General features: G+C 37.9%; 2 protein-coding genes, 2 long non-coding RNA genes, 1 other non-coding gene and 5 pseudogenes across 12 annotated transcripts; 5 read left to right on the top strand and 5 right to left on the bottom strand.

The window, feature by feature from the left end:
* The first annotated feature begins 33021 nt into the window (after window positions 1-33021).
* On the top strand, window positions 33022-93596 carry RAB38 (RAB38, member RAS oncogene family). The gene is made up of 3 exons (XM_055283192.2): window positions 33022-33326; window positions 58524-58804; window positions 92727-93596. The coding sequence occupies exons 1-3, from the start codon at window positions 33125-33127 to the stop codon at window positions 92877-92879; spliced, it is 636 nt and encodes a 211-aa protein (XP_055139167.1). The 5' UTR covers window positions 33022-33124; the 3' UTR covers window positions 92880-93596.
* Window positions 93597-222564: 128968 nt separating this feature from the next.
* On the bottom strand, window positions 222565-725783 carry LOC134736905 (uncharacterized). Of its 4 annotated transcripts, none has more exons than XR_010121382.1 (7): window positions 725278-725783; window positions 713944-713979; window positions 380961-381038; window positions 335063-335185; window positions 301275-301312; window positions 228473-228530; window positions 222565-222760 (listed from the first exon to the last, which is right to left on the bottom strand). It is a non-coding gene; the product is annotated as an uncharacterized lncRNA (long non-coding RNA). The 4 variants fall into 4 exon arrangements; XR_010121380.1 differs by lacking the exon at window positions 301275-301312 and adding an exon at window positions 349928-350031 and having other exon boundaries at window positions 222567-222760; XR_010121381.1 differs by lacking the exon at window positions 713944-713979 and having other exon boundaries at window positions 725278-725719.
* LOC129485301 (zinc finger CCHC domain-containing protein 9-like) lies at window positions 231705-232521 on the bottom strand (annotated as a pseudogene).
* On the top strand, window positions 556290-556404 carry LOC129485520 (uncharacterized; annotated as a pseudogene).
* On the bottom strand, window positions 591050-591152 carry LOC129485512 (U6 spliceosomal RNA). The gene has a single exon (XR_008658664.1). It is a non-coding gene; the product is annotated as a U6 spliceosomal RNA (small nuclear RNA).
* Window positions 725784-761287: 35504 nt separating the features above from the next.
* LOC134736907 (uncharacterized) lies at window positions 761288-764060 on the bottom strand. Its single transcript, XR_010121384.1, has 3 exons — window positions 763996-764060; window positions 762827-763001; window positions 761288-761535 (listed from the first exon to the last, which is right to left on the bottom strand). It is a non-coding gene; the product is annotated as an uncharacterized lncRNA (long non-coding RNA).
* A 107266-nt stretch (window positions 764061-871326) lies between these two features.
* On the top strand, window positions 871327-872096 carry LOC129485300 (proteasome subunit alpha type-2-like; annotated as a pseudogene).
* A 5724-nt stretch (window positions 872097-877820) lies between these two features.
* TMEM135 (transmembrane protein 135) lies at window positions 877821-1153209 on the bottom strand. 5 transcript variants are annotated; one of them, XM_055283181.2, is made up of 15 exons: window positions 1152853-1153209; window positions 1128324-1128451; window positions 1124544-1124636; window positions 1104783-1104816; window positions 1037093-1037158; window positions 957764-957810; window positions 906011-906052; window positions 898884-899030; window positions 895313-895382; window positions 891634-891801; window positions 887814-887877; window positions 886762-886838; window positions 883078-883176; window positions 881935-882002; window positions 877821-880147 (listed from the first exon to the last, which is right to left on the bottom strand). In XM_055283181.2, the coding sequence occupies exons 1-15, from the start codon at window positions 1152991-1152993 to the stop codon at window positions 880015-880017; spliced, it is 1377 nt and encodes a 458-aa protein (XP_055139156.1). In that variant the 5' UTR covers window positions 1152994-1153209; the 3' UTR covers window positions 877821-880014. The 5 variants fall into 5 exon arrangements, with proteins under 5 accessions (XP_055139156.1, XP_055139157.1, XP_055139158.1 ...); XM_055283182.2 differs by lacking the exon at window positions 1037093-1037158 and having other exon boundaries at window positions 1152853-1153203; XM_055283183.2 differs by lacking the exon at window positions 1124544-1124636 and having other exon boundaries at window positions 1152853-1153199.
* Window positions 941626-942263, top strand: LOC129484713 (mitochondrial import receptor subunit TOM22 homolog; annotated as a pseudogene).
* On the top strand, window positions 1099835-1103997 carry LOC129484102 (E3 ubiquitin-protein ligase XIAP-like; annotated as a pseudogene).
* Window positions 1153210-1153433: the final 224 nt, after the last annotated feature.

The raw sequence follows: 1153433 nt of genomic DNA, 5'->3' as shown, positions 1-1153433 counted from the left end.
AGTCTGGGCAAATGCCCTTCGAGGAAAAATAACATAAGATTATCAGCTCCCTTTCCAAAGGCACTCCTTTCTCTAAAATTTTAATCTAGTCTTTGTTGTTTTCACAGTCTCTTGATGTCTTTAAAATTAGGATTGGTATAATTTATTTAACTTTTTCAAGGCTTGTTTTTTAAAAGTGGAAATCCTGCTTTATTGATTTTTAAAAGTTAAACTGATTAAAAGTTAAAATTGATTTTTAATTGTTAAACTACATTTATTAAATTAAATTTCCCCTAGTTTCATAAATCATTTACTGAGTTTGGGAATTTCTTGTATTTAGAGATATAATCACGAAAAGCATTTTATCTAAAGACATTATTCTCATTGTGAAATTAAAGTGATACCTTAGAGTAAAGAGTAGAATAGTGGCTACTGGAGGCTGGGAAAAGTAAGAGGGAGAGGTGGTCAAAGATTGGTTAATGAATACAAAATTTACAGTTAGATAAGACGAATAAGTTCTAGCATTCTTTAGCATTGTAGCTTGACTATAATTAACAACAATTAATTATATATTTTCAAATAGCTAGCAGAGCAGATGTTGAATGTTCCCAACATGCACAAAAAAGAAAAATGCTTGAGGTAATGAATATTCCCTGTACCCTGATTTGATCCTTACATATTGTACCTATGCATTAAAATATCACGCTGTACCCCAAAATATGTACAATTATGAGTCAAAAATAATAATAAAAGCAAAAAAAATGGTTTCTTTAAAATTAGGTCTGTTCATCTGTAAACATGAATTATTGCAGAGTTGTGAAAAATAATATACACGAAAGGGCTTTGGACAGTAAAAAATAGTATACAAATGTGAAGTTTTTTAAAAAATTACAATATGGAGTTGCCTGAACGGTCTGAAAAGTGGGATGACTTCCCCTTATACTAATTACTTTTGTAAGATATATAGAAATATGGTGTTTAAAGTACGGTCATGAACACCTTTCCCCTGAACAAAGTCTTCTTAGACATATATTCATTCAGTTCCTAAAATAGAGAAAACAATGTCATTTATTAAACATACATTTTTTAATCAATCATCTTCAGGTAAATTATCTGACTGAATTTTCACAGTTTCAAAGATATCTTATACGTTATAAAACTAAGAAAATTTAGGCTGTAATGGGTTGGTAATTTTACATTACAGTCACACAAGTAGAAGGTCGAAGGGCCAGCCTTTAAATCTCTAAAAGTAAGTACAAACCTAGGCTCTTTGAACCATACCAAAGATTCTTTTTGAAATCATGGTCTTACTGGAAAGAAAAAGGAGATTATAACTCAAAGTTTCTCTGTAGTCTCTCCTGTTCCACTTGCAGCATAAAATGCATTTTAAAAGTTGGATAGCGTCTCCTTTAGTAATTACATGGCCAACGAATCTCATTTGCCTTCAGGTTGAAGGAAATCATTCTGGAAGTTTCCTTCTGGAGTATTACTTTCTGTCAACTACAAACTATATATTGAACTCACAATTGTACTGGTATGTTAGAGATCCACAGGGGAAGAAGGGTCTTAGCAAAAGTCAGTTTCCAGAAGGTGTAGAGACTGTTCAAAGACAATATTACGAAAGTAGAGGACTAGACACAGGTTATTGAGGACAAAGTGGAAAGGTTTCAAAAGTTGAGGCCTAGGTGAGAAATGGGATCAGATGAGAGAATACAGTTGAGAGTCCAGGAGAGAGCAAATGACCTGGAGGTCCTGAGCTTTGAGAGGTGACTAATAGGAACAGGAATGAAGGCACAGTGGAATTCATTCTGAAAAGCTTCAAGGCAGATGGTGCTAGGGTGGCTATGAATGTTGAACGGAGGGAGGAGTGGATAGTAGATGAGGACTGAAACTAACTAAAAACAGAATGAGTCCCCTGTGGGAAAGCAACCAGTGTTTGATGATACAACAAATCACAGAAGGAGGGGAGGGCAGTCCCAATGAGAGAGCAAGAAATTCCTGTTGTCTCATCTAAGAAATCTGAATTCAATACCCCAATTCTTCCGCCAAAACACTTGACTATTGTTTATAAGCCCTTAAATTTAGCATAAGGTTGCCATTTTCAGCTTCATTGTTTCAGCTATTAGATCTAAAGGAATATCACTGTCACCTGATTAATAAAATATAGTACTTCCCAGGTATTACATTTTAGTATGGCTCTCTTTTTCTTTACTAGAGGTCTATCAAAACATATTCATCTCAGTTTCAATGTAGACAATTTAAAACCTTGCTGAGTAATTTCAAGGACATGGTAAAAGATAAAATTATCTGAGAGCTTAACGGTATTCACTACTCGCATGCTTTAAGCATGTGAGCCTATTTAACCACCACAATTTTATTGCAGGATATAAGGCAAACTATGATCAAACTACCAATCAAGGTACCCAGATGAAGTGTAAAAACTTAATGTTAACTTCATAGTTCATATAAGAACACTTTGTGATATAATTTTTCCTTCTTTGGTTTTAGGAAGAAGATGATTCTAGTTAAATAAGTTACATTCAACTTATTTACATTCAAATACAAATTTGGTACATTCAAATACAAATTTGGTCCCAGTAAACATATTTTACTTTTCTAGGTAGCTTGTTCTGTTACAAAATTTACAACCTGTACAGTTAGATTTTCTTTTTAATCTGGCTCTTATTTTCCTAAAGCATGTGCCATCCCTTCTGCCTAGAATAATCTCCCTACCTATTCTGTTAGAAAACTTTTTTCAGCATTTAAAACTGAATCCAATCATTTCTTTTGTAACGGCTTCCTTGACCCTCCTATCTCCACTGCTATGTCTCTGAAGTTAATCATTTCATCCTCTGAACAATTTATAGATATATTTTAAAAATTACATATATAAATATATTTTTATCGTATTATTTTACAATTCATATACATGTCTGTCTCTTAGTGATTATTCATGGGAATACATTATATTATTTTCATTAGTATATCCACAGAATAGTAACTGTTCTAAGTACATGCTCAATAAATTTTGTTACATTGAACTATGTTTGGGCTTATGGACTAATTTGTCACTTCCTTAATTTTGGCAAATTTTGCAATGGTGTTTACCGAACTTAATACATATGGTTAAATACAGTGCAAGATAGTCACTAATCAGATATGAAAACTTCCTTAGGGCCATTAGAGTCTAGGGCAGAGAAAAAAAAAAAGCATTGCCACCTCTGAAGTTTCCATTACTGGAGGTTTTTTATTGACTGAGAAATTTTTAGTTGGTATATTTCCATCCTCCCTACCCCATTCTTCTTTCTCTTGGATCCTACATCTTCTGGTACTTTTCCCTTCAAAAGTTGGGCATTTCAAAAATGTAAAGGAACCCCTCTTGCCACACAAGAGGCAAGATTCTATGTAAGATTCTATGTAAGATTGTTTCTCAAAATTTAGTAAAATATAGACCTTTCTTAAAATGAAAAAAATTTCATCTATTACTAGTGTTGGCTTAACTGATATTTGTTATGTTACTAAGATATGTATAAGAATAAGAAAGAGTAGGTATAAACTCATGTATTATTTTAGAACTAAACAAACCGAAACATGTTTCTAAATTAAATACATAAATCTAGGACTTAATTAAAATTAATGTATTAATTAAATGTTATATAAATGTCACTGTTTGACATTTAAATGTCAATATTGAATTCAATAGTACAAACATGCATTTTCTTGTCTTATGTTTTACTTTTTGTGGACTTAATTTTGTTCTCTTGTACTGCCTAGGCTATTCTGTGTATATTTTCCATTATTACTATCATTTTAATTTCTTTTTTAACAGAAACATTTTTGTAACTATGAAAACATTATTTTAATGGACCAATTAAATTAGTGATGCATAATCAACTATAATAACGGAAAATGTAAAGGGCCATTTAACAAATATTTCTTCATTTTATATTTACTACTCTACATTTTGCCAGTGAGCTTGTACAAGTTGGTAGAAACAAACAAATGGTTTGCCCACCATATTTGCTTGCAATCTGAACTGACTGTTTTGGCACAAGTCCGTTTGAGTTCAGCATGCCTCTGTTAACATGGTGCTCTGATAACTTTTAACCATCACATAGCACCAAACTGATCATAAATCCAAAAGCAAACCAGAGCACAGAAATCTGTTGGAAAATTAATTTTTAATTTGGTTCTGCAGATGACTCATTTACTCCTGTCTTTTGTCTCCTAGATTTAATGGGACTTTACTGCTGCGTCTTGGAAGTGTCTAGGAAACCTCATTGGATAGTGTCTCCATCAAGACATCTTCCCACTGTTGGTCATTGCTATATATAACACACTGTATGATCAAGAAGTCACTTTATTTCTTGACTTGAGAAAAGCACAGGTAGCATAGTAGCATTCGCCACCTAAGTACTTTCCTCTCGAAACATAAAGATTACTGGAACCCTTTCTTACTATGACAGCTTTTTCTGTGTTGGCCAAAAGAATTCCCTGTCTCTATTTGGTCCTCCAAAACATTTTTGTTTCACACAGTCATCCAATTCTTGTCTCTCTTTATGTTGTATTCCTAATTTGTTACACACACGCAATTAATTATAATTAAAGGTAGGGAGTTATAAACACTGTGAGAGTTTTATAACATAAAGTTGTAGAAGACTTCAGATAAGTGAGAAATTCCTTTCATCCAGGGTATCTGAAAGGGCAACTTGAAATACAGTAAATGAACAATATCCATATCCACAATCATATGTTGTTGTTGTAGTAATTTTCTGTTTCCACTCATCCCTAGCTAGCACTCAGTTTCCTTCTCTTTTCCAACAAATGTCTATCTGCTTAACCACCAGGATTGGAGCCTAAACAAAGATATATGGCAGCTGGCAGCTCCGTGCAAATTACAGAAAGTTTCCCATTCTTTCCAAGTGAATGTAGCTCAGCAGCAGACTGCATAGTTTGGTAAGCAGGGCACATGCTGATTTTAAGCCCTCATTTTTTCCCCCATGGTTGAGTGCTCCATTTCAAAGCATGACCTACACAATTGCCTATGATGGCATTGACCATGATTCACTCAGACAATGTCACGTAAACCAATTTAGATTAATAACATACAAAAAGAACATTAATGGGGGCTTTGGAAAATTAAAAAAAATTATCTTTGTCCTATGGAATCTACAAAAAAGGCATTTTGTCTTACTGGACATGAATAAGAAAGCAGATACTTTTAGTTCCTGCAGGTTGATATCATAGGGCCATAAAGTCTTGGGATTAGCTTTAATAGGAAGCTATATTAGTTAGGCTATAACAAACAAAAATGACTCAAAAACAATATGGTTTATTTCTAATTTAAATAAATTCCAAGTTTTTTATTGCTTTTTTTATTTTCAGGGATACAAGAGCCTTACATTTTTAAAAACAGCTTTATGGAATTATAACTGATGTGCAAGAAACTGCATATATTTGAAATAGACAAATTAGAAAACTTTTGATGTATATATTTACATGTGAACATTCTAGCTCATTCTAGATTATTCTTTTTTTCCAGCCCCAGATAGTCTTCTCACACACATTTGCTGATCAGTACTTTGCTGAACACTTAAGGTGTACCCTCTGCATATCTCCTTAGTTCTCTTTCTGTGCAGCACTTTCTTTTCTATTATGCTGTTTTGCGAACTCCATCTGCCTGGGTCCCTCCCAGACTTATATCTGATGACTCATTTTAGAAAATATGCTGGAATCTGCTTGGGTTCCTGCTCCCTGAGCTGTGTCTTGCAAATTCTCTCAAGGCAGTAAACTGGAAAAGTTGTAGGACCCACTTGTTTGTTGTTTTTTAAGGATTACTAACTATCCTTCAATATCTGACTTATATGTCCAATACATAAACATCTATTGCTTCAAATATTTTGTAAAATTTATTCATTGTTTCAGAAAGGAAGATATATCTACGCCCTTTCTCCCATTCTAGTTAGAAGCAGAAGTGCCCAGTCTCCTTATATCTTGTGGCTCCTCCATTCTCAACATACAGCTTGCATGATCTCTATGCTTCTTTCTGTCAAGCCATGGAAAGAGAAAGATCCACATGATCCACATGAAGAATCACATGTGAGTACTTTCTGTGAGTCAAGTCTAAAAGTGGTTGCTAACTTCTGCCACATTTTGCTGGCCAGATCTTAATCACATGGCTGCACCTGACTGAAAGGTCAATGGGAAATAATACTCAAACTGTAATTACAGGAAAAAATAGAAAATGCTTTTTGGTAAATGGCTAGCCAGTCTCTAACACATTGTGCCTTTATAGGCATCAACATATATTTTACCTCTCCTCCCACAAAGTACAAGATACTCATTTCATCTCATGGGAGACAACCTGTAGTCACATACAGTTATTTATGATCTTCCAGTACTATCTTATTCTCTTCATCAAGCCTGATTATTATCTCTAATAATCCCACAGCATTTGAAGCAAAAATTACTTATTTTCTCCTCTACATCCACTCAATAAATAGTATTGGAGCAGGGATGGGATAATTTAAAAGAAAAAGTAAAGAGTAGGATTTCTACTACAGTCAATAGTGCACAACAATGTTGAAAATCCTGCCAGGCAGGAACTGTGAAGTCCCACTCTCCGGATAAATGGAGAAAATTCCTTGATTAGACTTTTATTTTGCTTTCTGAAGAGAACTTTTTCACTCTGTTTTCTTCAGGCTGACTTCTCTGAGTATTTCCTGTTAATTTCTCTAGCACCTTTCATGGTGACATCTTATATTTATAACAGCCTATTTTAAGCTAATAACAACTTAATCATTGTATATACCAAATATGTATAGCTTTTTGTGTATCAATTATACTTCAATAAAGTAAGCTTATTTTAAAAAAACAAATTAGTATGTTTATAGGCAGATGAAACTATCTGGAAGCAAATAAGTTTACTATATTTTGAGGAAACTGAATTGCTAAAGAAGCCATGAACCAATACAAAAAAAAAAAAAATGCCTTGACCAGTCAAGGCTTAAAAATCTGGAAGACTACAAGATAAGAAAAGAGGAGCAACAGAACTACAAAAACAGACAGAAAACAATGAACAGAATGGCACTGGTAAGTCCTTATCTATCAATAATTACTTTAAATGGAAATGGATTAAACTCCCCAATCAAAAGACATAGAATGGCTTAATGGATAAAACCAGATCCAACTATATGCTCTCTACAAGAGATTCACCTTAGATTTAAGGACACACAGACTGACAGTGAAGGGATGGAAAAAGATATTCATTTTTTCCCCTCTTAAAGGGCAAAAAATAGATTTAAAGTGAAAAACAGCCATAAAAGACAGAGAGGGCTATTATATAATAAAAAAGGGTGAATTAAGAAGATATAACAATTATAAATACATATGGACCCAATATCATAGCACTTAAATATATAAAGCAAATATTTATTTATAGATCTGAAGGGAAAAATAGACAGCAATACAATAATAGGAGATTTCACTCCATTTTCAATAATAGATAGAACATCCTGACAGAAAACCAGTAAGAAAACAGGAAACTTGAACAACACTATAGACCAAATGGTCATGACAGATGTATACAGAACATTCCACCAAACATCAGCAGATTATACATTGTTCTCAAGGGTACATGGAGCATTCTCCAGAATAAAGTTTATTTCTAGATATAACTCTAAAGCCTGATTCATTTTTATTTTTGATTTATCATCCCTATATCTGCCATTCACAATAATGATAGTTAACTGGAAACCATTTGAAATAGTTTGTAGCAATAATACATACTATTAGGCCATTGTTGCTCAAAGCCTGTTTATAATCTTATCTTTTACTGTTTGAAGTCTAGAATTAATCATCTTTCCCCTTCCCTTTAGGTCCTAAATTCCAGAATCTATATATTGTCTTTCAATTCTGACTGAAAACTGACTTTTAAATAGGTTAATCTCTTTCTTCCAATGATTTGTCAGCAAAGCAACAAATAGTAGCAACACATACTCACATTGTATATCTTTTCAACCACTTTTCCTAATGTTACAGGCTCATAGTCTACCTTCCACATTACTGAAGCATTTGCTTTATTAAATATTTTTTCTATTGTATAACATAGATCACTATTTTTTTCAGCCTGTTCTATTATTAATCCAACTACAACTAAACCAGCCCTATAAAGTTTAGATTGTTCTTGAGGCATCATTCAACTTCTGGTATCAATATTTTAATGTAAGTCAGTAAACTAATGTAATGGCTCAAACAGCATAACAATTTATTTCCCTTTTACATAAAGTTTAAATAGGTATTCATCATTGGCAGTGGCTTTCCTGCAACTGGCTTGAACCTGGGCTTGCCACATACAGTTTCTAAGATTGTGATGCCTTTCTTCATCAGTTTGTGGAAGGAGATAGCATGAAGAAACACACATAGGCTAGACGTGTAAGTAGACAAAATTTTGCCCACTGTCTCCTGGCCAGACTTTAGAGACATGCACAAATTTACCTATAAGGAAGGCTAGGAAATACATACAATCCAGTGGTGTCATCAGGAGAAAGAGCTAAAAATTTTAGTGTATAGCTAACCATTTTATACACAGAAGCCAATACTATGGAAGATAGAATAGGAAGACAGAAAAAAACTGGATCTTTCTTGACTTCTTTGAGCTACTGGATCATGTTTCACCATATTGCTAGACTGAATGTTTGCTAACATTCTTTTTATTGTTGAAGGTGATTTTAGTTGGAATTCTGCTACTTGCTATGCCAAATATTATGATTAATGCAATTGCCAAATAAATTTCCCATTAATATCAACTAACAAACCAAACACCACCTGCTGCCTCCCTATTATCTATTTGTATGATGCACAGTGTGAATGTTTGATGCTTCAGTTGCCAATGAGTACCTGATAAAATATCAGGTCTGCATCCTGAGAGATTCAGCTTTGTCCAAGAGATGAGGCTTCAAAATACATGAGACAAATGTTTGGGGAAGTCTAACTCCAAGTCTGAAAGAGACCTTGGAATTCATGTTTATTTGAGAGTAAATCTTGTGGTAGGAATGTGGTCTGTGATAATCCACTAAGGCCTCAGTATGTACTGCCACACTTTGAACTTTCCTAGAGCAGAAGAATTTCCACAAATTAGTCCCTGATTTAAACTTGACTCTTGTTTTGTTTGTTCTTTGCATGTTAGAGATCATCTGAGCCTAAATCACACTTCTTGATGATAACCAATCTGAACTCAGACCTTCAACTAAATTCAAAACATTCTAAGCATTAACCATTGATCTAAATTCAAACCAGTCCTGGGTCAAAATAGAGCAAAATATAGTTCTCACCTGATGTCTTCCTTATTTTATTTCCTTTATAAGAACAGAAGGAAGCATATTTTACCATTTCTTTCCTCTGTTTTGGGGAATAATTCATTCATTCATTCCTTTAGTTAACAAATGTTTATTAGATGTCTACCATGTAGCAGACAATCTGAAATGAACTAGAAAAAAGCTAGATTAAGTTTCTTAAAAAAATCACAGGGAAAAGCTCATCGAACCTTTAGGCAATGATTGCAGAATGATGTAGAATGATTGTATGATATTATGGAAAAAGCACAGGCTTTGAAGTCAGATACTACTGAGTTTAAACCTCAGTTCAATTTCTTACAGGTGATGTTAATTATGAAATTAAGCAATCCTTTTCTGAGCTTCAATTTCATTTGTAAAGTGGAGCTAATACTTATAGTTCAGGATCAGTCTAATAGTTAAATTCTAGTAAAAATGCTTGACACAAAGTAGGAGTACAATGAATATTCCTTCCTTTCTTCCTTCTGTCTCACCTTCCCCCTCCTTTCTTTTGCCTTCTCTTCTTCCTTTCCTCTTTTCTGTTTTTCTTCTTTCTTTTCCAGCGTCCTAATTTTCTTTTTTCAGGTAAACACGCTAATTGACTAAATTCCCATCCTCCAAAATTGCATTAAAATCTCAACAGTACTCCTTAGCACAAATGCCCTAAATTATATGCCTTTTAAATACACTATTAATTGGACAATTTAATCACTTTGAATAATATAATCAGGAATATAAATAAAAATATATTTTATGAGATATGTACTTTCTTCTCTTCCTAAACTACTACACGGATAGTATCTTCTGATTCTAAAAGTAGCACATCAATGAACAACTTTGAGTATGTCCATTGCCACTTCCCAGACATATCTTACAGGTATAACTCATGAAGAATATTTAGACATTCAAACTAATAAGCACAAAGGGTTGAACACTAAAAAGATGGTAGGAGAAAATATTTTAAACAAGATGCAGAAGAACATGAGAATTCAGTAAAGTCAATAAACTTGTTTATTTATCTAATTGACCATTCTTGATTTGAAATACTACTAGTTTGATTTGTTTCATTTTAGTAACTATAGCAGATAAAATGGAAATAAATGGGTTTTTCTTGACTCAATTTGCTTTTATTCATCTTGAAATGCAGTATTCATTTTAGTGCTTTAAAAATTTAGTCTAGCCAGCAGAACCCTCCCCACAAACACCCTACTCCCACTGCCATCACCAACAGTGTGAGGGTATGCAGGAACATTGCTACCCTGCTCCTGACAGTGCCCTGTATGTGTACCCTGCTGCATTGCCATGGCTATTGGCACACAAGATCAAGCATAGATCATGCTGCCACCACCCTGATGAAGTGTTTTGGCCAGCACCATACATCAGAGTGTTATGGCCAGCAGACCAAAAATACCTCAGTCTCTGTAGTGCAGCAGTTTCCTAACATCAAGGGGCCAGAGAACAAAACTAGCATCCCAGTGCTACCACCCAGAGTTAGAGCACATAGCTCAGGAATGCTGAGCTGAGCCTTGGCTCCCTAAAATCTTCCAGAAATGAAGCTAGTCAACTGAACCAATCTTATACTGCAATTCAATCTCCAAGGTCATCTAAGAAGACAAAAGCAAACAACCTCATCCAAAGGTCAGCAACTTCAATAACTGAAGGAACATTAGCCCACACAGATGAGAAGGAACCAGTACAAGAACTTTGGCAACTCAAAAAGCCATCATGTCTTTTTGCCTCCAAATGACTGTACTAGTCCCCAGCAATGTTTCTTAAACAGGCTGAAATGTCTGAAATGACAGACATGGAATTCAGAATATGGGTAGGAACAAAGATCCTTGAGATTCAGGGGGAAGTCAAAACCTAAACCAAGGAATCTAAGGAATGTAATAAAATGTTATAGAAGCTGGATCATGAAATGGCCATTTTAACAAAGAATCAAATTGATCCAACAGATTTGAAAAACTGACTTCAAGAATTTCATAATTCAAGTATTAACAGCAGAATAGACCAAGCTGAGGAAAGACTCTCAGATCTCAAAGACCAGTTCTCCAAATTAACTTATACTGACAAAAACAAAGAAAAAAGAATAAAAAATAATGAACAAAACCTCTGAGAGATATGGGATTATGTAAAGGGGACACATCTATGACTCATTGATGTCCCTGGAAGAGAAAGAGAGAGAGCAAGCAACAAAAAAAACATATTTGAAGATATCAACCATAAAAATTTCCCCAATCCTCACTAGAGAGGCCATCATTCAAATTCAGGAAATGCAGAGAACACCCCTACAAGGTACTATACCAGATGAACATCCCCAAGACAAATAGTGGTCAGATTCTCCAAAATCAAAATACAAAAAAAAAAATATTAAAGGCAGCTAGTGAGAAGAGGTAGGTCACCTACAAAGGGAATCCCATCAGGCTAACAATGGACCCCTCAGCAAACACAGTCTAGAAGAGATTGGAAGCCTATACTCAGAATTTTTAAGGAAAAAATTTTCGAACAAAAAATATAAAGCAGAAATAAGACCCTTTACAGATAAGCAAATCTAAGAAAATTTGTTGTCACGTGACCTGCCTTACAAGAGATCCTTAAGGGCCTGCTAAACATGGAAAGGAAAGACCATTACTAGTCACCACAAAAGTATACTTAAGTACATAGATCTTTGATGCTATAAAAGAACTACACAATCAAGTCTGCATCATAATCAACTAACAACACAACAGCAGGATCAAATCTATACATATCAATACTAACTTTGAATGTAAATGGGCTAAATGCCCCAATTGTAAGGCACATAGTGGAAAGCTGGATAAATATGTAAAACCCAACTGTTTGCTGTCTTCAAGAGACCCATCTCACATGCAATGATACCCATAGCCTCAAATTAATGGGATGGAGGAAAAATCTACCAAGCAAATGGAAAGCAGAAAAAAGCAGGTGTTGCTCTTCCATTTCAGACAAAACAGAACACAAACCAACAATAATTTAAAAAGACAAAGAAAGGCATTACATAATGGTATAGGGTTCAATTCAACAGAAAACCTAATTTTTCTAAATGCATGCACCCAATACAAGAACACCCAGATTCATAAAACAAGTTCTTAGATACCTATGAAGAGACATAACCACAAAATAATAGTGGTAGACTTCAACAGCCCACTGACAGTATTAGACAGTTCATTGAGGCAGAAAACAAAGATATTCAGGACCTGACCTCAATATTTGTCTAAATGGACCTAACAAACCTCTCCACCCAAAAGCAATAGAATATATATTCTTCTCATCAGCACATGGCACATACTGTAATATTGATCACACAATCAGCCATAAAGCAATTCTCAGCAAATGCAAAAAATACCTCAAAATCATACTAATCACACTCTCAGACAATAAAAATAGTGCAATAAAAATAGAAATCAATACTAAGAAGATGGCTCAAAATCATACAATTACATGGAAATTAAACAACCTGCTCTTGAATGACTTTTGGGTAAACAATAATATTAAGGCAGATACCAAGAAATTCTTTGAAACTTATGAGGACAAAGATAAAACATACCAGGATCTCTGGGACACAGCCAAAGCAGCATTAAGGAGAAAGTTTATATCACAACCACCAACATCAAAAAGTTAAAAAGATCTCAAATTGACAACCTAACATCAGAGGAACTAAAAAAAAAACAAGCAAACCAACCCCAAAGCTAGTGGAAGACAAAAAATAACCAAAATCGGAGCTGAACTGAATGACATGGAGATGTGGAAAAACCACTCAAGATCTCTGAATCCAGGAGTTTATTCTTTGAAAGAATAAATAAGATTGATAGATCATCAGTTAGACAAATAAAAGAGAAGATTGAATGACATGGAGATGTGGAAAAACCACTCAAGATCTCTGAATCCAGGAGTTTATTCTTTGAAAGAATAAATAAGATTGATAGATCATCAGTTAGACAAATAAAAGAGAAGATTGAAATAAACACAATTAGATATGATAAAGGAGGCATTACCACTGACCCCCCAGAAATACAAAACAAAACACCCAGAGACTACAAGGAACACTTCAACACACACAAACTAGAAAACTTAGAAGAAATTGATAAATTCCTGAATACATACAAACTCCTAAATTGAACCAGAAGAAACTGAATCCCTGAATAGATCAATAACAGTTCCAAAATTGAATCAGTAATAAAAAGTCTACCTACCGGAAAAACCAAGGACCAGTTGAAACCACAGACAATTCTTCCAGATATGTAAATAAGAGCTTGTATCATTCTGCTGAAACTATTCTAAAAAAAAATGAGGATCAAGGACTTCTCCCCACCTCATTCTATGAGGCCAGCATCATTATGATACCAAAACCTGACTGAGACATTGCAGAAAGAAAACTGCAGGCTGCAGGCTGCAGGCTGATATCCTTGATGAACACAGATGCAAAAATCCTCAACAAAATACTAGCAAACCAAATCCAGCAGCACATCAAAAAGGTAATCCATCATGATCAAGCAGGCTCTACCCCTGGTTTGCAAATTTGATAAACACGTGTAAATGAATAAATGTGATTCATTACAGAAACAGAACTAAAAATCAATCCACATGATTATCTCAATAGATACAGAAAAGGCTTTCAATAAAACTCAACATCCATTCATGTTAAAAACCCTCAACATCTAGGCATTGAAGGTACATCTATGACAAATCCACAGCCAATATCATACTGAATGGAAAAAAGCTGGAAGCATTCTTCTTGAGAAAGAACCCACTCTCACTACTGCTATTCAATATGATATGGGAAGTTGAATAGCCAGCTTGATCAGACAAGAGATAGAAATAAAAGGCTTCCAAGTAGGAAAAGAGGAAGTCAAACCATCTCTGTTTGCAGATGATATGATTCCTCATACAGAAAACCCCATAGTATCTGCCCAAAAGCTCCTAGATCTGGTAAACAACTTCAGCAAAATTTCAGGATACAAAATCAATTGCATTTCTATATACCAACAATATCTAAGCTGAGAACCAAGTCAAGAACACAATTCCATTCTCAATAGCCACAGAAGAATAACATACCTAGGAATACAGCTAACCAGGGAGGCCAAAGATCTCTGCGAGAATTACAAAACACTGCCGAAAGAAATCAGAGATGACACAAACAAATGGAAGAACATTCCATGCTCATAGATAGGAAGAATCAATATGGTTAAAATGACCATACTACCCAAAGCAATGTACAGATTAAATGCTATTCTTATTAAACTAACTATTGACATTCTTCACAGAATTAGAAAAAAAACTATTTTAAAATTTGTACAAAGCCTAAAAAGAGTCTGAATAGCTAAAGTCATCCTAAGCAAAAAGAACAAAGCTGGAGGCATCACTTTAGCTGACTTCAAACTATACTACAAGGCTTCAGTAACCAAAAAAGCATGACACTGGCACAAACACAGACACATAGATCTGACAGAATAGAGAGCCCAGAAATAAAGCCACACACCTACATCATCTAATCGTCTACAAAGTTGACCAAAATGAGCAATGGGGGAAATGAATCTCTATTCAATAAATGATGTTGGAATAACTGGCTAGCCATATGCAGAAGATTAAAACAGGACCTCTTCCTTACAATATTTAAAAAAATCAACTCAAGATGAATTAAAGATATAAATATAAAGCCTAAAAGTATAAAAACCCTGGAAGATAACCTAGAAAATAGTATTCTGGACATAGGTCTTGGCAAAGATTTCATGCTGAAGATGCCAAAAGCAATTGTAACAAAAACAAAAATTGACAAATGGGACCTAATTAAACTAAAGAGCTTCTGCACAGAAAAATAAATTATCAACAGAGTAAACAGACAACCTACAGAAGGGAAGGAAAAATTGACAAATTATGCATCTCACAAAGGTCTAATTACCAGAATCTATAAGGAACAAAAACAAATTAACAAGCAAAACACAAACAATCTCATTAAAACGTTGGTAAAGGACATGAACAGACACATTTCAAAAGACAACATACACATGGCCAACAGGCATATGAGAAGATGCTCCACATCACTAATCATTAGAGAAAGGAAAATCAAAACCACAGTGAGCTACAAAGTCACACCTGTCAGAATAGCTATTAATCAAAAAAAAAAAATAACAGATGCTTTTGAGGTTGTGGAGAAAAGGACACACATACACTGCTGGTGGGAATGTAAATTAGTTTAGCCATTGTGGAAAGCAGTTTGGCAATTTTTCAAATAACTTAAAATAGAACTCTCATTTGACCCAGCAATCCCATTATTTGGTACATACACAAAGGATTATAAATTGTCCTACCATAAACACACATGCAGGTGTATGCTCCTAACAGCACTATTGATAAAAACAAAGACATAGAGGCCGGGCGCGATGGCTCATGCTTGTAATCTCAGCACTTTGGGAGGCTGAGGCAGGCGGATCACGAGGTCAGGAAATCGAGACCACGGTGAAATCCCGTCTCTACTAAAAGTACAAAAAAATTAGCCGGGCGTGGTGGCAGGCGCCTGTTGTCCCAGCTACTCAGAGAGGCTGAGGCAGGAGAATGGTGTGAACCCAGGAGGTGGAGCTTGCAGCAAGGCAAGATCGCACCACTGCACTCCAGCCTGGGTGAGAGAGTGAGACTCCATCTCAAAAAAAAAAAAAAAAAACCAAAGACATAGAATAAATCTAAATGCTCACTAACAGAAGAGTGGATAAAGAAGATGTGCTACATATACACCATGGAATACTATGCAGCTATAGAAAAGAATAAAATCATGTCTTTTACAGCAACAGGAATGTAGCTAGAGGCCATGATCCCAAGTGATTTAATGCAGGAACAGAAAACCAAATAGCATGTGTTCTCACTTTTAAGTGGGGTGATAAACATTGAGTACACAGCAACACAAATAAGGAAACAATAGACACCGAGGCTTTCCTGAGGGTGGAGGGTTGGGAGGAGGATGAAGATCAGAAAAGTACCTATCGGGTACTATGCTTATTATCTGGGTGACAAAATAATCTGCACATCAACTTTCATGACACGCAATTTACCTACATAACAAACCTGCACGTGTACTCCTAAACCTAGAATTAAGTTAGAAATAAAAATAAATAAATAAATAAATAAATAAATAAATAAATAAATAAATAAATGTCAATGGAACACACACAGAGAATTAAAATAAAAATTGAGTCTATAATTATATATTATCATATGTATTAAGTTGGTGCAACAGTAATTGCAGTTTTTTGCCATTACTTTCAATGGCAAAAACCGCAACTACTGTTGCACCAACCTAATAGTATCTTATAAAGAATTTGGCCAGGCACAGTGGCTCATGCCTGTAATCCCAGCACTTTGGGAGGTTGAGGCTGGAGGATTGCTTGAGCTCAGGATTTGGAGGGCAACATAGTGAGACCCTGTACCTACAAAAAGTTAAAAAATTAGCCGGGTTTCGGAATCCCTGTAGTTCCAAGCATGAGATTTTGTTCTTATTTTTTAACACATTACATATGAAATGCATGAGTGGCTGAGGTGGGAGGATTGCTTGATCCCGGATGGTCAAGGCTGCAATGAGCAGTGATTGCATCACTGCACTCCAGACTGGATGACAGAATGAGATCCTGTCTCAAAAAAAAAAAAAAAAAAAAATTGTGGAAGTAGAATTTTTTTTTTTTTTTTGGCGGAGTCTCACTCTGTCTTCCAGGCTGGAGTGCAGTGGCGCAATCTCGGCTCACTGCAAGCTCCGCCTCGCGGGTTCATGCCATTCTCCTGCCTCAGCCTCCTGAGTAGCTGGGACTACAGGTGCCTGCCACCATGCCCAGCTAATTTTTTGTATTTTTAGTAGAGACGGGGTTTCACTGTGTTAGCCAGGATGGTCTTGATCTCCTGACTTCGTGATCCGCCCGCCTCGGCCTCCCAAAGTGCTGGGATTACAGGCATGAGCCACCGCACCCAGCCCCTTGTGGGGGTAGAATTTTTTGTTGTTTCTGAATATCACCTCAAATTAAATCTTAATTTAAAAAACCTAAGTTTTTATTAAGTTGTGTGAATTGCTTTGACACACTCCAGATGAAAAGTGCTAAGTACAATTAGCTGTAGATAATTTGCATATGCTAAAAATTATGTTCAAAGACCACAATGATTTTTTTCCAAAATTTGCACTTTGGAGAAACTCCCAAGATATATAAAACATAATGTATATAGCTTAAGAAGATTATTTTTATTACTTTCTATTTCATTTTGGAAAAAAGTGGATGTTTTTATTATCATTTGAGAAAGGAAATTATATTTTCTTAAAATGCTGTTTCCTGTGATATATCACTTCATATGTAATGTGTTAAAAATAAGAACAAACTCTCATTAAGATTCTAGTGCTGTTATATTTAAAAAGCTCTATTTGGGATCAAAAACGATAATTTGCTGAGCTTTATCTTAAACATACTTTTAAGGGACAATGGACCATGACTGAATGAACTGCATTTCATAATGTTTGAAGCCAAAGAAATCTTTGTTATATAAACAAGTAGAACTAAGAAATATACCTACATATGTAATATTGTTTTAACTATAATTACATATCTACATATACATTACAAGAGAAATAAATAATAGAATAAAATGCAAAAAATATTGGCTGTGATTGTGCTGGATGATGAAACTATGAGATCTATTTTTTTCTACTTTTTATATTTGCCAAACTTCTTGAAAATGCATCTGCATGAATGTATACTAAAAAAGATAAAAAATATCCCCTCTTTTGTCTGAGTGGTAAATGAAAACTCAGAATTTTATATATGCATTGGCAAAAGCACTTATGATTTACTAATAAGTCTAAAATTAAATTATTTTCTTTTTTGTGACTATATCTTGCTTCTTCATAAAGTGGACAGTAACATACTTACAGATTGGTGAAGAGAAGTTCAGAAAATTGTTGCTGTTCAGCAATAATTGTTCATATTTGTTAAGCACTTACTCCAGTAGTCTATATACAATAACTCAGTACTCAGAACAACCCTATAAGGTAGTACTACTTTTATGTCCATTTTATAGGGGCAGAAGCTGAGGCACAGAGAGGTTATGAATCATGCTCATGGTCACACGACTAACAAATGGCAAAGCAAGAATGAATCCAGGCACTTTGACTTCAGGGCCAACAGGCTTATTATGCCTGCACTTACCAAATGTCTACTATGTGCTTTGCACTTTTGATTATGCACCATTGCTTAATGGAAAGGATGATGACCTCAGATCTAGATGGTTCTGGGTTTAAATTCCAATTCAAATAAGTTCAAGAGATCTATGGTACGATATGGTAACTATGATGAATAACAATGTATTATATTCTTGATAATTGCTAAAAGAGTAGGTTTTTAAGTGTTCTTACCATAGAAAATGATAAGCATGTGAAGTAATGCATATATTAATTAGCTCAATTTAGCCATTCCACGGTGTAGACATATTTCAAAACAACGTGTTGTACATAATAAATATAATCTTTGTGAATTAAAAATAATACATGCATCATAAAAAACAAATTTCAACTTAAGTATTTACATGTCATATGTCTTTAGAAACGAAACCAACCTCTCAGCCTGTTTCTTCATAAATAAATGCAATAATGGTACTATTTGATAATAAAAAAGAATAGATTTGAATTACATATTAGGTACGTACACAAAAAAACTCTGAGGCACATTAAGTAACTTCCCCAAAGATCATACCAGTAGTCAGTAGTAGAGCCACAGTTCAAACTCAGGTCTGCTTGATGCAAGGCAGCATGTGCTACAGAGTTTCAGAGAGGCCGGGGAACTACTTCTAGTTGACAATGTTCACTGATACTTTCATACAGAAGATTGAATTATTTTAATCTTTTAGTTTTATAGCATGGGTAATAGAGTTCTTTTAGTTTTACAGTGTAAATCTTATGTTTAGTCTTAGAATATTAGCTTCTAGTGTTACTGAAGAGTTTTTAAAATCTTATAGCATGGGAAAAGAGGCATAGTGAGAAATTGTGACTTAACTTTTCTATAGTGATCTCTTCAATGTCCTAACAATTGCTCAGTTACTTATCTGATGTAATTTTCACCACTACGGAGGGTGGATAATATTCATCAAATTTTACTGCTAAAGAGATTGCAGCTCAGAGAGAACTGATGACTGCTCAAGATCACGCTTCAAATAAGTTGTAGAACTAGTACTAGACCCAATAATTTGTATTTTTTAGTAAGATTTGAAAAGCCATGAATGCAAAGTTAAGAGCTCGCCTCCCAGCATACAGTGTCCCAGGGATCTGCTACAGGTGTTTCCTACTTTCTGCAAATATGACCATCATTTTCCTTGCTGAGACCCATAATTATAGCCTTTTTAGTCATGCTTATCAGCCCAGTGTTCCAAATCTTGTTTTTTTCTAGTTCTGCTAACTTTTCTGTTTAATAAATGCCAGGCAGCACTAACTAATTAACAAACAGCAGACAATGCATGTTGACACATAACTCTTACTCTTCCAAGCCCATATTTACTTCCAGTGACTTGTGAACTCACTGTGAACCCAAGTGGCAATAAAGCTACCACTGTGATTAGGTTTAGAATAAATGTAATCTGCTTAGCCTTAGTTGAAACTGTGAAAATCTCTTTCATCTTCAATTATTATTTATTTGGCCCATTTCTCTGGGGGGCAAGGGGCTGTCTAATCTCTCAGGCTGAGCCTCAGGAGTCTGTAGCAGCAGGAAAGAATGCCAGATCTGCATACCAAGAACTGGGAGTCTGGGCCATAAATCTAAGAGGCCATGACCCTAATAGGGGTAGAGATAAGGAAATTTCAGGAACATGCTTGTTTGACAGTTATTCTCCAAAGGAGCTGCTTTCGAAATGGATCAAGAAAAGTTCCTAGCATTGTACAATTTTTCTAAGTGGAGGAGAATAAATAAACTGTACTACCTTTAGAAACAATACATAATATAGAGTAAACTGAGACACTGCAGAGTGACTGAGGAGTGTCCAGCTAATTGAACTATTGCATTCCCAAGGGTTCTAACGTCAGCAAGGCAAATATGTGCCTTGGAGACTCGCAGGCATTATTCCAGAACTGCCAAGAGTGTTGAAAAATGTGTTTAAGAAGACCATATGCCCAGATTAGATTACCTTGGAGGAACTCAACTTTAATCAGTAAATAGTAAAGTTTTGGCCAAAGTATCCTTGCCTCAAATGGAGAAATCATTTGGGCATGGAGACTGATGCTTATAATCTCAGCTATTTGGGAAGCCAAGGCAGAAGGATCAGTTGAGGCCAGGAGTTCAAGACCAGCCTGGGCAATACAGAAAGACCCTGTCGCTACAAAAAAGAAAAAAAAATTGCCGGGCAAGTTGGCACACAGCTATAGTCCCACCTATTCAGGAGGCTGAGGTGGGAGGACCACTTGAACCCAGGAGTTCCAGGCTATAGTGAGCTATGATTATACCACTGCATTTCAGCCTGGCTGACAGAGTGAAACACTGTTTCAAAAAAATAAAAGGTGAAATCAGCAGCAAACACTTGTTCCATGGGTCTTGGAGTTTGCGATGCCTACAACCCTGATATTCCTGAGACTAATAGTACCAAGCAAGTTGGAAGAATTGGTGCCTCTTTTTGGATTTATCATGGGATTATCAACCTCAAGCAACCCAATAGCCATGTCTAGGGGTCCTCAGGTTTTTCTTATGTCTCTATTCCCTCTAACATAGACCAATTTGTGCAACAATATACCTTGCTTGGGAAATATGATTGATTCCAGCAGTCTTTATAAGAATCTCTTTTCCAAGGTGAACTGGTGGAATGAAGAGGCACCAGTCATCTGTATGGTTTTGCAAAGATCTGGGAAACAAACTCTGATCAATATAAAAACATCGCCAAACACCTTTAATTGGTAGACATGAGTCTAATAGATCAGAACTAAGAGTTTATTTTTCTTTCACAAGAAAAAAAAAAATCAAACAACAGCAACAACTAAACCTCCCATCTTTTGTCTTTGCCTGCATTTTCTGTCTTTGTTTTGAGTTCTTCTTAAAGTTCTAAATATAGGGTGGTCATTAGGTGACTTGGGGGAAAATGGTAGAAACCAGCCAGTTTTCCCTTCCTCCAAGGTTGCCCCTAGTTGAGCTCAGCTCACTGAAAGGATCTTCCAATATTAATACAATTTAAGAATTCCTGCTCCCCATAGGTCATCTATTATTTATTTCACTAAACACCTAGGTTATTGTTGAGGTTAAGATATATCAGAGCTTGCAAATCTACAGGCAACATAAAATTTCAGTGCTATTTAAATAGTTCTTATATGGTGGGTGAAGGTGGGGGTGCTGTATTAGTGTTTTTACACTGCTGATACAGACAAATCCTAGACTGGGCAATTTATAAAAGACAGAGGTTTATTGAACTCACAGTTCCAAGTTCCACATGGCTGGGGAGGCCTCACAATCATGATGGAAAGTGAAAGGCACGTCACACATGGTGGCAGACAAGAGAAGGCCTCTGGGCCTGTGATAGAGGGGGCTGCCACGAAGACCTCTAACATGCCCTGGAGACATTTTCCCCACTGTCTTGGGGATTAATATTTATCTCCTCATTACTTATGCAAATTTCTGCAGCCAGCTTCTATTGATAACCAGTTTCTATTGATAAATATTTAGGTTGCTACTAAAAATAATGCTGCATTAAACATCTTGTGCATTTCTCCTCAGAAAATGGGTTTTTCTTTTCTGTCACATTGTCAGGCTGCAAATTTTCCAAACTTTTATGCTCTGCATCTCTTATAAAACCTAATGCCTTTAACAGCATCTAAGTCACCTCTTCAATGCTTTGCTGCTTAGAAATTTCTTTTGCCAGATACCCTAAATCATCTCTCTCAAGTTCAAAGTTCCACAAATCTCTAGGGAAGGGGCAAGATGCTGCCAGTCTCTTTGCTACTCCATCTGAGACCACCTGAGCCTGAACCTTATTGTCCATATTGCTATCAGGCTTTTGGTAAAAGCCATTCAACTGTCTCTAGGAAGCTCTAAACTTTCCCACATTTTCCTGTCTTCTTCTGAGCCCTCCAAACTGTTCCAACCTTTGCCCCTTACTCAGTTCCAAAGTCACTTCCACATTTTCTGGTATCTTTTCAGCAGCACCCCACTCTACTTGTACCAATTTACTGTGTTAGTCTGTTTTCACACTGCTGATAAAGACATACCTGAGACTGGGCCATTTACAAAAGAAAGAGGTTTATTGGACTCACAGTTGCATACGGCTGGGGAGGCCTCACAATGATGTTGGAAGGTGAAAGGCACATCTCACGTGGCAGCAGACAAGACAAGAGAGCTTGTGTAAGGGAACTCTCCTTTTAATACCATCAGATCTCATGAGACTAATTCACTATCACAAGAATAGTACAAGAAAGATCTACCCCCATTATTCAATTACCTCTGACTAGCTCCCTACAACAACATGTGGGAATTTAAGATGAGATTTGTGTCGGGACACAGCTAAACCACATCAGGGCCCTGGGGGTATACATTTTCCAATAGTTTTTTTAGGAAGCTTCTATGACATTATTATCAAAAATTGACAAAGAAAGTTTAATTGATTAAGCTGTAATTTATGTTTTGGGAACCTAGCACTTTTTAAAAAGTAGATAAATAGATCTAAGTATCTCTTCAAAATCAAGTTGCTAATTAAAAGTTTTCAATGAAAGACCATAAACCAAGTTGAGCAAGTCTTCCAGAAAGTAGAATACAGAGACAAAAAGAATGAAACATTGTTTAAAAAGTCTTAGTGGTGTCCTAGAGTTAGACTTTAAAATTTTTGAGAGATTGAGAACAAATAAAAAGAGAGATAAAATTATCAAAGAAATAATGCAAGAATGCTTCTGATAAATGAAAGGCATCTGTGTCCAGATGAAAGAGACCACTTGGTGACTTAAACCAAGATGTGTTAACTGTAAAATTTCAAAATATCAAGAATAAATAAAAATAAATAGTAAATCCTTAAAGATTTTCAAGATAATTGCATATTAATTTCATTGATTTTAAAACCAATCCATATATATCCTAGATAATTTAGAAAAGTATAAAGAAGAAAAATGTTTGTTCTAGTTATATGTATAATCATGTACATATATTTATAAAATCCGGATAATTTATATATGTATGCACATATACATGTAATTTTATATTTAGCTTTTTTCCAAATAATACAATAGCTTGAATATTCATTCCATTAATATTCTTCATAAACATGATGTTTAATGGCTATAAAATATTAAATTTTATGGATATGACATTGTCTATTTAACCAGTTTCTATTGATAAATATTTAGGTTGCTACTAAAAATAAGGCTGCATTAAATATCTTGTGCATAAGTCTTGGAAAGACTGCCTGATTATTTATTTGGGACAGATTCTTAGAAGAGGAACAACTGTTTAAAGGGTACTTACTAGTTGTTGGATAATTATGCCTATCTTTAAGACCCTTCATGCATATGACCTGGTTGTTTTTGAGAAGGTGCTATCAATTTAGAGAAGATACTCAAAGGAGGTTAAAAGGGTGTGTGAAGTACAGGGATCAGGCTGACTCTGAAATTAGTGGCAGAGTCAGTAAGGAAATGCAGCCCGATAACTTCCACACTAGCAGTCTTTGTGCACTCATCTTCCCGTTGCTTTTTATGGATGCCAGTAGCAATGTTCAAGCCTCTTACAAAAAAATAAAACAAAATGCCAGGTAGCTTACTGCATTTCAGGCTCAAAATTGTTGCCAATAACATAAGACATGGTCTTGCATGATTCATATTTTTCATTGTCATTAAAAGACTTACTGAGTGCCTGTACAAGTCAAGACATTAAATACAGCCTGGCATAAACAAGTGTGGACCATTTCTTGAGCATGCCAGTATCATGGAGCAGGCTGCACCTTGTGCTGGTAGGTAGGGTATATGCTTATTTCATGGGCAGAGTCAAAGAGGAGGGCAACAAAATCTACAAAAAGAATGCTGGGGAGAGGTAGAATGGTGAAATGGCATACATATAAACTGCTATTATACAGGCATGCTAAGCAGAGACATGCCTTCTTTCAGACTCAAGGAGATTTATCATTTAAGATTTGGTTTGGCTGCATAAACAGAAAACTGAACTCATCAAAAGGTTAAACAAAACAATGTATTCCTCTCACACGTAAGTTCAGTGGTTGGGATAAGAGGAGTGAGTGTCCTATTGCAGTAGTAACTTTATTTTATTTTACTTTTTAGAGGCAGGGTCTTGCTATGTTGCCCAGTCTGGACTTGAACTCTTGGGCTAAAGTGAACCTCCCACTTCAGCCTCCTAGTAGTTGGGACTACAGGCAGATGCCAACATGCCCAGCTTGTAGTAATTTAATTTTGAAGATTGATCTGGGGGTGGTAAGGGATAGGACAAAGCAGGGGAAACTGAATCAGGAAGATGTCCTTAGGGAACAACTACTTGATGAGATATTAAGAGGGACTGAAATGACAGCATGAATGAAAGAGACGCTGGAGAGAAGAATTTGCAAGTTGGTGTCAAAATGGAAAAGTAGGGCACAAGCAGTAAAGAAGTGAAGATGATATCAAGGTTTGGATATTGGTGACCCTGGTGGGAATTTCAGTCCAAATTGGGGAGAGACAGTCAATTCCCTTTCAGGCACATGGAGCTTGTCCTTATGAGCTAAGCCAGGGCTACTGTGGCAGAGACACTCCAGGATAGCCTGAGTACCTTGTCTAACTGGTTTTGGAGTGTCAGCCTGATCATGCCACCCATGAAATAGTGCGTTGGTTCCCTTAGGAGGGCACACCTCTCAGCGCTGATAAGATTAGTGTGATCAGAATGAGAAAGGTTGGCTAGAAAAATACTGAAACCTAAAACACTGATACCCAGCACTTGGTGACCAGACGGGAAACTTCATTGTCTCTACACATTGAATGCTGAAACCTGGAACAGGAGCCACTGGAAATCCTCATCAAAGACCTATTCAGTACACATTTGACTTTAACTTTGTCTTCTTCTTTTGATATCAATAACATTTCCATAAAAATGAAATAAATATAGAAAAGCAGGAAAATATATTAAAAAGAAGCAATAATCTCACTATCCAGAGATAAACTCTAATATGTGGGTACATAATTTTCTGTACCTTTTTTCCATCAACAATGTGTGCGTGTTTGTGTAAAATGGAAATTATGTATTTTATGCTAAATTGGGGACTCTAACTTTTTGTGATTTGTTGACCTCCCATTTAAAAATGTTATGAAACAAATTGTGAACATTTTTCCAGCTGCAATATTTTCTTTAACATTGTTTATAAAGGCTGTATAATGTGCCAGCACATATATATATACCATTACAATATTTAACCTCATGTGTATTTAGGGAGTTGTGATTTTTTGTTTTTATAAGCAACACTGCAATCGGAATTCTTAAAGCTAAATCATCACATACATCTTTAATGATTTCCTTACCATAAATTCCTGAAAATTGAATTAACAAAGGGCACATGCATTTTAAGGTTTTTGATACATATAACCACATTTCCCTTTAACAACTTTTTCTTATGTTAGTCCCATCACAGGATCATATGATAGTATCCATTTTTTGCATTCTCATCAAAATTGGATATTTTTAGTACTAAAATGTATTTGTCAATTTAAAAAGTAAAAAAATGATATTACATTATTGCTTAATTTTCATACTTTTATTACTATCCTAGTGAAAAATACACTTTTCAGATTATTGGCTTTTTGTTTGTCTTGTGTGGTCAATTGCTTATTTATATCTTTATCTAATTTAGTGTTTAAAAAATTATTAGAACGATTTAATATAAGGTATATTTCCTTTTGCCTGTCTTAAATGTTGCAAAATTGTTCTCATTCTGCAAGTATCATTTGTCTTGCTTCTGGTAATTGTTAATGTCTACACATTTAGTTTTTTTTTCCTTTTATTATTTCTGCCTTTCACATAATATTTAAAGGTCCTTTCTCCACAATAATAATGCATAGATATTCATCTTTTTGTTATAATAGTAATTTTGTGAAGTAGTGGAAATGCCGTCAGGAATTTGTCTGAGATGGGTAACAATGAGAGAGGAATCAAGAGTTTTTGAGCTTGGTAGACTTTGGTGAGGGTGGAACCACTGACCAAAAACCAGGAATACAGGAAAGGGAACAAGTCTGTTAGGGTAGATAATGAGTTCAGTTTTGCATATGTTGCATTTAAACTGTCTGCCAGAAAGCCTGGTAGAAATGCCCAACAGGCAGTTGGAACAAGGGTGTGGAATGCAGGAGTAAGGTTATGTTTTAAATACAGATATAGAAATCATCAGCAGACATTTGATAGTTTAACAACATGTTATTTTCAGTGCATATCCTGGGCCAAGCACTATGCTAAGCACTTCACAGAATTTTATTTGGTCTTCTCAAAAAAAAAAAATAGGTTAAAATTATTATCCTCATTTTATACATGAAGGGAAAAGCTTGCAAAAGTTAAACTACTTTACGAAGTTCTTATGACTGGGTAGTGGTAGAACTTGAATGTGAAATCAGGTAAGCTCACCTGATTCCAGAGTTCCTAACCCCATTTGCTCTACTGTCACAGGAGTGGATGAGCTCAAGCAGGGAAAGTCAGAGTCCCGAGAATGAAGAATAGCAAACTTTAGTGGATGGGCAGAAAAGAAGGGAAGTTGTGAAGGAGTCTGAGAAGAAGGTCAGAGTGGAAGGCAAAAGGCCATGTGTATACATGCTGATGCTTTAACCAGAATGGAAGCATTTTGATGATAGGGACTTATATCTTACACACTCTTTGAGATAAACGTGAGATCTTTCTTCTGACCCTGATCCTCTGAAAAGCCTGTTACAATGCTTTGTATATAAATATTTCTTCGTTTATGCTGTAGTGGTCTGTCAGTAATTTTCTTGCATTAACCTTCTGAGCTAGACCTTACCAGTCCCTCTGTCATCACCCATTATGGAATAGGGGTTCACTCACTGGAGAGCCTCAGTACTATCCTATCACCTTCTCTGAGAGCAACAGGAGTAGACTCCTTTTATATGCTCTCTATGTGCACTGGGTCAGACCTCTCCCCACAAATGCAAAGCATGCCAGTTTTACTCGTGTTGACTTTCTGCCTGAGTTGGTGAGAGATTATGGGATATATCCTTTTATCTTTGAATCATAGATTTTTCTTTTCTTCCTTTATTGGCTGTTTCCCTGCATAGTTAGGACTTTATCAAACGGAAATAGAATCAATCTCTTTTCTTTATAGCCTGAATATTTAGTAGCATAGCAGAAACAAAGCTACAGTAGAAGCCTGGACCTGGAATTTGTCACATGCTAAAGGAGTGTGGTATAGTAGAAAAAGCACAGATTTAGGAATTAGTGGTTATGATTCTCATGCTGTCACTCCATATCTGTGACTTTGGAAAAATTATTTAAATTATTTCAGCCCTATTTCCCTCATTATAAAGTGAAGATACTTGCTACAGAGTGGTCGTGAAGATCAAATAAACTTACCAAGATAAAGGGCTTAGCTCATTGTAGGTTCCCAGGATAAGGAAGTTGAAATTCTAGCACATACAGAATCATTTTTCTCCATGTTCTCAGATGCTTGCCTTTCGGCCATTCCATAGCTTATTTCCATTCATCCATGTTAGATGTGTTAGTAGAAGAATAAGCCCCAATTCAGCCATGCCTGTCTGGCACAGCTAAGGCACATAATTGTAGTTGGTGATAAATACACTGCTGAAAATGGTTTAGGTCATACTCTGGTTTTCTTGATTCATACTACTGGTGGGTTAAAAAATGCACTTGCAATCAGTTTCTCATGATAACCCATAAATATCCTATTGTAGTCTGTCTTTCTGGAAAAAAATCTAGCCAGAAATTTCTCATAGACCGAAGAGTATTTATTTCAAGCACATCCCATACAGAATCCATCTTGGCCTCACTCCAAATAACCCAAAACTTGCTTCCTACTTCTGGACATCTGCTGCAATCCTGAATCAATACTAGATGATTCCAATTGCAAGTTAGCACAGATTTCAGACAAGCCTAGTGGGTAAAGAGAGAACTTTTTGAAGATAAGAAAGAAAGAAACTGCAACTTTAACTTGGCAGACCTATTTATTAAAATTGTGGTTTAGGAGAATTTTCCAAAGCCCCTATAGCTGTAGATCCCATTTGAGAGCCCCAACTTCTCCCTCTTCTTTAGGAATGAATATTCTTTAGGAAAGTCCTGGCTTGTTCCTGTTGTTTGGTGTAATTATTCATAGTGCCCCCTTTCACTCTCAAGAGTCATAGTTTGAATGATAAAATATATGGTCATTTCTTCCAGGCCTTTTGCAGAGTAAAATTCATCTGTTTTAAGGTATATTTCTTGTATTAATCTAAGAAAAATTAGATTACCTTTTCTATAACAGAGCCCTTGGGACCCCATCTTGCAGTCATTTACATGTTTCTTCAGAGCAATAATTAAAACCTCACATAAGCTAATGAATAACTCCCCATGGCTCTCTTAATGGCAAAAGCAAATAATGTAACTTCACAGGGGCTCACCAAATACATCAGCTCTAGGAGGAAAACATGAGGGTTTGTCCCTTCAAGTTTACATTTGCAAAGCAATTTGCAATCATTATAGTTTTTCCATTTCATAAGACTAGGTACCCACACTGGACACAAAGGGAATGGAGACTAAGAAAAACCTAATGCTGTGCCTTCTGGGATATCATTCTTGGCTTGAATTCTGAGCACCTTGTGGTCTCACACACCTTTTACAAACTTGAGTCATCAGCCTTCCCGACCTTGGTCAAAAGATGTGCTGTGGTTTAGCAATTTGAGGGTAGTAAGCTTGTCAAAACATCACCAGAGATGTTTTCAGAATTACTGTGGAGAACAGGTTTCCATGGTGCAGTGTGGCTGCTTGGAGGGGGACAAATGGCACAGGTGTTCTCTCCAGGGAGAGGAAGCACTGGCTCTTTTGTGTCAGAAAAAGCTGAGATACTCCTGATAATCCTAAGCCATCTTGACAGGTATATGTTCAGGTTGGGGAAGATAGGTTCTGAAGGAGCATCATAATTGCAGGGGACAGGGTTGAATGAAAGAGGAGGCAAGAATGGTCTAGCTTCTTGATAATATCCTTTCCATCTATTCACTGTCTGGCTTGATCCAGTTTATAGTTTGTCCCTGGCTACCTGGCTTCCTGTCTGCAGCCTAGTTCTGAGAGTAGAAAATAAGTTCAAAGCAAGGAAGGGGAGTACATGAAGGTTTGTCCTCTAAAAAAAATGTTCTTGTATTGCCTTTGTCTTGTGGGAAAATGTACAGCAGCAGAAGAAAGAATAGCACCATGAAACCAGAGGAGAACTATGGCATCATGTTTGCTTTGAGATGGCCTTTCTTCCAAACCTAAAAGAGGAGAGAAAACATCACCTCTTTGGCAGTGGTGCTCTTGTGGGGTGACTAGAATCAGCTAGGGTGTCACTCCTACCAGACGATGTCTAGAAGACCCAGAATTCTGATATTTTAGAGTCCAAAGGACTTTCCAGAGATCTTGCAACCTAACTACTTCATTTCACCCAGGGGACTTTTAGGTTCAGAGACCTAGGCGCCTTTTACAAAAATTTTACTGAACTGCTAGCCTGGGGTTGCTTACCCAACTACTCTAATCTAAAAGTCTTAAAAATATAAACCGAGAGTAATTTCTTCCCACTGTGAAGAATGATCATGAGACCTAAATGAGTACGGCTGGAAACAAACTGCACATAACTTCCTGCCTGGCCAAGGAGCTTGCTCACCATGATTGGCTGCTGTCCCTGAGAGAGGAATCTCCTACCCCCAGAGAGGCAATAAAACTGAAGCTTCAGGATCCCTTCCAAGGCCCTAGACCTAATTATATATTTTTGATTTTGCATTCTTTTGCTCAAAAAGCTACTTCCTCCAATTTTATCAGCTTCAGGACCAGAAATCCTGAACTTTGCCCTGCCTGTCCTACCTCATAAATCCAAATGTCTGATGTTCCGATGTGCTTTTGCTCAAAAGAGGAGAACAGATAAGGGTGAGGATGACTCTGCCGGGACCAGGCTTGGGAAAACAGTCCAGGGCTGGTGAGAACGTTGGGTTGGGTATAATTTTGAAGGCTGGCCCACAAGATGTCTCAAACTCCTACCTCGTTTCTACCCAAGGAGCTTGTTGGCCAGACAAAGCCTATCTCTCAGATTTACAGACCCAGGATTTTAGAGCTGGCAAAGGTCTCATTTAGTCATCCTCCCTAATTTTGCAGGCATTTAGAATGGCTTAAGCATCTTGGGCTCCTGAATTCCCCTCCCTGGGAAATGAGGTGACATTATTGGCTAATTCTTTAAGCAGGTAGAGTATTTGTCTCACTTGTTAGATGTAATCTTCTTGGTGTGTCCCTGCGTGGGTGGAAACCAGTAAATGAGGCCTACCCAGCTAAGCACTTCAATAAAACACAAACGACTGCAATTCTACACACTGTCACTTAGTGTCCATTCTGAGCAAAGCTTCTGAGTTACTCTCTGAGGAAAGATGAAACTGCACAGGACGGTGCCTGTGGACAGTATTTAAAGCTTGTCCCTCATTTCATATTAATAGCTATCATTTATTTACCACTTACTATGGACCCAGCATTTTATCAACAACTTCATTTCTATTTATTTATTTATTTATTTATTTAGAGATAGAGTCTTGCTCAGGTCACCCAGGCTGGAGAGCAATGGTGTGATCTTGGCTCACTGCAACCTCTGCATCCCAGGTTCAAGATATTCTCCTGTCTCAGCCTCTCAAGTAGCTGGGATTGTAAGCGCCTGCCACCACGCCCGGCTAATTTTTGTATTTTTAGTAGAGACGGGTTTCACTATGTTGGCCAGGCTGGTCTTGAACTCCTGACCTCAAGTGATTCACCCACCTCGGCCTCCCAAAGTGCTTGGATTACAGTCGTGAGCCACTGTGCCCGGCCATAGGTATTATCATTCTCCTTCTGTTGATGTAGAAACCAAGGCTCAGAGGTTATGTGACTTGTCCTGGTTACACATCTTCAGCATCCCTCTGCTTGTTTGGGGCATGTGGAGGCTAAAGTTTAGGGTGTGTCAGGCCAGAGGAGGAAGGCAGAAAGACAATGGCCTTGCCAAACCTCCTTTCTCCCTTTCACACAGGCCTGTGTTTAAGTCCTACTTCTAACACATACTAGTTATGTGTGCCCTTGAGAAAGCTGCTGTTAATCTTGGTCTCCTTATTTATAAATTGAAGAAAATAACCCACTTCATAAAGCAATTGAGAAGATGAAATGATAGAATGTGAGCAGAGCTCCTTCACAGCACATTCAGGTACAAAATAGCTCATTTTGGTATGAACTGCTCACCCCCTAGCCCTGAATGCCCAATTTCTCATTTTCTTTATGTCTTTACTAAATTGTCTCCTTCTTACTGAAACCTTCCCTGGCCACCCTATCTAAAGGGCAAACCCCATATAATCTCTTCACATCCCCTTTCTGCCTTATTTTATTACCAATTAATATATGACAAATTGTACTTATTTTGTCTTGTCCTGTCTCCACCCACAAGAAGGTAAATTTTTCTGAGGCCAGTAGGCATTGTCTGCATTAGGAGGATGATACAGAAATCCTAACACAGACAATGCCTACCGGCCTCAAAAAAATTTACCTTCTTGTAGGTGGAGACAGACAAGACGAAATAAGTACAATTTGTCATATATTAGTTGGTAATAAAATGTATATTGGTCAAATGAATGAAAACAAACAAAAACAACAACAACAAAAAGTTGGGAACCTAAAGACCTATGTTTGTATTTGTTTTTTTTTTCCTTACTATTTGACTCTGGGTCCGTTACTTAAAATGTCTAGTCCTTAGCTTCCTCATTTGTAAAATAGGAAGAAAACTGGTATCTATTATTAAGACAGCTGGGATGATTAAATGACATAATTTATAAACTCTCTGGCATATAGCAAGTGCTCAATAAATGTTTGCCATTATTATTATTTGTAATAACCTGACCGATTGTTAAAACTGTCTTTCTGTGCAGCTCAGAGTTTTTAGGATATGAGAAGAGGCTAAAAGTCACGAGTTCCCTTGGCATTTTCGGCCCAATTGTCCTCCATGTTAACTGATTACCAGTTGAATGGGCGTGAAAGTGCTCAGTGTTCACACCTCCAAGCTGCTGAGAGGTCAGCATTGCCATTCATTGAGAAATAACAGGCTGTGGGAGCTCAAATGACTTACTTATGGTCCCTCAACTTAAAAACCAGGGCACGCAGGAACCAAGCCCAGCCAGTCTTGGGCTTCCTGATACTGTACTTTCTCTCTACAGTGTGGGGTGGTTCGGAGCCCTGTGACTTCAGACCTGTGTTCAGCGGGGCCTTTCACCGGCCATCTCCCGCAGAGTACTTTTTCCCAATCAGTTTTTTCGCAAGCAAAACGTGGAAAATAAGATCCACACCTCATAAATTTGTGGCCAGGGTCACAGGCGAAAACAGCTCTTCGGAAACTCTAAAGCGCCGGATAAATAAGCGCTGCAACAGGCAACCACACGTGAACCCCTTTCAGCTGCCAGTCCCGGGACTAGCTCCTGTCTCCTCCCCTCTCCAAGACCGCGGAGTAGGAAGGAGGATTAACCCCTAGGGGAGGAGTTCCGCCCCCCAGCCCCCGCCCCGCCGCCCACGCCTCTCTCTGCACCTACACTTGCGCTCTCCAAGTCTCTCTCGTGCGCAGATCCCAGGCTGCGCTTCCCTGGTCAGGCACGGCACGGCGGGCCGGCCGCCAGGATGCAGGCCCCGCACAGGGAGCACCTGTACAAGTTGCTGGTGATTGGCGACCTGGGCGTGGGGAAGACCAGCATCATCAAGCGCTACGTGCACCAGAACTTCTCCTCGCACTACCGAGCCACAATCGGCGTGGACTTCGCGCTGAAGGTGCTCCACTGGGACCCGGAGACTGTGGTGCGCCTGCAGCTCTGGGATATCGCAGGTGAGCGTCGGGGGAGGGGGCCAGGGGGCTAGAGCGCCTCGCGGCCAGTTTCCAGTCTCGAGGCAGAGGCTTGCGGCCAAGCGTGAGATTAAAATCACTAGGTCGCGAGGCAGTTTTTCCTGGTGGGCTGGAAACTTAGTTTCAAAGAAAAGAGAAACGTTTGAAACTTCAAGTGCATTCCCTGGCGCTTTTGGCCTATTGCTTTAGCTCCTTCCCGCACAGTCCCCTGGGATCTCTCTGCCCAGAGCAGGCCTCCCCAGGGAACCAGAGGAAGACTGTCTGCAATTGCATTCTGTTCTCCACTCCAGCTCGTTTTCTGGGCGCGGGCAGTTCTGCCAATGACGCAGCCCAGTGTCACGCACGTCCTTCCGTGCAGGGGCCGACCGAGGGGAAGCCCCTAGGCTGGTTCACAGCGGAAACCGGGATAGTTCCAGGCTGGCTGGAGTTTGCCCATTCCTGTCTTCAGTCGCTCACCTTATTTCAAATTTTGTCACCTTTCTCTCTGCTCTTAAAGGAGTTTGAGGGTTTTGTTTTGTTTTGTTTTTGCTTTTTGCTTTCAGGAAGCCAAGTACTTTTGTGTGTATATGTCAGGTGCAAAGTATTCTTTCTCTCTCTTTTTCTATATTTCTATCTCTCTGGCTGTCTTCTATGAAAAGGAGGTTGTGTATATATTTTAAGGCCATTTTTATGTAAGGGTCTATGATAGCCTTATGATTTCTTGATTTGGCCCTAAAGTTTTCATTGAGAAATCTGGAAAATGAGGGGTTGTTTGTTTTTGCTTTTTACAATATTTAAAATCAGATTTTGACTCTACAGGTTTGTACCAGAAGTTAGGCCAGAAGTTAGAAGTGAGGGTGCAAAGTATCTACTCCAAGTATGAATCCTTGGACAAGGCTGTTTGCAACCCGGGCATGACCAACTCCTCATTACAGATTTTAGCCCTGCCACTGACTTAACTTGCTCAGTGGCTTTGGACAAGTCTCTTCAGCTCAGTTGCATCACTGTTAAGTGGAAAGGAGTTGGGCAAGGGTCAAGGATCTTCCTGCTCAGAAGTTTTAAGGTCTTCTGGGATTCTCCATGGGAACAACTTCAAACAGTCTTATTTCATGGTCTGTGACACCAGGAACCTTTCGTTATAAATGCTGGACCCGAACTAGCCACTTCTGTTTCAGAAAATGGATTCATTTTAGCTGATGCATTTGATTGGAAACTCTTTATCATGGCTTGAAGCCAGAACAAATGTGGAAAATTTTTGAAAGGGCATTTGTGATCTGGGGAGTTTCGTGCCTCTTTAATCATGAAATGCCAGATCTTATTCTTTTAGCATGTGAACAGATGAACAGATTCATGCATTTGGAGTCATCTTCAGCTGCTCTAGTAGCAAGGGAGTTATCAGAGAACAGAAAATGTTATCAGCCACTGTTGGATGGAGCTTTTCATCTAAAAAATTCTATGTACTTTCTTGTTGCGTGTCATAATGTCTGAAAACCCTTCTGGCTGCACGAAGGTCCTCAGGATTCAGATTTAGAAATGGCTTACTGTTTAAACGGGGTTGTAGCTGTAATTTGGACTTTTATGTACAATCCAGGTAACAGCATGACAGCAGACAAGTTCTATGTCTGTAGATTTCAGTCTCCTCACATAAACAGACGAGATGGAAGGGTATTGTGATTAATAGCCCAAATTCCAGAGTTGAACTGCCTCCATCTGGATCCTTACTTTACTCTGCATGTAGTAGGTAATCTGAGGTAAGTTCTCTAACCTCCTTGTTTTAGTTTCCTTACTTGTAAACAGGGAGAATGCTTTCTCCCAATAGATGACAGGAGAGCAACCAACAGTGCTAGCTGAAGGTGATCATGCCTGTTCTCTAGGAGATCTGCAAGGATTATTATCACACTAGCTACCATTTTTTAAGGCTGTATAAATGCTAGGCAAGAAGGATATGATATATAAGTGCTTATTAATTCCTAATAAATTGTGATCCCAATATTATATATATATTCTGTCCCCAGGTTATCACCATTTTCGGCTTTGCTCCTGACATACTGTCAGGAGCAATTTAACTCCCAAGCTCGAAAGCACTTCGTTAGCCATGTTTGTAGACTGAAGTTGCAGTGGAGGCGATAGTCACAGAAGTCTGTATAAAGAAATCTGAAGTCTTGGGAAGTTCATTCTACGGTTACTGCGGTGGTGTTATGTTCAACATCTCAGTAGAGGAGCTTGTTTTTCCCAGAGCTCTAATGCTCAGTGGTAACCCGTCTTTAGCAGCCTTAAGCCCAAAGGCCCTGTTAGCTGAATTAGAGATTGGACAGCAGGCACAGTGAATTGGGTGAAAGCTAGGCCACTGTGGGAAATGGTTGGAACATGCATGTGCTCCACGTTTCGTGGTTTAAGCTGCATAGGGAGCCATGTGGGTTATGAGTTCATGTGAAATCCAGCCTCAACTGCCCACCCAGACTCCAGTCAGCCAGATGTACCTTATAGTACTTTCAAATCACAGCCTGTCTGTCCACAGATAAGAATGCCTCTCCGTCCTTAGTGTTCAGCTCTGGTGTGTCCCCGGAGAGAACAGGTAGTGGAGGTTAGTGGGCCTAGCTTTGAGAAGGCTGTGGGTGTTCAATGGGATAGAGAAGATCTGCACTGTTCTGATAGGATATCATATACATTTGTTATTAAGGGAATCTTGGCTCAGCTAGACTCTTCATATTCATTTGGTTCAATGCCAAATAGGGCCCTTTTTAATCCACTAAATTCCCGTGATGTATCTCTTGTAGCCATGTAGATTGGCCAGTCTGATCTTGAAAGACTCCAGAAAGTATCTCTGGGGTATTGTGAAGTAGGCCTTGAAACAAGGCGATAAATCCCACCAAACCTCATAGGGGAAGCACTTGGCCTAGATTCCAGTGATTCCATGCTAGAGGGTCAGCTGGGTCAGCTGTGTGTTCAGAGGCTCTTGATAGAGTCAGAGAAATGAAGTAACTTTGCCTGAGGCCACCCAGCTAGTAGAGGAAGAGCCAGATTTGACCCGGTTCCGTTTGACTCAGAGTCAAGCCGTGCTCTTTGCACTTGCTGGCCTGTGTGTGCCTGGCACGCAGCTGACCCACAAGGATTATGCTTTCTTCCTTTTTAAAGGTGTTGTTTCATTAGTAGGTGGGTTAAACTTACCTTCTCCTTTCTAACTGGATTTTTGATATTATTAAGTACCACTGTGCATTCAGTGAAAAGGAATGAATTACAATCTATTTCTGAAAATTTTATCTTGATTAGGATGTGAATTTATAGAGTTTTTAAAAAATAGGTCAATTAGGGAAAATGAAAACAAAAAGTTCACACTTGAGACTCCACTTTTTTATTACTCTCCAAATCCAGAGACTATAATTGCTCATTCACCCTTTCAAAAAGAACTATACTATTTTGTCTAGAACTCTTGATGTGCTTTGGGACTCTGATGCAGGCATTGGGATATTTATAAGGATAGTAGCTAATATTTCTTAAGCCCTTATTCTTATGAATGTCCAGGCATATTTAATCTATAATTTCCCAGTATAATAGCTAGTTAGGCCACTAGAATTTAAAATTGACCATTGAATGTGTTTTCAAAAGATTTGCTCTACTGTCCTTAATTTAAAAACAGAGCACTTCAGACATAGTTTAAATATATTCTAAATTATACTCTGAAAATATAATTAGGCAAACTGTGAAACCTTGCTGAACCTCAGTTGCCTCATCTATAAAATGATGATTATTTAATTTTCTGTGATACTTATTTTATCTTTTGTAGTCTCTGTAAGCAAAAGGTTATATTATCCCTGTCCTCAGGGTATAGGTAGCACATGGTCATTTATTCCAGCTTCTTTACTTACTAGCTTTGTGACTTGTGCAAATTCCTTAGCCTCTGTGCCTTGGTTTTCCGTCTGTAAAATGGGAATAATAACAATACCTGCATCTTAGAATTTTTGTAAGAATTAAAAGAGTTAATTTATGCAAAGCTGTGCCTTTATAAATAAAGGCACATAATAAATGCTGAATGATTGTTAGCTATTATTCCTGTTGTCATAATTGTTATTATTACAGACTGTTTTCACATACATTTTCCCACTTGATCTCCCCAGCATTGCTGAGGGTGTAGACAAGCAGATGGTCCTAAACCCAATTTTATTTAAAAAGATAAAAAATGAGAGAGGTAAGAGAGTTGCCTGAGATCATAAGTGGCAGAGGAGAATAGGAACAGTCGGTCTGTTTAGCTTCAGCTTACTTGTATGAGTGAGACAACCAAGTCTGTTGGTAATCAAAAAACCCAACTCCAGTTTTATATTGCTATAGTACAAAATAAATTAAGTTGGCAGACAATTTAGAGAGTGTTTCGAGTGTTTCTTTGCCATGTGAAAGTTTGACTGCAGAGCTCTGCTAAATAACAAATGCTTCTAAATACTTAAAATAAGACCTACCCTATAAGAAAAATATTTCCACTCAAGGCACATCTACACCAGCTTCCCCCACCTAAGCCATGTGACATGACAGCAGAAGAATACATTAACTGTCCCATAGAAAAAGTAACAGGATGAGGGCAGCCTGGGCCCAGTGTCAGGAGTCCTTGGGCTAACTGACTCTTCACATCAGCAACTCTGACACTTATTTGGGTCACAGTGGTATGTTTTAGAGTTTGTAAAGTTCTTTCAGGTTGTGAAATTCAACCAAATATAGAGTTCGAACTTAACTGTCTCTTTAGTACCAATTTCTAAAAGACTATTTCTTCAAGCATTTGTATAAGATGGGTCTTAAATGTCAAAGTAGTAGGTCTAGGAATGTAGAAAGAGCTAAATTTGGCGATGAGTGTGTCAAATAACCCCCCCCAAAATGCATATTGAGTCTGAGCCATGCTCCACTGGGCAGTTTATTGCCTTGTTTCTAGCCTAGCTAATTACAGATTTTCTAAATGCTACGTAAAATAACATGCTATGTGCTTATGGGTAAATAAGGTGTACAGTGAGCAAAAATGGTGAACTTTCAAAGTAGGAATGAGGGATATATGGAGAAAACGCCTCAAGGCAGGACATGTCATGTCATCTGGGTTTTAGAGGACTGATTCTGATCGAAAAGCAAGTAGCAGCTTGACTAGGAAAGCTAAGGCATTTGAGAGTGGGAGGGGATTGGAAAAAGTAGCTCTTTATTTGTGATTCGTTTATTCAGCAAATATATGTACATATATATAAAGTGCCTGGTATGTGAAAGTACTTAGGTGAGGGAAAAACAAAGAAGGATAATAATTGAATAAGATTTAATTCTTCATCCCAGCTTCATCAGCATGACGACACAAAAACAAATCACTGTAACAATAAGTAAAGAGCATTGATAGACGTAACTTCAGAACACTCCCGTGGTGCAGAGATGTTGTCCACACCTTGTCCTCCTACTCTCTGAGACTAAATCTGAAGAAGTTGGCAAAACCTCAGGGCTAGTGTGATGTTTCTTGTGCCCTTACCTAGTACCAGTCATTCCCTGTGAGTGTGTCAGGGCTGCACAACTTGAGACAGAATTTCATCGGCTGGCCCTTTAATTCGATCTCCTTTGCTTGAGGATCTCATGCATTCCCAGGGCTTTAACTCTATGCAGATGACTTTAAAACTATGCCCATATCCTTAACTACATATGAACTCAGGCTTACAATTCCATCTTCCTGCTGGACATCTCCTCTACAATATCTCACCTATACTGCCTGTGAACATGCACATAACAAAGTTTGTGTGAAAATAGGATTGTTTTTTCTATTAATAAAGTAATATGTGCCCAGTGTAGCAAAGCTAGAAAACAGAAAAGAAAAACAAGAAAGAAATACAAACAATGTATGCATATTTGCCCCCACTTAATGATAAGTAGTAAATGATGCCATTTGTAAGTCCAAACTAGACATTTGTCCACATTCACTGGACTTTCTAGTTTGTGTTAACCAAAATACCTTACCCCCAGTTACTTAGACTTGAAACCTCTGCCATCTTTTCTCTTTTGACCCTCATATGTCACCAGTCTCCAAGTCAGATAGTACATATGCCTCTCTTTTCCCACTGCCATAGACCAGAGACAGCACTTTTTTACATACCTGTTCTGGATCATAGCCTCTTAGCTAGCTCTAATCTCTGCCTCCTCCAGTTCTCAGGTGTATCAAGGCCAAGTTTGTCTTCCCAGAACATCTCTCGATTGGCTATAGATTACACATGCTGTGATGAGAACAATGGAGGGGATGAGAATAAGGTATTAGGGGGGCTGATAATTAGAAAATTAGAAATAAGATAGATCCAAGTCATAGAGAAATTGAGGAATGGGTTTGTGAAGTCCTTGAGTTTAAGAAGTGACTGGAGTCCTTGAGGCCTGGTGAAGTCAAAAGGAAACCCAGGATGTCTCTCCTATTGTAGTCTTCCTGTGAGGAACAAAGAAACTGTCATTAAGGGCTCAAGTGCTACTTAATTTTTTTTGTTTTATTTTACTGCATTTTATATAAAATGCAGTTTTAAAACTTGAAGATTTGAGAAGTATAAGATCTTGCCTGAGAAAATTTATTAATTCACTTGATAAGTAGAGAAATTTAGGGGTGATTGAAATAAGTTGATCTTTGCTCTTACGGACTTTTAGAGTCTGGTGTGGCATAAAGATATTTATTTCAAAATAATTATTTAGTCATTGAAAAGTGATCTGAGGGAAAGTATCAGGTGCTAAAAGAAAGTCAACCAGGGAACTTACCCTGGCCATAACATGGAGATGAAAAGACATCATGCGGGCTTCAGTAATCTGACCTAGCTGAAGATTACAATGTGTGAGGAAGGAGGTGTTAAGAGGGATGCAGCAGACAAATTAGGAAAGGTCGTATATGCCAAATTAAATGTTAAGAATAGTGAAAGTGAAAATTCCTTACATTTATCAATTTATCAAAGCAATATTTGCAATTTAAATAACACAGTAATTCTAACAAATAGGTCCTCTTACTTCCAGTTTCATAGATGAGGAAGCTGGGCCAAGCGTAAGTAGAACATGACACCTGCTACATAATTGTTGCTTAGTAAAAGCGGTTTGGTGTTAAGCAGTCACTGAGGTTCATACTAAAGTCATCACTCATCTGGTAAATTCTTGAGAATAGATGTTTTGAGTTACACTTAGAATCCTTTCTCTCCCTCTTCTGATGATTCACTTTGGAGATTCCTTGAAAGCTTTCAAACCACTGAGAAGCTTTATTTATGTTACTTTCTTGGATTCTGGGATGCATATTCCTAGAAGAATACAGTGGACCTATTGCTCCTGGAGTGGGAATCAGGTTTATTCCTAGATGATCCTTGTCTTCTAGGATGGTGAACTAGACTGATGTCCTTCAACTTGGCAAGGTCAAGTCTGAGACTAGCCTGGGGTTCTTAATAATTGAGTTTTACTCATTTTTTCAGCTGTTCAGGAATTTAAGAAGTTACGTGATCTTAAATTGCTCTTTGAAAATAATTCAGGTTTTAACTTCTACCGTTCTTCCTTTCATTGCCCACTCTCAAGTACTAATTAAATTTTGTCTTTTCTACCTTATCAAATAAATATCTCATCCGTCTTTTCAATAGCCGCATCTTCACAGCTCGCCGGAAATGTTGCAGCAGTTGCCTCCTGCCCATCCCCTTCTCCAGCTTCCCTGCCCATCAGTTTGTAATCGACAGTGGTGATACCCCTCATCATGGTGGTGTTCTCCAGTTGCCATTCTCATTTGGGACCCATCAGTGGAGCCACAGCATTTTTAGAATTAAAGGCGGCTGAACTTTTTAGCATGACAGTCAGGACCATCAGAACTGCCACTCATTTGTCATTCATTCCAGTCTTATCTCTCACATCTATGATTTTTACATTCCAGATATCTTGCAGTGGCCCCAGTATACCTACCTTCCCCTTTATGCTGTGGCTCACACAGTTGTCTCTGGCTAAAAACAGCACATTCTTCTTGTTAACATAGATAACTGCTGTGGGTCCTTTTCACTCTATCAATATCACCTCCTCCAGAATGTCCATTGAAACCATGACACTCAGGGAAACACTTTCTCTGCTCCTGTAAAGTTCCATGATTACTCCAGATAGAAATAGTTTACTATGCATTGGAATGTTTTTTTCCTCCAAAGTGTATCCCTGGGTCCTAACATAGTGTTTGGACATGTGGTAGGGACTCAAGTAGTATTTGTTGTTCAATAAAGTTTTTCAGTCAACTATTGCATCAATGCCTTAATTCTAAGATATATCATTGATCTAAACATTTCTTCCATAAAAAATACACTTCTGTTCATGATTGAAAAACTTCATAACTTTATAAACATTAATATGTAAAAGTATAATTTAGAATTGAGAAATATGGCAACCACGTTTCTTAAGGAGACATTCTATTTTTTTTTCCAACCATGAAAACTGGGAAGTGTCCTTAAATACCATTCTTAAAAGCTGTGTTTTTGCATTTAACAGTCTCCATAATTTGAAGTGAAATGCCATTCATTTGGATGTCAAATGGCAAAACTATATCTTTTTTATAATTTAAGAGTATATTATATAAAATAATAACTTTGTGAAAGGTAATTTTACAGAGTTAAAACCCTGAGTACTCATCAAAACCATATCAGTCATTTTATGGATGAGCAAGCTTGATCTGGAAGGGAGGTGACATTAGTTTCTCAGGCCCACAGAGCTTGTTAATGGTAGAATTAAACCAGAACACAAGATTACCTGGCTTATTACCAAGGAAGCTTGAATAATTAAAAACGTATTTTTTAACACTAGGTGTTTGGGTGCTGTCTTCAGCATTGAGTTATAATGATAATCAAATTGGGAAGGCACCCAGCCCTGTGGAAGTTCATGCAGTGGAGAAGAGGATATAATGGCATAGCACTGGGTACACCCAAAGTCATCCACAGTTTGGCTTTAAATAGCATTTCTAATATCATTTTCTCCCTCCCTCCATGATGAGGTCTAAATTTGAACCATTTGAACTCCTTGCCATTCCTGGCTCACTTCCATGCTTATTGCCTCCGCGCCTTTGCTCCTGCTTGCCCTGCTGGTTCATGTGTCCTTCCCTTTGGAAGCACATCCAAATGCTACCTGATATCTAAGACCCATCTGAAAAGGCAACTCCTCCACAGAGACTTTCCTAGTTCTCTCTGTCAGTAGTAACTTCTTCCTCCCTTGAGTCCCATGAAACTTTTCTTCCCCTTGTTTGTAGCACTTCTCTAGTTAAGCTTTGTGTTACAGTTATTTTCTACCTATCCAGATTTCCTTCATGATTTTTAGTAAATCCTGCCATGAGTTATTTGCTGCATAATTTAATGAAATTACTATAGAGTCAGCAAAGAAGTAGAGAAGAAGAAAGCACCAAGAATGAGGAGAACCTAGCAAGGGCAGGCTTTTGGAAGCAAGAGGTAGATAATTTAAGAAAAGGATAGTTAATAGTTTCAAATGTGTTATGACTTTTTGCTCTGAGTCTCTACTTTTTGTAGTTTGTGTTATTCTGATGTATTATTTAACCTTTGTTCCTTATCACTTTTATTTAAATATAACTTTCAATTAATCAGCCTTGCATAAAACTGCTGTTTTAAGAAGAGTGATGAAAACTTACTGATTTAAATTATTTTTGGTTACTGTTTTCCCTATAACATGCTATAAATAGCCACCAATTATTAAGTGTCAGGCATAGTTTTATGCATTCATATGCATTATTTTATTTACAGCTCATAATGAGCTTATCTGATGACACGGTTATTAACCCTACTATAGAGATGAGAGAATTCTATAAAAAGCCAGAAAACAGATAAACAAGCTAACAAGCACAGAAAACTTTTCAGAAGTCTTACCAATAGTAAGAGATCATGCTGGGATATGCACTGAGATTTGTCTAACTACAAATCCTATTTTCTAGCCATGCTATTCTACTGTTTCCTAATGCATTATAAACAGCATAATAGTTTTCACATCTCGTGGGTTGTTATACGTTGCTTTTAGAAGGTACTCATTATATATTTTAAAATAGTAATTTATTAATTTTTAACCTGTATACTTTTGGATAGATCTAATTATTGAATGAGTTGAATTTTTTGCATGCATCATTGCTGACACCATATGGTTGGTTTGACTTATTTTAACAGTCATCTTCATATACTACTTTTAGGCAGGAAAACCACTGTGCCTGAGGGACAGAAGTCTCTAGTTTAAAAATTAAAGCTAAGAATAGCTGTAGTGCTTGTTGGTATCAGAATAAAAATATTTATATGGTTGTAGAAGGATCTGTATGCATGTATTGTGTGGTGTGTGTGTCTTAAATTAAAAAAAAAAAAAATACACTAGACTCTAGAGGCTACAGCACAAGTTCTCAAACTTTCTCAGTTCACTGCATCCAAATCCTTAGTGTTGATTTTTTCATTGTGCCTCTAGGCCAAAAACACTACCTAACAATCCTGTTCATTAAATAGCACCAAACAACTAAATAAGTGTTATGTTCTAACAACTTAATAGCCATAAGAAAAAAAAAAGAGAATATATAAATTAAAAGAAAATTATTTTTGTTTCATTGTTAATCACTACAGTCTACTATAGGCATGTGTATGGCTTTGGCCATGAAACACCCTGTCAAACCTTTGAGCCGGAGTGGATGCCACTACCATACCACCGTCATTTCCTGTTTCACATTGATTTTCACATGATTTTTGCTTTTCATCACAGAAACTTCCAAACCCCAGTTTCAAACAGATATAATGACATCAAAAGGAATATAGTGTTAACACTGTGAACTACCTCAAGCTAGTAGTTCCTGGAGTGTCTAATGGATCTTGAGTACTACCGTATTTGCCTTGAAAATTTAAAATATCCTGTTTCACCCATGTGAGTTCACCATGGCACCCCCCAGAGCACCTTGGCATAGATTTTGGGAGTTATAACTCTAGAGGAATCTGGAAATTCCTTAAGAGTGAAACCTTTAGAGTCCAGGATCTCTTGGGGGTTATTTATAAAAATTTATTGAATGGCTACTGACTGGTATTGTCTCAAATGCCAAATAATTCAAAAATAGGTTTTTTATGTAATACATTTGAGCTTACAGTTCAGAGGTATTTTAGGTTGTTTAATTATAAACATGAGATGCTGGTCCTTCTGTCTTGATTCACTCCAACCTCTCATCCATGACTCGGTTTCCTTCCTTCTCCCCCTTTATCCACTGTTGAACCTTGCATTGCTAGATGATCTTTTTATCTCCATCCTCATGAGTTATTTGCTTAAGCTGGTAGCATTGGGCTCCAGTCTAAAATTATTCTGACAAAAAATCTGTTGGGCTACTGTATTAGTACTCATTTTCACATACACACATATATATCACATGCATTGCCTTAAATTTAAATATACATTCAGAATTTAATGAGAATACTTTAGAAAATGTATTTCAAAAGTAGATCACTATAACCCATCCACCTTTTGTTCTATAAGGTAATTATGAACAACAATAAAGCCAATATTTACCTTTTATGCCATTTTATTCTCTTGTTCACTTTAGCTTACTTAATTCAATATACTTCATCTAGCTTTATCTTCTTGTTGAATAGAGACAAAATTTGCCTGTAAGAGATGATAACTAACAGTAGGGTAAAATGAGAACCATTGTTTATGGGGAACTAAGGAAATTGCTAAAAGAGTTTGGGTGGTTCTGAATTGTGACAGATATTTTTCAGATGGGATCTTAAAAATGGCAAGTTCAGTAGGCATAAAAGTAAATGAGTTAGATCAAAGATCTTCTTTTATTCAGCCTACACCTTTTCCTGCTGGGGTTCCCTCTTGCAAATATGAAATAAGTATTAATTGTTATTTCATTATGCAAAGAGTACTTGTATTACTAGTTCCATTCTATTCTGGAAGTGCATTGTGAGCATAAACTAACAGCCTCTCAGGGTACCTGTGTTATGGAGACACCGAGTATAGTAATTGAGTAATTCTACACTGGACTCAAGGAATCTACAGTGTAATTGAGGACACAGGCTGCACAGGTTTGCAGCACATAAAAAGCAGTACAAGGCAGGGCCTGATCAAATGGTTGAGCGAGTGATCCAGTTAGTCAGTGCTGTAGGAATATGGAAGAGTGAAGAGATGAGTGTGAGTCCAGACAGTCATAAAAGTCTCCAAGAAGGTGGAGCTTGGGTACAACCTTAAAGAATGGGTAGAATCTGGTTAGGTGAAGGATGAGGGAGAGGGCACCTTTCAGTGGGAGTGGATTTGCCATGGTATGGGAGTAAGTGGAAGCAAGAAGCAGAACTTAGCAGAGCCTAGCAAGGCATAGGTTGGGACAAAACCTTGACCTCAGTCTGAAAATTAGCCTTTAACTTGGAGATCTAAGAGTGCAACCTCAAAAACCCCACAGGAGGTCAGAGGGTGGAATGGAATCATCATGAAGGCAAGGATTTTTTTCTAGTTATTAGAACAAAACTAGTAACCAGCTGTATGTTCTAGTTACATGTTCCTAGTTATAATTCTGGAAAATTATAGGGATTAAATTTTTTTTGTTAAATGAATGAGAATAGACAAGATGAAATTAGACAATCTTAACTAAAGTGATTTCAGTGGGAGTGGAAAGAAAGTGATGAATGCAACAGACCAGACATGACAGAAAACTCTTAAATACCTAATAAGCCTGCAAGTATCCACTGGGAGAGGAGTAAGGAATTAAGAATTATTCCTTCAGTCAGCATGGGGACCATATTGAATGCTTACTATATGGAGTGCAGTGCTTGTCACAGGGGCTGCAGAAATTTGGTTCTGGCTATGGTGTGGCTTGTTATTTTGTTGGGGAAGATTGTACCAGGTAAGTTCTAGGATATACACCTAGGTGACTTGGAAAAGTGGTGATTAATTTATATGTTTCTGTCATTGGTTTGATGGGACAAAGTCATGAAAACAGATGAAAGAGTTTCTGCACCACCGCCAGACTGTCAAATAGGCTTTTATTAAAAACTGGAAATAACCACCATCACTGGGATGTCAGCCTGATTCTGATTTCAGTATGTGGGTTTCCGCTGAGCTTTCAAAACCAGCATAAGCCATTATGATGTCAGTGTCCTTTTGACCATTGCAGCAATTATAGTTTGATTTTTTTCTTCTAGATTATTGTGCAAGGTCCATATTTACTGTTGATTATATATTTACTTTATAGATTTATGTTTTCCACAGTTACTCCCTAGAAATATAGAGAACATCTTGGTGTCACTCTTAGGTCTACTGATTGTTCTGTCACCTCAACACATGTATCATTTGGATAGAGTAAATTGATTCCAAGGTAGTATTTCTTAAGAAAATGAGAATGATTATGAAAGCATAATAATCCAGGCTGAAACTTGTTAAAACAGATATGCACAATAATGTTAATTTTCTCCTCCAATAACCATCTATTGATTATTTACTGGAAGTTGGAGTGGAGTATAGAGTAAGTTCATCAGTATGCAGCACTAATTCACAAATACACGATAAGGCATTTTGGAGGAAGAAGGAGCCTTAATTTGAATTTATTTCCACCATAAAATCTTGAGCTCTTATTGTATCCTAAAGGTGGAGAAATAAGCCTCGGGTTTTGCAATATCAAAACATGGTCAATCTGCTCTCCAGGATTTTCAGTGCCATGGTTAGAGATCCAAGCATGAATGCACGGCATAGTAAGTGTCAGTGGTGTAGAATTTTTAAAATTCTGTGAGTTCATAAAGAAGAGATTCAGTGATTCCAGCTGACAGGACAGGGAAGTATGCACAAATGTGGTGAGATTTAAGGGCACATTTGAAGGATGCATAGGATTTTGTTGAACAGAGTGGGAGTAGAGATGAGGAGGGAATTCAGACTTTGGGCACAAAGATGTAAAAAGGCAAGAGAATCTGGAAAGTAATTTAGGATGCATTTTAAAAAGAACAAGTAGTCCAATGGGACTTGGCCATGGAGCACTTTGAAGGAAGTGACAAGAGTTTGAAAAAGTGGTTGGAACCAAAAATGTACTACATTACATGATATATCAATGAAGGTGTATTTTTCTTGGGCATGTAGGAGTCACTGAATAGCTAAAACAGCAGACAGTAATGGTAAGATTTACCTTTTGATAGTGGATTCTAATGGAGATAGAGGTTTTCTTTTCTTTTTTCTAAACTTTTATTATAGATTCGGGGGATACATATGCAGGTTTATGACATAGATGTAGGTATATTGCATGATGTTGAGCTTTGGGGTACAAATGATCCTCTTACTCGGGGAGTGAGCATAGTACTCAATAGTTTTTCCACTTTTGCCCCTTCTTCTCTTCTCACTCTAGTAGTGCCTGGTTTCTGTTGTCATTATCTTCATGTCCATGATTACCTGATGTATAGCTCCCACTTATAAGTGAGGACATGCAGTATTTAGTTTTCTGTTCCTGTATTAATTCACTTACGGTAATGGCCTCCAGCTACATCTGTGTTGCTGCAAGGGATTTGATTTTATTCTCTTTTTTTGGCTGCATAATATTCCATGATGAATATGTGCCACGTTGTCTTTAACAAGCCCGCCATTGATGGGCACCTATGTTGATTCCATGTCTTTGCTATTGTCAGTAGTACTGCAATGAACATGTGAGTGCACATCTTTTTGGTAGAATGATTTGCTTTCTTTTGGATATATACAAAAGAATGGGATTGCTGGATTGACTAGTAAGTAGTTCTGTTTTAAGTTCTTTGAGAAATCTCCAAGCTGCTTTCCATAATGGCTGAACTAATTTTCATTCCCACTCAAAGTGTATATGCATTCCATTTTCTCTGCAGCCTTGCCAATATTTGTTGTTTTTTGACTTTTTAGTAAATGGTAAACCATTCTGACTGGTGTGAGATGGTATCTAAGAGTAGTTTTGATTTGCATTTCTCTGGTGTTTAGTGACATGGGATATTTTTTCACGTTTATTGGCTGCTCATATATCTTCTTTTGAGAACTGTCTGTTCATGTTTTTGCCCATTTTTTTTTAGTGGGGTTGTTTTCTGCTTGTTCAGTTATTTAAATTCCTTATAAAGTCTGGATAGTAGACATTTGTTGGATGTGTATTTGGTGAATATTTTCTCCCATTCTGTAGATTATCTGTTTACTCTGTTGATAGTTTCTTTTGCTGTGCAGAAGCTCTCTAGTTTAATTGGTTCCACTTGTCAATTTTTTTTTGTTGCAATTGCTTTTGAGGAATTAGTCATAAATTATTTCCCAAGGCCGATGTCCAGAATGGCATTTCCTAGGTTTTCTTCTAGGTTTCTTCTAGCTTCAGATCTTACATTTAAATCTTCATTCCATCTTGAATTAATGTTTCTATATGGTGAAAGGTAGGAGTCAGTATCATTCTTCTGCATATGGCTAGGCAGCTATCCCAGCACCACTTATTGAATAGGGTGTCCTTTCCCTACTGTTCAGTTTTGTCATCTTTGTTAAAGATGAGATGGCTGTACTTGTGAAGCTTTATTTCTGGTTTCTCTATTCTGTTCCATTGGTCTATTTGTCTGTTTTTGTAATATTACCATGCTGTTTTGGTTACGGTAGCCTTATAGTTTGAAGTTGAGTAATGTGATGCCTTTGGTTTTGTTCTTTTTGCTTACTATTACTTTGGCTATTGGGCTTTTTTTTTATTCCATATGAATTTTAGGATAGTTTTTTCTAGTTCTGTGAAAAATGATGTTGGTAGATTGATAGGAATGGCATTGAATGTGTAGATTTTTGGGGGGCAGTGTGGCCATTTTAATGATATTGATTCTTCCAACCTATGAGCTTGGAATTTTTTTTTTCTTTGTTTATATCATCTATGATTGTTTTTAGTAGTGTTTCATAGTTGTCCTTGTAGAGATCTTTTACCTTCTTCCTTGGTTAGATGTATTCCTAGGTATTTTATTTTCTTTTTATTTCTTTTTTTTTTTTGCTGCTATTGTAAATGGAATTGTGTTCTTGATTTGGCTCTTAGCTTGAACATTACTGGTGGATAGAAATGCTATTGATTTTTATACGTTGATTTTTGCATCCCGAAATTTTACTGAAGTCATTTATCAGTTCTAGAAGCCTGAAATTTTACTGAAGTCGTTTATAGTTCTTGGAGTCATTAGGGCTTTCTAGGTATAGAATCATATTGGCCATAAAGAGAGACAGTTTGACTTTTTGTTTTCCTATTTGGATTTTTTTTATTTCTTTCTCTTGCCTGATTGCTTTGGCTAGCACTGCCAGTATTATGTTGAATAGGCACAATGAGAATGGGCATCCTTGTGTTGTTGCAGTTCTCAAGGAGATTGCTTCCACTTTTTGCCTCTTCAGTATCATGTTGACTGTGGGTTTGTCATCGATTACTCTTATTATGTTGAGGCATGTGCCTTTGATACCTATTTTCTTGAGGGTTTTTATTATGAAGGGATGTTGGATTTTATCAGAAGCTTTTTCTGAGTCTATTGAGGTGATCGTATGTTTTTTGTTTTTAATTCTGTTTATGTAGTGAATCACATTTATTGATTTATATATGTTGAACCAACCATGCATCCTTGCACTGTTTGATCATAGTGAATTGACTTTTTCATGTGCTGTTGGATTTGGTTTGCTAGTGTTTTGTTGAGGAATTTTGTGTCTATGTTTATCATGGATATTGGCCTGTAGTTTTCTTTTTTCATTGTGTCTGTAAGATTTTAGTATCAGGGTGATGCTGGCTTTCTAGAATAAGTTAGGGAGGAGACACTTCTTGATTTTTTGACATAGTTTTAGTAGGATTGATACCAAGTCTTTATTGTATGTCTGGTAGAACTTGGCTCTGAATCCATCTGGCCTGCGACTTTTTGGTTGGTAGGTTTTTTATTACTCATTCGATTTTGAAAGTCATTATTGGTCTATTCAGGGTTTTAATTCCGTCCTGATTCAATCTTGGCAGATTGTGTGTTTCTAGGAATTTGTTCATTTCCTCTAAATTTTCTAATGTGTTTGCAAAGAAGTGTTTGATAATAGTCTCTGATAATCTTTTGTATTTCTGTGGGATCAGTTGTAATGTCACCTTCGTCATTTCTGATTGGGCTTATTTGGATCTTCTCCCTTTTTTTCTTTGTTAATTTAGCTTGTTGTCTATTGATCTTGTTCATTCTTTCAAAGAACCGACATTTGCTTTCATTGATACTTTGTATGTATTTTTTGAGTTTCAATTTCATTCTGTTCTGCTCTGATTTTAGTGTTTTTTTGTTCTGATGTTAGATTGTCAATTTAAGATCTTTCTAACTTTTTTAAATTAGCCATTTAACACCATAAACTTTCCTGTTAACAGCATACCAGAGATTTTGGTATGATGTGTCCCTGTTTTTATTTATTTAAAAGATTTTTTAAAAATTATCCTTTATTTTATTGTTTATCCAAAAGTCATTCAAAAGCAAGTTGTTTTCATTTCCATGTAATTGTGTGGTTTTGAGAGATTTTGGTATTGATTTCTATTTTTATTCCACTGTGGTTCAAGAGTATGATTGTATGTTTTCAATTTTTTTCAAATTGATTGAGACTTGCTTCATGTCTGGGCATGTGTTCAATCTTTCTATGTTCTGTGCAAATGAGAAGAATGTTATTCTGTGGTTGGTGGGTAGAGTATTCCGTAGATGTCTGTTAGGTCCAATCAGTAAGTGTCAAATTCAAGTTCAGAGTTTCTTTGTTAGTTTTCTGCCTTGATCATTTCTCTGATACTGACAGTGGGATATTGAAGTCCCCCACTATTATTGTGTGGTTGTCTCTGTCTTTTCAGAGGTCTAGAAGTACTTGTTTTATGAATCTGACTACTCCAATGTTGTGTGCATAATATATTCAGGACAGTTAAGTCTTATTGTTGAATTGAGCCCTTTATTATTATGTAATGGCCTTTTTGGTCTTATTTGACTGTTGCCAGTTGAAAGTGTGATTTATCTGACATAGGAATGACAACCTGGGGCTCTTTTTTGTTTTCTGTTTGTGTGCTGGATCTTTCTCTAATCCTTTACTTTGAGCCTATGGGTGTCATTACATGTGAGATGGATCTCTTGAAGATAGCATATGGATGGGTTTTGTTTTTGTTTCCGATTTGCCATTCTGTGCCTTTTAAGTGGGGAGCTTAGACCATTTACGTTCAAGGTTAATATTTATGTTTGAGGTTTTGATCTTATCACAAAGTTATTAGCTGGTTTGCTTTGAAATATAAATTTCTATTGTGTGGTTGCTTTATAGGGCCTGTGGGCTATGCACTTAAGTATATTTTTGTGGTAGCCAGTATAGTTTTTTCATTGCCATATTTAGAACTCCCGTAAAGATTTCTTGTAAGGCTTGTCTAGTGAAAACAGATTCCCTTAGGACTCACTTGTTTTGAAAGATTTTTAAAATCTCCTTCACTTACGAACTTAGTTTGGTGGGATATAAATTTTTCTTTTTTTCTTGAGACAAAGTCTTGCTCTGTCACCCAGGCTGGAGTGCAGTGGCACGGTCTTGGCTCACTGCAACCTCCACCTCCCAGGTTCAAGTGTTTCTCCTGCCTCAGCCTCCCAGGTAGCTGAGACTACAGGTGTATGTCACCACACTCAGCTAATTTTTGTATTTTTATTAGAGACGGGATTTCATTATGTTGGCCAGGCTAGTCTCGAACTCCTGACCTCATGATCCACCTGCCTCAGCCTCCCAAAGTGCTGGGGTTACAGGCATGAGCCACTGTGCCCAACCGAGATATGACATTCTTGATTGGAATTTCTTTTCTTTAAGAATGCTGAAAATAGGCACCGAGTCTCCTGGCTTGTAAAGTTTCTGCTGAGATGTCCACTGTTAGCCAAATGGGGTTTCCTTTTTATGCAATTTGACATTTTTCTTTAGCTGCCTTTAAGATTTTTTTCTTTAGCATTGATCTTGGACAATGTGGTGACTATATGCCTTAGTGATGTTCATTTTGTATATTATCTGGCAGGTGTTTTCTGGATTTTTTTGTAACTAAATGTCTACTTCTCTAGCAAGGTTAGGGAAATTTTCTTGAATTATCCCCCTAAATATGTATTCCAGGTTTTTAAATTTTTCTTCTCTCTCAGGAATGCCAATAATTTGTAGGTTTGATCTTTTCACATAATCCCACATTTGTCAAAGACTTTCTTCATTTAAAAAATATTCTCTTTTTTTATGTATGTCTGACTGGGTTAGTTCACAAGACCAGTTCTCAAGCTCTGAAATGGTTTCTTCTGCTTGGTTCAGTCTACTGATAAAGCTTTCAATTGTATTTTGAAGTTCCTTGAGTGAGTTGTCCAATTCTAGAGGCTATGATTAATTACTTTTTAAGATTTATCTCCTCCTTCATTTTCTGGACTGCTTTAGATGTTTCTTTTCAATCTTGTATTGGATCTCACTGAGCTTCCTTGCAATCCATGAGTTTCTATTTTCATTAGAGACCTTTGCTAGAAAGCTAGTGCAATCCTTTGATGGTGTCACTGCATTCATATTTTTCATAGTATCAGGATTTTTGTGCTTGTTCCTTTTCATTTGGAAATTTTGGGACTTCTAATTTTTATAATTATTTTCATGTTTATAGAATTTTTTTTTTCTTTATTTCCCCATCATACTGTTGCTATTTTTTTCTTTCCTTTTTCCTTTCCCTTTCCCCCACTCCATAGAGTCTTTTGGTTTTGCTTCTGCAGCCTTATGTACTTCTTTCTGCAGGTTTATTATTGGGCTGTGCAGTTTGACCTATAAGTCAGTAGATAGTGCTTATGCATGATAGCAGGCTGTGGCCAATGTGGCTAAGTATATACTTGATCCTTGTTTACTGGCAGAAGCTCTCTGTTGCCTCAGGCAATGGGCTGATACTTGGAACACACAGTGGTCTGAGCTCCCTGCTCAGCCAAGGGGATTGGGGGCCACAGTGGGTGGGGCCAGACCAGGTAGGTTCATCTACAGGTCCCCTAATGGCAGGTGCAAGCAACTGTGCTGAGGGAGAATCTGGGGGGGGAGCACCAAATGTCCAGTTGTGTACCTCAGCATCAAGCTGGGAAATCTCCTCAGCCCCAACTGTATGGGAAGAGTAGCAGCCTATAAACCCCTAATCCAAGAGAGTAAGTGCTTCAGATGCCTAGAGAGTTGCCTGGATGTAGAGCAGAGAGGCTATCCTTGCACCGCAATCTCTGCACAGGAGGGGTGGGATGGCTCAGGCTGCCAATTCAGGTGAGCTGGTGCTTCTAATGGCTGGAGATTTGCCTGGGCATGGAGCAGAGAGTGCCTTTTTGCCTCATGGTCTATGTTCAGGACAGGTGTGGTGGCTCAGGCTGCTGGGCCAGATGAGCAGGTGCTTTGAATGCCCAGAGATCTGCCCTGGTGTGAAACAGTTAGCCTTCCAGCACCAGGCTGACTGCACAGGATGAGTGGTGCAGGTCAGACTACTGCTCCAGGTGAACAGGTCGTCTGAATGCCTGGATATCTGCCTAGCCATGGAGTGGAGAGGGACTTGCTGTACCACGATCTATGTCTGTCATGGGTGGGGCAGGTCAGGCTGCTGGTCCAGGCAAGTGGGTGCTCCAAATGCCTGGATTTCTGCCTGGGAGTAGAGCAGAGAGGGCCCTGCTACACCACAATCTCAGGGGAGCAGGCTGGACACCTGCAGATTGGTTCCAGATTGCCAAGCTGTCCCTAGATACAAGTATTACTGCCCAGTAGAAACTGCAGCTTTATCAGCTCTCCTCCTGTCCCAAGGTTGTGACAGAGGAGAACACAATTCTAGCACCTACTGCTGAGGGGCTTTCCACAGTTCTGGCTGTGGGGGCTCCTACGCAACTCTAGAGTGAGTGTTCTGGTCTCTGGCTAGAGATTAAAATGAATGGTTGCCTTTCTATGAACTCGGATTAAAAATGGCATCCTGATCTTGGTCCTGGGTCTGGGAAAATGTCTGCAGCTGTTCCTCACGTCTTTCCCTCACAATGTCTCCAAGAAACTCCACAAGTTAGCTCTAGGGCTTGGGAGAAACAAAGTTCCTTCCCTTGGCATGCTTTGCTGGGATCCCCAATGGAAAGGCAAGTCACAGAGGGAGGCCCTCTGCCTCTCTCACGTAGCTGAGCTCCTCTCACTTTTATTAGCTGAATGCCATCAAAGGGGCTGTTTGCCCATGTTCCCCTCCCTGGGATTTGGGGTGTCCTTCAATTTGGGTTGTCCTGGTGGATTCCCATTTTCCTTCTTGATATAAAGCCCACACAGTTGGTCTTTATGCACTATCTTGCTATTTCCATGTGGCTGAGGCATGCTAAAAGGCTCTAATCTACTCTCTTGGGGGAAAAAAAAGAAATAGCAGTTTTAAGACTAGGTCATACACTAACATCAGTTAGAGATGGCTTAAAAACACAAATTCCTGATCTCTGCACAAAACAACACAATACAGAATCTCTGAGAAGTACAACCCAACTAGGGGTGGGTATTTCTTAGGTGCCAGAGGTGATTTCTTATGCTGCCAGAATGGCAGCTGCTGAAGACTTGTGCTTACATTTATGTTTATATTTGGGGAGAGAGATTGATGAGAGCCTAGATACTGAGATCCCATTTAGGGAGCTGCCAGGGGTCCAGGTGAGGAGCAATGAGGGGCTGAGGTGGAGCAGGAGCAGTGCTGGGGGAGAGGAGGGGCAGAGCCAAAGGCTACCTCTGAAGTAGAAATGTTAGTTGGATACTGGAGCCTCTTTGGTTGAAGGATTGAGGAGGGAGTTAGAAGATGACTTGAAGCAAAAATACTGCTAGATACACATTTTAGCTGTGATGCTTGTGTGTATTTTTAGCTGAGTCTATGACACCAAGTGGACCATTTCTGGCTGTTGAGACAGAGGGCCAAAGTTTGATTTAATCTAAGGCATGAGGAAGGAGCTTTTGAGATCAGCCACACCAAGTTCATTTTATAGATAAGAAAACTGAGTCTCAGGGAGATAAATACATGTGTCTGAGCCTGTTCTGGTAACCAGTAAGTAAAATTAAGACCATGTCTTCTGACTTTTCAAGTTGGTGTCTTCTGCTGTGAGATTATCTAAATAGTTCCTGCAGCCATTATATTAACTTTTGTGATTTGGTTGATTCCTTTCCCATTTAACACCCTTCATAGCTGAAAGCTGAATCATGAGCCACATCTACACTGCTATGAAGTGTGTGTTTAAGAGCATTGGGGACCTATGTGGAAGTGGATTATTTTCAGTGCAGTAATCCAGTGTGACAAAACTTAGTTTAGAAATTCCTCCTGGGCAAAAACTGTGTATTTCCAGCACAAAGTATAGAGCTTTAGCCACATTAGCTATTCCATAAGTGTGTGTTGAATAAGTGATCTAAAACCAAGGGAAGTTTTTGAATTACAGTCATTTTTTAAAAAGTAAATTTAACTATGATGAATTCATCAGGTCTCTACTTTGCCCAAAAGTAGGCACTCACTCTGAGTCACATGGTTCTCATTCTTTGAATAAGAAAGAGCAAAGAGGACTGTCAGCTGACAAAGGAAGGAAAAAATGTGAGTGCTAGAAATGCTCTGATCTAAATGTGACCTCTTGCTGGAATGCCAAAAATATAAACTTTCCAAGTGGCCTGGCTCAGTGACCTGAACATATAAACATCTTTTCTTTGTAGAAACAAGCTGTCTTCTTCTTATTTCTGATCTGACACACATACATTCACAAACTCAAACACACACATACACACACACACACACATTTTCCTTTTTGATTCTCTATGAAGGTATAGCCTATGTATTGCTTTTTGTATGGTCTTAAAATAACTCTTTATCATATATTTAAAGTGCAAAATCTTTATTCTTGAGGACCGCCTTATTCTACTATGAAAACCTCTGGACAAGCAGATTATTGAATAACCCATGACTTTGCTCTTCATCTGATTAGATCCTTGAAAGAGATCATAAGACATCCTTTAAAAGCCTAAAGGCCTTGGAAGTTCTGAGTAATCACAGAAGGCTTTTTTCCCCTGTTTTTATGAAATGTCATGGCCACCCTGGGCAGTTTCAAAGGAGATCACTGTTTGCACCAGGAATTTAAAAAGAAAAAAAGAAATTTAAAACTTATTTGGGAAAACTAAAAGTTCATCTGTGGCTTATGTGTCATGTGGAAAGTATTTTGCCCCTTTCTTTCGTTGACTAGACAACTGTGGGATAAAAAAATGCATCTCTGGTATAACCCATATAAGAAATACTAGGCCGGGCGAGGTGGCTCACGCTTGTAATCCCAGCACTTTGGGAGGCCGAGGCGGGCGGATCACGAGGTCAGGAGATCCAGACCAAGGTGAAACCCCGTCTCTACTAAAAATACAAAAAAATTAGCCAGGTGTGGTGGCGGGCGCCTGTAGTCCCAGCTACTCGGAGAGGCTGAGGCAGGAGAATGGCGTGAACCTGGGAGGCGGAGCTTGCAGTGAGCCGAGATTGCGCCACTGCACTCCAGCCTGGGTGACAGAGCGAGACTCTGTCTCAAAAAAAAAAAAAAAAAAAAAAAAAAGAAATACTGTAAGATCGTCATGTGCTGGCTGTGACAAAATACTCTTTTTTTCCAGTGATACTTGCTTGTGCACACAGGCTCACACACTGTGACCAGAGCCCTCTGGGTTTCAAACCATTTTACTGTTTCCAAGAAAAGTCGACTTGTTAAATACACACTAACTTTGTTTTAATTTATATAATTTTATAAGACTCTTAACATAAATAAATTCCCAAACCAGAATAAAAAGGCTTTGTCTGGTCACATACTTCTGGGGTTTTGAGTTCAGAAAATACAAGTCTTCATTAGCCCCTGTCTTCAGCAACCATTAACTGACAGAGTTAGAAGTAGTAGGATTTTGTTCATTTTTGTTATTCAGCTGAAATACTTGTAATTTTTTTGTCACAAACTCTGATCTGAAACTCTGATTTCAGAACTTTTGCCATATTGTCTTTCATATTATTTAACATGCTGCCAAAAGAGAAGGAAAACTCAAGTATAAGGTACTATGCTGGGTGCGTTGCATATATTAATTCACTTCATCCACATGGCAACACTCTGTATAAGAAACTTGACAATATTCAATCAGAACATTAAGCATCAGAGCAAAACTGATTGCAGCTGATTCTAATTCTAAAACCAATCCTTATCCTAAACAACAACAACAAAACTTATTTAGTGTTTTGCTGTAGGAGAGCTTTTCTTATCCAATAGGTTGTAGAGTATTTAAGGGTAGAGACTATCTAGTTTACTGTTACATTCTGAGCAAGAGTCCAGAAACTGGCATCAATATAATAGATGTCCAATAAATATCTGTTCAGTCAAATTCAATGGGATGGTCTTCTGGTCCTGGTATCTAAGCCTGCAGAGGAGAGTACAAGCCTATAATTTAGTAGTTGAGAGTATTTAATGTTGGTAAAAGACTGTGAGCTCTAGATTCAAACAGCTCAGGTTTTAATTATGATTTCTTAAGCTTACTATCTGTATGATTTGAGAATGTTAGTTAGACCAAGTCTCAATTTTCTCACTTTAAAATGGGGGTAATAATTGCACCTTAATGATCACTTATGTAAATCACGTTTCTCATGGTTAGTAAACATGAATGAATGGTAGCTAGTATTATAACCTTTAATTGGACTAGATTGAGGATCCCTTTTAAACATACTCCATAATTTTGTTATTTATTATGTTTATTGTTTAGAATCTGTCTTCCCATTAAAATGTAATCTCCATGGTGGCAGGGATTGTTATGTTTTAATCAGAGCATCCCAAATATTTAGAACAGTGTTGCCCAATTGAATGTTCTATACTGATGGAAATGTTTCATTATTGGCATAGTCTAATACAGTAGGCACTAGCGACATGCAATTACTGAACACTTGAAATGTAGCTAGCTAGGGTGACAGAATACTTGAATTAAAAATTTTGTTTAGTTTTTGTTCATTTAAGTAGCCATATGTGGCTACTGGAATACTATATTTGCATAGGTCTAGAATATTACATGGTACACAGAAATTTCTCAGTACATATTTGTTAAATGAATGAATTCCCTTCTGAACTCAAAAATCAAGAACAAAGCTGCATGATTGCATATTTAGTTCACTCTTTAAAGATTATCAATAAAGATGAAGCACTTTACTGATTGACTTGCTAATCTTGGAGGCTTCATGAAGTTCTAATATGATTCAGTTTGCAATTTTAATACATTTTTATTTTTATTTCTTTTTGGTGTCAGGTCAAGAAAGATTTGGAAACATGACGAGGGTCTATTACCGAGAAGCTATGGGTGCATTTATTGTCTTCGATGTCACCAGGCCAGCCACATTTGAAGCAGTGGCAAAGTGGAAAAATGATTTGGACTCCAAGTTAAGTCTCCCTAATGGCAAACCGGTTTCAGTGGTTTTGTTGGCCAACAAATGTGACCAGGGGAAGGATGTGCTCATGAACAATGGCCTCAAGATGGACCAGTTCTGCAAGGAGCACGGTTTCGTAGGATGGTTTGAAACATCAGCAAAGGTAATGTGACTTTAAATAATAAGCTTAATATAAGCAAGGTTCACAAAGAAAATGGCACATAATCATCACCATCATCGTAATGATAATAATATGTTTGTTTAGTGATTTATGGTTTTTAAATTGCTCTAAGCCCTTTCTCATCTCAATGCAATGAGTAGGTAAGGCAGGAATTATTATTTACAATTTAAGATCATTGTGGCAAGAGGAGCAAAGCAGCTTATACAAGGTTACAATAGTAATAGTTGATAACTGTGTTTGCTTGTGTTTGCTTTTTGAGGTCTTACTATGAGCCAGGCATATTTTGCATGCATTTTGCTATTTAGTCCTCACCACAACTTTATTAGGTGAGTATGATTTTATAGTAAAGGCCTTATTCATGTGTTAGTTAATTTACACAATCAATATTTAATATGTTCACGCGAACGTCAGGAATTGTGCTTGCTCCTAGGAAAGAAAAGATGGCAAACACTACATTGGGCATACCGGAATAGTGGGGTAACAGAGAATAGACAGCAAGCACAAATGTGAAGAACACAGCATAGCTTGGCCATGCTGTCTCCCCTGGATGGCAGAAAAGTGGCAGGAGGTGGAGCTGGGGCAGGGCTGGAAGATGAAGGATCCTGTATGGTGTGATGAAGATAATATACTTCTCATTGTTCCCTCGTGTTGCCATCTGATATGTCAGGTGCCTGGCTTTTGTTCTACTCTCTTTTGGTTTTTGCCTGTATTTTAAAAATCTCAGTATCACAGGAGAAAAAAACCTTTCATGGCAAAATTTGAAAATCCATAAAAAACCATAACTAAAATTTTAAAAGAATAACCATTTTTGCTGTATTTTCTGATTTTTGTGTGTGTGCGTATAATTACGTTATTAGGATTGCATTTTACATGGTTTTATATCATGATTTTTCCACTTTTATTCAAATATTAAATGTTCGTAGAGAACAGGTACTGCACTAGTTTTTGGGATTCAGCTGTGAATAAGATAGCCATGGGCTCCGTACTTATGGAGTTCACACTTTGGCCTTATAGTGAACATTTGTGCACCTCATTAGCAAATGGTTTGAAAATATTGCTGGAATGGTCATCATTCCAATAGGCTGAGGAGGAACCTCTAATGGGTTTTCTACTGGAAAGTAGAATGGTCCAGTTTGCCTTGGAGAAACTATAGGAAGATGGATTGGAGGGCGGTGAACCAGGAGACACAGTGGCATGGTAGTTATCATGTTCTATGGGAACATAATGAGACCTTAAACTGGAGTAGTGGCTATAGATAGGAAAGAAAACCTGGATTTGAGAATACCACCAAATTACAAAGACCAGCACAATTAAGCAAGCACTTGGATTGGAGATGATGGAGAGGAAGAAAAGGGCAGTGGTGCCACTTTCTCCGTCACAGCTTTATTTTAGCTTTGAAGCTAAAAATAAAAATGTTAATGTGTATCCTTCTGCTGAGAAAAGGAATATATCTAATGCTGTTCTCTATAAGATGGTATTAGTTTCTTTTAGGGAGAGGAATGGATGTTTCACAGTGTAGTGGATATTTCTCATGTTGTTTGACTTTCTAACAACTGTTAAATACATTTGCTGTCTTTGAGGAATCTCCAGCTGTAGGAAGCTCACCTCTCCATAAGAACTCATAAAACTTTCTTCTTTTGCTTCCTTTGCAGCTAGGCACAGGCAGATGACCTAGATTCCACCAATTGTAGGTTGTAGGCATCCATCTCCAAATAATTCAGATGAAGTTATAAGATATACCTCCACTGACTTAATTTGTCACAGCACATTTAACCCTGTATTTTTAGCTGATCTGATTTGAGCTCGTTACACTTAGGGACATAAAAGGAAGGGCCTGATTTGAAATCTAAAACCAGAGCAAACTTAGAATCATAATATACAGGAAATGATGGCTGTGTTTAATAGTGATTTTACATAATGTCCACCAGTCTGTAGTACAACTATTTGAATCATCATTTCTGACAGATTATTAATGCCCTACATGAAGAATGAAAATTGTTTTCTGAAGTTGGAAATAGGTGAAGGGTATGAGTCTCAAATTCAAGCTAGTTATCTATTTAAGGATATAATATATATTATATATAAATTAATAACAATATTTTATCTTTAGCTAATCAATTCTCTAGAGGTTCCCTACATCAGTGCTTATAATTTACCAGACAATCTGAGATCCAGCTGTAACTAACATACTGTATAATAGGAGAATAGAAATGAACGATCAGAGGCTATAACCATAGTTTGGTTTGTAGAAGGCAGGGTGTTGCATATGTCATTCTATCCTGCATGGTTCATATTTTCACTACTTAGAGCTCAGATCTTTCCTGTTTCATGTTTGGACAATCATAATAACCTGACTCCAGACTTTGCTCAAAGTAGTGTTTTGCATGCTGTTAAAAACTTAACCTGCTCAAGGGATGATTTGATTTTGTCACTGCCTAGTTCAAGAATCTTCTGTAGGTTCTACTTCTTAATGATTTAAATTTAGACACCCTAGAGCATGCATTAGCAAACTATGACCTGTGGGCCAAATATGGCCTGCCCTGTATTGTAAATAAAGTTTTGTTGGAACTCAGCTGTGCTCATTGGTTTACATGTTATCAATGGCTGCTTTTATGTTACAACTACAAAGTTAAACAGTTGTAACAGAGACCTTATAGCCTGCAAAGCTTCAATTATTTACCATCTGACAATTTATGCTTCAAAGTTTACCACTGATGTCTCAAAATAAGAATAGCTTCTCTTTAGCCAACCACTGTGCTAGTGGCTTTACATACATTTTAGCTTATCCTTGAAATAATCTTGTACGGTAAGTACTGTTACTTTTTCTGTTCACAGATGAAGCAATTAAAGTTTAAATTAGAGAGTGACTAGCTAAAGATCTCATAGTGGTATGTGGAAGAGTCAGGATTTCAAGCTAGATATGCTGACAGAACAGCCTAGCCACCCAACCACCACATTGCACTACCATATAACCTTTTCTAGTCTGACCTTATGTAATAACTATTTATTGAGCAATTGATACATGGTAAACCAGGGACCGGGATAGATAAATGAGCAAAATGTGGCCCTGATCTCTAGGAGTTTAAAGTCTAATGACAGATATACAGATGTGTAAATACGTCTTCCAAGAAATGTGACAAAATGGAGCAATTCACATGGAATTGTTGGGTGAGTTGGATAAGGAAAGGCCTTTTCTCACATGTACTTTTCTTCTAGCCGTTGTCAGAACTACCTATCTTTTTCTCACCTTTCTGCTTTTGTCCATGATGGTCACGCTGTATGGGATTATAATGCAGTGGACATTCTTTGTCTGCATTTCATTTTGCCCACCAAAGTCCAGCTCTGGATGTGAGAGAAGAAACACAGAAAAATATCCTGGCTTTAGTAGTAAGGAGTCTCCAGAGCCCAAATTAGAATCCCTGATTCTGATACTCTGCCCCAACAAATAATTCTTGCTCTGGCTAAGTATTAACTCTTTCTTCAGGAATTGCCTGACTCCAACACCTTTTTCTACAGATACCTATGGAAAGGGACTTAAGCAATTCATGACACCATGGGCTGGCTGTAAAAGAGGATCCATGCTTCAGTGCACAGGATGCTCCAAGAATCTCTTGAAATTATATGTGCAACTTTAATTATTTATAGAGAGGGCAATCACTTATTGCATACTAAGAACCTTCCAGGCATTTCACAGCTATTATCACTAATTCCTACAATAATGAAGCATTATTCCTATTTTCCATAGAAAGAAGGAGTCATGGCATGATTAAGGGACTTGCTCAAAGCCATGCAGCCTTGTGTCATGATTCTGACCCCTAGCTATCTGGTCAAAGCCCACATTTTCCATGCTCTGCAAAAGTGCTTCCATGCTTCTCAGCAGTCTCTCTCAGATTCAGAATTCCTTGTGACCCTAGAGCTGAGTCTAGTTGAGGAAAGGCCTGTTTTTCTGAGGTCAGAAGGATGCAGTCACTCAGCTGTCTACACCATGGCCTCATCTCTCTAGGCAAGGACTATCCATCAGAAGAGAGGGCTGAAATGCACTATATGAGCTGTCCTGGCATATATCTATCTCCTAGGTAGTACCAGGCATGTCTGTGGGAGAGAGGACACCTCTTGAGGAAACCTGTAGAGGCCATATGATGTATGAGGGTAGGAAGGTAGGAGGGGAACACAGACTTGTAAAATCTGTAGACTTTCCAAAGGCAGAGATGGAAAGAGAAAGGTATTCTAGGCAGAGGGAACAGCAAGTGAAAGCCATGGAGTTGAGAAATAACAGAAAGTGCTGACAATGCTGAGATTCAATGAGGCTAAAGTATAAGGTGGAGGGGAAACAGAGAGCAAAACTTTGCAGTGTGTCAAACCATGTCCATTAGCATAAACCCTTCCGGCTGAGAATCCTAATGGACTGTAGAAGTCTGAACTCAAAGATTCAACAGTTTCTTAGTAATGTCCAAAAATCAAAGGGTGACCATATTTGATTTTTATTAAAAGACAAATGCCAACTAAATAACAACTCTTATGAAATTAGTGCCTTTTCCTTAGAAAATTTGGCAAATCCTAATATAAGGCATAGGGCTTTTCATCCTCAGCACTATTGCATTTGGGGCCAAATAATTCTTAGCTGGGATTGGGAGGGAAGAGTGTGTGTACTGTGCAAGGTAGGATATTTAGAAACATCCCTTGTTTCTACGAACTTAAGATCAGTAGCACCCAACACCCCAGTCAGTTGTGATAATCAAACATATCTCCAGACATTGCCAAATGTCGTCTCGTTGGAGGGGCAAAATGACTCCCCACTGAGACCACAATTAAACAGTCATCAAAAAATATGTCTTGTGCCCAGTTGGTTCTGCTGTTTTCTAGGGGGTAGGGACAGAGTGAGGTCTGCCTTGATTCTATCTGAGAAAAAAGAATCCTTGTAGGCCTGTTTCCATGAGTCTGTGGGAGGAAGAAAACATCTAGAAAGTAAGGCGTGTTATCTTTGAGCTTGGATCTTTCCTCCTGGATCTCTATCTCTAGCCATGGATTTGTTTCTAAAACTTCAGACTTTCATATTCCTCTGGATCTCTACTTGGATATCACTCAGAGAACTCCTCAAATCCCAACATATCTGAAACGGAATTCAATCAGCTTTTCTGAAAATATAATTATCCAATTTGGAGACCCTACATCCACACAGACACTCAAGCTGGATACCATATAACCAGGTCACACATTCTTTAGAAACCCCTCATTCTTGAGCATAGAAGACCCCAATAGTGAGATTTTTTTCTGCTTCTCCAAGCCTATCTCTACTCCTTCCATTTATTCCATGGTCGTGCTAAATTGCATCAAGTCCCCCATCACACCTTGGTATTTCCCCTGCCTGGAACATGCTTCCTAGCTTTATGCACCTGCCTCTCACTCTTCCTTCAGGACTTGGCTCTAGCATTACCTGTTACAGTCTCTCCTATACCTTACCATGCTATGTTAAGATGATTTCCTTATGGGGCTGGCCCCTGCACTGCATTGTGAATCCTCCTGGTCATTACTCAGCACAATGGCTTGCATGCAGAGAGTAATCACTTGGTCAGTGTTTATTGGATGGAAAAGAATATTTTGATGCACTGCCTTTTAAGGAATCTTTCAAAAGATTATTTTATTCTATTATTCTTGGCCCTGCCCATGCGGAGTATTTATGTCCTTAGATAACTGTGTAGAAGCAGAAAAATTAATTTACCACTGTAGTTCCCAGGAGGACTCCACATTATGTAACTCCTTTCATCCAGAAAGCTCTTTAGAAACTGCACAGGAGGGAGATTGTAGTGCCCTGCAGTGTGGATGGAGAAGTAAAGAAGAAAAATGAAGGTGAGGGAAGCTGCACCCCCTACCTTAATGCCTTGTCTTGGGCCCTCGACTGAGATTTGCAAATTCTTTGCTTGGCAATGCCACATAACATTCCACAGGAATCTAACATTAGCTTGTGCACTGAATTATACAAGTCATTCCTCCTTCACACTCCAGGACCAGAATATAGCAATTTTCTTCACTGAAATTCTTATAATCCTGTTTTACATGTATCTCTCATTTGTGTTTTAGCTACTGTCATTTGAGCCACCTGCAATGGCTGTCAAATTTATCTTTTTTACTACGAAAGAAACAGAATTCTGGGGAGGATTTTCAGTTATTTTCATTGCTGAGACCAGGCCTAGACTTCAGATCCAGTCTAGCACTCTATCTATTCCATGACAGTGATTCTTGTAAAAGTTGTGCATCAGAGACATGTAAGGAGCTTGGTAAGATTGCAGATGCCTTGGCCCTATTCTCAGAGAAGTCTAGAGGGGCTTAGAATATATGTTTTTGGAAAACACTCCTTTGGTGATTTTGACTTGCACCCTGGTTAAGATGCATTGTGTTGGAATTTGTTAACTCATTTATTCGTTCATTTATTCATTCTCCAAGTATTCTTTGAATACCTACTATATACTCAAGTAGGCACGTTGCTAAGCACTGTGGGGCGCTGATAATAGAGGGCACAGTTTCTTACTAGGTTCAACTCCTGGAAGACACCCAAATAAACAAATATTTACAATGTAGTATGAAGTTCCAGATAATTTGATGGCTTTTACAAGAGCAGTGAGAGCAGCTGCAGAAAAAGCTGTTACCTCCACCTGTGAGTGATGCAGCTTCTTTGGTGTTTAATCTGGGTTGCCAAGAATAAGAGAGGCCTCAAAGGAAGACTGAAGGGAAGCACTGAGAACTCCTTTTTAATGGATATTGTGCAGTGTGGCATTAGGAACCCACCTTTAGGAACTCCTGGGTATTTCATTTTGGAAAGCAAAAACAAGCTTCTCATCATTTTTCTAAGATATCTAATCAAGAACATGTTGTTACTACCGAGTTACCTATCATTATCAGTCATCATCAAATTGTCAAAACAAGACCACAAGAATCTTAATATTAAGAATAATAGGCCAGGCGTGGTGGCACATGCCTGTAATCCCAGCACTTTGGGAGGCCGATGTGGGCGGATCACAAGGTCAGGAGATCGAGACCATCCTGGCTAACATGGTGAAACCCCGTCTCTACTAAAAATACAAAAAAAATTAGCCGGGCATGGTGGCGGGAGCCTGTAGTCCCAGCTGCTTGGGAGGCTGAGGCAGAAGAATGGCGTGAACCCGGGAGGCAGAGCTTGCAGTGAGCCAAGGTTGCGCCATTGCACTCCAGCCTGGGTGACAGAGTGAGACTCTACCTCAAAAAAAAAAAAAATAATAATAATAATAATAAAAATTGTATGTATAAAATGCATGTTTAACAGGTCTTGTGATAAGTGCTTTATTTATTTCATTTACTTCTCACAAACCCTTATGAAATAGGTGCTATTACTATGCCCATATTGTATATTAAGGAACTGAGACTTAAAGAAGTTGAACAATTTACCCAATATCCTGTGGTTAGCAGGTGGCAGAGTCAGAATTAGAACCCAACTCTATTCAAATCTCTTCTTCCCTATTTTTTTTTTTTTACTTCTCTGTGTCTAAATGATAGTCTTATATTGCTATTGCTTGATTTATTAGATTTCTACATACTCATTAATAATTTGCTTTTCTAGATGAGAATTTAATTTTCTTACCTACTTCCCCCACTTTCCCATCTTTTCAGTAAAATTCTGTCACTGCTTTTGGTTGAATCATGACAAAAATCATGGTTTATATCATTAGATATGAAAATATTATTCACTCACATAGTTTTCTGTCTGTGCTTATTTTCAATGAATATTCCTTAATGTTTTAAAAAATTTCCATTATATTGTTTATTCTGTTGAGACTGGTTTTGTTTTGGAGATCTCCATCCCAGAATCCTCTACTTTCCTTATGCATTTTTTTTTGAATACCCTGTAGAGCCAGCACATGGCTGTAATCCTGGGACTTCGCTTTGACATTCTTGTGTGTGGGATTGCCTGCTCCCTGGATTCCAATTATTTGTCCTGTTTTCCTGGAACACAGCCTCCCGCTACTGCTTAGGAAAAGCTGCATGACATTTCTGGGTACTTGATATCTCCAAATATGTATTTTCTAACCCTCACACAATTTTAACTCTCTAGATGGGTATCGATTCCTCAGTTTAAAATAATTTCCCCTTCCAACTTGAAGGCATTGCTTCAGTGTAATATAGCATTTAACATTATTCTTCAGAAGTCTCATACCATTCTCATTCTTAAAGCTTTGTGCATAAGCTGATTTCTTTTGTCTGGTAGTTTTTAGAATCATCTCTTTATCCCTGGTAATCCGAAAGTCCACAATCCTGTGCTCTATATAAACCTTTGTTCATTTATTGTTCTGGGCCCTTTGTAAGCTCTTTCAATTTACAAACTCATGTTCTGAAAAATGTTATTTCTTTGATAATTTTCTTCCCGTTGTTTTCTGTGTTCTTTCTTTATGAAACTAGTTTGGTGTAACCTGAGCTAAGTCTATGAGCTTATGATTTTTTCAGCACTTTAGCAATTTCTGTTTTATTCTGTTTACTAGTTTGCTGCAATTTTCCAGTCTTTTATTATAATTTTTAATGTCAGCAATCATAGTTTTAATTTTGAATAACTCAATATTTTCCTGATTATTCTTTTTCAAAAATCCTAAGAATGTAATAGTTTATTATATTTGTGAAGATACTGAATTATTTTTCTGAAGTTTTTTCTGATTTCTGCATTATCTATTTCTTTAGAATTATTTTTTCAGTCCACTTTTGTTCCTCTGTTTTATGTTGATGGTCCCTTTAAAAATTTTGAGAGCAAGACAATCAAAAGCAGATACTGAGCTCTGTGTGTCTAGGAAGGCTTGTTGAATAGTGGCTATGGTGAGTGTTGATTTATGGGTTTTGCTTTAGGTTGGTTTTCACTGGGGACTACATGTCAGTTGTTGAAGGTCTTTTCTCTATAGAAAAACTCTTCTTTCCCACTAAGGGTGAAGATGTTAGAGTTCTTAGTAGAGGGGAAGAGTAGCCCAGCTGCCATATTTGCAGCCTTTAGTTGATTATTTTTTCCATCTCCATACCACCTACAGGGGCACGCTAGTTGGTGTCTCTCGAGTCTCAAGTCTCCTTTCTTTAGTTTATTCAGAAGATAAACCAGAATTTGACTAGGGGTGTAAATGTCTGACTGCTGGTATCCTATGTGGAAGAATGGAGAAGGGACAGGGTTGATGTCCCCATTTGGACTTCCAACCAGTCTCCCTGATTTCAACTACAATTACTGTGTAAGTGTTGAGCTTCTTGGATTTCGAGGGAGTTAATTAGCCCTACTATTTTCCATATCTCCCTCTATACACCCTTTAGACCATACTATCTATACTCTGCTAAACCTATTACTACTTCTCTATTACTTTTAGATTTCTAAAAATGTATACAAATCTTTTGAATGCTGATGCACATGTTCTCATTCTTTCCAGCTTTCTACTTTTAAAAGAAAACCAGTAGACAAAGACACTGTCTCTTCTGTCAGAACCAATGTTAACTTTCTTGATCTTCAACCCTGGGCAGAGTGGCTTCCTTGTTTTAGAAAAGGTTATGTTACTAAGACATGTTTGCCCTCTCCTTCTCTGTTACTTTACTTTTTTAGTATTGATTTTGTCTGACCTCTGTTTTGTGGTCCTTTGCCTTCTCTGATGTGTCTTGTTTGCCACATTTGAAGCGCCCTTAGATTTGTGGATGACAGTCCTACGCTCCCAAGGCCTTCTGTTTCATCTCCATCTACTTCACTGCTACCGAGATATTGATTTCTTGAGAAAGCCTGCTGAGACTGGGGGGAAAATCAATATCCCATTAGACAAAAGCGAGGAGCAGCAGCAGCTCCTCTGTAGCCTGTCTGCGGACCTGACATGCTAGAGGAGTGCTCAAAGGCTGGGTCAGCCTGTGGTGTCCAGAGATATCCTAAAGTGATGGAATAGCCCTAGGGATAATGTAGAAAAGCCAATGACAGAAAGCTCAAGATTTGTAAATCAATTTCCTTGCACTAAATGAAGTGGAGTAACTTTTTGAGAATAATTTTGCTTGTCAAAGCTTGCTCCGGAGGAAAGAAGTTCTCTCTTGAGAACTTTCATAATTCCCGGTCACTTTGAATTTTCTAGTGTAAGTAAAATTGTTGGTTAGCTGTAAGACAAATTATTTAGCTTTCATTTCTCGTGGGGTTCTCAAAATGAAAGAAGAATGACAGCACTGAGATGCCAGGATACTATGTGTTTCTGAAACATTATGTTGTAAATCCCATTTTTAAATACCATCCCAAAAGGCTCGTTATGGTAGCTCTTCCTGGATGAGTCTCTTTCAAAAGGAAGAGTTTCTTTGGAAGACTATCATCACCTTCTATTTCATCTGGTTACAAGTTTAGATTTTGTGTTTCAGATTTTTGCAAAGAAGGACAGTCATGAGCAGTAAATGCAAACTATCAGAGTTGAAAGAGATCTAGCATTATCACAGTAGTTGAAACCCATGTTTAACCCCCAAAGTAGCATGCGATTATATATCTTCTCTACCATTTGCATGGAAACACAGGAATATTAGATTTGGCGAGCACTTTCACTTAACCTGTGGTCTAAGTACTTTATTTTACGGTTTTATCTATTCATTTATTCTTCAAATAATCATTGAGCATCTGTATGTTACAGATACTATTTTAGGCATTAGGGCTATACCAGTGGACAAAATAGATAAAATCCCTCTCACCTTGGAAATTGCATTATAGTGAGTAAGGACAGGTTATAAAATGGTAAATAAACATATAGTTTGTCAGGTGGAGATAAGTGCTAAGCAGCACATGAAATCAGGGGAGCTTGTGTGGCATATGTAACATATGGGATATAGGGAGGAGTACAAAGAGAAGAAAGCAGTTTTAGACAGGTGACCAGGGAAGGTTTCATCAAGAGGGTATTTTTGTTGTTGTTGTTGTTGTTTTTTAAGTTAAATATTTGAAAGATGAGCACTATTGAGCCATATAAATTCACGGAAAGAAAATGGTCGAGGAAGTAGGTATAGCATGAGCAGAGGCACTCTGGCAGGAATTGACAGCTGTATTTTTGGAACAGCAAGGCAGCCAGTGAAGATGGAGCAGAGTGAGCAATAGCAGAGTGATAGAGGGGAGGTCAGAGAGGTGATGTGGTCCTGTTGAGTTTTTAGATAATTGTAAGAATTTTGGATTTTTGTGAGAGAATTTCCTGTGCAAGAAGCCATTGGGTTTGATCAGAGATGTGATATGATTTGATCTAAAGGATCGTTGCAGTGGTTTTGTTGAACCTGAATTATAGTGAGAAAGGTTAGAAGCAGATGAGCTGGGATGCTATTGCAATATTTAAGAATGAGATTGTGAGAAGTACTCATATTCTACCTTGTATTTGTGAATGTTCTTCAGACACAGGATTTCCTAGCAATTTAAGTAAAGGTAATGACAGAAAGGGAGGATTTAAGGATGTCTCAACAGTTTTTGGCCTAAGCAACTGTAAGTATAGAACTGGCGGCCAGGTGAGGTGGCTCACGCCTGTAATCCCAGCACTTTGGGAGGCTGAGGTGAGGGGAATCACTTAAGGTCAGGAGTTTGCGACCAGCCTGGCCAACATGGAGAAGCCCCATTTCTACTAAAAATACAAAAAATTAACCAGGCATGGTGGCAGACGCCTGTAGTCCCCGCTACTCAGGAGGCTGAGTCAGGAGAATCACTTGAACCCAGGAGGTGGAGGTTGCAGTGAGCCTAGATTGCGCCACTGTACTTCAGCCTAGGTGACAGAGCAAGACACCATCTCAAAAAAATAAAATAAAATAAATAGAGCTGGCAGTTTTTGAATGGAGTCCTGAGATACAGAGGGATCAATGGGGAAGAGATACAAGATTCTTTTTTTTGTATGTTTAAATGGTTACCATACATCTAAGAGCAGATGTAAAGTAAGTAGTTATGCATGATTCTGCAGTTCAGGAGAAAAGTCCAGGCTGCAGAAATGTTTGGTTGTTGTGAATATATAGGTAATATTTAAAGATTTTGGGAATGAGATTACCTTGGGAATGAGTATAGAAAGAAAAGAGACAAGGACTAAGGACTAATCTCTTGGCATTCCCACATTTAGATGAAAAAATGAGGCCCCAGAGAGGGGAAGTAGTACAGGTAGCATAGATGTATTTCAGAATAGCTAAGACTAGAACTCAGTGGACTCTCCTCAGTAGACAGCCCTAATAAGATTAGTTTTGAGTAGCCTGACTTTTCACTTTTTTTTTTTCTATGCTATTCTTTTGAGTAGTAAACTGGGAAGATTTTGGACAAGAAAAAAGTCAGATTATACATCATTGGTTCTCTCTTTAAATAATCAACACTTGCATTCACTTACTGTGTTTCTGCTAGTTGGTGGGTCTAAAAATTAGAGTAGGAAAATGAGGTTATTAAATGATTATCCCCCTCTATTCTGTCAACGGTGTATTTTCTTTTAAGTCACTGGGAGCTCTAGCATGGGTCAGAGGTGTCTAGGGTGTAATAAGAGCAAGCTTTGACCAGATTTTATAGTAGTTAGAGATTTTTAAATCTAACTTAAAGAGCATAGTAGCAAGCCTAAATTTCAGATCTACAAAAGGGCCAAAATATTCAGAGACTTTGTATCTGGATTGCAAGTCAGCTTTTGTCATTTGCCAAGAATGTTCAAAATGTTAATATATAACATTTGTATAAAACTTTTGAATTTTGGAAGTTTCCAACATTTATTTTCTTATTTGGCTTTCACAAATTCCCAGCACAGAATGACTTTTTACTCTTTGGTAAGACTTGTTTATTAAGAACTACTGCTGTTGTTCAAGTGAATTGGCTTTGGGAACCCTTACCATTCTGATTGTCTTACCTGGCCACTGTAATTTAAATGGAGTGGCCAGATCTGTTGACAATATACTAGATGTAGACTGAACACAGCATGGGATAATGGGACTCTAACCTATCTTTCCTAGGCCGCAATATTTCTATTGTGTGCATTAATTCACTACGTTAATTTATTTTCAACAGTTGTATCAACCTGTTAGAGACACATTGTACTTATGGTCAACTAAAAATCTCTTATTTTTCTAAATAATATGCTGTCAAATGAAATCTTGTGCATTTAAACTATTGATAACTTGAATCACATGTAGAATTTTATTATTAATATCTATTAAATATTATTCTGTGGTTTCAATCTAGAATTCCAATTTCATTTTTAATCTATTATTTTTACCCTTAAAAGTAAAACATCTAGGCTGGGCGTGGTGGCGCATGCCTGTAATCCCAGCACTTTGGGAGGCCAAGGCAGGGGGATCACCTGAGGTTGGGAGTTCAAGACCAGTCTGACCAATATGGAGAAACCCCGTCTCTACTAAAAATACAAAAAATTAGCCGGGCATGGTGGCGCATGCCTGTAATCCCAGCTACTCATGAGGCTGAGGCAGGAGAATCACTTGAACCTGGGATGCAGAGGTTGTGGTGAGCCGAGATTGCACCATTGAACTCCAGCCTGGCCAACAAGAATGAAACACTGTCTCAAAAAAAAGAAAAGTAAAACATCTGTTTCAGTTAGAGTTGTGTTCATCTACATTTGAAAGAGACCCTAAAAATAGTGACTTAACCAAAGAAGAGCTCATTTATAACATGAAACAAGTCTTGAGGTATGTGCCCAGGGCTGGAGCTGCAGTTCGAGGACATCATAAATGGCTCAACTTCCTGGATCACCAGCCTCAGCACATGACTTTCTCCCTCATGGTTATAAAATGAGGGCATTTGTTTCTGTTTTCTTTTCCTGTGTAATGCATTGCCATAAACTTGGCAGCTTAAAATAACACACATTTATGATTTCACAGTTTCCATGGGTCAGTAGTCCTAGCACAGGTTGGTTAGGTCCTCTACTCAGATTCTCATCATGCTCAAACCAAGATGCTGGCCATAGCTGTGTTCTCATTTAAACCTTGGGATCCTCTTCGGTGCTCATTCAGGTTGTTGGCAGAACTCAGTTCCTTGTGGTTGTAGGACTGAGGTTTCTGTTTTCTTGCTGGCTATTGCCTGAGGGTTGCTCTCAGCTCCTAGAGGCTGATCTGAGTTCTTAACCATGTGGCCTTTTTACAGCATGGCAGCTTACCTCTTCAAGTTTAGAAAGAGAATTTCTCTCTAGTTTGCTACAATGAAGTCTTGTGAAAGGTAGCCTAATCAAGGGACTGACTATGCTGTCCTATTCATAGATCCCACCTGCACTCAATGGGCATGACCCTAGGAAGTGGGCATCTTGGGAACATTAGAATTAGAATTCTGTCTGTCATATTAGTTTCTGGGCAGGATTAAGTATCCTGGAAAGGTTAAGAGTAAAAGGCATGTAATAACTCTGCCTGCCCTTCTTTTTAAGTTTAGAAATAAGATGAGATCAAGCACATTCAAAGTGATATGGCCATAGATTAAAGTTCAGAAATTGATAGTTTTATCAGAAACCCTACTTAGTAGACTTCCGTTTATATTTCATTAGTCATAATTGCAATTAGCACAAGAAAGCCAGGGAAATAAAGTTTTAGCTACCTATGCAAAAATCAGCATTCTGTTAAAAAGGAAGAGGAGATATTGCATATTGATAGCCAGGGTAAAATTTGAAATGCCAAAGTAGAGAAAATAAATGTGTCTTGTTTAGGAAAAATGGAAATTAATAATGGAAAAAAATCACACAGAAATTCCTACGCAGGATTAATCACTGCTAACATTGTCATACTTCTGAATTATTTCATATTGTGTGCAACTTAAAAAATGTACTATAAGGATTTCTATGGTGAACTATTTGTAAATATAATTTTTAATAACTGAACAATACCATATTATAAGGATGTTCATAATATCCCCTATCATTAACCCTCCTTTTCTTATAATACATTTTTAGTTTTTACTATTTTAAATAATGTAATGATGGGTATTTTTGTACATAAATTATTTTATATATTTAAGATTTTTTATTAAGGTGTACTCTTAGATTTACTAGATCAAAGAGAATGGACATTTTTATGTTCTTGTCACATATTTTCATAGGTTTTCAAAAATGATGAACTAATTTATACTTACCAACAATGAACTGAAGTAGTCATCACTCTGAGAACATTCTAAAATTCTAATTTCATCCCTCATGTCAGTTTCACTTCTTGCCTTTGGGTCTAACAAAAATTTGATAAGTATGCCTTTTATGACTTCATCCAATCTTCTGATAAAAATGAGGCTACTTCTGGACAGGGGTTTGAGCCCTATACTACCACCTGAGAAACTATTCTTATTTAATGTAATTAAATAATTAATAGTCTTCAGACACAGTTTGAGCCCATACAAATCTAGCCATTTTACTTTGGAACCAACCCATAGTCACCTTGTCAGCAGGGACATTAAGAGGGGCATTATACTTTCATTTAATTAATCCCATTTGTCAATTTTGGCTTTTGTTGCCATTGCTTTTGGTGTTTTAGACATGAAGTCTTTGCCCATGCCTATGTCCTGAATGGTATTGCCTAGGTTTTCTTCTAGGGTTTTTATGGTTTTAGGTCTAACATGTAAGTCTTTAATCCATCTCGAATTAATTTTTGTATAAGGTGTAAGGAAGGGATCCAGTTTCAGCTTTCTACATACGGCTAGCCAGTTTTCCCAGCACCATTTATTAAATAGGGAATCCTTTCCCTATTGCTTGTTTTTGTCAGGTTTGTCAAAGATCAGATGGTTGTAGATATGCGGCATTATGTCTGAGGGCTCTGTTCTGCCCCATTGATCTATATCTGTTTTGGTACCAGTACCATGCTGTTTTGGTTACTGTAACCTTGTAGTATAGTTTGAAGTCAGGTAGCTAAAGAGCTTCTGCACAGCAAAAGAAACTACCATCAGAGTGAACAGGCAACCTACAAAATGGGAGAAAATTTTCGCAACCTACTCAACTGACAAGGGGCTAATATCCAGAAACTATGATGAACTCAAACAAATTTACAAGAAAAAAACAACCCCATCAAGAAGTAGGCAAAGGATATGAACAGACACTTCTCAAAAGAAGACATTTATGCAGCCAAAAAACACATGAAAAAATGCTCATCATCACTGGCCATCAGAGAAATGCAAATCAAAACCACAATGAGATACCATCTCACACCAGTTAGAATGGCGGTCATTAAAAAGTCAGGAAACAACAGGTGCTGGAGAGGATGTGGAGAAATAGGAACATTTTACACTGTTGGTGGGACTGTAAACTAGTTCAACCATTGTGGAAGACAGTGTGGCGATTCCTCAGGGATCTAGAACTAGAAATACCATTTGACCCAGCCATCCCATTACTAGGTATATACCCAAAGGATTATAAATCATGCTGCTATAAAGACACATGCACACGTATGTTTATTGCGGCACTATTCACAATAGCAAAGACGTGGAACCAACCCAAATGTCCAACAACGATCGACTGGATTAAGAAAATGTGGCACAGGCCGGGCGCGGTGGCTCACGCTTGTAATCCCAGCACTTTGGGAGGCCGAGGCGGGCGGATCACGAGGTCAAGAGATCGAGACCACGGTGAAACCCCGTCTCTACTAAAAAAAAAAATACAAAAAATTAGCCGGGCGCGGTGGCGGGCGTCTGTAGTCCCAGCTACTCGGAGAGGCTGAGGCAGGAGAATGGCGTGAACCCGGGAGGCAGAGCCTGCAGTGAGCCGAGATTGCGCCACTGCACTCCAGCCTGGGCGACAGAGCAAGACTCTGTCTCAGAAAAAAAAAAAAAAAAGAAAATGTGGCACATATACACCATGGAATACTATGCAGCCATAAAACATGATGAGTTCATGTCCTTTGTAGGGACATGGATGAAACTGGAAACCATCATTCTCAGTAAACTATCACAAGGACAAAAAACAAAACACCGCATGTTCTCACTCATAGGTGGGAATTGAATAATGAGAACACATGGACACAGGAAGGGGCACATCACACTCTGGGGACTGTTGTGGGGTGGGGGGAGGGGGGAGGGATAGCATTGAGAGATATACCTAATGCTAAATGACGAGTTGATGGGTGCAGCACACCACCATGGCACATGTTTACATATGTAACAAACTTGCACATTGTGCACATGTACCCTAAACCTTAAAGTATAATAATAATAAAATAAAAAAAGAGGGGCATTATACTAAAGATCAGACGTTCAAAGCAGTCTCCTGATTGCTCAGTCTGAAATCCTTATTATGGAAGAAAATGAAGTTAGTTTATTGTGTTTAGGTCTCCATTCTCTGTCCACAGTCTGCTAAACTTGTAGTGCTAGTCTGACTCTTCAGTGATAATACTTTTGCTCTGAATAAACTCCAAAAAATGGTCTTTTTCTGCCTTTCGTATTTTCTTCAAGTTTGTCCTTAGACTTCATTTTAGCTTCCTGAGCCCATGTGGATGAGTTGAGACACCGCTCGAATCTGTACTGCATTCACTTCCCTTCTCCTTCTGTCTTTTGTACATGTTATTTTTAAACTTGATTTTACCTGAGATGTTCCTGTAGTCAAACTAGCTTCTTTTAGATGGGTTTCCTTTTTCTTCTTCCTTGGATTACTCATGATTGTATAGTTAGAATTTCTGTTTCTGAGCTTCCTGTCCTTATTTTTTTTCCACACTCAATTTTATGGACTGTTTCCCGTCTGTGAGAATAACCTACACAGTTTTCCATTCATTCTTAGATTTCTATTTTCCAGTTTGTGGAATACTTCCAAATGTGCTGCTCCCTTCCTATTTTCTGGGCTTCAAAGGCAAAATAAAGATATTATAACTTCCTACACTATCCTTGGTTCAAAATTTATTGCTGTTTTTTTTTTGTTCCGCACCTTTGAATATGAATATTAGAATTGCATATGCACTTTGTAGAGAACTTAGAAAATGATCACAATTATAAAATATAAGATTTAAATTATTTGTAATCAAACCACTAATTCATTTAACTGTTAACATTTTTGTTCTGTTTCATTCAATAAGAAATATGTGTGTATGTGTATATTAAAAATAACTCCATCTTATTCATTTTAAGTCATATTTGTCCTTAAAATGTCAGTCTATAGAATTGGCTCATTAGTTATAGACCTATAATTACATATACATAATAACAACTAGAGGCAAAAGAGAAAAAAATAAAAGGTACCCAGGATGTGTAAGAAGAGCCATATTGTCTTCTGAATAATGTTTTATAATGCAAGAAGGCATGTAATATATCATAAGTGGTTCTCAGCAAGAAAATTAACATTTTTAAAGTTCACAGTTGAAGCAAAAACATCTTTACTCTGGCAAAGGTATTGTGCTTTTGAATCTATTTGCATCAGTGGAATTCTATAAAAACAACCACGAAATCAGAACTGAAGTTTGTTTGTTTGTTTGTTTGTTTGTTTGTTTTGAGATGGAGTCTCACTCTGTCACCCAGACTGGAGTTTAGTGGCGCGATCTTGGCTCACTGCAACCTCCTCCACCTCCTGGGTTCAAGCAATTCTCGTGCCTCAGCCTCCCGAATAGCTGAGTTTACACACACATGCCGCCATGCCCAACTAATTTTTGTATTTTTAGTAGAGACAGGGTTTCACCATGTTGGCCAGGCTGATCTTGAATTCCTGACCTCAAGTGATCTGCCCACCTCGGCCTCCCAAAGTGTTGGGATTATAGGTGTGAGCCACCACGCCCAGCCATTTCTTACTCTGTAAGAAATTTCTTTTATTTCTTTGTCTTTTTATTTTCTCTCAAATTTATTGAGCAACTACTTTATAACTTTCTGATGAGAGGTGCCTTTCTTCAGGTCATTTATGTTTCAACTCTACTTTCCTTATCTTGCTTTTTTGCATATCCAGTATTACAGCCTCAGTTTTCTACTTATTCTGTATATGTTAAGGTACTCAGGTGCCACTAGATTTGATCTGTTTGATAATGTGTAAGTTTATGGAAAAATATTTTCTATTTCTTTTTAAAATTATGCATTGCTTATGTCTATCTAAAATGTAAATGCGTACATCTACATTGGTATAAATATACAATTTATATTTATTTATCACTGTCCATATAGTGATATAGTAAATACAACTGAGGGTTTCCAGATTCAAAATCATTGAGCCATGCCAGGTTTGAGCTCCTCCTCCCAACCATTCCTTTTCCTCTCCTGCTACAAGTTGTCCCAGTAGAAGTTGCCACTCCTACATACTGTGTCTTTTAAGTCACTGTAACTGGCCAATAGTGTCCACATGATCCAAGTGAGTCCACTTGTGGTACCACTGTCTCTGGGACTTGGAATTGTTCTAGTCTTGAGTATGAACATGTGCCTGAAGCTAAAGTCATCAGATTTCTCCAACTGAGGTTGAGGGTAGGAAGCCTTTTCTCTTTAGTGGCAAAACTATGAGCGTATGAATCCAGAAGCTCTAAACTTCTTTATTTGCAAAAACCTGAGGGCAGATAGGAAAAATTAAGGTGATCTGATGGTATTTGAGAGATTAATTTTATTTTCTAAAGTTCCTGGAGTAGCCTGAGTCTTTCAGCAATTCTGTTACTCCTGGGAGCTACCCTCCAGATGGCCTAGGTGATTCAATGGGTTTCTGATTTTTGCAACCAGTGACTTATGGCTGATCAAGTTGACAGAGTGCACTTGCTCTAGATAATGATTGCTTAACAAATGCCTTATATTTAAACTCTCAATTTGAGAAATCTTTCCCATTAAGGGAGCATTATTCTCAGCTCTCCCACAAGTTTAACTACATTAGACAAGAGCTTGAGATAGTCTCGGGAGTCACCTTCGATTCTGTTTGGAAAAAGGGAGAGTATAAATTATCTCCCTTCACAGCTGGTGAAACGGATGCCAGAAAGAGGACTTAATCTGCCCATAGTGACCAAGATAATTTGTAGCAACATCAGGGCTAAGACTCAAGTCTCCTAATTCCCTGTCCTACGCTGTCCTGAGTATAAAGAGATTCAGTGTAACGGATATCAGCATAGAGAAGTCACAATTTCTTTTGTGCTTTTTAAATTCGAATCAGTTCATTTTTCTTTCCCTTTTACCGAACAGTTCATTCAAAATTTACATTGTAAGCAATACATGCCAACAGGCTCTATGATAACTGCTGGCAAGATAGACACTCCAAGCGTGTGTCACTTCTGCTCTCAAGAAGTTTATTATCTAGAGAGAAGGTAAATTTTAAAAAGTAATTGTACATGTGTGTGACCATAGATACTATAGGGGACTGTTAGGAGCCACCTAGGAGGTTGGTTAGCAGAACCTTGCTGGGGTTCTGGATTGGGGAGCATTGGTCTATCAGAGAGGATAATACCTTATCATAACCAATCAGATCTACTGTTTCCAACTTTGCACTATATCATCTACTCTGTTAAAATCATATTTTAAAAAATACGTATTTCATTTTGGGCTAGTCTCAGGAAAATTAGAGAAAGGTAAAAATGGGGGTAGCACTCCTTAGGCGAGGGTATAAAAAACACACAAGGTAATATAAAATTGGTTAATGAATGTCTCTATCCACAAACCCCTCTACTCTCAACCACTCCCACATATACCACCACTATTTCCAGATCAGTAGTTGTCAAACTGTGTGAAGAGGAACATTAGCTCTCTGAGATATAGCATTAGATAAGAGTTCTGTAGTCAGGTAACTTTATGACCACTGCACAATCATTCCCTTCTTTGAGATGGGCAGGAGAAAGAGAAAGCCTGTTCTCCCATCCCAACTTGAATCTGCCTTATTTCCATTCACACATAATTGATGCACATCTTTCCCCTCTGCTCCCAGTTCATTATGGTGCCTTAGTTCCCCTCATGCCTTCCAGCCTAGAATGAGAAACTGCTTTTCTGTTTAATGTAAAAAATTTGAACACATGGCACATTCCATGATCTTCTAAAGACTCTGAGAAATCCTATGATTAAAAAACACTTTTGTATTTTTTTTAATTTAACATCTAAAATCATTTAGCCATAAGATGACTTTTCTCCCATATCATCCTATGAAACTTCAGAACCTACTTGGAAATATCTTACTCTAATGAAGAAGTTTGTTTGCCCCTCCAGTCTCATATATGACTTAACAATAATACTTGGACAGTATTGTATTGTTTTCCAAGTGTTTTATTTTCAGTGCCTATTGCATGCCAGCACTATTGCTAAGTTCTTTCATGTATCTCCTCTCACTTTATACACATCCTCAATAACCTTGTGAAGTTGGCATTATTTTCATCATAGATTATACGTAAGGAAACAGGCTGAGAAAGAGATTATAGTGACTTCCTGGAGGTTAAACGAGTGGCAATACGCAGAGCTGGGATAGTTCTGAGTCTTTCTTTTTTTTATTATTATACTTTAAGTTTTAGGGTACATGTGCACAAAGTGCAGGTTTGTTACATATGTATACATGTGCCATGTTGGTGTGCTGCACCCATTAACTCATCATTTACATTAGGTATAACTCCTAATGGTATCCCTTCCCCCTCCCCCCACCCCACAGCAAGCCCGGGTGTGTGATGTTCCCCTTCCTGTGTCCATGTGTTCTCATTGTTCAGTTCCCATCTATGAGTGAGAACATGTGGTGTTTGGTTTTTTGTCCTTGCGATAGTTTGCTGAGAATGATGGTTTCCCGCTTCATCCATGTCCTACGAAGGACATCAACTCCATGTTTTATGGCTGCATGGTATTCCATGGTATATATGTGCCACATTTTCTTAATCCAGTCTATCATTGTTGGACATTTGGGTTGGTTCGAAGTCTTTCCTATTGTGAATAGTGCCACAATAAACATACGTGTGCATGTGTCTTAAAAAACTACTTTAAAGTTCATATGGAACTAAAAAAGAGCCTGCATTGCCAAGTCAATCCTAAGCCAAAAGAACAAAGCTGGAGGCATCACGCTACCTGACTTCAAACTATACTACAAGCTACAGTAACCAAAACAGCATGGTATGGGTACCAAAACAGAGATATAGACCAATGGAACAGAACAGAGCCCTCAGAAATAATGCCACCTATCTACAACTATCTGATCTTTGACAAACCTGACAAAAACAAGCAATGGGGAAAGGATTCCCTATTTAATAAATGGTGCTGGGAAAACTGGCTAGCCATATGTAGAAAGCTGAAACTGGATCCCTTCCTTACAACTTATACAAAAGTTAATTCAAGATGGATTAAAGACTTACATGTTAGACCTAAAACCATAAAAACCCTAGAAGAAAACCTAGGCAATACCATTCAGGACATAGGCATGGGCAAGGACTTCATGTCTAAAACACCAAAGGCAATGGCAACAAAAGCCGAAATTGACAAATGGGATCTAATTAAACTAAAGAGCTTCTGCACAGCAAAAGAAACCACCATCAGAGTGAACAGGCAACCTACAGAATGGGAGAAAAGTTTTTCAGTCTACTCATCTGACAAAGGGCTAATATCCAGAATCTACAAAGAACTCAAACAAATTCACAAGTTCTGAGTCTTTCTATGGCACCTTTTCCCTTAATATTAAATAGAGACAAATAATAAAAATTCAAGATACTAGACAATTCTGAAGCTAGAGGATATACTGAACTTCATCCAAAAATTCAAAGCAGAATATCAATCAGTTAGATGTTAGCAGCTAAATACTTCCAAAAAAGTTATATTTGTTCTGGAGGGGCAGGAGATCTACAGATAGAGATGGGAATAAGACTAACTCAAGCAAAGAACACATTGAGGGAAGGGTTTATGGTCTAGTTTGGTTGGAATCTGGTAGAGATGAAACAGGAGAGTTCAGACGTAGCCATGTAGGTTGGGCACCAGTTTTGTGGTTTGAACTTATTCTGAGTAGGCAATGTGAGCCCACAAGATATTTTTTCGATGAAGTATGAATGTAATTACACTTACACTTTAATTGGAGTATTTAAGAGACAATCTGGAAGGAATATGGAGGATGATTGCAATGAGAGAGAAGAAACTAGAGGCATGTGATCAGAGAGAAGACTACACAGGACATGAACTGGGGTAAAATGTTACAGTCACTGTGAGAAGAGAGAATGTCATGTCCATCATCATCTCTAAGCAGAAGTTGAAGAGCCCTAGACTAACAAGACAATCACATAACTGATTGCATAGCAAATTAAAGCATGGAGTGTAAAGCCTTTGATGAATAGTGCCTGGTCCATGAAAAGTGCTCAATGATTATTTGCTGAATAATAAATCATTTCATCTAGTTACATATTTCAAGTATTATATAAGAACTTCAAATTGATGCATCTCTTCTTTTTAATTTTCAATTACAAGTTTGTGGAATGAAGAAAAATAATGTTTTATTCCATATCTGAAAGTAGAAAATTATATAACATATTCTAAGTGCTGCCTCAGGGAGGTTACCCAGGCTAAGAATGAGTTGTTATCTGACTATGGAATTTAGGAGTTAGACGTCAGGAATTTGTGAGGGTTGGGTCGACAGGTTCTATGGTTGAGGCCAGCATTTTGGTAGTTAGCTAGTATCTCTCTGATGGCCAATGATGATGAGCATTTTTTCATGTGTCTTTTGGCTGCATAAATGTCATCTTTTGAGAAGCGTCTGTTCATATCCTTTGCCCACTTGTTGATGGGGTTTTTTTTTCTTGTAAATTTGTTTGAGTTCTTTGTAGATTCTGGATATTAGCCCTTTGTCAGATGCGTAGATTGCAAAAATTTTCTCCCATTCGTAGGTTGCCTGTTCACTCTGATGGTAGTTTCTTTTGCTGTGCAGAAGGTCTTTAGTTTAATTAGATCCCATTTGTCAATTTTAGCTTTTGTTGCCATGGCTTTTGGTGTTTTAGACATGAAGTCCCTGCCCATGCCTATGTCCTGAATGGTATTGTCCTGAATGGTATTGGAGAGTATCATTGACTCTCCAAATACGAAAAGTGACTAAAATATTAATTTATTTAGCTTTATCAACACATCCATTTTTACACATGGTTCTTCTTCCTATTTGTTTTCACCCAAGGTAACATTATTCTAACAATGCTGGTAGAAATAGTTTCATTTATGCTATCTGGAGAAGCAAGAGCTTCAAACTCTCTACTAAAGAGTTAAGGGCTAGGGCATAAGAATCATATATAAAAAAAAAATTAACTCTCTAATTTGAGAGAGAAATGAATTTGTTAAGCTAGAATTGGGTCTTATCTATAAAAGTTCTTAAGAGAGGAAGATGATGTTAAAATAATTATATGTAATATAGAGCCATAAAAATACATAATATTACTCAACTTCTACTTTTGCCCCTGGTAAAATATTCCTAATTCTCATAATTCTGCCAGATGGGTATTATCTCTGCCTTATAGGTAAGGCCAAAGAAAATTAAATATTTCGCCTAAGTACATTTAGTTATTAAACAGCACTGAAATCACTTGTGGAGCAACAGAATATAAAGAATATTTTTAAAAGAACAAAATTAGGACTCCAACCTATGTCTGCTTTACTGCAAAGCCTACAGTAGTTCAGCTCAACTTTTATAAACTGGTTTGTTTAGTCTTCCTTCCATTTCACCTAAAAGAATGGTATCAAATAATAACTGGAAAGCAAAATAAGGACAGGCAGTTGGACCTGTAAAGTAAATTTTCTTGTGAACATGTTTTCTTTTTTACTTTCTGCAGAAATCACCCACGTCTAAAATTATTTTCAGTGAAAGCTGAACTGGTCACTCTTCCAAAGTCCTTGTTCATTCATTTATTCAGTCAGTCATTCGCTTAGTCTGTATGTCTTCTGAGTGCCTACTGTTTGCAGGCACTATGCTAGACACCAGGATGGGGTAATGAATCTCCTAGAAGCTCCCAGTCCAGTAGAGGATACACAAACAAAGCATTACGTACTGACCAGTGATAAGTGCCAGAATAGAGGGATTCCTGCTCAGCCTCGGGGAGTCAGGGGAGATTTCCCATGGGAGGTGATCACTGAAGAATGACCTGAAGGAAGAAGAAGAAGGAGACAGGAGATTGTACTCATTGGAGGACCAACTATGTAATGTTTAGGTATTTCATCTGTGCATATCGTTTAACTCTAACAAGAATCTCATGAAATATAGTGATGATTGGCCTCATTTTTAAGTTAAGGAGTAGAGGCTCAGGCTTTTTACTTGTCCTTTGTTTAACAATAACTGGCAAAACCAAGTTTTAAAGCTTGACTCCAACATGCTTTCTGTTTCCATTTTATCCTACTGTATTTGGGACAATGATGTTACAGTCTCAGTCCTCAGTCTTGGCACATAGAGGTGCCAGAATAAAAGCATTTTAATTATCATAAAAATAAATTGTGAAACTCATAATTTCTGTCATTTCCAACATAGATAGCACTCAATAAATAACACTTTGAGTTGAATAAGTCTAGCAAATACTGTGGCTAAGTAGTTTATCCTATATGTGTCTCAGTCTCCTCATCTGTAAAACAGAGTTAATAGCTTATCCACCTCTCAGGGTGTAGTAAGGGTTAAATGAGATTATGTATGTAACATACATGTCATGGTGCCTAAGTGTTCAATAATAAAGTGTTCAATAATTGTTAGTAATTATTACAATTAATGTTTTGTGTCTGGTTGACCATTTATCTTTTCAAACTGATTAATGAGAAAGTAGTTTAACTAAAGGCTGCTGTTTTTCGTGAATGGGGTTTGTTAAGTCTGGCTAAACATAGTCTTTATGCTTATCTTTATTCTTTCTTTTCAAGACTGATTATTGGGTACTCCAGCACTGTTTCAGTAAAAGACTCACAGTGAGAACAATTAAAAACTTACTGAATTGAAAACAAAATGTTAATAGAGGCAATATCTATGAATATTCTGGTTCTTAATGGCAATTATTGGTAAGCCATACATTATATATTGGATTTGGAAAATGTATCTCAGGAATAGTAAACTGTCAAAAAGACTCAAGAACTGTGTCTACCTAGTATTAAGGTTATGGGGTCTGGTGCAGAAAAGGCAAGGATGTTGAACTCAGATTATTTTCAGGGGCCAGGAACTTAACAGAAATGCACATTTACAGACATTTACACATAAAAATAAATAAATAAATTGATCAATTAATAACTCTGGGCCACACGTAACACACTGTGGACTGTTTGTTCATAACTTTTGCAATTTAGAAAGAAGCAGTAGGCAAAAACTTAGAAAACATGGGTCCTCATTCCTTCAACAAACATTTATAGGGAGCAGTGGATTAAGAGCAGGGGCTCTGGGCTGGCGCGGTGGCTCACATCTGTAATCCCAGCACTTTGGGAGGCCGAGGCGGGCGGATCACAAGGTCAGGAGATCGAGAGTATCCTGGCCAACACGGTGAAATCCTGTCTCTACTAAAAATACAAAAAATTAACCGGGTGTGGCGGCGGGCGCCTGTAGTCCCAGCTACTCGGGAGGCTGAGGCAGGAGAATGGCGTGAACCCGGGAGGCGGAGCTTGCAGTGAGCCAAGATCGCGCCACTGCACTCCAGCCTGGGCGTCAGAGCGAGGCTTCGTCTCAAAAGAGCAGGGGCTCTGTTCTTGAGTCTGGCTTTGCTATTCGATAGTTGTGGAACTTTTAGGGATTGTATTATGAGTGTCTGAACATGGGCTGCAAAACCAGGTGCCAAAAGTTTGACTTGCTGGCTGTGTGACCCTGGGAAAGTTATTTAATTTCTCTATACCTCTGTTTCCTCACCTGATTTTGTGAGTACAAAACTTAGTACCAGTAAAATACATGCTATCAGGCTTATAATAAGTTATCCATAGGCATCAGCTATTTTTGGTAATATTACTGTTTAGATATCTCATATGCATTAAGCACTGTGCTTGGATCTAGGAATACAAATATAATAAAAGATAATCCTTGTTTTCAAGGACACAGACAACAGGCAGTTAGGATGTAGTGGTGTCAATGGAGGTGGGTACGAAGTACCAGGGAACACTAAAGATAACGTTTCATGGTGCTAAGAGAAGGCTACTCAGTAGAGACATTTCCAGAAACATGGAGGTATGCAGGTAGCCAGAGCTAAGAGGTGAGGTGCATTCTATAATAGCATATTCCCTGTGAGGCTCAGTAGCCTGTGTGATGCTAGGCAGATCACTTTCCCTCTCTTTGTCTTAATTTCCTGATGTGACAAAGAAAGCAGGGCGAATTAGTGGTACCTAAGTTCCCCTCCTCTTTAATAATTGGTGATTCTCTGTGAGCTTGGGGATGTTTCACGGCTGAAACAGAGCACTAGAGGTGGCTAGGGTGATGGGAGGGAGATCTCTTGGTACGTAAATGGGGAGACCTAGAAGGTATAAGGCCCTAGAGCTACAGAAAGGAGGCAAGAAAGATTTGAAATACACTTTGACATCTAAAGAATAAAGGACAGAGGCTGAGGTAAGGCCGTGGTGGGGATGAGGGAGGCATTGTCAAAGGGACACAATTTTTGGAGCTGCTTTTGTGAACCTTTCTCTTCTCTATACCCCATTTCTCCATGCTGACAATGTGACTTTGTCCTGTGTTAAAATAAGTGACAATATGGCTCAGTCTGTCCTTCCCAATGCCTGTTACACCAAACTCTGGTAACTTTCATACAAGAGGGCATCACTGAGACCTGGCCTCTCTGCGTCACACTCACCATGTATGCCCTCTCTTCATGGAGATACCACGGTAAAGTGCAAAACTGTGGGCTTTGGATTCAAATAGACATTGGTTTGGACACTAAGAAAATGTAGGCCATAGACTCTAAGAAGAGAGCAAGGAGAAGAGAAAGAAAATATAGGCAGAAGCCAAGTTCTGACCCCTACTGTCCCTGACACTTTGCACACATCATTTAGCTTCTCTGGACTTCACTTTTGTCATCTGTTAAAGGAGGGCAGTAGCTCCCATCTCAGAGTTATTGTGGTGATTAAATGAAATGCCATATTCTGAGAATAATGTCTGAAACATAAGGTCAGTTTAGGGGAGTCCCAGTAGAAGCTAATGATTGCAGTGGAGGAAAGCAGGTACCCAAAGGAAATGGGAGGTTGATATGAGCGACAAGGGAGGACAGAAGTGCTTAACAGACAGGTGTCCGCTACACTAGCACCCATGTTAGGTATTAATGATGATTAATAGAAAGCTAGCAAAATCTTTGCCACTTATGTGCTCAATAAACAAGTGCTAAATCTTCTCGGAGAAAGGATTTTTAAACCCCTGTTTCGTGTATTACTTTTTGTACAGAGGTGTTATTATCCAGTAGGCCATCTGCTCTAATTAAAATTTCACAGGGCTGGGGAATTTAGTGCCCTAACCTTGGAGTCTCGGATACAGTTGGTGTTTTGTTTGAGGTTGATGTATTTGGAAAGACTATGGGAGGATGAATTCTTTGCCAGCTTCTAACTAGGCAGATGTGAAAATTTTTCTGCTAGGATTTTTTTTTTTTTTTTTTTTGGCTCTCTGGTGCTGGGGGTCAAAGATTAAATACTTTGCCACAAGACAGATGTTCTGAAGAGCTAATTAAAAAAACTGACAAGTAACCAGGACCTCTGATGGTTAGTTGTATGTGCCTTCCTCCACCAAAAGATGAGAATCACTGTGGCTTAGAGTGATTATATTAAATTATATTTCCAGAAAGTTCAAATTGGAATAAAAAGGACAGTGTCTTTAAAGGCATTCTTAATTATATGAGTGTGTCTCAAAATTGGCTGCACATTTTAAGTGTAGAATCTTTTAAAAAAATTATGAACAACTTTATTTTTAAAATTAAATTTGTTTAAATTTCAACTTTTAGATATAGGGGCACATGTGCAGGTTTGTTATATGGGAATATTGTGTGAGGCAGAGGTTAGGAGTTTGGATCCCATCACCATGCCTAACTGGGAATTTTTTTTAATGCTCATACTGGGGCCCCATGTCAGACCAATTAGATCAATGTCTGGAAGGAGGGCCCTGGTAACATATTTGTTTTAACTCCACAAGGGATATGAATATACAGCCAGGATTAAGAAGTTATAATTTATAAATAATATCCTAGGATCTATTTTATTCCTAGGATTCATTGTAATGTAATGTATGGGGAGTAGGATGGGACCTGGAATTGGGATAGTCTTGGTTGAAATGACAGATTGGCTAAGATAATGTTCTGCTCTGGATAAGTTACTTAAGCTTTTTTCTAGCTCCCTTACCTTTAAAATATGACCATTAACTCTCCAATAGATGTTTGCGAACATTGGATGTGAGTATTATTTAATAAACAAAGCACCTGCTTAATTAACTCCATTTGCTTTTAGTAAAATTCTTTGTTAGGAATTTTAGCCTGTTTCTGAGACTTGCTTATCAGTATAAATGAAAGATTCTGAGCAGTGGCACAAAGAAGAACACGCATTACCTTAAAACAGTAGACCATCTTGTCATACTGCAGACATAGAAATAAATCACAGTGGTATCCAGTCCAATTTTACATGTCCTGGAAGTCAGAGTATATACATTTCCTTTCTAGCAAAAGATGCCCATGGAGATGTTGTGACTACTGCCTATAATAAATGCAAATGAAAATTTCCATGTAGTGTTTTTCATTTACGCTGGCAGCTCTGTTTCTATACAATTACCCAGAAAATGTGGGCTTGACTGTCTATTTGGATGCCAAGTAGCTCAATCAATTATATTGCAATCTAATTGCCCAAAGAGTCTGAACCTGCAATTCTATCAGGCAGGGTCTGATTATCCATGCTGACCTTGGGTTATGGGGAGAGGGAGGTTTGTCCTATATTGTTATTTCTTCTCCTAGCCTAGGCCCTTTGGCTGTGACCTGATTGGTATATAGAAAGTCAGAAAGACCAGATATGGTTCGAAGTGCCAGTAATACAAATCAACCTTGCCTGATTCCTGGTTGCATGCTCCTACCTTGCATGCTGGAACCAGGTGCTCTGCCCATTGTGTTCCTTTATTTATTTGGGGATATATTTGGGGGGGGGAGCTGAGATAAGGATTTGGCTTCAAGCTTGTGCTTTAAACAGTATACATCTTGCCTTTTGTAGTAAACATGTGGTAAATATTAGTATTTATTCTTCTCCCTGAGCTCACAGCTGGCCATCCCAATTACTAGTGTGTGACTTGGGGCCAGTCACTTTCCCTTTCTGAAGCTCAATATCCTCAGCTGCAAAATGAAGGAATGGAAAACACACACACATTGTGTTCTTCTGATGGTTAACTTGTGTGAGGAGAATATATAGATAACATTTATTGAATGTGTACTGTGTGCCTTTCACTGTTCTAAGTATTTCATGTTTCAAGTATTAATATATATTAACTTACAATCATTTGTGAGGTAAATTTTTAATTCTCTCTTTTACAGATGAGGAAACTGAAGCATGAAGTGGTTAAAGTAATTTTTCTGAGGTCATGCAACCAGAAAGTAGGGGAACTAAGATAAGGGTTTGTCCCCAGGCCTGTACTCTAAACACTATACCCCTTGCCTTTTTGTAGTGTGCCTGTGGTAAATATAGTCAAAAGCATTTGCAGTTCTTCCTGGCTTTCTCTTAAAATTTCTAATCTGAAATATGTATACCATGACAATCAGCACCTTGGTACACATATATTAGGTATTCACTAAATGGTTACTGATAGGTCAGCTGTTAAAGTGCTAAGGATCTGTACAGGCTTGTCTAGTAATGGACTTTTATAGTACTGTGGTTACTGACATTTTACCTGCAAAAAACCCTCAATGCCTCTACTTGGCAAATTTAGGATTCAAGGCTCTACAGAGATCTGGCACCCTGATGCCCTTTCCAACCTTTTTATGCTTTTGCTATTTACACAAACCCTGCTAGTGGGTAAGCTCAGTCAGGAATGAGATGTATCATCTGTATATTGGTATGCCTAGTACTTGATGGAAATCTAAATACTATTAATTGGATGAATGAACCTGACTCAGGCACCATGAACTGCTACTCTTTGTACATGCAGTCTAAGCAGTCACTCCTTGGCTCTGCCTGTTTCCTGTCTCTAGAGCCCATCCTTCATGGTCCACTCTCCTAGGCCTAATACCCATCTAGACTTTACTCAGTGTGTTAAAACTCACAAACAATTTAAACAGTGTTATCTTATATTTTCACTAAAATGACCCTGCTAGGTTGCCACTAATTTGAGCTTAGATTTCAGTTCTTTTTCTCATAATGATAGTGGATTTTCATTGATTTTCCCATACTAGCATTGAATTTTCCTCATTAGTAGATTTTGTCAATTTGCACAGTATGATGAAGGGAAACCTATTTAACTGGCATTTAATATATGAGTGGAGGTTTAAAAAATACTACTGGCAAATCTAACTTTCATCATATATTAAGAAGGGCCCTTTCTAATGTTTAAAATTGTTTTCCTGTCATATAAACATGTTTTTATTATAATATATGGAAGAGAAATAAACTAGTATTATTTAACACTTGCTGGGTCTAACACTAAAGAACTAACTTTTATTTGTGATTGTTCTTGGTTTTCTGAACAATCTGGAAAAGGAATGCAGCTTAGCAAAAGCCAGGCTTTGATGTCAGAAAGACCCAGTGTAAGCTCTGGCCTCCCAGCCCACTTGCTGTGTGATCCTGGGGAAGCCTCTTAACCCCTTACAGTTAAGCTTTCTTGTCTGTAAACATATATGGTAATATCTCATGTTTGGTATTTGGGGTATAATTTTGTTGTCTCCTTCTCCAACACACAAGCAATAGCCAAATGAGAATCAAAGTACTGTCTTATGAATGGCCAGGCAAGTACACTAAAGCCATTCAAATAGGGCTTCTTTAATGAGATGTGGTGGCCCTTAAGCCCAAGGCCTGGAAGGCTGAGCGAGGAGACTGCTTTTTACCTTCCTGAATGGGAGACAGTAGAGGACCATTGGACAGGCCTCCACTCAGTCACATAGCAAGTGGCAGGGCTCCGGAACAAAGTGTTGAGCTGGGTTTGTTCCAAAAAGCAAGGCCCTGCCTAGGTCAGTTGGTTGCCTGGGAGCAGGGAGCTCAAGTGTGACCCTTGGACATGACACTAGGAAGAGGAAGAGTGGCAGAAGACATGCTAAGCACAGGCCATGACTTTAAGGCACAGGAAGTTGCCCTACAGGGGATGGGGCAGAAGCATTGCTGTTCTCTCAGGACTGGATTCCATAGAGTCAGGAAGATACTTGAGCTGAAGGAAGAAATGCCATCCCCACCCTTACCCCAACAATAATAACAAAATCCATACGGACAAAGAAACTAATCTTTATCTTAAAGGGTTTTAAATGGGATTAAATAAGATTACTTATTTACTGTTGAAGTCCCTAGCAAGTTCACATTGTGAAAGCAATAATGTCTGCTGCACTCTGTCAAGGGAAGCAAATTTTTATTACGTAAGTGTTATCATCAAGACCATTTTATAGCTGGGGAAAGGGAGGCTTAGAGAAAGGAACACCGGTCTGGTAAAAAGCAACAACAATAATATAATAAGCAAAAAGGCAACCACGCCTTTACCTTGTGTTTTGGATTTAGAAACCCTGGGAAACATTTTCTTTAAGGCTGTCTAGAGGGGAGATAAATAATCAGGCTATACTTGTCTGGAACTCCAAAGTTACCTTAAGCTTTCATAGCTGGTGAACTCAGTTTCAGGCTTGAAGGATGGGGAACCTGCTAATGAACATTTACAACTAAGGTCATTAGTCATGGATGCCATTTGGAAACCAACACTACTTCTTATATTTTCCAAGTAATATGACTTCATTCAATGATCTCAAAATATATCAACAACTTTGACATACATGCAAAAATCAGGAATAAGTACTTCCACTTCAGATTGGACAACAAGGTTCTGTAGTAAAACATTTTAACAATGAGAAAGCCTTGTCTCTTTACATTAATTATGAAGAAATACATCAAAGAAGTTCTACAAATTGTGATTAAAAACAATCAAATTTAACTTTACTGGAGATCTTTAACTACTTTTTACCTAAGCAAAGATATTTATTTTAGTACACTGGTAGTATATTTTCTATATTTCTTAGGTTTCTGACCAGCAGGAACAAAAAAAGCAGTTTAACTTATACTACTGACATATTTTAGATTCAAATGTTTGCTCCGTATTTTTTCCAAATTCAAGTTTATTTCATTTTTGAACCTAAACTTATATTTCCAATTTTACTTTTTTCTTTGAAGAGTTATATCCATCTGGAATGTCTAGATAATGCCAGGGTTTATTTGGGGTAATAACCCCAAATCTCAGTGGGTTAAAATAGCAAGGTCATCATTGTCATGCACACTACACAGCATGGGCTGATTGGGATACTTGCCTCTACTTGATCTCACTCACAGACCTTATCCAAAAGAGTTTCCATTGCTGTGCTTCCACAGGAAGAAACAGAGAGAAAAAACATAGGAAATTGAGCATTGGCTCTTATTGCTCCTATATGAAAGTGACACACGTTACTTCTCACATTTTGATGCCCAACAAGTCACATGTCCATGGCTAAGTTCAAAGAGGTCAGAACAGTGCACTCTTCTCCATTTAACTGGAGGACAGAGACCCAGAAATATTTATGAAACCATTAATGAATACTGTAAAAGATGTCTTATCATTCTTACTTTATATCAAGGTTACAAAAATAGTATGTGGCAGAGGGCAATTATAAATCTAAGTCAGATTAAAGGTTTATGTTTCTTCTACAATATTATTATGGTTTGAGTATGTGGAAATGTGAAAATAAGAAAATTGCCCTCTAACTGAAATTTAACCTACTAAGTAAATCCACCAAACACCATTCTTCCTCTATGACACAGCAAAATAAATACTTCTTTTGTGAGGAACCAAAGAGTAAAGTTCTTTGAAGGAACAAGTAAGAGTGAGGAAAACAGAAGGGGAATGCATATGTAGCATATAGGAAGGAATATTTAAATGAATTGTCACATATAAGTCTCTGCTCTAGCATTATTTCAGAGTATTGAATAAGAAAAATTGTTTTATTTTTTCCCTCATAGGAAAATATAAACATTGATGAAGCCTCCAGATGCCTGGTGAAACACATACTTGCAAATGAGTGTGACCTAATGGAGTCTATTGAGCCGGACGTCGTGAAGCCCCATCTCACATCAACCAAGGTTGCCAGCTGCTCTGGCTGTGCCAAATCCTAGTAGGCACCTTTGCTGGTGTCTGATAGGAATGACCTCATCATTCCGTGAATTGTGCCTCTGTTTTTACCATTTTGGGTAAACGTCAGGATAGAGATATCACATGTGGCAAACCAAAGATCTATGCCTCTATTTTTTCAATGAGAGAGAAATAGCAAATGTTCTTTCTGTGCTTTCCTCACCATCATCACAGTGTTTACAGACTTTTGAAAATATTTAGTCTGTTACAAACTTCTGTCGTGTAGCTGACCAAAATCCTGCAGGGCCACAGTCAGCCCTGTTATTTGCTTCTTTTAATCAGCAAAGGCCTCAAGTCTTAAAATAAAAGGGGAGAAGAACAAACTAGCTGTCAAGTTAAGGATTGGCTTTCACCTTGCCCTGGTGTCTTTGTCCAGATTTCAATATATTCTCTGATGGCCTGACAGGCCTATTAAGTAGATGTGATATTTTCTCCCAAGATGACCTCCATTCTTGGCAGACCTAAGGGTTGCCTCTGAGTTAGCTCTTTGGAATCATGAACACAGGTGTGCTATATTTTCCTTGTCCTAATTGTCACTTGCCGTGGCCTGAATGTTGGCTTAACTGAATATTGTATGAAAAGAAATGCCTCCGTATGTGCCTTTCTGTTAGCTTTCTCTGACTCAAGCTGTGGGGCTCCTCTATACGTGTAATATATACTATATATATTTTCGCAAGTGAACAATAAAACATTAAAAGATACTGTTTCCCTGTTTATGAAAGTGCTTTAAGTTTCTTAGTATTGTGAAGGGATTTTTTTTTTGGACAAAGTAAACAGGGTTCTCAAGATCCATTTCTAAAATTTTATTTCAAGGAGGAGATGAGAAATGTATGCTTAAAGAAACTGCTGGACACTATTAAAACTGGGATGAGTCTATGCCATCTGCATTTACTGTTCATATTGACATTTAGGCCAGAGAGTATACAGTGCATATACATATTCTTAGTTAATCAGAAGAATATGTCCTCATAGATTCTGATTAAGAAAGGTGCCAGATCAATCAACATAAAAAAAAAACAATAAAATATGCATTGTGACACCTTGGTTTACACAGTGGTTGTGGTGCTGATACGTGCAGGTAGCTGTTATTTTAATGTCATTATTTTATATTAATATTTGTAATATACTCACAGGAGTCATATATACATATATATATATATATATATATATATATATATATTTTTTTTTTTTTTTTTTTAGACGGAGTCTTGCTATGTCACCAGGCTGGAGTGCAGTGGCACAATCAGCTCACTGCAACTTCCACCTCCTGGGTTCAAGCAATTCTCCTGCCTCAGCCTCCTGAGTAGCTGGGACTACAGGCATGTGCCACCACGCCCAGCTAATTTTTGTATTTTTAGTAGAGACGAGGTTTCTCAGGATCCTGCTATTTTCCTCTAAGGGTCTTGACTTTAGTGGAGGAAACGTGGTAGCTCTGTCAGCTTGGCCTCTTACAACTCTGCAGGATCCTGAGATACAGGATGAGATATGTGGGTACGTATCCTTAAGAGTCTTGAATCCCCAAATTCGTTGGAAACTCTGACCTAGAAAAAGAGGCCTTCTACTCTTGCCAGTGGGAGAACAGTTAATTGCTACGTAAAAGCCCTGCCTCAGTAGGAATTTTTAAGGTGAGGCTTGCCCATATCAAGTTCTGCCCCCATTTCCCCTCATTGCTTCTAGACAAATAACTAGGGCCAAGTCTCAGCATGATCTGAGTGGAAAAGGATAATCTGTGTTGCAGGATGAAATGGATTATGTATCAAATGAACTACAGAATCTGGCTAGTAAATATTAGTAATAATCTAGAGAACAATCCAAAGAATTGGTCTTGATATACTGAAATATTGGATCATGGAGATAAGGCTGGATAATAGATAATCTGCTTATATGAGGAGATACTTTCATGAGTTAATTTTTAACATTCTGGCAAGTCTACCTGGCATTGATTCTAATATGCTATTAGAATGGCTTGGCTCCTTGAAGCTTATAAATGATGCTGGCCTGAAATAAATGATGTGGACATGCCAGAACTACATTGGCAAAATACTGGAGAAGAGATCCAGGGTCTCACAGAAGTGGGAATGTTAGAATGTACTTATTTTGAAAGGCCGGAGAATCTGCCAGCTCACTGTGTTCTCCAGGAGAGCCTATAAGACAATCACTTTACTAAAGCAAGAAGTGTTCCCAAAAGAGGGGTACCCGCATCAATGAGAAACTCAGTAGTGACTGTTCTCTATTGACCAGGCTTGAGATTATAGAGATGTTGCTCTGTTTTTATGGGAATGGCTTCCTTCATATTTAAGGGTCATTATGTGGTAGACTATTAAATGGTGCTAGCATATTTGGTTCTGTGTCTTAGACACCTAGGACCAAAAGATGGAAATAAGAGTATAGCCTCTTACTGTTACTTTTAATAATCTACTTAAGAAAATGACTTTCTCCTTGCCAGAACTTCAGGTTTTCCATAATTGGAGGTCTCAATACTTCTACCAGAAGACATAGTAAGGGTTCCAGTAGATCTACAGCTTCAGCTGCTGTCTGATTAATTTTGGCTCCTCAGGCCTATAGACCAGCAGTTAGAGAAGGTAGTTACTATACAGACAAGGGTCATTCACCATAATGATCGAAAGGAAATGGGGTTGCTACTAGATAGTGGAGCAGAAAGTAGTGTGTCTGGAACTCATGGGATTCACTGGGGTGCCTCTTGATGCCTCCATCACTGGTGATATCTGAAAGGGCAGTTGCAGCAGCAACATCTTGATAAGGACAAGAAGTCAGGGACTCATACTCTCAGGGATAAATGTCTGAGTTATTGCACTGTGCAATGAACCTTGATTAGAAGCAGTTTGATCAAGGGAAGGGAAATGATGAATATTAATTATGGCATCACTTATGGTGTCAGAATTAACTATAACACTGTAGCTTATCTCACCAACCTTCCTGTTAGTATTCTTACTGTCTCTGTCTTTTTTTCTTTTTCATTTTTAGTAGAGATAGGGTTTCACCACATCAACCATCCTGGTCTCGAACTTCTGGCCCCAAGTGATCCACCTGCCTTGGACTCCCAAAGTGCTGGGTTTACAGGCACAAGCCACCACACCTGGCCTAAACACCTTTTCTTTTCTTTTCTTTTCTTTTCTTTTCTTTTCTTTTCTTTTTTTTTTTGAGATGGAGTCTCACTCTATGGCCCAGGCTGGAGTGCAGTGGTGCGATAGCTCACTGCAACCTCTACCTCCCAGGTTCAAGCGATTCTTCTGTCTCAGCCTCCCGAGTAGCTAGGACTACAGGCATGCGCCACCACACCCGGCTAATTTTTGTATTTTTAGTAGAGATAGGGTTTCAACAAATTGGCCAGGCTGGTCTCGAACTCCTAACCTCATAATCTGCCCATCTCGGCCTCCCAAAGTGCTGGGATTACAGGCATGAGCCACCACGCCCGGCCATTTATTATTATTATACTTTAGGTTCTGGGATACATGTGCAGAATGTGCAGGTTTGTTGTATAGGTATACACGTGCCATGGTGGTTTGCTGCACCCATCAACCCGTCACCTACATTAGTTATTTCTCCTAATGCTATCCCTCCCCTATCCCCCCACCCTCCGACAGGCCCCAGTGTGTGATGTTCCCCTCTCTGTGTCCATGTGTTCTCACTGTTCAACTCCCACTTATGAGTGAGAACATGCAGTGTTTGGTTTTCTGTTCTTGTGTTAGTTTGCTGAGAATGATGGTTTCCAGCTTCATCCATATCCCTGAAAAGGACATGAACTCATCCATTTTTATGGCTTCATTGTATTCCATGGTATATATGTGCCACATTTTCTTTATCCAGTCTATCATTGATGGGCATTTGGGTTGGTTCCAAGTCTTTGTTATTGGGAATAGTGCTGCAATAAACATATATGTGGATATGTCTTTATAGTAGAATGATTTATAATCCTTTGGGTATATACCCAGTAATGGGATTGCTGGGTCAAATGGTATTTCTGGTTCTAGATCTTTGAAGAATCACCACACTGTCGTCCACAATGGTTGAACTAATTTACACTCCCACCAACAGTGTAAAAGTGTTCCTATTTCTCCACATCCTCTCCAGCATCTGTTGTTTCCTGAATTTTTAATGATCACCATTCTAACTGGCATGAGATGGTATCTCACTGTGGTTTTGATTTGCATTTCCCTAATGACCTGTGATGATGAGCTTTTATTCATATGTTTGTTGGTCTCATAAATGTCTTCTTTTGAGAAGTGTCTGTTCATATCCTTTGCCCACTTTTTGATGGGGTTGTGTTTTTCTTGTAAATTTGTTTAAGTTGTTTGTAGATTCTGAATATTAACCCTTTGTCAGATGGATAAATTGCAAAAATTTTCTCCCATTCTGTAGGTTGCCTGTTCACTCTGATGATAGTTTCTTTTGCTGTGCAGAAGCTCTTTAGTTTGATTAGATCCCATTTGTCAATTTTGGCTCTTGTTGCCATTGCTTTTGGTGTTTTAGACATGAAGTCTTTGCCCATGCCTATGTCCTGAATGGTATTGCCTAGGTTTTCTTCTAGGGTTTTTATGGTTTTAGGTCTTACATTTGTCATTAATCCATCTTGAGTTAATTTTTGTATAAGGTGTAAGGAAGGGATCCAGTTTCAGTTTTCTGCATATGGCTAGCCAGTTTTCCCAACACCATTTATTAAATAGGGAAACCTTTCCACATGGCTTGTTTTTGTCAGATTTGTCAAAGAGCTGATGGTTGTAGATGTGTGATGTTTTCCTGAGGCCTCTGTTCTATGTATCTGTTTTGGTAACAGTACCATGCTGTTTTGGTCACTGTAGCCTTGTAGTATAGTTTGAAAAGCAACACTAAGACACATAATCACCAGATTGACCAAGGTTGAAATTAAGGAAAAAATGTTAAGGGCAGCCAGAGAGAAAGGTCAGGTTACCCACAAAGGGAAGCTCATTAGACTAACAGTGCATCTCCCTGCAGAAACCCTACAAGCCAGAAGAGAGTGGGGGCCAATACTCAACATTCTTAAAGAAAAGAATTTTCAACCCAAAATTTCATTTCCAGCCAACTGAGCTTCATAAGCAAAGGAGAAATAAAATCCTTTAGAGACAAGCAAATGCTGAGAGATTTTTGTCACCACCAGGCCTGCCTTACAAGAGCTCCTGAAGAAAGCCTAAATATGGAAAGGAAAAACTGGTACCAGCAAAAACATACCAAATTGTAAAGACCATCGACACTATGAAGAAACTGCGTCAACTAACAGGCAAAATAACCAGCTAGCATCATAATGACAGGATCAAATTCACACATAACCATATTTACCTTAAATGTAAATGGACTAAATGCCCCAATTAAAAGTCACAAACTGGCAAATTGGATAGTCAAGACCCATCAGTGTGCTGTATTCAGGAGACCCATCTCACATGCAAAGACACACGTAAGCTCAAAATAAAGGGATGGAGGAATATTTACCAAGAAAATGGAAAGCAAAAACAAAAAAAACAAAAACAAAAAAACAGAGGTTGCAATCCTAGTGTCTGATAAAACAGATTTTAAACCAACAAATGTCAAAAAAGACGAAGGGCATTACATAATGGTAAAGGGATCAATGCAAAAGAAGAGCTAACTATCCTAAATATATATGCGTCCAATACAGGAACACCCAGATTTATAAAGCAAGTTCTTAGAGACCTACAAAGAGACTTAGGCTCCCACACAATAAGAGTGGGAGACTTTAAAACCCACTATCAATATTAGACAGATCAATGAGACAGAAAATTAACAAGGATATTCAGGACTTGAACTCAGCTTTAGACCAAGTGGACCTAATAGACATCTACAGAACTCTCCACCCCAAATCAATAGAATATACATTCTTCTTAGCACCACATTGCACTTATTCTAAAATTGATCACATAATTGGAAGTAAAACACTCCTCAGCAAATGCAAAAGAATGGAAATCTTAACAAACAAGTCTCTCAGACCACAGTGCAATCAAATTAGAACTCAGGATTAAGAAACTCACTCAGAATTGCACAACTACATGAAAACTGAACAACCTGCTCCTGAATAACTACTGGGTAAAAAACGAAATTAAGGTAGAAATAAATAAGTTATTTGAAACCAATGAGAACAAAGACACAATAGACCAGAATCTCTGGGACATGGCTAAAGCAGTGTTTAGAGGGAAATTTATAGCACTAAATGCACACAGGAGAAAGTGGGAAAGATCTAAAATTGACACCCTATAATCACAATTAAAAGAACTAGAGAAGCAAGAGCAAACAAATTCAAAAGCTAGCAGAAGGCAAGAAATAACTAAGATCAGAGCAGAACTGAAGGAGATAGAGACACAAAACCCCTTCAAAAAAATCAGTGAATCCAGGAGGTGTTTTTTTTTTTTTTTTTGAAAAGATTAACACTTTTCTTAACAACAATGAGAGGTAGTGTTGTCATGAAATAATACATGTAAAACACTTAGTATAGTGCCTAAAACATAACAAGTAATCAATACATGTGGATATTATGATACTACTCTGTCTGCTTATTTTTAAAATTGAAGAAGTAGTATAAGCAAAGCTATTAGGTAAAAATGGTAGATATTTTTGGATATGTCAAATATGGGACCCTCGAGTAAATCAATAGAAATGCAAAGTTGATTAGTAGTCACCTAGGCTTTGGAGGGTTTCATGGATGACAGATAAAGCCTATGGGTTTTCTTTGGGGGATGAGAAAAATGTTCTCAAATTCATTGTGGTGATAGTTACATAACATGAATATACTAAAATCCACTGAATGCTATACTTTAAATGGGTAAAATCTATGGTATGCAAATAAAAAATAAAGCAGTGATAAGAAAAAAAGTGGAACTACAGGAAAAAGCAATATAAAACCATTGTTCCCCCTGATGCATCACTTTAGCTTAACGATGGTGTGTAGTTCTGGTGTTTGTTATTCCACGGGAGGGAATTTTAGAGTATGCCTCTTTATCACTGCTCTTCTCTGCCTAGTATTTCATCACTTCTGAATTCATGACTTGCTCTCAGATATTTGAACTAGCATTTTGTATGAATTTAAACTTGGCTGCATCTGAGCTGTTTCTGTTTTAAAACATCATTGGCTTCTTGGAATTCCCAAGCAATTGGAAAATTTCCCAATATTGGAAAAGAAAAGATCATGAAAAATCCTAATAAAAGCGATCAGAAATGCTGATAAACTAAACAAAGTAAGTCTTGAAGACAAGGGTAAAATGCCTCTGGGAAGTGTGTCCAAAACTGTTCACTGCATTGATGAGTCTGAAATTTTCCATATCATCAAGCTAATTTATTTTCTTCAATTTGACTTTTAGAATATCAACCTCCAGGCACAGGCAGTGTATACCTAAATGCAGTGTACTCACTGAAACTGTAATGGTAGACATAAGACTCTGGAATTTAAAATTCCAGATGACCCAGGTCATGCTTTATATTAGAACAAAATTGTCTTTCAAAGAGCTCAAAGAAACTTTATGAAAGTGTTTTTTTTGTAAATATCAAATATGTGGAAGTTGCTATTACTTGTAATAAAATACAATGTTTTCTGTTTTGTCTTGAACTGAACTTTGAAGAAGTTACCTTATGCCAGATGTGTAACATCAATTTGTATTCATTGGACTCCTTAATCAAATAGCTACCAATTGGCTGCTGTGAGCAAGTTGTTGTGTTTGGTGCATTAAGTCACTTGTCAAGATCTCTAACAAAATGCATAGTTCTTAATATATGTTAGTTTCTTTTTTTTCTCTGTGTGATATCTGTTGCCATGGAAACCAGAAATAAAAAGTCACAGGTCTGTGCTCTTCAAGTCTACAGTTTCATTGGGGGAAGGGAGAGTGGGTTAATAAGAGGAAAGATACAGTTCAGGATCAAGAAAATAAGACTGTTTCTGTTTCTACTACATGACATTCTGCATTTTATTTTATCATTATAATAAATGTTAGAAGCTATAATTCATTGTTCAGATCAGATATTGTATCTTTTCAAAACCTAATGTCGTTTAATCATCATTACTACCTCCATTGGGAGGTATGATTACACATTTTATAGATAAGAAAACAGATTGTTAGAAATAAAATATCTACATGTATCATGTGATTCTGGCAGGATTTCTTGTCAGTGCATCTGCTCTTCTGGCCTCAATGGGCTAATCAGAGTACTTCATTCTTCCTGGCTCAAGTGACAGGTCTAGAGGTGTGCTTGTGATCTAAGCTGAACTATGCAGGGTCTTTGGCTGTGCCTTTTTTCCAATTCTTTAGAAAAGGGGCCTGTAGGAAATGGCCATGATTTTCTCACCCCATGTGACAGCTGGGTGAACACATAACCAATACATAGAATCAAGCAGTTAAGTAAAAGAAACGCAGGGAGAAATGAAGATTCCATCTGAATCTCTTAGTTTAACTGTGTATGAGTCTTGATTTAACCTTTAACTTCCCAGTTACAAGAGGCAATAAATTTCTCTTTGGTTTTGTTGTTGTTCATTTGTCCAGAACAGATTGCATTGATTTTTCTATAACTCAAACATTCCTAATATAGCCATAGATTTGTATAGGTATTGGCAGCTTTACTTCAAATATTCTGCTAGTAAAAAGTATACAAAGACACGGCCAATGGAGGAAAAGATGCTAATCCAAGTGCAACAGTCAGCAGCCCAGAAATAAAAAGGTAAATAGTGACTAGTGGCTTATAGAATAAAAATAAAGCACATGAATACATTTTTGGAATAAATAATGTTGTTAAATTACTATAGAGGAAGGTGTAATAGAGGAAGGTGCATATTTATATACATGTGATGTTATTTACATTACAAAATTAATATGAAAATGCTTCAATCACAGTATGTTTGCATACAAGAATCAGGATGTAAATATTATTAAAAATCTATAAAGTAAGGTCTGGAAATTTCAAGAGAAGAGAGAATATTGAGAGTAATCAAAGAAGGATGGAAAATAAAAATTTTGTGAAAGTGCAAAATAATATGGGGCCATGGAGTCTCCCAGAAGAAGCATGAGAAGGGATTTGATAAATGCTTTAAATACTGATTAATTTTGAGAAGAGTGATATTCAGCTATTGTCTTCGGCAAAGGAAACAAATATTGAGAGGACAAAGGATAAGCAAGGTTCTCAAATGCTTTGGCCCTAACCACAAAAAGAATTAGTGAGCATATGGAGAGACAATCATCTGAATATGACAAGTAAATGAAGTAGTGCTCAATCACAGGCACTGAAAAATCATCATAGTGATTTGGTATTTAAAATACTGTTTATTTAGTGCCCACTTTATGCCAACTACTGTACACATGCTGCTCAGTCATCACAGCAACACCACAAGATAATCACTATTAACATGATTTGAGAGATAAAGAAATTATAAAGCTCAGAGATCTTTAGCAACTATTTCAAGGTTCACATAGCTAGAAAGTGACTGAGCCAGTACTCAAACTCAAGACTGGCTGGCTCAAAAGATTTTGTTTTACCATGACTCAAATGACACATTTTCAATCTGCCTCTATCTGACCATATTTTCATATGACCATAGTTTAGATGGCACCACTTTTCAAGATTATGTATTTATTTTGTGTAGTCATCGCTTAAGTTTCAGTAAGGGACAGACATTACACAGCAAATTGAATAAGGGACATTTAACGTAAGAAAATAACTAGTAAAAGGAGATTAATTAAGAAGGATTGGCTAAAGAGAACTCTAAAGAATCCAGGAATAGCAAATGCCGGGAAAAGCCGCCACTTCTATGGCTGAGGGAGCGCATCCAAAGAGGGAAAAAACTTGGCAGATCCTCCCCAACTTCACACCCCTTGCTTCGAGTTGAGATTCAGACTTTTTTGGAGAAAGTGTTGCCAAAGCCCACCAGATAGGGGAAAAGTTCAGTTAGGTGCCTCATGCCAGGGCAGATGATCAGGAAACCACTCTCTGGGAAGTCACCGAAACTCACTGGGGGTTGTGGACCGCTAGGTCTTCCACCCTCACTGCCAACGCCTTCTGGCAAGAAAGCTGGCTGCTGGTAAGGAAGGACACCTGTCTTCTGGCAGCACACCATAGAAGCCAGAAAAAAAGCACTGAATCTGGGAAAAGAATCCTTTCCCTCCTGCAGGATCTCACTAGCACCCTCTACTGACAAGGCTTTACATTGTGCCTACTGGCAAAGGAGAAATGTTTGCAGGGTTTCCCTTTGGAATTTAAAACTAAGGGAAAGAGGGTGGCTTTGGAGCAGAGAAGCAATGAATTGAAAACTGGCACAGCGTATTCATTAGAGTAAGCCATGATAACTGCAGGAACAACTCCAAAATTTCAATGGCTTAACATAAAGGATTCCTTCTCACTTAAAACGTGATCTGGTGCTAGTCAGGTGACTCTATAAAGCTGCTGTTCTATAAATAGAAACTCAACTATTTAGACGCCTTGTCTTGTGTGGCTCCACTATATTTGTTTCCGCAAACAAACGGGAGAAAGACAGAATATATAAGATTAGAGGCATGGTTTAAAGCCAATCCTATAAGGTGTATATGTAATTTGCCCACATTGTGCTGACCAGAACATCGTCAGAAGACTCTACTTTTATGAGAAACTGGGAAATGTACTAGAGAAAAATGAAATAGACAGTAAACATGTAGCCTTATCTCCGACACACTGGATTTCACATGCTTGTCTGTTAATAAGTTTACCATATGTCTCAGTCTTAATCTATAATATAAAAAATAAGATGTCTACTTCAAAATAACACTATGATATTTAGAGCAATATTATGTAAAGAATTAAACAACAGAGCCACTATATAATTAGACATTCAGTAAATATTAAATTTCCTAAATCAGTAATTATAAAGGGTGAAAAAAGAAATGGGATATATATCAAAATCTCAAAGAAATGGTGATAATAGTGAGAATATTCAGTCTTATAGTTTTATATTTGGAAAACCAGGATATCTAATATTTTGGTAATAGACATCTTAGAAGATTAAAAAATCTTCTGTATTGGGATATTTAGAGGTTAAATTTACAGCACGCATTTACAAAGGAAAGGGCATGGCAGATGAGATTATATATAGGAGGAAGTGGAAAGGGCACTCTGTGGAATGACATATCAGAATCTAGTGTTTGTGAAACTAATGAGGGAAGGGAGGAGACGGGAGTAACAATGTAATATTTATTAGAAGAGAGTGGGTTAAGAAAGGTTGAGAAACTGCTGTAAATGCTTGTTAGGTACTTGCCTGAGATGCATGCAAGCCTGTATCATCATGCCTATTTGACTTAACTCATATGCTGGAGAGGAAGTTTCAGGGCAAGGGAGTTTGTCTGAAATGACACTGCTTACATTCAAATCCTAGCATTGTTACTTAATATTCATGCGTTCTTGAGCAATCTACTTAACATCTCTGTGGCAGAGACTGCTGGTTGCCACCTAATAACTTCTTCTCCTTCTTACATGAATATATACTTTTTAGCTGGGTATTTGAACTCTCAGCTAAATAGTACACTTCAATCTCCCTTGCAGATGAGTATAGCCATGTGATTAAATTGTGGTCAATGTGAAATCAACAGAAATTGTGTGCAATTCCTGAGCTTTTTCCTTCAATGAAAAGAAAGTATTGCACATATTCCTTTGGAATGTGGACATGAAGCTGAGAGCTAGAGCAGGCATCTGGAACTGCAAAGTGGAAGCCTCACTGAGAATGAAAGAGTAAAATGATAGAAGGGTTTAGGTCCCAGATAATGGTGAGTTGCCCTACCAACAGTGGACTACCTGCTTGAATATTTTAGGATAGAGGAAGAAACATTGTATCCTATTGAAGCTATGGTATTGGAGGTGTCTGATATAACCTAGCATGCATCCTGAGTAAAACCTAATCCTCTGGTTTTATAATCTGCAAAATTGATATGTTAATAATAGAGCCATACATCCTGGTTCTTGTGAAGATTGACAACAAGGATAACAATAGCAATATCAGATGCTCATGTAGCCCTCACTCTGAGCCTGGCACAGTTCTAAGAGCTTTACTTGTACGTACTATACAGATGTTTGCTATCGTCGTTTTTCTACTTTCTCCATGATCCCCAAGGTAACCATTCCAATTCCTCTTTCACTCTTTCTTCACTAAATGCCACTAGAATTACAATTAATATTCAGAGTGTCTATTTCTATATGGAAAGCAGTATATATATGTTAATAGTATATAAATATAATAATGTAATTATAAATAGAGATTATATAATTTGAATAACATGTATATTATTACTTTTATGTGTTGGTTACTTAAAACCAGCTGTTGATAATGTTATTATCAACCTTGTGGTCATGAAAATCAAAAACATTTTTTATAGTGTGAAACAGAAACCATGTCTTTATAACATATTTCCTCTTACAACAAATATAAAATATGCATATTAAATAAAATACATAAAATGAATACAAAATTCATGAGTGATACACTATTCAAATTAAACTGCCTTTTTGTCTGCCTAAATGGAATTGTATTTAACATGATGTTTTGGGGCCTAATTTTTTTCTCTTTGTAATGAACATCTTTCTAATTCATTAAATATTTTTATACAGTGTAAATTTTGAAGGTGAATATAAGTCATATCATATTAATATATACTGTGGTTTATTTAACCAAACCATTAATGCTGGATATCTATGTTGTTATAAATAATTTGCCTTTAAATGATGTTTCAAAGATAGATGTTTATTTACTCAATTAATTCCTTGTAATAGATTCTTAGAAGTTAAATTGCTGAATCAAAGATTATGAACAAATGTTAAGCCATCTGAAAATTATTTTCAGAAAGCTTGTATTAATTTCCACTTCCATCGGTGATGTTTAAAAATATCCAAAGAGCACAGCAATTTATGACCATCTCTCCTACACATACTTGTAACCATTGTGGATACCCAGCAGAAGGCCTTTCCAGGTGTGTGTTGGGGAGGGAGTGATAAATACATGAGGAGAAGGAAAACATTTGCAGACACCAAAAACCTGATGTCAGATTACAGCAATGTCACTTTCAATAGGAGAACAGATTAGACTTATATTTTAGTCTCCTCTTTCCTCCTTTTATTCAGTATCCTTGAGAAAGATCATCTTATTCCCTAGCAGTTGGGGAGAAGTACTATGACAGTACAGATAAAAGGTAAAGTAAAAAGTAAGTAAATGATAGGGTTTCCTAAGAACTATTTTGTCAACTTGAAATTACAACCTACAGGCTCCTACAAAACCTGCCTGCCCATAATATTTCTAAAATTAATGTCAAGTCTTTGTGTCTTGCAGTTTTAAAAAGACATTTATTCTACCAAAGTATTATTACAATTTTCAACAACTAATACGATCACCTTTGTTTTAAATCCATGGCAATAAAATGTACTTTCCAAAATGCTATTGAGATTTACACCTTAACTTTGCATAAACTATAATTCTAATAATGGAATAAATATAGCCATGAAAATTTCCCCCAGAAATGTATGTTAATCTATTTTAATCACAGCTGGGAGCCAGATTCTTTGATGTATTGGATTAGTGGAATATAAAATATGAAATATCAAGGACAATTGGACTATGAATTATAATATTAACATACCATCATAAAGACTTTCTTACATAATTTTCTTACAGTTTTACAGTTCCACACAATCTCACCACTCCTCTTTTCTGGCACCCTTCAGGAATGCTATCTAGGCTCCCATAAAATGGCCATTCCACAAATGTTTTCGATTTATGTTGGCTGACCTTGAATTAGAACTTACGGCTTCTGTCAGTATTGTACTATTTTTTTCATTGGATTTGGGTTAACAGGTGGGGTGACTTTTCAACTTTTTAGGTGTTTTAAAAAATGTTTGTTTATTGTTTGTCTTTGTGTGTGTGTTTTATTGCTATTAAGGAAAACCATCAAAAATCACTCATGATTAAACACTTTTTTTAAGACGAGTCAAGTGCACTAATGAGAAGGGAGGAGAGTAAAACAAGGGGTTTGATCTGTAACTGACTGTGAACAATCAGTTAAGATAACTCATTACCTTCAGACCAGCCTAAACACTTTCTGATAAAACTGGAAGAATGAAGTTCTTAATCATGGAATTGCTAAATAGGTTAAATGAGACAACCTATTTGAAGTATTTAGAAGAATCCTTGACATCTTGAACTGTGAAAATATTACTACATTAATAAATTATTATTTTAATATAAATTGAAATTTAAATATCACCAAGCAAAAGGCATGCCTTGACCCTATGTACTAAGAGTGTGCTCTGTAACAATCATATATTTAGATTTAGAAAGATTTGACCCAACACTCTTGTCCTAGGAGAATATCAAATATTACTGGTGTTGGAGATGGCTTAGCTAGGACATCTTAACATATTCTCCTACACACTAGACTCCCATGAGTAGGGCTTTGTGTTTGGGTGAGGAGGTGTGCACCTGACCACAAGTGCCCCCATGTTGTGTTTTAATTCAACTATGCTTATATTTTGGATTGATTTACTCCCCTTAGGAGATTCTAATTGATAACAATGAAAATTTAATGTGACTTAAAAATAATTTCCACTTGTGTCTATTTGAAGTTCTCTTTCTCTCCCCTCCTTTTGTTTTTTGGAGTGTCACTCCAAGAAAACCTGTGAGACTTAAGAAGAGGTGATGAATTCTGTGAAAATTAAAAAAACAAAATAACATAACAAGGAAAGAGATTTCCTTGAGCTCTAGGGCATAAAAGTCATTAAATATTTAATGATAAGCCAGGCTTGATTTAAATCCCAAGAGTTCATTTTCACCATTTTATTGCATTTTTTACATATTATACATAATCAGTTTGCATAAGATAAAACTGCATAAATAAATTCCTCACTCTATTTCAATTATGTTTGATTTTTAAGGATCAAATGTAGTTCTCTTGGTTTTTAATAATTTTTAAAACAAATAGAAATGATTAAAGAGCTTTATTTGAAATAAAACAAACATATAAGAACACATTTTTATTTCCTTTGGTCCACTCTATGTCCAGTTAAAAATATACAAGATTTAGGATTTAATTAGCTTTTATAAAAAGAGTCTGCTTTTCATACTAAAAAATAATAGCAACAAAAAGAAAACAAAAAAAATATTTTCCAGTATCATGCCTGGTATGAAGACCCAAAATGAAAATGGGCTATTTTTAAACAATGTAGGGTTTGTTTAGTTTTTCTATACCTGGAGGAGATACCACAAGTATAAGCAACATATAGGATGCCCTTAGCTATTATCTAATAAATCAAGGTTCTAATAAGAATAGCAAGTTGAAGTAAGCAGTAAAGCACACAGCGTGGCCTTGGGTTTGTTTCACTTATTGAGTCTCAGAGGTGCTTCTGTAAGGCTTTAGTAAAATAGAAAATCCAACCTATTTTACGCATTCTTTCAAAAAGTTAGGTTGCATTAAAAACAGAGAGTGGAAAGATCTTCAGATCATTATCCCAGCACTCATTATAGGAATGAAACTGAAGTCCAAGAATGTTCACTGGTGTTTATGAGGTCATGCAACTAGCTAAGATACAGAATATTGGCTAAAAACCACATCTCCACTATTTCACTAATATGTCCTGCTACTGAGAGAATGTTGGGTACTGGGCATTCTACTTACATTACTTTATTTAGTTGGCATAGCAAACCTGCAATGTAGACTTAAGTTTTTACTTAACAAATAAACACAGACTTAGAGAGGTTGAGTTACTTGCATAAGTTCACACAGAGTAAGGATCAATTCAAATCCTGTTCTGACCTTAGAATTTGTCTTTCTGGTACCCTGTCCCACCTTGTTCATAGCAGGCTCTCTATTCCATCATCCTTTCTAGTGTTGAAACGTGTGTCCCTTTCCTGTTTGCTGTGTACCAAATTTCTGACAAGAAGCCAGGAAGCCACCACCAAATAAGACTCTATTTATTTATTTATGTATTACTGCATCTCTACCCCAGCTGTTCTACAGTGGCTCAGAAGAGGCTCTGAAGCAATTCCGATGTTTAACCATTCCCCTTGATCAATCAAATCACAAGGACAGGTAATGGCTTCCTAGAGAGGCTGACTTTGGAAAGAAGAGAAGCATGAGCAGTAAAGTATTGATAAAATGATACTCTTGTAAATTGGTAAATATGTATTTGGATTCGATTCTGAAATCCATCCATTTTACTGAGAAGAAAACTGAGGTTCTGCAATAGTAATGAATTAAGACCCCTGTTTTCCAGAGACACAGTCAGAACATACTGTCCTTTTTCAGAATCCCTATCCTGCCCTTTTCTAGATTTTTAGGACTTCTACTTGTGCAGGAATTTCATTATACTTGGAGGAGGTACAGGTTGAGTATGAAAATGTAAAGCTAACAGAGGAAATTAACGGATGAAGGAACTCGAATTATTTCTGCAGTAGTGAATGGATTTAGTCCTGGTGTCCTCAACATGTCCCTACTACAGCTCCTTTGTGAGTCACAAAGCTGAGGGCACCACATGGCACACAATACTGTGAGGGGATCAAAGCATCCTTGAAGCATCCTGGCTGTGTTTTGGGAGGGTTCCACTCTTTATTCTTGGTTACTCTTTCCTCTGTGTTTCTGCAGAACTAGGCACAGGTATTACAATCAAAGATTGTTTTGGGATCCAAACGCAGACTCAGGAATTTCTTGCTGACAGTTTATAAACTCTTCGGTGCACAGATGGAGTGCTTTGTTTCCTCTGTATTTAGCTCACAATAAGGTAGATGCTAAATGCTTGCTGTTTGTCTGATTGAATTTGCCCAAGCTTTGCATCTGGAGTTGGACTTGAAACATTCCATTCACTGTAAAGTAACAGGCACTTCGTGGGGTATTTTGGGATATCCTAGAAAGCCCTGGGAAATAGGAATGGAAGGAAAGTCTCTTGTCTATGTGCAAAACAAGGCTTGTTTTAATTTAGAAAGTCCAGTATTTGAGCTTGCTGTGTAGAAAATAAAAACATATGGGGATATAGATCTCTTTTTTTCTTGTATAATTTCTCTTAAGAATTGTTTTTCTATTTAAAAATGTTCACAGGTAGAAGTGTCCATCAGCAGATGAATGGATAAAAAAATGTGTTTTTTTATTTTACAAAATAAAACAGATAGGAAAAGAGTCCCCCCTCGCCCCTGCCATGACCACACCACTGAAATATTTACTCTGTTGACATTTTGACATATGTGTCTAGAATATTTTCGGTTTATATTTTTCTTTTATTTTTAAAATTTAAAAATATGGTGTGAAATTATATGTGCATTCTTACCACAAATAGAATATTTTCTACATACAGAACATTTTAATAAAAACACACTGCCCCCTTTCTTTCTTGCTTTATTTCCTTCCATCATTCCTGCTTCCTTTCTTTTTCTCTTTATTTTTGTTGTTAAAGAATTATTTCTTCAAATACACCTCATTTATCAACAACTTCTTAGCACTGTTGAGATTGCTGCAGATAAAGCAGTGTATAAAGCAAAGGCCCTGCTCTCATGTAAGTTTCACTGGTCTACGTGACCATCTACAAATATATATATAATATGTTAGGTGTTAATGAGTTTTGCAGAGAAAGATAGACACATAAGAGGGAGAGACAGTGATTGTTGGGGTGCTATTTTATGCAGGATAGCCAAAGGAATCTTCTATGTGGAGATGACAATTGAGCAGAGAACCAGGGGAATTGAGTAACCAAGCTATGAAAATATCTGAGGGAAAAAAAAATTTATAGACAGAACAGGAAATGTGAAGTCCCTGAGGGAGGAACATGCTTGGAGTTTCCAAGGAACTGTAAAGAGGCCAATGTGACCTGAAGACACTGAGCTAGGGAGAATAAAGTGAATGAAATAAGAAAGGTATTGGGGAGGGTAAAAATGATGTAGGACTTCTTATTTTGATCTTTAATTGGAATAAAATGGGGAAGCATTAGAAGATACTGAGAAGAGGAGTGGAATTATATAACCGAAATTTTAAGAGGGCCACTGTGGATGTTGTGTAAAGAAGAGTTTACAGGGGTCAGAGGTAGAAGCAGAAATGCCAGATAGGAGACTATTGCAATAATCCAAGCACACGATGTTGCTGCCTTCAACCAGGGTAGCAGTGGATGAGGTGCTGAAAGTCACTGAGTGTTGACTTGAAAGCCGAACCAAAGGGATTTCCTGATAGATTGGATGTGAGGTGTGAGAGGAATTAAGGGCAAGCCAAAGTTTTTGTCTTGAGTAACTGCAAAAGCTATGAACAGAGTAGGAGTTATAATTGTGATGTTAGGGAAATCAAGAGTCAAATTTGGGGCTTGTTAAATTTGAGATACCAGTTGGAGATAGGTAGTTGGACATATGATATATAATACTAGAGTTGAGAAGAAACATCAGGTTTAGTTAAAACTTTGGAATTCATCAGCTTATAGACAGTATTTAAAGTTATGGATAACGCAGAAAGTAAATATAAAGAGAAGAAAGAATTCAAGGACTGATTTCTGGGGTACTCAACCTTTAAAGTTTGAAAAATAAGAAGGAATAGCATAGAAGATAGAAAGGAGTAGCCAGTCAGTAGGAGGAAAACAGAGTGACTTCCTAGATGCCAAATGAGAATGTTTCAAGAAGACAGGAGCAACTACATGAAAGGCTGCTGATAGGCTGAGAGGATGAGGACTGAGAAGATATCAGTGGGTCTATCAGTAGGTAATTACTGTAACTATGACAGGAGTTTCAGTAGAGAATAAGACAGTGAAGAGAGGAGGTACAAATGTGTAAATATAAACAATTCCCTTGCTTTGAAATGAAGCAGAGAAATGGGATTATATCAGGAATGGTGCTGATATAAATACAGAGCTTTAATTTTGTTCTATATTTTTGCTTATATCATGTGTGTTTTAGGATGGGAAATGTGTAACATGTTTGCACAGTGAAAGATATAATCCAATAGACTGTGGAGGGGAGGTGAAAATTAATGGTTCGAGAAAAAGAAAGGTGATTATTGGAGTGATGTCTTTGAGTGAGAAAAGATAGGATCTGGGGCATGAATGGAAGAATTGGCCATAGGTGAAATAATGTTTCTCCATAGTAACTGGTGGGAAGGCAGTGTGTTGCTTTTGCTTTCTCAGTGAAATAAGAAGATGAGAGTGAGAGGAGAAAAGCAGATATTGAAGGTTCAAGAATAAATGAAAATGTGTGAAATAATCTTCCAAGAAAGTAGGAAGATGAGTTGAAATATATATAAAGAAATATATAATTGCCTGCCAGCACAAAGAACACACTCAAAGTTGGCAGTTACGAATTTAAAGTGAGATCAAAAAGTATCGTTCTGACTTTTGTTCCCAGTCATATTCTGCTATGCAGGCTCAGGTTAAAGTAGGTGGAAATTTAGATTCAACTTGAGTTGGTGATTTAATAAGAAAGTCTGATAGAGAGAAAGAGGGGTAAGGGATATGAGGACATATGTAAAAGAGTTCACATAACATTTGACAAGAGAGTTAAGTGGATTAGGAGGAAAGTGGAGACATGAGGAGTTGAAGGACAGTAAACAGGTGGTAAGATCAATCTATTGTAGGCACAGGTGGGATCAAAGGATTGTTTACAGAAAGAAAAACTTGTTCTTAATAATAGTGAGTCTAGGGTAGGCCTCAGAAATGAGTGGCAGAGGTAGTTGGCAGAACAAATCATTAAAGAAGATGAGGCTTATGATATTAGAATATTGATCCATGTGCTTATTGAAACTACCAAAGAAAACACAGATGGAATTGGAAAGCAAGCCACATAATGGAATTTTTAAATAATTAGGGGGAAAGTAGCTCTGTATCTATCTAGGAATTGGGGAGAATAGTGGTATACTGGGAAAAGCACCAAATCTGGCTTCATTCACTAATTACTATTGATGTTGTGCGTATGTTCGTGTATTTATTACCTATTGTACTCAGTATTTATTGAGTCTTCCAATGACTTGGGGATTGGAGCTGTCAACATGTGCAAAATGAAAATTCTGCCCCCTCAAGACTTCTGGCTAGTGGCAAAGACAGAAAACACATCATTAAAGCTGTATACTCTGTGACTCACTGGCCATGGAAGCAATGATGCAGGAGTGGCTCATTTTATTCAAGAGTTGGAGTACCCTTCTCAGATAAGTTAGCAAGGATCCCTTTCAAAGATAAGTATATCTTTTAGAAAAAGTGGGTAGGACATCTGGAAGAGACAGGGAGCATGTGAAAATGAAGTAAGAGGTGAGGGAAGAGTTAATTGGCAAGTGTGGCAAGGTGCTTCATATGTAGGTAGAATATAATCTGTCAGTGATGCTGGGGCTGAAAGATGGATTGAAGCCATGATAAGAGTATGCTTTTTACTGTAAGGAGTTGGAGTCACTTTTGACTTTAAACAGGAGAGTGAACATCAGATCTAGATTTTAGAAAGCCCCTTCTGGCTGTAGTGTGGAAGATGGATTGAAAGCAGCAGTGGGGGTAGAATAACAAGTTTGGATACTGTTATAAACAATCCTGGTAAGAATTGGTAAAGGTTTCAATGAACAAAAGGACTGATTATGAGAGTATAAAGTTGGAGAAGATATTAATATATTTTTTTCAAACTATACAATTCAATGTATGTTAGTATGTTTATAAAGTTATCTCACAATCAGTTTTAGGTCATTTTTATTACCCCTGAAATAAACCCTATAACCATTAGAAGTCACTTCCAATTGCCACCCTCCCAATGCCTGGCAAGCATTAATCTACATTTTTCTCTATGGATTTGCCTGTTCTGGACATTTCACATAAATCAAATTATAATGTTTATTGCAGACTGGGTCAGAGGTAAGCATTTTACCCAAAGTCGTTCAGTCAGTATAGGCTGTCCAAAAGTCTGTGAAGTTGCCTAGTGTGAAAACTCTGGCCATATGGATACATGGGGACTCACCAAGCTGTATGCTTTCTCAATAAGCCAATCAGATTTTCTCTAAAGGAGTATAATAATCTTGAGAAATATACAGAGAAAGATGGTTAATTAGTTGTACTTGGAACAAGGGAAACAAAATTATGTGGTCAACCATCGTGAAAATGAAGCCCTAGAGCAGGCATCACCAGATGTCTTATACCTTGTATGATCATCTTGATACAGAATTTTTCCATACTTTATGAAGCCTGGCTGTGGGAAAGAAAGCCGTGCCTTCTTGTGTGATCTTATGTATCTTAGAATGAACTCTCATGACTCTAGGCATCTTTTCCCAAACTTTATTCATTTTTATACTACTTCTGAAGTAGGCCTCTGAATAGAGTCTTTCAAATGTTAACTATTTTCTTTTGAAGGGTGTATCATGATTAGGGTACTTATATTAATTTACCATATCTAAGGTGAATATATATTTATATATTAGAAAATATTTTATATATATATATAATATATACACTAGTTAAATCCATATACATAACATATTCTTTGACATGGTTCCGATGTTTTGCACCCTTTAAATCTCATATTGAAATGTGACCTCAAATGCTAGAGATGGGTCTTGTGGGAGGTGTTTGGGTCATAGAAATGGATCTCTCATGAATGACTTGGTGCTGTACTCATAGTGAGAATGAGTGAGTTCTCACTCTGTGAATTCATATGAGATCCAGTTGTTTAAAAGAGCCTGGCATCTATATCCTCTCTCTCTCTCTCTCTCTGCCTACCTCTTGCCATGTGATACACTGGCTCCCCCTTCACCTTCTTCCATGATTGTAAGTTCCCTGAGGCCTACCAAAAGTTGAGCAGATTCTGGTGCTGAGGTAAGAGACTAGCAGGACTTGTTTTTTAGTCACAAATCTGCTGACCAAAACAGGATCTAGTCCAGACAAAATAAAGTAAAGAAACTCAGTAGGAACCAAAAGATGGCAACAAAAGTAATCCTTACCTCCCCTCATTGCTCATTGGCATACGATGTTCCCAACAGCACCATGACAGTATACAAATGTCATGACAATGACTTGGAAGCTACCACTGCTTTCCATGGCAATGACCCAAAAATTATTGCCTTTTTCTTGACAGTTCTAAATAAGCTACCCCTCAATTTGCATTGACCTGCCTCTTAATTTGCATGTAATTGAAAGTGGGTTTACCAAGAGCCTATGCAGTTGCCAAGAGCTCATAAATTGGCTCTGGGCACACTACCTGTGAGTAAGCTGACCATAAAGAGCAGTACTGTTCAATAAAAGATTACTGTCTAACACTATGAGCTCTCACTTGAAATTTTTCCCAGCTAAAGCCAAGAACCCTCCCAGGCTAGCCCCAATGCTGGGGCTTGCCTGTCCTGCAACATTTGGTGACCACAAAGGAATGAAGATAGTAAATGAAAGGCCATAACTGATGTGGTGAGACAGCAAAATGGTGGTGATCCGCAAAGAGGCAAGACAATGAAAGACAGTGAGAAACAGTCAGATGGCAATCAGAGCAGAGGCAAGAGGTGGCAATCAGCGGTCTGTGGGATGGCAAGATAGCAAGAGGTGGTAATTGGTGAGATGGCGAGATGGAGAGATGGCAAGAGGTGGCAATTGGTGAGAGACAGTGAGAAGGTGATTAGTGCTACCAAGCTGTAACATTAGCCAAAGTCTCTTTCAAGAGCCATCATCTGTTCTGGCAGAGTTGAGGGGATGGGCATGTGGCCATAGTACCATTGCCTCATGTGAGACCTGTCAATCCAGCCTGTAGGCTATCAGGTCACTGGTCCCTGCATTGCAGTGAAGCCCACCTGGGCTGAGGGAACCTAGAGAGACCTTCACCCAGGTCCCACATGAAGATTCATTGGCACCATTTTGGCTCCTGTGGATGGGTGAATGTCCCTGCATCCCCTGCTCCCAATATTGGGTGAGCTAGGAAATGAAGCTTCTGGCTAGGTGGTCAGTTTAAATTCTTACATCATTTGGATAACCTGAAGCCTGTCCTTGTCACCCCTTCCCCTGGTCCTTTTTCTTGGACTTCATTTTATTGCTCCAGCAGCCATTTTATTTTCAGTTCTAAACTGTATGTTTTGTTTGCAGTTCTGTTTTTCTTATTTGACTTTCTGTTAACTGTATTTGGGCAATTGTTTAAGGCAGGACGCGTGTTTGTGAAAGGCCCTTGTTACGTTGACTCTGAGATGCCAGAGTCATGTTGTTATATGGAGCTAACCAGGCCTTTGGAGTTCACTATTGGCTGCCCCTCAGATGCTCCAGCATTTTGGCATTTGGTGTGGGGATCCTCCTTGGCTGATAGTTGAGCACTGTGGGTTTTTTGGCATTTGGTATTTTTGGCTGCCACTTGGGTGCTACCAGGTTTTTGGCACTGACATTTCCTCCAGAGCTGTGGGTTCTGGAGAACTGTGGGCCCACCCTAGGGTAATCTTAGTCTTGCCTTTTCTTGTTTTCTGCCCTAAAGTTATTTTCTGTAACAGATGTTTTTTCTGATTGTTACTTTATTTACAGTTTCCTTCTATGCTTTAATAAAAATACTTCTTTTGTCATTTTTCATTCACTGGCAAACACTTATAATCCACTTTTGTAATGACTTGCTACCTATTCTTACACCTTCTCTGTAGGAAATGAGAATCTAAAAGGGAAAAATAGCAAAGGCCCATTTGCTGTCCCTCTTGCTATACTTAGAAAAACTTCTGTGTCCAGTAAAAATCCTTGTCAGACATGGGGACAATGACTGGCATACCAGAGGACTCACCACTAGGATATCTATCAGGCTACTGGAGCACATTCAAATTTGACTAAACAAAAAGAAACTTATTTTCTATTGCAACACTGTTTGGATTCAATACAAATTAGAAAACCAAGAGATTTGGCCTAAAGATGCTTCGATTAATTATAATGCTATTTTACAATTATACTTATTCTGTGAAAAGGAAGGGAAATGAGAAGAGGACCCTTGTGTTCAGGCTTTTATGACCCTTTACTGGCTCATGGTACTTCCAGGAAACCATTCCTAAGGAATCTTCTCCTAGCTGCTCCCCTTAGAAGGCTAACACCCTCTCCAGAGTCTCTTTATAGTCCCCCAGTTCTGAGGTGGGTCCCACCCATAAACTAATGAAGGATTCCACCCCAAGATCATCAGTCACCAATCCCACTTATCCAACAAACCACAGCCTATACCTTCTACTGACCAAGAAAGTAAGCCAAACCAGTACCACGAAGAATGGGGTTCCATATCAACCCTTAAAATCAAATCTGTGTCCATTGCGGGAGGTAGCTGATGAAAATGAGGTAAATCTTAGAGTTCATGTGCCACTTTTTATGTGTGATTTGACTTTGTACAGGGAAAAATATGGCCAGTTTTCAGAGAAACCAGAAAAGTTCATAGAGAGGTTTTTTAAGTTGATCATGTTCTTTAACTTTTCATGACTTGCAAGTATTGTCAACTGCTTGCTGTGCCATGGCATAAAGAAAAACAGAGGAAAAAGTATGTGGTGAAGCCAGTCAATTGTAGCAAGGTAAGAGAAATACCTTAGGAAGAAGATAAGAATCCCACTCAGTTTCAGGGTCATTTGGTTGAGGCACTCAGGAAATATATTAATGCAGACTGAAACTCCCTAGAAGGGCACTCTCTTCTGGGAATATATTTTATTACTCAATCTGCCCCTGACATGGGGAGGAAGCTACAAAAAGCAGCACTGAAACCTCAAACTCCTACGAGCCAACTCTTAAATGTAACCTTTGAAGTTTACACTAGGGACACTGCAAAAGAGGTGAAAAAAAAAAGCCAAAAGAAATAGCCAAAAAGTACAATTACTAATGACTGCTTTAAGCCCCCTGCCACCTCAGGGTTGCACAACAAGAAAGAGTGTCATAAGATCAGCATCTGGGATGTCAAGATGAGAGCCCTTGACATGCCAGCCTCTGCCCCTTATTCAATCTGCCCCTGACAGGAGGAGGAAGGTATTTATTTGTTAAATTATCAGAAATGTTTCTTGTAATGTCCTAAATAGTTTCTTTTAAAACTTCTTGGATTTGTATCTCAGAGATTTAACTGTTGTTTTGTCTTGCTGCTTTCATCCCTTTTTCTCTATAAGGATTATGACGATGTGTCTATCCTTTAGCTTTTTTTTTTTTTTGTCAGCTCCTGTGAGTTTTTCTCCTCCAACTCTATTATTGTGGCCTGATGCTAAAGCGTTTTGTCTTAGAGGTCTATGAGAGACATATTTTTCCCAATATATCTTGAGTCTATGCTTTTGGTTTTTCTTGATATGTAACCTTATTTTTGGCTTTTATATTTTGACTCTCACATTGCTTAAAATAATTTTAAGGACTAATGATACCTGCCCACCTTCATTCTCATCTGGCCTAGAATGTTTAATTGGCCAAAGGGAATGCCAAAGAAACCTAAAAAAAAAACTAACTCTAGTCATGACAGGAAACCAGGGGTCAGACACACCTCACCATGCTCCCCCTTGAAATCTAAGCCAGATTTAAATGCCTTTCAAAAATCATGAAATCAAAGTATTGCCCTTACCCACAAATGAAAATATAGCTCCCCTCTTCGATTAGAAGACTTAGTCTTCATAAAATCTTTAAAAAAAGATCACCTGATGATTAATTACAACCAAAATAAAAGGGCCCTTATCAGGTGTTGTTAAGTACCCCTGCTGCTGTTAAACTTCAGGCCATCACTAATTGGGTACAACTGTCCAGAGTTAAACTGTTTCTTATGAGTCCCTACAGGGATAAAGGAAGGACACCACAACTTGCATTTGAAAACCCTAGAAAACTTAAGTTTGTTGTTTTACAAATACATAGTTAAATAATTGATGCTGTGGGTGGACATAGTAGCATTAATTCTTCTCTTCTGCCTAATTGCAATTTATTTTTTAACCTCCTAGCAAATTTTATATCTTCTAGATTCCACATAGAAATGATGCTAGCAGAAAGCTTCCAATCCATCCTGTCTGCTGACCCAGAAAATGAAAATATCCTACTGTTGATCCCTTAGATCAGCTATCTAGAGATACGCACACCTCCAATGCTAGGCAGGGTCTACACCCATAAAATTGACAAGAAGCTGTTACAGAAGATGGACCACCACCCTTTTTCAGCTCCTGTAATATTAAGGAGAAATATCTTATCTCCAAGTGGGAAATGAGTTAGGAGACCATAAGGACTTTTTTCTAGTCACAACCCTGCTGACCAAAACAGGATCTGGTCCAGACAGGATAAAGTGAAGAAACCATCAGGAACCAGCAAATGGTGATGAAAGCAATCCCTAGGTACCCTCATTGTTCACTGACATAAGACACTCCCATTAGCACCATCACAGTTTGCAATTGCTATTGTAAGAGCCAGAACTTACTGCCCCTTTTCTAGAAAAAATTTCGAAATGACCCACTCTCAATTTGCATTGACATACCCCTTAATGTGCATGCAATTTAAATTGGGTTTACCAAGAACCAATACAGTTGCCAAGAGCCCATATGTTCCTGACTCTGGACTCAAGGAGCAGTTCCATTCAATAAAAGATTGTTGTCTGACACTATTGGCTTGCCCTTGAATTCTTTCCTGAGCAAAACCAAGAACCCTCCTTGGCTAAGCTGTAATGTTGGGGCTCATCTGTTCTGCATCAGTGCCATGACTGTACAGCCTGCAGAACAGTGAGTCAAATGAATCTGTTTTATTTATAAATTACCCAGTCTAAGGTATTCCTTTACAGCAATGCAAATGGACTAATACATTCTCTATGATAAAGGATTTCAAATAAATGAAACAATGGCTAAGTGTGGTCTCTTCCCTGAGTAGCCCTTGTTCTGGGACTAGCCCTTGTTCTGAGCAGGTGAGGTCTCTGTTCAGGGCTCACTGCTTGGACAGATGATCTCAGATACAAGGATTAAACATTAGGTGTTCTATTCAAGGCACATTCTGCTCAGCAAGTTGTATAATGCCTTTCAGTGGGAAAACAGAACAAACAAATATCCTTCCTTTCTTTCTGCATCTCCTTTACTTGTTAATTCTTAGTTGTATTGAAAGTTGCATTACAAGACTCCTCCTTATCGGACATTTTTGCCTCCCTCCGATTGTCCCCATAGCATTGTCCAGCCTGCTTTTTAATATCTTTAGTTTTCTCTGTAAAGATAATTGATACAGTGTATTGAATGTTTATTATTTTCTAGATACTGGCACTGTGATAAGCACTTTACGTCTGCTCCAGAGTACTCCACTAGAAAGAAGAAAGTACTCTGTCTCCATAATTCAAAGAGCATAGGACTTAACACCAGAGACACTCCTAGAGGAGATAATTGAAGGGCCAAAAGAAATCCTCTATCTATCTATCTATCTATCTATCTATCTATCTATCTATCTATCCATTTATATTTTTCTGCTTGCCTATTACTTGACACCAAATTCGTATGCTATTCATTTACTGGTGTGTTGAGGGAGTTCAAACACAGAATTGGTCATTTGATTGATTGATCTAAACTCTGTGACTTGCCCAAGCTTACCTCCTACCCTAATATCCAGCTCTTTGAAAAGGCTCAATGCCCAGTAATTGGAATAGCATATGTCAGGTCTCATCAATCCATCACCAGCATAATTAGGAAACAATTGTCAAACTTTAACACATAAGCTCTTAGGCAGGAGACCAATTACCCTGTCTAGAGACAGAGGAGAAAGTGGTTATATCAATGCCCTTGTCCAAGGAGAATATGTGGTTACAACATATTCTTCCACAAGAATGGGGTTTATTTCTTATGAACTCATCTACTAATCCTTGGCATAACAAAATATAACATTGTAATTTAATATGTTTATGCAATTTTACTGGTATAGAAATCAAAACTGTCTTTCTTAAAACAATATATGTAATACTTTATGATTCCTAACTATTATTATTTCTTCATCCCACAAAGCAACAGAGTCACAATAATAAGATTTGGGATTTCTGGAATGTCTACATTGCCACTTAATATTCACAATAACCTTATAAGATATTATTATTATTAAACTATATTTTCTAATTGAAGAAATTGAAGCTTAGAGAGATTAAATCACTTACTCAAAGTCATACAGTTAGTAAACTGTGGAGGTAAAGTTCAAACCAGTCTACCAACTCTGATGGTCATAATGCTACACTAAGCTGCCTTTCTCTTCTGTGGATTTTATCCCTGAATTTACCAAGAATGCTAATTTCAGGTGTAAGAACAGCCTCAACTCTTCTCCTTCTGTAAAGCATGTGGCAGTAATTTTTTGTTTGTTTGTTTGTAAAGAGTTATATAGAAAATACTTCAGGCTTTTTATGCCTTATGATGTCTGTCTTAATTAACTCAACTTTGCAGTTATAGTGCAAAGGCAACCATGGACAACACATCAACAAATGTGTGTCAGTGTTCCAATAAAACTTGGTTTACAAAGACAAGTGATCAGTGAATTTAGCCTGTGGGCTTCTTTTTTTAAACAAGTAATCCCCATTTATTTAGTAAAATCATTTGAATTGATGTAACTATTTTCTTAAAAATATAACATAGTTAGTGAAATTTTCTCAGGCCATATCATAATATTTAGTCTTTATATAGCATTTAGACAAGGTAGTTACCTACTATAATGAAAATATAATTTGGTTTGGAGCCAAAAGATCTGAATTTGATTTCTGATTTTATCAGTTATGAGCTAAAGTGACTTTGTAAAAGTCACTTGGCTTCCCTTTTGAGCATTTTCCCTTTTTCCCTTCAGTGACACCTCTGCTTTTTACCCAGTTTTGCCTTGGGAAACCTACTTCTATGAACTGCTTGAGCTTCCTTGCCTTATGGCTGTCAGTTGGATTTGACCAGAGGGGTTAACCCACAAGAGATATATAGTGAAAGAAGTGAATGAGATTGGTTCTCACCCTGCAGGATCACCAAGTGCTGGCTAATTCCCTTACCAGAGCGTCATTGCTCCTCTAAGGACAGTCTTCTTTTTATCTAAGTTTGTTTCTCCAGGTTCTAGTAACCATTAATCCCTAGGGGTGTGCCCTAACATTTGTGGTTCCTCTACACCTGTCCATTCCTTTTAAGCAGTCCTGTTACTAAACTCTTATCAAGTTACCCATTTTGGGCATCATCTATTTCTATCTGGCCCAGAATAATTAATTTCTTTATACCTTAATTCTGCCTTTATAAAATGGGATCAAAAATACGCAATCTGCCTGCTACAAAGAGTTGCTTATTCATCTAATACTTTATTCAGCAAACATTCAGTGCTATTATGTTCCAGGCAGTGTATTAGGCAATGATGCTACAAAAATGACCAAGATGTGGTCCCACCCCCAAGAAACTTCCAAAGAACTGGAAAGACAAACTCAAAATAACTGACTATTATGTATTATGATAATGCTACTATCAAACAAGGAAAGAGGCAACACAATAAGAGAGAAAGCTGTTATATGAGGAGAGAAGAAAAAGAGTCAGAGAAGGATCCAAAAAGGGCATAATCATGAAGTCTAGCTTTGAAGGGTAAACAGTCACTTATTAATCAAAACAGAATAAGTAATGCAGAGATCTTTTTGACAAAGTGAGATTTTACCTTATCTCACTTCGTCCTACTCCTTATTTTCTGATCAATCTCTGAATCCTTCACCATGTCATTTTCCTTCTTTTCTTGTAGTAGCAGTGGCTGTTCAGGATGATTTTATCTCCCTCCTTTTTTTCTTTCATTACACACCTCTTGGAGCTCCATTCACTTTTATATTTCATCCCTTTGAAGGCAGATGACATCAATCCTCATAACTTTACTTTTTTTTTTAATCCTAGCCCCAGATTTCCAGTGCAACACTATCCACACAAAATTCTTTTCTCCTCGTTCAACCACAGGGTAGCTTTGTCTCCCAATTTCCCTATTACTGGTAACTGTTTGACCCTATATTCCAATGTCTAGGCTTCAGGACTTGCATTAAGCCTTATTGTCACACACATTATTACTCCCCCCATCCAATTCATTGCCACATACTTGCTCTGCACCTTCCTCTTCAATAGTCACTATACATTTATTTATTCATTTAATATTCTTATTCAATATCTACTGGATGAACATTTATTGAATACTTACTATTATCCAGGCAGAATTCTAGGATATGGGGATATAGTAGTAAATGAGACAGAAAAAGATCCTTCTGTCTTAGTTCATTTGTGATGCCATAACAGAATATCAAAACTGGATAATTTATAAATAATGGAAGTTCATTTCTCACAGTTTTGGAGGCAGGGAAGTTCAAAATCTAAACATTGGTGGGTTCAGTGTTTGGTGAGGGCCCTGTTATCTGCTTCCAAGATAGTGCCTCTTTGCTCATTCTGTGACCTTTTCCTTGTATGGCAGATGGCAGAAGAGCAAAAAAGCTTGAGCTAGTTCCCTCTGGCCCTTTTAGAAGGTGTTAGTCCATTCATGATGGCAGAGCCCTCATGACTTAATCACTTCTCAAAAGAACCCATCTCTTAATGCTACCAAAATGAGGATTAAGTTTCAACATGAATTTTGAAAGAGACACATTCAAACCATGGCACCAAGCTTAGAATTTATATTATCATCGGGAGAAATAAACAATAAATGCTTTGCCATATTTAATTGAATATTTAATTAAATCTAAAATGCCAGTGATTTTTAAATACATAATTATTTCAAGTATCACCATAAAGCATGCTACCAGTTAAAATAAGACTCCAGCATATAAACAGAACCAAGACAAAACCCACATGATTATCTCAATAGATGCAGAAAAGGACTTTGACAAAATTCAACAACCCTTCATGCTAAAAACTCTCAATAAATTAGGTATCGATGGGACGTATCTCAAAATAATAACAGCTATCTATGACAAACCCACAGCCAATATCATACTGAATGGGCAAAAACTGGAAGCATTCCCTTTGAAAACTGGCACAAGACAGGGATGCCCTCTCTCACCACTCCTATTCAACATAGTGCTGGAAGTTCTGGCCAGGGCAATCAGGCAGGAGAAGGAAATAAAGGGTACTCAATTAGGAAAAGAGGAAGTCAAATTGTCCCTGTTTGCAGATGACATGATTGTATATCTAGAAAACCCCATTGTCTCAGCCCAAAATCTCCTTAAGCTGATTAGCAACTTCAGCAAAGTCTCAGGATACAAAATCAATGTACAAAAATCACAAGCATTCTTGTACACCAATCACAGAAAAACAGAGAGCCAAATCATGAGTGAGCTCCCATTCACAATTGCTTCAAAGAGAATAAAATACCTAGGAATCCAACTTACAAGGGATGTGAAGGACCTCTTCAAGGAGAACTACAAACCACTGCTCAATGAAATAAAAGAGGATACAAACAAATGGAAGAACATTCCATGCTCATGGGTTGGAAGAATCAATATCGTGAAAATGGCCATACTGCCCAAGGTAATTTATAGATTCAGTGCCATCCCTATCAAGCTACCAATGACTTTCTTCACAGAATTGGAAAAAACTACTTTAAAGTTCATATGGAACCAAAAAAGAGCCCACATGGCCAAGTCAATCCTAAGCCAAAAGAACAAAGCTGGAGGCATCATGCTACCTGACTTCAAACTATACTACAAGGCTACAGTAACCAAAACAGCATGGTACTGGTACCACAACAGAGACATAGATCAATGGAACAGAACAGAGCCCTCAGAAATAATGCTGCATATCTACAACTATCTGATCTTTGACAAACCTGACAAAAACAAGCAATGGGGAAAGGATTCCCTATTTAAAAAATGGTGCTGGGAAGACTGGCTAGCCATATGTAGAAAGCTGAAACTGGATCCCTTCCTTACACCTTATACAAAAATTAATTCAAGATGGATTAAAGACTTACATGTTAGACCTAAAACCATAAAAACCCTACAAGAAAGCCTAGGCAATACCATTCAGGACATAGGCATGGGCAAGGACTTCATGTCTAAAACACCAAAAGCAATGGCAACAAAAGCCAAAATTGACAAATAGGATCTAATTAAACTAAAGAGCTTCTGCACAGCAAAAGAAACCACCATCAGAGTGAACAGGTAACCTACAGAATGGGAGAAAATTTTTGCAACCTACTCATCTGACAAAGGGCTAATATCCAGTATCTACAATGAACTCAAACAAATTTACAAGAAAAAAACAAACAACCCCATCAAAAAGTGGGTGAAGGACATGAACAGACACTTCTCAAAAGAAGACATTTATACAGCCAAAAAACACATGAAAAAATGCTCACCATCAATGGCCATCAGAGAAATGGAAATCAAAACCACAATCAGATACCATCTCACACCAGTTAGAATGGCCATCATTAAAAAGTCAGGAAACAACAGGTGCTGGAGAGGATGTGGAGAAATAGGAACACTTTTACACTGTTGGTGGGACTGTAAACTAGTTCAACCATTGTGGAAGTCAGTGTGGCAATTCCTCAGGGATCTAGAACTAGAAATACCATTTGACCCAGCCATCCCATTACTGGGATATACCCAAAGGACTATAAATCATGCTGCTATAAAGACACATGCACACGTATGTTTATTGCGGCACTATTCACAATAGCAAAGACTTGGAACCAACCCAAATGTCCAACAACAATAGACTGGATTAAGAAAATGTGGCACATATACACCATGGAATACTATGCAGCCATAAAAATGATGAGTTCATGTCCTTTGTAGGGACATGGATGAAACTGGAAAACATCATTCTCAGTAAACTGTCACAAGGACAAAAAACCAAACACCACATGTTCTCACTCATAGGTGGGAATTGAACAATGAGAACTCATGGACACAGGAAGGGGAACATCACACTCTGGGGACTGTTGTGGGGTCGGGGGAGGGGAGAGGGACAGCATTAGGAGATATACCTAATGCTAAATGATGAGTTAATGAGTGCAGCAAACCAACATGGCACATGGATACATATGTAACAAACCTGCACATTGTGCACATGTACCCTAAAACCTAAAGTATAATAATAATTAAAAAAAAGACTCCATCCATTGTGAGTCATTTTCATTTCAGAGATGTTAAAATGTTCTATAAATGTAAATTTCTGTGTCTTGGAATCAATGAAATTCAAAAATATATAATGCACATATTATTATGTATATAATATATGTTATCTCAGATACGGGCAAATATTAAGAAAAGTAAGTTGGGAAAAAGAATAAAGAGAGCTTAGGATGAGGGATGCAATTTTTAATAGGGTATTCATGAAAGGCTTTATTGTAAAGATAATATTTTAATAAACACTGAAGGAAGTGAGGGAGTGAGCCTTCCATCTATCTAGAAGAATAGCTAGACCAACCCAGAGAATAGTAATTACAAAAGCTTTGAAGTAGGAGCATATCTATTCATGCTTAAGGAACAGTGAAGTGACCAGTATTACTAAGGGAGATTAAACTCAAAGAAGAGTAGAAAGAGATAAGGTCACGAGAACTAGAAGACCAAATTATCTAGGGTCCTTTAGGCTATTGTAGGACCCTAGATTTTATGAGAAAGAAAGCCATTGGAGGTTTTTGCACAGAAAAGTTAAATAATCTGATTTATGTCTTAAAAGGATGACTATGTTTATAAATGGAGGGAAAACTGGAGAGGATAAGGAAAGAAGCAGAAGATCAGTTAGAGAGCAATTGCAAAAATTAGGAGAGTGATGCTGGAATCTTAGACCTCGATGCTTTCAATGAAGTTATTGAGAAATGAGACTGAGTAAATGTTAAAGATGGAACTTGCAGGATTTTCTGATGAATGGAGATGTGGGATTGAGAGATAAAAGTCAACGATGACTCCTATGTTTTGGATCAGAGCAACTGGAATAGTCATGTTGCTCTTTCTTGAGATGGGATAGATTGTGGGAGATGCATATCTGAGAGAGAAGATTAGGTGTTTGTTTTAGCTATGTTAAATTTGTGATTCCTATTAGGTATCCGGGTGGTTTTGTCTCCTGACAGTGTTTACTTCCCAATGCCTCTGCCACAAGAGGCATCCAGGCTGACATTTTCCGCTCAGACTCCTAAAATTGATCTCCTTCCTTTTTGGCTTTGCATGCCCTGAATCATCCTACAAATATTTTTTTTCTTTCTAATATATTAAGATTATTAACATTTTTGCTCAAAATTTCAGTATCTTCTCATTGCTTATTTAATTTAGTAGACTCTCCTTAGCTTCAGCATTAATTTGTCTAAACTATTATGAACATTGGCAAATATATAGATATGTAACCAACAAAACAATTTAGTAGACTCTCCTTAGCTTCAGCATTAATTTGTCTAAACTATTATGAACATTGGCAAATATATAGATATGTAACCAACAAAACAATTATATTATTGATCATTTTCATCACCCCAGAAAGCTTGCTCTTGTGTCAATTTCCATCTCTCATCCCAATCCTTGGAAACTACTGATCTGATTTTTGTCTCAAAAAAATCAATTTTGAGCCTTTTTCAGATGCAATTTAAATGAAATCATAGCATATGTAGGTTTCTGTGTCTGGAATTTTTCACTTAGCATAAGGCCTTTCTGATATATCCTTTTTGTTACATGTACTAGTAGTTCATTCTGCTCTATTGCCAAGTAGTAAGGTGTATTGCAACTTTTTTTATCCCTTCACCAGTTGAAGGATATTGGGCTTTTCCAGATTTTGGTTTTTATGAACAAAGCCTCTACAGAGGGTTGAATGTGGCGTTCCAAAAGGTATATCAACCTGGAACTTCAGAATGTGACCTTATTTTGAATAAGGTTCTTTGCAGATATAATTAAGGTAAGACTCTTGAAACAAGACCATCTTGAATTAGGGTGGGTTGTGAATCAGTGATGGATGTCCTTCTATGAAATACAGAAGGAGCAAACACACAGCGACACAGAGGGGAGAAGGCTATGTAAAGATGGATGCAGAGATTCAATAATGTGTCACAAGCCAAGGAATGCTAACTAAGGATTACCAATAGCCAACAGAAGCTAGCAGATAGGAATGGAATGGATTCTTCCTTAGAGCTTCCAGGAGGAGCCAACCCTGTCAGCACCTTAACATCCATAACTTCTGGCATCTATAACTGTGAGACAAAAAAATTCTGCTGTTTTAAGTTGTCAGGTTTGGAGTATGTGTTATGTCAGCTGTAGAAAACTAACACAGCTTCTATAAACATACAGGTCTTTGTGTGGACATACATTTTTATTTCTCTTGTGTAAATACTTAGAGTGGGATTGCTGGGTAGTATAACAAAGCTATGTTTCAATTTCTAAGAAACTTCCAAACTTTTTCCATAGTGATTATACTATTTTTCATTTCAACCAACAATATATGACTGTTTCAATTGTTTTGCACATTTGTCATCATTTGGTATTGTAAATTTTCTGTGTCTTTTGTTTTACCCATTGTAGTTAATGTGTAGTGGTGTTATTTTCTGTTTTTCTAATGATTAATTATGAGAATCTTTAAATGAGTATTTTTTATATAGTGTCTTAAAATATTTTGTCCAACTTTTATTTGTTTGTTTGTTTCCTATTGAGTTGTAAGTATGTTGGCAGGTAGGATTTAAGATGGCTTTGTTATCTTTCTTTCATTCTTTAATATTTTATTTTCTTATTTCTTTTCTTTCCCTCCATCCCTCCCTTCCTCCCTCCCTCCCTCCCTCCCTCCCTCCTTCCTTCCTTCCCTCCTTCCCTCCTTCCTTCCTTTCTTCTTTCCTTCCTTCCACGCTAAATTGCTCATCAAACCACCAAATGCTGCCTTGATGGAAAAATGATTCTCCATTAAGTTATTTTATTAACCACACATAGGTATCGGGGGTGAGGTGCTAAATTTTTGGACTTCCTCTTGTGTTCACTTGATGTAAAAATCTATCTGTACACAAATATACTACTGTTACATTTATTGCAACTTCAAATTGAGTCTTAAAATCAGTTTATGTGGGTTTGCCAACCTTTGTTTTAATTGTTTGGAGTATGCTGGACTCTTCTTTTTTCTATTTAAATGTTAGAATCCATTTGTCAATTTCTCAAAGAATGTGCTACAATTTTGATTTGGCTTGCATCAAATCTATAGATCAGTTGGAGAAGAACTCATACCCTAACAATGTTGAGTAGTCCAATTAATACATATAGTATATATCTCCTTTTATTTGGATCTTTTACACACTTTTTTCATCAATATTTTTCTTCATGTAGTAGTTTAGAGCCTTATGAATGTTGCATATTTATTATTGGATTTATCTTTACTTTTTACATCATTGTAATATTTTAAAAGTTAAATTTCTAATTGTGTGTAGCTAGCGAATGAAAAGTTTTTTTGTTTTGTTTTGTTTTTATATATTGACCTTGTATCCTGAAACACTGAGAAGCCCACTCCTTACTTGAAGAAACTTTTGATAGATTCCTTGGGATTTTTCTATGTATGGAAATGCCATCAGCTGATAAAGGCAGTTTTATTTCTCCGTTTCCGATCTATATATCTTTATTTTTGTTTTTTTTTTTTAATTTATTGAACTGTCTAGTATCTCATGTAAAATGTTAAATAGAAATAATGATAGCATATATTCCTATCTTGTTCTCAGTCTTAGGGAAAAAGTATTTGCTTTGTTTCCATTAAATATAATATTAGGTAAAGGTTTTTGTTAGATGCCTGCCATCAGATTTAGGAATAACCCATTATTCCTAGTGTATTAAGAGTTTTTATCTTAAATGAGAATTCAATTCTCTCAAATGATTTTTGTGCATCTACTGAGATTACTATATTTTTTTCTTTTTTATGATGTTTATGTGGTGAATTACTTAGATTGATTTGCACATGTTGAACTAGCTTTGCATTCCTGGGATAAACTCCATTTGCTAATGATGTATTACATTGTTTATATTACTAGATTTGGTTTGTACATATTTTCTTAATATCGTTGCATCTATTTCCATGAGCAACATCAGTAGATAGATTTCTTTTCTTGTAATAGTTTTGATATTAGGGAAATGATGGTTTCATAATATTAGGTGACCAGTATTCCATCCTCTTCAAATTCTTAGAAGAGTTTGTGTACAATTGGTACTAAAATTTTGGTGTAATTTGCTAGTAAGTTTGGGCTAGAAGAGTTCCTTATGGGTAGATTTTTACTTCAAATTGGAGTTCTTAAATAATATAGAACTATTGAGAATATCGTTTTCCTTACACAAGCTATGATACTTTGTGTGATTCAAGCAATCTGTCCATTTTATCTAGCTATCATCTTTTTGACGTTTTTAAATAATAATTGCTTATTATTCTGATAATGTCTGTAGGACTTATAATGCTATTTCCTCCTTTGGTTCAGATATTACTGTTTTGTTTCTTCTCTCTTCCAGTTTAACCAGAGATTTATCTATTTTATTGATATTTTCAAAGAAGTTTTGGTCTCATTTGTTTTCTCTATTGTTTTTTAGTTGACTATTTCATTGAATTTTTATCTTGATTAATTCTTCCCATTGGCCCACTTTAGGTTTCATTTGCTCTATTTTTTTCCTACTTTCTTTTAAAAGTTTTTTTTATTGATACATAATAGATGTACATATTTTCAGGGTACACGTGATAATTTAACATGTTCATATAAAATGGAAAGATAAAATCAATGTGACTATGAAATTCATTACCTTAAATCTTTGTCTTTTCTTTATGCTAGAAGTATTTTATTTATTTCCTTCTGGCTATTTTAAAATATACAATAGATCCTTATAAACTATAGTTGCCCTACTGCTATATCAAACACAAAGTCTTATTTCTTCTATCAAATTTGTATATTTGTACTGATTACAATCTCTCTTCATAACTCCCTTCCCCCTACTTTTCCCCACCTCTCATGATCACCAATCTATTCTCTGTCTTAATGGGATCCACTTTTTTACCTCCCAAATATGAGTGAGAACATACAGCATCTGTCTTTCTGTATTTGGCTTTATTTCACTTAACATGATGACCTCCAGTTCCACCCATGTTGCTACAAATGATAAGATTTTCTTCTATTTTATGGCCTAATAATATTCCACTGTACACACACACACACACACACACATATATATATATACACATATATACATATACATATACATATACATATACATGATATTTTCTTTATCATTTTACCCCTTGATGGGCAATTAGGTTGATTTCATATTTTGGCTATTCTGAATGGTGATTCATATTGTAAAATAAGATATTGTGATAAATACGGGAGTACAGATATATCTTCAATAGATTGAATTTCTTTCTTTTAGATATATAACCAATAGTGGAACTGATGGATCATATGGTAATTTTATTTTTAGTTTTTTGAGGAATCTCCACACAGTTTTCCATTAGTTGCTGTACTAATTTGCATCCCCACCAACGATGTATGAGAGTTCCTCTTTCTCTACATTCATGCAAGTATCTTTATCCCATCTTTTTGATAAAAGCCATTTTAACTGGAGTGAATTATCTCATTGTGGTTTTGATTTACATTTTTCTGATTAGTGATGTTGAGGATTTTTTAATATACCTGTTGGCTATTTGCAGGTCTTCTTTTGAATAATGTATATTCATATCTCTTGCCAATTTTAAAAATTGGATGATGATGATGATGATGATGATGATGAGTCTGCTATTGAGTTGTTTGACCTCCTTATATATTCTGGTTATTAACTCCTTGGCAGATGGATAGTTGCAAATATTTACCCCCATTCAGTGGGTTGTCACCTCTCTTTGTTGATAGTTTCCTGTCAATAATGGATACAAAGCTATGCAAAAGCTTTTCAGTTTGATGTAATCCCATTTTTCTATTTTTGCCTTGGTTGCCTATGCTTTTGAGACCTTACACAAAATATATTTGCCAATATCTATGTCCTGAAGTATTTTCCCAATATTTTCTTCTGGTAGTTTCATAATTTTTGGTCTTATTTTAAAGTCTTTAATCTATTTTTATTTGACTTTTGTATATAGTGAACAATACCAGTCTAGTTTCATTCTTCTGCATATCCAGTTTTCCTAGTACTGTTTATTGAAGATTCTATCTTTTCCCTATTGCATGCTCTTGGCTCCCTTGTTGAAATGAGTCAGGTGTAAATGCATTGACTTATATCTGGGTTCTGTATTCTGTTCTATTTGTCTAGGGGTCTGCATTTATGGCAGTACCATGCTGATTTGGTTACTGTAGCTTTGTAGTATATTCTGAAGTCAGGTAGTGTGATTCCTCCAGCTTTGTTTTTTTTTTTTATCAGGATTGCTTTGGCTATTTGGGCTCTTTAGTAATTCCATATAAGTTTTAGGATTTTTAGTATGTTTGTTCCTGTGAAGAATGTCATTGGTAATTTGAAAGGACCAGGATTGAATCTTTAAAGTACATTTGGTCATATTGTCATTTTAATTATTAAATATTTGTTCTTCTAATCCATGAATATGTAATATCTTTCAACTTTTGTGTCCTCCTCAATTTCTCTCATTGTGTTTTATAGTTTTCTTTGTATAGATCTTTTGTTTCTTAGGTTAAATTGATTCCTAGATATTTTATATTATTTTTCTTTTCTTGCTTGCTTTTCTCTTCTTTTTTTTTTTTTTTTTTTTTTTTTTTGATGGAGTCTCTCTCTGTTGCCCAGGCTGGAGTGCAGTGGCACAATCCTGGCTCACTGAAACCTCCACCTCCCAGGTTCAGGTGATTTTCCTGCCTCAGCCTCCTGAGTAGCTGGGATTATAGGCTTGTACCACCGCACCCGGCTAATTTTTTTTTCTTTTTTTTTTTTTTTGTATTTTAAGTAGAGATGGGGTTTCACCATGTTGGCCAGGCTGGTCTTGAACTGCTGATCTCAGGTGATCCACCCACCTCAGCCTCCCAAAGTGCTGGGATTGCAGGCGTTAGCCACTGCGCCCAGCCTATATTCTTTATAGCTATTATAAACAGGATTTATTTCTTGCTTTTAAAAAAATTTTTTGCTGTTGGCATGCATGTATGTTGATTTTATATCCTGCAATGTTACAGAATTCATTTATCAGTTCTATCAGTTTTCTGATGGAGTCTTTAAGTTTTTCTAAGTTTAAGATCATGTCATCTGTGAACATAGCTAATTTGACCTATTTTCCAATTTGGATGCCCTTTATTTATTTCTCTTGACTAGTTGCTCTGGCCAGGACGTCTAATATTACACTGAATAACAATGGTGAAAGTAGATATCTTTGTCTTGTTTCAGGTCTTAGAGGAAATGCCATTAAATTTTTTCCATTTGGTACAATATTAGCTGTAGGTTTGTTATATATGGTCTTTATTATTTGAGGTATGTTTTTTTCTATGCCTGTTTGTTGTATGAATCCAGGAATTTATTCATTTCTTATAGGTTTTCTAATTTATTGGTATATAGTTGTTCATAGTAGTCTTTAATGATGCTTTCTATTTTTGTGGTCAGATTTTTCAATCTCTTTTCTCATTTCTGATTTTATTTATTTGTATCTTTTCTCTCTCTTTTAGTTAGTCTGGAAGAAAGCTTTTTGGTTTTTTTGATCTTCTTTTTATTTTATTCTTTTCAATTTTAATATTTTTTCTCTGATATTTACTATTTCATTCCTTCTACTGTTTTTGAGTTTGGTTTATTCCTTTCTAGTTCCTTGAGGTGCATCATTAGGTTGTTTGAAGTTTTTCTGTTTTTTTTTTTTCTTTTTTTTTGAGGCAAAATCTCGCTCTATCACTCAGGCTGCAGTAGAGCAGTGCGATCTCAGCTCACTGCAACCTCTGACTCCTTCACTCAAGCCATCCGCCAACCTCAGCCTCCCGAGTAGCTGGGACTACAGGCATGTGCCACCATGCCTGGCTAATTTTTGTATTCTTTGTAGAGACGGGGTTTAACCATGTTGCCCAGGCTAGCCTTGAACCCCTCAACTCAAGTGATCTGCCCAGCTTGGCTTTCCAAAGTGTTAGGATAACAGGCGTGAGCCACTGTGCCTGGCTGGAAGTTTTTCTATCTTTTTGATATAGGTGTTTATTGCTATAAATGTCTCTCTTAGTACTACGTTTACTGTATCCCAAAGACCTTGGTATTTTGTATTTCCATTTTCATTTGTTTCAGAAACTTTTACATTTTCTTCTTCATTTCTTCATTGATCATTCAGGAGCATGTTGTTTAATTTCCATGTTTTTGTTTATCTTCTGAGGCTCCTCTTTTTTATTGATTTCTGATTTTATTCCATTGTTGTCAGAAAAGATACTTGATATGATTTCTACTTTTTAAAATTTGTTGAGACTTGTGTTGTGGCCTAAGATATTGTATTTTGTAGAATGCTCCATGTGCTTATGAAAAGAATGTGTATTCTGCAGGAGTGGAGTGAAATGGTCTATAAGTGTCAGTTAGGTGTATTTCGTCTGGTGTGTAGTTTAGCTCCAATGTTTCTTTGTTGATGTCCTGTCTGAATGAGCTGTCCATTGCTGAGAATGGTGTTGAAGTCTCCAGTTATTATTGTATTGGTGTCTTTCTCTTTAATAATAATTAATTTGTATATTTGGGTGCTCCAGGGTTGAGTACATAGATATTTACAATTGGTATATCCTTTTTCTGAATTGACTCCTTTATCATTATATAGTGTCATTCTTTGTCTCTTCTTATAGTTTATGATTTGCAATCTATTTTATTTGATATAAGTCTAGCTATTCCTGCTCATATATTTTTTCTGGTTGCATGGATACCTTTTCCACCTCTTTACTTTCAGTCTGTATGAGTCTTTATAAGTGAAATGAGTTTCTTGTAAGCAGCTTATAATTGAGTCTTCTTAAAAATTCATTCAGCTATCCTGTGCCTTTTAATTGGAGAATTGAATCAATTTAGATTCAGTGTTATTATTGATAAGTAAAGCTTGTTACTGCCGTTTCGTTGTTTGTCTTCTCATTGTTTTTAACTCTTCTCTCCCTTCCTTCCTTTCTTACTGTCATCCTTTGTGGTCAAGTGATTTTCTCTGGTAGAATGTTTTAATTTGTTGCTTTTTATTTTTAATAAATCTATTATACGTATTTGCATTATGGTTACTATGAGGCTTACAAAAAGGATCTTACAGTTATAACAAGTTATTTAAAGAGATGACAACTTATTTAAGATCAAAAAGAAAAGAATATCAACAAAGAAATAATTTCAAAGCTCTGTAACTCCATTTCCCCATATTTAGTCTTTATGTTGTCTTCATTTACATATTTTTATATTGCCTATACTTAACAAGCTGCTGTAGCTATTGTTGTTTCTGATACATTAGTCTTTTGGGTTTCACAGTAGAGTTATGAGTGTATTGCACATCACAGGTACAGTATTACAGTATTCTGGGTTGTCCACTTATTTTAACAGTGAGCTTTATATCTTCAAAATTTTATCTCATTTTAGCATTTCCTTTTATCAATGGATTTTCATTATTTAAGCTTTGGAAACATTTCTGTTACTTTTTTTTAATAAGCTTTATATCTATTGCTCAACTCTCTCCTAAACACCAGTAATTCTTAGATTTTTTTTTTTTAGGGAATTTTCTATATATTGTAGGTGATCCTTATTTCTTTTAATTATTTTCCTTTTTTTCTCCTTTGACTGTGTATTGTCAAATACTGTATTCAAGCTTACTGATTTTTCTCTCTGCTGTATCTATTCTGCTGTGAAGACTCTCTAGTGAATCTTCCAGTTCAACAAATATATTCCTCAGTTCTAAAATTTCTGCATGATTTTTTAAAAAATTGTTCAATCTCTTCAATAAATTCTCTGATAAACTACTGAATTCCTTTTCTGTGTTATCTTGGAGATCACTGAGTTTTTTTTTTAACTACTATTTTGAATTCTTTGTCAGAAAGCTCACATATCACTGTCTTGTTAGAGTCAGTCATTGGTTCCTTACTTTGTGTATTTGAGAAAATCATAATTTCTTGCTTGCTGTTGTTTCTTGTGGAGGTATGTCTATGTCTTTTCATTGAAGGATTAGTTATTTATTCCAGTAATCTCTGTCTGGCTTGTTTTGTTTTTTATTAGATACGTTTGCTTAGAGGTTCTTTGTAATTTACCTGTTGATTTTCTCTCTCTTTTCTTTTCCTCTGCTAGGTCACTGTTTTCTTTTTGGTATTAGATGGCAACCTAAGCCAAGGTTTGCCTAAGTTCTAGTATACAGTCATAGTGCCTCCAGTTCCAAAAGACGGGGGTCCCAAAGCGGATATCCCAGTAGTGTGGGAAGACTAGCTAGGAGTTTGTGCCCAGGGGAACTGTGGAACAAACTTCCTGTAGTATGGTTCTGTTGAACATCCACTTCAATGTCCCCTTTGGCTGAGTTACAGAGCACAGTTTCCAGGGCTGCAGGTGGATGTCCCCACTCTGTCTTTGGCCATGTTCAGGGATATATCTCTCTCCGGGCACTTTCAACACTTCTTATGGTGTGTTGAAAGGTATCTTGCCAAGAAAAACAAGATGGTGGGGAAGTTAATTGTCCACCCTGACCTCACTTTTTGTAGTGTATAAACCAGGAGTCAAAGGGTGATTTTCTGTGTTTGGTGCTAAGCAGATTGGAGAGAGTGGTATCACAGATATACAAGCCCAATTCTCTTATAGCTTGCTCTGAGTTTTCACAGTTTTTTATGGTCCCAGGAATTGTCTTTTCCTCAGACTTGAGTTCTGGGATGTTCCTGACTATAGCCTTAGTGCTGTATTTTGAAGGGTGGGGAGGCAGTGAAGCCAGCTAGATTCTGCACCGGCGTTTTAGAACCAGAAGTCTTTTTTTTCTGCTTTCTGAAAGTGGAAGCATACATTACCGATTTAAATATTATTTTCTTTTGTAATGTAAGTGTGTACTGCTATAATTTTTCCTTTTAAGCACTGCTTTAACTCAGTCATAAATATTCAATTTAAAATGTTTGTATATTTCCTTGTGATTTATTTTTTATCCATAGTTTATTCAGTGGATTCTTATTATTTAAATTCATGCAATCTGCTTGGGGCTCTCAGAGATTCTTGAAACTTTGGCTTGTCTTCCATCAATTTTGGAAATTCTCAGCCATTAAATTTTAAATATTTATTTTTTCTGTGCCATTTTCTCTCTCTTCTCCTTCTGTCATTTCAATTACATGTGCATAAAATCATTGCTAGTATCTCACAGTTCTGTGATGCTTTATTCTCTTTTCATTTGTTTAGGGTTTTTTGTTCCTTTATTGTAGGTCATTTTTCTCTTTGTTGTTTCAGATTAGAAAACTATCAACCTATCCTTAAGTGTGCTGATTTTTTCCTCGGCTGTGTCAAGTCTGCTGATGGACAGAGTGAGGGCCTGTTTCTCTTCTGGTATTGCATTTATTATTTCTAGTAAATTCCACTTGACTCTTTCTACAAACTTCCTCTTTCTTCTAAAATTCCCCCATAGATCTTTTAACATATTATTTTGAAGTCACTGTCTGGAATTTCCAGCATATGAATCATTTCTGATTTCTGATTCTGGTAAGGTATGAGATTTGTTTCTCACATTTTGGTGGGTTCTGCAACTTTTTACTGAATATTGGACATTGTGTATGTATGAAAGGTAGATTTGTAGGTAAACTGTATTTACAATGGGCATGCCTCTTCTGTCAGGCTGTAATGTCAGAGGTTGAGTGATTCTAGCCAGGAATTGAGCTGTCTTGGGTTTTGTTGATACCATTGGTCTCAATGCATCAAAGCTTTCAAATCCTCCAGTGTGTGTTTAGTATGGGGCCTTGAGTATCAGAGGCTTGTTTCTGATGTTCCTGAATTCATCCTCAGCTTTCATCAGTTGCTGCATTTGTGTATCATAAAGGGATTCTTTCTCCATGCTCTTGCCCATATTACCAGTCAATTGCTATTGCTTATTACTTGGTGCTTGGCTTGTGGTGGATTTGATTGGTCATAATCAAATCTCCTTATCCAGTGTCAGATTTAGGTAATTCTTGAGCCTCTGGGTGTGGGTGGGGTCTTTCTGTGAATTTATGCCCTCTTTATATGGCAGTAAAACATTGCCTTTAATTTGTGGTGTGTCTTAGGTGGCAGAGGGTTTCCTGATGCTCCTCTAGTGAGAGCAGAACTCTGTTTTGTATTGGTGCAGCATTTGAAGCCCCAGAGAATTTCCTCCTTTTATTCCAGAGTTAGATAGCTATTGCTTCTGTCACTCTCCCAGAAACAGCAGATCTTGCTGGGCCTTGTGCATATGAGATTTTTCCATTCCTCCACCGTACATCATAGGCAGGTGGATTTTGTTTCTGTTCCTTCCCAGAAGTGGTATATCTCTGCTTGCACACGTGTGTGTGTGTCCTCCCCCAGTGGATTAAAAGCTTTTATTGTCTATGAGAGAAGTGTCCTGGAAAGCAGGTAAGGTTTCCTGCTCATCCCACAGTGGCACTGATCAGAACCTGCATGCTTGCACCACCTAGTAGCGCTGTTTCTACTCTTTCCCTGACTCTAGTCTTTCTTTTGAGCATCTAGTTGAAGCTCATGATAAAGGGTTTTTGAGTATATATTTGTGAACTCCTTTTAAGTCTTAGGCTCCCAGTCATTTTAAACTTCCATATTAGCCCATGCTTGGCTTTTAAAAATTTAACATTTTAGCTGATGTTCTGTTACCAAATATTATGGCAGCCATTTCCTTCTTTCATATTCTATAAACAGATCATGTGTCCTCTTTCTCCTTGAAGGAGCTTATTAATCTTTGTAATTCAGTGCAGTTCTTGCTGTCTTGCAACCTCAGTTGTCTGATGGGATCAAAATAAGTTACATTTTGTGGACTGCTTGTTGTTGCCTTGCCGTTTGGATGGGAACAACATTGTCTTTCAGCATTCTTCATCCTTTGTGTAAGTGGAATTTTTTTTCACTATGCTTATCTTAATACTCTGATGTCTGGCAACCAGAGATATTAGAATAGCATTCTTGACCTAAGTTCTCTGAGCATTTTCTCTTTTTCACACGTGCATGAAATTAAAACTTAGGAAACATTGCCTGCCATGTTGAAGGCATTTATGTTTTTAATTCCTGGGGAAATTCTGAAAATGGTTTAGACTCATTCTGCTTCCTGATACTGTGTCTGGAATTGGTGGGTTCTTGGTCTCACTGACTTCAAGAATGAAGCCGCGGACCCTCGAGGTGAGTGTTAAGAGTTCTTGAAGGTGGCGTGTCCAGAGTTTGTTCCTTCTTATGTTCAAACGTGTTCGGAGTTTCTTCCTTCTGGTGGGTTCGTGGTCTCGCTGGCTTCAGGAGTGAAGCTGCAGACCTTCGCAGTGAGTGTTACAGCTCTTAAGGTGGCGCGTCTGCAGTTGTTCACTCCTCCCACCCAGAGTTGTTCATTCCTCCTAGTGGGTTCGTGGTCTCGCTGGCCTCAAGGGTGAAGCTGCAGATCTTCATGGTGAGTGTTACAGCTCATAAAGCAATGTGGACCCAAAGAGTGAGCAGCAGCAAGATTTATTGCAAAGAGCAAAAGAACAAAGCTTCCACAATGTGGAAGGGGACCAGGAGCAGGTTGCCGCTGCTGGCTCCTGACAGTCTGCTTTTATTCCCTTATCTGACCCCACCCACATCGTGCTGATTGGCCCATTATACAGAGTGCTGAGTGGTCCATTTTGACAGGGTGCTGATTGGTGCATTTACAATCCCTGAGCTAGACACAGAGTGCTGATTAGTGTATTTACAGTCCTCTAGCTAGAGGTAAAAGTTCTCCAAGTCCTCACTAGATTAACTAGACACAGCACTGATGGGTGCATTTACAAACCTTGAGCTAGACACAGGGTGCTGATTGGTGCATTTACAATCCTTGAACTAGACAGAGTGCTGAATGGTGCATTTACAAACCTTGAGCTAGACACAGAGTGCTGATTGGTGTATTTACAATCTTTTAGCTAGACATAAAAGTTCTCTAAGTCCCCACCAGATTAGCTAGATACAGAGTGCTGATTGGTGCATCCATGAAACCTGAGCTAGACACAGAATGCTGATTGGTGCATATACAATCTTCTGGCTAGACATAAAATTCTCCAAGTCCCCACCCAACTCAGGAGCCCAGCTGGCTTCACCTAGTGGATCCCACACCAGGGCTGTGGTTGGAGCTGCCCGCCAGTCACGCGCCATGCACCTGCACTCCTCAGCCCTTGGGCGGTGATGCGACTGGGTGCCACTGAGAAGGGGGTGGTGCCCATCAGGGAGGCTCGAGCCATGTGGGAGCCCACCCTGGGGGGGCCTTGGGCATGGTGGGCTGCAGGTCCCGAGCCCTGCCCCATGGGGAGGCAGCTGAGGCCCAGCAAGAATTCGAGCGCAGCGCAGGTGGGCTGGCAGTGCTGGGGGACCCAGCACCCCCTCTGCACCTGCTGGCCCAGGTGATAAGCCCCTCACTTCCCTGGGGCCAGTGGTGCCAGCGGGCCAATCTGAGTGCGTGCCTGCCGAGCTTGCGCCCACCGGGAACTTGCCCTGGCCCACAATCGCTGTGCACAGCCCCAGTTTCCACCTACATCTCTCCCTCCACACCTCCCTGCAAACAGAGGGAGCCAGCTCCGGCCTTGGCCAGCCCAGAGAGGGGCTCCCACAGTGCAGCGTCAGGCTGAAGGGCTCCTCAAGCATGGCCAGAGTGGACGTCAAGGCCAAGGAGGCACTGAGAGCAAGCAAGGGCCGCCAGCACATTGTCACCTCTCAGTACCATACCCAGGAGAGCTTGATGTGAACCTAGCAAATTGCCTTAAAATATTTATTTTAATCAAATGAAGATGCATTGGTGCTGGAATCACAGATCGTTTCATGTTAACTGGTTGAAAAACTTTGATTTCACAATTCTCTTGCACAAACAGCAATAGTTTATTTAGAATAGCCTGATTGAGAAAGTTGACTTGTCATGTTAGGGCAAGTGTGAGCTCTTAATAATATAAAATGCTTATTTGTGTCATTTAATTTTTATAATAGCTTCATACAGTATTGATTTTTATTATAAAAAGTGCCATGGTATTTGGTTTTAATCAAATATTAGTTGAATGAAATGTATAGTGTAAATGCAATGACTTCTCATAGGACTCAGAAATCCTAAATTTTCTCAATTTCAATTCTCAGCTTGCACAATTGCCAGGAAATTTACTGTGTTTTAATGAGTTTATTTTTAAAGATAGCATAAGTTTATATTTATTGTTTTATTTCTATTACCTAAGATTAGGCTATGTCTTCTTATATGAAAGAAATAAAGGAATTTTGAAAGTGGTTAACAAAGAACTCAGATTATAGCTGATATATTAGCTAAAGTAAATATAACTCAATTACCAATGAGATATTTTACACAAATCCACACATTATTTAAAATGTGTATGCAAGGAGTAAGGGTCCACTGGTCTAGTCCTGATTCACACCATGCATGTTTTTCAACTTTAGTCATTGATCACATCTTTTAATTTCAAGTCTAAATACTGAGATTTCAGTAGGTCTTTTTGAGGAGTGTTTTGTAGAATTTGAGTTTTTGTAAGCTGAATTATGGATTAAGCTAAATATTCTTTTTGTTATATATATATAATATATTATATATGTTTATATATAATATATTATATATGTGTATATATAATATATGTATATATCTGTGTGTATATATACATATATACGTGTATATATGTATATATAAGTATATATGTGTGTGTGTATATATGTGTGTATGTGTATATATATATATATAATTTTACCATAAGTTCTGGGATACATGTGTAGAACATTCAGGTTTGTTACATAGGTATACATGTGCCATGGTGGTTTGCTGTACCTATCAATCCATCATCTAGATTTTAAGCTCCGCATACATTAGGTATTTGTCCTAATGCTTTCCCTCCCCTTGCCACCCACACCCTGTGTTGTTCCCCTCACTGTGTCCATGTGTTCTCATTTTTTTTGATAGACAGTGGGAAGTATTGCCATTTGAAGTTAGACTAACATGTTAACTCTGATGCTCAACTTCTGTATATTGCATATTCCACAAGAGTAAAATGGGGGAAAAATAACATCACTGATAATTGAATGAAATAATGTGCAAAAAGCACCAAGCTTAATGCCTTTCCATTTTAAGACCCAATCAATGTTATTTTCCTTTCCCTTATGTGCTTTTTAATAGAGAGCTCATGACGGTCTATTAGAATGGATGGAGCTTCAGAGTTGGAAAGATACTTGAATCCGAGCTTTATTACTTAATGGTGCTATGTGATATTAGAAAACTACCTAACTTCTCTGGTCTTTTTTTTTTTTTTTTCATTTGCTAAATGGGTGGAGAGGGGATAATACATATCTTAGAGTATTATGAAGATAAAATAACATAAACTTGTGGCATAATGCTAATATCTAGAAGGCATTCAATGAGGTTCAAAAATATCTTGCTTTAACTTAAATATTCTAATCTTCCTCTTTACCTTCTTAATGTTTTATATGCAACTCATTTCCTGTCAGTTTGAATTTTCCCTCATATTCCTCTCTGGTGGCTGTAGTGTATCTGTCATCTGAGCCTATAACTCTGTGCAGAAATACTAATAATAACCAAAGTCATTTTTAGTACTTATTAAATACCAAGAAATATTCTAAACACGAGGTACATTATTTCATCTAAAAACTCGGTCTTTTTTAAAAGGAAAACTAATTTATAATGAAAGACACCACTAGAGTGGAACCAGCAGGGATTAGCTGGAAGAGGGCCCAAGGAACTTTCTGAAGTAATGAAAATGTGCTAAATCATGATAGAGGTTTGTAAGCATTTGAAAAACTTATCAAACTTTACACATAAAATATGGGTATTTCGCTGTTGGTAAATTATACCTCGATGAGAAATTGAGAGGAAAAACCTAATGTTAAAAATATCCATGGAGTGGAATGTTTTATGTCTAGTTTTTAGAGAAGAAAATTAAGGACCAGAATGTTCAGATGATATATTCAAGCCCACACTTGCTGGTGGCCATGCCAGTCAAATCCAGATATATTTTAGTGCATGGCCCCTGCACCTAACCACTAGGCTCCACTGCCTATAGTGAGATCTGTGCATCCTGACCCATGTTTTCATATTTATACTTTGTTATTTTATCCTCAGTAACTATATCACATAGATTGTGGCCGAGCAGCATATTTACATTTATATTATTGTTTATATTATCTTTATATTATTGAAATATTCTTATTTAATTGGAGATAGAGTTGTGTATTTTGGACAAAACTCTATGCAGAAAACATATCTATCCCAAAATGTTTAGCTAGGGTGATGAGACCCAGGATATATTCTGTCCTTGGAATCACTATGCATTTCCAAGAACACTGGAAATATTTGGAGGTCATGTTTCAGCTGCAATAACCTCAGGCAGCATATACAAACAGTACCTCAATAAGTCCTCTGGTAGCAAAATCGCTACCAATGTCTGCCATGCAATGAACCACCAAGGAGTTAGGAGTATTTTTAAGACAAGGTTTTGACAACCAAGTAAACTTGTTATCTAACCTTCTGTTACAAAGCATACATTTAAATTTCAAGTCAAATACATCAGCAAAGATCCCTTGAAACATTGGTGATTATAAAACAAAGCAGTCTGCAGTGCCTTTGCAGAGTTGGGTTCACTTTAAGGTTATTTCTGCCTTAAATGAGGCAGGAGTTTCTAAACTTATCAAAGCCTTGCCTGATATGCCCTCTCCCAACTTCCCATCGAAAAGCCCGTACAAATTCAGAAAACTGGATCTGAAATCTAAATTTGAAAAGGACAATTGACCAAATCAAAGGGACATTTTCCTCTGTGCCATGATGAACATAAACTGAGAAATGCCTTCTTGTGCTATAAACTATGAGTTCACCTTCTGAAACTCAATATTAATGTGAAGCATTTCATATACTCATTTAATCCTTACAGCAACCCTATGAGGACTTCAATATTAATATGCGCATTTGTAGAGTAATAAAACATGTTAGCTGGGTTAATTGATTTGTCTGAGGACAGACATCCCATAATTTTGAGTGGGAGAGCCAATATTCAGGCCTCTTTAGCTACTTCTATTCCCTACTATGAAATACTCTAACTCTTCCAGAAAGAAAATATTAAAACATGTTGATCTGCTTTACTGCCTATATCTAGGGGATGCACTAACCTAGGTCAACTAATTTTGGAATTACAGCTAGACATTTCTCTGTTGCTTTCAGCACTTTTTCACCTCTAAAAACCTTTTCAAAGCTCAGCATCTTGGGGCATTGCAAATGGAAGCGACTATATTAAAATTGGGGTTTAAGGGAGGAAGAATGTTAGGAACATTAGATACCAGGATGTATGGTTTCTCTCGTACTGCATGATCAAAGAATTATAAATAAAATATTAGTTTCTATTGAAATTACAAAGCCCATTATTGTGGCATTGGTTAGAAGAGAGTGAATATTTGTAAAGCAAACCTGCACCTGAGTGTCACACATGGAGCTAGAAGATGAACACCAAGCTTTCCCTTCCTATTTGGATCTGTGAGGGAAATGCTGCAAGCCTGTTAAATGCTGGCCGTGACAGAGGTCTGCCCATATAAAGACCACTAAAGAGATGATAAAATGAAAAGTCAAGAAATCACGGAGCTCAGAAAAAGACATAGCATAAGGCCAAAGATCTTTTTCCAGATACAGATCTCTGAAAATGATTATTTACAAGAACCAGAAGATTTTTTTCACAAGATTGTAAGCACCATGTGACCAGAAACACTGTTTATTTCCTAAGGAATTGCTAGCAAGAAGAAGAATATTTGATGAACAGTAGGCATTCAAAAAACGTTCGTTAAATATCTAATGAATAAAAAGTGGAGAAAAAAGGCAAAGGAATATAATTAGTGAATTCCCCAAGCTGTCAATACAAAGAAAATTTCATGTACATAATAGCTCATATTATATGACATTGTTGTGTTATTACTTGGAAAGCTGTTTAGAGATGTATGCTTTTATCCAAAACATAAATCTAAGTTAATTAATGCTAGTTGCTTCAACAATCTTTAAATCTCAGTGGCTTAAGAGAATAAGGCCTATTTATCACATGTTATACTCTGACGTGGGGAGAGTGTTCATTTGTGCAGCTGTCTCCCATGAGGCAACTCAAGGATCCAGGCTCCTTTCATCTCAGAGTATCATACTTCACTTGCGATTGCGTGGGTGAGAGAGACAGACCCTATACAAGATCACATGGATAACAGCAGGCCGGTCTTGGGAATGTCATTCATCACCTCCGTCTGCATGCCATTAACCAGAAGCCAGAAATAGGCTTCAACTTAACTAGAAGAGGAGTTGGAAATGTTATCTTCCTGTTTGTCCAATAAGAGGAAGTGGAACTTGTGAACATTTAGCTACTCTCTACTCCATTCCATCTTTTTGAGCATCAAATTTTTATTATACTCTCTCTCATACCTTGAACACATTCACCATCTCCATAAGATGATAACCCAAGCTCCCATATAGTGACTCATTGCACTCCACCCATCTCAAAATTTGGAATCTCCATTGATGACAGTTTCCTCTCTGAGTCCCTGTTGTGGTTCCATCTAGTTATCTGGTTGTCAATGTAGCCATTTACAATGGTCAAACATGCCCAGAATAACTGGAATAGAAAATCTCATTTCAAACGGGACACTGGTTGGTAGCAAATGTGAAATCCCACTAAGCATATGCTTTGGAAGACCCTGGTATTAATCTGTTCTCATGCTGCTAATAAAGACATACCTGAGACTGGGTAATTTATAAAGGAAAGAGGTTTAATTGACTCCCAGTTCCACGTGGCTGGGGAGGCCTCACAATCATGGCAGAAGGCAAATGAGAAGCAAAGGCACATCTTACATGATGGCAGGGAAGAGAGCATGTGCTGGGGAACTCACCTTTTTAAAACCAATAAATCTCATGAGACTTATTCACTATCATGAGAATAGTATGGGTGAAACTGCCCCCATGATTCAATTATCTCCACAAGGCCCTGCCCTTGACACTTGGGGATTACTGCAATTCAAGATAAGATTTGGGTGGGGACAGAGCCAAACCATATCGACACCCTATCTTAGGTGTAGCGAAAGATTCTTGCTTAAGCTCTGGCTTTACTGTCTGACAGGGGCTCTTTTGCTCCTTTGCCCACTATTCTCCATGTCCCTACTGAAAAAGAAGTTTCTCTTCATGCATTTTTCTCCTTGGCCATTCTAAAGTGAGTGTAGGAATGGTACCTTCCTTGAAGGCTGTAGAAACTTCAAAAACAACTTCCTATTTGTGGAAAATTGGCAACCTAAAGGGTAATTTCAAAGCTTAAACAATGTTTTGTGTGTGGGGATGTGCATAGCGGAAGTAAAAGAGGTAGTTTTAGTGACAATACAATTACATCAAAAACATAGTGATTCTGATATATTAGGTTCCAAATTATTCCATTTTCTTTTAATCATAAAGTTATATTAAAGATATAGTTGTAAATTCTGTTTTATTGTTTTGTTTTCTTGCTACCCCCACCATGATTCTCTCTTGATATAAGTGGGGTCACCTTTAGGGAGGGCATGAATGGATCTATCCTTTGAGACAGTTTATTCTATTGAGACATTTTATTCGATTGAGACATTTTACAGAATATTTTTCACTCAAAGTCTTAAAAATTATTTTGGAGAATTTCCAACATATAAAAAGGTAGAGTGCATAGTAAACCACCCTAATCCCATCATCCAGGCTCAACAATTTTCAGTGCATGAAGTTAAATAAATTTAAATAAAGTTTAACAGCTGGGGTTTGACAAATCCCTGTGACTATACAGTTCTTACATTACTGTAGACAGGAGAAATAGATTATGCATGGGGTTGTAAAATTGAGGCAAATGCTACCCAGAGAAACTCCGAGACTTGCTGAAGGTTACAAAATTAGTTAATGGGAAACCTGAGACTAGAAACTAAGTCTCTTGACTCTTAATTTAATTCTTCTTCCGTGTTGCTCTTTTGTCTTCTTCAGATTCATTAAAGGCAGTCAGAATACTTTAAGCAGCTCCTGTGCTTATCACTTTTTAGGAAAAAACAAGTGCTACCTTTCATGAGGAGCTTAGAGATACTTCTTAAGTGATAAAATTTACAAAACAGAAATAATTAGAAAGTAGAAAACTAGAGCATTGTTAAGACAGTATTTGTATTAGTCCGTTCTCACACTGCTATAAAAAAATACCCAAGACTAGGTAATTTATAAAGAAAAGAGGTTTAATTGACTAACATTTCTGCATGGCTGGGGAGGCCTCAGGAAACTTACAATCATGGTGGAAGGGGAAGTAGGCATGTCTTACATGGTGCCAGGTGAGAGAGAGGAGTGTATGTGTATGTGAAGGAGGAACTGTCAAACACTTATAAAAACCATCTGGTCTCGGTGAGAACTCACTATCATGAGAACAGCGTGGGGGAAACCACCCCCATGATCAAATCACTTCCCACTACGTCCCTCCCTTAACATGTGGGGATTACAGGGATTACAATTTAAGATGAGATTTCGGTGGGGACACAGAGCCAAACCGTATCAGTATTTAACTGCTAAATCTATTTCTTCAAATATTCATACTTTCCTTTCTTCATTTGTTAAACTTTTCATTTCTCTACTATAGCCAGTAAAAAAAAAAAGATGATATATCTATCTGCAAAATCCAAGGAAGTTGCAGTTTGAAATTAAAAATTCTTGAAGAGCAAAATTGAAGACAGTGTTAAAAAGAACCAAAGACCCTATTTCAGGGTAGACTTAATAAAGTTTTCTTGCACTCACTAAAGAAAAGACTTGCAGACATATGAAGAAAACAGCAAAGTGACCCTGACCATTTTCTTGTAGTGACACCTATGCATGGTGACAGATGGGCTCCCAGAGGAGTGGATTGGCAGGTCTTGCCAGCACACTGCGAGTTGATCACAAGAGGAAATCAGGCCTCACACCTGTGCTGAACCGAGTTCCAGGCACTTCTCTAGGGCCTATGGAAAAAAAATGTCATTTGAATTTCTCTTCCTATAGGCAATAAAGGTTATTTAAAAAAATTCTTTCCATTGCCTCAATGTTTCTTATTTCCTCTATTATTATCTATCACCAGTTAGAATCAGTTGTCTATTTTTGAGGCAAATACATATTGCAATTTGATTCTTAAATGATCATTGAACAAAGTGACATCTTTATCTATGTTACATAAACAGTCTAATGCCTCTAGACATCTGGGATGTCTTTTCCAAATTTGTTTGATTAATATTCGCATTTTGCTCAGCACTGAAACTCATGACTAATTTGCTATTTTTCTCTTTACTTCTGAGGTTTCTGCCAATTGCTTGCACTTGGGTCTTTTGCAGCATCTGTGACTGTTCACTATTTGTGATCCCCTTGAACACTGTTGGAACCAGACAGAAATGATGCTCATCCTGGCCTTTCCTCTTCACAGCTGTATGACCCAAAGCAGAATACATTATTTTTCTCAGTCTCAATTTCCTCACTGGCAAAATCAGTAAGAGTCTGTCAATATCGCATGATTGTTGTTATATCTGTGATGATTACTGTTCACATTTTCATCATATCATTGTAGGGCACTGATAATGTTGCTCAGATTAGTAAATGGACAGCAGTTCATTAATAATTTCCTCACCTAAAAAAATAAATTATTGTCCTCACAGGCAATCTAGACATCTTTCCCCTGATTCCAAAGTCTTTTTATTAAACTCCTTAAAAGTAGAATGTTTTATATACGTTTGCATCCCCGCAGTTCCCAACATATCGCCTTACATAATTTGACATTTTTGGAACTTTTTGGAACAGATAGCTTAGGTAACCTGCTAGATTTTTCCTTAGCCTAGCATTAGTCAGTAGTTTTTAATGGAACAATATTTGGAGAAAATTTTGACTGTTACAACTGGGGGTGGTGCTACTGGCAGCTAGTTTGTATAAGTCAGGGATGCTGCTAAATATCCTTAAATATATAGGGTATACAAACAAAAAAAATTATCTGGCCCCAAATGTGCCAAGATTGAGAAACTCTAGTAGAGTGGAAAATGTAGCTTTGGAGTTAGACCTAGGTTCTAGTCCCAACTCAGTTGTTCACATGCTTTATGATCCTGGGCAAGTTGCTTGACTTCTCTACATCTCCTGGAACTCCCTGACACCTATCTACCAGCGCTTCCTCCTATATAAAATAAACCTCTCTATATAAAATAAAGTTGTCACTTCGTTTTACTTTGGGAATTAAAATAATAATTGTATTCAGTGCTTGATACATAGAAGTTACTCAAACACATATACGTTTTCCTTGCACTCTTAAAAGTCTGTCTGACATAAAATGTTACAAGAATCTAGACACAAAGAGATAGATGCAAGCAGGAATTCTTATCTTAATAAGACCCAGGGATCTCAGGATTTTAATAAGGGATCTGAGTAAGACACAGGCTGTTCTCTGGAGACACAAAGAGGAGCAGTTCTGATCAAAAGTGTGCTTACAGAAAGAGAATGAAAATAAATCTCATGTCTCCTCTTGGTGGCCACTTTGGGTTACTTTTGTCTTGCTTCTCAAACACAGACCACTTTAAGAGGAGCTGAACATGCCAAGGCCCTAACAGACATGTGGACTCCACTTGCTTCCTGAGCTCAGTCAGTGTTCATAAAATTGAATGTTCATAAAATTGAATCACAAAGACTTACTTTTATCAAGATTGTTTTAAAGAGTCTAGAGCCTCCAAAGGAGACTATGAGCATCCAGAGAATTGAGCACCAGCACAGTGGGCAGGAAATTGCGTCTGCACCTGCTGCAACCAGCTGGCCTTCTTCCTGGCCTGGGCCCAAGGCTGACAGTGAGCCGGACCAGGGTCTTAGAAGGCTCCAAAGTTGACCATCTTTGTGTTGAAGTGCTGGTAGATAGGTGTCAGGGAGCTCCAGGAAAGCCTGTCCTGAGGCCATGCAAGCAGGGATCTCATCTTGTTCAGTGTAACAGACTCAGGACCAAACACTGTGCCTGGAACACAGTAGGTGTTTAATAATGATTATTGAATAGTCTCACAGAAATACTGAAACAGTAACATTTGACTCTGAAACTGGAGGGAAACACTCTGGGCAGAAACCAAAGTAGTTTCCTCTTAAAAGGAGCATGTGGCCTGTGTGGAGGTCTTTGAGCTGCATGATTCATGATCACTTAGAAACATTCCTGAAGAATAATACCTCCTCTAAAGAGGGAGGCATAAAACCTTACATAATAAAAGGCATAACTGCTGAATCCAGTGGATCCCATCCCTCACATTAGCAAGAGGTATTGAATTATACCCCTATTAAGAATGAATAGAGATTATAAGCCAGAGGAAAGTATAATATAATTCAATTGGAAGAAATAACTACTTAGGAGAGTTAATGAGTTTGCCATTCAAAACGTGTGTTAATAATTAGCATTTTATTGAATGCTCGCTGCTTCCCATCCACTGAACTAAGTACTTCTCACACATGTTCTTATTTTATGCCCACAACACTTTATGATATAGTTTCTCTTGTTATCCACATTCTACAGACAAGAATGCTGGGGCTTAGAGAGATTAAGTGATTTTCCCAAGGTCACAGAATTAATAGCAGTTAAGGTCAGTATGAGTCCAGATCCTGAGTTCTTAAACACTAAGCAATACTCTTAGGGAATCCCTTGGAGCATCCTCACAAATGGAAAAAACTGCTTGGAAAATCTCTGTCTCAGCTAGAGGTAGTTAACTGCAGTGCCAAGTCCTATAAATCTGCAGGTGAGTGGCCACATATTTTTGGAAGCCCAAACAAAGAAGGAAATGTGAATATTTAATGTCTTGATGTGCAAAAGAAAAAGGCAAACCAGACGCATTAGAGAAGCACAATTATCTCTTGGAATTAAAACCAGAGAATCATTTCTCTGGGGCCTAACAGAGGATAATGTTTAATATAATTAACGATGCCTACAAGAGCATCTTTACTGTAAATATCATGCACAACAAAAAGGCCAGGACCATGAAATTGCTGAAATTATTTGAATACCTTGAAATGATTTCAATACCTCTTGCCAATATGAGGGATGGGATCCACTTGATTCTGCAGTTATCCCTTTTATGTAATGTCTTAAACCTCACTTCTTAGAAAAGGTATTATTCTTCAGGAATGTTTCTAAGTAGTCATGAATTATGCAGATCAAAAACCTTCACACAGGCCACACATGTTTGTTGTAGGAAGAAACTACCACTAAGCTCTACTCTTCAGGGAGTAGATTCTCAAAGTTGCAGATGCTCCCTCTATACATGTTGAACTGGCTCTGAGAAAACAATGTTTAAGGAGGACTGTCTGAAGATTATGCTGTTCATTTGTTCCTCTAGGTATTATAAAATCTATCTCTACATTGCAAATGACCAGCAGGAATGTCCCTAGATTTCATGGTTATGGTCTTTTGTTGTGTGTCGTATTTATTGTAAAGATGCTCTTGGAGGCATTGTTAATTAAATTCAACAGTGTCCTCTGTGTGAGGCTGCAGAGAAATGATTCTCTGGTTTTAATACCAAAGATAATTGTGCTTTCCTAATGCCTCTGGTTTATCTTTCCTTTTGCACATCAGATCATGTAAATATTCACATTTCCTTCTTGTTTTGGCTGCCAAAAATACATGGCCACTCACCTGCAGATTTATAGGAACTTGCACTGCAAGTAAGTACCTCTAGCAGAGGCAGGGATTTTCCAAGCAATTTTTTTTCATTTGTGAGGATGCTCCAAGGAATTCCCTAACCCCTTGTTATTTTTACCTCCTGTTAATGGGGAAAGTCAGGGTAATTTTGCAGGGGGTAGAGGTGAAGAAGAACCAATAAAAGGTTCTAAGCAACGAACTAGGGCTGGGGCTACACAGGTACAGATAACAAATTCCCCACCCTCAAAGAGTTTGTAGCTTAATGGAGGAAATGCACAGGCTAAAAAATTTTGTAACACACAGTTTTAAAAAATTGTATTCATGTGAAGATGAGAACACCAGACAAGACCTCCGAGCTCCCTACTCTGCCAAGGGAAATTAAGAATGCCTTAATACAGGAGTTAACATTTGGACAGGACCTTGCAGCATAAGGAAACAACATTTATTGAACACTATATGCTGTGTGCTTATTTAGATTAGCTAATTGAATCACGGCAACTTCACAAGACAGCTGCATTTTTCCCTCATTTTTTTTTTTTTTTTTTGATAGACAATGAAAGTAAGGCCCAGGGAAATCAAGCATTTACTCAGGGTGGCACAGGTATAGAGCTCTGGGGCTGGGATTTCAACCTAGATCTGCTTGTCTTCAGCCATCCTCTTTCCTTCATGTGTTAGGACTATTCAGGTCTAATGAGGCCTTCAAATGAGGATGCATGGTTCTGGGAATTGGGAGGGCAAATTCTACCCACGAATATCTGGTTGAATGCGTTTGTCCTTTGTGCAGGCAGAGGAAAGGGCAAAATGATTTCTCAGGATGTTTTTAGCTCATTTTCTGTGCATGATTGTCTCAGGGAAGAAAACGTCTCCACTTCTAACTTTTGATCAGTGTTCCTCTTAGTGTAAGTGTCTCTCCAGTGGTACAATGAAGTTTTTAGATCAGCTGCATTTAAACTGGATGAAGGAAGGGATCAGGTCAGCCTTGTTCAGGACTCATACCTAGTACCTGGCCATAGAAGCCATTGATACTCATTATATATTCACTGAGTGAACACAGGAATCACTGAAGAAACTGGGAGATAAGCGTTAATATATTAGGTTTGGTGATTTGGTAGTTTCTATATCCTCTAAGTCTTCATGACAATTTTATTTATTTATTTATTTATTTATTTATTTATTTATTTATTTATTTTTTGAGATGGAGTCTCACTCTGTCACCCAGGCTGGAGTGCAGTGGCACGATCTTGGCTCACTGCAAGCTCCGCCTCCCGTGTTCATGCCATTCTCCTGCCTCAGCCTCCCAAGTACCTGGGACTACAGGCGCCCACCACCTCACCTGGCTAATTTTTTGTGTATTTAGTAGAGACAGGGTTTCACTGTATTAGCTAGGATGGTCTCGAACTCCTGACCTCGTGATCTGCCCGCCTCGGCCTCCCAAAGTGCTGGGATTACAGGCGTCAGCCACTGCACCCGGCCCCTCATGACAATTTTAGGTCCTCAATAAACGTTTTGAATGAAAAAACTCCCCACCGTTTAGAACTGCATTTAGTTCCCAAAGACTTCCCTGACAATCCTCATTTTGACCTACTCCTACTCCACACCACACAAGAAATACCAGCACATTTTTTCTATAACACTCTACATCTCCTGCCAGAGCAGCTATTAACATTCCTGGAATCGTCTTCTCAGTTAGACATCTTCTTCCATTCCCATAGAGGCATCCTGAAGACAAACAGTGTGGCTCCCTTAGTCACCTTTGTATCTGTAATATCCAGCCTGGCATAAAGTGGGCTTGATTGGTTAATAGAATGAAAGAACTAATAAATCAATGAATACAATAATTTGCTGTTCTTGATTACCATACTAATCAGATGATGAACAAGCTTTTACAGGAAGTCATAATCCAGAGGAGAGCTAAAAATAGTTACACAAAAGCAAAATTATTATGTATAAACTTCCCCCACCACACACACACACGAAAGAAAAAAATACATGCATTCTAAAATGGCACCTAAGTAGCAGTATGAGGGCCCTCAAAAGCAAAGCAAAACAAAGCTGAACTAAACTAAACTAACAAGTTGTATTCATCATTAGATCACCAGGGCCTCCTTTTAATTGTCTCATTGCAGTAGTTCTTCCTTTCAAAGTTTCCGGTGCCTCCTACTCTGAGTTGCTGCAGTTTAAGTGTTAAATTTCTCATGCTGAAGATTTGCTGCCTTGTTCATCTTTCGTTTTCCTTCATTCTCCCTGGGAAGCTGCATGGTTTTTACTTCTTATTCCACACAATCCTTTGGCCAAGTTTTCCCAGCTTGAAAACTGCTTTATATTTTCATGTTTTTTAAGTAGTCCATGTATTCAAGCACCGTACTCTTTGTTGACTTGTTTTAGTTTTTCTATCACAGTACCTCTTTCATGATAAAGATTTTCCTCTACACTTCGCAGATAGAAAGTAATAATATAAGTGATTGATTTTCTCTTCCTAGTCACCAAACATTTTGAAAGTGATTCAAAAGTCCCCAGATCTCTTCATACCTATCTCAACTCTAAGAACATTTTAGTGGCAGCCATGCATTACATACTCATATTATTCATGGCACTGTGTATCTGTTGCTTTATGAATATTGCTACTTAAGGTTAATCTAATGTTGATGATTTACAAATTATAATATCAAAAGAAATATCTGTAATAATAATTTACATCTGTATGGATTTACAGTTTAAATACTATTTAATTATCATTTTAAAGAGATGGGCATCTCACTATGTTGCCTGTGCTGGAGTGCAGTGGCTGTTCACAGGTATGATGATAGTGCACTAGAGCTTTAACTCCTGGGCTCAAGCCAGACTCTTACTTCAGCCTCTTGAGTAGCTGGTACCGCAGGCACATGCCACTGTATCATGCTAACGGGTATCTTAATCAGTAAATTCTCAATAGCCAGTGTTAAGCTGTTACTTACAGATGAGGAAACTAATGTTCTGGGTGGTTTGCCCAAGATCAAATAGTCTACCTAGTTTTTTTTTGTCTACATATTATTCCCTACATTATATCCACTTGTGTGAAATTTAAATCCAGACAACTCTGACTCTAGGGAAATGAATTCTTATGCCCAAGGCTTTGTCTTAGGACCATGGTAGACTTAAGGAGATCTCCTGATAATGCTGTGCAATTACTGGGTACTCTATCTTTGTACAAGCTGTTCTTTCTTGGGAATCCTGTCCTCACCTCAAATGTGAAAACTGTGTATATCTTTGTGCTCAGATGTCACTTTCCCTGTGAAGCACATCTATCACCCTGAACAAAGTTAGTGGCCTCCTTTATGTTCCTTGTATATCTTTCCATTACTGGATTTATAACACTAGAATATCTAATGAGATACCTGACTCCTTGGATTTGGTTTAGGCAGTTGGAAGACAGAGATTATGTCACATCCAGTAGAAGCTTACTAAATCCCAGTTGAGATGAATTAGCTATACAGTTCTCAGCATTAAAACCATGTTGGGCACATTCCCAGGTAATGTTTGCTTCCCTTTGGGTTTTTTGCTAAAATTCAAACTAATACTCCGAGTTACTTAATTGCTTCACTGAGGTGTGTCAAAGTTAATTGAAGTATTACATGTTCTATTTTTCCATCTTACACATAAAACTTGAGGCTGTTAGAATGCAGAAAACTACCCAGAAATGTTGTCAACTCAAGGAGATCTGGTTCATCCTAGCCTGGTTCTTCAAGCCTCAAAAAAACAAGATGAAGATGGAAGACCATTTAGAGGGACTGTTACTCTACATGCAAGAAAAATGTTATCTGTCATTCAGACTTGAGTTTCTATCTCTTATTCTTCATAATAGCTAAGTTCTTAGAGATGTGGCTGGGTGTGTGCTTTATATGCATTAATCCTTACAACAGTCAGGTTATGCAGACATAACATCTTCATTCTTCTCAGTTCATGAACATGAGATCAAGGCAGGTTTAATGACTTGGCAAGTTCACATACAAGTTAAAGGGGAAATGTGTGATGTGCAAAAAATTCTATCTGGTTTCAAAATGTGTACTCTTTACACTACATGCTGCATGATCTCTTCTTGCTGTATGAGCAGCAATGACAGAGATAAGAATTCCTTTCTCATCTTATTCATTCAAACATTTTCTTTTCCACTTGGCCAGTGACTTTGCTATGAGGAAAAAAAAAAAAAAAAGCTTAAGTCCTTTCTCCTAACAGTGCACCTAGTTGAGAACTAAAGTAGCTATTTGTCCTTGGCAAGTCACTGTGTATAAAGGCTTTTGATAAAATTCATTTAAATTTTCTGCTTTTGTCTCATGGCCCCAACCTCTTTATTTGGTTTTAACTTTTCTTTCCCAGTGTGAGTGAAGCTCCTGTTGGTTTGTATAAATGCATCTTTCTTACTGGACACATAGCTGTCTGATGACTTTCATGTTCATTTGATTATTTTCCAGGACATGAACAGAAGGCATGGAATATATATATATATATACACAACATATATAAGACATATATATCTTATATATATATATATATTTATATGAAATTTTTTCCTTCTGTCCTGGGAGGCAGTAGTGGGAGGTATAAAAATTTGTATTAACCTCCAAACCACTTTTTATTTTTGGTGAGCCATATGCCCAGCAAGTAAAGAGACCCCACAAACTGAAACATTCCTTGCTGTCAAAGGTGGCCTCAATTTCTTCTAGGTCACTGATGATTTTCATCTATTAGAAAACAGCTTTGAGGGAAACTATCAGGAGCATAGTCATTAATGTAGCATTGATAGTTCAATGTCAGGAACTTTTGAGAATGGAGGAAATTATGAGACACTTCTTTCTTCACATTTTAAAAAAGAGAGTATCTATTTGATAAAATTCAAATACAGACCTAAGGAAGCATATGAACAGGACCTAAGTAAGCTTTTGAGTAAAAAAGACCTAGGGTTGAAATTCAGTTCTATTGTTACCTTTTAGTAGTGGTGTTTATATGATTCAATACATACATTAAATTTCATAAGGCCGTATACCAAAAAATTTGGAAGGTTTTCAGGCATTATTTATTCAACTATATTTTCAGCACCAAACTCTTCCTCTTCACTTTTTGGGACTGACAGCATAAATATTAGACATCTTGTTTTTGTCCTATAGATCTCAGAGACTGTTACATTTTTTAATCTCTTTTTTTCCTGCTATTCAGGCTGGAGAAGTTCTACTGATCTATCTAAAAGTTTTTTGACTCTTTCTTCTATTCTCCTCTATTCGTCTCCATTTCACTGTCAACCCCAACAGATGAGTTATTTATTTATTCTTTTATTATTTATTTATTTCGAGGCAGAGTTTTGCTCTTGTTGCCCAGGCTGCGGTGCAATGGTGCAATCTCAGCTCACTGCAACCTCCACCTCCCTGGTTCAAGCAATTCTCCTGCCTCAGCCTCCGAAGTAGATGGGATTACAGGCATGAGTCACCACGCCCAGCTAATTTTTTGTATTTAGTAGAGACGGAGTTTCACCATGTGGGTCAGGCTGGTCTCAAACTCCTGACCTCAGGTGATCTACCAGCCTGGGCCACCCAAAATGCTGGGATTACAGGCTTGAGCCACCACGCCCAGCCCTTTATTTAGTTATTATATTTTTTAGCTCTAAACTGTCATTTAGTTATTCCTATGGTTCTAATACTTTGCTGAAACTTTCTATTTTTTGTTTCAAAAGGTTTCAGAATTCCATATTGGGACAATTTTATAATGCCTGCTTTATAGACTTTGTCAGATACTTTCAACATCTGTGCTATCTCAGTCTTGGCATCTGTTGATTGCTTTTTCCCATGTAAGTTGAGATTCTCGTTTTTCACATGATGACTAATTTTTGATTGTATCCTGTTTAAACAGCATACAAAATGTTGACTTTTTTTTTTTGTTAGGTTCTGGCTGCAAGTTCAGTTTCACCTTCTGTGGGGGTTGTCTATGGTTCCAATATCAGCTGAGTATTCAAAGCCTTTGCTTCTATCCATCCTGCTTGTGCTTCACCTAGTATGGTGGACCTAGGTGGTGATGTATGTCACCACTCAGTTGTCAAGGATTTGGAGGTGCTGATTAGAATTAGATCTATGCATGTGCTGCCTAGCACTCATGTACAATTTGCATGGGCTCACACTTCTCAGCTACTTTTTATCCTTAATCTGCTTGTCAGTTTCCAGTTCCCTGGGGATCACTTTTTTTGGCCCTCCAGCAGGAAAGCTGGGGCTTTAGTTATCCCACTCCATTGCAGGGCCAAGACCAGGGTGAAACAAGTGAGGCACATTTCTTGGGTACAAAAATTAAGAGGGCACCAAAAAATTCAATAGATAAATAAAATTTTAACGCAATATTTTAAAAAATAAAAATTAATGTGAAAATTTATAATGAACAAAATGTTGCAACTTAAGTAAAGACAGGATCCAGCTCTGCACTTTACTACCCAGCCTCACTTCCTCAACCTAATTCCAGCCCTCCTTTGCTGTATATTTCTACAACTGCACCTCCATCTGGAGCCAGGCAGCAGGAAGACAGTCAGAAAAAAAATGTAACCAGTTTGGTGGAATTTTGAATTCTGGTCTTCTTCCTCAAACTTCCTGTTACTAGTTATATTTCAGAGCCTTCAACTAGTTGATCTATGCATTCTTTCCAGGTTTTGCAGCTATACTCAGTGAGAAAAACAGAGTAGAGGGTGGTTATTTCATCTTAACTAGAACAAGAACCAGAGAAGAATATTCTTAGATTGCTACAAGGAGCTAGATGAAAGATTGACAAAAAAGTAAATTCTAGAGGAAAAAGCAATACATATTTGAAAAAGCAATTCTGTCACCTTATTCTTTCTAGTAAAACTTTTTATCCTTAAAAATAAAATTAGCTTTCTAGGAATTATACAATACACTCTTTTCCTTTCCTTCACCTTCCAGGGGAAAGTACATGTGTACATAGGTACATGAGTGCATGAGTAGGCGTGTGTACAATCATGCCCCAGAGAAAGACAGAAACAGAAATAGAAACAAAGTGGGAGGGACTTAGATAATGATCTTGTAGATTTAGGTTGAGTTTCTCCAGTGTTCCTTTTATCATTAGGGAAAGATTAAAATGTTAGAATAAATAACTTATAAGGTCCTATATGGATTTTCCTCTTCCTTCCTATTTTGAGGAAATCATCAGAGGGACAAACCTCTCTCATGGGTACAGTATTTGCTACCATTGACAATGTCACAGCTTTTTCTATTTATAAAAAGAAGGATATTTACATAAAGGGTAATTCATTGTTTTTTTTTTTTTTTTTTTTTTTTTTTTGAGACGGAGTCTCGCTCTGTCGCCCAGGCTGGAGTGCAGTGGCGCAATCTCGGCTCACTGCAAGCTCCGCCTCCCGGGTTCACGCCATTCTCCTGCCTCAGCCTCTCCGAGTAGCTGGGACTACAGGCGCCCGCCACCACGCCCAGCTAATTTTTTGTCTTTTTTTTTAGTAGAGGCGGGGTTTCACTGTGGTCTCGATCTCCTGACCTCGTGATCCGCCCGCCTCGGCCTCCCAAAGTGCTGGGATTACAAGCGTGAGCCACCGCGCCCGGCCTTGTTTTAAGCAAGGTAGGTCAAGTTCAGTGCTGGCATTCCTTTAGCTATCTGCATAAGTACCTTAAACATACGAAAAACATATTCAAATGTACTATTTAAAGAATGTAGCTCAGGATTTTTGCTTATTTGCTCCTGGACCCAGAACTGTTTTGTTCATTGAATATGGCCAATGTTAGATGGAAGGTTGTAAAATGCAGGACAGAATGTATTTAAATATTATTTGAATTTGACTGTAGAAAGAGAACTGTGTACACAAGCTGTTGACTGCTTTTTACCTTTGTGGTCTCTGGACCTTTGAATTCATTGTAGTAAAAAACAAATTTTAACCTACATTTGGCCCAGACAGTGAATTTTTCTATAAATCTGGAAAACTCTAAAATATCCCTTTCACTTGCATCCATGTGAAAAGACTACCAAACAGGCTTTATGTGAGCAGCAAGGTCGTAGGTGGATGTTTCTCACGGAGCAAAGAGCAGGAGGACAGGGGATTGATCTCCCAAGGGAGGTCCCCCGATCCAAGTCATGGCACCAAATTTCATGCGCGTCCCTGTGAAGAAACCACCAAACAGGCTTTGTGTGAGCAACAAGGCTGTTTATTTCACCTGGGTGCACGGGGGCAGAGTCCGAAAAGAGAGTCAGGGAAGGGAGATAGGGGTGGGGCCATTTTATAGGATTTGGGTAGGTAAAGGAAAATTACAGTCAAATTGGGGGTGTTATCCTCTGGCTAGCAAGGGTGGGGGTCACAAGATGCTCAGTGGGGGAGCTTTTGAGACAGGATGAGCTGGGAAAAGGAATTTCACAAGGTAATGTCATCAGTTAAGGCAGGAACAGGCCATTTTCCCTTCTTTTGTGGAGGAATGTCATCAGTTAAGGCAGAAACTGGCCATCTGGATGTTTATGTGCAGGTCACAGGGGATATGATGGCTTAGCTTTGGCTCAGAGACCTGACATTCGTGTCTTCTATTAATAAGAAAAATAAAATAGTGTTGAAGTGTTGGGGTGGTGAAAATTTTAGGGGCAGTGTGGGAACCTAGAGTGGGAGAGATTAAGCTGAAGGAAGATTTTGTGGTAAGGGGTGATATTGTGGGGTTGTTAAAAGAAATATTTGCTGTATAGAATTATTGGTGATGACCTGGATGCGGTTTTGTATGAATTGAAAAACTAAATGGAATAAGACAAGGAGAGAAACAGGTATTAAAGGACTAAGAATTGGGAGGACCTAGGACATCTAACCAGAGTGCCTAAGGAGGTTCAGCATAGCCCCACCAGCAAAGATTATTTACTTTAAGAGGGAGTTAAGAGTGGTGGTTTGGGGATAGCACCAGGAGGTATCAGCTGTGATGGCTTGGAGAAACAGTGTAAATGGGCAGTGTAAACAAGAGCAGGACATTTATGAGTAGTTGAGAACAGTGAATAGAGGTATGACTAAACAGAAGATAGTAGGGATGACAAGTTTTTTGGGGCACAGTCCAAGTTGGTCTGATGTCTGGAATGAGGCTGGGGCCTTATAAAAAGGAGCGTTCTATACAGGAGCTTAAATGGGCTGTACCTTGTAGCATTCTGAGGACAGGCCTGAATTATAAGAAGGGAAAGAGGTAAAAGTACTGTCCAGTCTTTTTTAAGTTGGAGGCTGGGCTTGGTCAGGTGTGTCTTTAAAAGACCATTAGTCCATTCTACCTTTCCTGAAGATTGAGGACAGTAAGGGGTAGGGAGATTCCACTGAATACCAAGAGCCTGAGAAACTGCTTGGGTGATTTGACTAGTAAATGCCAGTCTGTTATAGGACTGTATAGAGGTGGAAGGCCAAACCGAGGAATTATTTTGGACAGAAGGGAAGAAATGACCATGGTGGCCTTCTCAGACCCTGTGGGAAAGGCCTCTACCCAGCCAGTGAAAGTGTCTACCCAGACCAAAAGGGATTTTAGTTTCCTGACTCAGGGTATGTTGCATAAAGTCAATTTGCCAGTCCTGGGTGGGGGCAAATCCCAGAGCTTGATGTGTAGGGAAGGGAGGGGGCCTGAGTGATCCCTGAGTAGTAGTAGAATAGCAGATGGAAAACTGAGAAGTGATTTCCTTGAGGATAGATTTCCATGATGGAAAGGAAATGAGAGGTTCTAAGAGAAGGACTAGTAGCTTGTAATCTACATGGAAGAGGTTATGAAATGACGACAGAATAGAATGGGCCTGTGAGGCTGGAAGAAAATATTTTCCTTGGTCTAAGAACCATTTGCCTTGTGTGGGAAGAGATTGATAGGTGGAAGTTTCAGTGGGGGAGTAGGTGGGAGTGGCCAGAGGAGAAGGAGAAAAACTGAAAGTGAGGGATATAAGTTGGAACACTAGCTGCCTTTTTAGCTCTCTTATCGGCATAAGCATTGTCCTGAGCGATGGGATCTGATGCCTTTTGATGGCCTTTGCAGTGAACGACTCTAGTTTCCTTTGGAAGTAAAGCGGCTTTGAGAAGCATTTTTATTAAACAGGCATTAATGATAGAGGACCCTTCTGTAGTGAGGAAACCTCTTGCATGGTGGTGCAGGATATAGAAAGCATATTTAGAGTCAGTATAAATATTGACATGTAGTCCTTTTGCAAGAGTGAGGGCTTGACTTAAGGCAATGAGAGGTGGTGGAGTGGGGCAGAGCGGTAGCCAGCCTCAATGATAGATGTGGAAGATACTATAGCATAGGCTGCCTTTGCTGCTGAGTGGCAATTAGGCCTGGTGGAACTGCCATCAATAAACCAAGTGTGTTCAGGGTGAGGAACACGAAAGAATATGGGGAAATGGAGGGAATGTCAGGTAGATCAGACAGATACAGTCATGGGGGTCAGGTGTGGCATCAGGAGTAATGTGGGAGGCCGGATTGAAGTCCGGGCCAGGAACAATGGTAATTGTGGGAGACTCAACAAAGAGTGAGTACAGCTGAGGGAGTCGGGGGAGCAGAAAGTATATGTGTCAGGTGTGAGGAAGAAAATAGATTTTGGAAGTTATGAGAACTGGAGAGAGTAAGTTGAGCATAGTTTGTGATTTTAAGGGCCTCTAAAAGTATTAGGGCAGTGGCGGCTGCTGCATGTAGACTTGAGGGCTAGGCAAAACAGTAAGGTCAAGTTGTTTGGATAAAAAGGCTACATTCCCTCCATTTCCCCATATTCTTTCGTGTTCCTCACCCTGAACACACTTGGTTTATTGATGGCAGTTCCACCAGGCCTAATTGCCACTCAGCAGCAAAGGCAGCCTATGCTATAGTATCTTCCACATCTATCATTGAGGCTGGCTACTGCTCTGCCCCACTCCACCACCTCTCATTGCCTTAAGTCAAGGGCCGGTCCCAGTCCTTGTGTAAGAATTCCAACTACACAGCCCTTCACTTCAGCTGTGGGTAATGAAAAGGGTTGGGATGAATCAGGGAGAGCTAAGGTGGGGGCAGTCTCTAAAGCTGTTTTCAAGCAACAGAAAGAGGAGTGGGGAAAGGATTTAGGATCTACGGGGTCAGCTAGGTTTCCTTTTGTGAGTTTATATAATGGTTTTATTAGGATGGCAAAACCAGGTATCTAAAGTCGAAAGTATCCAACCATGCCTAGGAAGGAAAGGAGTTGTTTTGTAGAACGTGCTGGGGTTTGAGAGATCAGTCAGACACGATCGGCAGGGAGAGCATGTGTGTTTTTATGAGAATTATGTCAAGATAGGTAACAGATGAGGAAGAAATTTGGGCTTGACTGAAGTAATGGGAGCTGTCTGTGAAGCCTTGCAGCAGTACAACCTAGGTAATTTGCTGAGCCTGATGGGTGTCAGGGTCAGTCCAAGTGAAAGCAAAGAGAGGCTGGGATGAAGGGTGCAAAAGAATAGTAAAGAAAGCATGTTTGAGATCCAGAACAGAATAATGGGTTGTGGAGGGAGGTATTGAGGATAGGAGAGTATGTGGGTTTGGCACCATGGGGTGGACAGGCAAAACAATTTGGTTGATAAGGCATAGATCCTGAACTAACCTGTAAGGCTTGTCTGGTTTTAGGACAGGTAAAATGGGGGAATTGTAAGGAGAGTTTTAGGCTTTAAAAGGCCATGCTGTAGCAGGCCAGTGATAACAAAGCTTTAATCCTTTTAAAGCATGCTGTGGGATGGGATATTGGCCTTGAGCAGGGTAAGGGTGATTAGGTTTTAATGAGACACTAAGGGGTGCATGATCGGTCACCAAGGAGGGAGTAGACGTGTCCTATACTTGTGGGTTAAGGTGGGGCAATACAAGGGGAGTATGTGAAGGAGGCTTTGAACTGGGGTAAAAGGTGGCAATGAGGTGTGGCTGTAACCCAGGAATAGTCAGGGAAGCAGATAATTTAGTTAAAGTGTTTCAGCCTAATAAGGGAACCGCGCAGATGGGGATAACGAAAAGGAGTGCTTAAAAGAGTATTGTCTAAGTTGGCGCCAGAGTTGGGGAGTTTTAAGAGGTTTAGAAGCCTGGCCGTCAATACCCACAACAGTTATGGAGGCAAGGGAAACAGGCCCTTGAAAAGAAGGTAATGTGGAGTGGGTAGCCTTCATACTGATTAAGAAGGGGACGGACTTACTCTCCACTGTGAGAGTTACCTAAAGCATCTGTGATGGTCCAGGAAGCTTCTGAGGCAATCAGGCAGCGTCAATCATCAGCAGCTAAGCCAAGAAGATCTGGGAAGGAGTCAGAGAGCCTTGGGCCAGAGTTCCAGGGGCTCTGGAAGTGGCTGCTAGGTGAGTTGAACAGTCTGATTTTCAGTGGGGTCCTGCAGAGATGGGACATGGCTTAGGAGGAATCCCAGGCTGCGGGCATTCCTTGGCCCAGTGGCCAGATTTCCGGCACTTGTAGCAAGCTCCTGGAGGACGCGGGCCTGGAGGAATGCCTGGCCGTTGCGGTTCAGGCATTTGGAAGTTCTTGTGTGCTGGAGATGTGGCTGGGGTTTGTCTCACAGTGGAGGCAAGGAATTGCAACTCAGAAATATGTTGCTACTTGGCTGCCTCTACTCTATCATTGTACACCTTGAAGGCGAGTTTAATTAAGTCCTGTTGTGGGGTTTGGGGGCTGGAATTTAATTTTTGGAGCTTTATTTAATGTCGGGAGCAGATTGGGTAATAAAATAAAATGCATATTGAGAATAAGACGGCCTTCTGACCTTTCAGGGTCTAGGGCTGTAGAGCGTCTCAAGGTTGCTGCCAAACGAGCCAGGAACTGGGCTGGGTTTTTATATTCGATGAAAAAGAGCCTAAATGCTAACTGATTTTGGGAAAGGTTGGATAAAGAAACAGGAGCATTAACCTTGACAATGCCTTTAGCTCCAGCCACCTTTTTAAGAGGAAATTGCTGGGCAGGTGGGAGAGGGCTAGTCGCAGAATGAAACTGTAAGCCAGACCGGGTATGAGGAGGGAAGGTGACAAAAGGATTATAGGGTTGGGGAGCAGAGGCTGAGGAGGAATTGGGACCTGGCTCGGCCTGGTGGGGAGCAGCCTGGTGAGGAGGGGAGAGGTCAGATGGGTCTGTAGAAAAGGAAGATTAGAAAGACTCAGCGACACTTGAGGTTGAGACTGAGAGGACAGGTGGGAGGGAAAAAAGGAGGATTTGGGATGAGTCGAATTGGGAACAGAGACTACTGAGGGAACAATGTGTAAAAGAATGCCTGGATGTCAGGCACCTCAGACCATTTGCCCATTTTACGATAAGAATTATCTACATCTTGTAGGATGGAAAAATCGAAAGTGTCATTTTCTGGCTATTCGGAACCACTGTCAAGTTTGTGTTGGGGTCAAGTAGCATTGTAGAAGAAAACAAGGTGTTGAGGTTTTAGGTCAGATGTGAGTTGAAGAGATTTTAAGTTCTTGAGAACACAGGCTAAGGGAGAAGGAGGAATGGAGGGTGGAAGGCTGCCCATAGTGAAAGAGGCAAGCCCAGAGTAAAGGGTGAGTAGAGACACGGAGAGAAGGGGTGGGGGGTGCTTTCCCCCCAGGAAAGTGGAGAAGGGGTAGAGACATGGAGAGAAGGGGTCAGGGAGTTCTTCCTCCCCAGAGAAGTAGTACTTTCTGCTAAGGGTGAAGGACCAAGGCAGGCATCTCCACGTGGTCAGACAACTCTGAAATGTGGGTGAATAATCAGGCAGGCATCCCCACAATGATTAAACACCAAGGGAAGGCTGAGTCCATGACCTGCACCAGTGTTTTGGGTCCGTGGATAAAATGCATCTCCTTTGTCTCTACCCGAAAAGGAAAGGAATTGAAATTAAGAGAAGGGAGAGATTGAAGTATGGTGCTAAGATTGAAAGGAGAAAGAGGTTGAGGGATAGAGAAGTTGGAGAAGAGGTTAAAAAAAGTAGGCTGCTTACCAGATTTAAAATTGGTGAGATGTTCCTTGGGCTGGTTAGTCTGAGGACCAGAGGGCATAGGTGGATCTTTCTCACAGAGCAAAGAGCAGGAGGAGAGGGGATTGATCTCCCAAGGGAGGTCCCCTGATCCCAGTCATGGCAACAAAATTTCACTTGTGTCCATGTGAAGAGAACACCAAACAGGCTTTGTGTGAGCAACGAGGCTGTTTGTTTCACCTGCGTGCAGGCGGGCTGAGTCTGAAAAGAGTCAGCGAAGGGAGATAGGGGTGGGGCCATTTTATAAGACTTGGGTAGGTAAAGGAAAATTACAGTCAAAGGGGTTGTTCTTGGTGGGCAGGGTGGGGGTCACAAGGTGCTCAGTGGGGGAGCTTTTGAGCCAGGATGAGCCAGGAAAAGGAATTTCACAAGGTAATATCATCAGTTAAGTCAGGAACAGGCCATTTTCACTTCTTTTGTCATTATTCAGTTACTTCAGGCCATCTGGATGTTTATGTGCAGGTCACAGGGCATATGATGGCTTAGCTTGGGCTCAGAGGCCTGACAATCCCTTTCTAATTTTCCTCCCTGTCTCCTTCCCTGCCTCCATCCTGCCTTTGTTTTCTTCACCCCCTTATTTCCTTTCTCTCCAGGAATGCTGACTTAGCACCTTATTTTGCCTGTCACTTTACTAGACTCTGTAGACTATGCAAAAGTAGATGAGACAAATAACGATCTAGCTGAGAGGGTTGCCATTTATTTGAGGAAACAGGCATGATCACATGGAAGAGTTAAAACAGTCTTGGAACAATGTGCATTCCAGTGTAGAAACATCTCGCATAGATGGTCCTTCTAGATTATTTCTGATCTCTTTAGAGAGTCAGTGTGTCTCATACTCATTACGTTTGCATAGGCTTTCTCTTTTCCAGTAAAAAAAGGAAATTAGTTCATTGCTCTGTGTGTGGATGTGTGTGTGTGTGTGTGGTGAGAGAGCTTTTATTTAAAAAGGCATATATTATGGGTGTTTCAGGTACTTGTTGCTACCCTTGATTTAGCTATTGCTTTAGCAAGTCAAATTTTCTTATATTACCCTCTGTAAAGACATTTCTGTTCTCAGCCTATGAGCCAAGCCATGTGACACTGAATGACTGCTGAATACGCCTTGAGCCCTGGGTCAGGCATGCTGAGGTTCACAAAAGAAAACCTACCCAGTGGCCTATTTTACAAACCCTTGTTTCATTCCAGGCAAAGCTTCCCATGAGGTCTCTGCACTCTCCTCTGGCTTGATCTCTAGTGAAAACTTCCTAGGCAGCCTGCGTCCCACTGGGTCTACTCACCTAGAGGGCTTCTGTCTGCTTTCCATAATTAGGGCAAGACAGCGGACACAGATATGCCTGGGAATTACCAGTCTCCCTTGCACACTCTCTGGCTTCCCCACTGTGCCTGGGAATTAACATCCCATTATATCATTCAGAAGGCAGGTGGCTCATGATGCCATCTTCTAGCATGACCTACCTGAGGTGCTCTGAAGAAACCTGGAGGCAGACAGTGTCAGACAGGAATAATGAGTACAGGAAGAGAGCCCTCAGGAATTACCTCAGGATGCTGCCCAGCTCCTCCCACTCCAGCTTCTCAACACATCCTAAAGGGGCAATTAGCACTGGGAGGTGATGAAGGAGCAAGGCTGTGTGCAGGAACCGGTGGCCCAATTTAGCAAATGAGAGGTGGAGGCTATCTCCTATGCAGAGATAGCTGTATTTGGGAGAATTGTTACCTGGAGAGAAGCAGACTTCTACCTTTTCCTGGGAAGTCCATGACCTATGATTTCTTAGAAATGGTATTTTTTTTTTCTTCAGAGGAAGGAGTTGAGTTTACAGTAGATTTTGAATGTGGTTGTAATAAAACAGCCTTTACATTTTAGAATTTGTGTGAAGAAATCTATTATATGCCTCCTTGAACCCCAATTTCCTTTTCTGAGTTGTGGGTTTTGGGAGCTTTAATTTTTGGGGTCTAGTTCTCCATTTTAATGAGGCAGGAATAAAACCCACTGGCACCTCATAGCTTGTAACAGCTCCCAGCAGGATGAGGGGAGGCTGAGCTGCCAGGTTTCAAATGTGGGCTGCGCTTAGGTATCCTGAAACCTGTCAGTCATACATACCACAGTCGCAGAGGGAAAGCAGCAGCGGTATGCAAGTCTCAGTGGGAGAAACAACTTTTAGAAAATATATTTTCCCCTTATCTAGGTGCTTCTTCTGTTGTTGAAGCAGAGACTCAGAGACACATGATTTTCAGATTTAGTAAGTAATTAAAATTTTTCTCAATTGCATGGGCTAGGCACCTTCTGCCAAGCAGCATCAACAACCAACTGATCTATGCATTAATCATTTTTTTAAACTAGCTTTATTTGAGCTAATAACATTCTATATGCCAAACTCTAGACATTGACCTATAAAAAGTTTACTCATTACATTCAAGGTACTCTGAATCATTTGGGTAAAGCATGTAACAAAACTTATTGTAATTGATATAATGTGTATTGTGACAGAAGCATTATCTAATTATTATTTGACAAAACAGATGCAAGGAGGCAAGGTCTTTCCAGGCAAAGAGAGGAGCACGTGGAAAGGAATGGAGATACATATGTGCAAATGGCATGTTCAGCTCACTATTACGGAGGGGAAGGGCAGTGAGTGGAGCTGAAAACGCAGGTGAGGACAGATATTTAAGGAACATGCCATGCTACAGAGTATGGATTTATTCTGAAGTTAACATTTATATAAGAATAGTAAGCAGATGTAACTGGTTTGATCTACTTCACCATCTTGGAGTACAGATAAGATTGCAACAAAAGAATAAAAATATCCTAACAGTGTTTTAGGATACATACTGGAAACTTCTCTGGAGGGACAGACATGAATGGGAATGGAGAGGAACACACAGGGAACCCGGCGGTGTCTTCTATATTTATTTGGTTGTTTAACACAAAGTTCTGAAGCAAGTTAGCACAGCATTAGATTTGATTAAAATGGTGATGAGTAAAGATTTGACAATAAAATAATTTTAAGGGGCTGTGTCTTTTTAACATTTAAATTCACTCAAGTCTCCATTCGTGCAACATGGCAAGTGTTATAGGCTGAGTTTTATCATCTTACCAAAATTCGTGTATTGAAGCCCTAATGCCTGGTACCTAAGAATGTGACTGTATTTGGAGATAGGCTCGTTGTAGTTGTTGTTGTTTGAGACAGGGTCTCCCTCTGTTGTCCAGGCTGGAGTGTCGTGGTGTGGTCACGGCTCACTAAAGCCTCAGCATCCCAGAGTTCAGGCAGTCCTCCCAAGTAGCTGGGACTACGCGGGACCACAGGCATGAGCCACCATACCCAGCTAATTTTTGTATTTTCTGTAGAGATGGGTTTTCACCATGTTGCCCAGGCTGGTCTCAAATTCCTGGGCTCAAGTGATCTGCCGGCCTGGCCCTCCCAAAATGCTGGGTTTACAGGTGTTAGCCACCTCTCCTGGCCTGGAGATATGCTGTTTAAAGGGGTAATTAAGGTAGAATGAGGTCAGTAGGGTGAACAGTAATCCAATATGACTGGTGACTTTATAAGAGGAGGATGTGAGGACGCAGATATCTGCAGAGGCCATGTGATGACGCAGGGAGAGGACGGCCATCTACAAGTGAAGGAGAGAGGATGCAGAATGAACCAGTCCTGCTGATACTCTGATCTCTAATTTCTAACCCCCAGAACTGTGAGAACATAAATTTCTATTGTTTAAGCCACCTAGTCTGTTGCACTGTTATGGCAGCCCAAGAGAATTAACACAGCAAAGGTTGTAGAATGTCTGTCTTGGGACTTTCTCAATACCCAGCAACTGTGAGAACCCCTGGGAATTATTCAGTTCAAAACAGCTGCAACTGCGTCTAGGCTAAACAAGAACTTAAGAATCGGATCTGGCCATGAGCAAATGCCAGCTTTTTGTTTACCTTGTCTCTTTTACTATCAATGGTGCAGTTGAGGACTAGTGCTGCACTAGTGAACATTTCCTGATCAGTTGCAGCAAAGACACCTTTACTGGTCTGGATCCCACTCTCATGAGCATTCCCTTCATTTAAAGATGCTCTAGATTGGACTTAAAAGGTCATAGTTCTTTAGTTTACTTTTAAGGCCCAGTCACTGTGGCTAAAGTTCTCCTCTAGGCTAAGGAGGAGTGGATAATGTCAGCCACATGCCCATTCTCATGTCTATTTAGGTTGTATTGTTGAGCCTACCTGCCAGTCAAGCTCTTCTTCCCCTCTTGGTACACTCCCCTTCAATCCTTTCTGGGTCAGTGGATCTTTTGTGAAAACTAATCAATTCATGAGTAAAACTTGAACCTCAAGAAGAAAGGAGACAGCTCTTAATCCCTCCCTCTCCAGAGGCTCCTAAGTCCCTGTGCACAGTTTTCTGCATTTTTCCCCATACCACAGTTCTGCTTATCCAGGGTATTATGTGCCTAGCTGCTTTACATTGGCCTAAGGAACCTGTTATGCAAATCTCTGCAGCATAAGTAGGTCTGGTTTAGGGTGCTTTGCTGTCCTGTCATAAAAAAAGTAGCTGAAGTTTTTTTTAAATGACAAGTTTTCTTGATTAAATTCCAAATACTCAGTATAGTCATACAAAAAAGAGTCACATGATCAAAATTTCTAATTCCAAGCAGTCTCTAAATTGCCACTAACATTATCTTTTAAAAATAAAAATAATGGCCAATTTCCTTTTTCATTGCTACAGGACACAATCTAAATTGCTTACAGGACACAATGTAAATTATTTTTCAACTTGGCTCCAACAAAAAACAAAGGAACACAACAAACAAATTTCTACTCTTCTTTCAATGTTCAATTCAAGTATTCATTGCCATTTATATGCTCCCAAATAAATTGACTAATACTTTCTTCTTTGATTCCTCATTATTTTTCTGAATTTCGTCTGCTCTACTTATAAAAGGAAAGCCAGGAGCTCTTCTTTTTTCATCTAACAACCACAAAGCATAGCATAGTGTTGGCACATAGCAAATAAATAAATGGAATAGACATTTGTAAGGTATTGCTGATTGCAATGTGGATTATATTTTAGATGTGTCTTTAAAGTTTCATCCCCCAAAAAGCAGAGAATCAAAGTAAAAATAATAAGCCATTTAAGCAAGAAATGACGTGTCTGGACTAAGGAAATATTAGTGAAGATGAAGAATTACAGATTTTGCAGATATATAATTCGTAAGACTTGGTATTTGATTGGGTAAAAGGTAGTATGAAGAAGATAAAATGATTACCAAATGAAATGAGTTTACAGAAAATTGAGATAAAGTTGTGTGTTCTATTTCTGATAGAACATAAGAAAACCAGTAAGTTTAGTGTTCTCAGATTATTTTTAGTACCTACTAAGTGTGAGGAAATATGCTTTGCCATTAAAGAACTCAGTCTAGTTGGAAGTGAAGACATGCATCTAAATTGATAAATAAAACTGTTAAATGGCTTAGAACAAATATCAAATTGATAAATGATGAGAAGCAAACATTATGGAGAAAAATATACCATCTACCTCCCAGAGGAAAATAAAAATCAACATTGCAATTGCGATGTGGTCTGGAAACAACTGCTCCGTTGCTCTGAGCTTGGGTTCTGAAACGGTAATTAATATTTTTATTGATTTAACATCTGGACACTAGGAAAGCTGTTGATAAATTGCCTTGAGCTCACTAGGCATCAGGATTCTTTCTGCTGGGCAAAACCCCAGCTCATACTGGTTTTTGCAGGGAAATATCTTGGGTCATGTAACTGAAAAGGCTAGAGACAATGGGATACAGAGGTAGAGTATCAGGCAAGACTCTTCAAAAAATGCCATTAATATAATGAAAAGGCAACTCACAGATGATCAGAAAGTATTTTATATTTTCTGTATATACATATACGATACACACACAATACTATATTACATAACTATAAGACAATTTATACTGTCACCATATATTTTATATATCTTTATGATTGTTTATACCTTTTGGAATGAGTATTCTTACAACACATTAATAAGAAGGCAAACAACTCAATAACAATAACAAATTGAAACAGATACTTCCCAAAGAAGATATATAAGATACACAGTAAAAGTATATACAAGTTATTATATCTCTACAGTGGAATATTGAGCTATTAATAATAAGATATGAACTGATAGAGCAACTTGATGAATGTCAAAAGCATTATATTAAGTGAAAGAAGACAGACACAAAAGACCCATACTGTATCATTTTATTTATATGACATTCTAGAATAGCAAAACAAACCTGTTGTGATAGAAAGCAGATTAGTGGTTTTCTTTAGATTAATGACAGAAATGGTAGTGGAGATTTATTACAAATGTGCCTAAAAGAGTTTTTGTGGAGGTGAGAATGTTCTATGTCTTGATTATGATGTGTTTACAAAACTGCACTTCCAAGAGTGCTCATACTGTACACTTAGAATGGGTATACTTTATTGTACTCAAATTATGAATTAATAAAATATATTAAAAAGTCAAAGTAATACAATTAGGGCTCTTTGGGTAAAACTACCAAATGAACAAACCACTGTTATCTAATTATTCAAAGAATAAAAGGTGAAAGTATTTAATTATCTACAAGCTGAAATGCTGCAGAGGGGAAATAACTTAAAAATGAAGTGAACAAAATTACGAGATTATTGCAGGTAAACATATGGAAACATATTTGAAATCCTATGCAAAAATACTGTTTATCATAATTGACCCTGGTTGTAATAGAATGCTTCAACAAACTGATTAACATATAAAGTGATAAAGAATTCAAAGAACTACCTGCTCAAAAATCATTCAAACTAGATGATTATGTAGGAAATTTGACCAATTCTTCAAAGAGCATTCTTTTTTAAATTGTTCCAAAGCATAGAAATAAAATAGAATAAGAAAAAGTTTGAAATAAATGTCATATTCATAACTAAACTTGATAAAGACACACACACAAAACTAGGAAATCATGTTTCCTTATGAATATTGATTCAAGAATCCTAAGTATTTGCAAATGAAACCTGCCAATAAGGTGTCAAGGAAATAATACATCATCACCAAAACATATTTGTTCTGGAGATTAAAGACTCATCTTAAGAAATCTATTAATATAAATCCTTATATTAATGTTAGGAAATCTATTAATATAAATCCTTATACTAATGGTTCTCAAGTAAATAATCATTTGATTCCATTGATATGTTCAACAAAGTTCAACACAAAAGAGAAATAAGTGACCCTAACTGTGTTGATTGATAATATATTTATATAGAAAAACTTAATCTGAGAAAATAATATTTTGAATGTACACTCAATAAAATGTTCTAAGAAAAAAGGAAATGCACAGAAATTGTGAGCTTTATTAAGTTGTACTGGTGATGGCATTGGTATAGACATTTTAACACCAGTTTATGTACTGTAGAATGAAAGAAAGGGTAAATATGGAATAGGAAAAGGCAAGGACAAATGCTATGGTATTGTATTTGAATTTTTGTTAGCATTAATGATTGAATACATGCAATTAAGCCATGGAAAGATTCAGAAGCAATGTTACTCCGGTATCCATAAGTATACTTTTTCCCCAGATCTTGGCTTCTAAACATTTTTCACTACAAATAACTGGAATCCTTAGAGATATAACTGAATCTGTGTCTTTGGCAGAGTAAGTACAAAGTGACCTTGAAACATTTTGTTGTGGCAGAGAGTAAAGGAGTATCATGAATTGAGGGTACATATCAAAATGATCCAGAATCCAGCTTAATTGGACTCCAATTATCAAAATTTGAGATGATTTGATTATTAACAATAATCATAATCTTGCTTCTAGCTATGAAGGAGTAGTTTGCATCTGACCAGTATTACAACTAAGAACAACTATAAAATCTGGATTTTGATTTTAATTTAATTTAATTTTATTATTTTTTGCTCATATGGGGACTGACAACTATCAAACCTGGATTTTTAAAAATAGTGGTTTGAAATCATGAGAGAGAAATCAAGGCAAACAGGATTTAAGGAGCCATGATCCCAAAAGAAAAAAAAAAAAAGGACATTGAGGTTAGTTGTAGATCAGCACCACTATTTTTCCTCCTCAAATTTGTCAATTCGCTTCAGGGCATAAAGCAGGAGGAGAAATTTAAGTAGTCTTGCTAGAATGGGATGCCCCCAAAAATTGGAGTTCAAGACGCTTTGTCAACCAAATTTGAGGTATTCAGATCCTTACGTAAAGAAAATTGCAGAAAGAAAACACAAGAAAATGTCTAATGTCATTTAGACTGGTTTAGACTTCTGGCCTATGTCTTTCTCCCATGCTGGACTCTCCTTGCCCTTGAATATTGGACTCCAAGCTTGTGAGCCTTGAGAATCGGACTGGCTTCCTTGCTCTTCAGCTTGCAGATGGCCTATTGTAGGACCTCGCCTTGTGTTTGTGTGAGTCAGTACTCCTTAAAAAACTCCCCTCTATGTATACATCTATCCTATTAGTTCTGTCCCTCTAGAGAACTCTGACTAATACAGACTTTGGTATTAGTCAACGTTTCTGAGAAAAAAATCTTAGAAGTTGTCAGAGAATAAAAACAAAGAAGCAAGTACAAGACTGGCTGTGAAGAAAAAGTAGTAACTATATAAAAAGATTAATAAAATTTACTTCATTAAACTTTAAAAACATTATTCATCAAAAGACATCATTAAAAGGATGGAGAAATTAATCATACAGTAGAGAAGATACCACTTTTTAAAAAAATAAATAAGCAAACGTCTTTGAGAGAGTTTACAAGATGACGATCCATCTGATCAAAAAAAGAAATGTCCTCAACATTGTTAATCAGCAGAGAAGTAAAAATTAAAACCTAGTGAGGTAACACTACACATCCAGAGAAAGTGTTATACTTAAAAAATGACATTAACAAACGTTGTCAGGGAGCTCTCATATGCAGCCGATGGAAGTATAAAGTCGGTGCAACCACTTTGAAACTATTTCTCAATATTTACGAATGCTAAACACATGCAGATCTATGACTCACAATTCTACTCTTTTTTTTTCTGTTTTTTTTTTTTTATTATTATACTTTAGGTTTTAAGGTACATGTGCACAATGTGCAGGTTTGTTACATATGTATCTATGTGCCATGCTGTTTTGCTGCACCCATTTACTCATCATTTAGCATTAGGTATATCTCCTAATGCTGTCCCTCCCCCCTCCCCGCACCCCACAACAGTCCTCAGAGTGTGATGTTCCCCTTCCTGTGTCCATGAGTTCTCATTATTCCGTTCCCACCTATGAGTGAGAACATGTGTTCTTTGGTTTTTTGTCCTTGTCATACTTTACGGAGAATGATGATTTCCAGTTTCATCCATGTCCCTACAAAGGACATGAACTCATCATTTCTTATGGCTGCATAGTATTCCATGGTGTATATGTGCCACATTTTCTTAATCCAGTCTATCGTTGTTGGACATTTGGGTTGGTTCCAAGTCTTTCCTATTGTGAGTAGTGCCGCAATAAACATATGTGTGTATGTGTCTTTATAGCAGCATGATTTATAGTCCTTTGGGTATATACCCAGTAATGGGATGGCTGGGTCAAATGGTATTTCTAGTTCTAGATCCCTGAGGAATTGCCACATTGACTTCCACAGTGGTTGAACTAGTTTACAGTCCCACCAACAGTGTAAAAGTGTTCCTATTTCTCCACATCCTCTCCAGCACCTGTTGTTTCCTGACTTTTTAATGATGGCCATTCTAACTGGTGTGAGATGGTATGTCATTGTGGTTTTGATTTGCATTTCTCTGATGGCCAGTGATGATGAGCATTTTTTCACATGTTTTTTGGCTGCATAAATGTCTTCTTTTGAGAAGTGTCTGTTCATGTCCTTTGCCCACTTTTTGATGGGGTTGTTTGTTTTTTTCTTGTAAATTTGTTTGAGTTCATTGTAGATTCTGGATATTAGTCCATTGTCAGATGAGTAGGTGGCAACAATTTTCTCCCGTTCTGTAGGTTGCCTGTTCACTCTGATGGTAGTTTCTTTTACTGTGCAGAAGCTCTTTAGTTTAATGAGATCCCATTTGTCAATTTTGGCTTTTGTTGCCATTGCTTTTGGTGTTTTAGACATGAAGTCCTTGCCCATGCCTATGCCCTGAATGGTATTGCCTAGATATTCTTGTAGGATTTTAATGGTTTTAGGTCTAAGATTTAAGTCTTTCATCCATCTTGAATTAATTTTGGTATAAGGTGTAAAGAAGGGATCCAGTTTCAGCTTTCTACATATGGCTAGCCAGTTTTCCCAGCACCATTTATTAAGTAGGGAATCCTTTCCCCATTTCTTGTTTTTGTCAGGTTTGTCAAAAATCAGATAGTTGTAGATATGCGGCATTATTTCTGAGGGCCCTGTTCTGTTCCATTGATCTATGTCTCTGTTGCGGTACCAGTACCATGCTGTTTTGGTTACTGTAGCCTTGTAGTATAGTTTGAAGTCAGGTAGCGTGATGCCTCCAGCTTTGTTCTTTTTGCTTAGGATTGTCTTGGCTATGCAGGCTCTTTTTTGGTTCCATATGAACTTTAAAGTAGTTTTTTCCAATTCTGTGAAGAAAGTCATTGATAGCTTGATGGGGATGGCATTGAATCTATAAATTACCTTGGGCAATATGACCATTTTCATGATATTGATTCTTCCAACCCATGAGCATGGAATATTCTTCCATTTGTTTGTATCCTCTTTTATTTCATTGAACAGTGGTTTGTAGTTTTCCTTGAAGAGGTCCTTCACATCCCTTGTAAGTTGGATTCCTAGGTATTTTATTCTCTTTGAAGCAATTGTGAATGGGAGTTCACTCATGATTTGGCTCTCTGTCTGTGATTGGTGTACAAGAATGCTTGTGATTTTTGTACATTGATTTTGTATCCTGAGATTTTGCTGAAGTTGCTAATCAGCTTAAGGAGATTTTGGGCTGAGACAATGGGGTTTTCTAGATATACAATCATGTCATCTGCAAACAGGGACAATTTGACTTCCTCTTTTCCTAATTGAATACCCTTTATTTCCTTCTCCTGCCTGATTGCCCTGGCCAGAACTTCCAGAACTGTGTTGAATAGGAGTGGTGAGAGAGGGCATCCCTGTCTTGTGCCAGTTTTCAAAGGGAATGCTTCCAGTTTTTGCCCATTCAGTATGATATTGGCTGTGGGCTTGTCATAGATAGCTCTTATTATTTTAAGATACGTCCCATCAATACCTAATTTATTGAGAGTTTTTAGCATGAAGGGTTGTTGAATTTCGTCAAAGGCCTTTTCTGCATCTATTGAGATAATCACGTGGTTTTTGTCTTTGGTTCTGTTTATATGGTGGATTACATTTATTGATTTGCGTATGTTGAACCAGCCTTGCATCCCAGGGATGAAGCCCACTTGATCATGGTGGATAAGCTTTTTGATGTGCTGCTGGATTTGGTTTGCCAGTATTTTATTGAGAATTTTTGCATCAATGTTCATCAAGGATATTGGTCTGAAATTCTCTTTTTTGGTTATGTCTCTGCCAGGCTTTGGTATCAGGACGATGCTGGCCTCATAAAATGTGTTAGGGACGATTCCCTCTTTTTCTATGGATTGGAATAGCTTCAGAAGGAATGGTACCAGTTCCTCCTTGTACCTCTGGTAGAATTCGGCTGTGCATCCATCAGGTCCTGGACTCTTTTTGGTTGGTAAGCTATTGATTATTGCCACAATTTCAGAGCCTGTTATTGGTCTATTCAGAGATTCAACTTCTTCCTGGTTTAGTCTTGGGAGGGTGTATGTGTGGAGGAATTTATCCATTTCTTCTAGATTTTCTAGTTTATTTGCATAGAGGTGTTTGTAGTATTCTCTGATGATAGATTGTATTTCTGTGGGATCAGTGGTGAGATCCCCTTTTTCATTTTTTATTGCATCTATTCAATTCTTCTCTCTTTTCCTCTTTATTAGTCTTCCTAGCGGTCTATCAATTTTGTTGATCTTTTCAAAAAACCAGTTCCTGGATTCATTAATTTTTTGAAGGGTTTTTTGTGTCTCTATTTCCTTCAGTTCTGCTCTGATTTTAGTTATTTCTAGCCTTCTGCTAGCTTTTGAATATGTTTGCTCTTGCTTTTCTAGTTCTTTTAATTGTGATGTTAGGGTGTCAATTTTAGATCTTTCCTGCTTTCTCTTGTGGGCATTTAGTGCTATAAATTTCCCTCTACACACTGCTTTGAATATGTCCCAGAGATTCTGGTATATTGTGTCTTTGTTCTCATTGGTTTCGAGGAACATCTTTATTTCTGCCTTCATTTCATTATGTACCCAATAGTCATTCAGGAGCAGGTTGTTCAGTTTCCATGTAGTTGAGCAGTTTTGAGTGAGTTTCTTAATCCTGAGTTCTAGTTTGATTGCACTGTGGTCTGAGAGACAGTTTGTTATAATTTCTGTTCTTTTACATTTGCTGAGGAGAGCTTTACTTCCAACTATGTGGTCAATTTTGGAATAGGTGTGGTGTGGTGCTGAAAAAAATGTATATTCTGTTGATTTGTTGTGGAGAGTTCTGTAGATGTCTATTAGGTCCACTTTTTGCAGAGCTGAGTTCAATTCCTGGATATCTTCATTAACTTTCTGTCTCTCTCATTGATCTGTCTAATGTTGACAGTGGGGTGTTAGAATCTCCCATTATTATTGTGTGGGAGTTTAAGTCCCTTTGTAGGTCACTCAGGACTTGCTTTATGAATCTGGGTGCTCCTGTGTTGGGTGCATATATATTTAGGATAGTTAGCTCTTTGTGTTGAGTTGATCCCTTTACCATTATGTAATGGCCTTCTTTGTCTCTTTTGATCTTTGTTTGTTTACAGTCTATTTTATCAGAGACTGGGATTGCAACCCGTGCCTTTTTTTGTTTTCCATTTGCTTGATAGATCTTCCTCCATCCCTTTCTTTTGAGTCTATGTGTGCCTCTGCACGTGAGATGGGCTTCCTGAATACAGCACACTGATGGGTCTTGACTCCTTATCCAGTTTGCCAGTCTGTGTCTTTTAATTGGAGCATTTAGCCCATTTACATTTAAAGTTAATATTGTTACATGGGAATTTGATCCTGTCATTATGATGTTAGTTGGTTATTTTGCTCATTAGTTGATGCAGTTTCTTCCTAGCCTCGATGGTCTTTACAATTTGGCATGTTTCTGCAGTGGCTGGTACCGGTTCTTCCTTTCCATGTTTAGTGCTTCCTTCAGGAGCTCTTTTAGGGCAGGCCTGGTGGTGACAAAATCACTCAGCGTTTGCTTGTCTGTAAAGTATTTTATTTCTCCTTCACTTATGAAGCTTAGTTTGGCTGGATATGAAATTCTGGGTTGAAAATTCTTTTCTTTAAGAATGTTGAATATCGCCCCCCCACTCTCTTCTGGCTTGTAGAGTTTCTGCCAAGAGATCAGCTGTTAGTCTGATGGGCTTCCCTTTGTGGGTAACCCGACCTTTCTCTCTGGCTGCCCTTAACATTTTTTCCTTCATTTCAACTTTGGTGAATCTGACAATTATGTGTCTTGGAGTTGCTCTTCTCGAGGAGTATCTTTGTGGCATTCTCTGTATTTCCTGAATCTGAATGTTGGCCTGCCTTGCTAGATTGGGGAAGTTCTCCTGGATAATATCTTGCAGAGTGTTTTCCAACTTGGTTCCATTCTCCCCGTGATTTTCAGGTACACCAATCAGACGTAGGTTTGGTCTTTTCTCATAGTCCCAAATTTCTTGGAGGCTTTGTTCATTTCTTTTTATTCTTTTTTCTCTAAACTTCCCTTCTCGCTTCATTTCACTCATTTCATCTTCCATCACTGATACTCTTTCTTCCAGTTGATCACATCAGCTACGGAGGCTTCTGCAATCTTCACGTAGTTCTCGATACTTGGCTTTCAGCTCCATCATCTCCTTTAAGCCCTTCTCTCCATTGGTTATTCTAGTTATCCATTCGTCTAATTTTTTTTCAAAGTTTTTAACTTCTTTGCTATTGTTTTGAATTTCCTCCCGTAGCTCAGAGTAGTTTGATCATCTGAAGCCTTCTTTCTCAACTCGTCAAAGTCATTCTCCATCCAGCTTTGTTCTGTTGCTGGTGAGGAACTGCGTTCCTTTGGAGGAGGAGAGGTGCTCTGCTTTTTAGAGTTTCCAGTTTTTCTGCTCTGTTTTTTCCCTATCTTTGTGGTTTTATCTGCTTTTGGTCTTTGATGATGGTGATGTACAGGTGGGTTTTTGGTGTGGATGTCCTTTCTGTTTGTTAGTTTTCCTTCTACCAGACAGGACCCTCAGCTGCATGTCTGTTGGAGTTTGCTAGAGGTCCACTCCAGACCCTGTTTGGCTGAGTGTCAGCAGCGGTGGCTGAAGAACAGTGGATTTTCGTGAGACCACAAATTCAGCTGTCTGATAGTTCCTCTGGAAGTTTTGTCTCAGAGAAGTACCTCGCCAAGTGAGGTGTCAGTCTGTCCCTACTTGGGGTGCATCCCAGTTAGGCTGCTCAGGGGTCAGGGACCCACTTTAGGAGGCAGTCTGTCTGTTCTCAGATCTCCAGCTGTGTGCTGGGAGAACCACTACTCTCTTCAAAGATGTCAGTCAGACAGGGACATTTAAATCTGCAGAGGTTCCTGCTGACTTTTTGTTTGTCTGTGCCCTGCCCCCAGAGGTGGAGCCTACAGAGGCAGGCAGGCCTCCTTGAGCTGTGGTGGGCTCCACCCAGTTCCAGCTTCCTGGCTGCTTTGTTTACCTAAGCAAGCCTGGGCAATGGCGGGCGCCCCTTCCCCAGCCTCACTCCTGCCTTGCAGTTTGATCTCAGGCTGCTGTGCTAGCAATCAGCAAGACTCTGTGGGCATAGGACCCTCTGAGCCAGGTGCGGGACACAGTCTCCTGGTGTGCCATTTTCCAAGCCCGTTGGAAAAGCACAGTATTAGGGTGGGACTGACCCGATTTTCCAGGTGCCGTCTGTTACTCCTTTCTTTGACTAGGAAAGGGAGCTCCCTGACCCCTTGCACTTCCCGAGTGAGGCAATGCCTCGCCCTGCTTCAGGTCACGCGCAGTGCGCTGCACCGGCTGTCCTGCACCCACTGTTTGGCACTCCCTAGTGAGATGAACCCGATACCTTAAATGGAGATGCAGAAATCACCCGTCTTCTCTGTTGCTCAGGCTGGGAGCTGCAGACTGGAGCTGTTCCTATTCGGCCATCTTGGCTCCACCACAATTCTACTCTTATGTGTATACTAACATAAATGTAAATTTATACTCAACAAAGACATGAATATGAATATTCATAGAAGAATAAGGCAATATTGCCTCACACCAGAAGTATCATGGGTATCCAATCACAGTAAACGTGTAAATTCAAAGAACTCTTGAAAGTCAGCGGTAAAAGAAAAAAATCCAATTAGAAAACGAACAGAAAGCATCAATAGAGACATTCCACCAAAGAGGATATACAGATGGCTAATAAGCACATGATAATATGTTCAACATCAGTAGCCACTAGTGACATGCAAATTTAAACTACAGTAAGATGTCATAACGTATCTGTCATAATGGATAAAATTTGTTTATGATGTCATCAATTACTGACAAGAATTCAGAAAAACTGGAATCAAACATTGCTGTTGGGAATGTAAACTGTTACAGCTGTTCTTGAAAATAGTAGGCAGATTCTTATAAAATAAAACATACAACCACTGTAAACCCAGCATTTGTGTTCTTGGGCATTTATGCCATAGAATAAAAGCTTATGCTCACACAAAAACCAATACATAAATATTCATAACACTATGTGTAATAACCCAAAACTGTAAACAAACTGAAAATTGTCAATGGGCAAATGGCTGACAGTGATACATTCTTACCATGGAATATTACTCAGCAATTAAAAGAGAAATATACTGAGTGAAAAAAAGCGATTCCTAAATGGTTACATACAGTATAATTCCATTTATGTAACATTATTGAATTGACAGAATTAAAGATATGGAAAACAGATTAGTGGTTGCCAGGTGTTGGGGATGTGGAAAGTAGATGTGGTTATAAAAATGCAACACAACCGCCGGGCACAGTGGCTCAAGTCTGTAATCCTGGCACTTTGGGACGTTGAGGCGGGCAGATCACGAGGTCAGGAGATTGAGACCATCCTGGCTGATACATTGAAACACTGTCTCTACTAAAAATACAAAAAATTAACCGGGTATAGTGGTGGGTGCCTGTAGTCCCAGCTACTTGGGAGGCTGAGGCAAGAGAATGGCATGAGGCAGAGCTTTCAGTGAGCCAAGATTGCGCCACTGCACTCCAGCCTGGGTGACAGAGCGAGACTCCACCTCAAAAAAAATAAAATAAAGCACAACAGACCCTTGAGGTGAGAGAAATGTTCTTTACTGTAATGATGGATACACAAACTTAACATAATAAAATTGCGAGAACTAAAGACACACAGAGAAACACAACCGGAAATGATTAAGATTGGTGGATTATTTCAATATCAATTTTCCATGGAGAAACCTGCTAAAAGGTATGCAGGATCTCTGTCTATTACTTTTTACAAGTGCAAATCAAAGCCAGTGATACATAAAATAGATAATGAATCATGAAAATTTGGGTTTTATACCAGGAATCAAAGGTTCATCAATGTGTTTCACCATGTTAATCAAATACTTTCTTAATGGATGCAAAAAAAAAATTTTGACAAAAGTTAATATGCACCACAATTTAAAAAAAAACTCAGAAAACTATAAATAGAAGGGAAACTTTCTCAAGCTAGTAAAGAATATCTATAAAATCTTCATTTATTTTATTTAATGGTCTGATTGTGATTAAAAATATTTTTGAATTAATGCATGAATTTAGCAAACTCAATGTCAATTTAAAAAGTGTAAGGTCATTGCACAAAAATCAATTGTATTTTTATATATAAACATTGAACTGAAAAATGAGTATCCAAGCCAATTATGTAAAACGTCTCACAATTTAGATTTGCCAGATTTGTTATCTCTAGATTTGATTCAGATTATTTTTGACAACCACCTGAATATCCTATTCCCCAATTAACTTTCATCTGTTGATTTTAGTACCGATGAATGATTTATCTGAATCAATTATTACTGTGGTGGTTGTAAAATGGCTTTTGAAAACTTCTACATTTACTAGTTGTCATTCTTCTATAAACAACAATTTTCCTATAAGAATTTTAGAAGAAAACGGCCGGGTGCAGTAGCTCAGGTCTGTAATCCCAGCACTTTGGGAGGCTGAGGCAGGCAGATCATGAGGTCAGGAGTTTCATTTTTTTCTTTTTTTTCTTTTCTTTTCTTTTTTTTTTTTTTGTGACGGGAGTCTCTGTCTGTTGCCCAGGCTGGAGTGCAGCAGCGCCATCTGGGCTCACTGCAACCTCCGCCTCCTGGGTTCAGGCCATTCTCCTGCCTCAGCCTCCTGAGTAGCTGGGATTACAGGCGCCCGCCACCATGCCCGGCTAATTTTTTGCATTTTTAGTGGAGACGGTATTTCACCGTGTTAGCCAGGATGGTCTCGATCTCCTGACCTGGTGATCCACCGGCCTCGGCCTCCCAAAGTGCTGGGAATACAGGCGTGAGCCACTGCACCCGGCGGTTGTGTTGCATTTTTATAACCACATCTACCTTCCACATCCCCAACACCTGGCAACCACTAATCTGTTTTCCATATCTTTAATTTTGTCAGGAGTTTAAGACCAGTCTGACCAACATAGTGAAACCCCGTCTCTACTAAAAATACAAAAATTAGCCAGACGTGGTGGTGCGTGCCTGTAATCTCAGCTACTCAAGAGGTTGAGGCAAGAGAATAGCTTGAACCCAGGAGGCAGAGGTTGCAGTGAGCCGAAATCGCGCCATTGCACTCCAGCCTGGCGACACAGCGAGACTCCGTCTTTAGAAGAAAACATAGGAAACACCATTCTGTAGATTGGCCTTTGGAAATGATTTATGAGTAAGTCCTCAAAATCACCCGCAACAAAAAAATTGACAAATGGGACCTAATTAAAGAGCTTCCGCACAGCAAAATAAACTGTCAATAGAGTAAACAGACAGCCTACAGAATGGGAAAAAATATTAGTAAACTATGCATCTGACTAATGTCTAATATCTAGACTCTATAAGAAATTTAAATAATTGAACAAGCAAAAAACACATAGCCCCATTAAAAATTGGGCAAAAGACTGAACACTTTTCAAAAGAAGGAATATAAGTAGCCAATATACATATGAAAAAAATGCTCCATATCACTTATTATCAGAAAAATCCAAATCAATACCACAATGAGGCATCTCACACCAGTCAGAATGGCTATTATTAAAAAGCCAAAAAACAACAGATTTGGCAAGGCTGCAGAGAAAAGGGAACACATAGACTGTTGGTGAGAATATAAATGAGTTCAGCCACTGTGGAAAGTAGGTTAGAGATTTCTCAATGTAAAGCAGAGCTACCATTTGACCTAGCAATCCCATTACTTGGTATATACCCAAAGGAAACTACATCATTCTACCAAAAAGACACGTGCACTCATGTGTTCATTGCTGTGCTATTCACAGTAGCGAAGACATGCAATCAAGCTAGGTGCCCATTAGTGATGGATTGGATTAAAAAACGTGACTATATATAATATATATAATTATATACATAATATAGTTATATACATAGTTATATATATCTCATATGTATATCACATATATGATGGAATACTACACAGCCACCTACATAGTAGGCATAAATATGAGGTATACGTGATATTTTGGTTGAGGCATACAATGTATAATCACATCATGGAAAATTGGATATTCATCCCCTCAAGCATTTATACTTTGTGTTATAAACAATCCATTTATACTCTCTTAGTTATTTCTAAATGTATGATTAAGTCATTATTGACTCTAGTCTCTCCGATGTGCTGTCGAATACTAGGATCTATTCATTCTTTCTATTTTTTTGTGCCCACTAATCATCTCCACCTCCACCCCACCCCACACTACCTTTCCCAGCCTCTGCCAACCATCCTTCTATTCTATATCTCCATGAGTTCAATCGTTTTGATTTTTGATCCCATAAGTAAGTGAGAACATGAGATGTTTGTCTTTCTGTGCCTGGTTTATTTCATTTTACATAATGACCTCTAGTTCTTTCCATGTTGTTGCAAATGACAGAATTTCATTCTTTTTTATAGCTGAATAGTTCTACATTTTGTATAGGTACCACATTACATTTTCTTTATTCATTCATCTGCTAATGGACTCTTACGGTACTTCCAAATCTTGGCTATTATGAGCAGAGCTACCACAAACATGGAAATGTAGGTATCTCTTTGATAAAATGATTTCCTTCCTTTTGGGTATATACCCAGCAATGGAATTGCTGGATCACATGGTAGCCCTATTTTCAGTTTTATGAGGAACCTCTAAACTGTTCTTCATAGTGGTCGTACTAATATACGTTCTCATCAGAAGTATATGAGTTTCTTTTTCTCCATATCCTCCCCAGCATTTGTTATTACCTGACTTTTGAATAAAAGCCATTTTAACTGGGGTGAGGTGATAGTTCATTATAGTTTTGATTTCCATTTCTCTGATGATTAATGATGTTGAGCACCTTTTTGTATGCCTGTTTACCATTTGTATATCTTCTTTTTTTTTTTTTTTTGAGCTAAAGTATTTATTTTTATTTTATTTTTTTTTTATTATACTTTAGGGTTTTAGGGTACATGTGCACAATGTGCAGGTTTGTTACATATGTATCCATGTGCCATGTTGATTTCCTGCACCCATTAACTCGTCATTTAGCATTAGGTGTATCTCCTAATGCTGTCCCTCCCCCCTCCCCCCACCCCACAACAGTCCCCGGAGTGTGATGTTCCCCTTCCTGTGTCCATGAGTTCTCATTGTTCAATTCCCACCTATGAGTGAGAACATGTGGTGTTTGGTTTTTTGTCCTTGCGATAGTTTACTGAGAATGATGTTTTCCAGTTTCATCCATGTCCCTACAAAGGACACGAACTCATCATTTTTTATGGCTGCATAGTATTCCATGGTGTATATGTGCCACATTTTCTTAATCCAGTCTATCGTTGTTGGACATTTGGGTTGGTTCCAACTCTTTGCTATTGTGAATAGATATTTCTCAAAAGAAGATATATATCTTCTTTTGAGAAATATCTATTCAAATCTTTTGCCCATTTATATTATCAGATTATTAAAGTGGTTTGAGCTCCTTTAAATTCTGGTTATTAATCCCTTGTCAGATGGGTAATAGGTAAATATTTTCTCCCATTCCGTTGGCTGTCTCTGCACTTTTTCGAGTGTTTCCTTCACTATGTAAAAGCTTTTTAGGTTGATGTGATCCCATTTGTTCATGTTTGCTTTAGTAGCCTGTGCTTGTGGGGTATTGCCCAAGAAATTTTTGCCCAGATCAATGTCCTGAAGAGTTTCCTCAAAGTTTTCTCACAGTAGTTCATAGTTTGAGGTCTTAGATTTCAGTATTTAATTCATTTTGATTTGATTTTTGTATAAGGTGAGAGATATGGATCAAGTTTCATTCTTTTATATAGGGATATCCAGTTTTCCCAGCATCATTTATTGAAGAGATTGTATTTTCTCTGCTGTATGTTCTTGGTACCTTTGTCAAAAATGAGTTTACTGTAGGTGTTTAGATTTGTTTCTGGGTTCTCTATTCTGTTCCTTTGGTCTATGGGTCTGTTTTTAAGCCAGGACCATGCTGTTTTGGTATAGCTCTGTAGCATAATTTGAAGTCAGATAATGTAATTCCTCCAGTTTTGTTCTTTGTGCTTGGGATAGTTTTGGCTATTCTGGTCCTTTTGTGATTCTATAGAAATTTTATTATTTTTTTTTTCTATTTCTGTGAAGAATGTCATTGGTATTTTGATAGGGATTTAATTGGATCTGTATATTGCTATGGGTAATATGGACAGTTTAACAATGTTGATTCTTCCAATCCATTAACATGGAATACCTTTACCTTTTTTGTATTCTTTTCGATTTTTATCAGTGTTTTATAGGTTTTTTTATAGAGATCTTTCACTTCTTTCATTAATTCCTAGATATTTAATTTTATTTGTTACTATTATAAATGCAAAAACATTTTTTATTACTTTTCAGATTTTTGCCTTCAGGATATAGAAATATTACTGATTTTGTGTGTTGTTTTTGTATCCTTACAACTTTACTTAATTTTTTAAAATATTAACTAACATTTTTCTCTCTTATTTTTTATATTTTATTTTATGTTTAGGGGTACAAGCTCAGGTTTATTACATAGGTAGGCTTATGTCATCAGGGTTTGTTGTACAGATTATTTCATCACTCAGTTATTAAGCCTAACACCCATTAGTTATTTTTCCTGATCCTCTCCTTCCTCCCACTCTATATCCTCCAAAAGACCCAGTGTGTGTTGTGCCCCTCTGTGCGTCCCTGTGTTCTCATCACTTAACTCCCACTTATAAGTGAGGACGTGAAGTATTTGTTTTTCTGTTCCCCCCAAAATATAAATCATTGTATTATAAAGACACATGCATGCATATGTTCATTGCAGCATTGTTCACAATAGTAAAGACATAGAATCAACCTTAAATGTCCATCAACTATAGATTGGATAAAGAAAATGTGGTACATATACACTGTGGAATACTATATGGCCATAAAAAAGAATGATATCATGTTCTTTGCAGGCAGATGAGTGGAGCTGGAGGCCATTATCCTTAGCAAACTTTACTGAATTTGGTTATCAGTTCTGATAGTTTTTTTTTTTTTTTTTTTTGTGGTGTCTTTAGGTTTTTCCAAATATAGGATCATGTTATCTGCAAATAAGAATAGTTTGGCTTCTTCCTTTCCAATTTGGATGCCTTTTATTTCTTGTGTGATTGCTCTAGCTAGAATTTCCAATACTATATTGAATAACAGTGATGAAAGTGGGCATCTTGTTGTGTTCCAGATCTAAGAGGAAAGATTTTTCAGTTTTTCCCCATTCAGTACATACTACCTGTGGGTCTGTCATATACAGCTTTTGTTACATTCAGATATATTCCTTCTGTACTCTTTTTTTTTTTTTGAGGGTTTTTTTTAATCATAAAGTGATGTTAAATTAGTTCAAATGCTTTTTCAGCATCAATTGAAATAATCATGTGATTTTTATCCTTCATTCTGTTGATATGATCTATCACATTGATTGATTTGCATGTTGAGCCATCCTTACATCCCTGGGATACCACTTGGTCATGGCGAATGATCTTTCCAATATGTTGTTGAATTCTGTTTGCTAGTATTTGTTAAGGATTTTTGCACCATCATTCATCAGAGATATTGGCCTGTAGTTTTCTTTTTTTGATGTGTCTTTATCTGGTTTTGATATCCATTTAATACTGGCTTTATAGAATGAGTTTGAAAGTATTCTCTCTTTCTTGGCTAGGTGCAGTGGCTCATGCCTGTAATCCCAGTACTTTGGGAGCCCAAGGTGAGTGGATCACATCAGGTCAGGAATTTGAAAATAAAAAAAAGAATACTTTTTTTTTTTTTTTTTTTTGAGATGGAGTTTTGCTCTGTCACCCAGGCTGGAGTGCAGTGGCCTGACCTCAGCTTGCTGCAACCTCAGCAGTGTGAAACCCTGCCTCTACTAAAAATATGAAAATTAGTTGAGCATAGGTCTGTAGTCTCAGCTCTTGAAAGGCTGAGGCATGAGGATCGCTTGAACCGGAGAGGCAGAGTTTGCAGTGAGCCAAGATCGTGCCACTGCACCTCAGCCTGAGTGACAGAGCAAAACTCTGTCTCAAAATAAATAAATAAATAAATAAATAAATAATCTTTCTCTATTTTTAGGAACAGTTTGAGTAGGATTAGTATTAGTTCTTCTTTAAATGTTTTGTAAAATTCAGCAGTGAAGCCAATGGGTCCTGGGCTTTCCTTTACTGGAAGACTTTTTATTATTGCCTAGATTTTATTACTTATTGTTGGTCTGTTTGGTTTTTAATTTCTTTATGGTTCAATCTTGGTAGGCTGTATGTGTCTAGGAATTTATCTATTTCTTCTAGACTTTTCAATTTATTGGCATATAGTTGCTCACAGCAGCCACTAATAATCCTTTGAATTTCTGTGGTACCAGTTTTAATGTCTCCATTTTCATCTGATTTTACTTATTTGGGTCTTCTCTCTTTCTTAGTGTGGCTAAAGTTTTGTCAATTTTATCTTTTTAATAAACCAACTTTTTGTTTTGTTCATCTTTTGTATTACTTTCTTCATTTCAAATTCATTCGTTTCTGCTCCAATCTTTATTATTTATTTCCTTCTACTAATTTTGGGTTTGGTTTGCTCTTGGTTTTCTAGTTCTTTAAGATGCATCATTAGGTTATTTCTTTGAAATTTTTCCTGTTTTTCGATGTAGGCACTTATCGCTATAAATTTCCCTCTTAATAATGCTTTTGTTGTATCTCTTAGGTTTTCATATGTTCTGTTTTCAAAATCATTTGTTTCAAGAAATTTTTGTCAACTTCCTTCTTAATTTCTTCATTGGCCCACTGGTCATTTGGGAGCATATTGTTTAATTTCCATATGTTTTTGTCATTTCCAAAAGTCCTCTTGTTATTGATTTCTAGTTTCATTCGATTGTGTTCAGAGAAGATGCTTTATATTATTTCAATTTTTTAATGTTTTAACACATTTTGTGACCTAATATATGGTCTGTTCAAGGCAATAATCCATGTGCTGAGGAGAAAAATATGTGTTCTGCAGTCATTGGATGAAATGTTCTGTAAATATCTATTAAGTCCATCTGTTCTATAGTGCAGATTAAGTCCGATGTTTTTTTGTTGAGTTTCTGTCTGGGAGACCTGCCTGGTGATGAAAGTGGGGTGCAGAAGTCTCCAGGTATTATTGTATTGGAGTCTATTTCTCTTTAGCTCTAATAATAAATGCTTTTTATATCTGGGTGCTCCAGTGTTGGAAGCATATATATGTATAATTATCATATCATCTTGCTGAATTGACCCCTTTATCATTATATAATGACCTTCTTTGTCTCTTCTTACAGTTTTTGTCTGGAAATCTATTTTGTCTGATATATGTAGAGCTACTTCTGCCCTTTTTTGGTTTTCATTGGCTCTTTTTCCATCTCTTTATTTTCAGTCTATGTGTGTCTCTATTGGTGAAGTGTGTTTCTTGTAGACAAGAGATCATTGGGTCTTGTTTTTTTTATCTATTCAGCTCCTCTACGTCTTTTCATTTTATATACCCTGATACAAATGGCCAAAGTTACTTGTCAATATCTTCAGTTAGAGACCCTTTGAGGGTAAGGCCTACATTCAAGTTGTCTCAAAGACTCATTTACCTCTGCTCTCTCTAACCCATTTCATATATCCTCACTAAATGATAGCCATACACCAGGCACTGGTCTATGTGTGTGCCTACAGTGCTGAATTAGAGAGAAGTTCATGCTTCAAAGACCTGTGTGTTTGGAGGAGATAGACCACAAACATTTATATTAAGTACTATCATATGGAAAATTCTAGGACTGAAAAAAGAGAAAATTGAGGTGTTATTTTAGATAGGTCATGCAAGACTCATAGGGAAGGTTATATTTGGGCAGAGATTGAATGAAGTGAAAATGAGTGTCATAAATTTTCTGTTAAAAATCATCTTAGTAGAGAAGGCTGTACCATAAAGAGACTGAAGTAGGAGTGCATTTGGGAGGTATTCAAGGAGTAGGAGAAACAGGGAGGCTGATAGAATATGAGTTCAGAGAAGTACATAGGGGCTGTATTTTTCCCTGTGAGCCATTGTAAGAACTTTAGATGGGAGGCATTTTGAGTGTTGATAGCAGGGAATGATATTGTATGATTTACATTTTAAAGGATTCCATTTATTCCTTGGGATTAAGGAGAAAAGGGTGGAAACAGAGAATAGCTAGAAGGCTATTGCAAGTTGCAGGGGTCCTGGCGACCATTATGCCTTAGAGCAGTGTGGTGGTAGCAGAAATGGTGAGAATGAATTGGACTCTGGGCGTATTTCAAAGAGAGAGCTGAGAGGATGTGCTGGCAGATTGGATGTGCACTTCTATGAAAGAAAAAAAAGTCACAGATGACTCTAAGATATTTGATCTGTGGAACTTGGTCAATTATGGTACCATTTACAAAGATAGAGAAACTAGGGATGGAACAGGTTTGTGGTGTAGGTGGAAAAATTTTGAAAACTGAGTTACTTGTTAATCATCCAAGTGAAGGTGTATTTCCAATTTATGGAAATCACTTAGGAAAAGAGTATAGTGTGGTTAGAGAAGAGAAGAGGAAAAAATTACGAATTGCAGAGTACTTCATTTTTTGGAAGATAAAAATAATTCATCAAAGAAAATAGAAAAGAAGTGGTCAGTGAGGTAGGAGGGAAATGAGAAAAAATGAAATGTCCTCCCAAAAATAAAAAAATTGTTTTAAAAATGGGAATAATTGATTATATCAATGTTGCTGTTGAGTGAAATGCAGTCAGTTCTTCATTTGTGGGGGTTCCTCATCCTCGGATTCAACCAACCAATCTCTGATTGAAATATTTAAATAAACAATAACAATTTAACAATAAAAATACAAATTCTAAAGATATAACAACTATTTAGCATTTACATTGTATTAGATATTATAAGTAAGCTGGAGATGATTTAAAGTATGTATATGGGAGGTTATATGCAAATATCACACCATTTTATATAAGAAACTTGATAGATTTTGGTAGTTGCAGTGGTCCTGGAACCAATCCCCCATGGATACCAAGGGATGGCTCTAACATGAGAACTGAGAATTTGCTATTGTCCCTGCTTTCTGCTAGGGACAGAGACATGTCAGGAGTAGGTTCAAAATGAGAAATGGAGACAATGGATACAGAAAACTCTTTTGAGGTGTTTTGCCATAAAGGAAAATAGATAAATGGGGTTACTGTAGAAGAGAGATGGAAGGATAAAGGGAGGATTTTCTTTTAAAATCAGATATATTTCACTATGTTTGAATGGTAGTGGGAGGAATTCAGTAGAGAGAAATGATGATATGGGAAAAGGGTGGACAATGCTAGAGAAATATCCTTAAATGAGAAGCGGGTGCTGCAGTACTAAATTTAAGAGTTGACTTTTGATAATAACAGGAGGTCTAGCAGAGTAAGTGTATACAGGTACAGATTGGCTCAGTGAAATAAGAAGCAGGGTTATTAGCTGGCAGAAAAAAGTTGATAGGGGAAGGTGAAGGTCTGTGTATTAGTCCGTTTTTACACTGCTGGTAAAGATATACCGAAGCCTGGGCAATTTACAAAAGAAAGAGGTGTAATGGACTCACAGTTCTATGTGGCTGGGGAGGCCTCACAATCATGGAGGAAGGTGAAAGGCATGTCTCATATGGCAGCAGACAAGAGAACTTGTGCAGGGAAACTCCCCTTTACAAAACCGTCAGATCTCATGAGATTTATACACTATAACAAGAACAGCACGGGAAAGACATGCCCCCATGTTTCAATTACCTCCCACCAGGTCCCTCCCACAAGTGGGAATTACGAGGGCTATGATTCAAGATGAGATTTGGAAGGGGACATAGCCAAACCATATCAGTCTGAAAAAGAGGAAATCACAGGGAATTCTGGTGGCCTTCCTCTCTGCTGTTTAGATCTATTTATTAAATCACTGGACAATTTAGTATATATATAAAATATATATTATTTATATATTAAAATATATATATATATAAAAATAAAATTTAACAAAAGATCTGGGTAACATATAGAGACAGAGCTGAAATTGTCCAAGGCTGTTGAAAGCAGGGGTCTTAAAACAAATGCAGATTTCAAGGAAGGTTATAAAGAAGCCAGTGTAAGACTAGGGTACGTAACAGTTAATCAGCAAAATATGAATCATTGCATAATAAGAAAAGAACTAGAGACAGATGTCCTTGAGAGACATGAATAGTAGCTTTATATGCACATTTTTAAAATTGTGAATAAATAGAATGACGAAGTGGATTATATGACCTTAGAAATTATATAACTCCTCTCTCTCTCTCTCTCTCTCTCTCTCTCTGTGTGTGTGTGTGTGTCTATGTTATATATCCTTTATTACCAACCAATTTGAGAATATGATGAGATCACTAAATGGATTTTCTCCACTGAAAAGTGCATATATGCACATATGTACAATATCATACATGAACGCCAATGAATAAGAATTCTGATCCTACCCCTAAATGTATTCTGAGTAAACTGACTTTCCTCTGTCATGTCCATTGTAGTGTATTTCATCCTCTCTGCTTGCAGTGCTTATCTTCATATTCTCACCAACCAAGCTGCTGCTCCTCCTTCAAATTTGAAGTTAAGGTTTGCCTTGTCTGTGAAGCTTTTTATGATGCTTAAGAAACCCTAGGGGCACCTTCTTCCAAGTGTCTGATCTTTCCCTATTAACATTTATCACTTTGCTTTGTAACTGTCGGTTTGCAAGTCTGCTTAATCCATCCTGCTGTGGATTCTTTGAAGGCAGGATTAAATCTCTTCATTTCTGAATCATTATTACCCAGATTAGTGCCTGGCAAGTTTTGAATAAATTTTGCAAATAAAAGAGTCCTAAAAGGGGTTAGGGGACTTAAGCAAGTCAGTGTCAGAACTAAGCCAAAACTATGGTGTTTTCCTTGCTGAGTTTAAGTTTCTCTTTATTCTTCTTGCATCTACCTGCTTTTAAGGAAGAAAACATTTTTACAACAGGAAATAGATGATGGGGCAAAAATGGACTAAAGTGCACATTGAAAGGTCATCTATAGGCATTAGTGCTCCCCCTTGTGGCATCTCAGGAAGGTGGAGGTGAAAGTGACCATGGACTTACCAAGGTCTGTTGGGAAGCAAGATGGGTCTTTAGCTGGGAGAGAACATCTGTGCCCCGGCCTGTGTTTCCCCAGGAAGAAGTTAATCAGAAGATGTTTCCTTTCACCACAAGCAAAAATTATCTTTATTTCAAGTCTTCAATCATTTTAATTAGATTCCACAGGCATCTGAGTAGGTTCTTTAGGCAGATATTCTGACTTATATTATTGAGAATATAAGTCCTCATTATAACCTGTTGAAATAGGTTGTCTCATTCTAATGTTACCAGGTGAGACAACTGAGGTTCAGGATGTTAAAGTAATCATTGCAAGGGTGGACAGCCTGGAGCACTTGCCTTTGAAGTCCTCTATGTAGCATACTTTCTACCATACTCTGCCTGTTTAGACAATAAAAGTTTGGATTGCTGCAAAACAAGCTAGCTATCATTGTTGCCAGAATTCTGTTAGCTACCAAGTAGGCAAAGGAAGCTGGCGTTCAGTGGACAGCTCAGGTGCAGAAATCAAAGCTGCTTTTTTTTCCCTGCTGCTTTTTTCTATATGGAGATTGCAAGTTGCCGAAATATTAGCTGAAGACAAGGGCTACCCCATTGGGAGGTGGTGGATATGGTGGAAGGATGGCTGAAAGTATAAGGATCTCTATCTCTGATGCACAAACCCAGACCTCCCAAGTGGCCAGTGTTAAAGTCTTAACATTTTACTTCGAACAGAGGCTGGAGGAGAAAGGAAAAGCCTTCAGACTGTCCTCATGAAAAGGCTCCAAAGCCCAGCTTGAAACATTTTTCTTCTCTAAGACTCAAGACAAGCCAGGAGCTTAGGAACATGCAACAGCTGATAGGGAGCTTTTAGGAAGACTGGGTGCTGTCTTTACTGGCAGAGGCAAATATTAGCTTTGATTTGTAATGTTTTCATGACTCGCTTTCCTCTCCTGGAGTCTCATCACCCTTAGTAGATATAACAAGCATCTAAATCACCACAAGAGTATGATTAACACATTTCCATATCCTGAACCCCTGCAAGGCAATGATCAAAATAGTAGCTGACACCTATCCAGCACTTATTATGTGACAGGTGTTTTACCTTCATGATTATCTCATTCAATCCTTATAGCAAACCATATTGTAGTGACCAAGGCAAGTTCAGAAAACTTGCCCAAGATTACAATGAGTAGTCAGTGGATCTGAGACTAAAAGTAAACAATCTGACTCCACACTACATTACCTAATGAACTAAAAAAGAGTATCTGAGGAACTAGGTCTCCACCTGTAAGACTGCTCACTTAGTTTACTCAGCACATTTGAGAACCATAGAAGAGAAAAGCTAAAGCTTCTCCTTTCCCTCACTGTATAGCTGGTTAGATAGATGAGTACTAGCCCATGATCTAGCCAGCCATGTACTTCTTAAGAAAAATAATGGCAATTAAATTATTACCAAGACTCAACATTGTAGACAGATTTTATAACTGAAAAAATTTGTAAAAAAAAAAAAAAATACAGGCAACTGGGTGTGTTTGGTACTTTGATTTTAAGGTCGACCTATTATTGGTTACTAATTTGCTTTGATTGTCAATTTCACTTTCAGAAATTCCTGGATGTTGTGTCTCCACAACTTTCCAGAGGTTGCCACATCCATATCTGTCTTGTTTCCCACAGAAGCCCTGCCGTCCTTCACTGCTCCGTACTATTTCTAATAACATTTCCAGTATTGCCCTGAGGGTTGTACCTCTTGTTGCCCTGGTCTCTGCCACCTGGCCTTATTGCACATCAAGAGAGGCTCAAATTTGTCCCCACCCATTCTTATCCCAATCAATATGCATGTAATAAGGCCCATCAGTAAAAAGGATTGAGGAAGGATCCTCCCCAAAACACATGGTTGTCAGGGTACAAAGCAGGCCTTGCCAGCAGGGTAGGTATGGGTGATGGGAGAAATTGGCAATGACCACCACCATTAATATGACTTGTTACAACCAGACTGTGGCTGTTGTAACAATCATGGAGGATAGATCTGTCTTCCAATCTCAACTCTGCCACTTCTGAACTGTGTGACTTTGAGAAAGTCATTTTGCCAACCAGAACTTCATTTTTCTGGTCTCTTAAATTAGGATAATAATACCTACCAAATAGCCTTGTTGTATTGCAAAACAAGTAACAGACCGGGGTCATTCTGTCCTTGAAATTTTAGGATATACAGATAAGGGACACTATGATGGGTTGAGACCAGGCATATCAGGCTTTGCATCCTAACTTGCTCCACATAGCAACTGTGTGAATTTGCAGAAATTTTTTCAACTCCCTGACGCTGTTTCCTCATCTGTAACATGCAGTTGAAACTACCTACCATATGGAGTATAGAAATAAGACAGTATATATAAGTAACTGCATTAAGACCTGGCATGCAGATTCTAAATCCCTTTATTTCTCCTACTAAAGTTCCCATTATTCTTGACTATTTGATGCTGGAGAGCAAGAGGGGAAGAGGAGATTGTCCCCAGTAGTGCATTTGTCTTCTATCTCCCACTTAATAACATAACAATAATAGCTACTGCTACGGTCACCACTTCTAATATGACTTCTTTTACCACTAGTGCTGCTGCTGCTGCTGCTATTCTGGTATTATTTATTGAGCATGAACTATGTAGCAATATGTAAAGGGTACTGCGATGTGCTCTTTACTGTGTTATTGATTTTAATCTCAATATGTCTGCTTTCAATCAATTTTATTGCATGGCCTTGAAAAATAGCCATTTCATTCCAGTCCTGGGTTTTTGCAGGCCAGGGTTAATGCAAGAATCTTTCATTAGTAAATCATAAACTCTAGAAGGTGTGAATAATAGGACTTGGCCTATGCATCTTTCTTTTTATCCATCTCGGCCCCAGCACCTGCTGATGAGTCCATCTTTGAGTGATTTCACAGTTTGTCATCCTAACTGTTCTGGACTCTTAGTGTTTCACTGCAGCATTTTTCAGGCAAGCATAAATCTCCAAATCTTCAAGTTTTGAATCAGCTAGAACAAAATCTCAGCATTGCTTTTTATGCTATTAGTCATTCTCAATTGGTTCTTTTCCTTTTGTTCCAGTCATTCTAAATGGCAAAAAATAACAAAAACAAAAAAGCAATCATGAAGTCACATTCTTGGATGTTATTAGTAGAAAATAAAATGACATTCACTTCTGTTCTGTTGAACATATACTTACTCTAAACAAAAGAAATTGATGAACTAAAACAAACAAAATATGTTCCTCGGCCCTGCTTTAGACAGATAAGCAAGGACAATTAATATTAAGGCTGTTATTTCTTTGTTCCAATTTATATTCTCCAAGGTATCTGAGATTAGATAACTATTAAAGTTTCATTCTGTATTATTTTTGGTATTTAGTGAAAGTTTATTACCTACAGGCCTTTTGAGATCAATAAACTTTAATGTATTACTATCCCTACAGAATGTCAGACCTGGAAAGAACCATAACCATAAGGATGAGATTTTTCTGGGGCAACCATCTCATTTTGCACATGAGAAAACAGGCCCAGAGCACCCTGAGATGTGTGTGCTTTGGGAGTTCAGAGGGCCCCCTCTTTGTAACACAATACTTTCTGTACACGTAGTCCTTTGAAATTCTTTTTAAATTGTGTATGCTGAGTAAGAAGTTATCTTTGAGCTTTTTTAAAAATCAACTTTTTCCACTAGTGTAGTAAAGGAACACTACTATTATCAGATTCGGCTTGTTTGTTCCAGCACCCACTGGGACATTGAGGAAGGACAGGAAGTATAGTGGAAGAGTTTGACTAAATATAATTGAGGAATAATCTTCTTTCCTCAGTACAAAGGAGCTTTTCAGAGCCTTATTGCTGTCCTACCTGGCTGCTTGTAATTTGCTGGGCATGTAGTTTCTGTGTCAGGAGCTGTTCACAAGACAAAGGGCACAGATTGCTTTTGGGAGCCTTGTTAATTGTTAATAATTCTTCTTCACTCTAGTCCCCACCCAGAAGCCAGAAAAATATGCTACCAGGTATGCTAGCTGTTCAAGCTTAAAACTATTTTTTAATAGAAACTTTATTAGGAAAAATAATCCAGTAAGTTCTATATACTCCTTCCGTGCTTGGTTCCCACTGTCTTCCTCCCTGTTACTTATCAACAATCCTGGTCCCAGTGTCTTCCCTTCCAGTGTGGTGTCTTCTCCTGCTGCTAGCCTTATGTCCTGACACAAATGCTGAAAGTTACCTCCTCCAGTGTCCTTCCAAGTATCTGAACAGTATGGTGACTCTGTCTTTACCTGCTTCAGTTGAAGAGTGAGAAGCTTCTGGTGGCTGTGTGATCATCAGCTTCATTAATTAGTAGGTCACAGTCTAAACATTTCTCCTCACCGGTGCCATGACTCTTGGTGACCAGATTGAAAATCTGATGAGGCCCAGAGAGCAAAAGTGACTCTACCAGTGACTGGACCCCACTTATAGCAGGCCAGGATTAAGATGGGAATCTCCTGTCCCATCTCTCGGGTGAATGTCCCACTGTTTGAGACAACTTAAGGAAGGGAAGTAGAGAGAGTGAGTGTGCCCCTTGGTAGCTTTAATCTGGCCAAGCAGAACAACACGAATGGAGCAAAAGTCTCAAAGCAAAATCTCTCACTCAAAAGACAGTGTGCCTTAGTAATTAAGAACAAAAGATTTGGAGTTATGGAGGCCTATACCTGAGTGCCAGATATGCCGCTTACCTACTGTCTGACTTGGAAACATCGTTTAACCCCACCGAACCTTAATTTTCTCACCTGTGGATGAAATCTATGATACCTACACCATGAGGTTGTCTTGAAGAACTAGATGACATGATGTATAAAAAAGACTTAGATGAATATCTAATATGTGCAGGCCAAAATGGTAATTATTACTATCAAGATGAGCCCTGCTGCATTCTCACCCTTATTTACTCTTTTTAGTTTTCTGGAAATCTTGCTATTTCAGTCATCTTTTTGAGATGCTTATCAAGGATTGGCTCTTAAGAGCACATGGCTTTGTATCAGATACAGCTATGTTTGAGTTTGGACTACAACATTTATTTACTATTTGTGTTACTCTATGCAGGTCAATCTACCTTTACAAAGCTCAGTTTTTGGACTTGTAAAATAGGACTAATAGGTGTACATCTTGATAGAGATGGGCCTAGTTAAAAGATTAAATTAGATTAAATAAGACTATAAATTTTAATAAAAACAAGAACCTTATCTTGTACAACATGGTGTTCCTTGCATCTGGCAATGTGCCTTGCATATAATTAGTGCTCAATAAATAGTTGTTAAAGGAAACAATTAATAATGCATGAATACAGCTTTTAATACAGTGTCTTGCATATATTAAGTGGGAACTATATCTGTCATACACCAGTTAAAATATATGCGGAGAAACAATTGCAGGGCCATTTAATATTTCTCTCAATAGATACCCATCTGGAATAGCCTTTCAGACTACCAAGATGTCTCCGTAAATGACTCTGACTACTTTTTTCTTAATAAATAAATGCCAGGGAGACAAATTTCAGAGAAGGTGGAAGCAGAAGGGGTTAACAGCTGATTCTGGGCTTTCTTGTAGAGACCTCCAGACTGGCAGAATAAGTTCTGACATTTGGGAATGCTAGGTGGGTAAGCAGGAAGGGATGATACTGAAGGTTGGGAGCTTGCATGAAACAGGTGACTAGGAGGAAGGTAAAAGGGTTGAGATTATGAGTACCTGGCCTTAAATCCTGCCTTGAAACCTGGAAAAATCACATAGTTTTGGTCTCAACTGCCCCATTTATAAAACAGGAATAACAGTACTTTGCAGGATTATCATGAGAATTAAATGAGAGAGTGGATATAAAAGTGATTTGTAAAATACTGAACCAAAATAAGGAATTATCCCTCCAGGATGGAACTTTGCTTACTCCATGACTCTATTCAACTCAAAATCCTGACTGAGTCCAAGTTGACCAAACCTAATTAGGTTTCCATCTTATATCATGAGTGTTCTCTGGATTTTATGGAAAAAAATAGAATTCATATCAATACAGTAAATATTAATTTTATCTGTTTTGAACAAAGTACATTTTAAATTATCTGAAACCCTCCCCCACCACCCTGGCAGTCACTTATTCATACATCTGGCAACCACATCACCTTGAACTTCTCTTTCCTCTTGATTACATTTGTTATTTGTCATCTCTTAACAGAACTTGAGCTGGAATTCTAGTGCTTTAAGAGACTCTCATTAAATGACTGTTGAAAGAACAAATAAATATTTTGAACTAAGAATGAAATATGTTGCCAATTATTTGGTAGACAACATACAGCATAAGTCAAGTGTGTATTACATATAAAGCATCCCTAGTCTAAAAATTTGAAATCCATACTGCACCAAAATTCAAAACTCTTTGAAGGCGACATGATGTCACAAGTGGATAATTTCACACCTAACCTTATGTGATGAGTTACAGTCAAAACACAGTCAGAACCTTGTTTCATACACAAAATTATTAAAAATATTATATAAAATTACCTTCAGGCTGTCTGTATAAGGTGTATTTGAAACATAAATGAATCCTATGTTTAGATTTGTGTCTCATTTCAAAGATATCTCACTTATGTATATGTAAATATTCCAGAAATGGTTCTATGCATTTCTAATAAGGGATACTCAACCTGAATATATATAAAGAGCACAGATAAAATGCTCTACTATGGTCCAAAATGTGTCAGCCACAATGAAACCCCACAGAGCTGATCTCACTGGCACTGTGGCACCCACAAAGCTATAAATTTTGATTATTTTCCTAGAGTTGACAATTGTCTAATTGTTTTATTCCTTTGGTATTTTGATCTCCTTTATTAACTTTTCCCAAGCACTTCAACAGAATCATCGAAATCTCTCAGTACTATTTATCATATTGGTAAACTCACTGCATAACTCCTTCTGGAATCCTCTATCATCATGTTACAATCTTTTTTTTTTTTTTTTTTTGAGACGGAGTCTTGCTCTGTCGCCCAGGCTGGAGTGCAGTGGCGCAGTCTCGGCTCACTGCAGGCTCCACCTCCCGGGTTCACGCCGTTCTCCTGCCTCAGCCTCTCCGAGTAGCTGGGACTACAGGCGCCCGCCACCACGCCCGGCTAATTTTTTGTATTTTTAGTAGAGACGGTGTTTCACTGTAGTCTCGATCTCCTGACCTCGTGATCCGCCCGCCTCGGCCTCCCAAAGTGCTGGAATTACAAGCGTGAGCCACCGCGCCCGGCCATGTTACAATCTTAAGTGGTTTCTGTCTATGCCTTTCACACAGCTTCTATGCAGGATAAGTGGAAGGTTTACCCTGAAACTTCTCTCCAGAATCCTCCTGAGGATTATCTGTCCCTTTCTTTTTATATCTCTTGTTTATAGATGGGATATTTTCCTTTCTGCCAGCTTATGTTTTCCTTCATGAGAAGCATATCTTCTAATAACGTATTGAGAAAGAGAGATGAAGGAATGACCCTTCTGAGACTGCTTGAATAGCAATGCCTCTATTATATCCTTATGCTTGATTTTTTAGGAGTTGAGGTACAGAACCATAGATAAGAAATTATTTTCCCATAGAATCTTATAGTATTGTTCCATTTCTGTCAAGCTTTGGCGTTAATATTGAGCATTTAAAATTACCTAATTTCAGTTTCAGTGCTGATTTTTCTCTCTGGAAGGTTGTACATATTTCCTTAATATTTGATGTTCAAAATTTTCATGATGATATGTCTTGGCCTGGGTTTTTGTTTTTGTATTTTTATTGTTTTGCATTTTTGTTAGAGACCACGTTTGTTTACTCAGAAACGGTTATTTCGGCCGGGCGCAGTGGCTCACGCCTGTAATCCCAGCACTTTGGGAGACAGAGGCGGGCGGATCACGAGGTCAAGAGTTTGAGACCATCCTGGCCAACATGGTGAAACCCCGTCTCTACTAAAAATACAAAAATTAGCCGGGTGTGGTGGCAGATGCCTGTAGTCCCAGCTACTTGGGAGGCTGAGGCAGGAGAATGGCATGAATCCGGGAGGCGGAGCTTGCAGTGAGCCGAGATGCCGCCACTGCACTCCAGCCTGGGTGACAGAGCAAGACTGCATCTCAAAAAAAAAAAAAAAAAAAAAGAAACTGTTATATCATTCCTTGATAATTTCCTTCCCAATAATCTCTCTCTTTTCTTTCTGGAAAGTAGTATATTAGTCAGATTTCATAGATTGAACCTCAAATTCAGTGTTTTTCAAAGTTTATCATGCATTAGAATCACCTGGAGGCTTCCTCATACAGATTGGTGGCTTCACTTCCAGTCACTGATTAAGTTGGGATGATGGTCGAGAATTTCCTTTTCTAACAAGTTTATGGCTTACTGCCGCTAGGTATCCTTTGAGAACCACTGTTCTAATTCTCTTCTTCTGGTAACTTTTGTTTTTCACATCATTTTCTTTTTGTTCCCCTCTCGGAATTAATACCTACTCATTATTGTCTCAATTTTTGGTCAGATTTTAATTTTAGCTATAATATATTTAATTTTCTAAAGCTGTTTTGTGTTTTATGGTTAAGGATATAATATAAGATTTTTAAAAATAGAAGTATAATTTACATAAATATAGATATCAAATGTATAATTTCATGAGATCTGACGACTATGTATATATCTAACCAACATCCTGATCACAACATAGAATTTTTTCTTTCTCCTGAAAGTTTCCGTGCCCACTGCCAGTCATTCTTCCTGCCCATATGTCACAACTCTCCTGATTTACATAACCATAGATTAGTTTGTACGTGAATTTCATATACATGGAAACATATGTTATGATCTCTTTTGTGTCTGACTTCTTTACTCAATGTGTTTTTGAGGTTCATCCATATTGTTTCATTTACAGTGGTTCATTCCTTTGTATTCCTGAGTAGTATTCCATTATTTAAATACAGTACAACTTATCTATTTTTCCAGTTGATACATTTGAGATCTTACCCCTAGCCCTAGTTTTTGGCTATTGTAAATAGGGCTTTCATAAGCAATATTGTACATATATGTTGTGGACATATGTTTTTATTTCTCCTTAGAGTAGAATTTCAGGCTTGTTGTGTTAGGAGTATATTCAAACTTATAAGAAACTGCCAAAGAGTTTTCTGAAATAGTTGTATCACCTTATGCTTTCACCAGCAATCTATAGGAATTCTTGTTGTTACGTATCTGACACTTGATGTTTTCATTATTTTTATTTTTAGCATTTCTAGTTATTGTGAAGTGGTATTGCATTGTTATTCTAATTTGCATTTGGCTAATAATTTATAATTTAAGATTTTCTCATGTAATTTTTGATCATTTAAATATCTTGTTTGATGAAGTATCTGTCAAAACTTGTGGCAACTTATTGATTTGCAGAAATTATTTTGCTATTTAGGATACAAATTATCTTTCAAATATAAGTATTGTATGTACATTTTCGCTATTTAGGATACAAATTATCTTTCAAATATAAGTATTGTATGTACTTTTTCTCAGACTATGAATTGTCTTTTAATTGTTAACAGTGTCTTTCATGAAAGTTTTAAATTATGACAGAATGAGAAAAATTAATTCTTATGTGTATTGCCTTTTGTGTACTAAGAAATCTTTGCACCCAAATTGTAGACATTCTCCCAAATTTTTATCTGAATCGTTTATAATTTTAGTCCTTATATTTAGTTCTATAGTGTAATTTTATCTTTTTATTTATAATTTTTACATAATTGTACATATTTATGAGGAACAACAGGATGTTTTGATACATGTATAAATTGTGTAATCATCACATCAGGGTAATTAGCATATCCAGCACATTAAACATTTATTATTTCTTTGTGAAAAATTTATTATTTCTTTGTGAGATGATTCAAAAACCTCTCCTTTAGGTATTTTGAAATATACAATACATCAGACTATGCAATAGACTGACAGAACTTATTTTTCGTATCTAATTGTAGCTTTGTCCCCATTGACCAATCTCTAACCATCACCCACCCTCACCCTAACCCTCCCCATCCTCTGATAACCACTATTCCACTCTCTACTTCTGTGAGGACAACTTTTTAGATGCCACATATTATTGAGATCATGTGATATTTGTCTTTCTGTGACTGGCTTGTTTAACTTAACATATTGTTATTCAGGTTTATCCACGTTGCCACAAATGACAGTATTTCATTTTTTATGGCTGAATAGCATTCCACTGTGTATATGTGTGTATATATACACATTATATACGTATATATAATGTATATATATTATATACATTATATATACATATATAATGTTATATACGTATATAATGTATATATATTATATACATATGTGATGTGTATATATTATATACATATGTGATGTGTATATATTATATACATATGTGATGTGTATATATTATGTACATATGTGATGTATATATATATTATATACATATATATGATGTATTCTTTATCCATTAATCTGTTGATGGATATTTAGGTTGATTACATATCTTGGCTATTGTGAATACTGCAGCAATAAACATGGATGTGCAAATATCTCTTCAACATACTGATTTCATTTTCTTTGAATATATACCCAAATGTAATGAGATTTCTGGATCATATGGTGGTTCCATTTTTAATTTTTTGAAGAAACTCCATACTGTTTTTCATAATGGCTGTGCTAATTTACATTTTCACCATCAGCGTATAAGGATTCCCTTTTCACCACATTGTTGATAACATTTATCATATTTCGATTTTTTAAAAATTGTCATTCTGACTGGAGTCAGGTGATATTCTAGTTTTGATTTACATTTCCCTGGAGATTAATAATGTCAAGCATTTTTTTTTTTATTTCTGTTGGTCATCTGTATGTCTTCTCTGAAAAAATGTCTATTCAGGTCCTTTGCGCATTTTTTGTTGAATATTTTGTTGTTGAGCTGTTTGAGTTTTTTATATATTTTAGATGTTAGCCTCTTATCAGATGTATAGTTTGCAAATATATTCTTCTATTCTGTCAGTTGTCTCCAAAACAGCATGGCTCTGTCATAGAAACAGAAACATAGACCAATGGAACAGAATATAAAACTGGAAATAAACCCAAGCATCTATATACAACTGATATACAACAAAGATGTCAAGTACATGCAATGGGGAAAGGACAGTTTCCTCAATAAACAGTGCTGGGAAAACTGGATATTCACATACAGAAGAACAAAACTAGGCCCTTATCTCTCACCATATACAGAAATTAACTACTAAAAATGTATTAAAGGCTTAAACGTAAGACCCGAAACTACAAAACTACTTGCAAAAAACAGGGAAAAGCTCCACGATATTGTTCTAGGCAAGGATTTTAAAAATAAAACCTCAAAAGCATGGGCAAGAAAAGGAAATACAGACAAATGGTATCATATCAAATTTAAAAAAAAACTTCTGACAGCAAAGACAGCAATGAACAGAGCAAAGAGACAACCTACAAAATAGGTGAATATATGCACAAATTATGATCTAATTTTAATAAAAAACAATTTCTATATGTAGTTTGACGTAGGAGTGAAGCTCATTGCTCATTTATATTTAAAATGGGTTTCCAGTTGTAGGATCTTTTTTTAATGGTTCTTATTTCCTTCATTGGATTGCCTTGTCACTTGTCGAAAAGCTATTGACCACATATATATGACTTTATTTCTGGAGTCTATTCTGTTTCTTTCCACTAATCTGTATGTCTATCTTGTACCAAATTCCTACTGTCTTCATTGGCTTTACAGTAATCTATGTAATCTGGTAGTGTGAATTCTCTGAGTTTATTCTTATTTTCCAAGAATGTTTTGTTATTCTGAGTTTTTATTTTCTTTATTTTCCATAGAAGTGTTATGAGTAAGTGGTTGATTTCTACCAAAAAGAAGCTTATTGAATCTTGTTTAGGATTACATTAGATTCATCAGTTGCTTTGGGGAAAATTTACATTTTATAAAATTATCCCTTCCAATTCATGAAAATTGTACAAAGCCCTCTTTATTTAGGTATACTTTAATTTCTCTGGAATATTTTGTTTTGTCTGCAAAGGTCTTGAACATTTTTGTTCAATCTATCCCTGTAGGTTTAGTATTTTTGATCATATTCAAAATAAAACTTTATAAAATTTATTTTTCCAGTTGTTTGGTGTAGGAATATAGAAATGAAATAGATTTTTGTATATTAACCCTTATCCTGAGACCTCACTAAATTCACTTACTACTTGTAGTAGTTTTATTTCCTTTGAGTTTACTTCAAAATTTTTATGTGAATAACCATGTCCTATGTAAATAAAGATAATTTTGTTTCTTTGTGTTCAAACTCTGTACTTTTTACATATTTTTCTTCTTCTTTTATGCAATGACTATCTAGGACCTTCAACCATGTTTTCTGTAAGGAGTGAGTACCAACAATGCTTGCCCTGCTCATAGATGGATAGCGTTTGATCCTTCAACATTAGGTGTGATATAAGTGTAATGTTTCTTGTAGGTTTTTCATAGTTGTCCTTTATGATATTGAGGAACTTTCCTTATATTTCTAGTTTTTTGACAGTTTTTTGATAGAATTGGTACTGAATTTGTAAAATGCTTTTTTTGTGTGTGGTGATCCTGTTGCTCTTGATTTTGTTATTGTGATAAATTATACTGATTGATTTCCAAATGTTATATCAAACTTGCATTTCTAGGATAAATCTCACTTGGTCGAAATATATCATTCTTTTTGCAAATTGCTGTAATCAATTTGCTATTTTATTAAAGACTTTTTAAATCTGTATTAACGAAGAATGTATGTCTTTTCATCTGTATTCATGAAGGATGTGTGTCTCTAACTATGAGGCAATTGTTCTATAAGTAATATTTTATCAATATTTTAATAATTGATAAAACAAGGTTTCATAAAATTAGTAAAAAACCTGATTTTCTTTATTTTCTGAGAAGGTATATATATACCTTCTCTTTATATATATATACTATATATACAAATATATATAATATATATGGAAGGTGTATATATATATGGAAGGTGTATATATATATGGAAAGTGTATATATATATATATATATATATGGAAGGTATATATATATATATATGGAAGGTGTGTATGTATATATATATATATATATATATATATATGTGGAAGGTATATATGTATATACACACACACACACATATACACATACCAGACCTTTCTGGGGGGGAAATTTTTTGTTAATTCTATTTCTTTCACAGCAGTAGGGTTATTTGTAGTCTATGTTTTGTGTTGACTTTAGTATGTGTATTTTTCAAACAATTGATTAATTTTGTTTAAGAGATTGATCTTGTAACGTTTGTTTTAATCTTTTAAATGCCGTTTTAATCTCTAGTGGGATACCCTATTTTATTCATGACATTGCAAATTTGTGTTGTTTCTCTTTTTTTCTTTGATCAGTCTTGATATGGGTGTATCAATTTATTATTCTTTTGAGGAGCTATTGGCTTTTTTGTTATACCTCTTACTACATTTTTAGTGGCTGCTCTAAGAATTATAATATACTTCATTTATTACAGCATATTTAGAATTAAGGATTTATAGAAAATGAAGGAATCTCTCAATAATTTTATTTAATCGATACTTTTTGTCATGTATTTTATTTCTGCGTATGTTATTAACTTCACAATAAAATGTTACTAAGTAGTCAGTTGTCTATTAAAGATTGTTAGGAGAAGAAAAAAAATACATAGTCTTGCATAGTTACCCGCATATTTACCATGTTAGTCATCTCCACTTCCTGTTGTAGTTCTGATTTTTTATCTGGTATTATTTTCATTCTGTCTGAAAAGTTTTCCTTATTTCTCGTAGTACAAGTTTGCTGGCAAAGAATTATTTCAGCTTATTACCTGAATGTCTTTAATTTTGTCTCATCTTTGAAAAACATTTTGGCTGAATGTAGAATTCTGGATTGTAGTGGCCTGAGTCGTATCCTCCCCAAATTCTTGTGACCTGGGATCTCAGAATGTGACTTTCTTTGGGAATAGTTTCTTCACAGATGCAACTAATTGGGAATCTGCAGATAAAATCATCTTGGATTTAAGATGAGCCCCAAATCCTATGACTGACTTCCTTATCAGAAGAGGAGGGGATGCAGAGAAATACACAGAGAAGAACACCATGTGAAGATGGAGGCAGACATTGGAGTGAGGTGTCTATAAGCTAAGGAATGCCAAGGATTCCTGGCAATCACCTGGAGCTAGGAGAGAGGCATAGAACGGCTTTTCCATTATCCCCTCCAAAAGGAATCAACCCTGCCAACACCTTGGTTTGAGATTTCTCCTTCCAGAACTGTGGCCATCTGTTGTGTTAAGCCACCCAGTTTGTGGTAGTTTGTTACGGTAGGCCTAGGAAATGAATTCGTTGCTCTAAAGAGTTTTGTTTGTTTGTTTGTTTTATCTCTGAGTGCTTTTAAATGGTTAAACCTTTTTTTTCGATCACCATTTTTTCTGATTTGAAGACAGCTATAATTTATATAATAATCCCTCTGTATATAAAGTATCATTTCCCTTTGGCTGCTTTTCAGCAGGCTTGGTTTTCAGCAGATTTTAAAAAAAAATCCTACTATGATTTTTTGTATTTATATTTTTAGGTATTTTCTGAGCTTCTTGGGTGTGTAGGTTTACAATTTTTGCTATATTTGAGGGAAAATTCAGAAATTATTTCTCCAAAAACTTTTCTCCTGAACTATTCTCTATCTTATTTTTCCTGCGGTTTTATTGCAATATATTAGACTATTTTAACACCTCACAAGTCACTGAGGTTTTTGTTTTTTAAAAAGTCTTATTTTGCCTCTTGTTGAGATTGGATACTTCCAATTCATGATCCTTTATTTTTCAATATCAAATCTGCTGTTAAGCCCAACCTATGATTTTTTTTTTTCTTTCAGGGTTATGGTTTTCAATTCTTTTAAAGTTGTAGTTTTCATTTCCATTTGGTTCTTTTGTTATTTTAGTTTCTATTTTTCTGTGGAGCTTTGCCATATGTTCTCTCTTTAAGTACTTGTAGCTTCCTTAAGTACTTGAGAATATATTTACATCAGCTTGTTTCATTTTCTGCAAATTGTAATAACTGGATCATTTTGATATCTGTGTCTCCTGACTTCTTTTGCTTGATTATGGATCTCATTTGCCTACTTCTTTGACTATCTCACAAATTTTTATTTTATTTTGGACAATTGTTGATGATACATTGTAGGGGTATTGAGTTATGTTTTTAAAAAGTGCTTGTTTTTTCTTTCAGAATACAGGTAAAGAATGATCGATTTTATTGATCATGTCAGGCTTGGGTTTATTCTTTGTTTGGATGAGCTATTTTAATTTTAGACATAGGGAAAATCTCTCAAAATAGGGCATGGGGTTACTCTTAATGTGGAGCCTTCCTGAGATCTCAAATGAATGAGCAAGGTGTTCACCAAGACTTCTTCACTCTAACCTGGAGTGGTCCTCCAGTATATTCCGGCGTTGAATGACCTATGGCATTTTCATTTAGGTCTCTGCCCTGCATCAGCTTCTCTCTTTTGGGATTCACAGGGTCTCATTTTTCACGTGTGTAGCCAGTCTTTGATGAGGTCTCGTGAGGTAAACAGACAGGCTTCTGAGTACCCTCCACACTGCAGCTTTGTCCTGTCTAGTAACCTACCCCAAAATTTCAGCCATTTCAGAATCCCTCTTCACTAACTGATTCTTTGGCTAGCAAGACTGCCATACTCTGCCTGGTCTCCAGCACCGTAGACAGGGGTGTACCCCCAGACCTAGAACATTGGCACATGTGCTCTGTCTCTGTGCTTCTCTCATTTCAAAGCTCACAGTACTGAGCTGCCTATGGTCCGATTCTTGAAGACAACTGCTTCATGTGTTGTGTCCACTTCAGAGTTATTTGCATCAGGTGGGCAAGTCTTACGCAGCTATTCCTTCATGGCAAGAATCTAGAGAACTAAAATTCTAATTTTTTTATCGATATTTATTATAGTAGTCTTTTGTTTAATGGACAAAATATGTTCTCTTACTTCTGTGGAGGTATAAATGATCATTTGCTTGTTTATTTAGCTCCCTACATTTTCTTTCTTTCCTTGCATATTAGTCCATTCTCACACTGCTATAAAGAAATACCTGAGACAGGATAATTTATAAAGAAAAGAAGTTTAATTGGATCATGGTTCCATGGACTATACAGGAAGCATGGCTGGGGAGGCCTCAGGAAACTTACAATCATGGCGGAAGGGAAATAGGCAGGTCTTACATGGGCAGAGCAGGAGGAAGAGAGGAAAGCAGGAGGTGCTACACACTTTTAAACAACCAGATCTCATAAGAATTCACTCATTATCACAAGAACAGCAAGGGGGAAACCTGCCCCCATGATCCAATCACTGCTTACCAGGCCCATCATCTAACACTAGGGACTACAATTTGACATGAGGTTTGAGTGGGGACACAAGTCCAAACCATATTACGTTGGTATTTCCTTTTTACTTTTTTAAAAAAACTATATGTATTTTGGTTTCTGACTTAAGAGGTTACCTCAAATATATACGTAAAAAAATATTCAAAAAGCTGTCTGGAAACTTCGTTGCAAAGACAGAAGTTGTTCAATGATATAACTCACCATAAAGTGATTGACTAGGGGAATTAGCTGCTTATTGATGAACTTCCAGAGGTCAGTAGGTGTGGGTCTATTGTACTTCAGAGAGGATTCCTTTAAATCTGTTAATGTGGAAAAAAAGCAAGAACTGCTATCTAATTGGAGCAAGCATATGTTTTATATCTCTGTTCATTCAGTATAGTCTCTATTGTACCTAATACCAGGGCTTATAAGCGTGGATGTCAGTGCTCTGTAAAGTGAGTGAGTATATTCTGATTCTCCCCACTGTTTGAAAGATTTCACTTATTTCTCCCCATGTTCAATACTGTGTTTCACTTCTGCAATCAGCTATAACTGACAGATACTTTTATGTTCAAATGTTTTAGATAACAAACTATTTTTGGCAAAGGTAGAGGAGGTGTAATCACCTTGCTCTATGTGGGCTAAGGAAGGCGTCCTGAAGTGTGGGGCACCTTATAAATATTTTCAATCGTTTCTTTTACTTTTGGCTCCATACTATTTTCAAGCCTTAAGACATAACTGGCTGTTACTGTTTCCATGGCACTCTGTAATGCAGAGAGGTGAATCATCTTTCCTACTGAACTTTCTCTGAAGGAAAGTTTCCATCTTCTGTGTACAGCTACATCGACAACTGTTAATGTGTCTACATTCCATGTACCAGAATAGTGGAGTCAATTCAGGTGGATTGTTGCCTCCTTTTTAAATAGCTTTAAAAAAGAAAAAAACCCTTTTACACATATTTTAGTGAGATTTCAAGAGGGCATAGCAATGAACATGTGCATTCTGTCTACCACATTGAGCAAAAACAACATTATTGTTTTAGAGTAGAGCAAAAGTAATACTGTGAGGCATAGACAGAGAAGGATGTAATCAAAGGTGGTTCTTTAAAATTTTTATTTAAGCTTATTCTTCCAACAATATCTTGTTCCCACACTCATTCCTCCATATATTAGAACCTGGTTAAGCCTCTGTCTAGCATCAGCATCTCTTGCCTTTCACTCTGTATCTATAGAACTTTAGTGAAAAGAAGCTGTTAGCATCCAGTGGCCTTAAACAAACACATTGTGTCCCTGTTAGCAGGTCATAAAGGCAAGAGTGGGAGCGGCAAGGAGAGAAAAAGTGAACAGATGTGACGGGAAGGGAGGTCATTTTCCCTGTACATTCTGAGCTGCACATTAGTCTAGGTTCCCTCCAATTTGCAGACATATTAGTGGCAGCCTTGCCATTTCTAAACATTAAAACACAATTTGCAGGGCTCTCTCTTGTCTTTCCTGACTTTATTTCAACAAAATAAACCCATCTGGAAACACCCTTGAATGTTCTTCCTGCCTCATTACAGCTACATCAACACTTCAGCATTCTGGGACTGCCCTGCCTGCCTCCCCCTTCTCTGCCAGAGCGTCTCATAGCCAATTAAATCCACTGTAGCTCAGCTCTGAGATCTAGTCTTTGCTCCCTTATTGCTTTTCAATAGCTTGAAATCTACTCAGCTGAAAAACCAAACTGATAATCAGGCAGGAATCATCACTGGAGTGAAATTATTGAAGAACTGTGCAATGCTGAAGACTGCCCCATTGGAACGTGGCCCTAGATGTAAAATGAGCCTTTTTAGTACCCATCTGAGAGCAGTCATGACATCCTATCCTCGGGTGCTGTCTTTGTTTTTTAAGTCCCAGAGCTCTAGAGTGACATTTAGCTGCTGCTTAGGGACTCCTTTTGTCCCTTGCCATCTCACACCAGCATTGTGTAAATGTTTGTCTCAGCATTCAAGAGGAAAAGGAGTAACAGAAGCCCCAAACGTAAGGCTCACTGGTAACATCTGAAGTCAGCTGTCAGCTTTCAGCTCCCTAACTCTTCACCCCTCAGCTCTGCTTCCTCTGCAAGTCCCAGCTTAATTATATTTTCATATTTATACAATGCCCCAACTATCACTCCTTCACCCTAGCGCCCTTCTCCAACTACCTGGAGAATGTCAGAGGTGGAATGGATATTGGAGATCATCAGTTTAAGTCTTTCATTTTAAAGAATTAGAGAAAACACAAGAAATGACTTTTCTAGGATAACAGAAAGTCTGTGTGCTCTGGCTAAGGTAGGGATGTGTACCCCATGCCTAGGGCGGGAACTTGGATGAGGTATGTGAGGCAGTTGGGCACAAAATGTAAGAAAGAACAAATAAACTCAGAAATTAAGATAACTAATACTTTAATGCAATATTTTTTAAAAAGCAAAATTAGTACAAAACACTCCTTGAAGAACAAAATATCATAATATGAAATAAAGGCAGAATCTAACAGGGCTAAGATTGGGGGGAGGTGAGTGAGGCAGGCCTGCACAAATACAGGGCTGGACCCTGATTTTACTTAAAATTTTGATATTTTGTTCTTTATGGATTTATTTTGCATTTTAATTTTTAAAATATCACATTAAAATATTATTTTCTAGATTACTGAGATTGTGTCCCCTTCAATTTTGCTCCCCAGTTGAGTGCATACTTGCTTTACATAGCTCCAGCTCTGTTTCTGATTCTCAGACTAGTTCTACTTCTGAGCCCATTTGGCCTGACTTTTTCATGTCAGTCTTCTCAATTTGAATCTCTTGATTCTGCCGTCATTGGTCTCACAACTTTTACTCTTCCCACTGAACCTGACTTACTTGTTTATTTGGACCTTGGTTATGCAGGTTTCTATATGGCTTGGCTACCTGCTTACTGAACCCTACCTCTCCTCAAATATGGGGCTCTTTCTCCTTCTCTGGTTACTGCTGTATATATAGGAGCTTAAAATCTCCAGAATCCATTGTTGTGTCACCACAGAAAGAAAAACAAAATTGCCAATTCTAAAAGCTGTTACCTTTTTGCTAGGCTATGCTAACTAATGGAATGGGGTAAAGAACCAGAAAACCAAACATGGAAAGTAAGATATGTGTTAGAAATGTCTATACTAAAATTCTAGTTTATTTTAGATAAATATAATTTCCCGACACAGACCTGATACATTGTAGCTCCGAGGTCTATTTCCAGGCTTCTTGATCTTCACGTTGCATTATTTTGACTTGCCTCTTTGGATGTTCCAAAATTTTGATAATTGAATAATAGTAGTTAAATTACAAATTAAGGAGCTTTTGAAATCATTTTTGCTCAATGCCCTAGACTTCATTCTTCATGTCTAACATTGCTTTAGGTAATACAGCTATATACCATGTAGCGTTTGAAGAATACAGTTTTTAAATGGTCAACCTACTGCCAACTTCATCGTGATAATTTATGTTGTTAACAAATATTTACTTTAGGAATTAAGGATATATTTGGATATGGAAGTTTTCATTCACGTACTCTGGGTAGGGGTGGGATGTGTGTGGTTATTTGGAGAAGGATTGGCCAACTGTGCCAAAGGATGATGATGGTTGTGTAAGATGAGGATCTTCTACTGGAATTGAGTAATATCAAGTTGGAAAAGGCCCTTACATCATAATTTTTTATTGTTAATGTAATTTGAAGGTATTGTAACTTTTTGTCTTCTCCCTTATCCCCAAAGACTCATGTCAAAGACCATAGGAAAAAGATCAAGAGTGAGTCAAAGAGCCTGTTTAACACATATCCTTAGATACCAATTAATCAGAGCCTAAAGACAAGGTACACAGGATATACTGCGTAGTGATGAAGTCTAATCTTTTAGTGTAACCGTCACCCAAATAATGTACATTGTACCCATTAATTAATTTCCCATTCCTCACCTGCCCCCCATCCTCCTACTGTTCTGAATCTCCAATGTCTTATTATTCCACATTCTGTGTCCAGGTGTACACATTATTTAGCTTAGGGGGCCCATATTTTTTGGTTAAATTACTATGCCGTTTTCTTAAGCAATTCTGCTCAAAATATCAATTCTTTGTTACAAGTCTGCAATAAAATAAGAAACTTGTGTTAGTATGCAAGTCAATAACATAACTAAGCACGCTGCTTTGTCCAGATGGTTATTTTTCTTAGCCAGACTTTCTCAATGAAGAAAGCAGTATTGTGAACTCCACTGTGGTGCAAGCTCCTTATCTCCTTGTGTACCGCAAGGAGTAATACTGCTAGAATTATTGTTGGTATCTGTACACTTGAAGCTGACTCACCACCGCTATTTCTGTGTTCCAGTCTATGGAAAGATGTTTATGGCATACAACTTCCTTCTAAGAGCCCCAGAAGTGTCCATATTACTTCTGTTCACTTCTCTTTGACCACAGTTTAGTCACACTGCAACACCTAGAAGCAAGGGAAGCTGGAAAATGTAGTCTCTAGCTAGGTGCTATGTGCCCAGCCAAACCTTGAGTCCTAATACTAAAGGGAAAAAGGAAAATGAATATGGAGGACAATTAACGGCCTCTGAGACACCACATTTTACTCCCTTACTGTTGGGCCATGAAATGGCTGAAACCAGTAAGGACCTGGAAACCAAATTTATAACATAAAAAGTAAAATTAAAATGTGCAATAGAAAAAAAATGTCTGTTTTGGGGAAATTAAGAAGGTACAAATAATAACATCTCTCTTTATTTTTCTAAAGTTATAAACCATTTGAAAATAAGCCAAATAATACAAACAACAGGCCATATATCAACTTTATTACTGAAAAAGAATATACTGGAGAATGTGGCTTTATTTGTAGGCAAATGTACTTTCAATAAAGAATCTCAGAATAAGAAGACATACCCAACCAGTGAGAGGCATGGCTGGACTGCTAAAGGTAGTGTCCCATACACATCTAACACCTCCCCCATGCCATCCCCAACCCTCCCACCCACCACAGGGCATTTCCTATTATGCCTATTGAAAGACTGGGCAGACCTCAGCACATGATCTCTGAAGACAACATTATTTTAGAAAGAGAAAAGAAAAAACTGAGATGAGCTCACTCATTTTATTCCTTCTCAGTTTTCCAATGAAATCAGTCACTTCCTCTTCTTTGGAGAGAATTGCTTGATAGGCAGGAAGGTCAGTAGTGTTACATTAACAACTCTCTCCACCTAGAAGGAAACACTGGAAGTGGAGAAGAGGCATTCCTCACCCCTCACATTGCCCAGCTTTTCGTTCTCTTAATATATTGCACTGGACTTAACCATTAAGCTTATGACCAATCTGTGGGATCACTATCTCCTTCATGTATGCAGATCCACCATCTCTAAGGATAGTCTTGTTTTTTCACTGTTATGAAGATATTTTAAAATTATTAACCGCTATTTACAAAAAATATATTGTCCTAGACCCATCAGTGGGCAGTACAGCTATTGACCCCAGAAGGCTCTGAAATTGGTCCAAACCACACATTAATTGATTTCATTTCATGGCAATTATTTTCCACTCAAATTTATTCAGCTATTTTGCTCAGCATAGTCAATTCATAGGTAATTTAAAGAGATAAAATAACAATATTACAATAATTTAATAATAAAATGTCAAGATAGAAGTGCTGCAAATTTAGATACAAATGCTTCTCAAAATAGGGTGACAAATAAAGGTGGAAATATAAATCTCTTTGTAGGTTGAAGTCAAATGACATTAAAGTTCAAAGGAATTAAATTTGAAAATCAAACTATTTGACTGCCTTCATTATTTCCTCTCCAAGTTAATATTCAGCTTAATCTCAGCCAGAGGGATTATCCATGCCTGGCTGGAGTTAGGATTCCTTCAGTAGCTGAAGCCAGGCAGGCTTCCACAGGAATGATTGTGAGTCCTTTGGGACCTTAGAAGCTTTATTTGTTCAATGCAAAGCTCTTATAAGCCTCTCTTTTGAGAAATCCAAAGAGGTAACAGAACATACATGATCATCACAGCACTGTCTCACACCCAATAAATTTTGAAAATGATCCAATTCCCAGACCCTAGAGAAACTATCTCAGATAAAATTATGTACTTAATGTTGCCAAGAATTACAGCAGGGACTTGATGGAGTCTATATAAAGGAGGAAAAATGGAGAAAAGGTTTTCTGTTTTGGGCTAGAGACAATGCCAGTCATCTGGTACCTTGTCCAAAAATCTATGACCTGTGCTTTGTAAACTCAAAAATGGGGTTAATTTTAGCATTATTGATTTACTATATGGGGTGGGAGGAAATTACTGAGACAAACTGTCTCCTCTCTTACGTGTTGCATTTCAGGCATTGCTGCTTTCTTGCAAATTTAGGAATATATATTTATATCACCTGTCATAATGGAGATGCATTTTCCCTACCATCTGAGTACCTTAGAAAACCTCTTTATTGCCATTTCTCTTTTCCCTTGGAGCCCAGTGTTTCCATCTCCTAGTGCTGAAATGGGTATGGGCTGTGTCTAGTGATACAGCACCAATACTCCTCTACATGTAAATATAATAGTTTCAGACTTGATCCAATGTTCTTGTGGCGCAAAATTGCTTAGGCTTAAAAGCCCTCCCCCTATGAAGGGGAGGGGTTCTTATTTATATGAAATTAATCTATCCTGATCCACATTTTCTTAGGCTACTATCATCTGGTTGAGGTTCCTACAGCCTATATTTTTGGTAATTGCGGCTGGTGCCTTTGTGGATGTCTGAGTGCCCTTATCCCCTGTCTTCGCTGAACCTGAGACCTAAAACTTTTTCTTGAGGTCCTTTGCCTGTACCTTTCCTGGGCTTGAGGTCTATCCATTTCAAGAGTTACTGAGGCCCACAACACACACCTTTGCTGGGCACTTGCTTTTCCTTAAAATAGGCAGATAGATGCATTGTTTTCTTAAGGCAGAGCATGTTTAGTTCCCTCTATAAAAGCATAAACTGCTTGCTTGAAGTCAAAGCTGCCTTAAGCTGTCTTAACCCATAATGGACAAATTCCCACTTCCATTTACCTTAGGCCTAACTCCATCTGCCCTGGCTAAAACAGCTAAAAGTTAAACTAATACCTATAAAAACGGGCTGCATTGTTTCCTGCAGCCCATTGAAGTCTTTGCCTTGGGCATATCAAAATGCTCGGGTAGTTCACATGTGTTTTGCCCCAAACCAAATTTCACCGTGTAGGTCCCAATTGTCCTGATCAATGTAGTATATTATAACACTTCTTTGTAAAAACTTTCTTTCACCCCTCCATACCCCACAGGAATAGAGCCTGACCCTATAAACCCTAAAGAGTGAAGGAGTTGAGTGGAGTGTGTGAGAAGTTTTCTCTTGAGGGAAAAGTAAATGAACACAAACTGGGAACATGTACATGATTCCTCTCTCAAATTCAGTCATCATCGAAGAGCGATAGCATGAAAAAAGGCCAAGGGTTTCAGGAGTGTTCCCTTTTTATGAAAGGCAATCTCCAGAGTGGAGAATTATCATTCTACTCTAAAAACAGTCTGCCCTTCCCAAGAACAGTAATCCTTTTTTTTTTTTTTTTATTGAGACACATTAACAGATGATGTTTACCTGAGATCTTGAAATTGACTAATAGTTGTGGCATAGTTGCAATAGGCTGTACATTATGCACACTGCTGATTCTCTAGTACAGTAGTTCTCAACTGAGGGTGACTGTGCCTCCTTCTAGGGGACATTGGATGTGTCTGGAGACATTTTTGGTTGTTACAACCTGAGGCCCATGCTAGCAGGTAGAGGGCAAAGATGCTGCTAAACATCTTATAATGCACAAAACAATCCCATACAACAAAGAATTATCTGGCTGAATATGTTAACAGTGCTAACTAAGGCTGAGAAACTCTGCTGTAGATGTAACTTCACTTGTTTGTTTCCAAGTCAAGGAAACATATTGGGATGCAAGTGAGCGAGAAAGCTGTTAATATATAGATAACATAGAAACTCTGCTGAAAATTTTTTTAGTGAAATAAATAATTTATAAATTATGGTGGTCTGTTCTGCTACAACATATGTTTTTGTAATATGAATTAAATTAGTCCATGTGTGATTGTAAATAGAGGAATAATGCCAGGAAAATGTGGAAGTAATTTTTTTTTAATTTTTTTTTCCTAGCCCATTAGTGTTTTATACCACCAAGTGGCCACAGCGGGACCCAGAAGGAGGAAGCAGGTAATACCATATGCAAGATGTATTTCTCATTGATTAATTGGTTGTTAAATGGGCTCAATTCTCTTCTCCCTTCCTCTATTTATACCTCTATTTACAATGTCGTTTTGCACTTTGTAGCTCCTATCATGATGAACTGAAGTCTATTTCCACACCCCTTGAATATGAATTGGCTTTGTGACTTGTTCTGGCCAATCAACAGGGGCAGAATTAATGGCCTGCCAGTTTCAAGCCTAGTCCTCAAGAGACCTTCCACAATTCCATTTGTTCAATTGGAACTGTATGACCATTACGTGAATAAGTCCAGACTAACCGGCTAAAGATTTAAAAATTCCTTCAAGCAGAGAATATCACACCGGAGTTCTTTCTTCATTAGCCAGGCTACTGCTGACCTGCTAACTGATCACAGATGCAAGGGTCCTTGCATCTCCTGATGAGATCAGTCAAGGCTAGCCCAGGTCAGTAAAACCAGTCAGCTGACCTATAGACACACTAATAAATGATGGTGTTTTAAGTTACTACATTTGGGGAGGTTTGATATGCAGCAATAGATAACTGATATAAAAGCCATAATTTCTTCTTGGCTTATTTTTGCCACATGCTCCATTTTTGGAGGACTTATTGAACAGTTAATTTCGATTTTTATGTGTTTTTCCCTTATCTCCAAACTTAGTAGAATCTACCATTACTTAAACTTTATTCCATCAGATCACCTTTAGTGAGCGGTGGCTCATGCCTATAATCCCAGCACTTTGGGAGGCCCATGTGGGTGGATCACGAGGTCAGGAGTTCGAGACCAGCCTGGCCAACATGGTGAAACCCTGTCTCTACTAAAAATACAAAAAATTAGCCAGGCGTGGTGACAGATGCCTATAATCCCAGCTACTTGGGAGGCTGAGGCAGGAGAATCACTTGAACCCAGGAGGCGGAGGTTGAAGGGAGCCGAGACCATACCACTGCACTCCAGCCTGGGCAACAGAGCGAGAATCCATCTCAAAAGAAAAAAAAAAAGAAAGAAAAAAAGAAATATATAGCCATATTTAGCTATCTCTTTACGTATTAGGAATTTAACATGATGTTTTAACTCTGCTTGTATTTTTATTACATGTTTCATTATTATTTTTGTTAGTGCTATGGTTAAAATGTTGCATAGACTTTGAGTGTTCTGTCCCACTCTTAGGTTTTCTATAGTCCTATTATTTTAATTTGCGATTTTGTAGAATTTAAGGTTTCTTAGAACTGTGTGTATATGTTGCATTATAGGCAACAGAAATGCCCACATTTTTTGAGAATTATATTATTTATGCCTTACTCACAACTGATTCTTAATCACTTGTGTACCAAGACATAAGGTTAGGAATATTGCTCAGGCCACTCTGGAGGATCAAAGAAGCACCTAAACAGAGGGATCGGTGGATATGTTTATTTCTGTTTTGGGTGTGTGTCAGCATGTGAGTGTTTGTATGTATGTGTGTATTATATGTGTGAGTTGGTAGAAAATTCAGAGAATTAATATACTGTTACAGTTTTTATAACACTAATATGTTCCCAGGATGTTTAATGCAACTTATATTGAATTATTGTAAATAGTTAAAATAATAAACACTGTGGTTCATAAATAGCTCTGCATTTTATCAAGGACTTTTATATCATAGTCTTATCTTTAGTCCTCATGGCACCCCTGAGATACAGGTACTATTTTTTAATTTTTAAAAATTTGATTGTAAATCAACAAATAATTGTACACATTTCGGGGGCACAAAGTGATGTCATGATATATGTATATAATGTAGAATGTTTAAATCAAGCTAGTTAATATGACCATCACTTCAAATACTTATTTTTTTTGTGGTGAAAACATCTAAAATTGACTCTCTTAGCAATTTTGAAATATACAGTACAGCAGTCAGCACGCTGTGCAATAAATCTCAAAAAATTTATTTCCCCCGTCTGAAAAATTTTTCAGGGGAGTTTCAGTGCTATCCATATATTAACTGCATTCTCATTCACTTGTATTTCAATATGTTTCCTTGACTTGGATTACTATATATTAGTTGAAATCTTAAGGCGTTTCTTTTCTAAGAGAGAAAGAAACTGAGGATATATCAATTTATAGCAAACTTCCATCTTCATATCCTTTGACCAGCATATCCTTCTTCCCCCCTCCAGTAACCACCACTCCACTCCTTGTCTGAGGTCAGGTTCACTTCAATTTTTTTAGATTCCACTTCATATAAGTGAGATCATGTGGTATTTGTCCTTTTGTGCCTTGCTAATTTTACTTAGCATGATGTCCTGCAGGTTCATTCATGCAGTCACATATGACAAAGTTTCCCTCTTTGAATTCCATTGTATAGATGAGGAAAAGGAAAGTGGACTGGGTTTAGTGCTCCAGGTAGTACATGCCAAATCGGGGATTTTTTTAAAAAGATGCTTGTTTTCCTACTCCGTCACACTAAGATGTCTTCTTTCGGAAAAGGGCAAGACTGGAAATCTTAAAAGGCATTCCTTTTCTGAGAGAGGAAGGAAGGATAAATCAATTTATAGAGAACTTCCATCCTTACTTTATAATGTAGTCCTAGTAACAAATGTAAAATTGATAATTAGGTAACTTTTTTTATAGATAAGGAAATAGACACACATAACAGTCCTAAGATCAAACCAGGACCAATATGAAAGCTTTCTGAATGGGGAGTAGGTTCTTTCTCACTAAAGTCTTGATCCTCTTTTATCCTCAGTGTTTCATTTTGCACAATATTTTAGTAAACCTCAAGTCTTCTTGGAAAAAAATGAAGGCATAAATCTGACATAAATAATGCAGCCCTACTATTTAGATAGCCCATTACACATTTTCTCTTAGAGCTAAAGACAATTCCCAGGAGTGTAGTATTTGGTCTGTGGCTACCCAACGTGATTCTTCAGCTCATGGCGTGATGTCCCTGCTACTGTTGGCATCCAGGCTTGGTTTCTAGGACTTTAGATCCTGGGTACAGGACCATTCCTCTCTTCAGGATATACGAGAGTCAGCTTTAATGTAAAAAGGAGGGATTGACTTTTGGGGAGAAAATCAAATCTAGTTGCAGTTGTCTTTGATTTTTAGATTTGGGTCTCAGATGGGTTTATTGAGATCCTGATATTGGGGGATGAATACTGTCAGCACACTGGGTTGTTCCAGCATGCAGAATGCCACAGCTGGCCACTTGCATGGCTGTGATACTCTGTAGAAAATACTCTGGCACCTCCACATGTCCCCCAACCAGCTCAGGACACTGATGTCAATCACTTCATCACAGCATTATATGGATCACACAATCTCTCCTTAAACTTGTTATTTTTAAGCATTCATTGGGGCCATGATATTCTGAGGTTAGTCCTTAAGCACTTTCAAATTATTAGACAAGACAAATTATTACTGAATGTCCTCAGCCTTTACTCTGGCTAGGATCAAAATGTTCTCCACAACTGCTTCAGCCCAGCATTCTAGCTGAAAGGAGGTCCAACGCCACAAGTGCCATTAGGTTTTGGAGCAGGCAGAAGGGGGCCAGAAAGACTTGAAAATTTTATTTTATTCTAATAGGCACAGCATGAAAAGAGACATTGAAATTGAATAATTAAAAACGCTAGGTTTAAAGTTGCCTTTTACTTCCCTTCAATATGCTGTGAATTCTCTGTTCAGGAATGATTTGTCTTCATTCCCTTCCTTAGGCCTTTCTTCCTTTACATGAGTAATCTCTCCTATTTACTGAGTCCATCCTCCACGTGACATCTTTAGTTTTTACTAAATGTGTCTGTAAGGCATTACTATGCTACAAATGGACAAAACAGGCTTAAGGATGTCTGGGTAGATTTCGGCTGGTCCAGCTCAATAGGAGGTTAGATTTTAGTACATCTAGGGAAAAGAGTTAGTGAATATCTTTTAGGCACTCCTTTATGAACAGTGTTTACTTTATAAAAGTATCAAAGAGCTATTATTCTGAAGTTATGTAACCGAAATGCAAGTTAGCCACTCACCTTGTGCAGAGTACAAGTAACAAGAATGAAGTCTGGTATAAAGAAAGTAACCTCAGTTTCCTCATACATGAAAAGCATTGTTTAAATTACCTCATAAAGTGTGAGGATCAAATCTGATAATGCATGTAACGCTTAAAACAGTGCATGACACACAATAAATGCTGGCTCTTATCATCATTGTTATCAGCATTGTCATGATTCAGTTCTTCCTCCCTTTGCTTCAGTCATGCCCAGGGCTTCTGTCCTTTGAATGTTAAAGTCTTATTTCTCCCACTTTTTTGTCTTCCATCTCTGTTTAAGGAGTTACTGTCAGTGATACTCAAAATGTGGTCACTAGACAGGCAATCTCAGCATCATATGGGGGCTTGTTAGAACTGCCAATTCTTAGGTTTGGCCCAAGACCTCCTTGATCAGAGTCTGTAGGGAAGGGGCTCAGGAATCTGCATTGTAATAAGCTTTCCAGGTGGTTCTAACGCTTGCTAAACTTTGAGAAGTACTTTTCTAAGTCAATTACACTGTTTGATTTAAAAGCCCTGAAGGTGGAGACAAGATTTGGGTTGATATCCTAGCTCTGATACTCATGGGCTACGTAAACTTTGGCAAATTGACTCTAGATTTTCCTTTGTAATGTGTACAGTGTTCTCTGGAGTTTCATTACTTAGGTTATAAGCTAAGCTAATGAATGAAGAAACTCAAAAAACAGTGATTTGAATACATTTATTTCTCTCTGCATAATAGTTCAGAGGTATGAAGGTAGCCCAGAGTAAGTTTGTGGCTCTTTTCTACAAGGTCATCTAAGGACTCAGGATTCTTCTGACTTGGTGCTCTGCCCCTCCTGAGACATGGTTTTGTTCATATAGTTGACTTGGGCTCATCGATGCTATGTCAAGCTTCTTGCCTGTGGGAAAAAAGAAAGAGAGAGAAAGGAAAACAAGTAATTTCATTTTAAAGAAGTGATGCAAAAGTTGCTCATATTACTTCTGCTCATATTCCCTTAGTGAGAACCTGGATATTTGTCTATAACTAGTGGGAGGCTGCAGAATGTGTCTATGAGCTGGCTGGCCAGCTACCTTATACAAATTCAGGAGCCATTGGAATTCTGATGCTAGTAAAATAGATACTCATAGAAACACATAGTACAATGCTCAGCACATAGGAAGTATTCCACAAATGCTAATGTGAGATGGAATAGTGTGGTCTTGAAGAGTCAGATAGATATGAGTATGAATGTGCGTTCTTATACCTACTTAGTAGTTGACTTTGAGAAGATTATTTCTTCTTTGAGATTCAATGTCCTTATTTTCTAAAGTAGAAATTACATAAGGTAATAGTCTTAGCTTACTGTGTAGATTTTAGAATGATGGAGGGTTTAGGCTACCTCCAATTCTAGATCAGAATGCATTTTGATTCCCTTAATTACAATGAGGCAGGAGATATGCTAAATGTGTCGGAATGTTTCACATGTCATTAATTCCTTATCAAACACAACTGCAAGGAACATTCTGCAATTACTGTGCAGCTATGGGCCCACAGCCTGAAGGTAGGGATCTTAATCCTACGGCCCATTTGATGATTGGTGGGGTGTACATGGCAGAAATTTTGCCAACAGCCTAAAGCACAGCTTTCAGTTCCAAAGAAGGAGGAGGTGTTTCCATCATTTCATTATATTCTCTAGGGCAGAAATTGGAGGCCTGTGGTGAAATACAATTACAATTCTCTATTGTCTTATTTGGGGTATAAACAAATTCCTCTCTAATCAATTTACAGAAACAAACATAAAAAGCAAATAAGCAGCCTTCTTAAAAAGGGAGTATTAAACAGGATTTGCATATGTCACTTACTCTGGTAGAGCAGAAATGTAGCCATGTATTTACAAACAAGGCAAACGTATGCCCTGTTCAAGAATAGTGCTGCTTATTGGAGCTAGTCCTATTTGTCTTGACATCAAAAATTATTTTTCATACCTATTTGTCAGTTTTTTCTTTTAGAAAAAACAATGATTCCTGAAATCTCCAAATTAATAAGGTCAAGGACATCTTTAGATTTATTGCTGTCTACTTCCTTCCTTCACAAAAGACACTAGAGGCTGGAAGTGGAGACCACAGTGTTCTAGGTGTATCATAACATTGCTAAGAGCCTCGCTTCCTGGGGTTCATTCTCTCTAATTACTAAAAACAACACTAGCAGTGGAAAGAATAAAATAGGTATGAAAAAAGGACATTGGAGACTTTCTTAGCTTGGATCTCCTTAAGAGCAGGGCCTGAGACAGAGGCTTGCATGCAGGTATAGATGCTTCTTAACTGGGGTTACGTCTAGATAAACCCATCATATGTTGAAAATATATAGCTAAGAAATGCATCTTATACACCTAACCTACAGAACATTGTAGCTTATCCGAGCCTACTTATATGTGCTCACAGCATTTACTTTGGCCTACAGCCGGGCAAAATCATCTAACAACATAGAGCCCTGTAGAGTGCTGGTTGTTTGCCTTCATAACTGCTTGGCTGACTGGGGGCAGTGGCTCCCAGTAAGGAAGAGTATAGTACAGTATATTGCTAGCCTGGGAAGAGATCAAAATCCAAAATTTGAAGTACAGTTTTTAAAGAATGCATATGGCTTTCAAACCATCATAAAGTCAAAAATCATAAGTCGAATCATTGTAAGTCTGGGACCACCTGTGCTTTATTTGGAAAGTGATTCTAGGGAAGAGAAATGAGCATATCAGGGATCAGAACACGATATCCCAAAATATGGTGTCATGGCATGCCAAGTATTTCGAAAGGAAGGATATTGGAAGGCCTTAGAAGAAAGGTCACTCTGACCTTCTCATGCTCTCCCTTCTTCCTTTCCCCACGCTCCCCCAAGATGTGTCAAGAATTTCTCTCCCCACCTCAGATTATAGAAACTAGAACTCCTCTACCACAAAGTGAACCATAAAACCTAGAAACATCACTCTCTGACCTACCTTCCCTGAAAGTAGGTCATGAGGGTCTTGTTCTAGAGAGTTCCTGCCCCATATACTGAGAAAAGAATGCCACATAGAGAGCCCAAGAATAATCTGAACAAATAGGCCTTGCTTGGTCTCCTCAAAGTTGATTACTATTAGATCCTACTTTTTTCGTGCAATCATGCTTCTCCACAACTTTTCACTTTTTTCATCAGACTTAGAATAAAAGCACACAGTTTTCCCTGGGTATGGGGGTCACATAAAACCCTGGTTAAATAAACTTAGGGTTTTTTGTGTGTATTTTTTTTCCTGTTAATCTATCTTTTGTTACAGGACTGTCATCCGTGACCCTTATTATGGATGAGAAAAAGTTATTACCTTATTGCCCCTACAGGGGGTGACAGGAGAGAATCAGGAAGGAGAGAAAGGCAATCCAAATATGTATGATCACACTGTCTACTGTGACAGGCAAAGAAGCTTGATTCAGAGAGAACTTTTAAGGAAACTTGTGACATGAATCTCAGAACTGACCACCTAAGGGACAAAGAGGGAATCAATTTGTAGGAGTGAAAAAGTAAATATTTTTCCTCACCCACTCTAAGTCATTACTTACAGTGCTATAATAACAGATAGATTCATAAGAGAAAAGCACGGCCAATTTATTTAACAATGTTTTATGTGACATGAGAGCCTTCGGAAATGAAGACTCAAAAACCCTGCAAAAAAACTGCATTTTTACACTTAGGTTCAATGAAGAATGGACAGTCCTGTAGAAATGTCAGTGTACAAAAAACAGGGTGCAACTTCATGATAATAAACTGAAGGTGGGGGGAGGGAACCCAGAAAGGTCCTGAAAGGTTCAAACACTTCTTGGCTTCTCTGTGTATCATTCCTTCTCTCCAGGTTTGGTGCAGTACTCCTCTGGAATGAGGGTCTTATGACTTACTTTCAATTAAGGTAGATTTAAAAAAATGTTTTATAACTACGCTTTATACAGAAAAGTGGGGGTGGTCAGAGTGACCTTCTAGCTCCTGTAGCTTTTTCAATTGCTAAGTGCCATGTTTTCACATTTCATGTTCTAAACTCTCACAAATTATTAGTTCCCAGACCCCAGTGGACAAGGTTAGACACATAGGGGTTAATTCTCCTGCCTTTTGGTTTGTACAGACATCTCCTACTATGGTATCTGAGAGACCATGGGGCAGGAGTGGGAGGCCATGGTGCAGCTGATACAAGCCTGTGCTAAGCAAATCTCTGCAGCAGAGAATAGTGAAGAGGTGAGGACCCAAGAATTTAAGCTTGCATATGAGTGGTCTCCAATGCAGATGACTAAAGAATATTTTTTTCTCTTCTCACAACTTTTTGATTCTAGTCTTATGCTCCGTGTAATTTTATAATAAGAACAATAGCTACAGTTTATTTGCTGGATGCAGTTTGAGGGACTTTTGCAACATGTTCTCATTTTATTCTTTATAATAGTCCTTTATGATGACTTTGTATTGCTGATATTTACTTATGAGTAAACATTTTGAGATAAGTTAAATAATTTACTTACAGTTATAAGGTATATGCATGCATGTATATTTTTAAAAATTATTTTATTAGCTCAGAAAATATATGACCCATACTGTAGAATGGAGACTTTTAAACATTTTTAGTTTAGCACTTAGTTTTTTTATGTCTGCTAATGTACTGAAGCAAGAGTTTTATAAAACTGCATTTTCTCTTTTGACATGTGTTGTTAAAAGAGAAAATACAATATTTTCTATTCTGTCCTACTTGTGTGTGTGTGTGTGTGTGCATACTGTTTGCTACCCATTATATTGATTTTATCACTCACTAATGAGTTATGAGGCATGACCCCACAGTGTGAAAACGGTGACCTAGATAACCAATATTTTGTAGAAAATATTCACTTTCAGATGACAGGGGTCATCTGAAGCCTCATGAATCCCTAGCTCAATGGATGATTGACAGATGATAGAAAGATTGATTGATAGATAGATGATAGATATAAGAGCTAAATGTTGTGCTTATTTTATTCATTTAAATTTGGCTTATAGTTAGCTACAGGCTTTATACAATAGCTTTAGGCTTCGTTAAACAAACGAGTCTATAGGATAAATCATTATCTACTGATACTTTAAATAATTTTACTTTTATTTTAGATTCAGGAAGTACATGTGCAGGTTTGTTATGTGGATATATTACACGATACTAGGTTTGGGATATGGATGATCCTGTCAACCCAGTAGTGAGCATAGTACCTAACAGTTTTTCAACGCTTACCCCTCCCGCTTCTAGCAGTCCCCAGTGTCCATTGTTGACATATTTTTTTTTTTTTGTAACGGGAACTGAAATTTTGATAAATATCCTCGCTTGGGACTAGAGAGCAAATATATTTCCTTTATAATTTGGATTTGCTGGATTAAAGAATAAGAGAAGAGCAAGAAGAGGAAAAAATAAATGAAAGCATGTGGAAGAGTGCACCAGTGTAGAGGAGTGTACCAATGTGGAAGAGTGTGTGCCAATGTGGCTTTCATGGACTTCTTGTGGAAGTCGGATGGGGCACCCATGGGCCAGTGAACACTACTGCATCCACAGCTGCTTTGCAGCCCCCACTATGCTCCTGCTCTTTTCTTCTGTGCTCCTTTTGCAGTCTGTTCAACAACAATCTTTTCACCAAATTTATTCCAACCCGCTAATTAGTATATATGATTCAATATTACTAATTTTCAGAAATTCTTTCCTCTGCTTATTTCGAATATTGCCTTTACAGATTCTGGAGGTGGAGGTGACACTTGTTTCCTCTTTCATAAACATGGGATAATGCTTTTCATCCCAGATGAAAGGGTGAGTCTTTAATGAGATAATGTATATAGCACAGTAGGTGCCCATCATATTTTAGCTAAAAGTGTCCTTGCTTTCTGCAATGCACCAAATCCACTTCCTCCTGCCACTGTGGATGAAGCCTGCTCCTGGGCTCATCTATAACCTTATCTGGTCCTGCCTTCCTGAGCAGCTGATCCTCTTGATTGTGTGTGGTCACTTCCTGAAAGCTAGTGGTGGCTTTGTGAATGCTCACAGGAAACTGAGGAAAAATTGTTCAGTTAAGGCACAGAAATTTCTCAACAAGGCTATTCCTTCTCTAGCATGCATTTATGCAGGTCTTTCAGTAGGTATTGAGACTTGAATATGTAGGAAATCTTTTTCTATCTTTCTGTGACAACACAGTACACAAACTCCCTGAAGACCAATTAGTCGCCTTTATTCAGAAATTTAGGCTGAAAAAGTAGTCTTTATCTGGAACATTTCCCAACTCAAGGGAGAGACAGAGAGGAGATGGGGAATTATGTGATGGGTCTCAAAGTTCTGGCTGTTGTTTCCACCATCATGCCATTGGTAGGAGTTCACATGCTCACCCCTGAGTTCAACAGGGTGGATGCATCATCCTCTCACAAGAAGGACAATCAAAGGTAGTGGATCCACAATATTTAGCAATCATCAATGCTACTGATGTACCACCAGACACAAGACTACATTTTAACTCAAAATCACTGGATGTTCTTGTGTGTCTCAGCTTGTGTGCACATTTACATGAACATGGCCGCCCTCATCTACGATCAACAGCATTCCACAGCACACTTTAGGACGTCCCACCTCTGTGTCTTTGCTCGTATCATTTCCTCCTGCTGGAATGTCTTTCCTCCATGTTCACCTGTTGAAATTTTGTAGATTTACATCAAAACGGGAATAGGAAATTCAAAAATAAATAAATACAAATAGCTAAGGAAATTGTTCAACCTGACAAATAGTAAGTGGGAAAAAAAAAAAAAAAAACTAAAACAGAGATTCCATCTTGGGCCTAAAAAAGGCAAGGATTTAAAGAGAAACATACAGCATTGTTCAGGGGGAAGCAATACAGATATTTTCATTTACAGAAGTTTCCCCTTATCTTCAGGGAATATGTTACAAGACTCTCACTGCATGCCTGAAACCACAGATAGTACTGACCCCTATGTAGACCATGATAGTGTGTTTTTTCCTATGCATACATACCTTTGATAAAGTTGAATTTATAAATTAGGCACAATAAGAGATTAACAACAATAAATAATAACGTAAACAGTTATAACTGTGCTGTAATAAAATTTATGTGAATGTGGGCTCTCTTTCTCTGTCCTTCAAAATATCTTTTTGGGGTTTACTCACCTATTTTCAGACCACAGTTAAATACAGGTAGCTAAAACCTTAGAAAGTGAAACCGCCAGTAAGAGGGGACTACTGTACTATTGCTAAGAGTAGATATCCAGGCACTTATTTTATTACTAAAAAGTTGGAAAGAATTGAAGTATCTCCTATCACTCTCTAACCCCTATTCCTTATACATTGATCACTACTTGATATACATGTGTGCATGCCTACAACCCCCTTTACACACACACGAACTCTTTGCTTGCTATTGTTCCCCCCAGAGAACGTAAGCTCCACAAGGACAATGACTTCATCTAGCTTGTATATTATTATACCTCCAGTCCTAGAATGTCTAACACATAGGTGGTCACATAGTAAATATTTATTAGATGAATATATGAAATAATCATCAGGAGTCTGTGTAAATAAATAATGACATATTTACATAATGATCAACTTTATAGAATTTTTGAAATGTTTTTAAAATTTTAATTTTAATCTTAATGCTTTAAATGTTTTATATTTAAATGTTTTAATGTTTTAAAACTGAAAACATTTAAAACATGAAAAATACTTATTGTCTATAATAAAGACACAAACACAGTGGTTATCTCAGACTAATGAGCTTATGATAGTTTTCCTTTTTATATACATCTGCATTTTCCAAATACTTATCAATAAGCATGTACTATTGTTATAATCAATCAGACAAACATATAAAAGACAAAAAGTCCTGGAAGTCCAGCTCAAATGTAACGTCTTCTATTAAATATTTCCTGAACTCTCCAATCCCTGGTGATCTTGGCCTCTACAATCCTCAGGACATAGTGACCATGTCTGAAACCATGCATAGTACTGAACCCTATACTGATTACAATACTGTGATGTTGGATTTGTGGGTACAACCCATTTGTGTCATTTAGCTGTGTTCCTCTTGGACCAACATCCTTAGCTCCCATTGCCCTGCCGAATGTAGGGTGAAGGAATATGGTATTCTGAAAAAGGTGGAGCAATAGGAAGATAAATATGGGGGCAGTCAAGAGGAGAATGTGGATATACCAATATATCAGCAGAAAATCAGAAACAAGATCCTGTTTAGTTCCTAAAAATAACTCCAAAAAGGTATTTTTCACTTGAAAACAATGCAACCTTTAGCTTCAAGAGAATGTCCTAAAATTTACTGCTGGCTGCATTTGAGGCCATTGAGGCCCACCTTTAAATGAGTTCCATAAATTCCCAGGATGAAGTTCAAGAGTTTGAGAGATACAAAAGAGGCCTATGGAAAGGTAACACAGGTAAAGAAATAAGAGATGAATAACCACATTGAAAACACAGAATTAAAACCCCAGCTCCCAAATGGGCTAATCAGTCTCTCAACCTGTTTTCACTCTGCACTTCCCTCTGGGCTCTGTGTAATGCAACTTTAGCAGAACCCGGGAAGGAATCAAAACAGCCTGTGTAAAGATACCCTGACTGTCTTTCAATAAATATGTAAAATCAATTACCCAAATGGGAACTGGACTTCAATATAGACCCTCAGACATACTGCACACAGATTTCCAAGATGGCATTATTGCACTGTGCAATTTTGGAACTATTCTTGAGATCTGCTCATAGCCTAGGGTCCTGTATCTTCTTTTATGTTTGTATTTAACCTTTCAGAACAGGCAAAAATATTATTCAAAACAATATTTGGTGAATATGATTGAGCCGTATTACGTTTGACAGAAAAGAAGGAAATCAAGAAGTCTGGATATTTCGTTAAGTGTACAAAGCAGGAAGGGAACTAGAATTTGCTTTCTGTGATATTAGATGTTTTTTTCAGTTCTCTCAGCTAACCTCAAAGATCTTTATAAGGAACACATCTTCTCTGTTTTACAGACCTAAAAGCTAAAGTTCAGACAGTTGAATAACTCTCTAAAGGCCCCACAGATGAGTAGCAGAGCTGGAACCCAAAGTCCATTTTTTCATTGCATCTCAATGACTGGAGATGAGTTCTAAAGAAAGAGTCTATAACAATTTAGTTCTTTGGGGAGCAAAGTCATCTCTCCAAGAAGACAGTCTACACTGTAGTCAGAAGGAGAAAAACAACTGAATACCAGGACATATTGCCAGTACATAAAGAATTATTATACATAACCAGAATGAATGAGAAAATAATGGTGCCTGTTAATCTGGGCAAACTGAACAATAATTCAGTGTAACTGAACAAATAATTATTGATATTGCTCTTATCAAATTAAATAATATACATCAATGGAGACAAAGATGTTCTTACCATCAAATTCATATAAATTATTTTGTTACATACTTATATGTAAATAACTCTTTTTTTTTAACAATATAACCAAAAATGCCCCTTTGTTTAGGTGTGTTTTACCTTTATGCATAATTTTGCTTTTATTAAAGATGATTGTTACAGTCAGGTATACAACCACTTAGTTATATCTAAGTTCTGCCTCTTAAAACATGTTCTTAGATAATCCATTTAATCATCTTATTCTTTGCTTCAATTTTCTCTGAACAGTGGTAGTAGTACTATTTGATGGACAGAATAAAGGAAACTGTTTTTGACCACACCCAGATTATGCTGATATCTACAATATACTCCTGGCTACAAGGAAGCCCAACTCTAACTTATGAAATGGGCCTAGTTTAGAAAGCAACAATGAGGTGATAACTAAGGATAGTCTAGTTGTTACCAAATATTAACATCTTTAGGTATTTTTGTTTTGGGTTTCTGCCGTTCAGGTGCATCCAAAATTTCTTCATAGTCTGTACTCATTCCCTTTGCCCGGCGACCAACTGTGACCATTCGATCTGAATTCTGACTTTCAGGGCAATCTTTCTTTAAATGTTTCAGAGAGACACAAAGTTTGCAACCACCACCATCAGCATAGAGTCCTTTGGGATTATCAGGACAAGATCTAGACAGGTTCCCCATTTCTCCAAAAACAAAACATTTTGCAAAAGGAAATTCACCAAGAGCCATGTCTACTTTAGCCTTATGTTTGGTTATTTTGTGCTCTGTGGAACCACACCTGTAACATTCCAGTGCCCCATCTTGATTTTCAAGGGCAGCAGGGCAATCTGCAATTCCATGATGAGATTTTCTACAATGGAAACACACCATTGCATTTTGCTTTGCCACTTGTCTTTTTAATCTTCTTCCTTCCCATCGACTGTCTTTCGTTAAAGCAACTGCAATTTCTTCCCTTACTTCCTTACTGTCTGTGGCTATAATTTGCCCATTATGAACCATCTGTGAAGTCTGTCTTAGGTATTCCATGACTGCATTCACATCTTCATTTAAGTACTCTTTTTTTCTCTTTGTTCTTTTTGTGTTTTCCTTGGGATGCGTCATTTTTAAGGGATAGCCTATTGGCTTCAAGTTGTTGACGCTTTGGTAGGTTCTGGCTTGTTCCCTCAAAGGATGCCTTTTTCATGTCCTCCCATGATGTTGCAGGCAAAGGTTTCTTGTTATATGCAGTACTAACTCATGCCCACCTGGTCATGCTTTCATCAGAGGTAGCTCACTGTGCTGCCATGCAACTTCTTACCACCAACTCTCTTATTTTTAACAGATACGAATGATTTAATAATTAGTTATTTTCTTCCTATAACCAATAAATAAATGAGAAGCATGTATTTAAGGAAGGAACATCACATTGCCAGCTTGCCCCGAGACCCCACCAGACATAGTCCAGCTGTGGTTTGTGTCATGTTTAATTGGTTGGAGTTCCTACAGCATGCTGTTCTGCATCTCTCTACATCTGTGCTGTGTATTCCCTTTGTTGGAAATGCCTCCCTCATTCCAACTCACTCTTTGTTTTTGTTTAGATTAAGCGTTACCTTCCCCAGGCAACATCCTCTGCTATCCTCCAACTACAAATTGGATCAATTGTCCTTTATCAGGGGTCTGAAGCAACATAATAACATAACAGCTCAATTGCATTTAACATAAATTTATTGAACAGATAACAAAAAATAAATGAGTGAACATTGGGTTATATAAATTCCTTTGCACTTAGTGTTAATAAAGCTATCCTGTATCTCTTAAAGAGACCTAGGCTTTTCCCTTTATGTCAATATGCAAAATAAATTTTACTTCATGATGCCACAATTCTCTTTTCTTAGCAAAACAGCACAATGTAAATGCAGTTATTTTATTAAATGAGAATTAATGTCAAAGACACATGTTCCAACCTAGATTTAAAGATTCTAAATGCTCAGATATTTAATTCCCTGGAGGTCTCTAAGCTGTGATTACAAATAATTAGAATGAAATTTAGTTGTGGTATTTATCACCTCTAAATATTCCATGTTCCTGTGCATTCTAATTTTGACTATATTTTTTCTCTGAAATATTCCCTTCAGCTGACTCAAGCAATGGCAAAGACAGATGTAAATGAGGACTCAGTCCTTAGAATTAAAAAACAGACACCAACACAGGTGTCAAAAAAAAATGTAAATTATATTTGCTGAGACTTTTTTTATACAAAGCTGTTCAATGTCCTAAGATCAGAGCAACTCAAATATGAAAACATCTCAAAGGGGTTATATCATAATGTTCTTGTCACATATTGTAACAATGCATCAGCACTGTGGCATGCTATTTGGCCAGCCTGCTGGAATTTGATAGATTCTACTTGAAAGTGTCACAATCTTCAGGGGAGGAAGAACAAATGCTTGCTCTTGGGTACAAGTTACGGTTTTGTCACTATCAGCGGTGTCACCTTAGTCAACTCATTTTAACTTTTGAATGTTAGCTTACTTGTACAACAGAGATAATTCTATCTTCCTTAGAAGTTTCTATAAAAATGAACTGAGAAAATGAATATATGGATGCCACAAAATGAATATATGGGTGCGACAAGAGAGGGTTAGCTGTTTCCTTTGTAATGTAAGGATATTTTGGGGGAAAAATCCAAATGCTATTGCCATCACTCCACAAACAAAGACTTTTTAACCACAGCAAGAATATATTCACCACAACACTATGAATCTTCTCCACCAATGTTCCTCCCTTCTCCATCCTCCTTTTCACAGACATAGCTTTGCTATACTAAAACAAGGTCTCTCAGCTCCTTCTATTCCTTTTCTCTTACCTCCTCCTCCTCATGGGTAGGTGAAAACTCGCGTTCCTAGATACTTGTATTTTATGAACCCATACTGCTATTTTAATGGAGGACTAACACGGTTAGCTGTTTGCTTTGCAATGTAAGCATATTTTGGGGGAAAAACATCCAAATACTATTGCCATCACTCCACCAAGAAAGACTTTTTAATGACAACAAGAAGAATATAATCTCAGGAAAAAAAGGCTCTTTAAGTTAAATATTTTTTTTAATATATATATTTTTTATTATACTTTAAATTCAAGGGTACATGTGCACAACATGCAGGTTTGTTACATGTGTATACATGTGCCATGTTGGTGTGCTGCACCCATTAACTCATCACTTAACATTAGGTATATCTCCTAATGCTATCCCTCCCTGCTCCCCCACCCCACAACAGGCCCCAGTGTGTGATGTTCCCCTTCCTGTGTCCAAGTGTTCTCATTGTTCAGTTCCCACCTATGAGTGAGAACATGCGGTGTTTGGTTTTTTGGCCTTGCGATAGTTTACTGAGAATGATGGTTTCCAGCTTCATCCATGTCCCTACAAAGGACATGAACTCATCATTTTTATGGCTGCATAGTATTCCAGGGTGTATATGTGCCACATTTTCTTAATCCAGTCTATCACTGATGGACATGTGGGTTGGTTCCAAGTCTTTGCCATTGTGAATAGTGCCGCAATAAACATATGTGTGCATGTGTCTTTATAGCAGCATGTTTTATAATCCTTTGGATATATACCCAGTAATGGGATGGCTGGGTCAAATGGTATTCCTAGTTTTAGATCCCTGAGGAATCGCCACACTGTCTTCCACAATGGTTAAACTAGTTTACAGTCCCAATAACAGTGTAAAAGTGTTCCTATTTCTCCACATCCTCTCCAGCACCTATTGTTTCCGACTTTTTCATGATCTCCATTCTAACTGGTTTGAGATGGTATCTCATTGTGGATTTGATTTGCATTTCTGTGATGGCCAGTGATGATGAGCATTTTTTCATGTGTCTGTTGGCTGCATAAATGTCTTCTTTTGAGAAGTGTCTGTTCATATCCTTCACCCACTTGTTCATGGGGTTGTTTTTCTCTTGTAAATTTGTTTGAGTTCTTTGTAGATTCTGGATATTAGCCCTTTGTCAGATGAGTAGTTTGCAAAAATTTTCTCCCATTCTGTAGGTTGCCTGTTCACTCTGATGGTAGTTTCTTTTCCTGTGCAGAAGCTCTTTAGTTTAATTAGATCCCTTTTGTCAATTTTGGCTTTTGTTGCCATTGCTTTTGGTGTTTTAGACATAAAGTCCTTGCCCATGCCTATGTCCTGAATGGTATTGCCTAGGTTTTCTTCTAGGGTTTTTATGGTTTTAGGTCTAACATGTAAGGCTTTAATCCATCTTGAATTAATTTTTTTATAAGGTGTAAGGAAGGCATTCAGTTTCAGCTTTCTATATATGGATAGTCAGTTTTCCCAGCACCATTTATTAAATAGGGAATCCTTTCCCCATTGCTTGTTTTTGTCAGGTTTGTCAAAGATCAGATAGTTGGAGATGTGTGGTATTATTTCTGAGGGCTCTGTTCTGTTCCATTGGTCTGTATCTCTGTTTTGGTACCAGTACTATGCTGTTTTGGTTACTGTAGCCTTGTAGCATAGTTTGAAGTCAGGTAGCATGATGCCTCCAGCTTTGTTCTTTAAGCTTAGGATTGACCTGGCAATGTGGGCTCTTTATTGGTCCCATATGAACTTTAAAGTAGCTTTTTCCAATTCTGTGAAGAAAGTCATTGGTAGCTTGATGGGGATGGCATTGAATCTATAAATCACCTTGGACAATATGGCCATTTTCACAATATTGATTCTTCCTACCCATGAGCATGGAATGTTCTTCCATTTGTTTGTATTCTCTTTCATTTCGTTGAGTAGTGGTTTGTAGTTCTCCTTGAAGAGGTCCTTCACCTCCCCTGTAAGTTGGATTCCTAGGTATTTTATTCTCTTTGAAGCAATTGTAAATGGGAGGTCACTCATGATTTGGCTCTCTGTTTGTCTGTGATTGGTGTACAAGAATGCTTGTGATTTTTGTAGGTTGATTTTGTATCCTGAGAATTTGCTGAAGTTGCTTATCAGCTTAAGGAGATTTTGGGCTGAGATGGTGGGGTTTTCTAGATATACAATCATGTCATCTGCAAACAGCGATGATTTGACTTCCTATTTTCCTGATTGAATACACTTTATTTCTTTCTCCTGCCTGATTGCCCTGGCCAGAACTTCCAACACTATGTTGAATAGAAGTGGTGAGAGAGGGCATCCCTGTCTTGTGCCCGTTTTCAAAGGGAATACTTCCAGTTTTTGCCCATTCAGTATGATATTGGCTGTGGGTTTGTCATAGATAGCTCTCATTATTTTGAGATACATCCCATCAATACCTAATTTATTGAGAGTTTTTAGAATGAAGGGCTGTTGAATTTTGTCAAAGGCCTTTTCTACATCTATTGAGATAATCACGTGGTTTTTCTCGTTGGTTCTGTTTATATGCTGGATTATGTTTACTGATTTGCTTATGTTGAACCAGCCTTGCATCCCAGGGATGAGGCCCACTTGCTCATGGTGGATAAGCTTTTTGATGTGCTGCTGGATTCGGTTTGCCAGTATTTTATTGAGGATTTTTGCACTGATGTTCATCAGGGATATTGGTCTAAAATTCTCTTTTTTTGTTGTGTCTCTGCCAGGCTTTGGTATCAGAATGATGCCGGCCTCATAAAATGAGTTAGGGAGGATTCTCTCTTATGCTATTGATTGGAATAGTTTCAGAAGGAATGGTAACAGCTCCTCCTTGTACCTCTGGTAGAATTCGACTGTAAATCCGTCGGGTCCTGGACTTTTTTTGGTTGGTAAGCTATTAATTATTTCCTCAATTTCAGAGTCTGTTATTGGTCTATTCAGAGATTCAACTTCTTCCTGGTGTAGTCTTGGGAGAGTGTATGTGTCGAGGAATGTATCCATTTCTTCTAGATTTTCTAGTTTATTTGCATAGAGGTGTTTATAGTATTCTCTGATGGTAGTTTGTATTTCTGTGGGATTGGTGGTGATCTCCCCTTTATCATTTTGTATTGCATCTATTTGATTCTTCTCTCTTTTCTTCTTTATTAGCCTTGCTAGCTGTCTATCATCAGTTTTGTTGATCTTTTCAAAAACCCAGCTCCTGGTTTCATTGATTTTTTGAAGGGTTTTTTATGTCTCTATCTCCTTCAGTTCTGCTGTGATCTTAGCTATTTCTTGCCTTCTGCTAGCTTTTGAATGTGTTTGCTCTTGCTTCTCTAGTTCTTTTAATGGTGATGTTAGGGTGTCAATTTTAGATCTTTCCTGCTTTCTCTTGAGGGCATTTAGTGCTATAAATTTCCCTCTACACACTGCTTTGAATGTGTCCCAGAAATACTGGCATGTTGTGTCTTTGTTTTGGTTGGTTTCAAAGAACATCTTTATTTCTGCCTTCATTTTGTTATGCACCCAGTAGTCATTCAGGAGCAGGTTGTTCAGTTTCCATGTAGTTGAGTGGTTTTGGGTGAGTTTCTTAATCCTGAGTTCTAGTTTGATTACACTGAGGTCTGAGACAGTTTGTTATAATTTCTGTCCTTTCACATTTGTTGAGGAGTGCTTTACTTCCAACTATGTGGTCAATTTTGGAATAAGTGTGATGTGGTGCTGAGAAGAATGTATATTCTGTTGATTTGGGGTGAAGAATTCTGTAGATGTCTATTAGGTCAGCTTGGTGCAGAGCTGAGTTCAATTCCTGGATATCTTTGTTAAATTTCTCTCTTGTGGATCTGTCCAATGTTGACAATGGGGTGTTAAAGTCTCCCATTATTACTGTATGGGAGTCTAAGTCTCTAAGAACTTGCTTTATGAATCTGGGTGCTCCTGTGTTGGGTGCATATATATTCAAGATAGTTTGCTCTTCTTGTTGAGTTGCTCCCTTTACCATTATGTAACGGCCTTTGTCTCTTTTGATCTTTGTTGGCTTAAAGTCTGTTTTATCAGAGACTAGGATTGCAACCCCTGCCTTTTTGGTTTTCCATTTGCTTGGTAGTTCTTCTGCCATCCCTTTATTTTGAGTCTATGTGTGTCTCTGTAAGTGAGATGGGTTTCCCGAATACAGCATAATGATGGGTCTTGACTCTTGATCCAATTTGCCAGTCTGTGCCTTTTAATTGGAGAATTTAGCCCATTTACATTTAAGGTTAATATTGTTATGTGTGAATTTGATCCTGTCATTATGATGCTATCTGGTTATTTTGTTGTTAGTTGATGCAGTTTCTTCCTAGCCTTGATGGTCTTTACAATTTGGCATGTTTTTGCAGTGGCTGGTACCAGTTGTTCCTTTCCATGTTTAGTGCCTCCTTCAGGAGCTCTTGTAGGGCAGGCCTGGTGGTGACAAAATCTCTCAGCATTTGTTTGTCTGTAAAGAATTTTATTTTTCCATCACTTATGAAGCTTAGTTTGGCTGGATATGAAATTCTGGGTTGAAAATTCTTTGCTTTAAGAATGTTGAATATTGGCCCCCACTCTCTTCTGACTTGTAGAGTTTCTGCCAAGAGATCAGCTGTTAGTCTGATGGGCTTCCCTTTGTGGGTAACCCAACCTTTCTCTCTGGCTGCCCTTAACATTTTTTCCTTCATTTCAACTTTGGTGAATCTGACAATTATGTGTCTTGGAGTTGCTCTTCTCGAGGAGTATCTTTTTGGCATTGTCTGTATTTCCTGAATTCGAATGTTGGCCTGTCTTGCTAGGTTGGGAATTTCTCCTGGATAATATCCTGCAGAGTGTTTTCCAATTTGGTTCTATTCTCCCCATCACTTTCAGGTACACTAATCAGACGTAGATTTGGTCTTTTCACATAGTCCCATATTTCTTGGAGGCTTTGTTCATTTCTTTTTATTCTTTTTTCTCTAAACTTCTCTTCTAGCTTCATTTCATTCATTTGATCTTCCATCACTGATACCCTTTCTTCCAGGTGATCGAATCAGCTACTGAAGCTTGTGCATTCGTCATGTAGTTCTCATGCCATGGTTTTCAGCTCCATCAGGTCATTTAAGGCCTTCTCTACATTTGTTATTCTTGTTAGCCATTTTTCTAATCTTTTTTCAAGGTTTTTAACTTCATTGTGATAGGTTCAAACTTCCTCCTTTAGCTTGGAGTAGTTTGATTGTCTGAAGCCTTCTTCTCTCAACTCGTCAAAGTCATTCTCTGTCGAGCTTTGTTCTGTTGCTGGTGAGGAGCTGTGTTCCTTTCGAGGAGGAGAGGTGCTCTGATTTTTAGAATTTTTAGTTTTTCTGCTCTGTTTTTTTCCCCATCTTTGTGGTTTTATGATAGTGATGTACAGATGTAGTTTTGGTGTGGATGTCCTTTCTGTTTGTTAGTTTTCCTTCTAACAAACAGTCAGCACCCTCAGCTGCAGGTCTGTTGGAGTGTGCTGGAGGTCCACTCCAGACCCTGTTTGTCTGGGTATCAGCAGTGGAGGCTACAGAACAGCGAATATTGCTGAACAGCAAATGTTGCTGTCTGATTGTTCCTCTGGAAGTTTCGTCTCAGAGGAGTACCCGGCCGTGTGATGTGTCAGTCTGCCCCTACTGAGGGGTGCCTCCCTGTTTAGGCTACTCAGCGGTCAGGGACCCACTTGAGCAGGCAGTCTGTCCATTCTCAGATCTCAAACTCTGTGCTGGGAGAACCACTACTCTCTTCAAAACTGTTAGGCAGGGACATTTAAGTCTGCAGAGGTTTCTGCTGCCTTTTTTTTGGCTATTCCCTGCCCCAAGAAGTGGAGTCCACAGAGGCAGGCAGGCCTCCTTGGGCTGATGTGGGATCCACCCAGGTTGCGCTTCCTGGCCACTTTGTTTACTTACTCAAGCCTCAGCAATGGTGCACGTCCCTATCCCAGCCTCACTGCCGCCTTGCAGTTAGATCTCAAACTGCTATGCTAGCAATGAGCAAGGCTCTGTGGACGTGGGACCCTCTGAGCCAGGCACAGGATATAATCTCCTGGCGTACCATTTGCTAAGACCATTGGAAAAGTGCAGTATTAGGGTGGGAGTGACCTGATTTTCCAGATGCTGTCTGTCACTGCTTTGCTTGGCTAGGAAAGGGAATTCCCTGACCCCTTGCACTTCTTGGATGAGGTGATGCCTCTCCCTGCTTTGGCTCACGCTCGGTGCGCTGCACCCACTGTCCAACAAGCCCCAGTGAGATGAACCCAGTACCACAGTTGGAAACGCAGAAATCACCCATCTTCTGCATCACTCACACTGGGAGCTGTAGACTGCAGCTGTTCCTTTTCAGACATCTTGGAATGCAAATTAAATATGTTCAAATTTTTATTGTGAAAAATTAACTACTTGTGTTGATTTCCTTTTTCTCATTGTACCCAGTGACTGGTGGCAGTTTTGTTGGGGACCAGCACTTGTCTTCACCCTAGCATATGGAACAATAGACCCCAGAATTCCCATCTCCAGGTGGACATCTCCTAGGCACAGCAGTGGCAGGACATTATAGAGCCCAGGTGCCTAGGTAACTGGGCATGTCTTCCCAAAAACTAAGGAAGCCAATTAAGGAGAGTTGTGTGGCTTTAAGTGCCTCAAATATGTCAGGAGTAATACCTTCTAACAGGGATGCTCTTTAGTCTTTCAGAATCAGCACTAAATGAGTATTTTATTTGGGATGTAGGGAGGGATAAAGAGAGACAGAGAGAAAAGGGAGAGATTTCCAAGTAGCATTTGAAGACTTCCAAGTCCTCTACAATGGTTTAGGCTGAACTACAATATGGATGCATATGCATGTGTTGCTGTGGTTATGTATTTGTGCATGTGTTTACATGTGTAGGTGTGAGTGTGTGTAGATGTGAATGTGTGTATGCAGACAGGGGTTGAAGAGCAGTTATTAGACACATCTGATTTTGCCAATACCTTCAGGTGCTAACCTTCCCTCAAAAAGAGCTTTCTTTCAGGTTGATAGGTGCAGCAGCACCACCATGGCACATGTATACCTATGTAACAAACCTGCAAGTTCTGCACATGTATCCCAGAATTTAAAGTAAAATTAAAAACTATAAGAGCTGTCTTTAATGCATGCTATAATATGGGAATTAGAGGGGGTGGAGCCAAGATGGCCAAATAGGAACAGCTCCAGTCTACAGCTCCCAGCGTGAGCGATGCAGAAGACGGCTGATTTCTGCACTTCCAACTGAGGTACAGGGTTCATCTCACAGGGGAGTGTCAGAAAGTGGGTGCAGGACAGTGGGTGCAGCACATCGAGCATGAGCCAAAGCAGGGCGAGGCAATGCCTCACCCAGGAAGCACAAGGGTTCAGGGAATTCCCTTTCCTAGTCAAAGATAGGGGTGACAGACAGCACCTGGAAAATCAGGTCACTCCCACCCTAATACTGTGCTTTTCCAATGGTCTTAGCAAATGGCACACCAGGAGATTATATCCTGCACCTGGCTCAGAGGGTCCCAAGCCCACAGAGCCTTGCTCATTGCTAGCACAGCAGTTTGAGATAGAACTGCAAGGTGGCAGTGAGGCTGGGGTAGCAGCATCCACCATTGCTGAGGCTTGAGTAGGTAAAGTGGCCAGGAAGCTCAAACTGGTTGGAGCCCACCACAGCTCAAGGAGGCCTGCCTGCCTCTGTGGACTCCACTTCTAGGGGCAGGGCATAGCCAAACAAAAGGCAGCAGAAAACTCTGCAGACTTAAATGTTCCTGTCTGACAGCTTTGAAGAGAGTAGTGGTTCTCCCAGCATGCAGCTAGAGATCTGAAAACAGACAGACTGCCTCCTCAAGTTGGTCCCTGACCCCCAAGTAGCCTAACTGGGAGGCACCCCCCAGTAGGTGCAGACTGACACCTAACATGGCCAGGTACTCCTCTGAGACAAAACTTCCAGAGGATTGATCAGACAGCAACATTTGCTGTTCTGCAGCTTCCACTGCTGATACCCAGACAAACAGTGTCTGGAGTGAACCTCCAGCACACTCCAACAGACCTGCAGCTGAGGGTCCTGACTGTTTGTTAGAAGGAAAACTAACAAACAGAAAGGACATCCACACCAAAACCGCATCTGTATGTCACCATCATCAAAGACCAAAGATAGATAAAACCACAAAGATGGGGAAAAAACAGAGCAGAAAAACTGAAAACTCTAAAATCAGAGCACCTCTCCTCCTCCGAAGGAACGGAGCTCCTCACCAGCAACGGAACAAAGCTGGATGGAGAATGACTTTGATGAGTTGAGAGAAGAAGGCTTCAGATGATCAAACTACTCCAAGCTAAAGGAGGAAGTTTGAACCTATGGCAAAGAAGTTAAAAACCTTGAAAAAAAATTAGACAAATGGCTAACTGGAATAACCAATGCAGAGAAGTCCTTAAAGGACCGAAAACCCTGGCATGAGAACTACATGATGAATGCACAAGCCTCAGTAGCTGATTCGATCAACTGGAAGAAAGGGTATCAGTGATGGAAGATCAAATGAATGAAATGAAGCTAGAAGAGAAGTTTAGAGAAAAAAGAATAAAAAGAAACAAACAAAGCCTCCAAGAAATATGGGACTGTGTGAAAAGAACAAATCTACATCTGATTGGTGTACTTCAAAGTGACGGGGAGAATGGAACCAAATTGGAAAACACTCTGCAGGATATTATCCAGGAGAACTTCCCCAATCTAATCTAGCAAGGCAGGCCAACATTCAGATTCAGGAAATACAGACAACGCCCTCAAGAAGAGCAACTCCAAGACACATAATTGTCAGATTCACCAAAGTTGAAATGAAGGAAAAAATGTTAAGGGCAGCCAGAGAGAAAGGTTGGGTTACCCACAAAGGGAAGCCCATCAGACTAACAGCTGATCTCTTGGCAGAAACTCTACAAGCCAGAAGAGAGTGGGGGCCAATATTCAACATTCTTAAAGAAAAGAATTTTCAAACCAGAATTGCATATCCAGCCAAACTAAGCTTCAAAAATGATGAAGAAATAAAATCCTTTAAAGACAAGCAAATGCTGAGAGATTTTGTCACCACCAGGCCTGCCCTACAAGAGCTCCTGAAGGAGGCACTATACATGGAAAGGAACAACTGGTACCAGCCACTGCAAAAATATGCCAAATTTTAAAGACCATCGAGGCTAGGAAGAAACTGCATCAACTAACAAGCAAAATAACCAGCTAGCATCATAATGACAGGATCAGATTCACACATAACAATATTAACCTTAAATGTAAATGGGCTAAATTCTCCAATTAAAAGACACAGACTGGCATATTGGATAGAGTCAAGACCCATCAGTATGCTGTATTCAGGAAGCCCATCTCATGTGCAGAGACACAGATAGGCTCAGAATAAAGGGATGGAGGAAGATCAACCAAGCAAATGGAAAACCTAAAATGGCAGGGGTTGCAATCCTAGTCTCTGATAAAACAGACTTTAAACCAACAAAGATCAAAAGAGACAAAGAAGGCCATTACATAACGGTAAAGGGATCAATTCAAAGAAAAGAGCTAACTATCCTAAATATATATGCACCCAATACAGGAGCACCCTTCAAGTCCTTAGAGACTACAAAGAGACTTAGACTCCCACACAATAATAATGGGAGACTTTAACAACCACAGTCAACATTAGACAGATCAACGAAACAGAAAGTTAACAAGGATATCCAGGAATTGAACTCAGCTCTGCACCAAGTGGACCTAATAGACACCTACAGAACCCTCCACCCCAAATCAACAGAATGTACATTCTTTTCACCACCACACCACACCTATTCCAAAATTGACCACATAGTTGGATGTAAAGCATTCGTCAGCAAATGTAAAAGAACAGAAATTATAACAAACTGTGTCTCAGACCTCAGTGCAATCAAACTAGAACTCAGGATTAAGAAACTCACTCAAAACCACTCAACTACATGGAAACTGAACAACCTACTCCTGAATAACTACTGGGTACATAACGAAATGAAGGCAGAAATAAAGATGTTCTTTGAAACCAATGAGAACAAAAACACAACATGCCAGAATCTCTGGGACACATTCAAAGCAGTGTGTAGAGGGAAATTTATAGCACTAAATGCCCACAAGAAAAAGCAGGAAAGATCAAAAATTGACACCCTAACATCACCATTAAAAGAACTAGAGAAGCAAGAGCAAACACATTCAAACCTGGCAGAAGGCAAAAAATCAGTAAGATCAGAGCAGAACTGAAGGAGATAGATAGAGACATAAAAAACCCTTCAAAAAATCAATGAATCCAGGAGCTGGGTTTTTGAAAAGATCAACAAAACTGATGATAGACTGCTAACAAGACTAATAAAGAAGAAAAGAGAGAAGAATCAAATACACGCAATACAAAATGATAAAGGGGAGATCACCACCAATCGCACTGAAATACAAACTATCATCAGAGAATACTATAAACACCTCTATGCAAATAAACTAGAAAATCTGGAAGAAATGGATACATTCCTCGACACATACACCCTCCCAAGACTAAACCAGGAAGAAGTTGAATCTCTGAATATAACAATAACAGGCTCTGAAATTGAGGCAATAATAAATAGCTTACCAACCAAAAAGAGTCCAGGACCAGATGGATTCTCAGCCGAATTCTACCAGAGGTACAAGGAGGAGCTGGTACCATTCCTTCTGAAACTATTCAAATCAATAGCATAAGAGGGAATCCTCCCTAACTCATTTTATGAGGCCAGCATCATCCTGATAACAAAGCCAGACACAGACACAACAAAAAAAGAGAATTTTAGACGAATATCCCTGAAGAACATTGATCCAAAAATGTTCAATAAAATACTGGCAAACCGAATCCAGCAGCACATCAAAAAGCTTATCCACTATGAACAAGTGGGCTTTATCCCTGGGATGCAAGGCTGGTTCAACATACACAAATCAATAAAAGTAATCCAGCATATAAACAGAACCAAAGACAAAAACCACATGATTATCTCAATAGATGCAGAAAAGGCCTTTGACAAAATTCAACAACGCTTCATGCTAAAAACTCTCAATAAATTAGGTATTGATAGGACTTATCTCAAAATAATAAGAGCTATCTATGACAAGCCCACAGCCAATATCATACTGAATGGGCAAAAACCGGAAGCATTCCCTTTGAAAACCGGCACAAGACAGGGATGTCCTCTCTCACTACTCCTATTCAACATAGTGTTGGAAGTTCTGGCAAGGGCAATAAGGCAGGAGAAGGAAATAAAGGGTATTCAATTAGGAAAAGAGGAGGTCAAATTGTCCCTGTTTGCAGATGATATGATTGTATATCTAGAAAACCCCATCATCTCAGCCCAAAATCTCCTTAAGCTGATAAGCAACTTAGCAAAGTCTCAGGATACAAAATCAATGTGCAAAAATCACAAGCATTGTTATACACCAATAACAGACAACCAGAGAGCCAAATCATGAGTGAACTCCCATTCACAATTGCTTCAAAGAGAATAAAATACCTAGGAATCCAACTTACAAGGGATGTGAAGGACCTCTTCAAGGAGAACTACAAACCACTGCTCAATGAAATAAAAGAGGATACAAACAAATGGAAGAACATTCCATGCTCATGGGTAGGAAGAATCAATATCTTGAAAATGGCCATATTGCCCAAGGTAATTTATAGATTCAATGCCATCCCCATCAAGCTACCAATGACTTTCTTCACAGAATTGGAAAAAACTACTTTAAAGTTCATATGGAACCAAAAAAGAGCCCGCATCGCCAAGTCAATCCTAAGCCAAAAGAACAAACCAGGAGGCACCATGCTACCTGACTTCAACCTGTACTACAAGGCTACAGTAACCAAAACAGCATAGTACTGGTACCAAAACAGAGATATAGACCAATGGAACAGAACAGAGCTCTCAGAAATAATGCCGCATATCTACAACTATCTGATCTTTGAAAAACCTGACAAAAACAAGAAATGGGGAAAGGATTCCCGATTTAAAAAATGGTGCTGGGAAATCTGGCTAGCCATATGTAGAAAGCTGAAACTGGATCCCTTCCTTACACCTTATACAAAAATTGATTCAAGATGGATTAAAGACTTAAATGTTAGACCTGAAACCATAAAAACCCTAGAGGAAAATCTAGGCAATACCATTCAGGACATAGGCATGGGCAAGGACTTCATGTCTGAAACACCAAAAGCAATGGCAACAAAAGCCAAAATTCACAAATGGGATCTAATGAAACTAAAGAGCTTCTGCACAGCAAAAGAAACTACCATCAGAGTGAACAGGCAACCTACAGAATGGGAGAAAAATTTTGCAATATACTTATCTGACAAAGGGCTAATATCCAGAATCTACAATGAACTCAAACAAATGTACAAGAAAAAAGCAAGCAACCCCATCAAAAAGTGGGCAAAGTGTATGAACAGACATGTCTCGAAAGAAGACATTTATGCAGCCAAAAGACACAGGAGAAAATGCTCATCATCACTGGCCATCAGAGAAATGCAAATCAAAACCACAATGAGATACCATCTCACAACAGTTAGAATGGTGATCATTAAAAAGTCAGGAAACAGGTGCTGGAGAGGATGTGGAGAAATAGGAACACTTTTACACTGTTGGTGGGACTGTAAACTAGTTCAACCATTGTGGAAGTCAGTGTGGTGATTCCTCAGGGATCTACAACTAGGAATACCATTTGACCCAGCCATCCCATTACTGAGTATATATCCAAAGGATTATAAAACATGCTGCTATAAAGACACATTTACAGGTATGTTTTTAGAGGCACTATTCACAATAGGAAAGACTTGGAACCAACCCAAATGTCCATCAGTGATAGACTGGATTAAGAAAATGTGGCACATATATGCCATGGAATACTATGCAGCCATAAAAAATGATGAGTTCATGTCCTTTGTAGGGACATGGATGAAGCTAGAAACCATCATTCTCAGCGAACTATTGCAAGGACAAAAAACCAAACACCGTGTGTTCTCACTCATGTGAACAATGAGAACACATGGACACAGGAAGGGGAACATCACACACCGGCGCCTGTTGTGGGCTGGGAGGAGGGTGGAGGTATAGCATTAGGAGATATACCTAATGTTAAATGATGAGTTAATGGGTGCAGCACACCAAAATGGCACATGTATACATATGTAACAAACCCGCACGTTGTGCACATATACCCTAAAACTTAAAGTATAATAAAAGAAATACGGGAATTGGAGGCTGTATGAGAAGAACCATGGTTTTCAAATCAAAGACTGAATTCCAAATGTTCTCATACATCAAAGAAGACCTAAGGATAGCCCATGTGGCTTAAAGGTGACAGCATATCATCAAAGATCTAAGTAACTGACCATGGTTTGGTGGGGAGGGGAGCCAAGATGGCCGAATAGGAATAGCTCCAGTCTACAGCTCCCAGCGTGAGCGGCACAGAAGATGGGTGATTTCTGCATTTCCGTTTGAGGTACCGGGTTCATCTCACTAGGGAGTGCCAAATAGTGGGTGCAGGACAGTCGGTGCAGCGCACTGTGTGCGAGCCGAAGCACGGCGAGGCATTGCTTCACTCGGGAAGCACAAGAGGTCAGGGAGTTCCCTTTCCTAGTCAAAGAAAGGGGTAACCGACCGCACATGGAAAATCGGGTCAGTCCCACCCTAATACTGTGCTTTTCCAAAGGGCTTGGAAAACGGCACACCAGGAGATTGTGTCCCGCACCTGGCTCGGAGGGTCCTATGCCCACAGAGTCTTGCTGATTGCTAGCACAACAGTCTGAGATCAAACTGCAAGGTGGCAGTGAGGCTGGGGGAGGGGTGCCCACCATTGCCCAGGCTTGCTTAGGTAAACAAAGCAGCCAGGAAGCTCGAACTGGGTGGAGCCCACCACAGCTCAAGGAGGCCTGCCTGCCTCTGTAGGCTCCACCTCTGGGGGCAGGGCACAGAAAAACAAAAATTCAGCAGGAACCTCTGCAGACTTAAACTTCCTGTCTGACAGCTTTGAAGAGAGTAGTGGTTCTCCCAGCACACAGCTGGAGATCTGAGAACAGACAGACTGCCTCCTAAAGTAGGTCTCTGACCCCTGAGCAGCCTAACTGGGAGGCACCCCCCAGTAGGGACAGACTGACACCTCACTCAGCCAGGTACTCCTCTGAGACAAAACTTCCAGAGGAATTATCAGACAGCTGAATTTGTGGTCTCACGAAAATCTGCTGTTCTGCAGCCACCACTGCTGACACTCAGCCAAACAGGGTCTGGAGTGGACCTCTAGCAAACTCCAACAGACCTGCAGCTGAGGGTCCTGTCTGGTAGAAGGAAAACTAACAAACAAACAGAAAGGAAATCCACACCAAAAACCCATCTGTACATCACCATCATCAAAGACCAAAAGTAGATCAAACCACAAAGATGGAGAAAAAGCAGAGCAGAAAAACTGGAAACTCTAAAAAGCAGAGCACCTCTCCTCCTCCAAAGGAACACAGTTCCTCACCAGCAATGGAACAAAGCTGGATGGAGAATGACTTTGACGAGTTGAGAGAAGAAGGCTTCAGACAATCAAACTACTCTGAACTGCGGGAGGAAATTCAAAACAATAGCAAAGAAGTTAAAAACTTTGAAAAAAATTAGACAAATGGATAACTAGAATAACCAATGAAGAGAAGGGCCTAAAGGAGCTGATGGAGCTGAAAGCCAAGTTTCAAGAACTAAGCAAAGATTGCAGAAGCCTTAGTAGCCTATGCGATCAACTGGAAGAAAGGGTATCAGTGATGGAAGATGAAATGAATGAAATGAAGCAAGAAGGGAAGTTTAGAGAAAAAATAATAAAAAGAAATGAACAAAGCCTCCAAGAAATTTGGCACTATGTGAAAAGACCAAACCTACATCTGATTGGTGTACCTGAAAATGACAGGGAGAATGGAACCAAGTTGGAAAACACTCTGCAAGATATTATCCAGGAGAACTTCCCCAATCTGGGAAGGCAGGCCAACATTTAGATTCAGGAGATACAGAGAATGCCACAAAGATACTCCTCGAGAAGAAAAACTCCAAGACACATAATTGTCAGATTCACCAAAGTTGAAATGAAGGAAAAAATGTTAAGGGCGGCCAGAGACAAAGGTCGGGTTACCCACAAAGGGAAGCCCATCAGACTAACAGCTGATATCTCGGCAGAAACTACATGCCAGAAGAGAGTGGGGGCCAATATTCAACATTCTTAAAGAAAAGAATTTTCAACCCAGAATTTCATATCCAGCCAAACTAAGCTTCATAAGTGAAGGGGAAATAAAATACTTTACAGACAAGCAAATGCTGAGTGATTTTGTCATCACCAGGTCTGCCCTAAAAGAGCTCCTGAAGGAAGCACTAAACATGGAAAGGAACAACTGGTACCAGCCACTGCAAAAACATGCCAAATTGTAAAGACCATCAAGGCTAGGAAGAAACTGCATCAACTAACGAACAAAATAACCAACTAACATCATAATGACAGGATCAAATTCACACATAACAATATTAACCTTAAATGTAAATGGGCTAAATGATCCAATTAAAAGACACAGACTGGCAAACTGGATAAGGAATCAAGACCCATCAGTGTGCTGTATTCAGGAAACCCATCTCACGTGCAGAGGCACACATAGACTGAAAATAAAGGGATGGAGGAAGATCTATCAAGCAAATGGAAAACAAAAAAAGGCAGGGGTTGCAATCCTAGTCTCTAATAAAATAGACTTTAATCCAACAAAGATCAAAAGAGACAAAGAAGGCCATTACATAATGGTAAAGGGATCAATTCAACAAGAAGAGCTAACTACCCTAAATATATATGCACCCAACACAGGAGCACCCAGATTCATAAAGCAAGTCCTGAGTGACCTACAAAGGGACTTAAACTCCCACAAAATAATGGGAGATTTTAACACCCCACTGTCAACATTAGACAGATCAATGAGACAGAAAGTTAACAAGGATATCCAGGAATTGAACTCAGCTCTGCACAAAGTGGACCTAATAGACATCTACAGAACTCTCCACCCCAAATCAACAGAATATACATTTTTTTCAGCACCACACCACACCTATTCCAAAATTGACCACATAGTTGGAAGTAAAGCTCTCCTCAGCAAATGTAAAAGAACAGAAATTATTAGAAACTCTCTCTCAAACCACAGTACAATCAAACTAGAACTCAGGATTAAGAAACTCACTCAAAACCGCTCAACTACATGGAAACTGAACAACCTGCTTCTGAATGACTACTGGGTACATAATGAAATGAAGGCAGAAATAAAGATGTTCTTTGAAACCAATGAGAACAAAGACACAACATACCAGAATCTCTGGGACACATTCAAAGCAGTGTGTAGAGAGAAATTTATAGCACTAAATGCCCACAAGAGAAAGCAGGAAAGATCCAAAATTGACACCCTAACATCACAATTATAAGAACTAGAAAAGCAAGAGGAAACACATTCAAAAGCTAGCAGAAGGCTAGAAATAACTAAAATCAGAGCAGAACTGAAGGAAATAGAGACACAAAAAACCCTTCAAAAAATTAATGAATCCAGGAGCTCGGTTTTTGAAAAGATCAACAAAATTGATAGACCGCTAGCAAGACTAATAAGAAAAGAGAGAAGAATCAAATAGATGCAATAAAAAATGAAAAAGGGGGTATCACCACCAATCCCACGGAAATACAATCTACCATCAGAGAATACTACAAACACCTCTATGCAAATAAACTAGAAAATCTAGAAGAAATGGATAAATTCCTCGACAAATACACCTCCCAAGACTAAACCAGGAAGAAGCTGAATCTCTGAATAGACCAATAACAGGCTCTGAAATTGTGGCAATAATCAATAGCTTACCAACCAAAAAGAGTCCAGGACCTGATGGATTCACAGCCAAATTCTACCAGAGGTACAAGGAGGAACTGCTACCATTCCTTTTGAAACTATTCCAATCCATAGAAAAAGAGGTTATGCTCCCTAACACATTTTATGAGGCCAGCATCATCCTGATGCCAAAGCCTGGCAGAGACATAACCAAAAAAGAGAACTTCAGACCAATATCCTTGATGAACATTGATGCAAAAATCCTCAATAAAATACTGGCAAAAGGAATCCAGCAGCACATCAAAAAGCTTATACACCACGATTAAGTGGACTTCATCCCTGGGATGCAAGGCTGGTTCAACATATGCAAATCAATAAATGTAATCTAGCATATAAACAGAACCAAAGACAAAAACCACATGATTATCTCAATAGATGCAGAAAAGTCCTTTGAAAAAATTCAACAACCTTCATGCTAAAAACTCTCAATAAATTAGGTATTGATGGGACGTATCTCAAAATAATAAGAGCTATCTATGAGAAACCCACAGCCAATATCATACTGAATGGGCAAAAACTGGAAGCATTCCCTTTGAAAACTGGCACAAGACAGGGATGCCCTCTCTCACCACTCCTATTCAACATAGTGCTGGAAGTTCTGGCCAGGGCAATCAGGCAGGAGAAGGAAGTAAAGGGTATTCAATCAGGAAAAGAGGAAGCCAAATTGTCCCTGTTTGCATATGACATGATTGTATATCTAGAAAACCCCATCATCTCAGCCCCAAAATCTCCTTAAGCTGATTAGCAACTTCAGCAAATTCTCAGGATAGAAAATCAACCTACAAAAATCACAAGCATTCTTGTACACCAATCACAGACAAACAGAGAGCCAAATCATGAGTGAAATCCCATTCACAATTGCTTCAAAGAGAATAAAATACCTAGGAATCCAACTTACAAGGGATGTGAAGGACCTCTTCAAGGAAAACTACAAACCACTGCTCAATGAAATAAAAGAGGATACAAACAAATGGAAGAACATTTCATGCTCATGGGTTGGAAGAATCAATATTGTGAAAATGGCCATATTGCCCAAGGTAATTTATAGATTCAATGCCATCCCCATCAAGCTACCAATGACTTTCTTCACAGAATTGGAAAAAACTACTTTAAAGTTCATATGGAACCAACAAAGAGCCGGCATCACCAAGTCAATCCTACGCCACAAGGACAAAGCTGGAGGCATCACGCTACCTGACTTCAAACTATACTACAAGGCTACAGTAACCAAAACAGCATGGTACTGGTACCACAACAGAGACACAGATCAATGGAACAGAACAGAGCCTTCAGAAATAATGCTGCATATCTACAACTATCTGATCTTTGAAAAACCTGACAAAAACAAGCAATGGGGAAAGGATTCCCTATTTAATAAATGGTGCTGGGAAAACTGGCTAGCCATATGTAGAAAGCTGAAACTGGATCCCTTCCTTACACCTTATAAAAAAATTAATTCAAGATGGATTAAAGCCTTACATGTTAGAACTAAAACCATAAAACCCTAGAAGAAAACCTAGGCAATACCATTCAGGACATAGGCATGGGCAAGGACTTCATGTCTAAAACACCAAAAGCAATGGCAACAAAAGCCAAAATTGACAAATGGGATCTAATGAAACTAAAGAGCTTCTGCACAGGAAAAGAAACTACCATCAGAGTGAACAGGCAACCTACAGAATGGGAGAAAATTTTTGCAACCTACTCATCTGACAAAGGGCTAATATCCAGAATCTACAATGAACTGACACAAATTTAGAAGAAAAAAACAACTCCATCAAAAAGTGGGAGAAGGACATGAACAGACACTTCTCAAAAGAAGACATTTATACAGCCAAAAAACACATGAAAAAATGCTCATCATCACTGGCCATCAGAGAAATGCAAATCAAAACCACAATGACATACCATCTCACACCAGTTAGAATGGCCATCATTAAAAAGACAGGAAACAACAGGTGCTGGAGAGGATATGGAGAAATAGGAACACTTTTACATTGTTGCTGGTACTGTAAACTAGTTCAACCATTGTGGAAGTCAGTGTGGCGATTCCTCAGGGATCTAGAACTAGAAATACCATTTGACCCAGCCATCCCATTACTGGGTATATACCCAAAGGACTATAAATCATGCTACTATAAAGACACATGAACACGTATGTTTATTGTGGCACTATTCACAATAGCAAAGACTGAGAACCAAGCCAAATGTCTAACAATGATAGACTGGATTAAGAAAATGTGGCACATATACACCATGGAATACTATGCAGCCATAAAAAATGATGAGTTCATGTCCTTTGTTGGGACATGGATGAAACTGGAAAACATCATTCTCAGTAAACTATTGCAAGGACAAAAAACCAAACACTGCATGTTCTCGCTCATAGGTGGGAACTGAACAATCAGAACTCATGGACATAGGAAGGGGAACATCACACTCCAGGGACTGTTGTGGGGTGGGGGGAGTGGGGAGGGACAGCATTAGGAGATATACCTAATGCTAAATGACGAGTTAATGGGTGCAGCGAACCAACATGGCACTTGGATACATATGTAAGAAACCTGCACATTGTGCACATGTACCCTAAAACCTAAAGTATAATAATAAAATAAAATAAAAAAATAACTGACCATGGTTCTAAAGGGACTAAATCATTCTTTCCCTATCTCTGTCTTCAAGTGGCAGGTCACCGCTGAAGACTTGAAGGAAGAGAGGTTAACCCTTTAAGATATTTGGTAAGTTCTGTCACCACAGTTTGTGTATATTCCCCTACTATTGAACTGAGATTGCTAATAAAATCAGAGAAATCAAGGTTTAAATTCTAGCTTTGGCATCTGTGAACTTGAGCAAGTTATTTACTTTTCTCTGGGCCTCAGCTTCTGCATCTGTGAAAAGGGCCATCACACTGGATTATCTCACTTACAATGAAGGATAATTGTGAAAATTAGAAATAATAAATCTGAAGAACCTGTCACAGTGCCTGCCACATCATAGATTTCCAATAAAAGCTAACTTAATATCTTTACTCAGTTATATTCATTATGTCAGGAAAGATGCCAGATGCCAAGTGTAGCAGGGCAGCTTTTACATTTAGGAGCACAAAATTTGGTTTAGATTAATGGATGTTTTCATAACCTTAAGTGAATGAGTTTCCTTCTGCCGCCATTATTTCATCTGAAATATGATCAGCTTATGCTGGTTGATTTCTAAGACATTTTAAGCTCTGACATCCTATTTTTATGGTACTGTAAATGAATTAATTGGCATGGGCTTTAGTAGAAGCCTCTCTTTTTCTTTTCCTTCACTCTTCTACAACCTTACTGCTCCTTAATCAACCACAGCACTGACTTCATTCCTATTCTCTTTTTCTGTGTTTTCTACCCTTCCAATCCACTGAAAACACTGTTGCCAAAAGGAATTTTTGGAAGCTCCAATTTGTTAAATTGCTCCAATTCAGTAAAATCTGAATTGCTTTAAGTCTCAATCTCTTTTTTCCATTTGCAGACTAAACCCTTTATTTGTTATAGTGAGATTTAAAATTCTGCAGTCATGGACAAGAGACAATGACCACAGACCCAGTGCCTCTCCTCACTATGGGTTGGCATTGTGTAAATCTCGCAGAATTTGCATCTAACCCAAATACAAAGATGCTTGATTTTATTGTGGTTTGCTTTATTGGGCTTTGCAGATAATGCTTTTTGTTTTTTTGTTTGTTTGCAATTGAAGGTTTGTGGCAACCCTGCATCAAGCAGGACTAGCATACCATTTTTCTAATAGGATGTGCTCACTTTGCTAACATTTTTAACAATAAAGTACTTTTTAATTAAGATATCTATGTTTCTTTTTAGAATAATGCTATTGCATACTTAATAGACTACAGTATGGTATAAACATAACTTGCATATGAACTGGGACACCAAAGAATTCATGTAACTTATTGTGACATTTGCTTTATTATTCTAAAACCTAACCTGCAATATTTGCAAGGTATGTCTGTATATGAGGGAAAGACTTTTTGAATAGAATGGAATTTCATTTCTACCAATTGGCCAAATAGGAAATCAAAACAGAAAGGGGTTTATAAATGGAAAAATAAGTTACATTTTTGCATACTCTACTTTGTGAACTGAGATTCACAGAAGTATAGAACTAAAGTTCTTTTCCTTGGACTTACTGGTCTCTCAAATGATCATGCCTTTAATGTAGGACACATTCAGTTGCCTCTTTCTGCAATACTGCCATATCCTTCATTTCTCCAATTAAAAATATCTGCTCCGTCTTTAAGACCTCTCTAAATAACATGATTTGCCCTTTCACAGGCCTCTCCCAAATCCCCTAAATATGGTAAATCCTCTTACACTACACAAACTCCCAATAGAGCAGTTATTTTCATAACCATTATTATTACGTGTATTTCACTAAACCAAGATAGGTGAGAAAATGAGACCTTATCTTCTATCTTTTGTTTCTCAGAGCTTAGCACAAAACCTTGGCATCTTGCAGACCTCAATGTATCTTTGTTGAATAAATGAATAAAAGGGTGGTAACCTGAGGATGATACCAGAGAGGCAATGATGAGTAGAAAGATGTTGTAGAGTGCAAGTCATCTTGTTTTTTAAAAAGCAACCTAGCCATGTATCATCAACCCACAAATCCAGTTATGATAACAATAAAAGTAATTTAAATTATCTATTTGTCTTTGCTTCACTCAGTGGTCTACAGTGAACAAATCTTCTCCCAAAGGAGAGCCAGTATCTGGACTTTCCATTTCCCTAATTAAATTTAGAGACATCTCCAAAATAGGAAAAATGCTGAATTCTGACAATTGTCGGTTATCTCTTATTCTGTTCCCATGGGATATTGTAAATTTCCCTTATCCTGATTTCTTAGATGTTGGCTGCTTTGAATCTATTTGACTTTTTCATTTCATTCATTTTTTAGGACTTTCTTTTGGTTTATGTGAGAATTACCCATTCCAATTTTCTGGATTTTAGAGCCCCACTATTGGACTAGTTCCCAGGTTCCCCACATTAATGGAATAAAACAAAGATGCAGCCAACTCAGCAAGTCATGGTCCTCTCATTTACAAAATTACAGAGTTAGAGCTCAATGGATATAAATTCTTTTCTGTGAAAAGCGAAAATGATCACGCCAGAATCATCTGGAGGACATACTTCACACACAGACTTGTGGACATTCCTCTAAGTGAGAATTGTGAGTGTGCCCAGGGTGGGTCCTGTTATCTTCAGCAGTCATCGGACAATTTAGACTTTCAGCCAGGTCTGAAATCCACTCACTCCTGTGGGTACTCCCTAGTGTTCCTTCTAGTCTATTATAAATGATAATACAATTGAGAATTTCAGCTCCAGATACCAGCAGGGAAGTTTGAGACCCTGCCCCTCAAGTCTTAATCTTTACATTTCCATTGTGGGAATAACTCTTGATGTTGAGAATGGCTGAACTAAGGTGAGCATGACAGCAGGCAACCTAAGCATAAACTTTAGGTTTATACAGCGAGTTGCTAATTCCTAAAGCCTTTTATTTTTATTATATGATTCGATCCTCTTTATAACCCTAGAATTCATCAGGGAGGAGGTTATTGTTTCAGGTTTACAATGAAAAATTTTGAGACTCAAAATGGCCGTGTCTTTTCTCCTTCACAGTTTGGTGAGTAAACCAGCAACATCAGCTGGGAAATTTTTAGAAATGCAGAATTTCAGGTTCACGCTAGTCCTATTGGACAAAATCTGGAATTTAACAAGATCCCTGGGTGATTTTCTTTTACATTTGAGAAGCATTCAATAATGTGATTTTCCAAAACTTCTGCATCAGGCACAGCTCATGGTGAGCAAAACCATCAGAAAATGAAGAGATCATTTATAAGGAGAAATATGATTGCAGCCAGTAAATCAACAGTCAGGTTGGGCACCATTTTCTTGGTGAGAAAGTTACAGGCCACAGGCAAGAAGTCAGGGCTGTCAGCAGCCTCATCACCAAATACCCAGACAAGGAGCAAGAGAGAGGGGCAGAGGTAATGAGGCACTCCCTTCAGGGATGATCCTGAGAGGAGAGCTTCTTCCTGCTGACAGGTGAGGGAGCCTGTGTGTCTTTCAGGTCTGACCTTGAGTTTTATTCCTACAGAGAAACAGAAGGGAAGAAGTGAAGGGGAAAACTGGAAATGTGACATCACCCAACCTGTAATTAATTATGTTCTCTAGTTGGTCTTGATAAGCCTCAGTAATTTTTTAAAAAGAGAACACTTGAAATCTTCCCTGTTAATCTCATACCTTTTCCTGATAGCTGTAACTTATTGAAAATACTTGATTTCAGAAGTGTCCATGCCTTTCTTCATTCCTTTATTCCACAAGCACTTGCTGAGTATTTTCTGGATGCTCAGTGCTTGGGAAATGAAAATGAAGGACATAGATTCTGTCATTCTGGTGCAATGAGGAAGACAATCAAGTAGAGGGGTAATTTTAGTAAAATCATACCATCTTATTTCATGTTACCTCAGGAGGGGATGTGTCTTTCGATTTTGTGAGAAACTCAACATTTCCTGGATGGGGAGAAAAGAAAATGTTCCAACTAGCTCCAGCCAGATAAAATCCAGACAGACTGTGATGAGTGTAAGTTGCACAACTATCCATGTGGTTAGAGGATGAGAAACTCTGGGACAGTGGGGGCTACCAGGCCATTTCTGCATCTGGAGCGAGGAAAGAGAAGTTATATATATATATATTTATAAAAATATGTATCATATATATATTTATAAAAATATGTATCATATATATTTATAAAAATATGTATCATATATATATTTATAAAAATATGTATCATATATATATAATACATATGATAAAGAGTGTTGGAAGGTGCTATATCCAGCAAATAATTAGTGTCTAATATACCTTCACATCTAAACTTCAGGTTCTTTTAAGAGCAAGAATCTATCTTTAGTTCTAGGTTCACCATGACAGCTATCACAGTGACAGGTACATGCAAAACAGGTACCAAAGAAATATCTGCTGATCAAACCAATGGAGTGTTCAGCAAATTTTCATTTACCAAGTAAGTATGTATAACCCTTCTGGGCTGGGCGTGGTGGCTTATGCCTGTAATCTCAGCACTTTGGGAGGCCGAGGCGGGTGGATCACTTTAGGTCAGGAGTTTGAGACAAGCCTGGCAATATGGTGAAATCTCGCCTCCACTAAAAATACAAAAATTAGCCAGATGTAGTGGTGTGCACCTGTAATCCCAGCTACTAGCAGGAGAATCAGTTGATCCCAGGAGGCAGAGGTTTCAGTGAGCCAAGATTGCACCATTACACTCTAGTCTGGGCAACAGAGTGAGACTCCATCTCTTTCTCTTTCTTTCTCTCTCTCTCTCTCTCTCTCTATATATATATATATATATACACACACACACACATATATAGTTATAGATATATGTACATATATCTATTTGTGTGTGTGTGTATATAAAACCCTTTTGACAAGCAGGAACTCTTTTGCTTTTAGCATCAAACACAGGCAGACACATATCAATTTCCATATCCTATTAACTATCTTGCTTTCCTGTTCTATGGAGTTGTCTAGCATTATTCTGTACAAGACCTATTTCCAATGATCATTTTAGTAACAGATATTGAGGGAAATTAGCACTTGTATTATTTCACTCGTTATCTCACTGTGTCTAGGCAAAGAGAGATGAGTGTCTTTCTCATTCTTCATATAAGGTAAACTAGGCAGCAGATTAGACTAAGACCATGTCACAATTTATGCTGGCTAATTTGTGAAGAGAGCCTCAATCTGACATTAACTCCAACCAACTATGCTGCTTTTTTCTCTTTTTTTTTTTTTTTTTTTGTATTATCTGGGTAAATGTCCAATCTTTCTTTCCTGCTACATTTTTTTCTTATTAGTATGACTAGAGATTTATCAATATTATTTTTCAAAGCACTGGATTTTTTGTTTGATATTTTCTACTGTTTTTCTGTTTTTTTTTTAATTTTATTCCCTTTTGCTCTTTTCTTTAATATTTCTTTTTGGATTTAATTTGCTCTTTTTCTAGTTTATTAAGGTAAAACTATAGATTATTGATTTGACAACTTTGATTTTTTGAGATAAGGTCTGGCCATGTCACCCAGGCTGAGGTGTAGCTGGGGTATAGTGGCACACTCATAGCTCACTGTAGCCTCCGCCTCCCAGGCTCAAGTGATCCTCTCACCTCAGCCTCCTGAGTAGGTGGGAATACAGGCATGAGCTACCATGCCTAATTTTGATATTTCTTTTCTTTTTTTTCTTTTTCTTTTTCTTTCTCTTGTTGGTACAGAGGGGGTCTCACCATGTTGCCCAGGCTGGTCTCAAACTTCTGGGCTCAAGCTATCTTAGCTCCTCAGCCTCCCAAAGTTCTGAGATTAGAGGCATGAGTCAGCATGCCTGGCCAACTGTGCTGCTCTTTAAGATAATTTTAATTCTGTTTTGAGATTTGAGAAGGACAAACTATGCCACTAAACAATTGTAGTCATTTAAGTTGAAAAATATCAAGCAGTCTTTATGTTGCCTTAGTTTGTTTCAACTTCTTTATTTCTATATTGATGTCAAGGAGAGTGTGTGTGTGTGTATGTGTGTGTTACCCCAATGAAGTAATTGCTGCAGATCCCCGAAGGTCACATACTTTCGGATTATTTTGTATGTGAATGTGTGTGTTTGTATGTATCAATGGATTTTATCTACCCATAACTCTGGATTCACAGCACTTAGAACTGAAGAGACACCAATGAGAACCATACTCATCCTATAGCCAACATTCTAAATATCTTATTAAAAACCAGCAACTTAATGGGAGCTCTAATAGGGGAGTTCCTGAAAGAAATACATTTTAAGCTAGGTTTGGTTGGGAACTGAGTGACAAATACACACTTGATCACAAAAAGCAATGCCAGATACTCTAAAATGGATAGTATTTGTTATCTGGCAGGGTACTAAAAATAAACTCATTTAGTAAAGTGCAATGTTAAAAAAATAATGAAGGACTTCTGTTTCTGGGAACATGGTGTAGAAGTACATTTCCCTATTCATCCCACTAAGTACAATTGAAAACCTTATATTTTATATAAAATAAATATAGTAGTACTCTGAAAGGTAGAGAAAAGGCGGCAGACCAGCTAGGGACCTCAGGACCCAAGGAGCTACAAAGTGGTGAATTCCAGGGTTTTCTTTTTGCCTTACGTATACTTGTCTTGGAGTTGAAGAACCCAGCAATCTGGAAATGCCCATGGTCACAAACAATGTCAAAACCCCAACAAAATCTTGTGTTGTTTTTTTTTTTTTCTGGCAAACAACAACAAAAAAACAAAACAAAAACAGGAAAAGAGCAACAGAGAAGAAAGAAAGAAAAAAAAACAACAACCTTCCAAACAGTAACCCCTCTACTGCAACCTAATGGCACTGAAAAGAACTGTGGCCTCTCCCCTACACATAGCAGTTAAGGCAAGTGGGAGACTGGACTTCTGCTTTTGCGAGGCTGTAAAGAAGCACCACAACAACCCTGCTGGGTTAGTGCCAGAGAGGGCTAAGGAAGCTAAGACACTCATCCCACCAGCCAGTGGTGAGTCATCCCCTACCCCTTATGGTGTCAGCATATACCATATGGGGAGGCTGAGCTTCCAACCTCACACCAAGATGGTGTCAAAGACAACCTAGCAGAAAGTCAAGATTTTAACCCCTTCCCAGCAGTAATGAGGCCACCCCCACCATAGTGTCAGGAAAGATCCCATGAAAAGCTGGAATTCCCATCCCCAAAAAGCAATAACAGGGAGTCCCCATCTCAGGTGTTAAAGAGGCCAAATGGGGAATCTGAACTTTTACCTTCACTTACAGGTAACAAGATGACAGAGAAAGCTAGCTAAAACAGAAGGGTTAAATAAGACCCAGAATCTCAGTATATAATGTGAAAACATCCAGTTTTCAATTCAAGTCACTTACTATATGTAAAGCCAGAAAGATCTGAAAGTGAATAAAAAAGATATTCAACAGATACAAACACCAAAATTCCAGAAATGTTAGAATTACCTGACAAGATTGTAAAGCATAGATGATAAAAAAAAAAAAAACACTTCAGTGAGCAATTACAAACATACCTGAAACAAATGAAAAAATAGAAAGCGCCAGCCAAGCAATAGAAACTGCCAGTGAAGTAATAGAAGATATTATGAAGAACCAAATGGAGATTTTAGATCTAAACCTAAAATAAGTAAAACTCTCAGTAGACGGGCTTAACAGCAGAATTTTTCCAAAGGGATCAATTCTTTGAAAACATAAACTACCACCACTCGCCTAATACAAAATAGATTATTTCAATAGTCATAACTATTCATGAAATTGGATTTATAATTTTAAAACTTCCTCTAAAATATCTCCAGGACCAGATGGTTGCATTAGTTAATTCTAGAAGAATTAAAGCCAATTTGACACAATTTCTTCCAGAAAATAGAAGAGGATGAAATACTTCCCAGTACATTTTATGAAACTGATAATGCTCCAATATAAAAACCAACCAAAGACAGTACAAAACAAATAAAATCTACAAACCAATATCCTCTTAATATACTTAACAAAATACTAGCAAATAGAATTGTTTTATATATATATATATATATATATATATATATATATAAAATGACCAAGTAAAAGTTATTTGAGGAATGCAAGGCTGGTTCTATATTCTAAATCAATTAATGCAATTACCACATTAATAAGCTAAAGAAGAGCAGTTACCTGGTCATATCAATGAAAGCAGAAAAGGCATTTCACCTAACTCAATACTCATTCAGATAATAATTTCAGATAAGCAGTTGGTTAAGAAAGAACATCTACAACAAAGCTTATATCTATAATTATACAATGATTAAAGACTGAATATTTTTCCCCTAAAAGCAAGAATAAGGCAAGGATATCCATTCTAACCACTCTTATTCAACATGTTGCTAAAAGTTCTAGCCATTGTAATAAGGCAAGGAAATAAATGAAAATGCATACAAATCTAAAAGGAAGAAATAAATGCAAATGGCATGATTGTGTACATAGAAATTACCAAGCAATTTACAAAAACAAAACAAAAACCTCCTAGAAATAATAACCAAGTTTAGGAAGGTTGCATAATACAAAATAAACATACAACAATCAATTATAATCCCATACAGTATATACTTCAGTTCTCCCCAAATTGATAATCAGGTTTAATGTAATTTCTATCACAAACCCACCAAGATTTTTTGTGGTTATAGACAAAACTATTCTAAAATTTATATTGGAAGGCTAATGAGCTAGAATATCTCAAACTATTTTAACAAAGAAGAATAAAGTGGAAGGAATCCATCTACCCAAATTTCAAAATTTGCTTTTTAGGTACAATCATTAAGACTGTGTGTGTGGTACTGATGGTGTGGTATGGATAGACTGTGTCAGGGCTGGAGGGGTAGGCACATAAATCAATGGAACAGAAGAATCCAGAAGTATTTCCATATAAATGTACCCAACTGATATTTTGACAAAGGTGCAAAAGCAATTTAATGGAGGAAAGATTGCTTTTTCAATAAATGATGTTGGAGCAATTGGACGTCCAATAAATAATAATAAAAATAAAGCTTGGCCTGTCTCACACTTTCTACATTAACTCAAAATGGAACATGGGCTTACATATAAAATATGTAACTATCAAGCTTTTAGAATAAAAACATAAGAAAAAATCTTGTAAGTCTAACTAGGCAAAGAGTTTATAGACTTGACACCAAAAGCATGATCCATAAAAGAAAAAAATTGATAATTTGGACTTCATAAAGATTTGTAAAATTTGTTCTGCAAAAGAACCTACTGAGAAGATGAAAAGATAAACTACGCAGGAAAATACATTTGCAACCTACAAAGAACTAGTATTTAGATTATAATAAAGAATTCTCAAAACTCAACAGCAAATAAAACAAATAGCAAACAATTCACTTAGAACATGGGCAGAAGACATAAAGAGACATTTCACCAATATGCAGATAGCAAATAAGCACATGAACGATATAAAACATCATTAGCCATTAAAGAAGTGTAAATTAAAACCACTCTGAGTGAACAAAAATCAATTCTAAGTGGGGTGCATAATGTTTCATTCCATTTACATATCATTCTTCAAATGACAAAATTATAAAATGAAGAACAGGTTCATGGATGCAGGGAGTAGGGGTGGGGAGTGGGTGTGACTATAAAAGGACAAGAGAGATCCTTATGGTAATGGAAATGTTCTAAATCTTGGCTATATCCATGTCAACATCTTGATTGTATTGTATTATAATTTTTCAAGAGGTTACCAGTGGGGAAAACAGTAAAGGCTACACTGGACCTATCTGCATTATTTCTTACAACTTCATGTGAATCTATAATTAATTCAAAATAAAATAAAAATAAAAATAATAATTAACTGTAACTGGTTCTTATTCCAAAAAAGGAATAAAATTAATCTCAGGACAAACTCCACAGAAATCTGTGTGAAAAAGAAGTCTTCTGAAGGGCATGGTCTGAAATGAGAAAGGATGGGGGTGAAGAGGGTTGAATTATCGAAAATAATAATTTTGAATGGTTAGGGGAATCCCAGGACAGAAACAGTAAAGGGATCAGGAAATGAAGAAAAGGGGGGAGATGTGTGGAAGTTCAAAATCAAAGGATCAGGAGCATATTGGAAGAGCCCCCTCAAAATAAGGCCAAAGAGGATTTTCACATGGATGAAATGACTGAGGAGATGTTTTTTAAAAGGATATCTAATACTTAACTTTTAGTAACTTGTCATATAACAACCCTTAATTTCTCCAGATCTTCTAGAACAGCTTTTTGGTTTGTGTTCCCTTGAAGGAGACTGGAAGACAAGAAGGGAGGAGAGACCCGCCCTTCCCGAAGTGCTTGTTGTTTCTACCAGCATTAGCCTGGCAAGGGCTCTACACCGTGGCCACGGGAGACTATTTCCAGACTCCACACGGTCTCCTCCTCAAGCTTCTACATTCTAATATCTCCAAACTCTTCCCTTTGTTATCCCGTCTCATCGCTGCCCCATCTCTTCCCATTGTAGCTGTTTGCTGCAACTGCTACCTCAGTGTTACCTTCACATTCCTTTTTCATTTTTCTATTCCCTAATGTATTGTAAACCAAACCTTCATATTTTTTTCTGTTAAATACCTTGGATGGTTTCTTTTTTCATGATCAGAATTTAATATTATACTCATATAAATAATGTTCATGAGTGCAAGATTTTTATAAGCACAGATGGAGACAAGTGGTAGACTTGGAAGATGTACAGACTGAAAGCTTCACTTCCTTTGAGACTGACCACAGGCAGAACTAGGAAAGTAATTTAGCATTGCACAAGAGTACTGCCTCAAATCAATAGCCTTTTATGTTAATATAATATTTATGTTTTCCCAAATAATAAATTCAACTGGGTCAACTTTTTGCCGCTAGGTATAAAATAACACTTTTGGGTGGATTTTCTGCCAGGCTACCTATGAGGTTAGCATATAATTCATTTATTTGTCTTTTAATCTAATCCGTTATGATGACATGGCAGAAATAATTTTACAAGAAAATGTATAATTATCATTCCAAAGGGAATCAAAAGTTAGAAAGACTTCAAGTTGAAACCTCAATTGTATCTTAAATGGTGCTTCTGTAGGTAATAAATAGGCCCCTATTTCATGGATTTACCCTTTAGTCATTGCAGTGTATTTCAAGCACACAGGCATGTTATTTGTAATTGAGATACACATCCAGATTTCAGTTTAACTTGGAAGACCTCTATAAAAAGGCTGATTATACTGAAGTGCTTCACTGAGTGGTCCAGGACAATCATGGATTAATTCAGGGAGATGCTGGAAGGTTATTGGCTGTGTAAGAAAGGGCTTGAAAGGACCACCCTACCTAGACATGGTAGAAACCCCAGACTAAGAAAAGACCACCCTACCCAGACGTGGTAGAAACCCCTGCACAAACTTCTCTTCATGATGCCTTTCTGCCATGTTCCAGGTTTTTCTCTGCTTTCTGGTGGCACCAAACTCCATCCTCAAGAACTCTTAAGTTGTTGCTTCTCAACTTCTCAACAAGGCAGAGAAGCTTGGGTAGAGAAAGGTGTTTCAGCTAATATTTCCTAAATTGGAAAATGCCAATCTAGGTAGAACTTCCTATCTTGCCATTGGTGGATTCGCTTATGCTAAAGGAAATTTTTTTTTTTTTTTGGCTTCATGCAAACTGAAAAATCTAGGCTTCTTTTTAAGTACAAATTGATTCCCAGCTCAAACAATGTTATCCGCCTCTTGGCTGTTTCCTCAGAGCTACTTCAGTTCTCAATTCTGCCCAGAGACACCAAGGAAGCTTCACATTTACAGAATCTCATTCCTGTCTAGCAGTTGAGAGTTTGTTTTTCTGAAAGCTTAAGTAGAAGTCTTCAGGTTGTGCCTTCTCTGGCAGACCTGCTTTGAGACATGTGCCCACTTTTAAAATGCACTGAGTCAAACAGGATAGAATGAGGTAACTAGGCTGGACCAAAACACATGTTCTACTCATGTATTCTGTGAGTGAAATCAACTTTACCTGAAAAATATGAGATGGGAGTGGGCAAGGAACGGCTCAGAGGAAAATGAGGATACCAGTGCTACTAAAAGGAATGGATCTGGGGAAACAACAACAACAAAAAGATCACTATATGTTATTTCTGTTACAAAGCCATCTTGTAGCATCTCTACCTGAGTACTAATTTCTTTTCATATCTCTGATTTGGCTTCTCTGCTTTCAAAACACCTAGCAGCTGCCTGGCTAATCTGGAACTTGAGTCAGTTTATTTCTTGCTGTATTCACTGAGGATTCATCTTTGTTCTAAGATGAACCTCCATACGTGATATTGTGGGTGGTGCATAATAGTGCTGTTGTCTTTTTAAGGTCATTGATAGGGCTCTTGAGAAAATATAATTTAGCAGACTGTGGAGTCTGTGTTCTCATAACTGCAACCAAGTTGACTTGACTCTAAATTAAGAAAATAAAATTTCAATAATATGACCTGTCCCTAGGTCCCTTTGCTGCTGATTCTAGAATTAGGAATGTCCAATTTAGAAGATCTGAATAACCAGTACAGTTTGAAGCCTGGGGCACAGCTGTCATTAAGGTATGAGTAGATGAGTCAGGCTGTCATTAAGGTATGAGTAGATGAGTCCAGTTTTTGCCTACACACTGGACAACTAGCTGTAGCTGTACTTACACAGAAGGATGGGGAGAAGAGGATGCTTGTAGATGGGATCTAAATGCTTATCTAACACAGCAGTGAGCAAGCTTTGAGAAACTGTTTTGTTGGGTTTTTCATAGGAGGCTGATTACACTAGGATCTAAGTGAGATATATCTTATTTTTCTGGGCAAAAATCCATTAGAAGAACTAAAGGAAGTTCAGAAGAGATTTGGTGAGATGATAGAAGGAAACTGTTGTGACAGCTTAGTTATGCTTATAGAGAACTAAGCACACAGAGTCACCACACTACCCAGACATGTTAGAAACCCCTGCACAAACTTCTCTTCATGATGCCTTTCTGCCATGTTCCAGGTTTTTCTCTCCCTTCTGATGGCACGAAACTCTGTCCTCAAGAACTCTTAAGTGTCGCTTCTCAGCCTGAATCTCTCTCTCTTTTTTTTTTTAATTTTACTTTAAGTTCTGGGATACATGTGCAGAACGTGCAGGTTTGTTACATAGGTATACATGTACCATGGTGGTTTGCTCTACCTATCAACCTGTCATCTAGGTTTCAAGCCCAGCATGCATTAGGTATTCGTCCTAATGTTCTCCCTCCCCTTGCTCCCCTTGAATCTCTTATTTAGCTAATCTCCCTGGATATAGCTGGTAGGCTTGGGGTGGACATGGTGTTCAAAACTAGGGACCTGGAACTGAGACATGGAGAGAGCAAACAATTTCACCCTCAGAAGCAGCACCAAAATCCTGGATCATGATGATCCAGGAGGCTGCCACTATCCCTCTCCGCCCCGCCCCACCCCTCCCGTGCATTGTCCAAATATCCTCCTTTCCTCTTTACTTCCCGGCCCCTTCAGCTTACAGTAAATGGAGGTGCTGCTTCTTTAGTCAGAGAACACACATTCATCTCATTTTATTCTTGTCCACACTTAAACACACTGATTGTAGGCAAGAATTATAGAGGCGTTTGGTGTACCAGCTAAGGAAAAGTTTACAAATGTCAAAAGTTCTTAATACACTTGTTAATTTAACACATATATTCTCTATGAATCATCAAAGCTAACAGAAGGAACTGATATTATGGGTAATCCAAATATAATTTGTTTGGTTTTGAAAATCGTTCTGTTCTGACACTTGAATGCCAGTGTGCCTGGTGTTCAGGGAATTCACAACATGGAAGCAGCCATATGGTACCTCGTGGCCAGTGGCCTCTGAAAGAACAAGTGATTTCTCAGTCCTACTCCTGGTAATTGCCTCCCTGCTCTGGATCCCTCCCAAGCAAAAGTAGACACATTTCCCAACCCAGTGCAAAGCATCAGGCTGAGTGGAGCTGTCTACACCTTCTCATCGTATATGGAATTCTTTCTTCTCGTACTTACAATAAGGATGACAGTAGGTACAATGAAAGGGCCTCAAACAAAAATAGACAACCCAAACCAACTTGCATCTATCTTCCTTCCTTCCATAACGGTGTATCTTTTAGTATTATTTCTGCCTTTAAAGATTATCTTGGGTTTATTATCAAAAATGGAAGAACATTCCATGCTCATGGGTAGGAAGAATCAATATCGTGAAAATGGCCATACTGCCCAAGGTAATTTATAGATTCAATGCCATCCCCATCAAGCTACCAATGACTTTCTTCACAGAATTGGAAACAACAACTTTAAAGTACATATGGAACCAAAAAACAGCCCACATTGCCAAGTCAATCCTAAGCCAAAACAACAAAGCTGGAAGCATCATGCTACCTGACTTCAAACTATACTACAAGGCTACAGTAACCAAAACAGCATGGTACTGGTACCAAAACAGACATATGGACCAATGGAACCAAACAGAGCCCTCAGAAATAATGCCACATAGCTACAACTATCTATCTGATCTTTGACAAACCTGACAAAAACAAGCAATGGGGAAAGGATTCCCTATTTAATAAATGGTGCTGGGAAAACTGGCTAGCCACATGTAGAAAGCTGAAACTGGATCCCTTCCTTACACCTTATACAAAAATTAATTGGAGATGGATTAAAGACTTCAATGTTAGACCTAAAACCATAAAAACCCTAGAAGAAAACCTAGGCAATACCATTCAGGACATAGGCATGGGCAAAGGCTTCATGTCTAAAACACCAAAAGCAATGGCAACAAAAGCCAAAATTGACAAATGGGATCTAATTAAACTAAAGAGCTTATGCACAGCAAAAGAAACTACCGTCAGAGTGAACAGGCAACCTACAGAATGGGAGAAAAATTTTGCAATCTACTCATCTGACAAAGGGCTAATATCCAGAATCTACAATGAACTCAAACAAATTTACAAGAAAAAAACAACTCCATCAACAAGTGGGTGAAGGATATGAACAGATACTTCTCAAAACAAGACATTTATGCAGCCAAAAGACACATGAAAAAATGCTCATCATCACTGGCCATCAGAGAAATGCAAATCAAAACCACAATGACTTACCATCTCACACCAGTTAGAATGGCCATCATTAAAGTCAGGAAACAACAGGTGCTAGAGAGGATGTGGAGAAATAGGAACATTTTTACACTGTTGGTGGGACTGTAAACTAGTTCAACCATTGTGGAAGTCAGTGTGGTGATTCCTCAGGGATCTAGACCTAGAAATACCATTTGACCCAGCAATCCCATTACTGGGTATATGCCCAAAGGATTATAAATCATGCTGCTATAAAGACACATGCACACGTATGTTATTGTGGCACTATTCACAGTAGCAAAGACTTGGAACCAACCCAAATGTCCAACAATGATAGACTGGATTAAGAAAATGTAGCACATATATACCATGGAATACTATGCAGCCATAAAAAATGAGTCCATGTCCTTTGTAGGGACATGCATGAAGCTGGAAACCATCATTCTCAGCAAACTATCACCAGGACAAAAAAACCAAACACCACATGTTCTCACTCATAGGTGGGAATTGAACAATGAGAACACATGGACACAGGAAGGGGAATGTCACACACCAGGGCCTGTTGTGGGGTCGGGGGAGGGAGGAAGGATAGCATTAGGAGATATACCTAATGCTAAATGACGAGTTAATGGGTGCAGCACACCAACATGGCACATGTATACGTATGTAACTAACCTGCACGTTGTGCACATGTACCCTAAAACTTAAAGTATAATAAAAAACCAAAACCAAAAAAAGAATCAAAATTATGTAGCTAAAATAAACTGTAGCTAAAATAATTTTCCAAATGATTATTTGAAATACAACCCTAAAATTCACCTAAAATTCAACTCCCATTCAGACTGACTTAAATAATTAGGGTATATTCCCACCAGGAAACAGTGTGAAGCCTTTAATAAGAATGAAATTTACTTTCTATGGGAATATTGGGCTGGAAAAAAAAAAAGGAATGAGATAAACATATGTACATGAAAAGATGCCCATGCTAAATTGTTAAAAGGAAAGAAGAGGTTACAATAAGTATAGCACTCTGTTTTTACTAACTAGTTAACTGAATACGACAGACTAATATGAATGAGAAAAAGATCTAGAAGAAAGCCTACCAAACTGTTAACAGTATTTACCTCTACAGGATAGACTTGAATGAATAAGAATGAAGAGCTTTTACTTTTTTTGTTGTTTTTTTGAGACAGTCTCGCTTTGTTGCCCTGGCTGGGGGGCAGTGTTGTGATCTTGGCTCACTGCCATCTCTACTTCCTGGATTCAAGAGATTCTCATGCTTCAGTCTCTTGAGTAGCTGAAATTACAGGTGTACACGACCACATACAGCTATTTTTTTGTATTTTTAGTAGAGATAGGGTTTCACCATGTTGGTCAGGCTGGTCTTGAACTCCTGACCTAAAATGATCTGCCCGTGTTGGGCTCCCAAAGTTTTGGGATTACAGGTGTGAGCCACCGCACCTGGCCTACTTTTTTTCTTACATAATTCAAAAAATAGTAGAGTAATGAGTGATTTAGTATTACTTATTCTTTTTATTTTCATATTAAGAAATTGAGTGTTTCTACAATTCTTTGTGATTCTATTTGAAAATAGGACCATTTGCTTTTTGAAAGCAAATTCATCTAAAATTCATCTTGCTCATTTTTATGTTTCTATTAACTATCGTGTTGACAGTGTTTTAACAAACAGTGGAATTTTTTTGTATCCTTATGTATTTTTACCCTTTGATCTACTTTTGTTCACTTAAAAAAAAAACTAGGCAGTTTGTCTCAACATTTTACTTAAAATTTTAATTATTTACATTTAAATGCATTTTAAGATGTCTTTAATAGTTACAAAAATCGTACACAATAAGGCTGAACTCAATATCATCTTGTTATAAGAGGTATATATCATGGGGAGACTGAATTAAAAGAACTTTCCATTTTTTCATCTATTTTAAGAACACATGATCAGATGTGGAGACTCTCCCCAGGGTTTTCATTTTATATAACTAGTCTTAGAATAAACTGATAAATTAGTTTTATTAAAATATAAGAAGTAATTTGTTATTAAAAGTACAACATTAAAGAGGAAAATACTACTAATAGTTAAAACTTATTGAACACTTATCATTTGATAAGTAAATGTACTAACTTATTTAGCCCAACTAGAAAACGATGATAGTTTCTCTCTCTTCCTTCCTTCTTTCCTTCTTTTTCTTTTCTTTTTTCTTTTTTTCAGGGTCTTGCTCTGTTACATAGGCTGGAATGCAGTGATACAATCATAGCTCACTGCAGCCTCAACCTCCTGGGCTCAAGCAATCCTCCCACCTCAGCCTCCTGAGTACCTGAAACTACAGGTTTGCACAACCACACCTAGCTATTTCTTTTTTCAAATTGTTTATGTTGTGTAGAGACAGGTCTCACTATGTTGCCCAGGCTGGTCTGGAACTCCTGGGCTCAAATGATCCTCCTGCCTCAGCCTCCTAAAGTGCTGGGATTATAGGAATGAGCCATCTTGCTCTGCCAATAGCCTTTGTTAGTATCCCTATGTTGCAGATCAGAAGACAAGCAGAGAAAAGTTAAGTAACTTGCCTAAGGCTGACAACAAGTGAGAGGCAGAAAGGGATTTAAAGACAATTTTAAATCTAGTATTCTCCCTTAATTTCTAGTATACTAGTTATACTAGTATACTAGGTTATACTAGAAATTAAGAAAGAGAGGGTGGTTTCCCCAGGGATAGGAGGAAGGCTTCTTAGATTGGATGGTATGTGTACTATATCATATATACAGTATGGTTAAGAGACGAGTATGTGGGTTGGCAATTTAACGGAGGAGAAGGTTCTATTTAGAGAACTCCGTTCAGGAGTTAAGGCACACTGAAAGTAACTCACCTCCAGGTAAAAAGCAGTATACAATATTATGGGTACTTCTGAAAAGAAAGAAACTCATTTATAATCCAATTGCCTTAAAACAAAAATGATCCTAAATTTTTCTTTTATTTATCAAGCGTATATTGAGCACCAGCTCTGTTAATGCTCCCTTCTGAATATGGGGTGTAGGAATATATTTAATATAATCCTTACCTGCAGGTAGCTCACAGCCAGATATGGATCATTGAAAACGCTGCAAGTCTATTTATACTGACAAGTAGATTCACATCCCAAATTGTATTTTTAGTGGGACGCCTCTTTCTGAGCAATCACCACCTGCAGTTGTTCTTTGTAAGCCTCCTGGGATAAATGAGTATGAAGAATAGCAGTTGGAACAGTACAACCAAAATCTTTACTTTGTCATACAGATGCAATCGCACGTCATCATGTTCCTTGTCTCCTCTCTTCTGAGTTGACTCTCTGAACTGTTGGATCCATCTCCTCCACTGTTTCTAGCACTGTTGCTATTCTAGAATGCATCAAAAAAACTAGCCTAGCCAGGGTTCCCTGGGAAATTGGGTGAAGTTGTGCAAAGGAAGCCTGGTGGAAGACAGAGCTGCAGCTCAGTGCTGCGGTCATCTTCAGCATTGATGAATGAGTCATCCTTCACAGATTAGCTGGTCAGGTCCTGTGAGGAAAGTCTGCTCTTGCTCATCCCTGAGTAATAAAGCTCAACTAACTCCTTAGCAGCACCAGCCCCAGACTGTCACCTGCCAGCTTAGTTTGCCTCTCTTCCTCTTCATTTAGAATTATCTACAATGACATAGCAACTCTCTTGGGGACTCAAGCCTCCATATATTACCATTCTCAATAGGTAAAGTCTTTGGGACTGAGAATGCAAAAAACAAACAAACAAACAAAAAACCACCATTTGACTTATTTAGAATTAAAGGAAGGAAATTCCTGAGTGATTCAGTGTTCTCATTTTACAGATGAGGCACAGAAAGTTGAGCTCGCTTTCCGGAAGTCGATGGCTGAGTGAAGTGATCTAGCTTCAGGGTCAGAACTTTACTACCACATTTTAATTGACAACAGTTTGGTAATTTTTATTATTTTTTTAATTATAGGGAAGGTAATAACTTTTCTGAAATTCAGTCAGGAACATAGGTTTGAAGATTTTGAAACAGAGATGTGAAAGAGAAACTAGGCCAAAAAGGACCTGAGGGTAAAATCATAAGGTTGACAATCATGACAGTTAAAGAGGGTAGTGGCGATTCTTTCACTGGTTGGACCTCTCTGCTCATTATCCACGAATGATGAACTAACTCCATGCTAACACTCAAGCACAGGCCATTAACAGAGTGGCTGTCTCTCAGTGCTGCACAAAGGGTAAATGAGTAGGATTTGAACTGGTAGAGGTAGAGGGGCATTGTGACATGAACCATCCTCTCCTGCTTCACTAAGACATTGCTGTTCCCTCCGTAAAGACTTCCTGATCATAGCGTGGCAGGTGCCAATGTTAGAAAAAGCCTTAGATAAGTTCGTGTCAAAATCAATGTGGAAAACCCTTCCCGATCACTACAGATAGACAAAGGCTTTATATTTTGCTTAAACGCCACTTATAAGAAGCACATTACCTCAACAGACAGCCCATCCTATAATTGGATGACTTAATAGAAAGAAAGTACTACCTTTATTTTTGCAGTCATCTGCCTTCTATAACATTTGCCCACTGGTCCCCTCCAAGAAGTGTGAGACCACCTCTTGGGACTTGTAAACTGATCAGCTCTACCTTTGATTTCCCTCACCCTATAACCAGCCAAGATGATTTCCATTTGAAATCATCAGTTCTTCTCTGAATACCTTCATTAAACATACATTTATTATATACTTACTCTATGTGCAAATCATGCCAAAAGCTAAGAATATTGAGCAGATAAACAACTGTCCTTCTTAGTTGATGGTACAGATATTTAGAAAAACAATTATAGTGTAACATGATCGTTGATGTGCCTAACCCTAACCCTAACCCTAACACAGATGCTTAGCACAATGCCTGGTACATGGTAGCTACTTGATAAATATTCGTAGAAAAATAAATTCCTTAAGTTAGCATTAATTGGGCAGGTGATGAGAGAAACTTTTTAGAAGAATTGGCATTTGAATTAAGTCTTTGAAAACTAAATACTTATGACCTACACCAAGTAAGAGTTTCTAAGCTGAACTCAATTTTAACTTCTCAGTATACTCAGATCTAGGAAATAGTGAAGTCAGGTTTGGTGGATGCTCAAGGCAGGAACTATGACCCTTATTCTGGTTTTCTAGTATTGCCAGTGAGAGAGAAGAGCTTCTACTAGCCACAGGCCTTCTTTACTCTCCTTGGTTCAAGACTTCACCATCCCTACCACTGAGCACACCAACCTCCCTCATTTACCCAGTGTGCACATGCTATCCTGGAAGAGGAAAAGGAGACAAGAAATGCAAATATAAAAGCAGCCTTCAGGAGCCACAAGATATGTCCATTTGTTTGCACATGCACGCTCACACACATACACACAACACACATTTGTATACACAATGAGAGGCAATGAAACGCAGTGGAAAAACTGGATCTTTGGAATAAGGTAGGCATTGGTTTGAGCCTTGCCTCCACCACTTCCTACCTGAATGACCCAAAGTGAACCCTTCATCTTCTCAAGCCTCAGTTTTCTCACTTGTAAAAGGGAAAAAAAGAGTTACCATCCCACAGAGCTGTTAAAAGAGTTATCTGAAAGTGTGTATGCAACATGCCACCTTTCCTGCAAAGTAGAGAAAGGCTTACTTTCACCTTTCAAAATCTGTTGCCTGGTGAAGTAGAGTGAGTGTCTCCTTCATCATAATAAGGTCGTCTCCCACCAAGGTGCTAGAAGGCCCTTTCTCCATCAAAAATTTACTCAACAGAAAAAAGGCCACCAGTTAATATTTCAGTTTATGACCTCCAAGGACTATCTTGCAAACCATCTCACACTTCCTCATAAATGTTGCATCAGCTGAGATATTTTCTGAGATTTTGCTCTCTGAGTTCAAGGCTATGTCTTGTTTCTCTTTGTATCACTTTAAGTATCCTGTGCTTGTAAAGTGTTTTTGCACTGCAGGTGAAGGTCAGCATGACCTGGGAAAGGGGCACAGCCTTACTTACAGACTTCCAAGGCATGTGCATTTTCAGTTCGAATACAGATTCCATTACTTGCCAAATTGGGGAGGCAAGTTAACCTCCCAGACGTTCCTTCTCCCATCAGTCAAATAAGGAAAACAGTGTCCTTCTTACAGGTGTGTTAGGGAATTCGCAGAAATACTTTAGCAAAGAACTTAGAACAATGCCAAGTGTGTGTGTGTGTGTGTGTCTATATTTACTTTAGCTTTTTGTTGTTTCTCTGAGATGAAAGAAGGCTTAAAAATGTGTTTTTATTTTCTTTTTAATTTTCTCTTTGATCTTCAGTCACTCTCTGACCTTGGAGAGGTGGACATAATGAGGAAAGCCATCAACTAGTATTTTTGAAAAGTTAACTATTCTCTCTGGGTCGATGATTCCTCAACTACAAAACTGTGATGCAAATGCTACCTTCACAGTGTTCCCATAAGAATTAAATGAGCCAGCATCTGTGCAGTGTCTTGCTCAGAGCATTATTGGTAGTGATGATTACTAATGCTATCATTAAATGCATCCAAAGCACCGACTCGCTTCTTTCCTAAAACAACCTCAGAATTATTGGTTTACATGAGGAATAACATCACCATCTTTTAAAAAATGTATCTGCATTAGGTTGTCAAAAAGCTGCCACACACACAGACATGCACACACAAACACACACACACACACACAGAATTAATTGACTCTTACATTGGAGCAAGATACAAATACCTTCTATTCTCTAGTACTAATTATGTTTGTTTGTGTGTTCCTACTAATGAATCAAGTTTATGCTTAAGGACAAAATAAATAAAGAAATTATTTCCAATTTAAGACTAAGAATCTAAGAATATTTAAAAAGTATCCTGCTGTTTTTTGAATAAATTCTCTAAAAAGTAGAAAAAAAAGGGCAATCCCTTTAATGAATGAGTCTCCTCTAGCATTTCCACTTAGCTATTGCATTTGGAAATGAAACCGTCTCTTTCCGGTTTCATTTTCAAAGGTGGTAATATTAATACTAATACTAACAAAGTAGCAAATATAACTACTTCAACGACTCCAACACAGGACCACCATGTTTAAACTTCATGTAACATTAATCACTTTGAAAAATATCTTATTTGGAGGAGAACAGGACAGCTACCAGGATTAAATCAGTTGTTGTCATATACAGGTCAAAGTCAAAATTAATCAACTAATTACATAATAGTCATAGTTATTCCTCCCTTTTCTTCTTCCTCTATTCTTCTATTTTCTCCTTCCTTCCTTCTTTACTTTTTCCTTCTCTCTCTCCTTCTGATTCCCTTTTCTTTTTTCCTCCCTGCCTTCCATCTCCCATCCATTTCTCTTCCTTTATTCCTCCTCTCTGTTTCCTCTCTTTTCCTCCCCTCCCTCCCTTTTCCCTTACTCTTGCTTCCATCTTTCCTCCTTCCTTATTTTATTCCTTTAAAATATGTACTGAGTGTGAACATGTTCCAGCCACTGTATAAGGTTGTTAGAATAAAAAAAAAATAACTACTACATTTCCATGTACCACAAACCTCATACTGAAAATTTCCTCAGTGTTTTGCAGTGTAGAAATAATTTGGCTCCTTTATTTTAAAAGTGAAAATCTCCGTAAGATGACTCAATTATATATTTTTTTCAGGTGAGAAAAATGAGGCTTGGAAAATTTGAATGACTTGTCAAATATGAATATAACAGGTAATTAAGCATTGCCCTGTCTTAAAAGGGTGAAAATAAATAAGTAGGAAAATTCTGTATTTAAAAGTATTCCCACAGAGGAAAAAAAAACTAGATCTCCATGATTGAAACAAAAGCAGTACTTTCTACTTAGGAGTTACTCTGCTCCAGTAGCTTGTATTTTTAAAATAATAAATGTGAAATAAAGATGGTCCAGAAGTAATAGAATTCTCCTCGTTAGAGGGTGTGCATTGTGGGGGTGGATGACAGATTTACCAGTATAGTCTTTCCCTTTTGAGGCTGCACAATCTGTCTCCCTAATGCAATATAATTATCATCCAAAGTGACACACTGCATGAAGCATCTTGGGATGGAAGTGGAGTTTATTGTGTTCTGGAAATATTTACAGTCATATAAGTTAGACGCTGTCATGAAACCAGTCTAAAACACTATTTAAAATTCTTACTTAGTATATGTTTAAAACATTCTCTTCAAAACAAAGGGTACAGGTGCTTTTGAGAATACCTATTACTTATCTGTCTACTTGTCTACCATTTTTCTCCTTCCTTGTGGTTGGCAGAATCCTGATTTTGCTCAAGTACAGTCCTATGCTCATGTGCTTCAGTTGCTTAGAAGACTAGATCATCTCTTTAATCATTTTTATCCAATATGCTGCTTCAAAATGGGACTTAGAGTTTTGTTGAAATAAACTAGCTGCTATGTGAGAAAAAGAAGGCTCTACCAACAAATATTTTTACTCAGTTATTCATTTAAAACTTTTTCCTGAGTGCTTACTATGTGCCAGGCATGTACTAGGACCTGGGGATGCAAGGATGAATAATACCAATCTCTAAGCTCAAGGAGCTTACAGCTGGTAAAAGAGAAAAGAGTCAAAAGGTACCTAAAGTACAGACAGAGTAATGTTGTCATATCTAAATGTGTATATATATAATATATATATTACATATATATATTATATATAGAGAGATTTACAATGAAATTATTTCTCAATAAACCCATAAGCTGAAAACATCATGTCAAAAATGCATTTAATATGCCTAACCTACTAAACATCATAGCTTAGCCGAGCCTACCTTGAACATGCTCAGAACACTCATATAAGCCTACAGTTGGGCAAAATCATCTGGTAACACAGTACACTGTAGAGTATTGGCTGTTTACCCTTATCCCATGGCTGAATGACTGGGAGCTATGGCTTATTGCCACTCCCCAGCAACACAGGAGAGTATCACCAGCCCAGAAAATGATCAAAATTCAAAGTATGGTTTCTACTTAATATGGATTGCTTTCACACCATCATAAAGTTTACGCATTTTAAAGTCAAACCATCATAAGTCAGAAACTGTCTGTAGTTATACAGAGCAGTCCTCATGAATACATTAATGACATTATCAAAGGAATGGGTTCCCTATTGTCAGAGTGGGTTTACCTCCTCTTGTTCTCTCTGTCTTTTCACCATGTGCTGCCTTCTGTCCTGTTATGATGCAGCAAGAAGGCCCTTGCCAGATGCCAGCCCCTCGGTCTTGGACTTTACAGCCACCAGAACTGCGAGCCAGTAAATCTCTAATTATAGATTACCCAATATGTGGTGTTCTGCTATATTTATATAATATGTACTAAAACAATGATAAAGGAATCAATTCATCAAGAAAATGCAACAACTGCAAATACATATTCACCCAACATGGAAGTACCAAAATATAAAAAGCAATGATTAACAGATCTGAAGGGAGAGATAGACTACAATACAATAATACGCAGTAATTCAATACTCCATGTTCAGTAATGGACAGATCATCCAGAGAGAAAATCTGTAGGAAAATGTTAAACTTAACAAATACTCCATTCAACAGCTGCAAAATACACATTCTATTCAACTGCACACAAATGATTCTCCAGAATAGATCACATATTAAACCACAAAATAGGTCCTAACAAATTGAAGAAGACTGAAATCATATCAAGTATCTTTTCTGACCACAATGGTCTAAAATTAGAATTTAATAATAGGAAAAATATCAGAAAAAGTCACAAATATGTGAAAATTGAACAATGTGTTCCTAAACAACCAATGGGTCAATGAATAAATGAAAAGAGTTTTTTTTTTAATCTTGAGAAGAAAATGGAAACACAACATTTAAAACTTATGGGATGCATAAAAATAACAGTCCTAAGAGGGAAGATTATAATAATAAATTCCTACATCAAAAAAGAAGATCCCAAATAAGATAACATTAAACCTTAGAGAAACAGAAAAAGAAGAATAAACTAAGCTCAAAATTAGCAGAAGGAAGAAAATAATAAAGATCAGAGCAGAAATAAATAAAATAGAGATTATAAAAACAATAGAAAAGATAAACAAAACTAAGGATTGTTTCCTCGAAAAGATAAACAAAATTGACAAACCCACATCTAGACTATGGGAGGTCTCAAATAAAGGGAGAAGACTCAAATAAATGAAAAGATAAATGAAAGAAATGACATAACAACCCATGCCACAGAAATACATTTGTCAGACTGACTTACAGTAGGTGAATTTTATTAAAGGATCATAAGAGACTACTAAAACAATTATATACCAACAAATTTAACTTAAATGAAATGAATAAATTCCTAGACATATACAATCCACCATGACTGAATCATGAAGAAACAGAAAATCTGAACAGACCAATAATGGTTAAGAGCATATTAAATCAGTAATAAAAATTCTCCCATCACAGAAAAATCTTAGGACCAGATGGCTTCAATGCTGAATTCTACCAAATATTTAAGTAACTAATACCAGTCTTTCTCAAAGTTTTCTGAAAAATGGAAGAGGAAAGAACACTTCCCAACTCATTTTATAAAGCCGGCATTACTCTAATACCAAGGCCAGACAAGGACACCACAAGGAAAAAAAAATTACAGACCAACATCCCTGATGAATGATGGATTAAAAATTCTTAACAAAATAATAGCAAACAAAATTCAACAGCTTATTAAAAGGATAATTCACTATGAGCAAGTGGGGTTAATTCCTGGAATTCAAGAACAGTTTAATATAGGCAAATCAATTAATTCCATATATCACATTAACAAAATAAAAAACAAAAACTATGATAATCTCAACAGATGAAGAAAAGAAATTCAACAAAATTTAACATGCTTTCATGATAAAAACTCACAAGAAATTAAGTAGAACTGTTCCACAACACAATAAAGGCCATATAAAAAATTCATAGCTAAACTCATATTCAACAGATGCGTAGACCAATAAAATTGAATAGAGAACTGAGAAATAAATCCACACATTTACAGCCTTTTCATTTTTGACAATGATGTCAAGAAAATGCATTGGAGGAAAGGCAGTCTATTTAATAAATGGTGTTGGAAAACTGGATATCTACACACAGGAGAATGAAATTAGACCCTTATCCTACACCACTTATAAAAATCAAAATTGATTAAAGACTTACACTGTAAATACAGTATAAGAAAACATATGGGGAAAGCTTCATGGCATGTTTTTGGGCAATGAATTTTTTTTTTTTAGTGTGACCCAAAAAGCACAAGCAACAAAAGCAAACACAGACAAATGGGATCACACCAAACTAAAAAGCTTTTGTACAGGAAAAAAAAAACAATTAGTAGAGTAAGGAGACAACCTATGGAATAGAAGAAAATATTTGCAAAACATACATCTGATAAAGACTTAATATTCTAAACATATTTGGAACTTAACTCATAAAAAGAAAACAATAACTTCATTTAAAAATGGGAAAAATACCTCAATAGATATTTCTTAAAAGGTGTAGAAACAGCCAACAAGTATATGAAAAAAATGAGCACCAGTAATCATCAGGGAAATACATATGAAAACCACAGTGAAGTTCATCTAATATCTGTAATATGGCTTTTGTCTTATGTGACAAATGATAAGAAGTATTGGCAAAGATGTGGAGAAAAGAGAATCCTTGTACACTGTTGGTGGGAATGAAAATTAATACAGTCATTATGGGAAACAGTATGGAAGTTCCTCAAAAATTAGAACTACTATATGATCCAGTAATTTCACTACTGGTTATAAATCCAAATAATTTGAAATCAGTATGTAGAAGAGAGATCTGCACTCCCACATTCATTGCAGCATTATTCACAATAGCCATGACATGAAATAAATCTAAGTGTTCATCAGTGAATGAATGGATAAAGAATATGTGGCATATATACATGATGAAATACTATTTAGCTATACAAAGCAGGAAATCCTGTCATTGTGACAACATGAATATACCTGGAGGATGTGTTAAGTGAGGTAAGCCAGGCATAAAAAGAAAAGTACCACATGATCTCACTTATATATGGAGTGTAAAGAAGTTGAACTGAGTAAAATAGTGGCATCCTGAGGCTGGGGGGCATGAGGAGTGGGCAGATGTTTGTCAGAGGACACGAAACTTCAGTCGGCCCTTTATATGGGTCTTCACTCTCACTAGAACTTAAAGTCTCCGTGTCAGCACGGTGTAATTTCTATTGTTTTTGCACCTTACCATTCTCCCCCTTCCTTTTATTAAAAAAATTTTTAACCAGAAAATAAGGATAGTTAAATCCTGAGATAGGGATTAAGTCATGGTTTAAATGAGGAACAATCAGTGCATCAGATTCTGTCCTCTTCTCTGCACACAATGAATTTATAGTTAAGGATCCCTTTGCTATGACGGTAGAAAACCTCACTGACTGCACCAGTGAGGAAGAAGAGTGCATGGACTCACAGGGAGCCTCACAGCGGCCACATGGCAAGCTCCACGTGGAGCTGCCATTAAGGCATGTTCTCTCCTTGTTGGTGCCGATAACAACAGGGAACAGTGCAGCATGCATTTTAAGACCTGGCCTGGAATAAATATGTTTTGTCTTTCCCTCCCTGGGAAAAAAAAAAAAAAAAAACACTTCAGTGAGACAAGTGAAATAAGTTCAATAGATCTATTGTATGACATGGTGATGATATAATCAATAACATATTATCATAATTTTATATTTATTCTATATACATTTTGAATATAAGTTGAGCTTTCTCAAACCAGAAGCAAGAATTAGTCATTCTTGACACATTTTCCTGTTCTCCACCTCCTCCCAGTTTTTCAGTGTGCTAGAACCAGATATCTGCCTTATACCAATATTTCCTGATGACCGTCTCTCTACGAGTCATATAGACTCATCCTTGACTCACCTTGGTGACCTCCACAATACCCCATGCACAGTGCAGGTATGCCACAGTGATCACCTCTAAGTCTCAGCATCCCTCCATGGAAATTGTGCCTACTTTTCTCTGAACCCACCAATTAGACTTCCCCATAAGAAACCTGCTTGGGCAATGCCCCAGACCCCAGTAAAGGTTTTGGCCCTCATGTCCCTTGCTCTCTCTCTCTCCCCTGCTTTCCAGCCACTGGTTAAATATGCATATGTCCTGGATGACTCCCCACTTCCCATTGATCCTGTGAGGTATGCTAACCCCTTCTCTCTGGGATTTGTAAGTAATACACTAAAAAATCATAAGTATGTGAGATAATACATATTTTAAATAGCTTCATTTAGTCAGTCCACAATGTATACAAAACATCGTGCTACATACAATAAATATGTAAATTTTATCATCAGTTCAAAGAAGTTAGAAGTCAACAGACTGGATTTTAAAAACAACAACAAAATAAGCAAAATTCAACTATACATTGCCTACAAGAAACCCAATTTAAATATAAAGACAAAAACATTTAAAGTAAGGAGAGAAAGACATAACAATTGTCTCAGTCTGTTCTGTATTGCTATAACAGAATACTTGAGACTGGGTAATTCATAAAGAAAAGAGTCTATTTAGATCACAGTTCTGCAGGCTGGGAAGTATGAGAAACAGTGTTGGTATCTAGTGAGGTCCATGTGCTGGGTCAAGCCGTGGCAGAGGAGGTCAAAGGGGAAGCAGACACATGTGAAGAAGCAAAATTAAGGGTCACCCTCACTTTATAACAAAACATGCTCAATGGAACTAATCCATCTCTGTGAGAACTAATCAATCTCACGAGCAAGCATTCAGTCATTACCACAAGAACTGTACCCAGAAATTTATGAAGTATCTTCCCCCATGATTCAAATACCTCCCACTAGGCCCCACCTCTCAACACCTTCACATAGGGATCAAATTTCAACCTGAGTTTGATGGTGAAAAACCATATATAAACCAGTGCATTCCACGCCCCTCAATACTGATGTCCATCAGTATTGAATGGACATATATAAAATATATATGGATGTATATAAAATACAATCATTACTTCCCAACAGTCTCCCAAAGTCCTAATTTGTGTTAGCACCAAAACAAAAGCCAAAATCAGTCCCATCTGAGACTCAGGGCAAGCTGCTTCCAGTTTTGAGTGTAAAATAAAAAACAAGTTATTTACTTCCAAGACACAATTGTGAGACAGACATTTGGTAAATATTCCCATTCCCAAAGGGAAAAGTCATCCAAAAGAAGGTAACAACAGGCCCCAAGCAAATAAAAAACCTGATGGAGCATACATTAAATCTTAAAGGTCATAAATAATCTTCTTTGACTCCACATCCCACATCCTTGGTGCACTGGTGTGAAGGGTGGACTCCCAATGCCTCATGCAGTCAGTCCCACCTCATGGTTTTGTTACCAGAAAGGGATCTTGATTCAGACCCCAAGACAAGGTTCTTGGATCTCACACAAGAAAGAATTCACGGTGGCTCATGCTTGTAATCCCAGCACTTTGGGAGGCCGAGGCGGGTGGATCACGAGGTCAGGAGATCCAGACCACGGTGAAACCCCGTCTCTACTAAAAATACAAAAAATTAGCCGGGCGTGGTGGCAGGCGCCTGTAGTCCCAGCTACTCGGAGAGGCTGAGGCAGGAGAATGGCGTGAACCCGGAAGGCAGAGCTTGCGGTGAGCCGAGATTGCACCACTGCACTCCAGCCTGGGCAACAGAGCAAGACTCTGTCTCAAAAAGAAAAAAGAAAAAAAAAAAAAGAATTCAAGGGGAGTCCATAGAGTAAAGTGAAAGCAAGTTTATTAAGAAAGTAAAGCAATTAAAAAATGGCTATTCCACAAGCAGAGCAGCAGCATGGGCCACTGGTTGTCCATTTTTATGGTTCCTTCTTGATTATATACTAAATAAGGGGTGGATTATTCGTGAGTTTTCCAGGAAAGGGGTGGGCAATTCCCAGAACTGAGGATTCCTCCCCTTTTTAGACCATATAGGGTAACTTCCTGACATTGCCATGGCATCAGTAAATTGTCATGGCACTGGTGAGAGTGTCTTTCAGCATGCTAATGGATTATAGTTTACATGAATTATAATTATACATGTAATGAGCGGTGAGAATCACCAGAGGTCAGTTTTGTCACCGTCTTGGTTTTGGTGGGCTTTAGCCAGCTTCTTTACTGCAAACTGTTTTATCAGCAAGGTCTGTATCTCATGCCAACCTCCTATCTCATTGTGTGACTGAAAACACCTTAACTTCCAGGGAATGCAACCCTGTAGGTCTCAGCCTTATTTTACCCTACGGAGTAGGGTCACTCTGGTTCAAATGCCTCTGACAGTTTTGCTAGGCACAGCTCAAATGACCGCTGTCATAGATTGGAATCAAATGCCTATAACTTTTCAATTTGGGGTTACACGCTGCCACTGGCTTTACCATTCTGGGGTCTGGTAGTGGCCTACACCTATGGATCCACTAGGTATTGTCCTTGTGGGGATTCTCTGTAGTGGCTCTGCCCCTCAGGCAGGTTTTGGCCTAGTATCCCAAGTTTTCTGATACAGCCTCTGAAATCTAGGTGGAGGCTGCCAAGCCTCTATGGCTTTTGCATTCTGGGCACCTACAGCCCTAACACCTTGTAGAAGCTGCCAAAGCTTACCACCTGACTGCTCCAAAGTGGAAGCCTGGGTCACACTTGGGGCCACTGGAGACATGGCTGCTTCAGCCAGAGCAGCTAGGATGCAGGAAGCAGTGTCCTGAAACAATGCAGGGCAGCAGTCCCTCAGAGCTGTCCAACAAAACTATTTTGATAGTGCCTGGATGGGAGGGACAGCCTGGAAAATCTATGAAATGCTGTCAGAGCCTTGTTCTCACTGTTTTCACTGTTATGTAACAAGCAGTCACTTGACTGCACCCTTGGATTCCTCTTCTAAAAACACTTTTTCATTCTCTACCACATAGGTAGGCTAAACATTTCTCCAATATTTATGATCTGCTTCCCTTTTAATTATAAATTCTACCTCTAGGTCATTTCTTTGCTCCCATAACTGAGCATGAGCAGTGAAAAGTAACCATACCATTCTTGGAGGCTTTCCTGATTGGAAATTTCTTCCACCAGATATCCTAGTCCATCACCCTTAAGTTCAGTCCTCCACGTGGCCATACAGCATGAACACAAGGCAGCCAAAAATTTTGCTACAATGAAACAAGGGTGACCTTTGCTTTGGTTCCCAAATAAATACTCCTCATTTCTATCTAAGACTTCATCAAAATGGCCTTTACTGTCTATGTTCCTATCAATGTTTTGGTCACAGGCATTTAATCTCTAAAAAGCTTTAAATTTTCCCTCACTTTTTTTGTTGTCTTCCGAGTCCTCATCAGAATCACCCTTAATGATCTGTTCATACAAATAGAGCCTTTTTCAAGAGAATTTTAGACGAATATTCCTGATGAACATCGATGCAAAAATCCTCGATAAAATACTGGCAAATCGAATCCAGCAGCACATCAAAAAGCTTATCCACCATGATCAAGTGGGCTTCATCCCTGGGATGCAAGGCTAGTTCAACACATGCAAATCAATAAACATAATCCAGCATATAAACAGAACCAATGACAAAAACCACATGATTATCTGAATAGATGCAGAAAAAGCCTTTGACAAAATTCAACAGCCCTTCATGCTAAAAACTCTCAATAAATTAGGTATTGACGGGACGTATCTCAAAATAAAAAGAGCTATCTATGACAAACCTACAGCCAAAATCATATTGAATGGGCAAAAACTGGAAGCATTCCCTTTGAAAACGGGCACAAGACAGGGATGCCCTCTCTCACCATTCCTATTCAACATAGTGTTGGAAGTTCTGGCCAGGGCAATCAGGCAGGAGAAGGAAATAAAGGGTATTCAATTAGGAAAAGAGGAAGTCAAATTGTCCCTGTTTGCAGATGACATGATTGGATATCTAGAAAACCCCATCATCTCAGCCCAAAATCTCCTTAAGCTGATAGGCAACTTCAGCAAAGTCTCAGGATACAAAATCAATGTACAAAAATCACAAGCATTCTTATACACAAATAGCAGACAAACAGAGAGCCAAATCATGAGTGAACTCCCATTCAAAATTGCTTCAAAGAGAATAAAATACCTAGGAATCCAACTTACAAGGGATGTGAAGGACCTCTTCAAGGAGAACTACAAACCACTGCTCAATGAAATAAAAGAGGATACAAACAAATGGAAGAACAAATAGAATCCATGCTCATGGGTAGGAAGAATCAATATCGTGAAAATGGCCATACTGCCCAAGGTAATTTATAGATTCAATGCCATCCCCATCAAGCTACCAATGAATTTCTTCACAGAATTGGAAAAAACTACTTTAAAGTTCATATGGAACCGAAAAAGAGCCCACATTGCCAAGTCAATCCTAAGCCAAAAGAACAAAGCCGGAGGCATCACGCTACCTGACTTCAAACCATACTACAAGGCTACAGTAACCAAAACAGCATGGTACTGGTACCAAAATGGAGATATATACCAATGGAACAGAACAGAGCCCCCAGACATAATGCCACATATCTACAACCATCTGATCTTTGACAAACCTGACAAAAACAAGAAATGGGGAAAGGATTCCCTGTTTAATAAATGGTGCTGGGAAAACTGACTAGCCATATGTAGAAAGCTGAAACTGGATCCCTTCCTTACACCTTATACAAAAATTAATTGGAGATGGATTAAAGACTTACCTGTTAGACCTAAAACCATAAAAACCCTAGAAGAAAACCTAGGCAATACCATTCAGGACATAGGCATGGGCAAGGACTTCATGTCTAAAACACCAAAAGCAATGGCAACAAAAGCCAAAATCGACAAATGGGATCTAATTAAACTAAAGTTTCTGCACAGGAAAAGAAACCACCATCAGAGTGAACAGGCAACCTACAGAATGGGAGAAAATTTTTTCAATCTACTCATCTGACAAAGGGCTAATATCCAGAATCTACAATGAACTCAAACAAATTTACAAGAACAAAACAACTCCATCAACAAGTGGGTGAAGGATATGAACAGACACTTCTCAAAAGAAGACATTTATGCAGCCAAAAAACACATGAGAAAATGCTCATCATCACTGGCCATCAGAGAAACGCAAATCAAAACCACAATGAGATACCATCTCACACCAGTTAGAATGGCCATCATTAAACACTCAGGAAACAACAGGTGCTGGAGAGGATGTGGAGAAATAGGAACATTTTTACACTGTTGGTGGGACTGTAAACTAGTTCAACCATTGTGGAAGTCAGTGTGGCGATTCCTCAGGAATCTAGAACTAGAAATACCATTTGACCCAGCAATCCCATTACTGGGTATATGCCCAAAGGATTATAAAACATGCTGCTATAAAGACACATCACATGCACACGTATGTTTATTGTGGCACTATTCACAATAGCAAAGAGTTGGAACCAACCCAAATGTCCAACAATGATAGACTGGATTAAGAAAATGTGGCACATATACACCATGGAATACTATGCAGCCTTCAGAAATGATGAGTTAATGTCCTTTGTAGGGACATGGATGAAGCTGGAAACCATCATTCTCAGCAAACTATCGCAAGGACAAAAAACCAAACACTGCATGTTCTCACTCATAGGTGGGAATTGAACAATGAGAGCACATGGAAACAGGAAGGAGAACATCACACACCGGGGCCTGTTGTGGGGTGGGAGGAGGGGGGAGGGATAGCATTAGGAGATATACCTAATGTTAACTGATGAGTTAATGGCGTAGCACACCAACATGGCACATGTATACATATGTAACAAACCTGCACGTTGTGCACATGGACCCTAAAACTTAAAGTATAATAAAAAAAAAGAAAAAAAAAGAAATAGAGCCCTTTTCAAGCCTAATCCTCCAAACTCCTTCAACCTTGCTCATTACCAAATTTGAAATCCACTTCCACACTTTCAGGTATTTTACAGCAACACTCCATTCGTGGTACCAGTTTTCTACCTTAGTCTGTTTTCTGTTTCTTACAACAGAAAATCCAAAACTAGGTTATCTCTAAAGAAAAAAAAATATTTCTTAAAGTTATGGAGGCTGAGAGTTCCAAGACTGAGGGCCTCTTGCTGGTGGAACTCTCTGTAGCGTCCTGAGGTGGCACAGAGCATCACACAGAAGGGGCTGAGCATGCTACATCACAATATGGTGAAGGAAGTCAAAGGGGAAGTAGATACATGCAAAGAGGCAAAACCTGAGGGTGCATCCAGGCTTTATGACAACCTACTCTCAAAGCGTCAGTCCCACAAGAATGAATTCAGTCTTGCAAGAGTGAGAACTCACTACCGTGAGAACAGCAACAAGCCATTCACAAGAGATTCACCCTCATGACCCACATATCTCCCACTAGGGCCCATCTTCCAATACCACCACATTGGGGATCAAATTTCAATGTGAGTTTTGGTGGAGAGAAGTCATATTCAAACTCCAGTGCCAGGCTATCAAAGAAAGCTAGAATGACTATATTCATATTAGACAATTCATAGACAGAAATATTACCAAAGATATAGAGGGTCATTTTTTAATGTTCTGGTGTTAATTAATCAAATAGCATTGCAAAATTCAAAATATTTCTATACCTAATAACAGAACTTCAAAATACCAGAAGGAAAACCCTTGACAGAATTTCAAGGGTAATAAGCAAATTCACAATTAAAATGAAAGATTTTAACATTCCTCCATGATAATTGACAGAAAAAGTAGGCAGAAAATCTGTATCTTCAGTAAAGATACAGAAGACTTGACAAAACATAGACCAACTTGAACTACTTGACATTTATAGAACACTCCACCCAACCATAGTAGAAAATGCATTATTTTCAAGTACACATGAAACATTTACCAAGATAGACTGTGTTCTGGCCAAAATTCAAGTTTTAATAAATTCAGTAATAGAAAGATAGCTGGAAAATCCCCAAATATTTGGTAACTAAATATCACACTTGTAAACAAACTATAAGGAAGAAATATAAAGTGGGATTTCAAAACATTGTGAACTGGACAAAAATGAAAACACTACATATCAACATTTAAGAGATGTGCCTACATGTATCCCAGAACTTAAAGTAAAATAAAGAGATGTGCCTAAAGTACCAGATAAATAAAAATACTGTAGTACTGAATATCTATAGTATAAAAGAAAAAAACTTCTACCTGAAGGAACTAAAAAAAAAAATAAAGAAAAGAAAATTAAACCCAAAGTAAGTAGAAAAAAGGAAATAATGAATATCAAAGTGGTTATCAATTAAATAGGAAACAAAGCAATAGAGAAAATCATTGAAACCAAAAACTGGTTCTTTAAAGAGATCAGTGAGGCTGACAAACATCTAGCAGGAAGGATTAGGGTAAAAAAGAAAGCAAAAAGCAACATAAATTACCAATATCAACAATAAAATAAGTGACAACTACAGATTCTACAAATATTGAGAGTAATAAATGAATATTATGAATAACTTTATGCAATACATTGGACACTTAGATGAAATGCACTAGTCCTTTAAGGCACAAACTATAAAAAGCTCATGCAAAAAGAAATAGGTGACCTGAATAGCCCTATGTCAATTAAAGGAATTTAGTTTGTTAAAAATCTTCACACAAGGAAAACTCCAGTGTGAAATGTCTTCACTGGGGAATTCTACTAAACAAAGAGAAAAAATAATACAACTTCTAAACAAACGATTTCAGAAAATCAAAAAGGAGCAAACGCCTCCCAATTCATTCTATGAGACCAGTATTACTCTGACACTAAAACCAGACTAATATATTAAAGAAAATGAAAATTACAGACCACTATCCCTTATGAAAATAAATGTAAAACTTCTTAACATTTTAGAAAATTGAATCAAATGATATATAATATAGTTAATTTATCATGACCAAGTTTATCCCAGAAATGTGAGGTGGGTTTTAATATTTGAAAATCAATCCATTTAATTCATCATAATAAGAGACTAAAACAGAAAAAAAGATCATCTCAATAAATATAAAAAGAATTTGCCAAAAATCCATATCCATTCCCAATAAAGATTCTCAGCATACTAGACATAGAAGAGAATTTCTTCCAATTGATAAATGGCATCTGTAACAACTTTCCCCTAACGTTACAGTTATTAATGAAACTGAATGCTGTACCTTTAATATAAGCAACACAGCAAGCATGCATATTTTCATCACTTACATTAACTACTATAATTACGATACTAGCCAGTACCACAAATCAAGAAAAAGAAATAAATGGCATCCATATTAGAAAGAAAGATGTAAAGATATCTATTACCAGATAGTATGATCCTTTATATTGAAAATCCTATGGAATGTTCAAAAAATTCTATAATTTACGTATAAAAATCAATCATGTTTCTATATACTAGCAAAGAACAACTGGAAGTTGAAATTAAATAAAGAATCAGAACCAATCGAAAATATAAAATATGTATAAGTCTGGCAAAAGATGTACAAGTCCTATAAAATAAAGACTATAAAAACATTTGTGAAGCAAACTTACAAAGACCTAATATATGATGCTATGTATCATTATCAAGGACTCAGAGACTCAAAAATTTCAAGATGTTATTTCTCTCTAAATTGATCTCTAGATTCAATTCCTTCAAAATCTCAATAGGCTTTTTATAGAGATTGACAAGTAATTGAAAATTAATATGGAAATTCAAAGGGCCTAGAAGAATCGAAACAACTTTGTAAAAAAGAAACACATTTGAATATTGACTTTAATTCACCAACCAACTTTTAAGACTATAGTGTAATTACTATGGTCAAGTATCTGTGGTACTGGCATCAAGATAAACAACCCATCAGTGGAATAGAATACAAATTTATACATAATCTACACATATATAGTCAGCTGACTTTAGAAAAAGATGCAAATGCAAGTCAGATGAGAAAAGATAGTCTTTTCAACAATTAATACTGAAACAGATATCCACATGCAAAAAAATAAAAAAACAAAATATTGAGCTTGAACCCATACCATATAAAAGTGAAACTTGAAGCTGCACACTGTGGCTCATACCTGTAATCTCACCACTTTGGAAGGACAAGGTGGGCCAGATCACAAGGTCAGGAGATCGAGACCATCCTGGCCAACATGGTGAAACCCCGTCTCTACTAAAAATACAAAAATTAGCTGGGTGTGGTGGCTCATGCCTGTAATCCCAGCTACTCAGGAGGCTGAGGCAGGAGAATCACTTGAACCAGGGAGTCAAAGACTGCAGTAAGCCGAGATAGTGCCGCTGCACTCCAACCTGGCAACAGAACAAGACTCCATCTCAAAAAAAAAAAAAAAAAAAAGAAAATGAACTTTGAAGTGGATCATAGATCTATATGTAAAACCTAACACCACATAACTTCTAGACGTAAACATAAGACAAAATGTTTGTAACTTTGGGTTAGACAAATATTATTTGGATATTTTATCAAAAGCAGAATTCATAAAAGAATGAATTTAAAATTTTGACTTTATCAAAAGAAGAAATGAATGATCTTGAAAAGTCGCTGCTAAAAGAATAAAAAAAAAGGTAGACTACGAAAACTATTTTCAACTAATATATCTGATAAAGACTATCAAGAATATATAAAGAAATCTTAACATTCAACCAAAAGAAAACATGCAACCCCAGTGAAAAACATGGGCAAAAGATTTGATAATACATTCCACTAAAAAAGACATATAGGTGGATTCATCATATGAAAACTTGCTCAACATAATTAGTAGAAAAATTAACATTGAAACTATAATAAGATACCACTACACGTCTATTAGAATGTCTAAAATTCAATAGAAATAACCATATTAATGTTGGCAAGGGTGCTGAGTAAATGAAACTTTTATATATTACTGGTAGAAACGTAAAAGTGTCTAACCACGCTGAAAAACACTTTGGCAGTTTCTTAGAAAGCTTAATGTATACCTACCATATGAATCAGCTATTCCACTCCGTGTTATTTCATCACTGGCCATCAGAGAAATGCAAATCAAAACCACAATGAGATACCATCTCATACCAGTTAGAATGGCCATCATTAAAAAGTCAGGAAACAACAGGTGCTGGAGAGGATGTGGAGAAATAGGAACACTTTTACACTGTTGGTGGGACTGTAAACTAGTTCAACCATTGTGGAAGTCAGTGTGGCGATTCCTCAGGGATCTCGAACTAGAAATACCATTTGACCCAGCCATCCCATTACTGGGTATATACCCAAAGGACTATAAATCATGCTGCTATAAAGACACATGCACACGTATGTTTATTGCGGCACTATTCACAATAGCAAAGACTTGGAACCAACCCAAATGTCCAACAATGATAGACTGGATTAAGAAAATGTGGCACATATACACCATGGAATACTATGCAGCCATTAAAAATGATGAGTTCATGTCCTTTGTAGGGACATGGATGAAGCTGGAAACCATCATTCTCAGCAAACTATCACCAGGACAAAAAAACAAACACCGCATGTTCTCACTCATAGGTGGGAATTGAACAATGAGAACACATGGACACAGGAAGGGGAACATCACACACCAGGGGCCTGTTGTGGGGTGGTGGGAAGGGGGAGGGATAGCATTAGGAGATATACCTAATGTTAAATGACGAGTTAATGGGTACAGCACACCAGCATGGCACATGTATACATACGTAACTAACCTGCATGTTGTGCACATGTACCCTAAAACTTAAAGTATAATAAAAAAGATAAATTAATGCACATGTTTATACAAAGATTTGTAAATGAATGTTCACGGAAACTTTATTTTCAGTAGCCCAAAACTAAAAACAACTCAAATGTCTATCAACGGTGTAATGAATAAGCCAATTTACTTAGCAACAAAAAGTAAGGAACAATTGGTAACACACAACAATAAGGATGCATCTTAAAATATTTGTGATGAATAAAAGAAACCAGAAGAATAAAAAGAGCATATACTGTATGAATGCTGGGTAAAGTAGGGGTTGGGAGGCACAAAAGAGAAGGACTACAAGGAGCATGGAGAAACATTTGAGTTTGATAAACATGTTTATTATATTGATTTTGATTGTGATTTTATGGATGTATGCATTTGTGGAAACATATAAAATTATACACTTTAACTATATATAGTATGTCAATTATACCTCAGCAAGATTGTTTAAAAGGAGAGAGAAAGAGAGACAGAGAGAGAGAGTGAGAAAGAATATTCTGGGGCTCCACCTAAACTCAGTTGAGAAAGAATGCAATGAATTTGCTTCACAGATGAGGAATGCCCTTAACTCCTGCAAAATATGAGAAGTAAGCATAGGTGCTGTGGCACGTAGGAAGGGTATGTAACCACGCTTTGGCAAGTCAAGATATTATCCTAGAGATAATGTACTTACCTTGACTATTAAATGCTAATACAATTAGCTAAATGAAAACAGAAAAAAAGTGCAAGAAATTTTCCCAATAGGGGTCTTGCGTAAGGAAAGACCCAAAGATAAAGAAGAAAATGATTCATTTCAGGAATTTGAGATACTATAAATGATTCTTAAGAGGCATAAAATGGTAGAGGCAAGAGGATATATGTGAATACATAGATCCATGATAATATTATCATGACCCTGAGGAACTGGAATACACTGAAGTATCCTCTGCTTCAATAATATAAAATTGTTTCCATTACAGTTTCAGTTGTGACTATTTTTGATGCATTCCATTTTGTTCCAAGATAGAAATCAATACGTGGAAAAACTTTTAATAAAACAAGCATTTTGAAATGCTCCAATCTTCCTAACATTCAGGATAAGAAAAAGCTCACCACCTTAAGATTATGTTGTTACTGAATACAGGAAACAGCAAGGTAAGAATCTCATTATCTACTCGCATATAGTCAATTTCAAAACTTCCCAAACATTCCTGTTCAGCTGTAAATAATATAGGTTTATGGTTTAGAATTTTAAAATTGCATAAACTGCAAATTTACCTTTGATTCTTAAAAAAAATGACTCAACCGGCAAATTGCTGTGTGACAGGCACAGTGCTAGGCACTGAAGTCACAAATATAAGAACAATGAAGTTCTACCATTTGGGAAAAATTAGACTGTGATTAATTCAGAGTAAGTATGCAGGCCTCCATAGTTTCCACAAAATTCAATGTGCTCTGTTGAACATCAATTTAATGGAATTAGAATTCTGCTTGAAGCCTTAAATTTCCATAGAGATAACAATTTATTCACCAAAGGAGTGTTCACCCACATTAAGAGAAAGTGAAATGTGGTCTGAGATTGAATTTAGCATCCTGATAACATTGCCTTAAGTACAAACCCCTTCTGTGAGGTCAAGATTAGAAAGATTAGTGGGAAAGAACAATTTTTCTTACAAGAGCAAGCTCTAGGCTTGTAGGTCTGCTTCATAACAGGGCTTTGATCTTTCCCATTTTGCTAATCTGTAAATCCAATCACACTTGCAGTTGAGCACACAGATTTCATTCTCTCTTATGAGCTAGGCATCCCTCTGAACTGCTATATGGCCAGACCAAAACTCTCTTTGAGAGAATTATGTTAAGTCTTATGACTGAGACTAATCATTACAAAATGCATTTTAGTCTTAAAAGGAGAGAGGAAAAAATATTATCAGTATTACGAATATTGAGATCAGTTTTCATTGATCATTAGAATCAGTAAATCAGACATCATTTTCTACTATATATAAAATATACTATATATAAAATGTATGTGTGCTTATATATAATAGAATTTCTACCAAAAAATAAGTAGAGCAAATTTATCCCTCTATATAAAATTTGTAAAGGCTCCCAGGATTATAGCAAAAGAGAAATATCACATGTAAAGTGAAAAATAAAAACATATTATTGGATTGAATTTCCAAGAGTTACTAAGGAAATAACATTATTCAACAAATGACTAGCAATTTTTTTAAAAAAAAAAACAGATTATTCAGTTCTAATTTTAAAAATCTATTGCATGTGACTAAAATATTTAAATACTAGAAAATTTGAAAGAAATGTCCAAAATATCCATGGTTTAATTTTTATATAATATTGGAATAGGAAAGAAAGAACAGAAAAAGTAAAAACTATGATAGAAATAATTAAAAATATTGTTTATATAAAACTTTTAAAACTAAAACAACAAAACGAACAAAAATAAATTAAACCTCAATGTGAAAAAAATATATATTTTTTGTAATATGTGTCAAAGAACTAATCTCTTGATTCTACTTTAAACATCTTGCAAAAAAGACAAACCAATTTAAAAGAAATAGGAAAGGGGCAAATATTTAGAATAGATACTTAGATAGAAATACAAATAGCTCATAACCAAATTAAAATGTTCCATCTAGTTCCACAGCAAAAGCAATGCAAAATAACATATTAAATTTCTGTGTTTCATGTAACAAATCACAAAAGTTTTGTTTGTTAATATACAGTATTGGAAACTGTGCTAAGAAATGAGTGCTGTTTGTGGGAACACCAATTGAGAAACTCTTTGGAAGAAAATGCAGCTATATTGACCAAAATGTCATACCATACATAACTGTTTAACAATCTTTGTTGTAGAAATTTACCTAGTCATGTTCACACATACACAAACATATATGTACAAAGATGATTCTTACAGCCTTATTAATAAAAGCAAAAACCTGAAAATATCTTAATACTGTCAATAAATAAATGTCATGTCAATAAACATAACATAAATTTTGTTCCATTTATGCCAATGAATATGATACAGTTATTAAAGGATGAATTGTATTAGTAGGTGTAAAAAGGAACAAAACTGAAGATTTATCAATGGGTGAATAAAAGCAAGCTAGAGAAAATTGTGTATAAAATACTCCCATTTCCATAAACATGAAGAAGCTACAGAAACTGAGGTTTGTACAGCCATGGCAAAATTTTGGAAGAGTACATATGAAAATTGATTATGTTACCTCTCAGAAGTAAGATTCTAGCTCTGAGGTGATAGGCAGATAATTCTTATTGTGTAATTTCTTGTACTACTTGGATTTTAAAATTATATTTATACCCTGTTTTCATAATGAAAATACTTTTTTTTTTTTTTTCGAGACGGAGTCTCGCTCTGTCACCCAGGCTGGAGTGCAGTGGTGCGATCTCGGCTCCCTGCAAGCTCCGCCTCCCGGGTTCATGCCATTCTCCTGCCTCAGCCTCTCCGAGTAGCTGGGACTACAGGAGCCCGCCACCAGGCCGGGCTAATTTTTTGTGTATTTTTAGTAGCGAAGGGGTTTCACCGTGGTCTCAATCTCCTGACCTCGTGATCCGCCCGCCTCGGCCTCCCAAAGTGCTGGGATTACAAGCGTGAGCCACCGCGCCTGGCCAATGAAAATACTTTCTAAGCATCACTGTAATAAAGATTTTAACTTTTAACTTCAGAATAATAATATTTGGTCGGGTGTTTAATGTGTCAAACACTGTGTTATGTGTCTTCTAAGCACTCTTCTAAACATCACAACAATTATAAAGAGTATTTCTATCTCCATTTTAAAGATGACAGAGCAAAACTCAGAAACATTAAATAACTTGTAAAAATTCACATAACTAATGAGTGCTACATTTACTCCATCCAAAAGTTTCACTAATCAAATGGTTATAAGTTTGGATTCTTAAGGACCAATGCCAGGACTTAACACATTGGTGAAAATGGGAATAATTGACTGTCTTCTTGAAGCTTTATTTGTTCATTCGATTTTTAATACTCATGGGTGGGAGAGGACTCCTGATTCTCACATGTTACAGTAGCTGGTAATAATCTAGCCATTCTGTTATAAATAACTAAAAAACTAGACAAATATGTATATGAAAAGTATATGAAAAGAAAAATATATTTTCAGAACACAACCATGATCCCCAAGATAAAGATAACAAACGTGGTGAACCTTATGATTGCCCAGCTTTCAGCTCAGAGGCACCCATAGCACTTGGAGCTGAAGACCAAGAGGCACACAGGTATCTGAGCTGAGGAGACAGAAATCAAAGTTTGGACATAATGTTTTGGACATAATGTAAGGAACTGGAATTTGCAGTCAGAGTACTACAGAATCTAATTTGCAGTCAGAGTACTAGAGAATCGGTAACTGTGAAGAAAAGGAGCTCTAGATTGCTTGCTACATAAGACTCCTATTTAGTCTTTGGCGGATTATTAAAGTATGCACTCACAGGATGATACTTGAAAATGCTGGGCAAAGGACACCTACCAAGTTGCTGAGAAGTCAGTGAAGATTCCAAAGCTTGCATATCCATTGGAAAAATCTGAATTCCAACCAGCCAGAATAGAGAGACCTTGTTGAAACTTCAGATAATTAAATGATATTTCAGAAATCTCACATCTCAAGAATAAGGCTACTCTAGTCCAAATGTAACCACTCTTATGAACAATTCTTAATACAAAAAAGCTGAAGTACAAGTAAATTAAGTCTGCAAGTACCAAATCCAGTCTTCTTTAAATAAGAGGAAAATACACCATTTATAAGGTTTAGGATTAAATAAAACATGAGTAGACATGCAAAGACACAGGAATATATGCCCTATAAGTATGAGAAAAGTTAATCAAAATAAAGAGCTGCAGAAATGATGGAAAGAGCTAACCAGGACACAAAATAGCTATTATAAATATGTTCAAGGACTTAAAAGGACTAAATGAACATAAGGAGGGAAAAGATACAGGATTTCAATAGAAAAATACAAATTATGAGAAAGACAAAATTTTTATATTGAAAATATATCTAAAATAACAAATTCATCAGTTGGCTTTTCAGTATATTATAAACTACAGAAAAGCATCAGTAACTTTGAATACGGGGAAACAGAAGCTACTCAAACTGAAATAGGAAGAAAAAAATGAAGAGACTCTCAGTAAACTGTGAAACGATATCAAGTAGTAAAATATACCTACAATTGGAGTCCCAGAAGAGGCCAAAAGAGACTTAGGGATGGGAGAGGGATGGTGGAAAAATATGTAAAGAAATAATGGTGAAAAATTTTCAAACTCATGGAAAATATAATCACATAAACCCAAGAAGTTTAATAAGCTCTGAGCAGTAAAAACGCAAAGAAAATCACACCAATATACATCATAATCAAAATGTTACAACCTTATCAAAACTACAGCGAGACACCATTTCACACTAGTCAGAATAGCTGTTATTAAAAAGTCAAAAAAACAACAGATACTGGCATGTTGCAGACAAAAGGGAACACTTATACACTGTTGGGGGGAATGTAAATTAGTTCAGCCACTGTGGAAAGCAGTTTGGAGATTTCTCAAAGAACTTAAAACAGAACTATCGTTTGACCCAGGAATCTCATTACTGGATATTTAAAAAAATCATTTTACCAAAGAGATACATGCACTCGTATATTCATCATAGTACTATTCATAGTGGCAAAGGCATGGAAACAACCAAGGTACCCATCAGTGGTGGACTGGATAAGGAAAATGCAGTAAAAATACACAAGAGAATACTATGCAGCCATTAAAAATAACAAAATCATGTCCTTTGCAGCAACATGGATGCAGCTGGAGGCCATTATCCTAAGCATATTAATGCTGGAATAGAAAACCAAATACCACATGCTCTCACTTAAGTGGCTGCTAAACATTGGGTACTCATAGACATAAAGATGCCAATAACAGCAACTGGGAACTACTGAGGGGGAGAGGATAGCAATGGTTGAAAACTACCTGTTGGGTACTATGCTTAGTGCCTGGGTGATGAGACCAATTATACCCCAAACATCAGCATCACACAATATACCCAATAACAAACCTGCACATGTACCTCCTGAATATAAAATCAAAGTTGAAATTTAAAACTGTAAACCAATAATTTTAAAAAGCATTTTAACAAGAAAAAGGATATAATAAAAATAAAACCACAATTCCATAAAATAAATAGAAAACAAATAATACATAGAATTCACAAAACCAAGAGATATTTTTTTGAAAATATTAGTGAAATAATGAACTCCCAGACAAATAAAGAAAAAAGAAAATGAAATACCAATAACAGGAATGATAAAAAGTGCTTCCTTCTATATGCTACTGACAATAAAAGGCAAATAATAAAATTAATATACAACTTAATACGAATAAACTTAATAACTTAAGGGAAATGGAAAAAAGCTCTTTCATTCAACTCAAATGAAATAGAAAAATTAAAGAGCTCCTATCTACTAAAGAAATGATTTCATAGTTATGAATAAACGTCCCACCAACAAATGTATGGGCCCAGATGGATTCACTGGAGAATGCTGACAAACAATTAAGAAAGAAATAAAATAAGCTTATACAAAATATTTCAGAAAATGCAAGATGAAGAAATATTTTCTATCTCATTTTATGAGGCTGCATTGCCTAATGCCAAAACCAAACAAAACATTTACAATACAAACTCACCAGAGACCAATATCCTTCAAGAGTAAAGGTTCAGAAATTCTTTACAAAACATGAATAAGACAAATGCAAAGATACATAGAAAGATAATATCTTAAGAAGAAATCAGGTTTTCCCCAATATTGAAAGTTTCATTCTTACTAAAAAAAATCCATCAATATAATTCAACTTATGAAGTGAATAAAATAATTATATAACCATTTCAAAAAGGGAAAAGAAGAAAAAAATTGTATTTATTTATAAAAATATGCCTAGAACAATAGGAGTAGAAAGTAGACTCATAAACTAATAAAGGGCATCTACCAAAAATACAGAGCTAACATCATTTCTTAGTGTTGAAAGACTGAATGCTTTTCTATTAAGCCTGGGAACAAAGCAAGAATGTCTATTCTCCCATGTTCATTAAACATCATATTAGACATTCTAGTTAATGCAATTAGGCAGAAAAAAGAAATAAATAATGGGAATACATCAATATAATGACAGGAAAGGATGAGTAAGACAATTTTTATTCACAGACATCATTATGTATGTAGAATAGTCTAAGCAATCTGCAAAAAATTTCCATCAAAATTATTAAATATATTTAGAAAGACTATAAGATGCAAGCATTATATATATATGTGCATATATATGCACATATATATGAAAAATTTAAAATACATAAAATATACATATAAATCTATCTAAATATAAATATATAGTCAGTGAGCTGTTATAAAATTTTTAAAATATCATTTGAAAGCATCACAATATGCAAAATACTTAGACACAAATTTAGCAAAATGCATAGATACAACTACACTGAAAACAATAACATATTGCTGAGAGAATTTAAAGAGAACCTAAATAAATGGAAAGATATGCTGCATTCATAATTTAGAATTATTCAACACAGGTATTGTTAATAAGTGACTTCTACTCAAACTCATGTTTAGATTCAAAACAATACTAATCAAAACCCCAACAGACTTTTCTTGTAGAAATGAATAAGCTTTATGTGTTTGTGTGGTAATGCAAATGACCTGGAAGGACCAAAACAGTACTGACAAAATAAGAACAAAAAATCAATATATCAAAAAAGAGTCCAGAAATAGACCATCCACATACAGTTGATCTATTTCTACTTTGGCACCAAAACAATTCAATGGGAGAGAGTTGAGTCTTTTCAACGATTGCAGATACAATAATTAGATACCTATATGAAAAGTATTTGTAAAAGGATAATTTCTAGAAAATATAGCAGTGCCTTACTTAATATACTAAAAGTTTGGTGGCCTTATTATAGAAATTTCCTTTTCTCTGGAATATTGGCTATATACTTTTAAAACACTGGCATTTGGGTTTCACTCCACTTACTAGCCATATGAGCTCTTTTCTGACCCTTCACTTCTTTCTCTGTAAGATGGACTTATTAATACTCATCCTTTTCTTCTCCCAAAAGTAAGGCAATATCAAACAGGATAATCAAAGTATTCACATATCTTCTCCTGCAGTCCAATCTTTACACTTTCCGTCATGCTTTTGTTTTGCCTTCTCCTTCCTTAGCATAAAAGTTATCAGCATGTCTTCAGTTAAAAAAAAAAAAAAGTCAGCCAAACACAGTAATAAATTCAATGTAGCAAATAATTTTAGATGCTACATAGGCCATACCAAAGTCTATAACATTAAGGCAGTTTTGATTGGACCATGAGTTGAATGAAGGACTTTCCTGATGGACTATGATTATTAATGCTCTCAAAGCCCTTTTTATAATGGAATGACACTTTTAAGATTTGTAGTGTAAGCACAGCTCCAGTGATTGCATTATTCTGGAATAATGTACTGTTTAAGTTGAATGGTTTGGGATTTGCTCCTGGCTTAGAATCCTTGACCTTCTATGCCCTGTTTATTAACCTCATTGCAAGGCAGCATATCTACTGTTCAGTTAGGGTGGAGAATGAATGCTTTAGCAGCCTTAGGAAATACGCTTCCATGTTGCCTTCAGGCTGATGTTTATAGAGCTACTGGTGATAAAAGTTGAATGACGTTAGTGAAAGGAGGATAAAATTCTTTAGAAAAAAGACTACACTTACTTTATAGAATGTTGAGTTCCAAGTTCTCCAAAACAATTCTGGAAAAGAAATGAGAGTCCTATGATTTTTTATGGAGTCAGTGCATAAAATACGTTTGGCATGTAGTTTAATTCCATCCATTATTGATATCATATTATATGCCTGCCCTATGTAAGGATAAGGGAAACACAGATACATAAGATAAAAGCCTTGCTCTGGAACTAGTCTGCAGGGATTTTTCAACCCTCAATGCCCATTTATCACTTGGGAAGCATTAAATAAATGTTTATAAAGGAGGCATATACCAGGACAACTAGTATCTGTAATTTTAACATCACTTCCATTGATTCTAATGTGCAGCCAGAGAAAGCAGAACTGGGTCCCTCCCAAAAATGTGATGATTTAGCTGATGCTGGATGTAAAGAAAAATTCTGCATAAAGTTTGAGGAGTTAAAAATGGAATGAGAGTTCCAGAGAGCATACCTGAAAGACTTTGGATTGGAATAAACATATATGTTAAAAAACAAGAGTAAAACATGCATGAGAAAAGATGATGAATGGGTGAGAAAAGGAAGCACTAGGTGCCTTTTTTTCCATCCTTTCTTCCTTGCTTCCTTCCTTTCCTTCCTTCATTTCTTTCTTTTCTTTTTCACTTTATTTCTTATCTTTTTGTATTCTTTTATTCTCACTTCCTCCCTCCTTCCATCTTCCTTATTCCCTCCCTCCCTCTTCCTTCTTCCCTACCTCTCTCTCTTCCTTTTCCCTTCCTTCCTTCCTTCCTCCCTTCTTACCTTTCTTTCTGTGACAGAGTGTCTGAGGACATAAGGAGAGATGAACATTAGATTAATATTGGGAACATTGAGTTCTAGTTGGTGTGTCATTCAGGAGGTAAACTTGGGAACAAGTGTCTAGCTGGTGAATATAAGTATTTAAAGAAGAAACAGTGCTATCTTCAGACATTTGCTTGCCAAATACTTTGTTAATTTGTTGCATCTGCTTTTTGCACAAATTTATGGATTTTATGCATTATGATCTCACCAAACAATAAATGTTCTTACAATTCACTTCCCTATCCACCTGAGAGGTATTGGAAAGCCTGTGGAGTTTCTTCTCAACTCTGTTGATTTCTATACCATAGGAGTGTTTGTTAGCTGATACTCTCAATTTAGTTTTTCTCCCAGATCTTGGCTCAGTTTTCTTATCTTCAGTTAGGCCATCTCTGATCTTCCTGAGAAGATAAATTATTCTATTATGTAGTTTCAATCTCCTTCATGTTTTACTCACTTGTGTATTTCAACTTTTTAAAGAGTTTCTTATTGTTACACATCTTTCTGCATAAGATGTAAGCTCCATGGTGTAGGGACCACTTCAGTTTTTCATCATATCTCCAGCATGCCCATCAGTGTCTGGTTCAGAGATGAGTCAGTAAATATTTGTTGAATGAATGAATGATGGAATGACTATGGGGAAAATAAACGGAAAGAGTAGAGACAAGCTGACTGCCTTTTGCAGAGGTAAAGCAAATAAGATTTTCCAAGGGAAGACAGTTTCGCTTTGGCACTGTTTTCAAATAATCACTGTTTCTATAAGAAGAAAGCCTGAACAAACCATCCAGGTAATTCCATGACTTTTGGCAGCTGTATCTTATTTACACTTAAAAAACTGTTATTTTTTTTTTCAGCCCATAAAAGGTTAGGATGGAGAGATTATATGCTCTAGTGTCCCAAGAAAGATGCCATTCTTGAGCTTATAGGGAAATCTAAGTTCCCTGGACAATTTAATCATATTTCTACCTTTAGGATATTGGGGTAGAGAGGAACAATGGTGCCCCTTCCCTGATGCTTTTTGTCTAGAAACTGTCTTCCCAACTGTGGGACCTATTTAGCAATTAAGATAAAAGCAGCTTTTCTTGATATAATGATGGCCAAAAAATGCTCTTAGCACTGTATCGTTTACATTTAAAAAGCACAGCTTCTCTCTCCTTTCATTGTTCCAAAACCTTTCAAATAGCCATTGTAAAGAAAAACAGCTTAGAGGAGTTCAGTTTTTGCCAAAATCACTTAGCTAATAAATGACATTTTTCAGACTAGTACCAGACAGTGCCGTTCCCCCTGTGCCTTTCATCTGCATTTGAAATGCATTTCCTTCCAGTTCATTAGAAACTGAGCACTAGCTCATAGCATCTTATAGGCGGAAAGAATCTTGGGAGCCACACCTTCCGTCTTTGCACCCAGTGCAGTAAACCTCTGGACTGCATTCTTCATAAGTAGACACCCAGCTTTACTTGAATATCCACAGTAATGGACATTTTATTGTTTCCTTAGGCAGCCCATTCCACTATTGAAGGCTCTAATTATTATCTGTCTCCATAGGAAGTCTACTATTAGCGACTGTGCACCAGTAACAAAAGTCCTGCCTAAGTGTTGGTGACAATGGCACCACTCCTGAGAGTATTTGCATTAAGAAACAGGCTGTCAGAAGACAAAATACCTTAACAAGAAGCAATGAAGCTCTAAAAGTGTGATAGCAGGCATCTTGGTCCTTCCTACATGGGGGAATACTAGTTTGTCTTATTGACACATTTTTGGCACCTGTTCCTGCCATGTTGTCTTAGTTACACTCTTGCTGTGGTGGATTACAGTAACTAGAAATATGGTAAGGGCCCTTTAAAAACCTGAAAGCATAATTGAGAACCAGTGAGAAACTCATGTTCTTCCCCATTCCCATCTCAATTAAATTTTTTAATACGCATTGAGATTCTGACAATGTTCATTTTTAGAACCCTAGAAATAATGCACAATATTGTATTCATTAATGTAGTCCTTCAACACATATTTATTAGGTACCTAGTATGTGCCAGGTGTTAGGCTCAGCACTGAGAATACAATGATGAACAAAACCAGGCATGCTCCTGCTGTTGTAGAATCTACAGTCTAGAAGGGGAGCAGACATTAATTTTAAAAAGCAAAAGCAAATGTGAAATTGCACCTGAGATTTACACTCTCTGTGTGATTTCATATATATTGAGAAGATTCATGGAAAGTGGCTCTGAGGAGATGATTGGTTTGGGATCTGAGGAAGGCTACAGCATACAAGGGAAAAAGTAGAGTGCAGAGGGTGTGGGAAAGGTTTTACACACGCTCTGTGGTTGGTGGGTACATGTTACATTTGGGGAATGATAGAAGCGTAATGCCTTTGAAGAACAGAGACTGGAGATCATGCTGCCTAATAATGACTTTCCCTGGTGAAGGTCAGATATTCATTTTATCATGTTGCAATTTTTACTGTCCCTATGATGTGCTGAGTAGGCAACTTTTGGAGGTTATTAGTTTATTCACCTGAATAGTTGGGATATTTCTCTTTTTATTTTTGGGAAATATAACATAGATCCATTAAATAAGGTAAAGACTTCCAATCTTGAGATGAAAAATAGATATTTATAGAGCCCATCCTTACAGATTCTTACAGATTCATGATAGCTGCCTATAATTATATGATGACAAGGATTCTGAGTCATGTCTTTGCTTAAGCCCATCTGCTCCTTCTCCTGTGGTTAGTCTTTAGCTCAATTCTAGTGTTCTGGTCATTCCACTTGCCTGTCTTTGTCTCAGAAAGTAAGAAAAGCTATTTTATCCTGGAGCTGAAAAGTACATTGAGCATTAAAAATGGAAGAGGAAACTATTCATCTCATTTATCCTGTAATGGTGGTTTTGCCTTTAAATGGATTCTAAAGCCATTCTTTCTTTCTCAGTTCTTAAAAACAATTTCATATGGGCTGGTGTTTTTTAAATCCAAGCAAAATTTAGGCAAATATGTGTATCTGCTCTAGAAATTTTGGTGAAAATCCTTCCATTTACAAACATTTCTGCTGCTTTTCAGTTTTATTAAAAAAGAACAACAACAAATCTACAAAAGAAATTTAAAAATACCCCTCTTAACACTGTTCAATATTAACTTCAAGACCTTTAGGTTTTTAAGATCTGGGAAATATGGTATTTCCCAAGAATGTCATTTCACATACTGCATGCTACCCAAGATAAAATATTTAGAAGCTAGGGATTGCTGAAGGTATAAAAATACCAGTGTTTGCAAGACCTACAATAGTAAAATATTTACAATTTTTCAAACGGGAATGTTAACAAAAGTATCAGTAGGTAGGACTTTGGCACCGAATCTGTAAACATATTGGCTGATTCATGATTTTAGACATATAGGAGAGGTTACCAAGAAGGATGCAGATTTTCATTTATGGTTCACATTGGTTTGAGGGGGGTTAAATCTGAAGAATTATTTTAAATGCATGTTTACATGTTTTTATTATATTCGCTTTAAAAGTACCTAACTTCCCAATTAATGAGAAAAAATGTAGACTTCTAAGCTATAGAGTTCCTCAGATGTCTACACTTAAAAGGCAAAAAGATCAGTAAGATTGGCTTTAGTAAAAAATGTATAAGGAATCTTTCTACAAACAAGTAAACTATTAATGAAACACTCCAGTGCCTGAAGAAATTAGAATAGGATAAAACTAACCTGAATGCAGAGTGGAGGAAGATACTAGGTCTTTTTTTTTTTTTTCATTTATTTTTTATACTTTAGGTTTTAGGGTACATGTGCACAATGTGCAGGTTTGTTACATATGTATCCATGTGCCAGGTTGATTTCCTGCACCCATTAACTCGTCATTTAGCATTAGGTATATCTCCTAATGCTGTCCCTCCCCCCTCCCCCCACCCCACAACAGTCCCCGGAGTGTGATGTTCCCCTTCCTGTGTCCATGAGTTCTCATTGTTCAATTCCCACCTATGAGTGAGAACACGCGGTGTTTGGTTTTTTGTCCTTGCGATACTAGGTCTTTTGAATGCCTAATACGTGCTGGGCTCCTTTCTACATACTTCACACATATGAGGCCTTGTAATATTCACAAAGAAACTTATCATAGGCAAGACCAGCCAGGATTACAAAGGAGGAAATTGAGGGTCAATAGGATTAGTAACTTGCACAACAAGCACATTCGGGACCTGAACCCATGTCTGACTCAGATGCCTCCTCTGTTTTCCTCTGACTGGAAATATTGGTCTAAAAGACAACCAATTCTCTGTTTGTTTTTTTTTTCTTTTTTCTGTTCCCTAGCTCAACAACTAGAGGAGATGGTTGCTTTGGAAAATTTTCAGCAGTCATGTTTTGAAATTAATGGAGAGTTGGAGTTTCTGACTTTTCTCTCATAAATCTCAGCAGAGAGCAATGTATTTGTTGTGGTGTCTGCACCCAAATTCGAAAGTTTTCTTTCTCCTAGATGTGTTGCCCTAGATTCCAGCACACATGGTCTCTCCTGATTTCAAATTCGATGGTTCACCTCCCTATAATGTACTTTTGGTACAGACATCTTGCGGTCTAGAATGTGGGAGATTCTTACTACAGATGGCTGGGGAAGGGTTGAATAGCCCCTCGGCATGGTCTCCTTTTAAATACATGAGTGGAAATGGAAGGTCGGGGGCTTGCAATTTGGCTATGGTCAGACAGCTGCTGAACAGCTGAAGGATTTTAATTCAGCTCTGTCTGACTTCTGTCTATCATTCCCTTTTACGTTACTAATGAGTAGAGTTCACTCTTATACATTGTTGTATCTTCGTCAGTACCTGGTACAGTTTTGATTACATGATATCTATCCAAATAAATAACATTTTAAAGAGCATCTGAATTATTAACTGATTCAGAATAATAAGCAGGCTTAAATAATTTAGAAGAAATAGGGGAAGAAAATAACATGTACAAAGGCACAAGTATATGTGAAGAAATCGTTTCGGGAAATGTTCCTTTTGAAGACTTGCTTTTTACCCTCCTCTATAGCACTCATCACAATCAGCTTTGCATTTAGAATAATATGTCTATCTTCTCAGCTACATTAACTATGTCAATGAGACATAGCCTGTGTCTCATTTTTTGTGGCTCAGTGGCCAGCACAAAGCAGGTTTTCAAATTTTGCTTACTTATTGGCATGGAATTATAAACATATCCCAAAGCAGAGACAGTGCAGCCTCTCCTCCCCTTAAAGCAGCCAGTGCAGTGGAAGTAGTGTAATCTTTGGAGCCAAAGAGACTCTCCATTGTCTAGCTTAATTAACTATAAATTTGACTTAGTTGCTCATCTGTAAAATGAGGCTAATAATACTTAGTTGGGAAGATAAAAGAACTAAATTAAAACACTTAGTTAAGTTGCCCATCCCATGCTTGAAATGAAACAAATTTCAGGACTCTGCTATTCTTTCTTCTCTTGCTTTCCACAGCAAAAGCTTAAGGAGCCTGGCTGTTAGTGAGCCAAATTGCCCTCCCTCAGTACCCAACACAAGGATCTCAATCCTGTATTCCTACAACTCTTGTTCATTTTTCCAATTTATGTACTGTATTTGACACCAAGAGAAAAGCTATTTTTAAGTGTTTATTTTCCCCATCATCTGTGCTGTGTTTGACTCACATATGATATGGGCAAGAATGTTTAATGGCATTCAACTTAGCAAACACCCTCATCAGCCAGACAAACTGCTTTCTTTCCAGAGGCCCCGCTAGAGCAATTCACCCTTATTTCACACCTGGGGGTGCTTTTCTTCTTCCTTTTAAACAAATTCAAGCTGATCTTCAAGTAAGCATTTCAGTTGAACTCCATCAACCCTACAAAACGGGGCCAGAGGGTACTGGAACAACAACACATTTCTTTTACAGAAATTGAAATGACTTAATACTTCGATAGCTTGTAGCTGTTCCAGGAGTCTCAGTTGTAATCAGAGCTACTTAATCCTTTCTTCTTCCCAATGAAAATAAGTTCAATGTATCTGTAGTTCTAGTTCCCCCACAATACTATACATTTTGCCTATATTATCACCTCATGTCATAGAGATGTTATGGTAAGTTAGTTTCATATATATATATATATATATATATAGTATACATATATAGTATACATATATGATATATAATGTGTACATGTATTTCATATATATATATAAAATGTGTACATATTATTTCATATGTAATGCACTCAACATATGTCTCACACACCAGTAGGCATACTTGATGTTATTTCAATTATATTGTCTCAAATTTAGGAATGAATATCATCACTATCAGCTAAGTTTATAAAATGCCAAATGTGTTTTCTTTAATAACACAGAGGATTACATATGTTCAGATGATTTTAATACAACTATCTCAAAATGATCTCACTAAAAGGAAGCACATTTAGTGTCATATTTTTGCCATTAGTCCAAAGTATGTCGGAATTGCTCCCAGGGAGTCTGTGGCATGTGATATATTATTAACATGATTATCATCATCAATCATCGTTATCCTTAAAAAGGCTACTATAGTAAATATGTATTGTTTCTGGCTGTCTAACAAAACTCCTTTACACTGGGGAATAGCATATCCTTTCTCTGTAGAATTATTTATTCCTCCCTCATAACTTGCCTCTCAATTACTGATTGGCCCTCTTATTTAGTTCTGGGGCTGTCCCATTATCAAAATTCTACCTCCTAAAGAAAACAATCCCATTTACTATAGCATCAAACAGGATAAAATACTTAGGAATGAATCTAACTAAAAAAAAATGAAAGATTTACACATTGACAACTACAAAATGTTGCTGAAAGAAATCGAATAAGATAGAAATAAATGGTAAAACATTCCATGTTTATGGATTGGAAGACTTAATGTTGTTAAAATGTCCCTACTACCCAAAGTGATCTGCAGGTTCAGTGCAGTCCCTATCAAGATCCCAATGGCATTTTATTTTCACAAATAGCAAAAAAATCCTAAGATTCATATGGAATCTCAAGGGACCACTGAATAGCCAAAACAACCCCGAAAAAAAAGAACAAGTTGGAGACCTCACACTTCCTGATTTCATATACTACCCCAAAGTTTTTCTAAGCAAATAAACTGGTCACGAAAGGACAAATACTGTATGATTCCACTCAGGCAAAGTAGCTAAAGTAGCCAAAATCATAGAGAAAATAAGTAGGAAGTTGGTGGCTAGAGGTGGTGAGATCACAAGAGGAAAAGGATTCGAAAAATTAGTTTTTAATGGATATATAGCTTCAGTTTTTTAAGATGAAAAAGTTTTAGAGCTCTATCTCACAACAATGCAAATATACTTAACACTACTGAACCATACGCTTAAGAATGGTTAAAATGGTAAATTTAATGTTTTGCTTTTTTACTACAATTTTTTAAAAAGGAAAAATAAAGAAAACAAAGCATCTTCCTTCCTCCTGACCATAGTTGATTGGTCCAGCAGTGGGCTCTTGTCCTAAGCTCAGCCAGTGAAATAGCTATGTAAAAAAAGTATATCTATATATACATATATATGTATATACATATACATATGTATATATATATATGTATATATGTAAAATATATAGGTATATATATGTGTGTGTAAAATATATGTGTGTGTGTGTATATATACACACACGCACACACACACACACAAAATCTGGAAAAAAAAGGACACCAGTCATCTTTGATAACTAAAACTCTGAGTTACAAGGTTTGGAAGCTGCCAGTGTGATATTTCCTGTCTTATGAGAGAACTGGTCTTTGGTGAGAGAAAAGTACCAATGAAAGATGTAGAGAAAGTACCCCAGCATCTAAGCATTAGCTATAACTAAGCCCCTAATATTACCATCAACATCGTGGCAACAACAATTTATACATGGAGTATCTGTGGAGCAACATACTAAATGTTTTATATTTATTGTCTTGTGTTGTAAGTTTACAAATCTTATACCAGGGTCTGTAACATCTGTAAAGCATATAGTCTACCAGGGTGATCAAGTACACAGACAATTTCAACAATATGAATAAGGTAATATGATAATTTTAATAATGAATAAGGTCTAACAATTCCAATAATTGAATACTTTGAATGCAAGCTATATAATACTGATCAAAAATGAGAAATATTTGACTTCCTCTTTTCCTAATTGAATACCCTTTATTTCCTTCTCCTGCCTGATTGCTCTGGCCAGAACTTCCAGCACTATGTTGAATAGGAGCAGTAAGAGAGGGCATCCCTGTCTTGTGCCAGTTTTCAGAGGGAATGCTTCCAATTTTTGCCCATTCAGTATGATATTGGCTGTGGGTTTGTCATAGATAGCTCTTATTATTTTGAGGTACGTCCCATCAATACCTAATTTATTGAGAGTTTTTAGCATGAAGGGTTGTTGAATTTTGTCAAAGGCCTTTTCTGCATCTATTGAGATAATCATGTGGTTTTTGTCTTTGGTTCTGATTATGCTGGATTACATTTATTGATTTGCGTATGTTGAACCAGCCTTGCATCCCAGGGATGAAGCCCACTTGATTATGGTGGATAAGCTTTTTGATGTGCTGCTGGATTCGGTTTGCCAGTATTTTATTGAGGATTTTTGCATCAATGTTCATCAAGGATATTGGTCTGAAATTCTCTTTTTTTGTTATGTCTCTGCCAGGCTTTGGTATCAGGACGATGCTGGCTTCATAAAATGTGTTAGGGAGGATTCCCTCTTTTTCTATGGATTGGAATAGTGTCAGAAGGAATGGTACCAGTTCCTCCTTCTACCTCTGGTAGAATTCGGCTGTGCATCCATCAGGTCCTGGACTCTTTTTGGTTGGTAAGCTATTGATTATTGCCACAATTTCAGAACCTGTTATTGGTCTATTCAGAGATTCAACTTCTTCCTGGTTTAGTCTTGGGAGGGTGTATTTGTCGAGGAATTTATCCATTTCTTCTAGATTTTCTAGTGTATTTGCATAGAGGTGTTTGTAGTATTCTCTGATGGTAGATTGTATTTCTGTGGGATTGGTGGTGATATCCCCTTTTTCATTTTTTATTGCATCTATTTGATTCTTCTCTCTTTTCTTCTTTATTAGTCTTGCTAGCGGTCTATCAATGTACAAAAATCACAAGCATTCTTGTACACCAATCACAGACAAACGGAGAGCCAAATCATGAGTGAACTCCCATTCACAATTGCTTCAAAGAGAATAAAATACCTAGGAATCCAACTTACAAGGGATGTGAAGGACCTCTTCAAGGAGAACTACAAACCACTGCTCAATGAAATAAAAGAGGATACAAACAAATGAAAGATCATTCCATGCTCATGGGTTGGAAGAATCAATATCGTGAAAATGGCCATACTGCCCAAGGTAATTTATAGATTCAATGCCATCCCCATCAAGCTACCAATGACTTTCTTCACAGAATTGGAAAAAACTACTTTAAAGTTCATATGGAACCAAAAAAGAGCCTGCATTGCCAAGTCAATCCTGAGCCAAAAGAACAAAGCTGGAGGCATCACGCTACCTGACTTCAAACCAAAGGCTACAGTAACCAAAACAGCATGGTACTTGTACCACAACAGAGACATAGGTCAATGGAACAGAACAGAGCCCTCAGAAATGATGCCGCATGTCTACAACTATCTGATCTTTGACAAACCTGACAAAAACAAGAAATGGGGAAAGGATTCCCTATTTAATAAATGGTGCTGGGAAAACTGGCTAGCCATATGTAGAAAGCTGAAACTGGATCCCTTCCTTACACCTTATACAAAAATTAATTCAAGATGGACTAAAGACTTAAATGTTAGACCTAAAACCCTTAAAATCCTACAAGAAAACCTAGGCAATACCATTCAGGACATAGGCGTGGGCAAGGACTTCCTGTCTAAAACACCAAAAGAAATGGCAACAAAAGCCAAAATTGACAAATGGGATCTAATTAAACTAAGAGCTTCTGCACAGCAAAAGAAACTACCATCAAAGTGAACAGGCAACCTACAGAATGGGAGAAAATTTTTGCAACCTACTCATCTGACAAAGGGCTAATATCCAGAATCTACAATGAACTCAAATTTACAAGAAAAAAACAAACAACCCCATCAAAAAGTGGGCAAAGGACATGAACAGACACTTCTCAAAAGAAGACATTTATGCAGCCAAAAAACACATGAAGAAATGCTCCTCATCACTGGCCATCAGAGAAATGCAAATCAAAACCACAGTGAGATACCATCTCACACCAGTTAGAATGGCCATCATTAAAAAATCAGGAAACAACAGGTGCTGGAGAGGATGTGGAGAAATAGGAACACTTTTACACTGTTGGTGGGACTGTAAACTAGTTCAACCATTGTGGAAGTCAGTGTGGCGATTCCTCAGGGATCTAGAACTAGAAATACCATTTGACCCAGCCATCCCATTACTGGGTATATACCCAAAGGACTATAAATCATGCTGCTATAAAGACACATGCACACGTATGTTTATTGCAGCACTATTCACAATAGCAAAGACTTGGAACCAACCCAAATGTCCAACAACGATAGACTGGATTAAGAAAATGTGGCACATATACACCATGGAATACTATGCAGCCATAAAAAGTGATGAGTTGATGTCCTTTGTAGGGACATGGATGAAACTGGAAAACATCATTCTCAGTAAACTATCACAAGGACAAAAAACCAAACACTGCATGTTCTCACTTATAGGTGGGAATTGAACAATGAGAACTCATGGACACAGGAAGGGGAACATCACACTCTGGGGACTGTTGTGGGGTGGGGGGAGGGGGGAGGGACAGCATTAGGAGATACACCTAATGCTAAATGACGAGTTAATGGGTTCAGGAAATCAACATGGCACATGGATACATATGTAACAAACCTGCACATTGTGCACATGTACCATAAAACCTAAAGTATAATAATAAAATAAAATAAAATAAAAATAAAATAAAATGCAGGCATGCAAGAGAGTAAAAAAAAAAAAAAATGAGAAATATTGGGCTAATCCTAGAGAATAGAATACACAAGACTTTCTTGAAAGAAACAGTACCTGAGCTGAATCGTAAAGAATGGGTAGAATTGAGCTAACCAAAGAAATTGGGATATATCATGCCGTTAGACAAAGTAAGAAGTCAAAAATAAATTCCTCAGGTGTTTAGGATGAGTAGAAATTGCAGTGGGGAGTGAGAATAGTAGGAGCTGAAGTAGAGAAGGGCTAGTCAGCTAGAACTTGATTGGCTATGCTCTGCCTACATCCTGCTAGTAACTGCAATCCCTGAAAAGCTTTGAGCAGCAGAATGACATGTTGGATTTGCATTTTAACTAGATTACACTAGCATCATTGTGGAGGATGAATCTGAAGGAAATGGAAAGGAAATCCAGTTATATAGCTATTACAACCACCCAGGAGAAAGATGGACAGCCCTGTAAATAACACACTGATAGTGGAGATTGAGAGGATCTATATTTTTCAGGCAAAATTTTTTAGGACTCAGTAATTAGTTAGAAGTGTATGGGGAGTGATACCAAGGAAATAGAAAAGTAACGTTCAAGATGTTGCCAAGTTTTGGCAAAGATTCTGCTACCTCATTGGTGAGTGAGCTTGGACTAGAACTTGAGTCTTTTATTTTCCAGATTAGTACCTAATAGGGCTGTCAGACTGCACATGGCAGTTTGAGCATCTCTTCCATGCCCATTTCTACTGCTTTTCCTTCACTCACACATTCCTCATCAAAGAGACATTGAACATGTATTGTGCTAGGTACCAGGGATAAAAGATGTATAAATTATGCCTCTTATCACTGAAAGGCTCAAGTAAGGTAAACAGGCAGTCAAACAATTACTATATCACATGATGCAGGGTTTCATTCAGCTGTGTACACAGGGCTGTGAGAGGAGAAAAAACAAAAGAGAAACTAAATGCATTATTGTCTTATAAAGGCCATGGAAATGAAAGGATATTTGATCACCTACATTCAAAGCTCCAGGAGGGCAAGACCTGTATTCTTTCTGTTTACTCCTGATTCTTAGTGGCCTGTCTGTAGTGTTCTACAACACATTTCAAATTCTTGATACACATAACATATTCAAAATACATATTCAAAATCTTGGTGTAATTCATTTGAACTACTGGGCAGCCTATTCACTGGGATGAGAAGAATTTTGTAGCCAGAAAAATGTTTCCAATTCATAGTTTAAATATATTACTAATGAAAAAGGTCATTCTGATGTCCAGAAACTCTGTTCTTTAGATGATCCTTAAATCTCACCTAGTTTCTGCCAGTAAATGGAGGAAAGAGCAAAACCCATTTCAGCCTGCCCACCATTGGAAACACAATCCAATCACAAAATCTGACTGATCAATGAACAAGGGGTAAGCAATCTCATTTAAGTGGTATTCATTCTTCCTCTGTGTGTAATGATAAATATGACATACACAAAACATTAGATTCAGGGTCAGGGATTATATCTATATTTTTTTTCCTCGATACTAAAGCAGAAGATCGTAAAGTTCCTTTTTTGTCACATTCTTTAGGGTGTCTGTTAGATGTCTGGTGTTTTAGCAATGATGAAAAGCAAGAAAATAGAGGAACAAATGAAAAGCAGACTTGCTAAGGCCACCCCAAATGAAGACGTGTCTTTACTAATACTCTTCACATTCCTGTGTAATTATTTTTCTTTAAGGATAGTAAAAGTTGAGGGGTTTTGCTCTTTCTCATGGAATGTATTGTGAACCAACCTAATCTAGATGAGAGAGGGTGGGTCAGAGCTGGTTTCATGAGAGTGTGACCTATGCAGGTACACATGGCCTTATACTTAGAAGGGTCTTACTCTTGGTTTAATGCTCTGCTGTTGCTATCTTGACATTCTTACCAATATTTTTTTTAACAAGAGTTCCCATGTTTTCAGTTTGCACTAGGCTAGTCCTCCTGAAATGGATATACTAGTGCAATATCTAGCACATAATGACTACACAGTAAGTGAATAAATTCATAAATCAATCAAATTTTTCTTGAAAAATAAGTTAGAGATTTCCAAGTTGAAGTGGGAAAGAATTAGTACAAGAAAAACTTATGCAAAAACTCAGAGGATAAAGAGAACCTCTCGATTCAGGGAGTGGCAGGAAGTTTCGATTATGGCTAGAGACCGGCCTGTTTGGAGTAGTTATGGGAGAGATGAAATTGGAAAAAAAAAATACAACAATTGATAAAAATTTTGAAAGCTTTAGATGCCATTCTAAACAGCTTAGGCTTTATTCCATAGCATAAAGAAATCCATAGAAGTCCATTAAACATGAAAGTAACAGGGATCGGGTATGAATTTTAGATGGTCACTCTGGCAGGTGAGGGATGAACCAAGGGCTTGGTATGGGTCATGGGATACTTAAACAGCAGAATAATATAGGAGGAGCTGGCTGCTGGGAGGAGGAAAGACATGTCTCTCCTGGAAGGACACAGAGGTTGAAAGTAATAGCAAAGTGAATGTGTTTGAACTTTAAAATACTTTTAATCTTAGGCAACATACTTAATCTCCCCAGACATACTTCTTCATACATATTATAAATAGTCTGGATCACATGATCACTGAATTGTTTTCCCGCCTTAAAATTTGTGTGATTTTATAGTTTTTCAGATTTTATTAAAGTTTTATAAAAATACACAGAGGTAATTCTGTAACTTCACTAAATTGGTGCTCCTAGAAAGCAGATACTTCTTCTTCTTCACCTCTTTATATCTAATTACTAGACTAGTGTCCTGTACATAGAAGGTTTTTCACAAATATTTGTTAAATAAATAATACATACAATATTCTATCATTTATAATGTATATAATTTTTATACTGTTAATATCATCAACAAACATTTAGTGTGCCTCTAATATAATGAAGTTCTATTAGATATTGAGAATCCAGAGGAGAGGTACGATATCTGCCCTTAAGGACACATTCTAGTTGCAAAAATAACAACAACAAAAAAAACCACACAGAAACACACACACATCTACATGTTATATAGAACAGTAAGTGTCATGTATAAGGAAAGTGTGATGTAAGAGAAAGAATATGGGCTTTGAAGTCAGAAAAACTCTGGATTCAAACCTGACACTTCTGTTTAGCTACTCTGTCAGTTTGGGAAGCTAACTTGGCTTCTGTGTGCTTCTTTTACAAAATTGGAGATAATGCCTTTGTTGTAGAGATGTTAAGAGGATTATAATACATAATATATGTAAACAACCTCACACATAGTAGCTACTCAAAAATTATAACTATCATTATTATTACTGATCATAATTATTATTATTATTGATAATTATTATAATTATTACTGCATACACACAGGAAAAAGTAGTCGAGCCAACAAGTTAGGAAAGGCTTTTTCAATGAGGTGATCTTGAGCAGATTCTTGAAAGATGAGAAGAAATAAACTAGGCCCCATCCTGGGCAGAGGGAAGAAGAGCACATGTGGTTTGGATTTGGGAGGTCATCTGTGCTCATTGCAAGCATTCTTGTTTGGCCCCAGCAAACTCTGCTGTAGAATCAGTCAGAGGGAGGTGGAGAAGGGTGGGAGGTAAGTGGCCCTCTGCTCCCACCTTCTTTCCTTCCTATGTACTTCCTGGGCAGAGGGCACATCAGCAGTTTCCTGGCCTAATAATCAAGGAGTTCTTCCATTTGGAGAAAAACATAAGGTCATACTTTTTTCATACTCATATTATCAAACTTTAAAAACTATTGCTGATAAGAGGAAAACAAAGTTATTTGTGAGTGTTCTGTATGTTTTTCCCTTTAGAGTTATATGAGCGCTAATTAGGGAAAAATCTTTTCCTTGAAGCAGTATTAAATGTTTTGTCTAAGCATCACAATGAACCACTTGCAGACAGCACCAATTGCTAGTGGTGTCTCCTTGGAAGTAGCCTATGCCTCCATTGTCCCTCTGGAGTTCAATAGTGCAGTACTTCATTTCACCTTTTAGGCAACCAATCCATTGGGCTATGTGCTTGAGAAATTGGCTCTAATATATTACAAGAAAGATAAAATAATCCTTGATGTAAACCATAGATTATTGCTCCTCATCCCCTAAGAGCAGTGCTAAACCTGGTTTCTTGCATGTTTCCAGCAGTGTGGAAGGAGCAGGCAGGGAGGTCCCTTCTAACCCCCTTGTTCTTGAACGTTTACCAGAAAAGCAGCTGAAGAAGACGGAAAGGTACAGATTAGTACATAAATGATGCTTGTACACGTATAATCTGATTTCCAGCATTCTTTCAAGGCACAGATTATCTTTATCCTAGAATGAGAGAACTGAGGCTCAGAGAGTGAAAGTATGAATGTTCCAGATCTCACAGATAAAGAGTGATAGAACTAGGATTTAGACCCATGTTTGTCTAACTCAAAAGCTGGTGCTCTTTTCATTATCACATGCTCTCACTTTTTCTGGCTGTTCACAACTTACTGTATTGCATCAATTCCAAGACACATTTTTTTTCCACATTGTGAGCATATCTGAAATAGAAGTACATAGTGTTTTACAACTGCTATTAGCCAAGACAGAATTGTAACTATTAGTCATTGCCTCTGTGTGCATAAACTTGGCTGTTATTCTTGAAGTCATGATTTGATAACTGCAGTCACTTGATGTCTTTGTCAACAAACCACTTAGGAAACATTTGAAGAGGATTATGTGTCCTAGTAGTCTTCTGAAAAATCTTCCTTTGGTACATGGTAAGATCAAGAAAGCACCACCAATAAAATATACAGAACAAGAGTCTGGGCTTGGAAAAAAAAATCTTCAGGAAAAGAATAGAACACTTTTCAGAAATGCTGCATCACTAATGCCCTTGATGGTACATGGGAAAATGTTGTATAAAAAAATGCACCAACTAGAAGATTCTTATAGCAAAGCTTACTCAGAATAGTCAAACTGGTTTTTCTTATATTGTTATTACATTTTGCTGTATTACTTCTGCTTACATTTTATTTTTATGTAAGATTGATAGGTGATTTTAAAAATCCAAGTTTAAAATGTCCCACATAATCCTGGGATTATTCATGAATTTGCCTTCTTCCTTTAGCTAGATGTATGTTTCAAAGAGCAAGGTCTGGCCATGACATGAATAACATCATGTTTTTGAGATCCTATCATCTTCCAAATTTTATGTTATGACATATATCTTTTATTTCAAACAACAATCTTGTCAAGTAGCTATTACTTTTCTCATATTATAGATAAGGAAATGAGGCTTAAAGACATTAAATAATTTGCCCAAATTCATACTACCAGAAAGAGAGGGTTTTAACCCAGGGTGGTCAGACTTTACCATCTTTGTGTGGAATATCATATTGCATTACTTTTCAAATATTTTCTGCACATCACACCAGAGATCCAGCACTCTGCAGAGCATATGCTAAGTATTAGTTTCTGGAAAATTAAGTAACAAATTCCTGTTTTGGCCACTGAAGGAAGAAGAGGGCAAGGATGCTCAGGGAAGCAGTAAGTTGCTAAAGACGTCTAGCCTTTTCTTGCTACAGCACAGTGAGATCAGGCAGACTTTGGAGTAAAACATAACTGAGTTTTAGTGTCAAATAAATCACTCACTGACTGTAAGAATTGGAAAAGTTACTTAGCCTCTCAGACTCATTTGCATGTAAGAGGATGATAGTCTCAAGCCTGCTAGGCTTTTGGTTGCCTTAAAGGAAATAATGAAGATGATTCTGTCACACTTAGCACACCACCTAGCACAAAGGCCCCCATGGGAAGAGAGTTGTTTTCCCATTTCATGGGGTTTGGGGCCGAATATATCAGTCTGATTTTACTCTCGGGCTTTTACTTCATTAAAGTTATACTGGCTGATGAAAATGGTTTTCTGTTTGAGTAACAGATATAACCTTTTATTGATGCAATATATATCCATTGAACATAGATAGTGATGTATCAGAAGATAGGCTGGCATCAGTGTAAAAGAAAAAAAAAAAAAACAAGTGCTTCAGCATCAGGACATCTTCATGAAACCCGGCTCGATAAAGTGGTATCAACTTGGACAATCAGCTCATCTTTCTTTCTCATCCTTACTTTGTTTATTGAAAGTGAATAATAGTATCTCTTTTCCAGGGCAGCTGTGATGATTAGAGGAGATAATTTAAATAAAAGTGTTTGTACTAAGAAGGAGTTAATGTAATAGCCATTTCCCCTGACCTTGATAGCCATGGGTAGAATCAGGATACTTGATTAGTTGCAAATTAACCAACCAACTGCTAGTGTGCTGGTAAATCCTTAACCACAGGTTTTCTGGGGGAAAACAATCCCTGTTTGCAGCACTTGATGATTTCCATGGTGTAAATTCTTCCAAGAAATTCAAGCCCAATCCTGATAGCTATTTTTCTTACTCCAACAACGTGCAGGCTCACCAGGGGAGAGACTGGAATCATCAGGAAAGTTAGATCTCTCTCTCCTGCACATGTAAATGCACACACACAAACACGCACTCACAACATAGTTCGTTTTTTCCTCCTGAATACTGTTGGGGTGATCAAACCCAACACCAGGTCGTGGGGGCGACAAAGTCCAGCGGAGTCAAAGGAATGAGAAGAAGTTTGAGAGAAAGTGGGACCAGCCAGAGGGCCACCGTGAGTGTGGAGGCTGCAAAGGCCCCTAAATCTGGGAGCCCACACTATTTATTGGTGATCAAACAAAGAAACAGGTGGTGAGGATGTGGGAGTTGAAACGGTGTATCAAGTGAATGAGAAACCTATGGCTACTTGAGATAACGGGAGTGCTGGAAGCAAGGAGCCAGCAAGTCTAGCAGACATGCAAGCCCTGCCTCAGCTTCTCTCCCAACTCTCAGCTTTTCTCCCAACAGAATACCAGAAAAGAAAGAAAAGAATTATGAGACAATACTTCAATAGATGTTTATGAATTTTAGTGTAATTTTTGCCTCCATCCCTATTTATTCGTTGATTGATACCAGTAATTGCAAATTCCTGGTACCTCATTTTTAAAAAAATTCCCATGCTAGAGGCCAAGGCCAAATGGCAACTGGTCCCCAGTTTTACCTTTTAGGTAACACCGCTTTAAGAAGAAACAAAAATGAGGTTAATTACCCCAAACTTATTTCCTGATGATTAGAGGAATAATCATGACATCTGCTCTCATCAGCCAATATCAAGGCGAGGTACAAAAGTATTTTGAAGAGTAACTTCAGTACAGCAGAACTTATAGCCCTGAATTTTACACAGGAATGGGCAGGGTTCCAGTGTCAAGCATTGCATGTGTTTACCCGCAGTACACTGCCAGTCTTGTCTCTCATTTCCTGCCTATGCTACATGGTTCAATTGTCAGATAGGATAACTCCAAAGCAGAGAGAGCAGAAGCAGGAATATTCAGGGTGGTAAGTGTAGCAACAGAGCAACTAAGGATCACACCTGACACACCCAGTACATCTGAAGTATCAAGTATCATTTTGATTATGTAGTAGGTTGAATGTCTTCTCTTAAAATAGTAGTTCTCAATTCTGATTACATATTGAAATCACCATGATGAAATTTTGAAAACACATTTGCATGCAAATGATTTGATTGTTCTGAGATGGGACCTGTGGGTCTCTATTTTTTGAAGTTTTTCAGATGTATCTAATGTAAAGGTAGGTTTGGGAACCAATGACTTACAGCAAACCCACAGTTAAATGTTCTACCTGATCCACGGCCAAAATGATGAGATAATCCACATTGAAATCATCTGGGGATTTCGCTGAACTGTAGATTCTTGATACAGTAGGTCAGAGGTAGGAAAATCTGCATTCCGAATGACATCCACGTAATGTCATGATAAAATGGAAGTGCAGGGCCTTTGTTGTGGGAATTAAAAAAGGAGTCCTTCAACTGATTTTGATATCCCTTTTTTGCCCATCTCGTCATAGAGACTAAAGTAGGGGTATCAGGGACATTGTCTTTGGCTTCCATTTATTTTAGTGCTTAGTTTCCTACAGTAATAACTCAGAACCTCCCAAATTATCTCTCTGTTGTTAACCTGTGAGCACAGTGTTTTCCTGCTTACTAAGGAAGTAATATACCAGTCCCATCCCATTGCTATGTGAAGGCCCAGAGCATTCTTTCTTCAGGACAGGGCACATCTTTCTCTGCTACAAACCATCTTGTCATTTTCATAGTGCTGCTCCAGGTGAGGCATTGCCCCATCTCCCAGGCTGAGGCCAGGCCATTTGACTAACAGTTGATCTTTCCTTTGTTAATTTGCCCCACTTCAAGGAAATAACCATTATGTTCCTCCCCAAGGAATCCTGCCTTCCTTTACTTCAGGGAGCATTTCCTTTCTTCATTCTGACACATATCCCCACTCTTAGGAGCAGAAGCAACCACAAATAATGTCATCAGATGTTAATTCTAGGGATTTTGTCCCATTAGTTATTACCATTTTATTTATAGGTGACCTACAGGTATCTAATCTAAAGATAAGGATAGATGATGGTTTATAGAGACCATTTATGTCAGAAATTCAAGGTCATCATCTTTAGCTCAATCATCTAAGAGAGTAAAGCATTTCTTTTTCAAGTGTGGTCTTCATGCTTAATAATAAGAGTAGCATGTGAATTTTCTATTTCTGCCATAACAGATCACCACACACTCAGTGGCTTAAAACAACATAAAATTATTATCCTACAGCTTGGAATATTAGAAGTCTAAAATGAGTTTCACTGGTCTGAAATTAAGGTGTCAGTTCTTTAAAATGAAGAGTTCTTTTCTGGAAGATATAAGAAAGAAACAGTTCTCTTGACTTTTTCAGCTTCTGTAAGCCATCTACATTTCTTAGGTCATGACACCTTCTACTATCTTCAAAGCCAGCGACAATGCATCTCTCTGACCTGTCTTCCATTGGCACAGCTCTCTTCATAACCTGGAAAGGGTCTCTGTTGTTAAAAATACAAATGATTAAGTTGGGCACACCTAGAAAATCCAGGCAACTCTTTCCCATCTCAAGGTCCTTAACTTTAATCACTTCTGCAAAGTTCCCTTTGCCATGTAAGGCAACATATTCACAGGTCCCATCTTTTGCAGATAATTTTTCTACCTACCACAAATGGCTGCCATTTATAATGCTTTTCATGCATTACTTCATTTTCTCAGCAACACCGTTATGTAGAGATTCTTATCTGCATTTTGCAGATAAAGAAACTATGGCTCAGCGAAATGAATATGGTAAGGTGACCTAGCTGGGAAATTTCAAAGGTGAGGTTTGAACTGAAGTCCTATAATTCTCAAGCCTATGTCCATATTCACCTCCTTCTGCTATTTCCTTTATCAAGGATTCCGTAAGCCAATTCCTTGGTTTAACAGAAAATTTCCAAGGCAACAGTTGGCTTGCTGTAGTGGTGAGGGATGGAGGTTTATTTAGAGATATATGGAGTGATCTAGAGTTGATGATGCAAATAAAATTTGCTCTGGACGGCATATGCTGTCAGCAGTGACCTCCTGCAGTAACCAGACAAAAATCTACAAAGAGTATTTCCACACTTTAGCTAGGCTGATTCCACCAAGCCTTGTCGACCACAATCACAAGTAACATACAGGACTAAAAAAATATAAAAATAAATCAGTGAAAATTCAATGAATCCTCTGCAACATAGCTGTGTTGGAACTCAGAGCTGTCTTTTAGAGCAATAAAAATGGGGAAAACATAGTACATTCTATTTTAATCTCAGCCAAATTTATTTTTTTTCTTGGGGAGAGAGGAGAAAGCTTACAAAGACCATGCCTCATAAGCCATTTCCTGAAAAATAACTGAAATTCTTCTCAAGAAAATAGGTTACCTCAGTTTCCATGGGAATGGTTTCTAATGCCAAAATTTTACTGCTGACAACAAAAAGTGACAAAGACAGAGAGACCAAAATGAGTGTAGCTATAGAGACTGCTTGTTTCATTATCACACCCTATTCTAATTGTTTCCTTACATGTCAGACATCACTCCCTATTATATTTTGAGGACAGGAAGTAACTTATTCAGTTTGTATCCACATTATTTAACAGTGTCTAGCAGGAAGCAAATGATTCATAAAAATTGGTAGACAAAATTGAATATTACATTACCTACTAGAGTGGTTCTCAAACAATCTGCAGATTGATAGTCCTAGAATCATCTGAGGAGAAATGAAAATATAGGTTCTCTATATTTATCATAGAGATTGTCAAGTATAAGAACTGACGGGGCGCAGATATTTGCATTTCTTTAAAGCCCTTTAGGGGCTTCTGATATACAGCAAAGTTTAGAACCACTACCTAGACTTATATACAAATTTATAGGCAACATGCTAGATTCACAATTGTCAAAAGCCAACCTTGAATTAACACCCCCTATGCAAAAGCATAGAAAGAACTTATTTTGCTAATGATGGGCCTATTAATGTGGCCAAATCTGGGCCAGAGGCAGTCAAGGATATAAGAATGAGGAGTTCTATCCCCACAAAATGTAAAATTCTATTAGAAAACCAAGGATATTTTTAAGATTCAGGTTGGTCTGAGATAGTTTGGGGGACTGGTAAGGAGCTAAGGCAGCTTCTGACAATAACTGTGCTAAAGGGGGAGATTAGAGTGGCATTAATTTGCATCAAGGACAATGTACAACTGTGGCAGGAAAGGAAGAATGGCACTGGTTACTACTGAATACAGGACTCTCTGCCAGACACCAGCCAGCCCTTTGCTCATTGAGCATCAGTGGTCTTGGCATGGACACTGAGGCATGGCCAGCAACGTGGTTCACAGGTTTTTCTGTCGTGCTTTTAGCAGGATAAAGAATATGGCTCTAACTTTTGGTTTTGAAGTTATAAGAATGTGACTAGAAAGCCACAGCAGAAAGTGAGAGAAACCTGAGAAAAAAACACTTAGTGGCTAAAAAGAACTAAATTATGAAGCTCATATTAGACAAACCCATAATAATCTTAAGTATCTGGAACTAGAGAAAGATCATGTTGTCATTACAGTCCTATTCTTACTCACAGGCTAGTGTAGTGTGGTAAATAATACATTAGTTTTATAATAATGAAACACTGAGAATAACAAATGAATATAGAGAAAGGAATAACAGATCACTATGTGACATGATGCAGTCTCCACATTTATGAGTTCATACCCAGAAGATATGGGTAAAAATTAAAATCATGTGAACCTAATAAAAAATAAAAGTAGAAAGAAAAGAGAAGACAAAGGAAGAATCAGAACTGCTTTATTAACAATTGGATAGGCATTCAATACCCTAGTGCCTAATCTAGAATCTTTTTTTTTTTAATTAATTAATTTATTTATTTATTTATTTATTTTTTTTAATTATACTTTAGGGTTTTAGGGTACATGTGCACAATGTGCAGGTTTGTTACATATGTATCCATGTGCCATGTTGATTTCCTGCACCCATTAACTCGTCATACATGGCACATGGATACATATGTAACAAACCTGCACATTGTGCACATGTACCCTAAAACCTAAAGTACAATAACAAAATTAAAAAAAAGAATCTTTCTTTTTTTTAATTTTGTTATTATACTTTAGGTTTTAGGGTACATGTGCACAATGTGCAGGTTTGTTACATATGTATCCATGTGCCATGTTGGTTTGCTGCACCCATTAACTCATCACTTAGCATTAGGTATATCTCCTAATGCTGTCCCTCACCCCTCCCCCCACCCCACAACAGTCCCGAGAGTGTGATGTTCCCCTTCCTGTGTCCCTGAGTTCTCATTGTTCAATTCCCACCTATGAGTGAGAACATGCGGTGTTTGGTTTTTCGTCCTTGTGATAGTTTACTGAGAATGATTATTTCCAGTTTCATCCATGTCCCTACAAAGGACATGAACTCATCATTTTTTATGGCTGCATAGTATTCCATGGTGTATATGTGCCACATTTTCTTAATCCAGTCTATCGTTGTTGGACATTTGGGTTGGTTCCAAGTCTTTGCTATTGTGAATAGTGCCGCAATAAACATACGTGTGCATGTGTCTTTATAGCAGCATGATTTATAGTCCTTTGGCTATATACCCAGTAATGGGATGGCTGGGTCAAATGGTATTTCTAGTTCTAGATCCCTGAGGAATCGCCACACTGACTTCCACAATGGTTGAACTAGTTTACAGTCCCACCAACAGTGTAAAAGTGTTCCTATTTCTCCACATCCTCTCCAGCACCTGTTGTTTCCTGACTTTTTAATGATGGCCATTCTATCTGGTGTGAGATGGTATCTCATTGTGGTTTTGATTGGCATTTCTCTGATGGCCAGTGATGATGAGCATTTTTTCATGTGTTTTAAGTCAATAACCCATGGATAAAACATGAATCAACAAATATCCTGGGCTCTGAACATGAGGGCAGCAGGGGCAGTGTATTATCCAAACAACCTACATTATTCCATTCTTTTTAGTATCTTCTATGTGCCAGGTGCTGTTAGGCATTGGAGATGCTATTACAACAAAGCAAAATGGTCTGGGCATGATGTCTCATGACTTAATCCCAGCAATTTGAGAGTCCAAGGTGGGAGGATTGCTTGAGCCCAGGAGCTCAAGGCTACAGTGGGTTATGATCACACCACTTCACTTCAGCCTGGGTGACAGAGCAAGACCCTGTTGCTAAAACTAAACAAAGTACCTTCTTTATTTTTCACCATAGCACTCAGCACTAGTTGATACTTAATTATGAATTTATTTTTAAAGTGTCTGTAATATTTATTCCACATATGAATATAGTTCATGAAGTAAAGGTCTTGCCCTTGTCACCACTCTATGCCCAATGCCCTTTATAGGCATTTAAAATTGGGATAGAAGAGCAGGAAAGATATCTGGAGCATGCTGCGGCCAGGAGTCGAAGAGATGTACATTACTTCCACCCATATTCCATTTGCAGAGTCTCACTGAGTTGTAAGAGGGCTACAAAACGTTGTCATTTTGTATGCCAAGAAGGAAAATGAAGTGGTTTGGTGAACACATGGCATTGTCTCAATGTTACACTTTCAACATTAGGTTTAAATTTAAAAAAAAAAAATAGTACTTCTAGTAATAGTCAACAAGTGTAGAAAATACAGATAGGAAGCAAAATAATGTATGGAAATCCCTCAATAAATATCTAAGAATCAGATATTCATTCATTCATTCATTTTATATCTGAACTTATTACTATGTACCACTATTCTCAGTCTCTTAGAGCTTACAGTCTGGACAGGAGGACAAATGAACCATTAAATAAAGATGAGTGCTTTGATAAAGTACAGCATATTATAGGATATCTATAATAATATTTAAAATATAATTACTAATATTTTGAGCATTAAGTACTTTATAGATATTATTGCATTTACTTCTTTACAATGTGAGGAGATACTATTACTGTTGTTGTTTATGGTTAAAACAGCCACTCGCTCAAGGTCTCACAATAATTAATGTACTTCAAGTACCTGAATAAGCAATGATTAACGTCATTCATGAAAGTTACTAAAACAAGAAACTGGTAGTTTTACCCCAGATTAGATAATGTAGAATGAAAAGAACGTAAAATCTCCAGAAGATCGCCCACATGAGATGAGCACAGAGGTTACTCCATGAGCACACAGAGGTTCTCACTAGATTCCTAAGGTGACAGCAGAACCACTCCACATCCCTAGTCCACTGCATAAGCTCTTAGAGTAAAGCTCAGAGTTCCCATTCCAGAGGGCGGGTCTTGCCTTTTTAAATATTTTTGTTGTTGTTGTCTTTTCATAGTCCCAACTGAAAAAAAAAAAAAAATCTTCTCACTTACTGGAATACTCTCCCCACCCCCATCCCCCACACGTTGAAAAGTAGGCGGTCCCTTCCAAATTTGTCGCTTATGCCTGGTGCTAAGATGAATCATGTTCTCGCAATGTGGTTACATATTCACGTAAACACATAAGATAATATTTATGAGTGTATACAGTCCGTATCCATGTAAATGAAAATTTTTATGCTGAACTTAAGCCATTTATTGTTTTGGTAATTGATGTAGGAATTGGTAAACAATGAAATTTATATTTATGATATGCCTAATATAAAAGCAATTATATTTCCACAATGAAAAAGCAAAGCAAACGACTAGAGTGTTGCCTAGCTTTAATATGATTTATCCCTCTCCTCAACATTTCTGTCAGAATTCAAATTCCTAGGCAATACATATTTTCCACTGAGGCAAAAAAAAAAAATTCAATAATTGCTCTGAAAATTACAGAAGCCAGCTAGGATAGAGTACTTAACTTGGATATTTTCCATTGTAATAACATGGAAATAACAGAATGCATAAGAATGGTATAATGAGGTAGAGTAAAAATTTTATCCTTGAGCCAAAGTCACATTTTTCTCTCCACAGGATGAATTAAAGAGGTGGATTGAGCAAGAAACTCACCTGGTGAGCACATTGCTTTTGTAGATGTAAGTGGCACACAGCTGGCTTTAAAAGCTATGATTTGCTTATCCATATGTGGTATTACATGAAATAAAGAGAAGCTGAAACTAGGGAGGGGAAATGCAATTTTTAGCACAGCCTCACTGTCAGCAATGGAAATTGCTTTTTTAAAACTGGGAGTAGCTTTGATAAAAACATCCTCCGACATTCTCAACATTGCCTTGGGATGAATTCTTCCAGAAACCATAGAACACTTCCTCTTTATTTTGCAGTTTTATAGCATTTTATTGTCTGCTTTCATTTAATGTTGTGAAGCTCTTGCACTGCCCTCTGCTGTTTTCTGAGCTGCATAACCAGGGTGTTCACAAGTAAAATACTGAGTTCATTTAATTCTCTCTCTCAGATAGGTAGATGACGATAGATAGATAGATAGATAGATAGATAGATAGATAGATAGATAGATAGATAGATAGATACATTAGATAGATAGATAGATGATAGATAGATAGATAGATAGATAGATAGATAGATAGATAGATAGATGTGTGTGTGTATATATATATGTGTGTGTGCATATATATATATATATATATATATGTATATATATTTGGCACATATTAGGCATCCAAGATAAAAGAACAATTTTTTTAAAAAGCAGTAAATGGGCAAAGCATAGATTTTACAGTTAGGCAAAATGAGTTCTGATCCTAGCCCCACCAACATTTTCAGTTGTGAGACTGTAGATAATTTAAATTCTCTCTGGCTCAAGGCTCAGTTTCCCTACATACAAAATAGGAATATTAATACTTATTTGCATCATGTTATAAGGATAAGTCAGGCATGCTTAGTGCCTAAAACAGAGAAGACACCATAGTATGAAGCTATTATAATATAAATTAGTCATGCACTCCACAAGAAGATAAGGCAAGTGGGGAATCTGGCAATTATGTAACACAAGGAGGGATTGATTTGATGGCTATTGTAGAAAACCAGATAGTAAAGTGGGCTTAAATGAGAATTTCAGCCATGAAAATGATACTGCATTAGTAACCAAGTGGAGACCATTCAATTAAGGGGACAGAGACTGAAAAAAGAAACAATAGCTAGGAGGGCTAGTGTTATACCTGAGGATGAAATGTAAGGTGGGCATAACTATGGAGGCACCATTACTAAGAGGAAGACAGACACAGTCAACAGTCACGGTGGAGGTTGAATATGAATAATTTGGTAATAGATTGGATACAGGACACAAAGGAAAGAAAATTGGATTCAGGATATGTTGGAAGGATGATAGAGGGCATATTCTATGGATGAACAGAAGTCAGAATTATCAAGAAAAGGAGACAGCATGGGTGTGGGGGGAGGGGAGGAAATTCATAGTTACTTGGCATCAACTAATAGAAATAATTTTCCTTTATTCCTCACAATAATTCTGCAATGTATACTTTATTATTCCCATATTTCAGATGAGAAAATTGGGTCCCAGAAAAGTATCTTGTTAATGACACTTAATGACACTCATCAGAACATAAAGAAGCTAGGATTCAAACAATTTTATGTACTTTCCAAATTCTAGGCCCTTTCCACTATGACTTTACAGAATCAGTGCAAAAGAAGCAGTATATAAAGAGGTCCTTGTTTCCATGGATGAGGTCCTCAGCACTTATGGTACTTCCATGCATGATATTGTTTTCCTTAGGTATAGAAAGATGACACCTATCTGTCCTGTTTATACTGTTTATACACAAGCCCACTCATGAATATTCTCATGATATTTACTGTTGATGGGTATTTCACTTTTGTTGATGGTGAAAATGCACATTGATTTGACAATTGATTTAAGATTTCTTCTAATGCCCAGTTGCTGTTTTGGGATTCTCTACTGAAACTATATTATGTGTTTAATTTCCTGAGAGATACTATAAGAACACTTCAGCTGAATGGCAAGGGAGAAAATGTGCCTGGTATCACTGTTCATCTGCTACCAGGTGAGCAGGTCTAAATAGCATTGAAGAACACCGTTTACTTCTCTCTTTCACCAAAATCTTGTTTGAAGAGTAGTCTCACACAGCCCTCACTAGAATTTCATAATCCAGAGTGACTTCTAAGAAAAGAATTTTCAAACTTAAAGACAATGGAAACTCAAAGATGTGCATGAGCCCTAAAGAAACCACCTATCAAGAAGAGACATAGACTCAAACTAGCCTCCCACCAACTCCAAAGTCCTAGAAGCTTTCTAAAGTCTCCTGTCTTCATAATCCCTTCATTCTAACATTTTTATTAGGTGAGAATTAATATTTGTTACTCTTTCAAAGCTGTGTTAGTTTGGATTTGCTGAGGAGAAGCCAAGACAGAACTAGATATACAAAAAGTTTATTAGGGGAGGAAGAAAGAGGAGGTGGAGAGAGCTTTTGGACCATGACACTGGTCTAACATCTGTGAAAGAAGGGAAGGAAAAAGGACTATGGTAGAAAAATTGCTGGTAAGGAGTCATCATCATGCCCAGATACCCACTAGAGAAGGTTTCTATCTCTAGAATAGACCCACTTTGTTCAGTCATTGGCATGAATGTGGTAGTTGATCAGAAGGGCATCAGCTAAGTTCATCACTCAATTCTGCTACCTGCAGCTAGAGACCTTAGCAGCATGTTTTCATGGCAGTTTTGAATTCTATCCCCAGAGATCTATATTGAAATATTAGAGGAAATTATAGAGTAATAATTAAACGTACAGTTTGGAGACAAACTTCCTAGGTTCAATTCTTAGCTTCATCACTTGGCTGGATAAAGACAAAGATTCCTGATATCACTATTCAACAGTGTATTGAAGATCTTGGCAAAAGCAATATAGAAAATAAACATAAAGAATGGGGAGGTAAAAGTAAAATCTGTTATAATTCACAAATAACAGGATTGTAGATATAGAACATCTAAAAGAATCCCCAAATTATTAGAACTAATCTGTAAATTTTAGCAAGCTTGTTGAATAGAAGGTCAATATGCAAAAAATCAACTGTACTGTACTGCTATAGCCAACAACAAAAATTTTAAAAATAAAATGTTATTGAGCTAATGCTTAAGGTAATATCAAAAACATTACATTTCTATAGAAAAAATCTAACTAAGGAAATTAAAACTTAAAACTGCAATGAAAACTATTATATTACTAAAAACTTAAGAAAATATAACGAAAAATGCTATATTCATCAACTATAATACTCAGTACTACAAAGATGTAAATTATCCCCAATTGACCTATAGATTTCACTAAGTCTGAATCAAAACTCCAGTAGCAATTCTGGGTAAATTGATACCCTAAATCTAAAATTTATATGGACATACCAAAGATAAATAATCAACATTTACAGTCTCTTTATTTATGATATTAAAGTGCAATGGAGAAAATATTTTTTTCAATAAATGGTGTTTGGTTGATTGGATATCAATATTTTATTTTATTTTTCTCAGCTTTACTTATAATTAATTTTATTTTTAATTGATAAATCATAATTGCATACATTTGTGGACTGCAATATCATGTTTTATATATTGTATATATGTATATAATGTGGAATGATTGAATCAACGTAATTAACCAATCCACCACTTAACTTACCTATCATTTTTTATTCTAAGACATTTAAAATTTACTCTCTGAATTATTTTAAAATATACATTATTATTGACTAGAGTCACCCTACAGTGCAATAGATCTAAAAGATTATTCCTCCTGTCTATCTGAAACTTTGTAATCTTTGATCAACAACAGATCCATATCTTGGTTATTGTGAATAATGCTGAAATGAGTATGGGAGTATAAATATCCCCTCAATGTATTGATTTCAACTCCTTTGAATATATACTCAGCAGTGGGATGACTGGACCATATGGTAGTTCTATTTTTAATATTTTTAGGAACCTCCATACCATTTCCCACAATGGTTGTACTAATTTACATTCCCACCAACAACCTGCAAGGGTTCCCCCTTTTCTCCTCATCCTCGCTAATAATTATCTTTTATCTTTTTGATAAAAGGTATTTTTAACAGATGTAAGGTGATATCTCTTTGTGGACTTATTTTGCATTTCCCTAACGATTATGGATGCTGAGCATTTTTTTAATTTATTTTATTTTATTATTATATATATATTTTATTATACTTTAAGTTCCAGGGTACATGTGCACAACATGCAGGTTTGTTACATATGTATACATACGCCATGTTGGTGTGCTGCACCCATTAACTCGTCATTTACATTAGGTATACCTTCTAATGCTATCCCTCCCCTCTCCCCCCACCCACAACAGGCCCCGGTGTGTGATGTTCCCCTTCCTGTAAGCCATTTCTATGTCTTTAAAAGGTACCTGTTCAGGTCCTTTGGCCACTTTTTAATTGGGTTATTTGTTTTCTTGATACTGAGTTGTTTCGGTGCTTTATATATTTGGGGTATTAATTATCAGATGTATGGCTTGCAAATATTTTCTCCCATTCTGTGATTGTCTCTTCACTTTATTGTTTCCTTTTGTTGTTGATACCAGTATTTTAATAAGTGAAACAATGGTACTTCACACAATACACACAATATGCAATAATTAATTCTAGATGGGTCTTAGATCACAATGTAAATGGTGAAAAAATAGAAGTAAACATAGAAAAATTTCTCTATGAACAAGGAGTAGGGAAAGATTCATTTAACAGGACCAAGAAGCATTAACATAAAGAATATTGTCGAATTGGACTTAATTATATTTGTAACTTCTGTTCATCAAAAAGTAACATAAAGAAAATAAAAAGGGAAATCACAGATTGAGATATCTGTCATATGTAGACCTGACAAAGAACTATTATGCAGAATATATATATACACACACACACACACACACACACATATATATACACACACACACACCTATACACTGGCAAATCAATAAGAAAGAAATGTAAACATATTCAATTTTAAATCACATTTATAACAGAGAGTTAAGAAAGAAATATAATACAAATTGAGTCAACTGATCTTTGACAAAGAAGCAAAAACAATTCAATGGAAAAAGGATATTTTTTTCCATAAATGGTGCTGGGACAACTGGATGACCACATGCAAAACAAAATCTAGACACAGACTTTATTCCCATTGCAGAAAATTAACTCAAAATTGATTACAGTCTTAAATGTAAATGCAAAGTTATGAAACTCCCAGAACATAACATAGGAGAAAATCTAGATGACTTTGGGTTGGGTTTGGTGATTACTTTTTAGATACAACACCAGTGGCATAATCCATGAATGAAATCATTGATAAGTCGAGCCTCATCACTAAATAATAACAACTTCTGCTCTGCAAAAAATACTGTCAAGAGAATGAGAAAACAAGCCAGAGACTGAAAGAAAATATTTTCAAAAGACATATTTGATGAGGGACTGTTATCCAAAATATGCAAAGAAGCCTTGAGTTTTAACCCAATAATAAGAAAACAAATATTAAAAAGTGGATAAAATATCTGAATAGACACCTTATCAAAGAAGATATACAGATAACAAGTAAGCATATGAAAAGATGCTCAACATCATATAATACTAAGGGATTGCAAATTGACACAACCATGAGATATTATTACGTACCTGTTAGACTGTCTAAAATTGAAAACATTGACACCAGGTGCTATCAAAGAAGATATACAGATAACAAGTAAGCATATGAAAAGATGCTCAATATCATATAATACTAAGGGATTGCAAATTGACACAACCATGAGATATTATAATGTACCTGTTAGACTGTCTAAAATTGAAAACATTGACACCAGGTGCTAATGAGAATGTGGAGGAACAGGGACTCCCATTTTTTGTGGGAATGCAAAGTTGCACAACTATGATGGAAGACAATCTGGAGGTTCTTACAAAACTAATCATACTTTTACTAAGCGATTCAGTAATTGTGTTCAAATTATTTATGGAAATGAGTTGAAAACTTACATCCGTATACAAACCACACATAAATGTTTATAGCAGCCTCATTCATAATTGCCAAAACTTGGAAGTAAACAATATGTCCTTTAGAGGGTGAATGGATAAATAATCTGGGACACATTCATGCAACAGAATATTATCCAGCATTAAAAGTTCTGAGCTATCAAACCACAAACAGTTGTGAAACAACCTGAAATGCATATTACTAAGTGAAAGAAGCCAATCTGAAAAGGCTAAATACTATTAAGTAAAATGAAATAAAATATTCCAACCATATGATATCCTGGAAAAGGCAAAACTATGGAGACAGTAAAAAGATCAGTGATTTCCAGGGTTAGGGAGCAGGGAGGAATAGGTATAGCACAGGGGATTTTTAGGGCAGTGAAACTTTTCTGATACCATAATAGTGGATATATATCACTACACATTTGTCAAAACCCATAGAATGTAAATTAAGAGTGAACGCTAATGTAAACTTTAGACTTTAATTTATAATGACATTTCAGTGTTGGTATCAGTTGTAACAAATGTACTACCCAGGTGCAGGATGTTGTTGGTGGGGGAGGCTGTGCATATGTGAGATGAGGAAGCATATGGGAACTATTCATACTTTCCACTCAACTGTTGTGTACCTAAAATTGCTCTAAAAAAATAGTCTGCAGAAAAAAAATTCAGTTTAAAAATGGACAAAAAGCTGAATAGTCTCTTCATGGGACACAGAAAAGGATATTTCAATGGCCAATATGCATATGATAAGGTATTCAATGGCTTACTACTAAATGCACACCAGAATGGCATAAATGAATGACAAACAAGCGTCAGTGAAGACAGCAGGTAAATAGAACTCTCAGATACTGTTGGTAGAAATGTAAATTCATACAACCAATTTGATAAAGTATTAAGCACTATGTCATAAAGCTGAGCCTATGACTCTAGAGTTCTATTCTTTGATGTATATATATCCAACAAAAATATGTACATATATTCACTAAAATACAGGCAGCATTATTAGTAATAGTCGACGGTGGAAACAAACCACGTGGCCATCAGTAGTAGAATGGTTAATATGGGGTATGCTCATTCAATGGAATGTAATGAAAATAGGTAAATCATTGCTACACAGAAGTCATGGAAAAATTTCACAAAATGTTAGGCAACAAAAATGCAGCATATATTATATGCTTCTACTTATATAAATTTCAAAAACAGTCAACCCTAATTCATGGTGTTAGCATTTAGAATATTTGTTAGCCACAGGGAAAATGTAGAAGCTAGGAGAGGGAATAAAGCATTTTTCCAGGATACTGATAATGTTCCATTATATTTTGTGGAAAATCATTTATCTACATACTTATGACACACTACTTTTCTATATTTATATTTTTATAAAATTATACTTTAAAATATGCAAGCTTTTTATGGACTAATTTATGCTTTTCATTGGAAAGCACTAAAAAGAATTTTTAACATAGGTATATGACTGTGTGCATGTGTGTACGTATTTGTGTGTACACCATAAACTTCTGGGTCAAGTTCAAAATCTTAGCACATAACATATATTTGAGAATTTGTTTTGTAGCTATAGTCTTTTTCACATGAAGCCTCACTTCTTACCTTAGTTGAGCCAGCCTAGCTCTGATTCCTGCTTTATGGGAACTGGTGGCAGACGGTAGGGAGGGGTTGTTGGGAATGGATCACAGTCTGTTGCTCTGGAATCTAGGCGTTTCACAGCTTGTCCTGGAGGCAATCAGAATATACAATGACATGCTTTGACAAACAGACTAACAACAAACTTGAATCATGTTTAGACCCTCAGGTGAAATCAACTAAACATAAAAATAATTTTCTCAAAATTGTTTGCTTTAATTTTTACATATTACATATTAAACTCAGTGTTTGCATCCAGATTAAAGTTTGAAACAAATGGAATAGTTTGTACATACAATATGGCTATAAAAATATTTTAACATTTTGCATGACATACTAAAACACAACATAATGCTATGTGTGATATAAAAAATTCAATTGCATAAAATGCAGGATTAAATAATTGCATTGCAAATGAAAAAATATGGTTTTCATTTGGTCTGAACATAATGCACAAATATACACTAATAGTTATTCCATACACAAACACCAGACTAAGTCCCATATGATGATAAGGTTGTCCCTTTCAACCCCCTCTTTCCCCTTCCAATCCCAGAATATAAGTCTATTTCTATTAAAAATTCGCTTGGGCAGAGGACAGAAGCAATTGTGCTCTATCCTCGCTTGAGTTATCACTTTCCTGCTCCAATTTATGTGGGCATCTTCTTAATGTCACACATTAGTTGATAATACAAATAGGAGCTATCTTAGCTTAGAAACACCAAACTAAAAACAGGAATAAAGAAACAAATTTAATATGGCCAGAAAAGCCAAAGGCCACAGTAAGGAAAAGTCATGGGCCCCTGATGACAAATGTGTGTAGACTCTGAAATGATATTTTTAAATTGGCAAAAGGAATTTCTTAAAATTTGAATTAAGAATGAAAATGGACATGAATAGCTGCATCACAAACGTAAGACCTGTATTAGTTTTAAGTCCGTTCCAGTGATTCTGAGCCGTTTTCATGATGAGTCACAGTGGATGATGTCTGTGTGTCTGACATTCTGGGCATATACAGATATTTTCACAGAACTGTGAAAGCTTTTGAAAGGAAGTACAGTAAACAGCCCCACAAAAATATTTTCTCTTTAATGAGGTGCTCATAAAAAAGATTTGCTGTGAGCATGCGAATAATAAAATCAGTCCCAACTAAGTATTTACTTTAAAAGGCTAGATAATATTATGACTAAACTAAATAGTATTAATTTTAAAAAGGTCTTATATGTTCCCAGACTTCTATTCTACAGGTAATATTAAGATGAACAATATTACAGAATTTAAGCATAAATATGAATATAATTTATTTTATTGTAAGAGTTATAATGGATTTTATAAATTAAATAGACACATTATAATGAATTTTAGAATTTTCTGACTTTTAACATATCTATAGAACTTTTGTAAGTGTTAGCTAGCTGAGTTGCTTTGATTGGCAACAGGCATACCCTTTTGTGAATTTGGTAATAAAATCATACTGCTCATCTCCTTCATTTATATATACTGAAGAGATGGCTCTGCAGGAATGCAGCTGATTATTTGGGCTGTATTGTGTAGATGGGATGTCTCCAACTGAAGAAAACATAAGGTAATACAAACAAACAATTACAATGTTATTATTGGGATACTCTTGAAAGAACCCTAAAGTTATTTTTCAGTTCAAAACTTCACAAATACTTGAATATAGTAAAAACAAGGACTACAGATCTAAAATATACTTTTTCAACAATAGCACTCCACCTGTTGCTGTGATTTATCCAATAACTATAAAATTATTGCATTTTCCAAAATGATTTGATACTTGTGTTAATGCAGACCTGTTCACAGGATACAGATGCACTATAGTAGACTAAGCAGAGCAGTAACTTGGGGTGAGTGGGCTGGGTTCTTATTCAGGCTCTCAAGGAATACTGACCAAGTAACTATGAGTGCTCGTTTAATTTCTCTGAATCTCAGTTTTCTAATATTTAAGTTTAGGATAATAATACTCACCACATGAGTGTTAGGAAGATTAAGTGAGATAGATGTGAAATGTTTATCCCAGTGCCTAGAGTATAATAAATCATCTAAAGAGTAGTAGCTGACCTTGTGATTTGGTTGATGAGAGAGCAGATGATCATTCAGCAGACAGCAGTAAAGGACAGTTTGTCACAAAATATAAGTGATCATGACAGTGACATTTAAAATGGTTTGTTTTGTGGTTTTGCTCCCTAGATTCTGATATCAGAATAAGATAACAGGATACGGCAGTGGAAAAAGTGAATCAAGAGCAAGTTCTCAGCTAGAAAGTCACGGCAGTCTGTTTTTTGTGGGAATCTCTGGAGCACAAACAGTTCCAGTCTTGGTTTCACCTTTGGGCCAGAGAGTGGCCTTTGTTACCATCTAGGGAGTCAGACATTGGTGACAGCATATGGACCTGAAGAAGGTAGGAATGAAACAGGCCTCCCTGTCTTGTGGGAGGCAATTCTCCTGAGAAGGAGGCAACACTCAAAGCAGATGGGATGGTACACCAGCCAGAAGAGAGGATGTGGGCAGGGTACCAACAATTATGTCCCCAACAACTAGCATCCTTCCTCAGCTGGATCTATTCAGTAGCAGAGAAATCCTGTGCTAGGAGTATATGGCCTAGTTGTGTGTCTATCCTCCAAATTAAATTATCCCTTCTTTGTTTATTTTCATTCTCATTCTCATTCTCATTCTCTCTCTCTCCCCCCTCACCCCTTATCATTTCAGCCCTGATCTGGATCACTCTTTAATTTTAATTTCTGTTGCCACATTGTCACATGATGTCTTAGTCCATTTGTGTTGCTATAAAAGAATACTTGAGGCTGGGTAATTCATAAAGAAAAGAAGTTTATTGGCTCATGGTTTTTCAGACTTTACAAGAAGCATAGCACTAACATCTGCTTCTGTTGAGGGCTTCAGGCTGCTTCCACTCATGCTGGAAGGTGAACAGGAGCTGACGTGCACAGATCACATGGTGAGAGAGGGAGCAAGAGAAAGAGGAAGGAGGTGCCAGGCTCATTTTAACAACAGCTCTTGTGGGAACCAATAGAATGAGAACTCACTACCTCAAAGATGGAATCAAGTCATTCATGAAGGATTTGCCCCATGAACCAAACACCTCCCATTAGGCTTCACCCCCAGCATTGGGGATCAAACTCCAACATGAGATTTTCAGGGACACTCAAATCCAAGCTATAGCACATAATGTTCCACATTTCAAGATATTCTATGTGAGACTGATACTTCCATGTATCAGTCTTGACATATCAACTGTGAAGGGTTTCAGCATCTTTGTTCGTAACTCTTAAGTATTCTGTTCCATAAAGTGTGAGACAACACATAGTGTCACTCAGATTAGGGCCAGGTGACTTGGGTTTGGATCTTATCTCTGCCGTTTATTAGCTCACTGAGTTGAGGCAAGTGATTTAACTCTCTGGATCTTAGTATCTTCATCTGTAGGATAAACATAAAAATTTTGCTTACCTGTTAATAATCCATGGTAATTCGATTAATTGATACATTTAAAACACATAGAATAGTATCTGATACAGGGTAAGCACTAGCTAAATATTAAGTGTTCATAGTCATAAAATACAGAGGCTGTGTTTTTCAATTTCAGACTTTCAATTATGGTTCTAGTTTCCTGGTTATTACCAAATCTCCCAATTGCTATTTATTACCCACATCTGTGCAATTTTGAGATAATCATAAAGTCCAATTCTTGAATGTCAGGAAGCTCCACCAATGTATTCTACCTACAATTTCCAGAAAAGCCTATGAATAGTCGTTGTGACTATCCTAAAGTAGATTTGGTTTTTAGCTAAAGGATAAATGACTTTTAGATTAAGTTTTGCCTAGAAGACTCTCCCATTACAATGGATTCTTTCCTTTTTTATGGCATATTAATTTTTCTGTCTTGTATCTAATGTCCCCCAAGATCTAAACACTGAGATTAAAACTGCCTCATGGAGACAAAATGTTGGTCTTTAAAAATGAAATAACAATTTGGATCATTGATTGGCTACTATGGTGCCCACTGAACTCTAAAATTTACCCTGAGAGGTATTATCCCAATTAGCTACGTAGCTACCATATCTTCTGGTCTGCTGCCAAGCATGTGGTAGTGGGCCTGGATTTCTGTCCATCTGGACAACCAGCATTCAGAAAGCTGAGCTGGATGCAAACCAGAGAAGAGTAAGAACAGGTTGGCTCCACCCAGTCATGTCTGCATTCAACCATCATCATAACTGATTTCAAATACCTTCCAAGGCAATGGCCACAGATTTACTTCTGCCTCCCAAATATTTTGCATGTTTCTCATTTATCCAACTCTACCCTAGAACTCTATAGGGAAAGATGTTTGGTAAAACATAGCCTCCAACTTAACCAAATCTCCACAGCAAAATCCAGCCCATGCCAGAAGCTTTCCTGACTCTCCATGTTCAGTTCAATGCTCCTTGCTGTGACCCTCTTCCATTCTGGGCATGTCAAAGTCATTCTGTGAGCACAAATCAGCTCTTCATATTTTGGTATGGGGGTCAGGGGAGCTTGCATAACTACCTATTATTCCAATTAGTTTCAGTTCCACCACCTTGCCCACTATATGGCACACGGTAGGAGTTCAATATACATTTATTGAAATGGAATGAACAGAGACAAGAAAAAATGAAAAGGAGGTTTGGTAGAAGGTAATTCTCTCAATAAGTATATATCACAGAGACAGAGTCAAGACTCCAGAAAGCAGCTAAAATCAATAATAGAATTCAGCTCATTTCAGTTATGATAGAAAGGTAAAAACAGAGTCAAAGTAGGATTGACTTATTTGTGCCTGATAAACATGTTTATAAAGAGAAGTGAATGAAGAATAAAGCAATGCCATGGAAAGCAATGGTACCAGAAGAGTCTCTATTGGAAAGATATTGCCCATGTAGTAGTATTAGTGCTTGCCAGAGAACTTGCCACAAATTAATGTACACATAGAGGCCCAGAAATCTTGATATTTGTTTGCTGCTTAACTCTTTCCTCAAAATTCTGGCAAGCACATCAGTAACTCTAAGCCACTTATTCTCTATCTTCCCACCCTGATCCCCTATGCCCCACACTCTCCCTGCTCTGGATATACTTGTCCTTCCTGCTTTTCTCCTTTTCAGTTACTTTAATTCCTCATTCTAGAGGAAGATCAGTCTGGTTTGGAATACTGACTCCATTGTTCATTCATACTTTCTGAGACTCCGATTTCTCTTCTATAAAATTGAGAATATTTTCTATTGCAAAGACTAACAACCAATTTATTGTGAATATTTATTCAGTGCATATGTAAATGCTTCTCTGTTTCCTTCTTTCCAAGACTAAAAATATAAAGATTAGGGGCCATCTGCTGTTGCACCAACATAGTCCCTGAGATATAACCTGACACGTACAATATTCTCCTGAGAGAAATTCTAGTGACTACAAATCCCCTTCCTCTTTCTGTCGTATATTTACCCTGATGGGTTTTCCAAGTCTGCTGACTCTCACAATTTCTTAATCTCTCTCTTCTTTTCTTCCTTCCTTCTCTTTTCCTTCTTTTTTTCTCTACCTTCCCTTCCCTTCATGTCCTCCTTTCTTGATCATGTATTAGCTTCCCATTGCTGATCTAACAAATCACCACAAACTTAGTGGCTTCAGGCAACATATTTCATCTTATGGTTTTGAAGTCAGAAGTCCAAAATCAGTTTCACTGGGCTAAAGTTAAGCATCTGTGTTCCTATGGGAGACTCTAGGGAGGGAGACACCCTTACTTCACCTTTTCAAACTTCTAGGAATGCATGAGCCAGAATTCTTTGATTGTGACCACTTCCTCCATCTTCAAAGCCAGGAGTATAGCATCTTCTCTCCTCTATGACCTTTGTTTAGTTCCTTATATTTTTTCCTTCTGATTCTTCTGCTTCCCTTTTATAAAGACCCTTGTGATTACCTTGAGACCACCTGGATAATCCAGCATAATTTCGACACTTCAAGATCCTTACTTTAATCATATTTACAAAATCCTTTCATTAAGTAAGACATTCACAGGTTCCAGGCATGAGTACATGGACATCTTTGGGGGATGTTATTCAGTCCATTATACCCCATTTCTTCAAGTTCATCTTCCCTTTTCCCGCATTTCCTCCATCCTTCCCTATCCCTGGTCTTCCTTTCTGGTGACCCTCTTACAGGAACACATCAGTCTCTCTTCATATTATGTACAGTAAAAATAACTGACTCTCATTTTGTCAAACAAATCGCAAAGCGTAGATGACAAGAGAATGGTCCTGTTTACTCAATCAAATATAAGGTACAAAATCTAACCTTTCAAATACACAAGCTGGATAGATGTTCTGCTAAGTTATCTCTGGAAGTTTGTTTAGGTGATGAGCAACCACACTGAGAACTGCTTATCGGTGATATTAAGTTAAATTCTATTTTTCTCTTACCACCATCTAAAAATATTTTCTACTTTGTCTAACTCGTTTCTTTCAGCATTTGAAAGTCTTCCATTATTCTTTCACCCATGTAGTGTTGAGGGAAGAATATAAATTAGAATTCCAAATAACTGGTATCATATTCTAGTCTGACACTCACTAGCTATGTGGCTTTGGGAAAATTATTTTTTTTTTTTGAGCCTCAGTCCCCTCGCCTAATTAAAGGATAAAATATTACATTTGCTGTCAAAAAAGTAAGATAATTCATATTATACATGAAAACCATGATATTCCAAGAAAACATGAAACAAGAATATTATGTTTGAGGCTTTCTGACAAGATGGTTGCAAAGGCTAAATTAAATGAGGTATGTAAATTATGAGGTAAAATACTGCTACTACTGCTGCTAATATTAGTAATAATGTACATGTATTGAGTAGGCCCAGTAGAGGGAGAATTGTATCAACATTATATAATATATAACATATTAATATAAATAATATATAACATAGTACAGTATATTAATTAATTATATGAGCATTGTGATTTCACCAGCCTTGAGAGTGGAATGATGAGGGGGGACTGACATAACGAAGAAAGAAGTTTTGGTAATGTTTTCTCGTAGGGTGTCATTTCCAAAATGCCAAAATGTCCACATATCTACCTATGAGGGACTTTTGTAGAAGCCCTGGTTAAGAATAATTAGCTTCATCTTTGGAGCAAGAGTTACTCTCTCAAAAGCCCACACGTATTGTTGCATGTGGGAAACATAAAGGGTAGATTTTTACCGTGATCATGACCACTACACCCACCAAAGCTCTACTAGGTTCATCTGCTCAGCTTTGGTAGTAGAGGGGGTGGTAACCGCTTTGCACTGAATAGGAAGATACGTATTAGCCCATGGGGCAGCACTCATTTATAGGAAAAAGCACTGTATTATTTAATTTAAAGGGTTTTCACATTATGCTTAGACATTTTTAATAAATTCTACAAGGATTTTAGGCGAGTGAAATCAGTGAGGCTAGGTCGCATAGTAAACTATGCTTATCTAAAGATTTAAGAGCTATACACTTTATTATGAGTACCTTTAATATAGATAGAAAGATGGTTTAAAAATATGGGATCAAGCAGAAAGTGATTCTATCAAGCAATGAATTATAAACTTTGAGGAGGCCTAAAAATCTAGCTTTAGGTCTCTAGGTTTTTATTTAGAGCACTGTCTTATTTACACTATCATGCATCAGACAGAGTCCTGCCTTCTGTTTCTGTTTTCATGTATTTCTGCAAATTCTGTCCTAGGTCTGAAATTGGGACTTTTCACCAACCAGTAGTTGTAAACTCCCTCTCCAGCCCACTACCTACTTCATGCTTGCTGGTGAAGTGTGAGACACAATACTCTATGGTTGTCTTATGAAAAGAGTACAGAAGGAAGAAAGGAAACTAACAGGTATTGTCATTTGCCATAAGTTGAGTACTTTTGGGGTACTTGACACTTTCAGTATGTTATTATCTTTAATCCTTCTCTCTCCCTTATAAAAGCAAGAATATTTTCTATTTTAAAGATGAGGAAATAAGAATCAGAGAAATAATTTACCTAAAGTCACAAAGCAAAAGCAAATATCAGTTTTACAGAACTGATATTTGAATTCAGATCTTTTTAACATTGGAAGACCATTCTAGTCCCACTCATCTACTATTCTCACTTCTTTTCTCACTTCATCCTATTCTTTTCTCACTTCTTCCTATTCATTCATCCACCCATCAACATTAAACATTTTCTATACACCAGGCTGTGTTCAAGACACTAAAGAAGTATATTAAATAACATTCAGCCTGTGTCCTAGAGAAGCTCAGTGATTAGTGCAGATGGACTGCATATAAATGAATTACTATATTAGAGTGAGTGCTATTTAAAAATATGTGCTTTACAGGTAATGGTTTATTCATTAATCAAGATAAAGGCTTTATTTATTTTAATGTAAACTTTATTTATCAACATTAGTTCCTTCAAGTTCAAGACACTTTTGTAAGTGATGATATCAGCCGGTCTATCTTTTTTAAAAAAAATTGTAAACATTTACTTAGTATATTGTGTCAAGGTTTATATATGATATACTGAATCCTTGCACATTTATTTAAAGATCAGCATTATTAATCTTATTTTTTAGTTTTTATTTAACTTTTGTTTTAAGTTCAGGGGTACAAGTGCAGGTTTGTTACATAGGTAAACTTGTGTTGTGGGAGTTTGTTGCACAGATTATTTCATCACCCAGATATTAAGCCCAGTACCTATTAGTTGTTTTTCCTGATCCTCTCCCTCCTCCCACCCTCTACCCTCTGATAGGCCCCAGTGTGTGTTGTTCCTTTCTATGTGTCCATGTGTTCTCATAATTTAGCTCCCACTTGTAAGTCAGAACATTCCATATCTGGTTTGCTGTGCTGTGTTAATTTGCTAAGGATAATGGCCTCCACCCCCATCCATGTCCCAGCAAAGGACATGATCTCCTTCCTTTTTATGGCTGCATAGTATTCCATGGTATATATGTACCACATTTTCTTTATCCAGTCTATTGTTCATGGGCATTTAGATTGATTCTATGTCTCTGCTATTGTGAATAGTGCTGCAATGAACATATCCGTGCATGTGTCTGTATATAGACAATGTATATTCTTTTGTGTACTATATACCCAGTAATGGTATTGCTGGGTCAAATGGTATTTGTCTTTAGGTCTTTGAGGAATCGCCACACTGTCTTCCACAATAGTTTAACTGATTTACGTTCCCATCAGCAGTGTGTAAGCATCCCTTTTTCTCCACAACCTTGCCAGCCACTGTTATTTTTTGACTTTTTAATAGTAGCCATTCTGACTGGCGTGAGATGGTATCTCATTGTGGTTTTGATTTGCATTTCTCTAATGATTAGTGATGTTGAGCTTGTTTTCACATGATGAGGGTCTTGGGAATATAACCATATAAATGCAGTCTGTTGTACATTATTAACTGAGGAAAAATTGATGCTTTTTTAAGACTAGGAAACAAAAATAAGTCAAAAGTACCCAAATCAGGAATGTAAGTTGGGTGTCTAATGATTTCCCATTGAAATTTTTGCAAAATGTCCCATGTTTGATGAGAGGAATAAGCAGCAGCATTGTTGTGGTGGAGGACTCTCTATGAGGGTGTCCTGGGTCCTTTTCTGCTAAAATTTTGGCTTTCTCAAAACACTCTTATAATAATCAGATAGTATCACTTTTTGGCCCTCTAGAAAGTCAACAAGCAAAATGCCCTGAGCATCTCAAAAAACTGTTGCTCTGACCTTTGCTCTTGACTGGCTTTTGTTTGCTTTGACTAGCCCACTTTCACCTGTTGGTAGCCATTGCTTTGATTGTGCTTTGTCTTCAGGATTGTATGGTAAAGCTATGTTTCATCCCTGATTATAAGTCTTTGAAAAAAATGCTTCTGTATCTTGATTTTTCACATGTTTAAAACTTCCATTGAAAGCTCTGCTTTTGTATGCAGCTGATCTGAGCGAAACCATTTTGGCACCCATTGTTCAACTTTAATTTTTCAGTTGGAATTGTGTAACCTGAACCAACTGAGATGTCTATGGTGTTGGCTATTGTTTGTGCTGTTAAGCATCCATCTTCTTCAATTAGGGCATAAACAAGATGGCCTTTTTCCATGCAAATTAATGTGGATAGTCTGCAGCTGTGGGCTTTATTTTCAATATTGTCTTGTCCCTTCTTACAACAAGTTATCCATTTGTAAACTGATGATTTCTTTGGGACATTGTTCTCCTAAACATTTTATAAAGCGTGAATAATTTCACCTTTCTTCCAGCAAAGTTTCACCATAAATTTGGTTTTTGTTCTATCTTTAATTTTAGCAGAATTTATGCTGCTCAGATGGGGGCTCCTTTTGAACTGATGTCTTGGCCTTATAAAACATATATGACATATAAAGTGGAATCCTTACTTTAAATTATAACATACAGCTCCTTTCTCCAAAAATCTCTAACTCATTATGGAAACAGCTCTGACTTGTAAAGTAAAAATAAAAAAAATTAGCTTTCACATTTGACTCAGAAAATAAAAAGTCCAGATGTTACTTATTTTCTCTATCAAAACAATTTGAAGTTTTTTTTCATTTGTATTATTTCCCTAGCATTATTTTAAATCAGCTTAGTGAAACAATCGGCTTAGTGAAACAATTGGTCACTCAGCAGATAACTCCATATTCTTTCTATTTACAAAGGTTTGAATTCATTTTAATATTTATGAAAGAATTTTATTTATATACTTCCTTATAAAATTAGATACAATAAAAAAGTATTCACAATGAAAGTAAATGTCTCACTTTATCTTATCCTCTCAATTGTCCACTCTCTAAAAGTAATTAATGTTAAAGTTTGATATCTATTATTCTGTAAACTTTATATACACTGCATATAAATGTAACTTTACAAGTTATAATTTAATTTTTACAGAAATAGGGCCATTCTGTTGATGTTATTTGGCAATATTATCATTTCACTTAATTCTGTAAGTTAAGAAATTTTTTTCTAAGGTAATACAATTAGATTTCATTGGGTTAAACTAAAGTCATGTTGCTTTATTGATACATATTTAGTATTGCTCTTATTTATAGTTACTATAATTATATGATGAACATCCTTATGATTCCTTTCTCTAGTATCGTGAGCACTTTAAGACACTGGCCCATCAAGCATCTATTTTTTAGTAATGGAATCTAAATAACCTTTGTTAGAATCTCCTCCATCTCCCTGCTAAGTAATTCAGGGAAGACCCTACCCAGTTAGGGAGGAGCATGAGCTTTAGGCTGATGCCACTTGAAGTATTCCATACCACAGACACGTAGTTTGGTTTACAGATGGGCACATGACACATCTGGCCCACAAGCACCATGGCTCTCTCTTAATTTGGAAGAAAGAAAAACAATATTTTCTGCTGACTATAAGCTTGTTACAATACAATGTTGAAAGCACTAAAATCTTTCTGCCACTACCATGAATGAACCTGTCTGGGAATGGAGCCAAAATAGTGGAAGCAGAGCCAAGAAGCAGAAAAAGTAGTAAGTCCTGTTGACCTATTGTTAATCCCTGAAACAAGATGTTTCTGATGCCAGCGAGAACTAGCTCTGGACTTTACAATGATGTGAGCCAATAAATTTCCTTTTGCTGCCTAAGCCACTTTGTTAGCTTTTCTCTCAATCACAACCAAAAGACATCTTACTAATGCTGAGAGGAATATAATTGTCAGGCCATTTAAAGTTGTGTGCAATTAAAATTATTATATATATTGGCAAATTGCTCTTCCATCAATGCTACCAATTTAAACAATCACAAACCTCCAACCATCAAGTTGTCTTAATTGTGCATACATTTCTCCTATTTTTCTATTAGGTCATTTATGATTTTTCTGATTATCTTCATATAACCTATAAATGTTCCCTTTATTATATAGAGTGCATACATTTTTTTACAAACCACCCTTTTTCTTGAAACATTATTTATAAGTAGTCATACCAAGGTTATAAGTCAAATTTTAAATTGGTAAAATCTAGGGACATCTGCTAATTATTTCTTTGTAATTGACAGATTAATTTTTTGTCTTCTCAATAGCATATAAACATTCTTAAATTTTTATTTTTCCTATTTTTAAAATTTTATTTTACTATTTTCTTTTAAAACATTTAGAATTTATTCAAGTGTATATTGTGAGGTATTGTGATGAATAGTTAATTGTGCTAAAACTATTTATTAAAGAGTCTATTCTTTTCCAGTAATTCAAAAGGCTATTTTAATTATTTGTTATGTTCTTTATATTTTCATTTATTCTAAGTCTGTTGCTTGGTTTTATTCTGTTTTGCTTATTTGTTTTTTACTTTTTATTTTTATTTTTTGGACTCAGGTGGACACAATTTTATTAATCGTATTTCTTGTTTATAATATACTGTCACCATTGGTTTATGAATGAATTGTCATTTGTTTGTTTGACAATTTAATAAACACCTGCAAATCCATCACTGCAAACTCAAGTTAGGACCTTGACAATGACCTACATATAATCACATCCCTTCTTCCTATCCCATTTCTACCAATCCATCATTTCCTGTTTTCTTTATAAATACTATATGTCCCTTGTAAATCCTATACGTCTTCCCAAAATTAAATATTTTATATTTCACTTGTTAACCTTAATACAACGGCATTTGAGATTTCCTTACGGTTTTTAGGGTCTTGAATAAATTTTTTGTGTGGAGCCCCTGTCTGTAAATAATTTGAGCTATCCCAAATAAGGATACTAGAACCATAATGGCTTTCTAATTTAATGTGATCCCATGAATGAAATACCTTTCTGGTCTTCAGGAACAATCTGCTTGACAGGCTAACCTCCTGGAACAACTGGGTTCTTGAAAGAACACATAGGCATGAGTCCAGAGTTCCTTGGAGCATTTGGTTAACTCTGCCACAAAGTAGAGGATTAAAGAGGGCCCCAAAGAAAAGAAATGACAGCCTGAGTCCAAAGATTCTGGTCTGGGATCAGAGAAGTCCACCCAGATGGCATTGTAGGCCAATGCTGATTCCAGGCATGCTGGTACCAAAACAGAAATATAGACCAAGTGAACAGAACAGAGCCCTCAGAAATAATGCCACACATCTACAACCATCTGATCTTTGACAAACCTGACAAAAACAAGAAATGGGGAAAGGATTCCCTATTTAATAAATGGTGCTGGGAAAACTGGCTAGCCATATATAGAAAGCTGAAACTGGATCCCTTCCTTACACCTTATACAAAAATTAATTCAAGATGGATTAAAGACTTAAACATTAGACCTAAAACCATAAAAACCCTAGAGGAAAATGTAGGCAGTACCATTCAGGACATAGGCGTGGGCAAGAACTTCATGTCTAAAACACCAAAAGCAATAGCAACAAAAGCCAAAATTGACAAATGGGATCTAATTAAAGTAAAGAGCTTCTGCACAGCAAAAGAAACTACCATCAGAGTGAACAGGCAACCTACAGAATGGGAGAAAATTTTTGCAATCTACTCATCTGACAAAGGGCTAATATCTAGAATCTACAAAGAACTCAAACAAATTTACAAGAAAAAAACAACCCCATCAAAAAGTAGGCGAAGGATATGAACAGGCACTTCTCAAAAGAAGACATGTATGCAGCCAACAGACACATGAAAAAATGCTCATCATCACTGGCCATCAGAGAAATGCAAATAAAAACCGCAATGAGATACCATCTTACACCAGTTAGAATGGCAACCATTAAAAAGTCAGGAAACAACAGGTGCTGGAGAGGATGTGGAGAAATAGGAACACTTTTACACTGTTAGTGGGACTGTAAACTAGTTCAATGATTGTGCAAGACAGTGTGGCGATTCCTCAGGTATCTAGAACTACCATTTGACCCAGCCATCCCATTACTGGGTATACATCCAAAGAATTATAAATCATTGCTGCTATAAAGACACATGCACATGTATGTTTACTGAGGCACTATTCACAATAGCAAAGACTTGGAACCAACCCAAATGTCCATCAATGATAGACTGGATTAAGAAAATGTGGCATATATACACCACGGAATACTACGCAGCCATAAAAAATGATGAGTTCATGTCCTTTGTAGGGACATGGATGAAGCTGGAAACCATCATTCTCAGCAAACTATCGCAAGGACAAAAAACCAAACACTGCATGTTCTCACTCATAGGTGGGAATTGAACAGTGAGAATACTTGGACACAGGAAGGGGAACATCACAAACTGGGGCCTGTCATGGGGTGGGGGGACGTAGGAGGGATATGTAAATGATGAGTTAATGGGTGCAGCACACCAACATGGCACATGTATACACATGTAACAAACCTGCATATTGTGCACATGTACCCTAGAACTTAAAGTATAATTTAAAAAAAAAGAAAATTTTAAGGAAGTCACCTGCCTCAATCAAGTACAGATAAGCCTTGATGATCTAGGTTTCGTGACATACTTTATTTCATTTGCAAGCACTCGTTCACATTCTGCACATGTATCCCAGAACTTAAAGTAAAATTAAAATTAAAAAGAAGAAGAAGAAGGACAAGGAGAAGAAGAAGAAGCAGCGGTTCTCACGCTACGCTCTAGTGGGACCAAGGCACCTTGATGATAAATTCGAATTATATCTGCTATTCTCAGGTTTGATTGGAAATGATGAGAAATTTTTTTAATAATACATTTATCTAAAACTTTTGGTGTTTGTTATGTTCACACACTAAAATCTATATAAAATATTGTATTGAGATAAGTAGGGTTAGTCGCTGCAATAAACAACAAATTTTTGTGGCTTATATTAATAAATATTTACCTTTTTCTATCCAATGTGAGTTAGCTGGGATTGTGCTCCACATGGTTACTCAGAGACTCAGAATCTTTCCATCTTTTGTTGCCTCCATCTTTAACAAAAGATTCCTATAGAACAGAGAGTTTGTAAGAGTATATGAAGAGAGTATATGACAATCACTTGAATGGTTTTATGTGCCAGTCATGGAAGTGGACCACACTGCTTCCACTCAATTACATTGGTCAGAATGCAGTTTATTGCTCCAAATTTATTTGTAAAGATCAGGACGTATAACCTTCCCATATGTCCAAGAGGAAAATGATATAAATTTGGAGAATTGTAGCACTGTCTCTACCACAGATGATCCCTTACCACAACATGTACCTTTAATTAAGTTTGAAATTAGTAAATTGTGGTGTGTTCGAAAATTATTGTGACTTTTAAGAAATCCATTAGCTTAAAAAAGTTTAAGGAACACCAAACTAAATGTTGGAAAATTCTGTGAGTGTTGTACCCCCAAGATTACACGTTGCCCTATAGGAAGCATAAAAAGAGACACAAACAAATACAAAGATAGAGCTTTTAAAAAAATACCAAGGCTATCCTAATCAACTGAGAGAACTGTCAGAATTATTTATGTTTATTTAAAAGATAAATATTAAAATGATACAAAAATATTTTACAATTGGAAGGCATAGGATATTTTTATGTAGGAAAAGACTAAATTCTAACCCTTTCATTCTGACTTGTATGCCATAGATTAGGTGTTCTATTCTGTAAGACAGCTTTATGTAATTTATTTTATCTTATCATCGTTAAAAATAATTATAAATCATTATTTGCAAAGTATATTTTAAATTTTCTACTTCACTGTATTTTTTTCTGTTCTACACCCTAACTTTAATAATAGAATGATCAACTTGAAACAATGATTTAGATTAAATAAAACTTCCAATATAATGACCAAAAAATTTCTTTTACTCTCCAGCAACTGTGCATAATTCTTACATCGCCACTTTTCTGAGTTGATAGACAACCTCAGTAAGCCAATGGAGGTCCACAGGGGTCTTGTTGAAATGGAAGAGCAAGAGATTATTGAAGAAAAGGAGATCATCATGGAAACTATGTTTTTTCCTGGGTATGATATCTGAAGACTCTATGGAAGCATTTATATACAGTGAACAAATCATGAAAAGTGTGAAAAGCATTGACTTTAATTTTTAAGAAATCTGACAGTGCTCAGAGAAATGCAGGAAAATAAATTTCCTTAGCTTACTAATAGAGAAATGTTCTTAGAAAAAAATGGAGGGAAACTTTCATCAGAACTTCAATAGGCTCATGTATTAAGGAATCATATATAGGCCAGGCGCAGTGGCTCACACCTGTAATCCCAGCACTTTGGGAGGCCAAGGCGCGCGGATCACGAGGTCAGGAGATAGAGACCATCCTGGCTAACGCAGTGAAACCCCGTCTCTACTAAAAAATACAAAAAATTCGCCAGGCGTGGTGGCGGGCACCTGTAGTCCCAGCTACTCCAGCTACTCGGTAGGCTGAGGCAGGAGAATGGCGTGAACCCAGGAGGCGGAGCTTGCAGTGAGCCAAGATCGCGCCACGGCACTCCAGCCTGGGACACACAGCGAGACTCCGTCTCAAAAAAAAGGAATCATAAATTGTCCCCCAAATGCATGAAATGTCTTCAGAACAAAATTTACCCTATAGCTTTCTGTACTGTCTGGTTTTTACATAATTAAGAAATGTCTTCTTAAAGATGTTTTATTTTAAACATTTTTATTAATTCTGGTGTTTTTCACGGTAGAAAAACGTATTTTTATGAACAAAGCTCCAATTCTAAATTTTGTTTTCTAGGAGGAAAACATTTCATTTACCATGTCTTTACTTTTGGTTAAAAGGAAACATAAATGACTTCCTACTGGATATTTAGTTCTCTCAAAATCCATATTCTAAATCTTTATGTGCCAAGAGTGGATCATGTTCCTATTCACTACCAAATGTTAAGTTTGTTCTAAGGAAAAGAGAATGTAAGAGAAGAACATGAGAAGAGAAATAAAACGATCTATACACTTTTGGAGAGTCTCATAGCCTTCATTCTTTATGTGCACAATGAACAAAATAGGCTCAATTATTAATAGAATACCACATTTCTAGTTAAATTGTATAGAATATTAGCTAATTTATCTGATACCACATCACTAGAAATTCTTCATTTACCAGCTTCGGCAGGCAGAATGGTGGTCTAAAGATGTCCATGCCCTACTCATAGAACCTATGAATATATCGCCTTATATGGCAAAAAAATAAAAATAAAATAAAATAAAACTTTGCAGGTGTGATTAAGGTCGAGGACTTGGAGATAGGTCATTTATCTTAGATCATCCAGGTGGGCCCAATCTAACAAACAAATCTTTAGATAGATAGATGCAATAGTAGAAGAACTAGACCTGTCCTTGCTGGCTATGAAGATAGAGGAGGGGGACATGAATCCCAGATGGCCTCTAGAAACTGGAAAGGCCCTCAGCTGATGGTCAGTAGCTGAATAATCAGAATTAAATCTTCCCTTAGCCCCTCCAGAAAAACATATAGCCTTGCCAACACCTTGATTATAAGCTGGTGAAACATGTCAGATTTCTGGCCTACAAAACTGTAAGAGAAAGTTGTGTAATTTAAAACCATTAAGGTTATGGTGATTTGTCAGAGTGGCAACAGAAAATGAATACGTCAGAATTTCTGTCAAATTCAAGACTTTTGTGAACTGAAGATTAGAATTTTGGTTTTCTCTTTAGCCCAATCTTCCACTACTGTCATATCACAAACGTCTGCTCCAGTTAAGCTTTCAGTTTCCAGAACATAGTATTTTTTTCCACTGCTTCTACCCTGTATTTGTCAGCTTGGGCTGTCCCATAACAAAGTACCATAGACTGTGTAGCCTAAACAATAGATATTTCTCACAGTTCTAGGGGCTGGGAAGTTCAAGACCAAGGTGCCAGCACATTTGGTTCCTTTTGAAGACCTTCTTCCTGGCTTCCAGAAAGCCACCTTCTCACTGTGTTCTCCCATGGTGGAGAAACAGAGAGCTCTTACCTCTTCCTATTCTCATAAAAACACTAATCTTAACATGGAGGCTTCACCCTCATGAACTCATCTAAACCTAATTGCCTCCCAAAGGCCCCACCTCTACATACCATAATATTAAGAGTTAGGGCTGAAATTTGGAGGATACAAACATTCTGTCTATAACTCACTCATTGGCCCATGTTCTTTCTGCCTTGAATGAAATGCCACGTGCTTTGTAGGGACTTCATAAACCTTTCCAGACGTAGCTGACCATATCCTCTCTTTTAACCCAAATAGACATTTTACTCCATCTGTGATATCACAACTATAACACATAATAATAGGATTCAGACTTTGAAATTTTCCCTAGCAGTTATCACATATATTTTTGTTAGGAGGCATCCCATTTTGTAGTGAACTATGTCTTGCTTAGTCAACTTAAGATAGATGTTAAGCCACCAGGATCTGGGTTTCAGCTAGTGTCAAGATTTTAGAGAAAAGAAAAGGCTCATTTTCATAATGTAGGAAACAATTCTGAGACACCCATAGGAATTTGAAAATAGGTGAGAAAACACAAGGGCAGGAGAAGGAGAGGGAAGCAAAGCAAGATTGTGTTCTGTGTTGTTGTATACTAGTTCTCTTAGCCCTCAGTGGTTACTGTCTGGATATGTAAACCATCCTATTTCCAGTGTCATTCAATTTTAATCCTGTGATGAAGATATAAATGATATTTAATGCAGAGATGAGAAAATAACATTTTATTGTTATATTGAAACTTTCTATTAAAATTTGAATCTGTTGCCTAGCATTTGAACCATGGTGTGCCATAAATTTCTCAATTCAGGGCGTTTTACTAGATCAGTATCAAGAAAGACTCATTATGGCCAGAAACAAACACCATTTTCTTAAGAATATTTTGCTCACAATATTTTCAAACAGAATGTCTTTGCAGCAAGAAATGTGGCTTTGATATTGTTTTCAACAATCAGTTGTGAAGCGGGAAGAACAATGAAATGACTAGAAGGGTGATGGGATTCAGGACATACTACTCCAAAATCTCGACACCTTGGCATTTGGAGAAGCAGCTGAAGCAGAAAGATTTTTCCACCTTTCCTCTGCCCTTCTCCCCTAGAGTAGGTCACACAACCTCAGAATAATTTTCTGACCTTTCCCTGAAGTAGGTCATAAAACCTTCATGTGACAGGTGCTCTCTCTATACCCAGAGGAAAGGAATATCCTTGTCTCTGAAGACACAGGGACACAGAGAAGAAGCTGAACAGAAAGACCCTGCTAAGTTCTCTCCAGTTTATTACCATTCGATTGTACATTTTTATCCAATTATAATTCTCCATGACTATTCACTTTTTCATCAAACTTAGCATAAAAAATGTAGTTTAACTGTTTCTTTAGGTCTTCATTTCCTTATGAAGTTTCTTGTGTCATTTAAGACTTATTAAGTAAATTTGTGTGTTTTTCTCCTGTTAATCTGTTTTTGTCAGTTTGATTTTCAGACCCAGCTAGAGACCCTAAAAGTGTCTAGGAAAACCTCTTCTCCCCTACAAGGGTACTTCTGTGAATTTCAGAGCTCAGCCAACCACTTCCAGGTAGTAGAGTTCCCAGAAAGACCCAGGCTCTCTGCAAAGCTACACATGGCAGGGTTTAATCTTAGGATCAAAGAGATACAACAACTTCAACCTCATATGAGTTTTTAAAATTCATTAAGTGGAAACTACCCTCCCTTCCCGGCTATATACTATCTGTTTTTCTTACCTTTTCTTTTAATGCCATTAGGTTCAACTTGTGTGCATACAGGGGTAATAGCTGGGGAAAAAGTAAAATTAGCATGTTTCCCAGATGATTCAGACCAAACAACAATGAAAACAGTTTATCTTTCAACATTCCCACTCATTTAGGCATGAAATGCCATTCTAAATACTGCCTTTTAGTAGTCTAAAGGCTCTGAAAATGGTGGGAAAAAAATAACTTCTGACTCATTTTTATTTTAAGTGGTATGACTTCTATGATGTGGAAATCAGTTCAATCCATTTTTATTAACTGCTATGTCACATGCTGAAGATACTGAAGTGAACCAGACACAGCCTCTGTTTTTAAGGCGTCTACAATTTAGTTGGGGAAGGGGTCAGGGAAGAAAGGCTATCAAATAAATGTCCTTTGGGGTAACAAATGCTAAAGTCAGGCTCAGTAAGAGGTGTCTAATTATTATTATACTCATTTGAAGGAGGTGTAGGTAACTCCTGTAAAAGACTGTCTATACTTTTTTCAAAGGGAAGGCCAGGGGACAGCATTTTGTGTGAATGCCTCTCTCCCTGAGGGGAATGGGGGACCGCCCCCAGGCTTGAAGCTAATTGGCATAACCATGAAATGCAGGCTGTCATAGCTGAATCAGTCTTAGTGTGTATGTTGGAATTTTACAATACTGATAAATTGCCACACTGGTCAATGAAAAGGACATGCACTTTGATTTTCCATTCAATGGGATCTGCTAAGTAAGTGAGTTAAAGAAAGGTGTAGCACTAAGCTAAAATTCCTCAGTTTAAATATAAAGAACTTCTAACACTTTGATGGGTCTCAGACTGAGGCACTCTTTGTGTGTATACTGGTGTGTGTGTGTGTGTGTGTGTGTGTGGCAGTGTTGTGGGATTGGATCCCTCCCCAAAAGCTAATTCTTCAATCAGTCTTGGGTGCATATACTTGGGAAGAAAAGACGAAGAAGGTATAGATATTGTGCCTAAAATATATTGAATAGCAATATAAAGACTAAAAAACTGAATAAAACCATGAGCCAACACAAGAGAGTAGTTCCCAAGAGGGTTTTGTGTACCCATCACCACCTCTCGAAACATGAGTGCGTGTGTGCGCGCGCACACACACACACACACACTCTGCTTTACAAGGAAAATGATCTCGATTATTTGTGGAGGTGGGAAGTATTACAAAAAGCAACACTGTCAGTTATAGGGGAATGAAGGAGGGAAAGATTAGTTTTCAAATTGTAACCTCTAAGGTTATGAAGTGTACATATGTGTGTATGTTAAAAGGAGAAGAGGAAAGAATGACCTTTTTCATTTCTAGAAAAAAACGATGTCCCTGGGGAAGAGGCTGCAGAAGAACTGATATTATTTTGTTGAATCAATATTTTGGTACTTTAGTTATGGTTATTTTATGAAGACTTGGTACCTCTACAGACAAAATAACTAAGCTGATAGTTGCGTGAGTCTTTGTGCTAACTTTTAAAGATTTTAATGTAGAGTGTGTATGTATGTGGACACGTGTGAGAGAGTATGTGTACTTACAATGAAGTGCCCCATGAGGTATAACTTTTATTATTATTATTATTATTGTTAGGCTAACAGAACAGCCATTTAAAAGCTGCTTGCTAATTTTGTTGCTGACTAAAATATGATGAAGTCACCTTGAACCAGAATACAACTAGTTTGAGGTCATCATAATGATCCCTCAATTATAAAAGTCAAAGAAAATACCTATATATTGTTCAAGGAGGCAAGAAACAAGATCATTGTTTTGCTCTGTGGGAGTCCAAGGTTAAATTTTGTTTGCAAGTCAAGTTCTATGATACTTACCTATTACTTGACTCATTAATTTTATTCAGGGAAGTCTCTGGATGAAAAGATGGCAAAACAATGATTATTTCCCTTTGAAGATTAAAGTTATTAAACACTATGTCCAGCTGGCAGAAAAGGACAACACCCAAAGATATTCACAGGAAGGAGGGGTGAGATATCTAGGCTCAACATCAAAACCTGTATTATTTTAGGGAGGTACAGAGTGTGTGACTGATGCTGAAACTGTCTCTCTGATGCTGCCACACTGACACTATTGGCATGACCTGAGGGAACGGTTCTGTCTGTGTGACAAGATACCCACCAAAAGCTCTAGTCCCTTTTTATATGGAGTACTTGTGAATGGAGCAGTTAGCGTTGAATAAGCAGATCTCAGCTGTCAATTCTATATATGGCGACCACATAACTTATAGCCCAGATGAAGAGCAGTTTAAAAGTAGAGGGATGAGGGAAGGTGACTATTAATAATGAAACCAGAAAAAGAGGCATAAACTAGCACTGTCCTGGGCAAACTGGGGTACAAACCCCAAGAAACTTGGGTCAGATGAGTGGGGTATTATCCCCTTACTGCTATAGCACTTCCTGTGCTGCACAGTTTTGTACCAATGTACCAACTTCTGATTTCAGAAACAACGTTCTACGGTGGCGAAAGTCATGTTTATCAGGGCCCTTTGGTTTGCTGGGAGGAATCCATAGCACTGTTTCAACTGAAGTAAGTCCTGTGAGAATCTGGAACTTAGTACTAAGCCTGGGGAGGGAAAAATATGTGTCTTGTAACAAGCAGGCTACGGACAAAAGGCCATTTTTATTAGTATAAAATGGGACCTAAACACTAAAAATATGGCCACATTGGGGTTGGCATTAATATGTGACTATGTGAATAAAGAATTAATAATTACATGTTATAATGCAATAAATTAATAACTAATTTTCTCCCTCATGTATGTACTGATTTTCTGGTAGTTAATTTATTAATTAAGTCTCAGCTTTTTAAAATTTTCAGGTGTGGACCTGATGGGCTGGTGCTTTTGGAAAGCTTTACTGTTTATCTGACAGCTCAGAGAGATAAGGAACTTCAAAGCTGTAGGAATACAAAATGTTATTATGTATTGGGCATTACTAGAATACAGAAGAAAGACATCTTTAAATTTGGTGTTTACTGGGTCTTTTTATTGGCTGGATTTTGTGGAAAATACAGGCATGTGAACATATTTTGTTACTTCCAGTGAGAGCAAAATAGAATGTTATAAATAAAAATAAAATCATAAATTATCAAACAGATTACTTTGAGACATCACTTAATTAGGCTTAAGCTTAATTTGCTCAAAGAAAGACAGAATGTCAACTTCCAATATTTTAGGAGGAGGAACAATATGCTTTCATTCTTACTATAAATCATTAGACCTGGAAGGTGGGGGAAAGGGTTAAAGACAGACTGCAAGCCAGCATGAAAAGATATGCTTAATGTCCAAAGCTGTGAGTTACTAAGAAACTTCTGGCAGAGGAAACTGGATGCTGGCTGTCCTTTGGAACATCCTCTACCTGTTTCTCTGAAGAGTTTGCTAAGTAGATGATGATTTATTTCCCTGTATGGTAAAAGAATTTTCTGAAAGCTGCAAATCAGGGATGAGGTAGGAAGGTGATGGAGCAAAGTTAGATTAGAACTAGAGGTAGGTATAAATGAGAATTAATTGGCTACCCTTTTAAAAAATGTAGAAATAATATGGCACAACTAGGGAATGGTTTAATAGAATAAAACTCTACTAGTAGACTTTCATTGTATACCTTGATGTTTGGAAAGTTATTTAATTGCCAATTGTTGGCCTCTAGTTAAGAATTTCAAGGTTTGTATTCTCTTAGCTCTTTTATTCTGCCCCATATTATATTCCTTACAGGGGGGTATATAGACATGTTTGGCCCAGGACACTGACATTTGAGGGTCGGTGAAAGGACCTGTCCTGTCTTTCTGTCCTTTGATTCTTCCTTTCTCCCGCTTGATTTGTGGCTGCTGACGTTACACTGATCGTCATAACAGGAAAGAAGAATGTCTTTGGTCATGAAACCAAAGCATCCTGTGCCTGAGTCTTGTTCTGCTGCAGCCTCCTGTGTACCTGCTGTACCTTCCCACCATCTCACCCCTACTCACTCCACACAGGGAGCATGCAGTGATGTCCCCAAGGGAAGCATATTCACAGAAGTCAATGCCAACCCCACAGTGAAACCCAAGGCCTAGAGGAGTTATTTTGTTTTGTTTTGAAAGAGAGGGAGGATTTTGGTAACAAATTCAGTTTATTTAATTTACATAAGACTATTCAGCTTTTTTTTGTTTCATTTTGTATCAATTTTTATAAGTTATGTCTTAAGAAATCATTTCATGTAAAGGATCAAATTTGTTAGTCCAAAGTTGTTTATAATATTCTTTGTTCTTTTAATGTATAGAGTCTATTGTAACAAATCCTACACATTAAGCATTCATTACTGATACTGTTGATTTGTATTCTCTTTTACTCATGATATTCTAGCCATAGGTTTGCCAATTTTCATTTTCTTAAAAAACAGATTTTTACTTACTTTCTTCTACCATCTGTTCTTTTCAATATCAATGATTTCTGGGTTTTCTTTATAAAATCTTTCTTCTACTTACTTTGTTATTCCTTTTCTAGTTTCTTAGGATAGGCCTTAAATTATGAACTTTAGATCTTTCTTTTTTTCCTGATATATGCGTTTGAAGTTATGTTTTCTACTTACCTGTGCTTTAGCTACTCAGAAAAATTTTGATATATTGTATGTTAATTATCCGTTCAAAATATTCTATAGATTTTCTTGTAATTGGGCGTTGACCCATGAATTACTTATGTGTACAGTTTAATTTTTATTTAAATGAAGTTTAACTCTATAGCTACTGCTATTTGGTTCTAATGTAATTCCCCTGATGAGAGAATGCACTTTGTATTACTCAGATTTTTAAAAATTAACTGCATTGTTTTGTACTCCAGATTGTAGTCTCAGTGTATGTGTTTCATGTACTTGAGAACAATATGTATTCTTCACTCATTGGATAGACTGCTCTACAAATATAATTAAAGCGGTTCATTATAATTATTGAGATCTTCTTTGTCTTTATTGACTTTTTGTCTCATTGGTCTATCAATTACTGAGAGTTGTTGAAATCTCCTATGAGAAAAAATAATTGTATTTCTTTAATTCTGTACATTTTTTATTTATATACTGCATATCAAGGCTTTTCCTAATGAATTATTTCTATTATTATTATAAAATGCATTCTTTGTAATCTTATTTTTCTTAAAGCCTATTTTATCTGATATTAGCATGGCCACTATAGCCTTCTAATGCTTACTATTTGCATTTCATATCGATTCTCCCCATTCATTTAAACTTATTTGTGTCTTTATATATTAAGTGTAGCTCTTGTAGCAGCATATAGTTCAGTCTGTTTTTTATCCACTTTGTTTATTTCTGTCTGTAAATTGGAGTAACGAAACCAATAACGTTTTACGTAATTATTGGTATAGTTGGATCTAGACCTACCATTCCCTTGTTTTCTGTTTCTCTTCTTTGGTTTTTGTTTGCATAACCTCCCCTTCCTGATTTTCCTTTGAATACTTTTAGTATTCCATTTTGATTTGTTGTCTGGCTTTTTAGTGCTTTATTTGTGTTTTGTTTTGATTTGACTTAAGTGGTTCTTTAGGGATTACAATATATACACCTAACTTTTCACAGTCTACTTAGAATTTCTTTTATCATTCCTGTAGTAAATGCCTGTTAGTGACACATGCTCTCAGTTTTATATCATGTCAAAATTTCTTTATCTCACCTTCAATACTGAAGGATATTTGCATTGGATATAGAATTATGGTTTGCAAGAAATTTTGACTTTCTTTCAGTACTTTAAAGATGTAGTCTTTGTCTTTGGCAGTTTCTGATGAGAAATCAACAGTCTAATTGTTTTCTTCCTGTAAGTAATATGTCATTTTCTCTAAATGCTATTCTTGATAATGACTATTATAAATATGCATGATTTGGAGATTATGTTGAGATATATACAGGTAACTCAGATCCGATTTTAGTTTTCTAAACCTTTGCTATGCTAGTTTGAGTGTGCCCACACGTGTGTCTCAGAGGTTAGGCTCAATCTTGTGCTAGTGGTTCAAATCTCAGTTCAGTCTTACAGGCCTGTACTATGTTGGTTTGGGTCTGTCCCATGCATATTTGTTCAGGGTTTATGTTAAGGCTTGCCTATTAAGTTTTCCCATATGTACAAGTCAGACTGATTAGGAGAAAGTGAACTTTTGCTTCGGACTTAGTTATAAATTAGTCATTATAGATGCAGAGTTGTAGCAGGCTTAGTGACAAAAGTGGCAAGAGTGGCCAAAGAAAGTTAATAAGGCCTACTTTGAGAAAAGTAAGAAAACTGAGATAAATTAGACAGGGAATAGCACATAGTGGTTAATAGTATAGACTTTGCAATCAGACCAAACCAGAAGCAAGTTTTAGATCTCCTACTACCTAGCTCTGTACCTTTAGGGAAATTACTTAACCTATCTGTGCCTCAATTTACTCAACTGCAGCAGGAAAAATGATTCCTCTCTCATAAAGTTCTTATAATAATTCAATGTAATTGTGCAAACTGCTTAGCATAAGGCCTGGCATGTACTGAGATTTCAATATATAAGAAGAAAATACTTAAGGCATACCTGAAACAACTTGAAATAATGGCATTCTCGTGGGTTAAACAAAAACCTTGAGTTAAAAATGAATTACTATCCTTGTATGTTTCAGTTTTCACACAAGCAAATTTTAAAAAGAGTAATCTAGGCATAGGCAAGGACTTCATGTCTAAAACACCAAAAGCAATGGCAACAAAAGCCAAAATTTACAAATGGGATCTAATTAAACTAAAGAGCTTCTGCACAGCAAAGAAACTACCATCAGAGTGAACAGGCAACCTACAGAATGGGAGAAAATTTTCACAACCTACTCATCTGACAAAGGGCTAATATCCAGAATCTACAATGAACTCAAACAAATTTACAAGAAAAAAACAAACAACCCCATCAACAAGTGGGCGAAGGACATGAACAGACACTTCTCAAAAGAGGACATTTATGCAGCCAAAAAACACAAGCAAAAATGCTCATCATCACTGGCCATCAGAGAAATGCAAATCAAAACCACAATGAGATACCATCTCACACCAGTTAGAATGGCCATCATTAAAAAGTCAGGAAACAACAGGTGCTGGAGAGGATGTGGAGAAATAGGAACACTTTTACACTGTTGGTGGGACTGTAAACTAGTTCAACCATTGTGGAAGTCAGTGTGGCGATTCCTCAGGGATCTAGAACTAGAAATACCATTTGACCCAGCCATCCCATTACTGGGTATATACCCAAAGGACTATAAATCATGCTGCTATAAAGACACATGCACACGTATGTTTATTGCAGCACTATTCACAATAGCAAAGACTTGGAACCAACCCAAATGTCCAACAACGATAGACTGGATTAAGAAAATGTAGCACATATACACCATGGAATACTATGCAGCCATAAAAAATGATGATTTCATGTCCTTTGTAGAGACATGGATGAAACTGGAAATCATCATTCTCAGTAAAGTATCGCAAGGACAAAAAACCAAACACTGCATGTTCTCACTCATAGGTGGAAATTGAACAATGAGATCACATGGACACAGGAAGGGGAACATCACACACCGGGGCCTGTTGTGGGGTGGGGGGAGGGGGGGAGGGACAGCATTAGGAGATATACCTAATGCTAAATGACGAGTTAATGGGTGCAGCACACCAACATGGCACGTGTATGCATATGTAACAAACCTGCACATTGTGCACATGTACCCTAAAACCTAAAGTATAATAATAATAAAATTTAAAAAGACCTACAACAACAACAACAACAACAACAAAAGAGTAATCTCTATTTATTCCATAGGATTATTTTGGTGATCTAGTACAATAACCCATGGGAAAAGGTTTGGTTTTTTTTAACTGTAGAGCATAATGCAAAATGCAAAGGCATAGTTGTAGCTTTGAATCTGATGAGACGTTATATGGAGGTTATGAGCAGAAAATAGAAAATATAGTTAATTAAAGCATCCAAGGTAGATTAAAACTAAGAGATGAGGAAAGATGTTATCAAAAGTCTACATTAATTGAAAACATGATACTATCTCCAGGATTGTCTAGTTTTTTAAGTTAAAAGTAGTGAGAGAATTGAAGGAGCCACTTATAACAAATTGAACATTTCACGAGAGAAAAGACAGAGAAGTTACATTACGCAGAACCCTGTAATAGATTTCCTTTTTCAGTCATATAAATCGTTGACTTAGAACCCTTGCTTAGAACTATATTTGATTTTCATATCATGTTTTGTGGTTACTAAAATATTTTCTCATTCATTTTCTCATTTAATCCTCACAACAGCCTTCCAAAGTAGTACAGAGGTTACTTTACTTGTACAAGCAAATTTAGGCTTGAAGTGTTTAAATAACACATATAAAATTATCTCATAAGTAAGCTATGGAGCTGAGATTTCAAATCAGGTCTTTTGATTCCAAGAGTAGTGCTTCCTTTTTCTTAGCATAAACTATTGATGTACATATTAGTCAATTAGAAGCACTTAAGGTGCAACCCCCTGGCCTTGGTGAGGCAGCAGAGACAGTGAATGTTCAAATTCTGAGTAATTTATAGGTAACTATGCAGCAACACTAACACATGGTTCCTGCTTATCTGGGCAGATATTTAAAACTTCTTAGTACTTAACCTGGCCATCATAACCTCCAACAAGAAAAACTGAAGAAAAAAGGAACAAAAGTAATTCTATCAGAAGATTAGCCAGTAAAAGTCTATAAAAGTCTATATAAGGATAAAAGTGGCAGGCTGTGGCTGTTTGTAACATATGTAGACTAGGCTTCTATTGAAAGATGCTCACCTCACCTCTGACCAGCATGGTATTCAGAGAGGCAGACATAAGCGGATGCAAACAAAACACGTGTGCATCAACACATGGTTTGTGCGCCCGCCTGTCAGAGCTTCTCAACAGGGCCCAAAGAACTGTCTGAAGAATGAGTCTGGGAGCTGAGAAAATAAAATATGTCTAGATCCTGTGGGAGGGATTGAATTAATATAGCCCCTCACTAGAGCCCCTATTCTGCTTATTTCAGCCAACAGTTTCCCCTACAGCTCGTTTCCATGGCTGCAAAGCCAAACCTGGCCAATTCTGCACTTCTCATTGAGACAAATTCCACACCTTTTATAAAAAATGTTTTTTTCAAATTATTTTTATAAAAGGGGATTTGTGTGTGTGTGCATGCGTGTGCATGTGTGTATGTGTGTGCATGGGGTGGGGATTTATCTTGGCTAGTGAGGAGCATTTGTGTATTCTGAGGTAGTCTTTCCAGGAAAGTCAGGTTAAAATAGAGATAATATGCAAACATCAAGTAGAAAATAACAAACAAGCTAATTTTTGTTAAGGGGTGATTAAAGAGCACATTTATTTGTGTAGTTCACAGATCATTAGAGATTTTGGATAAGCACAATTTTAAAAGTATTTACGGCACAAATTAATTTCCCAGATACTAATTAGTAGTTGTTGAGATGTTCAAGTACAACGAAGTCCCCTCTCCAACTGCGCAAGAGGCACCTTCAGGCTTTTGATGATATCAAATGAGGTATGCCTTGGAGCCATTTGCAGAACTTTACTTGGACTCCAGAATTTCAACCAGTCTCCTGAAACCCCCCTCCCAAACTCAGCACACACATTTTAAAATCTTATTTTTTCTTCTTTATCCCTTTGTCTCACAGTGACACAGCTTAATGATGCTCCATTGTCTCTTTCCTAGGGAAATTCTTGACCTTCACTAGTGTCATCTTCTCCCTTCACATTATTTATTCTGGTATAGTAAGTTGCTAAAATTTCCTTTTTTTTTTTCTAAGTAGCCTCTCTGACATGTTCTTCTTTATTCATCGATGACACTTCTCAAATTCTACTTTAATGGCAAAAATGTCAGGTTATACAAAGATAATTTCATCTTTCAGTCTCTGAATCTTATGCCCTTCCCTTTCTGTGACAAAGTGTTTCAAAGAAAAATAGAAGAAAAAATAGCAAGAAGAAGAAGAAAATAAAAGAAAAGAAAGAAAGGAAAACATAACATTCAGCCAAGTGAATCTCAGAGAATATAAAACTACTCCAAAATGTTCATATTCTCCAAACGTCCCTTAACAGAAAACAGGAGTAAACTACAGGTGGAGTGACTATACATCCCATGTTGCCCAGATATTCTGGTTTATACTTCTTGTCTTTATATCCAATCAGTTAGCACCACTTTTTATCCTCCAAAGTATCTAGATGTGTTCACCTATAAACTGAGTTTTTTCACGTCCAGATCAGGTTGTACATTCTGAGAAACAGGCACAGATATCTGAAACTCAAGACTGTTTCTGGTCTGTGGGTGGACTGGTCTTCAGACAAACATCCAAACTCAGAAAAAGTCATCAAGAAAATGTGTAATAAACAGAGAATACACACCCTTCTGCTGGAAGGGATACCAGCAGATGAGTGGTAGGCAAATAAAATTGAGACAAAAATCTGAATCTTTCAGAAATTATAATGATTAAGTATGAACTATAATCACTTGAGCACAATAGTAATGATAGCTGATTGTATTAGTCCATTCTCATGCTGAGTCATGGTGGAAGGGGAAGCAAATATGTCTTTCTTCATATGTCAGCAGGAAGGAGAAGTGTCGAGCAAAGGGGGAAAAGTCTCTTACAAAACCATCAGATCTCGTGAGAACTCACTCACTATCATGAGAACAGCATGTGGGTAACTGCCCTCATGATTAAATTACTTCCCACTGGGTCCCTCTCATGACACATGGGAATTATGGGAACTACAATTCAAGATGAGATTTGGGTGGGGACACAACCAAACCATAGCGCTGATATTTTTAAAATATATGTACCAGGCACTATTCTAGGTACCTAATATTAACTCATTTAGTCCTCACAGGAACAACAAAAAGATAATCAACTGTTTTGTTACTATTTCACAGGCAATGAACATGAGGCTCAGAATGACTAAGGGGCCAGGAATGATGGAATTTGGATTTGACCTAGACAGGCTGGTTTCAGAGTTGTCATGCTTAATACCTGTGACAAGAACCTTAATCACTATGCTCTACAGCTGTTCCTTGGTGAGCAGGCAAAAGATGTTATTAATATGGATTAAAAAATAATAAAGTGTAATAAAATGAAAATGTATACAAAGAGTAGTGCTTTAATTTGAACCACCCTATATAGAGGTGTGTCTATAAAGCTAAAAGTCAGATTTCTATATGTCTTACAAATTAGAAACATCCATATTCATCAGTAATTTTACATTACTTTTTATGGTAATGTCATTTCAACACATTTCTGTCTTTGGGAATTCCTACAAAGTTCAGTAGTATGAGACAGAAACTCTTAAAATAGACTTATATCACTGGGTTAAACTATAACAAATACTACCTTAGTTTAGCACTAGTATAAAACGTTGCAAAAAAAGCTTTCCTACCAGGATGCTGAGCTATTGATTCCATGTGTGTAGGACCTGTGTTACCCTAGATGAAAAGGTAGTCTGACATTCCACTGGATTTTGAAGAGAGGTCATTTTCTTGAATGATCACTTAGCAAAATCCAATCACCAACTTTCAGAGAATCAGAAGCCAAATTAGTTACCACTTGGCCACCTTACTTTTATGCTATTTGCTTACTCCGAAATCCAAGACCCATCATTACTTCCCATGTTTCTTAATTTCACAAAGCAAATAGGGGATTTATTTCTCTTCTCTAGCTCAAATGCCAAAAAACTTCAGTAAGCCATCTGGCAGTGACATTAATTTTCATTTGTAACTTCAACACCTTCCCAACTGTTCCTTTCATTTGTTATCACTTCTCTTCCCTCTCTTACTATGTCTCCTTTCTCTCTCCTTTCCACCAAATAGTAGCCTTCTTTGTGTAAGAGAATTTGCATTATTTTCCTGTTGCCTAGGGCCAAGTTTCACTAATGACATTACATGGGCTCACCAGTCTACATAATGAGATCTCGTCTTGTTCTTTTGTTTTCATCCTCTGTACTTTTGAGGCCAGTATCACATACATTGCCACAATCAACCTGAGAGAAACCTACTGATATGCAGGACAAAGATTTCTCTTTACTGGCCAAGTGAAGGTTCATTCTTATTATACTCAGAGTTAGGTCCAGTTTATGGTATCCAAATTGTCAGTAAGTTAATATGAATGGATGGTGCTGGAGAAATTTTCCCTAAATTTCTTAGCATCCAAGTCAGATAAATCTCTATCTTCTACTTCATTGCTTTTCCAATACATCATATTAAGAGAGTTTCTTCAGCTATTTCTCAAGTACATAAAAATACTGCTTCTGCTGATAAGATTGACAGTTAAAAATGTAATAAAGATAATTTTTTCTTTGATGTGTTACAAAGTAACTTAAATCGTGTAATTTTGCTCACTCTACCCAAGTTGGTCTTGGTACACTGTAATTAAAGAAGTATAGCTTGATTGATTTGTTCATCCTATGTCACTGAAAAAGAACAACTGAAAAGTCAGGTGACCTATAATTAGAAAGCAGCCAAATATAGCCTATGTATACTCGCGTGCTTTTGATAAACACAGGTCAAAGCCCAGACACATGTAGACCACTCTCTGTCTGATTCCTGACTTTCTGCAACATCTTTCATCATTTACTTTAATTAACAAAGTATTATTATATGTTTTCAACCTCAAAGCAATGTATTGCATAGTTGGAGATACCCATAAAGTATAAAAGATGGTCCCTGATCAAAGAACACAAGACTAAAATCTATTAACACATTTATAAGCAATAGGTAGAGACAATAAAAGCACTAGGAATTTACTTTCTAACAGCAAAATGTATAAAAACCATTAAATAAAGGATCTTTCACTAGGCTCCTGACGAGGATAAAATTACTCCAGTCTAACATCTCTCTCGTGTCCGATGGATAGTAGCACACTTTACTAAAGTAACATAGCATAGTGATTAGGAACATGGGCTTTGCAGTGATACAGCCTGGATTAGATTCTCAGCTATGCCTCTTACTGGCTGAGGAAGTTTGAATAAGTTACCTGTGAAACGAAGAACACATTCAAATTCACCAGGGTTGTTATGAGCATTAAGTAAGATGATGACAGTAATGAGTTTTACACAGTGTCAGCACATAGTAAGCATTCAGTAAATGTTAGATATTTTTAAAGTTAACAGAGGATGAGCTGGCAGAACTATTTCAAGATGTCATATGTTGTTTCCACAGTGTAGGATTTGAATTAAAACATAGAAATATGAAGTGACGAATGCCCACCATGGGGTTCAGATACACCCACATCACTAGCGTTTTATTTGTCCCAGAAAAGATTTGTGCAAGCTGAATGCTTCTCCTTGATAAAGGCAAAAAGACCACCCAGCTTTCTCAAGAGAGCTCAATTACTTTAAGGTATAATTCCCCCTCCAAAAAGATCTCACAAAGCCACCTCAATACCAACTGGAGAAAGACTGAATTCATTAGTTAAGAATGATTTCTGTTAAAAAGTAGCTGCTAACTCCTGAGGCTGGTTGTTGCATAAAAATAAATGTAAGTAGGCCAGGCGCGGTGGCTCACGCCTGTAATCCCAGCACTTTGGAAGGCCAAGGTGGGTGGATCAAGAGGCCAGGAGATCGAGACCATCCTGGCTAACACGGTGAAACTCCGTCTCTACTAAAAATACAAAAAATTAGCCAGGCATGGTGGCGGGCGCCTGTAGTCCCAGCTACTCGGGACGCTGAGGCAGGAGAATGGCATGAATTGGGGAGTCGGAGCTTGCAGTGAGCCGAGATCGTGCCACTGCACTCCAACCTGGGCAACAGAGCGAGACTCCGTCTCAAAAAAAAAAAAAGAAAGAAAGAATGTAAGCATTTCTTCCTATATTATTGGGAAGTGCTGCACATGTATCACAAGGTATTAAGCAACATTCACACATGAAACAGTAACCAAGTATTTATTAAAAATGTACTAAGAGTTAAACTCTGCTTAACAGCAGGTAATTTTCAGAAAGATCAATTCACAAGAAGACAGGAAACTAATAATTTGGAATCTTACATGTCAACAAAATCTTCAAATATTATTATATATATGTTTAATATTTCATGTTGTCATCACTGCCTTTCCCTTAGGTGAATGGCTATCCATCCTGGTAAGATGAAAAATGCAAAGACTTTAGTCAAGAATTAGCTTCAAAGGAACACTATCTGTGTGACTTGGAGCAAAAATCCCTTAGTTTGCTTGATCCTTAGTTACATAGATCAGTTACATAGATAACCTATGTATAAAATAAGCAAAATGATGCTTGACTCATTTGGTATTTGTCAAGACTGAGTGATAATAATTGACTAGCACCAAACTGATTCTCAGTAAACATTAGTTTAATTTGGCCCAATAGTTAAGCCATTGTTTATGACACTTATGCCATACCACTGCTGTATCTCTCTAATCTTTTGCTTAATACTTATGGCTTATGCGGGTCTAGAAGCTTAGAAAAACATTCGAGAGCTCTAAATGTTGCCTACCAGAGTAGATTATAGATCAAACTTGATGCCTCTTCTGGAAGAACTGATAATAGAAGAATCTCATTCATTTAAAAAAATGCATTAGGTATCCACATTGTTCTTTACATAAGGAATACAAATGTACACTTGTGGAGCTCACACACAAGCACCCAACACTTTAAACAACATATATGTGCTGACACGGGGAAAATGTAGGGAGCTATGTAAGTATGTAGGAAGCATTCCAAACTCGGTTTTGAGTTCAGGAGTGGTATAATAAGGAACTCTTAAAGAGAATGGCATTAAAAAATAGTAATAACTACCACTTATTGCATGCTCACAATGGTCACTTGGCTATTACAAGCATTTTATAAAATTTAACTCTGTTATTCTGCACAATGGCTCATTGAAGAGCATTACTTGATATCCCCATTTTACAGATGAGAAAGCTGAAGCATAAAACTAAGTAATTTGCATAGTGTGATTCACCTAGTAAGTGAGGCACTGAGATCTGACATCTAAATAAAAACCTTTCATTAAAATGGGAGTTCTAGGAAGAAAGAGTGAGTGACAACTTCCAGACAGTTGGAATTTAAAGCACAAAATCCTGGAGACAATGAGTACAAAAAGAAATTTAATGTTGGCGTTATGGCCAGAGCAGAGCGTAGGACTGGGGGAAAGAGAAGAGATAAGATCACAGAAGGAGGCAAAGACTAGAGAGATAGTCAAGAACTGAGTAAACTAGGCCACAGAATTCCTATGCTTTATCCTGAAGGCCACGGAAAACCAGTGAAGGATTTAAATGCTCTCCAGAACCAACCTGTGCATAGAAGACTCTAGCTAGAGCAGGCAGAAAAGATTGGAGGAATGATCCCTGGAATTAAGGAAAACAATTGAGATTTTGTGGTGGTAATTTTGGGGAGAGACGATGGTATGCTGAGCTCAGATAGTAGCAAAGGGCATGAGAAAAATGGATGGGGTAGACTACTGCTTTAGGTACTTGAGTCAACAGTACACAATGATTAATTGAATGGGGAAGGTGAATCAGAAATTAGTAAAAACAAACAAACAAACAACAAAAAAAAAAAAACTCAGGTTTCTGGACTGAGAAATCAGGTAGATAGAACTTTTATTTGCCAGAAAAAGGAATGCCAGAGAAAGGACAAATTAAAGAGCAATATATTTAGTCATCTAACTGCACAATTGTTTGTATAAAACCCAAAGTTAGTTTTCGGTGGAGTGTTTCAGAGGTGAAATTGTCTGAAGGGCTCAAGTCTTTCATAAAGACTTTACCATAACAACTCTTTACCAACTAGTACAATTATCAGTTTTATAGTCAGTTTTCTAGTATGAAGAATCTGCTCATTAGCATTCCTTACACAGGGGAAATTGCATTATTCTAGAAAGCTTCCCCCACATTATTATGGCTGTATATTATGTAGATATTTTGAGACTTGTTGAAGAAAAAGTATAGGTTAAAAGCTATATTTGGTGTCCTGGACCTGATTCTGATGCTGAGAAGAAAAGATGTCCTGGATGTCAATGGGTAAAATTGAAGAATCAGGCAAAGCAAGGGATTACTATGTAAATCTCCTTCATATTTGTAGTAGTTTGCTAGGAGCTGCCACAATGAATACCATAGACTGGCTGGCTTAAACAGCAGAAATTTATTTTCCCACAGTTGTAGAAAATGGAAGTCTAAGATAAAGGTGTTGGCAGAGGTTTTGGTTCCTTCTGAGGCTGTGAGGAAGGGCCAGCTCCAGGTCTGTTTCTTCAGCTTGTAGATGGACATCTCCCTCTGTCTTCACATGATATTGCCTCTGTATATGACTATGACAAAATTTTATTTGTTATAAGGATAGCAGTCATACTGAATTAAGGCCAACCCTAACAACTTTAACTTAATTACTTCTGCAAAGACCCTATGTCTAAAAGAGGTCACATTATGACATACTAGGGATTAGAACTTCAATGGGGGGAAGTGAGGACACCCAATTTGGCCCATAACAGAATCCTTGCTAAAATGCCTTAAGCCAGGGCTTAATATGGAGGGAGTGAATCAAATAAAATAGAGACAGTAGGGAGTTTATTCCAAACACTTCAGAGATGATTGCTACAACATCCAAGATCCAGACTGGCAATGACCACAAGTATGGCCAACATCTGGTGCCTTTGGTGGTGACAGTACCCACCACACAGCCTAGTTCCAGTTGGTGGCAGAGGTGTACTCATCCAACAGTTCTTCTGGCTGGTTCCTGCCCCTTGACTTCCCTTGGTTTCTGCTCATGTACTTAGCATAGTTCCCCAACTTTTCTAGGATTCTATAAGGCACCCAATACATTCGTTTCTCCAATTCTATTAGTCAGATTTGGTTTCTCGTGTTTCTAAACCTGACAACTAAAGAAAACACCTAGGGATGCTTCTACATGTTTGAATTAAGACTTTTTACTATCTCCTATGGCACAGGAGAAAGATAACAAACTGCATAATGGGCAGATCTAGGTTGAAGCCTTGGCTCCTCCATTTTCCAGACACATTGGCAAGTTTCTGGAACTTTCTGAGCATCAGTTTCCTCATAAATAAATTTGAAATCATAATACCAAACATTTATTGGGCATTTATCAAATTCCAGGCACTGCTCTAGTATTATGCCATTTGTGTCTCATAGCAACCCTTCACCATAACTGTACTACTGTCAGACTTATAGATTAAGCAATGATGCTGCATGTCAATGACTCCCAAATGCATGTTCTAAATGCAGGACCTGTTTATGAGCTCTAAACTGATGTATCTGACTACCAGGTTTACATATTTCAAACAATATATTTAACAAAGAATTTTGAGCTCTAAATCCTTCCCTCAACTGCATTTCCCCCCAAATTTTGTTGACTAAATAATGACATCCAAGTTTCTCAATCCTAAAACCTTTATTATTAGCACTCCCCATTTCTTCATCTCTCCCACTTCCAGTCATAAGTAAACCCTGATTATTTAACCTCTGTATTAGTTTTCTATGGCTAATATAGCAAATCAAAATAAACACTGTAGCTTAAAACAATACCCAATTATTACCTTACAGTTTTGAAGGTCAGAAGTCTGGATACAATATGACTCTGCTAGTTCTCAGCTTAGAGTCTCATAAGACTAAAATGAAGGTGTTGGCAGGGATGTGTTTTCTTCTGGAGGCTTTGGGGATGAATCATTTTCTAAGTTCATTTAAAGTGCTGGCTGAGTTCAGTTCCTTGTGGTTGTAGGACTGAAGTCACAGTTTCCTTGTTAGCTTTGGTGGCTGGTCTTTGCTCCTGAACACAGCATTCCTTCTTCATATGCTTTCCAAATGGACCCTCCAACAACCATGACTCCAATCTTCCTCAAGCCTTGAATCTCTCTGATTTCCTTTTCCTTGCATCTCTTAGCTTCAAGCTGGACACAGTTCTCTGCTTTTTAAGGGCCTATGTAATTAGACTGGACTTGCCTGGATAATTAAGCATACTTTTTCTTAAAGCCAGATGAATAATAACCTTAATTGTGTCTGCAAAATTCATTTTGTCATGCTTTGTGACATATTCACAGGTTTTGGGATTGGAGCATGGACTTCTTTGAGACGACATTATTCTACCAACCACAAGAAGAAAACACATGCATACCTCATGAGAGATAATAGTAATGTTACATATTAGTTAAAGGTGTAGACTATGGAGCTGGATTCTTTGGGTTCTTCTACCTATTAGCTATCATTTAGGACAAGTTATTTAACAACTCTGTACTTCAGTTTCTTCACCTGTAAAATGAAGACGATAATAGTACTTATCTCATAAGATTCTTGAGAAAATTAAATCAGTTACTATATTTAAAGTTTTTAGAACAATAACTAGTATAAAGTAAGTGCTGTGTTTAATTATCTGTTATCACAAATCGATATTATGAAGGGGGAGAGTATGCTATATGAAACATGTGGGGACCAATTTCTAATGAGATGTCAACAGAAACATTTTTAAGATCAGAACTGATGGAAAAAGAAAGGAGAAAGCTAAAACCAGTTGTTTGGAGGAGGTAGGATAGTGGAGGAAGCACCATGGACATAGAATTCTAGATGAGCAAAGACTCAGGAGTGAGAAAATACTGCTCTATACAAGAAACTGCAAGTAGGTTATTGTTACTTCAGCCTGATGAAGTGAAGGTAGAGTGAAACAAAAAGAGGCTAAAGAAGAAAAAAGATGTCAGTCCCACAAGTCTGTGTGGTCAGAATGAGGAACTTGGCTGTCAGAACAACGGAAGCTGTAGAGAGACAGGGACTGAGTAACACATTTTAGAGGATCACTCTGGCTGTCCTGTGAGAAGGGATTAGAAAGGGGCAAGAACAAAAGCAGATAAACTGTTTAGAAGTCCACGGGAACAGTCTAAAAATGGAAGACTAATTTGGTCTATGGTAACAGTCCATGTGAAAGACTGGTTTGGGCCTGTGGAAATAAAGAGAACTAAGCATATTTATGATATGTTTTGGAAGTTTTGCTAAGCTGAATAATGTCCTCCATCCCCCCACCCCCCACTCACCGCCACCTTCCATCCCCTACTGTGAGATGTTCTAATCTCTGGAACTTGTGATACGTTATGTTACATGGTAAAAGGGACTTAGTAGTTGGAATTAAGGTTATTTAATTTACTTTAAAATACGAAGTGTATCCTGAGTGATTTAGGTGGATCCAATCTAGTCAGGAGTTCTTGAGAGAACACTCTCTAGATGGAAGTAAAAGAGGATGTCAAAAAGCTGTGGCACAAAGAGAAGTCAGAGATTCCAAGTGTGAGAAGGATTTGGCACGCCGTGCTGCCTCTGAGATATAGGGGCCTTGATGCTTGGACTGGAGAGAGTCCTTCCAGAGTTAAGGGAGGCCCCCAGTGGACAGCAAATAAGAAAACAGGGGCCTCAGTCCCACGGCTACAAGGAAGTAGATTCTGCCAATAATCTCAATGAGCTCAGAAGCCAATTCTTCCTAAAGCTGTCCAATAAGAGCCCAGGTAACAGATACCTTGATTTCTGTCTTGTGAAACCAGAAGCACAGAAACCATTTGAGCCAGTCTGGACTTCAGAACTACAGAACTGTGAGAAATAAACTAGTGGGATTTTTTTAAGTGACTGATTGATGGTTTTAAGCCACTAAATTGGTGGTAACTTTTAATGCAGCAATAGAAAACTAATATATTTACATATTAATATCAGTCTTCCTCATAGACTGTAAGCTTCATAAGTACAAGGACAGTGTCTGTTTATTTCACCATTCTTTTCCTAGACTTAGTCCAATGCTGGCATTTGATAGATGCTCAACAAGTATTTTATTGCAAAACTGAGGCAGTGAGCATTTAAATAGCTTACCTAATGTCACACAATTAGTAAGTGTTGCAACCAGGCCTTGAGCTTATGTCAGAATGTCATATATAACATTTAATTCTTTTGAACATGAACACAGCATATTTAATGTCTTTGGCACATAGTAGACATTTAATAGCTATTACATCCTCCAGGTCCCCTTAATTATCCTGACCCTAGCTCAAACTCTCCTTTTTGCACTTCTGGCTAATAGTAATGTCCTAATGAGCCTCACTGAATCTAAGCATTCTCTACTGCAATCCATTTTCTGCCACATTAACATCCTACAAACACATACATTAAGATTATGTCTTTGAAAGCATAGGGCCAACTCTAAAGCTTGTTTATTGTTTATTGTTATTGTCACGATTATTACCATCACTCACATTAAATCTAGACTGCTGAGCCAAGCTTCCAAGGTACCAGTCTCAGTGCTTCCCTGTCCTCTCTTATTTCTCACCTTTCTCAGCATGTACTCATTGTGTAAGCCAAATGGTCTCCTATCTGATGGAGATACATCCATGACTCACTGTTACCTTTGGGCTTTGCTCATGCTTTTTTGGGCTTTCCTATCTAAATATTGTCATGCCCCAAATTGAAAGTCCACCTTTTTCATAAAGCCTTACTTAGCAACACTACATCTCATTGATCTCATCTGAATTCCTACAGCACTGAGGCCCTGATCCATGCTCTTTGGCACTTATTTAGTCTATTCCACAACCCTAAAATGCATGCCTCTGAAGTGATAGACATGGGGCTAAGCATAAACTATGGCTTTTGTCTAATACTATTTTGTATGGCTTTTGGTGGGGTTTTGGGGTGCGGTGTGTGCGTCTTGTCTCTCTCCAGCTATGTAGTAAACCCCTCAGAAAGCCATCTAAAAAATTAAGCAGTTAAGCTCTGGAGTCTAATATGCTGGATTCAAATCCTGTCTGTCACTTATCAGCAATTTGACCTTGGGCAATTTCCTTAATTTCTCTAAAACTTAATTTCCAGCCAGGCACGGTAGCTCATACCTGTAGTCCCAGTGAGAGGTGACAGCATGCTGGCAGTCCTCACAGCCCTCACTCACTCTCGGCGTCTCCTCTGCCTGGGCTCCCACTTTGGTGGCACTTGAGGAGCCCCTTCAGCCCATCACTGCATGGTGGCAGCCCCTTTCTGGGCTGGCCAAGGCGGGAGCCAGCTCCCTTGGCTTGCATGGAGGTGTGGAGGGAGAGGCATGAGCGGGAACCAGGGCTGCATGCGGCACTTGTGGGCCAGGGGGAGTTCTGGGTAGGTGTGGCCTTGGTGGGCCCTGCACTCGGAGCAGCCGCCCGGCCCTGCTGGCCCTGGGCAGTGAGGGGCTTAGCACCCAGGCCAGCAGCTGCGGAGGGTGTACTGGGTCCCCCAGCAGTGCCGACCCACTGGCACTGCGCTCGATTTCTCACCGGACCTTAGCTGCCTTCCCGCGGGGCAGGGCTCGGGACCTCCAGCCAGCCATGCCTGAGCCTCCTACCCCCTCCATGGGCTCCTGTGCAGCCCGAGCCTCCCCGACGAGCGCCACCCCCTGCTCCACAGCGCCCAGTCCCATCAACCACCCAAGGGCTGAGGAGTGCGAGCCTGCAGCGCGGGACTGGCAGGCAGCTCCACCTGCAGCCCCAGTGCAGGATCCACTGGGAGAAGCCAGCTGGGCTCCTGAGTCTGGTGGAGATGTGGAGAACCTTTATGCCTAGCTCAGGGATTGTAAATACACCAATCAGCACCCTGTGTCTAGCTCAGGGTCTGTGAATGCACCAATCGACACTCTGTATCTAGCTGCTCTGGTGGGGCCTTGGAGAACCTTTATGTCTAGCTCAAGGATTGTAAATACACCAAGCAGCACTCTGTATCTAGCTCAAGGTTTGCAGACACACCAATCAGCACCCTGTGTCTAGCTCAGGGTTTGTGAGTGCACCAATCGTATCTAGCTGCTCTGGTGGGGCCTTGGAGAACCTTTGTGTCCACACTCTGTATCTAACTGATCTGATGGGGATGTGGAGGACCTTTATGTCTAGCTCAGGGATGGTAAACTCACCAATCAGTGCCCTGTCAGAACAGACCACTTGGCTCTACCAATCAGCAGGATGTGGGTGGGGCCAGATAAGAGAATAAAAGCAGGCTGCCCGAGCCAGCAGTGGCAACCCGCTGGGGTCCCCTTCCACACTGTGGAAGCTTTGTTCTTTCACTGTTTGCAATAAATCTTGCTACTGCTCACTCTTTGGGTCCATGCTGCTTTTATGAGCTGTAACACTCACCGCGAAGGTCTGCAGCTTCACTCCTGAAGCCAGCGAGACCACGAGCCCACCGGGAGGAACGAACAACTCCAGATGCGCTACCTTAAGAGCTGTAACACTCACTGCAAGGGTCTGTGGCTTCATTCTTGAAGTCAGTGAGACCAAGAACCCACCAATTCCGGACACACCAGCACTTTGGGAGGTCAAGGCTGGTGGATCACTGGAGCCCAGGAGATTGAGACTAGCCTGGGCAACGTGGCAAAGCCCCATCTCTATCAAAAATATGTGCATACAAAAATTAGCCAGGCAGATTGGCACATGCCTATAGTCCCAGCTACTTGGGAGGCTGAGGTGGGAAGATCACTTGAGCCTTGGAGATGGAGGTTGCGGTGAGCCGAGATCACACCACTGCACCCCAGCCTGGGCAACAGAGAGAGACCCTGTCTCAAAATTTTATAGACAAGGAAATTAAATTTTATTTAATTAATTTATTAAAATGTAATTTCCTTATCTATAAAATGATGTATAATATCTAATATATTTGATATTATAGCATATCATAATCTATCAATCCTATAATATTAAATTATATGCTATATCATATTACAATATAATAAATAGTGTACAATGTATAATATATAATGGTGGATTATAATAGTTTACTTCATTGGGTTATTGTGGGAAATAAAATAAGGTAATTCATGTAAGGCTTTAAAAATGCTCTCTAGCATACAAGCGCTCAATAAACATTATCCATTATTAGGCTTCGAGCAGTTTTTTTTTTTTTTTTTTTTTGAGACAGTGCCTTGCTCTGTCACCCAGGCTGCAGTGCAGTGGCACAATCATGGCTCACTACAGCCTCGATGTCTGGAACTCAAACTATTCTTCCACCTCAGCCTCCCAAGTAGCTGGGACCACAGGTACATGGCACCATGTCCAGCTAATTTTTAATTTTTCGTAGAGATGGGGGTTACACTATGTTGCCCAGACTGGTCTCAAACTCCTGAGCTCAAGAGATCCTCCTGCCTTAGCCTCCCAAGTTCTGGGATTATAAGCATGAGTCACTTCACCTAGCCGATTATTAGTTTTTATTCCTACCATCATTCTGTACCTTCCACAATGTCTAATACAATTCTGGGCACAGAGTAAGTATTTAATAAATATTCTTGTCTGAATATTATTGAAAAATAATAATATATTAGATGGCTAATCTGGTAGAGGAAAATCAGAAAACTGATTCAAAGGAGTATTGACTGATCTGAATATTCAATTGACAGAAATCAGGAAATAATTTGGGAAGCAAAGACACCCACAAATTATTCCATTGTATATAGATCAAATATCATAAGAAACAGGAAAATCACAATCATTAGGTAATTTTATTTTGTTTTATGAAAATATTTGATTGTTAAATTAATATGTACTATTAGTAAAGTTGAAATTTCAGAAATAGGGAGAGATAATATCACCTCTATCCTTATACCTCACTATCCACACTGCTGAGAGGTACCTCCTATGCAAAGTTTCTTGCCTGATCTTCCCTAAATTTGTTTTTTAAAATAATTTAAACTTTTATTTTATTTTAGATTCAGAGGCGATACGGTTAAGCCTTGTGTCTCCACCCAAATCTCATATTGAACTGTAATCCCTAGGCGTTGAGGTGATTGGTTCCTGGGAGCATTTTCCCCCATGCTGTTCTCATGATAGTGAGTGAGTTCTCACAAGATCCGATGGTTTTAGAAGGCAGTTCTCCCTGCTCTTGGTCACTCTGTCTCCCCTGCCACCATGTAAGACTTGCCTCTTCCCCTTCTGCCATGATTGTAAGGTTCCTGAGCCCTCTCCAGCCATGGGGAACTGTGAATCAATTAAACCTCTTTTCTTTATAAATTACCTGGTCTCAGGTATGTCTTTCTAGCAGTGAGAAAATGAACTGATAGACAACAGGGTACATGTACAGGTTTGTTTTATGGGTATATTGCTTAATGCTAAGGTTTGGAGTACGATTAATCCCATCACCCAAGTGGTGATCATAGTACCCAATAGTTAATGATCTTCCCTAAATTTTCTATGTGTGTAGTTACTTGCCTTTCTAATCCTCCATTTCCTCATCTTAAGAAATACCAACTCCTTCGCAGAAGTGTTCTAAAATTTATAAAGCACACAATAATTTCATCCTAGGTTGATCTGAAAACAGCAGAATTTTGTAGTCGTGGAAGCAAAAGAGAGGATATTTGTCAGAGTACTTTCAAGGTGAATCAGAGATTAATTCCCTTGAAGTTTTTAAGTCCCAAATGTATCTTTCACTAAAGATTGTTACAGAGTTTGCCTTTTCCTAAATATATTTAAATGACTGCAATATTCAAACAGGAAGTTGTGGATAAATTAGCTTTTAAAAATGTTTAAGAAAAAATAATATGTGCATTTATAATCATTCATCACAGTGTCAGCTCACCAAATTTAAAGCACATTGTTTGGCAATCAGAAAAGCTGATGAACAAATTGAAAAAAAGTAATTACAGAAAAAGTCAATGAATAAGCAATTACTGAAGAATAAATTACCCAAAAAAGGTAGATTAGAAAGTACAGCATGGAAAAAAAAAAAAAAGTACAGCATGGAGAGCATACCTTTGTGCACAGGATGAGCCTCTGCAGTGTCATTGTCCAGCACTTGCCCTCTGAGCAAGAAGAACCTAGTTACCTTCCCTAGCATCCTTACTCACTGGCAATATACAACAGGCAGAAAACACCTCTTCTCACCACTGCTTTCCTATCATAATTGCATGTGTTTTATGGCAGGAGGAAAGGATGCAAACCCATTGTCTTAGTACAGATTAGAGATACTCATACCTCTTAAACATTTTTAACTGCCAAATGTAGTAGAATGGGGATTTAAAAATGAGTATCGAACTTAAAATATCTTGATGGAAATAGATCATCTAGCTAGTAAATATGACAAAGTTCTTAAAGTTGAAGGAACAAGGCATTCATGATAGTCTAAGCAAGAAGTTGAAAATTTTTGAAATTTTAAACATAACCCAATAGTTTGAAAAATTATTTGGGGATTTGGTATCAAATCAACAAATATCTCTGTTTTCATAACATTGAAGTCAATGGTTTTCAAAAACTTTTAATAAATGTTTTATTTTGGAATAATTTTATTCACAAAAATGTTGCAAAGATAGAGCACAGAGTTTCCATATACCTTTCACCCACTTTCAGCTAACACTAATATTACCATATACATTTGTCAAAACTAAGAAACCAACACTGGTAAATTACTATTAGTTAAACTCCTGGCTGTATTTGAATTTCACCAGCTTTCCACTAATGTTCTTTTTGTGTTCTAAGATCCAATCCAGAATACTACACTGCATTTAGAAGCTGTCAGGTTTTAATCTTATCTTTTTCCCTCTAGAAATCTAACTACAACAGACAACTTCCTTCACTATTTCATAAGGTACAGTTCAGAGCAGCTTCTATAGGTTGCCAGAATCTCTGTTTGCGAAGAGATAAATTCAGTGTGCTGATGAGTTTTGTCTGAAGTTCTCCATGTAATTCTGGTCTCGAGGTGAACTGATTATTTTAGCATTGGGAAAACAGGCTAACGGTGTCAAGAAATATTCTGAGACAGGTCAGTTTATATTATAGTAATATGGATTTGAAGATTTTTTTATTTCTATGGCTCTCACTCATTAATATTCTTCCTAAATCAACACCATCAGTGAAAATTAATATATTTTCAGCTAGGTTCAGTAAAAGAAAAGCCATGATTACATTTTTGTTGTTATTATGGTTATGCATTATGATATTTCCTTAGGGGGAAATAACATTTTAAACAAATCTGATCAATCATGTTATTCTCAATCAGATTCTTATTGTTCTTATTGATTCTTATTGTTCATACTTTCCAATAAAGAGCTCTAATGAGAGAGAATCAAACCTAGACCCTTGAGATCCAGAAGACTGTCATAAAAGCCAGCCAAAAGCAAAAAAGTAAAAAATAAATAAAAATAAAAACTTTAAAGTCTTCAGCCTCAACTTAAAAATTCATAAGTTTTCCATTCTACTCCATGATATGTTTATATTTGTTTTCATATAGAATTAATGTTTTAAATTACTTACCAACCAGTTAAGACTGATGACTTCTTTCACATTGATGTTCATCACTGGTATGGATGTCCCTGTTTGACAACCAGAGGCCTGTTGATAGAAGTCCGTGTTAGGCAAGGTACTCCTTATTGTTACCTCAATTAAACTTTTCAGCCAAATCCCTGTCCAAAAATACCGTGATATCCACACAGGAAAAAGAAATGTCAGGCTCAAACCAGGCCTGAAGTCCTCACTCTTCTATATATAGTTTTTTTCTGTCAGCAGTGTCCTCCCCTCTTCCTTCACTTACCCAGCTACTGAGTACAGTGAAGAGGTTAATGACCCAGGCATTGGAGTCAGGGAGGCTGGTTATCTGGGTGTGTTCTAGACCAACACCCACAGTACTTTTTACCTGGTGGTTGTGGTATTTAAAGTTCTAGCACTGCCATTTATTAGCCAAATGAACTTGAACAAAAATCTTGCTAAGCCATAGTTTCCTACTCTGTACAATTGAGATTTATAATTGAAATTTAAGACTGATTAGGAGAACTAAATGATATGAGGTATGTAAAGCAGTTAGCGAATTGACTGACTCAGAAAGAGCTCAATCATTTTACTATTATATGTTAAGACCCAGTTCAATGTCACTTCCTCTCTTTTCCAAGATGAGTTAGTATTTTTCTTCTTTGGATTTCTTTGCATTCTTATTTTTTAAAAAAAATATATAAAAAGCAATGTCACAGTAAAATCACCATATGCTTTTAAGTAATAAAAGATTATAAAACAGCAAGTGCAGCATGTGTGTGCATTAACAACATTAATGATGAAATGTTTTCTTTTGGCACCTTTATTTTTCAAATTTTTTACAATAAATATGCATTAATCTTATAATCTAAAATAAAGAAAGCAATGTAATATTGTTCAAACCATCCACATTAAATTCATTTTATCAAAGATATGTACATAGTCCTATTTCCTGTCACTCCTACCACTGAATCCTCATCCCTAGGGGATATCATTTTCAAAACTTTTCATTGATTCTCGTACTATATACCTTCATATTTCTAAATAACATGACTATGTTATCACTCACTTTTACCATTTTAAACATCTATTGTCTTTCTACTATGGAGGACAGAGACTTCATTCTTGCATTACTACCCAATTTCCCAATATTTTGTTCATCTTCCCAAAATAGTTATATTATACAATTTTTAATTAAACCATCATTTATTTTTTATTGTAACAATGTAAATATAATTTATAGCTAAACTATGTAGTTTAGTATGACTATTTTGTACACATTTAGTCCTCTGAAGTTAACTGTTTAATGACTTGTTTAAAAGTGATGTCCCTATTAATGCTTTTTCTCAAAATCTCCCATAAAAGAGTCAATCACCTCTCGATAGCATATACAATCAATAATCTATCCACTTTTTCTCTACATCCTTCCAAACTCCTTGTCCTCCAGCCTCACTCAGGACTGCGCCCCTCTTTAGGCCTTTGTTATACTCAGTTGTGTTCCCCAAAAATTCACATGTTGAAGCCCTAACCCCACATTCTTAAATATATGACATTATTTGGAGATAGCATCTTTCCAGAGGTAATTAAATTAAAATGAGGCCATAAGGGTGGCCCTAGTCCAATCACACTGGTTTCCTTCCAAGAGAAGGAGAAAGCACATACAAGCAGACACCAGGGCCGTCTGTGCTTAAAGGGACAGCCAAGTGAAGAGACAAGAAGAGGGGCTTCGAGGACGCCAACCCTGCTGGCGCCTTGAGGACTTCCCACCTCCAAAACTGTGAGAAAAGATATTTCTGTTGTTTAAGTTACCCGGTGTGTGTTATTTTGTTATGGCAGCCCTAGCAAACTAAGACAGCAACCCTAGTAGTCAATGAGGACTCTTTTTTCTGAACTCCTTCCTTTCTTAATTTATTCCTTCATTTTTACTAATATTCTGATTGTTTTATAACAGGTGCACAGGAGATAATGTATGTCTGATAATTCCTTTATTTTACTATATAATTTAACTGAGTTACTAGATGTAGGATTCTCGATGGAAATAATTGGTCTTCAGGAAGTCTCCATTGCCTACTAGCTTCCAGAGTTGGTTTTGGGAAGTTCGAAGCTATTCTTGATTCATTCGCTCTCTCTCTCTCTCTCTGTCTCTCACACACACACACACTCTCTCTCTCTCTCTCTCTTTCAAATGTGTTCTTTATTCCAGGTGTTCTGAAATTTCACAATGATATATGTGCCTTACTGGTGATCCTTCATCTTTTGCAGTGTTAGGTACTTGATAGGCTCTTTTAATCTGGAAATACATGTCCTTGATTACTGGGAAACTTTAACTTTCTTTTTTCCCAGTCCTCGCCTCTGGTGTCTCTAGGCTTCTGCATAGAAATCTCCTGCATTTTGGACCTCCTGGAATGATCCTCCAATTTACTTCTATTTTTTCCACCTGTTTTCCATCTATTTGTTATTTCTTTCTTCGACATTTATTCAGCTTTCTCTTTCAATCCTTCTATGTAATTATTTTATTTGTTTCATTCTAATTTCCAAAAGCTCTCTCTTAATCTCTTAGTGTCTTTCTGGATACTGATATGATTTTTTAGTGGATTTGACAGCTTCCTTCTGTCTCCGAAGTGTCAATTACAGTTTTTTATTTTAAGCTTTCTTGTTCTTCTAACTTTGTATGTTTCCTCCAAGTAAATTTTATGTTCATTTTTCTGACTTTTATTTTAGTACCTGTAATTATACACATGTATAGGGTTTCTTGATCATTGATTTAGATTTAAAAGGAGGCCTTAAATAATTGATTTGCACCTTGGTGTATGTGATATGTGGGGTAATAAGGCAGAGACCCAAATGTTTTCTGGAAAGCCTCCAAATATTAGCATCTGTAGATATTTTCTACTGGGCCAATTTTTTGTTACTGTTCAGAGGGAAAGCAGTTGATAGTCTCACTGCTCAACATGTAGACTTTTTTCTTAATCCTAGTGCAGTGATTCATCCTCACCTATGCATTTATAAACATCCCTCCCACCATGCTGGGGAAGGGATGGCAATCTGTCTGCACAGAGATGGGGAGGAGGATTTTGGAGGCAAATTGCTCTTTTTACATGCTTTCAACTAATCCTCCTCTTTCAACAAAAATTTCAACATTTTTTCCAAAATAAAACAAAAACTAAAGCCTTTAATTTTATGAGCTGTTTAAATATAGCAATGTGGAAGGGGGTGGAGCCAAGATGGCCGAATAGGAACACCTCCAGTCTACAGCTCCCAGCCTGAGCAACACAGAAGACGGGTGATTTCTGCATTTCCGTTTGAGGTACCGGGTTCATCTCACTAGGGAGTGCCAAACAGTGGGTGCAGGACAGTCGGTGCAGCGCACAGTGCACGAGCTGAAGCAGGGGGAGACATTGCCATACTTGGGAAGTGCAAGGGGTCAGGGAGTTCCCTTTCCTAGTCAAAGAAAGGGGTAACAGATGGCACCTGGAAAATCAGGTCAGTCCCACCCTAATACTGCGCTTTTCCAATGGGCCTGGAAAACGGCACACCAGGAGACTGTGTCCCGCACCTGGCTCAGAGGGTCCTATGCCCATGGAGTCTTGCCAATTGTTAGCACAGCAGTCTGAGATCAAACTGCAAGGCTGCAGCAAGGCTGGGGGAGGGGCGCCCACCATTTCCTAGGCTTGCTTAGGTAAACAAAGCAGCCAGGAAGCTCGAACTGGGTGGAGCCCACCACAGCTCAAGGAGGCCTGCCTGCCTCTGTAGGCTCCACCTCTGGGGGCAGGGCACAGACAAACAAATATTCAGCAGGAACCTCTGCAGACTTAAATGTCCCTGTCTGACTGACAGCTTTGAAGAGAGGAGTGTTTCTCCCAGCACGCAGCTGGAGATCAGAGAACGGACAGGCTGCCTCCTAAAGTGGGTCCCTGACCCCTGAGCAGCCTAACTGGGAGGCACCCCCCAGTAGGGACAGACTGACTCCTCACTCGGCCAGGTACTCCTCTGAGACAAAACTTCCAGAGGAACTATCAGACAGCTGAATTTGTGGTCTCACGAAAATCCGCTCTTCTGCAGCCACTGCTGCTGACACCCAGCCAAACAGGGTCTGGAGTGGACCTCTAGCAAACCCCAACAGACCTGCAGCTGAGGGTCCTGTCTGGTAGAAGGAAAACTAACAAACAGAAAGGACATCCACACCAAAAAGCCATCTATACATCACCATCATCAAAGACTAAAAGTAGATAAAACCACAAAGATGGGGAAAAAACAAAGCAGAAAAACTAGAAACTCTAAAAAGCAGAGCACCTCTCCTCCTCCAAAGGAACACATTTCCTCACCAGCAACGAAACAAAGCTGGATGGAGAATGACTTTGACGAGTTAAGAGAAGAAGGCTTCAGACAATCAAACTACTCTGAGCTAAGGGAGGAAATTCAAAACAATAGCAAAGAAGTTAAAAACTTTGAAAAAAAATTAGACGAATGGATAACTAGAATAACCAATGGAGAGAACGGCTTAAAGGGGCTGATGGAGCTCAAAGCCAAGTTTCGAGAACTACGCGAAGATTGCAGAAGCCTCGGCAGCCGATGTGATCAACTGGAAGAAAGGGTATCAGTGATGGAAGATGAAATGAATGAAATGAAGCAAGAAGGGAAGTTTAGAGAAAAAAGAATAAAAAGAAATGAACAAAGCCTCCAAGAAATTTGGGACTATGTGAAAAGACCAAACCTACGTCTGATTGGTGTACCTGAAAATCACGGGGAGAATGGAACCAAGTTGGAAAACACTCTGCAAGATATTATCCAGGAGAACTTCCCCAATCTAGCAAGGCAGGCCAACATTCAGATTCAGGAAATACAGAGAATGCCACAAAGATACTCCTCGAGAAGAGCAACTCCAAGACACATAATTGTCAGATTCACCAAAGTTGAAATGAAGGAAAAAATGCTAAGGGCAGCCAGAGAGAAAGGTCGGGTTACCCACAAAGGGAAGCCCATCAGACTAACAGCTGATCTCTTGGCAGAAACTCTACAAGCCAGAAAAGAGTGGAGGCCGATATTCAACATTCTTAAAGAAAAGAATTTTCAACCCAGAATTTCATATCCAGCCAAACTAAGCTTCATAAGTGAAGGAGAAATAAAATACTTTACAGACAAGCAAATGCTGAGTGATTTTGTCACCACCAGGCCTGCCCTAAAAGAGCTCCTGAAGGAAGCACTAAACATGGAAAGGAACAACTGGTACCAGCCACTGCAAAAACATGCCAAATTGTAAAGACCATCGAGGCTAGGAAGAAACTGCATCAACTAACAAGCAAAATAACCAACTAACATCATAATGGCAGGATCAAATTCACACATAACAATATTAACTTTAAATGTAAATGGGCTAAATGATCCAATTAAAAGACACAGACCGGCAAATTGGACAAGGAGTCAAGACCCATCAGTGTGCTGTATTCAGGAAACCCATCTCACGTGCAGAGACACACATAGACTCAAAATAAAGGGATGGAGGAAGATCTATCAAGCAAATGGAAAACAAAAAAAGGCAGGGGTTGCAATCCTAGTTTCTGATAAAATAGACTTTAAACCAACAAAGATCAAAATAGACAAAGAAGGCCATTACATAATGGTAAATGGATCAATTCAACAAGAAGAGCTAACTATCCTAAATATATATGCACCCAACACAGGAGCACCCAGATTCATAAAGCAAATCCTGAGTGACCTAAAAAGGGACTTAAACTCCCACACAATAATAATGGGAGATTTTAACACCCCACTCTCAACATAAGATAGATCAATGAGACAGAAAGTTAACAAGGATATCCAGGAATTGAACTCAGCTCTGCACAAAGTGGACCTAATAGACATCTACAGAACTCTCCACCACAAATCAACAGAATATACATTTTTTTCAGCACCACACCACACCTATTCCAAAATTGACCACATAGTTGGAAGTAAAGCTCTCCTCAGCAAATGTAAAAGAACAGAAATTATAAAAAACTGTCTCTCAGACCACAGTGCAATCAAACTAGAACTCAGGATTAAGAAACTCATTCAAAACCGCTCAACTACATGGAAACTGAACAACCTGCTCCTGAATGACTACTGGGTACATAACGAAATGAAGGCAGAAATAAAGATGTTCTTTGAAACCAACAAGAACAACGACACAACACACCAGAATCTCTGGGACACATTCAAAGCAGTGTGTAGAGGGAAATTTATAGCACTAAATGCCCACAAGAGAAAGCAGGAAAGATCTAAAATTGACGCCCCAACATCACAATTAAAAGAACTAGAGAAGCAAGAGCAAACACATTCAACAGCTAGCAGAAGGCAATAAATAACTAAGATCAGAGCAGAACTAAAGGAGATGCAGACTTAAAAAACCCCTTCAAAAAATTAATGAATCCAGGAGCTGGTTTTTTGAAAAGATCAACAAAATTGATAGACTGCTAGCAAGACTAATAAAGAAGAAAAGTGAGAAGAACAAAATAGATGCAATCAAAAATGAAAAAGGGGGTATCACCACTGATCCCACAGAAATACAATCTCCCATCAGAGAATACTAGAAACACCTCTATGCAAATAAACTAGAAAATCTAGAATAAATGGATAAATTCCTCGACAAATACACCCTCCCAAGACTAAACCAGGAAGAAGTTGAATCTCTGAATAGAACAATTACAGGCTCTGAAATTGTGGCAATAATCAATAGCTTACCAACGAAAAAGAGTCCAGGACCTGATATATTCACAGCCGAATTCTACCAGAGGTACAAGGAGGAACTGGTACCATGCCTTCTGAAACTATTCCAATCAATAGAAAAAGAGGGAATCCTCCCTAACACATTTTATGAGGCCAGCGTCGTCCTGATACCAAAGCCTGGCAGAGACATAACCGAAAAAGAGAATTTCAGACCAATACCCTTGATGAATATTGATGCAAAAATCATCAATAAAATACCTGCAAACTGAACCCAGCAGCACATCAAAAAGCTTATACACCATGATCAAGTGGGTTTCATCCCTGGGATGCAAGGCTGGTTCAACATACGCATATCAGTAAATGTAATCCAGCATATAAACAGAACCAAAGACAAAAACCACATGATTATCTCAATAGATGCAGAAAAGGCCTTTGACAAAATTCAACAACGCTTCATGCTAAAAACTCTTAATAAATTAGGTATTGATGGGACATATCTCAAAATAATAAGAGCTATCTATAACAAACCCATAGCCAATATCATACTGAATGGGAAAAACTGGAAGCACTCCCTTTGAAAACTGGCACAAGACAGGGATGCCCTCTCTTACCACTCCTATTCAACATAGTGTTGGAAGTTCTGGCCAGGGCAATCAGGCAGGAGAAGGAAATAAACGGTATTCAATTAGGAAAAGAGGAAGTCAAATTGTCCCTGTTTGCAGACGACATGATTGGATATCTAGAAAACCCCATTGTCTCAGCCCAAAATCTCCTTAAGCTGATTAGCAACTTCAGCAAAGTCTCAGGATACAAAATCAATGTACAAAAATCACAAGCATTCTTGTACACCAATACCAGAAAACAGAGAGCCAAATCATGAGTGAACTCCCATTCACAACTGCTTCAAAGAGAATAAAATACCTAGGAATCCAACTTATAAGGGATGTGAAGGACCTCTTCAAGGAGAACTACAAACCACTTCTCAATGAAATAAAAGAGGATACAAATAAATGGAAGAACATTCCATGCTCGTGGGTTGGAAGAATCAATATCTTGAAAATGGCCATACTGCCCAAGGTAATTTATAGATTCAATGCCATCCCCATCAAGCTACCAATGACTTTCTTCACAGAATTGGAAAAAACTACTTTAAAGTTCATACGGAACCAAAAAAGAGCCCACATCACCAAGTCAATCCTAAGCCAAAAGAACAAAGCTGGAGGCATCACGCTACCTGACTTCAAACTATTCTACAAGGCCACAGTAACCAAAATAGCATGGTACTGGTACCACAACAGACACATAAATCAACGGAACAGAACAGAGCCCTCAGAAATAATGCCACATATCTACAACTATCTGATCTTTGACAAACCTGACAAAAACAAGCAATGGGGAAAGGATTCCCTCTTTAATAAATGGTGCTGGGAAACTGGCTAGCCATATGTAGAAAGCTGAAACTGGATCCCTTCCTTACACCTTATACAAAAATTAATTCAAGATGGATTAAAGACTTACATCTTAGACCTAAAACCATTAAAACCCTACAAGAAAACCTAGGTGATACCATTCAGGACATAGGCATGGGCATGGACTTCATGTCTAAAACACCAAAAGCAATGGCAACAAAAGCCAAAATTGACAAATGGAATCTAATTAAAGAACTTTTGCACAGCAAAAGAAACTACCATCAGAGTGAATAGGCAACCTACAGAATGGGAGAAAATTTTTGGATCCTACCCATCTGACAAAGGGCTAATATCCAGAATCTACAATGAACTCCAACAAATTTACAAGACAAAAACAAACAACCCCATCAAAAAATGGGCAAAGGACATGAACAGACACTTCTCAAAAGAAGACATTTATGCAGCCAAAAAACACATGAAAAAATGCTCATCATCGCTGGACATCAGAGAAATGCAAATCAAAACCACAATGAGATACCATCTCACACCAGTTAGAATGGCCAGCATTAAAAAGTCAGGAAACAACAGGTGCTGGAAAGGATGTGGAGAAATAGGAACACTTTTACACTGTTGGAGGGACTGTAAACTAGTTCAACCGTCGTGGAGGTCAGTGTGGCGATTCCTCAGGGATCTAGAACTAGAAATACCATTTGACCCAGCCATCCCATTACTGGGTATATACCCAAAGGACTATAAATCATGCTGCTATAAAGACACATGCACACGTATGTTTACTGTGGCAGTATTCACAATAGCAAAGAGTTGGAACCAACCCACATGTCCAACAACGATAGGCTGGATTAAGAAAATGTGGCACATATACACCATGGAATATTATGCAGCCATAAAAAAATGATGAGTTCATGTCCTTTGTAGGGACATGGATGAAACTGGAAAACATCATTCTCAGTAAACTATCGCAAGGACAAAAAACCAAACACCTCATGTTCTCACTCATAGGTGGGAATTGAACAATGAGAACTCATGGACACAGGAAGGGGAACATCACACTCCAGGGACTGTTTTGGGGTGTGGGGAAGGGGGCGGGACAGCATTAGGAGATATACCTAATGCTAAATGACGAGTTAATGGGTGCAACAAAACAACATGGCACATGTATACATATGTAACAAACCTGCACATTGTGCACATGTACCCTAAAACCTAAAGTATAATAATAAAAAAATTAAAAAAAAATATATATATATAGCAATGTGAAATTCAATGTGTCTTGTTGGCATATCTTCACAGGCATTGTGTACCAACTTTCTCTGATATTATATAATATGTACTTATCTGAGTCTAGCCTCTTTCACTCTGTATATTCTTCTTAAAAATCATCAGTGTTCCTTTTTATTGCTGAATAGGATTCCATTGTATGAACATATCATATTTTATTTGTCAATTCATCTATTGATGAGCATTTGGGTGGTTTTCAGTGTTTAATTTTACACTGTTGGTGGGACTGTAAACTAGTTCAACCATTGTGGAAGTCAGTGTGGTGATTCCTCAGGGATCTAGAACTAGAAATACCATTTGACCCAGCCATCCCATTACTGAGTATATACCCAAAGGATTATAAATCATGCTGCTATAAAGACACATGCACACGTATGTTTATTGTGGCAGTATTCACAATAGCAAAGATTTGGAACCAACCCACATGTCCAATAACAATAGACTGGATTAAGAAAATGTGGCACATATACACCATGGAATACCACGAAGAAGTTATGAATAAACTATGAATAAAGTTCCTATGACCATTTGCATTCCATTTGTTGAAAAAAACTTTACTTTCCAAATTGAATGACATTAGCCAATTTGTCAAAAATCAATTGACATGTGGATATAGTTCTGAACTTTCTATTCTGTTCCATTGATCCATATTTCTGTTCTTATGTTAGATAATACCACACTATCTCAATTACTGAAGCTTTCTACTAATCCTTGAAATAGATTAGTGTAAAAGGAAGTTTTTTCTTTTAAAAATGTGTTTTACTGGCTAGCTATATGTAGAAAGCTGAAACTGGATCCCTTCCTCATACCGTATACAAAAATTAATTCAAGATGGATTAAAGACTTACATGTTAGACCTAAAACCATAAAAACCCTAGAAGAAAACCTAGGTAATACCATTCAGGACATAGGCATGGGCAAGGACTTCATGTCTAAAATACCAAAAGCAATGGCAACAAAAGCCAAAATTGACAAATGGGATCTAATTAAACTAAAGAGCTTCTGCACAGCAAAAGAAACTACATCAGAGTGAACAGGCAACCTACAGAATGGGAGAAAATTTTTGCAATCTACTCATCTGACAAAGGGCTAACATCCAGAATCTACAATGAACTCAAACAAATTTACAAGAAAAAAACAAACAACCCCATCAAAAAGTGGGCAAAGGACATGAACAGACACTTCTCAAAAGAAGACATTTATGCAGCCAAAAAACATATGAAAAAATGCTCATCATCACTGGACATCAGAGAAATGCAAATCAAAACCACAATCAGATACCATCTCACACCAGTTAGAATGGCCATCATTAAAAAGTCAGGAAACAACAGGTGCTGGAGAGGATGTGGAGAAATAGGAACACTTTTACACTGTTGGTGGGACTGTAAACTAGCTCAACCATTGTGGAAGTCAGTGTGGCGATTCCTCAGGGATCTTGAACTAGAAATACCATTTGACCCAGCCATCCCATTACTGGGTATATACCCAAAGGATAAATCATGCTGCTATAAAGACACATGCACATGTATGTTTATTGTGGCACTATTCACAATAGCAAAGACTTGGAACCAACCCAAATGTCCAACAACGAGAGACTGGATTAAGAAAATGTGGCACATATACACCATGGAATACTATGCAGCCATAAAAAATGATGGGTTCATGTCCTTTGTAGGGACATGGATGAAAATGGAAATAATCATTCTCAGTAAACTATCGCAAGGACAAAAAACCAAACACTGCATGTTCTCACTCATAGGTGGGAATTGAACAATGAGAACACATGGAAACAGGAAGGGGAACATTACACTCTGGGGACTGTTGTGGGGTGGGGAGACTGGGGAGGGATAGCATTAGGAGATATACCTAATGCTAAATGACGAGTTAATGGGTGCAGCAAAACAACATGGTACATGTATACATATGTAACAAACCTGCACATTTTGCACATGTACTCTAAAACTTAAAGTATAATAATAATAAAAAAAAGAGTTCCCCCAAAAAAATGTGTTTTAGCAGTTCTACATCCATTGAATTTTCATATATATTTTGGAAACAACTCAACTTTTACCAAAAAAAAAAATGCTGGGATTTTAATTGGGCTTATATTTAATCTATAGCTGAATTTGGGGAGAATTATTATTTTAACAATATTCAGGTTTTTAATCTATGAACCTGGTATATCCCTCCATTTAATTAGATTTTTCAAAAATTTAATTGACCAATGTTTTCTGGTTTTGAGTATACAAGTATCACATATTTTGTAAATCTTTCACATGTGTTTAAGGCAGCTATTTACAGTTTTTATGTATGTCTGCTAATCAAGTTTGTTAATTACATGACTCAAATCTATCTATTAACTCTTTTGTCTATAACGATTGGAGATTTGTCTGTTTTTCTTTGTAAGTTCATGAAGTTTTGCATTATATACTTTGAGGCTGTGGTGTCATTTAACAAGAATTTAATATTTTTCATCTTCCTGTGATAATTAAATTTTTATCATTATAAAGTAATTGCCTAACTTTGGTAATGCTTTTTGTATTAATGTCTATTTTACCTGATTCTACTATAATTGCATTAGTTTCCTTTCTGGTTTGTCTTTTTTCATTCTTTCTATTTCCTTATGTTTTAGATGTGTCCTCTTAAAAAATCATGTGGGTAGGCAACCTCCAATGATCTCTGCCTCCTGATTTACTTCTCTTATGTAATATCCTTCCCTTGAATATAGACTGGACTTAAACTGACTCACTTCTAATGAACTAAATATGAAGGAAGTGATTAGGTTATAAAAAGACTGTGGCTTGTGCTTTAAGTGTTCTCTCTTACTCTCTTTTGGATTGCTTGCCCTGGGGAAAGCCAGCTGTCTATGGTAAGATAGCACTGTGAGTTTCACTTGAGTAACCTGGAAGATCTTCTGAGGCTAGTAAGTCCTTCTGAGGTCCTTCAAAAAGGATTCATTCACAGTTGAGCATTGAGATGACTGTACCTGTCAACACATGGATTGAAGACTTGTGAGACACCCTGACCAAGAACCATCTGCAAAGACATTCCCAGATTCTTGGCCCACAGAAACTGTAAAGTAAAAATGTATGTTGCTTTTAACCACTACATTTTTGGGCAGTTTTTATGTAGCAATCATTATCTAATACATGCTTGTACTTGGATTGTTTTAATCCACTCTGACAATTTTTTGCTTTGAACTGTAATATTTTGTTCAATTATAGAGAATAACAATTTTTTATATATTTTGGATTTATTTCTACTATTCTATTTTGTGCTTTCTACTTATCTCGCCTGGATGACTTTTTTTCTTACACTTTTTGGTTTTCTTACACTTTTTGGTTTCTCTTGAATTCTTCTGGTATTTTTTTCTTATTTTAGTCCCTGTTTTAATTTGGAAGTAATGTGTTTTATTTCTACTTTGTGTTTGAAATGGTTACTGCAGTAATTAGAAGAGGCATACTTCTCAAAGTTTAAAATTAATCATTTTTTTTCACCTGCTAAGAAATACAAAAGCCATAAAACACCTTAATTCCATTCACAATTTCTCCAACTTATATAATATTATAATGTACTTAACCTTTATTTTCGAATCCCCAATATTTTATTATACTCTTTTTTTTTTTTTTTTTCTTTTTTTTGAGATGGAGTGTCGCTCTTTTGCCCAGGGTGGAGTGAAGTGGCAGGATCTCGGCTCACTGCAATCTCTGCCCCCCGAGTGCAAGCGATTCTCCTGCCTTAGTCTCCCAAGTAGCTGAGATTACACGTACCCGCCACCATGCCCAGATAATTTTTTTGTATTTTTAGTAGAGACGGGGTTTTGTCATGTTGGCCAGGCTGGTCTCAAACTCCTGACCTCAGGTGATCTACCCGCCTCGGCCTCCCAAAGTGCTAGGATTACAGGCCTGAGCCACTGTGCTCAGCCTTTATTATACTTTATAAGCAGTGCTTGTTTAGACTTAGTCACAAATTTACTACTTTGCTTTTGCTTCTTGCAGTTACATTTGAGAAGAATTTTCTTCTGCCTTAAAAATATCCTTAAGAATTTTTTTATAGAGAGTTATTGCTGGTAAACTTAAGTTTTGTTTGTCTGAAAATTCCTTTGTTCCATTCTTGTTTTTCAGACATAGAATTCTAGGACAACAGTTATTTTCTCTCAATACATTGAACATATTATTCTAGCATCTGTGGTGGCTTCTGCAAAATCAACTCTTCTTGTATTATTACTTTGGAAGTAGTCTATCATTTCTCCCTGCCTGCTTTTAAAATGCTCTCTTTTTCTTTATTTCCCTTGGTTTAAATATAATGTACCCAGCTTTTTAAAAGTCCTACTTGTTATTTATTGGACTTAAAAAATGTGGATTGATCTTTTATTTCTGCTGGAAATTTCTCAGCCTAAACTCATTCCAATATTGCTTCTGTTCCTCCCTTTCCTCCTCTTGGAACCCTGGTGATATGTATGTTGGATTGTCTTACTCCAACATCCATGTCTCCTTGCTTCGCTTTTAAATATTCCATCTCGCTGCTTCATAATAGTTTCAGATATTTCTTTAGAACCATATTCTACTTTACTAATTTTTTATTCTTCTCTCTATAATATGCTACAAAGCCACCTGTGCTATTTAAACTATTCCCAATATGGTCATTGATGCTATTCCTTATTCACTATACATGTTTTTAAACTTTTTTTCTTTAAGCATATTAGAGAGTTATTTTATAATTTGGATCTGATTATTTTATTATGTGATGATTTTATAAAATTTTGTTTGCTGTTCTTTAACACTGGTTCTTATTCACAGTACCTCATTTCCTAGTGAATTTAGTTCATTTTCATAAGCTTATTTTTCTTAGAGTTTTATGCATGAAAATCATTTGAGACCTGGAAAAGGTGAATACTGCCGAGTTTGATTTGCCTTTGATTTGCCAAATGTTGCCAATACTTGACCACTCTGATTTAAATATGTGGCTGGGTTTCTTTTGAACCAGATGGTGAGATTATAGATTGAAAATCTCGGCAAGTGCTATGTTAGGTTTCTCAATTTTCGCACTGTCATTTTTCATTTGGAGCTCATTTTATTGTTATTAAAAGACCATTGTTTCTTGAGGACACTAGGAAAGATTTTATTGGTTTGTTTTGGCTCATCCTTACACTGAAGAGGTCCTTACACTCCCGAGGACCTAGTTTTGCCAGAGAAATCTACTTGATTTCCTGCCTTTGGCAGGCATCAGGCTTGGTTTCCTGTCTCTTTCACTCCATGAGTCCGTGAAAACCGAAATACAAGCTTACATGGTTTGGCAATTGTCCTTAGAGTGAACGCCAGCTGCAGAGCACTAAGAATAGCAATTAGTTCTTTGAGTTTCCATTCTTTATCAATGCCTGATCTGAGAATTGCTTACTTCCCCGAGAGCTTATTAATACTTTAAACTTATTTTTAATATCTTATCCAGAATTTTTTAGGATATTTCAGCAGGAGGGTTGATCCATAAAATTGGCCTCCTGTATAACCAACCAATAGGAGCAGTCCTGCTGCTGCCCATAACACAGTATCTATCAATGTTGAATATATTTGCTTGTGTTTCTTTCTTCCTTAATAGGCTTAGAGCTTCTCGAAGACAGAGACTGTTTTTCATTTCAGTGCCTGGATTCTAACATGGATGGATATATATATATATACATATATAAAATCTTAGTAGATTCTATATCAAATCACATTTTATTGTCCTTTATAGATTACTTATAAAGCAAATTGCTAGGCTTATAACGTGGACAAGATAGAGATCCTAACGTGAAATTTGATTAACTGAGAAACAAAAGTTCAGGTACTTTTGAGAGTCTGTGTTTCTTTTTTGTGGCATGATCTACAGGGGAATTTAATTTTTAATGTAATTATTAAATCCAGTATATTACCTCATTAAAATTCTTGAGAAATACAAACCAGTTGCCCTTTCAGCAAAAGAACAAAAAACAATAAAAAAAAATCCTGTTATGTAACATTGACTCCTTATTTTCTCATTTTTCAGTGGCCTGTTGCTATGGAAATCTCTCCATACTATCCGCAGATATGAATCACACACTTGGTAGCACTACATCTGCAGTGCTGCAGTGAACCATATGGAAAATTTACTGCAGCCAAAGGAGTCAAATAAAAACTCTCTCCACAGATGGATTCAGCACTTCAAAGGTTCAGGCAACTGTTCAATAGGTTACACTGCCTATTTCTCAGCAATACCAAAACTCAACAAGGCATTTGTCCTAAAAGACTGGATACACAGGGTCCTGAGCTGTCACTTGAAATGGGTATGCAAAGAGGCTGCTGTAAATAGAACTCCAACAGAAATCCTCAAACCTGAATTGGCAAACACAGTCTACCTATCAGAGTAGTCTGGTCTTCATTTGAATCCAGTTCATCACTAGTGTTATAGAATGCTACTAGTTTATAAATTTATAATTTTTCCTCTGGCTCTTGAAAAATATCAATGCTTGTTTCATAAGAATTATTTAACATGTGAAAATTGAATGGATGAATGGTAAATCATAAATTGAGAAGTACATTCCTGATGTGTCTGGAATTACAGTTGATATGAGCAGATAATGGTTCCAATTTGTAGGCCACCCATATATGCTATACCTTTAAGTGTTTATATACATTATTTGATTTTATTTTTTAACATTCCTACAAAAATAAGTGTTATTAGCCCCATTTGACTGATAAAGAAAATAAATTTTTTTAAAAAATCTAGTAAGTCTGTCACTTATAGTTTGTAAGTGTTGTGAAATTTGGGTTTCATTCACGTCAATCTGACCTTAATGCTTATTTTATTGCCACAATTAAAAATTTCTATTTGAGAGGTATATGCATAGCTCATGTGTCAAGCCTATGCTCTGGAGTCAGAGTGCCCGTATCCAAATTTTAGCTCTGTCTTTGATTATCCATGTAACCTCAGGGTATTTACTTAACCACTCTTCTCTTCAGTTTTCTCACCTCTAAAATGGAGGTAATAAAAATACTTACCTAGGAGGATTCTTGAGATAATTAAATGACCTATTGCACAGGACCAAGAAGAAGTGCCAAGTAAATCTCAATAGTATGATTATCATCGTGTTCATTCATTTGTTTTAAAATATGGCATACTAGTTTGAGGAATATAAAAATTATGAATTGTTTTCCCTTTCTTTTAGGGCAGCATGTTTGCTAAGGCAGTAGTTCCCAAACTAGTAGCAGCATCACCAGCTAGGAATTCGTTAGAAAAGCAAATTATCAAGCCTTATCCCAGATCTACTGAGTAAGAAACTCTGGAAATGGAGCTCTCAGCTATCTGTATTTTAACAAGACCTTCAGGTGAGTCTGACAAATGCAAAGCTTGAGAAATAGTCTGGGATAAAAGATTTTGTATCTTTCCTAGTTTTACACAAGGCCAACTGTGCCCAAGGGATGCTTTTAGAACCAATCCTGGGGTGCTGTGATTTTTCTAGAATCACTTCTCACACTTCAAATGGATGTTGCAATCACTGTGTTCCTTTGAGCCCATCTAATCACTAAGATTCTTGATTAATAGTTCATCTTTTTGCCTCGACTGCATTTGAGATGATCAATTACTTCATAATAATTTCCTCTTGTGTGGAATGAGATGAAACACTGTGATTATCACAGCCATTAGAAGATACTACTGGAATTTTTCAGAGTTGATGCAGACAGAATATTTAAAGTGTCCCTAAAAGCAGACTAGTCTCTATTTTGCATAAAAATAGTAACAATTAATGAAGTTTTTCCAATTGAGGAATATGTGAACTAACTTTTAAAGGCTTTATTTATCCTAAGTTTTACAATGTTCATTAAGGGTCATAAGTAGAAAATGACATACTACCAAGCTTTCAGATAAGGCAGCTCCAATCCAGGAAGCAAGCTCATAAGAATGTATGTTAAACTATTTCAAGACAAAAAAATTAAGTTAGTATCAATTTATCAATATTTTAAACAAATGATGCTGCTTAAATGAGTTAAATGAGTTTTGACCTAAGTCTTTCTTTAATCTATAAAACTACAGGATTGTTTCAATTAATCTCTTAGGATTCTTCTAACTGTAAGAAAAAAATATGGTACAATGAATACATTGAAAATTATCATTTACATTGAGTAATAAAATGTTTAAATCCTTCAGGAGTCTTTCTGGAGTGGAACCAGCTCTGACTAAGTAAAAGTTTAAAAGTTTTGAGCAAGGTTTTGTGAGAAAACTACCAATTTGTATACCTTATAGCAGTTCCAGGAAGCTCTGACATTTAGTAGTTATGTAGAAGCTCTTGATTTGAACAGTTGGAAAATCCTAATTAGATTGAAGGTGTTAGCTTATCTACCTAAATATCTTCGTGTGATTTAAAGGTCTATTAATATTGCCTACCTCATAAAATTAATCTAAGGATGGCATAAGCTTATAAATTATAATAAACCTAATAATTAATTCATATAGAATGAGCTCCACAAAATGCTGTTATTGTTCTAGCACAGTGGTCTTCAAACTTTGTTCCATGTATTAGAATCATCTGGGAGGGGCACCTGGTAAAAATATAGATTCTTAGCTTCCATCCCAGAAATAAAGTGGGTCCCCCGTATCTGCATTTTTACAAGCTCCCTGGATATTTAAAATACAGCATATTTTATGTATTATTAAGAGTTCTTCAAAAAAATAAAATCTATAGGATATAGGATCTCGCTCTCTCTTTCTTTCTCTATACACACACACGTATGTATATATCTAGACCAAATTCTTTCACAGTGCCAAAAGGAGAATGATATATATAGAGAGAGTTTTTTTACCACCTCTCATTAGTAACATATAGCAATGAGGAGAGAGAGAGAGATCCTATAGATCATATATATTACCACCCAATCATATTCAATTATTCACCAAATTAACACCAGCTCTATTAATAATCCTAATAATAAGGCCCCTCAAATGTCAACACTTGATCCTCATGTTTCAGGATATTCCTCAACAGCCATTGCCACAATATAGCCAATCAACCATTATACCTCCCAAATAAATTAAAAAGACTATTAGCCCCACAAAAGCCCCACCAAAATTTAACACAGTACCACAACCCACAGCACCACCAATAATTAACCCTAGACCTGCATAAATAGAAGGTTTTGAAGAAAAACCTACAAACCTTGTAACCAAAAGAATACTTAATAAAAATAAAGCATATGCCATTATTCCTACATGGACTATAACCATGACTAATGGTATGAAAAACCATCATTGTACTTCAACTATAAGAACGCTAATGACCAAAATATGCAAAACGCATCCGCTAATAAAAATGATCAACTACTCATTTATTGATCTTCCCACACCATCTAACATCTCTACATGATGAAGCTTTGGCTCATTTCTTGGTGCTTGCTTAATTCTCCAAATCATTACAGGACTATTCCTGGCCATACGCTATATATCAGATATCTCAGCTGCCTTCTCTTCAGTCATTCATATTAGCCGAGATGTAAACTATGACTGAATAGTCCGCTATTTTCATGCTAACGGTGCTTCAATATTCTTCATCTGCCTCTTCCTACACATTGGCCAAGGCTTATACTATCGGTCATTTATATTCCTAGAAACCTGAAACATTGGCATTATCCTCCTACTCACAACTATAGGAACCTCATTCATAGGCTACATACTCCCATGAGGCCAAATATTATCTCGAGGTGCTACAGTAATTACAAACCTACTATCAGCCATCCCATATATTGGAACTGACCTTGTACAATGAATCTGAGGTGGATTCTCAGTTGACAAGTCACCCTTACATGATTTTTCCCCTTCCATTTCATTTTACCCTTCATCATCACAGCTCTAGCAACTATTCAGCTTTTATTCTTACATGAAACAGGATCTAACGATCCTTCACGGATCTCAGACAAAATCACTTTCCACCCCTATTATACAATCCAAAGATATTCTAGGCTTAATTTTTCTCCTCCTCCTCTTAATAATTTCGGTACTATTTTCGCCTGATCTCCTGAATGACCCAGATAATTACAGTTTAGCCAGCCCCCTCAATACCCCACCCCACCTTAAGCCACAGTGATACTTTTTGTTTGCATACACAATCTTACAATCCATCCCTAACAAACTAGGAGGTGTACTAGCCCTTATATCTCCCATTCTCATCTTAACAGTTATCTCTGTACTCTACATGTCTCAACAACAAAGCATAATATTCTGTCCATTAAGTCAATGACTATTCTGGATCTTAGTGGCTGACCTGTTACACTCACGTGAATTGGAGGATAGCCTGTTGAATAATCTTTTGTTAGTATTTGACAGACAGCATCCATTATGAACTTCTCTACTATCCTTACCCTATACCACTCACTGCCCTAATTGAAAATAAGCTACTTAAGGCCGGGCACGGTGGCTCACGCCTGTAATCCCAGCACCTTCGGAGGCCGAGTCGGGTGGATCACGAGGTCAGAAGATCAAGACCATCCTGGCTAACACGGTGAAACCTTGTCTCTACTAAAAATACAAAAAAATTAGCCAGGCGTGGTGGCGGGTGCCTGTAGTCCCAGCTACTCGGGAGGCTGAGGCAGGAGAATGGCATGAACCCGGGAGGCAGAGCTTGCAGTGAGCTGAGATAGCACCACTGCAGTCAGGCCTGGGTGAAAGAGCAAGACTCCGTCTCAAAAAAAAAAAAAAAAAAAAAAAAAGAAAAAGAAAGAAAAAAGAAAGAAAATAAGCTACTTAAATGAAACTGCCCTTGTAGTATAATTCAATGCTCTGGTCTTGTAAACCAGAAATGAAGAATCCCTCCCCAGGACAACTCAGGGAAAAAGCATTCCTGCTTCACCATCAACACCTAAAGCTGAAATTCTAATTAAACTATTCCCTGTACTTTCTTCGGCACACACTTTACCAACTAGCACTAATACATTAGTGCTTTTATGTACTTCATGCATTACTGCTAGTTCCTGTGAGTAATGTACTGTACTTGCTTAATTGTACATAGTACATTTACATATAAAAGTACATTAAAAGCTTAATCCACGTGCATATAAGCACATATTGAAAATCTCTTGATCTGAAGAGACAATAGGTAAGACCCAAACTGGGATTAGATACCCCACCATGCTTAGTCCTAAACTCTAATAATTAAATTAACAAAATCATTCACCAGAATACTATAAACAACAGCATAAAACATCTGACAGAGATTGTGTCTGTGTGCGTGTGTGTGTGTGTGTGTGTGACGTGTATGATGTGTATGTGACGTGTATGATGTGTATGTGTACATGCCTTTATTTTCTGGGTCACGGAAGATGAACTAGGGCTTTTTATCTGCTTATTTTTGTTTACTTTCCCTGTCTTGGTTATCTACCTCCTGAAAGGAGAGAAAGTAATCTTAACCTTGAACATGCCCAATTGATTTCACCCTGGAACAGTTCTTTATCAACATACTGTATTATCTTAATGCCTGGGTACAATATGAAAACAGCTTGGGAATCTTCTCCCTCCTTATCTCCTTCCAAAATTCATCACTGGAAATAAATTCCAGTAAGGTTTCTCAAATGGTTATTTCTGTGCTTCTTATCAGAGGATATAAAATACCATCTGCATTCTCTTAGAATTAGGGTCCCTTCCAGAGACACATTTCATTTTATTCCCTCTGTCTCCTCATTGCTATATGCTACTAATGTGAAGCGGTAAAAAATCCTATTTGGCTGTGGGTCATAAGAATCACTGGATCTTTCTTGATAAAAACAGGCATTTCTTGCTGTAAAATAACATTGTTCATTTTCAGAGAATTTCTTTGGAATGTTGCCTTTCAATTTGTTTCTCATTCATTAAAAAAGGCAGAATCAGTGTTATAGTTCCCATCTTCAACAGGCCAATTTAGAATTTATGATAGGCTATATTTCTCTAATTTGTAAGGGATTAATTCACTGCTGACCTAAATTCCTTCACAGTGGCAAAAGGAGAATTGTTTCCAAGCAACCAGAAATTACCGACGTGAGGATTCAATCTTTCGGCATTTTGCACAAAAGCCAAGAAGTCTATTCTGCTGATCAGTTGAATAGAAGATACATGATGAGCAGTGTGGGACCTCTGCAAGACCAGTAAAGCTGCTTAAGAATCAAGCATACAGCCTGTGCCTGCAGTCAGGACCGTGCTTGTCTCTGTTGGGAAACCATCACACAGGGCTCCATTCACTAAGAAATCCCAAAAGACTCTTCATAATATTCAGATTGAATATAAACAATATGTATACAAACCCTATTTCCCCAAACAAAACATATGACTACATGTCTCCTTCAGCCTTGGAAACTGAATGTGTTGACTTTTTTTTCCTATCCTCAAGTTTTGTATATTTATAGAGCCAATAAGATGAAAGTGGACTCAACCCAGTGTCCAACACGGCTTCAGAGGTGATTTAATCATCAGTAACAGAAGAGTGAGGTTGGCCTAAGGGCAATCAGAGCATCCCCAAGAATGACAAGGAAGGTTTTGTATTTAGCAAAACAAAAAGAGACTTGAAAAAAAGAATGACACTAATCAGGTCAAATCTATTCATTTTACAAATGATGAAGTGATTTGCCCAAGGTCAATGGTGGTAAAGTTGAGATACTAATTCCTAAATGTTGAGTTTTTCTCTACTTCATAGTTAACAGCATCTTAACCTATTTGAAGTTCTCTAGAAACCTCCAGGCTCATAGTATGACCTCTGGCAAAGCTTTTTGGAGCCAGATTGATCTGAGTTTCCATAAGGATAAAAAATGTATTCATTATGTAAGTGAAATAAACAACAGAAATTCAGATGGCTCATTAAAATTACTACTTGAAAAAGCTATTATTTGAAATTGTACACATTTCAGTTTCTCCCCAATTTCAATCACTTTTCAACTATAAAAGATCACCAGCAAATTTCTCACATTTTTATAACTCTTATGTACTTAATATACAAAATATGAGTAATATTTAGGGGAAGTTGTTAGAATTTTTTAAATAATAAATATAATCCCTGGCGACTTTTTCTTTCCCCTGGAATTTAAAAAGCAACACAATAAAAGGCTTAAGACAACCACAATGAGGGAACAATTATGAAGAGAAAAGAGGAAATATAAATGTTCACCGTACAACTGAGACCAGCAGCCCCTGAAAGATTCTACAGCAAAGAAAGTGGGTAAAGGAGTAAATATTCCAAATAGAGGGCCCTGCAAGCAAAAGAGGTACAGACCATAATGTGGTGCTTAAAAACAGGGATGGAAATCAGGCCTGAAGAGGTAAGAAGAGGCCAATTGTGTAGGTATTTTATATTCATGAATTTGTTACAGGTAGTTAGATAGGCATGAGCGTGTTTCCACAATTATGACACTGCCTAACAATGATAATTCGGCAGCTGGCACCAGGGCACCTGGGAGAGACACTTTCTTGATGATCCACAGCTACTGACATTCAAGTGTTAACTGAATGCAGAGGCCAGGGAGAAGAAACTTCCTGCGCATGTGCTCTAAGAGAAAAAATGGTGAAGTGTGACTTCCAGGGACACTCCACTAGAAAAAGCCTCAGATGGGCATGTGTACAATTTCGTAGACATGCTGCGTGTGCTCAGTTCCCAAGGGTAAGGAGGGCACTGCACATGCAGGAAACCCAGCCTAAGGGAGAATCTTGGGAAAGAGGAGAGCCTATAAAGTCCTAGGATCAGAGTTAAACGCCCTCTTTTTGACATTCAGGTGCCCACTTGTGTCTCTTCAAGCAACTTTTCCTTTCTTTCCTGTTCTAAAGCCTTTTTAAAATAAACTTCCACTCCTGCTCTGAAACTCGCCTCATTCTCTTCTGCCTTATGCCCCTCAGTTGAATTCTTTCTTCTGAGGACACAAGAATTGAAGTTGTTGCAGACTTGTATGGATACACTGCTGTATCCACCGGTAAAAAGTTTTTTTTTTTTTTTTTCCTCTATTCATTGTTGTGCTGTTGAAAATTTCAAGCAAGTAAGTGTATGACTCTATTTACATTTCAGAAAGAAACATTTATGAGTAGACTCTATTCGCTATCTACATGTATGCTAATAGAACTTTGCCCCTACCACTGTGGAAAGAATGTAACCATTGGCTTATAGAATTATTAACAACAAAGTCACACCATTAGGACCAGTTTTCCTCCACTTTTTGATTGCTGGCTAACTTAAAATATATGGTACATATTCTTTCTTATTTTTTTACTGCATGATACCATGTATATGACATGTTGAATAACACAAAATAATAGGGATTATTGGTACATACAACATAGATGAATCTCAAAATAATTATCCTTAATGAAAATGCCAAAGACAAGTTCACACTGTATGACTCCATTTTATAAAAACTCTAGAGCTAGACATGGTGGTGCATGCCTATAGTCCCCGCTACTCAGGAAGCTGAGGTGAGAAGATCACTTATGCCCAGGAGCTCAAATCAAGCCTGGGCAACATAGTAAGACCCTATCTCAAATGAAAAATAATAAAAATCTAGATAATTGAAGCAAGTTTATAGTGACAGAAAGAATAACAGTAGGTGTCTGGGGATATTTTCAACATAGGAAAATAGAAGTAAAAAAAAGAAAGAGTAAAGTCTACTTTCCCCTTATATCTCCTATCTCCCCTATGTCTGTATGATAATAGACAATCTAATTTTTTCAGAAATTTTGAAGTATTATTGGAAAAATGTTTCCCTTAGTTATTTTACATGTTGGAGAACTGACAGATAATGAAATTCATACAATTTAAGAGTAGCTCATTCAGACAGCAATTTCAATTAATATCTGCTTTTTATTACTTTTAAATTCAAAAGAGATATAATATTTTGAAACTGGATAAATCTAATGTCAATCTTTTCTAGGTTATAAAGAATAGGAAACAACTTGAAAAAAGAAACTATCAACATTATAATTGAAGTTATTTTATTTTCTGGATTTAATGGCCTCCAAATTGTTAATCAAAAAACAAATTGAGGGTAAAAGGACGGAAAAATAAAACTAGCTTTGTGAATAAACCATTTACCTTCCCAAAACTTATTTTTTTTTTTCAGAGCTTTCAACTGTAGGTAATTTCTGCTTCCTCTGATTATTCTTTTAAAAATAGAAGTACTGTCTTTGGGATTCAGGAAATGGAAAGTTTGCCCAGGTTGAAGTAAGATTTTCTATCTTTTCCCATGTGAATTTATGTCTTGATTGAGTATCAAAAGTCCAGATTCATATCAATTCTTCCTCAGGCTGCACAAAGTGGTGATAAGCAGAAGTCAGAGACTGTGACTTGGCCTTGTGTTGCTGGAAGCGCAAGTTGGCAGAGCCCCAGGTTGCAGCCCTGGCAAGATCAAGTAAAAGTTTCCTGTCTATCACATTTGAAAGTCTTTTTTCACAACTAGGACTGGGCATGTAGATTCTTTTGTAGTCTGGACAAATCAGTAGTTGTGCCATCTTTTGTTAGGATTTCTTGGCAAATCTTTTGTATCCTTTCTTTCAAAACTTCTATATCCTTATATTTTAGATGTGGCTCTTGTGAACAACATATAGCTGAATTTTGTCATTGTTTTATCCAAGCTGGCAATGTTTTTCTTTAAATTAGGTCATATTCTTCATTTATATTAAATGAAATTACTTATATATGTGGATTTAAACCTAGGATCTTATTATGTGCTTTCTGTTTGTCATGCCAACTCTATGTTCCTTTTTCTCTCTCATATTTCCTTCTATTAAACTGATTACTTTTGGCAATTCCAATTCTTTCCCCTCTACCAATTTAGAGGCTATGTGCTCTATTTCTAATATTTCCATGGTTACTTTTTAACATGCATTTTTAATTTATGAAAATCTAATATTAATTGATATCTTTATTTTTACCCATGAAAATGCAAAGGAGTTAGAATACTTTAACGCTATTTATCATCCCTCCTGATATATATATTTTTGTATTTTATTTTTTATCTTTTTAACTTTATAGACAAAATTGTATGTATTTATCAAGTAAAACATGTTGTTTGAAATATATAGTTTGCTGAAATATACATTACATTGTATTATGGCTAAAGGAAGCTAATTAACATATGCTTTATTTCATGCAATGAGAACACTTAAAATCTACTCTCTTAGACACCGTGTTCTACCTCAGATCTCTTGAAATTATTCCTCCTAGCAAACTGAAATTTTATAATCTTTGAGTAACATCTTCCCAACCCCCTTGATCACCATCACCTCCACTCCTAGTGACCACCATTCTTCTTCCTTCTTCTATGAGATCAACATTTTTACATTTCACATATGAGTGAGATCATGAGGTATTTGTCTTCCTGAGCCTAACATAATATCCTTGAGGTCCATCCATTTTGTCACAAATAACAGGATATTTTCTTTTTTATGGTGGAATAGTATTTCATTGTATATATACATCACATTTTCTTTATCCATTCATCTGTTAGTGGACACTTAGGTTGATTTCACATCATCGCTATTGTGAAAAACACTGCACTAAACACGGGAGTGTAGATATCTCTTCAATATTCTAGCTTCATTTCCTTTGGATATATACCCAATAGTGAGATTGCTCAATCATATGGTAGTTCTATATTTATTCATTTTTAGGAAACTTCATACTTTCTATGTAATAACTGTACTACTTTATATTCCTACCAATAACATGCAAGTGTGAAAATACCAAACTAAGGTTTGTCCATGAAAGGATGAGAGACTGGGGAGGTATATGTATACTCTGTAGCTGAGACTCTGCAACACACAGTTCCTCTTTGTCAACTGGCCCTGCCAATAGGACATGCCAGAGGGAGATAGATAGGAAAAACAGACTTGTTTCTTCCTGTTGTTTTTCTTCCTGTTCCTACTGGTGTACTCATAGCAGTGACTTTGTTCTTGACCCTGGTGATAGCAGCTGTTTGGTCCACATTGCAGCTTTTCTATACTATCAGAACTACTCTCCTCAGAGATAACAGCACCAGCCATACATTACTCCTTCCCAAAGGTCTTCGTCACACCTTTGTGATTCCTCTTTTTCAAGTCTATAATATTTAATAATTCCATTCTCATTCATTTTTTCCCTCAGGACTAGGAATGGTAGATATTTATGTCCTACCACCTACCATTATGATATTTATGTCCCTTTTGCTTTTTCTGTTCTCTCTACCTAGTTAACAATAACAATTTTGTATATTAAATTTTATGTGTTAAAATAGTCAGCATGGTTTATGTCTTGAGTGGTCCCTGACTGAAACAGAACTACTTTTACCCTTGAGATATTTCTAGATCCAGTGAAGACAGCATAGCTGTGCTATGCTTTTTCCAGCCATAAAGAACAAAGCCCTAGGCCCGTCAAAGTTTGGAACTCTGGTAAAACAATCCACTTTAATCTGGGACTTAGGGATGTTGTGTAAGTAAGTTACTCCTTGCATTAGGTCATCTGTGTCATGTGGAAAACTTTAAACCTCAAACTTTGTTTGTATTAGCATTTTGGAGTTTTGAAGAAAATGTTTTCTATACATCAGCAGTCCCCAACCTTTTCGGCACCAGGGACTGGTTTCACGGAAGACAGTTTTTCCACGGATTTTTGTGGGGGATGGTCTTGGGATGAAATTGTTCCACCTGAGATCATCAGGCATTAGATTCTCAAATGGACTATGCAGTCTAGAACTCTTGCATACACAGTTCACAATAGAGTTTGCGCTCCTATGAGAATCTAATACCCCACTGATCTGACAGGAGGTGGAGCTCAGGCTGTGGTGCTCACTCACTTGCCGCTCACCTCCTGGTGTGCAGCCTGGTTCCTAACAGGCTATGGTCTTGCACCAGTCCAGACCTAGAATTTCATTTGTCTCAAATATCTAGCCAGCCATTAGGGGAAATGGAATACCTGACTAAATGGCTTGTAAGATTTCAAGACTAAAAACATTTCATTGTTAGCAGTACATACTTCATTTATTTGTTTTCTCTTTAAATTTTTGATAAGCTCAGTGCAACATTGATTAATAAACAATAAAATACTTATTGTCTTGATTTAAATATTTTACCTTACTCTGCCACTGTCATAAATATTTTTTCAGTTATATCTGGTAGTATTTTAAAATATGTCAAAAAGGAAAACAAATAAAAAATTAAGAATACAAATGAAACAGGATATAAATGCTTAGGATTTTTTTCCCTAATTTCTGGCATTGATATAAGAGCATGCTTCTATACTCTGAATATTTGTAGGCCCCCAAAATTCATATGTTGAACCAGATATTCCCAATGTAACAGTATTAGAGAATGGAGCCTTTGAGAGATGATTAGGTCACAAGAGCTCTGCCCTCTTTAATAAAAGTAATGACCTTATAAAAGAGACTTCAGAGAGCTCTTTCACCGTATGAGGATGTGGTAAGAAGGTGCCATCTATGAAGCAAAAACAGACCCTCACCAGACACTGAATCTGCTGATGCCTTGATCTTGGATTGCTTAGCCTCTAGAACTATAAGAGATTAAGTTTCTTCCATTTACAAGCCATGAAGTTTATGGCACTTTATAGAGCAGCCTGAATGGACGAAGCTGCATATCCTGAAGTTTCTATCTTTTAAGAGAAGACCCTTTCTGTCAAAAAAATATTCATAACTCTCGAAGAATTTATCAGTTCTCACACTTTAATTTTCTGTTTACTTGCTCTGATGGCTAATTTTATATATCAGCTTGGCTAGGCTACGGTAGCCAGTTTTTGGTCAAACTTCAGTCTAGATGTTGCTGTGTTATTTTTTTAGATTTGAATAACATTTAAATTAGTAGACTTTGAGTAAAGTAAATGATCTCCAATAACGTGGGTAGGCCCCACTAAACCAGTTGAAGGCTTTAAGAGAAAAAGACTGAGGTCCCTAAAAAAGAAGAAATTCTACCTCTAGACTGCCTTTTGACCTGAGCCACAGCATCAGCTCTTTCCTGGTCTCTATCCTGGGTCTCCAACCTGCTAGCCTACCCTGCAGATTTCAGACTAACCTATGCCTACAAATGTGTAAGCCAATTTGTATATATACAGAGGAATTTATATGTGTATATATGTATGTATATATACATATACACATGTGTGTATGTATATATACACACATCTATGTATGAGAGATATATGTATCTGTCTAATGAAGGATATATGTATGTGTATATCTGTATATACACACATATGCATGTGTATATATGTGTGTGTATACACATATATGTATGTGTATATGTATATGTATATATACACATGCATGTATATATACACATACATAAATGTGTGTGTGTGTGTATGTGTGTAGTGTTTTCTCTGTGGAACCCTGACTAAAATTCTTGCCAGTCACTCCCTCTCTCTATCCTATGGTTCTTTTATGAGCAGAGATTATATCTTCTCCAGTGTCTGCTACAATTCTGGCATCTAGAGAGAGCTCAATAATATTTGTCAAGCAACTTAACGAAGGATAGCTATTAAGATGCCTGAGCATTTAGCCATCAGGAAAAAAAATGACATAGATAATATCTTCTGACATGAAAATGATAAAGAGAATAAATAAAAATATAATATTCTACATATGTGTGTACCTGTGAATATGTGCATATGCATAGGTGTTTGTGTGTGTGTATAAACATAGATGTCCATAGATAGTTGCACATATGGATGGAAGTAAGAACAAAAGAAAGGGATATTATTAAATAAAAATGAAGATTTTTAAAACGTTACCAAGCAGGCTCTTTCACACTCCAGATACACCAATGCTTCTTTGTACTACCCTTTTAACACCATTTAGGCAGAAAGTGAAAATTTCAGTGACCTCTGAGGGAGGGCATATATTGCTTAGAACCAGAGTCAAAATGTTGGCATTAAGTTCCAAAACAGGCTTTTAAAATTCATTGAAGAAGCAACAACCTTGAAAGCAAAGGTTTTCACAAGGCTGAGATGTTGAGAGACAAACGACATTTTTTGAATTCAAATTCAAAGGCAGAAAGTTTAAGCTAAAAACGATAACATTGAGAAAAATCATGACAATTGTAACAGCTTTGTTTACATGGAATGAAGAAATAAAATCATTTCATCATTAGAGGAGTATTTTTATCATGTAAACAGAAAATGGAGCAATATAGTAAGTGACTTATGGATTATGTAGAAATAATTCATGGCCTTCAACTTTGAAGTATAGAGCAAATATCCTAGCAGAAGGAGATGATGGAATTCCCAGATAAATTTTGGAGGGCACCATAAGAAAGATATTTCTTGCCTTACTTCCCAGACTGAAAGCCCTATAGAGAAGCTAACTGTCTGATGAGGTTATGCACAATAAGATAAAAAAAAAAAAGTCTGAATGGAATACCTAGGCATATGGGCCTAAGAGGATCAGCAAAATTTAAGTCCTCACTGGGTTGTATAAAATGTTTCTTTCCTATGTCCCAGGGAAAAGCACAAAGGCTGAAGAGGCAGAATGTGGGCCTGTTGACCAATGATCATGGTGAAAACAAGATACCTCAGCAGGTGTCAGTGTATGCAGGCCAATGCCCTAAGACTAGTGCTGAAGACACCCACAGAGAACAGAGGACAATGATGGGCCAGATACCTTGATCTAGCTAATGCTAGGATAATGCATACACCCACTGCTTCTACCCAACTCAGCATTTAGATCACTCACTGGAGAGAGGTAGAAAGTAAGGAAAGTAAAAACAAAGGGGAAACCCCTCAATTAGACTATTTTCCTAAAGAAGACAAAGAAATATCTGCAAATGACTCAATTTACCTGGATGTAAATATACCAAGAAATTTGCTATTTACCAAAAGGAAGAGTTAAACCTAGTTGGTTCAGTTACAAAACAATAAAATCGCGGTTTTAGTCACCAAAGTTGCATCAGAGTGAAAAATTCAGACATGGCATATGCATATGTGGAAGTACACACATTCACTCAGTCACAGTGTGCAAAGTAACTATCAGATCAAAGAGAAAGTATGGCTCTCAAGGGCAGGGCATGGGCCACAGAAAGTTATTCTCAGGCCTTGAGGCCTAACGGAATTTGCTTTGCTGAGTTTTGAACTTGCTTGGGACAAACGACCCTTTATTCCTCCCATCTTCTCCTTTTCACGATGTCAGTGTCTATCCTATGCCTGCCGTACCATTGTATCTTGGAAGCAGATACTTTTTTTGTAGTTTCACAGGTATGTGAATGAAAAGCAATTTTGCCTCATCATCAACCATATCCTCAGTTTCACTCATTTCTGATCCTAATAATTGAGATAATTAAATTGAAACTGAAAATTCCAAAAACCAGAATGCCTCTTCTCCTCCAAAGGATCATAACTCCTCTCCAGCAAGGGAACAAAACTGGACAGAGAATGAGTTTGATGAATTGACAGAAGTAGGCTTCAGAAGGTGGGTAATAACAAACTCCTCCAAGCTAACAGAGCATGTTTTAACCCAATGCAAGGAAGCTAAGAGCCTTGAAAAAAGGTTGCAGGGATTGCTAACTATAATAATCAGTTTAGAGAAGAACACAAATGACCTGATGGAGCTGAAAAGCAGAGCACGAGAAATTCGTGAAGCATTCACAAGTATCAATAGCTGAATCAATCAAGTGGAAGAAAGATATCAGAGACTGAAGATCAACTTAATGAAATAAAGCATGAAGACAAGATTAGAGAAAAAAAATGAAAAGGAATGAACAAAGCCTCCAAGAAATATGGCACTATGTGAAAAGACCAAACCTACATACGATTGCTTTACCTGAAAGTGTTGGGGAGAATGGAACCAAGTTAGAAAACACTCTTCAGGATATAATCCAGGAGGACTTCCCCAACCTAGCAAGAGAGGCCAACATTCAAATTCAAGAAATACAGAGAACACCATAAAGATAATCCTCGAGAAGAGCAACCCCAAGACACATAATCATCAGATTCACCAAGGCTGAAATGAAGGAAAAAATGTTAAGGGCAACCAGAGAGAAAGGTGAGGTTTCCCACAAAGGGAAGCCCATCAGACTAACAGTTGATCTCCCTGAAGAAACCCTACAAGCGAGAAGAGAGTGGGGGCCAATACTCAACATTCTTAAAGGAAAGAATTTTCAAACCAGAATTTCATTGCCAGCCAAACTAAGCTCCATAAGTGAAGGATAAATAAAATCCTTTACAGATAAGCAAATGCTGAGAGATTTTGTCACCACCAGGCCTGCCTTACAAGAGCTCCTGAAGGAAGCACTAAATATGGAAAGAAAAAGCTGGTACCAGCCACTGCAAAAGCATACCAAATTGTAAAGACCATTGATACTATGAAGAAACTGAATCAACTAATGGGTAAAATAACCAGCTAGAATCATAATGACAGGATCAAATTCACACATAACAATATTAACCATAAATGTAAATGGGCTAAATATCCCCAATTAAAAGACACAGACTGGCAAATTGGATAAAGAGTCAAGACCCATCGCTGTGCTGTATTCAGGAGACCCATCTCATGTGCAAAGACACACATAGACTCAAAATAAAGGGATGGAGAAATATTTACCAAGAAAATAGAAAGCAAAAAAAAAAGCAAGGGGTGCAATCCTAGTCTATGATAAAAGACTTTATATCAACAAAGATCAAAAGAGACAAAGAAGGGCATTACATAATGGTAAAGGAATCAATGCAACAAGAAGAACTAACTATCCTAAATATATATGCACCCAATACAGGAGCACCCAGATTCATAAAGCAAGTTCTTAGAGTCCAACAAAGAGACTTAGACTCCCACACAATAATAATGGGAGACTTTAACACCCCACTCTCAATATTGGACAGATCAACGAGACAGAAAATTAACAAGGATATTCAGGACTTGAACTCAGCTCTGGACCAAGTGAACTTAATAGACATCTACAGAACACTCCACCCCAAATCAACAGAATATATATTCTTCTCAGCACCACAGCATACTTATTCTAAAATTGACCACATAATTGGAAGTAAAACCTCCTCAGCAAATGCAAAAAAAACAGAAATTACAACAAACTGTCTCTCAGACCACAGTGCAATCAAATTAGAACTCAGGATTAAGAAACTTTCTCGAAGCTGCACAACTACATGGAAACTGAACCACATACTTCTGAATGACTGCTGGGTAAATAATGAAATTAAGGCAGAAATAAATAAGTTCGTTGAAACCAATGAAAACAAAGACACAATGTACCAGAATCTCTGGGACACAGCTAAAGAAGTCTTTAGAGGGAAATTTATGGCACTAAATGCCCACAGGATAAAGTGGGAAAGATCTAAAATCTACACCCTAACATCACAATTAAAAGAAATAGAGAAGGAAGAGCAAACAAATTCAAAAGCTAGCAGAAGAAAAAACTGAAATCAGAGAAGAACTGAAGGGAATAGAGACACATAAAACCCTTCAAAACATCAATGAATCCAGAAGGTGTTTTTCAGAAAAGATTAACAAAATGGATAGACCACTAGCCAGACTAATAAAGAGAGCAGAATCAAATAGACACAATAAAAATGACAAAGGCAATATCACCACTGATCCCACAGAAATAGAAACTACCATCAGAGAATACTATAAACACCTCTACACAAATAAACTGGAAATCTAGAAGAAATGGATAAATTCCTGGACACATACACCCTCCCAAGACTAAGCCAGGAAGAAGTCAAATCCCTGAGAAGACCAATAACAAGTTCTGAAATTGAGGCAGTAATTAACAGCCTTCTGAGCAAAAAAATACCAAGGACCAGATAGATTCACAGCTGAATTCTACCAGAGGTAAAAAGAGGAGCTGGTACCTGCATCTATTGAGATAATCATGTTGTTTTTGTCTTTGGTTCTGTTTATATGCTGGATTATGTTTACTGATTTGCTTATGTTGAACCAGCCTTGCATCCCAGGGATGAAGCCCACTTAATCTTGGTGGATAAGCTTTTTGATGTGCTGCTGGGTTTGGTTTGCCAATATTTTACTGAGGATTTTGCGTCAATGTTCATCAAGGATATTGGTCTAAAATTCTCTTTTTTTGTTGTGTCTCTGTCACGCTTTGGTATCAGGATGATGCTGTCCTCATAAAATTAGTTAGGGAGGATTCTCTCTTTTTCTATTGATTGGAAGACTTTCAGAAGGAATGGTACCAGCTCCTCCTTGTACCTCTGGTAGAATTTGGCTGTGAATCTGTCTGGTCCTGGACTTTTTTGGTTGGTAGGCTATTCATTATTGCCTCAATTTCAGAGCCTGTTATTGGTCTATTCAGGGATTCAACTTCTTACTGGTTTAGTCTTGGGAGGGTGTATGTGTCCAGGAATTTATCCATTTCTTCTAGATTTTCCAGTTTACTTGCGTAGAGGTGTTTATAGTATTCTCTGATGGTAGTTTGTATTTCTGTGGGATTGGTGGTGATATCCCCTTTATCATTTTTTATCGTATGTATTTGATTCTTCTCTCTTTTCTTCTTTATTAGTCTTGCTAGCGGTCTATCAATTTTGTTGATCTTTTCAAAAAACCAGCTCCTGGATTCATTGATTTTTTGAAGGGTTTTTTGTGTCTCTATCTCCTTCAGTTCTGCTCTGATCTTAGTTATTTCTTCCTTTCTGCTACCTTTTGAATGTATTTGCTCTTGCTTCTCTAGTTCTTTCAATTGTGATGTTAGGGTGTCAGTTTTAGATCATTCCTGCTTTCTCTTGTGGGCATTTAATGCTATAAATTTCCCTCTACACACTGCTTTAAATGTGTCCCAGAGATTCTGGTATATGGTGTCTTTGTTGTCATTTGTTTCAAAGAACATTTTTATTTATGCCTTCATTTAATTATGTACCCAGTAGTCATTCAGGAGAGGGTTGCAGAACAGGCCTTTGACAAAATTCAACAGCCCTTCATGCTAAAAACTCTCAATAAATTCGGCATTGATGGCACGTATCTCAAAATAATAAGAGCTATCTATGACAAACCCACAGCCAATATCATACTGAACAGGCAAAAACTGGAAGAATTCCCTTTGAAAACTGGCACAAGACAGGGATGCCCTCTCTCACCACTCCTATTCAACATAGTGTTGGAGGTTCTGGCCAGGGCAATCAGGCAGGAGAAAGAAATAAATGGTACTCAATTAGGAAAAGAGGAAGTTAAATTTCCCAGTTTGCAGATGACATGAATGTATATTTAGAAAACCCCACTGTCTCAGCCCAAAATCTCCTTAAGCTGATTAGCAACTTCAGCAAAGTCTCAGGATACAAAATCAATGTGCAAAAATCACAAGCATTCCTATACACCGATAACAAACAGAGAGCCAAATCCTGAGTGAACTCCCATTCACAATTGCTTCAAAGAGAATAAAATACCTAGGAATCCAACTTACAAGGGATGTGAAGGACCTCTCCAAGGAGAACTAGAAACCACTGCTCAATGAAATAAAAGAGGATACAAACAAATGGAAGAACATTCCATGCTCATGGGTTGGAAGAATCAATATCGTGAAAATGGCCATATTGCCCAAGGTAATTTATAGATTTAATGCCAACCTCATCAAGCTACCAATGACTTTCTTCACAGAATTGGAAAAAATACTTTAAAGTTCATAAGGAACCAAAAAAGAGCCCACATTGCCAAGTCAATCCTAATCAAAAAGAACAAAGCTGCAGGCATGATGCTACCTGACTTCAAACTATACTACAAGGCTACAGTAACCAAAACAGCATGGTACTCTTACCAAAACAGAGATACAGACCAGTGGAACAGAACAGAGCTCTCAGAAAAAATACCACACATCTACAACCATCTGATCTTTGACAAACCTGACAAAAACAAGAAATGGGGAAAGGATTGTCTATGTAATAAATGGTGCTGGGAAAACTGGCTAGCCTTATGTAGAAAGCTGAAACTGGATGCCTTCCTTATACCTTATACAAAAATTAATTCACGATAGATTAAAGACTTAAATGTTAGACCTAAAACCATAAAAACCCTAGAAGAAAACCTAGGCAATACCATTCAGGACATAGGCATGGGCAAGGACTTCATGACTAAAACACAAAAAGCAATGGCAACAAAAGCCAAAATTGACAAATGGGATCTAATTAAACTAAAGAGCTTCTGCACAGCAAAAGAAACTACCATCAGAGTGAACAGGCAACCTACAGAATGGGAGAAAATTTTTGCAATTTATCCATCTGACAAAGGGTTAATATTCAGAATCTACAAACAACTTAAACAAATTTACAAGAAAAACACAACCCCATCAAAAAGTGGGCAAAGGATATGAACAGACACTTCTCAAAAGAAGACATTTATAAGGCCAACAGATACATGAAAAAATGCTCATCATCACTGGCCATTGGAGAAATGCAAATCAAAACCACAGTGAGATACCATCTCCCACCAGTTAGAATGGTTAGAAAATCAGGAAAAAACAGGTGCTGGAAAGGATGTGGAGAAATAGGAACACTTTTACACTGTTGGTGGGATTGTAAACTGATTCAACCATTGTGAAAGACAGTGTGGCGATTCTCAAGGATCTAGAACTAGAAATACTATTTGACCCAGCCATCACATTAGTGGGTATATACCCAAAGGATTACAAATCATGCTGCTATAAAGACACATGCACACGTATGTTTGTTGTGACACTATTCACAATAGCAAAGACTTGGAACCAACCCAAATGTCCATCAGTGACAGACTGGATTAAGAAAATGTGGCACATATACACCATGGAATACTATGCAGCCATCAAAAAGGATAAGTTCATGTCCCTTTTAGGGACATGGATGAAGCTGGAAACCATCATTCTCAGCAAACTATCAGAGGGACAAAAAACCAAACACTGCATGTTCTCACTCATAAGTGGGAGTTGAACAATGAGAAGACTTGGACACAGGAAGGGGAACATCACACACTGGGGCCTGCTGTGGGGTGGGGAGAGGGGGAGGGATAGCATTAGGAGATATACCTTATGTAAATGACGAGTTAATGGGTGCAGCACACCAACATGGCATATGTATACATTTGTAACAAACCTGCAGGTTGTGCACATGTACCCCAGAACTTAAAGTATAATTTTAAAAAACAAAGAATAAAAGAGAAAAAAACAAAAACAAAACCAAAGAGGGGCTAGTATCATTCCTTCTGAAACTATTCCAAACAACAGAAAAAGAGGGACTCCTCCATAACTCTTTTTATGGGGCCAGCATCATCCTGATATTAAAAACCTGGCAGAGACAACAAAAGAAGAAAATGTCACGCCAATATCCCTGTTGAACATCAATGCAAAAATCCTCAATAAAATACTGGCAAACTGAATCCAACAGCACATAAAAAAGCTTATCCACCATGATCAAATCTGCTTCATCCCTGGGATGCAAGGCTGATTCAACATACGAAAACCAATAAACGTAATCCATCAAATAAACAGAACCAAAGACAAAAAACACATGATTATATCAACAGATGCAGAAAAGGCCTTCAATAAAATTTAAAACCCTTCATGTTAAAAAATCTCAATAAAATAGGTATTGATGGAATGTATCTCAAAATAATAAGAGCTATTTATGACAAACCCACAGCCAATATCATACTGAATGGTCAAAAGCTGGAAGCACTCCCTTTGAAAACTGGCACAAGACAAGGATGTCCTCTCTCACTACTCCTACTCAACATAGTATTGGAAATTCTGGTCAGGGCAATCTGGCAAGAGAGAGAAATATGAAGTTTATTCAAATAGGAAGGGAGGAAGTCAAATTGTCTCTGGTTGCAGATGATATGATCATATATTTAGAAAACCCCATCGTCTCAGCCCAAAATTTCCTTAAGCTGTTAAGCAACTTCAGCAAAGTCTCAGGATACAGTCAATGTGCAAAAATTACAAGCATCCCTATACACCAATAATAGACTAACACAAAGCCAAATCGTGAGTGAACTCCCATTCACAATTGCTACAAAGAGAATAAAATACCTTGAAATATAACTTACAAGGGACGTGAAGAAACTTTTCAAGGAGAACTGCAAAACACTGCTCAAGGAAATAAGAGAGCACACAAACAAATGGAAAAATATTCCATGCCCATGAATAGAAAGAATCAATATGGTCAAAATGGTCATACTGCCCAAGGTAATTTACAGATTCAATGCTATTCCCATCAAGCTACCACTGACTTTCCTCACAAAAATAGAAAAAACCTACTTTAAATTTCATATGAAACCAAAGAGCCCATATAGCCAAGACAATTCTTAGCAAAAAGAACAAAGCTGGAGGCACCAAGCTATCTGACTTCAAACTATACTACAAGGCTACAGTAACCAAAACAGCATGGTACTGGTACCAAAACAGATGTATAGACCAATGGAACAGAACAGAGATTTCATAAATAATGCCACACATCTACAACCATCTGAACTTTAACAAACCTGACAAAAACAAGAAATGGGGAAAGGATTCCCTATTCAATAAATGGTGTTGGGAAAACTGGCTAGCCATGGGCAGGAAAATGAAACTTAACCCCTTCCTTACAGCTTATACAAAAAATAACTCAAGATGGATTAAAGACTTAAATGTAAGACCTAAAACAATAAAACCCCTAGAAGAAAACCTAGGCAATACCATTCAGGACATAGGCATGGGCAAGGACTTCATGACTAAAACACCAAAAGCAATGGCACCAAAAGCCAAAATTGACAAATGGGATCTAATTAAACTAAAGAACTTCTGCACAGCAAAAGAAACTATCATCAGAGTGAACAGGCAACCTACAGAATGGGAGAAAATTTTTGCAATCTATCCATCTGACAAAGGGCTAATATCCAGAATCTATGAAGAACTTAAACAAATTTACAAGAAAAAAACAAACAACTAAAAAATAGGTGAAGGATATGAGCAGACACTTCTCAAAAGAAGACATTTATAAGGCCAACAAACATATTTAAAAAAAGCTTATCATGACTGCTCATTAGAGAAATGCAAATCAAAACCACAGTGAGATACCATGTCACACCAGTTAGAATGGCGACCACTAAAATGTTAGGAGACAACAGATGCTGGAGAGGATGTGGAGAAATAGGAACACTTTTATACCATAGGTGGGAGTGTAAATTAGTTCAACTATTGTGGAAGACAGTGTAGTGATTCCTCAAGGATCTAGAACCAGAAATACCATTTGTCCCACCAATCCCACTACTGGGTATATACCCAAAGGATTATAAATCATTCTACTATAAAGACACATGCACATGTGTGTTTACTGCGGCACTATTCACAATAGCAAAGACTTGGAACCAACCCAAATGCCCATCAATGATAGACTGGATAAAGAAAATGTGGCACATATACACCATGGAATTATATGCAGCCATAAAAAAGGATGAGTTCATGTCCTTTGCAGAGACATGGATGAAGCTGGAAACCATCATTCTCAGCAAAGTAACACAGGAACAGAAAGCCAAACACCGCATGTTCTCACTCATAAGTGGGAGTTGAACAGTGAGAACACATGGACACAGGGAGGGGAACATCACACACCAGGGCCTGTCAAGGGATGGGGGGCAAGAAGAGGGAAAGCAATAGGAGAAATACCTAATGTAGATGATGGGTTGATGGGTGCAGCAAAAAACCATGGCACATGTATACCTATGTAATAAACCTGCATATTCTACACATGTGTCCCAGAACTTAAAGTATAATTTTTTAAAAAAGAATATTTTCTCCCATTCTGTGGATTATATATTTACTCTGTTGATAGTTTCTTTTGCTGTGCAGAAGCTCTTTAGCTTAATTAGGTCTGACTTTTCAATTTTTGTTTCAATACAGTTAATTTTGGGGACTTAGTTATAACATCTTTACCAAGATAAATGCCCAGAATTGTGTTTCCTAGGTTTTCTGCTAGGATTTTTAGTTTTACATCTAACATTTAATTCCTTAAGCCATCTTGAGTTAATTTGTGTATATGGTGAAAGGTAGAAGTCCAATTTCCTTCTTCTATATATGGCTAGCATATGGTCAGCCAAGTATCCCAGCACCATTTATTAAATAAGGAGTCCTTTCCACATTGCTTCTCAACTTTGTTGAGGATCAGCACCTCAACTTTGTTGAAGATCCCAGCACCATTTATTAAATAAGGAATCCTTTCGGCATTGCTTGTCAACTTTGTTGAGTATGTAGGTGTGTGGTTCTATTTCTGAGTTTTCTATCCTGTTCGATTGGGCTGTGTGTCTGCTTTTGTACCAGTAGTGTGCTCTTTTGGTTACTATAGCCTTGTAGTATAGTTTAAGTTAGATAGTGTGATGCTTCTGACTTTTTTCTTTTAGCTTAGATTTGGTTTGGCTATTGGGCTCCTTTTTATTTCCCTATGAATTTTAGCATACATTGTTTTAATTCTGTAAAAAATGACATTTACAGTTTAATAGAAATAGCATTGAATCTGTAGATTGCTTTGGGTAGTGTGGTCATTTTAATGATATTGCTGCTTCAGATTCATGAACACAGGAAGTTTTTCCATTTCTTTGTATCAGGCATTTGATTTTTTTTTTCAACAGAATGTTGTAATTCTCCTTGTAGAGATCTTTGACGGCCCTAGTTAGATGTATTCCTAAGTACAACTACATTCTTCAACTATATTCATCTTGATTTTTGTTTGTTTAATATTCTTATGCTGTTATTTGTTCATACGTACTCTTTTTGGCAGGGTGACAGATTCTGGGTTGTTTTTATTTTCCCTCAATTGAGTTTATGTGCTTCTATCAAGCTTTCATTTGTCATATTTCCTGCGAACATTTTATCAGTCTCCTCTGTTTTATTGTTAAGATTTTTGAAGAATGTCTTTTATTGTTAACTAATGAGCTTAATTTCACCTCTTCCTTGAAGATATCTTTCACTATTTGTCATAAAGTTCTTTTCCCTCCATATCAGATAAATATTCACTCATATTCCTTCTATTTGTATGGTTTTATGTTTTTCATTTGGCTTGTTTTGGTTTGGGGATTTTTTTGACATTCAACTCTTTGTTTCATCTGAAATGGACTTTGTTCTATAGAATGCCTATCTAAAATTGTTTGCCAAGTGTGCAACCATTATAACCCTGCTTAAATTATCACAAATAATATTGGTAATTATTATATATATTCATAATCCATTTTGGAACTACATTTTCTGCCCCATTGATCTACCGGTTAACCATTGTTTACTATTTTATTTCAATTATTGAGATGTTATAGGAAACACTTATATCTGGTAAAGCAATAGCTCCTCTCCTCACTTTTTGAAATATTTTATTAGTTTTCATTTATTCATTTTTCCAGGGGAGTTTTAGAATTGCTTTGACGATCTCTCCCAAAATTCTTTAAATGTTGATTAACTTACATCAAAATTGCAAATTAATTTTTAAAAATTGGCGTTTTAAGTAGTTTAAAAAAGATTTTTCCTCCATCTAGTTAAATCTTACTTTTGGCCTTCTTTAAATTTTGTAGAAGAAAGCCTGTTTTTGGTACTTTCTATTTGGTTTTGCTATAGTCAATCAAATATTTTCTTTTGTATGTCTGAATTACTTATTTCTGGAATATGAGAAAAAATTTGGCTTTCTGTTTTTATATTGTATCCATAAACCTTGTTAAAGTCTTTTTTTCTTATCTATGTTTCAGTTGATTCTATTGAGTATTCTTTATTTACCTTTCTGATTTAGACCTTTTCAAATTTCTCTCAGCAGTATTTTATAATATGAAGCATATACATTTTGCACTTATTTTTAAAAAATTATTCCCAGGATTTTATTTCTTTTGGTGTTATTTTAAGTGGAGTCACTGCCTTGATTCCATTTTTGAATTATTTGTTGCTCTGTTAATTATCTGTTACTCTGCAACCTTGCTAAACTTATTAATTCTAGAACTTTTTTGTGTGTGGATTGCTTAGATTTTCTTTTCTTTTCTTTTTTTTAGAGTCAGAGTCTCACTTTGTTGCCCAGGCTGGAGTGCAGTAGCGTGATCTCGGTTCACTGCAACCTCTGCCTCCCAGGTTCAAGCAATTCTCCTGCCTCAGCCTCCTGAGCAGTTGGGACTATAGCCATGTGCCACCATGTCCCACTAATTTCTTTTGTATTTTCGTAGAGATGGGGTCTCACCGTGTTGCCTAGGCTGGTCTGGAACTCCTGAGCTCAGGCAATCCACCCACTTCGGCCACCAAAAGTGCTAGGATTGCAGGCGTGAGCTACCATGCCCAGCCTCTTAGATTTTTTGTATTATTGTCTATTATCACCCTGTTGTGCTATTATATACAATTTTTCTAATTCCTTAAAGTAGAAATTCACATTATTGTTTTAAGACATTTCTTCTTTTTCTAATATGGCTATTATTTAAAGCTATCAATTTTCCTCTAACCACTGTTTTAACAAATACTATAATCTTTGATATATGGAGTTTTTTTATTTGCTTTTCTTTGTTTCAAAATATTTTCTAATTTCCCCTGTGGTTTTTTTCTTTGACACACGGATTATCTATACATGTAATAATTAATTTAAAATATTTAGAGATTTCTCAAATTTTTTACTTTTTAAGTCTAACTTAGTGTTTTTCAAGTCTTCTATACTCTTGCTGATTTTATATCTAGTTATTTTATCAATTATTCAGAGCAGCATATTAACCTTAGCAATAATTTGTGGTGAATTATTTGTTTCTCCTTTCAATTCTGCCTGTTTTTCTTCAGCACTTTGGGGATTCATTGTTAGATATATTTTTCTAGTCCTTTTTTATTTTCAGTCTGGTTGTGTTGGTCTTCTTTACAGGATACTTCTTGCTCTTAATTATTACAGTTTTCTAAGACTCATTCCAAGACTCTCTTCTTTCACCCTATACTCCCCCCATAAGCAATCTATTTAACACCCAAGACTTCAATCACCATGTTTTTATAATTTCCAAACTTATATCTTCAGCACATTTCTTTCCTCTGATCTTGAGGATCAAATATTCATCCCACACAATATTTTCAAAGCTAAGTTAATGATCTGCCTTTCAAAATGTGGTCTTCTTGTACAGCTCCCTCCTTGGGTGAATGACATAGCCTTATTATGCAAGTTACAGTCCTATTGACCTAATTCCTTTAATGCCACACAATTTTGCTTCCCTCCTCTTCATTCTCACCACCAGTCTCATTACTATCATCTATCACTGGTTTCCTAGAATAACCTACTGACTGATCTATCCAAATCTGCTCTTACCTGACTCACCCAAAACTGCAGCCAAATCAGTCTTATTGAAACAAAAAACTGCTCAAGTCACTCCCTGTCCCTCTTAAAAATCTTCAGTGACTGACCATTGCCCTAAGATAAAAGTAAAACTCATTTACACAGCCTGCAAGGCCTGGCACAGTGTGACCACTACTATCTCTAGCATTCTCTCAAACTTGATACCCTTATACACTGTACTTGAGCCACATTTTCTTTCTTTCAGCCTTCCTGTTTACAATGCTAAATTTTGCAATTGGTTATCTTTAATGGGCTCCCTTTTGTCCTTAGCTACTCTTCCTTCTTCATTTGGGTAAGTCTTATTCTCTCCTCTACATATCGAATCTTTTGTCCTTTTCCTTGTAATACTTTGACTCACTGATGAGGTCAAATTTTGATTTCAAACACTTATATCACCATGTATATTTCTTTCACAGTATTCCTGCAGTTGGAGATTTATACTTCCTGGTGATGATTTAATCAATGTCTGTCTACACCATTGAACTGTTAGATCCAAGAAGATAGCAATTGGACCTAGCATAACCTAGCATAACACCAGATACATAAATAATATTCAATAAATATTTGTGGAATTTGCATGAGAGATTTGTATTTCTTAATGCCAACTAGATATAATCTCAAGTTGGAAATTTCTGACATTATAGAAAAATTAAATCATGTATACATATATTTAATAAATATTTCTCAGTTCTAGAGCATGTATAATCTGACATCTCTGTGTTGTCTTAAGTATTTCAATGTACCAGGTATTTACAATCACAACCTAGAAATATTATTTAACTTAAATCAGTCTACCTCCACTCTGACAGCCACCTTCACTTATCCTTTTTAATAACATTTTCTTATACACCTGTAATGTCTTTAAAGCCCACACATTTCTTAATTGCATCTCACAACACCTCTATGTACTTAAGTGACTCTCTTGACTCTCAATGTTATTTTTATTCACTATACTGCTGTATTAATACATCCACCATAAGAGTTCAAGGAAGATAGTATGGGAAAATATAAAAAAATTGGAGATGGAGGAAAAAGATATAGGTTTATGTCTGGATGGCACTTGATGGCTTTATGAGCGGGAGATACCAATTTTGAATATTAGGTCTTATAACTAAAGTGCAGACAATCTTCATAGCAGTTTTTTGGAAAAGATGAAATGTGACCGTATGTATGAAAGTTTATTGTTAATTATAATTTACTATGTAAATGCCAATTATTATTGTAGTCACATAGAGAAAGGGGAAGAAACACTTAGAATAAAATGATTTGCTCAAGGCCAGAAACTCACTTAATTTCCCAAGACCAATACTCAACAACTCTAGTTGGCTTGAGGTGTGATGGGGTTCAGATCATGCCACCCCATAGTATAAAACCCTGGCATTGAGAAAACAGCAGAAGCAGGATGCCCACTCTCACTTTCCCCTTGCCCTTCTTCCCTGAAGCAAGTCACAAAACCTAGGAAGGATTTTCTGGCATTCTTCTGAAGTAGGTCGTAGTTTCCTCAGTTGAGAGTTACTATTCCTATACCTGGGGAAAATAATCCAAAGACCCAGAGATGCCAAGAAGAATCTGCACAAACAGGCATTACTTAGTTGATCCCTTCCTCCAAATTTATCGCCATTACGTAATACTCCTTTTTTGCAATCATACTTCCCCACAGCTATCCATTCTTTATCAAACCTAAGCAGAAAAATATACAAGTGTACCTGTTTGTTCGTTTCTGAAGCCTCCCATCACATAAAACTTATATAAAATAAATTTGCATGCTTTTCTCCTAGTAATCTGCCTTTTGTTGTAGTTGCTTCAGTCATGAATCTAGCAACGGGTAAGGAAAAGAAATCTTTCCTCCCTGCAGGTGATTCTGATTTTTCAGCTGGAAAGAACATTTGTGTGTATATCATCTCCAGCATGAGCTGTTATATTTGTCAAATAAACCCTAGATCATTATGTTTCCCCTTCCCAATGTTCTCTTTAAAATAGATATTGAAAAGAAAAAATATAGTATTAAGACAAAGACTTAATACAAGGGGGCTCACCTATACCCATTGTTAGTGTGAAAAATGTGCGTAAAATACATTACTCCTTGGGGGTAGGCAAATAAGAACAGAAAGTGTTCATTATCAATAACTCTCCAAAACATTTTTAGGCTGAAGGCAAGAGATATAAAAACATTTAGATAGAATCATTGTAAGATTTAATTTCAGACTATCTGATCCAGAAAGCAGTCAGTTTCTCAGTTTGGTAAGCTGTGAGATGCAGGAATTTAGAAACAGGCATATGCCAAAGATCAGAAATTGGGTGAATTCAGGAAGTTTTGTTACATTGGTGGTTTGTACTAGCTAGAATTCTTGCATAGTTCTAATTCACAGTGGATCCAATAAGCCCAAGGTTCTATCCTTTAGTTATTAACCTAGTCCCTCAAATAATAGTTAGTAGAAGGGCTCACATAATTCTCTCTTCGATCTACTTACCTGTGGAACAAAAATTATTATTGTAAGAAGGGTCATGTGAAAATCTCTGAAACTGTTCACCTGTCACCAGCTAAGATAGGAAATTAGAAACAATACTTTACTCAAGAAGAAATAGCGGAGATTACCAACATCATCAAAGATTTGAAGAGGTGCTATGTCTCTAATGGCTAGGATACATGGTTCCAGGAATCAAGGAGTGAAAGTGACCATTGGCTTTGGTCACCATCATTTCAAGTGATCCACTAGCCAAAATACGCTATTTTCTTCTTTATTAATCTTGCTAGCAGTCTATTTTGTGGATCTTTTCCTTTTTTTTTCTTTTTTTTTATTATTATACTTTAGGTTTTAGGGTACATGTGCACAATGTGCAGGTTTGTTACATATGTATCCATGTGCCATGTTGATTTCCTGCACCCATTAACTCGTCATTTAGCATTAGGTGTATCTCCTAATGCTGTCCCTCCCCCCTCCCCACACCCAGCAACAGTCCCCGGAGTGTGATGTTCCCTTTCCTGTGTCCATGAGTTCTCATTGTTCAATTCCCACCTATGAGTGAGAACATGCGGTGTTTGGTTTTTTGTCCTTGTGATAGTTTACTGAGAATGATGTTTTCCAGTTTCATCCATGTCCCTACAAAGGACATCAACTCATCATTTTTTATAGCTGCATAGTATTCCATGGTGTATATGTGCCACATTTTCTTAATCCAGTCTATCGTTGTTGGACATTTAGGTTGGTTCCAAGTCTTTGCTATTGTGAATAGTGCCGCAATAAACATATGTGTGCATGTGTCTTTATAGCAGCATGATTTATAGTCCTTTGGGACTATAAGGTGTAAGGAAGGGATCCAGTTTCAGCTTTCTACATATGGCTAGCCAGTTTTCCCAGCACCATTTATTAAATAGGGAATCCTTTCCCCATTTCTTGTTTTTGTCAGGTTTGTCAAAGATCAGATAGTTGTAGATATGCAGCATCATTTCTGAGGGCTCTGTTCTGTTCCATTGATCTATGTCTCTGTTGTGGTAGCAGTACCACGCTGTTTTGGTTACTGTAGCTTTGTAGTATAGTTTGAAGTCAGGTAGCGTGATATCTCCAGCTTTGTTCGTTTGGCTTAGGATTAACTTGGCGATGCGGGCTCTTTTTTGGTTCCATATGAAGTTTAAAGTAGTTTTTTCCAATTCTGTGAAGAAAGTCTTTGGTAGCTTGATGGGGATGGCATTCAATCTATAAATTACCTTGGGCAGTATGGCCATTTCCACGATATTGATTCTTCCAACCCATGAGCATGGAATGTTCTTCCATTTGTTTGTATCCTCTTTTATTTCATTGAGCAGTGGTTTGTAGTTCTCCTTGAAGAGGTCCTTCACCTCCCTCGTAAGTTGGATTCCTAGGTATTTTATTCTCTTTGAAGCAATTGTGAATGGGAGTTCACTCATGATTTGGCTCTCTGTTTGTCTGTGATTGGTGTACAAGAGTGCTTGTGATTTTTGTACATTGATTTTGTATCCTGAGACTTTGCTGAAGTTGCTAATCAGCTTAAGGAGATTTTGGGCTGAGACAATGGGGTTTTCTAGATATACAATCATGTCATCTGCAAACAGGGACAATTTGACTTCCTCTTTTCCTAATTGAATACCCTTTATTTCCCAGCTCCTGGATTGATTTTTTGAGGGTTTTTTGTGTCTCTATCTCCTTCAGTTCCACTCTTAGTTATTTCTTGCCTTCTGCTAGCTTTTGAATTTTTTTTAATCTTGCTTCTCTAGTTCTTTTCATTGTGATGTTAGAGTGTCAATTTCAGATCTTTCCTGCTTTCTCTTGTGGGCATTTAGTGCTATAAATTTCCCTCTACACACTACTTTAAATGTGTCCCAGAGATTCTGGTATGTTGTGTCTTTGTTCTCATTGATTTCAAAGAACATCTTTATTTCTTCCTTCATTTTGTTATTCACCCAGTATTCATCCAGGAGCAGGTTGTTCAGTTTCCATGTAGTTGTGTGGTTTTGAGAGAGTTTCTTAATCCTGAGTTCTAATTTGATTGCGCTGTGGTTTGAGACACAGTTTGTTGTGATTTCTCTTCTTTTACATTTGCTGAGGAGTGTTTTACTTCCAATTATGTGGTTAATTTTAGAGTAAGTGTGATGTGGTGCTGAGAAGAATGTATATTCTGTTGATTTGGGGTGGAGAGTTCTGTAGATGTCTATTAGGTCTGCTTGGTCCAGAGCTGAGTTCAAGTCCAAAAAATTCGAGTCCAACAACTTCAGGAAGTTGTTAACCTTGTGTCTCATTGATCTGTCTAATATTGACAGTGGGGTGTTAAAGTCTCCCATTATTATTGTATGGGAGTCTAAGTCTCTTTTTAGATCTCTAAGGACTTGCTTTATGAATCTGGGTGCTCCTGTATTGGGTGCATATATATTTAGAATAGTTAGTTCTTCTTGGTGAATTGATTCCTTTACCATTATGTAATGGCCTTCTGTGTCTCTTTTGATCTTTGTTAGTTTAAAGTCTGTTTTATCAGAGACTAGGATTGCAACCCCCGCTTTGTTTTGCTTTCCATTTTCTTGGTAGATCTTCCTCCATTTCTTTATTTTGAGCCTATGTGCATCTTTGCACATGAGTGGGTCTCCTGAATACAACAGCACATCGATGGGTCTTGACTCTTTATCCAGTTTGCCAGTCTGTGTCTTTTAATTGGGGCATTTGGCCCATTTACATTTAAGGTTAATATTGTTATGTTTGAATTTGATCCTGTCATTATGATGTTAGCTGGTTATTTTGCCCATTAATTGGTGCAGTTTCTTCATAGTGTTGATGGTCTTTACCATTTGGCATGTTTTTGCAGTGGCTGGTACCGGTTGTTCCTTTCCATGTTTAGTGCTTCCTTCACGAGAAGGCAGCTCTGGTGTGACAAAGTATCTCAGCATTTACTTGTCTGTTAAGGTATTTATTTCTCCTTCACTTATGGAACAGTTTCTGGAGACCAGCCAGTCAAGTGGAAGATTAAGTACATCAGATTTTTTCAACTTTAATTTAACTTTACCTGAATTGAGACCTGGTAAGTGATTTAATCTTATCAGCATGAAAACCTCTGGCTATGTATTATCTTTTCTTGCCCACAGTACCTCTGCCAGAATGACTATCTGAGGGTTTTATATATCATCGTAGTAAGCAAAGGATATGAAACAATTGGTGTCTGACCATAGCATCTGCTCACTTTATCATGTAGACTAAATCCATAAGCAGACAGTCTGTTAATTCCCAGCTAATGTGTCATCTCAGGATTGGAGATTGTACTTTAGGATACAGTGCATGCAGTAAACCTATAACCATGGTGCTATGTCTCTAGTGGCTAGGATACATGGTTCCAGGAATCAAGGAGTGAAAGTGGCATTGGCTTTGGTCACCATCATTTCAAGTGATCTACTTGCCAAAATATGCTACTTCCCAAATCTTAGGTCTGCTAGATTAGAGGCATGGTTCCCAATAACTAAATGTTTCTACTAGAGAGAAAGTAATGGCTTATCTGAACTTGAAGCTATGACTACAATGTGGTCACTTTGGTCTCTTTATATCCAAGAACTAGCAGGCAAATAAAATTACTCATGTTAGGAATAACCAAGGCTGATTACTATGATGAGCCGGAGCTGCTGCCACAAAATAAAATGGAGCAGGAATTACAATGGAGTCCAAGGGGTTTACTCAGGTGCTTATTTATCTTCTGTGCCTAGTGATCAATGGGAAATTGTTGCAAACAAATCCTGACAAAGGCAAAGCAATTAAGGACTCAGATCACTTGGCAATATAAAACTGGGTCACCCCACCAGACAATTACACAGACCAACTAAAGTGCTAACCAAAGGTGAGCAATTTTAGAATGATGATTAAGAAGGAAGTGGTGAATACTAGTTAGAGCCATGTGAACTGTTGCAGCCATTGGGAATATAGGTTATTTACCTGATCCATTCATCACCTAAAAGGGACCTCTATAATAGATGAAACTTAAATGAGGGAACAAGTGGATCAGAGTGGTACAAGGGGTGACATATAACAAAAATTTCTCCAGATGCACTTCTTATTCCATCCACAGTTGCTTAACCAGTTTGGCATAGGTTCCAAACAGCTTCATGCAGTTATAAATAGACAAGTCAGGCTAATACTGCTCATCTCTTGACTCACCCCATAGTTTCTTGCTTGAAATCGGGAAGTAGGTCACTTGTGAGAGTCACTTGATACCCACACATGCACAAATTAGAAATATAAACCAGCTACAGCCACAGGGTGAATAGTTTACCAATGGGGAATGGAAACCAACAGACAAAGGTTTTCTCCTCTGTCACCCTGACATATTATACACTTCTCAGATGATCTTTTGGGATCAAGCAACAAGTCAGTAACACATTTTGTACTGGTTCTTTCTCCTTTCATGCCTTGCTCCCCAGTGCTCAATGCTGTTACTGGAATCACACTCCCATATAAAGTAGTTCCATGAAAGCCTTTGTTTCAGGCTCTGATTTCTAGGGAGCCCAAGTTAAGTGCACTGTAGTCTGCAGCCCAGATGCTAAATAACTCAGTGACTTACCTGGAGTCTCACAGATAGCGATGGTCTGAGCCATCATCTTAACGGTATCTTCTGACTCAAAACCCTGTACTCTCTACACTGGATCACTTCTCAGTGAAGTTGGTAAATTCATTGCCTATTAATACGGGAAGAGCTTGGACACTCTCTGTCCTAGTGACCATGACTTTTTGTTCATCATATCTCTTTTTTCTTTTTTTTTTTTTTTAGTAAAATCACAGGCAGAAACATAAAAAGATAAAAGATTGTTCTACATAAACAATAATGTGGGAGGGGAATGCTGTCTACTCTAGGAAGCCCTTTATTCCCCAGTAAGCCTGAAGAAGCTCTACATAGACCTTCAGTATCACAGTGGTAGAGTTTGAATAAAGACGATGCATTCCTGCCCTGACTTTTAAATATGAGACACTGAGGCCTGGAGAGATTAAGTTATTTAACCAATTTTGCAAGCTTATTAGTGGCAAATATTTAAGTTTTTACTAGATTATCCAAAGAATGGAGTAATTATGTTTCTGGTAAGTTTAAATACAGGTCTATGGAGGAGTCTGAAAATTTTTTTACAAAACCTCATGAGAGCCCTTCCAATACTGTATTTCTATAATTCTAAGTAATCATCACATCCAATGAATTAATTATGCCACATGATATTTTCCCAGTGTGATACAGATGGCTTCATCATATAATTTTAGGCTGTAGTTAGAAATGATTCACTGGCATTTTAAAGGCACTGTTGCAAATGTTCCCCAGAAGAAACTCGAAAAGGATGCTTAAAACTGCTGTGTATTGAAAACATATCACTTATCTAATGACAAGCCCCTTTGCAGCACCTGAAAGGGTCCACATGGAATGGAATTTTGGCAAGCTGTGTCAATGACTTCAGAGACTGAGCTGGATAGATATGCCTATGCTTCAGGGTCTAGGAGCATGTCTTATGCTAGCCTTGCTCCAGGGTCTAGGAGCATGACAGTGTGGCTCAGAGCTGAACAACAGAACCCACTGTTGAAAGACCCTGGAAGCTCTGAATCAGAAGGACAGCTAGAGAGCATGAGGCACAATACAATCTCCCCATTAAAAACCTAATGCCTGAATCCCTTCCACAGCCTTCCTGACACACTGACACATAGGCCCTCTCTGAACTCACCTCCTAGCTGAATTAACTAGCTGAATGAACTGAATCTGCTGTGTCCCAGTTAAAGTGAACCTCCCTTACTTGCTAAACATTACTTTTGGGTATAGCATTACCTTTGACATTTTATCCATTCAACAAATACTTACTGAAAACAACATATGCTGGTCTCAGACAGTGGGAATATAAAGATGACTATATGCATATATATATCTTGCCTCATTCCTTACAGTATTTGAGCCTTATGGAACTAAATAACATAGCTCTCTCCTTCAAAAAACTCTCAGTATGGAGTCGAGAACCAAATGTAAATGAATGGTTACTACAAATATTATGATACAGATACATAGAAGGAGAACCTATCCAGGTGGGTGATTTAGAAAGGCTTCCTGGAGATGAAATCCATGAGTTGAGTACAGGAGGATTTATAGGTACTATCTAGAAATGGGGAAACAGCCTCCCAGGCAGAGCAATATGTGTAAGATGGGGAATGCAGGATACAGTCAAGAAATGACAACCAAATCAGGAAGACTGGCTGCTAATGGTTTGAATGTGTCCCCCAAAGTTCATGTGTCAGAAACTTGCCAGTATTGCTAGTATTAAGTATTACAGTGTACAATATTACAAAGTAAGGCCTTTAAGAAGTAATTAGATCATATGGGCTCCACCCTCATGAATGGATTAGTGCTATTATTGTAGTTGTATTAGTCCGTTCTCACACTGCTACAAAGAAATACGTGAGACTGGGTAATTTATAAAGAAAAGAGGTGTAATTTCCTCACAGTTCCACAGGTTGCACAAAAAGCATGATTCTGGCCATCTGCTCAGCTTCTGGGGAGGCCTCAGGAAACATAATATCATGGTGGAAGGCAAAGAGTGAGAGAATCACTTCACGTGGCCAGAGCAGGAGGAAGGGAGGGATGGGGGATATCCACACTTTTAAACAACCAGATCTCATGAGAACTCTAACACAAGAACAGCACTAGGGGGTTGGTGTTAAACCATAAGAAACCACCCCCATGATCCAATTACCACCCACTAGGCCCCACTTCCAACACTGGGGATTACAACTGAACATGAGATTTGGGCAGAGGCACAGATCCAACCCATATCAGTAGGAGGGGATTCATTATCATGGGAGTAGATTCCTAATAAAAAGGATGAAATCATCCCATTTATCTCTCTGTCTCATGTGCTTCCTTCCATATTCCATCTTCCATCTTCCACCATGAGAGGACCCTCAACAGATGCCAGTGCCATGTTCTTGGACTTTCCTGCCTCCAGAACTGTGAGGAATACATTTCTTTTCTTTATAAATTACCTAGTCTGTGGTATTCTGTTATAGCATTAGAAAATGGACTAAGACACTGATGTAAAGTGCCCACTAGGGAGGTATCGTTGATAAATCTGGGCAGAAAGAAAAGGCCAAGTCATAGAATGTTTTACAAGAAGCTTAAACTTTATAATCTATGGAGGGTGACAGAAGCAGTTTAAGCAGAGTAGTGAGATTTTGAGATTAATCACTGAACAGTTAGGCAGATTAATTATTGTAGCATTTTTGTAAACTGGATCATAATCTTCTGGTATACCAAAACAAGTTCTGCTGGTTAGTAGAATAAGTGGCACCTTTCCCTACTATACCACTAAAGAGAATTCTGTGAGAACTATTGATCCCCATTAAGTCTTCCATCTACATCAGAGTAAATTTCCTACTATTTCAGACAGGAAGGAAATGTGAGTTAACAAGCAATTATCGTAGCAGCACTTTTCACAGATGGTTATATTCTTTCCAACTTCACTGAATCTATTTCTTACCTAGTATCTCTGTCTGTCTTCCATACACTCTGGCTGCATGTTTCTCAACCCAATAGTCTGTCCCTTTTCCTTTGTGCATTTATCTGATCTTTTCTTTCTCTCTCTCTCATTCATACTCCCTAGTAGAGGTTTTAGAACCAAGCCCAGTTCTAAGGCTGGCTTTACAACTCTTAACTTCTTGAAAAAAATGAGTTGGTTGGTCTGGATCACCGTTCCAAAACATGGATCTCCACACTTAATAGTACTATTCTAAAATATATTTTAAAACTGCTTCTTGAGAAAATGGAGAAAAAAGACAATACACTGAGGGAATTGTTGCACTGTTTTTTTTTTTTTTTCATTGTATTAGGTTTGCATTTGGATCTTAAGAAAAATGAATAATTCTTGGTTCGTGATACATTTCTATCACTGTCTATGAATAATCATTATTTCTTTATTTGTTAGTTTGAAACAACAGACTGTGATCAACACAGGTATATCACCTACCTAACACAAAAACTAGAACATTGACTGTAATTTAAATCTATGTATGCAGTTCCTATTCATCTCATTATCATACTTCTATCACTTGAGATATCTCTTATTTTAAATTTTGTGTTATTCTCAACTTTTAAAAAATTATACACACATACACATATACACACGCAGATATTTCTGTATGTTCCTAAAAAGTATATTCTTAAATTTTAACTTGATACAGAACATACTTTGTTCGAGGTAAACTTTTGGACATTTTTACCACTCAGTCTGTTATTAAGATTTATATTTTTTCATGCAGCTGTCATCCACTTTTGTAACTGCTATATATTATTTCAATATTTAAACATACCAAGTACAAGCATTTATTTATCCCCTTTCCTGTAGATGGCCATTTGGATGGTTTCCTGGTTACTTCTGATATGAACGGGGCTGCTGTGGACGCTTTTGTACATGTATTCTGAGGTACATTGACAAAAGTCATTCTCAAATAAAAATCTAGAGATAGGATTGCTGGATGGTAGAGTATGCAAGTTTTCCATGTAGATAAATAAATTTAATTTAAAGGATTCCCTTTTATTCTTAGATTATGGGGGAGTAATAAATCTCCTTTTTAATTAAATAATACTCATTATAAATGGTGGTTACTGATTTTTTTTTAATACCCAATTTTTGGTAAAATTAAAATATTCAAAACTTTTAAGGAAATTTTACACTCTATGAAATTCTAAAGTCTGGGGACTCAAGGCTACAGCATATATGAGAAAGGCTAAATTTCATCCACACATGTGAAGGAGTTATAGTAATAGTGCTTATCTCAGTGGGCTGTCATGAGGGTTAACGAGATAAAGAATCATAAACACTAGCATATAGTAATTGTTCCATAAACCACAGCCCCTGGCTGCCTTGGTTTCAGATAACAATTTCTAAATGTCTGGGTTTGTGCAGCCAGCTTTGTTGTGCTCACTGCAGTAATTACACTTTCTAAAGTGGGATAACCCTGACCAGATGCCAGTGCTATGCTCTCGGAGCCTGAGAGCAGCTTTCAAGGTGGTATTCACTCCTACTATTTATCTGTTCCAGCAAACATCTGCAGTGCTCAGGAATAAAGTTAAGTCTTGCTTGCAGTGATGCCCTTTGTTTGTAGATAATTGTTTGTTTCTTTTGACAATATGGAGGAAGCAAGGAATCCTGGAATTCAGTTCCCTCTGACTCTATGTCTTTGGTCTGCCTCACAGTTTCCTTTCCTTACATTACAAACACACTGCTAGTCATATGGTTAACAGACAGATCTGAGGGATACACTACATCAAAAGGGAAAGGAGAATAAACTACCAGTCTGTTATAAGAAAAACAACCTTTTCTCCAGTTTCAAGACCAAGAGCCATCTCCCCCAGGGACCTTCGTGGTGGTTTTTGCTGGCTGGGCACTGGTATCTGATGGACACTGAGGTGAGTTTAGCTTCATGTAAGAAATAAGTTTGGATAATAGAGATCATAAACCATCAGACTTCATTCCCACTCACAGATCAAATCCATCAATCACATGTCTAGTTGTTATTTAAATAATTCCACAAAATACTGTTTCATAAACCTCAGCAGTTCTTGCTATTTGTCTGTATACAAAGGGAGGATTTTCGCAGCTTAAAAAGGACAGTAAGTCCTTGAATAATGTCATTTTATTCAACCTAGTTTTGCTATAACCTTGAAGAGGAAAAAACCCAATTCCCAGCCAGGGCCACTGTCTGTGTGGAGTTTGCACATTCTCCTCATGTCTGTGTGGGTTTTCTTCGGGTTCTCCAGCTTTCTCTCACATCTCAAAAATGTGCACGTTAGGTGAATTGGTGTGTCCAAATGGTCCCCATTTGAGTGAGGATGGGTGTGTGTGAGTACACTCTGCAATGGACTAAGGTGTCCTGTCCAGTTCCACCTTCTGCCTTGTGCTGCTGGGATAGGCTCTGGACACCAGAGGCAATATACTGGAATAAGCATGTGGAAAAATGAATAAGTAAATACAAATGATTGCCAAATAAAAATTCTTAAAGTATAAGACTATCATACAAATGCACAACAATAAACAACACGGTACAAAAGCCCTCAGGGAGCCCACGGTATTTCTAATTGCTTGTGTTTCAACTGCACGGTGATAGGAGGTGCTTCTGATAATTTTTGCTTTGCAAACATTTATTCCTTGATTTAATCCACCACCACTACAACTGCCATCACTCACTGATTCACCAAAAAATAGGTAAATAATTATTCTACTTGTTTTTATTAATCTTTTTAAAATGTATGTATAGGACACATTTGTTGCAATGTTTCATATTAGAAGTGTTTTGGTTCTTTATTTGGAAGTTTGGTGATGTTTTTGTGACTAAAAGCATGCCATAGGACCTTAACTCTTGTTTACATCAATTAACCTATTGGTTTTGTTATATATTGTTTTGTTTAAAATGACAGTTTCCAAGAACCTATTGATGATGTTAAGTGAGGATTTACTGTATTTGGTTTTTTTGCCAAAGAGACTCAAGTCTGCGATACTGGAGTCTTTGTGCCAGGGAAGGGTACAGACACAGTTGGTAGAAACGTCTCAAAGACAAACCTCCTTACTTTAAAAAATAATATATTATTTGCACTTACTATGTGCCTAGCACTGTGTTGGTTACTGAGGATACAAACATGAATCAGCTGAGTAAGGCATTCTTTCTTCTCATGAAGTTCTGGCTCGTGGGGAGAGTAAGCAACTTAATGAACAATACTGGGGTACAATACCCGTGGTAACCTCTACAAAAACACCATGGGTAGGTCCTGGGATTACACAGCACATCTCCTCTGGATTGCACAGAGGAGAGAAGCTAACTCATTGAGGATGGTTAGTGACCAATAATATGGATAAAATGCTGTTTAGGTGGGGTCTTGAGGCACAATTGGGATATTTCTAGGTGAAGAAGGAATTCCTGAAAGAGGAAGAAACAACTGGAACAAAAGCATGCAACTGATAAAATGTAGAGCATATTCCAAGATCAAGGCCTTCTTCACAGGTCCCAGGACTCTGTGCCATTTTTTTGCTCATTTGCTCCTGCTATGCCCCACAAGAGTGCATATTAACAATATCAGATGATGCACAGGAAGTACACAGTGTATGGCACATAGACACTAGTCAGTAAATATGATTTCCATTATGATGAGGCTGCTGATGCATGTCCTTGGTGATGATGATGATGACGGCTCATTGAACACTTTCTAGGTGGTAAGTATTGTAAGAGGGTTAGGTGGGTCATCTCATTTGATCTTCACCATAAACCTATGAGGCTGAAATTCTTGTAATTATTATTATACCCCTTTACAAATTAAGAAATTGAATCACAAAGAGATTAAAGAACTACTCCAAGATTACATTTTTTTAAATGATTGAAGACCAAGATTTGGTCCTGGGTGTATGTGGTTCAAAATTTGACCTTAACCTCTACTACTATGATATTAACAATAACAAGCACCATTTATTGAGCTTAAAGTAAGTAGTATTTAGACAAAAACATGATGAATTACTATTATATCCATTTTATTGATAGGAAAATTGAGCTTCAGAGAAATTAAATGACTCATCCAAAGGTACATAGTGGTGTAGTTAGAAACTAACCCATGTCTGCAGATTCCAAAGCCAAAATGCTTTTCCCTTTGCTCCATAGACAGCCTCCCCTGTTGAATCCATGGTAGGTTGACCAGGGTCAAAGAACAACTCTCAGAATCCTGCCATATGCTTCATGCTTGAATATTTGAAACATTCTGATTAATGTACCCAGTTTCTGCCTGTATTCCAAACCAATATTTGGAAATCATATCTCATGCTGTGGCATCACTAGACCCAGAGGTCCCTCCTGCTACCCTGTAAGGGCATCTGGAAACTGGCTGTATTTAGGACAAGCATCTCAGACCAAGACTTTGGGACTCTAAATAATGTTCTTGTCAGTGCCATTTGTTTCTCCTCCTTTCCATCATGCATTTCACTTCTCTAGGGCAATTATTAAATAACATTCACTCACTTTCTTAAGAGCCCATCTCCTGCTGCTGACTAAATCCCAAATATCTAGCATCAGATTCAGGATGACAAAGCTCAGCCCTGCAAGCAGTCTTCTGAAGGCTGGGCTGTCAAGTGTTTCAATTTAATTGGGAAGGAAAGAGAAGACTATACAGGATTGAGGACTTCCACTTTTTATTTCTCAGAGAACTTGGGAATCTTTTCAAATCTGTAATAGAGTATGACTCAAGTCTATGAGGAAATGAGTTTAAGCCACTAGGTACTTAAATCAGAGAGCCCCCAGATTCTACTTTGTAAGCATAAATAATGTCAGAATTAACGTCTACTTCCTTCAGCTCTGCTCTATGAGGATAATATTGACCCTATGGCCTCATTTTAGTGCAACCTAATGTCTTATAATTATTCTGCCCTTCATTGTGATGTGCATTTATGTTCACATACACACATTCAAAGGTAAGGCTGGGGTTAAACATGTGTCTCATTATCTTGTGAGCAACATAAGGGGAAGGACAATGTTTTCTAACCTTTGATCATGACATTGCCACAAAATTGAGCCTCAGAAACGTTCAAGGAATATTTACTAAATTAATATAACCAAGATGTAAAGTAATTCTCTTTCCCACAGAAAAAAGACACATGTCAAAATAGATGTTTTAAAATTGAATTAGGCTTGTGATATAGAAAATTATTACAAATCTAACACTTCCTGATGTTACTGCCTCAATATTTACTAAACATTCCCTAAACATTGATTGAGCACTGCTATGAGTCAAACATGTTGCAGACTGACTAAGACAGAGTATCTGCCCTTACTTAAGGGTTGGCAGTTATTTAAGGGAGACAGCCCCTTAACACATCAATCTTATAAAGCAAGGTAGGTACTGCAATTAGAGGTATGTGACTCTCAGTTGGAGAGTTGGAAAGTACGTCAAAGAGACTGGAGAGTGGAAGAAGAGGGAGAACACTCCAGGCAAAAGAAGTAGAGGTAAAGAAATGCAACATGTTCTAAAAATGGAAAATATCAAGTATGTCCTGGGCAGAGACCATGGAGGAAGTAGAGGAGGCTGGGGCCAGGTTCTAAAGATTTTGAATATCATTAAAAGTGTGGCTTCTTGCAGTCAGTGATTATCAACTTTTTTTTTTTAAACTGCAATCTTCACATTTGCATCTTCCTCCCATAGGCACACCCAAGATAATGCAAATCCCTAATGACTTGGCATTTCAGCCCCTTCCTTTACATTCAAGAAAGCACGGTGTGAGGGCCAGGCATGGCGGCTCACACCTGTAATCCCAGCACTTTCAGAGGCCGAGGTGGGCAGATCACTTGAGGTCAGGAGTTCAAGACCAGTCTGGCTAACATGGTGAAACCCCATCTCTACTAAAAATACAAAAATTAGCCAGGTGTAGTGGTGCACACCTGTAGTCCCAGCTACTTGGGAGGCTGAGACAGGAGAGTCCCTTGAACCTGGGAGGCTGAGGTTGCAATGAGCTGAGATTGTGCCACTGCAATCCAGCCTAGGAGACAGAGCAAGACTGGCTCAGAGAAAAAAAAAAAAAAAAAGCATAGTGTAATGACACTGGGTGAGTGTGGTCTTATTTTAGACATATTCTTGAATCAGCCATAGTAAGAAAAAATAAGTATTCTCAAGCTTCCATACTTCAGTGTTTTTTTCATAATGATCTGTGACAACTCTTACAGGCTCCACTCCCCAGATTGTTATGTCTCAATATCATGACTGAACTCTTCTGGGGAATTTATCATTGTGATAACCCTTACAGTCTCCCCTCCCCAAACTGTTACATCTCAACATATGATTGAACTATGATTCTGGGGAGTTTATAGTATGTCTAGCAGTGGAGTCATACAGTCAGTTATATATTTTAGGACCTTGGTAAAAGCCAGCAATTACCATCTCATTCCCAAGTCACAGAATTTCTGGAACATTGGAAATGTAAGATCATTCATACTATGGATGCTTGTTTCATTTCTAAGCACTTGGAAGCTTTCTTTCGGAACTTCCTATTTGGAAGAGGTTTGGATTTTGCAGATCTCTCGTTGGCCAGATTGTCTTTGGAGAGATGTTTGCTACAGAACACATCCTGTTTTGTTGTTGTTATGTCCAATTGATCTCCCCACGTTGGTAACAAGTCACCAGTTTAGCAATTAGAAACTGCTGTGCTCACTTGTTTTTGGCTGAAGTTCCATACTGAGAAAATTGTGTTTTACTTGGCTTGAGTTCTATTCCTGAGTGATGCTCAAGTTAAGAAGCAGGTGTGCCTAGTATTATTTAATGCCTTCAGTGAATAAAGTGCTGCAAATGAGATAGCCCATGTAAAGTGAGCTTCAGTGAATGCAGAAACATTAATTTTTATTTTTTCTTCCTCACTTTCAAAGGTGCCATGACTTAAAATTTTATAATCTCTTTCCTGCATGTTTGCAATAGCCTCCTAACTGGTTTCTCTGACCTAACTCAAATGGTTTTCCAGTCAACTTTTTTAGTGCTGCAGAAGTGATTCCACAACAAACAGAATCCTGTCACTCCCTTTCATAACACATGTATTAGTCTGTTTTCACACTTCTGATAAAGACATATCAGAGACTGGGCAATTTACAAAAGAAAGAAGTTTAAATGGACTTACAGTTCCACATGGTGGAGGAAGCCTCACAATCATGGCAGAAGGCAAAAAAGAACAAGTCACATCTTATGTGGATGGCAGCAGGAAAAGAAAGGAGCGCTTGTGCAGAGAAACTCTCCTTTTTATAACCATCAGATCTCGTGAGACTTACTCACTATCGCCAGAACAGCATGGGAAACACCTGCCCCTGTGATTCAATTACCTCCCACTGGGTCCCTTTTACAACACGTGGAAATGCCAGATGAGATTTGGGTGGGAGCACAGCCAAACCATATCAATGCCTTTCATGGACAATCGTGTTTTTGAGAGATTAAAATTTGAAATTCATGAATCAGACCCAAGAAGACTTTCAAGTCTCATCACCTGTTACACTCATCCACACACTCTAATTTTCTACTAACCTGAACTATTATTTAGTGTTTCTTCATCAAATTGAACTCCATCTCTCTCTGCCATGCATTTGCATAGGTTATTCTCTGAAATATGTTGCTGCCTGAAATGTTCTTTTTCCCCTACTCACATTACTATGGAACTTAAATTGAGGCTTTAAGATGCAATTCGATCGTTTCTTTCCCTTTGAAACCTTCTCAAGAATTTCTTGGAAAGATTCATTGTTCATTCATTCATTCAATCAATACCTATTAAGTATTTCTATATGTCAAGTATTGTTCTCACTGCCAGGAATACAGATGAAATAGACAAAGTTCCTACCCTCATTTATTTTACATTCTAGTGTAGGTCAATATAACAAAAATAATAAATATATAATATATAATTCAAAGTAGTGAAGAGTGTATTACAAATAATAAATCAGGATATATAAAACTATTTTTGGTTGGGAAGTGAACTTTTGATATCTTTTTCAACTACAAACAGCATATTCTACTTTGGGAAATGATTTGTTTCACATGTCTTCATTGTAGCTCGTTGAGGTGATAAATGCTATTTACCTTTGTCATCTTTAATCTCTTCTTCAAAACACTCAATAATTCTGTCCTGAATGAATGAATGAATATGCACATATCTGAGTAGCTGAATAAGTGAATTTTTCTATGCAGTTTTATTTTCAATCCATTTCAATGGAAGTCTGTTGCACAATAATAAGTGAAATACTCTCAAGGTAACAAACTAACACCTTAACAATACTGGGACTCTGGCCAAAAACTAAGTCACCTTCAGCACATGGATTAGAATCATAAACTGCTCCTTAGAACCAGGCATCTAAGTCATTTAATGCTCAGGTATCTTGAAAGAGAGAAACTCCCTTAGCCAATTTTTCTGTGTTCTATAATCTCACAAATGAAGATGTCTCTCCAATTCCTAAAATAAACAACAAAAACAACAACAAAACTATACTAGCTTTATAAATTACTTTTCAAACTGGGATTTGACAATAAAACAATTTTCTGGGTAATGGGCTAAAATTTGGAAATCTTTATATTGAAAAGAGGCATTTAAAATGGCATCATTATGTGGCCAAAGCATATATAAAAGTCATTCTTATAGCAGATGGGTAATGCTTGGTTCTAGGTTGCCCATTAACTCACGCTGAAAGATGACGATCAGATCTTTTACTCATCTATTTCTCAGTTTCTGCATCTGCAGAATGAGCTTCTGTAAGTCTGCAATGTATCTGAGAATGCCCATATTATTCTGCTCTCTTTCTATCTCTACATAAACCAAATGAAGCTTCCAATCCTCACCAGTGGCTTGTTCCAAAACAAGAAATCAGAATAAGGGTACAACATAAAACAAAGTGTCCATAGGGATTGTTAATTCTTTATTTGTGTCTTGTTTGGTTTTTAACTGACAAAGCACAGGACATGGCCCTTTTTTTTGGTGGGGCGGGGGGAGGGGTGTGGTTTAGTTGCAGGCAACAGACATCCAGTAATCAACTTTGGTTAATTTATGGCAAAAAGTAATTTATTGGAAAACTGTGGGTTCACTCACAGAATTAAGGAAAAAAATTGAATAACAAGGCTCAGAAAGGATCAGACCTAGGAAACTCTGGGATTTAGACAGCAGAAACTAATGAAGAATCTCCTCAGGGCTTTGCTCAGAGATGAATAAATTCTATCAATGACCAGATACTATGACATGCTGCTCAGAATACAGAACATAAGACAGAGCACTTGATTGGTCTAGCTTGGGTCACTCTTGTTTCAGGAAAACTGGGGTAGGAATGATGCACTTTACAGAATTGCCATGAATGTATCTAATGGGAAAAATGCAATTTTCCAATGGAAAGAAACAGATGATTTTAGTAGAAAAACTGAGAATAGATGTTCAACAAGCAGAATGCTTGCCTCAAGCAAAAACTCCAGAGATCAAAAAAAAAGAGGCTTGACAAAATAGAGCAAAGATTTTTGTGTTAAATGCCTGGGGTTCAAAAAAGATTTTGGCATTAAATGGCTTGGCCCCCTACTTAGTAGCTATTGCATGGAGATTATTTTTATTGACTCAGAGAGTTGCTCTTAGAATAAATGAAATAATCTATACAAATTCATGTCTAGCTCAAAGTGAGTACTTAATAAATTGAAGCTATTATTCATATTATCACCAAAGAATAAATGTGTTCAAGGTATTTGGGGACAAGAATGCAAACATATAATGACATGTTACTGTAAGTCTTTGAATGTCCCTGAGAAGACACAGCTGAGAGACAATCAGAATGCAGCCCCAGGATCTGTGCATGTTTCCAGATATCTGATTGCAAAAGTCACTATCCGAAATTAATCTTAGAAGTGCCTACTGCTGTGCCCTCATTGCAGATCTAGCCTCTTCTTTTTATTATCTTTGGCTTAAAGATACAATGTTTAAATAATGGAACATGAGGAGAAAATTGTGATGTTTGATTAAACTATGAGCTATATGTCATCCATTCTCACTGTATCCATTTGATATTTGCCAAATCAATCTATCATAACCAATAATATTTTTATATATGCAAAGTATACTAAGGTTTGCAATGGGCTGGAGCAGTCTGTACTGGTGCAGGCAATCAGTATATTGCCTACACACAATTTTAAAAACAATAAAACCAACTAAAGATGATCTGCTTTTTATTATCACTAGATACTGGCAATTCTAAACAATGTCAGTGATAAAATAGTCTTTGTGAAAATAAGTAATTTGAAATTTAAGCTGTTGAAATTTTAAGATATTTTCAGCCTTAAGGCAATATGATTATGGAACCTGAGTCATGCAATTGGGCAGCTATAACCCGGCAGCTATAATCTTTGTTCTCTGATTATAGATTAGCCTTTTCCTTACCTACATTGCTTTGTAAAATGTTGTAAGGGTCCCAGTGAAGACCCCCTTCTCTCTTAACTGTTTGTTGATCTTCATTATAAATTAACTTACCTTTCTTCTCTCACACAAGACTTCATGATTATCATGTCTAAGATAAAATATTAAGTACAATCCTTTAAACTGTGTAGGAAAAGAAAAGAAGCTATACAGATACAGAAAAGAAAACAAACTATAAGTAACTAAATTGTTTTAACTCATAAACCAACCTTGTATAGAAAATGTTATAATCCCACAAAATTTCACTGTTTTCTGCCTATATAAGCAACACCTTAACTTTTAACTTCAAAGCACTGACACTGTTCCTTTGGAATCTGTGTTACCCAAACAACTCTTCTCAGCTTTGAGTTTGATTAAACTCTTTTAAACTGGATTCTGATCTTTTTGATTATTTTAGGTTGACATACTACTCAAACAGTAGAAAGCTCCCTCTCCTTTTCTCCTTACTTATTCATCTTATAAGTGTGTCTTTCTCAACTTTTCTGTTTGATTATTAACTTTTAGAGGACCACTTCCATATCTTGTTTAAATTTGCAGCTTTCATGGAGACTGGCATTAACCTTATGATTAAGTGAGAGGAGTGGGTCTAGGGTCTTCCCATAGTAATTTGCCTGGTTCCAGTTACTCTCCTTAATTAAGATTTCTAATTCATAACTTAGAGTCAATTAAATTTAACATGGGATTCCTCATCTGAAAAACGGCATAATAATACTTACTTGTGAAACTGAAAACTGTGATGCAAATTAGCAATAAAATAGATAAAATCCCAGGCACAATGCATTCCACCTAGGCTTTCAAAAATGCTACTTATTTTTATATCATTAGAGTCATTATTAAGTCAACAGATATACAATAAAAGTCTACCATATATCAAGAGACAAAAATGAATGAGACCTAACTCTTCCCCTACAGCACCTCACCAACAAACATATACACTATGAGGAGGTCTAATGTCCTGGGAAAAGAGCCAATCAAAAATACAGGGCAGGACATGAAGTGGCAACCTTCAATTCCACAGGGAAGGAGGCCATTCAGAAAAGGTTTCTAAGAAAAGGTAACAGATGAAATACAGGGGTATATGCTATGTAGAGACATCACTGGATGGAAGAATCATGTCAATTACTGAGAAGCCAGAAGATTAATATCACAGGAGAATGCTTCCATAAAGAAAAAAGCAAGACACAAAACAGTAAATAGAATTTTAATATGACAGAACATACACATAAATACTGGAAGGAATTCTTCAAATTGTTAAAACTAGTCATCTCTAGGTGCTAGAAATATAGTTTTTTTTTTTCCTCTATATGTGCCAAAAGTCATGACTATAAAATCAGAAACAAAATGCTCCTGGGAACCTAGCAAAACCTCCTCTTTATAAAAATTAGCTGGGTGTGGTGGCAGACACCTTTAGCTACTTGGGAGGCTGAGGTGGGATGATCACCTAAGCCTAGGGAGGTCAAGGCTGCAGTGAGCTGTGATGAGGCCACTGCACTCCAGCCTGGGTGACAGAGCAAGGCCCTGTCTCAACAAAAAAAAAAAAAAAGGGAAAGAAATGCTGTTTTTTAAAAGGAAGGTGGACAAAAAGCGTTGAAAATCTAATCAGAGAGGGCGGTTCCAAGTTGGCCAAATAGGAACAGTTCCAGTCTACGCTCCCAGCATGAACGATGCAGAAGACAGCTGATTTCTGCATTTCCAACTGAGGTACCAGGTTCATCTCACTGGGGCTTGTCAGACAGTGGGGGCAGGATGGTGGGTGCAGCCCATCAGCATGAGCTGAAGCAGGGGGAGGCATCACCTCACCCGAGAAGCGCAAGGGGTCAGGGAATTCCCTTTCCTAGCTAAGGGAAGCGGTGATGGATGGCACCTGGAAAATTGGGTCACTCCCACCCTAATACTGAGCTTTTCCAAGGGTCTTAGCAAACATCACAACAGGAGATTATCTCCCACGCCTTACTCAGAAGATCCCACGCCCATGGAGCCTCACTTATTGCTAGCACAGCAATCTGAGATCCATCTGCAAGGCGGCAGCAAGGCTGGGTGAGGGGCACCCACCCACCATTGCTGAGACTTGAGTAGGTAAACAAAGCAGCCAGGAAGCTCTAACTGGGTGAAGCCCATCACAGCTCAAGGAGGCCTGCCTGCCTCTGTAGGCTCCACCTCTGGGGGCAGGGCACAGTCAAACAAAAGGCAGCAGAAACCTCTGCAGACTTAAATGTCCCTGTCTGACAGCTTTGAAGTGAGTAGTGATTCCCCCAGCACGGAGTTTGAGATCTGAGAATGGACAGACTGCCCCCACAAGTGGGTCCCTGACCCCTGAGTAGCCTAACTGGGAGGCACCCTCCAGAAGGGGAAGACTGACACCTCACATGGCCGGGTACCCCTCTGAGACAAAGCTTCCAGAGGAACGATCAGACAGCAACATTTGCTGTTCAGCAATATTCACTGTTCTGCAGCCTCCACTGCTGATACCCAGGCAAACAGGGTCTGGAGTGGACCGCCAGCACACTCCAACAGACCTCCAGCTGAGGGTCCTCACTGTCAGCAGGAAAACTAACAAACAGAAAGGACATCCACACCAAAACCCCATCTGTACGTCACCATCATCAAAGACCAAAGGTAGATAAAACCACAAAGATGGGGAAGAAACAGAGCAGAAAAACTGGAAACTCTAAAAATCAGCACTTCTGCCCCTCCAAAGGAACGCAGCTCCCCACCAGCAATGGAACAAAGCTGGAGGGTGAATGACTTTGACGAGTTGAGAGAAGAAGGCTTCAGATGATCAAACTTCTCCGAGCTAAAGGAGGAAGTTCGAACCCATCGCAAAGACACTAAAAATCTTGAGAAAAGATTAGATGAATGGCTAACTAGAATAACCAATGTAGAGCAGTCCTTATGTAACCTGATGGAGATGAAAACCATGGTATGAGAACTATGTGATGAATGCACAAGCTTCAGTAGCTGATTCGATCAACTGGATGAAAGGGTATCAGTGATAGAAGATCAAATAAATGAAATGAAGTGAGAAGAGAAGTTTAGAGAAAAAAGGATAAAAAGAAATGAACAAAGCCTCCAACAAATATGGGACTATGTGAAAAGCCCAAATCTATATCTGATTGGTGTACCTGAAAGTGATGGGGAGAATGGAACCAAGTTGGAAAACACTCTGCAGGATATTATCCAGGAGAACTTCCCCAATCTAGTAAGTCAGGCCAACATTCAAATTCAGGAAATACAGAGAATGCCACAAAGATACTCCTCGAGAAGAGCAACTCCAAGACACATAATTGTCAGATTCACCAAAGTTGAAATGAAGGAAAAAATATAAGGGGCAGCCAGAGAGAAAGGTCGGGTTACCCACAAAGGGAAGCCCATCAGACTAACAGCAGATTTCTTGGCAGAAACTCTACAAGCCAGAAGAGAGTGGGGGCCAATATTCAACAGTATTAAAGAAAAGAATTTTCAACCCAGAATTTCATGTCCAGCCAAACTAAGCTTCACAATTGAAGAAGAAAAAAAAATACTTTACAGACAAGCAAATGCTGAGAGATTTTGTCACCACCAAGCCTGCCCTACAAGAGCTCCTGAAGGAAGCACTAAACATGGAAAGGAACAACCAGTACCAGCCACTGCAAAAACATGCCAAATAGTAAAGACCATCAAGGCAAGGAAGAAACTGCATCAACTAACAAGCAAAATAACCAGCTAACATCATAATGACAGGATCAAATTCACACATAACAATATTAAACTTAAATGTAAATGGGCTAAATACTCCAATTAAAAGACACAGACTGGCAAATTGGATAAAGAGTCAAGACCCATCAGTGTGCTGTACTCAGGAGACCCATCTCACACGCAGAGACACACGTAGGCTCAAAATAAAGGGATGGAGGAAGATCTACCAAGCAAATGGAAAATGAAAAGAGGCAGGGGTTGTAATCCTAGTCTGTGATAAAGCAGACTTTAAACCAACAAAGATCAAAAGAGACAAAGAAGGCCATTACATAATGGTATAGGGATCAATTCAACTAGAAGGGCTAACTATCCTAAATATATATGCACCCAATACAGGAAGACCCAGATTCATAAAGCAAGTCCTTAGAGACCTACAAAGAGACTTAGACTCCCACACAATAATAATGGGAGACTTTAACACCCCACTGTCAACATTAGACAGATCAACGAGACAGAAAGTTAACAAGGATATCCAGGAATTGAATTCAGCTCTGCAGCAAGTGGACCTAATAGACATCTATAGAACTCTCTACCCCAAGTAAACAGAATATACTTTCTTCTCAGCACCACATCACACATAGTTGTGACCACATAGTTGGAAGTAAAGCACTCCTCAGCAAATGCAAAAGAACAGAAATTATAACAAACTGTCTCTCAGACCACAGTGCAATAAAACTAGAACTCAGGATTAAGAAACTCACTCAAAACCGCTCAACTACATGGAAACTGAACAACCTGCTCCTGAATGACTATTGGGTACATAATGCAATGAAGGCAGAAATAAAGATGTTCTTTGAAACCAACAAGAACAAAGACACAACATACCAGAATCTCTGGGACACATTCAAAGCAGTGTGTAGAGGGAAATTTATAGCACTAAATGCCCACAAGAGAAAGCAGGAAAGATCCAAAATTGACACCCTAACATCACAATTAAAAGAACTAGAGAAGCAAGAGCAAACACATGCAAAAGCTAGCAAAAGGCAATAAATAAATAAGATCAGAGCAGAACTGAAGGAGATGCAGACTTAAAAAACCCCTTCAAAAAATCAATGAATCCAGCAGCTGGTTTTTTGAAAAGATCAACAAAATTGATAGACTGCTAGCCAGACTAATAAAGAAGAAAAGAGAGAAGAATCAAATAGACACAATAAAAAATGATAAAGGAGATATCACCACCAATCCCACAGAAATACAAACTACCATCAGAGAATACTATAAACACCTCTATGCAAATAAACTGGAAAATCTAGAAGAAATGGATAAATTCCTGGACACATACACTCTCCCAAGACTAAACCAGGAAGAAGTTGAATCTTTGAATAGAACAATAAGAGGCTCTGAAATTGAGGCAATAATGAATAGCCTACAAAGCAAAAAAAGTCCAGGACCAGACGGATTCACAACTGAATTCTATCAGAGGTACAAGGAGGAGCTCGTACTATTCGTTCTGAAACTATTCCAATGAACAGAAAAACAGGGAATCCTCCCTAACTCATTTTATGAGGCCAGCATCATCCTGATACCAAAGCCTGACAGAGACATAACAAAAAAAGAATTTTAGACCAATATCCCTGATGAACATTGATGCAAAAATCCTCAATAAAATACTGGCAAACCGAATCCAGCAGCATATCAAAGAGCTTATCCACCATGACCAAGTGGGCTTCATCCCTGGGATGCAAGGCTGGTTTAATCTATGCAAATCAATAAACGTAATCCAGCATATAAACAGAACCAAAGACAAAAAACACATGATTATCTCAATAGATGCAGAAAAGGCCTTTGACAAAATTCAACAACCCTTCATGCTAAAAACTCTCAATAAATTAGGTATTGATGGGACGTATCTCAAAATAATAAGAGCTATCTGTGACAAACCCACAGCCAATATCATACTGAATGGACAAAAACTGGAAGCATTCCCTTTGAAAAGTGGCACAAGACAGGGATGCCCTCTCTCACCACTCCTATTCAACATAGTGTTGGAAGTTCTGGCCAGGGCAATCAGGCAGGAGAAGGAAATAAAGGGTATTCAATCAGGAAAAGAGGAAGTCAAATTGTCCCTGTTTGCAGATGACATGATTGTATATCTAGAAAACCCCATCTTCTCAGCCCAAAATCTTCTTAAGCTGATTAGCAACTTCAGCAAAGTCTCAGGATACAATGTGCAAAAATCACAAGCATTCTTATACACCAATAACAGACAAACGGAGAGCCAAATCATGAGTAAACCCCCATTCACAATTGCTTCAAAGAGAATAAAATACCTAGGAATCCAACTTACTAGGGATGTGAAATACCTCTTCAAGGGAACTACAAACCACTGCTCAATGAAATAAAAGAGGATACAAACAAATGGAAGAACATTCCATGCTCATGGGTAGGAAGAATCAATATCGTGAAAATGGCCATACTGCCCAAGGTAATTTATAGACTCAATGCCATCCCCATCAAGCTACCAATGACTTTCTTCACAGAACTGGAAAAAACTACTTTAAAGTTCATATGGAACCAAAAAAGAGCCCCCATTGCCAAGTCAATCCTAAGCTTAAAGAACAAAGCTGGAGGCATCACGCTACCTGACTTCAAAGTGTACTACAAGGTTATAGTAAACAGAACAGCATGGTACTGGTGCCAAAACAGAGATATAGACCAATGGAGCAGAACAGAGCCCTCAGAAATAATACCACACATCTACAACCATCTGCTCTTTCACAAACCTGACAAAAACAAGAAATGGGGAAAGGATTCTCCATTTAATAAATGGTGCTAGGAAAACTGGCTAGCCATATGGAGAAAGCTGAAAAAGGATCCCTTCCTTACACCTTATACAAAAATTAATTCCAGATGGATTAAAGACTTACATGTTAGACCTAAAACCATAAAAACCCTAGAAGAAAACCTGGGCAATACCATTCAGGACATAGGCATGGGCAAGGACTTCATGTCTAAAACACCAAAAGCAATGGCAACAAAAGCCAAAATTGACAAATGGGATCTAATTAAACTAAAGAGCTTCTGCACAGGAAAAGAAACTACCATCAGAGTGAACAGGCAACCTACAGAATGGGAGAAAATTTTTGCAATCTACTCATCTGACAAAGGGCTAATATCCAGAATCTACAATGATCTCCAACAAATTTACAAGAAAAAACCCCATCAACAAGTGGGTGAAGGATATGAACAGATACTTCTCAAAAGAAGACATTTATGCAGCCAAAAAGCACATGAAAAAATGCTCATCATCACTGGCCATCAGAGAAATGCAAATCAAAACCACAGTGAGATACCATCTCACACCAGTTAGAATGGCGATCATTAAAAAGTCAGGAAACAACAGGTGCTGGAGAGGGTGTGGAAAAAAAGGAATGCTTTTACACTGTTGGTGGGAATGTAAACTAGTTCAACCATTGTGGAAAACAGTGTTTTCTAGATTCCTCAGGGATCTAGAACTAGAAATACCATTTGACTGAGCCATCACATTAGTGGGTATATACCCAAAGGATTATAAATCATGCTATAAAGACACATGCACACGTATGTTTATTGTGGCACTATTCACAATAGCAAAGACTGGGAACCAACCCTAATGTCCATCAATGATAGACTGGATTAAGAAAATGTGGCACATATACACCATGGAATACTATGCAGCCATTAAAAAGAATGAGTTCATGTCCGTTTTAGGGACATGGATGAAGCTGAAAACCACCATTCTCAGCAAACTATCACAAGGACAAAAAACCAAACACCGCATGTTCTCACTCATAGGTGGGAGTTGATCAATGAGAACACTTGGGCACAGGAAGGGGAACATAACACACTGGGGCCTGCCATGGGGTGGGTGGAGGGGGGAGGGATGGCATTAGGAGATACACCTAATGTAAATGACAAGTTAATGGGTGCAGCACACCAACATGGTGCATGTATACATATGTCACAAACCTGCACGTTGTGCACATGTACCCTAGAACTTAAAGTATAATAAAAAATATATATTAAAAAAAAGAAAATCTAATCAGAGAAAGAGCATTATTTTCCAAGTTCAAAATTCTGTTCCCTGGGCTGCAGAAAACTAAAGGCTACATTTGTTAGAAATAAGACTTTACTTATGGGGCCCCAGAGCAAGTGACAGCTTCAGCCAATAAACTTTGAAAAGCCTTCTACTCTTTGGACCTCTCTCTTGCATGAGATGTGACTTGTGTGATTTGATTTTGGAAAAAAATGGCACTGAATGTAATTCTTCAAAGGAGAATGAAGGGAAACTGCAGGGAGTTGTGTCTAGCTTGCTGGAACGTTACAATGTGCTTTAAATACTCAATGCCATTCTTTCATTTTTGGCCATTAGATAAACAATGAGCCATTGATGTTGAAATAGACCTTTTCATACCTTTGATCCTTCACTGAATGCATCTCTACTTTTCTCCTAGTGAAGCCTATTCACTTCCCCAAAGTTTTTCATCTATTAATTGCTCCAGAAAGACTAGATTGGCTCAGCAATTCTCCCCACTCACTTGGTTTCTCCCTAGCATTGTGTAAGTACTCTCATCAAAGCTCTTATCCTACTTCCCAGGAATGTTTTATTTGTATTTATCCTTTAGTCTACTGCTGTTACTGTAAGGCAGGACCTAGCAATATTCTTTCTTAAATATCCTGTACTTCACAGACTGCAGACTGCCTGCAACATGATAAATGATGAATAAATGGTTGATCATCGTATATCAAACCCAAGTAACTTTAAAGTTTATCCTACGCTGTTGTGCACCATCCCTTTGCAAATGCCTGTCCTATGGCTATAACTCTGAGGATTCCTCCTCAGTCCCTTTCATTCATTCCCTTCTGCCTACTTAAGTGTTGGTCTCCAGAGTTCTGTCCATATCCTTCTTCTCTTCTTGCTAAATACTTTCCCTGAATGAGCTCATCTCCTTCCCTTCATTTGGCTCCACATAGAGGATACTGAAAGCCACATTCCTTTTTCCCAGTCCAAACCTCACTGCTGAAATTCAGACCCATCCTGCATGTCCTAGCCATCTTTATCCAGATACCCTACAGTCACTCACTTTCAACATAGCCAATATGGACTCCCTTTTCCCCTGTGTATGTCTCCCACCCCCCAAACAAGTTTTTCTCTTTCTGAGTTCCCTAGCTCAGTAAGCCTCATTCTTCCAACTTATGTTACCTCTTTCTCCGTATTACATCTGTGACCCATTTCTCCCTAATCTGTATTTACAGCACCTCTTCTATTTCCTGCATCTCCATGCCTGTTCTTTCTAACCTCAAGTGCTTATCGGCTCTTATGTGGGCTATGACAATAGCCTAATAGCTGATCTATTAAATATGATCTCCAAACTGTTACTAAATGGATCTTCCTAAAGCACAGTTGTCATCATGTGACTCTCCCGTTTTATTTCCTTCATATTTACAGAAAGCCTCCTTCGGTGGCAGTTTGTCTTCTTAGTAAAGCAGACTCTGAGGTGGAATTAAGCATATAGGGTGTTTATTAAGGAGTGCCTTTGGAGTCAACCCCAATTGAAGGAAGAATGAAGCAGGAGTGAGCAGAGGAAGGTGAAGCTATGATATGTGGGCCCGTATCAGCCTCAGCTTATTTCCTTTCTCTAGTGTTCTAACCTCCAATCATATTGATCTATGTGCAGTTCCTCATCAGCTCAGCTCAAGCTTTTCTGCCTTCTCCTTTAGGCCATATTGACTATGCCTTCTTCTATCATCACATCCAAATTGTAACATTTTATTATACTTAATGATTGACATGCCTATTTCTAGTAAATGTTAAGCTTCTTGAAATCAGGCACTCAGTTTATTCACCATTTATCCTAAGCATACAAATACACATAATGTATCTGGAACATATGTGCACTTGTATATACATATATACTATGAGGAGGTCTAAAGTCCTGTGGAAAGAGCCAGTAAAAAATATCCACTCAAAAATGAAAAAGGTGGGTAAGTGACTAGATAGATAGAAGCACTATAACCATGCCTTCCCCTAGCATGTACACTGGGGCCTCTGTGACATACTGGATGATTAAGCAGGTCTAGTGTAGCATTTCACAGGACAAGGGCTTTCTTTTCTGGGAGAGAAACCAGGAAGAGACAGTAGGCTTAAATACAGGATGTCCAAACACAAAGCTAAGAATAAACAGGAAAATGCAGTAGGCAGATGAGGATTCAGACTCCAGATAGTTAAGGCAATAAGACTCAAGAACTCTGACCAGGAGAACAAAACAAAAAGGCCAGAATCCAAAGGCATGTTTTGAAGCAGGAGATTTAACCAATGAGTCACGGAATGTTAGGAAAATTGTTAGAGGTATTCACGAAATCTTCATTTTTTTAGAGGAGAAATATTAAGGTTCTAGACAATAAGAATTCAAAACTCAGATGTCCATCCATCCATCTATCCATCCATTTATCCATCCATCATCTACCCATCCATCTATCCATCCATGCATTAGATATTCATTTGCAGTTCATGAGAACCTACTATGTTTAGATATTCTGCTAGTCACCGGGGATAAAAATATGAATGAGACATGTTATTTTCTATAAAGTAGCCTTAATATAAGATTGGTCTGTGCATTGAAGACACCAAAGGTGAAGCTCTCAAACTGGCCTTGTGGGGAAAATTGTCAAGTGTTCTGGTGATAGATAATGGGTGTGAGCCACAAGGATGAAGTCTAATATGAAATAAAAGGTTTTGAATACCAGAATCTCCTAACTTTTTCTCCACCAAGGTTCAGAAAAGATAATGTGTGCAGAGTAGAGAAGATAGGTGTGCCTGGACTGAAGGAGGAAGAGAAAAGAAATCAATTTCTGCTAGTCGATCTCCGTGTTTAGCTTCCACTTCAATTTCTTTTCATGCCAGGAGTTACCAGGAGCCGTAAGATGCACGTGCTGAACTCATTCTAGGTTTTCTTAGTCAAATTTATTTAGCCAGTGTCCATTTATCTGCCTTTCTCTAAGAGGAAGGAAGGGAGGGAGGGAGGGAGGGAGGGAGGGAGGGAAGGAAGGAAGGAAGGAAGGAAGGAAGGAAGGAAGGAAGGAAGGAAGGAAGGAAATATATTATCTTAGAAACAAGTAATGAAAGCTAGCACCTCCTTTTCTGAACCCTTATCTTGAACATGGCTTCAGGAGAGCTTTAGTAGATCAGTGATTACACAAGCCTTTCAGGGATCAAGCATGAAGCCAATACCTCAAGAAATTGTTCCTATGAGTTACTTTAATGAATCAGGTCAGACTGACATGACATCTCCCAGATATAACCTTAAGGAATAAATGGAGACGAGGTGTTGGCAATGCATGTGAACTAATAAAAATTTACCCCATAAAGAAAGAATAATTTTCTAAGCAGCGTCCTGATTCATGACTCTTAAATTTATATCAGCAGTTATCCTAACAATGAAGCTCTCTCACAGAAAAAATGAGCAGGATATAAAAGAACATTTTTTAAAACCTTAAAAATTGAAATATTTTGAGGAATATAAAATATGCTAAATTGTTTCATCTTTGCTAATCAGATATAAGTTGAAAATTTAAATAATAAAATGTGCCCAAATTAAATCCAAACTGTACTCAACTAGTTTCCCCATATCAGTATATACCCAAGAATACCAGGCAGTTTTCAGCATTTGTTTGTTAACATTTTATTCTCATTTTGAAACAGAAAAACTAATGAAGGATCTACTTAAATAGCAACTCCTACTAATTTCCCTTGGGTTAGTTGGTAATTAGTACAATTTCATTTCTAAGACTAGGCCCTACATTTATCATTATCCCTATTCCCTCACCTTGAACATGACATCACTCTTCTTTCATTTGGGCATTGTCTCTTCTCACAAAAGTTTGCACTAAGCTTTTATATATATATATATCCATGTTATACAAATATAATATGTATTATATATTAAATATATATTATATAACATGTAACAACTCTAATAGCAGGAGCTGAGTCTTTATGTTTATAATCTGTTTACCCCTCTCACTTGTGACCAGGCATTACTGCATCACTGGGCCCCCTTGTGAATGCTCAGTTGATTATGGTGAAAAGTATGTCACTACGGTCATTATTTGAAATAAACAGTTTCACCAATATTCACTGTATTTGACTTGGTTAGGCAGAGGCAGTGGGTTCAAGGAGACCATGAAAAGAGTTTAACAAGAATAGAAATAAAATGTCTTTCTAATTCTTTCTCAAATATAAAATTAAACTAATCAAGAGTCTTTACTTCTTCACCAAAGTCTAGTTATTCTCAACAATAAAACAAACAAGGTAAATCAGTTTTCTAGTTCAAATAGTCTCCAAAGAAAGTTTAAGGGAAAGAAAATGAGGAACATAAATGGAAATGACTGGACATTCACCAGAGATTCCACAACCACTGAAATTTTCTAGTATCATATCATTATCCCAGAAAAGATGCTTTCTTAAGTCTAACCTAAACTTATTTGGGTAGTATAAACGTATTCCTTTTGGACCTTATACCAGATGTCATTGAGAATAAACTTCACCTGGTCATATGTACTACTCTTCCCTTGTTTGTGATATACGGATTTTATTCTTTATCTTTTCTATTTATAGCCATGACTCTACTAATGAAAAGAATGTGTTCTAATACACACATCGTTATTAAAAACCTTTTTGAGAGAAGCAGAACAGTTAAACTCGTGTGTAAGTAAAATATTACCTGCCCCTCTCCAGACCTTTCAGCCTTCTCAAGTGGCCCTTCAATCTCTCAGGGTGGCCTCCAATGTTGGATTACAACGCAGGCCCTCTCCAACTACCAGATCAAGACATACCTTCCTCCTAACACCTAAACTTCTTCCAAAATTTGCTGAATTCTAGCGGCAGGATTTTAGCTAAAATATTGCATATATGCCAGGATTCATCTGCATAGCCCTTTTGATGCTATATGTCTTTACACTCACACTTCTGGATGAGACAATATAAAGAAAACCTACTTTCTTCATCACAGATACAAATCTGCCCAGTTGCATCCATGTTGACTAGGCCAATTTTCAGCCTCCTCAGATCTTAATTTCACTGTCACTGGAGCTAAGAGGTACAGTTATGGAACAGCAGAGCTGAAAACTTATTCTGGGTGACAGACAATCTGAGATGGGCTGCTATGGTCGAAAAGGAGCTTTGTGACAGAAGGAACTCCTTTGCATCTGCACAAATAAGATGTTGCCCTTGACTCATACAGAAAGCACAAATGGCACATGCCATGTGTGATTGCCACTTTCTATGAAAATCCATCTACCTTGTGAAGTAGGTGATGTAATGGTTATCCACCATGTTTTACAGATGGGAAAATGGAGGTTATTTCCTGCAAGAAAGAAAGAAGGAAAAGGCTAGCAGGGTGGCTCATGCTTGTAATCCCAATGATTTGGGAGGCCAAGGCAGGAGGATAGCATGAGCCCAGAAGGTCAAGAGCAGCCTGCCAGCCTATGCAACATATCAAGACCCCATCTCACAAAAAAAGAACAACAACAACAACTTAAGAAGATGGAGAAATTAGGGCAAAAGTAGAGAACAATACACAAACTGCCATCTTTGTTGAAAGAGTAAGCTGTGGCTTCCAAGAAGATATTCTATATACTTTGATTATCTTTGAGATGAGGATCTTAGGCTTCTTGAGGTTAATGGAGCAATGCTATAATCTAAAGGCAAACCTATTCTAAAGACAATCTTACAGGTAACTGGGACAAAGCCCTGTGTGGCTCCTGGAGGGTGTATCCATTTGTGAGTATGCCAGTATCCTCCCCACCCACTGCTGCAGAGACCAATGATTGACAAGATCTGAATACTTTCATTTTTTTTGTTGTAAAGGGTAGCTTTAACAAAGGTATGTTGTTCTCAAAAGATCTGTTAATGGCAGCATGCTAGGAACTCCATTTCTTTAATCTTTCTTAAATTACTAAATTTTTTGTCTTTATTATATTTTTTAGTAATAATACTCTAAGCCATTGAAAGCAAGAATAGCTTCTTCTTATGATGGCTGAAGCCAGATGGGCTCCATAATTATTCTTTTAAATACATTTTAGGTTGTGCTCCTACCTTTAATTCACTTATCACAATGTCTCTACCCAAATCTTAAGGCTATAAAACAAATACTTTGTAAATTCTTTCCAGAAAGAAGTTCAAGCAGAAATGATGTCAGGGCATGAAGAAAATTAGTTCTTTAGAATGGGTAAAAAGGAAAGGAATGAAAGGGTGGTGAAGATAAAACTTTGCTTTCAGAGAAGAAAACCACAAAAGCAGCCAGAAATTGAATATTTTTAAAATGTGACAAATGGCTTTATGCTTTTCATATTAGCTATTAACTGCTGAGAGTCATTAGGCATAGTATGCAAAAGGCAATAATTGAATGTTCGAATATTCTGCAGTGCCACAATGGAATTCCTATTTCTAGCATCCACTGTAATTATGAATCATCCTCAATATATGGGACTTAATAGAAGAAATGTTGCCCTCAAATCAAGCTTGCATTGTTCAAGCTATTTTTACCCTTATTTTAACCAATGGGGGTAGACATTGCAATTTACTGAGCATAGAAAAGGTATTGCTTTAGCCACTGTTTGGTATTTTGAAGTACAGGAAGTCTTCTCAAAGGGGTTCAAGGAAATGGGAAAGATGAAAGACTCCAAGTTCCCCAAAGCTCACATTTTCCTAGCCCTCACCAGGCTTTACAGCCATTTTTTCATTACAGCACATGTTGTCTCTAGATCCTTCATCCTCTGCTGCAGGATGTTCTCTCAAGCTGTCTTCCTTCCTCTGCCAGGTCATCCCTTGGACCTTAGAGCTGTCAATCTCTTTAGCAGTTCCAGAACATACCCTAAACCAGACAAGTCCTTTCTACCCGCATTTAAGTTCAACCTACCCACTTCCATCATCTAAACAATTCCTACAACTCTACTTCTTTCAAAAAAAAGCCACCTTCCAATGAGTAGCCCAACAGAACTAGTTGTCAAGTCCTGAGTTTTAGCTCAAAAACATCAATTATACATCTGCAATAGATGGAGTTTAAGTCAAAAAGTTCTTAGGTTTCAGTCAACAAGAAACTTAGAATAGACCTGGGTAAATGGGTTGCAATTGCCAAAAAAAACACTTAGTCTTAGTTTGCATTAACAGAAGAAACAATAGTCATTTTATATGTGGCATCAATCACGTGTCAATTAGCACATAATACCTGGAAGGTGTGTTCACATCTGAAGTGTTGGATAAATAGAGTGTACACAAAGTGGGGGATGAGAAAAATACTTAGTGACTTGGAAAACACATTACAAAAAATAAAAGCAGCTAGGGATTTTCAAGACCATTGGCCATTTTCCCACCCAGTTTGTTCTTCTTTCTGATGTCTCATTTCCTTATCTGACAGTATCATTGTAACATATACTAAGTCCCATTATCTACCATGCCTTGTGATGGGCACTGGAGAAATAAGGGTTATTAGGGCCTGGTCTCCCGACCCTAGCCCCTGAGGCTTCCAATCACTCATCCTCAGAATCCAAATACTGTGGATTTAAATAGTAAAAGCTATGTCAAAAATACGTCATGACATTTTGTTTGTGATGGGTGGCACTTAAGCACACTTTAGTTAATAACATTATTAGAATGAATATCATTGTATAGTGGAAAGAACATGAATTTTCCAACCAGATATAACTGAGTTAAAATTCTATTCTTAGCATTACTACCTGTGACATTTCTTTAAAGTGGAGTTGCATTGCATGATTATTAGAACCACTCAAATAACACTGGTAACGGACATAGCAATGAAATGGAGATTCAAACCCACACAGCCTGACTTCAGAATCCAGGTGAAGTAGAAAAAACTCCATTGTTAGATTACAACCAGATTGATGTTACAGCTTTGGTCAATGGTCTCTGCGTGCCCAATTTATATACATGGAAATAAGCTGCATTATTTTTCAGCAATGTCTAAGAATATTTACCTAGCTCATTCTGTATATCATTGCCATGTGGAAATAGGGCTCTTTGCACCCTAAGAATAATGGACTGGACTGGCAGAGATTATCACGATGCAAACATTCTGCCTTACTGAGGGTCCATTCAGGTTCTCTCATTTATTATTTCCAATCCACTTGTTCAGCGCACATGAAAATGGCTATGCTTCTCCCCAGGGCAACTTCTCAAAGACTGTTGCTCTTTCTGTCACCTGAGCTTCATGGATAATTGGAAAGCCTCCGTAGGAGCTGGCACTTCTACAGCAGCTGTTGATTTGCCCTCACCCACAGTGGGAGGAAATGCCATAATTTGTAAAGAAACAAATCTTCACTAAAGTCCGATCAGGTGGATATAGATTGTTGCAACCAACCATGCAATGACAAACATGCTCAGAAACATTCCTTCAGACATGTGGGTCCAAACAATCTCTGAAAATAGAGCTAGGTCCCAGACAGGAAGGCTTAATGCAGCTAAAATGATTGCAACACAGCATCACAGGAGGAAGATAAAATGGAATTTCCAAAGGTTTTCATAAAAATGGCATTGAGCTGTTGGAGAAATTACAATAGCTACCATTTGAGGGCTTGTTCAATGCCAAGAGTTAAGCTAGGCATTCTACCTCATTTTTTTCATCTATCCATTTATTCATGCATTCATTTGAAAAAAAAAATGATGCAGCACCTACAGTGTGCCAGGTGCTGTAGTAGGGGCTTGGAATAAAACAATGATGTATATGGTTTCTAACACAGAGGCCATAATCTAGTGGAAGAGACAAATTTAAAACATATCTGTCAAAAGCAATTTTTCAAATTAAGCATATAATGTACAAAAAAGAGAGTTACTTGGGGTACTGCTATAATTTTCTCTGGAGAAGATACTTGAACTAAGATGTAAAGTACAAGTGGAGGTTACCAGGAGAAAGCAAGAAGAACAGAAGGAATTGCACATGGGAAGGACATTTAAACAACCCTGAAAGGCAAGTGTTGTTGTGCCATTTTACAGCTAAGAACACTTAGGCTCAGAGAGGGTGAGTAACTTGCTTAAGATCACACATGCGCAAATACTGAATCTCCAGATTTGAATTCAAATCATCTTTTTTCCTAAGGAGTTATCTCCTTTCTTATAGAACATATAAAAGGAGCTCTATCCATCCATCATCAGTATATTACCTTTTAAAAAAAAGAGATACTTTTCTGTCTCAGGGATTTTTTTCCTTCACCTTTATGGATGATAATAGAAGAAAATACCTTACTTTCAAACATGAGATTTGTATTGCTCAGTACACATAACCAAGAGGGACTTGGTTTTATTTGTATCACTAGGAGAATTTTTCTCCTGTCTTTTTCAGAATTCCTTCTGGAAAACCCTCTCACCAGTAGTGGTTTAATGCTAACACAATTTAAATAAAATAAAGCAGATATTCTAGTTGGCAAATGAGTGAGTTCCTGGTATCACAGTGATTGATATACCAATGGAGAGAGTTGTGAACACCTGGGGGCCTCATGGAATCATTTTTCTATTATGTTTTGAGACATCTTATTCTAGGAACTTCTCTCTGTGCCAGTTTTTTATGGGTTTGCATGGTGATAAGAATAGTGATAATAACAAAAATCCCAAGGGTAGATAATCATTTAGTAGGAGCCTATGCAGTAGGCACTTAAGCATTTTATTTATGTTGAAGACATACATCTGCTGCACTTTAACATCTCTGAAATCTAGATGTGTCTCGTAATCGATGACAATTTACAATTTTTTGTATTTTTTTCTTAACTGAAAATAAAATAATCCATGCTATTTATAATCAATGATTTCTTAGAATCAACAAAATATGCAACATAAATTTTGTTTAATCTTCACACAAACCTGTGAGGAAATTCTAATATAATTTTTTATCTGACAAATAAAAATTGTATGTGTTTTACAACCTGTTGCTCTTAAATATGTATACATTGTGGAAAGGCTAAGTTGAGCAAATTAATTTATGCATTCCCTCACATAGTAATCATTTACTTCTGTTAGAAACACAATGTACTCCCTTAGAAATTTTCAAGAATACAATACACTTAGGCCGGACATGGAGGCCACACCTAAATCCCAGCACTTTGGGAGGCCAAGGTGGGCAGATCACTTGATGTCAGGAGTTCAAGACCAGCCTGGCCAATAGGGTAAAACCTCGTCTCTACGAAAAATACAAAAATTAGCCAAGTGTGGTGGAACATGCCTGTAATTCCAGCTACTCGGGAGGCTGAGGCATGAGGCATGAGAATCACTTGAACCCAGGAGGCAGAGGTTGCAGTGAGCCAAGATCATGCCACTGCACTCCAGCCTGGGCAACAGACTGAGACCCTGTCTCAAAAAAAAAAAAAAAAAAAAAAGGAATGCAATACATTGTTATTGTTATTAACTATAGTCACTACATTGTATAATATAGCTCTCGAATTAATTCCAGTCCAGTATCTTTATTTTACACATAATGAAACAGTCTTAAAATGTGAAGTAACATGTCTCAAGTTACAGGGCTATTAAATGGAGAATTAAAATTCTGACTCAGGTTTTTGTTCTCTCCAGTCTTTGAGACAAAAGTGTGTTCCAGAGATTTGCTTTGAGATGACTTAGATAGCCAAATGGTCATAACTGGATTAATGTTATCATTTTCTGCTGCCATGTCACTGCATGTACGAATTTATTATGTGTTTTATTTCTCATTTGTGCAGCATGGGGGATGTTTTGGATTGCATACTAAAAAGATACTTGGAGTTAGGTTTTAAAATAAAGGATGAATAAAACTCCACTTAAGTTCATATAACACAGCAATTCAGAATAGAGGCTTTGAGTCACACAGCTCAGATTTAAATTTTGTTTCTTCAACTTGCTAACTTTACAATCTTGGGCAAATCATGTACCTTTTCTGAGTCCCAGTTCATCATCTATTATATGGTACATGAAATGTATTTAAACAAACATTTACAGTGTCCCTTCGAATAGGCTAGAAAACTGTAGCCAGAGAGTAAGCAGATGCACAAGTCACTAATTCCCTTAGAATACTGCAGACAGCATGCATGGTATGAGCTACAGCTAAATGCACCATGGAGTTAGAAACTGGGAGAAGGTCCCCTCTCCACAGGGTGCTGAGGAAATGGAGCACCTGTTCCATGGCAGCATTCTTCCCGTGAGTTCTAGTCTGCCCTAGGTTATGCCTCCATGTTAGTCCAAGCTCCTGACAGCAACTCCTCTAGCAAGCAAATGGCCCAGTGCAGCAAGCATTTCTTGCTGCAAGCTATAACTTGTTGACAGAAGGTTCAGAAGTTACATGAAAATTTTAAATACCAGTACTGAAGTTAAGGCTCGTTTTGAGAATTAGAAAATATAAGTGTTCAGCAGTTCCTGAAGGATGGTATGATTTCGTTTAAAGTTAGTGATATGACTGAATGATGATAGTAGTGATGATGATGACGATGGTGATTATAATGTTCACTATCATGATTACTGGAATGACTACCGCATCTTAAATTCCATTTAAACATATTGTACATTTACTCTGTGTTAGGCACTGTGCTAGAGTTAGGCACTTTAATAGACTAAACAGATTTCACAAAAACCTTGAAAAGGCTATTGCCATCTCCTCTTTGCAGACGAAAAATGTTGGGTGTCAGAGGCGACACCGTGATCTTCTAATTCCAAGCATTCCATGACACTATAAACTCTTCTCAAGAGTCCTTCTTATTAAAAAATCGACATAGGCTCATTTTTTCTGAATAAGATTTTATATTTCAAAATGTTATATACATTTTTAATGTTTATTTACTACCTTAAGAAAGGAATTTATTGAAAAACATGAAAATAAGTGAGTAGTCAGAGACAAAATTTTATTTTTCTTCTTTCAAAACCCAACAAATCCATTAGAATAGCTTCTATGGAAAATTCTGCCAACAGCATATGTTGGTGAGGATTTAGAGCAACTGAAACTCTCATAAATTGCTAGTAGGGAAACTAGCAATTTCTTGTGAATATTTATCAATCCCGTGACCCAGTAATTCCACTTCTAGGCATTTATCCAAAAGAAGTAAAAATAAATGTCCAGAAAAAAAAGTATGTGTGAATATTCATCATCACTTTATTCGTAGCAGTCCAAACACAAACAATTCAAACGTTCATAAATAGAAGAACGGACTAAACAAGATGGGATAAACTTTTATAGTGGAAATCCTGAAACTCATTCTTCTGAGTGAGAGAAGTAAAACAGTATATGCTCTGGTTTCATTCCCATAAAGCTCTAGAATAGGCACACCTGTTCTATGGTGATGGTATTCAAAACAGTGGTTGCCTCAGTTTAGGGGATTAACTGAGAAGGGACATAAAGAAATGTTCTGGGGTGATGGAAATGCTCGCTGTTTAAATACAGTGTGGGTTAGATGGGTATTGTCAAATCTCATTAATTGTAACAGTTACAATCTGTACATTATACTGTATATAAATTACACCAATCGATAAAAAACAGAGGAGGAGCTGTAATTAAGTTTTTTGGTCAGACTAGCATTTCACTTTATCTCTTTAGATTGATGATTAGTTTTATGAATAGCCATAAAAACCAATTCTAACATTATTTTTATTGCTAAAGTTCCAGCCTCAGCTGCTTTTACCTCTATGGCAGATACTGGTAATAATTATTCTCCAATATCCAATCATTCCTCTGTTTCTGTAACTCCCAAGTTTAGCTGGGCAAATGGACCACCAGCTGAAGACCACACTCCCCAGCCTTTCTTGAAGCTAGATGTGGATATATGATTAAGTTCTGTCTAACTGACAGTAAGTAATGTGTGCAACTTCTAGATTATATCCTTAACAGGCAAGGAAAGTGCTTTGTTCTCCCCTTTTCTCTTCTCTGTGACCAAGATGTACTCCTAGCAGATGTGATGTTCAGCCAACTTCAAACATGTGGATTTGACAATGATGGAGCCTTAAGATAAAGGGAGCTTGGGTTCTCACCCTGTCAAGCCAACAACACAGGCACAGACCACCTACCAAAACTTCTAAAGGAGAAAGAAATAAAATTCTCTCATTTATACTACTGTATCTGGGGAGTCTTTTTTGTTATAGTCTCCTTGTCTATATCCTAATTAATACAACCACCATATGTTTTAGGCAGCTTCTGTAGGACCTTGCTTTGGGAATCCACTAACATCTGCTTGAGAAGATTACAGAAAAATCTGATGTAGAGGTCACTGTCACATGAAATCCTTAGCACCCACAAAGGAACCTTCAGCCCCAAAACGAGGCAGCAGCTCTGAGAGCTACGCAGGGTAGACCATAGCCCCAGGTACCCTGTATGGCTCACAAGCATCCTCATCAATATTACATCCCGGGTGTGGAAAAGTTATAGAGTTGGCAGCTGGACCTTCGTAGTGAGCCTCTCAGCCTGCACGTCTCCAGAGGAAGAACAATCAAACCAACTGGACCTCCCTCCTCAGTGTTATCTTTCCTGACTCCCCAGAGAGATCATTTCCCTCTCAATATGACCTGACTGAAAGTTTCATTCCATCTCACCAGTTTACATTTTGTTTATTTCAGTTTCATTTGCTTCTGGTTTTGACACAGTGAGCTTGTTAGAGCTTTCAATGCTTTTTAATCTGCCCGTGCCTTACTGTCTGGATCGATGCTGACTCTCTTGACATGAGTATGCCAGGAGACTTAATTAACCACTTAGATATTTCCTTACACATTGCAGTTCCCAAAGTACATTCACTGTTTTCAGCACATTTTTATCTTCAAACAAATCTTGAGTTAAGCAAAAAATTTTTGGTATCTCTATTTACACATGAGATACCTGAAGCACAGTGAAAATAATACATCCAAGATTGTATAAACAAAGAGATGGTGCAAAACTGCAACTCCTGACTATAAGTCTAATGCTCTGCTCACTCAACTATGATCTAATCCTTGGTATCCTGTTTAAAAACGCAGGACAATAGACATAAGCAGAGCACTCATCTCTAAGCAAAGGGATAATGAGGACAAAAGAGGATTTTAAATTCCTGCAAATTAATCTTCCTTCCCTGTTTTGGCAAATGGCATCACCATGAATCCAGCCATCTAAGACAGAAAAACTATCTTCACCCAAGACATTTCCCTTTAAATTTCCCCACTCAATTATTTGCCAAGTTATCTCCTTTTAACCTCTTTCCAATTTCAAATAAATATGCCTCACCCCTTTATTTTTATTATTTGTGATTAGACCTTTATAATATACAGCCTGATTTAATCAACACCTTTATAACTTTTATCTCCGTCTCTATTTTCTTTCTCCTCCAATCCATTCTGCACACCACTGCCACATGATCTTTCTATAAGACAAATCTGACCCTGGCAGTTTCTGCTTGAGCTACTTTAATTGCTTCCTTTAATTTTCTGAATGAAATTTCCATTCTTTATCATTGCATGCAAGGCTTTTCATATTTGTATTCCCATACACTTCTGCAGATTTCTTTCTTCTCTTTCCCTGCATTCACCCTTTGTTCTGGCCATACTGAGCTACTCAAAGCTTCTCTAATGCCTCATTCTATTTCCTGTCTCTATGCCAAGGTTCAAAAACTCAAATACATTTATAGGTCAACATGTATAACATCCTATGTGTAAGGTAATAGGGATCAGCGCATGAAAAGCATTTAAACTCAAATTTAAAACACTATGCTGAACTCAAACAGACTGCTTTGAAGAACTATTCCAATCGCAAGCAGACAGATTATAACCCTTGATAGTGTTCCTCCCTATATACTGTTTCATCCGTCAGCAGTATCTCTATTCCTTTCTTCTTTGTCTCACTCATTCTAACTAATTCTTCAATACAGTAGTGCCCCCTATCTGCAAGGGATGCATTCCAAGCCCCTCAGTGAATGGCTGAAGCCACAGATAGTACAGAACTCTATGTTCACTATGTTCTTTTCTTATACATACATGCCCATGATAAAGTTTAATTTATAAATTAGGCACAGTAGATTAACAACAATAATAATAAAATACAACAACTATAACAATATACTGTAATAAAAGTATGTGGGCTCTCTCTCTCTCCAAATATCTTACTGTACTCACTTATTTTAGACTATGATTAACCACAGGTAACTGAAACAGTGGAAATCAAAACTGCCGATAAGGGGAGCTACTCCACTCAACTTAGTCATTGCTTTCTCTGACCACAGGCCTCCTCATTTTGGATAAGCTCTCTCCTAAAGTGTCCCTTCTTCATTATTCTGCTACCTCTATTACTATGTGAGATCTTAAAGGCAGAGCAGTTGGCTACGTATTATTTAACCTGAACTTCCAGTGCCTAGCATACAAATGTGATGCTCAATAAATATTTTAGTGGATGACTATATGAGTAAATCAATTTATGCCTGAATGGGATAAATGACAATAAATGAGTGACCTGAATATATGATTCTGAGCTACATATCTATAATATCTATATTGATAAGAATGAATTTTTCCCCTTTCACTTTATTCTCATCAGAGAAAGACTGTTTACTACTGCTTTGAGGTAATGCTTCTCTTTAAGGTCCTCATGTTCTACTTTTTATCTTAAGCAGCTGAATATCAGCCATCTGGGTTTAAATAGAAATGCCCTTTCCTCCCGAAAATCACAATGAAGATTTTGTTTTGTTTTGCTTTGCAGTTAAGTGACTGTCATTGGATAGTGTATAATAAGGAAATGCCACATCAGAATTTCATTTTCAAACAAATACCACATCACAAAAAAGCAATTAAATGTTAAGATCATAATCTCTTCATCAACAATCTACATGTGTATAAAATAGCAAGTTAGTGGAGATAATGGGATCATAATTGGCTTGGAAATTGAGGTTGGTGAAATAACACCATGAGATGGGCTTCAGAAGGAATGAAGGAGACAAATTTTCAGTGTCAATGGTGCAGAGAAAAGAAAGTGCCTCACAGAAAGAATTCTTATAGGACATGCTGTGCCTTAGAGAGCTCAGTAACAAATTGGGTTGGAGGCAAGAAGAGCTAACTAATCAATTATTTCTAGAAGAAAGGAATGAAGGATTCACTTTCTTCCTTGATGGGCTGGGTGCTTCATAAGTAGTGGATGCTAAATAACTAGGAAACCATAGCTTTATTGAATAGCATGGAAGCAAAAATAGAGAAGCATCCATGAAGTTAGAACTGAGCTCCCAAGGCAGATCTGTGAAGGGAATAAGGGGCATCAAGCTGCTGCCTAGTTAGAATGAGATCATTAGAGGAACGTGATTATAATCAAGCCACTTTTGTGCATGACACCAGGATCCCACATCTGCCTGAGACTGCAAGCTATGAAGAGATGCTGATTGAAGTTGGAAAAAATGATAAGAGTAAATTGGAGCCAGATAAACAATTTTGCTTTGAATTAAGTGATGAGTGTACCTCAGAATAGAGAGCAGCCTATTGTAGAAACAGGGTCAAGAGGGACTATCAAAAGCTCCTTTGTTCTAGTCCCTTACTTTCTGGAAGAATGACACCTAATCCAACACAGGTGAAAATTAGGCTATGCCTAACTTACAGCAAAGGAGTTCCACTAAGCCTAGGCAATGGTTTATACAAATATTTACCTGATAGGCAATTAAGAGTGAATGCCACACTTTTCCCTCCATTTACTGGGGGAAATTCTGAAGACAGGAAAAGTTGCAAATGTGTGGATTTTCTGCTACTCATCACAATCTGGGGCAGCACACAGGCATCCAGCTGACCTGACAGACTCTTGGAGGCAGACCATGACCTTTGGTCCTTGGGACTTTTAGGTTGCATGACTATAGAAGCACCAACTCTCAAACGCATATAATCAAGGGCTGGAGTCCAAGTCTTGTAGTTTCAGCATCATGACCTGAAAAGAACTTTGGCCTTTAGCCCTGTTTTATGACCTCTGCATTTGTGGTTGGAAAAGACACTTCCCCCTTTGGTGTAATTAGAGAGCTGAGGTTTCATGCCATGCACCAACCCAAAACCTTTTAATGGCCTTCCACTGCCAGTAAGATAAAATCCACAGTGCACCGTGGCATTGCATGGCCTTTGTGGATCTGAGCCCTGCCTATATGTTCAAACCTACCCAGTCCTGCTCCCTCATCTATGCCCTATACTTGGGCAAACTGTGCGCCCAAACTTCTCCACATCTCTTTCCCTTTGCATATATAATTCACTTTGCTTGCAATATTCCCACCCAAACATACCTATGGTGGTGGTGGGGTGGGGATTCTTACCCACCCTTCAATGCCTGCTCTGATGTATCCTCCTCTTATAATGACATAAATCACCTCAACAGAACTGCTTCCTCCCTTTCTGTGACCAATGTGCTCCTCATAAATTCCTTTATCATGTAACATATGAGTTGCCATAAGTAAAGCACTTAGAACAGTGCTTTGCAAATAGAGTACATTCAATGAATGTTATATGATATAATGTTTTATCATAGATTTTGCAATTATCAGTCTATTACTGCCTTATCTTCACTTCTAGACTGGGAAAATGCCCTACAGGAAAGGAATGTAAAGTGTTTATCTTTGTACTCCCAGCATTTTCTCACCAGCATTGTCATCAGTTAGAATATAATTTACTCTCTCTTATTTTTATTACCAGGTAAAGAGAGATTATTGCATTATAAATTGTTTTTCAAGGAAGAAGTATTTGGGCTCAAATTCTAACTCTGTCATTTACTACCTGTAAATGTATAATTCTAAACTCCTTAGATCCTCAGCTTCCTCATCTGTAAAATAGGGGAAAACATTTGCATTTTAAGTTTTTTTCTTAGGCTTATGTGAGGTCATTTTTATTAAGTATGTGACACATGTCAGGACTGCCATAAATGTACAACTCTGACCTACAGTTGAAGATGAAGGTCATCAGGATGCTGGAGGTAGAAGTGTGTTAACAGAAAGAATTTATTAAAAGAGAGAATTTTTTCAAACTTTGGAGTTACAGAAAGAAATGAGTCATACAAACTTTTTGTGACTACCTTGCTCTTTTACTGTGAAATACAAAAGGATGCAATTGTGTGCACTTGGCAAAGATTCTTACCCTTAATGTGAAACTTGAGGAAATCCAAAATGCAATCTAAAGATTTTTAAATCAGATCCAGAAGTTGAGTGTTCATCTCCTTTGGAGACTGACTCAATGAAAAGAGGACTTGAGCTCAAAGGAAAAGAATTTAGGACATGAAACTTAAAAGAATAATACTTCCCTTTGAAACTGGTGCTGGAGGAATAAGAAAAATTTCAGTTTTGGGGTGAGTCTAGTTCTATCTCTCTCTCTCTCTCTCTCTCTTTCATATATATCATATACCTCTCTCACACTCTGTTCTTCTTCCCTCCTTTCTTTTCCTTTTTGAATAGAAACTATATCTAAGAGGATGAGCATTTTAAGCACAAAATACTAAAGACTTTAATTTACAGTAGAATCATTCAAGGTAAAAAATTCTATGTTTTGTTGCTATGCCTTTCTTTTGGATTGAGGACTTACAAAAGAAACTCATTCTATGAAATGAAGACAAAAGAGTGGCCCCTAGTTATTTAGCAGTCAATATTCTGGGGTTTTAATGGCCTCTATGGTGCTTCATGGTGCAAGCATGGTGCAACTTGAGTCAGTCTCCACAAAAGCATTTAATATCTTTTCATCTTCCTGTCAGGTTTTCCTATGTTCTTAGGCACAGCAGCCTATTTCCTCAGAATGCAGCCTCATATATTCTCCTTTTGCCTCTCAGTTGTTTTTTTGTTTGTTTGTTTGTTTGTTTCTGAAGGTTAACAGTTCAAAAGCCTACCTTACTCTACCAATTAGGACATTTTATTTACTTTGCACTATTTCTACTGATACTCACAAATTTCATCATGAAAAAGAGACAGATGTTGTAACTTGCACTTACAAAGAATGAAACTGACAATTTTACAAGTCAAGTGACTCTACCCAATACTACATAATACCTACGCTCAACCTGGGATCTCCAAGAGCAAGACTTGGTCCATTATAACAGCAAGTGCTGGCTGGGTGTGGACAGGACCTTGGTCCCTAAGTGTCTGGCTCTAAACTCCAGGTCCACCTCACTAAGTGTTTAGGGTTACATCATTGCTGTAATAGCATCATCTCTTGCTTCATATTTTCTGCTCAACTACAAGATACCCTTTGTTATAAAGTTTATTTCTGGAAGAATGCAAAACTCACAAACCTCTCCCCACCTATGCCACAAACACTACTATTACTACCAGTTTTTCTAATTTGTGCTCTATCCTCGACACTTCTCAATTTTTCTTATGAGTTGACGAAGGAAAAAGTAGGGACAACAAAAGAGGAATGGGAAGCCCAATTCTCTGGGTTGAAAACTGACTACAGCTCATGTCTAGTTTATTACTTTCCACCTTTGAAAAGTTGTCAGGAGCTGGAAGTTTTGGCTACAAACCAGCCTCAATCAATGCTGTGCCTTTCCTACAAGAGTAAAGATGTTAAACCCAGAGCCTTTCTGCTCATTTTCTCGCCCGAGGCTCTAATTGAATTTGACTCATTTCGTGTCCAAAGCCACATGGGAACAATTTGTTGCTCTTATTTTATTTATTTTTATTTTTCTTATTTATTTATTGAGACGGAGTTTCGCTCTGTCGCCCAGGCTAGAGTGCAGTGGCGCTATCGCGGCTCACTTCAAGCTCCGCCTCCTGGGTTCACGCCATTCTCCTGCCTCAGCCTCCTGAGTAGCTGGGACTACAGGCACCCGCCACCACATAGGGCAATTTTTTTTTGCTTTTGTATTTTTAGTAGAGACACGGTTTCACCATGTTCGCCAGGATGGTCTCAATCTTCTGACCTTGTGATCCACCCACCTCGGCCTCCCAAAGTGCTGGGATTACCTGTGTGAGCTACCGTGTCTGGCCTGCTCTTATTTTAAATGCAAGTGAGACAGGAAAGAAAAAAATGAAATAAAGACAAAAAGAGAGGAAAGAGGAAGAGAGGAAGAGAGGAAGAGAGGAAGGGAGGGAGGGAGGGAGGGAAGGAGGGAAGAGGAGTTCATCTGGTTCAACCTGAGTCAGTCTCCACATTAAGGTCAATCATCTTTGGCCAGAGCAGAGGGGAACTGGTACAAATACAGATATTTAGGTTGACTCTTTTAGCAAGAACTAACAAAATCTATTGGAAAAAAAGACAAAGGTTGAGATAACACAAATATAGGTGCCACACAGGTAAAAGAATAAAAGATAAAGCTTCTTGCACAGAATGCCAGGATCTCTCTGGGAATATAGGTCACAGTGAGTCAGCTTGGTGTTTAGCATCTGAGGGCTAAGAAAGAGCCCTTTCTGGGCTAAGGAACCTTTGCAGGAGTTGGGATAAGAGTAGAAGAAAGGTAAATGCAAGATAGCCAGACTTGTCTGTTAAACTAAACCTTGTAACTGGACTGAATTCCTATGCTTAGGCCATGAACCTTATAACTTAGGCCAGTTATAACCCTATAATTGGTCTGAAATCCAATACTTAGGCCATGTACCTGTGCACTAACATATATTTGGTGCCCTGAGATCCTAAGGTGCCACAACACAGAGTCAAATTTGCTTGACAATAGTTATTGAGAACTTAGTACTTTTCTAAAATGGGACATAATAAAAGAAAATGAGGGCCAGGAGATGGGAGATGTTTTGTACATATTTGGGGAGTTGAAGAATTTATGTTGAAAACTGAGGAGGTATTATTTGGGGTATTTTAACTTTTATTTATAATCTAGATGACCCTGGAGTTGACTAAAATAAAGCAAGACTGGTGCTATCAATCCAGCCTAAAATACATTAATGAGTCAACTCATCTTAAAACCCAAGAACCCATTTATTTAAACACATTTGACCAAAAATAGCAACAATAATAAAGAAGATCCACCACCTATTTTTCCTCTGTACTATCTAATGTTTGGTCCCCAGCCTGGGCATTCCTATTGTCCATGTGTTTCCCTTTTAGAAACACATGATTGGCAACTCCACTTAGAACATAGCTTGCTTATTTCGAAAATAAATAGAAAAATATTCATAGAATGGAAGAGCATAAACAAAATAGAATAAGCATAAAGGTGAGATGATAATAAAGAATAATAATTAAATGAGAACTATATTAGTAATGGAATTAAAAGCACTTCATAAAATGCTATATAATTAAGAATAAAAATATCACTTCCAAAACCTCTAGATAATGTGTATTATTGAATGTAATACAGGAATCATTAAGACAGAGACCATTATACCAGATCTGAAAAATCTCCAAATCAGCTTTTGGGAGTCTGGATTTTCCCAGTTTGGCTGCCCTCATCACCATTGTATCAATGCTAGGACTTTAGCTATCATTCAAAATTGTGTGGAACTAGCTTTGAAATTTCTCCATAACACAATGTTGTAACCAGACACTTTCAAATTTGGTATTTCAAAAGTCATTGTCTTCTCATAGAACAAATGGAATCTGATACTGTCTTGAATATTATGACAGATGGGCTCATCATTTCATAGCAGATGGCAAGATGATTAGGCTAAACTCTGAAATCTTAAATACTAGAAGATAAACACCTATCCAACAGCTAAGGACACTGAAAATATCCTTTCATAAATTCTGAATTTGGGGGTGATATTTGTTCAAAACTCATATTTTTTGCTCCAGGAAATTTCGGTTTTCCTTAAAACAAATACATTCCATTGTGAATTGGCTTGGTGTCAGGCTGACCTAAGTTTGAATTTAGCTTTGCTGTTTTCTAATGTATGATAAGATATTTCAACTCAGTTTCTTCATCTGTAAAGGTGGGTTAATAGTACTTGCTTTATGGAATGTAGGGGAAAATTTAGTGAGATAGCACATATAAAATAACTTACAGATATTCACTCCCTACAAACACCTTTCTTTACTGACAAACAGTAAAATGATTCTGTATTTATAGCCGAAGAGAATATAGTACATGTTTTATCACAAATATTATTTTCTGTTTTCTAAGGTAAAAATTTTAATACACAAACTCTAGGAAATAGAAAACAATATGTGATAGAATAAGTACAGATATAAGTATACCACAGGCAAACATATATATGGAAGATACACAAAGTCATCTTTATGCAATTCTAATTACAGATTTTAAAGCATTTCTTCAATGATTATTTTATTTGATCCCCAGTATCATTGAGAAAAGCATCATTATCTCCATCTAAATAAAATTTTAAAGCTGAAACAGAAAATTAATTAATTTGACCAATGCTGCAAAAGACAAAGTCAAACCTGAAAACCTAGTCTTCTGGGTCTAGACCCAGTTCCAACTGAAAGAGACTCCGAAGGCTTTCTCAGTCAGAGTCTCTGCTGTCTATAAATGCTTTTCTCCAGATTTGTTTTGTTTCATTTGGTGGACATTGTTGGTTATGTTTTCAACATCCACATCCCCTTCTATCCATCAGCAGTCCCATAGTTTTGCATTGGGGGAATCATTAATCACATATTGTCAGCCATTTTGAGTACTACTGATCCACCTCAGATACAAAGTAGTGTCAGACTGGTCCAAAATAATTCATGTATTTAATCCCCCTGACTTGAAGAACAGATTTTAGAAACAGGCACAGGACCCAGTCAGATTCAAAGAAAAGCAAAGTGACTTTTGCTGAGTAATCTGAGAAAGCATAGATTCCTCTTTTTGTTTGTCTTTTTGAAAACTCTCTTCCTCCAGAGGGTGTGGCATACATATGTCAGGACTAGAACTGGAGCAGCCATTTGCAGAGATTGGAAAGTCAGATCCTTGTTGGCACCACTGGCCCCGAATCAGGCTGGTATTGAATTATCACTAAACTATCAGTTACATTCACTAATGAATTCTCTTTATTGTTCAAGCCAATTTGAATTGGATTTTCTTTTCTTGAAACATAAAAAGCTATGTTAAATGCTGTGGCTAAACTTTTGGCAGTAGGAAATAGATACTTTTTGAGATCAACATTTGAAACTCTGGGGATATATGCCTCTAAAATGCCATTTTGAGTCAATTTTGAAAAGGGTTTGCTTTTCAAAATTTTGGAAACAACCTTCTAATGAATGCACCTGACTATCATTCCATCAACCTATAAAAGATTTAACAAAATTTTGGATCAGGCTATGGAAGGAAAAAACATAAAACTTATGCCTGATCTTAAGGTGCTTATAAAGTGGTTAAGTGAGTAGGGCTAGCATATGGGATATAGTGAAAATACTAGATTACATGATTATGTTAAGTGATATAGGGGAAATTTGAGGCTCTACACACAAACTAGAAAACCTAGAAGAAGTAGATAAATTTCTGGACACATACAACCTCCAAAAACTGAAACAGAATGACATTGAATCACTGCACGACCAATGCCAAATTCTGAAATCGAATCAGTAATAAAAAGCCTACCATCCAAAAAAACACACATAAAAAAACTGAAAAAACAAAAACCATAGGATCAGATAATTCACAGCTGAATTCTCCAGATGTACAAAGAAGAGCTGGTACTATTCCTACTGAAACTATTCCAAAAATGTGAAGAGAAGGGACTCCTCCCTAACTCATTCTGTGAGACCAGCATCATCTTGATATCAAAACCTGGCAGAGACACAACAAAAAAGAAAACTTGAGGCCAACATTATTGATGAACATAGATGCAAAAATCCTCAACAAAATACTAGCAAACCAAATTGAGCAGCACATCAAAAAGCTGATCCACCATTATCAAGTAGGCTTCATCACAGGGGTGCAAGATTGGTTCAACTCATGCAAATCAATAGATGTGATCACCTAAATAGAACTAAAAACAAACACCGCATGATTAGTTCAATAGATGCAGAAAAGGCTTTCAATTAAATTCAATATCCCTTCATGTTAAAAACCCTCAATAAACTGGGCATTGGAGGAACATACATCAAAATAAAAAGACCCATCTAGGACAAACCCATACCCAATATCATACTGAATGGGCAAAAGCTGAAAGCATTCCCCTTGAAAACCAGAATAAGAAAAGATGCCCTGTGGCACCACTCATATTCAACATAATACTGGAAGTCCCAGCCAGAGCAATCAGACAAGAGAAAAAAGAGGCATCCAAATAGGAAGAGAGGAAGTCAAACTATCCCTGTATGCAGACAACATAATTCTATACCTAGAAAACCCCATAGTCTCTGCCCAAAAGCTCCTTCAGCTGATAAACAACTGCAGCAAAATTTCAGTATACAAAATCAACGTACAAAAATTAGTAACATTCTTACACACCAACAACATCTAAGCAGAAAGGCAAATCAGGAATGCAATCCCATTCACAATTGCCACAAAAAGAATAAAATATTAGGAATACAGATAACTAAGAGGTGAAAGATCTCCACAATAAGAATTACGAAACACTGCTCAAGGAAATCAGAGATGACACAAACAAATGAAAAAACATTCATGCTCTTGGATGGGAAGAATTGATAGCAAGGTTCCTCCTATCAAACTACCAATTATATTCTTCACAAAATTAGAAAAAAACTATTTTATAATTCATATAGAACCAAATAGCCAAGGCAATCCTAAGCAAAAAGAACAAAAATGGAGGCATCATGTTACTCAACTTCAAACTATATTACAAGACTACAGTAACTTAAACAGGATGGTAATGGTACAAAAACAGACACACAGACCAATGGAACAGAATAGAGAGCCCAGAAATAATGATGCACACCTACAACCATCTGATCTTTGACAAAATCAACAAAAACAATCTGTTGAAGAAATGGTGCTAGGGTAACTCCTTAGCCATATGCAGAAGATTGAAACTGGACCCTTTCCTTACATCATATACAAAATCAACTCAAGATGGATTACAGACTTAAATGTAAAACCTAAACTGTAAAAACCCTGGAAGAAAACCTAATAAATGCCATTCTTGACATAGGATCTGGCAAAGATTTCATCATGAAAATGCCAAAAGCAATTGCAACAAAACAAAAATTGACAAATGAGACCTAGTTAAACTAAAGTGATTCTGCACAGCAAAAGAAACTATCAGCAGAGCAAATGGACAACCTAGAGAACTGGAGAAAATAATTTGCAAACTATGCATCTGACAAAGGTTTAATACCCAGCATCTATAAGGAAAACACATTTACAAGAAAAAAAAAGCCATTAAAAAGTGGTCAAAAGACATGAACAGACACTTTTCAAAAGAAGACATACATGTGGTCAGCAAGCGTATGAAAAAAATTCTCAATATAACGGATCACAAGAGAAATGCAAATCAAAACCACAATGAGATACGATCTCACATTAGTCAGAATGCCTATTAAAAAGTCAAAAAACAAAACAAAAAAAAAACCGATGCTGGCAAGGTTGCAGAAAAAAGGAACACTTATACACTGTTGGTGGGAGTGTGAATTTGTTCAGCCATTGTGAAAAGCAGTGTAGCAATTTCTCGAAGAACTTAAAACAGAACTACTATTGTACCCACCAATCCCATTACTGAGTATATACCCAAAGGAATATAAATCATTCTACCATAAAGACCCTGTATGCATATGTTCATTGCAGCACTATTCACAATAGCAAAGACATGGAAGCAACCTAAATGCCCATCAACGGTAGAATGGATTTTAAAAATGTGGCACATATATGGCATGGCCCACTATGGAATAATACACAGCCATTAAAAAGAGTGAGATCATGTCATTTGCAGCAACATGGATGGAGTTAGAGACCATTATCCTAAGCAAACTAATGCAGGAACAGAAAACCAAATATCATATGTTCTCACTTATGAATGGGAGCTAAACAATGAGAACACATGGACACCTAGAGGGGAACACCAGACACTGGGGCCTACTTGAGGGTGGAGGGTGGGAGGGGGGAGAAAATTTTTTTAAAATACCTATTAAGTACCATGCTTATTACCTAGATGACTAAATAATCTGTATACCAAGTTCCCTCGATGTGCAGTTTACCTATATAACAATCCCTCACATGTACCCCTAAACCTAAAGTAAAAAAAAAAAAATTCTTAATGCAAGTGTGAGGTTGGTAGAAATAGGAAAATATTCATAGAATAGTTGAAACAAGGAGAGTTCTAATGTTGCAACCACAGATGTTATAGGTACAGGAATGCTGACAAAGTTGTCAGGCAATTTCAAAAAAAAATAAATTAGTATTTAAGATGTACGGTACTTTCTCTATATCCTTAATATTTTACTACTACCTGTTTCACTAGCCATGTAACACAGGGAAAGACAGCTAAAAACCTAATGTCTTATTTTCATTCTAATATTTACTAGTTTTTAAAACTTTTAAATTTGAAATAATTATAGATTCTTAGGAAATTGCAGAGATTTTACCAAGAGATGCCATGCATTCTTTATCCAGTTCCCCCAACTGTGTATCATTCTTTGCCATTTTATCACGTGTGCAGATTTGTGTAACTATCACCTCAATCAAGATACAGAACTACTCTATCACACCACCAACACTTCCTTCATGCTACTCCCTCCAGCCATCCCCCTAAATGCTGTCAACTACTAATGTGCTCATCTTTATAATGTCATCATTTTGAGAAGGGGTTATACAAATGAAATTCATTTTATTCTTTTTTGTGTCTTGTGTTCTGTTTATTTTTTTCCTTTCCTTGCTGTTCTGTGAGTTATTTAGATATCTTTCAAATTTTTATTTTGACTTGTCTATAGTTTTGTGAGTATATCACTTCACATAGCTTTTTCAGTGGTTGCTTTTAAGTATTATATGTATATAACTTATCAGTCTACTATTTGACATTTTACTAATTCAAGTGAAGTACAAAAAAACTTACCTGTCTTTATGCCTTATTACTCTTCCATATTTATAATATTATTTTCTTAAATATTTCTTCTATATACATTGATAATCATATCAAATGGTGTTATAATTTTTGCTTCAACTATCAGGCAGAATTTGAAAAATGCAAGAGAAGGAAACCTTATTGTATTTACCCCCATATTTTCACTCTTCACATTTTTTCTTCCTTTCTTACGTTCAAAAAGTCCTTCTTCTATAATTTATTTTCTATGCAGTGAGCTTCTGTTAGCAAGTCTTTTATGGCAATACTACTTGCGACAGGTTTTCTTAATTTTCCTTCATCTGAGAATCACTCAATTTTTTCTTCATTTCTGAATGATATTTTTGCTAAATCTAAAATTCTAGGTTGACAGTTCTTTTCTTTTAGCACTAGAAAATGGTATGTCATTTCCTTCTGGCCTTTACTTTTCTGCTATAGTTTGAATTATTTTTTCCTATAGGTAGTAATTTCTCTCTTGCTGCTCTCAATATTTTTTTGTTTTGTTTTTACAGTTTGATTATGATGTACCTTACATGGATTTTGGGGGATTTATCCCATGTGAAACTCATTTAACTTCTTGAACCTTTACATTTGTGTCGTTTGCCAAATGTGGGAAAATTTCAGCCCATTACTTCTTCATATACTTTTTTCAGCTCTACACTCTTTCTCCTCTCCTCTATGACTCTGATGATTCAAACATTAAATCTTGTGTTATAGTCCCACAGTTTCCAGAAATTCTGTATTATTAAAATCTATTGTCTCTGTTTTACAGATTGGGTAATTTCTGTTGTTCTATATTCAAATTCTCTACTGTTTTCTCCTGGCCTTTTCATTCTGCTGTTAAGCTTACCTACTGAGTTTTCTATATTAGTTATTCTATCTTTCAGTTCTAAAATTTCTAGTTAGATATCCTTTATATCCTCTATTTCATTCCTAAAACTTTCTATTTTTTCTTTTTCTTACAACACTAAGATAAAATTGACAACTAAAAATGGTATATATTTAAGTTGCACAATGTGATGTTTTGATACATGTATACATTGTGAAATAATTAGCATACTCAAGCTAATTAACATATCCTTCACCTTATATAGCTTATATAGTGACGTGTGTGTGTGTGTGTGTGTGTGTGTGTGTTAAGAACATTAAAAATCTACTCTTTCAGAAAATGTAAAGTATCTACTCTTTTATTTGTTTCAAATGTATACATAATCATTCATTGAGGATTTTTTTCCGTGATGCTGTTTTAAAATCCTTACCAGATAATTCTAATATCTGGGATCAAGGAAGACTCCATATGGCCTTTTATGACCCAGCCTCTGAAATCATATAGTATAATTTCCACTGTACTCTATTGGCTGAAGTTCTGTTGGTTAAACAGTCATAAGCCCATTCAGATTCAAGGTAAGGGGGCAAAGAGCATATATCACAATGGGGAGTATGTCAAAGAATATGCAGATATGTTATATAACCACCACACGTTATTATATTTAATCTTGACAACAACCCTGTGAGATGGGCTAAAGAAGTTTTACAGATATAGAAAGTCATACACAAAGACATTAAGGAACTTGCCTGAGATCACTTAGCTAGTAGATGGCAGAACCAGGATTTGAATCCATTTTCTGAGTCCAAAGCCTATGCACTTACTCATTAAATGCTAAGATAATGATGTGCTGCTTTGCAATTAAAAGGGTTTTTTCATCTGTTCATGTGTTTCACACAGAAATACTCTGAAATAGAAAGTGAAGTTAGCATAATTTCCATTTTATAGATGAACTGGTAGAGCTGGAACTCAAATACAGGTGTTCTAACTTTCATTAAGACTTGTTGCACAGCATTATTCTGCTGTACCTAATGCTAAGCTCTAATGATAGCAGTGCCCAGCTCCAGCTAAATAGGCACAATTTCATAAAACTGTATATTGTGTGTAAGCCAAATCCATACTATTTTTATAATGTAATGCTGCCAAGAAGGGGATATGACCCAATAATTATACAGTGATTTGACATGTGACACAAGCAAGCAAACTCACAGGAAAATGAATCTGATAAGTGTGCAGAGTTATAGCAAGGTCCAGAGACAAGGGAAGAGGAGGGGGCAGAATTGCCTAACCCAAACTACTGGGTGTACAGTGAAGACAGGTTTTGTGTGTGTGCGTTTGGTTATTTTTCCAAAAATTATTTAGGAAGTCAGGGGAGCAGAGAAATACTCTTAAACAGAATAAAAGTTTAAGCTTAGATGGTGATCCTTCCAATATCCCTATCATGGCTGCCTCCTTGCCACTTAATTTCCTTACTATCATCCTTGCATTCTATCAAGAAAATCCAAAGGACAAGAAAATGTACATAAAAGGGGTTTACTGAAACCTCAGAGATCTTTCAAAGATAGTAATATCTATCCAATGTGTCAGGCCCCTTCCTAGCAAGTCTTGTATAGCCCCACATTGCCCAGTGCAACATGGCTCAAACTCTAATCCTTCCATACAACTCCTTTAACAAAATCTATTCTCAGAGTACCTACACTATGCCATCTCTTTCCTATTTGTGCTTAATTACATCTCATTCCCAGCTCTCAGATCATTCACTATTTCCTTAGCACACCAGGCACATTTATAAGTCATGGCTCTCTTTGCTCATGCTGTACACTGTGACTACATCTCTTTTGTCTTTCTTTTTTCTCCTTCATAGTTATTTTCAACTATCCTATCCATTTTGGTACTTGTTGACTATCCTTTTCTCCTCCTCTGAGAATTTTCCCCAACTCTTTAGGCAGATCTTAATTGATTATTCTCCCATTGAAGCTGGTACATTACTCTGTTTTAGTAGTACACAACCTATTCCCCAAATATTTGTAAACACAACTATCTGGCAGACATGCGATCAAGGATGGAATTATAAAGATAAAAGAAAGTCTCTACCCATGAGTAGCACACATTCCATTTCAAAGATGAAAAATAGCAAGAAAATCTCAATACTATACTGCTAAATGCTAACAAAGCACTATGCTCGGTGTGCCGTGGTAACACAAAAGATGAGTGTCTAGTAAAACCCAAGATGTATTCTAGAGATAACAACACCCCTTTGCAGAGTTCTGAAGGACGAGTATCATAATTACTTGTTTACGTGATTTTATTCTCCCACTTCAGCTTAATTCTTTTTTAGAGTCTCATTTTTTTTTTTTGTAACTTTCAGTGGTGCCCAGACAAGTCTAATAAGGCATCAATAAATGTTTATGTGTTGAATGAATGACTGAACTAATAAACAAACAAATTTCATATTAGGCACATTGCCTAATGGTTGCTGATAGGTCATATGGATCAGTGTTTATTTTTTCTGACCAGTTAACTTCACTGACAAGCAAAGATATAATAAATCAAGAAAATAAAAAAGAAGTTATCCAAATTAAAACCATGCTGTGCAGCCTAATCTCCCATATATTTGCCTGAGAGGGATTATCGATAGACCGACTACAGTGTAATGTGTGAGAAGCCTTGGAATAAAAGGAATTTGACATCACACACATAGAATATTTTAAAGCAGCATAATTCTATAAAAGAGGACATGACCGGAGAAAGACTTCAAGTTAAAATTCTGCCCTGATATTTGTTTGTACAGGCCTGTACTCTACTCATCAGGTCACTAGGCTGCTTCCACCCAGAGTTAGTAACTTGCACAAATGTGCCTTCAGGTGAGCTTAGTCCCTGTCTTTTATTATATGACCTAGGCACAAGTGGTGAACTGTGGTAAAATAAGATGGCAAACCTCGTGGAGCCAAGATGGCCGAATAGGAACAGCTCTGGTCTACAGCTCCCAGCCTGAGTGACACAGAAGACAGGTGATTTCTGCATTTCTGTTTGAGGTACCGGTTTCATCTCACTAGGGAGTGCCAAACAGTGGGTGCAGGACAGTCGGTGCAGCGCATTGTGCCCAAGCCAAAGCAGGGCGAGGCATTGCCTCACTCGGGAAGCACAAGGGGTCAGGGAGTTCCCTTTCCTAGTCAAAGAAAGGGGTAACAGATGGCACAGGGAAAATCGGGTCAGTCCCACCCTAATACTGCACTTTTCCAACGGGTCTGGAAAATGGCACACTAGGAGATTGTGTCCCGCACCTGGCTCAGAGGGTCCTATGCCCACGGAGTCTCCCTGATTGCTAGCACAGCAGTCTGAGATCAAACTGCAAGGCCACAGCGAGGCTGGGGGAGGGTCGCCCACCATTGCCCAGGCGTGCTTAGGTAAACAAAGCAGCCAGGAAGCTCGAACTGGGTGGAGCCCACCACAGCTCAAGGAGGCCTGCCTGCCTCTGTAGGCTCCACTTCTGGGGGCAGGGCACAGACAAACAAAAATTCAGCAGGAATCTCTGCAGACTTAAATGTCCCTGTCTGACGGACAGCTTTGAAGAGAGTAGTGGTTCTCCCAGCACGCAGCTGGAGATCTGAGAACAGACAGACTGCCTCCTAAAGTGGGTCCCTCACCCCCGAGCAGCCTAACTGGGAGGCACCCCCCAGTAGGGACAGACTGACACTTCACTCGGCCAGGTACTCCTCTGAGACAAAACTTCCAGAGGAACTATCAGACAGCTGAATTTGTGGTCTCATGAAAAACTGCTGTTCTGCAGCCACCGCTGCTGACACCCAGCCAAACAGGGTCTGGAGGGGACCTCTAGTAAACCCCAACAGACCTGCAGCTGAGGGTCCTGTCTGGTAGAAGGAAAACTAACAAACAGAAAGGACATCCACACCAAAAACCATCTGTACATCACCATCATCAAAGACCAAAAGTAGATAAAACCACAAAGATGGGGAAAAAACAGAGCAGAAAAACTGAAAACTCTAAAAAGCAGAGCACCTCTCCTCCTCCAAAGGAATGCAGTTCCTCACCAGCAATGGAACAAAGCTGGATGGAGGATGACTTTGACGAGTTGAGAGAAGAAGGCTTCAGACGATCAGACTACTCCGAGCTACGGGAGGAAATTCAAAACAATAGCAAAGAAGTTAAAAACTTTGAAAAAAAAGTAGAAGAATGGATAACTAGAATAACCAATGGAGAGAAGGGTGTAAAGGAGCTGATGGAGCTGAAAGCCAAGTATCGAGAACTACGCGAAGATTGCAGAAGCCTCGGTAACAGATGCGATCAACTGGAAGAAAGGGTATCGCTGATGGAAGATGAAATGAATAAAATGAAGCGAGAAGGGAAGTTTAGAGAAAAAAGAATAAAAAGAAATGAACAAAGCCTCCAAGAAATTTGGGACTATGTGAAAAGACCAAACCTACGTCTGATTGGTGTACCTGAAAATGACAGGGAAAATGGAACCAAGTTGGAAAACACTTTGCAAGATATTATCCAAGAGAACTTCCCCAATCTAGCGAGGCAGGCCAACATTCAGATTCAGGAAATACAGAGAACGCCACAAAGATACTCCTTGAGAAGAGCAACTCCAAGACACATAATTGTCAGATTGACCAAAGTTGAAATGAAGGAAAAACGGTTAAGGGCAGCCAGAGAGAAAGGTCGGGTTACCCACAAAGGGAAGCCCATCAGACTAACAGCTGATCTCTCGGCAGAAACTCTACAAGTCAGAAGAGAGTGGGGGCCAATATTCAACATTCTTAAAGAAAAGAATTTTCAACCCAGAATTTCATATCCAGCCAAACTAAGCTTCAAAAGTGAAGGAGAAATAAAATACTTTACAGACAAGCAAACGCTGAGTGATTTTGTCACCACCAGGACTGCCCTAAAAGAGCTCCTGAAGGAAACACTAAATATGGAAAGGAACAACCGGTACCAGCCCCTGCAAAAACATGTGAAATTATAAAGACTGTCGAAGCTAGGAAGAAACTGCATCAACTAACGAGCAAAATAACCAACTAACATCATAATGACAGGATCAGATTCACACATAACAATATTAACTTTAAATGTAAATAGGCTAAATGCTCCAATTAAAAGACACAGACTGGCAAACTGGATAAGGAGTCAGGACCCATCAGTGTGCTGTATTCAGGAAACCCATCTCACACGCAGAGACACACACAGACTCAAAATAAAGGGATGGAGGAAGATCTGTCAAGCAAATGGAAAACAAAAAAAGGCAGGGGCTGCAATCCTAGTCTCTGATAAAATAGACTTTAAACCAACAAAGATCAAAAGAGACAAAGAAGGCCATTACATAATGGTAAAGGGACCAATTCAACAAGAAGAGCTAACTATCCTAAATATATATGCACCCAACACAGGAGCACCCAGATTCATAAAGCAAGTCCTGAGTGACCTACAAAGGGACTTAGACTCCCACACAATAATAATGGGAGATTTTAACACTCCACTGTCAGCATTAGACAGATCAACGAGACAGAAAGTTAACAAGGATATCCAGGATTTGAACTCAGCTCTGCACAAAGTGGACCTAATAGACATCTACAGAACTCTCCACCCCAAATCAACAGATTATACATTTTTTTCAGCACCACAACACACCTATTCCAAAATTGACCACATAGTTGGAAGTAAAGCTCTCCTCAGCAAATGTAAAAGAACAGAAATTATAACAAACTGTCTCTCAGACCACAGTGCAATCAAACTAGAACTCAGGATTAAGAAACTCACTCAAAAGCGCTCAACTACATGGAAACTGAACAACCTGCTCCTGAATGACTATTGGGTACATAATGAAATGAAGGCAGAAATAAAGATGTTCTTTGAAACCAACGAGAACAAAGACACAACATACCAGAATCTCTGGGACACATTCAAAGCAGTGTGTAGAGGGAAATTTATAGGACTAAATGCCCACAAGAGAAAGCAGGAAAGATCCAAAATTGACACCCTAACATCACAATTACAAGAACTAGAAAAGCAAGAGCAAACACATTCAAAAGCTAGCAGAAGGCTAGAAATAACTAAAATCAGAGCAGAACTGAAGGAAATAGAGACACAAAAAACACTTCAAAAAATTAATGAATCCAGGAGCTGGTTTCTTGGAAAGATCAACAAAATTGATAAACCACTAGCAAGACTAATGAAGAAGAAAAGAGAGAAGAATCAAATAGATGCAATAAAAAATGAAAAAGAGGTTATCACCACTGATCCCACAGAAATACAATCTACCATCGGAGAATACTACAAACACCTCTACGCAAATAAACTAGAAAATCTAGAAGAAATGGATAAATTCCTCGACAAATACACCCTCCCAAGACTAAACCAGGAAGAAGTTGAATCTCTGAATAGACCAATAACAGGTTCTGAAATTGTGGCAATATTCAATAGCTTACCAACCAAAAAGAGTCCAGGACCTGATGGATTCACAGCCAAATTCTACCAGAGGTACAAGGAGGAACTGGTACCATTCCTTCTGAAACTATTCCAATCAATAGAAAAAGAGGGAATCCTCCCTAACACATTTTATGAAGCCAGCATCGTCCTGATACCAAAGCCTGGCAGAGACATAACCAAAAAAGAGAATTTCAGACCAATATCCTTGATGAACATTGATGCAAAAATCCTCAATAAAACACTGGCAAACCAAATAAAGCAGCACATCAAAAAGCTTATCCACCATGATCAAGTGGGCTTCATCCCTGGGATGCAAGGCTGGTTCAACATACACAAATCAATAAATGTAATCCAGCATATAAACAGAACCAAAGACAAAAACCACATGATTATCTCAATAGATGCAGAAAAGGCCTTTGACAAAATTCAACAACCCTTCACTCTAAAAACTCTCAATAAATTAGGTATTGATGGGACGTATCTCAAAATAATAAGAGCTGGCCGGGCGCGGTGGCTCAAGCCTGTAATCCCAGCACTTTGGGAGGCCGAGGCGGGCGGATCACGAGGTCAGGAGATCGAGACCACGGTGAAACCCCGTCTCTACTAAAAATACAAAAAATTAGCCGGGCGCAGTGGCGGGCGCCTGTAGTCCCAGCTACTCAGGAGGCTGAGGCAGGAGAATGGCGTGAACCTGGGAGGCGGAGCTTGCAGTGAGCCGAGATCGCACCACTGCACTCCAGCCTGGGCGACAGAGCAAGACTCTGTCTCAAAAAAAATAAAAAAAATAAAAAAATAATAATAAGAGCTATCTGTGACAAACCCACAGCCAATATCATACTGAATGGGCAAAAACTGGAAGCATTCCCTTTGAAAACTGGCACAAGACAGGGATGCCCTCTCTCACCACTCCTGTTCAACATAGTGCTGGAAGTTCTGGCCAGAGCAATCAGGCAGGAGAAGGAAATAAAGGGTATTCAATTAGGAAAAGAGGAAGTCAAATTGTCCCTGTTTGCAGATGACATGATTGTATATCTAGAAAACCCCATCGTCTCAGCCCAAAATCTCCTTAAGCTGATTAGCAACTTCAGCAAAGTCTCAGGATACAAAATCAATGTACAAAAATCACAAGCATTCTTGTACACCAATCACAGACAAACAGAGAGCCAAATCATGAGTGAACTCCCATTCACAATTGCTTCAAAGAGAATAAAATACCTAGGAATCCAACTTACCAGGGATGTGAAGGACCTCTTCAAGGAGAACTACAAACCACTGCTCAATGAAATAAAAGAGGATACAAACAAATGGAAGAACATTCCATGCTCATGGGTTGGAAGAATCAATATCGTGAAAATGGCCATACTGCCCAAGGTAATTTATAGATTCAATGCTATCCCCATCAAGCTACCAATGACTTTCTTCACAGAATTGGAAAAAACTACTTTAAAGTTCACATGGAACCAAAAAGGAGCCCGCATCGCCAAGTCGATCCTAAGCCAAAAGAACAAAGCTGGAGGCATCACGCTACCTGACTTCAAACTATACTACAAGGCTACAGTAACCAAAACAGCATGGTACTGGTACCACAACAGAGACATAGATCAATGGAACAGAACAGAGTCCTCAGAAATGATGCCGCATATCTACAACTATCTGATCTTTGACAAACCTGACAAAAACAAGAAATGGGGAAATGTTTCCCTATTTAATAAATGGTGCTGGGAAAACTGGCTAGCCATATGTAGAAAGCTAAAACTGCATCCCTTCCTTACACCTTATACAAAAATTAATTCAAGATGGATTAAAGACTTAAATGTTAGACCTAAAACCATTAAAATCCTACAAGAAAACCTAGGCAATACTATTCAGGACATAGGCGTGGGCAAGGACTTCATGTCTAAAACACCAAAAGCAATGGCAACAAAAGCCAAAATTGACAAATGGGATCTAATTAAACTAAAGAGCTTCTGCACAGCAAAAGAAACTACCATCAGAGTGAACAGGCAACCTATAGAATGGGAGAAAATTGTTGCCACCTACTCATCTGACAAAGGGCTAATATCCAGAATCTACAATGAACTCAAACAAATTTACAAGAAGAAAACAAACAACCCCATCAAAAAGTGGGCGAAGGACATGAACAGACACTTTTCAAACGAAGACATTTATGCAGCCAAAAAGCACATGAAAAAATGCTCATCATCACTGGCCATCAGAGAAATGCAAATCAGAACTACAGTGAGATACCATCTCACACCAGTTAGAATGGCCATCATTAAAAAGTCAGGAAACAACAGGTGCTGGAGAGGATGTGGAGAAATAGGAACACTTTCACACTGCTGGTGGGACTGTAAACTAGTTCAACCATTGTGGAAGTCAGTGTGGTGATTCCTCAGGGATCTAGAACTGGAAATACCATTTGACCCAGCAATCTCATTACTGGGTATATACCCAAAGGATTATAAATCATGCTGCTATAAAGACACATGCAAACGTATGTTTATTGCGGCACTATTCACAATAGCAAAGACTTGGAACCAACCCGAATGTCCAACAACGATAGACTGGATTAAGAAAATGTGGCACATATACACCATGGAATACTATGCAGCCATAAAAAAGGATGAGTTCATGTCCTTTGTAGGGACATGGATGAAACTGGAAACCATCATTCTCAGCAAACTATCGCAAGGCCAAAAAACCAAACACCGCATGTTCTCACTCATAGGTGGGAATTGAACAATGAGAACACATGGACACAGGAAGGGGAACATCACACACCGGGGCCTGTTGTGGGGTGGGGAGAGGGGGGAGGCATAGCATTAGGAGATATACCTAATGCTAAATGACGAGTTAATGGGTGCAGCACACCAACATGGCACATGTATACGTATGTAAGAAACCTGCACGTTGTACAAGTGTACCCTAAAACTTAAAGTATAATAATAATAAAATTTTTTTAAAAGAGGATTTAAAAAGCCCTCAAGGCTACAAAACCTTTCCTCAGCCCAAGAATTTATTCAGATGAGGGGAAAGGAATGAGGCAACTGACTAGTATTGTTCATTAGCATAATTCCCATTCCCTTAACTTATTACAATAGCCGACATGAAACAGCCACCAAATCCTGCCAAACCCAGTGCAGCTCATTTTCCCTCTACACCGGCAAGCTTCTTCCCCTATGATTCCACTTCTGTGATGCCTTGCACCTGCAGAAGAATGAAAAGTCACCTCTCAGCAGAGGACAAAGAGAAGCAGCTTGATTGGCTAGTGGGGGAAGGAAGGAAATTTGGTGAAGCCCTTGAAAAAGGAACTATCTCCTTCCCCCGGCTCCATTACTTTATCAGCCACATGAAACCAAACACATAATGTGATTCCCTCTACATAACTGTGTGGGCTCCATTCCCAACCCTTTCAACACCAACATACAGTACTCATCACACTTATCTGTCCGAGCACCTTGCATGTGCCTGGAGCTTGTGGCTTCTCTGAAATAACTAATTTTCATTTCTATCAATTCAGCTTGAACAAATGTCATTTTAAAGCAAAAATAAATTTTGAATGTGCCTGACTTCTTCCAAGGCTTTATGAAGTTCTAGGGAAACAGAATGCACCCACAGAGAAAGAGGAGCTTCATTCATTTGTCACTAAATGATTTATATGTTCATAGAAAGAATTCAACTTTTGGCATCATACTGACCTGATTTCTAATCCTAGCTCTTCCACTTACTAGTTGTTGGTCAAGGTATTTTATATCACTATGTAAAATAGAGATATTATTAATAATACGTTAATAATGCACACTGCGTTGTGGAAATCAATTGGGAAAATGCACATAAACATTTAGCATGGCACTTCTCATACAGTAAGTAACCAGCAACTGCTCACTGTTGGTCTGTGTCACTGTGTCGATGGGTGTTGGTCTGGCACTGAACTGGGCTTTTAAGAGCCAAAGTTGAATAAGAAGCCATCTCTGACTTCAGGGTTAGTCAATAATTACAAAACAGGATAGTTGTAAAATTATAATACAGGAAGTACTGAGCTAGAGATACAGGGGTGACAAAAGGAAGAAAGCACTCAATTTAGTCTGGGGGTGCCCTCTGTTGAGCTCCTCCAGCATCTTTTTCTTATCCAGCTGCAGCACATTCACTCTGTAATAAAAGAGCTTATCTGTAGATTCTGGGAAACTGAGCTCCCTGAGGAAAGGAGTTTGTCTTTTCATATTCTGTCTTTTTCTGATGCTCACAGTCTGGCTTATAGCCCACATAATAGGTGCTCAATAAATACTGGACATAAGAATAAGTGGTGGATGTGATATTGTGATGTGTAAAATCTGTTCTTGGCAAAGTGAAGAGATCATTCAGCTTTTAGTTGTATTTATGCAGAAATAAATATGAAGGGCTGCGTCATAGAAGGCCTAGTTGGTAGAATGAGAAATTTAGCCTTTATTATGAACAGCCATTGAAAACTTTGGAGGACGTAAGAAAAAACAAAATAAGTTTTTAAATTTTAGTTTGAATATACTGCTCAAGATATAATGGAAAGACATGGAGAAAATAGACTAGTTGAGACATTTATGCCAGAGATGAGGTGATGGAAGTTTGAGCAAATGCAACAAGAACAGACAGGGAAATTGAGGGACAGTTTTGAAATGCCTCCCTAGAGGGAGATGTGATGGGACTTAGTGATTAACCCACTGAATCTGGCAGAGAGCAAGGGGGAGAGGCCAAGTATGAGTCTGATCATTAGAGTATCCATGGCAAACACATTGGGTTTTGAGCACCTCTCTCTCAGGAAGATTTCTAAACTAAAATGTTCATTTCAGCATTTTCCACCTGCTCTTGTCCTTCTTTCAGGTAATAAATGGAATTAGAAACCCTGTTGAAATCAATAACAAGGAACTTGTTTTTGACAGAAAACAGGAAAGTAATAATGGGCAGGATGCTGAGAAACAGGTCACTGTCATTCCTAGAGGCAACCAACCTTCCATCCTCCATCCCATTCTTCCACTCACTTTTCTACCCATTCATCTAACCAGCATGCATTTCTTGCATACTTACCTAAGACCAAATACTCTTCTGCTTTCTAAATATTCCATAATGAGAGGCAGTTTGCTGCTCCCTATGAGTCACATGACTGCAAGAGCAACTGTACAAAGTATACAATGATCTTAAATTTTTTTTTATTACATTGATTGTTTCTGTTTCTTCATGGGGACAGCAGTAAATTGCTCTTTTAAATTCAGCTTTGAGACATTATAATTTCAGTTCTCAATGCAGAAATTGAACTGCTTTCAAGGATACGAAAATGATGGCAGTACCCTGGTGCTAAAATACAATGACAAGCTAAAATACAAGGAACCATTACATTGCCCTCTGGGAACTATATATCCATGCTGAGAAAGGCAGGCATGTCTTGTGAGCACTGTACCTAAACACACTCCCTGAGAGTGCTCTTTCTCTCCATGGACAGAGATGTTAATGCATCCCCTTTCTAACTGATAGGGTTCGTAAAAGAATCACAAGAGAGAATGTCTGTGAATGTGCCTTTTGAAATATACAAATATAAGAAAGCAATTTATCATTGGAGGTTGTCTTTTAAAATTATTTGTTAAGAGTACTCCCTGAGTTTTTCCTATTCTACTACTAAGTTTCACTGGAAAAGACAAACAATGTTAAGCCAGGGAATAGTTAAATTGACCGGTTAACTTTGGTATTTGATAAGTGACACTAAGCTAAATGTTTAACCTTTCGATTTTCTCATCCTTGAAACACAGATTATAATACATGGGTTGTGGCCGGGCACAGTGGCTCACGCCTGTAATCTCAACACTTTGGGAGGCCGAGGCGGGAGGATCACTGGAGCCCAGGAGTTCGAGAGCAGCCTGGACAACATGGTGAAACCCCATTTCTACTAAAAATACAAAAATTAGCTGGGTGTGGTGGCACACGCCTGTAATCCCAGCTACTCTGAAGGCTGAGGCAGGATAATCACTTGAACCTGGGAGGCGGAGGTCGCAGTGAGCCAGGATGGCGCCATTGGACTCCAGCCTGAGCGAGAGAGCGAGACTCTGTCCCCTGCCCCCGAAAATAATTTTATATATATATATATATATATATATATATATGCCTATGTGTATATATATATATATGCCTATGTATATATATATATATGCCTGTGTGTGTATATATATATATATGCCTATGTGTGTACATATATATATATGCCTATGTATATATATATATATATATGCATATGTGTATGTATACATGGTTGTAAGTCTTAAGCTTCCCGACCACTCCCCAAATCTATCAGCCTGAAAAATACTTGGCTGTGTTTCAGGTTTCCACACCAAGCTTCACTTCAAACTTGTACTTCCTGGGAGCTCCACCCCTAAGATTCTAACCATTTTTCTTCCTTTCACCTCTCAGTAGACTTCTATCAGACCCGTATGATATACTCATGTTTTTATCTCCCCCTGTAGCTTAGGGGAAGATATTGCAATATTGTCTCATTTGATTGTAACCCTAGCAACTAGCATAGTGCCTACATAAAGCAGGTGTTTAATAAATGTTTACATAAATAAATGGATAACAGACACATATGGTAGTGCTTTGTACACTGTAGGAGAGTTAGCCTTGATAATTAGGAATCTGATTTGTTGAATGTTGCAGTGTGTGAGTGAATTTATGGCAAAAAATGAGTATAATAGTTTTAATTGTGAAAGAAATAACTTTTATAATATCTGTAACTCAGCGTTTCTCAGCCCATGGTGATCTTGCTCCCCGGGGGGACAACAGTTGGTTGCCACCACGGAGGGAGGGTGCTACTGCCATCTAGTGGGTATAGGCCAGACCTGCTGCTGCTAAACATCCTTCAATGCACAGGACAGCCTCCCACAATAAAGAATCACTTGGCCCGAAAAGCCAAAGTTGGGAAACCTTACCCTAACGAATTCTCTTCCCTCAATTAGAGAATGTGCTGTGCTTCGGGCTGTGCTGGCGATTTGACATTCTATAAGCCCTTTTGGGATTCATCACCCTTGAACTTACAGAAAGAACTGTGTTTCACAGCTACTTTTAAAAAAGGAGCTGTGATTTGCTCCCGATAGTACTGACTAGAGAACAGCAAACAGGGTTATAGGTCAGTAGTACCTTCAATACTTTTCCATCTCGTGGCAGATACCAGCCTGGTTGGGCTTTGATTAGTGCAGCAAACTCCTCTTTCAAGAAATCTGGAGGAGAAGTTAGACTTTCCTCCCTCTAGGCTAAAGAAAGTTAACTATTACAGAATTGTTTCTTCAAGAACCATGGCAAAATAACCATGGGAACTATCCCAGTTTCCAAGAAAAAAAATACTTATATATACATGGTACTATATACTTTGATAGTTTCTCTATTTTTAACTTTCGTTTTCCTTTTAAGGATAAAAACCCTACTATGACCCTCCCACCAATGACTTGTCTCACCCAATGCCACATCCCTCCTCACTCCCCATTTTTGCATTACAGCTGCAAAGGCCCTGTCTTGATTCCTTCAACATCCTGTGTTCTGACACCTGCATTGTCAGGAACATCCACAGGTTGCCTAGTTAATTCCTATTAATCCCTCAGAGCTCACTTCGAATGTCAAATCTTCCTAGAGAAGACCTGCTCTAACCTTACATGAGGTTGGATCCCTAGTTAGACCCTCAACTTGTGCACCAGCCATTCTCCCTAATATTTACCACAGCTGTCATTAAATCAATTCTCTAATGTAAGCTCTGTAGAGCAGGAACCATTTATATCTTCACAAGCAAGCCTAGCATTTAGTTGAGACAGAATAAAAATGTGTTTAATTAGTAAAAATAACTTTTTAGAAAGAGTATCCCCATTTCAAGTTTAAATGATATTTGGCAAGTATTCCCTGATTCAGAATCCAAACATCCTGCAAAAATAACACACAAAGGCACTGTAAGTGAAGAAAACTCAGATTGAGTTGAGAACTTTGACTGTAACTTGTTTCCTCCTACATCTAGTTAGATATACAAAGAAAGAAGATTATTTTTACACTTAGCAAAAAATATTAACTTTTAATAATATCAAGATGTGTGGGAAGCTTTATGAAAACACTAAAAAAATCCATTGGGAGATATAAGTGAGGATTTTGCAAAGAAAAAAATTAAATTTTTAAAAAATATTTTAAAACTGTCACTCTCCCTAAATCAATTAATAGATAAGAATAATCCTATTCAAAATCTCAATAATATTTTTAGTATATTAAAATGGTTCAAGTAACCACCTGAACTATTTCACAGTTAAAAATAGCTGAGAATCTTAAAAATGATGAGATCAGAATTCACCTGCTAAATATTAAAACTTGTACTAATTTTTTCCAATATGCTACTAGAATAGAAATCAAAAGGCAAAACAACAGAACAGATAATTCCGAAACAGATCCAAGTGTATGTAAAAACTTGTAAAAGATAAATTATACAAACAAATAATAAGTAGAAGTTTAATTGACAAAAAAATTTTTTTTTACATTTTGGGGAAAAATAAAGTTAACTCACTTCTTACCATAGACCAACATTAATTCTGGTGCATTAAAGAAATAAACTAAATAAATAAGTAGATTATGAAGAAAATAACAGATTAACAGACACTTTATAGTTTTTCTAGAGATTTGGACTTTCTGAACATAAAAGCCGGGGGAGAAATCACAATGGAATAGATCAGTATATCTGCCACATGATGCTAGTCACTTTAACTTACTGAGTGCTTGGTGTGTTGTGCCAGGCATCACTGGTGGTGTGCCAGGCATCATACTATATGCTTTCTATATGTCTTAATTTGATGAAATCTCATCATCCCTCATAAGCTATTAAGATGCTCATCTTGTAGAGAAGAAAATTAAGGCAGAAAAAAGTTAAAGTAATTTGATGAAAATCACACATCACAGAGATGTCAGAGCCAAGAGTCAAATGCATCATAGAGGCCAGAGTCTCTGTTCTTCACTACTGTGCTCTTTAGTCTGCTATAAAAACACACAAAACAACTGCACATCAAAAATAAAATGGAATAAAAGCCATAAAGTAAAAGGAAAATAACAAATTGAGAAAAATATTTTCAACAAATATGACCACAAATATATATCCTTTCTATTAGTTTCTCCTCTTGTGACCCCACCTTCTTACTTCATTTGTCATTGTGTAAAGAATACTTCCTGAGTATGCATATGTGTGTTTGTGTAATTAGCTTTATAAATCAATAAAAAGACAATACTCAAATGGAAACTAAATGGTCAATAACATGATCAGAAACTTCATTAAAAAATAAATGGACTCAAACAAATATATATACAATCTTACTAGTAACCAAATAATATCTAAATAAATCATCATGTTATTTCCCACCAAATCAGGAAATATCCACTTGTGTATTAGTACAAGTTTTCTGGAAGCAATTAGCCTACATATATCAAGAATATTTTAAAAGCTGGAAACAAAAGACTTTTTCAGATCTATCAATTCTGCTATTGGCTGCCTCTTCTATGGAAATTTTCTGAGAGTTGCATAAGAGTAAATTCATAGAAGTAACATTAATAGAAGTAACATTAAGAGAAGCAAATTTCTCAGAATAAACTAAACATACAATCAGGGATAGGTAAGTCAGTCCTGTGATACTCATAGCATAAGTTTCTGAAAAACCACATTTTCATGTAATATTTAATAATGTGGGAAAATGTCCCTCATAGAAAATCAGTTGAAATATAATAATAGTCATCCTATAGGGGTGAGATAGATATTTTAAGGAGGTCTCATAACAGACAAAATCAGCTTTCAGTTTCTGCCATTCCCAGTCTATACCTAAAACTCTCAAAACAAAATCACTTTGAGTGGCTGATATAGTGTGGGCCGGCTTCCTTTTGTGCCTTTCATTCTCAGCTAATTGATTTGAGTCCCACATTAAGCTTTGGAGAAGTCAGAGGAACTAGACAGAAAATGGAAAGGTGAAGCTCTCTGCCCCACCCTAGACCAAGTCTCTCCAATCCTTTCTCTCCATTCCCATTGTTACTGAGAATGCCTCTTGCATTGTGACAACAAGCCCTTAATTAATGTCCTCCTCCCTCCTCACTCTGTTTTAGGTAGATATTTTTTGAAGACTTTTTCTCCTAGTCCTGGATCTCCTTGAAAACAGCTTCCTGAGCATTGCCCTAAATGGAAAGTAAAAGTAAAAGAATGCTTAAAATTTTTACCAGGACCTTGTTGCTAAGCAACCATTTTCTTTGTCTCTAAGTATATGAAATATGACATTGTTTGGAATGTGCTTAATAGAAAGGATCAAGGTTGGGGAGCAGGGAGGAGGTAAGGGAGGCGGTGGTAGTCAAGAAACCTTTAGACCGAAAATGTAAAGATATAATATGAAAGGAGAAAAAAAACAACAAAAGAACCCACCATGGAAGTTTCAACCCACCACCACCACATGGTGCCAAAAACTTCAAAATGGAACATTTCTTATATTGGCATATATTTTTGTGAGAACAAACATATGGTTGTGAGCATATTCTTACCTTCATTGTGATCTGCATATTTCCTCTCTGCAGGAAAATTTAAATGCACTGTTGACATCTTTTTATAGTCACATAATAAGAAAGCAGACAAAGAAATGTTATGATTGGACTTATTCATGAGATACCACAGACTCTAATATATCAAGTTTTTCATATTTACACTACTGGTGAATCTCTAGTTGTATACCTGCCTCTGTGGTCTCATTGTTGGTCCCTAGGATAGCTTATAAATAAAAACAGATGATACTGTCTACTGGCCAGAACAAGCTCACAACTCACTTTCTACTCCATTCTCAAGTATAAGTATCATTTTTACTTGGTTGAAGGCAAGAACCCTAATTGGGCAGCTTTTACTGAGAAATGAAAAAAATTTTTAGCAGAATATAAATAAGCCTAGACAGACGGAGACTTTTTGTTTCTCTTGCCAAGTGGGCAGCTCTGGTGAAAACTTTTTGTCATCATTAGGATCACACACAATCCAAAACTTTGGTATAGTTAGGGAGACTGGGACGGAGAAGTCCATTTAGCTTGCTACGTTTGTCAGACCTGCCCGTCTCTAGTCTACACTTTGCCTAGCTTACTCATTTAGGGATCAAGAACCTGGTCAGCATTAAAGTTTTGCCTTCTAAGTCAACAGGGCATTTTTCTGTGCATGTGTTTCCCTTTAGGACCATGTAGAGAAAGATGGATGGTTGAGGTCAGGATTTGGAGTCCTCCGGCTAACTGCATATTAACTTTGTTATCATCGCCAGTATTATCACCTGACAGAGAAACAGACTTGATGGATTTGGGCTTTAGCCCTGACTTCATCACAAATAAATAGTGTCATCTTGGATGCTAACTTATTGTCCCATTGGTGTCTCTTTTTGTTTTATGAAGGTAATCATATCTATAGAAATAGGTATAAATTGAGAGTGTCAGTAATAACTATAAGATAATCATGTATTTAATACTGAGATTAAGTAATAAAAATTTCCAGGCACCTCAAAAGTCTTCATATGCTCCTATATGCCCTTTCCCCACAGCTTCTGTCTTTTATTCCTTAAAGGTATAATCATTATTCTGACTTTTGTTTTAATTATCCCTCAACTTTTTTGATAATTTTTACTGTAATATAATTTCAAATTTATGCAAAAATTGCAAGAAAAGTACAAGAAAATCTTATGTAACTTTTACCCAGATTTACCATTTATGTACATTTTGATCATTTGCTTTATTATGAATGTGTGTGTGTGTGTGTGTGTGTGTGGTCCTTACTTTCTAGAACAAGAAAATGTCCCAAGATCAGCTCATAGTTCCTCTGCCTCAGCTCTGGAGTCATTCGTTTCTCCAAGGAGATTTAGTTCTTTATACCAGAGAATGATACTTAGAAATCAAAATCTGGGCTCAAAATGTGCTCTTTGCTACTAGTATGTCGTAGCTTTTAGACCCTCTCAATGATTATGTCTAAAAAATATATGTATATTTAAAACAAAACCACTCAAATGTATGTATGGATAGATAGAGAGAGACATAGATAGATGATCAATATGATTTATATTCTTTACTTAGATAAAATTTACATTCAATGAAACATAAAATTCTTAGATATAAAACTTCATGAGTTTTGGTAAATGCATATATCTGCTCATTCCTTGATCAATCAGTAATTCTGTTCCTCTAGAGTGTCCTAAATTTTTTCAATTCTAGATTACTTTGGCTTACTCTAGAATTTTATATAATCTGAAGATAATTTTCTATTGAGTCTTCCAACTCATGAACATAGTATATCTTGCATTTATTCAGGAGGTCTTAATTTCTCTTAGCAAACTTTAGTAGTGTTAAGTGTACAGGTATTGAGCATATTTTATTGAATTTATACCTAAGTGTTCTATGCTTATCTTTTGAAGATACTGTAAATATTTTTATTTTATTTTTGAAATTTTCTGCTAATATACAAAACTACAATTAATTTCGTATATTGACTTTGTATCTTGCAACCTTGATACACTCACCTATTAGTTCTATTAATTTCTTTGTAGTTTCCTTAGCATTTTCTATAGACAATAATGTTCCTGCAATAAGAGAGCTGCACATTTTTTTCCTAAACTTAATGACATTTATTAACATTTCATGCCTCATCGGATTGTCAGAGCCCCAGTAGAGTGTTGAATTAATGTGTGAGATCAGACAGCCTTGAATGTAATCATTAAATATGACATTGGTTCTAGGTTTTTCCATAAGTAAATTTTGTCAGATTAAGGTAGTTCCCTTCTAGTCCTGGTTTGCTGAGAGTTTTTACGATGAATAAGTGTGGAGACTTGTGACGGTTTTTTTCTGAAAGTGAGAATAGAGAAAGATAAGAAAAGGGAGGAAAAAAGAAAAGGTAAACTCATTCAGCTTGCAGCCTTCCTTAGCAACTCCATCTCTCAATAATTATTCTCTTACTTGAACTCGGATTTCATTAAATGTGAGTGCTTAATTGTTCTCTATTATATGTACATGTTGGTTTTGTCTTTACTGTCAAAGTAAAACAAAACAAAATCTTGAAGGTGGGAATAGAAAGCTTTACTTCTCTGTATCCCCTACTTCCCCTGGCATTGGGCTACTCTCATAGTGACTGCTTCGTCAGTTTCAGCACTGATTTTTATTAGTAAGAAAATGCCACAATTGTTTATTATTTTAGAGTTCCACATCCATGATCTCATTTTATTCTCAAAACAACTCAGTGAAAACTTGTTTCGCGATAAGGCACGTGGGAGTCAGAGAGGTATATGGCTTGTCAGTGAACGCAGAACTCATTTCAGACAGAGCAAGGAGCAGAATTCAGATCCTCTGACACCTCATCCAGATCTATCTCAATGCACCACCCTGCCTGATTTCCATGGTTCCTCCCAATATCACTACTGAGGTCAGCTCTTGTCCCACTAAAGATTATACTGTACTAAGTCTCAAAACTGGGTTAGATCGGGATACACAGACACTAAGCTGTAAATGATTTAGTGTCTGTGTATCTTCCATCATCATGGACCTTGTCCATAAACACACTTGTGCTGAAAACTCCTATTAGCCAAGCAGGGTCTCGTCAGATATTCTGCAACATATTAGGTGCTAATTATATATTTGTGGCTGCATGTTGTGCCAAAGTCCTGAATCCAATTTGCATGAGGATCCCCTCTGAGATAAATACTCTCTTTCTGGGGAAGGTCACCCAGAGGTTCACAATGGGCTGCACTTAAGACCAGCATATTTGTTTTCTAAGTCCACTTCTAGAAATATTGCATCTCTGTGGGTCACATGGGAGACTCATCTGTACCATGTACACATTAGGCAGATGTCAATTTTAATGGGCAGTCCTCCCAGAAACTGCCAAAGGGAAACAGAGATCAATGGAGAAGGGCACTTGACTCCATTTACCATTAGACTGAAGCACACTCTCTGCTTAATTTCCCAATTGTATCTCCTGCCACTTTCTCCCTTGCAATGTATGCTCTGGCAACTTGGAAGTATTTGTCATTCATTACATAGAATACTTAACTGCTTTTTGCCTTCATACGTTCATGCTGTTTCCTCTATTGATAATGTCAATAATGCCCCTTTCCTCCCAAACCTCCTCTTTCACACACCTCAATAACTGCTTTTCACCTAACATTCTGTCATTTCACAGGTATGTATTAAGTACTTACTACCTGTATGCCAGGCACCATGCTAGGTGCAGAAGATACAGAGGTGAGTACAAAAATGTCCCTGCCCTAAAGGAGCTCACAATGTATTGTGAGGCTGACTGGCAGGGCTTCATGAGGCACACAAAAGCATCACCTATCCTAGCTTTGCAGGGCCACTGAAGGCATCCTGGTGGAAGTTACATAAGCTGAGACTTGGAAAGTTTAGATCTTAGGAACCAGCCAGGCCACAGAGAAGAAATGTGAGAGCCAAGGCTAGAGAGATTGGATCTCCAGCTTCAAGACAGGGATCAGCTGTCCTTCCTTTTAGAAGGTTTCCCTGACCCTTCCCCAAGCTGCCAGTTTCCCTCAGAACTTTTACCATTTTTTTGTGCAGAACTCATAATGGCACTTAGCACTCTCTGCCGTAATCATTGACAGGTTTTTCTTCCTCGAGAAACTAGGAGCTCTTTGAGAGTAAGACCTGAGCTTTATTTAGCATATACCAGTATCTAGTGCTGACCCTGGTACCATAGGATGTTCAATAACTATCTGAGGGAACAAACAAACACTTGTGGGGATCTTCTGGAGGAGAGGTACCAGCTTCATAGATAATCCTACTGCTCTGGACTATAATCACCTCAGGCAAAAATAGGTGAGCCAGGGCATCTGATTGTGTCCAGGCCCTCAGAGGCAGGGTTCCTGTGGTGGCAAGGGTAGGTGGCTCAGGCTTGCTTTCCACAGGGCCGTCATCAGTGACTCTGAGAACCAGACAGACCACTATTCTTGCCAGTTTGAGATGTTGGGGCTCAGAAGACAAAATCCCAAAATGAAAATCTCAGATGGAAAAGTTTATCTCTGACCTTCTTCTGGCCTTCTGTCTCTCAGTCCCATTTTCCCGTAAAGCAGCTATAGAAACTAGAATCCTTCATCCCTAAGGCAGGTCATAGAAACTGGAACTCCTTTTTCCCAAAGCTACTCATAAAACCTAAAAATATTGCTCTAAGTTTTCTTCTGCCTTTCTGTGTAAAAACTGGCCATAAGGAAATTATCTGACCTACCTTGTTTGACTGCAGGTCATAAAGCCTCCATTCTAGAGAGGGTCCTGCCCCATACCCAGAAAGAAGGAACGCATGCTCAGAAAGGCCAAGAAGAATCTAGACAGACAGGCCTTGCTGAGTTTCCCCACTCTGTCTATTAACATTAGATCACACCCTCTTTGCCCAACCATGCTTCCACATGGCTGTCCATGCTTTCTTGAACCTAAGCATACAAATTTACAATTTCCCCTGTACCTTTTGGTCTTTATTCTGAAGGTTCCCATGCATACACATTAAATAGATTTGTACGCTTTTTCTCCTATTCATCGATCTGCATCATGTCAGTGTTTTTTCAGCAAACCTTTAGGACCTTGGCTCCCACAGAAGGGAGAGTTCTCAAGAGATTTAGACTCTCAGAACTGTGTCTCTTCTACCTAAAAAGCAATTCCTGCTTTTATACCATCAAACAGTTTTAATTCCATTTTAAGAGATGTAATGAATACCTATTACTATATATCATGAACTCTCAAATACAAATCAAACCACCATCCTCTTTGACTCTGCTGTCCTTTAACAGTTGTAATAGAATCATTTTACCTACACAGAGTCAGTAACAGACTGTCCAGTTCTTACCCCCATTATTGCTGTTGGGGAAATAATTAAAAGTAAAACATCCTGCTAACTCAAAATGATCATCTTCACAAAATGCAAAAGTGAATGAAGTTTTATTAATAATCAAGCATTAAACCAGACTGCGATGTGGGCCACAGACAGTCCACTAAAGAGATTGCAAAACACAAAGAAATCTCACCAATTATATTTCTAGACAGGTACAATCTATTACATACATGTTAATTGTTTCTAACCATAGGAAAAATAAGACTTTAATTTTATGGTGAGCAGTTAGTTCCAGCTTGGAGCTGGCACCTAAGATAAACTCCCTCAGAGGCAGGGAGACAGGGCAGCACCCTCCCTGATGGTCACATTTTAATGCCCACAAGAAAGGCATTCCTGGGAAGCAAAACTGTTAAGACACTTATGTAGCTTTTAAAAAGATTTACATGCCGCTCAAACAGTCACAGGAAGCATTTATAATTCCAAGTTCTCCAAAGGAATGCTAAAAAAAAAAGAAAAAAAGGTGGCGGGGAGTTCTCTTTTATGTTTGGCACCAGGGAAATTTTTAAATTCAATTTTTATTTATTTATTTCGATGTGTGTAGACCCTTACATTAGACAGTTCTCATTTATTCTGTTCCTGTGCCTGGTCTGTTTCTCACACAACATCTGACTATAATCACCTCTCTCAACTTGTAGTTGTTTCTGTTTATACTTCATTCTGTGGGTTTGTCCTTAAGGAAACCTATGATTTTTAACTACCTTTCCTCACGGCTCTTAAACTATGATTGTTTAGGTCTCGGATTACCCAGTACTCAGACTGTTCCCACACACCGCGGGTTCCTATGCATCTGTCTTTCTTACTTCCTGTACTGGGCATGCCCTTAAAGCAGTGCTTCTCAAATTTTAAAGTGCACTTGATCACCTGGAGAGCTGATTAAAATGTAAGCTCTAACTCAGTAGGTCACAGTGGATTCCAAATTTTTGCATTTCTGACAAGTTCCCAGGTGATGCCACTGCTGCTGCTCAGTGACCATACTTTGAACAGGAAGGCCTGGGGAATGACTGCAATTCTTTCTATAGCCTGGGAACATCATCGCTTATCTGCCTCTAGTATAGCTGATATTCCTTGTGCAGTTTGTAGCTATCAATTTATTTATTCATTTATTCAGTAATAAATATTTATTGAATGCATACTCTGTGACAGGCATACTTTAGGAGATGTCACACTTTCTCTCTTTTTTCCTGCTGTGGCTGGCACTTTTATCCTTTCAAACACAGAACTGCAACTTGGAACGGCTTCCTCTCAAACCACTGCAGCCAATTGATTCCCTGTCCTCCTACAGTTTGTCCATAAGACTGTGCATCCATTTTCCATGTGAATTTTCCAGGACAGTTTATACTGAAAATGTTTTCTCCCTTTGGCTTTCCATGAAAATTAATCACAAGTAGGAATATATCCTTTGTCAGAGTACATGCCCTGGCTTTTTTATTTGGAAAATATGGTGACAGTGTGTAGAGCCTTAGGCTACAATTCTCTGTCCCTTACAGTGCTCAGCTGTCATCATTGCCTCCTGGACTCCATGATTAAGTCTTCTCTGCTTTGCAGTCTGTGGCTCTGGTCCTCTATTTGCGAGAAGCAGGAACACATAATGGCTTCTGAGCACTCATCAGCACTAGCCTTCTCTGATTCTCTGACTACCTATGACAGGCTTCAGGCTTGGAGTTGCCCTTGGAGGGACAATGATTAAGCTATGTCTGCCTGTTGACTGGGCACATCCAAATGGAGATGACCTTGGTGACCAGTAGACCCCTACAGTAATAAGTGAGTTCACTGGCACTGGCTTCTTCATTCCTTACAGCTGCCACGTGGTCTCATCTTGAAAATTACTATTAAAGGATTTTCTTTTGTTCTTCCAAATCACTAAAAATGCTCTCCAATTGACATCAATTAACATCAGTGTGATTACTTTCCAAGCCCCCACAGGACGCCACAGCTTTATAGGAGATGTCTGGGTTGCAGGCAGCCCGTTTCTATGGCTTTGCTTATTTGGATCTACTGATCATAATGGTGCAATTGTACAGGACTGCTTGCATATTTGGTGTCAGACTAGGGAGTACACGTAATGGCAGACTGTTCGCCACCCTGGAACAGCACTGGAAAACCTGTACTTCAGTTTCTCTGATCCTCATTCACAAAGGTATTCATGACTCCCCACTGTGTGCAGGAAACAGTCACACTAGACTCGGTCCAGAAATGCCCTCCAAGAGCCAAGTTCTGGAATTGGGGACCTTAAGAGCCTGCTTATTGCTCTTAGCAGGTGGCAAAGTCACCCAGGCCTACGCCCTTCCCTTCAGGGTGGCAAGTTCCCTCCTGTCCTGAGCAGGTCCAGAGGGAGTCAGGGACTATAGTCAAAAGCCTTAGAAGTCTACCCGGTGTTCTGTTGTATTGCCACTGAGGTGGCACTCAAACAACAAATTGCAACCCTTCCCAATCTTCCCTCCCCTTTCCAAAGGAAGGGGAACCTCACTGTATCGCCACTGCCACTCCAGGCTCATGGGGAGTACTGTCAGACTACTGCTGATACTCCATTAAGGCCCAAGGGCTCTTCAGTCAGCTTGTGAATGCTGCCTGGCCTGGGACATACCCTTCAAGGCAGCAGGCTCCCATTTGGCTCTCCAGCCTGGGATAGCACTGAAGAATCTGAAGTTCCTTTTCTGTGATCCTCATTTACAAAGCTATTCATGACTCCCCAGTGTGCACAAGAAACGTTTACACTAGACTCGGTCCAAAAATGCTGTGCAAGAACCAAGTCCTGGAATTGGGAACCTCAAGAGCCTGCTTGTTGCTCTACCTTTCTGTGGCCGGGCTGGTACCTAAGGTACAAGACAAATTCCCTTTACTTTTCCCTCCACTTTTCTCAAGTAGAAGTAGTCTCATCATAACTAGGAATGTGCTGAGTCTCACCTGAAACCAGTAAGTCTGAGAGGCTCACCCAAGGCCCTTAACATAATGCCTGGGTATTGATGCTGGTTTTTCAGGGCCCAAGGGCTCTTCAGTTAGCAGGTGATAAATCCTGCCAGGACTGGATCCTTCCCTTCAAGGCAGCAGGTTCCCTTTTGGCTCAGGGTATGTCTAGAAATGTCATCTGGTAGCTAGGATCTGCTCAGGTCATGAGGGAACTTGCCACCTCGAAGGAAAAAGCATAGGCCTGGCTGGCTTTGCCACCTGCTAATTGTGGAGCCCCCAGGTTTTGAGCAAACATATGCAGTAGCCAGGGAGTGATTATAGCAGGTCTTCAGTGAGACCCAGTGCTGTGCTGGCTCCAGGTCTGATCTAGTGCAGTCCTAGAAGTGGTGGCCACAGGAATTTTTGCATCATTTCACCCCAAGCTTAGGTTGCTTAGAACAGAGAGAGAGACTGTATTTGTTTGGAAGAAAGTAAGGGACAAGCACAAGAATCTCTGCCTGGTAATCCAGAGAATGCTTTCATATCTTGTCTAAGACCATGAAGGTGGTACCTCTAAGAATCTACAAAAAATACAGCATTGCTGGGCTTGGTGACCCTCTTAAAGCAGATACAGCTTAGATCACAACACCCAAATCCTTTCAAATATCTGGAAAGCCTTCCCAAGAAACACAGACAAAAACAAACCCAGACTGTGAAGACTAAAATGAATACCTAACTCTTCAATGCCCAAACTCTGAAGAACATCTACAAGTATCAAGATAATCCATGAAAACATGACCTCACCAAATGAATTAAATAAGACATCAGGGACCAATCCTGGAGAAATAGAGATATGTGACTTCAAACAGAGAATTCAAAATAGCTGTTCTGAGGAAATTCAAAGAAATTCAGAGAACAGAGAAGGGGTTCAGAAATTTATAAGATAAATTTAGCAAAGAAATTGAAATAATTAAAAATAATCAAGCAGAAATTCTGAAGTTGAGAAATGCAATTGGCATACTGAAAGAGGCATCAGAGTCTCTTAATAGCAGAATCGATTAAGCAGAAGAAAGAATTAGTGAGCATAAAGACAGGCTATTTGGAAATATAGTCAGAGTAGACAAAAGAAAACAGAATAAAAAACAATGAAGCATACTTACAGGATCTAGAAAATAGCCTCAAAATGGCAAATGTAAGAGTTATTGGCTTTAAAGAGAGAGACAGAGGTAAAAATACTTATTCAAAGGAATAATGACAAAGAACTTCCCAAACCTAGAGAAAGATATAAATATCCAGTACAGAATGGTTATAGAATACCAATCAGATGTAACCCCAAGAAGAGTGCCTCAAGGCATTTAATAATCAAACATCCAAAAGTCAAGGATAAACAAAAGATCCTAAAAGCAGCAACAGAAAATAAATAAATAGCATATAATGGAGATCCCATACATGTGGTAGTTGACTTTGCAGTGAAAACCTTAAAGTACGAGAGAGTGGCATGACATATTTAAAGTGCTAAAGGAAAAAAAAAAATTTACCCTAGAATGGTATATCTGGCTAAATTGTCCTTCAAACATGAAGGAGAAATAAAGACTTCCTTAGACAAACAAAAGCTGAGGGATTTCATCAGCACCAGACCTGTCCTACAAGAAATGCTAAAGAGAGTACTTCAATCAGAAAAAAAGGACATTAATGAGCAGTAAGAAATCATGTGAAGGTACAAAACTCACTGTTAATAGTAAGTACACAGAAAAACACAAAATATTATAATACTGTGACTTAAGAAAGATGATATGATGAACCAGTCAAAAATAATAACTTTTCAAGACATAGCCAGTACAATCAGATATAAATAGTAACAACAATTAGTTAAAACATTGAGTGGAAAAGTTAAGAAGTAGAGTCTTGTGAAACCCCATCTCTATTAAAATACAAAAAATTAGCAGGGCATGGTGGTAGGAGCTTGTAGTCCCAGCTACTTGGGAGGCTGAGGCAGGAGAATGGCATGAACCTGGGAGGCAGAACTTGCAGTGAGATGAGATTGCACCACTGCACTTTAGCCTGGGTGACAGAGTGAGACTCCATCAAAAAAAAAAAAAAAAAAAAAGAGAGAAATAGAGTATTAGTGTTTTTTTTTTTTTTTGCTTGTTTGTTTATGTAAACAGTGTTAAGTTGTTATCAGCTTAAAATAATGAATTATAAGATAGTATTTGGAAGCCTCATGGTAACTTCAAACCAAAAATCATACAACAGATACATGAAAAATAAAAAGCAAGAAACTAAATCATATTACCAGAGAATATCATCTTCACTGAGAGGAAGACAAGAAGGAAAGAATGAAGGAAGAGAAGACCACAAAACAACCAGAAAACAGATAACAACATGGCAGGAGAAAGTCCTTACTTATTAACAATAACATTGAATGTAAACAGACTAAACTCTTCATTTAAAAGACACAGAGTGGCTAAAAGGATGAAAAAACACAAGACCCATTGATCCATTGCCTACAACAGATCAGTTGGAAACTGAACTCTCCAATCAAAAGACATAGAGTGGCTGAATAGATTAAAAAAAAAAAAAAACGCCCATTGATCTGTTGCTTACAAGAAACACTTCACCTATAAACACACACAGATGGAAAATAAAGGGATGGAAAAAGATACTCCATGCCAATGGAAACCAGAAAAGAGCAAGAGTAGCTATACTTAGACAAAATAGACTTTAAGATAAAAACCTTAAGAGGAGACAAGGAAGGTCACTATACAATTATAAATGGGCCAATTCAGCAAGAGGATAAAACAATTTTAAATATGCACCCAACACTGGAGCACTCAGATATATAAAACAAATATTATTAGAGCTAAAGAGAGAGGTAGACTTCAATACGATAATAGCTGGAGACTTCAACATTCCACTTTCAGCATTGGAAATATCTCCCAGAGAGAAAATCAACAAAGAAACATCGGACTTAATCTGCACTACAGACTAAATGGATCTAATAGATATTTATGGAGAATTACATCCAACAGCTGCAAAATACACATTTTTCTTCTTTGCATATGGATCATTCTCAAGTATAGACTATGTGTTAGGTCACAAATGAGTCATAAAACATTGAAAAAATTTCAATAAAAACAAGCATGTCCTCTGACCAAAATTGATTAAAACTAGAAATCAATAACAAGAGGAATTTTTGAAGCTATACAAATATTTGGAAATTAAATAATATGCTCCTGAATGGCCAATGGGTCAATAAAGAAACTAAGAAGAAAATTGAAAAATTCCTTGAAATAAATAATGGAAACACAACGTACCAAACCTATGGGATACAGCAAAAGCAGTACTAAGAGGAAAGTTTATAGCTATAAATGCCTACATCAAAAAAGAAGAAAAACTTCAAATAACCTAACAATGCATCTTAAAGAATTAGAAAAGCAAGAGCAAACCAAACCCACAATTAGAAGAAGAAAAGAAATAGTAAAGATTGGAGAAGAAATAAATGAAGTTAAAATAAAACAATAAAAAAGTCAATGGAACAAAGTCAGTTTTTTCAAAAGTTAAACTAAATAGACAAAGTTTTAGCGATATTAACTAAAAAAAAAAAAGAAGATCCAAGTAAATACAATCAGAGATGAAAAAGGAAACATTACAATTGACACCACAAAAATTCCAATGATCATTAGTGGCCACTGTGAGCAACTATATGCCAATAAATTGGAAAATCTAGAAAAGATGGACAAATTTCTAGACACATACAATGTACCAATATTGAACCACAATGAAATACAAAACCTGAACAGACTAATAACAAGTAATGAGATTGAAGCCATAAATAAAAATCTTCTACCAGTAAAGAAAAGCCTCGGACCTGATGGCTTCACTGTTGATTATTCTACCAGTTAAAGACTAATACAAATCCTACTCAAACTATTCTAAAAAAAAAAAAAAAAAAAACTCAAAGAGGAGTGAATACTTCCAAACTCATTCTATGTGGCTAGTAATACCCTGATAACAAAACCAAGCAAAAACACATCAAAAAAGGAAAACTACCAGCCAATAACCCTGATGAATATTGATACAAAACTTCTCCATAAAATATTAGCCAACCAAACTCAACAATACATGAAAAAGATCATTCATCATGGCCAAATGGGATTCATCCCTGTGATGCAAAGATGGTTCAACATACAAAACTCAATTAATGGAATACATCATATCAACAGAATGAAGGACAAAAACCATATGATTATTTCAATTGATGCTGAAAAGTCATTTGATAAAATTCGACATCCTTTCATGATAATAACTCTCAAAAAACTGGGGATAGAAGGAACATATTTCAACATGATAAAAGCCATATATTACAGACCCACAGCTACCATCATACTGAATAGGGAGAAGAACTGAAAGCCTTTCCTTTAAGATATGGAACATGACAAGGATGCCCAGTTTCACCACTGTTATTCAACATAGTACTGAAAATCCTAGCTAGAGCAAACAGAAAATAGAATGATATAAACAGCATCCAAATTGAAAAGGAAGAAGTTAAATTACCCATTTTTAAAATGATATAATCTTACATTTAGGAAAAACTAAATACTCCACAAATAAATTGTTAGAACTAATAATAAATTCAGTAAAGTTGCAGAATACAAAATCAACATACAAAAATCATTAGCATTTCTATTAGGTTGTTTAAAAAGTAATTGCTATTTTTGCTGTTAATGGCAAAAACAACAATTATTTTTGCACTAACCTAATATATGCCAACAGTGAACAATCTGAAACAGAAGTAAAAAAAAAGTAATCCCATTTACAATAGCCACCAATAAAATTATATATCTACGAATTAACTGAAGAAGTAAAAATTTTCTACAATTAAAACTATAAATAAATAAACAAAAAAATTCTACAATAAAAACACTGGCTGGGCATGGTGGCTCACACCTGTAATCCCAGCACTTTGGGAGGCTGAGGCAGGTGGATCACTTGAGGTCAGGAGTTCAAGACCAGCCTGGCCAACATGGTAAAATCCTATGTCTACTAAAAATACAAAAATTAGTCAGAGGTTGTGGCAAGCGCCTGTAATCTTAGCTACTTGGGAGGCTGAGGCAGGACAATCACTTGAACTCAGGAGGCAGAGGTTGCAGTAAGCTGAGATTGCACCACCGTACTCCAGCCTAGGTGACAGAGTGAGACTGTCCCCCACCCAAGAAAAAGAAAAAAAAAGAAATTGAAGATAACTCCCAAAAATAGATATTTTACGTTTAGGGACTGGAAGAATTAACATCGTTAAAATCCTCATAGTACCCAAAGCGATCTACAGATTCGATGCAATCCCTATCAAAATACCAATAACATTTCTCACAAAAATAGAAAAACCTATCCTAAAATTTATATGGAACCACAAGAGACCCAGAATAGCCAAAGCTATCCTAAGCAAAAAGAATAAAACTGGAGGAATCGCATTACCTGACTTCAAATTATACTACAAATCTACAGTAACAAAAGCAGCTTGGTCCTGGCATAGAAACAGACACATAGACCAATGGAACAGAATAGAAAATCCAGAAACAAATCCACACACCTACAATGAACTCATTTTCAACAAAGGTACCAAGAACATACAGTAGGAAAAAGAATGAGACTAGACCCCTACCTCTTGCCATATACAAAAATCAAATCAAAATGAATGAAAGACTTAAATTTGATTTCAAACTATGAAACTACTACAATAAACCATTGGGGAAGCTCTCCAGGACACTGGTCTGGCCAAAGATTTCTTGAGTAATACCCCACAATCACAGGCAACGAAAGCAAAAATGAACAAATGGGATCACCTCAAATTAAAAAGCTTCTGCACAGAAAAGGAAACAACCAAAAAAGTGAAGAGACAACCCACAGAATGGGATACAATATTTGCTAACTATCCCTCTGACAAGGGATTAACAACCAGAATATATAAGGAGCTCGAACAGCTCTATAGGAAAAAATCTAATAATCTGATCAAAAAATGAACAGAAAATTTGAATAGACATTTCTCAAAAGAAGACATACAAATGGCAAACAGACTTATAAAAATCTGCTCAACATCATTAATAATAAAAGAAACACAAATCAAAACTACAATAAAATATCATCTTGCCCCAGTTAAAATGGCTTAACAAATGCTGGTGAGAATGTGGAGAAAAGGGGACCCTCATACACTATTGGTGGGAATGCAAGTTAGTACAACTGCTATGGAGAACAGTTTGGAGGTTCCTCGAAAAGCTAAAAATAGAGCTACCATATGATCCAGCAATCCTATTGCTGGGTATACCCCAAAGAAAGGAAATCAGTATATCAAAGAGATATCTGCACTCCCATGTTTATTGTACCCCTGTTCACAATGGCCAAGATTTGGAAGCAACCTATGTATCCATCAACAGATAAATGGATAAAGAAAACATGGTACTTAGACAGAATAGAGTACCAGTCAGCCATAAAAAATATTTAAAAAGGAGACTCAGTCATTTGCAAAGGCAACATGGGTGGAACTGGAGGTCAGTATGCTAAGTGAAATAAGCCAGGCACAGAAAGACAAACATTACATGTTCTCACTTATTTGTGGAATCTAAAAATCAAAACAATGAACCCATGAAGATAGAGAGTAGAAGGACTGTTACCAGAGGCTGGGAAGGGTAGTAGAGAGGTGAGTGAGAAGTGGGGATGGTTAACGAGTGCAAAGAAACAGAGCGAATGAATAAGGCCTAGTATTTTATAGATGAACAGGGTGACTGTAGTCGATGGTAACTTCATTGTACATTTGAAAGCAACACACACTGGGGCCTGTTGCAGGGTGGGGGGTGGGAGGAGGAAGAGGATCAGGAAGAATAGCTAATGACTGCTGGGTTAATACCTGGGTGATGGGATGATCTGTGTAGCAAACCACCATGGTACACGTTTACCTATGTAACAAACTGTCACATCCTGCACATGTACCCCTGAGCTTAAAAGTTGGAAATACATTTTTTAAAAGGATATAATTGGATTGTTTGTAACACAAATGATAAATGCTTGAGGGAATGGATACCCCATTTTCCGTTATGTAATTATCATGCATTACCTGCCTGTATCAAAACATCTCATATACCCCATAAATATATACACCTAAAATGTACCCACAGAAATTAAAATAAAAAATTATAAAATACAAACACACAAATGTGTAATTATTCATGTATAACAGTGCTGAAATTTCTGACCAGTAGGTGCTCAGAGGAGAGATAAAAAAATTTGAGGCCATGTTGTTTTGATATTAAGTCAATTACAATAAACCTGGAAAGTACTGTTTACCATCACAGACCCTTAGCATTTACCAACTCATAAGAATCATGATCATTTGAGCTTTTATACCTACCCAAGGCCTAGAAAACAAACTGCACATTGCCATATCTGTATGTGCCCATCTAAATCCCAGCCAGAAGAGTTCTGGCCTTCCAGACATGGATTGTTCAGCCTGCACATCCATTCCTAATGCAGGGCTGCGGTGGCTTCTTATTCAGTTCTTAGGATTAAAGCCAGTGAACACCAAAACCCTGCTGAGCAATTAACTCTTGACCCATCAGAAACCAAAAGTGTTTCTTGTCAAATAAGTGACTATCAATTTTCCTTAATTCATCTATGTTTCAATGTTTCAAGGGATGTTCTAAATAGAAACACTATACCTATAGCCTGAGTTAGTACATCTCTTTCTGAAGTGGACCCTTTTTGAGCTTTTCTTTGATTAAATTGTACACATTGTAAAGCATATTTTGCAATAAATTATTCACTGGTGCTTTAACTTGCTCAAGCTAAATAGCTATGGTGTATAAAAGAAGAATTGCTGTTTTGAACCTCTTCATTACTGTCTAAACCAGAAAATTTCATCATCTTTCTGTAAACCTGTAATAAATTAGAAGCGCATTCACTTTAGAGTTCTTGGCAACACTTCATCCTCCTCTCTGGTTAAAGCCCCAGGGCACATTCCGATGCAGAATTATGGATCTGGAACACAGTGCATTTCATCTTCACAAGAACCCTATGAATTACGTGTTATTATACCCATTTGACAGACGAGCAAACTGAGACTGGAAGTATTTTAGCAGAGCCAGGATTTAAACTGAGGTATTCTGGACACAAATCATTACAGTGCTTGCAGAGAAAGAGTGTTTACAAGGCTTTATTGAAGCCTCCTACAGTGTTGATGGATTTAAGGTGGGGGAGAGGAAATTTGGACCAATGGTGCCAATTTTAAAGTTTCTTATAGAACCAATTTTATGTCTAAAATAACTGTATGCTCCCTTTTCTATTTATGTTATTGGCACCTTTCTGTTAAATTCACTTACACTTGAAATTCCAATGTCATCTGCTCCCTTTGTCATCTCCTTCCCTTTGTATAATTTGTCATCAAACTCTGACTGGGTTCCTCTAGAAAGGTCTCTCACATAGACTCTTAGCCCTCACACCTGCCATTTCACTGGGGCCTCCTCAGGTTATTTTCTTACTAAAATATCATCAATGGTTTTTCACAGTCTTCAGAATAGAGTCTGAAGACTTTCAAGATCTGCAAAGATCTGGTGCCAGGCTACATTTGACCCTCCTCCCTACTCCCTCTCCTTCCCACAGCCACTACCCAGCACTAAGGGCAGGCACTTGTGGAGGAAGTTCAAGGGATGAGTACTGTGCTCAGACTTTCCCTGCACTTCATATTAAATTTTCAAACAACCCTGAAAGGTAAACACTTTTACTATCATCATTTCAAAGATGAGGATCATGAGGACTGAGGTTAATTACTGTTAAGAAAAAGCAAAGCTGAACCTAGAACTAAGCCTTCTCTCTGACTGGTTTTCTCTGAACTACACTGTCTCTGAGAGCATGTAGTTTTCTCCCTGACTTCTCAACGTGCCTTACACATCACTGCTTCATGCCTCTGCCCTTGTCCAAGTTCTAATCTGGAATTATTTTCTTCTCTCAACCTTTTAAAATTCCAATCACACTTGAATTATTCATTTTTATATTCACTTAATAAACACAACCTCTCAATGGCAAAAACTGCAATTACTTTTGCTCCAACCTAATAGCTCTGTCAAAACTTAACAAGTTGACGTATTTGCCTGAAATATAATCATTCAAAATAAAATGTAACAGGTTCCGTTCAGGCCCCCTAAATCCACTCTTCTCTTTCCTCCTATCTCAGAGTCAATATCTTAAATGTGGTTTTTATTATTGCTAGGCAAGTTTATATAATTTATAATGTATAACGGACAATATAGAGTGAGTTGTAAACATTTCAAACTATGTATAATCATATCATTCAGCAACTTTCTTTTATTCACTAAACATTGGATCTTTGAAATACATTTTTCTATGTTAATATACGTAACTCTCATATATTTATTTTAATTTTTAATAGTATAACATTTTATGTGCTACCTCAATTTGTTTTTTTATTTTTTTGTAACGGATACTTAAATTGCTTCCAATATTTTGTTCTTACAAATGTTTATGCAATGAATATCCTCATGCAGGTACCCATGTGCACACACACAAATTATTCTAAACCAAAATATAGTCCTACCAGATGGATTCACAGTCAAATTCTACCAGATATTCCAAGAAGAATTGGTATCAATCCTGCTGAAACTACTCCAAAAGATTTAGAAGAAGAGAATCCTCCCTAACTCATTCTACAAGCCAATATCACCCTGATTAAAAAAAAAAAAAAAAAAAGCTAGGAAGGGACATAGCAAAAAAAGAAAACTATAGGCCAATGTCCTTGATGAACATAGATGCAAAAATCCTCAACAAAATACTAGCAAACCAAGTCCAACTTCACATTAAAAAGATAATTCACCATAATCAAGTGGGTTTCATCCAAGATAAAGGGATGCTTCAACATACACAAGTCAATGAATGTGATTCACAACATAAACAGAATTAAAAACAAAAATCATATGATCATTTTCAACAGATGCAGAATAAGCATTCAATAAAATCCATCATCCTTTTATGATAAAAACCCTCAACAAACTAGGCACAGAAGGAAAACACCTCAAAATAATGAAAGCTATATGTGGAAGAGGGGGACAAGATGGCCAACTAGACACAGCCAAGAAGTGCCATTCCCACTGAGACAGACCAAAATATCAGGTAAACCAAGATTATTTGAGCAGATCTTCAGAGAGAAAATACTTATTGGATGGAGAGATGGTGCAGATTCTAAAAATAAAGAGAGAGGAAGCTGGGAATCTCACACAGGGTACCTGAATGTCTCCTGGGGAAGGGGTGAGTGAAGGAACTGAGGCACAGCCCACTCTCACTGCAGACCTCTGGGGATCCTAGCTACAGGGGACCCCACATGCCCCATGGGCATCTGAGCTGGCAGGGGGATCTTCCCAGAGAGTAGGCAGAGACAAGGCTTCAGGCAGCAAAGAGCCCATGGGCTTTTGCATGTGGACAGCTTTGGGGAAGTACCGTCATTAGCACCCATCCCCCAGAGCTTCCCCTTCCCTGTAAGAAGCTCTAGCCCCAACTGACTGCAAGACCAGGAGACAATGGGATCAGCATCCCCATGGGATTGAAGCATGTCTGTTCTACAGGCCCTTCTGACTGTCAGCCCATCCCGGGCCCCCGTCTTGGCCGTCACAGGAGCATGTGCACAGTGCACCCTCCATTGTCCAGCCTGAATGCTTTGCTCCATCTGAGTACTTTCCTGGTGACCTGGGAGCACTCTAGATGCCCCAGCACAGCCAGAGCCCAACCCCAAGCTGCAGGCCAGACCCAGCACCCCGGGGCTATGTTGTACAGCTCAAGGGTACCAAGCCAAGATCTATGGCTGACACTTGAGCAGAGGAGGAGCCCTCATTCTCGGAGTACTGAGAGGTGTAAGATAAATGGGTTCATGGCCCATCATGGGAGTGGGGCATTTCTCCATCCACAGGGCCAGCCCAGAAAGGATGTACCCTATCTCTCTGACAGGGCCTCCACCTAAGGGAGCCCACAGCCTAAAACACCTAACAAAAGAAATGCGGTGCAGCGCCAGTAATCAGTGTGCCCTCCTCCAAGGCCCAGGAGACTGGTGAGAGGGTCAACTCACTCCCACCTCAAATACAAAGCATGCCTGTGAGTGTGAGGAAACACAAGGGTCATGAAGCTAAGAGCCTATCTATTGGCCATTAGTCCTAAGTGCCATCTACTGGATGGAAGCTCAAACTACACCACCAGAAAATACTCCGCTAATATGCAGCCTGTGAAACCAAGGGCAAGAATCCAGTAACGAATAAAAATCCTATACAGACCCTTGACCCTCTGGAAGCATCTAGAATTGAAGATAACTGACTGTACTCAAATTACACCACAATTAAAAGAACACCAGCCCTCCTAGATGAGAAAGACTCAGCACAAGAACCCCGGCTATTCAAAATGCCAGATTGTTCCCTTACCTTCAAATGCACCCACCAGCTCCCCAGCAATGATCCTTAATCAGACTGAAATGATTGAAATAACAGCCATAGAAATCAGAATCTGGATGGTAAGAAAGCTCATCAAGATTAGGGAGAAAGTTGAAACCCAATCCAAAAAATCTAGCAAAATGATCTAAAGCTAAACACAAAATAGCCATATTAAGAAAGAACCAAACTGAACTTCTGGAACTGAAAAATTCATTACAAGAACTATATAATGCAATTGGAAGTATATCAGATAAAAAATAGCCTTTAAAACAACAACAATCAGAAGGGACAAAGAAGAACATTACATAATGATAAAGGGCTCCATTCAATAAGAAGACTTGGCTATCCTAAATATAAATGTGCCAAGCAATGTGGCACCCAATTCATAAAACAAGTCCTCTTCACCTATGAAAACATTTAGACAGCCACACAATAATAATGGAAGACTTTAACATCTCCTGATAGCATTTGACATGTCATCAAAGAAGAAAACTAACAAAGAGATTCTGGAATTAAACACAACACTTGACCAGTTGGACCTAATAGACATCTACAGAATACTACACCCAACAACCACAGAGTATACATTCTTCTCATCTGCACATGGCACACTGTCTAAGAATGACCATATTCTCAGTCATAAAGCAAGGCTCAATAAATTCTAAAAAGTTCAAATCATACCAAGCACACTCTCAGACCACAGCGTATTAAATATAAAAGTCAACATCAAAAAGGTCTCTCAAAACTACACAAATACATGGAAATTGAACAATTTGCTGCTGAGTGAACAATAAAATTTAAGCAGAAATTTTTTTTAATTGAAATTAATGAAAATAAGGATACAATTTACAAAACATTGTGGATACATCTAAAGCAGTGTTAAGAGAAAGTTTTGTAATGCTAAATGCCTCATCAAGAAGTTAGGAAGATCTAAAATTAACAATCTAATGTTGCACCTGTATGATCTAGAGAAAAAAAAAGAACAAATAAACCCTAAAGCTAGCAGAAGAAAATACTTAACTAAAATTAGATAAATAACTAAATAAAACTGAGACACAAAAATACATACAAAAGATCAATAAAACCAAGAATTTTGTTTTTCAAAATAATAAGTAAAATTGATAGACCATTAGCTAGATTAACACAGAAAAAAAGAGAATATCCAAATAAGTGCAATCAGAAATTACAAAAATGATGTAACAAGAGACTGCACAGCGATACAAAATATCATCAGAGGCCATTATGAACAATTGTATGCACACAAGTTAGAAAATCTAGAGGAAATGGATGAATTCCTGGAAACATTTGACTTCCCAATATTGAAACAGGAAGAAAGTGAAAACTTGAACAGACTAATTATAAGTTAAAAACTGAAGCAGTAATAAATATATAAAAAAAAAATCTAGAAAACAAAAAAAGCTCTGAACCAGATGGAATCACAGCCAAATCCTACAAGATCTATACAGAAATACTGGTACTAATTCTACTGAAACTATTCCAAAATATTGAAGAGGAAGGGCTCCTCCCTAACAGCTTCCATGAAGCCAGCATCGGATTGATAACAAAATCTAGCAAAGACACAACAAAAAAAGGAAACTTTAGTCCAATATCCCTGATGAACATAGAGGCAAACATCCTCAACAAAATACTAGCAAACTGAATCCAGCAGCTCATAGTTAATTCACCTCAATCAAATTGGTTTCATTCCTGGGATCCAAGCCTGGTTCAACATATGCAAATCAACAAATGTGATTCGCCACATGAACAGAATTAAAAGCAAAACTATATGATCATCTCAATGCAGAAAAAGCGTTTGATAGAAATACAACATCCCTTTATGATAAAAAGCCTCAACAGACTAAGCACCAAGGGAATACACCCCAAAACAATGAAAGCCATCTATGACGAACCCACAGCCGACATCATACTGAACAGGCAAAAGCTGGAACCATTCCCCTTGAGAACTGGAACAACACAAAGATGGCCACTCTCACTACTCTTACTCAACATAGCACTGGAAGTCCTACCCAGAACAATCGGGCAAGAGAAATAAATAAAAGGCATGCACATAACAAAAGAAAAACAAAGTATCTGTCTTTGCTGACAATATGATTCTATACTTAGAAAATCCTGAAGACTGCCAAAAAGCTCCTAGAACTTATTAACAACTTTAGTAGTTTCAGTATACAAAATCAATGTACGAAAATCAGTAGCATTTCTATACACCAATAATGTTCAAGCTGAAAGTCAAATTAAGAACACAATCCCATTTAAAATACACACACCAAAAAATGAAATATTTAGAACTACAACTAACCAAGTAAGTGAAAGATCACTATAAAGAGAACTACAAAAAATTGCTGCAAAAAATCAGAAATGACACAAATAAATAGAAAAATATTCTATGCTCATGTATTGGAAGAATCAATATTATTAAAATGAGCATACTGTGCAAAGCAACTTACAGATTCAGTGCTATTCCTATCAAGCTACCAGCGTCATTCTTCACAGAATTAGAAAAAACTATCCTAAAATTCATATGAAACTAAAAAAGAGCCTTAAAAGTTAGAGCAATCCTAAGCAAAAAGAACAAAGTCAAAGCCATTGCACTATCCAACTTCAAACTATACTATAAGGCTACAGTAACCAAAACAGCATGATACTGGTACAAAACAGGCCCATATACCAATAGAAGAGCATACAGAACCAAGAAATAAAGCTGCACACCTATAACCATCTGATCTTTGACAGGTCATCTGATCTTTGACAGGTCATCTGATCTTTGACAGATGTTTTTGTCAAGCATCTGATTCTTGACAAAAACAAGCATGAGGAAAGGACTCCCTATTCAATAAATGGTACTGGGATAACTGGCTAGCTGTATGTAGAAGAATGAAACTAGATCCATAACTTTCACCATATGAAAAATTAACTCAAGATGGATTAAAGATTTAGCCTAATACCTGAAACCATAAAAATTCCAGAAGAAACCCTAGGAAAAACTACTCTAGACATTGGCCTAGGAACAAATTTATGACTAAGACCCCAAAACCAAGGGTAACAAAAACTAAAATAAGTAAATGGGACCTAATTAAAAAAAAAAGAAAACTTTTGCACAGCAAAACAAATAATCAATGAATAGACAATCTACAGAATGGAAAAAAATACTTGCAAACTGTACCTCTGACAAAGGACTAGTGTCCAGAATCTACAAGGAACTCAAACAAATGAGCAAAAAAAACAAATCCCATTAAAAAGTAGACAAATGACATGAACAGACATTTCTTAAAAGAAGATATACAAATGACCAGAAAACATATGAAAAATGCTCATCATCACTGATCATCAGGGAAATGCAAATTAAAACCACAATGAGATACCACCTTACCTCAGCCAGAATGGTCATTACTTAAAAGTCAGGAAATAAATAGATATTGGCACAGATATGGTCAAAAGGGAACACTTACACACTACTGGTGGGCATGTAAATTAGTGCAATCTCATGGAAAACAATATGGAAATTTCTCAAAGAATTAAAAATAGATTAATCATTCGATTCAGAAACACACTACTGGGTATCTCTCCAAAGGAAAAGAAGTTATTATATCAAAAAGTTACCTGCATGTGCATGTTTATCACAGCACAATTCACAATTGCAAAGACATGAAATCAACCTACCAACAAATGAGTGGAGAGCCTACCAACAAATGAGTGGATAAAAAAAACGTGATATATATATATATATATATATGGCATTTAGTTTTGAGGATTAAATTGTAAATATAATAGTAAATATAATGTATCTGTATACATTTTTATAGTATTTTTATTTTCATTACAATCTAAATATTTTTAAATTTAATAATCATTATTTAATCAACATATTATCCAACATGTGTTTGAAAAATCTATTTTATTGAGGGTAGTTAGCTTTTAATTATTGATTTGTAACTTAAATATACTGCAATCATAAAACATGGTTTATAAGATATTGATGTCTGGCTTTCATTAAGTTTTACTTTATGCCCTAACACACAGTCAATATTTATCAATGAACCATGTGTAATTGGAAATAATATTTCTTTCTTTAGAGTGCAAAGTTAGTAAATGTTCATTAGAACAAACTATTGACTGCGTTACTCAAAATGTGTATAACCTTAACCTTATTATTTTTTCTTTGCTGTTTTTACTGAGAAGCATTATTCTATAGTAGTTTCCAGTATAGACTTACTGCATTCCAAGCCTGGTTCTACCATATGCAAGCTGAGATCTTGAGCAATTTATTTAGCCCTTATATACTTCAGTTTCCTTATCTGCAAAGTGAAGCTTATATTGTATAAAGTTGTTATTTATTTTAAAGTAGTTGACACATATAAGGGGCAATTAAAATCTATCTATAAAGTTGTTATGACAGTTAAATATCTTGATGCATATTAAGCAACTAAAACTGTGCATACCTTATAGTAAAATCTCAATGTTACCTGTTTTTAAAAATTATGAGTAAAATCTACGAAAGTTATAGTGCATTTACTAAATTTAACTCTTTTTAATTAGCTACATGTAACATCGGAATGTTTATATCTTCCCAGTGATGTGTTCCTTATGTACAGGATAAGGGATATGTTATCACTCCTTATCCTGAATGTTCTCTTTTTGCTGTAAACACTATTTTGTCTCATATTTATACAGTTGTATTAGCTTTCTTTGGGATAGTATTTGTAAAGAGTAATTTTCTATCCTTTAAATTTTTTTTCTGTGTCATTATAATTACATGAATCTCTTATAATCTGCAGGTAGCAGTATTTTAATTTCACTTTGATAATTTCTGTCTTTTTTTAATTTTTAGTTTTAGTTTTAGGGTACATGTGCAGGATGTGCAGGTTTGTTACATAGGTAGATGCGTGCCATAGTGGTTTGCTGTACCTATCAACTTATCACCTAGATATTAAGCCCAGCATGCATTAGCTATTTTTCCTAACACTCTCCCTCCCCACACCCCACCCGAAACAGGTCCCAGTGTGTGTTGTTCCCCTCCCTGTGTCCATGTGATCTCATTGTTCAGCTCCCACTCATAAGTGAGAATATGCAGTGTTTGGTTTTCTGTTCTTGCACTAGTTTTCTGAAGATAATGGCTTCCAGCTTCATCCATTTCCCTGCAAAGGACATTATCTCATTCCTTTTCATGGCTGCATAGTATTCTATGCTGTATATGTACCACATACCACATTTTCTTTATCCAGTCTACCACTGATGGACATTTGGGTTGACTCTGTGTCCTTGCAATTGTGAATTATGCTGCAATGAACATATGCATGCATGTATCTTTATAATAGAATGATTTATATTCCTTTGGGTATATACCCAGTAATGGGATTGCTGGGTCAAATGTTATTTCTGGTTCTAGATCTTTGAGGAATCACCGTACCATCTTCCACAATGGTTAAACTAATTTACATTCTCACCAACAGTGTAAAAGCATTCCTGTTTCTCTGCAACCTCACCATCATCTGTTGTTTCTTGACTTTTTAACAACGGCCATTCTGGCTGGCGTGAGATGGTATCTCATTGTGGTTTTGATTTGCATATCTCCAATGATCAGTGATGTTGAGCTTTTTTTCATATGTTTGTTGGCTGCATGAATGTCTTCTTTTGAGATATGTCTGTTCATGTCTTTTGCCCACTTTTTAATGTGGTTGTTTTTTTTCTTGTAAATTTGTGTTCCTTGTATATTCCGGATATTAGAACTTTGTCAGATGGATAAATTGCAAAGATATTCCTCCTACTCTATAGGTTGCCTGTTCACTCTGATGTTAGTTTCTTTTGCTGTGCAGAACCTCTTTAATTAGATCCTGTTTGTCAATTTTTGCTTTTGTCACAATTGCTTTTAGTAATTTCATCATGAAATCTTTGTGTGTGCCTAGATTTTCTTCTAGGGTTTTTATAGTTTTGGGTTTTACATTTAAGTCTTTAATCCATCTTGAGTTAGTTTTTGTGTAAGGTGTGGGGAAGGGGTCCAGTTTCAATTTTCGGCAAATGGATAGCCAGTTCTCCCAGCACCATTTATTAAATCCTAGTCGGACATGGTGGTTCACACCTGTAATTCCAGCACTTTGGAGGCCAAGGTGGGCAGATCACTTGAAGTCAGGAGTTTGAGACCAGCCTGGTCAACATGGTGAACCCTTGTCTCTACTAAAGATACAAAAAACAGCCAGGCATGGTGGCAGACACCAGTAATCCCAGCTACTTGGGAGACTCAGGCAGCAGAATTGCTTCAACCTGGGAGGCAAAAGTTGCAGTGAGCCAAGATCCAGAGACTGCATTCCAGCCTGGGCAAAAGAGCAAGACTATCTCACTAAAATAAAATAAAATAAAATAAAAGGAATTCTTTCCCCCATTGCTTTTTTTGGTCAGGTTTGTCAAAGATCAGATGGCTGTACATGTGCGATCTTACTTCTGAGTTCTCTATTCTGTTCCATTGGTCTGTGTGTCTGCTTTTGTACCAGTACCATGCTGTTTTGGTTACTGTAGCCTTACAGTATAGTTTGAATACTGGTAGGGTGATACCTCCAACTTTGTTCTTTTTGCTGAGGATTGTCTTGGCTACACAGGATCTTTTTTGGTTCCACATGAATTTTAAAATTGTTTTTTCTGATTCTGTGATGAATGCCAATGGTAGTTTAATGGGAATAGCATTGAATCTATAAATTACTTTGGGCAGTATGGCTATTTTCATGGATATTGATTCTTCTTATCCATTAGCATAGAATAGTTTTCATTTGTTTGAAATGAAAACTGGCTCCCTTAAGAAGAGTTTTGTAGTTCTCCTTGAAGAGGTCCCTCACATCCCCTCTTAACTCTTTTTACTCTCTTTGTAGCAATTGTGTTCATTCACGATTTGGCTCTCTGCTTGCCTGCTGTTAGTGTATAGGAGTGCCTGTGACTTCTGCACATTGATTTTGTATCATGAGACTTTGCTGAAGTTGTTTATCAGCTTAAGAAGCCTTTGGGCTGAGATGCTGGGGCTTTCTAGGTATAGAAATATCTTATCATCTGTGAAAAGAGACATTTGATGTCCTCCCTTCCTATTTGAATACCTTTAATTTCTTTCTCTTGCCTGATTGTCCTGGCCAGAACTTCCAATACTATGTTGAATAGGAGTGGTGAGAGAGGGCATTCTTGTCTTGTGCCAGTTTTCAAGGGGATTGCTTCTAGCTTTTGCCCATTCAGTATGATATTGGCTGTGGGTTTGTCATAGATGTCTCTTATTATTTTGAGGTATGTTCCTTCAATACCTAGTTTGTTGAGAGTTTTTAACATGAAGGGATGTTGAATTTTATCAAAGACCTTTTCTGCATCTATTGAGATAATCATGTGGTTTTTGTCTTCGGTTCTGTTTATGTGATAAATTACGTTTATTGATTTACATATGTCGAACCAGCTTTGCATCCCGGGAACGAAGCCACCTTGATAGTGGTGGATAAGCTTTTTGATGTGCAGCTGGATTTGGTTTGCCAGTGAGAATTTTTGCATTGATGTTCATCAGGAATATTGGCCTCAAGTTTTCTTTTTTGTTGTTGTTGTATCTCTACCTGGTTTTGGTATCAGGATGATGCTGTCCTCATAGTTAGGGAGGAGTCCCTCCTTTTCAATTGTTTGAAATAGTTTCAGAAGAAATGGTATCAGGTCCTCTTTGTATTTCTGATAGAATTCAGTTGTAAATCCATCTGGTCCTGGGCTTTTTTTGGCTGGTAGGCTATTTATTACTGCCTCCATTTCAGAAGCTGTCATTGGTCTATTCAGGGATTTAACTTCTTCCTGGTTCAGTCTTGGGGGGATGTATGTGTCCAGGAATGGATTCATTTCTTCTAGACTTTCTAGTTTATTTTTGCATGGACCTGTTTAAAGTATTCTCTGATAGTTGTTTGTATTTCTGTGCAGTCAGTGGTGATATCCCCTTGATCATTTTTGTCTATTTGATTCTTCTCTCTTTTCTTCATTAGTCTAGCTAGTAGTCTATCTTTTTTATTAAATTTTTCAAAAAACCAGCTCTTGGATTGCTATTTGAAAGGTTTTTTGTGTCTCTATCTCCTTCAGTTCTGCTCTGATCTTGGTTATTTCTTGTCTTCTGTTACCTTTGGGATTTGCTTGCTCTTGGTTCTCTAGTTTAGTTGTGATGCTGGAATGTCAATTTGAGATCTTGTGAGCTTTTTAATGTGGGCATTTTAGTGCTGTCAAATTTCCTCTTAACACCACTTTAGCTCATGCCAGAGTTTCTGGTACCCTGTCTGTTTTCACTGGTTTCAAAGAACTTCGTATTTCTCTCTTAATTTCATGATTTACCCAGGGTAACTTTCATCAATTTCCATGTATTTATGTAATTTTGAGTGAGTTTCTTACTCGAGTTCTAATTTGATTGTGCTGTGGTCCGAGAAACTGTTATGATTTTAGTTCTTTTGCATTTGCTGAGGACTGATTTACTTCCAATTATGTAATCAGTTTTAGAGTAAGTGCCATGTGGCACTCAGAAGAATGTATATTCTGTTGTTTGGGGGTGGAAAGGTCTGTAGGTATCTGTTGGATCAGCTTGGTCCAGAGCTAAGTTCAAGTCCTGAATATCTTTGTTAATTTTCTGTCTCGATGATCTAATATTGACAGTGGGATGTTAACATCTCTCACTATTATTGTGTGGGAGTATAAGTCTCTTTGTAGGTCACTAAGAACTTGTTTTATGAATCTAGGTGCTCCTGTATTGGATGCATATATATTTAGGATAGTTAGCTCTTCTTGGTGAATAGACCCTTTTACCAATATGTAATGCCTTTCTTTGTCTTTTTTTTATCTTTGTTGATTTAAAGTCTGCCGAGACCAGCTGTCAAGAAGACCCTAACCTGGTGGCACTAGAGAAATTAAAGACACATACACAGAAATATACAGATGTGGAGTGGGAAATCAGGGGTCTCACGGCCTTCAGAGCTGAGAGCCTCGAACAGAGATTTACCCACATATTTATTGACAGCAAGCCAATGATAAGCATTGTTTCTATAGATTATAGATTAACTAAAAGTATAACTAAAAGTATTCCTTATGGGAAACAAAAGGATGGGCTGAAATAAAGGGATGAGTTTGGCTAGTTATCCACAGCAGGAGCATGTCCTTAAGGCACAGATTGCTCATGCCTTTTTTTGTGGTTTAAGAAGACCTTTAAGCGGTTTTCCTCCCTGGGTGGGCTAGGTGTTCCTTGCCCTCATTCTGGCAAACCCACAACCTTCTAGTGTGGGCATCATGGCCATCTTGAACATGTCACCGTGCTGCAGAGATTTTGTTTATGGCTAGTTTGGGGGCCAGTTTATGCAGATTTTGGGGTCCTATTCCCAGTAGGAGTCTATCTTGTCAGAAACTAGGATTACAACCCCTACTTTTTTCTGTTTTAAATTTGCTTGGTAAAATTTCCTTCATCCTTTTGTTTTGATCTTATGTGTGCCCTTGCATGTGAGATAGGTCTCTTGAATACAGCAGACCAATGGATTTTGACTCTATCTAGCTTGTCACTCTGTGTCTTTTAATTGGGGCATTTAGCCCATTTACATTTAAGGTTAATATTGTTATGTGTGAATTTGATCCTGGTTATTTTGCAGACTTGTTTATGAGTTTGCTTCTTAGTGTCACTGATCTGTATATTTCAGTGCATTTTTTGTAGTGGCTGGTAACAGTTTTTCTTTTCCATATTTAGTGCTTCCTTCAGGAACACTTGCAAGGCCTGGAGACAACAAATTCCCTTAGCATTTGCTTGTCTGAAAAACATTTTATTTCTTCTTCACTTATGAAGCTTAGTTTGGCCAGATATGAAATTCTAGGTTAAAAATTCTTTTAAGAATGTTGAAAATTGGCCCCCAATCTCTTCTGGCTTGTAGGGATTCTGCTGAAAGCTCTGTATGTCTTTTAACTGGTATTTTAAGTGTGATTAATCATAGTATTATCATTGTGTACTTGGAATTAAGTATGATTAATCATAGTATTATCATTGTTTACTTGGAATTTTTAAGAAAAATTAAAAAAAATAAAACTACATGATGAGGGCATGAGAAAGAGACACAGAAGCAGGCTGAAAAAGCTTTTGATTGCCTAAGCTAGAACAATTTCGGCAACAAAATTAATAAAGTAGTACTGGTTCGTAATCTATAGTATAAATTAAATATCCATGTATTGTTGCTGATATGAATAAATGATTAAATAAATGGAGAATAGGCATATTTTTCCATGCAGATGAACTCAACATGTTTTTATAGATACTCTGTCCTTAGGGAAGTGGAATATACCTTCCTACTCCTTAATGCAGTCTGTACATACAGATGTGCTTCAGGGAGTGCAGTATGAAAAGGATAAAAAAAAAAAAATAAGGTTGTAGAAATCTGACAAACATTACTTCAGCCCAGTGATTAGCATCAATATTAATACTGATAAGTGATGTTGATAATATGTGCCCCTGGTATGATGTGATGAAAATGTACTTTACCTCTGTAGTGTTCTTCCCAAAAACATGAGCCCAATCTAATCATGAGACAAACATCTGACAAATACTAGGGACATTCTATAAAATACCTGACCAGTATATCTAAAAAACTGTCAAGGTCATCAAAAACAAGGAAAGTCTGAGAAACTGTCACAGCCAAGAGGAGGTTAAGGGGATATGACAACTAAATGTAATGTGGTATCTTGGGTGGGATCCTCGAACACAAAAAGACATTAAGTAAAAACTAAGAAAATCTGAACAAAGTATCAACTTTCCTTAATAATGGTAACAGTAATAATATAGAGAGATTGGTTCATTAATTGTAGCAAATTGTTAATAGAAGAAACTGAGTGTGGGTTTAGATAAACTCTCTGTACTATAGTTACAATTTTTCTGTAAATCTAATATTGTTTTTAAATAAAAACACTATTTATAAAATACATATTTTATAGCTTCCATTGCATTGTGTCATTATCTAAAGGGTTTAGGAATCTAATACTGCCATTTGTATGTGTATGTTAGCCTATTAATTCTTGTACTAAATTGTTCTGAGGGGAGCTTTACATTTTTTATTATGAGTTTATTTTCACTAAGACTTTGTATCAGGGTCTTTTTTACAGCCTGTGTTGAAATAGTGTCGCTCCAGAATGGTTTTTACATTGCTTCTTCTAGGTACCTCAGAGAAATCACTCACCATTTTTGTGTCAATCTCTCAGATCATTCCAAATCTGTAAAAGATTAAAGGTCATTATTGTGAATTCAGAGGGAGGTTTCTTTCTTACCAGAGACTTAGGTGAGAGAAGTCACACGTCTAGTCCAGCATTGAGCCATGCTGAATCCTGCATGTTGCACTCTGCTGTGTGGGGGCTGACTGATATGTATGGGGGAGTGGACTCCCTAAAGGTATGAGACCAGCTTCCTTGTTGGGAGATTTTTTTGATCCATCTTTTTACTTAAGATGTAATAGCTCTGATGGCCTGAGATGTGTGTGGCTACGGAGAGGACTCAGTTCCAATGCTCTACCTCATAGTACCTCATCTTCTGTCTCCAAGCCCTCCAGTAACCAAGTATGATACCTGTTTCACTCAATCCCCAGTCAGTCATATCTTGGCCTCCTAGGTTCACATGTTAAACCTCTATGAACTTTCCTCTTCATTTTTGGCCCCTCACAACTTACTCTGTTTATTAATTCAACTATGTAGTTAAAAGGAAGTATGTTACATTTAAGTCAGAATCACTTGGTATTTGAACCCAGAGATTTAGAATTACCTAGTCTGAAACATGGATGTGTGTCTTGCTCAAGCCACATAGCCAGTAAGTGGCTGAGTCAGGACTCTAAAGGGGTTTCCTTACTTTCTGCCATACAAATTATTTCTCCACATCCAAGTCATAGATGAAATATGTACAATAGTGGTCCAAAGGCTCTTCAAAATTTCATTACAAAGCAACTGACACACATCCATCAGTCAAAAGTTTTGGTAAAGCTTTTCATTCAGCTCGTATTTTTCCATCTTGTTCACAAGAATATGGTAAATAGTATAGTGGGTTCAATGAGGTCCCCCCCAAACAATTCATTTCCACCCAAAACCTCTAAATGTGACCTTATTTGGAAATAGGGTCTTTGCAGATGTAATTATGTTAAAATAAAGTCATACTGAATTAGGATCAGCACAAAATCCAATGACCGGTGTCCTTATGAGACGACAAAACAGCAATAAAAGGAGACTTTACAGATGGTCCCCAACTTACAATGGTTCAACTTAACAAGTTTTCAACTTTACAGTGATAGAAAAGCAATACACATTCAGTCGAAATTGTACTTTGTGTACCCATACAACCACTCTGTTTTTCACTTTCAGAATGGTATTCAACAAATTATATGAAACACTCAATGCTTCACTACAATGCATGTTTTTGATAGATTATTTTGCCCAACTGTAGGCTACCGTAAGTACTCTGAGCACATTTAAGGTAGGCAAGACTAAGCTATGATATTCAGTAGGTTAAATGTATAAAATGTATTTTAACTGACAATATTTTCCATTTGTAGTGAGATTTTAAAGTAATTTCATTTTAAGTCAAAGATTATCTGTATATAAAGATGGAAGCAAAGACTGGAATTATTCTGCCGTGGTCAAGGAATACCAGGAGGCACCAGGAGCAGGAAGAGGTAAGGAAGTATTCTTTCTTAGAGCCATCAGAGTGACTGTGGTCCTGCCAACACCTTGATTTCAGACTTCTAGCCTCTGGAACGTTGGAAAGAGTTGTTTTAAGCCACTAAGTTTCTGGAAATTTGTTATAACAATCATAAGAAACTAATACAAATGGATTTGCTAAATGCCTCACTAAATCAAGGTACAAAGTTTCGTAGTAATTCTCCTGAAGGCTCTTCCGAACACATTTGATCCCCATGTTTTAGAGCCTTTCTCATTCTCTTTCATTTCTTGCCAGTTACTGACCATTGCTCTTTACCTCTGTAAGTCCTTTTATCGTACTAGGATACAATTTATCAGTCCATGTCAAGGAAGGGCATTACCATTCTTGAGACCATATATCTGGGTGTCATCCTTGTCGCCTTTTTCTCCCTCACTTCAAAAACTTCATCAAAAGCAAGTCCTGCTTTACTTTCCTATCTCTTATTTCTGTGGCCCCAGTGTCATTCCCTATGCAGGCCACATCATTTCTGCAAGAGAGTTCTACCTCCTAGCATTCCAGTTTTCCTGTATTCATCCTTTCATTTACCCATCCATCCATCCATCCATCCATCCAACAAAAATTTATTAAATATCTGCTGTGAGAAGAGCACTCTGCAAGCAGCTCTGGATGCAAAAATGAATTAGAAAGAGACTAGGTCTCTGACCTGATAAGAGTTTATAACATACTATGGGGAGAAACATTAATCAAATAATCTCACAGACTAATGTGGAATTGTCTTAGTAACAAGAACTCTGAAGAAGCGTTGTGAGTGTTGTGAGTGGGACTCTTTGAAGAGGGTCTTTCTTCTCTCTCCTTAGATTAGAAGTCAAAGAAAACACCTTTGAGTACTAAAATGAATGTTAAAAATAGACAGTTGAATTTATATAAGTTATTTATAGTTACAATAATGCCAATGTGTTCTTATATTTACATTATATTCTATAATAAGCATAGCTTTACAATTATAAAAAATGCAATAAATGAGATATTTGTAATAACCTTGGATACACTACTTTACCTCATTTGGGATGCACTGAGATGACCACAGAACTCTGGCTTACCTGTTATCCCAGTTGCAACACTACATTTTAATTTCCTGTTTATATGTCAGTCTAAAAGCCTCTAGAAAACAGAAGTATGCCCTATTAACTTCTGTGTTTCAAACACCAAACCCCACTAAGCCATTGGTAGACTCCAAATAAATGTTTTTGAATATTTATATAGATAGATGGATGAAAATTAACAGTGAGACTACTGGACTTCTTTTTAAATAGCTGCTTATTGCATGCAAATGTCCAGATGACAGAGGAAAAAAAAATTGAAAGAATTTGGACTTCTATCAAAGATGTGCTTTCAAGGGTGCATTTAAATCTTCAGCATTGTTTAATTTCATTCATGGATGAGCAAGACAACTAGGAATTTCAGCCCTCACTTACTCCCACTGCAAACTATACCTGGTTATTCATTTATCCAAATGATTATTTAGTGTGAAACCCTCTATGTAACTTCCAAACAATGTCATCATTTTCTGAACAATGACAAGTCAATGAGCCAAATTAAGTGCCTTTTCTCATCATACACTAATTAGAATTCTTCCTAGTAGGTAAAGTTCCTTAATACAACTTTAAAATAGTACTCTACAATTCAAGGTCAAGTTTGCACTGAATAAATTAGCTTAATTCAAGTGTCACATTGATTAGGGATATTGAGCAGATGTACATACGCTTCTAGTGCTTGGAGTGCCCATGGAATCACTGAGTAATCTTTGGATATTGGCATTAAAAAACCTTTTCAGAGGAAGAACAATGTGGCTTGCCTTTGTTTGAGTTACAGAGTAAACTTCTCATCAATAGAAATCCAAAGAATGTCTTTTTTTTTTTCCATAACCATCAATGAGTTTTTGATGTGTGAAAAATAAAGTACTTCTTACTGAAAATATGGTAAATAAGAAGAAAGTTCAGACATTCTAGAGAGTGGAGAATTACTTAGCATTGAAAGGGAATCTAAAATACTGCAGCCCTACAAACTGGCTGCACAGACCTCAATTTTAATCTGAAATGCAGTGGATATTCCCCCTTAGACATTATATTGTTTGGATAATTCTCTTATTTTTTAGTAGTTTGTACTTAACATGGAGTGCTCAACTCCTTTAGATGATAATATATATATATAAGTCTCGCATACCAGTAATTCTTACCTTCAGGTAAGACTATTAAGTTAATTTGTAATTTTAAGGACATCTAATCTCTGGAGAAAGCAAAGTCAGAAAATAAATGAGGGTACGTTTCGTTTTGTCCTTTACTGAGGTTGGGAAATGTTGCCTCTGCCTCCATAACTAGGTCTATCACTCACTTCAAACTTGCATCTGCAAAAGGTAATAATCTTTTACTCTCAGCAAAAATAAAGTAGGCCAGCCTTCCCTTTGGGCATATGAGCTCTGCCACTTATAGTCAGTTGCCTTCATGATGGATAGAAGTGTCTTCTTGCATGCCATCTCCACCCCATTGTTAGTGTCATATGGAAGCATGGCTTTTAAGAAGTGGCATGACTTATCGTTTATGTCTATTGTAGGAAACGTATGTGTCAAACATTTGCATAACTGCCAACACCTATAAGTATTTATAACTTTGTGAGTTCGTCCATTTAGCCTTGTTGTTCAGGTTTTTAGTTTACTTTCTTAAAGTTGCCAACCAAGTCGCCAGGGAAAGGCCCAGGAAATTACAAGCACATTAACTCTTTGCCAGCTCTCTACAAAGCAGATACCATGTCCTAAAATCAAGATTGGTTCCAGAAACTCAAAGCCAAAGAAAGAAGTATTTCTAATGTCTTACGATTCAGGGTAGGTAAGTATTATCACTTGTGAGAATTAAGCTCCTCTAACATAAAATCAGCCTAAGTTATTTTATTAAACTAAGAATGGGCTTGCCTAGACCAAAGAGTCTACTGATCAATGTTTTAAATAATTTCAAGATTTATTTGTTCCATGCCAAAAGGTACTCTTAGGGTAGAAGAAAGGGGGATTCACGTAAAGTTATGTTCCAAAATTATCTAGGATGGCTTGGTTTCTCATTTCAGGCAGACAGTTTGCTCAGGCAGATTTAAGCACAGAAACAGAGCATCCACAAAGTAGAGAACACATAGCTAGGTAAAACTTTCAAGTAATGGTAGGATAAGGACTGGATTGAGATATTTAAATAAATTTAGCCTCCAGAATCTTTAATTCTGTCCTAAATATGAGCCCTCGCAGTATCAGTTGAGCTGCCCTGAACCTTACTTGACATGAAAAGCACTCAAGACAAGAACACTGTGTCCTAAAGTAATTTAAAATAACCTCCAAATACAATTCCACAAGATAACAGGGGGCTGAGCGGAGAAAGGTTATCTGTGCAAGTTTGTCCAAATGTTTTGAAATTGACTATAGAAATATATTTCTTGATTTATGTTTTACATACATTGGAATGAGGAAGCAAAAGGCAAATCGTGCACAGTGTTCAGTCCAGGATCTTCCCGATTCCCCTATGGAGACCCGCATGTGCACTGTTACACAGTATCAGATTCCATTCCTTTGTGGGTTCTTGAGACTACAGAGCCCATATCCTTGAGATGTCTAATCTTATGTCACAGGGTTCCCGGTAGGAGTCTTCAAAACAGGATCGACCTTGCCCCTGGGCTGCATCAACCTACCTACCAGTGCTGAGTTCTACATACATACCTACATGGCTTAGTCTGCAGAACACTCAAAACAAAATAACCATCTTTCTAGGTACTGAGCCAGGATTGAAAACAGTATCCATTTCCTAAGAATAACTGAAGAATGAATTCTCACTTAATATCTCAAATCGAGAAACCTTAAACATTCTGACATTGTCATAGACTCAAATTTGCTAGTGAGCTTAAACATAAGAAAGAAAATTCAGCATCCTGATGAGCAGGCACCACTAAAACAAATTCATCCCAAGAAATGCATGAAACCTGAAGAACCACAGCATACACAATGCAATATTTGCTCACTGAACTCTTTTATGGCATTCATAGAAGGGAAAAAAGTAATAAAAATAAAAGATCCTTCAAAATATTTTTATCTTGAAGAAGCACTACTAAACTTTTGGTCAATAATTACATATTTTAACTCAATTTATTGACATTTAAATCAAGATTTGTAGTGTATCTTTGTTTTCCAGAAGAAGTCCCACTACAAATTCAGTTTGGTTCAATCCATATACTTGTGGGAATAGCTAGTACGTATAAGCACTAAATCAGACCCTCAGGGTATACAGAGGTGCTTGGAATCTACTTGAGGAAAGAAAATAGGGACACATTAAAAATTAGGAAACATTTACTGAGAACCTATTCTGTGTCTTACATGGTTCTAGTTTCTTGCTCAGTGCTCTGATCCAACGTGTATTGTTTTGTTTTGTATTTTTTAATCAAGAGAGGTACAAAAAGCCAACTAGAAAGTTGTTGGCATTTTGAACAGTAATATTAATAAACAACAATGGGGAGGAACACTTACTGAGAACTCCCCATAGTCTTAACACTGTTATAAGCACTTTACACGTAATAACTCATTTAATGCTCACAATAACTCTATGAGGCAGGTACCATTATTATTCCTATCCTGCAGATGAGGAAAGTGAGGAAAAGAGAGGTTAGGCAACTTGCTCTATCCCTACTCATATTCAGCATGTGAATTGATCTCTCCCTCCCTCCAGAAATCCCAGCAAAGGCCTGTGGTAGGGCATAAACCTGAAAACAAGACACACAGGACCCCTTCCTACCTTTACGCAGCTAGGCACATAAGTATCCCAGACCTAGAAGGGCAACAGGTCTCAGGGTCCAGAGAAACTGGACCACAGTGACTCGACTTGCAGGCATAAGAAGCAATTGACTGAAACAGAGAATTAAATGAGAGTCTACGCACGGCTCCCTCCAATGTCCTCATCCCAGGTGTTTGAAACCAGACTATATCATCTAAGCAAGAGAGTGTAGAAACTGCAATCCCAAGGAAAAGATCTCTAGAGAGTTATATTTGGGGACCTCCAACTGAGCTGGCTGCCTTGCTATCCAACCATTGCATTTGTGAAGCCTACTGGTTAACAAGTCTTCCATCAGAGAACTGTTAGCCTTTGAGCACCTCACACTAAAATAGAAACATTAACACTGATACCAGCAGTCATTAAAATGAAAATTAAATGGAAAAAAGAAAAATATATTGAAGTCACAGGAAAAGAAAATAATATGGAAAAAATTGCTTTCCTCAGAGACATAAAATAAGACACTACATCTTTTACCTCAAGTAAAAGATACCACAATTGTCAGAGAACAAAAGACACCTCATGGAAATAAAATGATAATAATAATATCAGAAATAACAATTCAACAAAAGTATTGGAAGATTAAAATTGAGACAATCTCCTGGAAGAAAAAATTAAAAGTAATATACAATAGAAAAAAGTAAAAGTAATATACAATAGAAAAAATATATATATATAAAATATATAAAAAATTAAATATATAAAAAATTAAAAGTAATATACAATAGAAATAAAAAGAAAATCAGAGCATTTATCCAGGCCGTCCAATATCCAAACAACAGGAGTTCCAGTAAGTAAGGAAAGAAAAATGAGGAAAAAAAACTTATCAAAAAAAATTAATACAAGAAAGTTTTCCTTGTCTACAACAGAAGGAGTTCCAAAGCACCCAACACATAAAGGAAAAGTGTTCCCATCAACTCATATCACGAAGAAAGTTGAGAGCTCCAAGGCTAAGGAACAGATCCTAAAAACTTTCAGAAGGAAAAAACAATTCATACTGATACAAATCAGAAATCAAAATTGCAACAGATATTTCAGCAATAAACATGGAAACTTTAATATTATTGAGCTATGAGTTCAAAAACTCAAAGGGAAATGATTTCCCACTAGAATTCTCTATCCAACCAACCCATCAATCAAATGACTAAGATCTCAGCAATTTTACTTCCAAAGTGTCTTTTCTCAGGAAGCTATTAAAGATTTGTTCTACCAAATCAGGAGTATAATTATAGAAGAAGGAAGGCAGAGAATCCAGGAAACAAAAGTTCTAACACAAACTTTTGGCAGAGGAAGGCCCCCGTAAGAGAAGTACAAACCAGACTTAAAGAGGCAGTAAGTTGTATGGGAGCAGGAAGATATAGATTTGCAGGAGGGTGTCTCCAGGGAAATAAAGAAACTGATTATTTTGTCTCAGAGCATTTAAAAAAAATTCTGAACAGGCATTCTATAAACCTGAGAAAATTACCAATAGGCATATAGAAAATCAGTAAATGAAAACATAATGCAATGAGTAACTACAGAGAAAATAAAAAATAGGAAAATAAAAAAGATAGTATTCCACAAGAAATAGTACTGGACTCCGCCATAAAACATATTTATATGGTCATAATAAAACAAACACAATATTTAATCCCAAATTGAGAGATCTACTTTAAAAGGATGGGGAGAGCAGACATGGGGTGGGAGGCTGCTCTTGGAGGCTAAAGTTAGGATGACAATAGACAATGCCTAAATTTATTTTAAAAAAATATAGTAGTAAAAGCATGTTATCTAAAAATATGGACACAAATACCAAAAGAATTTCACCACAGTTACCTCTAGGGAATAGAAATAAAGATGTGTGAAAATGAGAAACAAAGGACCACTTATTTTTAATAATCATTTGATATTATTTACTTTCTAATTTTGTATGCAAATTACTTAAAGTATACATAAACATATAGAGAATCCATATATCAAATTCACATACCTGCAGTAGACTTTTTTAAAGAATAAAGTAGTTTTTTTGGTATTCCTTCCCGGTCTCATTCCTACTCTGTCCCTGAAGTTGCTGTGTTTCCCAAGGCGGGTGGATCACGAGGTCAGGAGATCGAGAGCATCCTGGCTAACATGGTGAAACCCCGTCTCTACTAAAAATACAAAAAATTAGCTGGGCGTGGTGGCAGACGCCTGTAGCCCCAGCTACTCGGTAGGCTGAGGCAGGAGAATGGCGTGAACTCGGGAGACGGAGCTTGCAGTGAGCCGAGATCGCACCAGTGCAGTCAGGCCTGGGTGAAAGAGCAAGATTCCGTCTCAAAAAAAAAAAAAAAAAGAAAAAAATTAAAATAAAGAAGTTGCTGTGTTTCAAGCACTTGCATGCTTTTAGACCCTAACTTTCTAGGTTTACCTCTATAACAATGTTGCCCTGTTTAAACACTTTCAAACTTTATAGAAATAGCCTCATATTGTATATGGCATTTTGCATTTGCTTTTTTAATTGCACATTGTGTTCCTGAAATTTAATTAACCATGCTGATGTGTAACTTTTGTTCATTAACTGTTGCATATATTCCATTGAAAAAGGATAATACAGTTTACATATTCGTCTCCCTGTTGATGGACATTGTAATTGTTTCCAGCTTTTCAGTATTACCATCAATACGACAAACATTTTTGTACATGTCCTCTTGAAAAGGTGGGGTGGAATTACACAGCACAAGACCTGAATAGTTTACACTTTACTAGATATGACCAAACGAGTGTTTCAGTGATTTCACCAACTCACACCTTCTCCAAGAAGTGAATGAGTTCCAGTTATTCCAGTCCTTACCAAAACTCCAGGCTATACTTCTGAGAGCTGCAATTTTTCAGGAGCAAAGACCCATGTTGGTCTCATTATGACAATCACTTCTGCTGAGGATGTTGCACCTTTATTCAGGCACAAGTAACCCAAATGGCAATAATGATGCTCCTTCTGTGTAAATTTCTCCACCTTTGCTCACACCTGTCTTCCTAGACTGCCCCACTCTGTCTGCCACATACTTGAAGACCAAACTCCATGCTCATATACTCTCCAAAGGCAGCCCTGACCACTTCTCACAGAAATATTCTTTCCTTCCTTAGGACTCTATTCGCATTCCATAATTATTGTCTGCTTTCTAGGATTAATGAGACCACTTTTCTTAAGTACAGATCCTGTCACTTGAATTTACTCTAAGCAAACCTCATATTATCAAGACTGATAGTAAGAAGCCTTTGCATTTACACAGGGCTTTGCAGATTTACAGACCTTTTTCATAGTCAGTATCACAGTTGCTTTTAGCCCTTTTTGAGTATGAGGGCTCTTTTCAAACATAAATAAAAACCTCTGCACAGCAAAAAAAAAAAAAAAAAAAAAAAAACTATCATCATTTTCTGCCACTCTGTAGGTAACCTACAGAGTAGTAGAAAATTTTTGCAATCTATCCATCTGACAAAGGTCTGATATCCAGAATCTACAAAGAACTTAAACAAATTTACAAGAAAAAAACAAACGACCCCATTAAAAAGTGGGCTAAGGACATAAACAGACACTTCTCAAAAGAAGACATTCATGCGGCCAACAAACATATGAAAAAAAAGCTCAACATTAATGATCATTAGAGAAATGCAAACCAAAGCCACAATGAGATACCATCTCATGCCAGTCAAAATGGCAATTATTAAAAAGTCAAGAAGCAACAGATGCTGGCAAGGTTGCAGAGAAATAAGAACACTTTTACACTGTTAGTGGGAATGTAAATTAGTTCAACCATTGTGGAAGACAGTGTGGTGATTCCTCAAAGATATAGAACCAGAAATACCATTTGACCCAGCAATCCAATTACTGGGTATATATATGTCCAAAGGAATATAAATCATTCTATTACAAAGATACATGCACACGTAAGCTCATAGCAGCACCATCCACAATAGCAAAGACATGGAATCCACCCAAATGCCCATTAATGATAGACTGAATAAAGAAAATGTGTTACATATACACCACGGACTACTATGCAGCCATAAAAAGGAAAGAGATCATGTCCTTTGCAGGGACATAAATGAAGCTGGACGCCATTATCCTCAGCAAACTAATGCAGGAATAGAAAACCAAACACCACATGTTCTCACTTATAAGTGAGAGCTGAACAAACAGAACACATGGACACAGGGAGGGGAACACACACGGGCCTGTCGGAGGTTGCGATGGAGGGAGGGAGAGCATTAGGAAAAACAGCAACTGTATGTTGGGCTTAATACCTAGATGATGGGTTGACAGGTGCAGCAAACCACCATGGCACACGTTTACCTATGTAACAAACCTGCACATCCTGCACAAGTACCCCAGAACTTAAAATACAAATTTAAAAAGATTTTTAAAAATAAAAACTGTTGAGTTTTCCTCGTGATAGAAATGCATTATATATTAATTTAGCAGATACATAATAATGTAAAACTGTGATGATTTTAATACCACTTTTACATTGATTTTATTTTATTAATTTCCAAAGTATCTATATACTTTTGAAAACTGATTGGGTGTTTCATCACCTGTATATTTAGTGGCCCATCTAAGAACAATGCCAGATTCAAAACATAAGTATTATATCTGGAAAAAGCCAAAATCTATTGTAAACAATTTAAATATTATATGAAATTTCCATAAGTGGAGTCAAAGAAGTCATTAATAACACTCAGCAAACCTTTCTTAAAATTCCTCTCAGTTTTTTCCACACCGAAGAAAACATATCCTGCTCGTGTCCTTATACCCTGCTGTGGTCTTAACTCTATATATAGTCTTGTGTAAACTCCCCTGCACTTGCTCCAAACTCAGCTTGAGGTGCTGTTTCTGTTTCTCTCTCTGTCCCTGGATCACTGTCACCATCTCCGTCTGTCTCCCTTCCTCCACCCATTCTCTGAATTGTCCCCTTCCAGACTATAGCTCTACCCACTTTTCTGACCAGCACCACAGAGGCCCAGGCTTAGCAACTGCCTGAAATAAAAGAATTCTTACCTGAAAAAGCTGGGGTAGGGGAAAGCAGCAGGCATATATTTTGAGTTCATTCTGTAATGTGTGGCTACTGTTGTTTTTTTTTTTTCAGTTTGTGAAAATGTTAAGGATTTGTATAACTCTTCAGCACCTCAAGGGTCCACAGCCTTTAGGAGAAACCACTGCCTCATCGTACGCCTCTTTCAAACCTCTGCAGGACCCAGTTTAATAATTTATACAGTGTGTTTTGTGACAGTACAGGACAGCAACACCTTCTAAATTCAAACTGATTTTGAAGCATATCCACTCCAATAAATCAGTGTTCCCCCCTTGACTAATTTATGGATTCACTTGGCAAAAAGGTCAGGGACAGTATTGGAGTGGATACAACCTGACTCAACCAACAAAAAAAAAAGGAAAAAAAATAAGAGCATTTCATTGTTTGTTTACCCCACAAATTGGAGTTTTCATATAGATATTATTTTTATAGTAATATCCACTGACCCACATCTGACACTCAGCACAATTTATGTGAAAATACTGAAAGCATCAGCAGAATAAAGTTAAAAAGTTGAGAAGTGATGCAGCAGGATCAAAGACGGAGGAGAAAAGTGTGTGTATAATATATTGAGAACCCAGGCACCTCATTTCTTTAGCCAAAATAGGAAAATGATGTCTGTATCAACATAAAACTTAAGTTTGTAGCATTCTAAGGAGGTAAGGTGCAAATTTTCTAGGCTTTCTCTTCTATTGGAAAACGTCCTTTTGGCTTCCTAGAATATTCCTGATGGAGAAGTAAAACTGCAAAATTAAAAATAAATATTAAACACTTTAGGAGGCTGAGGCGGGCGGATCACGAGGTCAGGAGATCGAGACCATCCCGGCTAACGCAGTGAAACCCCGTCTCTACTCAAAATACCAAAAATTAGCTGGGCGCAGTGACGGGCGCCTGTAGTCCCAGCTACTCGGGAGGCTGAGGCAGGAGAATGTCGTGAACCCAGGAGGCGGAGCTTGCAATGAGCCGAGGTCGCGCCACTGCACTCCAGCCTGGGCGACAGAGCGAGACTCCGTCTCAAAAATAAATAAATAAATAAATATTAAAAACATACAGATGCACCACATGTTACTATGCACGTAAATTTGGAGCAGGAGAATCGGTACATTAAGAAACAACAGCAAATCAGATCACCGGACTTTTTGCTTAAAGGCCAGGCTATTCCATTAACAGTCTATGTGGATGTAGCAATTATTTTTATCTTTAGCTTTCTAAGAGAGTTTTGGATAGATGATCTCTAAATTTCCTTACAACTCTGAAATTCAGAATTCTGAAAGTTTTCCCATTGGATTAGTCTCACCCATTTGTCCTTACCTCTAAAAAAAATACGCACAACATCACACTCCGGGGACTGTTGTGGGGTGGGGGGAGGGGGGAGGGACAGCATTAGGAGATACACCTAATGCTAAATGACGAGTTAATGGGTGCAGGAAATCAACATGGCACATGGATACATATGTAACAAACCTGCACATTGTGCACATGTACCCTAAAACCCTAAAGTATAATAAAAAATAAAAATAAAAATAAAAAAAAGAAGGGGCTTACAGCCCAGCTCTCCCCATGGGTATGTGACTTTGGGCAAATTATTATCTTCTTATTTTCTTCTCGTTATTATTATTACCATTATTAATCCCTCAATATGTAATAATATACTTCTTATAGTGCTGCTGAGAGGGCTAGATATGATAAACATATAAGTATATATTCTAAATGATAAAACATTCTGCAAGTATTAGTTGCTAATATTTGCATGGTCCTGTTGACAAGGCTTGTTCTTCTATAGGGAGTGAGGTAATAGGAGACTGAAATTTTCTAGGATAAAAGCTATGATATCCTTTGAACTACACCTTCCCATTTCCTGTCCACTCATTTCCTCACCCCTGGTAACCACCGTTTTATTTGCTATCTCTGTTTGGATGAACAAGTCTAGAGATTTAATGTACAACATGAGGAAGAGGGCTAATAAAAATCCCATCATATTAGGAATTTTTGTTAAATAAGTAGATTTTAGCTGTTCTCTCCACAACAAAAAGTAACTATGTGAGATGATGGATATGTTAATTTGCTTCTCTATAGTAACCATTTGACTACATGTATCCTGTAACATCATGTTGGTAAATCTCAAATATACACACAAAAAATATTTTTAAAAGAAAGAAAAAGGCTGGAGTTTAATTGCTCTTCTCCAAAATAGTCATTTGCACAGACACAGCAGCCAAAATTGTGGAATAGTCTTATGATGAATTTATTCTATTTTTAAAATATGAAAGAATTTCTATAACTAGAGATAGGAAAAATCACCAGCAATATCTTCTCAAGTAATTAAAGACCTATTCTTGCATTTTTTAATTTAATGAGCTGTAGAATAGGGTTATACCAAAGTAGGAGAGACAACTCTGCAAATTCAAATGCACTATTTGGTGATGTCTACAATGCAAACCTTGTATTTCTATACCATTCATTCACCCCAGTTTGGAATTTTTACAAAAAGGTCCTTTCTTGGATGTTTACTTTCCCTTTATCATCAGAAACTTTGGATTTTTTTTTTTTTTTTTTTTTTTGCTCCAAACTTCTAAATGATTTTACTGAACCTCATTGTCTGCTAATCAAGAGTTACCAAGAGATATTTTCTCTCGAGGGAAATAAATTAAAAATTAACTCTGACTGCTGTCTTCTACATGGAAGATTATGCAAATGCTCATCTGTTCCTTTGAAGCCTTGAACAACCTATGGGACCAGAAACCTCTTAAATATTCCTGCTAATGTTTAAAGTAAGTGCGCACTTACCTGTAGTTCAGGAGGAAGCTAGCAAACACTATTTACAATATCAGAATGATCAGTAACTGTATTTCCAAACAGCAAATCTCATGGTGGAAACATGGTTCTCTTGGGCCTTGCAAGTGTCAGCATCATCTCACTGAACCTTCCTCTCCACTGCCCCAGCAAGCCAGTGATACGGAACAATCCCATCCAGGGAAAGCTGGCAGGCTGAGAAAAGAACTTACACAAACTCTCTCTCCTGGTGCTCTTGTTTTCTCCTTTTCCAAACTAACTTAATATTTTGACTAAATGAGATGTTCCTAGAATAAGATATTAATTTGATTATTTTGTTAATAGATGAATAAGCAGGAAAACCTATTTATTCAAGCTCGTGGCTGAAAGAAAACCTTCTGGAAGATGATAGGCTAATTTCCTGGCTGCGAATAGGATTTGAATCAATAATGAATGTTTTGGAAGAACCTACTTCATCTTAGAGTATTTGTAATCTAAGAAATAAGAGCACCAGTGGAGGGTAAGGAAATGCTCAAAGATGTTTTTGTAGAGGAAAGAAGCACAGCTCAAAGGGTCTTAGCTCCAAAGAAAGGCAGAGGAGGCACCATGTGTGCCAGGAACTTTACTTGGGTGTAACATTCCATCTTATGACCACGCAAACAAGCAGATTCATTCAAGCTTTCACAAGTTCTTTAAATCCCATTTATAAGGAGCCCCCAAAAATAAGCAATAAATAAGTCCTCTGTCCTAACAGTATGGCAAGACAGGCAAGTTAACAGCTATAGGCACAATGAGCTTAAAATGAAGCGTAAAGTATTATAAAAGAAAGCATTCATTGGGAACTCATACAAAGAATAGAAATTGTCTGGGCAAAGATGAAAAATGTGTGAGGGGCAGAACAATTATTATCCTCCTTTGACAGATGATACAAGTGAAGCCCCAACATATTAATTATTCTAATGGTGAGGGAAGAGTCAGGATTCAGATCCAGATCTTCATCCTCGAAAGTCCAAGCACTCAGGGATTCCCAGCTGAGATTCAGAGTCCTGTTTATCTGTTTAGTCCTGTATAGTTGGAAGAAGGAAACTTCCTGGCAGAAACTGTCCTCAGATTATTCTCTTAAGTTGGAGGAGAGAAATGATAAGGAAATAGATTTTGTCATCTTTATTTCAGCAAATTAAGCAAATGTTGCTTTTCAATATATTTTCTAAAAATAGTTCTAAAAGGGATTGTGTGTGACTGGCTGGGATACTTGTAGTAAGAACTCTGTGACAGCACTAAAATTTTGAACTTCTGGCAAGGTAGAAAGGTCACATATTTGAGCCAGCACCCAATTCTGGAATATATCTAAGGGACCTACTCTTTAACCTAGCAAAATTGGCCTCAAAAGGATCCCAAATGCCTATTATAAGGCAAATGTTAAATAAAGTTCTTGCCAATCTTACAACTCAGAAATGTTTCTTCAAAGACATGAGAGCCATCTCTTTGAAATGTAATCATCAAGGAAAATGCCTTATGTCTCAGTTTTTCTGGAAGAAGATAGACCTAACTTCAGTTGTCAATTGACTCCAAACTGCAAAACCTATCTGCAGTTATAAACATAGGAGAAAATCAGCAAATTTATCTTGAGAACATAAATGGAATGGTTGTACCCACTTGGCTGCATAAAACAGTGAGATTTCTTTCTGCCTCTGCAGTCTCTTCAGCAGATTGCCTGTGGTGTGCATCACTTTTTGTGCTAATGCTTATTCAATAATAAAACTTTTATTTCTCTTCTACCTTGTGCAAAGGTTTTCTGGGTTGGGTTCAGATTGTTTTTAATATTTCTTCAATACGTCCCACCATTTTCCTGCTGACAAAAACAAGAGAACTGAAGGGTGAATTTTTGACAACTGTTTGGAATCCAGGTAGAAGGCTGAGCTTTCTCCGGTTTTGAGAAAGGAAAGAATGAATTGTTCTCATGTAATCATATGGCAGGCAAGCTTTTGCAGCATATTTAGCCAAAGCCTGCAGAACATAGGGTCAAGAACAGCCTAAGCCCTTTGTCAATCTCTTTCAGGTACGATTTAATGAAAAATAGCATTTGAATTAAAAAGATGAAAGTTTCCCCAGTTTATTATCCTTGTGTAACCAGGACAATTGCAGAAGGAATAAATGAAGACAGGCTCCCCAAATCTACCAAGAGAAATGAGAAGAAACATTTTGGAAAGACTCCTCACAACATGTTCCCCTGTTTGCTGTTTGTGTTATTTTCCTTTCAGTTCTTAATAGTTCTACTATTCAATGAGGCAGGCCTATGTTTTTCTATGGGGTCAGCAGAAGTAGCAGGAGCAGGGGAGACTTTGCAGCTAGGGAAGCGGGGAGGGGGTGCCCAAATGATGGGGGGAAGCTAGAAAGAGAACAAAGAGAAGGCTGAATGCCTAAGACCTGCAAAAAAGGAAGTGACAGCCAGGCTTTTGTGATCCATGGGCAATGGCCATTCACAATGTGCCCCCTGAGACACCTGAAGGACTACAATCCCCCCAGGTATTCTATCTTGGATGAATTGCCTGATATTCTACCATCAGGAATTTGTGGCTTTAGTTTTTGGTTTGATCCTTGCTCAATCAATGAACAACTATTCATTGAGCATTTGCTATGTGCCTGGCACTGTACCGGAATCTGAGGTAGCATTCAAAAATTACTCAGGCACACTTCATTTAGGAAGTAAAATACATAAAGGCAAATGTCCTAAAAGGTGAAACACTGCACTGCTGCAGGCATTGAACCCTCCAATGGCTTTTCACTGCACTTTATCACATTCAAATTACTGTCTGCCTCTCTAACTTCATCCCTTTGTGCTTCCTCTCATTGTCTTTTTTTCTGTTCCCCAAACACAAAACTCACTTCTGCCTCGGAGTCTTTATACATCTTCTGTTTCTAGAACACTGAGTTCCTAGATCCTTGTATTCAGGTCTTTGCTCAAATGTTCCCTCTTCAGAGATGCCTTTCCTGACCACCCTGTCTGAGGTGGCCATTTCATCTCTCACTGCTACAACATCCTGCAGTCATTCTCAGCATGGCCTTTACTCCTACTTAAAAATGTTTAGCATGCAATTTAATTTGTTTTTTATTAGTTTATTTTCTATCTCGCTCTCCTGGGGGGATACATTTCAAGTAGGCAGAGAAACCTGCTTATCACATTCACTGCTGTTTCCTGTGTGGTGGGCGAGAACAGTGCCCAGTACCCAGCACAGAGCAGGCACTTGATGGTTATTTGTTGATTTAATTAATTAATAAATGGCATGTGCCCAAAGGACCTGAGAGTATCTTTGAGTTAGAGGGGAATGGAGAGAAAGCACAAGGGCATTGGCATTTGTAAGAAATGAAAAAGAGGGAAGGGAAAGGGATTCAAAAAAAAAAAACTCACAATTTTGCCTGGGGCTGCAACTGGTACTAGTGAAAATATGTTTCAGTCAAGAGCCAAGAGGGACCTGCTTCCTCCAGCTTCCCTGGGACCTCTGTACTTCCCATGTGTCACTGGCCATCCCTTTGCACCGGAGTCATCTTCCTATATGTTTGTGGTTGCTCCTACAACAGTGCCTGGGTCTGAGTTGACTTTCCCCTTTCATCTTCCTCCAGCATCCATCCCATGACCTAGAGAGAAGCTGGCACCATCTCATAAATATGCACCGAATGAACTATCGTGAGGTATATCCTAAAACTACCCTTGCAAAATAAATGCTTGCAAAAATGAAAATAATACATAAATATTTGATACAATCTTGTCTTTTGCCATTTATCTTTCTCATAGAAGTATAAGAGGGAAGAAAAAGAAGTCATTCTACTGAGTTGAAGCCATGAGCAAGTAGGGTTGGGTGATTTAAGACTTCATGTCATGATTTGGATCTGTGTCTCCCCAAATCTCGTGTCAAATTATAATCCCCAGTGTTGAAGATGGGGCCTGGTGGGAGGTGACTGTATCATGGGAGTGGATTCTCTTGAATGGTTTAGCACCATCCCATTGGTGCTGTTCCTGTGATGGTGAGTTCTTATAAGAACTGGTCATGTAAACCTGTGTAGTACTTCCTCCCTCCTGCTCTCTCTCTCTCTTGCTCCTCCTTCTGCCATGTAAGACACTTGCTCCCCCTTTGCCTTCTGCCATGATTGGAAGCCTCCTGAAGCCTCCCAAGAAGCAGAAGTAACTATGCTTCCTTTAGATCCTGCAGTATCATGAGCCAGTTAAACCTCTTTTCTTTATTAATTATCCAGTCTCAGGTTTTTTTTACAACAATGCAAGAACAAACTAATACATCCCCTTTAGGCAAAGACCTCACCACACCGACTTCTCATCAGTGTCCCAGACTAAATACTTGAGGAACAGGTGCTGCTTTTGAGGACTACAGTCCATCTGTTCCAAGGAATTCTTCCAAATTTTCACTAGGAGTGTTCACTGTGACTCAGTTTCCTCTTGAAAATACAATAAGGGTAACAACATCAATTTTTGTTTTGTTGTTTTTGAGATGGAGTCTTGCCCTGTTGCCCAGAATGGAATGCAGTGGCATGATTTCGGCTCACTGCAGCCTCCGCTTCCCAGGTTCAAGCAATTCTCCTGCCTCAGCCTCCTGAGTAGCTGGGATTACAGGTGCACAACACCATGCCCAGCTAATTTTTGTATTTTTAGTAGAGACAGGGTTTCATCATGTTGATCAGGCTGGTCTCGAACTCCTGACCTCATGATCTGCCTGCCTCCACCTCCCAAAGTGCTGGGATTACAGGCATGAGCCATGGCACTGGGCCAACATCAAATATTTTTACAGCCTTTTACAATTCACCAAGCAGTTTGCCATCCATGGTCTCATCTTTGTCTTCTCACTGCCTGTCTGTTACTTGAATAGTAGAGACTCCATTTGGATTCCAGATTACAGAAGGCAAGCAGAGATGAATTACAACTACTGGAAGGAGAATAAAGAGCGCGAGGAGCAAACACAGCCTAGCATGGGTTCTCATGAAAGAACAAGAGGAATACATCTGTACCCTCTGACATCTGTAAGCTCCTTGAGGGTAGATGTCATGCAGCACTACTATTAATGATGGCTACTATTTAGCAAGTACAGTCATGTCAGTTAAAAACAGGGATACAGTCCAAGAGATGCATCATTAGGTGACTTCATCATTGTGTGAAAAACATACAGTGTACTTACACAGATGTAGATGGTATAGCCTACTACACACCCAGGCTACATGGGATAGTCTATTGCTCCTAGACTACAAGCACATTACTTAACTGAATACTGTACGCAATTGTAACACAATGGTAAGTATTTGTGTATCTAAATATAGAAAACGTTCAGTAAAAACATGGCATTATAATCTTATGGGACCACCATTGTATATGTGGTCCATTTTTGACTAAAACATCATTATGCAGTGCATGACTGTATCTGCTATGTAGCAGGCTGTAAGAAAGGCATAAAAAACACACATTATTGGTCTAGATTTACTGTTGGTGGGGAATGTTGGATAATGAAAGGCTTTCCTCCAACAAAACCTTAGACCAAAGCCCATACTATGTAAACCAAACGAATGGAGTGTCTCTGTTGAGCTGTAGGTGTTGGCTAGGCCCTGTTGGCTCCTCTCTCCCTTCAATTGTCACTCCTGTGGCCACAGAGACAACTATGGGAAATGCCCAGAGCACAGTTGGAAAAACAGTGCCCTATTGAGAAGGCCTTGGCTGGGCCAGGCACCACAGGAGAAAACTGAGTGAAAGGAGGTGGGAAGGCAACAGAGGAGTTGTTTCCCCATGTGGCACTGTGGCTGAGGGGCCCGGCTTCTTTGATGAGGGGTTTAGCTGATGTATTCTCCTGTGCTATGATAAAGCCTCCTCACCTTGCCTGAGAACCCCTATGACTTTGAGAAATGTCCTCAAAGCAACATAAACCTCTAGTCTCCAATCAAGTTTCCTGTCTGGACACTAGGTGCTGGAAAGGCGATTGTCCTGGACACTTTACCCATTTCTTTCCACTTAAATCTCATGTGAAAGTAGAAAAGGAGTTATAATTCTGCCTGATGCCCACTTCTCAGCATCCACAGAGCCTTGCAAAATGCATCCCTGCCAGTTGAGAGCTCTGCCTGCAGACATCAGGGAACCTTGAGAAGTCTGACCTCCTTGAAGCGTTTCTCTCCCTCTTGCTGGGCCCTGACAGATAGTGATTTAGCAAAGACAGGGATGGCTTGGGGACCTCACCTTCCTCTGACTTCTGCAGCCATCTCTCAACAGAGCTTGGCAAAGGCTTGGGAGATTGTCATCTTTCATACTCACCTTTTGTATTCTGGACAGCCTCATTGGATATTTTCCTATCTTGTCTGTGCTAATGCAGGCCTTATTGGTTAGAGATCCCTTCCTCTTTCTGCTTTCTGTACAACACAACCCCTTAGAATAATAACAGGAACAAAAATGAACAAACAAATCAAAGCTTTGCATTTGAACATCTTACTAACATGAAAAAGCACACTGGCTTTGGAATTGAACAAAGATAAAAATATAACCACTGCAATTTTCTTAGCTATAAAATTGGGTGAGCAATAGATGCTATAGTGTAAAATTGTGATTACTAATTAGATGATATGCAAAGTGCTCAGTGCTGGGCCTGGGCCACAGTAAGTGCTCGATAAATATTAATGAATGAGTAAATAACCTGATATGTAAATAAATACCAAGATAAATAGATAAATGAATGGATAAATGAACAATATAGCATAGGACCTGAGACGAGTTACCACTCTTTTTTCCCCTGTGCAGTTAATAATTATTATCGATATTTATACTTAAGCAACTCACCTGTAATCACATGGAAACTCAAATCTCTCCTGAACTCAAAACATACGTTTCTAACCACTAACCCAGAGGAGCAGTCAACGGGAGTGGGTAAGAGCACGAACAGTTGAGGCAGCCCACATTGGACTGAACCACAGTAGTGCCACATAATAGCTGTGCAACTTTGTGCACATTACCTAAACGTTCTGCCCATTTGTTTCCTCATCTGTACAACAGAGAAAGCAATAGTACCTGACTCATGGAGATTGTGAGAAAGGTAAATGATATAATGCAGAAAAGAGGTTAATCCACTGCCTGAAGCATGGCAAGGTATTCCCTAAATCTGTGGGTGACAGATAAATCTGCTGTTGCTACTATTGCCAGCACACCAGGGACTGCTGCCAGACATCCCTGGGCACACCCCAGAAGGAATGTGTTCCTCCTGCCCTTGTTCAGCCTTTCTTCTTTTCCCCTAGCCTGGACCCTTGAAGTCCCAGGATGCCTTAAAACCTCTCTGGGTTAAGTTATGACAGGCTGTTCTGCTCATCTCAAGCACCACTAACACAAAGTCAGACTGAGATGCAAGGCTGCCTAAGGAGCAAGCGTGCACTTGGGGTCAGCCAAACTTGCCCCTGGAGCCCCCATTTCACTGACGGTGGATAACTCTTAAATTTACTTTTGGAATGGTAGATTTATTTTGTTTTTGTTTTTTGGTTTGAAATATAGTCCTTTCATGGTGAACATGCAGAAAGCTTCTAGAGCCGATATATAAGCAGAAGAAAAAAATAGAAAAGAAGTTTGAGTGTGTGTTGCTGGACTAGAGGGTTATGAAAGCAGTGACATTCCATACGTCCCAGGCCAAGTGTGAGGTCAGCTCTAAGACAATCATCTACAGACACAGAGGTGCCTGAAGAGGGGAGACCACCTTCACTGCCTGGCTAGAGGCCTGCTGAGATGCAGGATCTGTAGGCTCAGCCTGGGGCTGTCATCAAAGCAGACAGGATTACAGTGAGGAAGGTCACAGGAGCACAACAAAGCCCCATCACCTGGGATATATGGGAACATAGAGATGGTACCTGCTTGTGACCTGGAGAATCTCAAGCATAGGAATATGGTGGGGGTGGTCCTGGATGAAAATAGAGAGGGCAGCAGTGAGGTAGCCTTGGCTCCTGTCCTGCCTTGTAACCAGGAGGCATGTGTTTCTTACAGACCAGACTGGTGCTATAAAGGGAAGCAGAATTTAGACTATCTTACATGTAATATATACACTTAAGAAGGCCTTTTAGATGAAGAAACTCTGTTAGAAAGAGGCTATATTTTTTACAGCAGGGGGTCAAAAGCTGAGGAGAGTCTCAAAAGGTCAGCCAAGGAACCCATCACCCATGCCAGAGAACTGTGTATGTGGATCCTGCAAGTTCTTTCTAAGAGCCCACACTGGTTCTCCAAGAGAAAGCCAGCAATGTATGTCTGCCACTCAGAGAGCATCAACAGCCAGACTGCAGTAGCACCAGTTAAACGACATCTTCTTTGTGTTTGAAATCTCATCCCCTCCCCTAGCCAGAACAAGAAAGAGCCAGAAAAGGATGAGAAGGATGGAAAGGATAGTTTTTTTAAATGTTCTTTCCCCACTACTCGCCTCTGAGCAGTGGTATGCTGCTGGCTGTCTTGGCGGAAAACACCCTGGTTTGTAGTGGTTGCCAATTTCCATGGTGCAAATACTCCCACCATGGCTGATTTAATCCACCAACCTGACAACACTGAACTTGGAATTGCAAAGAGATGTTAACAGTTGGCTCTTGCTGAGACTTTGATCCATATCCAACACACTGCTGCAGCTGAGCCACAGATCAGGCCTGCGCTGGAGTGGGAAAGGGAAGGGGGTGGAAAGACAGGGGAAGATCTGAACTGGGTATGAGATTAAAATTTTTATTTAGACTAGACAGGATCTCTTTACAACAGAATGAGGCTTAATAACCAAAGTGGGCCTACTCTTGGAGTTGAATGTGATCAAGAAACTTCATAACCTCTAACGATGGTATCAAGAACTTTGAGAGGAAGATGAGCCAGAGTATACTTAAGACAGCAGTGAAACACAAAACCATTCTCTGCTTGAATCTCATCAAGCTTGGACTGTTTAATATTCTTGTTATATTTCAATCCCACAGGCCCCCTCAGGAGCTGCTCATCTATTACATTCCAGAGAAGCAATGAATCTTTTGTGGATCTTTTTACCTTTCTTTCATGCTAACCATCCTCCTTCAGAGAAATGAGGCTGAACTTTCATAATGAGAGTTCATCACATTTATTTCACAGAAAATTAAGAAATTTGAACAGTGTGAGTGCCATCAAGTGACAAAGCAGAAACCTGGGCTAGTGGGAGAAAGGACAGACCAGGGAAGGCATGTGACCTGATGTCTCGCTGTCTTCCTCAGCTCCTGAACCATCCTTGTGCTGTGTATGGCCATTACACTGTGAATCCTCTGGAGAAACTGAGCTAGGTCCTCAGGAGTCCACCTGCAATGGAAATTTCTCTTGCTAGATGTAAGCTATGAGAAGGAGAGATTGCTTTGGGAAGGGAAATAGTTGGACCAAGATGGCTTTAAACAAGGTGCCTAGTAGACTATGACCCATCAGACAGGCAAGTATACTTTAGACATCTCTCACGTGCCCAAGTCCCAGCCTGGCCCAAGACACCATCATCGTCTGTCTAGAGAAGCAGTAATCTTCTAACTGGTCTCCCTAATTCTATCCTTGCTCTGTATCATATATTACTCACACAGTAGCCAGAGTTGTTCATTAAAACCCAAGTCAAGTCTTATCTGCTGAAAAACAAAACAAAGCCTCCTCCAAAGTCCCTCCAATGACCTCACCTCCTACCACTCTTTCTTCTATTCACTCTTCTCCAGCCGCACTGATCACTTTGGTATTCCTCAAACCACCAAACATATTCCCACCTCATGGTTTTTGTACTTCTTGTTCTCTCTGCCTGGTATTCTTCCCATTAGAGGCTATGTCACGTACTCCATCATTTACTTAAGACCTCTTTTCAAAAGACATATTAATCAAAGGCATCCTGACCACCTTGTATAAAAAGCTATTTGCCCCATCCCAGCACTTCCTATTCCCCTCATTCTGGTTTATTTTCTGCAAGCATTAACACCACATGCATAGTATATATTAGCATGTTTGCTCACTGTTGTCTCGATTTGCAATGGAGTTTAAACTTCAGAAGAACAAGGACTTTGTCTGATTTGCTGTATCCTTATTATAACAAATGAGCTGATGCATGTAACAGCAGCACAACAGATATCTATTACATTAATAAATGTTCTCCTAAATAATATGCACTGACAACTGAACAAAATGTGGGGAAAGGATCCTCCAAGCCTAAAGAGCAAGAGGCATTCCATGAATCATCCCTTTCCTTCCTCACCATGAGATAGATGGGAGAGACAGAAAGTTCACCAGCTTTAGCATTCTATTTTTATAGAAAGGACACAGATCCCTAAAGAGAAGAAAATAAACACATGTCGGGAGGAATATTAAATTCCACCAGAGCTGTGTTTACCCTCACTAAACCACATTTACCATCTTTTCGTCTCCCTCTGTCCATGTCTATCTCTTCCTCACTCCCTTAATTCTTTCATTCCATCTATATTATTTATAATTTTGGAAGTAGTAGTCTCAATTGACCAGTGTAAAAATGATCATATTTCATATTTCATCCCTGAAGCAAGAAAAGAATTCTCCAGCAGGCTTGAAACTTTCTGCTGAACTAGTGAGATGTTTTAGCTGACACTAGCATGATTTTTTTTATTGAGGTATAAATTACCTATAGTAAAATATACTGATCTGAAATATATGAACAGAAGGTTTTGATAGAAATACACATTTGTATGACATACACACCTATCAAGACAGAACATTTTCATTACCTCAGAATGATCCCTTGTAAGCAAATCACTAAACCTTTCCAGAAGCAAGCATTGATCTTGTTTCTATCAACATTTATTGTTTTTGTCTACTCAAGAATTTTACACTAATATATAATTTTTGCATATTTTGCCTGGCTCTTCTTCATCAGGATATTTTGAGATTCACTCATTATTTAATTTATCAAAACTTACTTTATTCTATTGCTGAGTAGTATTTTATTATAAGAATATGCTATAATTTGCCTATCCATTCTCTTATTAATGAACATAAGTGTTTCAGATTTCAGCTATTATGAATAAGGCTATTTTTAACACATATATGCAAATATTTTGTGTGTATGCAAGTCTTTCATCTTTTGTGTGGGGAGAGGGGGCCTTATGTGTTTTTATTTTTCTTGGGTAAACACCTAGGAGTGGAATCGCCGAGTGATAGAGCATGTCTAGGTCTAATTTTATAAGAATTTGCCTAACTTTTCCAAAGTAACTGAATTATTTTACCCTCCTGATATGGTTTGGCTGTGTCCCCACACAAATCTCATCTTGAATTCCCACATGTTGTGGGAGGGATCCAGTGGGAGGTAATTGTATCATGGGAGCAGGTCTTTCCCATGCTGTTCTGGTGATAGTGAATAAGTCTCAAAAGATCTGATGGTTATAAAAAGAAGAGTTGCCCTGCACAAACGCTCCTCCCTTTGCCTGCCACCAACCATGTAAGACGTGACTTGTTCCTCCTTGCCTTCTTCCATGATTGTGAGGCTTCCTCAGCCATGTGGAACTCTAAGTTCAACTAAACCTCTTTCTTTTGTAAATTGCCCAGTCTCGGGTAGGTCTTCATCAGCAGCATGAAAATGAATACAGTAAATTGGTAGCAGTACAGTGGGGTGTTGCTGAAAAGATACCCAAAAATGTGGAAGCAACTTTGGAACTGGGTAACAGTAGAGGTTTTGGGGGGCTCAGAAGAAGACAGGAAAATGTGGTAAAGTTTGGAACTTCCTAGAGACTTGTTGAATGGCTTTGACAAAAATGCTGATAATGATATCAACAATGAAATCCAGGCTGAGGTGTTCTCAGATGAAGACAAATAACTTGTTGGGAAATGGAGCAAAAGTTACTCTTGTTATGTGTTAGCAAACAGACTGGTGGCATTTTACCCCTGCCCTAGAGATCTGTGGAACTTCAAACTTGAGGGAAATTATTTAGGGTAGCTGGCAGAAGAAATTTCTAAGCAGCAAAGCATTCAAGAGATGTTTTGGGTGCTGTTAAAGGCATTCAGTTTTATAAGGGAAGCGGAGCATAAAAGTTCAGAAAATTTTCAGCCTGACAATGCAATAGAAAGGAAAAACCCATTTTCTGAGGAGAAATTCAAGCTGGCTGTAGAAATTTGCATAAGTAATGAGGAGCCGATTGTTAATCCCCAAGACAATGGGGAAAATGTCTCCAGGCCATGTGAGAGGTCTTCACAGCAGCCCCTGCCATCACAGGCCCAGAGTTCTAGGAGGAAAAAGTGGTTTCTTGAGCCAGGCCCAGGATTCCAGCCCTGTGTGCAGTCTAGGGACTTGGTGCCCTTTATCCCAGCTGCTCCAGCCATGGCTAAAAGGGGCCAATGTACAGCTCGGGCCATGGCTTTGGAGGGTGTGAGCCTCAAGCCTTCACAGTTTCCATGTGGTGTTGAGCCTTCAGATGCACAGAAGTTAAGAATTAAGGTTTGGGAACCTCCACCTAAATTTCAGACTATGTAGGGAAATGCCTGGATGTCCACAAAGAAGTTTGCTGCAGGGGTGGAGCTCTCATGGAGAACTTCTGTAGGGCAGTACAGAAGGGAAATGTGGGGTCAGAGCCCCCACACAGAGTCCCTACTGGAGCACTGCCTAGAGGAGCTATGAGAAGAGGGCTACTGTCCTCCAGGCCCCAAAATGGTAGATCCACTGACAGCGTGCACCATGCGCCTGGAAAAGCCACAGACACTCAATACCAGCCCATGAAAGCAGCTGGGAGGGAGGCTGTACCCTGCAAAGCCACAGGGTCAGAGCTGCCTAAGACCATAGGAACCCACCTCTTGCATCAGCATGACCTGGATGTGAGACATGGAGTCAAAGATCATTTTAGAGCTTTAAGGTTTGACTGCCATGCACGATTTCATACTCACATGGGTCCTGTAGCCCCTTTGTTTTGGCCAATTTCTCCCATTTGGAATGGCTGTATTTACCCAATGCCTGTACCCCCATTGTACCTATGAAGTAACTAACCAGCTTTTGGGTTTACAGGCTCATAGGTGGAAGGGACTTGCCTCATCTCGAATGGGACTTTGGATTGTGGACTTCTGAGTTATGCTGAAATGAGTTAAGACTTTGAGGGACTGTTGGGAAGGCATGATTGGTTTTGAAATATAAGGACATGAGATTTGGGAGGGGCTGGGGTGGAATGATATGGTTTGGCTGTGTCCACACCCCAAATCTCATCTTGAATTCCCATGTGTTGTGGAAGGGACCCAGTGGGAGGTAAATGAATCACAGGGGGCAGGTCTTCCCCATGCTGTTCTCATAATAGTGAATAAGTCTCATGAGATCTGATGGTGATAAAAAGGGGAGTTTCCCTGCACAAGTGCCTGCACACCATCCACATAATACATGACTTGCTCCTCCTTGCCTTCTGCTATGATTGTGAGGCTTCCCCAGCCATGTGGAACTGTAAGTGCAATTAAACCTCTTTCTTTTGTAAATTGCCCAGTCTCAGGTATGTCTTTATCAACAGCATGAAAATAGACTAATACACTTCCAAATAGCAATGTATAAAAGTTCTGGTTGCTCTATATCACTATTAACATCTGGTGCTATCACCCCTTGTAATTTTAGCCATTATAGTAGATGTTTACTGGTTTCTCATTATATTTTCTCTTTGCATATCTCAGATGACAATGTCAAACACATTTTCATGAGTGTATTTGCCATTTAAAAATATTCCTATGTGAAATATCTAAGTTTTTAATCCAGTTTTCTTGACTTTAATTTTTAAATTATTATTTTGTTATAGGAATCTTTGTACATTCCGGAGATAAGTCATTTTTCAATACTATGAACTAAGAATATACTCCACCTACCTGAAACTTGTGTTTTTGTTTACCTAGTGGTGCTGTTTAAGAATAGATGTTTTAATTTTGATAAAGCACAATTTACTAAAATTATTTACTTTTTTATGTTTCTTGAGTACTAGACAAGAAATGTCTGCTGATTCCTAGGTAATAATAACATTTTTCTATGTTTTCTTCTAGATATTTCATAATTTTAGTATTTACATTGAAGTCCATAATTAATTTTATATAAATTATTATGTGCTATACAAAGTAAAAGACAAGATTTATTTTAACTATATAAATATCCAGTTATTTCAGCACCATTTGTTAAAAAGACTACCTCTACCCACGCTGAATTACCTTGGTAACTTTGTCAAAAATTATATAACCACATAAGTGTGAATCATATATTTCTAAACCCTGATTACTGTAACTTTATCATTATTCTTAAAGTCAATAAATTTAATTTACCCAACTTTGTTCTTCTTTTGCAAAATTGTTTTGTCTATTCTGGATTATTTGCATTGCATATAAATTTCAAAATAGAATCAGCAATTTCTACCAAAACAGCCACATGAGCTTTGGATTGTGGTCACAGTGAATCTATACATCAGCTTAGGAAGAATTACCACATTAACAATGCAGTACAAAGTCTCCCAATCCTAGTACAGTACATTGTTCCACATTTTTAGGTCTTTCTTAATTTCTAAGCAGTGTTCTGTAGTTTTAAATGTAGAGTTATTGCATATCTTTTACTAAATATTTCATATTTTTATGACACATTGTATGATTTTTAATTTCATATTCAAAATGTTGATAGTTTATAAAACAATTGATTTTGTCTATTCACTTTGCATACTGTGACTTTGCTAAATTTCTTTATTAGTTCTAGTGCACATTTTTTAAACTCTTAGAATTTTTAATACACACAAGCATGTTGCCCAAATTTTTGTTCGCCTTTTTCCTATACATGCCTTTTATTTATTTTCTCTGACTTATTGCACTGGCTACTACCTTTAATAAAATACTGAATTGTCATGATAAGCGTAAACATCTTGTGCTCACTTCAGCAGCACATATATTAAAACTGGAATAATAAAGAGGAGATTAGCAGATTAGCATGGATCCTGCAAGAGAATGATATGCAAATTTTTAAAGCATTCCATATTTTTATATAAATGTGAAATTCCACAAAAAGATAGATACCATAATAAAGAACCAAACAGAAATCCTGCAGTTAAAGAATTCAATGAATAAAATAAAAAATGCAATCAAGACCTTCAAAAGCAGACTTGATAAAGCAGAAGAAACAATCTCTGAACTTGAAGATAGGTCATTTAAAATTATCCAGTTAGAAAAAATAAAAATATAAAAGAGTAAAGAAAACCTCCAAGAATTATGGTACACCATTAAGTAAAAAACATTCATATAATAGTAATGCCAGAAGGAAAAGAGATGGGCAAAGGCATAGAAGATCTATTTACTGCAATAATAGCTGAAAACTTTCCAATTCTGAGAAGAAATATGGATATCCAGATCCAGGAAACTGAAAAGCCCCAAGTAGATTCAACCCAAAAAGGTCCTCCCTGAGGCACATTATAGTCAGACTGTCAAAACTCAAAGGCAAAGAGAATTTAAAAAAACAGCAAGAGAAAGGTATTAAGTCAATATAACGGAATCCTCATTAGGCTGACAATAGATTTCTCAGTAGAAACCTTACAGACAAGGAGACAATGGGATGATATGTTAAAAGTACTAAAAGAAAACAATTGCAAGCCAAGAATACCATACCTAGAAAAGCTATCCTTCAAAAAATGAGGAAGAAATAAACTCTCAGGCAAGCAAAAACTGAGGAAAATTGTCACCACTAGACTGGCCTTATAAAAAATGCTTAAGAAAGCTCTGCATCTGGAAGCAAAAAGATGATAATCACTATCATGATAATACACAAAAGTATAAAACTCACTGGTAGAGCAGATACACAAATGATAAAGAGGAAAGAATCAAAGTTCATCACTACAGAAAACCGGCAAACCAAAAAGATAAATGAGATAAACAAAAAAATCAACAAGAGAAGATAGAAACAACAAGAAAATAACAAGAGTACACCTCACCCTCAATAAACAGTATAAACAGATTACATTCCTCAATAAAAGATATAGACTGGCTGAATACATTTTTTAAATAATCCAACTGTATGCTGCCTACAAGAAACTCACTTCACCTTTAAAGACATATGGACTGAAAGTGAAGGGATAGGAAAATATATTCCACACAAATGGAAATCAAAAGCAAGCAAGAGTGGCTATACTTATATGAGATAAAACATATTTTAAGTCACTAACTATAAAAAGAGACAAAAAATGGTTATTATATAAAAATAAATGGATCAATTCAGCAAGATAATATAACAATTATAAACAAATATTCAACATCAAAGCACCCAGATATGTAAAGCAAGTATTATTAGATCTAAAGAGAGGGCTAGACTCCAATACAGTAATAGTTAGGGACCTAAACACCCCACTCTCAGCATTGGACAGATAACCTACACAGAAAATCAACACAGAAATATTAGACTTAAACTGCACTTTAGACAAAATAAATCTAACAGACATTTACAGAACATTTTATCCAACAGCTGCAGAATATACATTTCTCTCTTCAGCACATGGAATATTCTCCAGGATACACCATGTGTTAGGTCACAAAACAAATCTCAAAAAATTTAAAAGAATTGAAATTATATCAAGTATCTTTCCTGACCATAATGGAATAAAACTAGAAATCAGTAACAAATGAACTTTGGAATCTGTATAAACACATGGAAATTAAACAACAGCCTCCTGAACAGTCAGTGGGTCAATGAAGAAACTAAGAAGAAAATTTTAAAATTACTTGAAATAATGACAATAGACTGACTGCAGTGGCTCAAACCTGTAATCCCAGCACCTTGGGAGGCTAAGATGAGCAGATTGCTTGAGTCCAGGAGTTTGAAACCAGCCTGGGCAACATGGCAAGCCCCTGTTACAAGAAAACACAAAAATTAGCTGGGCATGGTGGCACATACCTGTAGTCCTAGCTACTCGGGAGCCTGAGCTAGGAGGATCACTTGATCCCAGGAAGTTGAGGCTGAAGTGAGCCATGATTGTGCCACTGCACTCCAGCCTGGATGACGAAGTGAGAACCTGTATCAAAGAAGAAAGGAGGAGGAGGAGGAAAGGAAAGGAAAGGAAAGGAAAGGAAAGGAAAGGAAAGGAAAGGAAAGGAAAGGAAAGGAAAGGTAAGGCAAGGCAAGGCAAGGCAAGGCAAAGAAAAGAAAGTAAAGGAAAAGAAAGGAGAGGAGAGGAGAGGGGAGGGGAGGGGAGGGGAGGGGAGTGGAGGGAAGGGGAGGGGAAGGGGAAGTGAAGGAGGGAAAAGTGAAGGAGGAAGTGAAGGGAAGGAGGAAGGGAAGCGAAGGGTAGGGAAGGGGAGGGGAGGGAACAGAAGGGAAGGGAAGGGAAGGGAAGGTGGAAGTGAAGGGGGAAGGGAAAGGAAGGGAAGAGGGAAGGTAAGGGACTGGAAGGGAAGAGTAGGGAAGGGAAGGGGAAAGGGATGGGGGAAGGGAAGGGAAGGGGGAGGGGAAGGGGGAGGGGATTGAAAGGAGGAAGGGAAGGGGAGGGGAGGGGAAGGAAGGGAGAGGGGAGGGGAAGGAAGGGGGAGGGGAGGGGGAAGGGAAGGAAAGGGGAAAGAGGGAAGGGAAGGGAAGGAAAGGGGAAAGAGGGAAGGAAAGGGAAGTGAAGGGAAGGGAAGGGGGAAGGGGGAAGGGGGAAGGGAAGGGAAGGCAGAAGGGGGAAGGGGAAAGGGAAGGGAGAAGCAAAGGGAGAAGGGAAAGGAAGGGAGAAGCGAAGGGAGAAGGGAAGCGAAGGGAGAACAGAAGTGAAGGGAAGTGAAGAGAAGGGAAGGAAAGGGAAGGGAAAGGAAAGGAAGGCAAGGGAAGGGAAGCGGGAAAGGGGGAAGGGGGAAGGGGGAAGGGGGGAGTGGATGGGATGGGAAGGGAGAAGGGAAGGGAAGGGAGAAGGGAAGGGCAGGGAGAGGAAGGGAGAAGGGAGGAGAAGGGAGAAGGGAAGGGAAGGGAGAAAGGAAGGGAAGGGGGAAGGGAAGGGGGAAGGGAAGGGAAGGGAAGGGAGAAGGGAAGATAAGGAAGGGAAGGGAGAAGGGAAGATAAGGGAAGGGAAGGGGGAAGGGAAGGCAGAAGGGAAGAGAAGGGGAAGGGAAGGGAGAAGGGAAGTGAAGAGGGAAGGAAAGGAAAGGGGAAAGAGGGAAGGGAAGGGAAGGGAGAAGGGACGAGAAGGGAAGGAAAGGGAAGAGAAAGGAAAGGAAGGGAAGGGAAGGGAAGGAAAGGGAAGAGAAAGGAAAGGAAGGGAAGGGAAGGGAAGGGAAGGGGGAAGGGAAGGGAAGGGGGAAGGGAAGGAAACGGGAAAAGGGGAAGAGGGGAAGGGAGAAGGGAAGGAAAGGGGGAAGAGGGGATGGGAGAAGGGAAGGAAAGGGGAAAGGGAGAAGAGGGGAAGGGGAAGGGAAAAGGGAAGGGAAGGGAAGGGAGAAGGGAAGGGAAGGGAGAAGGGGAGGGAAGGGAGAAGGGGAGGGAACGGAAAAGGGAAAGGAAGGGAAGGGAAGGGAAGGGGGAAGGGAAGAGAAGGGGGAAGGGAAGGGGGAAGGGAAGAGAAGGAGGAAGGGAAGGGGGAAAGGAAGGGAAGGGGGAAAGGAAGGGAAGGGAGAAGGGAAAGGAAGGGAGAAGGCAAGGGAAGGGGGAACGGAAGGAAGGGGGAAGGGAAGGGGGAAGGGAAAGGAAGGGGGAAAGGAAGGAAAGGGGAAGGGAAAGGAAGGGGAAGGGAAAGGAAGGGGGAAGGGAAGTGGGAAGGGAAGGGGGAAGGGAAAGGAAGGGAGAAAGGAAGGAAAGGGGAAGGGAAAGGAAGGGGAAGGGAAAGGAAGGGGGAAGGGAAGGGGGAAGGGAAAGGAAGGGGAAGGGAAAGGAAGGGGGAAGGGAAGCGGGAAGGGAAGGGGGAAGGGAAGCGGGAAGGGAAGGGAGAAGGGAAGGGAAGGAAAGGGGAAAGGGGGAAGAGGGGAAGGGGGAAGGAAAGGGTGAAGGGAAGGGAGAAGGGAAGGCAATGGAAAAGGGAAGGGAAGGGAAGGGAGAAGGGAAGGGAAGGGAAGGGGGAAGGGAGCAGGGAAGAGAAGGGGGAAGGGAAGGGGGAAGGGAAGGGAGAAGGGAAGGGGGAAGGGAAGAGAAGGGGGAAGGGAAGGGGGAAGGGAAGAGAAGGGAGAAGGGAAGGGGGAAGGGAAGGGAGAAGGGAAGGGGGAAGGGAGAAAGGAAGAGAAGGGGGAAGGGAAGGAAGAAGGGAAAGGAAGGGAGAAGGGAAAGGAAGGGAGAAAGGAAGGGAAGCAGGAACCGAAGGGAAGGGGGAACGGAAGGGAAGGGGGAAGGAAAGGGAAGAGGGAAGGGAAGGGGGAAGGGAAAGGAAGGGGGAAGGGAAGTAGGAAGGGAAGGGAAGGGGGAAGGGAAAGGAAGAAGGCAGGGAAGGGAAGGGGGAAGGGAGGAGGGAAGGGAGGGGGGAAGGGAGAGGGGAAGGGAGGGGGAAGGGAGGAGGGAAGGGAGGGAGGAAGGGAAGGGGGAAGCGAGGGGGGAAGGGAGGGAGGAAGGGAAGGGGGAAAGGAAGGGGGAAAGGAAGGGGGAAGGGAAGGGAGAAAACAGAAACACAACATACCAAAACCTGTAGAATACAGCAAAAGTGATATTAAGGGGAATGTTTATAGCAACAAATGCCTATACCAAAAAAGTAAAAAGATTTACATAAACAACCTAATAATTCCTCTCAAAAAGCAAGAAAAACAAGAACAAGCCAAAACCAAAATTAGTAGTCGGAAAGAAATAATAAAGATCAGAGTAGAAATAAACAAAAGTGAGACTTAAAAAATAATACAAAAGATCAACAAAGTGAAAAGTTGGTTTTATGAAAAGGTAAGCCAACTTGACAAACCCTTAGCAAGACTAACCAAGAAAAAAAGAGAAAGTATCGAAATAAATAAATTTATAAATAAACAGGAGACCTTACAAAATACCACAGATATACAAGGGATCATTAGAGAGTACTATGGACAACTATACACTAACAGATAGGAAAGCCTAGTAAAAATGGACAAATTCCTAGTCACATACAATCTACCAAAATTAAACCAAGAAGTAATAGAACATCTTAACAAACCAATTATGAGTAATGAGATTGAATCAGTAATAAGAAGTCTCCCAGCCAGGTGCAGTTCCTCACACATGTAATCCCAGCACTTTGGGAGGCCAGAGCAGGAGGATCGCTTTAGCCCAGGAGTTTGAGGTTGCAGTGAACTATGATCACAACAATGAACTCCAGCCTAGGCAACAGAATGAGACCCTGTCTTAAAAAAAAAAAAGAAAAAGAACAAAAAAAGAAAAGAAAGAAAGCCTTCCATCAAAGAACAGTGTGGAACCTGAGGAGTTCGCTACCGAATTCTACTAAACACTTAAAGGAAAATGAGTACCAATTCTTCACAAACTCTTCCAGAATGCAGAAAAGGAGGGAATTCTTCTAACTCATTCTAAAAGGCCCGTGTTAACCTGATACCAAAACCAGAAAAGAAAACAAAACAAAAAAATATAGGCCAATATCCCAGATGAATATAGATCTAAAAATTCTCAACAAAATACTAGCAAACTGAATCTATCAGCAAATTAAAGAGATTATTCACCATGATCAAGTGGGATTTAAACCAAGGATACAAGGAGAATTTCGTATATGCAAATCAATAAATGTAATGTATCGTATCAACAAAACAAAGAATAAAAACCATATGATCATCTCAATAGATGCAGAAAAGGCATTTGATGAAATTTCACATGCATTCATAATTTTTTAAAAAATCTTCAAAAAACTAAGTATAGAAGGAGTGTACATCAACACAATAAACGCCATATATGACAAACCTACAGCTAACATTATACTGAACAGAAAATGGTTGAAATTTTTTTTTCTAAGAACTGGAATGAAATAAGAATGCCCACTCTCACCACACATATTCAACATAGAACATAATATGGTAAGTCCTAGCTAGGGCAATAAAGCAAAAGGTTAAAATAAATGACATCCAAATGGGAAAGGAATAAGTTAAATTGTTCTGTTAGGAGACATGATCTTACATATACCCTGAAAGCCCCACCAAAAAACTCTTAGAACTGATAAACAAATTCAGTAAAATTACAAAATACAAAATTAACATGCAAAAATCAGCAGCATTTCTATACACCAACAATTACTAGGTGAAAAGGAAATCAAGAAAGCAATCCCATTTACAACTGCTACAGAAAAAATACCTAGAAATAAATTTAACCAAGGAAGTGAAAGATCTCTACAAGGAAAACTATAACCAACAAATGAAAAGACATCCCACATTCATAAATTAAAGAATTGATATTGGGAAAATGATTATACTACCCAAAGCAATCTACAGATCAAATGCAATACCTAACAGAATACCAATGACATTCTTCAAAGAAATAGAAAAACAATTCTAAATTTATGTAGAACCACAGAAGACCCTAATAGCCAAAGCAATCCTGAGCAAAAGGACAAAGCTAGAGGCATTACACTACCTGACCCTAAAATATACAAGCTATACTAACTAAAACAGCATAATACTGGTACAAAAACAGACACACAGACCAAAAGAACAGAATAGAGAACCCAGAAATAAATCTACGTATTTACAGCAAACTGATTTTTGACCAAAAAAAACAAAAATATTCAGTGCGGAAAGAACAGTCTCTTCAATAAACAGTTCTGGTAAAACTGGATGTCCATATACAAAATAATGAAACCACGTCCCTAGCTTTCACAATATCCAAAAATCAAATAAAAACATAGCACCTGAAACTATGAAACTACTGAAAAAAATTGGAGAAATACTACAGGATATTGATCTGGGCAAAGATTTTTGAAGTAAAACTTCAAAAGCAAAGGCAACAACAACAAAAAAATAGACAAATGAGATCATATCAAGCCGAAAAGCTTCTCTACAACAAAAGAGACAATCAACAGAGTGAAAAGACATGCTACAGCATGGGAGAAAATATTTGCAAACTAACCATGTGACAAGGGGCTAATAACCAGAATATATAAGGAATTCAAACTCAATAGCAAATAATAATAATAATCTGAATTTAAAATGGGCAAGTATCTGAATAGACATTTCTCAAAAGAAGACATACAGATTGTCAACAGTCATATGAAAAAAATGTTCAACATCACTAATCATCAGAGAAACACAAATGAAAGCCACAATGAAATATCTCACCTCAGTTAAAATGCTACCATTAAAAAGACAAATAACAGATGCTAGTGAATATGCAGAAAAAGGGGAACACTAGTACACTGCTGGTAGGAATGTAAATTAGTACAGCTACTATGAAAAACAGTATGGAGAGTCTTCTAAAAACTAAAAGTGGGTCCACCATATGATCTACCAATCCCCCTGCTCAGTACATATCCAAAAGAAAGAAAATCGATATATCGAGGAGATATTTGTATGGCCATGTTTATTATAGCACCTTTGCCAAGATATGGACTCAACCTAAGTATCCATCAACAGATAAATGAATAAAGAAAATTTGGTAGATATACACAATGGAATACTATTCAACCACAAAATAAAGAACGAAATCCTGTCATTTGCAGCAACATGGATGGAACTGGAGGTCATTACGTTAAGTGAAATAAGTCAGGCACAGAAAGACAAATATCACATGTTCTTGCTCACATGAGGAATATAAAAATCTTGGTCTCATGGAGATAGAGATTAGAATGATAGCTACAAGGGGCTGGGAAAGAGGAGTGGAAATGGAGATTGGTTAATGGGTACAAGCATACAGTTAATTAGAAGGAATAAGTTCTAGTGTTCGATAGCACAGTAGGGTGACTATAGTTAATGATAATCTAGTGTATATTTCAAAATAGCTAGATCAGAATATTTGAAATCTTCGCAATATGAGATGATAAATGTTTGAGATGATGGATATCCTAATTATCCTGATTTAAACATTATGCATTATATGCATGTATCAAAATATGATAATTATATATCAATAAAAATAGTAAACATCCTTACATTTTCAAAGTTTTACATATTTCATCATTAAATATTATATTAGCTGTAGGTTTTACATACATAACTTTTATCTAGTTAAGGAAGCTCCCTTTAGTTTCTAGTTTGCTAGTTTTATCATTACTGGATGCTGAATATTTTAAATAATTGATTAATATTAAAGATTGGTGTTTTTTTTTTTTCTAATATATTTGATAGAGTTTACTAGCGAATCTATATTACCCTAGCATTATCTTGGTGGGAAGTTTATTAACTATAAATCAACTTATTTAATGATATGTAGGGCAAGTTTTAAATTTCTTTTCTTGCCAGTTATGGAATTTGTATCTTTCAAGGATTCATCAATTTTATCCAAGTTATCCAATTATTGGCCTACAGTTGTTCATTCTATTTATGCTAGTACCTTACTATCTACTCATTGTCTGTATAGAATTTCTAGTGATGTCTACACTTTCATTTAGATATACTAAATTACCAAATTTGTTTATTTTCTCATTTTTTCATGATTTAGCTAGCTGGAAACTTGTCAATTTTATTGATCTTTTTAATGGCTCAACTTTTGCTTTTGTTGATATTTTCTATGGTTCATTCATTTTCTTCTTTATTAATCTCCACTCTTATCTTTACCATTTCCCTCCTTCACACATTTTGGATTTACTTTGCTCTTTAATACTTTTTTTTCACCCTTTGGTAGTATTCAGACTATTTCACTCAATTTTTAATTTCCAGATATGGCTCTGTGGACAGTCCTACAATTCATACACTTTGTCTATAAGTCCTTGAATATGTTTATAATAGTTATTTTAAAGTTATGTTTACTCTTTTAAATGTGTGTTAGATATATCTGAGTCTCTTTATATTAACTTTTTTCTCCTAATCTTGGGACACATTTCCTTATTCTTCACACACATAATAATTTGTTGTTTGCAGGACATTGACACTACAATGCTAAGAATCTGCATTTTGTTTGTCTTCCTGTAGAGTGTTGAGTTTTGTTTTAGAAAGTAGTTATTTCACTGCCTGATCAGTTTTGTCCTGGAAAGTCTTGTTTTTAGGCTTCGCTGGGGCAGATATATAGTAGTTCTTGTTTAAAGTCTATTTGTAAGGTGTACCTTCTGTAAGGTCACAGCTGAATACCTGGCAGGAACCCTATCAGCACTGTTTGGTCTACAGAACCTTCATTTGGCTGTTAGCCTCCCTGGTACTAGTTCTCTGTCAGGCCTCACAGTCTTATGCTGAGCAGGAGAAAGACCAATTAGGAGATCATTATAGGCCAAACACACAGATATCATTGCTTCCCAGGCACAAAGTTTCCTCATCAAATTATATAAGGGTTATAGGAGAGTGCACACCAACATATATTTTCTTGTGTTTTAATTTTCTTGACTCAACTAGAGTATATAATGTTTCAGGGCAGAGGCCTCCTCTAACAAACACGAAGTCCTTGTTCAACACAACACCTCCTGCTAGGCTCAGAATAAGTTTGCCTTGCCACAGTGTGTTGACTTGGGGTGTAATGTGACAGAGGGATGAAAGTAATAAGTTCCGTGGATTTGAATATCAGTACATCTTGACAGGTGCCAAAAATGAAACACACCAAAATCTTTGGCCCAATTTCCCAAAAGAATACAGAATTCAAGACAATTACTTAACATATTAAGCAAAAAAAGATTAGGCTACTGAAAATAGTATTATAACCTGCTTTATAGTCCACCATGGTGGAAAGGACATGGGTTTTCTATTAAAAAATCTTGTGTTTAATTTTGGTTCTCCACTGATTAGCTGAATGGGCTTTAAAAATTTATTTGTCCTCTCTGAAACTTAGTTTTTTCACCTGTGAAACAGAGGCAGTAATTTACTTTTATAGGATTTTTGTTAGGCTTAGAATGGCAAATGTAAAATATCTAGTTTTGTGAACCACAGTAACAGCTCTAAGGCCATGGGTTCGTTCCCTTATCCACATCAGTGAGTAAAAGTGGCTATGAGGAGGGAAGGGTTTATGTGTCTAATAACATCAGGAGGCTTGGATTCTCTGGAAAAGTCTGCTTCTCTCTGAGTCTCAGGATTTTTTGTTCTTTGTCCCATGAGGGATTGACCAAGGGATCTCTCAGATTTCTTCAGGTACAACAAACATTCTATAGGTCTGTGACTACTAACTAGGTCTGCCTACAGCCTCACCGACTCAGCCCTCCCAGCTAATACTATTCCCATGACAACTAACAAAAAGGCAATAGAAAGAAGTTAGGGAAACAAGAGATCAAAGAAAAACAATGAGGCAGGCTTCAAAGCACAAAGAGAAAAAGGAGGAGAAAGGGGAATGGAAAACTACTGAAATCTAGTGGTAAAGAGCACACTAGGCTGAGAGCTATGATGTTGTCAGCACCGTCAGCTGACAGCCCTGCCCATCAGAATTCATAGAGATGATACAGGGAGAAGAAACCTGCAGAGGGCTGGGGGCTGCTTTGAGAGGGCATGGATCTTACAAGGTAGAAGCTGCCTGAAGCATCATAGCTTAATTTCTGAACTTCCAAATCACCAACTGAGCTTAGCTTAGAAATGGCAATTCATAAGGCTCTTTAAATTTTAACTTTCTTTGAAGAAAAAGATATCCTAATTTTTTACTGCTTTCATTCCTAAAACACTTAACTCATATTTCCAATGGGAAAGAGTCAGTGAAAGAAGAGAGTGGGTTATAGAAGTTGTAGAGAAAAACAGTGATCATAAATAAGAAATCTTGTGTCCCTAGAATGGGTCAGATGCTGTTAGTTGCTTTTCCAAAATATTCAACTTCAATTGTCCTTCACAATTCAGAGACACAAGCCAGCTGGAGTAACACACAAAAGGGAAAGGATATTGAGTGTATTTGAGGACAATATGTTAAATTTTAAGTTCATGTGTATCTTTAAAGTAGGGCTAAGGGACAAGAAACATTTTATAAAACTTTGCTACAAAAACTTGGTTCAAAGATCAAAGGCGCCTGTAATCCCAGTTATTCGGGAGGCTGAGGCAGGAAAATGGCGTGAACCCGGGAGGCGGAGCTTGCAGTGAGCCGACATCGCGCGGCTGCACTCCAGCCTGGGCGACAGAGCCAGACTCCGTCACAAAAAAAAAAAAAAAAATCAAAGGCATCAAGATCACTAGGAAGCTTATTAGAAATTCAGAATCTCAGGTGCCTTTCCAGACCTACTGAATCAAAATTCCAAGGTTTTATTTGAACCCTAAAATTTGAGAAACCCTGTAATAGTAATGAAAAGTCCTATTAAGGTTGTCATTTTCTATGTTGGGTAACTGCAGGGTAGGAGGAAGATGACTTGGGCTAGAAGCTTTACTTTGTCACCACTATTATGACATGAGAAAAATAACTTATGTTTTCTAAATTTTAGTTTCTGCTTCTGCAAAATGAGGCCAATTCACGTAATTAGTAGTCTCACAGTGTTAACAGGGAGACATAAAATAAAGAGTATGAATCATGCTATACCTCTTCCCAAAAAAACTTCAGTGACTCTTCATAGCCTACAAGTTACTATCTAGTGTCTTTAAACAGCATTCAAAGCTCTTCACTCTTTAACGCCAGGCATGGTGGCTCACACCTGTAATCCCAGCACTTTGGGATGCCAATGCAGAAGAATTGCTTGGGCATCATAAGGAGACCCTGCATCCACAAAAAAAAAAAAAAAAAAAAAATAGGCGTGGTAGGGGCACACCTGTAGTCCCAACTACTTGGGAGGCTGAGGTGAGAGGATCACTTGAATCCAGGAGGTTGAAGCTGCTGTGAGCCATCATCATGCCACTGCACTACAACCTGGGTGACAGAGCAAGACTCTGTCTCAAAGCAAACAAACAACAACAACAACAAAGCTCTTCACTCTAGCCCTATCCTACTCCTCCATCTTCATTACCCATTATATTTTCCCATGAATCCTGTACTTCTGCCTTTCCCTGAAACATAACATTCACTTTCATTTTCCATCCACACATCCATCCTGTTTTTTCTGCCAGGAATAGGCTCTTTTCTTTCTGTAATTACCAAAATTCTACTCATCCAAGAAAACTCAGTTCAAAAGCATCTGCTTCACAAAACTGTTACCAGTAACATTAATTGGACATCATTTAACATTTCTCTGCACGGATACAGTGATTTACACTTTTCTCTACAACACTATTTCATTCTTTTTTGAGTTGTTGCTGGTTGAGTGTATATCTGAAATTGCCTTTGAAATGTAAAATACTCAAGGAAAGGGATTACTTGTTATTCATCATTACAGTTCCCTCAACAACTAGCACAGTACTTTTCACATCATATATAGTAAATGTTTGAGGAAATTAAAGATGAAAAAAGAAAGCTTCTCAAGATATACATCTAGAGATACTTTTGTTCTGAAAATTATCTGACAACATTCTAATGTGGCAGGAATAAAATTGCCAATAAAATATGTGCCAATCTTAATAATATGAAGATACAAGACAGAGATGGTATACATAACTCTATAGAGGGAAATGTAATTAATATGTGGTTCCATCAGTATGCATGCAATGCTTACTGTGGGGTCCCTGACCTCCAAGTTGCACCTCCATGCTCTCCTTTAGTTTGGGCCATTGAAGAGGTGAGGTTTCAATTCCCTTTAGAATAAAATTATCTTCATAGCTACTCATTTGAGGTTAGCCAAGGGCTGATCTCTTAGTAAAGCATGGACAACCTTATAAAGGGCATGAGGGCTAGTATTAAAGAATTCAGTAAGAGAGATTGTTACAAAGACACTGAGCAGAAATTCAGTAGATTTAGATGTAAGTTCTAATTCTGGCACTGTGTAACTCTGGGCAAGTTACTTAACCATACAGCATCATTTTTCTATCTCTCAAAATGATTACTATGATTAAGTAGACAGCTATTGCTTTTTTGTAATTTGTAATTTGTAAAAAAAAAAAGTATACATATGGAAGTTATCACTGGTAAATTCTGCTAACAGGACAAGTTCAGACTTTAACTACTTGTTTATCAGACTGTAAAGTAATGGGCACGAGAAGCCAATGACTTTAATTTAGACCCATCTCTCCCTTTGTGTTATGTAGAAAAGTGAAATTGACAACAAAGTGAAAGGTTATCTATTATTTTTTCTGCCCTGACCCCAGATAAAGTCCCTATCTTATCCATACAGAGCCAGCAGACACATAGACTCCTTTCTCCACACCTCATCTAGTTATTGAAGGGCGAGCTCACTGTCAGAGTCCAAAACAATTAAAAATGGCATAAGGACAGAAAAACAGAAACAGAGATGGCTTTAAGATAAAGTTTAAACTGCCTTTCTCCCCAGCCCCAGCCAAAAAAACAATCTGACTTTAAAGATGGTTCCATGAGGAGGGAGGAGGCAAGCTGATTTTACTCGACTTCTGTAACTTTACCTCCAAACACACAACTTCTAGCACAAACGTACGGTGGTAAAGCATATGGGTTTGGAAGCCTGACTTGAATTTGATTCTAGGTTCTGTCAGGAGCTATAAAGGAGCTGAGATTTTTACTCTACTTACAAGCTAGTAAGTTCGCTTGCCAGTTTTATGGATGCTGGCATAATCTATAAGACAAAGTATCAGAGACCAAGTAGAGTTTATTACAGCTATAGCAGTAGACAGAATATCAACATCTTTTGTCAGTTTTCCAAGTGACAATGCTCAAGGGCTGAGGTCTGTTGACACCCGTACATACAGTTGGTTGTGTTACAGGAGAGGAACTCTGAGCTTGGGGAACCCAAATCATTTACATAGTAAGCACGCCTGCTCTATGTTCCAAAGGAAGACTCTATCTTCTTTTATTATCCTAAACATTAAGTATCCCTGCCTTTGCTCCAGAGGTAAATACTATCTCTACCTTTCAAAGCTGTTCACTATACAAACATCCTTGACAAGATGGTTCAGAACAAAGGCAGCCATGCCTCTCCTTACTGTATGAACAGAAACATAAGCTCCATGGAGAACTGTCTCCTAACAGGTTCTTTTTCACTTTTTAGCTATAATTAAAAATCAAATTTTACTTCCCTCTCAGCATAAAGTTGTAGGTTTTTCTTCCCCACATAATGAATGTGGAAGTAGCACTTAAAAGGATAAAATGCAATAATTCATATTAAGTCCTTAGCACACTGTCTAGTACATCAATGATAGCTAGTTTAATGCAGCACAGTGACTATGGAAGTGTGCATGGAAATGTCTTTAAATCTGCCCTTAACCAACAGTCCATTCTGGTTGATTAACAAGCACAGAGGCAGCTTGATGTAATTCCCAGGCTAAGTAAATATAAGAGATCGCACAATATAGAAGAGAGAGTCTTCCTAGCTCTGTATTTCTGACAATGGCCAGTTAACTTTACTAAACTTCATATTCCTCATCTAGAAACTGTCTTAACTGATCAGGTTGTTGTAGCATTTACATGGAACACTTGTGTGATAGGTAGTGTTTGGCACATAGTGGTGGGTGTTCAGCAAATAGTGGTGGGCTATCATTAAGTACTGGTAACTACCTAAGTCACCTGGTTCAAGGTAACACTTAAAGTTGTTTTAAAGCATTTTAACATCCACCACTACCCCTTCAGAACCCCTGACCACCCATCCAAAAAGAACTACTGAACATCATTCACGCATCAGGGGATATAGACCATTCCAGATGCTCAAAACTCCATAGGGGCTGTAGATCTTTTTAGATGCTCAGAATGCCATTATTGGAACATTAATGGGAACAGACAATGTCCTCTTTAAAGTCTCATCTTAAAATTATGTAACGCGGCCTCTTAATATCTAAGAATCTTAGAATCCTAAACTTTGAGCAGAAATGATCGGTGTATACGAATCTCAGCTCCTTGAGAAATATACTTCTCTTCCATAGTACTGAGTTTCGTAACCTTAGCAGTCTGAGATATGACTGAGAAACACTAGGAGAATCAATCTCCTTCTCTACCCACTCACACACTACTTGAGAGTTTCTGCCGTCACTTCCTCCCATCCTATCCACCTAATTCCCTATACACATCTTATTTCCTTCTCTTTCCCTTCTCTCTTTTCTTATTTAATCAATATTTGCTCTTAAATATTGACAATGTTCATTAAATTGGTATTTCTGTATATACCATGTATGAAGCATGCAGCTGAAGGTACTCAAACACAGTAGGTAACTATAGGAAGTACCAAAAATTTTAAGTTAATGACTCAGGTTCACGAAAAGCATCTATCTACTTGAGATTACACAGACATGCATATGTGAAATCTAAAAAGAATGAAACAAGCAAAATTATGCAAGAAGATTCATACATATGAAGCTAAGTGCCCATTTTTCTTCATCACTACTCCAAACTCATCACTGCTCCAAATCCAAGTCACTAATATTAGCACGTGGAATGGGTACTAAGATAGAGACATCACTATGCAATTTGTAATTTGGGCTGAATAGCAAGCACATTATATACTGATGAACTTGCTAATGTCTCTACTTAGAGTTATAGGAATGAGGCCAAGGGGCAAGCATCGACTATGCCACTGTCAGCACTCAGGCAGGAATGGGACAGCAATGCCAGAGAATAGCAAATACTTCTGCTATCCCCAACCATAAGCCTCAGGTTGAGTGTGCCAAAGGAAATCTGTCTTCTAAAGCCCTTGAAGCCACAGGCTGTATTGAGAGTAATAGTTTGGTAACCTGCTCTTGGCCAGATGGTGTGTGTTGAATGAATAAATGAATGTGCAGCCTCCATTTCCAGTGAGACTTTGCTACCTCCCTTCATCCTCAACACTATCAGAGCCTGGACAAAAAGCCAACCAATAAGATTCAAATTGTTCTGTTTCCAATTATGTCTTTGTGTTATAAACAATGGACTCATCTATAAACCATGTGGTGCAGATAGCCCAATTTAAATCCTGAAACACTAGGAGAAACTGCTAGTGCTCAGGAGACTCACAATATGAAATGAGACTCACAGGCATTGTTAACCATAACATGTCAAGAAAAAGGCAAGGTTTCCCTCAGGCAGCAGGCTCGACAGCTCCTTTTCTCTCCAGAGATGTCTTCTTTTGTTTTCAGGCTTTGACTATGTCCCAGCAGAGGGAGATGTCTAGGAAACCCTCACTAAGAATGTAAGCTCTAAAATTCAAAAAAAGAAGGTAGATGCTCTAGGAGAAAGAAAAAAGACTCTATTTTAAATAGAGAACACAGGCTGGAGATTTTCCATATTATATCTTAAGTAATATACTCTGTTATCATCCAGTGAACACAGAAGTATATATCAACAGGACAATCTCCTTCAAGTTTAGGACAGCTTGTCATTTATACACTTACTTAATAAACATGTACAGATCTTTTACCCAGAGCCTACCCATTCACTTTCCATATACTGTCTCATTTAATCTTCAAAACACACTTGAGAGATATATAGCATTACTGCCACTACAGATATATTATGGTTCAGATCAGGAACACAGGGCTAAGAGAATAACTAAGCTCCAAACTCACAAATTGCAGAGTTGGACTTTCGACCTGGAACTGCCTAATTTTAAAGCTCATTGTTCCTTGTGTGGAAACAGTAGTGATGACTCCACCACCTCAATGCAAACCTACTATACATCTCTGAAAACAAAGAAAATTGAAAGATAATCCTGAGAAACCCTTTTATATATATTCAATACACCAGTGAGTCTCAAAGGAGATTGAAGAGACAGACAGGTTTAAAAAAAAGAGTCTAAAAGTATAGGCTGAGACAGAAACAAATAGTATTGTTTAGAATTTTTTATCGCTAACCGATAGTTATACCTATAATGTCTTTTGAGACTACTTCCAAAATCCTACTAATAAAGTTGTGAGGACATGCTTATTTTGTCTCTGTAAAACCAGAATTGAAATGGATATTTCTTTAAAGTTTCATCCTACTTTGACTATATCATGTCATAGTTTAAGTGACACCAATATGTTGATAATTCAATATTTTTAACTTCTAACCCAGACCACTCTTCTGAACTCCAGATGTGTGTGATCAACTCCACACGTCTCTTCTTGAGGTCTAATAACTATAGCATACCTAGGGTTTCCAAAATGGAGTTCTGGATATTCTCCCCTAAACAAGCTCCACCCATTTCTTTCCTCATCTTAGAAAACAGCAGCTAATTCCAGCCCTCTAGTTGTACAAACTTTACAATCATTATCAGTGTCTCTTCTCCTACCCCATACCCCATCCTTCAGAAATTCTTTTTGGCCTTCCCTTCAAAATATATCTCAAATCTAATGGCTTCTCACCATCACCATTGCTACCACCCGGTCCAAGTCCCATGTCATACAATGCCTGGATCTCTGCAAAAGTCCCTGTGAGTTGCCCTGCTTTTGCCCATGCCCCTATTAGTCTAATCTCCACACAGCTGTCAGAGTTATCCTATCTCAGCCTTCTGCAGTCGTCTATTAACTGGAAGTAGGAGTCAAAATCATTCCAGTGGTCTCCAAGTCCACACATGATCTGTTTCCTACGATCTCCATTACTTTTCTGACGTCATTTCATTCTGCTCTCACCCCAGCTTGCTCAGCTCCAGTTATCACATATTTTATTCCTTCTGCCTCAAATGCACTTTCTACAGATGCCCAAAAGGCTCACTCCCTCACCTCTTGTAAGTTTTACTCCAATAAAGCTTTCAATGAGGTCTTCCTCAGCCACCAAATCTAAAATTGCAGCGTCCAGACATGCCCAATTTCGCCTTTCATGTTTTACTTTTACTGTTACACTTAAAATATAAACATGCTAAATATTTTACTGATTTTTCCTTTGTATTAAATATCATCTCATTCCAATCTAGGTTTCAATTTAAGACACAGTGTTTATCTGTTATTTTCACTGGTATATCCCCAGCAGCTAAAAAGTACCTGGTACATAGCAGTTGCTCAATAAATATTTGCTTAATAAATCGTCAAAGAGTGAAACATATTGTTGGTTTAAGGTAGGTAATTTTTGTCTATTGCTGATAGCTTTCTTACATCCTCTGTTTTCTAAAAGTTTTAGATGTTAAATTTTATCAGTGCTATCTCCGCATTTATTCAAATTATCACACACTTTGTTCTATCAAATATTAATATGAAGAATTTACTTATAAGTGATCTGCAATTAAGTCATCTTGCATTTTTGAGATAATGCTACTGACAGATTATTTGCTAAATATTTCAAATTCAACCGGTTAGTTTTTATTAAGTTCTTTCACAAAAGTTTTTCTCTTTTTTGCATGTGCTATGTTTGCCAGACTTGTGAATAAACATATGATACCTTTATAAAATGATTTGGATAGCTTCTCATATTTTTCTAAGCTTTTAAACAGTTTATCTAATAAAAGTATATTGCAAAAGAGTATTTTTTTCAAAGTTTTAAGCTGAATAAACCTTTTTGGATATAATTTTTTGATAACTTTTATTCATTTAGATCTTGGTTAATGATCTACTCGAGTTTTCTACTTGTTTTTGAGTCAAGACAATACATTTTTCTCAGGAAAAACTCATCCATTTCACTGATGCTTTCCAATTTATTGTCATGAAGTTACATAGGGTGTTTTTTTCCTAAAATTTGAACGCTTCTTTTTCATTAAAAACTTGTCCATTTGGGTTTTCCCTTTTGCTTTTCAGGCTTTGAAAAGTTGAACTTTAAGTATTTTAAAAATATTTCGTAGGCTCAATTCTGTTCTTTTATGCAGCTCCTTAATTTTTTCTTGTGTCCTTCTTTCATATTTCTTTAAGAAATACACATCCCTCCAGTGTGCACTTTAATTTTTCGATCTAATTATACTTTTATTTTTATTCTTTATCTTCTTCATCCCTCTCCATTGCCATTACAAGTCATTCTCATCTTATGTGGCATCTTAACAGATTCTTCCTTTCAGCTTTCTGCTTCTGTTTCATAAAGGTCTTGTCTTACTACATCACATCGACCTTTTCAAGTTTTCCAAATATTTTAGGGGTTTCTGTAATAAGTCATTTACAGTGGTATACTCTTCCTCTGAGTATTTGGGTTAATTTCCTCTTTCCCTGTTTTTATAAACATGGAGGGAGGGTTACTTGTTTGTTGCTTGGTTTTTGTCGTTGCTTTTTGCATGGATTTGTGTTTATCTTCGGACAAGATGCCTGAGTGGTGCTTGGCTTCATTCATAACCACTTAAGTGCCAGTGGAATCTACTTCTTACATTATTATCAGGATCACAGATCCAATCACAATTCTTGTTTTTGGTCTGCTTAATTCTAGTGTTCTGTTGAACTAAGATGGGATCAAATCTACATTCCTTCTATACCCATAACTTGGAATATATATATATGTACATATTCATATACATGTACATATTCATGTATATGGACATATTCATGTATATGGACATATTCATGTATATGGACATATTCATGTATATGGACATAGTCATATATATGGACATATTCATATATATATATGTATATACACATTCAACTTGTGTTACCATGAGTGTTCTGCCAGTCCCTGCCTCCATCTGCTGTGCTTTACTGCAGGGCTAACATCCTCTCTTGGAATCATTTATTCATTCAATAAATATTTACTGGATACCTAATGTGTACACTGCTTTCAGCATCAGTCTCTCCTTATTTTCTAAGATAATGTTTTTTGAATATTGTTAGTTTAGAGAGAGTGATCAAAAAATGAGAGCAGAAGGGGACAGTCTTTGTACCACCTCGAAATAGCACACATATAGAAGATACAGAAGAAGGGCAGAACATAATTTTATGGTTCACAGATACCTGGGTCTCTGATCTAGAGTGAAACAGAAAATAATGTAGGATTCCACCTCTTTCAAATCACTGGCACTGTTCTGTTTTATAAGGTGACACATAATTATGACAATTATTAATCAGTTAATCTTAAAAGTAGTAAAAATTAAAATTGTTCCTATATTCTTGCCATAAGATGTCTCTCACTCTCACACACACTTTGTTTTTCCAGTGCCTTTTTTTTAAGGGGATAATTAAATAAATTTTAAACTGGAAGCCATCCATGCTTTTCCTACTATTGCCACTGCAGGGAGTTTGGTATATCCCTGGGCAAAGGCAGATCCTTCAGCTGTATTCTAACCACTGGGACTAAAGTGGGCACTGAGGCACCACTGAACTCTGAAAAAGTTAAATGGACCAACTATAAGATAGGCCTCCTCAGAGTCTAATCTGCTTTCAAACCATAAAACCCACATTCCTGTTGAGCTCCAGCACACAGCCTGCTGATGCCCATTTGGATAACAGGCACAGCATGTACTTGTAGGAACAGCTGCCTCGCTTTTCCCCCTTTGGCAGGCAGGATATTGCAGATAAAAGGATCTGGTATTTTCCTTCTAGCTGCTGAAAAGTAGGAAGCAGTGTAAAGCATATAAAGTTTTCTCTGGCCATGTGGTATTGTCTGGCAAAGGCACACAGGGAAAAGAGTGAAAGCTGTCAGTTACAGATACCACCTATGCAGAGACCAAAGCTCGGGTGTGAGTGGCTTCAATGTAAGAGAAGCAGTTAGAGGCAATCATGCTTTAGGAGTGGGGAGAGAATGAGCTTTGGAGACAGAAAGCCATTTCAGCTGTGAGGCCTTTGGCAAGCGACTCACATGAGAAGTCTCATGGCTTGTTTTCTCATGTAGAGAATTAAGATAACAATAGGTATCTCATGGGGTATAGAGAGGACTAAATAAGATAGTGTATGTTAAACTCCTGGCATATAAAAGACACTCAATAAAGGACAGTTCTGTTCTGCTCTGGACCAGAACTAGGGTGAAGCATGGGAGGCACTCACCGCAGGTACAAAATTTAAGGCCCACCAAAAACTCAGCAATCAAGATAAATAATACTTTAATATAATACTTTAAAAATTATTAAAATTAATGCAAACAACTATATGATGGACAAAAATATCAAAATTTTAAATAAAGGCAGAATCTGCCCTGTACTTTATAACCCTGGCTCACTTGTCTCATCCTAATCCTGGCCCTGTTTACAGAAGAATTTTACTTACAAACACAGGAGCTAGCCACTGGGTCATAATGTGTTGATTTCATTCTTTAAAACATTTCATTAAATATTATTTATATTTATTACTTAGTTTTTTGGCACATTAAATTTTGCACCTTAAATGAATTCCTTACTCACCTCATCTGGTCCAGGTTCTGGTTCTGCTTCATTATTTCTTAGCAATGTATTACCTGCCTTTTTCAATTTCAGTGAGAAAAATCCATGTGATCTCTCTTCTCTTTACCCCTGCCAAACTCCTCTCCTACCTTGTTATCTACTTAGCATGAAGAATTCTTACCCCTAGCTATATAATTCATTAATTACAGACATGATGACATTTATAGGAATATCTCAAACCTTAATGGTCTTGCCCCAGTTGACTTGAGCAGTAGGAGCTCCTAGAAGTTTTCTATAAAATATTTCCATGATGGTGCTTACAAGCGCAATCCAAGTGTCCCCTAGGTCCCAACATTTTGTAAGTGCCAAATAAGGTCACTTTTTTTCTAAAGGCCATGATAGGGTGGAGGGAGCCTTACAATAGGTTCTAGGGGAAATACAGAGATGTGTAAATTACAGTTACATTCAGGGAACTTAGTGACAGAAGTGGTGAAAAAGAGAAATGGGTACAAAATAATAATCTTTTATTGTGTGAGTATTATGTGTTAGAGTTTGTGTTATATGTATTATATTACTTAATCTTCATAAAAAGCTTCATGATGTACGTATTATCATCTTATTTTGCTAATAAGTAAACTAGGGCAAAGAAAATTAACTGGCATGATCAGCTAGTAACCGGCACTTCCAGTGTCTTTCCTGCTTTAGATAATGAATTGTACATAATGCTTTACAACTTAGAAGAGAATTTTATGCATATTTTCTACATTGATCCTTTCCCCAGCCATGTGAAGTAAGAAAATAATATTCCCATTTGCTGTGAAAAGAGATTGCAGTCCATAGCCACCAAGTCACCAAAAATAATTATTTCTTTCTCTAGTGCTCTATCCTTAACAACTTGTTGTCTCTCATCTAGGAATTATTCATCAAAACTCCCTAGTACTCTCTATTAACATAAGCTTATTAAACTCTATTTCTTGTCTGGACTCACTGGGCAACACTATATTCAGTCCTCCAGGTCAAGCCTAAATGCTACCTTTTGTGCTGAACTAGACATCCTCCATTTGCCCTCTAAGTCACTCTCCAGCCTTCTGCACCCTGAAGGCCAATGTGTAGGGATTACATCAAGAAGTCCCTCTGGCTTCCTATTGGATTTAGCTAAGTGGGGAGCCCCAACAGGGAAGCAGAGGGAGCAGAGGGAGAAGAGGGAGAAGAAAGAGTGAGGTCAGGGCACCTGGCTCCTTTGCTGTAAGGTCACCTCAGGCCAGTTATTCCCACCAACAAAGATCAGGATTCCCCTCAAGGCGAGCATCTCTGCTAGACTCTCCACCACACTTTAGAGCAGAGACAGGAAACAGCTCTACTGCTGCTTGCTGCTTCACTGCACTGTCCTACATTCTCCCACATCTTTGTAAATAGTCCCTACTTAAACCCTGATTTAAATGTGTTCCTCTCCTGTTAGGACCCTGTATGATGCAGCCCTGCCTGTGAATTTGAATCAGGACTGTTAGAGTTGATTTGATAGACCTGATGTTCAAATCCAAATGCCATCCTGAGAGGGGTTGTCAGAACCTCACCTCTGAAACATCACTAGAAGAGCTCACCAGGAGTTACTTGTTCCTCATTATGCATTCATGGCATAATTGTTAAGCCTCCACTTTGTGCAGAAAAAAAAAGTCTAACATGCCTTCACATCATGCCAAAAATGGAGATAAGGGTCTAGGGACTTGGCAACATTTGGGCCAGAACAAGGATGATGAGCACTTAGAGAAAGAATTCAAGAAGCGGTCACTGCTCTCTGAATCTAAAAGTTGAAATTATTTTTTAATAATATATATATGTGTATATATATATATATATATATATATAAATTATTATACTTAAAGTCTGAAAACGAAAAGACAAACTGGTGACAAATGATCTGAGACCTGAGGGCTGAGAAGGGTGTCTCAAAGACCTCTCAAACTCAAGAGGCTTGAATCTCCAAACTTCATCTTCTAAGAGTTCTTCCTTGGGCAGAATTGAAACCTAGGAGTCATCCTTAGGCTCTCTCTCACCCTTATCCCCATACAAAATCAATCACACATTTTCCTTGTATGGTATCCTTAAAATCTGTCCAGTTCTTTCAGTCTTACCCATGATCTAGTACAAATTACTACCATCGCTCACTTGAATTACAATGTCTCTCTACACATTCACTTGCTCACCACCTGGCACAGACTATGAGCTCAAAAAATATGTGTTAAAGATAGAAATAAAATGTCAGGAAGAAAAAAATGACAGTGACTTCTCCAAATCAATAAAGCAGCTTTCATTATGCATCAAAATACTTCATTTTTAAACATTTCTTAAAATATTACATTTTCCTCTGTCTGAAAGTATGCTGGAAATAATTCAATATTTATAGAAGACTGTGGGTCATTATTGGGAACCTTAGTTATTGTACTTTCTTCTAATGCTGGCTGACTTTCAACTTCTGTGCTTTTTAAATTCCTCAGCCTGCATGTCACAGATTTCCACTTTCTGCCTTTAGAGTTGGCAGTGTCCTTTCTGGCTACTGTCAGTGTTCCTGCCTCTAACAGCCTCTTTCATGCTTTCCAATTTGTTGCTTTAAATCTCCTGAAGACTGGGAAACTAGATAACCAAGCTGTTTAGATTGAGTGTCAAGTCAGACTGACATGTGCCAAGTGAGCCCCAGAGGATTCTTCTAAGTTAGAACAAATGACCTCTAGTACCCTGAGACCAACCACCGTCGTCCCACTTCTGCCCACTGCTTTGCTTCTTTTTTTTTTTCCTTTTCTTTCTCCTTTTTCTCCTTCTCCATCTTTTTTGTTTGTGAAGACTGGTATCCTATGGACTTGCCAGCTAAGAGGAATTTTCCTTCCTTCCGTTGAGCAGCAAACCCACCAAAATGGTGGACCTAATCTTTAGGGTTTCAACATCCTTTTTAATTTTCACTATTTTTAGGTATTCAGTAATATATGCAAGAATCTACTTCTCTCCCTATTCTATACAGAAGAACAGGAGAACTAGAGGTGACTTCCTTGGATAAATGGAGTTTTATTCTAAAAAGACTGATACCAAAGGCATCAAGCAGTTGAATGGCACTGTTAGCAGATCTATCAAGCTGGGTACAGTGGTAATGACCTTCTTCCTTGTTTACTCACAAAGATATTCTCCCCCTTTTAAAAATTTTACCAAATTAGAATAATGTTGTTTCCACTTTTGGTTAAAGGGAAGCGGTGAGGAGTCAAACTACTCATTGTAAACCTAGGAAGAGTTTTGCTGGCTGTGGGGGAACGCCAAAGCAAATAAGAGACTTGTATAGAAAATTTCACAAGTACGAAGCAAATGAGAGAGTAACACCTCTCGTTTCTGTCTTGAATTTTAGCGCTTAGCCCTTTCAAGTTGATTGCATGCTTTCAAAATGCATTAAGGAAAAGCAAGAAAGATGGAGAAACAAATTTGGAAGGAAAGAGTTCTTACAGGCTGAGAATCAGGCTCTGATTTGAAGGACAATTCCTTTAACGTTTTTGAAGACTGGGTCTACCGCTTGGTTTTGTAGAGCCAGCTGGAGCAGCCTTTGTTATAACAGGCAATTTACCCTCTTTGATGCATATGTGATGCTGACAGGTCAGATTCAAAGGTGAGCAAAAATGACAGCACTGTCTGTTCTCCAAAAACATAGTCATTACCACGATTTTCTACACGCTACCAAGAGGCCAAAGACTCACCACATGTTTAGGGCTGGAAGACATTCTGATGAAAAGTGAAAAGGCCAGAAAGAATCTAGGTGACTGAGCTCATCAAACAGATGGGCTAAGCAGGAAGCTCAGAATAGGACACACTTACATAAGGGAGGCCCCTCTCTTTTTGCATTTGTGGAATAACTAGAAACCATGCAGTGACTCTAAGTACAGTTCATTGAAGGTAACTTTCCACCCAGGTATATTTTAAAACTGTTTTCCACCCAAAGTGCTTATTTTACTCTGTGTCAGAATGGGTTTGAAAATCAGGCTATTCTAAGAAACTACCTTTGTAACAGGAAATACAAAGCACCAGCAGGAGTAAAAATGAGATCGTAGGCACCAAGGTGCACAGTCAGAGATATGAACACTAGTTTCATTGTATCATTCACAAACTAGCTCTGTGAGCTCGAACAGGGTCCTTAAACTTCTAGTCTAGAATGTCTTCAATTTTAAGTGACAGGGTATGGCAATATTACTTCTAAGGTTACTTCCAACTTATTTCAAGAATCTATGATTTTCAGGAATTTTCTGAACCTGAAATCTTATGTTTATCATAATGGTGGATGTTAGGGAGAATAGCAAAGAAGAAGAAAAATCCGTATCTTATAGTAGAAACAGCACCAGGAAGCAACAAGTATCATTTGACTTCTGTAAGCCTCAGTTTCCATTCCTTAAAAATGGATATAATAATAATGTACTTCACAGGATACTATTTCTATAAATCTTCTAGTAAGTCATGCTCCAGCCCTCAAGGACCATACAGCTTATTGTGTGAGTGGGAAAGACCAATGCTGACATAGAGAACTGTGATTCTCAAATTTTAATATACATACAAATCACCTGGGTATCTTGTTAAAAATGCAGCTTCTGGGGTAGAATTCAAAGCAGATGCTACTGGTCCTCAGATGATATTTTGAGTAGAAAGGCTATAAAACAAACATGTTTAAAATAAAACACCATATGATAGTTATATGTGTGATGTTTACCACGAGTGAAAGCTTCTATTTCTTTCCACATACCTAAATCCTGCCTTCCCTTCAAGACATGTTCAAGTGATATGGTTTATAAATACAGCCCTGAGCACCATAGCCCTTTGTAAGCTCTTTCTTCTAAAAACCTTTTATATGTTGCCAACTGTTCTAATACTCCTGAAATGTGGGTCTGCTGGCCAGCTGCACCAGAATCACAAAGGGAGCTTTTAAAAATACAGATTCCTGGGTCCTACTCTCAGTGGCTCTGGTGTCATTTGGTCAGGAAAGTAGGAGGAGGTAGGGGCAGGACAGGATTCTGGATTTTAAAAACTTTCCCAGATGATTATGATATTGAATTTGTTTGCCACAAAGTACTAAAGAGGTGGTTCTCAGCACTGGCTGCATATTAGAATCCATCACAAAGTTTATAAAACATAGGGACTTAGGCTCCAGGCCAGCTAATTAAATCAAGTCAATTAGAGCTCCCCAGGTGGTTCTAATGTGAGCCAAGTTTGAGAACCACAGCAAGTGGTAACGAAGTATACTGGTATGGGTAGGGACCATATCAGATTGTTTTACCGCTGTATCTCTGGTGCTTAACACAGAACTTGGCATTTAACAAATATTTGTTGAGTGAATATATGAACTAAGATAATGAGTCTTCAGACTGTAAATTATCTCCTTAGTCTTTTGCCTGCCTCCCAACAAGATTATAAGCACTAGTGCATGGGGTTACAGTTAAGTTCTGGAGCGGATGCCTGGGCTGGAATCCTGTCTCTGCCATTCACCATCTATACAACGTAAGCTCCACAACTTCTTGTCCCTCAGTTTCCTCCTTTGTGAGATAAGGATGACAACAATATTTGCGATAATAAAGTAAATTAGGACACAAAAAACATGTAGAAAGTGCCTGGTACAGAGAAACCACTTAATAATTGATAGCTATTTTTACTTTGAATCACCAAGCACATAGCAGTTCTAAGAGTTCTGTAATGGTCACATCAGTGAACATTTTCCAGTTATTCAACCAATAGATATTTCTTTAAATCATCTTTATTTCAAGCACTGAGAATTGTTACTGTAGATATAGCAGCAAAAGAAAAGAAACAGAACTACTTTATAGAATTTAAAATATAGTGGGTGAGGTGTACAATGAGCAAGTTATTTCAAAGTGATGAGTAATAGAAAGTTATTTTAAGTGTATCAGCTATTGCAAAGAAGAAAGGATAAGGGAGACATAGAAAGGGATGGGAAGCTATCTACTACAGTGTGTAACCAGGGCAATTAACTTAATATTAAAAGTCAGGAAAAGGTTCCTGGAAAAGAAGGGATGTTCAAGTTGATTCAGCTTAACAAGGAGAGGACAGAAGCTGGAGAGCATTCTAGGTAAAGGGAAGAGTGTTAATAAAAGCTCAGAATCATGAAGAGCAAGGTATGCTGCAGGCACCAAAAGAAGGCGGGTGTGGCTGGTAAGAGCATAATCAAGGAAGGCCTTGAGAGATATGGGAGCTTAGGGTGGGTTTTGAAGAATGGGTAAGATTAGGAAGGGAATGAAAAAAACAGGTTGAAGATAGGAAAATAAGGATGAACATAGCATTCATTCATTCAGCTTCTGCAATGTGCTGGATGCTGAAGATAAGCAGTTGGGTGAAAATAGAAAAAATTCCTGCCTTCGTGGAATGTGTATTTTGGTGGGGAGGAAGACAACAAAACAAACAAACCGAAAAATTAAGTAAGATCATAAGAAGTCATTATAAACAATATAAAGAAAATAAGCAAGGTGCTATAATGGGGAAAAACTAGAAAGTGTGCTGGAAGGAGATATGTCTGATAGGATTAAAGAGGACCAATGGATTTCTATGTAATGTGGTTCTATAGCAATGGACATGTCAAATTGTAGTCACCCTAGAAAGCCAGGCAGATGACTTTGACATCTTATGAAACTAAGGTTGCTCATTTTAAGGCTGTCTGTACTCCCTATCCTTTTTCTTTTACCTCATGATTCTTTCCCCTTCTCTACTAATAATGCAAGGCAAGTTCTTGGCTTTGTTTAGGAAATAATTCGACAGTGAGCAGGTGGTGGAAGAAAGCAGCTTTATTGAAGTGGCAGTGTTACAGCTCTGTGACTGCTCCTTGCAGAGCAGGGCTAATCCATAGGCAGTGTGCTGAGAGTAGTAGCCTATGGGTGGTTGGCAGTTGTATTTAAACACACGTTTGATGACATGCAAATAAAGGGGCAGGATATTCAGAAATTGGTGGAAAATGTGTGGTAACTTCTGGTTGTTGCCATGGAAATGGGTAGTAATTTCTGGGCATTGCCATGACATTTGTAAACTGTCATGGTGCTTGTATTAATCCGTTTTCACACTGCTATAAAGAACTACCTGAGACTGGGTAATTTATGAATAAAAAAGGTTTAAATGACTCACAGTTCTGCAGGCTTAACAGAAAGCATGACTGGGAGGCTGCAGGAAACTTTCAATCACAGTAGAAGGCGAAGGTGAGGCAAGCATGTCTTCCCATGGTGGAGCTAGAGAGAGAGGATGAAGGAGGAAGTGCCACGCACTTTTAAACAACCAGATCTTATGAGAACTCACCCACTATCACGAGAACAGCAAGAGGGAAGTCTGCCCCCAACACGTGGGGATTACAATTTGAGATTAGATTTGGATGTGGACACAGAGCCAAACCATATCAGCACTGGTGGGAGCATCTTGCACAGATGAGCAGCAAGGGCAACTGGAAGCTGCCTTCAGCGCTGCTTGCAGATTTTGGTCTGTCTTCAGTCTGGTCCAGAGAATGAGTCCTGCCGGCCTCTTCCCTTCATAATGTTCCTTTATTAACTTCTCTTTTTCTTCCAAAAATAAGTGGAGGAGGGAAGGGAGTGTCATACAGAAATCAGTTATATGACCCAGATTTGAAATCAGAAAGAAATAATTTTGAGATATAAACTCTACTCTTTATTAGCGAAGGGATCCAAAGCTTCAGTTTCCTCATCTGTGAATGGGGTAATAATATCTGCATTAGCCAGAGTTCTTCAGAGGAAGAGGACCAGTAGGCTGTACATAGACGATGTGCATATATACAGAGAGAAATATTTATTTTAAGGAATTGGCTCATGTGATTGTGTGGGCTAGCAAGTCTGAAATATACAGGGCAGGTAGATGGTCTGGAGACCCAAAGAAGACTTGATGTTGCAGCTCAAGTCTGAAGGTGGTCTAGAGGCAGATTGTCTTCTTCCTTGGGGTATCTCAGTCTTTTTCTCTTAACACCTTCAAGTAATGGGGTGAAGTCCACCCACATTATGAAGGATAATCTGCTTTATTCAATATCTACTGATTTAAATGTTAATCACATCTAAAAAATTTCTTCACAGCAACATCTAGACTTGTATTTGACCAAGTATCTGGGCATCATAGCTTAGCCAAGTTGACACATAAAATTAACAAACTAGTCTTTTTGCTTAAAGTATGATTTTTTTTTTGCTGGGTAAACTAACTTCTAAACTTACATCCCCAAAATCTATTAACCAAAGCCAAAATTGATCTTTCTAAACTATGAATCTGATTTATGGACTCATTCCACAAATACTACTGAACACATCCTTTGTGACAGATACTTGATAGAGGTGGGCTACTAACATGCAATGAGTCTGTACTTGCCCCAAGGAATTTAGTCAGCTAGGGAGATGAGATTGCAAACCAGAATAGCTCCTATTTACTGAAGCCCTACTAAGTGTCAAGTACTCTGCATTAATTATGTCATTTAATCTTCACTCTGACTTTACAATGTGGCAATGAGTAAATTCTGCAGATTAAGTGGTTTGCCCAAGGAAACAAAGGCTACTGAATGCTGGAATAGGTATTTAAACCCTTGTCTGTCTGACATCAATTCCCATGTGCTCCTCTGCCTTCTGGTTACAAACAAAGACAACCCTGTAAGATAGTTGCTGTAGAAAAGGTTTGTAGAACATTCAGTGAGGACAGGAAAAGGCATCCCTAACTCTGCCTGGCTAAGTCAGAGATGGCTTCACAATGGTCATGATGATCTTCTGTTTGAAATCATTATGGCCTTCAAAGGGAAAAAGCATCCAGAATATTAATTAGCAAAACACCTCACATACTGCCTGATAGTCCTGTTCACTCTACAGTTTGTGCTGAACATTCTACACTTCCTTTCCTGGCATCCTTTGCACATCTTTCTCCACACACCACTTTTCTCTTTGGCAAAATTCTATTTTATTCTACAACTTTATTGTGTTCTGGCTTTGGTGAGGTATAACTGATAAAATTTGCATATATTCAAGATATACACTTGATACATGTATACACTATGTAATGATTACCACAATCAAATTAAATAATACATCCTTCAACACACATAGTTGCCACTTGTGGGTGAAGGGCGAAAAAGACATTTAAGATCTGCTCTATGAGCAAATTTCAAGTAAACAATAGAGTCACCATGCTATACATTAAGTCCCCAAAGTTTATACATCTTATAACTGAAAGTTTGGATTCTATAAACATCTCCCCATTTTCCTCACCCTGCATCCCCTGGTAACCACCATTCTACTCTCTGCTTCTATTAGTTCAAATGTTTTAGATTCTACATTTAAGTAAGATCATGCAGTCTTTCTGTATCTGGCTTATTTCACTTAGTATAACGTCCTTGAAATTGATTCATATTGTCAAAATGTCAGGACTTCTTTCTAAGGCTAAATAGTGTTCCATTGTATATACAACATTTTCCTTATCCATTCACTCATTCATGAACACTTCAGTTGTTTCCATTACTCAGCTATTGTGAATAATGCTGCAATAAACATGGAGGGTATGTATCTCTTTCAGATACTGATTTTATTTCCTTTGGATGTATACTTAAAAGAAGGATTCTTGGATCCCGTGATTAGTTCTCATTTTAATTTTTTGAAGAATACTGTTTTCCATAATGGCTGTACTAATTTACATTCCCACCAACAGTGTACAAGGGCTCCCTTTCTCCACACCCTCACCAGCACTCCTTGCCTTTTTATTTTATTTTTTTTTTGATAGTAGACGTCCTAACAAGTGGAAGGTGAAATCTCGCTGTGGTTTTGATATGCATTTCCCTGAAGATTAGTGACATTGAGTCACTTTTCACATACTTGGTCATTTGTATGTCTTCCTTGTAAAAACATCTATTCTGGTCCTTTGGCAATTTTTTATCATTTATTATTATTATTATTACTATTATTACTATTGAGACGACATTTCACTCTTGTTGCCCAGGCTGGAGTGCAGTGGCACGATCTTGGCTCACCACAACCTTTGCCTCCTGAGCTCAAGCGATTCTCCTGCCTCAGCCTCTCGAGTAGCTGGGATTACAGGCACCCGCCACACCTACCTAATTTTGAATTTGTAGTAGAGACAGGGTTTATGCCATGTAGGTCAGGCTGGTGTCCAACTCCTGACCTCAGGTGATCCACCCGCCTTGGCCTCCCAAAGTGCTGGGATTACAGGAGTGAGCCACGGCTCCCGGCCGGCAATTTTTTAATTAGGTTACCTTTTTTTGTTATTGATTTGTATGAGTTCTTTATATATTTTGGATGTTAATCTCTTAACAGATAAGAGGTTAATAGGTCAGATAGTGGGCAAATATTTTCTCCCAATCTGTAGATTGCCTTTTCATTTTATTATTTCATTTGCTATGCAGAAGCTTTTTAGTTTGATGTGCTCCCATTTGTGTATCTTTGTGTTTGTTGCCTGTACTTTGGGTGTTATATCCAAAAAAAAATCATTGCCAAGATCAATATCAAACAGATTTTCCCATGTTTTCTTCTAGAAGTTTTACAGTTTCAGGTCTTATGTTTAAGTCTTTAATCCATTTCTAGTAAATTTTTGTATATGGTGTAAGATAAGGATCCAATTTAACTCTTTTACATGTCGATATCCAGTTTTCACAATGCCACTTATTGAAGAAACTATCCTTTCTCCATTGTGCATTCTTGGCACCCTTGTCAAAAATTATATTATATATATATTACAACTTACACATACGTTGTATATGTGTGAGTTAATTTCTGGGCTTATTTGTTATTCTGTGTATCTATTTTCATGCCAGTGCCATACTGTTTGATTACTATGCCTTTGTAGTAGATTTTGAAATCAAGTAGTGTGATGCCTTCCAGCTTTGCTCTTCTTTCTCAAGACTACTTTGGCTATTCATGGCCTTTTGTGATTCTATATGAATTTCAGAATTGTTTTTTTCTATTTCTGTGAAAAACTTCACCAGAATTTTTATAGGTATTGAATTGAATTTGTGGGTTGCTTTGAGTAGTATGCACATTTTAACAATATTACTTCTCCTACTCCATGAATGCAGGATATCTTTTCATTTATTTGTGACTTCTTCAATTTCTTTCATCAATGTCATAGTTTTCAGTGTACATATTTTCAGTGTACATATTTTCAGTGTGTATATTATATATATTTCACTTCTTTGGTTAAACTTATTCCTAAGTATCTTATTGTTTTTAATTCCACTGAAAATTGAATTTTTTTCTTAATTTCTTTTTTTGGATAGTGTGTTGTTAGTGTATAGAAATGCAACTGATATTTGTATGTTGATTTTGTATTCTGCTACTTTACTAAATTTGTTTATCAATTCTAACAGGCTTTGGTAGATAGAGTTCTTAGGATTTTCTGTATATACAATTGTGTTATCTTAAACAGAGATAATTTAGCTTCTTCCTTTCTGATTTGGATGCCTTTTATTTCTTTTTTCTTTTGTAAGCTAGCCATGGCTAAGACTTCCAATACTATGTTGAAGAGAAGTTCTGAGACTGGGCATCCTTGTCTTGTTCCTGATCTTAGAGGAAAACTTTTCAGTTTTCACCATTGACCATGATGTTAGCTGAGAGTTTGTCATATATGACCTTTCTTATGTGAAGTACAGTCTTTCTATACCTAATTTTTTTATCATAAAAAAAGATGTTGAATTTTGTCAAATACTTATTCTGCATCTATTGAGATAATTATATGATTTTTATAATTTGTTCTGTTATGTGCTGTCACATTGATCAATTTGCATATATTGAAACATACTTACACCCTAGCCATGAATGCCACTTGATTATGGCATTTGATCTTTTTAATGTGCTGTTGAAGACAGCTTGCTAGTATTTTATTTTTGCACATTTCTCATAAGTTTTGATATGTTGTGGTTCCCTCTTAATTTGTCTCAAGACAATTTTTGTTTCCCTTTTGATTTCTTCTTTGACCCATTGGTTCAAGAGTGTATTATTTAATTTCCACATATTGGTAAATGTTCTAAGATTCTTTGTTATTTATTTCTAGTTTCATACCATTGTGGATAGAAAAAATACTTGATATGATTTTAATCTTATTTTTTTTAAGATTTGTTTTGTGTCCCAACAGATGATCTCTATCCTGGACAATTTTTTCATGTGTGCTTGACAAAAATGTGTACTCTGCTGCTGTTAGATGGAATCGTCTGTGTATGTCTGTTAGGCCCATTTAGCCTGTACTGTTATTCAAGTCTGCTGTTTCCTTTTATTTTATTTTTATTTTCATCATAATTTGGGTTTTTTAATTTTTAATTTTTATGAGTAGATAGTAGGTGTATATATTTATGGGGTAAATGAAATATTTTTATATAAGCACTTAATGCATTGCATAATACTAACATCATAGAAGATGGGGTATCCATCCCCTCAAGCATTCGTTGTGTTACAAACCATCCAATTATACTCTTTAAGTTATTTAATTAATTAATCAATTTTTTGAGACAGAGTCTCACTCTGTTGCCCAGGCTGGAGTGCAGTGGTGTGATCTCAGCTCACTGCAACCTCCACATCCCGGGTTCAAGTGATCCGCCTGCTTCAGCCTCCCAAGTAGCTGGGACTACAGGCGTGTGCTACCAACCCTGGCTAATTTTCGTACTTTTAGTACAGATGGGATTTTGCCATGTTGGCCAGGCTGGTCTCAAACTCCTGACCTCAAGTGATCTGCCAGCCTCAGCCTCCCAAAGTGCTGAGATTACAGGTGTGAGCCACTGCACCTGGCATATTTTAGTTATTTGAAAATATACAATTAAATTATTATTGACTATAGTCACCCTATTGTGCTATATGATACTAGGCCTTATTCGCTAATTTTAACTTTCATACCCCTTAACCACCACCTCCTCCCACATATACACCACCCCACAACTACCCTTCTCAGCCTCTGATAATCATCCTTCTACTATCTATCTTCATGGATTCAATTGTTTTGATTTTTAGGTCCCACAAACAAGTGAGAACATACAGAGTATGTTTTTCTGTCCTTGGCTTGTTTCATTTAACGTAATATCCTCTAGTTCCATCTATATTGTTGCAAATGAGTGAATCTCATTCTTTTTATGGCTGAATAGTACTCCATTGTGTATAAGTACCACATTTTCCTTATCCATCCATCTGTTGATGGACACTTAGGTTGCTTCCAATTCTTGGCTCTTGTGAACAGAGCTACAACAAACTTGGGAGTGCAGGTATCTCTTCGATATCTTGATTTCCTTTCTTGGAGTATATACCCAGCAGTGGGATGACTGGATAGTATGATATCTCTATTTTTAGTTTTTTAAGGAACCTCTGAAATATTCTTCATACTGGTTGTGGTAATTTACTTTCCCACCAACAATGTACAGTGGTTCCCTTTTCTCCATATTCTTGACAGTATTTGTTAATGCCTATCTTTTGGATATAAGCCATTTTAACTGGGGTGAGATAGTATCTCACTGTAGTTTTGATTTGCATTTCTCTGATGGTCAAAAAAAAATGTGGAATGCTTCACGAGTTTGCATGTCATCTTTGTGCAGGGTCCATGCTAATCTCTGTATCATTCAATTTTAATATATGTGATGCCAAAGTGAGCACTGCCTTTTCCTTATGGATTTTCTGTCTGTATGATCCATTCATTGTTGAAAGTGGGATGCTGACATCTGCTACTATTATTGTATTCTTACTATTATTATTTCTTCCTTTAGTTATGTTAATATTTTCCTGATATATTTAAGTGTTTTCATGTTGGGTGTATATGTATTTACCATTGTATCCTTTTAGTAAATTGATGCCTTCATCATTATATAATGACCTTCTTTGTCTCTTATGACAGTTTTTGATTTAAAGTCTATTTTGAATTATATAAGAATAGGTACCCCTGCTCTCTTGGTTTTTATTTGTATGAAATATTTTTTTTCTATCCCTTTGCTATCATCCTATTTGTGTCCTTAAGACTCAAGTGAGTTGCTTGTAGGCAGTATATTGTTGGAGCTTGTTTTTTAACCCATGTAGTCACTCTGTGTCTTCCGATTAAAGAATTTAATTTATTTACATTTAATGTAATTATTGAGAGAAATAATTTATTATTGTCATTTTTAATTGTTTTCTGACTGTTTTGTAGTGTCTTTGTTTCTTTCTTTCACTCTTGCTATCTTCCCTTGTGATTTGTTGACATTTTGTGGTAGTATGCTTTCATTTCCTTCCTCTGTCTTTTGTGTATCTACCAGAGTTTCTTTTTCTTTGTAGTTAGCGTAGATCTTACATAAAACATCTTATAGTTATAACACTCTATTTAAAACTGATAACACCTTGAATTCAACTGCATTTAAAGCTTCACTTTTTCTTCTCCCTCACACATTTTATGCTATTGATGTCACACTTTGCATCTTTTTATATTGTGTATCTATTAAAAATTATTGGAGCTATAGTTATTTTTAATACTTTGGCCTTTTAACTTTTATTCTAGAGTTAAAAGTGACTTACATATCATCATTACAGCATCAGAATATTCTGATTTTAACTATATATTTACCTTTACCAGTAAATTTTCCACTTTCATGTGTTTCATGTCGTTACTTAGCAAACTTTCATTTCAACTTGAAAAAACTATCATTTTTGTAAGTCAAATCTAGTAGTGATGAAATCCCTTAGCTCTTATTTATCTGGAAATATCTTTATCTCACCTTTATTTCTGAATGACAGTTTTGCCAGATATATTATTCTTGGCAGTTAGTTTGAGTCTTTTGGTACTTTGAATATATCAACCCACTCCCTTCTGGCCTGTAAAATTTATGCTAAGAAGTTCGCTGATAGACTTATGGGGGTTCCATTGTGTACGATGATTTCTTCTCTTGATGCTTTCAAACTTTTTCTGGCTTTCAGTTTTGATAATTTAATTATACTGTGTCTTGGGGTATTATTCTTTAGGTTGAGCTTGATTGGCTTGGGTTAAGCTTTATGAATCTGAATATCCATATGTCTTCCAAAATTTGGGAAGTTTGTAGCTTTAAATAATATTTCTGCCCCTTTCTCTCTCTTCTCGAACTCCCAAAACTCATAATTTATTCATTTAATCGTGTCTCATAGGTCTCTTATGCTTTCTTCACTTTTTTGGGTTTTTTTTCTTTTTGTTTCTCTAATTGGCTAATTTCAAATGTCCTGCCTTGAGTTCACTGGTTCTTTCTTCTGCATGATTGACTACGCTGCTAAAGATCTGTATTGTATTTTTTATTCTGTCATTTTATCATTCTGCTTCAAGATTTGTTTGGTTGTTTTTATACTTTTTATTTCTTTATTAAACTACTCATTTTAATGCATTGTTTCCTTGATTTTGTTTTCTATCTGTGTTCTCTTGCATCTCATTGAGCTTCCTTAACATGACTACTTTGAATTATTTTTCATCCAACTCATAGTTATCCATTTCCTTGGGGTTGGTTGCTCAAGCTCTATTAGTTTCCTTTGGTGGTGTCGTGATTGCCTGATTCTGGATTATACATGTAGCCTTGTGTTGGTGCCTGTACATTTGAAGGAACAAATATCTCCTTCAGTCTTTATAGAACTGATTTCAATAGGTAAAAACTTTCTCCTGGTGGGTCCTCATGTGATGGGATTGTCTTTAGGATCATTATCAAGTAGGACTTTATCCTGTTCTGCAGTGGGGTCCACAGCTGAAAGACCTGTTATTGTGGATAAATGTGACTTCCTCCAAGTCACTGGAAGGTCTCCTATTGGGTCACTGGGTAGATCTCTGGGCAGGCAAGACTGGCTCCAGACTGAGAGGGGTTGGAATTGAGTCACAGGGCTACATCAGGGTCCACAACTGAGACTAGAGTCGGCAAGCCTACTTCCAGGGACATGAAGGGCATGCCTCTTGCCAGGTTCCTTGGAAGCCAGAACTCTCCCTGGACTGAGGCCAAAGTATGAGGGAAGCTGAAAAATAAGGCTGCCTCAAGACATACCGTCAGACCAAATTCAGCAGGCCTGACTCTGGAGTCACAGATGAGCATGTCTCCCAGAGGGTCACTGAGTGGGCAGGACTGCTCCTGGAGTATAGCTGGAAGAAGGTGGAGCTAGGTTGCAAGATCACTTCAAGACTTAGGGTGGAATCAAGGTGGGCTGGCCTGTCCCTGGGGCAATGAACAGGAGTGTTTCTCATCGGGTCCCCGTGGACAAGATTGCTCTCAGATCACTGCTGAGAGGAGCTGGAGCCAAGTTACAGGGCTGCTTCAGGATCTACAGCCAGGAATGAGGTCAGGCGGTCTGTCTCCCTTGGCACAGGTGGGTGTGACTTTTCCCAGAGCCTTTGCCACATGATTCTAGTGATAAGACCAAGGCCTAACAAGGATGTAGCTGAGTCTACAGGGGGACAAGGCCATATTTAGTGATAGCCAGAACCACAGTTGGCCAGCCCTCCTCTGTCTTGGGCTCCATGGAGGTTTTACAATCTCCTATCTGACTTTCAAATCTCCCACAATGGCACTTTTATCTGTGGATGATTGCCAAATTATAGTTGCTATGAGGCAATAAGGGAGGGGGACCTCCTTGGTTTAGATGAAGTCTTCCCTGCTCCACCTGTACCCACCTTCTAGATTCAGTACACTGTTTTCATGTGTCTGTCATAGCATTGAACACACCGTTTGGTTGGTTGGTTGGCTGGTAAGCTTCTCCAGTAATGTAAATTGTAGAAGGTAAAAATGTTACCTTAACTTCCATATGCCATTATTAGCGCAAGGCATGACACAGAGTTTTGATATCATTGCAAAATAAACAGAATCACACAAATCTATTTCTATTCATGCAATGATATGTATATTTGAAGGCACTTGATTCTCCAGATTACACTCATTCATCCCTCCTTACACCTTTATAGTGACCATGAGAGCTTCTTCCCCTCCCAAGCTTCCAGAGTCACAACACTTAATATTTTTATCTCTATTTGGTACTATTTAGTAACATGTTTTTCATTTATCACAACTATGTAATCAGATAGAAAAATATGTTCATTGTTGAATTGAAATAAATTGATACTGACATCATATGGTGTAACAGATTCAGTAGGTAGTTGAACTAGAAAATTCAGTAATAGTTTGTTTATACTAGCAAGAGGGAGTGTTTCTGGGTTATAGAACTGTTCCGTATCCTGAATGAGATAATAGTTACATGCATCAATCGTTGTATTAAAATTGATAGAATTATACAGCAACAAGATCGATATTACTGCTTAATAAAAATTTTTAAAAATCAACATCCAGATAATATGCATAGCAAGATACTGAATATACAAATAGACAATGGCCAGACTACATATGACAATTAAAACTCTTACCTACAACCTTCATCCCAGGGAGCCAAACCACAATTTCTGTAGCAATAGTCCTGGAACAGTCATAGCTTGCTCAATGACTACCAGCTTCCCAAACTTTTAGCCTGACTTCCAACTTAGGACCAACCAGAGTAGGTCAAATATGCTCTCCACACCAATCACAGATGATATCCTGCCTCTAGTTAGCTCACCTCCAACTTTCTCATGTCAACAGCCTCCATTCAGGGCACACCTGAAGCCTTACCCTTTTTTCTCTATAAAGTTTTCTCACTGCGCTGCCTGCCTTTGAGTCTGTCAAACACAATGATAGTGACCGATTTCCAAGCTCTGAATAAATAGCTTCTGTTTTTTCTAACGTAATGGGATTTTTTTCATTACTTCCACAATATAGGATGCAATCATTTGAGTTGAAATAGAAGTGTGTGTGTAAATTTTTATATATGCACAGACTATGAAAATACACACACACACACACACACACACACACACCAGAAATGTCACTTCCTAGATAGAAAGTTGGTTGGCTGGGGAATAGGGGTAACAGTGAGATTGATTTTTCAATGTATTCCCTTTTGAGTCTTTTGAATGGTCCTCTAAGATCAAATAATTAATTTAAAAATAAAATTTGAGGCTCACTTAAATGTGAAGACTTACAGATTATAACAAATATTTATTTATTATTCAAATACACAAATAATCTCTAAAGGTAACCTGTTTTATAATTATTATATTTAGAATAAATCAATGATAAATTGACAATTGATAATAAATCAATTGATAAATTGGTGAATTGCTTAATATCTCTGAGTCTTATTAACCCCATGGATAAAACAAGGACAATACCAGCTTGAGGAAGTTGTGGGGAGGATTAATTGCTGCTTTATACATGTGGTTCTTGTCATATCTAAATGTATCAGCTGGGTAGGCTAGCTGCTGAAGAAAACAGAATCCAACATTTATCACTCAGATACAGTAGATGTTTCTTTCTTGCTCATATAACAGAACAGAGAGACTGAATGAGTTAGTGGGTGCCCGTCCTTCATGTAGTCATGAATGCACCAAACTAAAGGATCCCATTCCGGAAGAAACCCAAACTGATTGATAGTGGTCCTTCCATCTTCAAATATATGACTTACGAAGTTTTCCTGAATATTGTCTTCATCCAGCCAGGTTAAATGGAGAAGGACGAGGGGGAGCACATAGAGAAGGTTTGCATGGGCCATGCCTGGGAGTAGAGCCTGTTATTTTCACTCCTATTCGGGACTGTCAGATTTAGCAAACAGAAATGCAGTACAGGCGTCCTGTACTTTGTCCAGTTAAACTTGAATTCCAGATAAACAACACAATTTTTTTTAATACAAGTGTGTCTCATGCGGTACTTGGGACATATTTATACTAGAAATATGCTTTTTATCTAAAACTTAAATTTAACTGGGTGCCCTATATTTTATCTGGCAACTCTAGGAGTACAACACATTGGCTAAAACTCAGTTACAGGCCTACATATAATTAAATTACAAAGGAAGCTGGAAAGTGTAGTCTAGCTGTTTCCCAAGAAGATAGTAAGAATTTTGTTAAACAACTAGCAGTCTATGTATAGTAAAAAATGAACAAAAGTTAGGACCCTTCTTTTTCCCATGTGTGGGAGCCTGACCTGGAACACTGGCCTTAAACTTTGGGTACAAGAGCACAACTCAAACACTTGCCCAAATAGGCTCAACAAAAGTTATGCCACTTGGAACATGTCCTCAGTAAACTACAAAAATAAAATAAGAAGACGACAGTGAAACCATGCTGGAATCATTCATCAAAGTCAGACCGTGCCCTTGCGGCCTCCTTCTGTGCTGTATGTTTAACCTCTGGGGAAGCAGTACATTCCATGTGGACTCTAATAAGCTGCCTCTGGGAGCAATTTGACTCATGAAGCTGACTACTGTCTTGAGCAGTTTAAAGAACTTGAGAATTATTTTTTTTAACAAATCCCCTTGCAATGGTTGAAATCCCAGCATTCATTTATATTCATCTTGGAAGTTGGCATCCATAGCTCACAGGACTAGTAATAAAATTGACAATCTGCTACAGTGGAACTCATGCAGGTGTTATTAACTTTAACTGAATTGATCTCAACTAGATCACTGTCAGGGACGATGTGGTAACAATTGATTTTTCCAGCTCTGAGAGAGTTCTCAGTTTATTTATTTTCATTTCCCCATAGACTATTTTTTTTCCTTTGCTTGGAGATTTATGGCAACATTTCTTTCTTCTTGCTCTCTCATTTCAATTTGAAAATAGTAAGCTTTTAAGCACAATATTTGGGGAGAAAAGCAAAGTGACTTAGAGGCTTCAAAAACAACTCATCCAAGCCCATAAATTTGGCATCTGTAGATGTCTAAACAGGCATTGACAAAGAAGGATGTACTCTTTCTGAACATTATGCATTTCAACCATGTGTGGCCACTGTTACGGACTGACTTCTGTCCCCTCAAAATTCATCTGGTGAACCCTAACCCAGAATGTGCCTGTATTTGGAGCTAGCATTGATGTCCTTATAAGAAGAAGAAGAGACAAAAGTGTTGTACATGCACAGAGAAAAGACCATGTAAAGACACGATGAGAAGGCAATCATTGTCAAGTGAAGGAGAGAGGCCTCAGGAAAAATTAAACTTGCCAACACTTTGATCTAGGACTTCCAGCCTCCAGAACTAAGAAAATACATTTCTGTTGTTTAAGTTATCCAGTCTGTGGAATTTTGTTATGACAACCCAAGCTGTGATGAATATAGCCACCCACCCAGTATCCTTTGTGGATTACTGTGCTTGGTGTTGCCTAAAGGCTTAAGGAGAATACAGCATCTCCTCTATCAGCATTGGGGTAAATCGAGGCACCAAGATGCACATTCCTGGCATGCACGCACCATTTCTCCATACCTAGAATGTACACTTGCCACCCTCCCTTGCACACACCTGCATCAGGAGCCAATATGAAAATACAGGCATTACAAGGAAGGATGGAGAGTGGAACTCTGGTATAGCAGGCCCTGGCCCTGCACTTTCTTAGCATCATGACCTCAGGCACTGTGATCTTGGCCAGTGAAGTTCTTTGGACCTCAGTGCTATTATCTGGACAATACGAATAATAATATGATACCTAAATCTAAGGGTTGTTACAAGGATCCAAGAGAGCAATATATATGAAACTGTTATCTATAAAGTACAAAACAGACAGATAAACTAGCAAGTAATAACAAGTGTAGCAAGGCTCTGATAGTAGAAGGTTATAAAACTCGCTCTTTCATTCAAGACCAGCCTGGCCAACGTAGTAAAACCCCGTCTCTACTAAAATACAAAAATTAGCCAGGCATGATGCTAATACAATGCTAGCCTGTAATCCCAGATACTCAGGAGGCTGAGACGGGAGAATCACTTAAACCCGGGAGGCAGAGGTTGCAGTGAGCCAAGATCATGCCACTGCACTCCAGCCTGGGTGACAGAGCGAGACTCCGTCTCAAAAAAAAAAAAAAAAAAAAAAAAAAAAAAAAAAAAAAAACCTCACTCTTCCTCACTCTATTTATTACCTTAGACAAATAATTTAGCAATTTATTTTAAACTTCTGAAACTTCTGAATATACAGGGCAGGGGATAAGTAGCTCAAAATCATATTAGCTATCTAGAAATCATATTTGTTTTTAACAAAACAGTAAGAGAGTGGTTCTGTGACAAAAGGATGTGTAAATTAAAGAGTGATTACTGAAGATGTAGGAGGAAACTAGAACAAATTATAAATAATTAAAAGTATGAGGAAAAGTCAGGAGAGCTGGTTCCCCAATGAACGAGACTCTGAGCTCACAAAGGCCCAAGTCTAGCCCTCATTTTGTCTTCCTCTTATGAACCGTGTATTGTAGACAAGTTACTTAATCGTTCTAAGCTTCACAGGCTTGTTAAGGATTAAACAAAATCATGTATGTGTATATGATCTGTGAAGGTAGTTTCTTTTTTGTATAAGAAATATGTATTATTTCCTATCTTGGCTCCACCAATAACTAATTGCATGACCTTGAACTTGCCTTTTCTGAGTTTGTTTTCTAAGCTGAGTGCTACGATTTCCTTCTCTTACAATAATCTATGATTTTAAACGGATGAACATCGTGGCTGCATCACGAGGTTGATAACTAATTCAAGTTTCTTATGTAACTGTGAAATAAAACTTACAAATCAAGACCAAAACAAAGGGGCAGTGATTTGAAAACAGAGCTCCATAAAAATGTTAAACAGGATCATAAATAGAAAATTGTGTCTCTGGAGCCTTTTTCTTCCAGACCATTTGGTCATTCGAAAAATGTTTATCATGTATCCACTACATGTGGCACACAGGTCTGGAAGCTGGTGAGGCAGCCAGGGTACAAAGCCAGCAGTGGGGGAACGGTGAAGAGTGTAGGGCATCCACAGCTGTGTGCAGTGGGGGACTTGAACTTGGAGCCAGCACGAGTAAGCTGAGTAGTGAGAGGAGGTTAAAGGTGCAGAGTAGGATGTTGGTATTTAATTTTATGAGAAGGAACAATTCCCAATAAACACAGCTCTGTTCTGCCCTGACCTGGGGTTGTCAGAAGTGGAGCCAAAGCCATCTTGGCCTCTATCCTGGTGAGGGGTAAAGAGAACATCTGCTGGCCATACAGTCGCAAGCCAAGCACACTGACAAAGGTTACCTAAAGTATGTCCTTACTTAAAAATTCAAAAATTACTTTATTTCTGCAGCCACAACCAAGCCAGGCAGTCAGAGTCAATGAAATTAACCCCTTGGAGTGTTTTTTTTTTTTTTTTTAGTCTATGAAATGGGTCCTATGTCACTAGGTTTTTGAGAAATAAAATTAGGTAATATATATTAAAACACTTCTAGAAGTTGCACAAATATGAACTCTCATCATTACTGCCATCATTTGTCTCAAAGGGATTTGCCATGTGGAACAACCCACTTCAGTCTGGTTTTACAGCAGATGGCTGCCAGAAATATCAATAGCAGCAATTTTCCAAGTCATTCTTCAAATTCTGCGTACTGTTCATTATCATCTTTATTGGCTTAGCCCAGCTGCAGGCACCAGCCCAGTTCCATCATTCTGTCACTAGGACTCTGCTGGGTAATTTGTGGTTTCCAAAGGTGGAAGAATGCAGAGGTAGGAATGCAAGTGCAATACAATAGCTGATATAGGATGAGAACAACTACCTTCCCACATCTCCTCTATCCTGGGTGGGCCCTCACAGAGAAAAGGCAGGACTGGTTTCACCTGAGCCTGGGATTAGAAGGGCCCATAGCTCTGGAGTCTGTGTCTGTAAGCATGAGAAGAAAGCTTTAGCATAGCCAGTCATTGCTGCAATATGAGCATTCTTACAGATTTAGAAGAAATGTCATGTAGTAGGAATAACAATAATAGTGCCCTCCATTTATTAGGAAGCACTATGTGCCAGGCCTTCTGTAGGTGCTTTATAAATTGACGAGATTCAAATGTCAGCTTTGTCCATTCCTGGCTATGTGGCCTTGAGAATGTTACTTAGCCTCTCTGTGCCTGTTTCCTCATCTGCAAAATGTTTATTTTGTGAAAATTGTTCTGAGAATTGCATAATATATATACATATATATACACATATGAAATATATATCAAAGTAAAATAGAAATGTATAAAATATAAATATATATAATATATAGTGTATGTATGTAAAACATACCTCTATAAAACTTAGAAAAATTCCTGGGACATATATACCATGTGAAGTATTATTATCAATTATGACTGTCATTATCAACATTATCATGATTATAAATGTCCTGTATTAGTTTCCTGTTGTTGCTGTAACTTAGTGGCTTAAAACAGCACAGACTGATTATCTTACAGCTCTGGAGTCAGAAGTCTTAAGGTATCAGCAGAGTTGTTTTCCTTCAGGAAGCCCCAGGGAGGATTTGTCTCCTTGTCTTTTCCACCTGCATTCTTTGGCTCATGCCCCTTCTTGCATCACTCCAATTTCTGCTTCCATTATCACATCTTCTTTTCTGACTCTGACCTGCCTACCCCATTCTTATAAGAACCTTTGTGATTATATCAGACCCAAGAGAATAATTCACAATGATCTTCCCAGCTCAAGATCCTTCCCTTCATAACATCTGCAAAGTTGCTTTTGCCATGTAAGTTAACGTATTCATAGGTTCTAGGAATGAAGATGTAGATGTATTTTGGCGAACATTATTCCGAAGACTAATATATTTGTGGAGATTTTACACTGAGGAACTGACTTGGAGTGGTTAACAAAAAGCTAAATATGCTAGAGGTGGGTTCCAAATTTAGGTTGGTCTTGTAAAACCCATGCTCTTTGTACCAGCTGGTTCTGGACATGGAAACAGAAACTCTGAGTTAGCTTCCCAGTTTTCCTACCCAACAGCTCAGGGCTACTGAGAGAGTGACTGTGAAGTGGCTTTAAATGATACTTCACAGGTACAAGGCATCCCTTTCCCATCTGTGGGTGTCCAGATGGGGAAACCAGGGCTCTGAGAGTAGAAGGGCTTGCCAAAGTATACACAGTAAGTAAATGGTAGAACCAAGAGTTCACCCGAGGTCTGCTTGGATCCAAGGACAATGACACCATTATTCAGTGGAAATAGATTAAAGAGCCACTGCAAAAGAAATGCGATTTTGTGATTCTCAAGCTGAGTTCATAAGACATAACCTTTTAATAGTCTCACATACATAACCTTTCAAGTATAAAACAAAGTGCATCTGTTCAGTCTGGTACTTTATAAACTACACACTTTATACTCCCAACATGAACAGAAATAGGGCTGAGAATCTGGGACTGACATGTAAGGACAGAAGGAAAAGGTTCAGCTCTTCAGTAAGAAAAGGAGGAGGTCGACAGAGGACATGCTCAAAACCAATCACATTGTGACCATTCTGCATAAACAGAACCCAAACTGGTTCACCAAATTCTCATTAAAAAGGACAAGATGACCCCTTAGGAAAGTAAGAGTAAGTAGTTTTAAGTCAGTTAAGCTAGGCCTTTCCTACTGTAAAATAGTGAATAGGAGACTTAAAGAATGTATTTCCGCCTTCTTGCCCCCAGGAATGCTACAGACTAAAAATACAAATATGTTTGAATGAGGGGAAGTTTGGACAAATGGATTAGAAGTGTTGGCTGGCTCCTAAGAAGAGCTTAACACTGCCTTGCCTCTAAGGTTGGCATCAGAGGGGCATGGAATGTAATGGTTTCGAGACTGGATCATGGATCTGGAAGATGGAATCAAATCTCTACTTTGCCACTTTGTTCAACTGGAGAAATTCTTAACCTCCCGAACCCAGTTTCCCATCTATAAACCAGACCCATGATGCATACCCCTCAGAGATTGTTGGGGAAGAGTAAGGAAAAAACAATCTGTAAACTACTTAGCACAGGGCCTGACACCCAGCATGCACTGAAGTGGTGATGACTTCTATTAATTGACATTCCACATTATAACCATGGGGCATCTGAACCAACCCTGCCCTCCCAATGTAAAATGCAAACTCAGCGGAATGCAATAATAATTTTCTAAATGCGTATTCAAAACACCATTAGAATAAGAGAAAGTAAATAAATGTGCAACAATGATAGTTAACATTTATTAAACATCTATGGTGTTCCAGGCACTGTTTTATATATATCAATAATTCAATTCTTATACAACTGTAAATGTTGGTGTAGTATTAACTCATTTTAGAGATGATGTAACTAAGGAACAGAATGGTTGCCCAAGGTCACACCAATAAGAAATTTCAGAGTTGGATATTGACTCAGTCAATGTAGTTCCAGATCTAAAGGCCACAAATCTAAAAGGCTTTTTCAATCACTACACTGAGGCACATGTAGTGGCCACATAATTTACCATCCAAACCAAGATATTTTCAAGCTAGGAAAACGGGCAGAAACTTTGACTGTTTGCAGGCAAACCAGGACATGTGGTCATCCTAGCTCTATTGCCTTTTTCATTTCTTCTAAAAAAAAAAAAAAAAGTGATACATGTGCAGAACATGCTATATAGGTATACATATGCCATGGTGGTTTGCTGCACCTATTGACTCGTCCTCTAAGTTCCCTCCCCTCACTCTTCACCCTGCAACAGGCCCTGGTGTGTATTGTTCTCCTTTCTGTGTCCATGTGTTTTCAATGTTGAATTCCCACTTATGAGTGAGAACATGCGTTGTTTGGTTTTCTGTTGCTGTGTTAGTTTGCTGAGAAGGATAGCTTCCAGCTTCATCCATGTCCCTGCAAAAGACATGATCTCATTCCTTTTTATAGCCAAATAGTATTCCATGGTGTATATGTACCACATTTTGTTCATCCAGTCTATCATTGATGGGCATTTGGGTCGGTTCCATGTCTTCACTATTGTAAATAGTGCTGCAATAAACATACGTGTGCACGTGTCTTTATATTAGAATGATTTATATTCCTTTGGGTATATACCCAGTAATGGGATTGCTGAGTCAAATGGTATTTCTGGTTCTAGATCCTTGAGGAATCACCATATTGTCTTCCACAATAGTTGAACTAATTTACATTCCTACCAACAGTGTAAAAGTGCTCCTATTTCTCCACAGCCTCGCCAGCATCTATTGTTTGCTTTTTAATAATTGCCATTCTGACTGGCATGAGATGGTATCTCATTGTGGTTTTGATTTACATTTCTCTGATGCTCAGTGATGTTGAGCTTTTTTTTTCATGTTTGTTAGGTGTGTAACTGTCTTCTTTTGAGAAGTGTCGTAAACTTTTTGATGGAGTTGTCTTTTTCTTGTAAATATGTTTAAGTTCCTTGTAAATTCTGGATATTAGACCCTTGTCAGATGGGCAGATTACAAAAATTTTCTCCGATTCTGTAGGCTGCCTGTTCACTCTGATGATAGTTTCTTTTGTTGTGCAAACGCTCTTTAGTTTAATTAGATCCCATTTGTCAATTTTAACTTTTGTTGCAATTGCTTTTGGCGTTTTTGTCATGAAGTCTTTGCCCATGCCTATGTCCTGAATGGTATTGCCTAAGTTTTCTTCTCAGGTTTTTATGATTTGGGGTTTTACATTTAACTCTTTAATCCATCTTGATTTAATTTTTGTATAAGGTGTAAGGAAAGAGTCCAGTTTCTGTTTTCTGCATATAGCTAGCCAGCTTTCCCAGCACCATTTAATAAATAGGAGATCTTTTCCCCATTGCTTGTTTTTGTCAGGTTTGCCAAACATCAGATGGTTGTAAACGTGTAATGCTATTTCTGAGGTCTCTGTTCTGCTCCATTGGTCTATATGTCTGTTTTGGTACCAGTGCCGTGCTGTTTTGGTTACTGTAGCCTTGTAGTATAGTTTGAAGTCAGATAGCATGATGCCTCTAGCTTTGTTCTTTTTGCTTAGGATTTTCTTGGCAATATGGGGTCTTGATTCCATATGAAATTTAAATTTTTTTTTCTAATTCTGTGAAGAATGTCAATGGTAGTTTGATGGGAATAGCATTGAATCTATAAATTACTTTGAGAAGTACGGCCATTTTCATAATATCAATTCTTCCTATCCATGAGGATGGAATGTTTTTCCATTTGTTTGTGTCCTCTCTTACTTTCTTCAGCAGTGGTTTGTAGTTCTCCTTGAAGAGATCCTTCACATCCCTTGTTAGCTGTATTCCTAGGTATTTCATTCTCTTTGTAGCAATTGTGAATGGGAGTTCATTCATGATTTGGCTCTCTTCTTGCCTATTGTTGGTGTAAAGGAATGCTTGTGGTTTTTGCACATTAATTTTGTATCCTGAGACTTTGCTGAAGTAGCTTATCAGTTCAGGAAGTTTTTGGGCTGAGATGATGGGGTTTTCTAAATATAAAATCATGTCATCTGCTAATAGAGACAACTTGACTTCCTGTCTTCCTATTTGAATATCCTTTCTTTTTCTTGCCTGATTGCCCTGGACAGAACTTCCAATATTATTTTGAATAAGAGTGGTGAGAGAGGGCATCCTTGTCTTGTGCTGGTTTTCAAAAGGAGTGATTCCATCTTTTGCCCATTCAATATGATATTGGCTGTGGGTTTGTCATAAATAGCTCTGATATTTTGAGATACATTCCATCAATATCTAGTTTATTGAGAGTTTTTAACATGAAGGGATGTTGAATTTTATTGAAGGCCTTTTCGGCATTTATTGAGACAATCGTGGTTTTTTTCTTTGGTTCTGTTTATGTGATGGATTATGTTTATTGATTTGCATATCTTGAACCAGCCTTGCATCCCAGGGATGAAGCTGACTTGATCATGGTGGATAAGCTTTTTAATGTGCTGCTGGATTCGGTTTGCCAGGATTTTATTTGTTAAGGATTTTCACTTCGATGTTCATCAGGGATATTGGCCTGAAGTTTTCTTTTTTGTTGTGTCTCTTCTTGATTTTTTTAATCAGGATGATGCTAGCTTCATAAAACGGGTTAGGGAGGAGTTCCTCCTTTTCAATTGTTTGGAATAGTTTCAGAAGGGATGGTATCAGCTCTTCTTTGTATTTCTGGTATAATTCAGCTGTGAATCCTTCTGGTCCTGGGCTTTTTTTGGTTGGTATACTATTAATTATTGCCTCAATTTCAGAGCTTGTTATTGGTCTATTCGGGGATTCAATTTCTTCCTGGTTTAGTATTGGTAGGGTGTATGTTTCCAGGAATTTATCTATTTCTTCTAGATTTTCTAGTTTATTTGTATAGAGGAGTTCATAGTATTCTCTGATGGTAGTTTGTATTTCTGTGGGGTCAGTAGTGATATCCCCTTTATCATTTTTATTGTGTCCATTTGATTATTATACATCTCTTCTTCCTTATTAGTCTATCTAGTGGTCTATTTTGTTAATTTTTCAAAAAAAAACAGATCCTTGATTCATTAATTTTTTGGAGGGTTTTTCATGTCTCTATCTCCTTCAACTCTTCTCTGATCTTAGTTATTTCTTGTCTTCTGCTATCCTTTGAATTAGTTTGCTCTTGCCTGTCTAGCTCTCTTAATTGTGATGTTAGGGTGTTGATTTTTCTAGCTTTCTGATGTGGGCATTTAGTGCTATAAATTTCCCTCTTAACACTGCTTTAGCTGTTTCCCAAAGATTCTGGTACCTTGTCTCTTTGTTCTCATTGGTTTCAAAGAACTTCTTTATTTCTGCCTTAATTTCATTATTTACCCAGGAGTTATTCAGGAGCAGGTTGTTCAATTTCCATGAAATTGTGTAGTTTTGAGTGAGTTTCTTAATCCTGAGTTCTAATTTGATTGCACTGTGGTCTGAGTGACTGGTTGTTATTATTTCAGTTTTTTTGCATTTGCTGAGTAGTGTTTTACTTTCAACTATGTGGTCAATTGTAAAATAAGTGCCATGTGGCGCTGAGAAGAACGTATATTCTGTTTATTTGGAGTATAGAGTTCTGTAGATATCTACTAGGTCCACTTGATCCAGAGATGAGTTCAAGTCCTGAATATCCTTGTTAATTTTCTGTCTCGTTGATCTAATATTGACAGTGGGGTGTTAACGTCCCCCGCTATTATTGTGTGGAAGTCTAAGTCTCTTTGTAGGTCTCTAAGAACTTGTTTTATGAATCTGGGTGCTCCTGTATTGGGTGCATATATATATATATCTTCAGAATAGTTAGCTCTTCTTGTTGAATTACTCCCTTTACCATTATGTAATGCCCTTCTTTGTCTTTTTTGATCTTTGTTGGTTTAAATTTGTCACAGACTAGGATTGCAACCCCTGCTTTCTTTTTTTTTTTTTTTTGCTTTCTGTTTGCTTGGTAAATATTCCTCCATCCCTTTATTTTGAGTCTGTGTGTGTCTTTGCATGTACAGTGGATCTCCTGAATACAGCACACTGATGGGTCTTGACGCCTTATCCAATTTGCCAGTCTGTGTGTTTCAATAGGGGCACTTAGCCCATTTACATTTGAGGTTCATATTGTTATGCGCAAATGTGATCTGTCATCATGATGCTATTTGGTTATTTTGCACACTAGTTGATACAAGTCTTCATAGTGTTATTGGTCTTTATATTTTGGTGTGTTTTTGCTGTGGCTGGTACCAGTTTTTCCTTTCCATATTTAGTGCTTCTTTCAGGAGCTCTTGCAGGGCAGGCCTGATGGTAACGAAATCCCTCAGCATTTGCTTGCCTGGAAAGGATTTTATTTCTCCTTCACTTATGAAGCTTAGTTTGGCTGGATATGAAATTCTGGGTTGAAAATTCTTTTCTTTAAGAATGTTGAATATTGGCCCCCAATCTCTTCTGGCTTGTAGAATGTTGAATATTGGCCCCCAATCTCTTCTGGCTTGTAGAGTTTCTGCTCAGAGGTCTACTGTAGGTCTGATGGGCTTCCCTTTGTAGGTGACCTGACTTTTCTCTCTGGCTGCCCTTAACAGTATTTCCTTCATTTCAACCTTATAATCTGTTGATTATGTGTCTTGGGGTTTATCTTATCATGGAGTATCTCAATGGTTTCCTCTGTATTTCCTGAATTTGCATGTTGGCCTGTCTTCCTAGGTTGGGAAAGTTCTCCTGGATAATATCCTGAAGTGTGTTTTCCAACTTGGTTCCATTCTCCCCGTCACTTTCAAGTACACCAATCAATTGTAGGTTTGGTTTTTTCACATAGTCCCATATTTCTGGGAGGCTTTGTTCATTCCTTTTCATTCTTTTCTCTCTATTCTTGTCTGCATATCTTATTTCAGTAAGGTGTTCTTCAAACTCTGATACCCTTTCTTCAGCTTGGTCAATTTGGCTATTGATGTGTGTATGCTTCATGAAGTTCTCAAGCTGTGTTTTTCAGCTCCATCAGGTCATTTATTTCCTCTCTAAACTGTTTATTCTAGTTAGAAGCCCTCTGACCCTTTATCAAGGTTCTTAGCTTCTTTTCATTGGGTTAGAACGTGCTCCTTTAGCTCCTCATAGATTTTTTCTATCCATCTTCTGATGCCTACTTCTGTCAATTCTTCCATCTGATCCTCTGTCCAGTTCTTCACCCTTGATAGAGAGATGTTACAACTACTTGGAGGAGAAGAGCCACTCTGGCCTTTTGGGTTTTCAGCATATTTTCATTGATTATTTCTTATCTTCTTGAGTTTGTCTAGCTTCGGTCTTTGAGACTGCTGACCCTTGGATGGGGTTTTTATGGGGGCCTTTTTGTTGTTGTTTTTGTTGCTAATGCTGTTGTTGTTGCTTTCTGCTTGTTTTTCTTTCAGTAGTCAGGTCCCTCTCCTGTAGGACTGCTGCAGTTTGCTGGGGGTTCACTTAAAGCCTTATTCATCTGATTCACTCCCATGCCTGGAGATGTCACTCAAGGAGGCTGGAGAGCAGCAAAGATGGATGCCTGCTCTTTCTTCTGGGACCTCTGATCTCAAGGGGCACCAACCTGATGCCAATAGGATTGTTCCTATATAGGGTGTCTGACAACCCATGTTGAAGGGTCTCACCCAGTTGGGTGGCAAGGGGAGCAGGACCCATTTAATGAAGCACTTTGTCCCTTGGTGGAGAGGGTGTGTTTCACTGGAGGGAAACCCATTTGTCTGGGCTGCCCAGATTCTCAGAACTACTAGGAGGAAAAGCTTAAGACTGCTGGTCCACAGAGACTGTGGCCACCCCTCTCCCTAGGGGCTCAGGCCCAGGGAGATCCAAATTCTGTCCATGAGCCTATGGCTGGAATTATTGGAGATCCTGCAGGGAAGCCTCACCCACTGAGGAAGGATGGGTCAGGGTTGGGGCTGAAGAAGCACTCTGGCCACAGATTGCCACAGCCGGTGTGCTGGGCTGTGGGGACAAGCCTTGGGACTAAGCCGTCCAGCCTTCCTGGCTCTGGCAGGGGAAAAGCACAGCCTGGAGCTATAGCCAGGGAGCTTAGAATGTTAGACAGTTGTGAGTCCCAGTGCTGGTTGCTGCCCCTCCCCCAAGGAGCTCAAAAGGCTTAGACAGCAGGCAGCGGCAGTTGGTGCTGTTTGCCCCTCCGCCTAGGAGTTTGATAGGCTTAAGCAGATTCCAACTGAGAGGCTGTAAGAATCCACGCGCTCCAGGATTGGGACACTAGGCCTTGGTGGCATAGGTTCGCAAGTGGGATCTTCCAATCCATGTGTTGCGCAGTTCCGTGGAAAAAGCACAGTTTCCCTGGCTGGATAGCGCACTCACTCACCACCTCCCTTGGCTGGGCGGAGGGGATTCCCCTTCCCTGTGTGGCTCTCAGGTGGGCCACTGTACCACACTGCTCTTCTTTCTTTCCGTGGGTCATGCCAGCCTTGTAGTCAATTTTGATGAGACAACCTGGATACCTTGGTTGCCGGTGAAGCATTCACATGCTTATTACGGTTTTTTTTTTTGATGGGATCCTCCGAGCAGCACTGCTGCTAATCAGTCATCTTGGCCCTGCCCCTCTACTGCCTTTTTAATAGTCTTTAAGAGCATAAATGAATCATAGACATTTTTGTCTGCTTGTATAAGATGAGAAAACTAAGTCAAATCTATGCAGAGATTCCCATTGTTGATAGGAGACTAACCTCCTTAGCTTGGCCATGAAGGCCCTACATGGTCTAACCCTGTCTATTCTCCAGCCCCGTGTCCACCACAGTCACTCACTCTCATCTTTTGCACTCAAGGTACACTGGTTTTCTCTCCATTCCTTAAATGTCCATACATTCTTCATCTCAGCCTTTTGTATGTGCTCTTTCTTCTGCCTAGCACCCTAGAGTGCTCCCCGATCTCCTTCCAACTTTACCTTGTTAACTTCTAGTTGCTAGAAAGGGAAGTAAAGATTCTGTCATCTTAGGATACAGAAAACTGCCCACATTTCTACTCCTACTTATTGCCTTCAGAGCCCCATCCGAGAGACATGGCTAATCTAGCTAATGAGGTACAAGTGGCCACTTTTTTTTTTGAGGGAAGTAGGGATACCGATGATGTGAGCATACTGTCTCCCATTTCACTTCTTGCATTTGACTGTAGCAGAGGCTGCCGTTTTCCTTTTACTCACTGCACCCAAGTATAGCAGACTCATTCCTACTTCTGTTTCTGCTACCAAGCCTCATGGCATCAGCTGTTGTGGGTAGGGTCTGCCTTCCACAGGCTGCTCATGCCTCATTTATGCTCCCAGTTCTAGCAGCTCATATATATGTCTAACTTGGGTAGTGAAGACAGTGTTTGCCGTAACTCATATATTATACTGGGGGAGAAAAGGGAAGCTCTGCTCAGATTTTCCGTCATAAGCTTTGTGCTATAACACAGTGTACCAGAGAACTCTTGCACTGGGGAGTACTGGATAAGTATCCAGTGACTAGCAGAAGTGGTATGTCATCCACCATGTGGCTACTGTTCCTTATAAGTATTGCTCCATCAGCAGGAAACCCCAAAATAGTTCAGAAAGGAGCACCAAACCTCACCTTGGACCCAGGACCATTCATTCTTCTCAGCTCAATTTAAAGGTCAGACTCTACTACTGCTATGCCTGTGGCTCAGGTCCTCTTAATATTGACATTCATTTATCACAAGTTTTCTTCGTATCAGCTCTTATTCAAAATTGTAAATATGCATTTATTTGGGAGATAATTTAATTAATGTCTTATCTCCTTCTCCACAGTATAAACTCATAGGGGAGAAAAAATGTCTTCCCCTTTACCTATCCTGGACTCATAACTGGCTCTTACAACAAAAGACAGACTAACAATACAAAACAAAAGCATTCAGTTGCAGAAAAAGCATTCAGTAAAATTTAGCATCCCTTTATGATTAAAACTCTTAGCAAAATCGGCATACAAGGGATATACCTCAATGGGATAAAAGCTGTCTATAACAAACCCACAGCCAACGTAATACTGGGGAAAAGTTTAAAGCATTCCCCCTGAGAACTGGAACAAGACAAGGATGCCCACTCTCATGACTTCTCTTCAATGTAGTACTAGAAGTCTTAGCCAGAGCAACCAGACAAGAGAAAGAAATGAAGGGCACCCAAATCAGTAAAGAGGAAGTCAAACTGTCACTGTTTGCTGATGATATATGATTGTTTACCTTGAAAACCCTAAAGACTCCTCCAGAAAGCTTTTAGAACTGATAAAAGAATTCAGCAGAGTTTCCAGATACAAGATTAATGTAGACAAATCAGTAGGTTTTTTATACAGCAACAGCTACCAAGCTGAGAATCAAATTGAGAACTCAACCCCTTTTACAATAGCTGCAAAAAATAAAATAAACTAAAATACTTTGGAATACACCTAACCAAGGTGGCGAAAGACCTGTACAAGAAAACCTACGAAACATTGCTGAAAGAAATCGTGGATGACACAAACAAACGGAAACACATCCCATTCTCATGGATGGGTAGAATCAATATTGTGAAAATGACCATACTGCCAAAAGCAATCTACAAATTCAATGCAATCCCATCAAAATACCACCATCATTCTCCACAGAATTAGAAAAAAAAAATTCTAACATTCATATGGAACCAAAAAAAGAGCCCACAAGCAAGACTAAGCCCACAAGCCAAAGCAAGACTAAGCAAAAAGAACAAAACTGGAGGCATCACACTACCTGATTTCAAACTATACTATAAGGCCATAGTCATCAAAACAACATGGTGTTGGTATAAAAACAGGCACATAGACCAATGGAACAGAATAGAGAACCCAGAAATGAATCCAAATACTTATAGCCAACTGATCTTCAACAAAGCAAACAAAAGCATAAAGTGGGGAAAGGATGCCCTTTTCAACAAATGGTGCTGAGATAATTGGCTAGCCATAGGTAGGACAATGAAACTGGATCCTCATCTCTCACCTTATACAAAAATCAACTCAAGCTGGGCACCATGGCTCACACCTGTAATCCCAGAACTTGGGAGGCCAAGGCAGGCAAATCACCTGAAGTCAGGAGTTCAAGACCAGACTGGCCAACATGGTGAAATCCCATCTCTACTAAAAAAATACAAAAATTAGCCTGACAAGGTGGTAGGTGCCTGTAATCCTAGCTACTCAGGAGGCTGAGGCAGAAGAATCGCTTGAACCTGGAAGGTGGAGGTTGCAGTGAGCCTAGATCATACCACTGCACTCCAGCCTGGGTGACAGAGTGAGAATCATCCATCTCAAAAAAAAAAAAAAAAAAATCAACTCAAAGATGGATAAAGGACTTAAATCTAAGACCTGAAATGATAAAAATTCTAGAAAATCACATTGGAAAAACCCTTCTAGACACTGGCTTAGGCAAGGATTTCATGACCAAGAACCCAGAATCAAATGCAATAAAAGCAAATATAAATATCTGGGACTTAATTAAACTAAAGAGCTTTGCATGGCAAAAGGAATAGTCAGCAAAGTAAACAGATGACACAAAGAGTGGAAAAAAAAATCTTCACAATCTATTCATCTGACAAAGGACTAATATCCAGAATCTAAAACAAACAAAAAAATCAGCCAGAAAAAAAAACAAGCAATCCCATCAAAAAGTGGGCTAAGAACAGGAATAGACAATTCTCTAAAGAAGATGTACAAATGGCCAACAAACATATGAAAAAATGCTCAATATCACTAATGATCAGGGAAATGCAAAAGAAAACCACCATATGATACCACCTTACTCCAGCAAGAATGGCCATAATAAAATATCAAAAAATAGATGTTGGCGTGGATACAGTGATCAGGGAATACTTCTACACTGCTGGTGGGAATGCGAACTAGCACAGCCACTATGGAAAACAATGTGGAGATTCCTCAAAGAACTAAAAGTAGAACTACCATTTGATATAGCAATCCCACTACTGGGTATCTACCCAGAGGAAAAGAAGTCATTATACAAAAAAAGATACTTCCTCATGTTTATAGCAGCACAATTTGCAATTGCAAAATCATGGAACCAACCCAAATGCCCATCAATCAATGAGTGGATATATGATGAAATACTACTTAGCCATATAAAGGAATGAATTAATGGCATTCACAGCGACCTGGATGAGATTGGAGATTATTATTCTAAGTGAAGTAACTCAGGAATGGAAAACCAAACATTGCATGTTCTCACTGATTTGTGGGAGCTACACAAAGGCATAAGAATGATACAATGGACTTTAGGGACTTGGGGGAAAAGGTAGAAATGGGGGTGAAGGATAAAAGACTACAAATAAGGTACAGTGTATAACTGCTCAGGTGATGGGTGCACCAATATTTCACAAATCACCACTAAAGAACTTACTCATGTAACTAAACACCACCTGTATGCCAATAACCTATGGAAAAATAAAAAGTAAAAATAAATATTAAAAATAAATTAAAAAAACAAAAGCATTCCATTTTATTTAAGTTTTACATGACCCAGGAGCCTCCATAAGGAAATGAACATCTGAAGAAACTGTTAAACCCTGGTGTTTTTAATAGTAGGTTTGATGAAGAGTGACTAGTCATGGAGCAATATTGTAGGGCAAAAAGTATGATCTAATGGTAATAAACTGGGGAAGCTTAGCAAGGACTGTTTGTTCAGATTCTACTCTGTGTTCCTGTGTCTTCAGAGATAAGGATCCTCCTTTCATTCTAAGAGGGAGGGTACCTCTCACGTGAGTATTTTAAGACATACTTCAGGTGAGGGTCAGAAAACCCTTCCTAGGTTTTATGACCAGCTGGGAAGAAGGGCAGGGAAGAGGTCTAAGTGACCTTTCTGCTTCTGCCATTTTCTCAGATTCCTTCAGCTTAAAATACTCACTACACCAATGTACCATATTTGGGAAAAATGTGTCCTAAACCCTATCAACTCCACAAAGTAACAACAGTGTTGAATTTGCTCTTTCATGTATCTTTAATGCCTGGCACATGGCAGGTACTCAATAAATGTATGTGGAATGTCTTAATAAATAAGTTGAATAACTTGTCAGAAGGCAGAAGTAAATTTTTCTGGTTTTCCTATACTATGATTACAGAGCTTGGACATGTCAGGGCTGAAGTTGTCTGAGGATTTTCCTGAAGTTTCTTTCAGAAGATAGGTTAGTGACTAATTGCTACATGACAAAGAGGTAAAAACAACTTATTGAAGTGAATACAGGAAAGGGTGTGAGGAATGCCAAATTGTTGGACAGACTGTTGAAATACTGTGCCTGCTGGAAGAGAATCGGGACAAAAGACTGACCTCCATCTCCTTGGCGTAAGCCATTAGTCACTTCTTATATTAGGGGAAGAAGAAAGAAACCCTGCTCAAACTCCATCACAAGCTTTGCACTCTAACACAGGGTAACCAGAGAAGTAAAGAGATCATATCTGGTTTCCTCTATATTTAATATTGCTATACCACAGCAAATGTTTTGAAATTTTTTCTTTCTCATTTATTATTAGTAGGTGCCTTTGGAAAATAAAAATAATACCTAATTGGTTCCTACTGTATGGTAAGTTTCAGTCTCAGCCACTTTTAATATATGAATTTTTACCATAGCCCTATGAGGTAGGTGCTATCATCCATTTTACAGAGGAACAAATGAGTCATAGCTGGTAACTTACAGGATTTGAAATTAAATCTAGGAATTATTAATTTAACAGTTCCAGAGTTCAGGCTGTTGACCACTCTGCTATGCTGCCTTGCCGTGCTGATCCAGATAATGGGAAAATGAGTTTTGTTATGAGAAGGATTCAGACTAAAACAATGTGCAGGGGAGAAGGAGGAAGGAATATGACACTGAAAAAGAGAGGAAGCTCTCAGGAGAAAAAGGTAAAAAAATTCTTTAGTGTTAAAAGAGTGAGAATTTTGAGGAACAGCTATTCGTTAGGTGGCAGATTTTGAGAGTATCAGCAATGAAAGGGATTTTTAAGGTATTTTCCTGTGTTCTAAGGACATACTTCACCACCACTCTAACACTTAGAGGTTATTTTTTAGAAGAATAGAATAGTTCTGAATTTCTTTGAATTTGATTTTTTATAATTGACAATTATTAAACATTTATAGGGTACAATGTGACATTTCAATACACATATAAATTGCATAATGACCACATCAGAGTAATTAGCTAATTCATCACTTTAAACATGTATCATTTCTTTGTGATGAGAACATTCAGAAACCTCCCTTCTAGTTATTCTGAAATACACAATATGTTATTGTTAATGCTAATCATCTTATTGGGCAATAGGACAGCATAACTTATTCCTCCTATCTTGCTGTGGCTTTGTAATCAGTGACAAAATCTCTCCCCCTTCCTTCCTCTTTAGTACCCTCCCCAACCTCTGATAATGACTATTCTACTCTTTACTTCTATGAGAACAAAATTTTAGACTCCACATATGAGTGAGATCATGCAATATTTGACTTTCCGTGCCTGGCTTATTTTACTTAACATAATGGGGAAATGACAGCCTCTTCAACTGATGCTGGGAAAACTGGATATCCTATGCAGATGAATGAAATTAGATCCCTATCTCTCACCATTTACAAAAATCAAATTAAAATGGTTAAATCTTTTTTTTTCTTTTTTTTTTTTTTTTTTTGAGATGGATCTCGCTCTGTCACTAGGCTGGAGTGCAGTGGCGCAATCTTGGCTCACAGCAACCTCCACCTCCCAGGTTCAAGTGATTCTCCTGCCTCAGCCTCCCAAGTAGCTGGACTACAGGCACGCACTACCATGCCCAGCTAATTTTTGTATTTTTAGTAGAGATGGGGTTTCACCATGTTGACCAAGATGGACTTAATCTCCTGACTTCGTGATTCACCCACCTCAGCTTCCCAAAGTACTGGGATTACAGGCATGAGCCACCATGCCCAGCCAGAAATGGTTACATTCTTAAAGCTAAGATTCAGAACTACTAGAAGAAAAAATAGTCGAAAAGCTCCATAACATGAGTCTAGGCAAGGATTTTTTTAATGAAACCTCAAAATCTTGAGCAGTGAAAGCAAATATAGACAAATGAGATTATATCAAACTAAAAACTTCTGCACAGCAAAGGAAACAACAGAGCAGACAACTTACAGAATGGGAGACTATATTTGCAAACTATACATTTGATAAGGGTTTAGTGTCCAAAATGTATAAGAAACTCATATAACTCAACAACAACAAAAGAGCCCAATTAAAAAATGGGCAAAAGACCTGAACAGACACTTCTTGAAAGAAGATATAAAAATGGCCAACAGAGATTTGAAAGGTGCTCATAACACTCATCATTGGGGAAATGCAAACCAAAACCACAAGGAGATATTACCTCACTCTAGTCAGACTGGCAATGATTGAAAAAATCAAAGATAGCTAGTGTTGGCATGGATGTGAAGAAAAGGGAACCCTTACACACTGCTGGTGGGAATGTAAATAAGTACAGCCATTTTGAAAAACAGTATGGAGGTTCCTCAAGAAATTAAAAATAGCACTCTCATACCATCCAATAATCCCCTGCTCAGCACATATCCAAAGAAAATGAAAATCAGTATGTTGAAGAGATATTTGCATCCCAATGTTTATTGGAGTACTATTCACAATAGCCAATATGTAAAATCAACCTAAGCATTCAACAATGGATGAATGGATAAAGAAAATTGGGTATATATACACAATAGAATACTATTCAGCCATTAAAAAAAATGAAACCCTGTCATTTGAGACAACCTGGATGAACCTGAAGGACATCATGTTAAAATATTTTTTATAGGAAAAATAGTTCATTTGAATTGACACTAATCTGTTACTTTTGGCATTCATATACATTATCCCATTTAATCTGTACAATGAACTATGAGATAGATAACATTGTTTCCTTATTATAGATGAGGAAACTACAGATCAGAGAAGTTAAATAATTTGCATAAAGTCACACAGCAAGTAAATACAAGACCTAGGATTTGAATTTAGGTCTGAGTCCAAAAAGCTCTGCTCTCACTATGCATGTTAAATCCATATAAATTGGCCTATACTTCCTGTAATAAGACCAAAGTCACACAGAGATAAGAAAGATCATCAACCTCTCAACTTTTATTTTAGTGATCTTATGGCTCCCTTTATTGCCTACATTACCTCCAAAATGTATGCTACATACACTTTCAGGATATTTGACAAAAAGAATAGAAAGAAGAAAAATTCTAAACTGGAAGAAAATGGTAATTTCTAAAAGAACTTCTCTATAATGTATTATTTAACTTAAACCTCATCTTTTTAAAAAATAAAAATATATATCTAATATCATACATATATATACAATAATATAAAAACATAACATGCACGTATATGCATACGTAACTTGTCATTCATAGATCTTGTGAAAAAGAAAATCATATACTACATTGGTTAAAAGTTTTAACTTTGAAGGGAAATACATTTGGATGCAAACACCAATCTGCCTCTCAGTAACTATGCAGTTATGGACATCTAATTCAACCTATCTGGGATTCAATTTTCTCATGTCAAAAAAGGGCAGTTATTCCTTATAGGGCTGTTGTGCTGATGTAAACCACTTAGCATGGGCCTGGGACCACAGTGAGCACAGAATAAAAGGTTGCTTTTATTACTTGTAAATTATCAGAAATTCTTCTGTTGTCAGCAGAATTGTTTAAGCTTCTTTCAGAGGTACTATCACAGAGAATAATGGCTACAATTATTGGCATGCAGCGTGTAAAGGACTATAAACCTACAGTCATAAGGTCATCCATCCATCCTAATGGTATAATTGGATAAGTCATTTCCTTCTTTGGACCTTCGTTTTTTAATCTATAAATGTAATGAATTTATAGAGCAAACAATGGGTTTTATGTTCAGCTCTGAGTTTAAAATGTCAATTCCTAATTATAGTTAATGTCAACAGCAGCCTCTTTAAACCTTAAAAATAGTAATTCTTGATCATAAAGTCTTCAACAGGTGATGCTAGTTTAGACTGTACTGACATGGGATATTCTGCCCAAATGAACAATTTTTGATTCTATCAAAAGCTGTAACCTCAATTTCTTTCTAAGGAGGAAGCATTTCCATCCAGATCCTGGAGAGAAGAAGAGGGGTTAGTAGCCTGGGAAAGCAATTAGACTTAGCTCTGATTTCCTCCCACCAAATGGCCACACAGGGTGATGCCATTGCAATCAGGCAAATTCTACTCCGGAGATAAAGATGCATAGTAATTATCCTTGGAGTTATTCCAGACACTCTAAAGCAATCCAAGGATAAATACATCAACTGAGCTGACCACATTGTTTAATAACATAGCACATATACCTACATGATTTTTTCCATTTCTAGCAGAAAAATCATCCCACACAAGTGATTGATTGACAGTATCATTAATTAATTTATGGATATAGGCAACTTTTCTGAATATTTAACCAATGTGCTAGATGCAAAACATATGCCAGAAATGAAAATAAAGTTTTTGATCTCAAGTCTAGTGGGCAAGGCAAACAATTGATATAATGCCAATGTGATCTGGTGATAAGAAGTACTATGAAAACACCAAAACATATTTGAGGGTATGAGGCCGTGGTGTGCTGATAAACCAGCTCTGAGGGTGGGAGAAACAAAATGATTTGTCACATTTGCTTATTTCTGTGGTATATCAACTTCCATCAAGGCTGATTTCAAGCTACCAACAAGGCATCATTGAACACAGTCTTGGGAAGAGGTATGCATAATTAGCTCTTATAAGCCAATACTGAAAGCAATTAGACTTAGTAAAGGACAGCTCTGAAGCACCAACAAAGGCTTTCTTGTGTATTTGACCTTCAACTAACAGTTTTCTAAACAAAAAGATTTTCCTAAAATGTTGGGGTACACAGAGCCCACAACATTTATTAAATTCCAGGCAGGGAATCTGTACCAACCTAAGCTCAGAATGCTGTTTTGTCATTGAGGGCAGACATGCCTGACTGTTGACTCCACCTATATTTACCTGTGTCTGGGAAGAGTATTTAGCATTCTGGAGTGGTGTATTTGCTCAGATTATCAGCTGCACACCCTCTTAATAAAGAGTCAGTGAAACTGCTGTCAGAAGAATTTCCCCTGCAGTGGCAGAATGAAATCAACCTCTTTGGTGGAATAGTTAAATCAGTAAGTGGTGATGTTTTAACACCTCTCAGAAACTGCGAAGACACCTGACCCAAATTTAAGGACATCACAAAAGCAAAACTTTTCTTTGTGTTTAATATGACAATTCAAGAATATTAGAGGAGTTATTTATGAAATTTAGCTCCTCTGTATATAATTCCTTGGGCTAACAATCTCTAAGTGAGGCAGAGCCCTTTGGTTTCTCTGGTAAATTTTCTTAAGCATGTCTTTCAGAGTAATAGATGCAGGAAATGTTAGATGAGTAATGCAAAAAATTAATTTACTGTTCCACAGTCAAAACCTTCTGATTTAATGTTAGGTGAATTTCTTCATGTTAGATTTCTCAGAGCCTTTACTCTGCATTAATTATGGCTATGTTATTGGACCATATTAAGCTTATATGTCACACAATGTTTCTAACACTTTAAATGTGTTGATTCACTTAATTTTTTCATCTAATTTGAAACTAGATATTATTATCAGCTACATTTCTGAGCAAACTGAGACTCATAAAATTTAAATACCTTACCCAGGATCATAAATCCAACAAGCAGATCTGGAACCCAAACTTCTGACTCCAGAGCCTGTGTTCTTAAACTCCTATACTGTGAATCTTCAGTGGAGTATGCACTAATTTCCTAGACATATCTAAGGATTAAACACTTTTCCGTAGAGCCTTTTTGCTGCATGTGTTCAACAAATGCTTTGTGAGGTGCTGTACCACAAGATCATAACACTAATTTTTTAAGGTACGAAGAAACCATTGAAGAAATCTTGTTTAGCAGTTGAAAATTGAGGTGCAGCTGTAAGTAAATAAATAACGAAAGTAGTATAAAGAGGCAAATGTGGTATTATGGAAAGAATGTTAGATCTGGAGTCTGTAAAAAAATGGGTTTCTGTCCTTGGCAAGCCATCAGTGTAAACTTAGACAAGTCATTTTACCTCTCAGAACCTCAATCTTCTCTACAATGTAACTATGCCAATGAAAAGTTTCTTCCAGCTCCTTGGTGGTGAAGTGAACTTGCCATAGGCACCTTGCACTCCCTACATGTCTTGCTGCATAGGCCAAATTACAAGGTCTTGACCATTCTTTTACTTCTGTGAAAGTGCCATTGTGCCGCTTCTTAGGATGTTTTGTGCAATCGGCAATTCTGAAAAGTAAAAAATGCTGTACATGGACTTGTACGGTGATGTGCTTTCCCTCTGGTACAAAAAAAAAAAAAAGTTTGCCAGGTGCAGTAGCTCATGTCTATAATCCCTGCACTTTGGGAGGTTGAGGTGGGTGGATTGCTTGAGCCCAGGCATTTGAGATGAGCCTGGGCAACATAGCAAGCTAAACCTCATCTCTATGAAAAATACAAAAATTAACCAGGCCTGGTGTTATGCACCTGTAGTCCCAGCTACTTGGAAGGCTGAGGCAAGAGAATCAACTAAGCCCAGGAGATCAAGGCTGCAGTGAGCCATGATTTTGCCACTGCACTCCAGCCTGGGCAACAGAGCAAGATCCTGTCTAAAAACAAAAAAATAAAAAATAAAAACGTTTGCTTGCTGCTTGTTATAAAAGCAGTGGATTCCCTAATCTCAGGGCTCCCCTCATGTGGTACATACCACTGAGCATAAAGGCCCTACCTAGTCCTCTATGTTGCCCTGTAGAATTTAGAGCTATTAGGGCTATTAGAACTGGTGCCACTATGCTGATACTCCTGCTACTGACTTCACAGTGAATAATAAAGCCCTTTGTCTCCGACCCAGGAGTTTTGTGTTTTCTATCGTCATTCAAGCAACTGTTTGAGACTAGTTTGCAAACTATGCAGTTCCCCTGCTTCTAGATCTTTTCTCCACTGTCAAACATATTTAAGTACAGTAAAATCCTAACAGATGGCATCATAATGGAACACATGGTACACCTTAAATTTAGTAGAATAAAGAGAAACCATGAAGTAAAGGATGTTTTCTTGTATTTTTCACTCATTCATTCTTTCGACACATTTTTTCAGGTTGGGCAACATAGTAAGACCCCATCTCTATAAAATAATATAATATAATATAATATAATATAATTAAACAGGCATGTTGGTACATGCCTGTAGCCCTAGCTATTTGGGAGGCTGAGATGGGAGGATCATTCCAGCCCAGTAGTTCAAGGCTGCAGTGAGCTATCATTGTGTCACTGCACTCCAGTCTGGTTGACAGAGTGAGACTTATCTAAAAGAGCTTCTTTGCATCAATATAATGAAAAACAAAAATAGAAAAAGAGGGAACAAAAGACACATTTTGAGTTCATGCCCTGTGTCAGGCCCTAAAGCAATCGATGATATGAATAAGACCATCCTGTTTTCAACAAGCTCTTCATGGAAAGTAACCAATCAATTATAAAATAAGCAATCAAGTAATTGCTGGAATTATAAGTATGTTCTTAAACAGGTTTATACAACACCAAAATAAAAGGTCAATACTACAAATTTTGTACAAAAGTTAGATAATTTATAGAAGAGGAAAGAGAGATTGTCTGTGACATAAACTAGAGAGCATATGTGAAAGTTTCTGGTACTATGTAACTCATGTGTGACCCCTTAAAAGTGCTCAGCAATTATTTCTTGAATTGTAATCATAGATTCAGATGGCCTCTGTCTTTGCATACATTGGTTCAGGTTTTATTTTGAAACTAGAGGCAAGTGAGCCAATTGTTCCCATCCAAAGACAGATGAAATATTAAAAGCCACTCTAAACCAAATGCTACTCTATTTAAAAGAGGATTCACACCAGTCATGGCATAAAATAACCTGTGTTCTGAACAAAGAAATCACACAAAATATCAAGAATCATTAGGATTCCACTGGGAGATATTCAGGTTTTAATTTTAATGAATTAGAGGAGCAGAAAAGAAGAGAAATTATAGACTACTCTTGTGAGGAAAACTATTTACCCTGCTGTTCAGATGACAGGGTTATTATTTAATGGTTCCAAATAGCCCTGAATGTTGCTTGCTGATTTTTGCCAAGCCAGTTTGTTATACAGGTGACTACTATAGAGCTCTCCTATCATTGTGACCAAGGCAGTTGTAAAATATAAACATTCATCAAAAAGATTGTTGGTAGGAATGTGTCTATGAAGCTTGTTCATGTATTAATTCATTCAACAAATATTTATAGAGCTATTATATTCCAGACAATATAGAAGGTGCTGAGCCAGTATTTATGTAATTATTTGTGGTGTGTGCATTGCATGTGAGTTAATTAAAATAACTGAAGCTGATCTCAAACCCTGCAAACCTAAGAGACATTTGTTATTCCAGACACTGAAATCCTTCTGAACAAACAAGGCATCTTCCTACCCAAATGGACATATTCTTGGTGAAATGTTACCAAAACGTTAAGTTGTTAGAGCCAGGTTGCAAACAGCCAACTCAGATCAGTTTGTAAAGGCTGCTGGAAGCAGCAGATTAAGAAGGATTGTGTGGCCTTTTCTGTGCTTGGGTATAGGAGGGAACACAGAAAAGTAACACACAGGCAGTAGAATTGCAATCTTGGTTTTAGCTATGACTAAAGAGACAGAAATCTGAGACAGAAATCTGGAAGACAAAGGCAAGTGAGTGGCCCTCTGGATTTTATAAGACCTGACCAGATTTCTAGGTTAACAATATGAAGGTAATTTGACTTTGAAGTCTAGCGTGTCAAGGAGTATTCCAGAAAGGCAAAACCAGAAACCTGTGTTAATTAAAATTAGAAAATAAATCTAGATAATATAGAAGCCCAGTAAGGCATAATTCCTGGGGAATTGGGGAAATAAGACACCAAATAAAGTTCATGCTTCTGACATGTAGGAGTTTCCTTTGGTATGGAGTATGGCCATCTGAGGCTCACGTGAAAACATCTGCATGAAAGTACACTTGTCCAGCTGGAGTCTCCCTGCAGCTGGGTGTGGTAATGTGATTAAGTTCTTGCCAAAGAGATGTGAGTGAAAGTGATGCGTGCAACTTCTACTTCAGTTGCTTGTCTAGCTTTGGCTGTGGATGAGGACACTGTCCGAGAAATGGCAGAGAAACAAGATGGCGGAAGCCAGGGCTCTGAATGACCTCAGGGAGCCAAAATGTTCCACCGGCCTTGACTACTATTTATGAAGGGACATTGTGTCTCAAAATCTCATTGTTAAAACAATTGACTTAGTTTTTGCCCTAACAGTTATTCAGAGAAGGTCTTCTGAGGGGGTCTAACACGAGGTAAGTTGTGAGTGATGAGAGAAAAAGAGTTATTTTAAAGAGTTGATGGAAAAATATACCTGGAAGAGAGAGCAGACAATGCAGATACCTGAGGGAGTCACGCTGTGTTCAAAGAGCAGAAAGAACACATTGCTGGAGTGAGGGGAGAGTAATATGGGACAGCCTCTCGCTGCACAAGTACTCAACCAGCAACATCAACATTTGCCCAAGTCACCCCAAACAGAGGTCCAATTGTGGCCTCATGGACTTTAGAAGATGGTATATACATGTCTTTGTATTCCCACCAAATTTGCTACAGCTGGCCAGTCAGAGTCCCTTTGTCTTTGGTCTTTCTCCCTCTTCTCTCTTTCCAAGGATTAGTTCCATATGGCTTCAGGCTTGATCAAGGAAATAGGTCTGACTTAAGGAGACAGGCATGCTATTGTTATCTCCATTTTATGAAAGCTGAGATCCAGAGAGAGTAAGTAGCTGACCCAAAGTCACTCGGCTAGTAAGTGATAAAACCAGGAACCAAACCCAGGTAACCTGACACAAAAATTCAATCCCTTAATTACCACACTCCCTGCCCAGTTAGGCTCAGCTCTTGTAACATCTTTATAGTGGGGCATCTACAAAACAAGGAAACCTTTACCCTGCTTATACTGAATGCCTCTAATCACATAATCTCCCTGTGCTATTATGCTAAAAGGGCCTCTCTCTACCTGGGATAAGAAGGAGAAAGAACAAAAGGGAATGAGAACAACAGAAAATTCTGTCTTGCCACATTTAGAAAATATTAAATATAATCAGTTCTCAGAACTCAGAAAATGATGGCCATTTGTACACTCATACCCTCATGAAATAGCACTGTCATCATTGTACCTATGTGGAATCTCACACATGTATCAAGTAGGAGAGCAGTATTCAAAATTAGGTGTAATTATCCCTGTTGCTTCCTCTAAAAAGGAATAAAGATTCACTATGCCCAAAAATATATCCAAGTGGCCCTGGCAGTGGTAAAGCAGAATCATAGGAACGTAACATGCCCAGGTGTCACTGGCTGAGTCTACCCCCTTGTTAACCCTGCTCCCTCGTCTTCTCCTCCCGTCCCTCTCCACACCTCTCCACAGTTACTGTGCTCATGCCTCCTTCCCCAATTAAACACAGCTCTCATCAAAGAGCCCTGCACCTCCTTCAAACTAAAAGAGCAGTGAATGGCTACCCTGAATACATAATCCAGAACAAGAAGATCCACGGTTTGATAAAACTATATCTCCAGGCTGTCTAAAAGAAAATCCTTACTCTGGGATTTTAAATATGAGGGTAGAGACTAAAGTCTAGTCAACTCAGCTACTTTGAGGCCACCCGCATCCCAGCCTGAAAATAAACTTTATAGTCAAGACTTCATATTATTTAAAACTAAATTAAGTCAGGTATTATTTTCCAAATCAGTGAAACCTTAGTACCCAAAGGTTAAATAAGTTTTATGTGCTCCTCTTCCCAAAAGGCAATTACAAAGAAGGTGATCTGCTAGAACTTCACTAGGATCAATTGAGTGTGCTTGCTTCTGGACTGGTCAGCAGTGCCTTAGACAGCAAAACAGAACAGGCAGCCCAGCCAGCCAGGCGACAAATAGCTTTTAACAGCTGGCCACGAAAACACAAGCTAATGTGTCATTACATCTACCGCTACTGGAAAAAAAAAAAAAAAAAGTCATCTTCGCAATTAAATTTACTGGACATTAAATAGTTATTGCTTTGGCTTGTACCAAAGCAGTCAAGTTGCATTTCTTGCTTCATTGGATTTTTTATTTCCTCTAATGGTTAGGCATGCTTTTCTTGGCATAGAATCTGCAACTATCACATTATGGGTCCAGTTGGTTATTAAAAAGCTCTAAAAAGACAGGAGAGTCAAACAAAGCTGGGGAGCACTCTTGCAGTGGTGCTGCAGCTCCCAGCCTGCAGGCTAAGGACTTCAAGGAGCTGCAGAATTATTGCAGGGGGCCACATAATCCATATTCTGTGCACCAACCATTGTCATAGCCTGCTTAAATATCTCACACGTATGCCTGACATAACAAAACATTAATTTCAAAGTGGCATTATATTCATATTGGCTTCTTGCCACTAATTATAGTAATCTGGTATTTTTTACACACAAAAAAAGAGGCCCTCATTCTGGAAACCACAGTGGTTGCGACACAATTTAACATAATGTAAAGCTAGCCCAAGGATAGCATTCAATAAAAGTAGATTTGTAGGAGTACAACTGTCCTTAGAACAATGGTCATGTCAAAATACAGGTTTTTCAAAACATCAGGGCTTTAGTTGACATGATTGTGGCTATTACAGGCACAAATTAGAGAGTAACTAAATTTTGACTATATCTCAAATTCACACATTTTCTTGAAAGAAATGATTATGTATAATGAATCTTCCCCCAAACAGAAATTTAAACCAGTAGAACATCAGCAAAAAATGCCAACTTGTTCAAGCTTCTAAATTAAAAAGAGCATATGCCCTCTTAATTGTTCATCCTAAACCTGGGGTTGCCAGCAATCCTAATTCAATAAGAAAAGTTGATATGTTGCTATGTAAGGGAAATATAGCTCCCAGTTTGTACATATGCCTGATATGTAACTCCACCAGAGGATGAGCATATTCTAAATAGGAACCAAAAGACAATTTCTGTCACTAGTCCCAGTGTGCTAAGGGAAAGAACTAGGTCATGATATTTTCATCCTTGACACCAAGAGTATTGGTTTGGCTAGGAAGAAGTTGGTGCCACTGTCTGATTTTATGACATTTACAGTTAGTTGCCTCCTTTTCTTTAATACCTGGAGTAAAGAAAGGTTAATTTGCTTGAAGCATGAAGCAAGAAAAGTAAAACCCAACTGTCTATAAAACAGCTCAAGACAACTCAGCAAGAATTCTGTTCCCACCATCTAACCCTGTCCCTGGACCATAAGAAAAATTTAATAAATATTTATGAAACAAATTACTGACTTTCTGAATACAATTCTCAAAGCCAAACTGGGTGTCTGAGTTGCCTCTTTGTTTTACTGAGAACTCGTTGCTTTGTCTATGAAGTTAGTATACTTATGTAGGAAAGCAAAGTGATTTACACTCTTAGAATCACAGTTCTAAGAGGCTGATCCTTTTGTAATGACAGAAGCTGGCTTTGCGCTTGTCCCATTTTCCAAATACACAGATTCAAGCTTGCTCAAACCTAGACTGTAAATCCAGAAATTTCTTGAACCATCAATTCTGAAAGCCTAAAAGTATCAAGTACATTTTACTATTTAAATTTCTGACTTGAGTTTCTTCCCCCAAAACCAAAACCATTAGTAAAAAGGGTGGTGCCTGAGAGTTCCAGCAGAGAAGAGCTTTTGATGACCTTCGATTGACACCACAATGAAGCTGAACACACCAAGCCTTGTTCTTTGTCCAACGTGCACATGCCCATAGCTCAGTCCCAGCCCTCCAAATTATAATTATTTGTTTATGTGCTTATCTTCACTATGGGATTATGAGTTTCTTGAAAACAAGAATGTCATCATATTAGTCTCTGTAACTACAACTCAACATGGGGGCTGGCAAAGGCTCAGTACCACATAAATATTTCATGAGTATTACTAAACTCATTTTCTATCTTACCTTAGTTCATGCTTCAGTGAAATCCCAGATAAAACTCTCACTTCTGTGTTTTTTAGACCAGCTCTGCATCTCACCTGCCCTTATTCTATCCCTCCTTTCCTTTCTTTCGCTTCATGGGAGTCATAAAATCACCAAATGATGAAACACTGACAACCCTAGAGGCATAATTAAGCAATGAGCAGCAAACCCATGGTAATTCCTCACCATGACCCCAGCCCCAAGCCCTAGACCTAATAGGCAGGGTTTGAGCTGAAACACTGACCTTCAAAATAGCCCTTTCCTTGCTGAATGGGTAGCACTTCCCTTGCTGAATCTTTTGCCCAAAAAAGGTAACACTTCCCTTGCTGATTTTTTTAGCCCCCGCAAAAAAGGGTCAGACCTTAATATTTCTATACAGATCACTTTCAGACCAGTTGCAGAGGCTCACACCTGAAAGCTCAACACTTTGGGAGGCCAAAGAAGGAGGATCTCTTCAAACCAGGAGTTCAAGATCACCCTAGTCAACATAGTAAGATCCTCAACTCTACAATAAATTAAAAAATTAGCCAGGCGTGGGAGCTCGTACCTATAGTTCCAGCTATTCGGGAGGCTGAGATGTGAGAATCGCTTGAGCCCAGGAGTTCGAGGCTGCAGTGAGTAGTGATCACACCACTGCATTCCAGCCTGGGTAAGAGCCAGATGCTCTCAAAAAAATTAAAATTAGATTGATTTTATATTTGATAACAAAGAATCTTCCTGCCTTCCAACCATGCCTCATGATCATCATCATCATCATTTAAGTGCTTAGTATGTGCCACATACTGTTATGTTTTGTTGTAATTAATAACTCTATAATATATATACATATACAACTTATATATAATTTAGGTATATATACATTATTTTCTATGCACATATTTTTTACCCTCATTTTTCAGATGAGAAAATTATCCTATGTTACATAGCTTATAAATAATACAATCAAAATTTGAAACCTAATGGATTCAAATTGACCTTACCTAATATATCTACAATGAAAATTATTTTTTTTTTCCTTCCTGGATCAATGTTAGGATTTTGTAGGGATTTTTGTTTTTGTTTTTCATTTTTCGAGTCAAGGTCTTGCTCTGTCACCCGGGCTGGATTGCAGTGGTATGATCTTAGCTCACTGCAACCTTGAACTCCTGGGCTCAAACAAACCCCTCACCTCTGCCTCCTGAGTAGCTGGGACTACAAACACACACCACCACACACAGCTAATTTTCTGTATTTTTTGTAGAGATAGGATCTCCATACATTACCCAGGCTGGCCTCGAACTTCTGGCCTCAAGCAATGCTCCCAATTTGACCTCCCCAAATTCTGGGAATACAAGCCTCAGCAACCACACCCAGCCTCAATGTTAGTTTCTTGTTTTTGGTGTTTTTTTAATATATATATTTTTTAAATTTCAATAGTTTGGGGAAAACAGATGGTGTTTGGTTGCGTGGAAGTTCTTTAGTGTTGAAATCTGAGATTTTGTTGCACCCATCAACCAAGCAGTGTACGCTATACTCAGTGTGTAGTCTTTTATCCCTCACCCACCCCCCACCACTTCCCCCTAAGTCTCCAAAGTCCATTATATCATTCTTATGCCTTTGAATCCCCACAGCTTAGCTCCCACTTGCAAATGAGAATACACAATGTTTGGATTTCCATTCCTGAGTTACTTCACCTAGAATAATGGTCTCCAACTCCATCCAGGTTGCTACAAATGCCATTATTTCATTCCTTTTTAAGGCTGAGTAGTATTCCACGGTGTGTGTGTGTGTGCATAATCTTTTTTATTCATTGGTTGGTTGATGGGCATCTAGGCTGGTTCTATATTTTTTCAACTGTGAATTGTGCTGATATAAACACATGTGTGCAAGTGTCTTTTTCATACAATAACTTCTTTTCCTCTGGGTAGATACCCAGTAGTGGGATTGCTGGATCAAATTGTAGTTCTACTCTTAGTTCTTTAAGGAATCTCCATACTATTTTCCATAGTGGTTCTACTAGTTTACATTCCCACCAGTAGTGTAAAAATGTTCCTTTTCACCACATCCATGCCAACATCTGTTATTTTTTGATGTTTAAATTATGGCCATTCTTGCAGGAGTAAGTTGGTATCTCACTATGATTTTGATTTGAATTTCCCTGATAATTAGTGATATTGGGCATTGTTTTATGTTTGTTGGCCATTTGGGTTTTTTTTGTTTTTTTTCACTTTTGTTTTATTTTATTTTATTTTATTATTATACTTTAAGTTTTAGGGTACATGTGCACAATGTGCAGGGTTGTAACATATGTATACATGTGCCATGTTGTTGTGCCGCACCCATTAACTCGTCATTTAGCATTAGGTATATCTCCTAATGCTATCCTTCTCCCCTCCCCCCACCCCACAACAGTCCCGGGAGTGTGATGTTCCCCTTCCTGTGTACCTGTATTCTCATTGTTCAATTCTCACCTATGAGTGAGAACATGCGGTGTTTGGTTTTTTGTCCTTGTGATAGTTTACCAAGAATGATGATTTCCAGTTTCATCCACGTCCCTACAAAGGACATGAACTCATCATTTTTTATGGCTGCATAGTATTCCATGGTGTATATTTTCTTAATCCACTCTATCGTTGTTGGACATTCGGGTTGGTTCCAAGTCTTTGCTATTGTGAATAGTGCCGCAGTAAACATACGTATGCATGTGTCTTTATAGCAGCATGATTTATAGTCCTTTGGGTATATACCCAGTAATGGGATGGCTGAGTCAAATGGTATTTCTAGTTCTAGATCCCTGAGGAATCGCCACACTGACTTCCACAATGGTTGAACTAGTTTACAGTCCCACCAACAGTGTAAAAGTGTTCCTATTTCTCCACATCCTCTCCAGCACCTGCTGTTTCCTGACTTTTTAATGATGGCCATTCTAACTGGTGTGAGATGGTATCTCATTGTGGTTTTGATTTGCATTTCTCTGATGGCCAGTGATGATGAGCATTTTTTCATGTGTTTTTTGGCTGCATAAATGTCTTCTTTTGAGAAGTGTCTGTTCATGTCCTTCGCCCACTTTTTGATGGGGTTGTTTTTTTCTTGTAAATTTGTTGGAGTTCATTGTAGATTCTGGATATTAGCCCTTTGTCAGATGAGTAGGTTGCAAAAATGTTCTCCCATTTTGTAAGTTGGCTGTTCACTCTGATGGTAGTTTCTTTTGCTGTGCAGAAGCTCTTTAGTTTAATTAGATCCCATTTGTCAATTTTGGCTTTTGTTGCCATTGCTTTTGATGTTTTAGAAATGAAGTCCTTGCCCATGCCTGTGTCCTGAATGGTAATGCCTAGATTTTCTTCTAGGGTTTTCATGGTTTTAGGTCTAACATGTAAGTCTTTAATCCATCTTGAATTAATTTTTGTATAAGGTGTAAGGAAGGGATCCAGTTTCAGCTTTCTACGTATGGCTAGCCAGTTTTCCCAGCACCATTTATTAAATAGGGAATCCTTTCCCCATTGCTTGTTTTTGTCAGGTTTGTCAAAGATCAGATAGTTGTAGGTATGTGGCACTATTTCTGAGGGCTCTGTTCTGTTCCATTGATCTATATCTCTGTTGTGGTACCAGTACCATGCTGTTTTGGTTACTGTAGCCTTGTAGTATAGTTTGAAGTCAGGTAACGTGATGCCTCCAGCTTTGTTCTTTTGGCTCCTGAGTGTCTCAGCTAGGTGGGCTCTTTTTTGGTTCCATATGAACTTGAAAGTAGTTTTTTCCAATTCTGTGAAGAAAGTCATTGGTAGCTTGATGGGGATGGCATTGAATCTATAAATTACCTTGGGCAGTATGGCCATTTTCACAATATTGATTCTTCCTACCCATGAGTATGGAGTTTTCTTCCATTTGTTTGTATCCTGTTTTATTTCATTGAGCAGTGGTTTGTAGTTCTCCTTGAAGAGGTCCTTCCCATCCCTTGTAAGTTGGAATCCTAGGTATTTTATTCTCTTTGGAGCAATTCTGAATGAGAGTTCACTCATGATTTGGCTCTCTGTTTGTGTTACTGGTGTATGAGAATGCTTGTGATTTTTGTACATTGATTTTGTATCCTGAGACTTTGCTGAAGTTGCTTATCAGCTTCAGGAGATTTTGGGCAGAGACAATGGGGTTTTCTAGATATACAATCATGTCATCTGCAAACAGGGACAATTTGGCTTCCTCTTTTCTAATTGAATACCCTTTATTTCCTTATCCTGCCTAATTGCCCTGGCCAGAACTTCCAACACTATGTTGAATAGGAGTGGTGAGAGAGGGCATCCTTGTGCCAGTTTTCAAAGGAAATGCTTCCAGTTTTTGCCCATTCAGTATGATATTGGCTGTGGGTTTGTCATAGATAGCTCTCATTATTTTGAGATACGTCCCATCAATACCTAATTTATTGAGAGTTTTTAGCATGAAGGGTTGTTGAATTTTGTCAAAGGCCTTTTCTGCATCTATTGAGATAATCATGTGGTTTTTGCCTTTGGTTCTGTTTATATGCTGGATTACATTTATTGATTTGCGTATATTGAAACAGCCTTGCATCCCAGGGATGAAGCCCACTTGATCATGGTGGATAAGCTTTTTGATGTGCTGCTGGATTCGGTTTGCCAGTATTTTATTGAGGATTTTTGCATCAATGTTCATCAACGATATTGATGTAAAATTCTGTTTTTTGGTTGTGTCTCTGCCAGGCTTTGGTATCAGGATGATGCTGACCTCATAAAAGGAGTTAGGGAGGATTCCCTCTTTTTCTATTGATTGGAATAGTTTCAGAAGGAATGGTACCAGCTCCTCCTTGTACCTCTGGTAGAATTTGGCTGTGAATCCATCTGGTCCTGGACTCTTTTTGGTTGGTAAACTATTGATTATTGCCACAATTTCAGAGCCTGTTATTGGTCTATTCAGAGATTCAACTTCTTCCTGGTTTAGTCTTGGGAGGGTGTATGTGTCAAGGAATGTACCCATTTCTTCTAGATTTTCTAGTGTATTTGCGTAGAGGTGTTTGTAGTATTCTCTGATGGTAGTTTGTATTTCTGTGGGATCGGTGGTGATATCCCCTTTTTCATTTTTTATTGCATCTATTTGATTCTTCTCTCTTTTCTTCTTTATTAGTCTTGCTAGTGGTCTATCAATTTTGTTGATCTTTTCAAAAAACCAGCTCCTGGATTCATTAATTTTTTGAAGGATTTTTTGTGTCTCTATTTCCTTCAGTTCTGCTCTGATTTTAGTTATTTCTAGCCTTCTGCTAGCTTTTGAATGTGTTTGCTCTTGCTTCTCTAGTTCTTTTAATTGTGATTTTAGGGTGTCAATTTTGGATCTTTCCTGCTTTCTCTTGTGGGCATTTAGTCCTATAAATTTCCCTCTACACACTGCTTTGAATGTGTCCCAGAGATTCTGGTATGTTGTGTCTTTGTTCTTGTTGGTTTCAAAGAACATCTTTATTTCTGCCTTCATTTCGTTATGTACCCAGTAGTCATTCAGGAGCAGGTTGTTCAGTTTCCATGTAGTTGAGCGGTTTTGAGTGAGTTTCTTAATCCTGAGTTCTAGTTTGATTGCACAGTGGTCTCAGACACAGTTTGTTGTAATTTCTGTTCTTTTACATTTGCTGAGGAGTGCTTTACTTCCAACTATGTGGTCAATTTTGGAATAAATGTGGTGTGGTGCTGAAAAGAATGTATATTCTGTTGATTTGGGGTGGAGAGTTCTGTAGATGTCTATGAGGTACGCTTGGTGCAGAGCTGAGTTCAATTCCTGGGTATCCTTGTTAACTTTCTGTCTCATTGATCTGTCTAATGTTGACAGTGGGTTGTTAAAGTCTCCCATTATTATTGTGTGGGAATCTAAGTCTCTTTGTAGGTCACTCAGGACTTGCTTTATGAATCTGGGTGCTCCTGTATTGGGTGCACATATATTTAGGATAGTTAACTCTTCTTGTTGAATTGATCCCTTTACCATTATGTAATGGCCTTCTTTGTCTCTTTTGATCTTTGTTGGTTTAAAATCTGTCTTATCAGAGACTAGGATTGCAACACCTGCCTTTTTTTGTTTTCCATTTGCTTGGTAGATCTTCCTCCATCCTTTTATTTTGAGCCTATGTGAGCCTCTGCATGTGAGATGGGTTTCCTGAACACAGCACACTGATGGGTCTTGACTCATCCAATTTGCCAGTCTCTGGCTTTTAATTGGAGCATTTAGTCCATTTACATTTAACGTTAATATTGTTCTGTGTGAATTTGATCCTGTCATTATGATGTTAGCTTGTTATTTTGCTCGTTAGTTGATGCAGTTTCTTCCTAGCCTCGATGATCTTTACAACTTGGCATGATTTTGCAGTGGCTGGTACCAGTTGTTCCTTTCCATGTTTAGTGCTTCCTTCAGGAGCTCTTTTAGGGCAGGCCTGGTGGTGACAAAATCTCTCAGCATTTGCTTGTCTGTAAAGTATTTTATTTCTCCTTCACTTATGAAGCTTAGTTTGGCTGGATATGAAATTCTGGGTTGAAAATTCTTTTCTTTAAGAATGTTGAATATTGGACCCCACTCTCTTCTGGCTTGTAGAGTTTCTACCAAGAGATCAGCTGTTAGTCTGATGGGCTTCCCTTTGTGGGTAACCCGACCTTTCTCTCTGGCTGCTCTTAACATTTTTTCCTTCATTTCAACTTTGGTGAAACTGACAATTATGTGTCTTAGAGTTGCTCTTCTCGAGGAGTGTCTTTGTGGCGTTCTCTGTATTTCCTGAATCTGATTGTCGGCCTGCCTTGCTAAATTGGGGAAGTTCTCCTGGATAATATCCTGCAGAGTGTTTTCCAACTTGGTTCCATTCTCCCCATCACCTTCAGGCACACCAACCAGACGAAGGTTTGGTCTTTTCACATAGTCCCATATTTCTTGGAGGCTTTGTTTGTTTCTTTTTATTCTTTTTTCTCTAAACTTCCCTTCTTGGTGCATTTCATTCATTTCATCTTCCATCAGCCATACCCTTTCTTCCAGTTGATCACATCAGCTCCTGAGGCTTTTGCATTCTTCACGTCATTCTCGAGCCTTGGCTTTCAGCTCCATCAGCTCCTTTATGCACTTCTCTGTATTGGTTATTCTAGTTATACACTCATCTAAATTTTTTTCAAAGTTTTTAACTTTTTTGCCTTTGGTTTGAATTTCCTCCCGTAGCTCGGAGTAGTTTGATCGTCTGAAGCCTTCTTCTCTCAACTCGTCAAAGTCATTCTTCATCCAGCTTTGTTCCATTGCTGGTGAGGAACTGCATTCCTTTGGAGGAGGAGAGGTGCTCTGCTTTTTAGAATTTCCAGTTTTTCTGCTCTGTTTTTTCCCCACCTTTGTGGTTTTATCTACTTTTTGTCTTTGATGATGGTGATGTACAGATGGGTTTTGGGTGTGGATGTCCTTTCTGTTTGTTAGTTTTCCTTCTAACAGACAGGACCCTCAGCTACAGGTCTGTTGGAGTTTGCTAGAGGTCCACTCCAGACGCTGTTTGCCTGGGTCTCAGCAGCGGAGGCTGCAGAACAGGGGATTTTCGTGAACCGCAAATGCTGCTGCCTGATCGTTCCTATGGAAGTTTTGTCTCAGAGGAGTACCCGGCCTTGTGAGGTGTCAGTCTGCCCCTACTTGGGGGTGCCTCCCAGTTAGGCTGCTCAGGGGTCAGGGGTCAGGGACCCACTTGAGGAGGAAGTCTGCCCGTTCTCAAATCTCCAGCTGCATGCTGGGAGAACCACTACTCTCCTCAAACCTGTCAGACAGGGACATTTAAGTCTGCAGAGGTTACTGCTGTCTTTCTGTTTATCTGTGTCCTGCCCCCAGAGGTGGAGCCCACAGAGGCAGGCAGGCCTCCCTGAGCTGCTGTGGGCTCCACCCAGTTCGAGCTTCCTGGCTGCTTTGTTCACCTAAGCAAGCCTGGGCAATGGCGTCGCCCCTCCCCCAGCCTCGCTGCAGCCTTGCAGTTTGATCTCAGACTGCTGTGCTAGCAATCAGCAAGACTCCACGGGCGTAGGACCCTCGGAGCCAGGTGCGGGACACAATCTCCTGGTATGCCATTTTTTAAGCCCTTCGGAAAAGCGCAGTATTAGGGTGGGAGTGACCTGATTTTCCAGGTGCCGTCTGTCACCCCTTTCTTTGACTAGGAAAGGGAACTCCCTAACCCCTTGCGCTTCCCGAGTGAGGCAATGCCTCGCCCTGCCTTGGCTCACGTGCGTTGCACTGCACCCGCTGTCCTGTGCCCACTGTCTGGCACTCCCTAGTGAGATGAACCCGGTACCTCAGGTGGAAATGCACCCATCTTCTGCGTTGCTCACACTGGGAGCTGTAGACCAGAGCTGCTCCTATTCGGCTGTCTTGGCTCCCTCCTTTGTTGGCCATTTGTATATTTTCTTTTCAGATATGTCTGTTCAGTTCTTCGCCCACTTTTTGATGGGATTGTTTGTGGGGTTTTTTTTGTTTTTTGTTTTTTTGCTGACTGATCTGAGTTCCTTGTAGATTCTGGATATTAGTCCTTTGTCAGATGCATAATTTGCAAATATTTTCTCCCACTCTGCAGGTTGTCTGTTTACTCTACTGACTATTTCTTTTCCTGTGCAAAAGCTTTTTAGTTTAATTAGGTCCTATCTATATATCTTTGTTTGTGTTGCATTTGCTTTTGGATTCTTGGTCAGGAACCCTTTGCCTAAACCAATGCCTAGAAGGGATTTTTCTGTTATCTTCTAGAATATTTATGGTTTCATGTCTTAGATTTAAGCTTTTGATCCATCTTGAGTTGATTTTTGCATAAGTTAAGAGATAAGGATCCAGCTTCCTTCTTCTACACGTGGCTTGCCAACTATTCTAGCACCATTTGTTGAACAAAGTGTCCTTCCCCCACTGTGTGTTTGTGTCTGTTTTGTTGATCAGTTGGCTGTAAGTATGTGGCTTTATTTCTGGGTTTTCCGTTCTGTTGCATTGGTCTATGTGCCTATTTTTATACCAATATCATGCTGTTATGGTAACTACAACCTTGTAGTATGAAGTCAGATAATGTGATGCCTCCAGATTTATTTTTGCTTAGTCTTGCTTTGGCTATGTAGGCTCTTTTTTGGTTCCATATGAATTTTAGGATTGTGTTTTCTAGTTTTGTGAAGAATGATGGTGGTATTTTGATGGGAATTGCCTTGAATTTATGGATTGCTTTTGGCAGTATGGTCATTTTCACAATATTGATTCTATCCATTCATAAGCATGGGATGTGTTTCCATTTGTTTGTGTCATCTATGATTTCTTTCAGCAGTGTTTTGTACTCCTTGCTTAGGTATATTCCTAAGTTTTTTGTTTTTTGTTTTTTGTTTTTTGTTTTTGGCAGCTGTTGTAAAAGGGGTTAAGTTCTTGATTTGATTCTCAGCTTGGTCACCGTTGGTGTATAGCAGTGCTACTAATTTGTGTACATTGATTTTGTATCCCGAAACTTTACTGAATTCATTATTAGATCTAGGAATTTTTCAGATGAGTCTTAGGGTTTTCTAGGTATACAATCATATGATTGGTGAACAGCAACGGTTTGACTTCTTCTTTACCAATTTGTTGCCCTTTATTTCTTTCCCTTGTCTGATTGCTCTTTCTAGGACTTCCAGTACTATGTTGAATACAAGTGGCTAAAGTGGGCCTCCTTGTCTTCTTCCAGTTCTCAGGGGGAATGCTTTCAACTTTTCCCACTTCAGTATAATGTTGACCTTGGGTTTGTCATAGATGGTTCTTATTACCTTGAGGTATGTGCCTTCTATATCAATTTTGCTGAGGGTTTTAATAATAAAGCATGCTAGATTTTTGTCAAATGCTTTTTCTGCGTCTATTGAGATGATCATATAATTTTTGTTTTCTGCATCTATCGAGATTATGTGATTTTTGTTTCTGTTTATGTGATGTATCACATTTATTGACTTGAATGTTAAATCATCCCTGCATCCTTGGTATTAAACCCACTTGATCATGGCGTGTAATCTTTTTAATATGCTACTGGATTTGGTTAGCTAGTATTTTGTTGAGGATTTTTATGTCTATGTTCATCAGGAATATTGGTCAATAGTTTACTTTTTTTGTCATGTTTTTTCCTGGTTTTGGTATTACTGTGATACTGCCTTCATAGAATGATTTAGAGAGGATTCCCTCTTTATCTTTTGGGATCGTTTTAGTAAGATTGGTCCCAGTTTTTCTTTGAATGCCTGATGGAGTTCACCTGTGAATCCATCTGGTCCTGGACTTTTCTCGTGTTGGAAATTTTTTTATTACTGTTTCAATCTCACTACTTGTTACTGATCTGGTCAGAGTTTCTATTTCTTTCCCATTTAATCTGTGAGGGTTGTATATTTTCAAGGACTTATCCATCTCCTCTAGACTTGTGCATGTAAAGGTGATCATAGTAGCCTTGAATGATCTTTTGTATTTCTGTGGTTTCGGTTGTAATGCCTCCCATTTTGTTTCTGATTGAGCTTATTTGGATCTTCTCTCTTCATTTCTTAGTAATGTCACTAATGGTCTATCAATTTTGTTTATCTTTCCAAAGAACCAGCTTTTTGTTTCATGTTTTGTATTTTTTGTGGTTGTTGTTGTTTCATTTAGTTCTGCTCTAATCTTTGTTATTTCTTTTCATCTGCTGGATTTGGGTGTGGTTTGTTCTTGTTTCTCTAGTTCCTTGAGGTGTAACCTCCCATCCCTTCCAGGTCTTATCCTTCCCTTAGCCTTATTTTTCTCCATAGTAGATATTAGCTTCAGGCATATTACATAATTTGTTTTCATCATGGTCTGCCTTCCCCCATAAGAAGATAAACTACAAGAGATCAGGGATTTTATCTGTATTGTTCATTGAACATCTTCAGTGCCTAAAGGCGTATTTAATACATAATCAGTGCTCAATAAATAGGTGCTGAATGAATAACTGAGTTGGTTATAATTGGATATAGAAAGTGAGGGTCTAGAGATAAAGATGACTCTAACATAGTAGTACTACTTTTATTGAACAAAGAAAGTGAAATCAACTTAAGCCTAAAAGATGATTAAGTTAAGCTTGGAGCATTGCTTTTTATTTCAGTTTCCCTTAAGCTATTCAAATAAAGATGGATGAGTTGGCAATAAGAAGTAGGAACCAGGAAAGAGGGCCTGAAAAGACACAGCCAGACCAATGATGTAGAAAAATTTAAGTGTCCACAGAAGGAAGATACCTGGAAATAGAAACTTCAAGGGGCACAGATAAGAATAACACGGAGCTGTCTCCACCATTCTGCCCCCAGTACCTACTGTAGTAGGATTAGTATTCACAGTCATAACTCAGACATGTTCATATCTGAATGTGATGGAGTAACAGCAACTAACTACATCCTCACGCATCCTTTAAAAAAGGCAAAATTTGGCCGGGCAGGGTGACTCATGCCTGTAATCCCAGCACTTTGGGAGGCTGAGCGGGGGCGGATCAGGAGGTCAGGAGCTCCAGACTATCCTGGCTAACATGGTAAAACTCTGTCTCTACTAAAAAAAAATGCAAAAAAATTAGCCGGGCGTGGTGGCAGGTGCCTACAGTTCCAGCTACTGGAGAGGCTGAGGCAGGAGAATCATGTTAACCCAGGAGGTAGAGCTTGCAGTGAGCCAAGATCGTGCCACTGCACTTCAGCCTGGGCAACAGAGGGAGACTCCGTCTCAAAAAAAAAAAAAAAGGCAAAATTTATGAAACAACCGTTTTAGACATTGGACGATGGGTTGGGCAGGATATTAATTTCTGAAAGAGGGGAAACCAGCTAGGTGAACCCTATGATCATCAAATTTACTGCCTGGAGAGAGTATTCAGACTATAGCGCAGGGAAGGTATACTCAAATCTGTTTGAGCAATTTTTTCAGCAATTGTTTCAGCAATCTCTGTCAGTTGAGAGGACATTCAGGGAGTTTAGAACTCAGGCAGGCCAATGTGGAAATAATTTACAACGTAGGGAACCAGAGAGGAGAGAGTTACAGGAAGACTTCTGGAGATTTGCAAAGGGTCCCTTTCAAAACTTCACCTAAGTACTAATCATCGCATGCATTTGAGGAAAATACCTGAGGCCAGGAAAAAGACAAACAAACAAAATGCCAAATAATATCAGGCAGAATAATTCAGAAAGGTCACACATGGCTTGGAATAGTTCTTGTTTCCCCCAGCCAATGAAGGGGGTGGGGGAGGGGGGAGGACACTGATCACCTGACACATCAAGCAGAATCTTCAGAAGAGTATTGCCTCCGTAAAGGGCAAATTCCTAATTAGGGGAGGGAAAAGAAAATTATTCTCTAGGGCCATCCAGCTTTGTCTGTCCTCCAGAAGACAGAATGTTAAGTGTTCAATAATGACACTTGCAGACAAATCAAGAAGTTTGCAGATAAGAGCATTCCATGACTCTAACATCAGCAAGAATAAATTTAGTAGGAATTAAGTAGGCAGAGGGGAGAATGACCAGTAGGGAAAAAAATAGGGAACATGTTGACTCCAAAGGACAGTAAGTAAGCAATCATGAAAGTGGGATAATAAACTGGTTTATAACTCCAGATCAAATTAACAAGAGCCAAGCAGAATACCTTCTAGGGAGGGACAAGAAAGGTAAAAATGAAATTAATTATACATAGTTCACAGGAAAGAGTCACAAGCTACAATTTTGTTTTTGATTTCAAGCAGGCAGAACTAACCACAGGTATACTTAAAAACTGGGCTGATATTTTGAAAATCACTACAGAATAAAAGCAAACAAAATAGAGCAATCAGTGGAAGCTGTAAGAAAGCACTTTAAACATAAAACTAGGTAATAGCCAAACCTCACTTATGACAACACATGCAATTCAATGGGCACGGCTAATTTTAATTTAAGGAAAAATTGGTTTTTTTCTAAAAGGATGAAAACTGCATTTGAATTGCAAATTTTATCTTTTAAAAAAATGATTGCCCAAAAGAAGAGTGAAATTGTCCTTTTTGCAGATCTCCCTGAATAGATCCTGTAAATGGTTCTACTGGGCCCCTTCTTGCCTAAGAGAGAACAACTGATTAAATTACTTTCCAGAGTTCCTTTCATCTGTGATTACAACAAAACAGAGACAGCATAAACAATTAAAATCAAATACACCAACATTTCTGGGATAAAGTGTCATATTTCTAATAGAAATAAATCTGAGATGAAATATCCTTTTTGAAAGATTATATTGGAGAAAATATGCATCACATGTAAAGACAAGAAGACATCCGAGATACACACCAAATGAATTGCCATAGCCAAAATAAAAAAAGCTGGAGCGTCAACTACAATAATAAATAATATGGAAGTGTCATGTGCCAACTGCACATTTTAGAGCAAATTTATTATTTGCCAAATATAATTTATTATTTGCTAAAAATAAATTACCCTAAAACAAGTTATCGAATGTCATGTTTTAATAGAAAAGTAATGGAGTAAATTTGCTATGGTTTGGTTTATATATCCATTAATGAGGAAATGAAAAAAATCTAGTTGTCATAACTGTGTATCTTCAGAGAGGTAAAGCAACCACAAATTTTCATGTGGAAGACCTGTCTCATTTCAGAATGTGTAGCAATGTGACAGGAAGAAAAATCAAAATATCTGGAATAAGAAATGAAGTAGTTAAAACACATTTTTTGTTAGAAAAGTATCTGAGAAAGAAAACTAGAATCCTGAGTTAGCAAGTACCAAGATCATAATACTAATATACCCTTAGGCAATTTTGGCCCTAAGCCCCTGTGGAACGCCTAGTATTAAGAATTTGTTCCAGATAGTACGGAATTATTTATATGACATCTTGAATAGGTTAATGGTCTTTATCTCAGAAAATAAACTTCCACATTATTAACACTGTATTAGTTGGTTTTCACACAGCTGATAAAGACATACCCGAGACTGGGTAACTTATAAAGAAAAAGAGGTGTAATGGACTCACAGTTCCATGTGGCCGGGGAGGCCTCACAATCATTGTGGAAGGTGAAAGGCACATCTTATACTGGTAGCAGGCAAGAGAGAGAGAATGAGAACCAAGTGAAAGGGGTTTCCCCTTATAAAACTATCAGATCTCATGAGAAATTCACTACCACAACAACAGTAAGCGTGAAACCACTCCCATGATTCAATCATCTCCCACATGTGGGAATTATGGGAGCTACCATTCAAGATGAAATTTTGGTGGGGACACAGCCAAACCATATCAAACACATTAATAGATAATATTTTGGCATGAATTATGCTCCAATTAAATATGTTAAGCAGTTGCTATTGTAACTCCCATTTTACTTATGCAGAAACAGAGCTTCCCAGAAACCAGAAAGTTGCTTTGATAACATAAGACATAAATAGCAGTGCTGGAGCTTGAATCCATGTCTCCCAACTCCAAATGAAGACAACTTCCCAGTGTCCTCAGGAGCAATCGCGTTAATAAAAGATTTTATTTCGGACCATACAGAAGATGATTTCTGTCCAGTTGCTATTGATCCAGAGCAGATGAAGCAGGTCAACTGTGATAGACACCAGAGGAATAAGTTAGGAGAACCTACGTGAAAAGCAGTATGAGCCTGGGCATGGATCCAGGAATCTGTTTTCAAATCAGTAGGGCAGCAGAAGTTCATGTGCAGGGCAATCAGAAAACCAAAGTTCTGATCTGAAAGTGGCTAAAGATATGTCTTGCGTGAAGACAGGAAGCTCCCCAGAGGCCAAGGATAACAGGGTTTTTCCATGTTAAGTTAAAGGACATATTGTTACTCAGATAAGAAGACTGAGGTACAGTGGGGTTTAGGGAATTACTTCTCATCAAAGAATGGAACACGCGGGGAACAGAAGATACTTATTTTGAGTGTTTTGAGTCTTCATCTTAACAGTCGAAAATTTACAAGAAGAATAAAGCAAAGCATATAGTAGACTTTTAAATTAGGCCCTTCTGCCTTCTGAATGGGGTCCCAGAGAAAAAGATGGAGAGAAGTAGAGTTTTATTGCATAACTTCATAATTCAAAAAGTATAGCAATTTGGCGGTTTTGTTGGCTTTCTGCTTGGTTATTCGTTTGTTAATTGAGACATGGTTCTCACTACATTTCTCAGGCTGGTCTTGAACTCCTGGGCTCAACCGATCCTCCTGCCTCCCACTCCTAAGTAGCTGGTATTACAGGCATGAGCCACCATGCCCAACCTGCTTTGTTGTTTCTAATGGACTTCAACACAATTGCTCTTTACTTTCCTGTGTGGATAAAAGGAAAGTAGGGAAAGGGTAAGGGAGAAATGGGAAAACTGACTTCGAAGGGTGAGATTAAGTTAAAGAGGACGACACTTGTTCAGCCAAGTGACAAAGACCAGAGTGTTGTTTGATAACCCCTGGTTTGGGGAGAAAAAAGAAAAAAAGAACTTTAAGCAAAAAATGCTATTGCCCAAATGGGGATACTTATAACAGAAAGAAGCCAAAATAAGAAAACAAAATTAAGCCTAGGAGAATGCAGGCTGCCCATCAAGGGAAATGGCAAAGTATAGAAGACAATTAGATTGGGAAACTATCTTCTAGGAGAAATTAGAGGAACCCCATTGCTTGAGTAATTAAACCACAGACATCATGCTATAGGGAACACATATGAGGTGATGGAGGAACAACAGAAATGTACATCTGAGGATCCTAAGCTTTCTCATGAAAAGTCATGAAGGAGGAAAAAAACCTTGCCTGAGCACAGGTTTATTATGATAAAAAAAAATCATCCAGCTCTACTACTACTGTTTCCCAGAGTCTAAAATGCAATGCAGTCTCCTCTTGTTCTCTCCTATGGTACTCATGTGATTCAAGCATCAATCTCCTGGCCTGTTGTTGTGGATGTTTAACAGATGTTTATCACTGTGTTAGCATTTCATATCTCTTATCATTGATAATCATTCACGCAGTAACAGCATATCACTGGACATAGCCTAAAGTACGTACAAAGATTTGCATTGTACATAACAATAATTTAGGATAGTCATAACTAATATCTAACCTCTCATTTTGTGTCTTCTTAACCAAATTAATAACCCTCCCTAACATCTAGTTTTGATATCTATAATATGGGTGTAAAAGTATCTGTCCTTGACATGGTTTCACTTTGTGTCCCCACCCAAATCTCATGTCAAACTGTAATCCTCATGTGTTGGAGGAGGGGCCTGGTGGAAGGTGATTGAATCATAGGGATCCCCCTTGCTATTCTCGTGATAGTGAATTGAGTTCTCACAATATGTGTAGCACTTCCCCCTTCACTCTCTGTCTCTCCTCCTGCCATGTAAAGAAGGTGCTTACTTCCCCTTCGCCTTCTGCCATGATTGTAAGTTTCCTAAGTCCTGCCAGTCATGCTTCCTGTTAAGCCTGCAGAATTGTGAGTCAATTAAACCTCTTTTCTTCATAAATTATCCAGTCTCAGGTAGTTCTTTATAGCAGTGTGAGAATGGACTAATACACTTCTTTAAGATTATTGTAAAGGATGAGATAACATATTTTAGTTAATGCAGTGTCTGAAAAAAATATGGCAAGAAGCCTCTTAATAAATGTTGTTAATAATGATGATGATGAAAATGGAAAATACTGCCCCAGATATTGAGGATTAGAGAGAGACCTGATTTAGAAAATACATTTCCTAGTTCCTAGAACTAGGAAATAAATTAGAAGGTATTTAGTGCTCAGTGTTGGAAGGTCCTCAATGACTATTGGCTTATGTCATAGAATAATTATGAAAGAATGATGACATTCTAGCATTTTCTATCCATGGTCATTTTAAGAAAGATTTGGAGTAAAGAAATTAGGAAATGCACTTTTTTGTGTGCCTATCCATAAGATAAAGAGATGTGATGACTTTTCTGTTCCCAATTAAATTCCAGGCCAAAGTCTACAACATAAATAAACATAAAGGATTTGTTCACACTTTATTGATGATGTCATCTTTGTGATAGAAAGAGCAAGAGCTTGTAATCAGAAAATAGGGATGTGAGTCCCAGCACCACCACTTCCTCTTTCATTATTTTCATTGCAAAACAAATAATTATCCTGTCCATGACTACTTCACAGAGTTGTTATACAAATTTAATAATGTACATGGAGATGCTTTAAAATAATGTCAAAATGATGACAAAAATAATGTGAATTAGTTTGCCACATTATCTCACAGGAAAGTAAAATTCATTCCTTATAAAGAAATCAAAATAAGTTCCAATATGGTACTGAGAGACAGGACTAGCTGGATTTCCTAGGCCAACTATGAATTCCTGAGCCTAGCTGGGGAAGGTAACCGCACCTACCTTTAAACCATAGGGCTTGTAACTCAGCTCACACCTGACCATTCAGGTAGCAAAGAGAGCTCACTAAAATACCAATTAGGCTAAAAGCAGGAGGTAAAGAAATAGTCAATCATCTATTGCCTGAGAGCACAGGAGGAAGGACAATGATCAGGATATATAAAAGCCCAGGCATTCAAGCCAGTTGTGGCAACCCCCTTTGGGTCCCCTCCTGTTGTATGGGAGCTCTGTTTTCACTCTATTAAATCTTGCAGCTGCACACTCTTCTGGTCCATGTTTGTTCTGGCTCAAACTGAGCTTTTGCTCGCTGTCTGCCATTGCTGATTGCCACCGTCACAGACCCACTGCTGACTTCCACCCCTCCAGATCCAGCAGGGTGTTCGCTGCACTTCTGATCCAGCGAGGCACCCATTGCCACTCCCAATCAGGCTAGAAGCTTGCCATTGTTCCTGCATGACTAAGTGCCCAGGTTCACCCTAATCAAGCTGAACACTAGTCTCTGGGTTCACCATTCTCTTCCATGACCCATGGTTTCTAATAGAGCTATAACACTCACAGCATGGCTGAAGGTTCCATTCCTTGGAATCCTTGAGGCCAAGAACCCCAGATCAGAGAACAAAAGTCTTGTTGCCATCTTGGGAGTGGCCCACCACCATCTTGGGGACTCCAAGAACAAACACCCACCAGTAACAGTACTACATGAGAACAGCAGTTTGGTATTCAACAATTTGTGACAGATTACTCACAGGTTCCCTATACTTTGGAAGCCATGGAAATCACACCCCACTCAATCCATTCTGTAGAAAAAAAAATTTGTAGTTCCAAGAGAACATATGCATTGTCTAGAGGACACTCCTCCAAGATACCTGATTATACTTTCTCTTCATCTTTGAGCTATTTTGCCACTGTAAATTGTAAGTAACTGATAGCAATGCAAGATAAATTCTTGTCTGTAGACATGCAAATTCTGTTCTGTCCATTACAGGTTCAATGGTCTTCCTTCCCATTCTGAGGAAAAATTAGTTTTGCCACCATTTATTTATTTAAATATTTCTGATATATAAGTGTGCCCTTGATTGTACTCTCTTTTGCATCAGTTATCACATTTGCCTGGTCCCCTCATGAGTTGAACAACAATCTTTAACACATAGAATTTACTTTTTGGAAAGTATCTTTCAACAGTTTGTTCATTCATCATTTTTCCCACAAACATTTGGTGAGTACCTACTCCATGGCCTGCTCTGATTAGGTACTTAAGCCTAAGGAGTTAAAAAATAAAATCAACAGAGCACTTAGCACTACAGCATTGATGATGGAAAAAGCCAAATTCTGCCAAAATATTTAAAGAAGTTTATTCTGAGCCAATATGAGGGATGGCGGCCAGGGGTTAGAGTCTCAAAATGTCCTGAGAAAGTCTGCCAAGAAGGTTGGGCTATGGTTTGGTTTTATACATTTCAGGGAGACAGGAATTGCAGGTTAAACCATAAATCAATACATGGGAGATATACATTGGTTTGGCCCAAAAAGGACATTTTGAAGTTAGAGCTTACAAGTCATTGGTGGGTTTCAGGGATTCTTTTTTTTTTTTTTTTTTTTTGAGACGGAGTTTCACTCTTGTTGCCCAGGCTGGAGTGCAATGGCGTGATCTCAGCTCACCGCAACGTCTGCCTCCTGGGTTCAAACAATTGTCCTGCCTCAGCCTCCCAAGTAGCTGGGATTACAGGCATGTGCCACCATGCCCGGCTAATTTTGTATTTTTAGTGGAGACGGGGTTTCTCCATGTTGGTCAGGCTGCTCTCAAACTCCTGACCTCCGGTTATCCTCCTGCCTCAGCCTCCCAAAGTGCTGGGATTACAGACATGAGCCACCGCACCCAGCCAATTTTAGGGATTCTTTAGTTGACACTAGTTAAGAGAGTTAAGTTTTGTCTAAAGACTAAATACTTTAGTTAAGATAAAAGGGTCTGCTATTTGTCACGTGATGCCATACCAGAGTCAGCTTGGAAAGTAAGCCATATTATACCAGGTTAAATTTAATTTAAAAAAATTAAGGATATTTTACTGTTTGTAGGGTGTGACTCTCCAGGACCCTTAAATACGAATTTGGGCAAGATGGAAAAAAGATCAGAGTTCAGTCCTCAGCATTATTGTGAATCCAGTTTTCTCTTCTTCACCCACCACCCTTCACCAGCACACAGTAAATACTCCATACAGATATATTAGAAGAATTTTAAAATATCTTCCCCCCACAACACACAATCTAGTAATTTATTCTTTTACAAAGGCCTGCCAACTAGCACTTAGACAGTGCTTGGCATGTAGGAGATACTTTATAAATATTTGTTGCATGAATTAATATAGCCTGCTTTTAAGAAACTCACAGGCTGCTCATACGAAGGTCCAACATCTAGGCTTGCTCATACGAAGGTCCACCATGATTTTGCTGCTCATACAAAGGTCCACCATCTAGGCTTGCTCAGTGCTTCACACTCAGTGGACAAGCATTTGGTATCTGCTGACTGATTTCAAAGCATAGCAGACATAAAAGCCCAACATAAATAATAGATTTTCCTCAACTAAATCTCCTCCTTATATATATCATTAAGGCAATCATTATAATAGTGAATCTTTACTAGTTCCCCTTTAATGATTAGAGTTTCAAGCAGAAAAGTCATCCCTCTAGTTAATTTTTCCCTTAGCCTGGAGAGTTAAATTTTTATCATTATTATTCAAAGTTTATGTCATCCATATTCTACTGGTAATATTTTTACTCATTTATTGTCAGCCATATACCTTGTGTTCATTTTTGTTCATCAAACAGGTTCTAACAGTCTCTGTCTCACAGATACCTACAAGAACACCAACATGAACATCAGGTTTTTTCCCAATTGGAAAATAAGAGTTATGTTACAAATTTTCTAAACCCTTTGCAGAGTGAGAAAAATCTATGCCTGGCAAAGATAATTTACTAGATAGAACCACATATAAATCTTACCAAAAAAATGAAAAAGAAACTTCATGCTTAGAATAAAGTACAAATCACTGTCTCCAAAAGTGAGCTGGCATAAAACTTGACAAGGCTTATTAATAATGCCCACATCTTCCTTGAAACCTTCTAGACACTAGGGGAAGAATGTTCTTCCCTGACCATGCTATAAATATAGCTGGCAGGAGAGGGAGCTTTATTGCCTCTGAATGACTGTGTGGCTCACTGCAAAATGTTGTTCCCATAACCACAGGAAATTAAATTAGCAGCTCCAGGAGTTCTCAAAAGGTTGAAATATGCTATTGCACCCATGTTATGTTCACAATTGATGTAGGCAGTCCAATATGTTCAGCTACTAACGAAAGAATTTATCAAATTTGGCTATTTAAATTAACCAATTTGAAGATGGCCATGACAACTGGCACAGATCTGCAAGCTCAAAATTAGGGGATGCCTTCCAGAGGTCACAGTATTGTCGGGAGACTGAGCCTTGAACATAAATAACTAAATAGGCAACTCCATGTGGGCAGTGCTAAGTAAAATAACAGAGGGATATATAAAAAGATATGGCTGGAGAGAAAGATTACATTCAGATGTGGCTTGAGAAGGCTTTCTGTGGGAGGTAATTTAAGCTAGGCCAGGAAGGATGAGCACACTTTGGCTATGTGGAGATGAAACGCTGAGCACTCCAGGAATAGGGCACCACGTTAGCCAACATGTATAAATGAGATGAAAGGACATGTAGTTGGAAGAGAAATAAGCTCTATATGGCTAAAGTGTGTTTTCATGAAGAAAGTTGTGAAAAATAAGACTGGAAAAGTAGTTAAGAGAAGATGGCAAGGGCTGCCGTGAAGGCCCTTCACAGCTCTACCCTCAGAATGCTCCCCATCCCTCTCCAGGTTAATGTCCTCTGTGCACAGCACCCCCAACTTGCTTTAATGGCTTTGCTTTCTCCTCAGTAATAAAGGTTCTAAAGTCTCCATGTGTGGAAACTATGCTGGGGAACATGAACACAAGCACCCAGACATCAGAAGATGCAGAGCATGGACTGCAAATAACAGCAGACTCCATTTTTCTGAAAGATCAGTAGTTTTCAAATTTGATAAATTCGTGAAACCTGTTAGATATGAGTTCTAAATTTCTTTTCAATGAATCAATATGTCAGTAGGCTCAATTCTTTGCCTTCTACTTTTAAACTTAACTTCCTCATAAAGCAACCTTTTTAAATTACCTGCTCCACCCTGACTCATTCTGATTACCTACTCCACCCTGACTCATTCCAATTACCTGCTCTGTCATAACCATTTTTCCCACCAAACCACTTACCCTGTCACTCTCTTTAAATTAGCCAATCAGAATTAGTTTAGCCTGTGCATTCTAACCCTAGCCAACAGGGGAACGACACAGCAGCAGGGGCCACGTGTCTCAGGGATAAGAACCACTTCCCCTCCCTTGTCCAAGTGCGTGCTCATCATTGCTCCATCTGTAAGGGTGCATCCTTCTATAGAAGTACTTTGCCTTGCTGAGAATTAAAAGAAAATTTTATATTCAAGTGCTATTTCTTTTGCAGCACCGAAACTTTATATATAACAAACACTTAGTTTAAATAAAATCTTATGTGGGATCCCAGTAAGCAAAATGGAGCTGCTTTGTTTGGAACAGGGATAGGAGCCCAGAGGCCCACCTACCCAGCTTCCTCTCCTTGACAGCAACCCCTCAGAGCAAGGGGGCAGTGAGGCAGGGAGGAATGATCTGTGAATCTCTTATTGCTCTCTGGAATGCAGTTTATATAAAGTGCTGCCCTAAGGCAAGGGATGTACAATAGAACTGCAGACAATAAGAGGTTTGGGTCAAGTGTTGAAGGGCCTGGAGTTCCAGATTACATGTTTGTTCTTTATTCCATAAGGAATAGCTCATCAATGAGAGTTCTTCTAGTATGAGATAATGAAACCAGAGTGAGAAAAGAGACAACAGGAACAGAACAGTGAAAGGAAGACATCATTCAGAAAGAACTCAGCAGAGCTTAGCAAGTGATTGATATGGAAGACAAGGAAAAGGGAGAAGTCCCCAAAATTAGGCAAGATGTCAAGCTGAGGGACTGAAGTCAATGGAGAAAAATAGTGACAGGCAGGGGCTTGAGAAGATGAAGAATTCAGTTTAGGATACACTGCGTTGCATAGGCCAGACACAGAGGTGAAGATTGCCAACCAAGAACCAGATGGGTGATGCTGGAACTCAGTAAATGTAGTCAGAGCTCTGGTGGTGAATTCAGCCCAAAAAGCACAGAAGCTACTATTCTCAGTATGTACAAGGGCCTACCCATAAGATACGGCTGCTACATGGACAAAATAATGGAGTACATGAGAAAAAAGCACGCCTCATGTCCCCCTTTTTTTGGCTAATGAGCTTCCTCAAACTTAAGCTTATTTCTACATTTGTTCCTTCTTTTGTTCACTCAACCATTATAATTTAATTACCAACTGAGTTTTGGGCATAGTGCTAGATCCTGTATACAACTTTAAAAATGTGATGTTGATCCCTGGAAGCAATTTAAAGCAGTATATACATAACTGATTTGAATATCAGATAAACCTACACTTGAGTGTAAGCTCCATTTCTAAACACCTGCAACAATTTGACCAGCTTATTCAAACCCTCTGTAAAACGGGATATGAATATAGAGCCCAGGAAGAGGCCAGACCAGAAGTACAAATCATGAAACAGACTGAAAGAAATTTAGGGACTGTATAAGCAGAGAAGAGATAAGCACAAAGGGTCAAGCCCTGGGGCCTAAATATACTAGCTCCCCTGCCTTCTGTTAATTGATATGTGGTTGAACAGTTACGAGTAGTGGTTAACCTGTACCATTGGTAAAACCAGACCAAGGTACAAATTCCAGCTTGGCTTATTTATACTAATAGATCATAAATAAGGTATAAAAGATTTCTGAGTCTTCTGAATTTTATCATCCATACAATGGATATAAAATTACTAACTCACAGAGTTATCATTAGGATGCAATCAGTCAATATAATTAAAGCACTGAAAACCGTCATGAAAGATAATGAGCACTTAATAAATGAGAGTTTATATTTTGAGATGCTGCTTCCTAGCTTTCAAGGCAAGCAGAATCTCTTGCCCTCACCTTTGGCTCTAACCCAGTCAGGCAGGACTTCTCCTGGAGCAAGAAGAGCCCCTAAAGCTTCTCTGACGATGGAGAGTTTCCAGGTGTTATTAGATCCAACACAGCAGCATTGGAACTGAAAGGTCATTAGGAGATGGGCTGAATTCCCAGAAAGGATCCTCTTGCCTCCACCCCTAGATCAAAGGCCAGGCCCAGCCCAGCATCTCTGACTCTTACCTCCTGGGAGGGAGCAGCACCTGATGGGCGCCCTATTTTCATTAGCCCCTCCCTCCAGCATCTCTGTTATTTGCAAAGAAAGAAAAATGGTACCTTCAGACACTTCTTTCTCTTTCTTTCTTTCTTTCTCAGAGTATAGAATATCTGATTATCTTCTTCACGCTAGACCTTGATTTATAAACAATCGTCTGTTATAAGGATGCCTCTCCTTACAGCAACCTAAACAAAGTGGTGAACATTTCTACTCTATGTCCTTCCAAGGAGCACTTCATTTTCTCCAGAATGAGCACATGACCACTGATATAATAATAAAAAGCAAAACTTTTGCACTGTGCATACATTTAAGATGTTATGAAACCACATTAATTTTGTCTCACGTTATAACTATCCCTTACTGCCGCCTCCTTAATGATAAATTACCAGTTGTTGGCTTATGTCTTTCTTGTGAAATTTGCTTCATCTCCTAGGCAGCAACTACTAACTGGAGCCTGAAGACAAAGAAAAAGGGGCGAAGTCAAGAAGCTTCATTCATTCCTTGGAAGCACTTCAGCAGAAATGTGAAATAATAACACCTTTAACTGAACTGAGAAAATAGTCATTATCCACCACAGATATGTGCTCAATTGGGCTCAGGAGGTCCTAGGAATGTTGGGGGATTTGCCAAGCTAAATTATGTAATGATGACATGGTAGAATATAAAAGTGAATTCTGTCTTCATTGCATTCACACAAAGAAATGTTTCTCCTCTCTAAACCATAGAAACTTGGGAAACTTAAGAAAGACAAGTGAAGATGAAAGGCTAACCCAGTTTATGCAGCATTGGAAAACAGTGTACAAAAACCACATGGCTCAAAATCCTTACCTACAAAGATGGATATATTATTACTATTATTATTATTATTAAACGCACACTGAAAGGAAGAAAAAATTATTCAAGTAGCTGGTATGCTTTTGCAAGCACTATTGTCAATCAAAGTGATTAGATTTTTATGGTTCGAAATGAGAAATCAGGTGTGAAATGATTCCAAACCCCCTATATTTAGTAGGTGAAATAGCTTAAGATTTCACTCCAAGTTGAATTAGTATCATGTAAACCAGATCCAAGGTTCAGGAATAAAGAAAATAAGTTTAAGTCTTTTACAGAAAGATGGTTGTAGATGTTTTAAGTCAACTTCTGAATGGAGAATGAACTTTGTTAATGACCCTCACTTTCCTGCCTTTGGCCCTGTCCACAACCTGACCAAAGCTGACTGACCGTGAAGGAACCAACTAAAAGCAATAAATTAATTTGTTTGTCAGTGACCAGTTCAGTCCTCTTTTTTGTTGTTATTTGAATTAAGAGATAAAGTGGGGCTAATGAAAATATGAGGAACACAAATGTCATGAGGTCATTATCAACTTATGTTCATCAAAACAGCACATTTTCATTTGTATATATAAGGCTATTGCCTGGAAAATGTTTGAAAACCACTGTGGCAAGGTTACTTCAACATATGCAAATCAATAAATGTGATTCATCATATAAACAGAACTAAAGAAAAAAACCACATGATAATCTCAATAGATGCAGAAAAGGCCTTCAATAAAATTGAACACTGCTTCATGTTAAAAACTCTTAGTAAACTAGATATTGAAGGAATATACCTCAAAATAATAAGAGCTATCTATGCCAGACCCATAGCCAACATCATACTGAAAGGGCAAAAGCTGGAAGGATTCCCCTTGAAAACCAGACAAAGACCAGGATGCCCTCTCTCACTACTCCTATTCAACATAGTATAGGAAGTCCTGGCCACAGCAATCAGGCAAGAGAAAGTAATAAAGGGCATCTAAATAGAAAGAGGAAGTCAAGTGATCCTTGTTTTCAGACAACAGGATCCTATACCTAGAAAACCCCATAGTCTTAGCCCAAAAGCTCCTTCAGCCGATAAACAACTTCTGAAAAGTCTCAGGACACAAAATCAATGTGCAAAAATCACTAGCATTCCTATACACAAACAACAGTCAAGCCAAGAGCCAAATCAGGAATGCAATCCCACTCACAACTGCCTAAAAAGAATAAAATACATAGGCATGCAGCTAACCAGGAAGGTGAAAGATCTCTACAAGGAGAACTATGAGACACTGGTCAAAGAAATTAGAGACGGCACAAACAAATAGAAAAATATTCCATGCTCATGAATAAGAACAAATATCATAAAAACGGCCATACTGCCCAAAGCAATTTACAGATTCAATGCTATTCCTATTAAACTATGACACTCTTCACAGAACTAGAAAAAACTATTTTAAAATTCATATGAAACCAAAAAAAGAGCCCAAATAACCAAGGCAATCCTAAGCAAAAAGAACAAAGCTGGAGGCATCATGCTATCCAACTGCAAACTATACTACAGTGCTACAGAAACCAAAACAGCATGGTACTTGTACAAAAACAGATACATAGACTAATTGAACAGAATAGACAACTCAGAAATGAGATCACACACCTACAACCATCTGATCTTAGACAATGCAGACAAAAATAAGCAATGTGGAAAAGGACTACCCTTTCAATAAATGGCGCTAGGATAACTGGCTAGCCATATGCAAAAGATTGAAACTGGACCCCTTACTTACACCATAAACAAAAATTAATTCAAGATGGATTAAAAGCTCAAATGTAAAACTCAAAACTATAAAAACCTTGGAAAACAACCAAAGCAGTACTATTCTGGACATAAGAACAGACAAAGATTTCATGATGGAGACACCAAAAGCAACTGCAACAAAAACAAAAATTGACAAATGGGATCTAATTAAACTAAAGAGTTTCTGCACAGCAAAAGAAAAAATCAATAGGGTAAACAGACAACCTACAGAATGGGAGAAACGTTTTGCAGACTAGGCATCTGACAAAATTTTAATATTCAGCATGTATAAGGAACTTATAGTGGGCCAAAGACATGAACAGACACTTTTCAAAAGAAGGCAAACATGCAGCCAAGAAGCATACAAAAAAAACCTCAACATCACTGATCATTAGAGAAATGCAAATCAAAACCACAATGAGGTACCATCTCACACCAGTCTGAATGGTTATTATTAAAAAGTCAAAAAATAACAGATGCTTGTGAGGTTGCAGAGAAAAATTAATGCTTATACACTGTTGGTGGAAATGTAAATTAGGTCAACCATTACAGAAAACAGTGTGGTGATTCCTCGAAAACCTAAAAACAGAGTATCATTCAACACAGCAATCCCAAAGCTGGGTATATACCCAAAGGAATATAAATCATTCTATCATAAAGACACATGCACACATATGTTCATTGCAGCACTACACAATATCAAAGGCATGGAATCAACCCAAATGCCCATTGATGGTAAAATGGATAAAGAAAATGTGGTACATACACACTATGGGATACTATGCAGCCATAAAAAGGAATAGATATGTCCTTTGCAGGCACATGGCTGAAGCTAAAGTTTATTATCTTTAGCAAACTAACACAAGAACAGAAAGCCAAATACTACATGTTCTCACTTATAAATGGGAGCTAAATGATGAAAACACATGGACACATAGAAAGGAACACAGACACTGGGGCCTATCAGAGGGCAGACAGTGGGAGAAGGGAGAGAATCAGGAAAAAAAAAGTAACTAATGAGTACTAGGCTTAATACCTGGGCCACAAAATAATCTGTACAACAAATCCCCAAAACATGAGTTTACCTATATAACAAACCTGCACATGTACCCTGACCTTAAAATAAAAGTTGAAGAAAATTGTCATTCACATGTCTATCTACAGAACTAGTCAGTCTTTCTAATAAAGTTACTTAACATTTTAAAGAAAGGAAGAGATGTTATAGAAAGATTGGGGCATGGAGAAGGAGGAGACATCAATTTGCATGAAGACTCAAGAAACTTTGTGATTTTTACGGAGGAAAAATAATTGTATTTACCACAGTTCACCAAGGCTGGAGTGCAATGGCACGATCTCAGCTCACGGCAACCTCCGCCTCCAGGGTTCAAGCAATTCTCCTGCCTCAACCTCCTGAGTAAATGGGATTACAGGCATGAGCCACCATACCCAGCTAATTTTTGTATCATTAGTAAAGACAGGGTTTCACCATGTTGGCCAGGCTGGTCTCGAACTCCTGACCTCAGGTGATCCACCTGCTTTGGCATCCCAAAGTGCTGGGACTATAGGCATGAGCCACCGCACCTAACTGACTATATGGTTTAATGTGCTTGGGATATTACAAGCTCATGCCTGTTTCCTAGCTTTGTTATTCACTATGCCACCTGTCACTCTCAAAACTGTCCCAATTTGGATGATAAATTACATTGTCAAATTAATTATGGTCACAAAGTAAAAACACACAGATATATAGTGAATATATGCTGGTGTTTGGTTAACTAAAATATCCTTATCCTCAAGATTGACTTTCAATTGTAATATATGTTACCTACATTCTCTAGTTTTTATTTTTTTTTACAAAGGGTAAAGTTATTCAATATTTCTATCCTCTTTCCAAATATTACAAGAACAATAGCATGCTTTCACACTCCTAGTCTATTTTTGCTTAGAGTTTTATAATTATCTTTCAATGTAAAAAAAGGCTTAAGTAGGTAACATTTTTATGGTCAATAGTTAAGTTTTATACATATCTGTGCTTACCACAGTATCGTATTCCTTCTCTTTAGTGAAATGTATCCTCAAATAGTTATTTAAGTGAGAGATTGTGGGTTTAGTCTTTGCGCACCTAAAAATGCCTTCACTTTCATTCACTGTGTGATAATTTAACTAGGTATAAAATTCCAGGCTAAGAATGAATTTCCCACAACACTTGGACAATATTATTCTATTCTTTCCAAATCCATTCTTCCTTATCTAACATCTATCCTTTGTCTAATTTCTGTTTCTTTAAAGGCAATCTTTGCTTCCCCTTTGATAGCTTTTGATATTTCTTTTCCTTGACACTTTTAATTTTCACTACTGTGACTAGATATTGATGTATTTTTATTAATTCTACAAATATTGTATATTTTGTGATCTGAAAATTCAAGTTTCCATTTTTCAGAATTATCTTCTCTATCATTCATATGAGCTTGCTATTTCTTTTGTTACTGTTTTCTCTTGGTTTTTATCTTCCCTTGCCTTCTGTGAAAACCTTTCCAAGCATAACAGTTTTGTGGTAAGCTTCATCCAGTCCTCCAGGGCACCATACTTATGATCTTACAATGGTAGTTCAGGCTTCCTACCAAAGATGATATTGTAGAGATCTCACATCCAGTAGTCAAAGCTCTAGACAGATTATTTCAATCACTAGCCTATATTAGAAGAAAGCAGTGCTGCTCCAGAAGGCTGATAGGTCATGAAATAAAAACAATTTAACATTCACATAGCATGATGCAAGGTAATACCCTGACCTTCAAAAGTAACCCCAATTTTCATGTCACTGCATTGTTCAAATGTACAGAGATTACACTCTATGAACTCACATGTATGTCAAGTATTTTATTTTAATGTACTAGTTTAAAATATTAGTTTTTTTTTTTTTTTTTTTTTTTTTTTTTGAGACGGAGTCTCGCTCTTTCGCCCAGGCTGGAGTGCAGTGGCGCAATCTCGGCTCACTGCAAGCTCCGCCTCCCGGGTTAACGCCATTCTCCTGCCTCAGCCTCTCTGAGTAGCTGGGACTACAGGCGCCCGCCACCACGCCCGGCTAATTTTTTTTTGTATTTTTTAGTAGAGACGGGGTTTCACTGTGGTCTCGATCTCCTGACCTCGTGATCCGCCCGCCTCGGCCTCCCAAAGTGCTGGGATTACAAGCGTGAGCCACCGCGCCCGGCCTTAAAATATTAGTTTTTAAGTTAAAATACTAGACTGGAAAACAGTTACTATTGTAAGCATAAAGAAGCAATAAATATCTATCATTTTTTACTTCAATGATAAAAGTAAAGATATTGCCTACACCAAGTTAATGGCTCATCTTGGTGAAACAAGAATAGGTAATAATATCAACATTAACAAAAGCATTATGTTCAGAACATCACTGATTATGACAAAAACTTTATATGCAAAAATTATTTTAATATAGAAGATAAGAGAATAGCATAGCTAATAGATTCACACTATTGTCTTCTGGATAGGCTGGACATTATCAGACGCTTTTTTGTTTCATAATACTTTTTTGTAATTACTTCTTCCATAAAAGCAGGTGGTCGTTTGCCCTTCATGTTAATGTGATGACAAAAAAAAAAGAACACTTTTTATCCTGCTCAATATATCCTGCTTTTTTCTTTATTTCTTAAGTGTAAATCTATCTTGATAAAAGCATTTTTAATTACCCAAGTGTATCTAACGCTTCTTGAAAATCACTGAAAGCCATCTTGGCTTCCTCTCTCATTCCAGCCACTGCCCCAACAACCAGGTTTCTGCAGGTTTTGATTACCCAGAGTCCCTCTTCCTACCTCGACTTGCTCACATATCCATAATCCAGAAGTGTAGAAGATTTAACACCATACGAAGCCATCCCTGACCAATGAGAAGAGGAGCTGATGGATAAATGTTTCTCCTTTCTTCCCTCAGGTTGATGGTTATTAGACATATTAATATTTTCCCCACAGGATTAAGCAACCAGTCCCTCATTACAGTGGCCACTGCATTGGCATCATTGTATTGGCTTCTCTTCTTCCCCAGTCATTTCCTTCCTCCCTCACTTCTGTTCCTAGGATTTATCCCTAAATAAACCCACTGCCTTTAAGCTTTTAACTCGTATTGTGTTGTCAGAGAAACTTTCGCTAAGATAAAGACACTTTTCAAGAGCTTAACCATTGGGCGCATGAACTGACAGTTGATTTCAAAGCTGTAGCCAATTTAATGAGTCCATTTCTTTCAAATTACAGAGTTAATGTATGCCCATTTTTGTATTAAAAACAAGAGCCTTACCATTTCTAATTTGATTTCTTTCTGCACTGTACTGGACATTAAGTGCTTGACATTAAATACTTTAAATACCATTGAACTAATATGGCTTAAATCAAAGCAATTGCACATTCTGCTAGTCTCAAGCAACAGATAAAATGCCCAGAAAGACTTTTCAAAGAGGAAATGAACAAAGATCCATTGGTGAATTTTTTAGTAGATTCTGCAAGGATTTTGAAATACAAACATGAAATAAGAACCGTCTCTGCCCTCTTGAGCTCATATGTTAAGAGAGACAGATAATGGATTCATATACATATATATATATATATATATATATATATATATACACATATGAATAGTGTATTAAATGTGGTTACTTACATGATAAAGCATAATTACTTATATGATATATAAAGCATAATTCATAAAAAATGAATACAGAAATAAGCAGTACTTAGGTCTACTCCTCCACCAAAATAAGATATTATCTAGATAATCTTACCTGTGTAATATTGGATACATTACTTAAATTCTTTGATTCTAATTTTTCTGAACTATAAAATAGAAGCAATTACAACTACCTTACAAAGTTTCTGTGAAGACTCAAAAAAGACAACGTGAAAATTTCTGGCATTTAATATATGGTAGCTGCTATTGCTGCTCCTTGTTATATCATTTTCATAGTTTTCTTTAATAACATTTGCTATCATTTAACATTTGCTTTCTTTAATTCATTTGCTATCATTAATATACATTATCATGATCATTGATTCAAATGTTTGAGTACCTACTCAGTGCCAGGCACTGTGATAACCAATACAACACAAGTAAGAAAATAAAAATGGTTAAAAAGAATGGAGTTGTTTAGCAGAGACATAAGAATGGGAGGCTAAATGGAAGCTCTGAATAGGCTTTGGATACAAAAGTGTAGCAGAGGTAGCTGCCTTAATATTGTGTTCACAGCACAGCGGTGCTCATTGGTGCTCAGACCTTGTGTGCACAGTCACCAGCATGGGAGAACTCAGAATGCTGATGTGAAGTTATGACTTCCAGAGCCTGTCATTAATAGAAGTAGAGCACCTCCCATCACCCTGGGATGCATGACAATGATAGCATTGTTGTTTTACTGGCATCTCCCCTCCAGAAAGCGTCGAGTTATAATTCACTCAAGCAGAGCTATTTAGCTGCCCTTCTTCTTTGTTCTGTTGTCTGTGTTTTGTCATTGGGTACATTCAATTAAGATTGATATCTGTACTAAGAGAATCTGAGTTCTCACCAAGCCCCAAAGAGAAATTACTCACTGTGAACCAAAGTACTATGGCTCCATTATGTTCTGAGGGCAAGCGGCAGCTGAGTGATGACTTGTGTACTCTTTTTGTTGCTGTAGTAAATATATTTCAAATGATAGTTAAGATTAGACTCAGCTGAAACACATCAGTAACCAATGCAAATGAGACTACTCCTTTTATTAATGGATGGGAGTCCTTATATATTTTTCCTTTTTATTTTATTCAGTTATTGTCTCTAAGAACAAGAAAGATTTACTCTTACTTAGGCTCATTTGAATTAATAAGATTTATTTCCTTCTTGGCAAATAACATTGAATTAATCCTTTTCTACTGCACTGAGGACCAAATACTGGATGAGCTACTTAATCATGAGCCTTGTCAGAGCCCAAATCCATCCCAGACTTACTAACAAAAAATTGTCAGAAGACAGGCAATAACAAATCCTGGTGAGGATGTGGGGAAAAAGGAAACCTACATTCTGTTGCTGTGAATACAAATTAGTGCAACCACCATGGAGAACAGTTTGGAGCTTCCTCAGAAAGCTAAAAATAGAGTACCATATGATCCAGCAATCCCACTGCTAGGTATATACCCAAAAGAAAGCAAATCAGTATATTGAAGAGACATGTGGGCCAGGCGCAGTGGCTCACACTTGTAATCCCAGCACTTTGGGAGGCCGAGGCGGGCGGATCACGAGGTCAGGAGATCGAGACCACGATGAAACCCCGTCTCTACTAAAAATACAAAAAATGAGCCAGGCGTGGTGGCAAGTGCCTGTAGTCCCAGCTACTCGGAGAGGCTGAGGCAGGAGAATGGCGTGAACCCGGGAGGCGGAGCTTGCAGTGAGCCGAGATTGCGCCACTGCACTCCAGCCTGGGTGACAGAGCAAGACTCTGTCTCAAAAAAAAAAAAAAAAAAAAGAAGAGACATGTGCACTCTCTCATGTTTACTGCAGGACTATTCATGACAGTCAAGATTTAGAAGCAACCTAAGTGTCCTTCAACAGATGAATGGATAAAGAGAATTTGATACCTGTACACAACCAAGTACTATTCAACAATAAAAATGAATGGGATCCTGTCATTTGCAACATGGATGGAACTAGAGGTCATTAAGTGAAATAAGTCAGGCACAGAAAGACAAACTTTTTATATTCTCACTTGTTTGTGGGAGCCAAAATGTGAAATAATTGAACTAATGGAGATTGATATAATTTGAATGTATGTCCCCATCAGATATCATGGTGAACTGTAACCCCCAGCACTGGAGGTGGAGACTGAAGGGAGGTGTTTGGGTCATGGTGACAGATCCCTCATGGTTTGGTGCTGTCCTCATAATATTGAGTGAGTTCTCATGAGATCTGGTTGTTTAAGTGTATGCCACATCCTCTTCCACTCTCTCTTGCTCATGCTCCTGCCATGTGACATGCCTGTTCCCACTTCAACTTCCCCCATAAATAAAAGCTCCCTGAGGCTTCCCCAGAAGCCGAGCAAATGTTGGTGCCATGTTTTCTGTATAGCCTGTAGAACCATGAGCCAAATAAACCTCTTTCCTTTATAAATTACCCAGTCTCAGGTATTTCTTTATAGCAATGCAAGAACAGCCTAATACAGAGATAGAGAGTAGAATGATGGTTACCTGAATGTGGGAAGGATAGTGGGGGCGGGGTGGAGTTGGGATAGTTAATGGGTACAAAATATAATTAGATAGAATAAGATCTAGTATTTGATAGCACAACAGAGTGACTACAGTCAACGATAATTTATTGTACATTTCAAAATAACTAAGTGATATGGTTTGGTTCCGTGTCCCCACCCAAATCTCACCTTGAATTGTAATCCTCATAATCCCCATGTGTCAAGGGTGGGACCAGGTGGACATAATTGGATCATGGGGGCCATTCTCCCATGCTGTTCTTGTGATAGTAAGTGAATTCTTACAAGAGCTGATGGTTTTAAAGCATCTGGCATTTCCCCTGTCGGCACTCACTCTGACCTGCCACCCTGTGAAACAGGTGCCTGTTTCTCCTTTGCCTTCTTCCATGATTGTAAGTTTCCTGAGACCTCCCCAGCAATGTGGAACTGTGAGTCCATTAAACCTCTTTTCTTTATAAATACCCAGTCTCTGGTATTTCTTCATAGCAGTGAGAATAGACTAATACAGTACATTGGTACCAACGTAGTGGGGCATTGTTAGAAGATACCTGAGAATGTGGAAGTGACTTTGGAACTGGGCAATGGGCAGGGGTCAAGACAGTTTGGAAGACTCAGGAGAAGATAGGAAGCTGTGGGAAAGTTTGGAACTTCCTAGAGTCTTGTTGAATGGCCTTGACCAAAATGCTGATAGTGATATGTACAATGAAGTCCAGGCTGAGCTGGTCTCAAATGGAGATGAGAAACCTGGTGGGAACTGGAGAAAACGTCCCACTTGCTATGCTTTAGCAAAGAGACTGGTGGCATTTTTCCCCTGCCACACAGATCTGTAGAACTTTGAACTTGAAAGAAATGATTTAAGGTATCTGATGGAAGATATTTCTAAGCAGCAAAGCATTCAAGAGATGACAGAGTATAAAAGTTTGGAAAATTTGCAGCCTGACGATGCAGTAGAAAAGAAAAACCCATTTTGGGGGGAGAAATTCAAGCTGGCTGAAGAAATTTGCATGAGTAACAAGCAGTCAAATGTTAATCACCAAGACAACAGGAAAAATGTCTCCAGGGCATGTCAGAGACCTTCATAGCAGCCCTTTCCATCGCAGGCCTGGAGGCCTAGAAGGGAAAAATGGTTTTGTGAGCCAGACTCAGGGCCCCTCTGCTGTGTGCAGCCTTGGGACCTGGTGCCCTACATCCCAATTGCTCCAGCCATGGCTAAAAGGGGCCAAGGTACAGCTCAGGCCATTGCTTCAGAGGGTGCAAGTCCCAGGCCTTGGTGGCTTACATGTGGTGTTCAGCCTGCAGGTGCACAGAGGTCAAGAATTGAGGTTTGGGAACTTCCGCCTAGATTTCAGAGGATGTATAAAAATGCCTGGATGTCCAGGCAGAAGTTTGTTGCAGGGCTGGAGCCCTTAGGGAGAACCTCTGCTAGGGCAGTGTGGAAGGGAAATGGGGTGTCGGAGCCCCCATAGAGTTCCCACTGGGGTACCGCCTAGTGGAGCTGTGAGAAGAGGGCCACCATTTTTCAGACCCCAGAATGGTAGATCCACAACAGTTTGCACTGTGCACCTGGAAAAGCCACAGCCACCGGCCTGTGAAAGCAGCAAGGAAGTGGACTATACCCTGCAAAGCCATAGAGGCAGAGCTGCCCAAGGTCGTGGGAGCCCACTTCTTGCATCATCAGCCTGACCTGGATGTGAGACATGGAGTCAAAGGAGATCATTTTGGACTTTAAGGTTTAATAAGTGCTCTATTGGATTTTGGACTTACATGGGGCCTGTAGTCCCTTTGAGCCAATTTCTCCCATTTGGAATGGGAGCATTTCTCCAATGCCTGTACTCCGATTGTATCTAGGAAGTAACTAATTTGCTTTTGATTTTACTGGCTCATAGGTGGAAGGGACTTGCCTTGTCTCAGATGAGACTTTGGACTATGGGCTTTTGAGTTAATGCTGAAATGAGTTAAGACTTTGGGGTACTGTTGGGAAGGCATGATTGGTTTGGAAATGTGAAAAGACATGAGAATTGAGAAAGGCCAGGGGCAGGATGATATGGTTTGGCTCTGTGTCCCCAGCCAAATCTCACCTCTAATTGTAATCTCCATAATCCCCATGTGTCAAGGGTGGGACCAGGTGGAGATAATTGGATCATGGGAGGCTGTTTCCCTCATGCTGTTCTCATAATAGTGAGCGAGTTCTCACAAGATGTGATGGTTTTATAAGCATCTGGCCTTTCCTCTGCTTGCACTTATTCCAACCTGCCACCCTGTGAAGAAGGTGCCTACTTCTCCTTTGCCTTCTGCCATAATTGTAAGTTCCCTGAGGCCTCATCAGAAATGCAGAATTGTGAATCAATTAAACCTGTTTCATAAATTACCCAGTCTCAGGTATTTCTTCATAGCAGTGTGAGAATGGCCTAATACACTAAGAGTATAATTGGATTTGTGAAAGGAAATCAAATTTGGGGACCCCAAACTCATTTAGCCAAAGGGAAAATTCAAGTCGAGAACTGGGTCATGCAAACCTGCCTCCCCCTTTTGGTTCCTAAATTCAATGGTTACAAGATGAAAGGCTAAATGTGTCCCCCATATTTTGCCCACAAGGAAATTCCTGGTGAGCTGTTAAAACTTCACCATGGCAATGCAGATTGACAGCTTATCTTTACAGGTGCAGTCACCTCACCCACCAAACACAAGTGCACATCTGATTATTCCCCTATTTTGTCTGTGTTATCTTATTTAAAATGCAGATTCCCCATATTTTTCCTCTATCCCCTTTCATTTATGTAAAAACTGTGTGCTTCTCAATATCCTACCCTTTCCCCGTTAAATTTGGAGCCCTCAAAATCTTCTTCAGAGAAAGGCATAGACATGTCTCCTGGTCACATCCTTAATTTTGGCAAGTAAATCTCCTAAAATGATTGTGACTAGTCTCGTCATTTTCTTTGATCAACAGATTGTTTGTAACATAAAGAAAGGATAAACACTTAAGGTGATGGATACCTTATTTACCCTGAGGTAATTATCATGCATTGTATGCCTGTATCAAAATATCTCATGTATGTCATAAACATATACACCTACTATGTACCCACAATAATTAAAGATTTTTAAAATAATTGAAGACAATCAGGGAAATGTGGAGAAAAATTGTGAGAACCATGAGGATGCTGACAGAATAGACTGCCTCAGAGCTCCTCAGGCTGTGTTCAGACCTTTTCATACACATCTAGAAAGACAAAAGTCTAGGATTTGTCATTATAAGCTAGGATAGTATTTTCACAATTACAAATCAAGGTTTTTGGAGGTCTAAAGCTTATGTAGTTTGGGGGGTCATTTTGAAAAATAAAAATATAAAATATAAATAGGAAATTGGGCATAAAACTCAATATAAATTTAGATTTAAAAAGAAATCACAATAAATTGAAAAACTTTTAAAAATTGACAGATACCCCAAACATCACCAAATCCAGAGAAATAACACACCATGTTTACTGAGTAACTGCCTGATCCACTTCTATAATACTTTCTTCATGCTGTTTTATTTTGCTGCTTACTCTTTGACTACCTCTTCATATGACAGTTTTGCAGTATTATTCTTTGCAGAAAAATAGTAAGAGCCCTTTTTCTAGGATGGTGTATAAAATGGCGTTTTATATTATGATGGTTTTGAATAGACATCAATGAGAACTGACTCCCCTGCTTACAGTGTTACATGTCTGATGATTAGAAGAACATTCTACAGAGTACCTTCCAGCTCCTTCCAGTAAGCCTTGCCATATAATTCCAGGGCCAGTAGAACCCATTCATACTGTGATGTGATATCTATTCCTGCATCTTCATGTCATGATGGCTAACACAGTAAGTGTTAGGAATATTCCTGGAAGTCATTTCTATGCCAGGAAAGTTAACAATTACTTGACTCTTCATATAAGTGACCTTTTTCATAAAAGAGCTATTAGCATCCCTTAGACACTAGTGACAAATATTGATCTAGATCCCTCATATGGTAACTTGGGCCCCTTGATCTCTCCTGAGTGTGTTTGTAATATAATTTTTTTGGCCTCAGCTTTTGAATTTAGATTCCTTAACTTCTGCATTGGTATTTTTGGCCTCTTCCATATTTCTCCAAATTATTTCTACTTGGGAAACCCAGTAACAAGCACAGTGCCCTCCTAAATATAGTGTCCCTGCTACATATAATGCCCTATGGTCCACATTTCTGTCAATTACAGCAAATACAATCATTGAAAGGGCATTTACAAAGTATTTTTATTAAAAACATACTCCTCAAGTTAAAAAGGTAAATGGAAAAGAAAAATATGCTTATTAAAATTAATGCTGCATTTTGCCTGTGAACCTGCCTGATAAAAATTCTTTTTTTTTTTTTTTTTTTTTTTTTTTTTGAGACGGAGTCTCGCTCTGTCACCCAGGCTAGAGTGCAGTGGCACTATCTCGGCTCACTGCAAGCTCTGCCTCCCGGGTTCACGCCATTCTCTTGCCTCAGCCTCTCCGAGTAGCTGGGACTACAGGCGCCCGCCACCGCGCCCGGCTAATTTTTTGTAAAAAATTCTTGAATAATTAATCCTATATTAAGGAATCTGTATTTTAATTTTGGCAGGAGATCCTGAGGATAAGAAAAACATGGTTGAAACCACTATTCTTCAAACTATCTGATAATAACATGGTTTATATCCTTTTCTTCAAATTCCCTTGATGGTTTTTTAACCTTAAAAAGTGCTAGATTAAAAAGCAGGAACAAATTTAACACTTGCACAGAATTCCTAATGTCATTTATTCTCCTAACAAGCTTAGTGAGAAATGAAAAAAATGAAGGAAAAGACATTTCTTACTTGTGTTCTTCCTCCAAGCAAAGCAAGAGAATACATGTAACAGATTTCATGCATTAGTGAGCACTCTATTACCCCGTTTTGCTAAAAATCAAATCAAAAGGGCCATCTGTTCTCAATAATTCCTCTTTCTTCTATACCAGCAAAATGCCCTTGGCACTGGAAGAATTCAGTAGTGTTGTAAGGAATCCCTCAGGTTTCAAACAGACCTTTGCATGAGGGTAGGGTCTATACATTCCCAAAAGTAGTTAATGAAAAAAAAAGAAAGAAAAAACCCAAATGGGTGACAGTTGATCTTCTATTAATCAAAATGCTCAGGAGGTCTCCATTAAATTGAATTTTCCAGTTAAATGAAGCATAAGCATAACATTCTTGTTACAGAACCTGCTGCATTGGACCCTGTTAAGACCATGCTTCTCAATATGTTTTAACCTATGCCCTCTCTTGATAAACATAAAAATCTCCTCTCTTCTCCAGAGATTCTGCTTCTTTGCATATGTCCAGAGGCCTTGTTCTCATCTCCATAATGGAATTACTGAGAGGCAAAGGAGAGTTTATTTTCTATGTATTCTCATCAACCAAGAACTTTCCTTTAGCTTTTCTGATGTAGTTTTCATTACAAAACTAATGACTTTGTGGTATTTCAATGTTAAAATTTTATAATTTTAAATATGTATTTTCATATACCCACTGGGAGAGTGAGATGTTTTCCTGAAGAAAGGCTGTCTCTGCCCCCTCCCCACCCACAAGTAAGAAACACTGTTCTAAGACTAACGATTTCAATTTTCTGCTTTAGTAAATATGATGGAGAGAACCTAATTGAATTCCCATTTAGTGCTTAGGATCTAATAAGCCTCGGGCTCTGGATAATAAACGTAAATCTTCAATATACAGCATTATAGCTACAGATTCAAAAAACAAGCAAACTTGACTGGAAGGTATACTGCAACACCTGGATTCTGCCTTTCCATTTTAAGAGATATTGAGTTCAGTGAACAAAACTAGAATGGGCTTGCTCATACTAGACCCCATGCTTGCTCATACACACACCCCTCACTGCTCCATGCCTGGCTTACCCTTGGAAGGTGTGGGATCTGGGCCAGTAGCACAAGCTGAGCACAGCCTGCCTGAACAAACGGGCGGAACAAGCCCAGCAGGCACCAGCAATACTCAGGCAGAAGGTGCTGCTGGCCACAGAGGTTTTCAGCTGGCGAAGAGACACCCCAAGGATCTTGTGACAGCAACACCCTCACAGACACACTCAGGAACAATACTTTCCATCCTTCAATCCAGTCAAGTTGACACTCAATATTAACCATCACACTCTCCCTTTTAGACCAAAAAGGGTAACTTCCTGACATTGCCATAGCATTTGTAAACTGTCATGATACTGGGGGGAGGTCTTTTAGCATGGGAATATATTATAACTAGCATATAATAAGCAGTGAGGACAACCAAAGGTCACTTTCATAGCCATCTTTGTTTTGGTGGGTTTTGGCTGCTGCTTAACTACAACCTGTTTTGTCAGCAAGGTCTTTATGACCTGTATTTTGTGCTGACCTCCTATCTCATCCTGTGACTTAGAATGCCTAATGTCCTGCAAATGCAGCCCAGTAGGTCTCAGCCTTATTTTACCAGCCCCTATTCAAGATGGAGTTGCTCTGGTTTGAACATCTCTGACACCACAACCCCCTCTCTTGGTTTGATTAATTTGCTAAAGCTCACAGAACTCAAGGAAACGTATTTACTGGTTTATTATTAAGATATTACAAAGGAGGTAAATGAAGATACACATACAGTGAGGTACGGTGGAAGAGTTTCGAAGCTTATATGCCCTCCCAAGGTGCACTACCCTCCAGAATCCTCTAAGTGTTCAGCTAACAGGAAGCACTCCAAACCCAGTCCCTCTGGGTTTTTTGTGAAAGATTTATTATGTAGGTGAGAGTGATTAAATTGGTCATTGGTGATCAATTCAACCTTCAAACTCTCTCCACTCAACGGAGATAGGGGGGATAGGGCTAAAACTCCCAACCCTCTAATCATGCCTTGATTTTTCAGGTAACCAGCCCCCATCCTGAACCTACCTATGGGCTGTCAGCCATCAGTCTAACATTAGCATACAAAAAGACATCACTTTGGAGTTTCTAAGGATTTAGGAGTTGTATGCCAGGAAATAAGTTCAAAAACCGAACACATATTTTACAATATCACACAGAGACATTCTGTTAAAATGCTTATAATCACTGCTTCAAGAGAAACATAAGCTAACTGGTTAAGAGAAGCTAATGATAAGATTTAAAGTGTAGCTGGGTAACCTAAAATGTCTCAAATGTCCCTCATTATTGAGTTGCCTCACTTATACTAACAGCCGTCTGCACAAATAAGACAGTTATGAAACTTAGTGAATTTGTTAGTCATTTGTAAAACAGTTTTAAACATGCTTTTTTGTATATCATTCAGAAAGCCAGTTTTCCTTTAGTTTCAGCTACTTTCATTTCATTTTTGGTCTTCGAATTCACTTAACACATATAAATGTGTTTTCATTTAATAAAACAATATTTGGTTTTAAAAAATTATGAGCTAGTTTTCTGGTGGGATTTCAAGGCCAGCCACTATCTTCAATGTTTCATATTTTTCCTTCACTCATTATCAAAATTACCACATAACTTGTAGCTTTATGCCATTCAAACACTGAATGACCTTATATGTTAGTTCTATTATTCCTAAATGACTGATGGAGAAGCTGAGGTTTATGGCACCTAAGGGGCCTCACAGATAACCTTGAGAAGGGCAGTCATTGCAAATGGTGACTGGATGTACAGATGGAGAGCAGGGCAGAGAAATATTACAGGTTTACTGAACAGCTATTTAAGCATAAGCAAAAGTACAGAACTGAGAGCAGACCCAATGGGCCCAGGAGCTAGAAATTCTCTTTTGTCACCTAGAACTATCCAGCTTCAAGGCTCGATCTTGCAACTTTGTCTTTCAATAACAGATTTAGAACTATTTTACCTCTGGTGAAATATAATAGGCATCTGCTTTATAAAATTTTATAAGGAAATATGAAAATACTCCTTTATAATACTTTTTTCCACTAACTCTAAGCCAGGTTTTAAAATTTCCCATTATATGCAGAATCAGTACATACTGAGTTTGTATCTTGTCTCTTGCTACAAATGAGCTAGGTATAGTAACTTTGCTGAGACTTATCTCCAAAGTGGAGATAATAATATCCACTCCATACAGTTGTCAGGAGGATTAAAAGAGGTAATTTAATGTGTTATAGGAACCAAGGGAAAACTTCTCCTTCACTCGCAGAAGGTTTGCTGAAAATCAACTGACGAAAGGCGGATTAACGGGAGGAAAGACATAGAAACTTACTAGTGTGTATGGGAAGACCTAGAGAGTAATTAGCCCACTCTTCAATGGGATTTAGAAGCTTATGTACCATCTTGAGTTTTGTTATCTAAGAAACAAAAATAGATGCCCCTTTGTCAACTAAGTCAGACCCTAAGTTTAAAAAAATAAAAGTTACCTACAGATACATACAGGGTTCAGGACAGCTAGCACGGCAACTCCTCAAATTTCTAGGGCTACACAAAAAACTACATTCCTGCTAAATTCTCTAACAATAGAAGCTATCAGACAACTCATCGGACCTGATTTACAACCCAGACCACTACAAGTGTGATTGAACTGAGGGCCAGCCCTACAAACATTCTTTATTGATAAGCAATTGCAAACCTTAAGCCAGTTTGGGTCAGCTTACAGAGGGTGTGCGCAAACTGTCTTTGTGTTCTATAATTCACCTTTTGATGTAAATAAGCAAATTCAATCTAATTTTAAGGCTAAACTATCCCCTCTCCTGACCTCAAAGTGAACATGGGATGTATGTTACATATGTTTACCCATTGCAAATGTACTTGACATCCTCCCATAAATATGTGTAGTATTCCCCCCAAACATGCTGAATATTTATGACTCTACTGTGATACAGGCTCTGTGATGCATAAAACTCAACCTGTCCTTCCCCTCTTCAAAGAAAGAGCACCTTCAGTCCAGAGGCTATCTTTTCCAAGTTTGCAAACTAATACCACGAGTAAATTGCTCCTTTCTACTATTTAGCCATCCTGGGGGTGTTTTGGACAACAGATTACAGAAAGAATGGGGCTTGTATCATGGCAAAACAAGTTGTGGTGGTAAAACAGGTTATGGAAGGGGACAAAAAAAGGAGGCCTCGCTAGCAAAGGTGGTCTTATTATATAGATGAAATCTCAGAGATAATAGGTGGTGAAAGTTTCTTTCAGATATTTAAAGCTGTCAGACTCTCAGTTAATCTTTCCTGGATCCAACAAGGCCATCAGAGAAAACCTGGCTGTATCAATGCAGATTTTCTCTACAGAAGCAAATCCCCTCTGACAAAAGACAGCTTCTTAGCTAGTCTTTTATTTACAGCCCTTCTCAATAGCCATCTTGAACTATGTTAAGAAAAATCTTTTGGGGTGATGAAATCACCAAACTGGGTTCTTCTTGCCTGGGGCACAAATAGTCAATGCATTGAGACAGTGATGTTGCAGCAGAGAAAGAGTTTAATTCTTACAAGGCAGCTGAGCGGAAGGACAGGACACGTTTCTCAAATCCATTTTCTTGAGAGCTCCAAGGCTAGGATTTTTAAGGATAATTTGGCAGGGAAGGGGCTAGGAAATGGATACTGCTGATTGGTTGGGGATGAAATCATGGAAGTTTCCAAACTGTTTTTGCATGCTAAGTCAGCCTCTGGATATGAGTCCAAGCCTGGATGGCATCAGTTGGTCCACTCGAATGTAAAAGTCTGAAAAATATCTCAAAGACTAATAGTAGGTTTTGACAGTAGTGATATTATTTATTAGAGCAATTGAAGAAGTTTCAAATCTTGTGAACTCCAGGTATATGACTCCTGAGCAGTAAGGAATTATAGAAAAGCAAGCTAGGGAACAATGGCTGGCTATCTTTATGCCTACATCTTGGCAGAATTCAGACCTCTCCCATAATCCTAACCTTATGGCCTTTCAGTAGTCTTACAAAGGCAATTTCAATCCCTAGAGGGGGCTTGTTTGGAGAAGGGGCTATCATCTTTGCTTTAAACTATAAACTCAATTCCTCCCATAGCTAGGTGACCTGATGCCAAAGACAGTTAGCTTGTGAGGTTAAAAGCAAAATGGAGTCAGCGATGTTAGATTTCTCTCACTGTCATACTTTTTGCAAAGGTAGTTTCAGTGAAATATTTTGGTTTCCTTCCTGTAAAGGAACCCAGTAAGTGCCTGGCACAAAGAAGTATTGTTTTCAGCTGGCACCAATGAATGTGGTTTTATTTGGTTATTATCACCTGTTTTTGATATCTTTCCTCCTCCTGACTTTTCATAGCTCTGCAATGTTTATGACATCAATAAATCACTAGTATCTCCAATTCCAGGCAATCCAGCCTAAAAAAGGGAAGGAAGTCAGCAATTGGAAACTTTACACCATAACTTTCAATAATTCTGTTTTTAAAGTAGTAATTAGAAGTCTCAATTCTACAAACTTTTTAAAAGTTGTAAAATGTTTTCTATTTCTTTCCAGAATTGTGCTGATACTGAAAAATCACATTAAAAATTCTGCATAGACAATTGTGTTGGAGTAAATGGCTTAAATTTTTTTTTTTTTTTTTTTTTTGAGACAGTCTCGATCTGCCGCCCAAGCTGGGGTGCAGTGGCGCCATCGCGGCTCACTGCAAGCTCCGGTTCCCAGGTTCCTGCCATTCTCCTGCCTGAGCCTCCTGAATAGCTGGGACTACAGGCACCTGCCACCGTGCCCAGCTAATTTTTTGTATTTTTTAGTAGAGACAGGGTTTCACCGTGTTAGCCAGGATGGTCTCTATCTCCTGACCTCGTGATCTGCCCGCCTCAGCCTCCCAAAGTGCTGGGATTAATGGCTTCAATTTTTAATACTTCCCTCCTGATACATCAGCTAAGCATTGTCCCTCAGGGCAAATATGGACTTCTTTCTAGAAGCCCGTCTGCTCCCAGGGCTTATTTTAAACCATAATCTGCTTACTCTAAGAAGGGAGATGTTCTAACATTAAACAGAGATGTAAACAGTTTGGTGCCCCCAGTTATTTTGTGTTGTAATTTAACAGCTAGAATAATTTCAACTCTAGGAATATGTGCTAGGAGTTGAGAGGAATAGAGACAATCTTGTAGTGGAAATTAGTCCAAGCAATACCTAAGCTAGGAGGCACTGGTGGCCTGAAGGAGGGAACGCGCACAAAAGAAAAGGTAAAGACTCAGCTGGGAAGTAGAGTCCAGCAACCAACAAACAAGTCAAGAGCTAAGAATTGAGAGACTGAGAGGGGCAGGCAGAGGCCAGGAGCAGGCTGTGGCATAGCATGGTAGATGAGGCATTTGCTGGCACAAGGTTGTACTATCAACATCAAGAATGGCCTGAGGTTTGTATTTGACACAGCTGCCCAATGAATGGTTCAAGAATAGGGAGGACACAGTTTTTAGCTAGGGCTCCTAGCCAAACATTCAGTGGCCTATTGGCTATCAAACACAAGAGGGAATTTTTAGTTTTTATCTCTCTAATCTTTCTCTGTTATCTGACAGCATTAGCCAAAGAACTTAAAACACTTCTCCTTAGCTTCTGGGATCCTGAGGTCCTCATGCTAATTTCTAGCCTTTCCTTGATGGCTCTTTAAGCTGGATCAGCCAGCTTCTAAGTATGATAATAGTATTTACTTCCTACTCTCTGGATAGTCCCATCCATGCTTTATCTGCCTTCTATGTAGAGATGCCCTGTAGATTATTATCCCTCCTAAAGCTCACTCCTGAATTCAGTCCCCTTTATCAAGTGTTTAAAGATCATATGAGCATTTCATTACCTCCAGCCCATACTTCCTCCTCTCTCCCTCTTTTTCCCTTCTTCTGTCTTCCTCTTCTTCCTCCCTGAATGTCCTTTGCCCTCGCCTGGAACACACACACACCTGCAAACACCTACACAAACAAAAACACAATGTAATTTAAAACAGTGCTTCTTAAACTTCAGTGTGCAAACGGGTATCTTGCTACAGTTCTACAATTCAGATTATGATTCAGAAGTCTGGAGTGGGACCTCAAATTCTGCATTTCTAACAACTCCCAGGTTTTACTGATGCTGCTGCCCTCAAGCCCAAACTTCGGGTAACAAGGGCAACCAGGGACCAAGTCATCTGCATTAGATTCTCAATTCTGCCACAACCTCTCTTCACACCCTGAGTTATTCTACTCCCCTGTTTAAGCTTCAGTCTCTCCAACTGTAAAATGAGGTGACTGGACTCAACAATTCCAGAGGTTTTTATCCAGTTCTAATAGCATAGATGGACAGTTGAAGCTGAACTATAGCTACCAAGATATAAGTCATTTCTGTACAATAAACCCTATGAAAAACTAACCAGGATTTAGTAGTGATGCTAACCTGAGCAGAAACAGTCTACAAAAGGTACAGTTCTAGAACATACACATTCTTAAAGGCATTGGGCTGGGGACAAAATTGGCAAGGTTAAAACACAGTGATATTTTCCAAAATAACAATTTGAAATGACTTTTCTCAGTGGGTCTGTAAATCAAATGATAGCCATCAGGAAAACAGAGAATAATCACTGAATAAATAGTACTGAAACAAAACTCGAAAATCAGGTTATTCCAAGTCTAATGGTTATTTTTATGTCCTGGAAGCAAACTTCAGTGGCCTATTGGCTATCAAACACAAGAGGGAATTTTTAGTTTTTATCTCTCTAATCTTTCTTTGTTATCTGACAGCATTAGCCAAAGAACTTAAAACAGTTCTCCGTTTTAAGTTCTTAAAACTAAAGGTTTTAAGGTTTTAAGGTTGTGGCAGAATTGAGAATCTAATGCAGATGACTTGGTCCCTGGTTGCCCTAGTTACTCTAAGTTTGGGCTTGGGGGCAGCAGCATCAGTAAAACCTGGGAGTTGTTAGAAATGCAGAATTTGAGGCATTTAGAGCTATTCTATATTTTTCCCTGGTGAGTATATATTGGTTCCCTGGTGAGTTTCCATATTGGTTTTTATTTTCTTATCATGGTGGTGGAGAACAGAAAAAACAGGACAGAACTTGGAATACTATGATTTTTGTTCAAGTCCGTGTTCTGCTTCTTACTAGCTATGTCATCTTCAGTTTTTCATAAGGGTTTTGTTGGTGGTGGTGGTGGTAGTGGTGGTGGTGATTTTGAGACAGGGTCTGACTGTGTTGCCCTCATTTTACCAATTAAAAACCATAGGCTAGGCCAGGTGCTGTGGCTCATGCCTGTAATCCCAGACATTTTGGGAGGCCGAGCAGGCGTATCACCTGAGGTCAGGAGTTTGAGACCAGCCTGGCCAACATGGTGAAACCTTGTCTCCACTAAAAATACAAAAATTAGCCAGGCATGGTGCACGTGCCTGTAATCCCAGCTGCTTGGGAGACTGAGGCAGGAGAATCACTTGAACCTTGAAGGCAGAGGTTGCAAGGGAACTGAGATTGCACCACTGCACTCCAGCCTGGGCAACAGAGCGAGACTCTGCCTCAAAAACAAAAAAACATAGGCTTGCACAGTTTGCCCTAACTGTTGTCTTGGCAAACTACCAGCCTCTGTTTTTAAATTGGTAAAATTAGGGTAATAATAATACATATACCATTATGTTGCTTTGAGGATCAAATTAATGAGAATTAAAGTTTAACAAATTTATAGAATATTATAAAAATGTGAGAAGAGAGAAAGTCTGAGAAAAGACAGGAAGGGAGAGAGAGGAATAATGGTAATTATTGTGTAAACAAGTTGAAAAATTAATAGCTTTATATCATTTTCTCCCTTAAAATCCTTCAATTACCCCCATTACCCCCAGAAAATCATGCTTTTCAGGGGTCATCATGATCTGGCCTCTGCCTATATTTCTAGCCCATTTCATACAACATGTTGGCCTCTTTATTGACAGGTGTCTACAGTGTAGTCTCCATGTTGACTAATGATTAAAATACTAAATGTGTTCTAATCTAAGTGAAAACTGGAACCGCCATTCAGAATTTCCCATCATGTGTCAAACATTATATTAGTTGCTTAATTTTAACATCCATTCTGTAAAAGGTTGAGTTTGGGCTTCATGGCTAATAAACAGCAGAGCTGGGATTTCAACACCTGAACCATGTTACATTTGATGGTCTCTTCAATTGTCTTGGTTCTACCAGCTATAGATGGAATGACTGAATCTGCTTCCTAATACTGTTCATTCCCCATTTTTGCACACTGCCTCTTCCCTTTGGTTTAAGCACAGGATTTGTCAAAATTCCCAAAGATTAGAAATGGAATCTGTTTTCATCATGCACCAACAAAAACAAAACTTCTGTCTTGAACTTCTGTCATATGTTGATATAATAAAATGTTTTTCCAAAGAATAACTAACAATAGTAGTAACAATTAGGTGTAGACCCCTTACATACCTAGTCAGTTTATCATGGCATGTAGAATATTATATGTTAGATTACTAAGGTGCAATAACAGAGTGGCAACTACTGTTTTGGCACTGGCTACATAGCAAAAAAGAGAGGTACTGAGGTTTGCTCTGACAGAGAACTAAAAAAAATTAATTCGAATGTTTCCATACCAGTTTATTGGGTGACTCGTATACAATGATCTGATTTTGATTCATTAAATCCTCCCCCACCACTCTGTCAGGTAGTTATTATTCTCTCACTGACCAAATGAGAAAACCAAGACTCAGAAAGATGACATAACTTGCCCAAGGTCACACAGCCTATAGATTCAGGGGACAGTTTTGAAATCCACAGCTAGGTCTAAATTCCTGCTCCTTTTATACTATGGTAGTACTCATTCATCTAACACATGAGTGTGATGAAGCACCTGCTACGTGCCAGCCACAGCTCTGTTCGTCATATACCTTCCAGAAGCTCTGGGTTTTCTAAGATATCATTTTATTCAGATAAAGCCTCAATGCCTAGTTCCCACATCTTCAAGATGACATGTGACTTCAGAAATGAGTTTCCATTTGGACTCAGAAATTTAGCGATATCTAAATACCAGCATAAGAAATAATAAATTTGGCATTTGTGGTGGAAGCTTCTCTGATTTTAGATAATATCTGTGATCACTAATTATCTAACAAAAGTGTTAACATGGCCAGGTGCAGTGGCTCACGCCTGTAATCGTAGACTTTGGGAGGCTGAGGCGGGCAGATTGCAGTTTGAGACCAGCCTGGGCAACATGGTGAAACCCCGTCTCTACTAAAATACAAAAAGAGAAATTAGCTGGGCATGGTAGTGTGTGCCTATGGTAGTGTGTGCCTAATCCCAGCGACTCGGGAGGCTGAGGCAGGAGAATTGCGTGAACCCAGGAGGCGAAGATTGCAGCTAGCCGAGATTGCACCACCGCACTCCAGCCTGAACGACAGAGCAAGATTCCCTCCCTACAAAAAAAAAATAATAATAATAAATAAATAAAACCAAACAAACAAAGTGCTAACATGCTTAAGAAAATGGTAATTACTACTGTGTTCTTCCTGTTTTTGTCAGGCAAAAGGAAAACTCATGACAGAGATAGGGACTGGGAAAAACACATTGAAGACAGGAACTTTTTAACTTTAAGCCACAGGTCTTTATATATAAAGTGCTCATTCATGCCACTGTCTTATAAATTGATAGGTTGCTAAGGAAACCTGGAAAATAGACTCTGGAGAAAGACAGCTTAAGGAAACCATTTTTCACTGAAAGGATGTATAGTGTGTTGTTAAGAGTATGAACACGGAAACCAGACCACTTATCAAAACCCAGCTCTGTCACCTACTAGCTGTATGACCTTGGACAAGTTTTCTTTTTTTTGAGACCGAGTTTCGCTCTTGTTGCCCAGGCTTCGAACGCAGTGGTGCAATCTTGGCTCACCGCAACCTCTGCCTCCTGGGTTCAAGCGATTCTCCTGCCTCAGCCTCCCAGGTAGCTGAGATTACAGGCATGTGCCACCATGCCCGGCTAATTTTTTTTGTATTTTTAGTAGAGACGGGGTTTCTCCATGTTGGTCAGGCTGGTCTCGAACTCCCGACCTCAGGTCATCCACCCACCTCAGCCTCCCAAAGTGCTAGGATTACAGGCACGAGCCACTGCGCCCAGCCCGACCTTGGACAAGTTTTCTAACTTCCCTATACCTCAGTTTCCCGTCTGAAAAATGGTGTGGAATATAACAGTATCTAGCTCATAGGCTTGCTATGAAGAGTAAATAAAGTACTATGGTTAAGGAACTTGGAAGAGCACCTGATAAATAGTCAGCACTGTGTAAGTACAAATATTATTACCACCCTCTTATGCAAAAACATGCGATGACTTATCAGTACCAATAGGCTAGGTCCAAAATTGTCAGCTTGACATTCTGAGTTCCTAAATCATATCTTCAGCTTTATTTTCCACTATTAATTTAACAGTATTTCCTAACCAATCACTATGGAGCTCTTACTATGTGTTAATCGTTGTATTAGGTGCTGGAGGTATAGAGAACATAAGATACATGCTCCTTGGACTCCCTAAGCTAACAGTTTCTCTGATCCAGCCAGCTCAGCCTCCTTGCTACCACTTAATATGTCATGTTTATCTTGACCTTGGTTCAAAACACCCTCTACTTGGAATGCTTGGGAACAAGTTAGGATTCTCTCTTCTGCCTAATTAAATCATATATTTTCTTCAAAGTGCCCTATTCATTGTAGCATCCTCTGATAGTTCAACTCAAAGTACTCTCTCTCCCTTCTCACATCCTATGTTATGTCATAGCATTTAATTAGCTACTGTCTTATATTCTTATGGAAATATGTTCTCACACTGTGGAACAATTTGGGCATTAAAAGTCAGAAAAACTTGAATAGAAAATCCAGCTCTGCCTCTTGCTACATGTGTGACCTCTATGAAACTCAGTTACCTCATCTGCCAATGGCAAAAATAAGACTCACCTGACAGCATTATTGTGAGGAACAAACAATGCACATAGTATCATTTCTGACATGTCAAGGCACTTAATAAATGTTGGTTTTCCTCGCCTTCTCTGCAATCACATATGTCTTTCTCCCATATAACAGGTAAGTCTTCAGCTTGGCCAACCCTGATTGACACGTCTTATAGCTACAACACCATGTACTGAGAGTAACACATAAATTAAGTAAGAACTCAAGAAATAATGGAGAGAAGGAAGAGAAGTCTTTCCTATTGCCTAGAACTGACAGAGGACACTCATGCTTTTCTTGAAGACACCATTCTCTTATCTACTAGCACCTCCTATTAAACACTTCACATACCAAGCACTAGGTTTCCGGTTTCCCACACCTCCACATCCATAGTGATAGCTACCAAGTATTGAGCACTTAGTTTTTGCTAAGACAATTTATACATATGATCTCCTTGAATATCTGCTACAACCCTATGAGATCGTTATTATTATTTCCATTTTACAGACAAGAAAACAAGCTAAAATAAGTTCAAGTATTTATTCAAAATGACTCAGTTAGAAAGTGGCACCAAAAGAATTCAAATACAGTGTCTTACTACAAAGCCATGATACTACTAAACACTTGTATTACATCAAATCTAAGATGCACTTTGTTCATATTTTTACATCTCTGAAATGAAGATGAGTCATAATTGATGTCTTTTTTAATTGCAATTGTTAATATTTTTTCTTTATTAGTGGGTTATAAAAAATGGTACATCTCTCATTGAACAGTATCTTTAACTCACCAAAAAATTTATTAATAATAGCACGTCTTATGTGGCAGGCATCATTCCAAACACATTCCATCTATTAACTCATGTAATCCTCACTACAACAGTGATGTGGTCATGATTATCATTTCCATCCTACAGATAAGAAGACTGAGGCATGGGGCTATTATGTAACTTAGGCCCCTGTTGAACAACTAGAGTGTATGGAGGATTGTATTTGAAACCCAAGCATTCTGGTTCCAGACTCTGTGATCTTAACTACATTCCATTCCTTAGTGTTATACTCTTTACCACTGTGCGACATCAGCTTTATCCATACTGCTTTTCTGTCCCAACATGTCTGTATGAGCTTTAAAGAGACAGTGGATTTCTTCTCAAGTTTTCATAATTCCACAGTATGTAGCACACTGTTTTATTTGTTGCTTCATAGGCAGATGTGCATTGTATGTTTATTAAATCTAATTAATTTTAACACCAAAAATCAAAAATAAAAACTCAAGCATGGAATTAATCAAGTCTTTCAGCTCTCCTCACATGTTTATTAATTCTTTCATTTAATTCAGTAGTTCTCACTAGGGCAATTTTGCCTCCCAGGGGATATTTGTTGATATCTGGAGACCTTTGTCACAACGGAAGATGGGGGTGCTACTGGCATCTACTAGATAGAGGCCAGGGATCATCCTAACCATCCAACAATACACAGGTTGACTCATGACAACAAAAGATTACCCAGTCCAAAACATCAGTAGTGCCTAGACTAAGAAATCCTGAATTCATTCAATAAATATGAAGTACCTTTCTTAGCCTCACTCTTCTCGTCTATAAATCTGGAAGTTCATCTGATCAAAATACATCTTTAACTTGAAAGGACCCCCCACCCAACGCATAAATTCCCTTTTCAGCCATGGTATCAGACGGCCTCTAGCCTCTACCTAAACATCGTCAGAGGCCAGAAACTTATAGACTCTGAAGAAGCCCCTGCACTTCTAGAAGCCTCAATTATAATTCATAATGAGCACACAGAAACATGGCTGTGGTTCTGCTTAATAAAACATGAAACAAACCAGCCTCTATTATCATGGTCCAACAAAAACAAAATTTTTAAAAATTGCCAGTGGCATTTTCTAAAGGATTTTTCTTTACATCCGGTCTCAGAGGTTCACTAACTAAACTCTTTCTTTATCCTAAATGCAATTTTCAAGGCAGATTCTTCCTAATTAATAGTAGCTAGTAGCTGGTACATAATCAGTGAGGGGCTATTTCTTAACATGCTTTTATAGACCATGCGAATGCTACACCACACTCTTTAAGGGCTAATCTCACACCTCCTTAGCTGTAAGAGTCTGGCTTAGAACAGACATCTCTGTGCAATAACTTGTGGCCACTGGAAATCCCTGGCTGGCGTTTGTATTGGGATTGCAATGACTCCCAAGGGCCAAAAGAGCTAAAGGCATGACTGGGACGTTTTCTGAGACTGTGGTGAAACTCCTTCCAAGGCTTGGGGGTCATTAGGTGCTTTGGAGGAACTCAGCACCACTTGATATTCAACAGCCACTTGAGCCAAATATAAAATTGTATTTAGAGCCGATGGACTCAATTTGAGCCTTCAAACTTGTAGTTATCCTATTATATTGTAAACTAATACATTGTCTAGCATTGATTCGGTTCCTGTGCATATGTATTTTCACAACGTGCTCTCCTTCCCAGATCTTAATTAAACCAGATTTCGCAAATTCAAAAAAAGAAAAATAGCTCTTTAGAAAGTCTAAATGTCTGTACCCTTCACAAATTCAAATTATCAATGGAAAGCCAATCTCAAATGAGGAAATTTCACAATTTTGAAATAGTTGTAGAATTGCCTTTGTATTACTTTCAAATGCTGTTTTCATTCACCCATGCAATAAACACTTTTGTATCCCCATACCAGATTTCAAAAATACAAAGATGAACATGACAAAAATCCCTGTAGTTAGGGAATCTACAATCTATTGGAGGAGGCAAACATGCCACCTCATGACTGCAATGGGCAGAAGCACTGATGAGGGAATCAGCAATTCTCAGGAGTTCGAGGGAGGCTTTACAGAAGATCAGTGTCTTGAGCTCAGATTTGGAGGATTGGTAGCTGTTCCCGAGTAAACAGGCACAGCATATGCAAACACACTGAGTCTGATGGGCCAGTAATCATCCTGGGAACCGCATATCCCATCACAGCTGGCACTCACAGTCTATGTGGAGGATGAGCAAGGCCAAGTAGGGAGATACTGTGAAAGCTCTTACTTGTTTTGCTAAAATGTTTGAACTTCATCCTATGGGCTGAGGGCTACCAAGAGGAAGAGACAAGGTTAGAATGGACTTTTGGAAAGACCACTGGCAAAGTGAGTAGAGCAGACTGGAACTGGGAGAGACCAACAGACTGACATTCTGAGGTTGCAGTGATTATATCGAGATATCCTAGAAGGGAACAGGGCTTTCTACTACAATATTTGGATGAGTTGCCTGACAATGAAGGCCCAGGGTTTATTTCAATTAAACAATTAACTGAATTAATTAATTAATTCAATTAATCAATTGCTATCATTGTATTAAGTTATAAAAGGCTGTGGAGAACAACTTCTGCTTTTATAGAGGAATCAACTAAGGCCCAGGAAGGAAAATGGGTGTGCTTCAATGACACATTTGTTAGAAAAAAGCCAAAGCAGGCACTCAGGACTCTAAACAGGCAGTCCTTACCACTCTCCAACACTCTGAGATTGCTCTTATTTGTTTGTAAAAGGCTGTTTTTATCATGAGAGTAATTAAATGCCTTTTTTTTCAGCTTTTTCCCCCCTTAATTCACCTGACATTCTGTTTACCCAATTAATTTTCACTGTGTATGAAGAAAGCCTTTTTAAAGCAGAAGTAAATTTCAGCCTAGGCCTTTGTCAGCCTGATTCCTAATTAACTGAGATGACATGAATAAGGGTTTACTGTTATTGAGCTTCTCAAAGTCTTCTGCTTAGACTAGATTACCAAGAACCTGACAAGAAGAATATGTGTTTCATCTTCCTAGGATGTGGAATTCACAATGGGCAGATGACAAACAGCAAGGGATTCATCACTGGGCTGCAGCGCCCCAGCATGGCAGGGTGTTTCCCAAATACCTTACTATAAATATTGCACTGATGCAGGGAGAACATTCCAGAAAATAGCATTATTGGAGCAGAGTCTGAACCCAAACTTCATATTAGTGACATCCCTTTATATATCTCTGAATTCAGCTTTGAGAACCTCAATGTTAGGGTAGGAGAGGATTGCTTCTCCAGAGAGGAGGAAGTCATTGGCAACTTTATTAGCATTCTAATTCTCATTCATGCAGCTATGAGCTGGTTGTGATTCTGTGCAGTGGGAAGTAATGAGGCTACCACAATTGCATATGCTTTATAAGCTGGTATTATAACAAAAAGAGAGAAAGAAAGAGAGGGAGAGAGAGAGAGAGAGAGGCACAAGGAGAGAGAGAGAAAGCACTACATAAATCCATTGAAGGTTGTGGCACAGCTTACACGAAGAAGAAATAAGCTAGGAATTAACTTGCCCAGGGTCACTTAGGATAACCAAGGAACATCTGCTCCTTAACCTACTTTCTTTCTGAAACCATTTTTCTCTACCCCTCTAGTTTCCACAGGTAGGAACCTTCCCTAGAGTGGCATTTAATGCCTCTTTCAAAAGCTACCTTCAGCTTGAATGCAGTGTGAAAGAGTTATTTAATTGGAGCGTTTGGGAAATACAAATTAAAACTACAATGAGATACCACTAAACACCTATTAAAAAGCTTAAATTATAAAATTGATCATTCTAAGAGCTGGCAAGAGGTGCAGGAACTGGAACCCTCATATGCTATTGGTGGGAATGTAAAATGGTACAACAATTGTGGAAAATATGTTGGCAGCTTCTGAAAAAGTTAGACATGTACCTACTGTATGACCCAACATTTCACTCCTCCATATTTATTAAAGACAAATGAAAATGTATGTCCATACAAAGGCTTGTACACAACTATTCACAGCAGCTTTATCTGTAATAAACAAAAACTGGAAACAACCTAAATATCCATCAATAGGTGAATGGATACACAAACTATGGCATATACATAGAATGGAATACTAACCAGTAATGAAAAAGACTGAACTATGGATACATGCTGACATACGGATAGATGTCAACATAATCATTCTTAAGTAAAAGAAGACAGACAAAAACAGACTACATACTGTATGATTCTATTTATATAAAACTCTATTAAATGAAAATTAATCTTATAAGAACAGGAAGTAGATCAGTGGTTGCTTAGGGATGGAGATAGGGGAAACAGGGAAGAGCTAATGAGAGGGCTGTGTGAGAACATTTCTAGGGCTCACACTTTTGCTCATTATCTTGATTGTGGTGATAGTTTCAAGGGTAGGTGCTTATATCAAAATTTACCAAATTTTGCACTTTACACATAGCTTGTCATACATCAAATATGTCTTCATAAAACTGTTTAAAAATACAGGAGGAAATCACTAGTCTCTGCCAAGCTCAGCCAAAGGTAACATGAGAGAGCTCGCAATGCACAACTGCTTTGTCCGAAGAGAAGCACAGGTGCAATCACTCTGTATGGCTCCTGGTGCCTCTCACTGTCCGCTCCCAGGAGGAGCGAGTGAGTATTCATTCTAAACACAATTTTGCTTTATTCGAGGTCATACTCAACTGCTCTTCTCTTCATCTCAGGAGTGCAGTAGGAGAAAGTACTCCTCACCCACTACCATCGTTTTTAGGGCAACTCTCTGCCAACAGCAGGTATTAATAAACACTGGTGGAAGAAAAGGTATCCACAGCTCTGAAAATTTGCCAACCTCTGATTGACAAAGATTATGCAAAGGCTTTTTCTCCATGCAGTCATTTAGGTCATATCCATATGGGGGTGAGGAGGGGGTCTTTAAAAAATACATGCCAACAATATGACCCAAAATTATTTAAAATTTCTATCAATCTACTTTCCAACAAAAAGAGGAGCAGTGTACAAATTAAGGAATTAGAGTAAGATTATAGATGTCTTTGCTCTAAAATAAATATCTTATCTCTGCTTCCTTCTGTGTAAAATCTGGAAAACTCGTTAGGTAATAAATATTGCTGCCACATTCTGTACCAGTTACACATAGGAGGTATAGTTGATACACCTCCAGGAGATGAGTTAATTGTTAAAATACCACTTGTACATTAGTCAGGGGAAAATTAGACCAAGCTCTCAAACTAGAAACTGAGATGTTGATCATTCCAAAAATTCATAATTCCACTGAGTACACACAGGACCATCACTTGTCTTGACTGCTCGCAAATTACTGACCTTTAAAACTGACAGCACTCACATGTATTGAAATATCACAATGTACCCAATAAATGTGGATAATTCCCATGTGTCACTTAATAATAAAAGCAAATATGATGGCACTTAGATTTTGAAATGAGACATATTAATCTCAAATACATTCAATGTGGTTTTAAAATATAGAAGTCTACCTAAGTGATACCAAGATATGAGAGTTTATTTGTATAGTAACATTCTTATGCTGTTAAGAAAGATGAAAAAAATCAACTGATGTTTGTGGAGCAAAGGAGAGTGGTATCCCACAGTGTCGATGGACTCCCCTGATATGAGATACAGAAAAAAGATGTTTTTCTTTACCTAAATTGATAGACAAGAAATCCATCCATAAACTCATCTTGCTTACAATATGAAAAGGGCAAATTCTGTATTATCACTTTATAATGTATTCAATCACATTTCCGTTTCTGAGAGCAGATGAAAAGTGGGATGCCTGAGATTCTAAATTAATTCCTTTTATTCCTTTTCAAGACATAGCTTCTGTGCTGTAAAAGGGTGCCACTGCTCCCTTCTCATTTCTTATTTATAAGTCAAACTCCCTGTCCTAATCATCTCCAGCTCTTCCCTAAAGCTAAACAATTTCAAAGAAACTGAAGTTCGGTATTTCATTTGCAGAGTGCCTACTGCTTCACTCCTTACATACTCATATTTACTTTGGAAATCAATGAAATGTATTTCAGGATAACTCCATATACCTACCACTGTATTTGATTCCGACTGCTAACCTAACATGTTCATCAAAATAGTCAGAACTCTGACTGCAAGTGATAGAAATCCACTAAAACTACAGAAAGAAAAAGGGTGGCAGGGCAGGTCTCAGGAATGGTTTAAATGAATTCAGCCCCCACCCCTTACCCTAGTGTGTGTGTGTGTGTGTGTGTGTGTGAGAGAGAGAGAGAGATTGGAAAGAGAGAGAGAGAGAGAAAGAGAGAGAGAGATTGAGAGACAGAGAGAGATTGAGAGACAGAGAGATAGAGTGTCATCTGTCATCTATGCTTTCCTCTGTATTATGGTGGCTCGCACCTGTAATCCCAGCACTTTGGGAGGCCTGTTCTTCCCTATAATATATGATGCTTTTTCTACAATCCTGTGAATACAGCCATAAGCAATTCTAGGCTTATATCCTTCAGCTAATGACCAGAAAAGCAAGAAAGCTTTCTGACAAACTTCTACTCAAAAGATGCCAGGAAAGGATTCTGATTCCTCTGCCCCAAGACTGAGGTGTTATGATTTTCACTTTCCACACAAATCACAGTTTGGGTGAAGAGGGGAGGAAAAGGAAGAGGATAAATAAAAAAGAAAAGGAAGAAGGGAGGGGGAAGGAGGTTAGGACACATAACACCACTAGACGAAGAGTTGGAAACTGGAAAAACATCTACTATATTCATCAGTCTTATATTTTATTGATAACTAACATCAGAATTCACTAACATTATTTATATGTTTAGATTTGCTTACTCAACTTGCAGACCTTTTTGACCACCAGAAAAAGTGAACACTGATACGTGAGCCTGCTGCCATCAGTAATGGTAGGTGTCTTTATTGCGTAGTCCAAAAACATAAACTATTGACAACTTTATTTGAAATACAGATCAAAATTTTCTTATCTTTAAAAAATAATGATATAGATAACATATAGAATTTGTTTCAAATAAAATAACCCCCATGTAAAGTTTTATGCTCCCTCACTACTTCTTGGCTGCTACAACTATGAGACTTCTGACTTCCTTGAATTTTTAATTTTAAAGAGTAAAACAGCTTCTCTCATATTTATTAAGCCTCAAAACTTTGGAGTTTGAACAGCAATTTTCTCAAATGCACTTGCACTTAGAGTACAAATCTATAAAACCATCTTCGAAGTGGTGGATGGGGCTGTCTGTCCCAGTTGTTTGCGAATGCTGTCAGGAGATTGGAGAAGGACGTCCTTTGTATTTGAAAAATGCAAAAGAGGCCGGGCATGGTGGCTCACACCTGTAATCCCAGCACTTTTGGAGGCCGAGGCAAGTGGATCACTTGAGGCCAGGAGTTCAAGACCAGCCTGGCCAACATGGTAAAACTTCATCTCTACTAAAAATACAGAAATTAGCTGGCCGTGGTGGTGCATGCCTATAATCCCAGCTACTCAGGAGACTGAGATGGGAGGATTGCTTCAGCCTAGTAGGCAGAGTATGCAGTGAGCAGATATCATGCCACTACACTCCTGCCTTGGCAACAGAGACTGAGAAAAGAAAAGAAAGAGAAAAAGAGAGAAAGAAAGAGAGAAAGAGAGAAAAGAAAGAAAGAAAGAAGAAAGGAAAAGAAAAGAAACCCCAATTCACTGACCATCACCTTATACAGTACAGTCATCTAATGGATCCTTCACCTTCCTATCTAGAGTGAAATCTCCCTTCCCCAGGGGGCATATCCAGTATATGCTATCCCAGTTCACCACAAAAACTGAAACAAAATGATCCTATCCCTGTTTGAAGACACCACTAGACATCTTATTAACTTCTATGTCAGCAGGAAGGAGATAAAGACATTCCTGTCTGTTCTCTCTTCTAACATAAATTATCATTATAATACTTATCTTTATATTAAAAATGTATGTTTCTTAAGGAAAACTGAAAAACACAGAAAATATTAAAATTCATGAGATAGAAGGCTTGGTTCCAAGGTGGCTGAATAGGAACATCTCCAGTCTGCAGCTCCCAGCGTGATCAATGCAGAAGACAGGTGATTTTTGCATTTCCAAATGAGGTATGTGGTTCATCTCACTGGGACTGGTTGGACAGTGGGTGCCACCCACAGAGGGCGAGTTGAAGCAGGGTGGAGCATCGCCTCACCCAGGAAGCACAAAGAGTCTGGAGATTTTCCTTTCCTAGCCAAGGGAAGCCATGACAGACTGTACCTGGAAAAACAGGACACTCCTGCCCAAATACAGCACTTTTTCCAAGGTCTTACCAACTGGCAGACAAGGAGATTCTCTCCCATGCCTGGCTCAGTGGGTCCCATGCCCACGGAGCCTTGCTCACTGCTAGTGCAGCAGTCTGAGATACAACTTCGAGGTGGCAACCTGACTAGGGGAGGGGTGTCTGCCATTGCTGAAGCTTGAGTAGGTAAACAAAGAGGGTGTGAAGCTCAAATTGGGTGGAGCCCACCACAGCTCAGCAAGGCCTACTGTTTCTATAGACTCCACCTCTGTGGGCAGAGCGTAGCTGAACAAAAGGCAGCAGACAACTTCTGCAGACTTAAACGTCCCTGTCTGACAGCGCTGAAGAGAGCAGTGGTTCTCCCAGCACAGCATTTGAGCTCTGAGAACAGACAGACTGCCTCCTCAAGTGGGTCCCTGACCCCCGTGTAGCCTAACTGAGAGACACCTCCCAGTAGGGGCCAACAGACACCTCATATAGGTGGGTTCCCCTCTGGGACGAAGCTTCCAGAGGAAGGATCAGGCAGTAATATTTGCTGTTCTGCAATATTTGCTCTACTGCAGCCTCTGCTGGTGATACCCAGGCAAACAGGGTCTCCAGGAATCTCCAACAGACCTGCAGCTGGGGTACCTGACTGTTAGAAGGAAAACTAACAAAGAGAAAGGAATAGCACTAACATCAAAAAAAGGACATCTACACCAAACCCCATCTGTAGGTCACAAACATCAAAGACCCAAGGTAGAAAAATCACAGAGATGGAGAGAAACCAGAGCAGAAAAGCTGAAAATTCTAAAAACCAGACCACCTCTACTCCTCCAAAGGATCACAGCTTCTCGCACGCAACAGAACAAAGTTGGATGGAGAATGACTATGATGAGTTGACAGAAGTGGGCTTCAGAAGGTCGGTAATAACAAACCTCTCTGAGCTAAAAGAGCACGTTCAAACCCATTTCAAGGAAGCTAAAAACCTTGAAAAAAGTTAGACGAATGGTTAACTAGAATAAACGGTGTAGAGAAGACCTTAAATGACCTGATGGAGCTGAAAACCATGGCATGAGAACTTCGTGACACATGCACAAGCTTCAGTAGCCAATTCGATCAAGTGGAAGAAAAGGTATCAATGATTGAATATCAAATTAATGAAATAAAGCGAGAAGAAAAGGTTAGAGAAAAAAGAGGCCGGGCCCGGTGGCTCAAGCCTGTAATCCTGACACTTTGGGAGGCCGAGGCGGGTGGATCACAAGGTCAGGAGATCGAGACGATCCTGGCTAACACGGTGAAACCCCGTCTCTACTAAAAATACAAAAAAATTAGCCAGGCGTGTTGGCGGGCGCCTGTAGTCCCAGCTACTCAGGAGGCTGAGGCAGGAGAATGGCGTGAACCCGGGAGGCGGAGCTTGCAGTGAGCCGAGATCACGCCACTGCACTCTAGCCTGGGGGACAGAGCAAGACTCCGTCTCAAAAAAAAAAAAAAAAAAAAAAAGAGTAAAAAGAAATGAACAAAGCCTGCAAGAAATATGGGACTAAGTGAAAAGACAAAATCTACGTTTGACTGGCATATGTGAAAGTGATGGGGAGAATGGAACCAAGCTGGAAAACACTCTTGAGAATATTATCCAGGAGAACTTCCCCAACCTAGCAAGACAGGCCAACATTCAAATTCAGGAAATACAGAGAATGCCACAAAGATAATTGTCGAGAAGAGCAATCCCAAGACATATAATTGTGAGATTCAACAAGGTTGAAATGAAGGAAAAAATGTTAAAGGCAGCCACAGAGAAAGGTTGGGTTACCCACAAAAGGAAGCCCATCTGACTAACAGCAGATCTTTCAGCAGAAATCCTACAAGCCAGAACCCAGAATTTCATATCCAGCCAAACTAAGCTTCATAAGTGAAGGATAAATAAAATACATTACAGACAAATGCTGAGGGATTTTGTCACCACAAGGCCTGCCTTACAAGAGACCCTGAAGGAAGCACTGAACATGGAAAGGAACAACTGCTACCAGCCACTGCAAAAACATGCCAAATTGTAAAGACCATTGACGCTATGAAGAAACTGCATTAATTAATGGGCAAAATAATCAGCTAACAAAATAATCACAAGATCAAAATCACACAAAACAATATTAACTTTAAATGTAAATGGGCCAAATGCCCCAATTAAAAGACACAGACTGGCAAATTGGATAAAGAGTCAAGACCCATCAGAGTGTGCTCTATTCAGGAGACATATTTCACATGCAAAGACACACATAGGCTCAAAATAAAGCAATGGGGGAAGATCTACCAAGCAAATGGAAAGGAAAAACAAAAGCAGGGGTTGCAATCCTAGTCTCTGATAAAACAGACTTTAAACCGACAAAGATCAAAAGAGACAAAGAAGGCCATTACATAATGGTAAAGGGATCAATTCAACAAGAAGAGCTAACCATCCTAAATATATATGCACCCAATACAAGAGGACCTAGATTCATAAAGCAAGTCCTTAGAGACCTACAAAGAGACTAAGACTCCCACACAATAATAATGGGAGATTTTAACACCCCACTGTCAGTATTAGACAGATAAATGAGACAGAAGGTTAACAAGGATATCCAGGAATTGAACTCAGCTCTGCACCAAGCAGATCTAACAGACATCTACAGAACTTTCTACCCCAAAACAAAGAATATACATTCTTCTCAGCACCACATCACACTTATTCCAAAATTGACCACATAATTGGAAGTAAAGCACTCCTCGGCAAATGTAAAAGAACAGAAATCACAACAAACTGTCTCTCAGGCCACAGTGCAATCAAATTAGAACTCAGGATTAAGAAACTCACTCAAAACTGCACAACTACAGGGAACCTGAACAGCCTGGTCCTGAATGACTACTGGGTAAATAACAAAATGAAGACAGAAATAAAGATGTTCTTTGAAACCAATGAGAACAAAGACGCAATGTACCAAAATCTCTGGGACACATTTAAAGCAGTGTATAGAGAGAAATTTACAGCACTAAATGCCCACAAGAGAAAGCAGGAAAGATCTAAAATTGTCAACCTAACATCACAATTAAAAGAACCAGAGGAGCAAGAGCAAACAAATTTAAAAGCTAGCAGAAGGCAAGAAACAACTAAGATCAGAACAGAACTGAAGGAGATAGAGACACAAAAATCCATTCAAAAAAAAAATCAATGAATTCAGAAGCTGTTTTTTCGAAAAGATCAACAAAATTGATAGACTGCTAGGAAGGCTAATAAAGAAGAGAGAAGAATCAAATAGATGCAATAAAAAATGATAAAGGGGATATCACCACCGATCCCACAGAAATACAAACTACCATCAGAGAATACTACAAACACCTCTACACAAATAAACTAGAAAACCTAGAAGAAATGGATAAATTCCTGTACACGTACACCCTCCCAAGACTAAACCAGGAAGAAGATGAATCTCTGAATAGACCAGTAACAGGTTCTGAAATTGAGGCAATAATTAATAGCCTACAAACCAAAATAAGTCCAGGACCAGACGAATTCAGAGTCGAATTCTACCAGAGGTACAAAGAGGAGCTGGTACCATTCCTTCTTAAACTATTCCAATCAACAGAAAGAGGGAATCCTCCATAACTCATTATATGAGGCCAGCATCATCCTGATACCAAAGCCTGGCAGAGACACAATGAAAAATGAGAATTTTAGACCAATATCCCTGATAAACATCAATGCAAAAATCCTCAATAAAATACTGGCAAACTGAATCTTGCAGCACATCAAAAAGTTTATCCACCACAATCAAGTTGGCTTCATCCCTGGGATTCAAGGCTGGTTCAACATATGCAAATCAATAAACATAATCCGTCACATAAACAGAACCACTGACAAAAACCACATGATTATCTCAATAGATGCAGAAAAGGCCTTTGACAAAATTCAACAGCCCTTCATGCTAAAAACGCTCAATAAACTAGGTATTGATGGAACGTATCCCAAAATAATAAGATCTATCTATGACAAACCCACAACCAATATCATACTGAATGGGCAATAACTGGAAGCCTTCCCTTTGAAAACTGGCATAAGACAAGGATGCCCTCTCTCACCACTCCTATTTAAGATAGTATTGGAAGTTCTGGCCAGGGCAATCAGGCAAGAGAAAGAAATAAATTGTATTCAGTTAGGAAATGAGGAAGTCAAGTTGTCCCTGTTGGCAGATGACATGATTGTATATTTAGAAAATCCCATCATCTTAGCCCAAAATCTCCATCAGCTGATAAGCAACTTCAGCAAAGTCTCAGGATACAAAATCAATGTGCAAAAATCACAAGCATTCCTACACACCAATAACAGACAAACGGAGGGCCAAATCATGAGTGAACTCTCATTCACAATTGCTACAAAGAGAATAAAATACCTAGGAATCCAACTTACAAGGGATGTGAAGGACTTCTTCAAGGAGAACTACAAACCACTGCTCAGCAAAATAAAAGAGTACACAAACAAATTGAAGAACATTCTATGCTCATGGATAGGAAGAACGAATATCGTGAAAATGGCCATACTTCCCAAGGTAATTTATAGATTCAATGTCATCCACATCAAGCTACCAACGACTTTCTTCACAGAATTGGAAAAAAACTACTTTAAAGTTCATATGGAACCAAAAAATAACCCATATTGCCAAGACAATTCTAAACAAAAAAAAAAAAAAAAAAAAAGCTGGAGGCATCATGCTACCTGACTTCAAACTATACTACAAAGCTACAGTAACCAAAACGGCACAGTACTGGTACCAAAACAGACATATAGACAAATGGAACAGAACAGAGGCCTCAGAAATAACACCACCCATCTACAACCATTTGATCTTTGACAAATCTGACAAAAACAAGAATTGGGGAAAGGATTCCCTATTTAATAAATGGTGCTGGGAAAACTGGCTAGCCATATTATAAAAAGCTGAAACTGGATCCCTTCCTTACACCTTGTACAAAAACTAATTCAAAATGATTAAAGACCATCTTGACCTAAATGTTAGAGCTAAAACCATAAAAACCCTAGAAGAAAACCTAGGCAATACCATTCAGGACATAGGCATGGGCAAGGACTGCATGACTAAAACACCAAAAGCAATGTCAACAAAAGCCAAAATTGACAAATGGGATCTAATTAAACTAAAGAGCTTCTGCACAGCAAAAGAAACTACCTTCAGAGTGAACAGGCAACCTACAGAATGGGAGAAAATTTTTGCAATCTGTCCATCTGACAAAGGGCTAATTTCCAGAATCTACAAAGAACTTAAATTTACAAGAAAAAAACAAACAACCCCATCAAGAAGTGGGCAAAGGATATGAACAGACACTTCTCAAAAGAAGACATCTATGCAGCCAACAGACACATGAAAAAATGCTCATCATCACTGGTCATCAGAGAAATGCAAATCAAAACCACAATTAGATACCATCTCACACCAGTTAGAATGATGATCATTAAGAAGTTAGGAAACAACAGATGCTGGAGAAGATGTGGAGAAATAGGAATACTTTTACACTGTTGCTGGGAGTGTAAATTAGTTCAACCATTGTGGAGGAGAGTGTGGCAATTCCTCAAGGATCTAGAACTAGAAATACCATTTGACCCAGCGATCCCATTACTGAGTATATACCCAAAGGATTACAAATCATGCTATGTAAAGACATATGCACATGTATGTTTATTGCGGGACTATTCACAATAGCAAAGACTTGGAACCAACCCAAATGTCCATCAATGATAGACTGGATTAAGAAAATGTGGCACATATACACCATGGAGTACTATGCTGCCATAAAAAGGATGAGTTCATATCCTTTGCAGGGACATGGATAAATCTGGAAATCATCATTCTCAGCAAACTATCACAAGAACAAAAAAGCAAACACCGCATCTCAGTCATAGGTGGGAATTGAACAATGAGAACACTTGAACACAGGGAGTGGAACATCACACACCAGGGCCTGTCAGGGGGTGGGGGGCTGTGGGAGGGATAGCATGAGGAGAAATACCAAATGTAAACGATGAGTTGATGGGTGCAGCAAACCATCATGGCCCACGTATACCTACGTATGAAACCTGCATGTTGTGCACATGTACCCTAGAACTTAAAGTATGGTTAAAAAAAAGAAAGAAAGAAAAAGAAAACCAAATACTGTATGTTCTCACTAATAAGTGAGAGCTAAATATCAAGTACTCACGGACAAAGATGGCAACAATAGACACTGGGGACTACTAGAGGGATGAGGTGGGGAAGGGAGAGATGGTTGAAAAATTGTATAAAAATAGGCCAGGCGCAGTGGCTCACGCCTGTAATCCCAGCACTTTGGGAGGCCGAGGCAGGCGGATCACGAGGTCAGGAGATCGAGACTATCCTGGCTAACATGGTGAAACCCCATCTCCACTAAAAATACAAAAAATTCTCCAGGTGTGGTGGTGGGCGCCTGTAGTCCCAGCTACTCTGGAGCCTGAGGCAGGAGAATGGCGTGAGCCCAGGAGGCAGAGCTTGCGGTAAGCGGAGATTGTGCCACTGCACTCCAGCCTGGGCGACAGAGCGAGACTCCGTCTCAAAAAAAAAAAAAAAAAAGAAAAATTGTATAAAAATAAATAAAGATGATATAGTTTCCAAATTTAAAAAAAAATTCATAAGATAACATATCAGCTTTTCTGTTTGCTATTTTACTATAAGCATTTTTCATGCAGTTAAATCTTTGAAAGCATTATTGGCTGCAAACTATAATTCAGTCATATAAATGTACCATAATTTATTTTATCTCTGTTGTTCAATATTTATTTCCGTATTTTTTCTATTATAAGAGAGAATATTAAATATCCATATCCATGAATCTTCTCTACAACTTTGATTATTATTTTGGGATAAATCGCTAGAAATGGAATTCCTGTATCAAAGGAAATACATCATTTTAAAACTCTTGGTACATACTACCAAATTTTGTGCTAGCAAAAGTGCTTTAATTTTCACTCTTACTAGCAGGATATAAGAGTAATTGTTTTGCCCTCATCTTTGCTATCACAATGATGTGGAAAAAAAAAAATGAGACAGAGTCTCCCTCTGCTGCCCAGGCTGGAGTGCAGTGGTGCAATCTCAGCTCATTGCAGCCTGTATCTCCTGGGCTCAGGCACTTTAGCCTCCTGAGTAGCTGGGACTACAGATGCACACCATCACACCCGGCTAATTTCTGTATTTTTTTTTTAGGAACAGAGTCTCACTATGTTGCCCAGGCTGGACTTGAACTCCTTGGCTCAAGCTATCCTCCCACCTTGTCCTCTTTTTGCTGGGCTTATAGGTGTTAGCCAAAGAGCCTGGCCACAAATATTTTAAGCAAAAAAGCTAAGCAAAGTTTTTAAAGTAGAAATGTAAAATACATTCATCTTTCACTTACCAGCTGACTTAATTTACACAATGACTAGCATCTTAGTAGTTGATGCTTACTTTAAATGCAGTTACTTGTAAACAATCTAAATGTCTATCAAAAAGTGCATAATTAAATGATGGTATATCTTTACTATGGAACAATACATAAGTAATAAACAGACTAAGGGAAATTTGTATGTTCTGATATGGAGAATATCCATGAGTATTTATTTTTTTAAAAAGCTAGAGGTAGAAAAATATGTATAATATTATCCATGTTTCTTTTTAGAAATAATGTATGTTTTTACATATAATATATGTGTATTAGTCCATTCTCAAACTGCTATAAAGAAATAGCAGACTGGGTAATTTATGAAGAAAAGAGGCATAACTGGATCATGGTTCTGCAGGCTATATAGGAAGCATGGAGGCATCTGCTCGGCTTCTGGGGAGGTCCCAGAAACCTACAATCACAGAAGAAAGCAAAGGGGGAATACATACATCATATGGTGGGAGTAGGAGCAAGAGAGGGCAAAGCAGGATTTGCTACACACTTTTTTTTTTTTAATTAAAGTTCTAGTATACACGTTCAGAACATGCAGGTTTGTTACATAGGTATACATGGGCCATGGTGGTTTGCTGCACCCATCAACCCGTCATCAAATACCCAAATAGCATTAGGTATTTCTCCTAATGCTATCCCTCTCATAGCCCCCCACACCCCTGACAGGCCCTGGTGTGTGCTGTTCCCCTCCCTGTGTCCATGTGTTCTCATTGTTCAACTCCCACTTATGAGAACATGTGGTGTTTGGTTTTCTGTTCCTGTGTTAGTTTGCTGAGAATGACAGTTTCCAGCTTCATCCATGTTCCTGCAAAGGACATGAACTCATCCTTTTTAATGGCTGCATAGTATTCCATGGCGTGTATGTGCCACATTTTTTTTATCCAGTCTCTCACTGATGGGCAGTTGGGTTGGTTCCAAGTCTTTGTTATTGTAAATAGTGCTGCAACAAACATATATGTACATGTATCTTTATAGTAGAATGATTTCTAATCCTTTAGGTATATACCCAGTAATGGGATTGCTGGGTCAAATGGTATTTCTGATTCTAGATCCTTGAAGAACTTGCTTTATGAATCTGGGTGCTCCTGTATTGGTGCCCATATATTTAAGATAGTTAGCTCTTCTTGTTGCATTGATCCCTTTACCATTATGTAATGCCCTTTTTTTTTTTTTATCTTTGTTTGTTTAAAGTCTGTTTTATCAGAGACTAGGATTGCAACCCCTGCTTTTATTTCCATTTGCCTGGTAAATATTCCTCCATCCCTTTATTTTGAGCCTATGTGTGTCTTTGCACATGAGATGGGTCTCCTGAATACAGCACACCAATGGGCCTTCACTCTTTATCCAATTTGCCAGTCTGTATCTTTTAATTGGGGCATTTAGCCCTTTACATTTAAGGTTCTATATTGTTATGTGTGAATTTGATCCTGTCATTATGATGCTAGCTGGTTATTTTGCCCATTGATTAATGCAGTTTCTTCATAATGTCAATGGTCTTTACAATTTGGTATGTTTTTTTCAGTGCTGGTAACTGGTTTTTCCTTTGAATATTTAGTGCTTCCTTCAGGAGCTCTTGTAAGGCAGACCAGGTGGTGACAAAATCTCTCAGTATTTTCTTGTCTGCAAAGGATTTTATTTCTCCTTTGCTTATGCAGCTTACTTTGGCTGGATATGAAATTCTGAGTTGAAAACTCTTTTAAGAATGTTGAATTTTGGCCCCCACACTCTTCTGGCTTGTAGGGCTTCTGCCATTAGATCTGCTGTTAGTCTGATGGGCTTCCCTTTGTGGGTAACCTGACATTTCTCTCTGGCTGCCCTTAACATTTTTTCCTTCATTTCAACCTTGGTGAATCTGACAATTATGTGTCTTGGGGTTGCTCTTCTCAAGGAATATCTTTGTGGTGTTCTCTGTATTTCCTGAACTTGAATGTCATCCTGTCTTGCTAGGTTGGGGAAGTTCTCCTGGATAATATCCTGAAGAATGATTTCCAGCTTGGTTCCATTCTCCCCATCACTTTCAGGTACACCAATCAAACATCGGTTTTTGTCTTTCCACATAGTCCCATATTTCTTGGAGGCTTTGTTCATTCCTTTTCATTCTTTTTTCTCTAATCTTATCTTCAGGTTTAATTTCGTTAAGTTGATCTTCAATCTCCGATATCCTTTCTGCCACTTGATCGATTCAGCTATTGATACTTGTCTATGCTTCATGAAGTTCTTGTGCTGTATTTTTCAGCTCCATCAGGTTATTTATGTTCCTCTCTAAACTGGTCATTCTAGTGAGCAATTCCTTTCACCTTTTTTCAAGGCTCTTAGCTTCCTTGCATTGGGTTAGAACATGCTCCTTTAGCTCAGAGGAGTTTGTTATTACCCAACTTTGAAGCCTACTTCTGTCAGTTCATCAAACTCAGTCTCCATCCAGTTTTATTCCCTTGCTGGCAAGGAATCGTATTCCTTCGAGGAGAAGAGACATTCAGGTTTTTGGAATTTTCAGCCTTTTTGCACTGGTTTTTCCTCATCTTGGTGGATTTACCTATCTTTGGTCTTTGATGTTGGTGACTTTCAGATGGGGCTTTTTGTGGACATCATTTTTGTTCATGTTGATGCTATTCCTTCCTGTTTGTTAGTTTTCCTTCTAACAGTCAGGCCTCTCTGCTGCGGGTCTGCTGGAGTTTGCTGAAGGTCCACTCCAGACCCTGCTTGCCTGGGTATCACCGGTGGAGGCTGCAGAACAGCAAAGATTGCCACCTATTTCTTCCTCTGGAATTTTCATCCCAGAGGTGCACCTGCCAGATGCCAGCTGGAGCTCTCCTATATGAGGTATCTGTCAACCCTTGCTGGGAAGTGTCTCCCTGTCAGGAGGCATGGGATTTAGGGACCCACTTGAGGAGGCAGTCTGTCCCTTAGCAGAGCTTGAGCGCTGTGCTGGGAGATCCACTGCCCTCCTCAGAGCTGGCAGGCAGGAACATTTGAGTCTGCTGAAGCTGTGCCCACAGTCATCCCTTCCCCCAGGTGCTCTATCCCAGGGAGATGGGAGTTTTTTTTTGTTTGTTTGTTTGTTTTTTTATTATTATACTTTAGGGTTTTAGGGTACATGTGCACAATGTGCAGATTTGTTACATATGTATCCATGTGACATGTTGATTTCCTGCACCCATTAACTCGTCATTTAGCATTAGGTGTATCTCCTAATGCTGTCCCTCCCCCCTCCCCCCACCCCACAACAGTCCCCGGAGTGGGATGTTCCCCTTCCTGTGTCCATGAGTTCTCATTGTTCAATTCCCACCTATGAGTGAGAACATGCGGTGTTTGGTTTTTTGTCCTTGCGATAGTTTACTGAGAGTGATGTTTTCCAGTTTCATCCATGTCCCTACAAAGGACATGAACTCATCATTTTTTATGGCTGCATAGTATTCCATGGTGTATATGTGCCACATTTTCTTAATCCAGTCTATCGTTGTTGGACATTTGGGTTGGTTCCAACTCTTTGCTATTGTGAATAGTGCCACAATAAACATACGTGTGCATGTGTCTTTATAGCAGCATGATTTATAGTCCTTTGGGTATATACCCAGTAATGGGATGGCTGGGTCAAATGGTATTTCTAGTTCGAGATCCCTGAGGAATCGCCACACTGACTTCCACAATGGTTGAAAAGAGGAAGTCAAATTGTCCCTGTTTGCAGATGATATGATTGTATATCTAGAAAACCCCATTGTCTCAGCCCAAAATCTCCTTAAGCTGATTAGCAACTTCAGCAAAGTCTCAGGATACAAAATTAATGTACAAAAATCACAAGCATTCTTGTACACCAATAACAGACAAACAGAGAGCCAAATCATGAGTGAACTCCCATTCACAATTGCTTCAAAGAGAATAAAATACCTAGGAATCCAACTTACAAGGGATGTGAAGGACCTCTTCAAGGAGAACTACAAACCACTGCTCAATGAAATAAAAGAGGATACAAACAAATGGAAGAACATTCCATGCTCATGGGTTGGAAGAATCAATATCGTGAAAATGGCCATACTGCCCAAGGTAATTTATAGATTCAATGCCATCCCCATCAAGCTACCAGTGACTTTCTTCACAGAATTGGAAAAAACTACTTTAAAGTTCATATGGAACCAAAAAAGAGCCCACATCGCCAAGTCAATCCTAAGCAAAAAGAACAAAGCTGGAGGCATCACGCTACCTGACTTTAAACTATACTACAAGGCTACAGTAGCCAAAACAGCATGGTACTGGTACCACAACAGAGACATAGATCAATGGAACAGAACAGAGCCCTCAGAAATGATGCTGCATAGCTACAACTATCTGATCTTTGACAAACCTGACAAAAACAAGAAATGGGGAAAGGATTCCCTATTTAATAAATGGTGCTGGGAAAACTGGCTAGCCATATGTAGAAAGCTGAAACTGGATCCCTTCCTTACACCTTATACCAAAATTAATTCAAGATGGATTAAAGACTTATATGTTAGACCTAAAACCATTAAAATCCTACAAGAAAACCTAGGCAATACCATTCAGGACATAGGCGTGGGCAAGGACTTCATGTCTAAAACACCAAAAGCAATGGCAACAAAAGCCAAAATCGACAAATGGGATCTCATTAAACTAAAGAGCTTCTGCACAGCAAAAGAAACTATCATCAGAGTGAACAGACAACCTACAGAATGGGAGAAAATTTTTGCAACCTACTCATCTGACAAAGGGCTAATATCCAGAATCTACAATGAACTCAAACAAATTTACAAGAAAAAAACAAACAACCCCATCAAAAAGTGGGCAGAGGACATGAACAGACACTTCTCAAAAGAAGACATTTATGCAGCCAAAAAACACATGAAGAAATGCTCATCATCACTGGCCATCAGAGAAATGCAAATCAAAATCACGGTGAGATACCATCTCACACCAGTTAGAATGGCCATCATTAAAAAATCTGGAAACAACAGGTGCTGGAGAGGATGTGGAGAAATAGGAACACTTTTACACTGTTGGTGGGACTGTAAACTAGTTCAACCATTGTGGAGATGGGAGTTTTATCTATAAGTTCCTGACTGGGGCTGCTGTCTTTCTTTCAGAGATGCCCTGCCCAGAGAGGAGGAATCTAGAGAGGCAGTCTGGCTACAGCCGCTTTGCAAAGCTGTGGTAGGCTCCACCCAGTTTGAACTTCCTGGTGACTTTGTTTACACTGTGAGGGGAAAACCGCCTACTCAAGCCTCAGTAATGGCAAATGCCCCTCCTCCCACCAAGCTCAAGCATCCCAGGTCGACTTCAGACTGTTATGCTGGCAGCGAGAATTTTATGCCAGTGGATCTTGGCTTCCTGGGCTCCATAGGGGTGGGATCCGCTTAGCTAGACCACTTGGCTCCCTGGCTTCAGCTCCCTTTCCAGGGGAGTGAACGGTTCTGTGTCTCTGGTGTTCCAGATGCCACTGGGGTATGAAAAAAAACTCCTGCAGCTACCTTGGTGTCTGCCCAAACAGCTACCCAGTATTGTGCTTGAAACCCAGGGCCCTGGTAGTGTAGGCACCTGAGGGAATCTCCTGGTCTGCAGGTTGTGAAGACTGCAGGAAAAGTGTAGTACCTAGGCCAGAATGCACCATTCCTCAAGGCACAGTCCCTCATGGCTTCCCTTGGCTAGTGGAGGGAGTTCCCCAACCCCTTGTGCTTCCCAGGTGAGGTGACACCCCACACTGTTTTGGCCCACCCTCCGTGGGCTGCACACACTGTCTAACCAGTCCCAATGAGATGAGCCGTGTACCTCAGTTGGAAATGCAGAAATCACCCACCTTCTGCATTGATCTCTCTAGAAGCTGCAGAGCGGAGCTGTTCTTATTCAGCCATCTTGCCAGCCACCTGTGCTACAAACTTTTAAACAACTAGATCTCACAAGAACTCAGTCATTATCATGAGAATAGCACCAAGGGGATGGTGCTAAACTATTCACAAAGGATCCACCTTCAGGACCCAATTCAACAAGAGATTTGGTGGGGACACAGAACCAAACCATATCAATGTTATGTGAGTAAATATAAAAGATCTGAAGAGATAAGTACCAAAGTGCTATGAACAGTTTTAACCTATAAGGACTAGATTTGTTAATGAGGAATGGGGGGATTCTCAATATAAAAATTTCAACTTAGATTACAGTGTGCAGATATTACTATTGCAATCACGCCAAATGAAAGTAAAGATAACACTCCTTTAGAGTAGGCATTTTTAATATTTACTAAGGAAATTATATTTTACAGATTTCAAACCCATGAAAAAACATCTGAGAAGGATGGGAGGGAATGCTAATTTTTACCTCTACCTTTAAGATCTTGTAAGATCCACCTGGTAAATTTAGAAATAGAAATATATCATGGATATAATTTTATGTGATCTTAAAGTAATACTACTTGGTACCTTTAAACATCAAGGTGAGGGGAAGCAAAAAAGGGCAAAGAAAAAGTACTCTTGCAGTGGAGTATACCCCATCAAGGGTAGGAGGTCAAGAGTCTTCAAGAAGTTAAAATTTTCGTATTCTCCAGTTTTCCCTTTCTCCCACTGGTTTCCAAATCTTTAATAACAATGCAACCTGTGGATGGGACATATCTTAGGAAAGAAGCCAACATGTGAGCTGGCAGGAGCTAGCAGCTCAATTTGAGTCCTTACTGAAAGAGAAGCATCATCAGGAATATAGTCTCTGTTCTTTATTCACTTGTTGACTATAAGTGACAACATGGACAAATTAACACTTTTTGGCTATAAGCCAGCTCCATCAGCCATTTTTCACCCATAATAAACATTTTAGAGTCACCATTAGAAGGTTCATATGGCCATACGAAATAAATGTCAGTGGTGATCATTTCCCCATTCTAAGAACAGAAACCATTCTCTGAATCCATACACATTAACAATATTGCATTTGACTGACTCTTGGATGGGAAACTAGCAACCTATCCACTGAGTTCAGGTGCCCCTTTCCATATATGCACAGGTTACTTGCAGGTATTTGCTTATTCTACCGATTTCTCAGTTCTAACACATCCAGAATACACCTCTTTACCTCTCTAAACCTACTCTGCTGCCTGTTTCTGCTGAAGACTTACCATTCTCTCAACTGCTTTGGGTAGAAACCTAGACATTCTCTTCTACTCAGTTTGCCCTGATCTCTCATATCCAAGGTGGGTTCTATCTCCCAATTCATCTTGGATCTGCACCTGCTTTTTTCTCCCCACAACAGTCAAGGTCCTAATTTATGTCCACATTTCTCTCACCTTCAGTAGCTTCCTGAGAAATCTTTTGCCTCCAAGTCACTCTCTGCCTCCTTTGATTGAAGTGATTCCACAATTTTCTTTCCAAGAGTTTTAATGGATTTTCAGTGCCCAAAGAGTAAAATTCCAATTCCTTACTAAAACATTCAAGGACCTGTCCAAGTTGCTGCCCTGCCAATCTATCTTTCCAACATCACTGCCAACTACACAAGCCCTCACACCCAATTTCATCCCAACTCAACATCTGAGTCACATTTCTCTAAATTTGTCCTAAATTTCCTATCCCTGTGGCTCTGCTTTGATGATCCATCTAGGTTCCAGTTTCTTAAATCAAGGGAGTATTCTTCCTGGAGGACATGAGAAAGAGGGAGATACCAGGTTATAGCTTAACTTTGATCATAAAGATATACGGGTAAAACTTCATTTTCTAAATTTGAAGTTGAATGCAAAATTCAAATGAAACTTCAAAGAAATGATAAGCATGGTTCTAACTATTCTGTCTACCACCGCTACCAGTAGCAGCAGCTCCCCCACAGGTTTGTGATCACTCCTTTTGGCCCTCCGGAGGCCTCTATTGAAAATTTTTAAGAAGTATTGCTCTAGGTGGAAAGCTTCCCAACCCCTCTTTCTGCTTGACAATTCCCGCCCATTCTTAAGAGCTAGTTCTAGAACTATTTCTTCTACAAACCCTTCCAAATCCCTCCAAATTAGAAAGACTTCCTTCCTTTACCCCAAGGCATGTAATGACTATAAACTGGTGCTAGGCTTAGGTAGGCTTGCCAACTCTCAATCCCTGCTCATCCACAAAACAGTGTGTCAGGCCTCTGAGCCCAAGCTAAGCCATCGCATCCCCTTTAACCTGCACGTATATGCCCAGATGGCCTGAAGTAACTGAAGAATCACAAAAGAAGTGAAAATGGCCTGTTCCTGCCTTAACTGATGACATTCCACCACAAAAGAAGTCAAAATGACTGGTCCTTTCCTTAACTGATGACATTACCTTGTGAAATTCCTTTCCCTGGCTCCTCCTGGCTCAAAAAGCCCTCTCACTGAGCACCTTGTGACCCCCGACTCCTGCCCGCCAGAGAACAATCCCCCTTTGACTGTAATTTTCTTTTACCTACCCAAATCTTATAAAACAGCCCCACCCCATCTCCCTTTGCTGACTCTCTTTTCGGACTCAGCCCGCCTGCACCCAGGTGATTAAAAAGCTTTATTGCTCACACAAAGCCTGTTTGGTGGTCTCTTCACATGGACGCGAGTGAAACAGTGCACCTCCGTAAAGGGATAGCTTGGACAGCAGAATTGTTCCTCAGCCACTGCAGGTCAGGAAAAAGTCCTACCAAAGTGTGGAGACAGAAAACTTCAAAGGATTTCTCAGTATTCTTTTAAGAATAAGGGAGGAGACCACCCCTCATATTGTCTTATGCCCAATTTCTGCCTCCAAAGAACGAAAAAGTAAAAACTAAAAGGCAGAAATGAAATCCACAAGCAGACAGCCGGGCGCCACACCGTGGGCCTGGTAGTTAAAGATTGACCCCTGACCTAATCGGTTATGTTTTCTATAGATTACAGACATTGTATAGAAAAGCACTGTGAAAATCCCTATCCTGTTTTTTTCAGATCTAATTACCGGTGCATGCAGCCCCCAGTCACGTACCTCCTGCTTGCTCAAGCGATCACGACCTTCTCACGCGCACCCCCTTAGAGTTGTGAGCCCTTTAAACGGACAGGAATTGCTCACTCAGGGAGCTCAGCTCTTGAGACAGGACTCTTGCTGATGCCCCCGGCCGAATAAACCCCTTCCTTCTTTAACTCAGTGTCTGAGGAGTTTTGCCTGCGGCTTGTCCTGCTACAAGAACACATAGCCTCCTGAGCTATAAAAGCATGCTATAAAATGTACAAAAGTTTGCTTTTACTCTTCCTGGAAACATTTCTACATGCCATAAAAATTAGATCTGTAGCTATTTGCTTAAAATTTCTCTTATTAATTGAATTGTTACCTCCCAAGACATGGATTACCTCAGAAGGTGACTGGAGAGGGAAATATTCCTAAGTATTTCCATTTCTAGGAGGAACAAGCCAGAGCTCTAAGTCAGAAAAGCTTAAAGGCAAGGGGCTATCAAACTCCTGCGGAGACTGTATTTGCATACCAAAGGAATTGAGTCAGGAGGAAACTCTTTCAGGAGCAATGGGGGATAACTTCTTGCTTCCCCTTTATAAGCAGAGAAAAATCCTTTTTCCTCCTCCCTCACCTATGGGTTATCCAGCTGCATGTGTAAGACAGCTGGCCTGATTATGATCCTGTCACCCTAGGGGCAAGGGTTCGGGCAGAGGGGAGACTGGTGCTATTATTCACTGTGAGGTGTTTAATAAAGCATCCATTCACATCCAGAACACTTCATGAGGCACATTCAAGCCAAAAGTAATAGAGATTGACATTATAAACCTAACACACGGCCTATAGGAACTTCTATGTAGCCATTCTTTGGTCTTATATTTATTTTTTAAATAATTATTACTGTTGCTGTCTCTCCCACATGGATGTCAGCTTACAGCAAACAAACTCATCTCCCCCAGTGCCTATCACCCCTCCCCACTCCTCCTGTCCACTCCTCCTGTCATCCATTTCTCTCTTCCAGAAGGTTCATCTGTGTTTACTATTTTCCTTATTGTCCCAATTATGGCACATTTCTCCTCATTGTAATGCTGTTGTTTTCCATAGGGATCTCTTTCCACAATGACACAGAAATGCTATAATCTAGTTGTACACAGCTGAAATAGTGGATCAGCCACTCTGGATAAGCTGTGAAAGAGGCGTTATAAATTTTTAATATCATTTCCTTCCACTAGCCCATATCAGTGAAAAGAATACAGATAGTGGCAAATGACTGCATACAAGGCAGGGGTTTGTGATCTGCGGTTGTAGTGTCCATGCTAACAATTCTCCTACTTAATATATTCATGGAAATTCTCACACCTACTTAACATATTCATGAAACTTCAGGACTCCCTTAAAATATTCATGAAACTTTCTCATTTTTGGTTCTACAGTGGTCACAAAAATTATTATAAATAGATAAGTTGGGAAAGGTAATCTGAGGCCAAAGTATGTAAACCTCCCTCGATAGTGTTAGTATGTAGTCAGGGGTAGAGACTATATTGAATGAATTTTGACTTCTCCAAACATCTAATACCATACTTCACACACAATTAAGCCATATGAGATTAAATACTTGTTGAATCAAGTCATTTCTATTAAAAAAAAAAAGTGACCAATGGAGAATGAACTGAATACTGTCAATGAAAAAATTACTCTCTGCAAAAAACAAGTTACCATAGTGTTAGTGTGTGGGGAAGTAATTACACCAACAGTTACTGGCCATATTAATGTGTTCATCCTCTTAGGAGAACAATTTGAGAATTTTGATCGAACTTTTCCTATACACATCTTTTCTCTTTTTTCTTTTTTCACTGCAACTGCCACCTCCAGGACTCAAGTGTTCCCTCCTGAGTCACTGGGACTACAGACGCATGTTACCATGCCCAGCTAACGTTTGTATTTTTGTAGAAACAGGGCATTGTTGCCCTCTTGCCCAAACTGGTCTCAAACTACTAGGCTCAAGTGGTCCACCGGCCTTGGCTTCCCAAAGTGCTGGGATTACAGGCATGAGCCACTGCACCCAGCCATTATACACACCCTTTGATTTATCAATTTAACTTCTGAAAATTCATCTTACAGATAATCTCACCAATATACAAAAAAACAAAAGAATGTGCACAGATAAATTTTTGTTGCATTTTTTCTAAAACCAAAGAAAAATAACCTATATGTCTATTACTAAAGGGCTAACTAAATATTACTTGCATTTATTTGGAATATAATACAGCTATTTTATTTATTTGGAGTATAACACAGCTATAGCTATTACTATTGTCATTGTTATGAGCCGAAATATGGCAGATGTATATGTGCTGATGTAGAAAGCTCTTCAAGAGAAATTGGTACTTGGGGGAAAATCTATTAAGATATAGAATGGTATGTTTAAAATAATATTGTATCTTATTGTATAAAAGTAAACACACACACACACACACACACACACACACAGTGATAGCATGGAAATTTCCTGAAATAGATAAGAAATATTTCATAGTAGTAAACGAAGGAGCGGAGCGGATGAAAGAGACCTACACTTCCTTCTGAACTCACTGTTGGAATTTTTATTCTGGGTCTGTATTGTTTTATTTATCATAATTAAACAGTTAAGAACAGAAAAAAAGGAAGTCCTAGTGTTGCAAAGGTAGAAGGGGCATTAATGGTCATTAGCTCAGAAAGGAGAAGTGACAAATGAGTTGTGTGAGGGCATACAACTATTTGGTGGCAGAACTGTAACTAGGACCAGGTTTTCTGACTCCTACTTCAAGATTCTTAACCAAGTGTCTTAAATAACGTGCATGCTGGCTACCATTTATCAAGCATCTACTATGTGCAAAGCATTATACAAGAACACTTTACAGAGGATATCTCTAATTCTTACAGGAACCATTCAGAGTAGGGGTTGAAAATGTTGGGTTATTCACCTTTCAGAACGTTTTTACAGCATAGAGCAAATCCCCATTTTAGAGTAAATGCCCTGGAGTACTAGGAATTTCACAAATATTATCTCTGTTATCTCTATTACCCTACAAAGGTATTTATTATATCATTTTCATTTATAGGTTAAAAAAATATAGAAGTAACTTACCAATGATCACATAGCTGGTATGTGGTGAACCAAGGATTTCAACTAAAATTTGCCCAACTCCCAAATTCCTCATTTTGATAGTACTCCATATTCTATTTTTTGAGACCATGAACACTCTGGGAGAACTTGATTTAAAGTTTCACTTAATTGCAATAACTTATGTGCTGGCTATTACCAGCAAATCAGCAATATTGTTCCTTTGTGTATTGACATTCCACTCAAAAATCATAAATTTTATTGCCCAATTATATCATCTTAGCTCTTTCATTACCATGCACTCTCTTTGATTCCTGAGCCAAAACCTTGTCACCAGCATTGCCTGTTGACATACAAGCCCTGGCTTGCTGCAGAAAAATAAATCCTAAAAACACAACAGAGTCCAATTCAAAGCCTCCCCAGCCATAGCTACTTTTCCTCTTTTGGAAAATATTACAAAAATCACAAAATAAAAGTCTTAGTGTTACAAACTAATTACTGTACATCTGCCACAATAATTGCCATATTCAGCAATTTACAATTACAGTCCAATTCCTTTATAATTGAGCTCCACACAGCTCCCAGTGACAGCTATTTTAGTTTCAAGACTTAAAATTCAACTCCACAATTTCGTTCATCACTAACATGAAAATGCATGGTTTCAACTCTACATACTAACAAAGTGCCAATGGGTCCCAAGGTTTCAGCTTCTTCAACCTACATTTTTCTGTTTTTCATCTTTGGGCAATATAACTTAGCCTTATTTCCATGTATATATTTAAACAATGAAAATATTTATTGACATGGTTACATTTCTCTTTTGCCTAGCGTAAATCTCTCATCTTAAGCAGGGATATAACTAATGAGTGTTTCATGACAGTTGCACTATATCAACAGTTTCTTTAAAAGTTTTACTGAGATGTAATTAGCATATAAAAATGACACACATTTACAGTGTAAAATTTGATAAATCTCGTCATAGATGTATATACATGTGAAACCATGGCCACAATCGAACTAATAAACATTAACCCCAATGAGCTCTTTGCGTACCTTTGTAATCTCACCTTCTACCAGTCCTCATTCCTGGCAACCACTGATCTGTTTTCTGTCACTCTAGATTAATTGGTATTATCTTTTTTGTTTTTGTTTTTGTTTTTAAAGACGGAGTCTCGCTCTGTCGCCCAGGCTGGAGTGCAGTGGAGCGATCTCGGCTCACTGCAAGCTCCGCCTCCCGGGTTCATGCCATTCTCCTGCCTCAGCCTCCAGAGTAGCTGGGACTACAGGCACCCGCCACCGCGCCCGGCTAATTTTTTTGTATTTTTAGTAGAGACAGCGTTTCACTGTGTTAGCCAGGATGGTCTCAATCTCCTGACCTAGTGATCCGCCCGCCTTGGCCTCTCAAAGTGCTGGGATTACAGGCGTGAGCCACTGCGCCCGGCCTACATTATCTATTTTTACACAAATGGAATCATACATTATGTACTATTTTTTGGTCTGGCTTGTTTTACTCAGTATATTTTGGAATTCATTCACATTACATGTTGTGCATAGAAAGAGTTAATTCCTTTTAACTTCTGAATAGCATTCCATTGTATATATATGCCACCAGTTGTTTATCCATTCAGTTATAAATGAACAATTAGGTTGTTTCCAATTGAGGGCTATTAGAAATAAAGCTGCTCTGGACATTCATGCAGAAGTCTCTGTATGGATTTATGCTTTCATTTCTCTTGAGTAAATACTTAGAAATGTAACAACTGAATCATGAGGTAAGCTTGGGTATAACTTTTTAGTAACTGCCAAACTGTTTTCCAAATTGGTTTACATTACCATCAGCAATGTATGAAAGTCCTAGTTCTCCACATCTTTGCCAACATTTGGTATGGCCAGTATTTTTAATTTTAACCATTCTCATTGAATTTTCAATGTACTTAACATATGCTGGATACAAATTCATGTAAGATATATGATTTGCAAATATCTTTCCCCAGTCTGTGGCTTGTCTTTTAATTTTTTTTTAACAGTGTCTTTCAAAAAGCAAAAGTTTTAAGTTGAGGAAGTTCAACTTATCTTTCTTTGCATAAATAGTGCTTTTGGTATTATATCTAAGCAACTTTTACCTAACCTAAAGCTATAAAACTTTATTCTGGAAGTTGTATAGCTTTAGGCTTTACATTTATGCCTATGATGCATTTTGAATTAATTTTTGTATATGGTATAAAATATAAATTAAAGTTTGTTCTCTTGCATTTTGATAGTCAATTGTTCCATCACTATTTGTTAAAAAAGCTATCCTTTCTACACTGAAATTATTTTGTACATTTGTCAAAAATTAGTTGTCTCTATATATGTGAGTCTGTTTTTAGACTTACTTCTATCCTATGGATCTATTTGTTATCTTTACAAGCTTTGTTCCTCAGTGCATTATCTTTCTCAGTCTTTTACTATTAACCAGTTTGTGTCTTGTTATTTATAACACGTTTTTATTCACAAAATATAATTTGGTCTTGGTTTTTCCTGAGAATCTCTGCCACATAATTGGTGTGTTTAGATCACCCTTATTTAACATGATTATCAATATGGTAAAATATGATTTTGTTATCTTGCTATTTGTTTGATCTATTCCTTGTTAACATTTTTCTCTGTCTTTTGGGGGCAATTTTTATGATTACATTTAATCTGCATTGCTGGCTTTTTGTAAGCTATAACTTTGGTTTTGTTTATATAGAGTTTTTGTTAGTATTTATTTTAGGGATAATAGCATACATCTTTTACTTATCAGTCTACCTTCAAATAATATTATACCACCTCATATATAGTATGCTTCCATTTCTCTTCTCTAGGCCTTTGTGCTATTGTTACATATTTTGCTCTGATATGTATTATAAATCCCATACTACATATTTTTTAATTCTAACCATTACTTTTTAAAGAGATTCAAATAAAAAAGTCTTCTATCTCTCTGCAGTTATCATATCTGATGTTCATTTCTTTATGTAAATCCATATTTTCATTCAGTATCATTTACTTTCTGCCTGAAGAGCTTCCTTTAATATTTCCTATAGTTCAAATCGGCTGGTGATAAATTATTTTTAGCTTTTAAATAGCCGAAGAAGTCATTACCCTTCCTTTTTTTTTTTTTTTTTTTGAGGCAGTCTCACTGACACCCAGGCTGGAGTGCAGTAGCATGATCTCAGCTCACTACAGCCTCCACCTCCTGGGTTCAAGAGATTCTCCTGCTTCAGCCTCCCAAGTAGCTGTGACTACAGGCACACACGAACCATGCCTGGATAATTTTTGCATTTTTTGGTAAAGATGGGGTTTTACCATGTTGCCCAGGCTGGTCTCGAACTCCTGAGCTCAGGCAACCCGTCCTCCTGTGCCTCTCAAAGTGCTGGGATTACAGGCATGAGCCACTGCACGTGGCCACACTTTTATTTTTTAAATGTATTTTCTCTGAGTGTAGAATTCTAGATTGAGGAGTTTTTTTTCTTTTATTACTCTGAAGATGTTGTTCCAGTATCTTCTTCTTACTTGCATTGTTTATGAGAAGTCTGTTTTTTTTTATCTTTGCCCCATGTGTGTGTCTCATTTTCTCTGCCTACTTTTAATATTTTTCTCTTCATTAGTGGTTTTGAGCAAATTGATCATGTATTGAATTTGTGCGGTTTTATTTTTTTTTATGCTTAGAGTTCTTGATAAGCTTGTTTTCATTAAATTTGGAGGATTTTTGGCCATTATTTCTTCAAAATTTTTTCTATACCTCCCTCACTTTTTTTCTTCAAGAATTGCTATTACCCATATATTAGGCAACTTGAGGAATCTCAGCTTACCAATGCTCTGTTCATTAAAGTATTTGCCTCACTCTTTGATTTGGGATAGTTTCTATTTCTATGTCAAGTTCACTAATCTTTTCTTCTTTAATGTCTAACCTGTCATTATTTCTGTCTTGCGTATTTTCACTACACACATTTTGATTTTCATCTCTAGATATTGAATTTCAATCTTTATATCTTTCGTGTCTCTACTGAATTTGAATGTATGGAATACAATTATAATAACTGTTTTAATGTCCCAATCTGCTAATTCTAACATCTGTATCAGGAATAGGTCTGTTTTGATTTATGGATTTTTCTCCTTTTATGGGTTGTATTTTCCTACATTTTCAATTGCATGGTCATTTTCTACCGGATCCTAGATATAAATTTTACCTTGTTAAGTGAGGATTTTAGTATTCATATAAATTTTTATAATATTTATTCTGTGATAGTTACTTAGAATCAATCTTCCTTTTCAGTCTTGCTTTTAAGATTTACTATGCAAGGCTGGAGCAGTACTAGGTAGAGCTGATTCTTCCCCAGCACTGAGCCATACCTTATCTGTATACTGTACTCAAAACCTACATGAATTGTAGGTTTTCCAGTCTGACTGGTGGGAACAAGCACTTTTTCTGGTACTTTTGTGGACACCTGGTACTTTTTTCCCTTTAATTTTTTTGGATGGTCTTTCTCCACCTCAGGTTTCCTCACACACATTGTGATCAGTACTCTGCTGAATGGTCAAGTGTGATCCTCTGTAGAACTTTGGAGCTGTCCATGTATCTCTCTCCTCTTCAGTCCTTTGTCATGGGAACTCTGGATATCTTAAGTGCTTCATACTCGAGACTATCTTCTCAGGTCTTTGCATCACCCTGCACATGCCTCTGCCTGATTTCCTCATCTCTATACTATGGTCTGGAAGCACTCTCATAGCGGTAAACTGGGGAAATTGTAGGACAAACCTCATTTGTTTCCCATTTCACAGGGATCACTGTTCTTTGATGTTCGATACCTCAAAAGCCTTTGTTATATATATTTTATCCAATTTTTCTGGTTGTTTCAAGTGAAAGGATAAATCCAGTTTCTATTACTTCATCAAAACCATGAATGAAACCCAAAGTCAATATTAATACATTAGGGTTGCAGAACTACTCTAGAAAATTTAATCAGAAGAGATATATAAGCTAAAGTGAGACAAGTGCTGATCTAGGAGCCTACAAGTCCTGTTCCTACTACTAACTAGCTGTGTGGCCTTGGAAAGTGACCTTACCTCTCCAAACATCACTTTCCTACTGAAAAATATAAGATGATTATAGATCTCATATCTCTAACACGTTTTCATTTTTAAAATTACATATATTCATATATCTATATATACACATATGTATCTTAAGCAGACAGACAGACTTACAGAGAGAAAAATAAACCCACATTGTGCTAGGCCAGCAATAAACACAGACTTGGGTTCCACCTTCATGAAGCCTAGAACAGTTTTTGAAAAACTGCATTGCTAAAGAAATTACTTGTTGTTTGACAAATTGTATATGTTTGTTGTATATATTATTTTTGAAATATATGAATATAATATATTGTTATTAACTATCTTCACCATGTTGTTCAGTAGAGTTCTTGAATTTATTTCTTCTAAATAACTGAAATTTTATATCCCTTGTATCCCAACCTCCATACCCCAGCCCATGGTAACCACCATTTTATTCCCTACTTCTACAAGTTTAGCTTTTTTAAATTCCACATATGTGAGATCAGGCCATATTTGTCTTTCTATGCCTGGCATAGTTTACTAAATATAACATCCTCCAGGTTCATCCATACTGTCACAAATGACAATTTTCTTTTTTTTTTTTTTTAAGGTTGAATGTTATTTTACTGTGTAGATATACTTAATTTTCTTTATCAATCAACCAATTGATGGATACAAGTTGATTCCACATCTTGGCTATTGTGAATAGTGCTGCAATGTGCATGGGAGTACTGATACCTCCTCAATATACTGATTTTATATCCTTTGGATATATACCCAATAAGGGTATATAAATAGTTTTATTTGAAAATTTTTGAGGCATCTCCATACTGAGAAACTACTGCATTTGAAGGGAAAATGTTGAATGGCTTGATGCAACTTATTTCGTCTATGATTAAATATTTTACTCATACTACATGACCCAATATTCATATTTCATCTCCTCTTCAATGTCGCCTAGAGTATGTCCATTCATCTCAGATCTCAAAAAATTACACATACACATACACACAGACAGATATACTTGTAGATACGTGCATATATACTGAATGTTACTTGGTTAGCTTACTTAGGGCATTCTAAAATTCATCCATTTACTCAACTAATACAAGTTGAACCCATATTCTGGGCCAGGAATTGGGCTAGGCATCAAAGTTATAACAATAAACAAAATTTGGTTCCTTCCCACAATTTTTATAATCTAGTATGTGTAACAGACAATTATAATGTAGGGTGATACAGTGTTACAGTTGGAAGAGGTTCAGGATGAAACTGGAACACACAGAAATGAGACATAACAATGTCTCAGGGTCACTGGTGGTGTCATGTGAAGATGATTTCATCTCACTTTGTCACCCAGGCTGGAGTGCAGTGCTGCCATCTTGGGTCACTGCAAACTCCACTTCCCAGGCTCCAGCGATTTTCCACCTCAGCCTCATGAGTAGCTAGGACTAGAGGTACTCCTAGCTATATAACTGGATAATTATCCACCATAACTGGATAATTTTTTATATTTTGTGTAAAGATAGGGTTTCACCATATTGCTCAGGCTGGTCTCAACCTGAGTTCAGGCAATCTACCCACCTTGGCCTGTGTAAATGCTGGGATTACAGGCATGAGCCACCATTCCTGACCTCATGAAGAAAATGTCTAAGTTAAGAGTTAAATAAAAATTAACAGTTAGCCAATCTGAGTTCTGCTCCTGCTTAAGTCATGTGAAAAATGTCACTTTTGCCAAACATGAAATCACACAACCACCCAGAAATTGTTAGACTAGGGGAAAAAAACAAGTCTCAACTATATATTTTTTATAACAATCGCAATTAAATAAAAATATACACTCAGATTGAAATTAAAACATTTGAAAAAATATACTGTGCAAACACTAAGCATAAGAAACCTGTAGTGGCTATCTTAAATCAAACAATATTGGCTTCAAGAATATAACCAGAAGGAAAGAAGGACTTTTCATATTGATTGAAAGGTCAACTCATCTGGGAGACATAATAATCCTAAATGATTTTTCAATGAATAACATGGGTTTAAATTATACAAAGCAATACTTGACACATTTACATGTGAAGAATAGAGCAATAATTATGGTTAGAGATCACAACGCCCCTATCTTAGTAACTGACGAAAGAAACAGAAAAGGTATCAGTAAGAATAGAGAAGATTTGAACATTATCAACCAATTTCACAAAATGGGCATTTATAGAACTCTATCCTCAACAACTGTAAAATGCACACTCTTTTTAAATGCATGTAAAACATTCAGAAAGATGGAACATATGCTGGGACGCTAAAAAAAAAGCCTCAATAAATTCAAAGGATTGAAATTACGTAGATTATTTTCTCTGACCACAACTACATTAAATTAGAAACCAATAATAATAATATAGCAAAAGAAACAAATATTTTAAAACTAAGTAATAGACATCTAATATCCATGAGTCAAGGAAGAAATCACAAGTAAAATTAGAAAGCATTTTTAACCAGATAATTACAACATATACAATGAAATTTGTGAGAGGTAGCTATAGCAGTCTTCAAAGGAAAATGTATATCCTTAATGCTTATATTAGATGAGAAGAAAGGCATAAAATAAGTAATCTGTTCTTTAATCTTAAGAAGCTAGAGGAAAAAAGAACAAATATAAACTAAAGTAAAATAGTGGAAATAATACAGATAATAGGAGACATCAATACAATTAGTAACAAATAATTGAAAAAAATCAGTAAGACAACAGAACTTTTTTTACCAAGGTTAGTAGAATAAATAAATTGAGGGCTATGCTATTGAGAGATAGAAGAAAGAACACAAATTATCTGTATCTCTACAGATTCTATGGTCATTAAAGGGTAATAAGGATATACTATGAACAACTTTATACAAAATAACTTGACTGCTTAGGTAAAATGGAAAAATTCCTTCAACATGCAACTTACCAAAACAAGAAGAAACAAAAAAATCTTAATAACCCTATCTATATTTTAAAATTAAACTCATAACAAAATTTCACAAAGAAAACCTGAGGTTCAAATAGCCATCGTGGTGGTGGTGTTTAAACGTCCCTCTCATTTCTGAATAATTTCCTGGTGACTTCTATGAAACATTTAAGAATAAAATAAGACCAGTTTTATACACTTTTAAAAAACAGTCACTTCCCAACTCATTTTATAAGGCTAGCATAATCTTGATAGCACATCTTTAAGAGGTCAATGACAAAAAACAAACTTACAGACCAGTGTCCTTCGTAAATATAGATGCAAAAATTCTAAAAAAAAAAAAAAAAAAGTCAAAGTAAATCTAGCAATATAGAAAACGAATTAACATATCATGAGCAAATGAGGCTTATCCTAGAAATGCAGGGTTGGCACAGCATTCATAAATCTATTAATTTAATTCATCACATTAACAGAATAAAGGCAAAAGACATATGATCACATTACTAGATGTAGAAAAGGTATTAGAATTTAACTTTCAGTCATATTAAAAATATCTCTCAGCAAATAAAAAATTGAGGGATTTTTTTCAATCTGATCAAAAGCTTCTACAAAGATTCTATAGCTAAGATCATACTTAATGATTACATATTAAATGATTTTTGTTTATAATTGGGAATAGGAAAAGTTAGTCAACTTTTCACATTTATGTTTAACATAATAGTTAATACTAGAGGTTCTAACTGGTACAACAAGATTAGAAAGTAAAACTATCTTCATTATAAAAAATATGATTGTTTACATAGGATCCACTAAGGAATTTATCCCAAAAAAACCTACTACTATCAACAAGGAAATTTAGCAAAGACACGGGATAAAAATTCAGTATCAATTATATTTATGTGCAAAATCAATTGCATTCATGGCAGTAAGAAAAATAATTGGAAAATTAAACAATGCCATTTATAATGGCATCTAAAAATGTAACAAACTTTGGAACAAATGTAACAAAAGTAAGACTACTACACTGTAAAGTATAAAATATTACAGAGAGAAACTAAAAAAGACTAAAAATCTAGAAAAAATAAGCTTTATTTGTCAATTGGAAGATTCAGTATTATAAAATTGCCATGTCTACCCAATTGTATCATGTCGAAATCTCTGGAGGTATGGCAAGATAATTCTAAAATTTACTTAGAAATACAAATTACTTTGAATAGCCAAAAAAATTTGAAAAAGAACAAAGCTGAATAAATTATACAACATGCTTTCAAGGTTTACTATAAGCCTAGAACAATCCATTCAGTGTGGTATATATGAAGTATACATAGCTAAATGGAAAGAAAATAGATCACATATACATCCAAACATATGCAATTAATTTATTTTACTTTAAAATTAACAAGGCTGCCAAGGTAATTTCATAGGAAAATATTGTTTTTAAGAAATTCTATTGGAAAACCTTGACATAATTATAAGGCAGTATAAATTAATTCTTTACTCTTACCTCACACAATATACAAAAATTTATTCAAGATACATCACAGACCTAGGGATAAAAGCTAAAAATATAAAACTCCTAGAAGAAAACAAAATATCTCCATATCCTGGTGTAAGCCAGGTTTCTTAGAATGCAAAAAAGCCTCAGCTATAGAAGAAGATTAATAAATTGGACTTCATCCAAACTTAAAGCTTCTATCCTTCAAAATGCACTATAAAGAAAATAAAAGATAAGCCAGATTGGGAAAAAAATTCACAATATATAGATCGAGCAAAAAACTTAAATTAGACTAGCAAACGATACAGTCAGGTTGCCTAAAAGTGATCCCAAGAAACCAAAGGGTCTGCTTAATACCTTCTTTGTGCAAATGTGCAGAGAAGAACATAACAAGAAAAACCCAGAGGCCCCTGTCAATTTTGCATAATTTTCCAAGCAGTGCTCTGAGAAGTGGTAGACAATATCTAGGAGACAGAAGTCTAAATTTGATGAAGTGGCAAAGGTGGATAGAGTACTCCATGTTTGGGAAATGAAGGATTATAGATCAGCTAAGGGAGGCAAGAAGGACTCTAATGCCCTCAAAAGGCCACCATCTGGATTCTTCCAGTTCTTTTCAGAAGTCTACCCCAAGATCGAATCCACAAACCCTGGCATCTCTATTGGAGATGTGGCAAAAAAAAGCTGGGTGAGATGTGGAATAACTTGAGTAACAGTGAAATGCAACCTTGCATCAGTAAGGTGGCGAAGCTGAGGGAGAACCATGAGAAAGACGTTGCTTACTGTAAGTCTAAAGGAAAGTTTGACGATGAAAAGAATCCCACTAAAGTTGCCCAGGAAAGATGGAAGAGAAAAATTAAGAAGAGAAGGAAGAAGAGGAGGAGGAGCAAGATTGAAAAAATTGTTTATCTGTCACCTTGTGAATACGTTAGGGTAGGGGAATGCCATAATTGACACATCTCTTATTTGAGAGGTGTCTGCTGCCTTCTGTATTAGTCAGTTCTCAAGCTGCTAATAAAGACATGTCAAAGACTGGGTAATTTTTAAAGAAAAAGAGGTTTAACAGACTCACAGCTCCACCTGGCTAGAGAGGCCTCATAATCATGGCAGAAGGCAAAGGAGGGGAAAGGTATGTATTACATGGTAGCAGGTAAGAGGCCATGTACAGGAGAACTCCCCTTTATAAAACCATCAGATCTCCTAAGACCTATTCACTATCATGAGAAAAGCATGGAAAAGATCCACCCCCCTGATTCAACTACCTCCCACCTGGTCCCTCCCATGACACATGGAAATTAAGGGAGCTACAATTAAAGATGAGATTTGGGTGGGGATACAGCCAAACCATACTATTTCACCCCAACCCCTCCCAAATCTCATGTCTTCACATTTCAAAACCAATCATGCCTTACCAACAGTCCCTCAAAATCTTAACTCATTTCAGCATAAGCTCAAAAGTCCACAGTCCAAAGTCTCATTCACAATAAGGCAAGTCCCTTCTGCCTATGAGCCTGTAAAATCAAAACACGTTAGTTACTTCCTCGATACAATGGGGTACAGGCATTCAGTAAATGCAGCCATTCCAAATGGGAGAAACTGGGCAAAACAAAGGGTCTACAGGCCCCATGCAAGTCCAAAATCCAGTAGGGCAATCAAATCATCTTAAAGCTCCAAAACAATCTCCTTTGAGCCCATGTCTCACATAAAGGGAGTGCTGATGCAAAAGGTGGGCTCCCACGGATTTGGCCTGCTCCACCCCTGTGGCTTTGCAGGGTACAGCTCCCCTCCTGGCTGCCGTCAGAGGCTGGCATTGAGTGTCTATGGCTTTTCCAGGTGCATGAAAAGCTGTTAGGGGATCCACCATTCTGGGGTCTGCAGGATGGTGGCCCTCTTCTCAGCTCCACTCAGCAGTGCCCTGGTGGGGACTCTGATCCCACATGTCCTTTTGGCACTGCCCTAGCAGAGGTTCTCCATGAGGGTTCCACCCCTGCAGCAAACTTTTCTCTGGACATTCAGGGGTTTCCACACATCCTATGAAATCTAGGTGGAGGTTCCCAAACCTCAATTCTTGACTTCAGTGCACCTGCAGGCTCAACACCACATGGAAGCTGCCAAGGCTTGGAGCTTACACCTTCTGAAGCCATGGCCCAAGCTGTACCTTAATCCCTTTTAGCCACAGCTGGAATGGCTGGCACAGAGGGCACCAAGTCCTAAGGCTGCACACAGCAGGGATGGCCTGGGCCCAGGAAACCATTTTTTCCTCCTAGGCCTCCAGGCCTGATGGGAGGGGCTGCTGCAATGGTCTCTGACATGCCCTGGAGACATTTTCCCCATCGTCTTGATGATTAACATATTGCTCCTTGTTACTTATGTGAATTTCTGAAGCAGGCTTGAATGTCTCCCCAGAAAATGGGTTTTTCTTTTCTATTGCATCATCAGCCTGCAAATTTTTCAAACTTTTATACTCTGCTTCCTCTTGAACACTTTGCCACTTAGAAATTTCTTCCACCAGATACTCTAAATCATCTCTCTTGAGTTCAAAGTTCCACACATCTCTAGGGCAGGGGAAAAATGCCACCAGTCTCTTTGCATAGAAAGAGTGACCTTAACTCTGGTTCCCAACAAGTTCATCATCTCCATCTGAAACCACCTCAGCCTGGACCTTATTGTCCATTTCACTATCAGCATTTTAGTCAAAGCCATTCAACAATTCTCTAGCAAGTTCCAAACTTTCCCACATCTTCCTGTCTCTGAACCCACCAAGTCTCTAGGAGGTTTCAAACTTCCCACATTTTCCTATCTTCTCCTGAGCCCTCCAAACTATTCCAACCTTTATCTGTTACCCAGTTCCAAAGTTGCTTCCACATTTTCAGATATCTTTACAGCAGCATCCCACTACCTGGTACTAATTTACTGTATTAGTTCTCATGCTGCTAATAAAGACATACCAGGGACTGGGTAATTTATAAAGAAAAAGAAATTTAATGGGCTCACAGTTTCACATGACTGGGGAGACCTCACAATCATGGTGGCAGGCAAAGGAGGAGAAAGTCATATATTACATGGCGACGGGCAAGAGGGAGCTTGTGTAGGGGAATTCCCCTTGATAAAACCATCAGATCTCATGAGACTTATTTACTATCATGAGAATAGCACAGGAGAGACCCACTCCCATAATCCATTACCTCCCACCAAGTCCCTCTCATGACACATGGGAATTATGGGAGCTACAATTCAATATGAGATTTGGGTGGGGACACATCCAAATGATATCACCTTCATTAGATTTAATTACAAAATTTAATTCAATCATATTGTAGTCTCTCAAAGTACTCTAGAAATTGTCAGTGGTTTATATGAAGTGGCCATGGGTGTCTGGAGCACCATGAAACTGCACAAGAGTTGTACATATTTCCGAGTATTTTTAAAATGAAAAGGCACTTTTGTATTTTCCTCATTCTGTATACTTTGCTGTTGGCGTGACAAGGCATTTAAAGATATTTCTGGCATTTTTTTTTATTTGCAAGGTGGTGTTAATTATATGGTTATGAGCTAGAAACCCTGAGTTATCAACTGTATGTATTTATAGTTTCTAAAAAGAACAGAACAACAAAGGCAAACTACTGATGCTCCTTGCTTGGTGTTGAGGCTATGGGGAAAGGTGCCTTTTGGAGGCACCCAAGCTCAGGGCATGCACTGTGAGGTTGGACCTGTTGACTCTGCAGTGCATCTATTTAGCTTCAGGTTGTCTTGTTTCTGTATTTAGTGACATAGCATTCTGTTGCCATTCTTAGCTGTGGACAAAGCAGGGTCAGCTGACATGAGCAGTGTTTAGATTTTTTTTTTTTTTAGTTAAGTGCAATAGTTTCTAAACTGTTTTTAAACAAACTGTAGAACTCTTGTCAGCAAAGTGAAGAACCTCTGCATCAATTAAAGTTCAAGAACCTTCTGTACTTAAACATAATTTGCAACATTCTTTTTTGTGTTTAGAATGTTGAAATGTTTTTGAAGTTAAAGAGTAATAAGTTTTTTAAAAAAACTTAAATTCAGAATATATAAAGAACTCCTATAATTTAATATTTTAAAGTGAGACAAATTAAAAAGTAGCCAAAAGATTCAAGCACAGATTTCTCAGAAGATATGTGAATGACCTAGAAACACATGAAAATATATTTAACACCATTAGTCATCAGGGAAATGCAAATCAAAACTATGATGAGATATCACTTCACAGACACTAGAACCATTAAAATTGAACACTAACAATGCAAAATGTTGGTGATGAAATGGAGCAACTGGAAATCTCCTAGACCACTGGTGGGAATGCAAAAAGATGCAACCACTTTAGAAAACAGTTAAGTAAACACCTGTTGGATGACCCAGCAATTCTCCTCCCCGGTATTTACTCAAAAGGAATAAAGCCATGTGTTCACAAAAAGTATAAACATTTTTATAGAACCTTTATTCATATTAGCCAAAAACTGGAAACACTCTAGATACCTCTTTCAACAGGTAAAAAAATGTTAAAAGTGTGGCAAATTAATGCAATGGACTCAGTAATAAAACGAAAACCAAAAGAAAACAGAAGAAACACCACATTATGAAGAAACCTCAAAAACATTATGCTGAATGAAAGAAGCCAAAACAAAAAAGTACATACTGCATGATTTCAGTAATTCTAGAATACAAACAAGACTAAGCTATGTTAACGGAAATCAGATCCAGCTGGGCAGAAAGAGTCAAGGGTGGGGTAGTGAGCGCAGAGGACTTTTCTAGGTGACAAAAAAGTTCTTGATTAGAGTAGTGGCTACACCAACATATTCATTTGTCAAAACTCATTTAACTATATGCTTAAGATGTGGGTGTATCATCTTATGTAAATTATATATAAGTATTTTTAAGTGTATCAATTTATGGGTAGAAAGAAAGGCTATTCAGGCAGTGGAACAGCCTTTGCAAAGTCTCAGAAAAGAAAAGTGCTACAAGGTGGTTTATAAATTACCTGTTGGATGCTTAGTAGCCTATTTTAATCCTCTCTATCCTACCCATGTGCTTTAACTGAACTGTTCATGTTAACAAGGGGAGCTCAGCAGCCTCACTAGAGGCTGTTCTCCGAAAGGATGCATGTATGCTATGGTATAGTATAATAAGTGCTTAAGACTTGGGCTGTAGAGACAGGAAGACTGAATTCAAATCCGAGCAACACCTCCATTCCTGTTTAGTGGTTGTGACAGCTTAGGCAAGTATTTGTTTTCTCAATACCTCTATTTTTACATCTCTAAAATGGAGATGATGAGCGTACCTTCCTTCCAAGGTTATTATAAGGATTATGTGAATTAATACATGCAAAGTATTTAGTGCCCATCCTGTAATGAATATTAATACATATTTATTATTATTGAGGACAGGGTTTCTATCTCCTTTATTCATCACCACTTCCTGGTACATAATAGATTCTCAATTAATACACTGTATTTACTAGTCGGCAATAAAAGAAAAAGAAGTCTGTTTGCTGAATCTAGGATACAAAGAAGGGGAATGTACTAACTACCTATTTCTTTTCTTCTGCAGCCCTTGGTCTAGAAAATAATCTGTTTTTAGTCCTGGCACTTACCCCACAGGTGGAAGCTTCTCAACACCTCCGAACAGCACACTCACCAGAAGCCAGCCCTCTCCTGTGCAGCTATAGAAGTAGAGGGAATTCATCCCAAGACCCATAGAGAAAATGGAGGAAAAATTTTAGTCTCAATAACCTTATCTTGCTTACCTAACAACACATAATACTTGAGAATTAAAATGTTTTTGTGTACAATTCTCATTGACCAAAATTATTTGTATTCATTCTCAAAACAATATACTATAAATCAAATATCTAATACGGCTTCTACTTTTTCTTAGGCAAAGGAGTTCACCACAAACTATCCTCTAAGGAAATCTCCCATAGTCAGCTCCCTGCTCCATTTTGCTCTTCTCACAAGGGGTTATTGTAAGTCCTCAATAAATATTGGTTGATTGAATGACTGAGCAGAACGTTAAGACTGAACCTGTTTTGGAGAACAGAAAATAATTCAGAATGGCTGCACCACAGAGTGTGAGAGGGGAAATGGAAAGAAATGAAGCTGAACAGCAGACCCTGAAGGGCTTTATCATGTCAATGTTTTTTCTTTGCTTTATCCCGAATGAAGGGGGATAGTACAAAAGAAAAGAGTCACCTTGAGTTTTTTGGATTATAATTCCAAATATTTCCCATGTTAAACTCTACCATTCTGTTATGAATGTTTATCTGTCCTTAAGCAAAGATTTAACAGAAGCTCGTTTTAGAAAACGTAAAAATTCAGAATATAAATTTTTAAGAACTATATCAATAGTGCTACTATACAGATGGCTCCCAATAATATATTACTATAGTTTGTTTTTTCCTATGCATATATTTACATTTCACAAAGTTTATGACCTATCTTTTCACCGATTACAAACTTTTTTTTCTTTAAGACAGAGTCTCACTCTGTAGCCCAGGCTGGAGTGCAGTGGTGCAATCTCGGCTCACTGCAAGCTCCGCCTCCTGGGTTCACTCCATTCTCCTGCCTCAGCCTCCTGAGTAGCTGGAACTACAGGTGCCCTCCAACATGCCTGGCCAATTTTTTGTATTTTTAGTAGAGATGGGGTTTCACCGTGTTAGCCAGGATGATTATAAACTTCTTGATGACAGGGAAAGTATACTAGTCAACTTTATTTTCTTCATACCAAATGGCCAGCTCTTGATGTATGATAGAGGCCCACTCAAGTGATAATTGCCAACACTCGCATGATACCATTTACATGCCAGGCACTGGAGGGAACACTTTGCATGTATCATTCATTTAACTCCCATAGAAACCATATGACATGGGTATTACATCCCTTTTACACATGAGGAAACTAAGATTAGAGAAGCTAAGTCACTTGTCCGAGATCACAGAGCTAGTAAGTGGTAGAGCTGCAACTGGAATGCTCTTAATCACTGCTATTCTGACTCTCAGAATCTGATTTTACTGGGACTGACTTCCCGAATCAGATTTCCTACAAGAGTCTGAGAACCACTGACCCAGTCAAATTGCCTGTTCTGCAAGAGAGGGAAACAAACCCAGAGAGGACAAGCGTCTTGCCCCATGGCCACAGAACTTATTATTTCTTCAACTAATATGGACGGCAATTAACCAAGATGTGTAATATATATTAGGCTGGTGCAGATGTAATCGTGGTTTTTGCCATTACTTTTAATTAGTTTTAATGGCAAAAACCGCGATTATGTTTGCACCAACCTAATATGTGCCTCATATTGGGCACACAAATTGAGATTCAGAGATAAATAAGAACTAGTCAGGGCCCAAGATTCCAGTCTCCCTTCGGATGCTCCTTCCTCCTCACATGCCTCAGAGGAGAAGTGGAGAGGGTGCATTCAAGAGGAAGACCAGGAATAGCAACAGCAGGGCATTGGAATGGGTAAAATTGAGGGCAGCTTGATAAATCTCCTAAGTCACTTTTACAAGGGGTTTCCTATGACTGCCCTGAGATGGCTAGCAGGGTGTTGTCCACAGAGGGAGCTCCTTAAGCAGAATAGGATTCTATATCTCCATAAATGAAATGGAACTTACAAAATTTGAGACAGATGGAATGGATGGGGTTGGGCTGAGTTGGGATGGAACAGGAGAGCACAAGAAGGGAATCTGATGACCTTGAATTGAATGGAAGCAGATCAAATTCCATCCACAGTGAGTGGGCAGGAATCTATGTTCATCCGTCAACACTCTCACTTTCCCCTTATGGCAAGAAATTCTAGGAGGCTGGCAGCCATCTGTGGCAGGGGATGCCACGCACTATCCTGGCCTCTCAGCCTGATGCAATAGCTCACTGGATTCACAAGTTCCACTTAGAAAGTCCAGGACCTCTAGTATGTCCCATCTCATGGAAAGGGACACCTGAGACCAGAAAAAGAAAAATGCTGAACGTGTTATAATGCCATACCTACAGGAAAAAAAAAAAAAAAAAAACTAGAATCAGAAAGGCAGAAAGGCTACATAAGATTTTCAACTTGTGTTCCCCATGTCCCCAAACAAGTTCCTGACCACTTTCTGAGGGCAACCACTATGTAAATGAATATGTTACTCACTACTTGAAGAAAACAGACCAATCATCACTTCTCTGTATCCTGAAAAAGAGAAAAAATAAGGGGCCCAGGATAATTGGAGACCTTGTCCAATTTCATCTTGAGCTAACGCTGGGAACAGCACCCACTCCCTGTCCCTGAAATCCAAAGCTGTGATTCACCATTACCTCAGCAAGCACTTATGCCACATTCACTTCAAAGTTAGCAGCACCCTCTTGCTCATCTTTGACAACTAGAGCAACTTTATGCAGGGAAATCATCTCCATCAGCACAGAGGCCAATGGGCAGCTCGCCAGAGCGGAGCATCTGCATCAAGGCGGCTTAGAAGACCATTTTGCCTCTGCTGCAGTTTCCCATGGCTGCTGTGTCAGAATATTTCAAGTCTTTTGTAATTCAGAACATGCTCCTGTGGGGCAAAATGGTGTGGCAGACACAGGCTTTGATGGCCACTATCTTTTCAACCTCGGCATTCATGGGTCAGCTCACTCCCCCGGCTTGACCTTCCTGCCTTACTTTGGGGCCAGTAAGCTCTCAATGAATTTTGTACCCACCCCGTTCTTCCTAATTTTCACACCTGCAAAGCCATAGAACCTAGTATATGGGGAATAAATTTTACTTTCCTTTCTCCCCTTTGGATGGCAGCTTAAAATCAGTCCCTGGGGTATCATAGCATCATATGCTAGAAAACTCCATGATGCAAATAGGATGACTCTGTTAATTGTTTGACTTTAGCTTGATGATTTTCAGTGGGAGTGAGACAGAGAAACAGATTTTGAGATTAGGCATTTACTTATATCTGCAGTTTGACAATTTGTACCACAGACGCAGTTACATCTAACCCAAATTCTATATTGTCATTCAGTCATCTGACCAACCTGCTGTATGACTCTCTTCATGTAGTGGGAAATATCTTAGTAGCTGTGGAATGAATATCCAGGCAGAGAGTGGCACATAGGAGCTGCTCCCCAGTTTAGATCATTTCATGACTATATTCACTATTATTATTGTCAGCTCTGCTTGTGGTTTTCCCTGTTCTCTTCTTAGGCAATGGATTATTCTCATATGAGTTAGACAGCAATGATCTTTATGACATTAAATGATGTTAGATGAAATACTTCCCTCCAGACTCTGTGAACCGTTTAGGGGATGTTTTTTCATCCCAGCTTGGATCATCCTCCAAGCTGGAATCCATCACAATCAAGCTAAGGAGACTTGATTTTTAAACCCATCTAGGGCTTTTTCCCCTCGGATTCCCTAAAAGTTCTCACATTATCTCTTCTATTTCCTCTTGACGTTTAAGTCAAATACACTGAGAAGCAAAATATTTTGGAAAACAGTAGTCCGTCTTGTCAAAGTAAATCAGATCAAGAAAGTGAAAAAAGCAAGAGAACCCTGGAAATAATGGAGAAATGTGAGTACCTTTCAACATTTGTGCCAGAAATCACCAACCCAATGTCCACCTCCCACACATTAAACTTTCCTCCAGAAGACACAAAGACTCCACCTTGCTTTTTACAATCTCCATTAGAAGCTTTATCTGGGATTTCTAGTTCCTGCTTACTAGAGCTTGAAAGTTCTACTTACTTTGGCAAGGCCTACAAAGATAACTGGAAGATGTCAACAAATGAGTTGGTGCCCTCAGATGTGGCCTGGCCTGTGGTTGCATCTGCTGCTTTACAGCTACATATAGCTGGGCCTATGCAACAGTGAAGCAAAAATTTTGACTCAAATGACCTACCATCTCCCATCAAAGTACACCCCAAAGGTATCCCATCAAAAGCTAAAGAAATTAAAGAAAAATAATTACGTGGCCTTTGATGATCCTCTCATCTGAAGTGGGATCTTTGTCACCTCCCCTTGAATTTGGGCAGATTTGTAGTTACCTAACCTGTAACTCCAACAGAATGTAGTAGAACAGGAACTGTAAGACTTTTAAGGCTTAGTCAGAAAAGGTGATAAAACTTTTGTCTTATTCACTTGGATACTCACATTTAGAACGTTGAGACACCATGAAAAAGTCCAACTTCCTTGAGGCTGCCATGCTGCTAAAAGTCCAGGTCACATGGAGAGGCCGTGTGTAGGTATTCTGGGAGAAGCACCAGCTAAGGTCCAAACTGATGGTCGGTATCAACTGCCTCACATGTAAGTGAAGGTGCCTTCCTATGAGTCCGGCTCCAGCCATAAAGGCACCCCATCCATTAGGAGGCAAGACAAGCCCCTCCCACTGTGCCTGGTCTGGAATTCCTCACCCATAGAATGTATTGGCATAATAAAATGGTTGTTTTAAGCTTCCAAGTTTTGTATTAATTTGTAAGCAGCACTAGTAACTGTATTAGTCTGTTTTCATGCTGCTGATAAAGCCGTACCTGAGACTGGGTAATTTATAAAGAATAAGATGGTTAAGGGACTCACAGCTCCATATGGCTGGGAAGGCCTCACAATCACAGCAGAAAGTGAAAGGCATACCTGACACGGCACCAGGCAAGAGAGAGAAAGAGAGCCAAGTAAAAGGGGTTTCCCCTTATAAAACCATCAGATCTCGTGAGACTTATGCACCACCATGAGAACAGTACTAGGGAAACCACCCCCGTGATTCAATTATCTCCCACCAGGTCCTTCCCACAACACGTGAGAATTATGAGAGCTACAATTCAAGATGAGATTTAGGTGGGGACACAGCCAAACCATATCAGTAACTGAAACAAATAGTGCAGTATAATGTTTAAAATCAAACAGGCCTGCATTTAAATTCTAGCTCTACCCTTTGCATGAAGTTAGCAACCTATTCAACCTTTATGAGCCTATTTCTGATCGGTAAAACAGTGAAAATAAGACTTCTTTTAGAGCTTTTGTGAGGAATTGACTAATCTATAACACCAAAATAGAACTCCTCCCATAAGTGTTTGTTGCCTTTCTCCCGTACCACTCTTCCTTGTTCCCAGTACTGATGAACCAGTTGCTATCAATTGAGCTAATGAAACAAAGCTATTATCTTCCCTCCAAAACCTAATTTTTTGTATAAATAAAAACAGCTGAAGGAAATGCCTTGCAAAAGAGAACGAAAATAATTTTTAAAAAGAGGTTTTTCTTCTTTTCCTCATCCTAGCCAACTGACAAAAGGAACTTTGGTCAGTTTTGCAATTTGCATCATTATTCTAATTAGAAGCCAGCTAAAAGCCAATCTCCTATGTTCTCTACCAGATTTTAGTGCTTTTCTAATTTGAGTGCACATATGGATCACCTGGGGATCTTGTTAAAATGCAGATTTATATTCAGTGGGTCCTGGGTGAAGCCTGAGCTTCTTCATTTCTAATGAGCTCCCGGGTGATGTCCCCACTGCACCCTATTATTTGTTCCAGTTACTATTGCTATCTACGAATTAATTCAAAATTTAGAAGCTTAAATATCCTATTTTATTATGCCAATAAATGCTGTGAGTCAAAACTTCCAGACAAGGTTTCACCAACACTCTGAGCAGCAAGGTCCTACAAGACACTATGGAAGGATAGTACCAATTATTCCATAGATATTTCTGCCACCCTACTCTGCATTAATTTATCCTCAGCTTCCCCCAGGTTAGTGGAGTATGGCTGATGGCTGCCAGATTCAGGCCCTACCTCCCTGCAAGGGCAGCTCACTTGGCTTCAGGTTAACTACAGAGTCATTTCCACCATCAGCCTTCTCTTGTGAAAGCCCTACACATTGCCTAATGTTTTGTTCCCAATCGTTTTCTCATGCAATCTTCAGAACAACCTGTGAGAAGGAATGATTCTGTTCTTTCATACTTGACAGGGGGTGAAGGAGAGGTTCAAATGTAGCACTAGAATCCAGATTTTCTAACTTCAGGCTAGCAGACATCAGCTTACTGCAGGGGTAAAACCACTTAGTGTCAGTATGCCAAACCTGGTCCAAGTGTTAACTGGCCTGTTGGTAGGCAGCTATTTGGAAAGACATATATGTTTAGACAGAGTCTCACTCTCTTGCCCAGGCCGGAGGGCAGTGGTGTGATTGTAGCTCACTGCAGCCTCGACCTCCTGGGTTCAAGGAATCCCATCTCAGCTTCCCAAGTAGTTGAGACCACAAGCATGTGCCACCATACCCGGCTAATTTTTAAATTTTTTGTAGAGACAGAGTTTTACCATGCGGCCCAGGCTGGTCTCAAACTCCTGAGCTCAGGCAACTGGCCCACCTCAGCCTCCCAAAGTGCTGGGATTACAGGCATTGAGCCATCACTCTCGGCCAGAAAAATAAATTTAAATGAGAAAGTATGAGAAACTCAACTTTGCTCTCTTATGTAGCCTTAGATACTGATGGGTGCTTGGGGCAGGGTGTGAAACACATACTGAGGATTTACTATTGACCTCATTTTACAGATAAAGAAAGTGAGGCTCAGAGAAGTTAAGTAAATTTGCTCAAATGCTCCCAGAAAGAATAGAGCAGGCTTCAAGGTGGGTATGTCTGACCCTAAAAACTAGTTTCCCCCTTAGCACCTCTGGTTTCCAGGCATAATATTTTATCGATGTGTGGCTCAGTCAGTGAACTTGTGTAGATTTGATAGATTGTCAATTTATTGATGGATCAGTTGACAGTGCTGGCAGAGGTCAATGTAACATTTACCCATGTCAGTCCACAGTTTCCCAGCTGACTTCCATAGGTTCAATTCTGCCTATAATTGATGTGACTTCTGCTTTCAGGCCAATTTGTGCACTAGGAGAACTGTACTCAGAACCTATATTTCACTGGATTATGCCACTTGAAGCTCTGTTAAGATGGTCTTGCTTGTTGGGCTTGGCTGCTGCAGGCAGCAATTCTGCTTAAAGGCAGAAAATCTGTGGGTATTGTGAGCCTTGGAATGCAAATGGATGAGTTTTTTTTTTATTTTGAACTTGTCTCAGTATATTCTCACTAGAGACTAAGGCTAGATGTTAACATACAAACCAGCAAAGGAGGAAAGAACAATTTTAGCCCAAAATTGATTAGAAAACAAGTCAGGAGTTATGAAAGTTAAATGCAAGATGGCATCTTGTTGTGGGACCTCTCAATGGCAAGGAGAAACCGGGGCAGCAAATGCCCTTATTTATACCAAGATTGTGTGTGGGTCTTTCATTTGCTCACTGTCTTGGGTTTCAAGGTATAGATTCAAGGTAGCATAAGATAAGGAGAGCTGATTATGAGGAATCAGGTGTATTTCATAGAATGCAATGACAGGAAATACAGATAGGCCACATAAAAACTGGAAAACCTGTGGGCTGCTGGCCCCTTTGCCTATCTAGCTCTGTCTCTTCCAGGAACCACATGGCTTCTTGTCTCTGCTAGAAAATTTACTGCATTTCCTCTCTTTCTCTCTCTAAGAAAATTTACTACATTCTACATTTCCTCTCCCTCTCTCTCTCTCTCTCTCTCTGTCACACACACACACACACACACACAAACACACTTTCTCTGTAAGGCCCTTCTTCATAGCTTCAATTTACATGGAGCTCTGTGTTGCTGTAGTGTTGACTGTAGTTGCAACACGACTGTACATCTCCTCTGCCCATTACCATCTGACAACATCTGGAGCTCTTTGTTCAAGTTCTGAAGAGATCATTTGATATTCAGTGCCAGGTCAATTATGGCACTTCCAAAGAAAGGAGCATGCTCTTAGCAGACTTCTAAAATATAGCTACTACATGCCTAAGGATATGGGGGTGGAAATCGCTAAGATAGATTCCAGCCTAAAACCTCATAGGAGCATAAATGGAACCGAAAAGATAAATTCTAAAATACCCCATCAAATATTTATCTTCCATGACTGTTCTCCTTTGTCTTTACATATGAAATATAGGTCTTACTGCACAACTCTCAGACTCACCCCGGGTCTGAGTGCCAGCTGTGTGCCATTGGCTTCCATTACTTTATCAGTAAAAAGAGGGTCCGTAAAATTCAGAAAGTGATAACCTTTCTCCCTGCTCCATGGAATTGTGCTATTTGCCATGTCCTGTGCTCAGCTCTAAAGACTTAATCTGTGCCCTGAGAAACTAGTCTAATTGCAGGGGAAATAGACCCATTAAAACAAATAATTGTTCTACCACAGAGCTTTTCAATGTATGGTCAGGCGACTCCCCATATCATATGATGGAGCAAGAAGACTGAGTATAAAGGCATCTAAGAATCTCCCAGGTTCCTGCTTAAAATGCAGACCTCTAGGTCTCACCCTAGATGTGCTAGGTCAGAAGCTCTGGGGTTGGAGCCCAGGAATATGTATTTTAAACAATCCCACACATAATCTGAGGAAGGCAATGTTTGAGAACCACTGCTTTATCTCATGAGAAGTGTCACAGTTGAGGCCATGCTGTAGCCACAAGGAAGACTGGCTCCCAGCATAAAGACTTCCCCAGGGAGTGATATTTGAGTTCAGTGTCAAATGTGTGTACCAAGAAAAGAATGGGGATAAGAGAACTCCAAGCAGAAGGAAAAGCAAAACCCCAGAAGGATGAAATTCGTAACAGGCTCTGAGGAAACAGAGCATACACTCATCCAATTGTAATATAGGACAATTGTAGAAAGAGCAGCAGCGTGTGCGACTGGAGCCAAACTGGAAAGGGCCAAGTGTGCAAGACTACGAGATATAACATGTTCAAGAGGTCTTTGAATAGTTTCTCTGACTCGTTTAATTTCCTCAATACCTTTATTAATAAAGGTCTTAATTTATTTAATACCTTTTTCTCTAGAATTCACTTTTCCTGGTACTTCCCTGGCCTGTGAAAGGCCTCCAGAATCTCAAAGTCACTGCTCATCCAACAAAGCTGCTGAAACATAATACAGGCAGAGAGCCTGGAGCTGGTTACATCAAATGCCACTCATGAGAAGCAGAATTGAAAATCATCCCGAGATCTGTCAGATCCCAGAGTTGTCTTCCACAGAGAAGGAGTGGGGCCAAGGAAAAAGGAATCTATTCTCTATCATCTCTAGAAAGACTGCACAGACAGGGGATTGCCTAAGCCAGAGTCATCATTTCTGTGTTAGCTGAGGTCCAAGAGCTGTTTTGTTTCCCTGCTAAACACAAGAGGCTGAACGTCTCCAACAACCTCCCTCCAGGAGCCAGAAGGCTCAACTGAACTTAAGCCAAAGTTTCCTCTACCTACTTTCCTCCCAGGACCTGGTAGTTCCACATCTGAAGTCTTCCAAATAGCTATGTGCAGAGTTAGGTTAAGGGCAAAAACCCACACCCAGAAAGAAATGTTCTTTCCTTCTTTTTTTTTTTTTTTTTTTGTTTTTCTTTTAATAGTAACAGGGACAGTTTGCTTTTAAAATAGTCACCTGAGGTGTGATTGATAGGAAATCACTACTTGTCATTTCCGGCTCCATGGGAAATGTGATTCAGTCAAACTTAACTAAGCCTTTTATTTCCTATATTTGCTGCTTTATAAATTGGGGCCTGTCAGCTGCCCATATGAGAAACAGCAGAGAGCCTGAGTGTCCTGCGGTATTTTTCATAGAGCAATTCCTCCAGCCTAACATATTACATTTCCAGGCTCTTTGTTCTCTCGCCAATAAAATATATGCTTCCCAGAACTGCATATCCAACCCTATTTAGGAACCATTTAGAACAAAGAGTGAGGGCTTAATTTTCTGCATTTCTCTCTCCATACCTTCTCTATCCACCTCCTCCACCCAGCAACACCACAGGAAACCCGGGCTTCCTAAATAGAAGCAAGTAATTTTCTGAGGCTCCAACATTTTCTCTCTCACACTTACAGGATTTTTCAGGAGCCTGCTTTTAAGGCTGGCAGACACAGCTCCCCCCACACAGCCTGGAGATGTACATGTCCAAGGTCAGGGTTGAGCCTCCCAGGGCTCACATGAAGGAGAAGGACTTTAGAATCAAAATGACCAAGATTTAAATTCCAACACTCCAAGATATTCGTTGTTTCATCTTGATTAATTTATTTTCCTAATGAAACCTCCATTTTCTTACCTGTAATAGTAAAATAACATTAACATCTGTCTAGTTTTAGTGTGAGAGGTTTAAAAAAAAAAGTAATTGTGGCAGACCTTGTTGGTTGCCATTCTCAATTTTATCATCCTGTGGCACCTTTCACTTTAGAGGCCAGAAAAACTTAATACTTATTTTCCTAGTCTCCCCTTCAGCCAGAGATGGCCAGTTAACTCAGTTATGGGCAATGTTATTTAAGCAGAAGTCTGAAAAAAGTTTCCTGGAAATGTTTCTGCTTCCCTGAAAAAATGGAAAGATGAGGCCAACTGGTTCTCCTACTCTTTTCTTCCTGCTTTGACCAAAGATGTTATCTGGAGCTGCAGGAGCGCTCTTGTGGCCAAGAGGCTGTCAGAGTCACCTGTACTGACATCATCAAGACACTGAAGCAATGCTGAAGCCATCGAACTCCAGATTTCTCATTATGTGAAAAAAATAGTGTCTCTTTATATAAGCCACTCCAAGTTGAGTTTTCTGTTCCTTGCTATCAAGTGCATTCCTAACTGCTGTGTGTGAGTGATGTAAATAAAGGGGCTACAGGAGTCTACAGCATTTAATAAATATTGGTTCTATCCTCCCCACCCTCCCCATGTGTCTTCTCCTCAAAATATACTTAGTACTAATCTATACCATTGAATTATTCATATTTAGAGTGGGATTTGGCCTGATAATATGGATCCAGACTGGTTTTTGAGGCCTCTGCAATGTTTCTTCTACCCTGACCACCTGCACACTGAGGTTAGACTCCCAATCAATGAGAGTCCAGCCAGTTGGTTATACTCCACATGAGTCATAAGTGTCCTATCCCCAACCACTCCTTCCTCCATTCCCTGTCTTCCCTCATTCTCTTCCCCCATTCTCTTCCCCCATCCTTCTTTCAGCCTTCCTGAATCTCTTCCATCCTTCCATTGCTGGGTGCATCCCCACCATCTCCCTGAGATACCTTTTCCGATGCGGTCAGGAACAGCCAGGAGAGAAAAGAGAGTCATGTGACACAAACTTGGATGCCCCATTTGGCAATGGTGATGGGCAGACAGAAAAGCACATCTAGTCCAGGGAAACCTTGGAAATAAGGGATACAGAGTTTTTATAATCAATATATTTAAAAAAAAAAAAAAAAAAAACTCTGCAAGGCAGATGCAGAGCAGCCACCAGGGCTTCACTTTGACCCTGGCAGTCAGGAAAACAAAAAAGCTAGCGAGCCAAGGTCAACCAGGAGCTACCTTAGACATGAGCAGAAGAAGCATCCAGGGAATAGAGAAAACAAAGACAGGAAGCGCAATGCAGATGGTAGCCTCAGAAGCTCCACAAGGTCCCTCGCCAAAAAGAAAAGAAATTGAATTCCCCTTCCTGTGTCCATGTGTTCTCATTGTTCAATTCCCACCTATGAGTGAGAACATGTGGTGTTTGGTTTTTTGTCCGCACATGTACACTAAAACTTATGTATAATACAAAATTTTTAAAAAGGAAAAAAAAAAACAAAAATAAATAAATAAAAATTGGAGCTACAAAAAAAAAAAAGGAAGAAAGAAATTGAACTGACCAAAGCTTTGAAATAATTTGTCCCCACCTGCTACACCTCTCAGGCTGGGTGGAGGGGGTCAACTATCTGCCAGTTGACCAGATAATCAGTGAAGGATGAGAGGACAGTCCACATCAGCCCTTCAGGTAGAATACCTTGGACGTGTCAGAGGCTGCCCAGGAAGAGCCTGGTTGTGCTCTTCTTGGGTAAATTGTGACACCTACTGGCTCATAATGGAGAAAACCCATGCTTCACTTTGGTAAAAAGTTCCCTGGTGCTAGTGTGGTGCAAATGTCTCCCAGATGGACTAGACTCTTTGCTAGTGAGATATTCTATATCTTTCAGGTTCTATGGCCATGCCCAGATTCAGTTTCCCATGACCACAGTTGTCTGGAAGGACAGTGGAAGTAACCAGAAGACAAGCCACTGTAATAAGAAGGTGTCACAGAGAATGGCCCAAGTGCAGAGATTTGAGTTCTGGTTCTGCCTGTGTCTTTGTGGCCTGAAGACATTAAACAAATCACTTCTATTTTGTTGTCACTTTTGTTGTTGGTTATCTTTTCAAAGGAATGTGTTACCCTTGTTCTGTCTACCTTAGAGTTTATGTGTAAAGACTCAAAAGAGACAGCCTTGTTGAAGCAACAAATACGTTTTTGTGTTTTTTAACAAGCATTTAAGTATCTCAAACTACCATACTTCTGGAGATATATACCTGTACATATACGTACGAACATAAATATGCACAGCAGTACTGATACAAAAGTGAATAAGCCACAATTCCAGCCTAGAAAAAGACATACATGTAAACCAAATGTAAGCCAAAAGTAAAATTCTAAGGTCCCCTAACCATCTGAATGGACTTCCTCCTCAGCCAGGGCACCCTTAAAATTTAACGTGAAAGACTGGTTCAGGCCATGATGGGAAGTGGGGGTCAGACATGCCTCATTATACCTCTCTGGCATTAACATCAACAGACTTTAAGTCGGATAGAGAAACATTTTACAACCTATTCTTTCTGAAGCCTACTACCTGAAGGTTTCCTCTGTAAGTAAGAACTTTGGTCTCCACAATCCTTTATCTTAACCCAAACATTCTTTCTATAGATCCCAGGTCTTTAGATAAACTGAACCAGTTGTCGACTAGAAAACTTTTAAATATACCTATAAGCTGGAAGCTCCCACTTCAAGTTATCCCACCTTTCTGGACCAAACCACTGTGTTTCTTAAATGTACTTGATTGAAGTCTCATGCCTCCTTAAAATGTACAAAACCAAGCTGCATCCCAGTCACCTTGAGCACATGTTCTCAGGACCTCCTCAGGGCTGTGTCACAGGCCATGGTCATTCATATTTGGCTCAGAACAAATCTCTTCAGATATTTTACAGTTTGACTTTTTTTGTCAACCCAAAGAATCCTGTTCTCTTTGCCTGAAACACTTCCTCCCTCAGCTTATCCTTCGATTCGCAGCCTTCATGTCACTTCCTCTGGGAAGCCCTACTTCTGCCCTCACCCTAGTCAAGCCAGGCCTCCTGTGACACTCTCAGAGCATATTCCACAGTTCCCACAGGCACAGGACAACACCAGACTGGAGGCAGGTGATTGAGTGTTCAAATCCTAGCACTCCCCTCACTGACTGTAGGACCATGGGCAAATTTCCAAGCACCACCAAACTGTGGTATCCTTTCCTGCAAAGTAAGGGTGACAATACATACTTCCTAGGGTTTTGATAAGGATTAAATAAAATAACACATGTAAAGCACCTAGAAGAGTGCCTGTCAAAAAGTAAACTCTCAAGAAGTGTTAGTTTTTACCATCATTTGTGAAATGTTTAATTTAATGTTCATCTCTCCCACCAGACTATTGACTTCAAGAAGGCAGAAGCCCTGCCCACTTTTCTCAGGCCATATCCCCTGCACTTAGCACAGTATCTTGAAACCCAAGGCTTTTCCTTTATAAAATGCAAATAATCATAGTAACTACTTCATAGTGTGTTGTAAACACTAAAGATGACCATGTCTCCAAATCAGCACTAAAGCAATTATCATAAGGCCAAGCACATAGCTAAGTATTCAATTGATGTTTTTATTATTGTTATTATTATAAATGATATAAATGAAGTAAATACAGTGTTCAGGAGTAATATAGAAAAGGTAGTAATTAATTTTACCTTGGAACAGGGAGGCCTTGCCTAGAGGAGGGATACCTGAACGGAATTTTAAAGAATGAAAGGGGTTAGCCAAGCAGACTCCATCAACTGACAAAACTTGTTGCCCTCTACAAAGTGAAAAGCTTCATGCTCAGTTGTGGCCAAATACAAACAAATATAACCCAGTCCCTGCCCTTCAGGAACTTATAGCCCTATAGAGAGAAATATCTCCTCCTACAGTTCAGTGTTCTTTGGGTACACAGAAGAGCAGAGCCTAATCCAGAATACAAGGTCAGGGAAGGCTTCCTGGAGGAGGTGACATGGAGTGAGGACAGTGAAAAATTAACCAAGCTATGAAACCCAAAAGACCTCTCAGGCAAAAAGAACAGCAGGTAAGAGTAGGAACACTAAGGAAACGCAAAGTGTTCCAGTTAGTTGAGGCTTTGGGTATATGCACAGGATTGGAAAGAACGGAGCTGGAGAAAGAAAGCAGGAGCTAGATAATGAAGAGTCCTACAAGCCTTGCTAAGGAATTTGGGTTTTATTCAATAAGCTATAGGAGCTGCTGAACAATTGCAAAAAGGTGGAAAGGGGTAATATAATCACATTTGCATTTTAGATAAGGTCATTCTAAAAGAACAGTGAGACGGCAGCTGGAAGATTAGTCAAGAGGCTTTTGAAAGAGTCCAGACGGGCAATGGTAATGGGCTGACTTAACTCAATCAGCGTGATGAGAGAGAAGCCTGTAATATAATTAGGAAGTACAATCAACAGGACTTATGGACTAATTTGATGTGAGAAGCAAAAAAAAAAAAAAAACAGCAACTGATCTAGGATTTGGTTTGGGTGATCAGGTGCCAATCACTGATTCAAAGACAATAAGAACAGCAGGTTTGCAAAGAAAAAGGGCCCCAGCATGGTTTTGTGCATATTTGTACATATTTTATTTATTCTATGAAGACCATATCAATCCCATTCCATGATATTATATTATATATCATTTCTTCATGCACAGGCCACAGGCAGGTTTATACAGTCATCCCAAATCTTTGTCTTTTCACTTCTGATAACTCACACATTGATGCACTGCCATTGTTCCTCTCTAGCTTCCCTAGGATTTTGTCACATCATCAAGTTACCTATCTTCCTTAGCTTTTCCATGGCCCATCAACCTCTCCAAGGGGGTGATGCTCACTATTAGACAGCCAAGTCTCCAGTTGGCAGTTTCACAAATGGAGCTGGAGCTCAGAGCAGAGATCTGAGCCAGAAGTATGCATTTGAGAGTAATCATCACAGAGTTTGTATAACGGCAGCATTGAAAACAGATGCACCCACCTGAGGAGACTGTGAGGGGTAAGATTCAGGCATAGATGGAAGCCTAAGGAACAAGAACTATTAAGAGAAAAGCAACACAGAGGGAGAAGAGTGGGCCAACGTGAGTGAGGAGTGGTCAGAGACATAGGAAGAAAACCATGAGAAATTCAAGAAACAAGGGAATTGGACAAACACTGGTCAGGGACATCAAGCGTCACACAGACATCAAGAATAATAAGGACTGAAATCTAAATGTGGGACTGTGGGTGCCTGGGTGTTTTCAGTGGACTTGTGGGAACAGTTGAAGATGAAGTGAGGATATAAAGATGATATTTTGTGAAGGTAACTCAAGAAATTGGTGTGAGAGATGTGACAGTAACTAATGGTAGAAAGAAAATGTTTTGTTTTGTTATTTCCTTGAACATTTGTACATGAAATGAAGCAGTAAGGCAGTATATTGCAGCAGTGAAACGCTCAAAGTTCTAGAGCCAGACTCTCTGAGTTCAAGTCCCAGCTCCATACAGAAGCTATGTAATCTTGAGGATGTTCCCTGACTTCTCAGGATCCCATTTTGCTCATCTGTAGGATGGAGATAATAACAATACCAACTATATACGTGGTGAATATTAAGTTATGAGATGTCGTGTGCTTAGATGGTGCCTGACCCATCATAGACACTTGATAAATATTAGCTGCTCCTGTTGTTGATATTCCTACTCGATCAAGGGAAAGCACTACTAAATGGAAGGTACTGAAGATACAGGAAAGATAAAGAATTCGTGATGGAACAAAGCTCCTGACGAAGCTGAGAGAGACAGAACAGAGAACTGAGAGAGAGCTCAGCTTAGCCAGGAGGAGGGACCACCTGCCTTACTGCCACTGAGAGAAAGTCAGAGGAAAGTACCAGGGAGGTACAAATGCAGATGGATTTGTCTTAGAGAAGCAGGGTACAGGGAGTTGAGAGAACGTTTATTTTTATCTGTGAAGTAGGAAAAAAGGCCATCTGTGAGAATGGAGAAGGAAGTGATTAGATGGCACCAGGGTTAGAGTCAGAGAGTGGGAGAGGTCTGAGATTGCTGCTATGGACACTGGAGACAGAGCATCCTGGACTGAGGAGTAGTTCTAGGGAGGGTCTGGGATCCCTAGGTCACCAATGCATGCATTTCCCTGGCACTCTCAACACCCTGTGAAGGAGTGCTGAGACCTTGTTTGGATGCTGCTATGGTTGAGACTTTGCTGAGAAGCTGTGACAGAAAGTTAAAGGGACAAGGACACTCAAGAGTGGTAAAGTGACAGGGATGCCCTCTCTCACCACTCCTATTCAACATAGTGCTGGAAGTTCTGGCCAGGGCAATCAGGCAGGAGAAAGAAATAAAGGGTATTCAATTAGAAAAAGAGGAAGTCAAATTTTCACTGTTTGCAGGTGACATGATCGTGTATTTAGAAAACCCCATCTTCTCAGCCCAAAATCCCCTTAAGCTGATTAGCAACTTCAGCAAAGTCTCAGGATACAAAATCAATGTGCAAAAATCACAAGCATTCTTATACACCAATAACAGACAAACAGAGAGTCAAATCATGAGTGAACTCCCATTCACAGTTTCTACAAAGAGAATAAAATACCTAGGAATCCAACTTACAGGGATGTGAAGGACCTCTTCAAGGAGAACTACAAACCACTGCTCAATGAAATAAAAGAGGACACAAACAAATGGAAGAACATTCCATGCTCATGGATAGGAAGAATCAATATCATGAAAATGGCCATACTGCCCAAGGTAATTTATAGATTCAATGCCATCCCCATCAAGCTACCAATGACTTTCTTCACAGAATTGGAAAAAACTACTTTAAAGTACATATGGAACCAAAAAGAGCCCGCATTGCCAAGTCAATCCTAAGCCAAAAGAACAAAGCTGGAGGCATCACACGCTACCTGACTTCAAACTATACTACAAGGCTACAGTAACCAAAACAGCATGGTACTGGTACCAAAACAAAGATATAGACAAATGGAACAGAACAGAGCCCTCAGAAATAATATCACGCATCTACAACCATCTGATCTTTGACAAACCTGACAAAAACAAGAAATGGGGAAAGGATTCCTTATTTAATAAATGGTGCCGGGAAAGCTGGCTAGCCATATGTAGAAAGCTGAAACTGGATCCCTTCCTTACACCTTATACAAATATTAACTCAAGATGGATTAAAGACTTAAATGTTAGACCTAAAATCATAAAAACTCTAGAAGAAAACCTAGGCAATACCATTCAGGACATAGGCATGGGCAAGGACTTCAGGTCTAAAACACCAAAAGCAATGGCAACAAAAGCCAAAATTGACAAATGGGATCTAATTAAACTAAAGAGCTTCTGCACAGCAAAAGAAACTACCATCAGAGTGAACAGGCAACCTGCAGAATGGGAGAAAAATTTTGCAATCTACTCATCTGACAAAGGGCTAATATCCAGAATCTACAAAGAACTCAAACAAATTTACAAGAAAAAACCCCATCAACAAGTGGGCAAAGGATATGAACAGACACTTCTCAAAAGAAGATATTTATGCAGCCAAAAGACATATGAAAGAATGCTTATCATCACTGGCCATCAGAGAAATGCAAATCAAAACCACACTGAGATACCATCTCACACCAGTTAGAATGGCCATCATTAAAAAGTCGGGAAACAACAGGTGCTGGAGAGGATGTGGAGAAATAGGAACACTTTGACACTGTTGGTGGGACTGTAAACTAGTTCAACCATTGTGGAAGACAGTGTGGCGATTCCTCAGGGATCCAGAACTAGAAATACCATTTGACCCAGCCATCCCATTACTGGGTATATACCCAAAGGATTATAAATCATGCTGCTATAAAGACACATGCACACGTATGTTTACTGCGGCACTATTCACAATAGCAAAGACTTGGAACCAACCCAAATGTCCATCAGTGATAGACCGGATTAAGAAATTGTGGCACATATACACCATTGAATACTATGCAGCCATAAAAAAGGATGAGTTCATGTCCTTTGTAGGGACATGGATGAAGCTGGAAACCATCATTCTCAGCAAACTATCACAAGTACAAAAAGCCAAACACCTCCCGTTCTCACTCATAGGTGGGAATTGAACAATGAGAACACTTGGACACAGGAAGGGGAACATCACACACTGGGGCGTGTCATGGGGTTGGGGGAGGGAGGAGGGATAGCATTAGGAGATACACCTAATGTAAATGACAAGTTAATGGGTGCAGCACACCAACATGACACATGTATATATATGTAACAAACCTGCACATTGTGCACATGTACCCTAGAACTTAAAGTATAATTAAGAAAAAAAGAAAAAGCACACTGTGCCCCATAAATATGTAGTTATGCCAATTATAAATTAAAAATTGTTTTTTAAATTATAAGAAAAAAAGTGGTAAAGTGCCGGACCAGGAAGTCCAGACTGGAACCGGGAGAATATAAAGGTAGGAGAGGAAGAAAGCAGAGACATCAAAGGACCCTAGTTCTCCATGAATAAGCACGTTGAAATAAGAGAATGACAGATGGGAGAAAAGGAGCTGGTGACCAAAGGAGTCAAAAATAATGTATGTGATATTTAATGTTATATGTGAACTTGACTGGGCCACCAAATGCTCAGATAGTGGGTTAAACACTATTTCTGTGTGTGTCTACGAGGGAGTTTCCAGGTGAGAGTAACATTTGCATTGCTGGACTCAGTAAAGTAGATTTCTTCCGCTATGTAGATGAGCATTATTCAGTCCACTGAGGACTTGAATAAAACAAAAAGCAGAGGAAGGAGGAATTCATCCCTTTTTCTGCCTCACTATTTGCACTGAGACATCTCATGTTCTCCTTGCCCTCAGACTGGGATTTCCACCAACAGCTTCCCTGATTCTCAGGTTTTCAGAATCAAACTGAATTACAACACGGGTTTCCCCAAGCTTCCAACTTGCAGGTCATGGGACTTCTCAGCCTCCACAATCCCATAAGCCAGTCCCTTAAGGAGGGCCACAGATTCTTTGCTATTTCACCTGCTGAAATTATATTCAAGTATATAATTTCCATATACTTAAATCTGCGCTTACTCTGGGGATAAGGATTACCTTTCCAATAAAATGATATAAATGATGATCTGGGGCTACATAGCCTGGCGGATGAGAAAGAAGCCTTGTAGCGTCCATCTAGACCTCCGAGCAGCCTTATAAGAAGTCCAGCTATTCTGAGGCCACAAATGCTGGATATAATGTGTGGAGAGGCCATAAAGAGAGGTCCTGGGACTATAAGAAGAAAGAGATGCCTGGACAGCCCTCCACTATTCTAGGCCCAGTTATTTGAATGATCCCAGCCAAGGCCCCAGATGTCACAGAGCAGAGACCTTATCCTTGCTGTTGTCCTTGCTGCAACCTGAAAACCTTGTAGATTTATGAGCAAAATAAATGATTGCGGTTTGGGTGGTTTTTTATAAAATTGGAGGTAAGCTTTCAGAGATGGTTCAATTTAGGGTGAAGACAAGAGCCAGGGAAGGGCCGTGATGATACAGGTAGCTGAAGAAGGTGAAAGTGGAACTCTCTGGTATCAAGAGGACCATGTGGGGAAACGAACCCTCACTCAGGATGAAGAGGACACCAGATCAGAGAAAGGTGATGAGAGAAACTAGTCAGAACGTGCAAACCCCTTAAGAGATTAATTTTCAGGTACCATAGAAACATCTATTTGTATTTGAACACACTTGTTAGTATCTAACTGTACAAACTGAGCCCAAGGAACATACTCAGCAACTCTTTAAATTTAGAGTATACGATGTTGCCCTAGGTGACTGCCCTATAAATTTGAAATGATAAATTGCATTTCTTCAAAATAATATTCTTAAATATAGATGTCCTATTACTCAACTGATTTCACCACATCCCACTCAACTCCCATGTATTGCCACATATAGTTCTGTTTCTCTCTTGTGATAAAAAATATTCAACAAGTTTATTGAGTGAGCATCTGCTATGTGCCAGGCTCTGTGTTGGGTGCTGGACTTAGATTTGTGTTAGTCAAATAATGTCTGTCTTTTGGGATTGTAATGGAGATGTTTATCCATCACTTAATCCAGACCAGGTCCTGAACTATGCACTGTACAAGCCTTATCTCATTTAAAAAACAGTTATGAGTAGGTAGTGTTTCCGTAGAGGCTTAATGAGAGAAACAGACCCCAGCAAATATAGAAAGTGTTTTGCTATAGGGATTTAATCTTATACAGTTGTGGGAGCTGATTGTCATCGCATCCGATGCTGGCCTGTGCAGTCCTGAGAGGAGGAAGTCAAGGACGGAAGATGGATGTAAAGCAGGGGAGAGCAAGACTAAGTTAGAACCCACGAGGATGGCCAGTTTTCTTTTTATTCTGATCTTGGTGGTGTGAGTGTCCTGCAGAAGCAAGTACACTTCCTCCTGGAACTAAACATACACATCTGGCCCAGGAGCCAGAGAAGAGAAGCTGAAGAAGGATCCAGAGGACTGTTGCAGGCCTGGTCCCTACCCACCACTGACCAGGTGAGCCAGCAGACAGGCAACAGTGTGTGTGAACTACAAAACAGCTGCTGCTTCACCTGCACCTTGCACATCTCCCATGGAAACTCCTGTTGTGGCCCACCCACTCCAACCAGAAACGTAGAAGGAAGAGAATTCTGGGAAATGTACTTCAGCTTCACCAAGTCAACACATTGCAAGCCACCACAGATACTAATCAAGCAGCAATAATGAGCATGCACTATCATTATTCAAATTTTAACAAAGGTGGAATGTGAGGCTCTGGTTATATAGACTCCAAACTGATGCCAAAGCCTGTACTCTGAGCTGTCACACAGCAGTATTTTTTGCTTCCACTTTAGGAAATTTCATCATGGTGGGCAGATGATAAAACCACCTAGGTCTTTTTAGCCCCCATTGTGGCCTATGAATGACACACGTAATCTGTCAGCCACTATGGATAGAGGGCCTAGGGTCTGTGAGCTTTTTAGAGGCCTATAAAAGAGATGTAAAGCCTGACAATGAAAAATATTGACCGCAGAATATAAAAAGAAAACTGAAAATTAATACACGCTTAATTATATGTCTATAAATCTTTGACTTGACTACAGCTTACCGGGTGAAATTTTAAATTAATTTTCTATCGTGCAAGATTTAGATGTATGAATGTGTTTGATATAATGTGAAATGATAGCTCCAAAACTAAGAGCTCCTAGGTCTACCAATTTTCTTCTGGACAGAGGAAAATTTGAGGAGGGCTGATGTCATTAAAACCTATTTCAGAGATGAATTTGGGGCAGATACTGCAGTCCAGTGTGGAATTGCAAGTGTAGAGAGAAGAGGAAAAATGCTACCTGATATTTACTAGGGATATATATAAAATGAAGTGAAAATGGACCGCCGTGGTCTTGGCACACTGCCCACCTTGCTGATGTGTCAGGAGCATTTTAAACATATCATTGCAGGTGGTGAATGAGAACAGAAACCAGAAATGTACAGATTAAATTTAGCAGCAGATTGAATCGCACTCACCAAGATGTTTGCCTCCCTGCCTGTTCCCTTCTTCCTCTCAGCTCAGGCTGCAGGACACCTAATCACGGAAGGCAGTCTTCTAGTGAATTCAATTAACTGGAAAATGCCCTGTGTGAGTTAATGGATAAGAGAAATGAAAACAGACATAACTTCTTCACAGAAATGGCTGCAAGCAGTATGGGAAGAATTCAGCGCTGGGCAGGCTACACTCCTCTTTTTGGGGATCCAGATATTTCCACAAGCGTGGCAACTATACATCCTAGGTTGTGGGGAGCAGTTAGCTCTGAGACAAGACCACTCTTCTGGTTGGGCTTCTGCCTCTGTAGAACTTCAGCTCCATGAGAATGCATAAGCACCAGTGTCCTGATCTTCATGGACATTCAGAGTGTTTGCTCTGAATGCTTGAAATACTCTCAAATGGTGGTAATTGATAGCTGTCATGCATTGAGCATTTATCATGTGTCAGGCAACGTGCTAAGCCAAGCTGTCTGCCTTTACAACACCTGCTGTTAAGCATTATGATAAACTGGCTTCATGTGACATAGGACTGTCACCCAACCACCACTACCATCTACTAGGTACTCATTGCTTTCCCAACAAAAGGGCACCCTACTTGTGTTTAAACACGTGCATCAAGGAAGAACTTGGCACCTTCCTCTTCACACTTCCAGATGCCCACATTCTAAGGCAAAATGACATATGCCTATTGGCCTGTCTCTGGGTATGCTTGTCTAACTCCCTTACCTTGTCTCAAATGACTTGCATTTCTTTCTCTTGAGATCTCAGACAGGGCTTACTTGTTAACCTCAAACTGAATTTAATCAAAACGTACAATAAGAGGTAGTATTGTTTAAGAATGTGGTCTTTGGAGCTGTACAGCCTGAATTTGAATCCCTGCCTTATCATTTATGGTCTTATAGGCATGTTCTTTAACAGGTACTTAAAATCCCTGTTACCTCCAGTTTTCTCATCTTTAAATGGATATAATAATAATGCTTACCTCATATGATGTTGTGAGGAATAACAAATTATATGGAATATGCTTACTACAATATGTAGTACATAGTCAGCACTCAACAAATATTAGCAATTTTAGTAATAACTAGTTGCCAATAAAGACACTGGGCAATGAATAAGACCTTATCCCTCACACCTTAGAAGCTTGCAGTTCCGTGGAGGAAGCAGATATCACAACTATAACCACAATACAAGAGGGTGGACACTAGAAGTCCAGATATGCACCAGTTTACAATTCCTTCTACTACCGTCAGGAGTTCGGCTCACCACAGGAGAGGCATGATTGAAGCCTACCATGGTGGAGGAAATGGGAAGCCACTTGTGCCCCATTTCCCACTTCCCAATAAGTCCAAATGACCTGAGTGACCTCAAAGAGTGACCTCATTGCTTCTTTCATTGACCTCAAAGAGTGACCTCATTGCTTCAAATGACCTGAGTGACCTCATTGCTTCTTTCAACAAATATCTGTTAAACACAAATGTGCAAATCCCTGTTTCAGGGGATGCATAGAGTTTGCAATCTAGCCAGAAAGACAACATTGAACAAAAAATTCTAAGTGCATTGTATATCAGAAAGTGGAGATGTTGGTGCCAAAAAGCTGAAAACTTCTGAAGCATATGAGACCAAGATGGAATAGGTATTAGTTCAGAGAAGGGAGTGAGGAGCCTTAAAAGCATGATAGTTGAAATAAAGAGGCCCTGCCCAATATTACAATCCATACAACCTATACATGAAGATGGATAAGCAGACATAGAACCCCTTATTCATTTATTAATTAATTTAGTCTCTGTTTTTTAATTGGACCATTGAGCTCAGGGCAGAGCCCAATAAGGAAAAGGGCCAACAAAACATTTGTAGTTTTTAGGGCCTAATAATTTAAATATATGAAAAGCAGGTGCAGTTGAAAGGCAAAGTATCTAGAGTATCCAGATCTTTAAAAATTAAAGAGTCCACCTTTACACTGAATCTCAGGTTCCCAAAAAGAGGGAAATGCCATGAGAACAGGTCCTGCAATGCTTTTGAAGTGCACTTTGTTATAAAGACATTTTTAAGTGTTTAAACTGCACCTTTTAAAATCTAAGCACATAAAGAAACAAGTAGTCCCATGCAGTAATAACCATTTACTGTAAACAATTGTTGCCAACCACCTCCAAAACCATAGCTCTTTCCAGTGATTCACCAATTATCACACATAGAAAGTTAAAGCGTTTTCCACAGTATAAAGTAATATGTGGTACCTCCAAAAGCCAAAGAGATTAGATAATGCAACATGAAAGACAGAGTTTTAGGCCAGAGAAGAATCTGCCCATGACATTTTAGACTCCACAGCAAGACCCTTCGGTCTGCTGCAAAAAGGGAACCCCTTATGATTCTATTGAGAATAGAATTCTAGCTCATTCTTAATATTTGAAAAACTATTTTAGGAGTATAAGTCCTAAAGAGTACTATTTTAATTTGTAGGCTTCACAATGGTTAAGGAAAGTAGTAGAAAATTATAATAGGTAAAGATACACCTATAAACAAGAAACAGCACCTGTGTGTAATTTAAATCATTAATAAGAATATAAAACATACATGTAGGCAAACACATACAAATATGTCTAGGATCTCTTCTTTTCTGTTCCTAGAATTTCTCCTATAGTTGGCAATGAACATTCTTATCTCATGAGTTATCAAATCAGGCCATTATATATAATTCTGTATATAATGAATCAATAAACTAAATAAAGCTGCCAGCTTGCTTTTCCTCCTAGACCAAACCCTCCTGCCCTGAGCAGGCCACTGCAGTTTAAATTCCAGTCATGTCCTTCTGCCTGTCTTTACTGTCTCTTAAGGAATGCTCTCTGGAGCAGTCACATCCTCCCTTGCAGTCTGGGAGATTAATGGACCCATCGCAGGGTGGGTCAGAGGCAGCCTGGCAAGGAGGCTCTTCACGGTTCCTGAGTTGCTTAGAAAGGGAGTGAGGAAGAATTTAAATATAAAAATCTACAAATAATGTAGACAGAGACAAAAATAGGAGCTGACTGTACAAATGTGCTCTCACCCTTGAATCTAGGAGGACAAGTGACGAGCTACCCGGGAAAGAAACAGCACCTCCCCAGCCACACGGATTGGCGTTTAGGAAGATCAAGGCCCCAGGCAGGTATCAGAGCCACTTGTCAACAGAATCAATCAAGGCAGCAAAGGTTTTAAAATCAAACAGATCTGAATTTGGACTCCAGTTTTGCCACTTAGCTGTGTATCCTTGTATAGGTCATGTAGCCTCTCTGTGCCTGAGTTTTACATCTGAAAAAAGAGAGGAGCAATAGCTGCCTCTTTTAGCACCCTCAAAGAGTGGTGGCAGGGATCATAAAGAATTCATTCAAGTCAACAGTCTTGAATCAAAAAGCCCAACAGAAACTAGGTTAAGCAAAAAGAAAAAGAAAAAAGAATATATAGATCACCTAACAAGGATGATCAAGGGAAGACTAGGCCTCAGGGACTCAAACATTGTCAAGACTGTTTTTTCTTCTGTGTGTTGACCTCATTTTGGCCCACTGCAGATTGCTTTCCTCCATGCAGCAGTGAGAAGTGACACAGGTGGATCATCTCCTAGCATAGAGAGCCTCTCTTGCCCAGCATCTGCATATAAGATTCCAGGAATGGACTCTGGCTGGCCCAGCTTGGATCCTGTGCCCATTCCTATAGGGTACTAGGATGAGCTAAGCCAAGCCTCAAGTATACTCTGAAGGTAGGGGCATGGGATGTCTGTATCAGCACAATCCAGGAGGTACTTTAATCTTTTGTTCTTTCTCTTTTATTTTTGTGGATATATAGGTGTGTATACTTAGGGGGTATGCGAGATACTTTGATTATTTGGAAAGGGGAATTATCATCACATTGAGATAAGAAGAAATACAGTACTGAGAGACAGTACCTTCCTTGAGACTTCAAACTGCTCAATAAACATGAATACATTAATCTGAATGTCAGGATTTCCTTTGTCAAATATTATAATAACCATCCAGCAACCAAACAGAGCCTTTTATTTTGAGCCATTCTTTTAGCATATGTTTATTATTTCATTCGTTTCCTCATTCCTAATTTATTGAACACTTTCTGTCTGCCAGACACTGTTCTAAGCATTTCATATCCATTATATCCTTCAGTTTTCACAATAACCTTAAAAAGTACTGTATTAATCCCATTGCACAGTAAGCAAACTGAGGCTCAGAGAGGTTAAGTAATTTGCCTAATGTTTCACAGAAGTGGATATGAATACAAGTCAAGCCAAACTCCATGTTCTTAACCACTGGGCTACCACTTGGTAAAGCTTAGGGAAAAAGTGATTAATTTTTTCTAGTGTATATCATCACAGGGGAAAGGTGACATTTGAATTCAGTCTTTAAGGATAAGTTAGAAGCTTCCCAGCAGGAAATATGGTAAAGAACATTTGAGGCAGAAGAAAGATGATGTACAAAGATACAATATGTGCATAAAATGTTGTTGTTCAATGTCTCATGTCAAAATCTAATAAATCCTACTAGCTCAAACTACTAGAAGAGACAGCTTGAATTAGTAAAAGATCTGAACTATGTTGATCTATAAGCAAAAGCAAAAGTAAATACACTTACTAAATATATTTAGTAAGCTTACAAACATATGAAATTTCTGAGAAAAAAAAAACTTGTCAAGAGATCTACCTCTTTAGTTTTAGTGCAAATCATTTTTGCCCATGGACATCAGGGGATGGACCCCAACCATTCCTAGGCTATCTTATTAGACGTTACATAACCTTCTTCTCTTGAAATTCTCCCAGCTACCTTTCCCAGCCTAATTACTGAAAGGTAGCTACATCTGTTCATCTGCTAATGAAACTCACATTAGTAAGATGTCACCCGTTTCAGATAATATAAATGAAGTTTTAATTTGATTACAGGTTTTTAAATCAAAGGTGAAAATTATTGCCTTTGAAAAATCAGAGAAAAACATTTAAATAATAATGGGAAGTAAAATAGAAAGGATGAATTTTTTCTTTCCCATTGTAAATTGCTTCTCTCCTATACCTCAGTAAATAAGACAACCATTTACCCAGTTGATCAAATAGGAAACTGAGGCAACATCATACTCCTCACACCCCTCATTCCCTCCCCTCTCCCCTTCATGCAATCTCCAAGTTCTATGACTTCTGCCTCCTTCATATCCTTGACCCCACCCCTCCTCGCCATTCCCTTTGTCACTGCATCAGTTCAGGACTCATCACCTCTCTCTTGCCTGCCTCTGTTCTTGCTGCCCCCCCAATCTATCCTCTGACATGAGCTTTTTAATACCCAGTCTGTCAACTATCTTCCGTCATGGGCAAGAATGACTGGCCAAACAAGGCCAACCAAACTGGTTCTCTAGAAATGTGCCACAGATGCTGAGAAAATAAACTCTTTATCATGACTTCTGCCATGTGAGAAAGGCTGTGTGCAACAGAAGAGGCGAAGGCTGACATTCAGAGAGAAGGGGAGGGATGAGCAATGGAGAGTCCTCGCAATGTCAAGTTCTTAGTTCTCATCCTTGAACTGATTCCTTACAGTTACCCCTGTATCTTTATCCACTATAGAAGCCAGTAAATTACTTTTGTACTTAAAATAAACACAAAACAAAAAACAATGTCTACTCCTGGATCTTCACTGACTCCCCATTACCTTGAAGGTGAAATCCAAGTTTATGAGCACAGCAAACTCAGCCTTGACAGCATACCTCTGCCCCACATCCCCATCTCATCTCACCACACTCCATGATCACATTCAAAGTTCAAAGATGCATTTATACTGAGCTGTGTTTGGTTGTCGTTGATACTGCTGTTGCAATTGTTGGTATTGTTGATGACACACTGACTTCACCATTCTCTCTTTTATCTGCATTGCACATACCAGGCATTGGTCTGCTTAGCTAAGTTACACTGATCTTTTATAAAGTTCCTTCTAGACTGAATTCCCTTCTCTGTGCAAACTTAGCCTCTAAGCACAGCTCTACTGTAGCAAAATAAACACACAGTTTTATAAATCTCTGTTTACTTTTCTGCCTTCTCCTATTCAATAAGAGCAAAGAAGGACAGTCTTTCTTCTCCATAACTAAACCAGTGTCTGGAACACAGAGCAGGTAGTCAGAAATGTTTGCTGAATGAATAAATGGATGAATATACGGAGAAACTTCAGTTTGATTATCTTAGAAATTATATTTTAAAACCTTGTTTTAAAAAATCTCATAACTTTACCCCCTACATCATTGAAGACTGTTTTATATATATATATATATATACATGTGTGTATATATGCATGTGTGTGTGTATATATGTATATATATATATTCAACTCTTAGGTTACATTTTCTTGTTATCGAGATGATTCTCTTAAAGAGGTTAATATTAGCTTTTAATTATATCCTGCCATCCAATTAGTACTTGAGTACTCGAGTACTTTGCAAGGGGAGAAATCCCTTTGCGTATAACAGAGACGAATTCAATTCAATCATTCAATTTGATTTTGCATTTTTTCTGCTCTAATAGTCAGACTGCTGGAGGAAATGTCATTTCCATAAGCCCATCAACCAGAGAATGCAGAGAAGTTACTTGAACACTTTTTAAGGGCTTCCTGTTTCAAGATGGGGGGCGGTTCAAATGATTTCAAAGGTAAGCTTGTTTCCTGACACCTTCTCAAAAGTTCTCTGCAGTCTCTGATTCCCTTTCCCAAAAGCATTAGCCATTTGTGTTGGGGGCTTTTTTCATTCTACTTCCTCTCATGCCCATGCACCGCATACCCCTCTCCTCACCTCCAATTTAAATGGGGTTCTCCTTTTAAAGTTCTTGCCAGAAATCACCTCCTCCATAAAGTCTGTTCAGATTTACAAGGCATTGATCTGAACTTATCAAAACATCCCTACTGTGGCACCTTAAAGTATGACTTTCAAGGTAATTTAATTCAGCTCATGACCTCAGTGAAATGAATAAACATCTTGTTTCACCTGTTTCACCTCCCTGAACTGTAGGAGAAAGAGCCCAGTCCTGGACTTGGAGTCAGGGAAACCTATGTAAGAACGCTAGGTTTGCTGAATGGTTGTGCAAATTACAACATCTTTCTGGGTCTTAGTTTCTGTATCTGTAGAATGGAGACAATATTGCCTGCCTTATGGGTTGTGGAGAGAATTCAATGGCCTAACATATGTAAAACTTCAATCACTATTAAAATCACTATTTACAGATGGACCATGTGGAACTAAAAAAAGCCCTCTGAGAGTCACACTGAAGAGGGTATCTGATAGACACACTCAATACTCCTTGGACCAGATGCATCTCTCAGTGACTTTCAAACAGGCTATGTATCCAAATCAATGAGTAAAGGTTTTTCAAAATACAAATTCTGGATGCTGCTGAAGCAGAATCTCTCAAGGTAAGATTTACCAAACATGGGCATATATTAGCCACTCATCCGTTGATGCTGATAAGTAGCCAGTATTGACAACTTCCAAACAACTGAAAACAAAACCACCACCTCCAGCCAGCCAGCCAGAGGGACCCTCCATAACCACAAATTCCCAGCCCACAGTAACACAGATGCAGTTAACTAGAGAAGGGGGCACTCTCCAAACCAAAGGGAGATGTCAAGGGATTTCAGCCAGGTACCCCAGAATAAAGAAAAGTTCTTGCCTTTCTGGAAAGCAATCGTCCCAGCTGAGGCATGATCAAAAAGACAAATGTGTTTGGTTCACACACCAAACACACAGGGCTGGATCTATACCAAACCTGCAGCATCCTCTTGGAAAGGGAGCAAAGGAAGTGTGGAGGTGAGTACAGGCTATCACGCCTTGCTTGCTTCCATCTGTAGAGCCCTACCAATAAATCCATATGCTGTGTGCTAAGCCTCTTACACATACTATCCCTTTGACTCTTCACAACAGCCCTATGAGATAAGCATTATTATACCTATTTTACAGAAGAGGAAACTGAGGCACAAAAAGCTTTGCTAGTATGCAGCAAAACTGAACATGAACAAAGATCTGCCTGACTACAAGCTCTATTCTAAGAGTCTGGGGATAACACGGTATTATTTCAAATATACAAGACTCCATTCCTTTATCTACAGTAATGGAAATTTTACTATTGTAAAGAGTGAGATAAGAGATTGGGAAGGACACGTGGCCATCAATAAGTTGCAGCTAGTATTGTCGTTCAATATTGCTAAAAGATCTCTTTGAAATTGTACCACAAGGGGCTGTGGTCTGAGGAGTGGGCATTTTCACAGATTATTTGAAAGCCAAATTCAATTTCTTTTCATCATGGCCTACTTGAAATTTATTGGTTACTTACTGACAATACACATTGTTATTCCTTTCTTTGTTTTGTTTTTTCTAAAGTAACATGGAAAATTATTAAAAATGAGTTCCTAAGTGGAAAAGGCCTTCAAATTAGAGATGAATACGTTATTTACAGTTGAAAAGTCACGTAATGTTGTGATGTGATGGTACATCAAGCCAAAGCACAGTGTCCCAGTAGAAATACAATGCTGGCCATTTGCTATATTGTAGTGTGTGTACATTCCAGAGTCTGCCACTCCTCTTCCAGGTGGGCCCTTCTGTTCTGCGAAAGCCTTTTTCCCGGCATGCCTTCTTCTAAATGCCCGGGAACATACCATGTCCCCTCTCAAGTCCCTTCTCCTTTTATTCTCTCACTGCTCTCACACTACGCAATGCTGTAACACTCCATGGGATTGTAGATCACAGTGTGCCCTGTAGGGCAGAGAACAACTTCCACACTAGCTAGTTCCTTCAAGAAGACAACTCATTTGATTTGCCTTGTATTACACAATTTTCCAACATTCCCAACTTAGGTTTTGCAATTTAACCAATTTAACTATTTCAAGCCCACTTTTTTGAGTCTAAATCAGCAAGCAGCACCTTTAATTGCAGGTAGCACTGTGAATACTACAGGTGTCCATCGACTGTGAACAGCCAAACAAATGTCGGTCATGTCATTCCTGTCTGTAAAACACTACCCCAGACTGGTGGAGCCAAGACGGCCAAATAGGAACAGCTCCAGTCTACAGCTCCCAGCGTGAGCAACATAGAAGATGGGTGATTTCTGCATTTCCATCTGAGGTACTGGGTTCATCTCACCAGGCAGTGCCAGACAGTGGGCGCAGGACGGTGGGCGCAGCGCAGTGTGTGCGAGCTGAAGCAGGGCAAGGCATTGCCTCACTCAGGAAGCGCAAGGAGTCAGGGAGTTCCCTTTCCTAGTCAAAGAAAGGGGTGACAGATGGCATCTGGAAAATTGGGTCACTCCCACCCTAATACTGTGCTTTTCCAATGGGCTTAAAAAATGGCACACCAAGAGATTATATCCCGCACCTGGCTTGGAGGGTCCTACGCCCACGGAGTCTCACTGATTGCTAGCACAGCAGTCTGAGATCAAACTGCAAGGCGGCAGCAAGGCTAGGGGAGGGGTGCCTGAAATTGCCTAGGCTTGATTACGTAAACAAAGCACACAGGAAGCTCAAACTGGGTGGAACCCACCACAGCTCAAAGAGGCCTGCCTGCCTCTGTAGGCTCCACCTCTGGGAGCAGGGCACAGACAAACAAAAAGACAGCAGTAACCTCTGCAGACTTAAATGTCCCTGTCTGACAGCTTTGAAGAGAGTAGTGGTTCTCCCAGCATGCAGCTGGAGATCTGAGAATGGGCATACTGCCTCCTCAAGTGGGTCCCTGGCCCCCGAGCAGCCTAACTGGGAGGCACCCCCAAGTAGGGGCAGACTGACACCTCACACGGCCGGGTACTCCTCTGAGACAAAACTTCCAGAGGAACGATCAGGCAGCAGCATTTGCGGGTCACCAATATCCGCTGTTCTACAGCCACCACTGCTGATACCCAGGCAAACAGCATCTGGAGTGGACCTCTAGCAAACTCCAACAGACCTGCAGCTGAGGGTCCTGTCTGGTAGAAGGAAAACTAACAAACAGAAAGGACATCCACACCAAAAACCCATCTGTACGTCACCAGCATCAAAGACCAAAAGTAGATAAAACCACAAAGATGGGGAAAAAACAGAGCAGAAAAACTGGAAACTCTAAAAAGCAGACCACCTCTCCTCCTCCAAAGAAACACAGTTCCTCACCAGCAACAGAACAAAGCTGGACGGAGAATGAGTTTGACGAGTTGAGAGAGGAAGGCTTCAGACGATCAAACTACTCCGAGCTACAGTAGGAAATCCAAATCAATGGAAAAGAAGTTAAAAACTTTGAAAAAAATTTAGATGAATGGTTAACTAGAATAACCAATGCAGAGAAGTCCTTAAAAGAGCTGATGGAGCTGAAAGCCAAGGCTCAAGAACTATATGAAGAATGCAGAAGCCTCAGGAGCCAATGTGATCAACTGGAAGAAAGGGTATCAGTGATGAAAGTTCAAATGAATGAAATGCAGTGAGAAGGGAAGTTTAGAGAAAAAAAGAATAAAAAGAAACGAACAAAGCCTCCAGGAAATATGGGACTATGTGAAAAGACCAAATCTACGTCTGACTGGTGTACCTGAAAGTGACAGGGAGAATGGAACCAAGTTCGAAAACACTCTGCAGGATATTATCCAGGAGAACTTCCCCAATCTAGCAAGGCAGGCCAACATTCAGATTCAGAAAATACAGAGAACACCACAAAGATACTCCTTGAGAAGAGCAACTCCAAACACATAATTGTCAGATTCACCAAAGTTGAAATGAAGGAAAAAATGTTAAGGGCAGCCAGAGAGAAAGGTCGGGTTACCCACAAAGGGAAGCCCATCAGACTAACAGCTGATCTCTCAGCAGAAACTCTACAAGCCAGAAGAGAGTGGGGGCCAATATTCAACATTCTTAAAGAAAAGAATTTTCAACCCAGAATTTCATATCCAGCCAAACTAAGCTTCATAAGTGAAGGAGAAATAAAATACTTTACAGACAAGCAAATGCTGAGAGATTTTGTCACCACCAGGACTGCCCTAAAGGAGCTCCTGAAGGAAGCACTAAACATGGAAAGGAACAACCAGTATCAGCCACTGCAAAAACATGCCAAAATGTAAAGACCTTCAAGGCTAGAAAGAAACTGCATCAACTAATGAGCAAAATAACCAACTAACATCATAATGACAGGACCAAATTCACACATAACAATATTAACCTTAAATGTAAATGGGCTAAATGCTCCAAATAAAAGACACAGACTGGCAAATTGGATAAAGAGGCAAGACCCATCAGTGTGCTGTATTCAGGAAACCCATCTCACGTGCAGAGATATACGTAGGCTCAAAATAAAGGGATGGAGGAAAATCTACCAAGCAAATGGAAAAAAAAAAAAAAGGCAGGGGTTGCAATCCTAGTCTCTGATAAAACAGACTTTAAACCAACAACTATCAAAAGAGACAAAGAAGGCCATTACATAATGGTAAAGGGACCAACTCAACAAGAAGAGCTAACTATCCTAAATATATATGCACCCAATACAGGAGCACCCAGATTCATAAAGCAAGTCCTTATTGACCTACAAAGAGACTTAGACTCCCACACAATAATAATGGGAGACTTTAACACCCCACTGTCAACATTAGACAGATCAATGAGACAGAAAGTTAACAAGGATACCCAGGAATTGAACTCAACTCTGCACCAAGCAGACCTAATAGACATCTACAGAACTCTCCACCCCAAATCAACAGAATATACATTCTTCTCAGCACCACACCACACCTATTCCAAAATTGACCACATAGTTGGAAGTAAAGCACTCCTCAGCAAATGTAAAAGAACAGAAATTATAACAAACTGTCTCTCAGACCACGGTGCAATCAAACTAGAACTCAGGATTAAGAAACTCACTCAAAACTGATCAACTACATGGAAACTGAACAACCTGCTCCTGAGTGAATACTGGGTACATAACAAAATGAAGGCAAAATAAAGATGTTCTTTGAAACCAACAAGAGCAAAGACACAACATACCAAAATCTCTGGGACACATTCAAAGCAGAGTGTAGAGGGAAATTTATAGCACTAAATGCCCACAAGAGAAAGCAGGAAAGATCCAAAATTGACACCCTAACATCACAATTAAAAGAACTAGAAAAGCAAGAGCAAACACATGCAAAAGCTAGCAGAAGGCAAGAAATAACTAAAATCAGAGCAGAATTGAAGGAAATAGAGACACAAAAAACCCTTCAAAAAATTAATGAATCCAGGAGCTGGTTTTTTGAAAAGATCAACAAAATTGATAGACCGCTAGCAAGACTAATAAAGAAGAAAAGAGAGAAGAATCAAATAGATGCAATAAAAAATGATAAAGGGGATATCAACACCGATCCCACAGAAATACAAACTACCATCAGAGAATACTACAAACACCTCTATGCAAATAAACTAGAAAATCTAGAAGAAATGGATAAATTCCTCAACACATACACCCTCCCAAGACTAAACCAGAAAGAAGTTGAATCTCTGAATAGACCAATAACAGGCTCTGAAATTGTGGCAATAATCAATAGCTTACCAACCAAAAAGAGTCCAGGACCTGATGGATTCACAGCCGAATTCTACCAGAGATACACGGAGGAGCTGGTACCATTCCTTCTGAAACTATTCCAATCGATAGAAAAAGAGGGAATCCTCCCTAACACATTTTATGAGGTCAGCATCATCCTGACACCAAAGCCTGGCAGAGACACAACCAAAAAAGAGAATTTTAGACCAATATCGTTAATGAACATCGATGCAAAAATCCTCAATAAAATACTGGCAAACCGAATCCAGCAGCACATCAAAAAGCTTATCCACCATGATCAAGTGGGCTTCATCCCTGGGATGCAAGGCTGGTTCAACATATGCAAATCAATAAATGTAATCCAGCATATAAACAGAACCAAAGACAAAAACCACATGATTATCTCAATAGATGCAGAAAAGGCCTTTGACAAAATTCAACAACCCTTCATGCTAAAAACTCTCAATAAATTAGGTATTGATGGGACGTATCTCAAAATAATAAGAGCTATCCATGACAAACCCACAGCCTATATCATACTGAATGGGCAAAAACTGGAAGCGTTCCCTTTGAAAACGGGCACAAGACAGGGATGCCCTCTCTCACCCCTCCTATTCAACATAGTGTTGGAAGTTCTGGCCAGGGCAATTAGGCAGGAGAAGGAAATAAAGGGTATTCATTTAGGAAAAGAGGAAGTCAAATTGTCCCTGTTTGCAGATGACATGATTGTATATCTAGAAAACCCCATTGTCTCAGCCCAAAATCTCCTTAAGCTGATTAGCAACTTCAGCAAAGTCTCAGGATACAAAATCAATGTACAAAAATCACAAGCATTCTTATACACCAGTAACAGACAAACACAGGGCCAAATCATGAGTGAACTCCCATTCACAATCACTTCAAAGAGAATAAAATACCTAGGAATCCAACTTACAAGGTATGTGAAGGACCTCTCCAAGGAGAACTACAAACCACTGCTCAATGAAATAAAAGAGTATACAAACAAATGGAAGAACATTCCATGCTCATAGATAGGAAGAATCAATATCATGAAAATGGCCATGCTGCCTAAGGTAATTTATAGATTCAGTGCCATCCCCATCAAGCTACCGATGACTTTCTTCACAGAATTGGAAAAAACTACTTTAAAGTTCATATGGAACCAAAAAAGAGCCCGCATCACCAAGTCAATCCTAAGCCAAAAGAACAAAGCCAGAGGTATCACGCTACCTGACCTCAGACTATACTACAAGGCTACAGTAACCAAAACAGCATGGTACTGGTACCAAAACAGAGATATAGATCAATAGAACAGAACAGAGCCTTCAGAAATAATGCTGCATATCTACAACCATCTGACCTTTGACGAACCTGACAAAAACAAGCAATGGGGAAAGGATTCCCTATTTAATAAATGGTGCTGGGAAAACTGGCTAGCCATATGTAGAAAGCTGAAACTGGATACCTTCCTTACACCTTATACAAAAATTAATTCGAGATGGATTAAAGACTTACATGTTAGACCTAAAACCATAAAAACCCTAGAAGATAACCTAGGCAATACCATTCAGGACATAGGCGTGGGCAAGGACTTCATGTCTAAAACACCAAAAGCAATGGCAACAAAAGCCAAAATTGACAAATGGGATCTAATTAAACTAAAGAGTTTCTGCACAGCAAAAGAAACTACCATCAGAGTGAACAGGCAACCTACAAAATGGGAGAAAATTCTCACAACCTACTCATCTGACAAAGGGCTAATATCCAGAATCTACAATGAACTCAAACAAATTTACAAGAAAAAAACAAAAAACCCCATCAAAAAGTGGGCAAAGGATATGAACAGACACTTCTCAAAAGAAGACATTTATGCAGCCAAAACACACATGAATAAATGCTCATCATCACTGGCCATCAGAGAAATGCAAATCAAAACCACAATGAGATACCATCTCACGCCAGTTAGAATGGCAATCATTAAAAAGTCAGGAAACAACAGATGCTGGAGAGGATGTGGAGAAATAAGAACACTTTTACACTGTTGGTGGGACTGTAAACTAGTTCAACCATTGTGGAAGTCAGTGTGGTGTTTCCTCAGGGATCTAGAACTAGAAATACTATTTGACCCAGCCATCCCATTACTAGGTATATACCCAAAGGATTATAAATCATGCTGCTATAAAGACACATGCACATGTATGTTTATTGTGGCACTATTCACAATAGCAAAGACTTGGAAACAACCCAAATGTCCAACAACGCTAGACTGGATTAAGAAAATGTGGCACATATACACCATGGAATACTATGCAGCCATAAAAAAGGATGAGTTCACGTCCTTTGTAGGGACATAGATGAAACTGGAAACCATCATTCTCAGCAAACTATCACAAGGACAAAAAACCAAACACCTCATGTTCTCACTCATAAGTGAGAATTGAACAATGAGAACCCATGGACACAAGAAGGGGAACATCACACTCCGGGGCCTGTTGTGGGGTGGGGGGAGGGGGGAGGGATAGCATTAGGAGATATACCTAATGCTAAATGACAAGTTAATGGGTGCAGCACACCAACATGGCACATGTATACATATGTAACAAACCTGCACATTGTGCACATGTACCCTAAAACTTAAAGTATAATAATAATAAAATTAAAAAAGCAAAACAAAACAAAACAAAAAAAACACTACCCCAGGCCGCACCTGAAATAAGTGACAGAGCTGAGACTGGAACCAGGACTATCCGGCTGTGGAGCCCACTGTCTTAATCATGATACCTTGTGACTTTTTGAGAGGAGGGCTCAGCAAACATAAAATTTAGATTTGGCAGAAAACATAGACATTTGTAGAGTCAAACACACATATTTTAATAATGATGAATATAAGTCACAAAGCAATTCCAAACTATTACACATCTACAACCCTGAGTGGTGAAAAGAGCTAAGAGGGTTGGAATTCCAGCTCTGCCCCTTGAGAGCTGTGTGACCTTGGGCATATCACTGAGTTTTTCTGAGCAACAATTTGTTGTTTAAATGATATTCCCTTTGGAATCCTGGGAAGGTTTTATGTCACTGTAAAACTGTTGCCAGACTTACAGATTTTGTACATAAATACCCAACAAGAATATCATAAAATATGTGCTCAGTAGATGATAAAATTGACATTTTCGTATTCTGTATTGTATTGCTATATCTTTGTACATGTTTTCCTATTACCTCATGTACCTCACAAACTCCTACTTAGCCTTTAAGACAGAAACTTGGGGCCCAGGATCCTCTGTGAAAACTTTTCTGTCACTCTCTCAAGCTCCATTTCATGGCAGAGGTTATCATTCCTACCTTAGAGCCATGATAGCACCTAGAGGTAGCAGCAGAGCTAAATAAGAGGTGGAGAACCTGACTCTGTGGCCAGAACCTTCCCTAAAATTAAAAGAGAGGGAAAGGGGATTGTAGAACAAATGAACAATCATTCATTCAACATTTATTGAGCATCTGCCAAGTGCCAGACATAGTACCAGGCACTGAGGAAGCAATGTTGAATACCATGTGGTCCTTGTCCTGGCACAGCTAAATGCTAGTGGAGGAGAACGACAAACCCACTCACTGATTAACATTCAGAGTGATGTGTGAAATCACACTGCAGGTGAGGGAAGTCTGAGGCAGAGCTCTTGGACTGCACTTTGGAAGAGTTTGGGAAGGTGAGAAGGGAAGGCGTGCATAAGGCATGAAATGGAATGGTGTATTTGGGAAACTGCAGGTTGATCAGAATGCTTCCGATAAACTAAACTGGGCACCTTGGCTTTTATCCTAAATGATATTGGAGCCCTCACAGGAGAGTAACAGGGTGATGTTTGTTTTGTAGATAAGTGTCAAATCCTTTCTACCAACCTGGATCATTCTATTTCTTTCTACACACATTCATTAAGACAGTATTTCTCCCAACATCAGTTTTGAGATTTCTGTTATTTTCTATCTCTCAGATATTGGTGAGTATGCAGTCTTGCCTAACAGAGTGGAGATTAATGTAGTCCAACCCTGTGGCTCCAATTACACAGAAAAATGTGATAAAGGAGTGATGAAAGCTGTGGAGGATTTCTTTTTCTGATAAAGGGAAATACCAAGACACTTAGCGGAACACATTTTATCATCTTGTGTTATTATCAGGAAGAGAAGGACTGTTCCCCTGCTCTATCAGCCAATTCTGCCACCGTGTCAGTGAGTAGTTTGCAATCGATCAGAGAGATGGTGCTTGAATTCTGGATGGCCCATCTCTGTCTGTCTTCTCCCTATGTGAGTAAGAAAGACTCTTTATATGACAGGGCCATCTATTAAGAGCAAGATTTCAGTATTCCTTTCTGTGATAAAGCAGCCAGAGACTGCTTTGGACTCTTTCTGGAATCAAGATATCCTACCTCTTCAAAGCTCAACACGAAGACTTACATCAGCAAAGATATTCATCTCAGAAAAGAATTCTCCTATAAGCCCCTCATCTGGATATCTTCATTTTTTAACATCTGCTTTCTTCTTTACCTCCTTGATTTGGTGTTTGTCTTGCTAGTTCACAGATATTGCTATTTCTGTAACCAACAATGAATTAATTTCCTAAAATTTAATAGGGTTTTAATAATAATAATGTCTTATCATTAGATAGCTTTTTTACTATTTAGAAAACCCTTTCACCACAAACCAAATGACCCCTCAGTTAGTGTATTTCTTAATTAAAATTGCTCTTCTCTTGGAGCTTTTCAGTAGTCCTGAATTTGGGTTCTAAGGCTAATTCCACCCACCTCTTGGCCAGCCTAGTGTACCAGTCACCTTTCACTAGGTAATGCAGTAGTAGTAAAGAATCCCACTATCCCAGTGGTTTCTAACAAAAGTTCATTTCTTGGTCATATTACCTTTCAGCTATAGGTTGGCTGTAGCGCTACTCCATATGTTTTCTTCTTTCTTGAGCCCAGATTGAAGAAGAAAATCTATCTGGGATATGTCATTCTTGTGTAGTGGGGAAAGGAGCAATGACAGAACCGTGTGATATCTCTCAATGATTCTGTTCAGCATACGTGCCTTCTAGCCACATTTTGCTGGCCAAAGGAAATCACAAAATCCAGCCTAATGCTGATGGGACATAGAAGTGGAACATTCTCACAGGAAATATAGCAAATAATTGGAAACATTAATATAATTTACTATACTTGGAATGCCTTGCTCATATTCACTACTGAAGGGTTTGTGGTGCTTCCAAAAAGAATACTCCTTTTTCTTTCCTGTATGTGTTCTCGACACCAAAAACCATGTTTTCCTCCATTTTTACCCCACCTCAGAAGCCCACCCAGTCCTGTGTCTTGGTCTTTTCCCTCCCCTTTGTAATCTGGGAGGGATAGTCTAGAAGAGAACGAATGATCACTGGTACCTGCAAGGGTTCCCTAAAAGTTAATCATGGCAGAAGTACCTTATTGATTTTATGAAAAGTTATTGGGTTTCAAAAAACAGGATAAGATTTCTTAGAATTTTTGAGCTAGAAGGAATTATAATTTTAAAAATTATCTTAATTTTGTAAATTTAAAAAAATGCTATAAGGGCCAGAGAGGTATATTTATTTGCCAGTGCTCACAAAGCTAGAAAATGATAAGGCAAAGACTACAACTCAGTTTTTTAAAAATCAGGCCTTTTTCATCACCCCAAGTCACCTAACCTGTTGCAGACAAACTTTAGCAAAGGTTTTGCCTTTATCTCTCACAATGTGCTGTGAAGAAGAGGAAATGTGGCCCAGATGATAGTACACTTGAGTGGAATTGTACCTTGTTGAAAGAATATACCCAGAGTACTGATTAATGTGTCCATACCCATTTCAAGGAGGTCTCTAGGAGTGCACTGAAGGAATACTCTCTAAGTCTTATCTTAGCCAACAAATTTTATTAATTACTGTGTCACAAACATAAAGATCACGCTGTGATAGTCACTGGCCCTGTTCATGAACTATCCTTGAACACCTGATAGAATTGCAATTTCTGATCTCCATATGGTTGGTGAGGCCATGAAACTAATTCCAGCTAAACAAAAAAAGTGATGTGTTACTTCCAGCCTGGAGCATCTAATTGCTAGTGTAGAACCTTCCAGAGTCTTCTTCCTTCTGCCATGTTTACCAGCAACATTGCAGGTGAAGATTTCGCTCGGCCTGACCCCTGGAGGGAAGAGACAAGAAGCAGAGTCCCAGCCAATCCATAATGGACATAGGACATAAGCAAGAAACAATCCTTTGGATTTTATTAACCACTATGATCCAGGACTTGATTATCTTTCAATACAGTGGAGCCTATCCTGACTGACTCTCATACTAACAAATATCTAATATTTTAAAAAGTTTAGAAAGATAATCAATATAATGGATGACCAATTCAGGGTTAAAAAGTATTGTCACAAATTGGTATTAATGGCTAAATGTGTCTAACAAAATAGACCTTGAAAATGCCAATGTAATTTCCTATACTTAAATTTCAGAAATCAATAGCAATTCATAAGTGAAAAGGTCTGTGACCTACAAGCTCAACAGGAATCAATATTGTACTTTGGGTAACAAAAATTCCAAACTCACTGGTAATCCGCATTCATAAAAATGTAGTATTTAGAAATCAAGGAAATTAATAGTCCTGTATGCCACAGAGAACACAACAAAAGCATCAGCTTCAGTGAATGAGAGAATAGCCAATGGAGAATACCAAGATGCTAGGGGAACTCGAACTATGACAGATATGGAGTTGTTAAAGGATCTGAGGTGGGTGGCCTAAAAAAGAAGAGACTTAGCAAGGACATAATGTTTTCTTTAAATATCTGGAGATCAGCACTGTCCTGGGTTACAGGAAAATAAAATAAAATAATAAAATAAAATAAAATAAATAAAATAAAAATCTAGAGAGCTGTAATGAGTAAGAAAGTTTGATTCTGTTTTACATCAAGGCCTGGAACAAAGAGTCACAGGACAAAGCTATAAGTAAGAGGCAGACCCTGGGAAGCTTCCTTTAACCTCCATAGAGAAGTCTCTCTTGAGCCTCTAGATAAGCTTGGCCTTTGTTGAAACAAAGATCACACTGAATTTGTCTATATGAAGATGGCAAGAAACTGTGAGGTTCTTCAGGGAAAGAATACATTATTTATCTATATTCCAATTGTTCAGTACACATTCAGTATTTATAGAATGAAGTTCAATCAGTATAAATGTTCAAACAGACTCCTACAGCAGTGGAAAGAGCACAAATGCCCATTGTTTAGGGAATTCATCCAGTGAGGCCAGGGCTGGAGGACATGACTTTCTAACAGTTGCTCTAATTCTGCTTCCAGCCTTCTGCAATTCAGCTAAGTCTTTCCTGGAGTCTGGCATTTAAAGCCCACCTCCAACTCATGTGCTCTGAACACATGGATAATTCGAGCTGTTTTTCATTCTGTTTCCAAACTCTCATTTGGTGCGCAGTCACTTACAGAGGACAGCAGACTTCCCAAGTCATCTGGAATGGGCCATGGGATTAAAACAAACATCTGGAAAAACGAGGCAACCTTGTGCAGATCAGTGAAGAGCTGGCCCATCTCAAATGAACAAAATGTTGTGGGCGAAAGAAGATTTCCAGTCATAGTCAAACAGAGTAGCAACAGACTCCTAGAATCAGAAAATATTTTTGGATCAGCCAAGTTTCAGCACCTCAAATTAAATCAGTGGGAACTCTATTTCAAATTCAAGATTTGCCTTTTAATGTAAAATCTGCAGAGAGAGAAATTTAGTTATCAAAGGAAACAGTTCTATTTTAGCATCATATTTTAGGTTGTTGTAAAGTGACATGTAGTTGAAAATATCTCAGGCATGACAGGATAAAATCGTCTTAATAAAATGTCCATCTGGGCTTCTGGTTTAAAGTGATGGATTGAAACCATATGTTTGTCACTGTTCCCTTCCTCCAAAACTTTCTAAAATGATATTACAAGAATTCAAAAAGTATAAATCTACAAGGGCAATGAATAGGAAAGAGACAAGAACAAGAGATAGGGATCAACAAATTTTCGGAAGTCAGAGAGTAGAAGAAGGCATTCGTGGGCCTGAGAAAGCTGAATACCAGATACTGCAGAAAAGTATGCCAAGAAGAGATGGCCCATTTGTGCTGCACAGCTCTGGAGAGGCTGGCAGATGGAGGGGTCTGCTTCCACCACAGGTGAGTGTAAGCCAGGGGGTTAATCAAAATCTCTGTAGCAAGCAATGTAATCCCAGGTCCCACCCCCATTCCTGAAGCCAACTACCTCTCCCACTCAGGAAAAAACTGGAGGATTATGACGTGAAAAACTGACATGGAGCAGCTGCTAATGTGGGGTTAGTAGGTATCATGAAAGAGGGCTATGCTGAAAACAAGAAAATTAAGTGAAAGTTTACATATCAAAATATGAGATTGCCCATTCTGCTTGTATCAAACCAGCTCCAGGAATACTTGACAGTATGTTCTTCCGGGCAAGAGAACAGTTTTCTAGAGAAACTAAACTGCCCGCTAAAATGCCTTATGGGCACAGATAGTTGAGTGTGTCCCAACAGAGAGGCCTGGTTCCCACCAAATTAATACATAGTATAATGCATGCACCTCCCATGGGTACTTAGGAATTCCAATCACCTGTTTAGAATCCAGTCTTAACCATAAGTAGACTTCTAAGGACCACCAGACATTTGTGTAAAGTCTACAACATGAAAGAGACCAAAATAAACATTTTTTAAAGTAACGCAACCCAGAAAAAATAAAAGAAAAATACAGAAAAAAAATTTCAGAAAACTGTAATTGATATCCTCATATATCAAGGTAAAGAATAAAGTGCAATTTTATAAAAGAATTGTTAAAACATTTATAGAAAAAGATGGAACTCTAGTCAATTACAAGCATAACAGCAGAAATTACAAATTCAATAGAATGGTTGAAAGAGGAAGTTGGAGGCTGGGCGCGGTGGCTCACGCTTGTAATCCCAGCACTTTGGGAGGCCGAGGTGGGCGGATCACGAGGTCAGGAGATCGAGACCACGGTGAAACCCCGTCTCTACTAAAAATACAAAAAATTAGCCAGGTGTGGTGGCGGGCGCCTCTAGTCCCAGCTACTCGGAGAGGCTGAGGCAGGAGAATGGCGTGAACCCTGGAGGTGGAGCTTGCAGTGAGCTGAGATTGCACCACTGCACTCCAGCCTGGGCGACAGAGCGAGACTCTGTCTCAAAAAAAAAAAAGAAAGAAAAGAAAGAGGAAGTTGGGGATAGTCTCTGGAAGGTGGACCAAGTGATGGAATATATGAAAAAAAAAAGAAAAGGCAATTAGAAGACCAATCCAGGAGATTCAACATATAGTATTATAGAACCAGTAAAAGAAAAAGAGGTGGGAGGAAATTATATTAGAAATAACACTAGAAAATTTTGCACAGCAAAAGGATCTGAGTTTCCAAATTGAGTGTTACCACTCATTGCTTGGAAAAATTAATGGAAAAAGGCATATTATTGTCACATTTGAGAACTTTGGGGATAAAGAGAAGACTCTAAAACCTACAAAAAAGAAAAACAGTAGTGATGTACCAGAGACTAAGAATCAGTATTGTATTATGTAAGGCAACACTGGAAGCCAAAAATCAATGCAACAAAGCCTTCCCAATTCTGACGGTTTTAACCCAAAGTCATAACCACACACGTTGTCATTTAAGTGTAAGTATGTGGAAAATGCATTTTCATATAGGTAACTTTTCAAAAAAAAAAAAGACTTTCTTTAAATTCCTTTTCTGGGAACCACTACATGTTATTCTCCACCAAAGTGAGGAAATACATCAAGAATTTTTTTAAATAGGGTCTAGAAAACAGGAGAGCTAACACAGGAAAGGGATAAAGGGAAGTCCCAAGATGACAGCTATGCAGTGGGTCCTGGAGAGCCACCAGTCCAGACTGTATCAGAAAGACAATTCCAGAAAGAAGGTTTCCAGGAAAAATAAAAACAAAAACAAAAAAACAAACTGGTAGAATATCTGGTGAGTTTGACTATGAGGCTGATATAAATACTAAAATGGATTTTTTAATTAAGCCAAAGAGGTTTTTTAAAAAACAAAATAGGAACATAAAAATGTAAGTAAAAGACAAAAAAAAAAAAAAAACCCTGCAATTAACAATTCCAGAGGAATTGATCACGTGTATTACTTCACTCAGCGGGAAAAAAAAAAAAAAAAAAAAAAAAACCGCTCCATTGGAACAGCTCACACAGTTGCTTGAGTGACTTAAGACCCAAGTCAAAAAAAGAAAAAAAAAAGATCCATGTCATTTCCCTTCTCAAAACACATCAGTGAATCCCCATGTCTTTCCAGGCACTCAGAGTTTTATGAACCTAAAGAAATTCCATCACTTTTCAATGAGTAATCTAAATTCCAGAGAGGTGACCTGACTTGGCCAAGTGTTTTAATCAAGTGAGGCATAAGCCTGAAAGAACTCAAGTTTCTGTCTTCTAATTTACTTCCCCTTCCACTTCCAGCCCAGATGACAGAAATACCATCTCTTGTTTTTATTTTTGAAATCACAATAGTATACAATTCCCCATTGGAACATACATTCGATTCCAAGAGCTATTTACTTATTCAGCTATCCCCTACCTGTTAAAAATGGAACACAGGATTATTTATTTGATATTGTTCTTTTACAACCTACAAAGAGATGAGAACCCGGAATGAGCTACCATGAGATGCTCACTGACCCGGGGGAGACTCTGGCCAATCTCTGCCGTGTTGCAGCACCTATCCTCCCACAATCCCAGTAAAACAAGGCATGAAGCAATGGGCAGTTTTAAGATAGATAATGGGGACAAGTGGGACCATAACCTCAAGTGCTCATGACTTAAGGCTTCTTCAGTGCAGCTCAGAACACCCACCTTCACTTTCCCATTCACTAAGCTTTCGGGCCACTGTTGCAGTAGATCTAGGAACACTGCCTTTCTTTCTTGGCATCTATTCGAACATTCACCAAATCTCTATGGGTGTCTGCTCTGGTGAGGCAATGGGCCAGCCTTCAGTATACAGTGGTGAGAGAGATAGATAGCCCTTCACAAAGGCTAAGGTCAAGAATCTAGTGAAAGTTGACAGAGTTCACATGCAAATGTGGAGAGTATTGGGTCAGAACCCGCCTCATATACATCAACATATACCCCATATCACAACCACAGCCTGCCTGACAAAACTTAGCCCTAATATTTTGAATCATCCAAAACAGAATGGGCTGCTGCCTTGGGGGTATCAAGTTCCCCATCATTGAAAGTTGATTGATCACAGGCAGAGGAGTCAAAATGCAAGTGTGATTTTAGGTGGTAAGGCCTGCCCTTTCCCCATTTCCAATGCCTGATGAAATCCTACTCCTCCATCTGGAGCAGGTTCAAATGTCCTGTCCTCAGTCACATCATCCTGACAGTTCTCGGCAGTGTTCGACATCCACACTCTGGATTGCTGTGGCTCTCTGATCTGTTCACTACTGTTTCTTTCCCTCGTGCTGTTTCTTGGCAGAAGCTGGCCCATAATTTTTTGTTTACAAATCTATTTCTTCACTAGAGAGAGAGGATGGTTTTTTCCTACTAGCAAATGCCTGGTGCATTGGAGGTGCTCAACCGGTGTTTGGTGAAGGAATAAAGCCAACTTTATTCCTCTCTATTCTACAACTGGACCATCCTTGAATAGTCTGCTTCCATGGCCTCAAACACTGCAGAGTAATCCCACTTCCTAATCTTGGCTTGTGCTGTTTCCTGCCTGGAATGCCCTCACCTCTCATTATCTCAACAAACATTTTTGAATGCCTACTGTGTGCCAGACATTGTGCCAAGGATCGGCAAAACACTTCCCTCCTCTCCTATAGCTTAGAGCAAAGGCATGTAAACGAGCAGATAATTATAAATTGGCATAATGAGTAGTGACGTGATAAGTAAGCACAGGGCATTGTGGGAGCCCAGAGATACTCCCAGCCCTAACTCACGAGGTTGAAAAGCCCTCACCAGAGGAGGTGGCATTGTTGCTGCACCCTGACGGTGTAGTTAGGGTCAGCCAGGTCAAGGAAGTGAAAAGAGAGTCTTGGGGGCACGCCCTTCCTGTCACCCTTCCTACTTCCTGTCCACGCCCTTCCTGTCACCCTTCCTACCTGTCCCACTTCAAGGCCCACCTTCTCCAGGAAGCCAACCCCAGCTTCCCCAGTAGCTTTGGCCCTCACTGAGCACTCTCCCTTGTACTCCTACATCCACGTGCTCTATGACTATGGTTCCAGTAATGAATTGGTACAGTTGGCTGTCTGAGAATTCTTCAAGAAAACTTGCTAAAAAAAAAAAAAGAAAAACAAGAACAAAGCACAGGTTTCTCAGTCTATTCCCAAATATACTGATTAAATTAGAATCTGTACTTTCTATGGGCTCCCCAGGTGAGTCTCCTGTCCAAACAAGTGTGGGAATTACAACCATACACCATTCCTTTTCACATATGCTACACCAAGCTATGTTTATTTTCTAATGAGATGTTAACGCCATTTTCTCACCTCTGTTTTTGATCTCAAAGCTGACATCAATTGTCTGTTATATCTACTGTCAATCCTGTTTCTAGAACAAAACTGTCATCAAAATAGGTACTCAATAAATATTTAAAGTCAGTGAAGAAAAGATATGCATGAAAGTCAGAAAGAATATTGCTGGGTATGATGGCTCCCGCCTGTAATCCCAGCACTTTGGGAGGCCAGGGCAGGTGGATCACCTGAGGTAAGGAGTTCGAGACCAGCCTGGCCAAAATGGGAAAACCCCGTCTCTACTAAAAATACAAAAATTAGCCAGGTGTGGCAATGAGCACATGTAATCCCAGCTACTTAGGAGGCTGAGGCAGGAGAACTGCTTGAACCTGGAGGGTGGAGGTTGCAGTGAGCTGAGATTGCACCACTGCACGCCAGCCTGGGTGACAGAGCAAGACTGCATCTCGAAAAAGAAAAAAAAAGTAAGAAAGACTAGAAAAAGATAGACATTTGGCCTTCAAGACTAAAATTTGTACTATGTCATTGAATAATTCTGATACATGATATTTATACAGTACTTTACAACTTATAAAATGTCTTCCCAAATGTTATTGCAGTTGATCCAACTACCCCTTGGGATGGGTAGGCAGGGCTATTATTACTATCATAACCACTCTAATTTATGAATTAGCTAGCCTAATTAGCAAATTGAGGCTTTGAGGTGTTAAGAAATTTGCTCAAGTAAGAGAGGGTCAAAACCAAGTTTTAAAAATCCGGAAAGCTCCCACTCATTTCTTTCTCACCTCACCACTTTTTCAAAGGATTTCTGTTAAGTACAGTAAATATGCTGTTTTCTTAGTTTAGATAAAGAGCAAAAATATTGGAGGTGGAAATAAATCTCATGTAAGAAATATACTTGTCTGTGAGATAGCCAGTGATGAATTTGTGGGTACCAGGGAATCATTCCAGTCTAGCCATAGGAAGATAAATGTTTGCATTTGGCAGGGGAAAAAAAAGGATGATGATGGCAAATAAAGGCCCAGGAGTCTGCAGATTTTGTCATTGCCTTCCGTGACAAGATATCTGCAGTGATTAATGGAAACTTTTTGCACAGTGATATTTAATCTCTGAGTTAGGGGAGTTAGATGTAAACATTCAAGCAGTGGACAAAATTTCTCATCAAAAATGAGATCTGCGGACACAGGGCCTGGTTCACAGACAGTGTGCAAATGGGAGAAATTTAGATAGCACAACAAGGTCACCGAGGAACTTGCACAACTATTCCTCAATTTACCCAACTGTTAATTCTGGTAGGATTTTCTCTCAGGGAGGATGGGGCTAATTTTTCAACTTCCTGCACAATATGCTCACCCTGAAATATGATGCAACCATGGATTGGATGGTTCTAAACTGGAGTTTTCAACAATGTGGGGTCATATGCTGAAAAAGGGAGACTTTCAGGTATCATCACAAGGTTGCTCAATCATTTTCATACAGAAGAAATGTGACAGTACTTGGGAACTGTGATTCCATCAGAGTCTAGGAGACTCACAACTTCAGTCAAGTTAGCAGCTTTTACATACTTCAGAAGCTGGGGGCCTCCTCTCTTCTCCTTTAACAATGTTTCACCAAACATAAATCAGAGCTGTCTCTCACCCTCTGCATTCACAACAAAGCACACGCTTACCAGGCCACACAGGCCAGTCCCAAGACCATCCTAGGTTCCTCCCTCCTCCTCCTCAGCATCAACTCAACAGTAGACTGTGTCAGCCAGCCCTCTTCTCTTCATTCTCAAGCTATAGTCCTAGCTTTTACTTCAGGCTTTTTGTGGGAGGGGAATAGTGATGACCATTGTCACAATTTCCTGAATAGTTTTCCTCCTTTCAGGTTTTTCTCTCCATTTCTTTCTCTACTTTCCTGCTTGAGTCATCATGCTAAAGGAGACAGGACCAAGTCACTTCTTTGTGTAAGAACTATCAGGAGCTCTCTGTTAGTGTGAGAGAGAGAGAATCCCAAGTTGCTTGCATGTCCTTCAAGTCCTTCACAGTCTGAGCCCAGCCTACCTGTCCCCCTCACCTGTCATTTGCCCTCTTGCCCCCTCCTTTGACACTCCCTGTCCCTCTGGGCTTATTCACCATCCCTTCTATCCATATCACACCTGTCGAGACTCCAGGCATTTATTCCTGATGCATAATCCCATGACCCAGAAATTTACTTTGCCTGAGATACAGTTACGGTACATTTCCCAGCCTCCTTTGTGACTGCGAGAGGGAGGAACTCCTGAGTTCTGGCTTGAGGAATGTAAGTACTAATTTGTGCCATTTCCAGGACTGGTCCATAAAAACCTTCCATATGTGATTCTCCATACTCTTTCCCCCAAGCCAAAGTCTGTGAAAAACAGATATTAAAAAACTTAAGTGCATAAAAGCTTAGAAAAAGAAAGAGATTTTAAGCTATGTGGTTATATTCACTGCATTTGAGAAATGCAAATAAGTATCTCAGGCTATTTTGATTACTGGACTGTGATCCTTTATCTGCTACCTACTGTGAGATTAGACCATATGCATCACAGTTTCTAAATGATGTCAAGTCATTCTTCAAACCTGTAGTGGAAAACTATCATGTGTCACGCACTGGGCTTTGTGCTGAGAAAACAAAGTTGAATATGACACAGGCCCTGCCAGCAAGATGCTTAAATGCTAATGGGAGGGGCAGAGAAGTCATCAAAAAGTACAACATAGTGCAATGTGGGCTCTTGTAAAAGTGAGAGGCAGAGAGGAGGGAGCCCACGCTCCTTTCATTCTGTGGCTCAGCCATCTTCACAGGAGTGGTAGGAAAGACAAGAAAGGAACAAAGGTCTAGGATAAAAATTCACAGAGAACAATGCAAGATAGAGATAAATAGGGTAGATGGAAATGCTCCCTATGGGAGTCAAGAAGAAAAGTAAGTATTGGCCTGGAAAAAAAGGGAGAGGTGGAAAAAGATGACAAAAAAAAACAGTACCTAAGGCCCCAGACCAAGAGGAAGGATGATGCATTGTGGAATCTGCAAGTACAATAGAAGCTCTTCCAAAGAGCTTTGCTTCACTGACTAATTGCCCTTTGCGTTCTTCAACCAGCACTCTTTATTCCCTGTAGAAACTGACTGATACCCATAGCACTCAGATGGGCCCAGGGCTAGTAGGTTACTCTCTAGTGTCAAAGATAAAGCCAGACACAAGTTAAAGTGAGGACAGATTTTAAGTAGTAATAACTATTGCAACAGAGAAAAGAGTCTAGCTGGAACTGTGCTGAGCTTCAATTTATAAAGAGCTGATTGGTCATTTTAAAGTGAGAATGAGAGAATGGGGAGTGAGGTGAGCAGGAGGTGAGTGGAGTTAGGGAAGTGAAAACTTACAACGAAGGATAAGTCGGTCAGTGTGTTTCTACAGGGAATAAAGAGCACCAGTTGAAGAACACAAAGAACAACCAGTTAGTTAAGCAAAGGTCTGTAGAAGAGCTTCTACTGTACTTGCAGATTCCGCAATGCACCATCTTCCTCTTGGTCTGGGGCTTTGTGTACTGTTTTCTTTCTCTTCTCTCCACCTCTCCCTTTTTTCTAGGCCAATACTTATTTTTCCTCATGACTCCTTTGGGGAGCATTTGCATCTACCCTATTTACTGCATCTGTTTTATTTATGTGTGATCAGGCCAGCTGTGTCTGCTAGCTGGCAATTATCAAAGTCAGGATTCCATCCTCCCACAGAAATTGGAAGACAGAGGCCCTATCCTTAGGTGTTGGCTGAAACAAACTGTACATTTTTTAGCAGCCTTTTCTTCGGCAGGCACTTTGAGCTGTTAGTAATGATGTTAGTGTTTGTTCAAGTCTGTATAGAACAAGGTTGAGGCCTAGTGGAGATGAGAGCTCAGAGGAGCCCTGGCTAGAGTTTGGTCAAAGAGAGAGTCTTTGTCACTAGTCTGTCTGCTCACCATGTGTCCCTGAGTTGAGTGGTATAACACACAACAAAGACTGACAGCTAAGGGAGATTGATCATTGTCACTCCAACCTGTTGTTTTGCAGACAAGGAAGTTCCTCCTTCCTATTACTTGGTGAACCCTTATCCGACCTTTACATCTCAGTGTAGACATTGCCATTTCCTTCAGAATGCCTTCCTTGACTCCCACCAAATTAGGATGGAATCTCCTGGTGTGCATGCCCATAGTGCCTGCAACCTCCCTCATGTTCTACCTTTTGTCTGCATGCTGACCCCGCCGTTAAATTTGAAGTTCCCAAGAACGGTACTGTTAGTCCTGCTCACAGCTGCAGCTCCAGCACTTAGGACAGCAGCTGCCACTTGAAAGGCACCCAGTGAACACTAGCTGCATGACTTGGCAGCAACTGGCTCAAGTCACCCAGGGAAACTGGCACTTAGGACTCAGTGGGTGAGGTTGAGTCACAGCCTACCTTTCCATCCAATGGAAGGGCTCCTGGCTCCCTCTGCCACAGTGACAAAGTCCTCACAGGACCCTGTGTCTGTCCAGAGATCCCAAGGTGTCCCACACAGGCCTTTCTTAGGATGACAGTCCTGTCCCCAGGTCTCTCTCCCTACCCTCTATCCCCAGCATCCCCAAGATCCATATCTCACAATCTCAAGAATCCGAGAAATAAATCTGTGGAGGGCTCCAATAACTGATAACAAAAATGTTGCCATCCAGGAATATTTCCATGAAGAAAGAAAAGTTGTAGAGATATGATACGGTATTTTCATCAATCTCTAACTATGCTCAGTTCTTCAGTGTTTACTGTCATGCATGGCCTTGACCACTTTAAAGTTATTTTGTAGACTGTTCCTCAGTTCATGTTTGCCTGATGTTTCCTCGTTATTGTATTTAGAACATACTTTCTTTTTTTCACGAATACCAGAGAAATGATGTCTGTCCTTCTCAGTGGATCATTTCAGGAAATACACAATGTTGGCAACTGTTTAACTTCTTATACTTATCATGATGTATATGTTTTCACATCTTTTCACCCAGGGCAGGATGACAGCCTTCCTCCCACAGGGCAGCTCCAGCATGGCACCGTGGCTGCCCAAAGCAGGGCAATGAACGGGACCGTGGCGCCCTCTGAATACTTGGTGGGAAAGAGGCCAGTACTGTCTGCCTTAAGTGCAGGTCACCAGAAAGGTGGTACTGGCATTATGAATCTGCTGTGCCTATTTAAGTCAGTCTTGATAAGAAACCTAAGGGCTAGCTAGATGAGGAAATGGTGTTCACCTGTCACACACTATGCCTGAGGATGTCAAAGGCAGAGACCCAGATCGGGGTGATTAAAGTTGAGTAGAAAGCAATGATAGAGAGCCGAGTGTGGGGATGGGTAACTGTAACCCCAGCTACTCAGGAGGTTGAGGCGAAGGATCGCTTGAAGCCCAGGAGTTTGTGTTCAGCCTGGACAACATAGTGAGACGCTGTCTCTAAAAATAAATAAATGTATTTTTATTTAAAAAGAGAAAGTAGTAACTGATTTATGCACTTGACAAAGAAGGCACCCTTAGGTAAGGAGACGTTTTTAAATTTCACTTCACATTCACAAAGCCTTTTCTCAGAGGCAAATTTCATGAACAAGGATAAATCACCTACCATATCCTTGCTATGAGTAGGAAAGGAATTTTTTCCATTTTAAGGAAATGTATGATTTTAATTAAAATGAGAAGATTTGAGTGAGTTGCTAAGAAACAAGACCCTGTCTGTAGCCATAGGAGCTTATGCCATTAACATCTGGCTATAGATGGGTTTCCTTGGAAACAATTCCTAGGCATTCTTAAGTGTTAACACTGAGCAAGAATAAAGCCTTCTTAATAGATGGAGATGAGGGCCATAAAAAAAGATTGCTAATTGAGCAAATTGACCAACTATAAAAGCAAGATATGCCAGCAAAAAATGATACTCAAATACAATAACCTCTTTCCAATCTGTTTTCTGCTTTGTTCTATTCTGTTCTCTTAGATAAAAGTAGCACATTTTCATGGGGAAAGAATTCAGATAGTGAGGAAGAGAATGAAGTTAAACATAGAGTTTTCCTTTTCTTCCTCCACCCCTCTGATTATTCCTCAGAATTAGCTACTATTAACTGCTTCATAGATGTCCTTTGAGATATTTTCTATGTTGACACAAGCATGTGTATCTCTATTTTAAACAAATGAAAACTGTATATCTTGTTCACAGACATGCCATTTTTTTCCCTCTCTCTCACAATATGTCTGAGAGATCCTTCCATGTCAGGACATAAAGATCTATTTCATTCTCCTTGACACCTAGTTTGGACAAAGTTAAAAGAAAATCTATATAACCCATTCTCTGAATTGGCTTAGAGTGTTTCCATTGTTTGGCTATCACAAAGAAGGCTGCAATGAATATCCCCCATGGATATCTTTGCAGACCTTTTTAGGTCTATCTTTAGGGTAAATTCCTAAAAATAAAAATAGTTAAGTCAAATTTCATATGCATATTTTTATCACTATTGCCAAAATTACCCTCCAAATATATCACACCAATTCATTCTCCCACCATCAGCATAGAAGGCTTCCTATTTCTGGCCCCTACTGCCGTCCCTAAGTAACACTGGGTATCATGAAACCTAAAAGTCTTCATCAATCCAATAGGATAGAATGATATCTCATTTTTACATTTTGCATTCCTTTTATTTGGAAAGACATTATGCATTTTCTCATGTTTGTCCATTTACATTTCTCTTTTAATGGATTACCTGTTTGTGGCTTTTGCCCACTATCCTATTATCTTTTTCTTATTTGTGCCTAAGCACTCTTTGCTTACTAAGGAAATTAGCCCTTTATTAATCTGAATATTTATTTGCTATTGCTTTTTTTCTTTGAACAAAGGTGTCAGTCCTGCCAGAATCACATGGTTGCTCTCAGCATTGGTTAAGATAATATATATGGGTTGGGAGCAGTGGCTCATGCCTGTAATCTCAGCACTTTGGGAGGCCAAAGCCAGTGGATCACTTGAAGCCAGGAGTTCAAGACCAGCCTGGTCAACATGGCAAAACCCCATCTCTACTAAAAATACAACAATTAGCCAGGTGTGGTGGCATGCATCTGTAATCCCAGCTAAACAGGAGGCTGAAGCATGAGAATCGTTTGAAGCTGGGAGGCAGAAGTTTCAGAGAGCCAAGATGGCACCACTGCATTCCAGCCTGGGAAATAGAGTGAGAGTCTGTCTCAAAAAAAAAAAAAAAAAAAAAAGGTACATATGAAAATGTCTTTACTGATGCAAAATCCTAACTAAGGAACTAATGTATATTGTTTTTTATTACATCCTTATTATCAAAGCAGGAGAGTCTGGTAGAAAAATTATATACTTTGGAATCTGAAGAATCCAGCTCAAATTCTGGCTGTGCCACTATTTGCTGAGGAGAAGAGTGACTTAGTGGCCCTTATTAATAGCCTCCTGTATCTGTGCCTTTTCCTCTATAACCCTTAGTCCCCTCCCACTCTGACTCTGGCCTCAGCAATGTGATTTGCATTGACCAATTGGGCAGTAGCAAGCTTGAAGCAGAGACTTGAAAAAGTATTCATGTTTCTGCTTCATCCATTGCTTCTCTGCCATTGCTGTGAGAACACGTTTAAGTTAGCCTGAAAAAGACCATGTGGACAGAGCTGCACTATCTCTGCCAAGTCTCCAGCCTTGTGAGAGATCCCAGCCAAGATCAGCAAAGCCATTCAGCTACCAAGAAACTCATGAGCAGTACCAAGTCACTGATTTAGGGAGTGGGTATTTTCTCATGCAGCAATAGCTGACATTATCTATGAGATTAACCTCATTGCTTCTCAGTTTTCAAATTTATGAATGTTGAAGATAATACCACCTTTATAGAACTATTTTGGGCAATAAAATAACACTAATCCCAGGAATGATAACAGCCCAATCATTACTATCAGCAAGGAAACTCAACTACAGGTAATGTTTGGGAATGTCAGCAGTTGTTTCTGCAGCCCCATAATATAAAGTGATTGTTACAGTATATGTTTATCTTTAAGATCATCTGCCAAAATTTCCAGGTCTGCCAAAAATTACTACGCATCCTTACACAAGTCACTTAACCTCCCTGGGTTTCCCACAGGCCCCTCCATCTTCTGCAACTTTCCTATCTGGCACATTTCCTTGGCTCTTAGACTCAATCTGGGTTTGAAAAGGTTTGTCTTCACATGCACACGTATGTTTATTGTGGCACTATTCACAATAGCAAAGACTTGGAACCAACCCAAATGTCCATCAATGATAGACTGGATTAAGAAAATGTGGCACATATACACCATGGAATACTATGCAGCCATAAAAAAGGATGAGTTCATGTCCTTTGTAGGGACATGGATGAAGCTGGAAACCATCATTCTCAGCAAACTATCTCAAGGACAAAAAACCAAACACTGCATGTTCTCACTCATAGGTGGGAATTGAACAATGAGAACACTTGGACACAGGAAGGGCAACATCACACACTGGGGCCTGCTGTGGGGTGGGGGGAAGGGGGGAGGGATACCATTAGGAAATACACCTAATGTAAATGACGAGTTAATGGGTGCAGCACACCAACATGGCACATGTATACATATGTAACAAACCTGCATGTTGTACACTTGTACCCTAGAACTTAAAATATAATAGAAAAAAAAAAATATATATATATATATATGAAAGGTTTGTCTTTATCTCTTTGTTCGGAAACCCGAGTGCCCCCAGCCCAGCCCTTCCATCTCAGGCATCCCTCAGTCCCTCAACCTTATGTCAGAGTAATATTTCTAAAATACAAGTTTACTTTTGAAGTGGACTACTTCGGCTTCAGTGGCTTCCTCTAGCCTTAAGAAAGAAATCCACTCTCTAATGCAGGGAACCCAAGTCCGGTTCAACCTCTCTGGCCTCTTCCCTCACCACCTGTGCCAACTTGCATATCATCACACAGCTCCCAAGGTGTGTCTGCTCAAGGCCTCTGCTGTTTTCTCTTCATTAGAGTAAGCTTCCCATTACCAACTCTCCACTTTGTGTGTCTGGTCAGTTTCAACCCCTAGGAAGCCTTTCCTATCCCCAGGCTTCTCAATCTCATCACTATTGACATTTGGGGCCAGATAATTCTTTGTTGTGGGGTGCTTTTCTGTGCATATAGGATATTTAGCAGCATCCCTCACTGGCCTCTACCCACTAGATTCTAGAAGCACCCCTCCCAAATTTTGACAACCAAAAATGTCTCCAGACTTTACCAAATATCTCCTCAGAGCAAAATCACCCCCAGTTGAAAACAAATGCCATAACTCCATTCCCACACGCGTCCCCAAAAGCAGATTCAATGTTCTTAGACATCCTAGGCCTAACTCTACTCAAACATTTATGATGCTGTATGGTCAACATCTGATCCCAGTCTGTCTTTCCCACTAGACTGACTATCTGAGGACAAAAATTGTGCCTTTGGTCCCTATATGCCTAGGTCTCTGCTCACTTTCTAGAACAGGGAAAGTGCCTAATGAATATTTGTTAAAGGTGTGTGTGAGTGTGTGTGTGTGTTTGTGTGTACATAATAGCAAGGTAGAAATGGGCAACTGACGTTCCCAAATCTATCTGCGCATTACAATCACCAGAGATATTTTTAAAGTACAAATTCCTAGATATGTGCCTAAACTCCTGAATAAGGATCTCAGGGAGCAGGAACCCAGGAATGTTTACTGTTTAAACTGCAGGGTGATTGTAATGCAGCCAGCCCACAGAAACAACAATCCATGACAATGACCCATGAGACAACCATTCACACACAAAATCGTGTCAACGAACCTTCACCATATTTGCAGACCATCTGACAATGCCCACTTCCATCACTGCAAAAAAAATGTGAAATATTCCTCCAAAGAAATCCTTCTGCCCCCAAAGTGTAAATTGGTTGTTTCAAAAGGTGAGTAAGGAAGTACTCAAGAAGCCTCCAGAAAAGGCTCGGAGAGCCTCTCCATATAGTCAGAGGGACCCTCCCACAAGAATGACTGTGGCATTTATGAAAATATTCCTTTGTGAAGCAGAGCATTTGAATCTTCCTTGGCTTCCTATTTCCATGGCCTCCCCATGGCCAGAAGAGCCCTGTTCCTCCATAGAACACAGATGGCTCCCTTCACAGGTGGCCTGCTCATTCTCAGTAGTCTGTCTTTTCAACGGAACTCAGAGGAATTCTGAGGTGGTAGATGTAGACTGTCTGCTTGCCCCCTGAAGGAAGCAAATGAGGGCCTGGGCTAGTTATTTCAAAAATGTGCACCATCCAGTGCAATGCTTACTATACATTTAAGGCTAGTAGAGTTGGATCTGGTGAAAATCTCTCTGTAACAGGGCTATAGAGTTCAGTCCTGAAAGGATGACTCATGGCCAGAAATTCATGAGGAGGCAGGACAGTGAGAGTGGAACTGGATGAGAAAGTTGACAGGCTTGCAGAGAACATCCTCATTCCCTCTGCCCTGACAGGCTGGTAAATACATGTTAACAGCATAAGGCACTATCAGTGATGGAGCCGGCATGAGGTCCTCTCCCTCCGGCTGGGAGAAACCAGCCATCTCTGGAATCTTAAAAGATGCTATCACTTTCTGAAAGCGAAGTCTCCATCAGAGCTCCTTTCAGTCCAGGATGTCTGCATGTGTTTGCTAGGACTATTATAACAAAGTACCACATGCTGGGTGGCCTGATCGACAGAAACTTCTTATCTCACAGTCCTGCAGGCTGGAAGTCCAAATCAAGGCACCAGCAGGCTTGGTTCCTTCTGCGGGTTCTGAGGAAAGGATCTGTTAAGAACTCTCTCCTTGGCTGTAAAATGGTCATCTTCTCCCTATGTCTCATCACATGATCTTCCCTCTATACATGTCTGGTCCAAATTTCCCCTTTCTAGAAGGATGCCATCATATTGGATTTGGGCCCATTCTAATGATCTCATTTTAACGTGATTACCTATGAAAAGACCCTATCTCACCTAAGCTCACATTCTGAGGTACCGAAGGTTAGGGCTTCAACATATGAATTGGGGTGGGGGGCTCACTTCAACCCATAGCAATGCCTGACACCTCTGTACCGCTCTGTGAGTTTCCCCTCTCTTCTCCACCTCCTGATTATGCCCGACTGACTTGCTCTTTACCCCTTCTCCAGGCTCCTCAACAGTTTTTGCAGAGACTATGTGTCTCATCCTTCCAAACAAACTCTGATAAACTGGGAGGATCGTGAGCTCTTGGAGAAAACAGACCCGGGTTTAAATATGGATTCTAAGCTGTACTAGCTATGTGCCTAGGACAAGTTACTTCATCCCTCTGAGCCCATTTTCTCATTTTATGGTAAAGATGTGCTTGGCGAGCCACATATTTAAAATGTTGCCAGTTACTTCTGTATCCAGTGAGAGGCAGGAGTCGCCAAAGAGCAAATTCTGATGTTGTTGGGAAAATAATCACTTCGGTAGCTTTCTTGAGCTTACCAACAGGAAGTGAGTCCTCACCTAATTCCCTGGAGGAAGGGTGTGTGAGCCCTTCTGTGGCTGGCCATAGTCAGGTCCTTCATCATACCACATGGTGTGGTCCCCGAGAGGGAGGCGAACACATTTTCCTAGAGCTAGGAAGGATCCTTAGCATAAAAGGCTAAAAATCATCCACTCCCTCCTTTTCAGGTATAAAGCAGGACTTCTCAAACTACCAATAGGGAATAACACTTTTTTAAAATTTTCAAACGACCACAGACTTATACTTTTGGAAAATGCAATAAAAATGTATTGTTAAATATTAAAAGGACAAACACAATGCAAGCCACTATTTTTTCTTCAATTCAACAGATATAAAAATAACTCCCTAAAGTTGCTGTGAAATAGTTCTAAATGTTTACCATTAATTGCTAAATGTGTCTTTTTATAGGCTAGTAACAAAAAGTTTGTGGACAGGCCCCCCAGCCAAGCACTAAATTTGAGTTAACACCAGTTTAATGTACAATGAAAGAGTCTTCAACCCAAGGCATCTATCTGTGGGGTGATGGGTGATTGGGGTTAGTGCAATACTAAAATTACAGTATTCAGCTCTGGCATTCAAAATCAGGTTTTTTTTTTCCATCTACAGCAAGAAAATAGACTTGAAAGTCAAGCCCTCCTTCCTAAGAGGAGGAATGAGTAGCTCCCGTTGTCTCTTTCCACCTTTGAAATACCAAGATGTAAGCATGGAAGATGAGATCACAATTTTGCTTTATGTACAGAGTAAGGAGAAGGTAGCCCACCTTTCAGCTTGGTGTGTACATTATTATTAATATTGAATAGCAGACTATTCATCAAAATAACATCTCTCTTGTTTAATGATTAACAACTTAAAAAGTGTTTTTACATCTACGATGTACATTTATGTCTCATTTACCCTAAAGTCATACTTTTGTCCCCATTTTACAGATGAAAAACAGAAGCAACAGAATCAAGGCATTCTCACCTTTCCCAAGCTTGGAGGGAAGGTGAGACGTTTTCCACAGTCTGTAATGGGAGGATCTTTGTCCCGATTACGTCTGGGAACACAGAGTGAGGAAGTAAATGGTGGAGTAGGAGAAACCTTGCATCTTAGTCGGAAGTCATCATTTGTTATCATCATCTTCACCACCATCATTCACCAGCATCTCTTTGGCCCTATTATTTCTAGGATCCTATGGCAGGCAAATGGAGGACCACAGGAGATAAAGCAAGGTCCCTGCCATCAAGGACCTGACAGCCGCCTATGTGATTCTGAGCAAGTCACTAAGCTTGTTTTTACAAATGCAAATTGAGATAATAAAATTGTCTACCTTGGAGTGTTGTTGTGAGGATTAAACCATAAAATGCACATGAAGTGCTTAGCACAATCCAAGGCCTGCAAAGCCCACAAGGCCCAATAAACATCCCCTAAATATTTGTAATTAATGCTATACAAATTAGCCAAAAATAGATCTGTTTGCTAATTACAATGACTAACAAGTCATTTTGCATTTAGTCACTTTCCACATGGCTTCGTTTGTCTTTGAAATACCTATGTTTTCAGAGACATGTTAAAAGTCACTAAATAAAGTTAAGAATTTTTTAACTGCTAAAATAAGTAACCAAATATCACCTGAAGAGAAGGACTCTAGAGAAACAGCAAGGGCATATCTCTGGAGTATCTTGATATCACATTTTTTATCCAGCAACAAGCACTTTCAGCAAGTTGATAGCAAGCTCTGTTTCCATTCTGTGTTTGACAAATCTTGCTCCAAGGGAGAGATAGCTGCTTCCTGCCTGTCCCAGCTGTGGTGGAACCTGGGATAGCCTGCTGGGAAGGAGGAGCTGGGGAATTTGTTCTCAGGGAGAAGACAATTGAAAAGTCAGGCAGACAAAGCACTGAGGCTGAGAGGAAAAATATACATGGAAAGCTGGAGTGAGAGAGGAGAGTTGTCCAAACTTTCCAAGAGAGACCAGATCTCTGTGCCAGGCAGCCAGGATGCCACTGGAGACAGCTCTGCTGGGAAAACTCCACTGGGCAGCATAACATGACAGAAAACAGGATCTCCTAGCCAGAGCTCCATGGTGAATGCCTCCAGCCCCTCACCCAGGCTCCTCTAGGTTACACAAGGCCCATTTCCTTCCATTGTGGCAGTCTTGGCAGCAGAGAATGGAACAGTCTCCTGAGCCCCTCAGATGATTCTAATATATCCCAGGCTTTCCATCACTGCCCTTACTGAGAATCATTTGCAACACATCAGTAGTGTGAACCATCAGATCAGTCCTTCAAGCAGGGAAACCAACAATTAATTACACTTGGCCCTGAGTGCTCAGGGAGGAGGTCGCAGGTGCCAGGTTGGCATTAAGAGGTGGAGAGACTTCTCCAGGGGGCTCCATCCTGCCCCTACTTCCATTCTCCAGGTAGAGAGGATGTGACTCCCCTTGTTTACATCACCAAGCTTCCCCTCCCATTGATTTGCTCCTCTCTCAGTACCTTTCTATTCACTGTGGCATAATTCCACCTTGTCAAAGTCAGTAGAGGAAGGCTGATAGAGAGGGCTTCTTTCTGAGCAGCAGGAAACCTGGCTTCTGGCCCTGGCTCTGTAACTAATTTGTTATGTGTCTTTGGACTGGTCCTTTTCCCTCTCTAGGCTCGAAAAGAGTTGACCAGGGGACCTCTACAATCATCTAGTCTGGCCCTGTAACAGAATCAGACTGGGTTTGTTGAGTTTTTTTATGTGATTGGTTGGTTTTGTGTTTTGGTGTGTGGGGGGGCAGGGGGGGTGGTAATTGTAGAAAAACATTTAATATGAGATCTATCATTTTAACAAAATTTTAAATGTACAATATAGTGTCATTAGTTATAGGCACGATGTTTGTGTTTTCGTAGTCAAACCATCCACTCGTCCATCCACCCTGGAGACCAGCAAACCATGGCATCCTGTAGGAGCCTGAGACAGCACACTTCCTGCTGTAGGCGCCCACTGGTATCACACCAAGGTCCCAACCTGCCAAGGGAACAGGAAGGACAGAGATAAGCAGGATGGGGAGTTTGATGGGAAAGGATCTAGCAGGTCCTTCTTCCACCACTAGGTGTCACTGTTCTACCTTAAACATCCCTCTTTAGATTCTCCATCAGAGTAAGCAGTGACTCAAAGCTCTCTTGGATTCTTGGCACTTGGATCTAGTTAGCAACTATCTTTCTGGACCCTTTCCCCAAGACTCAATACAATTATTTAAATGTGTCTGCCCATCTCCCTTCCCTGCCTGCCAGCTCTCTGGACCTGACCACTGACATAGAATGTGAGGTATACCTCTGCCCAAGCTAATGAGCCAAGCCCTTTTCATTTATTCTCATTCGGTCATGAATTTAATGAATCCTTGCCATGTTCCAGGCCCCATGCTAAGAGCTGAAGACTCAAAGAAGAAAAGCATACTCCCTGTCCTCAAGAGTAATAGCCACACGGCTGCTATTCCGTTACACAAGGCCCAGTTCCTTCCACTGTGGCATTCTTGGCAGCAGAGAGTGGGGCAGTATCCTGAGCCCCTCAGATGATTCTAATACATCCCAAGCTTTCCATCATTGCCCTTACTGAGAATCATTTGCAACATATCTTTAGTGCAAACCATCCGATCAGTCCTTCAGGTGGGGAAACCAACAATTGCACTTGGCCCTGAGTGGTCAGAGAGGAGGACACAGATGCCAGGTGGCATGAAGAGGCAGAGAGGCTTCTCCAGGGGGTCCATCTTGCCACCACTTCCATTCTCCAGATAGAGAGGATGTGACTCCCCTTGTTCACATGTTCAAGTCCACATGCTATTACAGACATGTTGCTGTTACTATAACCTAGTGAGAAAGCACTGAAATGAAGGACTCCATGCTGTTAGCATACAGATGAAGGAGCCATCAGGCCTGCCTTGGATAGGTAGAGAAGCTACAGAAGGGTGGCAGCATTTGGCTGCGACTTGAAAAATGCATGGGTCTTGATGGGTAAATCACTGGAAAAGAGTATCCCAGGAAAAACACGAACAGCATAGGCAAATAGGCCAGCCTACTAAGTTTAAGTAGGTTTTTCCTATTTAAAGACAAACCATATGAAAATCAATTTTGGCCCAATTACCTTGCATGCAAGAAAATGAGGCTCCTGCTCCATTCTTAGATACTATCACCATGTTCTTTCTGACACTGGGGAGCAGAGATGTTACTTTTCATGTTTTGTATCCTCAAAATTGACCACAATTGAAGGTGCACAATACTATCTTTTGAATGAATGAAAAATTCACCTTACCAGCTAAGCTAAGCCACTACAAGACCATCAGATTTTGAAGCGGTTTTTTTTGAAGGGGAAACTGAGGCATGGGCCCACCAGTAGGAGAGCCATGCATGCCTCCTGGTGCTCCTTGCAGCGCCTGCACGAGCTGATTCCCTTCTTCCAGGTAAATGAGTCTGCAGGTTTCTCAGGATCAGAGAATTGGCTGCGCCTTTTTATTTCCAGAGATTCTCCCTACTCTTCTTTCAGGAACACTGCTCCGGGGGACCTGAGAAACTAAAAATGTAACGAGAACTTAAAAGCTCTGTGTTCTCACCAAAGTTGAATCAAGAGCAGAGAGCAAAGTCATCTATATGCTAATCTCACAATACAGACCCCTTAGACTTTGGCAGAAGAAGTGATTTTTTTTCCTCCCAGAAAATCATTATCAAGTATTTGCTTCTGCCAAAACTTATTAGGAGCTTTGGCACCTGATATAGTATACTATATGCCACGGGCGACGGGAGGGGTAGAACGTGCAAGAGACAGGAAGGGAAACGTAAAGGGACAACAAGAATAACTCTGACTCTGAGCAGAATGTTATTAATATTGGCTGTGGAAAGTTTTGTTGTGAGTGTGGGAGGAAGGAGGTCAAAGTAGGCAGAAATAAATTCTGAGTCAGAGAGTGATTGTGTCCTGTCTCTGCCAAAATTCTTCCATACATAGCCTCATTTCCGATGGAATAAAGTCCAAACTCCTTAGCCCAGCATTTATGGCCACCATGGCCTAGCCCTGACCCATCTTTTCAACTTTTGCTCCCACTACTTTCATTGCTTGCCTCTCGTGCCAGCTGAATGGGCCCAGGCACCCTCATCAGAAGAGTCCATTGGGACCCAGCTACTCCTCAGGCTCAGCTCCTAGGGATCTCCTTACAGACACACCTCAGCAAGCATCCACATTTCCAGATGGACTGTGCTCTCTCATGCCACATTTCCTTTCCTTCTTTAATTGGCAAGCTCGTCTTTAACTTTCAATGTTTCTCTTCTTGGAAGCCTTCCCTGATCACACCCACAGTTGAGCTTGAGGACTCTTATCTTGCACACCTTGTACATGCAATTATTATAACTCTTATGACTCTGTTGAGAAAGTATTAGTGTATCTCTCTGAACGCTGAGGTTTTTTTTTTTTTTTTTTTTTTTTTTTTTTTGAGACAGAGTCTCACTCTGTTACCCAGGCTGGAGTGCAGTGGCGCAATCTCGGCTCACTGAAAGCTCCGCCTCCCGGGTTCACGCCATTCTCCTGCCTCAGCCTCCTGAGTAACGGGGACTACAGGCACCTGCCACCACGCCCAGCTAATTTTTTTGTATTTTTTTAGTAGAGACGGGGTTTCACCATGTTAACCAGGATGGTCTCGATCTCCTGACCTCGTGATCCGCCCGCCTCAGCCTCCCAAAGTGCTGGGAAGCCTGTCTTTTAATGACAGACAGGTGGCATGTTTCTCATCTGTTAGAGCACCAGCTCCAGCATAAAACTTAACATATGCTGATTAATATCTAGGAATAGAGTTCTCAAGGACAGAGACCATATGTTTATCTTTGTGTCTCCAATCTCTTGACCATGGCTTGGCATGGAGAAAGACTTCAACACATGCTGGTTGAATTAATACATGAAAGTATGGAGGGATAATGCAAAATAAATATTTGTCAATTAATTTCCAAGTTTTAGTACAACTTAGCTTCTTCATTTTGTTTGGTTAATTGAAAGGACTACCCACTTTGCGCATCTAGTCTTTTCCATATCTGAGCTCCTAGCTACCTGTGCTAAAAGCATATCTCATATGTCCAGGTACAACACTTGCTCTCTGATCAAGTCTCCCATTGTAACACTACCCTTTTACAGAAGTGGGAGTCAGTTAAAAAAATCTATTCAATAGATTTTTACTTAGTATCTACTATATACCTGGCAGTATGCTTCCATCAGAGCTATGGCAGTGAATAAGCCAATTCCAACCATTACTTTTTGGAGTGTACAGCCCAAAGAATAGACATCAAATCAATAAATACAAATATGAAGGGTGTCTGAAAGGCAGAGTAGAGGAACACCAAACAGAGAGCCTAATCTAGTCTTAAGGAGTTCAGGGAAGGTTTCCCAGGGAAAGAAACATTTAATCCAGGATAAAAAGATAAGTAGGATTAGCCAGGCTTAGAGAAGAGGAAAAAACAAGTGTTCAGAAGTTAACCCAGGCATCCTAGGCTAGGTGGCTGCCCTTCTTGCCTCCCCTGCCCCATCTCCAATCCAATAATTACAACTACTTTTTTCTGAAACACATCACTTTCTCCTATTATTGGCATTGGATATTTCAATGCTAATATCAGTTACCAACTAGACTACAAGCTAAAAGGAAGGTTAGGCAGCCACATGAAAAGGATCATTATGGTCAGACAACCAACTCATACCAGGGCAAGTTCTGACAGTCCCAATTCCCTGAAAAGCCATCTGTCTCGGGCAAATCAGGACAGTTGGTTGCCCTGCACTATGGCCACAAGCCACTACTAGGATGGACCAGTAGCAACTCAGCACATATAATATTTATTCATTAATTCATTTGTTCAATGTCCTGAACATATGCATAAAGAACTGAACACCGAAAATATAGTAATGTACAAACATGTGCACACATTGTCTTACTTTTCTCTGTCCATTAGTTGGAAAAAGAGCTAGCAAAAACATGAGTCCATGTTTCTATTGTTCAACCTCAGATGAATGTATAAAACTATCCTTCTAATGGGGCAGAAGATGATAAAGAATTTCTTAAAAGGAAGCATCATGGTTTGCATTGGAGCCCTGGAACCTGGTTCTAGTCCAGATGATGGTGCTCTGGGTGGTTGGTTTATCTATAAAAAAGGGACTGATAACAATACTGATGCCACTTTGCAGAATTTTTGTGAAGACTAAATGACACCAAGTGGATAAGAAGGCTTTGTAAATTTAAAAGCATGGAGGAAATGTTAGCATCTTAGGCTTTAACAGTCTGTGAGCTGCAACATAGTCTCATTAACTTTATTAGAAATTCCTAATGGTGGGCAAGTTCTGCTTCTGGCGTGGTGACACAAAGGCAAACACTTTTTTAAAAGATTTGCATATTGCAGTTTTTTTTTTAATTTTTTGGTAATAATAATGTTTGTACATTTTTGTGAGGTGCATGTGATACGTTGTTAAATGGCATAGAATGTTAATGATCAAGTCAAGGTATTTAGGGTATACATCACCTTAGTATTTATAATTTCTCTGTGTTGGAAACATTTCAAGTTCTCTCTTCTAGCCGTTTTGAAAATGCTATAGTTACCCTACTCTGCTATTGAATATTAGGACTTATTCCTTCTATTTAACTGTATGTTTGTATTTATTAACTAACCTCTCTTTATTCTCTTACCCCCACCCCTTATCCCCTCCACACACACACCCTTTCCAGCCCTCTGGTAATTATCGTTCTACTATTTACCTTCATGAGATCAACTATTTTAGTTCCCATATGTGAATGAGAACGTGCTATGTTTGTCTTTCTGCGCCTGGCTTATGTCACTTAATATAATGACCTTCAGTTTCATCCATATTTATCTAAATGAAGGGTTTTATTCTTTGTTTACATGGCTGAGTAGTATTCTACTGTGTATATACCACATTTTCTTTACCCATTCATTCACTGACGGACACGCAGTTTGATTCCATACCTTGGCTATTGTGATAGACATGCAAGTGCAGGCGTCCCTTTGATATACTTTCTTTCCTTCCATTGGATGCTCAGTAGTGGGATTGCTGGATCATATGTAGCTCTATTTTTAGTTTTGTGGTGACTATACTGATTTTTCCATAGTGACTATACTAATTTACATTCCCACCAACAGTGTAATACAAGAGTTCCCTTTTCTCCATGTTCTCACCAGCATCTGTTATTTTTTCTTTTTAATAACAACCATTCTAACTGGAGTAAGATGATATCTCATTGTGATTTTGATTTGCAATTCCCTGATAATTAACAATATTGTTGTTGTTTTTTCATATATCCATTAGCCATTTGTATATATTCTTTTTTTTTTTTTTTTTCTTTTGAGACAGAGTCTTGCTCTGTCACCCAGGCTGGAGTGCAGCGGCACTATCTCGGCTCACTGCAAGCTCCGCCTCCCGGGTTCACGCCATTCTCCTGCCTCAGCCTCCCGAGTAGCTGGGACTACAGGCGCCCGCCAACATGCCCGGCTAATTTTTTGTATTTTTAGTAGAGGCGGGGTTTCACCTTGTTAGCCACGATGGTCTCGATCGCCTGACCTTGTGATCCACCCATCTTAGCCTCCCAAAGTGCTGGGATTACAGGCGTGAGCCACTGCACCTGGCGAGCCATTTGTATATATCCTTTTGGGAAATGTCTACTCATGTCCTTTGCTCACTTTTTAATGGGATTATTTGGTATTTTACTGCTGAGTTGACTTCCTTGTATATTTTCAGTATTAGTACCTTGTCAGATGAATAGTTTGCAGTATTTTTCCCATTAAACAGGTTGTCTCTTCACTCTTGATGGTTTCCTTTGCTCAGCAGTTTTTAGTTTAATATAGTCCCATTTGTGTATTTGTGTTGCCTGTGCTTTTGAAGTCTTAGTCATTAATTTATATGAGTTCATTTTTATATGATGAGAGATAGGAGCTTAGTTTTATTCTTTTGCATGTGGATATCCAGTTTTCCCAGCATCATTTATTGAAGCAGGTGTCCTTTCCCCAGTGTATGTTCTTGAAAATTTGGTCAAAAATCACTTGACTTTATTTCTGGGTGGATTTATTTCTGGGTTCTCTATTCTGTTCCATTGGTCTGTGTGTCCATTTTTATACCAATATAGTGCTGTTTTGGTTACTATAGCCTTGTAATATATTTTGAAGTCAATGTAATGTGATGCCCCTAGCTTAATTTTTTTAATTTTTATGTTCAGGGGTACATGGGTAGGTTTGTTATATAGGTAAACTTGTGTCATGGGGGTTTGTTATACAAATTGTTTCATCATCCAGGTATTAAGCCTGGTAACTGTTGGTTATTTTCATGTTCTCTCCCTCCTCCCCACCCCCTGCCACTCGTTGATAGGCTCCAGTGTCTGTTGTTCTCCTCTATGTGTCCACATGCTCTCATCATTTAGCTCACAGTTGTAAGTAAGAATATGGGGTATTTGGTTTTCCATTCCTGCATTAGTTTGCTGAGGATAATGGCCTCCAGCTCTATCCATGTCCCTGCAAATGGCATGATCTGATTCCTTTGTATGGCTGCATAGTATTCCATGGTGTATATGTACCTCATGTCTAGTCTATCATTGATGGGCATTTAGGTTGACTTCATGTCTTTGCCATTGTGAATAGTGCTGCAATGAACATACACATGGATATGTCTTTATAATGGAGCAATTTATATTCCACTGGGTATAAATCCAGTAATGGGATTGCTGTGTCAAATGGTATTTCTGTTTTTAGGTCTTTGAGGAATTGCCACACTGTCTTCCAAATGGTTGAACTAATTTACACACCCACCAACACCATATAAGTGTTCCATTTTCTCCACAACCTTTCTAGCATCTGTCATTTTTTGACTTTTTCCAATAGCCATTCTGACTGGTGTGAGATGGTATCTCGTTGTGGTTTGATTTGCATTTCTTTAATAAGCAATGGTGTTGAGTTTTTTTTCATATGATTGCTGGCCACATGTATGTCTTCTTTTGAAAAGTGTCTGTTAATGTCCTTGGCCCAGTTTTTAATGGAGTTGTTTGGCTTCTCATAACTTTAAGTTACTTATAGATACTGGATATTAGACCTTTGTGGGATGCATAGTTTGCAAAAATTTTCTCCCATTCTGTATGTTGTTGGTTTACTTTGTTGATAGTTTCATTTGCTGTACAAAAGTTCTTAAGTTTAATTAGATCCCATTTGTCAATTTTTGCTTTTCTTGAAATTGCCTTGGCATCTACATCATAAAATCTTTGCCTGTGCCTGCATCCTGAATGGTATTGCCTAGGTTGTCTTCCAGAGTTTTTATAGCTTTGGGCTTTACATTTAAGTCTTTAATCCATCTTGAGTTAATTTTTGTACATGGTGTAAGGAAGGGGTTTGGTTTCAGTCTTTTGCATATTGCTAGCTAGTTATCCCAGCACCATTTATTTAATAGAGAATCCTTTCCCCATTGCTTGTTTTTGTCAGGTTTGTTGAAGATCAGATAGTTGGAGATGTGTGGCCTTACTTCTGGGTTCTGTATTATGTTCCATTGTTCTACGTGTCTGTTTTTGTACCAATACGATGCTGTTTTGGTCACTGTAGCCCTGTAGTATAGTTTCAAGTTGGTTAACGTGATGCCTCCAGCTTTTTTCTTTTTGCTTAAGCATGCCTTGGCTATTTGGGCTCTGCTTTGGTTCCATATGAATTTTAAAATAGCTTTTTCTAGTTCTGTGAAGAATCTCCACGGTTGTTTAATAGGAATAACATTGAATCTATATTGCTTTGGGTGGTATGGCCATTTTATGATACTGATTCTTCTTATCCATGAGCATGGAATGTTTTTCCGTTTGTGTCATCTCTGACTTCTTTGAGCAGTGTTTTGTAGTTCTGCTTGTAGAGATCTTTCACCTTCCTGGTTAGCTGTATTCCTAACTATTTTGTTCTTTTAGTGGTAATTGTGAATGGATTGCATTCCCGATTTGGCTCTCAGCTTGAGTGTTGTTGGTGTATAGGAATGTTAGTAATTTTTGTATATTGATTTTGTATCCTGAGACTTTACTGAAGTTATTTATTAGCTGAAGGAGCTTTTAGGCCAAAACTATAGGGTTTTCTGGATACAGAATTATGTCGCCTGCAAATAGAAATACTTTTATTTCCTCCCTTCCTATTTGGATGCACTTTATTTCTTTCTCTTGCCTGATTGCCCTGGCCAGAACTTTTAATACTAAGTTGAATAGGAGTGGTGAGAGAGGGCATCTTTGTCTTGCGCCAGTTTTCAAAGGGAATGCTTTCAGCTTTTTCCCATTCTGTATAATATTGGCTGTGGGTTTGTCATAGATGCTCTTATTATTTTGAGGTATGTTCCTTCGATACCTAGTTTATTGAGAGTTTTTAACATAAAGAGGTGATACATTTTATCAAAAGACTTTTCTGCATCTGTTGAAATTATCATGTGGTTTTTGTCTTTATTTCTGTTTATGGGTTGAATCACATTTATTGATTTGCATACGTTAACCAACCTTGCATCCCAAAGCCTACTTGATCATGTGAATAAGCTTTTTGATATGCTGCTGGGTTTGCTCTGCTAGTATTTTATTGAGAATTTTTGCATCTATGTTCATTGAGGATGTTGGCATGAAGTTTTTTGTTGTTGTTGTATCTCTGCCAGGTTTTGGTATCGGGATGATTCTGGCCTCACAGAATGAGTTAGGTTGAGACCCTTCTCAATTTTTTAGAACAGTTTCAGCAGGAGTGGTACCAGCTCTTCCTTTAATATCTGGTAGAATTCAGCTGTGAATCCATCTGATCCTAGGCTTGTTTTGGTTGGTAGATTATTCATTACTGACTCAATTTCAGAGCTCGTTATTGGTCTGTTCAGGGATTCAATTTCTTCCTGGCTCAGTCTTGGGAGGCTCTCTTCAGCCAAGCTTCTGTGTCTTCCCTCCATTCACTCCTGGCACCTTCCTTCTGAAGATCTGTTAAAAGCACATCAGTCATCTTAGTCCCTCGGTGGTAGCTGTTTCACCTGGCTGCATCTGTTCAGCCATCTTGTCTTCTGACCCAGCTTTATTGTTTTTGCATAGGATTGCTTTGGATATTCAGGCTCTTTTTTGGTTCCATACAAATTTTATAAATTTTTTTATTTCCGTGAACAATGACATTGATATATTGATAGGCACTGCATTGAATTTGTAGATTGCTTTGGGTAGTATAACCATTTTATAAAAATCCTCCTTCCAAAATACTTATGGAGAATTCCTGGGAACACTTTATACTCTTATGTCAGTATCAGTGAAGATCACCACCCCGTTCTGCAGCCAGCACTAACCCAAGATCCTGACAGTTCAACAAAGGGTCTTTGACAGCACTGAATCTGTGTCCAGAATGCCATGACTGATATAAGACAATACCACTGCCCCTTAACACCTGGAGGAAATAGTTCCTGTAATGTTATGCTTAGCTGGCAGGGAAAGTTCCCAAAGCAAAAATGCTTGAACCCAAAGCATCATAATCATTAGTGACCTAACGCCTACCTTCTAGGATTCAAACAAGCCCACAGGGTGGTAGGAATAGGATAAATGCTGACATTAGCTACCTCCATCCACCCAGAACCAGCTCTTCTTTCAAGCATTCAGAACTGTCCTGGAATCTGCTGTGTCCCTTCTTCTCTTAGGGCAGTAGTTGTCAACTGGGGAAAAGTTTGCCCTCCAGGGTACATTTGGCCTTGTCTGGAGACATTTTTGGGTTCTCTCAACTAGAAGGACGGTGCTACTGGAATTTAGTGGGTAGAGGCCAGGGTTACTGCTAAATTTATAATGCACAAGACATCCTCCTGTATCAAAGAATTGTCTAGTCCAAAACATCAATAATGCTAATGCTCAGAAATCCTATCACAGGATGATTTGTTCCTCAAGAATCCTATTGTCTCTCCTGATTTGGCCTCTATGGAATCCATTCTTGTCTATAAAGCAAATTTCTTTATGTCTAAACACCAAGGTAGATAGAACTTAAGTATTAGTCCCAGTCCTTGACCCTTATGTAACACAGCAGATAAAAATAATCATGTATTAAGGACCTTTCCTAATTCTTTTATCTGAAGCTTCTAAGCTTTAGCCCCTGCTCATTTGAACTATTATATGGAAAGTAACTCATTGCATATTCTTTCATTCAACAAATATTTAATGAGCACCTACTATGTAGTAGACATGGTACTAGACATTAGATACACAATGATTAACCAAACAGACTATTCCCCTGCCCTCATGGAGCTTACAGTATGAAAAAGAACAAACAGTAAACAAATAAATCTATAATTACAAATGCTAATGCATGCCATGAAGGAAAAGCATAGGGTACTATAAGGGCAAATAATGGAAAAGACAAATTTTAGGTAGGAAAGGCAGAGGGTGACCTCTGTATAGAAATAATCTCTGGGTTGAGGCCTGAAGGAGGCATAGAAGTTAGTTCAGTGAAGACAGAGGGGAAGGAAGAAAATATGCATAAAGCTCTTGTGTGAGAAACAGATTGGCGTCATCAAGTAGCAGAAAAAAGAGATGTGTGGCTGCATGTGATGTGATTTAATTTATTTTTGAAAAGATCATTCTGTCTGTCCTGTGAATGATGGGTTGGAGGATCACAAGCAGAAGTGAGAGATCTATAAAAAGAAAAATTCCATGGTCCAGGAGGCAGATGGTGGTGACCTGGCCTGTAGGATAACAGTGGAGATAAGACCAGAAGGTCTTTGAATGAGGGTCTGACCTCTGAAACAGAAGTCTACATCCAGGGATGGCCACTGCCTGAGACACTTTGGGAGACCAAATATCTTCACCTGAACAACTGCCCAGAGTTGCAGTTTATCAGAAAATCAATACCCACCTTTCTCTGCCTAGCATTTCCATTGGAGAAGAGCCATGCAAATCAGAGATAGGTATCTTTTCCTACATTGCAATTGGATTTTTTGCTGCTTCTTCAGTTGGTTGAAATAGCGAGTGGTATTTGTTTATGTATTTATTTATGTATTTGTGGCTATGGGGAGGGAGGGAGGGGAGAAAATAAATGACTTTTCACGAAACCCAATTTCCTATATTTTCAAGAGCCATTCATCACCATCTCAGCTCAATACCATTTCTTTCTGAAGTCAGGCTGACCAAAAGCAGCCCACAGCCAAGGTCTTGGAATCTTTTCCCTGGAAAGCCTTACTGTTGAGTCTGTCAAGGCCTTCTGAGAGTAAGGCATCCTTAACCCCAAGGTGAGCCCCAGCATTAACAACTAGTTGGCTGATAGCCAAGACCTCTCCTTCCTGGGGAATCCTGATGAGCCCATTCTCAAGGGGGCATGCCAGCACCAAAGAGCCTGAACTCACTAGGAAAATCAGCTCATCTGCCTTCATTGCCATGGGTGGAAACTGTCCTCTCTTCAAAGGGCTGCATCCAACATGTCAAGGCCACTGTTATCCAGGCCAGAAGGGATAAGCAGGCATGACCTAGATTTGTGGTGGCAGGATAAAATGTGCCTACACTAGGGATGGTCTACCTGGGCACAGCTGAGCTTCCAAGGAAGTACACAAAGGACCCCCATAGCCATCTGTGTTCAGAAAATGCCAGGGACCCACTACAAGGGGAAGTCAAGGTAGGAAGATTCAATTAGCAGGTAGTGAGACCTGATTAATGACAAAAAAAAAATCATAGTTCTTATCCTCAAGGCACTGACATTTAGTTCAGGAAGCAGAGAAGTAGATTAATAATAATAACAGGATGAGTCTTATGATGAGAGGGAACACACAGCATTGTGGGGGGTGGCCAGAGAAAAAGGAAGAAGCTTCTAACTCTGCCTGGGAAATCAGTGAAACATTCAGGGGGAAGTAATAACTCTCTGTTCCACAGACAGCCCACTGGAATCACCAGAATTTAATTAACTGCACTTAGAAAAACAGACAAAAATGCCAACAGCACGTTTTTAAGGCTACACCTACTCCATTATTCATTTTAAGAGAATTATCAAGTGCAATTAATTTCCTTCATGGGAGGGGTGAGTTTTCAAATAGGAAAATATTTCTTTAAAGGTAGATTGCTTTGGGTTTTGCATTTACATCCAAGCTGCAGAAGTGTTGGTGCTGTGCAGAAAGCCTGTCCTTCAGGTGTTCTTGAAGAGATTTCAGGGAACAGGAGCATTGGCAGGAGGAGATAACAGTCAGATAAAATGTGGGATGAGCTATGCCTGTGCAGCCCAGGTATCCTGTCAGGGACACATTCTGAGGATTAATGGATGCAGGGAAGGCTAGGAACCAGTAGTAGCCTCCATTTGGTGCCTATGGCCCGGGCTGCGAAACAGAGTACATTCCTGAAGCCCTGGTCAAATACTCCTTACCAGAAATTAAGAAATTCTGGGATTATTTTTTCTAAAACAGGCTTTTATATAAAGTTGTGTGTTATACTTCATCGTGTTTATCTTAGAGTGAAACATGATGTAAACTGACAATAACCAAAAAGAATTATTACTCTACTTCCTTCCTTTTCTTTCCTCTTGGCTTTTAGCAAGGGAATCAAAAACTCAACTCATAGATCTTCCCTGCATACTTACAATGGGAGACACACTCTGCAGAGTCCTGGGGTGTGCTGAGTGGCAGGAGAGGGGAATAGGAGAGAATTGTATCCATTAGTAAGACATAACCTTTTGACACTTACAAAGCCTGTTCACTTCAACAACTCCCTTAGGTAGTAGGATCAGTGCAGATCGTTGATTTATTAAGGAACTGGGAGAATATTCAAATAAATTAATAAAATAAGTGAGCTATGAAATCAACAGAAATTATTCTGACTTTGAGATGCAATTATAACAAAAGCAAAATTCAGATCATAGACAAATATAGTTAATTCTTCAAAGGATGAGAAAAATTCCAAATAGAAGTAATAGATAGGCTCCTGGATTATCTGTTAATCCAATTAATGAAGAAGAGGGAATCACAAGAATGCATTAGAACACTTTCTGCTAACTGACACTTTGACAATGACAATATAGGACACTGATAACAAACTCATCAAAGAATACTGTCATTTCAGAGAGTGTTTAATACATGTACAAAAATACTTCATGTCTTACTACATATATAAAATGATAGAACATTTCCCAAAATAGACAATTCTAAAAATTTACAGCACGTACAGTGGCTCGCGCCTATAATCCCAGCACTTTGGGAGGCCGAGGCAGGCAGATCACTTGAGGTAAGGAGTTCGAGACCAGCCTGGCCAACATGGTGAAACCCCGTCTCTACTAAAAATACAAAAATTAGCTGGGCGCGGTGGTGGGCACATGTAATCCCAGCTACTCGGGAGGCCGAGGCATGAGAATTGCTTGAACCTGGGAGGCGGAGGTTGCAGTGAGCCAAGATTGCACCACTGCACTCCAGCCTGGGAGATAGGGCAAAACTCAGTCACAAAAAAAAAAAAAAATTTACACAATAATTAATAAAGCTTAAAAAAACTCACAATAATACAAATTTTGGTCAGCATGCAAGATGAATAGAGTATCCTATACTCTCTGTAGACAAGGATATTATAAAATTATTGTCCTATGAAAAGATAATCAGAGAGTAATCAGCCAAAAGAGGTAAGGAGAGAAAGCATTGTAGACATCTGTCAGGTAGTTAAATAATTTTTTAAGTAAACTATTTTTCTAAATTATATAGTATTTGTGGCATTTTTTTAATTTATAATTTATGTTGATTTATTTTCTTATTCTAAAGGTAAGTTTTGTACCTAAGTTTATACTAATAATTTTGTGTTCCTTCTCTTAAAGAGGGCCCCAAATTGTATTGTTTCAGTTCCCACAAAACCTGAAACCTGCCCTGCTTTTGCCCATTTTACAGGTGACAAAACACTCTCAAGAAAGGTCTTAGCCAAGGCCACAGTGTAAGAAAGTGACAGAGCCAGGATTCAAAGCCAGTGTTCTTCCTCCTCCATGATGTGGTCCTCAGAGAGCCTTAAAGCATTAGATAAAACCTAAACACTTCTTTTGGGGAGGCAGAAATAAAGCATGGTAGCATATTTTTAAAACTCAGAGGACCCATTCAAATTCAAGTTGCTAGAAATTCAACAGGGTTCATAGCACATTTCCTATATCCTCCCTTCAGGATCTGAGTTTGAACAGAAGAATTCAATTTCCAGTCGGCACTCAAATTCTAGGCTCAAGGGAATTTCAGACTCAAGTAAGCCACAGGAGGTAAAGACATGGCATGAAATGCATACTGGAAGTGCAGGCTAAGTCTTTCTGTGCACCTTAGTTATGCCAGTCACTCATATCTTCATTTGTCTTTATTCACATGAATAATTCTCATTTTTCTGAGGACAAGGAAACAGAAACTCAGAGTTCATTTGGCCAATCTCACAGAGCTAGTAGGAAACAATCACAGCTTGCAATACCAAATCTGCTCTGCCCCAAAGCCCATCCATCTCCAGTTCTCCAGGAGTGGTTCTTCCACTGGAACTCGGACACACTTAGGCACCTCACTTCCAATCAGGTAAATGATCACCATGTCAGTGGGCATCCTTGCCCCTTGGCTCCACACCTGTCTAGCAGTCAGGTGGTTGTGATCTGCTGCGAACCAAGGTAAGCAGATGCAAACAAATGCCTTTAATCCATGTCTGTCACTGACTTCTCCACAAACACAAAATGGTTCCTCTTGAACTCAGCTGAGACCGAAGCCATCTGTGCAGGGTAGAAGGCACCAAATCACAAAGATAACCCTAGTGTCCTTGAACCACAACACAGTGAGCTCATGGGGTCACATTACCCAGTAGTTCTTTGATCTTGCTCCCACTAAAGATAAAAGCTGGGAGCCCAGTCCTCCTTCAAAGCCTGGTAGCCACTAATGTCCCAATACTTCTGAGATTCCACAGGGACAATCCACAAATGTGAGCTCTTAGATTACTCCTTCCTAACTCTGGCCTCCTCCTGTGCTGCTGAGGCCATCTCAGCAAACCACCTATGCTAGTGCTTAAAATCTGGGCTGAGAGCCTTTGCTCAACAGAGGCTCCTTTCTGTGCCAGTCCCTAGTCTCAGTGTGCTGTCCAGGGCCATTGTCATGCCCTGCACTCCCTCCCTGGATAACCCGATGCCCAGCCAGGGACTCAAATTGCAATAGCCTTTCCTCTCTCCCCCAGGACCGTATTGCTAGTCCGGGTCTCTCTGCAGCAGATTTGGGGGCATTTCAAATTGACTGTCCTACAGGCATCTCAAACACAGTGTATCCAAAATTAAATCCACACCTTCCCCACTAGTCTTCTTCTCCTTGGGTATTACCTACTTCAAAGAATGGTACCTCCCTCCACACAGATGCCCTTCTCAGTCTTCCCCTCCCACATTTAATCCTCTACCAAATTCTATCACTTCTATCTCGTTGTTGAGTTCTCTCTACTACCACTTCTCTCCCTCCTTATTTCCTTTGCCATCATCCTGAGTATGGGCTTTCACACTCCTGTACTTCTCCAAGAAAAACACTTAGTCATACAATGTAATATATAACACCATTATAGTTGTTTGCCTGAGTATCCTGCAAAAACGGGCCTGTTTCTCTTATTCAGTGTGTGTCACAGGTCCCCTAGGACAGGGCTGGCACACATAAGCACTCAGTTAGGGTGATGTATGAATGAAACCTACCTGCCTCCATATCCAAAACTACTTGGTTCAGGCCAACGCCATTTCTCACCTCGAGTATTTCAAAAGCCCTAGTGGAGAGCCATTCACATCTTCAGTCTCCTTTATGGGACAATAAATCCCTCAGGCCAATGGTATGAAAGTGTTGGCTACCCCCTTTACCAGTCACTGGGGTTATGGTACATTTGTGCCTTTGTTGATTCATTCATATATTAGTAACAATTTGCTATGGTAGAGATTCACTATTTTAAAGTGGTTTTCTGTGGTATTTATTTCTAATTCCCTTTATAATTGATTATAATGGAGAGTCAGACTTCATTTTTGATGTTGGATTAATAATTCCTTTCAGGCCTTGCCATCTCTTCCTTTTTGGCCCTGCATCTGGGCAGGCTGATAAGAAGGCCCATGACCTCATCTCCTCCTTTGGTACCATTGGAAAATTTAAATTGTGCACATGCGGGAACTTTTCCCAGCCCCACTTCTCAGCCACTGTAAAGGCCCAAACCCACTCCCTCTGCTTTGCCCAAACCAACACGGACCTGCTGGTGCCTGCTCAGCTCTCCTCTGTGTGAATAATAAACTGTCTCTCAAATTCTCTCGGTACATGGCAGGTCTTCAGGCTTAACATCTAAACCAAGTTTTGTATGAACTTCCTCCTGCTTTGCAACACCAATACAACACCAATGACCCACATTAAACACATACTCACACAAGCACACCAAATGCCCAGATGCCACAACAGTTTGCTGTCATTTTTATGTTGATGAGATTTCATTATATTCCCATTTGCTTGCCAATATAGCCAGGAATATGTTCCCATTATTTCCATTTTTGCCCAAGTGAAAATCCAAGGAAGTCTAGAAAGTGTCCTAGAGAGTAGAACAGTGGCTAAATTCCTGTCTGTGGTGCTCTCCAATCTCACCCTCTAATCAGACACCCTTAATGAGGCACTATCTCGACAAGCTTCCATAATTACTCAAAATAATGGCTACACTGAGCACTTACTTTGTGCCAGGTATTGTGGTAAGCTAAACATATTATTTATTTTCATCTTCAGAACAACCCTACATGATACATGTTATCATTATAGTTTGGATGTTTGACCCCTCCAAATCTCATATTGAAATGTGATCTCCAATGTTGGAGGTGGGGCCTAATGGGAGGTGTTTGGGTCATGGGGGCAGATCTCTCATTAATGGCTCGGTGCTGTCCTAGAAGTAACGAGTGAGTTCTCACTCTGTTAGTTCCTGTGAGACTTCCCATACTTGGCACTTCCCTCTTTCTTTGCTTCCTCTCTCACTAGGTGATTTGTACACTCCAGCTCCCCTTCACATTCCACCATAAGTAGAAGCAGCCTGAGGCCCTCATCTGAAGCAGGTGTTGGTGCCATTCTTCCTGTACAGCCTGCAGAACCGAGAGCCAAATAAACCTCTTTTCTTTACAAATTACCCAGCCTCAGGTTTTCTATATTTATAACAGCACAAATGGACTAAGACACTATCATAGCCATCTATATTTTATGAATAAAATAAATAAGCATTAGAGAGGTTTAAAAAGTTGTCCAACCAGGAAAGAGTATATCCAGAACTCAAACCCAGTCCAGCTGCAAAGGCTGGGCACTTAGCCGTCATGTTCTGCTGCATTCGCAATACTTTCTCAGAAGCCAGGCACAGGGGCTCAGGTCTCTTTCAGTCTTACATATCAGCTTATCTAATGGTAAACCCCAAGATTCAAAGATTATACCGTCTTGTTCCCTCCACAATGCAAAGCCCTATTGCCGTGGTCTCCAACTGTCTCCACCTGACCCTTGGGTGATGTCCAGCTGATGTTCAACAGGGACATCATGGCTCACATGAGGCTGTGTAAAAAGTGAGGCCCACACAAGGTGACTGAACATTAATAAAATACTTCATGCATGCTTATGTAAGGAAACCTATTGTCCAATATATCCAAAACCCTCTTCCAACGTAAGCAAAGGAGGAAGGGGGCCTGGCCCCATCCCAACTGCTAATTCCCAAGAGGATCTTCTCTTAATTCCTACTATCATGACCTCAGAGGCTTCAAAGTACTCTGCTCTATACTCCAGGACAGCAGTGGGAACAAAACCCTACCCTAATACCCTCCAGAGGCCCACCGAGGCTAGGCTGCAACATTTAAATAATACTGCACTAAAGATCATGGATTAAGAGAGAAAATAGAGAGAGTAAAATTCAACTGGATATTCTTACTACAATGTTTGCTGAGCCATATTCAGCTTGGGGCCCCTACTTGCCAAACTGTATAACAGGCATTTAGCCATCCAGGTATGGCCTCTTGGAGCACATCTACACAATTCATAATCAGAACTCAGAGAACAAGCCCCATGAGCTTCCCTTGCCTGGCTGTGGCCTGCTTTCCAAGGTCTGATTTGCTGCTAACGACTAGCCTCTGTCCCAGGAGAATAAGACAAATGTTACTTCCTTCAGGGAGAACCTCACCTCTACCACCAAGCTAGTTGTCTTTCCTCTGGCTTCCATAGGGTAACCACTTCAGATTGTAGCTAAATGGACCCCACAACCCATAAGGAATGCAGACGTCAGCAGCAGGCTCAGGTCATCTCCTGTCAGTACGTACTTCGTACTTCTCACACCACTGCAATCCCACTCTTGGGCCTCCATCACTCTTCCTGGATTGCTGCAATACCTCCTCACAGACCTCCTCACCTAGTCTATCTTGTCCCACTACAGTGTTTCCTCAATACAGCAGCCAGAATATTTTTTACTGTGGTAAAAAAGCTTAACATGAGTCCTACCAATGTACCCTCTTAACAGATTTTTAGGTGTACAGCACTGTATTATTAATTATATGCACAATGTACAGCAGGCCTCTAGAACTTATTCATCTCTTTAACTTAAAATTTATGCCTGTTAATTAGCAGTTCCCCATTTCTTCCTCTCCCAGGCCCTGGTAACTACCATTCTGCTCTCTACTTCTTTGAGTTAGACTATTTTAGATTCCTTATATAAGTGAAATACCTTGTGAAGTGTTTGTCCTTCTGTGACTGGCTTATTTCACTTAGCATAAGTCTCATCAAATCAATCTCCTGTTCAGAATCTTCCAGTGGCTCCTATTTCACTCCAGGATAAAAACTAAAGAGCCTAGAGTGCCCTGCACTCTGCATCTGTGACCTCTGTGACATCACCTGCTACTTCTCTGCTCTATGCTCACATCACCCTCGCCACACTGGCCTCTTTGCTATTCCATAAACCTGCCAGGCCTGCCCACAACTCAGGACCATCATCATACGGGCTTGTCTTTCTGCTTGCAAGTTTTCCTCCAGATAACTGCCTGGTTATTTCCTTCACCTTCTTCAAGTCTTTGCTTAACAGTCACTTTCTCAATGAGACCCAGACAGACCACCTTAATTAAAACTGCATCCTGGCCTCTACCTTCACCTCCCTGATTCCTGATCCCCATCTATGATTGGTTTTTCTTTTTTCTTCTTTGTTAATTTCTTTTTTCCTTTTTTTCTTTTTAGACAGTGTCTCACTCTGTTGCCCAGGCTGGAGTGCAGTGGTGCGATCTTGGCTCACTGCAACCTCCACCTCCCAGGCTCAAGCAATTCTCCTGCCTCAGTCTCTCGAGTAGCTGGGATTAGAGGCATGTGCCACCACGCCCGGCTAATTTTAGTAGAGAAGGGTTTCACTATGTTGACCAGGCTGGTCTCGAACTCCTGATTCCAGGTGATTCACCCACCTCGGCCTCCCAAAGTGCTGGGATAACGGGCATAATTTCTTTCCATAGCACTTATCACCTTCTAATGTAAAAGCTCCACAAGGATAGGAATTTTTGTATGTTTGTTTTATTTCCTAGTATATTCAAAACTTACAGAAGAGTATCTAGTACAGAGTAGGCACTCAATAAGTAGTTATTGCATGAGTAGAGGATGGTATAGAATATCAGAGCCCAAGCTCTGGAGTCAGCTAGACCTGGGTTCAAACTCCAGCTCTACCGCTTACTAGCTTTATGATCTTGGGAAAATGTCTTGAGCTCTCCTTGCTTCCATTTCTCAAGCTAACAAAGTCCTTCTGGCTTAAAAAGTGTCATTACATCAACTTCCCTATTTAATTATGAGTACTATTCCACCCTGTTTTACTACTGAGGAGAATGATTTTCAAAGAAGTTATATAATCTGCTCAGGGCCTCACAGCTGTAAATTTACAGCTTGGATTTGTTACATATCTTTTGACCCAAGAGATCATTGTTCTTTCTTCAACAACATAGCAGCTTTACAAGCATTTTAAAGTCTCAGTATAATGTAAACTTATCAAGAATACCAATAATCATTCACATGTGCATGGAATTTTACAGTTAGAAGCAGGCAGCAGTTTGGAGTGGGTTGGTTACGTGAGAGTCACCTGAGGAAGATTTATGAAACTGTATATGCCTATTTGCACCTCCAAACCTCCAGGAGTAGGGCCTATGTATGTTCAGAAAGTTTATCAGATGATTCCTATGTATTTCCTGAATAAGAAACACTGCTTCAAAGAACTAAAGTTGGTTCTTAAAACCATCTCATAAGGTATATCTTATTGTTATTCCAGTTTCAAGGATTAGGAAAACAAGACTCAAAAACATGAAGAGCTGTTTGCACAACCACACAGCTGCCGAGTGGTTTGGCTGAAAACCTAGGCTGTTATCCTCAGGCTTGAATTGCATTTACTATGAAGCATGCAATTAGAAGTCAGCTATGGCCGAGTGTGGTGGCTCACACCTGTAATCCTAGCACTTTGGAAGGCCAAGGCAGGTGGATCACAAGGTCAAGAGATCAAGACCATCCTGGCCAACATGGTGAAACCCTGTCTCTACTAAAAATACAAAAATTAGCTGGGCGTAGTGTCACACACCTGTAATCCCAGCTACTCAGGAGGCTGAGGCAGGAGAATCACTTGAACCTGGGAGGCGGAGGTTGCAGTGAGCCAAGATTGCACCACTGCACTTCACTCCAGCCTGGTGACAGAGCGAGACCCCATCTCAAAAACAAAACAAACAAAAAAAAGAAGTCAATCAGTTTGGGTCCTAGTCTGTCTCCTGACCTCAAAACTAAGTGATGGTAATCACTTTTACCTGCTCATGTTTCATCTTAGGGGGGATGTATTTATTTCTTACTTCCTTGAAGCAAACAGGGTGAGGAACAAATGAGAAAATAGCAGTGAAATAATAAAATAGCAGTGTTTATCCCAGAGAAGAGAAACACCCCACAGTATTATACTCAACCTTCATAACTGTCCTGCAGGATATATTTTACTACTTTTATTTTACTGTGGCAGATAGACATATAAGCACACAGCTAGTATGTGGTAGAGAGAGATTCCGACATACGTCTTTCTGATCCCAAAGTCCACATACTTTCCAATCTGCAATACTCTGGCCACAAAGGACACTGGAAAAATTAAGAGCTGTCAGATACATATTAGATAGAAAAGAATTGGAAAACCATATATTATTGATGAGGTCATACGAATATTAATTTACAATCATAATTCATATCCAGTTAAATTTAATAATTACTGAGCACCTTCTAGGTTCCTTGGTAGTCAGAGAGATAAATAAGACTTAATTCTTGTTTCAGCTGATCTAGCACATTTTCTCAGCAATGGCATATATAACACCAGTCTTCAATTCAGATTTATAACATTTAATATCATCTTTCCTTAAAAATGGAAAATTCTACTGCTGGGTGACTTTGAACAGATTCCTCAATGGTATTGAGCATAAGAATAGAAAGCAGTCTATTCCAAGACTGTAGGATTCAACTAGACCTAATGATCCCTTGATCCTATTTTCTCTGAGACCGAGGGATTCAGAAAGCTACTCACCTAATTACACCTGAAAGCTAAACCAGAGAACCACTGGAGGAAGACAGAGAGGTAGATAAGGAGGGAACATTTCTTCCATTCTCTCTGGTTCCCATTCAAAGGCTAAGGCAAACCCAATAGTGGCCATGGCCCTCAAGGTATACGAGGAACTAGACAGAGGACAGACCTTTACAAGAAGCCATCTCAAGCCCAAAACCCAGCGGGGTCATCTGAGTTGTAGCTAAGGGTAAGGCAAACATCAGTGTCTGAGAAACAGCATTAGGATTAAGCCCAAATACAGAGCAGGAGATCTTGAGCTGCAATCAGACACAGGTTGGAAAGGGAGGTCAAAAGTCTCAGAAAGCAGGCTGTTGACAAATTTGCCTTCAGAAAGTTAGCAGCCAACAAATTTCTGTTGATTTTTAAATCAACATATTAGCTACCATGTTTCTGTGGATAACGATACAAAAAAAGATGATTTGTTTTATAATAAATACTGCCCACCTGTGAGTCCTTCAGGCTGTTCATGTGGGACATCACCAAGACTGTAATACACTGGTCTTTTACTGACTATGAGCCATTAAACAGACACAGGGAGAGTCATTTCAGGACAAGGCCATGGAGCACTTTACCTCCAGAGAATCCTAAAGCTGGGATCAGATGGGATTTAACACTCAGTTTATAACGAAGTTTGACAACAACTCTATGGTCATTTTTATTTGTTTTGTCCTGTTCTTGGCCATATTACTATATGGTCTTGCTAATGATACAAATCTCAGTGGATATAATGACTTAGTAACCACTCCTAGACTAGGCTGTACATAATGCAATCGTTTGGAGAGTTGAAATTAGAGGCATTAGAAAGACAACTGATTGTGACTTCCGAGTGCTTTAATTGACATACAGCCCCTGGAATTCAGACAAGATAGGCCTGCAGGGAGGCTTTGCTATGTAGAGATACTGAAGAATGGCCTGGGAGCCTTTCCAAGCCTGGAGGAACTTGGATGGATCTACAGGATGATGAAAGGTCATTCCTTTCCAGCTCCAACCCCAGTCCCAAGACAGCGTGGGGATTTAGGGAGCCAAATTCAGGAAAGAAACAGCTTGTCCCTTCAGCAGAGTTAAGTAGGGCCTGGGGACCTGTTATGTTTACATTGAGTAGACTTTTTTTTTTTCAGTCCTTACCCACAAATTCAGGATGACCTTCTCTCCTCTTCATTAGCAGCCTTGTAGGGCAAAGGACCTGATCCTTAGCCTGATAATCCCAAACAACTCCTAGGAGAAAGGAAAAATGCCAAGAATCATGGCATTTTGGTTGAGAAGAAAGAGCACTCCCTATGGAATCTAGACTCATGGATATGTGCAAGACTTTAACCCACCACTCACCTAAATTTTTTGTCTTTGACCTTCATGAGCTCTTTGCTTTGTTCCAAGAAAGTAATAGTACAAATTATCAATACTTTTTCTAATTTATAGTAAGCATTACTGATAGAAAAAATTACCATATTATAGTAAAACTGAAAATAATGAATCTCCACAGGCTAAAATTTGTTACAGGTAAAAACTAACTGAAGAATTATGCATTGCTGGACATATAGTAAAACGCAAAAAGAAAAAAATGATCTTAGAAAAAGCATATTTAGAAGAAATAATCAATAACAGCAACAAGTAAAACTGTCAACAGCTAAAACCACACTCAAAAAAATTAGCAAAAAAAAACCTTCTTGAAAAATTTGCATCTAAAATATTTTATCTGAAAAAATTGAATTTAAAACTGTAAAGGCCAAAAAAATGAAAACATAATGACATTTGACAATAATAAAACAAATGATTATAACAAAAACTGATGACTACATTACTGTTTATTATAAAATGGACACAGAAATAATTAATCTAGACCAATATCAGTAAAATAAAATTAAAACTATAACTACCCTGGATAGGAAATGATCAAGGAATTAAGTTGAATTAGTATAGAATGCCCCAAAAGAAAAATGCTTTTCCCATAGATATTCATTCACTAAAGCATAATCTTGATTTAGAGATTTGTTTTTTAATATGGACATTAAGTACGTTCAAGCCCAAAACAGTCAGGTAAAAACATTCACAGAGTCCAAGTAAGAGTCAATACAACAGGATTTAAATGCCTGCTTTCAACTCTGAGGATTGAATCTTGGCTATGAAGCACATGGCTTTGATACCAGTAAGCCATATGACTTTGGGAAAGTTACTTAATATCTCTAAGCCTCCATTGCCTCATATGTAAAATGTATATGTTAATTTCATACCTTTCCTCTTAGTGTTTATATTGGGCTATCCATGAGAAGTAAAACCATGAGAAGTCTTGCACACATCTTTCTTCTGAGAACTTCCTTACCCTGAGGTTTCCACACTTTGTGTCATATAACCTCAGGCTCTAATCATGACCTCTTGAACTAAGGATAAGTATCTGACCCAAAAATATATTTAGATTGGCCGGCAACCTGCCAAATGCATTACCCCAGAAAGACACTTTATACTCAGTGGTTACTGGCTAATTCAATCCATTAAGTCCACTCTTGGGGAATTTTAATGTCAAATGTGCAAAAAAAAAAAGTGAGCAGAGAGTAGGATTGGCAGAAGCAGAGAGGAAAAGAGGAAACAAGAGGCAGAAGTCATGAGGTATCATGGGTAAGTAAAAGCCATGAGTCAGCTAAAAGCAAATAGGCTGAGGAAAGAAAAAAGAATTGTCAGGAATGAAATAGGAAGAAGCTGGTGGAGAGAAAAATAGAACTGCAGTTGCTGCATTGCAATAGTGAAGGATATACATAGATATATAAGAAAATATTTATTACAGGAATTGGCTCGCATGATTATGGAAGCCAAGAAGTCCCAAAATATACCATTTGCAAGCTATAGAATGAGGAAAGCCAGCAGTGTCATTCAGTCCTTGTCATAATGCCTGAAAATCAGGAAGGCTGCTGTTGTAAATCCCAAGGTCATAAGGTCCAAGAACCCAGAGCATCTATGTCTAAGGGCATTAGAAGACAGATTTCTCAGCTCAAGAAGAGAGAGTGAATTTTCTCTTTCTCTACCATTTTGTTCTATTCAGGTGCCCACTCAAATAGGTAAAGGCGGATCGTTTTTACTCAGTCTACTGATCCAAATGCTAATATCATCCGGAAACACCCTCAAAGATTCACCAGAAATAATGTTGTGTCAGCTCTCTGGTTATCCCTTAACTCAAAAGTTAATATATAAAGTTAACTATCACAGATAGGAACTCAGAAGACGTCTCAAATTGTTATTGGGGCCCAGAGCTACTAACAGACTCATGTTGCTGTTGCTGCTGCTGCTGCTGCTGCTGAATTATATGTGGTAACAATGTTCCAGATTTCCAAAGACCTTACTGTGCAGCCTTTCTAATTTTCCCACCCATCCTTGAAATAAACCTCCAGTGCTAGTAATATGAACAACAACAACAAAAAATGATCCTTCAGTATAGAAAAAGACATTCACCCTCACTCATAATAAGATAAATGAAAATTAAAACTAAACTGAGATTTGATTTCTCTCCTAATCAGATTGGCAAATATTCAAAAGTTTGATAAGACGCCTTTTAATCAAGGCCATGGGAAAATGGGTACTTCTCTGCTGGTGGGAAAACAAAACAGTACAACCCTGGGAAGGGGAATTTGGGAATTTGGTAATATCTAAGATGTATACACAAGGCAAAGTAGTAAAAATTATAACTGAAAAATAACAAATATCTATCAATAGGGGATAGGTTGAATAACTGTAGTGCATCCACACAATGGTGTATAGTTGTCTTGAAGAATAAAGATTTTTTTCTGTGTACTGCCATGATCTCTAGGATTTAATGTTGAGTAAAAAAAAAATCAAAGCAGAGAAGAGTACACATAGTATGCTATTGTTTATCTAAGAAAGAAGAGTACTAAGTACACACACACACACACACACACAGTGCATTCTCATTATTCTCATTATTTGTGGTAGTTGTGTTCTCTAAAGTCACACTGAGCACTAAATTAGCGAATAACTGAACCATTGCTCCTAATGGAAATACAGGATTAGGTTCCTATAACCCCGGTCACAATATTTTTATCAATAGATCAATATACTACCCTGTTTTACGTCTGACTCTGTTTAAAGACATCTTATTTAAATATATGTTGTTGATTCATTAACGTCGATCTCACAGCCAACAGCACTGTAACTCATGCCTAAATGAAGTTTATCTAGTACATGGATTTTCCTCATAAGGCACATCAACAACCTTATTATGCTTAGTAACACCAAACGGCACTTCAGCACTATGCTTTGAGGCCATTGTTAATTGTGAAATCATCAAGAAAAAGCAAAAAGTGCAATAAAAGAATAAATCTATTGCAAAAAGGACACTAGCTTACATATGAGAGCTGCAATGAGAAGATAGAGCCTTATTTGACTCAGCTAGGAATATACACATTGAATGATTCAGATTTTACAGTGCTTTACATGTATTCATGAATGACCATGGAAGTGCTGCAAGCACTGATTTTAAGGTTACAAATAAATGTTAGCATGTAGGCAAATTTGCAAATATGGAACCTGTGACTAATGAGGATTTATTGTATATATTTCTTACATTTAAAAAACGGAGTGGTTCCTGAAATTTTTTTCATTAGTTTAAAATTTTTTAAATATTAAATTGAAGAATAAGCCACAAAATATAGGTATACATCAGAGATATGGTGGGTTCAGTTCCAGACCACCACAAGAAATCAAATAATGCAATAAAGGGAGTCACACAAATTTTTTGGTTTCCCAGTGCATATAAAAGTTATGTTTATAGTATAGTATAGTTTATTAAGTGTGCAATAACATTACATCAAAAAAGTACGTGACTTAATTTAAAAAATACTTTATAGCTAAAAAATGTTAATGGTCACCCGAGCCACGAGCAAGTTGTAATCTTTTGTTGTTGGAGGGTCTTGCCTCAATGTTAATGGCTGCTGACTAATCAGAATGTTAGTTGCTGAAGGCTGGGGTGATTGTAACTATCTCTTGAAAAACAAATGAAGTTTGCCACATTGATTTACCTTTCCTTTCATAAAAGATTTCTCTGGAACATGCTATGCTATTTGATAGCACTTTACCCACAATACAACTTCTTTCAGAATTGGAGTCAATTATCTCATATCCTGCTGCCGCTTTCTCAATTAAGTTTATGTAATATTCTAAATTCTTTTTTGTCATTTCAACAGTGTTCACAGCATCATCACCAGGAGTCGATTCCTTCTAAAGGAACCTCTTCCTTTGCTCATCCATAAGAAGCAACTCCTCATCTGTTCAAGTTTTATCATGAGGTTGCAGCAACTCAGTAACACCTTCAGACTTCAGTTCTAATTCTAGTTCTCTTGCTATTCCACCACATTTGCAGATATTTCCTTCACTGAAATTTTGAAACCCTCAAAATCTTCCGTGAGGGTTGGAGTCATCTTTCTTCTAAACTCTCGCTGATGTTGATATTCTTTCAAATTACTGCTCTTCCTATGAGTCATGAATATCCTTAACGGCAGTTAGAATGGTGAATCCTTTTCAGAAGGTATTAAATTTACTTTGCCCAGGTCCATCGGGGAATCACTATCTATGGCAGCTATAGCCTTACAAAATGTATTTCTTAATTTTGACTCAAAAGTCGAAATTACTCCTTGATCCATGGGCTACAGAATGAACATTTTATGAGAAGGCATGAAAACAACATTAATCTCCCTGTACATATCCGTCAAAACTCTTGGGTAACCAGGTGCATTATGTCAATGCATGGTAATATTTGGAAATAAATCTCTTTTTCTGAGAAGTAGGTTTCAACAGTGGGCTTAAAATAGTCAGCAAACTACGCTATAAGCTGATGTGCTGTCATCCAGGCTATGATGCTCCACTTACAGAGCACAGGCAGAGTAATGTAATTCTTAAGAGCCCTAGGATTTTCAGAATGGTAAACGAACATTGGCTTCAATTTAAAGTCACCAGCTGCATTAGCTCCTAGCAAGAGAGTCAGCCTGCCCTTTGAAATTTTGAAGCCAAACATTGACTTCTCTTCACTAGCTATGAAAGTCCTAGATGGCATGTTTTTCCAATAGAAGGCTGTTTCATCTGCATTAAAAATCTGTTTAGTGTAGCTACCTTTATCAATGATCTTATCTAGATATTCTAAATAACCTACTTCAGCTTCTCCATCAGCACTTGCTGCTTCACCTTGCACTTTAATATTATGGATATAGTTTATTTCCTTAAATCTCATGAACCAACCTCTTCTAGCTTTAAACATTTCTTCTGCAGTTTCCTCACCTCTCTCAGCCTTCATATAATTGAAGAGCATCAGGAATTTGCTCTGGATTAGGCTTTACAATTAAGGAAATGATGTGGCTGGTTTGATCCTCTCTCTAAACTGCCAAAGTGTTCTCCATATCAGCAATAAGGCTATTTCACCTTCTCATAATTTTGTGTGTTCACTAGAGTATAACTTTTAATTTTTTTTAAGAATTTTTCCCCTGCACTTACAACTTGGCTGTTTGGCACAATAGGCCTAGCTATAGCTAATCTATCTCAGCTTTTGCCATGCCTTCCTTACCAAACTTAATCATATTTGGCTTTTGATGTAAATGGAGAGACATGTGATTCTTCTTTTCACTTGAACACTTAAGAGGCCACAGTAGGGTTATTAATTAGCCTAATTATGTCTTAAGGAATAGGGAAGACAGAAGAGAGAAAGAGAGATGAAGGAATGGCTGGTCAATGGAGCAGTCAGAGCACATACATTTATCGATCAAGTTTGTTATATGAGCATGGTTCATGGCACTCCCAAAAAACATAATAGTAACATCAAAGATCACAGATCACCATAACAGATACAATAATAATGAATAAATCTGAAATATTATAAGACTTCTAAATGTGACACAGAGACACAAGTGAGCATATGCTGTTGGAAAAATGGTGCCAATAGACTTGCTTACCAAACAGGATTGACTCAAACCTTTAATTTGCAAAAAAACCACAGTATCTGAAAAACACAATGAAGTGAAGTACAATAAAACAAGGTATGCCTGTAAACAAAATTGGGAGAAAAAAACAGGATGGAGGCAGAGAAATAGAAGGTAAACTTCTCTACATATTCCTTGTTTCATAATTTGATTTTGAACCATGTAAGTTTTATACAATTATAAAATAAAATTAAACCAAAAATTAAACCAAAATGAAATTAAAGGCAATCTCTAAATTTGGATTGGAAATATTATGACATCATCATGTACTTTCTTTTAAAAAATGTCGTTCCTAGCTCTTCTCATTGAAAGGACCTAGAGACAATAATCAACCCAGTAGCACTGAGCTCCCTCATAACTAGATAATGTTCTCTAAATATCATTTCTCACTAAAAGAAGCCAGGCCTCTTTGGGGAAATGGATAATTCTAGATCTGGGGCCAGAAATGTACAAGTTAACACTAAAATATTTTTACATTCTAAAAAGCAAGGACATTAACAAAGGTCATGTCAGAAGGACTCAGGGGAAGATTTAAAAAGAATCCCATTGGCTTAATGTGAGATGATGTGCATACCAATTAGAATAATAACCACAATATATAAAAACACATCTGGCTGGGTGCGGTGGTTCACGCCTGTAATCCCAGCACTTTGGGAGGCCATGGCGGGCGGATCACAAGGTCAGGAGATCGAAACCATCCTGGCCAACATGGTGAAACCCCGTCTCTACTAAAAATACAAAAATTAGCTGGATGTGGTGGCGTGTGCCTGTAATCCCAGCTACTCTGGAGGCTGAGGCAGGAGAATCGCTTGAACCTGGGAGTCAGAGGTTGCAGTGAGCTGAGATCATGCCACTGCACTTCAGCCTGGGCAACACAGCAAGACTCCATCTCAAAAAAAAAAAAAAAACAACACATCAAATGTATTTAAATTGTATATTTAAATTGAGATAATAATCTCACACACACACACACACACACATCTCATTGTTCACTTTAGAGGATGATAGGAACTAATCCACTATTCTGAATATTGCTAATTAAAATAAAATAATAAATCATTTTTCCTGCCCTTTGTTTTCAATGCTTATTTTAAATTCATGGGGTATATATGCAGGTTTGCTACCTTGGAATATTGTGTGATGCTGAGGTTTGGAATACAAATGATCCCATCACCCAAGTACTGAGAAGAGTCACAATAGTTAGTTTTTCAACACTTTCCCCCTCTCTCCTTCCCCCATCTAGTAGTCCCCAGTTTCTATTGTTGCCATCTTTAGGCAATGAAGCCTACTTGATCACAGTGAATTAACTTTTTGACGTGCTTTTGGATTTGGTTTGCTAATGTTTTGTTGAGGATTTGTGTGGCTATGTTCATCAGGGATATTGGCCTACAGTTTTCTCTTTTTGTTGTGTCTTTCCAAGGTTTTGACGTCTATGATGCTGGCTTTTTAGAATGAGTTAGGGAGGAGTCTCTCCTCCTCAATGTTTTGGAATAGTTTCAGTAGAATTGGCACCAGTTCTTTGTATGTCTGGTAGAATCTGGCTGCAAATCCATCCGGTCTGGAGCTTTTTTTTGGTTGTTGGTAGGATTTTTATTACTGATTCAGTTTTGGAACTCAATATTGTTTTGTTCAAGGTTTCAATTTCTTCCTGATTTAATATTGGGAAATGAGGTGTTCCTAAGTAAAATTTATCTATTTCCTCTATATATAGTTTGCATACATAGAGGTGATCATAATCATATCTGAGAATCTTTTGTGTTTCTGTGGGATTGGTTGTAATGCCACCTTTTTATCTGACTGTGCTCATTTGGATCTTCTTTGTTAATCTAGCTAGTTGTTAATCAATCTTGCTTATCCTTTCAACAAACCAAGTTTTGATTTTTTTTTTTTTTTTGGATTTTGGAGTCTCAATTACATTCTGTTCTGCAATTGCATTCTGTTCTCTGATTTTAGTTATTTCTTTTCTAGTGTTAGCATTGGGGTTAGTTTGTTCCTGTTTTTCTAGTTCCTCTAGGTATGATATCAGATTAATTTGAGATCTTTCTAACTTTTTGTGGTAGGCATCTAACATTATAACCTTTCCTTTTAACATTTCTTTTGCTACATACCAGAGAATTTGGTATGTTGTGTACCTATTTTCATTTATTTCAAATAATTTTTTTATTTCTACCTTAATTTTATTGTTTACCCAAAAGTCATTCAGAAGAAAGTTGTTTAATTTCCTTGTAATTGTATGGTTTTGAGAGAGCTTCTGTGTGTTACTTTATACTTTTATTCCATTGTAATTGAAGAGTGTGGTTGGTATGATTTCAAATTTTTTAAATTCATTTAGACTTGTTTTATGGCAAAGTGTGTGGTCAATCTTGGAGTATGTTCTGTGTGGAGATGAGAAGAATGTATATTTCTTGGTTGATGGGTGGAGTATTCTGTAGATGTCTATTAGGTCCAATTGATCAAGTGTTGAGTTTAAGTTCAGAATTTCTTTGTTAGTTTTCTGCCTCAGTGATCTGTCTAATGCTGTCAGTATGGTATTAAATTGCTCCACTATTATTATATAGCTGTCTAAGCCTTTTTGTAGGTCTAGAAGTACTTGTATTATAAATCTGGGATCCAATGTTGGGTGTGTATATATTTAGGATACTTATGTGTTCTTCTTAAATTGTACCCTTTATCGTTATATAATGCCCTTCTTTGTCCTTGAAATCTTACTGTAGCTGGTTTAAAGTATGTTTTATCTGATATTAGAATAGTGATTCCTGCTCTTTTTTGTTTTCTGTTTGCATGGTAGATGTTTCTCCAACACTTTACTTTGAGTATATGCATATTGTTACATGCAAGATGGGTCTCTTGGAGAAAGTAGACGGATTGGTCTTGTTTTTTTACCCAACCCACCCTTCTGTACCTTTTAAGTGGGGTGTTTAGACCATTTACACTCAAGTTTAATATTGATATGTGAGGTTGTGATCTTATCATGAAGTTGTTAACTGGTTGCTTTGTAGTTTCCATTGTGTAGTTGCTTTATAGGATCTGTGGGCTATGTACTTGAGTATATTTTTGTGGTAGCAGGTATCATTCTTTTGTTTCCACGTTTGTTGCATGGAACTCCCTTATGGATATCTTGTAGGGTGGTCTAGTGGTAGCAAATTCCCTGCGAACTTGCTTGTCTGGAAAAGATAGTATTTCTCCTTTGCTTATATAGCTTCATTTGAGGAGATATGAATTTTTTTTTTACACTTTAAGTTCTAGGGTACATGTGCTCAATGTGCAGGTTTGATACATAAGTATACATGTGCCATATTGGTTTGCTGCACTCATCAACTCATCATTTACATTAGGTATTTCTCCTAATGTTATCCCTCCCCCAGTCCCCCACCCCCCGACATGCCCCAGTGTGTGATGTTGCCTGCCCTGTGTCCAAGTGATCTCATTGTTCAGTTCCCACCTATGAGTGAGAACATGTGGTGTTTGCTTTTCTGTCCTTGTGATAGTTTGCTGAGAATGATGGTTTCCAGCTTCATCCATGTCCCTGCAAACGACATGGTTTTTTTTTTTTTTTTTTTTTTTTTGAGTTGGAGTCTCGCTCTGTCACCCAGGCTGGAGTGCAGTGGCGTGATATCGGCTCACTGCAAGCTCCGCCTCCCAGGTTCATGCCATTCTCCTGCCTCAGCCTCCCAGTAGCTGGGACCACAGGCACCTGCCACCACGCCCAGCTAATTTTTTGTATTTTTAGTAGAGACGGGGTTTCACCGAGTTAGACCAGGATGGTCTCAATCTCCTGACCTTGTGATCCACCCGCCTTGGCCTCTCAAAGTGCTGGGATTACAGGCGTGAGCCACCGTGCCCGGCCGAACTCATCTTTTTTTATGGCTGCATAGTATTCCATGGTGTATATGTGCCACATTTTCTTAATCCAGTCTATCATTGATGGACATTTGGGTTGGTTCCAAGTCTTTGCTATTGTGAATAGTGCCACAATAAACATACATGTGAATGTGTCTTTATAGTAGCATGATTTATAATCCTTTGGGTATATACCCAGTAATGGGATTGCTGGGTCAAATGGTAATTCTAATTCTAGATCCTTGAGGAATTGCCACACTCTCTTCCACAATGGTTGAACTAATTGACACTTCACCAACAGTGTAAAAGCATTCCTATTTCTCCACATCCTCTCCAGCATCTGTTGTTTCCTGACTTTTTAATGACTGCCATTCTAACTGGCATGAGATGGTATCTCATTGTGGTTTTGATTTGCATTTCTCTGATGACCAGTGATGATGAGCATTTTTTCATGTGTCTGTTGGCTGCATAGATGTCATCTTTTGAAAATTGTCTGTTCATATCCTTTGCCCATTTTTTGATGGGGTTGTTTTTTTCTTGTAAATTTGTTTGAGTTCTTTGTAGATTCTGGATATTAGCCCTTTGTCAGATGGGTGGATTGCAAAAATTTTCTCCCATTCTGTAGGTTGCCTGTCCACTCTAATGGTAGTTTCTTTTGCTGTGCAGAAGGTCTTTAGTTTAATTAGATCCCATTTGTCTATTTTGGCTTTTGTTGCCATTGCTTTTGGTGTTTTAATCATGAAGTCCTTTCCCATGCCTATGTCCTGAATGGTATTGCGCAGGTTTTCTTCTAGGGTTTTTATGGTTTTAGGTGTAACATTTAAGTCTTTAATCCATCTTGAATTAATTTTTGTATAAGGTGTAAGGAAGGGATCCAGTTTCAGCTTTCTACATATGGCTAGCCAGTTTTCCCAGCACCATTTATTAAATAGGGAATCCTTTCCCCATTTCTTGTTTTTGTCAGGTTTGTCAAAGATCAGATGGTTGTAGATGTGCGGTGTTAATTCTAAGGCATCTGTTCTGTTCCATTGGTCTATATATCTGTTTTGTACGAGTAACACGCTGTTTTGGTTACTGTAGTCTTGTAGTAGATTTTGAAGTCAGGTAGCATGATGCCTCCAGCTTTGTTCTTTTTGCTTAGGATTGTCTTGGCAGTGTGGGTTCTTTTTTGGTTCCATATGAACTTTAAAGTAGTTTTTTCCAATTCTGTGAAGAAAGTCATTGGTAGCTTGATGGGGATGGCATTGAATCTATAAATTACTTTGGGCAGTATGGCTATTATCACGATATTGATTCTTCCTATCCATGAGTATGGAATATTCTTCCGTTTGTCTGTGTCCTCTTTTATTTCCTTGAGCAGTGGTTTGTAGTGCTCTTTGAAGAGATTATTCACATCCCTTGTAGGTTGGGTTCCTAGGTATTTTATTCTCTTTGTAGCAATTGTGAATGGGAGTTCACTCATGATTTGCCTGTTTGTCTGTTCATGGTGTATAGGACTGCTTGTGATTTTTGCACATTGATTTTGTATCCTGAGACTTTGCTGAAATTGCTTATCAGCTTAAGGAGATTTGGGGCTGAGACAATGGGGTTTTCTAAATATACAATCATGTCATCTGCAAACAGGGACAATTTGACTTCCTCTTTTCCTAATTGAATACCCTTTATTTCTTTCTTTTGCCTGATTGCCCTGGCCAGAACTTCCAACACTATGTTGAATAGGAGTGGTGAGAGAGGGCACCCTTTTCTTGTGCTGGTTTTCAAAGGGAATGCTTCCAGCTTTTGGACATTCAATATGATATTGGCTGTGGGTTTGTCATAAATAGCTCTTATTATTTTGAGATACATTCCATCAATACCTAGTTTATTGAGAGGTTTTAGCATGAAGCGCTGTTGAATTTTGTCAAAGGCCTTTTCTTCATCTATTGAGATAATCACGTGGTTTTTGTCCTTGGTTCCCTTTATGTGATGGATTACATTTATTGATTTGTGTATGTGGAACCAGCCTTGCATCCCAGGGATGAAGGTGACTTGATCGTAGTGGATAAGCTTTTTGATGTGCTGCTGGATTCAGTTTGCCAGTATTTTATTGAGGATTTTTGCATCGATGTTCATCAGGGATATTGGTCTAAAATTGTCTTTTTCTGTGGTGTCTCTCCCAGGCTTTGGTATCAGGATGATGTTGGCCTCATAGAATGAGTTAGGGAGGATTCCCTCTTTTTCTATTGATGGGAATAATTTCAGAAGGAATGGTACCAGCTCCTCTTTGTACCTCTGGTACAATTCAGCTGTGAATCCATCTGGCCCTGGACTTGTTTTGGTTGGTAGGCTATTAATTATTGCCTCAATTTCAGAGCCTGTTATTGGTCTATTCAGAGATTCAACTTCTTCCTGGTTTAGTCTTGGGAGGGTGAATGTGTCCAGGAATTTATCCATTTCTTCTAGTTTTTCTAGTTTATTTGAATAGAGTTGTTTCTAGTATTCTCTGATGGTAACTTGTATTTCTGTGGGATCGGTAGTGATATCCCCTTTATCATTTTTTATTGCATCGATTTGATTCTTCTCTCTTTTGTTCTTTATTATTCTTGCTGGCAGTCTATCAATTTTTTTGATCTCTTCAAAAAACCAGATCCTGGATTCATTGATCTTTTGAAGGTTTTTTTTGGTGTCTCTATCTCCTTCAGTTCTGCTCTGATCTTAGTTATTTCTTGCCTTCTGCTAGATTTTGAATTTGTTTGCTCTTGCTTCTCTAGTTCTTTTAATTGTGGTGTTAAGGTGTTGATTTTAAATCTTTCCTGCTTTTTCTTGCGGGCATTTAGTGCTATAAATTTCCCTCTACACACTGCTTTGAATGCGTCCCAGAGATTCTGGTATGTTGTGTCTTTGCTCTTGTTGGTTTCAAAGAACATCTTTATTCTGCCTTCATTTCGTTATGTACCCAGTAGTCATTAAGGAGCAAGTTGTTCCGTTTCCACGTAGTTGTGCGATTTTTAGTGAGTTTCTTAATCCTGAGTTCTAATTTGATTGCACTGTGGTCTGAGAGATGATTTGTTGTGATTTCTGTTCTTTTACATTTGCTGAGGAGCGCTTTACTTCCAATTATGTGGTCAATTTTACAATAAGTACGATGTGGTGCTGAGAAGAATGTATATTCTGTTGATTTGGGGTGAAGAGTTTTGTAGATGTCTATTAGGTCCACTTGGTGCAGAACTGAGTTCAGTTCTTGGATATCCTTGTTAACTTTCTGTCTCGTTGATCTGTCCAATATCGACAGTGGGGTGTTAAAGTCTCCCATTATTATTGTGTGGGAGTCTAAGTCTCTTTTTACGTCTCTAAGCACTTGCTTCATGAATCTGGGTGCTTCTGTATTGAGCGCATATATATTTAGGATAGTTAGCTCTTCTTGTTGAATTGATCCCTTTACCGTTATATAATATCCTTCTTTGTCTCTTTTGATTTTTGTTGGTTTAAAGTCTGTTTTATCAGAGACTAGGATTGCAACCCCTGCTTTTTTTTTGCTTTCCATTTTCTTGGTAGATCTTCCTCCATCCCTTTATTTTGAGCCTATGTGCATCTTTGTACGTGAGATGGGTCTTGACTCTTTATACAATTTGCCAATCTGTGTCTTTTAATTGGGGTATTTACCCCATTTACATTTAAGGTTAATATTGTTATGTGTGATTTTTATTCTGTCATTATGATGTTCGCTGGTTATTTTGCCCATTAATTGATGCAGTTTCTTCATAGCATCAATGGACTTTACAATTTGGCCATTTTTTGCAGTGGCTGGTACCGGTTGTTTCTTTCCATGTTTAGTGCTTCCTTCAGGAGCTCTTGTAAGGCATGCCTTGTGGTGACAAAATCTGTCAGCATTTGCTTGTCTGTAAAGGACTTTATTTCTCCTTCACTTATGAAGTTCTGTTTGGCTGGATATGAAATTCTGGGTTGAAAATTCTTTTCTTTAAGGATGTTGAATATTGGCCCCCACTCTTTTCTGGCTTGTATGGTTTCTGCTGAGAGATCCACTGTTAGTCTGATGGGCTTCCCTTTGTGGGTAACTTGACCTTTCTCTCTGGCTGCTCTTAACACTTTTTCCTTCATTTCAACCTTTGTGATTCTGACGATTATGTGTCTTGGGGTTGCTCTTCTTGAGGAGTATCTTTGTGTTTTTCTCTGTATTTCCTGAATTTGCATGTTGTCCTGCCTTGCTAGGTTGGGGAAATTCTCCCGGATAATATCCTGAAAAGTGTTTTCCAACTTGGTTCCATTCTCCCCATCACTTTCAGGTACACGAATCAAACGTAGATTTGGTCTTTCCACATAGTCTCATATTTCTTGGAGGCTTTGTTCATTTCTTTTTATTCTTTTTTCTGTAACCTTGTTTTCTCACTTTATTTCATCAATTTGATCTTCAATCATTGATACCCTTTCTTCCACTTGATCGAATTGGCTATTGAAGCTTGTGCACGCATCACAAAGTTCTCATGCCATGGTTTTTGGCTCCATCAGGTCATTTAAGGTCTTCTCTACACTGTTTATTCTAGTTAGCCATTCATCTAATCGTTTTTCAAGGTATTTAGCTTCCTTGCAATGAGTTCAAACATCCTCCTTTAGCTCAGAGAAGTTTGTTATTACCAATCTTCTAAAGCCTACTTCTGTCAACTTGTGAAAGTCATTCTCCATCCAGCTTTGTTCCGTCGCTGGCGAGGAGCTGCAATCCTTTGGCAGAGAAGAGGCACTCTGATTTTTAGAATTTTCAGGTTTTCTGCTCTGGTTTCTCCCCATCTTTGTGGTTTTATCCACCTTTGGTCTTTAATGTTGCTGACCTACAGATGGGGTTTTGGTGTAGATGAACTTTCTGTTGATGTTGATGCTATTCATTTCTGTTTGTTAGTTTTCCTTCTAACAGTCAGGTCCCTCAGCTGCAGGTCTGTTGGAATTTGCTGGAGTTCCACTCCAGACCCTGTTTGCCTGGGTATCACCAGCAGAGGCTGCAGAACAGCAAATATTGAAGAACAGCAAATATTGCTGCCTGATCCTTCCTCTGGAAGCTTCATCCCAGAGGGGCAGCCGCCTATATGAGGTTTCTGTCGGCCCCTACTGGGAGGTGTCTCCCAGTTCGGCTTCACAGGGATCAGGGATCCACTTGAGGAGGCAGTCTGTCCATTCTCAGAGCTCAAACGCCGTGCTGGGAGAACCACTGCTGTCTTCAGAGCTGTCAGACAGGGATGTTTAAGTCTGCAGAAGTCGTCTGCTGCCTTTTGTTCAGCTATGCCCTGCCAACAGAGGTGGAGTCTAGAGGCAGTAGGGCTTGTTGAGCTGCAGTGGGCTCCACCCAGTTTGAGCTTCCCAGCTGCTTTGTTTACGTACTCAAGCCTCAGCAATGGCAGACGCCCCTCCCACAGCCAGGCTGCCATCTCGCAGATGGATCTCAGACTGCTGTGCTAGCAGTGAGCAAGGCTCCATGGGCATGGGAGCCACCAAGCCAGGCACGGGAGAGAATCACCTTGTTTGCCAGTTGCTAAGACCTTGGGAACAGCAAAGTATTTGAGCAGGAGTGTCCCGTTTTTCCAGGTAGTCTGCCATGGCTTCCCTTGGCTAGGAAAGGGAAATCGCCCAACCCCTTCCACTTCCCGGGTGAGGCAATGCCCTGCCCTGCTTCAGCTCACCCTCTGTGGGCTGCACCCACTGTCCAACCAGTCCCAATGAGATGAACCAGGTACTTCAGTTGGAAATGCAGAAATCACTGTCTTGTTTGTCAATCCTGCTGGGAGCCGCAGACCAGAGCTGTTCCTATTCGGCCATCTTGGAACACCCCGAGATATGAAATTTTTGGTTGAAACTTATTTCCTTTAAGAATGCTAAAAATAGGCACCTAATCTCTTCTGGCTTGTAAAGTTTCTGCTGAGAAGTCCTCTGTTAGCCTGAGGGGCTCCCTTTGCACATGATCTGACCTATTTCTCTAGCTGCCTTCAAGATTTTTTCTTTAGCATTGACCTTGGACAGTCTGGTGACTATATGCCCTGGTGGTGTTAGTTTTGTATAGTATCTCCCAGGTGTTCTCTAGATTTCTTGTACCTGGATGTCTACCTCTCTAGCAAGATTAGAAAATTTTTCTTGAATTATTCCCTCAATACGTTTTCCAAGTTGTTTACTTTTCCTCCTTCTTTCTCAGGAATGCCAGTAATTCATAGCTTTGGTTGCTTCACATAATACTGTACATCTTAAAGACTTTGGTTGTTTTAATTCCTTTTTTTTTTTTTTTTTTTTGTCTGACTGGTTTAGTTTGAAAGACTGGTCTTCAAGCTCTGAAATTCTTTCCTCTGATTGATTCAGTCTATTGCTAAAGCTTTCAGTTGTATTTTGAAATTCATTGAGGTTTTCAATTCCAGAAGCTCTGGTTGATTTATTTTTAAGATGTCTCTTTCTTCATTTCCTGGATTGCTTAGAAGTTTCTTTGTGTTGATATTCAACTTTGTCTTGGATCTCATAGACCTTCCTTGCAATCCAAGCTTTGAATTCTTTATCTGCAGTTTCTGAATTTCCATTTTGGTTAGGGACCCTTGCTGGACCAATTAGTGTGATCTTTTTGTGTTGTCTCCACATTCAGATTTTTCATGGTGCCAGAATTCCTGTGCTGGTTCCTTATCATCTGGAGAGACTTGCACTTCTAATTTTTGTAGTTATTTTTATATAGGTAGATTTTTTTCTTTTTCTTTCTTTCCCTATTATATAATTGTTTCCTTCCTTTTTCTTTTCCCCCACTCCCTAGGGAATGTGACTGTAGAGAATGCTGGATACACTCTTTTGGCTTTGCTTCTATAGTCCTAAGTACTTTTTTAGCGGGTTTTATTACTGGGCTGTGCTGTTTGACCTACAAGCCAGTAGAAGGTACTTATAAGTAAGTAATCTGTGGCCAACATGGCTGGGTATATACATGATCCTTGTTTACTGGCAGAAGCTGTTTCCTCAGGCAATGGGCTGATTCATGGAAGGCACAGTGGTCTGAGCTCCATGTTTAGCCACTGGTGGGTGGGGGCCACAATGGGCAGGGCTGGACTGGGGGGTCCACCTACAGATCCCTGATGGCAGGCATGAGCATCAGTGCCAAGGGAGAATCCAGCAGGCAGCCACCAAGTACCTAGAGGAGTGCCTAGGCATGGAGCTGGGAAGCCTACTTAGCTCTTCAAGTTCTCTGCATGGGGATGGGAGAGGGCCTAAACTCCTAATCTGGGAAAGTGGGTGCTCCAGATGCTTGGAGATCTGTTTGAGCACGGAGCAGAGAGAGCCCCCACTACACCAAGATGTCTGCACAGGAGGGGTGGAGTGACTGAGACTAATGGGGCAGGCAAGCAGGTGCTCTGAATACCTGGAGATCTGCCTGGGCATACATCAGAGAAAGCTCAGGTGCACCACGATCTATATCCAGGAAGGGTGGGGTAGCTCAGGCTGCTGAATAGACAAAATGCCCCAAATACCTAGAGATCTGCCTAAGCATAAAGCAGAGAGGGTGTCCCTGCACCAGGAACTCTGCCCAAGAAGGGTAGGGTAGGTCAAGCTGCTGATCTAGGTGAGAAGATGCTGTGAATGCCTGGGTGTGGAGCAGAGAGAGCCCTAATTCACCATGATCTATGTCCATGGAGAGTGAGGCAGCTTACACTGCTGGCCTAGGGAAATGGGTGCTACAAATGCCTGGATTTCTGCCTGGGGGTGGAGCACAGAGGGCTCTACTGAACCACAATCTCAGGGGAGCAGGTTGAGGGTGCCCAGCAATGGCACACACAGACCGGTTCCAGGTTTCCAAGCTGTCCCTAGCTGCAAGTCTCACCTCTCAGGAGAAACTGCTGCTGTAGTATTTCTCCTCCACCTCTAGGCTTGCGATGAGGGACAGCATAATTCTAATGCCTGCTGCTGAAATGCCTTCCACAGTTCTGGCTGTGGGAGCTCCTATTCCACTTCAGAGTGGGTGCTCCAATATCTGGCCTGAGATTATATTGTTTGTGTGGCCATGCTGCTGGGTAGCCAAATAATGGCTGACTTTGTATATGCCCAGGTTAAAAAGGGCATCCTGATCTCAGTCCTGGCTCTGGGACTGTGTCTGCAGCTTTTCCCTGTCTTTCCATCATAGCATATTCAAGCCTCTCCCTGTTAGTTACAGGGCTTGGGAGAAACATAGTGCTGTATCTCAGCAGGAATTGCTCAGTATCACTGAGCAATTTGGTATCACCACCAAATGTTTTGGCTCTGCATCCTCCCCACCCAAATCTCATGTCAAATTTTAATTCCCCATGTTGGGGGAGGGAACCTGGTAGGAGGTGATGGGATCATGGAGGTGGATTTCCCTTCTTTTGTTCTCATGACAGTGAGTTCTCATGAGATCTGGTTATTTAAAATTATGTAGCAGGGCTGGGTGTGGTGGCTCATGCCTGTAATCCTAGCACTTTGGGAAGCTGAGGCAGGCAGATCACTTGAGGTCAGGAGTTTGAGACCAGCCTGGCCAACAGGGTGAAACCCTGTCTCTACTATATGTACAAAAATATTAGCCAAGCATGGTGGCATGTGCCTGTAGTCCCAGCTACTAGGGTGGCTGAGGCAGGAGAATTGCTTGAACCTGGAAGGCAGATGTTGCAGTGAGCCAAGACTGCACCACTGCACTGCAACCTGGGTAATAGAGCAAGACTCTGTCTCAAGTAGTAATAATAATAATAATATGTTTCCCCTTCACTCTCTCTCTCCTGCTGTACCATGGTAAGACATGTTTGCTTCCTCTTTGCCTTCTGCCATGATTGTAAGTTTCCTGAGACCTCCAAGCCATGCTTCCTGTATAGCCTGTGGAACTGTGAGTCAATTACACCTCTTTTCTTCATAAATTACCCAGTCATGGGGAGTTTGTTATAGCAGTATGAGAACAGAATAATACACTTGGATTCCCAGTGGAAAGGTCAGTCACAGGGGAAGGCTGTCTGCCTCTCTCATGTACTTAGGCTTCAATCACCATTATCAGCCAGACACCATCACCAGAGCTGTTTGCTGGCATTCTCCTCCCTGGAATCAGTGATGTCCTTCATAATTCCATTGGATTCCCATTTTCCTTCTTGAATTAAAACTCACAGAGTAGACCTTTATGAACTATCATGCTATTTCCACGTAGCTAAGGCATGCTAAAAGCTTCTAATCTGCCATCTTGGGGGAAAAAAAAACTTGTCTTTTTTTTATATGAACGGGGCCTTAAAGCAATCAAGTAGGTATTGAAGAATTTTTTTTCTATAGAGGTATTTCAGATTACAAATAAAGAAGGAATGAGGGAATGTTACCTTTTTGCAAACTCCTTATAGGGATATAGGCTTATTAATTGCTGAGGACAAAATTTCATCCCCCCATATTTTATGTATTGAAGCCCTGGATCCCAATGTGACTGTATTTGGAGATAGGGTTTCTCTTAATCCATCTTCTGCTGCTATAACAGGATACTATAGACTGAGTAATTTATAAAGAAAAGAGATGTTTTTGGCTCACAGTTCTGAAGGCAGAGAAGTCCAAGATTAACTAGCCACATCTGGCGAGGGCCTTCTTGCTGTGTCATAACATGGTGGAAAGCATCACATGCTAGAGGCATGAGCATAAGACAGAAGAGATAAAGGGGGGCAAATTCCCATGATAACAGAATTAATCCATTCATGAGGGCAAATTCCTCATGATCTAATCACTTCTTAAAGTTCCATCTCTTAATACCATTACAACGGTAGTTAAATCTCAACATGAATTTTAGAAGGGACATTCAAACCATCAAAGGCCTTAATTACCTTAAGGAGGCAATTAAGATTAAATAAGGTCACAAGCATGGAACCCTAATCCAATAGGATGAGTGTCCTTATGAGAAGAGGAAGTGACACCACCAGAGCTCTGTCTTCACACACACATAGAGAAAAGGCCATATGAGGGAACAATGAGAAAGTAGTCATCTAGAAGCCCAGAAGAGGTCTTACCAGAAACAAACTTTATTGGCACCTCAGTCTAAGACTCTGAACCTCTAGAACTGTGAGAAAATAAATTTCTGTTGTTTAAGCCACTCAGTCTTTGGTATTCTGTTTTGGTAGTCCAAGGAAGCTAATACATTGATATCAAAGGAGAGAACAGACACTATCTTTTTTTTATGGACATATACACCACCACCTATGAGGTGAATTTATTTATAAAAATCTGTGAATCTGAATCACATCAAGATTTAGTGCTAAGTACTAATTTCATGGAACCACATGGAAATGGAGACAGAGGAACATTTCATGATACCATGGGGAGCAACCAGCAAAACTCAGAGTATGAAAAATTTCATAGGAAAAATGACTGTTTCATCAACAAATATTATCTCAAGGAAATAATACAAAGAAGTAGAACCTATAAATTAAAAGATACTGAATAGATATATCATATAAATGCAATATATAAACCTTCTTTAGATGCTGATCCAATCAAACTGTGTGTGTGTGTGTGTGTTTGTGTGTGTGTGTGCAGGGGTTGGGGGCAGAGAGAGAGAGAGAGAGAAATTTGACCCCTGAGTGGATATTTCATGTTATTACTGTTTTGGTTTATCTTTTACATTCTTGATAAGACAAGCTATCTGGGATTTGCTTCAGAATAATCTGTCTCATGATAGGAGACATGAGAAAGGATGTAGATAAAACAACAGCAGTAGAGAATTAATGTAGAAATTATTATAGGTTCAGGAGTTTTATTCTACTAGTCTCTCTATGTCAAGTGTGAATTTTTTACATTAAATGTTTAATTTAATTTCAACTCCCGTTTACGAGCAAACTGAATATATCCCTGTTTCTCATATTTTGAAAGGATCCAATCAGTACAGAATTATTGTCAAGATTAAATGAAATCACCTATGGAGAACAGGGAGTTTGGTGGCTAGAAAAGATAACAGAAAGTCCAGCTATGATGGATAAAATATTACGTTTCAGGATTTCAGTTTATCTCAAAATGTCCTGTGCAATTAATTCAAAAAATCCTGTATTGATTCTATACAAATAACACAGACAAAATGGAATTCCTATACATTTAGCATATATTCAGAAATAACATCTTAAGCACTGCCTCTTTGGTTCCAAATGATTATTTAGTGTTTCCCTGCCTGGTGTCCAGCACATGAAGACTTCTTGAAGTCCCATCTACTGAATGCATACGATACTTCCAAACTCAGCCCTGAATAATCCCAAGTAGCTCTTGACATTACTAACATTATTGCCTCTTTTTCTACACCATGCACACCTGCTATTCTTCTTCAAGTCCAACATACCCAGTTGCTCTCTCCATTTTGACCTTGTCTCCTCTCAGGGGTCATTTAATCTCTCCACCTAGGTTAAACTCCTCAGGACAGCCCTTCCAAGTCCTAAGGCATGAGTAGCCCTGCCACGAGTTTCTCCATGAGTTCCCATAGCAAAGATGATGCCCCTTCAAAATACCTCCTTCCTGTCTGTCCACCCTACCCTTGCCATCTCACTATCCAGCCTAGCTATTGTCAGAACTTTCAAATCATTCTCTCAATATCTCTTACTACCTCTCTGCTGATACTTTACTTCCATTTTGCAATATGCTTTGTCCAAATTTCACAAAAAGCAATGAATCCAGGATAACAGTAGCCTTATGTGGCCTCCCTAAGACTGATACCATATTGCTGTTGACCTAGTTGCATTTTACTGTCACTGGAAATCAACTAATTAGGCAATTTAGGGAGTATTTTGAATCCATTTTTTTCATTTTCACTAAGTAGGGTGACCTTGTAGAACTGCAACGGTTATTCCCCAAAGTAGGCCTAATGGCTGGCAATCTTAACACTTGTGCACTTTCCAAAAATGCTGGATTCCATATTCTCTTAAAAGAGAATAACCCAAACCTCTAATTTTCCACCATTGTCTATTCCAATTGAGCCAAAGAATTTAGAATGATTTAGTGCCCAAACAGGATATATATTCAGCATGGAAAGAAAAGAGAGATTACAATTACATCTTTGATTAAATCACATCCCCTATTCTAGGCTTCGGTTTCATTACTGATAATATAATCTCTCTCTCTTTTTTCTATTTTTTACTTTTACTTATTCCCTAAAATCCCAAGAGTCCTTTGAGGTCAGAGATTGTATTTTATTTTCTTTGTATCTCCTATGCCAAACACAGTTCTTTCAAATAGTAGCATTAGATTAATCTTAAATAAACAAATGAATGTCCAAGGTTCTGTGAAATTGTGACTTCCATAGAGATATCCAAAACACCTGACATCATCACCAGTTCTGCATAGCAGTAACAGCCAACCATTTATGATGAACATGAGCTACAGGCACATTAAAAGCCTGCCCCAAATTGTGAGGTTCAGTTCTTGGCCACAATCCTGGAGAGGCAATAGTGTGCAATGAGAAGTGTGCCAGAATCTGCTTCAATTCAAGGTACCACTGGAATCAGCATTATCTTGTGCAAGCTACTGGGCATAGGGAAATCATAGATTTTAGGGACAGTGAGGTCCACTGGTCTCCCATCAAGAGTCTTTGGATGTAAGAAACAGAACTTACTTGAGCAAATTTAAGCAAAAGGTGATTTTTTTAAGAGAGATATCAAAACAAACTCAAAGTCAGGGAGTGTAGACAGGTACCCAGAAAGCCTGATTCCAGCAACTAAACGTACATCCCCCAAATGAGGCCACAGACCCACCCATTACTGAGTCCCTCACTCTCTGTAGCCACATGGTCTCTTACCCCCTCTTCTCTCTGCAAAGCAATTTTCTTATTCCACATGTAAAGACGCTAAATGGGGCTGCCAGATCCTATTATTTTCTTAGCACTCAGTTCAGTTACACATGGAGGCTGGCTCATGGTTCTCAAGTTCATTTCCAATTTCCTGGAAGGTGGGGTTTGATTCTCCCCCACAGTCTGGACAGTGATCTCTGTCTACCTCCTAGCAGGGGCTGCAGCAAGCTACATTCTAAAGAGTGATGATTTTAACCAGGGACATAAAATGATCAGATTCCACTTCATAAGGCTCACACTGGCAGAGATATAAAAGATACCCAAGGCCAAGAGAACAGTTCAGTGGGTGTTGCATTAACCAGAAAAGAAATGAGGAGAACTTAAAATCAGGAAATCTGTTGGGGAGACAATATTGAAATGAATTTTGAGAACTATGAAAGAATTAGAATCACGAAATTCAATGTGGGAATGAGAAATGGAGATTTCTGGGCTAGAGAGAGAGGGATGACACAATTAGTCACTGAACAAAAGAACTAAGCAGAATGGCAAGTTTGGGTGGCATTGGGGATAGGACAGGAGTGAATAAAGGTATCATATTTCAACAAAGAACAACAATCTGAGTACAGATTCTTAACGATTTTTCAACTTTACAATGGTACAAAAGTGATACAAATTCAGTAGAAAGCATACTTCAAACTTACAATTTTGATATTTTCCTATGCTAGTGATATACAGTACAAGACTCTCTCACACTGCTGGATAGCAGCAGCAAGCCATGCTATTTTTCACTTTCAATACAGTATTCAATAAATTGCATGAAAAATTCAATACTTTTTTATAAAATAGGCTGTATGTTAGATAATTTTGCCCAACTGTAGGCTAATGTAAGTTTTCTGAGCACATTTAAGGTAGGCTAGGCTGAGCTATGACGCTTGGAAGGTTAGATTTTTTTTTTCTTACTAACCAGAGGAAATAGGCTAGGTAGGTATATTAAATACACTTTTGACTTAAAATATTTTGAACTGATGATGAGTTTATTGGGATGTAGCCCCACCGTAAGTCAAGAAGCATCTGTATAAAGATTAGATAGAAATATCAAAGGTAAAGTAGGGAAAAGATGACTTATAATGATCAGTTACAAACACATTTCTTTGAAAATTCTTTTTTTTAAATTTTATTATTATTATACTTTAAGTTTTAGGGTACATGTGCACAACGTGCAGGTTTGTTACATATGTACCCATGTGCCATGTTGGTGTGCTGCACCCATTAACTCGTCATTTAGCATTAGGTATATCTCCTAATGCTATCCCTCCCCCCTCCCCACACCCCACAACAGTCCTCGGTGTGTGATGTTCCCCTTCCTGTGGCCATGTGTTCTCATTGTTCAATTCCCACCTATGACTGAGAACATGCAGTGTTTGGTTTTTTGTCCTCGTGATGGTTTGCTGAGAATGATGGTTTCCAGTTTCATCCATGTCCCTACAAAGGACATGAACTCATCATTTTTTATGGCTGCATAGTATCCCATGGTGTATATGTGCCACACTTTCTTAATCCAGTCTGTCGTTGTTGGCATTTATGTTGGTTCCAAGTCTTTGCTATTGACAAACACATTTCTAATCATATTAGTAGAGGCAGGAGACAGAGAAATCCTAGGCAGTCAGGGGTGGGTCACCAGTGAAACCCAACCTTCAAGCCAAAGACAGTCCCAAGTAAAACCTCAGATCAGAGTGAGAACTTCTATTCCTATTTGCCCACTCTTTCCCAATTGGTTCTTTTTGAATAATGCCTTTCAACCAACCAAATGTTGCCTTTTCCAATACTACCTGTGGCCTGCCCTGCCACTATTCTGTGCCTATAAAGGCCCCAGACTCAGTGGGTAGACAGAGAGAGACGACCTGAGTTTGGGGAAGACAACCTGCTCTTCCCATTCCCCTCTCCAGCTCTCCTTTCCATTGAGAGCTGTTTTCATTGCTCAATAAAATTCTCTGCCCTCACCATCCTTCAATTGTCAGTGTGACCTCATTCTTCTTGGACACCGGACAAAAGCTCACGATCCACCAACTGAGGGTACCCAGAAAGGCTGTCACACTGGCCGTTTGCCCTCACCAGCAGAGGGCAGCCACCCTACACAATGGGGCCAGGGGCCAACTGAGCTGCTAACACACCGCCATCCATGAGACTGTGGACAGCAGAACTAAAAGAGCTAATTAGCACAATAACACCCCCTCTGGGGTTTCAAGGTCATGGTCACCCTTGCCTGGGGTGCCACTATGTTCCCTTCAAGGTGACACACCTGGTCTGGCCACGTGCCCTGCATGGAGCTTGTTCCTGTGTCAGCGCCCAGAGCAGCCAGCCCAATTCCACACTCACTTGGTCATGTGCTCCCTCCCTCAAGGGGCTGAGCACAGTGAGTCCAGTAGACAGGGCACCCCTGCTGGGAGTCCAGCAAAGGGGCTGAGAAAAATCCTGCATCAATATTACTTCCCAAATTAACACACCTCAGTGGCCCTTATTACTAAAAGATAAAAATCCAATCTACTATGCATGGACCTTAAAGCTCTTCATTATACAGCCTCTGGCCACTTCTCTACCCTTAGCTTCTGCCACAACAAGCAATAAAACTAGCTACAGTTTCCTGGATGCACCACCTTCTCATATTTCTTCTGTGTATTTAGACATCCTGTTTCCTCATCCTGGAATATCCTCCCTCCCTCAGCTGCCTGGGCTTCTATTTGTTCTTCAAGACACAGTTCAAGACACCTTATCCATCCAAACCTACCTCACATACACTTTTCACTTGCTGATCTGTGTACTCCTTCATCTTGGTGCCTAGAAAATTGCTAAATTTCTGTTTCTAACATTGTGACTTGTCTTGCCAGACGGTGACCCCATGAATTCAGAAAATGTGTTTGCAACTCAGTATTGCAATGGCTACACATAGTAACACCTATCCAATGTTTGTAACTAGCTGGAACAATGGCACAGCCTCTGCAAAGATAACACACAGCCCTGATAGCATCTTTCCCTAACAATGTGAATCTCCTTTCTTTCTCTCAATCTCATTCTCTTCTTCTGCTTTCCCAGTATTGCGCATTTCCTCTTGGAGTGGGGATAAGGGAAAATTCATTTCTGCTTCAGTCTTTGTGTAAAATGGGCATTTCCACGGCCTTTGGTAACCACCCACCATGGCCTTGGAATTAAAGCACCCATTGGCCTTATATAATTGTTCAGAAAAAGATGGCAGACTCATTTTAAGTACATTAAAATATATTCAGGGAGAAACCAAATCTACATAGGCTGAAAATAAATAAGGACGAAGAGAAAAATTCACAGTGGGACAGACCCAGAAAGAGTTGACTCATAGGTTTTACAGAAAAGTTTAAAAGTTGGATGGACTCTTGGTCCACTTGGGCTGTTACAAGAGAATACCATAGACTGAGTAATTTATAAACATCAGAAATTATTTCTCACAGTTCTAGAGGCTGGGAAGTTCAAGATTAAGATACTGCCAGATTCAGTGTCTGGTGAAGGCTTATTTCCTGGTTCATAGACGATCATCTTCTCATTTTACCTCACATGATGGAAAAGGAAAGGGAGCTCTCTGGGGTCCCTTTTATAACGGCATGAATCCCATTTATGAGGACTTCACCTTCATGACTTATCACCTCCCGAAGACTCCACCTCCTGATACCCTCACATTAGGAGTTAGGTTTCAACCTATTAATTTAGGGGGAACATAAACATTCAGACCACAGCAGTTGGTACACCTAAATACACTCCTCATTTTTTCTCAAACCAGATTACAACAAAATGGAAAGAATAGGAGGTGACAAAGTAAAAAAAGTGAGAGAAACTGTTCTTTTGAGAACTTTGTAAACTAGATACTGAGAACCATGAGGTGCAATCTTAAATCAGAGCGGAGTGAAAGTGGGGTGTGTGTGTGTATGTGTGTGTGTGCTAAAGATAAGATTTAACCCCATCTGTGGGTTGGAAGAGAAGAAAAGGGGAACACAGAAAGGATACTGTTGAGATTGAAGAGAGTGGGGCCAGGAGCCCAGGGGAGGGAAGGCCCTTCCTCCTCCCAGATGATGGCATCCCTACCTGATTTTCCAGCTCTATCTCCCAACACTACCCCAACACATTCTCCTTCTAACCCCCTCCTACTCTCTCTGATTATGCCACACTTTCTCATGCTTTCAAGGTTTTGCACACATTTTTCCCTCCTCCTGGAGTGTCAGTCCCCCAGTTGTCTCTAGTAAACTCCGACTTACCCTTTTCAGACACAACTCATTGATCTTTTTTACTGGGAAATTTCCTTCATTCTCCTATTTAAGCAAAGTAAATGCTTCCTCTCTGGTACTCACAGACTTGTACATTATACGCTTACTGGTGTTTTCATCCCTTCTGACTCCTGTGAAAGAAAAACAGATCTTGGGGCCCCAAAATCACTAAGTTAAAGGGAAAAGTCAAGCTGGGAACTGCTTAGGGTAAATCTGCCTCACATTCTATTCAAAGTCATCCCTGTGCTCACTGAGATAGATGCATATCTGATTGCCTCTTTTGGAAAGACTAATCAGAAACTCAAAAGAATGCAACCATTTGTCGCTCACCTACCTGTAACCTGGAAGCACCCTGCCTGCTTCAAGTTGTCCTGCCTTTCTGGACAGAACCAATGTACATCTAACATATATTGACTAACGTCTCATGTCTCCCTAAAATGTGTGAAACCAAGCTGTGCCCTGACCACCTTGGGCAAATGTCAGGACCTCCTGAGGCTGTCATGGGTCCGTGTCCTCAACCTGGGCAAAATAAACTTTCTAAATTGACTGAGACCTATCTCAGATATTCAGGGTTCACAATCCCCAACAGAGTAAGAGTGCTTTAAGGGAAAGAACTGTGCCTGGTTCATAGTACTTGGCAGACTGAACATTTGTGAAATATTAATGAATTAATGAGTGAGGATGGGAGAAGTCATCAGATACTTTAGGAGCTTTGAGACAGCAAAGAGGAAAAGTATGGCCCCTTGCTGGGCTAAGAGGGCTGAATGGACTGATGCTCAAAGAAAAGACGGAACTGCCTGGAGCAGCCTCTATTGGAAATTCAATGGAAAGTCGTCTAGAGATGATGGTAGGATTAGAAGCACAGTGAGAACATGGCTGAAACTTCATGCCAATGGTATCCATTAAAAACAATAGAAGCCCACAAAATTGAAGTTCGTGACCTTTCTGTAGAGTAAAAAGCAACTCTTTTCGCTCCCACAGTCAATAGCTTTATCTGGGAAACAAATTAAGAGTGATCAAATCGGATTTATGAGACCTCGGGGGCAGAGTGTCTCAGACAGCTGGGGCTTTCTAGAAGGCATAAAAATACCAACACTTTGTCCAAGTCCATGATCAAAGGCTTGCCAGACTGACTCATGAAGAAGAAAATCCACTTAACAAGATTAAGAAAATCTTTGATTTTTAATCTGTTGCTGTGTAAAAATATGAGTTTTGTTCAACAAATAGAATTAAGTATCAATTAGAATGCTTTTAAAGTCTGTATCATAACCACAATTTAGCAATACCAACTGGATGTGTGGCTAGTGAGAAATCATCAGATATAAATCAAATATCAACTTGAATGGACTTGCCTCATTATACTCCCTTTTCTGGAATTCTACAATCCCAGAACATTACAGAATATTGGATCTGCAAGGAAACTTGAAATGAGTATCTAGGCCAATAAACTTATCAAAGGCCAGGGTAGAAAAGTGAATTACTCAGGCCTCCCACTTCGTTAGTGGATGACCTGAGCCAGAAACACAACTTTTCTCATATTTCTATGAAATGATTTTCCCTCTACACCATGTCATGAAAATAAGGTTAAATTAAGTTCATTGTTGTCCTTACAATTAGTCAGTAAATTATTCCATGTGGTTCAAAGTTTTCTGTCGCTGTAATTGATGTAGGAGATGGTAAGTGGATTTTGGAAGAGAGAGGGCTTGAACAGAAAGTTTGGAAGAATGATTTGAATCCACGGAGTATAAGAGGAGAAGGAATGGTGTTCCTAACCAAGATAAAGGAAAATATTATGAGGAATGATTCAAGGGAAACTGATTGTCAAATCTGAATTGGACTTAACTTGTTTAGAAAAGTATTGCTCAGAACATATTCCACAGAGCACTAATTCCACAATATGCTCTATTAAAAAAAATCAAAACAAAAAGAGGGGGAATTCTGTGTTCAAACAAGATTGAGAAATGCATATACCCTCCAGTGCACTTTGGTGTATTAAAGGCGCCAAGTCTTCCTGCAGTCAGGAAACTTCCTTATTGTTGTTTAAACTTTATACTGAATTAACTTTCACAAACTGAACACAACCAGCATTTAGATCATGCAACAGCACCCCAGAAGTGTTTAATTTTTTTCAACACTTTGTGAAATTCATTTGACCACAGAGAGGAGGTCGGCAAACTTTTTCTGTAAAGGGTCAGATAGTAAATATTTTAGGTTTTCTGGCTACATACGGTCTCTGGTATGTGTGGCTAGTGAGAAATCATCAGATATAAATCTGATATTGCATATTTTTCTTTTAGTATAACACTTTAAAAATATCCAAACCATTCTTGGCTTAAGGACTATACAGAAACAGGCCACAACTTGATTTTGAGCTCTTTACAGACTGCCTGCCATAGAGCCCTCTTTCATGTTCCCTTTTATACATAATGCTTATTAGCATCCTATAACCTCTGGGTCTGCTAGAGACATTTTAGAAAATGTAATTTAGCAAAAAGGCTCTCAAACACTGAGCATAATCATCAAGTGAAGAACCGGTTAAATGCAGACCCTGGGCCAGAAATACACATTTTCCGTAAGCACCCTAGGTGATTGTGATACAGGCAATCTAAGAATCACACATGAAAGGGAAAACTGACAGAAATGGAGAAACAAGGGTAGTGATGACTTTCATGGCCACATACAATGATGGAAAAGTGGGAGAGCTCAGTTATGTCAGAGAACATTTTCAAAGACTTTTTAGGGGAAACTTGGCATCTCCCTAAATTAACAAAGGTGGACAACAGAAGAAGAGTTTCAAGAGAGGTGAAGCAGGCACAACCCCTAATCTTCCAAGGTTCCCTATTCCCTTGGGATGTCTCACTTACCATCTCTGCCACCACCATAGACTGGTGGGATTGAGTGTAAGAGAGGCTTTCTCCTTTTCCTGAATTCTTTCTGTAAAGCTGGGATAAAAGAGACATTCATTCTGGGCTTCAGTAAAGACTTTTAGAAAACACAGAAGAAAGAGATCTTTAAGTAACAGTCAACTTTTCACCTAGCTCATTAACAGGCTAAGAGTGAAGACTGTGTGCTAAAGCAGACCTTGCTCTGGGCCCCTGGACCATCCCTTACCAGTTATAAAATTCTTTATCTATCAGAGTCTCAGTTTACCCTTCTGTAAAAATGGAGATAATAACTCTTTCCATTTGGGGCTAAGAGTTTTAAAGGAAATACCGTATTAAGAATGCCTGAGACCTGATAAGTGTCCACAGTTGAGTCAGACATCTTACTGCCTTAAAATAGAACCCAGAGAGGCCTTGAGAGAAACAGGAGTTCTCGATCCTTCGTGCTGAAAGCCTCTGAGAACCCTGCCTCTTCCATGAATTATAGATAGTGAGAATATCTTCAGAGAGCTCTCACCTACATACTGGACCATTTCCTATAGATTAAATTGACTTCTCCTTTCAGTATGCTAATCAATAAAGCCGACTTAGCACAAAAGAGACACACTTACATAGTAGCAGTTGGGGTACAGTTTATAACAGCACCTCCAAATCCATAATCACGCCTGGTCTAGAACATTCCCCACTCTATTTACTGGACACAGGCCTCAAGGACAGACTCTGTGTCTGGTTCTCCTTTGTGTATCATTCTTTCCAAAAATATTGGTATAGCAATTGAGGTAGCAATTAGCCGGAAAAAAAAAAAGGTAAAATTTTTATGAATCTTGAAAAAGATTTTACTTTCCTGCCTAAGTAGAGCATTCTGTATCTGATCAAGCCATCTCAGGTGTGTGAGGATGATATAAGGCCACCAAGTCCTCATTATCAACATCAGTTCTCCCTGCCTGATAACGTAGCTGGAGGAGAAAACTGCACTAAAGCTGTATTAACAATGGGACAGCTCTGTGATACTGATTGTTTAGACTAAACCCCTGAAATTCTATTATTTTCTCATCATTTGCCTCTCCTAAGGGCTAAGAAGAATCACAGTGGATTGTGAGTTGGAGTTCCATAGTCCAAGTTGATTAAGGTTTTGAAACCCAGATCTCATTCATCTGCCTTTCTTTCCGTCATGGCTGAGCGAAAGCAGAGATATGGGACCTACAGATTTCCACCCTCCTAGAGCCTGTCTCCCATGATTCTCTAAGCGTTATCTTACTTCTGTTCTAAAGAGATAGAGTTTTCTCCATAAGATTTTAATTGATTTAGACCAGAAATTGGTACGCAACATGCAGTCCCAGATATGCGAGCAGTGAGACAGATCAACATGTCACTTCATTTGGCTATAATTAAATTACGGGCAGAAATTCTTTCCAGTTATGTGTTTCCCATATCCCCATGATGTTTAGCATGTAAGGACAACTTTATTTGGATGGGAAAACATTTTCAAGAAGAGCTTCTGAAAAATCAGGCTTGGAAACAATTGAGTTGTTGGCAGGAAATTGCTTCTGAGGTATGAGTAGCCCCATCCTTAATAGATACATTTTAGTCAACAAATATTAGTCAAAGCCTACTATGCAGATGGCACCATGCTGGGTCCTGGGAGCCCAGGACAAGCAGGACCCTGCCCCATGAGGGAACTTATATTTCAATTAAGAAGCAACACTAAAACACTGTTTATATTAATAAATGTAGGATGAGAAATTATGCTAAATATTGTGAAGAAAAGCACAAGGAGTACAAGAGAAATTGGTTTTGCTCTGAAGGAATCAGGGATAGTTCTTTGAGGAAGAGACATTTAAATCAGGATTTCAAAGATGAGGAGGCATTAGCCTGGAGTGGCACAGAGAATGCTTTCGAATAAAAGAACACCATGAGCCAAAGGTGGTATTCCTAAGGTGGAAAAGAGCAAATCAGGGAGTCAAAAGAGCAGTGTGGCTAAAGCAGAGTGAGGGCAGACAGTCGCTCCCATGCAGTGATGAAGTTAAGGATTTGGGCCATTATCCTAAAAGCAATGGGAAACCATGAAAGGGCTTCCAGGGAATGAACAACATTATTAACTTTGTGTTTTTGTTTTGTTTTGTTTTTTGAGGCAAAGTCTTGCTCTGTCACCCAGGCTAAAGTACAATGGCACGATCTCAGCTCACTGCAACCTCCGCCTCCCGGGTTAAAGCAATTCTCCTGCCTCAGTCTCCTGAGTAGCTGGGACTACAGGCGCTTGCCACTACACCTGGCTAATTTTTGTACTTTTAGTAGAGACGGGGTTTCACCATGTTGGCCAGGCTGGTCTTGAACTCCTGACCTCAAATGATCCACCTGCCTCGGCCTCCCAAAGTGTTGGGATTACAGGCGTGAGCCACCGTGTGTGGTCTAACTTTGTATTTTTTAATGATCGTTTTGGCTATTGTGTAGGGAATAGGCTGGAGAGAAGCAAGAGAGGTTTCTGGGAGGCCAGTTAGGAGGCATTGCTGTAATCTAGCAGAATAATCTACATGTGCTCCCAAGCACCAGGCCATCGAAGGAAAATGCTGTTCAGCTGTTGGCATCTTTTGAAAAACTAATAATTAACTCTTCCAAATTCAATTCAATTAGAATCTAGTTACTAGAGCTTCAGGAACTACCGGGGGAGGAGCTGCATGCTGCCCATCAGACCATAGCTATGTGACCTGTAGAGAGAGGTTTTCAGTGTGAGACCCAGTATCCACAGAATCCCCCTGATAGGGCTTGGGTAACCAGCTGCAGGCTGTCTCCAATCACTCCTGGCAGGGCAGATACTGCCTGGTGACTTGAACACAGCTCTTGCCTTTGAGCCAGTGAAGAGACAGTGGGCAGAGGAGGAAGAGGTATGGGTGGAGACAGGAGGTTGAGTCAGACACTAAGGTGAAGCCATGTATGAGCCCTGTGACCTGGCACAGCTGCTACCCTCTTGTGCACCAGTTTCTTCACCTTACTGCAGACTGGGACTAATATACCTGCCTTATCAGATTTTGTGAGGATTAATTTAAAGTAAATGAGTTAGAGTGCGTAAAGCATTATTTAGTACAAAACTGAGCCCTGAGAAGTCCTCAGTAATGGACAGTTGCTGACTTTCTTAGCTGGGTGGTACCATAGACTGCCAGGGAATTTGGACCCAGGCTCAGGTTTGAATCTCACCTCTACCACTTAGTCTTTGTGACTTTGTAAATAAAGTTAATAAAATTCTCTGGGTCTCAGCTTCCTCAAATGTTCAAATAGGGATAATAAAACCTACTGGAAAAGGTGGTCATGGAGATTAAATGAGTTAATGTGATTCACTTTTATTTCTGTTTCCACTTCCCCATAGGGAGGTGCATATTAACAGCCTTTTCTCAAAGCCAGAGGGGGAGCTGCCAAGGCAGTGAGCGGAGGGAACTGAAATGAGACAAATATGAATGCAGATCAGAGGACTCAGAGGCCGGCAGGTAACACCCTCACTCCATACCTGGATCTGTCTGCACAAAGAGGAGACGATCATTCAGAGTGAAGCTGAATCATTCTGCCAGATCTCCCTGGGGAGAGACTAATTAGCATTTAAAGAGATGCTGGAAATGGATATCGCTGATAAGGTAAAACCTTGCCATTCAGAACTCTGCACTAAAAATGTGCATCCTGCTCTGACAAGGAAAGAAAGGAAACCTCCACAAATCACTTTCCTGTTTTTCAACTGAGGAAGGGTGGCTTGCACTTACTCTGACAGCTCCAGACTTGTCAGGGAAATGCAAGCTTTCTCTGGACAGGGCACTTTGTTTGCTGATTCAGCACCATCATGGAACACCCACTATGTGCCAGGCACCTTGCTGTAGATGAGGGAGACATGATGTCAAGGAATTCACAAGGGTAAGGGGAGACAGCACAGTGTGACGTGGTAAGAGCCTTAGGGGCAGTACACTGAGCTGCAGCAGCCCAGACATAGTGGAGACTTTTTCAACAGGGAACATTTGAGCAATAACTGAAATTAATAGCAGGAGAAGAAAAGGCAAAATGGGCACTCAGAGCTTGGCATCACATAAACATTATCTCTGAGTTGGGAAGAAAGGCAATGTAAGTGGAGAAAGCAGCATAGGCAAATGCAGAGGTGTGGAAGGTGATCTCCACCTGAGCTGAGCCATACAACATCCCCAAAATGAAAAGTCAGCTTGCAAATCAGAATGGGAGGAAGAGTAACAAGGTGGTCCTTCATGCCCAGGAAGGTTAGGAATGAGATCAATCCAAGGAATGGCAGAGCTGGACGGGTCCATAAACTAACTGGTCATTCTCTCAAATGAGGAAAAACTTAACAATCAGAGAGGTAAGGACTTGTGCTCAGTATTACACACCCCCTAAGTGACAAAGCCAGGACTGGAAGTCAGATTTCCTCTTTACCACCCAGACCTGGATTCCTTCCTCTGCACTAAAGCAAGGGTCCCTGGGGCAAAGATATCTAGCCAGGCCAACAAACTGGGAGTTATACTGTGCGCTAACAGCCTTGAGTCAAAAATACCCTCTAGACCTTTTGTTCGTATCAAGGGCTGGGAGAGGGAGAAAGGATGAAATGCAAGCCCAGACTCACTCAGGACCCAAACTATCAACCAATTTTCAAAGGAAAAACAAAGGCTTAGACAACACTTCATACTGGAAGCAATCTAAGTAGCCAATACTAGCAAAATGATTAAATAAACAATAATAAATGCATTCAATTGACTGTTCCTCAGCTATCAAAATTTTTACAAATATAATAACATTAAAATACCTATTAAATAATAAAGAAAAAGACATAAAACCATTAAAAATATATTAATACTGTCTAAAAGACAAAAATAGAACAAAAAAACAGTAAAGGCAAACCAAAAATGTTGGTAAAAGGCTGTTTTGGTAAACGATGATAAACTAAAAGTGATTTTAAAATTTTAATTAGCTTTTTCAAATTGTATTTAATTAGCTTATTATACCTGTATAATACTAAGTTCTACTGAACATATATACATAAATTACTATGTATAGAAAGAGATATGTAAATTATATTTCTCATTTTACACTCTTCCATTGAAAATAGCAGACTAGCTATGTTTAAGGTCAGCTAAGCCAACGGGCAATCCGTGTGCATCTATCTGCTGTGTGCCCAGAATTGTGCCACATACTATGGAATATAGAAAAAAAAAATTAGAAGATACAGAACTGTACTCGAAATTCTTAGAGAAATAAGATTGGCACAGCAGAGTCTGGTGTACAGTAGGTCTCCCTTAACTACTCATTGAACGAATGAAGATAGGTCCATGTGCAGGATTGTCTGTGATCAACTCAGCAGCATCCTCACTCCATCTACTTAGGGCAATCATCTGGAACTTCTAAGAATCTCTTTCCACTGTGGTTCTAGGTCAGTTCTGTCAAGAAGAGGCTCTTGAAAGAGCTTTGGAAGACCAAAATGAAGTCATTGTTTCCCAGCGGCAGCTGTTGCAGGCATGTGGGCATTGGTGGAAGGCAGATGTTTGGAATATCACCCTAAGAATCACCCTTTTTGGTGGTGAAAAATGTTGAATCAACAATTATATCTCTTATCACCTCTGGGTAGCCTCCTGAGAATTACTTACCTTGGAGAGGCAGCTGCTGAGGTTAGTGGAGCAGCTTCCTGAGACCTCTGCCTTTTTTGATTTTCTGAAAGCAGAAATTTCCATCTTCCAGTGGCCACAGAAATCTCGAATTCCCTGTATTAAGCCTCTTCCTACTTGAAATACCTACAGCAGCTTCTGTTCTAACCAAACCCTGACTGACTAATATGGACTACACATAATGAAATGCAAGACTGAGTGGACCTTGGTATTCTACAAGGAATATTCTACAATGTATTCTACAAGGAACACTGGTAAAGTCTGAATCATGTAGTCCATTCTGAGCTAGATGAACCAACCAGATAAGTGGGTTACTTGAGGGTGGATGAATAACTCTCCTTCCTGCTTCCCTTCAATCCTTTCCTCACTCATTCAAGTTTCTTTCTCAAAGGCTTCTGCCTCTTTACCATTAGAAGAGCTAAGAAAATCATGTACAGGTAATTTTTAAAAAAACTAATGCTAATAAATATTGATTCTCCCCAGGAGGATCTCATTTGGGCAAATTAACAGTTTGGTTTCCTAGCAGTGGTAGTCAGTGTCCTGCAATTAGCCTAAAGGAAATTCTTACCAAGTCATTGAGACATCTCCAGTATAGGACACCTATTTCCTGTGATCCCTTCCAGATGAATCCAGGCCCTGCATCCACAGAGGCCATGGAAGGGTCACACAAAGCCCATCCTGTCTGGGAAATTCACTCAAAGACAACGGCAGGTTGGGCCATCTCATTCATATGCATTACCCATCCATTCAATCCACTTGTGTTAAATATATAGTATGTGCCAAGCATTGGTGGTTGGCAATAGAGACATGATGGCAGCAAGCCATGGTCCCCATCCTTGAGGAACTCAGCTATTCTAAGGTAACAACAAATGCTAACATTGTAATCATAGAAGGATGCTTCTTTTAGAGTCAAACAGTATTTTAAACTAAGTGTCATTATAAAAATGTAACTATTAATAAAAGCCAAGTGACTAAAGGTTGAGTGTTGAATGGAGGTATTTTTACTTCCAGGAAGGAAACATCCAGTAGACAGCTGAGGTTCTGAAAGAGGAGGTTTGGGGAAAAGAAAATGGAATTGGTCTTTTAAAGCCAATTGGTGCTAATAATTTGTCTTTTAAAAACTACAACTCTTTCTGTCCCATTTAGGAAAGTAAAGCTTCTGAACACTGCTGATGGGCTGGTGACATTTGGAGTTACCCCTCAGGTGCATAAATGCCAAGATGGCTGCAGTGTACAGACGCATCCACCTTGATACTGTGGCTTCCAGTTGCTTTTGTTCCCTACCTTGAGTCATCTAATTTGGGATTATGGCTCCCAGTTGTCATTTGATCAGAAGTCAGGTTGCATGGTTGGCAGCAGTCTAGATAGCTCATTAACAGACTAACAATATAATTTATCATCCCAATCAGGACATTGTTTAGAGTAAAATAACATACTCCTAGTAATTACAATAAAAGAAGGCAACAGCTGGAACCCAAGACTGCACCAAGGAGGGCAGCTACCTATCTAAAGGAGAGGCAAAGAGGACACACGTGTGTTGAGCTTCGGTGTGACATTCTACCAGCTGTTTACATTTGTCTTCTCTTGTTTAATCCTGATAACAACTATATAGCGTAGATGTTACTTATTCCAGTTTTACAAATAAGGACCCATGGCATGGGTCCAGTTAATTAAGGCATGAAGGAAGGCTTCCCAAAGGAGGTGACTCAATGAGAGAACAAGTAGGAATTGGCTAGGAAAAGGATCAGGACTAAAGCATAGAAAAATAACATATGCGTAGGAATAGTAATGTGAAATAACTTTTAAGGAAACAGAGAAAAAAACAAATGATTCTGTTTGGCTAAAGGGAAGTGGTAAGAACCCATAGCACATGGCTCAGGGGACCTAAACCTTCCCTTCCACTCAGCACTTCACAGGGGATGCCATCCATAACTCAGAAACACCAGCCATTGTACCCCAACCAAAGGAAATGGGTCAGTAGCAGGAATATTACCCTTGGTGGACCAACAATAATCTTCCCAGAGACTTTTCTTCCAAATCTATTTTTTCTAAACCTTCATTCAGCTGAGGTTACTAAATTGACAGCATATGAGCAGAGGCTGCTAGGGCCATTTTCCACTATGTGGAGAAAGCCTGTTTGCAACTAAAGCCAAAGTGAAGGAGACACAGAGAGACACCCAGAGAGAAGCAGAGACAGAAAGGCCACCTGAAGGACACAGCTTGAAGCCTTAGATCCAGGCATGTCTGCAATTTAGAATTTATACATCTTGGAATTTCCAATTACATAAACCAATAATTTCATTTTCTTGTTTAAATTCAATGGGTTCTTTGTCCCAATATAGTGAATTTTAGATACATTTGGGCTACCACAATGGGTGTATCCAAAAATATTCCTGCAGCTCAAGAGACTGTCAGGAGGCATCAGTAAATTTGGAGGTACCATGATGGGAATTGAAATCTCAGGAGTGAATGTCACGGTCAATGGTGGGTACATCGATGAAAAAGCAGTAGGCCTGCTCTTTGTGGGGTACATAGCCAAGCCTATAAGGAGAACAGCAAGGGGAACCCAGGCAATAAGACTGAGAAAGAGCCATCAAAGAGGCAGAAGGAGGACTGCATCAAAGAAGAGACTGCTCAGCAGGGCCAAACGCCACAGAAAAGTGAAAGGAATTACCATGTTATAGGAAAATTGGGAAAACAGCCCTTTCCCTCATCTCTCATGTCAAGGCTATAGGGTAGAGTAGGGTAATTGCCGTAAGAGGAGTCAAAGTGTAATTGGAAGTCAAAGGCCAAATTCTATGGCCATTTCTGCTTCCATCTTACTTGACTTTTAACCCTCTCTTATCACGTTGACAAGTCCCCCACTGCATATCTCTTCTCTTGGTTTCAGTGCTATCACCGTCTCCTTCCTCTCTCCCGACTTCTTGTTCCTACCTTCTCAGTGTTCTTCAGTGATACCTCATTTCTAATCAACCTCTTAAATGGTAACGTTTCTCAGGGATCAGAGGCTGTCTTCTTGCCATACACTTTTCTTGGGCCATGTCACTCATTTATGGGTTCTGCAACAGCTCATGACTATTAAGTTCCTAATATGATCCCAGGGTCCCTAAATCTACACCTATAGGATGGGGGCTGCTAAAGCTGTTCAGTGCAGAAGGAAATCTTTTCCTCTGAACAGACTTCAAATATGTCCACAGAGGATTATGAACAAAGAAGGACTCCACTGAAAGGAGAGCCAGGGCCACCACAGCCACCTACAGATGTTCATGCTGAGCACTGCACAAGAACACCTAGTGGAATAGCAAGCTCAGGCTGAAACAAGTCCTGTAATCCTCTCTCCAAGCCCTCTGCTGAAGTGCTGCATGCACCTGGGAGAAGGGCTGTTGTTTCCTTATAAGCACCAAGACACTGTCTGCTTGCCAAAGCCATGCACCAGCAGGGCAACGACTGCCCAAAGGGTTGCCCTTTTCTAACGTATATAAAAATGAGGAATGGACCAACAGTGGCCCTGGGAACCCAAGAAACAATGAATAAAGGAGATACTTAGAGAAAGCTGGGAGCTGACAAAGAAACTTACTCCTCTAATGATATCAAGGAGTCTTCAGAAACCCTATCCAAGAGGACTGATCATTGTTTCAGGCCAGTGACTATGCCATGTCTCCTCTTCTCTCCTTTTTCAACAGCGTTTATAGTAGTCATTCTGCTCCTGCCCCACCACTGCATACTGAGTAGGCTGGGAGGTGCAAAGATGGCTTGGGCTTGAAGTATTCAGGTCACTAGACAGGAATGACATCCAAATGTAATGGCAGGTCGTGATATTGTGATAAAATAAGAAATATATATATCTGCCCCTGCTTCCTGACATAGAGCTCCTAAGACCTTTGTAGACAGGGGTACTAGGAGAATCTTTTGTTCTAATATTTGGTCTTTGACCACAGTTCCTGACACAGATTTCCTAAATCCCTTGGAATCTCCTGGGTGATAGGAGCATCTTTTGTTCTAATGAGGTGATTCTTCGTGGGCTCCTGGATGGCCTCAGGATGGGTCTGGTTGCCAGGGAAGTAACCTTGTGATTAGAGGATTGGAACTTTCATCCCCACCTCCAAGCCTCCGGGGAGAGCAGAAGGGCTGAGGACTGGGTTGATAACCAATAGCCAACGATATTATCCATCAACACACCCATCCCACTATCAGGTAAACCATCCGCAAGATGAGTGTAGCCCATCCTGTCATACTCTCACAAGCCTGAAAGGCAAGAAACAGGCTGCTAGCTGTTTCTCTATCAAAGAATACTGGAGCTCAGATGCCTTCCATAGTTGGGACCAAAAGCCTACTGGCGTTCTCAGGTGCTCCGTGCGCTGCCACAGGCCCCTACAGAAACCACCTGTGGTCACATGCACATTCAGCTCAAATGGGCACCCTGGTCCATGACCTGTAGGGCTTGTGCCTGCTGAATAGACCACTTGGCAGCCAAGAAGGCGGTCTCAGTCACATCAACCCAATCCCAGGTAGCTCCCTTCTTTGTTAACTGACACAAAATGGTTTTATCATTTGAGCTAAATGGGGCACAAATGTCCGCCAATATCCCAGAAGGCTCACATCAGTTTGCAGCTGTCTCACTGTGGTGGGCCGGGGATATGCCTGAATTTTGTCAATGATGGCTTCTGGTATGGCCTTTGTCTTACCTGACCAGATAACTCCCAAGAATCTGGCAGATAATCCAGGCCCTTGGACCTTGGATTCGTTGACGGCCCAACCACATGCTGCTAAATGTTGCTGCAAGAGGGACGCCGCTGCTTCTAAATCTGCAAGAGAATCAGAGGTTAACATAATAACATCAATATAATGGAATAAGCAGACCCCTTCTGGACATTGCCAGGAGGCTAAATCCATGGCAACGAGACCAGGACATAGGTTGGGCTATGGACATAGCCCTGTGACAACACTGTGAAAGTCCATTGTCACCCTTCCCATGTGAAGGCAAACTGGTCCTGGCTCTCTGGAGCGATGTTGATGGAGAAAAATGCATTGGCCAAGTCCACTACATAATAGTATTGTGCCAGTTCCATCATCAAATGGTCCATTAAATTCATGATTGACAGCACAGCTACATGCAAAGGGGGTGTTACTTTATTCAGTTCCCAATAGTCCACCATCATCTGCCAAGTTCCATCAGGCTTCCTAACTGACCACACTGGAGAATTGTAGGGACTATGGGTGCCACACACTATCTGCACCTCCTCCAGCTTTTTAATTGTCTCAGTTATCTCTGTATGCCCACCCAGCAAATGGTATTGACAGGTGGAAGTAACCCGTCGGGGTTGTGGCAGGACCCGAGGCTGGTGATGCGTATGTCCATGCAGCACCGGCTTCATCACATGCACCTGGAGTCTGAATTCCCCAGCCATGGTAACACCAGGCCATGTAAAAGTACACCCCCAGAATGTATTCTGGTATGGGAGAAACATATACAGTATATAAACGGGGAGCCAAGTGGCCAATGGCGTAGTACAGAGATACAGGTTTCACTTTCACTGATCGGCCTCCTTAAGCATCAATGCATGCAGCTTTGCCTGTGGGTTCCCATAAACAAGACTACAATCTGTGCCAGTAGCTACCAGCACCAGCACCCACTGTACACTGGTGGGGGACCAGTGGATTGCTAATTACACATGTGGCCTCCAGTCGTCCAGTGTCTTCCCAAGCAGGGCACCTTGGCCAGTTCCCTAATCAAACAGAAAAGGCTCTGCATTTCCGCCTGGCTGCAGCAAGTAGTCTTCAAGCTGGAGCTGCCCAGGTGGGACAGGGTTGTGCAGCAATGTCCTTCTCCGTCTTGGACATTTTCTGGAATTGCTGCTCCAGAGACAACTGTCTCCACAAATTTCAGAGTACTTCACTAGGCTGCTTATTGATTTTCTCTCAGTCATCCCTGTTCAAAATCAAATCTATCCACATCTGTGAGCGTGTCACTCATTGGGGCCTCCTATTTTCCCATGGGGGCCCCCTATTTTCCCATGGGGGAGCCCCCTGCAGGTGAGGGAGCTTCCCCTTTACAGCACGGACCCCTCAGTTCCGCCCATAGCCTTCTGCTTCCCCGAGAGCCACCATAGCAGTGGTCACTTCATGTGCGCAGCACCCTATATACGGGGTGAGGACAGCAGCTAGGGAGCCAAAGGCACTCAGGGGCACAGGTCCCAACACAAGATCCCTCATGTGGGAGGTGAAACGTTCATTAGTGGTACCCAGGTATTCAGATCAAACATAGCCTGCCACACACCCATCTCCCAGATGACTTGCACCAAATAGGCATACGACTGCCATCTACTCACAGTTTTGGGTATTTCGCTGGCGTCATTTCACACAGTCCGTATGGCTGCCCATAGCCACTCAGTCAGGGTGTGGTCACCTTGCCCTGCCGTTAACTGCCTCCTCACTTGGAACCACTGACAGAGGGAGGGGTGAGTCTAATGGTGGCCAGCTTTTCCATCTCAGAGGCAGAACAAGAAATAACTATCTGCTCCCTCATTTCACAAATGAAGCATCCAGGCAGACAGGGGTTCTCCTGGACGCTGGTGGCCCTGCTTGCCTAATTCCCGCAACTCAGTTGGGGTACAGGCAATATATGAAGTGTGTTGTGTTACAGTGGGCAATCCCTGAGCCCGCCCTTGGGGTCCCAACAGCTGTTCGTGATCTATCTTCTGACGGACCACTGGGCGACCCTGCAACAGGGGTTCTTCCTCCTCGGTATCAGACCGAGTGGGGAGTCTCCGGCTGAAACGACGGGCCCAGGCCTGCATTCACAGCAGCCCCTAATTCTTTTTCCAAGCTCTGAAGCCAGGTCTCCAGGTGCCCCATCTGCACCTGGAAGTCCCCATTTACGGCAGCCTCTAACTCTAACTCTTTTCTGTGTAGCCCGGTCTCCAGGCACCCCGTCTGCACCTGGAGGTCCCTTACCTGTGCTGCACCTCAGGGACTGGGTGTGTACTTTTTTGTAGCACAGTCAAAAAGCCCCATCTGACTCTGCCAGCAAAGGCTCCCTCCTTCTCAGTGCTGTGTGCTTCCAGTTGCTCCAGCACCTTCTCCATGTTTGCGGGAGACCCATCTACCACCACCCAGGTATCCACTGGAGCCCATCCAAGCAGCACAGCTGCCAATGGGTACCACAACCCATGTTACAGCCACGTGGCCAACCCAGAATCAGCAGGAGCCACACTCACCTCAGGATCCTGTTCGTGACACCAATTGTCAGGTTCTATCCCAAACTGAGGTCCGAGGGGAGTCGGTGGGGGGTAACTGGAAAAACACTACAGGAATCGTGGGGAGTTTTGACATGGCTTTATTCTCTTTCTGGGCACAAGCCCTCTGTACAGCACTAGCAGGGTAATTATACCTTTTGTAGACAATAGTGTCTCTAAGCCAGGCACAGACTCACGTGAGTGATCACCTAATGCACTTCACGTGGCATGGGTACATAATGTGCGGCCACAGGTCAGGGCCTTTCCTGGACCAAAACTCCACTGGAGACTGACCTCAGGTGCAGCTTGTTCTAGACTGAGGGTCTAAGGATGTGTAAATACCCATCATGAGCAGGGGAGGCAGTAACGAGAGCCCAGGCCGGCTCGCAGGAAGCCCCAGGTGTTTTTTATGAGAGTGTTATAAGAGTGCACCTGTGCTCCAGACCCACTGACTCATGCTGTGCCAGAAGGCTGCCTCAGCCTATTCCTGACTAAAGTGCAGCCATTTCCCTTACAATGTGTACATAGAAGTTATTGGGTAGGACTTAAAAAGAAGGTAGACAGCTGCAGGCATAAGCACTTTTCTTTTTTAAAAAACCTTCCACCTTTTCTTCCTGCTTTCTGTCTGGAATGCAAAGATGATGCCTGGTGCCCTAGCAGCGATATTCAATTATAAGACAAATCCAAGATGGAGGATACATACTAAAATGGTGAGGCAGAAAGATAGGTTCCTTTGTCCCTGAAAAACACCATGATACCAACGCACCAGCCCACTAATGCGAAGCACAATACATTTCCATCTGGTTTGAGCCACTGTTCCTTCTGGTCTTTGACAAGAAAGTTTCTTCTAGTAACTAAATATAATTCCTAACAAATATACTACGAATATGTATAAGATTCCCACATTCATTTATCAATAGTTCAGATCTCTCCCAATAACTCCAGAACTATCCTCTAGCTGGATGTGCCAGCTGCCTCAATGGCAACATTCTCAGAATCAAACTCATTATCACTTTGCCCACTCCTAACCCTCACATTCCACACTGAGTCTGTTCCTCAGCTTGAGGGGTGGTGGATAAGGAATAAAGAGCTGACAAGCAACGAGCTCTGGGTCTCAAGAAGAGGGACATGTACCACGACTGGCCACTTGGAGTTAAAGGAGGAAGGACTCCCAGCCACAGGTCAGGGCCTTTCCTGGACCAAAACGCCACTGGAGACTGATCTCAGGTGCAGCTTGTTCTAAACTGAGGGTCTAAGGATGTGTAAATACCCATCATGAGCAGGGGAGGCAGTAACGAAAGCCCAGGCTGGCTCTCAGGGAGCCCCAGGTGTTTTTTATGAGAGTGTTAAAAGTGGCTGAGTGGGATGGCTCACACCTGTAATCCCTGCACTTTGAGAGGCTGAGGCAGGAGGATCACCTGAGCCCAGGAGTTTGAGATGAGCCTGGGCAACAAAGAAAGACCCTGTCTCTACAAAAATTTAAAAATTAACCAGGCATGGTAGCATGTGCCTGTAGTCCCAGTTACTGAAGAGGCTAAAGCAGGAGGATCAGTTGAGCCTGGGAGGTTAAGGCTGCACTGAGCCATGAGCCATGATCGTGCCATTGCATTCCAGCCTGGGCAACAGAGTGAGACCCTGTATCAAAAAAAAAAAAAAAAAAAAAAAAGATGGAAAAGTCAGTTATTACTGCTGAAAATACCTAGTAATATTTTATCAAGGAATGACCCTGGATGAAATATTGGAAATATCTTATCTCTCAGGTAACAGGTGGCAGCCAGGAAATGGCCATGTTTTCAGATTTGTTGGGCCTGAGTAATAGTATGTGTATATGTGAGTATGTCATGGGTATCTATGCTCTGTATGTGTGTGTGTGGTGAGTTTGTGCAATATGTGCAGAATGTAAACTACTTCATTAGACGTAGTATATTTGTTAGGAATTACATTTAGTACACACATCTATGCATATGCAGGTACCTGCTGTGTGTGTGGACTGTGAGAGTTTGGAGGGAGGCAGTGAGTGGGGTAGTGAGAGACTGCTGCCTGTCCATAATGGAGTATCTAATATTGTGAGAGTTTATCCTTTACCAAGCACCTTCATGTCAATGTGCTCATTTGGGCCTCACAGAAGTTTATAAGGTAGGGACTAATGTTGCTCCTGTTTTTCAAGTGAAGGGACTGAGACACAGGTAGAATCCAACTAAAAAGAACATCCTGCACAAAGGTGTCACAGTGCTGGGCTTTCTGTACGAGAGCTATGCGAATGGAAGTTCTCTCAAACGGAGGGGAGATAGCACCACCTAAGTCAAGAATTTGTGTCCATTTGTCCATCGCATGCTCCTGCCTCCTATTCATGCGGTCATCAATTCATTTATTCATTCATTTTCATTTATTCAGTCTCAAACATGAATTTGATCTCTCTTGCATGTCAGACCAGCTGACCTTGACTGTGTGTGGGAGAAACAAGGTGAGAGGCCTGGGTACCTACAAGTGGCACTAATAGGGCAAAAATGACCGAAGTGGGAAGTGAGTGAAGGAAGGGAAATTACAAAAGAGAGAGTGGGCAGAATTTAATTAAATTGCGAATACATCCCAAGCTTTCTTTTCTTTACATTCAGGCTCCACCTGATTGAATTTCAGAACCCCAGAGTTTATGTTTAAAATGCCTTCTAAAATTAGCACACACAGCCAGCCCTGCAGTTTCTGCAACATGCTCTCCTTATTAACAACACCTGCCCTTCTCAGGCACCACCCACATTTCCAGAGCACTGCTCCAGCTAGGGAGGAGCAAAGAGTTACAAGGCCTGGTTCTACTTCAGCTATGTCAGGAGAGAGCTGGGTGGCTCTGGATGAGACTCACCCACTGGGACTCCATTTATGCCAAGTCAAGTCAGCAAAGCAGGTACAGCTGTTCCCTCAGGGATTTGGAGAAACGCTGTATCAAGCTCTGCATGTGGGGACATTGCGGGCATTGGTGCCAGGCCTGTGAGCTTCTGACCTGATAAGCGTTGCTCCTTGTTTTTGACTTCCCAAGTGCTTGCACGTCTCTTCATTAGACCAGTATACCTTCCCTTCAAGACAGGCATCTATTCCCACTCCATTCGAAAAGTGAAGTCTTAGAGTGGTCTGTAGGCTTGCTAGAGGCCTCAGAGCAAGTCAGTGGATGAGGAAGAAATCAGACTCAGAACCCCCCAGCCAGGGATTCAGTCATTCTCTCCTTCCTTCTTTCCACATGTATTATCTACCTTTGTGTACCAGCTACACAGCAATAAACTGCACCTGGTGTCTGCTGGCACAAAGCTGCAGTCTGAGGGAGGAGGGAGGGAAGTCGATAGGCAGTCACCCTGCGACAGTGACAGTGCTGTGGTGGTGGTATGGTGGGATAACCAGTGAGGTATGGAGATACAGCAGAGGGCCCCTCAACTTCAGCCTGCCCCAGGGAACTAGGAATCATTCTGGGCTTTGCCAGGCGTGTCCACTGCTATGTCCCAACACCAGCCTCCCCACTGCTCCCAGTGTTCCTCAACATCCAGGGTGAGCCCTGGCCTCCATTTCCTCCAGGAGCCTTTGTATGCAGAGGCTCAGAGCCAGAAGGCCACCCCAAACTACAAGGCCCTGGGGGGATTTTGGAATTAGGTGTTACATTGAGAAGGTGCACACTTACTTCCATTTTAGTATTTGCTATTGGAAAGGGCTGCTTGAATTTCCAGGAGAATTTTATCCCCTTCCTTCCAGGTCATTCTGAGTTTCCTTTATAATTTCATTTTTAACTATATGTTATTTTTCTCAGCTCAAATCTGTTCCAAATATCAAAGCTGTTGAAAACATTTTTGGATTCAGTTATGATAAATGCCATGGGGTGAAAATGTTGTTATCTTAACAGCTGGCCCCAGAGTTCTCCTTCGGGAGGGAGAACTCTTTGTTTTGAGAAAATACCTTAACAAGGACCTTGGGGTAGAAAGTGAAACCTACAAGACCCTTAGTACAAAGCCACTGGCAAAAATGAACCTAAAATATAAGAAAGGAATTTGTTTTAGCTCTAGAGAGGGAGCAGAAACAGAGGGATGGAGACTGAAAGGAGAGGAAGAAGGAGAATTAAGATTAAGAGAAGTCTATAAGTTAAGATTAAGTCCAAGTCACTGGCAGGCCCCCAGCGTTGGGTGGAGTCCAGACCCTGACCCGAGAGATAGTTTAGAACCAGCAAATTGTGAGACCCGGGATGCCAAATGTTCCACTTGAAAGTTCATTGCTGTTATGTACAAAGCCACTCATCTCCCTCCAAAATTTTAGCAAACTCTGTAACACTCATGAGCACTGTATGAGTGGAATTCTTCTAAGGCTTGAAGAAGGGCCTGAGATTCTTGTTTGGATCAATGTCACAAGGCAGAAGCGTTCCTGAGAAGATTAGCTGCTCTCATCCCCTGGGAACTTGCGGAAATCTTGGGACAACTTTGGACTTCGGCAGAAAAGAACTGTAGTTCGAGGAGGCCAGGGTTGACATGTGAATTAAATAAATGCAAAGCAATTAATTAAACCAGGAGACTAAGGGTGCTGGGACAAGAATCTAACTTGATAGAACCCTGCCTAGGAGCAGTATCACTACTCCAGGCTCTGCAAAGTGCTTTCTCATGCATTGTCTCATTTGATCTCACACCACCTCTGGAAGGCAGCCTGGATGGAAAGGCTGGTGCCTATTTTACGGGTGCAAAAAAAGAAGTTCTCTTTTCATGAGCTTTCAGGCCTGAACTCTCTGAGGCAGATGGAATTCTCCTTGAAGGTTCACCAGGAGTAGGAACCAGAAAGCTTGTTCTGCTAAACCTGGAAGATCAGCACCATGAGACGGGGAAGGTGGATGGAGGGGTGATTTGTCTGAAGTGCCAAAAAAAGGCTTTGTTCTGCTCATAGTTTGAAAACAAAAAAATGTGTCCATTGCTTCTGTGATTTCCCAACACACATTTTGGTATCACCTGGGTCAAGTGTCTCCAGTGAACAGCAGGTTCTGACATCCTGACCTCAGCTCCAAGCTCCTCCTCTCCAAGGGCTGGTGACAGCCTCTAACATTCGTGTGTCCAAGACAAAAGTCCTGAGGTCTGCTTTATTTCCACTTCTCCTCAGCAGATCCTTTTTTTTTTTTTTCTTGAAACAGGGTCTCACTCTCACTGTCTCGCCCAGACTGGTATGCAGTGGTGCGATCTTGGCTTACTGAAACCTCCGCCTCCCAAGCTACAGCAATTCTCCTGCCTCAGCCTCTCAAGTAGCTGGGATTACAGTTGCGCACCACTACTGCCCGGCTAATTTTCGTATTTTTAGTAGAGACAGGGGTTTCATCATGTTGGGCAGGCTAGTCCTGAACTCCTGACCTCAAATGATCTACCTGCCTCTGCCTCCAAAAGTGCTGGGATTGCAGGCGTGAGCCACCGTGCCCGGCCAGCAGGCCCTAAATTCTGCTAGTTATCTTTCCTGTGCTCCAGGCTGCTCTCCTATCCTTCAGCACTAGGGCCCTAGGTGGGATTCACAGAAGGAATTATATCCCTACTCAGTGTTTACCTGACGATTAGATACCCTTTCTCAGGGTTTACCTGACGAGCCAAACACTCTCTTGTCCTCACACCTGCCAGGGAAGTGCACTTCCTTTGGGGCCCGAAGACCCAGAATGCTTTGAGCAGATACAGCTTTATCTCTGTTTCATGCTCTGCTGGGTTCCTCTCTTAGATGTATTTTCATCCTGTGAGTTTTCTTTGGTGGAAGAGAAGGTATTTTAAGCTTTTTTGGAGCAGAGGAGTAATTTCCTGGTTGTGATCCAGGCTCTAAATGGCTTCCTATACCCTGCCTTCCCCACTCCAGTCCCTCCCTGCTTCCATGCACCAGACCAGGCAGAAGCCTTCCTAGCTTGGCCCTTCCTGTGTAACACATTCCCCCCAGAGCATGTGCAGATGTGGGGTGGGGAAGGATTAAGCCTCTTGTGTCCTGTGTCATAGGCCATATAAACACCTCAAAGACATCACCCCTTCCAGAACCCTGCATAGATGTGATACATATAATGCATAAGTACATGACTACATGAGGGTTCTCATCATATCCCCTTTTGTGCTTGAGTATGAAACAGACAAATTAACCCCTCTATTTCCATGAGCTCATGCCCAATTAGAGTAAGAACTCTGGCTCCCAAATGAGAGCTAACAGCCCCTAACAGCCTTTGACTTGGAAGTGGACTTTCAAAAAGACTGTGCCAAGAGCTGTGTTACCCACTAACAGTTTAGGGACAAGGTCTGGGTGCCCACAGAGCCTAAGTGTCGAGGACGAAGGAAGCCTCTGCTGGGGAGATGAGCCTGAGACAGCTACAGAAGTAAGATGGCACATGTGGCCAGGACAGGCCCCAAAGGGGACCAGCTCACCTGCCTGAGTACATCCGGGCATCCTCTTTGCAGAAGGCTACTCTGAATCTCCCTCCAACACAGTGTGACACCCATTTTTTGCAAGTCATCTGTTGCTCAGAGGAAACGCTAGACAGTGGTTGGGCCATAATTAGAAAGACAGATAGATGTGTGACATTTCCGAGGGCTAGGCTGGGTGCAGGGGGGCAGGACAGTAGGGGGCTGCCTAGAGAAAACATTTTTTCAGATCTGGCACTCTTGGTATACACCACTGAAGGGCTGACTCTATGGCTGAGAGAGCTGATAATTCACTTGTGCCCCGTCTGATCTGGGACTTAGATCTTCTCAGCACTTCCTGCCCAGCCCGACTAACGGCCAGATGGGCTGCCTAGGAGAGGGGCATCGCCCAATCTGCAGGAAACAGTAATTACAAATCAATGTTTGTGGGACCTGATGGGGTCGAGCCTGCAGAAGCTGGGTTTGTGGCCAGTCGAGGGATCCTGCCAGCCTAGGGTGCCAGCGTTCTAGGGTGCCAACGTGGGGCAGGGCTGAACACCAATCTGGCCAGGCAAGCGTCACCAAACCAGAGATCCTGCACTGAGCGTGAGCCGGATCCCGCGGGTTGTTCTCCGATTAGCGCTCGTGGAACACGGGTGCCACCTAGTGGCCAGATCTGGCATGACTAGTGCCCAGAGGTCCCAGGGAACAGCCTGTGCGGCAGGGATCACGATAGCCACCACTGCATGACGGTAATGACGTCAAACACTACATCAACACCATGCATCTTTCCAGCCATCCTGCCCTCTGCCCTAAGCCTTTGTTCAGGCTGATCCCTCTGTCATCATAATCGCATTAAATACAATAGTAAGAGTAGCATCTCCATCAAAAAGAACAAGGCTCTCCACCGTGTATTGGGCACTCACTTTGTGCCATACACTAAGCTAGGCACACGGGATTAGAAATTACCAAGCTAAGGTCCCTTCCTTCATGGGACCCATATGCTCAGATATTTGCAATTAACCAAAATATAAGACATAGTGGCAAAATAGATTCAACAACCTGCAGGGGCGCAGATGAGGTGACAAGTCATTGAATATCAGGAGCTGGTTTTTAGGTGTCATCAAGAGTGCAAAGGATGGGTAAGATTTCAGCAGGTGACAAAAGGGAAAACATTCCGAGCAAAGGAATGAGACAGTGAAAACAATGAGTCCAGGACACAGCAAGTGTAGCTGCCAAATGTTGTGTATGTGTGTTGTGGAGGGTACAGGAGGGTACCAGGATCCAGAAATGGTTGGAACTTGAAGTTATGATAACTTGTGATGTAAGCCAGTTTCTGGGTTTGAACTTTTCTTCTGAGGCCTAAGATAAGCCACTGGAAGGTCTGAAGCAAGAATATCGGTTGTTTCTTAAAGATCTATTTAAGAGGCAAGTGTGCAGAGATTGGTTAGGAAAAATGGCTGCAGCATTTGTTACAACATAATTCACTCAACATCTAACAGATAATGACAAGCCTGTTACGAGCCAGACGCTGTTCATACAAAAATCTCTTCTCTCGTGAAACCTACATTCTGGAGTTTGATGAGAGAGTGGGTAGGAGGATGGAGAGGAAACAGATGCAAGATATTGCAGAAGTTGAATCTCCAGGACTTTGATGGCCAAAGAGGAAGAAAGAGGAAGGAGTAAAAGATGTCATCTAAATGAGAGAGAGAGAGGTGAAGCCACCCGATACTGGAACAGAAAAAAAAAGGGCAGGTCTGTGGGGAAAGGAAATCAGTCTGCTTTGGTAATCAGTAAATTCCACAAGCAACTCCAAAGCAAAAACTCTGAGTCCACAAAATCAACATTACATTACAACGACCCACCTCTCCTATCCCATGAAAATTGAGACTAGGTTTACTGCCATTACAGGTTAAAACTGTGCTGAATTAGTTGTCAAATACAAATCTCTATAAACAGAAAAGGCGCGTTCTCTTGGAGAGAAAATGAACGTTTCAAGATCCAAAGAGGAATGATGACCTGCCTATGAAAAAGCCGATCATAATCCCCAAAGACACAATCCTGAACACCATAATCCCTAATGTTGAAATCTCAAAAGATAAAACTCTGGAAAATATAACTCTGACAAAAAAAATTGTTAATTCTTTAAAAGATATTTATGTTTTTAAGGAGGTTTATTTGAAAAACATACAAAAACATGATAGAACATTTCATAGGCCACCTTTTCACAACAAACTAGGTAATAACAAAGTCCACAGTTGTGCAAGCATAAACATTCAGGTATACTAATGAGAGTCTCAGAAGTCTAATGGTTATGAAAGACAAATTATATTCATAAAGAAATAGCTCAAAAAGGGAAATGTATAAACACATATCACCAAGCTTTATAACTGCAGTTGTCTGAAATACCATGACAGACAACCTAAGGCTTTTGACAAGTTTAATCCAAAACCGCGATGGGTCACCACTACATATGCAGTCACCCACAGAGCTGAGAGAGATCTCAAGAACTTTTATTTTTCACAAATGTTCATGTACAAAAAGGGCATCTCTTCACTTATTGAGGAAGTTTCAATGTTTTCACATACATGCACAATGTTTACACACAAAGTCAATGTTGTGATAATATAATTCCATGGAGTAAAATTTGCAAAAAAAAAAAAAGCACAAATTAGAACTCTAAAAGAATGTACACAATTTAAACCTCTGGTATTAGAAGTGATGTGAAAATGAAACACATAGCATAGTGAATTGGCAATATTTGTGAAGAGGCAGAAGTTGTACAAAATTGAATAACCTGGTAGGGGAGATCTGTATTTTTTATCTGCATTTTCACTTCTTCTATGATCTTCAAAACATTAGCTACGCTTGTATTTGTTGAGTGGTTGTGGTCTACAAATTTTGTAAATATACGCTGTCCGTTTGAAGGTCTGGTTACTGCTCAGCCATTGCAATTAAGCAATTTTCTGCTTCTGAAGCACCAATAATAATTTGCTTTTAAACTTTTATCTTTCACCATTAAGTAGCCTCACATATTTTTGTGAGTGAACAATCTCACAGATCTCTTCCACTGTGTCAGAAGGAATATAGTAAGAAGGAATGATATCTGGCTTCCCTAATACCACATCTGTATTAGTTAGGGTTCTCTAGAGAGAGAGAGAATCAATAGGATATGTACACAGATAGGACAGGGATTTACTAGAAAACCTGGTTCATGCAATTATACTGGCTGAAAAGTCCCATGACAGGCTGTCTGCAAGCTGGAGACCCTAGGATGCTGGTAGCATGGCTCAGTCCAAATGTGAAGGCCTCAGAACCAGGGAAGCTGACGGTATAACTTACCCAGGGGTCTGCTGGTGTTAAGTCATGGAGTCCCAAGGCTGGAGAACGTGGAGTTCTGACGTCAAAGGCAGCAGAAGAAAATCTGTCTCAACTCCCAGAAAGAGACCAATTTGCCTTCTGTATTTGTTCTCTCTGGGGCCCCAGCTGATTGGATAACATAGACCAACACTGAGGACAGATCTTCCCCACCTAGTCCACTCAAACTCACACTCATCTCCCCTGGAACACACCCCACAGACACACCCCAAATAATGCTTTACCAGGGCTCTAGGCATTCCTTCATCCAGTCAAGTTGGCCCCTAAGATTAAATCCACAAGTCTACCCCTTGTCAACCTGGCATCCACAAGCATGTCCTTAAGCCATCTTAATTTCCAAATAAAGACAATGACAAGGTAACAGTTCCACCTAACAGGGTGACTGTGAATTTTCAGTATTTGAGAGGTTCGATATTTTAGACTTTAGAGATTTTGACCTTCAGGGATTTTGATCTTTTGAGATTTCAACATTCAGGATTATGGCATTTGGGGTGGTGTCTCTCAGGATTATGATCCAAATAGTATGAATAACGAGCTAGAGTCCCCTAGAAAAAAATCTGTGATTCATCACTGTAGCAGGACCAGAATACCCTTCGCCAGCAGCCATTCATACCTCTTTCTTTGTCTGGCTAATTTCTGGTCCATAAAAACTCATCCCAAATGCTGCGCCCCCGTTCAGTCTTGTCTGTGCCTTGACCATACACTGGTCATTATGCTTCCCTTCTCCGTTCCCGATAGTACAGAGTTCACGTCTTTCACAGAACCTTTAACACTGGAGTGTGATGTTTGTCTGTGTGACAGCAATTTTATGCCTGTTTTAAAATGTAGTTCTAAAATTTTCTGGCATCTCCACATAAAGATAATGGGGTCTATCTCCCCTCCTCTTGAATTTGGGCAGACTTCTGACTATTTCAATAAATAGAATACAGCAGAAGTGACACTGTGAGACTTCTGAAGCTAGAAAAGACCTGGAAGTATCCATCTAGTCTTGCAACGCTAGCTCTTGAGGGGCACACTTTTGGGACACTGCCTCTCTGAACCCAGGGTTCATGGAGAAAAATCCATGCTGCGGGGAAGGGCCACAAGTAGTTATTCTGGTCGACAGTCACAGTTAAACTGAGCCTTCATGTCAAACCTACCCAGGCACCAAACCTGGGAGTGAAGAAACCATCTTAGAAGGGGATCCTCCAGCCCCAGATGTTTGGTTCCCAGCTATCTTCCTGGCTGAGGCCTCAGACATCATGGAGCACAGATCAATTTTTGCTATGGCCTTTCTGAATTTCTGATCCAAAAAATAATCATGATAAAATGGCTGTTTTATGTGCTAAGTTTTTGCATAATTTATTACACAGTAATAATAACCAGAAAAGTCTGTCTCACCTCCCAGACTATCAAATTAGTTAAGGTAAGGGACATTACATTGATTTGTCTATCTCCCACAAGGTCTGACACAGTACTGAGACATGTTTCATTAAGGAAGAAAGAAATGAAGAAATTTTGTTAAATGGTTTATTTGATGGTCCATATCGTCCTCTCATTCAGCGGTCCCCAACCTTTTTGGCACCAGGGACTGGTTTTCTGGGAGACCATTTTTCCATGGAGGGAGTTGTGGGGATGATTTCAACCTACATCCTCCACATGCACAGTTCACAATAGGGTTAGAGCTCCTACAATAATCTAATGCCACTGCTGATGTGACAGGATGTGGTGCTCAGGTGGTAACGCTCGCTCGCACGCCGCTCACCTTCTGCTGTGTGGCCCAGTTCCTAACAGACCACTGACCGGTACCAGTCTGAGGCTGGGGGCGAGTAGGTGGGGACCCCTGCTGTAGTTCTTATTGTCTATACCTCCCCAGTGTTGTGTGGCCCTGAAAAAGTTGTTCTTTTGAATTCAGAGAATAGTATTTATCTCACTGAATTCCTGTAAAAATTGAACTAGTGAACCAGTATGCAATCACCTTGTACAGTGATCTTATCCAGGTCCACTAAATGTTTACTGAACCCATATATGGAAAATAGCAATTGCTAACATTTACTGAGTTCTCAGTGTAAATGAAGCATTGTTCTAAATGCTTCCTCCAATTACCCAATAAAATCCTCACAACTACCTTGTGGGCTATGCACTATTGTAAAGAGGAGGACATGGAGATGTGAGGTAACTAGGTCAGATCACACAGTTCACAAGAAATAGGGCCAGCTGTTATCTGTGTGAAGGTCACAAGCTCCTCAAGAGAAAGGTCTGAATCTTCTCTTACCCTCCCCCCAGGTAGGAGCTGCATGGTATAGATACTCTTTGGCTTGGCTTCGAATCCAGACATTTCTCCTTAGTGGTCAACCCTGCTTGAAACCTTCTTAGAAAAGGCTTCAGGCCCCTGCCTACTTGGTGACAGTTTAGGAAGATAAGATATCAAAAAGTTAGGAAAAGCAGACCTAAGAGAAATCAAGAGTCAGCACTATGGTAGCACTACAGGGAAAAGGAATACAATTGTTCTTCCTCTTTGGAAGGATGAAAAAGAAAATACGGACTTCAGTGGTACTGTGCAGGCATGAAGTTAACCACCAGGAGTTATCTCTGACTTTTAGAGGGTCAGACTCTCAAATATGCTTGTGACACCATTCCCAGGAGGAAAGCACTAATGCAGCTTCTCCAACTAGAAGGCAGTCAGTCGCACAAAGAAGACTATTCAGGAGCGGCTCGGGGACAGGTCAGGATAAATGACTTGAGTCTTATCTTAGAAGAGAATTTAAGTTATCTTTAGCAGTTCTAACTTCTCACTACTCTTATTCTTACTGCCATATTGAAGAGATTGTTCAATCAGTATAAAAGCATTTAAAACAATACTGAAAAATATTCTGAGTGAAATCCTTATAATAATAGTAATAATATATCCCCAAAATAGCCACCAGTGTGAGGAATAAATATGGTCATATTTATATTTTTTCAGTTGATTACTCTTATAAACAGAAAGTCCAGTAACCACTTACTAAATGCCTGCTATCTTCCGGAAATTCTCAGGTGTTGGGAATATGATGGTGAACAAAACAAAGATCTCCAGTCTCATAGAGTTTAATTTCTAGCAGGGGTCAAATAATAGACATAATAAATAAGTAAATAATTTAGCATACTGAAGGTATTAAGTTTTAAGAATAAAAAAAAATAAAGCGGCTGGGTGCAGTGGCTCACACCTGTAATCCCAGTACTTTGGGAGGCCAAGGTGGGTGGATCACAAGAAGTTCAAGACCAGCCTGGCCAAGAAGGTGAAACCCTGTCTCTACTAAAAATACAAAAATTAGCCAGGTGTGGTGGTGAGCGCTTGTAATCCCAGCTACTCGGGAGGCTGAGGCAGGGGAATCACTTGAACCTGGGAGGCGGAGGTTGTAGTGAGCAGAGATCGTGCCACTGCACTCCAGCCTGGGTGACAGAGCAAGACTCCATCTCAAAAACAAACAAACAAACAAAAACAATAAAGCAGTTAAAGGGGTCTGAGATGGTAAGAAAGGCTTCTGAGAATGTGACATTTAAGCAAATCTTGAAGAGAGTGGCCTTGACCTTCACAAAGTCATAAAAGTTCTGGCTATACCTGTACTCCAGGACAACAGGTGTTCAGTGCCTTACATGTACACAGTTAAGATGGATCTCTCAAGAGGTGCTTAAAATTTTACTCCAAAATGACCTACTGTGTACACTTGCCAAAAGGTAGCAGTGGTTTCTCTCACTATAAATGTCAAATCTTCCCAGAATTTATACAAACAGGGGTATAACCCAAATAACAGGTTAATAGGATATCAAAGCTAATGGTACATCTGTGGGTCATAGATCATTTGGAGATGTCATCTTCGTGTTTATTATAAATCTATGTGATGTTCCCAGGAGGCTATGAGGCAACCAAAGAAGACTCAGTAAATTTTAATGTTTTCCCTCTATTTTTCTATACTTTGTGGAACCACACTCCTGGGTTCAGGCACATGGCTTTAAGAAATCTCATGTTATCCTGACGCAAAGCCTACACTCAGGATAACTGGGAACATCTTAGGCCTACAAGTCCCCAGTAATCGTAAGAATTACTCTTTAAAGATTGAAAAAGATTCCTTAGTATCCAGTAGTGTCTGTAGACAGTAAGCCCACAATAAATGTTTTCATAGATAGTAGAGGTTCTGCTTCAAGTAATGGTAGACTATGCAATTCAGACTAACCCTCCAAATGAAGACAACCATCAAAAATGGACAAAATATACAAGAAACAACTTTTTGAAGGCATTGGAGAGGAAAGAAGAAAATTAATTAATGATCCAGATTCCAGAAGAAAGTCAAGCCCAGAAAGGTGAGCCCAAATTTGGGGTTGCTTTAGCTAAGAGACTATGAGGCTGGACAAAAGTGTAACCATCACAGAACTCTGCAGTAGTGTACACTGGAGAACAACCACTTTTGAAGTCTGACATTGAATGAACTTAAATATATAATATACCTTATCCCCTGGGGACTCCACTCCTAGGTATATAACTCACAGAAATGTTATGCAAGGCACCCAGAGCTGTTCACAAGAATGCTAACAATGGCATTTTTATAATAGCCCTAAACAGGACAATTCATGTCCATGGTATATTTAGAATACTGAACAAAATGAAAATAAACATATTATGGCGATACACAATAATAAATATATAGCTATACACAATAATAAATACAAAGCTGAGTGAAAGAAGTCAGATACAAAGGAATATACTGTGGCCAGGCACAGTGGCTCACACCTGCAATCCCAACACTTTGGGAGGCCGAGGCAGGTGGATCACTTGAGGTCAGGAGTTCAAGACTAGCCTGGCCAACATGGTGAAACCCCGTCTCTACTAAAAATACAAAAATTAGCCAGGAGTGGTGGTGCACGCCTGTAGTCCCAGCTAATCAGGAGGCTGAGACATGAGAATTGCTTGAACTTGAGAGACAGAGGTTGCAGTGAGCTGAGATCGCACCACTGCACTCCAGCCTGGGTGACAGATCAAGACTCTGTCTCAAAAATCAAACAAACAAATAAAAAACAAAAACAAAAAAACCCCGACATACTTTGTATAATTCAATTTACATAAAGTTCAAGAACTTGTCAATGTAATAATCTCTAGTGCTTGGGAATGCCCATTAAGGTAGACATGATTATTATAAAAAGAACAGTGGCTATCTTTGGGAGAGGTAAGCATTGCGATTACAAGAGAGTACAAAATAGGCTTCTGAGGGTGCTGGCAACATTCTACTTGTTGATTTTCGTGTACAATATATGTATATTTCACAATAAAAGGTTTTAAAAACTATTAGCATGTTGCACATGTCACTGGCTCATTCTTTTCATTTCTGCAAAGCATTTTATTACATGGATATACAAAATTTGTTTATCCATTCACCTACCGAAAGACATTTAGGTTCTTTCAACTTTTTGGCTATTACAAATAAAGCTGCTGTGAACATTCATATATAAGCCTTTCATTTCTCTTGGGTAGCTATGGCTGTGATTGAAATGCCTGAGTCATATGCTACTGTTATGTTTAGCTTTTTCAGAGATGAACAAATTGTTTTCAATTAGGTTGCTCTAATTTACATTCCCATTAGCAATATATGACAGTTCAAGTTTCTCCACATCCTTGCTAGCAGTTAGTATAGTTTTGGTAGTTAGTCATTTCAGTGAGCGTATACTGGTATCGCATTGTGGTTCTAATTGACATTTAATCTGCAACTGGTTTTAATTTGCAATGATGTGGAGCACCTTTTAATGTGCTTATTTGCCATCCATGTATCTTCTTATGTAAAATGTGTTCAAATCTTTTGCCCATTTAAAAAAATCAGATTGTTTTTCATATTATTGAGTTTTGAGCACACTGACTATGTTATCCCACTGCCTTCTGGCCTTTATTGTTTCTGCTAGGAAGTCAGCTGTTAATCTTGGAGGTTCCTTTGAAAGTGATAGATTATTTTTCTCTTCTTTCAAATTACCTCTTGTCTTTTTCCACATTTTTCCTATGTTTATCTATGGCTTTGTGTTTACCTAATTTGGAGATCATTGAGTTTCCTGGATGTGTAGGTTATTGTTTGTCAATAAATTTGGGAAGTTTTCAGCCATTATTTCTTCCAGTATTTTTTCACCTGACTCTTTCCCTCTTCTTCCCTCCCTTCCCCTCCTCCTGATAATCCTGATACTCACATTACATGTGTATCACTGTACTTAATAGTATCTCACCTTTCTCTGAGGTTCTGTTTACTTTTCTTCATTCTTTTTTCCTGTTCTTTGGAACACATAATCTCTATTGACCAATCCTTAAGCTCAGAAATTCTTTCTGCTGCCAATTCAAATCTATTCTTGAGCACTTCTAATACATTTTTAAATTTTACTTATTGTACTTTAAACTCCAGAATTTCCATTAAAAAATCTATCTTTATTGATATTCTCTATTTGATATAACATTATTACTATACCTTCCTTTACCTTTTTTAGTCAAGCTTTCCTTCAGTTCTGTGAACATATTTATAATGGTTACTTTAAAATCATTTCCTATTAAAGCCAACATCTGTCCACTCTCATGGGCAGTTTCTGTTGCCTAGTTATTTTTATTTTATGTTTTTGTTTTTTTCAGTGCATGGGTCACACTTTCCCGTTTCCTTGCATGACTCAAAAACTTTTTTGTTGGAAACTGAATATTTCAGATAATATATTGTAGGAACGCTGGATAATGAATACCCCACTCTGAGCTTTGTTGTTGCTTGTCTGCTTGTCTAGTGACTGGTTGAATTATTTTAGTGAAGTCTATTCCTCCCCTACAGTGTCCAGCCTCTGATGTTGCTCTTCAGGATGGTACAGCTTTGGGTATGCCTACAGTTACCTGGGATGACAATGGTACTGGTAGGGCTCCCTTCCATCTTTCCCTGACTTTGGAGCTGGAGAGTAAGGACAATGGCAAGCTTTTCTCCAAGTGATTCTCACATACTAGGAGCTGAGAATTCAGTGGGAATGGGGAGTGGCTGCAGTCTGGTCCTCTCAGCTTGCCTCTTCTGGCATGGACCTACCACCTTAATAAGGGCCCAATATTCTCTGCATGGGAGAAGGGTTATAAGGACCCAATATTCTCTGTATGCTACACCCAAGGTAGAACCTCCATTCCAAGAGTAAGAGTTGGGTAGAAGAAGGGAGCTTCCACCTCTCAATCACATTCACCTGGGATTTAACCTCAGCAATAGTCAACAAGGGGCAAGATGAGCGTTAAGTCCTATCTCACCTGGAAAAAAAAAAAAAAAAAGCCTTTGATTGGGAGCCAAGGAGGGAGAGAGCCTTGTGTTGTTGGCTGCAGTTATCTAGAGTGGAGTTACTACCTTGCTGAGCTGGGAGGGGAGAGGGTGAAAGAAGTCTGGGTTCAAATATCACAGAATCTCACCTTTCTTACTAAGTTTTCTAAAAGAGATGTTTCTTCATTTGCTCTTTGTCCTCAGGACCATTTCCAGAGACTCTAAATGGTTGGAGATTTTAATAATTTTTTTCTCCTTCAAGCAACAGACACAGAAAAAATAATAACTTTCACTAGTTTCACTGGCGAATGTGTCAGCACAACTCTTCATGCTGTCATGCCAGAAGTCAATCTTCCTATTGAGTTCCAACAGTTCTTTATATATTGCAGATAAAGCTCTTTACTGGACTGTGATTTGCAAATATTTTCTCCCAGTATGTAAGCTGTCTTTTCATTCTCTTAATCCTGTCTTTGGAAGAAACCAAAGTTTTATGTTTTAATGCACTCCAACTTATCAAAATTTTCTTTTATGGACTGTATTTTTGATGTCATATCTAAAAAATATTTACCTAAATGAAGATAACAAATATTTTCTCAATTTTTTCTAGAAATTTTATAATTTTACATGTTACATTTAGGTCTCAAAATGATACATTTTTAATTAAATTTATATATATGGTATAAATTAGTTTTGTAATAATTTGCAATAGAAGTCAATGTTCTTTTTTCCCATTTTTCTTTTTTTTAAAAAATCTCTAGCCAATTGTTCCAGCATGTGTTAAAAAGATTATTCTTTCTCCATTTACCATTGCACCTTTGCCAAAATTCAGTTAACCAAATATGTCTGAGTTGATTTCTCAAGTCACTATGATGTTCCATTGATCTATTTGTCTCATTTTACACCAATACTAGGATGTCTTGCTTATGATAGCTTCATAATAAGCCTTCAAATCAGGTAACATACATCTTTTAACTCTGTTCTTTTATGAAGTAATTTTTGCTACTTTATACCTTTTCCATTTCTATATACATTTTAGAATTATTTTGCAATGTTCACTCATCAATTCTAGCAGTTTTGTAGATTTCATAGGATTTTCTAATCCTACAAATTTAGGATGTCTGTTTAATGGAAGACAACGATTATGTTGTCTGCCAGCATGGTGGCTCACACCTTTAATCCCAGCACTTTGGGAGGCCAAGACGGGAGGATAACTTGAGCCCAGGAGTTCAAAGCCAGCTTAGGCAACATAGTGGGAATGTCTCTCTCTCTCAAAAAAAAAAAAAAAAAAAAAAAAAAATAGCTGGGTGTGGTGGTGCACACCTGTAGTCCCACCTACTTGGTATTTTGGAGGCTGAGGCAGGAAGATCGCTTGAGCCTGGAAGGTTGATGCTGCAGTAAGCCATGATTGCACCACTGCACTCCAGCCTGCATGACAGGGAGACTCAAAAAATAAATAATAAATATTTAAAAATTAAGGCTGGTGTGGTGGCTCATGCCTGTAATCCCAGCACTTCGGGGGGGCGAGGCAGGGGGATCACAAGGTCACGAGATTGAGACCATCTTGTCTAACACTGTGAAACCCCGTCTCTACTAAAAATACAAGCAATTAGCCAGGCATGGTGGCATGCACCTGTAGTCCCAGCTACTCAGGAGGCTGAGGCAGGAGAATCACTTGAACCTGGGAGGCAGAGGTTGCAGTGAGCCAAGATCGTGCCCTGCACTCCAGCCTGGGCAACAGAGTGAGACGCCATCTCAAAATAAAAATAAATAAATAAAAATTTAAAAATTTAAAAATAAATAAAAATTTGAAAATAAAATAAAAATTAAAAAAATAAAAATTTAAAAATTTTTTAAAAAGCAAGAATTACTTCTTGCTTTCCAATTTGAATGGGTTTATTCCTTCTTCGTGCCTTACTGCAATGACTAGAACCTCTAGTACAATGTTAATCACTTCTAAGAGCAGGCATTCTTGCCTTGTTGATAATCTTAGAGGAAAAGCATTTGGTCTTTCACAGTTAAATATGACATTCGCTATAGAGTTTTCGTTGATGCTCTTTAATAGAAAGTCCTTTATATTCCTCGTTTGAGGAAATTCCCTTCTATTCCTAGTTTGCTGAAAGTTAGGAGAAGTCAATGTTGAGTTTAGCCATATACTTTTCCTGGTTCTATTGAGATAATCAGATGGTTTTTCTTTTTTTAGTTTGTAAATATAATGGATTGCAATGATTGATTTTTCAACTGATTGATTTCCAACCTTGAGTTCCTGAGATAACCTCACTTGGTCACTTTATATTACCCTTTTTATTTATTGTTCAGTTTGCTAAAATTTTGTTGAGAATTTTTTTCTTTATGGTCAGGATGGACGGTGGGCTTTAGTTGTTTTTTCTTGTAATTTCCTTGCCTGGTTTTGGTATCAGATGGCCTCATACATTGAGATGAGAAGTCTTCTCTCCTCATTGTTTTCTGGAATAGTGTGTACAATTGGTGTATTTTTTTTTTTTCCTTAGATGTTTTGTAGAACTCATCAGTGAACCCAGCTGGGCCTGGAGTTTTGTTTGACAAAACAAAACTTAACATTTTGTTTAACTAAAAGTATCATTTCTTTAATAAATACAGTGTTGCTCACATTATCTAGTTCTTCATGAGCTCGTTAGTTTGTATATGTCTTAGGCTGTTTTGTGCTGCTATAACAAAATACACAGACTGGGTAATTTATAATAAACAAGAATTTATTGGCTCATGGTTCTGGAGGCTGGGAAATCAAGAGTGATGTGCTAGCATCTGGTGAGGGCCTTCTTGCTGTGTCATTCTATGGCAGAAGAGAAAAAGAGGGCAGGAGAAAACAAGAAGGGGCCAAAATTGTCTTTTTTTTTTTTTTTTTTTTGAGATGGAGTCTCGCTCTATCGCCCAGGCTGGAGTGCAGTGGCACAATCTCAGCTCACCGCAAGCTCTGCCTCCCGGGTTCACGCCATTCTCCTGCCTCAGCCTTCTGAGTAGCTGGGACTATAGGCACCCGCCACCACGCCCAGCTAATTTTTTTGTATTTTTTTAGTAGAGACAAGGTTTCACTGTGCTAGCCAGGATGGTCTCAATCTCCTGACCTCATGATCCACCCGCCTCGGTCTCCCAAAGTGCTGGGATTACAGGCATGAGCCACTGCACCTGGCAAAATTGTCTTTTTATAATGACCCCCTCCCATGAAAACAAAACCATTTCTGCAATAATGGGATTAATCCATTTATAAAGACACATCTCTCATGATGTAAACACCTCTTAAAGATGCCACCTTCCAACATTTCTGCATTGGGGATCAAGTTTCCAACACATGAACTTTGGAAGACACATTCAAACCATGTAGTATCTTTCAAGTTATCTGTCCATTTCATCTAACTTGCCAAATTTATTGGCATAAAGTTGTTTTTAATGGTAACTGATTATACTTTTAATTTTTGAAGAATCTGTAGTGATGTCATCTGTCTGTATTCCTAATATTCCTATGCCTTCTCTCTTTTTTTTCCCCTCCAATCTGTTAGGCTAGAGGTTTATCAATTTTATTAATTTTTCTCAAAGAACATACTTGTGGTTTATTAGCTTTTCTCCATTGTTTTTCCTTTTTTTATTTCTTTGACTTCTGATTTTATCATTATTACCTCCTTTTCTGTTTATTTTGGGTTTAATTTGCTTTTTTCCTAGTTTCTTAAGATAGAAGTTGAGATGACCAATTTGATAATTTTCTTCTATTTTATTATAGACAACTAGTGTTGTAAGTTTTCCTTTAAGAAAACTTAAAGATTGCATTATTTTTATCAAATAAATGTCAACATATCACATTTTTATTTTCATACTGGTCAATCTACTTTTTAACTCCTTTTTTGGGGGGCGGGGGGCAGGATCTCACTCTGTCACCCTAGGCTGGATTGCAGTGGCATGATCTCAGCTCACTGCAACCTCTGCCTCTTGGGTTCAAGTGATTCTCGTGCCTCAGCCTCCCGAGTAGCTGGGATCACAGGTGCACACCACCACACCAGGCTCTTTTTTTTTGCATTTTTAGTAGAGACAAAGTTTCACCATGTTGGCCAGTCTGGTCTCAATCTCCTGACCTCAAACGACCCACCCTCATTGGCCTCCCAAAGTGCTGGGATTACAGGCATAAACCACCACACCCGGCCTTAACTTATTTTTATTTCTTCATTAGAATTGTATCATTTCCAAATATTTGGGGATTTTCCAGACATTTTATTTTTGTCTCATATGTTTTTGTCCCTTTGTTCTCTCTTCACCACCTTCTTTTTCCTCCTTCTTTTCAATTAACTAAATTGTTTTTAATGATTCCACTATACTTCCTTTGTTGGCTTATTAACTATAATTTTATTTGTGAGGGGAAAGAAATTAGGGTTTATATTATGCATCTGTAACAATGCAGTTTTCCTTCATATAATGTACTTACTTCATAGCACATAAGAAACTTACAATGGTATAATTCCATTTGCTGAATCCTGAACTTTGTGTGATTGTTTTGTTTTGACATGTGTTATAAACTCCACTATAAACTGTTGTTATTTCTGGTTTAGGAAATCAATTATTTTTTAAATGCATTCAAAAATAACAAAAAAAAGTTTCTTAATACATTGTATTTTCATCTCTTACAAGTTATTTTCTGGTCCCTTTTATATCTTCTATATCTCTACTTAATATGTTAAACTGGCCTCTACTAATTCCTTGACCGTACGGCATATAGCTATGATGTTCTTTTGCAGTTATTCTATTATTTGTGTCATTTCTGATTCTATTTCTATGATTTTTTTATTCCTCTTGCAGGATGTATCTTCTGGGTGTTTGTTTGTTTGTTTGTTTGTTTTTGGTACTTCGTTCTAGCAGTTACTTGGAAACTGAGGCTTTTTTTTTTTTTGAGAGGGAGTCCCGCTTTGTCGCCCAGGCTGGAGTGCAATGGTACGATCTCAGCTCACTGCAAGCTCCACCCGCCGGGTTCACGCCATTCTCCTGCCTCAGCCTCCTGAGTAGCTGGGACTACAGGCGCCCGCCACCATGCCCGGCTAATTTTTTGTATTTTGAGTAGAGATGGGGTTTCACCGTGTTAGCCAGGATGGTCTCGATCTCCTGACCTAGTGATCCACCCGCCTCGGCCTCCCGAAGTGCTGGGATTACAGGCATGAGCCACTGCGCCCGGCAGGAAACTGGGGCTTTTAAGCAACGGTAGGTAAGATGAGAGCAGCCTTTAGTCTAGGGTTAATTTTGCTCCCCTAGAGGCTCTATTTTCCTGACTACTCTATCCAGCGCCCTTTGTAAAATGAAATGTTCTACTCTGGCTAGCAGGAACACAAACTACTCGCTTCCTTGTATGAACTCTAATGATTGCTCCCTCTGCTCCTTTCAGGTGGTTCTTTCTCCAACCTTGGTAATTTTCCCATGCATGCCGAAGTACTCAGCTTATGTCTCTTGAGATCTGCAAGCCTTTTTTTCTGTGCAGCTTTCTCCTCTTTTATACTCTGCCTTATGAACTTCATCGACTTTGGCCTCTCTGGACTCCTACCTCTGTTCCCTCAACCCAGAGAAATCTCTGGTTTCTCTCTTAGTTCTCTTTCCTTGGGCTGCAATCTGGAATCTCTCTCCAGATATCAGCTACAGGAATCATAAATCTCAACTCATTTGTGTTCCTTCTTTCAGGATTGTTGCCCTTCACTGCTTCATGACTAGTGTCTGAAAACCATTGTTTTATTACATATAGTATTGTCAGGTCTTTTAGTTGTTTCAGATGAAAAGGTAAATGTTGTTCCTATTCTTAGTTAAGCTGAAAGTAAACATCAACCACTCTGGGAGGCAAGGTTTTTTATTTCAGTGTTATATGATTAATTTTAAGGGAAGTGAGTAAAGATGCTACTTAAACTTTCAACTATTAGAGATCTGAGTTCAAATTCCAGTATTGTTACCTTGGGTAAATTACCACACTTTTTGATTCCCAGTTCCCTAGCTGATAAAACAGAAGTAATAATACCTACCTGATAAGGTGTGAGGACTGAGTGAGATATAAACAATTTACCACATATCAGAGGCACACATCTTAAATTTTAGTGTCCTTCTCTTTCCTCTAAAAATGAGTATCAGAAACTATTTGTTAGAGCCCTACCTATATTGGTAAGAGTGATTCCAACCCTTTTCCTCTCTCAAATATCTAAGACCCTATCTGTTATAGAAAAACAACAGCAACAATTTTTTTTTACCTTAATATGCTATTTGAAAAGCCAGACATAAAATATAATTCTGGGCAAACTGCCTGTGATTTTTCACTCTGTGAAACTAAGTGGGAAGGGGGAGCCTTGTATCCTGTCCTGTCTACTTCTGGTTTGGATTTGGAAGTTTTTAAAGTGGGGAACAATCCAGAATTCCAGCTCTGTCAGGAAAAAAAACAAATGAAACAGATGACAAATCATTTGTCTAGGACCTGAAGCCAAACTGGCTTCAATAGCTGCCGGGATAGTAGTAGGAGCCAATTTCCTGCAGTATTTACAAAATCATTTGTAAGAATAATATTTTCCAGACTTTTATAGGAACAATTAAGTGTGAATTTTTGGTCTGCAGACTCCATAAAGTTAGCAGGCATCCAACAAGCAGCTGCTGAGAACACCACCTCCCATCCTAACTCCACTCCCTTTATAAAGGCCTGACATACACTCAGATGGAGGATAAGCTGTAGTCTTTGCTCTTCAAATATATACCACAACCTAAAAGAGCAACAGATGAATACATAGCTAATCAGAATCAAATGAAATGTGCTTTATTGGGGGTATTAGCAAACTGCTGCACTAAGAGAGAAAAGGGTTATCTGGATAAAGATGGAGGAACATAGTTACAGCTTCTCACTGACTACATTGGGCCTGTCTAGTAAATTTGTCCATATTGAATAGGCTTTGGCTGCTCTAGCTGGAGGAGCCCTTTCAGTAGGAGTTAAAGCAGCAAATGGCATGGTATTAGTAACTGAGAAGAGCAGAAATCTATTCTATATGATGAGCAAAGTGTACACAGAGTAGAACCAATTACCAAACATACAGGTTTGGTGTATAGTGGCATGGGTGCAGATTACAGAATGCTTGTGCATAGAGTTCAAAAGCTAGCTCAGCAATACTATCCTGTTTACCAAGAACCCATTCACACAACTCAGCTGGTAGAGAAATTAGCTTCTGATATCCAAGAATACACCCAGTCTGGTGGTATTTGTCCATTTGGAGTCTTTCTACTTATTTGTGTTTGTGGGGGACAGACATATTTACTCAGGCAGATCCATCTGGAGCTTTCTTTGAATGCCACAGCAATGGGAAAGAACTGTGTGAATGGGAAAACTTTCTTTGAGAGAAGATACAATAAAGATCTGAAACTTAAAATGCCATTCATATAGCCATCTTAACCCTAAAGGAAAGCGTTAAAAGGCAAATAACAGAAGATAACATAGAAGTTGGAATCTGCAATGAAGCTGTATTTAGGAAGTTTATTTCATCCAACTGAAGTTAAGGATTACTTGGCTGCCACACCATAATAATGAAGTGACTGAAAAATCCAGAATTTCAGATATTCTATCTACTTAAACATGTTTAAAGGACGTTTTGTTTTGCAGGCTCTTTTTAGATTTATTTCTATATGGTCAATAAACCGATGTTTTAAAAATGACACTTATAAGGCCAGGCACAGTGGCCCACTCCTATAATTGGAGAACTTTGGGAGGCTTAGCAGGGAGGATTGCTTGAGCGCAAGAGTTCAAGACCAGCCTAGGCAACACAGTGAGACCCCTGTCTCTACAAAAAACAAAAACAAAAACAAAATTAATCAGGCATGGTGGCATGTGCCTGTAGTCCCAGCTACCAGGGAAGCTGAGGTGGAAGGATTACTTAAGCCTGGGACGTCAAGGCTACAGTGAGCCATGATCATGCCATTGCACTCCAACCTGGGTGACAGAGTGAGACCCTGTCTCACTTATACACTGCTGGTGGGAATGTAAATTAGTACAACCTCTATAGACAACAGTATGGAGGTGTCTTAAAGAACTAAAAGGAGATCTACCATAAAAGACACTCTTATGTATATTTTTATTGTAACACAGTTCACAATTGCAAAGATATGGAATCAACCAAAGTGCCCATTGACCAATGAGTGGATAAAGAAAATGTGGTATATATGCACCATGGAATACTACTGAGCCATAAAAAATAAAAGATGAAATAATGTCTTTTGCAGCATCTTGGATGGAGCTGGAGGCCATTATTCTAAGTAAAGTAACTCCAGAATGGAAAATCAAATTCTGTATGTTCTCAACTGTAAGTGGGAGCTAAGCTGTGGATACCCAAGGGTATACAGAGTGATATAATGGACTATGGAGACTCAGAAGGGGAAAGAATAAAAAACTATATATTGGGTACAATGCACACTATTCTGGTGACAGGGGCACTAAAATCTCAGACTTTACCACTATACAATTCATCCATGCAATCAAAAACCACTTGTACCCCAAAAGCTACTGAAATAAAAATAAGTAAATTTATTCCTTAATTAAATGACACATAAAACATAATCAACTAAGATTTTTTAAAGATGAGCAAAACCTTCAAAGACAAGATTGACAGTATTTTAGAATATAGAAAATAGAAGAGTAGAGAAAAAGAGAATTCTAAATCAAGAGAGAGAAGGATATAATGGGAAATGAAACTGAGGTCTGATCTATACCGAATTGGAATATGTCCATTAGAAATGTTTTCAGCTGCAAGTAACAGAATTCTTGGGTAATAGAGCCATAAAGCCTGTGATGGTTAATTTTAGGCATCAACTTGACTGGATTAAGGAATATCTAGAGAACTGGTAAGGCATTATTTTGGGGTATGTCTGTGAGGGTGTTTCCAGAGGAGATTGGCATGTGAGTTAGAATGGACTAGGCAGAGAAGATCTGCCCTCAATATGGGCAGGCACCCAGTCCACTGGAGGCCTGGCTAGAATAAAAACAGAAGAAAGGAGAATTGGCTTCTCTCTCTCCCCTGCAGCAGGAGCAGGGATACACTCTTCTCCAACTGCCCATGGACATTAGGACCCCAGATCCTCTAACCTTGGGACTCCAGGACTTACACTATCACTCCCCCATCCCACCCCCAGGTTCTCAGGCTTGAGAATTCAGCCTTGGACTGAGAATTATACCATCAGTTTCCCTGGTTCCAAGGCTTTTGGACTTGTACTGAGCCAGACCACCGGTATCCGAAGGTCTCCAGGTTATGAATGGCCTGTGGTGGGATTTCTCAGCCTCCACAATCACATGAACCAACTCCCTTAATCCCCTCTCATGTCTCTCTCTGTGTCTCTCTCTATCCCTGTCATATCTCTCTCTATGTATCTCTCTATCCCTATTGTTCTACCTCTCTGGGAAACCCTGACTGATACAGAACTTTAAGAAATAGAGGTTTATTTTCTCAAAATGCTCAAATGCAGATGGTTATTGGCACCATTCAGTGGCTCACAGAAGCAGGTTCTTTCTATTTTTTATGACCTGGCATCTTTAATATGCTGGTTTTTCATGTTTGTACTTTTCGTTTCATGTCTGCAAGATTGCTGCCACAGATTTAGACCCTACTGACTAATACTAATACCTTGAACAAGAGAAAAAGAGCTAAAAAGAACTTTCCTTTAAGCAGAGAGGGAAGATTTTTCCCAAGTGTTTCCCAGATTTTCCATTACATTTTATTGGCCAAAACAGGGTCACATGAACACCTCCGAGTAAAGACTGGTTGGAAAAATATCTGGACAAGAAGAAAAGAAAGACATGAAAGGCCTAGAACAATTATGATTCATCCCTAGGGCTAGGCATGTAACTGTCTTAAACAATGTCAGTGTTCCCTCAGCAAGGAAAAACTGCCACTAGTTGAGCAATTAACAATGACTGCAATCCCATTTTTGAATTTTAATCCAAGTTATAGGAAGAGTTTTAGTGAAAAAAAAAAGGTCCTCATATGATTCCATTATGCCTCTAGTTTCATAGATTCATTTATCCTGCCCTTTGGTTCTGAAGAGAGCCTTAGCGCAATCCCTGAGCAATGACAGGCTATCAAAAACTGCCAACTCAGATTTAGATGCAACTGAATTTCTTCCTGAAGCTTTGCAGATATTATTTACCTTCACTTTTCCCTGAAATAAATAGAAAAATAAGTACTTCTGTTTTTTCCCTTGAGAGCTCAAGATGAAGAAATACATAGCAAAGATATGGCAGGAAAGCACAGGCCAGGAAAGGTAAAGAAAAGAATAGGAGAAAAGAGATAAGGCTTAAAATGTGTTTATAGTCTCTTCTCTCCCATTCGTTTTGGCATCCAATCCCATAATGACCAACCACAGGATGTACTTCATGCTTTAAACCTTTGGCACTATAGCTTCAGGGTCCTCTTAGGTGACCAAAAATAATCTGAAAAGAAAATTAATTTAAGAGATCGATTAACTACTGGAAAAAGTTTAATAGACACTGAAGAACTAGACTTCGAAAATTAACTGGTCCTAGTTCAGGGATGGAGGAAAGTAGTAATGCAGGGTGACCTCAGCCAACATAGGTCTACAGGTCTACTTTATGGTAGCCTGAATCTCTCAAGACAGAAAGGGATGCTGAGTCTAAGCAAGACAGTTACAGGCATGTTGTATGCCTATGGCCTCTATGCCAAGACCAGGGAACATCCTATTATCCACAGTCTGACAAGATTAGAATGTTATGCTCTGCGGAGGCAGCAGGCTGAGGGTGGAGGAGAGTATGACACAAAACTGAACATTAAAAAACAAAACAAAACAAAAAAAACCTGAACAGGCAAGTTCGTGAGCTAAAGAAAGAAGTATAAACTGCGCTTGGCCCTGATGTCCCTGTTGTTGACCAGATGGTATGTGTGTCTGTGGTAATATACTGGGATTTTCAGGTCTGCTGGGACAAAAGATAAAACTCAATACATTATTTCATGTAAAACATATTTGTAGGAGGGACGGATGGAAAAAAAATGGAGAAAATAGGAAATTCCAGAGTCACGTGATGTGATGGGGTTTTAAGAAGAGAAGAAATTAATTGTTCTGGATTTAAAGGCTTCACATACAGAGAAACATCTCCTTCCATATCTGTGCAATTATCTTCCACATCACCCTGCCTAAGAAATACAGAGCACACAAAAACTCTGGAAATGCTTACTCCATTGTTACCACCCTTATGATCACTCCAGAGCCTCTCACTTGAACGGCTGCCTTAAAAAGGTTGCAATGAAGTCCAAGGAGAATAGTTAACATAAAGTAACACCAGCAAGCAGAGAATGGACAAGGTGGCAGGGGGAGGGGGCAGCAAGAGAGACAGAGAGAGAGAGAGAGAGAGAGAGCGAGCGAGCCCACATAAAACAGCAACAGAATAATTTCCAAAAGACCAGATATAAATTCTTTCCTCCAACCAAAAGTCAATCATTTTCTTCTGTGTGTAAAATAGCACACATTCTTATTCACCACAGCTGTAAGCTTAAGGCCATTCACTCACTACCCTGCTGTAGTCCTATGACACAAGCTACATCATGGCCAACTTACTGCCCCATTTCTGTTTCCTGAAGTCACACACACTAGAGTCAGTTTCATTTCTTTGTAGTTACCCTTTTTGCAACTACAGGGCTATTACAAAGTCACCTGAGGCCACTACTTTAAACAGAAACACAGTACTACAAAGCCCTAGAATCTAAGACAGCACCCCAATCTGAGGGTCATCTCAGTCCTTGACACTCCTTTCTTTGTTAATTCCACAAGAAGAAGAAATTATAGAGCTGGCACCAACGGTGGCTTCAGCACCAACAGTAAAGGGCCTCATCACCTCCACGATGAAAGTAACCTTATTACTCATTACATTCAAAGCACAGCCCTATAGAAAATAATCACTTCTTATTCCTTTTCTTGTATTTTTTTCTTGGCCACTCATTTTCAGCTGAGTGAAGTATTACTATGTGAAAATGATTACTAGAAGGAGGTGTTAGGAGAGAGAATGTTTATAAGATATCTTAGTAAGAAATGTATACTTTTGCCTTTGGGAAACAAAGGACAACTTTGTTGCTGTGTCAAACTACTTAATACTCATACAAATAAAAATATGGCTAGGTACCGTGGCTCACACCTGGAATCCCAAAGTCCCGGGAGGCCAAGCCAAGAGGATCACTTGAGGCCAGGAGTTCAAGACCAGCCTGGACAACATAGCAACACCTTGTTTCTACAAAAAAAAAAAAAAAAAAAAAAATTAAATATTAGCCAGGCATGGTGGCACATGCCTGTTGTCCCAGCTGTTAGAGACTGAGGGGAAATAATTGCTTGAACCAAGGAATTTGAGGTTTCAATGAGCTATGATTGCACCACTATACCCCAACCCGGGCAACAGAGCTAGACCTCATCTCAAAAAATAAAAAAAAATAAAAAATCACATGGAGAATTTAAGGAATCTCTGGGCTAATAATTTCTCTGCTCCAAAAACAACATTTGGGTCATTGCTCTAGTGGTCAGTTCCCTTCAGCCCCACAAGAAGCTTCCTAATTAGCACCAAGGGAGAGGTTGTGACACAGGCAAGTGGACGAAGCTCCTTGAGAGTAAAGGACATTGCCTTTCATTACCTATGAAATGTAGAGCACACAGAAGCTCAGGGATATGATAAAATATAAGCAGGAAACAATTACGTCAGCATTAACAACTAAATGAAATGTTAGCCTAGATATAATCTACAAGGAGGTGAACACTCGAGCACAACAAGAAAATACTGTGTGACATTTGCTCAGTTTGGATTCCATCAAAAATATACATGTTCATTCTAATAAAAGTTCATTATAAAATCTGAGAGCCAAAAAAATATAAAATTCTAAATTAAATAACAACTAACTAAACAACAAATGAAGGCAAAAAATAAACTAGGTATCAACTGAGTGATGACTATGCTTATAGTTCAAGAAAAAAGTTACAGAAGCAAAAGCAGAATTTATGGGAAAATATAACTAAACCAAAGGTGTTACTTCAAAAGTGAGTAATAAAATGGATCCTGAAATTATCTGATGAAAAACTGTTGAGAATTGAATAGATTTGAGACAATCTGTTATCTTGCAAACTCAATCTTTACTCAGTTGGTACTAGTTCTAGGATTTTATTAAAACAGAAAATAGCAATGAAATGACCATAATACCACTGCCCCAAATGCACTGTTTTTCAGTCTCAATCTACATAAAAATGTCAGAAAGACTAAGGGGACATATTATTGTTTACTGTAATCAGTTCCAGTGAAAACTTACCATTTCTTCAGGATATAAATAAACTAAAAAACATATTTTGGAATGCAGAGATCTATTTTACTTTATTTATAATGCCAAAAAGTTGTCAGTCAATACCTGATTAGTTAGAGGTAGAAAGGTAATCATTCTGATTGTCTTCAAAAACACAGTGTCTTTGTGTTTGCTCAAACAACTACACTTTGCAGTCTGTCCCAATGAAATCAAACCGGACTTCTCAATCCACCACTGCAAATTGGTTATTCACTCAACCTATACATTCATCATTGTATTCTGCTTCATGACAGCTATTTCATTTTACATTTTATATAAAATTTAAAAAATGAATGCAATTTATCAAAATTAAAAAGTAAATTGTAGAAATACACCTTTTTGACCAGCAAAATTTTACTAAACAATCTCAGCAAATTTCATAATTAATCTTTCAATATCACAGTCTTCTAATGTCAATGAAAACAATAATTTATGAATTAAAACATCTTTTTTAACCTGACAGGAAAATATATAAGCACAATTTCTGGATAAGGAAAATGAGGTGCAGTTCTCAGTGCTTTAGTACTTCATTTTAAACAGTAAACACAGTACCAACCATCATTTTGATTCCAGTGAATAAAAAGTTAAGATTAAATTTATTAATCAACTTTGAAGTCTGAAACCAAAATGATCCTTTAACAGCATTGCCAAATAAACAGGTCAATTCTAAAAAGCTAATCATAATGCCAAATTTTGACCAAATGATAAAGTGGCTCTGTTACCATGGTACCAGAGTCTTTTTGTTGGGTTTCTGTTTGCCATAACAACCAAGGATTGAATTACATTTAAGCAGAAGTATACAAGGCTTGATGAAATTGAATATGGGGGATTAAGCATTTTTAAAGTGTGGGTTATAATTCCTTTTGCAACGCAAGTTCTACTGCATAATTTGCAATGGTCTAAAAACTTGTTAGCAACAAAATGTATTTTAAAAATATCATCATCCCTACATGTTACATTAACTGTACATCACTTCAGCTTTTTATTAACATAGAAAAGTATAACTTTTCCCTGAAAAACTGTAAATAGTGACAATATTTCAATCACAGCTGTCCTGAACTACTCTCATTATCAGCAGGACTTTATGGTGTCACCTCTTTATTCTAACAGTAAAAATGGTGACAATGATATTCAAGAAGAAGGCTGGAGAACCTGAATGGAATTAGTGACAAAATGGGCTTTTTAAACACCACTGGATTTTTATAGTGTTTTCAGGTGCAAAACATCCATTACACAAGTTAAACAGCTGAGAGGACACAAACTGCCAACTTGCCAAGACTACTTTGTTCCATAGGATTTTGATCCCTTCTAATACAACAATGGCATATAAACTGAGCTATGAAGGATTATGCCCATATAAATGAAAAACAAACATCATAAACCTATAGGAAGTTTAAAAGTTTTGTTTTTAAATATTCAAGTGTAATACTTCCGTGAAAGATTAAAACATACATTTCAACTCTATCGGATGTGTCCATTTCCATTTGCCCCTAACTTGCCATTAGTACATAGGTTCACTGGCCTGCCAAATAGCCCAACTAACTGGTCATGAAGAGAGATGATGTTATTAGTTGAAAAAAAGCATGGATACCACGACATTTATCCAAATGGTATGAGACCCATCTTTGCATCCCTGAAGTAAGAATGGCCACTTCTCCAATTAAATTGCTCTACACGAAAGCAGCACTGTCCGTGGAGAGTTACTTCAAATCTATAACATTCCACTACTACAGATACCAATTCAAAACTTTAAAAAAAAATATAGACCAAATCCATGTACCCGTGATCCTTTGTAAATCCTAAAATGTAGACATAATCCTAATTTTAATCAAGAATTATATTGGAATGAACTAAAGACATCTTTTAAAGTAATTTTAAGTGTACTCTTGTTTGTTATTACACTTCTACATAGATTATATAATATTGCTTGTGGACATAATTTGATCAATAATATATAATAATGTCAATCACTACAGTGATCCAGAATCTTATTCTGGCTATGGAGGAAGCTTAATTATTAAGCAACACCTTCCTAAAAAGCTTCTGAATTTCTGATTCATAAGAAAAACAAAACAAATGAAAAGAGTATCTCTAACTGAAATAACACTGAAGTTCGAGCTTGGGCCCCCTCCTTTGTGTTCAACATAATTAACTCTTCAAGATGAAACATTTAGTCACATTAATAAATTATAGTCATCTTCAGGAAAACTCTGTGGGCAACTCTGGTGTTACAGTTGTGTATCTTGGATCCAACCTGGGGATGAAATCCTGAAAGTGTTTAGATGCACCAGTACCAAAAACATCAAGGACTTTTCGGTTCATGACAGCAAATCTGTAAAACAAAGAATACAGTAAACAAGTATTAATATAGTTTATAAAATAAAATAATTCATTTTAGTTGACTTATCTTTTGTGGGATGGGAAAACAGAAAATGTTTTAACGTGGCAAAGGATCTAAATTCAATGGCAGATTCAAGTCACATGAATGCTCTCCTTCGAGATACACTGTCTCATATTTTATTTAAAGAGATAATCCTCAGATCTGAAACCGCAGAGATTACAACCATTATGTTAAACCCTTCTAGAATTCTTTCCACGGGACTGTATCAAATAGAAAATTAGGTTCATTATTATTTTTATGATGAACGAATTCACAGGAAACTAAACAATAAATGAGCGAACATTACCGATGAGGCAAAAGCATTAAATGTAATTTCTCTCATAACTGATGTCTTAATGTCTCACAATCAAATGAAAACACATTCAAATGTGCAAACATTTAATGACTAAAAGGCAAACAGCATATAGGTTTTCAAATGTCGAATAGACACAACACAGTAAAAACATACCCTAATGTTATCCATTACCTAACCTAAGATACATCACATTTTTTAAATACACAAATTCAGCTAATGTACAGGATAGACCTTCTGGGTCTCTGTGCTTATTCACAAGCATTTCCTTTCTGGAGAAAACAGCTGAATGAAATTAGTTTTGAATAATTGGCCAGCATTATTCTGAGAGCCTATAAATGTGACTTTGAGTACTTTTCCAAAGTAAGTTCCCTTCCAAAATAATCAACTAGTAAAACTCATTAATGTGCAGAAAACTAAATGACAAAAAATGATTAAACAATAACAATATAAAGGATCTACAGTGACATGGATAAGAGGGAAAGTTCTGAAGCCAGACTGCCTGGTTTATGTTCCAGCTCCTTCATTTACTAACTGAGTGACTCTGGCAAGCCATCTAACCCCTTTGTACATTTTAGTTTCCTCATATGTAAAACAGGGATAATAATAGAACCTAACTCTTACAGTTAGGATTTAAGGATTAAATGAATATTTATGTATACATGGATATTGTATGTATGCCTCTTAAAACCAGATGTTGGACATTGTCAGCACTATACAAGTATTTGCTATTATTCTTAATAATGATAGTAAAACATGCAGTTTCCCCAGTGCTACTATAAGCATCTAAATTTTCCTACAACCATACAATGTATGTATTATTGTTTCATTGTAGACAGAAAAAAACTTAGGCTCATGAGGGTAAATAATTTTCCATAGTAACACAGCTGAAGGTAGCAGAGCTGGAATCAAACTTAGGTCCGTCTGACTCCAAAGCCCATGCTCTTTCTATTAGGTTAAAATGCCCCCCAAAGAATTAGATTAAGATCGGGGAGAAAACAAAACAAAGCAAAAATGACATGTAAGGTAGAGGAACGTATACTTACAATAAGAGCCAACACAATATGACTATTTCCAAAATGGAAATCAGTTAATTATGTGGGATGATCTTTAATGAATCTGTTTAATATTTTTAATCAAAAAGAAATGGACAGTGATTCAAATAGTCAGACTTAAGTATTTATGTAGCAGCTAATTAGTAGTTAGCAAATCAACATGATATTAATCTAGACCACTTAAAACATCTACAATATTATAGGGAAAAGAATACTCAGAATAATGCTCACTCAAAAAACACCCCATGTTATTCTAGTTAAGTTGCTCATATTTTATTTATATATAAATACCTACTTTACCTCTGAAAGAATATTCCCTCAAAAAGATAAAATCACTCATATACTTTTAAGAAGACTGAGTAGTCACTTACTTGCCCTTGGTGAGTCTTAAAAGGAACTTCCAGTAAGATGGTCTCAAAGTCTGAACTTCCATGACAGCCTAAGAATATTAAATTTGAGAATTATTTTAGTAAATAAAAATGAAAACCGAAAGTGATGAAATACACAAAGGTGTATTGATGTTTAAGTTGGTAACTATCAAGAATTTTTGTAAATATGCCTTCAAATAAAAATGTTGCTTTTGGCTGGGCACAGTGGCTCACACCTGTAATCTCAGCACTTGGAGAGGCCGAGGCGGGCAGATCACCCGAGATCAAGAGCTCGAGACCAGCCTAACCAACATGGAGAAACCCCATCTCTACTGAAAATACAAAAATTAGCCGGGTGTGGTGGTGCATGCCTGTAATCCCAGCTACTTGGGAGGCTGAGGCAGGAGAATCACTTGAACCCAGGAGGCACAGGTTGCAGCGAGCTGAGATCGTGCCACTGCACTCCAGCCTGGACAACAGCAAAATTCCATCTCAAAAAAAAAAAAAAGAAAAAGAAAAAAAAAAGTCACTTTTGAAATAATAATTAAGTGAATAGTCATTATCAGGACGCATTTACTGAGATATTGATACTTCATTAGTTTTAATGAGTTTTTCAACCTGGCAGCATTTTATGAGAAAGAGCAAATAAAAGTTTTCCCAAAAATTTTACAATAGCCCTAACACCATTAATGTCAATAATAATGGTTACAGAATTTAGAGATTGAACAATGCTTATATGAAACTAGTTCTTCCCCATCCTCATTCTGAATAATATTGGAGAAATGCAATTATTTATATTTATGCCTATTATCAGCATATCCCTATTATCCTTTTTTTTTAATCAAAGGGAAGGATAATTAAATCGGGGCATTCTTCCCAAGGTACTGGAATAATAATTTACTTACAAATTGTACTCTATTAAAACCTAAAAATTGGTATACTCATAAAAAGGACCTAGCCTATTAGGTTAACATTAAAGATTAGAAGCTTGTAAGCTATCTTGCTGAAAAAAAACAAAAAAAAAAAGAAGCTTAAAATGTAATACTGTAAATAGAAATGTTCCCAGAGTTTGTTTTTCCCCCATTTGATAAATGTACATTAGAAACAGGAATCATTCAATTTCTCATTTCAAAAAGCTATACTTACTGCCTGGAAGCAAATTGCTGTAGAGATGGAATAGATGATAGTATCTGCATGAGGAAAATAGGGAACCTTCCCTGCCTCAATGCCTTTGAAATACATTGTCTGCAAAACAAGCATAAGACAAGAGTTATAAAGAAAAAACCTCAGCATTAAAAACATAGTTGAGCATTGTGCTCCCTGACTACAACTATGTTGTCTACCTTTCTGAACTCTAATACTCCCTTCAGAGCTCAAACCATGTCGCATTTTTCATAATGATGTTAAGGGTCAGCCCTTCCCTTTCCCTCACAGTTTTGCTCCAAATCCCAGCTTCAAGTAGTAATACTTTTCTGTAAATTCAGTAGCATTTTATTTCTGCTTTTTAAATGATATTTACTCTTCAATGCTTTCTGTACAGTGCTCATGTGTTCTCTTCCCTGAAAGATCTGTTCATCCCTTATTAATTTATTCAGTAAACATTTAATGGTGTCTACATGCTGGGCACTATTCTCCACAAAATAAAGAATATAAATAGGATGAGAACTCAGAAGAAGTCACTGACAGGTGGCAACAGACTTCTCTTCTTCAACTTTGCATGATCTTCAATACCTAACCTAGAACATGGCGTTAAAATATTTGCTAAGTAAATCTGACTCTTTTTAAATTATATCCCAACTGAATTGCCATAAAAAGAATCCTCAAGATCTATATAAGCTACCATAACCAAAGAGCAAAGCAACAAAGGAAATGATAAGGTGGATACTTTACATACAAATCAATCCAAAAGTATATACTGAGGATTAAATGTACATAATGTGTATAAGAGACTGGGATATATGAGAATTTGTAAGATATATACCAAGTTATAATCTATTTTGGAAACAAGGTAAATAATTATACATTGGCCATTATTTTGAGAAAAATATGTAACGGTATATTGCAAGATACGGATATATTGTGCTGTATTCGTGTTGAAGAAGATTTAATTCAGATGTGGTAGAACTGCATCACAGAAATGTTAAGTGAAACAGCTATTTCCCAATAGATAGAATAACTGTGTTTCTAATTATTTATTATAAAATTCATTTAATAAACCAGATTCTAAGTTAATGAAGGACAGAAACCATATCCTATACTTCTATATTCTTTCCAGTACCTAGCACAGTAATAAGAACATAATATATACTAAATAAGTGTATGCATTTGACTCAGAGGTTCCTAGAAAACAATGGTCTATACAGTTGATTTTTATATCATTTTCACTGTACAGTAATAGAGCATTTTAATATAAAATTAACTTCAATCAGAAAAATGATTGTCTATTACAACAGAGCAATGAATTCCACAAAAGGACATAGTAAGCTTAAATTTCTAATATCCTATTTAAAAAAAAAAAAAGTCTGCATCAGCATAGTTTATATGCCAGTTTCTTTTGCCAGGATCAGATATGGCCTGATGACACAAGAAACAGAGAGATACCATTGCTTGCCTTGAAAAACTCTGGCCACTTAGCTGTAAAATACCTTTAATAAACTAGATCTCAATATTGGTTTCCTCTTGTGTTAAAGAATATAATTTTGCCACCTAAGGATTATTTTCTTTCTCTCAGTTCCCTTTTCCTCTCCATTAGCAAGTCTTGTCAACTCTACTCTTAAACATACACCAAATCTGTATAGTTCTCTCCATCTCTACTGCTATCATCCTGGTGCAAGCCACCATTTCCTGACACAGACTAACTGTTCTCTCAGCTTCGATCCTGCCTCCCTCTAAATAGTGGCCAAAATGTTCTTCTTAAAATGTGAATTAAATACTGTCATTTCCATGCTTAAAACTCGTCAGTGGTTTCCAGTGCACTGAGAAAAAAACAAATTCTTTACCCCAGCTTTTAAAACCCTACATGATGATCTGGCTCCTGCCTGCCCTCCTGATTTCATGATGTATATATTCTCTCAATCTCTCTCTCTTTCTTTCTCTCTCCGTCTCTCTCTCTCACACACACACACGCACATTATTTGGGTAAAGCAAGTAATTAAACAAGTTAAATAAAATCTACACTCTTAACTTTGAATTAGAAATATCACTATGCTCCAAATACATTTACTGTTTCTAAAAAGCAAGGGGAGGGAGATTCTCTAGCTCCACTCACTGCGAAAGCCAAGAATCAATAACTAGCCTGGGAGCAAATAACCTCTAGCACCTGGACTGAAATCTTTAAATACCATTTCCCGCTAAAATAAACTAGGAGCCATTACAGAGAAGACTGATTCTAAGTCTGAGGCAGAAAATGTCCCAGATGAGCCCGGAACATATTGTCTTACAGCAAGAAAGCTATCAAAGATAATGGCGTTATGCTACAACAAGCAAGAGTCAACGTAAGGAAGCTCTCATGGCCAAAGATGGGAACAATTTGAGCATAATGAAAATAAATCATATATGTTAAACTCCAAATCTTCATAATGATACTTTAAAAATAAAGACTCATGGGTCAACTTTGCAGGATGCTAAGGTACTAACTCATTCTAAACACTGGTAATTAAAAATGAACTAATCAAGCATTTTATTTTGACTTTCCAGAATAACATATTTCAGAGTAACCAAATAGCTGAAAAGGAAAAATTCTTTTAGAACAATTTCAGCTAATAAACACAGAATAAACAATAATAGTATTTTTCATCATTTTGCAACCCTTAATGAAATAATGAATCCCAGTGATAATTATTAACAGCTGCTGAAACCACTAGCTAAAAGGCTACTGGGGAACCTTATGTTGGCTCTATCAACACCTAAGCCCACTGATCAATCTTAGCATTACAAAAAGAGAGAGAACCAGACATTTTTGTGCCTCATGATGTGATGCAATTGGAAGTTCACATACACAGTAAATGTGAAGTATGGCTGTTACCTCCTACAAAAATTTAAACCTGAATTTGCTTAGGCCTCAAGATCTAGTTAACAACTAAAAAAATTTATGAGTTAAAGAAACATGTTAAACAACAACAGTGAGGTTGCAATCAGCAAAATCCAGAACTTGGGAAATTCCATGAACTAATGACCTACATCTTCAACAAATAAATGTCAAGGAAGGAGGAGGAGTAAGAGGAGGAGGAGGAGGAAGAAAAGCAGTAGCAGCAGTAGTAGGGGGGTAACTATTATAAACTAAAAGAAACTTTGTTTGGAACTTGATTAAAATAAAACGATTGCAAAAAGATATTTATAAGATAATCAGTAAAGACATAAACTCTAATTGGATATATTACTATGGAATTACTGGGAGGGTTTTAATGTATGATAATGATACTGTGGTATTGTTGATTTGTTTGTTTTGAAAAAGCCTTTAGCCTTTATTCTTTAAGGAGTCTTTATGCTGAAATTTTTTTAAGGATGAAATTATATAATGTCTGGGATTTGCTTTAAAATAACTCGGTACCTGTGGGGTTGAGGAGTATAGATGAAAGGTGACTGGCCAAATACTGATAACTGTTGAAGCTGCATGATGGGGGCATGAGGGTTAATTACACTAGTCTTTCTATACTTAATGTATATTTGAAAATAACACACACACAAAGAAAAACACAGGGGAATCAACTTTGCAAATACTTTTAGAGGATTAAAATTTATGTTTGCCATTGGGATATATATTTGCTGCTAAAACAGCAGCTAAAAGCTTTATATTCTTTGGAACTGTTCATGCATAAAAATTTCGCTTACCTCTACCAATTTGGATGCCAAATACATGGAAATTGTTGTGCTTTTATAAAACATCATTGATATACCTGCCAAAAATCCTGAAACAAGAAATAAGAAATAACTGATAAGATCGCAAAATATTTATTTGTTATTATGTCATCAGAAATGTTAATTCACTTACATGGAATCAGCACTACCTCTTGTTACAACACAATCAAGGACAGTAATACACCAGATGACATTAAAATGGAGTGAGATATTATTGCATATTTTTAAATTTAAAAAATTGATATTCAGAGTTAGAAATAAACAGTACTGATTTATGTATAACAAGAAGCCTTACATTTCTATTTTAACTTTAAAGAGGAGTGGTCTTGCCAAATACAATTTAAAAAAAATAATTTTTCAAAGCCTCTTGATTCCTTTTCAATTTTAAGTGGAAATATTTATTCATATATTCTCCTAATATTAAATAGTTCAAATGATTGTTAGTGCTATCATAATACTTCTCTCCATAGCACTGCTTTCATTATATAAATGGAAAACCAAAGCCAGGGGAGGAGGGGAGGTGTCGAATACTAATAACTAAGGTTATTCCTAATAAATACCTGATAAATTATCTATTTAATTTAATACATATATTGCACTTATAGAAAATAATATTTAGATTTTTTAATAAAATGATCAAATTCCTTTAAAAAGTTATTATGAAAATGTAGGTCATTTTCCAGTGGTAAAAATAGAATTTTCAATGAAATCTACTTGAACTTCCATTAATCACTTATATGGTAATTATAAGGCTTTACGTTCTTTTGTGACACATTTGCTAGGATTTATGGCCTATAGCAGGACAGATACCCAAGCCATTATATTGCCAACTCAAAACATCAGATGGCAACAGTGCCTTGATATGTTAAACATCACAAAGTATTTGGACAAGTGCCTCAACTGGAATTCTATTACAATAGAGAAAGGAAGATTCATAGAAATTGGATGAATTGGATGGTATTTCTAATTCATTCCTACCACTGATTAATACAATAATAACCATTCATTTTTTATTATTGCTTTACCAGCTATAATAGCATGTAGTTCATCATCTAAGTTTCTGATCCAGCGCAGGAAGCAACTAGTACCCTAGTTAAGGAGAAAATACAATGACTTCAGTTATTTTATTTCTAGAAACAAAAGCATTAAACAAAAACAACTATAATGAATAAATTCATCAGATTATCTCTCAGGTCAATTAGTGATCTTATCTAAATCAAACTGAATACATGATTGGAAAAATTATGAACAATAATATTTTATAAATTTATTACTCTAGACAGACTCTATTAAGAAATTACACATAATATTTTTATTGCACTGATTTTGCAAAATAAATCCATGAATTCCACTTTTGCCTAGCTATCGAATGCTGGGAAAAGCATCACTCCCATTTTAACAAGAACAAAAAGCTGGCTAAACTACAAGTCTGTCAGGCCACAATTCTATACCCAGAGAAAATATTTCTCAAAACTGAAGGTGAAACAAAGATTTTTTCCAGACAGACAAAAGTTGAGAAAATCCATCACCAGCAGATCTGAGCTCACAGAAATGTTAAAGGTAGAAGGAATATGACACCAGACAAAAATTTAGAACTATGAAAAGAAATGCAGAGTTCTAGAAATAGAAAAGTGAAGGTAAACTTAGAAGACATGTTTTTCTTATCTTTACTTGCACTAAAATTGAATTAACTATCTAAAATAGGGGTCAGCAAACTATGGCTCACTAGCCAAATCTAGCCTGCTACTTGTTTTTATATGGCTCAGGAGCTAATAATCATTTTTACAGTCCTAAATAAATGAAAAATAAATCAAAAGAATGACAACATCTTATGATGTGAAAATTACATAAAGTTCTAATTATAGTGTGATAAAGTTTTACTGAAACGCAGCCACACTCGTTCATTTATATATTGCCTATAGCTGCTTTCACACTGTAACAGCAGAGCTGGGTAGTTATGACAGAGACCATATGGTCACAAAGCCTAATAGTCATGATCTGGCTCTTCACAGAAAAAGTGTGTTGACCCCGATCTAAAACAAAAATAGTAACAACATATTGTGGAGTGTATAACATATATAAAGATAAATGATAAATGTTAAATCCTATAACAAAGGATGGGAAGGAGAAATTCAAAGTACAGTGTTGTAAGGTCTGATACTGTATGTGAAGTAGTATAACATTACTTGAAGATTGGCTGATACATTAAAAATGTATATTATAAAATGTTAAGGCAGCCACTAAATTAAAGCAAGTACAAATAATAAGGCAATAGTGAAGATAGAATGGAGCCATAGTAAAATACACAATCAATCCAGAAGGCTGAAAAAGAAAAAAAAAAAGAGGAAGAAAAAAAGGAACAAATACAAAACAACTAACATGAAAGTAGGTTTAAACTCAATCACATCATCAACTATATATGTTTATATATAATACGTTATACGTAAACAGTATAAACATGCCAATTAGAAGACAGAGATGATCAGATTCTATAAGAAAGAAAGGGCCAACTCTCTGCAGCCTAAAAGAAACCAGTTTTTCAAACAAAGACAGAAAAAGTGAAAGAATGGAAACATTATAACATCAAACAATAATTTGAAAAAGTTGAAGTAGCTATATTAATATTAAACATAGACTATAAAACAATGAATATTACCAGAGATAAAGAGGAACCTTACCAAATTTTTAAAAAAGGGTCAGTTAACCAAGAAACAGAAAAAACAAGGTTTATTTGCCTGCCCTTCTCTTAACATTCTTACAAAGATACTATAGCATGGGCAATTTGTTTTCGAAAAATCACATAGTTTTTGAACACACCACATGAATATTTCCTGAAATTTTCTGACCCAGTTGTATTTTTGTTACTTTAAAACCATTTGTTTGTATTACCTAAGTAAATAAATAGTAACAGAAACGAAAAATAAAAAAGCAAAACAAAACACACTCTGAGATATGCTAGATGGTAGAGAATAACCAACCTGGGGCTAAAAATGTTGGGGATAATCCACATGTAAACAGTTAAGAGTTTATGTTAAGAATAAATACAAATGCTATAACGTGAGAAATTTTTTTAAATGTGAATATAAACTTGCAATTACCAATAATCTGTCCTTAACTCTTGTATATTCAAATACATTAGTAATGCTTCTTAGTCAAACCATATTGAAAATGTTTTTAATATTAGTAATATTTCATAACAAGTGATTATCTATAGTTTATTATTTCTCCTTTCCATTTCAAAATATTTTATCCATACCTACCTTTTATGAGTAAATTTTTACAGAAAACAACACTGGCCATGTTACCCTAAATAACTCCAGAATTGAGTTTTCCCATCATTAATTTTCTTTGCATTTAACAACAAAAAGTGTGTATATGTGTATGTATATATATATACAAATATATATATACCCACAGAATATATATTCTTCTTTCAATATATTTATTAAAACATACATTAAAACTTAGTCAAAGAAATAAAGTATGAATAAAATATATATTTATAACTTTTTTGTAGACAGAGGGAAGGAAGACAAATCTCATCTACAAAAATGCACACTCCTTTAATGTCCTTAATTCATTACTCAGACATATTGGAATGCCTGCTGCATGTTCCTGCAAAATGAGACACAATCCCTGTGCTCAAAACACATATCTTTGATAGAGTAAAATTAAGGCAAAAGTGAGCAATTTGTGCTTGTAGATTAAAAAAAAAACAAATCTATTTTTTTCACAGTCATAGAGGCTGGGAGTTCAGAGATCAAGGTATGCTCAAGGTTTGCTCCTTCTGAGGCCTCTCTACATGGCTAGTAGATGGCCACCTTCTCCCTGTGTCCTCACATGGTCATTCCTCTGTGTGTGTATATATGTTCTAATCTCCTTTTTTTTTTTTAATTGCAACTTTTTTTTTAGATTCAGGGGATATATATGCAGGTTTGTTACAGGGGTATATTGTGTGGTGCTGAGGGTATGACTGATCCCGATACCCAGGCACTAGCTGTTCAATCCTTGCCCTGCTCCCTCCCTCCCTCCCTCCCTCCTCTAGAAGCCCCCAGTGACTTCTGTTGTCATCTTTATGTCCATGTGTTAGGTCAACATTAATTAACACACTTTACCATTTAGAGATTATATTCAGATTTAGAATCTTTTAAGTGTTTAATAAAATATGATTTACATATTAGTGATTCCATTATGCAAAAGGCCATCACTTAAAGTTGCAGAGTACTAGGTTAAGAATGATCTCTACATATATGTTTAGGCGTGAGCTTATATACGTATGGGCACTTTTATAGGAACATACAGAATGGGGTGGAAGACTGTGAACTCTGGTTATTTGAGACAGTGTAGTAGGAACTGTGAGTGGGTGGAAGAAGGAACATAAGTCATTGCTTATGTAAGTTACAACAGAAAATCCTCACCGATTCTATCAAGTGTTTATTTCAGCTAGAAAGATCTGAACTACATTTAAATTAATAACCAGGCAGTAAATGATTAAAAAAACAAATAAACCAGGCATATTAATATCATTTTTGATGTTGGAAATATCCCAAAAAATTCATATTTTCTGAGTGTCTATGTATTGAAAAAGAAAATGAGTCTGACAATGTTTAATACCATACGTAAATGTAAACATGTCTCACATTCGAGTATATTAAATAATATTTTAAAAGAAGAAATTTCTGTACCCTCACTTCCCAATATATTTTATAGATTTGGTTACATCAAGATATGTATGAATATTCCAGAAAGAAGCATTAAAAAATAAGTGAACTAACACCATCTCTCATTTTAACAATAGCAATGTTATTTATTTCCCATTTTTCTTTTCTCTTCTAAAAGCCTTACCTTGTATATACTAACAAAAGAGCCAAGAAAAGCTCCAAGCTGGAAGTTTTCTTTATTGTAGAAGAGAGAAAGTAGCCGAGATGGCTGTGTAAACAGATGCCTAAATGCAGAGGGGATTCGGAGGCAGCACTGGATCAAGTACCCCACGCTAAACATTCTGATGAACCCCTAGAGGAAATTTGGAGAAAAAACCTGATTTACAAACAAATTTTGAAGTTTTTGATAGAATACGAATTTTACCATCTCAAAATAGAAAAAAGACAAAACAAATTTAATCTAAGTTTATAGCACAGCAAAATAAAGCCTTAAAACCTCAAACAATAATTTTAAAACAATCACCTTAAAACTAAGAGTGAAATCTTGGAATGAGTTTACTTTCTTTGATTTACAAAGACTTAAAAAGTCTCACAAGCACTGGCCAAGTTTGCCTATGCACCAAAATTCCATTTCTTGACATTTTGTTGACAATAATCAGGATTTTAAATTCCTAAACCACAAATGAGTTTTACATACAAAAGCACTAAAATTCGAAAAACTACTTAATAAAACCAAATGCTCTTGAAAATGTTAACAGAAAACTGCTCTTAATCATTAGCATGAGTAGGGATTATTTTCATAGAAAAATATTTTCATTATTTGTTCAGACCTTTGGTGCTAACTTTTACAATGGTCAGGTAAGAAGAACTTCCAGGGGGCAGGGGGTGCAGAATTATATCTAGGTTTTCATTCCTGTGCTCCACTATGTCGGGCTAAAACATCTCTAGGGAGGAGTAGCTTTAAAGTACATTAACTAAACTTGAAAAAGCAAACCCACTACAAATCCATATTTGCTGTCAACATTTCTCTATACTTCCTTCAACTGTCCATAGTGCAAAAGAGACCTGGAGAGGATGACTATTACTGGTCAATTTCATTTCTGTATTTAGGAAGATGAATTTTAGATGTCTGAGAGACTGTAAGTAATTAATATTGAAACTGAAAAATTTCAATTAGCACAAAACATTAACAAAAAGAATAGTACTTTCTGTACAGTTCAACCAATACATTGTTAAAACCGGTGCCCCATCCTCCTCCTCTCTAACTCTGACTGGAATGGGAAAATATCTACACTCATAGCAGTGTATGCTCAAAAGTTAGGTTTGTATTTTCTGGACTGCAGCTTTCTCTTCTAGAAAAAAAATTAATTACTATGAGGAAACACTAGTTAATTTACCTGAAACTACCTAATACCTTATTAAACATAAAATCAAATTGTCCAATCAATTACTGTGAATTCTCAAGCATTTGCTTAACTGAAACTGCCTAGTATTTAAATGAATGAAATGATCACACTTTCATCTTGCCATTGATAACCTTATAATGATAATCTAAGGATTTAGGGATTACATTTACATTACAATCTGTTTCATGCTATTTTCAAGAGAACTATTCATCCACCCATTAATGTACTTAGAAAATATTTGCTGAATGCCTGTTATCTGCCAAACATTACACTAGATGCTGGGGATAACAGTGATGAGGAGGACACACAGTTCTTGCCTTCGTGGAGCTTTCATGCTCATTAGTGGAAAAGAAAATAACTAAGTAAACAAATACAAAAGATTATAATAAATGTTATGAAGGAAGTAATCAAGACACTAGGATAGACATTAACAGGGCAATCTATATTAGATTAAATGTTAAGGGCAGACATGTAAATGATATGACATTTAAATAGACCCAAAAGAGAAGAAGCTAGCATGAGAAAAACATTTCAGACAGCTCAGACAGAAAACACAAAGCCAATTAAGAGGCTGGCAGGTATAAGGAACCAAGAAAAAGTTAGTGTGAATGGAGTACAGAATGTTGAGGACAATGTAATTAATATGAGTATTTATTCAGGGATACGATTTAACATATGGTGTAATTAAGTTTGTGAAATAATGAGGTCCATTGTCAAAAAATTTCACTACCATGTTTATGGTTTAAATTCCTCACCCACAGGTCTCCAAATAGTTTTACATTCATGGATATAATACAGTATTCCAATTTATACACAAATTGCCAAGTTTACAGTACTGGTACACATTTGAAAGAATCACTAGTTTTTTATTGCTTGGAAATTCTCACTAACTTTCTCATACAATTTTTTTAATATCACCGCCCCCACTCCAAATTTCTCAAATACCTCTGATTTAATCCAAATACTTCTCTTAGTTCCCCATCTAAAGTTTTCCTTTGAACTGCAATCATATTCAGTTGGAAGGAAGAATAAATCCAGGTACCAGGTGACTTGGACTGCCAGCAATGTTACTTTTTTTTTTTTTGGCCACTTTAAACTGAGGCAGGAAATCAAATTTGGAAAGAGTGTCAGAAAGTATTGCACAACTGAGGAACAAAACAAAACAAAACCCTACTGTTTTATCATTTTGGGGAATTGTGAAGCTAAGTGTGGGCTGGGCTAATGGCAGTGTCAACACTGGGCCATAGATGTTTACCTTCATGAGCACTAATGTGGGATAGTTCCTTCTTTCTAGAGTAACCATAAAGGGGCTGTATTTTGGAGTGCTGCACAACTCTGCTCTTCTCATCATCAACTGAGTAGAGACTAAAATTGCAAGAAGAACAAACTTTCTACAGCATTGGAACTGTTAGAGCACCATTCAAAACTAAGCAACTTGGCTGGTCGCGGTGGTTCACACCTGTAATCCTAGTGTTGGGAGGTCAAGGCAGGCAGATCACCTAAGGTCAAGAGTTCAAGACCAGCCTGGCCAACACGGTGAAACTCTGCCTCTACTAAAACACAAAAATTAGCCAGGCATGATGATGGGTGCCTGCAATCATCCCAGCTACTCGGGAGGCTGAGATGGGAGAAGTGCTTGAACCTAGGAGATGGTGGTTGCAGTAAGCTGAGATCGTGCCACTGCACTCCAGCCTGGGTAGCTGAGCGAGACTCTGTCTTTAAAAAAAAAAAAAGAAAAAAAAGCTAAAGAACTTGCAGCAGATGGTGCCACCTGTGCCATGCTGACTGCAAAGAAAATAACTTTCTTCTCAGAAGTGGTGGTGATGGGAGAAGGGAGGAGGGACAGCACAACGGCAGGGGAAGAGGGAGAGACACACTAGTACACAAGTCCACTAGGGAGTCAAGAATTTATGCCAGGCATAGTTAGCTCTCTTAATGTACAGCAACTGTGGACATGCTCCAGTTATCTCAATGGCTTAAAAAAAAAAAAAAAGTAATAGTTTTACAAGTCCAAAATTAAATGTCGTTGTACCAGACTTGGCACAGTGCATACAGTGTATGTGTGTGAGTGCTGATCCAGCTAGCACACAGCACAGTCTGGGAGTCGGAGTCTTGTTCTAGGATGTAGTTCTAATGAGAATACATTACAAAGTGCAAATTTTAATGACTTTATGTTTCCTTGTTGTTATCCCATCTTATCTTCTATATCATAAGTTTTAAATAAGTCAATTTTTAAACAAGCTAATTTTTAAATTATTTAAGGATCTGGTAAGTGAATATTGAAAGCTAAATCGTCACCTATTGTCACAAATTTCTCACTCTTGAAGTCAAATTCCAAGAATGATAGCATTTATTAATATCAACTTTTCCATTTATTTTTAAATTATTTATAAATAAATAAGTTATTTCTATACCCATTCCCTATTGTTAATAAAGTACATACTTTCATATACTTACTTTAATGCAATAAGAGATGCAATTATCTTCATAATGTTTGCAACATCTATGCCTTGGTCCATGTTTGCATCTGAAATTGAACCCAAAAAAATTAAACTATTTATAATTAAAGTGTGTATATCCATGTGTTTGTACATGTTTGTGGATCTGTTTAAAGCTTTCTAAGCAAAAAAAAACAAAGAAAGAAAAAGAGAAGAAAACATCACTTTCTTTTTTTTTTTTTTTTTTTTTTTGAGACAAAGTCTCGTTCTTGCCCCCCAGGCTGGAGTACAATGGCACGATCTCGGCTCACTGCAACCTCTGCCTCCCGGGTTCAAGCGATTCTCCTGCCTCAGCCTCCCAAGTAGCTGGGATTACAGGCGCCTGCCACCACACCCAGCTAATTTTTATATTTTTAGTAGAGATGGGGTTTCACTATGTTGGCCAGGCTGGTCTCGAGCTCCTGACCTCAGGTGATCCGCCCACCTCGGCCTCCCAAAGTGCTGGGATTACAGGTGTGAGCCACCGTGCCTGGCCCACTCACTACTTCTAAATGTGTGTCACTTTTGGTGTTTTAGGACATACAGAAGCAAGAACAACAGATATTTTTGCTTTTTCTATTTGCTGCTTACCATTTGACACATTGTATAAACTATGTGACTGCAGTCAAAATACTTGAATATGGACTAGAGAAACCACACTGTTATTTGTGGTTAAATATGAAAAAATATGTATATATTATATATATACTCTGCCAAGTCTTTTGGAAACTTTAAATTGCTTATTGTAGAGTATAATGGTAATAAATCATCCATGAAGTCAGTACTTCAGCAAAAGTCATAATGAGAATGTGCTCAGGTTACAGGAATTTATACTTAATTAGATTTGAGAGAAAACATCTGGAAAAGAAACATGATATGGTATTAGAATTCAAAATTCAGTTGAAATAAATATAGAAATAGAGATCATGTGGTAATTCAAAAGTAGCTAATTTGTGATTTAACTATAAACCACTTAACCCTCCAGTGTTTAATCAATATTTCTGCTGGGAGGACTACTGTTCAGGATGCACTCATTTTAGTGGTTTAGCATGTTGAATCCAAGACTATTTATTCACCATAGGCATAAAAAAAAGTAAGTAGAATATCTTACATGGGTCTAGGTCTCCCTCTCTTTGAGGGTTCATGTTCCAAAATAAGCGGTCTTTATAACTTCTTTGAGATTGTAGCTAATTAATTATTTTCATGGTTGAACCACATGAATGTTTTCCTGTTTATAACAATAACTCGTAGAGCAATGTTCTGGCTCTGCACCTCTCCAATCCCATTCGCAAATTGATTAGCAAGACCTTTACAGAAATCCAATTCTGCACCACAGCTGGAGTATACAGCCTTTCCTAGTCAAAGGTGACAGCAACAGTTCAGTTCACACTGGCCATAGCCCTTATATCTTTAGAATGCTAAGGCATATCTGGCCATGTGAAGCTGTTGAGTGATTAAAGCTGGAGACCTGAAAAGCAGTGAATAAGAGAAAGGCTGCCTCATGCAAGCCATCACTCTTCACACTTCTAAGTGTCCCCTTCAAAGACATTTCTCAACCATTGCTACCAGAACTACACTGAAATTGTCAAGTTTCCTTTTTTTTTTTTTTTAAGAGATGGGGGTGTCACTGTCATCCAAGCCAGAGTATAGTGGCATGATCATAATGATCATAGATCACTGCAGCCTTGAACTCCTAGACTCAAGCTATCCTCCCACCTCAGCCTCCTGAGTAGCTAGGACTACAGGCACATGCCACCAATCCTAGCTAATTTTTAAATTTTTTTTAGAGACAGGGTCTTGCTATGTTGCCTAGGCTGGTCTCAAACTCCTGGTCTCAAGTGATTCTCCTACCTCAGTCTACCAAAGTGTTAGTTTTACAGGTGTGAGCCACCATGCCTGGCCTAAATTTTCTTTGCTAGTGAAGTTAAATCCTGATATCAACTGTACTGTCAATTAGTCTTTCTTAGTCACTCATAAATGGCTTCCCAGGACCTGGACTGCCTGTCTCCTGTATTATTTGCTTTGCTTCTGTAGTATTCTGCATCCACTTTCATACCACTAGACCCACTGAGGCTACTCTGATGCGTTCTGTCATGACCTGATCAGTTCTGACGCCCAAGGCATCATTCACCCATATAATTCATTCTCTGCATTCCCCTCTGATTCCTGTTGAAATTATTTCCATTAACAGGATCCTTTCTCCCTTTTCTCCACTGAGGTAACCCATAACTATTTTTGAACTTGTTTAATGAATTCAACTACCATAATTATTCCTGTTATCTTCTAGATGTATTGTTTGTTAAGATGAAGACAAAATCTTTAAATTCAATAAAAATTTGAGTACGCTCCCTGTGCTCATATTTTATGTCAGGCAAGTTCATAAAAGTTATCTCATTTAATGCTCACAGCAATTCTTAATAGAGATTATTAACCCCAGTTAACAGATAAGAACTTGGAAATGCACAATGGTTAAATCTCTCGTCCAAAGTTACAATGCTGGCAGAGGGAAAATAAGAGTGAAACATAGGTTTTCTAATTTATTAAAGGACCTCAGCTTCCTATAATTCAATGGTCCCCAACCTTTTTGGCACCAGGGACTGGTTTCATGGAAGATAATTTTTCCACTGACTGGGTGGCGGGGGAGGGAGGTGGTTTAGGATGAAACTGTTCCACCCCACATCATCAGGCATTAGATGCTCATAAGAAGCACGCAACTTAGATCCCTTGTACGTGCAGTTCACAATGAGGTTTGTGCTCCTAGGAGAATCTAATGCCACTGCTGATGTGACAGGAGGCAGAGTTCAAACGGTAATGCTCTCTGGCCTGCTGCTCACCTCCTGCTGTGTGGCCGGGTTCCTAACAGGCCTTGGACCAGTACTGGTTCATGGCCCAGGGGTTCGGGACCCTTGCTATAATTGATCCCCTAACTTTCTTTATTGCCTACTCATTCCACCCTCTCTAAAATATCACTACCAAGATTTTATTTATTGGTTGATAATCTAATTTCAAACTATTAAATTTATTTTCATAAATATCTACACTAGAAATATAAATGAAAATTTGTATGAAACATGAAAACTTCTTTTTATAATATACAAATAAAAACATTTCAGTTTGAGAACCCCAAAAATTTTCACTCTTACAAAATATCCTTTACTTAAGGGTTGTCCCTTATTATTCCTTAATCGTCTTGAATCTCTCTCAGGAATTTTGCTTCCTTCTTTCCATACTTGGCACATTAAATCAACACATATTAATCAGTTTCCTGAAGTTCTCCATCATAGCCTCCTGTAATTCTGCCTGGTTTGAAATACAAAAGTATTCCAATTTTGTGCAAACCTCTTTTAAAGGCATATGCTGGTCTACAGTCCTGCCAGAAATAATAAATCATATTCACTTGCCATTGTGTGCCTTTTATAAAATTCTATGCACAGTTTCTGATGAAAAATGATCATCATTACCTGAATAGAAAACAAAAATACCTTGGCATGGTACAAATATCATACGAAACAGTGACAAAGCAGTTTAAAATATCAAGATAAAGAGCTCACATTGAATCCACAAATGTCCTGACTAGACCAATCATATTCATTCTTCTGGGTTTTTCCTCATGTTGCTCTCTCTTCTGTTCTACTTTTGCATATGCTGCCTCTGGTGAGAAAGAATGTGTGGGAATTTCTTCCTTCCCTACAATGAACCTAAAGAAAAGAGCACAATGTGAAGCATTTTTCACTTAAAAAAAATCAATGAGGGGAAAAAAAAAAAGACTTTGTTTATAAACAAATACGCTTTGGCAAGTATCATCATTTGGGATAGCATTTTCACAGTTTACATAAAATCGAATCATCCTATGAAGAAAAAGACTTTCAAAATCTGAATACTCAAAAAAAATTAATAGTCATTTGTTTGATAATGCAGGTATTTAAAAATCAAACTGACCAAGTAAAATACAGCACCACACTTAAGCACCCTTTAACTTGAGACACCACTTTTTAAATATATGCCTTAGAGTTTTTCAAAAGAAACAGGTATACTTGGGTATACTAGTAAATCACAACACTAATAAATCACAAAAATTATGTATTTTTTTTCTTAAATTTGGCTACTAGTTATAATTGAATGAGATTCTCATTTACAGTAAAACTCAACATTTATACCTATCATTTTGAGTCATAAACAGCTGCAGCACACTAGGTCATCTGTGTTCACACAGGGAAACAGAGTACAGTACAGAACAGGAATCAGAAAACAGTCAGCATTCCCCAAGTCCTCATATTATTTCATTAGAAAATCTGAAAGCTGATGTTATTCTAATCTACTTATTTTTCTTTGGAAAAATAAAATGTCTAGAAAATAATATTCCTATTTCATCAAAACTAGACTATATTTTTCCAAAGACAATGAATGGAAAATATTACCACAATTAGATATCCCTCAAGAAGTACCCTTTCTCAGAGTTTGCAGTATCACTGCTTACACCTATCCTGTAAGAGTCATTGCTCTTATAAAGAATAACTAAGCTTTCCCAAGGCAATACTACCTTCCAAGCTTTCAGAAAATATAGTAAAATACAGATAGAACAGGATCAATAACAATACACTAAAATTCTGGAACTTGAGCCAGGCATAGTGGCTCCTGCTGTAACCCTGACACTATGGGAGTCGATGCACAAGTCAATCACTTGTGGCCAGGAGTTCAAGAACAGCCTGGTCACCAGAGTGAGACCCCACCATAACAAAAAAATTAAAAATCAGCTGGGCATGGTCATGTACGCCTGTAGTGCCAGCTACTTGGGAGGCTGACGTGGGAGGATTGCTTGAGCTCAGGAATTAAAGGCTGCAGTGGGCTATGATCATGACACTGCATTTCAGCCTAGGCAATACAGTAAAACCCTGTCTCTTTAAAAAAAAAAAAAAATGTAACTTGAGACCTGTGACAAACAGAATATGAAAGCGTAAATACTTAGAAAGAAAGAAAAAGCTGTTACTACCAACAACTGCAACCCATCCTGTTCAGACAACCTTGGTAAAACATCTAGCTTATCAAATCATAAGGGGTGTGCAAGGGGTCTGTTTGTCACCAGATGGCAGCTGTGCATCTTTGGTAGCTGTCAGTTCAAATGAATTTGTTTCTTACTTATGGGTGTACACAGAGAGTTTAAGATCTGTACTGCTGTTCCTTAACAGCAACAAGGGTAAAACTATGCCAGAACAGATAGAACAGTTTCTCTTACACTTTTCATAAAACTGTTGCTATTTTGGCCAGGATTGACTGTTTCAGATTAGAGGTCACTTCCTTGGAGAAGCTGACCCTGTCCCAGGCCAGAATAACAGAATGATCTTTCTTCTGTACTAGGAGAGCCCAATGAACTGCCAGTACAGTAATGTACATGCCATTTTAGTAGTCTACATCCCCTACTCAACTGTGAGGCCTGTGAGACCATGTATATCTTCTTTGCTGTTATATCCCAGCATCTAGCATAGTGTCTGGCACGTGGTAAATATTTAATACATATTGAATGAATGAATATAGTAATAGCTGGAATTCTCTGAGCATATCTTATATGACAGGCACAGTGCCAACTGGGCCTTTTACAAATATTAATTCATGTAATCCTCACAACAATACTATAGGTGTCACAATTCCCATGAGAGTTGGCATGGTTAAGTATCTTGTCCACAACCAATAAATTATCAGTACTTACTTGAACCCAGAATTGTCTGGCCTAAAGTCTGGCTTCTTAATCGCTAAGCTACATATATTTCTAACTATGTTTTAAACTATGATGAATAAGGCTAGCATATCTTCAGAGTCTCACACTGGCTTTTCTCCCGTGGTTGTGTCCTTGACACTATTCTTTTGACTTCTACTGTTATCTGTATACACAGATAATTTTCAAATCATCCTACACACAATTTCCAGAGGAAGCTTCCCAAAGTGCATATCTGAACTGACTACACATATCCTCAAAGAACTTCATGGGCTTATGGCTTACTGAATTAAATACAAACTTCAAGCTTAAGTCAGTATCTGATGCAGAGTGAGTGCTCACTATATAAACTATTATTATATTACAATTAAATGAACTACTTGACATTCTCCAAATAAACCATGCGTCTGTATTGCTCTTCTTATCTGGATCATTCTTCCCTACATCTTTACTAAAAATCTTATTTGTCTTTTAAAATCTATCTTAAATGCTCCTTCCACTCTCTCATTCCCACCCACCCCCACAGGAAAATAAAAGTAATAATAATTTGTGAATTACAGAACACTTAACTTCTATTATTACATTTGGGTTTTTGTAGTCTATAAGTAATTTTGTGCAAATTTCCTGCTTTCTTCTCTCCATTTACTCCTTTCCACAGCTTGGGGAAAGACGCTAGGTTAGGTTTGCCTAAAATATATTCCTGAAATAACCTACACTTCTCTTTTGCAACATTCAGCACAGTTAAAATTAATGCTCTCTTCCCCACTAGACGATAAGCTCTCTGAGAACAGAGACTGTATCTGGCTCATTCCCCAGTGTATTCTCAACACTTAGTACAAGACCTGGGGCAGAATAAATGTATACTAAGTATATCTATCAGTGAATGTTAGCTTTGTAGCTCCTATATTATCTCACACTTGTTGAGGAGTGCTGATATGGTTTGGCTCTGTGTTCCCACCCAAATCTCAACTCGAGTTGTAATCCTCACATGTCGAGGGAGGGACCTGGTGGGGGTGATTGGATCATGGGGGCAGTTTCCCCCATGCTGTTCTCATGATAGTGAATTAGTTCTCAGGAGAGCTAATGGTTCTAAAATGTGGCACTCCCTCACTCTAGCTCTCTCCCTCTCCTGCCGCCTTGTGAAGAAGAAGCCTGCTTCCTCTTGGCCTTCTGCCATGATTGTAAGTTTCCTGAGGCCTCCCTAGCCATAGGAAACTGTGAGTCAATTAAATCTCTTTTGTTTATACATTAACCAGTCGAGTAGTATCTTTATAGCAGTGTGAGAACAGACTAATAGACTAATACAAGCGATTTTTAAAAAGGTGCTAAAATGAAGTAAAGTTTTGTGGTTTTTTGGTTTTGTTTTTGTTTTTTTTGAGACGGAGTTTTTGCTCTTATTGCCCAGGCTAGAGTGCAGTGGCGCAATCTCGGCTCACTGCAACCTCTGCCTTCCGGTTTCAAGCAATTCTCCTGCCTCAGCCTCTCAAGTCGCTGGGATTACAGATGCCCGTCACCACACCCAGCTAATTTTTTTGTGTTTTTAGTAGAGACAGGGTTTCACCATGTTGATCAGTCTGGTCTCAATCTGCTGACCTTGTGATCCATCCGCCTCAGCCTCCCAAAGGGCTGGGATTACAGGTGTGAGCCACTGTGCCCGGCTGTTTTTTTTTTTGGAGACAGAGTCTTACTCTGTCACCCAGGCTGGAGTGCAGTGGTATGATCATAGCTCATTGCAACCTCTGCCTCCCGAGTTCAAGCAATTCTCCTGCCTCAGCCTCCCAAGCATCTGGAATTACAGGTGCCCACCACCATGCCTAGCTAATTTTTGTATTTTTAATAGAGACAGGTTTCACAATGTTGGCCAGGCTGGTCTCTAACTCCTGACCTTAAGTGATTGCCCGCCTTGGCCTCCCAAAGTGCTGGGATTACAGGCGTTAGCCACCATGCCCAGCCTGAAGTAAAGTTTAATATTTTAAAGCTTTTTAGCCTTTGTCTAATTAGGACACATTAAACTGGAGTACTTTATAAATATTTGTCCTTTATGGATAAAGGACAGTTTTCCTCTGAGAGAACAATGTATGTTTTCATGATACAGCAATTATGATCTGTATGAGATAAGCACTTCCTTAAGCCATTTTATGATTGTATTCCTTTAAATCTCACCGTTCTCAAATGTATCAAGCTCTGAGTATCTTTTCCTCACCAAAGTTTAATATTGTCAGGAAGTCATATTAAATTGTGCTACAAAAAGCATTTTCCTTTCCCCTTCCCTTTGTAATTAACATTAAATTTTGCACTTTTGACTTGCTATAAATTTACAGCATACGTCTACAATAAAAATCACGACCGCCAGGACTGCAAAGAGGTAGCAGGAAAGACATGTCAGATAATACTTTTTGAAAGCCTACAAGAAGCACCCACATTAACTCACATTATTTTTTTACAATGAAACTTGACAACAAAAAATATATTTGGCTTTTAGTAACATTCTTCTGAGAATCAACTTTGTAAGTTTGAGATTAATTCATCTGCAATGTGGTGAGTCCATATTCACCATATAAATGCAAGAAATAGCCACATTTCTTGAATCCAAATTCACCACACTGCAGATTGATTATGAAACAGAATTAAAATGAAACAGAATTTGCTTGGTGGAAGGAGATGCACAAATAAACATAAGAACATTCACAATATTTAACAATTTTCTTGCTTTAGCAACAAGAATATTATCAAGAATTAACAAACATTTTTTCTAGAATATTTTTCTACAACACAGAGAAAATTTAAGTGCAAATACTCCACACTAGCCCTCTGTTAAAAGTGGATTCGAAGAAAAGACACAAAACCATTTGACACATTTTAAGTTTTTGCAAGAATTCTGGGAGTCTAAGGAGATGTAGGAAAACAAGACTAAGTTTTTCCTTCTCTTTTGAAAACCTAATATTTGTTTTTGTTATCAACTTTAAACTTAATACCAAATGCTTTCTAGTCAATGCAACAACAATAACAAAAACTTTATTTTCTAATAAATTTCATGATCTTTTACTGAAAAATAACAGTAAAGAAATTAGTGTTGAGGCCGGGCGCGGTGGCTCACGCTTGTAATCCCAGCACTTTGGGAGGCCGAGGCGGGCGGATCACGAGGTCAGGAGATCGAGACCACAGTGAAACCCCGTCTCCACTAAAAAAATACAAAAAATTAGCCGGGCGTGGTGGCGGGCGCCTGTAGTCCCAGCTACTCGGAGAGGCTGAGGCAGGAGAATGGCGTGAACCCGGGAGGCGGAGCTTGCAGTGAGCCGAGATTGCGCCACTGCACTCCAGCCTGGGCGACAGAGCAAGACTCCGTCTCAAAAAAAAAAAAAAAAAAAAAAAAAAGAAATTAGTGTTGAGTATTATGACTTAGAAAGTTATTGTTCCCACAGAGTTCTCACAACCAAAGACATTCTTAATTATACAGTAGACTCCATTTGTTCCCTCCCAAACCAGTTTCCTTGCATGCCATGTGATTTTCTGTTAATAGCACCTTCTTTCAGGCACTTCGGTTTTCAATATGTGGCTGGGATTACAGGGTGGAGGGGAAGAGAAAGAAGGAAAATATCAGTCTTCATTTTCATTCATTGCAAGTCTTAACTTTTTCTCCTTCTCTTTAATCCTCCCACTATCACCCAAATTCTAGTCCTTATTGTCTTTCCACCTTCTGGTTCTCTCTTTTTCAATGTCTCAAATACTGTGGCCAGACCAATCTTTCTGAAACACTGTCAACCACCCTACTCAAAAAGCGTTAGTAGCTCCCTACTGCTGACCTTATCAAATCCAAATTTGTCTTTTTCCCCCCAGGTCTTCCATAATCAGGTCTTCCCTACTCTACATATCAAAAAATATTTTATATTCCCTAATATAAACTTTTCATACCATTTTCTCACTGTTACCTCACACTTCATTTTTGCAATTTTCACTCTCTTGCTACTATTACTCACTTCTACCCAGACTGCACTTCCTCTTCCCTGTAGCTATCGAAAGCTATCCTTAAAGTACAGTTTAAGGCACATCATCTATGAGAATATAACAAAAATAATAGCCAACATTTCTTGAGTATTTACTACATGCCAGCCACTGGTTGAGATATTTTTCACATATTAACTCATTTGATCCTCAAAATAACCTTGAGACAGTTAGGTAAAAACTTTTGCCAGTATTGAAGCTTTCCCTAATTTTTCCCTCCAATATTTGCAGTAAAAACCACACTACTGATCTTCACCAAGCATCTACTATATGTTCTTTGGATTACAAAACAGGCAACATTTATGATATAAACTAGACAAACAGTAGGTATGGAGTCAGTATATATAGTTAACTTGTGTGATGTTAAATTAGTCAAATATTCTAAGCCTCAGTTTTCTCATCATGTTATATCTCACAGAACTGTTGCAAAAATTTAATTTTCTAATCTATGAGAAAATTCTTGGTGAACTATAAAATATAATGCTAATGCTAACCAACGTTTCTACAGTATATACCATGTGCCAATTGCTATGCTAAAAGATGGGCTATGAGGTGAAAAGACTCTAGTGATACTTAAAATCGAATCTGTGTTTGATGGTACATGAGTCCTGCCCTAAAGCAAACCCATAATCTAGTACCACACAATTAAATACTTAACTTTTCAGTAATTGTTCATGAGCAGCTCTGTCTTTCCAAGCTCCCTGAAGTGAGTTCTTGTATTTCTTTTCAAACACCCCACAGTAAAAAGCACACAATAGGTCCAAAAGAAGTAGCTGATTAATTTTTAGAGGGAAAAATCTGACAAATTACTCTTTCAATGAGCTATATATCCGCAGGCTTGGAAGTACTTTTGTGAATTCTAAAATTATTTTCAGTTTCACTGTTTAGTCAATACATATTTATTGTAATTATGTATAATTTTTTAAGTTAACTTGTAAATTCTCTCTCAGCATAAATGTTACTTACCTAAGTGCAGAAAATGTAAATCCTTTCAAGCCATCCTTGCACCTAAAACAATAAGAATTTACAATCATAAAATAACATATTTTGAGATATAAGTAGTATATTACATAGCTATTAAATTTTTTCTGAAAATAGTGTTTTAAAAGATGAAACTCTTAAGGCAAAAATCTGAACATTATGAATGGTCAAAAGAGCAACAAGCAATGAAGTAAGTCACCTTACACAAAATGATTAATATGATAATGTCTTCCTATGTCACAATAACATTACTTAGAGCTCAGCTCTCAAATAGGCAGGTTGAAGAGAGACTTAAGTAAATCTAAGGGCTCCATCTGGACTTAAAGTGAGGGCTGGGAGTAAAGCAGCCTCTACAAATCCCTGGGGGACCAATTTGCTGAGAAGAAAAAGACCACATACACCTGGTGGGTGTTATATATGGATAATTCAAGGTCCTGACTTCGTCCTATTAAATATGTGAATGCACAGTATTCATAATATAGAGTTGGCAGGCACAGAAAGGTTTCAACTTCAGTTCAACAGTTTTAATTCCTGATTAAGCCCAATTAGAACAGATCACAGAGCATGAAGAACAGAATTGGGGTGAGGGGAGAGCAGAAAGACAAGACTCCAAATGGTATTTATTGAGTGCTTACTATAGCTGGGCACTGTTTTCAGCTCTTTATATGTGTTGTCTCATTTAATCATATCACTAAACTGTATGAATAGAGATTTTTCTCTATTGCACTGCTACACAGAGGCTCAAAAAATGCAGTAACCTAAGTCACAAAAGTAATAGCAGTCAGAATTCCAGAATTTGGGGGCTGGAGGGGATGGTCTGACTTTAAAAGTTATGTTTTTTTCTTATACATCCTCCTGAAACAGTCTACTGTCTTCAGCTGGGGAAGATTCAAATTACATCATAGTTAAGAAAAAAAAGATTCTCAGACTTGCAAAAAAATATTTAAACAAGATCTTAAAATGGGGACATTACTACGCTGGCTTTACAACATCCTGCTGCTGTTACTCAATGTCTTTGTTCTTCTTTATACCTATGATCACCTTAAACAAAGAGATTTTGAGTATTTACTATCAAAGGCCTAGGCCAGGCGCAGTGGCTCACACCTGTAATCCTAGCACTTTGGGAGGCCGAGGCCAGCGGATCACCTGAGATTAGGAGTTCAAGACCAGCCTGACCAACATGGAGAAACCCCGTCTCTACTAAAAATACAAAATTAGCCGGGCGTGGTGGCACATGCCTGTAATCCCAGCTACTCCGGAGGCTGAGGCTGGAGAATTGCTTGAACCCGGGAGGCAGAGGTTGCAGTGAGCCAAGATTGCACCATTGCTCTCCAGCCTGGGCAACAAGAGTGAAACTCTGTCTCAAAAAACAAAGAGTAAGGCCTCAAATAGAATAGGGCAATTATTCCTCTATGTCTTCTGTATGAAAGGCCACAAAGGAAATGCACAAAAATGTAAGAAATGTATTTTAATCAAAATCATATACATTTTTATTAGATGCAGTATAGAATCTGAGAAAATAATCCACATGCACAGAGATGTTTTAAAACAACCCCATCGAAAAGTGAGCAAAGGATATGAACAGACCCTTCTCAAAAGAAGACATTTATGCAGCCAACAAACATATGAAAAAAAGCTCAACATCAATGATCATCAGAGAAATGCAAATCAAAACCACAATGAGATACCATCTCACGCCAGTAAGAATGGCGATTATTAAAAAGTCAGGGAACAATAGATGCTGGTGAGGCTGTGGAGAAGTAGGAACGCTTTTACACTGTTGGTGGGAATGTAAATTAGTTCAACCATTGTGGAAGACAGTATAGCGATTCCTCAAGGATCTGGAACCAGAAATAACATTTGACCCAGCAATCCCATTACTGGGTATATACCCAAAGGAATATAAATCATTCTACTATAAAGATACATGCACACGTATGTTTATTGCAGCACTATTTACAATAGCAAAGACATGGAACCAACCCAAATGCCCATCAATGATCAAATGGATAAAGACAATGTAGTACATATACACCATGGAATACTCTGCAGCCATAAAAAGGAATGAGATCATGTCCTTTGCAGGGACATGGATGAAGCTGGAAGCCATCATCCTCAGCAAACTAACACAGAACAGAAAACCAAATACTACATGTTGTCACTCATAAGTAGGAGTTGAACATTGAGAACACATAGACACAGAGAGAGGAACAACACACACCATGGCCTGTTGGGGTGTGGGGAGTGAGGGGAGGGACGTTGGAGGACTGGTCAATAGTTGCAGCAAACCACCATGGCACACGTATACGTATGTAACAAACCTGCATGTTCTGCACATGTATCTCGTATTTTTTTTTAGAAGAAAAAAAAAACAAAAACTCAATTTCAATTAAGCAACATGATCTACTTCCTAGTCATGTTAACAGTGAGAAATGTAACCACAGAATTTAGCTAACATACTACATAATTGTCTACCTTACACAGAATAGGGGTAAAGGCAAAAGAATTCAGATGGAAGGATAAAATGTGCATGGGAAAATTATAGCATTAAAATGTTTAAAGTTATCTTTTTCCATCTGATGAAAGTGTTTTGTAGTAATTTAAAAACCCATAATCTAGATAGGTAAGATGGTGAGGAAACAGGTTAAGGGGTCTATTGACTGCAAAACAGAAAGCAGTAAACTGATTAAAAGATTATGTATATCTAGGAACAAATTTTGGCTTTCATATGTTATTGTTAAAAGACAGCCATTTATCTTTGTGCTATGCTGGATAAAGAATTCTGACAACTTGGCCTGGCGTGGTGGCTCACGCTTGTAATCCCAGCACTTTGGGAGGCCGAGGCAGGCAGATCACGAGGTCAGGAGATCGAGACCACGGTGAAACCCCGTCTCTACTAAAAATACAAAAAAATTAGCCGGGCGTGGTGGCGAGCGCCTGTAGTCCCAGCTACTCGGAGAGGCTGAGGCAGGAGAATGGCATGAACCCGGGAGGCGGAGCTTGCAGTGAGCCGAGAGCGCGCCACTGCAGTCCAGCGTGGGTGAAAGAGCGAGACTCCGTCTCAAAAAAAAAAAAAAAAAAAAAAAAAACAGAATTCTGACAACTTGTTCTAGTCAGAATTGCGTATTTGTGACCTTAAACAATAAATTTAATTGCCAACCAAAATATCAAAAAGTAGCTTTCAAATATAAGAGGGGCATATAGAAATGAATTTGCAATTTCATTATGATGGAAGTTCAGTTCTTTCATCAGAACTCTGTGGGAAGCACTTCATATTGATAAAGTCTTAGCATGGATTCAAAAGGGGCTATTCTTCTTTCCATTCATGTGTATAAGGTTTGTTAATGTAATTGAGGGTCAGATGTCTATGTCCAAAGAACAAAAAACTAATTATTCCCATAAAAAGAATCTTTAAAATAGTAATATGACCCACATTTTGACACTAAGAGTATTGTATGAGCATTAACCTAACCATGAAACACAATTGTAATCCGTGTTCAATGTTGAAAATACAATTTAAAGATTTAAACAAAGCAGACTCCATTTGAGGGTTCCTCATTATTCTATGTATTTGATTATTATAATGTAAATCGAATCACATTCTCCATTTAAGTATTAAGGCTCACCAACTTATTTGATAAATATTAACTAAATGGCCACTATGTATAAGCACTGCCTTAGATTCTAAGGACATAACTGTGAACAATAAAGAATCCTTGGTTTCATAGAGCTGGCATTCTAGTTGGGAAAGAGATACATAAAAAAGTAAATATGTCATATAGTGATAATAGGTATGGTAAAAAAACAAAACAAAAAACAAACCTGCAAGATAAGGGGAGAAACAGTGATGTAGTCAGGCTTCATTACTTTACACAGTATGGTCAAGAAGAGCCTCTCCGAGAGGTAAAATTTGGTAATCTGATCAGAAACATTAGTGAGTAGAGGGGAGAGCATTTCTGTTGGAGGTAATCAAGTATACAGCCCATGATACGGAGTCAGCTTGGCATGTAAAGAGAAGCAAGTAGATTACTGTAGCTGGAGCAAAATAGGGGAGGGAAGTAGTGGTAGGAAATGAGGTCCTAGCAATCAGGGTGGAGAGAGGGAGTGGTCTACATTTCACATAAGCCCTTTAGGCAAGGTAAGAACTTTGGGAGGTTCTCATCAGAGGAGTGGCAAGATCTGTCTTAAATTTTAAAAGAATCACTTGTGGCCGGGACGGTGGCTCACGCCTGTAATCCCAGCACTTTGGGAGGCTGAGGTTGGTGGATCACCTGAGGTCAGGAGTTTAAGACCAGCCTGGCTAACATGGCAAAACCCTGTCTCTACTGAAAACACAAAAATTAGCCGGGTGTGGTGACAGATGCCTGTAATCCCAGCTACTTGGGAGACTGAGGCAGGGAGAATCTCTGGAACTGGGGAGGCAGCAGGAGGTGGAGTTGACAATGAGCCGAGATCACACTATTGCACTCCAGCCTGGGTGACAGAGACTCTTTCTCAAAAAAAAAAAAAATCACTTGGTTGCTGGATAGACTTATAGGAGGGCAAGGTTGGAAGCAAGGAAGCAAGTTAGGAGGGGAAAGATGATTGTGGTCATCTAGATCATAGTTGTGGAAGGTGGAGAGAAGTAGAGCTGACTGAAATTCTCAATGGTTTAAACGTGTAGTAAAAGAGAGGGAATTTACAAATTACTGAAATAATTTTTGGTTTGATCAAATGGAAGGATAATATGGCCACTCACCAAAGTAGGGAATACTACAGCAGAAACAGTTTCAAGGAGAAAATCAAAACTTTTGTTTTGGACATGTTAAGTTTAAAATGTTTGTTAACTAATTAAATGGTAATGTTGAGGAAGCAAGTAACTGGCTGTACAAGTCTGAGGATTAAGGGAGAGGTCTGATTTGTTTATATGTAGTATTTAAATGCATGAGACTAGATACAATCATACAGGAAATAATTGTAAAGAAAATGTCCAAGGACTGAATATATTTTGCTTCTCCACAACTTATAATGCAGAAAATCTCTTCAAAGGAAGAAAAATAAAAATCCATTTATCCTAATCACATTCTTTTCTAATATAAAGTCTCATTTTTATTTTCAAGTGCACATAAAAATAATGAATTTAACTCATATATGTAGACTTTTCAACTTAATCTGTGCAAATGACAAAATAAATACTATAAATCAGTCTATATTTACTGAATCTCTACTTGCAAGGTTCTGCACTAAGGCAAATTATGATATAAAACTGAGCCAAAAAAGACACAGAGGAAAAGAAATATGTTGCATAATAATATCAAAGAACTTAGTCAATACACAAATAACTGTAGAGGTTCAGGTTGGAATTGCATACTATGTACAGGAAAGTTTAAAGAAGCTCAATGTTATCATTATCACGATAATACTCTTGGTCAAACGTTCAAATTTTTAATTAGAAGTGTAAATGATAGTAAAATAATTCTACCCACAAAGATATTTTCTATGAAATTACTTTCATGAGATAGTCACCTTTATTACATTGTACCAGCAGATGTCGCTAGAAAACTGTTTTTGGAAGAATCTGTAGTTCATTGGTGTCACTTCTATAGCAAACACTTAGGTTTTCCTCTAAAAACACATTTACAGGGATGCAAAAATGTTACTAATCTTAATTAAAGCACATTAAGTTCGCTCAAGTAAATATCGCAATATTAGACTTTTAATGATGGGTGATGTTCCTATAATCCACTCAATATAAAATGTTTAAGAACACCCTATTGTTTGGCACCAACACAAAATTTGATAACGTAAATGTACTGCTTCATTATGTGCTCTCTAATGAGCTGAAAAAAATGAGAACAAACTATTTTGATTTCTAAGATTTTTTTATTGTCTACTCGGTTTTCACTCATTTGCTAAATGTAAAAGATGTAAAAGATGTACTTTATAAATCTCCTTTAAAATATTTCTTCGCAATCTACAGAATGGAAGAAAATATTTACAAACTATACATCCTAGAGGGGATTAATATCCAGAATACATCCATGGAATACTATACAGCCACAAAAAGGATTAAATTCTGTTATTTGCAGCAACATGGATGGACTGGAAGACATTATGCTCAGTGAAATAAGCCATGAACAGAAAAGTTAAACACTGCATGTTCTCACTCATATGTGGAAGCTAAAAACAGTTTACTTCATAGAAGTGAAAAGTAGAAAGTAGAACAGAAAATACTCAAGGCTGGAAACAGTAGGGGAAAGGTAAAGATATGAAGAGATGGCTGGGCGCGGTGGCTCACACCTGTAATCCCAGCACTTTGGGAAGCTAAGGCGGGCAGATTACCTGAGGTCAGGATTTCAAGACCAGCCTGGCCAACATGGTGAAACCCGTCTCTACCAAAAATACAAAAATTAGCCAGGCGTGATGGCGGGCATCTGTAATTCCAGCTACTCGGGAGGCTGAGGCAGGAGAATCGGTTGAACCTGGGAGGTGGAGGTTGCAGTCAGCCGAGATCGCACCACTGCACTCCAGCCTGGGTGACAGAGCAAAACTCCATCTCAAAAAAAAAACAAAAGATATGGAGAGATTTGTTAAAAGATACAAAATCACAGCTACATAGGAGAAATACCTTCTAGTGGTTCTATATCACTATAGGATGACTATAGTTAACAGTAATACATAGTTTCAAATAGCTAGAAGGAGAATATTGAATATTCCCAATACAAGGACATGATAAATATTTGAGATTATAGATATGCCAATTACCCTGATCTAATAACTATATATGTATTAAAACATCGCTATGTACTCCCATGAATATGTACAATTATTTGTCAATTTTTTAAAAGATAAAATACTTTACATATACACAAAATGTCTCAGAAGAAGGTGCAGACAATATGGAATTTTTTTCCATTGCATGTCTGTGATTGTAATCATGTTTCCACAATAAACTTAATGTGTCAATTTTTACATAAGAAAAATATAAGCATCTAAAACAATATTACATGTTTTATTTACTTATTTATTACTTCTTCCTCCTCACCCCCCAAGATGTGATCTCCTTATGTTCTCCAAGTTGGTCTTAAACTCCTGGACTCGAACAATCCTCCCACCTCAGCCTCCCAAGTAGCTGGGATCACAGGCATGTGCCACTGTGCTTATATTACGCATTTTAAATAAACACCTAAAAAATGAAAAAAGTATTTCTTCAGAGGCAACACATGGTGTAGTGAAAAAAATCTTGATATCAGAAAGGATACAGATGCTAATCATAACTTCTCTACAATCTTGAGTAAATCACTTAACTTTAGGGCCCAACATCCTGGTATATTAAAAAAAAAACTAAAAGTAAATGACTACCATAACAAACAGGCTGATTAAATGATTTGTAATTCTGAAATTTCATAATTTTATTTCATGCTAGCTTTATTATTAAAAATCATAATGGAAAAACAGAATGAATTCTTCTCAATCACTTATGATGTAAAAAGAGAAATGATCTCACTAGCCCCAAGAATAAAACCAAACATACAAACAAACTTCTGAATTTGTGTTAAGATTACTAGTTGCTACTAAGAGTATTATACTTGCTTATCATTTTATAAAACTTACTGAGGTGGAACTTCTTCATGCAAAGGTTCAAAGAGAAACTTTTCAAGTTTCAAACTTGGTCTTTCAAGACCAACTACTGGGATAGATATACACTGCTATAGAAAGATCTGTATGAAACACTGTTAAGTAAAAGAAGCAATTCTATATACATAATCTGATTAATGATAAAATATATTATTGCTATATTTAGCATTGGTGCTAAAATATTAATAGTAAAATATAAAATGTTGTTTATTATTTACATATGGCATTGTTATAGAAAGTCCTCTAACAGGATACATACAAAACTAAACTGTGGGTAGTAGACTACCTATTGAAGTTGGATGAGTTAAGAGGCATGCAGGAAAATATACTTTTTACTTTCTATGGGCCTATATCACTTTGAATTTTTACAATAAGCATAAATTTATACATTATTTGTACAATTTAATCTTAAAAATCAATTCTTGATCATTTAGGAACAGATTGAACAGGGCAAAAGTTATTCATCTTTATTCCACCAACAAATGGCAAATAATATAAAACTCAAACTAGTCAACTTTACTAATTAACAGGGTTGTAAAAGTTTTGCTAGAAAGAGGCATAAAACAACTATCTGAAATAAATAATTTAGGCTGAAATTTTTTGAAACTATGATCCCAATGAACATGGATAATTAGGTAACTATAATGATAAAAAACATACATACATACATGCATACATACATACATACATTTATTTATTTATTTATGAGACAGAGTCTCATTCTGTCGCCAGGCTGGAGTGCAGTGGTATGATCTCAGCTCACTGCAACCTCCGCCTCCTGGGTTCAAGCGATTCTCCTGCCTCAGCTTCCCGAATAGCTTCCCGAATAGGTACCTGCCACTAGGCCCGGCTGATTTTTATATTTTTAGTAGAGACGGGGTTTCACCATGTTTACCAGGATAGTCTTGATCTCTTGACCTCATGATCCGCCTGCCTCAGCCTCCCAAAGTGCTGGGATTACAGGCTTGAGCCACTGCGCCCGGCCAAAAAACAAACATTTATTAAGTATCAATTGGGGCACTTCAGAGTTCTTCTTTTACTCATTAAACTAGAAGGAAACTCAAATATTCATTAAATATTCCATGATCTATCTTTATTCACTCAATATTAATTGAGCATCTAATATACAGAAGACATTGTGTTGCCGATCACTTGAAGAATGCAAAGGTAGCTTTTTAAGAGCTACTCTATTTGTACTTCATGAGTTCAGCTCTAAATTTCTTTTATTCAGCATTTTACATCATCTACCTCAAATTATTCAATTGGAGTGTTACATATATGCTAAAGCACAATTAAATATGTGAAAAGATTCAGTTAGCAAAAAATAAAGACAAATTGGATTTAAAATAGTGCACACTGATAATTCTTAAAATACTCTATTCTATTCTGATTATATCAGCCATCTAAGTCACTCAGTATCAAAATTAAAAGTTACATTATTTTATGTGAACAAAATTAATTAAAACAGAAAATGCTGAAAGTTCAAGTGTAAACATTTATGCTGGAGTTATGAAAAGAATGACATATAACAATCACAGACAATAGCTGGAACTTCAAAATTTTAATTAGTTACTGTAAGCATAAATATAATGAGTGAATACAATTGAAAAGTTTAATTTGAAAGTCAAAAAGGAACCAGGATGCCTATTTAAATGCCTCTAATTTGACTCCCAATGCTCTTTATGCTAAAGAAAATTCATGCAATTTTATGTAGTTTTGCAGCCCGCCATGCCTGAGCCCCACCCCACCCCACCCCCGCCCACGGTGGGCTCCCGCACAGCCCCAGCCTCCCTGACGGGCGCCGCCCCCTGCTCTGTGGCACCTGGTACCATTGACCGCCTAAGGGCTAAGTAGTGCAGGCACACAGCACAGGACTGGCAGCAGCTCCACCCGTGGCCCTGGCGCAGGATCCACTAGGCGAAGCCAGCTGGGCTCCTGAGTCAGGTGGGGACTTGGAGAACTTTTATGTCTAGCCAGAGGACTGTATATGCACCAATCAGCACTGTGTCTAGCTTGGGGTTCATGGATGCACCAATCAGCACTCTGTATCTAGCTAATCTGGTGGGGACTTGGAGAACCTTTATGTCTAGCTAAAGTATTGTAAATACACCAATCAGCACTCTGTGTCTAGCTCAAGGTTTGTAAACACACCACTCAGCACCCTGTGTCTAGCTCAAGGTTTGTAAATGCACCAATCAGTGCTCTGTGTCTAGCTAATCTAGTGGGGACTTGGAGAACTTTTATGTCTAGCTAAAGGATTGTAAATACACCAATCAGCATTCTGCATCTAGCTCAAGGTTTGTAAACACACCAGTCAGCACTCTGTGTCTAGCTCAAGGTTTGTAAACGCACCAATCAGCACCCTGTGTCTAGCTCAAGGTTTGTAAATGTACCAGTCTGCACTCTGTATCTAGCTAATCTGGTGAGGACTTGGAGAACTTTTATGTCTAGCTAGAGGATTATAAATGCACCAATCAGCACTCTGTGTCTAGCTCAGGGATTGTAAACGCACCAATCAGCACCCTGTCAAAACGGACCAATCAGTTCTCTGTAAAACAGACCAATCAGCTCTCTATAAAATGGACCAATCAGCTCTCTGTAAAATGGACCAATCAGCAGGATGTGGGTGGGGCCAGATAAGGGAATAAAAGCAGGCTGCCTGAGTCAGCAGTGGCAACCCACTCCCGTCCCCTTCTGCACTGTGGAAGCTTTGTTCTTTTGCTCTTTGCAATAAATCTTGCTGCTGCTTACTCTTTGGGTCTGTGCTGCCTTTATGAGCTGTGACACTCACTGCGAAAGTCTGCAGCTTCACTCCTGAGGCCAGCAAGACCACGAACCCACCAGGAGGAATGAACAACTCCGGGTGGGAAAAATGAACAACTCCAGACGCGCTACCTTAAGAGCTGTAACACTCACCGCAAAGGTCTGCAGCTTCACTCCTGAAGCCAGCGAGACCACAAACCCACCAGAAGGAAAAAACTCCAAACACATCCAAACATCAGAAGGAACAAATCCGGACACACCATCTTTAAGAACTGTAACACTCCACCATGAGGGTCTGCGGCTTCATTCTTGAAGTCAGTGAGACCAAGAACCCACCAATTTCAGATATAGTTTTAATTAAACTTTTCTTATTTTGTTTTTAAAAACCCACGTAAAAGAATACACTAGATTTTGTAATTAATTTTCCAACCCATTTTCAAGTATAGAAGCTTACCTTAGTACTAACTTATAATGTAGTATTTGACACATGATCAACAATTGTACATTTTGATTGATGCTTGCTTATCATAAGATTACCAAGAAAATACTAACATGAAATTACTTTCAGACTTTCATTTTTGTTTTGTTTTGAAAAATGTTCAATATTCTAATCACATAAGTATATTCCAATAGGTTACGTTGATTATTTCAATTTACTATGCAAAACTTGCAGTGTGTGGTTAATACATTACATGGCTTATATATACACAACAGGTTTTCATGTTAAATTTTTTTGTTTGAGTAATAAAATGGACCAAGAGTTCAGCTGCAGCCTTCATATGGCACTTAGTATGAGAAAACTGAACTACTAATGTTGTGTCCCTATTTTAAGGAACCTTACATACAAATATCTGAAGTTGGAATAGCAAGAAATTAAGAAATTTGGGGAAGATTATTTTGTTTCCTTTATGAACACATTATATCTTCAATAACTTTCAATAGAATTCCTTTAAATAGTGAAATTCCCCAGTGTATTAAAAATATTATTTTCTATTCTGATAAATATTTCACAGTACATTTATTTCATACAGAATGGAACACTGATACTTGGCTTTGTCTTCAAGAGCCCAAGCAAAGCTGCTGAAGCAGGCTGCAGTTATAGGTAATCAAGTGAGATTCTAAGTCCCCAGATGATTATTGTGCACTTTTTTCTGGTGTGTCCTAACTATAAATTGGAAACAGTTGGACTAAAACTTACAGCAACAACTCCAATAGAATCAGATTTCTCCTTAAACTTGGAGAAGCTGGAACTGTTTCTGCTTTAAAATCCAAACTGGGAAGGTCATGTTCCAAACAGCCTTAAATTGCTAAGAAACCAAGAATCACCTTCAGACTGTTTCTAAAAGAAATGTTAATCAGAATAAATTTCCTTCTCAAAATGAACTGGTAATAGTAACACTAGTCAAACTTTAAAATAGTTGTAAAAGGAGCAGATTGTGGTTTCATTACCCTAAACTGAAAGGCCTGTTTGCAGTTCCCAAGGAAATGGCATCAGTGTAGACTTAACAACTATAGGCAACAACCCAAAAAATATCAAAATAATGTTTCATGTAAATCCAAGGAAAAATTTAGCAAGTGTCTTAAAATTATGGCATTGCTACAAACCAAAATTATTTACATTAAACAAAATTATAATCACAATTCTGAACCAATCTATTTTTTAAAGACCTCAAGACAAATACTTTCAGTTTTTTCCCTTCTACCATCATAGTGAAAAATATGAAAACAAATGTTTTCAATTAAATAGAATCTTCAAATCAACATTAATTTCTTTTCTTTTCTTTATTTTTTGAAATGGAGTCTTGCTCTGTCGCCCAGGCTGGAGTGCAGTGACGTGATCTCGGCTCACTGCAACCTCTACCAACCGAGTTCAAGCCAATTCTCTGCCTCAGCCTCCCAAGTAGCTGGGATTACAGGCACCCGCCACCACGCCCAGCTAATTTTTGTATTTTTAGTAGAGACAGAGTTTCACCATCTTGGCCTGGCTGGTCTTGAACTCCTGGCTGCATGATCCACCTGCCTTGGCCTCCCAAAGTGCTGGCATTACAGGCGTGAGCCACCGCACCCGGTCCCATTAATTTATTTTCAAATGCATATTGGCATATATGTCAGTAAAATAATATAGCAATCTGTTTTCATATTGAACAAAATGAGCAGCTATTTAAAACTATAACATTAGGCTAAAATTTTTCATAAATTTATGCTTATTTGATACCAAAGTTAAAATAAATAAAATACGCATCTCCTAGTAATGGAGCAAAAACAAAATTTTGTAAGCTTTTCCAAAGTACTGTTCTTTTTTTTTTTTTTTGAGATGAAATTTCACTCTTGTTGCCCAGGCTGGAGTGCAATGGCACAGTCTCGGCTCACTGCAACCTCCACCTCCTGGGTTCAAGCAATTCTCCTGCCTCAGCCTCCCAAGTAACTGGGATTACAGGCAGCTGGTACCACGCCTGGCTAATTTTGTATTTTTAGTAGAGACAGGGTTTCACCATGTTGGCCAGGCTGGTCTCAAACTCCTGACCTCAGGTGATCCACCTGCCTCGGCCTCCCAAAGTGCTGGGATTACAGGGTGAGCCACTGCACCTGGCCGGAAACTACTATTTTCTGATTAGCTGAAGACTTATAGAGTATCCTGACCCCCAAGAAAGAGAAATATTTAATTTCAAATACTCCAGCTTACTTCCTCTCAAAGATTTTGAACTTAATCTGCAGTATGAATAATAGAAACTGGGAGAGTCAACACATAATGGAATCTTGCTAGCCCATAGAATGGTATTAGAAAAATAAAATATTGGAACGAAGGTAACATGAGAGAATTATATTATATAGATTAAGAAATCAAGGCCCAAGGAGGTTAAGTGATCAAACATTAAATTCATCCCAATCACCTAACTGTCTGTACCTGCTGAAGTCTCAACAGTGAAGAAGAAATATTACAGACAAGTAAAGGGATCTTGGGCTATATAAAAGAAAACACAAATCACCTAAATGAAGGTAGAGAACAATGATCTTCCAACTGGTATTATGCAAAGACTTTACAAGGGACAACGGGCATGGATAGTTTTAAAGAAACCAGTGTTGATCGGATGCGATGGCTCATGCCTGTAATCCCAGCACTTTGGGAGGCCGAGGCGAGTGGATCACCTGAGAGTCAGGAGTTCGAGACCAGCCTGGCCAAGATGGTGAAACCCTGTCTCTACTAAAAATACAAAAATTAGCCGGCCATGGTGGCTCATGCCTGTAATCTCAGCTACTTGGGAGGCTGGGACAGGAGAATCGCTTGAACCCTGGAGGTGGAGGTTGCGTGAGCCGAGATCACATCGTTGCACTCCAGCCTGGGCAACAAGAGCAAAACTCCATCTCAAAAAGAAAAAGAAGGAAAAAAAAAAATGAACCAATGTCCAGTTCCTCACTTCCACATGTTCTCCTATCTAAACATGATTTGCCTGAGAGTGTACCTTTGGTCAAGACTTCATGCTGGCTTCTCTTATCCACCTCCCCTTCATAAAAGCTTTTCACATCAGAAATACAATTCTTGGTCCCCACTCCAGACCTCCTGAATTCAGAAATTCTAAGTGTGGGGCCCAACAATCTCTGCAACCTGTGTTTTAACAAAATCTCCACAGGATTCTTAAAAATGCTAAAGCTTGAAAACCACTGAGCTAAGTTATGTTGCAGTAACAAAATCTGAATGCCTTTTAACAACAAAAGTTTATTTTCTGCTCATGCTACATGTCATACAAGAGTTAGCTATGGCTCAAAGACATGAAATCTTCATTTTGTACCTTAGTGTGATAGAGAAGCTTTATCTGCAAATGCTGATTGTCAGAGCAGAGAAAAAGAACAAACATAGGAAACTGTGTTCTGACTTAAAGATTTTGCTCGTAAGTATACATAAATCATTTCCACTCATATTTCTTTAGCCAAAGCATGTCGTAACTCCAGGCATGATGTCAATAGGGAAGGGAAGTATAAAGTTTCTCCAGGGAGGGGCAGCAAAGGTTTTTGAACAATAACACAGTCTACCATATACGCCAAGCATATAATTGTTGAAGATCAACTGTATTTGTTTATATTTAAGAAAATTCAAAGCACAATTTCCTTTCCTTCATAAAATACTATCAATAGTCTTTTTCACAATAACTTTTTTCACTTTAAGTATGATAATATTTAAAATCTTTCTGGTACCGGTTTCAGAAATAGGATAGTCTACAACATATCAATTATTATTTTACACTATATGTGAATACATAAATGTGTTCATCTGCGTGTGTGCATGTGTCCTCTGAGATTCATTTTTCTTCTAATTACCAAAGCATTCAGGATTTTCTCATTGTTTATGTATCCCCAGTGCCTAGTACAGTGCATAGTACATGAGTCACTCAAGAAATATATGTTGAAAGAAATTTTTGTCCGTGTAATCATTGAAAAAAACTGCATTTTTATAGTAACTATTTCTATTTGGGTGCCAAGTTTCTGGTAATTGTTTCTTTGACAGAATTGTAGGGTTTTTTTTGTTTTGATTTTCCATTTCTAAAGAAATTTGTTTATTTTACATCAACTACCTCTATACTCATTAACAACTCCCAGGGATCATCCTTAATATAAAGTTCCATTAGTTTCTTTATACTGATAATGTGCTATGAATTTACATTTAGACATAAACATGCATACTCTAAATAGGGGCTTCCAGTCTTTTCTTAATTAGGAGCTATTACTTAATATCACAAATGAAATGGAACAGTGATTATAATATGAATTTATCAAATCCAAAAGGCAGGAATAGGGATACGGCTGATAGGCATGTTCATCATGCTACCAGGAACTGAAATCCAGCAAAAGAGGTGAGACCATAAAGTCTATAGGTTGGAGTGTTGTTCACCTTTACATCATTTATTCACTCCTTCGTACAGTTAAGTATTTCATAAGTATTTACAAAGAGTTGACAATGTGCCAGGCAGGTTGCAAGTGATGAGGATAGCCATTGTTGATGGCTTCAGGAATTCAAAATCCACAAGCTATACGTACAATCAAATAATGACATTACATTATATAAAGTACTTTAATATAAAGTACACAGTGTTTTAGGAGCACAAAGGAAGTGTGTCTGACACTGACTTTGGTGTCATGAAGGCTATTCAGAAAAAGAGACATTTAAGGTGCTATAAAAAAGAAGTAGAAGAAAAAAGCAGGGAGGAAAAATACATGTAAGACTTAGAAAAAAGAAAACACTGAATATGCTGAGAATTGAGAGGTTTGATATGACTTTAACATAGAGACATGGAAACCAATTGGAGAAAGACTGGCACATGTCACACCATGACAAAAATGAATTTGAACTTTACTTCTAAAGCGAAAGGTCTTGCTACCCAGAGGAATGACATAACCAGACCTATTTAACAAAGATACTCCAGGTTTAATGTTCATGACCTATTACCACATCTCACTCCATTGTTTATTTTTAAACTATAATCTCATTTGGTACTGTTTGTTTAAACTTTTTAAATGACAGCCTACAAGCTGAATTGTTGAAAGCAACTGATATTAATGCCATCTAAACACATACTTTGTTCTTTATTTTAAAAGATTAAACCACATATTAACTTTAAGACAGATTTTAATAACTTTTTGATAGATTAACAAATTAGTTTAAAAATAAAAACTTTCAAAATTACAACTAAGTAAAGATGCCTACATAAAATATCAAACTTAATTAAACTATAAAATTCAGGTAATTAATACTAGTTGTTTTAACAAACTAATCACAAAATCTCGATGCCTTAACATAATAAAGGTCACTCAGGCATTCATCCAGGCTGTCTCTGACACAAAGAGTAACCTCATTTCATTCAGCTATAATGTTGTTCTAGATATTGTTCTGTGTGTATGTGAATAATAAAGTCACGTCATTAATATATTGTGGGGACAGGGAAGAATGATGAAAGCCAAGACTACACCAATAAGTCACATCATAAGGTGGAGTAAGCAATACACTTTTGTGTAATTAACACTATGTCTGCAGATCTGTGAAGCAAATGTTATTCATTTACACAATCATATATTTGTTCAACAAGCAATTATTAAGCACTGAGGCAGTAGAGTTAAAAGGGAGGGCTATAGATTCAGAGAAGCAAGTTGTTTACATTCTGAGCCTGTTTCTCCATCTGTAAAATGCAAATAATAGGACGTACATCATATGATTATTGTACTAAGTGCTCAAGAAATGTTATTTATTATTACTATTGCTGCTATTACTACAACAAACACAACTACAAAGATGAGGGTATAGCAGTTGCTGTCTTACACACTGAGACTATAAGAAAAATTTAACAGTCCCTACCCATATCAAGCTCATAGGCTTAAACTCTGAGGTGAAATAGTGAGCCACAGACAGAAAAAAAGAAGTAAGACACACCATCTCCCCTGAAATTAACACCATTATCTAAAAGATGTATCACTACAGGCCTTTCTCCAAAGATACAAACTGATATAATCATACTAGTACACAATCATTTACTAATTGAGGATAATGGTACATGTGATATAAATTGCCAAATGAAAAAAAAATGACCTGAACTAGAAATGAGTCCATTGACATGTGAATGCATAAACAAATTGTGGCATATCCATATAATAAAATACTGCTCAGCTATAAAAAAGAACAAACTACTGATACACTCAGCAAAATGGATGAATCTCAAAAAAAAAAATGCTGAGAAGCAGCCAGACACAAAGGTGCATACTGTATGATTCCACTGGTGTGAAATTCTAGAAAAAAGTTTCATAATCTAAAGTGACAGAGAGCAGATCCATCTTTTCCTGCTAACAGGGATGAGAGGAGAGATAGAAACTGACTGCAAAAAAAAGCACAAAAGAATTTTAAAGAATGACGGAAATATTCTGAATTTGACCATGGGGGTGGTTACACTTAGGCGTACATTTGTCAAAACTCATAGAGTATACTCTTCAAATGTGTAAATTTTTATTGTATATAAATTATAACTCAAAGTTAATTTTAAAAGGATGAAAATTTGGCTAGGCGCGGTGGCTCATGCCTGTAATCCCAGCACTTTGGGAGGCCAAATCGGGTGGATCACTTGAGGTCAGGAGTTCGAGACCAGCCTGGGCAACGTGGTGAAACCCTGTCCCTACTAAAAATATAAAAATTATCTGGGTGTGGTGGCAGGCGCCTGTAATCCCAGCTAATAGGGAGGTGAAGGCAGGAGAATCACTTGAACCCAGGAGATGGAGGTTGCAGTGAGCCAAGATCGCGACATTGCACTCCAGCCTGGGTGACAGAGTGAGACTCTGTCTCAAAAAAATAAATAAATAAATAAAAATTTGCCTGAATCAGTAACAGAACTAAATAGAGGTAAAAAATTATATATTTTAGAGATTACAAATGTATATGTGTTATGAAACACATTACACCTTATGAAATTCAAAGAATAAAGAAATTGCTCAAAACTAAAGAATCAAAGATGGTTTTAGAGAAAAGATATCATTTGTGCAGACTGAATTTTTTAGTATAGAGGTAACAGTAAGGATGCAAAGGCTAGCAAAGGATACAAGGTAAAAGCCTGAGGAACATCACCATAGCTTGAGTTGAGTGAAGAGAATTCTAGACAGGTAGAGCAAGGCTAGACAATGGAAGGCCTTGGTCCAAGAATTTAGACTGTCCTGAAGGCAATAGGAAATGACAGAGGATTTCTGAACAGAATGGCATAATCATAGCCATGCATTACAAGGGAAAGATAGATAAAATGTTTTAAATCATCTATAGATCTATTAGAAAGTGACTGACTCCAGAGTATCATTAAGAAGCAAGTTTAGCACATGCGGTAGACAATTAAAGTCTTTCTAAATTATAAAAGTAACATTTTATGTTAAGAGTTGGCCAGGCATGGTGGCTCACGCCTGTAATCACAGCACTTTGGCAGGCTGAGGAGGGCAGATCACCTAAGGTTAGGAGTTCGAGACCAGCCTGGCCAATATGGTGAAATCCTGTCTCTACTAAAAATACAAAAATTAGCCGGGCGTGGTGGTGGGTGCCTGTAATCCCAACTACTAGGGAGGCTGAGGCAGGAGAATTGATTGAACCCAGGAAGTGGAAGTTGCAGTGGGCCAAGATTATGCAAGCAAAACTCTGTCTCTTAAAAAAAAAAAAAAAAGACAGCGTCGTTTACTACTCCTTATTCTCAGAGTACAGCAAATGTGATCCAATATGGTAGTTTCACGTTTATAAAAATCTTGTTTTTGGGCCAGGCACAGTGGCTCACACCTGTAATCCCAGCACTTTGGGAGGCCAAGGCGGGCGGATCACTTAAGGCCAAGAATTTGGGACCAGCCTGGCTAACATGGTGAAACCTCATCTCTACAAAAATACAAAAATTAGCCAGGCATGGTGGCACAAACCTGTAATCCCAGCTACTCAGGTGGCTGAGGAACAAGAATCGCTTGAACCCAGGAGGTGCAGGTTGTAGTGAGCTGAGATCACACCACTGCACTCCAGCCTGGGCAACAAAGCGAGACTCGGTCTCAAAAAAATCTTGTTTTTACAAAATGTTAGCAATACTTCTGGGTAAGAAATGTTGGGTAAAAAATACATATATTGAAACCTTCAAAATTTTATTAATCCTAAAAATTCATAATATAAATTCTGCGGTTTTTTTATTCTCCTACTCCAAAGTTCCATAAATATTAAATTAAAAAAAAAAAAAAAAAGCCAGGTGAAGTGGCTGACGCCTGTAATCCCAGCACTTTGGGAGGCCGAGGCATGCAGACCACCTGAGGTCAAGAGTTCAAGACCAGCTAGGCCAACATGGTGAAACCCCGTCACTACTAAAAATACAAAAATTAGCCAGGCATGGTGGCCTTGCGTGCCAGTAATCCCCGCTACTCGGGATGCTGAGGCGGGAGAATCACTGGAACCCGGGAGGCAGAGGTTGCAGTGAGTCGAGATCACACTACCGCAGTACAGCCTGGGTGACAAAGCGAAACTCCGTCTCAAAAAAAAAAATTCACAAACACCCTAAAAATAAAGAACTTTTGTATAACTGATGAATATAAAATTCTATGTGTTACATTCAATGAAATCTCTCCCAATGAATACACACACACACACACACACACATAAACACTCTTATATAAACTTATGTATATATGTGTGTGTATATATATATATAAACTTTTGATAGTAATGTACTAGAGTAACAAAATTGGCTAAAAGTCTAAGATTAAAATAAGAAGACCTGATCAGAGCTTTGATGCTCTCAGAAATCAAATTCTGATGCAGTTACAACTCAAGTTCTAAAAACTGGCCAGTTTTGGTTAAGTACTTGAAATCACAGAACTTCAGTTTCCTCAAATGTAAAATCAGATACTGTTGCTTACTATATGAGACTGTTATGAAAATTAAAGAATATTATACAGTCTGAAACAGAGAAAATGCTCAAGAACAATGTATTGAGGATTAAATGTTTACAATAAAAGTTATAAAAATCTCAAAACTACTCACTCAACATAAGATTTATGTTAGTGTCCAGTCCTTATAATTTTATATTTTCCTTTGCATATGTAACTTGAAATCCTGCTGAGTCAAAAGCAATACTCTGATTTTAAAATGCAAAAAATAATTTTCTCTTCCATGCTAAATGGTTGGGGTCCTTCTGGAACTTGGCAGTAGAGGAAAGTAGAAGGACAATGTTAAAATCCAGACTAGCGGCTGGGCACGGTGGCTCATGCCTGTAATCCCAGCACTTTGGGAGGCCTAGACGGGTGGATCACCTGAGGTCAGGAGTTCAAGACCAGCCTGGCCAACATGGTGAAACCCCGTCTCTACTAAAAAACACAAAAAATTAGCTGGGTGTGGTGGTGGGAGCCTGTAATCGCAGCTACTCAGGAGCTGAGGCAGGAGAATGGCTTGAACCCGGGATAAAGAGTTTGCAGTGAGCCGGGATCGCGCCACTGTACTCCAGCCTGGGCAACAAGAGAGAAACTCCATCTCAAAAAAATAAAAATTAAAAATAAATAAATAATAAATAAAAAATAATAATAAGTAATAAATAAAATCCAGACTAGTTTGGCTTTTCTTATTCTGAGACTCTAACTTGCTGAAAAATGTACTTTGTCTTCCAGCAAGTTTGCATGTGTGGGCTATATTTTAGGTTTTCAGTATCCTGCCAGACAAATACTTAATACACAGGGTGATGTATTTGGTTATTATTTTTTTTTAATTTTTGGCAACAGTGTATCAAAATTCAACCTCTTTAAAGTTAGTCAAGAGCCTTTGCCTTAGAACATATGGTCACTCAACCAATAAGCATCTGATAGGCAGGCTTTGGCCTCAAGAAGTCTGTAATGGTTGCTAGCACTTAAGTATAGGAATTTACTTTTGACTTCATGCCATGCCTTGTTCTGCATCTCACTTTGTTGAAAAAAAGGAAGGAAATTCAAGCTTCAGAGTCTAAATTCCAAGAGGATAAAGAGGAAAATCAAGTGAAAACACAAAAGACAACCATGCAGCAGAAGAAAAGAAAATAACATTTTTATATTTAGTTCTTTGAAATAAAATTGCTGAATGTCATAGTAACACTTCACATGCTTTTTTATTTTAACAGAAAAATTTGCAGGGGTCTGAACATAAACACAAGGGCATCTCAAATATTCATTCATTTAATATTACAACAAAATATTCATTTAATAATAAAACAAAAAAAGAAGTTCAAGTTTATTTGCTCTAGAAATACAAAAGATGTCTCTTAGAACTCCTTAGGGTGGAAAAAAGAGTTCTTCAGAAACCAGTTAACTTAATAATCATCTTATCTATATATAATACATATATATAAACATATATGCATATATATACACACATATATAAATATATAAACACACACACACACACACACACACACACACAGGGTCTTGCTATGTTGCCCAGGCTGGTTTTGAACTCCTAGCCTCAAGCAGTCCTTCTGCCTCAGTCTCCTGAGCTGCTGGGATTACAGGCATCAGCCACCACACCTGGCTCAAATGATATTTATCTTGTTTAATCTTCTTTAATGTGAGAATATGAGGACATGGAGTTGAAAATATGATATTTTTCAAGAGTTCATTCACTCCTACTAAGTATTCTAACCTTGAGTCAGTATAGAATTTTTGCCGTAAGACTTCTATAGCACAAGAAGATATTTAGCATATTTTAATCTTTCTGAAAAAGAATCTCAGAAGGGAGGAATGTACTAGTAGAACACAAGAAAGACATGTATGAGAATAGGGCAGTAAGGAGCTTGTAAGCAGAAAAGTATAGACAGAGAGAAAACCTTTGAGGGAAGTGGGCAGAGATTGTTATAAGCTACATTTGTGAAGACATTTCAAATACGTCTGGACTTCACCTTGAAAGTCATGGTATAATTCACAGATTTACAGTTACCAATTTAGCTTTGCCTACCAGTAAAGGGAATAGATGGCAGAATAGCTAGAGTTATTTAGTTATTTCATTTATTTAGAATTATTTAGTGTTCAGCAGCCTTCAGACCTGAAAGTTTTGTTGACATACCTAGATTAGGAAGGAATGGCTTCCTCAATTACTACTACTACCCACTCTACCCACTCAACCCACTCCAAAGGATGGTCAGGAGAACTACATTTCCGAAAACAGTGCAAAATATATTTCATAAATCTCATATCTGGTATCCTTTTTTAAAAACACTCAAGTTTCATTTATTTTTGCTAGCGTACTTGAGACCAACTCTACCTACACAATTAGCACAGAACTCAACTGTCCAAAGTAAACAATGTTTACCAAAACAATGGTCTTGGGGGGAAAAATGCAAATAAACAATAAGGACCCAAATAGCCTAAGAGCATGTTATTTAATATGCCTGTTACTCAATTTCCTCCTCTATAAAATATGTGAGACCTTCCCTTAAAAGATTTATTATAAAGATTTTGCTGTGTATAACATAAAGTAATATATCAATATCTATCAAGAGCAATGCCAGGAACATGACATATATTCAATATAGTTCAGTTCCTTTCTCTCTTTCCCTTGAGTCTGGTTTCCAACAATTTGTCTTATTCTCCCTTCTCCCGCTTGGTGTTTGAGATTCTTTTCTGAATTTATTAGTTCAGTTTTTACAAATCTAGGTGCAGGTTCCAAGTGATGATTTTCATTTTGTGAGCAATACAATATGTTTCTTCTATTTTTCTTTATAACCATAGTCTGATGGACTAAAGATTGGTAGAACCAAGAATATCAATGGATAAAGGAAAGAAAGGATCAAAATGATAAAAAGAATAAATGGTAAATAATAAAGGATACTAGAAAAGTATATCCTTGAAGTCAAATATTGTCAAGAAGAAGTCTGAAAAGAAAATATCTCTGATAAACATGGGTAGGTAATAACAATATCTGTATGGTATTTTATTTAATCCTCACAACATCAGATTTACAGATGAAAAGGAGGCTTAGCAAAGTGTCTTGTCCAGAATTGCTCAGCTAATAAAAAAGGAAACCAGATTTAGAATCTAAGTCTTTAATCTAAATCCTACATTCTATTTCTACTACAGTATCCTAGCCCTAGTGAAGAAAGAGGTCCAAAGCTTTGGATGGAATAAATAAAATCACTGAGAATAAATTAATAAATATAAGAGGTTTTTTAACAATAATAAGATGGAAGAAAGGCAGGATAATTGCTATAACAAGGCAGAATGGTCCAGCTTCAAAAATGAGAAGACCTACGCTTATCAGCTAAGCCTAAAAGCTTACAGGCTAAATTCTTTCAGAGTATGGTTAATGTACTAAGACATTTAAAAAAAAGAACTTTCTAAGGGCTCTACATACCAAAATAACATACTGTAAAAATCCTTAATAGAGACATTGTAACAATTAAAAATAAAATGATAGCTCCAGAATTAATCACAGCATCAATCAGAATCATTACACCTGTAGTTTCAGAACTTTGGGCGGCTGAAACAGGAGAATTGCTTGAGCCCAGGAGTTCAAGACCAGCCTAGCAACAGAGCAAGACCTCATCTCTACAAAAAAAAATTTTAAGTTAGCCACGCATGGTGGCACACACCTATGGTCCCACCTACTCAGAAAACTGAGGTGGGAGGCTCACTTGAGCCTGGGAGGTCAAGGCTGCATTGAGCTGTGATCACCACTATACTTCAGCCTGGGTGACAAAGTGAGATCCCATCTCAAAAAATAGAAATTAAAAAGAAAAATTTTTAAGAATCATCACAGTGCTGAGACTAGAAAGGTTCACAGAGGTCATCTTACATCTTCTAGAGCAGAGTCATCCAATAGAAATATAATGCAAGCTGGCTAGGTGTGGTGGCTCCAGTCTGTAATCCCAGCACTTTGGGAGACTGAGGTGGGAGGACTGCCTGAGGTCAGGAGTTCGAGACCAGTCTGATCAACCTGGTGAAACCCCATCTCTACTAAAAATACAAAAAAATCAGCTGGGAGTGGTGGCGGGTGCCTTTAATCCCAGCTACTCAGGAGGCTGAGGGAGGGGAATTGCTTGAACCAGGGAGGTGGAGGTTGCAGTGAGCAGAGATCTCGCCACTGCACTCCAGCCTGGGTGACAGAGCGGGACTCTGTCTTAAAAAAAAAAAAAAAAAAGAAAGAAAAGAAAAAAAAGAAAAAGAAAGAAATATAATGCAGGCTATATGTGTAATTTGAAATCTTCTAGTAGCCATATTTTTAAAAGTAAAAAGAAATAGATAAAATTAATTTAATTGTTCTTTGAGATGGGGGTCTCACTCTGTAGTCACCCAGACTAAAGTGCAGTGGCATGACTTCTGCTCAACGCAGCCTCGACTTCCTGAGCTCAGGCAATTTTCCCACCTCAGCCTCCAAAGTAGTTGGGACAACAAGCGCATGCTGCCAAGCTCAGGTAATTTTTTTGTATTTTTTATAGAGAGGGGAACTTCACCATGTTGACCAGGCTAATCTTGAACTCCTGGGCTCAAGCAATCTGCCTACCTTGGCCTCCCAAAGTGCTAGGATTACAGGCATGAGCCACTGCGCCCAGGCTTTAATTTTAATAATATATTTCACTTAACCCAATATATTCAAGATATTATCATGTCACCAAATAATCAATATAAAATATTATTGATGAGATATTTACATTCTTTATCCATACCAAGTCTTTGAAATCTGATGTATGCTTTATACTTATGGCAATCTATATTTGACTAGCCACATTTCAAGCACTCAATAGCCATATGTGCTAGTGGCTACCATATTGGACAATGCTGTTTTAGATAATCATGAAAGTAACTGCAGCCTGCAGATATCAAGTGACTTTCTAAAGATTAAAGTTCATAGAGTGGTAATAAAATGCATGACACAACTTTTTTCTCTTCATTGATTTTGGAATCATAAAAAATTCATAGTACATTAATGTGACCATACTGTAGCTCTTGGGGGCTGGTTATTGATCAAATGGAACAGCTCCTAAACCAAGTCAATGATTACATTTTTTTGGTGGTGGTATATAATTTTCAAGGAGGTCTTTTTCTAAAGATTATAGTCAAGAAGGCAGCAATCACAATGACCTTTCTAAAAGTAAACTGATAGGTCACCTGATACAGCAAGCTTCATGAAAAGTATTTTATCACTGTGAGTCACATGAAGACAAAACGAATTATGATTTATTCAGATGTTCCTTCAGGTATATATTATCTGAATCTGAAAAAGTTTCTAAAAAAAAAAAAACTTGCGAGAGAAAATACACAGCAATCTGTAGCCAAAGAATAATGACAGCACATGTCTGACTAGAAAATATTGTTTTAAACATTTTTTAAATTTATGCATTATGATTTTTATAAAACTCAATTTTGATAATAAACAGGAAAAGTTTGATAAGTCCTATAAGCCAAAATTACATATAAAATTGCTTATATTTTGGTGACTAAAATAAAAAAGCAATAGTTTACAGAAACTTGATGTCATGATCAATATTCTTATTTCTCCACAAGAACAGTGTGCTCTGGAGTACAGGAGAGCTACAAAAAGTCTTACTTAGTTTCAGAGGAAAAAGTAAATATGACAAATCATATGGTGGGAATGATTTCACTCCTCTTCATATTAAAAGAGGATGTAACCTCTGAATTAGAAACACTAAGGAAATATTCTTTAGTTATATATTGTAGGACTTCTTAGAACCTACTGAATGCTATTAATTTAGCTAAATAAAAATCTTAAAGTAGAAGTAATTTTTTAACACATACCCCTTCTTTAAAACTAGCCATTTTTATTTATTTATTTTTTTTTTGAGGCGGAGTCTCGCTCTGTCACCCAGGTTGGAGTGCAGTGGCGCAGTCTCGGCTCACTGCAAGCTCCGCCTCCCGGGTTCACGCCATTCTCCTGCCTCAGCCTCTCCGAGTAGCTGGGACTACAGGCGCCCGCCACCATGCCCGGCTAATTTTTTTGTATTTTTAGTAGAGAAGGGGTTTCACCGTGGTCTGGATCTCCTGACCTCATGATCCGCCCGCCTCGGCCTCCCAAAGTGCTGGGATTACAAGCGTGAGCCACTGCGCCCGGCCAAAACTAGCCATTTTTAAAAGTGAATTTGAAAATCTATAATCCTACCTCTATAACAAGTTTAAGCATAAATTGTTATTTTTAAGGTAAAAATCTAAATAAACTTATGAGAAACTTAGAAAAACAAAGAATTTAAACTAAGAAAGATTAGGATAGGCATCTTAAGCAGAACTGTCTTTTCAATCTAGATGCTATCTGAAACTTAGGCTTCTAAGAGAAAAACCTCAAACAGCTGGAATCCAGCTTAAATACACAAAATAAATCACTTCTGACTGAAATACATTCTCAAAAGCTCTGATCAGGTTTCCACAAGCAACAAAACATACAAAACAAATAAAGAATATCAACAACATTAGTAAATTGGGTTTACTAATTGTGCAGCCAAAAAAAAATAGCAAATAGGAGACAAAATAGAATTCTTTGTTAAATCTATGAGCATCCACTCAATATTCTTGACCCTAAAGATTTAAATTTTGGTCTTAATACACTCTTAAAATAAAGACTAAGAAGGTTATCTCATTCCAGTTTAAATTCTTAAATAATTTATTGGAAATTTAAGTCATTTGAAATGCAATCATTGATAGACAAAGGGTATATAATCAGTAAGACATGTAAATATTCATATTCAGACCATCTTTAGAAAGGAGCAGGGTCCTGGCATGGTGGTTCACACCTGTAATCCCAACACTTTGGGGGGCCAAGGTAGGGGGATTGCACGAGCCCAAGAGTTCCAGATCAGCCTGGAAAACATAGGGAGATCCCCTCTTTACAAAAAAAAAAAAAATCTCCAGGTGTGGGGAGGGTGCCTGCCTGAGAGACAGAGTGAGACCCAGTCTCAAAAAACAGAAAAGAAGAAAAGAAAAAAGAAAAGAAAAGGAAAGGAGAGGGAAGGAAAGGAGAGGGGGAAGGGAAGAGAGGGGGAAGGGGAGAGCCAGGCAAGAAAGAGTGTACTTAACCTCCCCTGAAAGTGAGCATGTGAACAGGACTTTGTTTAGTTATCCCGTACTCTAGGGCACACTGTATTACAGGGAAATAAGAATACTGATCATGGCCGGGCATGGTGGCTCACACCTGTAATCCCAACACTTTAGGAAGCCGAGGCGGGCTGATTGCCTGAGGTGAGGAGTTCGAGACCAGTCTGGCCAACATGGTGAAACCCCGTCTCTACTAAAAATACAAAAATTATCTGGGCATCGTGGCAGGCACCTGTAATCCCAGCTACTCAGGAGGCTAAAGCAGGAGAATCACTTGAACCCGGGAGGTGGAGGTTGCTGTGAGTGGAGACCATGCCCACTGCACTCCAGCCTGGGCAACAGAGTGAGACTCCATCTCAAGAAAAAAAAAAAAAAGAATACTGATCATGACATTTAGTTTCATGCATTCGTTTTTGAAATGTATATCACATATATAATTCTCTACTTTCATGAAGTTTTTATATAGTGTATCACAAAAAACAATCAAGAAATCCAAGCTCTGAATAAATAAAGAAATAAACTTACATAACTATTTGATGTGTACTATTAACCTCTATGGACAAAAATACCTTTCCAGTGAAATGGTTTTTTTCACAAAAACACTTTTGTTTTTCTTTTACTATATAATAAAGCCCCCACTATCATGTGAAATCAGATACAGCTAGTTTTCCATTCTTTAGAGAAGGTTGGCTAGAATGCTTATCTTGTGTAAAAGAAGGAAATTAGAAAGTGACTTCCTACTTATCATTTAGGACTTTCTCAGCTCAAAATCTATCTTTTCCTACATATCTAAATAAATGAAATAAATAGATGATAATTTTTTTCATCCATTCCCTCTCCATGAAGGAACTACAATTCTAATATTGCTTCTTGTTAAAAATTATTAATAATATAACACATTTTATATGAATGTATAACTAGACCTCACTTACCACTTATGGCAGAGTTCTTTGGACTCTTAAGACACTTCCGATTCATTAGTGCCATAGTTCTTTCCATTTCCAATACTTTCTTCTCACTATCCTCCTTATCCAGCTTCAATTCTATGGCCCTAGGAAACACTCTACCACCTTAAGCTCCTTTCTCCTCAGGTCTTACATCACCTCCACCTGGCAAAACTCCAACCCTAGATGAAACTAATCACCTTCTCCATGCCTATAATGAGGCAACAATGTACTGCTAGAGAAAACCACACAACAAAACATAATCACCACACTCAAAGGGATCCTGAACACAGCCCAAGTAAACCTGTCATTTTAGTCTGATCTATACAAAACAAGTACTTCAAACCACAAAAATTCTCTTCAGGCCTTTTACCCTCTATCCTTTCTTTCAGCAAAGACCCTGCCTTCTGCTTAGTGAGAACCATAGAAGCTAACAGATATGACCTTCCAATGGGAAGCTGAGGAGGTTCATGTCTGATAGCTTCTGTTTTGCACCATTTTCTCTTTTCTCCCCTCCTATTACATTAGATAGTAGTTAAAGCTATAAGCATGGGATAAATTATTTACAGTGAAAAAAAGAGAGACAATAAGGGAGCCTAGAACCAATCCTTGAAGAATTCTAAAGTTTGATGCCCAGGAAAATAAACCTTCAAAGAAACTAGAAATTTGCACTAAAAACAAGTCAGCTACATTCTGCTATATATACATACATATATATTCAAACAAACTGATTTTGAAGACAAATATTACTCTAGTGTTTTCCAACAATATTAAAACATCAGTCCTTTGATAGATGAAATTTCACAATGTTATTATTACTGAGGTCCAAAGAAGCCTTTTCCCCTGTGGAAATAAAATAATCTTGACAGAAATTTTACCAGCCAAGGGTGAGGAACTTAGGGGTGGAGAACATGAAATTATTACCCTTTGCAGACACAAAACTTTCCAGTTGTAATATAGATAACTCTGGCTCCTCAAGAGCATATATAGATTTAAAATCCTTAACTATAAACAGTAGGCTTCAGGCCTGGGTGGTCTGTGCAATGTCCAATAATATATAAATTGGCTTATCCTCAAAATAAATATTTCCTTTTTCATTACTCTGAGTCATGAATAACATTTAATCTTTGTTCAAAAACAGAAAAAGGATTTCAAGAAAACCTTTTAGCTGTAAGGCCAATAGATCGATAGCTCAGTATACTACCATAAATGACATGCATGTAAAGAGATCTTAAATTACTTTCTCAGAATCTCAAGGAACACTGAGAAAACTAGGAAGATTCTCAATAAGAAATTGACTCAGTGCATACAATGATCACTGATATTTTCTATACAATGTTTAATAATAAGCTATGACCTAAGGGATGAAATGAAATACAAAATACCTTGTGCTCCTGTTTTTATCTCAGAGATAATTTGGCATCCTATAAAAGCCACCTAAACACTATTTTAAAGTTAAGTGTGTCTTTTATTTTCTTTAAATATGCTATCAAATGGTGGCTGGTTGGGTTAAATTCATCTTTAAGAGAATGTTCAAATATTTCATAAAAGGGGCATACCAATTATTTTCCAGAAGTGTTTAGATCCTTATTAAAATTTGGTCTGACATAGTAGTCAAACAAAGGAAACAAATTTGGAGGAAGAGAGGAAAAAGAAGAGAAGAGAAAACATTGAGAAGTAATAGACTCAATTTATATGCAATATGGTAAAATGGTTCCCTGAAACAATCCAAAGAATTGTTCTCTTTCAGAATGAAAAGAGTCCAGTATTCTTCATGGATGATAGGAACTTGGTCTGACTCAGTACTTGCTTCCATATCTGCTTAATGAATTGGCCAGAAAATATTCTAAAATCATAACAAAGACATATTATCAGAGTGTAAAGATTCCAAAATCATCACAACCAGATGTGTAGGACTAAAAATCTTGGCTTCTAGCTATATTTCTCACTATCAGTTTATATTATTTGTTCTAGCTCTAAATTTCTTCCTTCCAAAAGAGCTGATCTAAGTGTGAATAGACAATAAATTTCTAGTCAATCTCTTTTATGACAACAGCTGTGAGTAACATTCCAATTTCTTCTTTATGTCAAAGTTTCATGTTTTAATTGTAGCTTATTATTACTGTGGCCAATTTACTCTAGAAAATAAGAATGTATAACCTATAATATAACTATATTCTACAACTAATTTCAGACCCATCTCATGACATTTCAAGTAGTTCACAGCTTTAAAATAACATACAATCTCTTTTATAAGTCTCTTTGAAAATCTACTCAATTATTTCTCAACAAAATGAACTTTAATACTATAAGCAAGATAATGCCCTCAAAGCTAATATACAAAGAATAAAGTTTAAGATTTTTCCGACTTCATTGATAAAATTAACCTACCACAGATCTGGAAGATTGAATTTAAATGACAACAGACTATAAACAATGAGCTTAAGGCTGGAACTACATTGCAGAGATTAAACAGTTGAAATTCTTAAAATGTACAGACTGCATTCAAATAAGTCTTCAATACATATCTGAATACATTTCATAAGAAAAAGTGATCAATTCATGATAAAAGATCAAAAGAGATTATAAATATATGCTAATGCAAAGTATAGTTCCTTCCTACTAAAAAGAAACTATCAATAATATATAAACAGTAACGTAAATTTAATTTGGATCTAAAATGCCATTTATCTACATACTTATCACACTTAAAATGACATGACTAATAATGTTAAGTGCCATAGTGGATTACTAGTTACTTCCTTGACATTATAAATTAAAGTAAAAGCAGAAAACAAACAACAAAAAAAAAAGAAAAGAAAAAGAACAGAAAAGAAAAGTGAGATGGGGGAGGAGAGGAGAAAAAAGAGAGAGAGACAGACTGAAACATAGACAGAGATCATAGACATCTGACTACAAAGTAGCTTTTATCCTCTTTTCTAGTTTAAAACCTAGTCACAATAAAGGAATTTCAAAAATTTTTAACAGCACTAATTAGAAATATTTACTATTTCAAATAGAAAGATAAAGCATTCCATGATATGGTATGATATTTCCACTACAGTTTAAACTATGTCATATGTAAAATCTAAAATATGCATTAAGAAATCTTTTACCAAACTTCTATCTTCCTTAATTTCTAGGTCCTTCATTTAATTTCATATTTCCTTTCTAAAAGGATTGCCATCACAATGTGGTATTTATGAGTACAAAAATAATACTGGGTCTATTTGCCATGTCGCTCACATAAATTTCAAAATATTCAATTGTTTTAAAATAATTACTGGTATTTGAAAGTAAATTATGCAAAAATTCCACTTCTGTCTCTGCCACTAACTCCTGTGTGATCTAAGAAAAGCTACAAAAATTTTTCATGTTCATTTTCTTCACCAGAAAATTGACAATGCTGTATTACATAATCTCTAATTTGCTTCATACTCTAAAACCCTATGATCCTATGAAACTTAAGTATTGGTATTATTCACTTTAGAGAATAACACTTTTATTTATGAAACGTTGCAACATACTGGACTAAAAAGAACACTAAATCAGCTTACGGTTTATGAATTTTTAAACTTCAGTTACTTTTAATATGCAAGAATCAAGATATCTGTCAAATATGTCAACCAGTTCCTAGAGTAAAAGTATGAGTGAAGTCTGGCTCTACTAGGATAAATAATGAGCCAAAACAAAAATGGTAGGAGCCAAATCTTGACAGCTTTAAGACATGGAAAAAATTCTAAAGGAATGGAGAAGAGGACAGTGATGATGATATTGCAGTAACAAAATATGAAGAATCAGAATTTAGCAAATATTTTCAAAATGTGCTCTTTACAGTAACAGTTCTTGTATCCAATCTCCATTTAAGAGATTAAATAGTACAAATTTATCTTAGTTTCCTTATTTTCTCTGTAAATATTCTAATATGCACATTGATTGCTCAAAAATAAAACACTACTCCAAATAGGACCACATACACTTCTCTTCATATTAGTTGTTATATGCTTGTCAAGACTCAGCTGTATTTGTCCCAAATGTGTTCATGTCAGTTGTACTTCTTAATGTAATTATGTAACTGGCTTACATATTACATAAAACAAAAAGGAAGAAAGTTTTGTTTTTTTTTTTTCCATGTAAACTGAGTTGAATGCTTTGGAAAGACAATATCTTATAACAAAAACAACTCAGAACTCCACCTAGCAACTCATACTCACAAAAAACGCCTTGGTAAATGAGCAGATATTTATGTGCTAAATTGAAATAAAGTACTTAATGTATACATGTATCCATATTTTGTAGACAATGTTAATAGAAACAAATCTCATGCTACTGCTATGAAGACAGCCTTCCTTGCATAGATTTTTGTCACCTCCGCTCAGGGCTCAAAATGAATATATGGGGAGCTGAACTTCCCCAACTGCCCCCACAGACCTGCAGCATGAAACAGAGCTGGCCAGATAATTGGCTTGCTGTTATATGTCACTCAGATTTCATGGTTGTGTTTATAGTAGCTGATTGATATAACAATATAACAGGAAAGAACAAACATTAATAGCATGTAAAGAGCTCCTACAAATCAGAGCAATAAATTTAAAAATAAAAAATAGGTAGAGGTAGGAAATCGAAATGGCTAATAAACCAGTGAAAAGGTGTTCCACCTCATTAGTTATCAGAGAAATACAAAGTACAGCAAAAATGAGATATTACGTACATTTTAGATGATTTGACTGAAAAAGATAAAAATTACCAACATGAACTAGGATGTAGGAATCAATAAGCACTCTTGGAGCAAAAATACATGGATACTGCCTTTTTTGGAGGCCAATCTGGCAATATCTATTAACATTAAATATGTCTGGTACATTTGAACCAGAGAATCCATTCGTAGCTAAGTATCTAACCTATCAATAATATATAAACAGTAACATAAATTTAGAAATACTGGAACAGAAGCACAAAGATATTTTAAAAACAATGTTCATGGTTGTACAGTCTGCAACAATGAAAACCTGCAAATAGTATAAATGTCTGTTGAGAAGGTTTAAATACTTATTTATAGTTTTTTTTTTTGCAGCCCCTAAAAACAATGAGGATACGTACTGACATTTGGATAGAATCCTAAGATGCATTATTAAATAGAAAAACACTACATAACAATATATAATTTGTGATCTCATTTTTTAAAATATAAACATAGGTACAAAGGTATGTATAGAAATAATTCTGTGTTGAACCTGGTGGCTCAAGTCTACAATCTCAACACTTCGGCAGGCCAAGGCAGGCCGATTCCTTGAACCCAAGAGTTCCAGACCACCCTGAGCAACGTAAGGAGACCCCGCCTCTAAAAAACAAAAGTAAAAAATTAGACAGGAGTGGTGGTGCACACATGTGGTCCCAGCCACCCGGGAAGATGAGGTGGGAGGACTGCTTCAGGCCAGAAGTTTGAGGCTGCAGTGAGTCATGACTGTGCCACTGCACTCCATGGTAAATTGAAAGAGTCTCAAAAAAAAAAAAAAAAAAAAAAAAGAATTCTGGAAGGATATATGCAAACTGTTAAGATGGTTTCAACTAAAAAAAGAGAACTACAAAGAGGGAGGTATATAAAGGGGTGAGAATTTTCCATTTTTATTATTTATACTTTTGCATTGTTTGAATTTTTAAATGAAACTGTATTACCTACACAATTAACAAAATTTTAAAAAGAAACGGAGACTTCTAATTTTTTTGTTTCACACATTAATTAATGAGAAATTTTGGATACAAAAAGTCTCTATTTTATCAATTCTTCTACTAAATAATTAACAGACTCATGATTTCTAACCCATATAGAAGATTTGTAGTTAAAACTGGGTAATAAATCAAGGCAGAATATGTATTTTGGCAAAATATACATATGCAAATATTAAAGGAGGTTGGCGCTGAGAAGAAAGCAAGAGGGAGGAGAAAGAGACCTGATAATCTTTGACTTTCTAAAGTAATTATATGAATAGCTACTTTCTGTTTTAACTGAGAAAATTCCCATTACAGAAATTTAAGATGTTGAGAAAAATGTCTTGACTCTACTTGTTGTGAACTACTAGAATAGGTTGCCAAGAGAAGCAGTGGAATTAAATTCTCTGGAATTTCTTAAAATTACAGATTTTAAAGACAATTACAGAAGCTATTTCCTGATGTGACTTACGGCTCTGCTATTCAGAGTGTGACATGAGGACCAGGACTAGCATCGCCTGGGAGAGTGTTGGAACTACTGAAGCTCACATCCCACCCCAGACCTACTGAATCTTAATCTGCATTTTTAAAAGATCCATGTTAAAGTTTGGGAACTGCTTTATAGCCCTTACATCAGACATTTAAATTTGTAACAGTTTATTAACAACTGCATATTAGGAATCAATAAAGAGAAATACCTCATTTGATTAAAAAAACCCCTTTCAATAAAAAATTAATGCCCTATTTTATTAGGCCTATTTCTTTTAAGAAGGCAAAAGCTCCATCAGTCTAACTCGTATTTACTCACACGGTTTTTGTTAATCATTACAATGTAACAGAAAATTAAAAGGGATGTAATACAAATCCAAAAGAAATAGATAATAAATTCAGGAAAGTGACCAGAATTTTAACGATTATAAACTTCTTAGCATTCAAGTAATTTCAACAAGTTAGGCTTGCTATAATAAATGTCACTACGTGTTTCATATCAGTAGAAGTTGCTGGTGGTTTTCAAAAGTGAGATAAGGAAAGCCTTATCTTTCATAAGAATCCCTGAAAATATCTTACAATCACACCCTGCAAGGAAGGTTCATCCACAATATTAGAATTTGGAATTGTCAAATACAACAAACATTTTTTAACATTCAAGGAAGAAACAGAAGTTAAGATAACAATTGTGCTTCCAATAATAGAACTGGATGCTTTTGTGATAATAAAAGAAATCTAACCTGATAGGCTCAATTGTTTTCCACTGTCTGATTTTTAATATTATTCTTGTTCTGAACATGCCCAAAGAGCTCAAAACCATAAAAATTGCATAATCCATTTCAGTGATCAAATCACTTTAGAAAGCATTTGAGAGCAGCTGAGATTCAGAGGTCCTAAGCTGTCACAAAGCTTGAAAACCCAAAGCTGTGTTCTCCTCTTTATATTTTGCATTTGAGGATGACAGGAACATGATAAACAGCCAGCACTCAGCCACCATCGAGGCCCTACCAGTACAAAGAGGCTTTGTGATTAACAAGGGAAAATAAAAAAGGGAAGAGACCCACTTTTTCCTTCCTCTAGGGAAGACGCTAGACAGAGATGATTGAAATTTTAGAACTTAAAAGCTTCTCCCATTTCTATTAGCTCACTTTGCAGGTAAACATTTTCCTGGCTCAGTGACTCAATCACACATCTGAAACAAAATCTGCTGAAAATTGATAATGGTGGGAAAATATTCTGTTTTGCTGTGAATTTTAGATGAACTTGTATACAGATGGTGTACTTTCTCTCCCAATGAGCCCATTCACTGAAACTATATAACATGAAAAATAAGCCTCCAAATATGGATGTTTTATTTGAAGTTTTAAGGATGTAGACTGGAATAAGGCCAAATAATTTCCATTTGTGCTATCTGTGGTAGCACAGATTTCTTAAAAATGTCTGAAATATTTAATATTTAAGACATTTCTTAAAAATGTCTGAAATAGACCATGGAAGAGGAAAAAAATGTAACATGATATATATATGTAGTGTGTGTGTGTATATTCTCGCTCTACACGCATACACACATACACATACACATACATACACACACACATAAAATTTCCTTCTGTGTTGCCATTCATTTCAAAAATTATCCATGGCAAGTACAGTGGTTTGGAAATACCTTTTCCCTATCCTTTTTTTCCACTTCTGGTGTCCCCTACAGCCATGGCCGCTGTCGCAGGGGAACCCCTGTCCCCGGAGGAATTGCTCCCAAAAGGCGACGTGCAGAAGACTAAGGAGGAGTTGGAGAAGGATGACGAGGAGAAGCTAGATGAGACTTGTCGGAGAGACTGCGAGGCCTGACGGAGATGTTTCCCAAGAGGGTCCGGTCTGCGGCCAGAACCTCTTCTTTCTCTCCCTCTTTGTGGCTCACAAAATGTACAGGTTTTCCAGGGCAGCCGTGTGGATTGCGACCACTTCCTTTATGATCCTGGTTCTTCCTGTTTTCTTTGAGACTGAGAAGATGCAAATGGAGCAACAGCAGCAACTGCAGCAGCAGCAGATACTTCTAGGGCCTAACACAGGGCTCTCAGGAGGAATGCAAGGGGCTTTACGTTCACTTCCTGGAAAGATCTAGATTGTTACTGCTGTATATGAGCTGTCTCTGTGGGAGAAGTTAGAAATTCAATTGTGTTTGAACTGCTGATTGTTTGGATTTTTTTTTTTTTTAACTTTGGCACATTGATCCATCTAAACCTGGTGGGGAGAAATCTCCCCACATTGCCTCATGAAGAGACTTAACTTGCAACTGTGCCCTCCACGCTATCCTGACTTCAGTCTTCACTCTGATACCACAGTGCAGCCATGCAAATGGTTACTCCAGCTCTAGCCACACACTCTTTTCACAAAATTGCTCCTAGCTGGAAGATCTCACTTTCTCCTGTGGGGTAGGAACTGATGCCAGTGGGAGGGATGTGCCCCTGACCATTAATGACTGCTTTTTTTTTTTTCCTTAAAGAATGGAGCTGTTGGGGAGGGACATGCACACAATGTAAAACAGACAAAATGCATTACAACTGCGGTGTAATGTGGCCACTATGAATCCCTGTGCATAAGAGGAAAGAGGCTGGCTGCAGCTTCAGCCACAGGATGGAGACTGGGGAAGACAAAGCAGGAGCTCATTTCCTCTGCACATTTTGGCTGTTAGATTTGTGTGTGTGTTTAAAAAAACAGAAGCCAGTGCTCATTTTTTGTATTTAAATATTAAAAGTGATTCCAACTGAAAAAAAAAAAAACCTTTTCCCCAAAATAAACACAGAATAAAGTAAAATAATTATTGTGCAAAATATAATCAATATCAATATATAATCAAATATATATAATATACGCTGAAAATATAATCAAGTTATTAACTGATTATATTTCTAAAGACTATAAATGTAATTTCTATTCAAACTAAATTGGAATGTATTCTTAGCAAGGGACTTAGATGTACATATGGTATAGGAAGTACATGCTTGTGGTCAGTTTGTATCTGGCAATCTGTGACTTAATTTTGATCAAGAATGTGCCAGACTTATATTTAAAAATATATTCACAGTTTTAGTGAGATACCATTGAAATGTTATACAATTCACTATCTAAAGTGTATCAGTCAGTGGTTTCTGGTATATTCAGACTTGTGCAGCCATCACCACAATTACTTTTAGAACATTTTCATCAACCCTAAAAAAAACCATTACCCATTAATAGTCATTCCCTACACTCCCAACTCCCCTAGGCCACTAATCTAATTTTTATCTCTACAAATTTTTCTATTCTGGACATTTCTGATAAATAGAATCATATAAATATGACGTTTGCCACTTAGATTTAAGTAATAAAAACAACTAACATTTATTGAGTGCTTACTATGCAGTAGACATTCAATACAATAACACCATGAGGTAAGTACTATTATTATCCCCACTGCAGATGAGAAATGTGAAGCAAAAGAGGCTACATAACTTACCCAAGGTCACAAAACAAGTAAGATGGAGAAGGATTTGAACCAACACAGCTGGACCCCAGAGTTCCCTCTCAACTACTCTATAGTGTCTTTTGATTACCTCTGACACAGAACTTAAACAAAAGAAAATAACAGAAAGAAAGAGTAGGCTTGAGAAAGACACAGTGAGTTATAGCATAGCCCAGTGAGTTATAGCACCTCACAAGCAGTAAAGCAAACAGTTAAATTTAACTGCTTCAAATTTGAGCATCTGTATCACTAAAGTCTCGTCTAAGAACTTTCTGTGATTAGTAATAATGCTACTTAAACAAGAAGCAGACAGCATGCAAAAGAGGATTCCAGAACTCGAAAGGATATAATGTTTGAATGTTTAGTCACACTCAACATTGCTAAGAGTTATCACCAGTTTCTTAGTGAAGAACTGAAGATTAGTATAAGAATCCATTTCTAGGGTTTATATGGACATACAAAGGCATATAATCATATAGCCTACATAATATAATCTCATTTGAGAAGCTAAAAGACATATATACACACATACACATACACACACACAAATGTGTGAAAGGAGAGAGGAAAGAAGTGAAGGCAGGAGGAAGGAAAGGGGCAAAGGAGGGAGGAAAAGAGGAAGAGTGAGGGCAAGCAGGACCAACAGACAGATAGAGGCATAGCCAACAGACTAAAAGGATATAAACAAAGCTGGTAGTTACTTGTCTTTGAAAGAAGAGATTATGGGTGATAATTATTATTATTTTGTTCAATCATATTTGCTCATTTTTCCACAATGAGCAAAAGACATGTTTTTACCCCCAAAAAATCACTTTAATATAATCTTAATTTGTGGCCATTGTCCTCTAAAATGATCTACAAAACTCCAGCTATTGACTTTAATTCACAGGGCATCATGTCTCTATATGAAGCTTCCTCATTCTCAATGAATCTTTTTATATTCATCATAAATTCCCAAATTAAAAAATATTTTGAGGAATCATATTACATATTACAACATAATTTAAGTAAACAAACTCAAAAGTTAATTCTTTAAGGTATCTGCATTTTATCATCTTTTCATAGTGAACTGCTTCCAACTTCTGTATTTATAATTTACAAGTTATATCTTATTCCAAATAACTTTAATCTCATATTTTCAAAATCAGATTATATTTATATCTTAAGCCTAAATGAGATGGAATTAGTTGTAATTAAAACTGAGGTGTAAAGGTATGTAAGTTTATATAGTTGGAATCACTTATTTTGGCTAATATAATGGATCCTCTAATAATATTTAAACATAAAGTGATATTTAGTTTAAAAGTAAATTCAAATAAGTTTATAACTTCAAACTTCATTTTAGAAGACATCCATTAAAAGGTTGTCCTAACATGGAGACTGGGAGTAATCTACCCCTTGGAGTTATAGGCAGGTCTTGAGGTCAATGTTTTTAATAGATCCCTGAAACATCACTGTATTTCATTATAAAGTTAAAAAGTTATTCCCAGTTTTGTAATTTACCAACCAGATGATATACTAGCAAATTCTGGGAAAATAATGTCTTATAGCTACACTGAAGATACACACAAAATGAATGTATATCCTTTAAATATAAAGGGCTATTCTAGATAAATACTGAAGACCTCCTCTTACCTCACTGCTTCTAGCAACCATTTCCTCTTAACCCTCCCTTCTCTTCACCTTCACTTCCTCCCTTACAGGCAGGGAGAGAAACAGTCAACTATAAAGAAAGAAGGCCAACTGCATAGCAGCTCTTTGGCTAAGATAATTTTTTAAATTGCTTGTAGATACTTTTTTTTCTTTCAAGAGACAAGATTCTCCTTATGTTGCCCAGGCTGGAGTACAGTGGCTACTCACAGGCACAATCGTAGTGCACTACAACCCTGAATTCCTGGGCTCAAGCAATCTTCCTTTCTCAGCCTCCTGTGTAACTGGGACTGTAGGCATGTGCCACCATGCCCAGCTCTTGCAGATACTTTAAGAGTCACCTGTGGCTTTATTTAGTTATGATAAAACATGTCCAGAAAGATCTAAATAACGAAGAAAAATTGGATACCTTGTTTGGCTTCATTCATCACTCATTTTAATCTTTCTAGCTTTTTAAATCCAGTTTTCAGGATACACTAACAACTAGTTCAGAGTAAGGCTGGCAAGAGAGAGAAGGATGGCAGAATTTTGCTTCTCTGCAAATTCAGGGCCAACACATTTGTTTCTTTGCACTGCCCTCTTCTTCCCACCCCTACCTGCTCTGAAGTGCCAATCTCCACTCTATACTCCAAGATCACTTTTTGTCCAGTCCCATTTACTGTGCTGTCCCAAATTCCTCTAGTCAGAATGGTGTCAGAGTGGGGAAGAAATGGAGAAGAAGGGGAAAAAAAGAGGAATGAAAGGAAAAGCCCCACTTTAAATCATAATCCCGATCCTTTGGCTCCTCAATCTGTAGTACTAACCTATTTAGTTTTGTTATCTTATATTTTGTAGGAATGGGTCTCCCGATGTTGTCCAAGCTGGTATCGAACCCCTGGGCTCAAACAATCCTCCTGCCTCGGCTCTTAAAATGCTGGGATTACAGGAATGAGCTGCTGCACCAGGCCCTTATTTTGTTTTTAACCATTCTCCCCCTAAGATCTCCAGTTCTGTCCTTCTGTCCCAACACTCCCCATCCCCCCACATGCTGAACTCTAGCTCCAAATATGACATTGTGGAGTAGCTCACATCTGGATAATTCCCAGTCCTTTTGCTTTAGTGCTAACATGCTGGACATCAATGTATTTTCCCAAAGAAATATTATCATAAATATTATTTGTTTCTATAGTACCATTGGTACTGTACTTCAACTATATTTTATAGATTCATTTATAGGTTGAATAACTTTTAAAGGTGGGCTTGGAAACATGTTTAAAAATATTATGCTCTTGTAGGATTATCTGTTCTAACTTTTCATAGCCACAGAGATCATTTTATCCATGACAAATTTAAGATGAAAGAAGACAAGTATCTTATTGAAGGCCACAGAGTTTGTAAGTGGTAGAGCCAAAACCTAAAGAGGGGTCTGTTATACATGGCATTGAAGACTGTACGATTTCTGTTCTACCATGGAACCTCCTAAAACACATGTATGTTTTTTAATTAAGTCAATGAAAACTCTGAAAGGCTAAAAATTTTACTTCTAATCCTTAAATTTTTTTAACTGAGTCTCATTCATTCAAACATTTACTGGGTACTGTTTTACCTAAAACTCCCTCTAGTAATCACCAGTACTAATAAACTATTACTGACATTGTTAAGGAAAAAAATACTCAAATTATTTTAAAAACTCACCATTGTTATTAGAAATTCATCATAATTATTTCTTTTACCTATGAATGTTTGATGTGCTGAGACTTCTGCAAAGGTAATAGATTGTTATATATAAGACACCCTTCTTGCTCAAAACAGAAATGCTTTATTGAAAAAATGTTTTTTTAAAATCTGTGGACAGTCATTTTCAAAACAACAATAACTTATTTTCATTTCTCATAACTTCTAAAGAGTAAACTGAATTTATAAGAATTATTAATTTTTGTCAATAATATAAAAAGAATTTGTAAAACATGAAACAAATTTACTTTTTCATGAGACAACGATTGTTACTATTAAATTCTAGGTAAATTGTAACTTACAGAGAAATAAGATTACACAGTGCCAATTTGATTTACCTTAATAATGCTAACAGGTTAAAATTGCATCAGGTTAGAAGTGTACACCAAGATATATATATATATATGGCTCATCCTTTAAGTTCAAACAACCATCTTGATTGACAAAGAGGCTACTGTATCCAGTGGAACCTCTGAGAACTATTGTAGAACTAGAATAAGACCATCAGCAATGAATAACGTATTAGTGGTGTGAGTTTTCCGCTGATTTAAAAACATGTGAATGTCATCCACTTTTGAACTTTGACATCAGTGAAAAATCACAAACAAAATATTCACATTTTTAAAACCACCTAAGAATGTCATTTTTATTGCAAGTTTTTGAAAGGCAACTGGCCATTTTTGACATGATTGTGCCCCATTAAGTCCTTACCTTAGGGGGTTGCATTTTAGGTTCATGCTGTTTCTCCATACAATACTTCTCTTTGCCTTCTACTAAAACAATTTATATTCACTATAAAATGTTAGAGTAATTTCTTTATCTGGGCACAACTACCTCAAAGACTGACAGGTAAAAAAATGACAACAGATTTGCCACAAGTTTCTCATTCTTAGATTACACTCAACAAATGAGCAAGCTAATTTTTTTCTACCAATAAAGAAAGTCAGATCACAGTCACGTGACTTGGTGTAATAAGCTTTGTATTCTCACAGGAAATGATTCACAGCATTTATGAACCTATGTTTTCTCATCTTTTCCATTTGTTTCGAGGAAAGTAACAGTTCTAACAATCTCAATACTTCTTTTCATTGAACAAATTTGGCATTTTTGCTAAACTCACAGGTTTGGTTGCCAATAAGAGAAGTGCCTCATTTCATCTATATGTATCTTCTGAGGAATAATGGCTTCATGTATGTCCATGTCTATACATATATACACACACACACATGCACGCACACACGCACACACACACACACATATATATATATATTTTTTTGAGATAAGGTTTTGCTCTTGTTGCCCAGGCTGGAGTGCAATGGTGTGATCTCGGCTCACCACAACCTCTGCCTCCCAGGTCCAAGCGATTCTCCTGCCTCAGCCGCCCAAGTAGCTGGAATTACAGGCACATGCCCCATGCCCAGCTAATTTTGTATTTTTAGTAGAGAGAGGGTTTCTCCATGTTGGTCAGGCTGGTCTCGAACTCCTCATCTCAGGTGATCTACCCGCCTCAGCCTGCAATTCTGTCTTTTAGTCAACTTTCTCTCTTGGTTTAAAAACAACAATCACTACTCTTTACTCTGCGTTTGCTAAGTGATCAGTCACTGTTCTAGGTGCTCACGTGTTTTAGTTCAGTGTTTTTTCTCACTACTGGCTGTTATCCATCAGAAAGTCAAAGCAGCTTTTTAAATACATAAATTAGAATAGAAAATATCCAAATATATCACATGTAGGAAGGTTAAGTATTTTTCTGGGAAATTTATATACATACATATACATGTATATATGGTAACATAATCATAATATATAAAATATCGTTCTTATTTTGGGTCACATCAAAAACATTCGAAAGACACTGTGTCGTAATCAATCCTCACAGCCCTACCTATGAGGCCCACATGTTAATTTACACTTTTCATAATGAAGAAAACGAGGTGTAGCAAAGTTATGTAATTTGTCTAAAGTCAGACAGCTAGTGTGACAGCTAATAGTAGCCCCTAAATTTAACAAGCTATTTATAATGCCTCTTGCCACTACTCTGGCCTCTGCTTTACTGACTCCTTTCCTACTGCCTATGCTTCGAACATCAAGATTCTCCAGTCCACACTTGGAACACTTTTTCTTACTCTCCATATTCTCACTACAGAACACTATCAACCTACATGGTTTAAACTAATATCTACATGCTGATAACTCCTAAATTTCTATCCCTGGCCCAGATTTATCACCTGAGCTCTGAATACCCAACTGATACCCATTATTTCTCTAGCTGAATGTATAAAAGAACCTCGGCCTCAGTATTTGCAAAGCTTGTATTCAATTTTCACACATTTTTCCTATTTTATAATTCGCTTACCTTCCAGCGTTTTTCCCCTTTTCATCCAAGCAGCAATCCTCATACCTCAGATAAACCTACTCTCCACCGTATCATTGCCATAAGCTTTGGTCAAGTCCTCACCATTTCTCTGCTGGATAACCGCAACAGCATCCCCTATTACCTGTGATATACCCCCTCCAAATCCCAAATCCACTCTCTGCATTGCTGCAAGTAATCCCTTTACAATAAAATCTAATTATTTAAGGCACATCTCCTAACTCTGAAATACAACTTTTAACCTCTAAATTCTGTATATAATTTAATTTTTTAGGCTAGGTTCTTGTGTATTTTTAAGCAATATTTTTTTAAAAAGAACCTAAGACCATATGTTTGGCCATAAAACAAGTCTTAAAAAATTCAAAAACTTGAAATCATATCAAGTCTCTTCTCTGACCAGAATGGAATAAAACTAGAAGTCAATAACAAAGGGAACTTTGGAAACTACACATAGACATTAAACAATACACTCCTGAGTGACCGCTGAAGAAATTAAGAAGAAAATTTAAAAATTTCTTGAAACAAATGAAAATGGAAACACAATAAACCAAAATCTATGAAATACAGTGAAAGCAATACTAAAAGTTTGTAATAAGCACCTACATCAAAAAGCAGAAAAACTTTAAGCAAACAACCTAACAATGCATCTTAAAGAACTAGAAAAGCAAGAGCAAACCAAGCCCAAAATTGGCAGAAGAAAATAATGTCAAAGTAGAAATAAAAGAAATACACACAAAAAATACAAAAGATCAACAAAATGAAAAGTTGGTTTTTTGAAAAGATAAACAGATCGACAAAACTTTAGCCAGAATAACTAAGCAAAATGCAGAAATACATCAGAGATGAAAAAGGAGACAGTGCAATTCATGTAATTCAATTGAATTACAGCAGAAATGCAAATGCTCCTAAGAGACTATAATGATCAACTATATGCCAATAAATTGGAATACCTTCAAGAAATGAATACATTTCTAGACACACACAATCTACCAAAATTGAACCATGAAGAATTCCAAAACCTGAATAGACCAACAACAAAGGATGAGATTGAAGCTGTAATAAAAAGTCTCCCAGCAAAGAAAAGTCCAGAACCTGATAGTTTCACTGCAGAATTTTACTATAAGAAGTAATACCAATCCCACTCAAACTATTCTAAAAATAAAGGAGAAAAGAATACTTCCAAACTCATTCTATGAGGACAGTAGTACCCTGATACCAAAACCAAAGACATAGCAATAAAAGAAAACTACAGGTCAATATATCTGATGAACACTGATACAAAAATCCTCAACAAAATACTAGCAAACCAAATTAAACAGCACAGTAAAAAGATAATTCATCATGAAAAACTGGGATTTATCCCAGGGATGCAAGGATGGTTCAACATATGCAAACCAGCACTAAGTGAAAGCAGTACTAAGAGAAAAGTTATAACAATAAGCACTTACATCAAAAAAGCAGAAAAACTTTAAACAACCTAACAACGCATCTTAAAGAACTAGAAAAGAGCAAACCAAGCCCAAAATTAGCAAAAGAAAATAATAAATATCAAAGTAGAAATAAATGAAATACACACAAAAAATACAAAAGATCAACAAGACGAAAAGTTGGTTTTTTTGAAAAGATCAATGTGATACATCATATAAACTATGAAAAACAAAAAACATACGCTCATTTCAATTGATGCTGGAAAAGCACTTAACAAAATTCAACATCTTTTCATGATAAAAACCCTCAAAAACCTGGGTATCAAAGGAATATACTTCCACAAAATAACAGTCACATACAACAGACCCTCAGATAGTATCATACTGAATGAGAAAAAAACTGAAAGCCTTTCTTCTAAGATCTGGAACACAACAGGGGTGCCCACTTTCATGACTGTTATTCAACATAGTACTGAAAGTCCTAGCTAGAGCAATCAGACAAGAGACAGAAATGAAATTCAAACTGGAAACGAAGAAGTTAAATTATCCTTCTTTGCAGACGATAGACACGGAAAAACCTAAAGACTCTACCACAAACTATTAGAATAAACAAATTCAGTAAAGTTGCAGAATCCAAATCAACATACTAAAATCAGTAGCATTTGTATATCCCAAAAATGAACATTCTGAAAAATAAATCAAGAAAGTAATCCCATTTACAATAGCTACAAATACAATTAAATACCTAGGAATTAACAAAAGAAATGGAAGATCTCTACAATGAAAACTATAAAACACTGACACAAGAAATTGAAGAGGGCTGGGCGCGGTGGCTCACGCTTGTAATCCCAGCACTTTGGGAGGCTGAGGCAGGCGGATCACGAGGTCAGGAGATCGAGACCATGGTGAAACCCCGTCTCTACTAAAAATACAAAAAAATTAGCCGGGCGTGGTGGCGGGCGCCTGTAGTCCCAGCTACTCGGAGAGGCTGAGGCAGGAGAATGGCGTGAACCCGGGAGGCGGAGCTTGCAGTGAGCCGAGATTGCGCCACTACACTCCAGCCTGGGTGACAGAGCGAGACTCCGTCTCAAAAAAAAAAAAAAAAGAAATTGAAGAGGACACCAAAAAATAAAAAGATTTCTATGTTCATGGATTATAAGAATCAGTATTGTCAAAATGTCCACACTACCCAAAGCAATCTACAGATTCCATATAATCCCTATCAAAATGCCAATGACAGTCTTCACAGAAACAGAAAAAAAAATCATATAATTTATATGGAACCACAAATGACCCAAAATAGCCAAAGCTATCCTAAGCAAGAAGAACAAAATTGGATAAATCATATTACCTGACTTCAAATTACACTATAATTACACTATTTCTTCAAAAGAAGACATACAAATGGCAAGCAGGTATATAAGAAGGTGCTCAACATCACTGATCATCAAAGAAATGCAAATCAAAACTACAATGAGAAATCATCTCACCCCAGTTAAAATGGCTTTTATCCAAAAGACAGGCAATAACAAATGCTGTGAGAAGATGGGAAGAAAAGGGAACCCTTGTACACTGTTGGTAGCAATGTAAATTGGTACAACCAGTATGGAGAACAGTTTGGAGGTTTCTCAAAGAACTAAAAATAGAACTACAATATGAACCAGCAATCTCACTGCTAGGTATATTCCCAAAAGAAAGCAAATCAGTATATCAAAGAGATATCAAGCACTCTCACATTTATTGCAGCATTATTCACAATAGCCAAGATTTGCAAGCAATATAAGTTCCCATCAACACATGAATGGATAAAGAAAATATAGTACATACACACAATGGAATGCTATTCAGCTATTTTTTTTTTAAAAAAAGGCTATCATTTGCAGCAACATGGATGGGACTCAAGGACTTTAAGTAAAATAAGCCAGGAAAACAAAGAGAAAAATCACATGTTCTCCCTCATTTATGAAAGCTAAAAATTAAGACAATTGAACTCATGGAGATAGAGAGTAGAATGAGGGTTACCAAAGGCTGGAAAAAGTAGTGGTGGGGCAGAGTGGAGGGTAGTAGAGATGGTTAATGAGTACAAAAATAGAGTTAGATACAAAGAATAAGACCTACTATTTGATAGCACAACAGGGTGACTACAGTCAACAATAATTTATTGTATATTTAAAAATAACTAAGAATATAATTAGAATGTTTGTAACACAGAGAAATGATAAATGCTTGAGGCAATGAATCATGTATCCTGATGTGACAGTTAGGTATGCACTGTGTGCCCATATCAAAACATCTCATGGACCCCATAAGTATATACACCTACTATATACCTATAAAAATTAAAAATTTTAAAAATTAAAAATAAACATAGAACCGAATTAACATTAAAGACCTTTCACTTAAAAATCAGTAAATGGTTTAAAGGCCAAGATCAAAAGTTTTTTATTTGCTTCTAAAGTTATCTCTAATATACTAAGGTACGCTTATATAAAGATGTTCAAGAATAATCACAAGTCTTTCACTCAATACTTGCAGGTTGTCCAGCCAATAAATAGTCTGGTTTTCTTAAATAGATAAACTAAATCTACACCTTGAGACTAATAAAATCATTTATTTATGCCTTCACAGAGAATTGATTAGAATTCTCAAATGGCAAAAAGAAATAATGTTTCTAAAAGTTTAACAATAAACTCTGACTTACACTGATTTCTAACTAAAAATGCCATGCTGCACAATGTTGACATCAGATTATTTAAGATATTTCTACTGTGAATCAGTCCTATATTGTCTATAGATTGACTGCTATGACAAGTTGGAACCATTCAATCTATATGTTAAAATAAACGTGGATTTGTTGTTGCTTTTGCAAAGGCATGTGGAAAGAATTTCTAGCTGGTACTTACTAGGTTGGGATTGAAGGAGTTATAATACACTTTACAGTACTATTTTAAGTTAATCTATAAAAATTATGGTGAACTACTTCCTTTCTCTCAAATATTCTTCATAGACAGATACCTAATGGTGAATATAAAATCAATGAATTAATATTTTAAAATGTTGCATTTTTCTTTTTTATGTGTGAATAGGGTTAAGTGCAATAGTTTTGATGTTTATTATTGATTCTTTCTTTTGCTTCTTGATTAAAAGATTTAGTGATCAAAAGAAACTGATTTCTTTTTCCACATGACTGTTAGGAAGACCTCAATCAATCCTTAATGAAAAATTATGATGAATGCAAACTGCTTTGCCCATAAATACATATTTGGAAGTAAAGAAATTATTTCAAGGGGTGCATGAGACCAAATTTTCTAAAAAGTTTTTAAATATGACTTCTGCTTGGCCAAAATCGATAGAAACAAACAATGCCCTAAGGTACAGCAATGACAATAGCATACATAGTAGTAACAAGGTGATTAAACAAAGGAGGTAAAAGTATTATGAAGAATGCCCACTGAGATTATACAAAAAACTCTTTCAAAACATCCTCAGGATATGTTCCACCTTCCCTTGTAATCCAGTTCCTAACAGAATCCATAGCATGTATGGGTATCAAGAGACACTTGTGATGGCTAGCTACATGGCTGGCAGGCCAGCTGACCAGAACAGAACTAGAGCTCTCTCCTCACACATTACCTTTTCCCAGCCCAAGCCTTTGAAGCATTTCACATTACACACCAGAAGTAAGTGGATGATTCCATTTGAACATAAGTCTTACTTCTGGTGCATAATATGAAAATCGGATTATAACCTATGAGATTATATATGTAAAATAACTATTAAAAACTATTAAGAGCTATGTAAAAGTAAGTTATTTCATTACACATTATAGTTTTCACATAGTTTTCAATATCAAAAATGTGTTGCTTTTAAGTAAATTCATAGTATAGTCATCACATCTTGTGACATCTTTGGAAAACATTTATGAAACTACTTCTCAAGTTCTTTCTTTGAAAAAAAAAATGGCATATTTTCTTTTTATTGAAAGCAGGCCTCATTTTCCCGTTTCCCCTCTGCCCATTTACAGATTAAGATAAAAACACAAGTTGACTTATTTCATATATAAAATTCTTCCCTATCCTCTTCTCAAAGGAGGTTACCATAAATGGAGTCCTGGGGACAATATCATTTGACTATCCAACTTCAGGCAATTAGATTTAACATAATTGTTAATAAATGAAATAAATGTGTCCTCAAATATATGTATTTATAATACAATTTAATTTTAAAATAAAATATTCAAATGCAATTGGACCTGCCAAGTGTTATGTACGACAGTGTTTGTTTATTCCCAACACAAGCTAGCATGCAGACAAATCTAATACTGTTTTGTTTGGTTGTAATACTTTATAAATTGTTTGATTTTACCATTTACCAAACCTCTGTTGTTGAGCTATTCAAACTAACTTCTGCCAAGAACAGCGAATTTGGTGATAGTACTTCTTTTAGGAGAAAAACAACCCCTTTCCTCAGAAAATTAAAAGTGTTTATTTTGGCACTTAAACCTTGTATTGAGCCTTCTGGAAAGTATTTTAAACTGTTGTTTTTAACCTAGACTTGTGACTGAAACAGGAAAAGGTTCCGTAGCTCTGCACCAAAACACATATTTATAGGGTTGATTTTCTTCCTACACCAAAAATACTGGGTTGATCGCAGCAGTTTTCAAAACATAATTTCCTAGACCCATGCTATAAATTGGGCCTTTATTGGTGTATTTAACAAATGATTTATTTTTAAACCTCAAAAACTGCTGATGACTAAGAAATGCTACACATTAATCACATATGTCTTTAAGTGCCACAATGGGAAAGATTTTAAATACCTGTTCTGTTAGGAATTTTCACGAAAAAGAAAATTTACTTAAGATTGGACTTTCTTCTTGGGTATGTCAACAAGTTATGTTTCTAGTTTTCAAGCTTTTTATGATTGCATTTTCCCTACTTGGTATGCTGTATCTTCAGGCTAGATAGAACATAAAAATATAAAGACAAAGTATGTGAACTTTTTGGAATATTGTCCCAATAATGTGTCTGAATGCAATTAAGAAGTTTTTAGAAATCAATGAGTCATTGTTCATAACTCCCACAACCCACCTCTAAATTATTAAAATATAGGAAAGAGGCCACAGGAAAAGTGTATTGCATATGAAGATGCAGTGAAAGTAATAAATAGATCAAACAATTTCACAAAGACAACCAGAGAGCTCCAATAATTCCTCAGTCATTAATGACTGATACAAAATCCTATGCATCCTAATGACTGATACAAAATCCTTTGCAGTTCAAGCCCTCCCTACCTTGGCTCTTCATCTATGTTTCCCCTTCTAAAAGCCTGGCTGTCTCTTTACAAGAATAATTACAGTAACACCATCATTTTTTATTTGCATATGACATTTTTAAAACTCAAAACAATTTAAAATTATATAATTGTGCTTTATAAAATGTTTATTAGGACATACTAGCAGGAAATTAGTGGTTTAAAAATTCTGGAAAAATAGAGATTTATGATCTCTATTATGTGATCCAGCAATCCCACTGCTGGGTACATACTCAAAATAAAGCAAATCAATATATCGAAGAGATATCTGCACTCCCATGTTTGTTGCAGCACTGGTCACAATAGTAAAATTTGGAAGGAGGCTAAGTGTCCACTGACAGATGAATAAATAAATAAAATATGGTACATAATATACAATGAAGTATTATTCAGCCATAAAAAAGAATGAGATCCTGTCATTTGCAACATAGATGGAACTGGAGATCATTATGTTAAGTGAATTAAGCCAGGCACAGAAAGGAAAATGTCACATGTTCTCACTTATTTGTGGGATCTAAAATCAAAACAATTGAACTCATGGACATAGAGAGTAGAATGATGGTTACCAGAGGGTGGTAAGAGTAGTGGGGAGTAGGGGGAGGTGGGTGTGATTAATGGGTATAGTAAAAGAAAGAATGAGACCTACTATTTGATAGCACAACAGGGTGACTATAGTCAATAATAAATTGTACATTTTTAAATAACTAAGAGTGTAAATTGGATTGTTTGTAACACAAAGGATAATAGCATTTGATTATTATGCATCATACCCCTATATCAAAACATCTCACAACTACTATGTCCCCACAAAAATTAAAAATAATTTTTTTTTTAATTCTGGTACGGTTGGATTGTTTTATTCTTAAAGAAATATATCTACAAAATACATCCTACTAAAAATCCACAACTGTCTTTGTTAATTAAGCACAGATTTTAATTTGAAAAGCCTGGTCCCATCTGCTAAGATTGAATTTTGCTAGATCCATAAATATAAAAAAAATCTATTCAAATGAGGGCAATAAGAACAAAATAAATGGAAATTAATTGGTATCACTAAAAATAAAGAAATAAAGATTATAAATGAGGGGACTCTCCCTAATCAAAAATCATTCGCACACTGCTGGGATTATACGAAGATGACAGAAATCCTTCTTACGGGCATTTAAATCTTGGGCCATCCTAACATTCTTCCCCTTAGCCCCCAACAAACCCGAGACCAGTGTCAATGAAAAGTACAACTTTGACATTATAACAAACAATATTTTACAGACTATCATTAATGTGCTAGGTTTTCTTTGCAGAAGGCTTAGAGCTCTACTGTCATTTTTTCTTATCTAAATGTAAAATGTTGATGGTTTTATAAGCAGAGTGAAAAATAAGTATTTACATACAATCAGGTCCATAAAAGATAAAAATTCACTTATCAGGATTTGAGTCCTATTAATTAACATATTCAACTTTCTAGGATGAATTCATAAATAGAATGGGGGGTGAGGGGGAATAAGTCTTCCTTCCCTCTCTTTCTCTTTTCTTTACTCACGAAGGAGCAATGATTTATCTCTGTCCACTCTGTGCGGGGGTGCAGGGGGGAGTATGCTGCTTGTAAGGGATAATTATTTGGAGAATACTTTAGTTTCATGGTTGATGAAATTACAAAGAGATACTGTTTGGGGTATTAAAGTAAATAAGTATAACAGAACATACCTGAAAAAGAACATGTACATGGCAGCTGTGATGCAAAACAAAAGGACCTGTAATGAAGAGAAAATACATTACTTGCAAAAGAACACTGACATCACCATTTGAGTGACTCATAAAAGCAAAATACTATTAAATCTTGTGCCTGAAACAATAAAAGCATATACAAACCAGTCACACACATTTCATATTCCTCAACCTTTCATATAAACCAAGCTTGTTCAACCTGCAGCCTGCAGGCTGCATGAGCCCCAAGACAGCTTTGAATGTGGTCCAATACAATTTGTAAACTTTCTTTAAACACTGTGATTTTTTTGCAATTTTTTTTTAGTTCATCAACTATCATTAGTGTTAGTGTATTTCAAGTATGGCCCAAGACAATTTTTCTTCTTCCAATGTGGCCCAGAAAAGCTAAAAGGTTGGACATCCCTAATATAGCCCATATTAGGAGAATAAATTGCCAATACTTATATGTAACTATCATCATGTATATAATTATATATAATACATACATATATAGACTGGATAAAAGGGTAACAGGGTTCACAAAAAAGGGAACAGTTAATTTTTAACTGTCTGTTAGAATGCCTAAACATGCAAGCTTAACTTAAAAACAAGGACAACAGATTTTGTATAATCAATTCAGTGAATGAATCAGAAAGGTTATTAACTATGATATGAAGATGACCAGATCTTCTAATGTAAAATACAGTCCAGTTGTCAACCAATTCTAATCAATAAGAAAAGCTCATAAAAATACAATATTTCTTTGTGGAATACAGACTAGCTATAAAAGTAATTCCTCTAGAAGCAGGCAGAAGAATATCTGATATGATGATCTCAAAAACATCACAGTAAACACAACATATTAAGATGGTATGTTGAAGGAACCCAGAACTCCAGTCCTGACTAACGTCTTAGTTATACCAAAAAAACAGATTAGAAAAGTTGTTTTAAATCACAAAAATTAAAATTGTAGAATGCATTCTTATGTTAAAAAACAACAGTAAAAATTAAGCCTAACAATTGTCAATGGCCTCACATCACAGACAAATAAGAAATGAACTTTCTTTCAACTGTGAAAGGGTGACCACAAGAACAGAAATGAAAACACTACAAAAAATGTTTTGCTATTTCTAACACAAATAATTTCTACTCAACCTGATGAAAGCATGTAGTTTTGCCATTACAAATCAAGCTTGACAAGTTTGCTATCTTAGCGTAAGATAAGCATTATACATACAGCCTGAATGACTTAGAAACATATAAATATACCAACGAAAAAGAGGATTGTTATCAATTACTATGAATATTATATATATTTATGTAACATTTTATATCTATAAAATCTCTGTGCTAAACACACATACTCTTCTCCCCTCCCTCTTTCCCTTCTTCCTTCCTCTCTCCATCTCTCTTCTCCACTGACTTAAAACACCCTATCCATGATGCATAAGGTTCATTTTACCATTTCACTGTTTTTAGAAACATAAAGCATGTAAAATAATTTTCAGTTATTTCTAATTGATTATAAATTAAAGTCTAAGTGGGTTTATTTACTGGTTATAATTTGCCTAACAAAACCCAGTCATGATACTCAATTTTTTTTAATTTCTCTATCATTCAATCCCCGTTGGACAATGTCATCCTTCCCAGATGTTCAATGCTTCAGACTTTTCCTGCACTAATCAGTGTCCCCCTTGCAGATCACACCAAAAACCTCTCTAGAAGTATCCCACAAATCTTTCACATACTCTTCATCTTCTCTAAATATCCAAAGTCTGCCTTCCCTCAAAATGTTGCCAGGTTCTATCCTAATATGCTAACCTATCTGTGTTCGTACTAAACTGATAATTATCTTTACAAATAATATACTTGAAACTGAGAAAAAGTACAATGTTTAAGAACTCAAGCTTTAGAGTAAGATAGATCTTGGTTTGAATCCTAGTTCTGTGTAACTCTAGATACTTTATATAATTTCCTTAAACCTTAGATCCCTTATCTATAAACTGAGAATAATATCATACTTTGAATTATTTAGAAGAATTAGTGAGATGATGCATACAAAAGTGGAAGCATCAACAGATTGTTTTTATCTTGTTTTGTTGCTGACATAAGTGATCTAGATAGAAAAACCTAACCCAGAGTCATAAATCTGGAAAGAAATTATTTTTAATCAGGCAGCCCTTTTGATTGGTCCTAATATCACCAATAATTAGGAGAATAAATCAAAAGGATATTACAGTGCAATTGACTGATTCATTAAACAAATATTTATTGAATTCCTACTATGTTCCAGGTACTGTTCTAAAACTTAGAACAATGCACAAAATGGACAAAGTCTTTGCCCTCATGGAACTTATCTTCTAGCCAGGTGAGAGAATATATTTTTAAAAAGATGTATGTTAGACAGTAGTAGGAGTTTTGGAGATAAATAAAGTAGAATAAGGAAAAGGAAATACAGAAGACTGGGGATTGTTATTTTATACAAAGTGATCAAAGAAGAAGAGACTTGTTAGCAGAGACACTATAAGAGAAAAGCCTCCAGAGGACCATATGCATAGAGCCACTGGAAGGATTTTGGATTTTATCAAGAAAGATGGGAACTTAATGCAAAATACGTTTGTTATTATTTTGGTTAAAGATGCTAAAAACAGCATTTCATTTTTAGCTACGTTTTTAAAAAGTTTTTAAAACTGTGCTAGTTTATCATTGTGACTTTCACAAAGTATTTTTCCAAATAAATCTAAATCCACAGTTAAATAATGAAGAATATTTCCTCTGTGTTTGAAATTACAGAATTTTAGAGCTAAGAGAAATTTTGAAACAAAACATCATATTTTTTCATGAGGAAACTCAGATCCTGAAAAGGTAAGCGATATGCCCATACTCACTGAGCTAGCTGTATCTTACATTCCTTCATTAAACAAATGTTGGCCAAGTGGTTACTCTGTACCTGCTCGATAGAGAGGATATTTAAATATAATTCTGACCCTCAAGGACATTACAGGATACTGTAGTCCAATACTGTAGTTACTGGACACATGTGGCTATCTAAATGATGTAATAGCTTTATTGAGGTATAATTAATATAAACTGTACATATTTAAAGTGTACAATTTCATAAGTTTCAACATAGCTATATACCTGTAAAATAATCATCATAAGCAAAATAATAAACATATTCACCCAAAAAGCTGCTTATAGCACTCTCCCATTATTTGTTGGACGGTAATTCCACCTTTCTTTGGCTTGATGTTAGCTCTCTTTTAGTTTTAACTGATTGGGGTCTTTATATTTGAAGTGCATTGCTTGTAGGCAGCATATAATAGTTTCCTGCTTTTTTATCCTATCAGAAAATCTTCGTGTCTTAATTGAGATATTTAGACTATTTACATTTAATGTGATTATTGGTATGCTTATGTTTAAATTTATCATCTTGCTATTTATTTCTCTACTTGTCTCTTACTGTATTTTCCCCTCCTTTCTGCCCCTTTTAGATCAACTGAGTTTTTCTTTTGTTTTGTTTTGTTTTGTTTTGTTTTTTGAGATGGAGTCTCACTCTGTCACCAAGCTGAAGTGCAGTGGTGCAATCTCGGCTCACTGCAACCTCCGCCTCCCAGGTTCAAGCAATTATCCTGCTTCAGCCTCCCCAGTAGCTGGGATTACAGGCATGTGCCACCACACCCAGCTAATTTTTGTATTTTTAGTAGAGATGGGGTTTCACCATGTCAGCCAGGCTGGTCTCAAACTCCTGACCTCAGGTGATCTGCCTGCCTTGGCCTCTGAAAGTGCTGGGATTACAAATATAAGCTACTGCCCCCAGTAACTGAGTATGTTTCAATAATTCCATTTTATTCCCTTTGTTGGCTTATTTTAGTGCTGGTTTTATGGTTTATAGTACACATCTTTAAATTGTCTATATTCAAATGACATTATACTACTTAACATATAGAATACAAATCTTCCAATAATGTATTTCCATTTCTCCCCTCTCGACCTTTGTGCTATTATTGTCATCCATAGTGCATGTATGTACAGATACATCTAAATTCATCATATTTTAATCACTTTGACTTAAAAATGTAGGTCTGCAAAAAAATTTTTTCATTTTGTTTTGAAAGATACTTTTGCTGGGTATAGAATTCTAGGTTGATGGATCATTCTGTTTCAGTGGTTTACAAACGTCACTCCATTGTCTTTTCACAATTTGATTATGATGTGCCTGGGATAGTCTTCAAAATATTTCCTGTAGTGGGATTTATTAGGCTATTTGGCTCTGTGGGTTTACAGTTTCTATTAAATTTGAGTAATTTTCAGTCATTATTTCACCATTATTTTTTCTTCTCCTTTCTCCTCTGCTTCAAGAACTCCAACTACATGAACAGGTTACCCACAACTCACAGATGTTATCTTTATTTGGTGATTAAAAAAGAAACAAAAAACTTTGGCCAGGCGCAGTGGCTCATCCCTGTAATCCCAGCACTTTGGGAAGCTGAGGTTGTCAGATCACTTGAGGTCAGGAGTTCATGACCAGCCTGTCCAACATGGCAAAACCCTGTCTCCACTAAAAATACAAAAATTAGTCAGTCATCATGGTGCACATCTGTAATTCCAGCTACTTGGGAGACTGAGACATGACAATTGCTTGAACCCAGGAAATAGAGGTTGCAGTGAATGAGACTGCACCACTGCACTCCAGCCTGGGTGATGGAATGAGACTCTGTCTCAAAAAAAAAAAAAAAGTCTCTTTTCTCTCTATGTTTCATTTTTGATGGTCTCTATTCTTATGTCTTCAGGTTCACTAATGTTTTATTCTGCAATGTATAATCTGCCATTAATATCATCCAGTAAGCTTTTCATCTCACAAATTTTAATTTTCCTCGCTAGAAGTTTCATTTTTCCTTTTTCCCCCATTTCCATATCTCTAACTTTTTGAAACTATACAATTCAGTTATGATAACTCTTTTTAATGTCTTTGCCTGCTAATTTAACATATTTATAAGTTCTCATTTGGCATTAATTTGCTGATTTATCTCTTCATTATGGCTCAAATTTTCCTATTTCTTACTGCATGGTGGTAATTTTTTACTGGCTGTCAGCCATTCTAAATTTTACCTTAATGGGTGTTGTCTATGTTTGTATTCCCATAAATTTTCTTGAGCTTTGTTGTGAGACACAGTTAAGTTACTTGGAAATGGTTTGATCTTTTAAGGACTTGCTTTTAAGATATTTTAACAAGAAATGAAATCCAGGGCTAATTATTCCCCATTACTAAGGTAAAACATTATGTGTACTTTACCCAGTGCCACGTGAATCTTTGAGATTTCCAGTCGGACTAATAAAACAGTATTCCTATTCCTGTTTGAGTGCTATCTACTCAATTAAAAACCTCTAATTCTTCAGACTGTTCCTTCTTTGGCCTGGAGCAGTTTCCTCACATGTAAGCCCTACTCAGTAATCAGCTGAGTACTTTCCTCTCTAGTCCCCTGTTCTGTGAACTCTATCCAGCATGGTCCGCCTACACTTTGAGCTTTATTTCCTCCACTCAGAAAGTCCTCTAGGTTTTGTCTGAGTGACCCCTCTTTGATCCATGCCTGGAAATTCTCTCTAGACAGTAAGCTTGGGTAACTGTAGAGCACATGTGTTCCACCTATACCTCAGGGAACACTCTCCTTCAATACTTAATATCCAGGATATTGCATACCATTTTTTCACAGACTTTGTTCATGTTTTTGATCAAGTTGTTTCCACTCCCCAACTGGAAGAGTAAATCTATCACGAGTATCAAATCATGACCGTAATCAGAGTGTGGTTATTTAAATTTAAATTAATTAAAATTAAATAATATTAAAATTTTTTTCCTCATTCACCCTAGTCATATCTCAAGTAATCAAAAGCCATATGCAGTAGTGGATACCATAACAGACAGAACAGATATAGATCATTCTCATCACTGCAAAAAGTTCTATTGGACATCTCTAGTGAATGACATTTTCACTGTGTATTACAGCAATATTTTAGCACTTGACATATTTTAACTTTAGCTGCGAAGTATACATCTGCACATATATATACTTTACACTTTCATGTGTAAATGACACAAAAAATTAATGATCATATCATTTAATTTGTTCACTTGTAGAAACAATATAATACTACCTATTACATATGCCATAAGGATTTATATATGATGTAACATACATAAAGCCTAATAGTGTGACTAGCACATCATAGATGCTCAATACATGGTAACTTTTAACTTAAAAAATTTTCTCTATAATTCATTATCACTTCACAGCCATGGGGCAATATACTTCAGCAGGATAAGTAATTCTGAAACTGCTGTTTTCACTTTTTTTTAAATAGTTTTAAATTCAAAAAATAATATCAGTCATACTAAAACATGGATGAACCTCAAATACATTATGCTAAGTGAAAGAGGCCAATCACAAAGACCAATTATGTATGATATTCTTAATATAAAATTCCAGAACAGGCAAGTCCACCTACAGAAAGTAGAAGAGTGGTGGCCTAGAGTTGGAGGAGTAAGGGGTGATGGAGAAGAACTACTAAGGGATGATGAGGAAGGACTGCTAATAGGTACAAGAATTCTTTGGGGGGCAATGAAAAGGTTTTAAAATTAGATTGCAGGGTTGGATGCCACACAACTCAGTAAATATTTGAAAAACCCGTGAAACTGATATATTAAACTGGTAAATCTTCTAGCATATAAACTACACCTCAAAAAAGCTGTTAAACTGATACAAAAAAAGTAATGCATGTACATGATAAAAACAAAAATTCAAACAGAATAACAAATAACAATGAAAAGAAAGTTCCCTTCTAAGACTTTTGGACTTTTATAGAATTTTGTATGAGTATGTACATACCTTTGTACGTAGACACATATCAAATAAAGACATTGTCTTAAAGACATATACTTTTCAATTTTATATACACAAAGCATACACATATATGGATATGCTAAAGTTTATTTAAAGCCTCCTATGAATCCTTAGAGTGGATGCAATAAACATTTCTAAATACCAAAGTATACTTTGTAAACATCTCTGGAGGTGAATTCTTGTCAAAGGACAAGTACATTTTTAATTTTGACAAATATTGCCAAATCGACCTCCAAAGAAAACTATACCAATATATACTCCCCACAACCGCATATGAAAGTAGCTATTTCCTTACACTAGTTATTTTCCTATGCCCACAAAAACTGTGTTTTATCAAACTGTTTTATCCTTGCCAGTCTGATGGGTGAAAGAAATATTATTTCATATTATAGTTACATCCCTCTTATTAGTAAGCTGAGCCTCCCAGGTTTATAATCCTTGTTTGTTTTTTTGGTTGGTTGGGTGGTTGGTTAAACTACTTTTTCATATGCTTTATTTTTGGTTGGGTTAATGGCCTTTTAGAAACCATTTTGTTTTTTGAAACTGAATATATTTATATGAAAACATGGAATTTTATTATTATCAACAAAAATACGGGTGGTTAAATAAAAGCAATCACATAAAAGAAACGTCAAAATGTATTAAGCCAATATAACATGAGGGTACAGAAAGTATAACAAATAATGTGCAAATAAAGTTCATTCAGCTGGAAAATAGTGTTTTCTCTCTGCAAAGACTTTGTAGGAAATGACAGATTTACAATATATTGTTTCCTGTTATAGGTCTTATAAAACTTTCAAGAAAAACTGTACTATTCTGTCATCACAATGTCATGTAGAATTACATGAAAACTATGCCTCACAAGCAGTAGCAAAGAAACAAAACCACAATATAGGAAGTCCTTAAAATAATCAGAAATATCAAAAATGTGAACATGACTGAAAGTAAACACAGCCTGTTAAAGAAGCTGTTTTTACTATTTAAGCCTGAAAGTGGTTAAAACATATATCCATTTTAAATTCTACTAGAGAACTGAACACATGGTACATTTACCTATTTCCTACCACAGAACTCTTCTGCTTTTCATTAGTGTATTTGATTATTTGATTTTTGCACCTGATCACAGTGCCTGTGGCCATTCCTTCTTGAGTATCTCCAAAGACATTGGTGCTTAGTGAGTAGTGAACCTAGCTAGCCTTCACTATTCACCAAGCTCATCTCCCCCCATATTCATTAAGATCCTCTTCCTTCCATGACTCAAATAAATACTGACACTCATTGCTCTTCTTCTTGCGCCATCTGTACTTCATTCATATTTTAGCCATGTTTCTACCTATCGATTCAACAAAAATTAATCCAGTGTCATGTGTTTCTAATATTTTATAACTCTGCAACTTGAAAGGAGACAGATGTAGAAAGGTAAGCTCCAGATTCAGAAGCCTTCATGATCTTGAATAAAACAGAAAAGACAAGGAACCACAAGTTCTCACCCTCCTTCATTTATTTACTCAATATCTGCTATAGTCCCAGCACACTAGGGGAAAATAACTACCTAATACTTGATTCTTGTTGCTCTGAAGAACATAGTTTGGTGGAAATGCAGGCATATTAACAGATCATTCCAATAGAATACAATAGGATAGAAGTATTTATACTTCTATCCTATAGGTGGCACTCACCAAAACATCTGATTAGATTGTTATTTTAATTATTTAATATATTTAAGCAATGGTTTTGGTGTTGTTTGTATACTTTCTTTATATCTCTTACTTACTTAGAACACAAAGTCCCAGACGGCAGAGTCTTTATATAACCACATACGTAGATACATTATTGATAATAAGAGTTTTTATAACGTTAGTTTCTATTTAAAGAAACCATCTGTCAAGAAACTAAACAGTATTCCCATTCATATACTTTTTTAAAAGAATGAACTTTAGACTCTGCTAAGCATCTTCAACTTTTCTGAAAACAGACTATTGCATGGTCTCTTTGTGAATACAGCTCTTACTGAACAAGTAAGTATTATTATAATTTACAATGTGTGTTCAAAGTCAAAATATATGCAACCTATCATTATTATAATATTTATTTGTCATATATGTAATTTTAAGCAACACTATCCTAAAGTTAAATAGCTATGTATTGCTATATAACAAATTTTTTAAATCATTGTTTAATTAAAATCTCCCATAATATAGAGTCCATTTTTTTAATTAGTTCATTTGTTTTGGATTAGCAGCTTTACCTAATTTTTTTTTTATGTTTCTATTACTTAATAAAACAAATACAGGGAAAGCATAAAAACCTTAAAGAGAATTTGGCGCCAAAAATGCCAGACTAGAAGTAAGAAAGAAGTCTTGGGTCTCCAGGTTAAGACTGTAAACTTGATGAAATCACTGTTATTCTTTAAACCTTAATTTTTCATCCATAAAAAGAAGTTACATTAATCTCCAGGATACTTCAGAACTTCAAAGTTCTATCATTCCATAAGTCAATTTTTTTCAGTGTACAACAAACATTTCAATGCATACTGTAACTAATATATAATATTATAATAATATAGAACAAGCCAAGTCTCAGAATGTATGTATACACCAAGAAAATAAAATTACTTTCACTGAACTGAGTGTGGGAACTCACAGTAAATATGCCAGAAACTTAGGCCTAGACTCTTACTTGCACTGTCCGCCATTGTGTTTTTTTTGTTTCTGTTTTTGTTTTTTTGAAATGGAGTCTCACTCTATTGCCCAGGCTGGAGTACACTGGGGCAATCTCAGCTCACTGCAACAACCTCCGCCTCCCAAGTTCAAGTGATTCTCATGCCTCAGCCTCTCTAGTAGCTGGGATTATATGCAAGGGCCACCACACCCAGCTAATTTTTGTATTTTTAGTAGAGACAGGGTTTCACCATGTTGGCCAGGCAGGCTGGTCTCAAACCTCTGATCTCAGGTGATCCACCTGCCTCGGACTCCAAAAGTGCTGGGATTACAGGCATGAACTACCACGCCCAGGCAACCATTCTTGATTTGTACCTTCAAGGTCACTAAACAGAGTCTGGCAACACATTAACCTTTAAATATTCCATTTGTAGAAGCAGATATGTTAGAGTGGCTGGGTGAAGTACAGCCTACCTGCTATCCTGTCCTTTTATAGTAAGTAGATTAGTTGTAGTTGCATCTTGTCTTCTGTAAAAATGGGACAATTTAAAGTAAAGTTTTCAATATTCAGTAAGTAATATTATCTACATCCTAGAAGTTAGAGTACTTATTACAACAAAATTCTAATTCTGCTGACAGATTTTTAAAAATAAGCAGTTTAAAACAACTTGCTACTTGAAAGATTACAGATAGAGATTTATACATGGAAAAATCCAGCCTTTATTTAAAATATAAAAGAAAATTCAATGGTCAAATGACAATCAAGACAAGAAATCATTCATGAAACAGAATACTAATTCAAGTATACTCTCAGAGCTGGGACTATAAAAGCCAATTAGACATCATCATCAAACACCCAAAACATTTTATTCACATCTCTATTTACCATGTAAAGGAAATGCAGTTTATTGGAAGTAAAGGTTAGCTAATGACTTAGGTTTAAAATTTACCAAGACATTCAGCTACATCTTTTCTTTCCCACACCGTTCCTCTATTTTATGGTCAATTAATTGGTCATTATCATTAAAAATGCAATTCAAAATAAACAAGAAAAGAATTAACGTGGACAGGAAGAGTGAGGAACTAAAAGGAGCCATGGGAGAATTTAAAGATGGATAGTTAGTGAAGGTAAATTTCTTTTTAAAGTAACCAATGAACATGGAGAAAAAGAAAAGAGGAGGAATAAAACAATATTCGTAATAATAAACTATTTATTAATGCTGCCAGGCACTAGACAAGTTTTTACCATTCCTACTTTAAAGATGAGGCAATTGGACTCAAAAGTTAGGGTACTCACATAAAATCATAGAATATTTAAGTAGCTGAACTAAGACTCAAAGCCAGGACTGTCTGACTTCAAACTGAAGCTTTCAATTATACCCCTCTGCCTCTAAAAAGTACTTTATTCTTAATAATGTTGGTTTAGTGACTACTGTGCTTCTAAGGTAGGAGTAATCCCCCTAATGCTTCCAAAGGTAAAAAGAAATTTGCCTTCACTAACTATCCATCTTTAAACTCTCCCATGGCTCCTTTTAGTTCCTCACTCTTCCTGTCCACATTAATTCTTTTGTTTATTTTGAATTGCATTTTTAATGATAATGACTTTTTTTTTTTTTTTACAAGATGTGTCTGTCCTTTTAAAAAAGGGAGCAAGGAGAACTCAGAGTTCAGTATAATAATAATAATAATTATACAGCAACAACATCATAAATTGCAGATGTTATTGAATGGTCACCATATGTTACATGTTATATGAAGTCCTTAACATACACTGTTTTATGTAATGCTCAAAACACCCCTGCGATATAGGGATCATTACCCCTACTTCACAGATAAGATTTAGAGAGACATAGATAGGCGATTGAGCCAGGTTTTGAAACCAGGTAAGATTCCAAAGCCCATGAGCTGTCATGGATTTCTCTCAAGTACTTTTAAAAATCCCATTAAAGATTTACAGCGTTTACAAGTTTCATTCAATTTAATTATGAAACATCTACTATTTTCATGTATAGCAGATGAAACAGTAAGTTAAAATATAGTCTGTGTTAAGAAGCTCGTTATCTATATAATGAATGAGATTTAAGAAAAGGTGACAGGAAAATTCCATAATCCTTATTTATTCTAGTGAAGAACAGCAGATGTAAGAAGCATAATTTTTAAATTTCCAAAATAAATAATCTAAATATTACAAACAAAAACTAAAACCTCACTTGTTTACATATACAGTAAGATGAGAGGATAAATTACATGAGTAAGCTTTTCAATGTGTTTATATAAACTTATAAGAGATCATTCTTTATCCTAATGCTGCCAAATATGTTACTTTTTCAAATTCAGAAAAAAAAACAACTCACGTGTCATTCAGCATATGGAGAAGGAGGAGAAGAAAGGTGCTATATGAACTCAGGGCAAAGTTACAGCTGAAAAAATATTTTGTTTTCAGTAGGGCAAAGTAGACAGGTCATCTATGTGAAGCTTGCTTGTTATAAATGAACAATTTGTAGTAAGTTCATTATTTTCATCCAAAGGGTGGTATTCCCATTAACCTCAAGTAAGAATAAGAACCAGGCTTAAGGTGATATTATGTTTTTCCTTCTGAGACATTAAAAAAAAAAAATAAGAGCTTCTAGATTACTTTAGAAAGGTCACAGCAAGGCCACATAACAAACAGCACATACCAATATGGCAATTCAGGTTTCCGTCATTTGACAAAAGCTAAGAAAGATCACCAGAATGAAGATTATTGTTCACTAAGGTGGCCAATAAGATAGCACTCACTCACTACTTCACTAAACTACAAGGTTTTGTGGACAAAAGGCCAACAGCAGCCCTGTAGCTGAGTTCCATATTTTTTTAAGTGTATATTGATAGCCAATTTAATCCCAATACATAATTCAAGAAAAAGCACCCATCAACAACAAGTAGGACATATAATCTCTTTACTTGTTTAAATTACAGCACATGAGTACATTACTCATATATTAGTATAATAGAGTAACACTTAGTTCTCCCAAATAGTGTGTCCTGTTGCCCAACCTCAAGCCATCTACCAGTTCCCTGGGCGTATGGTCATTCCAAAATTCATTTGAGAAAATCCTTCCTTAATTAGGCATGATATTGCTCCTATCTGGTTTGGTTTGGACCTATCCAGCTGCAGATTCCTCTTTTCATACTCAGTTCCCATTATCATTTCAGTCAGAAAAGGTCCTGAACTAATAATGTTTTGGGTTTTTCTTTTTCCTTCCTTCCTTCCTTCCTTCCTTCCTTCCTTCCTTCCTTCCTTCCTTCCTTCCTTCCTCTCTCTCTCTCTCTCTTTCTTTCTTTTTTAGACAGAGTCTTGCTCTCTTACCCAGGCTGGAGTGCAGTGGTGTGATTTCGGCTCACTGCAACCTCCGCCTCCCAGGTTCAAGCGATTCTCCTGCTTCAGCCTCCAGAGTGGCTGGAATCACAGGCATGCACAACCACACCCAGCTAATTTTGTGTGTGTGTGTGTGTCTTTTTAGTAGAGACAGTGTTTCACCATGTTGGCCAGGCTGGTCTCGAACTCCTGACCTCAGGTGATCCGCCCACTCCCAGCCTTTTTGGGGTTTTTTCTAATGAGGTTAAATGAAGACTTAAAGTGCAATGAGTGTATGCACTTAAATTCTGAATCAGATGAACTGTAGAAGTGCTTTTCAGGCCGGGTGCGGTGGCTCACGCCTGTAATCCCAGCACTTTGGGAGACCAAAGCAGGCGGATCACAAGGTAAGGAGATGGAGACCATCCTGGCTAACACGGTGAAACCCCATCTCTAATAAAAATGCAAAAAAATTAGCTGGGCATGGTGGCTGGCGCCTGTAGTCACAGCTACTCAGGAGGCTGAGGCAGGAGAATAGCATGAACCCGGGAGGCAGAGCTTGCAGTGAGCCGAGATCGCGCTACTGCACTCCAGCCTGGGCGACAGAGAGAGACTCCATCTCAGAAAAAAAAAAAAAAAAAAAGTGCTTTTCAACTCCATTTACTGCAGAATATAGACTTCTCAATTATATCTTTCCAAATTAATCTACATACAAGATTTTTTTCCTTTCAAGCTTCCTATGCTTATTATAGCACGGAAACAATTGACCACAACCTGTCAATTGTGTTGTGTAACCTTAAGAAACTTCATTTTCTGTGCTTTTCTCCCCCTCTCCAATTAGCATGACAAACTCAGCAATCCAGTCTATCACTACAAGATGTAATGATATTGAATAGAGTTTTGCAAAATACTTACAAAAGTATTTTAACAGTTTATAGATTAGAGAGTGATATAACAATAAACAACAGTGATTTTTTTTTTTTTTTTTTTTTGAGACAGTTTCGCTCTTATTGCCCAGGCTGGAGTGCAATGAATGGCATGATCTCAGCTCACTGCAACCTTCCACCTCCTGGGTTCATGCCATTTTCCTGCCCCAGCCTCCCGAGTAGCTGGGACTAGAGGCGCCTGCCACCACACCCAGCTATTTTTTGTATTTTTAGTAGAGACAGGGTTTCACTATGTTGGTCTGGCTGGTCTCGAACTCCTGACCTCAGGTGATCCGCCTGCCTCAGCCTCCCAAAGTGCTGGGATAACAGGCGTCGGCCACCACGCTCGGCCCAGTAATTTTTTTTTTTTTGGAGATGGAGTCTTGCTCTGTCACGCAGGCTGGAGTGCAGTGGCGCGATCTCGGCTCACTGCAAGCTCCATCCCCCCGGGTTCACGCCATTCTCCTACCTCAGCCTCCCGAGTAGCTGGGACTACAGGCGCCAGCCACCACGCCCAGCTAATTTTTTTTGCAGTTTTAGTAGAGACGGGGTTTCACCGTGTTAGCCAGGATGGTCTCGATCTCCTGACCTCGTGATCTGCCTGCCTCGGCCTCCCAAAGTGCTGGGATTACAGGCGTGAGCCACCACGCCCAGACCAGCAATTTTTTTTTTTTTTTTTTTTTTTTTTTGAGACAGAGTCTGGCTCTCCCCCAGGCCGGACTGCAGTGGCGCTATCTTGGCTCACTGCAAGCTCCAGTCCCCCCCAGGGGTTCACGCTGTTCTCCTGCCTCAGCCTCCTGAGTAGCTGGGATTACAGGCACCCACCACCACGGCTGGCTAATTTTTTGTATTTTTAGTAGAGACGGGGTTTCACCGTATTAGCCAAGATGGTCTCGATCTCGTGACCTCGTGATCCACCCGCCTTGGCCTCCCAGAGTGCTGGGATTACAGGTGTAAGCCACTGTGCCCAGCCCCGGCCCACTAATATGTTTAAAAATTCAGCCAACTTTGTTCAATATTCAGTGAGTCTAGAGCAATTAGTAAAAACTTAAATGCTGAGCTAGCTTTGTTTCAACAGTAAAAATGATTTTGAGAATAAACATAGGGATGAAAATCTAGTGAAACTGTAAAATCACATTTATCTAGGATCAGCTCTTAGTTATGAATTCCAAAGTGATAGAAGAAAGAAATTTACAGACCAGACGTTAGCTCTATCATGGAAATCTCTCTTTTATTTTGTATTCTAGTTGCATGTGGTTAAGATCTTATACAAAATTTGTGTGCAGAGAGCGTCAAGAATGAATCTGGTCCATATGACCTAAAATGCAACAGGCAATCAGTGTCTGTCTAAAGGCAAAACCATAATTTTAGGAATTAAAATCTGGAAATGTTTATACAAACTTTAACCCCTAAAATAACATTACTCTTACAACAACGGTGTCAATATTTAGCATGTATGTATAAATAAATAGGTTTACATTCACAATTCCCTTTTGGAATCCTCTTACCAAAGGAAGTACTCACTGAGCTTTCTAAATAAACCCAAAATAATATACTATAAAAATCTGAGTCTAGTCTCCACTTTAGCTGGTTTTTTCATAATGCCTGCATCTAAGGATACTAACAGGTTTCAGAATGAAGAATGCAGTCCTCATATGGTATTTTAGCCCCTCAATTAGGTTCACAACCTGACAATCATCAATTCCAGTAGAAATTGCCACAAAAAGAAAAACTAGTTTTGGTTTTTCTTCTCAATCTTTTTTCTCCAGAAGATGTCATTAAAAGGCATGAGAAGAATTGAACAAATTACCTTAAACTTTATAACAGCATTCTTAATGTTTCCAGTCTTTTTTTAGTAGCAATAGCATAGCAACGAGGTTTAGCTTACTTCTCCTGTTTTATTTTGTGAATACATGCACATTAATTTTTATTTTAAAATAGCAGTAACATGGATGTATATTTATTCTAAGTGTTATTCCAACGAACTACCTTGAAAATGCAGGTTATTAAACATATAGACATACTGGACATAGATTTCATGGTTAAGATTTTTAAAAATTCTTTTTCATCACTCATATAAGTTATAGGCATATCTCTTATCCAACTCAGATTTTTTAAGTGTCTACTTTTAAAAATATCTTACAGGTTAGAAAGAAAGCTAGAGCCTTCTCAAAATAAAATTCTATACACTAAAACATGTACAACATTCTCTCTGGGATATTTCTAAAACACGATGTCTAAATACCATTGCTGTCTCCACCCACAAAGTTAGAATGAGATGAACAAGCAGTATCCTGGCAGAGTAGAACAACTCCATATTGTCATGCCAGGAAGATCTGGAGTGAAACAGGGTAACAACCTCAAAAACTAAGTTATCACAATATCCAAAGCACTTTGAAAGTGATATGACCTGGCCTTCTCAGTCTTCAAAATTTAATTAGTAACAATAAGCCAGACTAATTTAGGATGGAAGCTACAAATCCTGAAGAGTATTTCTAAATGTACTCTTTTTAGTGTGTTAAATATAGGACTTGGCAAAAATGAGGTATGTTTATATATGTTAGCCAAAATCTTCACAGGGAAATTATGTCTTTAATAACAAATAGTTTGATTAATATTTTAACAGAAAATGCCCTAAGGAAAGCAGGTGGTTCCTGGTATACAATATCTCAGTGTCTGAGCTATCCTAAGCACACATTCCTTCATCTTAATCAACTTAGGAGCCAAATTATAAACCGGCATTTGTGGAGCATGATTTCATTTTTATATAAAGGAAAGTGGGTAAAATGACCAGTTGTTAATGAAAACTAAACATTAAAGTATAGCTAATTACTCTGCTTCAAAAATTTCATGAGAACCTAGACCTTTACATGCTTTTTTATTGAGACCTATCTGAGCAAAAATAAATTCTCCAATTTTATACACTCAATACTTAGTAGTGAGTACAGCATGAATGACTAGAAGAAAAGTTTGCATATTATCTATAATAATACAGTGACATGAATTTCACTTTGGATTGTTATGACACTAAACTACAAAACACATCAGAGCAGTTTACTTATGCCAACTAAGTTTCAACAGAAAACTATTGTCTGATTATTTCATGTAAAACTTATGGTCAGTTACCTCATGTTATAAAACTGATTGTGTCCCCCAAAAATTCATATGTTAAAGCCCTAATCCCCAATGCACCTGTATTTGAAGAGAGGGCTGATAGGAAAGTAACTCAGGTTAAATGAGGTCTTAAGGGTTGGGCCCTAATCCAATAAGATTGGTGTCTGTATAAGAAGGGGAAGCAACACCAGAGAAAGCTCCCACTTACTCACATGCTTGCTCCTTGCTCGCTCTTGCGCTCTCGCTCTCTCACTCCCTCTGGCTGTCTCCTCCCGGCCCCGCCGCCACCCCCTGACCACATGCACGGAGGAAAGCCCATGTAAGGAAATACCAAGAAGGCTGCTGTCCATAAGCCAAGAAAAGAGGTCTCACCAGAAACCAACCCTGACAGCACCTTGATCTTAGACTTGTAGCCTCCAGAACTTTGAGAAAACAAATTTCTATTGAATAAGCCATCTACTCTGTAGTATTTTGTTACGGTAGCCCTGGTAGATTAATAATACAACCTCCAAAATTTAGGTGATTTCTACCCAGATGATTGTAGACCATTCTTAGTATTGATAATTTCCAGTACTCAAACTGCTTCTATTGAAATTCTAATCTACCTCTGAGTTGTTAGCTCTAATTAGCTACATATAAATGCATGTAAATATTTCTAATGTTTTAATTTTACTTAAATAATTTTGAATAGATATTAGACAAGAATCGCATTGTCTTGCTTTAATAAAGTATGCATATATGTTTTATGTGAATGACAACTTGTAAATTTTACAGCACATTTTTTTGAGACAGAGTCTCACTCTGTCACCTAGGCTGGAGTGCAGTGGCGTGATCAGAGCTCACTGCAACCTCTGCCTACCGGGTTCAAGTGATTCTCCTGCCTCAGCCTCCTGAATAGCTGGGATTACAGGTGTGCATCACCATGCCTGGCTAATTTTTGTATTTTCAGTAGAGACGGGGTTTCACCATGTTGGCCAGGCTGGTCTCGAACTCCTGACCTCAAGTGATCCACCTGCCTCAGCCTCCTAAAGTGCTGGGATTACAGGCATGAGCCACCGCACCCAGCCTACAGCACATTTTTATAGCCCTGTGAGTTGACAGCTTGGAATCATGAATGGCTCCAGCAGGATTACCATGAATCACTGGGAGAGAAAAAGGGATTTAGGCATTATCATCATAAGGAAAAAGTACTAAAGCAATATCAGCTGGTATATTCATTTTTCAGATTATCTAGGTAACAGATAGTAGATGTTAAAGAAATAGGGCACAAGGGAGCTAAGCCTGATGAGACCAAGAATCATTAGTGAGGATAGGTCTAGGGGGGTGGTACACAGCATGAGGGCAACGGAAGTGATGATGTTACAAATATAGCAAGAATTTGTTCAAAGTAAGTGTTTCCTACTTCATACCTTTGCCAAAGGCCAGTATTAGCTGGCCTAATAACTTCAGGCCCAGATAAGTTTTAAAGATCAAATGGCCCACTTCTAAGTTAAATCCCTAGAGTTTTTTAACACTGACACTAGTGAGATTTGGGGGTGGATAAATTCTTTGTTGTCTGGGTGGGGCTCATGGCAAGGAAGAAGGGCTGTCTTGTATTATAGGATGTCTAGTAGCATCGCTGGCCTCTACCTAGACAGCACCCCTCTGCCATCCCCACCAATGATGACAATTAAAAATGCCTCCAAACATAGCCAAATGTCTTCAGGAAGATGTACAAAACTGCCCCCAGTTGGATTTACTGCCCTAGAAGAAGCTTAGAGACTTGGAACACTCATACAATCTTAAGCACTGAAAAAGGCCTGAGAACGATCTAATCCACCCTCTTCTCTGTGACATGAATCCCCTCTGCAATGATCCTAAAAGATCACTGTCTAGCTTTTGCTTAAACATCTCCTAGAATAGGAAATTCTCAACTTTACCAGGCAACCAAATCCACCACCCCAACCTTCTTTTTTCTTTTTTGAGACAGAGTTTCACTCTTGTTGCCCAGGCTGGAGTGCAACGGCACGATCTCGACTCAAGCAACCTCCACCTCCCTGGTTCAAGCGATTCTCCTGTCTCAGGCTCCCGAGTAGCTGGGATTACAGGCATGCATTGCCACGCCCAACTAATTTTGCATATTTAGCAGAGACCGGGTTTCTCTGTGTTGGTAAGGCTGATCTTGAACTCCCAACCTCAGGTGATCTGCCACCTCAGCCTCCCAAAGTGCTGAGATTACAGGCATGAGCCACCGCGCCCAGCCCCAAATCCCTCTTTAGAACAGTTCTATTTGAAATCCATTTTTGGTCAGTTCTCATTATTGTACTGAAATTTGCCTTTCTCTAAATTATATTCATAATTCCTAGATTTATAAAAAACTGATCATTTTTCCACAAACCCAGCCCTTCAAAACTTCTACACCTTCTTTGTAGGTCAAGAGAACTACAAGAGACACACAAACAACATCAATTAACATTCTGTATACCTAATGGTCAAGGAGTCGCCCAAGGCATCCATGGGATATAGAGAAATTGGCCTACCTCCCAGTTCCAAATGAGCTCAGCCCTGGATCACATATGCATTTATAGCAATATTTATAAACACTTTAATATTTAAACTTTTATATTCTCAAAAACATACCCTCTTATTTATTACATTTTTCTTTTCAAATTATTTTCCTTTCATTTAAACAGGCAATTTCTGACAAAGATTAAGTTGTCAATTTTTAAAAAGATCTATTCCCTCATTGTTGGACCAAATGATATGCCTCCAACAATATACTCAGAGCCTTTTTATTATGCTATTTTATTACATACACTACTTACTTAGATGTAAATAAGCCCTTAATTTTGTATAATTTTACTTTTTGTGTAATTGATGCTCTAAATTTTGGATTGCTGTGTTCTAGAATGTGTTTTTAAAGCACCATTTTAAAGTAATTGATAAAATCAAAGCATTTAAATCCCTCATTTGGAAAATATATTTTAGAAATGACTTAAGGCAAATATATTTTTATAAAACCTTAAAGTGCTTATGGTTTAACTGTATAATTAACATCACATATCCAAAACTCAGCCAACAAGTCCAATTATCTAAATAGTAGTTTTAAAGTTTTGTTTTTTAAGCAAAGAAACTCTTTGCTCAAACAAAACCAGACCTACAAAAACTTTTAGTAAAACAAATGAATGCAGAAATGCTCTGCCTGAGGTAGGGTAAGGTACCCTTAAGTCCTGATTTGCCTCTCATACTGTGTTACATAGTAGTTCCTGGTAGGCTCTGCAAAACTCTGGGAATACATGAAGAATATCTTGGAAAACACTATGTCAACACATAGTCAAACAATAGAGTAGAGTAAGCCACTGTACTCTCTCCCCTGCACTCGCTCCTCAAAAGAAAAAAAAAAAAAAGGGTTCAGAGGCAGAAGAGAGAAATTCACACCCACCATGCACTTAACTTGTAGTAGAATATCTTAGGTCCACTCTCAAGGTAAGTCTGTTCTTACTTTACATATCATTTTGGCAATACAAGCTAAGGGATTTTCAAAAAGACTGTAGTCCCCCCTTATCCGCAGGGGATCCATTCCAAGACCCCCAGTGGATGTCTGAAACTGCTTATAATACCAAACCCTATATACACTATGTTTCTTCCTATACGTACATACCTGTGATAAAGTTTAATTTATAAATTAGGAACAGTAAGAAATTACCACAATAATAAAAAATAGAACAGTTACAATATATTATAATAAAAGTTCCATGAATGGTCTCTCTCTCTTTCTCTTTCTCTCTCATCTTCTTGTACAGTACCACAGGTAACTAAAACCAGGAAAAGCAAAACCATTGACACAATGGTTAAGAGGAGGCTATTAGATAGCAGGAAATTCAGCATAGAAGGGAGAGGGAAAAGAGGAGATACTAGATGGAAACATATAAATAACAATGAAGTTATAGTTGAAAGCAAAGGAAAAGTAAAGCATCAATAAGAATGATATACTGTTTACAAAGTTGGCCACAACAATTTCTCCCATCCCTGTATGCATACTTCCCTTGCCATTTGACTTGCTGTTCCACTCCTAGAGACAGAAATAGAGAGGTAAGTTCCCCATCCTTCCTGGGTTAGCCCTTATCACTGACTTTGACCAACAGAATATGGCAAAAGTAACTCTGTGTAACTTCCAAGTCCAGTGCCTCACTTTCCTCTCTTAGAACCTTGAAGGCATTACATAAATCTGAACTAGCCAACTTGAGGATGAGAGGCAACAATGACAGAGAAGCCGATGACCAACTTAACATATGACACCATGTTAAGACCATGCAGCCCCAGTCAAGCTCCCAAACGACTATAGCTGCATGACTAATCCCAAGAGATACCAGCAGAAGAGCTGTCCAGCTAAGCCCTGACCAAATTGCTGACTCACAGAACCCTAAGCAAATAAAACTGTTGCTGTTTTAAAGCCAGTAAGTTTTGGGGTAGTTCATTATATGTTAATAGATAATAAATAACTGAAACTCAAAATTAGTAGTTACCTGGAAATCACTTATGGTAGAACAAAGAACCCTGTCCAATGCAGTAGGTCCTAACTGTGTAAATATTATTGTATTATAAAGTATTTCACATTAGTAATAGTTAATAATAAATGATACAAGTTGTTTAATATGTTCTAAATAAGAAAAAGAAATATGTGACACCTTCTGTAAACAATTTAATATAATTAAATATATTTTAAAGAATCCCAAGCTCATAGAAAACTTGGATTTCTGCATTACCAAATAACAAATTCGATTGATCTTAAACATTCAATACAATCAATAAAATTCTTTAGCACTCATACTTCATTAACTATTCCATCAGTGTTAAATAAAATAGAAGGTCAATTATGGATATATAAACTCTAGAATATATTTTACAATGACCTAATAATATGCATACTTTGGCTGCTAACACATCTTAACTCTATACTTTATTAAGAACTTTGGCTGAAAAAGATCTTGTAACTAATCAGTCATTATAGCAAAAACTCTACCTAAGTCAACCATAGTTTCAGTTTTTCCTTCCCATAACATTCTGTAGTGATGTAATATAGGGGGAAAAAGCTTTAAATATTCAGAATAAAACCACTTAACTAAGCAAACACTGTAATTATTAGTTTATATATATTTTGCCTCATAACCTGGTGCTGTAGCCAACAGAAAATATAAAAAAAAAAAATGTTATAGTCTGGTCTACATAGGTAAGATGTTTTTCTTAAAGGAAATTCTCATTCACCTGATAATCTAAACCACAGCCTAAAAGGATGTAACTTCCCAATACAGGTCTTCTGTTAATAAAATGTTAGCATGCCTACAACTAATCCTACCATTCACTTCTCTTGTTCACCAGAAAAACTGTACTGCGCTGCTATAATAGTAAAGACTGAGTACATGGAAGTTTGAAAAAAGGCTGCTTTGCACTGGCAAGGTACCAGGAGAGGATCACCTGCTGGTCCTATAAGACCCTAGAAGTATTACATTACCTTGAGCATTCACCCCATTCTAGAACAGGGATCTCTTCTTATTTTTATTATTATTTTTTAGAACATGGATCTCATCCTTTTGTGGTCTCAGAGCACTTTGGAATTAAAGAATTAAGACTCAGAAAAACACTAAAGTCAGCAATGATTATAACAACTACTACTACCATACCACCATAGAGTAATATCTCACAGTACCCATAAAAAGATCCATTTTCAATCAAACAGTCTAAGTATCTAAAACTCTTTTTCATATATCACATCACTGTGGAATGTTAAAGGAAGCAAAGGCTGAAGTTATGGTTCACTTATATATATACTTTTACTGCTAAACTGAACAGTTATTATTTTTTTCAGTCTACATTGAGAACAGGATAATGGATATGTTAGTACCAAATTGTGCATCTTTACTAGGTCATTAAGAAGTATGTTCTAGGTTCTAATATGTCCACAATTGACCTTCTATTCAACACTGATTGAATATTTAGTTTATTCACTCATTCACTGTATAAGAATTAACTGAACAACTACTACCATTCTGGAGATTCAGTAGAGAACAAAACAGAAACTGCCTACTAATATGGAAGAACGAAACAGAAACTACCTACTAATATGGAAGAACAAAACAGAAACCACCTACTAATACGGAAGAACAAAATAGAAACTACCTACTAACATGGAAGCTTGAAAATTAATCTTCTGCAGATGATCTCTGAGTGTAAGTAGATGCTGCTCTAATTGTGCTCCCTCACTGACTCTAGAAGCAAATGGTCTTTATTTGATGCTGACTTCTCATTATGCTCTAGGTACGCTAGGTCATTTTTTATGACTTATTCAGCTTGATATTCTGCTACACACTGCCAAAACAAAATCGTATAGTTGCAGTAGTAATAGAAGTTACATTTATTAAAATTTTGTGGTACATCTTCCACAGGACACTGGTAGAGAAGCATCAGTTTGGCTCTTAGCAGGCAAAGAAACCTGATTTCTTAACACACACAGAGACCATTTTATAAACACTTAATTACACTAAGCTATGAGAAACAGATCCAGCAGAAATGTAATTTATAAATTTTTGCTATAAAATTTAACTGCCAAAGGGCTGTACGTTCTCAGAATCTTATCAATGAATACTCTCTTTGGAATGTAAGCTCCATAAGAACCCAGATTATAATCACAAGATTTATTTGTGAACATGAGACCAGAGAAAGACGAGTTAAAGTTTGACTATTACGTAGTGATGTCAAACTAAGAAAACCAATCATTTCTATTAGTAATTACTAATTTGTAAATAGACAGTAATTTCTATAAATTTGTAGATTAATTTTTATTAAATCAGTAAAAATATACCCATTCTTAGACAATCTTTGTATTCTTTTTTTTTTTTTTTTTCAAAATTGGGTCTCACTCTGTCACCCATGTTGCAGTGCAGTGGTATGATCTCAGCTCACTGCAACCTCCGCTTCTCAGGCTCAAGCGATTCTCTCACTTCAGCCTCTTGAGTAGCTGGGACCACAAGCACATGCCACCATGTCCAGCTAATTTTTTGTATTTTTGGTGCAGACAGGGTTTCACAGTGTTGCCCAGAATGGTCTCAAACTCCTGAGCTCAGGTGATCTACCCACCTGGGCCTCCCAAAGTGCTGGGATTACAGGCATGAGCCACTACACCCAGCCAGAATATTTACATACGTGAGCCTTGGTATCTCTTTTCTCAGGCACTGCTAACCTTTCATCTGCAACCCTTTGTTCTCCCCTTTCTTGAATGACCAATACCTTCTGTAATTCACAAAGTTCTCCTTTAAAATTATTAATATATTCAACTGTATTTCATCCAAGTTTTATTTTGACCTGGGAACAATTCTGATCCTTTAGAGTAACTACTCTACATGTTTCTGTTTAATCCATTTGTGACTCTCACAATTGAAGCAAGAGGTATTCACAGTTACTAATATTCACTAGAAAAAAAAATGCATAAGAGATACTTGGGGTAGAAAACTAAAACAGATCTACATATTTTAATTCAAAAACTAAAAAATTTTATGCAGATTAATTGTACTACCTGGTAACATTCATTACCAGCTATTGGGCATTTGCTATGTATCAAGTCTTACCATTTACAAATGTATAGACAGATGTACAATACCTCCTCTAAATAATCATATGAGTAGTTATTATTATACTTGTTTTACATATGAAAAAAGTTGATAAAAATGCCCAAGATCTCAAAGCTACAAGGTCAATGAGCCTTTTCTTTTTTCTTTTTTTTTTGAGACGGAGTCTCGCTCTGTCGCCCAGGCTGGAATGCAGTGGCGTGATCTCAGCTCACTGCAAGCTCCGCCTCCCGGGTTCACGCCATTCTCCTGCCTCAGCCTCCCGAGTAGCTGGAACTACAGGTGCCCGCCACCACACCCAGCTAATTTTTTCGTATTTTTAGTAGAGACGGGGTTTCACCATGTTAGCCAGGAGCCTTTTCTTAAACAGTAAACTATTCTGCTATTCTGTCCCAAGAGAATTTCAATGATATTTTATTGACAATTTTTATAAATAAGGGCTCAGTAGAAAAGAGCAGTTGAAATACAGATCTGTTTTGCTGCTGTGTTTCTACTTTCTTCCTCCCAATCAGCTAAATAACCTTTAAAAGACATAGAAAGACAATATACACGAATTCAAGAGGGTGAATGGGCCAAAGTCACCAAATTCTGCAATGGTCCTTGTGGCCTCCTCAATTCTACAGTATCTCCTTACCTTCTATGTTCTTTCCCTGATTCTCTTCAATATACTTTTAACCCTGTGGATCTCCCCGAGTAAATGACAATAGGATGCAATATAAGGCCAAGGATATATAAGTTCATAATGATAGCTCTGCTATTAAAATACTCTATGAACTAAGGATGCATAAAAAGTATGAAGTTGTATAAGGGTTTTAATGAAGATATTAATATGAAATAACAAAATCCAACTTCATTAAAATTTCATATTCTAAGAGGTAGTGTGTTATTCTATAAAGTACTAAGCCTTTGAAGTTCAAGCCCTTACTGTGTATGACCTGCTCTCAGAGGCCTCAGTTTTAAATTTATAAAATGGAAGTATGTTGAATAGGAGTTGTAAGAGTAGGTATCCCTATCTTGTTCCAGTTCTCAAGGGAAATGCTTCAGCTGTTGCCAGTTCAGTATGACATTGGCTATGGGTTTGTCATAATATAGCTCTCATCACTTTAAGGTATATTCTTTCAATGCCTAGTTTGTTGAGGTTTTTAGCATGAAGTGATACTGTATTTTATCAAAGGCCTTTTCTACATCTATTAAAAATGATCATATTGTTTTCATTCTTAATTCCGTTCATATGATGAATTACATTACTGATTTGCATGTTAAATCAACCTTGCATCCCAGGCAGGAGCCTATTTAATCATGGTGAGTTAATTCTTTGATGTGCTGCTGGATTCGTTTTACTAGTATTTTCTTGAGGATTTCTGCATCTATATTCATCAGGGATATTGGCCTTAAGTTTTCCTTTTTGTTGATCTCTCAGAATGATGCTGGCTTCAGCTTCACAGAGTGAGTTAGGTAGGAGTCCCCCCTCCTTGATTTTCTTGAATAATTTCAGTGGCATTAGTAGTAGCAATTCTTTGTATGTCTAATAGAATTTTACCTGTGAGTCAATCTGGTCCAGGGCTTTTGTTGGTTAGTAAGCTTTTTATTACTGATTCAACTTTGGGAACTCATCATTAGTAGGTTCAGGATTTTAATTTCTTCTTGGTTCAATCTTGGGAGGCAGTGTGTTTCCAAGAATTTATTCATTTCTTCCAGGTTTCCTAGTTTGTGTGCCTAGAGATATCTGTAATAGTCTGAGAATATTTTTTGTATTTCTGTGGAGTCAGTGGTAATATCACCATCATTTCAGATTGTGTTTATTTGGATTTTCTTTCTTTTTCTTTATTAATCTAGCTAGTGCCCTAACAATCCTGCTTAATCTTTCAAAGAACAAACTTTTGGTTCCATTGATCTTTTGTATGGATTTTCACATCTCAATTTCATTCAGTTCAACTCTAATTTAGGTTATTTTCTTCTGCTAGATTTGGGGTTGGTGTGCTCTTGTTTCTCTAGTTCCTCTAGGTGCAACATTATGTTGTTAGAGATCTTTCTACTGTCTTGTTGTAAGTGTTTCTCACTATAAACTTTCCTCTTAATGCTGCTTTAGCTGTGTCCAAAGATTCTGGTATGTTGTGTCTGTTTTCATTAGTTGCAAGTAATTTTTTTTATTTCTGCCTTAATTTTTGTTCTTTAGCCAAAAGTCATTCAAGAGCATGTTGTTTAACTTCCACGTAATTGTATGGTTTTAACAGATCTTCTTGGTAATGATTTCTATTTTTATTGCACTGTGGTCCAATAATGTGGTTGGTGTTTCAATTTTTTTGAATTTGTTCAAAAAGACTTGCTTTATGGCCAAGCATGTGGTCATTTTAGAGTATGTAACATGTGTTGTTCTTGGATGTTGTTCTTGGATGTTCTGTAGATCTCTATTGGGTACAACTGGTCGTGTTGAGTTAAAGTCCAGAATATCTGTTAGTTTTCTGCCTCAATGATCTGTCTAGTAGGTTGTTGAAGTCTCCCACTATTAATGTATGGTTATATAAATCTCTTTGTAGATCTATAAGAACCTGTTTTATGAATCTGAGTACTCCAATGTTGAGTGCATATATATTTAAGATAGTTAGGTTTTCTTGTTAGATTGAGCTCTTTATCATTATGTAACGCCCTTCTTTGTCCTTTCTGATCATTACTAGTTTAAAGTCTTTTTTTCTGATGTAATACCTACTCCTGCTCTTGTTTTCCATTTGGCTAATAGGCCTTTCTCCATATCTTTATTTTGTGCCTTTGGGTGTCATTACTTGTGATATGGGTCTCTTGAAGAAAGTAGACAGGTGGTTCTTGGCTTCTTTATCCAACTTGCCCCTGTAGGCCTTTTAGTGGGGCATTCAGCTCATTGACATTAAGGGTCAATATTGATATGTGAGGATTTGATCCTGTCATTGTGCTGTTAGCTGGTTGTTATGTAGACTTGATTATATAGTTGCTTTATAGTGTCAATGGGGTTATGTCCTTATACATGTTTTGGTATCTTTCTTTCTTTTCCATGTTTAGTACTCCCTGTAGGAGATCATGCAGATCTAGTCGTAACAAAGTCCTTTAGCATTTGCTTGTCTGAAAAGGATTTCATTCCTCCTTTGCTTTATGAAGCTTAGATTGGAGGGATACGAAATTATTGTTGGAATTTATTTTCTTTAAGGATATTGAAAATAAGCCCCCTATCTCATTTAGCTTATAAGGTTCCTCCTGAAAGGTCCACTGTTAGCCTGACAGGGTTCCCATTGTAAGTGACCTGCCCCTTGTCTCTAGCAGCCTTTAAGATTTTTTCTTTTGTGTTTACCTTGGAGAATCTGATGACTATATGTCTTGGAGATGATTGTCTTCCATAGTATCTTGCAGGGGTTCTCTGAATTTCTTGAATTTGCATGTCAACCTCTCTAGTGATATTGGGAAATTTTTCGTGAAATATATCCTGAAATACGTTTTCCAGGTTGCTTGCTCTCTCTCTCTCTCGACTTCTCTTTTTGGAACGCCAATGAGTTGTAGGTTTGGTCTCTTTACCTAATCCCATATTTCTCAGAGGTGTTGTTTATTTTTTAAGATTCCTTATCTTTATTTTTATCTGCATGTGTGCTTAAAGGAGTGGTCTTCAAGCTCTTCAATTCTTTCCTCAGCTTGGTCTATTCTATCATCGGTGCTTCCAACTGTATTTTGAAATTCCTGTAGTGAATTTTTCATTTCTAGAAGTTCAGTTTGTTTTATTCTTAAAATGGTTATGTAGTCTTCAAATCTTGGATCATTTCACTGTTTTCCTTGGATTGGGTCTCAATCAACTCTTGTATCCTGATGAGCTTCCTTGCCACACAGATTCTGAATTCTATGTCTGACATTTCAGTCATTTCAATCTGGATCCATTGCTAAGGAGCTATTGCGATCATTTGGAGGTAAAAAGACACTCTGCTTTTAGAGCTTCCAGAATTCTTGTGCTGGTCTTTCTCACCTGTGAGCACTGATGTTCCTTTACCCCTTGAAGCTGCTGTCCTTTGGATGGGGCTTTTTCATTTTACGGTCTTTATTACCCTTGAGGGCTTTGACTGTGGCACGAGTTGGGTATAGTTGAATGGCTTTGTTTATTGATGCTTTTAGGGGGTAAGGCTGAGCTCCACACTCCTGGGCTACATACTCTAAACCTAAAAGACTGAGACCAGGTTCACAGTTTTGTCCTCTGGTCCTTTAAGGTCGAGCCCCAGCTGGGCTGGAGGGGCCAACGTGCTTCCAGACTACTGGCAAAAGCACACCATGGGAATGGCAGGGGAGCCATGGGCATAAGTGCTCCAGCAGAGGCAGTGGGGACACCACAGGTATGAGGTGCTCCAGTAGGGGAGTATAAACTTCTCTTTATAAATTACACAGTCTGCAGTATTCTATTATAGCAATAGAATATGACAGTGTTAAATTTATTAAATGGGACTAAGAATGCATACCTTGTATGGCTGTTTTGAGAACTTAATGAAATAGTAAATGTATATCATGCATTTAGCACATTACTTGGCACACTGATGAGGTTCAATAAATGGTGATGATTATTATCATATCTGGGAAATTTTATGCTTTTAATTAAGTAAACAATGTTGCCTAATGACAAATTGTTAAACTGGAAATACGCAGCCCTTGAATCCCAAAAGGAGATCTAAGGGACATCTGAAAACTCTACTAAAATGATTTCAAGTACAGCAAAGATCACAGGGAATAACAGAAAAAGAGCCATAAGGTAAGAGAGTCACAGCAGAACTTCCAAAGTCAATAAAAAAGCAGAATTACTAATTTTACCACTCCTAGGAAAATTTGTAAGGGAAGTTTATCCTTATTGCCGCTTTGAGAATTCTTCCCAAGAACCCAAAGTCCTAAAGCAAAAAGCCCAAAGCTCCAACATAAAATACATCTGAGTTACATGTTCTAAAACGTTTCCTACCTCTCTTCTCCCATCTTTTGTCCTATTCTCCTAGCCCTCTGCTCTGTACTAATTATCAGTGAGTTTAATCAGAAAAATATCTGATTATAGTAGTAGCTAGCTACCACTTTGGTAGCTTAGCTATCCTGCCTAATCATGTTGCAAGTAGATAAAATGAACGTCTTCATGATTTTAGGCATCATAGAAGGCTGGGGAGAATTTTTTTTAATCTTAGTCTTGAGCAGGATATTCTGACCAATACAGGTTCTAACATACATACTAAACTAAAAATACATGTTAAAAATAAAGCCTCTAGGCACAGAGATAATTTCAAGTTTAAATAACCATCTAATGCAATTATCAAATGTATGCACAAGACTCTGAAGTAAAACTGAAAATAAAATGCCCACATTAATAGTTCCTACTATAATAGTTTAAAAGCTATTAGTATCCTGTCAAAATACGTTTAAATATTAAACTTGTGTAGACTAAACTTTTTATTTTAGGTAACTCAACGATGTGTGTATAATAAATATTCTTAAACTAACATTAAGTGTTTGTATTCTTTACAGATGTTTCTGATTAACCTCTTAGCAACACTGCCACAGGTTATATCACGGATACTTCATAAAAATTTGCCTTCACTGTGAGATTCATTTTTATACTGTTTTTTCAATATATCTTCAACTCTGAACAATTATGGAAGTAATTTGTACAATGTAATAGGAGGAAAAAAACACAACATTCAAAAATTTTTGAATGAGTTACATGTACCATCATTTGCCTTCCTGTAGTCCTGGAATAATTTGAGATGAAATATAACAATCTTTAATTATAACATGTTATATATGAAATATAACAATATGGCAATCTTCAATTTCTATCAACTACGTATATACATGTATTACTAGTATTATTGAACACTAAATCACAGCATTTCACAAATTGCATATTACTTAGTCTCAGATGCTGTTTCTGAAGTTTTGCCAACAGTCTAAAACAGAGTATGGTCCTTTCAAACAGATGCATATCATTTCTTAACTTTATAAAATGTTATTACAAAGTTGGGTTTCAATAAACATATTCCAAATGAATCACATTTTAAAATGACTAGAGCAGTAGTTCACAACCACTAGCGCAGATAGACCAGATGAGATCTACAGATATAAGAAAAACAAAGAAGATTTATTATAATTAGTAAGAAAGTGAATCCTCATATTCATTCTATTAAGGATATCTGCCAAAAAGATGTTCTCTGTGAACTCAGGGAGAACTAACAGATGCTCAGGTACTCACCATTTCTCCCAAGTCCCAATTCCTTATCCTCTGACCAGTAGCATGTTGGGAAACAGTGAGAGGCAGAGAACGTGGCACAGATTCAAAACAAGGGGATACAGATCAAGAACAAAACTTAACTTAAAATATTATATTCAGCCCAGTCTTATGTTAGGTTTGAAAAAATATTACGAGACATTATCTTATTCGTATGCCTCTAGCACCTACAACATTAACATCACAAATCACAAATGTAAATGACTAATTAATAATTTTTAAAAGCTGGCTATAACATAGCTTGCTGCAACAAACTTTCAAAGAGTATCAAAGTTTCACCATTTGAACCAGCCATCCCATTACTGGGTATATACCCAAAGGACTATAAATCATGCTGCTATAAAGACACATGCACACGTATGCTTATTGTGGCACTATTCACAATAGCAAAGAGTTGGAACCAACCCAAATGTCCAACAACGATAGACTGGATTAAGAAAATGTGGCACATATACACCATGGAATACTATGCAGCCATAAAAAATGATGAGTTCATGTCCTTTGTAGGGACATGGATGAAACTGGAAAACATCATTCTCAGTAAACTATCGCAAGGACAAAAAACCAAACACCGCATGTTCTCACTCATAGGTGGGAATTGAACAATGAGAACTCATGGACACAGGAAGGGGAACATCACACTCCGGGGACTGTTGTGGGGTGGGGGGAGGGGGGAGGGACAGCATTAGGAGATATACCTAATGCTAAATGACGAGTTAATGGGTGCAGCAAAACAACATGTCACATGGATACATATGTAACAAACCTGCACATTGTGCACATGTACCCTAAAACCTAAAGTATAATAATAAAAAAAAAAGTTTCACATAAACTGGTATAATTATGTCTCTCTACAAAAATGGAAAAACTTCTACCCTATTCCATCCTGTGATCCTGCTCAACTATGAGTTTTGACTCTAGAATATATACATTATCCATCAATATCTGGATTACTACAAGCATCTTCTAGCAGGTTTCTTAGTATTCAATTCTCCCAATCTATTATAAACTAATGAGAGATATGTCTTTCTAATGTTTTCATCACATCATGCTTACTCAAGAATCTACAGTAGCTCCTTATTGCCTACTAAAAATCCATAGCTACTACTCTATCAAATAATCATATCCCTATCTAATCTAATCTCAGAATATTCCATAAAACTACCCTATGTTTCAATCATGCTCCCATGTCTTATTTCAAGCCATCTTCAGACCTCCATTATTTTCCATCTATGTAACTTCTCATTTCTTCTTCTGAAGCTAAACACTTCTTTCAGCAGCAGATAAAGAACACAGATGACAAAGTCTGACTTTTGCCAGAGGCAAAATGGCAAAAATGATTTCAATTAGAGAATAATTAGTATTAAACAATAAAGCATTAATTTTAAAAGTGCAATAGTTTACAAAATGGAAACATTAAGTATTATCTGAGAGGGTTTCATGGAGAAGGTAAAGCAGAATGTAGAATTTAGAAAAAGAATACAAAGGAAATTTTTGATAGAAAAAATAATTAAAGGAAAGAATAGTCATAAAACAAGTAATATAAGTTGACCCTTGAACAACGTGAGCATGAACTGTGCAGATCCATTTGTATGTTGATTTTCTTCCACCTCTGCCACCCTTGAGAAAGCAGGACCAACCTCTTCCTCTTCCTCCTCCTCAGCCTCCTCCTCAATGTGAAGATGATGAGAAAAAAGATCTTTACGATGATCCACTTCCACTTATGATGATCCACTTCCACTTAAAGAAGAGTAAACATATTTCCTCTTCCTTATGAGTTTCTTAATAACATTTTCTTTTCTCTAGCTTACTTTATTATAAGAATACAGTATATAATACATACGACACAAAATGCATTAATCAATCAACTGTTTATGCTACAGTAAGGCTTCTGGTCCACAGTAGGCTATTAGTAGTTAAATTATTGAGGAGTCAAAAATTATTCTCAAATTTTTAACTGTGCAGGGGGTCAACACTCCTAATCTTTGTGTTGTTCAAAGGTCAACTGTATTGCATAACTGCTTGAATGGGACAAAAGGTACTCTCTAGGGAAGAAGTGGGAAGAACAACTGAATAGATAAGAAAAAAATCAAATTATAGATGGATGGCCTTGCAAACTAGGCAAAGCAGCTTGAGTTTGGTAAAAAAAAATTTGTATGAATATTCAATTCATTCATTCCCTGAACAAACAGTGGCTACATAAATCCATGATAGATTCATTGGGGACTTTTAGAGAGAACCATTTTAGATTAAAGAAAAAAATGAATGAATGAAAGAGAAAATGCAACAGAAAAGACTTCCTAGATTACTGAAAGTAAACGAGCCAAAAGAGCAACAGGGTACAGAATTGTGTATGGGCAGTCAGGTTGGAAAGAAAGGGATAATTCTAAAAATTATTATGCATGATTGACAAGAACCTAGTAAAAACGGAGTAGTGGAGAAAAGAAAAGAAATTACAAAGGCAAAAATATTTCACTTGGAAAACAAACGATAAGATACCAATACACACTTGTTAGAATGGCCATAATTCAGAACACTGGCAGCACCAAATACTGTTAAAGATGTGAAACAACAGGAACTCTCATTCATTGCTAATGGAAATACTAAATGGTACATACAGCCACTTTGGAAGACAGTTTGGTGGTTTCTTACAAAATTAAACATACTTTTACCATACAATCCAGCAATTGTGCTCCTCGGTACTTATACAAAGGAGTTGAAAACTTATGTCTACACAAAAACCAGCACACAAATGTTTATTAGAGCTCTATTCCTAATTGTCAAAACTTAGAAGCAACCGAGATGTTCTCCAGTAGGTGAGTAAATAAACTGGTACATCCAGAAAATGGAATATTATTTGGTTCTAAAAAGAAATTGAGCCATAAAAAGAAACAAGCCATGAAAAGACATGGAGGAAGCTGAAATGCATATTGCCAAGTGAAAAGAAGCCCATTTGAAAAGGCTGCATATTGTATGGTTTCAACTACATGACACTCTAGAAAAGGTAAAACTAGAGAGACAGTAAGATTACTGATTGTCAGGGTTTCAGGGGGTTAAAGATGGATGAATAGAGGGAGCACAGAGGATTTTTGAGGGAGCAAAAATACTCTGCATGATACTATAATGATGGATACATGTCATTATACATTCGTCCAAACCCATAGAATATACAACATTAAGAGTGAACCCTAATGTAAACTATGTACTTTGAGTAATGATAATGTGTCAATATAGGTTCATCAATTGTAACAAGTATCCAGTCTGGTACCGAATGTTAACAATGGGGGAGGGTATGAATGTGTGTGGGGCCATTGGGTATATGAGAAATCTCTGGACCTTCTCAATTTTGCTCATAAACTAAAACTGCTTTTTTTTGAGATGGAGTCTCACTCTGTCGCCCAGGCTGGAGAGCAGTGGCACCATCTCGGCTCACTGCAAGCTCCGCCTCCCGGGCTCATGCCATTCTCCTGCCTCAGCCTCCCAAGTAGCTGGGACTACAGGCGCCCGCCACCACGCCCGGCTAATTTTTTTGTATTTTTAGTAGAGACGGGGTTTCACCGTGTTAGCCAGGATGGTCTAGATCTCCTGACCTTGTGATCCGCCTGCCTCGGCCTCCCAAAGTGCTGGGATTACAGGCTTGAGCCACCGTTCCCGGCTGCTTTTTTTTTTTTTTTTTTAAAGCCTTTTAACAAAATTCGCTTGGGAGACACAGTGCTTGACAACAAATGTCAATCGTTATTTACATTCAATGTTAAACATACACACCTACATAATATAAAAATATATTTTACATACACACATATGATTTGCCACTTGTCTCTCAACAGTTACATAGGTTAATAAAAATGCAAACTATGAGTTAAAGACCAGCCTGGGCAACCTGGCAAAATCCCATCTCTACAAAAAAATACATATATTAACCAGACACAGTAGTGCATGCCTGTAGTCCCAGCTGTTCAGGAGGCTGAGGTGGGAGGATGGCTTGAGCCCAGGAGGCAGAGGTTGCAGCAAGCCAAGATTGCACCACTGCACTCCAGCCTGGGTGATGGGGCCAGACCTTGTCTCAAAAAATAAAATAAAACAGTCTGGGCATGGCGGCTTACGCCTGTAATCCCAAAACTTTGGGAGGTCGAGGTGGGTGGATCACTTGAGGTCAGGAGTTTGAGACCAGCCTGGCCAACATGGCAAAACCTAATCTCTACTAAAAATACAAAAATTAGCCAGGAATGGTGGTGCACTCCTGTAGTGCCAGATACTTGGGGGTCTGAGGCAGGAGAATCACTTGAATCAGGGAGGTGGAGGTTGCAGTGAGCTGAGACCACGCCATTGCACTCCAGTTTGGGCAACGCAGCCAGACTTCATCTAAAATAACATAACGTAACGTAACGTAACGTAACGTAACGTAACGTAACGTAACGTAACATAACATAACATAACATAACATAACCAAAAGTGAATGCATATATGTATGTGTGTGGGTATGTTTAAATCTTTATCATAAGACAGATTTCATTATAAAATGATATATATGAAATACATCTTCACTGGACATTAAAACAAAGTTCCTGGATGGCTTAGTGCAGAATAAGTATTAATATATGTTAGCAAACTAAGTGAGATTTTTCAATCTACTTATTATAGATGTAATTTTTCATGTCAGTTTTCTAACAATATGAAGTAGAGAAAAGGCATGTTAAACACCAAATTCACTCCTCACATTTCACAAAGCAGGGGCTTTTATAATGTACAGCTAACATTAACTGCCATCATATGATAAAATTAACTCCAACTAGCGGGCGTCTTAAAAATGGCCTTAATAATTACCATGCTTTATTCACTGACGGCCTCAAGAAAGATGTATAATCACAAGATTACTGAAGGATGAAAGACAAGGTTACTTTGTATTGAATGAAAACTTAAAGTTGGTGAAATTTAAACTGCATCTACGAGACCTGAGTTAAAACTTCAGTGAAATAGGAATATATACTATACAAACTCATCATATTGGAATTTTCCAAAAGCCACTTATTTTCCATACAGAAAAAAATGGAACATGAAGGATGTAAAAAGACAGTATTTCTAATGAAAATTAAGTTGTACTTAAAATTACAATACATAAGATTTTATATATGCTTTACATATTCCTTCTCCAAGACAGGATGATGTATCAGGAGCAAGATCTTCCAGTTTCAAATCCTGAATTTATAATTCCTACCAATATGATCTTGGGAAAGTTATATAACTTCTCTGTACCTCATCTTCCTCATGTACAAACAGGAATAACAGTACTTAGTAGAAATGGAAATTGAGATTAAAAAAAAAAAACAGTGCTAACATATATAAGCTTTCTTCCCTTCCTAAAAGTTAAAAGAATACCATGGATTAATATTCAGCACCAAAAAGAAATGACCAATCCAACTAAGATAAGACATGGAAGAATGCATACTATTAAATATTTAAATGTCTTAAATGCATGTTAAAGTAAAAGAAGCCACCCTGAAAAGGCTACATACCATACATTTACATCTATAACTTACTTTGGAAAAGGCAAAAATATGAAGACAGTGAAAAGATCAATGGTTTTCAGGGGTTTGGGCAGAGGGAAGGCTCAACGGGTACAGGACATGGGATTTTTGGAGCAGTGAAACTATTCTTTATGATGCTATAATGGCAGATACATGTCATTATACATTTTTCGAAGCCCACAGAAGATACAATACCAAGAGTGAATCCTAATGTAAACTATGGACATGGAATTATAATGATGTGTCAATGTAAGGTCTTTGATTGTACCAAAGTGTATCATTCTGGAGTGGATGTTGATCATGGAGGAGTCTGTGCACATTGGGGAGCAGGGTACCCTTTCTGTATTTGGAACTCTACATGGGAAGTTTCTCTATTTTCCACCTAATTTTGCTGTGAACCTAAAACTTCTCTAAAAATAAGGTCTGTTAATAAAGAAGAAAAATTAAAGGAAATCGCAAAATTACCTATATACTTTACAGAGAAATCATTTTGTAACTTTGACCATCTTGAATTCCAAGATTGCCAAAATCATAACAAGATAATTCAATTATACAGTTAGGTTATTTTCTTATTACATTTTTGGATGTATTTAGAAGAGTCTAAAACCTGTGAAGGTTCATATTAATTACAACTATTTAGGTGAGTAAGCTATTTCCTATTAAAATTAAAAGTTAACTATCATCCCATAATTTTAAATTATTACTTTACTTATCTAAGACTATAATTATTGAGTGAAAATTACTAATAATTATAATTTCAATGAGAGCTTTTTAACAATTATTAATGAAACTTACAGAAAGAAGCAAACCATATTGAAGATTAAATTGAAATTCCATTTAGTTAGGCTGGGCGCAGTGCTCACGCCTGTAATCCCAGCACTTTGGGAGGCCGAGGCGGGCGGATCACGAGGTCAGGAGATCGAGACCATCCTGGCTAACACGGTGAAACCCCGTCTCTACTAAAAAAAAAAATACAAAAAATTAGCCAGGCGAGGTAGCCGGCACCTGTGGTCCCAGCTACTCGGGAGGCTGAGAGAGGAGAATGGCGTGAACCCGGGAGGCGGAGCTTGCAGTGAGCCGAGATCGCGCCACTGCACTCCAGCCTGGGCGACAGAGCGAGACTCCATCTCAAAAAAAAAAAAAAAAAAAAAGAAATTCCATTTAGTTTACAGTGCTAAAAGATTCAAAGGTCAATAATGGCAAATTTCTCTAATGGCTTTACAAACCCAAGTTATTTATTTATTTATTTATTTATTTATGAGATGGAGTCTCACTCTGTTGCTCAGGCTGGAGTGCAGTGGCATGATCTCGACTCACTGCAACCTCTGCCTCCCAGGGTCAAGCAATTCTCCTGCCTCAGCCTCCCGAGTAGCTGGGATTACAGACGCGTGCCACCATGCCTGGCTAATTTTTGTATTTTTAGTAGAGATGCGGTTTCACCTTGTTGGCCAGGCTGGTCTCGAACTCCTGACCTCAGGTGATCTGCCTGCCTCGGCCTCCCAAAGTGCTGGGATTACAGGCATGAGCCACCGCTCCCAGCCACAAACCCAAGTTATTTTATTCCATCTTCTCCTTTACTCAGACCCACTCTACTTTCCTCAAATGCCTCAACTAGAAATCTATATGTATCTACCTCATCCCCTACAAGCTCAGTAATTTTTAAATACTACCACTGTATGCTCAAGTGAGCAAATTATTGCTCATTCAGGTTCATTGACAGTAGTTCTAAAGTGAATGCTTCTCTATAAAACAGAGCTCTGGGTAGAGGCCATAGTTTTCTATGTTTACAGCTTCCTCACACAATCTTGCAGCTGCACTTGATTAGTTTTTGACATGAACGCACTGTCTCGGAGAGGTCAATACAAGGAGGTTTCCATCCTCTTAACACTCCCTCTAACCTACCCTCTTCAGAAACATTAACCACTTGTAAAAGCATTGCACAAGGAGTTCCCAGTGTCTAGACTCTAAGAAAGTTCTCTATCTTCAGTGCTACATTATTCAGACTACAAAAGGTAGTCTGAATATGTTCCCTTCTTTATGAATAGCTTTTTGAAAAAACAATTAAGTTTATTATCAAGTAATAGCCCAAAATTTCCAATGTAATGTCATACTATTTCAGCAAAAACAGCTGAAAGAGTAAGAATAATTGCTAAGATTTGAAAGTATTTTCCTTCAAAATATAAATTAATAATTTATATTTACTCAAGTAGTAACTGTGGTAAAAGGTCATTTATACCAATATTATATAATATCAAAGATATGGATGAATATAAGAAAAGTATTAGATGAATTCAAAGTCACTAAAATACTGGATTATGAATTTTCTCAAAAGGTAGTTTCTATACTATTTCACAATTGTTTCAAAATATAGGGGAAAAAAAAGCAATGCACTTCAAGCAAATACTTGTTTTTACACCATAGCTTGTATAAACTGATGTTCCTATCCAACAAAGTGTTGACAGAAAAGTATCACATTACAGCGTAACACTTAAAATTAAAAAAAAAAATTAATTAAAAAAAAACTTTTTAAACACAGAGAGAAAACCTACACTTGTAAGTTATACTCCTCTCATGAAATCAGTCTGTTTATAAAGTGGCATAAGTGCATGCTCATAGGTAAGACATGTCTAATTGCAGAGAAACGCTTGTTTCTGTGATTTAAAAAACAATAGCTTGAAGACACTTCTACAGTTAAAAAACAAATTAATTCAAAAATACAACTTTATGTTTTACCAAGTAAATAATGACATTTTCATGCTAAGTCTCCACTTTTGTTTTCAAATATGGCATGACTTCAAGTGATCTCATTAATTGACAACAATTTTGCCAAAAGTCCTTAGATCAGTATCTATAAAAATTGCCTATGCCTTCCATTCCATTGGCGCAGGCTTTTAGTGGAAACAGTCTGCTACGGGAGCAACATACTACATAGACTTGATAGTTTTTAACAACTGATTACTAACACTATTAGTAAACTCAATTTATCACTCTACCTCCAAACACTGTACTTGGACAGATTTTAACAAGTATTTACTATTGGTTCACTTTTTGGATTTAATATGATTATGTTGTTATAAGAACTACTAACTGTTATTAACTTCAAAAACTGATTTTTGGAATATGGAGTTGTGAATAAAAAATTATAACCATTAAAGGTTTTTTAAGAAGATATATATTGCTACTATTTGAAAAATCATAATTCACAAAGCCATCTTACGAGTTATTATTTCTCTTATACCCTAAATATTAAGTAAGCCATTCTTAATTTATTAAAAAATAACCAAAAGGCTTTAACTTATCAGTCTTTCCTCTATCATATCATTAAAATGTCACCAATTAAGTCTTTTATACTTCTCACAGTCAGGTACTTTATTTATTTATAAAGAAAACTGAAAACACTTAACAGAAGTTGGAATATATCTTTAATAAATATTATAGAATATATACTTAATAGAAGGTAGAATTTGTAAAAAATAAAAGGATGTATCTTCACTATCTCCCCAAAAATGAAGTCAAAGTATTCATTTGAATTTTCTTCCAAAATTGTGACTCTTTGGTCAAGGAAAATGAGATAATAGCTAAAGAAATACAAAAGCTAAGAAAGTAAAATATTCAAAGATACAATTCTGTTGTAAAATGATCAGCATAAGTTAGATTGAATGCAAATCTTAATGCTTCACTAGGATTTCCCTTCTCAATGATTTGTCTTTAAGTGAAGAGGTTTCCTATGTTCTCGGTATTGGCCATTCACGTCATGTTTTAAAACATTCTTATAGGCCAGGCGCGGAGGCTCCTGCCTGTAATCCCGGCACTTTGGGAGGCCGAGGCAGGTGGATTATCTGAGGTCAGGAGTTCAAGACCAGCCTGGGCAACATGGTGAAACCCTGTCTCTACCAAAAAAATAAAAAAATAAAAAATAGCTGGGCATGGTGGTGAGCACCTGTGATCCCAGCTACTCAGGAGGCTGAGGCACAAGAATCGCTTGAACCCTGGAGGTGGAGGTTCCAGTGAGCCCAGACTGCACCATTGCACTCAGGCCTGTGTGACAGAGCAAGATTCCATCTCAAAAAAATAAATAAAATAAAATAAAACATTCTTGTGACTCATCATACACAGAATTGTGTTTTTAAATTATTAGTAGCAAAAAATTAATGCCCATATTAATTTCCTTTATACTGAACAACTGTGCTTTCCCTAAGGTCTCTGAAACTAAAAAGTAAATATATAATATTATTTACTCTGACATGGCAACAAAAAGCAGAGTATCCAGATATATATAAATATATATATATATATATATATATACATATATTGATCTACAAAAATTACTAGTAGAGATCCAAGCTTGTATATCCTAGAGCAATCCATTATAATGTACAAACATTTGATCAGTATTAGTTCACTTATTTGTCTCACTATTTATGAATGACATACCAATTGGAGTTTGTTGTAAGGTATTTAAGGTCTTGCCAAACTCTAATCTCAATCTTTAAACCTTACTTTCTAGTACACTCCTACACAACCTCCAGTAAATAGATTTATTAAAGTTTCCAATCTTCTTTTGTTCTTTTTTAATTCCAAATTTCTTCAAGGTACTGGTAAAAGCACAAAGTTTAGAATTTAAAGGAAACAAATTTATCACTCTATCCCCAAACCTAAAAGCTACTTTATTATTGCACTAATTACAATCTGCATTGTATTAAAATTTCTTAAATACTTTTTGGCCTTCCAACTAGAAATAAGATCCTGGAAGAAGAGGGACAATGACTTCTAATCTTCATATGCCCTGTGAATTTTAATCAATATTTTTTGCATTGACCTATACAACTGTAGTAATTTAATATTTTACATTTATATACCATATTACTGAGTGCTTTAACAAATAAGTTTCCTCTTATGGGGAGATTTCTAAAAATATTTAGTCTGTTATTATATCAACAATCAAAATTGACAAACCCATTATTCACTACCAAAAGGAGAGGAGGGAGGAAAGAAGGGAAGAGACAGTACTTGATTTGTGAGATATAGAAAGTTATGCTAAATAATAGTAATAAACGTTATTTAAGAAAACTTATACTGATTCTAGATACCCAAGAAGTCAATCCAGTAAACAGCTTGAAGGCAGAAACAACAATCAATTTGTGTATAGAGTTTAGTACATGATATAGTTTGGCTCTGTGTCCCCACCCAAATCTCATGTTGAATTGTAATTCCCAGCCTTGGACATTGGATTTGGTGGGAGGTGATTGGATTATGGGAGTAGTTTGTAATGGTTCAGCACCATCCCCCTAGTGCTGTCTTGTGATACAGTTCTCATGAGATCTGTTTGTTTAAAAGTGTGAAGCACCTCCCTCTTCACTCTCTTCCTCCTGCTCCAGCCATGTAGGACCTATCTGCTTCCCCTTTGCTTTCCACTATTATTGTAAGTTTCCTGAGGTCTCAGAGCCATGCTTCCTGTACAGCCTGCTGAACTATGTGCCAATTAAACCTCTCTTCTTTATAAATTACCCAGTCTCAGGTAGTTCTTTATAGCAATGTGAGAACAAACAAACACAGTACAGAATAAAATACACATTGGAAGGACCACATAAAAGTCTAAATGTGTTTTGGCTTCTAAATCTTTACATAATTTCAACTTCTAAATCCATCCTTGGAATACTGCCTTTGATGTTACTCTGACAAATGGGATAGTAGTAAGGCTGGGTGTGCCAAAATGTAAGCTTGAAATTTGTAATTTCTTTTACTTTTTTTTTTTTTGAGACGGAGCCTAGCTCTGTCACTCAGGCTGGAATGCAGTGGCGCAATATCAGCTCACTGCAACCTCTGCTTCCCGGGTTCAAGCGATTCTCCTGCCTCAGCCTCCCGAGTAGCTGGGATTACAGGCACCCACCACCACGCCCAGTTAATTTTTGTATTTTTAGTAGCGACGGGGTTTCACCATGTTGGCCAGGCTGGTCTGGAACTCCTAACCTCATGATCTGTCTGCCTCGGCCTCCCAAAGTGCTGAGATTACAGATGTGAGCCACAGCAATAACTATTCATAATACAAGGTGTCTGTACTAGGCTTCCAATTCAGAGTATAACTAATATTTTCTAAGGCTAAGATGCTCCTTTCTGTAAATTTCCATGGCATTTTGTACATAATTCTATTATAGAACTGCATAGATTTAAAATATAAGCCTCTTGAGAGCAAGAAAATCCCTAGTGCCTAGCAAAATAAAAAAAGACACAGAAGACAATATTTGTTTACTGAATTTATAAAACTAGAAACTCAGTCAAACGTTCTTCATTTCTAAGCATCTTTTTAAACTGTTGTTTCTATTATTTATACTTGTCTCCAACACCTGGTATAGTGCCTTTACATGGTACATGTTGAATCATCACTTGTTCATCCGTTGCAAAAAAAAGAAAAGAGAGGGAGGGAAGAAATTGGAGGAAGTAAGAGAGGGAGGGAGGAAACAGGGAAAAGAGAAGAGAGGGAGAGGAGAGAAGAGGAGACGGAAAGGAAGAGGAAGAAAGGAGAATGAGAGACAGGGGAGGGGAGAGGGGAGGGAGGAGGGGAGGGAGGAGTGGGGGAGAAAGGGAGCGATGAGGAGAGGGAAGGAAAAAACCAACTAACAAAAAACAACCTCAGACAACAGACATTTTCAGCTCAGAAAGTACCCTTATTAACTTCTTTGTTGCTGATTTTGTTTTGTTCTGTTTTGTTTTTCCCTAGAATACTCTAAGGGTTTTGAAGGGTTTCCAAGGTTCCAGCTCTTGGAATGCCAAAACCCTCCATCCAAAAACAATAGATCTAAAAGAGGTACCCTAATACAAATGTGTAATAAAATAAATTTTAAAATGGATTTTGACATACATTCTTACTCAAATATGTGAACTAAAAAACGTTAAATCTCATGCACATAAAGAATAGAACTGAGGAGGATGGTTGAAAGGATGTTTGATAGCAGACTAGTGTGACTATATTTAGCAACAATATTATGTGTATTTAAAAATAACAGGAAGATAGGGCTTGAAATGACACCAACACATAAAAATGATAAACACTCAAGGTGATGGATACCCCAAATATTCTGACTTGATCATTACATGTAAGAAATACTCACATGTAGCCCATAAAGATTTACAACTATTATGCACCCAAAAAATACAAATAAAAAAGTATCCAAAAACTAAAAATAAAAATAGATGAATATTTTCTAAATGGATTTTGAGATGGAATTAATTTAACTGTTTTCCCAATAAATAAAATATAAATTTTCTTCTCTGATAACATACAAATAAAAAAACTTTTTAGTAACTTTTTCATTCTAAGTAGCATTGTATTTATATGACATCCCTAATAAGTGAATTTGCAAAACATACATCAAATAATTAAATATGAAATTAGGATTTAAACTTAGACTCATGCCAACCCATAGCCTCAAGTGACATTTTTTTTTTTTTTTGCCAAGCTACACATAAAACCATACTGGCCATAAGTAAACCATGACAATAATAAAAAACTACCAATTTTAACAGAATTGGAAAGTCCCATCATAAAGAAATGTATCAATAGAAGAAATTTAGCAAATTGCACTTAGTAACTTCAGAGACAATTCTGTATCTAATGTCAAATTACAGGTTAACATCTCCTTTCTAGATTCTGATACACAAATACTTAGGCATCCAATAGCTTAAGATGCTTCCTGTTTTATGAGACAACACAAAGGAATTTAGTGTTTTTCCATTTATACCACTTCACAATACTCTGTATGAGAGTCTGATACGTTTTACCCTTTATGCTGAATAAGAATTTCTTGCATTAAATTAAAAGAATATGTACTCGTGCAGCTATTGCACCTTCTGTTTATATCAGGAAACCTCTAAAGAAAAAAAGTAAAAATTTTAATGTTGTTTGTCTAAAGACAAAAATAGCCTATATCTGAATTTCCTTTATTTTGGTAGTATAAGTTTTGCTAATTTTTTTTCATTAGGAGAAATGTAACTATGCTTCATCAGTATCTCCCCAATGCTCTAAATTGCTAATTTATAAACACCAATATTTAACATTAGCAAATGTTAAGAGATCCAAAATATCTATCCATTCTTAAAGTAATTTAAATTCCATTTTGGAAAGTAACTTTTTAAAAAATTCTAAATACTTTTACAAGCCACTAAACATACACAGTGCATTATCCCACTTGGAAGATTATGCGTTAAAGTCTAAAAGTTCATGTTTCATTGAAAATTTCACTGGCTCTGGTCTATATCTTATTAGAAAGTCAGGAAATTCTGAATAAGTGGCTAGAATGAACATAAGTATATTTGAAGTCTACTTCCTGACAATTTGAAAAAGATATTCCTGTAAAACTAAGCCTCAATTTCAGGTTCCCCCCATCAAATGCCCTAAAAATAATATTCCCCACTATACACAAGAGAAAAAGAAAACAGTCTACTGCCAGGCATCTAAGCCTCATGTAGAAAAACAACAACAATTTTTAGGACCAAAAGATTTGCATATCCTAAAATAAACATGTAAATTTTTGGAACTTGATCACTTTTTAACAGTATTTCCTCAGCATCTGTGCCAAACTAAGTTAATTTCTTAGAAACTTTTTTAAAAATGTGTTAAATGATAATGTAACCTTAATAATCTTCATTTTTATTTTAAGCATATCAAATTAAAATATGAATATACCTGCAATATTTAATCGAATATTTAAGTTCAGAATTTGCAGACATTTCACCATTGCAAAGGATGATGACTGTTACAATTCACTTTTTAGCACAAAATCCTAAAATATTTCCCCCAAAATCTGTCACAAATATTGTTCTAACATAATTTTATTCTCTCACTAAAATTATAAAGGAAGATTTTAAAAACTGGTTTGTTTTCTTGGGTAATAATTCTAGCAAACAAAATGGTATCATTCCATACAAGTTTATAACTGCCATAAAATAGTCTCACACAGATAATATATACTGTTTTTAAAAAAACACCATAAACTATTACCTAAATGCTTTTCTTTAAATGTCTTCAAATTTTACTCATTATTAATAACATCAAACATCAACATTGAGAGGCACACTCCAAGCAACTGTAGGATGAAAATAACAGGCATGCAAAAACAATTTTTACTCGTGTGAAGTAAGAAAATGACTTTTTTGTCTGGGCACAGCGGCTCATGCCTGTAATCCCAACACTTTGGGAGGCCGAGGCTGGCGGATCACCTGAGGTTGGGAGTTCGAGACCAGCCTGACCAACATGGAGAAACCCCGTCTCTACTAAAAATACAAAATTAGCCAGCTGTAATCCCAACTACTCGAGAGGCTGAGGCAAGAGAATCGCTTGAACCTGGGAGGCGGAGATTGCGGCGAGCCAAGATCATGCCATTGCACTCCAGCCTGGACAACAAGAGTAAAACTCCATCTCAAAAACAAGAAAGGAAGGAAGGAAGGAAGGAAGGAAGGAAGGAAGGAAGGAAGGAAGGAAGGAAGGAAGGAAGGAAGGAAGGAAGGAAGGAAGATGACTTTTTCAATCATACAAATTAAAATTCATCATTCTTGTCAGAATCATATTTAAAAAAAAAGAGAAAGAAGACAGAGGAGAAGGAAAGAAAGACATTTGACAGTAAATAAATTACCTAAATTTGGATGGTTGGATTTGCATTCAATGTCTTGCAAAGAATACTCATGTTTCTTGGTAAAACAAACATAATTCAGATTTTAATAAGCTTCCTTCAGATAACACATAAAGAGACTAAATTTTTAATGTATGTTTCACACTTTAATAAAAGGCATGCTTTGTTTCTAGAAAGTAAAATGTATAATGCTGATACGGTTTTAAAAGTTTAAAAAGATAGAAACAAGCATTCATTAAGTAACATACACGCTCACGCTTGTAATCCCAGCACTTTGGGAGGCTGAGGCGCGCGGATCACGAGGTCAGGAGATCGAGACCACGGTGAAACCCCGTCTCTACTAAAAATACAAAAAAAAATTAGCCGGGCGTGGTGGCGGGCGCCTGTAGTCCCAGCTACTCGGAGAGGCTGAGGCAGGAGAATGGCGTGAACCCGGGAGGCGGAGCTTGCAGTGAGCCGAGATTGCGCCACTGCACTCCAACCTGGGGGACAGAGCGAGACTCCGTCTCCAAAAAAAAAAAAAAAGTAACATACACATGCATCATTTTAGTAAGAAGATATTCATCCATTTATGAGTTTATGTAAAAGATAACCTCATGACACAGTATCAAGAAATTAGCAAGATACCTATAATTTCCTTTAAAAAAAATGCCACAACATTGACTTTCATGAGAGCTCTAAGTACACTGGATTTAGTTAGGTTTTCCCTTCTCTATTTCCATACTTACAGCAACTACTGACTTCAAAGAGAAGAATTTACCTAATTGCCTTCAAAAACAAGTTAAAACACAAACATGGGTAAAACAAGTTTACTTCTCTTTAAAGAACTGATAAACTTCTGACGTTTGCCTATATATAACATACATAAACATGTAATTCATTTTATTCCCATTGACTTATAGCAAAAAAAAGAAACAATCTTCTGAATATAAATTTGTCTTTAAAATTTAACCTAAAAAATACTGAAATTGGTACCAGAAATGGCCTTAAGAAAGAAAGACATCTCCATAAATCAATTATAAAAGAAATAGAGGTGGCTCAAGCCCGTAATCCCAGCACTTTGGGAGGCCAAGGTGGGCGGATCACGAAGTCGGGAGATCAAGACCATCCTGGCCAACATGGTAAAACCCCGTCTCTACTAAAATACAAAAAAAAAAAAAAAAAAAAAAAATTAGCTGGGCACGGTGGCACTTGCCTGTAGTCCCAGCTACTCGGGAGGCTGAAGCAGGGGGATCGCTTGATCCCAGGAGGTGGAGGTTGCAGTGAGCCCAGATCATGCCACTGCACTCCAGCCTGGAGCAAGACCCATCTCAAAAAAAAAAAAAAAAGAAAAGAAAAGAAATAAAAGAAATAGAAAAACCAGTAATAGAGCTCTCAAAAAAATGCCCCATGTCCAGATAACTTCTCAGGAGAATGCTAGCATACTTTTTTTAAAAATATAAACGTCCAATGCTACTTTAAAATTATTCCAAAAACACAGCTAATAAGGAAAAATTCTCAGTTATTTCTTTAAAGTGAGTATATAACACTGATCCCCAAACCTAAAAACAAGGCAGTCAAAAAGAAACTACGCAACACATATCGATTATCAACACTGTTGCAAACAATTCCGAATAATAGACACTAACAGGAAATTCTTAGAAATCATATATGATGATCATCGTGGTTTTAAAATATATCCCACAAATTCTTTACTTCTTCCTTCCAAAGGTAGTAGAATCTAATTATTCCCTGCCCCTAAGTGTTGACTGTACTTAGTGAATTGCTCCTAATGAATAGAATGGTGGCTCACGCTTGTAATCCCAGCACTTTGGGAGGCCGAGGCAGGCGGATCACGAGATCAAGAGATCGAAACAATCCTGGCTAACACTGTGAAACTCCGTCTCTACTAAAAACACAAACAAATTAGTCGGGTGTGGTGGCGGGCACCTGTAGTCCCAGCTTCTCGGGAGGCTGAGGCAGGAGAATGGTGTGAACCCGGGAGGCGGAGCTTGCAGTGAGCCAAGATCATGCCACTGCACTCCAGCCTGGGCGGAAGAGCGGGACTCTGTCTCAAAAAAAAAAAAAAAAAAAAAATACTGCCAAAGTAAGGGTGTGTGACTTCTGATATTAGGACATAATAGACATTGTGGCTTCCTCCTTGCCCTCTCTTAGGACACTCACTCTAGAGGACATAAGGACGAAGCAAACTTATGGAGAAGTCAAGCTGGTGAGGAACTAAGGCCTCCTTGCAACCAGCCGGCAAGGAATTAGAGTTTTGTGTCAACAGCTATGTGAATGAGCAATTTTCGGAAGATTGATAAGAACGTATGTTGCAAATTAGTAAACTATAGTATGGAATAATAAAGAATAAAACAACTGTAGTTAACAAACCAAGTAAAATAAAAGTAGTGGTTATGTCGATATGCAAATACATATCATCCAAAAACTGGTAATGAGCAAAGAAAATTTTAAAATAGTATATTGTCTGTGAATATACTATTCAATTTAAGTATACGTGAAGCCAAAAAAATAGTAAGATCGAGAAATATCTATTGCAAAAATAATCATTGGTTACACAACCTAGACCACAATAGAAAATCAAGAAGACATCAAATATCTGCTGCTGTCTTTCTCTTTCAGGTCACTCTCCAAGGACCTTCTGCTCTGATTCTGTGATACTGGTAACCTTCAGGAATCTCCTTCATATTAATGCTAGCTTCCTTAACATTAATGACAAATAGTTTACCTAGCACTTTAAAGTTTTTGTTTTTTTAAGGCAACCTTGTCTCACAGTGATTGCCAACAAATACCTACAAAGAGTTACCTTTTTAAAAATACATTAGAAATTTCAAAAGACTTCTAAGTATTTTAGAGGTTTCAAACTTTCCAATTATTAAAACACCATTGAAAAAGAAAAAAACTAAGAAAAATTTGCTTGATTCTTGTTTAAAATTCTCTCTCCTTCTCTCTCCCTCTCTCACTGAACAGCATCATTATCACTACTTCTCTTTTAACCAGATGGTTTTCTGTTTTCCATGGCATTATCTATAATAATCCTCACAGATAGCAACCAAAAATAAAGTGGAAGTAGTCAGTGACAGTACTTCACAGAGATGCTGATTATGTTTATCAGGGAGTAGTAAGAGCTTCGAAGTCTGGAGGAAAATCTATAAAGAAGCAAGAAAGAATTTGACAAGTAAAATCTATTTCACAAGATTATTAAAGTATATGAGATTTTTGTAAGAGTTCTCTTAGAAATCAGATTCAAAAGTATCATAAAGCAGTTCCTCTTTCTACATGATTGATTTAAAAAGAAAAGTGCTGATTTTGTATCTACTGTTCTGTCTTTGGACTTTCCAAATGATTTTTTATGTATTTTATTTATTTATTTATTTATTTATTCATTCATTCATTCATTCATCCATTCATTCATTCATCATGAGACAGGATCCTGCTCTGTCACCCAGGTTGGAATGCAAAGCATAATCAAGGCTCACTGAAGGCTAAACTTCCCAGGCTCAAGTGATCCTCCCACCTCAGCCTCCCATGTAGCTTAGCTGGGACTACAGGCATATGCCCGGTCAATTTTTTTTTTTTTTTTTTTTTTTTGTGGAGACGGGATCTCACTATGTTGAGCCCAGGCTAGTCTCAAACTCTTGGGCTCAAGCATCCTCCCTCTTTGGTCTCCCAAAGTGCTAGGATTACAGGTGTGAGGCACTGTACTTACCCTAATTTTTTTTAATCTATTTAATAGCAGTTACAGAATGTATACTTCCCAGTTCTATAAATATTTTTGTCAAACAAATCTGTAGTCAGTGGGATGCCACCCAAGAGAAGATATTCTGTCTGCCATCCTCATCACTGTACAAATTTAACTGCTTTTATCAATTAAGAAATGTCTGAGAGGCTGGGCGTGGTGGCTCACACTTGTAATCCCAACAATTTGGGAGGCTGAGGCAGGTGGATCACCTTGGGTCAGGAGTTTGAGACCAGCCTGGCCAACATGGTAAAACCCTGTCTCTACTAAAAATATAAAAATTAGCCAGGCATGGTGGCACATGCCTGTGATCCCAGCTACTTGGGAGGCTGAGGCAGGAGAATTGCTTGAACCCGGGAAGCAGAGGTTGCGGTGAGCTGAGATCACACCACTGTACTCCAGCCTGGGAGGCAGAGTGAGAAGAAAGAAAGGAAAGGGAAAGGAAAAAGAAAGGGAAAGGGAAAAGAAAAGGGAAAAGGAAAAGGAAGAAAAGAAAGGAAAGGAAAGAGAAAAGGAAAAGTAAGGAATAGCATTATTAGAGACATGAAATATTGAACACAACCCAAACGTTTAACAACAAGAGAATGAGTAAATAAATTATGGTATAACTATACTATAGAATAATTATAGTTACGAAGAATAAGTTGAACTGGCACATGTACCAAATGCTCATATAGATGAATACAAAACAGTCAAGGATACATCAAACCATTAACAGTGGTTAATCCAGAAGGCATGAATAGAAAAGAGTGAAAAAACACGGATACTCGTTTTTTACTTTATACATTTTTACAGATTTTGAAATTGTCAAGTATTAATAGTGTATACTGCTTCTATAATCTTTTTTTTTTGAGACAGAGTTTCACTCTTGTCACCCAGGCTGGAGTGCAATGGTGCGATCCTGGCCCACTGCAACCTCCACCTACTGGCTTCTAGTGATTCTCCCGCCTCAGCCTCCTGAGTATCTGGGATTATAGGCGCCAGCCACCATACCCGGCTAATTTTTGTATTTTTAATAGAGAGGGGGTTTCATCATGTTGGCCAGGCTGGTCTCGAACTCCAAACCTCAGGTGATCCACCCACCTCAGTCTCCCAAAGTGCTGGGATTACAGGCATGAGCCACCACGCCCAGGCCACTTCTATTATTTTTTAGCTACCCAGTGGAAACATTAAAAGACAAGATAAGGGTAAAAGAGGGTGAATAAAACAAGACAAAATACAGAAAGCTAGGCTGTAACTTCTTATTTTTTTCAGACTTGAATTCAAATTGGTTCAATTCAATTAACCTAGAGAAACTCCAAGACTTTATCATAAAGCCCTCTGTATGAGATTGAGGGATGGCTTATGAACAAAAATATGACCGTACAAACTACACTGGCTTCCTCTACAACACTCTAAAGAAACAAGCATAAGAACACCACATAGCGATCTGCTGAACTTCACCATCACAACAAAGGGGGTTCTGTAAGGGAGCTCTCTCTCTCTCATTATTCAACACTGAACTTGTAAGTGGGAATTTTGAATAAATAATCTTTAGCAAAATGTCCTGTAGCATAAACACAAAACACTCTTTCTAAACAAAGACAGATAAGACAACATTAATTGGGTCTCAAAGTATAATATAGTCTAAGAAGATTTAATTTTGAAAGACTGGCAAATAAACAGCTTCTAGCCAGGCATAAGTAATATTCTGTACTAGATGAATGAACGGTAAAAGAATCTGATTTTGCTTATTTTCCCACAAACAACAAGAATTTGTTGTAATTGGATGGTGGCTAGATGTTTTCTTTACAATTTTACAATTTGGCTGAAAAATGTTCTAATCTTTAAGATTTGAAGTTATAAAATACCATCAAAAGATTCTCAATAGTCAAAGTACTATAAGCATTAAGGAAATTTAATGGCAACTACGTTCACACACAAGTGCACACAGACACATACACGCACAGCATGTTTCAGCTTATCTTACCACACAATCATTACAACAAACTACATTTTGTTAGGGCACAAACAGAGTGTGGTTTGAGGATCCATGACAGTTAAGGTCTTGATCTGCAAGATCCCCAAAGCCCATGGGAGGGTTATATTGAGTTCAATAGGATCTATTAGATTTGGCAGTTAGTGTTCCAACCCAACCACAATACTTTATGACAAACAGTAACTATTTATCCATTCCCTGTTTTCATCTCACATGAACACATTAATCAGAATCTGGCCTCAGGTATTCCACATGGTCAACTTAGTACACATACTTTCCCTGCTGGCCCCTCTAACTTATTGCTCTTTACCGTGGAGACTTTCTGTGAAGTACCGCTATGTAACCTCTGGCATATGAGTTCAAGCTAACCCTCTGTGGGAAATAAACTGTAAGAGTTTTATTAATGAATTCTTAACTTGGCTTGACATAGCTCCCCATGAGACACAAAGCAAGCACTAAACATTTAAAATCTCAAAGTCAAAATAAGTTTGGGAACTCAATAGGATAAAGTACAATATTCTTAGCTAATCATAAGCATTTGGTCAAACTATTATTTTAGATAAGACCCACCCGATTATAAATCATAAAATCAAAGTACCCATAGTATTAACTACACAATAATTACATTTTCTAGTGCATCCCCTACAAACATTGTTTTATTATCCTTATTATCCTTAATATTTCCCCTCTCTTGTTTTACAAAATCACTTTCTGTTCATTCCTCCACCAATTTTAAATCAAAATGTGGGATGTCACAGAGTAAAAAAATTAGGCCATAAATCAGGTGACTCTAACTGCTGAGTTTCAAAATGTTTCACAATCAAAATCATAATTTTATAAATCTTTATATTTTCCTACTATTGAGATAATTTTAATAAATATATATGAGGCTAAATGAGTATTATAATGTGAATTATTCAAATCTCCCGTGAGAAAAATTTTAATCCGCTGTCAAGATAAACTTTATTAAAAAAAAAGATGAACTTTATTGTAAGTAACAGACTTCTCAAGGGGAAAACTAAATCCCACACTACTAACTTCATAGTGGACAAATCTTTTAAAATCATCCACTCCTATATCCTATACAATCAGAATTATATCAAATGTAAACTTTAATTCATGGGGTATGAGTAACTCTTAAATAATAAAACACTATATAAGTTAAAAATCCTTTTGTGAACTAACGACAGTCCTTTGGGGAAATGGCCGATTGTAGCTGGGGCCAGGAGCTATACAAGATGAACCTAGAACCTCTTATCTTACCAGACTACTACTAGGGTTATAGCCAAAGGATTCAGAAGCCAACTTGTAGAGGTTTCCACTGGCCAAAGAAGGGACAACTTTACCTTCAAGAAGGATAACTACGGCTGGGCACGATGGCTCACGCCTTTAATCCCAGCACTTTGGGAGGCCAAGGCGGGCAGATCATGAAGTTAAGGGACTGAGACCATCCTGGCCAACACGGTGAAACCCCGTCTCCACTAAAAATACAAAAAATAGCTGAATGTAGTGGCACGCACCTGTAGTCCCAGCTACTCAGGAGGCTGAGGCAGGAGAATCACTTGAACCTGGGAGACAAATGTTGCAGTGAGCCAAGATCATGCCACTGCACTCTAGCCTGGTGACAAGAGTGAACCTCTGTCTCAAAAAAAAAAAAAAAAAAGAAGAAGGATAACTACAATGGATTGAAACACACAAAATATGTTTAAATCTATGATTTCCTAATAATGATTTATAAAACCTCATTACTCATCTTTTGAGGATTTTTATAAACTAATGCATCATTTTGAATAATGTTAAATAAAGGGAGAAAAATCAAAACTTTATCCTATCTTTCCCATATGAAAGGCAACCAAATAGTTGAAGAATAGAAGTTTCCCTTTACACAAGTATTCTAACTGATAAAAGAATATCTCCATTTTGCAAGCCTAATAAACATAAATAATGATAGGTAATCATCACCAATGACTGCTAACAAGACATACAAACAAAGCCAACCAGATATTATGTGTCTCTTCATGGAAGTATACAAAACCAATTGTGATGTATATCTGAGAGGAGAGAAAAAAAAAACACCACATATGAATTTAATCAAGCCTCTAGATCTATTACTGATTTGCAGGAAATACAGAGAACCAAGAAAGAATACCACAAGGATCAGCAAAAATCAGACTGTGAGAAGCTTTACAGTCTGGTTTCTTCAATAAATAAATTTCTAGGAAACCATAGAGAGAGGGATGAAGGGGGAACCAACCAATTCAAATAAATTTAAGATCTTAACTAACTGGAATATATAGATCTTATCTGGATTCTGATTTTAACAAACAAGAGGGAGAGATGACTGGGAAAATGTGAACACTGACTAAATACAATAATAAGGAGAAACTTTTCAGTGAGATGAATAGCATTATGTTTATATTTTTAAAAGGAGAGTCCTTATCTTCTAAGGATACATACTGAAATATTTACATAGAGTGATATGATGTCTGAAATTTACTTCAAAATTATTGAGGGAAGGTAGTAGTGGTTAGGGATATAAAGAAGACTGGCAATCAGTGAGAATTATTAGAACTGGATGATGGCTACATTGGGGGATTATCCTTTTTACTTTTGTATAAGTTTAAAATTTTCTAAAATAAAAAGAAATTTTAACTGAAAAATCATTTTACAGTATACAAAATGGCATCCTAAATTTTTATTTAGCAAAGAGGATGTTTGCCATACTGGGTTTTCACAAAGGTAAACCAACGTATGTTAATACTTCCATCTTGGGTACATTAAATTCTTATAAATCAATGTTAACTTATAAGAGTATGTAACAACATCAACATTCCAGGCATTGTGCTAGAAGCTACAGGCATTCAATACAAAAAGTAATCTATACAGAATAAAGAAAATGATTTCATTATATTTAGAGTCTCTTACATAACACAATACTATTTAAGGGAAAAAAAGAGGGGGGTGTCTTACACACACTATGAAATACACATAAAGCCCACACAATTTGTCATGTCTACAGTTTCTCAAATATACTTGCCACTAGAAACTCCTTCATTTACTATATGAGCTAAGCAGAAATATTCTAAAATTCACTATGTATTGACTTTGTTTTTAAAGACCTAAAGTAAATTGTCAGATCCTTCATTCTATGAATTTTTTACCCAAAAGCCATTTTCTTAGTCTAAATTACAGATTAATTCCTCATGATGCATTTTTCCCAGACCAACATTAAAAGTCATACTCTATTACTACCGAAGGCTGAAAACTGTTAAATAAAATAATTAATCCAATTATTCAGGTAATATTAAATAGGCTATCAAAAATCAAACAGTTCTTGTACAATAAATATGTGATATTCATATACCCATTCTTTAATTTTTTGATGAATTCTTTGGATCACAGATAATTCACAAAACAAATCAGAGACAAGATTTTAATTTCACATATAATATTCTAAAAGAACAAACAAAAGAACTATGACACTAAGTGCTTTATGAATTTAAAACATTCTAAAATACTTGAAAGATATATTGCAAAATTTTTCTAAGTAGAAAATGTTCACTGAACATGCTCTTAGAACAAAAAAGGTAAATATTCGTTTAACTCTTGGAATTTTTTTTTTTTTTTTTTGAGACGGAGTCTGGCTCTGTTGCCCAAGTTGGAGTGCAATGGCATGATCTCAGCTCACTGCAACCTCCACCTCCCAGGTTCAAGCTATTCTTCTGCCTCAGCCTCCCGACTAGCTGGGATTACAGGCATCTGCCACCACGCCCAGCTAATTTTTGTATTTTTAGTAGAGACGGGGTTTTACCGTGTTAGCCAGGCTGGTCTGGAACTCCTGACCTCAGGTGATCCACCCACCTCAGCCTCCCAAAGTGCTGGGATTACAGGCATGAGCCACCGCACCCGGCCAGAATTTTTAAACACATAGCATATAGAAAGTATGTCCATTCACAAGTTTTAGTGTCAATGCATACATTTCAATTATCCTAAGAAATCCACCTTACTTTTATCAGACAATTTAACCGTAATGTCCTTTTTGAAAATAGTGTTTTAGGAATTAAAGCATTAAAAGCTAAATTTAACTTACCTTTAACTTTACTATTGAGTATAGAGAAAACAAATAACAAAAAAATTTTAGTGATAGCCAGGCGTGGTGGCTCACGCCTGTAATCCCCACACTTGGGGAGGCTGAGGCAGGTGGATCACAAGGTCAGGAGTTCAAGACCAGCCTGACCAACATGGTGAAACCCCATCACTACTAAAAATAGAAAAATTAACCGCGCATGGTGGCACACACCTGTAATCCCAGCTACTCAGGAGGCTGAGGTAGGAGAATTGCTTGAACCCGGGAGGCAGAGGTTACAGTGAGCCAAGATTGAGCCACTGCACTCCAGCCTGGGTGACAGAGCAAGACTCTGTCTCAAAAAAAAAAAAAAAAAAAAAATTAGTGATTACCAACTCATGTTAATTTTAAAAACTCAGTAATTTAGACAGCTACAATTCAGATACAGTAGAGCTTTCAGCTTCAATCAATAGCTTTCTCTCACTGCCCTCCATTAACCTCAACTCTTGGAAACATGTTCTACTAGAATTAAAAGTAATTAAATCCTAACAGATTATATGCATATGATTAAAAATTCCATCTAATACCATACTAAGATCATAAGATAAATATAATTCTAGTTATATTCTATATAAAAGTAGGCCATTAAACAAAGAAAATCACATTTAAAATATTTAGCAGTAAATATTCAAGAGAAAAATTTAAAAACACAAATGAAACAATTTTAAAAGTGAGATCTATCAAAGCAGAAACCATAGCTTATTTATTATTACATTCACCTGTGTCTAGAAAACAGTTAAAAAACATAAAAATTTTCTAGAGAAAAAAATATTTCATAAAGGAAATCTGATCTTCCACGAAGTAAAATAAAAAGTAGTAAGTGAAAGTACCTTCAGACATCTCCATAATATTAACATTAAAGTCAATTGTTTTAATAATCAAACACTGCGAAAGAAGAAAAGCAAATAGAAATTGTATTTGCCATATACTTAGATGTTAGTGATGCAAGGAGATTCAAATTTCTGCTCACAAACACATATTTCTCATCGTCTACCACTCACAGCACCTTAGTTAAGGTGCTACCATTTAAATTATTTTATCATAACTAGGTATATACAATTAATACAGATTATATTCAACAACCTGTAATAGATAAAGAAGGTCCAGTATTACAAGTCTGGGCAATGGACAAGAAACCATAACTTAAACACAATCAAAAGAGAGCTTTTGTTCCTTTTTCTTATCTTAATTTGAGTGCAGAATCTGTTTAAAATAGCATGTAGGTCACACAATATACACTGTCCACACCTAATATTAATAAAAAATAAAAAACGTACATTTCATTTGAAATGCAAACACACTAAACAACTTTTCATGAAAAGGCAATATGTAGAAACTTCATATTAATACTAGTAGATATTACATATAAAAATATTGTTCTGTATTTTTAGTTTTGGCAAATGCTTTTCAAGTTCTTTTTCTTACACTTTAATAAGAATATTAAGGCTTAGGCTGGGCGCGGTGGCTCACGCTTGTAATCCCAGCACTTTGGGAGGCCGAGGCGGGCGGATCACGAGGTCGGGAGATCGCGACCACGGTGAAACCCCGTCTCTACTAAAAATACAAAAAATTAGCCGGGCGTGGTGGCGGGCGCCTGTAGTCCCAGCTACTCGGAGAGGCTGAGGCAGGAGAATGGCGTGAGCCCGGGAGGCAGAGCTTGCAGTGAGCCGAGATTGTGCCACTGCACTCCAGCCCGGGCGACAGAGCGAGACTCCGTCTCAAAAAAAAAAAAAAAAAAAAAAAAAAATATTAAGGCTTACTCTCATTTCAAATACACTCCATGAAAACAATTCTCTCTTTAAAAAAAAAAGGCACCCTCATTCAAAAGGAAAGTGAATAGCTTATCATCATATAGAAACACAAACTACAATGATTCAATTCTCATAAATGAATCTGTAGAACTAGCCTCTTTAATTGTGCTCCTTAATCTTCAATATGCCAGGTGAAATCATTAGAACCAAAGTCTTCCGAGCACTACTGCTCTCGATACATTTTTTATCTTAAGAATTACTTTTTAATATTTTAATTACAATAAAATTTACTTTATAAGTTTTAACCTATAATTTATAGGTTTTAACAAATGCATGGAGTCATGTATCCATTATTAGTATCACTATGCCGAACAGTTTCATCACTCAGAAAATTCCCTCATTCTGTCTTTGTAATCAACCCTTCCCTGTGCTTCCAATCTCTGACAAACTCTGATCTGGATCTCCATGTCTACAGTTTTTGCTTTTGCAGAATGTCATATAAATTGAATCACATGATATTTGGCATTTTTGGAATTTACTGAATATTACGAATCTGTAAATGTGTCTTTCACCAAAGATGAAAGTTTTCAGCTATCATTTCTTCAGTATTTTTTCTGTACCAATCTCTTTGTCCTCTCCTCTGGGTCTCTTATGACATAATTGTTATACCTTTTCTATCATCCCATAGATCTCTACGCTGTGCTCATTTTATTGTCTTTTATCTTTATTGTTCAGATATTGTAGTTTCTATTGCCCTTTCTTCAATTTCACTTAATCTTTTTTCTGTCCCCTCCATTCTGCTACTGAACTCATCTAGAACATTTTTAGGTATTTTAGTATTTTAATATATTTGGATTATTGCTACTTCCTATCCTAAAATTTTCTGTTGGCTCTTTTTCTACTTTCCTTGCTGAGAACTTCATTCTTTCTCTTCACTTCAAAAGTGTTTGCTCTGACTTCAACAGGACAGTTACAATAGCTGCTCTAAGAATTCTGTCTTATAATTCCAGCATCCAGGCCATCTTAGGAATGGCATTTGTTAGCTGCTGTTTCTCCTACAGCAGTTGATGATTTCCCTGAGTCTTGGTTATGTCCAGTAATGTTGGAGTGTATCCCAGAAAGGGGAGGGAGACTTTGAATATTGCATTTTGACACTCTTGGTCATGCTAAAGGCATCTGGTCCTCTGGAGAATGGATTTGTTTTTGTTTTCATTTTTAATATTTTTGTTGTTGTTGACAATCAACCCTGTTAGGTTCAAACCACAAGTCCCAACCTACCTGGTGGGCTGTGACTTCAAAGCCAATTCAGTTTCCCAAGTCTTTTTAGTGATATTCACTCTATCCTCATATGTGTCACCTAAAAGCCAATCTAGGACAAAGGCGGTGGTCTACAATGTAGTTCAGTTACCATCTCCTTGAAAAAGTTCCACACATGCTCAGCTTAGGGATGAGTCTGGGTCTTCATGCACAGATTTAGGTCATCTTTTTCTCTACCTACTTCCTCTCCATAATTTCCCCAACACTATCTGTCTCCTAGACCCCTTGTCTTAATTCTCTGGCTACAAAATTGGTGTTTTTGCCTCCACACACACTCATGTACTTTCTGCAACTGCATCTGCCTTGGGCAGAAGTGGCAAGAAAGGGGGAAAAAAGCAAAAACTAACAGATATTCTCCCCTCATTCTTTGGGCTACAGGGGCCCATTTTTCCAGTTTATCTGATCAAAGAAAAAGATTGTCTTTCATTGTTTTAAATGACTGCATAGTTGCCATTGCCACCACCACCACCATTGCAGGGGAACGGCCTCATGATTAAGGCTTACCTGGGGTCCCACCAGAAAAGTAAAACAAAAACTAGAATACAAAACACAAAGAAAACAGTGATTTTCCACACAGACTCCTTCACACAGGGGCCCTACTTTCCAGTCCTCTGACCATAAACAGAGAAAAAGGATTTTTCTGTCTGCATCTGTTGTGCAGACCAAGAATAAGATGCCCTGGAGTCCAAGCTGGGAGAAAATGAAAGGGGAAAAGGGGAGAGAAAACAACAACAACAACAACAACAGAAAAAAAAACAGAAAACTTGCCAGTATCAGTCACACCTCCAGGCTGGAACTGCATCCTGAACCTCCTGCTATTATGTACTCTTCAGAGACCTCAAATAGCTGTGCTGTGTATTCTGCCCAGGGTTTTTAGTTGGAATGCACGGGACAGTCTTGCTCCATAATAGTAGAATCAGAACCACAAAAATTCTAGACATAAACCCTGACATTTATGGTCAACTGTTTTTTAACAAAGATGCCAAAGCAATTCAATGGGCAAAGATAGGCTTTTCAATAAATGCTGCCGGTACAACTGAATATACACAGGCAAAAAAATTTAAAAAAATGAACTTGGATTTTCACCTCAAACCGTATTTAAAAGGTGAAACAAAGACTTATACGATCTGAAGAGAAACCAGAGTATCTCACACCGTATTTAAAAGTAAACTCAAAACAGATCACAGACCTAAATGAAAAACAAAGGAGAAAAGCTTTGTGACCCCCAACTAGGTAAAGATTTCTTGGATATGGTAGCAAAAGTATAGGTCATAACAGAAAAAAAAATTAATCAATGGAACATCATCAAAATTTAGAACATTTTGTCTTCAAAAAGCACTATTTAGAAAGTGAAAACACAGGCCACGATATGGGAAAATATATTCCCAAATCCTATATTTAATAAAAGATTTGATCCAAAATGAAAAATTTTTCAAAGTCACCTCCTGCGATTCAGTAATAAGACAATAAACCCCATGAAAAAAGGGCAAAAAAATTTAATAGACATTTCACAAAATATATACAAATGCCCAATAAGCACTATGAAAAGAAGTCCAACATCACTAGTCATTAGGGAAATGAAAATTACCATAAAAATTACCATACATTTCTAGAATGGCTATAATAAAATAGTCTGATCATGCCAAATGTTGGCAAGGATGCTGACAAACTGGGCCCCTCATACACTGCCAAGTGGGAATGTAAAATGGAACAACTACTTTTTTTTTTTTAAGCATTATTCTTATGATCTAAAAATTCTACATTTAGGTATCAAGCCAAGAGAAATTAAAACATCTGTCAACCCAAAGACTTCTCTCCAATTTTGATAACTGGAAAGTGGAAATAATCCAAATGGTCAATTAATATGTCCATAAACAAAATGTAATCCAAACAATGGAATACTATGCAGTCATGAAAAGGGAAAAAACGTACTGATATGAATGAACCTCAAAAACATTATGTTGGACAGGCATGGTGGCTCACACCTATAATCCCAGCAATCTGGGGGGCTGAGACAGGCAGATCACTTGAGGTCAGGAGTTCAAGACTCGCCTGGCCAACATGGTGAAATCGCCTCTCTACTAAAAATACAAAAATTAGCCAGGTGTAGTGGTGCACCCCTGTAGTCCCAGCTACTCAGGAGACTCAGGCAGGAGAATTGCTTGAACCTGGGAGGCAGAGGCTGAAGTGAGCTGAAATCACTCCAGCCTGGGGAAGAGAGTGAGACTCCATCTCAAAAAAACAAAACGCATTATGTTAAGGAAAGGAAGGCAGACTCAAAAGGGCACATATTGTATAATTACATGTATATAAAATTTTCAGAAAAAGAGAGTTTAGATTGTGGCATAATAAAAATATATCTGGACTTTGTTCCTGGTTCCCAGCACAAGGCTTCAAAAACCCTTGAAATTTCATAGGTGACTGTACTGTCTTTGCTATGCTAATGAGGTAGCTCATGGTGATAGCTTCCAGATAGGGACTGGTCACCAAAAAAACCAAACACATGATTAGAGGGTTGTAACTCTAGGCCAATAGCACCTCCAAGGACAGGAGGGGAGCTGGAGACAGTTCAATCACATGGCCAATAATTTAATCAATCACACCCATATACTGAAACCCCAATAAAAGCTCTGAACACTGAGGCTTGGTGGACACACTGACACGCAGAGAGGGTAATGTACCCTGACTCTACAGGGAGAGGGCATGGAAGCTTTAGGTCCAGGTCCCTTCCAAACCTTGTCTTATGTGTACCCTTTATAATAAAACTGTATAACATTTTTAGTGAGCTCTGTGAGTCATTCCAGAGAATTACTGAATCTATAAATTTGGGAATCTCCAATTTTATAGTCAGTCATCAGAAGCATGAATGTTCCGCATTTGTGGCTGGCATCTGAATTGATGAACTGACTTCTGGAGGGCTAAACTCTTAAACCTGTGGAGTCTGATACTAACTGATGGGCAGTTAGTGTCAGAACGGTATTACAATATACCCACAGAGGGCAGAAATGGAAAAAAAGAGACAAAAAGATTAGTGGTTACCTGGGCCTGGGAGTAGCAATGGGAAGTAATAGCAACAAATATTTTTTAGAGTGATAGAAATATTCAAAAACTAGATTTGATTATGGCTGTACAACTCCATAAATGTATTTAAAAATTACTGAATTATACACTTTCAGTGAGTATAACTTATGGTTATTATACCACAATAAAACTGTTTTTTAAAATCTAATAAGTTTCCAAGATTATAGAAGGCATTCAAAGTTATAATAATCACGTATTTCTTCATTCTGTATTCTCATAATGAACACCAAATACTTATTAAATGCAACAGTCAGTGAAAAAATAACAAGAAATGAAGGGTTTCAACTGTCTTAAGAGCATTCCATTAGATATACAGAAGAACTCCATCAAAATTAGCAATGTTAAATGAGGTTAAAAGTCTCACAAGTGGGATATAGGATGTAGGTAGGATGGATTAGGTCCACATTTTATGGCAAATATTTTAAAATGAAAGGGTGAGGCAATGGTAAAGTGCTTTCAATTGGGGCAATCTGGAGTTAGCCAATGCCCTATGTGCCCTCATTAGTCTCAGAGATTTTACGGTCAACTGTGATTCTGCCTTTAAATGTTATTTCACTTGATGATTTTACAATCCATTACTGAAAATTATATCAAAAGGACTGCTAGCATGTATATTATATTAATATTAAAGCCAGATTTGCATTCAGCACTGGCTAATGGGACACTTTAAACAATAAGAAGAGAGAAAGTTGTTATATGCATGGGATGCACTGTTTTTTAACCCCTGAGCTTTCTCTCTTGATACTGTCCTTTAATTCTCTTCTTGAAACCACCCACCTTCCTGAAAAAAGAGGTATACATGTGTAAAATCTTATTCATCCTCACCTCTCATTCACTCACTCCCTAACCCACTATAACCTGACTTCAATCCCAGCCATTAGGCTAAAACCACTACAGTGAAAATCACTAAACCAGACTTTTATCAAATTCCTTCAACTCTTCAATCTACCTTAACAATCTTTCCCATGGACTTCAATCCTCTAAAATTCAAAGGTATATGGAAATTTGTACAATCTCCTATTTGAAATTAATGACATCTCTTTATCATTAAATACAAATCTTCTCTGTTCTGACCTGCCACATCCCTACTGAACCATCTCAAATGATACTTGCCATTATATAGCAAACTCACTATCTTAGTCCATTTGTGTTACTAAAAAGGAATACCTGAGATTGGGTAATGTATTTTTTTAAAAAGGGATTCATTTGGCTCATGGTTCCGCAGCCTGTACAAGACGCTTGGGGCTAGCATATGCATATGGTAAGGGCCTCAGGCTGCTTCTCTTCATGACAGAAGGCAAAGGGGAGCCGGCATGTGAAGACATCACATGGGGAGACAGGAAGGGGCAGGGAGGTGCCAGGCTCTTTCTAACAACCAGCTCTCATGGGAACAAACAGAATAGAAACTCACTCATTACCACAAGGAAGGCACCAAGTCATTGATGAGGAATCTGCCCCCATGACCCAAACACCTCCCATTAGGCCCCACCTCCAACACTGGTGATCAAATTTCAACATGAGGTTTGGAGGGTCAAATATCCAAACTACAGCACTTTCCTACTGAGAATACAAGAGTCAATTAAAAATAAAAATGATGTGCAAACAAAATGGTAAAAATTACATTTGGCCATACACATATGTATAAAGTTATATTTATTTGCTAATTCAAAATGTTTAAGTTATTTGCTGCTGAACTCACCTAATATTATATGCAAAATTCTTTTGGTATGTTTGTACAAAGAAACATTTTCTATATATCTAAAATCTTTTGTTTCTTAAATAAAACCTGTGTCTTCTAATGCATTCAACCACATCTAGCCATACAACCAGAGTAGACGAAATTAAGTTTAGTGGGTGGTTGGTGTAGTGGAGGTAGTTAGGCTCAGCCTTACCCAGGTGGAAATAATTGCTTTCTTGACCTAAAGCTCTTCCCATTAGAATCAAAACAAATTGATATTATCTTAAGAACCCTTCTAATTTTTGAAAAATAAAACCTAAATGTTTCATACTTAAACAGACATTGTTTCGTTTAAGGACAAAATTATGACACATTTATTTTTGTATTTAAATCAAAAGCAGAGTGGCTATTATGAAGAAAATAAGGGAATTTCAAAAGATAATCATCTCAGTGTAGAAAGGCACACATAGAGTTGGTACAGACAAGGCCAACAAACTTAAACATTGCAATCTGATATTTTTAAAATCTTGGTTTGACCTTTGGCCTTCTTGGTCTACACCAAAGTTTTCAAAATAAACTGTTTGTTCATCAGCAGTATGCAATAATGCACATAACACAGTAAGCTATTTAAAGCAGATTTAGTGACAAGGATAAAATATTCCAGAAAGAATAAAATACAAGTTCTGAAGCTTAATGTTTTATGATGTGATTCTGGCATGAAGTATAAATTTTCTAAGAACCTGCCAAAATATAATATGTTGTTTTGATTCATGGAATTGGAGACCTGAAATAAATATCAAGATATTATTATACTTAGTCCAGTCTTCTTCCTCTCGCGGTTCAGTATCTATACCATCCAGACTTATGGCTATTAAAAGATACATTTTTTCTACATGAGCAAGATATTAATAGTAACTCCACAACCTTCTTGAAGCCTTTTTTAATGCTTTATCACCCTGAAAGTGATGACCAGTGGCTTCAGTTATCTCAAACTTTCTGTTCTGTGTTCAAAACTAATTTCTTCCCACCACATTAGAGATAGGATTGGGATGTCACTGTATATACAGTAAATCTGAACATAATGTCCTTGATAGGTTCTTGACAACTGCTATTTTAAGTGAAACAATGTATGACAAACAAAACTATTTTTCCCCTCGTCAACGTTATAACAAAAGGGCATTGAACAAAGGGACATGATTGGAGGACCTGCTGTAAGGCATTTCACTTAAAGTCACAGTTTCCAAGAAGCTATCGACGACATGACGTAAGGACTTACTGTACCTTGCTTATAATAAATACTCCCTAGGCCATATCGTATCTCTTTCCTTTTACTCAAGATTCTTTTCCATACTTATTTCCTCTCTCCTTTTCTAGATGCTATCCATTCTGCCCCACATGCTTTTTAACACTGTTGTATTTGAATTGCTGCTTAAAAAGGAAAAGTCATTCTAACTCTTCTAGGCTATATTCTAATAGATTATGTACAGCTTACTAAGTATCCAATTTGAAAACCAACAACAGAAGAATAAAAGAATAGACTTGAAAAAGTTATCAGGAACATTCTAGAGTGGTCAGAATTCTTTTTTTTCCTACATGATATGGGGACATGGGCAGAAGTGAATCATGTTAATAGAAAGTATATTTCAATGGCAATAGACATGCGTAAGGTATCTTAATATTTTCTTCCCATTAAAATATGATACATAAATCAGAGGTCTTATTGCGAAAGTGATAATCTAATTTTCTTTGACAGGATCAACTAAGCCTTAGTCTGCATTTCTGGAAGGCCAGTGTCTCATCAATCTCAGTGGGACTTCTGCTCAACTAAGACTTGCAATTATCAAAACTAAGTTTTCACCATGTTATAACTTTACCCTGTTTGGCTAATAGGATTCTTATGTCTGTTTGTACAAGTCAGTTTTTTCTATTATTGCACTTCCCTTGTTATATTTACTTTATGCATAGAAACAAAAACATGATCAGCAGAATTTGGTTGAGTAGTACACATCAAGTTTGTGATTAAACATGTTTTGTATATTACTGAGATACTGGCACTAGACAGCAGAGGGCACTGGCAACAAATGCCAACCCAAATATCATGACTCACACAGGAAGGAAATAATCACTCAGAAGTGCCAATAACACTGCTATTAGTATAGCTGTGGATCAAAACATCAAAACTCTGTCTTTTATTATCAACTACCAGTTCACACACTGTTATAAATAAACATAAGATCTCCATTTACTCACCCCAATATAGAAAATAATACAACATATGCAATAAAATAAAAATAAGTTAAGATTTAGAACAGGCTAATTCTAATAGGCTTATTTTGTGGCAGACATCGTGCTAGCTGTCTTATAGACATTATCTAATTTATTTCTCACAAAGCAATGCATGAGTTTGCTGCTTGTCTGTTTACAGAAGACAACACTGGCAAGGTCCTAAATAGTAGGTTATGACTCAGCCACTAGACTATAAAACTTTTTGAAAGCCGAAATCATTTTGGTTTAGTTTAAAATTAAAATCCAGTATCTAGTAATCTACCTCACAATAATTATTCAGGGGAACAAAGAAAAAAGAAGGAACACTAGATCTGATTCCAGTGCCACACGTCACATTTGCCTTTAGGACGCTATCAATGAATATTTGTTTATTTGATTAGATTTTACAAGCCACCAGTTCCTGGCATTCTACTAGGCACCAGTCTCAGAGATTTCACTACTTGAACTACTTGAACTAATACTTTGCTTATTAAAGACTTACATTTTTTCCTGAGGTAGTGCTAGAAGGGAAGCAGTAAAGAAAAAAATAATAACAAAAATATATAAGAAAAAATAGATGCAACATTAAAAATATATATTTGAGAGTTTACTTCTAGGTTTCCTTGTATAAAGAATTCACATTCAACAATAAGAAAATGCTTGGTTTCCTTAAATATAATATTAAAATTAAGTATAATAATTTTAGTAATGTTGGAAATATATCTTAATATCTGAATAATCAAGTATCTTTGTGCATAAGAAATATCAAAAATGTAAATTGTATTGTTTAAATATTATTTAATTATTTAATTCATGAATATTCTTCATGAAAAAATGTAATGTCAAAAATAATTATCGCTGTATTATAAATATCATGATTTTAAAATAACACCAATATTTATAATTACCCATATAAATCTATAAAGATATACTTATCTTAAATGAAAGCTGATTAAAGTAGTATTTGCCACTTGAGTTCTGTCTCAATAAATCTTTTACTTATTCATCAGACATATATTGAGATCTTTATTATGTGCCAGCCAGGTGTTAAACTTTAAGAAATAGAAATCCCTAACAAAGAGTCCCTACCATCACTCCAGCAATCGCTCTAAAATTAAATATTCTATATTACTTATGTACAGCATGCTCCTGGAAGGTTTAAAAAAAATCCATTCTAATGAATCATTCAGAATACCTAATACCATGTCATAATACAAAACAAAAGTAGGTAAAAAAAAAAATCTACTTTTCCTTCTTGCTAAAACAGCAACAAACCTTAATACTCTGTTCTACTTTACATACAAAAATCTTTAAATATACTTTAAATTTCTTTTCTATTTCTTAACCTGTTTTGTCTCATACAGAGTGTACCTTCCTTGAGTTCAAAGAAGAAAGAATTAAAAAATACTTCTAAAACAGTGGTTTACAACAGTAGCTAAGTATTAAAATTAGTGGACATTTAAAAAAATATAGATACTGGAGCCCCAAACTGGACCTCATAGACAGTCTTTGGTGATGGAGCCCAGGAGTTTTGAAGAGCTCCATGGGCAATTCTCAAGCTCAGTGAAAGTTTATAACCACAACTTTAAAGGCTTAATTAAGCACAGGGGTTCCCAACCCCTGGGCGATGGACAGGTACCGGTCCCTGGCTTGTTAGGAACCAGGCCACACAACAAGAGGTGAGCAGCAAGCAAGCGAGCATTACTGCCTGAGCTTCGCCTCCTGTCAGATCAGCCGCGGCAGCAGATTCTCATAGAAGCGTGAACCCTATTTTGAACTGCACATGGGTGGGATCTAGGTTGTGTGCTCCTTATGATAATCTAATGATGATTTGAAGTAGAACAGTTTCATCCCAAAACCAAGCCCCCCGTGGAAAAATTGTCTTCGACGAAGCCTGTCCCTCGTGCCATAAAGGTTGGACACTGCTACCTAGGCAGAAAGGGTATACAAAGCTGCCTGTAAGCAGAAAATGTTAAAGCCATATAGGACCTTAAAGATCATCTAATCAGCTCATTTTCTGAAGTATAAAGCTGAAGCTGTGAGGAGTTCCGTAAACCGTCCAAGGTCTCAGCTAGTAAAGTCTACTGACATGCAGACTAGTATTTTTTTCATTATTTCTCTTAGCTGATACTTTTGTCATGAGGTTACCTATGAAACCCTGCTTAACAAATATGTTTGCAGTACTGGCTTCGCATAGGACACTGGCTACTCCAGTTGGGAGACAGAATACTAATTCTTGATTCTACCACAAGCTTATCAATACCCTAAGCACTCACATCACAAATTCTCAGGGAAATGTGACTTAAAAAAAAAACTATGCTGTCTTGAACCTGAAATACCTCTTTTGGAAAAACAGTGATAAGAGTATCAAAAATGGCAAGTTGTTTTGATGTATGAATGAGCTGGATAATTATAATGCACTGGGCATATAATAGGCACTCAACAAATGTTACTTCCCTTCAACATGACACCACCCACCCTGCTTTCCTTTTTGATTCTGCAACTAAAGTTACCTGTCCCTAGTACCTCACTTTAATCCTCAACTATGCCCCTTTTCATATGGTTTCTCCTAACTGGCAAAGCCTTTTGGCCTCTTCTCCTTGATTAATGCTCATCAGTTTCTTCAAAGCTCAGTTTGAAGATGTACCTCCTTTGCTCTCTGGCCAGGGCATCTCTGAAAGAAAGGCAGCAGCCCCACGCAGGGGCTTATAGATAAAACTCCCACCTGCCTGGGACAGAAAACCTGGGGAAGAGGAGGCTGTGGGCCCAGCTTCCACAAACTTAAACGGTCCTGCCTGCCAGCTGTGAAGAGAGAAGCGGATCTCCCAGCACAGCCCTGGAGCTCTGCTAAGGGACAAAGTGCCTCCTCAAGTGGGTCCTTGACCCCCGTGCCTCCTGACTGGGAGACACCTCTCAGCATGGGTCAACAGACACCTCATAAAGGAGACCTCGGGCTGGCATCTGGCGGATGCCACTCTAGGACAAAGCTTCCAGAGGAAGGAACAGGTAGCAATCTTTGCTATTCTGCAGCCTCAGCTGGTGAATACCCAACCAAACAGGGTCTGGAGTAGACTTCCAGCAAACTCCAACAGACCTGCAGCATAGGGGCCTGACTGTTAGAAAGAAAATTAACAAACAGAAAGGAATAACAACAACATCAACAAAAAAGATGTCCACACAGAAACCCCATCAGAAGGTCACCAACATCAAAGAACAAAGGTAGATAAATTCACAAAGATGAGGAAAAACCAGTGCAAAAAGGCTGAAAATTCCAAAAACCAGAATGCCTCTTCTCCTCCAAAGGATCACAACTCCTGGCCAGGAAGGAAACAAAACCGGACAGAGAATAAGTTTGAGGAATGACAGAAACAGGCTTCAGAAGGTGGGTAATAACAAACTCCTCTGAGGTAAAGAAGCATGTTGTAACCCAGTGCAAGGAAGCTAAGAACCACAAAAAAAGGTTAAAGGAATTGCTAACTAGAATAACCAGTTTAGAGAAGAAAATAAATGACCTGATGGAGCTGAAAAACACAGCATGAGAACTTTGTGAAGCATAAACATGTATCAATAGCCAAACTGATCAAGTGGAAAAAGGATATCAGAGACTGAAGATCTACTTAATAAAATAAAGCATGAAGACAAGATTAGAAAAAAAAGAATGAAAAGGAATGAAGGAAGCCTCCAAGAAATATGGGACTATACGAAAAGACCAAACCTACGTTTGATTGGTGTACCTGAAAATGACGGGGAGAATGGAACCAAGTTTGAAAACACTCTTCAGGATATTATCCAGAAGAACTTCCCAACTTAGCAAGACAGGCCAATATTCAAATTCAAGAAATACAGAGAACACCACAAAGATACTCCTCAAGAAGAGCAACCCCAAGACGCATAATTGTCAGATTCACCAAGGTTGAAATGAAGGAAAAAATGTTAAGGGCAGCCAGAGAGAAAGGTTGGGTTATTAACAAAGGGAAGTCCATCAGACTAGCAGCGGGTATCTCTACAGAAACCCTATAAGCAAGAAGAGAGTGAGGGCCAATATTCAACATTCTTAAAGAAAAGATTTTCAACCCAGAATTTCATATTCAACCAAACTAAGCTTCATAAGTGAAAAAGAAATAAAATCCTTTACAGACAGGCAAATGCCAAGAGATTTTGTCACCACCAGGCCTGCCTCACAAGAGCTCCTGAAGGAAGCACTAAATATCAAAAGGAAAAACCGGTACCAGCTACTGCAAAAACATATCAAATTATAAAGACCATCGACACTATGAAGAAACTGCATCAACTAATGAGCAAAATAACCAGCTAGCATCATAATGACAGGATCAAATTCACACATAACAATATTAACCTTAAATGTAAATGGGCTAAATGCCCCAATTAAAAGACACAGACTGGCAAATTAGATAAAGTGTCAAGACCCATCAGTGTGCTGTGTTCAGGAGTCCTAGCTCACATGCAAAGACACACATAGGCTCAAAATAAAGGGATGGAGGAAGATTTACCGAGTAAATGGAAAGCAAAAAAAAGCAAGGGTTGCAATCCTAGTCTCTGATAAAACAGACTTTAAACCAACAAAGATCAAAAGAGACAAAGAAGGGAATTACATAATGGCAAAGGGATCAGTGCAACAAGATGAGTTAACTATCCTAAATATATATGCACCCAATACAGGAGCACCCAGATTCATAAAGCAAGTCCTTAGAGACCTATAAAGAGACTGACTCCCATACAATAATAGTGGGAGAGTTTAACACTCATTGTCCATATTAGATCAACTAAACAGAAAATTAACAAGGATATCCAGCACTTGAACTCAGCTCTGGACCAAGTGACTTAATAGACATCTACAGAAATCTCCACCCCAAATCAACAGAATATACGTTCTTCTCAGCACCACATCGCACTTATTCTAAAATTGACCACATAATTAGAAGTAAAACACTCCTCAGCAAATGCAAAAGAATGGAAATCATAACAAACAGTCTCTAAGACCACAATGCAGTCAAATTAGAACTCAGGATTCAGAAACTCCCTTAAAACCACACAACTAAGTGGAAACTGAACAACCTGCTCCTGTATGACTACTTGATAAATAATGAAAGTAAGGCAGAAATAAATAAGTTCTTTGAAACCAATGTGAACAAAGACACAACATACCTGAATCTCTGGGACACAGCTAAAGGAGTCTTTAGAGGGAAATTTATAGCACCAAATGCCCACACAAGAACGTGGGAAAGATCTAAAATCAACACCCTAACATCACAATTAGAGATGCAAAAGCTAACAAATTTGAAAGCTAGCAGAAGACAAGAAATAACTAAGATCAGAGCAGAAATGACGGAGATAGAGATACAAACAACTCTTCGAAAAATCAATGAATCCAGGAGCTGGTTTTTTGAAAAGATTAACAAAATAGACCAGAGCCAGACTAATAAAGAACAAAAGAGACAAGAATAAAATAGACACAATAAAAAATGATAAAAGAGATATCACCACTGATCCCACAGAAATACAAACTACCATCAGAGAATACTATAAACACCTCTATGCAAATAAACTAGAAAATCTAGAAGAAATGGATAAATTCCTGGACACATACACCCTCCCTAGACTAAACCAGGAAGAAGTTGAATCCCTGACTAGACCAATAACAAGTTCTGAAATTCAGGCAGTAATTAATAGCCTGCCACCCAAAAAAAGCCCAGGACCTGACAGATTCACACCTGAATTCTACCAGAGGTACAAAGAGGAGCTGGTAGCATTCCTTCTGAAACTATTCTGGTCAATACAAAAAGAGGTACTCCTCCTCAACTCATTGTATGAGGCCAGTATCATCCTGATACCAAAACGTGGCAGAGACACAACAAAAAAAGGAAATTTCAGGCCAATATCCCTGATGAACATCGATGCAAAAATCCTCAATAAAATACTGGCAAACCGAATCCAGCAGCACATCAAAAAGCTTATCCACCATGATCAAGTCAGCTTCATCCCTGGGATGCAAGGCTGGTTCAACATACACAAATTAATAAACGTAATCCATCACATAAACAGAACCAATGGCAAAAACCACTTGATTATCTCAATAGATGCAGAAAAGGCCTTTGATAAAATTCAACACCCCTTCATGCTAAAAACACTCAAGAAACTAGGTATTGATGGATCATATCTCAAAATAATAAGAGCTATTTATAACAAACCCACAGACAATATACTAACTGGGCAAAAGCTGGAAGCATTCCCTTTGAAAATGGGCACAAGACAAGGATGTCCTCTCTCACCACTCCTATTCAACATAGTATTGGAAGTTCTGGCCAGGGCAATCCAGCAAGAGAAAGAAATAAAAGGTAGCCAAATAAGAAGAGAGGAAGTCAAATTATCTCTGTTTGCAGATGACATAATTGTATATCTAGAAAACCCCATCATCTCAGCCCAAAATCTCCTTAAGTTGATAGGCAACTTAGCAAAGTCTCAGGATACAAAATCAATGTGCAAAAATCACAAGCATTCCTACACATTGATAATAGACAAAGAGAATGCCAAATCTTGAGCAAACGCCCATTCACAATTGCTACAAAGAGAATAAAATACCTAGGAATACAACTTACAAGGGATATGAAGGACCTCTTCAAGGAGATCTACAAACCACTGCTCAAGGAAATAAGAGATGACACAAACGGATGGAAAAAATATTCCATGCTCATGGATAGGAAGAGGTAATATCATGAAAATGGCCATACTGCCCAAAGTAATTTACAGATTCAACGCTATCCCCATCAAGCTACCATTGACTTTCTTCACAGAATTAGAAGAAACTACTTTCAATTTCATATGGAACCAAAAAAGAGCCCATATAGCCAAGACAATCCTAAGCAAAAAGAACAAAACTGGAGGCATCACACTACCTGACTTCAAACTATACTACAAGGCCACAGTAATCAAAACAGCATGGTACTGGTACCGAAACAGATACACAGGCCAATGGAACAGATCAGAGGCCTCAGAAATAACGCCACACCTCTACAACTATCTGATCTTTGACTAACCTGACAAAAGCAAGCAATGGGAAAAGGATTCCCTATGTAATAAATGGTGTTGGGAAAACTGGCTAGCCATATGCAGAAAACTGAAACTGGACCCCTTCCTTACACCTTAAACAAAAATTAACTGGAGATGGATTAAAGACTTAAACATAAGACCTAAAACCATAAAAACCCTAGAAGAAAACCTAAGCAATACCATTCAGGATGCAGCCACAGGCAAAGATTTCATGACTAAACCACCAAAAGCAACAGCAACAAAAGCCAAAATTGAGAATAGCATCAAATTAAACTAAAGAGTTTCTGCACAGCAAAATAAACTATCATCAGAGCAAACAGGCAACCTACAGAATGGGAGAAAATTTCTACAATCTATCCATCTAACAAGGGGCTAATACTTAAACAAATTTACAAGAAAAAAAAACAAAAAGCCCCATCAAAAAGTGGCCAAAGGACATGAACAGACACTTCTCAAAAGACGACATTTATAAGGCCAACAAACGTATGAAAAAAAAGCTCATCATCACTGGTCATTAGAGAAATGCAAATCAAAACCACAATAAGATACCATCTTATGCCAGTTAGAATGGCGATCACTAAAAAGTCAGGAAACAACAGGTACTGGAGAGAATGTGGAGAAATAGGAATGCTTTTACACTGTTGGTGGAAGTGTAAATTAGTTCAACCATTGTGGAAGACAGTGTGGTGATTCCTCAAGGATCTAGGACCAGAAATACCATTTGACCCAGCAATCCCATTAATGGGCATATACCCAAAGGATTATAAATCATTCTACTATAAAGACACATGTACATGTATGTTAACTGCAGCACTGTTCACCATAGCAAAGACTTGGAACCAACCCAAATGCCCATCAGTGATAGACTGGATAAAGAAAATGTGGCACAGATATACCATGGAATACTCTGCAGCCATAAAAACGGATGAGTTCATGTCTTTACAGGGATATGGATGAAGCTGGAAACCATCATTCTCAGCAAACTAACACAGGAACAGAAAACCAAACACCACATGTTCTCACTCATAAGTGGGAGTTGAACAATGAGAACACATGGACACAGGGAGGTAAACATCAAACACTGGGGCCTGTCGGGGGTTGGAGGGCTAGGGGAGGGATAGCATTAGAAGAAATAACTAATGTAGATGACGGGTTCATGGGTGTATCAAACCACCATGGCATGTGTATACCTATGTAACAAACCTGCACGTTCTGCACATGTATCCCAGAACTTAAAGTATAATAATAAAATAAATTATTTAATAAACTCTCCAAAAAAAAATAAAAGATATACCTCCTTTAAGACATCTTCAGAATTAATTGAATCCCACTTTAATTAGTCATTTATTTCTTTATTATTTAAATTACCTGAGCTTTTAACCCATATACTTGCTTATTCTTTTGAAGCTTAGTAACTGCAATTACTTCCTAATTGTTGTGCATGTTTTTTATTTTCTTTCATAATTAGAACATGAGCTATTAATTGGCTAGATTATAAGCTCCCCAAGGCTAGAGATACCAGCCAGTTTTATTCATTGATGCATCACAGGCATCTAAAACAATGTCAGGAATATAGAACTGTTTAATAAATTCTTGCTGAATTAACAGGCAGGTATATTTCTCTTTCCATTCATGAATCTCTCTAAAACTCCAAATATAATGCTAAACACAAATATATGAAAATTTTAAATGCCTGTGTAAATGAAAATAGATATGTCTGGTATTTTAAAAATTTTAAAAATTCAAACAATAGAGCCACAATAGACGAATCAACTCACTGGCTACAGAAGTCACTTAGCTTGTTCATTACATGTTCTCAGTGACTCCCTGTCACTACTGTAAGAAAGATATACAGTATCAGCTGATAAAAAGAAAGTAAATGATTTAATTAAGAAGCAGAGTTTGAAATCCTGCCTTCCTATGGTAAAGAATTGTTAAACTTTGTTCTCTTTCAAAAATTGAGATTAAGAAAACCAAATGAAAAAAACACCAATTTCTGCTTTACTCTAGTCTCAAGTTATATAAGAAAACAGATAATTTTTAAAATATATAAATTTAAGAGAGTAACCTTATCTTCCAACAAAGTACTTGTTTCATCCTAAACACAAACACCCAGAAGGCAGAAGACAGGACTACATCTTTCTGTCAGAAATAGAAAAATATCACTTTTGAACCAAGCACATTCAATAACTACTGATTATTGAATCTGTAGTTCATTCATTAATTTTAATGATTATTTTAAAAGTTAGCCCCTCGGCCGGGCGCGGTGGCTCAAGCCTGTAATCCCAGCACTTTGGGAGGCCGAGGTGGGCGGATCACGAGGTCAGGAGATCGAGACCATCCTGGCTAACACAGTGAAACCCCATCTCTACTAAAAATACAAAAAATTAGCCGGACGTGTTGGCAGGCGCCTGTAGTCCCAGCTACTCGGGAGGCTGAGGCAGGAGAATGGCATGAACCCGGGAGGCGGAGCTTGCAGTGAGCCGAGATCGCGCCATTGCACTCCCGCCTGGGAGACAGAGCAAGACTCCGTCTCAAAAAAAAAAAAAAGTTAGCCCCTCAAATAGAGAAACCCATTTAAAAAATTCAACCCAGGCCAGGCACAGTGGCTCACACCTGTAATCCCAACACTTTGGGAGGCTGAAGGGGGCAGATCACGAGGTCAAGAGATGGAGACCACGCTGGCCAACATGGTGAAACCCCATCTCTACTAAAAAACAAAAATTAGCCAGGTGTGGTGGTGGGTGCATGTAGTCCCAACTACTCTGGAGGCTGAGGCAGGAGAATCACTTGAACCTGGGAGGCAGAGGTTGCAGTGAGCCAAGATTGCACCACTGCACCCCAGCCTGGGTGAGCGAGTGAGACTCCATATCAAAAAAAAAAATTCAACCCAGAAAAATGATCTCCTTTCCACCTTATGTAAGTCAATTAATGCACAAAGGTCCAGCTACTTCTTATACAGGACTTTATAAAGAACATCGCCATAGTTAAACATTTAATGAGGTAACAGATTTGTGAAGGGTATTTTTTTCTATTCATTTTAAGCCATATATTATTCTGTGAACATGAAAAGATAATAGTAATAATTAGAATGCATAAAAGTCATTGCTGATTATCTTGGAAACTTTAACTGCAATGCTATTTTTCAACTGTCAAACTAATAATAATTACCTACAGCTAATAAAAATTGGGAAACTCTAGTCTAAGTAAGTGAATTATTGTACATTGAGGGCAATTATATTGCATAGTAGAATCAATGAACTTTGGAGACAAGGGTTCAAATCCTAGCTCTCCAATTTCCTAGCTATTTGACCACAGGCAAAATGCTTAACTTCTCTGAGCCTCAGTTTATCTATAAGATGACCAACGTAATTTCTCCCTTGGAGAGTTAAGAGGAGGATTTTTAAAAGATAAAGTATCGCTCCTCTGCTTAAGACCTCCTATAATACATTATAACCTATAAAATAAGTTCCAAACACCTTCAAAGACTATCTTACTTTCAGAGAGTGGGAAATCTTCTCCCATTTCAAAATTTCTTCAAATATCTAAGCAGAAATGTCCAGTAAGTACACAAAATACAGCATTAAAGCCAGAACAGGGAGGAGGAAACACATGCAAAGTTTATTGTCATCATGCATCTGGATAAATTCACTGAAAGACTGATATTTTTGTAATTTGGATATACCACCTTTTTTTCTCTTACCTGATACACTTGTCATGAGGCTACCTATGAATCCCTGCTTAACAAATATTTTTGCAGTACTGGCCTAGTACATTTTTTAAAATGCCCTAAGACAGACAAATTAACCACTTGCCGCTCTCCTCCCTTAGCATATAATAAATTTTCCAATATTGATAAATACAATGATTTCAGGTTGTGTTTTAAATAATCCCTTAAATTACTAACCTTTTAGTTTACTCCTACTCTCAAACAGATTATCTACCATTGACCTTATACTAAAACACAGTTTAAATTTAGCACAATCCAAGTGGAATCTGGACACTGGTTAGTTCCAGACTCAACTTAAACTATTTCCACACTCTCTCAGAATTTTTCCTGTTTCCAATTATTGATAGAATTGTTTCCCCCACCAGAGAGTAAGCTCCTCTAAAGTCAGGAATCATAGCACCCATTTCCATTGCATTTAGCACACCATCTCGGAAAATCTATGGCGTGTGTGTGTGTGTTTGTGTGTGTGTGTGTGTATGTGCGTGTCTGTATTCGGTAATATCTTTGTTTTGTTTTGTCTCCTCTACTTCCAAAAATCAAATCATTAAATTAAAACTAATTAGTGGCCTATCCTAACTACCATTTAATGAATGCATGCTGCACATCACTCTGTACTTTTTAAGCCATAAAATATTATTTTATCAACCCTGACATACCACAGGCAAATTTCCTGAGAACCAAAAAAATCAGTGGGGAAAAAAAGAAATTTCCTAATTTTAGAGACATTTAAACGTGAAGAATAGCAGATGGTAACTACGAGGTGCCATTAATTAGAAGACACATTCCATTTTCAGAGCTCTTAAAATGTAAGAAATAGATGTGTATCTTACACTTTTAACCTCATTATAGAAACTGAAGGTCAGAGAGTGCTTAAACACTTTGTTTGACACTAATACTTGTTAACCAGGTTGTCCACATGGAACGACACCTAATAATTAGTAGAAAAATATATCAAAAGCTAGCTATTTTAACTATTTCCTCCCTATTCAGTAAAATAAGCATATATCCAATGTGTTGACATGCTCAGGTGATTACTTATACAGTTGTGGGGCATACATTTCCTTAACCGTCCTATAAAAGAAGATAAGTTCAACAGTTCATTGCCCATCCTATGAAAAAAATATATAGTAATTACTAAAATCTGAAATTCATTTGTGGACATCATAGGCAGATTACTATGTCTGACCTTATTGCTGTAAGTTTTCTTTTTTCAAAATGACACCACATACTTCAATGTTTGAGAATACAAAGGGATCAATTAAGTCTTTCTGTATAGACAAAATATACGTTACAAATTATACCAAGGTTAGGCCGGGTGCGGTGGCTCACACCTGTAATCCCAGCACTTTGGGAGGCCAAGATGGGCGGATCACAAGGTCAGGAGATCGAGATCATCCTGGCTAACATGGTGAAACCCCGTCTGTTCCAAAAAAATACAAAAAATTAGCCGGGCGTGGTGGCATGCACCTGTAGTCCCAGCTACTCGGGAGGCTGAGGCAGGAGAATGGCATGAACCTGGGAGGCGGAGCTTGCAGTGGGCCAAGATCACGCCACTGCACTCCAGCCTGGGTGACAGAGTGAGACTCTGTCTCCAAAAAAAAAAAAAAATTATACCAAGGTGACTTGCCAATATATAATTAAATATTTAGAGTGTACATACTTTTCAAATGTTGGCACCTTTCTGCCTAATGAGCAAATACATCAACCAACACATTTATAGTCATGAAGTAATACAATTCTATTCAACTCCTTAGATACTCACTTCCACTATTAAATATTTAGGTTTCTGAATTATAAATATTACATTAAATAACATCAAACTTAATTCAAGAATAGGGAATTCTAAGGGCTAGGCATGGTGTCTCATGCCTGTAATGCCAACACTTCGTGAGGTTGAGGCAGGAGAATCGCTTGAGACCAGGAGTTCAAGACCAGCATAAGCAACATAGCAAGACCCCATCTCCTCAAAAATAGGGAGTTCTGTATTTTATCCTTAAGTACTTGCCATTAGAATAGAAAAAGGAACATAACAATGTGGTGTTACATTCGACCTCAACCTCAATTTGCCTTAGTAAAGGAGAAAATAAAGAAAGAGCAGACAGAGTGGTAATCAAAACGAAAATTTATGTGAGGTGATAGAAAAATCTTCTAAAGGATTGACAGGAGCATTTTAAAAAGTCAAAACTTAGCATCTGCAGACAAAATCCTCTCCAGCTTTTTTCTCCCTGTCCCTCTCCCTCTTCCTTCCCTTCTCTCCACGTGTGGTAAATGTTCAACATTTCCAATTATTTTATCTTAAGAAATAAGTATCAGTTCTGTATAACACAAAATAGAAAGAAAGCAAAAGCTAAGGGATTCTTTTTCCATTACAAACATTTGTAGAAGTTACTAATAAAATGTCATTTTTTAAGAGTAAAGATATTTGATAACTAAAGATAAAAGACAGTAATTTGTTTTCAACCTAAGAGCTGGTTCCAATATGACTATGAATTAAAATGGATTTGTTCATCAGGTACATTCAATATTATATACATCAGATATCTATTTCTTAGACAAAGCATCATAGATTTCATCACATTTTATATTTTAAAATCGCAAACTATAAATTAACAACTAATAACTATATCAAAATTCTCATCTTACTTCTCCATTTCTTAATGTTGTGATGGTTCCTCTTGCTACACCCATTCTGAATAGTGTTTCTGTGGCCTGTAAATTAAAAAAAAAAAAACAGCAAAAATATATAATCTACAATCTCTCCTCAATTGTACATCCCACATCCTAAATGTGAAAAACATTCAATACTATTATATATCCAGCAACTTCTAGAGAACGATCAATAAGTGGTATATGCCTATAGTCCTAGCTACTCAGGCAGGAGGATCACTTGAGTCCAGGAGTTCAAGGCTACAGTGAGCTATGATTGAGCCACTGCCTAGATGACAGAGTGAGACCCTGTCTTAAAAAAAAAAAAAAAAAAAAAAGAAAGAGAAGAAATGCAATGCAACTAGAGAACTATGTACAAGGCACAATAAGAACTATAAGTTATAAATTGTACCCCAGAAATATCATTATCACAATCTTTTAAGAGCTCAAACTTAATTGTTTCAAATGGTTATTTTGATAATCTGGTATTCTTCCAGGACTATAGTTTCGAATGAGTTGGCTTAAGTTTAAACCTTAGTTTAATGAACAAAAATTAAGTTCAAATTTAGCATTTAAATTCAATTTGTTGGAAGTTATCATTTATTCTGAATTTAGTTTCCATTTGAATTTAGTTCAAATCACTTATCTGCTACTAATATACAGACAGGAGATGAAGTAATTTAGTAATGTCATATATTAAGTGACACACCAAAATAGTTATTGCTCACTATACACTAACAATGAACAATCAGAAAAGGAAATTAAGAAAACAATTCCATTTACAACACATAAAAAAAAAACTCCTAGGGAAAAATAAAACAAGGAAGTGAAAGACTTGTAATCTGAAAACAACAAAACAAAACATTGCTGAAAGAAATTGAAGAAGACACAAATAAATAAAAAGACATCCTGTGCTCATGGTTTGGAATACTTATTATTGATGACAATACAACCCAAAGTGATCTAGAGATTCAATGCAATCCCTATTAAAATCCCAACGGCACATTTTGCAGAACTAGAAAAATCCATCCTGAAATTCATATAGAACATTAAGGGATCCCAAATAAACAAAACAAACTTGAAAAAAGAAGAAGAAAGTTGAAGGACTCACTTTCTGATTTAAAACTTACTACAAACCTACAGTAATCAAAAATATTTGGTACTATCAGAAAGATGGACATCTAAGACAATGGAATAGAACAGAGAACCCAAAAATAAATCCTTGCATATATGATCAAATGATATTTGACCAGGGTAATAAGACTATTGAGTGGGCAACGGACAATCCTTACAAACGTACTTAAAAAAACTGGAAATCCATGAAGCTGTCCTCACAGGCTTAACAAGAATTTTGAATAGAAATATAGTTATAATGAAGCATAAATCAGCTGCACTTTGACCCACTTCCTTGTAAGCAAAGTCTAGAAACAGTACATACTTTCCATTTGAATCCCCATTGTTACTACAGATAGAATTTCTGACACTAACGTTGTAAGACTTTTTAAAGATAGAGAGGGTCTCTGATGTTAGAATCATAAGGCTTTTGCTTATTCAAGATATGGAATACTTAAGCAGATCCTGAATTCCAGTAAAACAGCTGACACCAACCAACTTAAAGATCCCCAAAGAGGAACCAAATCAGCATGAGAATACAGTCCCTTCATCTCCCTGTCCCATGATCTCACCCTGCACTCTTGGACCAACCAACCATCTCCAAACTCTGGCACACTCCAAAAGCCTTCAAAACTCTAGCCCCAAACTCCACAGGGAGATAGATTTGAGGTTTCCTCTCATCTCCTCAGTCAGTGGCCCTAAACTTAACATCTGTCTCTGCTGCAATCTGATGTCTTGGTGTACTGACTTGCTGCAAACATTGGGCAATGGACCTCTTACAGTTACATCCACATATAAAAGAATGAAGTTAGACCTTTACCTCTACCATATACAAAAACCAACTCAAATGGATCAAAGACATAAATTTAAGACCTAAAACTATAAAAATCTTAAAAGAAAACATAAGGGAAAAGCTTTATGACATAGATTTAACAATGATTTCTTGAATATGACATCGAAAGTACAAGCCACAAAACTAAAAACAGTCTGGGCATGGCGGCTCACGCCTGTAATCCCAACAGTTTGAGAGGCCAAGGCGGGTGGATAACTTGAGTTCAGGAGTTCGAGACCAGCCTGGCCAACGTGGTGAAACCCCGTCTCTACTAAAAATACAAAAATTAGCCAGGCGTGGTGGCACATGCCTGTACTCCCAGCTACCTGGGAGGCTGGGGCAGGAGAAAAACTTGAACCTGGGAGATGGAGGTTGCAGTGAGCCAAGATCGTACCACTGCACTCCAGCCTGGGCAACAAGAGTGAAACTCAGTCTCTAAATAAATAAATAAATAAAACTGGATTTTACCAAAAATTAAAAACTTTAGTGCATTAAAGGACTCTATCAACAAAATTAAAAAACAACTCATGAAACAGAAAACACCTGCAAATTGCATATCTGATGAGTTAATATCCAGAGTATATTAAGAACTCCTACCACTCAACAACAAAAACTAAACAACCCAATTTAAAAATGGGCAAAGGACTTGAAGAAATTTATCCAAAGAACATATACAAATAGCCAATAAGCACATGAAATGATGCTCCACATCACTAATCATTAGGGAAATGCAAATCAAAACCACAATGAGATACCACTTCCCATCCATTAGAATGGCTATTATCAAAAAAAACAGAAAATATCAAGTGTTGAGAAGGACGTGGAGAAACTGGAACCCTTGTGCACTGCTGATAGGAATAAAAATTGGCACAGCCACTGTGGAAAACAGTAAGGCAGTTACTTTAAAAATTACACATAGATTTAACATACAACCCAGCCACCCTGCTTCTGGGTATATATCCATAACTACTGAATGTAGGCTCTCAAAGAGATATTTGCATATGTTCATAGTAGTATTATTTACAACAGCCTAGACGTAGATGCAACCCAAGTGTCCATCAATGAATAAATGAATAAACAAAATATGGTATATACATACAATGGAATATTATTCAGACTTAGAAAAGAATGAAATTCTGATATAGTATACGACATGGATGAACACTGGAAGATATTATGCTAAGTGAACTAAGCAAGAAGCAAAACAACAAATACTGAATGATTTACTTATATGAAGTATCTAGAGCAGTGAAATTCATTGAGACAGAAAGTAGAACAGTGGTTACTAGAGGCTGAGAGAGGAGAAATGGGGAGGTACTATATGATGGACATAGAGTTTCAGTTTAATGACAAAGTTCTGGAGATGGACAGTAGTAGTGGACGCACAACAATGTGAATTTACTTAATGCCAGTGAACTGTACACAGAAAAATAGCCAACCCAGTAAATTTAACATTGTATATATTTTACCACAATTAAAAAAAATAGTTATTCCTATTTCCAATGCTTCCCCATCTTACAATTGCTGAGGATTTAGACCCTAATAAAACATTCTTTAGGATTGTATCTAAAGAGTACTTAATGGAAAATCCATTGATGCAGTGTAAAACACTGTAATATACAGAAAGAAAAGGATATTGATTTGTTAGTTTAGAATTTATTGAACAATTATTTCATAAGCACTGTAACGGGCAAATTGAAGGAATCAGCGATAGAGTCAATTTGACAATGCCCTTATTTTTAAGGAGTTTACATCTAGGGGAAAGTGGGAGCAAATAACTACAGAAATAAATAAGTCATATGCATGTGAATATGTGCAATGAAAAAAATTAAGCATAATAAGCATATGAATAACAATGAGGTAGAATGGATATTTTAAATAGAGTAAATCAAGAGTGGCCTCTTTTAGAAGAAGATAATTTGAACGGAAACTAAGTGAAACCAGAAAGTGAATAGCCAGTATGGATATTACAATGATAATGACAGTAATAGTTGCTGACACTAACGCAATACCTACTATTTGCCAAAACCCCCTCTACAAGATGTCAATATATCAACTAATTTGAAAATTGGAGGAAAGAAGGTTCTAGTCAAAAGACCACAAGAGCCTGTAGGTAGGATCATACTTGGCATGTTTGAGGTCAAATAAGATGGCCAGTGGGGCTGAAGGAAAAAGACTGCAGGAGATGGTTGAGAGTGCATGATGGTTGAGACAAGAATAGGATGCATGTTCCTCTGTTCAATATGTGCTTTTACTTTTCTAGCCTGGCATAAAAGGAATGCACTTCTAACCTTTAATAATCAAGAATATGTAATTTGAAGGATGCTCTACTAAATATAAATTTTAAGAATTTATAAACTTAGAAACATCACAGTATTTTAAATTTAAAAACTAAACACACATCTAATAAAATCCAAGGGTACAAGAGGTGGAGAAGTGGAGAACGGGTAAGGAAACTGATATATGTGGGAGATACATAAAAAAGATGACTAACAGATATTATGGAACCGGACCTCAGAGTATAGGTAAGAAGTATCAATATCATTTTGGTGTCATCAGTGTATAAAGAGTTGATTGTAACCAGAAAACTTGATGAGGCAAATCAAGAAAGTTAAACAGAAGAAAAGAATAATAAGAAATAACAACATATAAAATGAGGCAAAAGAAAAGGATACAGCAGGGAAGGCTCAAAAGTAACATAAGGGCTGGATGCAGTGGCTCAAGCCTGTAATCCCAGCACTTTGGGAGGCGGATGCGGGTGGGTCATCTGAGGTCAGGAGTTTGAGACCAGCCTGACTGACATGGTGAAACCCGTCTCTACTAAAAATACAAAAAATTAGCAAGGCATGGTGGCACAGGCCTGTAATCCCAGCTACTTGGGAGGCTGAAGCCGGAGAATCGCTTGAACCAGGAGGTAGAGGTTGCAGTGAGCCAAGATTGCACCATTGCACTCCAGCCTGGGCATCAAGAGTGAAAATCCGTCTCAAAAAATAAAGTAACATGAGAATCAGAAGGCATTCCAGAAAAATAAAATCCTAGAAGTCAAGAGTAAATAATTTCTCAAGAGTAAAGAATTTCAAAATGAAGAAAAGCCATTACGTTAAATATACTACAGTGAACATATAGACCTAACGTTACTCCCTCCAGAAATACCACAAAAACGACAGAAGGAAATAAAAGAGTATACACCACAAAGAAAAAAAGAACACAATAAGGGAAAGATGTAACACAAAAAATATCAATGAAACTTTGGAGCATGAACAAGAGAGTAACTGACTTAACAGTACAAAGGTAGCTACAATTTCACTCTCTGAAGAGTCAGAAGACATGCTAATTTGTTCAGCAGAACCTTAGGAATTAGAAGCATCAATAGAAAGGCACCAGAAGGCCAGAAAGCAGGTAAGACTGAGAACTGGTGGACTGGCTGCAAAGCACTCTAAAAAGGAGTTAGATTCCTCTCTTCTTGTCTGCCCAGTTAGACACCAATCACCTCCCACTCATACACCAAGAGAAGATTCCCAAAAGGGAAAAAACCAGAGTTAGGATAATTAGGGCAGAAGTGAGACACTATACTAATAATGATGGGATATTAAGTCAAACCATACACAGCGAATGTTAGGCCACCATCCATCCCACCTCACAACCTACTATATCTCCTTCCATTGATCCAAAAGCAGTGGAACTCTGCTTATATCCCGATCACTCTCCCATTCTCAAGACAGGTAATAAGAGGATCCCTTTCTAGGAAAAAAAAAAAAAAAAAAAAAAAAAAAAAAGCAGCCCAAGAAAAAAGACCCACAAGATGTTAACTTTTGGAAATTACACATTAAATAGGTAGATGCTAACTTTTGGAAATTACACATTGAAATAGATAAAGACCCACAAATAAAAACAGTGAGCGTCCATAAGCCTCAAAGTAACTTTTAAATAAAAGGCAAACAAGAATCAATAAGCACTTAAGGAATTCCTTTAACATGAAAGACACAGCAAAATAAACAGAAAAAAGAAATTTGGAAGAAATAAATTAAATAGAAGATCAAAAGAAATTTCTGAAACATACCTACAAAAACACATTCATTGCAACCATAAAACAAGAATAGGATGTTATAAGAAAAGGAACACTTTAGAGAACTGAAAGACTCTAAGAAATTATCATAGCAAAACTATAAATTTTAGTAAAAAAATTCCAAATAAAAGTTGAGAAAGTCTTCCAGGAATTCAAACAGAAAAACAAAGAAATAGAGGACACAAAATTACGCTAGGATATTTCTCAATACAAGGATATGAATTCCCAAAGTGAAAGAGCCTGCTAACTACTCATACTCAGCACACTGATTTTTTAGAGACCCACATTAAACCACATCCTGAAATTTCATTAAACAAAGAAACAGGAATCAAAACAACCCGGGACTACTCAACAGCAATACTTGCAACTAGAAGACAATAAAATAATGCCTTAAAATTTGGAAGGTAAGGAATTTCTCACATACAAATCTGTATTAATCAAACTCTTAATTATGAAAATAATATAAAAATATTTCCAGATTTGCAAGACCTAAAGATCTAAAAATATCTACCTCCCAGCCACAATCAGTAAAATACAGAGTAAATCCAAAAAGACAACTGGGATTCAACAAATTACAGAGGTAAACGGAAGTCTCAAGCAGACAAGACCAGAACAAGATAACAAACTTAAACAAATGATGTACCTCCACAGAGGGAAAAATACAACTGAAAAATTACTAGGTGTTCTTGATAATATTGAAAGGAATCTTATGTCACAAAGTTAGGGAGTTAGCATTAGGTACAAACAAACTAAGCAAATAAAAAGTGAGGCAATTATTAACTATGAAAACAACATAAGGTAGCAAGAAAAGTTGTACAATGACTCAGCTACGAGTAATTGTTACACAGTTTGAACAGAATATGTTAAACATTAAATATTATTTTAAACAAAATTTATGTATTACCATATTGTGAACATCCCCACACCACCATAGAGTGTAAAGAAAACCAAATTCCCATCTTCTGTAGTAGGAAGTCAGTAATGTGTAAACCAAAACAAGAATAGCAGTGTAGGCAAGTTAATTTTGATATAACGAAGCAACAGAGGAAATAAGGCAAAGACTGCAAGAGGTTGCCTCTGCATTGTGGAATTCATGTGTTAGAAGCGGTGGAAAAGAATACTACTATTTTCTGTAACCTTTGCAGCATACCATTTCACTTTTTTTTTTTTTTTTGAGATGGAGTTTTGCTCTTATTGCCCAGGCTGGAGTGCAATGGTGCACTTGGCTCACTGCAACCTCCACCTCCCAAGTACAAGCGATTCTCCTGTCTCACCCTCCCAAGTAGCTCAGATTACAGGCATGCGCCACCACGCCCAGCTAATTTTTTTGTACTTAGTAGAGACAGGGTTTCTCCATGTTAGTCAGGCTGGTCGCTAACTCCTGACCCTCAGGTGATCCACCCGCTTTGGCCTCCCAAAGTTCTGGGATTATAGGCGTGCACCACCGCGCCCGGCCGCAATTTCACTTTTAAACTACATATAATTATTTAATTAAATTTTGAAAAAAACTATTATAGAAGTAATCAACAGTGTCCAATAGGTCAAATAATTTACAATCTTAATAGAGCAGTGCAGATGAGAATATAGTTGAGGACTGAATGAGAAGATATTAATTGTATAAGTAAATGTGAAAAGTTTGACAATAAAGGTAAAGAAGGAGATTGAGTTGTGGCTAGAATGAGAATCATAGTTGAGAGAAAATTGGTAACAGGATATTTTTAGGATAGAAGATATTTAAACACATTTTTACTGGCTAAGTAGAAGTCAGTGTTCAGTAAGGTGGAAGAAATTACAGATACAAGAAGGAAAATGGCTGACTGAGAAAGAGTCCTGTTTAAGATAGGATTAAGAACATACATAGCAATCTGTTGTCTGTGTTAAAAGGAAGCAGGTGCAAATATAACTAAACTCTCTTCCTCTCCCTTTCCCCGACCCTCTCCCACTGTGTAAATTTTCCCCTTTGCTCTTCCCCTTCCCTCTCCCTCTCTGAATTAGAAGAAAGAATAAACCTCTGAGAATGACAAAGACACTAACATAAGGACAGGGGTGAGAGTATAGGAACACACAAGTAAATAGAACGTAGAATTGCTAAGCAGTACTTAAGCCCAGCTAAAGTTGAAAAACACAAATCTTTGTTGTTGCAAATCTACACAGTTATGGCATTAGAAAAATAGAAAGATTCACAGTTTGGAAATTGTCAAGACAAAGTTAAGCAAGGCTATAGACTTAATTAGTAAAATACAGCATGTAATTTATAAATAAGAGCTAAATTTTTTCTAACTTTTTTTAAATGAGAAGTAAGAATCTCTGGAACATTTCTCCACAGGCATACACATACACACACACACACACACACACACACACACACACACAGGTATGGGGGAAGTTGGTGCTAAGTTAGAAAATTTTTAAAACGTTTAAAGAAAACTGTTAAATTTTGTAAATTCAGCACAATATGAATATAACTCCAAACCACAATTCATTGAAAGATTTATAACAGGCCAATAATGGGCAGGAGAAGGGTTATTCACATACTCAAACAAAAATTATAAATTTACTATGATAGGTTTTTATTAAAGCATATATAACTAAATCTTGAAAGGTCTATTCTCAGAAATTTTTATTAAGAAATAAATTTCTCACCCATTATGTTCTTGTATTTATTCTATTCTTAATGATACATATATTAAACTACATCTTCAATCTTCCTGTTTCTTTTTTAATTCTATTTAATCTAGTGATACGATTTTTAACAGCCCTCCTGTAGGTCAGGCTACTTACTTTATATATCTGAGGAGCAAAAGGGGAAAGGCAGAGGCAGCAAGCACTTAAAATAAAATATGCAATAATTTCTCAAAACCAGATCAAATTACATTCTTTCTCATGTCTCAAAACCCTAGGCAATCAGAGGATCAAATTCTTTTTCGGTACCTTCTCCAGTGGAAGAAGAATACCAAATTCAATCCTTTGTTCCCAACTTATTTATTTCATCAGCTCTTCCCACCAACATTTTTAAGGATATCTCATTCTAATAGCATTCTGCCAATTCAGCTAAGCTTCCTTTGTTTCTATGGGAAAGCACTGAAGTGTACAACTTTCTTTTGACCTCTGCTAAAGAGATTGCTTTTCATTTCCTTGTACCTAAACAACTACTAACAAGGGTCAAAAATAATGAATTCAGAGCTAATTCTCAGCATTTGTAAATTTACCTATAGCAAATTCTTGATTGAAATGTCTCTTTCTTTTGAGTTTTTATTACATCTAAGATGATTAATACTAAAAACATTCATTCATTCTATGTCAGTGACAGGGGGAAATAACAGTCTACAATGCCTTTGTTTAAAAATAAGTTAACAGCCATGTGTGGTGGCTCACGCCTGTAATCCCAGCACTTTGGGAGACTGAAGCGGGCAGATCTCGAGGTCAGGAGTTCAAGACCAGCCTGGCCAACACAGTGAAACCCCATCTCTACTAAAAATATGAAAATTAGCTAGGCATGGTGGTGCGTGCCTGTAGTCCTGGCTACTCGGGAGGCTGAGGCAGGAGAATCACTTGAACCCAGGAGGTGGAGGTTGCAGTGAGCCGAGATTGCACCACTGCACTCCAGCATGGGCAACAAAGTAAGACTTTGTCTCAAAAAAATAATAAGTTAACAAGAGACTGTTTTTAAGAACAGTGCTAGATAAGAGATTTAAGAGACATAAAGCCTAGATATAATAAATGCAAACTTCTGGATTGGACTTTTGTGTGTGTGTTTTTGTGTATATGTGTGCAAATCAAAACCATCTATAAGGATGTATGCTGAGGTGATAACAGCAGTAATCTCTGGGTGATTTTCTTCTTTAGTTATTTTCCATGTTCTGCTATGCACACACATTGTTTGGTAATAATAAAAATAAAAAAGTAACAATAACAGTAAGCTGGGCACACTGGCACATGCCTCTAGTCCCAGCTACTCAGGAGGCTGAGGCAGGAGGATCCTTTGAGTCCAGGAGTTAAGAGGCCAGACTGGGCAATATACAGAGACTCCTTCTCTTAAAAAAGAAGTAACAATTTTTGTTATACTAAAAATTTTGTTTGTTTGTTTGTTGTTTTTTTGAGGCAGTCTTGCTATGTCACCCAGGCTGGAGCGCAGTGACGCGATCTCGGCTCACTGCAATCTCCACCTCCCGGGTTCAAGCGATTCTCCTGCCTCAGCCTCCCAAGTATCTGGGATTACAGGAGCCCACCACCATGTCCGGCTAATTTTTGTATTTTTAGTAGAGACAGGGTTTCACCTTGTTGGCCAGGCTGGTCTCGAACTCCTGACCTTAGGTGATCCACCCACCTCAGCTTTCCCAAAGTACTGGGATTACAGGCGTGAGCCACTACACCCAGCCAAGATAAAAGATTAAAGCAGAATTTTGGAACAATGTAAAATATTGTAAGCAGAGGTAGTTCGAGTACCTCCTAAAGTGAAAATAATCAAAATTCAACAGACTCATGTTTCTATAGTCCAATACTTTTTAATTCATTAAACCAACACACAGTAAGTAAAATAAACAAGAAATATACGCTTAATATAGAGTTAACGTTTTTTTTTCTCCCCCTGAGAGGGAGTCTCACTTTGTCACCCAGGCTGGAGTGCAGTGGCACGATCTCGGCTCATTGCAACCTTCGCCTGCCAGGTTCAAGCGATTCTCGTGCCTCAGCCTCCCGAGTAGCTGGGACTACAGGCACACGCCACCATGCCAGGCTAATTTTTGCATTTTTTAGTACAGACGGGGTTTCGCCATGTTGGCCAGGCTGGCCTTGAACTCCTGACCTCAGGTGATCCCCCTGTCTCAGCCTCCCAGAATGCTGGGATTACAGGTGTGAGGAGTATGATTATAATACATTTCAATCATCATCTTACAACACCTTTAATCACATAGGCATCATCTTATAGAAAGATTTCAGTGGGTCAATTTAACATGCAATTTATAAATATAAATACAAAAATAGTTGTATTTAGCAGATATTTATTTCCTATTAGGCAACTAGATGTCTAGTTATCTCATTTCCAATTGTTTACTACTTGGGCAACCTTAGGCAGGTCATTTAAACCCTCTACACATTGATTTCGTCTGTAAGATGGTCATAGTTAATATCAACCTGCCTGAAAGTGGTCAATGCAGGTATTAATATATGTGAAAACACTCCATAAAGAGTTAGATGGCGTAAAACATTGAATCCAAGGTCTAGTTTAGTACAGCACTTTTTGAGATTAACAGATGTTTGACAAATACTAACTTTGACTTTTCAAATGTAAAAATATGTGATGGATTAATGAAAAACCAAAAACAAAGGAACGCTAATCATAGCTGTGAATATGAAAAGCAAAAATCACCAGGTAGAGTGGCTCAGACACGTAAGTAGCCTCCCAGCTACTTGGGAGGCTAAAGTAGGAGGATCGCTTAAGGCCAGTTTTATTTTCTAAAAAATAAAAATAAAACAATTAGCCTAGCATGGTGATGCACTACTCCCAACTACTCCAGAGGCTAAAGCAGGTTCATATACAATCAACCATTTTTTTTTTTTTGAGACTGAGTCTCACTATATTCCCCCCAGGCTGATCTCAAAAAACTCCTGAGTTCAACTAATCCTCTTGCCTCAGCCTCCTGAGTAGCTGGGATTACAGGCACATGCCACCACACATGGCTTCCACTGATTTTTGACAAAAGTACCACAAATAGACAATGGGAAAAGGACAGTGTCTTCAATAAATAGTGCTGTCAAAACTGGATTTTCACATACAGGAGAATGAAATTAGAGCCTTGTCTCACACCATATACAAAAATCAGTGCAAAATGGATTAAAGACTTAAACATAGGCCTGAAACTCTAAAACTACTAAAAGAAAGCACAGGATAAAGACTAAACAACATTGGTCTGGGCAATGATTTTTTGAATTTGATCCCAAAAGTGCAGGCAACAAAAACAAAAAGAGACAAATGGGAATTACATCAAACTAAAAAGCTTCTGCACAGCAAAGAAAACAACGGGGTAGAGAGACAACCCAAGGATTCGGAGAAAATGGTTGCAAACCATCCATCCAATAAAGAATGAATAACCCAAATATGTAAGGAGCACAAACAATTCAATAGCAAGAAAACAAAAAATTCAATTGAAAAAAATGGATAAGTGACCTGAATAGACATTTCTCAAAAGACATACAAATGGTCAACAGATATATGAAAAAAAAAATCAACATCAGAAATTAGCAGAGAAATGCAAATTAAAACCACAATGATGTATCATCTCACACCTGTCAGAATGGCTTTTATCAAAAAGATGAAAGATAAGTATTGGCAAGGATATGGAGAAAAGGGAACCTTCATATACTCTTGGTGGGAATATAAATTAGTACAGGCATTATGGAAAGAAGTATAGAAGTTTCTCAAAAACACTAAAAATAGAACTGCCATATGACCCAGCAATCCCACTGCTGGGTATTCACCCAAAAGACTTGAAATCAGTTTGTTGAAGAGATGTCTGCACTCCTACGTTCACTGCAGCAACTATTTACAATAGCTAAGTTATGAAATCAACCTCAGTGTCCATCAACAGATGAGTGGATAAAGAAAAGGTGAGGTATTTACACTATGGAATACTATTCAGCCTTTAAAATGAAGGAAATTCTGTCATTTGAGACAACATGGATGAAACTGGAGAACATTATGCTGTATAAGTTGTACCCAGAAAGACAAACATCACATGTTCTCACTTATATGAAACCCGTAGCAGAAAGTAGAATGGTGGTTACAGAGGCTGGAGGTGGGGGAAATGAGGAGATTTGATCAAAGGGTACAAAATCTCCAGAGAAATATGGCTTTTTTTGAGTTCTATTGCACTGCATGGTGAATACAGTTGATAATACAGCACATTTCCAAATTGCTAAGAGAGTAAATTTCAAATATTCTTGCCACAAAAAAGTAATTGAGGTAATAGATATGTTAATTAGCTTGATTTAATTATTCCACATTGTATTCATAGATTATAACATTGCTTTGTTCCCCATAAATGTATACAATTATGAATTGTGAATTTATAATAAAAAAGAAAAACCATACCCAGATACATCATAACAAAATTATAAAATCTAAATATAAAAAAAACTCTTGAAAGTAGCCAGAAAACACACACACATACTTTCACACACAAATTACATACAGTAAAACATTATGGTTAGATAGAGTGAATTCCAAAGTATATTCCCAACTGGAAGATTAAAGGTAATACTTTCTTCATTACAAATGAAAAATTGACACTTGGAGCAATCCCTCATGATGAGAAACAGCAGTTCACATTACCAAACATTTCCCATGAAGGGAATGGCTTTCCTTCCTCAAAAAAGCAAGGCCTGCAGGCAAAATTCAGCCTGCCACCTGTTTATATAAATGAAGTACTACTGGCACACCACCATTCCCATTTGTTTACCTATTGTCTATGGCTGCTTTCAAACTACAATAGCAGAATTGAATAGTTGCAACAGAGACTGTATGGCATGCATAGCCAAAAATATTTACTGGCCCTTTAGAAAAAAAAGCATGCTAACCACTAATTTAATTTAACACAAAAACACCGTATTTATCTACTCGGATAGGTATGCATTCATCAGGATAATTCATTGTAAATATTTACTTGTTCGTTTGTTTTTTAATAAGCAATAACTTAGCAAATGCAATTTACAGCTCTACTAATAATTTCTGTAGTTTCTTTTATTTTACACTATACTATTTTCCCAATTTTTCTAATCAGGTACATATACTAGTTTTGAAATTTTAAAAGAAATTTATCAGGAACATCTAATAATGGTGAGGTAAAGGTCACATCATTCGTCTCACAGAAAACAACGTAAAATCTGGACAAAAGTATTTAAAACAACATTGGAAGAACAACAAAATGCAAGCAGAATTTACTCATGAAATACTGCTACTGCATAATGTAAGAACTTAGTTTTTGCCTTTCTTGCCAAGGGGTGCTCACCAAACTCCCCAGCAGTTCTGAGAGCAGAAAACTATATCCTTACCACATCAAAGTGGTTACATGTCAAAGTTCAAAAATTAGAGCAACTATAGTTTAAGAAAGAAATTCTGGAGGGGAAAGATCCACGGAAAGACTGAGACACAAATTCTGAATATAAATTCTACTCAAAAGCTTGACTGACTGCTTAATTTTGCATACATGTTGGAAATACTCAGGAGCCTGACAAAAAGTCAGGCAAAAACTAGAAAGGGTTCTACACCTAAAAGACAAAGCTGCTGTGTGTTTGCTGCACCTTTCACTAAGGTGTGTTCTGCAACTGCACACAGCTCAGGTGAAAGAAAGCAAAAGCCTACTGGCTTGAAGTTTCAGAGGGCAGAACTTAAGGTTGGAGGACCAGTTGGAAATATATAGCATAAAATGTCCAATTTCCAGTCAAAAACAACTAGACACACAAACAAACAAAACAGGAAAGTGTGCTCCATAGTCAGGTTAAAAAAATAAAAAGAAAGAAAAGAAGTCAATGAAGACTGAATCCAAATGGGTCCAGGTATTGCATTTCAAAAACAAAGATGTCAAAATAGCTTTTATAAATATGGTCAAAAGTTATAAGAAAACATATTCAAAAAATTCTTGGCAATATGTTATTTAATAGATGGATAAATAAGGAATTTCAACAGAAAAAGGAAACTATAACAAAGAACTAAATGGAAATAACTGAGCTAAAAAAGTACAATCACTGAAATCAAAATTTGCTAGATGAGCTCAACAGAATAGTTGAGATAGCAGAGAAAAACAATCAGTGATCTTGAAGATAGATACCAGAAATTTCTAATTTGAAGAAGACCGAGGAAAAAAAAAATGAAGAGAAATGAAAGACTCAGAGACCAAGAAATATCAAATAGTTCAACGCATGTAACTGAGGTCCCAACAGGAAAGGAGATAGAAAAGGAGGCAGAAAAAAAAAGAAATAATTGTCAAAAACCTCCTGAATGTTGAAGAAAAAAAAGAGGAAGTAAAGAAGAAGAAAGGAGGAGGAGGAGGAAGAGAAAAAAGGAGCAGAAGGAAAAGTAAAAGGAGGAGAAAGAGGAAAAAGAAAGGGAAACGGGAAAAAACGAGGACAGGCCGGGCGCGGTGGCTCACGCTTGTAATCCCAGCACTTTGGGAGGCCGAGGCGGGCGGATCACGAGGTCAGGAGATCGAGACCACGGTGAAACCCCGTCTCTACTAAAAAAAAAATACAAAAAATTAGCCGGGCGTGGTGGCGGGCGCCTGCAGTCCCAGCTACTCGGAGAGGCTGAGGCAGGAGAATGGCGTGAACCTGGGAGGCGGAGCTTGCAGTGAGCCGAGATCGCGCCACTGCACTCCAGCCTGGGCGACAGAGCGAGACTCCGCCTCAAAAAAAAAAAAAAAAAAACGAGGACAAGAGGGAGAGGAGAGGAAGGGGTGAAGGAGGGAGAAGGGAGGAAGGAGGAGGAAGAGGAGGAGGAGGAAATCTGGAAGCTAAAAGAACTCCAAAAGGAAAAGCACAAAGCAATTTGCACATGGACACATCATATTCAAAATTTTGAAAACCAAAGATAAAGAAAAAAATCTTAAAAGCAGACACTTTATACTTAGAGAGAGAAAATACAATTAATGGCAGACTTCTTGACACAAATAGTAGATGCCAGATTGTCAACCCAGAATTCTACATCCAAAAATAACTATTTTTGGAAAATGCAAATGAAATAATAATTGAGATAGGGGAAAACCAAAAGAATCTTTTGCACACAAATCAGCCTTTTCCAGTAGCACTTACAGCACAACTACATGAGGTTGCTTCCACAGTACTCTATCCATGCCCTCAAGGCAGGCTCTCCTAAACTAGTTGCTGCTTCTGAGAACTTCCTGAAGATGATTTCCACAGTAGCTTCAGCTGCACCCCTAGGCAACTCTCTACCAACACTACCAAGACGGCAGGCATTTTCTACAGACCTGCTCTAGCTCATCCATGCTCTGGCAAGAGTGGACTCTTCTACAGACCACCTGTGGCCCATGCCCTCTAGCAAGTTTCTACACTACCAGCAAATAATGAGTTATAAACTCTCTTTTAAAAAGATCTGAAGCAAAGCTGAGGGGGTTTGGGGAGGAGGACCCTCTCCCAAGTCCTTGGTTCCTTCATTTGCTAACCTCCCCTAGCTTTTACCTGCTACTGCTAGATCCCTTAGATTCCTCTTGTACCCCTTTTAGTAATTAAGACACCATTCAATAGCTAATTTTTCTTTATATGAAAACATAAAAGACTGCTGCCGTATAAGGTAAGAACTGTGAGTTTTTGCCTCTCGTTAAATTTTAAATTTTTTAATTTACATTTTTAGTTTACTTTTTTTAAATATTAAATTTTTAAAATTTTTCCTATTCTAATAACTAATAGAGTTTCTGTCTGCAGGGTAGACACTGCTATGGAATGAAACTTCTTCAATTTGACACGGGACAACTATCATCAGACTTATAAGTGAACAACTTTCTACCTAAAATGAGAAATAAGGTCAGGATGGCCACTCTCACCACTTCTATTTGCTATTTTTCCGGATGCTCTAACCCAGTGAAATAAAACACGGAAAAGATATTATAAAAATAAACATTGGGAAAGAAGCAATAAAACTTTCCAAATGCACATAGGACAGACTGTGTAGGTAGAAAAATCCTTAGAAATGTATAAGAAAGTGATCTAGTCGTAAGTTTAGCAAACTCATTAAAAACAATGTACATATTCAATACACAATTGTTTTCTTTATCCTACCAAAAAACTATTAGAAAATGAAATTTTAGAAAACATTTCCATTCCATTAGAATACAAATATATTAAACATTTAGGGATAAAGCTTAACAAAGGAAGTATAAGACCTAAACACTAAAAACTGAAAAATAATGCTGCAAGAAATTAAAAACCTAAGAAAGTGCAGAAATATGCTACGTACATAAATGGAGACTTAATATTATCAAATCTCTTCAAATTGATCATAAAGTCAAAGCAATCTCAATCAAAACCTAACAGGCATTCTTGCAGAAAATGACAATCTGAGTATAAAATTTATATTAAAAATGCAAAGGATACAAGATAGTCGTAACAATGTTAAAAAAAAAAAAAAGAACAAAGTTGGCAAACTTATTTCAAGACTTACTATAAAGATTCAAGTAATCAAGACAGTGTGGTAGTGGAATAAAGTTAGAATTCAAAAATAGACCCAACCCTATATGTCCAATTGATTTTCTACAAAGATATCAATATAATTCAATGGAGAATCAATAGTTTCTTCAACTAGCAGAGATGAAACAATGGAATTTCCAAACGGAAATATATGAACCTCAACCCATACCTCACTCCATAACAAAAACTAACTCAAAATAAATCACAGACTTAAATGTTAGAGCTCAAAATGTAAAATTTCTGGAAGAAAAACAATGGAGAAAACATTTATGATCTTGATTTGAGCAAAGACATATTACATTGGGGATAAAAAAAAACAAATATTAAAGAAAAAATTTCATCACTGCAGATTATACCATCCAAAGATGCCCATGCCAAAATATATACACTATCCCACATGTGCTTCTTAAAATGTGACATTGACTGTCCTCCATACATATTCCTTCTCCTTGTACCAGGGACCTTTAAAACTACCTTTGTAACTATAACATAAATAGAAGGAGGCAGAACAACTAATACATTGATAAAATGTGCCTAATCAAAATTAAAAACATTTTACTCTTTGCAGTCAAATGGTTTGCCCATGATAGCCCATTACTTAATTTAAAAAACGAAAAAGCAGCTGGGGGTGGTGGCTCACACCTGTAATCCCAGCACCTTGGGAGGCCAAAGCAGGCAGATCACGAGGTCAGGAGATCGAGACCATCCTGGCTAACAGGGTAAAACCCCGTCTCTACTAAAAATACAAAAAATTAGCCGGGCATGGTGGCATGCACCTGTAGTCCCAGCCACTCGGGAGGCTGAGGCAGGAGAATCACTTGAACCTGGGAGGTGGAGGTTGCAATTAGCTGAGATCACACCATTGCACTCCAGCCTGGGTGACAGAGTGAGGCTCCATCTCAAACAAAAAAAAAAGAAAGAAAGAAAAAGCAAGCCACAAACTCTGAAAAAATATCTGCAAATATATATGTGGCAAAGCACTTAAATTCAAAATATATAAATAACTCTTACTAGTCAAAATAAGCTACACAACCCCAAAAATTGAAATGACCAAAAGATTTCAACAGATACTTGAACAAAAAAATCTACATATATCATATACATACGATATATGAATATATGTACAATGTATACACACACACAAATATTTATGAATAGCCAAAGCCAACAAAAAGATGTTCAATATCATTAGTTTGGAGGAAAATGCAAATTAAAACCAAAATGAGATACCACTCCACATGCACTAGAACAAGTAAAAAGAATGACAATACCAAGTGATAGTAAGAACATGGAGATACTGGAACTCTCATATATTGCTGGTGGGAAGGCAAAATGGTACAGTCAATTTGGAAAACAATTTGTCAGTTTCTTGTACATTTAAACATATACTTACCATAAGGCCCAGCAATTCTATCCCTAGGTATCTACCCAAGATAAATGAAAACATATATCCATTTATATGAACTGTAGAAAAGCCAAAATTTTAGTGACAGAGAACAGACAAGTGACTGCTTGGGATCTAGGACATGGGAAGAGAAAACTGCAAAGGAGAAAGAGGGACTTTTCAAGGAAGAGAGAAATATTCTACATCTTGATTGTGCTTATAGTCACGACTATAAACATTTGCCAAAACTCATCAAACTGTAAACTTAAAATACATGATGTTCATTAAATATAAATAAGGCTGTTTTCTCAAAAGACTACGTGTCCCTCCTCCCCAGTCCCACCCAAAAGTAGCTCTCAATTCAGTGGTAATTCAACTCACACTTTTCATTGGGAAAAACCTGGGTACTACATTAATGAAATTTTTTTTAGGAAGGACACATATGCTTTAGACAGAAATTCATATGCGTTAGAGATAGATTTTATCTTAAATTCATATAAACTGGGAGCAGAGGTGGAAGCTGCCGAAAGCAATAGAAATACTGAAGCCAGTAATAAATGCTAGAGATGAATAATCCAGGAAAGATAAAACAGAGCCTGCATGTCATACTCGTATGTACGCTGGGGATCCAAGATAACTAAGTTATGAAAACCCTGCATTCCATACAAAATTCTACATGTTACCAATTAAGAACCACTGTTCTAGTATACACTTAACTTGATCATGAAGGAAAATATGTACTCTTTATAAAAACCAGCAAGTTGGCAAACAAGCATTGCCAATCTCACCTTTACTTGCAGATGAGTACTTTTGTACCTGTGTTCCCACCCACCATTTGTCCAAGCAAAAAGTTGTCAGACCTGAATCCTTCTTCTGCCACAATTTATCATACTATATAGTAACTACTTATTCATTTACAATTTTCACTAGAATATAGATTCTATTTCACTAATATACCTCTGCCACTTACACCTGATAAACACTCCATAAATATTGAATAAATGCAAGATGTAAGAGCTAATGAGTAAGTCATTGTTGGGACTATGTCAAGTAAGTGCTTATTTACTGATTATATTGGGGTATGTGGTTTAGCAAAGCATGAACAAATATTTCCTTAACTACATTAAAGCAATTTCAAATGCTGAAAAAATAATTCATTAGCTTTTCATGTTAATGAAATCAATTTGGAGCTGGGCAAAGTGGCTCACGCCTGTAATCCCAGCACTTTGGGAGGCCAAGGCGGGCGGATCATCTGAAGTCATGAGCTTGAGACCAGCCTGGCCAACATGGTGAAACCCCATCTCTATTAAAAATAGAAAAATTAGCCGGGTGTGGTGGCAGGCACCTGTAATCCCAGCTACTTGGAAGGCTGAGGCAGGAGAATCACTTGAACCCAGGAGGCAGAGGTTGCAGTGGGCTGAGATCATACCACTGCACTCCAGCCTGGGTGACAGAGTGAGACTCAGTCTAAAGGGAAAAAAAAAAAAAAAAAAAAAAGAAATCAACTTGGTCTTTTTAAACATCATAAATGTCTAATCTGTTTTCATTCAGAACACAGGAAATATGCATAACATATGGAGACAGTGGACCTTAAAAGCGGTTTGAAGAAGTAACAGTATGTTACTTCTGTTTAGAGATGTGGGCTGGTAAGTAATTCAGGAATTTAAATGATAAGCAGATGGTTTGTTTCCAAATTGAGAGCAGTCATCTCGCTCTAAATAAGAGTGTACTTTTGTAAATATATGTTCTGTCATGTTTTACCCAATGTGACATGATGTAACAACATACTATGTTATGTCCTGCTTTGCTTCTTTTAACGTAATAAAAATTAACGAAAGAAAAGCATGAGGTTTTTTCCCCCATGATGCTATCTTCTTACACTTACGTCAAAGCAAACAAAAGATAATAATAAAAAAAATACTGAGATTTAGAGTTATACTTCAACTATGTTTCAAAACAAAATAGTGTCCCTCTTCCTATCAGAGCTGAACTTTCTCAACCATTAAATGGGGATAATACCAAATATTATAATAATTGAGAGTCTGTTTAACTTCAAATTTGAGAGTGAGGAATAAAGAATTATATCTAAATTTGATCTTTCATTTAATTATCATCAATTTTTTAAGTAGGCAAACTTAGCATATGTGATAAATAATTGTTGGATGAGTATACAACATTCCTCTTCCTTCCTCCAGTTCCTTCCTCTGTTCTCACAAAAAGTTGATTTCGTTTAGATAATTCATCTTCTTTTACAAAGACATTCACTTAACTATGTCAATAATAGTATTCCCACTCCTCATGTCAGTGATTTTTTTTTTTAGACATAGGCATATAATGCCAGAGACGAAAAAGGTTGTTACGTAACAATAAAAGGGACAAATTTTCAGGAGGACATAACAAACTTAAATGTTTTTGCATCTAAAAACAGAGCTTTAAAATACATGAATCAAAAACTGATACAACTCACAATAAAATATCACAAATTCATAACTATAGTCAGAGATTTCAACACCCTTCTCTAATAATTGATAGAAAAAGTAGAGAGAAAATCAGTAAAGATGTGAGCCTGGTAAAAAATACTATTAATCAACTTGATCTAACTGATGTTTATAGAGCATTGCACTAAACAAATGCAGAATACTCTTTTCAGATCCACACAAGGCATTTCCTAAAACAGACTATAATCTAGAAAAGAAGAAAGAAGGCACAAATTACCATTATCAGGAATGAGGTGACACAAACTACAAACTCTTCAGAAATTAAAAGGATAATGAGGAAATATTATGTACAATTTTGTTTCTATTAATTGACAACTTAAATGAAATGGAAAATGGACAACTTGCTTGGAAGACACAAACTACCACAGCTCTCAGAAGAAGAAATACATAGCCTAAGTAGCACTAATGTCTTTTAAAAAAAAAAAAAAGAAAGTTGAAATAGTAGTAAAATATCTTGCCAAAGAAAAAAAGACTAGATTGCTTCACTCATAAATTCTACCAAACATTTAAGGAAGAAATAATCCCAATTCTCAAAACTCACCTAGGAATTTGAAAAGAAAGAAATTCTACTTAACTCATTCTTATAAGGGCAGTGTTGTCTAGACAGCAAAACTAAATGTGGACATTAACAAGAAAACTACACACCAGTATCCCCCATGGGCATAGTTATAAATGTTCTTAAGAAAATCTGAGCACACCGAATCCAACAATATATAAGAATAATACACCAAATGGGATTTATTCTAGGATACAAGGCCAAACATCAAGCAATGTAATTCACTATATTAAGCTAAAAAAGAAAAAGCACATGTTCATTTCTATAGATACAGAAAAAGCATCTGACATAATCAAACTTCCATTCCAAAAATTTTTTTAACTTTCATAAGGCATACAAATTTAAAAAGAAGTAAAATTTTCTTTTTCTTAGATGACATGTTCATCTGTGTAGAGGATACTATGAAACATATCAAAAAGAAGCTACTAGAACTAAAAATTGACTTTAGCAAAGTTGCAGGATATAAGATCAATACACAAAATAAATAGCAATGAATAACTGAAAATTCAAGCTAATAAAACAACACTATTCACAATAGCATTAAAAAATATTAAATACTTGCGGTTAAGTTTAACAAAAATATACAAGACCTGTACACTGAAAAGTAAAAACACTGCTGAGAAAAATTAAAGAAAACAAATAAATACAGAACTATTCAATTTTCATTGGTCAAAATACTCAATATTGTCAAGATATTAATTCTGCCAAAATTGATCTAGAGATTAAATATAATTCTAACAGATATCTCAGAGGCTTTTTATACAAAAATTGAAGAGCTGTTCTAAAATTTACATGGAAATGCAAAGGACCTACAACAGTCAAAAACAATACTTAAAGAGAATATAATTGGAAGACTAATACTACATGACTGCTACAGTTATCATATACCTACAGTTATCAAGACCACATGGTTTGGGTTTAAACATAGACTAATAGATCAGTGAAGGAGATGAGAGTCCAGAAAGAGACCTACATATATGTGTAAAACTGATTTTTCAACAATAGTGCAAACGTAATTCTGTAAAAAAAAAAAAAAAAAAAAAAAAGATGAACTCTTCAACAAATGGTGCTAGAACATTTGTTTAACTATATGCAAAAATAATGACATTAAATGAACAGTGATTGATGCTTTACACCAAATATAAAAGTTAGGGCAAACTGTATCATAGAGTTAAAAGTAAAATCTAGAACTATGAAGTAAGAAAACATAGGAGAAACTCTTATGACCTTAGATCAGGCAAAATTTTCTTAGATACACATCAAAAGTGAATCAATAAAGAAAAAATTCACAAATTAGATTAAATCCAAATTTTAAACTTCTCTTTAAAAGACACTGTTTAGAGAATGAAAAAAGAAGCCACAGTATGGAAAAAAAATTTTTACAAAATAGAGATCCAATCAAGGACATGTATCCAGAATACATAAAGAGCTCTCAAAGCCCCATAATAAGAAAAACAATCCAATTTTAAAACATGCAATAGTTTTGAAAAGACAGTTCACTGAGAACAACCTATGATACTTAATAATCACATAAAATTTAATTTTTTATTCATCATTAGTCATCAGGGAAATTCAAATTAAAGCTATGACTATATACCTATTAGAATGGCTAAATTTTAAAAGACTGGCCTTTCCAAGTGTTTGCATAGAAGTAGGGCAACTAGAACTCTCACACAATGCCAGCATGAATGTAAAATGGTATGATCACTTTGGAAAACAGCCTAGCCACTTCTTAAAATACTAAAGCTATACAGCTGGGTGCAGTTGCCCATGCCTGTAGTCCCAGCTACTCAAAAGGCCAAGGTGGGAGTGTTACTTGAGCCCAGGAGTTCAAGACCAGACTGGGCAACATAGTGAGAACCCCAACTCTACAAAAATAAATAAATAAATAAGCCAGGCATGGTGGCACATGCCTACAGTCCCAGCTACACAGGAGGCTGAGGCGAAAGGATCATCTGAGCCCAGGAGTTTGCAGTTGCAGTGAGATGTGATCATGCTATTGCACTCCAGCCTGGATGATAGAGCAAGACCCTGTCTCTAAAAACAAAACTAAACGAAATTTGAAAATCCTAGACATGTGCTCTCCATATAACCTCCACTGTGAGCTTTATTGTGTACCCCCAACCCACCAAAAAGTATATATGTTACAGTCCTAACCCCTAGTATCTCAGAATGTAACTGTATTTGGAGATATGATCTTTAAGGAGGTAATAAAGCTAAAATGGGCTCCTTTAGGGTGGGTTCAAATCCAATGTGACTGGCGTCCTTACAGGAAGAAAATATTTAGACACAGGCACACAGACAGAAAAGCCGTAAGAAGACACAGGGAGAAAACAGCCATCTACAAGCTAAGGAAAGAGGCCTCAGAAAAAACCAACCTTGCCAACGCCTTGATCCCAGACTTCTAGTTCTAGAACTGCTGGAAAACAAATCTCTGCCGTTTAAGCCACACAGTCTGTGTTACTTGTTATGGCAGCCCTAGAAAACTAATATAACCACCACACCCCTGGGGAAAAAAAAAAAATGAAAGCATATGCCCATACAAACACTTGTATGTGAATCCTGTAGCAGCTTTACTCATAACACCAAATCCTAGAAACAACCCAAATAACAAATAGAAAAAGGAATCATGATAGAACCAAACAACAGAATGCTAATCGGCAATAAAAAGGAATGAACCATTGTTACACAAAATAAAATACATGAATCTCAAAATAATTATGCTGAAAGAGGCCAGATAAAAAAGAGAGTATGTACTGTATGATTCCATTTATATAAAACTCTAGAAAATGCAAACTAATCCATGGTGACAGCAGATCAGTGGTTGTTTGGGAAGGTGGGAGGGAGAAGCTGAAAGGAGAGATTACCAAAGGAAATAAACTTATAGAGTAATGGGTATGTTCACTAACTTGAGTGTGGTAACAGTTTCATTGATATATATGTATGTCAAAATGTATCAATATACTTTAAATATGTATAGTTTTTATACTTCATTATACCTCAATAAAGTGGTTTTGTAAAGAGGGATCAAGAGTAAGTAACTTCAGAAAAAGTTGACATGGTCTATGATTCCATTTATATAAAATTCTAGAAAATATAAACAAATCTACAGTAATAGAAGGCATCCATGAGGTATGTGAGTGGTGGGGAGGACTTACCAAGGAGCATGAAGAAATTTTGGGGATGATGTTTTAGGTTCATTATCTTATAGGTGGTGATGGTTTCGTGGGTGTATACACATGTCAAAACGTGTTGAATTGTATTTTTAAACACAGTAGTCCAGCCTTTTCCTGAGTCTCCCTTTCTGCAGTTTCAGTTATCCATGATCAACTGCAGTCCAAAAATATTCAATGGAATATTCCAGAAATAAATAATTCATCACTTTTAAACTGCTTGTCATTATGAGTAGTTTGATAACATCTTAAGCTGTCCTGCCCCCTCTCACCTCAGGATGTGAATTGTCCCTATCCAGGTATCCATGCTATAGATGCTATGCACCAGTTAGCACTTAGCCCTCTCAGTTATCACATCGACTGTCCTGGTATCATGGTGCATGTATTTGAGTAACTCTTATGTTACTTAATAATGGCCCCAAAGTGCACAAATAGTGGTGCTGGCATATTGTTATAACGGTTTTGTTTTATCATTGTTACTAATCCCTTATTGTGAAAAATGTGTAAGATAAACTTTATCATAGGTATGTACGTATAGAGAAAAAACATACCATAGGTATGTATGCACAGGGTTTGGTATAATCTGCAGATTCCAGCATCCACTAGGGGTCTTGGGATGTATCCCTTGTGGATAGACAGGGACTACTGCAAGCCTATTTTATTAAATATTAAATAAACTTCAATAAAGTTGTTAAATACTAATAATTGTAGTTAGCATTACAAAGATCTAAACAGACAAATGTCATATATTGAGAGGTTTATCTCTGATTATACCCTTCATTAAGCATATTAAGAGTCAAGACTACCTCAAAATCAAAGTTTAATTTTGTTAGTATTATATTACAATGAATCCAATATCGTGTACATTATAATCAATAGTGATAATAGTAAAGCCACTTACTATATATATATACTACTAATTAACTCTTAAATCATAAGGACTTTCCATTAATTCTTGCATATAAGCCAGGCTAGCCTATATGAGCCTATTGAAAACTTTAATAACAATAATAATTTTAAAAAACATTAAATTTTCTATGCGCCAATCACTGCTTTATGTACTGTATGTGTTATCTCAAGTAATGCTCACAATACCCTGTGACAGCAGGCACCAGGGACTGGTTTCATGGAAGATAATTTTTCCATGAACCAGCAGCAGGGGGTGGCGAGGGTGGGTGCAGATAGTTTTCGGATGATTCAAGCACATTACATTTACTGTTCACTTTATTTCTCTTCTTATTACATTGTAATATATGATGAAATAATTATACACTCACCACAATGTAGAATCAGTGGACGCCCTGAGCCTTTTTTCCTGTAACTAGATGGTCCCATCTAGGGGTGACGGGAGACAGTGCCAGATCATCAGGCATTAGATTCTTATAAGGAGTGAGCAACCAGATCCTTCACATGTGCAATTCATAAAAGAGTTCGCTCCTGTGAGAATCTAACGCTGTCACTGATCTGACAGGAGGCAGAGCTCAGGCGGCAATGCAAGCGATGGGGAGAGGTTGTAAATACAGACGAAGCTTCTCTCATTCCCCTGCCATTCGCCTCCTGCTGTATGGCCCAGTTCCTAACAGGCCACGGACCAGTATTGCTGGGTACCCCTCCCCTATGAGGTATGTTCTATTTTAATTTTATTTTATAGGTAAGGAAATTCAGGCATAGAAAAGTCACTTTCCCAGGGACACACTGTACGTGGCTGTGGCAAACTCAGGATCACAAATCAGGTATTCTATGTCCAAAGCCGAAGTAAGTTTATAATAATCACTATGCAGTATATCCTCTCATGAAGATTAAATTATATTCATGGTAGTCTTAGGCAAATAATTATTCATTTATTCATCACTGAGCAGTTGAATGTTAACTGTGGGCCAGGCACATAGCATTGCAGATATAATAGTATACATAACACATTCCCTATCCCCAGCAGACCACACTCTAGTGAGGGATACACACCAACAAACAATTCTCCCGTTCTGAAAAAGGCAAAACCATAGAGACAGCAAAAAGTGGCTGCAAGGGATGAATAGGTGGAGCACAGGGGATTTTCAGGGCAGTGAAATTATTTTGTATGATACCGTAATGGTGGATATATGACATTATGCATTTGTCCAAACCTATAGAACTATACAACACAAAGAATTATCCCTAATGTAAACTATAAGCTTCAATTAATAATAAGGCATCAATATTGGTTCATTAATTGTAACAAATGTAATGCATTAATGCAAGATTTTAAAAATAGGGGAAAGGGAGTAATATGAGAACTCTCTGCATTTTCCACTCAAGGTTTCTATAAAGCAAAAACTGGTTTAAAAAAATAAAGCCTGTCGGCACAATAGGAAAGGTATAAATAAATAAATAAATATATAAATAAATAAAGCCGAATTTGTAAAAGAATATATGTACAATCTAAAAAGAAAGAATAAACCAGACGGTCACATCCCAAGGTTAAAAAAAAAAGAAAAGAAAACTGTAACTAAACACATAAATTAGAATTAGCACCTTTTATACAAACCAATTTATTTAATCAATATAAAAAATGGGTGAAATTGGATCACTCCCATAATTTGAATTTAACTCATTTTAAAACATCTAATGAGCCAGGTACAGTGTCTCACTCCTGTAAACCCAGCACTTTGGGAGGCCAAGGTAGGAAGAGCGCTTGAGGCCAGGAGCTCAACACCAGCCTGGGCAACTTATGGAGACCCAGTCTCCACAATTAAATAAAAAATTAGAAGAAATTAAAATTATAAAAGGTTTAACAGCTACTCATCCCATACTATAGTTCCAAGAGTCATTGCTAATGATAGTGATACCCAGATACACAGTCTAATCTCTATAACCCATGAAAAGGACAGTAGCGAAAGAAGAGGGGATAGCAGGACACAAGGAGGAGCTGTCAATATGAAAGGCCATTCTCTTTCCACATCAGGAATTAGTCATATGATTTCTAACATGATCTCAATAGAACATTACTTTAAAAGAGGTATGTCCTAACTTCCAGTTTGTTCATCCAGGCCCTCTTAGGAAAACAGTAGAAAGATGAAATTTTATGTCCTTCACTATCATTACTATCATCATTATCATAGAACTTATTGATAAGCATGAAAGCAAAACACAAATGAAACAAGATCAGCAGAGTAGGGGATGGAAAGAGCCTGGGCCCTTGATATCACTGAATCCTGGAACTGGTACTCTCAAGACTCCTTGTAATTTACTTAAAAAAAAAATAAATGCTGGAACTGGTACCCTCAAGACACCTTATAATTTATTTTTCTTTAAATGTACTTATACTGCAAGTCACTTGTAATTACATATCCTGCTACTTGTATCCTAAGAAATCTAGAAGCCCACTGAAGAACTTGCCTCAATTTATTAAAATAAAATCATTATCTTGGAGTATACACTCTGCATTCCTATATTCTTTGTTCTAGATGTCTGGAGAATTATGAAATCATTTCCTGAATACTTACATTCTATTAATTTAGGGTTCATTTTTTCCAAAGACAGAATGTAAGCAGTTGTATAGTATTTATGACAAAAACATTAAGAAATAACAGCCAGGCGCAATGGCTCACGCCTGTAATCCCAGGACTTTCGGAGGCTAAGGAGGGCAGATCACCTGAGGTCAGGAGTTTGAGACCGGCATGGGTAACATGGTGAAACCACATCTCTACTAAAAAATACAAAAATTAGCCAGGTGTGGGGGCACGTGCCTATAACCCCAGCTACTCAAGAAACTGAGGCACGAGAATTGCTTGAACCCGGGGGACAGAGGTTGCAGTGAGCCCAGATTGGCCCACTGCACTCCAGCCTGGGCGTCAGAGCAAGATTCCATTTAAAAAAAAAAAAAAAAATGGCCAAGCATGGTGGCTCACGCCTGTAATCCCAGCACTTTGGGAGGCCTAGGCAGACACATCACCTGAGGTCAGGAGTTCGAGACCAGCCTGGCCAATATGGCGAAACCGCATCTCTACTAAAAATACAAAAATTAGCCGGTCATGGTGGTGTGCAACTGTAGTCCCAGCTATTAGGGAGGCTGAGACAGGAGAACTGCTTGAACCTGGGAGGTAGAGGTTGCAGTGAGCTGAGATCACGCCACTGCACTCCAGCCTGGGCAACAGAACAAGACTCCGTCTCAAAAAAAAAAAAATTAAGGAATAAGGAACATGTATAGCAAAAAGCAAACTCTGCTAACAATACCAACCTTGCTGCTCCTTTCAACTACATACCTATGCTAAGTTTTTTTTATGAGCAAAGTAGAGGTTTTAAATTTTAAAATCAGATAGAAGACACAAAAGCTCCAGATATTTAGAGTTAAGCTATAACTCTAGGTTAAAAAAAAAAAACCTTAAACCTGCTTAATTTCTAAATAGGGAACAGCAAGGGCATTTGGAAGAAATAATTCATTGGAGTTTCTTAGAATCAACTTAAGCTAATATACTATATAGTATTCCATTGCATAAATATAGAATTTTCTTATTCATTCAACTACTAATGGACCCTCGAGTTGAATTGAGTTTTCATAATTACAAACATGCTGCTCTAAATATTCTTGCTGGTTTCTCCTATTTTCTACATATAGTTAGAAATTTCTCTAGAATATACTTAAAGAATGGATTGATGTGTACATGTTCGGTTTTATTTAAAAGTAACAAACCGTTTTCCACAGTGTTTGCAAATTGGCACTCCTACCAGCAATAGATAAGAGTTCATTTCCTACTAGTATTTTTCTTAGAGTTAACAAAACAGTTCATCAAGTATCCTGAAGGTATCTAAACATACATCAAAGCATAATTATTTGTTCAACGAATATTTACTGACTACCTGCTTAATGGTACCATACATATAGTAGCAACTCAGTAACCAAAAGCATTTCCTGAAACTTCTCTTAGTAGGAAGAGAATCAACAGTTTTGTAGAGATTCTCTTATTACAAGTATCAGAAACCTGAAAGAAAAAAAAGAACATGCAGAAGGTTGAAACAGCTGGAGCAAAGATCTGGAGTCAGAGGAGTACAAAGCAATAAGAGATTTGAAGCAAATATGTAAACATGTATATGCACATGCATACAATCATACATGCTAACATACATGCATATACAGCACAATTAAGACTAGAAAAAAAGGGGGTCATCAAGGTATAGAAGGGCTGTAGTTTTGTTTTCCAGCTCTAAAATCCTTAACAGAAAATTAAGGTTAGAAACTAAGAGTTTTACTAGACCACACCACTATTATCTACAGCAATGTCTCTATTATCCCTGTAACCACTTCAGAGAATAACTAGAGTTGGACACAAAAAGCCAAAGTAAGATTCTAGATCAAGCATGATGAGATAGAGCACTTATTTGCCTATTAGAATTTAAGAGATGTTCAAAGTGCCTCCCACCTCCAAAGCAGATATTTCTTCTCACAGTGCCTGAAACCACATGTACATTATTGTATTCTGCTGGACATTCAGCATTTTTTTTCATTCAATAACAAATATTTACATTAAGTTACAAATATCAATGGACACAAAAAACTTAAAAAGATAAGCAACTGAAAAAAATAATAAAAACAAAACTAGGAACAGACATGCTGAAAAAGGTAGCAAAGTACCAAACAAAAAATGTGCCTACTTCACCACTTAATCAACACCTAGCCCTAACACTGGTAGGTAGGAAGAAACAAACTTGCTGTTGTCTTTAACTGACCTCTTATGGAAACTTAGTCTACTGAAGACCAACATCCTAAATTGGCATATAGTTTTGTTTGAATTTATATAATTTAATAGATTTCCAGTATACTATACCAAATTATACTCACTTGTAACTACATCAGAGTATCATACAAGCTCAATTCCATACATAACTTAGAATGGGAGAAAGAACTTGGGATCAAAACAGAGAAGCTCACAAAAAGAAAAAGTGACGTTCCAGATACTAAAATGCCAGTGCCACAAAACCTGGAGGCCATGAATCTTGATTAGCCCACAGAAAGGCCTGCCATGGAGACTGTGTGGCTGGCACCCATGGAGCAATAATTTGGAATGAATGGAGCCCTTAGTATTTTGTATTAATTGAAGTAAGACGTTTAGGAATCTGACACTTCAACTTAGATTAGTTCACACTAATTGAACACAATGCTAAACATTATCCTCAGACACCAAAGTGAAATGTTTAACAACCTATAAACAAGGCCTCGGTATTGAATTCTTTGTCTTATTTAAGTCAAAAGGAACCAGATTACTTTTTTTATGGTTTTAACAAAGTAAACAGGAGCTGGAAAATATCCAAAACTGTTCACATCGATGTTGTTTTTTACCAGGCTAGGGCTGTTAATAAATATATCGTAAATGAGCTCAGACTTTTTTATCTACACTTATATATGTATTCTTGAAAAGAATATAACAGATTCAATTCTCAATCATTCCCCCTAATTCCACAATTTCTCGCCATTTCCTGTACTAGTTTACCCCTGCTTTTGACTTTTAATTCCATCATAAATTACTCTAATAAGAATTCAGAATCCAAACATAAATTTTATAAACACATACAGTACATACACCTACGTAGTAATTAAAACCAGCCTTCATTAAAGGTAATGCTTCCTTCTAGTATTTCTATAGCATTTGCTATACTTCATGGGGACTTTATCAACAATTTTTAACACAAAAAATGAAAACCATGTTTTTTTAAAACCATCACATTCTAACCGTACAATGAGTCCTTTTCTCCTGCAAGTATGTACATATAGTATATATATATATATATATATATATATATATATTTTAAAAAGCAAAGTAAAACAAAACCCTTAGCACTTTTAAATGCATACATTTTTAGCGAGAACTAAATCTCCTTCCAAAAAAAAGAACACAGTATACTAAATTTTTTGCTAGAAAGTTAATGTAATTGTTTTAATTATAGTCATTTTTAAACTTTTTTATTGAAGGGATGAATAATTATTAGTAAATGTTTAATGAAATACTATAAAATATTTGATAAAAGTGAAGTAATTTTAATATAAATGTTTTTGACACCATTTTATACATATAAATATACATTTATGCACACAGGCATAATAGTATGAACTTCTAAAGAGACAGCCACAAAAATTAAGTTTTAAGAGCCTACTGATAAAGATTATTATAATTATTTTTCAAAATGATCAATAAGGATTTATGTTGATTTTATGAATTGAAATACAGGTACTCTAGGCCGGGCATAATGGCTCATGCCCATAATCCCAACACTTTGGGAGGCCGAGGCAGGTGGACCACTTGAGGTCAGGAATTCAAGACCAGCCTGGCCATAAAGCAGATCCCAATACAATACAATATTGTTCCTTGATATCACTGTTGAAAACAAACAAGAAGGAGTGAGTGAGAATGGCAGGGAAATAAAAGGTATATGTTCCAGGTACTGAGTACAAAATTTGCTTTGTTAAAACCGTAAAATCAGTACAAATTTTAGGAGTTAAACAGAATTTATCTTCATTTAAGTAAATTATCTGTAAAGATTGTTTAAATGAATTTTGTAAGACACTTATATGTAAATTTTCTAGAGCTCTTATAATTTGATGCAGTAGTCTGAGAACTGACCCCATCCTCTAAAGCTGCTGTCCATCTCCTTTACAATTACTTCTTCCCCAATCAGCTGGAGTAAGTTTTAAAAATGCAAACCCTATCACATCACTTTTTCCTTTTTAAAAGTCTCCAATGGTTTTCTATTACGCTTAAAGTCTGAACTCTTTACCACAGTCTACAATACCCTAAATACAATCTGCTTTTGTCTATCTTTCCAACCTCATTTCATATCATTCTGTCCAGACATAACAGACTCCTTAGCTATAAATCAAATGAATCAAACTTGTTCCCATCTTGGGACCAGTTTACTTATTATTCATTACACTCTTGCATAAGATTTTCTCAAGATCTGTTAACAGCTCCTTTACATCATTCAGAGTGTACTCAATGTCATCTCTCCAGAGAGGCCTTTCCAGACCAAAAGCACCTCCACTCCCCCACGACTACTCTTACCCTGCTTACCTAGCACTTCCACCTCTGACATTTACAATTTTAATTTATTTACTTACTAGATTATTGTCCCACTTTCCCTCTATTATGTGAGGTCTACAAAGACAACGCATTGGCTATTTGTGCCCTGGCCTCAAACACAATACACATGTATGTGTTTCATACCTAATTTAGATGCTTTGGCTTTATAAACAGAAATCAATTTGGTTAGCTTAAAATAAAAATAGGAATTAAAGGGAAGGACACTTTGATGGCTCAGAGAATTGAAAGAAGTTCTAACGAGTCAAGTCAAGTACAGAGCCTCATTCGTGCCCTGGCCTCAAAACAATACCAGACACAGAGCAAGTACTCAGTATTTGTGAAGTAAGAGAAGTAGCAACTAAAGCAAGGAAACAAAATTAGTATTTATCCTAACAGCATTTTCTGTTTCAAGCATTAAAAGATAAATATGACTAAATAAAATCCCAGCTCTGGAAAAGCTTATCAGTGTAATGAGAGAAGAATAGAAGTAAGAGAGGAAGGCATAGAGGGAAAACGGAGGGAGGAAGGGATAAATGAAGGGAAGGAGGAGAAAGGAAGGAAAATTACTACTACAGAATAATGAACAGCTATGGAAGAACAGAAGAGAATATAACCTAACGTAGAGGAAAGATTTCTAAATTCAGATTTATCACTGACATTGGTACATATCAAAATATAACAACACATACATATTAAATGAAGATTATTCCACGTGACCCTTTATGACACAGAGAAGCCTCATGAACGTCACTTGACTCAAAAAATGTCATTGAAAAAAAAAACTGAGTTATGCTTTAATTCAGGAAGAATGTTACACAGGTCACATTTGAGCCATACCCGCTACCCCTGCGGCCTCCCACCTGCTAAGGTAGTTCGATCCAGCATAAGATTATACCTAAATAAGCCAAACAGATTCTCCCTCTAAAGAATTAAAATTTGAGGTTAAAGGCAAGGTGGAAGGAAGGGAATGTTAGAGCTGAGTCACTTTAATGGCAGTGTCATATAAAAGGTCCTACTGCTAAGTTCCCATAGATGCCCCAGTTCCATTTTTTCCTGAGACTCGACTCTTTAGAACTTCTTTCAATTCTGAGCCATCAAAGTGTCCTTCCCCTTAATTCCTATTTTTTATCTTAAGCTAACCAAATTTGTTTCTGTTTATAAAGCCAAAGCAATTAAATTAGACATGAAACATTGTCCATGTGAAATCATCCTAATGAAGAGATAAAACAAGAGATTAAGGCTTACAGACCTATTCCAAGGAGCAACCTTAAGTCACTATACACAGAGAAACTAGAGTGATAGAGTAGAAAGAGAAAAACATTATCATCACTTAGTTTCAGGTGCAGATTCAAATCCAGTCACTATTTCTTAGCTATATTATGTAAGCTTGAGCAAGTAAATTTAATAAAGTTCTCAGCTTATTTCATGAGCTACTGATAATATGTGCTTTATAGGATTGTTTGAAGAATAAACAAGAGAAAAGATGTCAATAAACCCAGCAAAATGTCTGGAAGATAGTAGAGGCTCAATAAACGTTAATTCTCAACTTGTTTCCCAGTAAGAATAAGGCATCTATTGAGAGAATAAATAAAAAGGCAACTCTGGCTAGAGCAGGAATAAGCAAATACAGCACATGGCTAAATCCACCCCACCATCTGTTTTGTATAGTCCACAAAATAACAATTATTTTTATATTTTTTAATAGTGTAGTGGGTTGAATATTGTCCCCACAAATGATAAATTGAATGCTGGTTCATGTGAAAGTGACCTTATTTGGAAATAGGGTCTTTGCAGATGTAATCAAGCTAATGTAAAGTAATACTGTATTAGAGGAAGCACCAAATCCAATGATAGTTGTCTTTATAAGAGAAAGAAGAGGGAATCTGAATACAAAATCACACAGACAAAGAGAGAAGAAGGCCATGTGATGACAGAGGTAAAGATTAGAATGATGCGGCTATAAACCAAGGAACACCAAGGATTCCCAGGATCTACCAGAAGCTCAAAGAGGCAAGGAAAGGATTCTTCCCTAGAAACTTCAGAGGGAGCACAGCTCTGCCAACACCTTGCTTTCAGGTTTCTAGCCTCTGAACTGAGAGAGAATAAATTTCTGTTGCCTAAAGCCACCACGTTTGTGATAATTTGTTACAGCAGCCCTAGAAGACTAACATAAACAGTTTTAAGAGAACAAAAGAATGATATTTGTTGACATGTGAAAATAACATGATACCAAATTTCAGTGTCCATAATAAAGTTTTATTGGAACACAGACACATTCATTTGTTTACACATTGTCTATGAATGTTTTCATTCTACGCTGGCAAAGTTAAATAGTTGCCACAGGGGACCATATGACCCACAAAGCGGGCAAAATTTACTGTGAAGCTCTAAATAGAAAAAGTTACTCAACTTCTGGACTTGAGCATTAATGCTTAAGGGAGGAATTAATACCTGAGAGAGGGTTCAGGTGCAGTACTGAGTACTGATGAGTACTGCATAGTACTGATGAGATCTGACCAAGCAATAGCTGGATAGATTTAAAAACTAAATGGTCTGGCCGGGCGCGGGGGCTCACGCCTGTAATCCCAGCACTTTGGGAGGCCAAGGCGAGGGGATGACCTGAGGTCAGGAGTTTGAGATCAGCCTGGCCAAAACGGCAAAACCCCGTCTCTACTAAAAATACAGAAATCAGCTAGGCATGATGGCAAGCGCCTATAATCCCAGTTACTTGGGAGGCTGAGGCGGGAGAATCGCTTGAACCTGGAAACTGGTGGTTGCAGTGAGCCGAGACTGTGCCACTGCACTCCAGCCTGGGCAACAGAGCAAGACTCCATCTCAAACAATAAAAATAAAAAATAGATAAATAAATAAATACAAAAACTAAATGATAAATGAACAAACAAAAACTCTGGAGATTTTTATGATTTTATGATGACAAATTTAAAGTTTTTAAATATTTAAAGTTTTAAAATAAATCAGGATTTGACAAAAACAAAAACAAAAAACCTAACAAAACATAAATCTGCTAGTCAAGAATAGTCTGTTGTCTTTGTGAAATAACTTAGATGACAGCAGTCATTGTTTTGGGGAAGCTGGATATAATGGAAGAATGTGGAATAAAACTATTAATTTGCTTTAATATGTATAACGTAGGCAGAAAATATCTAGCAGAGATCTCCTGAAAATAGTACAAAATGGAATTGAAAAAAATGATTTAAAAATTCAGATGTAGATGTATACCCTCCAATCTTCTCTTTGCTGTTGATGTGCCAAGTCTAAGCAATTAAAATGTTTTACTAATTGAACACTATAAGAACCTAACTGGCCAAGTTATCAAATCTAGTCCTACTATAATCTACCCTTAAGAGGACATTCAGGCCAGGCGCAGTGGCTTACGCCTATAATCCCAACACGTTGGGAGGCTTAGGCGAGCGGATCACCTGAGGTCAGGAGTTCGAGACCAGCCTGGCCAACATGGTGAATCCCTGTCTCTACTAAAAATACAAAAATTAGTCAGGCTTGGTGGCGTGTACCTGTAGTCCCAGCTACTCAGGAGGCTGAGGCAGGAAATCGCTTGAACCCAGGAGGTGGAGGTTGCAGTGAGCCAAGACTGAATCACTGCACTCCAGCCTTGGCAATAGAGTAAGACCCCATCTCAAAAAAAAAAAAAAAAAGTACATTCAAAATGATTGTCATAAAGTAGAAAGTTTAATCATACTGTGGAACTTCTGTAGCTAATTTTTTAAAAATTAATAAAATGTTATTTAAACTCCTGTGCTCAGTATATAATACCTTTCAAAATTGGACCAAATCCTTCCTTCCAGTCCCATCTCATACCGCTCCTCAATATTCCAGAAGCTTCTCCTATATTTAACATTGTTACATACACCTGTAACACCCCATGCTTCCTCTTTTGCAATACTCATCATAATTTTAATTAATTATTTATTCTTCTACATTATACCGAATTTATGATAGGATTACATCTGTCAGGTTCACTATGATATCCACAGCACCCAAACTGGTACATAGGTGTACAATAAATATTAGTTGAATAAAGAATAAACAAATGAACAAAGAAAGCATGAATAAATATGCCCCATCAACTCAGGACTCCCTGTGCACACAACGCTCCCTCAGGTGAGAATTCTCTTTGCTTTGTTTACCTATCCAGAAAATTCTTACTCATCCTTCAAGAATGCAGACTCCACAGAAAATCTTTCCCTACAATTTCTGGCAGTTGTTCTGCCCCTTCTTCTACTTTGCTAAAACAATATTTACCATATCATACAGTAATGTACATATTGAATGGTACCTACATCTCACTAAACCTTGAGCTTCTCAATTCATCATTGTTTCCCCAACACTTAATTCAATGTACAAAACATATGAAGAGTCAAAATTTGCTGGGTAAATGAATTAACATCATCTTGAAAATTTAATTCAAGATAACAAAGTTCTAGATCATGTATTTTCACTCTTAGAAATTAGCTTTCACAATACACTGAAGTGCTTTAAACGATTGTAATTGATATTTTAGTTCAAACAAAATTTAGAAATTAATGAAATTTCCATCTGTAATCCCAGCACTTTGGGAGGCCGAGGCAGGTGGATCATGAGGTCAGGAGATCGAGACCATCCTGGCCAACATGGTGAAGCCCTGTCTCTACTAAAAATACAAAAATTATCTGGGCATGGTGGCACATGCTTGTAGTCCCAACTACGAGGCTGAGGCAGGAGAATCACTTGAACCAGGGAGATGGAGGTTGCAGTGAGCCGAGATCATGCCACTGCAATCCAGCCTGGGTGACAGAGCAAAATTCCATCTCAAAAAAAAAAAAAAAAAAAAGAAATTTCATCTCATGCTATATTTTATTATACAAGTAATATATCCCCATTATACGACTAAAAAGTAGTCCAGAACAGTGGTTCATGCCTGTAAATCCCAGAGTTTTGACAGGCCAAAGTGAGAGAATCACTTAAGTCCAGGAGTTCAAGACCCTAGGCAACATAATGAGATGCCATCTATACAAAAATTAAAAATTAAAAAATTAGCTGGTCATAGTGGTGCATGCCTGTGCTCCCAGCTACTCAGGAGGATGGCTTGAGCCCAGGAGATCAAGGTTACAGTGAGCTGTGATTGCACCACTGCACCCCAGCGTGGATGACAAAGTGAGACTGTCTCAAAAAAAAAAGAAGAAAAAAAAAGACTAATAAGTTCATTTATATAACATGAAACCCTTTTCCCACCAATGTTCCCCATTTCAGAAACATTAACTATAATTATTAATTCATTCAGCCATTTTCAAATGAATATTTTCAGTCCTTTGTCATGCAAATGACTACACACGTACAATGACTGTATATGCATATGCAGGCAATCTTATTTTATCGCACTTCACAGATACTGTTTTTCTTTTACAAATTAAAGGTTTGTGGCAACGCTGCATGGAGCAAGTCTATCCAAGACATTTTTCCAAGAGAATGTGCTCACTTTGTCTCTGAATCACATTTTGGTAATTCTCCTAACATTTCACTTTCTCATTATTAGCATATCTGTTATAATGATGTGATCAGTGATCTTTAATGTTTTTGTTTTGTTCTGTTTCAGACAGAGTCTCTCTATCACCCAGGCTGGAGTGCAGTGGCATGATCTCAGCTCACTGCAACCTCCACCTCCCAGGTTCAAGTGATTCGTGCCTCAGATACTAGCATAGCTGGGATTACAGGCGTGCATCACCAAGACCGGCTAATTTTTGTACTTTTACTAAAGACATGGTTTCGCCATGTTGGCCAGGCTGGTGGCAAACTCCTGGCCTCAAGTGATCTGTCCTCCTTGGCCTCCCAAAGTGCTCAGATTACACGCATGAGCCATCGCGCCTGGCCTGTTATCATTCATGTTACCATTGTAATTGCTTTGGGGTGCCACGAACTGCAAAACATATAAGACAGCAAACTTAATAGATAAATGTTGTGTGTGTTTTGACTGTTCCACCAACTGGCTGTTCCCCCATCTCACTCACTCTCCTCAGGCCTCCCTATTCCCTGAGATACAACAATATTGAAATTAGGCCAATTAATAACCCTGCAATTCTAAGTGTTCAAGTGAAAAGAACAGCTGTATGTCTTTCACTTTAAATCAAAAACTAGAAATAATTAAGCTTAGTGAGGAAAGCGTGTTGAAAGCCAAGATAGGCCAGAGCTAGGCTTCTTGTTCCAGTTAGCCAAGTTGTAAATGCAAAGGAAAGTTCTCAAAGGAAATTAAAAGTGCTATACCAGTGAATACACGAATGATAAGAAAGCAAAACAGCCTTATTGCTGACACAGAGAAAGTTTTAGTGGTCTGAATAGAAAATTAAACCAACCACAACATTCCCTTCACCAAAACCTAATCCAGAGCAAGGCCCTAACTCTCTTCCATCCTATGAAGGCTAAGAAAGGTGAGGAAATTGCAGAAGTGTGAAGCTAGCAGAGGTGGGTCCATGAGATTTAAGGGAAGAAGCTATCTCCATAACATAAAAATGCAAGGTGAAGCAGCAAGTGCTAACACAGAAGCTACAGGAAGGGCTGGGCACGGTGGCTCACACCTGTAATCCCAGCACTTTGGGAAGTCACGATGGGCGGATCATGAGGTCAGGAGAGCAGCTTGGCCAACATAGTGAAACCCCATCTGTACTAAAAATGAAAAAAAATTAGCTGGGCATGGTGGCAGGCACCTGTAATCCCAGCTACTTGGGAGGCTAAGGCAGGAGAATCACTTGAACCTGGGAGGTGGAGGTTGCTGTGAGCTGAGATCGCGTCATTGCACCCTAGCCCGGGCAACAGTGTGAGACGCTGTCTTAAAAAAAAAGCTGGCCGGGCGCGGTGGCTCAAGCCTGTAATCCCAGCACTTTGGGAGGCCAAGGCGGGCGGATCACGAGGTCAGGAGATCGAGACCATCCAGGCTAACACGGTGAAACCCCTTCTCTACTAAAAATACAAAAAATTAGCCGGGCGTGTTGGTGGGCGCCTGTAGTCCCAGCTACTCAGGAGGCTGAGGCAGGAGAATGGCGTGAACCCGGGAGGTGGAGCTTGCAGTGAGCCGAGATCGCGCCACTGCACTCCACCCTGGGGGACAGAGCAAGACTCCGTCTTAAAAAAAAAAAAAAAAAAAAAAAAAAAAAAAAAAAAAAGCTACAGGAAGTTATCCAGAAGATCTAGCCAAGATTGTTGATGAAGGTGGCTATACTAAACAACAGATTTTAGACAAAGGAGCCTTATATTGGAAGAAGATGTCATCTATGACTTTCGCAGCTAGAGAGAAGAACTCAATGCCTGGCTTCAAACCTTTAGAGAACAGACTGACTTTCCATACAACTGGTGACTTTAAGTTGAAGCCAATGATCATTTACCATTCTGACAATACTAAGGCCCTTAAGAATTATGCTAAATCTACTCTGCCCATGTTCCATAAATGAAACAACAAAGCACACATGTGTTTATAGCATGGTTTACTGAATATTTTAAGCCCACTGTTGAGACCTGCTACTCAGAAAAAAAAAAAAAAGATTCCTTTCAAAATATTACTACTCATTGACAACACACCAGGTCACCCAAGAGTTTGGATGTACAAGATTAATGTTGTTCTCATGCCTGCTAATACAATATCTATTCTGCAGCCCATGGATCAAGGAGTAGTTTGAACTTGCAGATCTTATTACTTACAACTATTTCATAAAGCTATAGTTGCTTTATGAGTGATTGATGAGAGAATGATTCCTCTGATGGATTGGGGCGAAGCAAATTGTAAACCTTCTGGAAAGAACTCACCATTCTACATGCCATTAAGGACATCTGTGATTCATGGGAGGTGGTCTAAATATCAACATTAACAGGAGTTTGGAAGACATTGATTCTCACCCTCATAGATGACTTAGAGGGGTTCAAGACCAGTGAAGGAAGTAACTGCAAATGTGGTAGAAAGAACAACAGAACTAGAATTAGAAGTGAAGCTGGAAGATGTGACTGGATGCCTCCAATCTCATGATAAATCTTGAACAGATCAGGAGTTCTGTTTTTTTCTTATGAATGAGCAAAAAAAGAGGTTTCTTGAAATGAAATTTACTCCTGGTGATGATGCTGTGGACATTATTGAAATGACAACAAAGAATTTAGAATATTACATAAACTTAATTGAGAAAGCAGCAGCAGCGCTTGAGAGAATTGACTCCAATTTTAAAAGAAATTGTACTGTGGGTGAAATGCTATCAAACAGTATTGCATGCTTCAGAGAGATCTTTCATGAAAGAAAGAGTCAATCAATATGGCAAATTTCACTGTTGTCTTATATTAAAAAACTGGCACAGTCATGCCAACCTTCAGCAACCACCACCTTAATTAGCAATCATCAACACTGGGGCAAGGCCTTCCAAAGATTATGACTTCCTGATCATTCCTGATATCATTATCAACTTTTAGCTGTAAGTTTTTTTTAATTAATGTGTGTACTTTGTTTTAAACATAATGTTTTGGCTGGGTGCAGCGGCTCACGCCTGTAATCTCAGCACTTTGGGAGGCTGAGGCAGGTGGATCATGAGGTCAGAAGTTTGAGACCAGCCTGACCAACATGGTGAAACCCCATCTCTACTAAAAATACCAAACTTAGCCAGGTGTGGTGGCACATGCCTGTAATCCCAGCTACTCAGGAGGCTGAGGCAGGAGAATCGCTTGAACCCAAAAGGCGGAGGTTGCAGTGAGCCGAGATCGCACCACTGCACTCTAGCCTGGGTGACAGAGCGAGATTTCATGTCAAAAAAAAAAAAACAAAACCATAATGCTTTGCACATAAAACTACAATATAATGTAAACATTATTTTTATATGCACTGGAAAGGCAAAAAATAATTCATGTGAATCATTTTATTACAGTATTCACTTCATTGCAGTGGTCTAGATCCAAACCCATGATATCTTTGAGGTATGCCTATACTATACGTGTGTGTGTGTGTGTGTGTGTGTGTTTGTACATATATACTATAAATCTTAATAGATATTAATCATCAATTTATACGAATCCTATTAAGACAGCTAATTTAAATGCATCTAAAATAAATGTCATAATTTAATTGTAATTTTCCAATATCTGGAATCAATTAAGTTTCCGAAAAGTTTCAAGTGGGCCACCCAGTAATAAACACAAAATAAATTGTGTCTGCTGTCTTGTTAGTGATAATTTTTTATTGCTACCTCAGTTTCAGATGTCAGAGTAATGACTTCCATATTCTGATTGAAATGCAAATTGAAGCCATATGTTGGAAAGCACAGGCTTTCAATATCATCACTTTCTTATTTTAGGCACAATAAAACTATGTTTATAAAGGCTAACAATTATTCAGATAAATTGTCAATTCCAGATCTAGAAAATGTGGAATTTTACATTTCAGACTATGGCAATACATGTACTTATGGCACATTAATAAATAGGTATTCTCATATTTACACATCTCATTGGCCAAAGTGGAATGGAAACTATAAAACAGTAACAGAATGAATGTTAATTGATTTTCTTCAAGACTAACAAATGAAAAGTAATTCTATAAATCTATTTTTTAATCCTAAGACTTGGTAATGTAACTAAAATTTATCATTAATCTATATTCTTAAAAATAGATGAATATTTTTAATTTATTTCACTGATAGGTTAAATAAACTAAATACTATATAAATCAATTTAATGTTTAACAAATTTCTAAGACTATGCTACAAGTTTCCCTAGGATCTTCTTGGATTGAGATTCAAACACGATCAGCCCAATAATGAATTTAAGTATCACAGGATTTACTCTTTTTCTCTTTGTGACATTAAACCCAAAATGCTAGGTGTATAAAACTTACTTTTCATTTAAAAAGTAAAATGTTGATGTTATAAGTAAAATTCTCATACAAATACTCTCTAAAAAGTTGAATCATGAATATTTTAGTCAAGAGTAAATACTTCTAAATTTAGCTGTCTAAAATCAACTAGATGTAAAAACTAATAGAAAAGTCTATGCCAATTAAACCATTAAATTGCACAATTTATATACCTCAAAGGCTGTAAATTCAATGTACATATAGTTCAGTTGCAGAAGTCAAAGGCAAAGTAATTACAAAAGTATTTACTTAAAGAGGGACTGGCACTAGGTGGGGTAGGGGGAAATCATAGCTCTGATGCCAAATAAAATCACTTTACTTTGCTTTTTAAAAATGTTCTACTTGAAATATAAGGATAGAGATATTTTAAGATTAAATTCACTACAGTCATTTCCAATGCAGAGACAAAGTGCTTATAAACTAAAATGATCTAGAATTTTGGTTTAATTATTAAAGAGATATTAAAAATATGCTATAGGACTTGAGCATTATGACATAGTTTTTTAACAAAATAATGGATAGCAGAGAGATGTTTCTTAAGGTTTGGCCTACACAAATTTCTTTAATAAAATTAAGCAAATTTCTTTGATATAATTTTAAATCTACACTATACATTATACTATTAAATGCTTAATCAGCCCCCATCTTTGACTAGAGCTTCTCTTACATAGCTCAACATTCAACATTCCTCCAAAACTCTTTGTATATATTGCTTTCATTTAGGTTTAACGATGATCAATAATGGTAACTATGCATGAATATAATGGAATATGGTCAGCCGTCTATTCTAGGCTTCTGTTTTCCTAGCTATTTGCAAGGCTAACTTGTCTGTCAAAGCCCTTTGTTATAAAAAGAAGCATGCTATTACAATTACTGCATCCTTGGTTGACTAGTGTGTACAATTATTTCCAAGCCCTGTACAGCTATGCCCCTCAGTTCTCAGGCAGTGCCAATACTGTGTTCTTTTGCCCACCTTGTTTACAATGGTTTGGTAACACACACAAAAGCAGCTTAACTGTTATAATGTAGTCCATTTTTCCAACATATGCAGCTCAAAAGTTAAAAATGAATACATGTCTAAAATATTAAATATATAAAGCTCAGAATCAATAAATGTGATGGGACTCATATAATTGAACGTCAGTGTAATGACAGGAAATAAAACTATACTGCTCTACAAGTATGTTCCAAATGTCAAGGTCAATTCTCTATCGGTTGTTCAAAATCATATTCTACTGTTTCATATTTGGACTATCACTTTCCTATACAGCTTGTTGTTTTTTACAGAGCTTGTAATTGTTTTTCTTTTCTCATTGTTGGGAAAAAAACACAATTTTAGTACATCACTGAGTTTTTCACTTCTTTAGTCACATGTTTTCAAATGATATCTACATTTTTTTTGGAACCTCTGAGTTCCTATTTAAACTTGGATGAATGCCTTGCAAGATGTGCTGAATAGCTGTTATCTTGAAATTTCTTTGTGTTGCATTCTTGAGTTGGTTTCACTGTTTCTAGAATCTGTTATTTTTCTCTTGCTTGGATTCCTTTTTATTTTGCTGGAGTACATTCTCAATTTTCTTTCAAGAGAGACTAGATGAGAGGTAAACGCTCAGTCCTCAAATGGCTGAAAATGTCTATATTTTGCCTTCACTTGATTCTGATTCACAGTTTGGTTGGACATAGAATTCTAGATCCAAATCATTTTCCTTCAGAATTGTGAAGGTGTTTCACAGACATGATCATAATCATAGTGACAACAACAATGACAATAGCAATAATAAAAGCAAACACTGATTGAGATCTTCCTATGCACTAGTACGTCTTTTATATGTATTATTTTTCACAATATACACAATATATAGGGATCATATTGTGATGATCCCTATATCTCACAGCTGAGAAAATGGAGGCATAACAGTAAAATTGTTTCACCAAGATCATCATACAACCAGTAAGAGACAGTGTCTGGAAAATCTTTCTTAGGGACCAAAGTCCTGAAATAGTACTGAAAAGATCTCTGCTTTCCCAGACTAGTAAATCAGGGGCCTAGGAGTCAAATGGACACTAATTAGTGTGAAAACTGATACCAAAATTTAGGTCTGTTATAGAATCAGTTTTCTTTCCACTCTTCCATGCTTTCTCTTTCTGTCTCTTCATGTTTACCAGGTTGCTGCCACATTTACAAGAACAGAAAGCCAACTTAATATTAATCAACACAATAAACTAGATCTTGTTACAAGTGTTTGGTTTTATAAAAGAGTTAAATCTTTAAAATATCTTTATTAAATTATTATTCTCATCAATCATCTAACAATGAAAATAATTGCAGAGTTAAAATAATACATGCCAGAGCTAAAAGATTCAGGCCCATGTTATCAAGGTGCATTTTAGAGAAAAGGTTTTTCTTTCCTTTTCACTTTTTTTTCCTTTCTCTATTTTTCTTTAAATACTTCCTCACAAACACAAGATCAAGTATCAAGAAAAGTAATTCTTGCCTGACTCCTGTAGCTTTTTAGTAAAAATGGAAATTACAATGTGAACTATCTTTCATCAAATGGCATTTATAAGTTGGGCCATGACTTTTCATCTTCTATTTGCTAATCACTATTGGAGATACAAAGGGCATGCCTTAGAGACATATTCTAAATAAGATACTTTTTCCTATACATTTAAGCCATTTATAATTTCTTAAATTTCTTCATTGTACAGCTCACTTTATTGAACCAATTACCAATTTTCTGCACGCCAAAGTGCAAAAAATTCCAGAGTCTATGCATTATAGGATATATCCAGGCATAATTCCTCAATTAATCATTTCTGATAAGCAGTACAATTAAGTGTTAAACATGTTATTTTCATGAAAATCTGCTGAGAGGTACTACTAAGTGATGTAATTCATTACTGGCAGAAAAAAAAAAACCCTTACCATATGCCATTCAGCCATATAATTTAACAAATGATAAGAACCTGTATCATGCTAGGAATCAGCCCTACACGATTTTCTTCCAAAAAATTTAACATATAATGTATTGTTTTAAAACTAAAGTACTTAAACTCTTAAATTAGTAAATGTGTTTTACCACTTACACTTACATTTTAGTATTATAATAATTTTACATACAAGATTGTAAAGATGATATTTAACCTCGCAATTAAACTGTGTCTCACAAGAAGAGTGAGTTCAATAAATATCACACAAGGAAAGACACAGTTCTTTGCTTCTGTTTTTGAAAATTACTAAATATTATAATAAACCACAGCCATGGATATCACAATAAAAGAAACACATACAAATGATAAAAACTCTGTGAAATACGGTTGATGACCAGAGAGCTACAGAACACAGTAAAACAGTGAGCGATTTTTTAGGGCTCAAGTACTTAACTGAATGAATATAAATTAAATAAGTTATTTTTCCTTTGGTTTTAAAAGGACAGTACACTTGAATAATTTAATTCCTAAAAGTACAAGTAATGCTTACCTTCTAGACCAAAGTCACATAAAATGATTTAACACAGACGTGTACTGAGTCAATATCCATGCTGAGGCTGCCTAAGACTGTCATAGTAGTGCTAAATTTTTATAAGCATTGCTATTATATCCAGCCCTTTAGATTCAACATTAATTTAAAAACCATAAATAAAACAATCATGCTGTATATTGCAACTATTGCCACATATAAGGTTTGTTTCCTGGTATCATTATTTAAAAGGCCTCAAGTTCTAGAAGGTCATCAATCAATAACGTTTAGATAGGCTACAATAGCAGAGTAAAAGCACTAAAACCAGGATCAAATCCTGAGTTTTCAATATTAATTTATATATTATTACTCTGAGTTCAGACAAGTCATATATCCTTTTATATTCAGTTTTGCTCATCTATAAATGGGACAATAAAACCTGTCATGCCTATTTAACAGGGTGGTTTTGACAGGTTAAATGGAAAAATCTATGGGAGCATGTTTTAAAGCAATAAACAAACACAAGCTATATGTCTATATGGGTATAATTCACTGAATACAAAGCACTCAGGTTATTACTGCAGGAAATTTCTTTTTCTTTTTTTTTTTTTTTTTTTTTTTTGAGACAGAGTCTTGCTCAGTTGCCCAGGCTGGAGTGCAGTGGTGCGATCTCGGCTCACTGCAAGCTGCACCTCCCGGGTTCATGCCATTCTCCTGCCTCTCAGCCTCCCGAGTAGCTGGGACTACAGGCGCCTGCCACCACGCCTGCTAATTTTTTTTTTTTTATTTTTAGTAGAGACGGGGTTTCATCATGTTAGCCAAGATGGTCTCAATCTCCTGACCTCGTGATCCACCTGCCTCAGCCTCCCGAAGTGCTGGGATTACAGGCGTGAGCCACCGTGCCTGGCTAGGAAATTTCAAAGATAGACATAGAAGACAAAATCTCAGACATGGAAGAGCTTATTTCAGAGGACAATAAATAAAAATACAGAAAACCCATATATTAAATAACTAAAAGATGTGAAATAAAAAAATCCCTTTAAATTCACGACCAAAAAAATAGGCCATCAACAAAAACTCCTGGGATTAATTAAGGAAAGTAGAGATGGGAGAAAAATAACTAAGCATTTCTTTGGCCTTCTTTGCTAAGGAGTCCTAAGCTTCTACATATACTCTATAGCTATATTTAGGAAACTACATTTTAAGACTTCAACAATGACTTATTTCGTCTACAGTTAGTGAAAGAACGCAGAACTAGAAAAGGAAACATCTAGGTTGAAGTACATAAGGCATCTATGGCAGGGATAAGTCCCGGAACTTACTTTCATGTCAGCTCCAGGCAAGTATTCTGGGAAACTAATCACATATTATGAATATGACTGTGCAATGCTAGTAACCTAAATATTACTTCCTCCTTTATATAATGCCTGTAATTTTTATGTAATTTTTAAATGTATGCAATTTTTTATTGACCCTGAATTATTCATTTATTCATCACACACACACACAGACATACACACACACATTCCTTAAAAAAGCAGTCAAAAATAGAGTTCTATGTTTCTTTATCAAAGAATGTTTCAAAAAAAACATTTCTTTAAATTACTCATCTCTTACCTAGTGGAATAATCCATTATCACTGTGTAGCAATGCTAGGTTTAATAGCTTCTTTTTCCTCAGGTGATATTGACTTGGTCTTCGTAATAATCACCAAAAAATGATCTATGAATTATTCCATTTGACAGATGAGAAAATTTAGATTTGCAGTTATAGTCACAAAGCTATTAAATGGTAAACCAGGATTCAGGATTCAATTTTTTTTTTTTTTTTAATTCAAAGACAGGTTCTCACTCTGTGCCCAGGCTGGAGTGCAAGCATGGCTCACTATAACCTCAAACTCTCAGGCTCAAGCAATTGTCCTGCTTCAGCCTCCCAAGTAGCTAGGTCTACAGATGCAAGCCGCCATGCCCGGCCTTCCAGGATTCAAATTTAAATCCATCTAACTCTAGATCTAGTGTTCTTAATCACTTTACTGTGTTTTTTGGTAATTTGAGTTGGAAAACTATCTATATCCTTTTGCATAAGTGGTATACAGCCCGAAAATAATACCACTGAGAATTGCCCTCTCCTTGAGGAATTTCGACACTGCCACAACCAGCTGTACCTCTACAGTGGGTACATTGCCACTCACGTCATAAATGATTGCTTTAGGGATGGACATTTGAACCAAGTTCTCTCAACCAAAAATCTGGAGTGACATAAAAAAGCCAGGCAGCAGAGAAGGAAGAACCCAGAGGAAGTCATTCTGTTATCCATTCCAGTAAGAGGAAGATAACTCGTTTGCCAGTCAATAAAATTTATTCATATATGGTTTACTTCTCTATCTAATTAACACATAAAGAAAAATTTAAAATCCACCAATACACTGACATACAGTACAACAACAGTGGCAAAAAAAATGAGTTGGTGCTTTTAAATTATTTCAAAAGTATGTTAGCAAAAGCTGATTTACTTTAACATTCTGCAGGAACATGTAAAACTCCAGGATGATTGAGGGGTTTTTGATGCTGCAAACATAATTTAACAGTTTATTAAGATAAAATTGACATATAGTAGTCCCCCTTTATCCATGGTTTTGCTTTCCATGGTTTTAGTTACCAACAATAAATTGTGGTCCAAAAATACTTAATAGAAGATTCCACAAATAAACAGCTCATAAATTTTAAATGCTATGTCACAATGCCTACATCATCAGCCTCACTTCATCTCCTCATGCTGGCAATTTAGTATCTCACAACACTACAAGAAGAGGAAGGTGAGCACAGTACACCAAGGAATTTTCAGAGACAGAGATACCACATTCACGTAACTTTTATTACAGTGTATTATTATAATTGTTCTATTTTATTGTAGCTATTGTTGTTAATCTCTTACTGTGCCAAATTTATAAATTAAACTTCATTAGGATATGTATATATAGGGAAAACATCATGTATCTAGGTTTCAGCACTCCCCATGGTTTCAGGCATCTACTGGAGGTCTTGGAACACATATTTGGCAGCAGATAAAGGGGCAACTTTACAATAAACATCAAAAATTTAAAGAGTATATTTTGAAAAGTTTTTACATATGTACACACTCTAAAATGATCATCACAATAAAAAAATTAACACATCTATCACCTCCAAAGTTTCCTTGTGTTCCTTTGTACTCTCTCTCACCCAATCCCTTCACTCCCTACTCTCCCACCACATACCTGCTTTCTGTTACTATAGATTACATTATCCTTTTTTTCTTAGCTTCTTTCACTCATAATGATTTTGAGATTCTTCCATATTGTTCAATGTGTCAAAGCTCTTTCCCTTTTATACATGAGAAGTATACCACTGTTTGGACATAGCACAATATGCTTATCAAATCACCTATTAATGAACTTTTGATTACTTCTAGTTTTTGGCAACCAACCAAAAGCTCTAAGAATATTTGTATACAAGTCTTTACATAGAAATCAGAATTCATATGCCTAGACAAACAAAAATGGAAGCACAACAAATCAAAATTTATGGGATGCAGCAAAAGTAGTTCTGAAGGGGAAATTTATAGCACTAAATGCCTAGATCAAAAAAGAAGAAGATTTCAAATAACAAATCTAATGTTACACCTTAAGGAACTAGAAAAAGACAAACTAAGCCCAAAGTAAACAAATGAAAGAGATAACAAAGATCAAAGCAGAAATAAATAAAACAGAGACTAGAAAAACACTATAAAAAAATCAACAAAACTGAGTTGTTTTTTTAATAAAATTGACAAACCCTTAGCTAGTCTAAGACAGAAGAAAAATAAAATGAAAAATGAAAAAGACACTGGATTAAAGACTTAAATGTTAGACCTAAAACCATAAAAACCCTAGAAGAAAACCTAGGCAATACCATTCAGGACATAGGCATGGGCAAGGACTTCATGTCTAAAACACCAAAAGCAATGGCAACAAAAGCCAAAATAGACAAATGGGATCTAATTAAACTAAAGAGCTTCTGCACGGCAAAAGAAACTATCATCACAGTGAACAGTCAACCTACAGAATGGGAGAAAATTTTTGCAGTCTACCCATCTGACAAAGGGCTAACATCCAAAATCTAGAAAGAACTTAAACAAAGAAGAAATCAAACAACCCCATCAACAAGTGGGCGAAGGATATGAACACACACTTCTCAAAAGAAGACATTTATGCAGCCAAAAGACACATGAAGAAATGCTCATCATCACTGGTCATCAGAGAAATGCAAATCAAAACCACAATGAGATACCATCTCACACCAGTTAGAATGGCAATCATTAAAAAGTCAGGAAACAACAGATGCTGGAGAGGATGTGGAGAAATAGGAACACTTTTACACTGTTGGTGGGACTGTAAACTAGTTCAACCATTGTGGAAGATAGTGTGATGATTCCTCAAGGATCTAGAACTAGAAATACCATTTGACCCAGCAATCCCATTAATGGGTATATACCCAAAGGATTATAAATCATGCTACTATAAAGACACATGCACATGTATGTTTATTGTGGCACTATTCACAATAGCAAAGACTTGGAACCAACCCAAATGTCCATCAATGATAGACTGGATTAAGAAAATGTGGCACATACACACCGTAGAATACTATGCAGCCATAAAAATGATGAGTTCATGTCCTTTGTAGGGGCATGGATGAAGCTGGAAACCATCACTCTGAGCAAGCTATCCCAAGCACAGAAAACTAAACACTGCATGTTCTCACTCATAGGTGGGAATTGAACAATGAGAACACTTGGACACAGGGTGGAGAACATCACACACCAGGGCCTGTCGTGGGGTGGGGGAAGGGGGGATGGATAGCATTAGGAGAAACGCCTAATGTAAATGACGAGTTAATGGGTGCAGCACACCAACACGGCACATGTATACCTATGTAACAAACCTGCACATTGTGCACATGTACCCCAGAACTTAAAGTATAATACAAAAAAAAACTATGAACAATTATATGCCAAGAAATTATATAACCTAAAAGAAATGGATAAATTATTAGACACATACAACCTACCAAGACTGAAAGATGAAGAAATAAAAAATATCTAAATAGATCAATGATATAGTCTGTATATTTGTCCCCACTGAAATGTCATGTTGAATTGCAATCCTCAATGCTACAAGTGGGGCCCAGTGGGAAGTGTTTGTATCAAGGGGGTGGATCCCTCACGGCTTAGTGCTGTCTTCGTGACAGCGAGTTCTCATGAAATCCAGTTATTTAAAAGTGTGTGGCACGCTCAATCCCTACCCTTGCTCTTGCTTTCACCATGTGACATGCTGGCTCCCATTTCACACCTTCTGCCACAATTGTAAAGCTTCCTGAGGACTCCCCAGAAGCTGATGCCAGGACTATGCTTCCTGTACAGCCTGCAGAACCGTGAGCCTGCAGAACCATTAGCCAATTAAACCTCATAAATTATCCAGCCTCTGATACTGATATCTCTTTATAGCAATGCAAGAATGGCCTTATATAACCAAAAATGAATAAGCAGATAGAATAAATAACAAAAAGTTTCCCATCAAAGAAAATCCAAGGACCTGGTGAATTCTAATAAACACTTAAAGAAAAACTAATACCAATCTTTCTCAAACTCTTCCAAAAATCTGAAATAGAAGGAATACGCCCAAACTGATTTTACAAAGCCAGTATTACCCTGATACCAAAGCCAAACAAGGACACTTCAAGAAAAGAAAATTACAGGCCAATATCCCTGACGAACACAGATGCAAAAATCCTTAACAAAATATTAGCAAACTGAATCAAATTAATACATTAAAAGAATATTTCACTTGAAATACTGTCAGTTAGCCGGGTGCAGTGGCTCATGCTTGTAATCCCAACACTTTGAGAGGCTAAGGCAGATGGGTCACCTGAGGTCAGGAGTTCGAGACCAGCCTGGCCAACATGGTGAAACCCCATCTCTACTAAAAATACAAAAAGTAGTCAGGCGTTGTGGCAGGCACCTCTATTCCCAGCTACTCAGGAGGCTGAGGCAGGAGAATCACTTGAACCCAGGAGGTGGAGGTTGCAGTGAGCCGAGATCACCCCACTGCACTCCAGCCTGAGCAACAGAGAGAGACTCTGTCTCAAAAAAAAAAGAAAGAAATACTGTCAGTTGCAGCAACACAGATGGAACTGGAGATCATTATATTAGGTGAAAAAAGCCAGGCACAAAAGATAAACATCACATATTCTCACTCATATGTGAAAGCTAAAAAAGTTGATCTCATGGAGATAGACAGCAGAATGATAAATACCAGAAGCTGTGTAGGGGAAAGGGAGATGAAGAGAGGTTGGTGAATGAGTACAAACATAAAGTGAGATACAAGAAATAAGTTCTAGTGTTCTATAGCACAGTAGGGTGAGTGACTATAGTTAATAACAGTATATTTCAAAATAGCTAAAAGAAAAGATTTAAAATGTTCCCAACACTATAGAAATCTTCTGTAAATAAAAAAGGAAAAATGTTCCCAACACAAAGAAATGATAAATGTTCAAAGTGATGGATATCCTACATTACATAATCTATGCATGTATCAAAATATTACATGTAGCATATAAATATGTACAAGTAATATATATCCATTTAAGTGTTTTTACTTGTTTTTTAAAAATCTTTCACCATGATCAAGTGGCATTTAACCCTGGGAGGCGAGGATGGTTCAACAGGAAATCAATAAATGTGATAGTCCAGCGGTCCCCAACGTTTTTGGAACCAGAAAACGGTTTCGTGGAAGACAATTTTCCATGGATGCAAGGCGGGGTGGGTGCGTGGGAGTTGGTTTCAGGATGAAACTGTTCCACCTTAGATCATCATAAGAAGCATGCAACCTAGATCCCTCACATGTGCAGTTCGCAATTGGGTTCGGGATCCTATGAGAATCTAATGCTGCTGCTGATCTGACAAGAGGCAGAGCTCAGGCAATAATGCTCACTCACCCACGTATCATCTCCTGCTTTGCAGGCTGATTCCTGACAGGGTTCATGGCCCAGGGGTTGGGGACCCCTGTTATATGCCACATCAGCAGGATGAAGGATAAAAACCTTATGATCGGGCTGGGCGCGGTGGCTCACGCTTGTAATCCCAGCACTTTGGGAGGCCGAGGTGGGCGGATCACAAGGTCAGGAGATCGAGACCACGGTGAAACCCCGTCTCTACTAAAAATACAAAAAAATTAGCCGGGCGTGGTGGCGGGCGCTTGTAGTCCCAGCTACTCGGAGAGGCTGAGGCAGGAGAATGGCGTTAACCCGGGAGGCGGAGCTTGCAGTGAGCCGAGATCGCGCCACTGCACTCCAGCCTGGGAGACAGAGCAAGACTCCGTCACAAAAAAAAAAAAAAAAAAAAAAAAAAACCTTATGATCATCTCAAGAGATGCAGAAAGAGTGCTGACAAAATTCAACATCCTTTCACAATAAAACTCTCAACAAATTAGGTATAGAGGAATGTACCTCAACACAATAAAGGCCATATATGACAAGCCCACGGCTAACATCATACTCAACAGTGAAAAGTTGAAAGCAGTCTCTAAGATGAGGAAAAAGTCAAGGATGCCCACTCTCACCATCTCTTTTCAACATAATACCGGAAGCCCTAACCAGAGCAATTAGGCAAGAGAAACAAATAAAAGTAATCCTAGAGGAAAGAAAGAAGTAAAACAATCTCTGTTTGCAGACTATATGATCTTATACACTAAAAACCCTAAAGATTCCACCAAAGACTGTTGGAACTGATAAATAAATTCAGTACGGTTGCAGGACACAGTGTCAACATACAAAAATCAGTAATATTTTTATATACTAATACTCAACTATTCAAAAATAAATTAAGAAAAAAATCCCATTTACAACAGCAACAACAAAAAATAAAATCCTTACGTGTATATTTAACCAAGATGGTAAAAGATCTACATACTAAAAACACTATAAAACACTGATAAACAAAACTGCAGAAAAACACCCATGTTCATGAATTGGAAAAATTAATATTGTTAAAATGCTCATACTGCCCAAAGCAATCTATAGATTCAATGCAATCCTTACTGAAACTCCAAGTAATTTTTCACAGAAATAGAAAAAGCAATCTTTAAGTTCAAATGGCACCACAAAAGACCCCAAACAGCCAAAGAATCCTGAGCAAAATGAACAAAGCTAGAAGCCATCACACTCCCTGATTTTAAAATATATTTTAAATCTATTTTAATCAAAACAGCATTGTACTGGCATAAAAACAGACAGACCAATGGAACAGAATAAATAACCCAGAAATAAATAAACCCACAGTTATGGTCAATTGATTTTTGACAAAGGTGCTAACAACACAAAACAGGAAAAGAACAAGTCTCCTCAATAAATGGCATTAGGAAAACTAGATATCTACTTGCAAAAGAATGAAACTGGGCTCTTATCTATATGGTATAGAAAAATTAATTCAAAATGGATTAAAGACTATAAATATAAGCTCTTCCGTAAAATTACTAAAAGAAAATATAGGGCAAAAGCTTCATGGCACTGGCCTAGGCAATTTTTTTTTAGATATGAACCCAAAAGCACAGGCAATAAAAGCAAAAATAGACAAATGGGATTATATCAAACTAAAAAGCTTCTGTACAGCAAAGGAAACAACAGGGTAAAGAGACAACCTACAGATTGGAAGCCTGGGCAACATGGTGAAACCCCACCTCTACAAAAAGCACAAAAACTAGCCACGCATAGTGACGTGCACCTGTAGTCCCAGCTACTCAAGAAGTTATGGGAGGACTGCTTGACCCTGGGAGGTGAAGGTTGCAGTGAGCCAAGGTTGCGCCACTGCACTCCAGCCTGAGTGACAGAGTGAGATCCTGTCTCAAAAAAAAGGAGACAACCCACAGATTCCACAGATTAGGAGAAAATATTTGCAAATTATACATCTGATAAAGGGTTAATATCCAAAATATGTAAGGGATTTAACACAATTACAAGGAAACAAGTCAATTAAAAAAATGGGCAAAGGACCTGAACAGACATTTCTCAAAAAAAAAAAAAAAAAAAAAAGGCTAACACATACATTTAAAAATGCTCAACATCACTAAAAATTAGGGAAATGCAAATTAAAACCACAATGAGATATTGCCTAACACCTGTTAGAGTGGCTATTATCAAAGTCAAAAGATAACAAAGTGTTGGCAACTACCTGGAGGAAAAGGAATCCTTGTACACTATTGGTGAGAATGTAAAATGGTACAGTCATTATGAAAAATAGTATGGGAGCTCCTCAAAAAACTAAAAATACCATATGATTTTTCTCTAACAAGTGATCCAGCAACCCCACTTCTGAGTATATATCCAAAGAAACTGAAATCGGTATGTCAAAGGGATGTCTTCACTCCCATGTTCACTCTAGCACTATTCACAATAACCAAGACATGGAATCAACCTAATGAACCTGGAGGACATCATGCTAAGTTAAAATAAGCCAGGCACAGAAAAAAATACCACATGATCTCACTTATATGTGGAATCTTAAGAAAGTCAAACTCATAGAAGTACAGAGTAGAATGGCAGTTAACAGAGTCCAAGGGAAGAGGGGGTTGTGATGATAAAGTTTCAGTGAGACAAGAGAAATAAATTTTTGAGATATATTGCACAAAAGGGTGACCATAGTTAATAAGGACATATTGTACATTTCAAAATATATTATAGCTAAGAGCAAATTTCAAATGTCTCACTATAAAAAATGACAACTGAGGTGATGTTAATTTGATTTAATCATTACATGCTGTATATATATATATACATACATATATATATCAAAACATCACATTGCACCCCATAGATGTATACAATTATGATTTGTCAATTAAAAATAAATTAAAAAGAAATAAAAATTTATTTCTCTAAAGTAAATGCCTATGAATAGATTGGTTGGCTCATATGGAAAAGTATATGTTTATCCTTTTAATAAACTGTCAAATTGGCTTCCAAAGTGGTTAAACAATTTTACATTCCCACATGCAGGAATATGATAGTTCCAGTTCCTATACATTCATACCAACATTTGCTCTTGTCAGACTTTTCCCGTATCTTGCCATATGCATCTCGTCCATCTGGCTGTTCATCCATAACCTTTCTAATATCCTCTATAATAAACCAGTAAATGTAAGCAAAGTGTTTCCCTGAGTTTTCTGTGAGCTGCTCTGGTAAATTAGCTGAACTTGAAGAGGGGGTAGTGGGAACTCCAATTTATAGCTGATCGGTCAGAAGTACAGATAACAACTATTACTTTCTATTAGCATCTGAGGTGGAGGCAGTCTTATGAAACTGAGCCCTCAACCAGTGGAATCTGATGCTATCTCCAGGTAGACAGTATTAGAATTAAATTGAATTAGAGGACACTAAGCTGGTGTCTGCTAGAGAATGTGCTTCCAGAGAACTGCTTGGTCTGTGGGGATCATTCTCTGTTGAGTGAAAGAACAAGAGAAAGCACTTTTTTCTTCTTCTTCTTTTTTTTTTTTTTTTTTCTGAGATAGAGTTTTGCCCTTGTTGCCCGGGCTGGAGTGCAATGGCATAATCTCAGCATAATGCAACCTCCGCCTCCCAGGTTCAAGCTATTCTCCTGCCTCAGCCTCCCGAGTAGCTGGGATTACAGGCATGCGCCACCACACCCGGTTAATTTTGTATTTTTAGTAGAGACGGGTTTATCCATGTTGGTCAGGCTGGTCTCAAACTCCCAACCTCAGGTGATCTGCCCGCCTCGGCCTCCCAAAGTGCTGGGATTACGGACGTGAGCCACTGTGCCTAGCCTGAATCACCATTTTCAAACCTATGTTTGAAAAACCAAATACAGATGTTTTAATAAAAGACACTGCATGTTTAACATTAAAAACCAAATGCTAAAGACAAATTGCTAACATACATTAGATGCATGTTTACAATTTTAAAACGTATATACTATTAAAATGTTTGGTGGCATAAATAAAATTACAAAGAAGTTTTCAAAAGGACTCACACAGAAGGATTTTTAAATGTCTTAAATTTTTTTCTTATAATAAAATGTAAGTGAACTAACTACATTTGACATCACATTTTAAACAAATGTTAGCAGCATATAATAAATTTTGAAAGACTGGAAAACTTAGTCATTGTCACAACTGATACAATAAAGGAAAATCATGCAAATGCAAAATTTGCTTATGTGTTCTCTTTTAAATCATACTGTGGCAAAGTTAAATTCTAACAGCAAGTGTTGTCTTTTTTTTTTTTTTTTTTTTTTTTTTGAGATGGAGTCTCGCACTGACGCCCAGGCTGGAGTGCTGTAGCACAATCTCGGCTCACTGCAAGCTCCGCCTCCCGGGTTCACGCCATTCTCCTGCCTCAGCCTCTCCGAGTAACTGGGACTACAGGCGCCCGCCACCACGCCCGGCTAATTTTTTGTATTTTTAGTAGAGACGGGGTTTCACCGTGGTCTCGATCTCCTGACCTCGTGATCCGCCCACCTCGGCCTCCCAAAGTGCTGGGATTACAAGCGTGAGCCACCGTGCCTGGCCCTGAGTGTTCTCTTATGGGTAACTGGTTCTGGCATATTAGCCCCAGGAAAATTTTTCCATAATTTTATAGACATATCTTGGCCAGAGAAAATATTTAACTCTTTATACTTATTTCTATATACATTTCATTCATTTTAACCTTTAATAACTAATTCACTATCAACATTTAAAATCTAGAAAACTACTATTTTTTAAATTGGGTACTTTTCACTCTAATACACGCTAACTAACATATAACAAGAAAGCAACATTTTCAGATGGGTATTAATACAATTGCCTTCAATTTGTATGTTTTTAAGTGCTAGTTAATCATTAAGGCTATAAACTAATGGTCTAATAATTGCAACTTATCAAAACTTACTTGTATCTGATGGCTCTTTTTCTTAAAGTTCTTTTTTTTTTTTTTTTTTTAGACAGAGTATTGCTCTGTTGCAAAGGCTGGAGTGCAGTGGCGCAATCTTGGCTTACTGCAACCTCCACCTCCTGGGTTCAAGCGATTCTCCTGCCTCAGCCTCCCTAGTAGCTAGGATTACAGGCACATACCACCACATCTGGCTAATTTTTGTACTTTTAGTAGAGATGGGATTTCACCATGTTGGCCAGGCTGGTCTCGAACTCCTGACCTTAGGTGATACACTTGTCTTGGCCTCTAAAATACAGATGACTTTTACTTTCCTTTTTATTTTCCAAATTAGAAACACATACCAAAAAACAGTAAATATTTTGTTTAAATAAAACCTCACAACATTTAGAAATTTTATCGTTGGATGTTATAAGCCAATAATTTCAACTTAGTCTCGTAAGCAATATAATCAAGCCATAAGAAAAAGTTATTCCTTTAGATTGAATTCAGTTCTCCCTGAATCTTTAAATCCCTACCTGTTCTGAAACAAGCACCCTCTTCATGTAGTAAAAGTTATACAGTAATAAATAAATGGCTCTGTTTAGATACAAAGGAAGATGAAGTGTATCAGGTAATTATTAGTATCCAGAAAATATTATGATCATGTTCAAATTCACTTTCCCTTAGACATAGTCAAAATCTATGTGTCAAGTCTTTGATCGCATTAAAGTTTTGAATTACTGAGCATTTATAAATAGCTAAAAACACCAATTCACATTTTGTATTTTCTCAGAAATTTTTCTAATACTAAAATTTACAGACAAATGTACCCCCTCAAAAAAGTTTTCCATTTTAAAGAACTAGAGATTCAAAGGTTTCTTCTAGGTTGGGAACCCGAACAAAACGGTACAGCCACCACTCAGGAACACATTTGACAGTTTCTTTAAAAACTAAACGTGGTGGCTCATGCCTATAATCCCAGCACTTTGGGAAGCCGAGGAGGGCAGATAACAAGTTCAGGAGTTCGAGACCCGCTTGACCAACAACATGAAACCCCATCTCTACTAAAAATACAAAAATTAGCCAGGCATGGTGGCGCACACCTGTAATCCCAGCTACTCAGGAGGCTGAGGCAGGAGAATCACTTGAACCTGAGAGGTGGAGGTTGCAGTGAGCCGAGATCACGCCACTGCACTCCAGCCTGAGTGACAGTAAAACTCTGTCTCAAAAAAAAAAAAAAAAAAACCCACCACGAAACATGTAACCACAATATAAACCCAGCAACTACACTAATGGGCATTTATCCCAGACCAATAAAAACATGAAAATCTGTACATGAATAGTACATGAATATTTATAGCAGCTTTGTTCATAATAGCTAAAAACCATGAACGGGGTTAAGGAGGGGTGACAACAGGAGAGAAGTGGGTGTTGCTATGATGGAAATATTCTGTATCTTGACTGTATCAATTAAATATTCTGGTTTTGATATTACATTATAGTTTTGCGATATGCTACCATTGGGGGAAAATGGGTAAAGAGAACACGGGATCCCTATATTATTTTTTATAATTGCATATGAATCTATAATTATTTCAAAATAAAAGTTTTAATTTTTTTCAAATACAGTATTTTAAGTGTGCTCTCCAACATCAATAATATCAAAGTCAAAGATCTCTTTCCCAGGAATCTACATTCTAAAGCAGGCAACACACAAAAGTTTTAGAAAGTTTACTTATAATTTTTAAATAAGTGTATGAATACACACAGTATTTGGGTATTGAAGTATATACCATGTGCTACTATAGAAAAGCATGTGAGTATCTAAAAAAATACACCAAAACTCAAATCTATTCTAGCATGCAGGCATAATATTTTAAAGTTTTCTTGAAAACATAAGAAAAGCAGCACAATAACAAAGCCATTAAGAAAATTTAAGATATTTGGTTGGGCACGGTGGCTCACACCTGTAATCCCAGCACTTTGGGAGGCCAAGGCAGGCGGATCACAAGGTCAGGAGATCGAGACTATCCTGGCTAACACGGTGAAACCCCATCTCTACTTAAAATACAAAAAATTAGCCGGGCATGGTGGCGGGCGCCTGTAGTCCCAGCTACTTGGGAGGCTGAGGCAGGAGAATGGCGTGAACCCAGGAGGCGGAGCTTGCAGTGAGCCGAGATTGCACCACTGCACTGCAGCCTGGGCGACAGAGCAAGACTCCATCTCAAAAAAAAAAAGAAAAAAAATTTAAGATACTTTGTTATACAATATAAATAATCTATAACCAAGATTAATCAATTGTTTTAAATTCTTCTCAGGTTGTAGTATTTATTATCACTTAATAATTTAAGTTTATCATTTTAAAGTAGATGATTTCCTCAAGCTATTTATTTTTCTGGATTCTGATTACAACACCATGAGGTGGCAAAACAGAAGTGTTCACACGCAGTTCAAAATAAGTCATGTACTTCATCTATGTACCACAACGACCAACCTTTAATCTTTGTATCTTTTAATCTAAAATACAACATTAATGCAGTCAAATAAAGCAAGGTTTTACTTATAAAGTAAATAATATTATAGCAAAACCACCATTACTTTTGCACCAACCTAAAATATTTAAAACAAGCTTTAAAATAAACATCTAGGTATGGTATGATTTGGTATGTCTCCTATAAATCCTTCTCTTTAACCTATTTATGCCTAGTGTTCCATTATTGGAACGCTAAGCCTACAGGAGTTATATTTTTCCTACTGCTCAAGATCATCGCCAAGGTCTGATTTTTCACAAAAAAAAAAATTTGCAACCTCCAGCATAGATGGGTTAATAAACACATTCATCTATGATTCATTTAACAAATTATGGCACAAAGTACATTTTAGGTACTGTTCTAGGCATGATACAGCAATGTATAAAACACACAAAAGCTCTACATTCATGAAGCTTAAATTCCAAGGTGGGAAGACAGACAATAAAATAATAAGCAAAAAAGATATATGTTAGATGTTGATCAATTCCATGAAAAAAAAGATACAGAGGTTTGGGACTGCAGAGGTATAAGTGACATGAAGAGTGACTGTTACTATGTGAGATAGATGTGGAAGGCCTCACAACAGTGACATTTCAGCAGTCTCAGTGAAATGAAACAGCAAGCCATGCAGATATCTGGCGATAAGAGCTCAAAACAGAGCGAACAGCAAGTGTCAAAGTCCTGAAGAGAAAGCATGCTTGTCATGCTCACTCAACACCAGAGAGGGCAGTGTGGCTGAAGTGGAGAATGAGGAAGGAGACAGTGGTGGTAAGAGGAAGCCAGAGAAACATAAAGACCCCCCATAACCACAGGCTTCTTGCAAGCCTTGAAAAGAGCCCTACGAAATCTGCTCACATAGTCACATATTGGTAACGTTTGCAAAAATAAGGTATTTTAACCATAGATAGTTAAGATTCTATCATTTTACATTCTGATTTCTCTGTCACACTTCAGCTTGTGATGAACAGCATTAGGTTTTGGGATCCAGCTTACTAGTAGAGTTGAGTTTAGCAAGATATATTGAGTTTGGGTTTAGCATGATATATTCATTAATTTACTTTCCAGTTGCTTTTAGGTATAGAACATTGATTCCTAGTGGCTCATTAAAAGAGTGGCAACCAGGCACAGTGGCTCACGCCTGTAATCCCAGCACTTTGGGAGACCGAGGCGTTCAGATCACTTGAGGTCAGGAGTTCGAGACCAGCCTGGCCAACATGGTGAAACCCCGTCTGTACTGGAAATACAAAAATTAGCCAGGCATGGCAGTGTGCGCCTGTAATCCCAGCTACTCTGGGGACTGAGGCAGGAGAATCGCTTGAACCCAGGAGGCAGAGGTTGCAGTGAGTCAAGATCATGCCACCGCACTCCAGCCTGGGTGACAGAGCCAGACCCTGTATTGAAAAAAAAAAAAAAAAAGAATGGCTTCCAGGAATACTCTGTTGTCTACTGTGCCAACTTACCCCGTCATGACACAAAGGTGAAGAACCAGAGGCCATAATGATATATAGATACATCCTAGGGTGCCAAGCCCTGAAAATATGTGGGTAATGAAAAAGAAATAAATTTAAAATGCACATGGCTAAAAGATAGATGGTTAAAACTTCTACCAATCATCAGACATGCAAAGTAGTAAGCAGAAGATCTGACTCTTATCAAAGCCTAGCCAAAATCCAAGTTCTCTCCTGTCAAGGAAATGGAGTGAATACAATTACAATTATTATAAATGCAACATAACTTTGTAGGGTTTTTTCCCAATGGAAACTGTACTACAGAAAATTTTTAAGAATGCCTATGCTTGAGAATCACTACCTGTATCAGTATTCAAAAAAAGGTGATTGTGTATTAACATGGTTTTAACTATTCCAAATATGAATAATTATTAAAGCATATGTGATCAATAATGCAAGAAGAAAGACTGAAATATCTTTTTTATTTTCTCTGTATAAAATGATATTATAGGCTGCTGGGGAGGGCAGGAAAGCCACACCCACCCAGCAAGGGCTCCGTGACTGGGTTCCCAGGACTGTTGAAGGAAGTTATAGCTGGGTGGGAGGGTGGGTAGCTTACGCTCTACAAGACTGCCTTCCAAACTCTTTGACACCTAAGAAAAGGTGAACAAGTCCTATTTTCAAGAGACGATGGCTTTTAACAATTTTGAAGGATCTAAAACTGTGTACCTGCAGACATCAATAAGGATGAAGAATTTGTAGAAGAGTTTAACGGATTAAAAACTTTTGCTAGTTTTCCAAGTAGTAGTCCTGTTTCAGCATCAACACTGGCACAAGTAGGTTTTCTTTATATTGGTGAAGGAGATACCATGTGGTGCTTTAGTGGTCATGCAGGAGTAGATAGAAGGCAATATGGAGACTCAGCAGTTGGCAGACACAAGAAAGCATCCCAAACTGCAGATTACCAATGGCTTTTTTTTTTTTTTTTGAGACGGAGTCTCACTCTGTTGCCCAGGCTGGAGTGCAGCAGCGCAATCTCAGCTCACTGCCAGCTCCACCTCCCAGGTTCACACCATTCTCCTGCCTCAGCCTCCCGAGTAGCTGGGACTACAGGTGCCCGCCACCACGCCCGGCTAATTTTTGGTATCTTTAGTAGAGACGGAGTTTTACTGTGTTAGCAAGGATGGTCTCGATCTCCTGACCTCATGATCTGCCCACCTCAGCCCTCCAAAGTGCTGGGATTACAGGTGTGAGCCACCGCGCCCGGCCGGCATTTACTTTTAAAATAGTGCCACACAACCTGCAAATCCTAGTATCCAAAATGGTCAGTACAAAGTTGAAAACTGGGAAACAGTAATCAATTTGCCTTAGGCCATCTGAGATTCATGCAGATTATCTTTTGATAACTGGACAGGCTTTAGATGTATCAGATACCATATACCCAAGAAACCCACCATGTATAGTGAGGAAGCTCAATTATAGTCATTCCAGAACTGGCCAAACTACGCCCACTTAACCCCAAGACAGTTAGTTAGTGCTGAACTCTAATACACAAGTATTGATGACCAAGTGCAGTGCTTTTACTGTGGTAGAAAACTGAAAAATTGGGAACCTTATAGTGCTGGCTGGTGGCAAAAGAACATAGGCAACACTTTCTTAATTGCTTCTTTGTTTTGGGCCAGAATGTTAATATTTGAAGTGAATCTGACATTGTGAGTTCTGATAGGAATTTCCCCAATTCAACAAAACCTCTGAAGAAATCCATCCATGGAGGATTATGAAGCACAGATCATTACTTTGTGGATGTGGATGTACTCAGTTAACAAGCAGCAGCGTGCAGGAGCTGAATTTTATGCTTTAGGTAAAGGTGATAAAGTAAAATGCTTTTGCTGTGGAAGAAGGCTAACTGATGGAAACCCATTGAACACTCCTGGGAACAACATGCTAAGTGGTATCCAAGGTATAAATATCTATTACAGGAGAAGGAACAAGAATATATAAATAATATCCATTTAACCCATTCACTTGAGGAGTAACTGGTGAGAAGTGCTGAAAAAAAATGTCATCACTAACTATAAGAATGGATTATACCATCTTTCAAAATCCTATGGTACAAGAAGCTATACAAATGGGATTCAGTTTAAAGAATATTGAGAAAATAATGGAAGAAAAAATTCAAACATCTGGGAGCAACTATAAGTCACCTGAGGTTCTGGTTGCAGATTCATTGAGTGCTCAGAAAGACACAAGATGAATCAAGTCAGACTTCACTGCAAAAAGATACGGGGTCTCATTATGTTACCCAGGTTGGTCTTGGGCTACTGCCCTCAAGCAATCCTCCCACCTCAGCCTCTCAGCTGAGAGGGACTACAGGCCCATACCACCACACCCAGCCTATATTGTAATTTCTAATGAGCCAGAGGAAAGACTAGGTAGAGGGAATTGAAGGAAGTATTATTGAAAAAAGGGGAGAAGAAGTAATGAGGAGCTCCAGATCCAGAGTCTGCCAGTAATAGCACAGAACTCATTCCAAGACCTCTAAATTACTGAAAAATTATAACAAAATGAGAAATATATCAAACACAGAATTGGTCCTAGGCTGTAAGAAGAAAATGAGAGACAAATAATAAAAACCTGTAGCGTGACAGCTTCAGAAAAGTATTATATAGGAACTGAAATGGAAGTCTAGCCATATGTAATTTGGCTTTTGGGGAATAAAGTTTACACTGACATTCAAATATTCCAAGTAGTCTCCAACCAAAGCTGGTGACACCAAAGCAATCAAAGTTTCATGACCAATTAAAAACCCAGAGTCTATTATTTTAGAAATAAATGAAAGATCATGATGGAAATTCCTTGTATAAAATCAGTATTGTCTTAGTAAATTTTTCAAAAGAAAATTATAATATAAAATCACATGAAAAAATGAATGGAGTTTATAACCAATATATGATGGAAAAAAGTACTGTGGAGGTATGTTAGATGATTATTTACTTAACATTTAATTAACATAAAATCTGGATTTTATGTTAAGTCTGGTGTTTATCATCTTTTTAAAATTAAAATATCATCACTCAAACTGAATTTTTACTGGACAGGTTCAGCATTAAAAACAAGTAAATTGGCCAGGTGTGGTGGCTCATGCCTGTAATAACAGCACTTTGGGAGGCTGAGGCAGGCAGATCGCGAGGTCAGGAGTTCAAGACCAGCCTGACCAACATGGTGAAACCCCGTCTCTACTAAAAATACAAAAAAAATTAGCCAGGAGTGATGGTGCACACCTGTAATCCCAGCTACTCAGGAGGCTAAGGCAGGAGAATCACTTGAGCCCGGGAGGCACTGGTTGCAGTGAGCCGATATCACACCACTGCATTCCAGCCCGGGTGACAGAGCGAGACTCCATCTCAAAAAATAATAATAATACATAAAAACAACAAGTAAATTGGCTGGGCACAGTGGCTCTTGCCTATAATCACAGCACTTTGGGAGGCCAAGGCAAAAGGATCACTTGAGCCCAAGAGTCTGAGACCAGCATAGGCAACATCCCATCTCTACAAAAATAAAAGTAAAAAGAAATAGCTGGACATTGTGGTACATGCCTGTGGTCCCAGCTACTTGGGAGGCTGAGGTAGGAGGATTGCTTGCGCCCAGGAGTTCGAGCTGTAGTGAGCCGTGATCACACCACTGTACTCCAGCCTGGGCAATACAATGAGACCAAAAAAATAAAATAAATAAAATAAAAGGAAACAGGTAAATAGATGAGTTAACTTGAAGATAAATCTGAAAAGATAACCAGAATTCAGCATAAAGAGATGAAAAAGTAGGAAAATGTTAAAGAGTGATTAAGAAAACATGAAGAGGGACATAAGAATGTTTAACATGCATGTCAAAGGAGTTCCAAAACAATAGAATATAGAGAATGGGGAGAAGCAAGATTCAAAGAGGGGATGGATAAGAATTTAATTCCAGAACTAAGCATGAATTCTCGGACTACAAAAGCTGAGTTCTGACCAAACTAAATAAAAATAAATATATATCCTAGTAAACCCAATATGCCAAAAATAAATTCTTCCAAAGTAAATCTTAAAAAAATTGAGAAAAAAAGAGAGAATACCTAAAAAGTAAAACCAACAGACTACAAAAAGTAACTACATAGAACAAAGATAAAGGTTTATCTTTAAATCATTGTCAATCTAGAATTCTATACCCAGCAAGATTATCATTAATTCAACAAATATTTATCAAATCTCTACTACATGACAGACTCTATTTAGAAGCTCAAGAGCTTATATTCTAGTAAGAATTCTTTCAAGGAGAATAATGCCAAAAAGAAATCCTACTCTCCTGCTCTCCTGCTGTCCTGAAATTTCCATTTCATTACAATTAAAAGTCCTTAGAACTCCTAATTTTCTGAAGTATTTTAAAATAAATTTACTTGATGGCATACTCTAGGCTTTCTTAATTGGTGGTCCATGAACACTCTGAAATGAAATTTAGGTATCATTCCTTACATGAGCAGTTTTCTATACAGAATGTCCATATATGTCATCAGATTCTCATAGAGGTCTATGACTCAAAAGGGGTTACACCTACTTTTCTCTGACCCAACCCCACACACCCAGAATAGTTTGGTGCTATATAATTTCCACAGGACCCTATAAATCATCTTTCAAGTCCTTTTCATACATTATTATTTCTGCCGTGACTTCTCCCACTAGAGAGTAAAACTCCATGAATGCAAAAGCTATCTCATGTTTACCAGCATCTAGCACAGAAACACAAAAGTACAGAGCAAAAAGTAAATATTTTATAACTAAAATGAATTGCTAAATGTAACTCTGAAATATACTCCCTTGTTACAGAATTCAAGAACTAAACCTTAGGTAAATAAATAATTATTAATCTTTCCTAGTTAAATTTTTTAATGTTGACTATCAAGTCTATTAAACAACCTGAAGAGATTTCAATGTAAATGTTTTTAAAATATTAACTTGGCAATAAAATTTATATAACCTTGATTATATATTTACTTTAAAGAATATCAAACAACATAACATTAACTTCATTTCTGTAAACTTAAAAATTTGGAAGCCTAGCTAATTATATTATTAAATGCACTGAGTGTTTGGAGATAGTACCAATGTTGTTTTAATACTCAAGAAGAATATACATCATAAAAATCCATCCTTATATCATTTTTCCCATAAGAAATCACAACAGAGGCAGAATATGAAATTATATATATAAAGAGATATAAAGAGACAGATATATACACATAGAAGTACAGCCTATCAAAGATGAAGATGTAAACTTAAAAAAGGCAATGAAGAGCACAAGACAGTGATTTCCTTCTAAAATAAGTGAAATTCAATCCTATATGATAGGAACAAACCAGATGATATCAAGGCTTTTTTGAACATTTAAGTCTATCCATTAACACAGAGAAGATTATCCTCAAATACAAGTGGCTTCCCTTTTACTTTTTTTAGGAAAACGTGATTTTAAAAAGATATAGTTTATGGGAAGACATCAAAGGTTAAAACAAAATACTTACCAAGTTGGCCATATAAATTGTGAGCAGCCCTCTCCTGCAAATAATTTTAAAAGGAAGATATTAAACTTCAATTTGACTTAATAATCACTTTATCATTTATTAGAAGTCTATAAAAAGAATTATATTCTCAAAAATTGAGAAACGCACTGGTATCTTAGAAAAACGGGTAAATTATGCTGAACTAATTTCTCTGTGACCTAAATTTAGCTGCATCTAAATAAATTCCATAAAGTCACTTGTTTTGTGGTCATTAAATATTCTTAGAGGTCATTAAGTAAATATTTAAAATTACTATTTCCCCATTGTTATTTGTTATTGGCAAGAGTGGTATAATTTCTTACTAGTCTATGTTTATGCTAGAGAAATCTAAATTTTGTAATAAAGAATTCTAATTCATCTTGCCAAAAAGTAAAGAACAATTCTGACCAAATAAAAATTTATCAAAAAATAAATAAAACAAGCCCCCTATCTGTTTCACACACAATACAATTGTTTGTTTCATTAAATAATATTACAAATCATACTAAATCACATTGGTTTTAATTTCATTTTAAATGAAAAGTCAGGCACTAAGGGAACTTTCTAATGCCAAAGGACAAACGAGAGTTCTATAAACACTTTACACAAAAAACTGCATATTTACCAAACTTATTTAATAAAAATTCAGGTAGAAAGTCAAACATAAAAACTTTTTTCTGCCCTTAATCAGTCTATTTAGCTTATGCTGCATATGAGAAATGAAGGAAGCACATTCTGTTCTCTAGGAAATGTCTCCAATAGGTTTTAAGAATTCAAGGGCAGAGTTCGACCTCTGAAAATTACAAAAACTTATTTTAGTTTCCTTTATGAACATTTTCAGTACTCAAAGAAAATAAAATATATCTAAAAAGTACCAATGTCAAATAACATTCATTTAAATATGCCAAATCTTCATATTGATATTGTCAATGAAATCTTCTTAATGCCCGATTCATACAGAGTCCTGAATGTTCGTTATTTTAAATGGTTTAGTAAGATTTTTAATATTCCTAAAGCCACATGCAGGCAGTATGATTTAACTGAACAGTATTAAAGTAAAGTTAGGTACTCTGGGACTCTGTAATTTTGTCATTAAAATTAGGGAACATTTGAGGAACTAGTTATGTACTTATTAAATCTACTTTTTTTAACATAAAAATTATTAAAGAAAAAATTTACATTATCACCAATATATAAAATATAACATTGCACCTAGTCTGGTTGAAAGGGGAAGGGGATATAAGACCCACAGTGCCATACACGCAGTGCCATACACTCCTAGCAATCTCTCCCCAGCAGATCCTAATGCATTTCAGCAGAACAAGAGAACCCAATTGCCCTTACAAAAAGAATTTTTAAAAATCACTGGTAAAGGTGATAGGATGATCTATGCAGCAAACCAACATGGCAGAAACCTGCACATTCTACACATGTACTCCTGAACTGAAAAGTTAGGAAAAGAAAATAATAATAAAATCACTTGTAAGATTATCTATAAGGTTTTTTAATGTCCTTTTTTCTATGATTTTTACATATGGATTGAAGGTGTTCTCACTATTAGTTCCTACCAAATTCTAAATCAAAAATACTCTAATATTGCTTATTCTAAATAAGTTACACTGAGATAAATTAGAGTAACATTAACATCCAAGAATCCCACATACACTGAAGAAAGAAAAGTTAAGTGCTTCCCAAGGGATACCCATTTTTACCAAAAGCTGGTTACATATGAAGAAAAAAATATATACTACAAATTCCAAAATAAAAATATTTCTTTACTTTCTGTGAGAGAGCCTGACAATTTTTTTTCTTTTTCTTTTTCTTTTTTTTTTTCCTTTTTTTGAGACAAGATCTCATTCTGTCACCCAGGCTGGAGTGCAGTAGTACAGTCATAGCTCACTGCAGTCTCAAACTCCTGGGCTCAAGTGATCTTACTGCCTCAGTTTCCCAAATAGCTGAAACTACAGGTGCACACCACCATGCCTACTAATTTTTTAATTTTCTGTAGAGACACAGTCTTGCTATGCTGTCCAAGCTGGTTCAAGTATCTGGATTTAGGCAATCCTCCTGCCCTGGCACCCCAAAGTTCTGGGATTACAGGCATGTGCTACCATACCCCGCTGACAAATGCATTTCAAGGTGAAATGAGCTAAAGCTGAGTATCCCTTATCCAAAATGCCTGAGACTAGAAGTGTTTCCAATTTTTGATTTTTTTGTATTTTGTAGTATGTGCATAGACATAATGAAATAACTTGGGGATGAGACCCAAGTCTAAACATAAAATTCATTTATGTTTCACATACACCTTATACCTGGCAAAAACTGCAATTACTTTTGCACCAACCTAAATACATACAACTTAATGCAATTTTATATAACATTTTTAGTAATTTTGTGCATGAAACAAAGTTTGTGTTCAGTACTTAAATGTGAAATTTTCCACTTAAGGCATCATGCTGGTGCTCAATCATAATTAAGGTTATTATGTTGTTATTGTAAACCACAGAAATAAACAAATTTCTTCGACAATTGTGTTTTTGACTGGAGCTATCCTGGACATTTTGTCATTCACAGACAGTTGTCTTGATCCTCTTCCAAAAATGGTTTATAATCAGCTACAGGACTTTGACAGGTGCTCTTAAATGCAAGTTTCTAACATCTTTGGAGATTGTGACACTGGAATAAAGGAAAATCATTCAGGACTCATGAAGAGCTGAAATGTTCATGAATATCAAGCAGGACAAGAGTTAACTGAATGTACTGAACTAATAGAAAACTTAAGTAATCTTTTTTAACCTTTTGCTTAAAACATTGCTGATCCTTGTTTTATTTTTCAGAGTCACGGAAGTTTTTCTCGAGCTATCTACAGTTTTCAACAATTAAGTAAGGTATACTCCTACGAACAAAGTTTGGAGAATATTTGTTTCTTTCTGCTTGGTTTCTTCAGAATTTGGAAACTTTGTGAGTATTCTTAACATAGGGTAATATAGTTATTTGTATCACTGCAATAAGAATCCATTTTCTTTTGCAACAAGACACAACTGGAGAGACTGGTTGTTTTACCAAGGCTTTGACTGGAAGGGTGTGCTTCCCTTTAAGGAATTAAGCTTGACTTGCAGAGCCAATAAAAGCCCCTTGGGGAAACTGGCCTCATATCCTGTCTACACAGTTCCTGTACAGGGTTCCTAACTTGTGGTGAGTAAAGAATGTCACTTTCTATCAGGTCCAGGGGCCCCAAGTTATCTTGACACCTCAAGAAGAGAGGAATTTACCCAATTCACAGGTATTTGAGGGTACAAACCCATGGCTGAGCTTGGCTTTAAAAAGTCTTATCTGAACCAGGTGTGGTGGCTCACACCTGTAATCCCAACAATTCGGGAGGCCAAGGAGGGCGGATCACCTGGGATCGGGAGTTCGAGACCAGCCTGACCAACATGAAGAAACCCCATCTCTACTAAAAATACAAAAAATTAGCCAGGCGTGGTGGTGCATGCCTGTAATCCCAGCTACTCAAGAGGCTGAGGCAGGAGAATCACTTGAACCCAGGAGGCGGAGGTTGCAGTAAGCCAAGATCGCGCCATTGCACTCAAGCCTGGGCAACAAGAGCAAAACTCCATCTCAAAAAAAAACAAAAAACAAAAAAACAGTCTTATCTGAGATTCCGTACGGAACAGAGTTCCATCAGAGCCAATTTTAAAAGCCTATGTGAAAATAATTATTCTTGGTGTACTTGATGCAAATGATTAAGCCAAGTATAACACTAAAGTTTATTCTGCAAACAACTCGGTCCTATCATGACTTGTTTGTAACAAAATGAGGACTGGAGAGAAAGAAGTAAGTTTCAAAACTTATCACACACTTATAATTAAATTCTCACCTCATTAGTTGTTTTTAAGTTTTGTCTGCATTTTAGACTAACCCTGCTTATTCCTGTGAACCAACCAGTGATCTCTGGCTGCAGATAAGAAGAAAGAAAATGGATGGGTAATGTAAAAATCTGGATCAACATTCTAATTCTGGGCAATTATCCTGCAAATCCTGCCAGGTGGTGAGAATAAATGGGGTGCCCATAACCTGAAGGTTTTTTGTTTTTTTTTTGAAAATAAGACCAAAGGAGCTAACCAAACCAAGCCCCATGCACCCAAGTCTTAGCAGGCATAACTATAGCCACCAGTTATCTGGGCATGTCAGCAGCCTCAGAGTTTTTGAGCTGTTCCTACCCCCATGATTTGTTTTGATACGTGTCTTCTAATATCCTGGTTTGTCTCTTCTCACCTTCAGGCCATCAAACTCCAAACAGTCATGCAACCGGAGCCTCAAATGATGGCTCCCTTTTACTGGGGACCCTTAGATAGGCCTCTAAGAGAGACATGACTGCCATTTTCCCAAAACAGCACCCCCTGTCAGCAGAAAGCAGTTAAGATTGGTCATCATCCTTAACCTAACAGCAATTAGATGTACCCCTTCAGGAGAGGAAATTGATAGCAGCAGGAGGCAGTCAAATGCCTAGGCAGATGGGGTGGGTCCCTGGTGAAATCCTACCTCCAAGCCGAACACAGTTTAAAGCCTGAAAGCCAAGCCACAAGTCAAATCCAAAGACCAGATTAAGAACTTGCCTTCCTGTTTGGCATACTTTCCTCCAATTAATCCCCACCCTCTACCTATTTTACATATACCTACCCTTTCCTAATTGGTTTTCTATGCTGTCGTGCCCACCTTTGAGTAGTCTTTGTTTTAAACTTTTTTGCATACTCACAAACCAATCAGCAAGCACTTCCCTATTCTGAGGCCATAAAAGCCCCAGACACTGGCACACTGAGAGGAAAAAAAACACCAAACTGTGGGGGTGCGGGACCACCCCCACGTCTCCTCTCCGCTGAGCTGTTCCACCGCTCAATAAAATTCTTCTCTGCCCTCTTCACCCTTCAAATTATCAGCATATCCTAATTCTTCTTGGACATGGAAGAAGAGCCTGGAAACTGCTAAACGTGGGTACAAGCCATAACACAGGCAGGCCACGTAGAGGTGCTGCCTCCAGTGGAAGGCCTGGGGCTAAGCAAGGCCTGGGTGCAGGGCAGGGGGGCATCATCAGCTGTGGAGGTCTCCAGTTGGCAAAGTGGACAAGAAAAATCCTGCATCAATACCTTACACCTAAGGCATACGAGGCACTAAACAAATGATTATGGAATTACTAGACACAGCCAACAAGGTATTTCTAAGAACACATCCTTACAGAAAAAAAGTGTATTATAGACATATAATCACCAAAGATAACCACCAGGACAAGGAAGGGCCAATTAATGATACCAATTTATTAGCAAAAAAGTGATAAGACCTTCTTAAAGTTGCATAAAACTTAACAATCTACAAGGTAAAATCAATATTATGAAATCAAATTTTACCCACCCAATGGGACCATGAAGTGTAAGGCAGATACCATTATCCTTACTCTATTGAAGACCAATAATCAGAGAAGTGAAGTGGTTTCCTTAAAAAGGTAAAAGTAACAAAAAGACAAGCTGGAATTCAGAGTCAGTTCATCTGACTCCAGTTTCAGGTTCTGTCCAATGCATTACTTCTACAGAAAATCTTTGCACTACTAAATTATCTTTTTTGTTGTTGTTTGTTTTTGAGACAGTCTTGCTCTGTCACCCAGGCTGGAGTGCAGTGGTGCAATCTTGGCTCACTGAAACTTCCACCTCCCAGGCACAAGGCATACTCCCACCCCAGCCTCCCGAGTAGCTGGCACCACAGGCACACACCACCACACCCAGCTAATTTTTTGTATTTTGGATAGAGCAAGGTTTCGCCATGTTGGCCAGGCTGGTCTCGAAATCCTGAGCTCAAGCAATCTGCCTGCCTCGGCCTCCCAGAGTGCTGGAATAACAGGCATGAGCCACCGTACCTGGCCCTAAATCATCTTTAAGTTCTGTAATTCACTTGCTTGTTTAACATGGCATCCTAACAGGCTTCTGTTCTTTGAGGAAGACTAAAGCCTTCACATACTGTTACTATTATGAAAAAGCAGAGAATGTATTGCTATTAGATTAAGTTATATTTTGTTCTCAAAATTTCAATTTATCTTTCCCCAAATCACCTCCTTAATAGCTTTTGCTGAATTCAGACCCGGAGAGAACATTATCTCTGAAGGGTATGATATGTTGAATTATAGAGCCACACTCTTTGATAGGATTTCTTTCATATAACATCTTCATCCTCTGTTCCAATGTCAACTTTATAACTGTACTATATCAGAACAATAATTTATCACATCTTCAGTTATGTTAAGCACTATGAAATACTGAGAAGTCAGTTAAATGCCATTTTATTGTTTTACATTTGACTATATTTAGCCTAAATCTGAAGACAAATAGGCCACTCCCTTACTGGTGAGTAAATCCTCTTTGGAAACCAAGTTACCTATTAAAACATGGCTAACACAGTGATGGAGAGGGGGAGGTGCCCATTAGAACAGATGATGGCATAGGCCTAAAACGGAGAAGCTGGGGCCAAGAAGCACAATAAGTAACTTGTTAAACTTCACAGGAGATTATGATACCCATATCCTACACTCCCATTCTACTGAGAATCACTAGATTAGAAGGCTGGGAAAGCTCAGCAAATAAGCAGTCCAATATTCCTTTACACCACAAAAGCTTTTCTCATTGTTACCTTCTTTTATTTATCTATTTATTTTGGTTGGAGAAGGGATTCAATCTCTCAAAGTTGCAGCATACAAAATTTAAGTGAGTGTGCACCTCCAGGGGTGTTATAAAAAAAAGTATTAAGAACAATTGCAGCCAGGCACAGTGCCTCACATGTGTAATCCCAGCACTTTGTGAGGCCAAGATAGGAGGATCACTTAAGCCCATCAGTTTGAGATAGCCTGGGCTATCTCATCTCTACCAAAAATAAAAAACTGACCTGGTCACTGTGGCACATGCCTGTGGTCCCAGCTACTCGGGAGACTGAGGCAGGAGGATCACCTGTGCCCAAGAGATCAAGGCTGCAGTGAGCTATGATTGTACCACTGTACTCTAGCCTAGATGACAAGTGAAACTCTGTCTCAAAAAAAAAAAAAAAAGAACCACTGCTACAGGAACTGTGTAGTCAGACTATCATCATTCTTATAGGAAAACATTAAATAAAATAAATGTTCTGTAACATCTTAGTAGATTAAAAAGTATCCACACATCCTGCTGAAATTCTAAGCATTATTATCATCTAACAGCATTATCATTTCTAATTAGATGCGTAATCAATAATAGGTTTTTTTTCCAGGAACTTTGGTGTATATATTATTTAGCTAACCTCAAAGTTTTGAATGATACTACATATCACACTTCACAACAGGCCACTGGGGAATACAGTAGGAACAATGCAACTTCTAAATTCTAAATATGTATATATCCTATATATGCATATGAAATATACATATAAAAATAATTATATGTTCTATAAATAAGGAGATATTAGAAATAAAAGAAAGTGAAAATTACTAAACACTGTAATGGCTTATTAAGAAATGCTATTTAATCATCTCAGAAAATCTTTCAAGGTATAATGGGTTTTTAACTGTCAGAATGTTTTAGAACGTATAAAAATACTTCCTTAAGGCATAGGAATTAATAGTATAAATGTCTAATCTAGAGCAAGAGTCTATGATCATGTCCTATCTTATATAGTACATAAAGAGTAAACTTTACAGAAGGCTACAAAGTGTTTAATCTTCTGGTGAAGTTAACATGCCAATGAAACTTGAAGATACCAAGAACTTACAGACCAAATTTATGAGTATTCTTTTATTCACATATTATATAGATCATTCATTCTGGTCATACCTGGTTTGGAGTTTCATAAGCACTATAGTGCAATTTAATAATTCAACAAATGAGTATGCTTGCAATAAATATGCAATTGTTGATACTTTAATCCATGTTCATGTTTGAGCACACTGCAATTCTTAACTAATACTAAATATCAAAGCAAATTCCACAGCAATTCTACAAAACAAAATCCATCAGAACAACTTCTTTCTAAACCACAAACAAAGCACTTCCTAGAAAAAGAAAAAGAAGACTAGTTCTTAACAGCCCTCCTACAGATAAACTAGATGTTACCAATGCTTCCTACTGAGTTACTATGATCAGAGTCCTTTGTGGCACAAATTTTTTAAGCAACCCTGGAAACAACTTCAAAGCTTTCTCAGAACCCCACAATGATGCGATTAAGATTTAAGTAAGCTGCCCTCTTACTGGGTGTCAGAAACTAGCAAGCAAAGCATGCTTAATACTACTAGAAAGGGAGGGGGTAATTGATGAATGGATTAGAGAGAAGGAAAAAAGAGGAAGAAACTTAAACCACTATAGATGAAGATATTTACAGATAGATAGATCTTTACCTATGTATTTATATCTATATCCAGATAGAAAGAGAGATAAGTGCATACTGTATGTTCTCACCTCATTAAATACTTTTTGAAAAACTGATTATACAACTGAATGCAAAATCTCAGAGTAAAGATTGCACTGTTAAAGCTTTAGAGGTTTAAAACTTAGGACTACCAGTATTTGCTATTTTGTAAAAAGAAACTGCTAGTCATCACAATATGTTTCTTCTACTCTTTCTAGTATATTGCTGACATTAAATTTAAAGACTGAACCGTACACATTTCGATTGACAACTGGCTCCTTAAATGTTGCTGCTTCTAAACGTTCAATCTTAGACCTCCTCTCATACTGGGCTTTCACACATGAATCTACTTCCACAGTTTCAACGACCACCTATTAGAGGAAAACTTCCCATTTTTATTTCTCTAACTACCATCTTTCCCCTGAACCTAGACTCACATTTCCAGCTGCCTGCTGGCTATTTCCACCAGCATATCATTGATTTTCTCTGTGAATTAAAGGCATAATTATAAATTCTTCCTTACCAAACAAGAACTATGATACTAATATGCTTGATTTTTGGCACTAGATGTAATAATTTTAAAATATGCATAACATCAACTCTTGCAAATTACTTATAAGCTTTTAATGGATCTTGATAGTCAACGAAGTCTTACATAAATTCGTGGTAAGTAAAGAATACTTTTTCAGAGCAAATTAAGCTACTAAAGTAACTCACAAATTCCAAATACGCAGACACATTTACTTAAAACAAGACACACTGTAAGGCAACTTGTCAAGAGATCTCTGTTTTAAAGTTTAACTCCAAAGGGAAAAGAAAAAATACAAAACCTGATTTTTTTCTTAAAGTCACTAAGCTTGTGAACAACACTAAAAAACAAAAATTAAAGTTTTTAATTAAACCCAACCAGGAATTGTGATTGATATGCATAGACATACCCAACTCTCAACAGAAAGAACTACAGAGCTATTTCCCAGTATTGTTAACTGCATCACCTAATAAACAAAAGAACTAAATCAACACATACACAAAGAGTTCAATAATGTAACAATCAGATCAAGGGAAGGATCAATTTTTCTTCAGCAACCATGTGATAACAGTTATAAAGAAGTTAAACAAAGCTAGACTTAAATTTCTTATTAAGTCGTTAAAACAATAAAACCACTTCAGCTAATATTTAGAATACGTCATAATCTGTAATACCTAAAAATGTTCTTTGAACAACCAGTGTCTAAGAATGAAACACTAGTGCAGAAGCTCATTTACAGGAAATAAAAACAGAAAGCTTAAAAAAAAAACCCTCAGCTATCAAAAGTGAAAATAAAATAGAAAATAAACTAGCAACCCAAATCCACATTATCACCTCACATCCAGGAAACTTCTCTTTATGCCCTAAGAAGTTATTGCTCTTAATATCAGTAACACTCTTTTACTTTGGTTTTACTGTATGTGAACTAATGTTAGTGTTCAAAGAAAGAGAAAACACAAACCAACAAACAAAAAGCAAATCCAATAGTAAGCAGTCCTAAGATGGACCTAGACAGATTGCCACATTTTGAGAGGTAGTAAAATGGTAACATTAAGAAACTTCAAAGATGTATATTGTAGTCCATAGAGCAAGCACTAAAAGAAAATAATGAAAAAAAAAATTAAAGTGGAATTCTAAAAACAAAACAAAAAAAACAAACAATACAAAGGAAATAAGGAGGAACAGACAAATGAAAAGCAGAAAACAAATAATAAAATGGCACACCCAACCTAGCCATACCAATAAATAATAAATGCCTCAAATGTTAATGAACTAAATAATCTAATTTAAAAGCTAACACTAGCAGAATAGATTTAAAAAAATAAGACCCCACTGTAGGTTATCTGCTAAAAAGAAAAAAAACTTTAAATATAAAGACACAGATGTTTGAAATTAATTGGAAAGAAATACACTCTGCAAACTGCAAACATGAAAAGGTTGGAGTAGCTCTATCAATATCAAATAAAAATAGTTCAGGCGCAGTGGCTCATGCCTGTAATCCCAGCACTTCGGGAGGCCAAGGTGGGTGGATCATTTCAGGTCAGGAGTTTGAGACCAGCCTGGCCAACATAGTGAAACCCCGTCTCTACCAAAAATACAAAATTAGCCAGGCATGGTGGCGCGTGCCTGTAATCCCAGCTACTCAGGAGACTGAGGCACAAGAGTTGCTTGAACCCGGTGGGTGGAGGGTGCAGTGAGCCGACATCATGCCACTGCACTCCAGCAGGAGCAACAGAGTGTGACTCTATCTCAAAAAAAATAAGAAATAAAAAAATCAAATAAAAATAAACTTCAGAACAAATAATATCTGAGCTACAGAGGGACATTCCATATGGATAAAAGGTTCAATTCATCATGACATCATGAAGAAATGGTAACAAAAAAAAGTGCATATACCAATAAAACCTTCACAGAAATTGATAGCATTAAAAAGAGAAACAGACAATTCCAGAATCACAGTTGGAGATTTTACACTTTTCTCTCAGCAAATGAAAAAACTAGACTAAGAAAATTAGTAAAGATATAGATCAGTAGTTCTCAACAAGGAGAGATTTGTTCCATGGGGAGATGTAGCAATGCCTGCAGGAATTTTTGGTTATCTCAACTTGGTGGGGTGGGGAAGGCAGTGCTAATGGCATGTATAGATACACTGCACAAGAGAGCCCTCCCAATAAGGTATTACCTGGCCCAAAACATGTCAATAGTGCCAAAGTTGAGAAAACCAGCTGTAGACAAACATCACTGTCAATGATCTTGTCCTTGTTGATATTTAAAAAAAAAAAAAAAAAAAAACGCTACAAACAGGCAAAAGAAGAAAGCTCAGCCAGGCCTGGTGGCTCACACCTGTAATCTCAGCACATTGGGAGGCCAAGGAGGGCAGATCACGAGGTCAGGAGTTCAACACCAGCCTGGCCAATATGATGGAACCCCGTCTCCACTAAAAATACAAAAATTAGCCAGGCGAGGTGGCACGCACCTGTAGTCCCAGCTACTTGGGAGGCTGAGGCAGGAGAATCGCTTGAACCCACAAGGCAGAGGTTGCAGTGAGCCGAGATCACGCCACTGCACTCCAGCCTGGGCGACAGAGTGAGGCTCCGTCTCAAAAAAAAAAAAAAAGAAAAGAAAAAAGATCACATGATCTTATCAATAGATGCAGAAAAGACATATAACAAAATATTACATCCATTCATGATAAAGGTTCACAGCAAACTAGAAATGAATGTAAATGTCCTAACCCTAACAAAGAACATCTGAAAAACCACCTCACAGCTAACAACACACTTAATGATGAAAAACTGAATGCCTCCCGCTAAGAGCAGATACAAGATACAAGCAGAAAAAAAGACATACGGATTGGAAAAGAAATAAAACCATCCCTATTTGCAGACAACATAATTGTCTGTATAGAAAATCTCAAGGAATGTACCAAAAACTCTTAAAACTAATAAATTCAGCAATGTCACAGAAGTCAAGATAAAACACAAAAAAATTCTACCATATTTATATGTCATAGCAACAAATGCGGAAAATGAAATTTAAAACTTAATACTCTCTACTTCACACTACATACAAAATGGATGAAAGACTTAAATGTAAGAACTAAAACTATACAACTTTTAAAAGAAAACATAGCCAGGCACAGTGGCTCACACCTGTAATTCCAGCACTTTGCGGGGCCGAGGCAGGTGGATCACCTGAGTTCGGGAGTTCAAGACCAACCTGGCCAGCATGGTGAAACCCCATCAATACTAGAAATATAAAAATTGGCTGGGTGTGGTGGCATGCACCTGTAGTTCCAGCTACCTGGGAGGCTAAGGCAGAAGAATTACTTGAACCAGAGAGGTGGAGGTTGCAGTGAGCAAAGATATGCCACTGCACTCCAGTGAGTGTGAGACGGAGCAAGACTCCACCTCAAAAAATAAACAAATAAATAAATAATAAAGTAAAATAAAACTTGGAGCTAAATATTCGTGCTGGTAATGATTTCTTAAATACGACACGGAAAACACAACAGGCTGGGCACAGTGGCTCACGCCTGTAATCCCAATACTTTGAGAGGTGGAAGCAGGCAGATCACCTTAGGTCAGGAGCTCGAGACCAGCCTGGACAACACGGCAAAACCCTATCTCTACTAAAAAAAAAAAAAAATACAAAAATTAGCGGGGTGTAGTGGCACACACCTGCAGTCCCAGCTACTTGGGAGGCTGAGGCAGGGGAATTGCTTGAACCCAGGAGGTGGAGGTTGCAGAAGCCAAGATCATGCCACTGCACTCCAGCCTCAGCGACAGAGCAAGACTCTGTCACAAAAAAACAAACAAATAAAAAAAGAAAGAAAAAACAGATAACTTGGACTTCTTCATCAAAATTAAAAACTTTTCTGCTTCAAAGACAAGATCAATAAAGTGAAAAAACAACATTCTGAATGGGAGAAAATATTTGCAAATTATATATCTGGTAAGAAAATTATATCTAGAATATCTAAAGAACCCTTACAACTCAATAATTAAAAGATAAATAACCCAATTGAAACATAGGCAAAGGATTTGAGTAGACATTTCTCCAAAGAAGATACGTAAATGGTCAAAAACTATATGAAAAGATGCTCAATATCATTAGTCATCTGAGAAAAATCAAAGCCATAATGAAATGCTTCACACTCACTACAATGACTATCATCAGAAAGACATGTAATAACAAGTGATAGCTGAAATGTGAAGAAATTGGACCCTTTATATACTGCAGAACAAAACAGAAAATGGTACAACCACTTTGGTGAACAGTTTGGCAGTTCCTCAAAAAGCTAAACAGAGTTGCCATATTAAGGCAGCAATTCCATTCCTGAGTATATAACCCAGAAAAATAAAAACATATGTCCACACAAAAATGTGTCTACAAATGTTTAGTGTAGCATCATTCATAACCAAGAAGTGGGACAATCCAAATTTCCATCAGCTTATGAATAAATAAAATGTGACGTATCCATATAATGAATTATTACTTCGCAATAAAAAGTAATGAAATGATATGTATGACATCAAACTTCAAAACCATTACATTAAGTAAAAGAAGCCAGTCACCAATGACACATATTGTATGACTCCATTATATAAAATGTCCAGAAGAAGCAAATCTTTAGAGACAGAAATCAGTGGTTGCCTAGGGCTGGGTGAGGAGGATGAAGGATTAGGGGGTGACAGTTAAAGAGGTTTCTATTTGAGGTGAATAAAATGTTCTAAAATTGTTTGTCATGGTAGTTAAACAACTTTGTGAATATATTAAAAACCAATGAATTGTGCAGTTTTCAAAAGGGTGAACTGTATGGAATATGAATTATGACTAATAAAGCTGTTACAAAAACAGAAAAATCATTTGCAATTGTTCCCAAAAAGGGAAACATGTGGAAATCTAACATGTATATGAAACGCATTCTGCAAATTATAAAAACTGATGAAAAGAAATAAAAGATCTAATTAAATGGAGAGAGAAACCATGTTCATGGATGGAGCAGCCAAAAACTGAAAATAACATAAATGTCCTTTGACAAGTGAATGTTTAACAAACTCTGGTATATCCATAGAGTAGAATGCTACTAGGCAATAAAAAAGGAAGAAACTTAGTAATACAAGCAACATCTTAGATGGATCTCAAAGGCATCATGCTTAGTTTAAAAAAGAAAAAGCCTATGTCCAAACGTTATACATTGCATCATTCCATTTATATAACTTCCTCAAAATGATATAAATATAGAAATGAAAAGTAGACTAGTTGTTACCAGGAGACAGGAATTGATGAAAATGGTGCAACTACAAAGGGATAGTTCAAGGGCAATCCTTGGTAGTGTTGAAACAGTTTTGGACATTGATTTTAGTGGTGGGTAAACAACTCTATCCATGGGAACAAACTGCATAGACACGTACACAAATGAGTGTACATAAGAATTAGTGAATACTGAATGAAGTCTATAGTGTAGTTGACAGTAATGTCAACTTCCTGGTTTTATATTATACTACAGTTAACTAAGATGTCATCACTGGATATCACAGTAGGAGAAGGCACTAGGCAGAGTCATGAAAGCTCCATTCCAAGCCTTGCTCCTGGATGACATTTCTAGACATACCTTGGGCCAAAAGGGAACCTGCTGCCTTGAAGGGAAGCACCGGGCACTGGCAGGATTATTCATCACCTGCAGACTAACAAGCCCTTATAACTAGGAGCGATACCCAAGGAGTATGCCATAGCCTTGGGCTCTGAGACGTGCTCACTACAGATGTGACCTAGCACATTCCCAGCTGTGGTGGCTATGGCAAAAGACTCCTTCTGTCTGAGAAAAGCAGAAGGAAAACAAAAGGGGACTTTGTCTTGCACTTAGGTACCAGCTTGCACACAGTGGGGTAAAGCAACAAGCAGGCTCCTGGAGTCCCCAAGTCCAGGTCTAGGCTCTTGGACAGCATTTCTGAACCTACCCTAGGCCAGAGGGGGGCCCACTGCCCTGAAGGGTGAGTCCCAGGCCTGGCAGCGTTTACCACAGGCTGACTGAAGAGCCTGTGGTATTTAAGTGAACATCAGTGGTGGCCAGTCAGAAGCCTGCCATGGCTGGTGGTGGTGGTGCCCACATGGAGAGGCTCCTCTGCCTGAGGAAAGGGGAGGGAAGAGTGGGAAGCACTTTATATTGTGGTTTGAGCACCAGTTTAGCCACAGTGGAAAAGAATATCAGGCAAACTTTTCTTACTCCTATCCCTGGCTCCCAGACAACATCTTTGGACCTGCCCAGGGCCCGGGGGAACTTGTCACCCATAGGGAAGGACACAAACCTGGCTGGCTTTGCCACCTGTTGATTATAGAGCCCTAGGGCTTTGAGTGAACACAAGTGGTAGCCAAGTAATGGTTACAGCTAGCCTTGGGCAAGACCCACTGCTGTGCTGGCTTCAAGTCTGACCTAGCGCAGTCCCAGGGATGGGGGCCACAGGGATGCTTGTGTCACCTCATGCTCAGTTCCAAGCAGTTCAACACACAGAGAGAGAGACATCCTGTTTATTTGGGAGAAAGTAAGGGAAAAGAACAAGAATCTCTGCTTTAATCCAGAGATTTCTTCCGGATCTCACACAAGACCACCAAGGCAGTACGTACCTCTACGCGTCAGCAAAAACCATAATGATATTGGGCTTGGGGCCCAATTGTTGAACCAATTCACCAATTCCATGAAGAAATAACTCAGACAAATCAGAAATGTATTACATACAACGAGACAACTGGCCTGGTCACTTCAATAAAGCAATGCTGTAGAGGGAAAAAGTGAAGACACTATCTTAGATTAAAAGAAAATAGGCCAGGTGCAGTGGTTCACACCTGTAATCCCAACAGTTTCAGTGGCCAAGGCAGGAGGATCACTTGAGCTCAGAACCAGCCCAGCCTGGGCTACATAGTGAGACCTCAGCTACTTAATATAAAAATAAAAAATTGGGCCGGGTGCAGTGGCGCACGCCTGTAATCCCAACACTTGGGAGGCCAAGGCGGGCAGATCACGAGGTCCGGAGATCGAAACCATCCTGGTTAACACAGTGAAACCCCGTCTCTACTAAAAATACCAAAAAAAAAAAAAATTAGTTGGCGGGCACCTGTAGTCCCAGCTACTAGGGAGGCTGAGGCAAGAGAATGGCGTGAACCCGGGAGGTGGAGCTTGCAGTGAACAGAGATCGCGCCACTGCACTCCAGCCTGGGAGACAGAGCGAGACTCCATCTCAAAAAAAATAAATTAACTAAATTAAAAAATAAAAAATAAAAAATTAGCTGAGCATAGTGGTGTGCACCTGCAGTCTCAGCTACTGGTGGGGGGTTGGGGAGGCAGTGGGAGGGTGGTGTTAAGGCAGGAGGCTCTCTTGGGCCCGGGAGATTGAGGCTGCAGTGAGCTATGATCACATCACTGCATTCTAGCCTGGGTGACAAAGCAAGACCCTATCTCAAGAAAAAGTACTTTTAGAAAAAGGAAAAGAAAGAAATACATTAACACACATCAACCTTGACTAGATTCTGGTTCAAAAAAATAGCATTAAAAGCCATTTTAGGACAATATGAACTGGATAGTATGAAAAAATGGTTGTTAATTGTCTTGTGTGTGATAATAGTGTTGTAATTCTGTAGAAAAATATCCTTATTTTAAGAGATGCGTGCTGAAGTACTCAGGAGTAAAGTGGCATGATGTTTATAACATGTTTCCATATGGCTCACACACACAGAAAAAACACACATTCACATATATTCACATACAAGTAAAGTAAAATGGCAAAATGTTAATAACCATTGACTCTAGTTGATTGTTACAAAGGTGTTCAACAGCTTGTGTTGAAAAGTAGGTACATAACTGCAAAAATGCTACCTAATTATTTGAGTGCTAAATATGAGTAAATAGTAGCTACCTTGATTTAAAGCATCTTTAGTTTAATGTAACTGACATATTTCAAAAATATCTTTTCAAAACCAATATACACAGTTTTCTATTGATTAGGAAGTTACCATCAACAGAATAACTCTCTGTACTTACAGGCAAAAAAAACAAAAATAATACTTAACACATATATAACTCTTACTATATGTCAGGCACTGTTCTAAGCATTTTAACATATATTAATTCACTTAATTATCTAAACAACCCGACAGGCCGGGCCCAGTGGCTCATGCCTGTAATCCCAAAAGTTTGGGAGGCTGAGGCAGGCGGATCACCTGAGGTTGGGAGTTCCAGACCAACCTGGCCAGCATAGCGAAACCCCATCTCTACTAAAAATACAAAAATTAGCCAGGCTTGGTGGTTCATGCCTGTGGTCCCAGCTACTTGGGAGGCTGAGGCAGGAAAACTGTTCGAACCCAGGAGGCAGAGGTTGCAGTGAGCCAAGATCAAGCCACTATTACTCCAGCCTGGGTGACGGAGTGAGACTCTGTCTCAAAAAAAAATAAAATAAGCCTGGGCGCAGTGGCTCACGCAGGTAATCCCATCACTTTGGAAGGCCAAAGCGGGTGGATGTCCTGAGGATGGGAGTTCGAGACCAACCTGGCTAGCATGGTACATCCCCGTTTCTACTAAAAATACAAAAATTAGCCAGGCGTGGTGGCAGGCACCTGTAATCCCAGCTATGTGGGAAACTGAGGCAGGAGAATCACTTGAACCTGGGAGGCAGAAGTTGCAGTGAGCTGAGATTGCACCACTGCACTCCAGCCTGGGCAATAGAGCAAGACTCCGTCTCAAAAAAATAAAATAAAATAAAATAAAATAAAATAATCCTACAAATAGATTATCATTATTTTCATTTTTCAAGTAATGAATATCACGCAGTAAGTGGCAGAGCTGGGCTCCTAAGCCAGATAGTACAGCTCCAAAATCCATGCTTCAACAATCGTGCTGTACTCTCTTTTCAGGTGCAGTAACCTATGTTCCTGGAATTACTGACTTGATTTTGCTGAGGTTATAACATTCACTAATCCTTTGATTTTAGTCATTCTAATAATCCAAAAGTTTAAGTATTGTAGTCATTGATATAATCAAACAGAGAACCACAAAAATTTAGGTATTATGACAGTTACAAAATGTATTAAGAGTGGCTTCATGGGCCAGGTGTGGTGGCTCACACCTGTAATCCCAGCACTTTGGGAGGCCGAGGTGGGTGGATCACAAGGTCAGGAGATCAAGACCATACTGGCCAACAAAGTGAAACCCCATCTCTACTAAAAATACAAAAATTAACTGGGCACGGTGGCACGTGCCTGTAGTCCCAGCTACTTGGGAGGCTGAAGCAAGAGAATTGCTTAACCAGGGAGTAGGAGGTTTCAATGAGCTGAGATCGCACAACTGCACTCCAGCCTAGAGACAGAGTGAGACGCCATCTCAAAAAAATAAATAAATAAATAAATAAGAGTGGCTTCCAGTAGTTTAATATTTGGTTATTTGATGAGAATTACTCACACTCTTACCAGAGGGCCAATGACTACAATAAGCATCTTCATAAGTAGTTTCAATACATGATCCTTTCTTGATTTATCTGGGACAAAGGTGGATAAATTCCTCAGCAATAAAAACAATTATTCATGAGATGGCAGGTATTTTTTCATGGCAAAATCTTTAAATTTTAACTGTTTACCTGACTGAACAGTTCATGTAAGTTTGCAACATTTTATAGAAATCATATTTATTCACATGGAAAATTTCAGGCTGATAACAATAAAAAAATTTTTTTAAATACAAAATGTCTTAAAAATAAATGAGCCAGGAGCAGTGGCTCATGCCTGTAATACTAGCACTTTGGGAGGCCAAGGCGGGTGGATCACAAGGTCAGGAGTTTGAGACCAGCCTGGCCAACATGGTGAAACCTTGTCTCTACTAAAAAAACACAAAAACTAGCCGGGCATGGTGGCATGCACCTGTAATCCCAGCTACTCGGGAGGCTAAGATAGGAGAATTGCTTGAACTCGGGAGACAGAGGTTGCAGGGGACCGAGGTCGCACCACTGCACTCCAGCCTGTGCAACAGACCAAGACTCTGGCTCAGAAAAATAAATAAATTAGTAATAATAATAATAATTGATTTGAGATCACTCAAAGAGCCTGAAGCAAAGTAAGCAAAGTACAGATCTAGATGATAATAAAAAACTATTGTTAATTTTCTTAAGTGTGAAATGCTATTATGGCTATGGAAAAAATCTTTGATTATAATTTGTTTGTTTATTTGCTTGTTTTTTGAGACAGGAGTCTCACTCTGTTGCCCAGACTGAAGTGTGGTGGCATGATCACGGCTCACTGCAGCCTTGACCTCTGGGGACTCGGGTGATCCTCCCACCTCAGCTTCCTGAGTAGCAGGGACTACACGAGTACATCAACACGTCCAGCTAATTTTCTTTGTATTTTTTTTTTGTAGAGACAGGGTTTTGCAATGCTGGCCAGGCTGGTCTCAAATTCCAAGGCTCAAGTGATCCACCCGCCTCAGCCTCCCAAGGTGCTGGGATTACAGGAATAAGCCACCTGGTCTAGAATTTGCATAGCCATATTTTAGTTAGGTCACATCACAGAACTCTCTAATCTTTTAGTAGACAGAGGCTGTTACTGCTCTATAATGTCCACTTTTATATTTTTATAGATAATAAATATAAAATACATATAAATATTAATATAAAATTAATTTTCAATTAAATATCTGTAGAACTGAAAAAATATATCTAGAAATATTTCTGATCCCTGTAAGTGATAATTAAAAAAAAAAAATTATAGTTGGGGTGGGGGACAGGTAATCAGTTCTGTTAAATAAATATATGAAATTTTACCTGCTTTTTCTTTCAATGAGAATGGCCACATAAGATGCTGGCAGAGCGGCACCAAAGCCAGGAGTCCATGAGTAGAATTTTCCAAGTATCTTCCTGAAATTCAAATTTGGAATTTTTGTATGAAATTCCTAGTTGGTCACTTCAGTTATTATGAATAGAAGTTTCCCTTCTCCATCCATCCTCTATTTAAATGTACCACAGTACCTCAAAATAAACATATTCAAAATCAAACTCATTAACTCTCTCCCCTAGCCCCAAGAACTTGTTCTCTCTCCTCTATTTTCCTAGGTTAATAGCATCAACATCCACCTACCCACTTATGTTTGACAGGCGTCATCCTTAACTTTCTGTTTCCCTTACCCCACATATTAAATTATTCCCTTAAATTATTACAGATGCAATTTATCTTTCAAATTCCTCTCCAACCTACTGCCCCTGCCTTAGTTAAGTCTCTCATCAACTCTCATTAAGGCTACTACAGTAACAACTAATGGGTAACACTCCTTTCAATAATAGCTGGCCACGTTCATTCAGGCATTCCCTGGATCCAAACCTGCTGGCTATGCAAACCCTCTGGCTTCTCAGTTTCCTTTATTTATCAAATGAGGATAATATTGCCTATCTCATAGAGCCATTAAGAGAACTATATGAGATATTTCCCAGCGCCATGAAGGACACATAATAAGTACTCAGAAAGTGTTAGCTGTTATTACTATTATTATAACTATTTTTTCAACACATGGTAGACATTCAATAAATGTTTTCCCTTCTTTGCTTCCACAACCCTTGATAACTTTTTCTTACAGCATTTACTAAAGTATTTTATATATTTTACTTTTATGTGTACGTCATTTTTCATTTACTAGAGTATATTCCTTGAAAGTAGGAATCCTCATAGTACCTCATAAATGACAAATGACAAATGACCAGTAGCTGTCTGGGTTTTGTTTTTGGTTTGGTTGTTGTTGTTGTTGTTGTTTTTAGATGGAGTCTTGCTCTGTTGCCCAGGCTGGAGTGCAGTGGCGCAGTCTCGGCTCACTGCAACCTCTGCCTCCTGGGTTCAAGCGATTCTCCTGCTTCAGCCTCCCGAGCAGCTGGGATTACAAGTGCCTGCCACCACACCCGGCCAATTTTTTGTATGTTTAGTAGGGACCATATTGGTTAGGCTGGTCTCGAACTCCTGACCTCATGATCCATCCGCCTCGGCCTCCCAAAGTGCTGAGATTACAGGCATGAGCCAACGCAGGTTTTTTAAGAGAAAAAAAATATTTGGAGACATGAGGAAGTTTTTTTTCCTTCAAAACATATGTTCCTAAGAAAGGGAGAAGTAGCAAGTAAAAATTACAAGAAATTATCTGAACAAAGTTGGTAAATTGCTAAATTATACATTATGAAAATTATATAGATAGATATATATAAGAATAAAGATTTTTCTTTTTTTAGAGACAAGGTCTTGCCCTGTCACCCAGGCTGGCATGCAGTGCTACAATCATGGTTCACTGCAGCCCGAAATTCCTGGGTTCAAGGGATCCTCCTGCCTCAGCCTCCCAAGTTAGCTGGGACTACGGGCACACTACCGTGCCTGGTTAATTTTTTTTTTTTTTTTTAACAGGCAGAGTCTCACCATGTTGCCCAGGCTGGCCTCGAACTGCCAGCCTCAAGCAATCCTCCCATCTTGGCCTCCCAAAGTACTGAGATAACAGGTATGAGCCACCATACCTGGCCTGAAATAATTTCTTAAATTGAAGTTCAGATTTAAAAAAGATTAGAAAAGCTATTGAGGACATATAACTTGGGTATTTTTTGACATGGACATCAGAAACCTTCCACCTGTGAAGACTCCAATATAAAATCCATAAAGGACTTAAGTTATTGAATGTAAAATCTTAAGAAAAATAGACTTAGTGAATCAGTTATACGGAGAACATGGGGGTTACCTTAAATATATTCTAAGTTCAAATTTCAAATGTTTATTGGACATGTTAACGTAGATGTCCCATAGGCACCAGAAAAAGCAACATGTCCAAAGCAGACTTCACTGTATTTCTCAAATGTGCTTTTGCTTCTGAGTTCCCTACCTCAAGTAACAGCATCTCATCTACCCAATTAGGAACAAAATGTAAGTGACATTTTCAATTCCACCCTGACCCTCAACCACCTCATGAGTTCTTATGATCTCCTAGTATCTTCAGGATACATGCTTCTACAACTTAACCAAACAGGTTCATAGAACATAAAGATGCTGCAATAGCAAGGTATACTTAATTGCAATTTTTTAAAAAACCTAATCATAGAAACTTTCTTCATTTTTTTTTTGAGACGGAGTCTCACTCTGTCACCCAGGCTGGAGTGCGTGGTGCGATCTCGGCTCACTGCAACCTCCGCCTCCCGGGTTCAAGCAATTCTCCTGCCTCAGCCTCCCAAGTAGCTGGGACTACAGGCGCATGCCACCACGCCTGGCTAATTTTTTGTATTTTTAGTAGAGACGGGGTTTCACTGTGTTAGCCAGGATGGTCTCCATCTCCTGACTTCGTGATCCACCTGCCTCGGCCTCCCAAAGTGCTAGGATTACAGGCGTGAGCCACCACGCCCGGCCATCATAGAAACTTTCTAGAGAGCACATGATAAAGAGTTCCTTACATAGATTTTCATGTCACTTTAAAGGCATGATTTGTTCAATAGTATAAAAGCCTTATCAATTATTTTCTGCATAATCTAAAAGTTTATAAATATTAATGATCTGATAATGATGTTAGGGAAAAATCTGTAAAAGACATTTGGAAATTATACTTTTTTTTTTTTTTTTTGAGACACGGTCTGGCTCTGTCGCCCAGGCTGGGGTGCAATGGCGCGATCTCGGCTCACTGCAAGCTCCGCCCCCCGGGTTCACGCCATTCTCCTGCCTCAGCCTCCCGAGTAGCTGGGACTACAGGCGCCCGCCACCACGCCCGGCTAATTTTTTGTACTTTTTAGTAGAGACAGGGTTTCACCATGTTAGCCAGGATGGTCTCGATCTCCTGACCTTGTGATCCACCCGCCTCGGCCTCCCAAAGTGCTGGGATTACAAGCGTGAGCCACCGCGCCCGGTCAGAAATTATACTTTTAATTGCAGTTAAATTATACCTGCACAACTACTTTGTGCAACACTAACAGGAAGCTATTTTTAAAGATAAATAAATAAACGTAAGTTTGAGTTTTCAGCAATCAACAGAAAAAAATAAAAAGAAGTAATAGCTAATAAATATGTCAGATAAGTAAGAGCACTCAAGAGACTGAATTCTATCTGCATCTCTACGATGTATAAAGTTGCAGCACAGGTAATATATAAGACTGAATCAGGACCAAAAGTTCCAACAACAGAATATACCAGGAGTTAACTTACTGTTTTATAAATAAAAATGTGTATGTTACAGTCCTTTTGAAGTTTGTTCACTGCATGTGGCCCTAACCTATGTCATAGACAGTTAGTTGCTTTGAATTCCTGATCTGTGAAATTGAAAAGCTAAGAAATTGTATTCAACAACTTGGTAAATATAACAGGCTCAGAATATGTATGACATCTTAAAGCATTTTTGCTATATAACTACACCAATAATTTAAAGTTTATATTACATCTTGAGGTCAAGTTTTACAAGCTTTCATTGACATAAATGTCACTTCACAGATTTAAAAAAAGGGGGGCGGGGACAGTAACCCACATAACATTTATGTAAACACATACTTGTTTCCATTTCAATAAAAGAACCTATATTAGTATCTATGGTGATTATGAGTACCAACCTTAAAATGCAAAAGAAAGCCATATACAAGGCCCCATTAGCAGTTAGAAATGAAGCGGATTGTAGGATCTCAGGGAGTAGTTTGTGTAAATAATAGTCTAATTTCCGTTTCCGGAGAATTGCTGCAATCTGGAAAGAGAAAGGATTTTTTGTTTAATCCAACCAACATTTCCCACTTAAATTAGCTTATATGTGGAAGCTACCGAATAAAAGCATATATAAATAAATTAAAGTAAAAATGCTGGCATTTTACTGGATCCTCTATAAAAATACAATGCCAGGATAGAAAGGATGACACCTGAATTTACTGAGGGTAAAATATACACCAAGGAATTACGATATGGGTCATACATTGAATAATCTCCATATATTGAGGTAAATATTTGTAATGCCTTAAAACAGTTTTAAACTGAAAAATGGAATATACTTTTAAATGAAAAAAATTCCAATTCAAATAAAAACTGGATGCTATAATAAAACTATATTACAGATTTTATCAGTCTATTACTATTAGAGAACTTCACTAATAGAAACCAGAGAAATTCATTCAGTTATTCAAACTTGACTACTGTGTGGCAAAAAAAAAAAAAAAAAAAAGATTCTAGTAACAACACAAGTATCACCTGTGACCAGAACACAGAAACACAAATAAATCCCAATACAAAAGACTGCAGAAGTTTATCATAAGACTGTTCTATAAAAAATATCAACCTATCAGTCTTCATGACTTAGCTTTTAAATTTAGATTGAAAACCTTTTTTTGTGTGAACTCTGAATATGAAAGGAAGATTTCTAGATTAAAACCAAAAAAGGCCCTGAAATAATTTAGCAATTATATGGATAGACATGAAATCTAAGTATTTATTGAGCAGACTATTAACATTCCAGGAAATAAAGCAATATAAATCATAATATGTGCAAGATATATAGATACTGAGGACTGATTAAGTGTTAGTAATATAATAGAAAGTACCACAGAATTTTAGCAGAGTGAGTTTAATACAGGGGAAGGCAGGATTTTCATGGAGAACGGGATATGAGCTGAATTGGGAAGAATAATAGACTCCTCACTAGTCGTGGAAAAGAGTACTTCTCCATCATAATGAAACAATATAACAAAAAAGGTCAGAACATAATAGGGAAGGAGTAAGAGGGTGTAAGAAAGAGAAAAACTCACTTGAGAACAGAAAGACTATAAAACTCTCCATTTATTCTCCATCTTTCTGGAGATAATACTTTCCCTAAAGTCAGTGATCAACAAATCTAATGGCATCTTCTCAATTCTTCTGTTACTCCCTCCGTCTTCAAGCCTCTGAAACTGACCATCTATTACTTCAATTCAACTGTCATACACAGGAAAAGCAATGATGAATAAGACCCAATCTTTTCCTTCAAGGAACATAAAATCTCCATAGGGAAATAGACACAAACAACAGCAATAAGCTATAATATGGCAGTGTGGTAAATGATAGGTTAAAAGAAAAGAAAAACTAAACCTCAACCTAAGTCTCACACTTTATGCAAAAATTAATTTAAAATGGATCACAGGCACAAACGTGAAACATAAAACTACAACATTTCTAGGGGGAGAAAATGGAGCAAATCTTATGGATACAAGGCTAGACAATGCATTCTTAGACTTGACACCAAAAGCACAACTCACAAAAGAGAAAATTGATAAAATGAACTTCATCAAAATTCAAACTTTTTCTCTATTAAAGACCTGTTGGGAAATTTAAAAAGGCAAGCTCCAAGAAGAGAAGAAAATACTTACAAATCACATATCTAATAAGGAACTAGTATCTAGAATACATAAAGAAGTCCCAAAACTCAACAATAAAAAGCAAACAATCCAATTAGAAAATAGGAAAATATATGACCAGACATTTCACAGAAGAGGATAAACAGACAGCAAATAAACACATTAGCCATCAGGAAAATGCTAGTTAAAGCCACAATGAGATGTTACAACTATCAGAATGGCTAAAATAAAAAACAGTGACAACACCAAATGTCGGCAAGGATTCAGAAAAAGTGGATCACTCATGCATTACCGGTGGAAATATGAAATGGTATAGCAATTCTGGAAAACAGTTTAGCAGTTTTTTGAAAAATTAAACAATTAACTATCATTTGTCCCAGCAATTGTAGTCCTGGGGTATTTATCTCTGAGAAATAAAAACATATGCTTATACAAAAACCTGTGAAGGAATGTTTATAGCAGGTTTGTCTGTAACTGTCAAAAACCAGAAACAACCCCGATGCCCTTCAATAAGTAAATGGTTTAACAAATTGTGATATATCCATGACATGAAATGCTATTCAGCAATAAAAATGAACAATAAAAGGCATATATGAAACAATCTTGAATTTCCACAGAATTATACTGAGTGGGGGGGGGGGGGGAAGCTAATCCTAAAGCTACATACTGTATGATTCCATTTCTAGAACATTGTTTTTTTGGGTTTCTTTTTTGAGACGAAGTCTCACTCTGTTGCCCAGGCTGGAGTGCAATGGCATGATCTCAACTCACTGGGTTGAGATCACTCCACCTCCTGGGTTCAAGCGATTCTCCCTGCCTCAGTCTCCCAAGTAGCTGGGATTACAGGCGCCCACTACCACGCCCAGCTAATTTTTTGTATTTTTAGTAAAGATGGGGCTTCGCCATGTTGGCCAGGCTGGTCTCGAACTCCTGATCTCAGGCGATCCGCCCGCCTCGGCCTCCCAAAGTGCTGGGATTATAGGCGTGAGCCACCGTGCCTGGCCTCTATAACATTCTTGAAATGACAAAATTATAGAAATGAATAACTTAGTGGTTGCCAGGGATTAAGGGGGAGTGGGTAAGTGGAAGACAGTATAGCTATAAAAGGCAACATTAGGGATCCTTCTGGTGATGGAAATGTTCTGTATTTTGACTGTAAGAATGGCAGTATTTTTGTTGTGATATTATACTACTATTTTGCAAGATGAAACAATTGGGAGAAACTGGATAAAGAGTTAACTGAATCTCTTGAAGAACTGTACTTCTTACAACTGCATGTGAATCTACAATTATCTCAAAATTAAAAGTTCAATACTTTGTGTAAGAAAAAAAAAAAAGAGTCATTTGCATGACCAATAGGCATATAAAAGGCTCCCAGCACCATTAGTCATCAGAGAAATACCACTACACACACATTAGAATGGCTAAAATGCCAAGAACTGTTAATATAAAGTGCTGGTAGGAATATAGAGCAACTACAATTCTCACACAGCTTTAGGATTAGTTCTCATATATTGCTCATGACAATGTAAAATTGTGGTCCCCTTGGAAAACCGTTTGATAGCATCTAATTAAATGTGTACCTACCCCATAAGCCAGCAATTCCACTCCCGGGTATTTACTCAAAAGAAATAAGGGCTTATGTCCGTCAAAAGACATATTTACAGCATTATCTGTCATTACAAAAACTGTAACCACCTAAATGTCCATTAACAGTAAAGTACATAAATTGTACATATTTACCATATTGATAGACCAAACTGTACAGTCTATTGTGAGAAACAGGAAATATCTAACACAAGACACAGAAAATAACCTAGGACCTTATCATCACTGTGCTGTAACCCAGAGCTTCTAACCAAGGTTTACAAGTGGCTAAAATACTGATCCTCTCAGTAGTCTAGTTAGCCAGGCCAGACACAAGGTAACAGGTCAGGGTGACCACCGCCTCTGTTTTCCCTGGTGTGCCACATATTTTTATCATTTTCTATGTAAACAACAGCACACTACAGCAAGAAAAAGGTTAGGAAGCACTAATCTAAACAAATAGCATACCAATAATTGTGTTAGCCATGTAGTAATTACAATAGCACTTGCACTCATGTATAAAATCATCAGACATCAGATACCTTCAGAAACATCACATTTTATAACCAAAGACTTTGTAATGTTCATATGCTTTGATCAAACAATTTCACATTCATTAATTTCTTATGAATTTTTCAAACATGCATATAAAGATTTAGCTAAAAAAAGGCACATCATACCACTATGGTTAAAATATATATCTGTATTTATGTATTTACATGACCCAGTTTTAGAAGACTATTTAATGCCCTAGGAAAATGAATCAAAATATATAAAGTGAAAAGACAGATTACCAAAAAATAATTTGTAATGAACATACAGAACAAATACTAGAATGTTATACACTGATTATCTCTAAATGGTTGATAATAGATTATTTTAATTTTCTTCTTTTCACTTTTGGATACGTTCCAGACTTTCTACGATAAATATATGTTACAATTTATAATATTGGGGCGAGGAGAACAAGTGTGAGAAATAAGGATTAATTATCATAGAAACAAATCTCAACAGGGAGTGGAAACAATCGGCATAATACAATTATGAGATTTTATTTTTAATCTTAACACCTCAATTATTTCTATGAAAAATCCTTGTTTAGGAACATGCTCTTTAGATTTCAGTCTCCTCATTTACTAAAGAGGTTAAATTACATAACAAAAGTGTTCATTTTTTCTACTTCTAAAATTATGTAATTTTTTAAAAAATAAATGGGCCGAGTGCGGTGGCTCACGCTTATATCCCAGCACTTTGGGAGGCCGAGGCGGGTGGATCACGAGGTCAGGAGTTCAAGACCAGCCTGGCCAAGATGGTGAAATTCCGTCTCTACTAAAAATACAAAAATTACCCGGGCACGGTGGAAGGCACCTGTAATCCCAGCTACTCAGGAGGCTGAGGCAGGAGAATCGCTTGAACTCGAGGGGGTGGAGGTTGCAGTGAGCTGAGATCGCGCCACGGCACTCCAACCTGGGCGACAGAGTGAGACTCCATCTCAAAAATAAATAAATAAATGATATTGGAAGAATTGGACATCTATGCGGGTGGGTGGGGAGCGTACTTTGACCCCTACCTCAAACTATACACAAAAAGTAATTTGAAATAAATCATGTACCTAAATTTGAAAATTATAAAACAATAAAGTGCCCAGAAAAAGGGGCTGGATGCAGTGGCTCACGCCTGTAATCCCAGCACTATGGGAGGCTGAGGCGGGCGGATCACGAGGTCAGGAGTTCAAGACCAGCCTGACCAACATGGTGAAACACCATCTCTACTAAAAATACAAAAATTAGCCAGGCATGGTAGTGAGCACCTGTAATCCCAGCTACTCAGGAGGCTGAGGCAGGAGAATTGCTTGAACCCAGAAGGCGGAGGCTGCAGTGAGCCGAGACTGTGCCACTGTACTCCAGCCTAGGCAACAGAGTGAGACTTTGTCTCAAGAAAAAAAAAGTACGCAGAAGCAAACATAAGTTAATATCTTCACAAATATTCCAGGCATGAGTCAAAAGACAGGCAGCATTAAGCAGAGTTGATGAAACGCAAGTATAGAGACCAACCTAATATGATGGGCACAGACTGAAGAGTGATACAAAATTATAAGGTCAGGCCCCCAATTTAGAAGTATCTCTTCATAAGATTATCACTATTAAACATCCATCAACACTATATACATTCTCTTGTTATTCCCGTTTCTTTCCCCATGTGATTAGTGCTGCACATTTGCCATAGAGATGGTTGACTGTATTGGGATTGCACTTTATGGCCATGGAATAAAGCTAATTGGCCTTCAAAGGGTCAATTAAAGACCCATGATCTTAGCTTTACTAGTACCAAACTCTAAATTAGTAGTTACTGTGAGCCTGCGAGTTTGATCATTAAACTCTTCTAGAAGAATACATTTCTAAAGGGTGATAGTGTGAGAAATCTAGTTTCTTTGGAAAATTAAATAGTTTGCAAACAAGAGTCAATTTTATGTTGTATCTATTTAATCTTTCTTAATCTCTAGCAAAAAATGATTTATTTAAAGTAGAGTTTCTCAACCTTGGCACTACTGACATTTTGGGCCAGATCATCTGTTGGGCAGGCTGTCCTGTGCATTGAAGGATGTTTAGCAGCATCCCTGCCCTCTACTTTCTAAATGGCAATAGAAACCCCCCAGCTGTGATAACCAAAAATGCCTACATTGTTAAATGTCTCCTAGGAGGCATTGTGCCCCTTATTGAGTAAGAACAACTGCTTTAAGGGAAAGAGCATAATGAATTTACATATTTTGAATATGTTAGTTCCAGAATTTTTATTTTATTTTAAAAAAATGCTTATATAGCACTTGTGCCAGGCACCATCCTATATACCATACAAATGTCAACTCATTTAATTTCATAACAATCTTTACCCCACAACTATTTCTATAAAAAATCCTTGTTTAGATGCTCTTTAGATTTCAATCTCCTCATTTTATTGGGCATGATCTTAATGGGCATGATTTTATTATCACCATTTTAGAGATAAGAAAAAGGACAGGTCGGGTGCAGTGGCTCACACCTGTAATCCCAGCACTTTGGGAGGCCGAGGCAGGCAGATCACGAGGTCAGGAGATCGAGACCACCCCGGCTAACAGGGTGAAACCCCGTCTCTACTAAAAATACAAAAAATTAGCCAGGCGTGGTGGTGGGCGCCTGTAGTCCCAGCTACTCAGGAGGCTGAGGCAGGAGAATGGCATGACCCCGGGAGGCAGAGTTTGCAGTGAGCCGAGATCACGCCACTGCACTCCAGCCTGGGTGACACAGCAAGACTCCATCTCAAAAAAAAAAAAAAAAAAGAAAAGGAAAGAAAAAAGAAAAAGTTAGTACAGAGAGATGAAGTTACTCAAGGTGACTGATACAGGCAGAGCAGGGATTGAAGTCAGGCAAGTGGCTCTTAACTACCAACTGATGTTGAAGTCAAAACACATTCTAAATAAGAATTATCACTTATCCATACTGCATGTTATAAATTTAAACCTATGACTTACTAGCTCCTACAGAAGTTCAAGTTGCCCATTCTCAGAGAAACACACAAAAACATAAGGAAACTACAACTAAGATATAAAAATAATCTGACTCTTCCAAAATTTGGTGATCTAACCTGCAGAAAGACTAAATAAGGCATCCATGATGACTCAGGGGCTAGAAACTACAGTTCTAGTCTACAAAAAAATAAAGAGGAAAGAAGATGGAAAAACAAGATTCAGAACACTAAATTAGCAAATAAAAAAGAATTAATTCCAATAGAAGAGACAGGACAACAACTAGCTGTGCAATTAACTTTACCCTCTTCCTTGTCCAAGATCTATAAGATTTACTTTTTTCTTTTTTTTTTTTTTTTTTTTTGATTCAGCGTCATGCTCTGTTACCAAGGCTGGAGTGCAGTGGTGTGATCTCGGCCCACTGCCACCTCCACCTCCCGGTTCAAGCGATTCTCCTGCCTCAGCAGCTGAGACCACAGGCATGTGCAACCACACCCAGCTAATTTTTGTATTTTTAGTAGAGACAGGTTTTCGCTATTTTAGCCAGGCTGGTCTCGAACTCCTAACCTCGTGATCTGTCTGCCTTGGCCTCACAAAGTGCTGGGATTACAGGCGTGAGCCACCACACCCAGCCCCAAGATCTATTAATAGGTACTTTTTAATAAATAAGATAACAAATATAAAGTATTTAGCAGAGTAGCACATAGTAGGCATTTTGAAAATGCTAGTTTCCTTCACTCTGCAGAATTGCTTCCTGATCCAACCCCCATTCCTTTTTGAGTTGTACAGGTTTGTTTTATTAAGTGTTAAGTAAGAAGAGATTTCCGTCTCTGGTAATCAGAGTATCTGGGAAAGGCCAGGTGTGGTAGCTCATGCCTGTAATCCCAGAACTTTGGGAGGCTGAGGTGAGCGGATCACTTCAGGTCAGGAGTTCGGGACCAGCTCAGCCAACATGGCAAAACCTTGTCTCTACTAAAAATACAAAAATTAGCCAGGTGTGGTAGCACACGCCTGTAATCCCAGCTACTCCTGAGGCTGAGGCAGGAGAATCACAGGAGAATCACTTGAATCCGGGAGGCAGAGATCGCAGTGAGCCGAGATCACGCCACTGCACTTCAGCCTGGGCAACAGAGCGAGACTCGTCTCAAAAAAAAAAAAAAAAAACTTCAAACAACAGAACTAAAGTAGGATATTCATCCATAATCAAGAGACCTCCTGTATTTTTTTTCTAAAAATTTTTCAGCGGGCGCGGTGGCTGACGTTAGCACTTTGGGAGGCTGAGGCGGGTGGATCGCCTGAGTTCAGGAGTTCAAGACCAGCCTGGCCAACACGGTGAAGCCCCATCTCAACAAAAATACAAAAATTCGCCAGTCATGATGGTGGGTGCCTGTAATCCCAGCTACTTCGGAGACTGAGGCAGGAGAATTGCTTGAACCCAGGAGGTGGAGGTTGCAGTGAGCCAAGATCACACCACTGTACTCCAGCCTGGGTGACAGAGTGAGACTCCATCTCAAAATTAATTAACTCATTAATTAATTTTTTAAAATTTTTTAAAAATAAAAATTTTCAAAATGCTTTTTAAAAATAAGACCCTTCCATCCTGGCCAACAGGGTGAAACCTCGTCTCCACTAAAAATACAAAAATTAGCAGGGTACGGTGGCACGTGCCTGTAATCCCAGCTACTCAGGAGGCTGAGGCAGAAGAATCGCTTGAACCCGGGAGTTGGAGGTTGCAGTGAGCCAAGATCACCACTGCACTCCAGCCTGGTGACAGAGCAAGACCCTGTCTCAAAAAAAAAAAAAAAAAAATTAAATTAAAATTAAAATTAAAAATAAGACCTTGTTCTCACGCCTGTAATCCCAGCACTTTGGGAGGGTGAGGCAGGCGGATCATGAGGTCAGGAGGTCGAGACCATCCTGGCTAACACAATGAAACCCCGTCTCTACTAAAAATACAAAAAAATTAGCTGGGCCTGCTGGCGGGCGCCTGTAGTCCCAGCTACTCGGGAGGCTGAGGCAGGAGAATGGCATGAACTTGGGAGGTGGGGCTTGCAGTGAGCCGAGATCACGCCATTGCACTCCAGCCTCGGCAACAGAGCAAGACTCTGTCAAAAAAATAAAATAAAATAAGACCTTGTTTTTAAAAAATATTTATCATAGGCCAAGGCGGGTGGATCACCTGAGACCAGAAGTTCAAGACCAGTGTGGCCAACATAGCAAAACCCTGTCTCTATTAAAAATACAAAAAATTAGCTGGTTGTGGTGGCACATGCCTATAATTCTAGCAACTCAGGAGCCTGAGGCAGCAGAATCACTTGAACCCAGGAGACAGAGGTTGCAGTGAGCCAAGGTCATGCCACTGCACTCCAGCCTGAGTGACAGAGCAAGACTGTCAAAAAAAAAAAAAAAAAAAAGCATAATAAAGGAGGCAGAATTATTTGTTGTAACAAACAAATTTTTCTGTATACCACGTTTAATTTTATGTATCAACCTAACTGGGCCAAGGAATGCCTAGACATTTGGTCAAATGATTATTCTGGGTATGTCTATGAGGGTGCTTCTAGGTGAGATTAACATTTGAATCAGTAGACTGAGAAAAACAGATTGTCCTTCCTAATGTGAGTAGGCTTCGTCCTCTCAGTTGAAGACCTGAAGAGAACAAAACAACAAACTCCTCCTGCCTGATTTCTTGAGCTAGGCACTGGTATTTTCCTGTCTTCAGACCTGACTGAAACACCAGTTCTTCTTGGGTCTACAGCCTGCTGGCTTTCAGACTGGAACTTACACCACTGTCTCTTCCAGTACTCAGGCCTTTGGACTCACACTGGAATTACACATTGGCTCTCTGGGTCTCCAGCATGCCAGCTGCAGATCTTGGCACTTACTAAGCCTCCAAAATTGTGAGCCAATTACTTATTTTATACACACACACACACACACACACACACACACACACAGAGGCTTCTGTTTCTTTGAAGAACTCTAATAAGCTAAATCTGAATTGCTTCCAACATCTTTATTTTTAAGGTTAGAATCATAAGCTACAAAAGCCAAATATAAATATCTCAAACAAAATGACAAGAAACCAAGTATCATAGACCAATATTTACCTATCTTCTTACAGTTTTTAAAGCTTTTATATGTGCACCATCTCATATGATTCCCACAGCAAGCCATGAAGTTGTTAAGGCAGGATTCTCTTCTATTTATAAATGAAGAAATCGCGTTATAAATCGCAAAGCGAAACAAAAACTCAGATCTTGTAACTCACAACCAGTGCGTTACACCATGATGCCCCCAACAGATACAAGAACCAGCTTATTAAAAACAACACAAACAAGCCAAAAAACTAGGGCAACTTGTTAATAATACATGTGGGAAGATACAAGCAATCTTCAAAAGTTTTCCATAATGATGATACTGTAAAGCCTCCCTATAATGAAAATCATACCATCAAACTTTAGCGATGACCATTAAGCCTTGCATACCTTACCTGTAATAGCCTTCCTCTCCTACATTTTCAAATTTTTATATAAAAGTTGAGATAGGCTTTCAAGATAAACATAAAAATATACTTAAGTTACAATACTGAAACAAAATGTGATCAGGAACAAGACTCAGATTGAGCCCTGCATACATTATACCCATGTTTAAAACTGAGTAATACCAATATTTTTGTAATATAGGGAAAGTCTTGAAAACACACACCTGTCACTTCAACTTTTAGTGATGTAACTCACATGCAGCACCACAACTTTAAACCAAAACACTCTTTCATACCCTGCCATCTTCTGCTTGCTTAAGTACAAATATCAAGGATTCTAATGTGAAATACTTTAATTAATGGGAAAAAATCTAATATATTTCTAATTGAACAACAATATTCAGATGAAAAATAGAAAGTATACATATTTGTGGCCAGGCGCGGTGGCTCACGCTTGTAATCCCAGCACTTTGGGAGGCCGAGGCAGGCGGATCACGAGGTCAGGAGATCGAGACCGCAGTGAAACCTCGTCTCTACTAAAAAAAAAAAATACAAAAAAAAAAAAATTAGCCGGGCGTGGTGGCAGGCGCCTGTAGTCCCAGCTACTCGGAGAGGCTGAGGCAGGAGAATGGCGTGAACCCGGGAGGCGGATCTTGCAGTGAGCCGAGATTGCGCCACTGCACACTCCAGCCTGGGCGACAGAGTGAGACTCCGTCTCAAGAAAAAAAAAAAAAAAGAAAGTATACATATTTGTTCCAGTCTCTCCAATAAGAATACTGGGTGATAAACTGAGTGAATATTGGGTAATGAATTGAATCCTTTAAACAGAACTCATGAACACTAAGAGTTCAAGCCCAGGAAGGATGATTTGAGAAAGAGAAGAAATCACAGATAACAGTAACTACTTGACTAAAAAATAACAACTGCCTCACTATTTGTTGATACATAAATTCCACTAAAAAGAAGATAAAGCCAATTTTAAAAGGTTTAAACTGCACTTCAACTCATTAATATTAAAGTCTAATAATTAGTCTGTCAACCATTTGATGGATGTAAAATCCTTTACTAATCTTTGATAGGGTAATCCTAACCACCTACCTGAACCACAAAAGAAATCTAATCATGAAATTTAACCATGGGAAAAAGAGAAAAGAGCACAGAAAAAGAAAGCTTTAAAAAGATGCTTGGCCGGGCGCAGTGGCTCACACCTGTAATCCCAGCTCTTTGGGAGGCAGAGGTGTTAGAGGTGTTCGAGCCAGAGAGACTCCATTTTGAGTGAGGGCTAGGAAAATGAGGCTGACACCTGCTAGGCTGCATTCTCAGAAAATTAGGCATTCTTAGCCTCTAGATGTTTACAGTTAAAGGAACAAATTAATAACATTTACTAAAACAGACCCAGACTTCGTAGTGTCCAGATATCCCAATATCTGAAGAACAAAGGCATTCCTAATTTTGCTTTAACAATATCAATTCTTGCAAAATATAGCAATTAAGAAAATTAATCCTTTATCACAACACAAACCCTTGTAACAGAGCACATCTCCCCATATATACAAGCATTGTACCTAGGGTGGACACGTTCCTCTTCTGACTTTGAGAAACACCCTACTCTGTCTATGGAGTAGCTGTCCTTTCACCACTCTACTTTCTTAATAAACTTGCTTTTGCTTTGCACTGCGGACTTGCCCTGAATTCCTTCTTGCGCGAAATCCAACAACCCTCTCTTGGAGTCTAAATCAGGATCCCTTTACTGTAACAGAGGCAGGTGGATCACTTGAGGTCAGGAGTTCGAGACCAGCCTGACTAACATGGTGAAACCCCATCTCTACTAAAAATACAAAATTAGCCAAGCATGGTGGCACACACTTGTAGTCCCAGCTACACAGGAGGCTGAGGCAGGAGACTCACTTGAACCCAGGAGGCAGAGGTTGGCGTGGGCCGAGATTGTGCTATTGCACTCCAGCCTAGGCAACAAAAGTGAAACTCCATCTCAAAAAAAAAAAAAAAGATTCTTAACTTCTCAGACTTCACAATTTTGTCAAAAACAATCTTAACTTACCTTTAAATGGGGGAAGACAAATAGAAGTTATTCAAAATAGTTTTTCTAACATTTGTAATTGAAAATTTCTGACTACTGTAATTTAAAACATGGATTTTACTAGAAGGAAGTTTCAGTTTCACAGCATCTGTTACTCGAGGTATTTGTAGGCAGTTAAGTTTTCTTACTGCCTTTGACTTCAAGGTAAGTAAGGGCCAAATTCTTGACCAGGGTATTGGATTTGTGAAATTGTCAAATAAACTGCTTTTCTATAAAGTAATTGCTTCTTATTTCTCTTGATTTTGCCACGTTAAAATTTGTTTTTTGTGCCATAAATGTTAAACCTAATATATGTGCACTTCACATATATTCATATAATCACCATGTCACTTCCTTAGGAAAGGCTTCCCAAACCCTCTACACTAGAATGGATCCTCTCGTAAACAGCCTAGTAACATTCCGTATGTCTTCTTAATAGTACTTATCACAGATAATTTCGTGTGCATTTATTTTATCTTCCCCTTTCACTGTTAACCTTCACGTTCCCCTCACTCCAGTATTTTTTTTTTTTTTTTTTTTTTTTTTTTGAGACGGAGTCTCGCTCTTTCACCCAGGCTGGAGTGCAGAGGCGCGATCTCGGCTCACTGCAGGCTCCGCCCCCCGGGGTTCACGCCATTCTCCTGCCTCAGCCTCCCGCGTAGCTGGGACTACAGGCGCCTGCCACCTCGCCCGGCTAATTTTTTTTTGTATTTTTAGTAGAGACGGGGTTTCACCGTGTTAGCCAGCATGGTCTCGATCTCCTGACCTCGTGATCCGCCCGCCTCGGCCTCCCAAAGTGCTGGGATTACAGGCGTGAGCCACCGCGCCCAGCCCCTTCACTCCAGTATTTCTTACTCACTGTAGGTAACATGTAATATTTGATGAATGAAATAAGGTTAGAAAAGAGACAGTAAAAGGAAATGAAGATTCAGAGTAAATACAGTTATACTACACTCCATGGGCTCTAAATGCAGCTAGGGGCACACAGAAATTTGGCTGGTTCTGCTTAATTCAGTGCCTCCTGCGCTTGCGAGTTTCCGACATACGGGTCTGAAAAAAAATGGTCCCATGTGTATTTCTTTCAAGGTAGAAAAATTGAATCTAATCAGAGCAAGCCTTCCTTCATCACTGGCAATAGGTGCAGAATCTTTCAAGGAAACTCCCAAAGTGGATTAATCACAATCCAAACCCCCAAGATCAAGTAAGAATCAAGAAACCAAAGCAACCTGACAAATCTAATGAGTTAAAAGGCTATACAAAATAAATGACAGTAAGTTGAAAAAATTTAGCATTCTTATAAAAGGAACTTGCTCAAATCTGATGATACTTGATTTAGCACTCTTCCTTAATACTTTTCTTTCAAATATAAATTATTTAGGTCCATTTTACTAAATTTTTTTTTTTTTTTTTTTTAAGACAGAGTCTCTCTCTGTTGCCAGGCTGGAGTCCAGTGGTGCGATCTAGGCTCACTGCAACCTCTGCCTCCGGGTTACAGTGATTCTCCTGCCTCAGCCTCCCCAGTACCTGGAATTACAGGCACGCACCACCATGCCCAGCTAATTTTTGTATTTGTAGTAGAGATGGGGTTTCACCATGTTGGCCAGGCTGGTCTCGAACTCCTGACCTCAGATGATCCGCCCACCTTGGCCTCGAAAAGTGCTGGGATTACAGGCGTAAGCCAACCTGCCCGGCCACTAAATATTTTTCAATACTGCTATGAGCCAAGTTAGTTAAAATCTTTAATTTATTTCAATTATTGATTCCCCTCAAGTAAAATTATGAGGAAGACAGAGCCCCATACATGATATGTAAGATCAATTCACCATACTAACTTGACTCATTAATTATTCAGGCTCACTAACAAATACTTATTAACTATATTCCTAGTATCCAAAGATAAAACAGATTCATTTCCTATTACCTGAAAGAAAAAATACACAAATCTCAATCACAACATTAAGAGCATATCAATGAGTAAACAGAAAACTAAGGTTAGTGATTAATTAAAAGGCAATTTAAAAGTTTAACCTACGGTCAAAAGAGATTCAAATTAAGTCTTTAATACAGTACTATATTATGTACTATATTACGATAATGGAAGAATAATAAATCTAAAATATTATAAGACCCTTAATCATCAAAGCATCAACCACTATTAGGCATTCCATGTGCCCAGTTTAAGTCCTTGGGGATGAAAACATATTTCACATTCACTATACTATGAAAGTAATGGAAGCAACTGTAATGTAAGAAATTGCACTGACATTTTAAAATGACTTTCTTAAAAATATTTTATTTAGTTCTTTGTTAAGCCGTCACTTCAATTAACTCCCCTTCCCTAATTACCACCTATCACCTGTCTATCACCTAAGTACTCATTAACTAATATGATAAGTAAATACTCAATAACTAATATGATAATAAATAAACGATCAATCTATTGTCAAGGTCTTACCACATTTTCCACTTCCAAAGCTTATACAGATAGATTTATACAACATAAGGCTGCATTCCAGCCTTTCAATCCACATCATCTTTTCATAATCAATAAAAAAAAGTATCCATATACATATATTGCTTATGCACAAATTGAGGCATGAATTTTTTTCTCAAAGTCATAACTCATAAAACAAGAGTTACCTTTTATGTATTCCATAAAAATACACTTTTTTTTAACAATCTGGCTGTTGTACGATTTAAGATATTCCCCAGAAATCAGGAGCTCTCTGTTGTAAACCACATAAAACATAGATTCAAAATATTAAATAAATTGTGTGATTAAATCTAGATCGAGGTGGAAAAGCAAAGGGGAAAATCGCATGAAATGTAATTAAACAAGCAACAGACAGACCGCATAAGGCTCTGAAGGCCATGGTGAGGATTTCACATTGTATTGCATTGGAAAGCCCCTGGAGAGTTATGGGCAGAGGAATAACAAAAGCTGACTTGCATTTTTAAAGGATAATAGATAGATATTTTATCCTCTTTTTATAGATGAGGACACTGAGGTTCACAAATGTTAAGAACCTTGCTCAAGGTCACAATGCCAGTAAGTGGCAGGACTGAGATTCAAGTCCATGCTCTTCCCATCTCTTACAATACCTCCCAAAACTCCTTTACCTCAAGACTAAGTAACACTACCACCTCAATCTCTTCATACAGCTCTGTCTGCTTCTTTCTTTTCCTCTGCTCCAAATATAAGCATTCCCTAGGTTGTCTTCTCTTTCTAAACTCTCTCCCTTGTCGACCTAACCCATAATCATGGGCTCAACTTTCATCTCTAGCATTAGGACATATAAACCTAAATCTCTAGCCTCAGTTTCTTTCTACCCCTGCATTTCTCAATGTCTCATGGTCATTCTCCACTTACATACTGCACTAGTAATTAAAACTCAATATGCCCCAAAGCAAGCCAGTATGTTTCACTGAAAATATTTTTTCCACAGCACTACCTTCTACATATCCTAATAAGCAAGGCTTAAAATCTTACAGCTTTATTTGATCCTTCTACCTTACATCTTTATATCTGAATTACTGGGTTTATTTTGTTGTTTGTTTATTTGTTTGTTTGTTTTTTGAGACACAGTCTTGCTCTGTCTCCCAGGCTGGGGAGCTGAGATCTCCGCTCGCTGCAAGTGATTCTCCCGCCCCAGTCTCCCAAGTAGCTGGGATTACAGATGCCCACCACCATGCTGGCTGATTTTTGTATTTTTAGTAGGGGAGGGGTTTCAGCATTTGACCAGGCTGGTCTCAAACTCCTGACCTCAAGTGATCCTCCCGCCTCAGCCTCCCAAAGTGCTGGGATTACAGGCATGAGCCACCATGCCTGGCCTGAGTTACACTATTAATCTAACAGTTACATATACCACTTTACTTTTATTTTTGTCTGTACCTTATGATATTTATCTCAATGAATTTGTATCACAGGAGTACATGTGCCTAATCTCCCCTCCTAAACTATAAACTCAATGTAAGAAATATGTCTCATTCATTTTATTCCTCACCATACCACATAGCACACAGCTACCACAAACAGCACCCTGCAAATAGCAGACTCAATAAATACTTGGTAAACAAATAGGGGACAAATATTCCAATAGTCTAGGTTCAGATATTACTAAACTAATCATCAATATTCCATTACCAATAGTCTAGGTTCAGATATTACTAAACTAATCATCAAATATCAGTCTCCCCTTCACCATATATTTCATCAATATTTATTGGCAAATAATGAAAAGAATGTTTTTAAGAGTCAAAAGTTCAAGCATATATAGTTTTCTAAAAAATGAATAAAAGGCCTGATTATTCAGACTAATCTCTATCACAATAAAATCAACTAATCAGTTGGATATGAAAGCAATCTGATGGAAAATCTGTTACCAGAGGGATTGTTAGTGTAGAATTGACTCCCTCATTCCTCCAGATGGGTCTCTTTCTACCAATATGTATTTTTATCCCTGATCTATGACAACTAAGAGGCAAATAATGGTAAATCAGAATTGGCCTGCTCTACTCAGGGTTAGCTGCTACAGAAAACAGTGAGTTGAGAAAGTGTTTACTGCAATACTAAGCCCTGACCTCTCAACTGGAAGTGACATGCTAGAAGCTGTAGTTTGTACTCAACAGAGTGCAGGCAAAGAATAACAAGAACTCACATATAAAAACAACTTCAGCCTGGCACGGTGGCTCACACCTGTAATCCCAGCACTTCGGGAGGCCGAGTCGGGCAGATCACGAGGTCAGGAGATCGAGACCATCCCGGCTAACAGAGTGAAACCCCGTCTCTATTAAAAATACAAAAAATTAGCTGGGCATGGTAGCAGGTGCCTGTAGTCCCAGCTACTCGGGAGGCTGAGGCAGGATAATGGCGTGAACCCCGGAGGCGCAGCTTGCAGTGAGCCAAGATCACGCCACTGCACTCCAGCCTGGGCGACAAAGCCAGATTCCGTCTCAAAAATAAAATAAAATAAATAAAAATAAAAACAACTTCAACAAACTCAAAATGTCACATTAATGAATAGTAAAATTCATTATTCAATTGTTCATTTAAAAAAGACCATATGATGGCCGGGCGCAGTGGCTCACGCCTGTAATCCCAGCACTTTGGGAGGCTGAGGTGGGCGGATCACGAGGTCAGGAGATAGAGACCATCCTGGCCAACATGGTGAAACCCATCTCTACTAAAAATACAAAAATTAGCTGGCTGTGGAGGTGCGCGCCTGTAGTCCCAGCTACTCCAGAAGTTGATGCAGGAGAATGGCGTAACCCCAGGAGGTGGAACTTGCAGTTAGCCGAGATTGTGCCACTGCACTCCAGCCCAGGCGACAGAGCAAGACTCTGTCTCAAAAAAATAAATAAATAAATAAATAAAGCCATATGACTTGTATCTCCAAAGGGATAATAAGAAATTATGTAAAAATCATTTAGTTATTGAATAGAAAGATAAAGTGAGCCCCTTATTTACACTCCCATAAATTAGGTCTCAAGCAAAAATCAAAGGGGGATTATGCACAGCTTTACAATTCCATGGTCTCCAAAGTTCAGATAATCTAGACAGATATTCTGAGTAGTTTGCATTCTTTAATGACTTCAGGGTTTCTTATTTTATTTTTTTAAGCCAAAAACAAAAACAAATGCCTATTACCAAAAACTTTTTAAAGTCTCACTGTTGGTCTTGTAGCCTCTAGAAAACCTGCTAAAGCACTCACTGCCTTAAAACTCTCAGTCCGTATCACTGAACTGATTTCTTCCATCAGTGGTTTTCAAGCCTTTAGCAACCAATAGCCCATAAACTATTCTTTATTCCTAGAAATTTCAATTCTGGATTAAATGTTTATTCAGAGCCTAGAAGTGATTAACTGATCCTTTGTAATCTAACAGATGTGTTGGATTATATGGTTCAAAGGGAGTAAATATTGAGTAAACATGTTAATCCACTGAAGAGTCTAAACATCTAAAGTTCAGTGAAAAAACAGGTTTTAAAATCATTCTTTCCCAAAAATGCAAAAGATTCTACTTTGGACTCAGCTAAAGGTAAATGCCAGTACCTTAATCTAGAGGTCCAGAAGAAAACCACCTAGGAAAAGAAAGGTCTTAGTGTTAGAACCATCTGAGGTTAGTGAACAAGTTTTCCTTCTTAGGGAAGGTACCTAAGAATCTCAACAGCACAGAATCCATACTCCCAAGTGGGCAACTGTATATTCTAAAATTGCCACAAAAACAAGGGCCTTATGCTTTCCTTAATCTTAGTGGTAGTCCAGGGGTTAAACAGTTTTTTTTGTTTGTTTGTTTGTTTTGAGACAGAGTCTCGCTCTGTTGCCAGGCTGGAGTGCAGTGGCGTGATCTCGGCTCACTGCAACCTCTGCCTCCCAGGTTCAAGTGATTCTCCTGCTTCAGCCTCCCAAGTAGCTGGGACTACAGGTGCACACCACCACGCCCAGCTAATTTTTATATTTTTAGTAGAGACCGGTTTCACCATGTTAGCCAGGATGGTCTCCATCTCCTGACCTCGTGATCCACCCACCTCGGCCTCCCAAAGTGCTGGGATTACAGGCTTGAGACACCACACCCAGCCAACAGTTTAATAACTGTTTCATATGTATGTGTGCAGCAAGGGGTACCATCTATTTAGAATACGTAGCAATAACCAACATTCAAGAAATAAAATATAAAATTCTAAAATATATTTTTGGTACATGCATACATTGTTACCATATATTACAAAATATGTAAGAATCTGCTTTTTAAAAAAACTACAGAAATAGGCTGGGCCCGGTGGCTCACTCCTGTAATTCCAGCACTTTGGGAGGCCGAGGCAGGTGGATCACCTGAGGTCAGGAGTTCCAAACCAACCTGACCAATATGGAGAAACCCCGTCTCTACTAAAAATACAAAATTAGCCCGGCGTGGTGGTGCATACCTGTAATCCCAGCTACGCGGGAGGCTGAGGCAGGAGAATGGCTTGAACCTGGGAGGCGGAGGTTGTAGTGAGCCGAGATCACACCACTGCACTCCAGCCTGGGCAACAAGAGCGAAACTCTGTCTCAAAAAACAAAAAAAAAAAACAAAAAAAAACTACAGAAATAAATGATGAGAGTTGATATTCTTTACAAATTGTGAAAACACAAAGATTCACTATTATAATAAAAGGAATCGTACATCTACATTTTGAAATGGTTTAAACAGTAGAAGGTGAATACCAACTAAGAACAGTTGTAGATACCAAGATTAAAAGAAGCATGAGGGCAAATGTATAGAACAAGAAAGTAAATATGATATGAAGAAATCAGTTTAGTACAATACACATGATAACGTTTCCAGTGAAAAACAGATATATAAGACCCATTTTATAGGCTCCAGAAAACACTCTTGATAAAAATCTTCCTTCATGTTGGGGCTCAGAATACAATACCCCAAAATGAAGGCCTCAGAAGCAGCCTTAGAAGCAGAAGTTTTTTTCTGACCTCCTCCTGCTCTCCTGTCTCCTAGTCCCACTCTCCCCTGAGCTAGCCTTAGAAACTAGAATTTTCCCCAAGGCAGGTCATAAAAACCAGAACCTATTTTCCCCAAAGCCAGCCATTAAACCTTAAAATATCATACTAACTTTCCCTTTGCCTTTCCATGTAAAAACTGGCCATAAAGAAACTATCTGACCTACCTTGTTTGACTGTAGGTCATAAGCCCCCATTCCAGAGAGGGTCCTGCCCCATACTCAAAAGAAAAGAAGGAATGCTCAGAGAGGCCAAGAAGAATCTAGACAGACAGGCCTTGCTTCCCCAATCAGTCTTATTAGCATTATTGTCCAATCACATTTCTACATAGCTGTCTATACTTTGTTGAACCTAAGCATAAAAACAGATAATTTCCCCTGTATTTTTGGGTCTTCATTCTGAAGGCTCCCATGTATACATGTTAAATAAGTTGGTACATGCCCTTTCTCCTATTAATCCATCTGCCTGCTGTCAATGATTTTTGGTGAACCTTCAGCGGGCCAAGGGGAAAGCTCTCCACTGGTCCCTACAGCAGCTTGCCTTTAGAACTTCTCCATTTCTAGCAATAATGGCAACTGCAACAATCTGACTTGACAACCTAGAAGTATAAACAAGTCCTCACGCTGCCCCAATATCCTTGGTCTCTAAGTCCTGTTCATTCTGCCTGCAAAACGCCTCTAGAACTGCCCTTTCATTTTCTCTGGCAGACCTGCCAAATATCTCTTCATTCCTGCACTATTCATAAGCTCATTCCTTCATACCTTCACTCATTTAGACACATATTACGCATTTAATGAGGTACTACACTAGTCTAAATACAAACCACTGTTCTAAAAGGAGATAGAGACATATATCATAATTAATGCACTATTATCCTATTTGACTCCTCACAACAGACCTTAAAAAATGGGTACAATCATCTTCTGCAAAGCAAGGGGACTAAGGCTCCATGCGATTCAGTAATTTTTCTTTTTTTTTTTTTTTTTTTTTGAGACAAGAGTCTCAATGTTGCCCAGGCTGGAGTGCAATGGCGCGATCTCAGCTCACTGCAGGCTCCGCCCCGTGGGGTTCACGCCATTCTCCTGCCTCAGCCTCCCGAGTAGCTGGGACTACAGGCGCCCGCCACCTCGACCAGCTAATTTTTTGTATTTTTAGTAGAGACAGGGTTTTACTGTGTTAGCCAGGATGGTCTCGATCTCCTGACCTCGTGATCCGCCCGCCTCGGCCTCCCAAAGTGCTGGGATTACAGGTGTGAGCCACCGCGCCCGGCCGCGATTCAGTAATTTTTCTAAAGATCATATTGATAGTAAATTGCAGGGTGAGATTCCACAGGAGTTCTGACTCTTTCCACCACTTAGTGAAACTACTGCATCAGTTTCTCAAAAATCTTTCCTATCCGGTCTTCCCAGTGCTACCAGATTTAGCATCTGAAAGCATCATTTTGCACTTGTAACCCCTTTGTTCAAAAAGAAACCTCAATAGCACGCACACAAAAAAACCCTCAATGGCTCCTTTAGCCCGTCCTTCAGTCTTTCAGTCAAAAGAAATGAGAACTGAATCCTGTCTTTTTCCTTACTAGCTCTAAATCTTGTGAATCACGTAATGTCTCTAGCCTTCAGTTATCTTACCTATAAAATGGGGATAATAAGCTGGGTTGTGTAAGGGTTAAAAAAGATAAAATATGTAAAGGACTAAGCACATAATAAATGTTGTTATCGCTCACAACTCCTGTACGCAAACATTCTGTTATAGACAATGTATTCATTGCTTCTTAGTTTTCTGCCTCAGTTTACATTATCCTCCCTCCTCTCCATTAAGAATAGGTATGCTATAAATGTCTACTGCATGAATCAATGTCTGTACGGCCTTATCCTCAAGGCAGAAGTCAAGGGCCACTTACTTCAAGAGGCCTTCCCTACCCATCTTCCATGAACTTCACTCTTAAGTGCCACCGGAGAAGGGAGGAAGAAAAATATGCATAACTATTCAAAACCTATGATAAACTAGAAAATATGTGATACACCATCAATGCACGATTTCATTTAATTCTCAAAAAGAAAAATAAAGTAACATATACAAAGTCAAATAGCTGGTAAATGATAGAGCTGAGATTCAAATCCCGATACCCCGATCCCTTTTTTTTTTTTTTTTCTTTTTGTGATGGAGTTTTGCTCTTGTTTCCCAGGCTGGAGTGCAATGGCACGATCTCAGCTCACTACAACCTCCACCTCCCAGGTTCAAGCGATTCTCCTGCCTCAGCCTCCCAAGTAGCTGGGATTATAGGCATGTGCCACCAAAACCAGCTAATTTTATATTTTTCGTAGAGATGGGGTTTCACCATGTTGGTCAAGCTGGCTGGTCTCGAACTCCTGACCTCAGGTGATCCACACGCCTCAGCCTCCCAAAGAGCCGGGATTACGGGCGTGAGCCACCGCACCTGGCCTGATCCCTTTTTAAAGTCCAATTTCTTTCCACCACACCACCTTGCATCTTAGTACATGGGGGTATACATTTAATCAACTATCCAACACTTACAAAGAGAACAGCTATATGCTCCAAGTAGCCCCACCCACACCTACATGGATAACTGAAACAAAACTGTCACGAAATAATGCTTATCCTTAGTATGCACAATATGTCCTAACATTTTTTATTTTCTTCCACTTCACTTAATATAAAATAAAATGCTATTCAGTTCCCACTAATTTTATTTCACAACTACCAATGAGCAGCAACCCAAATTTTCAAATACACAGATGTAAGGGTACAAGGCCACATGAGATGGAAAATTTATCCTCAATAAGTACTTAATCTTGTTGGAGATATAGTAGTAAAACACAACTCTTTTCCTGAACACCCCCAACCTACCTTGTTGGGGTAGGAGAACCTATGTTCCTGTTGCTGCCCTTAACGTCCCTATCATAGACTATAATCCATAAATCGTCTAGGCTATTGGTATAACAAGTATCAGGCATTCAACAAATATTTGTTAAGTGAATGAATTAATGAATGAAAAGTGCTATGGATTTTCAGAGGGAGAAGTAGATAGCATAAACTCTCTTTCCACCTATATCATAATCCTCTGACGGCAGGAACAATCTTTTCTATAGTTGTGTATCAAGAGCTCAATGATGTTTGTAGATGTTTTATTTTTTACAAATCTGAGCCTTATGCAGTGAGCTGTGATTGCGTCACTGCACTCCAGCCAGAATTGCAATAGAACAAGACCCTGTACTCAAAAAGAAAAAGAAAAAATCTGAGACGTAGACTGGCCACAGTGAATGTGGAAAAGCAGATAAACATGAATCTTTGCCAAAGAAAATCAAGGAAAAAATTTCCAGCTCCAATAATAATTATTGGCCTCTACTCTAGATCTTTATTATTCAAAGTGCAGCCCCCACCATCATCATTACCGCGAGTCTGTTAGGAAAGCAGAGGTTCAGGCCCTACCAGGACCTAATGAATTAGAACTCCCATTTTAACATAATCCTCAGAGGATTCCTAACATACATGAAAATTTGAGAAGCATCAGTCTATACAATAAAAATGAAATGGGTGCCTGCAACCTCAAACAAAGTCATCACCTTCTCCTGTGTTATCTCTGAAATACATAATCAGACTTTTCAAGAAGTACTACAGATACAGCCATGACACACTTTCAGGAACATTAGGATATAAATCTGAATTACTTCAATGAGAAATAATAATTGATCATCTGCTGAATATTGAAACTTTTAGAAGACATACAAAAAATATGATCTGTCTTCTTAGGACACAAACTGTAAGGCAAGAAAATGAGACAATGCGCTTCAATGGCCAAAGTAATAATAAATCTTTAATATCAAGGATAAGGCTATTGAAAAAAAGATTTTGCGGAGAACATTTAAGAGCATCTTTAATAGTCCTCAGTGTTACATATGCATACTGCCAAATATTCCCTATTAATTGCCTTATATGTAAAGCTGTGTAACAGAAGGTCCTAGGTGACACAAAGTCAGATGTCCTAACCAAGCTCACTGACTGAAAGACTGGCATCACCCTTTAAATCACCACACACAATCTCAACCCAGGAGTCTGTTCTGTGAACTTGCAAAAACACTTGCAAAACCCCCAAATCACAATCCTGTCATCTCAAAACTGAGTCAAGATCTGAGCACAGGGACTTAGGGTCAAATATGCCTTCTTCATTAAAAAAAAAAAAGCAAAATAAAACAGGGGAAACTAGACGAGGAAAGACTGCAGGTCCTTCTCATAGCCTCGCTGACCTACAAATACCTCTCCATCACAAGGCACGCCAGAGGAAAATAATGCTGGTCTTTGAATTAACGTTTTTAAGTGTCCTAAACTTAATTCGAAAAGTTGGGAGCCCATCCTTTTTCTAGCAACAGGCATTCAGATGACAGCTCAATCTCTAATTCCCCTCCTCCTTCTCCCGTGCAGGAATTGGTATATCCTCCCATTGGGACTTCCCCCTTCCCCCTGCCGACCCCCCAAAACACTCCGACCCCTCCAAAAGAGAGCCCGACACAAGGCAAGCCCCCTAGAGCCCCTCGGGAGCACCAACTGCAGCCCCCGGCCCATCTTCTACACTAAACTCGCCCTGCGGGAGGGGTGACGGGTCTCACCAAGTACAGAGGAGCATAGATCTTCAGGGACTCCTCCAGGGCGCCCCCGGTGATCTGCAGGAAGGAGACCCGGCAGGAAGGGTGCCAAGTGTGGCCGATCTCATAGCAGTTATGAGGGATGGACTTGCTGAGGGCCGCCATGACGAGGAACAGCGCGGAGAAGACAGGAGGGTGAGAGCCTGCGCCCTGCAGGGAGGGGCGCGAGAGCCCAGCCGCCAGCCTCTAGCCCGGCCAGAAGCCGGAGGTGCAGAATGGAGGGGAAAGGTCACGAGAGCGGGGTTACTCTGGGCCAAAGTCCTCGGATGTTGAGCGCTCGGCGTATCGCAGCTCAAGGGGGCGGGACGCGCACCGGGGAGGCGGGGAGAGGCGGCGCGTGCGCGCTCCCTCAAGAGGGCCTCCGCTGGGGCGCGTTCCCGCGCGGCGGCGCGGCTGGGTGAGCGGAGGCAGAGAGGATCTTCGCCCCCAGAGCCGAGGCTGTACGCGAGGGTGCGCAGCTCGGGGACGCGCCGCCTCCCCACCCCCGCGACGCCGTGCCCGGCTCCGGGGCGCGAGCGCTATGGCAGGTGCGCAGTAGGGGGTGG

This window comes from Symphalangus syndactylus, chromosome 6, assembly GCF_028878055.3.
Source record: "Symphalangus syndactylus isolate Jambi chromosome 6, NHGRI_mSymSyn1-v2.1_pri, whole genome shotgun sequence".
Taxonomy (NCBI): Eukaryota; Metazoa; Chordata; class Mammalia; order Primates; family Hylobatidae; genus Symphalangus; species Symphalangus syndactylus.
Note: the sequence above shows the minus strand (reverse complement) of the source record. Positions and strands in the feature narration are given on the sequence as shown.

Coding starts and splice junctions, on each gene's coding strand:
- RAB38 (XM_055283192.2), top strand. CDS start 33,125: ATGCAGGCCCCGCACAGGGAGCACCTGTACAAGTTGCTGGTGATTGGC. Junction 33,327..58,523: donor GCAGCTCTGGGATATCGCAG/GTGAGCGTCGGG, acceptor TTTTGGTGTCAG/GTCAAGAAAGATTTGGAAAC. Junction 58,805..92,726: donor GGTTTGAAACATCAGCAAAG/GTAATGTGACTT, acceptor TTTCCCTCATAG/GAAAATATAAACATTGATGA.
- TMEM135 (XM_055283181.2), bottom strand. CDS start 1,152,993: ATGGCGGCCCTCAGCAAGTCCATCCCTCATAACTGCTATGAGATCGGC. Junction 891,802..895,312: donor GCATCTCTTATTGCATTAAA/GTAAGTATATGA, acceptor AATTTCCTCTAG/GGGTTCATCAGAATGTTTAG. Junction 882,003..883,077: donor CAGCAATTTGCTTCCAGGCA/GTAAGTATAGCT, acceptor TAATATTCTTAG/GCTGTCATGGAAGTTCAGAC.